Source organism: Schistocerca cancellata, chromosome 6 (assembly GCF_023864275.1).
Source record: "Schistocerca cancellata isolate TAMUIC-IGC-003103 chromosome 6, iqSchCanc2.1, whole genome shotgun sequence".
Lineage (NCBI taxonomy): Eukaryota > Metazoa > Arthropoda > Insecta > Orthoptera > Acrididae > Schistocerca > Schistocerca cancellata.
Genome location: NC_064631.1, coordinates 421,827,993 through 422,981,425, shown reverse-complemented (window position 1 = coordinate 422,981,425; position 1,153,433 = coordinate 421,827,993). Strand labels below are relative to the sequence as shown.

The following is a 1,153,433-nucleotide window of genomic DNA, read 5'->3' as shown; positions in this document are numbered from 1 at the left end:
AAAGCTAAAAAAGCTGTTCCAGCGAGGAAACAGGACATCTATTGCGACTGTGATGTGAAATGTATGAAACGTAACCTCAGTTGGCCAGAATATCACACACTTGCGATGATTATTGAGGACAATCTCTTTACCGAGTTTTATAAACTAGAAAATTATAACTTGCAAAATGCTTTTTTAAATTGTTTTGAGCAGGTAAAGCATGCAACAGAATGTATAGGAACAGTGCAGATTTTGACAATGGAAATAAGAGAAAGTTATCATATATATTTTGCTTAAAGAACGAGAACCGTGTTTCAGTAAACGTTTGTGCAAAAGCACTCTGTGATGTATTTGCGATATCCAGGAAGCGTATATCTACTGCCAGAGGAGACTGAAATATACAAACACCTCATAGTCATCATTAAATGCAAAACGTGATTGAATATTCCGGTAGCAAGTCTCACGATGTAGCAAGGTTAGAAAATAGATCCCGTAAATCTAATCCTCATGTTGAACAAAAAGGAAAACATGAAGAGCAGAAGTCAAAGTTTATCGAATTAGCAAAGGAGTAACTGACAACATAAAATGATTTCATGTGTACAGGAATCATTATAGCGAAAGAGACTGAGAAGGATATATATACATTGTGTGAAATCTATAGGTACAGCGCATCGACTTTATAAAAATGAAAAGGAAAGAAACGTCGGATATGATACATACAGAATTACATTCACAAGAAAATTTAGTACATCCTACTGATATATTTAAGGTATGTGAAGCATGGATATCCAAACTACAAGATATAATTCATCTGGATATTCTTCTAAATCAAACTCAACGACAACTGCTCGTACGTTTCGAAACCAGTACTGAGCTGAACGCCGCAAAGAGTGATCAGGCTTCCGTTTAATAAGTATTGATTTGCAGAAAGCTCTTCCAACACCAAAAATACCTAATGCAGGTGGATTTCGTTTGAGGCAACTTGGATACGCAACATCGGTGTTCAAATGGCTCTGAGCTCTATGGGACTTAACTTCTGAGGTCATCAGTCCCCTAGAACTTAGAACTACTGAATCTAACTAACCTAAGGACATCACACACATCCATGCCCGAGACAGGATTCGAACCTGCGACGGTAGCGGTCGCGCGGTTCCAGACTGTAGCGCCTAGAACCGCTCGATCACAGCAGCCGGCGGAGGCCCTAGTCACACGACATTTTTAATTACCACAAGGCCTTGATGTCGCAACTCCCATGAATCCCTGAAAACCATCATGCCGTGTACCGTGCTTGTCAAGCAGACGCGCAGGGTATAGACAGCGAGAAGGAGGATCCAAAGTGAAGAAAATAGGTATACGTTTCGATACAGATGGCTGCTTAAAGCCGATCTGTCTTGAACACCCAACTCTATTAGTAAACTTTAAACACAATAAGAAAATCAAGTTCAAGTAAATCTGAATCCAATTTCATATTGAAATAAATAACTGAAATAGGACGAAAGTCAGCAATTAGCTCCTATTTTATGTGTAATCTGTTGCAGACCTGCACTTCAGCTACAGTATCATCGGTGAGTATGAAGTGAGCACGTAGACTGAACACGCTTGTAAATGAACACGACCGTAGCATGTGCATAGCTTAATTCAAACTTGCATTAAGGTATGCACATGCTAAGGTCGTGTAATAACCTGTCATTTTACAAGCCTGTCAAGTCTTACATCTCCATGAGTACTGATGATAACTGTACTGTAACTGAAATCTGGCTCTGCAATAAAGTACAGATTGCATCGCTGTACACAACAGATTAAACAAGTAACTGATGAAAATAGAAGTATTGTAATAGTAAAAAAATTTTTGAATTTCATTTTTCTGCTTTGCCAACCTGGAGCTGACATTTTTCAGATAATTTATTGATATTAGAATAAGATTTTAATTGTTTTTTATGGTTTGTGATTGTTAAAGTGTTCAATTTCATGCAGTAAACACAAACGAAAAACTGAAATTATCTCAGTTCCATATCCTTATGGGTTAGCTCTCTGTCGTACTCTAGCGGTAAAATACTGTCCAAGACTGTATCTACGTAACAAGCAGGAAAAAACGGGAAGGATGAGTAGGACAGGCGCGCAGGTGCCAAGGTAATGGTAAGTGTCTGCTTTGGGCTTTTCTTGCCGTGTTACTAAAGGAGACCTCTCACGAGACCCTTGTACAGTCATCGAAATATATGGCTTTTTTATATGTATGTTCATTGATGTTTTATGTAAGGAATGTATAGAAGGAAGCAAAGACGAATGACCCAGCCGTTGCGAAGAGAAACTGTATGACAGTTAGAAGAAAAGTTAAATTAGCAGCAAATCTAAGACTGGAAGAATAACAGAAAGATTTAGCCTCCATCATACTTCGGGGTGCAGAAAACCTGCGATGGGCTCTGGCCGTTTGGATCATTCTTGCGACGATATGGGCTTCAAAAGGGGAAATGCGCCAACATAAGCGAGTTTGACAAAGGTCCTACTGCAGTCGACCGCAGCTGCACACGAGCGTCGCAGAAACGGTGAGGCTGGTCGGCTGTTCACGTGCATCTGTCGCGACTATCGATAGGAAGTAGTTGGGAGGACGCTGAGACTACGAGCAGGAGGAAAGGTGAGGGACGGCCACGACTCACCACAGAGCGAAGCCTCGTCCTGTAAAGCCGCTTACACGGCGGTCTGTGGCGCCTCTGCCGGCGGTATACATTTCGGAGTACAACGTTAAGCGCATATTGTTCAAAATTCGATGTATTTTCTAATAAAGACGAAATTGTTACCCAATATTAACAATATTTGTAAGCACTAAGGTATCTATTCAGTGAATGATGGCAACAACAACACCTCTCACCTGACAGCAACAGTAACTCTTTTAGAGGGACGAAGAAAACATAACACGAGTATGAAAACAGAGAATGGGAACAGACCAAGTTCAAAAGAGAATACGTGAGACTAAACAGTAAGCGAGGGTGTCTGAAGCAGAACAGACATCATATAAACGACATGTTTTGGTCTGTCGGAGTCAACTTTGCTGTTTCATCTTTTGCTTAGAAAACGGACCGTTGTTCTGTATCTTGATTTAGGACAACGGTGTAGGATTTACCTTTCAGTTCATTCTCTGTGAATGTTCCTACAATTAGAAGACCTATGAAGGAGAATGTAGCCCTTGTAGTCTTCGCTTATTTATTCAGTACTGCAGTTGCCCATCACCTTGCTCCAGAAGACAGATCTTTCAACTTCCGCTGACCTGCTCCCTGTGTCGAGAAATCTGGCTTCGTTTCTGTTTTCTTATTTTAGGATTTTTCTTATTTTAGGATTTTTCTTATTTTAGGATTTTTGTACTTTCCGCAGAACCGAAGTAAAAGAAATTCTTTTATTCTACTCCCGAATCTCGAGTCCTAAAATACAAAATACTCAAGAGTCCAGTATATATAAGATAAAATGTGACATCTGTCTGATATTTTACATAGACCAAATGGGCTGATGGTTTGATGTCCGCTTTCAAGAACATTTTAACGCAGGTAGTAATAAATAGCTTTTGGTTGTACTTTAAAACATACTGACATCAAGTAGAGCGCATAGATCAACTTCTGGATTTCTCGTATTACGTCCCAAAGGCTGACATTTGGATGCAGAGAACGACTAACCCGGGCCAAATTCTCTGCTCAGGTCGCCTAAACTAACAGCGTTCAGGTGTAACAAGATTTTAATTTTGAGGATTTCATACATCTGTTGACGGAATTTAAAAATTTAAAACAGTCATAAGCAATTCATTAGAAAGAAGTATTTTGTGTTCAAGGTTTAACACAAGAAGATAAATATTACAGTTAGGGACGGTGTGTGTGTGTGTGTGTGTGTGTGTGTGTGTGTGAGTGTGTGATGAGGCAGCATAACTCACGGCGCGCAGTTACCCGTACTAAATTCACCCATTATTTGAGAATGAGAGCAAGCGCTAACGCGCTGCTTCCTGGACTTGGGTAGGCGCGCCGGCCCCGGATCGAATCCACCCAGCGGATTAACGACGAGGTCCGGTGTGCCGGCCAGCCTGGATGTGGTTTTTAGGCGGTTTTCCACATCCCTCTAGGTGAATACTGGGCTGGTCCCCACGTTCCGCCTCAGTTACACGCGTCGCAGACATTTGTAACACGTTCGCACTATTTCACGATTTACACTAGATGCAGACAGCTAGGATACACTGATTCCATCCCTGGGGGTACGGGGTGGCGGCAGAAAGGGCATCCAGCCACCCCTAACACTAACCTTGCCACGTCCGTTCTGACCACACCGGCCCTGCGATCGTTGCGGGACTATGGCGTGAGTGAAAGAAAGAAAGAATTTGAGAATGAGAGCACTTCGCAAATATCAATAATTTTATACAAAATTTCAAACCATTTCTAAACTCCTTCTCGTTGACACCTCCCCAAAATAATGAAAGAGAAAAGTTTATCCCTTATTAGTTTCGCTGTTCATGCAGCAAAACTTTAGCATTAGCGATGACGTTTTAATTTATTATTTCCTTGCTACTAGCCCTATTGGCATCACATTTTGCATACAGTCTCTAAATATACTACTAAACGTACGTGCTGAATTATAGCATTTTACGACATATAGTTCGGGAGATATGACGCCATAAACAGATGCGCGAAAAGCTAGCTTTGGCTTAAAACGGCGCGCACAGACTATACTCATACAGTGGCTTAATGAGAGCACTTAAAGACTACCAAGTAACTTTAAATGTAATTTCATATCTTTTCTAAACTCTTTCTCTTCTAAGTGCTTGTTGTTGTTGTGGTCTTCAGTCCAAAGAATGGTTTGATGCAGCTCGCCAGGCTACTCTATCCTGTGTGAGCCTCTTCATCTCCAAGTAACTACTGCTACCTGCATCCTTCTGAACATGCTTACTGTATTCGTCTTTTGGTCTCCCTCTACGATTTTTACCCATCACCCTTCCCTCAGATACTAAATGCGTGATCCATTGATGTCTCAGAATGTGTCCTACCAACTAAGGTCGCCTTTTAGTCTGGTTGTGCCGCAAATTTCTTTTCTCCAAATTTCTGTTCAGTACCTCGTCATTAGTTATGTGATCGACCCATCTAATCTTCAGCATTCTTCTGTAGCATCACATTTCGAAAGCTTCTGTTCTCTTTTTATCTAAACCGTTTATCGAGCAAGTTCCAGTTCCATACATGGCTACTCTCCAGACAAATAACTTCAGAAACGAAGTCCCAACACTTAAATCAATATTCGATGTTAACAAATTTCTCTTCTTCACAAATGCTTTTCTTGCCATTTGCCAGTCTACATTTTATATCGTCTCTACTTCGGCCATCGTCAGTTATTTTGCTGCCCAAATAGCAAAGCTCATTAACTATTTTAAGTGTATCGTTTCCTAATTTGATTGTAGCATCACCTGATTTAATTCGACTTCATTCTATTATCCTTGTTTTGCTTTTGTTGATGTTCACCTTATATCCTCTTTACAAAATGCTGTACGTTCCATTCAATTGCTCAGATCTTTTAATTTTTCGACCCTGAATTTTCATCCCTATTCCAGATTTTTCTCTGGTTTCCTTTACAGCTTGTTCAGTGCACAGATTGAATAACATTCCGGGTAGGCTACAATCGTGTCTCTATCCCTTCTCAATCACTTCTTCTCTTTCGTGCCCCTCGTCTCTTATTACTGCCGTCAGGTTTCTGTAGAAGCTGTAAATAGCCGCGCTTAACGTCAAATATTTAACGAAACTAATATTTATTCAAATACCTCCTTCAAACATGTAGGTTAGGGTATGATTTACGAAAAAAAGTCTGTCCATTGTAGACAGTGAACCCCTCCGTAGCATGTGATCCACAGAACACCTCACTAATATACGGTCAATCAGGCTATCTTTTTATCAGTCAGATTATTTTTGTCCCACTTACAATTTCTGTTTCCAATGGCTGGTGTCCCTCTTGCTGGCATTATTTTGTTCTAAAAGTAACAAAGGTAATAAAACTCTTACTTTTGAACAAAATTATGTCAATAAGTATGACAACGGCCATTTGAAACAAAAACTGTAAGCGGTGCAAAATACCTTGACTGGCAAGAAGCTACCCTGATTGACTGTACCTGAACAATGACTATTACATTCATAAGTCATCAGTCTTCCATAAAAAGATCTGACGACTTACATTTCTTCACCTGTAACCTCAATACATACAAAATACATAATGTTAATTGTTTATGGTTTGCAACGGTAACATACGATTAATTCCATTAACTGTTTCACACCATATCTGAGCATTGTGTTGACGTGGCTTACGGCCACAACTGTGAGCAACATGTCGGCACACTAGCATGTATCTGTATAACGTAAGATAATCACTGAAATTACCTGAATTGAACGAAATAATGCAGAGAATGTACTAACACAACATGAGTTTCTCGAAAAAAAATACATAATTACGTACTCGCAGTACACAAATTCCAGCAAGACAATAAATAATTTGTAATGAGGAAGAGGATAATAAATTTGTATCTACCAGACGACGTATTGAAAAGCTATTATTCGATCCTACTATCAGCTTTCATTTCACGAAAAGTGAGCAAGGTATGAACCTTTCCTTTGTCAAATGGAGGTATACCTTCATGAGGTTTTCCCAGTTTAACTCTGTAAATATTTAGAATGCCCGAAAATAACAACACATCCATCGCCTATGAGAAACCGAAATAGCTCTCATCGACACCAGATAACACATGAAGCGGAATAGACAGACTGCCTCCAAAAATGAAAACCAGGAGCAGTATTCAGAAAGCAAATGATGAAAGCTCATTATAAAGTATTTCACCTCGTCGTTTCACACCTGTGAATGTTTCCCATTGGCTGATGGCCAATACAGGCTTCCAGAGACACCGAATGCATTATTGGACAAACGAAGAGATCGCTTGTTTCGATTAATCAAAGCTGATCATAGTACAAACATGCAAAGCTAAATTTACTATCTAAGAAAAGTATGAAATAAAATGTAAATGCAAATAAAGGGGCAACTTTCAAGTATTGGAAAAGCGGGGGGAGAGGGGGGGGGGGTTTGCGTCACATCAGGCATATATACAGGAACCCACAAACTCCTCGTTAACCTGTACGAGCTCCCACCATAGCTGGCTAGGTCGCTTGATTGGCAGGAAGTGTAAGACTTTCGCTTAACATTCATTTTGATTTTTCAACTTGTCTGTCACATATCAAGCTACTGATTGAGACGTTTACTACTGAATACCATATGATAACGTATCGTCGGTGAGAGATATCAGACAGAAGCTGTCTTCAAGTATTCACCATTTCTCAAGATCTGAAATACATACTAATGGAACACCAGCACGCAAGCTCTCGGGCTTTGGCAATCTAACTCCCGTTTCACATATTCGAGTCACGTCACCGGTTCTCCGAGTCAATAGTCTCTTTCCGTACTCTGTCGATACATGCCACTGTTACTCAATCCTGGCTGCGTATCTGCAATATTTACCCCAGTTCTGCAAGGAAGGCTGACGCCATGAGTGTTTGTCTCCACCTGACGGATGTCTCAACTTTATACTCTCAGAATTTCACTGACGCTTCTGGCAGCTATAGCAGGGTTTGGATGTAAAGTACTGTCGACGTTTCGTTTGGAGTAGTGTTTCTGTAACACATGCTGCCCCGTCGACATAAATGCTTGGAAAGACTGACTACACGTTCTTATAAGAGAAGTGCTGAGTAAGAAAGTATTGGTCACACACACTTGAAGAGATACAGGGAACACCACAAAAATGCTATATCGCTACTGAGGAATTGTACGCAAGTAATTCTTCTCTCGAGTTAAGTTTTACATGTCTTCATTGAAGGGAAAGCTTGTTGCAAGTGCTCAGTTACGAAACTGTTATGTCTCTAAACGAGAATAACGTCAACCGTATTCATAAACAGTGTTAGTCATTTTGTTCATGGTATCGACGTTTTTATAATACCACCTAATTTTACCGGCTGACCTTGCAGGATTATTATATTCCCACAACATTTTATTTCGGTAAGCACAGTGTCATAACAAGAAATGATATAGATTCAGAAAGTGATATTTATTGTTTTAGTTCATATTCTTGTTACTGTCTGCAGTCTCATAACTGCTTTGATGCGCCTCTTAGCGCTACCCTATCCTGTACAAGTCTCATCGTCTCCAAATACATGCATGCATTTAAGCCTGCTTACTCTATTCATCTCTTCGTGTCCGTCTACAGTTTTTACTCCTCCCCCACCCCCACCCGCTCACATTTCCCTCCATAACCAAATTGACGATTCTGAGTCCTAGATGCCTCATACAGTGTTCTATCAATTGATCCATGTCTTTAGTCGAGTTCTTCCTTGTTTTCTCCAGTTCGATTCGGTACCTTCTTAATGTTTACTTGACCTACCCACCTAATCTTCAGCAATCATTCTGTAGCACCACACTTCAGAGACTTAGACTCCCGACAGATACTTCCAGAAAAAGATATTATAACACTTAAGTTTATATCAGATTTCAACTAATTTGCCTTTTCTGGAAATGCTTTTGTGCTACCTCTAGTCTGCATTTTTCGCCCAACATCGGTTATTTTGCTGCCTCAATAGCAACACTTGTCTACCACTTAAGTGTCTAATGCCTTAAAGCGTTACCTCATTTAATTCAACTACTCTCTTAAAAATTAAGAATACAACATTGCATATGTTCTACAAGATCAATTTATTGGGTTAACCTATTTTCGGATAACATGGTCATCGTCAGACTTTAACTGACTATCGTCGTCAAACAGTTACAGTATTTTTAAACAACATTTGGAAGGTGTTACTCTTGTGGAGTGAGGTACAAACACAGACTAAAAGTCATCTTTTGAAGTCGAGTCGTAATCGACCTGAAAAGTTAAAAGTTGAGCGGCAAAGAAACATAAAGGCAGCAAACCAGGAACAACATTAACATCTAACAACGTCAACACTATATTCGAAAAACAGTGGTTAAATAGCAATTTAATTTAAATTTACAATCCCAACAAAATATAAGTAGTTGACAAGAGTACTAAAAAATAGCATGAAGAGGTATTGCGCATATAAAGCAATACAGGAATAGAGTAAAAGATAAAACTGTGAACTGTAACAAAATAATATATTAAATACAAAGGCAACCACAGTAAAATAAATAATACAGAAAAATGGAGAAATAGAAAGGAAACGGCGCTTTGATATCTAGACATTGTTCTTGGAGTTTAGTGTTTTTTCCTTGATTTGCTCCCTTCATATTTATTAACTGTTCGGTTCTTCACTTTCTTATTGAATTACTACATGTCTGTCAAAGATGACATTTAATCTGTGTTAGTGGCTCGCCGTAGGTAAGTAACATTTTTCAAATGTTTAAAGGTATTGTAACTTCTTTGACGACAACATTCAGTTAAAGACTGATGATAGCCTTGTAAGTCAAAAAACGGTTAACTCAGTACATTAATCCTTTAGAATACACGGCATATTATGCTTTTGATATGTAGTTCTACCAAGAAGCGATGGAAGGATCATTTCTCATCGACTATATTCCATTACACTGGGTTGATTTTTGTTGACGTTCGTCTTATAATTTCTTTCCAAGACACTATCCATTCCATTCAACAGCTCTTCCAAGTCCTTTGCTGTCTCTGTAAGAAATACAATATCATAAGAAAATCTCATAGTTATAACATTAGACTAATAGAATATGACTATAATATTAGATAATAACTGTTTCCTATTGAATAGTAAACATAATAGTAGTTATTTCTTTTGCCTGAACTTTAATTCCCTGTCAAAATTTGTCTTTGGTTTCTTTCACAGCTTGCTCAATGTGCAGATTCAGTAATATCGGAGATAGGCCACGTCCGCGTCTCACATCCTTCTCAACCACTGCTTCCTTTTCAAATTCTTCGACTCTCGTGTCCGCGGTATGGGCTCTATAAAGGCGTATGTCACCTTTAGTTTCCCAAATTTTTTTCCTGCTACCTCCAGAATTTTAACGAGTGCAATGTACTCAACATTGTAAAAAAAATTCTCCAAATTTACAAATGTTATAAAGGCAGATTAGCCTATCTTTAACCTAAGATAATACGTGGGGCTAGTATTGCATTGTGTGTTCCCACATTTCAACGGAACCCAGAATGGTACTGACAAGGATAATGTAGCATCATTATTCAGGGCAATTCCGCGATAGTTGTCACATTTGAATTTGTCACCCTTCTTACGAACTGGAAGGATCAGAACCGTTTTTTATTCTGTTGGTAGTTCTACTTTGGTCAAGATCATTTGCGTCATCCGGTGTAGTCTTTCTGCAAGTTTCTCGCCTCCTGCATGGATCATCTAGGCCTCTTCACCCGACCTCTTATTCTTCTTAAACTATTTGATTTGAATTTTTATCTCATTCAGTGTGGGGAGGGGCACTTTGAGCAGCAGTGATTAGAGACTTTGGGTTCATCACAGTTGAGAAGGTGGTTGAAGTACTCCTTCCATCTTTCGGCGATTTCACTAATGTTGGTCAGGATTTCATAATCTTAGTCTTTGCGATCTTATGTATGGCCTAGTCCTCTTTATTAAGACTCTTCACCTTTCGAAACATTTCTATGATTTTTTTCGTCTTCAGTCGCTTCCGACTCAATGATAATGTCATTAACATACTTTCTCTTTGATCTTCTCAGAGTTGCTTGTGTAGCTCTTCGAAACTCCTCAAATCATGCTTTACCCTGCACCAGATCTGTCTTCTGCAGCTACTTTTCCTGAATTACTATCTCCATTCCAAAGCATCAGCGCATTCCTTTCCAAATCACATCTTTTTGCCTACTGGGTTTCTCTCCGTTGTTTCCTTTGCTCTGTCAGTCACTGAGCTCCTGATGTCTATCCATATTTGTTCAGGGTCTTTGCTGCCGTCCCATTCACCGAGTGCTTCGAAACTGTTTCTAAGTTTTAGCTGATATTCAGTCTCTATTGCATCATCTTCAGCCTTTCAGTATGATATCTGACAGCCTTCTGTATTTTATCCTTGGTCCTTCCAGTACACTATAGGCCTACATGTAACATGCCTCTGACCAGAAAATAGTCACACTTCCACACACCCAACCCCGTGCCGTCTTAACGTCTAACACCCATCTTTTGGCTCTTATATCTATGGCGATGTGGTCTATCTGGTTTACTGTCCTCCCATTTGATGACACTCAGGTTCACTCATGTAGATCTTCACGTAGAAAGTTTTATGTGGAGATGATCAGACCTGCTGATGTGGCGAAGCTAATGAACCTCACACATTTTTACTGCTTAGTTCATGCTGGCTGTATCTTCCTGTTATGTCTTAGAATACTTGTTCTTTCCTAATTTCAGTATTCATAACATCGATGAGGAGCCTTAAGAGTCCATTTGGGATGGTATCCACCATTGCTTCCAGCTGTGCATAGAACTCATCTTTCACTACAGTCATATTTCTTTTGTGGGTGCGTGGCAGTTCTACTTTGTATTCACCGTTAAGACAGTGATTCTTGGGTTAACAGACACAAGCTCTTGAACATTAGTGTCCAAGATGCTCCTCATACAAAAACTTGTACCTAGCATATGTTGTCGCTCATAGGCTCCAGGCTCCATAAAAGAATGTTGCCGATGATACACGTATAGCTATCACACCCGACAGACAAGAAGTAACTGGTGAAATTGTAAACGATGTTGTTCAGAAAATCATTAAGTGGTTCTCTGCAAATGGGCTCTCATTAAACTTTGACAAAACAAAGTACACTCCTGGAAATTGAAATAAGAACACCGTGAATTCATTGTCCCAGGAAGGGGAAACTTTATTGACACATTCCTGGGGTCAGATACATCACATGATCACACTGACAGAACCACAGGCACATAGACACAGGCAACACAGCATGCACAATGTCGGCACTAGTACAGTGTATATCCACCTTTCGCAGCAATGCAGGCTGCTATTCTCCCATGGAGCCGATCGTAGAGATGCTGGATGTAGTCCTGTGGAACGGCTTGCCATGCCACTTACACCTGGCGCCTCAGTTGGACCAGCGTTCGTGCTGGACGTGCAGACCGCGTGAGACGACGCTTCATCCAGTCCCAAACATGCTCAATGGGGGACAGATCCGGAGATCTTGCTGGCCAGGGTAGTTGACTTACACCTTCTAGAGCACGTTGGGTGGCACGGGATACATGCGGACGTGCATTGTCCTGTTGGAACAGCAAGTTCCCTTGCCGGTCTAGGAATGGTAGAACGATGGGTTCGATGACGGTTTGGATGTACCGTGCACTATTCAGTGTCCCCTCGACGATCACCAGTGGTGTACGGCCAGTGTAGGAGATCGCTCCCCACACCATGATGCCGGGTGTTGGCCCTGTGTGCCTCGGTCGTATGCAGTCCTGATTGTGGCGCTCACCTGCACGGCGCCAAACACGCACACGACCATCATTGGCACCAAGGCAGAAGCGACTCTCATCGCTGAAGACGACACGTCTCCATTCGTCCCTCTATTCACGCCTGTCGCGACACCACTGGAGGCGGGCTGCACGATGTTGGGGCGTGAGCGGAAGACGGCCTAACGGTGTGCGGGACCGTAGCCCAGCTTCATGGAGACGGTTGCGAATGGTCCTCGCCGATACCGCAAGAGCAACAGTGTCCCTAATTTGCTGGGAAGTGGCGGTGCGGTCCCCTACGGCACTGCGTAGGATCCTACGGTCTTGGCGTGCATCCGTGCGTCGCTGCGGTCCGGTCCCAGGTCGACGGGCACGTGCACCTTCCGCCGACCACTGGCGACAACATCGATGTACTGTGGAGACCTCACGCCCCACGTGTTGAGCAATTCGGCGGTATGTCCACCCGGCCTCCCGCATGCCCACTATACTCCCTCGCTCAAAGTCCGTCAACTGCACATACGGTTCACGTCCACGCTGTCGCGGCATGCTACCTGTGTTAAAGACTGCGATGGAGCTCCGTATGCCACGGCAAACTGGCTGACACTGACGGCGGCGGTGCACAAATGCTGCGCAGCTAGCGCCATTCGACGGCCAACACCGCGGTTCCTGGTGTATCCGCTGTGCCGTGCGTGTGATCATTGCTTGTACAGCCCTCTCGCAGTGTCCGGAGCAAGTATGGTGGGTCTGACACACCGGTGTCAATGTGTTCTTTTTTCCATTTCCAGGAGTGTATATACAGTTCCACACAGTAAATGGAATAACCCCATTAAAATAAATATAGACTTCGATCAGAAATCGGTAGCTAAGGTAGAATATTCGAAATTTCTAGGTGTATGCACTGATGAGGGGTTGAACTGGAAAATACAAACTGAGGATCTGCTGAAACGTTTGAGTTCAGCTACTTATGCTATTAGTGTAATTGCAAATTTTGGCGATATACATCTGAGTAAATTAGCTTACCACACCTATTTTCATTCTCTGCTTTCGTATGGCATCATATTCTGGGGTAACACATCATTGAATAAAAGAGTGTTTATTGCACAAAAGCGTGTAATCAGAATAATTGCTGGAGCTCATCCAAGATCATCCTGCAGACACTTATTTAAAGAGAGACGAGGTACTGGCAGAAGTAAAGCTGTGAGTACCGGGCGTGAGTCGTGCTTCGGTAACTCAGTTGGTAGAGCACTTGCCCGCGAAAGGCAAAGGTCCCGAGTTCGAGTCTCGGTCGGGCACACAGTTTTAATCTGCCAGGAAGTTTCACTTATTTAAAGAGCTAGAAATCTTCACTGTAGCCTCACAATATATATATTCACTTATGAAATTTGTTATTAACAATCCGAACGAATTCAAAAGTAATAGCAGTGTACATGGCTACAACACTAGGACAAAGGATGATCTTCACTACTCAAGGTTAAATCTAACTTTGGCTCACAAGGGGGTAAATTATGCTGCCACAAAAGTCTTTGGTCACTTACCTAATAGCATCAAAAGTCTGACAGATAGCCATATAGCATTTAAAAGGAAATTAAAAGAATTTCTTAATGGCAAATCCTTCTACTCATTAGATGAATTTTTGGATGTAGTAAGTGGGTAATTTCCCAACCTCAAAAAAAAAAAAGAATTATTGAGTGTCATGTAATATTTTGTCTTATGTAATATCTTGTATAGACACCTTTTATTCGCCTGACACGTTCCACATCATTACGAAGTGTCGTATTCATGATCTATGGAACAAGAACTAATCTAATCTAATCCTCAACATAGAAGCTGTCCGTGTCTTCCCACGGGTTTTCTTGCAGAGCAGTTACATCTGGTCTGTATGTCTGTTTTTTTTTTTTGTTTTTTTTTTTTTTTTTATCACATTCGTTGCAGCACCTGTCTTGTATAGACTTCTCACATTCCATATTCCGAATCGTATACCATGTTTCTGTCATTGTCGTCGTTGGTGCGTTTATAAATGTTCCGAGGCTTACTTGTAGCTCTAAGGCATGTAACTTTTTTTACGAAGAAAGGGTGTTGGCCTTTCGTTCAGCCCGAGGTGTTATTCTCACAGCTTACAGGGTGGCTGGGTTTCTATAGGGGTGCTCTGCCGTAGTCTTTTTTGTATAAAATTTGTCTTCGTTACCTCAGAAGGCGTAGCTGAGGTTAATTTCTCAGCCCTCCAACTCAGTTAGCTCATCGACCGAATTTCGCGATAGGGCTGATTACGCAACCTTCCACTGAGTTTCTCGGCTTAGCAGAGGACACCTCGTACAGGTTTGTGTTTGGAAAGGCTGCAAAGATCCTGTTTAATGAATCCTTAAGTTAGCAATGCCGTCACTGTGCATCAACCCCTCACACCCCCTTTTGTCTAGGTCTCTCCTGGTTGATTATAAGAGTTATTAGAGACAGGAAAATAATAAAATCGTCGGTGCTTGTCAGTCATTGAAATCAAACATTTGCATTGCTATTAGAGGTTACTAAACATAAATGAATTATTTACAAACATGTGGCATTCACAACACGGACAAAGGTTAAGTTGTATTGCGTAACATGAAGGTTACTCATTATCTTTGTTGTACCGTACCGAATTATCCATGCAATTTACCACGTTCTTTGAAACTTTTAGTAACATCTTTGAAAATTTTGTATTTTGGTATGACAGTATAAACAGTACGTTAGAAACACTTCGTTGTGATGTCACATACAAAAGAAATCAGCAGACGTCGTAGGTATGCTGCAAGATTTAAGAAAAAGCTACTTATATCCTTCTGCAAAAGTTCCATCAAAGTTTCACAAGCTGCAGTACACTGTAACTTCCACAGATGTGCGTTCCCGGCGTATTGACATCACAATGAGGATCCCTATATATAACAACTGAAGCTCTGAGGATGAAGCTGTGACTGTAAATTATGGTAACCATGAGGAAAAAAATTGACTAGTGGAAATACCAAACAATCTACGTACCGTTTTTTCACTAAAAGCTTTTCCAGTGCTACTGTGCTCACGGTACTCTGTTGCCTGTCCCCAACTTGCTCTAACTGGCAAATCATGGAGAAATGTTTCCAGCATCAATTACCAAGTGACGCATGATCTTTAGGCTAAACGGTGCCGCCTTCTGGAGTGTCAAGTGTCATGCGTCAAGGTCTCTTCCATTTAGGTGAGGTGGTTTGAAGGGATAACAGATAAGTGTTTGGTGAGTGAGCACAGTTTTTTGAGCTGGAACAGAGATATTGCAGTTACCAAGAAACGAAGGAAAATAATCAGGATCTTTGTTCCGCAAGATCTACCCAAGACTGTTGAGCCATATAAAGCTGTGAGCCTTTTTTCCTTCAATTACAGTGCACACAGCTGAGTTCATTGAGTTTAAACATGCCCCCGAAACAATGTTGTCAGTGCAGGTGCGTAAGATCTCCAAATTCAGTATAATCAAAGTGCCTCATACTCATCCAGCTATTAAAAATTCCTGCTCATATGTAGAAGAACGAAAAAATGTCAGTGTATTGAGAACGGTTAAGGCCATGGCTGATGTACCCCATGCCGCACTTCATTTGAAAGATAATCAATATTTACAAGTTGCTTCATAGGAAGATCTGTTGACGATGTTGCCATTTCGTCCTCAACACTACAGGAAGTTTTGAGAAAATTTTACGGCATCTGCTCCTAAGAATGTAGTTGTGCAAGAAACTGAAGTCCATACTGAGACAGTTTCCTTTCTTGAATTTAATTTTGTTATTTCCTTGTAAAAAATTTAAAAATTGTAGAAATGATCTTTGTTGACTACAGTCATACTAGTTAAAACGTTACTGCTATATTTTTGCACTTGCATTATCGCAAATAAAATGTAGTACATCTGTTTGAATAGTACTTTCTTACTGACAGTTAGTCCAATATTCTTTTTTTCTGTATGAGATCTAGAACGTTGCTAATAGGTCTTATTATTTTTTGCTGTGATGAGGAGAGCAGCATACATCCTTGCAATCAGATCATTGTCTCAACTTTTTGGATGCAGATTAGCTACGTGCAAAATGAGAGACATTGTTTTTTAATTCTCCTGATAAATGTGAGTTTTGGCAGTTAGAAAGTTTAAATATTCCGCTCGTCAATTAATGCTGGAGTATTCTAAGTGATTAATTATATTAGTATAATTTTGGTCCTAGATGAATAATTTGTGTCTACATAGAAGAAAATAACAAAATGAGGAATGTAAACGAAGAGTGTCACAGCACTCAGAAACAGCAGACCCACGACTTCAATGCAAATGATAAATACGTGTCAGTCTCGACAAATTTACCATAAACTAAATGAAGAAGACACAATGACCATTTACACTAAAAGTTGGAGGAGTCGCATGGGGACGCTTGAGAGCGAGATGGTGGTCGTGTTGCAGACTCGCCGCGTCGCGTGGCTGGATCTTCGGACGCTGGAGGGGAGTCCCCGCGGCCGCGGAGTCGAGCAGGGGCGGGAGACAACCCGCCCCCGGGGGGCGGCAGGGCCGCCTCCCCCGCCGCCACCGCGCTGTCGCCCACCGACCTCGCTGCCGTGAGTAGCTCTCTTTTTTTCTCAACCACAGTGCCACTCATTCCTTTGTATTCTCTCTAACAATTTCCCCAAACCAGTGCCGACACGTATTGTATTATGATCTCCTTCTACATTTAATCTGTTACGATACACTCATATTCAATCAGCCACTCTTTTTGCAGAGAGAAGTTCGACTGAGACGGCTGGATCTGTTTCCAGTTGACTGCTTCAGATGATAACTGCTTTGTTCGTCATAGCCTGAATCCTGTTGGGCTGGGTAGTATAGTGGTATAAAGTGCGAGTATGGAGATTGTAAGGTCGCGGGATCGAATACCTGTTTGACATCAGAGGGTTTACGTCTCCTTTTACGCTAGCATTCACCTCATGATGGTGTGAAGATACTGTATGCGAGTCATGACAACGTGGTCCAGATTCCACGTTTTACTGTCGATTCTCTTTCTCCAGTAGGACTACCGGAGTTGGTTAAGGGAGCACAAGCCGCTGAAACAGCGTCCAATTGAAAGATCTGGGAACAAGCAGATGGATATCTCTCTTGACAGACTCCCAGCCACTCATTCCATACGAATTTACTTTTAACTAAATTCTACATAATAGAACACTTTTGTCCATTACATAACACTGCTTGGAATTATACGTTCATTTCCAAGTCGATCTTTTTATTTATTGTTTCTTTGTCAACGCTTTTGGTGTGGTCAAGGTTTTCGTAATTAAATAGAAATTGTTTGGATATTGCCTTATACACGGCGCCGGCCGGCCGGAGTGGCCGTGCGGTTATAGGTGCTACAGTCTGGAACCGCGTGACCGCTACGGTCGCAGGTTCGAATTCTGCCTCGGGCATGGATGTGTGTGATGTCCTTAGGTTAGTTAGGTTTAAGTAGTTCTAAGTTCTAGGGGACTGATGACCACAGTAGTTAAGTCCCATAGTGCTCAGAGCCATTTGAACCATTTTGAACCATTTTATACACGGTGCCATTAAAGCGTAATCGTCTAGTTGTTTCTTTCGATACGTTGACGACACGTTCGTAATTTGCCCCACGGACGTGAGAAATTTGATGTGTTCTTGGAACACCTCAACGTCGTTATCAGCAACATCCCTTTCACAACAGGCAATGCATTATCTTTCCTCGACGTCCTCATCCGCTGCAAACGAAATGTATGCGTTGGTCCAAGTGCCTATATTCTAACCCACCCATACCGATATGTACAAGCAGGCCATCAGCGCTCCTCAGGCGGCACTGTATTGCAAGCACTAGTGTATCGTACAAAAATGATATCAGACGCTGATAACCCGCTCCATGAGCTGAGGCACATACTCAAGATGTTCAGGAACAAAGGCTATTAAAAAACTAAACTCTGCCCGAACAGGCCATTGAATGCCCTACTGTACCAAGCGGCCACCAGTCATCCTCAGCCCACAGGCATCACTGGATGCGGATATGGAGGGGCATGTGGTCAGAACACCGCTATACCGGCCGTTTTGTCAGTTGACGAGACCGGAGCCGCTACTTCTGAATTAAGTAGCTCCTCAGTCTCCCTCAGAGGGGCTGAGTGCACCCCGCTTGCCAACAGCGCTCGGCAGACAGGATGGTCACCCATCCAAGTGCTAGCCCATCCCGACAGCGTTTAACTTCGCTGATCTGACGGGAACCGGTATTGCCACTGCGGAAAGGCCGTTGGCAACAGTGGTTACTACGTCCATCAGATAAATGATTTCAAGCGAGAATCACAATTAGAGTACCTACAAGGAGCAGCAAAAGAAACATGCTTAATTTCTGTTCTGTGGCCCGTGTGGGCAGATCTTCACGCCCCTAACAAAAATCCGTTAATTACTGAAACCAGTTAATGAAGCAGCGGTTAACAGCACACCCGAGATCTATAGTTTATCTTGCAAGTGTGGCGAGTCTTACATCGGAAAAACGGTACGCACAATGGAAGTATTATCGCCTGCGCTACCCGAGAAAACTACTTTAGCTGAGCATGCTTTAGAAAATCCACCAGATAAAATACGACAAAACTTCTGCGACTGGGTAATTAAAAGAGCCACTGAAATAAAAATCACCGATAACACGCTAAACAGAGACGGTGGCGTGCAGCTCAGCACGGCGTGGAGTTCGGCGATCGCGCGTTTGAAGAGGGCACATCAGTCGCCGATTCAACGCATGCCCGTATAAAGCGATGCCGCGAGCACCAGTGACGTCACAGCCAGCAGCTAGTTTACATAAGGAGCGTGCCAGCAGCCCACTGGCAGTCATAATTTTAATTATTTGATGCGGTTGTAAACCCGGGAACTTTTTATTCAGTGTTACCGCCGCGAGACTCTGCAGTCTTAATTTCCACTTTGGTTTCTCCTTTAGAAAGTAATCCCAGCTTTACTAATATGTATTGATAGTCAGGACCACCTCTTATTCGCAATGATGTAGTAGAGATTGTGGGGGATGGCTTTCATAAACTAATCTCGCAAATTCTGATATGAGAGCACTGCTCATCTTAATTTTGACACTTTTTTTTACAGAAGCGTTTTGAAGCAACTGGTGTATTTTAATCGAAGCAGAGGTCAAAATACCTCTACTTAGATAATTACTTTTACTTCAAGTACCGTATTTCAGTAACCGTTAATTAATTATAAATATGGATTAAGACACATCATAAACATTCGTAATAATTTGCCTAGAACTAATCCAATTTCAGTTTCATAATCCTCTGATCAAATAGAGTCTTTTTAGATACGCCTAGTATCACTATAACATTCTACTTGATTTTTATTTCGGCATCTTTCTAGTGATTTTTGATTTTTATGTGTTTGCAGCTCTTGCACCATCTTTTCAGTCAGTACCTTACATATACGATGTGTATGCGACCAGAGTCAAGAATCTGTAAAGTATTCACAACTTCATTTGGATGCACTGAATTATCTCAATAACTAGCGGTCAGTATAACTTAAAATTACAAGAAAATTGAGTCATAAGGGCTTGTTAGACGGCACAGGAATGACGTCATCAGGCAACAGTAGAAAAGCGGCAACCTCAGCTGGCAGGAGGGGGAAGGGGGGACACTTGGCATTTGTGTAGTTGTGTTGACTGCCTTGACCCTTTATCGTTCAGTGCAGCTAGCAGACACTGACAGATACAGATATGTGTATTGTTTCAAGATGGCGTTGTTGTACTTTTTTCGTCTATAGTGAAGTTGGCAACTCTGAGACGACAAAAACTTCGGTGCATCGGTCTCGTGTTATATTTATGTACAAAACAATAATGAACAAACATTATTCGAAGTTTCTGTACGTTCATTATAAAGCTGAGAAAACAACTGAAGCAGTGGACCTACAACCGTGGACAACAAACGTGGGTTTTGGAATCTATGTTATTAATGGGGCTTGAAATCATTTTAAATAAACTACATATAGATCTCAGTGTACATCGTGTATTTTATCACTCACTGTGCACTGACTGAAGAGGCATACAGGTGAAGTAATGGGTTTCATGAAATTATAGCGTAATTCAACTAATACAGAGTGTCAACAAAAATCGCAGACGGTGTTTACCTTGTTGTTATAGGACGGCAAACTTATATTTCTTTCCGGACAGGGGATACTAGTCAAAAATGCACAGTTTGCGTGCTGTTGTGTGTTGGAGTTCCAGGAAGATGGTGTGAAAGCTGCGTAGGATTGTCTCGACGCATTTCTGCACGGTGGATTCTTGGACTGGGCCTATAACTGTATAACCCATTTTGTAGAGGAAGAAGACCCGCTTAACAGCCAAAAATTTTCCTTGAACTTTATTTGTAGACCAATTTCGGAAACATATTTCCATTATCAGTGCCGTGCAATGAAAGAAAAAATTGTAACGTCAATAATGAAACGTAAAGAAATAGACTTTTTTCCTTTTTGTAACAAGATTTTTATATTGTAAGATAATTGTGTGAATAGCTTATCACACCAAATCCTAAAATAAGTTTCACCAGCGGCCAACTTTCATACATTTTAGATTTTGAACCCACCACAGTTTTAAAAAAATCTTAAACAATGTAACCGTCACAGAGAGATTACTGTAAAAATAAATAAATAAATGAATCAATCAACTCTGTTCCAATTTACACGTGATGCTTGGATATGTACGAGGGGGCTTCATGAAGTAAACATATCAAAAACGTTTTGCTTCACCTCGGTTTCGACAGTTCCGGAACTTGTACAGAAAATTGGAATAGAGATGTACATAAACATCATTTTCACCCTTTTTATTGCTCATGAAAACCACACATTGAATATTGTACCGCCATACAGCGAGACTTTCAGAGGTGGTGATCCAGACTGCTGTACACACCGGTACCTCTAATATCCAATAGCACGTCCTCTTGCATTGATGCATGCCTGTATTCGTCATGAAATACTATTCACAAGTTCGTCAAGGCACTGTTGGTCCACATTATCCCAATCCTCAACGGCGATTCGGCGTGGATCCCTCAGAGTGGTTCGTGGGTCACGTCGTTCATAAACAGCCCTTTTCAATCTATCCCAGGCATGTTCGATAGTGTTCATGTCTGGAGAACATGCAGGCCACTCTAATCGAGCGATGTCGTTAACCTGAAGGAAGCCATTCACAAGATGTGCACGATGGGGCCGCGAATTGTCGTCCATGAAGACGAATGCCTCACCGATATGCTGCCGATGTGGTTGCACTATCGGTCAGAGGATGGCATTCACGTATCATACAGCCGTTACGGCGCCTTCCTTGATCACTATCGGCGTGTATCGGCCCCACATAATGCCACCCCAAAACAGCAGCGAACCTCCACGTTGCTGCACTCGCTGGTCAGTGTATCTAAGGCGTTCCGCCTGACCGAGATGGCTCCAAACACATCTCCGACGATTGTCTGATTGGAGGCATATGCAACACTCATCGGTTAAGGGAACGCGATGCAAATCTTGAGCAGTCCATTCGGCATGTTGTTGGGCCCCTCTGTATCGCGTCGCATCGTGTCGTAGTCGCAAAGACGGACCTCGCCATGGAGGTCGGGAGTGAAGCTGCGCAACATGCAGTCTATTACGCATAGTTTGAGTCGTAACACGACGTCCTGTGGCTGTACGAAAAGCATTATTGAACGTGGTGGCGTTGCTGTCAGGGTTCCTCCGAGCCATAATCCGTAGGTAGCGGTCATCTACTGCAGTAGTAGTCCTTGAACGGCCTGAGTGAGGCATGTCATCGACAGTTCCTGTCTCTCTGTATCTCCTCCATGTCCGAACAACATCGCTTTGGTTCACTCCGAGACTCCTGGATAGTTCCCTTGTCGAGAGCCCTTCCTGTCACAAAGTAACAACGCGGAAGCGATCGAACCGCGGTATTGACCGTCTAGGAATGGTTGAACTACAGACAACACGAGCCGTGTACCTCCCTCATGGTGGAATGACTGGAACTGATCGGCTGTCGTACCCCCTCCGTCTAATAGGTGTTGCTCATGCATGGTTGTTTACATCTTTGGGTGGGTTTAGTGATATCTCTGAACAGTCAAAGGGACCGTGTCTGTGATACAATATCCACAGTCAACATCTTTCTTGAGGGGTTCAGGAAACCAGATGATGCAAAACTTTTTTGATGTGTGTGAAAGATAATTTATTATGGCAGGTCAAATGGTTTTTATTGAATGGTGCACTTCACTTCAAAGCGACGTAAACATGACACAATATTTCAACACATTGACTAAGTACCTGTAAAGAGCGGTTGGAACGTCCTACCAACTGTTCCGTTCCTCAACGATACAGACCCGCTCCTTTGTCACATACCTACGTGAACTTTCTCTCATCACGAGAAAATATGCGATTTCTGTAAATCAGTTCCGTGATTGACATTGTGGCCGATGTCGATTAGGTTCCTTCTCGATCAGCATCAACTATGTCGATGAAATTATTGGCACCATTTCACTATGGCAGGACAAGATAGTGCATTTGGTCCATGTCCCGCCAGTACGTCACGTGAATTGATGTGCAATTCAGAGGTATTTCCCGCAAGAGTTGAACTGTGCCAATATTTCAACTTTGGAGTACGTTTCCAGTTGCCGCTCCATTTCACTCACACACTGTGATGCACTTGTTATCCGTACAGCAGCAGAACTGTGTCCGCAGAAAACCCAGAACATGTTCGCTCTGCTGGCAATGAACCGCCCTTGCTCCGCAATGGTCTTAGCTTGGGACGAGGTGTGTCAGGTCATTACAACAAAAGGCTGCGCATATCATTCTACGATACTGTGTCACAGAAAACAGGCTTAGTCTGATACGTGACATATATTGTAGGAAAAAGAGGTATTTATCATTACAACAAAAGGCTGCGCATATCATTCTACGATATTGTGTCACAGCAAACAGGCTTAGTCTGATACGTGACATATATTGTAGAAAACATAGGTATTTAGTTTACATTATTTTTTATACCTGTCTTTAGATACTTAGAGCAGATTGTTCGAGTAATGACCCGTGTAGGATTAGGGAATTCTGTCAAATACCAGATGAGTTTTTACTGATGCAAATAGAGTCCCGGTTTGGATGTTTGGGTGGAGATTTCAAATTCCGTTATTTGCAATCTAGAAAAATCTACCGAATACCTTTATATAACCAATGTGGGATGAGAAATATTTATAATTCTAGAACAACCAGATCAAAAATGAAACTCTATTGTATATCAAAGTTGAAGGCTTCTTATGTGAAACGTTCGACTGGCAAAAGTTATTTTATGTGTTTAATGGTGTAAATTGTGTAAATTTCCTTCTTTAGTGTACTTATTATATAAGCTGTATAGCACGTATAGTATAGCAGATCCGTAATCTCCAATTTTATATTTTTCTCTGTATAAAACTTCAGCATGCTTCTCTAATTTCATAATGTTTCCAAATCCCAGTATAAGCTACTCTAACCCTGACTTCTGAACTGTTTCTCAACACAATGATTAAAGCTGTCTCATTCCACCAGAATGTAGTATCTCGATCTAATATTCAGAGTGCAGACGGAAATACTTAATTCAGATTGTTGTTCATCCAGGGTACCGAGACTCAGGCGTAATATAACTGGGCTGTTTAACATGAAATGGTACTGAAATCCAAAAATCACTGATCATTATTGTCTAACACCGACAATAGATGTTTAGATACTGCAACTAGTACTGCACAGCATACCATCAGTTTGTTTATTGAGTAACATTTAATTGCGTTAAATTGAACTTGGCTTGTCTGCAATGGTTAATAACCCAACACTCAAAAGTAACTACCTGTGATAAAGCAGACAACTTTCCCATCAAGAATCAATATCTTAAACGGTTCACTGTTGCGTCTTAAATCTGTAGACGGTTATTAATCCCACTTTTGTTCCATAATTACAACACGCATTTGTTCCCCTTGGCCTTAAAGCTGACTCTTGCCTGAACAACGGAAACGTTTCTCTGCTTTGCTTTGACAAAATACCTCAAATAAATCACTGAGCTGCAGGTACCTGTAAGAAATCACTGCGCTGCATGACTGCTTCATAATTGATGTATCTGCTTGCTAAAACACAAAACATAAGAATGCAGGCAGTTGAACACCCAACAGTGCAATGCGTGTCACTAACACACAGAAGAGCCAAAGAAACTGATACATCTGCCTAATATCGTGTAGGGCCCTCACGAGCACGCAGACGTGCCACAACACGACGTTGCGTGGACTCGACTAAAGTCTGAAGTAGTGCTGAAGGGAACTGACACCATGAATCTTGCAGGGCTGTCCATAAATCCGTAAGAGTGCGAGGGGCTGGAGATCTCTTCTGAACAGCACATTGCAAGGCATCCCAGATATGCTCAATAATGTTCAAGTCTGGGGGGTTTGGTGGCCAGCGGAAGTGTTTAATCTCAGAGGACTGCTTCTTTAGCTACTCTAGTAATTCCGGATGTGTGGAGTCTAACATTGTCCAGCTGGAATTGCCCAATTCTGTCGGAATGCACAATGAACACGAATCGATGCAGGTGCTTGGACAGGATACTTACGTACGTGTCACCTGTCAGAATCATTTCTAGACGTAGCAGGGGTCCCATATCACTCCAACTGCACACGCCCCAGCCCATTACAGAGCCTCCACGAGCTTGAACAGTCCCCTGCTGACATGCATGGTTCATGGATTCATGAGGTTTTCTCCATAGCCGTACATGAAACGAGACTCGTCCGACCAAGCTAAGTGTTTCCAGTCATCAACAGTCCAATATCAGTTCAAATGGCTCTAAGCACTATGGGACTTAACATCTGAGGTCATCAGTCCCCTAGAACTACTTAAACCTAACTAACCTAAGGACATCACACACATCCATGCCCGAAGCAGGATTCGAACCAGGGACCGTAGCAGCTGCGCGGTTCCGGACTGAAGCGCCTAGAACCGTTCGGCCACAGCGGCCAGCTCCAATGTCGGTGTTGACGGGCCCAAGCGAGGCGTAAAACTTTGTGTCGTGCAGTCATCAAGGTTACTCGAGTAACTCTGAAAGCCCATATTGATGATGTTTCGTTGAATGGTTCGCACGCTGACGCTTGTTGATGGCGCAGCGTTGAAATCTGCAGCAATTTCCGGAAGGATTGGACTTCTGTCACGTTGAACGATGCTGTTCAGTCGTCGTTGGTCCCGTTCTTGCAGGATCTTTTTCCGGTGGCAGCGACGTCGGAGATTTGATGTTTTACCCGATTCCTGATATTCACGGTACACTTGTGAAATGGTCGTACGGGAAAATCCCCACTTTATCGCTACCTCGGAGATGCTGTGTCCCATCGCTCGTGCGCCGTCTATAACACCACTTTCGAACTCACTTCAATCTTGATAACCTGCCACTCCAGGAGCAGTAACCGATCTACCAACTCCGCCAGACACTTGTTGTCTTATATAGACTTTGCCGACCGCAGCACCATAATCTGCTTATTTACGTATCTCTATATTTGAATACGCACGCCTATACCAGTTTCCTTGGTGCTTCACTGTATTATGTTAATTACACTCATAAGCATTAAGGTAAAGCGTGACAAACCTACATTAAATAATGAAAAAGACTATTTCAGGCTGAAGTTATACTGAGACTCGAAATCACAAAAAGTTTCAATTACGTTATTGTAAGAACCTGAGATTTCCTTTAAGGATTGTCACAAACAATGAGACAGATACAAGCAGAAAACAAAGAGGAGTCAGAATACGAATTTCATAATATTTACTCCTTACATTTGTTTGAATTGCATTTGAAAGCGGTGAAGAATAATTTATTAATTGCCTGAACACACTGCTGATAATTACGAAATTGATACCAAGAAAGAGATTGTTGATAGCAATTTCACACTTCATATAAAATAATTCACGGAATGAGTAATTACGTCAAAACCAGTTTGTACTCGTTACAAATATATAGATTCAGATACATATTACCTCGTTTCAATTGTACGGGCAAGCACGGAACCGTTTTAACAATCATTTACAACCAGCTATGTCCACCAACGACACAGTGCACTTCACGAGCGACGACTGCTCGACAAGACGATAGTAACCTCATCTTCCACTAGCACTAACTCTGGCAACCAAAGAGCTGTATATTATCCATGTGTTCAAGTACACAACCACAAAGATTATAAAACTTACAGCCACTTATCCCAGAACACGTCCTTCAAAGGGTATTTGTTTGTGAGTAAACAGACTAAAGTCGATGACTTGCTGAACATGTCTAGCGTGGCAACGTCGACACCGATCGCAAACGAGTCGAACCACAGAGACGTGTTTTGAAACATTATCCCTTTTTTATCCTTCATTGCTACGTAATTACCTCGTCCGAGAGGGGCGAGGTTTGTCTCGCAACGGAGCAATACTCCACTCTTCAGTCATAGGAGTTTGAAAGACAAAACGACTGACATAATTTTCCGGCGATGCACGTCATATAAATACTTTTAAAATGCATTCATGTTCAGAAGAAACAGGACGCTTTCAACGACTAGAGAAGACGTTCATATTCACAGGACATATATATTATTATGTTCTGCAGAAATGATTAGCATTTGAACCATGTCGACCTGTGCGTTCAAGTTCAACATCAATATCGCGGCACCACCCACCATTAAAACGTGCCTGTGGCTCTCCCTTGTTTCTACAAATCGAAGATAGTGGATCAGTGACTTGAGGAGACGTGCAGGATACCTCGCAGACCTAGTCACGAACCGCACTGTCAAATCAGTGAGTTTGGAAGAGGGTGAATTATTGGCATGAGAGAATATGATGCATCCATCCGAGAAACTGCTGCTCGTGTGGGACGAAGTGTTTCGGCAGTGCAACGGGTATGTGCAGGATGCTTCACGGGAGGCCGCAGAACACGACAAGATGGGTCAGGTCGCACCACCCAGACCAATCCCCGAGAAGATCGACACCTCATTCGAATGGCATTGCACGGCAGATCTACGTCCTCCTCTGCTCTGACGCTACAGTGTAACACATCGTACACTACCAGGGATGACAGTCCGTCGCCGTTTATTACGACGTGAGTTATGCGTGCACCGTCCTCTTCTCCGCCTACCTTTGACAAATGTGCAGAAACATGCTAGACTGCAATGGTGTATGGAATGACGTCACTGGCGACAGGAAAGGCATCAGATAGTGTTTTCAGACGAACCCAGATTCTACTTGTTTGAAAATGATGGTCGCGGTTTTGTTCGCCGCAAACAGGAGGAGTGGCATCACAGTGATTGTGTTCGCACAGGGCATACAGAGGCAGCTCAAGGCCTTACGGTTTTGGGTACAGCCACAAATCACAGTTGGTGCGTGCCCAGGGCACGAGACAAGCGTGACCTACGTGAATGACGTCCTGCAACCCGTAGCCATACCATTTCTGCACAACATCCGAGGCGCCATTTTTCAGCAATACAACGCACAACTATATGTTGTTCCACAAACACATGTCTTCTTGGTGCCACAGGATGTCAGTCTTTTGCCCTGGCGCGACACATCACCTGATTTGTCGCCAGTCGAAAATGTGTGGGGTATGGTGAAACGACAGGCGCAGCGCTGTGACCCAGTGTCAACCACCGCACATGAACTTTGGAACCAAGCGAATGCAGCGTGGACGGCTATACCACAGGACGCCATTCGCGCCTGATACGCATCGATTCCATCACGCATGTAACAAGTTATCAAAGACCATGGCGGACCCTGTGCCTACGAGGCAACAGGACACATGCTTAACCGAGGTGAATGAAATGTTAATCATATCTGCAGACAGTACTAAGGTACAAGTCTTGTGAATATGAACGTCCTATCTCTAGTCATTCACGGTGGTTGTTTTTCGAAACAGTGATAATGAGTTACGAGAAAATTAAATCACACATGAACTGCATTACACTTCGCTACCACTTGATGGGAGGGATCTAGATGTAGTAGGAGTAATGAAGAGGGGGAAGTTGGATTGGTCTCTGGAGTAGTCAAATTCTTATGGAGTTAACTGATTCAGTTTGGTTGAGTTGTGGGGATAGGTATGATGTGGGAGGATCTTTTGTAGAAATGCGTAGCATTCGCTATACAGATACGTGCCTGGCCATTTCGATATGAGGAAAGAAAGAGAAAAAGGGAGGGATGGGTATGGAGGAGAACCACTGACGTTAGCAGGGTACAGGGAGGAGTCTGATGGGAGGGATAGCTGGCGGGATAGATTTTGTTAACAGGGAGTGGGAATCTATTGAAACTGGGCTCTCTAAGTGCGAGTGGGTGGGATTTGCTGATGTAGCTGCAACAGTACACAGTGATTGATAATTATGGTGGAAACAATGGGGTTTTTGGAGCCGAGTTTACGGGAAGTGTAGGATTTCGGTGTTGTTCACTATGGACAAAGAAGTAGTGAAAAGTGATAAGTTCATAAAAAAAATTATGTTAGGGGAAAATAAGCGGATTAGGCAGGCTAGGAGAACTACATGGCATTCAAGGATTTGGAGGGGTTGATAGAATGCTGCTGAAACAGATATTCATGCGAGATTTACGTAGGAGAGGATGGATCGGATCAAGGCCTTGTAAGTGTGGAGCATGGTGGAATGATGCAGTTCCCATCTTGGTTCAGTTAGTAGCGTGGATAATTCAGTTTATTGTATGCTTTCTGTTGAGCAATTAATATGTCTCCACCTTAGTTTTCGACAAGCGCTACTCCGAGATACTTTACTATGTTCGGTTATTTTGCACGAAGATAATAAATGGTAATGTAAGAGTCATGTTGTAGGAGACTATGAGTCGTTGGTCCTTACTATTCTTGACTGAGTTTTGGAGGGATTAAGAACGGATTATGGAATTCCGGAAAGGAGCCTCCACTGGAGAAATGACCATTTTACCACCGTACACAACGTACTGAGCGTTGTAAGCTTTCTGTTATATGTATAACAGATTTCTGGAACACATCTTGCTGTTGATGTTCATGTTCAGTTCTTTGTAGTTGGATTAAGCATACACATGTGCTAAGAATGTCACCATCTGCGTAAACAAGTAAGTGAGCAATCTAAGTAAACAATCAGACTGGTCAGCTGCAGACAGATTACAGTTTAACGTCCCGTTGATCACGGGGTCGTTAGAGGCGGAGCACAAACTTGGAATAGGAAAGGACGGGAAAGGAAATTGGTCGTGCCCTTACTAAAGGAACCGTTCCACCATTTATTTGGAGCGATTTAGGAAAATCACGGAAAACCTAAATTTGGATGGTTGGTCTGGGATTTGCACAGTCCTTCTCCCGAGTGTGAGACCAGTGTGCAAATCGAAGCGACGCCTGATGCGGCCTCGCCTCCAGAAGATTATGTAGCAATGATAACGGGAAATCATTGCAAAAGTCCCGATGTCGATAAACCGTCGGCTTGCTTTCATTCGCAGTATGAAATTTTCTATGTCTTGACACGTCTTTTCGAAATTTTTCAAAGGCTTGTGTCGAGACTTCAGAAAACTACTTTCGCTTCCACAATTCATTGATTTTAACTGACTTAAACATACTTTAGATAACCCTGGTTGTCATGTTCGCTGTGTGAACTTCTGTTGGCACTTCTTTCAATGTTCAGATGGCAGTTCAGACGTATCAGTACAAGACTGAGTCGTTGCTGCTTATCTGTTGCTGTGATTGACGCAAAAAGCAATGTGATACTGTCACTCGACAGCCCATATGTTGGCGATTACATTCAATCACATAGAAGTGCACCTTTCTGTGTCTAATTCGCTCTTTGATCCCTTGCTAATAATACTTCTTCATTGTTATACATCTTGTTTTTCTCGTGCCTCTGTCCCGCATCTGCAAGGGATCGACATTGCTATTATGGGATATGACGTGGTTAATTTAAGGGAGGCTGGGTGCCCTTTCTGACGCCACTCCGCTACCCCGGCATGAAATACCCCAACTGTCTGGGTGTAGTGTTGTGCAAGTTATCAGTGCGAACGTTATCGAAGTAGTTGCAAATCGTGTACCTGAGGCGGGACTTGGCAACCAGCTCGGTATTCGCTTAGTTGGACGTGGGGAACCGCCTATAAACAACATCCAGGCTGGCCGGTTGAATCTGCTGGTGGATCCGGTCCGCAGCCGGTGCACCTGTCCGAATCCCGGAAGCGATGCGTTAACGCGCTAGCTATCCCGGCGTGTTCCGTTTCCATAGATACATACCACTAAAACTGCAGGACCATCAAGGACAGAAAATAATGAAATTTTACTGATCGTGTGAATACAGTACGGAATGATTAACGTTTTTGGTGATTTGGGGCCATATAGCGCGTCGTGCGGCCGCGTGTGCGGCAACAGTGACTCTAATGTGGCTGGGAATCAAGTCGGGCTTATCCTGACTGACACACACGAGTACTTTATTCCATGCTGCTCAAACTCTATATAAGTGTTCATCGTTCGTAACGGGAGGTGGTTGGTGACATGTAAATCTCTCGGCACCCCACGGCCAGACCTCATCAGTGGATGAGAGATTTGGAGAACGTTGCATGGGGGCTTAATTAAATTTTTTGATTATGCAAATAATTTTACTGTCTGTCCGGTTACGCAGCCTCGTAACCGGTTGGCCCTGACTAGTTTTAGCACGCAATCTGACTGCACAAAATAACAACAAACAATGAAAGAAAATTTCCGTTAACACAATTAATTAATTAAGTCCCCAGCAACTATAAAACGTACGAAACCAAAGCACAAGTGTAGCTGTTCTGTGTGTGAAGTGTGACTCAACGTACACATCTGGCACGGTTCTTCTCCATTAAGACAAGAAATTTCAAGTACCATTTATATTGAAGTAATTAAAAAAAATAGAAACACTATAACTGCGCAAGAAAACCAGAATTACACTCTAATACAAGAACACAAGCCAGATGCTTTGTTGACTGAACCTGTAATGACGCATTATTTAAGACATTGAAATAATAAAAAGAAAAGGGAATTTTTTTACCTTCATATATAGACGAAAACCACTCTGATCGTTACAATATCTCCATCTCGAACAACATCTGCTATCTAGCCCATCAAAACTGCATAAAACATGGAACAAGCACTCCTTACTACAACATCCCAACAACTCTCCACTCCGACTTCACGACAAGCACTCTCCACTACATCTCCACAAGAACTGCCTACCACCGCTTCTCGACAAGAACTGCCAGTGGAGGCGGCTGAATAATACTCTTTGGCGCAATCTCTGGCGCTGTGGCTCAGTGTAGCCACCTTTCAACGTGCCCACCATGTAACAGTCCAACACCCTCTGTATCGAGGCAGGTCAGGTCAGAACGGGCAATATGAGGTCTTGCGTTATCCTGTAGAAAGATAACGTCACGGAGACCCAGAAGTTGTGTCAGAGCCACCGACAGTCAGAAATGCAACGCCTTCTGTCCAATTTATGAGCTCTGGAAACGAGAAGCGATCGCGTGGGGCAGCCAATGGCACCCGTCAGCATCAACCAGGTGCTGAGCCATTTGGCGAGGACGAACACAGTCTGGCAACGTTCGTTCCCCTTAGATCATCCACACTCGGATGTGTCCGTCGTAATGCTATACGCAGAACCAACGGTCATCGCAAAAGACAGCGCTGTGCTACTCCTCGTTACATTTCTGTTGGGTGCACCACCGTCGACGTGCCTCCCTGTACGACAGTAAGAGAAGCCGGAACTGTGATCGTCTTCCTCTAAGTCTTGCTGGCAGTCTGTGGTGTTTCAGACGTCGCCGTACTGTCCGTGTGGGTCCTTGCCTTGTTGCAAACGAGCTCAGTCTCTGACAACTTGTAAAAAAAAAAAAAAAAAAAAAAAAAAAAAAAAAAAAAAAAAAAAAAAAAAAAAAACATTTTTGGCGCAAGTCGGAAGAGCCATTTATGTTAGCGCACTTTCCAGGCAGCGCTTGGCACAACAGAAAGAGTGAAGAATGGCAATCCGAGGACCGTGAGGTCGAGTCCATATCCATGAACCTTTCTTTATTTTCAATTTTTCCTTTATTTACCCTACAAAGAAACCGAAATAATGTCAGTATGTTGTATTCATTAACATTTACATGAAAAGGAAGAAATATCCTGATTACTTCATCAAAATATGGGAAATTTAAAACAGCCTTATACAAAAAAAAAAGAATACTGATATGATGAGGCCCCATTTGCAGGAGAACTCGTGACGGGAACAAACAAATCCACAATTATGTGATGAAATTTTTCAAGATGAGGAAGGATTATGTCTGTTTTCATCAAGAGGTAAATAATTTGATAAAAAAAGCTTCAAAAGTGCTCTTGTCTCATAGATAGGGAAAAAGAAGTCGCATCCTGAGAAGACTGCATCAAAATGTATTGTACATCTCCATCTATCGTAGCCAATATATGGTGAAACAATGTACTACGCACGGTTTGCTACCAGACTGTGCCATGAGAGAGAACCTCTTATGAATGTAGACAAAGTTTATATTTCTACAGAAACCTTAAAATGATCATGCAATAGTAACTATGCGACGTTCATGGCGTGTGCAAGATGCAGAGAAAATTACTGCTTCCCCTGTACCTACGATGAATACCAACCCGGCATGTATGAATCATCAACTGTAAAATAATAAAAGTGTCTAATTTTCTACATGAATTTTCGTGTACGGCTTACAGTACCTTCATGGAAATTTATTTGCAATCCCAAATTTTCCTTTGCATTTTCTTTTTGACTTTCATGAAAATATTAATAAATACACTATCAGCTCCCGTCAGTTAAATTATTTAGACTTAACTTTGACAATAGTGAATGACAAAATCTCTTTCAATATTTTTCGTAAGGATTCTTTTTCTGACCAAATTGTGCCAGCCTGTTACACACACCCGCGATCTCACAAAAAAACATTTTTTCACTCTGCTGTTCATAGAGCAATCTCTACCCCTTTGTCCTCTGAAAATTTAATAACCGAATTGAATCTAACTAAAACCATTGCAGTTAATAATGGTTACGAACCAAATATAGTAGATGATGTCTTCAGACAGAAAACTAATAACAGAATTACCACGCTTGGGACCACTATTGACGAACCTAGCGATTTGAAGAAATACTTCTCTTTACCATATGTAGGGCCAATAACCTACAGATTGCAACGTCTCCTTAAAAATAAATATGGCTGCAACATAGTTTTCTCTACCAACAACTCTCTCAAAAATAATCTTATCCATAATTTAAAACCAAGACGGTCGCCTCTGCAAAACTGCAAAACTGTCACCTGTGACACTTGCTCAGCTTATGGCTCTGAGCACTATGGGACTCACCTGCTGAGGTCATTAGTCCCCTAGAACTTAGAACTAGTTAAACCTAACTAACCTAAGGACATCACACACATCCATGCCCGAGGCAGGATTCGAACCTGCGACCGTAGCGGTCTCGCGGTTCCATACTGCAGCGCCAGAACCGCACGGCCACTTCGGCCGGCTTGCTCAGCTTATTATATAGGACAGACTGGACGAGCATTTTCGATTAGATATAAAGAGCATCTATTAGGGAAAAAAGGTACAAACGTACATAATTCGTCATTCGTTGACCACCTTCTTATCACAGGACACAAACCCAAAGATGTTCATGATATTAGTATCTTACATACAGAAAAGAAAGGCTTCAGACTTGATATTCTTGAATAGTTGGAAATTTTCAAACATTTTTCCCGTAACGACCATTTAATCCTCAATGAGCAATTACAATTACGTGATAAAAATTTCTTTGATGGTGTAAAGCCCTTGCTTAAAATCACTTAACGAGGAATATTGCTATTATGCTTCCCGTACTGTAGCCTTAAATATTGTTCTCTCTCTCTCTCTCTCTCTGTTTTACAGTATAATATTTTGTTCAACTTTCGATCTGTCACATACTATCTGACATAATGTAATCAGCACATTACGTGCACTCCTGTTCCAATGCTTCTGACAGCTGTTGTCACTGTAAATTACAAGCATTCAGTACTAGATGGCGCGATACAAGGTGCCGACTTGCTAACATCGACGGCGCGCGCGCCTGTCAATCTGATGCTGCTTACAGTGCCGGCCGCACACGCGACCCTTAGCGGCGCGTCTTAATCAAGTTGCATTCCTAGGAATATTTTATAATGTACAAATATATTTTTATCTTTAACGTGAGCACTGTTGCTCTAAACCATTATATACCTATTTACTCTATGTAAGTATGCTTTCCTTGTCTACTGTACCGTAGCAGTTAGCTATGATGTAATTTTACTACATATGTTTAATTTAATAATTTTTATATTATTCCAAAACTCTGTTATAGGTAATGTAAATTTTTTTTATATATCTGATGAAAGCTGCCTTAGAGCAGTTGAAACCTAGGTAAAGTTGAAAATTTTTACCTGTGCAACTGAAGAGCTGTATTTTCAAGTAATATTATAAACTATACAGAACAATACTTCGGTTTATTTGCAGTGTAAGTTCCACATAGCTTGCGACCGGACGACCTCTCACATTACCGTTCTAGCCTTCCCGCTGAGCTAATCGCTGGCTGGAAACCACATCAACATAAATGGCACAAGCTACGTCTGATCCACGCCAAAAATGTTATTTTTTCTAATCGCTTGGCAATCTGGAGCTCGATGACGATTAGGTGCGGTCCTTACAGTTCCATATGCACAGGACAGTCGATGGATCCTCACTAATGCAACATGCAATATGGTGGAACAATAAACTGCAGTGTTGATGGTCCACGATCCTCCCACTATCGCATTCTCACGTGTACTGCTAGACTATTTTCCATCTTACATAAGGAATAACACTATATTCTCACAAACAACGGGTATTAGAGAGCAATTTTATGAATGAGAAATCCACCGCGTATTCTCTCCTTACATATACAGGGTGCTCCATTGATAGTGACCGGGCCAAATATCTCATGAAATAAGCATCAAACGAAAAAACTACAAAGAACGAAACTCGTCTAGCTTGAAGGGGGAAACCAGATGGCGCTATGGTTGACCCGCTAGATGCCGCTGCCATAGGTCAAACGGATATCAACTGCGTTTTTTAAAATAGGAACCCCCATTTCTTATTACATATTCGTGCAATACGTAAAGAAATATGAATATTTTAGTTGGACCACTTTTTTCGCTTTGTGATAGATGGCGTTTGACGCTTATTTCGTGAGATATTTTGTCAGGTCACGATCAATGGACCACCCTGTGTACTACATGTACATATATAATACTCTTAGAAGAATTGTGCGATTGCACCGATAGACTCACCATTTGCATGTACAGATTTGCAGTACAATCCTTGTCACTCTGACGTTTGTTGCAGTTTTTCTTGGAGGTGCTGCAGTTTTAATGGCCAGCATTCCTAAAACCGAACGAAATGTCGTTGCTACCAATATTATCTTATCGTAAATGAATACTGATGTTTGTGCAAATCATTAACAATCAGATTGTATTATACATATCACCACAAAAATAACGGAAACACTTAATTTCCAGATCACAGCACCCTATTGAAATATGGTTGTGACTGGTGCGTAGCGACTTTCGATTGTTGCGGAAATAGTCGATAGTATGCTGCACGGCATACTACGTACACATGCGAGTCAGATATGTACGTTTTGTGTGTGTGTGTGTGTGTGTGTGTGTGTGTGAGAGAGAGAGAGAGAGAGAGAGAGAGAGAGTGAGACAAAGAGAGAGAGTGATACGGACGGGGCGGGGGTGGGGGGATGGTGGCTAAAGCCAAAGCACAGTTTTACACAATTGCAGACAATTTCCGTTAACTTAACTGTGGCTACCTGGTGAATCATGATCGCAGGGTGTATTTCTCGCTTCTAGTGAGAAATACTTGGAAGCTGAAGTGAAACATTTGGAACAACTTGCTCCTTCTCACATGTCGACGACTGAGCGGCAATATGCAAACCTCTGCTTACTAGCAGCGCAACGCAAATCTTACAGAGTCTATGTAGTAGGGACGATATGGTATTACAAGAAAGAAATTTGGTAGAGCGAGGCAACTCTTACCACGTTTCCCATTTACGCCTTGCTTAGACGCAGCAAACAACCACAGTAACTTACATTTCTTGCAGCTCTTTCCGTTACACGGGGATCTTAGTTTCAGGATATTCTATTTTCCTAGGATCACTAATGGACCATAATTAGCGGAGTAATTTGGTTACTATTACTGTGCTATATGAATGATTTTCGCTGCAAAGTACTGTTTTTCTAGAAGATAATGCACCAATTTACCACCGTATTGTTTGATTAATATTCACATGGCGTTAACTGCAAACGAAATCGACGTACGGTACGTGAACAATTGATTGTACGTTTGCAGTCAGATTTGGAACAAAAGAGGTGGTATAGCTTGTGCTGCCAGATGCAACAGCCTCGTAATCAAGATATAGAAACTCGAGAAAGCAGGGGTAACGGTAGAAACACAGACAGTCTGTTTTCCATGCTAATACTCCACTATCATGTATTAACAAATGTAATGTACACACAAAAATCGCACTAAATTAGGACATACTACTCAAATGGTCTCGCAGAAAAGTATCTGTGCACATTTTTATGTTATTATTATCGTTATTCGTACAATAAAATAAAAGTACACACAAAAGCAGTACCACGTAATGACTCTGCATCATAAGGGCGTAAGTGCCACTTTTCATGACTTTCATTATGGTGTTTTATGAGGCATTTCAAAGATAGCTTATCGAAATTGTTTTTGAAAACCAAATTTTACTTATTGATACATTTAAACAGTAGTATTAACAGATAAGCCCGTAATAATGCTTATTAGCCCTAACATAGCAACAGTGTAAGAAAATAGATAATAATTACTCACCTTTTATATGCGTTGTGACATTTTCCCACCGAAGATTGAAAAGTGTGATTATTGTTCCTCGCTGTCGGCATACCCTTTATTTCTGCATTTGTAATTTCAAAAGATGTACATTGGAATTTGTCACCAATTTTTTGTGTGAAATTATCCGCGTAATGTTTTAGTAGATAACTAATTTCAGCTTTTGGTCTCCGTTAGCCCAATTGTAGAAAATGACCTTTCTGCAGCAGCACTGGAGTGGAGAGGATTTACCAAGCACCAAAAAGGAAATACAGGCACTGAGTCTGCGGACACTTTAGTCTTCACAAATTGCCAAAGTTCCAGTAGCACAACAGCATGGTTGTATACAACTTTGGTGTTACGTAGAATACTCCATGATGTTGTTGTTGTTGTGGTCTTTAGTCCTGAGACTGGTTTGATGCAGCTCTCCATGCTACTCTATCCTGTGCAAACTTCTTCATCTCCCAGTACCTACTGCAACCTACATCCTTCTGAATCTGCTTAGTGTATTCATCTCTTGGTCTCCCCCTACGATTTTACCCTCCACGCTGCCCTCCAATACTAAATTGGTGATCTCTTGATGCCTCAGAACATGTCCTACCAACCGATCCCTTCTTCTGGTCAAGTTGTGCCACATACTTCTCTTCTTCCCACTCCTATTCAATACTTCCTCATTAGTTATGTGATCTACCCATCTAATCTTCAGCATTCTTCTGTAGCACCACATTTCGAAAGCTTCTATTCTCTTCTTGTCCAAACTATTCACCGTCCATGTTTCAGTTCCATACATGGCTACACTCCATACAAATACTTTCAGAAATGACTTCCTGACACTTAGATCTATACTCGATGTTAACAAATTTTTCTTCTTCAGAAACGCTTTCCTTGCCATTGCCAGTCTTCATTTTATATCCTCTCTACTTCGACCATCATCAGTTATTTTGCTCCCCAAATAGCAAAACTCCTTTACTACTTTAAGTGTCTCATTTCCTAATCTAATACCCTCAATATCACCCGACTTAATTCGACTACATTCCATTATCCTCGTTTTGCTTTTGTTGATGTTCATCTTACATCCTCCCTTCCAGACACCATCCATTCCGTTCAACTGCTCTTCCAAGTCCTTTGCTGTCTGACAGAATTACAATGTCAAAGTTTTTATTTCTTCTCCATGGATTTTAATACCTACTCCGAATTTTTCTTTTGTTTCCTTTACTGCTTGCTCAATATACAGATTGAATAACATCGGGGAGAGGCTACAACCCTGTCTTACTCCCTTCCCAACCACTGCTTCCCTTTCATGTCCCTCGACTCTTATAACTGCCATCTGGTTTTTGTACAAATTGTAAATAGCCTTTCCCTCCCTGTATTTTACCCCTGCTACCTTTAGAATTTGAAAGAGAGTATTCCAGTCAACATTGTCAAAGGCTTTCTCTAAGTCTACAAATGCTAGAAACGTAGGTTTGCCTTTCCTTAATCTTTCTTCCAAGATAAGTCGTAAGGTCAGTATTGCCTCACGTGTTCCAGTATTTCTACGGAATCCAAACTGATCTTCCCCGAGGTCGGCTTCTACTAGTTTTTCCATTCGTCTGTAAAGAATTAGTGTTAGTATTTTGCAGCTGTGGCTTATTAAACTGATTGTTCGGTAATTTTCACATCTGTCAACACCTGCTTTCTTTGGGATTGGAATTATTATATTCTTCTTGAAGTCTGAGGGTATTTCGCCTGTTTCATACATCTTGCTCACCAGATGGTAGAGTTTTGTCAGGACTGGCTCTCCCAAGGCCGTCAGTAGTTCCAATGGAATGTTGTCTACTCCGGGGCCTTGTTTCGACTCAGGTCTTTCAGTGCTCTGTCAAACTCTTCACGCAGTATCGTATCTCCCATTTCATCTTCATCTACATCCTCTTCCATTTCCATAATATTGTCTTCCAAGTACATCGCCCTTGTATAGACCCTCTATATACTCCTTCCACCTTTCTGCTTTCCCTTCTTTGCTTAGAACTGGGTTTCCATCTGAGCTCTTGATGTTCATACAAGTGGTTCTCTTATCTCCAAAGGTTTCTTTAATTTTCCCATAGGCAGTATCTATCTTTCCCCTAGTGAGATAAGCCTCTACATCCTTACATTTGTCCTCTAGCCATGCCTGCTTAGCCATTTTGCACTTCCTGTCGATCTCATTTTTGAGACGTTTGTATTCCTTTTTGCCTGCTTCATTTACTGCATTTTTATATTTTCTCCTTTCATCAATTAAATTCAATAAATTAAATTCAATATTTCTTCTGTTACCCAAGGATTTCTACTAGCCCTCGTCTTTTTACCTACTTGATCCTCTGCTACCTTCACTACTTCATCCCTCAAAGCTACCCATTCTTCTTCTACTGTATTTCTTTCCCCCATTCCTGTCAATTGTTCCCTTATGCTCTCCCAGAAACTCTGTACAACCTCTGGTTCTTTCAGTTTATCCAGGTCCCATCTCCTTAAATTCCCACCTTTTTGCAGTTTCTTCAGTTTTAATCTACAGGTCATAACCAATAGATTGTGGTCAGAGTCCACATCTGCCCCTGGAAATGTCTTACAATTTAAAACCTGGTTCCTAAATCTCTGTCTTATCATTATATAATCTATCTGATACCTTTTAGTATCTCCAGGGTTCTTCCATGTATACAATCTTCTATCATGATTCTTAAACCAAGTGTTAGCTATGATTAAGCTGTGCTCTGTGCAAAATTCTACCAGGCGGCTTCCTCTTTCATTTCTTAGCCCCAATCCATATTCACCTACTACGTTTCCTTCTCTCCATTTTCCTACACTCCTATTCGAATTCCAGTCACCCATGACTATTAAATTTTCGTCTCCCTTCACTATCTGAATAATTTCTTTTATATCATCATACATTTCTCCATTCAGTATCTAAACGCTGAAGTTCATTACTAGCCACAATTCTTTGAATATATGTCAGTCTGCCCCCAGTGATTGGAAGCTACTACTTTGTATTGGATTCAGTATTTTCAGTGACTTAATTGTAGGATCCCCGATAGAGAAAGGAGGCAAAATTTGGCTGACTGCCTCAATATAAAAACTCTAGCCAACACAGCTCGACTGCATTAATGCTCTGAATCGAAACTTTGATTTTCTCCAAAGATATTGCAGCTTTCCAGAGAAAGTATATGTCTTCAAGAGTAAGAAAGATATTATTATTGTTATTCGTACAATAAAATAAAAGTACACACAAAAGCAGTACCACGTAATGGCTCTGCATCATAAGGGCATTAAGTGCCACTTTTCATGACTTTCATTATGGTGCTTTATGAGGCATTTCAAAGCTCACAGCTTTGTACTGTACTGTATTTTCTTCAAATCTGAGGACTGCACGCGTTAAGGTTTGATAAGGCAGTCAAGTGATGTGAGCAGTGAGGAAGAAATGCAGTGAATACATCTGAGGCTCCTTCGCTTCGTATTTGCTTATTCAGTTCATTGAAAATCGGTAGAACCAATTCTAAGAACTCTAAATTTACGGGTGACTCACTATAAGGTCATTTCAGTTAGAGCATCATATCGCTTTATCACTCGAGAAACTACCGCTTGAAGGAACAACCATATAGTTTGCTTGGCTGTAGCCATTTTTGAGGCTTCACACTTGCAAAATCTCGAAACTGCGGTCATACAGCTATGCGCTTAGAGGTAGTATGAAAGGAATCAATGTATCTCGAAGCAGGGTCCTTGGCAGTTTTACACAAGCATAGGAAAATCACAGATTGAAAGAATGACATACGTGTTACATTTTGAACAAATGAGAAGAGTGCACAGGGAGTTGTGTTTCCCCATCATGACACTAGCACCGTCCGCAGCGAAACCTATGAATTTTCCCTTTATGAGGTATATCTCCGAATGTAAAGCATTCAGTCAGACTTCTAAAGATAAACAGCATTGACCTCCGTCACTGGAATGACGTTTACAAATGTATCACTTATTCTGCTATGTCCTAGGTCGACTCTAGTGACTGCGCACCAGTGGTTGGTAATTTTGAGATTAGTTGATTCGTCAACAGTTACTGAAAACTTACTGTTCCGATGGAAGTTACACAGCCTATTTCACAATGACAGTGGCCTTCGCTCTACTGCATGTAAATTTTTTGCAATATCTGTATCGGTATATAGTGATTTCAGCAATACAGCAAATGTTCTATAGCATTAAAGGATACACTGTGTTCAGTATGACCGTACAGAGCCTTATTTCCACCTCCTTAACTTTGTTGTCCACATTGGTGTCCAGGAATTAAAAAAAGAATAAAAATTTTCTGCCCTAGCAGTCTTGCAGCACATTGCACATGATTCTGTGTTTTTGTGTGTCTGTGGCTCTTTATACTACGATGTAACAAACGCTTAAATTTAGCTTCATTTTCCCACTCGCTTTTGTTATTGTTAGTATACTTTACTTTTTTCCGAGCTCCGGGTGCCCTCATTATCGCGTTTGACAATGCAGATGCCACATGAACAGCTTTACTTTCTTGGAACAAATAACGAAGGGGCTACTGCAGACTTATTTTGACCACATTGCATGGAAATAAATGACACACATTTTATTTTCAGTTTAAACTACTATAAAATCTGTTTAGTTTCTCGCATTCATGCATAGCGTGGGTTAACGTTTTCCTGGCTCACATAAACAAATAAACAGAGGATTTAAAATACATGCGAGAAACAAACTTAGAGAAACATGACTCAGTACTTGGAGCTCATAAGAGAAAACGTGCAGTGCTGTGCCCAAGACAGTGTGTTGACGATCAACAATGGCATTCAATTAAGAATAAACTCGCAAACTGCGATTATGGTTCCGCATCAGCTGTAGAATATTTGAGAACATATGAAAATCTGTGACAGTCCGGGACACGAACCTGGATTTCCCGCTTGTCTCAAGCGATTTGAATCCTGGTCCAGCAAAAATTTTCATTCGTTCTGAAATATTCTACAGCTGCTGCGGACCCATATTCGCAATTTGCGAGTTCATTCTAATAAGAGAAAAGTGTTTGGGGCGAGGAATTCACATAAGGGCGATAAAAACTTAATTAATCAAGTGGTGTACAAATTATTTTGAAGAAGTAGGCACGTATGTAATAAAACCACAGGAGAATTGCCCATTTATTTGGTTTTAGTAGTAGAACAGTAGACTTTTTAAAAAGCAGGAAATCTCCTGAAACTTCCGTAGGTTTTTAAGCACTGGGTGTAACTTTTTCCCGCCCTCAGCACGCCATATGGAGCTGAGTGCCGCAGCCCATAATCATCTCCAAACAAATCAGTATTTTCAGAAACTGACTCTGTCCAACTTCATGGCTTTGTTTCGGCAATGTTTAAAAATAAAAAATTAACAACCTTCATGTCGAAAATTCGTTTGATTCATATTGGATTCGAGAGCATGTATTCAGAATCAGCGGCAATTCCGACCATATTGGGTTCGCGTAACGAATTAGGCTTGTTAGCAGAACGAGAAATGTGTTAACAACATCCATTGCAAACGGGATAGCTGGCGCGTAATGCGCATCATCGCAGACTAATGGGAAACAAACACAGTTTTACCACTGCGGCTGGAGGCTTTTATTTGGATGTTGTTCCATATCGCGACGAATCGCAGCTAGACCACTGGGTAAATGAAATCCTACGCTGTGTTCATAGTAGTATTTGCTCCTGTATTTTCGTTATTCTGCCAACTATTTATACAACTAAACGTGGCAAGTTTCTGTTACGTTGTATTACTTCCTTTGAGATCCAATAACTTTCATGAAATTTAGTATATTTTGCTACATTCCATTCCTAAATAGCGAGAGTACTGTACGTTCATCCTTGATCTCATCGCAGCTGAGGAGACACGTTGAGCGCGTTTGTATTGTTAACCTAAATGCAGAGCTAATCTTCTTGTCTGTTGTGTCCGTTAGGTAGTTCTCCTTCGCCACTGGCTTTGTGTGTGTGTGGTGTATGTGTGCGCATTTCATCCCATAGTGACATCCCTTCAATGAATTAAGAGGTAGATCAAGGAGTAAAACTCCACATATTACTCTTCGTAGGATTCACATAACCTGTGCTAACAGGATAATACAAGCTCGACATTTGCATCTCCCTCCTTTTCCCACATTTGAAAAATGCAGTCCGAATCCGTAACTCACACACAAACGTCTAGATATTTGTTCAAACGCTCATATTATAGTGTACTTGTACTTCAATAGGCTACGTCACTGGAGTATTTGCAGACGCTAGTGTAGTGCAGTTCGTGCCCAATAATGTACTTGTGATACGACTCATTCTCAATGACCAACTTATTCACGTTGGATGATACCATTTGCTTACGCCAGACACATACAGGGTGTCCATAAAGTCCCTTTACAACTTCAAAATTTTATTACAGTGGCAGCTGTTGAAACATTTTAAGAAAATTTCTTTTATTGTGATCAGTGTTTATAAACGTTTTTTGATAGTGTTTAACAGACATCTATATCGGCGCCTTTAGTTGCACGAAGCACATCAAGACGGTACTCGATTTCTGGCCATGTCGCTGTAGCATAGCGTCATCAATGGTGGCAATGACATTACCAATCATTTGCCTTAAGTCAGCAATGTACCGTATCTGTGTTTGATACACGATATCTTTTACATACCTCTATAAAAAATCCAAGGGAGTGATATCTGGACAACGCGGTGACCAAGGAATTGACCCATCCCTCCAAATCCATCTGCCTGGAAATGTTTCATTGAGGAACCGATGAACATGCAGTCCCCAATGTGGTGGTGCACCATCTTGCTGGAAAATGATAACTGGTTGTAAGTCAGTCAATTGTGGTGCTACACATTCGGTCAGAGGTCGAGGTAAACATCTACAATAACTGTTGATTCGTTGAAGAAAAATGAACCAATTATTCGGTTACACATGATTCCGCACCACACATTTACTCTTGAACTATCCCGGTGAAGCTCCCTAGTCACATGGGGGTGTTCAGATCCCCAGATTCCCATATTGTGTCTGTTTAATGTCCCACAAATATTTAAAGTTGCCTCGTCACTGAAACAAACTCGCTTGATGAATGCTTCATCCTACGAAAGGCGTTCCAGCATGTTGATTGCAAACTCTGTCCGTTTTGGCTTGTCATTTGGCTCAAGTGCCTGTAACAGTTGCACTTTGTAAGCGTACAGCCGTAAATTCTTGTGGACGACCTTATGCACAGTTGAAAGTGGTAGTTGCAACTGTCTGGCAGCAGTGCGGATGGACTTCGTAGGTGAACGAGTGAAGACGATGGTTCAAATGGCTCTGAGCACTATGGGACTCAACTGCTGTGGTCATAAGTCCCCTAGAACTTAGAACTACTTAAACCTAACTAACCTAAGAACAGCACACAACACCCAGCCATCACGAGGCAGAGAAAATCCCTGACCCCGCCGGGAATCGAACCCGGGAACCCGGGCGTGGGAAGCGAGAACGCTACCGCACGACCACGAGATGCGGGCGAGTGAAGACGTTTAAAACCTGATCGATGTTTTCCTCGGATGTTCTTGGTCGCCCGCTCCTCCCTTTATCCAATACTGTCCCTGTCTCCATAAATTTTTTTTGTGCCATGCATGGATTGAAGGGCGCGATAGTGGATCTCTTCCATACTTCGTTCTGAAGTTTCGTTGGATCTGAACATCTGATTGTGTCTGAATAAACCAGGACACACATTGTGTCTTCTCTTGAGGAGTTGCCATTTTATAGAGGTTCAGTTCCTTCCATCAACAGAGTATTTGAAACACAAAATTTTAGTATATATAAAAACTTTAGTAAACAGTGATTAAATAAGAGAAATTTTGTTAAAGTATTTCAACAACTGCCGTTGTAATAAAATTTTGAAGTTGTAAAGGGACTTAATGGACACCCTGTATCGCGTATGCTTTAACAAGAAAGTTTCACTGAAATCGCAGTATAGCAGTTCACGTCTTAAAATAGTTCTTTGTAAACAGATTTACTACAGTTTTGTTGTACGTATGATAGCTACATTTTCTTCGTGACTGTCGTTGTTTCCCCATAAATCATTTCCCGTCTGTTGTGTGATTATTTCATCTCTTACAGACGATTTTCGATACAAAACACTGCATAATCATGTTCGTACATGTAAGGCATGACTGTTCAACATGCAAGCAGCGTCTTTCATTTATAGTGGGAAGCGGCAAACATGCATTAAAGAAGATTTTGATAGCCCATGTCACGTTAAAAACTGTTTTTATTGACGATTTCCGACAGGTAAGACTATTTTTATAGATCTGAAGATGGCAGTCTTACGTGTCAAAACCTGTCAAAAGAAAGTTATTAAGGCGATGTTGACGACAAAAAATTTATTTAAAGTACATGCAGATCACTACTTCTAATTTCTCATCATGGGAAACTTCAATCGAATATGATTTGTTGGTTTTATGAGCAGTACTGTATGTAATGGAGACAGCAAATATGTTGTTTTCCTAGCATGTATCAGCAAATCACGTGATTCTGATCCCTTTTGCAGGTACTAAACTTTTGGCATACAAAAAGTAGGAAAATTCGGATTTAAGGTTCCGTCGACGACGAGGTCATTAAAGACGCAACACAATATCGGACAGTGAAACGATACAAATCAAAACAGACTTGTGTTTTCAGAGAATTCACCTGAGCATTAGCTTTAAGTGATCCAGATAAATCACGATAAAACTAAATCTGGATAGTCGGGATGGAATTTGAACCGCCGCCCTCTACAATACGAGTCGACCATCTTGCTACTGTTCCAGCCTGTTTCGGGGGCATGAAACACTCAAGTGTTTACCTGCTCTGCGTATCAGTCTTGATCTGTGCCGGTGCTGTGCTCGCTGCACGAAACGTGAACTCCATTTACCTCGCTGGCAACACTGCATGGGCGAGACAGAGCTAACCCATTTCACGTGTCTGCCCTTAAAGGGCCTCACATAGCTGCAGCTACACCAGAGATTTCCAGACTTTTCCTCTAAGAGAACACTGAGAATCCTGGTACTTTCGTGGAACACCTTGTTTGTTTTGGAGGTCAATAACATTTTAGGAAAATGAGAAAATCTTACTTTTCCACTGATTACTTCAATTTTAAATTATAAATAATAAAACGGAATTCATAATCAAATTATAAAAAGTATCCTCAAAATGTCCAAAAACAACTTTGTGTTCTGCCTTACGGCAGGTCTTGTCATGGGTGAAGCCTCATCAGAGAGGTCCACAGCATGAGCGTCTAGGGAAGTGATTCCAGTGGAGGTTTCCCGTTGCCTTCCACTGGTGATGAAATGATAATGAGGACAACACAACACCCACACCCTGAGCGGAGAAAATCTCCGACCCAGCGGGGAATCGAACCAGGGCTCCTTGGCGTTAAAGAGCGCCGCGCTGAGGGCGGAATGTCCAAAAAACGCCATGTTATTAGTAGTTTTTCGCGGAGCACCTATTCACTTCCAATGGAACATCATTGTTCCGTGGAACACAGTTCTAGAAACCCTGCTCTACACCCTCACTGAAAACGGCAGAGAAAAGTTGAGCTCGTTTAAGTCTTCCTTGTTCGTTTCGGGGTACTCATACGGAAACAGAAATGAAAACACAAGGGGTTCGAGAAGTGTAGTCGTCTGAGTCCTTAACGTCGTTGTTACTGGAGTTACGAAATTTTTATTGCTGTAACATTCGTTATTTCTTTTCGGCACACCGAAGAAATGCGAGAGTAATGAGAAATAGCGAAAATGTAACTAGCGATAAACTTAACATCAGAATTAGGGACTATGAAGTAGACGAAGTTAAGGAATTCTGCTACTTTGGTCGCAAAACAACACATTACGGACAAAGTAAGTAGGGCACTAAGAGCACATTATCACAGGAAAACAAGGTATTCCTGACCAGTAGAAGTCGGGTAGTATAAACATAGATCTTAATTTGAGGAAAACATTTCTGAGAGTGTGTATTCCTATTATTCATTGCCAATATAACGATCCTCACTAGTGTCAAGGTTTCATCAACGGACTGACGACTGTGCGATATGTTCTGGGAAGGGACACAGCTAGAGAAGCAGCGAGGTGCGTGGACAGACCATTCTAGTATCTGGCTGTTACGACGACTCCATATCATCAAGTTTTCGTCAGTAGTGCCAAGTGGGGTTGTTGCATGGTCTCTGATCCATACTTTTCCTCCCTTAACCCAACAAGCACTTTCGATGTATAACACTTTTTTAATTTCTCGTCACGTCTATTCAGCGCGAGTGCCCACCGTACGAGTCCGAAAGACTTTTAATGCGAAAAAAGTTAAAAATAAACAAGACTGTTTTCGGACGCTGAACGTTAACCCCAGCTGCTTTGAACATTAGCGTGTGTATTTCAAGAACAGGGCGGCACAGCAATCGCTATGTGTGACAGGGTACTGTTTCGTGATTACTTCTGCAGTCGTTAAGGGAAAATAAATGACAGCGTGCAGAACAAGTGGTTTTGCCGCAGCGGGCACTGCCTGGCTGGGAGCGGCGGTGCCCTATCTGCGGACCGTGTGTTTTATGGCTCCAGGCCGCTGCGTTAATTTGCGTGGGCCTGCGGCGCCGGCGAGCCGGCGTGGGGATTAATCCGGGAGCAGCCAAATTGGATCAAATGCTGAGGAACGTAGAGGAAATACGTGACCGCGCGCGCGCAGCCTATGGGATGACGGCGGCGGCACCCGCGGCTGCTTGACCGCGCTGCTGCCCATCCCAACCTGCTGCCACTGGGCAGATTTCGTTTGGACTGGCCATCCTTCAAGACTAGTTGACTGGGAGGCAGCAGTGTCTTCAAATGCACCTGCTAGTTACTGGATCGCTGCGTGTGTAGTCTCACATCTGAGGGTGGTGTGAGCTGAACAAAACCTAGACACTAGTTGGTACCACTGTGGCAAGTAAAGGCTTCCCCTGCGTGTTCAAAGTATCAGTACACGATTAGTGCATGCCAACATCCTAGACAAAAATACTTAATTACCTCCAGGAAATGTGACGCTAATGCCATGTAACACCGAATCCAGGCTGTTTTTATCACCAGTCTACCAGTTGGTAGTGTAAGTAGGCTGTTTAGGTTTTTATGTTGGTAACGCCACGTAGCGCTTTGTATGAAAATCACTGGCTGTGTTGTGTGCAGTCTGTGGCTGATTGGCATTGTTGGAATATTCGCTATTGTAGTGTTGGGCAGCTGGATGTGAACAGCGCGTAGCGTTGCGCAGTTGGAGGTGAGCCGCCAGCAGTGGTGGATGTGGGGAGAGAGATGGCAGAATTTTGAGAGCGGACGATCTGGACCTGAGTCCGTCAGAAAAACGAAATTTGTAAGACTGGGTGTCATGAACTGATATATATATATATATATATATATATATATATATATATATATATATATATATATATATATAATGACTTATGAACACTATTAAGGTAAATACATTGTTTGTTCTATATCAAAATCTTTCATTTGCTAAATATGCCTGTCAGTAGTTAGTGCCATCAGTAGTTAGAATCCTTTATTTAGGTGGTAATATTGGCGCTCGCTGTATTCCGGAAGTTCGAGTAACGAAGATTTTTGTGAAGTAAATGATTCATGAAAGATATAGGCTATTGTTAGTCACGGCCATTCTTTTGTAGGGATTCTTGACAGTCAGATAGCGTTGCGCTAAAAATATTGTGTGTCAGTTTAGTGATGAGCAGAATAAGTAAAGAGAGAAATGTCTGAGTACATTCAGTTTTGCACAGCTGGTTGAAAATCAAATAACGTAAGGGGTTTACCAGCACAGTAATTCACAAATTTTTCTAATGGGAGGTTTCAGTAGTTGATGGTTGCACACACAACATCGCTTTTACAGTAGTCTGCGGAAGCCAGTTCATAGATATTGACCACTGATAAGATCCTGTATACGGCAGGGGCTCAACCACTTAACGTCGGTTAAGGTGTAAAGATGACGTATTGAGTCACCGAAACTGGTTGTAATACAATAACATAAATGCGAATGCAGCGGATGTTTTATTTTATTACGTAGGTTAGGTTGGTTTGGTTGTTTGGGGAAGGAGACCAGACAGCGTGGTCATCGGTCTCATCGGATTAGGGAAGGATGGGGAAGGAAGTCGGCCGTGCCCTTTCAGAGGAACCATCCCGGCATTTGCCTGGAGTGATTTAGGGAAATCACGGAAAACCTAAATCAGGATGGCCGGACGCGGGATTGAACCGTCGTCCTCCTGAATGCGAGTACAGTGTCTAACCACTGCGCCACCTCGCTCGGGATTATTACATAAGTTTCTGGCTGCTTTGACGCAGTCCGTCACGAATACCTGTACTGCGCCAACCTCATCTCAGGGCAGCAATATCACCAAACTTAGCGTTGCTGCCTCTGGATCACGGGGCCCCAGGTTCGATTCCCGGTCGAGTTGGGGATTTTCTGTGCCCGGGGACTGGGTGTTTCTCTTGTCCTCATCATTCGATCATCATTTGCGAACTTGGCGAGAATGGACTGTGTAAAGACTGTGACTCTTTACAGGCGCTGATAACCACGCAGTTGAGCGCCCCACAAACCAAAAACCTCATCACACAACACCACCAAACATACTCGATTATTTGTTTTATATCTTCCCATCTCTGTTTCTTTCTAATATACTTACACATTAAGGCACCCTCTGGTATTTTGGAAGTTATTCTCTGGTGTGTTAACACATGTCCAATCATTCTGACCCTGTCTTCTTGTCAGTGGTCTACATATGTCCTTCCCTCGTGGATTTAGCGGAGAACCCTCTCACTTCTTATCTTATCAGTCCCCTTAATTATGAACATCCTTCCACACACTCAAATGACGAAAGTCATGGGATTCCTCCTAATACTGTGTCAGACCTCCCTTTGACCGGTGTAGTGCTGCAAATCGAAGTGGCATGGACTCGACAGATCGTTGGAAGTCCCCTGGATAAATTATAAGCCATGCTGCCTCTATTGTTGTCCACAATTGCGGAAGTGTTGCCAGTGCAGGATGTCGCGCATGAACCAACCTCTCAGTTATGTCACATGTTGGGCGATCTGGTTAGCCAAATCAGTAGCTCGAATTGCCCAAAATGTTGTTCAAACAAGTCGCGAGCAATTTTGGCCCGGTGACATGGCGCACTGTCATCCATAAAAAGTTCTTCGTTGTTCGGAAATATAAACTCCATGAATGGCTGCAAATGGTCTCCAAGTAGCCAAACATAACCATTTCCAGTCAACGATCGGTCCAGTTGGTCATTAGCACCCAGTCCATTCCACAGCCCACACCATTATGTAACCACCACCACCTTGCACAGTGCCTTGTTGACAACCTGGGCCATGGAGGTTCACGGGTTCGTGGTGTCTGTGCCACACTCGAACCGTACCATTAGCTCTTACCAACTGAAATCCGGACTCATCTAATCATGCCACGATTTTCCAGTTGTCTAGGTTTCAACCAATATGGTCACGAGCCCAGGAGAGGAGCCGCAGGCGATGTCGTGCTCTTAGCAAAGACACTCGCGTCTGTCGTCGGCTTTCATAGCTCATTAACGTCGAATTTCGCCTCACTGTCCTAACGGATACATTTTTTGTGCTTCCCACATAGAGTTTTGCAGTTATTTCACCCAATGTTACCTGCCTTTTAGCACTAACAATGCTACTCATACGCCGGTGCTCTTTGTCGTGAAATAATGACCGTCAGCCACTGCGTTGTTCTTTGGTGAGACGTAAGGTCTGAAATTCGGTATTTCTGACACACGTTTGACACTGTGGATCTCGGAATATTGAAATCTCTAACTATTTCCGAAATGGAATGTCCCATGCGTCTAGTTCCAACTACCATTCTACGTTCAACGTCTGTTAAGTCCCGTCATGCAACAATAAACACGTCGGACAGATTTTCACGTGAATCACCTACGTAAAAATGAAAGCTCCAACAATGCACTGCCCTTTTACACCTTGTGTACACGATACTACCGCCATCTGTACATGTGCACATCGCTACCCCATGACTTTTGCCATCTCAGTGTAGCACCACATCTCAAATGATCCGATTCTCTTCTTTTCTTGTTTTCCCATGGTCCATAATTGACTTCCATACAAATCTATGCTCTAAATATCATTCTCAGATTTTTTTTCCTCAGATTCAGGCCGACGTTTTGTGCCAGAAGATTTCTTTTGGCGAGAATGCCCTCTTTTCCTCTACTAGTCTGGTTTTTATGCCGCCCCTGCTGCGTCTGTCATGTGTTGCTTTCCTTCCGAGACGGAAGAATTCCTTCACCACATCTACATCCTCCTCACCAATATATATGTCAAGTTTATCGATAATTTCATTTCTTCTATTCCTCATTACTTCTGTCTTTCATAGGTTTATTCTCAGTCCATAATCTGTACTCTTTAGAGCGTCCGTTCCATTCAACACACGTTGTAATCTTCTTCACCTTCTCTGAGGATGGCAATGCCATTAATAATCCTTGTCATTTATACCCCCCCCCCCCAATCCGACTCCTGAAACTTTCTTTTATTTCCGTCACTGCTTGTTCGATGTATACATTGAAGAATCTGTGCGAAAGTTTGCCCACAACTCATTGCGCATGGCAAACATTTTTGTAATGATAGTGCCAATACCGTGAATAAAAAACTGTCATTCCTTACGCAGTTTCAACTATATTCGGAATAGTCTTTCCAAGTCTTAACGTCTGACTCACAACTAGTGGCGGTCCATTTCAGGAAACAATACCTGATCAGTAGCCTACACCTGCCTGTCACTGCATTGGGTCAAACTATCCTGGGTGAAGAAGCCACGTCAGTACAATTTCTAAGGCTTTGTGATATTTTTGGATGTGGTAAGAACCAAATGATATCCTCAGACTGACTGCAATCTCAATTAAAGTATGTCCAATACCATGGACTTTGTGGTAACATTTGTAAGAGGAGGGGGGTTTCTTGTGATTCGCCATTGCACCTACTGTATAACAACAGAAAAATACGAAATTAGACCTGCAAGGCTTTCATTGCAGTGTTTTGGAAAATAAAATCTACAGCGACTGTATCAAACCTGAAAAATTACGTGAGGATTTCATTCTAAAAGAAAATCTAAAAGATGGTATCTACCTACAAACCCACCAAAATAATAGATTTATTGTTATTATTATTCAAAGACTATATCCTACATTACGGTGTACGCCATTTTCTCCCTACTTGCAAATGAAAGTGTAACAATGATATTGCTCAGGGAGTCTCAGTTATACTGACACTGGATGTTCCGCCGGCCGCTGTGACCGAACGGTTCTAGGTGCTTCAGTCCGGTACCGCGCGACTGGTATGGTCCCTGGTTCGAATCCTACCTCGGGCACAGATGTGGGTGATGTCCTTATGTTAGTTAGGTTTAAGCAGTTCTATGTCTAGGGTACTGATGGCCTTAGGTGTTAAGTCTCATAATGCTTAGAGCCATTTGAACCTGGATGTTCCAAGAACGATGCAAATACTGTCTACAACATTGCTTGGGAACCAATGCCAGGGAGGCCATTCCAGCCGCTAGGTACACTGCATTTCATTCCTCGGACTATTGTAAGCGACATATCGTTTATAGTCAGTCGACACAAGTTAGTAGAGGCCATGGAAAAAATAGAAAAACATGGTTGCACTGTTTAGGACTTCAGATTGTTGTCTCAGTAGTGCAGGGGCTTGGAGTTTTCTAATGAGTAGGAGAGGACAAGTCCAGTCACATCCAGCTTACTACCAACTGCTTTATTTATTTAGTCCATACTACAACAGAAGTCTTGTGCCCACATGAACAGGTGGTGTGTGTCAAGCCCACAGTCCTCAACAGCGAAGCACTGTTGTGTAGTCATAAACGGCTCCATTGTTCAGTGTGTCCTGGGACTGGAGCGATTGCATAGTAGGCACTCCAGGCGAGATGGCGCAGTTGCATTCATTACTTGTGCTGCGGCCAAGCACTGCTATGATGCTAGCAAGATGGATGGCAGGCCTGACCCAGCTGTGGTGATTAATGGAAGCGAACCCCATCCTAGACACCTTGCTACTGGCAATTACCTATGACAGAGTCCTAATGGACTGGTGCCTGGGAAGGGGTCAGTTCGAGCCTCAGCCCGTTGGTGCAGAGGCTAGATCCCCTAGCTACAGGGGAAATCTGATCATTCTGTTGGATGTAACTTCTTGCTCCTACCACTTCTTTCTCCCATTTCGAGTAACCTGCCAACAACTGCGGCAAAGGTCCTGGAGCATCCTTGAATGAATGAACTCGCATCTGAGACACAATAAGCATGGAAGCTGCAGGCAACAGCTTGACAACACTTTGTTTCTGAGGACCATGGGTTTGACACACATGCTCTACCTGAGAGTGCAATTAGGTCTGGACTATTGGCATTGTATGAGCTTGTAGGACCATTAGCTTCTTTTCCCTTCATGAACTAAGAAATATTTTACATATATTTACTTTGGCTTTTGGTAATGATATAAGACTCGGTCAAATGAAAACGAGATAGATGGAGCAAAGTTAGTAAACTGTTCATTATTTCAAAAGTAATCGCCATAACTGTTAATGCATTTATCCCACTGTGAGACATGACTGTCAATGATTTAAGGGAAAAATGTTTCTGGTAGCCTATGGAACCGTAACTAGACTCAGGTGTGTACCTCTTCATCTGAAACAAATAGACGGCCAGGAATGTCTTTCTTCAGGGCTCCAAATATACGGAAATATCATGGTGGAGGATGTGTAACGGCTTCCCAGCGAAACTTCTGCAGTGTAGGTGTAGTCGAAACAACCATGGCAACATGTGTGCAGGTATTATCCTGCAATAGGATGACGTCCGTCATCATTTCTAGTCGTTTGGGCTTAATATGCACTTCAATTTTTGCAAAATGTCCACGTACCACTGTCCGCTAATTGGAGCACGTCTTCCAAAAACTTAATCAACAGCAGGCCCTTGAAGCCAAAGAAAAAGGTTATCGTGACTTTCCCAGAGCTGGTATGCCTGTTGTGACGACTACCCTGCAGAAGTTTAGCTGGGAAGCGCTTAAACATCCTCCATACAGTCCCAATGTCTCCCAATGCGATTTCCATACTTTAGGATCCCTGAAGAAAGACATTCTGCAATGTTTCCATGATTGCGTTGCTTGGTCTGGCTGCCTTATGGTGTACAAAGAGGCTTGCTTGTAAAATAAATATCAGTGCCTCTATATCTGCCTGCTTGCCTCACACATGCCTGCAATTGAACTGCTTTTAACTCAATAATACCCAAAACTATTGATGGCTTTACATACCTGCCCTATTTTGGAAGACCCGGACCCTGAGTCTGAACTCAAGACCAGTCTGCAACAGAAAATTTTATGTTATAGGTTACAACATAGATTATATGTAGTTTTACTATTACATTAACCAACAAAGCTAAGGAACCCTACGGCCCTCTTATAATTCTTAGCCCATCTGCTCGTCCATTTATCCTTAGGCTACCACGTAAAACCTCCGTTTTCATTATAGCTACCTCTAAACATCAGCCCCTCCAATACATTAAACAAATATTTACAGGAACATGCACTCATTGCAGCCTTACGCCAACTTGTACTATAAGCAAAAACGCTCGTTTTAATACCACTCATAGTTCCTTGTCTTCTGAATCATAATTAATTATGTACTTCAACTCTCTGATTACTATATCCAGTTTCTTGCACCACTCGTACCTACTCGTGTGCAAAAGGTGAGTGGAAAGGTAGTGATACCACAAAATGAAATATGCCAAACCGAAATTTACTACTAGAAAAAATTAAACTTTTATAATGAAGATATATATAGCTAGAAACAACCTTTTAAATTCATGGGATCAAGACGGAGATAAAAAAAAAACAAAAAAACAAAAAAAACAGCAAAGATCGCCCCATTTTGGTGGGCCAAAATGAAATTACTGGAAAAATTCAATCATTACCCAGTTACAGGCAAATTATTAATTACTCTAAGAGTTGTTCGTTGACATACAATTCAAGAACATCAATTGGTCAGGCATATGGCCATACTTAACAACTGCAGAAGCGGTTTAAGGCCCATTAATAAATGTCTTCCATGGGGAAGCTAAGAAAATTTAAAATATGCCATGAAGCAGTTGCAGTAAAGGTGATTAACGGAGAATTACAGGTCAAATCCAGCAAATAATTATTCTTAGCAAAGGCACAAATGATTTAAAGCCCAATGATAAATATCTACCAGGGCGAACCAGTTTTACATACTGTTTTAGTTAAGAAACACAATGCTTCGGCCATAAAGACAAGTTTACAGCAACACTGATGAACCTTAAGTGGACATAATTACGCTATAAGAAACTTTAGCAGCATTTATTATGGATTTGGTAACTGAATTTACATCCAACTACCATTTAACAGTTTTACAATTGGTGAAGCAGCTTTAGGATCTGCCTGAATTACGTGGAATAAGTAACTATTTTGAACAATCTTAAGCTTCAACATAGGGAGCTTTACAACACAATAAGACAATAGCAGACCAAAAAACAGGTTAAATTTATACTAAGACCAGCTTTATAAGCAGAATGAAACGCAATTCCAATAAAATATAAAGCACCAACACATAAAACAAGTTTGACAAGTAGTGAAAGCTTTAAACAGTATTCTCGTTAAATACATAATGCTGACAAATTAAGGCAATGTAAGCATTAAACACTACTCAAATAGAATAATACAAGACACTAATAAATTAAAGAAGCCTCTCAAGCATTGAATAAGTAATACGCCATTCAGGTAACTTACAGAATGATTAGACAGAAAATGTAGCTTGCACACACAAACAACCCACCCACATGGCTTAGTAATATGGCGAGCAGACAACAAAATCAAAAACTGAATACATGTTCACCACAAATTATTAATACATGTCCAGAAAATCAGCTAAACGGGGTCTAGCAACTCACAACAGCTAACTGGAGGGATGACCACAAATAGCATCTAGACCATAAAAGAGCAAGGATGCAGTTGTTTACACATCACACAGGGATAAATTGCATAGGATGTTCTATGGCATTGGTATCTGCTTCATTTGTACATGATATTTTGTTTGCTCATGGGGATCTATTGTGAGGATCTGATGTGACAGCAGTAGTGGTGGTGGGTGTGGTGGGACTAGTGATGGTGACATGAGGGACAGCAATAGTGGCAGTGACAAGCCCCTCAGTGGCAGCACGTGTTAGTGGTGATCCTTGTGACATGAGATAGGGGTGGCATATGTTGGGTTGTACTGGCATGGGCTGGCTCCTTATAATAGCTGGTCCTGTCTCAACTGTTTTCTGTCCTCCCTCATCATTGTGTCTTCTATGTTTGACATCTTGGTTGCACCAGTGTGGTCAAGGAAAATAGGATCTCAAGCTGAAAATTGTAGTCTAACTTCGAGCTAATTGCTTGCGAAACTTAAAAAAAAGGGCACTTGGGCTGTCACAGCTATAGTAAACACCTCAACAGCAGCAGATCCACCCCACATCTTACACCACTTTTTGTCGGTTATTCTGTTGCGATCATATGATCTGTGCATCATGTGTATCTACTGACACAGTAGTGCACATCTTAGTATGGAAGATTAATGTGCAGGGTAACCCAAAAGTTTGTTAATATTTGAAAATTCAATAATTTATGGAATAATGGCGGTAGAGAGGTAATAATTGACACATGGGCTTGAAATGGCATGGTGTTTCATTGAAACAAAAAAGTGCACAAAATGATCAACAGATATAATGCTTCATATGATACAAGAGCAAATATTAGCAAAGACATTGTTCTTTATAACAAATGCTCAACATGTTGGTCGTCATTCATCAACAACATGTGTAGTCGAGGGACAATGTTACAAACAGCAATGACCACATATCAGTAGAGATGGTGGGAACTTCTCATCAGATGCAGTCTTTTAGCACTCCTAATGAGGCGAGACAATTACAGTAGGCTTGTTACTTCAGGTAATCCCAATAATCACAGCCGGCCGCGGTGGTCTCGCGGTTCTAGGCGCGCAGTCCGGAACCGCGCGACTGCTACGGTCGCAGGTTCGAATCCTGCCTCGGGCACGGATGTGTGTGATGTCCTTAGGTTAGTTAGGTTTAAGTAGTTCTAAGTTCTAGGGGACTGATGACCACAGATGTTAAGTCCCATAGTGCTCAGAGCCATTTGAACCATTTGAACCCAATAATCACACGGACTGAGGTGTGGAGACCTGGGAGGCTAAATATGACAGAAGTAGTGGCTCACACCCAAACCTCCAGATGTCAGACATGCAGATCGGTATCAAACTTCGTAGGGCGACAGAGTATCACCAGAAACTTCGATTTAGTTAGTATTATGTGCTGTCGCCCAGCAGAATGGTTGGAAACATTAATTGAAAGTGACACTAGAACTATGGAGCACAGGAAAAGTATAACAGTGAGTAAGTAATACGTACAGCTTATATGGGGAAGTTGGTAGAGCGTTAAATCATCGTAACAAAAGTCTTAGGTTGAAATCCCATTGATGATAATTTTTTTTTGTTATATGAGACAACATATTTATGGCATGTAAAAGGGCTGTTTAGAGTTTACAGATGTTGTCTTGGCAGTCTGCTTTCGCTTCGTTTGTTTTAAGGTAGTATACCTATAGAATACATTTGTAGTTTCACAAAACATACTATCAAATTGGAAATTTGTGGTAAAGGCCTTATGGAACCAACCTGCTAAGGTCATCGGCCCTGAGCTTACACACTACTTAATCTAACTTAAACTAACTTACGCTAAGGACGACGCACACACTCATGCCCGGGGGAGGACTCGAATCTCCGACGGGGGGAGCCGCGCGGACCGTTACAAGACGCCTTTGACCGCGCGGCTACCACGCGAGACAACATACAATCTGAACAGTAAAATAAAGAAACTGTTTCATCGCATGTAATAATAATAATAAAACTAATAGTGGTAGTAATAAGTAAAACAGTAAGACCAATAATAAGTACAGAACGTTCTTAGCAGAAGTTTCTCTCCACTGATTTGTTCCACTACCGCTTCTTGTAGAAATCTCCTTAACAGTTCTTTGATCATTTTGCCGGAGGAGTGAGAGTGGACGATTAAATCTGGTACTCGGAACGTGAACTGACGTTTATGAGTACTCAAAGAATGAGGCGCTTGAAGGACAACAAACAGCTCTGAAGCACGTTTGCCCACCTCTGAAAGCAATGTAATAATTGTTAACATATGGGTTGTCATGTGAATGGACTGTACAGTGCCTACAACATCTTTAGAACCTATAATTGCAAGAGTGTGGCCCATAGTCATCTTCTTGTTCAGTCCACTTTCGTCGGAGTTGTAGATATTCGCGTCTGTGCAGACCGCCATGAGCGCACGAGTTGCTTGTTGGCAGTCATCTACCGTTTTCTGTATGTCGTTCTCGTTGTTGTACTTTTTCGCTATAAGAGAAGATTTGACTTTGCGACTTACAATATGGTTTTTTCGCTTTCAGCGTAAGACCCAACTGTCACTCACGTCAAATCTTGAGAAATTTAACTACCTTGCTTTTGTTTTCGCCCACAATTTGATGCCTACATCGTGAACAGATCCTTCCTGACGATGGTTTTTGAAAGCCTTCGTCACGTTCATTATAATATATATGTACTTCTCCTTCACAGATATTTACTCTACACTTTCCCACTGTCGTTTCCATTCATGCAACATACAACGTGCAGTACATCTAGTGCGAAATCTGTTTTTCGTTGCAGACATCGTGTGATGCGCAAATTTTTTGGTTGGCTTCGGCTTGTTTTTTGATTTTAAGCCAATATTTGAGCATTTCAATTTTCTCGTTTTTTGAGTAAAACACTACCCTTTTCTCCTTCTGTGGTATTCCATCGTTTCCGTCGCTTGACGACCCTTCTGGCGACGATGTCGAAGTCGTTGACTCTAGCCCACTCACTTGGTCACAAACGGACGATTCCGTTCCACTTGGTGTGCGCTCGTCGATATCTAATGCTTTCTCTTTGGTGACGTTCGACGCGTTCCGTTAACCAATCATATCCATAGTAATGTTGCACACTTTCTCTCATCTCCAGTTATTTCCGTTGTTGTACGTACACAACAGTCGCTATGCAACAGTTCGACGAGAATGTCAATAACGTTCCACGGGTTCATGTTACACAAGGGCAGTAGCTGTAGCGTGCAGACTGGATAGCAGTTGCAAAACCCACTCGTCTGTGGGTGCACAAACACGAGACTCTAACCACAACACGCACATATGATGTACCGCGGCGCTGTCATCTGTAATTTATTATTATTATTATTACTATTAATACTCCTACACGTGTGATGCAGTCTTTTCTTTATTCCACTGTGCAGATTGTTTATGTTTATTTTGAAAAACTGCAAATTCATTAGCTGCTTCATCACGAGGGCGTGTCTGTTCTGTCGTACATGTCCAACAGAACACCACACCTATCTATACAAATGTACTCTATAGGTTTGATACGTCCATCTAACGAAGCGAAAGCAGACTGCCGAAAGTCCTTTTACATGCCAGGAAAATGTTGTCCCATATGAGAGTTCCATCTGTAAATAGTTAAAAAAAACTGTCATCGGTGAAGTTTAAATGCGGGACCTTTGTCATGACGACCTCACGGTCTGTCAATTAACCCACCCGAGACGCACAAAATAGTTATTCATCGATACGCATTTCCTGTGGTCCGTAGTTCTGGTATTACTTTCAACTGCCGTTTGCACATGCTCTACTGAACGATAACACATAGCATGAATTAAATCGGTGTTTTGGTTGATACTCTATCGACACACGACGTTTGTTACTGATCTGAGTGTCTGACATCTGGGTGTTAGCGCACACTATCCTCACCAAATGATGTGCGCAGAAACCTTTCACACATTTAGCAATATGGCGTACAAAGTCATCCTGCATATAAGTCATATCTTCCAGCAGGCGTTTATCTGCCAGGATATCGGTGATGCAGTTCTATAACATATCAGCGTATGTCGCACCTATCATGCTGACAGCTTGAAACGCAGCATTTCCTCGAAGAAAAAGGGTTAGACACTGACTGATGTGGAAAATCCACACCACATCACAAGTTTCTCGTCATAAAGTGTGGGTTTCCACGACGGTTCTAGGATTTTCGGTAGCACAGATTCTGCAGCTGTGGGTGTTGACAGACTCTCGGTGTGTGAAATGGGCTTCTCCAGTCCGCAACACACAAGGTAACCAATCGCCATCTTCCTCGATGTATTGAAGTGCCCACACCGCAAATGCTCTCTGTCTCACAAAATCTCAGGTATACCTTGACATCTGTTGGCCGGTGTTCGGACTCGTTTTTGGTTTCAAAATACCCTATGTCATTTCAGGCATGAGTGTCGAATTTTACCTCTCTACCTATATTACTCTGCGTATTAGCGCACCTTCAATAGTTAACAGACTTTTGGAACACCCTGTAAATTTCGGAATCTCGTCTTTTTTATTAAGTCACACCATGAAAAGGCTGTGCAAGTTACTTAAATTCGAGCAGGTACAGACCACATCTGCTATGGAACCTTAGAACGGCCACATAAAACCCTAACTGAGGACCTAAAACATTATATCAACGGAGCAAAAAATAACTGGGGCACATGCATACCTTATGTTTTGTTTGTGTAGAATACCACACCACATACGGCGACAGAATACACGCCTCATGAATTATTTTTTGGGAGTGTTTGCATTATACCAGGCGCCCTGCAGAAAGATCCCATTGGTATAATATATAATTTTGAATTGAAATTGAAAGAAAAAATGCAACAGATGCATGAAATGCTATGTAGTTCAACAAGAAATGTAAATTAAAAAAGCAGTATAAATTACGATTAAACAAAAGATCCGAAGTAGTTTCAGGCTGGAGATAAAGTTCCATTTATAATGACCATGGGGTGGGTCAGAAAACTCGACAGTTAATGGAGAGAATCTTTCATGGTCGTGTAGTCATAAGCTCTAAATGTAGTCAGACGCCTTGAGAAAAATAAGCACTGACGATGCTTGCAGATAGACTACAGAAGTTTTTCTACGTTTCCGATGAAGATATCAAATAACGGGTGGCAATCTTATTACTTCTCACTAACGAGTCCTGGGAGAAAACCAAGACTTCCATCTGGAGAAATTCCATTCATCACGAAGAATTCACTATGATATTCAAGGGAAGGTACAGATTTACAGTGTAGCTTGGGAAATTGTGAGCTCTGTAAACTTAATGAGCTTTAACAAAAATTTGACGAGGCAGAGCGGTTAACGCACTTGGTCATATCATTCTCTAAATAGAAATGCACCAATGTGGACAATGGTAACGCAGAGTGTGATAAGACACAAAAAGCCCTAAGTTGGGATGTAAGTAAAATTCAGAATTTGCGAAACCTAATTGGGTAGCTAACATGAAGACGAGTGAGATGGAAGAATGGTGTACTAAATTTGGTGGGATAAATTAGTAAAGTACCATTTCAGACGCTAGGTAAGCAACAGCCTTTGTGTTTTAAAACTTAAGTAGATCTAATGGGTGAAGACCATAGGAAACTGCTAAAATTAACTAGGGAACAGGTCACCGTAGCGAAGGCGATATTACCCAGCTTTAATCACACAGTAGTTAGTCTTGCGCGAAATGAAGAAATAATCGTAGCCAGGATGGAAAAGCTCTGTAAACACGTAAACGATTATACCAACGGTACGGATCAGAGGATACAGCAATTAGCTGTACAGATTATACAGCAGCTGATGCAATTAACCGCAATATTTATCGAATTAGAACGTGAATACGATCTAATAATCTCTGTGGTAGCACAAAAGGGAATATTATAACCACATGAAATTAATCCATTGCAAGTCGTACGCCGTTTAGAAGTGATAAGAGATTATTTGTGAGATAAGAAATTCGCTTAATATTCACCTTAGGAGAATGGATATCTGTTGCTCTGAATTCTTCATATAGATGTGTGCCATTTTCGTATGGCAGCAGGAAATGTCTTTTGGGCAAAGAAATTCAAATTTTACATTCTACTGTCTACGAAAATTAGTGATATTACGATAAAATTATCTGTCTCTGCGATGCCGTTGTCCTTAGAGAGACGCAGTTTTCTAAAAACTGTTGGTGGATGCACACGCTCTCTGATATATTGATTCCGTTTCGCTTGCGTTTCTGCTTCCCGCGGGCTCATACCTGAGCTACGATAACTGCCTTTCCCTGAAATTAATGGTCGCCTACGTAGATTCCAGTATTAAACGATTGTGACAAATGGAACGTGATAAATAACGACGTCCGATAAAATTCCACTTCAGAGCGCAAAGATTGCTAGCTCGTTCTTTACAGAAGAATACAACCGTGAAGTTGGTGGAAAAATTGCAGTTACTTTTTACAAGCAAATAAAATAAAAACCTCCAAACATTCTCTAAGTAAAGCATTTCATTCTGAAAATGTAATATTTCTAAACACTCTACCTAATTTTAACGTCTCATACAGGGTTACAGCTTAAACAGAAAAAGATCGCTCGTAGTTACACTTATTCAATAAGCCATTCACCACTGTAATATTCCCATCTGTTAAATAATAAAAAAAAAAAATAAATAAATAAATAAATAAAAAAAAAAGAAAAAAGAAAGGAATCAGTTGCTGGTGAAATGAACAGTTAATTGATGTTTTGATAGTTATTGCCACGCGGGATTAGCCGAGCGGTCTCAGGCGCTACAGTTATGGACTGCGCGGCTGGTCCCGCATGGGTGTGTGTGTTTGTCCTTAGGATAATTTAGGTTAAGTAGTGTGTAAGCTTAGGGACTGACGACCTTAGCAGTTAAGTCCCATAAGATTTCACACCCATTTGAACATTTTTTTTAAAGTTATAACTAACATTTATTAAAGATAATAATGAACTGAGATGGGATGCATTTAGGTTTTTCCAAACTAAACGTACTAAACACTTAGAATTGTACGCCGTCACTGAATTAGATCCTGGGTATCTTACACTGTAGCTAACGCCACGCGAAACGCTGCTCATTAGGTCCGTGTTTCTCTTTGACACACAATTTTTTGTTTCACGCTGTGAAATTATTCTAGTAGCCACAATGTTATCATACACTCTCATTCCACAACGGACCTGTTGGTCTAGCGGTGAAGCATATGCTTACAAATCGTGAGGTCCCAGGATTGAATTCCGTTTGAATCACTGAAATATTCATGCTGCCCTTAATCGAACCCTCATCTCTCAACGATATGAAAAATTGCCAGTAACGACACTCGGTTCAGATTCCACTTTATACTGTAACTCTTCTTTCCCCTCTTGGGGAAGAGCGAAATACGAAAAGCGATGTGCTCATATGAAAAAAAGGCATAAGACAGCTATGTAGACTTTTGCTCCTACAGACAATCTACACTCCTGGAAATTGAAATAAGAACACCGTGAATTCATTGTCCCAGGAAGGGGAAACTTTATTGACACATTCCTGGGGTCAGATATATCACATGATCACACTGGCAGAACCACAGGCACATAGACACAGGCAACAGAGCATGCACAATGTCGGCACTAGTACAGTGTATATCCACCTTTCGCAGCAATGCAGGCTGCTATTCTCCCATGGAGACGATCGTAGAGGTGCTGGATGTAGTCCTGTGGAACGGCTTGCCATGCCATTTCCACCTGGCGCCTCAGTTGGACCAGCCTTCGTGCTGGACGTGCAGACCGCGTGAGACGACGCTTCATCCAGTCCCAAACATGCTCAATGGGGGACAGATCCGGAGATCTTGCTGGCCAGGGTAGTTGACTTACACCTTCTAGAGCACGTTGGGTGGCACGGGATACATGCGGACGTGCATTGTCCTGTTGGAACAGCATGTTCCCTTGCCGGTCTAGGAATGGTAGAACGATGGGTTCGATGACGGTTTGGATGTACCGTGCACTATTCAGTGTCCCCTCGACGATCACCAGTGGTGTACGGCCAGTGTAGGAGATCGCTCCCCACACCATGATGCCGGGTGTTGGCCCTGTGTGCCTCGGTCGTATGCAGTCCTGATTGTGACGCTCACCTGCACGGCGCCAAACACGCATACGACCATCATTGGCACCAAGGCAGAAGAGACTCTCATCGCTGAAGACGACACGTCTCCATTCGTCCCTCCATTCACGCCTGTCGCGACACCACTGGAGGCGGGCTGCACGATGTTGGGGCATGAGCGGAAGACGGCCTAACGGTGCGCGGGACCGTAGCCCAGCTTCATGGAGACGGTTGCGAATGGTCCTCGCCGGTGCCCCAGGAGCAACAGTGTCCCTAATTTGCTGGGAAGTGGCGGTGCGGTCCCCTACGGCACTGCGTAGGATCCTACGGTCTTGGCGTGCATCCGTGCGTCGCTGCGGTCCGGTCCCAGGTCGACGGGCACGTGCACCTTCCGCCGACCACTGGCGACAACATATCGATGTACTGTGGAGACCTCACGCCCCACGTGTTGAGCAATTCGGCGGTACGTCCACCCGGCCTCCCGCATGCCCACTATACGCCCTCGCTCAAAGTCCTTCAACTGCACATACGGTTCACGTCCACGCTGTCGCGGCATGCTACCAGTGTTAAAGACTGCGATGGGGCTCCGTATGCCACGGCAAACTGGCTGACACTGATGGCGGCGGTGCACAAATGCTGCGCAGCTAGCGCCATTCGACGGCCAACACCGCTGTTCCTGGTGTGTCCGCTGTGCCGTGCGTGTGATCATTGCTTGTACAGCCCTCTCGCAGTGTCCGGAGCAAGTATGGTGGGTCTGACACACCGGTGTCAATGTGTTCTTTTTTCCATTTCCAGGAGTGTATATATCGAAGAAGCAATGAAGGAAATAAAGGAGAGGTTTAAGAATGAGATTAAAATTCAAGATGAATATGTACCAGTGATAAGTATCCCTGACAACATTGCTATCCTCAGTGAAGGTGAAGAATTACAAGACACGTTGAGCTGAATGAACAATCAGATGAGAATAAGGTATGATTTGAGAGTACACCGAAAAAGACGAAATTAATGCGCAGTATGAGAAATTAGACAAGCAGTAAACTCAGCTTTAGTCCGCCCGGTTAGCCGTGCTTCTAACGCATTGCTAGGGGGGCGGGAAAAAAATGAATCTGAGCACTATGGGACTTAACAGCTGAGGTCATCAGTCCCCTAGAACTTAGAACTACCTAAACCTAACTATCCTAAGGACATCACACACAGCCATACCCGAGGCAGGATTCGAACCTGCGACCGTAGCTGTCGCGCCGTTCCAGACTGAAGCGCCTAGAAGCGACTAGTGTCGAGGTCCGGTATGTCGACTGGTCTGTGGATAGTTTTTAAGGCGGTTTTCCATCTGACTCGGCGAATGCGGGCTGGTTCTCCTTATTCTGCCTCAGTTACACTATGTCGGCGATTGCTGCGTAAACACTGTTTCCATGTACGCGTACGCCCTAATTACTCTACCACGCAAACATTTGGGGTTACACTCGTACACACGTCTGGTGTTAGACGATCCCGGGGGGGAGGGGGCGGTAGTGGGGGAGGGGGGGCGTCCATTGGAGGCCGAACCACACAATAATCCTGGGTTCGGTGTGGGGCGGCGGTGGGGTGAGTGGATTGCTGTAGCCTGTTGTGGGGTTGTGCACCACCGAGGGCTACGGCGGGGACGAAGCCTCTCCGTCATTTCTAGGTCCCCAGTTCAATACAATACAAACTCATGTTTGTATTGTGACACCAGGGCGTGTCTTCCAAGGTACTGGGCTCGAGGCTGTCAAGATCGATATCGACAATGTCATGGAAGATTTTTTTAAAATTTTTTTTAGCATCTTTCCTGCATTTGTCTGAAGTTACTTACGAAAATCAAGAATGTAAATAATGATGGCTATAAGATGATATGGATACCTGTTTTTCCCCGAAGGTGTGAATGTCTTAGAGCGCCGGCCGTGGTGACCGAGCGGTTCTAGGCGCTACAGTCTGGAACCGCGTGACCGCTACGGTCGCAGGTTCGAATCCTGTCTCGGGCATGGATGTGTGTGATATCCTTAGGTTAGTTAGGTTTAAGTAGTTCTAAGACTGATGACCTCAGAAGTCCCATAGCGCTCAGAGCCATTTGAACCATTTGTCTTAGAGCAAATGTCGCAATTTTCTTTGTGTAGACTTGTACCATTCTTAGAAAAATGGCGTATTAACGTTAGTGACTCGTTCGGTACAAGATTTCGTTAGTCGAAAATCAAAGTAGTCCCACATTCAGGGAAATGAACACAGAGGAGCGTTTGCAAGAACCCTCCTTCGGAATTCTACGCATGGTTCTACTGGAGGTGGTTTCCGTTGCTTTCCTCCGATCTACTATGAATCGCCATCAACAGTGGCACTTGCTCTTTCTTCATGAGATACTGTTGAGCAGTTTGAAATTTAATGCAGAACATTGACGCAAGGACTGGTGATCAGGCGCTTTACGCCACAACCTCTCCTGCCTTTTCCGACCAAATAATGACAGAAAATTGTACAAGACCAGGACTGAATCCGGCGTACCTCCGAGTCGAGCGTCAACGCGCAAGCTTGCGTTACCGACTCAACTAAGGAGCCGGATGAGAACATACTGTAGTTACTGGTCCGTAAAATTCTCATTTACGGCGATTCAAAACTCCATGCGACCATCTATATTTTAGTTTTACGATGATTAGATTAAACCGCTTCAGGAGAATTCCGGGATGGGTCCTTCGAAAAGAACACGGCTCATTACCTTATAACAGCTAAATCATGATCCGTAAACAAGATAACTAAGGCAGGTTATAATTTAAAAAATGGTGTGAACAGAATAATATCACTATGTTTGTATGGCGAATCTTGTTCCATACGGCTGCTGGAGGAGCTACTATATTTCTTCACAATTTTGAGCTAGTCAGCGTGTCTACTATGAGCCACAGACAAGTTGTTGATGACTTTTGGAGGATCTCTCAATGAAGAGAAGACAGAATAGCGTCAACGTCGTCGCAGGTGAACCCTAAGCTCCAATTGGAAAAGGTATGAATTAGAAAATCGTCTGTAATCGAAGCAATCATTATGAAACGCCATTCTTGCGTAATCTAGATCTTCATGATCTGAGAGGAACTGATTTCTCCCTTTTATGACATGCAATTCTAGTGTATTAACCATTTTGCCTACTGGCATGACAGAAACAATAAATAGAAAAATTAATGAAGAAAGAAGTACCAACTACAGACCTTCGTTACAATATCTTTAGTCGTATTCAGCCTTCTGTTCTTAAGAATTGTATGGGTAGCTGCTGTGAGCGTACGAGTGACTCAGCCATCAGTTCTTTATGTACATCAACTATGAAACACCTCATCAATCTTGAAGCACGTGAAGTACATTCCTGCATACACTTCTCTGTTCCTATATTCTGTGTGACTCACCAAAACATAAAATTAAAAACTGATACGGTTTGTGGAAGCAAGTGTACCCAGCTACCGTACTTATATATATGTAGTAAAGGGTAGAGGAATTACCCGCAAATAATGTTTATTGCATATCCAGGTTTCAGTCACTGTGTAACGATCTTCAGTGCTAAAAGACTATAGAACCAGTTATAATAAGGTATCATGCATGCCTTACTGAATGTACAATTGTATAAGCTTTAAATAAGAGTCAATCGTAAAATACACCAGCTGAAAAATACTCCTAGAGGAGCACAAAAAAGGCAAATATGCCCCTGTTTAAACGTATGTGACTGGAAAGGGGGATACCAGAGTCTCCACTCTATCTTCTTCAGCAACGTAAAAAAAAAAAATTCCAAAAATTTTGGCATGCTGACATATTCGTACTCTTCTTCAAATGAAACTCTCCTGTCACTCCCACAAGCTCCCTAACTGTAACTTCCTCAAACCCTCTAGTCTATCGCTCTAAGTCGCTCATACCCATTCTTCCCCCTCCCCCCCTCCCATGACCATTCCCGCTCACTCATTCAACCCGACTCGTTGTTATTATCTCTTTGTGTCTATCACTGTCTCGCTTTCTTCATCCTACCGGTAAGCTCCACAGTCACTGTCCTGCTTAAATTTCCAAGAAGGTATTTCGATAAGTAACATATACTCGTACACTGATCATCCAAAACATTATGACCACCTACGGAATAGCAGGTACGTCCACCTTTGGCACGATAAGAGCGGCGACGCGTCGTGGCATGGAGGCAATTATGCTTTCGTAGGTCGCTGTAGGGGGTTGGCATCACATTTGCACACACGTCACCCAATTCCCGTAAATACCGGGGAGGGGGCCCATGAGCTCTGACGCCATGTTCAATATCCCAGATATGTTCGATCGGGTGCTGATCTGGTGAGTTGGGAGGCCAACACATGAATTGAAACTTGTCACTGTCTTCCTTTAACCACTCCATAACAGTCCGAGCCTTGTAACATGGCGCATTATCTTGCTGAAAAATGCCACTGCAGTTGGAAAAATGATAGTCATGAAGGGGTGTATGTGGTGTGCAACCAGTGTACGACGCTCCTTGGATGTTCCTCAGAGCATAATGGAATCGCCACGAGCTTGTCTTCGTCCCATAGCACAGGTGTCAATGAGCTGCTCACCTGGAAGAAGAGGTATTCGCGACCTTCCATCGGCATGGTGAACAAGGTAAGGTGATTCATCAGGTCAGTAACGCTCTGCCACTGCACCAACCTCCAGTACTGATGATCGCGTGCCCATTTCAGTCGTAAATGCCGATTGTTGTTGTGTTAACACTGGCACATTCGTGGGTCATCGGCTGTGGAGGCTCGTCATTAGGAGTGTTCGGTGCACTGTGTATTCAGACACATTTGTGCTCTATCCAGGATTAATGTCTGATGCTAATTCTGCCACAGTTCGCCTCCTGTCCTGTTTTACCTGTCTTTCCAGCCTACGACGTCCGACATTTGTAATGAGAGATGGTCGCCCAGCCCCACGACGGCTGGACGCGGTTTCACCATGGTTTCGCCACGTGTTGAAGCCACTCACCACCGCACTCCTCAAACAACCGACAAGTCGTGTAGTTTCCGCAATCTTCGTGCCGAGCCTCCTGGCAATCACGATCTGCCCTCGGTCAGACTCAGATGATCGCATGCCTTCCCCATTCTACACACGGAAAGCACACTCACTGGTAATACATGCACTGTGCTTATTTCTGACCAACAGTAATTCCTCTCCATGTGATGCAGCTGTCGCCAGGACGGGCTTGTATCGATCGTATATAGGTGGTCATAATGTTCTGGATGATCAGTGTATTAATGATATGGTGTCAACTAGCCGAATATAAAAAGAGAATCCATAATACAGCCAGTACTGTGTCCTTGTAACCTTGCCTACAGTCACTACTAAAATAACTTTACACTTCAGTGGGATCCACACTGATTTTTGGTTCCAGAATAGTTGTCCTTTAAGAGTCAAGCACAGCAACAAAAGCTTCGACACCTCCCAGGAGAAATCACCCTAATATCGTGTGATACCGTCTCTAGACTTGATAAATGGCTCAATTCGACAAGAAAAGTGTTATGTATGAGGCAGAACTATGGGCCTCATGGAGATAGGGTGACCCGACTGCATCACCCAATTTGACTCTTAGTCTTATCACGAGGTGTGGCCATTAACTGCACGCGTTGATCACGTAGGCTGACATGAGGATCAATGAACTATACTTGACGGGATGTATCTGGAACGTCTTAGGTGATTAGAAAGTAGAAAGGAGTACAATTAAATACTTAGCTTTAATTCAGCATCAGCGGTGAACGTAGATCTTGACTTTGTACAATAATATTTACAAGTGCAGTTATAGACTGAATTCCGAATACTTCTTTACAATTCTGATTGCTTCACACATATAGATCAATTGTCAATGCATAAACTGTAAGTGGCGCCTGGCTACGTCGTAGCAACTGACTTAGCTGAAGGCTGTGCTAACTAGCGTCTCTGCAAATGAGATCTCTGAAACTGTAACGAGTGAACCATTCCTATTAAAGTCGGATGTAGAACTGGCCAGTGCGCTAGCTTGTCTCGTAAGACCAGCCGAGTGGCGGCGCTCGGTCTGCTAGCGTCGACAGTGGCAACTCGCGGGTCCGATGTGTACTGACGGACCGCGGCCGAAAACTATCAAGTGTAGTACCTTGCGATGACACCACAAAAATAATCTCCATGTTTCATTGGGTATGCCATATATGCCTAAAGCGCCTGATTTATGAGTACGATAGTGCGGAAAGCGTCAATTGAATCTAAACAATAAAAATATGGCAGCTGATTGTAAATAATGAAAAGAATGAAGTCATCCACATGAGTACTACAAGGAATCGTTAAATTTCAGTTACATAATAAATCACACAAATATAAAAGTTGTCAATTCAACTCAATATCTAGGAATTACGATCATGAACAACTTAGATTAGAACGATCACATAGAAAATGTTTTGGGGAAGGCTAAACAAAGACTGTTTTACTGCAGAACACTTTGAAGATGCAACAGATTTATTAAAGAGACTACCTACACTACCCTTGTCCGTTCTCTGGGATGGGAGTGTTTATGGCACAGTCATCATACAGATGTAGAAGAACGGGCAACATTTCGTCATTGATGTAAATATCTTGGTTCATCTTCACAATAACGTTAATTTGTGGACCCAATTCACGCTACGAGAAACATCCCCGAAACATTAGAGAATCTTCTCCGGCCTGAGCTACGCTCCGTCCTCACAGTGCGTGTTAAACGCAACGCTGGGCCGTCCGTGTGCTCGTCGCATTAGATCATTTAAAAAGGGGCAAAGCTGTTACTCGTCGGACATCATTACACGCCTACAGTTAACCGCTGTCTAGTTTCTGTGTTGTCTGGTCCATTGAAGATACGCATATTTTTGTGCCGCCAGAATAAACGGCCTTTTGTGAGACAGCCAACTCCAAATCATTTCAGCCGGCCGGGGTGGCAGAGCGGTTCTAGGCGCTACACTCTGGAACCGCGCGACCGCTACGGTCGCAGATTCGAATCCTGCCTCGGGCATGGGTGTGTGTGATGTCCTTAGATTAGTTAGGTTTACGTAGTTCTAAGTTTTAGGGGACTGATGACCTCAGAAGTTAAGCCCCATAGCGGTCAGAGCCATTTGAACCAAATCATTTCGCGCAGTCCATTTCGCAAAGTTCTCTCGGAAACTGGACGAGATTGTTCCGTATTCGTTAATGGCAATCATTCCTGTCGGGTTGGAAACCGACAGTCATTAACATGGTGGGACACTTTCCCCTGGTTTCTATCGGTAGGGATTTTGTTACGGCTACTGTTCGAACGTCGTGTTACTTGGGTGCGAGTGGTACACCACTACTTGTAGATACGTTGGACAGTCAACGTTGATACACCAAAAAATTGGGCGACTTCATTCACGATGTTTCCATGAGTAGATCTCGTTTCTGCTTTTCCGTCGCTTCTCCACATCCGCCCGTCTTCCTGCGCTGATTCCCTACAACCAACTAGCACGTTGCCATGGCTTACGTCAACATGGAGGGTCACATGACCGCTTGGTATTAATACTGCAGCACTCAAAAGCTACCAGTGTACTCTTTTAAGTGTGAGCAAAACACTAAAAACAGGGCGCATGACGAAAGAATTATCCCATCCGAATGGGACAAAAATTTGTCGAGGTGATATATATCTACAGACAAACTAATGATTACAATTTCAGAAAAATTGGATGATTTATTCAAGAGAAAAAGCTTCACAAATTGACCAAGTCAATAACGGTTGGTCCACTTCTGGCCCTTATGCGAACAGTTATTCGGCTTAGCATTGATTCACAGAGTTGCTGGATGTCCTTCTGAGGGATATTGTGCCAAATTCTGCCCAATTGGCATGTCATACCGTCAAAATCACGCAGTGATAGGAGGCCCCTCCCTACAGTGCTCCAAACGTTCTCAGTTGGAAAGAGATCCGTTGACCTTCCTGGCCCAGGTAGCGTTTGGGAAGCACGAAGACAAGCAGTAGAAAGTCTCGCCGTGTGAGGGCGACCATTATCTTGCTGTAACGTTAGCCCAGGATGGCTTGCCGTGAAGGACAACAAAACGGACGTGGAATACCATCGACGCACTGCTATGGTGTAAGGATGCCGCAGATGACAATCATTGGGGTCTTACTATAAAAATAAATGGCGCTCCAGACCGTCATTCCTCATTGTCGGGTGATATGGTGGGCGACAGCCCCGTTGGTATCCCACCACTGCTTTGGGGGTCTCCAAACCTGTCTTCGCTGGTCATTTGGGCTCAGTTAAAAGCGGCACTCATCACTGAAGACCTATTTAGTTCACTGAGATTCAAGGTCGAAGACGTGTCTGGAGACGCCACAGACAGCGGTGGGATACCAACCTAACTGTCGTGTACCATATGGTACCAGGAGAGATAGTGTGGGTTGCCATTACTTTTCGTAGCAGGACCCTTATGGTTGTCATCCGCTGCATCCTTACAGCAAAGCATAAAGACGACGATATTCTCTGTCAAGTTTTGTTGCTCTTCATGGCAGGCCATCCTCGGCCGACATTTCAGCAAGATAATGCTCCCCCGCACACTGCTAGAGTTTCTACTGCTTGTCTTCGTGTTTGCCAAACCCTGTCTTGTCCAGTAAGATCTCCGGATCTCTCCCAAATTGAGAACATTTGAAGCGTTATGGGCAGGAACTGCAACAGTCTTGGGAATTTGACGATTTACTTCAGTTGGACAAAATTTGGGAAGGTATCTCCCGGGTGGACATCCAACGACACTATGAATCAAGGCTAAGAAGAGGAACTGCTTGCATAAGGACGAGAGGTGGAAGAACCCTTTGTTCACTTGGTCAATTTGTGAAGCTCTTTCTCTTGAATAAATCATCCAATTTTTCTCAAATACTAATCATTTGTTTATCTGTACATTTACATCACATATATCGATTTCCGCCTCATTCGGATACTTCCTTCGTCGTGCATCAGTTTCTTTTTTTTTTTTTTGTATGTGTGTGCCGCAGAATAAACTTTGTATGGTGAGCGTTTATTAACGTAATTGTGCGGTACCCCTCTGGAAGAGACTCCTCGTATATATCTGTTGAAAACATGTTTCTGTAGCCCATGTAATGTTCTCAATCGTAGAGAGTTGGATGCAAGATATTACGTTTAAGCACACCGAAGAATTATAGTACGTCCAAGACAAATAGAAGCAGAATAGTACTTACTCGGATGGTTCGCTGCCGGCTCACGGTTACCTGTGCTTGTGGAGCTTGTTCGAGCCGAGCTTCGCCAGCACCTGGGGAGCAGAGCAGAGCAGAGGGCAGGTAGCAGAGACTGCCTTGCCCGGCTACTGTGCAGCACAGTGCGTGGGCGGTCTCTCCAGCGCGTGCTGCGTGCTGTGTAAACAGCGGGACGCCTTTTGTTTCTGCATTCTGCCGGCGGCCCAGGCAGGGACGCAATTTGCACAGAGGAACGCAGCTCGGCTCATTCCGCCAGCACTGCACAAACGTTTAGATGGATACCGAACTATTTAGATTCTCAGTAGCTAGCCCGTGCTGTAGTTCCAGTTGTAATAATTAAATTAGATGGATGCATAGTTTAAATTTTATGTCGTGAAAAGTATTACAGTTTCATACTGTTTTACGAAACAGTGATTAGAACTGCTCGAGCATTTGAGACGCTTTTTGACTATTCGCCGCACAAAGCTCGAATCCGGTCATCTACTTTACACGAACAAGAGTCGTTGAGTAATTCGATGATATTGATAATGATACTGGATTTGCGACGCTCTTGGGCATGGTCATCTGCAGCGCTACTGGATTTCATCACACGCATTTCGAGGTCAGCGCGATGTCTATCTCTGAGTCCATTCTCTCCACAGGAATTAGTTAATTACAGATTAAAGCGCCTTTGAGAGTAGCAGTGGTATTAGAATAACAGCTATGACTCTAATTCGATTCACGATTTTATGTACAATGAGAGGCAAAACGATTGCCCTGCCGAAACAGTTTAGATTCCAAGAAAAGAGCATTGCGCATGTCCAGCTTCAGAAGTGACGGTATTCACAACTCTAGCGGTCTGTCGAGCTTCAGCTTGGTATTTACATCGTCAAATAGAACTATTATATTGATCCTACATAATAAGTAGAATACGGTGTATGTCAAGACTGATTTCAATTTAACTCGTCGTATCATTTCTTTTGGAAATCATCCTTCGAGCGCGTAAAAACGTTTGAAATATAAGAACTCGACGTCGGTAGAATTACTACAACGAGTGTTTCACGTTTCTTTCAGTGGCTGAGTGGGTCAGTCGGCATTTAGCCGTGGCACGGCTCACGCGCGGCGCGCTGAGCAGCGCTCCGCAAGTGTTTGTTTATGGTTCAAATGGCTCTGAGCACTATGGGACTTAACATCTGAGGTCATCAGTCCCCTAGAACTTAGAACTACTTAAACCTAACTGACCTAAGGACATCACACACATCCATGCCCAAGGCAGGATTCGAACCTGCGACCGTAGCAGTAGCGCGGTTCCGGACTCAAACGCCTAGAACCGCTCTACCACAGCGGCCGGCGTGTTTGTTTACTCGTTGCAGGAGGTACTGCGTTCGCTGTTGTGATTTAGAGCTCTCACAAGATATTGCGTTCTCTTACCGCCAGGCGACGGTGATACATTCGACGATTCTTACTCGCGTCCAAAGGCTTCTGAAATCGGACGGTTTTTGAGAGACGACTTGCATGTTGATCCCCACGAGATGATAGGCATACACCTGTCTATCACTTCTAGCATAGTCTATCTCAAGATGAAGAACGAAGAGGCATGTGACAGCCTAGTCCGATGTTCCACCAACGGATACCGCTTTCACCACTCTGACGGTAACGTAAGCACGGTAACCGTGGAGAAACCGCGGGTATGGGTGTGCGCACGGTGCGCGTATTCCAACTGCCGTTCGAAGTCCCGGCAGCGCTCGTTACTGATGCGTTGCGGTCATATGGAACAGTCCTAAACTGCACGGAAGAGAAGTGGAACACCTTTGAAAGCTACCGCGTGCTCAGTGGCGTCCCACAGGTACGCATCGAACTCCGCAAACACGTACCGTCGTAAGTGTTCATCGGAGGTTGCAGAGCCATCATTGTTTATGACGGACAACCGCGGACGTGTGCCGGCAGTGGACAGGAGGGACACGTCCGATCCAACTGCCTCCAGCGCAGCCTTGTCCAGGTGCCACGTGCGGAACCAGTACAGACAGCGGTGCCAACCGTATTACCGCTTATGTACGTGGAAGCGGTGCGGCCGGTGTGCACAGATGCCGCGCCCATGCTGCATTCAAATGCGCCCACGAGCTCAGCCGCCGGCGCCGCCGTGATTGTGGTGCCGCGCGACGAGACGCCCTTGAAGGACACAACGCCCGCAACCACTACCACCACCACCACCACCACCACCACCACAGTCGTCGCACCAGAGGCGTCTGTTCCGGACGCCGGCAACGTGGCCGGAGGTTCAAATGGCTCTGAGCACTATGGGACTCAACATCTTAGGTCATAAGTCCCCTAGAACTTAGAACTACTTAAACCTAACTAACCTAAGGACATCACACACACCCATGCCCGAGGCAGGATTCGAACCTGCGACCGTAGCAGTCCCGCGGTTCCGGACTGCAGCGCCAGAACCGCTAGACCACCGCGGCCATGTGGCCGGAGGTACTTAACCCAGCCCTTCGACGGGAGCGGACACACGGACACGGAAGCAACGGTCGCCAACGCGTCATAAGAAACGCCGCCTCTCAACGCAAGACGACCAACAGGGCGGAGACAGAGAGCACGCTGCCGACGCCGTCTCTGACGAGTTGTTGCCAACGGAATCTACCAGCAATGCCCCAAGGCAGGCATCTGACACCACGGTCAGGACGGTGGCCTCGCCCAGCCCAGACGTTCCCATGACTGAAGCAACTCAGGACAAAGACCAGGTGATGGAGCACAACGCCTATGACGACGCGCCGTCAACGACCCCTTATCCGCTCGGTGACTGGGCTGCTGAAATGGAGGCAGAAGACCTACAAGACACCCTTGACACTCCTTCGCCACACGGGACCGGCGCCCCACATGGGGAGAGCCTAACACCCGCAGAAGGGCCGGGTTAAAGGTACCTGAAAAAAGGAAGGGTAGCCATGCGGCCCCATTATCACCGAGAGGCCGCCATTTGCATCTACTCACTCCGCATTTAGATGTCCCAATCCTACCGTGTGGGCAGTCAACGTTAACGGCATACGCTCTGTCATCAAAAGGCGCAAGTTCCATGATATTCTCCGGGCTGTGGACCTGGATATCACGCTCCTTCAAGAAGTCCGTCCAGAGCTGCAATTGAACTTTTATGGATACACAGCCTACAGCATCCCAACAAGCGACGGTTCTGGCGGAACCGCCATCCTATTACACGACGCCATCGAGGCATCGGAAGTTACGTATCTGCCATCTGCACGAGGTTTTGCCGTCACGGTGGGCGCAGTCCGTGTTGTCAATGTTTAGGCGCCCTCCGGGTCATCTCGTGGCAGAGAAAGGGTCACCTTTTATTCCGACGAAATTGCTCCACTGCTGAATGGGAATACGAAACACTACACCATAGGCGGCGATTTTACTAGGGTCTTGGATCCAGCAGACCTAACACCGCACTACTCTACATGCCCGGCACTACGGGCACTCGTGCGAGATCTGGCGCTACACGACACGTGGCGTCTCCTTCACAGGGACCGCCGTGGATATACCACTCTGCCAGCCGCCTCGACCGAATATAAGTCTCACGAAGACTCCGCGCCTCGACAAGGGACGAGGAACTATGGCCGACAGCCTTCAAATGGTTCAAATGGCTTTGAGCACTATGGGAGTTAACTTCTGAGATCATCAGTCCACTAGAACTTAGAATTACTTAAACCTAAGGACATCACACACACCCATGGCCGAGGCAGGATTCGAACCTGCGACCGTAGCGGCCGCACGGTTCCTCACTGAAGCGCCTAGAACCGCTCGGCCACTCCGGCCGGCCTGACAGCCTTCACCGACCATTTGGCATACATCTGCTCGGTCACACTCCCACGACAGCTCACATACCGCAGCCGTGATCCGTGGACGCAGAACGTTTCCCAACTATACGAGGACGCATGTCGGCGGGAGATCGCTGCTACGAGGGACTGCTGCCTCCGGAGTTTGCATGCACATCCTTCCACCTTACACTGGTGGCTCGACCGCGCCAAGCCAGTCCTCCAACGGACACTCATGAGATATGGCCGTGACAGAGCGTGCTGGCGTCGGGCGTCGTCGGAATTTTATTACACTGTGCTGAGGAAATTCATGACGCAGCCGCCATCACCTGAACGGCAGACAGCGGTTAATCGTCTCAAAGCTCATCTGCTCCGTACCACCGCGGACCAGCTTGACGGAGCCCGAGTCCGGGGAAGGGTGCAGGATACCATCCCCACAGAATATCACGTTTCAGAGGGACACGCCACCGCTAGCGCCCCATTATAACATTAGTAGAGGCACTAGAGGGTGAACGCGTCGACTCGCAGTGTGCCATCGCTGTGGCATTCGTCCAGCATTACACGATGTTTTACGCCGCCGAGGACCCACAGACTGTTCGTGAGTACGAAGACATCCTGTGCGGTCTGCCTGGCCCCAGAGTAGTGGCCCAGGACGACGCCCTGCTGGCTCCCATAACTGAAGACTTAACAGCGGCCTTGGCACGCGGCGTCCCGAACAAGTCACCGGACCCAGAAGGCTTACCGAACGAATTCTACCACGCCTTCTATCCCCTGATGGGCGCTCAGTGGATTCAGATGTTTCTAGACCGCCGGCCGGAGTGGCCGAGCGGTTCTAGGCGCTACAATCTGGAACCGCGCGACCGCTGCGCTCGCAGGTTCGAATCCTGCCTCGGGCAGGTTAGTTAGGTTTAAGTAGTTCTAAGTTCTTGGGGACTGATGACCTCAGATGTTAAGTCCCATAGTGCTCAGAGTCATTTGAACAATTTTTTGATTCTAGACCCATTTTACCGTCCCCGTAGATTTCCTCGAAGGCATTGTGATACTAGTTCCCAAACTGAGCGGTCATGACTATCGTCCTCTTATGCTCGTGAAAGCGGATTATAAACTTTTCGCATACGTCTTCAGACCACCATCAGACACATGATCCATCCTGACCAGACATGTTTAGCCGGTGACAACAACATCCACAGGGCATTTGGCGCCTACCGCGACTTCACGACGCTGGCAGCTGTCTGCCGCCTCCGAGGCGCTCTTGTCGCTGTCGATTTTGATCACACCTTTGATCGTATCGACCACAGTTTCCTTCGCGCCGTGCTAGAACGCATGGGCCTCTCGCAGGCGGCAGAAAGGGTGATCTTACGCTTAATTCACAGGGCGCGCTCCTTGTTTATGATCAACAGCCACCAGACTTAACATATCTACATCTCTCTTGGACGGTCGGTGCGACAGGGATGTCCTTTATCAGGAGTCTTATTCGCGGTGACCCTCGAACCTGCACTGCACCGCCTTCGCCAACGACTGGAAGGCATCTGCATTCGAGACACCTTCCAATGTGCTGCCTTAGCAGACGACATGGTGCTCTTGGTGCGGTAGGGTGACGAAATCCAAGCGACGCTTCAGTGGTTGTGCCGCTACAGCGCGGTATCGGGTATCGTCGTCAACATGCGCAAGACGACATACATGGATGTGGGGAGAGACCTTCTGCACCCAACAGCGATCCCCTTCCAGAAGGTTCGCTCACTGAACGAATTGGGGATGCAGTTCTCCAGTACTGTTCGCCGAACTGCGACAGCCACATATTGCGGGCTACTGCTCTGTGATAGCAGATTCCGCTGTATGGATATGATTCTCCGAACGCGTTATGTCAACACTTACCTCGCGTCCAAACTTAATTATTTTGCGCACATTCTTCCGTTAACAGTTGCCATGGTCCATAGTTTCTGGGCGTGAGTGCAGGTCATATAAGCAAAGTTCACTACACTACTCTAAAGAGGCCTCCACTGGCAGGGGTTGACTCAAGTCCACAACCGCGCGCGGGCATTGTACCTACGGACGATGCGGCTCGCGTGGACCGTGGCCAACAACAGCTTGACGGGGACGCTGCTACACATCATCGTGCCGCGAGATCTTCGTCCACTGGTCGCCGTGGGCCACATAGCTCCGCGTTATCCTGGTCGCACTGAGCTACATGACCGAGGATCTACCGGCGGCGAGGGCGCCGAGCACGGGAGATTACTACCGCATCTATGAGGCACGACAACCCCGTAACAACGTCGAACAACAACACCCAACCATCCAATGGACCAGGGTGTGGCGAGCCGTCCACACCCCATACCTGCCGACGTATGCTCGTTCCTCATGATATGTGGTGGTGAACGGCAAATTAGCCACACACCCCAGCGCCTCCATTCTATCCATCTCACTGACGACTCTTTGTGTCCGCACTCTGCAGTTGTGGATTCGGACGCGCACTGCCTGACATGTGCTGTGACAGGCAGATGCTGGGATCCTGTACAACGTATGCTGGCGCTCCTGTTGCGACGATAGCCAGAGGCTATCACGCCGTACGAACTCCTACACCAAGATACCGCTTACTTTCCCACTACCAGAATGAACGCCGCCAACTGGCTGAAGGGCATGGTGCTGTATTACTTGTTGCAAGCCGCATATATATAATTGAATTTTATCCGATAAAGTTATCTTGATCCAGTCGAACCCGAACCCCTTTTCTTCCTTGGCTCTGAGAGGGCGGGAACGGTACATTGAGACCAGGCCTCGGAAGACGACCTCTGCTCTCTTTGCCCCTGACCCTTCTCTCAGGTCCTGTAGGCTGACGGTCTACGAACACAAAGGACAAGCCTTCGAGTCCAGCTAGTACCAATTGTCATTTTTTTTATTTAGGTAGATGTTGGTAGAATTATTACAACGACGAGTGTTTCACATCTCTTTCAGTGGCTGTGTGGGTACGCTGAAGGTGTACGAACATAAAGGACAATCGTTCGAATCCAACTAGGATCAATTGCCTTTTTTTTTTATTTACACCTAATATTTTAAGTCTTAATCCGCTACAGATTTTACAGTTGTAGGGTTTTATACTTCCCACGCTCTTTGAAACATATTCCACTTTATAATATCCTAATCTTTAAACAAACAGACAAATGGCCATAGTAAAATCATTGAAAATGGATGTATTTATTTGTAATTACTTCGACTTTCACCTGGTGTTTCTATAGTTTTCTGCTAAGAGAAACCTGTCAGCTGACTGGCATATTCTTCCAAGTCCTTACGCTCGGCTTATAAAGCAAGTGGATGTGCCCTCCGGTATCTGTTATTTCCAGTTTTATACTCGTTCTTCAACTACAGTAGGCCTACTCGACCTTAGCGTGTTAGCTTACTGAAAATGGTAGCTGCAGTATGTGTCAGGTCGAATCTCACTGCAGCCTTTTTTTTTTTATCACGTCGCAAATGTCTTTTTGTTATTAAATAACATTTTCTTCTTTTTACTTTTTCAACATTCTCATTAGTAAATAACTAATTTTTGTTGTGATTTTGATACCTAAAAATAATCTTCCTTTGAAGGTAATATTTATCTGACCACCCATAACATTAATCATCCTTGGAGGACGATATTCATCTTAACTCCCATAAAAATATAAATAATCTTTCTTGGAGTGTGATATTAATCTGACCTCCCATAAAAGTACAGTAGCAAGTAGGATTTTGAAATTAATATTGTTGGTCTAATACCTATGTAGGTTTTTAACAGAAAAATGAAATAAAATAAAATTAAGCGTAGGCTACGTATAGCTTCAGCAGTCTGTCCACATTCTATTGGCATCAAGAACAGCTTGGATCATCGGAGGCATAGAACTTAAAAATCTATGAAAAAAGTCCTCATCCATGGCAATTCTTTCCCATTAAGAATGAAACAAATCCCATAGGGCATTCACAGTTCCCGCAGAGTGTTCTTAAGTTGAGGCCATACGCGCTCTATGGGTTTGAGATCAGTTGACTTTGGAGGCCACGTAAGATATTTAAAATATTCTTTCTCCTTTGAAACCAGCTCTGAATGCTAATTCTAGTGTGTGATTGGTATTTATCATGCTGGTATGAGACTTCCCTCGGTGTACCAAAGTGGAGTTCCAGCGATGGTTAAATTTTGAAGGAAATGTTCATAGCATGCTGAACTGAATTTACCTTGCCTACGTTCTAAAGTTCCTACACCCGTGTAAGACATCCAGCTCCAACATTTCACACTTATGCGTCCGCTTCTAGCGCGTGTGGCCGCTAAGCGGGCGTAATTCCGTTGTCCATCTATGCAGTAAAAAAGAGCAGGACCCCTGCTCGTCGGAAAAAATGACTTAACTCCAATCGACATCTTACCAGCAACCACACTAGGTCTGCCCAAGGCTTGTTCGTCAGACAACGGTTCTTTGATAAGAGCATGTTGAAACCTGATTACAGGGTCCTTTAATCTTCTGAGAGCAGTTCTCGACAACCCCGGAAAATGTGAACCTTAGTTCCCGGATGATTGACAGAGGAGCATTCTAGGCCGTCTTGACCAATTCTTTATCTGGCCGAGCGGTTCTAGGCGCTTCAGTCTGGAACCACGCGACCGCTACTGTCGCAGGTTCGAATCCTGCCTCGGGCATGGATGTGTGTGATGTCCTTAGGTTAGTTAGGTTTAAGTAGTTCTAAGTTCAAAGGACTGATTACCTCAGATGTTAAGTCCCATAGTGCTCAGAGCCATTTGAACCATTTTTTTCTTCATCTTGTCTCCGTGTAGAAACTCGTGGTCTTCCAGGTATTGGACGCATCGCTACCTCACCATTGTCTCTAAATCGTCTAATCCATCTCCTTGCTGTGGAATCAACAAACCAATGACGACGTCTTGCCTCAGATGCAAAATAGTCCAGGGTCCAGAACCACTCCGCCACATCTGCCGGCGCCTCAGATGCACTAACACCGTTTTCAAAGAAAGCAACTATTAGCTAGCGAACGTTCACATTAGCCATTTTGAAGCAGACCAATTATGTACACCGATCAGCTGATACGTTTCTCTTAGCTGAAAACTATAGCGACACCAGGTGGCGGTCGAAGTAATTACAAATAAATAAATCTATTTTCAGTATTTTTGATATGACCATCCATCTGTTTTTATGTATATAGACTGAAGCGGCAGGTGAAAACATGTATCGAATCCTGTTCTCCTGCTTGCTCCTGCTCTATATACATAAAATCATATCTGCATGAGTCCATTAAAGTCTCTGAAACTGGGTCATTTCATTTGCGTAAGTACCTGCTCCTGTGTTTCAGGCTCTATGTCCCATTTACGTTCGATGCTGAGGTGCTGTTCCAGAGCATGGAGAGCATCGACAATTCTATTCGTGCATGAGGGGGGATTTAAAGCAGACCGGGGCGGCATTGAGAATTTCCATCAGGGAGGGAGGCATACCGCGGTAATCCGTGCAGTCGTGTGAACTGCAGTGCCAAGGTGGATTAGTGGCTAACGCACCTGCCTAGTAAGCAGGAGAACTGGGTCATATGCCCGTCTTGGTAAAAATTTTTACTCGCCACTTCAGTATACATACTTCAGATCATATCTGTATGAGACCGGTAAAGTCCCTGAAACTGGATTATTTGATTTATATTTGTCTGCTTGTTTAAAGATTAGACTGTTATAAAATGAAATCTTTTGAAAGAATGTCTAACCTACAAAAAGCCTACGACTGCACAATTTGTAGCGAATTAACGTTTAAAATAATACCTGTACAGGTGTAAATAAAACAATGACAACTGACTTCAGCTAGATTCGAACGCTCGTCCTTTTCGTTCGTAAACCGTTAACCTGTTCATTCAGCCATTGAAACGGATTTGAAAGGCTCGTTGTTGTGGTAATTCTATCGACGTGGAGTTCTTAGATTTCAACTTTTTGTACGTGCTCGACGAATGATTTTCAAAAGAAATGGTACGATGAGTTAAATTGCAATGAATCTCGACGTATACTGTACTAACTATTATATTGCTTCTGTCTGACGATGTAAACACCAGGCTGAAGCTCCGCAGACCACTAAAATTTGAACACTGGCACTTCTGAACTTTGGATTACGTAATGCTATGTTCGTGGATTCTAAATTATTCGGGCCGGGCAATCTTTTTGCTTCCCATTGCGCGTTGCGAGGGCAGCGAAGGGTACCAAATACGCACCCGAATAAGTCCACAGTCAAGAGGTGGAGTCCGTAATTTTTGCTGGTCTTAGTAGCAATTAATACAGAAGTTAGTAATTTTTGCTAAGATGACATCTCCGTTGAAGGGCAACCCTTTGTGATAAGTTTAAATGGTCCTCCATGCACGAATAAACCAGAGATTTGCCAGAGCAGCAGTTCTGGCCGTTAGAAGAACACAGTGCCTGGCAACCTAACGTAACTTAGGAGCCTGCCTATCATCCAGAATCACGATGGAAACTCTCAGTTACTATGACATGTGAGCGACCAACACCTGCATGCGGGCATTAAGATAATTTTCCACTTTCCATTGCGATGTGACACCATTTGACACACTCCCTCTCTCGGTCACCTTCAATTATACCTTTTATTTCTTCGTTCTGTTCATTTTCTCTGATAACTCATGAGGTTTTTCTTGACTGACCGAGTGTTGTCTCTCGGTCCAGTAACAACTATTTTGTATCCAGGCACTTTTACCGTGTATTTCAGTAGCTTTTCATTATCTTATTCAATCATGTGAGCTTCATTGTTGACGTACTTGTGGGTGTTTATAAAATTATTTATGTCTGTAGACGACTCTTAAGTAGGTAGTGTTGTGCTATCTCCCTCCGTCCTTAATCTATCATCATGCCCTATCTACTCCACTGTAACCGTAAAGACAAGGTGGATACATACCTGCAGTAGGGAATGAAGCCGATGCTTTACGCACGATCAGGGCAGGGAGTATGGTAGAGGGTGCTCGCTTCCGAACTATACATGTGGGATAGCAGTTTCATCTTTTCGTGTGTTCTGACTAGAGAAATTGTTGCGACGATACCATATTGAATGATAAAGGACTTGGAACAGCAGCTGAACGGAACGTTATAGATTATGTCTTGAAAAAGACATTATTGGATTAATATCAATAAAACTAGTGCAGGAGTAATGGAATGTAGTCGAACTGAAAACACGTTATGCCGAGGAGATTAGAATATCGAACGAGATACTGAGCTCTTGCAGTCTGTGAGGATTATTTCAGTACACTTGATCCTTCAATTTGTTCCACCGGGTGAGAGATCAGGTGGTCGAGTTGCCCAAGAGACTGCACTGTCCCTGTTGATATACTCTCCTAATCGAACACCTCTTGCACTCGTGACAAAGTTTTCAGGGAGGTGCGTGCTGTTGCTGCGTCTTGCTGAAAAACTCATACAGTTGCTCATCTTCTGTGAGTTGTTCCACATACTGGTTAGCATTAACAGTTTGCTCAAAGAGTCGTGTTACGATTCGACACAAGACATTGAGCATCAAACTCCAGTCTTGAGATTATGCAACACCTCTTCAAGATATTAATGGGGATTTTCCGATGCATTATGGCTCGTGTTCTGTGAGTTCACATACCCCGACATGATGAATCAGGCACCAACAGCAGAAATAAAAAAGTAAGGATCCAAAAGCCCTTATTGCACTTCACTCTTAACCATCGGTAGAAACCAGCAACACGAAATCTGTAAGGACACTGATGTAGATAATTTTTGTTAATGTTAGGGTATTTCGATCTCTTGATTCCAGCTCGTGCAGATAAACAACATTGAGATACGGTTCTCCTTTGCTTTAGGCTTCCATTCACTCGTGCAATTTTTTCTGGTGTTCGAATTCTTTTCGGACAGTTGCGGTATTTGTTGGCTACAGAGCCCCTTTCACGTCATTTTGCCACTATACAATTTCTGCTGGAGGTTTCGACAAAACATTTCCAGTCTTAAACTATTCCGCAAACAGTTCTGCGCGTATTTTCCACGCTTCCCATAACACTTGACAACGAACACGCGCTTTCTTACAGTGAGAATTGTTTTGTGTTGTGTTCAACTAGTAACCAAATATGTCTGTCCTCTCACTCCCTCAGACATAACGACACAGCGACGTACTCGGATAAGTGTGAGATGCGCATGCGCAGAAATGTGACAGCAACCGATTGCTGCATCGGTTTCTAGTATTTGCTGTGATGGTCAGCTCTTCTTTTCATTAACAAGGCTCAATTCCACTCCAATCTTAAAAAAAAAAAAAAAAAAAAAAAACTTTTCAGGGCAAGTTTTATTTCGGCCAACCTAAAAACGAGTTTTTTTCTATTTCGACAGGAAACTAATTCTTAATTTTGGGTGATATAAATTACAAACTGGAAATAGCAACAAAAACATTGGCGATAAAAAAAGTTTTTAACATGGAATGTAAATTGTCAGGGCGTCGTTTCTGAAGGTTACTGGGTGGCTATAATTAAAGTGCAGCTACTCCCGGAGATCCAGTGACGGTTTTACTTATCGTATAGCAGCGAAACGTGACAGATACGCTAATGCGCTACTGCGGAACCGATTTAAGTTGGAAAAACATTAGTTACAATTTCGGCCACCAGGTGCTAATCTGCCGCTGTACAGCATCTCATGGACGTCTCCAGTGCTCATACTGAACAAATTTTGTTGGCGGCCGTTAATAATAAAATCAGCTTTACGACTTTCTCAGTTGTTTAACCTTTTCTGCCCACGTTCCCTTCCTAATCCATTACACATGGAAACATTTCTATACGTCTTTCTTGCATTCGGAGCGCCATATTTGCACCTGGTATTCCAACATAAATCGGTTCCGCATTAATACATTAGAATATCTACCAAGTTTCGCTGCCATACGATAGTTACATCCCACACTGGACCTCTTTGAGTAGCTACACTTTAATTATAACTACTCTGTATTTGTCAGGAGTCTTGTTTTGTACAGAAGTGGAAGATGGGCACTAAACAGTACAGGTTCTGAATTGAACTGGGGAATAAAAAGAACTTTATGGAACAATCTGATTATAAGAAAGGATCGGTTGATGAAATTAAAAGTCGGGTGTCTAGGGCCTCCCGTCGGGAAGACCGGTCACCTGGTGCAAGTCTTTTGAGTTGACGCCACTTCGGTGACTTGCGCGTCGACGGTTGATGGCACATCCCCTGATGGTTCCAGCAGTTATGTAGACAGGGAGAGTTTTTCAAGGTAGAGACTAGCGTGGAGAACTGCAACGAACAAGTATTTAGACTGAAGACGACGACAACGATACCAACAACAGTGGAATCAACGTAGCAGGCTGCCTAGTATTATTTGCAGTGTGATACGCCTGTACGCCTTTAGAAACTGAAGCAGCACGAGTGATTCCGTGACATCATCGCGATATTGTGACGCCGCATTGTCGCCCTGGCAAGAGCGTCGCAGCCGAAGCACGCCGCACTTGTAAGGCTGGCGCGGAATATAATGAGCTACCGGCAGGCTGGCGCTAATAGCGTGCGACCTCAGGCCTCGCTGGGGATTAATTAATTCTGTACGGCGCAGCCGACGCTCAAGCGGTCTCCAGTCAACGCAGCCCTTGACGGGACGCGTCCAGTGCAGATCCGGTCGCGAAACTTCCATCCTCCGCTGATGCCAGTTCCTAAGGCTAACTGCGAGAAGCGTGCGGAGTCTCTCTGGCTTCACATTCTAAGGAGTTTCATCTTTTTTCCCCTAATGAGCCCCTTGAAACAGCCAAATTTGGCCGAAACACCAAATTTCATTTTCCTTTAAATACTTCACTGAGGAAGCGAAGTTTTCAACCGATCAAACAACCAAATTTTCGCATGAATGACACATCCAAATAAATGACAGGATAGAAAATCAACTGAAATCGCTAAATGGAAGAAATGCAACTGGACCTGGTGCTACACCTATACGATTCTACGCAGAGTAAGCGAAATATGCTGCTCTTCTTTTAGCAGCGGTGTACCGTAGGTAGCTAGTGACTGAAAAACATGAGTAAGTCATTTCCGTTTCCACAAAGTGTCATCATACAAATCTACAATACGATATACCAGGTGTAGAAGTATGAAACCGTAATTTCTCTATAGTTGGTGCTAGCTGTCACTGTAGTACCCGTGATATCGCGCCTGCTGCGCCATCTGCTTCCTGTAACGGCTGACGACGAATGTCAACACAAAGTAACCCAAGTTCTATACATCAGTATATGTTTCAAAACAGTAAACATGTCGAGTTCTGTACCCACGAACTACGATTTGCGAACAGCATTGGTTTTATGTTATCATTTGAAGAAAATTGCCGAAAAATTGCATCAACTGTTGTCGAAGCTTTTGGCGAACATGTTCTTGGGAAAACACAGTGTTTCAAGTGGTCCAATAAATTCAAATGCGGTGATTTTGGCGTGAGAAACGACGAGCACGGGAAACCACCGAAAATTTTTGAAGACAACGAATTGCAGACCTTATTGGATGAAGATGATAGACTCAACAGGAACTCGTGGAACACTTGAATGTGGCGCAGGAAGCCGTTTCTCTTCGGCTGAAAGCTATGGGGAAGATGCAGAAAGTGGGAAAATGGGTTCCGCATGAACTGATTGACAGACACCAAGAAACTTATGAAATGCCGCTCGCCAGATACAAAAGAAAGTCGTTTCTCAAGCGAATAGTGACAGATGATCAAAAGTGGATACTAAACGTCGTAGATTATGGGTGAATCCAGACAAACCATCGACATCCACTGCAAGACCAAATCGCATTGGAAAGAAAAAAAACGGTTCAAGCGACTCTAAGCAATATGGAACTTAACATCTGAGGTCATCAGTCCCCTAGACTTCGAACTACTTAAACCTAACTAACCTAGGGACATTACAAGCATCCATGCCCGGGACAGGATTTGAACCTGCAACCGTAGCAGCAGCGCTGTTCCGGACTGAAGCGCCTAGAACCGCACGGCCACAGCGGCCCGCTGTATTGGAAAGAAGAGAATATTCTGTGTTTGGTGGGATCAGAAAGGTGTAATCTACACTCCTGGAAATGGAAAAAAGAACACATTGACACCGGTGTGTCAGACCCACCATACTTGCTCCGGACACTGCGAGAGGGCTGTACAAGCAATGATCACACGCACGGCACAGCGGACACACCAGGAACCGCGGTGTTGGCCGTCGAATGGCGCTAGCTGCGCAGCATTTGTGCACCGCCGCCGTCAGTGTCATCCAGTTTGCCGTGCCATACGGAGCTCCATCGCAGTCTTTAACACTGGTAGCATGCCGCGACAGCGTGGACGTGAACCGTATGTGCAGTTGACGGACTTTGAGCGAGGGCGTATAGTGGGCATGCGGGAGGCCGGGTGGACGTACCGCCGAATTGCTCAACACGTGGGGCGTGAGGTCTCCACAGTACATCGATGTTGTCGCCAGTGGTCTGCGGAAGGTGCACGTGCCCGTCGACCTGGGACCGGACCGCAGCGACGCACGGATGCACGCCAAGACCGTAGGATCCTACGCAGTGCCGTAGGGGACCGCACCGCCACTTCCCAGCAAATTAGGGACACTGTTGCTCCTGGGGTATCGGCGAGGACCATTCGCAACCGTCTCCATGAAGCTGGGCTACGGTCACGCACACCGTTAGGCCGTCTTCCGCTCACGCCCCAACATCGTGCAGCCCGCCTCCAGTGGTGTCGCGACAGGCGTGAATGGAGGGACGAATGGAGACGTGTCGTCTTCAGCGATGAGAGTCGCTTCTGCCTTGGTGCCAATGATGGTCGTATGCGTGTTTGGCGCCGTGCAGGTGAGCGCCACAATCAGGACTGCATACGACCGAGGCACACACGGCCAACACCCGGCATCACGGTGTGGGGAGCGATCTCCTACACTGGCCGTACACCACTGGTGATCGTCGAGGGGACACTGAATAGTGCACGGTACATCCAAACCGTCATCGAACCCATCGTTCTACCATTCCTAGACCGGCAAGGGAACTTGCTGTTCCAACTGGACAATGCACGTCCGCATGTATCCCGTGCCACCCAACGTGCTCTAGAAGGTGTAAGTCAACTACCCTGGCCAGCAAGATCTCCGGATCTGTCCCCCATTGAGCATGTTTGGGACTGGATGAAGCGTCGTCTCACGCGGTCTGCACGTCCAGCACGAACGCTGTCAAACTGAGGCGCCAGGTGGAAATGGCATGGCAAGCCGTTCCACAGGACTACATCCAGCATCTCTACGATCGTCTCCATGGGAGAATAGCAGCCTGCATTGCTGCGAAAGGTGGATATACACTGTACTAGTGCCGACATTGTGCATGCTCTGTTGCCTGTGTCTATGTGCCTGTGGTTCTGTCAGTGTGATCATGTGATGTATCTGACCCCAGGAATATGTCAATAAAGTTTCCCCTTCCTGGGACAATGACGGTGTTCTTATTTCAATTTCGAGGAGTGTATTACGATCTGCTAAAACCTGGTAAAAGCAGTAGCACTGATCGCTACTGACAGCAAACGATCATTTAAATCGAACATTACGTGAAAAACAACCGGAATATGGAAAAGGGCAACACAAAGTCATATTGTTCCATGATAACGCCCTATCACACACGGCGAAACGTGTGAGGGAAACGATCGATGAGTTGGAAATACTAGGGCATATGGCTTGTACTACAGACTTGGCTCCGTCCAATTATCATCTATTTGCATCACTGGGACACGCTCTCGCTGAACAATGCTTCAATTCGTATGAAAATATACGAAAATACCTTGCTGACTGGTTCGCTTCAAAAGAAGAACTGTTTTCTTGGCGTGGCATTCATAGCCTACTGGAGAGGAGGGAGAAATGTATAAATATACTACTGGCCATTAAAATTGCTACACCACGAAGATGACGTGCTACAGACGCGAAATTTAACCGACAGGGAGAAGATGCTGTGATATGCAAATTATTAGCTTTTCATAGCATTCACACAAGGTTGGCGTCGGTGACGACACCTACAACGTGCTGACATGACGAAAGTTTCCAACCGATTTCTCATACACAAACAGCAGTTTACCGGCCTTGCCTGGTGAAACGTTGTTGTGATGCCTCGTGTAAGGAGGAGAAATGCGTATCATCACGTTTCCGACTTTGATAAAGGTCGGATTGTAGCATATCGCGATTGCTGTTTATTGTATCCCGACATTGCTACTCGCGTTGGTCTAGATCCAATTACTGTTAGCAGAATATGGAATCGGTGGGTTCAGGAGGGTCATACGGAACGCCGTGCTGGACCCCAACGGCCTCGTATCAGTAGCAGTCGAGATGACAGACATCTTATCCGCATGGCTGTAACGGGTCGTGCAGTGACGTCTCGATCTCTGAGTCAACATATGGGGACGTTTGCAAGACAATAACAATCTGCACGAACAGTTAGACGACGTTTTCAGTAGCATGGACTATCAGCTCGGAGACCATGGCTGCGGTTAGCCTTTGATACTGCGTCACAAATAGGAGCGCCTGCGATGGTGTACTCAACGACGAATCGCAAAACGTCATTTTTTCGTATGAATCCAGGTTTTGCTTACTGCATCGTGACGGTCACATCCGTGTTCGGTGACATCGCGGTGAACGCACATTGAAAGCGTGTATTCGTCATCGCCATTCAGGCGGATCACCTGGCGTGATGGTACAGGGTGCCATTGGTTACTCGTCTCGGTCACCTCTTGTTCGGATTGACGGCACCTTGAACAGTGGACGTTACATTTCAGATGTGTTAGGACCCGTGGCTCTACCCTTCATTCGATGCCTGCGAAACCCTACATTTCAGCAGGATAATGAACGACCGCATGTTTCAGGCCCTGTACGGGCCTTTCTGGATACAGAAAATGTTTGTCTGCTGCCATGGCCAGCACATTCTCCAGATTTCTCACCAATTGAAAATGTCTGGTCATCCGTGGCCGAGCAACTGGCTCGTCATAATACGCCAGTCACTTCTCTTGATGAACTGTGATATCATGTTGAAGCTGCATGGGCAGCTGTACCTGTACACGCCATCCAAGCACTGTTTGACTCAATGCCCAGGCGTATCAAGGCCGTTATTACGGCCAGAGATGGTTGTTCTGCGAACTTATTTCTGAGGATCTATGCACCCAAATTGCGTGAAAACGTAATCACATGTCAGTTCTAGTATAACATATTTGTCCAATGAATATCCGTTTATCATCTGTATTTCTTCTTGGTGTAGCAATTTTAATGGCCGGAAGTGTAGCAATGGAGATTATTTTGAATAAAATATTGTTTATCAGTTTCAAACAACAGACGTGTAATCATTGCAACCAAATTCTGGCTTCGTACTTCTACACATGGTACACACATCGTTGACGTCAGTCTTCTGTAGACTTTCCCAAACACGTTTTAAGTTCGCATGTTATCTCAATTACCGAATCCGAAAATCTCCTCTGTAGAAATCGACATGGATTTTGCTACTAACGATCTCGTGAAACCTAGCTGAGTCTTTTCGTCGACAAAACCCATAAGGCAGTAGATTCCGCATTTAGAGTGATGCTAAATTCCCCGATCTCCAAAACGGACAGTTTCTGAGAGAAACATTTAGACTTGAAAACAATTTCGAGCATACCTCAAAGAAGTGTTATAAGAGTATTACTTTCCACGGTATACAAGGTGATTCAAAAAGAAAGAAAAGGTTTCAGTTGTTTATTACAAACTACGAAAAATAGAAAAAAATTGCGCTTATCACTGGCTAGAGGAAGATTCAAAGTCTTATGCTCGCACAGACGCTATACTGCACACTCAAAACGAGCACCGTGCGTTGCTTGAGTGTCAGCGAAACGGTAGTCCATTTCGTTCCACACACGGATCATATCCCCGATTATTGAATCGACAGTTTCAGCAATTCTATTTCACAGCTCTTGAAGAGTAGCTGCCATCGGTGGGACAAAAACTCTACCTGCGAGGTGCCGGGGCTAGCAGTGTATTTAACACTAAATTCTTCTAGAATTTTCATATTGAAATGATGCTCTCAACCCCCCTTTTCTAACTCCGACTTTTGCTGTTGCACATGGATTAAGAAGAAACGCGAACTGGCTGTAATCGACCCTGCAAGTGGAGTAGAAAAGAGTTTGGCACCTGCAATAATTTAATTGTATAGAAATTAACTTGATAACGGGAAGTTTCATTAACGTAGTTAGAAATGAAAGGACTGCTCTATCGATCAACAGAATGAAAGTTCTGTCCAAAATAACAATTTGATTTATTATGACTAAACTCAAAATAATAAACAAAACACATGAAACATTTGCAATACGTCAAACTGCATACTCAAATAAATGCTCTGAAGGTGAAGTTGTCCATAAACTAGATTGTGACATTTATGACCAAGTGGTATGTAGAGCCAATTCCTTGCAACTCAGATCTTAAGAGAAACACCCAGCCAACCCAACATTAATTGCTGCTACAGTAGTGAGAACTCAGACAATGAACACCCAAGACAGAACCACGATAGAAAAGACGGGAACAGGCGCGCTCTGCTGAGCTCTGATTGTCACATAGCTAAATTCCATAATCTGCCGGTGCTGCGGACATATATTACCAAGCTGTCTTCTTAACTGCAAGGACACGATCTGGCATATCGAAGGCGATGGGTGGTTGCTTCGATGTCCCGTCGTGGTGAAGATAATGTCGCGAGTACAGCCTGAAACAAATTATCCTGGTCTGGTTGTTCCACACTAAAGTCTTCCTAGCAACACAAATGCGCCTCTCAGGAAGACGAAGAAGGCTCGTTACACAATCACTGGCGGTACAGTGATTGATTTTAACAAGCGAACTCACACAGTAACTCCGATACAGTCAACTTTAGCCAAAACTGCTCAAGACGGACAACATAGACTGCTTGTATGCGGAACGCTCAATTGCCAACTGTACTCGGAAAGTTATGTTGAAGTCGAAACTTCAGCAACTTCGTCAAACAGTTATAATTAAATGAAAGTATATTCGACAGACAATGGAAGGCAGGCTGTCCAGAGCAGCGAGAGCACAGCCTTGTAACCTACTCCGACCAAAAGGCGAGAGCCGACTCCCTCAAGAGAACCCATACAAGCCCAACACACGGCAGTGGCTGTGGTTAAACGTGCCAATCAGCAACTCGAAAACCGGCGGAAAATTCCACTCTATTGCCGAAACAATACTATTCCACCAATGGAGATACTTGGCGCCAATTTCTGCGCCGATTTTGCTACGTCACAGAGCTATCCCCAGAGCAAGCCAATCACAGTTATGATTTTGCAGAAAACCCGGGAATTTGCCCACCAAGACTGCCTGGTAACACAAGTCACTCCCAGGCCTCGCTGGTAGCCCGTCAGAAAGTGTTTTTACTGAGTTTCTGGGAAGTAACGGAATCTCTATCCCCAGCCGCTCCTTCAGGCCCCTGTGGGCGTGTCGCCCCCGCTCTTATGACAATGTCGGCGTCTGGACAGCATCCACTCGACTCCCTCACACCCGTCGGCATAACCCATTCAAGATCAGCAGAACCCGCCTGTCACCGGACCACCCGGGTGACGAGAGATGCTGCGTGGGAAGTCCACGTGTGAGGCAATAGCAACTTTTCACTACATGCAATTAGAGCGGAAAATATTCATATCTTCTGAGTTATCAATACTAGCCTTGTAATGACAATACTCGGCCATACTTCCTCAAATCGAATTACTCAGAGTAAGATATAAATATGAGAGGGGGCAAGTCATTGTGTGCATCTAAAGGCATGCCACCTCTCATGTCTTTTATGTACTCCCACAGAAAAAAAAAATGCAAGGTGTGATGTCTGCTGACCTGGAAGGCCATATGCAATGAAGAAGATCTGTTTGTCTGCCTCTTCCAATCCTTCGTTGTGAGTTAGTGTTATTAAGATAGCGCTGCACATGAATGTGAAAGTGAGAAGGGTGGCGTCACCCTGCATAAAAATGAACAGTTGATGAGAACGCATGCTGTTACAGCGTGATTACCTGTAAATACTACACTAATGCAATAAATGCTCAAAATGACGTCCGTCAACCTCAATGCATTTGGCAATATGTGTAACGACATTCCTCTCAACAGCGAGTACTTCGCCTTCCGTAATGTTCACACATGCATTGACAATGCGCTGACGCATGTTGTCAAGCGTTTTCGTTGGATCACGATGGCAAATATCCTTCAACTTTCCCCACAGAAAGAAATCCGGGTACGTCAGATCCGGTGAACTTGTGGGCCATGGTATGGTGCTTCGACGACCATTCCACCTGTCACGAAATATGCTATTCAGTACCTCTTCAACTGTTGTGCCGGACGTCAATCATATTGGAAGTACATCGCCATTCTGTCATGCACTGAAATATCTTGTAGTAACATCGGTAGAACATTACCTAGGAAATCAGAATACACTGCACCATTTAGATTGTCATAAATGGGGGTCAATTAGCCTTCCTCCCATAATGCCACACCATACAATAACCCGCCAAGGTCGTTGATGTTCCACTTGTCGCAGCCATCGTGGATTTCCCGTTGCGCAATAGTGCATATTATGCCGGTTTACGTTATCGATGTTGGTGAAAGACGCTTCGTCGCCAAATAGAACGCGTGCAAAAAATCGGTCATCGTCGCGTAATTTCTCTTGTGCCCAGTGGCAGAACTGTACACGACGTTCAAAGTCGTCGCCATGCAATTCCTGGTGCATCGAAATATGGTACGGGTGCAGTCGATGTTGATGTAGCGTCCTCAACACCGACGTTTTTGAGATTCCCGATTCTCGCGCAGTTTGTCTGCTACTGCTACTGATGTGCGGATTAGCCGCGACAGTAGCTAAGACACCTACTTGGGCATCATCATTTGTTGCGGGTCGTGGTTGACGTTTCACATGTGGCTGAACACTTCTTGTTTCCTTAAATAACGTAACTATCCGGCGAACAGTCCGGACACTTGATGATGTCCGGGATACCGAGCAGCATACATAGCACGCGCCCGTTGGGAATTTTGGTCACAATAGCTATACGTCAAAACAATATCGACCTTTTCCACAGTTTGATTTACGTGGGATATCAGCATACATTGTACCATTTAGATTGCCGTCGATAAAATGGGGGACAATTATTCGTTTACACGTTTCACATGTGGCTGAACACTTCTTGTTTCCTTAAATAACGTAACTATCCGGGAACGGTCCAGACACTTGGATGATGTCGTCCAGGATACCGATCAGCATACATAGGACACGCCCGTTGGGCGTTTTGATCACAATAGCCATACATCAACACGATATAGAGCTTTTCCGCAATTGATAAACGGTCTATTTTAACACGGGTAATGTATCACGAAGCAAATGCCGTCCGCACTGGCAAAATGTCACGTGATACCACGTACTTATACGTTTGTGACTATTACAGCGCCATCTATCACAAAGCGAAAAAAGTGGTCCAACTAAAATATTCATATTTCTTTACGTACTTCACGAATATGTAATAAAAAAGGGGGTTCCTATTTAAAAAGAACGGTTGATATCCGTTTGACCTACGGCAGCGTCATCTAGCGGGCCAAGCATAGCGCCATCTGGTTTCCCCCTTCAAGCTAGACGAGTTTCGGTCTTTGTAGTTATTTCGTTTGATGCTTATTTCATGAGATATTTGGTCCGGTGACTATCAATGGACCACCCTGTATACGTAAACAGCAACACGTGGCGGTATTTCAGAAGGTTTTTGCATTGTTTTCCGCTTGAAAATATTCGCTGGATGAAGTTTAGTACCGTCAACAGAATATGAAAGGACAACATTGTAGTGGAATTTTTAATATCCACTTGTTTTCATAGTTACAGTTTTAGCACCTTTTTACTGCAACAATTCTGTTACTCGGCACATCAAATGTCAGAGGAGTTTCGTCCATATTCGCTATCTGGCTTAGTAACACATCGGTTTTCTTTCGATGCTGAATAATGAGGCGATGGAAAGATAACATTCTCTCTTCATACTGTTGTGGCATTTTCTGAGACATTTTGGTTTTGGTTCGCATACTATGTCCTTGTCGCTTCGTAAACCGATTGCACTAACTAATTTCAACCTTAAAGTCTGTTAATTTCCACTGTAACGCTAGCTTACGATGGGGTATTTGAATCAATTTTGTATTAATACCAGTGCCACTTTGTCGGTGTCCTTGAATCCATTTCAACACGTCATCATTTAGTTTTCGTCATTTTGCATTCAGCCCTCTATTTAAACATTTAGTCTTCGTCAATTTTTCTATTTCTTCTTCGCTAGCCCGTCAATCGCGGATAGTTTCTTCTGTTGGTGGCGGGCCAAAATGCCGCTGAGTTGCTGTGTTTCCATGTTCTTCTTGATATGATATTGCTTTAAATACATAGCCCGCATCATATGAAAACCCTTTTTTTCCCTTACGGAAGTAGATACTGTACTGTTAATGATAACACAAATCACTTTCAATTCAAGTTCACTGGCACCACAGACTCCAATGACGCAATATAGGCTAGACAGTTTTCTGGGTTTGTGAAGCGGGAGTGAGACAGTGTTAGCAAGCTTGTGAATCCCTGCAACTCATGTTCGTCGCAACGGTGCACTGCTGCTGCCAGCAGAATCCGTTGTTCCCAAATACAGGTACGTTTCCTGCGGCATCAAACATACGGCCATTAATTTTTAATCAAACACAGGGCGTTTTTATATTAAATTCGAGTCTAAGGCGCACTTGCGTTTTGGAGGCAATTTTCAGAAGACGAAAGCTCATCTTATAGTCCCCATAGTAGTCGAGTAGGCGTCATGGCGATGATCGACCAGCTCGTTAGGCAGACACAACAGAAGCGTTGAGCATCGCAATGTGGTTTACTGTTGAATTTAGAGAGCGTGCATCCCTGGAAAAAGACGAAGGTATCGCCAGAGGGGTTTGAGCTCACACGAGGCTTTCCGGAAAAAATTGGTGACAGGCACAGGGAAGGAGGGAGGGTTTGGAGGGGGGAGTGAGTGACAGTGATACACGTAGTATCCTCCACCGCTCACCACAACATGGCTTGCGGAGTATTGATGCAATTCTGTTTTATTTTTCAAATAGTAACTCCGAGGTCTTGGAGAAGGTAGAAACTGTTAACGTTAAACTCACTGATCAGTAGGAAAACTGATCCTCCGACTCATTCGAATACAAAAAGAAAGGTGATTCTACGGAAATTCGAGCCCCCCTGTGACATAAAATTGTCAACATTCCTTACGATTTCCTAATGCGAACGACAGTTCAATCGATGCTAGAGTCGTTTAATTAATATTTCGCCTTCTAGCTGTGCTCAGTATTCCCATTAACAGTGTAAATTACGTAAGGTACAGTTGAAGGTTTGAAAGAAGACATTTCTTGTTTCATACTAAGCGTACTGTGTTTTTTAAGAAATGCAAATCCGAATGGATCTGGAAGTGATGTTTTGAGGAACGAAAGACACACAATTCTTCATCAGTCAGGGAAATTTGTTATTTTCACTACGTTTCGATGGTTAACCAACCAGCATCAGTTGGAAGGGGTTTGGTTTTCGTGAAAAGCGCTATCTGTTTTGTGCAAAAGGCCAGCCCAGAGGTTATGCTCAGATTTGCACGGTTGATAATTGAGGGAATTAACACAGAACTTATAAATGTAATGTAGGAGAGGGTTTAAAGATATTAAACGTATTCAGAGAGCAAATGAAGGAGTGTTTGTGCTGCATTCTGCCGCAGAAACTCTCAGTTGCTTCCTCTCAGTGAAGTTACAATTTTCGTCAACAAATTTAAAACCAATGATTTTACTTTATAGAATCTTTGCAGAATAGAAATGGATTAGGACATGTTTGTACATTTCTCGTGTTACTCGTGGCTCACTGACAGGACGGATGTTTTATATATATTTAATGAATTTACAAGTTTTATGGTTAATTAGCTCAGTTATCAACAGAGCAAATCTCAACGTTACCTCTGGGCTGCCTCACATGCTGCCCAAAAAAACCATGAGTGATTCCCACTAAAACCAACCATGTAGAAGACGCCTTCCACCTGAAGGTATGGTCAACCATCGAAAAACTTAGTGGCTGAAACTAATTTTCGTAACCGACGTAGAATTATATGTTTTTTAATTTAACTGATAGTCGCAGCCCACAAAATCACAATACAAAATAAATGTAATTGAGAAGCAGTGGTTCATGGTGTGGGTTCCTGTAGTCATGTCCTAGTTCATGAACCACGGGCAACGTATGATTGGCCAAGTAAGTGGTCCCGACAGTCGGGATACCAGTTACTTTGGAATAAGGCTGAGCATCTCGGACATATTCTGAGGCGTGGTCACCTTTGTGCTCATACGGCAAAGACTACCAAATCCACCGGTTAGTCCCTCAACCGTTAGGGGTAAAACCCAATGGGACTCGGGGCAAGTAAGGCTAGCAACCTGCTTCCCTGGTACTTTAAATATGATGCTGGCAACAATCAGAGCAAAATGCCTCGGACCATTGGAGGTGACGGAGTCCCACCTCTAACTGACAAACGAGGGACTCCTAAGATACGACTTGGCAAACAAATAGTAATGAGATGGGGAGCTATTAATATCAATGGGGGCTACTCTGGAAAGAAGGTAGAGCTGGCAGGGGCTGCAAGTAAATGGGGCTGGACGTTTTAGCTGTTAGTGACATTCGGGTAAGGGGTGAGAAAGAAGAGGAAGTGGGAGAATACAAGGTCTGCCTGTCAGGAGTCAAAGCAGGAATAGCACAATGGGGTGTAGGGCTTTACATCAGGAGAGAAATGGAACCCAGCGTAGTTGCAATAAGGTATGTAAACGAACGACAGATGTGGATAGATTTGACAGTGTCTAGCAAGAAAATTAGGATTGTGTCAGTATATTCGCATTGTGAAGGGACAGATCAAGATAAGATGGATAGTTTGTATGAGGCACTCAGTGATATAGTTGTTAGAGTAAAGGACAAGGACAGTGTTCTGCTCATGTGTGATTTTAATGCCAGGATTGGAAATCGAACAGAAGGGTATCAAAAGGTTATGGATAAATTTGGAGAGGATATGGAGGCCAACAGGAACGGGAAACAACTCTTGGATTTCTGTGCCAGTATGGGCTTAGTAATCACAAACTCCTTTTTTAAACATAAGAACATTCACCGGTACTTGGGAAGGCAGGGGAACCAGATCTGTCATTGACTATATAATAACAGATCAGGAATTCAGGAAGGCAGTGAGGGACACACGTGTATTCAGGGGATTCTTTGATGACACTGATCAATATTTAATCTGCAGTGAAATTGGGATTGTGAGGCCGAAAGTGCAGGAGGTCAGGTCCATATGTAGGAGGATAAGAGTGGAGAAACTTCAGGATAAGGAAATCAGGCACAAGTACATAACAGCGATCTCAGAAAGGTACCAGTTAGTTGAATGTAGTCAATTACAGTCATTGGAAAAGGAATAGACAAAGTACAGGGACACAGCACTAGAAGTGGCTAAAGAATGTCTTGGAACAGTAGTGTGTAAAAGTAGGATGAAGCAAACAGCTTGGTGGAATGACACAGTGAAGGCAGCCTGTAAAAGGAAAAAAAAGGCGTATCAAAAATGGCTACATACTAGAACTCAGGTAGACAGAGAAAGTTATGTTGAAGAAAGAAACAAAGCCAAACAGATAATTGCAGCATCCAAGAAGAAATCTTGGGAAGACTTTGGAAACAGGTTGGAGACTACGGGTCAAGCTGCTGGAAAACCATTCTGGAGTGTAATTAGCAGTCTTCGAAAGGAAGGTAAGAAGGAAATGACAAGTATTTTGGACAGGTCAGGAAAACTGCTGGTGAATCCTGTGGATGCCTTGGACAGATGGAGGGAATATTTTGAAGAGTTGCTCAATGTAGGTGAAAATACGATCAGTAATGTTTCTGATTTCGAGGTAGAATGGGATAGGAATGATGATGGAAATAGCATCACATTTGAGGAAGTGGAGAAAATGGTCAATAGATAGCAGTGCAGTAAAGCAGCTGGGGTGGATGAAATTAAGTCGGAACTCATCAAATACGGTGGAATGTCAGGTCTTAAATGTCTACACAGGATAACTGAAATGGCCTGGGAGTCGATACAGGTTCCATCAGACTGGACAAAAGCAGTAATCACACCAATCTTTAAACATGGAAACAGAAAAAGATTGTAACAACTACAGAGGTATCTCTTTAATCAGCGTTGTGGGTAAAATCTTCTCAGGTATTGTTGAAAGGAAAGTGCGAGTATTAGTTGAGGACCAATTGGATGAAAATCAGTGTGGGTTTAGGCCTCTTAGAGGTTGGCAGGACCAGATCTTTAGCTTACGGCAAATAATGGAGAAGTGTTATGAGTGGAACAGGGAATTGTATCTATGCTTTATAGATCTAGAAAAGGCATATGACCGGGTTCCTAGGAGGAAGTTATTGTCTGTTCTACGAGATTATGGAATAGGAGCCAAACTTTTGCAAGCAATTAAAGGTCTTTACATGAATAGTCAGGCAGCAGTTAGCGTTGACGCTAAATTGAGTTCATGGTTCAGAGTAGTTTCAGGGGTAAGACAAGGCTGCAACGTGTCTCCACTGTTGTTCGTATTATTTATGGATCATATGTTGAAAACAACAGACTGGCGGGGTGAGATTAAGATATGTGAACACAAAATAAGCAGTCTTGCATATGCGGATGACTTAGTTGTGATGGCAGATTCGATTGATAGTTTGCAAAGTAATATTTCAGAGATAGATCAGAAATGTAAGGACTATGGTATGAAGATTAGCATCTCCAAAACGAAAGTAATGTCAGTGGAAAGAAATATAAACGGATTGAGTGCCAAATAGGAGGAACAAAGTTAGAACAGGTGGACGGTTTCAAGTATTTAGGATGCATACTCTCTCAGGATGGCAACATAGTGAAAGAACTGGAAGCGAGGTGTAGCAAAGCTAATGCAGTGAGCGCTCAGCTACGATCTACTCTCTTCTACAATAAGGAAGTCAGTACCAAGACTAAGTTATCTGTGCACCGTTCAATCTTTCGACTAACTTTGTTGTATGGGAGCGAAAGCTGGGTGGATTCAGGTTACCTTATCAACAAGGTTGAGGTTACGGATATGAAAGTAGCTAGGATGATTGCAGGTACTACTAGATGGGAACAGTGGCAGGAGGGTGTCCACAATGAGTGAATCAAAGAAAAACTGGGAATGAACTCTATAGATGTAGCAGTGAGGGCGAACAGGCTTAGATGGTGGGGTCATGTTACACGCATGGGAGAAGCAAGGTTACCCAAGAGACTCATGGGTTCAGCAGTAGAGGGTAGGAGGAGTCGGGGCAGACCAAGGAGAAGGTACCTGGATTCGGTTAAGAATGATTTTGAAGTAATAGGTTTAACATCAGAAGAGGCACCAATGTTAGCACTGAATAGGGGATCATGGAGGAATTTTATAAGGGGGCTATGTTCCAGACTCAACTCTGATAGGCATAATCAGTCTTAAATGATGATGATGATGATGATGATGATGATGATGAAAAGCAGTGTGGGGCTCAGATGTCATACGTTACAAGACCCAACAGATATCTTTAACTAAAGCTATCATTGAGTTAAATGAATGTAAAGAACTGTTTCTCGTTAAATTAATTGTTTTAATTGTGGTCATATGAACATAAATCATGTTCCAGTAGCAGGCGAGCCTTAAAAATATCTTTAGTTACTTGTTTTGTAAATAAAACTGCCTTTTCCTGCTGCTAGTAGCAGGAAAAGTCAGTTTTATTTACAAAACAAGTATTTATATGCTTGCTGCGGAGGATGGCCACACAAACTTGCTATATCTTTAGTTGACCGAAAAGTGAAACCTGTTATATTGACTTTCGAAGGATATCGACTTACAACACGTTATGAACTTTTTAAGACTAAAGCGATTCAACTAACGTCGTTATTGTGAATTCGGATAAATGATTTCAAACGAGAGAAATTTCTGTGCTGTGTTTCCGTCACTGCTTAATTGCAGAACACAAGCAGAAACAACTCGGGATTACTGAAACCAAGATTGAAGTTGAAGGTTTAGCAAATACAAAAACTGTGTCACTACGGGATTCTAACCCATATATCCTGCTTATCCTGTTCATCGTGACCATGAGACTATCTTATCACGCTTCTAGGCCTGACTCAAATTTTCATAGTCAGTGACGGCTTTTGAACACTACTGTCAGAGCTTCTCCCACTTTCTTGTTTGGGCTTTTAGGTTAATTCATTTCTTTCCACTGCACTAATTCATTTCATTGTTTAATTTTGGATTTCTTCCAGCCTATAAAATGGTTTGCAGGCCATATGCTGAAAGACAATAACACACTGCAAAAACTAGCTTCAGCACACTACCAAAGATGACCAACATCGGAGGTTATCGATAGCAAATATTAACTACCAGTGAGTATGGTATCTTTAATTCTATCCCTCTGTTCTTTGACCAGGGAGAGAGCAAGATTCCAAGCAGAAAATAAGTAAAAACCACTATTTATAAGGTCACATGCTAATTTAATCGCAACCGCTTCCTTAAAAACACTATTGCAATAGTTAGAAGGGCATCACAGGATCTCCATGATATCATATTCTTTAAGACGACTGGTACCAAGCATATATGCTAGTATGTCTCACTGTCCTGTTGAAACATGGCATTTCCATCAGGGTACTCTAGTGCCAGAAAGGAATACAGATAACCTGAAAGAGAATATCCACGTAATGTGCACCTGTCATTGGACAGTTCAGTCATAGGAACAACTCACGCCACAAGTAGTGGGATAAAGACGATCGTGGGACACTTTTGATATCAAATCGATTTGGTAATTAATTAAGTTGATCAATTAAACTACCCATCCCCCCTTCTATAAACCTATTATTCTTCTAAGTGTTTCTTCATGTAACCCCTACCCCTCCATGCCCCATTGATCTAATGAGTGGCTTCCTTCCCCTCCATACCTCCCTCTCTCCCTCAGTCTCTCCCATCCATCTGGAGAAGGGAGACTTTTTCTTTCCATCCCTCCCCCAGTTCAGTTCTGAGGAGGCTCTTTTCCCCTCCTGGGAAATCTCCCAGCCCACCCTCCCCTCCACCATATGTCCCGAACCTCCCAATCTGGAAACTGGCGGGAAAAAGACTCAGCCTGAGCTGGAGGGGGGTGTACCTCACGACTCGAAATTCAATTCAATGTTAATAATACAATTCTCAATTCAGTTTAGGTTTTTTTATTTAATCAGATTGCAAGAGACAGAGCTCCACATCTCCCTTCATCTCCTCCACTTTCCACAATGTAATAACACTAAATATCACTGACCGTGGACTGGAAGTCGGTGTCCTTTGATATTCGACACCTGGGAACCCACCTCTGCTCTCTCTCAAGTGATTACTTCCTGTTGTAACATCTGTGCCACAAACCCATTGACCAAGATGACGTACCTACCCATTCAAAAGATCTACATTTGTTCTTACAGTCACCGAACAAAGCATCAGATGGCGGTATTCCTTTGATTGGGAAATCACAGACCCACTTCCTCTCTGTCTATCTCAGGTGGTTACTTCCTGTTTGCTTGAACACATACATGAACCATGTCCAAACACAGAGATGAAGGTTTTCGTTCCTCCTCAGAATACTGTATTCCTGTTGCATAATGCTAGGGAGAAAGGGAGAGCTAGCACAATTACGATATCAGACATGGTGGGAAATAGTCAATTTGCACTACCCTATTAAATTAATTGTTTAAAAACAACGTGAGTCAAACAGATTGCTTAAAACAGTCACCACCACCTTATGATTCTTCTTTGTAATAAAATATCTTTTCAACGTTTCAGAATCACACGTAAACATTTTGCAAACATATCGTAGCACTAAATGTGTCGGAGGTTTTGTAAGTACCATTGTTTGAGAACACAAGTATAACACAAGCACCTTCCTCCACCACAACGTTTCCACCTTACGCTAAACGTATCTGGCGAAACAACCTTCCAATTGCACACACTCACAATCACAATGTGAGCACCTTCCACTGACGCCGGGAAGCTGCGGCCGCGCTGACTGAGAGAGCACCTGCCTCGGCCACACCAGAAGTTGCGCAAACATCGCAAGCGACACTATATGCTCAGAGGCCAGAGAGTATGTCAGTGTGACCGCCGAGCAGTCAGCTGATCAATTTACCTGGTGAATAATCGTCCAGCGCAAACACTCGCCATATTGAATCTCCTCAAACAACACACATGTCCGCTTCTGTCGCCACTCAACCACCGTACTGGTTACATCACAATTCAACCACCCAGAAGGAGCCACCACCGGAATTGTTCCCTACAGCTGCAGGCAAGATCCGACATATCGAAGCGTGCTTTGTACACACCAGTCACACAAGGCTAAGCCGCGGCTTCTGGTCGCCAACCTCTTGTGACTGCCCCGACCACTGGCTGCAGCACACTGTGAGACTAGCGTGTGGCTCGATACCTACGACGTCTCTTAAGGTAGCGGCATAGAGGATTTGTAAATATCAGGTTAATACCAGGTATCACTTTATAATTCGGCGTTATAGCTGATTCCTTTATTATGATGGACATCTCCCCTGTGTAGGCGGGAGACTGAAATTTCGTTAAAAGATCTCGCCGCAGCAAAAAGATACCTGATTATCGCTCCAACTCAAATATCATATTTTTGGTACACTCACCCTTGCTTCCAGCCACCTGGCGGCACGTCATTGATATCAGATTGATTGACTAATTAATTAAATTGACCATGAGAGTACCTTTACGTGGTGAGTAATTTTTCCTTCAGTATTATTACACTCGCCAGGCAACCGTAACAGATGTTTCTATGACATCTCGAGTGGCTTCCCACTGGCTAGGTTGTCACCTCTTCCAGTAGTAAGATGGGTAGTAACCGTCCTCAAATAGCTGAAGATATCCAACATTAACTATGGTTCTCTCTGTTGATTGCCTTATCATGCTGCTGGAAGTAAGTCATTTACAATATTGCCCCAAAATTAATACTGCCAGGGCCTGTCGGTCAGTGGGGGCAGTAGAATGTTTCACTCTCTTCTCCACCCCCGCAATGCCTCCACCCCTGTCCCCGCCGCCACCACTGTCCCACATGCGAACAGTAACCACCGCTGCCAACGCCAAATGTGCATGCCCCTCAGATCTGGCTTTCACTGAGATTACAGCCCTGTAGAAACCTTTCTATTGGTGACCTACATATTGGTGGGCTAATGCTTCTAGAACTCAAATGGGAATGCTGAAGGGAAGATGTTCTTTTTGAGGAACACTATTGAGAACCAACATTTGAAGCTGACTCCAGAAGGGTTCTAGTGCCGCCAACGTACATTTCCCGTAAGGAATACAAAGATAAGATATGACGAATTAGCGCTCTTGTGGAGACATATAAACAATCCATTTCTCCCTAGCTCTATTTGTGAGTGCAATAGAAAAAGAAATGACTGGTAGTAGTTCAGAGTGGACTTCTCCACACACCGTACGATGACTTGCGAGGTATGCATATAGTTGAATGTAAATTTAGTTACCTGTTAAGGTGTCAGCCCATCCAGTTATAGGCATACAAAAGTCATAGAAGAATGTTATCTCTTATTTATCGAGAAAACATAAGTTGCTTCCTCTGCTGCTGATTGTCTCTCGGTAAAAACTTTCGTATTAGCTTCTAGTTTTCTCATTCGAGTCACTTCACGACATGTATGGGAGATGTTGTAATATGATTACGCACAATACTTAGAAGAAACGAGGTTGAGCTCACCTCTCAACTCTCCTTTCGTCAGGGTATCGCTTACCTGCTCTATTCTCTCGAAGTCCCAGTCGTCTATATACAGCATTTGAATACACCTGATTTCGATGTATATGAGATGTCTCACGCCAAATCACAGACCCCTGCCAATTCTCTCGATATCCGATCACACTCCAACAGCACTGTTCCATTAGTTAGAAGACTGTCTAGCACTCCACCCTTCACGGGCTAGGTAGAAGGCTATCACAACGAGAATATAGCACTATACCGTACAGGAGGAAATTCAGAACCATACAGAGTATATGTGGACTACACAAATAAATTCAGAAACATGAACCTACAGTTCATTGATACTTAATGACTGTCTATAATTATCCCCTCTGTACATGTCCTAATTTCCTTTATCATATACCTGTAGTACTACGCTACAAATACGACAGTTTAACAGTTCCACAGTCTTAGTTGCCAGCACAGTGCCTCTCTCTCTCCTCGATATCTTCATAACATTCAACGGAGTAAACTGCGAACTTTATAAACTTTACTAACGTGACCTGGTAAGGGACTCGATAAGATTTTACCGCCTCTCTCTCTTCCGATATATCGATAACAAATACCATATGCTTGTTGGCATCGAGAATATGTGGTGATCCCATTAAATATACATGTATTGGTCTATTGGAGAAGGTGGCCAGTGATGGAAGTCACTTCCACGGACCTGTGTAAAGTTTAGTCGCCTGTACTGAAGGAAGACATATCCCACAGACTATCAGCCACAATAGAGGGTTCCTGTGTTGTTTCATAATCAGTATGATACACTGCTTTTCTCTGTAATACATCTAATCAGTATATCACTACAGCTTTATACACACGATACATTTTGTTTTCCTACCTTGACTTTGAGGTTTGGGCCAGGTGCTAGACCGACATTAACAAGTTTCGATCCATTGCCTCTCACGGAAAGCTGGACATCTATTGGTGTAAGGTAAGCTGCTTCCACAACACATAGGATGGTTGAAATAAATCATAGAGGTTGTGTTTCTTATTCACAAAAATGTGGAAGACATCGCAATACATGGAAACTGAAAGAGTTTGCAGCATTGTGGAGTGTTTTCAAACAGCTGTCCAAAAGTTATGACTTCTACTTTAATCTCATCTTCCACAGTCTTGGGGTAGCAGATGACGTGGTGTTCCGCTTTCGAACACACCAAGAGCATTGATTCCTCACATGGGTTATGCATATTGCACCCTGTTTCGGTGTTCTAGGTGTTGGTCTTCCTGGCCTCCGAATCTTTGAACACTGCGTTTTTCATTTTTATGGCTTACAATGCATAACCAAATGTGGAACAACGACGTAAGCCCATAGAGCATGTGTAGTTTGCACCATCAGTAGTCAGAGCTACTGGTGGATGAATGGAATGATTTTAATACACCCAGGCAAGCATGTAAGTATCCCAGTTCCTCCAGATTTTGTCGTATTTTGATCAGTTTTACGTATTTTCCATCTATTTTCTTAATTTTACCAGGTTTTCCATAATTTCAACGCATTTCACCCAATGACTCAAGTTCCAAACCACCACACTTGTCACGTCAACAAAACGTCTCTGCTAAACCACACCCTCCATTACTCTGCAAGTGTTATGTACATGTTGACATATTAAGAACCCTGTTACACAGCCTACATCAAATGACACAAATACTGTATCTTAGTGTGCGAAACACCCGCCATCAGAAAGGAATTACGTTCCTTAACCGAAATAATTTATAAATTGGCTAAGAATTTATTACGATTTGCCAGTATTCTTGCATTCGTAGGATAAAGTCAGAGATTGGATGACCTCACCAACACCTTTGATAATTGCCACCCCAGCGAACGAATCATATGCATAGTGGCACTTCGCCCTCTATTTCGGAATGAGCCGCCTCTTAGTTGAATCTATCAGCTAAGCATCCTCAGCAAAACTCTAGATCGTCTCTCTAAGCATCCTATAACTGTTCCTCTGTCATTAACCAACCCTCCCTGCAACATTGCCTTCGATTTAATTTGGAACTGATCAAAATTAGGAGGGCACTATAGCCACAAGATGTGCTGTCTTCTGAAGGAACAGAAGGAGCTGAGTTCCAGGTAATCAATACACTTGGATATTTTGCTTTCGAAAGAGCATAACACATTTTTCAACTTGCGCAATCTACCAACACTAATGATGCAGACCGGTATTCTCATTCCAATACCGTAACCACCGTTCGGCGAAAACTGTTCCATACCAATTTTCTTCAAGTCACCCATTCAATTACAGACTATTTCTCTAGATGCATTCATGCTGAGGAGGTAGATACGAATCTGATACTTTTGAGAGTATTGTTATGTTATGACAGACGGTTAAGAAGAAGAAGAAGAAGAAACGTATCGTGTATGCGCGTTGGAGCTCCAGATGTAAGGAGTTTTGTTTTAGTGTTTCGATTCTACGCCAAGAAGGTACTGGGAAGAGGGAAATCAATATAAAACATAAACACACACTCCTAAGGTTACACTGTTCTGCATTTAAACGTGCTACGATATTAAAGCAACGTGTTTCCCAGTGTATTAGTCATGTGCAAAACAACGCTGCTAATACTCAAATGCAGGAAATAAGTTTCCAACACCTGACATACATTCATCCTGCAAGTTTTCTATCGCACTCACTATGGTGAGAAACTTTAACAATATGAAATGACTAACTTCTGCACCAAAGATGGAAAAAACATAGATTCTTTGTAATACATGTACCGTGTAGCTTTCCATAAGTGTGTAGCGCCCGCTGTTCACGTAAAATTACAGTTCGGAAATTATGTTATGCTCGCATTAGTCTGTTAAAATGAACGTCAGCAACAGAAAATGCATAAAACAACTATATCTTATGAGAATATAGACGAATACATAGCCGCACTCTTTGACATGTGAAATTACATCCCATGCGTCACTAACATTGTGAACAGAATACTGTCTCTTCTACACACAACAACTGTCAATCAGATGTATACACAAGGATTACAGTAACTCACAAACCCCTGTCACTAACTTAGAATCACTGCAGTTATGAAACTGAAGACTCTATTTACGTCCAAGATGTGGCAGGAAAATGGAGTACTTCGCATACCCCTTCATTCGTGTAAAAGGAGGGTACCGAGATAGGTATTCCATCGAGTTGATAGACATGATTCATCACACATGTACTGGAAGTCCTCTGCTAACCGTGGTACGGGAAGATTTGCTGGTAACGACTACAGGTATTTAGCACTGTAAGTCACACTCAGAACACGCAGTTCTGCATGAATCGAACGCAGGTTATACCACACAACTGACACAGCCCAAGAGAACAACGGAAAAAATGGTTAAATGTGCGATACATGACCTGCCACAACATCTCCCTCTCTAGAATGCATCATCAGTCTACCATTAAATCCTGTCTCGTTACAACCTCTCTCACTCAATTACTCCATCTACTTCCGATCATCCTTTACCGCATATCCACGTCAATTTGTAGACAGATGGTTCTCTTTTCTAGGAAAGCATCCAAGACAACAATCAATTTGCCCACTAATATGGCAGGAGCCAATAGGAATGCTGCTACAGGGTTGTATTCTGAGTGAAAGCCAGATCTGTAGGTTCATGAACATTTGGCGGTGGTAGCGATGGCTGCTGTTCAAATCTAGAAGCATCACAGGGATAAAAAAGAGAGTGAAACATTCTGCTGCAGCCATAGACCGACAGGTCGCAGCAGTATTAATGCGGGGGGCATTATTCTAAGTGACCTACTTCCACCACCATGATAAGGCAATCAACAGACGGAACGTAATTAATGTTGCTTATCTTCAGCTACTTGACGATGGTGACCACCCATTTTAGTATTGGAGGGAGTTACAAAAGTTACAACCTAGCCTGTGGGAAGCCACTCGAGATGTCACAGCATCTGTAATGGTTACCTGGTGGGTGTACTCTGACTCTAGGAAAGAAGTTACTCAACATGAAAAGGTACTCTTATGATCAATTTAATTAATTAGGCAACCAATCTGATATCAGTGATGTGACGCTGGGTGGGTGGAAGGGAGGGCAAGAGCGCCATGGATACGATTCATGAGTTGGAGCAGTAATGAGGCGGTTTTTAGCTGTGGAAAGATCTTTTCACGAATTTTCAATCTCCCGCCTACACAGGGAGAGATAACTATCGTAATAAAACAATCAGCTATATCACAGAATTTATAAAGTGATTCATAGTATAAACATGATATTTACAACTCTTCTAGGCTGCTACCTTCAGAAACGCCATAGGTAACGAAGCATTTGGCTACTTTAAGAAAATTTGAAAGTGAAGAGGCATCATATGATAAATGTAGAACCAAACTTCGTGCCTATGGTGTATCGCCTCAGTTGTGTGACTGTGATTTACTGTCAGAAACGTCACAGTTAGTAGTAATAGACGGAAAGTCATTGAATAAAACAGAAGTAATATCCGGCGTTCCCCAAGGGAGTGTTATAGGCCCTCTATTGTTCTTGATCTATATTAACGACTTTGGAGACAATCTGAGTAGCCGTCTTAGATTGTTTGCAGATGATGCTGTCATTTACCATCTTACAAAGTTATCAGATGACCAAAACTAATTGAAAAATGATTTAGATAAGATATCTGTATGGTGCGAAAAGTGGCAATTGACCCTAAACAAAGAAAAGTGTGAAGTTATTCACTTGAATACTAAAAGATATCATCTAAATTTCGATTACGCTATAATTCACACAACTCTGAAGGCTGGAAATTCAATTAAATACTTAGGGATAACAGTTACATATAACCTAAATTGGAATGATCACATAGATAATGTTGTGGGTATAGCAAACCAAAGACTGCGATTCATTGGCAGAACACTTAGAAGGTGCAACAGGTGTACTAAAGAAACTGCATAGACCACGCTTGTCCGCTCTATTCTGGAGTGTTGCTGTGTGGTGTGGGATCTGCATCAGGTAGGATTGACGGATGACATAGAAAACGTTCATAGAAGAGCAGCTCATTTTGTATTATCCCGAAATAGTGGAATAGTGCCACAGACATGAAACGTGAATTGGAATGGCAAACATTAAAACGAAGGCGATTTTCGTTGCGACGGGATCGCCAGTTTTCCCCTCCGATTGCGGAAAACATTCTGTTGGCACCCACCTACATAGGAAGAAATGATCATCACGATAAAATAAGAGAAATCAGGGTTCACACAGAAATATGGTAGAGAGACAGCTTGATGGTGGTTTATTGAACCCTCCGCCAGGCATTTTGTTGAGAATAGTAGAGTAATCACGTAGATGTAGATGTAGATGCTCTTATCATTCCACTCCTGTGATGCAGGACGTAACAGATATTAAGCCAATAAAAACAGATTTTCTTTTCCCCCAGTAAGGAAATGTGTCCTGTGCCACACCAATGTGTAGGATTTTCACAAGCAGTAACGATACTTTAGTGATGTGAGAACATGTGTATGGTTCAAATGGCTCTGAGCACTATGGGACTTAACATCTGTGGTCATCAGTCCCCTAGAACTTAAAACTACTTAAACCTAACTAGCCTAAGGACATCACACACATCCATACCCGAGGCAGGATTCGAACCTGCGACCGTAGCGGTCACGCGGTTCGACTGAAGCGCCTAGAACCGCACGGCCACACCGGCCGGCAACATGTGTATACTCCGATTTATTCGGTTTACGAAAATAGCTCTTATAAAAGGCAGGAATCTACATTTCATGGCATAAATTCGCCGTGCATAGGACAAAACAACATGCCTGTTTCGGATTAGGTAAAGCGAATTTTCAAACCAGGGAGAGTCTAGGTTACGTTTGGAATTTCGGTTAGAACCACACATCGAAGTCACATCTGTTTCAATCACAGAGTGCTGACGCAGCATAGGGGTAGTCGTGAGGGTTTGGCGACCAGAGGCTATGGCTTAGCCTCATGTGACTGTTGTGTATAAAGAAACCACCGACCTGTCGGATCTTGCCCACAGCTGTGGGGACAAGTCCCAGTGGCGGCGCCATCTGGGTGGCTGAATCGCGAATTAACCAGTAACCCTCATTGAGTGACGACAGAGGCGGATGTCTTTGTTGCCTGAGAAAACTCAGTGTAGTGAGTGTTTACACTGGACTATTATTCAGCCCATACATTGATCGGTTTACTGCTTGACAGGCACGGTGATAGACTCTCTGGCTTCTGAGTGGCAACTGCACCCGTTGCTGTCGTGAGTGTGAGTGTCAACTCCTCTCCTGGTCAGTGCTGCGCAGGTCCCTGGCAGTCAGCAGACAGCACGCGCTTTGCAATTGATAGTGTGTGAGATCCGAAGATTTTTTTGGTCAGATATATTTAGCGTAAGGAGGAATGTGCTTATGTTCGCAAAACACTAGTGCATACAAGACCTTTGATACAGTTACTGTTACGATCTGTTTCTGGCAGAAAATTTAATTACTTGGTTTGCAAAATGTTTACATGTGATTCTCAAACGTTGAAAAGATATTTTATTATAAAGAAGAATCATCAAAAAGTGGTGGTGAGTGTTTCAAGCGAGCTATTTGACCCCTGTTATTTTTAAACAATTTATTTGAATGGGTAGTGCAAATTGACTATTTCCCGCCATTTCCGATATCGCTGTTGCGCTAGCTATCCCTCTGTCCGAGCATTATCCAATAGGAATGCAGTATTCTGACGAGAGGTGAAAACCTCCACCTTTGTGTTTGAACACAGTTCGTGCATGTGTTCACGTAAACAGGAAGTAATCACTTGAGACAGACAGAAACAGAAAGCGAGTCTGGAATTTCCTGATCAAAGGAATACCATCGCCTAGTGCTTTGTTTGGGAGCCATGAGAACAAATGGAAGTCTATTGATCAGGTAGGTACATCACATTGGTGTACAAGTTTGAGGCGCGGGTGTTACAACTGGAAGAAGCCACTTGAGCGAGAGTAAAGGTGGTTTCCCAGGTATTGCATATCAATGGATGCTGACTTCTGGTCTGTGGTCAGTGATATTTAGTAGACATAATGTCAGTAAAAGTGGGGATGCGGAGGGATTGTTAGTGGAGGAGCCCTGTCCCCCACAAACATTAAATTAAGAATATGCAAACTGAACTGAGCAATATGTTACTGACACTGATTGAATTTTGTGTCCCGAGATCCTTCCTCTCCAGCATAGACTGAGTCTTTTTCCTGGCAGTTTCCCTGTTGATGAGGAGAGGGTCGAATTTGTGGAGGGAAGGGGAGGGCTAGGAGATTTCTCAGGAGGGGAAAAGGTTCAGAACTGAACTGGGGAAGGAGTGATAATCAAAAAAGTGTCCCTTTTCCCAGGGGGTGGGGAGGAGGAGGAGGATGGGGACATATGAGGGCAGGAAACCACCTAGTTGAACAATGGGTTTTCGGACCCCTCGGGTGAGGAGGGAGGTTATGTGAAAAACCACTCAGCAGGAATGTAAGTTAAGGGCATAGGGATCAGTCATCTAATTGATGAACTTAATTAATTAGCATATCAATTTGATATCAACAGTGTTCCATGTTCGGCTTTATCCCACTACTACCATAACTGAGAACTGTCCTACATGGACAGAAGTTTGCTGACACACAGTGTCCTTAACTTCATATAGCGTACTCCAAGTACTGACGCGCGTATGACGTCAATACAGCTGAAACCGGGATTCATTGTACCATGCAACACTGTTCCATGGCCTGCTGACGATGTTCGCTGTCCCACGCCAGTCGCTGATCGCTGTGTCAAGGAGTCTGCAAAAGGACGCGATTCGGTCCATAAGTTCTAAAGTCTGCATTGGTCTTCGTACATTCCGGGTGAAAATGAGACCCAGATGCCCCCTTTCATATGGACTAACCGATATCAGATCGCACGTATGACTCTATGGACCTGATGTGACGACCGATCGTCAAATATTTGTGGTCGTCCTCTGCAGAAGTTTACATGTGTGGTAATATCGTCCCAGTGATCCTGGCGTTACAGTGACATCACTCAGCCTCGGGGACCCGAATTCTTGTGTACTTCCAATATGCTATAGGCTCTGAGCACTATGGGACTTAACTACTGAGGTCATCAGTCCCCTAGAACTTAGAACTACTTAAACCTAACTAACCTAAGGACATCACACACATCCATGCCCGAGGCAGGATTCGAACCTGCGACCGTAGCGGTCACGCGGTTCCAAACTGACGCGCTTAGAACCGCACGGCCATGCTCCTTACACCAGATATCATTGCACGTTCAAAGTCGACTAACTGCTACCGTGCATTAATAATTAAGGTGAAAATAACGAAAAGGGAACAGGATGAGAAAGAGATAGGAAGGAAATAACTACTTCCAGACACACAGGGCACTGCAGCAATGCAACGGTGAGAATTGAAAACCCGTGCTGGAGAGGTACTCGAAACCGGATGATCCACTTCTATGGAACGGTTGCCTTAACCACCTCGGCCAACCTCGCTCGCTGCACTGCAAAAGGATTTCTGTTTCTGTCGGACATGCTACCATGTTTACTACACACCTCTCTGTAGCAGATTGCACAGACTCTCGCCATATTCCCCGATGGTACACCACGTTCCTCGCCACCATATATTTTCAGCGGCCGTTGAGGTTCCCCGACGATGATTCTAACTTACAAAACAACGCATTATATCAGAGAAGTCAAAAATAGGGATGCACCTCACGTCTCGAATAAACGCAGATAACTAAAATTATAGTAGCAACGAACTTCTATAGAATAACCGTTGCACGGAAAGTATAAAAGTTGTTCCCTGTGTCGCTTGAGCTGTGACAAAAACATAAGAAGAACAATGAAAAGATGATGAAAACCGTAGAAAACAGAAATCGAAAACTGGTGGCGCATATAGGAGAAATTTACACATAATGTGCGGACACAATAAATTGCGACCATAGAAAAGTGTTGCAAGAAAGTTAATCGAATTTCGTGCTTATCAATCAGAGTTTCTCCCACAAAAACGTAGACACGTAGAATCCTATTACCATAATATTAAACCATACACATAAAAAAAAAGTCTTGCATCACCTCAGTTCAGAGAGTCCCGGAACCAATGCAGAAAATTGGAATAGAGATCAACATAAACATAATTTCCGCCCTTTTTATCGCTCATGAAAACCACGCACTGCACGTTGTACCACCATACAGCGAGACCTTCAGAGGTAGTGGTCCAGATTGGTGTACAAATTGATACCTATAATACCCAGTAGAACGTCCTCTAGCATTGGTGCATCCTTGATTCGTCGTGACACACTATCCACAAGTTCATCAAGCCATTGATGGTCCAGACTGTCCCACTCCTCAACGGTGATTCGGCGTAGATCCCTCAGAGTGGTTGGTGAGTCACGTCGTCCATAAACAGCCCTTTTCAACCTATCCCAGGCATGTTCGATAGGGTTCATGTCTGGGGAACAAACTGGCCACTCTAGTCGAGCAATGTCCTTATCCTGAAGGGATTCATACACAAGATGTGCACGATGGGGGCGCGAATTTTCGTCCACGAAGACGAATGCTTCGCCAGTATCCTGCCGATTTGGTTGCACTATCGGTCGGAGGATGGCATTCACGTATCGTACAGCCGTTACGGCGCCTTCCATGACCACCAGTAGCGTACGTCGGCCCCACATAATGCCACCCGAAAACAGCAGGGAACCTCCACCTTGCTGCACTCGCTGGACAGTGTGTCTAATTTGTTCAGTCTGACCGGGTTGCCTCCAACATCTCCGACGATTTTCTGGTAGGCGCTGCTCATGCATGGTTGTTTACGTCTTTGGACAGGTTTAGTGACATCTCTGAACAGTCAAATGGACTGTGTCTGTGATACAATATCCACAGTCAACGTCTATCTTCAGGAGTTCTGGGAACCGGTGTGATACAAAACTTTCTTTTGATTGTGTATTATTACGATAATAACACATACAATATATCTAAGTGCAAAATTAATAACCCCAAAGACAGTTGTCGGAGATCTCCATACCGACCTGCGTGCACTATCAAAATGGGCGCAGGATATGGGGCTAAAGCTCAACCCATCCAAAATACTGATTGGTCATTCTAGGCTGATTAGTCCAAAATATCGGGAATTCGAACTATCATTAACCGTAATTGGGATAAATATCAACTTCTCTTCCTCTCCAGAGTCATGGAGCTTTAATAGATGAAAAGCTAGATTGAACTGAGCTTGTAACTGCAGCGTGCAAGAAGGCTTCAGAATCGATCTGTACCCTACAAAAACATAAAAATATCTTTCATCTTGACTTGAACAATAAACTTGCACAAACACATACACTTTCAGTTATTGATCACAATGATGTTATTTTGCAAGCCCTCTCTCAGCCAATCTCACGGTTCCTGGAACTTGTTGTAAATGCCTGTGTTCGTTATATCTCTGATGTCTGACTCGATGATCATGTTTCACCGTCATATGCACATCTATCCTGGATGCTTGTAGACAAGCGCAGAGATTTCCGTATTGACTGTCTTCTCAACTGTTTTATCAACGTACACGCTCCCCACCCCCACCCCAAACTCTCTCCTCCACTTAAACACTCTTGTCTAAAGAGCTTGGCAAAAATAGCGGTTCACGTCAGAGCAAAAATCTTTCGGTCCCACTCCATCGTTCAACCACTTTCTGTAAGTCCTTCTCACTAATAAGAACCCATTCTGGAATAACCTCCTGCACAATGTTAGAGAACTGAATAACATCGCCAGTTTCAGAAGACATTTAATGACATATCGACATATGGCCACACATCCACACATTTCGGATGGAATAAGGCACAGAAGAGACTCGCTTTCCGATAAATCGAGCTCACCCCATAGAGTGCAGAAATTCCGTCAGCCATTCTTTTAGAAGTCTTAGAGAGTTTTGCAACTCTAGTACCACGCACCTGACTGGACGGCACTGTGAATCTGAGACACGGAGTGCAGATTTTGGAGAGAGCTCGTTGACATTATTCGTAGTAGATGCCCACAAAAAAAATTTCTACTTCATGCCGAACAATTCCTCACTCCCCCCCCCCCCCCCCGGCTTTGCACACACACACACACACACACCCACACACACACACACACACACACTGATTCGTCATGAATCAGTCTGTCTATTGCTGGAAACCGAATCAGTATTCCTACAGTAGTTCCGGAGACAAGCCTTCACATACAGAGAGAAAAACACAACACGGGACTATAATTTATAATGTACACAACTGGCCATTAAAATTGCTACACCACCAAGATGAAGTGCTACAAACGCGAAATTTAACCGACAGGAAGAAGATGCTGGGATATGTAAATGATTAACTTTTCAGAGCATCCACACAAGGTTGGCGCCGGTGGCGACACCTACAACGTGCTAACACGAGGAAAGTTTCCAACCGATTTCTCATACACAAACAGCAGTTAACCGGCCTTGCCTCGTGAAACGTTGTTGTGATACCTCGTGTAAGGAGGAGAAATGCGTACCGTCACTTGATAAAGGTCGGATTGTAGCCATCGCAATTGCGGTTTATCGTATCGCGACATTTCTGCTCGCGTTGGTCGAGATCCAATGACTGTTACCAGAATATGGAGTCTGTGGGTTCAGAAGGGTAATACGGAACGCCGTGCTGGATCCCAACGGCCTCGTATCACTAGCAGTCGAGATGACAGCCATCTTATCCGCATGGCTGTAGTGGTAAGTGCAGCCATGTCTCGATCCCCGAGTCAACAGATGGAGACGTTTGCAAGATAATAGCCATCTGCACGAACAGTTCGACGACGTTTGCAGCAGCATGGACTATCAGCTCGGAGACCATGGCTGCGGTTAGCCTTTGATACTGCATCTCAGATAGGAGCGCCTGCGATGGTGTACTCAACGACGAACTTGGGTGCACGAATGGCAAAACGTCATTTTTTCGGATGAATCCAGGTTCTGATTACAGCATTATGACGGTCGCATCCGTGTTTGGCGACATCGCGGTGAACGCACATTGGAAGCGTGTATTCGCCATCGCCATACTGGCGTATCACCCGTCTCGGTCACCTCTTGTTCGCACTGACGGCACTTTGAACAGTGGACGTTACATTTCAGATGTGTTACCACCCGTGGCTCTACCCTACATTCGATCCCTGCGAAACCCTACATTTCAGCAGGATAATGCACGATCGCATGTTGCAGGTCCTGTACGGGTCTTTCCGGATACAGAAAATGTTAGACTACTGCCCTGGCCAGCACATTCTCCAGATCTCTCACCAATTGAAAACGTCTGGTCAATGGTGGCCGAGCAACGGCTCGTCACAATACGCCAGTCATTACTCTTGATGAACTGTGGTATCGTGTTGAAGCTGCTTGGGCAGCTGTACCTGTACACGCCATCGAAGCTCTGTTTGACTCAATGCCCAGGCGTATTAAGGCCGTTATTACGGCCAGAGGTGGTTGTTCTGGGTACTGATTTCTCAGCATCTGTGCACCCAAATTGTGTGCAAATGTAATCACATGTCAGATCCAGTATAATATATCTGTCCAATGAATAGCCGTTAATCATCTGCATTTCTTCTTGGTGTAGCAATTTTAATGGCCAGTAGTGTATACAGATAGAGATACGTATAGATTCTGCTCTCTGGAATTGCGGCAGCTGTTTATTGCCTTTCTCGCTACATACCGCCTCCTCTGCCGTTCACCAGTTCGTAGTTGCATCATTGCCATGAGACGTCACTCCAAACGCTAATTACATGTTGGAGATATAGCAATAGGAGTACATATAGTACGCATCATTATTATAAATATAAATTGTGCACACAAACCTTCATCATGAATCAATGTACCTATTACTAGAAACCGTATCAACATCTCTACAGCAGTCCCTGAGATTAGTCTTCACATACAGACAGGGAAATGCAGTGGGTAACTTCAATTTCTAATCTATATAGCTTTTTTGTGTTGATGACTCGTTTGTGATAAGGACCCTTAGACACCTGCTACTATAGCCTGATCGTATATGCGGCCCATATTGTACTAAGGTGCCACATTCTGGGGCCGGTCGGGTATCACCTTCCACGAATGGGAGATCTTTGTTACTAGCGTATCACGACACAGATATCTGCAATACGTATTCGCTGGCCCTCGAAAGGTTAGAATAAAGCTTCATATGAAATTTAGTTTGACTTAAGGTCGTTGTCACGTTAAATGTTTTGAAGGATATTTTCGCCACTATGGCACATATTTATTGTAAACCCCACAATTGCAATATCGGCTTCAAGTCCTTATCAAGAGGTTTAAATACAGAAACGCAGCAACTGTCAACGTCGCTGAAAAGAAATAAAATGGATGTGAGATTGTATGGCTCTCGTCAGCGTTCGCCGCACACATTTTTAGTACATAAATGATGGAAATGCTTCTCGAGGAGCTGGCTTCTTGGTTCCTCAAATATGAAATGATTTATGAACTTTTAAGCTCATCATTCTCATTTCTGCTATCTGCTAGTAGTTCAAAAAGTAGAGCACTATGTGAAAATATGTAAATTAAAAAGCAGTTCAAAAATAATCATTTAATTTAAAAATAAAGAAATATTCAAAATTCTTATTTCTGTATAAGACTATTAAATCTGTATTTGACATTTTGTCTTTGAGTTAACTCAAGTTTATTACTTTCCCTGATTTCATTTCGTTATTACAACCAAAGCTGGAACCCTGCAGGTCCCTTCTCAAAGTGCCGATTGTTTACCCAGAGAAGCTCTGCAGTTGAGTTGTTGACTTTGGCATTCACAAGCAGAGAAAAGCTGACCCGCCATTGTTCCACTGACATCAATCACCGTTTGGACACTCTGGCTGATCGACGCACATTGTTTGACTTGCGAGGTCGATAGGGCTGTCCTTCACCTTGACCCGTGTGCTGTGTGAAGAGTGCTCACCTCAGTGGCAGTTGTAACAAACCGAAAAAAAATCGTGCCTAACTTTCAGAAGATAAAAAAATGATTGCAATATGAAAATATGGGAAATGTATCTTAATTGTAATTGGGAAACATGCTATTCAATATTGATTTGCACCACAACTTTTACCCAGAATAATTCCAGTTTGCACTTTGATTACTGTCATCTACTTACCACTACGGCATAAGACGACATGTCAGCGTTATGTATGGAGGATATTAGCTTCCGAGATACTTAATACTGGATTGTTCAGTAGAAAGTAGCACACCATCCATTATATCACAAGTGGAAGGCCATTGACCTATCCATAGGTGACGATCAGGTCACTTTGCTGCCAAACAGCGATTCACCTGCTAAATACAATTCTCTAACCAAATTTCAAATACTAATCATTTGAAGAGGACATCTTATACCCTTACTGATGTAAGCAAAATGGAACAGACGTAGAGAAGAAAGGCGTCATACATTTTTCAAAGTTGATAGTGTTTCTCATTCTTGTTAGACATCCATTGTTAAATATGTGTCTTTAAATTTATCAGTTAACTAACTGGACTTTATAAAAGCGAAATTTAATATTAATTTCACTTTTGTCTGTTATCGATTTTGTTTGAACGCATAATTTTCAACTTTGAATCACTCGCTATTACATTCTTTTATATCAGAGCCAAAGACATCGCCAGCTATTAAGGTTAATCTTTTCACTTTATGACAGTTTCGTTTATGAAATAATTTTTCTTTTAATAGTGTAGTATTATTTTTTAATCTTTTTTTCTGGTTACTTGGAAGGCACAAAATTAAAACATACTAATTATTTGACAAAGAAGTCGACAATAGTTGGATTCAACGTCACGTGATGCTGTAACTGGTTAACTTGATTCAAGTAAGATTGCTGCTATCATACAAGACGAAACATACCACAAATTCGTAGTGTGGTCAACAATATTTTCGTTGGCAACTTCTGGTTGAGAAACGAGTGAAATGTTAAATCATACCATTTTAATTGACCACCGTTATACATTTAGAAACAGAGATTAAAATGATTTGATTAGGTTGCCTCGGTAATAAAACATTTTACAGGCAGCAGTTGTATATAAAAATGTTATAAACAGACATTTAAGACTAAAGGTATTATGAGTATAATATGTTAGCTAGGTAGATAATTAGTTGTATGTTCTATACATCATTTGAACGATTTCTTTTATCGAAATGGTGTGGAATGCATCTGTTTGTAGGATATGTACATGATAAGTTTTAACTTTAATGAACACATTGTCTTACAGTCCTACAAATGCAGCTACATTTGAAATATAGTTTTCTTACTGTCTGACAGTTTATAAATAAAAGTTGGTCCACGAAACTGAAGGAATTGTCCAGAAGAAATTATTAAATGTAAAACTTGCTTTGCTACCTGTCATACATTTTATGTAATTATGTAAACGATCGAAAATTTTTGCTGCTCCTCAGTGAACTCCTTTCTGAGTCACTGACAACTTTTATAACAGGTAATGAAATTAATTTTTCCTCATGGGTTGTAGATCTGGACATCAACACATTTCTCAGTTATGATGGATTATTTATAACGAATTTTACTAATATATATAACTCTTGGGAGCTGAACAACAAGGTAGATCTCCTTGTAAGTGTAGAAGACGTGGAGAATTCTGAAGTTATAGATGTATGTGCTGCCCTGATCACAATGTAATCACAGGGATAGAGAAGTTAAATGTCAGGTATTACAGACTAGCACCATTTTCGTGTAGATTCAGCACGGAAAAAGCAGCAGTTGCAACATATGTAGGAGTTGAATGTGAAAATTAAAATATTAAAACAAGCAGGTTTTGTGTTGATCTGCATCTAAAGCAGGTTCTTGTCAGTTCTTACTCCAGAATACATCTCTTGTAATTTTAAGAGCCTGCACATTCCACTAGAAACTTTCAGATTCTTGTGAGAAACCCAGATTTATTATTTATCTTCCTGTCAGACAAGAAGAAAGAATTAGTGATTTGCAATGATTTCAACGACTTCAGCATTTAAATGCTCCGGAGCAGTTGACAAACGCTTGATAGTCGATGGTGCATGCGTACCTGTCCCCAACGCATCCCAAACGTGCTCTATGGAATTGAAGTCGGCGGAACAATAAGGACAAGCCATTCGCCGAATATCCTCTCGTTTCAAGTGATTTTCGACTTGTACAATTCAATTAAGTCGCGCACTGTCGTCCATAAAAATGAAGTCTGAATGAAAGCACCCTAAAAAGACGCACATGGGGAAGGAGTGTAATGTCACGATAACGTTGGCTGGTGAGCACAGTAATTTGGAGGCCAGTCGCACATGCAGTATTATCCCCACACCATAGTACCTGCACCACCAAAGCGATCGTGTTCAACAATCCTCCTGGGTGCATTACGTACCCTCATATAGCGACAAGTGGGAATGCATAATTTACCTTTCAATCTTGTGGTGTGATATGCATGACTGTTTGGAAGCTACTGTTAAGGCATGTAAATAATGAGTTATTTTGATTGCTTTTCGGAATATATACACTACTGGCCATTAAAATTGCTACACCAAGAAGAAATGCAGATCATAATCGGGTATTCATTGGACAAATATATTATACTAGAACTGACATGTGATTACATTCTCACGCAATTTGGGTGCATAGATCATGAGAAATCTGTTGTGGGTTGGCAGGAGTGCCAACACCGGTATGAGAGGAAGCCGAAAGGCACGCGTTTTAGCTCACGCAGGCTGGCGTGAGGTCGGGAACACGACAAGGAAATTAGACTGTAGAAAAAACTGACGTAGCTGGTGGAATACTTAACTTTAATCCATAAATGGTGAACATCGCTCTTGACGGTACATTATCTCAATATTAACTGGTAATGGCGCCTTGCTAGGTAGTAGCAAATGACGTAGCTGAAGGCTATGCTAACTATCGTCTCGGCAAATGAGAGCGTATTTTGTCAGTGAACCATCGCTAGCAACGTCGGTTGTACAACTGGGGCGAGTGCTAGGAAGTCTCTCTAGACCTGCCGTCTGGCGGCGCTCGGTCTGCAATCACTGAGAGTGGCGACACGCGGGTCCGACGTATACTAACGGACCGCGGCCGATTTAAAGGCTACCACCTAGCAAGTATGGTGTCTGGCGGTGACACCACAAAATCAGTACCCAGAACAACCACCTCTGACCTTAATAACGGCCTTGATACGCCTGGGCATTGAGTCAAACAGAGCTTGGATGGCGTGTACAGGTACAGCTGCACATGCAGCTTCAACACGATACCACAGTTCATCAAGAGTAGTGACTGGCGTATTGTGACGAGCCAGTTGCTCAGCCACCATTGACCAGACGTTTTCAAATGGTGAGAGATCTGGAGAATGTGCTGGACAGAGCAGCAGTTGAACATTTTCTGTATCCAGAAAGGCCCGTACAGGACCTGCAACATGCGGTCGTGCATTATCCTGCTGAAATGTAGGGTTTCGCAGGGATCGAATGAAAGGTACAGCCACGGGTGGTAACACATCTGAAATGTAACGTCCACTGTTCAAAGTGCCGTCAGTGCGAACAAGAGGTGACTGAGACGTGTAACCAATGGCAGCCCATACCATCACGGCGGGTGATACGCCAGTATGGCGATGACGAATATACGCTTCCAATGTGCGTTCACCGCGATGTCGCCAAACACGGATGCGACCATCATGATGCTGTAAACAGAAACTGGATTCATCAGAAAAAATGACTTTTTGCAATTCGTGCACCCAGGTTCATCGTTGAGTACACCATCGCTGGCGCTCCTGTGTGTGATGCAGCGTCAATGGTAACCGCAGCCATGGTCTCCGAGCTGATAGTCCATATTGCTGCAAACGTCGTCGAACTGTTCGTGCAGATGGTTATTGTCTTGCAAACGTCTCCATCTGTTGACTCAGGGATCGAGACATGGCTGCACGATCCATTACAGCCATGAGGATAAGATGCCTGTCACCTCGATTGCTAGTGATACGAGGCCGTTGGGATCCAGCACGGAGTTCCGTATTACCCTCCTGAAGCCACCGATTCCATATTCTGCTAACAGTCATTGGATCTCGACCAACGCGAGCCGCTATGTCGCGATACGATAAACTGCAATCGCGATAAGATACAATCCGACCTTTATCCAAATCGGAAACGTCATGATACCCATTTCTCCTCCTTACACGCGGCATCACAGCAACAATTCACCAGGCAACGCCGTTCAACTGCTGTTTGTGTATGAGAAATCTGTTGAAAACTTTCCTCATGTCAGCACGTTGTAGGTGTCGCCACCGGCGCCAACCTTGTGTGAATGCTCTGAAAAGCCAATCATTTGCATATCCCAGCATCTTCTTCCTGTCGGTTAAATTTCGCGTCTGTAGCACGTCATCTTCGCGGTGTAGCAGTTTTAATGGCCAGTAGTGTGAATGAGTCAGAGACATATCAGCCGTTATAATGCTGCCCAAGTTGACGGTTGGTGATCTGACTGTTCAGTGGAAACGCTAAGAAGGAACCGGAAGTAAAACAAGACGGGGCAGACGTTATGTACTGAGGGTTAGGGACCGTCGAGCATTACAGTAGACAGATGTAAAAAATCACATTAAATCAACAGAAGGAACCACTCGTGAGTTCCAAAACTGCTACGAACACTCTAGCTAGCACAATATGCGTATGATGATAAAGAGAATGGTGTGCAATGATCGAGTAGCTCCTCATAACTACAAATATCTGTAATCAACGATAAACAAGATAGTGTGGAGATCTATGTCACTGTAGAGTGGATGACTGGAAACGAGTGATGAATCACACTATACCCTGTGGCAATCCGATGGAAGGATTTGAGTTTGGAGAATGCCACAGGGTGTAGTGTGATTCATCACTAGTGCGAGAGGGTGTAGTATGATTCATCACTATAAACAACTCGTATCGTGTTGTCCACTGTAAAGTGGTTTCGATCTTCACTCCATCTCGTACAACACTGGCTACAGAACTGTGTCGTTATGGACTGTTCGGTCATTGTACACCATTCTCTTCAACTTCCTAGGCATATTTCGCTGGCAGGAGTGTTGGTAGCACTTCTGGAAATCACGAGTGATGCTAATAAATAAATACAGAAATAAAATAATTAAATCACTACCGTCTCTGGTTTCGACTCTGAGTCCAATAGAATTCAAGCCGCCATAAAGGCGAAGAGCGGAGACACCTCATATTAATGTACACGAATAGGCATCTATGTACCTTTGATCAGATAGCGTATGATCAAATTTAAATCGCAGATGAGGTTTGGTCAGGGAGGGAAGTCACAGTATTGTCCAGGAGATGCTCTGAAGCTAATTGCTTACAGTATATTGCACAAATCAGAGAGGTAAAAGAACTCGCATTCTGGAAGAGGGAGAGATTTGGGAAAGCTCGGCTCGACAAGCTGTGATCCGCCTTAGTAACGTGAACACATATTTTTCGAGTGTCTAGTAGTTTTGTGAAGATGTTTTAATTTACTCTTTCTGAGAAGCTGTGTAGTCTGGAAACTAATATGACCTCTGCGAATCATGTTTCAGTAAGTTCTGGAATTTTAGAAAAAAACGAGACACTCTACAGGTGGGTTCAAAACTTCTGCGTGGCTTACTACGCATTTGTATTTTAGATCCTTCAGGTTACTGACTAAGGCTGAGCTGTATACTGAGCGTATATACTAAATTGATCAGCTTCGTGTGATCGTTCCAACTGTTTATTGACTGGTTAAAGTTGCGGTTCTTTTGCCAGCTGGTCGCGATTTATGTATTTATGCTGGCAACTAGTGAGTGAAAACGCTATGTAAGTGAACGAGTAGTGCAAACTATGTGAAAGTTTACGCTCTTATGTTATATATGTGGAGTAGGCAGCAACATGTGCAGTGCTGAATTTATTTAATTACTTTTTATTTATTTACGTTTTATGGCCTTCATTGGACCACTCTGGCCAACTTTATACAAAGAATTTTCCAGTTTCCTGTCAGCCCAATACTTCTTCGTTCTCTCGGATCTCATCCTTCTTTCTTCATCGGAAATCCCCCTTCCTATCGTCTGTTTGTTGATTCTCGTTTGCAGTCTGGTTTGTTTGTCTGTGAGTTTATTGATTTTGTCAGTTTTGTTTCTTAGGTCTTCCAAAGTAATCTGTAGCTCATCCATATCTTCCTTGATTTCTGTAATTCACTTAATGTTGCACTTACCATTCCACAATTTTTCTATTATTCTCCTGATAATCCTGTTCTCTGGTGTTCTGATTAGATGTCCGAAAAATGAAATGCGTTTCTTCCTGATTGTACTCATTACCGGTTCTATTTCCTTGTAGACTGTTCCGTTTGTGCTACTCTCCAGTGTCTATCCATCTTTCTGGTACGATTTGTTGATGCACGTTCTGCTGATTCATCTCTCTATTTTGAGTATTTTGTTTATTTGTGCAGTGTTAGTTGTTTTGCAGATGGTTTCACTTGCGTATGTTATTTCTGGTTGAGTGACTGTTTTGTAGTGTTTTAATTTTTTTGCTATTGACAGGCTCTTTTTGTTGTAGGTGTTCTTAGTGATAGATTGTGCTCAAGTTCAAATGGCTCTGAGCACTATGGGACTTAACTTCTAAGGTCATCAGTGCCCTAGAACTTAGAACTACTTAAACGTAACCAACCTAAGGACACCACACACATCCATGCCCGAGGCAGGATTCGAACCAGCGACCGTAGCGGTCGCGCGGTTCCAGACTGTAGCGCCTAGAACCGCTCGGCCATCCCGGCCGGTTGTGCTCTAGTCAATTTGTGTATTGAGTTATGCCATGTTGGCTTTTCATTGAGGTTATATGTTATGACTTATCCCAGATATTTAAATTTATCTACAATTTTCATTTCTTGGTTTCCTATGGCAAATATGTTTATGAGTGATGGGTCAGTTAACATGATGATTGTTTTTTCAACGGATATTCCAAGACCAATTTTTTGTGCTATTTCCTGTAGTGAGATAACTTGTTGTTTGGTTTCCTGAATACTGTTGGACAAAAGAGCAAGGTCACAGCAAATCCTAGATAATTTAAACTTATGTTGTTTTTCAGTCTTCCAACTTGGATGTTCTTTGGGTTAATCTTGTACCATTCACTCATTATGTATTCTAAAGCACGTTTGAATAGCAGTGGTGCCAAGCAATCTCCTTGTCTTAAACCTGTTTTTATGATGAATGGCTCAGTGAGTCCCCCCTGAACTTGACTTTTGATACAGTGTTGGTTAAGGTGAGTTCTATCAATTTGATTAATTTTGTATGGAGCCTGAAATTTCTTAAGATTTTTAACATTCAAGGTCTATGGGTACAGTCATATGCTTTTTTAAGGTCCATGAAGGTTATTACAAGAGGTTTACTTCGTTTCTTGTAATAAGCTGTGGCTAATTTTAAAGTGATAATCTGTTCCACACAGATTCTCCAAGGCCTGAAGCCTCCAAGGTATTCACCTAATTCTTCCTCTAGTTGCTCTTTGATCCTCTTGTATGGTATTCTGAAGAAAATCTTGTATGTAGAATCTAAGAGAGAGATACCTCTGTAATTATCTGGGTTGCTTATACTCCGTTTTTGTGGAGTGGGTGGATTATGGCTGTGGTCCAATGTTCGGGAAACTCTTCTGTTATCCAGATTTTTGTTAGGGCTATGTGTAAGGATGTTCGAACTGTATCACTGCAAATTTCCACATTTCTGCAAAAACTTGGTCTTCTCCGCATGCCTTATAATTTTTCATTTCTCTGAGTGACGTTTTCACCTCTTGGATTGTTGGAGGATTTATGAGATCAGGTGGAGTCTTGATGAGTGTGTCTGTATTAATTGCTAAAGGTTCTTGGGGTTCTTCACAATTCAGAAGTTTACTAAATGCTTTTTGCATAAGTTCGGCATTTTCCTTGTAATTATGTACCATTTTTCCATCTTCCCTTTCCAACATTAACGTGGAAGGGGCAAATTTTTCTAATTGTCTTCCAAACATTTTGTAAAACTTTGGAATTGGTTTTATGGTAATTTTCTTCTATTGAGTAGATTAGATCTTTCAGTGATTGTCTCTTGGTTTGCCTGATAATTTGTGTGAACCTTTTCCTGATAATTTTGAGGTTGGTTGCATTTTCTTCTGTTTTGTCTGTTTGAAATTTTAACCATTCTGATGGGTGAAAGAATCACTGTTAGCTACAGTTAGATTTTTGAGATTTCAGAGAAGAATTTTTTGTGTTAGTCATAGGGTTGTAAACATAACAGAACAATTAAAAACAACTTTGTAATGCGGAGGCAAAATTTCCATCTAATTTGTGATTAAACTACAACGTTTAATTTTAGTAGCTACCTGTATAAACACAATTAGTTCATACCAGTTTTGAGCATGGCTACACTCCGTTTTGCTTGTAATGCATTCAAGAGGGGAAGAGTGGAAGTTACCGCTGTAAAGCACAACATTAACTCGAGTATAACTTACGTTTAATCTGGTGTAAAAATTGTACATCAGGGTTTTACGGAATAAATTTTAAATGAGAGATAAATTTTCAGTTAGAGGAGAAGAGATGTTTTGTCTCTTGTGCGCTCTCTGGCTTTAGATTACAAAATTAATTATGTACAACAAGAATATGCAATGCAACAGTGAGCGTTATAGCAAGTTTCTCCATTCAACGACATATTCCTTATTTCTAGGCACAAACTGTGGGCACATACGTGATTATCAGATCGTTTTGGGTAAAGAAACCTTGTCATGGAAGAATAGGGGACTTACTAAATGTTTAATGTACATGTACGACAGTTACCAAGAGTCGATTTCGTAAGACTTACGGACTAGAGAATAAAATTCTTCATTTTTCTTGATTTTATTTACCAATATCGAAGAAACGAAATCTTGATCTTCTAGCTACTTTAGTGAACTGGATTTTTGGTGATTATGAACCATATGGCGGCAATATATATTGTCTAAGTGGCAGAAATTGTATTAAATAGCAATGAAAAGCGGTCTATTCTCATTTGGGGAATAAGAAGTTGCCTTCTACGCGAAGAGCTAAGAAGAAGAAAATGGGCTTCAGATTATACGAGTTTTGATGTCATAATTTCGTGTTCTAAGGCACATCGCCAGTAACCAGCATAGAAGCATGTATACCCTGCGAACACTATTTAGCCGGCCAGAGTGGTCTACCGGTTCTAGGCGCTGCAGTCTGGAACCGCGCGACCGCTACGGTCGCAGGTTCGAATCCTGCCTCGGGCATGTCCTTAGGTTAGTTAGGTTTAAGTAGTTCTAAGTTCTAGGGGACTGATGTCCTTAGTAGTTAAGTCCCATAGTGCTCAGAGCCATTTGAACAATTTGAACACTATTTAAGTGTATTTGCTAGTATGTCTTTCATTTGATGTCTGTGGCAGAATTTAAGTGAAATTCTGCAGCTTTTGATGTTTTTCCAAAATACCACATATATTTCTATCATATTTGTAGCTGTGTTAGTGTTCTCTTTCCGTGAGTGTTGTGCAAATTAACTGCCAAACTTATAATTAAATTGTCGTATTCCCACGTTCTTGTATGCGAAACATTTTCTAGTAGACTAGATGAAATTGTTAATTATTTATGAGATGTGTTTTGTCCGAAAATAAACAATTTGATAGTTCTGGCCGAGCCTTGATTTGCTGCCGCTTCCAAATACTCCGTGAGACATTACTGTCATCCTGTCGAGTGTCAGCCCAAAGACTGTCACACAACGTATACCTTAGACCAGGGCTTCCCAACCTTTTCAGCTGGCGGACCCCTTCTTCAGTCGAAAATGCATGGCGGACCCCTTTTCAGTCAAGAGCACAGTAACGTTAAATTTCAGAGTGAAACCCGTGGGAACTGAAAGCTTCTTAATGCAAGTGCCATGTTCCCAATGACCCTCCCCCCCCCCCCCCCTCCGCCCACCCCACCCAAGTATCACTAGTCTTTGGTTTAGAGATGAATGAAAACAACTTGAAATTAACGATCCAATTTGAATTCCCACTGTATCCAGACACTTGCTAGTGGATTTACTCCCTTTGTTCAACACACTATAGCCTGATTAAAATTACGTGGTAATTGACATTTCACACGTTGGAGCTGCTTTCCTCCAAGAGCAATCAACGTCACGTCCAAACTGTTCGCTGTTGACAAGCTGCCGCTTGTGGTCTGTTCACTTCCACTGTTTGGCTACTGTTGTGTAAGGAGCATGCATATTTCATAACAGTCGTGTGTTTGTGTGTGTGTGGTTTTTTGTGAAATCCGAAGAAAAATGTTCAAATGGCTTCAAATGGCTCTGAGCACTATGGGACTTAACATCTGTGGTCATCAGTCCCCTAGAACTTAGAACTACTTAAACCTAACTAACCTAAGGACATCACACACGTCCATGCCCGAGGCAGGATTCGAACCTGTCGCGCGGTTCCGGACTGAGCGCCGAAACCGCTAGACCACCGTGGCCGGCTGAAAAATGTTCAAACGTATGTAATGTCTATGGGACTTAACTTCCGCTAAGGACAAAACACACACACACACACACACACACACACACACACACATATGCCCGAGGGAGGACTCGAACCTCCTGCGGGAGTGGCCGCTCAATCCACGACGACATGGCGCCTTACACTGCGCGTGGCCATTCCACGCTGCTGTGAAGAAAAGAGGCAGACCCGTGATTCGGGATACAAACACATCACGAAAGAAAAGAGGCCAAGGAATTGCCTTTAAAGGCCTACTGTGATATCTGTTGTGCAATGTGTGGGAATACATTCAGCCAGTTTACATGCGTTTCCAAAACCGTATTTCGTAAGCCGATACCCGAGTTCCACTTTTGGTTGGTCAGGTAAACACTTCAAAATTCATTCTGGAAATCTGCTTTTATAAAGCCGTTTTCCAGTTCCACAATCGATTTTCGTGCCCATGTAAACAGCTCGGAAAGTCTAGTTAGTTTTACGTCTTTGCGTATCTACTGAACGGCAGCTGTCAGTCCATAGCCGGCAGCTAGCAGGCGGCATGGCAGCAATTTAGCCACAGCTGACAACTACCACTTGGACACTATATCGTGGCAGTCACCCTCGACTGTAAACAAATTAGGAAAATAAACAGACTGTCTTATTTCTATATAAGAAGACAAAGTATTTCACAGAACGTAAGACTTGTTTTGTCAAAGGAAACAAATTCTGGCAGAGGAGGTTTACCTATTACAAGGTGGCACATGAAAAGTCCTCATTTGTTTACGCTCGCAGCCACTTGCCACAATATAGTGTCAGAGTAATAGCAAGTAATTGTAATTGAAGTATAGGCAGGCTATATTTTTAACTGAGATGACGGAATATATTATAAAGAAAAGAAATTAGCTTTAGAGATCATTTTAATTTTCGTAACGAAAATATCAATGCCAACAGAATTCAATTAATAATTATTTTGTAAATGATAGAAGACAGAAACAAGATTCCTACAGACTTACAGTTCAGATACGTTCACTGAGCATCTACGAAGAAAAATGCTTTCTTCTATATGTGAGATGAGTCTGTAGGAATAATAATGGAATCCTAATGTGATGGTTGAGGGTGCTTCTACTGACACAATTTTGAAAAGTTGGGTTCAATTCTTGACAACCGGTGACGGATGTCTGGTTCCGCATCTAGACAGCTTCGGTACTTAATTTTGTGGGCAGCATAGATCGAGAATCCAGGTTCACACATGTATGTTGTGGCAAACGGAAGAAGTACATGTTCTGCCTTTTCAACAAGGGGGTAGTACCTCTTGTTATCCAAAAGGATCCTAAAGTGTGAGTAATCTTCAGTGTCAAAACTTGATTTCAAAGTAGGGTCTGTGGCAATTTCTACAAACAACTCATATTCATTTGATGATAGAATGTTTGGCTTTTTGGATACAGAGAATGGGTTGAACACCCATTCGTATATCTGCAGCTTCTCATCTTCAGCTGCTGGGAAACAATGCTCCAACAATGACATCAAGCTTCGGAGATATTCCAGGATTTGATGAAACAAATTCTTCCCAAGCGCCAATGTTTTGTTTTTCAAAAACTCCTTGAGAAGAGGAAAACACTCGACCTCCCACTCCTCGACACTCTCTGCCCAAAAATTGATTTTCCTCTTGAATGCTCGAACTTTGTCGATAGCAGTGACCTTTGTTTCATTTTGCCCTTGAAGTGAAATATTCATTTCGTACATTTTGGAGAAAATATCTGACAAATAGGCAAGTATACACTGCCAATTTTCGTCATTAATAAGGTCTGCTAATTTGGTGTTACGCTCCAAAAGGAAAGCTAAGACTTCCAATCTTAATTCGCACAACCGGGAGAGTGCATTCCCACGTGAGAGCCACCTCACTCCTGTGTGGAGAAGCAGAGAACGATGAAGGCTTCCCATATCTTCACACAGTATTGTGAAAAGTCTTGATTTCAACGGCCTTGATTTTATGTAGTTAATGATTTGAATGGATTCGTCTAAAACTTTCTTGAACGAAACAGGCATTTGTTTTGTAGCTAAAGCGTATCTGTGGAGAGCACAATGACTACTGCTGCAATTCTTGGCATTTTCTTTTATTTTCGTTATTGCTCCGACTGTGGGACCCGTCATAGCTTTTCCACCACCTGTGCACACATCTATGCAATTAGACCATGAAACTTCGTTAGTCCTTTTAAAATCATCCAATAGACGGAATATTTCAGCACCTGTTGTGTTGGCAGGTGCCGGCCGCAGTGGCCGAGCGGTTCTAGGCGCTTCAATCTGGAATCGCAGGTTCGAATCCTGCCTCGGGCATGGATGTGTGTGATGTCCTTAGGTTAGTTAGTTTTAAGTAGTTCTAAGTTCTAGGGGACTGGTGACCTCAGATGTTAAGTCCCATAGTGCTCAGAGCCATTTGAACCATTTTTTTGTTGCCAGGTAGTAGTCTGGACAATAAGAGGTCCTCCTCAAAACATCCAGAATATTTATAATGGACAAAAGCCAATAATATCGCTAATCCTGCAACATCAGTGGATTCATCTATCTGCAGAGAAAATTAATTGTGTTGGTTGCGAGAAACAAGAGTGTCTTTCACATCATTTGACATGTCAACAATGCGTCTCTTGACAGAATTGTTTGAGAATGGCACCGAAGAAACAAACTTTATTGCCTTTTCGTCTAGCATGCAAGAAACAATATCATTAACACATGGCTTTATGAGATTTTCTGCAATGGTATGAGCTTTGCCAGTATTTGCCACTCGATAACTAACCAAGAAAGAAGCTTTTTAATGAATTTTCATTAATTCTTTTTACATGAGTTTTCATGCAATGCTGAGAAGCAGCTAGTTCAGCACTCTTCCTTTAGAAAAAAATCGATCTCTTTAGCCTGGAAATCCGGGTGGTACCTCCAAAATGACGGCGCAATTTAACTGGGACCGCTGAACTGTTCAGAAGGACGCGCGCACAAATTACACACTGAGCTTTACCCTCCTTTGTCTCCATAAAGCCCATTTCTAAATAGCTTTCGTTGTACTTACGCTTGTTGGTTATTCCACTTGCACAGGATATTGCAACCAATGGAGTCCTTGCAACGTTTTCACATAATAAATCTGGCTGTGGAGCTTCTTGTGATTGTTCTTCCTTTGGTCGTCCTCACTCCTCATTCATTTCAACTGGAAACTTCCCTTGTTGTGATGGCGATGGAGGAACTGCACCCTTCATCAGTGATCCTGACTTCAGCCACCAATCCATGTTAGAAGTAATAAACTGGTCAAAAATCGACTTATGAAATAGGTAGTGCACTGATAAAGCATTAACATTTAATGATGCCTGGGGCCGCATACATGTTTTTCACACGAAAAAAAAATAGTGATGAATTTGACTTTCACATTTTTATTCAATAATTTTACTCATTATTTTACACGATTTCCTGAAAGGTGGCCGCGGACCCCCTAGAAAGAGCCGGCGGACCCCTAAGGGGTCCGCGGACCACACGTTGGGAAGCCCTGCCTCAGACTAATCTCCTTGCCTTCGACTGGCTCATGCACGCATCTCTGGGAATTTCGTTGCGTATAAAAGCACTCTAAGTAATGAAACGAAGCAAAAACCACCAATGTTTCACTTTTAACGTGTAATTTCAAAATGAATCCAAGCTCCTGGGATAAAGATGAGCAAGAAAATCAGTACTTTTTTTTTTTTATCAGAATCACTCTCAACAAGCGCACACAAAAAGTTACTTAAACCATTCGAAAATTTCAGAATAATTTACGTTTGGAACAGTTGTCCAGTTTTTTAATCACCCCAACCCCTCAACTGGTAGTCAAGTTATAAGATTTTTGAAACGCCTATACGAAAGTAAGGTGGGTTCTCCGCATGTCAGCAAATAATAAATTACATATTTTGAAATGCACTTAGTTTTCGATACAAATTGGCTTAACGTTTTTTTGTCGTCAGATATTGGTGTAGATGGTACAGAGATGACGCCAAATTGGGCCAGTAGCGTCGATGTTCTGAGTTTCTGCTCCAGCTCCTTCATTTTCCTTTGCTAAAGTGCCTTTGTTGGGGAGGCAAATAATTTGTTCTTCTTTCTTGCAACCAGTCTTCTTCTTACCAGTTTTCACGCGTTTGGACAAAGGTAAACGAACAATACACCTACCAAAAATCCATTTCCCGTGACAGAAGAGTTGATTGTAAACTTCCGAGGGGAGAAATCAGCTTCGGCTTTTTTATGTAAGACCTCTGTCTTACATCTAGTACTTTGTCTGCTATCTCATTTTTGGCTGGAAGTTGTACATTCAAGCCGGCCGGAGTGGCCGAGCGGTTCTAGGCGCTACAGTCTGGAACCGCGCGACCGCTACGGTCGCAGGTTTGAATCCTGCCTCGGGCATGGATGTGTGTGATGTCCTTGGGTTAGTTAGGTTTAAGTAGTTCTAAGTCTGGGGGACTGATGACCTCAGATGTTAAGTCACATAGTGCTCAGAGCCATTTGAGCCATGTTTTTGTACATTCACCTTCCAGCTGCAACAAGAAATCGGTGCACAAAATCATTTTGAGCCTTTTTTCAGTGGCCCAAATTTCGGTGAAAACTTCATATTCGGAATATCTGTTGGTCAACATTTAACGAACGCGATATGTACCCTCACTAGTCTGTACTCCGAAGTACATATTTATCTTCCTCGTTGACTGTATTTAGTTATTAACGCGTATTTATTTACTCACACGATTATCCGATTTCGATTGTAAGTGATTTTCGAAAGGACTGCAATGGATCGACTGTGAGTAAATTTGTACACATTCGTCAACAAATACAGGTATGGTAAAAGACTAGTGTGTACATTCAAAGAACATTTGCTTTAGAACCAGAAATTGTAAAAACATATTGGTTTGCATCTCTGTTTTCTTAGGGTGTCAGTTACAAAAAAATGGTTCAAATGGCTCTGAGCACTATGGGACTTAACATCTATGGTCATCAGTCCCCTAGAACCTAGAACTACTTAAACCTAACTAACCTAAGGTCAGCACACAACACCCAGTCATCAGGAGGCAGAGAAAATCCCTGCCCCCGCCGGGAATCGAACCCGGGAACCCGGGCGTGGGAAGCGAGAACGTTACCGCACGACCACGAGCTGCGGACGGTGTCAGTTACATCATACAGAGTTATTCGCCACCCCCCCCCCCGTCTAAAACCGTATTACGCACGTACTTAATGTACGTATTTGCATATGTCGGTGACACGGACCACATGTACAATGAGTGCAGTCTCGGTAAAATTCAGCTATATGTCTTTACTTTTGAAAATTACGTAAGATACTCCTTACACGTCTCCGCTGACCCTTTTAAGCGAAACAAACAATATTATGACGACACATTACCCCAGATGGAATGAAGCACATACATAGCGACTACACTGAAGAATTACATGAGTAAACGTTTCCAGCGAATTTAGTTATCCGATGAACTACGTTGTTGCACTACAGGTAACCAAATATCAAAGACAAAATGTCTTTGTTATCAACGTCCCTCTCGCATACAGAGAAACGCGGTCCCTCTTGCATACGGAGAAACGTTTTCTTACGCTTGCATGGGGAAAGCAGAGTAGCGTAAATAATCCATTAAGCAAAGAAGAATTATTCCTTAAATCTGCTTTGATTTGCAGTATGAATTTTTAAGGTGTGTCACATATTTCGGGTGACAGTACTCATCATAATACTGACGTCCTATACACTGACAAAAATTAAACGACGGTACGGCATTATTGCACAGGGGACCCCATCTGGGGTTGAAATTTCCTGGAAGAATAAAACTGTGTGTCGGACCGAGACTCAAGCACTGGGGCTTTGCCTTTGACGAGCAAGTACTCTACCAACTGAGCTACCCCAGCACGACTCACAACCCATCTACACCGCTTTGCTTCCACCAGTACCTTACCTCCTACCTTCCAAACTTCACAGAAGCTCTCCTGCGAACCTTGCAATGCAAGTACTCCTCAAACAAACAATGAGTTTCTGTGAAGTTTGGAAGGTAGGAGACGAGATACTGGAGGAGTTAAAGCTATGAGGAGGGATCGTGAGCCGTGATTGGGTAGCTTAGTAGCACTTGTCTGCGAAAGGCAAACGTCCTGTTTTGGAGTCTCGGTCCGGCACACAGGATTGTTCATATAGCGCACACTCCACAGCAGAGTGAAAATTTCACTCAGGGCCCGACTGCGGTTGTTCCTCCTCATGGTGTCAGTCTTTCTCTTTCACGACTTCTCGGCAACTTGTGCGTCTTTGTGTAGAAGATGACATGAAATGATTAGGACAACACAAACGCCCAGTCCCTGAGCGAAGAAAATTTCCGACCTGACCAGGAATCGAAACTGAGACCTCGCGATCTAGATACAGCGATGCTATCCCAGTAGCGTGCGATCTGCGAACAGCACTGACAAAGCTTTCAGTTTTCTTTCTCTCTCTCTTCCTTTTTTTATAAAATCGCAGTTATGCAACTGAACACGAAAGAAAGTGATACTTTCCAATAGTTAAGGTTCTCTTTTCGTTTGGAAAGTTAAAAGCGATTAATAACTCCCCCTCTAACCCTTCAGGAAACTTCATGGTGGGCTCAGAAGAAAGAACAAAACGTTCGTATTCACTCAATATTACATGAATGAGTTTTAGATTAGAATTGTATGTATGCAACTGAATAAAGGCTTTTTTCCTAGACGTGTTTTGAATCAGTTTTTTGACGCGTTATCTGTGGCAAGAAAATCCAATTACATTTTAATTTTTATGCAGCCCTTTGTACGTGTAAGTTAGAAGCAGTTCTGACCTAGGCATCTTTTACTCAATATATGTTCAAAATGGTTCAAATGGCTCTAAGCACTATGGGATTTAACATCTGAGGTCATCAGTCCCCTAGATTCAGAACTACTTAAAAGTAACTAACCTAACGACATCACACACATCCATGCCCGAGGCAGGATTCGAGCTCGCGACCGTAGGTTCAGCGCGGTTCCTGACTGAAGGGTGTAGAACCGCACGGCAACGGCGGCCGGCTCAAAACATGTTTTCTTACTTATTGTATGTACTGATGTTGTTCTAAATGTGCTCTTCTTGCTGTACTACAGGTGCAACTGTTCTTTTCCCTGCAGCACTAAAAACAATTTGCAACAGAGGATGCAAACTGCATTTACATTTTCCCACCGTGTTAACCTGGTTAGCGTTACGTAGTGTTGACAGCTGATCAAAAATGGTTCAAATGGCTCTGAGCACTATGGGACTCAACTGCTGAGGTCATTAGTCCCTTAGAACTTAGAACTAGTTAAACCTAACTAACCTAAGGACATCACAAACATCCATGCCCGAGGCAGGATTCGAACCTGCGACCGTAGCGGTCTTGCGGTTCCAGACTGCAGCGCCTTGAACCGCATGGCCACTGCGACCGGCGTTGACAGCTGAGAAATGTAATTTGTGTGTGTGTGTGTGTGTGTGTGTGTGTGTGTGTGTGTGGGCACGAGCTCTTCGTACAGGTTTAGTAGTGATTTGTTAATATGTGTCTGGTCATTTATCAGTTGCTTACTGTCAGCAATGGCGTTTTGAATATGATACGTTTCTTGAACTTGCTTGTTTGGGATATGATGTATGTATTGTTTTAAATCGTAAACTTTTCTACAAATTCTTTTTTGTGTGACAGACAGGCAGAACAACAGCGTTACCACAAGTACAGGAAGAACACATGTAGAGCAGTATTAAAACACACACACACACACACACACAGTAAGTAGTGAAACACATACTAATCAAAAGATGCTTAGGTCAGAACTGTTTCTAAGTTTTATGAACAAAAGCAGAACATGTAAATTGAAAGTTCAGCATGCAAATGAAAATATAGGCGAATTTCGCAGATAATGTCTTCATAAACTAAGGCGAAACATCTCTAGCAAAGTAAATGTTCCCTTCACTCAGTTGCATAAAGATCGCCCTAAGGTAAAAATCATTAGCGTGATATCAATAGCAACTGGGGAATGGCAGGTCAACAATATTAAAAATGGTCACTCAAGTTTATTTCAGTTAGCAGGGGTTTCGTGGTAGTCAAAATAGTCCAACTCAAGTAACTGACAGCGCTCATTCATGGCTAGCTGCATACTGTTACCCCGTGACTTTCTGCACTTGTCATCAATTCGAAAAAGTGTAACAGCGGAGCGTCTTATAAATGCTGTGATTGATGCGATGAACTGTTCATAACTCCCGAGACGCTGCCTCCGCCGGCAGCTGGCGACCTGTACTTGACCCATCGCCACTCACGTGACACACGTCTTCTCGAGGGGTCACCGTGCCAAGTGGTCCACTGCCCACTGGTCAACCGCAAGCTATTTCTGTCTTGAGTAGCACTGTCGGAAAGGATCATAGGCATACTCCTTTCCTTCCCTACCACTGCACTTCCAGCAAATAAACCCAGTATTTACTTTCACGGTATTCTCTTTTCGTGAGCATAGAGGTCAGAAGACGATCACAAAGAAAGTGTTTTTTTTTTCAGACTGTCGATGAAATCAGTGATGGAATAAAAACTCTGGTCGTCAAATCCCCCTTTATTCAACATGCCAGATTACACTCGCTAAAAAAAAATATGGAGCTTCCAGAAGAGAAGGAGAGAGGGTATATGATGTTATTTCAGTCATTACAGCAAACAGTCAAACATGCAGTGACACTGCCCCTATGAGCCTACGTTTCGGTATGATGTTCCATCGCCTGTGCCCTAGATGCACGAACCTGTTCGTTGCCATAAAGCCGTTGCATCCTCTCCTGAGGCAAGTTGGCCCAGAGCTGTTGTAAATGGTCCTTGAGATCATGGATACTGGTTCTGTGGTGGAGCTGAAGTTGAAGCTGGTTCCGTACTTAAGAGGGACAGGAGAGGGGATCTTGCTGGCCACGGAAGTACCTCTTCATTAAGCAAACAGTTCATAGTGATAAGTGCCATAGATGAGCATTGTTGTATTGGAAAATGGCACCACAGTACTGTTGCACAATAGGTAACACATTAGGGTGCAGGCTGTCTGCCGGCCGGAGTGGCCGAGCGGTTCGAGGCGCTACAGTCTGGAACCGCGCGACTGCTACGGTCGCAGGTTCGAATCCTGCCTCGGACATGGATGTGTGTGATGTCCTTAGGTTAGTTTGGTTTAAGTAGTTCTACATTCTAGGGAACTGATGACCTCAGAAGTTAAGTCCCATAGTGCTCAGATGCCTTTTGAACCACTTTTTTTTTTGGGGGGGGGGGGTGTCCAGGACGTAGCGTAGTGCCGTCAGAGTTCCCACAGCCACTAACAGCTCTCATCTGTAGATTCTCCCCACGCCATGACGCCAGAGGTAACACCGATATGGGTCTCGAAAATATTGGAAGAATGGACCCCTTACCGAGCGGGGTGGCGCAGTGGTTAGTCACTGGACTCGCATTCGTGAGGACGACGGTTCAATCCCGCGTCCGGCCATCCTGATTTAGGTTTTCCGTGATTTCCCTCAATCACTCCAGGCAAATGCCGGGATGGTTCCTCTGAAAGGGCACGGCCGCCTTCCTTCCCAATCCTTCCCTAATCCGATGAGACCGATGACCACGCTGTCTGGTCTCCTTCCCCAAACCAACCAACCGACCAATGGACCCCTTCCCGAGCCGCCGACATACATGTCGACGATAGTCATCCAGGGTAGTGCAGAACCGTGATTCATTGCTAAACACAATACGACGCTACCCATCAACAGTCCAGGCTTTCAGGCCAGTTCAACACTCAAATGCAACCTTTTACGTTATGATGTGAACGGCAGCCTACGCGTAGGACGGTTTCCCTAGTCCGGCTGCTGCCAACAGTGCGAGATGACAGAAAGTTGCAGGGTGTCCATCACTTGTTCTTTGTTGGAAGGCGCAGATGTAATGTCGTTACGCTGAGCTTGGTGCACAACACGGCGATCATCCCTCGCTGTGTTGCTACGTAGTTGACCGGAAGCTTGATGACCTATATATCTGTCCTCATGTTGACAAACTTGGAGCAACATCAGGCCACTGTCACATACGAATGCCCCACAAAACTGGATATTGCACGATTCGACCAGTAGGCCAGTTGGAGACCTACAACCCCTTTCAAACTCTTGTCAGGTTCTGATAACGCTGCCTCACACGATTATGCGATGTCTCCGTCTCCTTCACTGTGATCACTGTCCTCCTCCATAGCTGAGTTGTCAGCACGGCAGAATTCCATGCGAGGGGCCCGGGTTCGATTTCCGGCTGGGTGGGAGATTTTCTGCGCTCGGTGACCGAGTGCTGTGTTATCTTCATCAGCACATCATCCTCAACGACACGCAATTCGCCGAAGTGGCGTCAACTAAAAAGACTTGCACCAGGCGACCAGTCTACTCAATGGGAGGGCCTAGTCACACGACATTTCACTGTGCTCACTAAACATCTGAAACTTTTCACTCCTGTGTGTACCCTGTCTGGCCTCGTAAATGCACTAAACACAGACAGCACTAATGCTACATGGTGGTTGTTCTTCCTGTCACAGAGAATTGCAATTCTAACCATTTACACGCTCGCCCATCATACGTACATATAAGAGGGTGTATTGACATTCACCCATGTCTTCTGGGTGCTTCACTTCTTTTGTTTTTATTATGAAACTGAAATATAATGAAAGTTTATAAAAGCTGAAACGGGGGCATGATATTGGCAGAAGTCTCACAGTTATTGCTCGTAACCTGCCCTTATTTACTTGTTTGTGGCCGCATCTCGTGGTCGTGCGGTAGCGTTCTCGCTTCCCACGCCCGGGTTCCCGGGTTCGATTCCCGGCGGTGTCAGGGATTTTCTCTGTCTCGTGATGGCTGGGTGTTGTGTGCTGTCCTTAGGTTAGTTAGGTTTAAGTAGTTCTAAGTTCTAGGGGACTTATAGTGTCCCATAGTGCTCAGAGCCATTTGAACCATTACTTGTTTGTGAGTCGTTAAGCCTCAAACGAAATAATAACCAGTTGTCTTAATTCAGTCCGCGATGGCTAATAACCATCAAAATAAAGCATCAGGAGACGGAAGCTTATATTCTTTTCAGGCAAAACTACCTCAGTCGCTCATATCTAGACCTTTTGCATATTGAAGGTATTCGTTACTGAAGAATGTTCCACGATATTCTACGACCGTCTCGTTACTGCCTGAAATAATTCGTTACTCGCATGTTTGCTTCCTCGCTCGCAATTCGTGCTCGGCCCGGGCCGACTCGGTAGCTAGCGGACTCTGCCATATGCCGATTTTCCTGGAGAAACTTCTCTCAGTGGAAGAGGACTCAAAATAAGTGAAAACGTGTCTCGGCTTACCCATATATGCTCGAACGTTTCTGATAAAAAAAAGTACGGTCCAAGTTTTCGAGGTACCTTACGTGCCTTTTAGCGAGGAAAACATTCAGGTGAGGCGAGGGCACAGCGGCTAGCGTCCCGACTTTCGAGTCCCATGTTCGAAACACGATGATTAAAAATGGTTCAAATGGCTCTGAACACTATGGGACTTAACATCTGAGGTCATCAGTCTCCTAGAACTTAGAACTACTTAAACCTAACTAACCTAAGGACATCATTCACATCCATGCTCGAGGTAGGATTCGAACCTGCGACCGCAGCAGCTGCGCAGTTCCGGACTGAAGCGCCTAGAACCACTCGGCCACAGCGGCCGACCACGATGATTATTTTTATTTTTGTTTTCCAGTTATCTACTCATGTTCGTAGGAGACTACTGCACGAATGTTTCCCAATGTATATTGAAATAACGTTGACCTTATTCGAATACTAATTGTATGTCTGGTAAATGATTCTAAAAAAACTGAAAAAACAATAAATAAGTAAGAAAATTATTTGAAACTGTTTTCGGTGAAATTCCTGTAGTGTATCTAGATTCATAAACGGTTCGAAAGCCTCCGTTTTCAGTAAAGTGATCTGCTAAGCGTGGATTGCTGCGACATTATTGTCAACGCATGGAATCTTCAGCAATATTAACGACTCTTCTTTGCCGAGTGAGATTCATACTCAGAAATGTCACTGTGGCTTGTGGCATTTGAAATTTTTATGTTTCGAATGTTCCTGTGATGGGATCATCCAAGAGAATGCGCTAAATCTTCATGTAAAATACGCGTAAGAGAAAATATTAGAATTAATATAATAACTAATATAAGCATGAAATATAAGAATATTAGAATTTAAAGAGGGCCTTAATCCCTGAAAATACCACAGACACATATGTATTATATAATAAATGAATGATACTTACTGTGAAACTCACTTATATTTTTACGATTAAAAGAACGCCCTTGTATCCCCTACCTTTATAAGAAACATTCGTATAGTAACTTTGGATGGACATGGGTAAATAAATGAAAAAGTATAATAATGTAAATGAAGTAAGCACAATTACCAGGTTTATAGCACAGGGAGCAAAGATGAGAGTTCGCGACGCTAGTCACAGCGCCGCCATTTCGCCTGATATCTCGCGCACTAAAACGCATCTAAACGATGTCGAAAACTTTGACCTTCGTTTCCTCAGAAAACAAGTGTTCGTTTATTTTGACTAGTTTTCCACTGAGCGAAGTTTCTGGTAAATCAGGTTATGTTCGCAATGTAAACGTTTCGTTAGTCGCCTGTCTTCTTTCAATTACGTCGTCCTCACTCGGTAGTTTTCGTATTCCTCCAATTTCTAATTCTCAGAGGAGCAAGTCATTGCTGACAATGAGTACCGAATACATTTATCACCCACAATGTTTTCTTCCCAAAATGTAATTCATATACGGCTGAGATAGAGACGCAGTATTCGTAACAGTGCAGTTCCTACTTTTCGCACGCTACGGTTTCCGACGTACGGCGAATTTCCGGCCTTTCGATAGTCCGCAGCGTTAAACGGGGCGTTCAGCAGGCCTACAGTAATTGGCCGGGACACGCACGGCTGTCCGGCAACCTTATGTACCAGTGTCATGCCACTGCAGAGGTGTCCGCCCTTTTAACTGAGTGGACAGCGCATATGACTGCAACGCAGCGAGCCGAGCTTCTTTAGATTCCCAGCCGAATCGGAGATTTTATTGGCTGGGAGACCGAGTGTTGCGTCATCATCATTATCATCGACATGCAATTCGCCCAATGTGGCGTCACCTAAAAAGATTTGCAACTCGGCGACCGATCTTCGCAGGTGGGGGACTCCCGGCCACCAGTGCCATACGATCATTTCATTTCATTTTGCTACACAGACCGACCGACTTATGGCAGCACTGCTGTCTCTGCCGGTAGTGGTTACGTGAGCTAGTGGCGTGGCAACTCAGGAAAGAATTGTTCTGTTAAGGCAGCGAGCTCATCTATTGCAACGTCAGTTGCTGCCATTGATACCAGTGCAGGAATGGTGACTGTTATGTAGTTTGTAGAAGAGAAAAATCTGTTCAGGGGATGTAACCCATACGAGTAGCACATTCACGAGAACTCTTTTACCAACAACTTGTTACGTTGGTAAAAAATTACGTAGAATGGCTACAACAGTAACGACGTTCAACAACTAAAGTAACGAGTAACGAATACAAAATAATTATGAAGTCTATGAAACATTTTACAAATTACTGAACGATACAGCATGTGAAAGACAAATTTTCAAAGGTGTTTCTTTACGTGGTTCCAGCTAATTAGTTTTGTAAACCGCCGGCAGAGGCGCCATCGACCATTGTTGGGAAAAATGCCGGTGAACCAGGCAGGAAAATCATTTTGTGTGCCAATTGGTAGTGAGTGCACAAAAGAGCTATCGGTGGCAGGTTTCAGAACACACTACCAGTTTACAGCAGCATAGTGAAGTGGTGGAAGAAATTCGAGGAGATTTTTCTCCGTTCGGGGTTGTCCTTATCTTCGTATTGTCGTAACTGAGAGGTTAAAATGGTTCAAATGGCTCTGAGCACTATGGGACTTAACTTCTGAGGTCATCAGTCCCCTAGAACTTAGAACTACTTAAACCTAACTAACCTAAGGACACCACACACATCCATGCCCGAGGCTAACTGAGAGGAAAATCGCCTGCGGGGCATTGCATGACAAGTCTCAGTCTATGTAACTTCGTACGAGCGTTCGGCTTGGCCATTGAATATTCTGAATGGTCCAAACACTCTGCCGTATCTTCCACTGTTGAGATGACTGTATCGGCACATACCGAAAGGCAATTTTTACAAGAAGCAACAAAATTGTAACTCCTGTAAGCCATATGCCATAACGAAAAACTTCCCAGTTCTGCATTGCTATGCAGAATCATCGTGAAGCAAACTAATCTTCAGTGACGATGTCACTTTTCATCCACAGAGAAAATTCAGCTGACGCTACCGACATATATGGGTCACAGAGAATCCACATGCAACTGTCAAACACTTACAGGATTCCGAGAAAGTTAACATGTACTGTGCCGTGTCCAACTCGACTATATGCCGTTCTCTTTTTCTGAGAAAACTTTCAATTGATTCAGCTATCTCGATATGCTGCAGTTGTGGCACGAGGGATTTCACCTTTCACAAGAGAGCGTGATTACAAATTTCAGCAATTGTGTAAGAGTGTACATTAATGAGACATTGCCACAATGATGAGTAGTACTTACTGCAATCGCCGACCTGTAGTTATGTCAAGCAAAGCGCTTATGTTTCACCTCCGCTACAGAACCTCGAAGATTTGCGACACCGCATCGTAACAGCTGTTATTACTGCGTGACTCCCTGTGTACTGTGTCAGCAGAATTGGACTACCTGTTAGATGTGTGATGTGTGACGAACGGCTGACTCACAAAGTATTTATAAACACTAAAAGAAATCTCTGAGAGTTTGCCCTTTAACATACTGTATCATATGTTAAGTTGGTCTTGGCCATTTGTCTGTAATAATTTTTTGAAATGTCTCATGGACTTTATAAATACCCTGTACTTTTTAATGGGTGTGTGTCTGGACAACACCAAACACAAACGGCTCAAACTTTAACCGTTGCTGCTTCTTGCAGAAGCGGGGCAACACTGACGTAGTCCATTGTGTGCAGCTGCCGAAATATGTCGGTCACAGACGTAGGTTATGGAATTCCTTCTCTGATCAAGGCCCTGAGAAACTAGCGGCGTTGTTTGTCGTAACGCGAACGCCATAGTATCACGTGGATGAGGTCTGCAATCTCATTTGGATGGACTTAGCAGTAAGGAGGCGGCTGAACTTTTCTTCTTATAAAGATGTGAAGGGTAACAGCTGTGACCTAGCCGGATACGCGTTATTGTAGTTAAAAACGTTCAACAGCCAAGATCCCATAAATATTTCTTTACTTAAAACAACCGGTTTCGACAGACTTTGCTGTCATCTTCAGGTATTAAAAAATCTTTTCTTATGAAACCTGTTCATTATGCTTTGGACCTCACACTAAGTTGTCATGTGGATAAAAATCGACACATTATAAAAGATGTGCCATAACTAATGTGTATATGGACACGATCATTTGCACGAGGTGCTTGCTGTGTGTGTGCATATATAATGAACCTGTTGTTTTAAGTAAAGAAATTGTTACGCGATCTTTGCTGCTTTCAGTAAAAACAGATCGCTCCTTCAGTCTTCTCAAAAAGAGAAAATTCAATCATTATTGTAGTGGTATGACGTCTAGATAGCTTGATTTGGGAGAACTAGGTTTGTTTTGCAAAGTGTTCGGCTGTATTACGGAATAATGTCTTTCTTTGGACTGCTGTGAGATCTGCCACATCTGAATCTATTCTTGAAGGACTTGTTTCTTCACTCCGGCAACGAAATCTGTATCTGTAAGGCTTCAATCCCTTCCTGACTGCATGGTGCATGAAATTTTTCTGTTCCGATAGTTTCGTCTAGAGCTGCGCCAGACATTTTCAGATGTGCTCGAGATTTCACTGACTTGGCACCACTGAAGATGTCCAGTGCAACATTGGACAAAACAGGAACTGAAAATTTTCGTGGACCACGGCCATAGAACAGGTAGATTTACCAGGGGTTGAGACCCAGTCGTGAAAGCCTTCACTGTATTATCAAAAAGCGGATTGCCTTACGCCGTTACTAACGATGTCGTGTACGGTACCCTAACCACTGTGGTACCTGCCCCAGCCTATTGTAGGCCAAGGATGCGTGCGCCTCAGAGAAAAGTCGGAGCGGCAGGGTTTGCTCTCTGAGCGCCCGTGGCGGGTCGCGATTGGGTCAGCCGTTTCACTGCGGCCCACGCGACGCGGTGGCTGTAACATCCGTGCGTGCGAGTCGCCCATCAGGGACCTCTGCTGTAAAAGCTCACAGTACGTGGTCGCCACTACACATCTGGCGCCTTCTAAGGGCTCTGCTGCTGTGCGCTCAGGGCGTCGTCTCGACGCTCACTGAGAGTAATTATGTTAATCACACCTGTGTTTTAACCCGTTGCTGCTACAGACTCGCTCTTTGCATTCCGTGCATTGTTTTCCTCTTCTGTACCAACCTCTTCACCTCAGAATAGCACTTGCAACCTACATTCTCAATCATTTGCTGATGTATTCTAATCTCTGTCTTCCTCTGCAGTTTTTTCCCCTCTACAACTCCGTCTGGTACCATGGAAATTATTCCCTGATGTCTTAACTGATGTCTTACCATGCTGTCCCTTCTTCTTGTCAGTTTTTTTCCATATATTCGTCCCCTCGCCGATTCTGCGGAAAACCTTCTCGTTCCTTACGTTACCAGTTCACCTAATTATCAACATTCTTCTGCAGCACCACATCTCAAATGTTTCGATTCTGTTCTTTTCCGGTTTTACCCTCAGTCTATATTCCACTCCCATACAGTGTTGTTTTCCAAATGTACTTTCTCACAAATTTCTTCCTCAGATTGAGGCCTATGCTTGATACTAGTTGACTTCTCTTAATCAGGAATCCCCTTTTTGCCAGTGCAAGTCTGCTTTCAATTTTCTCTTTGCTCCGTCCGTCATGGGTTATTTTGCTGCCTGGATAACAAAGTTCGTTAACTTCATCTACTTCGCGATCACCAATCCAGATGTTAAGTTTTCATTGTTCACATTTCTGATACTTCTCGTTACTTTCATCATTCTTCAATTTACTCTCAGTCCATATTCTGTTCTCGTTAGATTGCTCAGTCCATTCAGCAATTCTGTAATTCTTCTTCACTTTCACTCAGGATAGCAATGACATCGGCAAAACTTAGCACTGATATCTTTTCACCGTGAATTTTAATTCCACTGTTTAATCTTTCTTATATTTCCGTCATTGCTTCTTCAATGTATAGATTGAATAGAAGCGGTGAAGGGCTACATCCCTGACCTAGACCAGTCAAATGATAATGCCTGTTCTGAGAGTCGGCGTTCCGGTCGATATTAAATACTTATCATTTTTTCGAAAACAGTTAGTTGAAAAAAAAATATGTTTGCACAGCTTATAGTGTAAGATCTTCAGTCGATAAAAAAAACTGAATTTCTTTTCGTTGTTCATCATACTTAATGCGTTGCATCAAATTAAGTAAAAAGTGGCACGAAATTTTAGACAATTCACACAGTTAAAACACATTGCGTAAACTTTATGTGTGGTTTATTTTAGCTCACACACTGCAGTGAGTAAAATGCAGATAAGATATCGAAATTTTATTTAAAATCGAGAGCAGAAATGATGTTTCATTTCGTTCTCGAGTTACTGGGGTTTATATCCGATGGCAAGACGCGCACGACACGTCCATTCACATCCTTGCGCATCGCAAATCATGTGGTCATAAGAATCGTCAATCTCATAAACCATTCAAGATATCAAAACGAGGTTTTTTTTCAAGTGGTACCATCTAATTGGGCACATATGTTGTGTAATAAATACTCGAAACTTTTTTATTCACCGGGATATGAAAGTAAATCGTCCACAGTAATGAGAGGTCGGCAGCTCACGACGCATTCAGACGTCCATAGCACCCACGGCGTAGCAGGACGTGTGTGCACGCTCACAGCAAAAATTGATTCAAATGGCTCTGAGAACTATGGGACGTGACATATGAGGTCATCAGTCCCCTAGAAGTTAGAACTACTTAAACCTGACTAACCTAAGGACATCACACACATGTCCGAGGCAGGATTCGAACCTTCTACCGTAGAGGTCGCGTGGTTCCAAACTGAAGCACCTAGAACAGCTCGGCCACAGCAGTCGGCCGCTCACAGCAGCGAAAGGACTAATTTCTTTGTTTATTCTTACACAATAGTACGAAGTTAACGACTGTGTCAAAACGATTGTTAATATGGTGAAGCGTTTCGTACTAAGTGTCGCAACAGACCCCTAGCTGCCTCGATATTGTTGCCTTCAGCCACGAGGTGGCTTAGTTCGTGGGTTGTTTCGGTGGAGGGAACCAAACAGCGAAGTCGTAAGTCCCATCGGATTAGAGAAGGATGGGGAAAGAAGTCGGCCGTGCCCTTTAAAAGGAATCGTCCCGGAATATGCCTGAAGCGAATTTGAAAAATCACCGAAAAACCTAAATCAGAATGGCCGGAAGTGGGTTTGAAATGTCGTCTTCTCGAATGCGAGTCCAGTGTACTAACCACTGCGCTACCTCTCCGGTTACGAGGTGGGCAGTGTAGAATTTCTGCATTTGGTAATGACTGACATCGTATTCTACCGCCATATGGAGGGTGATTTTTTCCACCCTGTACAAACCCTCGCGATTGATCGATGAGAGAATACAGAACAAAGAAGGTCTAATAATCTATGTCCAGAAATGCACGGTTTGCTTGCTAGAGACCATTTATTCAGTCATACATTTTTACAGAAACTGCGGTCTAACACACTCTGTATGGATGTGATGTGTGATATGTGTACCCAATGTGGTAAATCTACCGCTAGAAGGCCCTGCACACGCTGTGAGTGATAAGGTAGTAACAATTATCATGGAGAATCTCCACACGGTCGTCTGGGTTATCCTGTACTGGCGGGGCAACTGCCAGTGTTATCGCATTTTCCTCCAAGTCTAGGGTCCGAACATATCGGGTACGTCCCTCACGAATTCCTGCTTCCTATTACGGCCCTGTCCCAGACAAACGGCGAAACACTGTTGGAAACATTGAATGCTGTGGTTGTAGGTCTCCTGATTCACCTTTCTGCCCGCCGCCCTTTGACATTTGCTTTTCCGTAAGTAAACACCATATAAGCTGTCTATTCGAATGCGGAATCAAGTGTGCAACGCTGTATCATATCCACGACAATGTGAGTCAGAAAGAGAATTGAACCAGTTACTATGGCAGGAGAGAGCACTAGGGCGTGACGTATAAGGAACAGTACCATCCTCTAGCATGCATACTGTAACTGTGGCTGCATGGCACAGCGCGTTTTAGCCCATAGTCTCTGTAGCAATGTATGATTCAATAAAAGATCTCTAGATGGAAATCATGCATTTCCCGACGTAAGTTGATTAGACGTTTTTTGTTCTGTATCCTCTCATCGATCAGCTCCTCGAGTTTGTACCCGGTGGAAAAAAATCCTCCTGTGTACATTCCGTAAGTCAGTGTACAACGCATGATCGAGGGTACATTATATCAGTATTATGAATTTTTTCCTACTCCATACGCTTACAGTACTGAGAAAGGGCTAAGTGACTTTCGATAACCCCTTTGCATGGCCTATCCTCTGTTATCCTTATCGCTCTACGCGAGATATACGATGGTGACGAAATAATGATTCCACAGTTTTCTACAAATACAGGTTCTCTAAATTCACTCAATACGGTTTTCAGAAAACTACGTTGTTTTTCTTCAAATAGTTCCCACTTACCTTTCCCAAGCATGTTCGTACAGGGCAGTGGTCGGCAAATGCGTCTCGCGAGTCACGTGCTGCTCTTTGCCCCTTTAAGTCTGGCTCTTCCAGAAAAAACCACAGACGGTCGGGCACGTACATTTCCAGAAACAGAAAATGGCAACGCATATAATCAAGAAATATCTTTTCACCGTGTTCTACAACGTATTACTTGCGAGCGTGCGCTCCCACAATAAAGACCACAATTTTAGCTAAAATCCACACCCATGTGCTTGACAGTTCCAGTTGCCTATGTCCGAAGCGGGAAAAATTGCCTATCAGCGGCATTTTGTCTTTCACTTGCTGCCATCCTGCGGACGGAGGATCCAGGAAGTTTCAGTCTGTACGCGCGAGGGAGGCTCGGACTTTGAAAGTCTTTGTACTGAAGTAGAAATATTACAGGCAAACAAATGCGAACTCCATTCACAGCACAAGTCTTCTTCTTTGAAAGGCCTGAAGAAGGAAAATATGATGATTTTTCCTGGCTCATATAGCATGAACATTAACCAGAGTAAATTGAGCGGTTGTCTTGTTAAAGAGAGCCGGGAATCGTACCCAAAATTAAAAACAAGAACGTACAAACTTCATTTATCAACTTTCTTAGGAGATGCAAGACCATTGCTCACATCGATGCTTGCCAGTCATCTTCATGATATAATTTTTCATCGTCATGATATAATTTCATAAGTGCCTCAGAGTTTAACTTTATCAATGAATAATATCGTTATTATGTTTGATATAAAGTTTTGTTCAGCATACCTATAGTTTAACTAAACCTTAAAACTAAAAGTAATCTTTACTAAGTTAATTTTATTAAGAATTGTGGAGAGAAAGAAGATATTGTGCCTAGAATTGATTAAGGTATGTTAAAGTGGTTTGGACATACAGAGAGGATATACGAAAAGAGGTAGAAGAAACAAGTATACACGACGAACGTGGATGGGAGAACTGAAAGGGGTCGACACAAAGAACGTACCTCAATCTGAGCACGTTCCTAGCTAAGGCCGCCATAGGAGTGCCCTAATTAAGTTAATAACAATTAACCTACCTATATAGCCGGCCGATGTGGCCGAGCGGTTCTAGGCGCTAAAGTCTGGAACTGCGAGACTGCTACGGTCGCAGGTTCGAATCCTGGCTCTGGCATGGATGTGTGTGATGTCCTTAGGTTAGTTAGGTTTAAGTAGTTCTAAGTTCTAGGGGACTGATGACCTCAGAAGTTAAATCCCATAGTGCTCAGAGCCATTTGAACCATTTTGAACCTACCTATGCAGTTTACATTTAAAAAATTGGCTCTCAAAACGGAGTTTCAGTCCTCGTACTGTTCATATTTGGCTCTGTTGACTAATGAGTTTGCCAACCACTGGTATAGGGTATACTGGCCTGTTACTACCACAGCATCGCGTCTCTGATTTCGAAGCTTGCTGTCATACCTACTTGACAGGATCTCCAAATACTGGAACAATATTTTAAAACTGATCGCACTTTCGTCCCGTATGCTGTTCCCTTGCACTGCCTTCTCCCAGAACTCTTCTAACACTTTTAAGTCTTCTTTCATACTGATTTTACGTGATGGTCGCATTTCATATAACTTTTTAGTATTAGCTCTATATGCTTTTAAATCCTCCTATTTTCTATTTAAATTTAAACTGAGTGCATAACTGTTGTTTCAGTATTTATGACTTTCTTGAACAAAATTTTGACCAGTGAATGAACAATAACGCAATCTTACCTTTACTGATGAAAATCTTCGGTAGAAGGCATGACTTTCATGGCACAACAGAAAATGTAAAAAGATACGGCGCATGTTCTCAAGTAATAAGAAAGTAAGACCAAGACGTTCGAACATTATAACACGATCTCAATGTGTGAATGCATTCTCGCTTGTAGACAGAATGTGTGCGATGCGATGGTAGACTGCACTTTATATGGCCTAACATCTATCCGTAAAATGCATGAATCGCAAAAGGCATTCTAAATATATTCAGAATGGCAGCACTTGTCTCGGACTTATCTGCAGCTCAAATCTATCTTTGTATTTGTTGTAAGGGGCAAGCAAAGAAAAAGTTTTAGCTAAAGATGGCTGTTTATCATTATCGGCTCCGTCAGTCAGATCATACTCAGTGAACTGTGCTCGTATCACTTACGAACCTAGACAAAGGATATGTGAGCACATGGGAGTCGAACATTAACCCCATATTGGCAAACCCTCGTAAGATTTACAACTGTAGTTGCTACCAACTCGCGGTTCCCGCCAGTCTGATATTGTCAGTATAGGGTGTAAAACAGGATATTTTGTACTTATTTTGTACGTGACATACCATTGGAAACATATAGTTTTAATTAATTAGTGCATAAACTATAAATTATAACTTACTTTGGATAAAACATAGAGTAGTAAAATTTACTTAGTAACAAAGCAACATCTCCCCTCCCCCTTTTCAGTGTTCTAGGGTTAAACACGTCACAATTTTCACTAGAATTAATTTAATACCTTCAGCTGCTGACGGGCGTTGATATATATCAACGGGGACAGGTGAAAATATGTGCACAGAGGATAGTGCGACTTCAGGGACTACCTCGCGAACGCCTCCCGCGAGACCCACATTCTCACCTTGTATGTCCACACACTATATTCGTAGTGTCCCACCCCAACACACTCATTACTCGTGGAAGACATTCTTACCAAGTCCTGTAAGAGTTCGGGGAATATGCGTGCGTCCACACAAAAGAAGGTCACGGCCGCATTGCCAGAACTATATACTTATATGGATATGGTATCTCTTCTTAAGTATATACTTATAATTTTTAAGTGACTTCCCAGTAAAAAAAAAATAGAGAGAAATTGGAATAACTTACGGATATTATCCAATAACCAAAGACGAAAATTGAGTAGCAAGGTTACGTACACTGAAGTGACAAGTCATGGAATATCTCCAAATATCATGTAGGACCTCCTTTTGCCCGACGCAGAGCAGGAGCTCGACGTGTAATGGACTCAACAAGTCGCTGGAAGCGCCCTGCGGAAATATTGAGCCATGCTGTCTCTATAACCGTACATAATTGCGAAAGTGTTGGCGGTGCAGGATTTTGTTAGTGAACTGGCCTCTCGATTACGACCAATAAATGTTCGATGAGTGGCCAAACCACTGGCTCGATCTCTCCAGAATGTTCTTCAAACCGCTAGCGAACAATTATGGCCCAGTGACGTGGCACAGTGTCATCCATAAAGGTTCCATCGTTGTTTGGGAACATGAAGTCCATAAATGGCTTAAAATGGTTTCCAGGTAGCAGAATACAACCACTTTCAGTCAATGACCGGTTCGGTTGGACACGAGGATCCAGTCCATTCCATGTAAACGCATCTCACACCTTCATGGAGCCACCACAAGATTGCACATTGCCTTATTGACAACTTGGATTCATGGGTTCGTGGTGTCTGTGCCACACTCGAAACCTACCATCAGCTCTTACTAATTGAAATCGGGACTCATTTGATCATACCACCGTTTTCCATTCGTCTAGGATCAAACTGATATGGCCACGAGCCCAGGAAAGTCACTGCATGCGATGTCGTGCTGTTATTAGAGGAATTCGCGTCAGTCCTCTGCTGCCATAGCCTATTAACATCAAATTTCGGCGCACTGTCCTAACGGATACATTCGTAGCACGTCCCATACTGATTTCTGCGGTTATTGCAGGCAGTGTTGCTTGTCTGTCAGCACTGACAGCTCTACAGAAACGTCCTTGTTCTTGGTTGTTAAGTGAAGGCCGTCGGCCACTCTGTTGTCCATGGTGAGAGGCAATGCCTGAAAATTGGTATCCTCGGCACCCTCTTGACATTGTGGGTCTCAGAACATTGAATTCCCTAACGATTTCCGGAACGTAATGTCCCATAGGTCTAGCTCCAGGTAACATTCTTCGTTAAAAGTGTGTCACTCACGTCTTGCGGGCATAATCAAGTCGGAAACCTTTTGACATGAATCATCTGCATGGCCGGCCGGTGTGGCCGTGCGGTTCTAGGCGCTACAGTCTAGAACAGAGCGACCGCTACGGTCGCAACTTCGAATCCTGCCTCGGGTATGGATGTGTGTAATGTCCTTAGGTTAGTTAGGTTTAAGTAGTTCTAAGTTCTAGGCGACTGATGACCTCAGAAGTTAAGTCGCATAGTGCTCAGAGCCATTTGAACCATTTGAATCATCTGCATGCAAATGTCAGCCAATGCACTGCCTTTTATACCTTGTGTATGCGATACCACCGCCATTTGTATATATTCATAAAGCTATCCCGTTACTTTTGTCACTTCGGTGTATGTCTTGCAAGTAGTATAGTACCACATATTATCAAAAGCAGAACAAAGAGGGGCCCCAAATAATCTCATAGTCCTTGATAATATCAAATAAATGTGAAAGTTACATAAATTATGACCCATATCCACTGCTGACCTACTGAAAGACCGATATCACTCCTTTACACCGTCCGGGTGGCCACGCTAATTCAAATTTTAACCGCCCATGCATATGGTTTGGTCACCTAAGGCTTCGCTCGAAGCACAACACACAGATATATTATTACCACGCACCATAGCAGACCGGAACAGTGTGCAGAAAGACTTTGCACCTTGCTAACAACTTATAATTATCGTAATGGTATTTCATATGTAAGACGCTTTGTAACAGACTGCTTTCAACTTATATGAAGTAATGTGCTCAAGATACTCACCACTCATCAAGTACGCAAATACTATCAGGTTCTTTCTGTTTGTTGTAGGTATTACCTTACGTTTATCCAAATTTGCCATTAATTTTACCAAGTGAGTCTTATGTGGCTGTGACAACACAGGGGCATTTATACCTGGACTTCCATGGGACCTGTGGTAATAACTGAAAGCACAAAGACAGCTGTCGATTATGTGAAGATTATCGCGAACTAACTGCGCCCCGTTATTCTTGATTTCTTCCCCGATGACGACGGCATTTCTATGTAGGCTAACTGTCCGTGTCACAAGTCCTGAATAGTACTACAGTGCTTCGTCGTATGTCGTGTAAGCTGATCAATAATGAGCATATTCTTCAACAAGTGCCCATGGTAGTCAAATGGGTAAATACTTCGGAATATGACCGGGTAATTTTTCTTATTCCAGTTCCTTCAGGACGTTCTTATGTTCACTCAGCCTGCTATTAACGGAGAACCAAAGATGTTGCTCAGAGCTAAAAGGCTGCCCTCATTTTCGCAGTACTGCAACAAAGAACGTCTGCACTTTGGCTGCAGTCCGACAAACACCTCGGACAAGGTATTGCGCCACGGACTTTACCTTTACCTTTTTACTCTTCTGATAATACGAGGCTATGTGGTACATGAGTTCAGGCACTAAACTAAATATTCATAGACATATTTAGGCTTTTCATTGCTTTCTTAAGGCACTTCAGATAATTCCAGATGGATCCAAAAACAACGCCGCAGCCGGTTTCCTTAACCATCCAGAAACTTTTAAACCTGGATGTTTAGAATTTCATAACGAATAGCACTGTGCCTCGGAAATTGTGGCTGCTACAAGTCTTTCGAATTTCCATAAAGGTTAATTCAAGAAATTTCTGTACTCCAAAGCAACACTATTTTTCCCAAAAAAATATAAAAACCGTCTAATTGCCCAGAAATTTGTCTTTATTACTTGCTGATTCGTTTCGAACCTTTTCAGTCCATTTTCTTATCATCCTCATATGCCATACAGCAGCATCCATTACGTGTGAACCCTGGCTTCACAGCGTGTGTGTATGTGACTGTGTGTAACATTTTATTTGCAAAACGAGCGAACTGTGCTGCACGCTGTGTTGTGGACTGGCAAGACAGCCAATCCACTATGAAGGAAGGAAGCCGAAAGGCACGCGTTTAAGCTCACGCAGGCTGGCGTGAGGTCTGGAACTGGACAAGGACGTTATAGTAGCAAAGAACGTACGTAACTACTGGAATACTTAACTTTAATTCATAATTGGTGAACATCGCTCTTGACGGTACATGTTTTACAGCATCAATAGTAACTGGTAATGGCGCCTTGCTAGGTCGTAGCAAATGACGTAGCTGAAGGCTATGCTAACTATCGTCTCGGCGGATGAGAGCGTAATTTGTCAGTGAACCATCGCTAGCAAAGTCGGCTGTACAACTGGGGCGAGTGCTAGGAAGTCTCTCTAGACCTGCCGTGTGGCGGCGCTCGGTCTGCAATCACTGATAGTGGCGACACGCGGGTCCGACGTATACTAATGGACCGCGGCCGATTTAAAGGCTACCACCTAGCAAGTGTGGTGTCTGGCGGTGACACCACACGCCGGAAGTAAGTAAATTATTTTTTCATTATTCTGATAGATGTGTATCTGAAACCAATATCCTATCACTATATTCCCAAAAAAACAGAAATTAATTTATATGCAAAAGAGATACAGTTCCTTTCTCGATTTGTGCCGAACCAACATTCTGATAACTAGAGCCGGATGACTTTAGATTACTAGGGAACAAGCCAATAAGTCGGCAGCAGACGTTAAACCGGTTACCTGACGATGTTGACAGAAAGATGTTCCACAGCTTAAAAAAAGTAACACTAGTAAGTAAGCAGATATAAAGTACGAAAGAAAGAAATAGTGAAAATAACCAGGTGACCCATGCAAAACTTTCGCACTTTTATAGTTTCAAATAATGACAGTAATTGGAATAACTGCAGTCTTCTTGATGAGAGCAGTAGTGACAATGAAGAGAAAACATCAATAAAAATGAACCATGAATTTATGATAATCGTTGTATAAACACTGAAGAATCAAAGAAAGTGGTACACCTGCCTAATATCGTGTAGGGCCCCGCGAGCACGCAGAAGTGCCGCAACACAGTTCAAAGATAACTTGAGTCTCATTTCAAAGGGGACCCCAATCATACAATTGTAGTCCGTGGTGACCTCAGTCTACCCTCGATATGCTGGAAAATTTATACGTTTAAAGCCGGCGGCAGGCATAAAACGTCATCCGATATTGTACTGAATGCTTACTCATACAATTATTTTGAACAATTAGTTCATGAAGCGTAAATGGTTGCGAAAGCCTACTTGACCTTTTAGCAACAAATAATCCTGGACTAATAGACAGTATCACGACGAATACAGGGATTAGTGACCACAAGGCAACTGCTGCTATGCTGAATACCGTAAGACCTGCAGCCATAAAAAAGAAACGCAAAGTACATATATTTAAAAAATTCGATAAAGAAGCTCTTATCCCCTTTTTAAGAGACAATCTCCACTCCTTCCGATCTGATCACGTAAACGTAGAAAAGATGTTGAATGATTTCAAAGAGATAGTATCGGCGGAAATTTAGTGATGTATACCACATAAATTAATAAGTTATGGTACTGATCCCCCATGGTACACAAAATGGGCCACATCGCTGTTGCAGAAGCAGCGAAAAGAGCATGTCAAATTTAAAAGAAAGCAAAATCCCCAGGAAATGTAAAGTTTTGGACAAGATCGAAATATAGCGCATACTTCAATGCGAGATGCTTTTAATAATCAGAAAACCCAAAGAGATTCTGGTCATACATAAAGCACACTAATGCCAGGACGCAATCAGTACCTTCACTGCATGATATAAACGGAGACGTCACTGATGACAGTGCCACTAAAGCAGAGTTTTTAAATTCGGTTTCCCGACACTCTTTCACAAAAGAAGATGAAGTAAATATTCCTGAATTCCAATCAAGAACAACTGTCAAGATGAGGAACACAAAAGTAGATATGCTCGGTGTATCAAAGCAGCTTAAATCACTTAATAAAGGCAAGGCCTCCGGTCCAGATAGTATACCAGTCAGGTTCCTTTCAGAGTATGCTAATACAATAGCGGCATATTTAGTAATTATATACAACCACTCGCTAACAGAAAGTCCGGTACCTAAAGACTATAAAATTGCTCAAGTCACACCAATAACCAAAAATAGAAATAGGAGTAATCCGCTGAATTACAGGCCCATATCACTAACGTCGATTTGCAGTAGGGTTTTGGAACATATACTGTGTTCGAACATTATGAATTACCTCGAAGAAAACGATTTGTTGACACATAGTCAGCACGGGTTCAGCAAACATTGTTCTTGCGAAACACAACTAGCTCTGTACTCTTGAAGTACTGAGTGCTATCCAACGGGGATGTCAAATTGATTCCATATTTTTAGATTTCCAGAAGGCGATCGACACCGTTCCTCAAGAGCGTATTCGAACCAAATGGCGTGCCTATGGAATATCGCCTCAGTTGTGCGACTGAATTCGGGATTTCCTGTGAGAAAGATCACAGTTCGTAGTAATAAACGGAAAGTCATCGAGGGAAACAGAAGTATTCTCCGGCGTTCCCCAAAGAAGTGTTATAGGCCCTCTATTGCTCCTCATCTATAATAACGACATAGGAGACAGCTGATGCTGTCATTTACCGTCTTTTAAAGTCATCACATGACGAAGAATAATTGCAAAATGACTTAGATAAGATATCGGTATGCTGTGAAAAGTGGCAATTGACCCTGAATAAAGAAAAGTGTGAAGTTACTTACATAAGTACCAAAAGAAATCCGCTAAAATTCGATTACACAATAAGACGCACAAATCTGAAGACTGTAAATTCAACTAAATACTTAGGGTTTAAATTACAAATAACCTAAATTGTAACGATCACATAGATAATATTGTGGGTAGAGGAGACCAAAGACTGCGATTCGTTGGCGGAACACTTAGAAGGTGCAACAGGTCTACTAAAGATGCTGCTTACACCACGCTTGTTCGCAATATTCTGGAGTACTGCTGTGTGGTGTGGGATCCGCATCAGGTGGGACTGACGGATGACATCGAAAAAGCACTAAGAATGGCAGCTCGTTTTGTATTACCGCGAAATAGGGGAGATAGTGCCAAGATATGATACGTGAATTGGAGTGGCAAACATTAAAACAAAGGCGTTTGTCGTTGCGACGGGATCTTCTCATGAAATTTCAATCACCAGTTGTCTCTTCCGATTGCGAAAACATTCTGATGGCACCCACCTACATAGGGCGAAATGATGATTACCATAAAAAAGGGAAATCAGGGTTCGCACAGAAAAATGTAAGTGCTTGCTTTTCCCGCGCGCCGTTCGAGCATAGAACGGTAGAGGGACAGCTTGAAGGTGGTTCATTGAACACTCTAACAGACACTTCATTGTGAATATCAGAGTAATCACGTAGATGTAGATGTAAATGTAGAGCACTGCATGGCATGGGCTCGACTAATGTCTGAAGTAGTGCTGGAGGGAATTGACGCCATGGATCCTGCAGGGTTCCCATATATCCGTAAGAGTACGAAAGAAAGGAGATCTCTTCTGAACAGCACGTTACAAGGCATCCCATATATGCTCAATGATGTGGCCAGCGGAAGTGTTTAAATTCAGCAGAGGGTTCCTGGAGCAACTCTGTAGCAATTCTGGACATGTGGTGTGTCGCATTGTCCTTCTGGAATTGCCCCAGTCCGTCGGAATGCACAATGGATATGAATGGATGCAGGTGATAAGACAGGATGCTGTCAGAGTCGACTCTAGACGTACCAGGGGTCCCATATCACTCCAACTGCACACGCCCCACACCATTCCCTGCTGACATGCAGGGTCCTTAGATTCATGAGGTTGTCTCCATACCTGTACACGGCCATCCGCTTGATACAATTTGAATGAGACTCGTCCGACCAGGCAACATGTTTCGAGTCATCAACACCCATATGTCGGTGTTGACGGGCCCAGGCGAGGCGTAAAGCTTTGTTATCAAGGGTACACGAGTGGACCCTCGGCTCCGAAAGCCCATATCGGTGATGTTTCGTTGAATGCTTCGCACGCTGACCCTTGTTGAGAGACCAGCATTGAAATCTGCAGCAATATGCGGAAGGGTTGCAGTCTGTCTCGTTGAACGATTCTGTTCAGTAGTTGTAGGTCCCGTTCTTGCAGAATTTTTTTCAGGCCGCAGCGATGTCGGAGATTTGACGTCTTACCGGATTCCTGGTATTCACGGAACAATCGTGAAATGGTCGTACGGGAAAATTCCCACTTCATGACAACCTCAAAGATGCTTTGTCCCACCGCTCGTGCACCTCACGTAACATCACGTTCAAATTCATTCAGGCCTTCATAACCTGCCATTATAGCAGCAGTAACCGATCCAACAACTGCGCCAGACATTTGTCTTACATAGGCTTACATAGGCTATAGTTCGTGAAATGGAGAAAACGTGAAACATCTCAGAACATTTTCGCAGGTGTATTGGGAAAAGTCGCCAAGATGCCTGTCGGTCGCGTCACGACGCTCTTTTTCCTTCTGAGCACACGCTGACACGTAAAAATGCCTAAAAAATAGTGTCTCCAGCCAAGTATGGTTCCCCCTGCGTGGTTTCGCCTAATTTCAAGCATTCCCACATAACGTACATGTCACACATTTCCTTCTATGTGGTAATTCTCGGCCGCACACTACAGAGCCAAGTCCCTGCGCGTTTGGTTACCCTCCAAAAGCCCATTCTTCGGCCTCTCTGTCGTTCATCTCTGCTCACATAACCACTGGCTACGAAGATAGCATTTTGGCACAGACAACGAACTGCGACCAGCGTACGAAAGTGGCAGAAAGCATAGGCGGCCGACTTCTATGAAGAGGGTATTGGAAATTTTGTATAACGCTACGAGAAATGGCGAAGTCGGAGCGGCGAGTATGGAGAGAAACGGCTGAAAGTGTACCAAATCATTACAAATAAAACATTTTCAATTTTCACTGTAGTTTCCATTTCGTGACCGATCGGACCTTACTTCTCGAATACCTCTCGTAATAAGATATGAAAAGTGAGTCTCTTATTCGTGCCTAACAATTAAACTTTTTAAAATATAGGTGTGAAGCTGTCCATTCATGATACCCTTACCCTATGACAGTTAATTCTCTTTTAATGATTGGTGACTCCATAGTGCTGCGTGCACAACGACCATATACGTGAAATTAGAAGGAAGGTCAGCGTTGGCCGTAACGGCTCTCGAGCACTATGGGACTTAACATCTATGGTCATCAGTCCCCTAGAACTTAGAACTACTTAAACCTAACTAACCTAAGGACAGCACACAACACCCAGCCATCACGAGGCAGAGAAAATCCCTGACCCCGCCGAGAATCGAACCCGGGAACCCGGGGTTGGCCGTAATATTGATGGTTTATTTACAGCAAAATCGATTTTCAATCACACAGTGATCATCTTCAGTGGTGGAAGTTAAAAATTTCACATAGCGATCAGTGAATAAAAAACAAAAGGCCACAAATACACCTGAGTATAAACCAAGTGTTGGAAAGAACATACCTGTGGTGTATAAATTAAACTGATAGGCACTGGTGTTTTTACTCACGAGTGTGCTAAACGATCTCTGCATCCACAATGTATTTTTAAAACATTCAGCTTTCATAATTACGATGATTTTTGGAATTAAACCTCAGAAATATTTATAAATTATTCACATGTCCCAACGGGACGAATGAGATGTGGGTATCATCACGTCGTTAAATACGATAAAAAATTGTTAGTCTGCACCCTAAAAAATTTTTATAACACGTAATGTGTTTCATGATATTTCGACCTGTTATATCGTGACATATATTGTATAATTACCACTATTTATGTATTTGACTTCTTGGTTTCAACGTAATATTTTACGTAAATTAAGAACTTTGTATCTCTGACTTCCTACGCCAGATGGCGGTTACTGTTCTATAACAAATTATGTTATATTTGATGTCATGTTATTTGTATACTTTTCTTCTTTACTAGTCCTGTAATCTGACACCATATAATTTTAACTGTTGACTTTTATTCTTACATGTTTTTTAAGTTGTTTAAAAATAACACGCCAGTGTATGTTGGCAAGACATGCACTCCCCCTCCCCCTCCCCCCGCCTTTCTTATTTGCTATGCGTTTTTTAATGTACAATTTTAAATTTGAAATATTCAATTAATGATTTGCAAGTGCACTTTGGTGTTTTGTGGTAATCTCTTGCCAAATAAAGTACTGTTTAGTCTTCACGTGACACGCGTCACATAGAGGGCGTTCCAAGACACTGTCACACCGAGGTCTGCTGTATAGGTGAATGTAAACAGCGGCTTCGGTTATTGTGATCGTTTCATAGCTTTGGTTACTGACAATAACTTGACACCAGTGCCTATGAGTTTAATTTATACACCACATGTACGTTCTTTCCAACAGTTGGTTTATACTTAGGTGTATTTGTGATCTTTTGTTTTTTATTCACTATCACTATGTGAAATTTTTTAAGTTCCAGCACTGAAGACGATCGCTATGTGATTGAAAATCGATTTTGCTGTCAATAAACCATCAATATTACGGCCAACGCTGACCTTCCTTCTAAATTCTCTTTTAAGTTAAAATTTTCCACAAGTAGAAAAAAATCGGTATGCAGTGTCAAAATACGGTTGAAAATATTTCTAACGATACCTGTACGATTAGTAAGTCTTGATAAAAAGGGATGTTGACTTGGTATAGGACGTTAAACCAAGGAAATACTATTCTGATAATCACTCAGCAAAAGAAGTGATAGATTAGTCGTATAACTGTTATGGTATCGACGAATAGTTAATATGGCAGCGGAAGAAACAACTAAGGGAACAGTTGTATGTTTAGATATGCTTCTGACACTTATTCAAGAAGTCTCACGTTGCTGTCCCCGCCACAATAAAATATAGGACGAGTATGATTTAAGATCTGACGGTTAGCATGCATGTAACCCAGTTAACGCACAAGCTATAGTCTCTGAAATCGTGATTTTCACAAGAAGCCTTACAGCTCTGCTCTCTGCCCTTAGCTGTTCTGCTGGAAGTAAGCATTCATGTGGTGCTGAAGAGATTGAAAGGAGCGTGTGATGTAAGCTAGCAGTAGGGCGATAAATATGTAGCCTATACGATTTTCTTCCACCCTTCCCCCCAAGCCCACGCCTGGGTTGACATGAGAGTCTCAGCTGCCCTCAGCAGAGTACGTAATTCAGTCACAGAATGGCGTGTGCGGCAGCCCGTGACGCGCCCCAGCGGCGGACTGGCGGGATATTGGCAGCTGGGTCGCCCCTGTACAGTCCACACACATCCCGTCTCCGGCTTCCTTCCCTTTACGACAGCTCTGCGACTTAGTGGGCTGCCGTTTCGGTCTCCTTGAAGTTTATGTCAGTGGCGACAATTGATAGTCTCCACTAACGTAAACATTACGACAGTAACTTAAATAAAGTAGTTACAGCGACCGAGAGAGGTGACATAGTCGTTAAACATTGGTCTCACGAGAGGAACAGTGTTCAAACGGCCCAACAGCTATCTAGATTTAGCCTTTTTGTGGTTTCTGGACTCGACTTAAGGCGGAAGCTATAGTGGTTCCTATAAAGACGATACGACCGAATTACTGTTCCGCCATTGTCAAATCAGAAATATTACCTACTGCCTAGTAACCTCGTAGCTGACGAGACTTTAGACCCTAATCTGCCGAAAGGATAGTGAGGATTCCTGTTGTAGAAAATCTATTTAGCTGCATGTGATAAGATTCTTGTGAATATTCACTTTATAGTTTTAAAACTTTGTTGCTGCAACGTAATATTTATTTATGGTCCAAGCACACTTCGCGTTTTATATTAAAGGCATCTTCAATGAACTGTTTCTGGAAAATACAGTTTTACTGCCGATTGGTTGCCGCTCACTGTTCCGTACCTTCGATTGAGTGCTCCAATTACTATTCCACGGGTCCGTTTACTAATATTTAAACAAGTCTCCAATAAATCGTGACGAAGCTTTCATTTGCAGCACAACATCTTTTAATAAACAAGTAAACAAAATTAATTTGCAACTTTACACCCTCGATCTCGAACTTGAGCTCTCTATCGCATTTCAGATATTGCCTTTGGCTCAAATATAAACATGTAGAGACCGATCGCAAACCGATGGAGCACATCATTTCTTTAAATTTAGGTTCATAAACATTATTTGCAGAGCTATTTAACTGCAGCACTAATTGAAGATATTTGATGGAGTCAAAATGATTAAGCTGCTTTACACTGAGGTTACAGAAGTCGTGGGATAGCGCAATTCGCGTACACAAGGTATAAAAGGGCCGTACTTGGGTGGAGCTGTCGATTGCACTCAAGTGATTCATATGAAAAGATTTCCGACATGATTATGGCCGCGCGATAGGAATTAACAAACTTTGAACGTGGAATGATGGTTCGAGCTAGGAGCATGGGACATTCCACTTCGGAAATCGATAGGGAATTCAGTATTCCGGGATCTACAGTGTAATGAGTGTACCAAGAATACCGCGTTTCAGGCATTACCACTTACTTCGGACGACTCAGTGACCGGTAGCCTCCACTTAACGACCGAGAGCAGCAGAGTTTGTGCAGGGTTGTGACTGCTAGCAGAAAAGCAACACTGCGTCAAATGACAGCAGAAATTAGAGTGGGATGTACGATGAATGTATCCGCCAGGACCGCGACGAAATTTGGTGTTAATGGGCAGTGGCAGCAGAATACCGACGCAAGTGCCTTTGCTACCGGAACAACATCGCCTGCTGCGCCTCTCCTGGGATCGTGACGGTATCGGTTTGACCCCAGACAACTGGAAAACCGTGGCCTCGTCAGATGAGTCCCGATTTCAGTTGGTAAGAGCTGATGGAGGGTTCGACTGTAGTGTAGACCCCACGAAGCCATGGACCCAAGTTGTCAACAAGGACTGCCAATCTGGTGGTGGCTCGATAATAGTGTGGGCTATGTTTATGTGGAATGGAGTAGGTCCTCTGGTCCAGCTTAATCGATCACTGACTGCAAATGATTATGTTCGACTACGTGGAGACCATTTTCAGCCAGTCATTGGCTTCATGTTATTAAGCAACGGTGGAAAGTTTGTGAATGACAATGCGCCATGTCACTGGGGCACAATTGACACGATTGGTTTGAAGAACATTCTGGACAATTCGAGCGAATAATTTGGCCACCAGGTCACCCGACGTGAATCCCAACGAACATTTATGGGACATAATCGAGACCTCTGTTCATGCACAACGTCCTGCACCGGAAACACTTTCGCAATTATGGACAGTTATAGAGGCAGCAAGGCTCAAGTATTTCTGCAGGGGAGACTTCTAACGACTTGTTGAGTCCCTGTCAGGACAAAACGAGATCCGACAATCCGACACGATATTAGGAGGTATCCAATGACTTTTGTCACTTCACTGTACAGTTACACACTGAAATGTTTATTTTTTGAACCATGTAATCCCTGAAACTTCCTGGCAGATTTAAACTGTGTGCCGGACCGAGACTCGAACTCGGAACCTTTGCCTTTCGCGGGCAAGTGCTCTACCAACTGAGCTACCCAAGCACGACTCACGCCCCGTCCTCACAACTTTACTTCTACCAGTACCTCGTCTCCTACTTTCCAAACTTTACAGAAGACCTCCTGAGAACCTTGCAGAACTAGCACTCCTGAAAGAAAGGATATTGCGGAGACATTGCTTAGCGACAGCCTGGGGGATGTTTCCAGAATGAGATTTTCACTCTGCAGTGGAGTGTGCGCTGATATGAAACTTCAGTTTTAATTTGCCAGGAAGTTTCGTATCAGCGCACACTCCGCTGCAGAGTGAAAATCTCATTCACATAATCCTTCTTTGCGGATGAAACTGTTGACAAAGCAACACAATATACCAGCCAGTGCACATATTGCTTCACTAACATCCCATTAAGTGAAGAATAATTTTCATTTCCTTAAGTTGTAATACCTCTCTATCTCACGGTGCCGCTGGCCCAAAACAAGAGGAAAGTCGGACTTCACACAGCGACCGCCAGAGATGCGGACGTGTGGGCATTCTGCAACTACGTGGATGATTGGATGGCAGATGACCTCAGCTCACTTAAGAATGGACATCTTGCTAAGGCCGTGACAGACAATGAGAAATGTACCAATAATTCTTGGACCTCAGAAGGCCCTGAGATGGTCCATAGACAAAAAAGCGCCAAGAAGCACACGTGGAAGCGTGTGAAAGTCCTGAGTGGCTGCAGCAATTTAGGCCCGCCATAAAAAGCGAAAAAATCTGCCAGTATTTCACGGAGCCCTGAAGGCACCGAGACGGTGCGTAGACACAAAGCGCCAAGTATTCGCACAGGGAGGAGTGTGAACCTATGGAATTGTAGAAGACAGCATGCTTAAAAAAAATGTCTGTATATCGTGAACGCTAGCAGATTCCACGCGAAACACAAATGTAAGGTTGTCCCGGCTACACGCAGAGACAGAAATTGTGAAGAAATGTTTTGTGGCTGCCTCCACAGCAACCAAGGAATGCAGGAAAACATCGGAACAATCTGTGTCCACCCCTGGGAACAGTCTCGACAGTGAACTGGTTAGGAAGATGCCACTTCCCGAGCCACACTCCAGCCCACGTAAGATAAAATCTTCACCCTGCGTTGGGAGGCGTGGTCACGAAATGGCGATAAGTCATTGGGTAAATCGGCCGAGACAGTTTTAATTTTAAATAAAATTTATTGTAATACGAAGGTTGAATAAAAAGTAATGCCTCCACCTTCGTTAACTGCGTTTGAATGAGAATATTTCCTAAATGAAACGCAGAAATAATACTTAGAATGTGATATTTAATTACCAATATTCACTTTTCCATGTGATCACCAACCAATTGGATACATTTCTGCCAACGATGAATAAGTTTTCTGAAGCCGTCATGGAAGAAGTCGATACTCTGTATCCGCAACCACAGTCTCACAGTTCTCTCACCGTGTTCATCAGAAGCATAATGATGTCCCCACAGATCGCCTTTAATTATCGGGAATAGATGGAAGTCAGACGGTGCTAAATCTGGACTGAATGGAGGATGCCGTACGGTGGTGAAATTCAGTCTCTGAAGTTCTGCTGTGGTGGCATGTGAAGTGTATGGTTTGGCATTGTCATGCTGCAGGAAAACATTTCCCTTTTCCTTTCGGACCGTTGTTAGCCGTCGTTTCAGAGTTCTCAGCGTTGCGATGTAACGCTCTGAATTTATTGTTGTCCTACGATCAAGGAAATCAACATGGATAACACCATCTGCGTCCCACAACACTGTGGCTATGATTTTTTCAGCTGAGGACTGCGTCTTGAATTTCTTTTTCTGGGGCGAGTCTTTGTGTCGATATTCCATAGACTGACGTTTCGTCTCCGGGTCGTAATGGTGTACCCACGTTTCGTCTCCTGTCGCAATTGAATGGAGAAAGGCGGTACCTCCATTCTCGTAACGCGAGAGGAGTTCCTGGCAAATTTCAAGTCTGCGCGCTTTCATTTCAGGAGTCAGCATCCGGGGTACACATCGTGTACAGAACTTCGGACAGCCAAACAAAGCAATAATGTGACCCACACGTTCTTGTGAAATGCCTATTGTGCTTGTAATTTCTCTCTGAGTGATACGACGATCGTCCTGAATCAATGTATCAACATTTTGCTTGTGAAATTCGGTGGTTGCTGACACAGGACGTCCAACTCTGTTTGTCACGAAGGTCAGATGGTTCAAATGGCTCTGAGCACTATGGGACTCAACATCTTAGGTCATAAGTCCCCTAGAACTTAGAACTACTTAAACCAAACTAACCTAAGGACATCACACACACCCATGCCCGAGGCAGGATTCGAACCTGCGACCGTAGCAGTCCCGCGGTTCCGGACTGCAGCGCCAGAACCGCTAGACCACCGCGGCCGGCGCAGGTCAGATGTTCCCGCCTCAACATCTTTAAACTTACTCGCCCAACGACGCACAGTACTCACATCGACACAATCACCATGAAATGCTTTCATTCTGTGATGTATCTCCTTTGGGGTGACACCTTCTGCTGTCAAGAATTCAATGAATGCACGTTGCTTAAATCGCATTGACCGACCGCGAACGCAGGGTTCCATACTTTACACTACACAACCGTTCAATGCTAAGGCTTCCCGCCAACTGGAGTTCTACAGAAGAGGCTACGGAACAAGCCAGTAACTGCTGCGTAACAATGCTGCCAACTGTCGAAGAGTTACGAAGGTGGAGGCATTACGTTTCAGTCAACCCTCGTAATAGCAAACATTTCACTTTTTAGTTCTCTAATTAATCTGTTCCATTCGCTTATCAATCACTTAATGTTATAACCTTTTGCTATTTGATTTCACTGTATGATCGTAGTAAGCAGTTATTTGCTCCCAGGGCGAGTCGACCTCATTAGCAATCTGTTTGTCATTTCGTTCCAGAAATGAGATTTTTGAATTAAGTGCAAGGCATTCATCTTTCCATCGCAATACCTGACGAAAACTTTACGGTTCACAACATAAATTGCTCCACAAAATATCTATATACAATATTGACTTCTAGAATTTACGACTTTTGCCTATGTGGCTGTTTACCACCGTGAAACTAAGAATATCAGCTAATCTGAACTGCGTCCCCACACGAAGACTTCACTCCACCATCTCCGAGCAATGAAGTCCTCACACAAACATCTTCTCTCACAGGCAAAACTGTGCGACAGGAGGCTGCTACAACATTGTCCAGCACATAGATTTCAAACTAGGGAACCCCCCCCCCCCCCCTATACTCAAAGCATCTTCAGATTCCATTCTCACAATTTTTTGTTACAGTTTCACTTTACCTACTGAAATTCAAGCAAGTCAGGGGCTATATCCACCAGTTAAACTGTAACCATATTGGCTACAAATTTAAAAATGAGGCAGTTCGCTGCATGATTTGTTAATGATAACATGCAGAACTCACTCCTAAATCTCTTTTACATTATTCTCGCCATCTCTACGCGAGATATGCATTGGTGGAGTTATAATGGTCCCACAGTCTTCTTCGAACACCGGGTCTTGAAATTTAGCCAAGAAGGTTTTGCGAAACCTACGTAGTCCTTCTTCCAAGGATTCTCGTTTCAGGTCCTTGAGCATTTCTGTTACATTTCCTTATGGAATATACCGACCTGTTACGATCCTTGCAGCGCGTCTCTGGATTCAGCATGCCTTCTTGATAAGGACTACAAACACAGGATCAATATTGTGGAACTGGTCCAACTAGCGTTTCGTATGTGATTACCTTTACAAATATACTACATTTTTCTATAACCTTTTCTGACAGATCTCTCTTCTATTCGCCTTCCCTTTTACTGTCTTTACGTGATGGTTCCATTTCATATCGCTTTTTGTTATTACCATTAAGTACTTATATGATATGACATGCTCAAGATAGTCCCCCCCCCCCCCCCCCCCTACAACGAGCCACATTTAAAGAGAGCTGCCATTTATTACAGCAAGTGAACGTTTTACTCAAGTCTTTCTGATATTCCTTACGAAGGCAAACGACCGTACATTCCTGCATACAACAGCATCGTGAGCAAACATTCATACAGTGCTGATGATCCTCTCTGCTAAATTGTACGTGTATAATGAAAATATTAGAGCGCTTATTACGCTTCATTGGTCGTACACTACGTACGAGGTGCGCTCGGTAAGTAATGCAACACATTATTTTCTGAAAGTTGTTTGATTTCATTCAGAATTCCAATATACCACATTATTCCCCTCTCTTTTGGATACAAAACCCTATTTTTCGACATAATCTCCGTTCAATGTGACGGCCTTACGCCACCTTATTGGGAGGGTCTGTATGTCCCTATAGTACCATTCTACTGGCCGACTTCAGAGCAACGTCTTGCTGCATCAGTAACCTTCCCATCATCCATGTCCTGCGGAGTGCGTCCTTCATTGTGCCAAACAGATAGAAGTCGGCAGGTGGGAGATCTGCACTTAAGTGTGGATGAGGAAGAACAGTCTAGAGAAGTTCTGTGAGCGGCTGTGAGGTGCGCAGACTTATGTGAGGCCTTGCGCTGTCATGGAGAAGTACGAGTAAAAAAAATGGCTATGAGCACTATGGGACTTAACTTCTGAGGTCATCAGTTCCCTAAAACGTCGAACTACTTAAACCTAACTAACCTAAGGACATCACACACATCCATGCCCGAGGCAGGATTCGAACCCGCGACCGTAGCGGTCGTGCGGTTCCAGACTGTAGCGCCCAGAACAGCTCGGCCACTACGGCCGGTCAAGTACGAGTAGTTCGTTGGCATTTTTGTGGCGACGAACACGCTGAAGTAGTTTCGTCAACTTCTTGACGGTAGCACAGTACACTTCCGAGTTTACTGTAGCACCTTGATGGAAGATATCAAACGGAACAACCCCTAAGGAGCGCCAGAAGAACGTCACCATGACTTTACCGGCAAAGGATGCGGCTTTGAACCGTTTCTTCGGAGGAGAGGTGGTGTGATGTCACTCCATGGAATGCCGTCTTTTTTCTAGTTCGAAGTGATGAACCCTTGTTTTACTGACTGTGACGATGTTCGACAAAAAACTGACACGATGAGCCCCGTAAAGAGCAAGAAATTCAGCACAGATGATCCTTCGTTACGGTCTTCTGTTAGGCGGCGACGTACCCAGCGGGCACACATCTTTGAGTACCCCAACCGGTGGACGAGTGTGTCAGAACTACCAACAGAGACGTCCAGTTGAGCAGCGAGGTGTGTGATTGTGATTCGTCGACCACCTGGAATGAGAGTGTCCGCACGTTCCAACATTGAAGGAGTCACAGCTGTGTGCAGCCGGCCGGCACGCTGGAGACCGGACGGGTTTGTGCGACCCCGCTGCGATGATGACAGATGCCTCACCCAACGACTCGCTGTGCTTTTGTTCACCGCCAAGTCACTGCAAGCGAGAATGAATATCTGCGACGCTCTGGTTTCCCGCCAAAAGAAACTCAGCTACATTTCTCTCATGGGAACATAGCTCCGTTACAGGCGCCATTTTGAAGACTATGTATAGCGCCGCCACATTCCGTAATGCCCCACCTGAATTTCCAAATATTTTCAACCAAAATTGCTCGAGGAAAATAAGTGTTGCCTTATTTACTGAACATATCTCGTACATGCCTGCGAGTGGTACTCCATTCCTTGTAAACACGTTGGGCAGTACGCGTTGATACAAACAGATCAAGCAGCATCGTTCATCATGAGCATGTCCCAATACGACAGCTCTTTCCTGCCATTCTGTGTATACGGCGACCCATCTTACCGCGCTGATTCCATAAAACAAACAGGCACATATTTATCACTTCATTGGCATGATTTACGTCAGCAGTGCAGGGTCACATGATGGCCTGGTATCAGTTGTACACTGTATACAGTGCAGGCAGAAGCTTATTGGATTGACATCTCTTGCACTTCATAAATTCTATGTAAATTCTTGGTGGAGGAGGAAGAAAGGAAAGGGAACGAACTAATGATGTCAGCTGCTTAGGGACTTATGCGTAATCAGCGGCGATCAGTGAAAATGTGTGCCGGACCGGGAGTCAAACCCGTGATGTCCTGCTTACTACGCAGTTGTGTTAACCACTGCGTCACCCGGGCACAGAGTTGATCGTAAATGCGCAGAGTGTCTCGGCATGCTACTTGGCTAACTCACTCTCCCACCTAGCGCCACTTATTCGTAGTCCCCGCCCACGTCCTCCACATTCGCTAGTTTTAGATTCCCGCTGGAGTTCGAACGTAATTGTGCGTCCGCACTGACGGTAGCGTTTTCATTCGCCGTGGAGGCGAATCTATTGTGCGAGTATGAATGCGTGGTGTCTGTTCTAACGTACATGTCTGTAAGAACAGACACCACCCATTCATACAAAGTGCTGGAGGTATTGAATCGTTGGTACGAGTTGGACGTCATAAGCAAGGCACTTCCGCGATTCAGGGAGGAACGACGGCTCCGTATTGAATCCGCACAGTGGTTTAACGGGGAGGGCCAGTGTGCCCGAAAGCTGGGGCGTGCTTTTTAAGCCGTTTCCACATCCGACTAAGTGAATCCCACACTGGTACCCACGCCCCGTATCAGTTACATAATTCTCAAAGATTTTGAAAAATATTTGTAGTCTCCCCCTTCCTAATCGACCTACTGGATTGCGATATAATTGACGGTGATAGCGTTCGCCTAACGAAATTTTACAGTGAGTGAGGCTATCGCTACCTAAGGAAAGGTACACCGGTTAGTAGAAGGAAACTATACAACAGTCCGTTCTGGAGGAAGAATCTATTCTAAATATAATCTAAATACAAATGATATTTTTGAATGGGGTAGAATACAGTGCAATCACTCACGGACCACACAGGGGAGGGGGGGGGCGGGGGAGGGTTCAACGTAATATTTTTAATACAATAATACTGATAATACAAAAAATGATGATTAGTAAAAAATAATGATTAAACGGTCGCGAGCCCATTAAGAAAATCAATCTCCAGAATGTTAAGAAAAGTAATGCCAAAGAAAATTGAGCAAATAATCACTGGCGTACCAACAGAAATGCTTTTCCTCAACACAACAGTTCATGAGAAAATAAATGAATCAGAAAACCCTGAGTTTGCAGTTACTTAATCTGCAATAATAAATTTTGAAAGTGATCTAAATGCCACTGGGTAATGCCTGTACAATGTTAGTTAACACTCTTACGATGTTGTAATTGTGCGGACGGCGAAAAATGTAGCCGACGACAATGCTGAGTTGCCGCTGTCGCTGCTGCCACTGGTTGAGAACCCCGAGTCGTCTTCAGAGCCAGGGATAATTATGGGACAGGCAAAAGTTAGAATTGCAGTTTCCTCCGCCTGTCCATTAATACCGTGCTCTTAATACTCACGGTTTAACGAATTAGGTCCGTCTACACTGGCGCGATCATAGCTGCACACCGCTTCTGCGGGAACGCCCAACAAACACTTGCGCACTCTTTCATTACTGAAGCTGTACAACTTCCTCTCTGCTCGCACTGCGACAGCGATTCTCCATACACAAAGAGAAACAACGGCAAAGCTACTGCCATTTCGTCGTTGCTATCGATACATTAAAATAAAGTTCCCTTGGCTATTACCCAGCAATATACAATTTTCCATTATAATTACGATCGGCTATATAGAGGGTGGCCCATTGATAGTGACCGGGCCAAATATCTCACGAAACAAGCATCAAACGAAAAAACTACAAAGAACGAAACTCGTCTAGCTTGAAGGGGGAAACCAGATGGCGCTATGGTTTGCCCGGTAGATGGCGCTGCGATAGGTCAAACGGATATCAACTGCGTTTTTTTTTTTTTTTTAATAGGAACCCCCAGTTTTATTACATATTCGTGTAGTACGTAATGAATGTTTTAGTTGGACCACTTTTTTTCGCTTTCTGATAGATGGCGCTGTAATAGTCAAAAACGTATAAGTACCTGGTATCACGTAACATTCCGCCAGTGCGAACAGTATTTGCTTCGTGATACATTACCCGTGTTAAAATTGACCATTTACCAATTCCGGAAAAGGTCGATATCGTGTTGATGTATGGTTATTGTGATCAAAATGCCCAACAGGCGTGTGCTATGTATGCTGCCCGGTCACCTGGACGACATCATCCAAATGTCCGGACTATTCGCCGGATAGTTACGTTATTTAAGGAAACAAGAAGTGTTCAGCCACATGTGAAACGTCAGTCACGACCTGCAACAAATGATGATGCCCAAGTAGGTGTTTTAGTTGCTGTCGCGGCTAATCCGCACATCAGTAGCAGACAAATTGCGCGAGATCGGCAATCTCAAAAACGTCGGTGTTGAGAATGTTACATTCGAGTCCAGTGTGCTAACCACTGCGCCACCTCGCTCGGTCTGAGGAAGTATGATTTTCAATACATACTTATGTTTTTTTATGGATATCTGTTATATTTAGCACAACTGCAAATAGAAAAAATTCTTAATCTATGCCGTTTCTTACATTGTAAAATGTTAAGTACGTCCAGAGTAATTTGTAACGTAAAGCTGACGCTTGAGTGACTCTTCAGCAGTTCAGTCGTGCATCGGAGAGAACCGAATTAATTAGCGATACAGAAAGAACAGTGATGTAACGTAGGTACAGAAGAGACATGAACAGCACATTACGTCCACATGCTATCAGTTTTATTAGCCTTTTCTCTGAAGAAAACTGTACGGCATAGATTTGTAAGAAGAAAATATACATTAACATGAGAATGTACTTAAATTTACAAATTTGCTTTTTGTTTTCAATTGCAGAATGTAAAACTGTGTGTCCTGACATTTCAGGCCAATAAATGTTCAAAGTGGCGCCCATCATTTGCTGCACACATTTGCAATCTACCCCGTAATGAATGTCTTACACGACGCAGTACGTCTGGTGTAATGTTGCCACAGGCTGCCTCAATACAATGTTTCATATCCTCTGGGGTTGTAGGCACATCACGCTACATGTTCTGCTTTAACGTACCCCACAGAAAGAAGTCTAAAGGTGTAAGATCAGGAGAACGCGCTGGCCAATTTAAGCGTCCGCCATGTCTTTCACCTGCCTCGAAATGACTGGATGTTTGTGTTGTCCTCATCATTTCATCATCGTTCATGAAAGTGGCGAGATTGGACTGATCAAAGTTTGGGAATTTGTACGGGCGCTGATAACAGCACACTTGGGCGTCCCACAAACCAAAAATCATCATCATCATCATCATCATCATCATCATGAAACGCCCTTCGAACATTCTGTCAAGGGTCAGCGTAGTGTTTATTGTAGAATGTGCAGGAGCACCATCATGTTGATATCACACACGTCTACGCATTTCCAGCAGGACATTTTCTAGCAATGTTGGCAGATCATTTTGTAGAAACTCGATATATTTTACAGCTGTTTGGGTGCCTTCAATGGAGTAAGGACCAATGAGATGGTCGCCAATTACTCCGCACCAAACATTTACATTCCACGGTCGCTGTCACTCTACCCGTCAATGCGAGCGAGGATTGTCCACGGACCAGTTATGCATGATTCGTAAATTCATTGCCACGAGGTTTTGTGATATCTGCTTCATCGCTAAACAGGCAGAACTGCAACGCATTCTCTGTTAATGCCCACTGACAGAAATTCACTCGATTATTAAAGTCATCTCCATGTAATTGCTGATGCAGCGACATATGATAGGGGTGAAATTTGTGACGATGAAGTATGCGCATTACACTACTTTGACTCATTACGCTGTCCCTAGCGATGTCACGTGAACTCACGTGTGGCTTCACGGCAACAGCAGCTAACACACCAACTGCACCTGCTTCTCCTGTGATGGGTTTGTTACGGACCAGTTTGCGTGTTACGACCATACCTGTTGCATACAATTTTTTGTAGATGTTTCCAAATGTACGGTGCGTTGGATGATCTCTGTCCGGGTACCTTTCTCCATACAACTTGCAGGCTGCAGCTGCATTTTGTCTACGCTCGCCATAGATGAGTATCATCTCTGCCTTTTCAAAGTTAGAATAAACCATTTTCACAGTTCTTACGACACTGTACACACTGTTGTACATGCGACTTTCTCACGTTCCTACTGTGCGTACTTCTGTTCTTGTGTGCAGTACACTATCACAGATGGCTGATAATACAGTGTACTACAGTTATTCTGAGTACAAAGACTAATCCAGCAAGCGCTACATACAGACACTGAAACAGCCAAACTCGTAAACATCGTAGTCTTCGTAAACGTAGCCCTACAGATCGTGTTTTTTACAACACGCGACTGAACATGTGAGGTTTCAAGCGTCAACTTTACGTTACAAATTACTCCGAATGTACTTAACATTTTTACATTGTTACAAAAGGCATCGATTAAGTATTTGTTTCTATTTTCAGTTGTGGTAAAAATAATAACAGGTTTCCATTAAAGAAAAACGTAAGTATGGGTTGAAAATCAAACTTTCGTGCATTTCTCAGTGGTTTGTATTAACCAGTTCCACCAGCCCCTCTCCTCACTTTCGGTCTGTGTAATTGGTTATTCGGTGTTTGTTGTGGTTTGGGAAGTGTTTGCAGTGTTAATGTTAGGTGGCTAACTATATATGCTTTTCGTGGATGATGCTGTTGTATACAGAGTAGCTGTAATACTAGACAGTTGTAGCGAAACGGGGAAAGACCTGCAGAAATAAGACGCTTCGTGCAGGGATTGGCAATTGACCCTAAACGTAAACGAATGTAACATGTTGCCCCTAAATATGCAGAAGTCCTGTTATTGTATGATCAAGCAATCGCAGAACAAACACTGGAAGCAGTCACGTGCATAAATATCTAGGAGTATGCGTATGGAGTAGTTTAAAGTGGAACGACCACATAAAATTAATCGCAGGAAAAATAGTTTCCAGACAGACTAATTGGAAGTCTGCACAGGAAATGTCCACCCTCTTTGACCAGTATTTGAATACTGTTCGTCAGTCTGGTAATGCTTCCTGATAGGACCGAAAAAACAGAGAAGATCCAAAGAAGAGCATCACGTTTATTCACAGTTTTAATGGTAACCACGAAAGTGTCAGGGAGATCTGAGCCAACTCCAGTGGCAGACACTACAAGGAAGGCGTGCCGCATCACGGTGTGCTTCAGAGTCAAAGTTCTGAGAGTGTAGATTCCTAGAAGGGTCAACCACGATGCCGATTCTTCAGGAAAATCTGGAATTCTCGGCGAATTACATTTTAGAAGAAGCAGGGAAGTTTCAGGGAATTTCAGGTATTTCATAAAATCTCAGAGAAATGTGCGTTTTTAGCCTAGCATTGATATTAAATTTTATTGAGTTTTATAAATCGCAAATTTTAATATATTTAATATTTTAAAGGGTATTAATTAGCCCTATATGAATGTTTTTTATTATAAATTATCGATGTCTAAAAACTGCTGTTAAATTACTGCTTGCAGCTGATGTATAGGTCAGATGAGAGGAAAGAAAAGTCATTGTTGTGGTATGCTACCCTCACCCACCCGCTCACATTTAATTTATCAGCAGCTTCTTGACACTATCTTCCTCCTTAAACCTGGAATTCTCAGGGCTTTCTCTTTCCAAGTTTGATTAACCATTCTGTCAACGAATATGTTGCTGAAGCTCCACGGAATAATAGGCTCTGCATAGCGGTTAGGGTTGCCACCCACCTCCACATATCGGGACTGTCACTGTTATGGACCTCCTTGTCCCGACCTCCCGAAAAGACCAAATTGTGACTCTATTTTGCAAAATACTGTTACGAGCTTGGATCAAGCGCTGAAGTAATGCCACCTGTTAGCGCAACATACAAATGTAGCCTCAGTTAATTTGATTTATGGCCGGCGGAGCGGTTCTAGGCGCTACAGTCTGGAACCGCGCGACCGCTACAGTTGTAGGTTCGAATCCTGTCGTGGGCATGGATGTGTGTTACGTCCTTAGGTTAGTTAGGTTTAAGTAGTTCTAAGTTCTATGGGACTGATGACCTCAGCAGTTAAGTCCCATAGTGCTCAGAACCATTCGAACCAATTTGATTTATGTCAACAAGTTTATATTGACAAGGTCGTCTCACAGATGGCGTTACAATTTGCTTATCCTGTATCGGCGATGCGTGCTCCATCTAGATCGAGCGTCATCGCTGGAGAAAATACCAGACATCTCCAGGTGTACGAGGCTGGAACAATTTAAGCAGCGCCACGCGGAAGAATCGGGCCGTTCCCATTTGAACAAAGATCTTATATGATTGGTTCAAATGGCTCTGAGCACTATGGGACTTAACATCTTAGGTCATCAGTCCACTAAAACTTAGAACTACTTAAACCTAACTAACCTAAGGACATCACACACATCCATGCCCGAGGCAGGATTCGAACCTGCGACCGTAGCAGTCCTTTGGTTCCGGACTGCAGCGCCTAGAACCGCACGGCCACACAGGCTGGCGATCTTATATGACGATTCTTTCAAAACGAGATACGAACGTGTGCAAGTGTTTACTGCTGGTATATATGGCGTGAAGCGTACAGTGACGTAAAATTAGTGAAATCAATCGGTGAAACGAAGCTTTTCTCTGTACTAAAATAATAAAAATTGTTTTGGAAATCATTCTGATATAAATATAAGCGAGTGATTTAGTCAACTTTAGCAAGCGAACGATATGATATTCATTTCGTCCATGTACTCGTAAAAGAAAGAAAACGTAACACGCGGAAAAGATCACAGAAATGTTACATGTAGTTGAGTTATTGGTTTAACTTTATTGATACGTTCAATGAAATCACTCTTCGCACACAGTATCACAATATTGAAAGCTGACGTTGGTAGCGACCGGAAACTATTGAAATTCTGTCAAAGTCATACAAGGTCTGTAAACTTCTACCGAAACATCTACTCCCATCAGCCATTGCTCCGAGAGTCTTCTCAGAGTGAGTGATTAACAGAGGAAAGTGCCCTAAACTGGACTTCCGCCCCTAGACCCTATAGCGGCCCCGCTGGTCTCTTCGTTCTACATTCTCCTAAACTCTAATGGGACAGGGTGTAAGTTCTAGTGTGCGCCTAAACAACGCTGTAGCAGAGTGCTCAAGTCACGTGCTTCACGTATTACTTACCAGTTTGCCATTACATTTTCTGACAGTGAATAAAGTTTCTACATTGTGCTATATTTTTCTTTGTTTCTCGTATATCTTGGCAGGTTAGCCTTTCAATCTATATATGTTCTTCAGTAGTTGGGTTTAAGGATAATGTTTACGAGCAAACCGTTTCGTTTAGATGGTCGGTTAAAACTTTATTGGGTAAACGAAATGCAGGTCATAGTCACGTAAACTGTTCTTCCTTCAGTTGCTTCATCAGTACCCGTTAGGGTCTCACGTTTAAAATCTGCCTCTATTAGTATACACTCTTATTCTCCAGAATTCTCTTGTAGATTCCAAGAGGATAACGGGTAGTATACACTCTTATTCTCCTGAAATTCTCTTGTAGATTCCAAGAGGATAACGGGGAATGTGAAGTCCGTCTAAAATAACTCAAGTTACTGATGAGGTTAAAAAAAAAAAGATGGGTTAGAAGAAACCCAGTGAACAGTTTTATTTTCCAAAAGCAATACTTATGAGATTGCCAAGTATGTAGTATGGTAGCCCTACATCTCAGGAAACCGCGAAAATAGACATCCCTACAATTCTGAGTAAATATCTTGAAGAGGAACTGCTTTAGTATTGTCTTGCTATGGAAGTATTTTTCTTTGGGCTTTCTCATAATGACTTATGAAGAATGGCCATACAATTGGCAGAGAGAAATAACATCTAACACATTTTCAAAGACGAAATTACTTGGAGAAAGTGGTTTAGTATTTTTCTTAAACAGCCGAAAGCCAGACTGACAGAAAGAAAGTATGCAAGAACGTCCTGTGTCAGAGCTCTTGGGTTCAGCGAAGTAAACACAGAGGAAAATCTATAACTTTCTGAAAGATATTATGTTACATCTACTTTGAAAATGGATTATGTTTTCTCTGATTTAATACATTTTCAAGTTTTATTTAGTGTTGTTTTGATTACGTTTACAAGGGATCCGATATCGGAAAAAATTTTCTTTCATTTATTACACGCTTATAAAATATAAATTTTCATTATTTCAGCTTTTTTAAAAACTGAAAACAACAGTTTCAAATCACATGTCTTTCCGTTTGTAATACACCTATGGTTTAAAAAGAAAGTTATTTTTCTGACAAAGATACAGCTTGGTGTTTGAAACTCGTCTACAATCGATAGAAATCCTTACAAAAATGTACAATATGTCCATGAAAGACATGTGTTTCAAGACACCAAAATGACACGCTCGATTTGTCGAACAATGTCGGTACGAACGGATAAAGAGATCACACGGCACAGAAAATTCGTAGGAGATGGGATAACTTTTAGTATTCCGAATGTTTTGTAACTCCGACTCCGTGAATGTAGAAGAGGGTATCAGTGATCATAAGTCAGTGGTTGCATCAATGACTACAAGTGTAATAAGAAATGCCAAGAAAGGAAGGAAAATATATTTGCGTAACAAGAGTGATAGGGCACAAATCGCAGAATATCTGAGTGACCACGATCAAACGTTCATTTCTGAGGAAGAGGATGTGGAACAAAAATGGAAAAAATTCAGAAACATCGTCCAGTACGCCTTAGATAAGTTCGTACCGACTAAGGTCCAAAGCGAGGGGAAAGATCCACCGTGGTATAACAATCATGTACGAAAGGTACTACGGAAACAAAGAAAGCTTTATCATAGGTTTAAGAGTAGTCGAATCATAGCTGATAAGGAAAAGCTGAACGAAGCGAAAAAGAGCGTAAAGAGAGCAATGAGAGAAGCATTCAACGAATTCGAACGTAAAACATTGGCAAACAATCTAAACAAGAACCCTAAAAAGTTTTGGTCATATGTAAAATCGGTAAGCGGATCTAAATCCCCTATTCAGTCACTCGTTGACCACGATGGCACCGAAACAGAGGACGACCGAAGAAAGGCAGAAATACTGAATTCAGTGTTCCGAAACTGTTTCACTGCGGAAAATCGTAACACGGTCCCTGACTTCAGCCGTCGCACGGACGCCAAAATGGAAAATATTGAAATAAACGATATCGGAATTGAAAAACAACTGCTATCACTTAGTAGCGGAAAAGCATCCGGACCAGACGAGATACCCTTAAGATTCTACAGTGATTATGCTAAAGAACTTGCCCCATTTCTATCAGCAATTTATCGTAGATCGCTGGAAGAACGTAAAATACCTAGCGACTGGAAGAAAGCGAAGGTCGTTCCCATTTTCAAGAAGGGTTATAAATCAGATGCGAATAATTATAGGCCTATTTCGCTTACGTCAATCTGTTGTAGAATAATGGAACATGTTTTGTGTTCTCGTATAATGACGTTCTTAGATAATACAAATTTCCTTCATCATAACCAACATGGATTCCGCAAACAGAGATCATGTGAAACTCAGCTCGCCCTATTTGCCCAAGAAATTCACAGTGCCGTAGACACTGGCGAGCAGATTGATGCCGTATTCCTGGACTTCAGGAAGGCATTTGATACGGTTCCGCACTTACGTTTAGTGAAAAAAAATACGAGCTTACGGAATATCGGACCAGGTTTGTGATTGGATTCAGGACTTCCTAGAAGAAAGAACGCAACATGTCATTCTTAACGGTTCAAAATCTGCAGATGTAGAGGTAATTTCGGGAGTACCGCAAGGAAGCGTGATAGGACCTTTATTGTTTACAATATACATAAATGACTTAGTTGACAACATCGGTAGCTCCGTGAGGCTATTTGCAGATGACACGGTTGTCTACAAGAAAGTAGCAACATCAGAAGACTCGTACGTACTCCAGGAAGACCTGCAGAGGATTAATGCATGGTGCGACAGCTGGCAGCTTTCCCTAAACGTAGATAAATGTAATATAATGCGCATACATAGGGGCAGAAATCCATTCCAGTACGATTATGCCATAGGTGGTAAATCATTGGAAGCGGTAACGACCGTAAAATACTTAGGAGTTACTATCCGGAGCGATCTGAAGTGGAATGATCACATAAAACAAATAGTGGGAAAAGCAGGCGCCAGGTTGAGATTCATAGGAAGAATTCTAAGAAAATGTGACTCATCGACGAAAGAAGTAGCTTACAAAACGCTTGTTCGTCCGATTCTTGAGTATTGCTCATCAGTATGGGACCCTTACCAGGTTGGATTAATAGAAGAGATAGACATGATCCAGCGAAAAGCAGCGAGATTCGTCATGGGGACATTTAGTCAGCGCGAGAGCGTTACGGAGATGCTGAACAAGCTCCAGTGGCGGACACTTCAAGAAAGGCGTTACGCAATACGGAGAGGTTTATTATCGAAATTACGAGAGAGCACATTCCGGGAAGAGATGGGCAACATATTACTACCGCCCACATATATCTCGCGTAATGACCACAACGAAAAGATCCGAGAAATTAGAGCAAATACGGAGACTTACAAGCAGTCGTTCTTCCCACGCACAATTCGTGAATGGAACAGGGAAGGGGGGATCAGATAGTGGTACAATAAGTACCCTCCGCCACACACCGTAAGGTGGCTCGCGGAGTATAGATGTAGATGTAGATGTAATTACAAGAAATATAAAATCCTTGGTTATTCTACAAAAAATTGCGTAAGACTAGCATTGATAAACGATCTCGATTATCAGTTAGCAAAATCAAGTTACCCTCAATACAACTGCAATGTCGAAGATCTACATGTTTATTTACATACCTCTGAAATTTATGTCAAGCGTCCGCAGAAAGGTGCAGCCAATATGACGATTGTGTCTTGGGTGCCGCGGATTTGCGGTCCTGAGATGTATGTATGTTGACGGATTACCTTCTGGCTGGTGTCGTAGCTGCGTATTATTACTAGATTTGACGGTTTTCTCAAGATTTTGCTGTCTGGGGATGGAGACATGAACGTTACTCGCCAGTCGCCTTGTCTCAAACTGTTGCTACGCAACGGCCTAGGCGGCTGCAGAGACCCCTGCATTGTTGAGAATTGCGTCACGTAGCTGTAATTATGGCTTGCACTCTAAAAGAATACGCGGCAAATAATAACCGCACAATTCAGGAAACTCAGTCACTAGGCTGGGACGACCGGGACAGTGCCTCAGAGGATAAGGTGCCTCTAGGGAAAAAAATGAAAAAAATTAGTAAAATCGATCATTTAGGACAAGTCTTCCGCTGTGTAAAATAATGAAAGAATGTTTCGAAAATTGTTCTGACGTAATGGTATGAGAATCATTTGCTTCTTTACCTAGTTCAAAGATCTACATGCATCAGGCTACGAACATCAGTTACATGAATAAGTATGAGGGGTGTTCAAAATAAAAGGTACGAAATGACACTGTGAGTATAACTAGGGTTGCCATCGGTCACTATACAGGGTGAGTCACCTAACATTACCGCTGGATATATTTCGTAAACCACATCAAATACTGACAAATCGATTCCACAGACCGAACGTGAGGAGAGGGGCTAGTGTTAATTGGTTAATACAAACCATAAAAAAATGGACGGAAGTATGTTTTTTAACACAAACATACGTTTTTTTAAATGGAACCACGTTAGTTTTGCTAGCACATATGAACATATAAACAAATACGCAATCAGTGCCGTTTGTTGCATTGTAAAATGTTAATTACATCCGGAGATATTGTAACCTAAAGTTTACTCTTGAGTACCACTCCTCCGCTGTTCGATCGTGTGTATCGGAGAGCACCGAATTACGTAGGGATCTAAAGGGAACGGTGATGGGTCCTAGTTACAGAAGAAACTGGAACAGCACATTACGTCCACATGCTAACACCTTTTTATTGGTCTTTTTCACTGACGCACATGTACATTACCATCAGGGGTGAGGTACACGTACACACGTGGTTTCCGTTTTCAATTACGGAGTGGAATAGAGTGTGTCCCGACATGTCAGGCCGATAGATGTTCAATGTGGTGGCCATCATTTGCTGCATACAATTGCAATCTCTGGCGTAATGAACGTCGTACACGCCGCAGTACATCTGGTGTAATGTCGCCGCAGGCTGCCACAATACGTTGTTTCACATCCTCTGGGGTTGTAGGCACATCACGGTACACATTCTCCTTTACCGTGCCCCACAGAAAGAAGTCCAGAAGTGTAAGATCAGGAGAACGGGTTGACCAATTTATGCGTCCTCCACGTCCTATGAAACGCCCGTCGAACATCCTGTCAAGGGTCAGCCTAGTGTTAATTGCGGAATGTGCAGGTGCACCATCATGCTGATACCACATACATCGACGCGTTTCCAGTGGGACATTTTCGAGCAACGTTGGCAGATCATTCTGTAGAAACGCGATGTATGTTGCAGCTGTTAGGGCCCCTGCTATGAAGTGAGGACCAATGAGGTGGTCGCCAATGATTCCGCACCATACATTTACAGTCCACGGTCGCTGTCGCTCTACCTGTCTGAGCCAGCGAGGATTGTCCACGGACAAGTAATGCATGTTCCGTAGATTCACTGACCCGTGGTTTGTGAAACCCGCTTCATCGGTAAGCATGTAGAACTGCAACGCATTCTCTGTTAATGACCACTGACAGAACTGCACTCGATGATTGAAGTCATCACCATGTAATTGCTGATGTAGCGACACATGAAACGGGTGAAAGCGGTGACAATGCAGTATGCGCATGACACTACTTTGACTCAGTCCACCGGCTCTCGCAATGTCCCGTGTACTCACGTGTGGGTTCATGGCAACAGCAGTTAACACACCAACTGCACCCGCTTCTCCTGTGGCGGGCCTGTTACGGACCCGTTTGCGTGCTACGACCATACTTGTTGCATACAGTTAGCGGTAAATGTTTTGCAATGTGCGGCACGTTGGATGCTCTCTGTCCGGGTACCGTTCTGCACACGCCCTGCAGGCTTCAGCTGCATTTCGTCGACACTCGCCATAGATGAGTATCATCTCCGCCTTTTCAGAGTTCGAATACACCATGGTCACAGTTCCTACAACACTACACTATCACAGACGTCTGGTAACACGGTGTACTACAGTTGGTCTGCGTGCGGAGACGAATGCTGAATAACAGTAGCAGCAAGCGCTACATGCGGACACTGCGACAGCTAGACCAAACCACAACAGTGCACTACAGCCACACTCGTAAGCCGGCCGCGGTGGCCGTGCGGTTCACGGCGCTTCAGTCCGGAACCACGGGACTGCTACGGTCGCAGGTTCGAATCCTGCCTCGGGCATGGATGTGTGTGATGTCCTTAGTTTAGTTAGGTTTAAGTAGTTCTAAGTTCTAGGGGACTGATAACCTAAGATTTTAAGTCCCATAGTGCTCAGAGCCATTTGAACCACACTCGTAAACACGGTCGTCATCGTAAACATGCCCCTGCAGATGCTGCTCGCCGACCGTGGCCCGTGTTTGTTACAACACGCAACTGAAAGTCGGAGGTTTCATCGTCAACTTTAGGTTACAATATCTCCGGATGTAATTAACATTTTACAATGGAACAAACGGCACTGATTACGTATTTGTTTATGTGTTCAGATGTGCTAACAAAACTAACGTGGTTCCATTTAAAAAAACGTAGGTTTGTGATAAAAAACATACTTCTGTGCACTTTTGTATGGTTTGTATTAAACAATTACACTAGCCCCTCTCCTCACGTTCGGTCAGTGGAATCGGTTCGTCAGTATTTGATGTGGTTTGCGAAATATATCCAGCGGTAACGTTAGGTGACTCACCCTGTATATCGGGACCGTCACCGTTAAGGACCTTCTTGTCCCAACATCGCGATAAGACCAGTTTCGTCCCGATTTTGCAAAATACTGTTACGAGTTTGGCTCAAGTACTGAAGTAACGCCATCTGTTAGCGCAGCATGTAAATGCTGACTCAGTTTTATTGTGTCAACAACTTTATGTTGAGAAACTCGTCTCACAGATGGCGTTGCATGTTGCCTATGCTGTATCTACGATGCAAGCACCTTAATGATCTAGCGCCATCATTCGTGAAAATACAAGACTTCTCCAGTAGTACGGGGCAGGAACAATTTAAGCAGCGCCGCGTGGAAGAATCGGGCGACTCGCATTTGAATTGCGATCTGATAAGAGAATTCTTTCTGAACGTAATACCAACAATGAGAGGAAGTTAGTAATGTTTGAAGTGTTTAATACGGGTATATATCGCGTGAAGTGTAAAATGACGTGTACTTCGATGACTAAAGTGTTATTGTCGACTGTTTACCGTCAGATAAACTTACCATAGGTTAAGAATGGAAAGAGATAATATCAGATTTCGGATGATTCATAGAAGAGGGGATTTTGTCGAGAAAGGACATACGGATCAGGAAGCGTTGTGTGAGGGTTGTAGCCGTTTCATCTCAGTAACTCTTGGAGGCAAGACAGATGTGAGGTATCACATTTCTAAGAGAATCACACATCGACATCAAAGCCATTTCTACATTTGTGCTTAAAGAAAATACCCAGGAAGAATTGCTCGCTGCTGCTGCAGAACTAAACACAGCTACTATAAAGTCGTTAAGCATCACCAGTCCTTCAGTTCTCTTGTCTGTACCGTTAAACTAAATGCCGCGATGTATCCTGACTCCGAAGTCACCGCAAAGCAGTCTACAGCCAGGACCAAAGCTAAGGCGATTGCTCAAAATATTCCCGCACCACACTCTGTGCCCGAATCCATAAAAGTTGCAATAAGTTTCATTTTATGGAATAGGCACCGACGCATGGAACCACAAGGGTGAAAAGATGTTTCCTTTAGTTGTTCAATACTATACTGAAACTGACGGAATCCTATAAAAGCTGTTGAAGTTTGATTTGCCGAATAACGAAACACAGGAGACAGTTGCGAAGTTTTGTCTTGACACTTTAAGACTACTGCTAATTCCATTAGATAAACTAATAGATTTTTGTGTAGACAGTACCAGTACCAACTTTGGAGATCATCGAAGCGGCCATCGGAATTAATTTCACCAAATGAAAGAAGAACCAGGAAAAAATGTGGAAGGAATTTGATGCCCTACCCATATTCTCCACAATACAATATCAAGCGCTTCTGGAGTCTTAACTGTCGACATTGAGATAATAGTCACGAAAATATTTAATTATTTTTCAATGACAGGATAAGGACAGAGAAGCTAAAAGAGTTCTTCTTATACGTTGATGTCCATCATCAGACTCTTCTATCTCAGTCCAAAAAAAAGATGGCTGTCGTTAATGTCCGCAGCTGAGACATTTTAATTGGATTCCATTAAAACAATTTTTTATGCCAAAGACAGGTCACCTAAAATGATTTCAGATTGTTTCAGTAGTCCGAACAGTGATATTTACTCTGTTTGCAAAAAATATAAAAGGCATGGAGAAAGATAAACTCTCGATAGTTGAAATAATAAATATATTAATCGACACTAAAACATGTCTGAATGAAAGGAAGACTGACAGTTTTATCAGCATGCAAACGAAGATGAATTTGAACAAATTAAAGAATGAGAATCCTAACCAAGATATAATTAATTTGATTTCGTAATTTGAGGAAGAGACAAGAGCTTCGTATGCCATAGCATTTGATTACTTAGAGAAACTTGCTGTTTCCTTTAATAAATAGCATATAAATAACTGGATGACGCTATCTGAAACCGAGATTGGGTAATGATTGAAAACACTATAATGTAGCAGACTAAAATGGAATGAAGATTTCAGCTGACAATTGTTTTCAGGAATATACGTATCATCCGAAGAGCTTTTAAGAAACTAAGCAAGATTAGGAAAAATGGAAGTCTAAACACTCCGTGGAAGATAGGTGGATTTACTTTCTTAAGGAAACTGAATGTATTGAACGCAAATGTCAGCTGCTAAAAGTATGCGAGTATTTATTTGTTTTCCATTCCCGCAAACAACGCCACTGCAGAAAAAATATTTTTGCTGATTTCAGTCCAGTGGACCGATGAAAGAAATCAACTTCTTCCATGGACCGTGGGATCAATCCGACTGTGCCAGTTTAACTGCAGGCTCATTAGCTGGGATTTTTATAAATATATAAAACGGAAAAAAGACTTTCTGAAAAACGTGAAATCTTCCGAGAAATATATGGTGTATCAACTACATTTGCCGCAACAAGTTCCATATAACTGTATTTTAAATAGAAAGTAATTATATTAAATACATTTTTTACCTCCATCTCATTCTGTACCGGCGAGGACCCAGTTAGATATGGCAACCTAATAGTGGTGTAAAATTCTGAATTCTTCCCCTGATAATGCAAGTGGTAAGCAAAGCAAGTCAGTATGCTACAGCTGGGCCGAATACCAACAAGGAAGGACCACTGATGCTGCATGTAATTTAGCCACAAGACAGAGTTAATTGCTACACACTGTAATAGCCAGCAGCCCAAGGCGCCAATGTAGCAGACTGACATCATAAGGGGAAAGGGATCCTGTAATTGTGATCACTTCACAGAGCAGATAAAGAAGGCATAAGTTGGAAACAAGCATAGCTGTTCAGTACTCTGACTTCACGGAATACATCCGGCACCGCTCTTGAAAGATAAAGTTGAGACATCTTTCAGGTCCAGTCAGGGTGACCAGAGAAGTTGATTAGAGAAGAAAAGTAGGCAGAGTGATATCATTGGTACCTTACAGCAGCAAAGCACACGAGCCAGTGCTCTCGTTTTGGTGGGGGATCTACTCAGTTCGCACCCATGCGGCCAGGAGGCTAAACACGTCAGTCTATTCCCTTCTCGTCTGCTGATCTACAGTCTTTGATGGAGCAGCGAGTCCTGTCCAGTGATATAGCTTCCATGAGCCGCGAGTCCTGTCTGGGGATATAGCTTCAACGAGCCGCAACACTGTCATCCAAGCCAAGACTAACAGGGAGTTGCGACTAGTATCATCCATTGGCTCTTCTGGTGACCTAGCCAGTGGGTCCAGGGAACACACCCTCTGGTCAGACTTCGACGCTGTCGGCCGTTTTCCTGTTAGCTGGTCACAGTGTGACCTTGCACGACTTGACGCACTTTGCACAGAGCTGATGGTGGCTTTCTTGCACGCAGTATACGGTACGATTAGGCGTGCCTTGATCACCAACATACTTTGCACGTCTTCACCCACTTTGCGATGAACTGGTGATGGCTATCCTGCAAGGAGTCTAAGATACAATCATACAATCAGGTGTGCTCTCGTCATCTACTTACCCTCCTCGGCTTCACGCACTTTTCGCAGATCTGGTGGTGTGTGTCCTGCACGTAATCTATGGTAAGATTGGGCCTGTTATGGGCACCCACTTACCGCAGCTATTGGCAGTAGTGACTGCAGCGAGCAGCTTCGCCCGCGTGGCTAGTTGTCTCCGAGATATCTCTGGGTGCTGACGACACTGTTTCTCCTACCGTCGCGGGATCAGACTGCACGCTATGCGCTGGTGTTTTTGTATTCCTGGGGTGGTGCACACCGCTCCTGCCTCGCCGCTCCAGGCAGCCTGTGAATGGAGACAGCTGTGTATTTCTTAGCAGTAACTGTTTACTTTCTTAATGATGTTGCAGTGGCGCCTTCGGGGCGACCAACGGGCATCAGCCCACTCCATGCTGCATTACTGCAACCCTCAACCGTAGAGGTCACCACCCCGGCTGTTTACAGCGCTTCTTCCTACGTATCTCTTGCGAAAATACTGTGATGGTAGAAAGTAAAGAAATCCCATCTGACACAGAGGCTTACCAGCAATCGTTCTTCCCGTGAACCATTCGTGACTATAATATGAAAACGGGTCAGTGATAGTGGTACACAAAGTACACCTCCGCCTCACACCGTAACGTGGCTTGCAGGGAATAGATATAGGTACAGATGCAGCTAAGGAGCTTTCTATAATTTTTTTTAAAATTCAAAACAAAAAAGCTGGTGTAGTGTGTGACTATTGCTGTTTGAGTTACTTTGCGCATCGTTAATGTCATTCATATTATTGTTACTGTTCATCTGTTAATTTCTACCTTCAACAGTGCTATGTTAATTATATTTGTAATTTATTCGTCAGTGAGCACATGATATATTTTAACGTACCTTTCGTGGTTTTCACGTTATCAAGGATATTTTGCATTTTTTATGGGATACTTTGAGGGGTTTTGTGTCATTTCAGTTAGGAACTTAAGGCATTTCTTTCAGAGCCGAGAGCAGTGTTCCCTTAACAGAAGTTAGCGTGTTGATTTATTATTTCCTTCCATTCTCCTATGGTCTTGCTGTATACGGTAGTTTTTATATCAATTATTACTTTCCGTCGAAGAGTGTTATGCCTTTAAAAAAATTTAAATCATGGTTAGTATGTGCTCAACTGTCATATGTCCTCAGTATCAAGGTGTACTTCAAATGTCGATTGACACTCTTTTGTTCACTTACCTGTTTTGTGTATCTAATGGTGAAATTTCTAGATTTCTGCCTGATATAAATGGATTTGCGATTCTGACACGTCAGTTGACAAATGTCAGTGTATTGTATTGGTTTTAGGTATTCTTAGTTTCTTTTGTATTCAGCTCTCTGTTCTGTAGGCTATTTTCCGATCTGTTTTGTGAGATGGTTGTTTTGTGAGCTCCGTTATTGTTGTAGTTGAGTGTGTACTGTTTGGTTTTTTGTGCTTTTTGTACAGGTGTGTTGTAAGAGTTCGTGATATGTGTTTGCATGTCAGAGATGTTCAGGGTTTTTTTGTGCAAGATGTATCTTTCATCATTGTTTTAATTTTATGGTTCAGCTGTGTAGCACTTTTGTTTCAGATCCATTCATGACAGCTGTTTGTTTGATTGTCTGTATCTCATTTTCGTAGTTATCCGTATAGATGTTTCATTCAGTCTGTATAACATTCATCGAAAAGCAGCTTGTTTGTGTATTATAAGTTAGTTTGAACTTTTGTGAAGTACGGCACTGGTGCCGGTAGTGGTGTGTTCCCTGTATATGGAACACTGATGTTGACTGTTGTGTCTGTGTATTGTGAGTTCCAGAAAATTCACGTCTTTGTCACTTTCTATTTTCATGATAAATTTTATATTTGGAGTGTGATTGTGTCACTGTGGTGTTACTGTATGTGACTGCATGTTTCATCTACAAGTTATATCGTCACCTAAATAACGATGACAATATATTATTTTGTATTGTTTGTGTTTTACTATGGTTTCAAGCACTTTGTTCTCGATGTGATTTAAGATTATGTGGACCTGTCATGTTATGAATTTAATTCTTTGTCAAAGTTTTTTTCTGTCATTAATTTTAAAGTATCCGTTATCCATCTATGAGTTGTTCGGGAGTCTCTTTGGGTTGCAATTGATTTTTTATGATGAGAGTTTACATGGATAGTGTACATGGAATATCGAATGAAATGCCTGTGGCTGTTGCCAATTTATTGATGTGTATGTCTTCGGAGTCAGCTCCTCACCATTCTCTAAAATTCGGCGGTCTGTGAATACTGAATACATAATATTTCTGAAAGTATGTGTGTATCTCTCTAGCTAGTTCATATGAAGTTTATAACTACCCAGATTAGTGAATGATACTAGAGAAATTTTGATAAGCTGCTTAGAATTATTGCCTTGGGGTTCTTTAATTCTATAAATCTAATTTTCTGCATATCTGTGAGATTTTTCCTTTTTTAGGATTGTATGTTCTTTTCTGGTATATTTGTGTTGTCCACTGCTTAACTTTACTACAGTTTTATTGTTCAAAAAATGTTTGGGTTTTATTTCTGTGGCCTTCCTGTTTCATTATTAACACATAGTTATCCTTGTCAGCTTTTGTGAGGAGAGCCTTATTTTAAGCTTATACTTTATTCCTCTGGATTCTTCTTTTCCTGGTCACTTTAGTTTCCTTATTTACGTTATTTCTGTTTTCCCTTAGCAGGAAAATGATTTCCTCTGCTATTGAATCCGTTGCTGGGCCTACAATGAATTTATAATTAGTATTCCTTTTTTGTTGTACTATAACTCCTTAGAAGTGTAGAAGTTTTATGTTCCACTAATGACAACTGTTGTGTACAAATTCTTGCAGTGGTGTCTAAGTATGTATTGGAACAATAAAAAAGAAAAACAAGTATCAACATTTCCTTAGCCGAACATAGGAGGAAGTGTCGCTTTGAACAAACCGTTAAGTCTGCCTTAACATGCCATTCCTTGCAAAGTGGAGACTGTGAAATAAATTTTCTTGAGGCCAGCATTTTGGAAAAGATATAGCATTACCATGGGCACCTTTGTAGGGACGTAATAGAATTTTATAAACACCATCCTAATTTTGATGGAAAAAGTAGTTGTCGACTTTTCACCAAGACAGTAAAGTTAACGATTGGTTGTTTTTAATCGAGAATGTTATCACCTGACATAGATGCATTCGCTGTCACGAGCCGAAACGAATGGTGGTCCTCTCCATACAACTCACAATGTTCCTATAAATTTGGCACACCTTCAGCTTTTGATACATTTGACAAGTTTATCTCTAATTGGGTTTACTGGAGATAGGCAACTTAACAATTGTTTTACGCAATCACCAGTTCCTCTCGGTTTGGAACTTAGTACAGAAGCAAACACCGGCTGTGAAACCCTTCATTGAGTTGTCACTGGTAGCCGCTGGTGCTGCTAATGTCATTAAAACTTCCGGGAAACGTGTGGGAAGTTATAATGCCCACAACGAGTGACAGTATAGCCTCTAGAACGGGCCATAAGTTCCGATGAACTTACGATGAACATCGCTGATCGGTTTATACTGTCGCGTCGCGTTAGATTGTTTTCGCGTGCAGCTCCTACCGCATGTTCTACGTGAATGTTAAAAGCTGGCTTCTACACATGATTTTCAACGCCTTCATCATCGACACTCCCCAACGCGTTTTCATGTAATAGCTTGACGATTGAGGCTAGAGAACATTCAGCATCACATCCTAGCACTCGTATGCTTCTGTGGCAATTACAAATACCCACTAACTAACGATGGCCTTGTGACGGATCTAAAAATAGGTCAATAATGCCTGTTCCGTAGCTTTGGCCAGGTGCTCCAGCCAACCGAAATGCATTTGATGTTATACGGCTGTTTACTATACATCATTTTAATGAAGTGATGTCGCTGTTTGAATGTATTACCGCAAAGAATACAGAAGATATGTTTAAAAATTCTCTCATATCAAATTACTGTCAACTGGACGACAAACTCTGAGTGAACTAATGCCATGACTAGTTGAGACTCACTGAACGCACTTGTAGAGAATTTTTATATCGAGTAATTTGAAGAAACAGCCCATCAGAAGGACAAGAAGAAACACTGTTGTTGGTTTCTGTAGGTTTATGATAGTTCCGTTGTATGAACTCGTCAAGAGAAAGAACGCTCAGAGTTTCTGACTTAAGTGAATAATATTAATTCTAATGTAAAGTAATGAGAAGTAGAGGAAATGAGAAGAGCGAGGAGCTTAACATCAAAATTGATTGTTACCACGCAGATAAAGGCGAGGTATTCTGCCACCTTGGAAGCAAAATAACTCATGATGGTCCAAGCAAAGAAGACGTAAAGGAGACTAGCGAAGGCCAACACGGCGTTCCTGGCCAAAAGAAATCTACTGGAATCAAACATTGGCCTTAATTTGAGGAAGGAATTTCCGAGAATGTACTTCTGGAGCACAGCATTGTACGGAAGTGAGTCATGGACTATCGGAAAACCGGGACAGAAGATAATCGAAGCATTTGATACGTGGTGCAACAGAAAAATGTTGAAAATTAAGTGAACTGGTAACGTATGAAATGGAGAGGTTCTCCGCAGAACCCACGATGAAACGTACAAATGAAAAACACTGATAAGAAGTGACAGGGTGACGATATGCGTTAAGACACCAGGGGATAGCTTACATAGTTCTAGAGGAAGCAGTAGAGGATAAAGGCTGTTGGGGAAGACAGAGATTTGAATACGTCCTTCAAATCATTGAGGACGTAGAGCGCAAGAGCTACTCTGAGATGAGGAGGTTGGCACAAGAGACGATCCGTGCCGGGCCGCATATAACCATTCAGGAGACTGATGATCTCCGTCTCCCAACCCCCAAAAAACAAAAGGAAATTTCACCGAGGAAAAAGAGAAAGAAGGTCAAATGTAATTTTTGGCTGCACAGAACTCAAAAAACCTGAAAGAGCGTTAGGGCGCAAATCTACAGAGAGCTCACTCACACAGACAGATACTTTCACAATTACCTTGTCAAACAGAAAAGAGGAACCATCAAAACAGTGGTGGAGCGGAGTAAAAGAATCTTTGAACAAAAGTATTTGGAAGAAGACTTAATCATTTAAGTACTACTACCAGAAGAATCGGCTACTCTGACGAAGATGTAAATAGGGCAGTAGGTCCGAAATGATCTGTGTCTTCCAGTGAATAGGAACCAGCTAAAGCGAAAGTTTTCTCTCGCTCGTAGAAACAGTCACAAATCGCATCAGCAGCGTACTAAGAAGACACGATACTGCCACAGTGTTTAAACCAGCAAGAAAGGTGCGCGAATATTTAAACACTGCAATGGATGTAGGCCCGTCGCTTGCCACAGCAGAAGAATACAGAATCCCTGCACATGCTATCAAGTATATGTAGAAACTATAAAAACAGCCAGTTTAAGGAACGCAATAGCAATTATCATCGTATTGTTTAACGTTATTTGCAGTTGCGGGCTTTTATACACGAAGGCCAATAGTGTATGCTTGCGTAATTTTAAGAGAGATAGAACTACAACACGAATTCCTAATGTCAAATGGTTCGTCTCACAGCAAGGAGGACTTCCTGAAGAATGGCTGGCAGTGATCTAAGTGAGGTGTTGCCCTCTTCACGTAACAGCAATTTTGCAATCAAGAGCATCATGTTCTCTTATTTACAGAGAAAATGTGCTTCTTTATATGTGTGGCAGATGTAATGTAGCTTTTGCTTAAACTTAAAGAGAATATTTAACATTTGTGACAGAAGATAAAAGTGTTAGCTGCGTTAATGCCGGAACATACTCTGTAGAATTTGCTGAAATTCTTGAAAATCTTAATAGTACTAACGACGTACTTTTTCTCTGAATGAGCTGGCCGCAGTGGCCGTATTTAAACAAATTAGTAATCCAGACAGTAATGGCTGTTAACAATGAATATCCCCGACAGAGAGAAGATGTAAATTTTAACATAATTAAACTCACGTATCACTTTAACAAACAGAAGTTACATTTTAAATATAACAAGTACATAATTTCCAGCAGTGCAGACTTTTTATCAACCGAAAAAAGTAAGAGCATCCAGATATTACAATCCTCGCACCTGTGAAACACAAAGAAGAATGATCACAAAGAAGACCATAGTCTCTACTTTACAACAGAAACAATTGTCTTTAAGTATTCTTTGGTTTGGTCGCATCATAGATGCGATTTCTATATCCATTTGCTGTCCGCCCCGATAGCTGACTATGATACATACGCCAACTTCCTCAGGAGAACCGTCATGTGAACTTCATTTTTCGATGATGCGATTCAGAACACGGAGAAAGGAGAGACAATTTGATCTTTGAAAAACACATACGGTCAAATGACGAACGTCACTCTCTGGTCTAGACTTGGATTTCTTCTAAAATGTCAAGGAACTTGTAATTAATTTCAGTTTGTTTTATTACTTCTAAATGTCAGCTGAAAATTATGTACTACTGTGAATGTTATGACCAATACATTGGAAAGGAAAAAAAAAGTGGTGAGCGTGGCGGATTGCCGTCCTACGGGCCCGGGTTCGATTCCAGGCTGGGTCGGAGATTTTCTCCGCTCAGGGACTTGGTGTTGTGTTGTGCTGTCTTCATCATCATTTCATCCCCATCCGGCGAGCAGGTCACCCAATGTGGCGTCGAATGTAATAAGAGCTGCACCAAAGCGGCCGGACCTGCCCCGCAAGGGGCCTCTCAGCCAATGACGCCGAACGCTCATTTCCATTTATCCATTTGCAAACTCCGATAAAATTCCTACTTTCCATGTGTCTGCTTTTTAAGGCATTTTGACAAAATTCGCTTATATTTTTGACTAAATTTTTCAGCAGAAGTTACAAGCAGAATTATACAGACTTCCTTGCACAATACTGCCAAGTATACATAGGAACTACAAAAAAAAAGTCAAACTTAGGAACACAAGAGCAATTATCATCTGGGAAACACGGATAAATCCGCAGTACGATATCACGCATTGGGAACAGGGGACGACTGAATTCGTTTCTCCCATTCTGCGGTTTTATCAATATCCAATCACTATCATGCTAGCATCTACAGAAAGGCAACAGAAATTAAAAATCACAAAAACAGCATTAATAGAAAAGAAGAAGAAGTGACATTAGACAAGCTGTGGGCCTCAGTACTAAATATAGCAAACAGCGACAGCTTTGTAACACACGTCGGCACAACTATCCGATCTATGACGGCGATGTCAGTACATCTCAACCGTTGCGTGGATACGCATAAACAGTTCGGCTTGCTGAGCTTGTTCGAGTTTGAAACTGCTATTTGAATCTATATAGCCCCTGATGATGTCAACAGCATTAGGAAACGAAGCTTAATGCGCAGAAATGTGTACTGGACCACGCCTTATTGCTGATACAGGAAAATCACTAAGTTAGAATGAAGTTTCGGTATCGGATTATCGCACTGACGTGATCTGTGCAGTACTACATCGCGCCCTCCTCCGGTTTGACAGACGGCTGACACATGTCACAACACGTAGCGCCTGCTGTGGCTGCAGAAATACGACGAAACCTGCCCTGATTTTTTGCCAATCGTAGTTGACCTCCGCTAAAATTCAGCTGTCGACATAAACTGGAAGTTACCGAACAATAATTATGAAATGTGACATTTTTCACACGATTTCTGCACTTCAAACTGTCTGGTTTATAGCCCTTAATGCTATGTCTGCGTTCTCTTGTCACCGCTACTGTTGGATTACGGGGTGAGCGCTGAATCATCGATTGTAAACGACAGTAATATTATTAAATATCCATAGTGAAATACAAGTCATATCTTATCCATAAAGTTCCTTACAAATTAGTATGGAGTATATACAAATAATGCAAAACTATGAATTATTAATGCGAAGATTCGAGTTAATGTTATCGGTGAACGTGGACGTACAGTTCAGAACGAAATCCTACAGCTTGCGACTCACAGATTTAGTCCTTTTTAGGCAAAACTGGGACGGAGACAGGAATGAGTCCGGCCTAATATCGCTATATTTTGTGAAGTACGAGGACATTCAATCAGATTTTGAAATCGACGAGAGGAATACTGATAATGTACTAGTGACTGTAACTTACATTTTCGCTTATTTTCATCAATGCTGTCCAAAGGGCTGCCTGAAAGCTGCAGTGATATGTTCATTGTAATTTTGTGTGTCAATGCTTTTTAAAACGCTTTCGACTGAAGGAAAAGTGCTCTGTTTAACAGCCAGTATATTTGTCGTACGACGTGAATATTAAGTATCTCTAATTCTTTGCCAGAAAAAATTGAAATAGTGCAAGTAATGGCTCAGAACATCTATGACACGACAGAATTTAAAAGGAGAAAGGAATCTGTTCCCACAAAAGTGTGACGCGCGCGAAGTATAGTGTTTTCCTTTCCCATTTTTCCAGAATTCGATGAGTTTACCACAAGCTTGTCTGTATAGAACATTATTCATCTAGCACGGTGTCATCCGCCTCTATCTGGTTTTGCCCTTTGAATGAAAGCGTCCTTTTAGTTAGTATTCCTTTTTTCAGGATGGGACTAATTACAAACGTGACGTTCACTGAAATTGGTGATGTTACACTTTTCGATTGTTATAAAACTATCGATCACTTCAATTTGACACAGTTTTTTTAAGCAGCTACTAGAATTATGAGATTGTGCCTATATCCACAGTAATATCTAAAGCCTAGTCACCACCAATGGTATCACTGAAACTAAATAAATTTTGTCTTACTTTAACGAAAAAGGCTGAAAAACACGCCCGCTTAAAATCGTCTTATATCTCATAGACTCTTACGTCGTTCTGAAACTTCATTTTCCATCTATATAATTTTCCCTCAGAACGGACAAAGCGAAATTTCTTTTAAATAGTACTCACACGTAGGCGCTTTTTTTTGTCTGATAAGGTAACTTCAGGTCCAGGCGTTTCGTTCAGAGATAACTGATAGTTAAATGTGACACTGTCGGTCAAAAATGCTTCATGGTTTTAAGTTTTTTCAGTTTTTCCGTCTTCAGAGGGTCTACAGTGTGCAATATGAAATGTTACAGTCGTTTCTAACCGTACGTCTGCACTATTTAAATGCTCATCTAAAACTTTAAACTCCGTTTCACACATCACACGGTTCAAATGGCTCTGAGCACTATGGGACTCAACTTCTGAGGTCATCAGTCCCCTAGAACTTAGAACTAATTAAACCTAACTAACCTAAGGACATCACACACATCCATGCCCAAGGCAGTATTCGAACCTGCGACCGTAGCGGTCGCGCGGTTCCAGACTGTAGCGTCTAGAACCGCTCGGCCACCCCGGCCGACACGCACATCACATAATCATCTCTCATTTTTTCTGTTGATGGCTTCAGTTGGTAAAACGCTCACTTTTTTCCCAGTAACATGCGAGCCGAGATTGAATGTACACAATATTATTTTTTAAACTCTAACTAGGGTCGCCGGCCGCGGTGGTCTAGCGGTTCTAGGCGCTCAGTCCGGAACCGCGCGACTGCTACGGTCGCAGGTTCGAATCCTGCCTCGGGCATGGATGTGTGTGATGTCCTTAGGTTAGTTAGGTTTAAGTAGTTCTAAGTTCTAGGGGACTGATGACCTCAGATGTTAAGTCCCGTAGTGCTCAGAGCCATTTTAGAGCCAACTAGGGTCAGGAATATATGTTTACAAATACAATAGCACCAAGAACATACATTGGCTTCCCTTTATAACAAAACCTTGAACCGATATTCCTGTTCAATGAGCGGTGTGGCGATAGCACGAGTGGCGCACTTCCCCGATCAAGTGCTAAACACACGGCCAGCTAGCGAGATGTAGTGGTATCTCATCCCGGAGTTGCAAGCGCAAGGCTAGCAAGTTGCCGTTTTGTTATTTCTGAAGTAACCTCCAGTTCATGCCGGCAACTGAAATTTAGCAAGTGGATTTTAACAGATGTCAAATACAAGTGGCAAAAAAAAATCACGGCAGGTTTCGGCATGTCAAGTCTGACCTTTTCTTTACTAGTACAGGATTTTCATGTTTCCCCTACACTTTGCCATCTATTATTACGGTAACTACCACCACTCGTACCGCTAGTTTACCTACATCGCGTTCTCGCATGAGTCGACGTTGACGGTAAATTTGTAACTACATCCGTATTCGTCGTCTTTACAACTCTATGTGATGGTACTATGGAACCTGCAGATGACATTCTCGAGACATCAACTGACTTAAGGGAACGACTCTTTCTAGAACGCACTCTTGACGTGCCACAGTCATCATCGGATTTACATTGGGCAGCTGACGACTCAACTTCCGATACACGTTTTAGCGCTGATGTGATTCCAAATGATTGAGGTATGTGAAGATGCTCGAGTTAGGGTCAAAATTTCTAAGTGCGCTAGTCTGATCAAAGTGGTAGGGGGCTAGACACAAAACCACTACCAAAATTAAAGGCCCAGGGTAAGTGGTGTACCATTCTGAGCCGGAAATTTCACTGGCGATTAAGACCGTGCAGCGATCTGTTTTATTTTATCGGTATGTTTTTAACTTGTAGAACTCCCATGTATCCGTACCCGTCACCTTGTAACTTCTCCACATATTTCGACAGACATTCTCGGTGCAAAGCAACCCGTGCAGTGGGGCTCGCGCCGATGGTGATACCGTAGAGCCTGGAGTTCGCAGTTCGCAGCAAGGCGTCGCCACCATCACCACTGCCACAACTCTGCTTGGGTATCGACAGTGGAGTAATGCAGTGGTTAGCGTCCAACGGGTATAGAACACCGACGTGGGCAGAGAAACAGTCAACAGGTACCACTTGAAGATGTCAACTAGTCCATCGAAATATCTTGGAGAACTTACGTCGTGACCGGGCAGACATCCCAAGATTCTACACTCCCTGTAAATCAGCCGACCAAGATTACGACTGATTAACTTCCATCTAACTCTGATTGACTCTTGGTCTAGTAGTCATGACAGCCTTTTACGACCGAGCAAAAACTGCACGGAGCATTGAATGACAAGCTCGTAGAAGTGACTACCAGGAAACAATAAGAAAGCGGACTGAACACGAGTATTAGAAATACCTCTAACTTTCAAAAACAGCATAACCTGTTTGAGATATGTGATTCTGGTTCCCGTCGAAGCGTCGAACACTAGAAACGAATGTGCTGACAGCGTTGGTGTTGACAGCAGTGCTGTTGATGATGTTAGTGAAACGTCGCCTTGTTCTGCTGCTTAGTTCAGCAGGTCACCCTGCTCTTTCTGTAGTAACTCGAACTGTTTCTGAATTTGCTGTCATTATTACCGCTGTTGCTGTTGCAGCATAAGATACTGATACAGAACAGTATAATTTTTTCTTCCATTACGCACTAACAACAGGCAAGAGTCTGAAAACCTCGTCGCTAGGATGGTCACTGCCGCGAACCACGTAGCGTGTGGAAACCAAGAACGAAGCTAAACCGGCAGCTGAAACTCCAGTAGGGAATCAATGCTACAACTGCAAGTAACACGAGTTAGAATCAGTGCCGTTGAACAAAACTAAATTCGTCTTAACCAGTAACATATAATCAAACTGAGTTCCAAAATTAAGCTCCCAGTATAGAACGCCGAGGTAAAGCCCGTGCTGTGTCCGCCAGAGGATACAGAACACAGCCATACATAGAAGAGCGCCGGGCTGACTAATACTCGGGTGGAATTAAGACCAGCCTCCAACAGAGGGCGCAAAATAAGGCAAGGGCTATTTTATGCTTCACAGAAATAGTTCTCAAGTAAACATCCGCCCGTCAAACGTAGATGTAAGACGACACGCGGATTCACTCAACTATATGCCACACAGTATGGCAGCTTCAGGGCCATACCTACAGCCGCCATCAAGAAGAGCCAAACTGGACCTTCTAGAAGTGATCTTTTATTGTTTATTGGATTCAGGGCTGAACGAGAGTGAAAGACATATCAGTGCAAGCGAACACTGAACTACTGCCATACATCATCTTCAGACTGCAGTTAAGTATATGTAAAATGTCTTTTAAAATTATTTTAAATTGTTTGCTAATGTATGTTGCCATCATTTTTTCATAGCTGTTACCTAACCATGTTTGGTCCTGTGACTAGACCACGTCGTTGTTGCGTGCAAGCAAACCACCTCGTAACACTAACTACTTTCTGTAGTACAGGCTTCTCTTCGTGCCACATACAGGGTGGCGCACGAATATGTTACAAATTGTTTCTTTCACAATTTTCGACGCACATTAGATATCCCGCTGGGATCTCTGCAGCAGTACCAGCAGAGCTTGGAAAAGCAAATGGGTTACGAAATGACGTATAATTCACGATACTGCCGCTAGGAGACTAGTAAGTAGCAATGGCTGACAATGGAAGACTGACGACACAGCAACGATCGGCAGTTGTGTTACTTTTTCATGAAACGAAAAGCCTTGTTGTGACTCAGAGGCGTTTTCGACAACAGTTTAACACACGATGGGTCCCTTGCAAGAAGACCATCCACAGGTTGTACGATAAATGTGTGCAGAAAGGAACAGTATTGGAAGCGTAGCGACGTCGGCCTAAGCCTGTTTGTTCGCCGGAGAATATTGAAGCGGTACGAGTTTCTGTACAGAGAAGTCCCGGGAAATCGTGTAGAAAGGCAGCAGTGCAACTGGGAATATCCAGACGCTCCGTTCAACGCATTCGTAAAAGTGACCTCCATATGTACCCATACAAGATGACCTGTGCACAGAAGCTCACTGAAGAACACAAGCAGCAGAGACTACTGTTTGCTCAGTGGGATGAGGATAGGGAAGAAACTCTGAACAGCGTTTGGTTTTCAGATGATGCGCATTTTCAGTTAGACGTTGTAGTTAACAAACAAAATGTACGATTTTGGGCCACTGAAAACCCACAAGTGCTTCATGAATGGCAACATTATGCTCCGAGGATTACAGCGTGGACAGCAATTTCCAGTCACGGACTTATTGGAACCTTTTTCTTTGTAGAAACTGTGAACAGCGAGCGTTATTTGAGCATGCTTCGCAATAGCTTCATTCCACAGCTTCTTGCTACTGCCTTGCCCTTCAACACGCAGTGGTTCATGCAAGATGGAGCAAGGCCACATACTGCAAACACTATGTTGGAGTTTTTACACGAGCATTTCGACATGCGGATCATTTCACTCAGGTTTCCAGGTAGCTTCAATGACGGACAAAATTGGCCCCCAATAGTCCAGATCTCAATCCATGTGACTTTTTTCTTTGGAGGTACCTAAAGGAAAAAAATTTCCCGAAACGTCCACGTGATTCAATGGAGCTCAGAAGACTTATTCTTCAAGCTTGCAGTGAAATTACGGAAGACATGTGCCGTAGGGTAATCACTAACTTCAGTGTTCCTTTGAAGGAAGTTAGGAAACGAAATGGTGGACATATTGAGTATGTGCTGAGTTAGAACAAATCTCCATGGACGGCTCTTCATTGTAGTATATATTCCTTTCAGATTGTATTGACAATAAAGTTTATATTCAAAATAAAATGGTAACACATTTCATGCGCGACCCTCTATGTTTGACATCAAGGGCATCTGATTAGTACAAGCTGTATTCGTGAATCGTAGAAACAAAGGCTTAAAAGACGACATACAAACTACCGATCCACCCGCCGAACTGAATATTTTGGCTATAGAGAAACAACAGTGATTTCCATGTATCATCTTTATCGCGACTCCTAGAGTCTTAGCAGACGAAAGCCGAACTATCTGCTACACAGAGAATATCGCTCCCACTCTCTGAGTCGATTTCTGTATTGCTGAGTTGAAGGACATCTGCGAGCTGCGAACTTCATTAAAACTATTTCGAAACTGAACCACTATCGCAGCAGTAATGTTTTACATATTGTTTGTAACACAGACAAGTCATGACATTAATATAACTATAGCTGTATTACTTTTTTCTCTTGAAAAATGTATTTTTTTTCATTATTTGCAGTGACGATGAGTGTTTTTTTAAGTGTGATTTATGTACGAAAAGCTGTTGGATCTCTTAGTGACTCATTCATAGTATCTATAGGCAGAAATAGAACCAGTTGGAGACCATTTTTGCGCACAAGTGACTTACCATTTCGCACCCCTCGTCCACCATCCACCCATTTCCCTCGCACGCTTTCACGCGTATTAGTTTTCGCTACTAATTATTAAGCGCACTCTATACAAATCTTGTACTTGGACATCCCTGTCATCTTGGCACCGCAAACGGCCTCTACTAACAGTGATTAGTACTGTGTAGAAATCTGAACAGCTGCGGCGCTTCTGGGGTCTCTCTCAGCCTGGCAACCCCAGCCGGCGGTCTGTGTCATTCGGGCCTTCAGCACGTCCTAGATGGCAATGTACCGTTACGCAAGGAAACCTGGATTGAAGGCAATCTATGCGTAGGCCGTGATTAGTACTCCAAAATAAAAGGCGCCAGTGCGCGTAGTGGAGCACCAAGAGAGAAAAGGCAATCAGTTAGTATCTAGCCTTTCGACTGTCAACACCATGTATTGGAAGCGAGGATAAGTTATCAACAAATTTATTGAAAATGAGCCTCGGATGGACGCATTACCTGCTTACTGCAGCGTGGAATATTCGTGAAATGTTTAATAATGTTTGGATGTCGAAAGAAAAATTACATTTCATCAGTTAGTAGGCAGAACCATGCTTGCACAACACAAATCAATGCCATCGCCGCTGCAGCTCAACGCATCGTCACCTTCAAGCAATGTACTGTTTCTTTGGACTTGTAAAAATGCATGATTCCGTACCTTCTTCACTGAGACGTAATATGTTTGTGAATTTAAGCTTAGTGTGTAACAAGACAGTTGTTGACCTTTGACACGCCTCCTGTGCTAAGATCCTATTCTCAATTTCTTAAGTTATCTGAGTGTACATAATGTTGAATCTCTTTATTAAAGAATTATTTGATTTTGTTAATAATAAAAATACACTACTGGCCATTAAAATTGATACACCACGAAGATGACGAGCTACAGACGCGAAATTTAACCGACAGGAAGAAGATGCTGTGATATGCAAATGAGTAGTTTTTCAGAGCATTCACACAAGGTAGGCGCCGGTGGCGACACCTACAACGTGCTGACATGAGGAAAGTTTCCAACCGATTTCTCATACTCAAACAGCAGTTGACCGGCGTTGCCTGGTGAAACGTTGTTGTGATGCCTCGTGTAAGGAGGAGAAATGCGTACCATCACGTTTCCGACTTCGATAAAGGTCGGATTGTAGCCTCTCGCTATTGCGGTTTATCGTATCGCGACATTGCTGCTCGTGTTGGTCGAGATCCAATGACCGTTAGCAGAATATGGAATCGGTGGGTTCAGGATAGTAATACGGAACGCCGTGCTGGATCCCAACGGCCTCGTATCAGTAGCAGTCGAGATGACAGGCATCTTATCCGAATGGATGTAACGGATCGTGCAGCCACGTCTAGATCTCTGAGTCAACGGATGGGGACGTTTGCAAGACAACAAACATCTGCACGAAAAGTTCGACGAGGTTTGCAGCAGCATGGAGTATCAGCTCGGAGACCACGGCTGTGGTTACCCTTGACGCTGCATCACAGACAGGAGCGCCTACGATGGTGTACTCAACGACGAACCTGGGTGCACGCATGGCAAAACGTCATTTTTTCGGATTAATCCAGGTTCTGTTTATAGCATCATGATGGTCGCATCCGTGTTTGGCGACATCGCGGTGAACGCACATTGGAAGCGTGTACTGCCGGCCAGAGTGGCCGAGCGGTTAAAGGCGCTACAGTCTGGAACCGAACGACCGCTACGGTCGCAGGTTCGAATCCTGCCTCGGGCATGGATGTGTGTGATGTCCTTAGGTTAGTTAGGTTTAAGTAGTTCTAAGTTCTAGGGGACTTATGACCACAGCAGTTGAGTCCCATAGTGCTCAGAGCCATTTGAACCAATTTTGAAGCGTGTACTCGTCATAGCCATACTGGCGTATCAGCTGGCGTGATGGTACGGGGTGCCATTGGTTACACGTCTCAGTCACCTCTTGTTCGCATTGACGGCACTTTGAACAGTGGACGTTACATTTCAGATATGTTACGACCCGTGGCTGTACCCTTCATTCGATCCCTGCGAAACCGTACATTTCAGCAGGATAATGCACGACCGCATGTTGCAGGTCCTGTACGGGGCTTTCTGGATACACAAAATGTTCGACTGCCGCCCTGGCCAGCACATTCTCCAGATCTCTCACCAATTGAAAACGTCTGGTCAATGGCGGCCGAGCAACTGGCTCGTCACACTACGCCAGTCACTACTCTTGATGAACTGTGGTATCGTGTTGTAGCTGCATGGACAGCTGTACCGGTACACGCCATCCAAGCTCTGTTTGACTCAGTGCCCAGGCGTATCAAGGCCGTTATTACTGTCAGAGGTGGTTGTTCTGGGTACTGGTTTCTCAGGATCGATGCACCCAAATTGCGTGAAAATGTAATCACATGTCTGTTCTAGTATAATATATTTGTCCAATGAATACCCGTTTATCATCTGCATTTCTTCTTGGTGTAGCAATTTTAATTGCCAGTAATTTAATACACTGCCCAGTCGCATTAATGCGGCCACCTGTGAAAAGCCTTTTGCAGCGCAGATCGCTGCGATGCTAGCAGGAATAGAATCAGTGACACTCTAGAAAGTACCGACAGGGATGATGAGACATGCCGACTCCAGTGCCATGGCCAGCTGCGCTAGGTCTCTCGGTTGAGGGTCCACGGCGCTCACAGTCCGACAGAGGTGGCCCTACACATTCTCGATTGGATTTCAATCACGGGAGTTTCGTGGCCAGAAGAGTACGGTAAACTCATCTTGATGCTCTTCGAACCGTGCACGTGCACTGCGAGCCATATGACACATTGCATTAACCCGCTAGTAGATGCCATAGTGCCGAATAAAAACAGTGGAATTCCACGAAAATATTCCCTAGACAATAACCTTCCCCCTTCCGGCTTGTATCCTTCCGATGAGTGTCGCAGGATGTTCGCTTCAAGACGTCACCCACCGTACACGTCAATGTCCCTCTGTCTGAAGGAGCATAAAACGTGATTCATCTGAAAAAGCCACCTGTCGCCACTCAGTGGACGCCCTGATATATATTTCAGCCTTCGTCGCTGACGAACAGCAGTCAGCGTGGGTGCGTGGATCAGGCACCTACTTGCGAAGCCCGATACGCACCAACGTCCGCTGAATGGTCGTCGAGGGAACACGGTTATGAACCCCTTGGTTCATCTGCACGGTCAGTTGCTCAACGGTTGCACATCTGTTCGCCTGTGCACATCTCCACAGCTGTCGTTCACCCCGTCGTCTATGGCTCGCGTTGCACCGCCTTCGCCTCGGTTCCGGATTTCAATAGCGCCATTGTGCCAAGCACGGTATTCTTAAACCACGGTGGCACGCGAAGTGTTTACAAACTTAGCCGTTTCCGGAAAGCTTGCACCTTTCGTCCGAAAGCCAATGATCATGCCCTCTTAGACCGAGATAAATGGCTCCGTTTTCGCATTACGACAACGACTATATTACTTCTTCCGTGTCCCCCCATTGCAACACGCTTCATATACCTCCACTGCTAGTGCTCACACCTGCCGTCCGTAAGTAGTAATTGCCAGTTGGCGTCGAGTATGGGCGGTGGTCACATCAATGCGACTGCACCAAGTAAGTGAAGTGTTTAAAATATGATTAAAATAACTAGCCAAATTTGAGAAAGATTGCATTTCTTATATTGCACAATCTCAGTTGAAAAAATACTCGTTGATGAAAGTAAAAGACAAATAATTCCGTTTTAGTTTTGAAAACATACTAGAAAAAGGAATTGATGAATGCGCTGAATTTTGTGCAATCGGCTTCTGCTTTATGTGTTCCAAGTAAGTGCTGCCATATGTGAATGTTACGACTCGGCCCCATTATCCCTGAAGCAGTTTTGCTCATTCCTTCAATGGACATCGTAAAAGTAATGTTCTTTCAGTGTTAGATAGTTTAGTTTGGAAACCTTATTCTGAGGGATAGGTTTTCTAGTTCCTTAATGTCTCGCTGCAGTGACCTATAAAGAGACTATTGTTACTGACTGATTTTACGGTAGTGTCCTTACCTGACGCAAATGCTAAAAGATCTCGTTTTTATTTAATGAATCTCTGAACTTTAAATTTTATTAACACATGTCAAAATTGTGTGTACTATTTGCATTAACGACGCCATTTTTATCTGGCTATCAATAGTTACAGTAGGTAATCGAATCCATGTTCAAGTACTACTTTTTAATCTACATTCTCCTGCAAAAATAATCTTGCGTGTTGGAGATGAAACCAATAATGCGATTTCTTAAAATTCATTAGTTAAACGATCGTTGTCATAAATCCAGTAAAAGATTGACACTTACTATTTAGCTATTAATCGGGGTATGTCCGTGGATGGACAACTGACTTTACATACTTCATGTTTCGTTGGTTAGCTATGCACTGTTAGACAGTCAGTTAATGTGGGGTATTAAGCTCTTATTCTCAAATTAGGCAGGTGAAGCAGAAAACCAGATGCGCTAAGCGAATGATTGGCTGACTGAATCGTAGGGCAGTTCCATAACCGGAGTTCCTAGGAGTCGATAATTTAGACAGTTTTTACACTCATCTGATCTCTTAATTTTATCCGGGTTTGCACAACAAACACAGCCCCCGTCATAAATCTATTGATCTGCACACAAACAGAATACACGGTTTTCCACAACGGACCTCACAAGTAGTACGTGCAATCCATAAAATGAAACATAGAAGTATGTGTCTAAATAGTCTCTAAAATTTTGAACGTAAACTCTGTCCACAGTCCCTGGCGGGCCCATCGCTACCGACCGACCGCCGTGTCATCCTCTACCAATGGCGTCACTGGATGTGGTGTGGAGGGGTGTGGGGTCACCGCACCGCTCTACATCTGCATCTATATAGACATTCCGCGGCCTTTCCTCCATGGATTCTCATTTCAGTTCCAGAAGCGTCTCAGTAGCACTTACACGTTGTTCGAAACAAATGGTAACAAATTGAGCACCCCGCCTCTGAATTCCTTCGACCTCTACCTTCAATCCGACCTTGCACAGACCCTAAACACCAATAACACTCAATAATAGGTCGCACCAGCGTCTTATATGTGGTCTCCTTTACAGGTGAAATACACTTTCCTGAAATTTTCCCAATAAACCGAAGTCGACCATTCGCCTTCCCTACCACAGATCTCAGATGGTCATTCCATTTCATATCGCTTTGCAACGCTACGCCCAGATATTTAAACGAGTTGACTCTGTCAAGGAAGACACTAGTAATACTGTAACCGAACATTCAGGTTTGTTCTTCCTTCTCATCCGCATTAACTTACATTTTTCCACATTTAGAGCTAGCTGCGCATTCATCACACCAACCAGAAATTGTGTCTACGTCATCTTGTATCGGCCTTAAGTCACTCAACTTCGACACCTTACCGTACATCACTGCACCATCAACGAACAACCGCAGTTTGCTGCCCATACTGTCCGCCAAATCATTTATGTATACAGAGAACAACAACGGCCCTAGAACGCTTCCCCGGGGCACTCCTGACGATATGAACACTCGCCGTCGAGGGCAACATACTGGGTTGTATAACTTCAGCAGTCTTCGAGCCACTCACGTATCTGTGACCTTATTCCATATGATCGTACCTTCGTTAACAGCCTGCAGTGCTTCACTGTGTCAAATGCTTTCCGTAAATCTAGAAATATGGAATCTGTCAGTTGCCCTTCGTCTGTAATTCGCAGTATATCACGTGAGAAAATGGCAAGTTGAGTTTCACACGAGCGATGCTTTTTAAAACCATGCTGATTCGTGGACATAAGCTTCTCAACCTCAAGATAGCTATCACATTCGAACTGAGACTGCAAGCCATTGTCCGTTTACATACCCTGGAGCTGCTACTATTCGGGCAAGTACTTTCTCAGTTGACATCACGAGGCTGAGTTTACGTTTATCCAGTCCTCCCACCGAGGAAAAACGCCTGACAGTGCCAGGAGTCAAACTCTGGTCCTCCGCATGGCAGTCAGCACTGCCGATTACTCAGCTACGGAGACGGACTAAATATACCCAAATTGATTCGAAACAAAAAGATGTGCTGAACAATGGAAGTGTAAAAAAATTTAATGCACCTCCTTTTTCATTACTGTGAGGTGCATGAGCCACGTCAGTTCTTTGCGCTCATTCATTCTTAGTGGTTCATGTTTCTAGAGCAACCTTAGTCGTCACCTAACATTGATGCTGTAGTGTCGGTCCATAGATACATTACACAAGAATGGAATTCGTTATCAGATTTAAGTAATTAATTTTTAGCGTTCATTCACGTCAGTACGATATTTAATGCTTCTAAAATAATCCCGTAGTTGACAGTTTCTTTGATCTCTTAGAGGTCTCCGTGATATACAGCTACTGCTACGGGTTCTGTTCCAGTGTTCACCTTTACTCTTTAACTAGAGGGATTTCCTGCCGACTGCTCTCATTCATTTATCCTGTGAAGCCCTGTGCAATCTGACGTTTGTTTGCCCGGCTGATTGGAGTTGTCTGCCGACAGCTGTCGCTTTGTAACACCAGTAATTGGAAATTGCGTAACTAACACAAGGAACATCGTTTCTTGTTCTAAAGGGCATGTCTATTACCGTTTATTGAGACGGATCAAGATACAAACACAGACACATCATGAGAAATGCAAAGCTGTAGTGATCAATCCGAAACAAACGTTCTAAGTTAGCTTTTAGAAAGTTCACATCTGTTGTCGTGGTTGTCAACTGTGTGCATTGCCACAAACAAAGTATCCAAGAGCCGACAACCAGGACTCAAGGCGGAGAGTTAATATCAGAGTAGTTGACGAGTTATTCGGCAGTAATCAGCGGCATATCCAGCAAAAAATGGTTCAAATGGCTCTGAGCACTATGCGACTTAACTTCTGAGGTCATCAGTCGCCTAGAACTTAGAACTAATTAAACCTAACTAACCTAAGTACATCACACACGTCAATGCCCGAGGCAGGATTCGAACCTGCAACCGTAGCGGTCGCTCGGTTCCAGACTATAGCGCCTAGAACCGCAAGGCCACTCCGGCCGGCGATGAGAGATCTGCTGCGGCCTTCTATGAACAATCGACAACCATGCGGCCGCTGTCTGAAATGTCCTACAAAAGGCGGTTAGGACATGCAAACAGCGCCTCTCTGCTGAAATCAGGCGGATTCCGACTGGGCTACGGCTCCCGATAGTATACGATGAAGAGCCAAAAAAACTGGTACACCTGCCTAATATCGTGTAGGGCCCCCGCTGCAGGCAGAAATACCGTAACACGACATGGCATGGGCTCGACTAATGTCTGAAGCACGAGGTGCTGGAGGGAGCAGTAGGCTGCCCATAAGTCCGTAGGAGTAAGAGGGGGAGCAGATCTCTTCTGAACAGGCATCCCAGATACACTAAAAATTGTTCACGTTTGGGGAGTTTGGTGGCCAGCAAAAGTGGTTAAACTCAGAAGTGTGTTGCTGGAGTCACTCTGTAGCATTGTCCTGCTGGATTTGCCCAAGTCCGACAGTATGCACAATGGACATGAATGGATGCAGGTGATCAGACAGGATGCTTCCGTACGTGTCAAGTGTTAGAGTCGTATTTAGGTGTATCAGGTGTCCCATATCACTCCAACTGCACACACCCTACACCATTACAAAGCCTCAACCAGCTTGAACAGTCCGTTGCTGACATGCAGGGTCCATGGATTCATGACGTTGTCTCCATACCCGTACACGTCTGTCCGCTCGATACAATATGATACGAGACTCGTTCGACCAGGCAACATGTTTCCAGTCATCAACAGTCCAATGCTCCTCAGTGTTGACGGGTCCAAGCAAGGTGTAAAGCTTTGTGTCGTGAAGTCATCAAGGATACACGAGAGGGCCTTCGACTCCAAAAATGGCTCTGAGCACTATGGGACTTAACTTCTAAGGTCATCAGTCCCCTAGAACTTAGAACTACTTAAACCTAACCAACCTAAGGACATCACACACATCCATGCCCGAGGCAGGATTCGAACTTGCGACCGTAGCAGTCGCGCAGTTCCGGAGTGAAGCGCCTAGAACCGCTTGACCACCGCGGCCGGCCTTTCGGCTCCGAAAGCCCGTATCGATGACACTTGATGGTCCAGCATTGAAATTTGCAGCAATTTACGGAAGGGTTGCGCTTCTGTCACATTGAACGATTCTCTTCAGTCGCCGTTGGTCCCGCCCTTGCAGGATTTTTTTGCGGCCGCAGCGATGTCGGAGATTTTATGTTTTCCCGGATTCCTGATATTCATGGTACACTCATGAAATGATCGTACGGAAAAATCACCATTTCATCGCTACCTTGGATATGCTATGTCCCATCGCACTTGCGCCGGCTGTAACACCACGTTCAAAGCCACTTAAATCTGGATAACCAGCCATTGTAGCAGGAGTAACCGATCTAACAACTGCGCCAGACACTTGTCTTATTAGGCGTTGCCACCGTAGCGCTGCATTCTGCCTTTTTACATGACTCTGTATTTGAATACTAATGCCTATACCAGTTTGTTTGGCGCTTAAGTGTATATGAGGGCTATTTTTTTCCGAGGTCCCATTGGTCGCAAAGTTAAAACCACACTGAAAATCCGAAGAATCTCTACGCAGATGTTTACGGTGTGCCTCTGTTATATCCGACGGCAGAACTACGTCGCACTTTTCAGTCGTAATTGCGCAGTCAATGCATAAAGATGCCTAGAACAGTAGAATTTCTCTCACTTGGACCGCTCGCTACGACAACAGCATTTTCTCATGGCAGCGGGCTTTAGCCCAGCGTGCAGAATTGGCGGAAAGCCTTCTATGGCGAGAGTAATCGAAAGTTGGTACTACACCACGACAAATATCTAAGCTGGGGCGGCGACTATGTAGAAAAAAAAGCTGAAAGGTGTAACTAATTGCCGGCCAGCGTGGCCGAGCGGTTCTAGGCGCTTCAGTCTGGAACCGCGCGACCGCTGCGGTCGCAGGTTCGAATCCTGCGTCGGGCATGGATGTGTGTGATATTCTTAGGTTAGTTAGGTTTAAGTAATTCTAAGTTCTAGCGGACTGATGACCTCAGATGTTAAGTCCCATACTGCTCAGAGCCATTTTTGTAACTAATTGTTGCAAATAAAACATGTGTTTTCCATTTCGGACCTTGAAAAAATAAAGCATCCATACAAACAGTGATATGTATACACAATGGTGCGTATATAATAATAGATATATACACTGCTTTTATTAAAATTGCAGTCACGTTTGGCTGTCAGGTCTTCATAGATATTCTCCAAGCGTCTTTGAACTTTCTCTTCGGAGGAAAGGTGATGTGACGCCACTCCACAGACTGCCGTTTCGTTTCCGTTTCGATGTGATAAGTCCATGTTTCATCGCCATTGACGCTGTTCGACAAAAAATTGTCACGATCAGCCTTATAACCTGCAAGCAATTCCGCGGAGATTGTTCTTCGCTCCTCTTTATGGTCTTCTGTTAGGTGGCCAGGAACACAGCTGGCACACACATTTGAGTGCCACAGCTGGTGGACAAGTGTGTCATCCCTACCAACAGAGAAGGTCGTTGGTTCAGCGACGTGTTTGATTGTAATCCGTGTCCGCACTTTCCAACATTACAAAACTAACAGCTGGTTGGATACGGCCGCACGCGGGACATCGGACACGTTTGCGCAACCTTATTGCGATAATGACAGCCGCTTAGCCCAACGATTCGCCTTGCCCTTCTTCACTGTCAGGTCTCCGTAGACATTCTGCAAGCGCCTATGAGTATCTCCGATGCTCTAGTTTTCCGCCAAAAGAAATTCAATAACTGTCCTCTGCTTAGAACACACTTCCGTTACAGACGCCATTTTCAAGGCCACGTATAGCACCGCCTCCCATCGCAACTTCGTGAAACTATAGGGGCTGAAGAGGTAATATTCCACAATGTCCCACAATAAAATTCGTTTTTTTTTCAGCCGAAATTGGCCGAGGAAAACAAAAGTTTTGCCTCACTTATTGAACGCCCCTAGTGGACACTTGATGTAGTTGCAGCTAAATGGGAGGAATTTTCAAATGTATTCACTTTAAGAGCCAATACGGAAAGAGATTTTTAATCTAGAACCTAGTATTATATCATTATCTTCAATTATAATGTAACTTATTTGTAACAAGAGCTTTTGTAAATTAATGGACAGACATTTGAAAGAACAGTATCGGATAGACCGCCAGAGACAGAGCACCTCGTGTTCCTGCTGCTAATAATGTGAGTACACCCTTCGTTTGTTACGTATTGTTGCGAACTTCAAACAGGAGCGACTGTAGTAATGAATAGGAACTGCGATTGCAGTGTACCAGTGTACAGATGCGAGCTGAGTTGGCGACCCTTCGCTCGCAGCTCCAGGCTGCGTTGGCTTACGTCACACAGCTTGAGGCTGCTGCCAAGGGGCATCACTGTGTGGAGGGGGGGGGGGGGGGGGGATCGGACGCAGGGATCCGAGGGACGGCGAGCACGTCCATGTGTCCCCCGATCGGTCCACTGCTGAGGCCGTCCGGGGTACTGCCTCCAATTTAGGCTGACTGCTAACCCTTGGTAGAGTAGGAGATCATTCCAGAGTCTGGCAGGCAGCGAAAATCCTTCCGAGGAGCCGATCCTAGGGCCTCCAAGGTTTGTCTCTTAGCCGGATGCAGTCGTCTACCCTGTTCCAGACGCAGCTTCTCGGCCTGCAAGGTCTGGACATTCACAGAGGGTGGGTATGCTGGTAGTTGGGAACTGCAACGTTAGGCGCGTAATGGAGCTCCTTAGCAACATGGCTGCCAAGGAGGGGAACAAAGCCAGTGTGTACTCTGTGTGGGGGGGAGTCATTCCGGATGTGGAAAGGGTGCTTCCGGATGCCATGAAGAGTACAGGGTGCAGCCAGCTGCAGGTGATGGCTCATGTCGGTACCAATGACGTATGTCGCTTTGGATCGGAGAAGATTCTCTCTGGTTTCGGGTGGCTAGTGGAGATAGTAAAGACTACCAGCGTTTCTTGTGAGATTAAGGCGGAGCTCACCATCTGCATCATCGTCGATAGAACCGACTGTGGTCCTTTGGTGCAGAGCCGAGTGGAGGGTCTGAATGAGAGGCTTAGGCGCTTCTGTGACTGTGTAGGCTGCAGATTCCTTGACTTCCGTCATCTGGTGGTGGGTTTCCGGGTTCCGCTTAATAGAATAGGAGTCCACTACACACAGGAAGCGTCTACACGAGTAGCGGGGACTGTGTGGAAGGGACTTGGCGGTTTTTTATGTTAGAGAGTCTCAGGAAACCACAACTGGTTCAAATGGTTCTGAGCACTATGGTACTTAACTTATCAGGTCATCAGTCCCCTAGAACTTACAACTACCTAAACCTAACTAACCTAATGACATCCTGCCCGAGGCAGGATTCGAACCTGCGACGGTAGCGGTCGCGCGGTTCGAGACTGTAGCGCCTAGAACCGCTCAGCCAACTCCGGCCGGCTCAGGAAACCACAGAAATGGCGTCGCTCTAAAAGGGGGTCAAGTAAAACACAGTAAGTTAGATGTAGAAACGATCGGTATTGTAGTTGTAAATTGTCGTAGTTGTGTTGGGAAAGAACCAGAGCTCCAAGCTCTAATAGAAAGCACAGAAGCTCAAATAGTTATAGGTACAGACAGCTGGCTAAAGCCGGAAATAAGATCAACAGAAATTTTTTAAAACGATCTAACAGTGTTCAGAAAGGGTAGATTAAATAAAGCTGGTGTTGCAGTATTTATTGCTGTCAGAAATAGTTTCCCTTGCAGTGAAATTGAAGTAGATAGTTCCTGCGAAATAGTATAGGTAGAGGTTATACTTCACAATCGGAGTAAACTATTAATTGGATGGTTTTACCGAACACCCCGACTTCGAAGATATGGTTGCTGAACAGTTCAAAGAAAACTTGAGTTACATTTCAAATAGGTACCCCACTCATACAGTTCTAGTCGGTGGCGACTTCAATCTACCCACGATATACTGGAAAAATTATGTGTCGGGGCCGACGGCAGGCATGAAACGTCATCCGAAATTGTACTGAACGCTTTCTCAGAAAATTATTTTGAACAGTTAGTTCATGAGTCACTAGAAGCGTAAATGGTTGAGAAAGCATACTTGACCTCTTAGCAACAGATAATCCTGGACAAATAGTGAGTATCGTGACGAATACAGAGACTAGCGGCCACAAGGCAGTATCTGCTAGGCTGAATGCCGTAACACCTACAAACATCAAAAAGAAATGCAATACACATCTATTTATAAAAGGTGTTAAAAATGCTCTTAACGCCGTTTTAAGAGACAATCTTCACTCCTGAATGAGATTTTCACTCTGCAGCGGAGTGTACGCTGATATGAAACTTCCTGGCAGATTAAAACTGTGTGCCCGACCGAGACTCGAACTCGGGACCTTTGCGTTTCGCGGGCAAGTGCTCTACCATCTGAGCTACCGAAGCACGACTCACGCCCGGTACTCACAGCTTTACTTCTGCCAGTATCTCGTCTCCTACCTTCCAAACTTTACAGAAGCTCTCCTGCGAAACTTGCGGAACTAGCAGTCCTGAAAGAAAGGATACTGCGGAGACATGGCTTAGCCACAGCCGGGGGGATGTTTCCAGAATGAGATTTTCACTCTGCAGCGGAGTGTGCGCTGATATGAAACTTCCTGGCAGATTAAAACTGTATGCCCGACCGAGACTCGAACTCGGGATCTTTGCCTTTCGCGGGCAAGTGCACTCCTTCCGATCTGGTCATGTAAGCGTAGAAAAGTTGTGGAATGATTTGAAAGAGATAGTATCGAAAGCAGTTGAGAGATATATAGTACGTAAATTAATAAGTGATGGTACTCATCCCCCATGGTACACAAAACGGGTCAGATCGCTGTTACAGAACCAGCGAAAAAAGCATGCCACATTTAAAAGAACGCAAAATTCCCAAGACTGGCATAGTTTTCAGAAGGTCGAAATATAGCGCTTACTTCAATACGAGGTGCTTTTAATAATTTCCATAACGAAACTCTGTCTCGAAATCTAGCAGAAAACCCGAAGAGATTCTGGTCATACATAAAGCACACCAGTGGCAAGGAGCAATCAATACCTTCACTGCACGATAATAACGGTGAAATCACTGATGATAATGTCACTAAAGTAGAGTTATTAAATACGGTTTTCCGAAACTCTTTCACAAAAGAGGACGAAGTAAATATTCCTGAATTACAGTCAAGAACAACTGCCAAGACGGGAGACATAAAAGTAGATATCACAGGTGTTGCAAAGCAGCTTAAATCTCTTAATTAACGCAAGGCTTCTGGTCCAGATTGTATACCAGTCAGGTTCCTCTCAGAGTATGGTGATACAATAGCTCCATATTTAGCAATTATATACAACCGCTCGCTCACAGAAAGATCTGTACCTAAATACTGGAAAATTGCTCAAGTCACACCAATACCGAGAAAGGGACGTAGGAGTAATCCGTTGAATTACAGGCCTATATCACTAACGTCATTTGCAGTAGGGTTTTCGAATATATACTGTATTTGAACATGATGTGAAGTACCTCGAAGAAAACGATTTATTGACACACAGTTCGCACGGATTCAGAAAATATCGTTATTGCGAAAAACGACTAGCTCTTTATACTCATGAAGTAATGAGTGCCATCGACAGGGATGTCAAATTGATTCCATATTTTTAGATTTCCAAAAGGCTTTCGACACTGTTCCTCACAAGCGTCTTCTAACCAAACTGCGTGCTTATGGAATATCGCCTCAGTTGTGCGACTGGATTCGTTATTTCCTGACAGATAGGTCACAGTTCGTGGTAATAGATGGGAAGTCATCGAGTAAAACAGAAGTAATATCCGGCGTTCCCCAAGGTAGTGTTATAGGCCATCTATTGTTCCTGATCTACATTAACGATATAGCAGACAATCTTAGTAGTCGTCTTAGATTGTTTGCAGATGTTGCTGTCATTTACCGTCTTTTAAAGTCATCTGATGACCGAGACCAATTGTAGAATGATTTAGATAAGATATCTGTATGGTTCGAATAGTGCAATTGACACTGAATAAAGAAAATTGTGAAGTTATTCACATGAATACTAAAGGAAATCCAGTAAATTTCGATTACGCGATAAGTCACACAAATCTGAAGGCTGGAATTTCAACCAAATACTTAGGGATTGCAGTTACAAATAACTTAAATTAGAACAATCACATAGATAAAGTTGTGGGTAGAGCAAACTAAAGACTGCGATTCATTGGCAGAACACTTAGAAGGTGCAACAGGTCTACTAAAGAGACTGCTTGTATCACGCTTGACCGCCCTATTCTGAAGTATAGCTGTGCGGTTTGGGATCCACATCGGATGGAACTGACGGATGACATCGAAAAAGTACAAAGAAGAGCTACTTGTTTTGTATTATCGCGAAATAGGGGAGATAGTGCTACAGACATGATACGTGAATTGGAGTGGCAGTCATTAAAACAAAGGCGTTTCTCGTTGCGACGGGATGTTCTCATGAAATTTCAATCAGCAGTTTTCTCCTCCAATTGCGAAAACATTCTGTTGTCACCCACCTACATGCGGAGAAATGATTATCGCGATAAAATAAGAGAAATCAGGGCTCGCACAGAAACATTTAAGTGTTCATTATTCTCGTGCGCTTTTCGAGTGTGGAATGGTAAAGAAACAGATTGAAGGTGGTTCATTGAAGCCTCTGCCAGGCACTTTATTGTGAATAGCAGAGTAATCATGTAGATGTAGAATCGTTAGTCTGTAGACACCCTAATGTCAGTCTCTCTTTTACTCGAGTAAATGAATTGTGTCACGGGGATGCTGTGTGAGATAAGCGTGGTGGGGCAGCAAGGAAATATGTAACGTACAAGGCAGACCAGAGACTGCATTGTATGGCTAAACAGTCTCTGCAGAGAGTTAGCAAATGCCTCGTAGTTAAAGTCGATGCTATAGTAGCAACATCGCCGTACTCAGTACGTCACACTACCTATGTCTGGTGATGCAATGTTAAAGGGGGAGCTGCGATGAATAGAGAACCGTTCAGGTATTCTTTAATGAGGCACTATCACAAACAGTTGCCTTGCCATTTACTAGAAGCATATGGTTAGCGTTGATACTGCAGTTGATAACGTTATCAAAAAATGTGTGTGAATTCCTAAGGGACCAATGTGCTGAAGTCATCAGTCCCTAGAATTACACACTGCTTAAACTAACTTATGCTAAGAACAACACACACACAGAAGCCCGAGGGAGGACTCGAACCTCCGGCGGGTGGGGCTGCGCAATCCGTACATGGGGCCTCAAACTGCGCGGCCAATCTGCGCGGCTGTAATTTTATCATATAGAGTTTGATCTGGATCGGGTGTTTAATGATGTTAATGTCTGAGCAACGACAGTCCATTTCTCCCAACCACGTACCTACTCTCGCCTTTGAAAATCTGTTCAAATGCTTTCGTATATGTTTGTATACGTGATCGTTTCATCTCACAAACGAACACCAGTCGTATGCGTTACGAGTAACATATTCATCTGCGGATATTATTGTGTCATAATAAATAAACAGAGTGTCGGTGAGAACTGTATCTTTTAAATGTTGTTAGCTTTTGTTACTAATTTAGAGTATGTACTGATAATTTGGTGCCTTTCCCATCACAGTATAATCAACGTTTACGCGAGTTCCGCTGTTCCCTAATCCAGCGTAAATTAGCCACCTGTCGCTTACCGTGTGTGTGTGTGTGTGTGTGTGTGTGAACGATGGTAGTCGTACTCTTGAGTGCCTTCCTATCTGGTTACTCTAACAGCTCTACATCTACTGCGCTAAGCTGTCTCCTAACGATGTCTAGAAATACGTTCCTTTAAATTTCTCATAAAAATCTACCGAATGGAATAAAGTAAAGAAGACAGTTCCATAATGGAGACTTCACGAGATGTTAAATATACACTGATTATAAGCTGACCGGACAAAAAATTAGTCACCTCATTGTGCACGCACAGTTGATCCGTTAAGCCTTTACAGAGGTCGCAGCGATAGAATCACTTGCCCAAACGTGTGTGCACTGCCTCTAAGTGAGCATAAGGAAAAACAATGAGATATTCATGTCTAAAGCGGACGTCGTATGTAAACATGGACGTGACAGAGTGGCAAAAATGGGCAACAGTGGATGGCAGTGTTGTGGCTATACGGTGTGTGAAGTTGCCGTATTTGTTGGTGTTTGGCGGCAAACTCTTCAGCGTATCCAGAAGCAGTGGTATAACACACGTCACCACGACACTCGACGTCTGAATACTGGTGGGGGAAAAGATACTGGCTGAGAGTGACCGGAGATCCGTTTCACGGCTTGAGCAAAAAAATCACATACCAGTCAGGTTCCTCTCAGAGTATGGTAATACAATTGACAGGAATTGCTTCAGGCAGTGAATGAAGGTTTCTTACAACCTGTCAGCGAGGGAACATTGCGACGGGACCTGCATGCAATGAACTTCTGGAGTCGGTCACCTCGCAAGAGGCCACTGCTCAGACAGGTACATAAAGCTGCGTGTCTTCAACGAGGTAGAAATTATCTAACGCGGACAGTACCTGACTGGTAGAACATAATGTAAACAATCTGTGATTTGTAGCTATCTGTTGCGGCGTCGGAGGCAAGGTTAGGTTTAAAGTGTACTGGAGAGGACAATATGAGTAGCGGGTCGCCAGGCAGAACATATTTGCATGAGTAAGAGGGTGACCCACTATGACTGCATTTGAATATCAGTCAGATCAACAAAACATGAAAGGGAGAATACTTGCAAAAACCATTGTGGATTTGAATATCAGTCAGATCAACAAAACATGAAAGGGAGAATACTTGCAAAAACCATTGTGGATTCACATTTGAATTTTCACCGTATAGATCATCATAAGCCGCACATACGAATTAAAACAATACTATTTCGTAAGAATAATTTACCGTAGAACATTTTCTATATGTGAAAGGAACATACTACCATTAAAGTAACGCTTTCTGTAGACAAGCAGCGAGAATACTAAGGGCATTGCTGGGTTTCTGAGACGAGGAACGTATAGAAGACTCGCGCATTCGGACACCATAAAATCATTGAGTATAAACGTCCTATTATAAGGCTACGACGTGCCCTGCTACAACTCGTGGACAGAGAGGCAGTACCATATCACAAAGAGGAAAGTTCGAAGTTTTCAACAATTCTTACCTCACACCAAACCGGGACTTTGAGCATCTCTTACTATTGGATATGATTAAATAACCACTACCAAAGGTGACGTTATTCCACTACCGGTATTGAGGATCCTGGCGGATTGTCCAAAGGACACGTGGTTGAACATCAGTGCACTAATATCAGTCGTGATACAGAAGGTAAAGTAGCCCGCTTGGAGGGTATAATTTGAATAAGCATAGCCTTTTCTAGTGTTTTGCAACTCATACAAAATATTACGGACGGTGGTAAACAATTAAGAATTCTTAAATCCATTAATACAAAAATGGTTATAAATTGCGAATTCGCGGGAAACGCTTTGATTGACAGTAATTATTCCTCGAAACTGAGAAATAGTTCGTAACGATAACCGGAGTGTAAATGTCCACTTCTTTTGTATATTCGATACGTGTGGCCCAACAGTCCTCTACACAAATAAATCTTGCGAATGAACGAAAAGTACTCCTAAACGTGTGGCATGCATATATCTGAACTTGGAAATATCAATAAATATATATTCACTAAAAGAAAAACGGCGTAAAAAGTTAAGAATTTGAATATCTACGGAATACTAAATCTAAAGTGTAGCGTGTCAACGTCTGTCTGTAACGTTAGGAGTGTGTGGGCGAGTTATTCGTCCACCTGGGACTGCTACTGAGGAGAGATGAACGCTAGCGGGCCCATGGCACAGGGCGCGCCGCGGCCAGCCTGGTTGAGGAGGGTTTCCGGCGAGTCCAGCAAAGACAATGGGTGCTGGGCTGAAAACGGGTAAATCCCAGAGCTGCCAATTTGGGCTGCTGATGCTCGCATTACCCTTGTGCAGAATATGCTCAAGGATATGGTGGAGTGCCAGACAACCAAAACGACGGCCAAGTTACAGCTCTTTGAGATTCGACAACAGCTAACATCAAATATTAATGCAAATCTGAACACATTCACGAATTCAGAAAAGCGTGGCGCATCCAGTGACATATTAATATCTCAATAACTTCAAAACTACAGAAGTCAACATCTCACAGTGAATAAACATTTTTCACAATGACCCTCTCACTTAACAACTTTTAATAGCTTCATGCGATTTCAACAAACGTTATCTCAGATTATAGCATTGCACTATAACTGTCATCCCTGAAGGCTACGTATCTGTGTCTATTTTATTTCTTGTTTTATTACGTCTTTTATATCTTTTTTGTTATGTAAATATCTGTCAGGACATCGCATTCTCCACATTTACACAGCAAATGAACACAGCATCAGTACCTCATATATTATTATACTTGCTATTTTATTTAACAAGCAGTTTAATACTTTACCAGCAACTTTATTTAAATGTTTGCAAGTGATATTAAAACACTGTGCTATTTTAAAAGTTGTCAGTCGCAAGTGTTAGCGGACATCACAATTGAAAGTAGTGTCAGAAGACACTTCTGTCAAGCAGACATAAATATTTGTTTAAGCAAATTGTAGTAAGAATCTGTTGTCATTTAATGTAAGCGCACTTGCGGAAGAATGCTGGTTTATTTAATAATCAGAATATCTTTAATTATAAGTAGCTATTGGGAATAATCTGAGTGTAAGTGAACGTTTATGATATTTGTTTATTTATATACACTCCTGGAAATTGAAATAAGAACACCGTGAATTCATTGTCCCAGGAAGAGGAAACTTTATTGACACATTCCTGGGGTCAGATACATCACATGATCACACTGACAGAACCACAGGCACATAGACACAGCCAACAGAGCATGCACAATGTCGGCACTAGTACAGTGTATATCCACCTTTCGCAGCAATGCAGGCTGCTATTCTCCCATGGAGACGATCGTAGAGATACTGGATGTAGTCCTGTGGAACGGCTTGCCATGCCATTTCCACCTGGCGCCTCAGTTGGACCAGCGTTCGTGCTGGACGTGCAGACCGCGTGAGACGACGCTTCATCCAGTCCCAAACATGCTCAATGGGGGACAGATCCGGAGATCTTGCTGGCCAGGGTAGTTGACTTACACCTTCTAGAGCACGTTGGGTGGCACGGGATACATGCGGACGTGCATTGTCCTGTTGGAACAGCAAGTTCCCTTGCCGGTCTAGGAATTGTAGAACGATGGGTTCGATGACGGTTTGGATGTACCGTGCACTATTCAGTGTCCCCTCGACGATCACCAGTGGTGTACGGCCAGTGTAGGAGATGGCTCCCCACACCATGATGCCGGGTGTTGGCCCTGTGTGCCTCGGTCGTATGCAGTCCTGATTGTGGCGCTCACCTGCACGGCGCCAAACACGCATACGACCATCATTGGCACCAAGGCAGAAGCGACTCTCTTCGCTGAAGACGACACGTCTCCATTCGTCCCTCCATTCACGCCTGTCGCGACACCACTGGAGGCGGGCTGCACGATGTTGGGGCGTGAGCGGAAGACGGCCTAACGGTGTGCGGGACCGTAGCCCAGCTTCATGGAGACGGTTGCGAATGGTCCTCGCCGATACCCTAGGAGCAACAGTGTCCCTAATTTGCTGGGAAGTGGCGGTGCGGTCCCCTACGGCACTGCGTAGGATCCTACGATCTTGGCGTGCATCCGTGCGTCGCTGCGGTCCGGTCCCAGGTCGACGGGCACGTGCACCTTCCGCCGACCACTGGCGACAACATCGATGTACTGTGGAGACCTCACGCCCCACGTGTTGAGCAATTCGGCGGTACGTCCACCCGGCCTCCCGCATGCCCACTATACGCCCTCGCTCAAAGTCCGTCAACTGCACATACGGTTCACGTCCACGAGGTCGCGGCATGCTACCAGTGTTAAAGACTGCGATGGAGCTCCGTATGCCACGGCAAACTGGCTGACACTGACGGCGGCGGTGCACAAATGCTGCGCAGCTAGCGCCATTCGACGGCCAACACCGCGGTTCCTGGTGTGTCCGCTGTGCCGTGCGTGTGATCATTGCTTGTACAGCCCTCTCGCAGTGTCCGGAGCAAGTATGGTGGGTCTGACACACCGGTGTCAATGTGTTCTTTTTTCCATTTCCAGGAGTGTATTATTGTAACATATTAGTTTAGTCTGGGAAGTGGTCATATTGAGTTAAATCGTGCCTTTACAGCTTAAGAACGATGTATTTTTGGTGGGGATGGTCTTCAGTTAATGGAAAAGCAGACAGTATTGGAACACTACGGAAATCAAATGGAGACGGAGACTTCACGAGTGACGAGCTCAAGCGAGCGATTCTGGGCACTTTTACGAGAGTTCAGGAAGGAGGCAGACCTGCCTGTGGTAACGAGTGGTGATGGATTGTGGAGGTGGTTGATTCCGGCCAGTGAACGGCTGCTACCACACTTTAACTTCTGAAGGGACTTTATACTTCGAGACGTCTGAATGTACACCAGAGTAGGAGTAATTACTCCCCCTTAATTTGTGGAACTGACAATGGATATAATGAGATTTTCACTCTGCAGCGGAGTGTGCGCTGATATGAAACTACCTGGCAGATTAAAACTGTGTGCCGGGCAGAGACTCGAACTCGGGACCTTTGCCTTTCGCGGGCAAGTGCTCTACCAACTGAGCTACCCAAGCACGACTCACGCCCCGTCCTCACAGCTTTACTTCTGCCAGTACCTCGTCTCCTACCCTCCAAACTTTACAGAAGCTCTCCTGCGACCTTGCAGAACTAGCACTCCTGAAAGAAAGGATATTGCGGAAACATGGCTTAGCCACAGCCTGGGCGATGTATGTAGAATGAAATTTTCACTCTGCAGCGGAGTGTGCGCTGATATGAAAATTCCTGGCAGATTAAAACAGGAGAGCTTCTATAAAGTTTGGAGCGTAGGAGACGAGGTACTGGCAGAAGTAAAGCTGTGAGGACGGGGCGTGAGTCGTGCTTGGGTAGCTCAGTTGGTAGAGCACTTGCCCGCTAAAAGCAAAGATCCTGAGTTCGAGTCTCGGCCCAGCACACAGTTTTAATCTGTCAGGAAGTTTGACAATTGACAGTTTATGAGTTACTATTCGTCGTATCACGTGCGTTAATTTGTGTATCAGCATGTTGAAAGCTGAACTGTTTTGAGCTTATGAAGACTTTGTTTATTCTGAACACGAAAAAGACTTATTTTTCGCGAGTCTTTCATGACTAATTAGTTTGGGGATTCTGCTACTGTTCTCGTAACGCTCTCAACGTACCTTTATTGCATTTTGTAAGGGTATTATCTGAGTATCTTGGGATCACTTCCCGATTATTTGACATGTACTTCCCTGAATAAACGTTATTCAGCATAATTCCCTGTCGACTACATTAAGAGCAGATTTTAGAATAGAACCTTCGTTTTTATGGTATTCATTTAATTTTAATCATTTCTGTGTATTTCATTAACTCGCAATTCCAGCCAATGCATAGACTATTTGACTGCCGGATCACAGATACAGATTATTACTATTATTTGCAGCGAATTAGCTGCAGGGTATGAAAACAGACGTGTGCGGCTCGACCCTGTGACTACAACGAGCAACTCTTTTTAAACATAGCCGTAAAAACCCAAGTACCTAAAGTACGAGTAAAGAACCAACTCGTTTACTCATATGGACTGCTGTTTGCGAGAGCAACTTAGCAGCAGTAACCGTTAGGTACAACTCATGTCTCACCTTATACCTGACCCTCTGGTAACTCTCCACGAAATTTGACGATCGTGGCTGTGGAGGGGGAAAGCTTCTCAAATAAGCTTTCCGTGCTCTTACAAACTTCGCGAGAACACCCTTTGTCTACATCCGGAACGATTTGTACAGGTAACCTCTCTGTACACTTGCTAATATTTTAGTATTGGCAAACTTGCTTTAGCAGAAATGCAATCCTTCACTCAAATAAAAGACTCAAACCCATTTTAGAATACTTCATTTCCCTAGACAAGCAAGAAGTTGAAAGTAGAAATGAACATTTATTCACTCTACTGTTCATTCGAGTTGAATTACACATAGGATGGGGAGTAACAGGAGTAATGCTGAAACACAGACACTTCTTCTTCGACGTCTGCTGCAGATACCACAAAGCAGCTAGGGGTAACAGTGACAGACATGTTAAGAACTACGAAAGGTATCTAATGCAACTCTTTCAGTGTGGCCTCCTGTTTTTAACCTGTACTCAAATGACTTCCGTTATCGAGTGCTCCGAACGCCAAATGAAGCGTTTCGTGTCTATCTTGAATTGTGCCCGCTTATTAAAGTGACAGGGAACATGAAGCAGCATATTTATTTAAACATTCTAAATGATCAGGTGATACCTTTCAGTCAACATCTGGATGATGAGAATGCTATTGATATCCCAATTTTTCAAGTCGACAACAGTGGAGTTTATCGAGCTTGAAGAATACGTGTCTTGTTTTCTGAGCTCTCCTCTCCCTAATGTATCCTGACTGGCCCACAAAACCCCCTGGCTTCAGCCCATAGAAAATCTGTGACATAATGGAGCAGTGGGTAAAACGTCGATAACAGCATCCCGCAGTTTGGGAGAATTGCACTATCAAATACTCTGCTAGTGGCTTCACCTTGACCCGACGTACCTGAACAACCTTGTGGGCTCACTTCCCAACTGAATTCGGGCGCTTATGAAATCCAGGAACGGAATTACACGTTATTAAATTATGCTTATAATGAGTTCTCTAGGGTGACTAACGTTTATTCCGGTGAGCTTAGAAAGACCACAGCCCACCGCGGGAGAAGATGCGGGCACGTGACGTATATCAACGGAACAGAGACGAATGAGAAACAATCCTATCGACGACAACGTGCAGTAACAGGGGAAATCTACTGTAGTAAGCGCCTTTGAGAATGGCCAGGTTGGTAAGACCCGGCGCCTGGAAATGAGCGTCTTAGTTCGCGTGCAACTTCCGTGACTGCCTATGGGAAGTGGTTGAAGGGCGGAGAAATCACGAGTAGGCGTGTGGTGGACGTTGGACGTCCACGCCTCGTCACAGAAACTGGACTGCGGAGATTTATCCGCTTTGTGAAGCGGGATAGGCGGCGACTTGAGGCACATCTGACGAAAGAGTACAGTACTGGTGCAGGCAAAAGTGTTTCGCAGAACACGTTAGACAGCCCTCTACGTGTTCCCTTATGTACCCAACGAGATCTGCAGTTACTATTGCTGCGGTACGGGATCTTTGAGACTGGACCGTGAACCAGTGGAAACGAGTCACCTGGTCCGGTTTATCATGTTGTTACATCTGGTCGACGGTCGTGTCTGTAAACATCGTCATCCATGCTAATGAGCGCTCGAAACATGCACCGCGGCACGGAGGTAGTTCGGTAGGCGCAGAGTTACGGCATAAGGGGTACTCACTTCGGCTTCCATCGGACGGTAGTGATCGAACGAGCCATGCAGCTGTAGACCACGTCAACAACATTGCGGGGCACCTGCATCCTATCATGGTTGATGTCTTTCTCGACGGCGATGACATCCTCCACCAGGACGGTTTTAGGAACACGGTAGTGAACACACGTTGATGTCTTGACCATCAATTTGCCGTATCTGATCCAGACGGATGCTGGAACTTATCAGGCTCCAGCTCCGCATTCACAAACCGTTGGCCAGTAATTTACGAAATTTTCGTTACCTGTACTTAGACACCTGGTGCCACATTCCTCCAGAAACTGAAAACAAGTACACTGACATCTGCATGTCGGACCCCCGCCATAAGAGCAGCAGGGTTGTACCGCATCACAGAGACGCAAGCAAGTGAACAGGCTGCGCGATGCTTCCCCTGGCTATACCACGACTAGTCCGTTAGGTCATCTTTGGAACGCAATACAGACGCGATTCTACTTTCGACAAGTCCTTTTATATTTAATTGTACATACATTTTTGTTAAATGCGTATCCAGTAACTACACCTGGCGAGTTTACGTCACGAACACGTTTTTGTGTCGCAGCTGCATCCCAATACTCTGAGATTGGCAATACCGTTCACATTATGAGGCTTTCAGCACTGTGGTTTCGCCTCCACTGTATTAGCATAGCTGTTCAGCGATGCCAAGCTAACTTCGTTCATATCTCGTGACGATACCATTTTGGCTTTATCATGTTAGGTTAATATATGGCTTCTCCTGGTTTATTCAAATATGTTTCATCATATTTTTAAGCTCGTGTTTCCCGTATACACCTAAGACAAGAAAATCACGCATCACATAGGAATTGTCCGAACGGGACGGAAATCAGGGGATATGATGGACAAAAAAACGATTGCAGTGTTAGACAAACTGGATGATTTCTTCAAGAGAAATACGTTCTCAAATTGAGCAAGTAAATAACGCACTAGTCCTCCTCTGGCCCTTAAGTAAGCATTTATTCGGCTTGGAGCCTGCCGCTGTGGTCGAGCGGTTCTAGGCGCTTCAGTCTGGAACCGCGCTGCTACTACGGTCGCAGGTTCGACTCCTGCCTCGGGCATGGATGTGTGTGATGTCCTTAGGTTAGTTAGGTTTAAGTAGTTCTAAGTTCTAGGGGACTGATGACCTCAGACGTTAAGTTCCATAGTGCTTAGAGCCATTTAAACCATTTTCGGCTTTGCGTTGATTGTCAGAGTTGTTGGATATCTCCTGAAGGTATTGTGCCAAATTCTGTCCAACTGTAGAAATGTGATCGTCAAAATCCCAAGATAATTGGAGTGCTCTGCCCATAATACTCCAAATTTTCTCAATTGGACAGAGATCCGTCGACTTTGTTGGCCCAGGCAGGGTTTGGGTGGCACGAATACGAGAAATAGAAACTCTCGCCGTGTGCGTGCGGGCGTTATCTTGTTGAAATGTAAGTCCAGGATAGCTTGCCATTAAGGGCAACAAAACGTGGCTTAGAATATAGTCGGCGTATCGGTGATGACTACCAGAGGGGTACTGCTATGAAAGGACATGGCACCCCAGAGAATCGCTCCTGGTTGTCAGGCTGTACAGCAGGCGATGGTCAGGTTGGTATCCCACCACTGCTGGTCATCGGGGCTCACGAACCGGAACTCATCACTGAAGACAGTTTTCCTCCAGTTAATGAGATTACAGGACGAATGCGTGCCTGGAGACGCCCCGGACAGCCGTTCGTCCCGGTAGCTAGGAGTGATGGTCTGGGGTGCCATTTCATTTCACAGCAGGACTCCTTTGGTTGTCATCCGTGGCACCCTTCAGCACAGCTTACGTCGACATACCAATGCCCCGTTTTGTTGCCCTTCGCAACAAGCCATCCTGGGCTTACATTTCAATAAGATAATGGTAGCTCCCACACGGTGAGAGTTTCTACTGTTTGTCTTCGTGCTTGTCAAACCCTACCTTGACCAGCCAAGTCCGCCGGATCTCTCCCCTATTGAGAAGCTTTGGAGTAATCTGGGCAGGGTCCACCAAGCAGCTCGAGATTTCGACGATATAACGCGCCAATTGGACAGAAATTTACAAGATATCTCTCAGTAGGATATCTAATATCTCTGTCAATCAGAGCCAAGCCGAAGAACTGATTGCTTAAGGCCCAGAGGTGGACAAATGCGTTATTGACTTGCTCAATTTGTGAAGCTCTTTCTCCTCAATAAATCATCCAATTGGTCAAAAATTGTAATCGTTTGTTTGCATGTACATGTATGTCACATCTGCCGATTTACATCCCATTCGGATAATTCCTTCGTATACAATATTTTATTGTTTACATGAGGCGTATTGTCCAGCAGTTGTTTCTGATTTCCCTTCTCCCGATCCATCTGAAGATGGTCATTGTGGACCGAAATCGATTATGACAATATGTTAGTGATCATTAACTGAAATTAGAGGAAGAAGTTGTTACAGTGCTGTTTCATGAAGCTGAAATATATCTCTACGGCCGAAAATGTCACGTGATAGAGCCTTGGATCGCGTTTTTTGCAGGTGGAGGACGCGACGCGTAGGCGAGAGGCGGCGCTGCGCCAGCACACGTTCTTCCTGCTCAGGGTGCTGCTTCGCCGCGGAGTCGACCTCGCGCCGCGGGACAAGGCGGGTGAGTACACGCTGGCAGCGCCTGGCACTTAGGCTGCCTGCGGGGCGCGGCTGCTGTTTCGGAAGCATAGCACAACAACGGAGAATTCAAGCAGTGCCAAAACTAGGTAACAGACGAGAGGAGGTCGGTCAGCGAATGCGTGTTACTGGCGAGTACATTTCACCCAGACGGACACACAGACGAGAGTCATAAGTAATCAGCGATCCCAGCGTTTCCCTGCACTGTCCACTGCCAGTTCAAGACTCTCACTCCACCACCACAACAAGAGTGTAGCACAGTTCCACTCTCATACCTTCTATAGGCTGATTTTCCTGAATGGAGACAAACGATTGGAAATGATACGTAAGAGTACAAGGAGCAAGAAAGATCATACGGACATATGGGTGGGATGTACACCCACTTGAAGATGGAGGTAGATCTTCGACAGTGACCTCCATAGCAGCACCAGGCGTGGAGTAAGCCAGACGACCACGTCGAACATTTTCCACGGCCGCTACTAACTGATCACTTAACAACGTGTCAATGCCTTCACAACGCCCACCTGCAGGCTAAGGAGAATCCCCATGGCATGGCGGCAACGAAACATCAGCACCAGTTCAGCCTTAGTGTGTGTGGGAACGGATTACTGATTACCACCTCGTGAGAGGTGTCACTCTTCCACAGCGCCTCACAGGCGAGGCACATCTATACTTCCTGCGGATGACCCTGCCTCCCTTACTGAAAGACTTGCCTTTGGTGCTACTTAATGTTGGTGCTTCTAACAACCCTGCCACTACAAAGGTCAAAAATTAATTACGATTGTAGTGCTGCTCAGGCTGCTCAATATTGCATTTTCGGGCAACAACAAAGTTATATTATGTGGCAGGTGTCATTAGAGCACAGTTAACAAAGTCATTTCATGAAATAATGGATATACTAGGCACTCTTCTTTTCGTGTTTCCCACGCTGGTCTCGTTGTTAACTCATGGCTCAATAGTCGAAAATCTAGGTGGTGATGATTCCAAGCTCGGATGCGAAGAGGTGTTGTTCTGCGATATTCAAAAGTTTAATAGATGTGTTTCATAAACCATTCTTGAAGTTTAAACTATTGCAAGTTAGTACAATGGTGATGTAAAAAAAGTAATCAGCACTCCGTATTTTAGTTACACTTCTTTTTTTATTACTTTTGTTGCAATATCACGTAACTCAGAAAACATCACTTCACAATATAAAATATACTTGAAAATATCTTCCTCACTGTTAAAGTTCAAATTTCATAAACTGACTACAATTTGCGTCTTTTCAACATGACGACTAAGACTTGACTCTCTAATAACCGCTTACGCGCCCAAAAATCAGAGTTACAAGTACGTCAAAGATCATAGTGACAAAAGAAAGAATACACATAAGAATAATATAATTGCAATATAAACACATCGATGTATCAAAGTACCTCTAGATTAATGAAATCAAATCTGAATGTTGTCTCAGAAATATGTTAACTACTTTACAGAAACACAGTAGAATATTGCTGGTATCGAGAGGTTGATGTGAGGTGCCGTAATGGTTACGTAATTCAAGTACCATTACATGCTCCAACTTATTGCCACCTTGAGTGTGGAGATAAACACTAGTGCAGACAGAACGTTCCTCTCCCACGCCCCGCCCACCCTTGCCTGGCGTCTTCTGATGTGTGCTTTCCATCAATGAAACCGACACTGTCAAAGATCTTGTATCCGCGCACTGAAGTGTGTGTTCTCCCTCGTAACGCATTTCCGTCCAGTGTCGATATGACGTTTTGGCTCGTTATCTTCTCAGGGACCGTTTCCTGCAGTTTGTACACACTTAGCAAAATCGCCCTGTAGAGTTTGTCCCTTGTTCGAGTCAGGAGATGAGTGATTTCGAACTTAAAACATATGAACTTGTAATAATTGTTAAAATCTGGCACATACAAAAGATCTAAAACCATCAGTGGGTTCATGTTTGAATATTGCACCCGTTGACAATAAATTCGAAATACTTCACTGAATCAGTTTTTGAATAATCGTGTCATAAATATTTATGAGTTTTACAGACATTTTCCTGTCTATATCTTCTCAACCACTGTACCTAACATGTGTTTAGCATTTGAAACTCTTGCGCATAGAATCGGTGCGCCTGTAAAGCTGTGTGGGAGACTCTGGAACGTCTACCTTTACGTCGTGTTGGGGCTCGGCAGTATAGTGTGCTATCTGCTCTGACGACATCACCATCGAATAATATGCTATACGAACGAATGCACTGCTCGTCGCACAGTAATTAAGCAATTCATTTTACAGTCTTCAAAGGGTGGCCACCTGTATTGCAACAGCAACTCCGTCACAGTGAAACTACAATATAGCTCTGCATTGACTACATTTATTTCTTAAGGGTCGCCTAGTCTGAATCTTTTGTAGGATTATGAAACTGAAAAAACTGCAGGATAAATGTCCACTTTAGTAACAGCAGTTTTATTCTATCAATCAACAAAAGAAAAGTTGACTGTTATTCAGTTATCGCCGTACGAATCTTAGTCTATTTTTAGCAAACACTTTCAAGTAGGAAATTACTGGCATCTGACGGAATCATCCAGATCTTCGACGATTTTTCGAATCTAGCTGGAATCTGTTTAGCGTACACGATATACAACCTAATCTGGCATCTCACAATTAGGCAAGGTGAAACGTATATTAGATCCTTCATCTATAATCCAGTTTACTAAGGCAACACCAGTTGCACACAAAGATGCAAAGATGAAACGGGTACTAGACCATTCGACTAGAATGCAGTATACTAAGGCAATACGAGTTTCTCACAAGTATGTAAAAATGAAATGTATACTAGATCCTTCGAAATATAGCCTAGCATACGAGGGGAACACGAAGAGTGTGAGGTGCGTAGAGAACGGGTAGTGCAAGATGCAAAGCGCGACACTCAAAGTACACAGCAAAACACGCCAGGGCGAAGACGCAGCAGACACTTTCGTCTCTCAGTGGCAGGACAGCATCGCCATCACCAACTTCTCGTCCCCTACTCCCCTCTCCTCTCACCCACAAATCTACATGGATGAGAGGAATCCCAACTTTACCCACAGTGCAGGGGAAAGCCGCCGAAACTTTTCTTCCATCCCTTACAAATCGTATTCCTCCATGCAGGGGTTGGTATTGGCTTAAAGGCAGTGACCCACTGTTTGGCCGAGTCCATGTCAGAGCGCAAATGTGAGATTTGATGCTCATTCCGGAACTGCAAAAGCATTCCATTTTTCCACGGTAAACAGCAGAAACTACAAGCCCGCTATTTGTATCAGCCCAAACAGGATGATTCGATTCACTTCGCCTCACAATATCCCAGGGAAACACCGCGGATGGAGAGCAGTCTTCAAAGATTTGCGATGCCGTTCGACAGAATCAAACACGGATACCTGCCTGCTAGATTCTGGGACTCCGCTCTTCTCCCTCTGGTACAAGTATTTCCTAGAATCCTCATGGAGGACCACCAAAGCCTTCTCGTGCAACTGTGGTCTGTGTTTCCGTCGAGGCTGTGACATACATCTTCTTGTGCATATTAAAGAAATATGGAAATAAAATTATTAATCGTCGCATAGCGACATTTGAAGAAAAATTCACTCAATTTTAGCGGTTTATTCACGGATAACATGATTTCCTGATTTTAAGTGCTTGTGCACCCCAGAAAATACATATATCGGAATAAAATAAACGCTACACATGGCTGTGCGGCAAAAGTATCCTAGGCTGAAGCGTTTGCATATCTAAGAAATGTGCAGTTAGCGCTTATATTTTCGTAATTTTAGTGAATTTACTGCTCTTATATTAACTGTAACTAATTGTCTGTGTTGTGGTGGTGCCCGCATCTCGTGGTCGTGCGGTAGCGTTCTCGCTTCCCACGCCCGGGTTCCCGGGTTCGATTCCCGGCGGGGTCAGGGATTTTCTCTGCCTCGTGATGGCTGGGTGTTGTGTGCTGTCCTTAGGTTAGTTAGGTTTAAGTAGTTCTAAGTTCTAGGGGACTGATGACCATAGATGTTAAGTCCCATAGTGCTCAGAGCCATTTGAACCATTTTTTTTGTTGTGGTGGTGGTAGGGGCTCATTTCATTTGATTAAGCTTAAAAGTCTGCGTCTGATAGTTCTTTTTTATGTTACAAGACTCCACTGGTCCGTCCACAGTGTTAATAACAGTATGTCTGAGTTTGTGAGTTTCTGCTAATTCTGCGGTTTGGTCAGCGGCAACCGGCAACACTCCACGCCAAGTACCTGGCCGGGTTTTACCCACTGAGCACCGCGACAGGAGTATGTCTTCTAGCTTCAGCTGAATTCCTAGCCGGCAACTCAGGGCCACACCTCGCTGACACCTGTCAGTCTCGAGCGTTTATCTCGCCTCGGCCCGCCTGCCTGCCGGGCGCGCCACCGCGTCGCTCCCTCTCTCTCTCTCTCTCTCTCTCTCTCTCTCTCCCTCGGTCCCTCCCCTCCCCCCCTCTCCCTCTCTCTCTCTCTCTCTCTCTCCGTCCGGTCATCAGAAATACTGTTGTAGTGGGCGCCGACGAGTTCAAGAAGGTACTCATTCGAGGAGAGATATAGAATGCACATTTACATGGTGTGTTACGGTGAACTTTAGGTGTCCCACAGAAAGAACAGCGCTTTCTCTGAGAACACATTGTGGCCGAAATTAAATCGGTGCGAAATGTGTCCGGTTTACCTGGAATTCGTTTAATGCACCTGTGGGTCAAATGACAGGAAGTCAACTACTGTGTGATATTTTTATTATGATGTAACAACGCGCACAGTGGATGTATGGTCTTGACAGGAATTCATCATATATCTGCTGAACAATGGATACTGCACACTAACTGAGGACTTCTGGACTACGAAAGTACCTGGTCTTTCTCTCTGTTATTTTTATTGGTAGCTCAAGCTGAAAAGACAGATTTACACAAAGTACCACGATGCAGTGATTGAGCTACAAAAGGACACTGGAATTACTGCCGCTGCAATCTCTCCAAGAGAGCTCATGTCTCAAATGAGGCAACGTGGTCATTCAAAGCGAAATCCACCTGTTCGTTCGCTAGGATAACATACTCCATGTCACTCTTACAAACATTTTCTAGACTAACTGTGCGTGTCTTTCCATATGTGTGTGTGTGTGTGTGTGTGTGTGTGTGTGTGTGTGTGTGTTTTCATCCTGTACTACGGTGTTTGTAAATGGAAAATGAACAGGAACTCCTTTGGAAGATTATGTATGTGTGATAAAAAACAGTCTGTATTGCTATTTTTTTAATCGACGATCCATTTCAATCTGAGTAGAAGACGAAAGTGAGAAAAGGAAGACTCAGTCGTGCTAATATAAAAATTACGTGAATGTAACGTCGTAAATAATACCGAGAGTGGAAGTACAAATAATATTAAAACGTTATGCACATATTCATACCTCCTCCTGGAAGGCGCACTTTGTCAGTAATGATAAGAATGTAACGTAAAACTACGTAAAAGATGCAGCAGATGCCATACGGAAGGTTACATGGTCAATAAGGAGACAAACTGACAAGTCAGTTCCGCCACATGACTGACTAGTCGATTGATTCAGCGCAAATAAGACTCTTCCACAAGTAAAATTTTTAAAATCGAAGGTACGTTAACCTAATACACGTCATTATGGATGATGTGTTCCAAGACAAAAGTATAAATACAAATCTAGGAAACAAGCTTTCATTATATTTAAATTGTACGTACATTTTCATGTGTTTTGTTTTAAATTTTATGAGACAAAGCAGAATTAATGCACACATCTCATTTGCATTATTTGACCTACTAAAACACAACTTTAAAAACTTACGTTCATTTAAAAATAAAAATAAGTAGGGCTCTTAATATAAACAAAGATTAAAATGATAAAAAAGGTGATTACAAAAACAGCTATACCTTCTAACAAAGGAGCTGCAATATAACAGTGTGAGAAAACACAGAGTGGCCCTCTAAGGTGCGAGACATACCATAGTATTTGTATGTCCATCCTTTTGGCAGGAGGTCTTTGGGACGACGGCCTTTTACTATTGTGACAAAATAAAAGACCTACAGCCGTCCTTATGATTTTATTTTATTTTGTTGCAACCAGTTTCAGCGCTTCAATGCGCCATCTTCAGGCTGTAGTGGATGCTCGAAGTTGGCAGTTGACGGTTAGGGTGCTGACTCATTATCTGCGTATCCAGTTATGCTGCCAACTGACGCGATATATATGCGGATTGTACCAACCCGTCCCGCATCATCTACAACCTGAAGATGGCTCATTGAAGTGCCGAAACTGGTTGCAACAAAATAAAATAAAACTATAAGGACGGCTGTAGGTGTTTTGTCACATACCATAGTAGGCTGAGTTGAGTCGTGAGTGAGGCACAAGACATATAATTGACTATGTAGCTATCTCCATTGCATCCTCTGTCTTTTGTACAGAGTTTTATATTCCATTATTACCACTACTGACAAACACCACCTTGCAGCACTAGGTATGGATAAGTTTGTGATGATTTAGTGTTGTTTGTAATACATGTTACTGTCAGTATTATCTGTAGTGTTACGCTCATGTAAGTTTTAGATTTTCGCACCTCGTTCCTCTCCTTCCCAGATTATAACTGAAGATGATATGCTAGTCAGATCGAAACCAGACATCATTAACGTGAAAATAGTAACCTAGACGCTACTATTCATTCATCATACCGGCGGACATCACGGGTTCCTGAACCATGCCGCCAGTTATTAAACATATATCCCGTATTGTGGCCCGTAGACAGAGCCTTGCCTTCCACAGGCAATGAGTGCCTCAGCGAGAGAGCCAACTCGACGCGGCCTGACCTTGTAGCTTCACTTGTACCCGTGCCTCTCTTGCAGAGTGCCGCTCGCAAAATACGCAACAGAGCTTAAGCTTGCAACATCCTGGCACCGCCATAAGTGAAACTATGAGGGTGGCTGTCAGTCGTGCCTGGATAGCTCACTCGGTAAGAGCAGTGCCCGTGAAAGGCGGCGTTCCAGATTCGAGCCCCCGTCAGGTCCACAGTTTTCATCTGCCAGGAGCCTCTGAGCAATAAAAGGTTCACCGCAGGAAAATCAATTGGTGCACAGGGTGTTTCAAATTTTTTGCAATAAACGTCTGCGGGTGACAGATGACGTTATCAGGAGCAACTTTTGTTAGAGATAAAATGTTCTCTGAGACTTCCTGGCGATGGTAGGCGCGGTTTAACTGAATTCGCCAGCCCTGAGACGCGGAGATTTCACTGCACTAGCAGCGTCTACTAACCAGGTGTTCTGCGGTTTAGTACGACCCGCCCATCATAATATAAGCTTTTCAACAGGAAAACCTTAAGAATCAGTGTCTCTAAGCGCAGAAAGATCTTTTAGAAGCTCGACCTACCCACCTCAAAGCGGAGCTGTTGATTGGGCTACAGACAATACAAATTGAATACAACCGTCACCGAATGTCTACTCTCTGCCGCCTCTGAGGTGCATAACTAACTACCAACGACGCCTTGTGTCGCTACGAAGTGTCAGTAAACATTTTCTCTCGAACAAAAGTTGTTCCCCATGACATTATTCATCTCCCCTACACGTTCGATGCAAAGACTTTAAAGCCCCCGTATATAGACGAAGATAAAATGTGTCACAGTAGAAGTTAAAGGTCCTCTCTAAGAGTACGTTTATGCTGGAGCTGTGATAAACGATAAGAGCGTCAAAGACGGCACTGAATAAAGCGATCTCTGGCTCTTAGCTCTCTGTGCCAAACAGAAAAGCAATGACGAAATTTGCACGAAAAATTGAAATGGCTAAAAATTAGCACTTATTTACTATTATAATGTTTCCACTCGACATATAATTAAGATTCTGATCGTTTATTAACATTTTTTGATATTTACTCCTTGACCTTGGCAGTTTCTAAGATGGCTCGTACCATTACTACACACATTGGTTTTGAGCTCTGAACTTTACATTCCAGAACCAGCCCAGGGAAGAAGGAAAAGTTATTGTGTTGGCCGAAGAGCCAACACCGTGTTATTAGGGGAGGCCGAAATGCACGCGTTTTAGCTCACGCAGGCTGGCGTGAGGAGGGAAGAACTATACTGATGTGAGGTCTGGAACATGACAAGGAATGATAATTCAGAAAGTGGACGTAATTAGTTTGATACTTAACTTTAATCTATTAATGATGAACGTCGCTCTTGGCGGTACATGATTCACAATATTATCTGTTCAGAATACATTGTTATAGTAACTGAATATGGCGTCTTGCTAGGTCGTAGCAAATGACGTAGCTGAAGGCTATGATAAACTGTCGTCTCTGCAAATGAGAACGTATGTAGACAGTGAACCATCGCTAGCAAAGTCGGCTGTACAACTGCTAGGGAGTCTCTCTAGACTAGACCTGCCGTGTGGCGGCGCTCGGTCTGCAATCACCGATAGTGGCGACACGCGGGTCCGACGTATACTAACGGACCGCGGCCGATTTAAAGGTTACCACCTAGCAAGTGTGGTGTCTGGCGGTGACACCACAAAAGTGAAGTCAAATTAAGCTTTTTATTCTACAAACAGACTAATTCTTACTATTTATCACAATCATAGCTGTGGCCTTACAAAGCAATATGTGTTACGTACATAATTTGCTTTTCCTGTCAGAGATAGATTTAAAACATGCGTGCAATCTCTTGGAAAGATGCTTGAACTAGATGGCCTTTAGGCGTCTCCCACGTTTTACAAGTAGCCAGCAGCACAGGAAGGCATTTGTACCGCAATGGAAATGGATTTTAGTCCCGCCATAAAGCGAAAAAATGTATTTATGTTATTAGCTATCGTACATACCGAAAAATTTTGTAATATTATCAAAGTAAAGTAGTGAGATTACTGTTATGTATCCATTCAGACGTATTCGCCTGCACACGAAATAACGAAGAATTGACAATACAATGTACCAAATGAAACAAACAGAGATACATAGCTTCGAATATGTATACAATAACTACCTTTAAAAACTGCTTAATCACCTAACACGTGCAGTTCATTACGTAGTCAAATAGTGATAATATTTTACAATTGTGCGAAGAATTTTAACTTACTTTAAATGTTGAGAATTGTAAAATAGTGCACTTCACAAAAAGCGGAAAAGTTGTATCCTATTAACAAAATATAAGAAAGTCACAATTACAATCTAACAACTCGATTCATATAAATATCTGGGTGGAACAGTTTGTGGGATGTGAAATGGATTGATCACACAGGCTCTATAGTCGGTAAAACAGGTGATACACTACTGCTCATTGGTAGGATGCTGGGAAAACGCAATTAGTCTGCAGAGTAAACTGCACTCGTGCGACCCAACCTAAAGTATTGCTTAAGTATGTGAGACCCACAACAGATAGGACTAACACCGGAAACTGAATATACGAGAAGGGTAGTACGACTAATCATAGGTTTGTTGCACTCAAGGGAAAAGCGACTCGAAAATCATCAGAAATCTGAAGTGGAAGACACTTAAAGAAATACATCAGATTTCCTGCAATGCATACCTGGAAAATTTTAAGAACCAAACTCTACACATTATAAAGTGATTAATCAAAGAATATTCTACATCCCATTCATTAAATGGTCCCACTTAGGGACTGCAAAGACATCAAACTACTCTCATTTTCTTTTTTCTTTCATTTTTCTCACTCATGCAGGCAGGGGAGTTGGTTGTCAGCAACGAACCAAAGGGTTTGCACATAAACAATGAGGAAAAGTAAAAGCTGAAAGGTAAAATATCTACAAATAATTTGAAAATTTGTAGAAGGGTGAATTGTGGAAGGTTCTTATAGAAAAGAAACTCAGTTGCCTTAGAGGATTTTTTTTTCATTACATCAGGAAGGAACTAATGGTAACGGTCTTGCCGCAGTGAATACAACGGTTCCCATCAGACCACCGAAGTTAAGCGCTGTCAAGCGTTGCCGGCTCTTGGATGGGTGACCGTCCGGGCCGCCATGGACTGTTGCCATTTTTCGGGGTGCACTCAGCCTCGTGATGCCAATTGAGGAGCTACTCGACCTAATAGTAGTGGCTCCGGTTAAGGAAAACCATCATAACGACTGGGAGAGCGGTGTGCTGACCACACGCTCCTCCTATCTGCATCCTCAGCTCACGATGACACGGCGGTCGGATGGTCCCGATGGGCGATTTGTGGCCTGAAGACGGAGTGCTGCTAGGAAGGAACTAAGAGGTAAAATGAAAACAATAATAATACACAGGGGTGACAAAAGTCATGGGATTGAGATATACACATATATAGATGGCGTACACAACGTATGAAAGGGCAGTGTATTGGCTGAGCTGTCGTTTGTACTCAACTGATTCATACGAAAATGTTTCTGACGTGATTATAGCTGCACAACGGGAATCAACATCCTTCGAACGCGGAATGGTAGGCGTGGGACAATCCATTTCGGAAATCTCCGAGATGCACAGTGTCATGAATGTGTCAAGAATTCACACATTAGCTCTCACCACTGACAACGCAGTGGCCGACGGCTTTCACTTAACGAAAGAGAGCAGTCGCGTCTGTGTAGAGTTGTCGGTGCTAACAGAAAAACAACAGTGCGTGAAATAACCTCAGAAATCAACGTGGAGCCTACGACGAACGTTTCCGTCAGGACAGCACGGCGAAATTTGGAGTTAATGAGCTATGGCACGACATTGCCTGCAGCGCCTCTCCTACGCTCTTCACCATATCGTTTGGATCCTAGACGACTGCAATACCGTGGACTGTTCAGTTGAGCTCCGATTTCAGTTGGTAAGAGCTGATGATAAGGTTCGAGTGTGCGCAGACCCCACGAAGCCATGGACCCAAGTTATCAACAAGGCACTGTACAAGTTGGTGGTGACTCCATAATTGTGTTGGTTGTGTTTACATGGAGTGGACTCCTCTGGTCCAACAGAACCGATCATTGACTGCAAATGGTCGGCTACTTGGAGACCATTTGGAGCCATTCATGGACTTCATGTTCCCAAACAGCGATGGAACTTTTACGGATGACAATGCACCCTGTTACCGGGCTACAGCTGTTCGCGCCCGATTGGTCTGAAGAACATTCTGGACAGTGCGAGCGAATGATTTGGCCACGCAGATCGCCCGACATGAATCCCATTGAAAATTTATGGGACTTAATCGAAAAGTTAGATCGCGCACAAAATCATGAACCGGCAACACTTTCGTAATTATGGGTGGCTATAGGGACAACATGGCTCGCTATTTCTGTGGAGGACTTCCAGCGACGTGAGTCCATATCACGTCGAGTTTCTGCACTACGCCGGGCAAAAGAAGGTCCGACAAGACATTAGGAGGTACGCCAAGACTTTTGTCACCCCAGTGCATTTAAAACATGTTCTAGAAACAGTAATCTTCAAAAAGGAGCATGGGTCTTTCATTAAAAGTTGAAGGACCAGCACTGGGGAAAAAGGTTTCTAACTTGCGTTGGGAAATAGATCAGGTGTTTAGTAGGACATATGTATAAAGGTACGTTGGATAATATCTATGGAAAAGGAACTGAAGTGTGTGTTGGAAAGACAGCAAGGACGGAGTAGTTTGGGGTACGGATAGAGCCATAATATGAAGGGTGAAAAGAGTAGCGAAAGCTGTAAAGTGAAGGGGATGGGATGGAGCCATGATGAGGTGGGATAAGTGGAAAGGAGCTATAGTTGGGGGATGGAAATAGGAAAGGGGAGACGGTTGAAATTGAGAGAGGGTGGAGGAGGAGGAGATTAGTGTTTAACGTCCCGTCGACAACGAGGCCATTAGAGACGTAGCGCAAGCTCGGGTTAGGGAAGGACGGGAAAGGAAATCGGCCGTGCCCTTTCAAAGGAACCATCCCAGCATTTGCCTGAAAGGATTTAGGTAAATCACGGAAAACCTAAATCAGGATGGCCGGAGACGGGATTGAACCGTCGATTGGGAGAGGGTGTCTAGTTGTAGGTTTGATGGAATGTGTCGGTATAGGTGCGGCAGCAAACCAGGATTGGAAATTATCGGATAGGTGGAGTCAAGTTTTGAATCGTGTAGGATCAGGATCCTACAGAGGTGTTCGATGTGAGTGAGAAGATGTGCGAATTTGATGAGATGTTGAAGAAACCGCGTGCTGGTAGATAAACCGATACGGACGCGAGGCGGAGAGCATGGCTTTCAAAGATTTGCAGGGGCTGGTAGAACTTAGGTGGAGCGGAGTAATTGCAGCGCACAGACTCATGTAAGCAGCCAATTTGCCACGCTTCATATCCAAGTGGAATGGGAAGAGGCTATAACATGTGGTACAGTGGGAAATGCTCTGCGCCAACATTTCAGACTGGGCTGCCAAGTATGGTTTACAAAACACAACATTGGCAACTGCCCTGTGCAACACACTTCAGAGTGGTTTACAGAGTATGTGTATATACACTAGCTGATCAAAACCGTCCCAACATCACTAAGCAATGAGGAACTGATCACTGGATATTACGAGACGCGGACTGGCCGATATAAAAGGAGGCTGCGAATATTCTGTTGTCAGAAGGGAAGCAGTAACAGCAGAACGGGTCATGCAGGAGGACTTAGTGACTTCGAAGGTGTACTAGTCATTGCATGTCACCTGGGTAAAAAATATACCAGGGACATTTAAACCCTTCTGAAGACGTGACTGTTAAGTGAAAACGCGAAGAAACAACCACAGCTAAACCAAGGCCATGCAGACCTCATGTACTGACGGGCAAGAATCGTCGAGTATTGCGAAGGATGGTTGTAAAAATCGCATGAAATCAGCGAGGGATCATTCGTGTGACTCAAAGCGCTATCAGCAGTCCAAGTGTCAGAATAACTGTACGCTACGTGTAAAAACAAAATAAATAAAATAAAGGTACAATTATCTAGCAGCTCCTAAACCGTTAAGCAACGCTTGAGGCAGTTTAAGTACTGGAGACGAGTTTTTTGAGTTATGAACCACGCTATAGCCAGTGGCAATCCAATGGTACTTTTGGTTTTCGCAATTTCCTGAGATCTTAACGTACCACCAAGTGCAGGATGGACAGTGTGGTACTGAGGAGATGACGTTACGGATTGGGGGTGGTTTTCGTGTATGGGATGAGATCCAATTACTGCGCTTAAAGAAATGCTAAAATGGAAGGGTGAGCACACTTTACAGCATTGTGTACTGCTTACAGTAGAGGAACAGTTCGGAGACTATGTTCCAGCTAGAATGACAGTGCACACTGTCATAAAGCAACATCTATGAGACAATGGTTTGTGGACAATAACACTCCGTAAATGGACTAGCCTGTCCATACTCCCAGCCTGAACCCAGTGGAACAACTTTGATATGAGATAGGGTGTGGACTTCGCTCGAGACCCCAGAGTGAAACATCACTACCTTCCCTGGTTTAGGAGTTTGAGGAAAAATGAATTTCCATAGTTCCACAGACATTCAAACACCTCACTAAAAGAGTCCCTAGCAGATTTCAAGTTATAAAGGCGAAATATGGACACATCCCATATCAATGCCTAGTAATAGGTGCCCGGATAATATGAACAGATAGTGTAGTTGGAGAACTATTGGGAGAGCCGCCCCCACTGCCAAAACGCCGCCGTTCTTCCGGGTGCCAGATGTCGCACATGTCCTGTCCTCTCCTCCTCCCCTCCCCCCCCCCCTCTACAACCCGGGAGGCGCAGCCGCCAAACTTGGAGCTGTGCCAACAGCCACGGGCACAGCTGCCGCCTTCGATCGCCGGAACCTGGCCTGCTCTGCCCCTGCAGACACAGGCCTAGGCCGGCCAATCAATGGCCGTCACCTTTATTCAATCAACCGCACCACCTGCCCTCCGCAGTCCTTCCCGCTCTTGACGCATAACCACCTACATGTCGGAGGATATTCGATACAAGTCAGTGGTCACAACTGTGCTCGTAGAATACATGTCAGAGTTTTCCGACAAGCAGTTGAAAACAGGTCAAGCGCGGAATAAGGAAGGAAGGATGAATAGAGTTTAACGTCCCATCGACAGCGCGGTCATTAAAGACGGAGCACAAGAAATATTACGAAAATATTGGGAAAGAAATCTGCAGCGCGCTTTTCAAAGCATCCCGGTGTCGACCTGGAGCGATTTAGGAGAAATCATGGGATAACTAAATCAGGATCACCCGACGAGAATTCGAACCGCTGCCGTCCCGAATGCGAGTCCAGTGGGCTAACCAATGCGACACGTGGCTCGGTGAGCACGGTGTAATGGGTTAGTTCCGCTTTCCTTTAATTGATCAGGAACATTCAGTAAATCGGGAAAAGTAATTGTTCGTCTTCACACTTTACAGACAATAAAGTTGGATCCAAATACCGAGTGTTCGTCATGAAGTTTTAATTATACCCCGGAAAAAGCCAAGCTGCAACTATGAAACTTTGTGATTGTGTTGGTCCTTCTCGACAAATTCACCCTTCACTGCAACACATTGGCCGGCCGGTGTGGCCGTGCGGTTCTAGGCGCTTCAGTCTCGAACTGCGTGACCGCTACGGTCGCAGGTTCGAATCCTGCCTCGGGTATGGATGTGTGTGATGTCCTTAGGTTAGTTAGGTTTAACTAGTTCTAAGTTCTATGGGAGTGATGACCTCAGATGTTAAGTCCCATAGTGCTCAGAGCCATTTGAACCATTTTTTGCAATACATTTTTTCCCAAAGGAGAATGATGTGGCGGACACCTTTGTTGCACAAGTCTGTATTCTGGTTGTTCAGGTAACGCTCCACTTCGAAAAATCAGCTCGTCGTCTTTCTAACAGTGCCTGCCACACAATGGTTTCTTCGTCCGAGAAATGACAAAGAATTCGCTGGTCATCGTGCCAGGAGAATGCAGAATTTAATAGCCTGAGAGAGGAGTGTGTGTGACTGTGTCCTATGCAGAATGGGGTGGGGCGTTGTTGAGGAGCAGACACACTCCCTCGGTCAGGTTCCCGCGAGAGTTGGGCTTGACAGCCTCTAGTAACCTCGTCATGAGACTTCACCTGTAAGCTTCTGTGACAGTTTTTCCCCTTATGACATAAACTGTTAGCGCCACTCAACATCAGTCCTAAAACGTACTCGGTGTTACCTTGTCTCTTGATGGCTGGGTCTTCGCTTTTTTCAACGTTGGCGAACCCACATGTTGCCACTGACTGGCCTACTCCTTTGCCTCAGGGTCACAGTGATACTCACCGCACTCGCCCATTTTGACTAGGCGGCTAAAGAAGTGATCTGGATTGGCGTGACCCAGTTGCAACCCGCGCGACCGCTACGGTCGCAGGTTCGAATCCTGCCTCGGGCATGGATGTGTGTGATGTCCTTAGGTTAGTTAGGTTTAATTAGTTCTAAGTTCTAGGGGACTGATGACCTGAGAAGTTAAGTCCCGTAGTGCTCAGAGCCATTTGAACCATTTTTTGAACCAGTTGCAACATTTCCGCTGCTGCTTCGGTTCGGCGGTTTTTTTGAATGGGTGTAAGTAGTCGAGCCACCCATTGGGCGGCGAGGATTGTCGGCATCGTAATGGAATAGGTTGAAAAGTGATGACTAATTCTCACTGTTTAGGTTACCACACCTCAATCTGTTAAAATTGGTCCCTCTTAGGATCGCTCTGTTGTCGGTCGGTCGATCGGCCGGCGGGTCTGTCTGTCTATTTGTCCGACTGCTAAACACCCTTTTCCTCATGAACTAGCAGACATATCAAGTTCAAATTTGTGTCACATATTAAGACATATGGTCCGTTGGCGGTGTAGAAATTATAAGCTTCTAAGTCAATTCAATCAAACGATACGTTCATTTATATCACACATTTCGTTTCCCGAAAACGCACTCATCAAAACCTAACGGGTCCTTTGCGTTGACGTAGAATCATGAAATATGCCAATAAGCGAGGTTCACAGTGAAAGTGAAGGAAAAATCTGATAATTCAAAATTTGTAATCATATCACACGAAAAAAATGTTTCTTTTGTGATTTGTTATCCGATTTCAGACTTGGAATTAAAATATTTTCGAAAGTCTTCAAATTCATGGGACCGCTATCTTGCCAACATTAATGTCGATAAAATGTAAAAATCATTAATATTCTCAATTTTGGGAATGGATAAACTTCCTTTGTACGTCGAATGAAAAGTTCTCTTGTTTCCCGCCGCGTCAAGTGATTAAAATTACACGAGCTTACAGCACTTTGGCCACTTTCAAGTCATAGTGACTGTCAGTACACAAGCTGCCGGCTGTGATGTCAGTGATGCTTGGGACATCGCCGTATAAGGGCACATGTTGACTCGGAGTTCGATGAGCCCGCTTCAACAGCGCGGTCGCTGGATGCCGTGCTGAGCAGCAGACCACCATCTCTGTTTAGGGTGATATCAGTGATTTTTATTTCATTCTCTTCTTTAATTACACAATCCGAGAAGCTGTTAGTTCGAGCAGGCTCAACTAAAGCATATTTCTCCGTGTAGCGTAGGCGATAAAACTTCTCATGCTCCTTCCTGTGTTGTTCCACACCACGCACTGTCTGTCCGACGCAAGACTGGCTACGAACGCAAGGGATCTTGTAGACCCCATGTGTTCTGAGACCTGCTGCGTTTTCAACTGTTTCTGTGCTTGACGGATTTTTGCCGGAGGCCTGAAGACCGATTTTCTCTTGTGTCTTTTGAACAGGTGGCATATCTTTCCAGATGCAGCCGCACAGAATGGCATGAAAGCATGTTTCTTTTCCTGCTACTCGTCAATGGTCTTATTGTCATTATTGTTTGAAATCACTCCTTTACTTGACGAACGTCCTAGCCGTTTTACATGAACACCTTGCGTAGGTGGCTCAGCTCATGGAGCAAGTTATCAGCGCCTGATATTATTCTTGCACCAGTGTTTGTAAAACAGGGCGCTTTTGCGCCAGGTGATGGCTGATGGTGTTCAAGTACAGGCTGCTGTGGCTGGGTTTTCTACAGACGCTGTGACCAAGGATCCATTTCCTCTCCTCCATGGTGAATTTAATGTTACTATGAGCACTGTTGAGGTGTTCCAAGAACTCATCAAGTTCCTCACGTCCGTGAGGCCAAATTACAAACGTGTCGTCAGCGTATCGAAAGAAACCCTAGGATTTAATGCTGCCATGTCTAAGACGACACTCACAAAATTCTCCACGATGAGATTTTCGGAACTAACGGGCATCCCATTTCAACGTCATCCGTCTGATCGTAATACTGGCCTTGTACAGGAAACAAGAAGACGTAACAGTGTGCCTAAATAGTTCGACCACGGTCCTCAACAAAGAACTGGGATTTTAAGTACAAAGGGTCTTCGACGGGCACATTCGTAAACAGCGCCACAACATCAAAACTGATGACAATCTCATCCTCAGAGTTTATGAATGTGCCGAAAGCTCGTGTAATTTTAATCACTTGACGTTTTACTGGATGCTACCGCCGCGAGACTCTGCATTCTTACAGTTCTATACAGGGTGTTACAAAAAGGTACGGCCAAACTTTCAGGAAACATTCCTCACACACAAAGAAAGTAAATATGTTATGTAGACATGTGTCCGGAAACGCTTACTTTCCATGTTAGAGCTCATTTTATTACTTCTCTTCAAATCACATTAATCATGAAATGGAAACACACAGCAACAGAACGTACCAGCGTGACTTCAAACACTTTGTTACAGAAAATGTTCAAAATGTCCTCCTTTAGAGCGGATACATGCATCCAGCCTCCGTCGCATGGAATCCCTGATGCGCTGATACAGCCCTGGAAAATGGCGTATTGTATCACGGCCGTCCACAATACGAGCACGAAGAGTCTCTACATTTGGTACCGGGGTTGCGTAGACAAGAGCTTTCAAATGCCCCCATAAATGAAAGTCAAGAGGGTTGAGGTCAGGAGAGCGTGGAGGCCATGGAATTGGTCCGCATCTACCAATCCATCGGTCACCGAATCTGTTGTTGAGAGGCGTACGAACACTTCGACTGAAATGTGCAGGAGCTCCGTCGTGCATGAACCACATGTTGTGTCGTACTTGTAAAGGCACATGTTCTAGCAGCACAGGTAAAGTATCCCGTATGAAATCATGATAACGTGCTCCATTGAGCGTAGGTGGAAGAACATGGGGCCCAATCAAGACATCACCAACAATGCCTGCCCAAACGTTCACAGAAAATCTGTGTTGATGACGTGATTGCACAATTGCGTGCGGATTCTCGTCAGCCCACACATGTTGATTGTGGAAATTTACAATCTGATCACGTTGGAATGAAGCCTCATCCGTAAAGAGAACATTTGCCCTGAAATGAGGATTGACACATTATTGGATGAACCATTCGCAGAAGTGTACCCGTGGAGGCCAATCAGCTGCTGATAGTGCCTGCACACGGTGTACATGGCACGGAAATAACTGGTTCTCTCGTAGCACTCTCCATACAGTGACGTGGTCAATGTTACCTTGTACAGCAGCAACTTCTATGACGCTGACATTAGGGTTATCGTCAACTGCACGAAGAATTGCCTCGTCCATTGCAGATGTCCTCGTTGTTCTAGGTCTTCCCCAGTCGCGAGTCATGGGCTGAAATGTTCCGTGCTCCCTAAGACGCCGATCAATTGCTTCGAACGTCTTCCTGTGGGGACACCTTCGTTCTGGAAATCTGTCTCGATACAAACGTACCGCGCCACGGCTATTGCCCCGTGCTAATCCATACATCAAATGGGCATCTGCCAACACCGCATTTGTAAACATTGCACAGACTGCAAAACCACGTTCGTGATGAACACTAACCTGTCGATGCTACGTACTGATGTGCTTGCTGCTAGTACTGTAGAGCAATGAGTCGCATGTCAACACAAGCACCGAAGTCAACATTACCTTCCTTCAATTGGACCAACTAGCGGTGTATCGAGGAAGTACAGTACATATTGACGAAACTAAAATGAGCTCTAACATGGAAATTAAGCTCTTCCGGACACATGTCCACATAACATCTTTTCTTTATTTGTGTGTGAGGAATGTTTCCTGAAAGTTTGGCCGTTACTTTTTGTAACACCCTGTATACATAATTAAGTTTGTACCGAAACCTCCTTGCGCCAACCCTATTCGCACCGGCCAGATTTTCCACTACCGCTCTCATTGAGGCACGCCAATCCTTGGCGTTTCCGTTCTTCGTTATTCAAACTTGTTTGAGCACACGGCAAGCGTCTGAGCCACCTAACGACTCTGTGGTTATGAAGGCACATTCTTGCTGTACATTTTCACCAATTCACCACCAATTACCGTGGTATACTTCACTTCGTTTCTTTAATTCTAGTCAATGATAACAAAAAATTGTCATCGTTCTATCGATTTTCGTCAGTAATGACCGTTTTCTGATGTCTCAGGAAACGGTTTCTGAGATTCTGGACTGGAATGAAAGAAGAAAATTCTATACTGCCTAGATCGATGCTTTTATTCACGACTATGTCGCAGCCTGTAATACTAATACTAAACTCCGTCCGAACAGGCCATGAAGACCCAAAGGTACCGATCGGCCGCCATGTCATCCTGAGCCCACAGACGTCACTGGATGCGGATATGGAGGGGCATGTGGTCAGCACACCGATCTGCTGGCCGTATGTAAGTTTACGTGACCGGAGCCGCTACTTCTCAATCAAGTAACTCCCCAGTTTGCCTCACAAGGGCTGAGTGCTCCCCGCTTGCCAACAGCGCTCGGCAGACCGGATGGTCACCCATCCAAGTACTAGCGCAGCCCACCAGCGCTTAACTTCGGTGATCCGACTGGAACCGGTGTTACCACTGCGGCAAGGCCCTTGGCAGCCTGTAATACACCACTTCATAAATGGGCTCTGACATTTTCCATTTGGCTCCTCTAATAGCGTGCGATGATATTATGACGTGCGGATCATACTCACATCTCCCGTTCGAATTCAAGTCATGAGCCATTTCATGTTAGCACGGTCTCGAGTCGTAGGCAGAAAACAGTAACTGCGCCTGCTCTCTGTTTCATGTCCACTGCCGGGAAATATTCATATATCCTTTCTCTCTCTCTCTCTCTCTCTCTCTCTCTCTCTCTCTCTCTCTCCCTCACTCACACACGCACACACACACACACACACACACACACACACAATCTGTTTATCTATCTCTCATTACATACTGTTAAAACTAAATTTGTGTTATTCCTTCTTGGAAATAGGTCTTTCTGCTTGGAGATGAAGTGAGGGAAATTGAAGAAATCCCCGTAAAATTAGATTCAGGAATGTAGTTTAACGATAAAAACTTACGGTCACCCTTTTCCGTATGCTGTTGAGCACTCTCTTGTTGTCGAGTCTGCTGTAATGCAGTGAAGCTGAACATTTCCAATATGTGGTGAAGTAGAATTTACTTAAGAATAGAGAACTATACTATACTAAACTTAGCGACGATTCAGCATATCAGAAAGTGCAGTTAATATAGATGTAGACGAAAGCAGCGCGTATTTAGCAGAGATACTTAGGCAAACAGTAACGAGGGGACAGATTCCCATGAACCCATGGTCCCATCACGAGGAACCCTTGTCCACTATAATCGTGGACGTCTAAGATCTGGTCTACTACTCGTGGTTGCATCGTCCTTCAATTGCTTTCCATAGATGCTCGTGATGCACCGATCAGCTTTATCATTTCCGAGATGCTCATTCCCACGCACCGGGCCGTAACAATCTGGCCTTTGTCAATACTGCTTTTCTTTAATTTCCCAAAGAATAAATGTCTATATACAATAAGACATTTCTTCTAACAATGCTACTAGCCGTCTCACTACGTAGACATACACAGTGTGCTCTGCTACTAATGTAATTACAAAGAACATTACGCACAACATTACATTTTACTATCTACATGTTTGACGTGTATTTTGGTAACCAATCCCTTAACACCAATCTGCCTGTCGAAACTCTATAGCAGCTACTGGATGAAACCACACTTAAATACCATGTTGTTGTTGTAGTCTTCAGTCCTGAGACTGGTTTGATGCAGCTCTCCATGCTAATCTATCCTGTGCAAGCTCCTTCATCTCCCAGTACCTACTGCAACCTACATCCTTCTGAATCTGCTTAGTGTATTCATCTCGTGGTCTCCCTCTACGATTTTTAACCTCCACGCTGCCCTCCAATGCTAAATTTGTGATCCCTTGATGCCTCAGGACATGTCCTACCAACCGATCCCTTCTTCTAGTCAAGTTGTGCCACAAACTTCTCTTCTCCCCAATCCTATTCAATACCTCCTCATTAGTTACGTGATCTACCCATCTAATCTTCAACATTCTTCTGTAGCACATGTAAGGTGTCAGGCAAATCCAACACCTTCCATGAAAACCCTGACATGATAAGCAAATCCAGTAGTATGTCACATAGCTCCGAATAAATCGTGACATTAAATTAACCAAAGTAATACGAGTAACGAGTGAGCAAATGGAATACCACAGACTAACACAAGAATGCCTAAATGCATGTCATACCTTCCCACCGTGAGACAGACGCAGTTCCGAGGGGAGAAACGAGAACAGAAGCCGAGAGCAGAACCGTGTTAAGCTGGAAGGCCCTACGATAAGGGACGGACACCCACGTCGCCAGTTAACCGCTAGGACCACCCCCCAGTCCATGTTGAAAGCTAGAGCCCTCCAGAAGAACAGTATAGATCTTACGATAACACAAAAAGGGCTACCCCAGCCGCAAGTTTTAGTGTGAGACTTTTTCGAGTCTCAGTTACGTCAGGACCACCCCCCAGCCCATGTTAAAAGATAGAGCCCTCCAGAAGAACAGTATAGATCTTACGATAGAACTAAAAGGACCACACCAGCTGCAAGTTTTAGCGTGAGACTTTTTCGTGTCTCTGTTACGTTGCAAACTTTAAAAACATTGCCCCACCACGAAAAGTATAACGTTTCTCATTGGATAGACAGAATTTTTGTAGGCAGAGCTTAAGGTTAACATTGAGAGCCTGATTGGTCAGATGAAAACACAGCCAGATACAGTTTTTAAACCAACTTCGGTAAATTGCAGTAAGGAGAAGTTAGGAGAGTGTTGCTTCCGAGACGGCGAGGTGAGCGGAGTTGTGCTGCCCACCGCCTGCTGACGAACACCGACAAGGTAATGAACGCACGTGATGCCGCATAACAGCGCATAAAGCTTCACTCAGAACTGCAGAAGTCTCATCTGTTACACCCCCTTTTTGCGTAATACTAGTGTCGATCGTCAATTAAAGCTCATGGTGTTCACATTTGCCACTTGGAGTAAAAATCTGAAACGTGATGATTTTTCTGTTATGTAGTTATTGAGAAGCCACATCAGCCACTGTAATTTACGACAAGTTAGATAAGTAATTAAAGATAATTGAGGGTCACTGTAGACCATTTTGATAGTTTTCTCTTTTGTGAAACTTAATTTAAACCTAGATTACAGATGTGATATGGCATAGGTCATCCTTCGATCCATTGTAGAACTTGGAAACCCACTCAGGGAATATTCGTTCACATTTTTGTTGAACGCAGTTGGTTTTTAACATCCTGTATTAAAACATTTCCTTTTATCAATAGTGCAATTTATAAACAATGTTTTGTGAGTAGAATAAAAAATCCAATGTTAAACTTAACTGCTTTTCCGACGTTATTTTACCAGCTAACTAAAAATAGGAAAGCCTTGAACCCCTTCCACAAAATTTAGTTACATTAAGATTCTTTTACAGGGAGTGCAGTGGAGCTGACCCTGAAATCGTTAAGTATTTGGTTATATCATCGCTAGTCTCACTGAACTCTTCTGAACTCTACATGTCATGTGTGGTCTGGCGTCTCCTTACCAGCAACAGGTCCCAGGTTCAAACTAGTCAATTCCCTAAAAAACACGCTCAGAGCGTCGTTGCGCGAAAGTGGTAGGGAGACACGATATAGAACAAACAGACACCACGCAGAATGTTACACACCACATATCGAAAGCTTCTATTCTCTTCTTGCCCAAACTATTTATTGTCCATGTTTCACTTCCATACATGGCTACACTCATTACAAATACATCTACATCTACATCTACATCTATACTCCGCGAGCCACCTTACGGTGTGTGGCGGAGGGTACTTATTGTACCACTATCTGATCCCCCCTTCCCTGTTCCATTCACGAATTGTGCGTGGGAAGAACGACTGCTTGTAAGTCTCCGTATTTGCTCTAATTTCTCGGATCTTTTCGTTGTGATCATTACGCGAGATATATGTGGGCGGTAGTAATATGTTGCCCATCTCTTCCCGGAATGTGCTCTCTCGTAATTTCGATAATAAACCTCTCCGTATTGCGTAACGCCTTTCTTGAAGTGTCCGCCACTGGAGCTTGTTCAGCATCTCCGTAACGCTCTCGCGCTGACTAAATGTCCCCATGACGAATCGCGCTGCTTTTCGCTGGATCATGTCTATCTCTTCTATTAATCCAACCTGGTAAGGGTCCCATACTGATGAGCAATACTCAAGAATCGGACGAACAAGCGTTTTGTAAGCTACTTCTTTCGTCGATGAGTCACATTTTCTTAGAATTCTTCCTATGAATCTCAACCTGGCGCCTGCTTTTCCCACTATTTGTTTTATGTGATTATTCCACTTCAGATCGCTCCGGATAGTAACTCCTAAGTATTTTACGGTCGTTACCGCTTCCAATGATTTACCACCTATGGCATAATCGTACTGGAATGGATTTCTGCCCCTATGTATGCGCATTATATTACATTTATCTACGTTTAGGGAAAGCTGCCAGCTGTCGCACCATGCATTAATCCTCTGCAGGTCTTCCTGGAGTACGTACGAGTCTTCTGATGTTGCTACTTTCTTGTAGACAACCGTGTCATCTGCAAATAGCCTCACGGAGCTACCGATGTTGTCAACTAAGTCATTTATGTATATTGTAAACAATAAAGGTCCTATCACGCTTCCTTGCGGTACTCCCGAAATTACCTCTACATCTGCAGATTTTGAACCGTTAAGAATGACATGTTGTGTTCTTTCTTCTAGGAAATCCTGAATCCAATCACAAACCTGGTCCGATATTCCGTAAGCTCGTATTTTTTTCATTAAACGTAAGTGCGGAACCGTATCAAATGCCTTCCTGAAGTCCAGGAATACGGCATCAATCTGCTCGCCAGTGTCTACGGCACTGTGAATTTCTTGGGCAAATAGGGCGAGCTGAGTTTCACATGATCTCTGTTTGCGGAATCCATGTTGGTTATGATGAAGGAGATTTGTATTATCTAAGAACGTCATAATACGAGAACACAAAACATGTTCCATTATTCTACAACAGATTGACGTAAGCGAAATAGGCCTATAATTATTCGCATCTGATTTATGACCCTTCTTGAAAATGGGAACGACCTGCGCTTTCTTCCAGTCGCTAGGTACTTTACGTTCTTCCAGCGATCTACGATAAATTGCTGATAGAAAGGGGGCAAGTTCTTTAGCATAATCACTGTAGAATCTTAAGGGTATCTCGTCTGGTCCGGATGCTTTTCCGCTACTAAGTGATAGCAGTTGTTTTTCAATTCCGATATCGTTTATTTCAATATTTTCCATTTTGGCGTCCGTGCGACGGCTGAAGTCAGGGACCGTGTTACGATTTTCCGCAGTGAAACAGTTTCGGAACACTGAATTCAGTATTTCTGCCTTTCTTCGGTCGTCCTCTGTTTCGGTGCCATCGTGGTCAACGAGTGACTGAATAGGGGATTTAGATCCGCTTACCGATTTTACATATGACCAAAACTTTTTAGGGTTCTTGTTTAGATTGTTTGCCAATGTTTTATGTTCGAATTCGTTGAATGCTTCTCTCATTGCTCTCTTTACGCTCTTTTTCGCTTCGTTCAGCTTTTCCTTATCAGCTATGATTCGACTACTCTTAAACCTATGATGAAGCTTTCTTTGTTTCCGTAGTACCTTTCGTACATGATTGTTATACCACGGTGGATCTTTCCCCTCGCTTTGGACCTTAGTCGGTACGAACTTATCTAAGACGTACTGGACGATGTTTCTGAATTTTTTCCATTTTTGTTCCACATCCTCTTCCTCAGAAATGAACGTTTGATGGTGGTCACTCAGATATTCTGCGATTTGTGCCCTATCACTCTTGTTAAGCAAATATATTTTCCTTCCTTTCTTGGCATTTCTTATTACACTTGTAGTCATTGATGCAACCACTGACTTATGATCACTGATACCCTCTTCTACATTCACGGAGTCGAAAAGTTCCGGTCTATTTGTTGCTATGAGGTCTAAAACGTTAGCTTCACGAGTTGGTTCTCTAACTATCTGCTCGAAGTAATTCTCGGACAAGGCAGTCAGGATAATGTCACAAGAGTCTCAGTCCCTGGCTCCAGTTCTGATTGTGTGACTATCCCATTCTATACCTGGTAGATTGAAGTCTCCCCCTATTACAATAGTATGATCACAAAACTTCTTCACGACGTTCTGCAGGTTCTCTCTGAGGCGCTCAACTACTACGGTTGCTGATGCAGGTGGTCTATAGAAGCATCCGACTATCATATCTGACCCACCTTTGATACTTAGCTTAACCCAGATTATTTCACATTCGCATTCGCTAATAACTTCACTGGATACTATTGAATTCTTTACTGCTGTAAATACTCCTCCACCACTGGCGTTTATCCTATCCTTGCGGTATATATTCCATTCTGTGTCTAGGATTTCGTTACTGTTCACTTCCGGTTTTAACCAACTTTCCGTTCCTAATACTATATGCGCACTATTTCCTTCAATAAGAGATACTAATTCAGGAACCTTGCCCTGGATACTCCTGCAGTTTACCAATATTACGTTAACTTTTCCTGTTTTTGGTCTCTGAGGACGGACGTTCTTTATCAACGATGATAATGTCCTCTCTGGTAAGCCGTCAGGTATTTCATCGTTTCGCCCAAGGGGGGGTCCCTCTAACCTAAAAAACCCCCGTGTGCACGCCACACGTACTCTGCTACCCTAGTAGCTGCTTCCGGTGTGTAGTGCACGCCTGACCTGTCTAGGGGGGCCCTACAGTTCTCCACCCAATAACGGAGGTCGATGAATTTGCAACCATTATAGTCGCAGAGTCGTCTGAGCCTCTGGTTTAGACCCTCCACACGGCTCCAAACCAGAGGACCACGATCGACTCTGGGCACTATGCTGCAGATATTAAGCTCAGCTTGCACTCCGCGTGCGATGCTGGTTGTCTTCACCAAATCAGCCAGCCGCCGGAAGGAACCAAGGATGGCCTCAGAACCCAAGCGGCAGGCGTCATTCGTTCCGACATGTGCTACTATCTGCAGCCGGTCACACCCAGTGCGTTCAATAGCTGCCGGAAGGGCCTCCTCCACATTACGGACGAGACCCCCCGGCAAGCACACCGAGTGCACACTGGCATTCTTCCCCGACCTACCCGCTATTTACTTTCAGAAACGACTTCCTGACACTTAAATCTATACTCGATGTTAACAAATTTCTCTTCTTCAGAAACGCTTTTCCTTGCCATTGCCAGTCTACATTTTATATCCTCTCTACTTCGACCATCATCAGTTATTTTGCTCCCCAAATAGCAAAACTCCTTTACTACTTTAAGTGTCTCATTTCCTAATCTAATTCCGTCAGCATCGCCCGACTTAATTCGACTACATTCCATTATCCTCGTTTTGCTTTTGTTGATGTTCATCTTATATCCTCCTTTCAAGACACTGTCCATTCCGTTCAACTGCTCTTCCAAGTCCTTTGCTGTCTCTGACAGAATTACAATGTCATCGGCGAACCTCAAAGTTTTTATTTCTTCTCCCTGGATTTTAATACCTACTCCGAATTTTTCTTTTGTTTCCTTTATTGTTTGCTCAATATACAGATTGAATAACATCAGGGAGAGGCTACAACCCTGTCTCACTCCCTTCCCAACCACTGCTTCCCTTTCATGCCTCTCAACTCTTATAACTGCAGTCTGGTTTCTGTACAAATTGTAAATAGCCTTTCGCTCCCTGTATTTTACCCCTGCAACCTTTAGAATCTTAAAGAGAGTATTCCAGTCAACATTGTCAAAAGCTTTCTCTAAGTCTACAAATGCTAGAATCGTAGGTTTGTCTTTCCTTAATCTTTCTTCTAAGTTAAGTCGTAAGGTCAGTATTGCCTCATGTGTTCCAACATTTTTACGAAACCCAAACTGACCGTCCCCGAGGTCGGCTTCTACCAGTTTTTCCGTTCGTCTGTAAATAATTCGCGTTAGTATTTTGCAGCCGTGGCTTATTAAACTGATTGTTCGGTAATTTTCACATCTGTCAACACCTGCTTTCTTTGGGATTGGAATTATTACATTATTCTTGAAGTCTGAGGGTATTTCGCCTGTCTCGTACATCTTGCTCACCGGATGGTTGAGTTTTGTCAGGACTGGCTCTCCCAAGGCCGTCAGTAGTTCTAATGGAATGTTGTCTACTCCCGGGGTCTTGTTTCGACTCAGGTCTTTCAGTGCTCTGTCAAACTCTTCACGCAGTATCGTATCTCCCATTTCATCTTCATCTACATCCTCTTCCATTTGCGTAATATTGTCCTCAAGTACATCGCCCTTGTATAGACCCTCTACATACTCCTTCCACCTTTCTGCTTTCCCCTCTTTGCTTAGAACTGGGTTTCCAACTGAGCTCTTGATATTCATACAAGTCGTTCTCTTTTCTCCAAAGGTCTCTTTAATTTTCCTGTAGGCAGTATCTATCTTACCCCTAGTGAGATAAGCTTCTACATCCTTACACTTGTCCCCTAGCAATCCCTGCTTAGCCATTTTGCACTTCCTGTCGATCTCATTTTTGAGACGTTTGTATTCCTTTTTGCCTGCTTCATTTACTGCATTTTTATATTTCCTCCTTTCATCAATTAAATTCAATATTTCTTCTGTTACCCAAAGATTTCTGCCAGCCCTCGTCTTTTTACCTACTTGATCCTCTGCTGCCTTCACTACTTCATCCCTCAGAGCTACCCATCCATCTTCTACTGTATTTCTTTTCTCCATTCCTGTCAATTGTTCCCTTAGGCTGTCCCTGAAACTCTGTACAACCACTGGTTTAGTCAGTTTATCCAGGTCCCATCTCCTTAAATTTCGAATACCATAACCAACCATTTTCATCACTGCAGAAAACACATTGCTATGCAGGATAAGACGAGCAGCATTGTCGACATCAGAGTGCAAAATCTCATCACTTTGAGGATATCTCTGTAATTCATGCTTTAAGTGATCAAGCATTAATGGTTTTCTTGCCGAATGATACCACTTCATGTGTTCCAATCTATTTGGGTAAAAACGTTACAGTCGTACGTATGGTATAATGCTAGTCAGTCCAGGCTCATGGACTCAGTGTATTTCTTTGGATGTAGCCCATTCTACATTATAAAGGGCGATCAAAAAGTTTCCGTTGAAGGCCGTACAGTACACAATCGATATACCAAACAATAATTGAAGAGCCGGTCGCGGTGGCCGAACGGTTTTATGTACTTCAGTCCGGAACCGCGCGACTCCTACGGTCGCAGTTTCGAATCCTGCCTCGGGCATGGATGTGTGTGATGTCCTTAGGTTAGTTAGGTTTACGTAGTTCTAAGTTCTATGGGACTGATGATCTAAGATGTTAAGTGCCATAGTGCTTAAAGCCATTTTAATCACTTAAATTTGAATAATTGAAGCAACTGTCCCATCGGCGAACCAAGTTGAAGATACACGTTTGGTAAAACACAGTGTCCTGCTGCATGAAGAAGTCGATAACTGCCTGCTGCACATCCTCCACCAACAGGAATCGTCGGCCCTTCAAAGCATTTTTTAAGGGACCGAAGGCGTGACAATCGTATGGGGAGAGGTCAGGGCTATAGGACGGGTGCTCAAGTGTCTTTCACTTGAGTTAGCGGAACTTCTGCGTTACGACATTTGCGATTTGGGGCGTACTTTACCGTGAAGCAGAAGCACCCTTTGCCGCAGTTTTTCCGGACGTTTCGCCTCAATTGCACTCCGTAATTACTCCAGCGTTGCGCAGTACCGTTCCCCAGAGATTCCAGGTTCCTTGACGAAACTTGGTGCACAATTTCACAACGGAGGTTTTCGACAGACATGCTGCCCCATACACATTGTTCCTTCTCCACTGGACGTCTACCGGTGTCTTCTTTCGACAGCAAAGAAAAGAATAACAGCACGTTGGTCCTGTTTGGACACTTTTGGTAATGAGGTCGCCGAAGTTCACGTTTGCTTTTACCGCACGCACCTCGGGAAGGCACGAATACCATACTAACTCCATGCCTACATGTCGGTGCTTATTGACCCCCATCCTAGTTACTCTGGGTTGCATGTACGCTGCAGCAACACCCTCAGACGGAAACTTTTTAATAGCCCCTTATGCGTACGTACTCTTAAACACAACCGATCAACAACACATATTACAGAACTGCAAGTACAAAATGTGAATGGAACTGATGGGCATTTCTTCAAAGTCATCTTTCCTACAAGTTCTACGATAGCATGTCTTCAACAAGTAGGAGGAACAGTCAAACTCCATGCAAGACGAGGTAATTTCTCAACTTGTAGTCACAAAGCCCGTTCTTCCCGAATTACTTACACGGCTGGACATTAAAACTGAACTCTAGAAAGGATAGAAAATAATGAAATTTTACATATTGTGCTTATAGAGTATACATGGAAGAATACATGATGAAGGTTGTTGTTAATTTAAAGGTATACATGATACGGAATTTAGTACACGGGGCAGCCACCTCTGGCAGCAATAAAGTCTCTAACCCAGCTGAACATCGAATCGAACTGAGCTTGTATGACGTATAACGGTGTGTTATTCCATGCAACTTCAAATCTATGCCTGAGTTCAACTGTTGTGTTTGGGGAGCGGTGACGTGCTAGTCCTTTGACAATCCTAACCAGATATTTTCAGCGGATGAGATGTACGGAGAACATGTTGGTCGGCGCAACAGTCTACGTTCCATATCGAGACAGGTCAGGGCAGCACAGGCAACAGTTGATCATGTGTTATCTTGTTGAAAGATGTCGTCATGGAGACCTAGAAGATAGGTCACAGCCACTCGGCTTAACATGTCAGAAATTTATACGCTGCTGTCCAGACCAGGGGCTATGCTAGCCAGAGGTACCCAATGGCACCTCGTACCATCACAGCAGACAGCTGCGGCTCACACCAATAGCTATGCGAGCCAGAGGTGATCTTATTTTGTATCCAGTGGAAGCCCATACCATCACTGCAAGTGGTGGCGCGAATGGCAAAGGCGAATGAAATCTGGTAATTTTATTTGTGTGGAGGCTCCAAGGAGAACATACATTGCCAGATTTCATTCGTTATTGTCATTCACGCCACCACTTGCAGTGATGGTATGGGCTGCCGCTTCTCTTTATTGGTAGGATACTGGAGAAATACAATCAGTCATGCTAGATTATAGCTCAAGCGTGTGGGCCCTGTACCAAACAGGACTACAGAGAACGAAAACTATCTCGCGGAAGTCTACTTACAAAGTTTCAAGAAGCGGCTTTAAATGACGACTTTAGGGATATTCTAGCTGCAACCCCCTACGTATCGCAAACCATAGGGATCGTGGGGAGAACATCAGATTAATTACAGTGCGTACAGATGTGGTTTAGCCATTATTCTTACCCCGCTGCATACGTGAATGGAACGGTAGGAACAGCTAGTAACTGGGAAAGTGGAATGTACCCTCCAACATGTACTTCACAATGGTTTACAAAGTATGGATGTAGAAGTAGACTGACGAAGATTAAGCCAATAAAACGGAATGATTATGGTAAAATAAATACATATGTTTACTAGTTGCAACGACGAATGTAAAAGAGATAGAGGTTCCGCGGACTGGAGCAATTTCTAGTTTTGTGGCATCGGTTGACGGGAAGAAAGACGGCGAGCAAGGTGTGGTTTGTGCACTGACCGCACGCAAAAAAGCAGGAAGGGGTAGATAATGTTCGCCCAGGTCGACAGCAGTGGGGTAACGATTTCCGGTTGCTGCCCTGTTGTGATATTTTGGCGGTACATGAATACGTCTATCACAAGACTTTTCCCTGCTCCAACAAATATCTGATTTAATAAAAACAAACGAACAATGTAGAATGATGGTAAACCTATCTCAGTCTCTGGAACATGATGAACAAAGTAGAGCTGTGTTCAGTCCGAAGTTTGCGTAGACCATACTAGTATATTCTGGACATGGTCTGTTTGACATGATATGGGCTCCACTTTCTCCACCCACTGACTTATTCTGCAGGTTACAAGGTGATCTGCTATTTAACGCTGGTGAAACTTGTCATTTAAACATAAAAAAATCAATGCAACAGATGAAAGGTTCGATAAATGACAGAAAACAGTCTAGAATCTGCCGAAATTTCCACCCTGAACTTTTATATTTCTTGTGTGACACGTCCTCAGTGAGCCACCAGTCCACATTCTGACACATCAAAACATCGTAAATATCTCGTAAATAATGACAGGAAAGGGTAATAATACACTGCTGACAATGAAACTGCAACTACACTCCTGGAAATGGAAAAAAGAACACATTGACACCGGTGTGTCAGAACCACCATACTTGCTCCGGACACTGCGAGAGGGCTGTACAAGCAATGATCACACGCACGGCACAGCGGACACACCAGGAACCGCGGTGTTGGCCGTCGAATGGCGCTAGCTGCGCAGCATTTGTGCACCGCCGCCGTCAGTGTCAGCCAGTTTGCCGTGGCATACGGAGCTCCATCGCAGTCTTTAACACTGGTAGCATGCCGCGACAGCGTGGACGTGAACCGTATGTGCAGTTGACGGACTTTGAGCGAGGGCGTATAGTGGGCATGCGGGAGGCCGGGTGGACATACCGCCGAATTGCTCAACACGTGGGGCGTGAGGTCTCCACAGTACATCGATGTTGTCGCCAGTGGTCGGCGGAAGGTGCACGTGCCCGTCGACCTGGGACCGGACCGCAGCGACGCACGGATGCACGCCAAGACCGTAGGATCCTACGCAATGCCGTAGGGGACCGCACCTCCACTTCCCAGCAAATTAGGGACACTGTTGCTCCTGGGGTATCGGCGAGGACCATTCGCAACCGTCTCCATGAAGCTGGGCTACGGTCCCGCACACCGTTAGGCCGTCTTCCGCTCACGCCCCAACATCGTGCAGCCCACCTCCAGTGGTGTCGCGACAGGCGTGAATGGAGGGACGAATGGAGACGTGTCGTCTACAGCGATGAGAGTCGCTTCTGCCTTGGTGCCAATGATGGTCGTATGCGTGTTTGGCGCCGTGCAGGTGAGCGCCACAATCAGGACTGCATACGACCGAGGCACACAGGGCCAACACCCGGCATCATGGTGTGGGGAGCGATCTCCTACACTGGCCGTACACCACTGGTGATCGTCGAGGGGACACTGAATAGTGCACGGTACATCCAAACCGTCATCGAACCCATCGTTCTACCATTCCTAGACCGGCAAGGGAACTTGCTGTTCCAACAGGACAATGCACGTCCGCATGTATCCCGTGCCAACCAACGTGCTCTAGAAGGTTTAAGTCAACAACCCTGGCCAGCAAGATCTCCGGATCTGTCCCCCATTCAGCATGTTTGGGACTGGATGAAGCGTCGTCTCACACGGTCTGCACGTCCAGCACGAACGCTGGTCCAACTGAGGCGCCAGGTGGAAATGGCATGGCAAGCCGTTCCACAGGACTACATCCAGCATCTCTACGATCGTCTCCATGGGAGAATAGCAGCCTGCATTGCTGCGAAAGGTGGATATACACTGTAGTAGTGCCGACATTGTGCATGCTCTGTTGCCTGTGTCTATGTGCCTGTGGTTCTGTCAGTGTGATCATGTGATGTATCTGACCCCAGGAATGTGTCAGTAAAGTTTCCCCTACCTGGGACAATGAATTCACGGTGTTCTTATTTCAATTTCCAGGAGTGTAGATAAGGGTGGTTCACAAGAAACGCCAAACTCATGCGAAATGTGCTGTATGCTTGGATATGAAAATGGTTATTATTTCAGCGCAATCGTACAAGGTAGCTACGATTAACGCCACATCTACATTCTATAAATAATAAAGGATTACGTAGTGGGTATCTCATTCAGAAATCGCACCTGTATGTTTGTTTGCGAGAAAATAATATTATGCCTCGTGCAAGGATAAACGTCTACCAGCACCTGTCAGAACTCTACAGTGGCAGCACCGTGTCATCGTTCAACAACATTGCTCTTTGCGGCGGCTGACCTGACGCAACAACAGACAGAGGCGCACCGACTGTGGCGTGTCCAACGGCATCAATGGGTACCACGGCACCACCTCGTCTTTTCAAGTATGTTCTGGTTCTGCGTGCGGCATCGCGATGGACTTAGGTGTGTGGAGGCTCCAAGCAGAACGAACATTGCCAGATTTCATTCGTCATTGCCATTCGCGCCACCATTTGCAGTGATGGTATGGGCTGCCACTGGATGCACAATGAGATCACCTCTGGCTCGCATAGCTATTGGTGTGAGCCGCAGCTGTCTGCTGTGATGGTACGAGGTGTCATTGGGTACCTCTGACGAGCATAGCCCCTGGTCTGGACAGCAGCGTATAAATTTCTGACGTGTTAAGCCGACTGGCTGTGACCTATCTTCCAGGTCTCCATGACGACATCTTTCAACAAGATAAGACATGACCAACTGTTGCCTGTGCTGCCCTGACCTGTCTCGATATGGAACGTAGACTCTTGCGCCGACCAACATGTTCTCCATACATCTCACCCTCTGAAAATATCTGGTTAGGTTTGTCAAAGGCTTAGCACGTCAACACTCCCAAAACACAACGGTTGAAGAATTTTGGCACAGATTTGAAGCTGCATGGAATAACACACCGGTATCCGTCATCCAAGCTCAGTCCGATTTGATGTTCAGCTGGATTAGAGATCTATTCCTGCCAGAGGTGGCTGCCCTGTGTACTGAATTCTGCTTTACCCACATTTGAGCTTACGTGATCGTTCCATTTCTGGTCCCTACAAACTGTTACACTCAGGTTTTTGTACGAGTTGACCAATTCCAACTGTGACTCATTGATATTATAGCCATAGGTACTATATTTTTTCGTTTTATGAAATGCACAAATTTATTTTTCTGACGACTTAAATCACGTTCCTAATCTTTGCATCACTTTGAAATCTCATCAAGATCTTACTGAATACTTGTGAAGCTTCTTTCACATTCTGCTTCGTTATACTGTAGATAAATACAACTTCTGCGAGGTTTATTAATACACAACATGAAAAGTAATGGACCCAAACACTTCCCTGCGCTACTTCTACACCTGTTGAAACTCTCCAACCAATATAACATGCTGCGTCCTCCTTGCCAAAAAATCATCAGTCCAGTCACAGCGTTCGCTTCATACGATCGTACTTCTGATAATAATCGTAGGTTTGGTACTGAGACAAATGCTTTTCGGAAATCGAGAAATACTGCGTCTACCTAGTGACTTGATGCGTGGCTTTCAGTTCGTCATGAGAGAAAAGTAAGGATTACGTTTCTCAGTCGTCTGGAATAAAGCTTATTTACAATAGTGGTTTGTTTGTGGCTAGAAATTGTTCATTTTGGAAACTACTGAAGCAGGACTTTTTAACTTACAACATTTTACTTGCCCTTCTGCTTAAACCAGGAAGTCCCTTCAGCACTCATATTTGTCAGGTATTTATGTCTTTACCATTGCTCTATTTGATCTGTCTTCACTTTCACATGCAGCATGTAATAGACGACTAAATATTGCTCCACTATTGCTTGTGGATCTTTCTTTATGTCTGTGAATGTTTGTATCCGTGGTGTCACCAATTTATCCGCTAGACTCGGTTTTTGTTTTGATAAATGTGCATAACCGCGATAGATTCGGGTGTCAGTAGAAAACGGATTAAAATGCTCTAATTCAATAAGTCAAACCGCAATAACTTGCTACACTTACTCCAAAATTACATTTTTTTTTATTTAGACTACTGACGTTCTCTTCATCCAATAAAGTGAAACGCGTGAGGTAAAATAAATACACTTTTTAGTGTTTGCATAAAAGGATCTAAAATGCCGTAAGTGATTATACAACTACGCACCTGACCGGACAAGTGAAGAGTGTATTAATAAAGCCCAATCACCACAACTTTCGAGTGCTTTCTTCCTCCCTTGTTACAGTTTTCTCTACTGGTTAGTGTTTCACTTGGCGGTGTCATAATAACTATTTTCAAAACTCTGTTGGTAATCTGTCAGTTTCATAAATTTTGCGCATCGTGTATCATTAATCTCCCGTTTCCTACAGCAAGTAATAAATTTCTTCTATCTCGTAGGTGAGTTATTTAAATTAACGTTGTGCAAATTAATTTAAATCAAATGTCTAGCATTTTTAAGAATGGAGCGAGAAACGTTGAATGCTTTAAGGGTGGGCGCAACATGACGTACGTAATTGCTGTGTTCAAGTGGATTATTTGTTTATTTTCATTCATTCAATTACTTGCTTGCTTGAAATGTTTGATTGTGTTGTAAAATTACGTGTGTGAAGGTTAATAAAAAATTTTAAAGGTTGAATTTTAGATTAATAAAGGCAATGCAATTCTCACAGTTTCATCAAGTGTATTTCATTCGAAATACAAACTTCAAATACGCCAAGACTTGATAATTTACAAAAATATGGGATTTATATCTGCATGTACAGAATTAACCTGGACCCACCATCACAAATTTATTAGTCTTATAGCATTGATCCAGGTTTTTCAGGGTATGTGTCAAGTACCATTTGACTTCAAAAGACCATCATACAACTGAAAAGCTTACTGAATTAGTTAAGAGCTCATATGGATCTCCGAGAAGCGGAATGGCTGATTCGTTGGAATTGTGTTGGTATTCACCGACTGTCAGCAACATGTCACTGTACTCGTTGAATGTGTATGCCATTTTTATTTCATGTCAATATCCGTGGCAGACCGAACCTAGTTTGTTAATACATTCAGACCTGCCTTGTGTACGGCAGTCTGAGGATACATTCTACAATCTATCCGATGATGATCTCAAATAGTGAATCGAGGAAGTTCGTCGCCCCGTCACAGAAGCGACTTCACACGTCATCCTCAGGTCGTCTGAAATACGTATTTAGTATCAGATTCAGAAAAAAAATGCTCCGTTTGAACACCTCACCTAAATGACTATTCCGCGGCCTGATCATTCATCGGAGTAGAATGTATCTATCTTCCTATGTAAAATTGATAGAAATTTCCTTTATGTTGGTTTAGTTAAAATACATCAGCTAAATGACTGAAAAAACTGTAGTTGTTTACCGTTACAGAGTAAACTATAGAGAAAAAATCTTATATTAAAAACACTGTTTTAACAGGCATAAAGATATAACTACATGTTTAGTGTTTTTGACAATAATGCAGACGCGATATACAACATTTTAAGGTTTAACGCGTTCCAGATGATGACGATATAGCCGAATTTACGAGGGACTTTCAGTAAGTAATGCAATACATTTTTTCTCGGTCAGTTTCGGTTGAAAAAACGCGGAATTTGCTGTGGGACGTCGCAGAATATTACCGCATCAGCCTTTGTAGTTTCATAAGTTCCCATATGCGGCGGAGATATACGTGACTTTCAAAATGGCGTCTGTAACGGAGATGCGTTTCAAGCAAAGAGCTATCCCTGAGTTTTTTTGGCGAAAAACCAGAGATTTGCAAATATTCGTAGGCGCTTGCAGAATGTCTACGGAGGTCTGGCAGTGAAGAATCCCTCGGTGTGTCACAGGGCAAGACGTATGTCATCGTCGCAACAAGATCAAGCAAACCTGTCGATCTCCCGTCCACACACAGCTGAAAATCTCTCCATGTTGGAACACGTGCACACTCCCAATCGAGGTGATCGACGGATTGTAAACACCTCGCCACTCAACTAGACATCTTTGTTGGTAGTGCTGGCACACTCATCCACAGTTGGGGTTCTCGAAGATGTGTGCACTCGCTAGGTTTCTCGCCGCCTTACGGAAGACCATAAAGAGCAACCAAAGATCATCTGGGTGGAACTGCTGACGCATTACGAGGCTAACCGTGATAATTTTTTGTCAGACATCGTCATAGGCGATGAAACATTGGGTCGTCACCTCGAACCAGAAACAAAACGGCAATCCATGGAGCGGTGCTGCACCCCCTTTCCTCCGAGAAAACAGCCATCATCTGGGGCTCTGAAGTGGTTATTCTGTTTGATTTCCTCCTTCATGATGCAATGATCAACTCTGAAGTGTAATGTGCTATCCACGGGAAACTCAAGAAACGACTTCAGTGTGTTCATAGCCACAATAAAATGCCAGCGTACGTCTCAGCGCACGGCCTCACAGAAGTCTGCGCATCACAAAACTTCATTGGGTTGTCCTTCCTCATCCATCATGCAGCCTGAATGTCGCATCTTCCGACTTGCATCTATTTGGCTCAATGAATGATGCGATCCGCGGGAAGCAGCGCGTGAATGATGGGGAGGTCAATGATGCAGGAAGACGTTGACTCCGACATTGACCAGTAGAGTGGTACCTCGCGGGCATACAGGCCCTCATAGTAAGGTGGCGTAAGGCAGACGCGTTGAGCGGAGATTATGTTGAAAAACAGGGTTTTGTAAGCAAAAGAGTAGGGAATAATGTAGTGTACTGGAGTCCCGAGTAAAACGAACCTGCCTTCAGAAAAAGATTTGTTGGATTACTTATTGAATGTCGCTCGTAGGTACAGCAAAAAAAATTATTATATTAGCATTTAGGTGGTTTACAAGAGGTAGTCATACAGTTGTAACTGACACTTCGAAAAAATTAATTTCCGTAATTATCATTTTATTTATTTTTAGGTACATGTCTGCAAGCTGGCAGACGGTGGAGATGTGCTCCACCATTTTGTTTTGTCTCGTCTAGAAGTATGCTACGGTTCTGTGGCGCTGGGTTTTCTATGTCTATCAGGACTGTAGTCGTGTACCTAGAAATAAACAAAAAGAGAATTATGTAATGAAATGATAATTAAATCGAAACCCTTAGCTACCGACAGCTGTTGTTGATACACATCAATGGGGACAGCTGAAAATGTGTGCCCCGACCGGGACTCCAACCCGGGATCTCCTGCTTACATGGCTGACACTCTATCCATCTTTTTTTATTATTATTAATCTCATTTTGTTCCTTTTTATTCGTTGTATCTGCTCGGTGCGGACGTCGCAAGACATCCGTAGCAGTTCGTCGTTGATCCATTAACTCAGTTTTTTTATTACAGAGGGCAGCTAACCCTCTGACCGTCTGAGCCACCGAAGGCACAGATGAATAGCGCAACTGCGGGGATTTATCCCTTGCACGCTTCCCGTGCGAGTTGGGAATGTGGATCTCACGGGAAGCGTGCAAGGGATAAATCCCCGCAGTTGCGCTATTCATCTGTGTCTTCGGTGGCTCAGATGGATAGACCGTCTGCCATGTAAGCAGGAGATCCCGGGTTCGAGTCCCGGTCGGGGCCCACATATTCAGCTGTCCCCATTGACGTATATCAACAACACCTGTTGGCAGCTAAGAGTTTCGATTTAATTATCACTTCATTCTAGAGAAGCTGCATGGTCATCAACGGTGTCTGTTCTTTCGGGAACGTCTTTTATCGAAGCTGTGGAGCATACCTTAAAGTTTTCCCCCTTTATGCGTGAAGAAAGATCTACAAAAAGTTCATAACTTTTCCGGTAATCTCACAGGAACGACCTGAGAGACGATTTTCGGTCGAGAATTGGAAGTGGGAAACGCTCAGGCGCTGTAAGAAATTTCTGTATGACAGTAATAATGGTGGTAGGAGCTGTGCTGAACTGGTGGTCGGCGGAGAAAAATGCGGGAGCGTGATAACGTCGGGAGGATCACATCCCAGGGGAGTACAGAGACAGCGGCGGCGGCGCAGCGGACACTTTGTAGCTAGACACAATGACATCTCCTGACAGGAAAGATCGCCCTCCAAGGCGGCGACAAATACCTCTCTGTGGTCACCGTGAAGAGCATCAAGAACCCAGAGAGAATAATCGAAACGTAGGGGAAATGTACAACAGTGTACCGGGTGTAAGTGATATTGATTGCTAATGCATGTAGGTTGATTCTTTTAAAGAAAAAGATAACAACCAGATACTATTAACAATGCTATTTATTTAAGTAAATAGTGCCCTAGCCAGTTTCGAACGAACTGGTTCATCTTCAGACATCTATTCACAAGACGCATATTTGTTTTAAGTTTTAGCGCACTGTTCCTCCTCGTGGTGAAAGATTCATGGGATTGTGGTGCCATGTAAATACCGCCTAATTTTGTTGGAATACTATAGTGTATATGCAACACTTATATGATTTCTATATAACCACACTACGTAAATCGCCACACAGGCACACACGCACCAGTAAGTTTTTGCAAAGTGGCAAGTATTTTGTGAATACAAGCCAGCAACATTCCAACAAAATTACGCAGACTTTTCGATGGCATCGACATCCCGAGAATCTTTGGCTACGAGAAGGAATAATGAGCAAGAAACGTATGGAAAAGTCAAACAAATGCGCATTTGTGAACAGTTGACTGAAGATGAACCTGTCAGTTCGAAACAGGGTACGGGGCTACTTACTTAAATAAATAGCTTTAATAGTGGCTGGTTGCTATCCTTTTCCTTTGAAAGAATCAACCTACATTTTGCACGCAGTCACGGCATCAAAGTTTCAGTTTTCGACGAAATAGAATTGCTAATAAATGACGTTCACGTAGATCCGATCTTATCTGATCTTATCGACAAAGTTTACTGTTCTGCAGCTACACCTATGTTCTGGAAACTACTGTGAAGTCCACAGTACAAGAAACTTCTCAATGTAACACGTATCAGGGTTTCTTCCCGTGCTGTTCACATATGGAGAGCTGATTGGTTGGTTGGTTGATCTGGGGGAGTGGACCAAACAGCGATGTCATCGAGCCCATCGGATGAAGGAAGGATGGGGAAGGAAATCGGCCGTGCCCTTTCAAAGGAACCATTCCGGAATTTACCTGAGGCTATTTAGGGAAATCACGGAAAACCTAAAGCAGGATGTCCGGAAGTAATTTCGAACCGTCCTCGTCCCAAATGCGAGTCCGATGTGCTAACCACTGTGCCATTTCGCTCGATATGGGAATGGTACGTAGGGGTCTGTAGCGTATTCCTAGATTCCTCACTCAAAACAGGTTCTTGAAAGTATGTAAGTTAGCGCAAGATATTTAGCGTATGTCTTCAGGCTTGTGACAGTTCAAGTGTTTTAGCATGTCCGTAACGTTCTCGTAACAACCTGTGAGATCCATCCCGCCTTTCTTCGTACACGTCCAGTATCCCCTGTTGTCCTACTTGGTAGTTCCACACACTTGAGCAGTAGTCTAGGATGGGCCGCACAAGTGTTTTGTAAGTAATCTCATTTGTAAACTGATTGCATTTCCGTAGTATTCTACCAATGAACCGAAGTCTGTCACCCGCTTTGTTTACCACTGGGCCTATGTGATCTTTCCGTTTCATATCGGTACAAATTGTTAGATCCAGATATTTTTATCAGATGACCGATTCCACTTGTGACTTACTGATGTTATAATAATGGGATACTAAGCTTTCTTACCTTTTTGTAAAGACTACAATACTACACCTTTGAACATTACGGGAATGTCCAACCTTTGCTCCATCATGAAATCTTTTGAAGATCTGACAGTTTTCGAGCAGCCTTTCCGGTAGTCTTTCAGTACAGACAACTTCGAAAAGTGTGAGATTATTTTTGATATTGATAGCCAGATTGTTGATTTATAGCATGAACAGAAAGGATCTTAACATATTTCCCTGATGTTACTTCTATATTTGTCAATGACTCATTCATAACAAGAGCTTAGCAACAACTGTTCGAAAGTAACGTGCTCCTAAAATAGCGTAAAACATCTCGGATTTATTTTACGAGCGTAACATGGAGTCATAGGAGCAACGACATACAAGGGTTGTAACTTAAATAGTAGCAACTATTTATTCACAACCGACACAAAAGAGTTACATGTTTGTACCTGTTTCTGTCCTTCTAAGTAGTCACCATCGTTGTGTAGAACCCGATGCCAGCGATGTGGAAGACGCAGTATGCCGTTACCAGAGCCTGTTCTGTTGATGGTGCGAATGGAGCGGTCTACTGCCTGTCGAATGTCTGGAACAGTTCTGAAGCGAATGCCACGAAGTAGTTCCTTCATCTTCGGAATCAAATCAAAGTCACAAGAACATAAGTCGTATTACTGTTCCTTTTTGGAGCATCACCTGCGCCCAGCTTTCCGAAAGAAGCGGTGACTCTTCCTGCGCAACCCAGCCATCATTTTGCACGACAATGCGCGGGCGCATACAGCGCAAGCTGTGACTGCTCTGCTCGGTCGATGGGACTAGGAAGTACTGTACCATCCACTACACTCCCCGGACTTAAGCCTTTGTGGCTTTGATTTGATTCTGAAGATGAAGGAACCACTTCGTGGCATTCGCTTCAGAACTGTTTCAGAAATTCGACAGGCAGTAGATCGCTCCATTCGCACCATTCGCACAACGGGCTCTGCTAACGGTATACTAAGCCTTCCACATCACTGGCAACGGATTCTATACAACGCTGGTGACTTCTCTGAAGGGCAGTAACAGATGCAAAAATGTAACTCTTTTGTATCGGTTGTGAATAAATAGTTGTCAGTATTTAAGTTCCAACCCTCGTACATAGCATAAAAAATAAGCCTTAAAATACTTGAAACTGGCCTAAGGCCGAAATTGTACAATCGTACTTGAAATAAAAAGAACGGTAGCTGAAGGCATCATGAAATCTTCCAAAAAATGTTCCATCCAATTACAAATGATGCTAAGTTCAGTCACCCTAAGGTAGTCAGACTAAAAATAAATTTAAAGAAGAGTGGCAGTATGCCTTGTAGGCATAGAACGAGCAATGTCAACATGTGAAATTATTAATAAGCAGTATGTTTGTTATTAAGGAAATAAGTTTGTCTAAATAGTTTACCTGAGGTGTTATTCCTCACTGTGTGCAAAGACTGTTAAACTTCAGGTAAGACGAACATTGTCCCAACATTTCGAAAGAAAGGAAGGAAGAGTAGGATTTATGACCCTGTTTACGACGAGGTCATAAGAGGCTGTGCACTCGGTCGGGGTTGGGAAGAAAATCAGTAGTGTCGTTTCACCTTACACGATTCAAGCAAGCTGCAGAAATGCTACATCGAGTGGGCAATCGAGGATGTATGACCCGCATCTTGCGGATGCTCCTTTAATCTTCGCTCAGCAAAAATGTCGGAAAATCAGCCATATATCTCAGGCTTGTAAACTATTAACAAAATTAAGAACCGGCTGCGGAAGAAAGAAAACAGCGAAAAGGTTTACCGGACGAGGATCGGTGTGATTTCAGAAAATGTACCAGTGGAGCAGTTATCACTTTGCACTTCATAGAGAAGGCAAGGAAAAGAAAGATTAGGATTTTTTTCCATATCATTTGGAAAAATAAGGAACATTGTGAGAAAGTAAGGCTGACTAAGGTGTTCATAATGCCAGAAAAGAACATGAATAAAAACAAATACACACATGAGTCATTTTAATCACTTGCAATATCCTTGTAAGAGTAATATAAAGCGGAAAATGTGAAAAGATAAACTTTTCTAAGGCTTCTGTTGTGGTCTTCTGATTGGTTTGATGCGTCCACATTTTCTCTCCTGTGGCTCTCTCCTCATCTCGTGGTGTTACATGCCAAAATATACAGTGAACAAAAGGATTGCTTCCTCCTATGTAAACTAACTGAACAAAAGTACCTGGACACCATTATGTAATTTGTCTTTTATACGTTTCATATTTATTTTTGCACATTTGTCTTGGTATTAGCATTTGCAGTCGATGCACAGTATACCTTTATTCACCTTTTTTGCACATACTTCATAAATATCACTATTAATTTTTGTAAAGAAACTGAAACATCATTACACAAACAACTTGAACACGGCGGGGCCAACTGTATAAGATCTGCTTACGTATTACGCACACGACGTTGAAGTGCATGGCAGAGGGAAATTCTCATTTTCCCATAAATAATGGTTTGTTCTCGTTTCATTAGCTTATGAAGCGTGGGAAAATTGCTTGGATTGTTCTGTGAGCGCCGTAATTAGTCTAATATTGACTTCGCGGTCCCTACGGGAGAGACATACAAGAGGTTGTTGAATATGTCTAGATTCTTCATCTCGTGATTGTTCTTGAAACGTTGTTCGCGAGACAGTCGACATCCAAAAAAAATGGTTCAAATGGCTTTGAGCACTATGGGACTTAACATCTGAGGTCATCAGTCCCCTAGAACTTAGAACTACTTAAAGCTAACTAACCTAAGGACAACACATACATCCATGCTCGAGACAGGATTCGAACCTGCGACCGTAGCGGTCGCGCGGTTCCAGACTGAAGCGCCTAGAACCGCTCGGCCACTCCGGCTGGTAGTCGACGTCCATCTTCAGGAGTCTGCAGGTCATGTTTTTCAGCACTTCTGCGAAGCCCTCTCGTCAGAGGGTCGTGTAACCATTTGTGCTGCTATTCTTTGTCAATGTTCAATATCCCGAGCTAATTCCATTTCGTATAGATCCCACACATTTCAATATTCTGAGGTGGGACACACAAGTGTTGTCATCGCAAGACTTTGTTGTAGACTCAAAGTCTGCCACATGTGATCATCCCATTTCGTATGGCCACACGTTGTTATTCTCTGATATTTGTAAGAATTAACTAATTCCATTTGGCAGTCATCGATACTGTAGTAATAAGATACCCCGTTTTTGTGTTTTGAGAAACCGAAACATTTCTAAGACTTTCAGAAAATTTGAAGCAAGTTGCCATTGTTTGTACCACTCCGAAAATTTATCATGGTTTAACTGGATATTAGTGCAGCTTCTTTTTTTCGAACAGTACTTCAAAATAAATAACTATAAATGGCACAAAATATGAGGTTACAATAAACATTGCCCGTAAAGTAATTAACAAACAACATGAAAAGCAAGAATCCGAAAACACCTCACTTGGACACATTTGTAGTTGCTTCGTCATTTGTCGGTGAATCTACATCCAAGATAACATCCTGAGGCTTCTTTGCCAATAAATCATCAATCAAGCCTCAGATTTCTTTTGATATCCAATATGATCACATTTTAATTAATAATGGTCTAATAGTCAATCAAATACTTGTAAAATTCAAGAATGCTGAATCATCGTCATTGCCGTGAGCCGTAGTTTCCAGGTATTATGTGAGAAAACCGCTAGAGTTGCGTTTCGCGTCACCGGTGTTTTCGCCATCCATATTAGTGCATGAAGGAAAGATTTCTGGCCGAGATTCATTATTACATCTGTCTTACGAGCTGGTCAGGGCGATAACAGGTCTGAGAGCACTTGTGAAAGAATTAATACTGTCTCGTGGGCAATGACAAGGTTGTTCTACATCTACATCTACATACATCCTCAGCGATCCACCATACGGTGCGTGGCGGAGGGTAGTTCGTACCACACCTAGCATCTTCTCACCCTGTTCCACTCCAAAACAGAGCGAGGGGAAAATGACTGCCTATATGCCTCTGTACGAGCCGCGAAATGTAAGTTGGCGGCAGTAAAATTGTACTGCTGTCAGCCTCAAATACTGGTTCTCTAAATTTCCTCAGCAGCGATTCACGAAAAGAACGCCTCCTTTCCTCCAGAGACTCCCACCCGAGTTCCTGAAGCATTTCCGTAACACTCGCCTGATGATCAGACCTACCAGTAACAAATCTAGCAGCCCGCCTCTGAATTGCTTCTATGTCCTCCCTCAATCCGACCTGATAGGGATCCCAAACGCTCGAGCAGTACTCAAGAATACGTCATATTAGTGTTTTGTAAGCGGTCTCCTTTACAGATGAACCACATCTTCCCAAAGTTCCAGCAATGAACCGAAGACGACTAACCGCCTTCCCCACAACTGCCATTACATGCTTGTCCCACTTCATATCGCTCTGCAATGTTGCGCCCAAATATTTAATCGACGTGACTGTGTCAAGCGCTACACTACTAATGGAGTATTCGAACATTTCGGAATTCTTTTTCCTATTCATCTGCATTAATTTACATTTATCTATATTTAGAGTTAGCTGTCATTCTTTACACCAATCACAAATCCTGTCCAAGTCTTCTTGTATCCTCCTACAGTCACTCAACGACGACACCTTCCCGTACACCACAGCATCATCAGCAAACAGCCGCACATTGCTATCCACCCTATCCAAAAGATCATTTATGTAGATAGAAAACAACAGCGGACCTATCACACTTCTCTGGGGCACTCCAAATGATACACTTAACTCCGATGAACACTCACCATCGAGGACAACGTACTGGGTTCTACTACTTAAGAAGTCTTCGAGCCACTCACGTACTTGGGAACCAATCCCATATGCTCGTACCTTAGTTAGGAGTCTGCAGTAAGCTGTTTCAGTCCTATCCGAGGTAGAGGAGGGAAATATAAGGATAAGAGTATGTTCTCAAGCTATTTTTTCAGTGTTCCTTCATTGTGCAATTAGAAATTTTCGTCCGGAAGCGAAGTTATACGAGATGACAGGTGCAACGAAACGTTCATATACTGAAGCGAGCGGATTTCGCAACCACGTATATGCGGTCCAGTCACATTGATGTGACTACCACGTATGTTTGACGTCAGCGTGCAGTAATCACTCACATAAGACAGGTGACAGCACTAACAGTGGATGGGGTATGAGACTCGTCGAGCAATGCGGAAAAACAAGCAGTCTCTATTGTTATGGGGAAACGGAGCGATTAGACTGACGTCCAAGAGGGCATGATCATTGGCTTTCGGGTCAAGGTGGAGGGATTTCTGTAACAGCTAAGTTTGTAAACTGGTTCCTTACCGCCGTGGTTAAAGTACATCGTGCAGAGCAAAATGGTGCCATTCAAAACAGCACCGAGGGAACTGTGGAGCACCACGGGGAGTAGATAACATCAACATGTGCTACATCTACATGGTTACTCTGCAATTCACACTTAAGTGCCTGGCAGAGGGTTCATCGAACCATTTTCATACTACTTCTCTACCATTCCACTCTCGAATAGCACGTGGAAAAAAGGAACACCTAAATCTTTCCGTTCGAGCACTGATTTCTCTTATTGTATTATGAAGATCATTCCTCCCTGCGTAGGTGGGTGTAAACAAAATATTTTCGCATTCGGAATAGAAAGTTTGTCATTGAAATTTCGTAAATAGATCTCGCCGCAAAGGAGACCGCCTTTGTTTCAGTGACTGCCACCGGGTTGGCTTATCATATCATTGACATTCTCACCCCTATTGCGCGATAACACGAAACGAGCTGCCCTTCTTTGCACTTCTTCGATTTCCCCCGTCAATCGCACCTGGTAAGGATCCCACACCGCGGAGCAATATTTCAGCAGAGGACGGACAAGTGTAGTGGCTGTCTCTTTAGTGGGTTTGTCGCATATTCTAAGTGTTCTGCCAACAAAGCGCAGTCTTTGTTTCGCCTTCCCCACAATATTATCCATGTGATCTTTCCAGTTTAAGTTGCTCGTAATTGTAATTCCTAGGTATTTAGTCGAATTGACAGCCCTTAGATTCGTGCGATTTATCGTATACCCAAAATCTATCGGATTTCTTTTAGTACGCATGTGGATGACGTCGCACTTTTCTTTGTTTAGTGCCAATTGCCACTTTTCGCACCATACAGAAATTCTCTCTAGATCATTTTGTAAGTGGAACTGATCGTCTGATGATTTTACTAGACGGTAAATTACAGCGTCATCTGCAAACAATCTAAGGGGGCTGCTCAGATTATCGCGTAGATCATTTATGTAAATCAGGAGCAGCAGAGGGCCTATGACACTACCTTGCGGAACGCCAGATATCACTTCTGTTCTACTCCATGATTTATCGTCTATCACTACGAACTGTTACCTCTCTGAGAGGAAATAACGAATCCAGTCACACAACTGAGACGATACTCCATATGCCCGCTATTTGATTAATAGTCGCTTGTGAGGAACGGTATCAAAAGCCTTCTGGAAATCTAGGAATATGGAATCGATGAGAGATCCCTTGTCGATAGCATTCATTACTTCATGGGAATAAAGAGCTAGCTGCGTTGCACAAGAACGATATTTTCTGAGTCCTTTTTGGTTATGTATCAATAAGTCATTTTCATAAAGGTGATTCATAATGGTCGGGTAGAGTATGTGCTCCAAAATCCTATTGCAAATTGAGGTCAGTGATACGGGTAACGAAGGTGGGCTGCAGAATTGTGTGCAGGCGAATAGACATGCAACTCTTTAGTAACTGACCGTTCAGATGAACCAAGGGGCCACCAACAGTGTCTCTTCAACGAGCGTTCATAAAATGTTATTCTGTATGTGCCTCCACAACAGGCGGCTGGTTCGTGCATCCACGTTGACTTCTGTTCACTGGCGTCGAAGGCTGGAACTTGCACGCCAGTACCGTAACTGGACGTCCACTGTGTGGCGACCAGAAGACTCGCGTTTTATGCATCTTCGGACAACGACCGTTGGCTTGTAAGGCGTGAAACGTCTGAGAGCAAAGGATCCTTGCCGGAGTGGTCTGGGAAATGTTTTAGTGCCATTTCCTGGGAGATGTCACCATTCTGGAAGGCGCAACGGATCAACAGAAGTAAGCATCTATATGTAGTGTACGTGCGTGGTTCGAAGAGCGCCAGGGTGAGTTTACCGTACTCGCCTGACAACAAAGATCCCCAGATTTAAACCCAATCGACAATCTGTGGGACCAGGCCGTTCACACCGTGGATGCTCAACTGAGGAACCTGGCGTAGCTGGCCAAGGGCCACTGGGCTGGTGAGGCTCCACTTCCATCTCGGTATCCAGAACCTTACTGACTCTCTTCCTACACGTCTCGTAGTGGTTCGCACTGCAAAAAGTGGTTATTCAGGCTTTTGACAGCTGTTCACATTAATGTCACTGGACAGTGTATTTTCGTGGCACATACTAGACTCTCCAAAATTTCTGCAATATTTTCCTGTTTCAAAACGTATGTAAGAGCAGCATCTAGGATGGGTCTCAAAAGCGTTTTTTAAGCAATTTCCTTTATATATTGACTACATGCTACAAACGAACCACAGTCTGTTACCCTCTTTACCAATGACTGAATGTATGTGAACATTCTATTTCATAACCACCGAATCGTTACAACCAGGTATTTGTGTTGTTTAATTGATTCCAACAGTCGCTCATTGATATTGTAGTCACAGAACACTACTTTTCGGCTATTAGTGAGATGTATAATTTGACATTTCCGAACGTTTAAATCAAATTGCCGAACTTCGCAGCAATTTGAAATCTTACCAAAATTTGACTGGATATATGCGTACTTTTTCCCGAAAGAGTCAATTAAAAATAACCACCTGTTTTATAGCGTAACGCGCAGCGTGCTGGCTTGCAAGACGGGAAGATTAGCCAGAGCAGGATTGAATCCGCAGGGGGTTTAATGACCTTGACTGTGTAACCTCCCCCTCACTTATCGACCTTAATGACAGTGAAAAATTAAACCGCGTGTACCTAATGGAAATTTGGGAAAAGCAATCGTCACCGAAGTTAAACTGTCGGTAAAGAGGGAGGAAAGGGTTACATCTAAGTGAAAGGAAAAATGCAAATGAAACTGGTGGAAATTAATTAATAAAGAAAGTAAATGTGCGGCCGTTACGTTAACAATTAACTAGCGGTAATTAGATATTTGAGATTTGGGGGAAATTACGGTCGCCAGTCCTAAGGACAATTACTGTAGTAACTGAAAAAGAAAGGTTATTACACATATAATTAGCACTAGAAGCGTGGCAACTGAAGGTTGACACATGCAGTGTGAAAACTGAAAGTTTGTCAGAAGTAATAAATTTCGCTACACTGTGACTTAATATAGCAAAAGAATTAATAAAACAGGAAAATCGAAAGTTAATTTAGTGACTGAAGTTAATAGTGAGCTTTCTTTCTGAAGCACATCGAAATTCAGTAAAATACGGTTAGTCTTGGGCTACCTAAACAATCATTTCAAAAGCTACTTGAATCTACGCAATTTAGAAATAAGGGATTTAACTTTGAAATTGAATTAAATGATTCTGAACAATTAACAATAGTAAAATTTAGTACGTACCAAGCTGAGCTGCAGTCACAGTTAACTAAAATACGGTAACAAAACTCGCACTCTTAATTTGTGCTTGTGCAATCTAAATATTGTAGCCAGCTATGAATACCTTAACTGAACTTTGAAATTTAAGCAGTGAAATAAAATGATGCTGGCGTTTGAATTTCAACGACACTCGGGCTCATTTCGGAAAAGGAAGGGACCCTGCTTGGCAAAGCAATTGGGACAATGAGCAACAAAGGTTCATGCTAAGCTGCTGTAATTATAGTTACGAAAATGGTACAGTTTGAAAAGCTGAGGTCTGCCATACAGTTCTAAAACTTTACATGCTTCCAGTCTTCCTTTTTGGTTGATTGAAGGTTCGATGCCGCCGATCGAGGAGGTGGCGACAGTCACTCATTGTCGGCCGTCGCTGTTGCAGAAGCTGGATGTTGGCGCGCCTTCTTCTCGACACGGTCACCTGACGAAACGGGCTCTTGATATGCGCCAGCTAATGCTTCCCGTCCGCGACACCATGTCAGAAACTATCATCGCAAGTCGAAGGTAATTACATGCTGCCAAACCCCGAAAGCGCGGCAACTCGCGGGAGCTTCACACAACACACCTGCTCCACTCGCTACTCCAGCCAGACCCGCTCAGATCAGCCCGCGCACCACGCGGCAGAGTTAACACTCCCAAAGATCCTACACACTTTGGTTCTTCACACGACCTATCGATGTAATCGTTCGATAGCAGTTTTCCCTAGGCAAGACCCAGCGTAAAAATACAAATAATATTTACGAAACAAACCAATTATACATCGACATAAATGCATAAATATATATATACAAATAGTAAAACAATTACAATATACGAAAGAGACAGAAATGTCATATCTTGAGGTAACAAGGCAAGGAAAAAAAATAATAGTACAATAGATGGAAATAGGAGGATATGCATTTCCGGCGTTACACGTGCCCCACATTGTCTGAGGATGTTCGTGTAACGTAAACAGACTCAGAAAATGTCCCAAAAAAGAAACAGCGGAAATGCATATGCTCAAAACATCAAAAAAATTTAGCATTCGTCTAATTAACCATAAACCAATTTTTCGACAATAATAATTGAGTGGAGACACTCCTAATCTTATTCCACTCTGTCATCTTGCACAAAATAAACAGGTTGACAACATATCAAAATTCATAGAAAATATAGAAAATGGTTTAGCTATTCCAAAATCGTCAAAATCCGTAACACTATCAAGAAATGGAATACTATTTACAAAATTAATCAGAGTACATGGTCATAGAAAACAGGTATATCAAAATACGCAAATTATCAATTAATTACATAGAATACGTATTCTATATAAACTTTTCATAATTAATATTCTCGTCATGAGTGTGCACTTAACGCTAAACAAGAAAATAATATACAGCAGATCGACAAAAACATAAATATTGACAACAGAATTCTTTCACATCAGCTGTCCGGGAAGAAAAACAATTCCGCCTTCCGTACCCGCAAGTACAAAGAATGCCGACAGCGGCACAAGAGCCGACAGCGGCACAAGAGCCGACAGCGGCTTCGCCTCGCCAGTACTGTTGCGCCCGTGCGGCACGCTTGATCTCACTCGCCCTTGTAACGGCGTTTCCAGAACGTCCGTTTCACTGAATTCTTTCGGAAAAACTCACTCCCGAGTAATCTCAATGAGTCCATAAACATTATCACAGTGGATAACTCAACACTGTCCATCATCACACGCATGTACTAGCCTGAAACTTAAAACAGCGTCTAAGTACATCGGCAATGACTAGTAAATCACATATTTATGAAATCTTACAACTAGTTACAAAATCATATTTACATTCCTTAATCTACTGTGACTCAGCTGAAAACTTAAACTAGCAGCTTGGACTTTTCAGTTGATTAGATCATGATTAAATTGATTCAAATTAAATTGATTAATCAAAATTAATTACTTATTAATTACAACTTCTTTAATGACCTTTAGGTCAGGCAAAAGCATCGCAACATGGCACATCCTTAAATCTTACACTCTATATTACATACTGTACAAATTACCCATTCTGTGGTATTAATCAGTCCTAGGTTGGTACAATTTCAAGTCTACAATGTTCCGTATACCTAATAGTTTTCCAGAGCTTGGATACTCTAAGCAATAAGCATTTGTGTGAGGTATACCAATTACTTTATATGGTCCATTATAAACAAACTTAAATTTAGAGATTTCATGGTTATCTCGCTCGATTTCTCATGAGCTTTTACAAGTACTAAGTCTCCGATTGCAAACTTAGCAAAACACGCTTTAGCGTCATGACGACGTATGCGAGCATCGGCTTTTAGCTTCATTACTTCTCGCAAACGATCTTTTTTCACACCAATACTAATGTCAATCCGTGGAGGGAATTTGATTATCTCTTCCAATTCACTTTCTACACTTTTGTCAATGCCGAGATTCCTCACGTTACGGCAGTTCAAATTCATTCCTACATCAATGTGTATAGGCTGGTATTGCCTGTGCAAACCGTCTCCTGCCTCGTCAAAACTAACTACTATTGTTTTATCTTGTGACGTACATGTCAAAGTTTTGCTTTCGCAATTAATCACTGCACGGTACTTTAATAGCCAATCTAACCCGATAATTACTTCCGTAGTTAAGTCTGGCACGACGACAAACTCCTGTTCAAATCGTGCCCCACATATCTCGAAGTGGACAAAAATCTGTTTTGTGACCGGTTTACTGGCCTTCCCAGTAGCACCGATAATTTTCACTCTTGTTACTGGCATAACTACGATGCCAGGTCTGTCTTTAAGTAACTCAAATATTTCCCAGATACAGCACTCAATTCTGCACCGGTGTCAATCAACACGTTTAGTTGAAGATCGTGCATATTAACAGACACCACTATCTGTCTACACTTGTCCTCGACTGTTTCTTTATTTTCCCACAGTAAATCCTTGTCCATATCCAGGTCATTCCAGAAAAAAACCATCCGGCTTTGAGCCTAAATCCGGTTTATCTGGCGGCTTTTTCAGCCTCTGTTCACATACAGTGTTAATTTCAACACGTTTGTCCTGAGGCTTAGTCTGTAGCTTCGCCTCCAATACCGAAACCTTTTCCTGTAACTCGTCACCTAGTGAGTGTTGCCCTGCTATCATTTCACTAATTGTCACCTTCGTTGATTCCTCTTTGGCCAGATTGATCTCATCCGCCAATCTACCTGGAGGAATGTGCCCAGTAGTTTCTGCAATTACTTCCGCTAGATCTGCGCAACCCACACTGCTATCGTCTGACCGTATAATGTCAGTTCTAACCTCATACACGCTGTAATCTATGTGCTTTTCTACCAATCGTGCCCGTCTATCACTAAAACTTTCGCAATCTTTCTCCTTAATACTCTTGCAGTGTTTAAACTGGAGGTTTGTGTCGGATGGGTTCCCGGGTTCGATTCCCGGCGGGGTCAGGGATTTTCTCTGCCTCGTGATGGCTGGGTGTTGTGTGCTGTCCTTAGGTTAGTTAGATTTAAGTACACTCCTGGAAATTGAAATAAGAACACCGTGAATTCATTGTCCCAGGAAGGGGAAACTTTATTGACACATTCCTGGGGTCAGATACATCACATGATCACACTGACAGAACCACAGGCACATAGACACAGGCAACAGAGCATGCACAATGTCGGCACTAGTACAGTGTATATCCACCTTTCGCAGCAATGCAGGCTGCTATTCTCCCATGGAGACGATCGTAGAGATGCTGGATGTAGTCCTGTGGAACGGCTTGCCATGCCTTTCCACCTGGCGCCTCAGTTGGACCAGCGTTCGTGCTGGACGTGCAGACCGCGTGAGACGACGCTTCATCCAGTCCCAAACATGCTCAATGGGGGACAGATCCGGAGATCTTGCTGGCCAGGGTAGTTGACTTACACCTTCTAGAGCATGTTGGGTGGCTCGGGATACATGCGGACGTGCATTGTCCTGTTGGAACAGCAAGTTCCCTTGCCGGTCTAGGAATGGTAGAACGATAGGTTCGATGACGGTTTGGATGTACCGTGCACTATTCAGTGTCCCCTCGACGATCACCAGTGGTGTACGGCCAGTGTAGGAGATCGCTCCCCACACCATGATGCCGGGTGTTGGCCCTGTGTGCCTCGGTCGTATGCAGTCCTGATTGTGGCGCTCACCTGCACGGCGCCAAACACGCATACGACCATCATTGGCACCAAGGCAGAAGCGACTCTCATCGCTGAAGACGACACGTCTCCATTCGTCCCTCCATTCACGCCTGTTGCGACATCACTGGAGGCGGGCTGCACGATGTTGGGTCGTGAGCGGAAGACGGCCTAACGGTGTGCGGGACCGTAGCCTAGCTTCATGGAGACGGTTGCGAATGGTCCTCGCCGATACCCCAGGAGCAACAGTGTCCCTAATTTGCTGGGAAGTGGCGGTGCGGTCCCCTACGGCATTGCGTAGGATCCTACGGTCTTGGCGTGCATCCGTGCGTCGCTGCGGTCCGGTCCCAGGTCGACGGGCACGTGCACCTTCCGCCGACCACTGGCGACAACATCGATGTACTGTGGAGACCTCACGCCCCACGTGTTGAGCAATTCGGCGGTATGTCCACCCGGCCTCCCGCATGAACACGATACGCCCTCGCTTAAAGTCCGTCAACTGCACATACGGTTCACGTCCACGCTGTCGCGGCATGCTACCAGTGTTAAAGACTGCGATGGAGCTCCGTATGCCACGGCAAACTGGCTGACACTGACGGCGGCGGTGCACAAATGCTGCGCAGCTAGCGCCATTCGACGGCCAACACCGCGGTTCCTGGTGTGTCCGCTGTGCCGTGCGTGTGATCATTGCTTGTACAGCCCTCTCGCAGTGTCCGGAGCAAGTATGGTGGGTCTGACACACCGGTGTCAATGTGTTCTTTTTTCCATTTCCAGGAGTGTATTTTCTACTGCCGTGTCTACAGCTGATCTACTACTTGTGGGCGCACTCCTTCCTCCTAACACTGGCACACTCTCCCGCCGTTGATTATTCCACACGGAATTTTCATAACGACGACACCTGGGTTTTCTCCTGTTATTGGGCTGCCAAAATTTCTCCACGCTCGGTCGGCCCCTCACCGGCGCGGCTAATGGTTTCCCTGTCTCGTCCCAGCAGATACGGTCCCCGGATGCTGCTGAGGCGGCTGATCACACCCTCTGGCGTTATTACTATTCTGTAAAGTCCGTATCACGTTAGTATGATACTGGTTTCCGTCATTCCTGTTATTATTTGCATTGTACCGATTGTCATTACGGTCCGAACCATTATTGTTATTGCTGCCATGGTTGCGGTATGCATTATTCCCATGGTTATCGTTGTTGTGGTTGCTGTGGTACCCGTTGTTGCTACCACGGCCTCTACCACTGTCGCGATTATTGCGCCAATTGTCCTCGTCCTCAACTCTTTCCAGGAAATCATTTATTGTCCTGTAATTGCTTCCTACGTAGCGTTTTGTATCATCTGGAAGCTTTTTTTAGAGTTCCCAGACTATTTCGGATTCCGTGCGGCGATCACGCAAATATTCCAACTTGCTGATCCATCCCTCACAAAACTCCTTCATCGAACCGCGAGAATTCGCATCGAAAGGCCTCGATACGACAAATTCGCGTCAGACACTTTGCTGTTTTTGCTCTGACCAGTATTCAGCCAGAAACAAATCTTTAAATTCGTCAAAAGTCAGGTTCGTAATGTTGAGGTTTAAGCCCCAACGCTTGGCATCACCAGCCAACACATCAATAATCGCATTAATTTTTCTCTCATTAGTCCATGATCTGGGTAAAACTCTTTCACAATTCTTAATGAAATCCGTCGCGTGTATACCGCCTTTTCTCAAGCGATCGAACCGCTCCTCTTTCGTCAACAATTCCGAACTATGTGCATAGATTGGCACATAGCTCTGTTTTTCGTCAAGTTTCTTTTCCAATTCCGACACTCTCGTAATTACTTGGCAAGTGGTTGTCGCAAGCGTTTCTACTTCCCTTTTTTTCTCTTCAAAGGTATTAGCCTGCTTCGTCACTTTGGTATCTACTTCGGATACTAAAGCCTTTAAAGTTTCCACCTTCTTTTGACCCTCTTTTTTTACTAATTGAATTTGTTCCGTCACCTTTTTCTCGATGATCGGAGCAACTGATTCTCCTACACTTTTCTCGATTCTGCTAATTTCGGAATAAAAACGAGTATTTATGCTCGCAATTTCCGCCTGAACGTCTATCATTTCCTGTTTAAGATTACCGATTCCGGTATTAATCACAACAATATCTTCTTTGATTTTATCAACTTTTGTGTTAACAACTCCAACATTGTTGTTAACAACATTAATAGCTTTGTTCTGACTGTCTAGCTTTCGTTCAATTTTTTCAGACTGAGCTTCTTGCTTGGCCGATTGACTCTTGATTTCGTTAATCAAAACATTCAATAAATCAGTTAAATTCCCGGAAACTACCGGTTTTACTTCCGTAGCGGCTTCCTCTTTAATTGTCCCCCCGTATTCGTCATCAAGGGATTCACATTTGATTTTCACTTCCGATTCCGAAACATTTTCTAAAGTGTGGAATTCCATTTCTGCTCTTTGTTGCGTTTCGGCGGTCGCGTCTTTCATGCTAGCCGCCTGCCCCTGAACAATGGGTACCACAGTGCGCGTTTCCCACTGTTCGACCGATTGTTCCTTATCCAAGTCTACCAAATTTTGGCAATTGTTGCCTTCAATCATTTTAATAATTTTCAATATAAATGCCAAATCTCAAATATAATTAGGATTACTCCCACTACTTATTCTCGCTGATGTAACGGCCTGTACGTAACCAGTACTTTGTTACGAGATTTGCACAATGCACAATTCGTGTCCAGAACAACCTCAAATCCGAAGATGGTCCTGTCACCAGGTCGCCACGTGTGACCTCCCCTTCACTTATCGACCTTAATGACAGTGAAAAATTAAACCGTGTGTACCTAATGGAAATTTGGGAAAAGCAATCGTCACCGAAGTTAAACTGTCAGTAAAGAGGGAGGAAAGGGTTACACCTAAGTGAAAGGAAAAATGCAAATGAAATTGGTGGAAATTAATTAATAAAGAAAGTAAATGTGCGGCTGTTACGTTAACAATTAGATATTTGAGATTTGGGGGAAATTACGGTCGCCAGTCCTAAGGACAATTACTGTAGTAACTGAAAAAGAAAGGTTATTACACATATAATTAGCACTAGAAGCGTGGCAACTGAAGGTTGACCCGTGCAGTGTGAAAACTGAAAGTTTGTCAGAAGTAATAAATTTCGCTACACTGTGACTTAATATAGCAAAAGAATTAATAAAACAGGAAAATCGAAAGTTAATTTAGTGACTGAAGTTAATAGTGAGCTTTCTTTCTGAAGCACATCGAAAATCAGTAAAATATGGTTAGTCTTGGGCTACCTCAACAATCATTTCAAAAGCTACTTGAATCTACGCAATTTAGAAATAAGGGATTTAACTTTGAAATTGAATTAAATGATTCTGAACAATTAACAATAGTAAAATTTAGTACCTACCAAGCTGAGCTGTAGTCACAGGTAACTAAAATACGGTAACAAATCTCGCACTCTTAATTTGTGCTTGTGCAATCTAAATATTGTAGCCAGCTATGAATACCTTAACTGAACTTTGAAATTTAAGCAGTGAAATAAAATGATGCTGGCGTTTGAATTTCAACGACACTCGGGCTCATTTCGGAAAAGGAAGGGACCTGCTTGGCAAAGCAATTGGGACAATGAGCAACAAAGGTTCATGCTAAGCTGCTGTAATTATAGTTACGAAAATGGTACAGTTTGAAAAGCTGAGGTCTGCCATACAGTTCTAAAACTTTACATGCTTCCAGTCTTCCTTGTTGGTTGATTGAAGGTTCGATGCCGCCGATCGAGGAGGTGGCGACAGTCACTCATTGTCGGCCGTCGCTGTTGCAGAAGCTGGATGTTGGCGCGCCTTCTTCTCGACACGGTCACCTGACGAAACGGGCTCTTGATATGCGCCAGCTAATGCTTCCCGTCCGCGACACCATGTCAGAAACTATCATCGCAAGTCGAAGGTAATTACATGCTGCCAAACCCCGAAAGCGCGGCAACTCGCGGGAGCTTCACACAACACACCTGCTCCACTCGCTACTCCAGCCAGACCCGCTCAGCTCAGCCCGCGCTCCACGCGGCAGAGTTAACACTCCCAAAGATCCTACACACTTTGGTTCTTCACACGACCTATCGATGTAATCGTTCGATAGCAGTTTTCCCTAGGCAAGACCCAGCGTAAAAATACAAATAATATTTACGAAACAAACCAATTATACATCGACATAAATGCATAAATATATATATACAAATAGTAAAACAATTACAATATACGAAAGAGACAGAAATGTCATATCTTGAGGTAACAAGGCAAGGAAAAAAAATAATAGTACAATAGATGGAAATAGGAGGATATGCATTTCCGGCGTTACAACTGATGCACCCAGCAAGTCTAGTGTGGTTTTTAGTCGACTTCCCACATTCGTTCAGGCAAATGCTGGGTTGATCCCCTCTTTCCACCTCAAACAAATGTGATTAACAAAGAGTTAAAATGCGACCACGCACAGAACAAAATTTATACACTTCACAGACGGGTGGCGTACACGACTCCCTGACTATTGTGCCTGCCGGAGTGGTCGTGCGGTTCTAGGCGCTACAGTCTAGAGCCGAGCGACCGCTACGGTCGTAGGTTCGAATCATGCCTCGGGCATGGATGTGTGTGATGTCCTTAGGTTAGTTAGGTTTAATTGGTTCTAAGTTCTAGGCGACTGATGACCTCAGAAGTTAAGTCGCATAGTGCTGAGAGCCATTTTGACTACTGCAGTGACAAGAAGGTCATCCGGCCTTGGAGTTAAAATAAGCAATAAATTTGCCAAAACTAGAGTACAGTGAAGCCCGTACTACACGGGGTAACCGCTAATGAAAGAAATAAGAAGAACTTCATTACAGATACCTACAACACTAACAACAAACTACATCATTTTATATTCGCGGGCTTCCAGCCGCATCATGTGGCTGGGATCCCACGAACTTTCGACCCAGCTCTCCTCGGCGATTGCAAGTGGTAAATGATTGCAGTGACGCCGTGGCCTCGTCGTTATATAGCCGCATTGCTTGCTGTGATGTGACTGGTGCACTCTTTCTCGCCAAATGTGGTAATGTTTTCGTCCCGCATCCGTCGCGCCCGCTTCAGCCTCTCGACAACCGCGTACCAGAGTGTGTTGAGCTGAAAACCCCCATTCTTATTGATGGTGTTTTCAGATGTTTTTAATTCTATAGTTTCTTTTATAACGCTATCCAAAAATTCCGTGGTTCTCATAATGACAGATGTTTCGTCGAACAGAACCGTGTTTTGGTGTTTTTCCTGCGCCTGTCACCAGAAATAGCCTCTGATGCCTGACAGTGATAGTAGTCATTTTCCCGGAAGACTCTGTGCAGTTGGATTAGTTCTAGTGGCTGATTTTCAGTGTCTGAAACGATTAGGGTGTTCATAACGCCACATTTTTGCCCTGGATGTTGGTGGCTGAGAGCGTGCAGATACCGATTCGTGTGTGTAGGTTTCCTGCAGAAATTCTGGCTGAGGTTCCCAATGGTTTTCCAGCGAATGAGGATATCAAAGAAGAGCAAGCAGTACACAATGTGGATCAACGCCATTCGGAACAGGAGACGTGCTTACGCCTATGTAATCCTGAAAAATCAGTCGTAGAAGAGCACGCTTTAGAAAATCTACACGGAACTGCATTCGACGATACATCTGCCATTACAAGGATGAGGGGAGTTTGCGATAACATTATAAAGAAGCTATAGAAATAAAAATACCTCAAGTCACCATTAGTACAGGTAAGGACGGTGATTTGCAGCTCATTATAGTCTGGGATCCGCCCATCACCAAGTTGAAGATGGCGTGACGGACACGGGAGAAAAACAACACCACATTTAGCGAGGAAGAGAGTACAGGGGACGTCACAGCCAGTAGTGCAGCTGTATAACAGAGAGGCCACGGCATCTCGGCTGTCATTTACCACTTTTCAATGGTCGAGGAGAGATTGGTCGAAAGCGTGGGATTTTATCCACATGACGAGGCTGCAAGCCTGAGAAGATTTTATTAATTCATATCGCCGCGAGTCAATGCATTCATAAACTACGACATTACCATACAATATGAACAGCAAGGATCTAAACACATTTCCCCGAGAGACATCTGCAGTTACTGTTACGTGTACCGATGAGTCTCCACACGACATAACACGCTGCGTACTTCCTACCAATAAATCCTCCATTCACTCACAGATTTCGTTGGATACCCTATATGATTGTATTTACGTTAAAAAGCTTTGATGTGGGACTGACTCAAATAATTTGTCGGAATTAAAGAAGTACTAGATCTACTTGACTGCCTTTGTCCATGGTTCCCAAGATGTGATTGGGTTTCACATGGAAGATCTTTTCGGCATGGGATGGAAGAGATAATTCCGTTCGATATACATTGATTGTCCGAGCGCATTATGTGTGGATACATCGATATTACAGTTTTGCCATCTGAGTACATCCTGTAATGGGGATGGATAAAGTCTGGAAGACATGAATATATATGTAAAATCGATAAAATTTAGTATGTATGATAAGTAAGGATCAATGAAATACAGCAAGCAAACCCGTTTCATCTGATGACTATTTTTGTCGCCGGCCGCGGTGGTCTAGTGGTTCTAGGCGCTCAGTCCGGAACCGCGCGACTGCTACGGTCGCAGGTTCGAATCCTGCCTCGGGCATGGATGTGTGTGATGTCCTTAGGTTAGTTAGGTTTAAGTAGTTCTAAGTTCTAGGGGACTAATGACCACAGATGTTAAGTCCCATAGTGCTTAGAGCCATTTGAACCATTATTTTTGTCGAGTGCTATGATTTTGACATGTGCTACGGGATTTTAGAGTCTGCAGGTAGTAAATGAAGTAATGTATGCTACTTTTGCTCCACATTGCCCGCAAGAAATTAATATATTAATATTGAAATGTATGGAAATAACTGTGTTATCTTCATAATAAGGACTCTGAGTACCCGCCTGCAGGGTAATGTGCACATTAATGGCTCGCAGAAAAGCAGTAGTGAGGGTGCTGCACGAACTAACTTCCACGGGCTTTGTAGTTAATCTTTTATGTAAAACCTCTGTTGAACGAATTTCCTTGGATAAAAATTTACTGTTAGAGGCTACTTCAGTATCTTAATAAACCAACAATATATCACATTTATTTCGATTCTTAGAACAAAAGTAGGTTTATGAGACTTTCTCGTAACTTCCTTCCATCTCTTAAAGCACTACACAGTGTACATGCTAAGATTGTACACCCACCTATAAGAGGCTACCTAAAAACTACATAAACTGCCTCCGGTCCAGTGTGCCACAACCGTATGAATTTGCAGTAAACATAACTCCTTCTTGCAGTTGTTATGGAGACTAGCAATGCGGTTGGTCGGTAAAAAAAAAAAAAAAAAAAAAAAAAAAAAAAAAAAAAAAAAAAAAAGCTTTTATTTTCGTAGCTTTTTATTTAGGCTACCACTTCCGTTTCCTCAACAGAGTCATCTTCACGCCATATACAGTAAAAATTACATCAGACAAATACGTAATAAGAGGTCATATATAGTAGTATACAAAAGAAACAAAGGATACAAATTAATATATGGAAGCAAAAGGAAACCAGTAACGAAGTTATACACTCAGGGTACAATCAACGATATACTGTGAATAAATAACATAGAGTGAAAGCATAGTGCAGGGCACAAGTCACCTATCCTGTAAGCTCATTACCCAAAATTAAGGTTACAGGCGACCAGGCTCCTTTTTCTTCTTAGTGGAATAAAGGAAAGAATAGCATCAGATAACTAACGTAAAATTGTAACAAACGACGGGAAAAAACATAATATGTAGTCATATTGGAAAAGTGAATGTAATTACCCGACAAACGTCGTGAGGCAAAGGTGTCAGTACTACATAATATGAATGTTATCAATAAAACAAGCGTTAGTTCAGAGCAAGGAATGATGTACTTTTCCTACATGCTATATGTTATTGCATGTTTTCTGCTTCTTCACATCGCACATTTCCGTTACAGTTGATTCTTACGAAAACTGTTTAGCAATCCTCAAGTATTATTTTCAGGTTACTTTAGTTCTTCTCAAGTTTTGTTTTTACCTACACATTCACCTAATTTTTCTCAGTATGTTTACAGGCCCAATACTGGTTCTTTGATGTGAACTTGTTTCACTTCTTTATATTTTCTTGATTAACGCTTTTCCGGTATTTGTCTTTACCGGCATTCTTCTGGTATCTATGAGTAAGGCTGTCATTTTCCGTCATAATAGTTATTAAAACTCTTCTTCATTTATGACATCTCTTAAGAATACTCGTTAGCGAAGAGCACCGTTATCTGTAGCGACACTCCTCGCTTTTCACAATATGCAGGGCATGCTTCACGTACGATACTTCTGTAGTGTCACCGCCAGACACCACACTTGCTAGGTGGTAGCCTTTAAATCGGCCGCGGTCCGTTAGTATACGTCGGACCCGCGTGTCGCCACTATCAGTGATTGCAGACCGAGCGCCGCCACACTGCAGGTCTAGTCTAGAGAGACTCCCTAGCACTCACCCCAGTTGTATAGCAGACTTTGCTAGCGATGGTTCACTGTCTACATACGCTCTCATTTGCAGAGACGATAGTTTAGCATAGCCTTCAGCTACGTCATTTGCTACGACCTAGCAAGGCGCCATATTTTGTTACTATAATTACTATCTTCAAGAATGTATTCTGAACAGATAATATTGTGAATCATGTACCGTCAAGAGCGACGTTCATCATTAATGGATTAAAGTTAAGTATCAAACTAATTACGTCCGCTTTCTGAATTCTCATTCCTTGTCATGTTCCAGACCTCATGTCAGTATAGTTCTTCCTTCCTCACGCCAGCCTGCGTGAGCTAAAACGCGTGCATTTCGGCCTCCACTCGTAACACGGTGTTGGCTCTTCTACTAACACAAAAACTTCTACTGCTTTTATGTTGGCTTTATTTAGTAGACGAAATGGTAGCCTACTGCAGTACAGGTTTTTGGTCTCCTTGCCGATCCAGTTGTGTGATATCCTTTTCCAAACACAGGTAGTTTCTCGAATGCTTCCTATGTTCGATTTCATATTTTTGTATGTATTTTATTGACGCTCGTCCGGGGACTATGAGTAATTACGTAGCACTCGTTCGTCGGGAAATTATCATAGTTATTTTCCCAATACGACTACTTATTACTTTACGTTTCTTTATATTTTCATTGTTTCTTACTATTTTATGTCAGTTATCTGATGCTATTCTTCGTTTTATTCCATTAAAAAAGAATAAAATAGGTGCCTTGTCGCCTGTATTCTTAAATAACTTTGAACAGTGAAGAACGGGACCTACGACGACTGAAGAGAATCGTTCAGCGTGACGGAAGTGCAAGCCTTCGACAAATTACTGCAGATTTCAATGCTGGGCCTTTAAGAAGCGTCAGTGTGCGAACCATTCAACGAAACATCATCGATATGGGCTTTCGGAGCCGAAGGCCCACTCGTGTACTCTTGATGACTGCACGACACAAAGGTTTACGCCTCACCTGAGTTCGTCAAAACCGATACTGGACTGTTGATGACGGGAAACATATTGCCTGATCGGACGAGTCTCTATTTTCAAATTGTATCGAGCAGATGGGCGTGTACGGATATGGAGACACCTCATGAATCCATGGACCCACCATGTCAGCATGGGAGTGTTCAAGCTGGTGGAGGCTCTGTAATGGTGTGGGGCGTGCGTAGTTGGAGCAATATGGTATCCCTGATGCGTCTAGATACGGCTGTAACAGGTGACACGTACGTAAGCATCCTGTATGATCATCTGCATCTATTCGTGTCCATTGTGCATTCTACCGGACTTGGGCAATTCCAGCATGACAATGCGACACCCCACACGTCCAGAATTGCTACAGAATGTCTCCAGAAACACTCTTCTAAGTTTAAACACTTCCGCTAGCGACTAAACTCCCCAGACATGAACATTACTGAGTGTATCTTGGTTGCCTTGCAACGTGCTGTTCCGAAGAGATTTTCACCTTCTCGTACTCTTACGGATTTATAGACAGCCCTGCAGTTCCCTCCAGCACTACTTCAGACATTAGTGGAGTCCATGCCACGTCGTGTTGCGGCATGGGAGTGTTCAAGCTGGTGGAGGCTCTGTAATGGTGTGGGGCGTGCGTAGTTGGAGCAATATGGTATCCCTGATACGTCTAGATACGGCTGTAACAGGTGACACGTACGTAAGTCTTTCGTTTCTGTTACTGATAACATCTTGCAACACAGATGAAGTCGGTGTAACTGAGCTATTAACTGTAACTGCTGTGAGAAGCGGTCGTGAGTCGTAAATGGGTGGATGAGTCGGTAGAGAACTTGCCCGCGAGAGGCAAAGCTCAAGAGTTCGAGTCTCGGTCAGGTATACAGTTTAAATCCGCCACGACGTTTTAGAAATCTGTTCGTTAACGACACAGAAACTGAATAATTTACGGAATGACACAGAAAAAATAGCAACAGTTTTCAAAGAGTTACAGCCAGCATCTACATACATACTTTGCAAGCCACCATGTGGTGCATGGCAGTGGTACCTTGTACTACTCCAGGTGATCCTCTTCCCTGTTCTGCTGGGAAATGGAAAAAAAACGACTATCTATATCCTTTTGTATAATGCCTGATTCCTCTTACCTTCGTGGCTTCGTGGCTTCGTGGCCATTACGTGAGATGTATATTAGTGCCACTAGGATAGGTCTGGAATCTGGCAAAATGCCAGTTCTTTGAACTTTCTCAATAGCCTTTCGCCTAAGAACTATCGATTACTTACTAATCCACTCATGTGTTAAATACAGATAATATAGATTCATTACAGACAATAAATCTTAAGTATGGGAATCCATATGTGAAGAATTAAGTACTGTATTCGCCAGCACTGTATAAATACATTTATATTGTATACTGCGTTCAAGACAGTATGAACTGCAGGTCGCGAATGGCGAATGAAACTGTTGCTTGATGTGTTGATATAGTCCAATGGGCATGTAAAAACCAACAAGGGGAAACCAGTTCCAAATAAAACCATAAAGTTCTTCTTAGTGTATAGTCAAATTAGTGCGATAATGGAATCATTAAGTTAACTTATGTAACATGATATTAAAGTTGTAACCATAAAATTCCGTGTCTAGAAACTTGTTGCTCGACGTCCAGGTGCAGCATGCACCAAACCAAGAATAGATGGATGGAAAGAAACCCCAATTAATTGGAAAACGAAGTACAGCACACGCTACGCGTATGTTTTATCCTATTATATTCGAAGTTCAAGTACGGACTAAAAGGAAAAATATAATAGGGCTTGTACATAAAAAGAGAACAATCAACACTCATTGTGTTAATATAACCATTATATACCTTTAAATACGGGTAGACTATATTACACCATATACGAATATGTAATAAGTCGAGAGCGCTACAAGTGGAATATGATATCCTCATACAATGCATACAGCAGACAGCTACAGATCCAAAACCTGGATACGACAAAAGAGGAAAAACCCGTCATATTATGGGACGGAAGCACAGAGAATGTAATTCTTACCATCATGTGCGAAAAATTGTTCAAATGTGTGTGAATTCCTAAGGGACCAAATTGCTGAGGTCGTCGATCCCTAGACTTACATTCTACTTAAACTAGCTGAAGCTTACTTACGCTGAGAACAACGCACACACTCATGGCACCTCAAACCGCGCGGCCACTCAGCGCGGCATCATGGGCAAATGTGCAGATCATGATATTATAGTTCCACAGTATAGATCGTTATATACAGGGCGTCCCATTCATCTTGACCACCCTAAATAACTGTTTGTCCAGACGCAAATTACAAAATGTTTCAAGCAAATGTTCTTTAGCCGTCAGGGGGACATCAATCAGCATGATTTCCTTCGTTGTAGCTTTGTTTTTTAAAAGATATAAACAGCTGTATCACTTTTTCAAATGGCACCCTGTATATTTTATTCGGTAATTCATTTCCTCTCCTACAGACCTATTCAAAAATGTGTCACCGTGAACCAGTCACTGAAACACAACATAACTGATTACATAACGCAACATTGATGTTGACGCTCCCAGCGCTTAGTTCATGTACTCGGGGTAATGGAACATATCCACGTGCTGACGTTGACAGAGAACAGAAGTAAACATAAGTAGAATGTACACCCGTTATTCCGTCAACCATTGTCAGTTGAAGAGTTGTGTTAGTAGAATGTACACCAACGAAGAGAAGGTAGAAATGTTACTCATTTACGGGGAATGTAAATTACCAGAAAAGTAATTGAAATACTGTCTTCTTATGTACGGGCACATTTAGTACAGCAGTTTAGTCCTTTTAAATACTGTTGCGTAGAGTAGGCATACAATAAAGGCTGCCCTTCCTACAAACTGCATCGACATAACGTTTCTTCTATTGTTGTTGTTGTGGAAGGTAGCGAAATACTACAGAGGCAGGGGAACTGTACAGAGAGCGATATCCCAACAAGAACCCACCTTCCCGACGGATGTTTTCTCGTCTTGTTGCGACGCTTCAGGAAACGGAAAGTTTCAACACACGACAACGTAACCGTCGTAGCACTAGCACAGACGAAGCTGCCGAAGTTACTGCTCTCGCTTCCGTTGCTATGAATCCACATGTGAGCACACAACAGTTTGAACACGAGATTGGTATTCCTACATGTCACCGGTTCCATCCTTACGATGTACCTCTACATCTAGAATTGCATGGCAATCATTTCCAGAATCGTGTACAGTTCTGTCAGTGAGCACAGCAGCAAATCCTCGCCAACCCGAACTTCTTCTCCAATGTTCTATTTACCGATTAATTGTTCCTTCTCAAAGAAAGGACAGGTGAAACAAGGAACATGCATTATCGGTCCAAAAACAGCCCACAATGGCTTAGACAGGTGGAACATCAGCGTCAATGGAGAGTTAACGTTTCGCGTGGGATGCTTGGTACTACAATTATTGGCCCTTATTTCATCAATGGTTGTCTAAACAGCATAGCGTATGCCAGCTTCCTCGGACGAATTCTTCCTCCTATTCTGGATGAAGTGGCGTTAAGAACCAGAATGCTTATGTGGTATCAACACGATGGATGTCCAGCACATAATGCCTTGGGTGCACATCGTGTTCTGAACCGAAGGTATCCTACTAGATGAAAATTCTCTTCATCAGGCAACACTGGAAGCAATAAATACTTCTTTGATTAACGAGTGCACCAGTGTATTGGTGTCCAGGTTCACCACTTTGAGCACCTTTGAATGTTCTACTCCTGGGCAATGGTACAAGAGAGTCAAAATCAATTTTTGTTATGTTTTTACATGGTCTCAAAGTCAGTGTTGTGTTATGTAATTAATAACATTGTGTTTCAGTGAATGGTACACTGCGATACTTTTTTTGAATAGGTCTTTAGGAGAGTAAATGAATTACTGAATAAAAAATAAAGGGTACCATTTAAAAACGTGATACCGCTGTTCATATCTTTGTTAAAAAGGCAATCATGCTGATTGATGGCCCCCTGACGGCTAAAGAACATTTGCTTGAAACATTTGGCAATTTGCATCTGGACAAACAGTTATTTATGGTGGTCAAGATAAATGAGACACCCTGTATACAAAACAAAAATATCATAATATGCTTTTTTTATTCCAGTCTCTGATCACAAATGAATTATTTAGACGATGACCGGTTTCAGTCTGTTATGACCATCCTCAGATCTAAAATATATAAATGTATACATCTAGTGAGCAGTGTGTCTTTTAACATAAAACAGCAATATGTATCACAATATACTGTCATACACCAGGGAAATGTAGAGATAAACTATGGTATAACGTACCTTTTTTACACCATGTCCTAAAGTGATACGGCCATAGTGGCATCGTCAAAACATATAAATATAATCAGCATAGCATCGTCACATAGATTTAAAATATGGTGTAGAATAGGCCACATCGTCCACATAGTGATTATTGTCAACTAGCAGTTAGGTACAGAAGCATCCAGAAACCTGTTTGCCTACACCCTCCCTAGATGTCGCTACTGTGGGCTTGCTTATATGTAGTCATCATTTACGCAAAAAAATCTGATAAAAACACATTAGACAAAATGCCTGTAGCAGACTATTACCAATGGCCGACAGTGAAATACGCCAAGAACTTAGTATATTAAAGCAAATTGCAGTAGCCAACGGTTTTTCAACTAAAGATGTTATGCGCCCATACAATAGGATAAAAAAACATACCTAATAAAACTTTGCAAACATAAAGTCTTAACAGATGCAAATAGCGAACGTAATGCCTCTGCATCCCTATTAGAAAAAAATATAAAAGTGAAATGGCTAGTTCAAGTTACAGGAGCTGAACAAAAATATTGAGACACCGCGAGAAATGCGTGCTTGAATATAAATGCACATGCTAGCCCAGCCTGGAGGTTGCACTGTTGTATTTGTCCACTAACAGCACCTGTCTGATGTCCTCAGCATGTCGCAAGTGCCAGTCGTAGTCAGAGCAGTGTGCGGTATAGCTGTGAGTGCACAATGCCGGAGACAAGTGAGTTCAAACGCGGGCGAATTAATTATTGTTGAGCTGGAATTCCAAGACCACTCATCAGTGATGCAAATGCCCGTAACAGGAGCTGTGGAACAGTGAACAAAGTCATTTGATCGGATGAGTCTTGTTGCACATTGTTTCCAGCTTCTGGGCTAGTTTTTAGGTTCCAAGAGTGAACCACGACGGGGAATCGGTGAAGATTTGGACAGGCATATCTTGGAATTCAGGGTCGCCATGGGCACTCTGCAAGATCGCATCACTGACAAGGATTATGTGACCATTTTCGCTGACCAGCTCCAGCCAATGGCACAATGCTGATTCTGTGTTCCAAGAAGACAGAGACGCAGTTCACACAGCTCACTTTGTCCAGGACTGGTTTTGTGAGCACGAGGATGAATTGTCGCATCTTCCCTGGACATCACAGTAAACAGATCACAATTTTATTGAGCCTTTGCGGTCTACTTTGGAGAAAAGGGCGCGTGATCGTCGTCCACCTACATTACCTGCACTATTCTGCAGGAAGAAAACACTCCCTCTGCGCTGTGCTTATCCATTCCGAGATGATTGGAAACTATGTTGAAGCCTACTTGTTTCCTACACCATATTAAGGATGATAGTGTGTTGTATTTGTGGTGTTTTCGTATTTTTTTCCACCTTCTAAATTGGAGATTGCAATTATTGAAGCTAGTTGAAGGAAAAATACGACAAAATTGTAGGAGGGAAGGTACATGAAATTGTGCCACGCAAGAATAAATTATAGACCGAAAAATAATCCGAAAAACAGACTCAGAGGATATTCTAGTAAATTTTAACAAGAACCGAAAGTTAAAAAACTTAGTGAATGACAAAAATTAATAATGCCACTATCTGCTATTTCGTAGGTTTCGTGCAGCTACCTTGAATCAATAACTAGCTGCATTTTCGGCCCTAATTGTAAGAAACAAATCTCTATAGCTTCCCATCTTTAGATGCAGACATTAACAAATACATCTACATCATACTCCGCAGTTCTTCTAATGGTGTGTGGCCGAGGATATTTTCAGCACCACTATCTGATCCCTCCAACCCTGATCCACTCGCGAATAGTGCGTGGGAAGAATGATTGTCGGTAAGCCTCTGTATTGGCTCATATCTCTCGAATTTTCTCCTCTAGGTCAATACGCGAGATGTATATGGAGGAAAGTAATATGTTGTCTGACTTCTCCTGAAAAGTGCTGTCCCGAAATTTCAATGGTAAATCTCTTCGTGATGCACAAACGGCTCTCTTGTAACGTCAACGAGTGGAGTTTGTTTAGAGTCTCCGTAACGCTCTCTCGCCAGCTAGACGATCCCGTGACGAAACGCGCCACTCTTCGTTGGATCTTCTCTATCTCCTCTATCAGTTCTACCAGATAGAGATCCCAGATAATGAACAATACTCAAGAATCGGGCGAACAAGCGCCTTATAAGCCACTTCTTTCGTGGGTGAGTTACATTTTCTTAAGATTCTTCCGATGAATCTGAGTCTGGTGTCTGCTTTTACCACTATCTGTTTCATATGGTTATTCCACGTAAGACCCGCTCTGGATAGTTAAGCCTAGGTATTTTACAGCAGACGCTGTCTCCAGCTGTTTATCATCAATAGTGTAGCTGTACAGTAGTGGATTTCTTTTCCTATGTATGCGCAATATGTTACATTTATTTATTTTCAGGGTCAACTGCCAGAGTCTGCACCATTCACCAATTATCTGCAGGTCGTTCTGCAAATTCTTACCATCTTCTAGCGTTGCTACTTTGGTACAGAAAACTGCATCATCTGCGAATAGCCTTAAAGAGCATACGACGCTTTCTACTAGATCATTTATTTATATTGTAAACAGCAATGGTCCTATCACACTTCCTATGGCACTCCGTATATTTCCTTTACATCTGTCGATTTAGTTCCGTTAAGAGCGACGTGTTGAGTTGTATCTGCAAGAAAGTCTTGAATTCAATCGCAGGTCTGCTCCGATACTCCGTAAGATCGTATTTTATTCATTAAACGGCAATGTGGGTGTGGGACGGTGTCAAATGCCTTACTGAAATCAAGGAAAACGGCATCTACCTGAGCGCCGTTGTCCACTGCGCTATGGATCTCATGGAGGAACAGAGCGAGCTGAGATTTGCAGGATCTCTGTTTGCGGAATCCATGTTGATTTTTATAGAGATGTTCGTTTTCCAAGAACGTCATAATTCTTGAGCATAAAACATATTCCATAATTCTACAACAGACTGACGTCAACATTGTAGAGAAAGTTAGGAAACTACGTTCATTAAAGGCACATTTGATTACTAAGTAGCAACTCTAAAGTAGACATCATTTTATTTTGTTCCTAGGTTTCTTTTCGTTGTTTCTCATAGCCTTATAAATCTCTGGGCCTGGTTTCATATTCGTCCCTGGAAATAGCTGCTTCAATTTGGAAACTGTTACCTCACTTCTTCGCTACGGCGAGAAAAGACACAGAAAATTGACGTCAATTTTAGCAGATGTGAGTGGGATTGTAATTATCCCTAGCTTTGACTGATAATCTGAAACAATCATTCTTCGCCAACTTAATTAGTAACTGCGCTCTTTAATCTAGCAGACACTGGTTGTGGCAAGTTAGTTTAAATAGGCACTCTCCAATGCGCTCGTCGACATTGGCTGTTGTCTTGTGGCTGTTGTCCCACAATGTCCACAGTGGTGAGTTTCCGATCGGTGGTTGTCTAGAAAATTTCTCTCGATTCCACGGCCCTACCTTGCTGTGACCTCACTATCGAGTTCTTTCTCTTCATCCTGTAGATTTCCTTCCTTTTTCTCACTACTTCTCCCTCCATCTCTCTCCCTCGAGCATCGCTTAACGAGCCAGCGAAACTCTGAGACACGCAAGCCGGTCGAGTGCATGCACTTCTCGGTCGCCCTATCGATTTCTTTGCTGGAGCCAGTTCATTCTTTTCAAAGCTATCCACATTACTTTGCACAAGGTTGCTCTAGACAGCTTTATTGTGGTCTTCGGACAGTATTCACTCAGCCAGCCTGTGATACTAGTACATGAAACACTAACCGGTCAAAGGCATCCGAACACCAATCATTGAACAGTAATTGGGTATGTTCACCTTTCGCCTTTATGATGCCTTGAACTCTGATGGGGACACTTTCAATGAGGTGTCTGAATAGCTGTTGAGAAATTACAGCCTATTTCTCCTCAAGAGCCAAATCCAGGGAAGGTGGTAACGTTGGATGCTACGTTGTGGAGCGACACCGACGTTCTAAATCATCCTAAATGTGTTGCATTGGGTTTAGTTTTGGAGTGTGGATGTGGGCATGCCAGTCCAATTGAGGAATGTTACTGCCGTCACTCCGTTGCCTCACAGACGATTCTTTTGACAGGGTGCACAGACAAGCTGAAACAAAGCATCTTCTCCGGGCAGTTCCTCCACTGTACACAGAACATACTGTTGTAAAATGTGTTCATATCCTTCCGCAGTTAGATTTTTCTAAGCACAGTGAGGGTACCGTACACCAACCACGAAAACCAACTTCGTACTGTAAAACCACCCCTTCTGGCACCCCTATTGGCACTACACATAATGGCACGTAACATTATCCAAGCATTCTCCAGGTTATAACTCTTCCATCGCCTTCCCACAGGGTACAGAGTGATTCATCAAATCACTCGCTTCCATTCTCCACTGTCCACTGGCGTCCCTCTTTACCTTCACCTCAAGCGTCGCTTAGCATTGCCTACAGAAATGTCTAGCTTATCTGGAGCCGCTCTACCGCTGTACTTCATATTCTTTTTAACTCCCAACGCACAGTCACTGTGCTAGTTGCACTGCCGACAGAACTGTGAAACTCACGTGTGATTCCTTCCACTGATTCAATGCGAATTTGTACGACCACCCTCCGCTATGCTCGTCATACGTGCGGTCTGCTTGGCCTTGGTTGAGCTGTGGTTGTCCCATCGCGTTTCCACTGCACAACCATATCTGCAGCAGTTTACTTGGGAATCTGTAGAAGGATTTAAATGTCCCTGTTGTATTTGTTATCCAGGTGACATCCAATGACTAGTCCACATACGTAGTGACTGAGCTCTCCTGACGTACCCATTTTTTTGTTACTGGTTCTTTTCTGGCAACGCAATTCTCGCCTGCTTTTATAGCGGTGGGTCCACCTCTCGTGACATCTAGCGGTCCTTTGGTCATTACGTAGGGGTGTCCTAATACTTTTGATCAGAAAGTGAATGTTGATATCTGGACACATTTGTCTCAAGTTGTATCTTCACTCTGCTGGGAGTTTGATGTCCATAAAGATCTAAGCACCAGACTTGATTCAGTGTCATTTGGTATCACTGTGTATGGCCAAAACTGATGTGGTACACGTCCTCCTATGTTCCACAGGCACGCACGTAATGACGAAAAAGTTATTGTCTGGTTCTTCCGTAGTTAAATTGGAGACAATGGTTTCTATGTTACGTCCAAAAGAGCGCCATGGACATGCTGCAGTGTTCTGCACCATATTTTGTTGGTGTGATAGCTGACTCGTTTAATTTCATAATGGTCTTATTTGCTTCCGAGCATCTTGGAGATGTTCTGTGTAACGAACAAGTTCAAAAACTCTTTATACTAAGGTGGACAGCACACATTGTGAAAGCGTCAACAGTTTCATATCCTCGGGCACCATAGTACCCCTTCACTCATCACACGGTAACTTTCTTGTGGCGCACTGCCCATAAATCCTTAAATTTAGTATCACATTGTTGGTAAGACTGAAAATGACCGAAGCAATGAGACTGGGCACTAGGAAACGATTAAAAAAATACGAACAAAGCCGAAAACTACGTTTATTCAATGTATATATCGAAGATGAACAACCTTCCATAAAGAGTAAAGTTTCACATTCCAAGAGAAAAAAATTAACAAATGCTTCTAATGCAAGGAAGTATGTAATACTTGAAAAAAAATTCCACTGTTCAGTCAGCTACACACATCAAGTTTTGCGTCACCTTGACTCCGAGACTTCGAGAACCCGTCCAGAATGTTAGAATAGAGATCAACATAAACATCATTTCCGTCCTTTTTATTGCTCATGAAAACCAAACATTGAATGTTGTACCACAATACAGCGAGACCTTCAGAAGTGGTGGTCCAAACTACTGAACACACCGGTACCTCTACTACCCAGTAGCACGTCTTCTTGTCTTGATGCATGCCTGTATTCGTCGTGGCATGCTATCCACAAGTTCATCAGGGCACTGTTGGATCAGATTCTCCCATCCCTCAACAGCGATTCGGCGTAGATTCCTCAGAGAGACTGGTGGCTCACGTCGTCCATAAACAGCCCTTTTCAATCTATCCCCGGCATGTTCGATAGGGTTCATGTCTGAAGAACATGCTGGGCACTCTAGCTCAGCGATGTCGTTATCCTGTAAGAAGTCATTCACAAGATGTGCACGATAGGGGCGCAAATTGTCGTCCATGAAGACGAATACGTCTCTAATATGCTGCCGATACAGTTGCACTATCGGTCGGAGGATAGCATTCACGTATTGTACATCAGTTACGGCGCCTTCCATTACCATCAGCAGCGTACGTCGACCCCACATAATGCCACCCCAAAACAGCAGTGAACCTTCACCTTGCTGCAATCACTGGACAGTGTGTCTAAGGCGTTCAGCCTGACGGGGTTTCCTCCAAACACGTCTCCCACGATTGTCTGGTTGAAGACATATCCAACATTCATCGGTGAAGATAACGTGATGCCAATCCTGAGCGGTCCATGCGGCATATTGTTGGGCCCATTTCTACTGCGCTGCACAGTGTCGTGGTTGGAAAGATGGACCTCGCCATGGACGTTTGGAGTGAAGTTGTGCATCATGCAGCCTATTGCTCACAGTTTGAGTCTTAACACGACGTCCTGTGGCTGCACGAAAAACATTATTCAACATGATGGCTTTGCTGTCAGGGTTCTTCCGAGCCATAATCCGTAGGTAGCGGTCATCCATTGCAGTAGTAGTTCTTGGGCGGCTTGAGCAAGGCATGTCATCGACATGTTCTGTCTCTCTGTATCTCCCCCATGTCCGAACAACATCGCTTTGGTTCACTCCGAGACTTCTGGACACTTCCCTTGTTGAGAGCCCTTCCTGGCACAAAGTAACAATGCGGACGCAATCGAACCGCGGTATTGACCGTCTAGACATGGTTGAACTACAGACAACACGAGCCGTGTACCTCCTTCCTGGTGGAATGACTGGAACTGATCGGCTGCCGGACCCCCTCCATCTAATAGGCGCTGTCATGCATAGTTGTTTACTCCTATGGGCGGGTTAGTGACTTCTCTGAACAAAGGGACTGTGTCTGTGATACAATATCCACAGTCAACGTCTATCTTCAGGATTTCTGGGAACTGAGTTGATGGAAAACTTTTTTTGATGTGTGTATTCGGACACTCCAGTAGGGATTTCGAAAGAACGTTAATTGCTGCTTTTTCGTAGCTGAGTCACTAATACGACTTTCTCACAACTGAACAGCCAAGTGAATAAACGTTGGTATCATTTCAGATTATTTAACCTGCAAGTTTCAATTTTATAATTTCTTGATGCAATGGAATACGTAATTATTGTCGCTTCTTGGGAATGGAAAAAAAAGAACAACGTGATTTCATGCGGTTAAACATCTTACTGACTAAATATCCAACAAGAAATGAGTCAGTGTACACGAAATGAAAGCAGCTTGAGCTAGAATTATGTGCACTCATGTGGAAATTGCGCGACCCAGAGGCGGTCTCATTAAAAATTTTCCAAAGGCGAAACTCTCTGAAATACTTGAACGCTTGCTGTGCTCTACCCGTGGCGCAACTGACTCGTTTACTCCGAGGACTGCAGACTTCAGAAAGCACACACTGACAGCTCATTAGAACACGCAGGAAAAACAAAGTATACGACTACTAAACAGGTAGCAAGAAAACGAAATTAATATGAAAACCTACAAATATTTCATTACGATTTCTGTATTAATGATAAAGTCTGTTTTATCTGTCGACGAGAATCGTTCTGTGCTGAATCAAAATAACTACATCTAAATATTTCGCTAAGGTATAATTACATTATCATGTTATATACACTATTTTTAGAATCTATTTAGACTACACTGACGGAAACGGAAAATGTTACAGCTTTGAAGTACCAATCCAATATCAATTAAACTTTGTGGAGATGATCATTACATAAAGGATATTAAATGATTAAGCCTCCATTCCAGCAGCAGCCGATGTCCAGCACCAACATCAGTTTCAGGAGTGACTCCAACGGCCACGAATGTTAGGTTCGTTGTAGACTGGAAGCAAAGAGCTACCGAACGTCCTCCTGAGGAATTTCTTTCAGTTCCTACGTGCTGTGCCAGTTCATGAGAATTGGAGCCTTCGACAGTTGGCAAATCAGTTCTGTTGTCATATCCAGTAGCCCCTCACTCCACGATTGCAAGAGTTGGGGACCTGCTGATCTAGACCAGTGGTTTTCAATGTGTGTGCCAGGGCACACCGGTGAACTCTAGAACATTTACGGATGCGTCCTTTTTTTAGCAAAATATACGGCCAAATATAAAAGAACATATACACACATCAAAAAAAGGTTTGCATCAACCCAGTTCCCAGAACTCTTGAGATAGACGTTGACTGTGGATATTGCATCACAGACACAGTCCGTTTAACTGTTCAGAGATGTCGCTAAACCCGTCCAAAGATGTAAACAATCATGCATGAGCAGTGCCTATTAGACGAAGGGGGTCCGACAGCCGACCAGTTCCAGTCATTTCACCAGGAAGGAGGTACACGGCTAGTGTTGTCTGTAGTTCAACCATGGCTAGACGGTCAATACCACGGTTCGATCGCGTCCGCATTGTTACTTTGTGCCAGGAAGGGCTCTCAACAAGGGAAGTGTCCAGAAGTCTCGGAGTAAACCAAAGCGATGTTGTTCGGACATGGGGGAGATACAGAGAGACAGAACATGTCGATGACATGTCTTGCTCAGGCCGCCCAAGAACTACTACTGCAATGGATGACCGCTACCTACTGATTATGACTCGGAGGATCCCTGACAGCAGCGGCAACATGTTGAATAATGCTTTTTGTGCAGCCACAGGACGCCGTGTTACGAGTCAAACTGTGCGCAATAGGCTGCATGATGCACAACTTCACTCCAAACGTCCATGGCGAGGTCCATCTTTGCAACCACGACACTGTGCAGCGCAGTACAGATGAGCCTAACAACATGCCGAATAGACCGCTCAGGATAGCATCAAGTTATCTTCACCGATGAATGTCACATTGCCTTCAAGCAGACAATCGTCGGAGACGTGTTCGGAGGCAACCCAGTGAGGCTGAACGCCTTAGACACACTGTCCAGTGATTGCAGCAAGGCGAAGGTTCACTGCTGTTTTGGGGTGGCATTATGTGGGGTCGACGTACGCTGCTGATGGTAATGGAAGGCGCCGTAGCTGATGTACAATACGTGAATGCTATCCTCCGACCGATAGTGCAACCATATCGGCAGCATATTAGCGAGGTATTCGTCTTCATGGACGACAATTTGCGCCCCCATCGTGCACATCTTGTGAATGACTTCCTTCAGGATGACGACATTACTCGACTAGAATGGCCAGCATGTTCTTCAGACATGAACCCTATCGTACATGCCTGGGATAGAATGAAAAGGGCTGTTTATGGACGACGTGACCCACCAACCATTCTGAGGGATATACGCCGAATCGCCGTTGAGCAGTGGGACAAATAGTGCCTTGATGAACTTGTCTATAGTATGCCACGACGAAAACAGGCATGCATCAATGCAAGAGGACGGGGTGTTAGAGGTACCGGTGTGTAAAGCAATCTGGATCACCACCTCTGAAGGTCTCGCTTATGGTGGTACAACATGCAATGTGTGGTTTTCACGAGCAATAAAAAGAACGGAAATGATGTTTATGTTGATCTCTGTTCCAATTTTCTGTACTCAATTTTATCATTTCACGAGAGGTAGTACGGAACGTGTCCTTAAGTCTTTTCCAATAGTTTAGTTTGATTAAGAAAATAAGGTGCGTTATTCTCCTTATAGTGTCGACAGTATTCGGAACGTTTCATGCCGACTGTCTTCTCTCTTCTATTGCTGCTGATCTTAGCTGTCTAACAGTAGCGGCTGCTTCGGAACTGGGTAAAGGTATTTCAAAGTAATGAATGATGATAAAACCATTGCTAGCCCACGGAGGTCATCCCTTACACCATCGAGAAGTGTAAGGAATCCTACGGAAAGTGTAATTCGCAGTGGGGCGAGAAAACAATCATTCGGATGGCATAATGCTGCGGTCTGGAGAAACAGAATGGTCAGATAATTGTGTCATTGCTACAATCATAACAATATGCAGTTGTGCGAGTGATTAATTCATTTAAGAATGAATATAACTTTATTTTATAAATGTAACATTTTATCCATGGTAAAGTTTGCTGTGGCCAACATAGTAACTTCTTTGAAATGTTGTAAATAACTTGCAGTCCAAGATTGCAGCCGTGAACTGCAAGTTTCTTAAAACATAATGCTTCATGGTCATTCATAGTAAATAAATGCCTCAAATGCCCATTTCTTCAACTCCTTGCAGAAGAACTGCATTACAACAGCCTTACCTTAATTTCACATATTTTGACAGAATTAAAGCGCTTTTAGCGAACCCTTTTTATTTTTGTGTGTAAAATATAACCATCTTAGCCGCTGATCGGTACCAGGGGCACAGGCATCCGTGGATAGCTAGCACTGGTCGTCAAATTTTCCTAACCATCACTCCTCTCACCACTCTTCGCCTTGTAGACGCCGTGCAAATTATTTTCGCATGTCTCTTTCCGTGGCTTCTTTCCGCAACCAAACGCTACGGCACTAGTGTCACCCTTAAAGTTTGTAAACAAACGTTGAGTTAATCCACAGTGTTGTCAAGCGTACCTATTCCAACTAACTCCGAGTGGCGGTGCAACAGCACATAGGAACTGAATTGCTGTTATCATTATTATTGGCAATTCTGACCTATTTAGGTATCACGACAGTGTATCAAAAAATTATAAACAACATCAGCAACCAGTCACTTTTTAATAATATTTTAATGGAAATGGATACCTTTCTGTTGTCAATAGAATATTGTTGATAAGAGAAACTGAGAGACGAAAGTATTTATGGAAGCTGCTTATTGTTTGACCGCGAGTTGTCCGTGACTAAAAGAATTTCATTTCATGTTCTTTGCTACAGACGAGTAGTACTCGCACATGTGAACATGATCGTCATTGTTCATGAAGCCTTGCTACTTCTGAGCGTCATTTCCACTGCAGTTTACTGATCCAGCGGATTCATGACTGAAGCTGCCAGCAAGGTTAACGGAACTTGAAAATTATCGCCGACAGCACTATTAACCCATGAACCCACAAGAATCCACGCCCAAAAGGAAATCGCGTTTCCATAGTTGTGCGCTTGACGTTATCGCCGAGCTTTCAGGTGATATGTCAGTGAGGTGTTGTTAGCGTAAATGGGGATCGTGTTCTGTGTATAGCGTACTGCTTATTTTCAAAGCGATAGAAGTGAATCTTATATGCAACATACAATTGAATAAAATGAACAATTTCTGAAAAATAAACATGCCTTCGAATAATCCGATTCAAGAAGTGAACAAACGCTAAGTGCAAGTAAAAAAGCAAAACAGCAACCTACTCGTAAGTACAATTAAAGCTATTTAAGCTACTGTTCCACTTGGACTAGGAGTGAAGGTTATCCTTTCCCACTATGCTTAGTATGTGGGTATAAAATGGCAAATGAATCTTTGGTTTCTAGTAAACTAAGCAAACATTTTAAAACAGTGCATTCGCATTTGCAAGATAAACCTATAAGTTATTTCAAGAGATTGTCTGAACAGCAAACCAGGGTAGCAAATTCTTTCAAAAGTATAATGTCTGTTTCCGATAAAGCTATGATCGCTTCGTACCAAGTCTATGAACTAATAGCGAAGAGTATGAAAGCTCATACTAGAGCTAAGTCACTTATTTTGCCTGCTTACAAAAAAAAAATGGTCGTGACGACGCTAGGAAATGAAGCACCTATGAAAATAAGTAAGATTTCTTTGACGAATGATACAGTTCACAGGTGTATTATAGAAATGTCTACTGGTACTGAGAAAAATGTATGCAGTAATAAACCCACACTCAAACTCTGCATTGCAAGTTATTGATTCAACATTTAACATGATTATCTTAATAAGTGGCAGTTAACATGGAAGTATTGTGTAGACATTTATACAGATGGCGTCCCTTCAATGGTACGCTGTGTTAAGGGCCTTATTTCTTCTGTAAAAAAATAAAAAACAAAATGAAGATGTTATCGTAACTCACTGCTTTTTTCATAGGGAAGCGTTATAGCAAAAAAAAATTGGGAGAAAAACTGAGAGAAGTCTTAGAGCAAGTTATTCAAATGGTAAATTTTAAGACAAGACCTGTCAGAACCCATTTATTCGACAAACGTTGTCTCTATATGGAGTCAGAACACAGACGGTTGCTTTTACACACAGAAATCAGGTGGTTGTCAAGGGGGAATGTACTTAGTGCATGAGCTACGACAAGAACTTCTCGTGTTTTTCGAAGAAGTAAAACATTTACATTTTTGCAACCTCCTTCGGAGTGAATTTTGGATTCTCAGATTGCAGTATTTGGCTGCCTTATTTCAGAAGTTCAATATTTTGAACACTAGCATGCAAGGGAAAGACGAAAATATCCTCACATCCACAGACAAAATTAAAGCGTTTCATAGAAAAGTACAAATATGGAAAATGAAAAGCTGTTCAAGGTAACGTGGAAATGTTCCCGTTGGTAAGAAGCACGTGTGTAAATGAAATACTTCCAATGGTAGTAAATCATTTAATAAGTTTAGAAGAGAAACTGAGTTCATGTTTTCCATCTCTCAACACTGAACAGCGCGATTGGATTCGAAACCCATTCATGGAAACTTCAGGTGATTTCTGCTTAACATTAACAGAAGAAGAACTGAAGCTATATCTACTGATCGTGGACTGATGTTTAAGCATAAGGAAATGACTTTGAAGCCTTTTGGTTTTCTACAAAAGAAGAATATTTGTCGATACCTAAAACGGCTTTGAACACTTTACTTCAATTTTCGACGTCATATTTATGTGAAATAGGATTTTCTACCCTCACCACAATGAAATGTAAAAAGAGAGAAACTCTTCAATCTACTGAAGAGGAAATGAGAGTTTGTCTTTCAAATATATCTTCAAACATTGAAGAAATCGCGAAGACACATCAAGCTCTTGTTTCTCACAAATACTAGAAAGAGTAGATGTAAGATATGTTTCATTTGTATTGCATTATTACTTTTCTCTATAATTTGAATTAATCGTTATTTTTGTTGCATTGTTTCGTTTCAAAACGTTTCAGTTAATAGTTTCCCTTGCCTTTCTTCTTGGCAGGGTAAGAGATAACACGGCGCTCGTACTTCGCATTTGGGTGGCATCGTGCTTCATGAGTCTGTCACTTTTTTTATAGAAAAATTATTTGTTCATATTGTGATAATGCATGTTTTTTATTAATATAAGTCGTATTTTCTGTAGTCTGCACGCGAAATTCAATGTAAAATGACTTAATTGTTATTTTATCACAGTATTTATTTCCTGTATTGACTGTTGTAAAGTATTCCTAAGAAATGCGTATATAGTGCGTCCACAATTATTTGCGGCCTTTTAAATGTGGCCGAAGCTCAAATAGTTTGAGAACCACTGTTCTAGACACTCACTTTCAACAACTAACAGTCGCGTTCTTATCTGATATACTGGAGGAGTTTAACTCATTCAATAACTCTCCACAAGGAATCGAAACTCATTTCATCAGGTTGTTGACAAATTTGCGGCCTTCAAGAAGAACCCTCTTCTTTGGAAGAGAAAAGTGAACAACGGAGGAGAAATGGACTACTTTCCATCTCTGCAGCATTTTATAAGCAACAATGAGATGTGCCTTACTGCAGATATTTTTTCTATAATGGGAAGACATTTATCTTAACATCAAGTTAATTTTCAAAAATAGTTTGCTGAAAACTCTGATAGGTTTCAGGGAGATAAAACTCCCTTCAGTAATGATTCTCCATCCGAGTTAAAGATCGTATAAAAGAAAGAGTTGGTGAAATTTCATCACATTCAGCACTAAAAGTGAAGTTATCGCCAATGACATTGGCAACATTTTAATATTCAGTAAGGAAAGGGTCTCCAAAGTTCAACAACAAAACAGTGAGGGTGTTAATTCCCTTTGCAACCTGCGATCTTTGCGAGAGTTGGTTTCCGGCAGTGGCTGTCAGTAAAACCAAATACAGATCAAGACATGAGGTTAGCTGTATCTCATTTGTGACCAAGATTTGACAAGTCGTGTAAAAATCTCAAATGTTGCATTGAAGTGAGTGTTCCTTTTATTCGTAAGTCTTTTTATTAATTATTTCAGTTTTTACAAGTTATTCTGTAGGGGATCCACGGAAACAACTCAGCTGGTCAAGAGCGCCACGAACTCAAGCACGTTGAAAACATTTGACATTTCACCAGGACGTCGCCAGTGAAGTTGGCCTAGATCTAACCGCCACAAGCAGAAGTGACCCACCACACTGAACACCACAGACTGTCACTCAGTGTCCCAGTTGAATCACTGTCTATGGTCAGGCGTCAGTAGTAAACAGTGCATGGCAGCTCGAGATCTCAGTACAGTTTCCTTTAATATTTTCACGACTATTCCTGGTGACACTGCACCGTCATCTATGCCCGCGTTTCAGCACTTGTCATCCGTCCATTCTTCATAGTCAGTCGTACAATCCTACGAACTACTCATGACGTAGCACTTCTGGAACCACCCGTTGCCTACTCTTCTTGTCACGCTGTTTCATCTTATTACCCCTCACACTGCAGTCACAACAACAGCCGATTGTCTGTGTGCTCTGTCGCTGCGATGCTCCCTTGTCCGTCATATCAATAATTTGACCTTTCTCGAAGCCCGAAAAATGACGATAAATTGCACGTGCTCTAGACATGCCGTGTTATGATATCCACTCGCAAAGTACCAGTAACTTTGGACACGACCAACAGCCATCATGTACTCACACAGATTTTCGTCTGGAGGATTGGGTTTTTTCGATACCTAAAATAAGCTCGCGTAAGGATATAGTTTCAACCGATGCAGTCCAACAGCTATGGAAATCCTGGAGTATTAGTTTGGTAGCGTCCGTTCAAGGCGTTCACGATACTTTCCTTTTTCATTAGTGTGTTTAAATTGTTGAAGATTAGCACGAGTAAAACATGGAGTTTATATAACTATGCTTCCATTAGAGATTATGTTGCAGGATCTTTTTTATTGTACATTTTGAATACTACGGTCCGCCATGTAATAAGTTTTGTGCAGGCTGCGGTGCTCCACTCAGCCCTCTTAGTCGGAACCAATGGCTCCCACCACCCAGTTCTCATGCTACGCAGCTGAGGCTGTCTTGTTTCTCCGTATAAACCGCAGCTCCATGACACTTGTTACACTATTACACATGAAATTGGAAATAGGACATTATGAAAAAAAGGACTGCAATCGATAGTTAAAATACAAAAATACACAATTTTGCATATCAAAAAGAGTTACCTCCAGCCAACGCGCGTTTAGATGGTTAAGCTACCACCATAATCATCTTTTACACAGGTGTTTTAGTGATAAGTGTCGGCTATTCCTTGCGTCAGCATACGATGTTCAATCACTAATTTATTATGTCAAGAACGTCTATTTACTACAGATAATATTTACAGGTTTTAGCATATTATTTCCATCTTCAGAGGTGATAAATAAGCCTCAAGTAGCTTTCTCATGCTGCATCAACTCTAGTTATGTACTTACTCACCATCATTAAATTGTAAAAAATATGTGAATGAATTATGCATCATGCTCTCACGTGGTAAAAGAGACTGGTCATGAGACTAGAATGCATCTTGTTAGCATAAAAACGCTTGCAAGAAGCAGCATAACCGCATGGCCACCTCACATGTTGCCACAAGACATAGCCGGTACTTTAAAAAACAGTTACATAAAAGATGCCTTCCACCTGGTGATGATGGGTTAACCCTGGAAATACGTACTGGATACAGTAAAATCTTTGTGACATGGAATTGTATATTTTTACCTATAGCTCAATATTGACAAGTGTCAGACAGTTGCTAGTTATTAATTAATTAGTGGTTATGAAACTTGTCGCTTTACAGACGATTATCATTAATTTTTTAGGCCAATGTATTGTCAGTTACTAAAGGTAATAATGAAAAATCTATAAAAATCGAAATCAAAATAAAGCAATTTTCTGCAGTACACCTACAACCAGTAAAAATAATTTAACGACAAAAGTAGGAATAACTGTCTCATACACGGCATATGCTAGCACTTTTAACCCTTCATTCGTCTGTAAGATGGAAGAAATTATCCAAAAGAGACCTTTTTATTTTAGCTTCCAAGTTACTTAGTACCTGACAGATATTTCATGTTACATGGTAAACTATCTAAACTTGTTTTGAATGCTTAACGCACCTTATTCTGAATCACTGTGGAGAGTAGTGGATGATTTTCTTGTGGTATTTCAAATGTGAACAATACTACTCGTTTCTTGTTGCTATCGGTTATTTAGAGACACTTGAAATAGCGATTAAAATTTGTAATTTAACTTCCCTCTGATGATCCACCTTCAGGACCGTTTTGGACGAACAACAAATTATTGTGACTCTTCAGTTTCTCCCAGCGTATTTGTTGATCTGAAGTCCACAGTTGTGCTGCCGGTCCATAGTGTCCAATAGGCACAATATTTCGGCGATCAGACATGTCGCCATCGTTAGGCGCTCCTGAAGTCGGCCGGCCGGTGTGGCCGTGCGGTTAAAGGCGCTTCAGTATGGAACCGCGTGACCGCTACGGTCGCAGGTTCGAATCCTGCCTCGGGCATGGATGTGTGTGATGTCCTTAGGTTAGTTAGGTTTAAGTAGTTCTAAGTTCTAGGGGACTTATGACCACAGATGTTGAGTCCCATAGTGCTCAGAGCCATTTGAACCTGAAGTCGCGCGGTCGAATTATATCGCCTCCCATCCCATACCGTTCTCTCCGCGGTCTGTACCCGAGGGCGCGCGTCTTCAGTCGCGGAGACGCTTGCATCGGCGTCTGTGGTAGCGTCGATGTAGCTGTTATGTTCGCCCTGGTCACCATATCGTTGTGCTTGCTGAACGCCTTCTTAATTAGTCCCAGTGCCGGATTCCAAGCCTGGCTGAGATTATAGCTGCAGTCCCAACTGATAAGATTATCCCTGGTGCGAATTTCGATGACCTCTCCAACATTAGATCCCAGTATTTGGAAGTCTGCACTTCAATCCTGGTGCGTTCGTATTCTATCGCATGGTTCTCTGACATTTCTCTGCGATCGCCAACTCATTGGTGTACATTAGTTGAGTCTGCCAGTAGTGTTTCCGGCATCGATCATCGACGGTGCGCACTGTTTGCCCAATATATGTCATGCCACATAGACACGGAATCCGATACACCCCGGCCTTCCGCAAACCGAGGTCACCTTTGATACTCCCCACACTACTTTGCAGTATACGTTTACACCTACATCAGCACTCAGAAAATCACTATGAAGAGCATGGCAGAGAATACGTCCCGCTAACGCCTTTTCCCATTGCACTGACGTATGGAGTGCGGGGAGAATGATTCTTTAAAGGTGTCTTGCCCTTAAGTCCCCTATAAGAGCGATATCGACTGATTTGTGGCATATGCGTAGATTATTCATTTAAAGTTAGTTCTGAAGCTTTGTATGTAGGCTATCACGGCATAGTCTGCGTCTGTCTTCAGTCGTCCGCTAGCTCAGTTCTTTCAGCATCTTCGTAACAATCTTCCATGGGTCAAACAAACCAGTGACCGTTCGTGTTGCCCTTCTTTGTATCCTTTCAGTATCGCCAGTTATACCTATTTGGTACAGGTGGCATACACACTTGACCAGTATTCTAGAATGGGCCGCACGAGTGTTTTGTCTGCATATCCTTTGCATTTCTTCAGTATTCTACCAATGAACAGTAGTAGTCTGCCGCCTGCTTCACCCAATACTGAGGCCATATGATCGTCCCACTTCATGTCCGTAGGAACTGTTACTGCTAAATATTTGTATGAATTGCCAGATTCCATCTGTGATTCGTTAATACTGCAGACATAGGATACCATGTTCTTTATTTTGTGAAATGCACGATTTTACATTTATCAACATTTAAAGTGAGCTATCAATCTTTGCACCTCTTAGAAATTTTATGAATATCTGACTGCATAGCAGGCCACGGTGGCCGAGCGGTTCTAGGCGCTTCAGTCCGGAACCACGCGGCTGCTACGGTCGCAGGTTCAAATCCTGCCTCGGGCATGTATGTGTGGGATGTCCTTGGATTTGTTAGGTTTAAGTAGTTCTAAATCTAGGGGACTGACGACCACAGATGTTAAATCCCATAGCGCTCAGAGCCATTTGAACCATTTGAATGTGACTGCATATTTGTGCAACTGTTCTCAGATAGTACTTCATTATACAAGGGGCAGTCAAATGAAAAACGAGACGACAGAGGGGAAACATATCCGTATAAGTGCATTCGTTCACTGAGGGTACCATACGAACCAACGTTTGTATACAGATTCTTCATCCATCCGAGGAATCGAGAATTTCGACGATTTCTGCCTGTTATTGCTATCGACACTGGCGAGGTATCGGTCCCGGGAAATCCATAACTTTCGAGAATGTCAAAAAATAATTTTCGGATGTTTAGCTTCTTACCAAAGTTCACGATTCTTGGCCGACGTTCCCTGTATGTTTTGATGAGTCAGTTTGCGAGTATTACAATATGGTACATAACGGGTTGTATCTTTTGATTGGATTGACTTAGAAGCTTCAGTTTTTTACATCACCAAGGGACCGTAGACCTTGACACGTCTACCCATTACTGAAAGAGAGCTTTCACCAGTTGGACAAAGAGACAGACATACAGAGAGAGACAACAAAGTGACCCTATAAAGATTCCGTTTTCACCGAATGAGGTACGGAGCCCAAAAAGGTAAGTGAAGTGGTTACTATTACAAAAGTAATCGCCATAACTGTTAGCACGTTTACCCCACTGTGAGACAAATCGGTAAATCCTTCGTGGAAAAATGTTAGCTGTTACCTACAGAATCATGATTGTACCCAGGAGTGCACTTCTTCGTCCACCAACGTTTACTTCAGCGTTCCACGAATGAGAAAATCGCATGGTGAGAGATGGGAACTTTGTGGAGGATATATAAGGACTTCCCAGCGAAATTTTTGCAGCGTACTTGAAATAACTAGCCACAAAATGCCCGCCCTCATGTGGCCAGGTCGTTTCGATTACGCTGTAGAAGTTTCGCTGGTAAACACTTACACATCCTCCATACAGCCCCAATCTCCATGTTTTTTGATCCCTGAAGAAAGACGTCTGTAGGCGTCGAGTTGCTTCGGACGAAGAGGTGCACGCCTGGGTACAATCATGTTCCCTAGTCAATCGCAAACATTTTTCCATGAAGGCACTGACAGGGGGATAAATGTTATAATGTATGTGGTGATGACCTTTGAAACAATACACATTGTACTTACTTTTTTCCATCTGTCTCGTTTTCACTTGACTGCCCCTTATTGATAACATCTGCGACAAGTCTGAGATTAGTACTAATATCGTCTACAAGGTCTTTAACATAGTACATGAACACCAAGTGTCCCCAGCACACATTCCTGGTGCACACGTGATGTTAGTCGATGACTCTCCTCCCCACCAAAAAATCGACAATCAGTCACAAATATCACTTGAAACCCACATGAACGTATTTTCGATGGTGATCTTCTGTGTGGTATAGAGTCAAATGCCTTTTCGGAGTCACGAAATCCTGCATCTACCTGTCTATCGTGATACATGGCTTTCAGGATGTCGTATGAGAAAAGGGCAAGTTGGGTTTTATATGATCCATGTTTTCGGAATCCGTGTTGGCTGACATGAAGGAGGTCATTCTCTTCGAGATATAGCATTACATTTGAGCTAAGAGTCTGTCGTAACACTGGACAACAAGTCGATGTGAAGCATAACGGACTGCAGTTTTGTGAAGCATTTCTGCTGCTCTTCTTGTAGATGATTTCTTCCAACCACTGGACACAGCTTTTTGTCGGAGGACTCTTTGGCGTAAAGATTTTAACGACTTCAGCTGTTTCCCAACGCCACTGACACCAATATCTGTTTCCCTGGCCCTTGCAGAAGTATGATAATTAAATGGGACGTTACACCTCAGTTTTCCTGCATAAAGGAACATTTGAAAACAGAGTTAAGCTTTCCTGATTTTGCTTTGCTAGCCTCAATTTCAGTTTCTGTCTCGTTCATGGGGGTCTGGACACTAACTCTGACGCCACTAACAGCCTTTACGTATGACCATAATTCCCTCGGGTTTTGTGAAAGGTGTTTACCTAATATTCAGCTACGGTAGTCATTGAGGGCTTCGCGCATTGCCCTCTTGACAAACGTGTTTCATTTAGCATATCTCTACTTATGCTTTGTTATATACCTATTATGCAATAACGTCTGTTTCTTTGGGAGTTTCTTTACAATGACTGTATAGCATGGAGGTTTCCTCCAATCTGCTCGGTACATATCGAGGCAGCACCTGGTCAAACATTATTTTAAACTTGAGCTGAAGTTCCCCTTCATGCCCTATCCTGAAATAAAAGTTTCAAGTTCCTCATTGAGATCTGACGCTTCTGCCTCTTTATCTAGTTTACTGAATATATAAATCTTTCTACTTCGTTTAGTCGTCCTTTGTAATCTGGTAATCATTGTTGCTGCCTTGAAAAATAAAACAACATATGACGGAAAAAGAAGCAATTAAAAAGTAGACTATTACAGAAAAAGATAGCCTTCTTGATCAAAAGTATACTAGTATCAAACACCAGCTTTAATCTGAGGAAAAAAGTACTGAAAATCTACGTTTGGGTCACGGCACTGAATGGAAATGAATCAGTGACTGTGGGAAAACTGGAATACAAGAGAAGCAAAGCACTTAACATGTGGTGCTATAGAATCATGTTGAAAATTAAGTAGACTGATAACATAAGAAATGAAGAGGTTCACCGTAATCTCGGCGGGGAGAGGAACATGTAGAAAAAACTGAGAAGAGGAAGAGACAGGTTGATAGAATATGTCTTAAGACATAACGATTACCCTCATGGTAATTGTGGGAGTGGTAGAAAGTGAAAAATGTAGCTGAATACATAGATTGGAATCTATATAACAAATTCATTGTCGTGTCACATAATGTAACCATCTGTCAAAATCATGAATAACCGCCTATTTTTGCAGTGCGGACCTCTGCGCGACGAGCAGGAAGACAGTCAATGAGTTTCCAGAAGGTACCGACACGGATGTAGAGCCATACCGACTCCTGCTTAGTGGCCAGATACGCTATTTTCCCAGTTGAGGATTCATGGTGCAAACAGCCCGATTGAGATGGTCCCGCATGTTTTCGATTGGGTTTTAATCCGTTGAGTTTGGTGGCCAGAGGGGTACGGCAAACTCGTCTTGTTGCTCTTCGAAGCACGCACGTACACTGCGAGCTGTGTGACACGTTGTATTGTCCTGCTGGTAGATGCCATCGTTCTGAGAAAACAGAAACTGCATTTAGAGGTGGATATGGCCGCCAAGCATAGATGCACGCTTGAGTTAATCGGTTGTGCCTTCCAGAATCGTATTACCCAGGGAATGCCACGAAAACAGTCCCGAGACCACAACGCTCCCTCGACCGATCTGGAGCCTTCCAACAATTGTTGCAGGTTATTTGCTTCCAGACGTTTCACGCCGTGCACGCCAAAGGCCATCTGTCCGATGGAGCATAAAACATGATACATCTGAAAAGGCCCCCTGTCGCCACTCAATTGACGGCCATTTGTGGTGTAGGTGTGCAAATTCCGGCCTTCGTCGCCAATGAAGAGCAGTCAGCGTGGAGGCATGGATCAGGACCCTGCTTCAGGAGCCCATACGCAGCAGCTTTCGCTGAACAGTCGTTGAGGAGACATTGTTGATATCCCCTTGGTGCATATGGGTGGTCATTTGCTCAACTGTAGTACGTCTCTTCGCCCATACACATCTCCGCAACCGTCGTTCGTGCCTGTCACGTATGACCCGTGGTGCATCACATTTGCCTCGGCGCCCGTTTTGCATAGCGTCATTTTGCCATGCATGTTATACTTTAACTGCGGCGGCATGCGAACGGTTTACAAAGTTAGCGTCTCGGCAGTTCTTTCACTCTTGATCGGAAGGCCAATGACCATGCTCTCTTGGACAAATAAATCACTCCATTTCCACATTACGACGACTGCACTGTTTTCCGCGTCCCCCCGATACGCTTTATGTACCCTCCACTGTAAGTGTTGCGACCTGCCAACTGTGAGTAGTTATTGCACGCTGATGTCGAACTTGGGCGGTTTTCACATTAATGGCACAGGGCAGGCTAGCTGAAGACGTTGGATGCAAGTGCTACTCCAAGATAAAGAAGAAAATACACGAGAGGAACATGTGGCGGGCCGTATCATAGTAGTCAGGGGATGATACAAAAAACAAGAAAATAAAAATATCAAAGGGGAACGTAATCGAGAGCCTTTTGCAAACGTGAGGCTGAGCAACGTCTGCAGCATGAATCCCCAATATCGGCGATGCAATGCGTACGATCATTATGGTGTTGCTACATGTGGTATAATCGCCTAGATTATTATTAAGAACTTTTATGTACCTTCACCCTCATATAGACTAAAAAAGAAATTAAATCGTTACATTTGATTTACAACATTACTTTCTGACTTAAAATACTATTGCAATAAGTTCTGTTCTTGTTTTTTATAAAATGCGTCAGGTCATTCTTCTTCTTCTGCACTCGATGGATTAGGCAATGTTTCCCGTTCCGGTTTCAAAACTTATTCAACATCGTTTCCTTGCTCTTCCCGTATGTCTTCTTTCTTTATACCTACAGTACAAACACTCTTCTTGGGATCCTATCCTTCGGCGTCCTGTCACAACATACTATCTCCAATCATTTCTATAGATTTCAAGATTGTAAATTTTTCCCTCCAAAGAATTTCTTCCCAGCTCCTCCCTTATTTCTTCATTTCCAATTTTACCTGAAAGTATGCATCCTTTTACTGTTCTTAAGAATTTTATTTCGGCAACAATTATACTGTTTTTATCAGTACTTGTGAACGTTTCTTTTTCAGGTTCATAGAGAAAAGCGGCAACAGCTTTTACATTGTAGAACTTCATTCGTGTTCCTTTGCTGGTTTTGTTTTTTATGCTTCTATTTATTGTACTGAATGTTTTCTGGAACATGGGAAACAAGTTTTTAAAATCATTTTCATATTTATAACTGACAGATGTTACTAAGTAACTAAAACCTGTGACTTGTTCTAACATTATATTCACTTTTGAAGGCCATTGTTTTTGTTTTATTAATAGAAGTTCTTAAATCATAATCCTCATATAACTTTTGTGACACATATACCGCTCTTTGCAGCTCGTCTTCACTTTTACAGATAATAATCTGATCATCAGCAAACAGCATCGTCCTAAGGTTAAAATTTGATGCAGTACAAATGGTTCTCTTAATTTCGTACATTCACTCACTAAGAAGTCGTTTTTAAAAATTGTAAACAAAGTTGCAGATAAGCTGCAACCCTGCCTTCCATCTTAGTTTATATGTACCTTCTTGCTATATCTTCCGTTTTTGAAATGTACGTTGGTTGTTGTATCTTTATGTATACATTTTAGTACTTCATTTAGGCGATCTGGATATTCTCTTTGAGTCATCATTTCCCATAACCTTTCCATACTTACCCTGTCATATGATTTTTCTTAATCAGTAAAAACTGTATGAGTTCCAATGTTACATTCAATTATTTGATTAAGTGTGAAAGTAGCATCTGTCCAGTCGTCCCTTTATAAAGCCGTTTTGCTCTTCTAATAATAAGATGGCTATGATGGCTCCAACTCTTTTACTTAATATTCTTGCATCTATTTTATGTCCTGTATTCAAAACACTTCCTTTATACTTTTCACACCTGCTCCTAGCACCTTTCTTATACAAAGGTAGGTCTCGACAGAGGTTCGAGTCCTCCCTCAGGCATGGGTGTGTATGTTTGTCCTTAGGACAATTTAGGTTAAGTAGTGTGTAAGCTGAGGGACTGATGACCTTAGCAGTTAAGTCCCATAAGATTTCAAACATATTTGAACATTTTTACACAACTGCAATCAGTCACAAATGTATGTTAAGGCCTTGAGCCTGTAATAGTAGTCATTATACAAAGTGGTTAGCAGTTATTTTTAATGGATAGCAATAAAGGTTGAATTTACAAGAAGCCAATGAGTTAGGAAAGAAACATCACAAAATTTGCCATTTTGTTACAATCGAAATTTTGACTTTGCAAATTACTTATCTGTAACTCACAGGTAAGTGACTACTGAATGAAGCTATATCGTTACAATAAATCGTAAGCGCCACACGGGGTAACCGAGCGGTCTTGGGTGTCTTTCCAGGGTCAGGGTGGCTGCCCCCGTCGGAGGTTCGAGTCCTCCCTTGGGCTTGGGTGTGTGTGTTATCCTTAGTGTAAGTTAATTTAGGTTAAGTAGTGTGTAGGCTTAGGGACCGATGACCTTAGCAGTTAAGTCCCATAAGATTTCACACACATTTGAACATTTTATACAAAGGCATAACCTGGGAAAGCGACCAGGATCTTTGTATCTCATACCTGTTCCAAAATCTGTTAATTAGATTCAGAAATCTCTGATGTAGTATTAGGCCCCTATATCCATAACTCTGAATTTATTCCATCTTCTCCTCTGACGTAATGGAATCAGTGTTTTCTTCTACTTTTTCCAGGGAGTTATTACGCCACATATGTCTATAATATTGTACATATTGTTCTTCTTAGATTACATTGATATTAGTAGTGGGACAAGCTTCGTTCTGGCGCAATTTGTTAGTGTGGGTTGCATACATCAGGGATAGGTATACACTCATTGTTCTTCTTTCATTGACAGGTCATTAACTTACGGTACTCCTTTGATTGACAGGTCATTAGCCTATTGTTTTGCTAAAAGGATCCTACCTTTGATTGACAGGCACATAACCTACGAGGTGCATTCAAGTTCTAAGGCCTCCGATTTTTTTCTCCAGACTGGAAAGAGATAGAAACATGCGCATTGTTTTAAAATGAGGCCTCGTTCATTGTCAATATGTCCCAGAGATGGCAGCACCGTATGGCAGATGGAATTTTACCACCAGCGGCGAGAATGCGAACTGTTTTAAATACTTAAAATGTCGACGTTTTCCTTACTTGAACAGTGTGCAATCATTCGTTTTCTGAATTTGTGTGGTGTGAAACCAATTGAAATTCATCGACAGTTGAAGGAGACATGTGGTGATGGAGTTATGGATGTGTCGAAAGTGCGTTCGTGGGTGCGACAGTTTAATGAAGGCAGAACATCGTGTGACAACAAACCGAAACAACCTCGGGCTCGCACAAGCCGGTCTGACGACATGATCGAGAAAGTGGAGAGAATTGTTTTGGGGGATCGCCGAATGACTGTTGAACAGATCGCCTCCAGAGTTGGCATTTCTGTGGGTTCTGTGCACACAATCCAGCATGACGACCTGAAAATGCGAAAAGTGTCATCCAGGTGGATGCCACGAATGCTGACGGACGACCACATGGCTGCCCGTGTGGCATGTTGCCAAGCAATGTTGATGCACAATGACAGCATGAATGGGACTTTCTTTTCGTCGGTTGTGACAATGGATGAGACGTGGATGCCATTTTTCAATCCAGAAACAAAGCGCCAGTCAGCTCAATGGAAGCACAAAGATTCACCGCCACCAAAAAAATTTCGGGCAACCGCCAGTGCTGAAAAAATGATGGTGTCCATGTTCTGGGACAGTGAGGGCGTAATCCTTACCCATTGCGTTCCAAAGGGCACTACGGTAACAGGTGCATCCTACGAAAATGTTTTGAAGAACAAATTCCTTCCTGCACTGCAACAAAAACGTCTGGGAAGGGCTGCACGTGTGCTGTTTCACCAAGACAACGCACCCGCACATCGAGCTAACGTTACGCAACAGTTTCTTCGTGATAACAACTTTGAAGTGATTCCTCATGCTCCCTACTCACCTGACCTGGCTCCTAGTGACTTTTGGCTTTTTCCAACAATGAAAGACACTCTCCGTGGCCGCACGTTCACCAGCCATGCTGCTTTTGCCTCAGCGATTTTCCAGTGGTCAAAACAGACTCCTAAAGAAGCCTTCGACGCTGCCATGGAATCATGGCGTCAGCGTTGTGAAAAATGTGTACGTCTGCAGGGCGATTACGACGAGAAGTAACGCCAGTTTCATCGATTTCAGGTGAGTAGTTAATTAGAAAAATAATCGGAGGCCTTATAACTTGAATGCACCTCGTATTGTTCCCCCATCCCTACCACTCCCCTCCACCCTCGCTGCTACAGGTACACATTCAGGTTTGAGTTATTGGAGAGCCACTCCCAATCTTATCAATTTAATTGACTAATTAATTATATTGATCAATTAATTAACATCTCCCCCTCTGGTAACCCCTCTCCCCTCCCACCCTCTCTCCCTCCCTCCCTCCCTCCCAGAAATTGGTGGGAAAAAGACTCAGTTGATCGGTCATTTGGAGGAAATTCCATTGTAGTATATAAAATGTTGTTTAAACAATTTAGACAAAATATAGATTATTGTTTATTTACTTACAGCACTGTATGGAATGTAGTTTGTTTATTTAGTTAAAAAATTGGTCCAGAAATCGATTGCTGTGTATGGAATATTGTTTAAACAATATAGACAATGTGCAGAATATTGTTTACTTAAACTATTTAGGGGCTTCAAGGCAGTGTATGGAATTTTTCAGGAAATCGATCACCACACCCACCCACCATCCCCACCCCCCTTGCCCCCTCCCCTACCTGGTAATTGGTGGCTCTGTGGTGGAGAGGAAGTATCACATGAAGAGAACAACAAGGGTACATTTTTTATTTATATAAAAAAACAGTTTTCAGGGGATGGATTTCTTTTTCTCATCATTCTATGCTGTTAGGAAAGATGCAGCTCTTGTCAGAAGTAATTAAATCGATCACCCTTCTTTTTATTCCGATCGTGCAAGGAATACCATCATGCAACACACGTCACACGTAATTACACACTTAAAAATCGACCGCAAAGCACGCACTGCCTGACATCCCCTGTCCACTGGACCGCACATGCTGTCAGGAGTCGGGATGCACTGATAGTCCTGTGAAGTGACAATGCGGCCGTCAGCTGCCGAACCAAATGTAGGTGTCAGTTCTTGGCATCAATTTCATACATGACACCTGAGAAATACCTGTCGAAATATGTGTTCACCTAGACACCATTACTGGTGCAATGATGCAGAGGTGCAGAGCCAGCACTGAGAGAGATGTAACGGGACATCCATTACTTATCAGTCCCTTCCCAGAATTCGTAAAGTGTTGTAGAAATAGTTAACCGTTGCCTTTGTAGGAACTTTCGTGGTGTCTCAGCTTGCCTCCATGGAAATTCTTGTCCTAACAGGACCTGTTTACGAAAATAGCCTGAATAACACCGAATTCATTCTTCCTGTTGACCCTAACAGGACAGCCCATCTCTTACTGAATTTACCTGTCAAATTGCTACTGCTGACAGTGTGGGAGTACTGTCTGACTTTTTTTTTCTACAGACGAGACTTTCAGCGGCAAAAAACTATTTTGTACAGATCGCCATATTTCATTGACAATTAAACCCCGCAAAAAGTGGTATACAGATCATCAAATACATCCCATGTACTCACCGTGGTGCAGTGCAGCGCCGACAGAGGAAACTGCTGCCACAAACACGGCCCATGACCGCAGCCACAGAAGTGTATGTCAGCCAGAGAGATGCCAGCCAGCTGCGGACGACCCCTTACCCCAGGAGGACCTAAGTAGACTTCGAACACTATCAATACTGCCAGAGAAAACACTTGTATTGCATCTTCTCAAATTTCTGCAGAGTATACACGTGACACACGCGGTCCAAAAGGCAACTCAACACAAACTGGGTATTAGTTCACTATTCACCTGCCCACGCATCCCATACTACTAAGTATAATTCTCGGCCAGTAAATGATTGCTGGCAATGCAAAATAATACTGACCGAAAATCAAGGATGGGGGGACATGTCTCATAGGTTTTTCTTGTGAGTGGTACCACTGTGTCTTAGAAAGACAGGTGTAATCATGTTATAAACTGCCCGATGTTAAAAAAAAAACATGTAGTGTACAACAAGATGGGCAATACGGCTGTAAAAAGAAAAGTCCTCTCATCGGCACCCCCTAAGCGTATCCTCGAGTTTTCCTTGCCACATTATCGACAATGATGTTGATTACAGTACACCAACCCACATCAGTGATATCTTTCCAACCCTTTCAACCGCAGGGGCGTTGTTGATTATTACACAGTGCCAGACGCCTGTGCTTTATAACACTTGTTTAAGAGATTCTTGACAGGATGCAGCACCTTCCAGAAGCGTTGACTGGAAAACTTAGAAGTCAAATAATTTCCTAGAACTGAAGAGAATCGAGACATGTAGCGGAAGTTCCTACAAAAGCGATGGTTAACTATTTCTGCTGCACTTTACGAATTCTGGGAAGGGACCAATAAGTAATAGATGGGTGGCCCTGTTACATCTCTCTCACTGCTGGACCCACAGCTCTGCATCATTGCACCAGCAATCGTGCCTAGGTCAACACATATTTCGACAGGTATTTCTCAAGAGTAATGTATGAAATTGATGCCGTCACCTCATCCCTACAGGACCCAAACTGACACCTGTGTGTGGTTCAGCAGCTGACGGCTGTGTCATCACTTCATAGAGCTGCCAGTGCATCCTGACTCCTGGCAGCGTGTGCGGTCCAGTGGACAGGCGACAGCAGTCGGTGTGTACATCGCGATAGATTTTTAACTGTGTAATTACGTGTGAGGTGTGCTGCATCATGATAGTCCTTGTGCTATCGGAATAAAAAGAAGGGTGATCGATTTAATTACTTCTTACAAGACCTGTGTCTTTCCAAACAGCATATAATGATGAGCAAGAGAATTTCAGCCCCTGCAAACTAATTTTTTTGTATATAAATAAACAATATACCCTTGAATTTCCCTTCATGAGATCTTTCCTCTCCAGCACAGAGCCACCAATTTCCAGGTATGGGAGGGGGGCAAGGGGAGTGGAGACGGGACGGCAGGGGTGGTTTTCCTGAAAAATTCTTTAAATAATTACCTTAAATATTGCTTAAATAAATCAATAAACTATATTCCATACACTGCCTTGAATCCCCAAAGTAGTTTAAATAAACAATATTCCAGACATTGTCTAAATTGTTTAAATAATTTTGTATACACTGCAAACGAATTCCCTCCGAATGACCGATCAACTGAGTCTTTTTCCCCCCAGTTTCCAGGAGGGAGGGTGGGACGGGAAAGGGGTTACCAGAGGGGAAGAGTTAAATTAATTTATCAGTTTAATTAAGTATTCAATCAAATTGATAAGAGTGAGCTAGGCTATCCAATAACTCAGACCTGAAAGTGTACCTGTAGCAGTAAGGGGGGGGGGAGCTTTCCTGAGGAGGGGAGTGGAGAGGGAGGGAGTGTGAGAACAATAGTTTAAGTGCCTGTCAATCAAAAGGAAGGATCCTTTTAGCAGAAGAATAGGCTAAGGTCCTGTCAACAGAGAGGGGAATAATAGGTTAATGTTTTGTCAATCAAAGGAGAACAATAGGTTTGCCCCTAAGTGCATACCTGCCCCTGATGTAGGCAACCTGCACTAATAAATTGCGCCAGAACGAAGCTTGTCCCACTACTGATATTTGCTTCACCCCATTTTTCACTATCTAGATGCCTAAGCATTTTATAGGCCGTCATTTGTTTCCCATATATATCATATTCAGTGTCTCGTGGAGTGAGTTTGTAGTGCCTACCTCTAATAGCTCATTCATCCTACATCAGTATGATTCTTGATGTCTGTCCCCTACATTTGGTGTTGGTAGATACTAGCTCAGTCGATGAAAAGCTGTGTTCAAGAAGCATCGACTAAATACCTACGAAACAAAGGCCACATAACTCAAGCTTGGAAGCAGCATCTGTACGTTCATTAAGTATCAGGCTTTCAGGAGACTAAATAACTTGCGTAACAAAGTTTTAGAGTGCCATTTATTAGGCTGTATTGGCTCCAAAACAAGTGTTTTTCACGTTATATACAGTCATTGACCCACAGCTGTACGTCAGTTACTCCAAGTCGTTCAGCGAGATTATTAAGAAGAAATGCTTGGTTAAATGACCCTAGATGTTCAAAAAACGCGATTTTAAGTACAACAAGAAAGTTCACACGCAAATAACTTCCCGATTATGTTGCTTAAAGTTTTCAGATCTTCAAATAAAAATGTTCGAAACTGTAGTCGCTTCACGATTCAGATAAAGGAACTGACAGAACTCAAGGTTTTCTTTAAGCCAAAATTTGTGTGGCATGGGTTAACACGTTCTGCACTGTTAGACGGTTCCTGAGCGACTCCTAGAGACACAGAACAGTGGCACAAAGGCCCTCTACTAAGTGCGGGACCTGCTAATTCCTATTGGCCGACGATTGAAACACCCAATCAGAACAACTCCAGCCTTCAAATATTTGTGGTAATTCCGAAGTCAGCCAACAGAATAACACACAGCAGTTTATAAACGAAATTCTAAATTTAATGTAAATAAACCATAATACGAATTATCCCCAGAATTGAAATATTATCTGATTTAACACCTAACATTTCTTCTGGCTGCTCCTATACAAAAGCATGCACATTCGATATATGTCGCGTATGTCACATGGTTCATGACTGCAGAAGAATTTGCATACGCATACATTATACATAGTTTTAATAAAATAAACCATCCTCAATTTATGTACGTCCTCACACTCTCCGTAACATTCATACAAAACCATAATTAATTAATAATTTTTGAAGTGGTTACTCTTACTTGAGCAAGCTATTGTAATGAAAGCAAAGATAATTCCAGAATAATAATTTATATGAACTTATTTTTTTGGGCATGGTTTCAAATGAAATAAGTGAACCCATTATAAGTTTTAACTCAGTTTTGTAGTACCATAAAGGTTGTTGTGTGTTTTCGGTAAAATTTTAAATCTCCAGAAGTATTCAAGAGAATGAACCGAGAGTTTTACTAGTTGTAGTATTAGCACAGGTCTGTATATGGAGTATGAAAAAGATTGAATTAAAATTTAATACCACTTCAATATTTGGAACAAGTATGGTCGGCATGTAACTCTTAATATGCTCTAGCATTTTATGCTATTGATTTTACTAATGTGACATGTTCTTGATCTTTGAGGTCTTAATTTTTACGAAAGGATGTACAGATTGTTGCTGACACATTTCATGTGAAGATACTAGATCGCTTTACTAAATGACAGTTGAAGTTCGTTTCTTTTCCTCCTGAACAAGAGGGGTTGAAATCCGTTGAAACCATGGTTTTAGGTTAATTTAAAACGATCATTTATTACAACAGGTCGGCTGTCTCATTCACCTGCTGATAATATTCTTTATATCGAAAGGCAATGTGCATAATGTAATCGATCGCGTTGTAGACAAGCTCCTTGCCGCAGAGACCACAGCGTTAACTGCGCTGATGTGAGAGGAAAACTATTACGCTCTCTCTTCCGACTAAAAGACACGGCACACTACAAGATCGCTTACCTCACTGCAATGTATAAAGACTGGGAATAATTTGTTACGTCACAAACGTTGCTTTATAAATTTGTGCGAAGAGTCTTTGTGAGCTTTCCTTGCAATGTTTATCAGATCACTCCTTTTTCCCTGTAGCTCTCTTTCTTCACCCGTTTGTTGTTGTAACGTTTATAGGTGAGCTAATTTCTTGTCTCTTATTGCGTTCGCAATTTCTTTATCCCATATCCGTAATCCTTTTTTCTTTCGGTACTTTCCTGTTTTACCTAGCACTTCGTTAACTATAGTTCCTAGGACTATGATAAAATTATCCCATTCCTCATTAATACCTTGGCCAATTTCTTGTTTTTGTAGGTAGTCAGGTAATCTTCTTTGATTAAAAGTGTTTATATTTTCTTCTTGAAATAGGTATATTTTAATCACTTTTTCATTCGCTCTTCCACGGCTTTTCATTTTCGTAGATAACACTTTTTATTCATAACGACGTAGTCAATTAGCGACCTACACCCCCTTGCGCACCAAGTAAACTTATCGATGTCTTTTTCACTAAATAAAGTATTTGTTACTCTTAATTTGTTAAATACTGCAAACTGTCTCAGCTTCTCTCCGTCATCAGATCATTGTTTGGTATAACTGCCAATGCTTTATAGTGAACTCTAATATTGCTGGCATGCTTCCATCAATCAAAGAAATGGCTCTGAGCACTATGGGACTTAACATCTGAGGTCACCAGTCCCCTAGACTTAGAACTACTTAAACCTAACTAACCTAAGGACATCATACACATCCATGCCCGACGCAGGATTCGAACCTGCGACCGTAGCAGCACCTCGGTTCCGGACTGAAGCGCTTAGAACCGCTCGCTCACGACGACCGGCCAATCGATCCATGTTCATTATTTAACAGAATATCTAAGTTACTAATTTCCCAAGTCGTTTAGTGAATCTCTGATCACCTCATTGCGCTAAAGTTGCTCAATAAAATAAATACGATCACAGTTATTGATGTGACTATGATTATTGTGTTATAAGCCTCTGTATTCTGTGAATGTATGTGTTTACCGGCACCCTCACGCGAAAGAGAGGGCGAGCGAGTGCAGCGTTTCAATTCATTTCAGCTCTTGATAAATAGGCGTTGGTTTATTGTCTGCCTGATGGTGACGATTTACTACGTGTCGCCGATCTGTCAGTGCAAGAGGTCTTCCCGACGATTGGGATTTTCTAAAAATCAGGTCAGAGGATCCATAGTCCTTTTTTCTGTGCTACCACACTACTACGACGAGTGCAATGTGATGCGCCGTGGGAATAAAATCCTTTCTTTTGATAGTCCGATTGCCGTTTTAATACTGAGAAGGTCCGCTATAGGGCAGGATTTGCCCAGACACTTTATTGAAACTAAAGACTTGTCATATAACCGAAGCTTCACGAAGTGGAACAGCTTTATTACAGCACACGTTAACTTCTCGTTAAAGCGAAGTTGTAATTACACTCAAGCTGAGTAATAGGAAACAGCCGTAAAGCGTTATGGTCTCTGCATTGGCTTGCTGTCATCATAAAGTGACGATATAGTAGTGTTACGTATGATGGCAAATGCCTTTCAATACCTTCATAAAATACGTTGTCCCTCTTTTCCGTAATCTGCATAATGCCAATGAAATAGTATACTAAGCCTTTTTAACGGTCCCTGCGCCAAAAATCATCATCTTTAACGGTTATCTCATGTTCTTTGTAAGATGACGAGATTTGTTAGAAGTGCGCTCTCCTAAAATGTCTTCTGTCTTAAGAGACAATTATACTCCTCAGATCTCTAAATGGACGCATGACAACAAAATTGTGTGTTTTAAATGATAACAGGTCACCCCAATACCCCGTAGGACAGTGGCAAGTGAAAATCGCAGCTAAAGTGCTTAGTTTACTGCCATTCGGTCCTCGAAGTAATTATCTGTCTGTAGACAGGAAAGGCTATTTAAAACATGATTCTTTTTAATCGTCTCCCAGCAATCTGATAGGACAAGAACAAGACGATTCTAATTGGATAGGTGTGGGTGGTGGTTTCAATTTTCGGCGGCTGACTTATAACCGAAGAAAACCTGTCCAGGGCTACGATTAATGTCTACAGGCCGGTGCGCCGAACCTGAAATGCTGGAAATACGAGAGCAAATTTTGTGATAACAAAGCCGTAAAAATAACAATTGAAATTCTCAAATTAAGGTAATTCAAGGTTTATTGTTATTGTATTCAATTAGACTTATTGGATTGATGAGATTAAACAAGGGAAACGAATTTCCGTTTGGCACTCCCCTTTTTAAATACCTCTTTCTTTTTTTAGTTTTTATTCCATAGCTGAGCATAATAATAAATTGCGTGCACAATACACTGATCAGCCACAACATTATGACCACCGACCTACTGTCGATATAAACTCGTCCAGGGGATAGAAGCGTCGCCTGGCGGAGAATGACTGCCAGTCAAGACACACGCACGGTCCACGTCGTACCAGTGAGCGTGCTATCTGTGTGTAGAATGGGGAAGGCGCGTGGTCGATCTTGAGTTTGACCGAGGGCAGATTATGATGGCCCGGAAGCTCGGCGTGAGCATTTAGGAAGCTGCACGACTTGTCGGGTGGTCGAGCAGTGCTGTGGTGAGTGTCTTCACACGAGACGAAACTAAGGTGAAACCACTTCCAGACGTCGTGGGATTTGGTGGCCACCCCTCATTACATATAGCGGACGTCGTAGGCCAGACATACTGCTAAAACAGGACAGATGGCGAATTGAGGCAGAACTAACATCACTGTGTGAACACACAGTGCACAGAATACTCTTAACAATGAGACGAAGACAAGCTGGTGGCGGTTCCATTACGAGGAACATTTACATGGGCATTGATGAGGGCCAAGGTGTATCGTACACTTTTTGCAGACCATATACATCCCTTCACGACGATCATCATTCCTAAGGGCAGTACCATTTTTCAACAAGATGGTGCGCCATGTCACAAGGCCAAGAGTGTGATGGAGTGGTTCAAGGAACACAGTGGCGAGTTATATTTGATGTGCTGGCACCCCCAACTCGCCAGATCTGAACCCGATCAAACATACCTGGGATGTGGAAGTTCCTAGCAGATTAGAACCGTCTGCCAGCCCGAGACTCGAACTTGGGACCTTTGCCTTTCGCAGGCAAGTGCTCTACCAACTGAGCTATCAAAGCATGACTCACGCCTTGTCTCCACAGCCTTACTTCCGCCAGTACCTCGTCTCCTACCTTCCCAAAATCACAGCAGCTCTCCTGCAAGCTTGGTAGAGCACCTGCCTGTGCAAGGCAAAAGTCCCGAGCTCGAGTCTCGGTCCGGCACACAGTTTTAATCTGCCAGGAAGTTACATATCAGTGCACACTCTGCTGCAGAATGAAAATCTCATTCTAGAAACATCAGAGATGTGATTGAACGTGGCGTCGGAGTTCATCGCCACCTCCCCGGAATATACGGGAATTAGGTGTCTTGTGTGCGCAAATGTGGTGCCAATCTCCTCCCACGACCTGCCGAGGCTTCATTGCTTCCACGCCACGACACGTCGCCGCTGTTCTGCTGTCAAAGATGGTTTACATACCGGACATTAGGTAGGTCGTCATATTGTTCTGACAGGTCTGTGTGTAAAGAAGTCTTAATGCATTCGTACTTCACTTTGCTCTTATATTGTTGTTTTATCGCCTACAATGATAGGTACAGGCGCGACGGCAATTTTGAGTATAGCGCTACATTGCTATAACAGAGAGGTTGACAAAATTGTTGATGTGTTACCAGTCAATGCCGGAGAAATGAGGAATAAAAGATATGCCGACAGCAGGGTTTACCGGAGATCTGCGGGCAATAACCGTGGCGGGATCTCCGATTCCGAGAAATACACCTGTGACTAAGTATGCAAACGATACATCGATGTTTTCGGTATACTGATGATTCAACTGAAAAATATTGATGTTTGTCATCGAAGTTTCCAGCTTCAAATCATTGATGTAATGATGTTAATATGAATGGTGTTTTATATCGACGTCACGCTTGAGGTTTGAAACATAACCCTCGTTTGTCAACTGCCATTCACAGTTAAAGTTTAGCTGTTTTATGCATTTTCGTGAAATTTGTGACCTAAATAGGGTACTACTTGCTTACAGTAACTTGAACTAATAAATTTTCAAAAATTAGGAATTGCTAATTTAGTTTAAATTCTGGAAAGGTAAGTGCGTATGTTATTAGTTGCTCCTTACAGTCTTTTTGTTTGTGGTGTTTGGGATACAGTTAGTGGTTCAAATGGCTCTGAGCACTATGGGACTTAAATTCTGAGGTCATCAGCCCCCTAGAACTTAGAACTACTTAAACCTAACTAACCTAATGACATCACAGACATCCATGCCCGAGGCAGGATTCTAACCTGCGACCGTAGCGGTCGCGCGGTTCCAGACTGTAGCGCCTAGAACCGCTCGGCCACGCCGGCCGGCAATACAGTTATTGTCTTTTGTCAGTAAAATTACTCAGTTGCATGCTAAATCCTTCTGTATTCATTTCTTCCCTCATGAAACACTTTTTTGCGTTGTGTCATACAAATGAAATAGTTTATCTATTCGACTTGTCGATAAAAAAAAACATTACTGCTACGGCTGAATGTATTTGGATGGAATTTGGTAGACAATGAGACCATGTTCTGGAATAACTCATGGGATACTCTGATCTCCGTAATGGGTTTCTCTAGGTTTATTTCCGACTGCCGTGAGCAATTAAGTAAAGTTGTCCATAATTAATTAATCCAGTTCATAGTATACTTGCCTGCCAAACACCGCTAATAAGTTGCGTGATTGCGGAGCCTAATAATAGTTTCCCAATGGACGTGATTATAATACAGTAAAAAAATGTGAATTACGCAAACCAGTGACAAAGCGATATGAGAACCTAATGTAACTCGATTGTGACACCGGCTGCTGTATTGGACGCAAGGTTTAAGTTATTACATTTTAAAGACCCTTTGACCAAGAGTAAACTGGTCACACGTTTGAATGAATTCACAACAAACGCCAATAACGTCCGCAGCTCGTGGTCGTGCGGAAGCGTTCTCGCTTCCCACGCCCGGGTTCCCGGGTTCGATTCCCGGCGGGGTCAGGTATTTTCTCTGCCTCGTGATGACTGGGTGTTGTGTGATGTCCTTAGGTTAGTTAGGTTTAAGTAGTTCTAAGTTCTAGGGGGACTGATGACCATAGATGTTAAGTCACGTAGTGCTCAGAGCCATTTGAACCATTTGAACGCCAATAAAATCAGTAACAAATCCGATTATTCCGACGAGTCACGAAAAGAAGATAAGGCAACTAATATATGGAAGTATCATAAACGTTTAGCACATAGTAGCATGAAGTTTAGGCATTCGTCATCTACTGCTACTGTGGCGACCGTAGTTCAGACGTACATTGGTTTAGCTGCAGCTCCGGTCGCTCGAAGTCCTACGGAGATGTGGGAAGACATTACACCTATGTTCCCGGTACTGCCAACGTGCGCCATGAAATATTTATCAATTGTCGAAACGTCGATTCCAAGCGAACGACTTTATTCCAAAGCCGGTACGACAATAACTCTACGAAGTAATAGTTTGACGGGGAAACTGATTCCACAACTGTTGTTTTTAATTTCAGTTATCAAACAGTAAAATACTACTCTGAATACTAAATAAAGTAAAAAAAATGCTCATTACTGATTACAGTGATTACATTGTTATACACTGAAGGATTCAAAACGAAAGGATAGGTTTCAGTTGTTCATCACACACAAACTATGACAGATAGAAACACATTGCACATGTCACTGGATAAAGGAAGCTCAACAGCTTCAAAAGCTGCACTGTTGTTTGTTTGTAACAATATGGCAACTACACCACGAGAGAAATCACTTTGAGTGTTGCGTTTGTGTGAAGTCAATCCATTGTTAAAGTGCAACGTGTATTCCGCCGTCGATTCAACATGAAGCCGCCTTTGCACAAGCAGATTCATGACTGGCATAAAAAGTTATCGCAAGCTGGTTGCATGAGCAAAGGGAGGAGAGCCGGTCGGCCATAAACGTCTGATGAAAATGTCGAGCGTATCCGAGATGCGTTCACACGGGTTCCTCATAAGTCCTCAGGACGAATAGGCTAGGAACTTCAGCGGTGTGTTCTGAAACAACGCCTATGTATGAAGTCTTACAAGTTGCAGTTGCTGCAGCAATTGCGTCCAGTCGACTATAAAAGAAGTTACGAATTTTGCACTTCATTTAATCAGGGTATGGCAAAGGACACTTTTTCCGGACGATTCATCTTTTCTGACGAGTTGACATTCGTCTTTCGGACAAGGTAAACCGCCATAATGTAAGAGTTTGGAGGCCACAAAATCCTGGCGTCGTCGTCGTATATGACACGAGACGTACCGAAACGAAATGTATTTTGTGCCGTTTCTGTTGACAAAGTGTATGAACTTTCCTTTTTTGCGGAGGAAACTATGACAGGAATGTCATACCCGGACATGCTGTAAAATTGTTTGTTTCCTCAACTTCCCGAAGATTCCAGTGATTTCATTTTTATATATGATGTCGCGTCCCTCATTTTCACGTTGATGTGTAGTCTTATCATAACACCACCATCCCACAACGTTGGTGTAAAAGAGGCGGACAACAGCATCTTGCACACTGCTTTTGCCCGCCCGGGTCACCAGCCTCACACTTGCGATTACCTTCTTTGGGGTACATAAAAGACACTCTTTTTCCCACCTATGGCAGATACTCCTCAGGATTTGAGAAATCGAATTGTTGAAGTTGTCGATCCAATAAACAGTGACCTGTTGATCCTGTTGATTTGTGTGTGGAATGGAATGGACCACCTTTCCGATGTTTCTCGAGCAACGCATGGTGCTCATGTTGAGTATACGGTATAGTGTCTTGCGAACATACAATTTTGAATCTTCCTCTATACGGTAACATGTGCAACATGTTTCCATCTTTCTCACCTTGTCTTTAATAAACGACTGATATCTGTTCTTTCTTTTAGAATCAGCCTTTACTTGCGCTGCGAATATTTTAATTAAAATTTTCAAAATGGTTCAAATGGCTCTAAACACCATGGGACTTAACATCTGAGGTTATCAGTCCCCTAGACTTAAAACTACTTAAACCTAACTAACTTAAGGACATCACACACATCTATGCCCGAGGCAGGATTCGAACCTGCGACCGTAGCAGCAGCGCGGTTCCAGACTGAAGCGCAAAGAACCGCTCGGTCACAGCGGCCGGCAATTAAAAGTTTACGATAAAAATGGGAAAGTGTAATTCAAATGGTACAAATGGTTCTGAGCACTATGCAACTTAACTTCTGAGGTCATCAGTCGCCTAGAACTTGGAACTAATTTAACCTAACTAACCTAAGGACATCACACACATCCACGCTCGAGGCAGGATTCGAACCTGCGACCGTAGCGGTCGTTCGGTTCCAGACTGCAGCGCCTAGAACCGCACGGCCACTCTGGCCCGCAAAAGTGTAATTGGAATTCATTTTATCGCCAATTGTTTTAGCAAATAGTTAATTTGCTACACATACATACACACATTAAACACACACACACACACACACACACACACACAACCACACACACACACATGTAGTACGGCATAAACATACAAATTGATAGACGTTTCGACGGATCGATGTCTTCTATGTGATGCCTTTTTTTTTTTCTCAGAACAACGATCTATCGATTCATCAGTGTTTATCATAACGATGTTTGCTTCCGAAGTTGTGTCTCTACTAACGCACAGGTGGAGCCTGCAGGTGTTTCAGAGCCTGTCAGAAACATCCTTGGACCGTCTTTAATTTCTGTGCGTAAGTCTGCCAATAAGGTTGTTGCGCAGATGGAAAGTTGTTTTCAGTTACAAACATCGGAGTCATAGGTATTTATGAATATTGACCATTTGCAACGGCTGCTTCTGAGAGCAGCTGAGAAATTCAAAAATATTTTCTCACCAGAGATTTGGGATCGCCAGCTTCGCTGGCCCAACTCGCACGGCACATTGATTAAGCGCTGGCAAATTGAGCTTCATAAGTATAACGTTTAGGCATAATGTTCTGAGGCCTGGAACAATCATTATTTGTTACAACCAATACGGACTGATTCCCAATACACTTGCCACAGGCTTGCAAAATCATAATTAATTTACCATTTTAGTGTGTTTAAAATCAACCTAAATGGCCTACATAATATTTATGCTAGAACTGTGGTACACTTTATTCATTAATATAACTTAAAATTGAAGCTGATAATGGTTCTACAGTGTAATTAATAATTTCAATATTGTAACCTCCCCACAAAAATTTTAAAAGACAATTATTTAATATAAATGGAGCCAAGTGAAACTTTCCCACAAAATGTTGAAAGACTATAATTTGAATGTTAACAAGAATACAACCTAACGTAATCTCCCAGCAAATAAATTTACTGACAATGACAATTAAACAAAAATTCGCTATCTGACTCTGGTGTAAGCTTCCGCAAAATAATGAAAAATAATTCAGTGCTAATGAAACTTCAGTGACAATGAAAATTCAGTTAAACCGAAATATCGGTCTTTGGCCCTGTGCAAATCAGAATTAAATTCTTACCTCATTGTAACTGCTAGTCAAATTTCTGCTCTTATTCTTGCGCACAGCTTGGAGGAACTGCATTGCAAATAATAATATTCGTTTTTTTTTTTTTTGTAATTTAACTGATACTTGTCTTTAAGGGAAGTGGAATGAAATCGTTAATTCAATTAAATAAATTTTTTTTGTAAAATTGCTTTTGAAATCAAAATTATTATTGGGGCACTTGTTGGAAATTAATTACAATAAATAAACTTTACATTATCTGATGATTACCTTAATTAACAATATACCTCATTCAGCATCTTGACCAGTGTTGCCGACAGACTACATCACACAACCGCACTCGGCTGCTACTACTGACTGACCGCTCTGCATGACGACTACTACAGAACTGCTCTCAACGACTACTGACAGAGTACTGCACAACTCGACGAGTACTGCCGAACTGCTCTCAACGACTACTGACTGAGTACTGCTCGCAACACTCGCGCGGTCAAGCGCAGACTAACTACGATTATAGGCTCTCTGGTCAAAGATTTTAACGTGCCTCACCATCGCTGCTATGTTACATACGTGTTTCATAACCCTCCACTGGGGGGGCAAAAATTTGGCAGCGATGGTGAGTCATTTGGACTTGCCATCGCAAGAAATTTTTACAATTTACAGAATATTCAAATTTAGTACATAAATTAAATGTTGTGCACATGCACCGAGTACAAAACATTTCAGACAAAGACAAAGTGAGTACAAAACATAGTAGCAGATCAGAAAAATGTATATAAAAATTATTTGACAGATAAAGTGCACAGGCACTGAAAAAATTCTTTAACATATTCAGAACAAATAAACAGACTGGCAAAAAAAATTATGTTGACAAGTGACATGAGTGCACATGCACTGCAGTTGAGAACATATCAGTAAATGATGAAATGTATATACAATGAGTAACAAATGACATAAGTGCATACGCACTGAAGTATTGAATATACAGAATGAGTACAAATCATATTGAAAATGCACAGGCATTGAAGTTCAGTAGAAAACATATTAACACACAACATAAGTGCACATGCACTGTAGTTCAGAACATATCATTAAAATAAAATAATAAAATAAAAAAAATGTATATACAATATAAAAGACAAGAGTGCACATACTGTACTTGAGAACAAATCGAAAAAATGTCTTAGGCATTTTTGCAATAAATAAACATAATGGCAAAAATCATATCGACAAGTGACATAAGTGTACTCGCACTGGAGTTCAGCGGAACAAAAAAATGTATAACCCATGAACATAAATAATGTTAGCAAAAAAATGATTTTCACTATGTGACAAGAATTAGGATAGGAAAGGCAAGGATTGCATCATGGTTGTAGCACTTTAGATTGCACACAGCTGTTCTGAAAGTCCATATCTTTCCACAGAAGTACAACACCAAGTGACACAATTTGAAGTTCTTTTCTCATCAGAATTTACCAGTGTAGCCAAGACACTGAACTGTCGTACTAATGGTCCATGTTCTCATTTTGGCAGTACACTAGGTACACCAAACAGTGGGACCATAATAACGTCTTCATCGCCCACGGTGGTGGACAGCATGTCGTGTCAACACCACGCTCTTACAAGGCACACCAACGTAGAATTAGTGCAAAACCAAAGATAGTGCTCCATGATCACTAGGATAGACAGGACAAATGGACACTGCAGTAATTCAGGGTAGTTAGCTCATGAGGTGAAGGACATTAAGTCACATAATATTGACAATTACAGTCTTCATTAGTAGTTTGGGGCATTCGTAGCCCAGCGATTGAACATTTCTGTACCAAGTATGTAGTATTACAGAAAAATGTTCATTAATTGTTTTACATAGAATCAGTAACCTTCTTTTCCTAGTTACAAAGCATTATTAAATAATCGCATTCTTTTCCAGTTACAAAGTATAGCATAGTTAATTAATTATGTGTCATTCCAATATAGTAATAATCATTAGCCTTCTCCTAATTACAAAGCATTATTAAACAGTCACATTCTTTTCCAGTTACAAAGTACGGCATAGTTAATTAATCATTTGTCATTTCAATATAGTAAGACTAATTAGCCTTTTCCTAATTACAAAACATTATGAAACAATCATATTCTTTTCCAGTTACAAAGTATCAACATTGAAAACAAGAGCTAATTAATGGCATAATTAATAACCTAATTCATTGATTGTCATTAATTATTGGCACTCAGTGGCCATCAAGTATTGAATAGAATAAAACATTGTTCATCATTCAGTATTATTCAGATCATTAAGAAGTAATAACAATCCATTGAGTCACATTCAGATCATTATGAAGTCATTATTAAAAATCAGCTAATTACAGTCATAGCATTAATAATCATACACATTATAAGTAGTCTCATTACAATAAACAGTGGAGTTATTATAAGGGAAAGCAAGAAGAGAAAAAGAAAAAAAATTGGTTCTGGGTTGTTCCTGTAAATGAAAAATGTGTAACGTCATTCGTCATGAGTCAGCTGTAGCAAGGTTGTGAAACAAGGCAGTAATGTGATCACATGTATAAATGATAGACACAAATGGGTAAAAAATGTAAATGCTATGGATTATTGACCTGAAAGAAGAAACGCACACTATGCTGAAAAGTAGTGAACTTCGAATTAACAAGTAGTGAAATGTGTATAAACATGTGCTCCATAGCTGTCCTTTCCAAAACTTTCCAACATCCTACTATGCAATATAACACCTGCTGTCAAAACAAACTGCAACAAATACTTAAATAACTACGTAGCATAAATACATAACTTCAACATTATCCTCATCTGTAAAGAAAAAAAACTTCATTATCAATCACTTCATTATCCATATTATCATAACTTCATTATTATCATCACCTGTAAAGAAAAACTTCATTATTCATAATAGCATATTCTTCATCATTATTCATTATCATCTGCAAAAATATCACTTCATTACTCATTATACAACTATTCCTTATCTCTAGCATATTTCATCACTAAAACTAAGATGTGTAGTTCTGTCCGACAGCCTGCATCAATCACCTTGTATTCTGAAAGAAAAAATTAGTTAAGACTGCTATTCTACGATGAGTATAGTATATTCTTGTTAATGCTTGTTAATCCTGATCCATTTACTCTTCTTCATAAGGTTTTTTATCCTCTTTCGTCTATTCCGTAGTTGAAATTCCCATTTCTGTTTAATTTATTTCTTACACGCATCATTTCTTTCTGAAATTGATGAACAGAGATTAACGTCTTGCATTTAAATCATATACCCACTAAATAATGACTGGTTTATGGTGACACAATTAACCATACAGCATAACATGACAGACAACGTAATATGTCAAAGACATTGACAGTGTTCAAAGCCAAAATGTACAGAGAATATCACAATGCACCAGCAAAAAATATAAAAGTCACGATGTTGAGATGTCATAAGGCCAAAAAAAAATGTCAAAGTCGACTGGTGTGTGTTATATCTTAACTATTTCACAGTGTATATAGACAAAACTGGAATACAATCGTACATAAAAAGTGGAAAATGTGCATGGTCTGATGTGTAACGACAAGAAAAGCGACCTGCTAACCTTACCTTGCCGGGCACTTGCCAAGAAAAAATACGATAATCATCAGTAATTAGTCAGGTGAAATAATTGCATTAGTAAATGGCATCATAGCATGTTACATCATAAAGTGATTTCATTCAATAAACGGTTTAATGTTTGAGACATGGTGATTGCCTTTCGATTTTCTGGTTCTCAAAGTTTCGACGTGTACAACATTGGGGTGAGGGATGCTGCGAATCCGATATGGACCTGCGTATAGAAGTTCAAATTTACTGCACTTACCTTTTAATTTGCTGGATAAATAGTGTGTACGTACTAATATTTTCTGTCCAACGTAAAAGTCGCGGCGTGTACAAACCTGTTTTTGCTGTCTTCTCCGGCGCTCTGCGGCACGTTTGATGTTGTTCAGCGCAATGTCAATTATTTCGTGGTGTCGTAAGCGACGAGATGTAGGGAAATTTATTAATTCTTTAATTTTGTTTGGTGGTTCAACGTTTTTCAGTATAACAGACGGAGATAGCATAGTGGATTCATTTGGAATGGAATTAATTACATCTTGGAATGAGAGTATGTGTGTATCCCAATCAATATGTCTTTTGTGGCAGTATATTCGGCACAGCTTACCAATTTCTTTCATTAATCTTTCACAGGGGTTCGAAGAAGCGTGGTACTTGGATATATAGATCGGAGAAATGTTTCTGGCTCGTAACATGCGTGTCCATACGCTACTACGAAATTGAGATCCATTGTCAGAAATTACTTTCATCACATGCCCTACATGAAATAGAAAGTGTTTTACAAATGCTTTCGAAACAGTTTTAGCAGTAGCTTTGCGTAACGGAGTGAAAGTAACAAATTTTGAAGTGAGCTCAACAGCGACAAAGATGTAGCAAAAACCTCTGTTAGTTCTCGGAATCGGACCAAAAATATCTACTGCGCCCATGTGTCTTAATTTAACAGGTACAATGGGATATAAAGGAGGAATATGTGAAGTGGTGTCTGATTTAGCTTTCTGGCAAATTTTACAAGACGCTAAAATTCGTCGTATACGTTTCTCCATGTTGTTAAAATAACAGTTCTGTCTCAGTATAAGAAAACATTTTCGTGCTCCGTAATGTGCGTAACTTAAATGAGTGTACCAGATTAATTTGTTAACCAGTTCGTCAGGAATACATAATAACCAATTGTTGGTGTCAGGGTGAGAGCGGCGAAACAAAATGTCATTGCGTACAGTGTAATGGTTTCTAATCGTAACATTATTCTTATCTTGCCAAAGGCGTTTAATTTCTTTCCACACGTTGTCTTTACTTTGCTCTTTTGCTATGTCCTGTAATGACGACGAAATAAAATTTTCAAATGCAACTTGTTGGATGTACATTACGCTGAAATTTGCTTTACAGAAGTTGGTTGCGATGTCTTGCTGATTGTTGCAAAGAGAACGGGATAATGCGTCTGCTACAACATTTTGTGTGCCGGGAATGTGAACAATTGCGAAATTAAATTCCTGCAAGTAAAGTTTCCATCTGCTTAACCTGTCGTGAGTGAATTTAGCTGAAAGTAAAAATTGTATCGCTCTGTGGTCTGTGTAAACTGTAGTGTGTCTTCCATAAAGAAAGTGCCGAAATCTCGTAAAAGCCCAAACAACACATAATGTTTCAAGTTCAGTAACGGAATAATTTCGTTCAGCAGGTGATAGAATGCGACTTGCAAATGCGATGTTTTTAATTACTGTAGAACCATCTTCTTCAATTTCCTGAAAAATGTGTACGCCTAAAGCGGTGTTAGAACTGTCGGTGGCAATGGAAAAATTTCTGGTAAGATCTGGGTGCGATAAAAGTGGAGCATTCAACAAAGCATGTTTCAGGTTCACAAATTCAGAATGTGCTTGCTTATCCCAAGACCAAATACTGTTTTTACCTGTCAGTTGACATAATCTAGGTGTGTCTAAAGCGGAGTGATGAATAAATTTACGAAAAAAGTTAATTAAACCCAAAAAGCTGCGTAATTGTTTCTTCGTCGTAGGAACAGTAATGTCACGTAAAGCTTGAAGTTTTTCCGGATCAGGCGCAATGCCTTCTGCTGAAATTACGTGTCCAAGAAATTTTATAGAAGTTTTGCCAAAGTGCGATTTACTAAGGTTAACTGTAAGTCCTTGTGCACGAAAAGTTTGTAACAGTTGTTCAAGAATCAGATTGTGTTCAGACCAGTTAGCTTCTGCGATAAGAATGTCGTCTACATATGTCGTAATTCTGTCCTTAAGTTCTGTCGGAAGTATTGTGTTCAAACCGCGAATAAAAGCTGCAGAAGAAATAGTTAAGCCGAATGGTAATTTACAAAATTGATAACAGTATATTTTCTGCAATTCGGATGAAGTTGAATTTGCCAAAATCCCGATTTCAGATCTAATGTAGAATAAATTGCAGTACCGTGAAATTTCTGTAGTAGTTCCTCTAGTGTCTGTGGTCGATCTGTTTCATTAACAATTATTTCATTAATGTGACGCGAATCAAGTACGAGGCGAAGTGAGCCATCTTTTTTCTTAACAATATGCAACGGGTTTATGTACGGACTAACTGCTGGTTCTATAATTCCTTGGTCGAGCATATCCTGCAATTATTTTTTAACTTGTTCTCTGTGAATATATGGAATGGGATAATGTTTTGCTTTAAATGTGTCGTGCTGTTTCACTTGAAATTCATACATAAAACCGGACATAGTACCAGGAATGTTGTCAAAAACTGGAGCTTGCTGTAAAAGAATTTTGTGTAATTGCGTACGTTCGTCGTCTGTAGTTGCACTGCTTTGTCTAACTTTATCGGAAATCATTTGCATCACGTCGTAGTCAGCTTCGTCTGGAGTATTACCGTTGTGTACGTACGTATCCGTGAACAATGTGGGATTACAGTCTATGCCACGTGATACGGAAATGACCTCTGTGCGATTAATTGTTTGTTCTTCCGCAGATAGTGAGTACTGAAATTCTAAAGCCAATTGTGCATCCTCATCCTTTAACATTAAAAAGGAATTTTGAAAATCAATAATAGCGTCGTGTTGTACCAGAAAATTATTACCTAAAATTACGTCTGTTGTCAGTAAAGGAACAATCCAAAAATTAGAGTGGAAAGTATGACCTCCAATACAAAATGATAAATGTGTCTGCAATTTAACGTCTACTCCTTTACTCGATACTGCTCCTTTCACTTTTGTTTTGCCTAAAGGTAATGTCGGATAGGTATTCTCTTTGTTGCACTCGTTAAAAGTCTCCTCATTTATTACTGATATAGGTGATCCGGAATCAATTACTGCTGAGAATTTTGATGAACCAATTTTAATTTCGATAACAGGATGTGAAATAGTTTTCTGAACAAATGGTCTTTCCTGCAAGAGAGTGTCTCTGATATCGTCAAAAGTAATTACATTTTCGTGAACAACATTTTGCGTGTCAAACGTAGTGCTTGTGTTATTGGAAGATGCGTCCTGTACAGTATCTAGTCAGATTCTATCTGACGTGTTATTATTATTAGGAGGATTCTGTGGCATTTCTACTATTTGAACAGTTCTATTACTTCTTCCAGACGTATTACGCTCTGGATGATACCTACTGTCGGGTTCGTTCATGAGAATAGGTTCTCGTGCATAATTTTGCTGTTGGTATGACCAACTGTTGTTAGATGTACGCTGAAAATTGTTCTCATTATTTTTACGTCTGTCATAATAGTCATTTCTATACGGTGTATTGCGATGGGAATTGAAATACTGTCTTCTTTGTACATAGTTGTTTCCTTGCTGCCGTACGTTACTATATCGCTGCCAAATTTTTGCTCCCCCAGTGGAGGGTTATGAAACACGTATGTTACATACGTGTTTCATAACCCTCCACTGGGGGGGCAAAAATTTGGCAGCGATGGTGAGTCATTTGGACTTTGATAAAATGTAATAAATATAGTACCGATTTGCAACTGAAGACTGAATTTTAATCTGAAATATTGAAATTATTAATTACACTGTAGAACCATTATCAGCTTCAATTTTAAGTTATATTAATGAATAAAGTGTACCACAGTTCTAGCATAAATATTATGTAGGCCAATGTAAAGTTTATTTATTGTAATTAATTTCCAACAAGTGCCCCAATAATAATTTTGATTTCAAAAGCAATTTTACCATTAATAATGATGTAGACCTTAATGATGAACAAACGAACTCGATTGTGTCTTGTGTTGATTTGGCGACAATTGATGACGATGGGCGCACTATTGCAATGAACGCTGCCCAGCTTAATACAACCGGTTTACTAAATTCACGTGACGAGCAGACAAATTTGTCTAATGAAAATGAAAAGGATACAGAAAGTACGCCGGAGTTATTTAATTCCGAAATAGTGAATGAGAGTGTACATTTGACAGGGACAGCTTTTTGTGAACCAAAGAATGACCAAATGGTCACACAAAACGCAACAATTGCATGTACTCCATCACAGAGTACTGAGAATGCAACAGCTACTTTAAGTTTGGATCAATTTATGACAATAATGCTACAGTTTAAGAACGATCTTGGTGTAAATATCAAACAACAGAGTGAGAAAACAGACAACAATTTCAGACAACTTAGAGAACAGAACAGACAAGATAATGAAAATCTCAAACAACACTTTAATGAAAAACAAGACAGCCTTAACGAAAAATTAGACGACAATTCCAGACAGTTAAATGAAAAATTAGACGACAATTCCAGACAGCTTAGTGAACAAATTAGAGCTGTTGCCGCGCAGTGTCATGACACTAAGGAACAGTTGCGCGTGGAAATTGAGGCTTGTTCACGTAAAAATAGCGAAGAAATTAAGTCTGTTGCGCAAGAATTAAGGGAAATGCAAACAGCCGCAACAGAAACACTCAGAGAGGAAATTAGCGGAGTCGCTAAACAATGCTCTGAAAAAGCTACACAATTACGCGACGAGTTTAAAGCAATGACAGCAGAACTTTCGCGCACAATGGATGAAAAGATGGACGCGAAATTCGAACAACAAAATACTCAGATTGACGAACGCTTTAATCACCACATAGAAAACAGTAATACACGTTTCCGCAAATTTATTCAAGATCAAAATAAAGTCAAACGTCAAGTCATGGAAACAATCACTGCACAGAGACAGGAAGACAAACGTAAAATGTTCGCGAAAGCGAAGACGTATGTAGACAATAATATTACTACAGTGTCCGACAAAATTAATACCATAGAACAGTTGAACGCGGAATTACGGGATGAAATTTCTGATCTTAAATCAAAAACAGATACACACACAGTAAATATTCAAACAGTGACAGACAGATTCGAACAATTAGAACTAACACAGGATTGCGATGTCATCAAAGCTGATGTTAAAAAACTGAGCGAAACTACGCGTAAGTTGCAAAAACAGATTAATGCGTCCGATTCTAAAACCGATGATCAGGCAAAAATACTGACTGAAAAATATGAAGAATTGGCCAGTCGTATTGATGCTATTGAAAGTAGTAATGATAATAAATCAGACGATACTGCACCGATTTCATTTAACCAAACACCTGAATTTCAAAATTTGCAGCAGACAATTAATGAGATCGACTCGTCTAACAACACGTTGCGTAGAAAACTGTCGAGTTTACAGCAAGAAGTAACAGAGATTAAAAATATTTCAGTTAATAACACATCACAGCAGGCGCCACTTTTCGAACATTTGCCAGACTCACGCAACGCGTATAATTTGAGTAATCTACAGAGAGTACGGGACTTAGATTCCGAACAACCACAGTTCAATAGATACTCTTACGATCCTGAACCTGTTGCATCACACAGAGACGATAATTTCGATTACAAACATTTTCTGTCAGTGAGAAAGTTTAAAGTTTTTAAAAACGATAGAACGCAGATTCACCCACTGGACTGGATTCAACAATTTAGCTTTGCTCTTCCACCGACTTGGCCTGTAACGCATAAACTTGAATTTATTTGCAGCTTTTTGGAAGGCGAACCGGCAACTCGTATGAGACCGATCGCGAGGCAATGCTATTCAGTAGAGGAATTTCAGAATGCTTTTCTCCAGACGAAGCTGACTACGACGTGATGCAAATGATTTCCGATAAAGTTAGACAAAGCAGTGCAACTACAGACGACGAACGTACGCAATTACACAAAATTCTTTTACAGCAAGCTCCAGTTTTTGACAACATTCCTGGTACTATGTCCGGTTTTATGTATGAATTTCAAGTGAAACAGCACGACACATTTAAAGCAAAGCATTATCCCATTCCATATATTCACAGAGAACAAGTTAAAAAAGAATTGCAGGATATGCTTGATCAAGGAATTATAGAACCAGCAGTTAGTCCGTACATAAACCCGCTACATATTGTTAAGAAAAAAGATGGCTCACTTCGCCTTGTACTTGATTCACGTCACATTAATGACATTATTATTAATGAAACAGATCGACCACAGACACTAGAGGAACTTTTACAGAAATTTCACGGTACTGCTATTTATTCTACATTAGATTTGAAATCGGGATTTTGGCAAATTCAACTTCATCCAAATTGCAGAAAATATACAGCTTTTCTCTGTTTTGGCGACTGTTATCAATTTTGTAAATTACCATTCGGCTTAACTATTTCTTCTGCAGCTTTTATTCGCGGTTTGAACACAATACTTCCGACAGAACTTAAGGACAGAATTACGACGTACGTAGACGATATTCTTATCGCAGAAGCTAACTGGTCTGAACACAATCTGATTCTTGAACAACTGTTACAAACTTTTCGTGCACAAGGACTTACAGTTAACCTTAGTAAATCGCACTTTGGCAAAACTTCTATAAAATTTCTTGGACACGTAATTTCAGCGGAAGGCATTGCACCTGATCCGGAAAAACTTCAAGCTCTACGTGACATTACTGTTCCTACGACAAAAAAGCAACTACGCAGTTTTTTGGGCTTAATTAACTTTTTTCGTAAATTTATTCATCACTCTGCTTTAGACACACCTAGACTATGCCAATTAACAGGTAAAAACAGTATTTGGTCTTGGGATAAGCAAGCACATTCTGAATTTGTGAACCTGAAACATGCTTTGTTGAATGCTCCACTTTTATCGCACCCAGATCTTACCAGAAATTTTTCCATTGCCACCGACAGTTCTAACACCGCTTTAGGCGTACACATTTTCCAGGAAATTGAAGAAGATGGTTCGATAGTAATTAAAAACATCGCATTTGCAAGCCGCATTTTGTCACCTGCTGAACGAAATTATTCCGTTACAGAATTGGAAACATTATGTGTTGTATGGGCTTTCACGAGATTTAGGCACTTTCTTTATGGCAGACATACAACCGTGTACACAGACCACAGAGCGATACAATTTTTACTTTCGGCTAAATTCACTCACGACAGATTAAGCAGATGGAAACTTTATTTACAGGAATTTAATTTTACAATAGTTCACATTCCCGGTACGCAAAATGTTATAGCAGACGCACTATCGCGTTCTCTCGGCAACAATCAGCAAGACGTAGCAACCAACTTCTGCAAAACAAATTTCAGTGTCATGTACATTCAGCAAGTAGCATTTGAAAACTTTATTTCGTCGTCATTACAGGACATAGCAAAAGAGCAAAATAAAGACAACGTGTGGAAAGAAATTAAACACCTTTGGCAAGATAGGAAAAATGTTACGATTAGGAACCACTACACTGTACGCAATGACATTCTGTTTCGCCGTTCTCATCCTGACAGCAACAATTGGTTATTATGCATCCCTGACGAACTTGTTAACAAATTAATCTGGTACACTCATTTAAGTTACGCACATTACGGAGCACGAAAATGTTTTCTTATACTGAGACAGAACTGTTATTTTAACAACATAGAGAAACGTATACGACGAGTTTTAGCGTCTTGTAAAATTTGCCAGAAAGCTAAATCAGACACTACTTCACATATTCCTCCTTTATATCCCATTGTACCTGTTAAATTAAGACACATGGCCGCAGTAGATATTTTTGGTCCGATTCCGAGAACTAACAGAGGTTTTTGCTACATCTTTGTCGCTGTTGAGCTCACTTCAAAATTTGTTACTTTCACTCCGTTACGCAAAGCTACTGCTAAAACTGTTTCGAAAGCATTTGTAAAACATTTTCTATTTCATGTAGGGCATGTGATGAAAGTAATTTCTGACAATGGATCTCAATTTCGTAGTAGCGTATGGACACGCATGTTACGAGCCAGAAACATTTCTCCGATCTATATATCCAAGTACCACGCTTCTTCGAACCCCTGTGAAAGATTAATGAAAGAAATTGGTAAACTGTGCCGAATATACTGCCACAAAAGACATATTGATTGGGATACACACATACTCTCATTCCAAGATGTAATTAATTCCATTCCAAATGAATCCACTATGCTATCTCCGTCTGTTATACTGAAAAACGTTGAACCACCAAACAAAATTAAAGAATTTGTAAATTTTCCTACATCTCGTCGCTTACGACACCACGAAATAATTGACATTGCGCTGAACAACATCAAACGTGCCGCAGAGCGCCGGAGAAGACAGCAAAAACAGGTTTGTACACGCCGAGACTTTCACGTTGGACAGAAGATATTAGTACGTACACACTATTTATCCAGCAAATTAAAAGGTAAGTGCAGTAAATTTGAACTTCTATACGCAGGTCCATATCGGATTCGCAGCATCCCTCACCCCAATGTTGTACACGTCGAAACTTTGAGAACCAGAAAATCGAAAGGCAATCACCATGTCTCAAACATTAAACCGTTTATTGAATGAAATCACTTTATGATGTAACATGCTATGATGCCATTTACTAATGCAATTATTTCACCTGACTAATTACTGATGATTATCGTATTTTTTCTTGGCAAGTGCCCGGCAAGGTAAGGCTAGCAGGTCGCTTTTCTTGTCGTTACACATCAGACCATGCACATTTTCCACTTTTTATGTACGATTGTATTCCAGTTTTGTCTATATACACTGTGAAATAGTTAAGATATAACACACACCAGTCGACTTTGACATTTTTTTTTGGCCTTATGACATCTCAACATCGTGACTTTTATATTTTTTGCTGGTGCATTGTGATATTCTCTGTACATTTTGGCTTTGAACACTGTCAATGTCTTTGACATATTACGTTGTCTGTCATGTTATGCTGTATGGTTAATTGTGTCACCATAAACCAGTCATTATTTAGTGGGTATATGATTTAAATGCAAGACGTTAATCTCTGTTCATCAATTTCAGAAAGAAATGATGCGTGTAAGAAATAAATTCAACAGAAATGGGAATTTCACCTACGGAATAAACGATAGAAGATGCAATAACTTTATGAGGAAGAGTAAATGGATCAGGATTAACAAGCATTAACAAGAATATACGATACTCATCGCAGAATAGCAGTCTTAACTAATTTTTTCTTTCAGAATACAAGGTGATTGATGCAGGCTGTCGGACAGAACTACACATCTTAGTTTTAGTGATGAAATATGCTAGAGATAAGGAATAGTTGTATAATGAGTAATGAAGTGATATTTTTGCAGATGATAATGAATACTGATGAATAATGATGAAGAATATGCTATTATGAATAATGAAGTTTTTCTTTACAGGTGATGATAATAATGAAGTTATGATAATATGGATAATGAAGTGATTGATAATGAAGTTTTTTTCTTTACAGATGAAGTTATGTATTTATGCTACGTAGTTATTTAAGTATTTGTTGCAGTTTGTTTTGACAGCACGTGTTATATTGCATAGTAGGATGACGGAAAGTTTTGGAAAGGACAGCTATGGAACACATGTTTATACACATTTCACTACTTGTTAATTCGAAGTTCACTACTTTTCAGCATAGTGTGCGTTTCTTCTTTCAGGTCAATAACCCATTTTGTATTTTTTCCAGGAGAAGTTTTTCATGATACTTACTAAACCTGTTACTTATTATACCTGTTCTAGTACTTGCATTTTTATTTTTTAACCCATTTGTGTTTATCGTTTATAAATGTGATCACATATACTGCCTTGTTTCATAACCTTGCTACAGCTGACTCATGACGAATGACGTTACACATTTTTCATTTACAGGAACAACCCAGAACCAATTTTTTTTTTCTTTTTCTCTTCTTGCTTTCCCTTATAATAACTCCACTGTTTATTGTAATGAGACTACTTATAATGTGTATGATTATTAATGCTATGACTGTAATTAGCTGATTTTTAATAATGACTTCGTAATGATCTGAATGTCACTCAATGAATTGTTATTACTTCTTAATGATCTGAATAATACTGAATGAGGAACAATGTTTTATACTATTCGATACTTGATGGCCACTGAGTGCCAATAATTAATGTCACTCAATGAATTATGTTATTAATTATGCCATTAATTAGCTCTTGTTTTCAATGTTGATACTTTGTAACTGGAAAAGAATATGATTCTTACTATATTGAAATGACAAATGATTAACTATGCTTTATAATTGGGAAAGAATGTGATTGTTTAATAATGCTTTGTAATTAGGAGAAGGCTAATGATTATTACTATTGAAATGACAAATAATTAATTAACGATGCCATACTTTGTAACTGGAAAAGAATGCGATTGCTTCATAATGCTTTGTAATTACGAGAAGGCTAGTGATTAATACTATTGGAATGACCAATGACTAATTAACTATGGTATACTTTGTAACTGGAAAAGAATGCGATTATTTAATAATGCTTTGTAACTAGGAAAAGGAGGTTACTGATTCTATGTAAAACAATTAATGAACATTTTTCTGTAATACTACATACTTGGTACAGAAATGTTCAATCACTGGGCTATGAATGCCCCAAACTACTAATGAAGACTGTAATTGTCAATATTATGTGACTTAATGTCCTTCACATCATGAGCTAACTACCCTGAATTACTGCAATGTCCGTTTGTCCTGTCTATCCAAGTGATCATGGAGCACTATCTTTGGTTTTGCACTAATTCTACGTTGGTGTGCCTTGTAAGAGCGTGGTGTTGACACGACATGCTGTCCACCACCGTGGGCGATGAAGACGTTATTATGGTCCCACTGTTTGGTGTACCTAATGTACTGCCAAAATGAGAACATGAAATGTTACTACGAGAGTTCAGTGTCTTGGCTACACTGGTAAATTCTGATGGGAAAAGAACTTCAAATTGTGTCGCTTGGTGTTGTACTTCTATGGAAAGATATGAACTTTCAGAACAGCTGTGTGCAATCTTAAGTGCTACAACCATGATGCAATCCTTCCCTTTCCTATCCTAATTCTTGTCACATAGTGAAAATCATTTTTTTGCTAACATTATTTATGTTAATGGGTTATACTTTTTTTTTTGATTCGCTCAACTCCAGTGCGAATACACTTATGTCACTTGTCGATATGATTTTTTGCCATTATGTTTATTTATTGCAAAAATGCCTAAGACATTTTTTTCGATTTGTTCTCAAGTACAGTATGTGCACTCTTGTCTTTTATATTGTATATACATTTTTTTATTTATTATTTTATTTTAATGATATGTTCTGAACTACAGTGCATGTGCACTTATGTTGTGTGTTAATATGTTTTCTACTAAACTTCAGTGCCTGTGCATTTTCAATATGATTTGTACTCATTCTGTATATTCAATACTTCAGTACGTATGCACTTATGTCATTTGTTACTAATTGTATATACATTTCGTAAATTGCTAATATGTTCTCAACTCCAGTGCGAGTACACTCATGTCACTTATCAACACGATTTTCTGCCATTCTGTTTATTTGTTCTGAAAAGACCAAAGAATTTTTTTCTGTGCGCGTGCACTTTGCTATCTGTCAAATAATTTGTATATACAGTTTTCTGATTTACTACTATGTTTTGTACTCACATCCTGTCTTTGTCTGAAATGTTTTGTACTCGGTGCATGTGCACAACATTTAATTTATGTACTAAATTTGAATATTCTGTAAATTGTAAAAATTTCTTGCGATGGCAAGTCCAAATGACTCACCATCGCTGCCAAATTTTTGCCCCCCCAGTGGAGGGTTATGAAACACGTATGTAACATAGCAGCGATGGTGAGGCACGTTAAAATCTTTGACCAGAGAGCCTATTTTCATGGTTAGTCTGCGCTTGACCGCGCGAGTGTTGCAAGCAGTTCGGCAGTACTCGTCGAGTTGAGCAGTACTCTGTCAGTAGTCGTTGAGAGCAGTTCAGTATTGGTCTGGTCCTGTCACGGTCGCGAGCGGGACGCAGTCGGGGAGCGTCGATATGGCATTCTGGTCAAGATGCTCAATGAGGTATATTGTTAATTAAGGTAATCATCAGATAATGTAAAGTTTATTTATTGTAATCAATTTCCAACAAGTGCCCCAATAATAATTTTGATTTCAAAAGCAATTTTAGAAAAAAAATTTATTTAATTGAATTAACGATTTTATTCCACTTCCTTTAAAGACAAATTTCAGTTAAATTACAAAAAAAAGAATATTATTATTTGCAATGCAGTTCCTCCAAGCTGTGCGCAAGAATAAGAGCAGAAATTTGACTAGCAGCTACAACGAGGTAAGAATTTAATTCTGATTTGCACAGGGCCAAAGACCGATATTTCGGTTTAATTGAATTATCATTATCACTGAGATTTCATTAGCACTGAATTGTTTTTCATTATTTTTGCGGAAGCTTACACCAGAGTCAGATTGCGAATTTTTGTTTAATTGTCATTGTCAGTAAATTTATCTGCTGGGAGATTACGTTAGGTTGTATTCTTGTTAACATTCAAATTATCGTCCGGTCAACATTTTGTGGCAAGGTTTCACTTGGCTCCCATTTTTATTAAATATTGTCCTTTAAAATTTTTGTGGGGAGGTTACACTCTGGAACAATCATTATTTGTTACAACCAATACGGACTGATTCCCAATACACTTGCCACAGGCTTGCAAAATCATAATTAATTTACCATTTTAGTGTGTTTAAAATCAACCTAAATGGCCTACATAATATATATGCTAGAACTGTGGTACACTTTATTCATTAATATAACTTAAAATTGAAGCTGATAATGGTTCTACAGTGTAATTAATAATTTCAATATTTCAGATTAAAATTCAGTCTTCAGTTGCAAATACGGTACTATATTTATTACATTTTATCAGAGTCGACAAATTAAATTGTATTACAGAAATTTACTTAGTATAGGTTTAGCAGACGCCAACATCTTTTTCACAGAAGCATAATGCCATGGTATGTCCACAAACGTACTCATTGTATGTGAGAATTGTAAAAGCAGACTGACAATTTACAGTAACTAAATCACATATATGTATATGTTAAGTTGTCGTACTAGCGGCAAGGAACATTTGCAAAAGCATGTAATACAAGGTATACATAATACCTTTGAAAAAACATGGCGCATAGTTCTAATATATAAAAGAAATGGGCTAATTTTCACGTTTTATAAGAGATGATATGCAATCAAAATAGTGTGTTTTTTAACGCAAGTTGATCATTCCGCAAATATTTTGAATTTAGGTGGTAATGTTTGAACACTTCACATTCCCAATACAGCTGTCAAACTTTCATAGTTCCACAACTTCAGAAATTACTACTCCTGCTAAACTTTAACACCCACTATAGATCCACAACCATCAAAGGAGCCAACTTATACAGTAGCGACAGCAGCTAAGGCAGCGATGTCACGTGGACATCAGGACCCCCCGACATAACCTGAAGATGGCAGTCAGAGCTGCCCGATATAGATCGCGGTGTTAAATAAGTGAATACTGGCTTAATTCACTACAGTTGTCCATTGAAAAATGCAGCAGAGTAAGACCGTTTAAAATAATCACGTCTATGTCCTTACGATATTCAGCGTCCCTGCACCAGACTACTAAAACAAAAATACTCTTTATTTAAAATTTTTGTGGCGCACGCCGCCTTGTAGTGCTGGCCCGTAGGCTACAGGCTACGTAGCGAGCGCCTAAACACGGTCCTGAACCTATCAAAAAATCTGGGTTTGGAGCTCATTTGATGCAACTGATTTTTATCTATTGCTGGGAAAATATTTTCCCCAGTAATACAACTGTCAAGACAAGAACGTGCCGAGTACTTTACACTCTTTACTCCGTTATTAGAATAAGCAGACAAGTTTTAAAATATATGTGACCAAAAAGCGACAGGAGTTTTTATTTTTCTTAAATTTTTTTTATTTATTATCAACATCAACATAGTCCTTTTCAAAGTAATCCCCCTCAAATACATTTGTGCCAGCATTTTTTTCCAGTCTTGGAAGCACTTCTGGAACTTACCTTTCGTTGTGGTGTTCAATTCCTTCAGCTATTCAGTTTTTGTCTGGTCAGTGGCGACCAAACGACGTCCTTTCATAGCTCTCTTCAGCCTCGGAAATAAAAGTCGCAGATGAGGTGCCCGGTGAATACGGTGACTGAGGCAACACAAGGGTTTTGTTTTCGCCAAAAAGTAACAAACATCATTGAGGTGTGAAGAGGAGCATTACAGTGATGCAACTGGTTTTGCCACAGTTCTGGTCGTTTTCTTCGAATTGCATTATTCAAAAGGCGCATAACTCCCAGGTTGCATTCCTTACTGACCACACGGCCATAAGGCGGGAACTCATATCGCACTTTCCCATTGTAATCGAAGAAAAATGTGAGAAGAACCTTCATATGTGCTCTGACTTGTCGAATTTTTTTCGGTCTTGACTCTTCAAGCAGATTCGGCCTCGGTTTCGACGTCATGCCCGTACACCCATGTTTCGTCGTTTGTTATCGCCTTCGTTAGAAGTTCCGCATCATTGTTAACATCATTCAGTAATTCCTGAGCGTTGTCTATGCGACGTTGTTTGTGTTCGAGATTCAACAATTCCGAAACAAACTTAGCTGCCACAGGTTTCATACCAAAAACACCCGATAAAATTGTTTGGCTTGAGACACTGTAGATTCACCAAAAGCGAAAGTCAACATTTCGAATGCGGTGATGCCTTTATTCCCTTTTCCAAGTAAAATTTAGTGCAAATAATTTGATCCATCTTTTCCGAATGTAAAATTTCGCGAGCACTCGAAAACTCGTATAACTTCTCCAACTGTCAGCAATAAACTAAATATTGAAAACAGCTAAAAATGCAAAAGTACATCAGGAATATATGTACCAACAAGATAAAAAAATGAAAATCGGATTATAAAACCCGCGAAATTAAATTCCCGTTACTTTTTTATCACACCTCGTATATCACGGAGAGAGAAATCTTCTGTTACATGCTGAAGATGATTCTTGGTGACATTGAGAAGCAAAATTACAGACATTCTGCACAACTTCAAATAAATTCAACAAAAGAGGCTGTTTCACTTATCTTTCAATCACTGCCATTCAGCGTATGTGTGAAAATTAAAAATAAATTTCAGAATAAGATACTCTGAACAGCTCTGAAAAGTGGAAACACATACACTACATTTGCAAATCACCTCATTTTGTAGAATCACCACTCTACTGGCATAAAAACACAAGTAAGCAGTAATAATAATTAGTAGGCAACTAATGTCCACGCATCACAACCCATAAAAAAACGACAGGAACTTTAAACAGCAAAATTGACGTAAGCTGCCTTTCTCACTTGAACGTATAATTTTTTTAGCTTAAAATTTGGGCCTAAAATTCCTGATACGGATATTGCCTTTGCGTAGATTTAGGGCCTACATGCTGCATTAAGTACACATATGAGACTGAAATGTCTACACAGCCACAGAACATGCATAACGTAATGTATGGTAATGTTTAATAAATTATTATGAAATTATTAAGTAGTTCGAAACTTGTAGTTTTCAACAAAGTAGCGGTTTTAAAGTATAGATTCCAAGACATGTGCCTGTTATCGTGTTTCTTATTTCAGGATGGCACCGACTCCTTCCTTCTTGTACTTAACTTAAAATTTTTTCACAATCCATGTTTAGTGTGGGTATGTCGCCCGACTCGACCGCAGAAAACAAACTGATCTGAAGTCTGCCGACCATCGTCCGATGCCTGTGCGCTAGGCCCTAACGGTTAGGGCGATGAGGGCGGCCGCACCGAGACCATGCACGTACGGCCGTCAGCCTCACCGATTTGAAAAGATCGTCCGTCTTCGACCGATGTCGGTCGTCAGCGGAATGTCCCAATGTCGGTGCTACCGTGCCCGTGGCGTAAAACATATTGGTACAGTATAAAGAACTAGCTCAAAAAGATTACATCGGACTCGTTTCATCATCTTTAACGTTGTTTCCTCAATAAATTACAAGAGAAGTGCTTGTAAACATCACGTTAGAAGTACAAAGATCCCGCCCATATCCCGCTTCAAGCTGGATGGTTTGCGGGACTTCTGACACCACAGCCATCTACCGGCAGAAAGAGGGAACGAAGCGGCAGGTGGCGCCGCCCTGGCGTCAGTTTTGTATGTTATCTGTTTCGGAGGATGTGAGATCGGCATCACACCTTCCACAAGTACTACTGCTAGATTGGCATCGCCACGCATTCAACGGCGTCCTTTACGGCGCGAAATAACAATCGATACGGCTTGCGTGTTCTCTGTGTTCTGTGCTCCCAGTTTACTACGAGCTTTCACTATCCAGACACAACTTCCGTATTTCACTTCCTAACATAGTTTGTTTTTTTTTTTTTTTTTTTTTTTTTTTTTTTTTTTTTTTTTACTATTTGTATCATTTTTCTTATCGAGCAAAATTTTTATCATGGCCTAGTAGCTGGATACCTTGGACAATAACAGAATTTAGTAAGGACTCTCTGTGAACCCTTCTTGAAAATAAGGAAGACTTGCGCCATTTTTAATCTCTGTGAGAGCTTTACTGCTTTTGCGACCAACGATAAAATGTTACTAGAACGGCCGTCATCTTAAGGTCAGTCATACCTGTACTTGACGCATGTTTGGTAGGGAGCGTAATGCAGGAGCAAGGGCCTATGTGTAGTAAGAAAAGACATTCGAAAACAATCTAAAATTGTCGTATCGAACTTGAACTATTTTATTGATCTAGCCAACATTGAAGGAGCCAGGAGTAATATATGTTTTGCTCAAGTTCATGACAACAGAATCTTACAGTATCTCCGAATTGACCGTATCCCTAATTTACAGTGCAATAACATTGGCAGAATCTCTAGATGTGAGCACGAATTTGACGATTCTCCAAGAAAGGGATATGAATGCACACCGAAATTACGGAATTTGACGATTTCGACAAAAAATTGGTGCGTAGAACAGAACTTCGACAGCATAACAGAGGATAGGATTCGATGGATATAAAAATAGTGTGATCTCCGTGAAAATATTATTTTAGCGCAGTCCGTACTTTGTCCTCTCCGCTCACTTGGTTTTTAATTAGAAGGCATAATGAACAAAAAAATTAATGGACAGACATTGCAGTAACAAGAACAAGTTGCGTGTAAAATGCACATTCTGCGTCAGAACTAAAATCGAGGCGGCGGCACAGAAAAGCACTCGCGCGCTGTCGCGTACGAACTCTCTCGTGCGTAAAATGCGTTCATCGGTGACACGATACACAGTAATAATGTTTCAGATGTTACCAAAATTAATTTCATAGCTTTTGCGACAGCTTTCTCTCCGGAATTTTTTACAATGTCCTACACAACGTAAATTCATCCGCGATACCATTTTTCGTTACATAACGGGAACAGCTTCACACTTCTTACTGCATATTATGTTTTATCTCGGAGTATTTCTGCTTCGTCACAATAAAATATGCAATACATGCAACTATAAGATGTGAGAATGTTCTCATATGATTTTGAGTCCAAGCATGTGAGCGGTTTTTTCTTCCCCACAGGTTGAAGTGAAAATATTTTTCTACAAAATTTCTTGTAACGTTATTTTTTATTTGCTTTTTTTTTAGAAGGCGGCAAGATTTTTTTTTTGTAAAGCACTTCATCATATTCTACACCAAAAATAGAGATGTCTAATAGTTTTTCGGGATTTTTATTAACGTTTGAAATTATCACTAACCGGCAATGTTTTCGGACGGTGAGATGAACTTAAGGTGCCTGTTTTCATGACTGCTACTATGAGAAGGGAACACGTTCTCTTGCATAATCTATAAACAATCGTTTGGGTTTCACCATGTTTAGTTGTCTTTCTCTGACGAGCAATTTTAATTGTATTTCTCTTCTGCAGTAATTTATCACAACAGCTGTTCGACGTTCGTACAGTGACTGATAGAATAAACTATATTACTCTCTTCCCCTATGAAACAATTTCGCCAATACCGAATTCAGAACGTCAGCTTTCCGTTTATCATCCTCTGTATGGATCACTGTATGGAGCACCCAGAAATGTTTGCCCCGTTTATTAATTTTACTTAAAATCGAAACTTCTTACAATTTTTTATCTAATCGGTAGACAAAACTGCTGTATTCGAAATCGCTCACTTCTATCTGTTAACTCAGCGCCGTATTCAATTCTGTCATTCTGTGATTCTGTGTATGTTCCTGTACATAGGGTACCCCGTGAGTTGTAACCTGGCAGTAATAAAAACGTGATGAAAGGAGTATTGGGGAGTTTTTGGCCACGTTATCGATGAGAACGCTTGTCTCAGACACAGTCAAAGGAAATACTGACCCCGGACAACACGCTTCCTACCCTTCTCACCCATTGACAGCACGTGGCCATGGGCTGCACAGAGACTAATACGCCATCATTCGTGAATCAGTACTACAGATGAACTGTTGCGGAGTGTTACGGACCAGTATCTGTCACCCAAGCTCATGTCGATGCGATTTCTAGCCGGTGTAGAGCCAGTGATACTGCAAGAGATGGCTTCTCTATTCACTAAATTTCGTACTCTGCAGACCACCAAAGCACCGAAAAATGTAATATTTTCTGTGTACTGTGCTGTATTCGCACAATAAGCAAAATTCCGTTATTTGTTATCCTTACTGGTGTTTTAGTTTTAATGGCTCGTAATGCAATAAAGGCGCGTAGTATGGGGAGTAGTTCTACGTGATAGAGCAATGTCTGTGCTCCGAAGGGCGTGGGATTTTAAGGCTAAGGCTATCCACAAACCGAAAGCTTGTTTGAACAGCGCACTGCATTGTTAGGCACGGTGCTGATTAAGATGGTATGCTCATGCTTTCCTCCAATCTTTGAACTGACTTACCTAGCCAACTGAAGGGGAACCTACAGCGAATTCCACACCACTATTTCAAATCGCAAGTTGAAGATAAATGATGTTACCGTATTGCTAGGGTATAACTGAGGACTGAACACCGGAACTTTGAACTTGAACAAAACGATAAACTATAGCAGGTTAACTCATCGGTTCCGCGCAGCGAACCAGAAAATGAGAAAAAGTTGGTTTAACGTAATCATCTCCATCAAGAGGATCAGCGAGCTTGTACTTACCATGTGTATCGGATTTGAACAAGTGAATTTTATATTGTCATGAGAAAGCAACGTTTGGTCCGACAAAGCACTCCGTCTTCAGGCCACAAGTGGCCTACCGGGACCATCCGACCACCGAGTCATCCTCCAGGGAGGATGCGGATAGGAGGGGCGTGGGGTCAGCACACCGCTCTCCCGGCAGTTATGACGGTATTCTTGACCGAAGCCGCCACTATTCGGTCGAGTAGCTCCTCAATTGGCACCACGAGGCTGAGTGCACCCCGAAAAATGGCAACAGCGCATGGCGGCCTGGGTGGTCACCCATCCAAGTGCCGACCACGCCCGACAGCGCTTAACTTCAGTGATCTTAGAGGAACCGGTGTATCAACTGCGGCAAGGCCGTTGCCATACGTTTGGTCCGACTATATATTAAATTTCAAATGAAGACAAAAGTTTTACGAAAGACTACCTCCAGGGGTCGCGTGACGCGTTTTCCGGCTGTTGCCACTGCGTGTGCCGGTTATCGCTTTGCGTAGTTTCGGACACCAGTATTTCTCACGTGCCCCTACACCAGGGCTTAACAACTGGCCGGTTTTGAGCGCGAGTACTCGCGTCTGCTCAGGCACTTGCTCGCGAGCAGGTGCAAGGTCGCGGAGTAGGGAGGTTGGGGAGGGAGGGGAAATGCGCGCGCACGTTTGAATGTGATCTCGCGTTCTTAGCAGATTTAACTAGCCATCTGAATGCTTTGAACATTTTACTACAAGGTAAAGATCTGCTAATTACTCATTTCATAGATCGAATACGAGCTTTTAAAATGAAATTGGCACTTTGGGTGAGTCAGCTGGAAACAGGAAACCTAGCTCATTTTCCTAAATTATCATCCATGTAAGATGTCTACAAAGACTGTGAACGTTATTCACATAGTTTAGTTGATCAGCGCTTTCAAGATCTGACAGCACTAGACAGTGATTTTGATCTGTTCTCTCCATATTCAGCGAATATTTAAGAGATTCGTCCTGAGCTGCAGCAAGAAATCATTGACCTGCAGTGTGACAGAGGATACAGAGACAAATTTCAGAACAAGAAAAACATTTTGGAATTCTACAGACACTTCCCTCAGGATAGATTTCCTCGTTTGCACAAACTGGCGGCTACAATAATATCAATGTTCTGTTCCACGTATGTTTGTGAACAACTGTTCTCTGCAATGAAATGTAACAAGACGTACCTGAGAACGCATTGTCTGATCGAAATTTAAACTGCACGCTGCGCCTAAAATGCACAAGAACAATTACTCCGAACATAGACGTAATTGTAAAGGGCAAAAATTACAAGATAACCGAGAATCTCACACTTCAGTGACACCTTTTATTCTGTAACAGTTCACAAATTAATGCGAATGTAGAGGCATACACTAAGCTAATAAAGTTATGTGGCACGTGTACATTCTCCTTTATTTGTTTCATTTGTCGCAGTAATAATTCGTGAGTGATATCCTTGCAGGTGGCCGCGGATTTACATTGACTGGCGGCAGCTGTTGTGTTCCCCACGTGACTTTCCCCACTCTCCGCTCTGGTCCGGCAGCGGGGGTAGAGTGCTCGCGCTACTCTGTGCTCGCGCCTTGCTGCTTACAGCTTGCTCCGCGAGCACGTATGCTGTGAAGCCCTGCCCTGCACTGTGCGATCGGGTGTACTGGCGTTTTCTTTTCAGTTTTTGTCAAGTTTAATCGCTTCAAATATTGTTGCTAGAGGTCATTATTGCAACTTCGCAGAGTCCGGGGCTTCCCCTGTCCTCATGTCGCTGGGCCCGGTCCTCAACCAGAAACACCGTGCGCGTGACTTCTATACGGAGCGACTGAGTGTCGGCTGTTTTGTTTGGAGTTTCCTGTCGTGTTTCCATTCGCTATGGTACACCCGAAGGATCAACAAGCGTTTCTTGTAATGAACTAGGCAAAAACAGGACCGTATGTGGAATGTCGGCTTGAATTCATACGAAAATTTCCCGGTGTGCATGTTCACGAAGATTCGATGATACGCAGATCAGAGAAGAAATTTTAAGAGACTGTTTGTGTGTTACACGAACGAAGGCCGAGTGAACCTATTGTTTTAACCGAAAATAAAGTATTCGAGATAGGGGAGGCCTTGGAAAGAAGTCTGAGAAAATCTCTGCACCGATTGGTACGTCAGACTGGTGTGTCAAGAGCATGTTAACAGATCTGTGTACAAACTGAAACTGAAACTATGCAAAATAACTGAGGAACTCAGATACAGTTGCTCGACGTCGTTATTGCCACTGGCAGTTACAGTCTGTGCACGATAGGGAATTTGATCCTGAGATGCTTCTTTTCCTGGTGAGGCATGGCTGCATTTGTCACGGTACCTAAATTCTCAGAACACTCGACGCTGAAGCTCCGAAAATCCTCATGAATGACAACAACCTCTGTGAAAACATTAGTGTGGAGTGCAATTAGTGCAAGATGAATTATTAGACCAATCTTTTTCTACGAAAGATTATGTTCTCTGCAGGGTTTCTAAGGACCAAATAGACTTCTGGCGATTAAAATTCCAACTCCACGAAGGTTATCAAATAACGATATCTTACTTACAAGGGAACCTCCCCATCGCACCCCCCTCAGATTCAGTTATAAGTTGGCACAGTGGATAGGCCTTGAAAAACTGAACACAGATCAATCGGGAAAACAGGAAGAAGTTGTGTGGAACTATGAAAAAATAAGCAAAATATACAAACTCAATAGTCCATGGGAACATAGGCAACATAAGGGAGAGGGTGAATTCAGGAGCGCCGTGGTCTCGTGGTTAGCGTGAGCAGCTGTGGAACGAGAGGTCCTTGGTTCAAGTCTACCCTCGAGTGAAAAGTTTTCTTTCTTTATTTTCGCAAAGTTATGATCTGTCCATTCGTTTATTGACGTCTCTGTTAACTGTAATAAGTTTAGTGTCTGTGTTTTGCGACCGCACCGCAAAACCGTGCTATTAGTAGGACGAAAGGACGTGCCTCTCCAATGGGAACCGAAAACATTTGATCACAAGGTCTTAGGTCAACCGATTCCTCCACAGGAAAACGCGTCTGATATATTCTACACGACATTGGTGACGGCATGTGCGGCACATGACAGGAATATGTTGTCGACTCACCTAACATGTACACTTGACGAATGGGTAAAAAGATTCTTCTACCTTGCCCGATTTAGGTTTTCTTGTGGATGTGATAATCACTCAAAAAAAGTGATCGCATCGGATGGACGGACGGACAGGTAATAATTGTCTGAAAATAAAAAATTAAGCTATCACTCGTGGGAAGACTTGAACCAAGGATCTCTCATTCCGCAGCTGCTCACGCTAACCACGGGACCACGGCGCTCCAATGCTCATATTCTCCTTGATGTTGCATATCTTGCGCATGAACTACTCAGTTTGTATATTTTGCTTAATTTTTTCATAGTTCCACACAAGTTCTTCCTGTTTTCTCGATTGATCTGTGTTCAGTTTTTCAAGGCCTATCCACTGTGCCAACTTATAACTAAATCAGAGGGGGGTGCGATGGGGAGGTTCCCTTGTTAGTAACTTTTAAGAACATTTCTCTCGGAGAAAAGCGGTTTTTTATTACTTTAAAATGAACATAAACAGTCTCGACCGCAAGAAAGTTGTTTTTTTTCTTTTCTTTTAGTTTAGTTTACCTGTTTCAGTCTGTTTTAGACCATCTTCGATAGTGGGCGGTGGCGGCGAGTGTTACGTTTCTATGAACGCCGGCACCAGATGTTTGTTTCAAAAGTAAACTTTGCTGCCTAATTCTACATCTATCTACATCTACATCCATACTGCGCAAGCCACCTGACGGTGTGTGGCGGAGGGTACCTTGAGTACCTTGACTGTTAATTTCCAGATGTTTCAGCCATAGCAAGAAAAATGTTCAGTCTTTGTGTTTTTTGATACGGAAGTCACATTTACAATCTTTAGAAATATCATGGTTAACACATCAACAAAGCTCATGACACCAGCGGAAGCAAACCAAGTCTCCACACTGGTCGCAGTAAATGCACTCCTCGTCCTCTTCATGTTCAGATGATGAGTCTTTGAACATAGTTTCATCAAAATCGGAGACTTCCTTACCACGATCCTGCCGTTGAGTAGGTGGTTCTTCCCTGCGAATCTTTTCCTTTCGGTAACACCAAATGCTGAAGGCCTATCGGGTTTTAAAAAGCCCATTTCGTTCTTCTGTACTGCTTCCATGGCTTTCTGCACAGCTACCGGTTCTCACAGACATCGCTACTTTGGAAGCATCTGAAATAAAATTCAAAACATCTGTTTGTATAAACTGACGCCAAATTTCGAGTACCCGAAACAGAGCAGTCTATTACTACCCATTATTAGGGATCATCCCGTTCTTTTAACTAGGCACAAACTAACCTTTATGTAGACCGCCCGTTTGGCCGTACGGTCAAACGCACGGCTTTCCGGGCGGGAAGGAGTGCCTGGTCCCCGTCACGAATCCGCCCGGCGGATTTGTGTCGAGGTCCGGTGCACCGGCCAGTCTGTGGACGGTTTTTAGGCGGTTTTCCATCTGCCTCGGCGAATGCGGGCTGGTTCCCCTTATTCCGCCTCAGTTACACTACGTCGGCGATTGCTGCGCAAACAAGTTCTCCACGTACGCGTACACCACCATTACTCTACCACGCAAACATAGGGGTTACACTCGTCTGGTGTGAGACGTTCCCTGGGGGGTCCACCGGGGGCCGGACCGCACAATAACCCTGGGTTCGGTGTGGGGCGGCGGAGGGGTGAAGTGGACTGCGGTAGTCGTCGTGGGGTTGTGGACCACTGCGGCTGCGGCGGGGACGGAGCCCCTCCGTCGTTTCTAGGTCCCCGGTTACCATACAATACAATACAATACAATACAACACTTGTGTAAATGATGAATGACATGTTTTATCTATTAGATACGAAAGCTCATGCTTAGACCACTTTCTCACATGAAGTACTTTGAAAGTATCTGTTACCTGGCTTGAGAAATGGCTTCCAACTGAAACCTGCAGAAAATGTTTATCTTGACCAGAGTGCAAAAGTAGCTGTGGAGTACGAAACGTAAACAGCGCTAGCACCAAACTCACGATGATGCAACAGAATGATCTTCGCAACTGGTTGGCCGAGCGAGCACCACTAAGCAAAGGGACATTTTCAGCTTCAGGCAACCACCCGAAATACGCGCACCATACCCTACAGTGGGACGAATTCATGATTGTATTTGTAGATGATGTTAGGGTACATAAGGTGTGAAATTGAGTACCCAGGTCTGCCTGCTCTGGCAGATACAACAGCTCACAGCAGGCTATGCATCGAGTCGAACTGAGCTTGGGTGACAGGTAAGGTTACGTCATTCCACGTTGCTTTAATTAAGTCAGCCGTAGTGGCTGGTGAGTGTTGGCGTGCCAGTCTCTTGGTAAAGCGTGGCCACATGTTTTCAACTGGTGAGAGAGATCGGGAACGTGCTGACCAGGGCAACAGTCGAACGCCGTATGCAGTTAATCAGTTACGTGTTCCATGCATTATATTCACGACAAACGTTATGTTGTGGAGCGTAACAACTGAACAAACGTAGTACAAAAATTTGAAAACTGAAGAAAATTCACTCTTGTTCAGAAAAAGAACAGAATACCTTGAACAACTAGAGATAAGTCGTTTATATTCACTGGACACGTACGTTAGTATGATCTGCAGAAAAGGTTAGCATTTCAGTTACCTCGGAACTTCATCTGTCCTGATGACTAGTAGGCACAGGGTCCACAATGGGCACTGATAACTTATTCCATGCGTGATGGCATCGACACGCATAAGGCGAGAATGGCGTACTGCGGTGTAGTTTCTCAGGCCGCATTCACTTGTTTCCAAAGTTCACCTGTGGTGCTAGCCATTGGGTCACAGCACTGTACCAATACAATTTCGACTGGCGACAAGTCTACATCTACATCTACATCTACATTTATACTCCGCAAGCCACCCAACGGTGTGTGGCGGAGGGCACTTTAGGTGCCACTGTCATTATCTCCCTTTCCTGTTCCAGTCGCGTATGGTTCGCGGGAAGAACGACTGTCTGAAAGCCTCTGTGCGCGCTCTAATCTCTCTAATTTTACATTCGTGATCTCCTCGGGAGGTATAAGTAGGGGGAAGCAATATATTCGATACCTCATCCAGAAACGCACCCTCTCGAAACCTGGCGAGCAAGCTACACCGCGATGCAGAGCGCCTCTCTTGCAGAGTCTGCCACTTGAGTTTGTTAAACATCTCCGTAACGCTACCACGGTTACCAAATAACCCTGTGACGAAACGCGCCGCTCTTCTTTGGATCTTCTCTATCTCCTCCGTCAACCCGATCTGGTACGGATCCCACACTGATGAGCAATACTCAAGTATAGGTCGAACGAGTGTTTTTTAAGCCACCTCCTTTGTTGATGGACTACATTTTCTAAGGACTCTCCCAATGAATCTCAACCTGGCACCCGCCTTACCAACAATTAATTTTATATGATCATTCCACTTCAAATCGTTCCGCACGCATACTCCCAGATATTTTACAGAAGTAACTGCTACCATTGTTTGTTCCGCTATCATATAATCATACAATAAAGGATCCTTCTTTCTATGTATTCGCAATACATTACATTTGTCTATGTTAAGGGTCAGTTGCCACTCCCTGCACCAAGTGCCTATCCGCTGCAGATCTTCCTGCATTTCGCTACAATTTTCTAATGCTGCAACTTCTCTGTATACTACAGCATCATCCGCGAAAAGCCGCATGGAACTTCCGACACTATCTACTAGGTCATTTATATATATTGTGAAAAGCAATGGTCCCATAACACTCCCCTGTGGCACGCCAGAGGTTACTTTAACGTCTGTAGATGTCTCTCCATTGAGAACAACATGCTGTGTTCTGTTTGCTAAAAACTCTTCAATCCAGCCACACAGCTGGTCTGATATTCCGTAGGCTCTTACTTTGTTTATCAGGCGACAGTGCGGAACTGTATCGAACGCCTTCCGGAAGTCAAGGAAAATGGCATCTACCTGGGAGCCTGTATCTAATATTTTCTGGGTCTCATGAACAAATAAAGCGAGTTGGGTTTCACACGATCGCTGTTTCCGGAATCCATGTTGATTCCTACATAGTAGATTCTGAGTTTCCAAAAACGACATGATACTCGAGCAAAAGACATGTTCTAAAATTCTACAACAGATCGACGTCAGAGAGATAGGTCTATAGTTTTGCGCATCTGCTCGACGACCCTTCTTGAAGACTGGGACTACCTGTGCTCTTTTCCAATCATCTGGAACCTTCTGTTCCTCTAGAGACTTGCGGTACACGGCTGTTAGAAGGGGGGCAAGTTCTTTCGCGTACTCTGTGTAGAATCGAATTGGTATCCCGTCAGGTCCAGTGGACTTTCCTCTGTTGAGTGATTCCAGTTGCTTTTCTATTCCTTGGACACTTATTTCAATGTCAGCCATTTTTTCGTTGGTGCGAGGATTTAGAGAAGGAACTGCAGTGCGGTCTTCCTCTGTGAAACAGCTTTGGAAAAAGGTGTTTAGTATTTCAGCTTTACGCTTGTCATCCTCTGTTTCAATGCCATCATCATCCCGGAGTGTCTGGACATGATGTTTCGAGCCACTTACTGATTTAACGTAAGACCAGAACTTCCTAGGATTTTCTGTCAATTCGGTACCTAGTATTTTACTTTCGAATTCACTGAACGCTTCACGCATAGCCCTCCTTAACTTTGACATCGTTTAGCTTCTGTTTGTCTGAGAGGTTTTGGCTGCGTTTAAACTTGGAGTGAAGCTCTCTTTGCTGTCGCAGTAGTTTCCTAACTTTGTTGTTGTACCACGGTGGGTTTTTCCCGTCCCTCACAGTTTTGCTCGGCACGTACCTGTCTAAAACGCATTTTACGATTGCCTTGAACTTTTTCCATAAACACTCAACATTGTCAGTGTCGGAACAGAAATTTTCGTTTTGATCTGTTAGGTAGTCTGAAATCTGCCTTCTATTACTCTTGCCAAACAGATAAATCTTCCTCCCTTTTTTTATATTCCTATTAACTTCCATATTCAGGGATGCTGCAACGGCCTTATGATCACTGATTCCCTGTTCTGCACTTACAGAGTCGAAAAGTTCGGGTCTGTTTGTTATCAGTAGGTCCAAGATGCTATCTCCACGAGTCGGTTCTCTGTTTAGTTGCTCGAGGTAATTTTCGGATAGTGCACTCAGTATAATGTCACTCGATGCTCTGTCCCTACCACCCGTCCTAAACATCTGAGTGTCCCAGTCTATATCTGGTAAATTGAAATCTCCACCTAAGACCATAACATGCTGAGAAAATTTATGTGAAATGTATTCCAAATTTTCTCTCAGTTGTTCTGCCACTAATGCTGCTGAGTCGGGGGGTCGGTAAAAGGAGCCAATTATTAACCTAGCTCGGTTGTTGAGTGTAAACTCCACCCATAATAATTCACAGGAACTATCCACTTCTACTTCACTACAGGATAAACTACTACTAACAGCGACGAACACTCCACCACCGGTTGCATGCAATCTATCCTTTCTAAACACCGTCTGTGCCTTTGTAAAAATTTCGGCAGAATTTATCTCTGGCTTCAGCCATCTTTCTGTACCTATAACGATTTCAGCTTCGGTGCTTTCTATCAGCGCTTGAAGTTCCGGTACTTTACCAACGCAGCTTCGACAGTTTACAATTACAATACCGATTGCTGCTTGGTCCCCGCATGTCCTGACTTTGCCCCGCACCCGTTGAGGCTGTTGCCCTTTCTGCACTTGCCCGAGGCCATCTAACCTAAAAAACCGCCCAGCCCACGCCACACAACCCCTGCTACCCGTGTAGCCGCTTGTTGCGTGTAGTGGACTCCTGACCTATCCAGCGGAACCCGAAACCCCACCACCCTATGGCGCAAATCGAGGAATCTGCAGCCCACACGGTCGCAGAACCGTCTCAGCCTCTGATTCAGACCCTCCACTCGGCTCTGTACCAAAGGTCCGCAGTCAGTCCTGTCGACGATGCTGCAGATGGTGAGCTCTGCTTTCATCCCGCTAGCGAGACTGGCAGTCTTCACCAAATCAGATAGCCGCCGGAAGCCAGAGAGGATTTCCTCCGATCCATAGCGACACACATCATTGGTGCCGACATGAGCGACCACCTGCAGATGGGTGCACCCTGTACCCTTCATGGCATCCGGAAGGACCCTTTCCACATCTGGAATGACTCCCCCCGGTATGCACACGGAGTGCACTTTGGTTTTCTTCCCCTCCCTTGCTGCCATATCCCTAAGGGGCCCCATTACGCGCCTGACGTTGGAGCTCCCAACTACCAGTAAGCCCACCCTCTGCGACTGCCCGGATCTTGCAGACTGAGGGGCAACCTCTGGAACAGGACAAGCAGCCATGTCAGGCTGAAGATCAGTATCAGCCTGAGACAGAGCCTGAAACCGGTTCGTCAGACAAACTGGAGAGGCCTTCTGTTCAGCCCTCCGGAATGTCTTTCGCCCCCTGCCACACCTTGAGACGACCTCCCACTCTACCACAGGTGAGGGATCAGCCTCAATGCGGGCAGTATCCCGGGCAACCACAGTCGTAGTCCGATCGGGGGATGCGTGGGACGAGCTGGCCGTCCCCGACAAACCCCCATCCGGACCCCCACAGTGATGCCCATTGGCAACAGCCTCAAGCTGTGTGACCGAAGCCAACACTGCCTGAAGCTGGGAGCGAAGGGATGCCAACTCAGCCTGCATCCGAACACAGCAGTTGCAGTCCCTATCCATGCTAAAAACTTGTGCAAAGAACGTCTGAACTAATCTACAGAGAGCGCAAACAAAACGACACAAAATTGAAGCGGTTATTAAAATACAAGATTGCCTAGTAAATGCAGTAATGCTGCCACTTGTGCACTGCTGACACACTGCTCGGCGGCGGAAGGAGACTACGCGATTTAACACTATTCGAGTACTAAAACGTGATGCTACAACTCTCAAATACTATAATACGCCCGAAATTTATGAATTAAACAATGCAAGTACCAAAAACACGCAAAGAAATTAAGAATTAAACTATGTAACAAATGAGTGAGCTAGGAGTATACGACTTGCTGCTGCAGCTGCTTATCCAACGGCGGCAGGGAGCACACTGACTGTGACCAACCGACACTGGCCGTTCAAAACAAAAACAGATGACAGACGACTACGCGAATTTACACTATTCAGGTACTAAAACGCGATGCTACAACTCTCAAATACTATAATACGCCCGAAATTTATGAATTAAACAATGCAAGTACCAAAAACACGCAAAGAAATTAAGAATTAAACTATGTAACAAATGAGTGAGCTAGGAGTATACGACTTGCTGCTGCAGCTGCTTATCCAACGGCGGCAGGGAGCACACTGGTGATCTCGTGGACCGCGGCAAAAGGCTGACATCTTGTGACACCAAGAAGACACGTGTACGGGCAGTAACGTTCGGTCGTGCATTGTCATGCTGAAAAATGGCGTCTGGGTTGTTGTGCAGAGCCTTCCGAAGTGGCCGAGCGGTGCTAGGCGCTACAGTCTGGAACTGCGCGACCGCTACGGTCGCAGGTTCGAATCCTGCCTCGGGCATGGATGTGTGTGATGTCCATAGGTTAGTTAGGTTTAAGTAGTTCTAAGTTCTAGGGACTGTTGACCTCAGAAGTCCCATATTGCTCAGAGCCATTTGAACCATTTGTTGTGCAGAAAGGTTATAGCTACGGGTGGCAGGGTGTTATTTAGGTCGGTCACGCTGGTCAAAGTGCCCAGGACACGCATCAACTGTGATTTGTGTCTGTACCCAATAGCATCCCACACCATAACGTCTTGTAGGCGTTATGGCAGCCACTGCGATGCGCCCCGCCTATCTGCGGCGATCCAAAATGCGGCTATGATTTTCAAACAAACAGAATCTGGATTCGTCGTTGCATACGCTTTTGCCGTTTCGCAAGTGTCTGCACATCAGTCAAACCTAGGCGGAAAAGTGGACGTAACCCCTGCCGTAATAAATGGCGACCGACTGTCAACTCTGATAGTGTTCTACGTGTTTCACTGTTCCACTGCTGCACCAGAGACGAAGAGGATGCAGATATGTCCTGCAGTGCCTTTCGGATGAGGTGCCGATCTTCTCGGGCGGGGGTTCAAAAATGGTTCAAATGGCTCTGAGCACTATGGGACTCAACTGCTGAGGTCATTAGTCCCCTAGAACTTAGAACTAGTTAAACCTAACTAACCTAACGACATCACAAACATCCATGCCCGAGGCAAGATTCGAACCTGCGACCGTAGTGGTCTTGCGGTTCCAGATTGCAGCGCCTTTAACCGCACGGCCACTTCGGCCGGCCTCGGGCGAGTGGCGGGGGTCGGGGGGCGGGGGGCGGGGGGGGGGGGCAGGGTGGTGGACCAGACTCATCTCCTCGTGTTCTACAGCCTTCTGAGAGATATTCTGCACACACCCTTTGTACTGCAGAAACCCTTCGTCTCACACGAGCAGCAATTTCCCGGATGGATGCATCACAATCTCTCATGTCAATAACGCGCCCTCTTTCAAACTCGCTGATTTGACGATACGGTTCGTGCATACGTTTGCGAGGCATCCTGCACGTCTGCTCAAGTCACAATGATCCATTGCCTTCAGTTTATAGGGACAACGAGAGCCGCAGGCATATTTTACCGGTAGGTGGGGCTGCGCAGCGATCTCGATATTGACCTTGAACCCGAGGGGCCGACCTAGTTCAAATGCTAATCATTTCTGCAGAATATTCTAATGTACATGTCCTGTGAATGTGAACATCCTGTCTCTAGTCGTTCAAGGTGTTCTGTTTTCTCTGAACATGAGTGTATTTTTACGGCTACACGCTGCTCATTTAAAGGTTCTCTTGTGTAAATGATTAATTATTTCTACTCAAGAATTTATCTACAGTATAGAAGGAGTTCTTAAGAACAAACATCTTAATTTACATTTGAAAACATTATGCTGTCAGCAATACGTTTTATTTCAACAGATAGGTTGTCAAAGAGGTAGGGCAGAACGGCATGGTCAAGAAGCAGTCTTGCGCTATCTTGTAGGAAACATCACGCCCACCGGCCATAACATAGAAACGTAATGTTTGCTGTCCAACCAGCTATGACTATAATATCAGCGAGTCACAGTTGGACTCGGCCAATTTATACAAATACCTCTAGATAACAGTTTCTACAGATATGAAATCTAACCAGATTAGATAGTGTTGTGGTTGGGTCTGTGCAACTACCACCGTCGTTGATGCCGAACGCAGAACCGGAACCTGTCCGAAAAGACTACGTGGCGTCATACCTCTGACCACCGTTGTCGTTGGTCGCACGGCTTCGAGGCTTCGACGCCCTTCTTTCTGCTGCCGCGTCAAAGGAAGGTGCTGAAGGTCCGTAGCGCTTCAGAAGTTAGTATCAAACATACGCTTATTGTCAAAAGTACGACCATACGGGCTATCAAGTGAAATTTGTACTATATAGAGGACTTATCGGTAGGCATAAATATTCAATCATATCGTGATAAGATTTCAATGTGGTGGAAAGATTCGCAATTTGCTTTAAATATTCAGAAATATAATACTGTGCACTTCACAAAACGAGAAGAAACGTAGTAACCTCTGCCTATAAATCAGCGAGTCACAGTTGGAAATCGGTGAACTTGTACAAATACCTCTGTGCAACAGTTTGTAGTGGTATGGAAATGGAAATGAGCGTTTGGCGTCATTGGCCAGGAGTCCCCTTACGTGGCCGGTCCGGCGCCTTGGTGCAGGTCTTATTACATTCTACCCCGCATTGGGCGACCTGCGCGCCGGATGGGGATGAAATGATGATTAAGACAACACAACACCCAGTCCCTAAACGGAGAAAATCCCCGACCCAGCCGGGAATCGAACCCGGGCCCTTTAGGACGGCAATCCCTCACTTTGATTGGTTCAAATGGCTCTGAGCACTATGGGACTTAACATCTACGGTCATCAGTCCCCTAGAACTTAGAACTACTTAACCCTAACTAACCTAAGGACATCACACAACACCCAGTCATCACGAGGCAGAGAAAATCCCTGAACCCGCCGGGAATCGAAGCCGGGAACCCGGGCGCGGGAAGCGAGAACGCTACCACACGACCACGAGCTGTGGACCCTTACGTTGACCTTTTTTTTTAAAGGAAGGCAAGAGAAACAGAAACCTTTATTACTCACAAAATTAACATAGTACCTCCTTATACATTATAACTGTCCTGGAAGGAACCTCGCTGCCGTCCTACCCTGCAGCGTGAAATAACAACAAATTCAGAGTGGGGCCACCTCTGGCACCCTAAAGAAAAGTATTTATAGATATGAGAACAAAATTTGAAGCACATCCCATTGCTAACTGTGCAAGCGTTAGTTTTTCCTAGGTCGCATACTCGCATAGTTGTTCTTAGCTGATCACTTTACTTGGTCGGTTTCACAACAACAGCACCGCCGCTCATCTTTGCGCACCCGGCACACCCCAAGTATATGGCGGGTCCGCAAAAACCGTTACTAGGAAATTGGCATACCAATCCTTGTACTTTTCTAGCCGTACAGTTTTTTGTGTCCATCTTGCAAGTATTGCCAGTAATCCAGTACGTTCAGTACGTTCAGACGTGTGTCTCTATAGATGTAATGGACCGTCGTACCTGTGATCCACGCCACTGCGTTCGTCTTATGACGCGGAAAATACGTTTCCTCTGGAAAAAAATACTATGTGAGAAGAGACTGCTGTATAGATAGTGCGCCGCATGAACGCTATTATCTTCCTTGCGAGAGTCCAGACAGCCAATGCCTCGCCGCAGACCAGCCGATAGTCGTCCGTATCCAGCACGCCGCATTGCTGACACATGGGCGAATCCGCCAAATGTATTGCGTACATTTTATCATTCGTAGGGTATTTTCGGTTCACTACAATGTACCATGTTGATCTGGCTATTGTAGGGAGGTGCGGGTGGTGTACCGTGTGCCACACCACGTGCCAATTAACGGCTGGATGTTTGCGTTCCACCCTATTCCGGGCGATCTGTCGAAGAAGCAGATGGTACACGTCCTTCGATGTCGACTGTCGGGTCGTCGGTAAACGCTCTCGAACGTTAACTGTGTTCCACGATGAACGTGCGCACATTGAAACACGTATGTAACATAGCAGCGATGGTGAGGCACGTTAAAATCTTTGACCAGAGAGCCTATAATCGTGGTTAGTCTGCGCTTGACCGCGCGAGTGTTGCGAGCAGTACTCTGTCAGTAGTCGTTGAGAGCAGTTCTGTAGTAGTCGTCAAGCAGAGCGGTCGGTCAGTAGTAGCAGCCCAGTGCGGTTGTGTGATGTAGTCTGTCGGCAACACTGGTCAAGATGCTGAATGAGGTATATTGTTAATTAAGGTAATCATCAGATAATGTAAAGTTTATTTATTGTAATTAATTTCCAACAAGTGCCCCAATAATAATTTTGATTTCAAAAGCAATTTTACAAAAAAAATTTTTATTTAATTGAATTAACGATTTCGTTCTACTTCCCTTAAACAAAAGCTCAGTTGAATTACAAAAAAAAGGAATATTATTATTTGCAATGCAGTTCCTCCAAGCTGTGCGCAAGAATAAGAGCAGAAATTTGACTAGCAGTTACAATGAGGTAAGAATTTAATCCTGATTTTTGTACAGGGCCAAAGACCGATATTTCGGTTTAATTGAATTTTCATTGTCACAGAAGTTTCATTAGCACTGAATTGTTTTTCATTATTTTTGTGAGGAGCTTACACCAGAGTCAGATTGCGAATTTTTGTTTAATTGTCATTGTCAGTAAATTTCATTGCGGGAGGTTACACTTGGCTCCCATTTCTATATAATATTGTCTTGTAAATTTTTGTGGGGAGGTTACACTTGGCGACACCCAGTCCAGGATCGTATTTCGTTGAGAGTCTTTTGAACAACAGCCAGATATCTGCTCTTATTTGCTTAGATATAATTAGGATTTGGTGCAACGCTTTTACTAACTTGTGACTTTCTTTCTACAGGTCAACGGCAATTCGTTGCTCTGTTGTATTTGTGTGTTGCTTTTGCATTGTGCTTATTTGCTTTGTGAATAATTGTGACTATTGTAAAAATGCCGCGAAAGACTGTGAATAGTGTATCGCGAGGTATTACGAACGAAATTACCGGCTCAAACGACTTTACCGATAGGACATGTGACACGCAGTGTAATGATGTCAATCCTGCGTTCACTGACAATCAATGCGTTCCAACCATTAATGATGATGTAGACCTTAATGATGAACAAACGAAATCGATTGTGTCTTGTGTTGGTTTGACGACAATCGATGATGCGGAGCGAACTACTGTAATGAGCGGTGCCCAGCTTAACACACCCGGTTTGGAAAATTCAAGTAATGTACAGACAAATTTTTTTAGTGAAAATGAACAGTGTACTGGAAGTACGACGGATCTATTGAATTCCAAAATAGTGTCTGATAGTGTACATTCGACTGATAAACCTTTTTGTAAATTACAGATTGACCAAATGGTCACACAAAGCGAAACAATTCCAGTTCCACCATTAATTAGCACAGAGAATAGGGCTGGTAATATTGGCTTGGAGCAAATGATGGCACTATTGCTACAACAAAGTAAAGAAAATTTCAAAGAACTTAGTGAACAGTTCAGACAACAGAGCGAAGATAACAAACAATTTAAAGAAGATTTCAAACAACAATTTAGGGAACAGGACAAAAAAATTAATAAAATAAATGAAAATTTAGACAACAATTCCAGACAGTTAAATGAAAAATTAGACAACAATTCCAGACAGCTTAGCGAGCAGATTGCAGCCGTTGCCGCGCAGTGTCATGACACTAAGGAACAGTTACGCGTGGAAATTGAGGCTTGTTCACAAAAAAATAGCGAAGAAATTAAGTCTGTTGCGCAAGAATTAAGGGAAATGCAAACAGCCGCAACAGAAACACTCAGAGACGAAATTAGCGGAGTCGCTAAACAATGCTCTGAAAAAGCTACACAATTACGCGACGAGTTTAAAGCAATGACAGCAGAACTTTCGCGCACAGTGGACGCAAAGATAGACGCGAAATTCGAACAGCAGAACACTCAGATTGACGAACGCTTTAATCAGCACATACAAAATAGTGATACGCGTTTCCGCAAATTTATTCAAGATCAAAACAAAGTAAAACGACAAGTCATGGAAACAATCACGGCTCAGAGACAAGAAGACAAACGTAAAATGTTCGCGAAAGCGAAGACATACGTAGACAACAATATTGCCTCAGTGTCCGACGAAATTAATTCCATCAAACAGTCGAACACAGAATTACGTGACGAAATTTCCAATCTTAAATCAAAAACAGATACACACACAGTAGATATTCAAACAGTGACAGACAGATTCGAACAATTAGAACTAACACAGGATTGCGATGTCATCAAAGCTGATGTTAAAAAACTGAGCGAAACTACGCGTAAGTTGCAAAAACAGATTAATGCATCCGATTCTAAAACCGATGATCAGGCAAAAATACTGACTGAAAAATATGATGAATTAGCCAGTCGTATTGATGCTATTGAAAGTAATAATGATAATAAATCAGACGACACTGCGCCGGTTTCATTTAACCAAACACCTGAATTTCAAAATTTGCAGCAGACAATTAATGAGATCGACTCGTCTAACAACACGTTGCGTAGAAAACTGTCGAGTTTACAGCAAGAAGTAACAGAGATGAAAAATATTTCAGTTAATAACACATCACAGCAGGCGCCACTTTTCGAACATTTGCCAGACTCACGCAGCGCGTATAATTTGGGTAATCTACAGAGAGTACGGGACTTAGATTCCGAACAACCACAGTTCAATAGATACTCTTACGATCCTGAACCTGTTGCATCACACAGAGATGATAATTTCGATTACAAACATTTTCTGTCAGTGAGAAAGTTTAAAGTATTTAAAAACGATAGAACGCAGATTCACCCACTGGATTGGATTCAACAATTTAGCTTTGCTCTTCCACCGACTTGGCCTGTTACGCATAAACTTGAATTTATTTGCAGCTTTTTGGAAGGCGAACCGGCAACTTGTATGAGACCGATCGCGAGACAATGCTATTCAGTCGAAGAGTTTCAGAATGCTTTTCTGTCAGCGTATTGGTCGAAGACGACACAGCGCGGAATTAAAGATCAGTTAATTAGTTTACCAAATTATGAGAACTCCAATTTTCCCAGTGTCACGCAATTTTTTGAGCACATGGTACAACAAAACCAATACCTGAATGAACCGTACAGTGAATCTGCACTTATGCAATTATGCATTTCCAAATTACCACGGTCATTACGAGTGTCACTTCTAACGGGCCAGCAAAAGGAAAGCATTTCAGCATTCAGAGATCTTTTACAGCTCTTGGAAGTACAACAATCTGATTATTCTTTTGTAAACAAAAATTTTTCTTATAATAACCAAGGTCAACAAAAGTACAGCAATTATGATCAGACACGTAATTTCAATAGGAAAGATAACAGACGCTTTAGGAACGACAACTACCAAAACTCTAATAACAGCCAAAATTCTAATTATCAATATCGTCAAAATTTTCAGCAACACGAACCACACTTTAGTAACAATAGAGGTATTTCACAACAACAACATCAAAACCAGCCGGTTAGCATACGTAACCAACAATGTAATGCACAAGGTCAACCAGGCTTTAATGTTCCGCCGCGTGCACATATAGTCACAGATCCAACAAATAGTAACGCACGACAGCAAGGAAACAACTACGTACAAAGAAGACAATATTTCAATTCCTATCGCAATGCACCGTATAGGAATGACTATCACGACAGACGTAAAAACGATGAGCACAATTATCAGCGTACATATAATAACAGTCGGTCTTACCAGCAACAAAGTAATCAACAAGAACATATTCTCATGAATGAACCCGACAGTAGGTACCATCCAGAGCGTAATACGTCTGGAAGAAGTAATAGGACAGTTCAAATAGTCGAAATGCCACAACATCCTCCTAATAATAATAACACGTCAGATAGAATCTGACTAGATAATGTACAGATCGCATCTTCCAATAACACAAGCACTACGTTTGACACGCAAAATGTTGTTCACGAAAATGTAATTACTTTTGACGATATCAGAGACACTCTCTTGCAGGAAAGACCATTTGTTCAGAAAACTATTTCACATCCTGTCATCGAAATTAAAATTGGTTCATCGAAATTCTCAGCAGTAATCGATTCCGGATCACCTATATCAGTAATAAATGAGGAGACTTTTAACGAGTGCAACAAAGAGAATACTTATCCGACATTACCTTTAGGCAAAACAAAAGTGAAAGGAGCAGTATCGAGTAAAGGAGTAGACGTTAAATTACAGACGCATTTATCATTTTGTATTGGAGGTCATACTTTCCACTCTAATTTTTGGATTGTTCCTTTATTGACAACAGACGTAATTTTAGGTACGAATTTTCTGGTACAACACGACGCAGTTATTGATTTTCAGAATTCTTATTTAATGTTAAAGGATGAAAATGTACAATTGGCTTTAGAATTTCAGCACTCATTATCTGCGGAAGAACAAACAATTAACCGCACAGAGGTCATTTCCGTGTCACGTAGCATAGACAGTAATCCCACATTGTTCACGGATACGTACGTACATAACGATAATACTCCAGACGAAGCTGACTACGACGTAATGCAAATAATTTCCGATAAAGTTAGACAAAGCAGTGCAACTACAGACGACGAACGAATGCAACTACACAAAATTCTTTTACAGCAAGCTCCAGTTTTTGACAACATTCCTGGTATTATGTCCGGATTTATGTATGAATTTCAAGTCAAACAGCACGATACATTTAAAGCTAAACATTATCCCATTCGGTATATCCACAGAGAACAAGTTAAGAAAGAATTGCAGGATATGCTTGATCAAGGAATTATAGAACCAGCAGTTAGTCCGTACATAAACCCGCTACATATTGTTAAGAAAAAAGATGGCTCACTTCGCCTCGTACTTGATTCACGTCACATTAATGACATTATTATTAATGAAACAGATCGACCACAGACACTAGAGGAACTTTTACAGAAATTTCATGGTACAGCTATTTATTCTACATTAGATTTGAAATCGGGATTTTGGCAAATTCAACTTCATCCAAATTGCAGGAAATATACAGCTTTTCTCTGTTTCGGCGACTGTTATCAATTTTGTAAATTACCATTCGGCTTAACTATTTCTTCTGCAGCTTTTATTCACGGTTTGAACACAATACTTCCGACAGAACTTAAGGACAGAATTACGACGTACGTAGACGATATTCTTATTGCAGAAGCTAACTGGTCCGAACACAATCTGATTCTTGAACAACTGTTACAAACTTTCCATGCACAAGGACTCACAGTTAATCTTAGTAAATCGCACTTTGGCAAAACTTCTATAAAATTTCTTGGACACGTAATCTCAGCAGAAGGCATTGCGCCTGATCCGGAAAAACTTCAAGCTCTACGTGACATTACTGTTCCTACGACAAAAAAGCAACTACGCAGTTTTTTGGGCTTAATTAACTTTTTTCGTAAATTTATTCATCATTCTGCTTTAGACACACCTAGACTATGCCAATTAACAGGTAAAAACACTATTTGGTCTTGGGATAAGCAAGCACATTCTGAATTTGTGAACCTGAAACATGCTTTGTTGAATGCTCCACTTTTATCGCACCCAGATCTTACCAGAAATTTTTCCATTGCCACCGACAGTTCTAACACCGCTTTAGGCGTACACATTTTCCAGGAAATTGAAGAAGATGGTTCAATAGTAATTAAAAACATCGCATTTGCAAGCCGCATTTTGTCACCTGCTGAACGAAATTACTCCGTTACAGAATTGGAAACATTATGTGTTGTATGGGCTTTCACGAGATTTAGGCACTTTCTTTATGGCAGACATACCACCGTTTACACAGATCACAGAGCGATACAATTTTTACTTTCAGCTAAATTCACTCACGACAGATTAAGCAGATGGAAACTTTATTTACAGGAATTTAATTTTACAATAGTTCACATTCCCGGTACGCAAAATGTTATAGCAGACGCACTATCGCGTTCTCTCGGCAACAATCAGCAAGACGTAGCAACCAACTTCTGCAAAACAAATTTCAGTGTCATGTACATTCAGCAAGTTGCATTTGAAAATTTTATTTCATCGTCATTACAGGACATAGCACAAGAACAAAATAAAGACAATGTGTGGAAAGAAATTAAACACCTTTGGCAAGATAAGAATAATGTTACGATTAGAAACCATTACACTGTACGCAATGACATTCTGTTTCGCCGCTCTCATCCTGACAGCAACAATTGGTTATTATGCATCCCTGACGAACTTGTTAACAAATTAATCTGGTACACTCATTTAAGTTACGCACATTACGGAGCACGAAAATGTTTTCTTATACTGAGACAGAACTGTTATTTTAACAATATGGAGAAACGTATACGACGAGTTTTAGCGTCTTGTAAAATTTGCCAGAAAGCTAAATCAGACACCACTTCACATATTCCTCCATTATATCCCATTATACCTGTTAAATTAAGACATATGGCCGCAGTAGATATTTTTGGTCCAATTCCGAGAACTAACAGAGGTTTTTGCTACATCTTTATCGCTGTTGAACTCACTTCAAAATTTGTTACCTTCACTCCGTTACGCAAAGCTACTGCTAAAACTGTTTCGAAAGCATTTGTAAAACATTTTCTATTTCATGTAGGGCATGTGATGAAAGTAATTTCTGACAATGGATCTCAATTTCGTAGTAGCGTATGGACACGCATGTTACGAGCCAGAAACATTTCTCCGATCTATATATCCAAGTACCACGCTTCTTCGAACCCCTGTGAAAGATTAATGAAAGAAATTGGTAAGCTGTGCCGAATATACTGCCACAAAAGACATATTGATTGGGATACACACATACTCTCATTCCAAGATGTAATTAATTCCATTCCAAATGAATCCACTATGCTATCTCCGTCTGTTATACTGAAAAACGTTGAACCACCAAACAAAATTAAAGAATTTGTAAATTTTCCTACATCTCGTCGCTTACGACACCACGAAATAATTGACATTGCGCTGAACAACATCAAACGTGCCGCAGAGCGCCGGAGAAGACAGCAAAAACAGGTTTGTACACGCCGCGACTTTCACATTGGACACAAAATATTAGTACGTACACACTATTTATCCAGCAAATTAAAAGGTAAGTGCAGTAAATTTGAACTTCTATACGCAGGTCCATATCGGATTCGCAGCATCCCTCACCCCAATGTTGTACACGTCGAAACTTTGAGAACCAGAAAATCGAAAGGCACCCACCATGTCTCAAACATTAAACCGTTTATTGAATGAAATCACTTTATGATGTAACATGCTATGATGCCATTTACCAATGCAATTATTTCACCTGACTAATTACTGATGATTATCGTATTTTTTCTTGGCAAGTGCCCGGCAAGGTAAGGTTAGCAGGTCGCTTTTCTTGTCGTTACACATCAGACCATGCACATTTTCCACTTTTTTATGTACAATTGTATTTCAGTTTTGTCTATATGCACTGTGAAATAGTTAAGATATAACACACACCAGTCGACTTTGACATTTTTTTTTGGCCTTATGACATCTCAACATCGTGACTTTTACATTTTTTGTTGCTGCATTGTGATATTCTCTGTACATTTTGGGTTTGAACACTGTCAATGTCTTTGACATATTACGTTGTTTGTAATGTTATGCTGTATGCTTAAGTATGTTACCATAAACCAGTCATTATTTAGTGGGTATATGATTTAAATGCAAGACGTTAATCTCTGTTCATCAATTTCAGAAAGAAATGATGAGTGTAAAAAAAAAAAAAAATTAAACAGAAATGGGAACTTTACCTACGGAATAAACGAAAGAAGATGCACAAAAACTTTATGAGGAAGAGTAAATGGATCAGAATTAACAAGCATTAACAAGAATATACAATACACATCGCAGAATAGCAGTCTTAACTAATTTTTTCTTTCAGAATACGAAGCAATTGATGCAGGCTGTCAGACAGAACTACACATCTTAGTTTTAGTGATGAAATATGCTAGAGATAAGGAATAGTTGTGTAATGAGTAATGAAGTGATTTTTTGCAGATGATAATGAGTGATGATGAATAATGATGAAGAGTGTGCTACTATGGATAATGAAGTTTTTCTTTACAGGTGATGATAATGATGGAGTTACGAATAATGAAGTGATGAATAATGAAGTTTTTTCTTTGCAGATGAAGATAATGTTGAAGTTATGTATTTATGCTACATAGTTGTTTAAGTATTTGTTGCAGTTTGTTCTGACAGCAGGTGTTATATTGCATAGTAGGATGTTGGAAAGTTTTGGAAAGGACAGCTATGGAACACATGTTTATACACATTTCACTACTTGTTAATTCGAAGTTCACTACTTTTCAGCATAGTGTGCGTTTCTTCTTTCAGGTCAATAATCCATTTTGTATTTTTTTTCAGCAGAAGCTTTTCAAGATACTTACTAAACCTGTTACTTATTATACCTGTACTAGCACTTACATTTTTTACCCATTTGTGTCTATCATTTATACATGTGATCACATTACTGCCTTGTTTCACAACCTTGCTACAGCTGACTCATGACGAATGACGTTACACATTTTTCATTTACAGGAACAACCCAGAACCAATTTTTTTTCTTTTTCTCTTCTTGCTTTCCCTTATAATAACTCCACTGTTTATTGTAATGAGACTACTTATAATGTGTATGATTATTAATGCTATGACTGTAATTAGCTGATTTTTAATAATGACTTCGTAATGATCTGAATGTCACTCAATGAATTGTTATTACTTCTTAATGATCTGAATAATACTGAATGAGGAACAATGTTTTATACTATTCGATACTTGATGGCCACTGAGTGCCAATAATTGATGTCACTCAATGAATTATGTTATTAATTATGCCATTAATTAGCTCTTGTTTTTAATGTTGATACTTTGTAACTGGAAAAGAATATGATTCTTACTATATTGAAATGACAAATGATTAACTATGCTTTATAATTGGGAAAGAATGTGATTGTTTAATAATGCTTTGTAATTAGGAGAAGGCTAATGATTATTACTATTGGAATAACAAATAATTAATTAACGATGCCATACTTTGTAACTGGAAAAGAATGCGATTGCTTCATAATGCTTTGTAATTAGGAGAAGGCTAATGATTATTACTATTGGAATGACCAATGATTAATTAATTATGCCATACTTTGTAACTGGAAAAGAATGCGATTATTTAATAATGCTTTGTAACTAGGAAAAGAAGGTTACTGTTTCTATGTAAAACAATTAATGAACATTTTTCTGTAATACTACATACTTGGTACAGAAATGTTCAATCACTGGGCTATGAATGCCGCAAACTACTAATGAAGACTGTAATTGTCAATATTATGTGACTTAATGTCCTTCACCTCATGAGCTAACTATCCTGAATTACTGCAATGTCCATTTGTCCTGTCTATCCTAGTGATCATGGAGCACTATCTTTGGTTTTGCACTAATTCTACGTTGGTGTGCCTTGTAAGAGCGTGGTGTTGACACGACATGCTGTCCACCACCGTGGGCGATGAAGACGTTATTATGGTCCCACTGTTTGGTGTACCTAATGTACTGCCAAAATGAGAACATGAAATGTTACTACGAGAGTTCAGTGTCTTGGCTACACTGGTAAATTCTGATGGGAAAAGAACTTCAAATTGTGTCACTTGGTGTTATACTTCTGTGGAAAGATATGGACTTTCAGAACAGCTGTGTGCAATCTAAAGTGCTACAACCATGATGCCATCCTTCCCTTTCCTATCCTAATTCTTGTCACATAGTGAAAATCATTTTTTTTGCTAACATTATTTATGTTCATGGGTTATACATTTTTTTTTTGATTCACTGAACTCCAGTGCGAGTACACTTATGTCACTTGTCGATATGATTTTTTTGCCATTATGTTTATTTATTGCAAAAATACCTAAGACATTTTTCGATTTGTTCTCAAGTACAGTATGTGCACTCTTGTCTTTTATATTGTATATACATTTTTTATTTATTATTTTATTTTAATGATATGTTCTGAACTACAGTGCATGTGTACTTATGTTGTGTGTTAATATGTTTTCTACTGAACTTCAGTGCCTGTGCACTTTTCTCATTTTTCAATATGATTTGTACTCATTCTGTATATTCAATACCTCAGTACGTATGCACTTATGTCATTTGTTACTAATTGTATATACATTTCGTAAATTGCTAATATGTTCTCAACTCCAGTGCGAGTATACTCATGTCACTTATCAACACGATTTTCTGCCATTCTGTTTATTTGCTCTGAAAATGCTAAAGAATTTTTTCAGTGCGTGTGCACTTTGCTATCTGTCAAATAATTTGTATATACAGTTTTCTGATTTGCTACTATGTTTTGTACTCACATCCTGTCTTTGTCTGAAATGTTTTGTCCTCGGTGCATGTGCACAACATTTAATTTATGTACTAAATTTGAATATTCTGTAAATTGTAAAAATTTCTTGCCATGGCAAGTCCAAATGACTCACCATCGCTGCCAAATTTTTGCCCCCCCAGTGGAGGGTTATGAAACACGTATGTAACATAGCAGCGATGGTGAGGCACGTTAAAATCTTTGACCAGAGAGCCTATAATCGTGGTTAGTCTGCGCTTGACCGCGCGAGTGTTGCGAGCAGTACTCTGTCAGTAGTCGTTGAGAGCAGTTCTGTAGTAGTCGTCAAGCAGAGCGGTCGGTCAGTAGTAGCAGCCCAGTGCGGTTGTGTGATGTAGTCTGTCGGCAACACTGGTCAAGATGCTGAATGAGGTATATTGTTAATTAAGGTAATCATCAGATAATGTAAAGTTTATTTATTGTAATTAATTTCCAACAAGTGCCCCAATAATAATTTTGATTTCAAAAGCAATTTTACAAAAAAAAATTTTATTTAATTGAATTAACGATTTCGTTCTACTTCCCTTAAACAAAAGCTCAGTTGAATTACAAAAAAAAGGAATATTATTATTTGCAATGCAGTTCCTCCAAGCTGTGCGCAAGAATAAGAGCAGAAATTTGACTAGCAGTTACAATGAGGTAAGAATTTAATCCTGATTTTTGTACAGGGCCAAAGACCGATATTTCGGTTTAATTGAATTTTCATTGTCACAGAAGTTTCATTAGCACTGAATTGTTTTTCATTATTTTTGTGAAGAGCTTACACCAGAGTCAGATTGCGAATTTTTGTTTAATTGTCATTGTCAGTAAATTTCATTGCGGGAGGTTACACTTGGCTCCCATTTCTATATAATATTGTCTTGTAAATTTTTGTGGGGAGGTTACAACATACACTAACGGGGGCGGTATATGGCCGACACTGATTGGAGGAAGATGCGATGTTGGTACTAGTTCTTCGATGATCGTCCCCGTAAGCGAGTGATTCCTGTTGCGCCACCGTTTGAGCATAGTATTAATATACATGGCACGCGCCTTCTCGTGCACGTTCACTAAACCTACGCCCCCCTCTCGCGCTGGGAGGGTAAGCGTGTTGTACTTTACCTTAAAGAGCTGTCCCAAGCTTACATAATACCCAAAAGCCGCCTGAATCCTCATATCCATCGAGCGCGTCAAGGGGAGAAGGTGCGTCAGGTGACACATCATGGGTGCGAGATAAAGGTTGACGAGTAACACTCGCTGCAGCATTACCATTGACCGTAGGGCGTTTAGTCGTATTGCCGTGCGGACTCTGAGTAACAACCTTCAGTAGTTGTCCGCAGCCGTTCCCACCGTCTCCGTGTGAAAAGTGATGCCCAAACAGCGGAGGGTTTGCACAGCAGGTAACGGTCCTTCCGTTCCTAGTTCTAGTCCACGCCCCACATGCATGAATAGTGATTTTCTGTAGTTTACCTCAGTTCCAGCTGCCATCTCATAGTCTGTATCCAATCCAGTGCTGTTTGAGTCCCCCCTCATTCCGTACGAGAAACACAATGTCATCCGCGTATGCTCTGCATTTGAATGATGCATGCCGTAGGGAAATCCCGGCAAGACGGCGGCGAAGGCCTGCGAGGCACTGTTCTAAGGCGATCGTATATAGGAGGATCGACAAGGGACGACCCTGTCTGACTGATCTTATGATTGGAAAATACTCAGTTCTCCCTCCGTTGATCACCATCGCTGATCTGGCGCCGTGCAACAACCACATCACGGCAGTGGTCAATAATGGCGAGACACCCATCCTGTTCATCACCGCCGCGAGGTACACTTGATCCACGCGATCAAAAGCATGATCGAAATCTACAGCAACCATCGCCCCCCGGAGGCGGCATGCAGCCGCGAGGGCGGCGACGTCAAGATAGTCTCCCAAGGCTGTGTGGATATTACTGATGCCGCCAAGACAAGTCTGATCGGCATGTATTCGGTTCTCCAGCGACTTTTTGATACGACTGCCCAGTATGCGCATGAAGATCTTGTAGTCACTATTAAGGAGGGTCAAGGGGCGATAATCACAAGGCCGTTTGCCGCCACGGGGCTTTGGTACCGGTATCATGAGCCCTTCCGTGAATTTATTGTGAACCGGTACTTCTTGCCGCAGAAGCTCATTAAACATGCATAGCCACATCGGTGTCATAATGGTCATAAAGGCACAGTAAAATTCCAAAGGGAATCCGTCTGGACCTGGGGACTTGTTGCAGGCACCTCGTGTAATCGCTTCCTCCAGCTCTTCACACGTAATATCAGATAACCCGTCCGCTTCCCCGTTCACACTCGTCGCGTCTGAGATCTCTTCCAGCACGTTCCCCAGCTCCCTCTGACCCTCACGTTGCTCGCATAGAATCTGCTAAAATGATCCGTGAACGCCTGTGCTATGCCCCTTTATGCTGTAAAACGACGGCCATCGCCGAGATCGATCTCATGTATTAACGCCCTTCGTCTTCTTCGTCTTTCTTTTATCACATAATGCATCGAGGGAACCTCGTTGGGCAGGCAATCCTGCGACTTCGCGCGTATCATCGTACCCGCCATTCTCAGCGTCGCAAGTTGGACCAGCTTCGCCTTGACTCTGTGGACGGACGTCTGGCGTTCTGGTGCAGTTGGTTGAGTGGTCGTGCGCTGCCATTGAGAAACCTCCTTCCCGTAACCTATTAACGTCCTCCGTAAAGCTGGCTTCGCGCACTCGATCCACCACTGCAGGACAGAACCGAAAGAATTTCGTCGACGGAGGCAGCTGTGCCATGCGTCCTCCACCATGCGTCGGCAGTCTGCATCACGCAGGTGGGAGGTGTTCATCTTCCAACTACCCCTTCGTCTCCATACCTGCTGTCTAGCAAGGTTAACCGTACAAATATATGCCTCGTGGTCTGTAAACGCTGTCGGCCATATTTCTGCGTCCACCGCCGATACTGCTAATGTCCTTGAAACGTAGATCCGATCCAAACGGCTCACGGAGTGGCTAGTAAAAAATGTATATCCTGGTCGGTTGTGATACTTCAGGTCCCTCGTATCGACTAATTCCATCCCGTTGACTAGCTCCCTAAGTTCTTGGCTAGTAGTATAGTTAGGATGTTGGTCCTTTCTGTCGAGCACACAATTAAAATCTCCGCCGAGTATGCAAGCATCGTATCGTCCCTGGAACAACGGTGTAACCTCGTGGGCATAAAGATCTGCTCTGTCCCTTCTCTTATCCGAGCCTGACGGTGCATATATGTTGATCAAACGTATTCCATCTATGGTCACGGCCGTACCACGGGCAGAAGGCAAATACTCTACTTCGTCTGCACGTATCCCTCCCTTTAATAGTATCGCTGTGCCGACACCTCTCTCGTCACAGGGGGAACAGTAAATGTCGTAACCGTAAAAGTCCGAGGGGGGAAGTACCCGAACTTCCTGTAATAGTACTACGTCTAAATCTGCAGCCCTTATCATGTCACTGAGCATCTTGATTTTTACCGGCGTCCCACTGCTATTGATGTTAACAGACGCTATCCGATAAGCTTGTTGCATGGCTCTCAACGTAGACAGGGCACCGTACGGTCGCGAATTCTTCCGTACACAGGCTGCTTTCGTACTAACGTCCCCCGCCGTCCCCTCATATGGTCTGCCGTTATTCCGTGCACTCTTCCGGTCTTACAACGGGAGAGAGCGTGGGAGCAGTTCCTCCGGCATCATCTCTTCCCCACGGGGGTGGGTCTTCTGACCAATCCCCTAGTGTCCCATTGTTGTCGTGCGGTGCAGGCGCCGTAGCCTCCTTAGTAGCCTGTTGCCGTCGATGGAACCCAGTCGCTGTTTCTGGAGCATCGTCAGCGGTAGGTCGTGTCGCCGTCCCGCTGGCCACCGTTGCATCCACGCTAGGCAGTTCTTCTGTATCCATGGTCGTCTGCTCTGTACACGAAAAAGCCTCAGAATTGCCTGCTAGACAGATTGGTCGTTCTCCACCGTGAGGCGGCGCTTCTTCCGGCGTTTTGGTGATCGCTGTTTGCGTTGTCGTGCTTCAGAATCAGAGGTCAGTATTGTCTCCGGTTGTTCGTGGGGCACGTCGGAATCGTGCGCCGTCGTATTATCGACGTCTGCAAGTGCCTTATCTGAAAGGGCCGCAGGCGGCACCGAAGAGAGGGCGTCCTGCGATTGCTGCAGGCGGTCCAGCGAAACCTCGTCCTTCCGTGGCTCGCCACGATCTACCTCTGTCTGTGTGTTATGGTACGCCTCTGTCTCGCGGCTGACGTCGTCACGTAATGCGGCGACGTAAGTCATGGGGAGCACAGTCGGATGCGGCTTGAGGGGTGGATCATCCTGTGGCAGCTGTAACAACCTTCGTTGAACACACTCAGAACGGAGTGTCCCTCCTTCCCACAACCAGAGCACGTCCTTGGTTGTCCGTCGTAGATAACAATCGCCCTACAACCAGCGATGTACAAGTATGACGGGACGTGTTTTCGGAGTTCGATCCGTATTTGTCTGACGCCATTGAGGATCGGATACGTCTTGAAACTCGCCCATTTTTCAGCCACGTGGGATAGGACAGTTCCATAAGGACGCAGGGCGTCTGTCACCAATTCTTCTGGCACTTCGAATGGAAGCTCAAAGACGCGGTTCGTTCGGAGTCCCATGCCGGCGTGTTCAACTGTTACCGCTCCCACATTCCCGTCCGAATGAAAGAAACGAAGTCCTTGTCGGTGTCGGAGTAGTAGTTCGTCACATGCCGCTTCATTTATGAGCTTGACATAGACCACGCTGCTTACTATAGATAAGTGTAGAACGTCAGGTTCGATTTTCACCTCGTCCCGTAAATAACGTTCGATCTCGTAAGCCTTCGGTCGAGCATATTCGTTAACAAAACTAAATTTCAGTGTCGATTTGCGGAACGACAAGGCTATGATTCGTTCTATGTATACCGCGACACACCGCTACACACTTGACGTAAACACCTGTCGCGCAGACGTGCGGCAGGGACGTAAACACCGTCCGAACCGCTGCGTCGCTCAAGGCTGACTGTACAGCTACCGGGACGGACCTGTAGTGGTATGATATCGAATAGGCTCAGTAGTGGATAAAGCAGGTGCTAGACCTCGATTTACTGGCAGAATACTGGCAAAGTGCCATCAGTCTACAAAGGAAATTGCTTACAAATCACTCGTCCCAGCCATCTTAGAATATTGCTCAAGTGTGTGGGACCCTTATCAAATAGGACTAACAGGGGATATTGAAAGTAATAGAGAAGCGCGGCACGAATGGTCACAGGTTTATCTAACCCATGGGAGAGTGTCTCAGAGATGCTGAAGAAACTGAATCGGCGGACTCTCGAGAAAGTCTACTTACAACGTTTCAAGAACCAGCAGTAAATGAAGACACTAAGAATATACCTCAATCTCCAACGCATCGCTCACATAGTGATCGTGGGGTCAAGATTAGAATAATAATTTACAGCAAGCACAGAAGCATTCAAACAATCGTGCTTCCCGCGCTCCGTACGTGAGTGGAACGGGAAGAAACCCTAATAGCTAGTACAGGGGGAGATGACCTCTGCTATGTAGTTCAGGGTGGTTTACAGAGTACAGATGTAGATGTAGAAGTCGTTGCACTGTCCTTGTAGATACAGGTTGCAGAAAAGCTCATTTCCTGACTGTGCGACTGTGATGTGTTTGTGTGATCCTGTACTGCCGGAGCACAGTATGTCTTCTCGGGAACTAGTCGCATGGGAATGCTCTTATCCTATATGGCGTTGACTATTACCCTCCTAAACTGGTCGGTTACGTATTCGAATGACAGTCGTGGGATGTTGACCAACGTGATCAGCAAGATCGTGGAACGACGAACCACAGTCTCAGTTAGGCGTCCATACTGTCGCTGTCAAATTCTGACATGTACTGGTAGACGTTTCTCTTTCTTAGACGAGGCATAACACCATCTTCTGACAAACGTCCAACATTCAAGAGCGTTTTCTGAATGAGAAACCAGCTGCGTAATCCTCCTTAGATACAGAATGTAGGTGGCGTTACTCCTGCGTATATCGTGCGGTTGTGCTGAAACGCTAATTGTTTGCACATCCAAGCATGTAGTATCCTGCATGCCAGTTTGACATTCGTTGCAAGCCATCTTTGTGTTACAATTTTATTCGTCTGCATTATACTTCTGGAGCCTTATGAGCTACACAAATCGCCGAGGTCGCTTCCTAATGTTTGGAAATCGTTGCACGTCAGCTTACGGATTATAATAGACGTCATGAGTAATCGGTCTCACATACTCTAATTTAACAGTTTCCTAATCTCCTACTAACGCTCCTTACACAGCGAGAGAATGTGTTAGGTTGGTGTATAAGTTCGTCATGTTTTTACATAGGTTTGATAAACACAACAGATATGCATAACAGAGACTTGATCAACCAATAATACATTTTCCTTCACTGTTTAGAACAGTCAGCCAACGGCGGGGTAACTTTTCGATTCCGCGATTGTAAAAAAATGTAGTTTTCAGGAGAAGAACTCGTCGAGCCATGTTCGGAGCGCATTTTCATCCGGAAAAGAAATTGCTTAAAGGCTGTTCGACAGAGACCGGAGAAGGTAAAAATCTGAGGGCGCAAGATGTGGTGAATAAGATGGATGTGAAAAGACGTCCGAACCCAACTCCTGTGTAACGTTTTTTATCAGTGTAGCAGGATGTAGCGGGCTTTATCGTGAGCACCGTCACTTCACGCAGTCTTCCTGGTCGTTGTACTTGGACTGCGTCTGCAAGACGCCTCGTTTCTTGAGAATAAATGTCAGCATTGACGGTTAAATCTCGGGGAGGTAATCCGTACAACGCCATAGCGTCGCTCTACCACTGCATGCATAATATCTTTTGTGGATGCGAGCAGGTCTTTGTAGGGCGAGTTGCTACTCTGCTTGGGCTCAACCATTCCTTTCTTTTCCTTATGTTAGCACAAAGACATCATTTCTCGTTACCATTAACGATACAGGATAGGAACTATTGGTGTAGTTGACTAGCCAATTGTCGATGAGCAAGCAGGGAATCTCGTATGGCCGCTGGCTGACTTTTGTGATTTGGCTTAGACCTTGCGATACCATTACACCGATTTTTAAAGCTTCCCCATTGCATGCAAATGTCGCCTCATGGTGGAATGATCACACTTCATCACATTTGTCAGTTATTAGTTACACTGACGTGAATCATTTTCCATTAATGTGTTTAAACGATCTTCGTCAAACGCCGAGGGTCTCCCAGAACTTGGAGAGTTACTAATGTCAAAACGACCTTCCTTAAAACGAGAAAACCATTTTCTTGCCGTTCTCTAACCAATGGCATTATCCCCATAGACGGCGCAAATGTTTCTGGCTGTCTCCGTCGCGTCACTCCACTATTCACCACACAATGAAGAATATGTCAGAAATGGTCCCATTTCTCCACTTGGTACTCCATTTTCTAGTGTCCGCAGCTCCACTCACTATCTCCAAATCACAAAATGACAATATGTAGACTCAAATAGCAACAGTGAACTACAAATAAAAAGTGACAAGCGATATACACTACTGGCCATTAAAATTGCTACACCAAGAAGAAATACATATGATAAACGGGTATTCATTGGACAAATATATTATACTAGAACTGACATGTGATTACATTTTCACGTAATTTAGGTGCATAGATCCTGAGAAATCAGTACCCAGAACAACTACCTCTGGCCGTAATAACGGCCTTGACACGCCTGGGCATTGAGTCAAACAGAGCTTGAATGGCGTGTACAGGTACAGCTGCCCATTCAACTTCAATACGATACCACAGTTCATCAAGAGTACTGACTGGCGTATTGTGACGAGCCAGTTGCTCGGCCACCATTGACCAGACATTTTCAGTTGGTGAGAGATCTGGAGAATGTGCTGGCCAGGGCAGCAGTCGCACATTTTCTGTATCCAGAAAGGCCCGTACAGGTCCTGCAACATGCGGTCGTGCATTATCCTGCTGAAATGTAGGGTTTCGCAGGGATCGAATGAAGGGTAGAGCCACGGGTCGCATGGGCGTACCCAGCGAGGGGGAAGGGGGGGGGGGGCAGCTGCCCCCCCCCCCAAGGTATTCGCAGTTTTTCACTAGTTTATTGTTTTATTTAATAAGAAATGCTGCATGTTTTCTCGGATTGTACAAGTGCATTCTTGTATTTAAAATATTTATTAAAAGCAGTTTTTCACTGCTTTACTGTTTTATTTAATAAGAAGTGCTGTATGTTGTCTCGAGTCCTTGTTTCCTGAGACTAGTATGACCTGCCCCCCCCCCCCCCCCCAAGTTCAGATCCTGGGTACCCCCTTGACGGGTCGTAAAACATCTGAAATCTAACGTCCACTATTCAAAGTGCCGTCAATGTGAACAATAGGTGACCGAGACGTGTAAACAATGGCACCCCATACCATCACGACGGGTGATACGCCAGTACGGCGATGACGAATACACGCTTCCAATGTGCGTTCACCGCGATGTCGCCAAACACGGATGCGACCATCATGATGCTGTTAACAGAACCTGGATACATCCGAAAAAATTACGTTTTGCCAGGTTCGTCGTTGAGTACACCATCGCAGGCGCTCCTGTCTGTGATGCAGTATCAAGGGTAGCAGCAGCCATGGTCTCCGAGCTGATAGTCCATGCTGCTGCAAACGTCGAAGAACTGTTCGTGCAGATGTTTGTTGTCTTGCAACGTCCCCATTTGTTGACTCAGGGATCGAGACGTGGCTGCACGATCCTTTACAACCATGCGGATAAGATGCCTGTCATCTCGACTGCTAGTAATACGCGGCCACTGGAATCCAGCACGGCGTTCCGTACTACCCTCCTGAACCGCCCGATTCCATATTCTGCTAACAGTCATTGGATCTTGAACAACGCGAGCAGCAACCGCGATAGGCTACAATCCGATCTTTATCAAAGTCGGAAACGTGATGGTACGCATTTCTACTCCTTACACGAGGCGTGACAACAACGTTTCGCCAGGCAACGCCGATCAACTGCTGTTTGTGTATGAGAAATCGGTTGGAAACTTTCCTCGCGCCAGCACGTTGTAGGTGTCGCCACCGGCGCCAACCTTGTGTGAATGCTCTGAAAAGCTAATCATTTGCATATCACAGCATCTTCTTCCTGTCGGTTAAATTTCGCTTCTGTAGCACGTCATCTTCGTGGTGTACCAATTTTAATGGCCAGTAGTGTACAAACCTGTAGCAACAGGGATACCAACATGCAAAAAGAAAAGCTACCAGTTTATGCAACAAGCTAATAGTTGTCTTTAGAACGGCACTGTAGCAGCGGCTGCTGGCACACGGTGATGGGGCCTCAGATCACGACTCGAGGCCACGGTCGTGGGGCGACCCGGCCACAGATCGCCGTGACCCGCAGTCCCGGGATGCAGTCCGCCGAGTGCCGCGCACCTCGTCTGCTATGCGTGCGTCACAGCCCGGCTGTCGCGTCTGCGGCGTCCTTCTCCAACACCGGTGCCAGCCGCTCGCGTGAATCGAACCCTCGCCGATTCTCATTTAACAACACTGTGATCCTCCACTCCTACTTTAAACTAGTTTACGAGGGCTACCCAGAAGGGACCAGACGTTTTGAAATAAAAATTAACAATATGGAAGAACCAAAATTATATGAAGGTACGTTATAAAGCTATTTTCCCACATAATCGCCATTTATGATACCGTGGTACAAGTTTTTCTATACCGTCTCTGTAAAAACCTGCCGCCTGCGACTGGATTTTGGGAACCCACCTAGCACAAAATTCATGGTAACCAAGCTTTTCCGCCACAATTTCAAGCACCGAACTCGGGGAAATTTGGGGAAAATGTTGCGAAATTCGGTAATCGTGGAACGACGGTTGTTACGAATTTTGTCACTGATTTTCATCACCAGTTCGTCAGTCACAAGTGTAAGCCTGTTGTTGTTGTGGTCTTCAGTTCAGTGACTGGTTTGATGCAGCTCTCCATGCTACTCTATCCTGTGCAAGCTCCTTCATCTCCCAGTACCTACTGCAACCTACAACCTTCTGAATCTGTTTAGTGTATTCATCTCTTGGTCTCCCCCTACGATTTTTACCCTCCACGCTGCCCTCCAGTACTAAATTGGTGATCCCTCGATGCCTCATAATATGCCCTACCAACCAATCTCTTCTTCTAGTCAAGCTGTGTCTCAAATATCTCTTCTCCCCAATTCTATTCAATACCTCCTCATTAGTTATGTGATCTACCCATCTAATCTTCAGCATTCTTCTGTAGCACCACATTTCGAAAGCTTCTATTCTCTTCTTGTCCAAACTATTTATCGTCCACGTTTCACTTCCATACATGGCTACACTACATACAAATACTTTCAGAAACGACTTCCTGGCACTTAAATCTATACTCGATGTTAACAAATTCCTCTTCTTCAGAAACACTTTCCTTGCCATTGCCAGTCTACATTTTATATCCTCTCTACTTCGACCATCATCAGTTATTTTGCTCCCCAAATAGCAAAACTCATTTACTACTTTAAGTGTCTCATTTCCTAGTCTAATTCCCTCAGCATCACCCGTCTTAATTCGACTACATTCCATTATCCTCGTTTTGCTTTTGTTGATGTTCATCTTATACCCTCCTTTCATGACACTGTCCATTCCGTTCAACTGCTCTTCCAAGTCCTTTGCTGTCTCTGACAGAATTACAATGTCATCGGCGAACCTCAAAGTTTTTATTTCTTCTCCATGGATTTTAATACCTACTCCAAATTTCTTTTGTTTCCTTTACTGCTTGCTCAATATTCAGATTGAATAATATCGGGGACAGGCTACAATCCTGTCTCACTCCCTTCCCAACCACTGCTTCCCTTTCATGCCCGTCGACTCTTATAACTGCCATTTGGTTTCTGTACAAATTGAAAACAGTCTTTCGCTCCCTGTATTTTACCCCTCCCACCTTTAGAATTTGAAAGAGAGTATTCCACTCAACATTGTCAAAAGCTTTCTCTAAGTCTACAAATACTAGAAACGGAGGCTTGCCTTTCCTTAATCTATTTTCTGAGATAAGCCGTAGGGTCAGTATCCCAACATTTCTACGGAATCCAAACTGATCTTCCCCGACGTCGGCTTCTACGAGATTTTCCATTCGTCTGTAAAGAATTCGTTTTAGTATTTTGCAGCCATGGCTTATTAAACTGATAGTTCGGTAATTTTCACATCTAGGCGTATGGTTCTCTTCGTATGGCCGTTTTCAAAATTAATACATCATTGTCTCACTCGGCTTTCACTCATCATTCCTTTTCCGCATACATCACAAAGATCGCGATAAATTTCAATTAGTTGGCAGTCTTTAGCACCTCACAAATCGCGGGATTTTTTCTCTTGCAGTGCACATTTTAACATAACACAGAAAGCAAGTTTGCAGAGACACAAACCTCACGCTAACACCGCTGGATCCGTACTGAGTGTAAAAACTTTATGGCACCAAGATGGCAGCCGTTGCTCCGCCCACTGCTGCGGTAGACCAAAATGTCTGTTACCTTCTGGATAGCCCTCGTGCAATAGACTCGCCTCCGCAGTAACGATCAGTATCAGTTTTAGCCGACATTATGGCAATGACTCGGAATGGGGTCCCTACTACATGAATGTAAGAACTACCTATGTCAAATTAAGAAACCCCGGAGGCGTTTGATTGTGTAGATATATTACTGTCTTACAGAAACATACGTTCGATGCGACTGATGCCTTTACAACTTGTCTGAATCATACTCAGCGAGCAAAATTCTAACATTTATGCCGAATAATTCAAACATTGTTGGAATGAGAGACAATTTTGGTGACGAGGGAGCAATCACGAAGGAAGTACCACCTTGCCATGTGAATGATCTTCAGATCCGTCAGGCAGATTGATACTCTATGGAGACGATACATTGCAATAAACCCCATTATAGACATTTAGAAGATACATTGTTTACGGACCTTTTTTTAAACCAGTTGATTACGTTAGAAAGATATTTTAAATGGCATAAAAGTGTCCGTTTACAAGTCAACAGCCAGTATTATCCAAAATGAAATTTTTACAGGGCAGTGCAATAGCAGTAATTCTATACATTTTGCATCAAAACATTTACAATGTAATAAATAAAAAGGAGAAAGGAAGACGATATTTTAGAGTCGTCTCTGAGGAGTAGAGAAGTCGATTTTAGGCGTTTCCAAGTAAAATCTTTATAACATTGGTGAAATTTTTATTACATAGCTGCAACTCTTTATTCAGAATGAAACCGTCATCAAGGAAAAGATGTTTGGAAGTTTCTAATTCTTCAATGATATCAAGTCTGAAGCCTTTCTTCTCTGTGCGCAGGATACTCACGTCATGAACTTCTTTAGGCTTATAGCCTGTAATTAATAAGTGATCAGCATAGGACGATTTATATGTATATATTTCTACCTTTTCTGTTACAAGTTGTTCTTTATATCTAACAACTGATCTTCCTGTCTGACCTATATACTACGTCTGACATGTATCACAGCTGATTTTATAGACACCTGAGTTTTGTAAGGAATACTGTACTGGTTTCAAATTGTGAGTGAGATTGTTTTTCAAGCTATTATTAGTATAAAATGCTACTTTACAGGCGTATTTGTTTTGGAGGAGACACTGAATCCTGTAAGATACATGTTCTAATAACGTTATAGAAAAAATTTCATTACGTTCGTTATTAGAAGAAGTGCCAAGAGTGGTGCGTCTATTATTAGTTTCATTTTTGAAAATGTTACCTGCTACGATTTGTTCGTATCTGTTATCGACTGCAATAGTTTTAACCAAATTAATCTCAGCGTTGAGACTTACATCAGATAAAGGACTAGAAATAGGCCTACGGATGGAAGACTGAAAAAGCCTTTTTTGTGAGAATGAGGATGTGCTGAACAACATGGCACTATTTGATCAGTACAGATTCCTTTGCGAAAAATATTAAAGGAGATTTTGGTATCAGTTTATTGTTACTACTAGATCCAAATAATTTAACTGACAGAATTCGTTTTCTAGCTCACATGTGAAAGTAATTTTTTCTTTAACTTCGTTAAAAGTTTTTGCAGACGAGATCAGTACCGTTATTTGGTCCTCTGTAAATAATCAAAATGTTTAGCTAGATCGTTGTAAGCACTATCCACACTGTTCGAAATCGGGCGAATTGGCTGATCTGTTTTGTGGACTTTGAACAGAGAACGTATCTTAGGAGGTTGAGGGTTCATGTTAGTCAACTGTCTTTTATGAAACGGTCTGAGTAGAAATTCTACATCACTAATAGCCGATCTAATTTCTCTTTGCAAACCTGGAGTTCTCATGCTGCTCGAAAGTATTGTTGTCCTCAGAAAACTGTAAAGTTATCGTTACTGACGGTAAATCATAAGAAGAAATGCATACGTAATATGTTTATGCCTGATACCTATACATACAGAACTCTTTGTGAAAGTTACGATGTAAAAAGATGCAGCGTTCATTTATAGGAAAGACGGTGCTCATCTTCGAGCCATTATCTGCGGTTTTCTCTACTGTTGTCCTCAGTTGAGCTATCTTCTCCAAATATGTAACTATGTGCGGTGAGCCTTGCTTAAAACGACATTCGAGCATGGTTAATAAGAAGCACACTCCTGGTTTTCCCTTAACAAAAAGCCGTATTAATATACGGCGTAAATGAAATATTATTTTAACCATGACGGTTTAAAATTACGTAGCAAACCGGGATTCTAATACAGATACCTACGTTTCGCGAATCGTACACCACAACTGCAGTACATAAACACGCCTCATGGTCTACTAAACTGTAACTTATAATGTGAGGCGTGCTACCCTTAAAGAACCATGGTCAATCCTATAACGGAATTTTACTGGCATATTTATCTACGTATATTTTCTTCCTCATTCTTGAATTAATATGGGTACTCTGTTAACTGAAATACGTAAATCTGTATGTATGGACTTGTTGTACACGCATGTTTTCTGTTTTATGATTGCTATGTACAGAGAAATTAATGTGTGTGTAATATTAGTGTGTCGGACAGTTATAGTAAGATGGAAACCGGGATACGCGAGAGTTATACTGGCCATCGATTGTATGAAAATAAGGATTTGAACGACTCGAGGATTAATATTCATTGGAAAAGGTGTAACAAGGTGGACTAACGAACGTACGATTCTAAGTGATAAAGTTGTTGAGTTTCTGGATTTATGATTATACAGCAAACTGATGTGTGAGCTGTACATGACGGAAGAATGTGGCTTTTACTGAATTCAGGTGAGAAATGACTGATCAGTGACTGTTGAATAACACTTTTGTGAAGGCATATCACTTCTGGTTGTTTTATATGGCTTTTCTATTTAACATGAGTTCACGGCCTGCTATTATATACCGGAAATTGTGATCAAAAGTTTAACATCGGCGACTGTGAGTAAATTGAAAATATTAATTCTACTTGTACATTGCCATGTATGATTCGGGCCAATTTGCCACACAATGGCGTCTACAACCATTTTAATGTACATTCGCGTAAAAATAAGAACAGCGCCACACCAATTAGTAAAACCAGCCAGTACAGAGATTGCCAGCATCTCTCGCAGTCTTCATATGTCACGAGGTAGAAGAGACTACTCTGAATATATCTTTGGGCGTAGAAAAAGATTGTCAGTAAAAGCGAACATATCGAGAGCCAATATACAGTTCAAAACTTTCTTCACCTATGTAGCAAAAGACCAGAATTATTTATTTGGAAGGAAAGTCTCAAGCCAAATCACCTGCACAGTTTATTTATTTATTTGATTGTGGTAGAATACAGTTGTTGAAAATGTATAAATTACAAATCCTAAAATAAAAGTTGCACGATACCTTGTAGCCAGCGGCGCACTATTAGGTAAAACATTTTTAAACCAGTAATGATACAATTACCGCCATTCAGTATTGGAATTTTACATAGTTTGTAAAATTTTACGTGTTTCCAGTGTTGTGTATATGCGTGCTTGTTATACACGCATTGCCAATGCAATTTTACCACTGAGGTAAAGTTAAGTAGCGGAAGAACTTTAGTAAGGAAATAATGTGAAAATGCCGATACCGTTATAGAGTGCGGAATAGAGAAACTAGAGGCAAACTGGTTGAATAATGGCGCGCAAGGCACCCAATTTGGTTCGACCCAGCACACAATTTAAACTTGTCACATATAAACTACACAGCACATACCACATAATTGGGGAAAAGAATCTCATCTCAGAAATCTTATGTGATCAATTCGTTCCAAAGCCGAGACAGTGCCGCTGGTTGAGACGGAGTAACACAAGTTGCCGCAGTGGCGATACATTTGCTGTTAACGATGTTCGAGGTAATGAGGCGCCCAGACGCAAAAGCAACAGGTAGGAGGATTGCTTCAGATCCCACTAGACCATTCGTCAAGGCACGTCAGTTTGCAATAGCATAAATCACTTAGTCTACGGCAAAGCAAAACGAGTGTCGGGAAAGTACAATCAATTATCATTTAATAAAAATGAATTATAGCATGACAATTAACAAGTGTTTATTCGAGTGACCTTCCTGTGGTCTGGGAGTGTACCACAGGCGCCTACGAGCAGAGTGAATTGAATCGTAACTCTTACTTCTACACTTTGCAAAACTTGCTGTTGTGGGTATGGCGGATTGGCAGAGGCCATACAAATGTGAATTGTAGTTCATTACGTTTCTTGTCACATAATTGTTAACTGTGTTATTCTTTTACATCTGTTGTCTCATATCTGAAGATTGCTAACGCCGAAAGCGGTTACCATAATAAAGTATGCGATTAATGACAGAAAATAATCGCAGTAAAAGTTCCACCATGATCGCAGGGTCTCTATGTGACATTATGTTCGTCTTTGAGAAAATACTGTCTACAGCATCGAGAAGCATACTCACTCTACACACAGTATTGTATGATTACGCTTATTCGACTAAGCCAAGTTAAAATTTGTCTATATTTTACGACGATGCTACTTTGTGATAATCATATTAGAAGAATATACTGTTTATCACATTCTTAAGCTCGTGTTTTCTACATGCATGTAGTACGTGCAATTTAATTATTTCACGAGTATAATTTATTGTTTACAAGGTGTATATCGCTTGCCGCGCGGGATTAGCCGAACTGCCGGCACGGTAGCTCAGCGTGTTCGGTCAAGGAGCCGGTTGGCCTCTGTAATAAAAAAAACTGAGTTAATGGATCAACAACGAACTGAAACGGGTGTCTTTCGACGTCCGCCCAGAGCAGATACAACGAACGAAATGAGATTTTTTAAAAAAAAAAAAAAAAAAAAAAAAAAAAAAAAAAAAAAAAAAAAAAAAAAAAGCGGTCTAAGGCGCTGCAGTCACGGACTGTGCGGTTGGTCCCGGCGGAGGTTCGAGTCCTTCCTCGGGCATGGATGTATGTGTTTGTCCTTAGGATAATTTAGGTTAAGTAGTGTGTAAGCTTAGGGTCTTATGACCTTAGCAGTTAAGTCCCATAAGATTTCACACACATTTGAACATTTTTTTTTTTGTATATCGCTTATCAGTTGTATTTTGTTTCACTTTTCCTGGAAGATCTGAATCCTCATGTGCACCCATACTTCTCAGACCGCTGTGAAGTGCATGGCGGAGAGTACTTCCCACTGTGCCAGATATTACGGTTTTGTCCTTTCCATTCACTTACGGAGCGTGGGAAGAAACGCTTCCGTGCGCAATGTAATTAGTGTAATCTTGTCGTCGCCATTCCTACGGAATTGATACGTAGGGGATTGTAGTATATTATTAGATTCGTCACATAATTCTGTTTCTTAAAACTTTGTAAGTAGACTTTCTTCAGATAGCGCCCGCAAATTTTCTTCAGCATCTCTGTGACGCTCTCCCATTGATCACACAAACATGTGGCCATTTGTGCTGACCTTCTTTGTATATGTTCAATAACTCATGTTTGACCTATATGGTACGGGTCTCACACACATGGTCAGCATTTTAGTATGACTCTTATGAGTGATTTATAAGCAATCTCCTTCGTAGGCTTATTGCATTTCCCGAGTATTCTACCAATGAACCAAAGTCTGCCACCAACCTTACCAACGACTGGACGTATGTGATTGTTCTCTTTCATATCCCTATGAAGTGTTGCGCCCAAGTATTTGTATGAGTTGACCGATTCCAACTATGGCTCGTTGATACTGTAGTAAGGACACCATTTTTATTTGTTTTATGATGTGCACAATTTTTTATTTCTGAATATCTAAAGCAAATTTTCAGTTCTAACACCACTTTTAAATCTAATCAACATTCTACTGCATACGAGGTGCATTCAAGTTCTAAGGCCTCCGATTTTTTTCCTAATTAACTACTCACCCGAAATCGATGAAACTGGCGTTACTTCTCGACGTAATCGCCCTGCAGACGTACACATTTTTCACAACGCTGACGCCATGATTCCATGGCAGCGGCGAAGGCTTCTTTAGGAGTCTGTTTTGACCACTGGAAAATCGCTGAGGCAATAGCAGCACGGCTGGTGAATGTGCGGCCACGGAGAGTGTCTTTCATTGTTGGAAAAAGCCAAAAGTCACTAGGAGCCAGGTCAGGTGAGTAGGGAGCATGAGGAATCACTTCAAAGTTGTTATCACGAAGAAACTGTTGCGTAACGTTAGCTCGATGTGCGGGTGCGTTGTCTTGGTGAAAGCACACGCGCAGCCCTTCCCGGACGTTTTTGTTGCAGTGCAGTAAGGAATTTGTTCTTCAAAACATTTTCGTAGGATGCACCTGTTACCATAGTGCCCTTTGGAACGCAATGGGTAAGGATTACGCCCTCGCTGTCCCAGAACATGGACACCATCAGTTTTTCAGCAATGGCGGTTACCCGAAATTTTGTTGGTGGCGGTGAATCTGTGTGCTTCCATTGAGCTGACTGGCGCTTTGTTTCTGGATTGAAAAATGGCATCCACGTCTCATCCATTGTCACAACCGACGAAAAGAAAGTCCCATTCATGCTGTCGTTGCGCGTCAACATTGCTTGGCAACATGCCACACGGGCAGCCATGTGGTCGTCCGTCAGCATTCGTGGCACCCACCTGGATGACACTTTTCGCATTTTCAGGTCGTCGTGCAGGATTGTGCGCACAGAACCCACAGAAATGCCAACTCTGGAGGCGATCTGTTCAACAGTCGTTCGGCGATCCCCAAAAACAATTCTCTCCACTTTCTCGATCACGTCGTCAGACCGGCTTGTGCGAGCCTGAGGTTGTTTCGGTTTGTTGTCACACGATGTTCTGCCTTCATTAAACTGTCGCACCCACGAACGCACTTTCGACACATCCATAATTCCATCACCACATGTCTCCTTCAACTGTCGATGAATTTCAATTGGTTTCACACGACGCAAATTCAGATAACGAATGATTGCATGCTGTTCAAGTATTTATAACAGTTCTCATTCTCGCTGCTGGCGGTAAAATTCCATCTGCCGTACGGTGCTGCCATCTCTGGGATGTATTGACAATGAACGCGGCTTCATTTTAAAACAATGTGCATGTTTCTATCTCTTTCCAGTCCGGAGAAAAAAATCGGAGGCCTTACAACTTGAATGCACCTCGTATTTGAGCAGCATGTTTCAGACAGTTCTTCATTATATATAACTGCACCATCTGCCGAAAGTCTGAGGTTACCACAAGGTGCGTCTGAAAAGAACGGATGGCCACAGAAAATAAACGAAACAAGAATTACAAACACAACATCTTTACTAGCCTTCAAAGTAATCACTAATAGCTATAACACACTCCTCACATGGGCTGTAAAATTGGAAACTATCAGCAAATGCTTCTAGTGGAATCGCTCAAAGCACCATAGTCACGTGGTGTTTGATTTCCGCATCATTACATGGTATGAGACCTGGGCCTACCAGTACTATCCGGAGATCAAGCGACGGTCAGTGGCATGGCGTTCATCGTCTTCCAGGCCTCCCAAAAATGTCGAACAGCATAACCCAAGATTAAGACGACATTGATCACCCTTTTCGACAGGAATAGCTATATCCAACATGTATTTCTACCCGAGGGAAACCAATAAATATTTTATCCTTCTGACTGCATTGATTCATAGTTTTCAGGATGTCTGGTGAGTAGTGTGCGAGTTACGTTTCACGTGATCGATGTTTCTGGAGTCCAATTTGATTGGCATGGAGGAGATCAGTCTGTCCGAGGTACCTCATTACGTTAAATGGATAGTGTGCAGAGTTCCATGAAAATTTTCGTGGATGATGCTGTTAGACATGTAGGAGCTATACACGGAAGAGTCACTGTTGTTGTTTTGGTCTTCAGTCCAGAGACTGGTTTGATGCAGCTCTCCATGCTACTCTATCCTGTGCAAGCTTCTTCATCTCCCAGTAACTACTGCAACCCACATCCTTCTGAATCTGCTAAATGTATTCATCTCTTGGTCTCCCTCTACGATTTTTACCCTCCACACTGCCCTCTAATACTAAATTGGTGATCCTTTGATGCCTCAGAACATGTCCTACCAACCGACCCCTTCTTCTACTCAAGTTGTGCCACAAATTTCTCTTCTCCCCATTTCTATTCAATACCTCCTCATTAGTTAAGTGATCTACCCATCTAATCTTCAGCATTCTTCTGTAACACCACATTTCGAAAGCTTCAGTTCTCTAGAAGAGCGTAGCGTTCCAAAGGATTGGAAAAGGGCACAGGTCATCCCCGTTTTCAAGAAGGGACGTCGAACAGATGTGCAGAACTATAGACCTATATCTCTAACGTTGATCAGTTGTAGAATTTTGGAACGCGTATTATGTTCGAGTATAATGACTTTTCTGGAGACTAGAAATCTACTCTGTAGGAATCAGCATGGGTTTCGATAAAGACGGTCATGGAAACCCAGCTCGCGCTATTCGTCCACGAGACTCAGAGGGCCATAGACACGGGTTCACAGGTAGATGCCGTGTTTCTTGACTTCCGCAAGGCGTTCGATACAGTTCCCCACAGTCGTTTAATGAACAAAGTAAGAGCATATGGACTATCAGACCAATTGTGTGATTGGATTGAGGAGTTCCTAGATAACAGGACGCAGCATGTTATTCTCAAAGGAGAGAAGTCTTCCGAAGTAAGAGTGATTTCAGGTGTGCCGCAGGGGAGTGTCATAGGACCGTTGCTACTCACAATATACATAAATGACCTGGTGGATGACATCGGAAGTTTACTGAGGCTTTTTGCAGATGATGATGTGGTGTATCGAGAGGTTGTAACAATGGAAAATTGTACTGAAATGCAGGAGGATCTGCAGCGAATTGACGCATGGTGCAGGGAATGGCAATTGAATCTCAATGTAGACAAGTGTAATGTGCTGCGAATACACAGAAAGATAGATCCTTTATCATTTAGCAACAAAATAGCAGGTCAGCAACTGGAAGCAGTTAATACCATAAATTATCTGGGAGTACGCATTAGGAGTGATTTAAAATGGAATGATCATATAATGTTGATAGTCGGTAAAGCAGATGCCAGACTGAGATTCATTGGAAGAATCCTAAGGAAATGCAATCCGAAAACAAAGGAAGTAGGGTACAGTACGCTTGTTCGCCCACTGCTTGAATACTGCTCAGCAGTGTGGGATCCGTACGAGATAGGGTTGATAGAAGAGATAGAGAAGATCCAACGGAGAGCAGCGCACTTCGTTGCAGGATCATTTATTAATCGCGGAAGCGTTACGGAGATGATAGATAAACTCCAGTGGAAGACTCTGCAGGAGAGACGCTCAGTAGCTCGGTACGGGCTTTTGTCAAAGTTTCGAGAACATACCTTCACCGAAGAGTCAAGCAGTATATTGCTCCCTCCTACGTATATCTCGCGAAGAGACCATGAGGATAAAATCAGAGAGATTAGAGCCCACACAGAGGCATACCGACAATCCTTCTTTCCACGAACAATACGAGACTGGAATAGAAGGGAGAACCGATAGAGGTACTGAAGGTACCCTCCGCCACACACCGTCAGGTGGCTTGCGGAGTATGAATGTAGATGTAGAAGTTCTTGTCCAAACTATTTATCGTCCATGTTTCACTTCCATACATGGCTACACTCCATACAAATACTTTCAGAAACGACTTCCTGAAACTTAAATCAATACTCGATGTTAACAAATTTCTCTTCTTCAGAAACGCTTTCCTTGCCATTTACATTTTATATCCTCTCTACTTTGAGCATCATCAGCTGTTAGCAAAGCTCATTTACTACTTTAAGCGTCTCATTTCCTAATCTAATTCCCACAGCATCACCCAACATAACTCAAATACATTCCATTATCCTCGTTTTGCTTTTGTTGATGCTCATCTTATATCCTCCTTTCAAGACACTGTCCATTCCGTTCAACTGCTCTTCCAAGTCCTTTGCTGTCTCTGACAGAATTACAATGTCTTCGGCGAACCCAATGTGTTTATTTCTTCTCCATATCGCTAGAAAATCGTACCGAAATGCAGGACGACCTCCTGAGGGTCGAAGCTTGGTGCAGGGATTGGCAGTTGACCCTCAACACAAAAAAAAATAGCGTATTGCGAATACAAAGACAGAAAGACCTATTAAGGTATGATTACACAACTGCAGAACAATCACTGGAAACACCCAATCCATAAAATGTCTAGGAGTGTGCGTATGGAGCGATTTAAAATGGAACGACCACATAATTCTAATCGCTGGTAAAGCAGATACCAGAATGCGTGATTTCCCGTCAGAAAGGTCACAGTTCATAGTAACTGACTCAGGGTCATCGATAAAACAGAGCTGATATAATGGCGTTGCCCAAGGAAGTTTATAGGCCCTCTGCTGTCTCTAATCTATATAAACGATTTAGGAGATAATCCCAGCAGCCCTCTCAGATTGTTTGCAAATGATACTGTTATTTACCAACTTGTAACGCCATCAGAAGATCAAAACCAATTGCAAAATGATTTGACCGAGCGGCTCTACGCGCTACAGTCTGGAACCGCGCGACCGCTACGGTCGCAGGTTCGAATCCTGCCTCGAGCATGGACGTGTGTGATGTACTTAGGTTAGTTAGGTTTAAGTAATTCTAAGTTCTAGAGGACAGATAACCTCAGCAGTTTAAGTCCCATAGTGCTCAGAGCCATTTCAACTTTCTTTTTTTTTTTTTTTTTCAAAATGATTTAGAGAGAAGAGCACTAAAAGGAGTCTGTTAAATTTCGGTTACACGATATATCACAGAAATCTAAATGCAATCAGTTCAATTAAACACCTAGGAAGTACAGTTACGAACAACTCAGATTTGAATGAGCACATAGATAATGTAGGGAAGGCAAACCAACGGCTGCGTTTTATTGGCGGAACAATTAGAAGATGTGACAGATCTACTGAAGAGACTGCCTACACTACGCTTGTCTGTGTTCTTATGGAATACTGCTGCACGGTATGGGATTCGCATTAAAACGGGATTGACGGAGGACATCGAAAAAGTTCAAAGAAGGGCAGCTCGTTTTTTAGTATCCCAAAACATGGGAGAGACTGTCACACATGTGGTAAGCGAGTTGCTGTGGCAATCAATAAAATAAAGGCGTTTTTTCCTGCGGCGAATTTTTTTCATTAAATTTCACTCTGCATCGATCTCTTCCGAGTGCGGAGAAGTGATCATTGTAATAAAATAAGAGAAATCAGAATTCGCATTGAAAGATTTAAGTGTTTGTTTTCCCCGCGATCTGTTAGGTAGCGGAACGGTACTGATACCCGACGAGCCAAACCATTAAGACCACCTGTTTAATAGCGTGTTGGTCCACTATGCATACACAATACAGCAGAGATTCTGCTTGGTATGGATTCTAAAAGTCCTTTACAGGATTCCAGAAGTATGTGAAACCAGATGTCCACGCACAGGCGAAGCAATTCGCACAAATTACAGGACTGGTGGCTTATGAGCGCTCAGCTGGCGCTAGATATGAGTTTCAATGGGTACAGGTCAGGTACATTTTTTGGCCAAGACATCAATGTGAGTTTGCTATAATGCCCCTCAAACCACTATAGCTCGATTATGACCTTGAAACACGGACGGTTATCCTGCTGGAAGATGTCATAGTTACAGGGGGAGACTTCAAGCATGAAGCGATGCAGGTGGTCCGCAATAACGTTCACATTATTCACTGCTGTCACGGTGCCCTTGATTACCACCGCAGATCCCATGGAAACCCGGCTCAATGTACCTCATAGCACCGTCCTGCATCTGTGGTGCTGAACATGTTTGCTGCAGCCATTCGTCTGGATGACTGCATGTAAGGACCCAACCATTGGCCTGGTGTAGTCGGGGTTGATTGTGGGAAGAGACCAGACAGCGACGTCATCGGTCTCATCGGATTAGGGAAGGACGGGGAAGGAAGTCGGCCGTGCCCTTTCAGAGGAACCATCCCGGCATTTGCCTGGAGCGATTTAGGGAAATCACGGAAAACCTAAACCAGGATGGCGGGACGCGGGATTGAACCGTCGTCCTCCCGAATGCGAGTCCAGTGTGCTAACCACTGCGCCACCTCGCTCGGTTGGCCTGGTGGTAATAAGAAATACGATTAATTCGACAAGCGACACGTTTGTATTGATCTACGATGAAAACGGAGTGATGCTGTGCCCTCTGCAATCATAACTGACGATGCCGTTGGGTCAACACAGGAACACGTAGAGGTCACGTGATGTGGAGCTCCATGTTCAACGAAGCGCTTTGAATGATGTGTTCCGAAACACTCGTGCCTGCACCAGCATCGTACTCTGTCGACAGATCTGCCACAGATCGCCGCCTATCCAGGATGGCACTGCGAGAGACCCTCCGACCTCTACATTTCGTGATGACACGAGGCCGTTCAGTACCATACGGCCTACACGTTATTACACTATCCTTCAACCACTTTCCATAGTTGCTCACGACAATTGTGTTCCAATACGCGACCATCTTCGACGTTACAGAGACTCTCGATTCCATCCGCAGCTCCAAAACAATGTGCCCTTTACCAAAACCGATTATTTCTTCGCTATAAATACTCCTCTTCCGCTTACACTCTTTCCTTACTGCGTCAGGTGTCAGCGACACCACCAGGAGGCATTCAACATCGCGGTAGGCACACAGTTTTAATCTGCCAGGAAGTTTCATATCAGCGCAGACTCCGCTGTAGAGTGAAAATTTCATTCTACATACATCGCCCAGGCTGTGGCTAAACCATGTTTCCGCAATATCCTTTCTTTCAGGAGTGCTAGATCTGCAAGGTCGCAGGAGAACTTCTGTAAAGTTTGGAGGGTAGGAGACGAGGTACTGGCAGAAGTAAAGCTGTGAGGACGGGGCGTGAGTCGTGCTTGGGTAGCTCAGTTGGTAAAGTACTTGCCCGTGAAAGGCAAAGGTCCCGAGTTCGAGTCTCGGTCCGGCACACAGTTTTAATCTGCCGGGAAGTTTCGGTGGTCATAATGTTTTGGCTTATCACTGTATAATGTGAATGTGGTTCGATGAACCACAGAGTACTCATGTGGATGCAGATGTAAGAAAGGGCAAACCTCTGGCAAGAGAAGAGTGTTCATACTTATAAAACGAATGCCAACAGGAGTCAAATTTTTCCAGCTTCGTAAACAGAATAGCCACCACGAACGATTTAACAGTAAACGAGTCTCGTGATATTGTTACTGTTTAGATTCTATAAACAGTATCGCGCAATAGTCCTGAAGGTTCATATTGGCAGCAATCGTCACGGATCTTGTTTTAGCGATTTTTCTGCACCCAGCCGCAATTGCTCTATATTATGCGTGTAGTTATTACCAACTCTCTAAGCATATGCTTCCGATCTGGCTCGTGGGAGTTGAGAGCAGCGCGCCATCTGGTACAGAAAGCGCGGCCTTTAATAAGGTGGAGTGGTCGGCAGGCGAGATTGGCTGCGGGTGCCGTAATTGGACCAGCCGGGTCACGCTTCAATTCCGCCTGTGGCTTCCGCAGCGGCGATAACTACATCCGCCCTCCCCCCCCCCCCCCCAACCAGCCACCGAGGTCCACAGCATCCACACCAGCTGGCTGCCAGGCAATGCGTTGCTCATCAGACGTTGTAAACTGCAGGGAAAGGACATGCCTCTGACGACAGAATAGTGCTCATGCTTACAAAACTAATGCAGGAACAGAATCTTTTCAACTTCGGAAACAGAACAGGAACCGCGAACGAATCAACAGTAAACGCGTCTCGTGTTTTTTTTATTCTTTTTCTCTTCAGCTTCTGTGAATGGTAGCACGCAACAGTCTGACAATTTGCCTTTACTTTTTATTCATTCCGTAGCTGCAAAGGCTGTGGAACACGCAACACTGAATGATACAGAGCAGCGTTTGTGTTAGCTTTGTGAGTATTTGTAGCTTCAAAAGCTGATTCAACAATGTAGCTAACTTTTTTTCTCAAATTAATTTGTGAAATATTCAGCAATATAAATCCTGAAAGAGAATATAATGCATTGATTCGAAAATTAAAATGATGTATGACGGCACTTAATGAACTACATCTGAAACCATATCCAGATACCACAAACTTCAAACACATATTTGACTTTTACCGGTTACTTCATTAAGAATATAATAAATAGGGGATGAACTTAAAAAGGAAACGCCTTTAGCGCAAAGACTTAAACTTGTGCCAACTTCATTTGCCCTCCATTCGAAGAGCTAACGAATCAGCACTAAACAAAATTTTGCTCAGCATTAGCCGGTTTGTCCTTGGCCTTTGGAAGGCTAGAACTCTTACTTCCCCTACTTGAGCCAGTATAGATGGGAGACTACTTACCGTATTGAACCAAACTTTATAAGAATGATGTTCAGACTGTTCGTTGTAGGATTTGCATTGTTAACAGCGTTAGTGTCATGACTTTCCTCCAGGCGCCGATAGCAGCCAGTATAAATGGAAGACTACTTACCGTATTGTACCATACTTTATAGGAATGATGTTCAGACTGTTCGTTGTAGGATTTGCATTGTTAATAGCGTTAGTGTCATGACTTTCCGCCAGGCGCCGATAGCAGTACGGCGACGTGGGATTGAAACAGAAGAATTGCTGTGCTTGACAGCTGCTGACTGTCAACATGGGTCTGGACAAGGTGAGCAGGGCTTTACTCGTAAATCTGTTTTATCAAAACAGCAGCGGAAGTGCTGTGCTTTTTGCGAGTATCGACGCATTTAAGGAGTGCGGAGAAGTCGTCTTCCCGCACCTGGGTTGAAAAACGTGTTTTGGGAGATCGAATTAACTGGCGACTTTGGAAATGCTCTCGGGAGAGGCCGACGGTCAATTGAGCCACAAATTCTGTAAGACGTTACTGTTGGCATGGTTGAGAACGTGGGCGATCTTCAAGAGGTGCACAAGCTGTGGAACGACAGCTGGACATTCCATGGTCCACCACTCGAAAAGTGCTGCGAACAATTGTGAAATGGTATCCCTAGTGCGATTCCAAGCTTTCGAGGCCGTCGCATTGAGCGTGGGTTGTAGCCCGGTACGTAAACATAGTATACAATTACCCTCTCATTGTTGTTGTCGTCTTAAGTCCTGAGACTGGTTTGATGCAGCTCTCCATGCTACTCTATCCTGTGCAAGCTTCTTCATCTCCCAGTACCTACTGCAACCTACATCCTTCTGAATCTGCTTAGTGTATTCATCTCTTGGTCTCCCCCTACGATTTTTACCCTCCACGCTGCCCTCAAATACTAAATTGGTGATCCCTTGATGCCTCAGAACATGTTCTACCAACCGATCCCTTCTTCTGGTCAAGTTGTGCCACAAACTTCTCTTCTCCCCAATCCTATTCAATACTTCCTCATTAGTTATGTGATCTACCCATCTAATCTTCAGCATTCTTCTGTAGCACCACATTTCAAAAGCTTCTATTCTCTTCTTGTCCAAACTATTTACCGTCCATGTTTCACTTCCATACATGGCTACACTCCATACAAATACTTTCAGAAATGACTTCCTGACACTTAAATCTATACTTGATGTTAACAAATTTCTCTTCTTCAGAAACGCTTTCCTTGCCATTGCCAGTCTACATTTTATATCCTCTCTACTTCGACCATCATCAGTTATTTTGCTCCCCAAATAGCAAAACTCCTTTACTACTTTAAGTGTCTCATTTCCTAATCTAATACCCTCAGCATCACCCGACTTAATTCGACTACATTCCATTCTCCTCGTTTTGCTTTTGTTGATGTTCATCTTATATCCTCCCTTCAAGACACCATCCATTCCGTTCAACTGCTCTTCCAAGTCCTTTGCTGTCTCTGACAGAATTACAATGTCACGGCGAACCTCAAAGTTTTTATTTCTTCTCCATGGATCTCATGTGGAAATTAAAACCGGCCGGAGTGGTCGAGCGGTTCTAGGCGCTACAGTCTGGAACCGCACGACCGCTACGGTCGCAGGTTCAAATCCTGCCTCGGGCATGGATGTGTGTGCTGTCCTTAGGTTAGTTAGGTTTAAGTAGTTCTAAGTTCTAGGGGACTGATGACCTCAGAAGTTAAGTTCCATGGTGCTCAGAGCCATTTGAACCATTTGTAAATTAAAATATGGTCCTCTCAACGATCTATTTTGTTTTCACAAAATTTCGCTGTCCTGCGATCACACGTTTTCCATGCGGGCCTTCTCAAGCAGCATAAATTTAATTATAACCACCTTGTACATCTGGTCACGTGCTCTACACCATACCATACTCGCACAAAAGGCGTCACAAATAAAGGATGATCAAAAAGTTTCCGTTCTGATACCGTAAAGTCCATAATCGGTATTCCAGTCGGCGAAATCGCGTGAGCATTGAGTCAATCATCCCACCTACGCACACTGTTGAAGATATCCTTATGAAAAAAAAGACCGTGTCCTGCTGCCTGAAGAAGTCTGTGACTGCCTACTGCACAGGAATTGTTGACTCTTCGCTGTCTTTTCTAAGGGACCGAAGGCGTGATAGTGGCGTGGGAAGAGATGATGAGTGTAGGGCGGGTACTCGAGTGTCTCCCCCTTGATCTGGGGTAACTTTTACGTTTCGACATGTGTGATATGGAGACGTGCGTAATCTTGGAGCATCGGCACCCCTTGGCGCATAACGGAGGTTTGCGGCAGATATGCTGCCCCACACACGTTCTTCATTCACCGATGATTGTCTATCAGTGTTTGTCCTTCAGCAGCCCAGAAAAGAATAACTGCAAGTCGCGTTACCTCACGCTTATATACTAGCATCGGAATCCCACTAAGTTGCATATATGTTGCAGCAACGCCCTCAAAGGAAACTTTGATCGCCCCTCATAGAAAGTCTTGCACCAGGCTGCCGAACAACTCCAAGTCAGATTCTGACTTGGTAACGGGCATGTGTGGATTGTGGCTGTCATCCTGCTAACATTTAAAGCGCATGTTTTGCCACCCAAGCCGGCCGCGGTGGTCTCGCGGTTCTAGGCGCGCAGTCCGGAACCGCGCGACTGCTACGGTCGCAGGTTCGAATCCTGCCTCGGGCATGGATGTGTGTGATGTCGTTAGGTTAGTTAGGTTTAAGTAGTTCTAAGTTCTAGGGGACTGATGACCACAGATGTTAAGTCCCATAGTGCTCAGAGCCATTTGAACCATTTTTTGCCACCCAGTGTTGTTATTGGGATCAGGTACTGTCAGCGCAACCTCAGTGGGCCAGGCTTGAAAATAAATCTGTAAGGGTTCGAAACTAGTGTAATATAATGAATAAAACTATAGGAGAAGTTGGAGCCATAGCGGAACAGCAGATGCTGGTCACTGAACTGCATGATCAACTCCCGTGTCGTCAAACTCTGGTACCGTGCGCCGCGGAATTTGAATCCCCGCCACACGTCATGGACGTCGAAGACCCATAGAGGTCGCTGCACCATCGCGCCATAAGCTGTGGCGGCGCGCACCTCCTGGCCCGCCCGCATTTAGAGTGAGGGCGCCACAGAGGAACACGTGCTTGCAGCGGCCGATAACGGCGTCCCCGATAGAGTACTTAAGCGCCTGCCTGTCGCTCAGCCCAACCCCATCCACCCCAACAACTCGCTCCGCCCTCCCCCTACTGCTGAGACATCATCCGTTTCACCACCATTGTGCTCCAAAACATCCACCCCTTCCAGCGCTCACACACTCTTTCCCAAATCGCCCTCGCTGCCCGTTCCATCTTCCATCTTACCACCTATGCCACATACTCCCACAACCAGGCCCACTTCACCTTCACCCCCCTCACCACCCTCGTCCAACTCTCCACTCCCATGGTACAACAACCGTACCGTATCCTGTACCACAACATTCGCTCCCTGCCCACCCACAAACTCCTCTTCCTCCACACCCTACGTCAGCACCGCGTGGATGCCTTCGTCCTAAATGAAACCTTCCTTCAACCCCGTATCTCCGTCTCCACTGCCCCTTACACCCTACATTGCACAGATAACCCGTACCCTCTGGCACGTGGCGGAGCTGCTATAGGTCACCTCAAGCACCTCCCTGTCCGGCCCCAACCTCTCCTTAACAATCCTGCCGAGCATCTCACCCTCAGCCTCTTCTTCCCCGCCATTACCATCACCTGTGCCACCATTTATGTCCGCCCTCGCACCCCCATCCCGTACGATTTCCTGGCCCACATTGACCGCACCTTCTCCACCTATGTGATTGCCGCCGACCTCAATATCCACAGCCGTGATCCTGCCGACCTCCAGCGGTGGCATCAGTTTCTCACCACTCTCCAGGGAGACCTGGTTCCCCTGCCTCAGCACACCCGACCTGAATCCAACACCACTCCTGATGTGGTCCTTGCCTCTCCCAACCTCCTTGGACGCATCACTGCAGACGTCCTTGACCTCATTGGCAGTGACCATGCTCCTGTTCTCCTCACTATCTCTAATGGTCGCCATCCCCGCAACGCTCCTCGCCCTAACGTCCCTCCTAAACTTGTCCATGATTACTCCGTGCCAACTGGGATGCCTACCAGGATTCCATTCACGCCCAGGTTGACGGCCACGACTTTACCCTCCAGTCTCCTGATGACATCTCTCGCACTGCTGCCTTCCTGCACCAGACCTTGTCTGACGCCGTCGCCACCCATATCCCCACCAAAGCCATCCACCCTCACCGCATCACCCTGCCTCCACAGGCCGTCCTTCTCCTTCGAGAGTCCCGCCGCCTCTACCGCTCTTTTCTCCACACTCGTGACCGGGATACACTTACCCGCCACCGGCAATTACAGCGACACATCCGCAACCTGCTTGTTGCGAAGAAACGCCGAGCCTGGCGGCAGACATGTACACAACTCAACACCACGCTCCCCATCAACTCTTCCAAGTATTGGTCTGCTTTCCACCGCCTTACTGGGAACCGCCCCACCCCCCAGTACCCTCTCCTCCTTCATGACCGTCCCTTTCCTGACAACCTCAGTAAGGCCAACCACTTTGCCTCCCACCTCTCTGATGTTTTTTCCATGATGTCATGGACCGTACGAATACCTCTGTTCCTCCCCTTGCTCCTAGCTTCCAGTACTTGGGCCACACCCCACCATCTGCACTTAACACTCCCATCACTACACAGGACATCAGCCTCACACTCCGCACTAAACGCAACACTGCTCCCGGCCACGACTGCGTTACCTACCGCCACCTCAAACACTGCCCTCCCTCCTTCCTTTCCCTCCTTGCCACCCTCTACAATGTCATCCTTGCCACTGGCTTCTATCCCGACCTGTGGAAAACGTCCCGTATCCTGATGTTCTCCAAACCCAATAAGCCTCCATCTGATGCCTCTTCCTATCGTCCTATCTGTCTCACATCGGTGTTCAGCAAGCTCTTGGAATCCATCCTTTCCCGGCGCATCCATCTCCACCTCCACCAAAACCACCTCCTCCCAAACACCCAATGTGGCTTTCGACCTTCCTTCTCTGCTGATGACCAACTCCTCCGCCTCACTCATCTCCTCTCCCTCCAGCTTAACTCCCGTCGCTCCGCCATTTTTGTCTCACTTGACCTCGAAAAGGCCTACGACCGTGTCTGGCATCCCGGTCTCCTGTTTAAACTCCAAACCTACGCCCTTCCTATCAACTACATCCGTCTGGTGGCCTCCTTCCTCTCCCACCACCCCTCCTATGTTACCATCCATCATGCCAATTCCCACACCTTCTACCCCTCTGCTGGTGTGCCCCAGGGCTCTGTCCTCTCCCCTCTCCTCTACCTCCTGTACACGGCAGATATGCCCCAACCCCCCCCCCCCTCCAGTACACCTCTTGCAATATGCTGATGACACCGCATTCCTCGCCCTCACTCCTACCCTCCAACGGTCCCAACGCCTTCTCCAGAATCACCTTGACCTTTTTGCTGCATGGTGTAACCAATGGCTCCTGAAACTCAATCCTTCCAAGACCCAGGCAATCATCGTAGGTCGTACCACTCGCTCCTTCCGGCTCCTGGATTTCTCCCTTACTGTCTGCGCACGTCCTGTCTGTCTCACCCCCACCCTCACCTACCTTGGCCTCACCATTGACCGTCACCTCACCTGGATACCTCATCTCCGCTCCATCCAATCCAAAGCCCGCAACTGCCTCCGACTCCTCAAACTCCTCTCTGGCCGGACATGGGGGTTGCACCCCTCTACCATCCTCCACACCTACAAATCCTTAATCCGTCCCATCCTCTGTTATGCCAGTCCTGCCTGGATATCTGCCCCCCTCCCCCAAATTCTATCAGTCCCTCCAGATCCTTGAGCGTCATGCACTCTGCCTCGCCTTCCGTATCCGCCTCCCGTCCCCCACGCGGATCCTCTATGATCTCATTCCTTTCCCCATCTGCTCCTATTCCTCGAACATATCCACATCCTCTACACCTCCCGCCGTCTTGAACCCCCTCACCCCCTGGTTGCTCCTCTCCTCTCCCATCCCCGCCCCCTGCCACGTCTTCACCGTTGTGTCCCCCCTACCCTCCATCTCTACACCCTCCATCTCCTTTCCCAAGGTGGCTTCCGTCAACTCCCCCTCCCGGATGATGCCCTCTCTCCCTCCATTTATCCTTCCTATCAACTCTGATCCTCCCTCCCCCTCCTTTCCTCTGTCCTTTCCCTGGGCTCCCTCTCCCCCCCCCTTCCGTCCTGTTTCCTCCCCACTAAACCTCTCCCTACCTCCCTTCTCCCCCCCAGTCCTTTTGTATTCCTCTCCTCTGCCTACCCCACTCCCAGTTGCGTCTGTCTCCTCATCCTCCATCAGCTCCTTTCCCGGTTCCCCCCCTTCGCTTTTACTCTCCTTTCCCCCTTTTTTGTTTTCCCATCTTCTGTCCAGTTTCCCCCCACCTGCTCTCGACTGTGGTGTCACATTTGCCAACTTTTTCGTGCAGTGTTCCAGTGACTATTCAGTGTTGTTTCTCTTTCTCGTGTTGCGAACAGAAACCATGCTGTCGCTGGGTGTGAATTTTATGTCTTTTGCGAACAGAATCCAGACTGTTGCCGTGTTTTTTAATTGTCTATTGTTTTCCCTGTCTGCTCCGTATGTATTTTTATTAGCATCATCATCCCTCTGTTATTTGTTTTAAGTTCCACGATTTCTTTTCGCCTTGTAACTCTCTAAGTCCCCGATTTTATCGCCTGTTTTTTATTATTATTTGTTCTCCTGATCTTTGTCACAAAATCTGTAGGCTGAAGAGCGGCATACTAAGCTGCTGTCAGCCCACCCCCTTCGGGGGGAATTGAAATTCAATAAAGAAAAAAAAAAAAAAAAAAAAAAAAAGCTCAGCCTGTCTCTTTCCTCTCCACCCTGGCCAGGCTCTACAATGTAGTCCTGTCCACCGGTTACTACCCTGACCTGTGGAAAATCTCCCATATCCTGATGTTCATTAAACCCGGTTAACCGCCATCCGCCGTCTCCTCCTACCGTCCCATCAGCCTTACCTCGGTCTTCCACAAGGTCCTGGAATCTATCCTCAGAGACGGATACAATAGGCGAGGCGGAGAGCATGGTGTTCAAGGATCTGAAGGGACCTGTAAAAGGTAGGGGGGAGGGGCAGAGATCCAGGCAGGATGGGCGTAACAGAGGATAGGGCGGATGAGGGATTTATAGGTGTGGAGGATGGTGGAGGGGTCCAGACCCCAGGTACGGCCGGAAAGGAGCTTGAGGAGACATAGTCGGGAGCGTGCCTCAGCTTGGATTGTCTGGAGATCCACCAGCATCTCCACCAGCACTGACTCCTTCCCTTTACCCAGTGTGGCTTTCGGCCGTCCTTCTCTTCCAACGACCTTCTCCTTCACGTCACTCATCTCCTTTCCGAACAGCTTAATTCCCGTCGCTCCACAATCTTCCTCTCCCTGGACCTCGAACGTGCTTGTGACCGCATAAGGCATTCCGGTCTCCTCTTCAAGCTCCAAACCTTCGCCCTTCCCATTAACTACGTCCGTCTGATCGGCTCCTTTCTCTCCCACAGTCCTTCCTACGTCACCATCCATCACACAGATTCCTAAACCTTTCTTTCCCTCCACCGGTGTGCCCCGAGGCTCCGTCCTCTCTCCCCTTCTGTACCTTTTATATTCGGCGGACATGCCGCCGCCGTCACCCCCCGTCCACCTTTTCCAGTTTGCCGATGACACCGACTTCCTTGCCCTTGCCCCCACCCTGCAGCGCTCCCAACACCTTCTCCAATCCCATCTTGACCGGTTCACCGCTTGGTGCAACCAGTGGTTGCTCAAGGTCAATCCCTCCAAACCCCAGGCGATCATTGTAGGAAAAACCACCCCTTCCTTCCGCCTCCTTGATTTCTATCTTACCATCTATGGCCGTCCTATCGACCTCACCCCCACCCTTAAGTACCTTGGCGTCACCCTCGATCGTCGACTCTCCTGGACTCCCATCTCCAGACAATCCAAGCTGAGGCACGCTCCCGACTATGTCTCCTCAAGCTCCTTTCCGGCCGTACCTGGGGTCTGGACCCCTCCACCATCCTCCACACCTATAAATCCCTCATCCGCCCTATCCTCTGTTACGCCCATCCTGCCTGGATCTCTGCCCCTCCCCCCTACCTTTTACAGGTCCCTTCAGATCCTTGAACACCATGCTCTCCGCCTCGCCTATTGTATCCGTCTGCCCTCCCCCACGCGGATCCTGTGCGACCTCATTCCGTTCCCCCACCTCCTCCTCTTCCTTGAAAGGATACGGATCCTCTACACCTCCGGTAAACTCGATCCTCCTCACCGCTTGTCTCCCCCATCCTCCCCCACCCCCGCCCGCTGCCGCGCCTGTATTCCCATGTCCCACCTGCTCTCCATCTCTCCACCCTCCTTACCCTCTGCCAAGGTGGCTTCCGCCAGCTCCTCCTCCCTGTTGATGCCCTCCTCCCGTCCATCTAACCCTCCTACCAACTTTGATCCTCCCTCCCTCTTCCTGTGTTTGCTCCTTTGGGCACCCTCCCTCCCATCTATCCCCCTTCCCTCCCTCCTCCATTTCTCCCCACTCCTCCCCCACCCCCAGGCTTCCCCTCCCCTGTCCCTCTACTCCTCCTCCCATCTCCTCCGCCATTGCCATCTTTGTTCCCCCCTCTCCCCCCCCTCACCCTTCTTCCCCTCTTGGCAGGTCCACGGACTCGCACACGCTACGTGGACATTCGCGCGCTGGAGATCATCGCCATCGGTATCTCGTGTGTGCCGTCGTGTTTAGTGTCCAGTGTTCACCGTCGCACTTCATCGTTCACCAGGTCCATCGACATCTTCAGTGTTTGTGCGTCGTGTCAAGTGTTTGCAGTGTGGATTATCGTCGAGTGTGAACGGCTCCGTGTTTGTCCTTATGTGGCTACTGTTTTATTACCCACCGTTATGTAACTTATGTGTATTCTTTCTGTTGTTTCTTTGTCTATTCTATGGCTGAAGAGCAGCGTAACATGCTGCTGACAGCCTGCCTGTTTGTACGGGTTTAAAAATAACAATAAAGAAAGAAAAAAAGCTCAGTCTGTCAGTCTAACCTTGCGTACGTCTCAGGACATATCGCCTCGCATTAGACAGCGTATTTACTTTCGTGTTTTCTTTACGAGTGGACGTGGTTGTCTTGTTTGGTTTTCTTGACTCTGTTGTCCGTTCTTGTTGTTGTCGGAAGGTCCTTCGTTGGTCGTGTCCGTCCTCTCCCGTTGTGTTGTTGTTCGCGAGCCACTCCGCGGGTCCCGCTGCGTTTCCGTTACTTCAACCCCGCGACTGTTCCGGTCGCCGTTACAACACAAACCAATGAGGACGTAAGTTACGGACGTCGGCCGCAGCCGGCCGTCGGCCTTGCTAGATCAGCGCCCCTCAGCAACAGGAAGAATTCTTTGCCACCGTTTCTGGTGCCAGTGCCCTGGGACCAGTCTTCGGGAAACCATTGCGGCTTGACTCACTTCCACGTCGACGACGCGCGCTGCCGATTATGCCAGACCCCGGTCATAGCCCTGTTCAGATGATTCCGGCTGACACCAAAACGTCACTCGTTTCGCAACTTTTAATGCTTGGAAGCACTTTTTAATCAAGGCCATACCAGCCCGTCGCCATGTTCGGCTTGCTGGGTAGTAAGTGACGGCCCGCCTATATCCGTCTACGCCATCGCCGTAATCCTGCCGCCACCGGGCCGTGAATTAGGCACCTATGGCTGACCAGCCAGGGCAGCCAACGCCGCTCCAGCCACCGTCTCCTTGGGATCGCACGCCATCACCAGAGTCCAGATAGCAGTTCGGAGTCAGATATTCTGGGCAGCGCCATGACCTTCCGCTAGGCCGGCCGACGTCACCCGCTGTCAGCTCCGCGCCGCAGCCGAGCTACGAGCGGCGTCTGCATCGCGTCGGGTGAGGGCGCCGTGGCGCCGTGTCAACGCTCCACCGCGTAGGTACCTCGCTTGTGTGCACCCCTGGCCGTTACCTCGCCGGCTGCTACAGCGCCGAATACACGTGAATAAGAAAATGCGATTTACTATGCCAGCCGGATGGAATAATTAAAGACTTGCTATGTTCCTTCTCAGCCCTGTCCACAGCCACTTCTGACCAGGTACATGGTGGAACCCAAGCTGTATGAATTAGTAAAGAAACAAAGAAATAGAGAAATCCACTCTTCCTCCTTCGTTCTTGCTTAACACAGAATTTTTACAAACAGTTGACAAAAGCTACAAAATGAACCGTTTTAGATGAATCTGAAATATAAAAACATTTCCACCAAAATTCAAAAGATTTGTTAAATAATTTGCATTAAAAGACAGACAGTATTTTTATTGCATATCACCTCTTATAAAATGTCAAAATTATCCCATTCCTTTTATATATTAGAACTATGACCCATATTTTTTCGAACGTATTGTATATAACTTCTTCATATCCCTTGCTTATATTTTTATATTCTTTTATACATGTTCCTTGCTGCTAGCACAGTAACTTGGCATGTACAAAGACATGATTGTCTTACTGTAAATTGTCAATCTGTGTTTACAATAATCGCATGCAATATGCAGGGCGGTACATCGATAGTGACAGGACCAAAAATCTCACGAAATAAGCATCAACCGAAAAAACTACGACGAAATTTGTCTACCTTGAAGGGGGAAACCAGATGGCGCTATGGTTGGCCCGCTAGATGGCGCTGCCATAGGTCAAACGGATGTCAACTCCGTTTTTTAAAATAGGAACCCCCCATTTTTTATTACATATTCGTGTAGTACGTAAAGAAATATGAATCTTTTAGTTGGACCTCTTTATTCGCTTTGTGATAGATGGCGCTGTAATAATCACAAACGTGGTATCACGTAACATTCCGCCAGTGCGGACGGTATTTGATGTATTACCCGTGATAAAATGGGCCGTTTAGCAATTGCGGAAAAGGTCGATATCGTGTCGATGTACGGCTATTGTGATCAAAATGCCCAACAGGCGTGTGCTATGTATGCTGCTCGGTATCCTGGACGACATCATCCAAGCGTCCGGACCGTTTACCGGATAGTTACGTCATTTAAAGAAACAGGAAGTGTTCAGCCACATGTGAAACGTCAACCACGACCTGCAACAAATGATGATGCCCAAGTAGGTGTTTCAGCTGCAGTCGTGGCTAATCCGGACATCAGTAGCAGACAAATTGCGCGAGAATCTCAAAAACGTAGGTGTTGAGAATGCTACATCAACATCGATTGCACCCGTACCATATTTCTGTGCACCAGGAATGGCATGGCGACGACTTTGAACGTCGTGTACAGTTCTGCCACTGGGTACAAGAGAAATTACGGGACGATGACAGATATTTGCACGCGTTCTATTTAGCGACGAAGCGTCATTCACCACCGGCGGTAACGTAAACCGGCATAATATGCACTATTGGGCAACGATGTACTTCCAACATGATGGATGTTCGGCACATAGCGGTATTGAATAGCATATTTCATGACAGGTGGATTGGTCGTCGAAGCACCATACCATGGCCCGCACGTTCACCGCGTCTGACGTCTCTGGATTTCTTTCTGTGGGGATAGTTGAAGGATATTTGCTTTCGTCATCCACCGACAACGCCTGAAAACATGTGTCAGTGCATTGTCAATGCATGTGCGAACATGACGGAAGGCAAAATACTCGCTGTAGAGAGAAATGTGGTTACACGTATTGCCAAATGCATTGGGGTTGACGGACATCATTTTGAGCATTTATTGCATTAATGTGGTATTTACAGGTAATCACGCTGTAACAGCATGCGTTCTCAGAAATGATAAGTTCACAAAGGTACATGTATCACATTGGAACAACCGAAATAAAGTGTTCAAAGGTACCTACGTTCTGTTTTAACTTAAAAAACCTACCTGTTACTAACTGCGCGTCTAAAATTGTGAGCCATATGTTCGTGACTATTACAGCACCATCTATCACAAAGCGAAAAAAGTGGTCCAACTAAAACATTCATATTTCTTTACGTACGACACGAATATGTAAAAAAAAGGGTCTTTCCTATTTAAAGAAACGCAGTTGATATCCGTTTGACCTACGGCAGCGCCATCTACCGGGCCAACCACAGCGCCATTGGTTCCCCCCTACGAGCTAGACAAGTTTCGTTCTTCGTAGTTTTTTCGTTTGACGCTTATTTCGTGAGATATTTGTCCCGGTCACGATCAATGAACCACACTGTATACATTTCTGGACATGTAGTGGCATTATGCTTCTATGAAGAAGATATCGACATTTGCTAAACCAATACTAAGTAAGTTTCTGTAATATCAGTTCCTATACTTGACATAAATGTGTAGCCGAGGCCTAAAGATTTACAGCGTGGGGCAAATAAAAGTGGCCCGGATGAGTGGATACGACTGGACGTGAATGTGTCCATATTACCATACCCCGTGACGTGCACACGACTTGTACGCCTGTCAGGTGACCCACACCGGTTCAGAGCGTAGTGCGGGGTGTGTCAGTGTGAGTGGAGCAGCGCCAAGGGAACGATGGTAATCATGGTGGAGCAGCGAGTGTTCGTTGTGGGAAATTATGTGACAACAAATTCGTGAAAACGATGTGATCAGTTGCTTACTGATACGTTTAGTGGTGTCAATGTGCCAGCGAAGAGTGCCATGCAGATCTTAGTCCGAAAATGGCATCAGACAGGATCTGTTATAAACAAGTCAAGAAACAGTCCGAAACGTGCGCGCATACTTCAGAGTCCTACTAAATCAACCTGACGCCTGTCGCAAGACACCGGCATATCACGTCGATCATGCGGACGAATACTCTACTCGGATCTTCACAATCATCCCTACCGAGTGTCTGTTGTTCATGCTTTAGAACCAGTAGATACTTCTCAACCCCTTCAATTTTGTTAGTGGCTGTTCACCGAGCTAACAATGAATACCTCAGACATGGATCTGTTCTTTATGTCTGATGAAGCCTGGTTTCACCTGAAAAGTTATGTCAACTCACAGAATCACAGTTTCTGGGCAGCGGGGAATCGTCGTAACTTCAAAGAAACATCATTGCATAATCAGAAGGATAGTGTGTGGTGTGCAGCGTTTGCACGCAGCTTTGTTGGTCCCATCTTCTTTCATCACACGCTGAATTCGGCGCGTTACACTGCCAACATTTTGAAACTTTTTGTGGCAGCATTAACGGAGGAGGAAAAGAACTACAGTTACTTCCAACAGGATAGAGCAACTGCCCGTACAGCCGACCGAATCCTGCACAACATTTACACAATCTTCACGCCTGACAGTGTTAGTTGGCCACCCATGTCACCTGATCTTTCAGCGAGCGATTACTTTGTGTGTGTTTGTGCGGAGGGGGGGGGGGGAGAGGGGGGGGAGGGGAGAGCACTCAATTCTAAGGCATTTCGCATCAACCCTGATAGCAGAACATTTCGAATGAGACTGAACCTATTCCAGCAGTCCAGCTTCGATCCTTCTTGAGCAGCTTTGCTGCCCAAGGTCCAGAAGTGCCAAGAGATGAATGGTGCTCACACTCAATAACTTCCATTGCCAGGGTAGTACTGTATTTCCTTTCCTCTGCTGATCTTCTTTGTACCCTGGAACTCTGTTCTTTGCGCCACTTTTATTTGACCCTCCCTATATGATACCCCTAATTCTGTAGTTTTTTGAAGACGAGAAATTGATTTGTTAAAACCTGTAAAGCATAACAAAAATACGTTTCCAACTGACGACTGAGTCAAACTGGTCACAAGACTAATGACTTAAGTCCATTTTAAAAACCAGTTCAAAAATGGTTCAAATGGCTCTGAGCACTATGGGAATTAACATCTATGGTCATCAGTCCCCTAGAACTTAGAACTACTTAAACCTAACTAACCTAAGGACAGCACACAACACCCAGTCATCACGAGGCAGAGAAAATCCCTGGCCCCGCCGGGAATCGAACCCGGGAACCCGGGCGTGGGAAGCGAGAACGCTACCGCACGACCACGAGCTGCGGACTTTAAAAACCAGTACTTTCCACTTCCCATGCCCATGCTCCATACCGTCTCAATAGTAAAATAGTTTGTGCCGATTATTTGTTTTATAGTCTTTCCTGTAAGGTCATGAATGTTCTCCATTTGAACATGTTCGGAAAGTGCTCTGAATTGCTCGCGCATTTGTCGTTCCGTTCAGCTGAGTACCACTCAGACGCTCCAACTTCGTTCAGAGATGAGGAAGCAGCGGCCACTTTCCACGCCTCCGTGCCGCCTCTATCGTCGGAGACGGACGGCAGACAACGACCAGCGGTTCGTGACGGGCGTACGTAGCACGGCGCTGACGTGGGGTCCTCGCAAGCGACCATCTGTTGATCCGGCCGCAGCGTGGGAGTAAACGCCTTCAGCAAATAACAGCCGCAACGGTCGAAAGCGCGGAATTATGGATGACGGGCGGCACAACCTGGCCTGCTAATGACACGATACATCTCCGAGGTAGCGCGCCCAACGCGCAGCACGCAACACATTGGTGCTGAGATCGATTGCAGGAGAAGCAACTGCTACCTGCCTGTGTTTCACGTCGCTCCACTGTTACAAGTAGTGAAGAAAGAGCTATCCTAAAATGAAAATCAAAATTGGTTATCAGTTGATATTGGTACCCAATACAGTCTATGACAATAAAAGTGAAATACTCAGATGGGGAAGAGGAAACGAAACGAAACTTCACAAGTTTAGAGGGGCTATTGACCAGACGAAACTACCTTCGTCCGGCCATAACTGTGTGTTCTTTGATTGCTTTGGAAGAAGGCTGATCAAACTAGGACACATGAAGTCACCTAACTTTGACACACTTCTTTAAAATAGGATTGCTGGAAAATTTGCAATCCTTATTGACTAGCGAAGCATCACTTGATGCACTTATTAACAAACTGTTCTCTTGCAGCACAAAATCTTAGACTTTCACAAATATCACTCTCCTACACATGATGAGGTGTGCTGTAGCTGAGGTCACGAATTGGGCAGATCGCTTCCAAGCTCGACTCTCAAATGGTTCAAATGGCTCTAAGCAATATGGGACTTAACATCTGAGGTCATCAGTCCCCTAGAACTTAGAAGTACTTAAACCTAACTAACCTAAGGACAGCACACACATCCATGTCCGAGGCAGGATTCGAACGTGCGACCGTAGCAGCAGCGAGGTTCCAGACTGAAGCGCCTATAAACGCTCGGCCACAAAGGCCGGCTGCTCGGCTCTATATTGATCCCTAGTACGAGGGCCCTGCTGTGAAGAGAGCGAGGCGTGGTCATCAGGAGCGCGGATTCCAGAGAGACTTACCAACTTTGCTGTGGCACTGCGATCTCTGGACGATACCACAAAGGGTTTGTCTTGTGATTAAGAAACCGAATCAAATTTACAAAGAACTTGGCAGTATAAGCCCTCTCATCAGTATGTCTGTGCAACCCCTCTGGTCTAGATGCATGCAGTGAGTAAGTCGGTTGGGAAGTGTGTCATAAAGCCACTGCATCCTCTGCTGAGACAAGCAGAGACTTGTTACTGTTGTAACAAGCCCTTGGTATCCTGGATACTTCCACTGTAACAGAGTTGACGTCTAAGCTGGTCCCATACAATGGTTCGTCAGTTGGTTGATTTGGGGGCGGGGACCAAACAGCGAGGTCATTGGCCCCATCGGATTGGTGTAAGCTAGGGAAGGAAGTCGGCCGTGCCCTTTCAAAGGAACCATCCTGGAATTTGCCTGAAGCGATTTAGGGAATCAGGATGGTTGGATGCGGGTTTGAATTGTGATCCTCCCGAATGCAAGTCCAGTGAGCTAAACACTGTATAGTCTGCCGGTAACATATCCGTGGATCTTGCTAACCGTTGGAGTACATCAGCATCACGCAGACAGTTCACAGGGACACTTCCCATGTGTGACCGAGCATTTTCCTGTTGAAAGCCGGCTCCACAATACTGTTTCATGAGAGGTAACGCATGAGGACGCAAGATGTCCCCCGTCGTCAGTGTTCCTTTAGTCACTACCAATCATGACGTGTAGTCACATCCCAACTCTATGATGCGAAGAGTAGCACCGCTGTGTCACTGCAAAACATTGGAAGAATGGGACTTCTCCCCAGATCGCCGCCATACTCGCCGACAACGAACATCCGGAATAGTACAAAACCACACGTCATTGCTAAACGCAATGCAACAACATTTTTCAGCAGTATATATTTTGCGGTCAGGGCACCACTTCGAAAGGAGCCGCTTATGCTGTGGTGTTGACAATAGTATAAGCATGCGATGGTAATTACCTAATCTGGCTGCTGATAGTCTCTGGCCAATGGTGCCGTATGACAGAATGTTGCAGGGCGTCCATTACTTGTTTTCAGACGACAGGCGCTGATGTGAACCAGCTACCGTGTGTCTAGTGCACAGTAACACGATCGGCAATGCTATGAGATCAGGGAATGACTTTCACTGTACTAGATGGAGCTGCAGAAGGCAAAAACTGAAGAGGAAGACAGAGACTGGAATACATCCAGCAAATAATTGACGAGTACGCTTGCCATCAGTGCACTTGTGTTGTTCATGTTCAGTGTTGTTACCAGACCCGCGGCGTGAACAGCGTCTGATGTTGAGCGAATACTGTGAAAGACTCAGAGATGCCGCTTACTCGAATGAGACAGCATTATCACCACCTCGCTGAGTTTGAAAGGGTCTCATTGTCTCAATTTGGCCGGCTGATCGAATCATGCAATATCTAGATTTGTAGAGCATCTGAGTGTGACAGTGGCCCAATGTTGGATTGTATGGGAACGTGATGACAGGTGTACTCATCGTGAAGCTTCCAGTCGACGACATCTGACCATCACACGGGAGGATGCCCTCGCTGTGCACCAGGCACAACGTATCCTGCAGTCCGAGAACAAACAATGGACTCCCCACAACTTTCTGTCACCCCACACCATTGGTCTTAGACTAACAAGAGACAGATTAGGCAGTTACCGTCGCATGTGTAGGCTGTCATTAGCACAAACCGCTCCGTTAGGAGTGGTCCCGTGACAAGGAAGCATCAGCAGCTGATGGATGGTGTCACGCTGTTGTCAGTGATGAGTCGCGGTTCCGCACTAGCCCAGATGGCCATCGTTGGCAAGTATGGCGGCGACCTGGAAGAGGTGCAGCGACGTTAGTCCTTGTGTCGCAGTGTGGGGAACAACGGGCTATGACTCTGTGTCGTGGTTGGTAGTGATTGAGGGGACACTGATGGCAGAAACGGTACATCACGGACATGCCTTGTCTTCATTTGTTACTTCTCAGGTGACAGTGTAGTGGTGCCAGTTTTCAACAGGATATTACTCGTTCACACACGGCACGTGTCTCTATAAACTGCCACCGTGATGTTGAGGTTCTCCCGTAACCAGCAAGAACCACAGGTGTGTCACCGACAAAACATGTGTTTGACCAGCTCAAACATCAAATCCGTCCCAGTGCCATCGTCCAGGATATCAGCTCGTCTCAGCAGAGTATACGACACTTTTATGACATCCTTCCCAACATAATCATTGCGTTCATCCAGGGCAGAGTGCCTCATCATTCTGGTAAGTGGGTCTGCATTTCCAAGTTCTTCATAAATTTGATTCACTTTCTTCATAACGAAATAACATCACAAAGCCTCTCAACCAGTGCAGTTTCCTTTTGTTCCTCCTCCTCTTCTGCGTGCTTCACTTCTACTATTTGTCAGGCAGAGTATATGTAAAGTACACTGTCAGCTCTTTTAACGTTACTAGGGGATATACAATGCTATAGACCGTTAAACTGGGCAAACAGGTTAATTACTCAAGAAATGCAAAAGTGTAGAAGCATGGGAAATACAGATGCAGCTCAGAGGAAAATTAGATAGAAAGATCTTTGGAGGAAGGAGAATACTGAGAACTTGCAAGGCACACCTCGAGTGCGAGGTCGCAAGTCCAGTCTTTAGTAAGGTTCATTTTAAAGTGTTGTGTTAACAACTATGACAAAATATTAGCTGCTAATGACTCAACATGTGCATCAGGAGAGCGATAGAAAATGGGGGTCTGGGAGGTGTAGAGGCCAACCTTCTACAGGACGTATATTACACTTCACGAAATGGACGTCGTCGACGTTGAGGAAATGTTAACAACAAACCATTAGCTTGTACCAAGAATACCGAATGAGGCATGACGCCCCACAGTCATCACAAAGGTTCGAACCATCAAGATCGAAAGCGAACTCCTTGGGAGTTACAAACAATGCAGTACGTTCAGCTAGGTATCTTCTCCTAAAGAATGCGTATAGAGTCGTATTGGGGTAACGGGGTGATGAGAACTGATGGGATGTGTTGTCATGCAACCGGATGCGGAACAATTTGTGGTGTAACTGTCCTTTAAGGCGTAGCTACAGATATTGTGATAATATGTTAACAGGCGCGGAAAAAACAAACATCCATAGGTTGCATTTGTGCTGTCGTTCCAGGTGGTATCAATTGCAACGTCACACACTTTTCAGGAGGGGTGGTTTGCTTTAAAAGACTATGATTTTTATACGCAGACCAAGAATAAAGCAAAATCAAATCATTTTGATCAGCTATTGGCCATACCACCAGTTGTAATTCTTATGCCCATTTTCTCTGTCTTGTTTGGTGTGAAGTAAATATTCCCTACTGCCCTTAAAAAATTACGCACTCGACAAAGGATCATAGGGGGCAGAGCACCTCCAACGTTTTGCTACATAACAAATAATTTTCTAGCCAATTGACCATCCATATTAACTGTCTGCATTATTGTATACGGATGCGCCAAGACATTGTTGTTAGTTGATCCCGATATAATTCTCTTGATACCTCTAATTTTCAAGGTTCCTTTCAATGCATTTCCTCTTTAGTTACCGATTTGTCGGAGTTAAAAAAAATTCCTTGCTGAAGGATGAGAGAAAATTGCTTATCTCATCCAAATTTTTAGTGGCAATTTAGGGATGACTATAATACTCGCGTATGTAGAGCGTAATTTGATGTGCGTAACGTAGTAGGTCACTATTATGCACATCCTGTAAATTGTATCGAGCAACCAGTTTTTGTAACAACTGTACGTATCCTCCCTCGAATATCCGTAGTTGTTCTTATGGGCTACACAGTCATACTGCTGAGGACTTATCCGAAATTTGTTCGTAATTGTCTTTTTACTATGCTGCGAATGATCTTCCATGTACGTGATTATGCGTGGTACCCGCTCCTTGGACAACGATTGTCCCTTACCGTATTACACTGTCCTCAAGGATGATGAACTACATGGCTCTACACCTGTTTCAATATCACTTTCACCTGTCAATCACTTATTGTCATCATTGTACTACTCATGCATTGTCCGCACGGTCGAGCATATGCGACATCACACTTTCTACTGACTCATCTGTCTAAAACGCTAATATTTCATCTGCCACTTCTTTCTCACTCTGCGAAATTTTTTGGGTTCCTTTCTGACGAAACGTCAACTTCGGGAATGTTGTTGTAGATATAATGAATGCACTGTTTGCTTTGTTTATCGTTGCCATTTCTCTGTTTGCATCAACACCACTACCAATGTAGCATTGTTGTCAGTTACTCGTCGAATAAGCAGTTCAACTTCGCTCTGTTGTACTAATTTTGTGATCACCACAGGATAGGTCTATTCCCGCCCCCTGTTGCCAATAGCAGCCAATATTGCGGTTGCATGATAGAGAATATGTGGAGCGTCGTATGCCGTAAACATCATTGGCATTTAGCGATCTCTCTCTCAAGGGGCTCCTTGTCCTTACTAAGCAAAGAAGGGACGGATGGAAAGTGAAAAGAATACATAGTGCGTCTACATAAGAAGAACAAATTTGGAGACAGTATTACAGAAACAGAAGAGAAAGTAAGTTAAGATGACTTGGAGATATTTCAGGGCAGTTTTGACAGAGCACTGTGAGCCCTAAACCAAAACGGCTGGTTCAGATGGCTCTGAGCACTATGGGACTCAACATCTGAGGTCATCAGTCCTCTAGACTTAAAACTACTTAAACCTAAGTACATCACACACATCCATGTCCGAGGCAGGATTCGACCCTGCGACCGTAGCAGCAATGCGGTTCCGGACTGAAGCGCCTAGAACCACTCGGCCACGGCGGCCGGCGAAACCAAAACGAATCACCTGGAGTTTACGACTATTTCACCTAATGTGTAAGTTATACAGATAGGCGAAATGCCCTAAGACTTCAACAGGAATGTGATAGTCATAGTTCCGAACAACGCAGTTATAGACAGATGTGAATATTACTGAATTCTCAGTTTAATAAATTGTTGTTTCAAAATACTGATTCAAATTCCTTACAGAAGAATGTAAAACTAGTAGAACCCGACCACAGAGAAGATCAGCCTGGATTCGTAAGCGTAGATCGTGTAAGTAATGAGAAGATATTGAATCGAGTTGGTGAAAAAAGAGATTTGTGGCACAACTTTACTAAAAGAAGGAATCGGTTGACAGCACATGTCTTGAAGTATCATGCAATCCCCAATTAGGTATATGAAGGAAATGAGGGAAACAAACATTGTAGAGGCACAACAAGGCCTGAACAGAGTGGGTGGGCTCAAAAGAATGTACGAGTAGGTTGCAGTAGTTACACTTGTATGAAGAGGCTCCCCGTGATAGAGTAGGGTTGAAAGCTACTTTTAACCAGTATTCGGACTTATGACAGCAGCAACAACAACAACAACAACAGACCGTTTAGAATACATTAGAAGTTGTTAGTTATCCATTCACCCAATGTTTTTAAAACAACATAACAATGATTCATCCATGTAAGCCGCTCAAAAAATTACAAAGCCATCATGTTTCAAAGAAGTTTATGAAACAAATTTGTTTCTCCAACACGATTCTCTGTGCCTTTATCAGGCTTAGGAGGCTCCATCACGATTCCAAGGTTGGCCGTCCAGTGCGAGTTTAAAATTCGAAAAAAATAAAAACATAAAAACCCCTACCTTGAACATACACTATTGATATGGCATTATCCCGGAAAAAGTTGACGAATTACCTGTAGAAAGATCTACGTCATAAAAGTAGTGTTGATTTTTGTAACCAAGTCACCTTAATCGATCATTTCTTTTATTTGTTCCGTTGGTACTTCTAGTAGTATTTGGTTAGGAATATCTGCAATAGACCGATCTGCACTAATCTCCAATCGGGCAGTGTATGAAATTCGGTGCGGTTGTAATTATATGGTATAGCATGGTGCTGTTTTACACTGAAGCGCCGAGGAAGCTGGTACAGGGTACAGGCGTGTGTATTCAACTAGAGAGATATGTGAACAGGCAGAATACGGCGCTGTGGTCGGCAACGCCTATATAAGATAACAAGTGTCTGGTGCAGATATTACATCGGTTACTGCTGCTACAATGGCAGGTTGTCAAGATTTAAGTGAGTTTGAACGTGATGTTATGGTCGGCGCACGAGCGATGGGACACAGGTAGTGATGAAGTGAGGATTTTCTCGTAGAGTGTACAGTTGATATCAGGAATCCGGTAAAACATCAAATTTCCGACATCGCGGCGGACGGAAAAAGATCCTGCAAAAAAATGGACCAATGACGACTGAAGAGAATCGTTCAACGGGACAGAAGGGCAACCCTTCTGAAAATTGCTGCAGATTTCAGTGCTGGGCCAACACCAAGTGTCAGCGTGAGAACCATCCAACGAAACATCATCGATATGGCATTTGGAGGTGAGGGTTGCGTTGTGTTGTTTGGAGGAGGAGACCAGACAGCGAGGTCATCAGTCTCATCGGATTAGGGAAGGATGGGGACGGGAGTCGGCCGTCCCTTTCAAAGGAACCATCCCGGCATTTGTCTGGAGCGATTTAGGGAAATCACGGAAAACCTAAATTAAGATGGCCGGACGAGGAATTGAACCGTCATCCTCTCGAATGCGAGTCTAGTGTGCTAGCCACTGCACCACCTCGCTCGCTTTTTGGAGGTGAAGGCCCACTCGTATATCCTTGATGACTGCACGACACAAAGATTTACGCATCGCCTCGGCCCGTCAACACCGATATAGGACTGTTGAATGGAATCATGTTGCCTAGTCGGACGAGTGTCGTTTCGAATTGTATCGAGCAGATGGACGTGCATTTTTGGGTATGGAGACAACCTCATGAACCCATGGGCCCTGCATGTCAGCAGGGAACTGTTCAAGCTGCCGGAGGCTTTGTATTGGGGCTTGTTCAGTTGGAGTGATAAGGGACCCCTGATACGTCTAAATACTACTCTGACAGGTGACACGTACGTAAGCATCCTGCCTGATCACCTACATCCATTCATGTCCATTGTGCATTCCGACGGACTTGGGCAATTCCAGCAGGACAATGGGACAGTCCAGAATTTCTACAGAGTGGCTTCAGGAACACTGTTCTGAGTTTAAAAACTTCCGGTGGCCTCAAAACTCCCAAAACATGAACATTATAGAGCATATCTGGGATGCCTTGCAGCGTGCTGTTCAGAAGAGATCTCCAAGCCCTCATACTCCTACTGATTTATGAACAGTCCTGCAGGATTCATGGTGTCAGTTGCCTCCAGCACTACTTCAGACATTAGTCGAGTCCATGCCACGTCGTTGTGCAGCACTTCTGCAGGCTTGCAGTGGCCCTACCCGATATTAGCCAGGTATACCAGATTTTTTGGCTCTTCAGTGTATTTTAAAGATAAAAAGCTTCTACTCGGTTACGCTGTCGTCATACAACATTACACATTGCATAGGGTTAAAGCAAAAGCGAGAAAACGGTAACATTTGTGGCGGTTCCCTGAGACCATCTCAATAGTATTGTCAATCTTCATCGCATGCACGAAATTCCGCAATAAAATTTATATCTGTCAATATTATTATGCCTTTGAGGGGTCTAACAATCTTCTAGCAAAAGCTACTCACGCAAAATACGTTACTGGGACTCAAAACCACCATTTGACTGCTTGTTAATATTACGCGACTCTGCGGAGTGAGGCATTCAGCAATTGAATTAAAAGTTGAAATGACAAAGAATCAACAGCTGTCGAAGTTTCCAAGCGTCTATTATAATTTTTAATTTTAAAACTTGATATCACTTTAATAGTTTCTCATGAGTTCACTCACGTCTCACAAAATAAAGAAATAAAAAACTGCAGTCCGGTAAACAGTTGCTATATTCTTTATGAACCATACAAGCACTGTAGCTAGTTCTTTTCTGTCGTCCTCTGAACATAAAACTATAAAAACAATAGCAACCTAAATTCATCAATCTAGTTCACATACAAAGCAACTTCTTATTACAATTTCTTTGAAAAATACATAATAATATCTAATAACGTTTTCTGACATGTTAAGTCATATATGTAACTGCACTCGATAACTGATTATTCTCCCTGCACAAATATTCATTGCGACTGGTGCCATTAATGAGACAAATGACTTCTGAATCGCAGCGTTTCACGTACGTGCATGAGTTTGTTGATTCAGATTAAGTACCTGCCGCCCTGATCTTGGATACAGCAGTTCATAATACTCCAGACAAACTGACTGCATTTGACACTGATACACCACTTATATAATCACTAGTATTCACAAACTTTTGACTAAGTGTATGCTAATGTATACTTCAGTTCAATTCCTCATTAATCCTACAGTCATCTCACATCGGTTGCGGCGTTATCACCATATAGAAATAATGAAATAACATTCAAGCTTAAGAGTTGTGTAAATCTTGATCATGCTGACAGTATGACGTTCCCAAATTTTGTCCAATTCTTATTTGATGAACACAGTGAGAACTCGTCCTGCAGCTGTATCCCTGCGCCACGTAGCTTCACTGCAGCATTGAAAATCCGATCAGGTAGTATTGACTTAACTACGTCTGTATAAACCTGGCCAAGTGACGCTATTAGTAGTAGGTCTGTTAAAACAATAAGCCATAATTTCGGCTTTAAGAGATGATTAGGAGCACGAGAAGTTTCATAAAGGCAGAATCGCGCGGGGGACGGCACATCTTGAATAGCGAAATCAGTGCACCTGTCTCCTTATAATGGAGAAGTTCCTACAAAGGAGCAGGGCTTATGGCTTAATGCTGTATTCAGAGTCTATTCACCCACTTTCTTTGTACCTCACAGAAAGAAAGTGATTGTGAGTCTCACATCAGTATTCGTGGCTATTGGCCTCACAGATTATATGCCGATCACAGACTAAATTAGATTCACCATTCTTGTGTACATACAAATCTCTATATAATCTAAATTCGTGAATAGTACGGTTAATGCGACTTCTAGACTATCTTTAAAAGCTGCGATATATTGATTAATATCCACATACGACTAGTGAATTGTTTCCGGATGTATCTGTACCTATCATCACGGGGGCAACACTGAATATCGATAACAGGGAAGGAGCCTGCTTCTTTGCTGTCTAGTGGTCTGTGATCGGTCATGTTCACGGTCCTGGGAAAGCTCTGACATGGTTGCATGTCAGACCAAGCGGAACTGATGTCTTAGTTATGAAAAGTCCTTTCTATCCAGAAACCTACTTGTTACATAAATGTCTTCTTTCTCATTGACCAGTATTCCTTATCGGAGAGCAGATAAACGTATAGTGACCAGAATAGGGGCACTAATGTATGATCGGTGCGTGGTAGACATTTAAACTAACGTATGATGGCTTTGTGGTAGGCATTTGCGTTAAAGTCATAGTATAGTTGTTTTGCCATGTTGCTTGGAAACAGACAATTAAGTTTAATACAGCGCTCACAATGGAGGTATAATTTGGGAAGATGGCGCTACAAACTGAAGCTACGTCGCTGTTAAGCCGGTGCTGCCATGTTGGGTGCTCCAAAACGTAAGCAGAATGCTGTTTACAATTGCTTCTTACTCTTAATTTCTGTCGAGTGCACGCAACAGTATTTCAAATGGCTCTGAGCACCATGGGACTTAACATCTTTGGTCATCAGTCCCCTAGAACTTAGAACTACTTAAACCTAACTAACATAAGGACAGCACACAACACCCAGCCATCACGAGGCAGAGAAAATCCCTGACCCCGCCGGGAATCGAACCCGGGAACCCGGGCGTGGGAAGCGAGAACGCTACCGCACGACCACGAGATGCGGGCGCAACAGTATTTTTAAACAGAAAATGTTTCCTGAATAACACAGAGCGAGGAAGGCATTTTCAGGTGTTTCTCTGGTTTTAAACGCGCATTTTGTCCAGTAATACAAAGTACTTCGTCTCCTACTAGTAACTTTGTTATAAGTTTCGAATAACCAAGAAGAGAAGCGTGCGGTGCGAAAAGGCTGCTTTCGTAATCGAGCATTTTCCTCTATATGGAATGAAGAAACTGTTCCCTTCCCAAAAATGCTAAGAACATATTTTGCTATGTGCAGTCAGTTCGTAACACGCCCGGGAGTACAAATGGGTGGGGTACTTTTAAACTGTTTGTCGTTTCGACGGTGCGCCCTGTCCACACCACGTACCTGATAATCCCGCGGCGGTCGTACTGTTCTGCTCCACACTGCTGCTGGCTTGCCTGAAATTATCTATCGAAATATGCAAGCGAGTCAGGGGAGCCAATCTTCGTCAGAACACAACACTGTTCTACATCTGGTATGAAAACTATATTCTGAGACGATTAAAGGAAATCGCACGTTGCTCTGTTTACATTCTAATTCATAAGTGTTTATCCCAATTAATGAATGATTACCAGTCCACAATGTCTTCGGACGAGCGTACGCGTAACCTACAAGACGCAGATGATTGTTGATTATGCGGAAGCCGAATGATCGCACGAAAGTTCTTACGCTCGTCACGCATACACGGATATTTGGTACCGGTCCTCCTTGACACTAGTAATGATATTTTCACACTGTTCGTAAAGTTAATTTTCAGTTCTCACTTGTACGAGCGTGCGCGTAACCGTCGCAGCGCGGTTGATTGTTGATGATGCGGAACGTGATGATCGAACGCACGTTCTCACGCTCGCCACAAGACATTGGCACTGAAATGCTGTCTTTTGTGATAAATACTATTACTGATTCACATTAGTTCATTCTTGGAGACCGAACACGGCGCGGATGATTGATACAGTACTTTACAACACGCAACGAGAGGATACACAAATACGTTATCAGCAGCACTGCTCACTTTTAAATTGCTTCTTGACGCACTTTCCTCTGAATCATTTACTTATTTTATCACTTTACTGTAATAGCACTTGTAGCAACACTTCAACTTCCATACTAACAATGCCTCTTGCATGCAGAGCTACACACTACACAACATAACAGTTCCGTGTCCCGCGATCGACTCTGCAGACGCGGCTGCCCGCAAAGATACTCCACAACAAAGCCAGCGATATGACAATACGCTTACAAGTTCCCCCCGCCCTATGAACCATGCGCCTTGTTGGTGGGGTGGCTTGCGTTCCTCACAGATAGAGCCAGCTGTGCCGTAGATGCAACCACAACGGAGGGGTATCTATATTTGGTATAAATATCCCGGTTGCTGTCGATACTATTACTCTGAATTCAAGGGACATCTGGTCTACACTTACATTGTTAATTTGGGAGGAGTGCAGATTTTCTCAGGAAGGCTTCAAGCGAATTTTTATCTGTTTTTTTAGTAGTATATTTTTCGTTTGTTTTTGGAGGATTTGGAAGTTACGGCATTCAGTGTCGCTACAACAAGCCTGTGTTCACTAATCCCTGTATTCGTCCTGATGCTCGTTTTAGCTCAGGATTATTTGTTGTGAAGAGGTCAAGCGTGTTTTCACAACTGTTCAAATGGTTCAAATGGCTATGAGCACTATGGGACTTAACACCTATGGTCATCAGTCCCCTAGAACTTAGAACTACTTAAACCTATCTAACCTAAGGACATCACACAACACCCACTCATCACGAGGCAAAGAAAATCCCTGATCCCGCCGGGAATCGAACCCGGGAACCCGGGCGTGGGAAGCGAGAACGCTACCGCACGACCTCACAACTGTTTCCAGCTCTATTGGGCTCATGAACTAATTGCTCGAAATAATTTTCAGAGAATGCTTTTAGCACAATTTCATGATTTATATATATTTACGGATGTAAAGATGTATTTTCGGCAACATATAGAGGGTAAATTGAAGTCACCACCAACTATAATTGTTAGAGTCAGGTACATGTATGAAATTAAACTCAAGTTTTCTTTGAACCTTTCAGCAATTGTATCGTCTGAGCTGGGAGTTCGGTAAAAGGATCCCCTTATTATTTTATTCCGTTGCCAAGAATGATGTCTACCCAAACTAACTCACAGGAACCATCTACCTCAATTTCGCTACAAGATAAATTACTTCTAACAGCGACAAACACGCTACCGCCAACTGTATTTAGCCTATCTCTTCTGAACACCGTAAGGTCCTTCGCCAACATTTCGGCTGAACATCTCAGCCTTTAGCCAGATTTCAGTGCCTATAACGATTTGAGCATCATTGTTTTATATTAGTGCTTGGAGCTGTTGTACTTTTCCAACACAACTTCGACAATTTTCAATTATTATACCGACGGTTCTTAGATCTACGGTCTTCCTGCATTCGATCTGAACCCTTTGAGACTGAAGCCATTTTTGTGTTTCCAGAACCGCGCCAAAAATGCAATTTTTTCCAAACGCTTGGCCATCTGGATTTCTCACGTCTCTAACTTTCTAACGTGGCCAAGCCCTCCATACACCATAAATGTGATGTAAATCGGTGAAGACGAACAGCGCAATCGCCTTATGAGTACGCGGAAGCAAACATACCGAAGACGCTGGTGTGAGAACTACGTAGTCAAACTTTCCAGTAGAGCTTCCTTTAATGTCAGTCTACTTTACTACGATTTCATTTTCACTGTAATAATAACAAGTGATTGCACTCATCGTTCAGCTAACATTTACAAATCATGTTTAATAATTACTAGCTTTTGCTGTATTTTTCATTAATGACACTTTTTTTAAAACAGTTTGTCATGGTTCCGTTGATCATTTATTCTTTACACGCATACTAGAGAACCCGGCAATGCTTCGCAATTTCTAGGTATGTTTGAGAATTGGATATACTTCCTAATCTCCTTCTTCCCCCTAACCCTCTCTTCCTCCCACCTTCCTTTATCCATTTACTCCTTCTCCCCCCTGTCTCTGTGCATCACCTTTCCACCCCCCCCCCATCCCATACCCCCCCCCCCCCCCCGCTGCCTGGACATCTCTTATCTCAACTCTCTCCATCTGCCTCCTCCCCCATCATCTCCCTGTCCGCATTACCCTTCACCTTCTTTACATAAATTTCTTCCCCCTTTCTCTGTCCATCTCCTCCTCCCACTCACTCTACTCTTGTTCAGTGTTACTGCAAACAGAATCTTGATTGGGAATAGAAATCAAAACGAATGGGTAAATCGGTTGGAATCGTTAGTACACAGAGTATGAGAGAGATCTTTCGAGCTGCTGGATCTGGAAGGATAGTAGCGTTAGTGACAGTTTTTTGCATGCTTTTAATCTAAAAAGAGGTAGGATCATAAAGTTAGCCCTAGCCACAACTTTCCTGTTTTTTCGTTAAAAATGTATGCGAAAAGGGAAACAAAATGGACGACCTTCACAGCACACCTTACTATCTTCGTTTTCGCAGGCGGTCTAACAGATAGCGTCTATTCTATAACATGTCCACGTTCATCTCCTGTGATTTAGACTGTGCGTTGTCTGTCAGTCAGACAGTTGGTCGAGAAGGGATTCATCCATTCGAATATTTCCTTGAATGTGTGTTAATTGAAACAAAACAATTCCTGTGAGATTGCGAATATACTGAAATGAAATAAATCGGAATTCATTGTTGTGACGATAATTTGTTGGTGTTTTTAATGTGTTCATCGCAGCGCTTCGTGATGAAAGATACTTTGTATCTTTCCGTGCGGACAGAAAGCTAAAAGCGCCGATGTTTTAGCGAAAACATGCGACAGCAGAATGTCAAACTGAACGTCACATTTATTTTATTTTTGTTATGGTAACATGTCAGCAGGACTGTCAAACGACCATAAAATTTCTTTCACCCTGATTTTCATACAAAAATACCATCTAAATATCCGACTTTTCAGGTGTACTTTCCAAAAATTTTCTTTCATACGAACGTTGTTGTGACAACTATGAACAGAACAAAAAAAAAGTCATCCAAATATAGCGAGCCGTTCTCAGGTGATGATTTTTCAGATACATACGGCAATTTTTATTTTCATAGATAAAACCTTTTAATATGAGCACTTGTATTTTAGTACTAGATATTTTCATAGAATTTGCCTTTAATGTAATATTAGATGTGAGAAAGTATATATATTTTTCGTAATATTAATATGTGATGGTCGTGGATAGGTCTAGGTTTTTAAAAAAATTATCATTTTTTTTAATTTTGTAAGAAATTTTTTAACTTTTTGAAGTTGTAAGACTTGAAAAATTAATTAAATTTTAAAGAGAAAAAAATCTCAAATCTTCACAGCACAGCTCATCATCTTCTTTAAATTTTTAAAGTTGTATAAACTGAATTATTTATACTGTTTCTTATGCTTTTAAGACATTAATTTTAAAGGTGGCTTGGAATAAACAGTATTAGCCATAGAGAGCGCTGTTAACCGCTCCACTTTGCCTATGGCCCATCCTCCTTACCGCTATTCTCCTTACGCCTCTCTCCCATAATCAATATGTGAACAGTACAAGGCAGTACTTTAATATGTCTCTTTTACCACACGACGATACGATGTATATTATTTTACGTATTTTAGACTTCATGATGTACAGAGAGTTAACTGCAGTTTTTATGTGCCTTGACGATGCTCTTTAGTGGACTGATCACACATAACTTGGTGCCGAAACCGTTAACGTCATTATCACATATTTTTTAGCGATCGTAATATAATAAATTATTTTGCAAGTATTTACGGAATTACTCAGCGATTCACCATTGCTAACGACAAAATTCCTATCATTTACTATCATCTCCATCTCTATAAAGTGTTGGTTTCACTGTAAATTGTACGGGTAGTGGTCCTGCGTACGTAATGTAAAACACCGATAGTTGAAGAAATTTTAAACTTTATTTTTGAAGGACTACGCTATGCTCTACCAACTGAATAATGTCTTCTACTTCATCCACACACCATTAAATTCAGATATGATTGCTGGGCAATGCGCCACTCTCTCACAGTTTAGTGAAAATACGAGTGAACGCTCTTGAGTCTGGTATTCTGCGGTTAGGAAATCGTCTACTATATTTTCTCCAAGTGTAAAATCTGTATACAAATACCATACCGGAAATTACATAAACTAAATCACAGCTTCACAACTTGATCAGCAAACCAAAATATGGGTTTCAATAAACACACCCATAGCAAGTGGACTACCAACACGCGAAATGAAAACTTACCTCTGCGTCCATCTGTATCTCTGTAACCAATAATGGCTGGAAACACTTTATAAGGAATGTCTAATTCGAGTTAATTGATGCGCCCCCCCCCCCCTAAACATTTAAAATTTCTACTGAAACACTCTGTGTAGACGCATCCGCACAATTTGTGCTACACATGCAAAATATTCCACGAGTGCACGAGAAATATCAGTCTTACGTCAGCTGTATTCCATCACTACTTTAGAGCAACTTTGTTTTACTGAGTATCAGCTCAGTACGAGCCGTGCTTCGGGGTGATCTCTCTTCCAGAGCCAATCGCTGGCGAAATGAGGTTGCTTTAATGGAACAGCCCACGCTTGACTTTGCTTGACGGGCTATCAGACAAGTTTGCTGCTGCTTTTGGCAGCTGCTTCGTCCGCCGCAGTTTCAGATTGGACGCACTCAATCTGCAAACACGACTGCTGTTCCTTACATGCGGAATATTATCTCCGTTCTGACAAACGACAATTCATGCGAAGGATACTGCCTGTACGGAACAATATGACGACGGAATGAAACAGATTAACCTAATATAAGAATTACGTTTTCTAATTGCGGTTTATTATGAGTAGCATGGGAATCTTAGATTCGTAATGTGTAACTCATGATACAGGCCAACATTTTCGTAGACAAAGATAAAAAGCTTGTTTGTATGGCCAGCAAGTGTAAAACACTCTTAATAACTCCAAAACGCGTTTTCCTTGCTGCAGTATAGTATTCATGCACGTTCCAGACACCTACGCCTTTTATATTTAATGTATCTTCAGCGGACTTCTTTCTGGAAAATAAAGGCTTGGTTTTACTTGAAGCAGTTCTCACCGAATTTTGTATACGAAAGAGTGTTAAAGTGCTCGTCGTCTTGTCGAAATCTGCGTTGCCACTATCATGGTCATAGATTAGACGCACTTCCACTACACTTACGAAAACAGGACAAAAATTTCAAGTCATGGATCTTTTGGTTTAGTTGTTTCCGTACTTCGTTTTTTGAAAGCTAAATGATGTGAAACACTTCACAGCTAATCTCTCGAGGATTAGCTTACATGCCGACCGGTGTGGCCGTGCGGTTCTAAGCGCTACAGTCTGGAACCGCGTGACCGCTACGGTCGCAGGTTCGAATCCTGCCTCGGGCATGGATGTGTGTGATGTCCTTAGGTTAACTAGGCTTAAGTAGTTCTAAGTTCTAGGGGACTGATGACCTCAGAAGTTAAGTCCCATAGTGCTCAGAGCCATTTGAACCAATTAGCTTACATGAACTGTAGGGCCCACGCGAGTACGCAGAAGTGCCTCAACACGACTTTGCATGGACTCGACTAATATCTAAAGTAATGCTGGAGGGAACTGACACCATGAATCCGTAAGAGTACGAGGGGGGAAAATCTCTTCTGAACAGCACGTTACAAGGCATCCTACATATCCTCAATTATGTTCATGTCTGGGGAGTTACGTGGCCAGCAGAAGTGTTTAAACTCAAAAGAGTGTTCCTGGAGCCACTCTGGACGTGTGGGGTGTCACATTATTCTGCTTGAATTGCCAAAATCGTTCAAATGGCTCTGAGAACTATGGGACTCAACATCTGAGGTCATCAGTCCCCTAGAACTTAGAATTACACCTACATCTACATTTATACTCCGCAAGCCACCCAACGGTGTGTGGCGGAGAGCACTTTACGTGCCACTGTCATTACCACCCTTTCCTGTTCCAATCGCGTATGGTTCGCGGGAAGAACGATTGCCGGAAAGCCTCCGTGAACGCTTTAATCTCTCTAATTTTACGTTCGTGATCTCCTCGGGAGGTATAAGTAGTGGGAAGCAATAGATTCGATACCTCATCCAGAAACGCACCCTCTCGAAACCTGAACAGCAAACTACACCGCGATGCAGAGCGCCTCTCTTCCAGAGTCTGCCACTTGAATTTGCTAAACATCTCCGTAACGCTATCACGGTTACAAAATAACCCTGTGACGAAACGCGCCGCTCTTCTTTGGATCTTCTCTATCTGCTCTGTCAACCCGACCTAGTACGGATCCCACACTGATCAGCAATACTCAAGTATAGGTCGAACGAGTGTTTTTTAAGCCACCTCCTTTGTTGATGGACTACATTTTCTTAGGACTCTCGCAGTGATTCTGGCACCACCCTTACCAACAATTAATTTTATATGATCAATCCATTTCAAATCGTTCCGTACGCATACTGCCAGATATTTTACAGAACTAACTGCTACCATTGTTTGTTCCGCTATCATATAATCATACAATAAAGGATCCTTCTTTCTATGTATTCGCAATACATTACATTTGTCTATGTTAAGGGGCAGTTGCCACTCCCTGCACCAAGTGCCTATCCGCTGCAGATCTTCCTGCACTTCGCTGCAATTTTCTAATGCTGCAACTTCTCTGTATACTACAGCATCATCCGCGAAAAGCCGCATGGAACTTCCGACACTATCTACTAGGTACTCCATTGAGAACAACATGCTGTGTTATGTTTGCTAAAAACTCTTCAATCCATCCACACAGCTTGTCTGATATTCCGTAGGCTCTTACTTTGTTTATCAGACGACAGTGCGGAACTGCATCGAACGCCTTCCGGAAGTCAAGGAAAATGGCGTCTGCCTGGGAGCCTGTACCTAATATTTTCCGGGTCTCATGAACAAATAAAGCGAGTTGGGTCTCACACGATCGCTATTTACGGAATCCATGTTGTATCCTACAGAGTAGATTCTGGGTTTCCAGAAATGACATGATACGCGAGCAAAAAACATGTTCTAAAATTCTACAACAGATCGATGTCAGAGATATAGGTCTATAGTTAGGCCTATAGTTTATAGAACTGCTCGACGACCCTTCTTGAAAACGGGGACTACCTGTGCTCTTTTCCAATCATTTGTAACCTTCCGTTCCTCTAGAGACTTGCGGTACACGGCTGTTAGAAGGGGGGCAAGTTCTTTCGCGTTCTCTGTGTAGAATCGAACTGGTATCCTGTCAGGTCCAGTGGACTTTCCTCTGTTGAGTGATTTCAGTCGCTTTTCTATTCCTTGAACACTTACTTCGATGTCAGCCATTTTTTCGTTTGTGCGAGTAATTAGAGAAGGAACTGCAGTGCGGTCTTCCTCTGTGAAACAGCTTTGGAAAAAGGTGTTTAGTATTTCAGCTTTACGCGTGTCATCCTCTGTTTCAATGCCATCATCATCCCAGAGTGTCTGGATATGCTGTTTCGATCCACTTACCGATTTAACGTAAGACCAGAACTTCCTAGGATTTTCTGTTATAGAACTTTACTTTCAAATTCACTGAAAGCTTCACGCATAGCCCTCCTTACGCTAACTTTGACATCGTTTAGCTTCTGTTTATCTGAGAGGTTTTGGCTGAGTTTAAACTTGGAGTGAAGCTTTCTTTGCTTTCGCAGTAGTTTCCTAACTTTGTTGTTGTACCACGGTGGGTTTTTCCCGTCCCTCACAGTTTTACTCGGTATGTACCTGTCTAAAACGCATTTTACGATTGCCTTGAACTTTTTCCATAAACACTCAACATTGTCAGTGTCGGAACAGAAATTTTCTATTTGATCTGTTAGGTAGTCTGAAATCTGCCTTCTATTACTCTTGCTAAACAGATAAACCTTCCTCCCTTTTTTATATTCCTGTTTACTTCCATATTCAGGGATGCTGCGACGGCCTTATGATCACTGATTCCCTGTTCTGTGCTTACAGAGTCGAAAAGTTCTGGTCTGTTTGTTATCAGTAGGTCCAAGATGTTATCTCCACGAGTCGGCTCTCTGTTTAATTGCTCGAGGTAATTTTCGGATAGTGCACTCAGTATAATGTCACTCGATGCTCTGTCCCTACCACCCGTCTTAAACAACTGAGTGTCCCAGTCTATATCTGGTAAATTGAAATCTCCACCTAAGACTGTAACATGCTGAGGAAATTTATGTGAAATGTATTCCAGATTTTCTCTCAGTTGTTCTGCCACTAATGCTGATGAGTCGGGAGGTCGGTAAAAGGAGCCAACTATTAACCTAGCTCGGTTGTTGAGTATAACCTCCACCTATAGCAATTCACAGGAACTATCCACTTCTATTTCACTAGAGGATAAACTACTACTAACAGCGACAAACACGCCACCACCGGTTTCATGCAATCTATCCTTTCTAAACACCGTCTGTGCCTTTGTAAAAATTTCGGCAGAATTTATCTCTGGCTTCAGCCAGCTTTCCGTACCTATAACGATTTCAGCTTCGGTGCTTTCTGTCAGCGCTTGAAGTTTCGGTACTTTACCAACGCAGCTTCGACAGTTTACAATTACAATGCCGATTGCTGCGTGGTCCTCGCATGTCCTGACTTTGCCCCGCACCCTTTGAGGCTGTGGGGCTGCTAACTAACCTAAGGACATCACACATCCATGTCCGAGACAGGATTAGAGCCGGCCGCGGTGGTCTCGCGGTTCTAGGCGCGCAGTCCGGAACCGCGCGACTGCTACGGTCGCAGGTTCGAATCCTGCCTCGGGCATGGATGTGTGATGTCCTTAGGTTAGTTAGGTTTAAGTAATTCTAAGTTCTAGGGGACTGATGACCACAGCTGTTAAGTCCCATAGTGCTCAGAGCCATTTGAACCATTTGAACAGGATTAGAACCTGTGACCGTAGCGGTCGCCCGGTTCCAGACTGAAGCTCCTAGAGCAGCTCGGCCATACTGGCCGGCGGAATTGCCAAAGTCCATCGGAATGCACAATAGACATGAATGGATGCAGGTGATCAGACAGGATGCTTACGTACGTGTCACCTGACAGAGTCCTATCTAGACGTACCAGGGACTCATATCAATCCAGCTGCATACGCCCCACACCGTTACAGTGTCTCCACCAGCTTGAATAGTCCTCTGCTGACATGCAGCGCTCATAGATTCATGAGGTTGTCTCCATACCCGTACACGTCCATCGCTCGATACAATCTGAAACGAGACTCGTCCGACCAGGCAACATGTTTCCAATCATCAACAGTCCAATGTCGGTGCTGATGAGCTCAGGCGAGGCGTAAAGCTTGGTGTCATGCAGTCATCAAGAGTACATGAGTGGGTCTTCGGCTCCGAAAGCCCATACCGATGACGTTTCGTTGAATGGTTCGCACGCTGACACATGTTGAAGGCCCAGCATTGAAATCAGCAGCAATTTGCGGAAGGGTTGTACTTCTGTCACGTTGAACGATTCTCTTCAGTCGTTGTTGGTCCCGTTCTTGCAGGATCTTTTTTCTTGCCGCAGCGGTATTGGAGATTTTATGTTTCACCGGGTTCCTGATATTCTCGGTTCGCTCTTGAAATGGTCGTACGAGAAAAGCCCCACTTGTTCGGAGTTGATGTGTCCCATCGCTTGTGAACCGACTATAACACCACGTTCAAACTCACTTTGTTGTAGGAGCAGTAACCGATCTAACAACTGCGACAGATACTTGTTGCCTTATATGGGCGTTGCCGACCGCAGCGCCGTATTTTGTCTGTTTATATATCTCTGTATTTGAATGCATATATATCCCTATACCGGTACTAGTTTCTTTCTGCTTCGTGTTTCGATAGTTAGGATTCTGTAGGACTTTCCAGGCAGCTCACATGATCAAAACGAACACTCGTATTCAGTGTGAAATTGACCACTAGATGTCAATAGAGGCGGAACCGCCAGTACAGAAGGAAGCGGTGAATTGTGTGTTGCCACCAGAGAAGCAGCAAAAGCAGAATAGGTCGCCCAGCAGAGCTCAGTGATTTCGACAGTGAACTATAGCGGCCGTCACGAAAATAGCCACCTTAAGGTCGTCTTACGTGCTGTTGTAATAAAAAAAAATGTTAGTAAAAATCCAGAAAAAAATATTAGATGTCTTCAGTTTTAGTCTAAAATATGATGTAGTACATTCTAAAAGAAAATTCTAGTCAGCTGCTACGGAAAAAAAAACATCGCGACAAAAAATAATTTTTTACTTCAGCCTGTTGATGAAACAGAACCGCTGATATATTTGGACTGAAGAAATATACGAACATTCTGATAGTTTATAGATGCATGTAATAAATATTTTATTCTGATATAAAAAATAAAATACCGTAAGATGAACGAAACTGTTTCGCCTGTGTAACCAAAAATGTCATCGCTGATAAATTTGCGTTCTGTTGGACCTTGTAGAAACTGCGAGGGAGTGAGTTGCTAAGAAAACTATAAAATTAATTTTGGTAACATCGGAGACATCATTATTGTATGGTGTTACGTAAGAACGCATTTTATTTACTAGAGTCCTTGTGCGACATCACATGAGTACTTGTGTGCCGCCGCTAGTATTTTCGTTCCGACGGTTCGCCTTAATGCGACCGATAACATTCCGTGCCTCACGAAAATTATTTATTTGCCGATCTTACTGACCCTTCGGCAATGCACACATCACCCAAATTGCCGATAATCGTATAAAAAAGTAACTGTAGGTACTTTCAGGACACTATTTGCTCTTAAGTCGAGAAAAATACATTTGTGCGAATGGTTTTATGAAAGCCAAGTTTTATCGAAGTGTACTGCATGACTGTTGTCCTCAGCAGTGCTCTGTACACAAAACGTCGTTCTTTCAGCTACAATCTCTGTGTATTCGATTAAAAATTTTCGTCCACCATTACACTTTCTGAATCAAAAGCCAAGTGAGGGAAGAATACAAAGAAAGAGGGTCTCTGAGCGAGAATAATTTTTTTCACCAATACCTCCTTGTAGTTTTCTAGCTGTAGGATACTCTCATCGGTCGTGGTACCTAAGTACAGTTCTATGCACTATCCTTTTTATTAAAATCTACGAAATACGTATAATTATGTTTTCATTTATACCTCTGTCTTGGAGAATCAAAACAGATACTCACATCTAGAGATTCCGCCGACATTACTGCATTATAAATATCTAATACAGTCGATTCCGAAATACAAGGTTTTGTCCCCATTTTATGAACCTGCCCAAAAAAATGGTACAAATGGCTCTGAGCACTATGGGACTTAACATCTGAGGTCATCAGTCCCCTAGAACTTGGAACTATTTAAACCTAACTAACCTAAGGACATCACACACATCCATGCCCGAGGCAGGATTCGAACCTGCGACCGTAGCGGTCGCGCGGTTCCAGACTGAAGCGCTTAGAACCGAGCGGCCACACTTGCCGGCGAACTTGCCCAAAACTTATATTATTCGTGGTTTCTTCACTGTTGGCCTGATCAATAAAGAACTTCAGTACATTTATAGATATGAGTGAGGTTTCTACAGCTGCCGCCGCCTCTCGCATCCCAATCTCCATTTTTCACGGTCATTCCAGTCTCCTTCATTAAGACTTCTCGCCGCCATTGCTTCGGTGACGTTGTCTTTCCAGCATCTCGCAGGTTTACCGCGCTTTCTTCTTTGATGTGGAGTCCATTGCCATACACGTTTTGGCCATCTTCTGTCTGGCATACGCTTCCTTTCTATGTAGCCTAGGATTGTACTTTCGACATTCATAACCTCTGTGATCCTGTCATTTCTAATATGATCACCGAGCGAGGTGGCGCTGTGGTTAGCACACTGGACTCGCATTCGGGAGGACCACGGTTCAATCCCGTCTCCGGCCATCCTGATTTAGGTTTTCCGTGATTTCCCTAAATCGCTTCAGGCAAATGCCGGGATGGTTCCTTCGAAAGGGCACGGCCGATTTCCTTCCCCATCCTTCCCTCACCCGAGCTTGCGCTCCGTCTCTAATGACCTCGTTGTCGACGGGACGTTAAACACTAATATCCTCCTCCTCCTCTAATATGATCAAGCCTGGAATATGCACAACTTCAGTACATTTGATATGACAATTTTAGATTCTTTTCGAATGTCTTCACGCCCTCTACGCAGGCTCTTGCTTCTGTATCTCGCTCACTACCGGACACACGTCAAAATTGAGACCACATGTGAACACTTGAACACCTGATCGCTTAGTTGGCTCTGTCCTGCTGCACTGCCAACAGTGTGGCATCAAAGTTACGAGGCGGGCGAATCACAGTGCTTAGCGCTTGTGGACTGCTGGCAGCTGGTATGACTTTGAGGTGTCCAAATGTCGTGACGCCGACTCTAGTCATTGAATTACCTGAGTAATACATCCATCAGGAACATTTCAACACTTCTAAGGCTGCACGAGTAAGCTTTTGGCGATGTGCCTGTGAAGTGGAAACCAAGGCCTAGTAGACTTCATGTACTGGTGGACAGGAACCGTCAAGTATTTCAGAGAGACATTGTAATAAATCGCTTGAAATCAGTGAAAGGACACACACATGAGTTCAGAAGTGCTACCTGTAGATCATGTAGCAGAATGTCTGTCTGTAAGATATTAATGAGGTACAACGGAAGAGCGACTCCTCATAAGCCGCACTTCTGTTGTCGACGATGAGTGGCGATTGAGGTGGTATAAAGAATGACGTCGCTGGACAGCGGTTGACTGGAAACTTGTGTGAATCGTGCTATGTTCAGTGGCAGTTCGATGGAAGGGTGTGGCTTTGATGTATCCCGGGAGAACATTACCTGCCATCATGTATCAGCAATGGAGTACGGAGCAGATGTTTTACGGTGGTGGTGGGTTTGTCATGTATATAGCGTAGTGCCCTTATTACCCTTAAGGGGGACGTTGATGAAAAATACACACTATTTCAAAAATGCACCAAATCCACAGTTTTGAAGATATGGCAATGAAATTTCGTACAACGCTTTACATGAAAGTAACACATTTACACATAAAATCCTTTGAATATATATATTCAGCTTTTTTTGAATGAAATTTGAAGTTTTATTTTTAAAAAATAATGTATGTTTCTTTTTCTCAGATAGTATTCAAGAGATTTCTACAAAAATTTCTCTGTTTCATCTCTTTATATGTTGTAAGTTTCTCTCATGAGGTTTTTGAAATAGGTCAAATAGGAGAATTTTCATAATTTTTTAATTATAATTCCACAACTACAATTTAAATTCATGCAAAATTCCAAGCATTTTGCCCCATATCTCAGCTTGAAAACAGAATTTCAAAATCTGCTCTTGAGATAACGTTTATTAGGTTTACGAAAATATCTGTACAAAATTTCATAATTGTAGCATTCATAGAATCTGAGGAAAAGGTAAATAAACTTTAAAAAACAAACTTTACAGGAAACGCAATATAAAGTTCAGCCTAACTTCTTCAAAAGGCACCACATTTGTACTCTGGGTCGTCTTCCCTTCAAGGCTTCTCTTCTGGTTTCTTGTTGTCTGTCTTCTTTCCTTTACCAGGGCCGGCCGTAGTGGCTGAGCGGTTCTAGGCGCTACAGTCTGGAACCGCGCGACCGCTACGGTCGCAGGTTCGATTCCTGCCTCGGGCATGGACGTATGTGATGTCCTTAGGTTAGTTAGGTTTAAGTAGTTCTAAGTTCTAGGGGACTGATGACCTCAGAAGTTAAGTCCCATAGTGCTCAGACCCATTTGAACCATTTGAACCTTTACCAGGTCGCAACTGACTTTTCACCTGCAGAAACGCGCTGTAAATCTATTTTTCTCAGGATGTCTTGACTAAAATTTCCTATCTTGAACCCCATTCTTGCCGGCCGCGGTGGTCTCGCGGATCTAGGCGCGCAGTCCGGAACCATGCGACTGCTACGGTCGCAGGTTCGAATCCTGCCTCGGGCATGGATGTGTGTGATGTCCTTAGGTTAGTTAGGTTTAAGTAGTTCTAAGTTCTAGGGGACTGATGACCACAGCTGTTAAGTCCCATAGTGCTCAGAGCCATTTGAACCCCATTCTTTCTAATACCTTCATCCTCCCTACGTTACCATCATTAAATACAATAACTGTATCGTAAGCTGCAATTCTGACAACTGTAGCAGATGCAAATCTGTTTTTAGGGCATCGTTTCCATATGAGTGAATTTAGAGACTCATTTGGATTTTGGTTTTTGTCATGAACACACTTTCTGAGAAGTGCAGGATCGGCCAAAGATTATCTGTCAAACCAAATAGTATGTATCACGGCCTTCCAGATGTATCCCGCACACGTTTGGTTGAAAGTAACACACAGACCGGGGCCGCACCACACAATAACCCTGGGTTCGGTGTGGGGCGGAGGAGGGGTGAAGTGGACTGCGGTAGTCGTCGTGGGATTGTGGACCACTGCGGCTGCGGCAGGGACGGAGCCTCTCCGTCGTTTCTAGGTCCCCGGTTCACGTACAGTACAATACAATACACTGTATATGCATCCATTACATTCACCTTCACTCTACAAATACAGAGCAAAACAACACTCAAACATCTGCCACGGCTGGAGCCAATGTGCACAGAGAACACCGCTTCCGACAGGCGGCTGAACCCACCTCATGGGATATTCCAGTCAGCAATTGTTGACGGCAGAGTTAGCCTAAAATTCAGCTTGTGACCTGTGGCCTGCAAAGAGTGCCCTACTCCTCAGCCTCGCTACACACTTCCCCCACTGCCACAGCATGCCTAATGAACATGTGGAGGGGGAAGAGGGGAAACTGAATGTGCCACATTTAAATGGTAGTGCAGTCGCACCGCATATGATTTGGTTTTATATTTCACATTTGTTAACAGCACAGTTCACAGACATATCAAATGTTCAGTGCTGTTTCATTATTTTCGGCACGCTGAAATTATACTGTTTATGTTTTCACAGGTTTTTTGCACTCAGGTCCCCGTGTAATCATGATTAATTTAGTTTCATAACAGAAAAAAGATCTCTCTCTCTCTCTCTCTCTCTCTCTCTCTGTCTCACACACACACACACACACACACACACACACACACACACAGTGTTGATCGAAATGTTGTACTTTTGCAACCTCATTATGGAGCCGTGGAAACTCTACCTGAAGAAAGCAATATAGATGTCCTGGACAGTTTTACAATAACAACCATTGTCTTTAGAAGGTGAATTACCCTGCAGATAATTCAGTAACATCTACACATGCACAGGTGCGCTTTCAACTGAAACGATCTCGAAAACAACTCTTAAACTGATGGAGTATTGACATTGTCCTCAAAACGTTTAGGAAACTAATCTTTTAATTCTTTCAAGGGCACTATTTTTCAAACCTCGCGTTTTCTTCAACGCCAGTTAGTTTAGGAAACCGGACTTCGTTTATCAAAATGTGTACCTTCGACAACTCGATTTTCTTTTTAAATGCATAACCTTCAAATCAGAAAGAAGTTGCTTCTCACCTTGCAGTGTCTTACACTGGGCAGTGTACAATCAAGTCCACTCGAAGTGCGAGGTATGCATTCCATTTTGGATGTTCTAATTTTCGTTCCTGCACTCCTTTTTCCGTCATAAATTCAACAATAACGACTTTTAAATCCAAAATTCTTTCCAGGTATATCCCTTGATTTAACCAACGTACTTTGCAAAATATATAGAATGTCCAGACTCTTCGTTCAGTTCCATCGAAAACTGTTGCAACTGACAGTGGAGTAATGTATGTGACCTCAGAAATTTTACTATTCATACCACCAATTTTTTCACGTGCTGCATGCCTGCAAATTTAGCACTAAGGTCGTCTTGATGTTCATAACAATAAATCCTGTCTGTCGATTGTTGTAATTTTTTGCTCCTTCATTGTCAATTAAATCTTAAAATTTTTCCTGCATGGTACGGTAATTTCGTTTTGTACCATATTTACACTACCTGTCCTTATGCGATTACTTAATATATACTGAGACATCTCATGCCTCCCTTCTGTCGTTCCCATTCACTTTTAGGGGATTGTGACGATAGATCGCTAGGCTTCATCTTTTGTGCGTACAGCAAATGGACCTGTGAACGTATTTCATACCATGAACAAATAGCGCATGGTAAACAGCACTGACACCACAATTTTGCCGAGCTGAAGAGACCTGAGCCGACCGAAAAATGCCGCACCGCTATAGTAAATGAAATGTCGCAGTCTGCCGGGTACCTCCGAGAAGGAGCGAGCTAATCCGAGACAGGCCGAGCCTTGGCCCACAGGCAGGTCGCACACCCAGCACGTGCGAGATTTAGCACTCTGGCATGCCCTGCTGTACAGCATTTACATTTACTTCAGCATGTCTTCAATGACTAATGATAACGGTTTTACACACTCATGTGTTGCTAAATTAGAGATATGCACTGGGTTGGACCTATAGACTTTCAGTTGGCACGTTAAATGACGTCATACTGGCAGTCGGTGTGGCATTCTAGCGCAAGACAGGCGAGACGTCCGACTTGATTGCGCCCAAATAGTGGATAGTCGAAGCATGGGACGTTCCATCTTTGAGGTCGGGTGGCCACAGGGCTCTTCGTGTGCTTCTTGTGAGAGGTAGGATGCGAATCCCTTGTTTGGGGAAAACTATGGCCGCCAGAGTGAAAGACCGCAGAAAATAACATTTTGTTGGCGGTGTTTGGCATCGACTATAGCGGATTGTGCAGTGGAAGCAATCACACGTAAATGCGCAGTTGGTGAGCAGTGATGCCACCAAGTCGTAGCCTCACCAGTGTACCTCTTCTCGCAACACACCCTGATTAGGAAGGCTGCAGGAATGCTGGACTCTACTATGAAAAAGGCATTAACTTCTGAACAGTCACACGCTGTATGTGAAACATCTGGCTACATCTAAAGTCCGCAAGCCACCATTCAGTGTGTGGCGGAGGGTACTTTTGGAACCACCAATGACTCACCCCATTCCCTCCCCCACTCGCGAATGGCGCGTGGGAAGAGTGATTCTAAGTAAACCTTCATGTGAGCTCTAATTTCACTTATTTTCTCGTCGTGGTCATTTCACTAGACGTATTTGGGTAGTCACCATTCCAGGAAGGGTATGGAAAAATATCACTTTATTTAACAATTAATTAATTAAATTTGGGGAAAAGTAATGTATTTCCAAACTCTTCCTGGAACGAACCCTCTCAAAATTTCAACAGTAAAACTCATCATGCACAACACCTCTATTGCTGCATCTACAATTGAAGTTTGTTGAATATCCTCGAAATGCTGTTAAGCCGAGTAAACTACACCGTGGGACCGATGACCTTTGAAGTCTGGTCCCTTCAACCCCATAAGCCAACCAAACTACACCGTGACGAAACGCGTTGCTCTTCGTTGGACCTTCTCTGTTTCTTCCGTTAGTATAATTTGATAAGGACGCTACGCTGATGAGCAGTACTAAAAATCGATCAAATCATTGTTTTGTAAGCGACTTCTTTCGTGTGTGAATTACATTTGCTTAATGTTCTTCCACTGAATCTCAACTTGACATCTGCTTTTGCTACAATTTCTTTTACCTCATTACACTTTGGGTCGCAAGGATGATTACTCCCCAGTATTTTACTGAGTTTCTGTGTCCGGCGATTTGTCGCTAATAGTGTAATCCAACATCAGTGGAGCTCATCGTCCGTTTATGCGCAGTATGTTACATTTATTTTCACTCAGGGTCAACTGCCAGGCCTTCCACAAATCCACGACCCTCTGCAGGTCTTCCTCAACTTGGCTACAATGTTCTTGCGTATACTTAACTGGAACAAATAACCGGTTATTGAATATTCACACTAAGCGAAATAACCAGCTATCAGTATCATGCAGTTATTTCAGTAATTGACAACGCACATACGTCATACTTCACCATTTCCCTTCCGTCTTACTCTGCCGTACCACGAATGATGAATATATCGACCATGTGATGTTCGTACTACCATGGAGATAACTGGCGAGTAACTACTAATATAACTCATGCTCTGTTTGCCAGTGAATTTACTTCTAATTCGGTGTCGCCCTGTTAATCACATTGACGTTCCATATTCATGCTTCCATGGAAATGTTGTTGTGGTCTTCAGTCCAGAGACTGGTTTGATGCAGCTCTCCATGCTACTCTATCCTGTGCAAACTTCTTCATCTCCCAGTACCTACTGCAACCTACATCCTTCTGAATCTGCTTAGTGTATTCATCTCTTGGTCTCCCTCTACGATTTTTACAATCCAGGCTGCCGCCCAACACTAAATTGGTGATCCCTTGATGCCTCAGAATATGTCCTACCAACGGATCCCTTCTTCCAGTCAAGTTGTGCCACAAACTCCTCTTCTCCCCAATTCTATTCAATACCTCCTCATTAGTTATATGATCTACCCATCTAATCTTTAGTATTCTTCTGTAGCACCACATTTCGAAAGCTTCTATTCTCTTCTTGTATAAACAATTTATCGTCCATGTTTCACTTTCATACATGGTTACACTCCATACAAATACTTTCAGAAACGACTTCCTGACACTTAGATCTATACTCGATGTTACCAAATTTCTCTTCTTCAGAAATGATTTCCTTGCTATTGCCAGTCTACATTTTATATCTTCTCTACTTCGACCATCCTCAGTTATTTTGCTCCCTAAATAGAAGAACTCATTTACTACTTTCAGCGTATCATTTCCTAATCTATTTCCCCTCAGCATCACCCGATTTAATTCGACTACATTCCATTATTCTCGTTTTGCTTTTGTTGATGTTCATCTTATACCCTCCTTTCAAGACCATGTCCATTCCATTCAGCTGCCCTTCCAGGTCCTTTGCTCTCTCTGATAGAATTACAATGTCATCGGCGAACCTCAAAGTTTTATTTCTTCTCCATGGACTTTAATTCCTACTCCGAATTTTTCTTTTGTTTCCTTTACTGCTTGCTCAATATACAGATTGAATAACATCGGGAATAGGCTACAACCCTGCCTCCCTCCCTTCCCAACCACTGCTTCCCTTTCATGCCCCTCGACTCTTATAACTGCCATCTTGTTTCTTTACAAATTATAAATAGCTTTTTGCTCCCTGTATTTTACCCCTGCCATCTTCAGAATTTGAAAGAAAGTATTCCAGTCAACATTGTCAAAAGCTGTCTCTAAGTCTGCAAATGCTAGAAACGTAGGTTTGCCTTTCCTTAATCTATTTTCTAAGATAAGTCGTAGGGTCAGTATTTCCTCAGGTGTTCCAACATTTCTACGGAATCCAAACTGATCTTCCCCGAGGTCGGCTTCTACGAGATTTTCCATTCATCTATAAAGAATTCGTGTTAGTACTTTGCAGCCGTGGCTTATTGAACTGATTTTCACATCAGTCAACACCTGCTTGGAATTATTGGAATTATTATATTCTTCTTGAAGTCTGAGGGTGTTTCGCCTATCTCATACATCTTACTCACCAGATGGCAGAGTTTTGTCAGGGCTGGCTCTCACAAGGCTATCAGTAGTTCTAATGGAATGTTGTCTACTCCCGGGTCCTTGTTTCGACTTAGGTTTTTCAGTGCTCTGTCAAACTCTTCACGCAGTATCATATCTTCCATTTCACCTTCATCTAGATCCTCTTCCATTTCCATAATACTGTCCTCAAGAACATCGCCCCTGTATAGACCCTCTACACACTCCCTCCACCTTTCTGCTTTCCCTTGTTTGCTTAAAACTGGGTTTGTATCTGAGCTCTTGATATTCATGCAAGTGGTTCTCTTTTCTCCAAAGGTCTCTTAAATTTTCCTGTAGGCAGTATCTATCTTAACCCTAGTGGTATACGCCTCTACATCCTTACATTTGTCCTCTAGCCATCCCTGCTTAGCCATTTTGCACTTCCTGTCGATCTCATTTTTGAGACGTTTGTATTCCTTTTTGCCTGCCTCATTTACTGCATTTGTGTATTTTCTCCTTTCATCAATTAAATTCAGTATGTCTTCTGTTAGCTAAGGATTTCTATTAGCCCTCGTCTTTTTACCTACTTGATCCTCTGCTGTCTTCACTATTTCATCTCTCAAAGCTACCCATTCTTCTTCTACTGAATTTCTTTCCCCCATTTTTGTCAGTCGTTCCCTAATGCGCAATCTCTCCGTCATCTGTGGAGCTAGTTGACATATAAACTTGTACTACTGTGGTAGGCGTGGGCTTCGTATCTATCTTGGCCACAATAATGCGTTCACTATGCTGTTTGTAGTAGCTTACCCGCATTCCTATTTTTTTATTCATTATTAAACCTACGCCTGCATTACCCCTATTTGATTTTGTGTTTATAACTCTGTATTCACCTGACCAGAAGTATTGTTCCTCCTGCCACCTAACTTCACTCCGATCCGTAGAACGCCAGTTTTCTTTCTCCTGATAACGACGTCCTCTTGAGTAGTCCCCGCCCGGAGATCCGAATGGGGGACTATTTTACCTCCGGAATATTTTACCCAAGAGGACGCCATCATCATTTAATCATACAGTAAGGCTGTATGCCCTCAGGAAAAATTACGGCTTGCTTTCAGCCGTTCGCAGTACCAGCAGAGCAAGGCCGTTTTGGTTAGTGTTACAAGGCCAAATCAGTCAATAATCCAGACTGTTGCCCCTGCAACTACTGAAAAGGCTGCTGCCCCTCTTCAGGAACCACACGTTTGTCTGGCCTCTCAACAGATACCCTTCCGTTGTGGTTGCACCTGCGGTACGGCTATCTGTATCGCTGAGGCACGCAAGCCTCCCCACCAACGGCAAGGTCAATGGTTCGTGGAAATAACTGATGGCGTAACTGGTTATTTCCGTAGGTACAGCAGTACTATAGAGGTTAAACAGTAACCGGTAATTGAACTCTTAATTTCTTAGTTTCACTCATCATATTAGATGGTTCAGGAAAGTCTGAACCGTGTTATTCATGATTTAAATAATGAAAAATTCACGTTACTTATGTTTTGATGCTTAGCACAACGAGTTTCGGGAATTTATTCCCATTTTTAAACGCATTTGTGTATTAGTTTACATGAAAATGTTAGGTGATGTTTGCATGTGTGATTTTCTCGCTCTCTTGCGTCTTCTTGCGGTTAGAAGGTATTGTTCCTCCTCCATTATACAAAACATCACACTCACGCAAATCATTACTTATACTGTTTGTTTACAGGAACCCAAGGGGTCGGATTGTTGCAGATTTCGCAGCGCTCGTGTGTTGCCTGGAATTGACTTGTTGAAGGAGAGGGTGCTCTACACGTGGATGAATTCTTCGAATTCAAAACTCGATTACAGCACACTGCTTCTCCAACATTATTACGTTACATACCACCATGTTACACACAAAAATTCGGATCCCCTCTAGCATCAGAGGGTTGCAACTTACGTCAGCGAGGTGGGAAAATAGACCGAGTAATATGCGTGATGAAAAAAATGAAAAAACTGGATTTTTTAATTTTATTTATCCTCCAATGATGCGTTTCTCCTTGAAGGCATTTTCAGATTGGCCTACGAGAAAAAATCTAGCTTTTCAAACAAACTACATGACCCCGATTTAGAAAAACTGGACAAGTAAGAGAAAAATAAAACAACTTACTGGCAAAATATGGTGTTAAGCACTTAAGATGCCTCGCTTATATTGTCTCTGCAGAAAACTGCCGTGGTCATAAACTGAAAAAACATTCAAGGTGTCCTGTAAGATAAGGGTAAAATATATCGGAGTATGAACGATGAAATCTGCAGCCCGCCCGTTATCGGCGAAACAGTGGCGTTTACTACCGCGCTGGATACAGTCTGTCTTATTAAATGCCCTTCTGCAACATATGAAAACTATCTAAGCACTATTTATGGCAAGAATGATTCAGTTCCTTAAAACAGGTGACGTAACTTTTAATTTGAAAGCTGTATGTCGAAAGGTTCGGGGTTAAGGTGCGCACCTGTGCTTAAATGTTAAACAGATCAGCAAACAATATGACAATGATAAGGCATACTTCAAAGCAACGAACCTCTTAATTTCATTCGGCAACCAAGGCGCGACTGGATCCCAACCCGTCCCTTCCGAAAATTTTATTTTGCCTAAAGCGCTGGAGACAGCTGGCTGTTAATATTTTCAAAATTAAACTGTTTGTCAGTTATTAAGACTGCTCTGAAGGAACGTCTTAAAACATCACTTGTGAACACTTATTACAAGAGAACTCACTCGACGGAACCACAAGATCCAGCTAAAACACACCAATAATGCCCCGGTCTTTCAAACACGGAAACGAACAGCTTGGTGCAACATGTTGTTCAGATTACAACTAATGTCTGAGAGGTGGAATTACAATCAAAGAATTGAACCGGTTAGCAGCTAAATCTAACCACAAGGTCCCTCTTTGTTTAATGGCAACCTGTGCAATAGTACAGTTTTTCCGGCATTTTTTACGACCAAGAGCTGATTAATTAAAACGTTAATAATCGGTTACAAGCGAGAAGGGAAAGGCAATATAATAGCGGGACAAATTTTCAAACGACAACTAGTGTCTTATTACATTACTGCTGCCTATAATTACGACCATAGAGCCGATAGAGTAATACTGTGAGGGTCGGGTACAAACCAGAAAGTAACAAGGAGTGCAGGTAGACAATTAAACAAATCACCACGAGGATTACAGAATGTTACTCCCTTCGTCAGCAAGCAGTTCCATGGACCCATGGTGCGTCACAGCGGTTACTGAGTGCTGCCGACGAAAGCCAGGTAGAAGAGGTCAGCCAGGCCACGAGCGGTCGTCCGACAGGAATGTTGCCAACCAATCGACGGAATGTCGGCCTGCTGCTTGTAGTCGACGCTGACCCCGGTGAAGTGCTCCGGTATTCTCACTCTGTGCGGACCCTCCTTGCGCAGCTCGTGGCTTCGGCCGCTCGGACCTCGTGACCACCTCTTGTCGAAACGCTACTGCCAATCCCAAAACTTTGTTCTTAAACCTGCGCCATCGAACCCCGTGTATAGATCGGCAAGCAAAAACCTTCTAAGGACACAGCCCACAGATACCAGTTCTTCCTATAGATACTGGCGATGTGGCTGCAAGAGGGATAGTCGATACTACACCTGAGACAGTGACGCCAGATAGAACAGCCTACAAATTCAATGGCGCCACGGCTCACGTAATACTGCCTGGCCCGCTAAGAAATAAATTCTCTTTTCTCCCTTGTGTAGGTTTTATTTGTTTTGTGCAAAAGCAATATATACTTCCAAACTTTGTGACTTTTTTTTAAATTTACTTTCTCTTGTTCATTATGACCCCTAAGTATAAACTTTTTCACTCAATTTTAAGCAATATCTTTTGTATGCCTTCACTATTTGCCATGTTCCTCGTTGTGATTATATGCGGAAACGCAATAGCTATTGCAATCCATCCCCTATATGCGCCATCTGCTGCGGCTGGCGTATATTAGCCGTATACTTGTTTATATGTTTTTGGCCGAATACTGGGTGCGCAGGCAGCAGCATGAGCAACAGTCTCCTACGCATTTACTGTGTGATGCATCTTTTATACTAGATCCCATTTTAGAGGATATTGATGGCACCGCATATCTGGCTAGATAATCTATCTATTTATACAGTTTGCGTACTTCTTATGAGACAAAGCCTGTTATTTGCTTTAGAATACTTCTCCTCTATTGTCAAGGTGATATGTTTTATAGGACACCACATGAGGCCATTTTCTAAAAAAATTGACAAGGGCAACTACCTCCTGGGACTTTGATGTGTCTTAGTCACGGCTTCTCATATGTTTAACATTTTCCATATCATTAAGTTATTGTTTATATATTTTTAATTTTCGTTTGAGACTGTCTTTGGCTTTCAGTGCATTAGACCGTTAAATGGCTTCTGAACATTCATCGCCCATATTCTGATAGATTTTACTCTTATCTTACAGGACACTGTACATTGCTTTTTCAAATTCTGTCCATGGTGGTTTCCTGCTGAGACATTTGTATGCACAGCATCCTATGTGCTTAACACCATATTTTGTCAGTAAGCTTGACCCAGTCTGAAGATACCTTGTATAAGGCAAAACCTGTCACTGGAGGATAAAAAAGAAAAAAATGCTATTTTGCAACCAAGTCTGTCAGTTATTTCATATTGTTACCACTGATTGCTGTGTCACACCGGCATGAATCCGAAAAAGTAATATACATTGAGAAAGGACATGTTACTCTCTCACCTTTCTTTCGTGTACAGAAAATTATTTAAGATTTTGTTACAACCTAACACACCTTGAGCAAGACTTGAGAAAGTGAATGCCCCGAGCAGATGTTGATGGAGCCTGGTAGGGCGCCAGATCCTTCATGGTTCTTAGTTCATAGAAGTGGCATGTTGGAAGTTGAAAGCAATTGGCAGCGGGCCCATCCCTCAGTAAATCATGTCGGACAGGCCCACAACTGTACAGGGCAGACAGAGAAGCCCCTGTTTGAGACAGGTCTCCAGCACGACAATGCCACTATACCTGTACTGGCGCCAGCCAAAGGCTGAGCTGGGGGCGATGGACTGAAGGGAAGTGTCTACACAGTGGAGTCATAAATTGGGCATTGTGTGCAGAGCCACACATAATAAAAATTCACAAGTTTTCGTGTTCGCCGATACTGCAACTAGGCCTGTGACCAACTTTCATCGGCTGCCTCGTTTGTGTAAGAAACTCCGGGGTCTGAGAAACATTTAGAGATAGAATCTTTGTTACACCTCATCCTCCACGGCACTTTAGATAAAGATCTTTAAGATTGTATCTGTTTGCTTGTTGCCATGGGAAGTGACATGATTTCGGAGAAAAACATCTTCTCCTTTCACGAAAACTTAAAAAAGCCAGTAATTGGCGGTTTCTTTTTTTTTCAGAGATGCAGATTTCTTAACTCTCGCGCTGATTCGATATAAGTTTGTGCTGTCGTGTAGGAAGGGAGATTTAGCGCCTCTAAAGCCCTATGATTGGCTCAAGACAGGGTGAGGGCAGTGTCGTTCGAGCACTTTGGGGGAAAATGGAATTTTTTACCTGGAGAGGTGTGAGGCACTCAGGTTCTGGACTTCACTCTGGAAGGGATTTTCTCGTCGAAGCTCAGGCATGTGTGGTTAGTGCTTGGCAACTGTCCTGAGACTGACTTCACTAGCAAGTAGTTAGACTAGAGAGCCCATGGTGAAGTTCTTACCATACTAACAGTGTGACTTAAAACGTCACGGATTACTCGTTTGCCGAGGGCACACTTGTTCGTTTTTGGTTTACCACTCTTGACATTTGGTGTCCTTGTGCACTCTGGGGTATAAGTGAGCCAAATTGATCCTTGGTACGACCAGTGAATGGGTGTGTCACACACTGAAATCTACTGTGATTTCAGGGCTCTGGTAGAGAGCAAATTGCCATCCATCTGCCTGATCGCTACACCGTGAGATTTTGCATTTCTTTCGTGGCCGCGATCGATTCACAGGTGCCGCCTACCGCTCGCCTCCGCCGCACGTATCTCGCCAGCTGCAACTTACATCGCTGCACGAAGTAAACAGGGTAACATACTGCTGCTCTGGCCTTGTCAGGGCGTACAGATCTCAAGCGCCACTTGCTCTCAGCTGCACCTATATAAACTTCTGCAGATTATCAATCAAATTCTGCTCAGATCAATTCAGATAACGTTATCCACATTTTTAGGGCCAGAGAACTTGACTCACTTCAGCCACCCAGTATACTTGTTCATTGTTCTATTAACCCAACAGTTAGTTGTTTACGGTATTCAACCAATAACTATAATTTATGTCTGTTTCTCTTTTAAAAAATAAATGTTGTTATTAAATTTTACTACATTCTCTGTCACTTTATATGGTCAGCACCATGGCTTAACTTTCAGAACGCCCTCGTACTTCATGAAAGTATATCATGCCCTCATTTTACTTACTGAGTTCATTGAGTCAACATAAATTTCTGTGCTGAAGGATAGAACCTACAACATTGCTACAACTTTCATTCTCAACGTATTGTTAAGGGGAGTAGGACAATGAGATTCTCAGCAGACCTAATGCAAGTTTTTATATCCTCAAACTAAGATAATGATGAAGGGGTCTGTAGTAACTGAACCCTCTTCGTTTCGCTGATGACTTGCACTGTTCACCTCTAGAGCAGATAAACTTAACATCCTACAGGGCAACTTCAAAGAAAGTTATTATTTATTCATTAAATCCATTGTAATAAGAATATAATAACTGTAATGTGGGCTATGATATGGAGTGGTGAGGGTGGTGATGGTGGGATGAGAAGTGTGTGGCCGGCCGGTGTGGTCGAGTGGTTCTAGGCGCTTCAGTCTGGAACCGCGCGACCGCTACGGTCGCAGGTTCGAATCCTGCCTCGGGCGTGGATGTGTGTGATGTCCTTAGGTTAGTTAGGTTTAAGTAGTTCTAAGTTCTAGGGGACTGATGACCTCAGATGTTAAGTTCCATAGTACTCAGAGCCATTTGAACCATTTTTGAAGAAGAGTGTGCAAATTTCATAAACCATTTAGCTAAAAAAACGAATCAAAGACCACCCAGAAGGTGTGTGTCCCCAGTGCTGTTAACAAATCCAGTTGATGGGTCCAGCTCGGCGGCGACTCGGCCATGGCGGAAACTTCTTGAGACCCCCCCCCCCCCCCTCCTAATCACTCTAGGCGATGTACGTGGAGGTGACAAAGGTCTTGGGATCATTTAAAAGATTACAAGTGTGAAAAACACGAGTAAAATATCAACACAACTTCACCAATTAAGTCTCCCATAACAATACTTCAAGAACAACAAATTGTCCCTTAACTGAATTTATTTTCATGCAAATAAAATACTCACTCGCAGCTTGAAGAATTATCTAAAAAACAATGAATTTAAATAAAACATTATCAGTCTCTTCACCCTCTTCAAACAGTTACTGAGATTCACGCCAAAACAGTCAGGAGTCATTAGAAACTATAGCATAAATAGCCAAAACCACAAATTGGTTTCGTACCTTATTAAATTTAACCACCAAAGGGAAGGGTGACAAAATATGGAACAACTACAATTATCCTTAAACACGCTGTGCAACGGCGTAATCAACCACTTACAGAAATCTACGCTGGCCAACAGAGAATAAAACATTCTTTCGGCAAAACTTGTGCCTTATGGAAAACATCGATTCAAATGCAGTTACATAGATTTGTATGATCACTGCCTCACGGTGAACTAAGAAGTTTAACACAAATTCCAGTCCGCTGATTTATGCATAAATAATCATCTTCACTACTAATGAGCAATCGAACCAACATGGGCCCTACAAAGCTCAGGGGCTGCTTCGTTATGCACAGAAACTGGATCAGATAGATACCGTCCCAAAATAGCTTGCTGTTAAGAAGTCCAGTCTATAGGTTCATCTCCACGGCGACTCGGCCCGTGGCGGAGACTTCTTGAGACCCCGCTATCGTTCCAGGTGATGTATATGTGAAGTGACAAAAGTCATAGGATAGCGATGTGCACATATACACTCCTGGAAATGGAAAAAAGAACACATTGACACCGGTGTGTCAGACCCACCATACTTGCTCCGGACACTGCGAGAGGGCTGTACAAGCAATGATCAAACGCACGGCACAGCGGACACACCAGGAACCGCGGTGTTGGCCGTCGAATGGCGCTAGCTGCGCAGCATTTGTGCACCTCCGCCGTCAGTGTCAGCCAGTTTGCCGTGGCATACGGAGCTCCATCGCAGTCTTTAACACTGGTAGCATGCCGCGACAGCGTGGACGTGAACCGTATGTGCAGTTGACGGACTTTGAGCGAGGGCGTATAGTGGGCATGCGGGAGGCCGGGTGGACGTACCGCCGAATTGCTCAACACGTGGGGCGTGAGGTCTCCACAGTACATCGATGTTGTCGCCAGTGGTCGGCGGAAGGTGCACGTGCCCGTCGACCTGGGACCGCAGCGACGCACGGATGCACGCCAAGACCGTAGGATCCTACGCAGTGCCGTAGGGGACCGCACCGCCACTTCCCAGCAAATTAGGGACACTGTTGCTCCTGGGGTATCGGCGAGGACCATTCGCAACCGTCTCCATGAAGCTGGGCTACGGTCCCGCACACCGTTAGGCCGTCTTCCGCTCACGCCCCAACATCGTGCAGCCCGCCTCCAGTGGTGTCGCGACAGGCGTGAATGGAGGGACGAATGGAGACGTGTCGTCTTCAGCGATGAGAGTCGCTTCTGCCTTGGTGCCAATGATGGTCGTATGCGTGTTTGGCGCCGTGCAGGTGAGCGCCACAATCAGGACTGCATACGACCGAGGCACACAGGGCCAACACCCGGCATCATGGTGTAGGGAGCGATCTCCTACACTGGCCGTACACCACTGGCGATCGTCGAGGGGACACTGAATAGTGCACGGTACATCCAAACCGTCATCGAACCCATCGTTCTACCATTCCTAGACCAGCAAGGGAACTTGCTGTTCCAACAGGACAATGCACGTCCGCATGTATCCCGTGCCACCCAACGTGCTCTAGAAGGTGTAAGTCAACTACCCTGGCCAGCAAGATCTCCGGATCTGTCCCCCATTGAGCATGTTTGGGACTGGATGAAGCGTCGTCTCACGCGGTCTGCACGTCCAGCACGAACGCTGGTCCAACTGAGGCGCCAGGTGGAAATGGCATGGCAAGCCGTTCCACAGGACTACATCCAGCATCTCTACGATCGTCTCCATGGGAGAATAGCAGCCTGCATTGCTGCGAAAGGTGGATATACACTGTACTAGTGCCGACATTGTGCATGCTCTGTTGCCTGTGTCTATGTGCCTGTGGTTCTGTCAGTGTGATCATGTGATGTATCTGACCCCAGGAATGTGTCAATAAAGTTTCCCCTTCCTGGGACAATGAATTCACGGTGTTCTTATTTCAATTTCCAGGAGTGTGAATATGGAATCGATGGCTTCAGTGGATCTATTCTCAACACCATAGAGGATCTCAGTGGCTCCACTCGACTGGTGCCCGAGAGGATAACCATAATTATCATCCAGCCGTGCTTCAGTCACAGAGTGGATTTTTTAGCAGCACAGCGACGTTTGTAGCTTCACGAATTGTCAGCGTGGCGATCACTGTTGAGACCTTCCTCGGGGTGAACAGCAGAGAGAGAGGTGCTACGACAGTGGTACGCCCAAAGGCAACATTGGACAGACGAGTTGCTTCATGTCGTCTTTGCAGAGAAGTCCTGGTTCTGTGTATAACATCAAGATCCACCTATTTTTGTGCGGAGGCTCAGAGGAGACTGAATCTTACCAGACTGAATTCCTCGAAGTCATATGGCTCCAGAACTTAGGTGAATGGTATGAGGTGCCATGATCATCTGTGGTTAGCACAGAAGATAATTTCAGTGATTTTTGAGAACATTTCTACTGGAGAAACTGCGGTCTGGCTAAAAGTACTTTAAAAATGGACACAAATAGTCTCGACCGCAAAAACATTTATTTCGATGGTAACCCTGTCAGTTTTTGACCATCCTCAGGCCTCATGCTATCATGGTAGGCGGTGGAAGTGAATGGAACAGGATTTTATAATTCCTCGAACGTCAACTGCTCGAGTGGGGATACAACATCCGGCTCCACTCACCGCCACCGTTCCTACTATTACGGTATGAAAGTGTGAGGACGGTCAAAAACTGACCGAAACTGGCTACCATGAAAATAAATGTTTTTTGTGGTCGAGACTGCTTGTGTACATTTCTGAAGGCAATTTCAGCAGCAGATGTTACATTTGCGACATGGTGTCATCGAGGTCTCTGTGACATTATCTTTGAACAAGATAACGTAAGACATTATGATGCCCTTGCAGTCCTGACGAACCTCAGTAAAAAGTGTTTTTCACTATTGTCGTCAGCACTTTCCCCATATCTCTCGCTTCCTCAACACATCTGGTTATGTGATGTGTCCGTCAAATGCAGAGCAGGAAAAATACCGAGGTATCAAATAAATATGAAGTATACTGTAACACACATAAACATCCTTCTCCACACGCAGTTAGTTTGCAATCTAACAATTTAAAACAAGTCACTCCTTGAATATTGGAAGGAAAAGATTAATATCTGAAGCCTGAAGACCTGAAAAGAAAACGCAGTAAGTTTTAAATTCCAGAATCCAATTTCCACAAACTAAGTGTATAACAGTCGAAGTCAGAAGCGACGCGCAGAAGTTTAAGTCTGGTGTACTGACCATTAAGTACAGAGACAAATATTATTAAGTCCAGTTGATGGTGATAGCTTTGGAGGCGAACGTCTCTTTAGTGTAGAGACCACAAGTGGTGTGAATCTGCAGCAGTTCCTTGAAGCGATGGTCGTCGTGGGCTGTGGCGTCGTCGAAGCGGCGGCCGCATAGTGAGATCCTGATTGTGGGAATGTTTCGAAGTCGTCGCCTGGCGCAGAAGACTCACTCGGAGTAAGCAGCTGAAATGAATCCAGGGCGCCGGCCTAAATACTGCGCCAGGATACTGTAAGAACTACTTTTGGGCACGTGGCCCATGGAGGAGAAAACGTCCATGGATCCGGTGACCTCTGGCGGTGCTTGGAGTACCAGTCCATTCCTTGTCTGTCGTCTGAAGTGTGTCCCCTGTGAGGTCTGTACCCACACAATCTGTCTGTGTTGTTAGTTGCTGCCTGAGTAGGCACAAGGCCTCGATGCAGCAGTTAGGTTTGCCGAGAAAGTGGCACGCTGCCACTCACCAGCCGCTGCGACTGATCAGCCCCAGCGCGGAGTTGAAGCAGGAAGGAATGACGTAATACTATGTGTTATCCGAGCTCACTTCGACTTCATACCCAGATGAGCAGAAGCTAAAGTTGCTGCCAAAGGTGGCAGCAGTGTGTTCTAAATTTCGCGCCCAGTGTACCCACAAATCACCAACAAATATAATCATGTCTTCTTCCCACTCTACTGTATGTGCCCAAAACATAAAAATTTTTATTTGCTATTCCTGGCGCTGCAGTTTTAAGGTCCAGTGGTGGATTATTCTCAAAGTTCCCACGGAATGAGCATTTGGTTTGGATTTTAGCTAATTGCTAGTAATTGACTTTTCTCCACTGTTGCTCTGCAGTGAGCGCAGACACAGGTTGTATAATTACAGGCCAGTGGCGCGACCTGGCGACTGTGAGCCGCTAATGGGTCATTTGGCTAGAAGGGCCGGCCAGCAGCCGCGCACGCAATCGGTCTCCCTGCCGGAGGCGGCCAGATAACGCCGCGTATGGGTCGGTCTCACGCACAGGACAGCGCAGTACGCCTCGTTCTCACGCAACCTGCGACACGACGGCCCCGTGGGACGCAGCTCCGAGGCACGGAAGGCTCCACCCGCTCTGCCGTTTGTCAGAAGGAAGGCTACTCGCTTACTGTAGGCCCATTTTTCATTACCTTTCTTCAGAGGAGTTTTACGAGGTGCGTCTGTAATGTTTGATGAATGGTCTGATATTTTAATGACGACCTGAGCAAGAAAGAGGTAAATACTGTGAAACGCCCCCTTAGAAAAATTTATGAATTACTGTGCTGATAAACCCCTTACGTTATTTGATTTTCAAACAGCTGAGCAGAACTGAACGTACTCAGACATTTCGCTCTTTACTTATTCTGATCAAGACTAAACTGACACACAATATTTTTGGCTCAACGCAATCTGACCTTCAATAATCCCTACAAAAGAATGGCCCTGACTAACATTAACCTATACCTTTCACAAATCGCTTACCTCACAAAAATCTCCGTTACTCAAACTACTGCAATACAGCGAGCGCCAATACTGGCAGCTAAATAAAAGATTATAACTACTGAAGGGAATACAAACGTCTCAAAAATGAGATCGATAGGAAGTGCAAAATCGCTAAGCAGGGATGGCTAGAGGACAAATGTAAGGATGTAGAGGCTTATCTCACTAGGGGTAAGATAGATACTGCCTACAGGAAAATTAAAGAGACCTTTGGAGATAAGAGAACCACTTGTATGAACATCAAGAGTTCAGATGGAAACCCAGTTCTAAGCAAAGAAGGGAAGGCAGAAAGGTGGAAGGAGTATATAGAGGGTCTATACAAGGGCGATGCACTTGAGGACAATATTATAGAAATGGAAGAGGATGTAGATGAAGATGAAATGGGAGATACGATACTGCGTGAAGAGTTTGACAGAGCACTGAAAGACCTGAGTCGAAACAAGGCCCCCGGAGTAGACAACATTCCATTGGAACTATTGACGGCCTTGGGAGAGCCAGTCCTGTCAAAACTCTACCATCTGGTTAGCAAGATGTATGAAACAGGCGAAATACCCTCAGACTTCAAGAAGAATATAATAATTCCAATCCCAAAGAAAGCAGGTGTTGACAGATGTGGAAATTACCGAACAATCAGTTTAATAAGCCACAGCTGCAAAATACTAACGCGAATTCCTTACAGACGAATGGAAAATCTCGTAGAAGCCGACCTCGGGGAAGATCAGTTTGGATTCCGTAGAAATACTGGAACACGTGAGGCAATTCTCACCTTACGACTTATCTTAGAAGAAAGATTAAGGAAAGGCAAACCTACGTTTCTAGCATTTGTAGACTTAGAGAAAGCTTTTGACAATGTTGACTGGAATACTCTCTTTCAAATTCTAAAGGTGGCAGGGGTAAAATACAGGGAGCGAAAGGCTATTTACAATTTGTACAGAAACCAGATGGCAGTTATAAGAGTCGAGGTACATGAAAGGGAAGCAGTGGTTAAGAAGGGAGTAAGACAGGGTTGTAGTCTCTCCCCGATGTTATTCAATCTGTATATTGAGCAAGCAGTAAAGGAAACAAAAGAAAAATTCGGAGTAGGTATTAAAATCCATGGAGAAGAAATAAAAACGTTGAGGTTCGCCGATGACATTGTAATTCTGTCAGAGACAGCAAAGGAATTGGAAGAGCAATTGAACGGAATGGATGGTGTCTTGAAGGGAGGATATAAGATGAACATCAACAAAAACAAAACGAGGATAATGGAATGTAGTCGAATTAAGTCGGGAGATGTTGAGGGTATTAGATTAGGAAATGAGACACTTAAAGTAGTAAAGGAGTTTTTCTATTTGGGGAGCAAAATAACTGATGATGGTCGAAGTAGAGAAGATATAAAATGTAGACTGGCAATGGCAAGGAAAGCGTTTCTGAAGAAGAGAAATTTGTTAACATCGAGTATAGATTTAAGTGTCAGGAAGTCATTTCTGAAAGTATTTGTATGGAGTGTAGCCATGTATGGAAGTGAAACATGGACGGTAAATAGTTTGGATAAGAAGAGAATAGAAGCTTTCGAAATGTGGTGCTACAGAAGAATGCTGAAGATTAGATGGGTAGATCACATAACTAATGAAGTATTGAATAGGATTGGGGAGAAGAGAAGTTTGTGGCACAACTTGACTAGAAGAAGGGATCGGTTGATAGGACATGTTCTGAGGCATCAAGGGATCACCGATTTAGTATTGGAGGGCAGCGTGGAGGGTAAAAATCGTAGGGGGAGACCAAGAGATGAATACACTAAGCAGATTCAGAAGGATGTAGGTTGCAGTAGGTACTGGGAGATGAAGAAGCTTGCACAGGATAGAGTAGCATGGAGAGCTGCATCAAACCAGTCTCAGGACTGAAGACCATAACAACAACAACTACTGAAGTCACTAACAACTGTTAGGCATAGTTAGCAAATGAAAGATTTTGATAAAGAACAAACAATGTATTTACCTTAATAGTGTTCAAAAGTCATAATATATATATATCAGTTCATGACATCCAGTCTTACAAATTTACTGTCTCTGATGGACACACGTCCAGATCATCCGCTCTCAAAACTCCCCCATCTCTCTCCCCACACACACCACTGCTGGAGGCTCACCTCCAACCGCCCAACGCTACGCGCTGTTCACATCCAACTGACCAACACTACAGTAGCAAACAATAATGCAAACCAGCCACAGGCTGCACACAGCACAGCCAGTGATTTTCATACAAAGCGCTACGTGGCATTACCAATAAAAAAACCTAAACAGCCTTCTTACAACTGTCACATTTAGCATGAAGACTCGTGCCCTAGTGTTACTGAGCTGCACATAAACTGGAAAGCTTAGTTACACTTTGCGAAAAATCTGATCATTGCTTCAAACAATTTCGGGACATCAAGCAGACTGTTGATTATGCTCTTCGTTTGGGTCTCCTGTCAACCAGGTCAGCACCAGAATCAGTGAAATAGATCCTAGCACAAAATCAATAACTGTCTCTGAACATAATTCCGTATGAATTGGTTTCTAGCGAAAACTGTGTTAGCGATATCATTCAAAAGATATGAGCATGTGCAAGATCTGTACCTCAACTGCGCCTCAGAAATAGACTGCTAAACTGAAGGCAACACAAAGGAAGTCTTTGAACTTCCGTAACCAAGATCCGCCTTTTTTGCAAACCATCATCATTAGGGGATGAGACCTGGTGTTACCTCTGTGATCCGGAGCAGGACAGGCAACCGTCACTGTCTGAATGGATAGTTGTTCGCATCACATTTTAAGTGTATCCAAAAAAAAAACGGGTGACATAAAGCTTTTGTCGATGTCAGAAGTTTCCTTCACAATAGATGCCACCAGATACACAAATATTCCCAAATTTGTATTGAGGGTAATACTTATACCTTTGAACAGAGGCATACTGAGCGCATCTCATGTTTATGTAATACAATTTGAATGAGGATAACTGTTTGGTAGCCTTTGAGAGTCTACAGCAGGATGCAGCTACCGAGACAATAGGCCAACACTTGGCGGTATGGAAAACCCCAAGTAAGGAAGCAATTTCCTAGTTAACGTTACGTGCGGGATAAAATGTTTCTCATCAAGATATTACTACTGTGAATTTCTCATAATGTATTCATAAATATCGTTTCTGATGTCTTGTCGTATTATATTCCTCATTTATTTTCACGTATTTTGATTTAACTCCCCTGATATGATTACTATCATGAATCTACCGTATTGTACACGACTGTATCACTATTGTCAATTTTATTGAAAAATCATGATTGTAATTACTGTAAAACAACTAATTCATTCCATACCCTAGCAACTCCAATGCTATTTGGATCATTGAAATTCACAATAAGATAAACAAGCTTAGTGCGCTTCAAAATATTATACAATATTTTCTAATGATAGAAGATTAGAGGCAACACGTCATGAGAATTCCTGGTCACAGAATTCCCCAGAAGATCTTGAACTACAAGCCGAATGGGAAAGAGAAACAGATATTGGCAGGCCCCGAAAAATATAGAAATGACTTTGTTTGCAAGTTCGGAAAAGGCAACATCCTAATCCTTGAATGGAAGATGATAATGATTTTTTGGTTGCATCACAAGATATAAAATTTATTTTATTTTTGTGTCCACAATGTTTACACATATAGTTACTAAATTTGAGATCAATCCTTTCAAAAGTTTTCCTGTAAGTAATTGATAATTACAACATAAAATTTCCATCATATTTTAAGATACGAAGTTAAAAACTGGCTTAGAGACGTAATTCTAAAGACTATAGAAGATAGTCTACAGTAGGTTTGGTCATGGAAGCACCGATAACAAGCATGTATTAAAGCAAATATTGCAGCAATTAATGAATAATTAAAAAGGATTGAAAATTCAACGGAAAAAAAGAATAAGAAGCGTGGTCAACACAGAGGCGAAGTAAAGTCGCAAGTTATATTCACTCAAAATTAAAAATAAACACGACGGCGTTACATAAAATCATGAAAGCTGTATAGCTTTCCACAGCTGGGTTATGGAATTAAGATTGTAGCTAAATTTAGTTAAGATTGCCTGAGTAGCGCTTAAGATATGGGAGATTCCCCGGTTATATCAATTACCGTGAAAGCAGAAACAAAATCCTGCCCACGACTAGGTGTTAATATTACAGTTCATCCACGATGCTGCTTTACTGTCCTTTAAAGTTTGGCATGAAGTAGAACCTTCACTCACGCGAAGTTCAAGTCATCCAGTTGCTAAAATATGCAAGATTCGACAGCAGCGTGAAAATGTTCAAGCCCTCACACGCTGCTTAAAGGTTCTATCGTACGTCAAATTTTGCAGTGTTGAAAATATGCGGCCATATTGCCGCCGAGACACTACGTTCAGAGCCTGTCTAACGCTACCCTAACTCACTGCCAATTGCCCACCAGCCCCGAGCTCGCGAAAACGACTTACCGCGAAGGACTACGAGACACTGTGCAGTGCCACCTACTTAAAGCCTCGAATAAGCATACGACGCTGGTCATGTTCACAACTTCTTATTAAATTCCGTTAGAATAACAGCCGCTGAAAGTACACTGTTTTTCTTAAATCTAAACATATTTAAATTAGCGCATCTTCATGCTGGTCACTTGCTGACCTTGGAAAACTTTCTCACGTGCACCTTACACTAAATATTACTGAAAACATGACATGGTGCCATCACATGCAACTTTTAAAATAATAAAATACAAGTAAGTATTTCTACACTACTGGCCATTAAAATTGCTACACCACGAAGATGACGTGCTACAGATGCGGAATTTAACCGACAGGAAGTAGATGCTGTGACATGTAAATGATTAGCTTTTAAGAGCATTCACACAAGGTTGGCACCGGTGGCGACACCTACAATGTGCTGACACGAGAAAAGATTTCAACCGATTTCTCATACACAAACAGCAGTTGTCCGGCGTTGCCTGGAGAAACGTTGTTGTGATGCCTCGTGTAAGGAGGAGAAATGCATACCATCACGTTTCCGACTTTGATAAAGGTCGGATTGTAGCCTATCGCTATTGCGGTTTATCGTATCGCGACATTGCTGCTCGCGTTGGTCGAGATCCAATGACTGTCAGCAGAATATGGAATGGTTCAAATAGCTCTGAGCACTATGGGAGTTAAGGTCATCAGTCCCCTAGAACTTAGAACTACTTAAACCTAACTAACCTAAAGACATCACACACATCTATGCCCGAGGCAGGATTCGAACCTGCGACCGCAGCGGTCGCGCGGTTGCAGACTGTAGCGCCTAGAACCGCTCGGCTACCCCGGCCGGCCACAATATGGAATTGGTGGGTTCAGGAGGGAAATGGAAATGTCGTATGGCTAGGGCCTCCCGTCGGCTAGACCGTTCGCCTGGTGCAGGTCTTTCGATTTGACGCCACTTCGGCGACCTGCGCGTCGATGGGGATGAAATGATGATGGTTAGGACAACACAACACCCAGTCCCTGAGCGGAGAAAATTTCCGACCTAGCCGGGAATCGAACCCGGGCCCTTAGGATTGACGGTCTGTCACGCTGACCAATCAGCTACCGGGGCGGACTAGGAGGGAAATACGGAACGCCGTGCTGTATCCCAACGGCCCCGTATCACTAGCAGTCCAGATGACAGGCATCTTATCCACATGGCTGTAACGGATCGTGCAGCCACGTCTCGATCTCTGAGTCAACAGACGTGGACGTTTTCAAGTCAACAACCATCGGCACGAACAGATGACGACGTTTGCAGCAGAACGGACTGTCAGCTCGGAGACCATGGCTGCGTTTACCATTGACGCTGCTTCACAGACGGGAGCGCCTGCGATGGTGTACTCAACGACGAACCTGAGTGCACGAATGGCGAAAGTCATTTTTTCGGATGAGTTCAGGTTCTGTTTACAGCATTATGATGGTCGCATCCGTGTTTGGCGACATCGCGGTGAACGCGCATTGGAAGCGTGTATTCGTCATCGCCATACTGGCGTATCACCCGGCGTGATGGTATGGGCTGCCATTAGTTGCACGTCTCGGTCACCTCTTGTTCGCAATTACGGCACTTTGAACAGCTGACGCTACATTTCAGATGTGTTACGACCCGTGGATCTACCCTTCGTTCGATCCCTCCTAAACCCAACATTTCAGCAGGATAATACACGACCGCATGCTGCAGGTCCTGTACGGGCCTTTCTGGATACAGAAAATGTTCGACTGCTGCCGTGGCCAGCACATTCTCCAGATCTCTCATCAGTTGAAAACGTCTGGTCAATGGTGACCGAGCAAGTGACTCGTCACAATACGAAGGTCACTACTCTTGATGAACTGTGGTATCGTGTTGAAGCTGCATGGGCAGCTGTACATGTACGCACCATCCAAGCTCTGTTTGACTCAATGCCCAGGCGAATCAAGGCCGTTATTACGGCGAGAGGTGGTTGTTCAGGGTACTGATTGCTCAGGATCTATAGACCCAAATTTCGTGAAAATGTAATCACATGCCAGTTCTAGTATAATATATTTGTCCAATGAATACCCGTTTATCATCTGCATTTCTTCTTGGTGTAGTAATTTTAATGGCCAGTAGTGTATATACATAAGTGTGTCGTAAAATAACTTAATAACTTAGCGCAATTTCCTGCTTGTTTACAAGCTGCTCGTTGGTTTTTTCTTTTTTTTTTTTTTTTAGCTCACGCTAAATTTGAATTACGGGTGACTTAATTTGAGACCTGTCTTAATTAAACTGCATAATGCTTCATTTTGCCCAGAAATACCTTACATATCTATACATAAATAGTTTTAGGAAAAGGTTAAGACTATAGGATATCAAATGCCGACGCCATGATGGGTGTTATTGTAAAATACGTGTATTTCTCGTTAATTTAACTTGGTACTTTTAATCAAATTTGTCCTCTGTACCCGCTTAAGCTTCAAATGAACCATGTTAATATATGTTCACTGTACAGTTCAGCTCTTGTTTCACATTTTATTTTTGGATATGGGGGTTTGGTTTACCAGTAGTACAATTTACAGCATTTTTACACTCATAGCTTATAAAAATCGAAGTAAATGCAGCATTGAACTTGTGACGCAAAGATGCACAATTTCATATCCGCATTTGTTATGTAGATCCATTGGATTCACTTTCGGGATGTTTCTGCGTAATATTGATGAGTAATATTTCGTAGCTGGAAAGTGACACCTAGGCAGTAGGCCATGCATCTGTAACTAGCTCGAATATCATAACAATTTCAGGGATTTCCGGCCGTTCGCTGCGGCAGCCCCCCTTTGTACTCGGTGCCCTGCTCTAGTCAAGCTGATGAAATTCCACCTCGCCGCTGTGTTAGCCTTCCAGTCCAAACTGGCAGTCAGCCAGGCTCGTAAACTTGTTCTAAATGCAACGTTTCTTCATAATGGTGTCCATTGCTGACACTGAAGTGGGAAAATGTTTCCTGATACCTTGTCGAAGACATTTGCCAGCTATGATTATTCTCCGATTTTCTTTGGTAGCCAAATCATTTGTAATACATGCCTTCATTACTGGTGCGTATTATTAACATAGCAACTTAGGGAATATTTTCATACGTCAGTTTTCTAAAAAAGTCAGCATTCACTATTCCGTCATATTCGGAGGCAGTTGAAAAACGATGCTTGTCGGCACTCACCATCGGTATTACATCTTTTGCCGTAGAGAACTGTGCGTGTTCTGCAGTTCAAGCCCCTGTGGTATTTCTGGGTGCGTAAATCTGAGCACGTGTCCGTAGAGTTTTTCCATTGTCCCTTTCCTCAGTGTGTACTGCAAACATCACCCCCAAATACTTACATATCCATTATATTTTAGTTTTTCTTATGTCGCCTTTCACACAAAAACTGTCGTTAATGGTGAGGTCAATGTCGGTATTAGTCTTCCGTTAGCGACCGACATTAGTGGTTGGCACACTGGATTCGTACTTGGGAGGACGAAAATTCAAACCTGCGTCCGGCCATTGAGATTTAGGTTTCCGTGATTTCCCCAAATCGCTCCAGGCAAATGCCGGGATGGTTACTTTGAAAGGGCACCGTCAGTTTCCTTCCCCATCCTTGACACGATCCGAGCTTTTGCCGTGTCTGTAATGACATCTATGCGGACGGGACGTTAAACCCAATCTTCCTTCCTTGCTTCCTTCCTTCCTTCCTTCCTTCCGACCCACATTCTGCTCTTGAAACTTTGTTGCCATTGAGGACTGGTGTGTCTAATTACGGAGTATGCTGATCTATGGACTACTGGGAGTTATCAAAAGTGATTTCTGGATCACTCCAGAAAGTGGAAGTAGGTCCTGTCTTCTTGGAAACAGTTCTGGACATTTTAACCTTCACCACGCTCTTACAACCCAAAGTCGATTAATTAATTTTAAAGTAAGTTTAAATATGGGCAGCTGGTCACTATTTCACAGAGTTTGGCACCCTGAGACAGTGACACGCAGCAGAGACAGGTCGCGAACGTGGAATTTTATTATTCTTCATTGTTGTTGAAAGTTGTAGGCTCGTAATCCATGTCCATGCTAGATTTTGAAATGGAACTTCATGTACTGATCTAGGGGATGCTCGGCTTCATTTTCTTAAATGACATGAACTGGTTGAGTTGCTATTGTCGAATAGATATATCCTTAGTTATTTCACTTCACAATACAATTAAGTTGAACCTCCATGCTAACTCAACACGTACATAATTCGTACTCCATACGCGTACTGGAAAAGAACAAAATTGCGTATAAGAACATATAGCAAAGAAAATACTATCGTGTATCGATCTAAGCATGCAAAATCATTTTTAGAACATACATTACAAAATCAAAGTACACATAATTGTTTATCATTGCCTGTCTTCTCAAGAAGCCCGTTATAATCACAATAATTACATAAAGTGTTTATGTATGCTGTCGTTAATACATTTTCGTATACCTATTTGGTAGTGTAGGGTTTTGAGTCTTTAACTTGGGAATGAGTCTTTTCATATTACTCAAGATCGGTTAGTTCATTTTTTTATCACCACATGCTGAATGCGATATAGCAGACAAACATATTTTGTTGTCGGAAATCAGACTGTTGTCCCGTTGCAACCATACCAGTGTAATTTCTAGCTGTTTGCACGTGCCAGATTGCTAGGGAACGCTTTGCCCTGACATCTTACAGTTTTTTCTTTGCACATATAGCCGGCCGCGTCGGCCTAGCGGTTCTAGGCGCTTCAGTCCGGAAGCGCGCGACTGCTACGGTCGCAGGTTCGGATCCTGGCTCGGGCATGGATGTGTGTGATGTTCTTAGGTTAGTTAGGTTTAAGTACTTCTAAGTTCTAGGGTGACTGATGACTGATGACTTCAGATATTAAGTTCTATAGTGCTCAGAGCCATTTGAATCATTTTTTGCACATATAATGAATTTAGGGATTCAATTACGAATGGGCTCACTGAAGCATTTTAGATCAAAAACGTAGTGCAAAGGAATGAATCTTTTTAAAATAAGAACAAGAAAATAATTACAACGATATGACAGTTCCTTTTTATTGTTTGTGTAACTATACAGGGTGTTACAAAAAGGTACGGCCAAACTTTCAGGAAACATTCCTCACACACAAATAAAGAAAAGATGTTATGTGGACATGTGTCCGGAAACGCTTAATTTCCATGTTAGAGCTCATTTTAGTTTCGTCAGTATGTACTGTACTTCCTCGATGCACCGCCAGTTGGCCCAATTGAAGGAAGGTAATGTTGACTTCGGTGCTTGTGTTGACATGCTACTCATTGCTCTACAGTACTAGCTAGCATCAAGCACATCAGTACGTAGCATCAACAGGTTAGTGTTCATCACGAACGTGGTTTTGCAGTCAGCGCAATGTTTACAAATGCGGAATTGGCACATGACCACTTGATGTATGGATTAGCACGGGGCAATAGCCGTAGCAGGGTACGTTTGTATCGAGACAGATTTCCAGAACGAAGGTGTCCCGACAGGAACACGTTCGAAGCAATTGATCGGCGTCTTAGGGAGCACGGAACATTTCAGCCTATGACCCGCGACTGGGGAAGACCTAGAACGACGAGGACACCTGCAATGGACGAGGCAATTCTTCGTGCAGTTGACTATAACCCTAATGTCAGCGTCAGAGAAGTTGCTGCTGTACAAGGTAACGTTGACCACGTCACTGTATGGAGAGTGCTACGGGAGAACCAGTTGTTTCCGTACAATGTACAGCGCGTGCAGGCACTATCAGCAGCTGATTGGCCTCCACGGGTACACTTCTGCGAATGGTTCATCCAACAATGTGTCAATCCTCATTTCAGTGCAAATGTTCTCTTTACGGATGAGGCTTCATTCCAACGTGATCAAACTGTAAATTTTCACAATCAACATGTGTGGGTTGACGAGAATCCGCACGCAATTGTGCAATCACGTCATCAACACAGATTTTCTGTGAACGTTTGGGCAGGCATTGTTGGTGATGTCTTGATTGGGTCCCATGTTCTTCCACCTTCGCTCAATGGCGCATGTTATTATGATTTCATACGGGATACTCTACCTCTGCTGCTAGAACATGTGCCTTTACAAGTACGACACAACATGTGGTTCATGCACGATGGAGTTCCTGCACATTTCAGTCGAAGTGTTCGTACGCGCCGGCCGAAGTGGCCGAGCGGTTCTAGGCGCTACAGTCTGGAGCCGCGCGACCGCTACGGTCGCAGGTTCGAATCCTGCCTCGGGCATGGATGTGTGTGTTGTCCTTAGGTTAGTTAGGTTTAAGTAGCTCTAAGTTCTAGGGGACTGATGACCTCAGTAGTTAAGTCCCATAGTGCTCAGAGCCATTTGAACCATTTTTTTGTTCGTACGCTTCTCAACAACAGATTCGGTGACCGATGGATTGGTAGAGGCGGACCAATTCCATGGCCTCCACGCTCTCCTGACCTCAACCCTCTTGACTTTCATTCATGGGGGCATTTGAAAGCTCTTGTTCAAATGGTTCAAATGGCTCTGAGCACTATGGGACTTAACAGCTGTGGTCATCAGTCCCCTAGAACTTAGAACTACACTCCTGGAAATGGAAAAAAGAACACATTGACACCGGTGTGTCAGACCCACCATACTTGCTCCGGACACTGCGAGAGGGCTGTACAAGCAATGATCACACGCACGGCACAGCGGACACACCAGGAACCGCGGTGTTGGCCGTCGAATGGCGCTAGCTGCGCAGCATTTGTGCACCGCCGCCGTCAGTGTCAGCCAGTTTGCCGTGGCGTACGGAGCTCCATCGCAGTCTTTAACACTGGTAGCATGCCGCGACAGCGTGGACGTGAACCGTATGTGCAGTTGACGGACTTTGAGCGAGGGCGTATAGTGGGCATGCGGGAGGCCGGGTGGACGTACCGCCGAATTGCTCAACACGTGGGGCGTGAGGTCTCCACAGTACATCGATGTTGTCGCCAGTGGTCGGCGGAAGGTGCACGTGCCCGTCGACCTGGGACCAGACCGCAGCGACGCACGGATGCACGCCAAGACCATAGGATCCTACGCAGTGCCGTAGGGGACCGCACCGCCACTTCCCAGCAAATTAGGGACACTGTTGCTCCTGGGGTATCGGCGAGGACCATTCGCAACCGTCTCCATGAAGCTGGGCTACGGTCCCGCACACCGTTAGGCCGTCTTCCGCTCACGCCCCAACATCGTGCAGCCCGCCTCCAGTGGTGTCGCGACAGGCGTGAATGGAGGGACGAATGGAGACGTGTCGTCTTCAGCGATGAGAGTCGCTTCTGCCTTGGTGCCAATGATGGTCGTATGCGTGTTTGGCGCCGTGCAGGTGAGCGCCACAGTCAGGACTGCATACGACCGAGGCACACAGGGCCAACACCCGGCGTCATGGTGTGGGGAGCGATCTCCTACACTGGCCGTACACCACTGGTGATCGTCGAGGGGACACTGAATAGTGCACGGTACATCCAAACCGTCATCGAACCCATCGTTCTACCATTCCTAGACCGGCAAGGGAACTTGCTGTTCCAACAGGACAATGCACGTCCGCATGTATCCCGTGACACCCAACGTGCTCTAGAAGGTGTAAGTCAACTACCCTGGCCAGCAAGATCTCCGGATCTGTCCCCCATTGAGCATGTTTGGGACTGGATGAAGCGTCGTCTCACGCGGTCTGCACGTCCAGCACGAACGCTGGTCCAACTGAGGCGCCAGGTGGAAATGGCATGGCAAGCCGTTCCACAGGACTACATCCAGCATCTCTACGATCGTCTCCATGGGAGAATAGCAGCCTGCATTGCTGCGAAAGGTGGATATACACTGTACTAGTGCCGACATTGTGCATGCTCTGTTGCCTGTGTCTATGTGCCTGTGGTTCTGTCAGTGTGATCATGTGATGTATCTGACCCCAGGAATGTGTCAATAAAGTTTCCCCTTCCTGGGACAATGAATTCATGGTGTTCTTATTTCAATTTCCAGGAGTGTACTTAAACCTAACTAACCTAAGGACATCACACACATCCATGCCCGAGGCAGGATTCGAACCTGCGACCGTAGCAGTCGCACGGTCCCGGACTGCGCGCCTAGAACCCCGAGACCACCGCGGCCGGCGAAAGCTCTTGTCTACGCAACCCCGGTACCAAATGTAGAGACTCTTCGTGCTCGTATTGTGGACGGCTGTGATACAATACGCCATTCTCCAGGGCTGTATCAGCGCATCAGGGATTCCATGCGACGGAGGGTGGATGCATGTATCCTCCCTAACGGAGGACATTTTGAACATTTCTTGTAACAAAGTGTTTGAAGTCACGCTGGTACGTTCTGTTGCTGTGTGTTTCCATTCCATGATTAATGTGATTTGAAGAGAAGTAATAGAATGAGCTCTAACATGGAAAGTAAGCGTTTTTGGACACATGTCCACATAACATCTTTTCTTTCTTTGTGTGTGAGGAATGTTTCCTGAAAGTTTGGCCGTGCCTGTTTGTAACACCCTGTATATGATGCAGAGTCACTGAAACACAAGGTCGTTGACGGACGCGTTATCTGTTGACATCATAGGGAAACCAGCGAGAAAAACATGGAGATTGAAGCAAGAGTGACCGGGGCGTGCTGCCATTTTAAGTAGCCGAAAACATTAGCAGAGTACTGTGTACGAGTGCTTCTTGTTTATGATATGTCGTGTGCGCGCAACAACTGTTTTAAATAGTAAGATTTATAGAGCTTACACGACTAACACAGCGTCAGGAACGCAATTGCGAACGTTTTTCCGTTCCTGAATGGGTTTTGCTCTAGTAATTCGACACAGTCAGATTGACGTCACGGGGAAGTGTCACCGCGATGAACTATGGCGGTATGAATGCGGTGAACCTAGTGTTTTTGGCTACTTATGATGGCGGACATCATCATCACGTTTGTGATGTAATGCCACCTCCATTTTTTTTAATCTCCATGGAGAAAAATGTAATTATCGCCATGGCTACGGAGGGCACAATCACTGGGTCTATGAACTATTAAAATTTTTTAAAATATACTCATTAACTTTTCTTACTCAGCGTAAAAGTAATGTTTGTGGACGGTGAAGAATGTAAAAAATAGCGTAACTGCAAGCTGTAGAATGATTGTTCCTAACTATGTGCCTATTGTTGAAACCGTAATCTGACTAACGTTTTTCTTAATTCTGTCTGAAAAATGTCCGATGGGATGAATTTATGAAAACATGTAAAATAACGTATTATGCGGATATAGAGGGAACACTGAGAAAAACGTAACTGATAAATTTCAAAGTTTATATATATATATATATATATATATATATATATATAGAGAGAGAGAGAGAGAGAGAGGGTCGTCAGGCACATTTTCCTTCGTGTTCCACCAGATATTTGCAGTTTAAATGTTGTGGTGAGTAGATGGAATCAGCCCAAACCAATGTTACTCATTACGTGTTTCATTCAATGCCCTGAGCCGAAAGAAAGCGTCGATATCGATTTGTTTCCGGTTACAAACAAATTATTTTTAATGTGAAATTTTACGTGTCCATTCGATAGATCGGTATGAACTTAGTTTAGTGCAATATTCGTTTTGTCAGTATTTATTAACAGGGACAGTAAAGCTGGAAGAATAACCATTACTGCCGGCCGGAGTGGCCGTGCGGTTCTAGGCACAACAGTCTGGAACAGAGCGACCGCTACGGTCGCAGGTTCGAATCCTGCCTCGGGCATGGATGTGTGTGATGTCCTTAGGTTAGTTAGGTTTAATTAGTTCTAAGTTCTAGGCGACTGATGACCTCATAAGTTAAGTCGCATAGTGCTCAGAACCAATAACCATTACTCCAGCTCTGACTGACTAGCACTATTCCACAGTGGTAGCAGTCAGCTCGGGCCAAGGCGGTGCTGTCCTGTTGGAGTACTGGTTACTCTTCATATTTTACTGTTCCTGTTAATACATATCAATAAAAAATGTCGCACTAGATTTATTTGAAAGTGCTCTATCAAATTCGATTTAAAAATAATCTTTTTTGTAACGGAAGACAAACCGACACTTTCCATCGACACAGGACGTTTCATAAAAGACGTGATGAGCAGTATGTGTTCGGCTCGACTGCAGCTACACATTACAGAAACAGAATTGCATATGTCTGCCGAAGCGTCAGACAAAATGCGCTTCTCGACTCTTAGCAGAGACACCAGGCATATATGTGCGTGTGAGAGAGAAGGGAGTAAGTATTTACGGGTTCTCATGTCAAATGCAGTTAAATACTGCAGCCGTAAACACATGTCACACATAACTTGAAGGAAATTGGTGCCTTGTTTCTTTTATTTTACTAAAAGCAGTCTTGCAGTTCTTTATCTTTGCCAGTTTCAAAAAAATGTTCAAATGTGTGTGAAATCGTATGGGACTTAACTGCTAAGGTCATCAGTCCCTAAGCTTACACACTACTTAACCTAAATTATCCTAAGGACAAACACACACACCCATGCCCGAGGGAGGACTCGAACCTCCGCCGGCACCAGCCGCACAGTCCATGACTGCAGCGCCTCAGACCGATCGGCTAATCCCGCGCGGCATTTGCCAGTTTATTTAACGCTTTTTCCCGTAAGTGTAACTGTCTGACTTCCTTGGTAATAACAAGAATGGATACAGCACACCGTCTGGCCGCCATCACTAACCTTTCAAAGGGTCGCTGTATATTATGGATCAAGACATCATGCGGTTTCCATTAAAACTTTCACAAGTTTTCAATATAAAAGTATGAGAAAATAAACTTGAAAATTAAGTGGACAGATAAGAAATGAGGAATCTCATCACAATCGGTGAGCAAATAACACATTGACAAGAAGTGCGGCCGGCAAGAAGTAGTGACGGCGTGATAGGAAATTGTGTTAGGACATCAGGAAATAATTTCTGTGATACTAGAGAGCAAATGTACGTTGAATGTTAAAAATGCAAGGAAAGATATGAATACATCCAGCAATAATAGAGGGCGTTGGGAGTAAGTGCTACTCCGAGATGAAGAGCTTAGTACAAGAGACGAAATTGTAATGGGCCCCATCAAACCACTCAGAGGAACACAAAAAAAGCAGTAACCTGGATCGCGGCACCAAACTAATCATTTTCGATTACGTGTCCGCGTGACATTATCGTGCAACTGATGTGGTGAACACTCTTTGCAAGGAACGCCGCAAGCTATTATGTTCGGTTCTCTGCCCATCCGCAGTTCTGAGTTTCTTACCCAACGAACTTAGGGCTAGCCTTGGCTATCAACCTTCACATCTCGGCCAAAGTATGATAATGGTTCGTTGTTCCATTGCGTTTACAAATATCTCGAAACGTTTTAAAGGTGCGAGATCTTGAAGACCCCCACAAGTTCAGCCGTTGTCTCAGCAACTCCATTGTTGTGTGTTGACGCTGTGTACTGGAGCGTTACAGAGTCACATTTTCAAATTCATTGGTTGTTTATGTGATTGTAATTCATTGCTTACTTACTGTTGTCAAGTTTTGGAATACTGTATAATCCTAATCTGGACATAATTTACAAATCTCTATGAACTTTATGCTCTCGTATACATCCTTACTATTAATGATTACATATAATAATGTTTGTAGGTCTTTATAAACTTACGGTCCGTTTTAAATAGTAGAAGCGGTGATGCGTACACTTATAGACTGTGTGTAACTTAGTAGTTTCTATACAAGTAGGCGAATTCCCACTCATCCTTGCTCTGCTTAAATTAATTTATAATTGCTTTTTTCTTAACACGAAATATAAAAAATGGTAATCTACTCGTGAATAACTGTTACAGTTTACTCGGCCAAACGGCTTTCACCCAACATTAAGAAAGGGAACTGAAAACATTTGCAGTTTTTTTCATCAGTCTTCCGACGAGTTTAACGTGGCAGAGGATGATTTTCACTCTTGAGTCAATAATTACATCTCGGAATAACAACCACATTCAATCCAGAATGAGATTTTCACTCTGCAGCGGAGTGTTAATCTGCCAGGAAGTTTCAACCACACTCAATGTCCTCAATTTCTTCTTACAAAATTTTAATAGGCATGAACTCAATGCAGTCCAATAACAATCCATCAGCAACTATATTGGATTTGACTGCGCTCAACACTATTAAAATTTCAACAAATAATGCTGGTCTTTGTGTCTTCATCAGCTGAGGGCATCAAGTTTTACGATAAATTATTTCCCCTACATATTCCCGTTTTTCTCTACAATTATTTCCTTCTGTACCATGGTAACCACATGTCTTGTCACGCTACCACTTTTCCTGGTTAACGTTTTCCATACATTCCTTTTCGTCCCGATTCAGTGAAGAACTTCTTCATTGCTTATCTTATCACTCTGTATAACTCAAACGCTTCGATTCGTTTCTTTAACGGTTTTCCGCAGTCCAGGATTTAGTTACATATAATCCTGTACTCCGTACGTAAGTTATCACAAACTTTCATTTCAGATACTGTTTGAAGTTTCTATTAAGCTATGTGCGTGGCAGACAGAGAAAACTGATGACATGGTAGTCCTTTACAATGGGAATGGTCCAATTTGAAATGTCGAACACTACTCGTTTTACACGGGAAGAATACACAGAAATAAAAGCAGTGTCAAAATTTTAACTGATAAGGCGCACTGCAAGTTCATTTTTCTTTTAATGTTGATGTTACTTAATTTTGCCACGCGAAGAACCGCTGATAACAGCGGTTTGTACAACCCTTCCTGCCTAGCAGCGCGAATCCGCGAAAATGCAGACACAGCCGTTACAAGACAACGTAGCGCCACAAAGCGCAAAGTCCAAAGGACACAATGCGAATTTTAAGATTTTAAGGACTTAAACCATATCAAAATTGTTACGCAAGTGACTAAGTGACTAGAAAAAAAAAGGCACACAGTTCTTATGGTTGTTTTCGAATAAGTTATACGCGCGGTTAGAGGCGCCATGTCACTCCCGCCGGAGGTTCGAGTCCTCCGTCGGGCATGGGTGTATGTCTTGTTCTTATCATAGGTTAGTTTAAGTAGTGTGTAAGTCTAGGGACCGATGACCTCTGCAGTTTGGTCCCTTAAGAACTCGCACACATTTGAACATTTGAGTAAGATATGTTTTACTAACAATGAAACAGTTCCTTGTTTATTCCCTGCAGCCATCACAAAAATGAGATGATGAAAAAAAAAACACTTTTCTTACACCAGGCACACTTGATAAATGGACTTCTCAGTAAGTGCTAGTTTTATTTAGATAGAAGTGGGATGGAGTAAGAAAAGTCATGCCCTCCGTTCTGCGTATTATGCTGCGTACCAAGTGTAATTGATCAAATTCATAAAACGTGATGATGCAACCAGACAAATGCACAACTGACTGAAGTTTAACAATATGTTCCACTGATAAACCTAAAACGACAGAGCTACCGGAAATTATACTGTCGGACAATTTTCTCAACAATGCTTTACACTGTCGAAAAATTTCTTTACCGAGAGGCTGAATCACACGATTAGTTCCGAGTGGATTCTGAAATATATCAACTAAAGACATGGGTGTCATGTCCAGGCCAAGAGTCCAACAAAACCAATGAATTATCTCTCTAATTGGTGAGATTGCAGCATTGAATTATTCTCTCCCATTTGTCCAGACTACTAGATTTTTGCTACTAAACAGTCTTTCATTTCTTCTTTTTCAATATTTGGTCTTAATTTGTCTTGAAGTTCCTGAAGACAAATATAAAGCTGCGGAAACAGTAATGGTTCAAATGGCTCTGAGCACTATGGGACTTAACATCTGAGGTCATCAGTCCCCTACAACTTAGAACTACTTAAACCTAACTAACCTAAGGACATCACAGACATCCATGTCCGAGGCAGGATTCGACCCTGCGACCGTAGCGGTCGCGCGGTTCCAGACTGGAGCGCCTAGAACCGCTCGGCCACACCGGACGGCAAACAATAATCCACAAATACTTATCATTGGCACTGTCGTATACGAATGCATCACAGAATTCATCGACTGCACAAGCGACTACTTTTTTTTTCTCCTCGGAATGATAAAGTGCGGTTTGCATGTAGTTCTTGCGCGGAACCTGACTGATCTGCTTTGTAGACAGCATTTTAAGAGACAACAAGAAGATTTGTTTTCACATAAACAACTCTCGTTCTGTTAAAAACATCTCCTCTACATGTTAACTTGAAGCAAACTTCGTAATTTTGCAATTTGATTTTCTGTGTAATTTCGTGCATCTGTTTAACTAGATCGAATAAGCCTAGAAATCAGTACTGTTTATTTCACTTGCAGTTCAGAGGGCTCACTCATGTACAAATCTCTCACAGTAACGGTGCAATGACTCTCACGAGCAGTTCTAAATCTTTCGAATAGTTTTTCTTTCAACATTTTGGGTATTTCATTTTGGAGGGTATTTTGTACTTTGTGTAGCTTCCATTTATATAATTCGTGCTCACATTTTACGAAACGAAACCGCATTTATACGCTGCTGAATTTAAAGCGTTTAGCCAAAAAAAAAAAAATGAAGCCTTGTCACTCAAAGCTGTTATTGCATAAGTTTTTTTTTGGGTTAGGAGGGTCCTGTATTTCTTCTGGAACTTTAATTACTACGATAATCATCGTTCAAACCACAATTCACAGAACCATCAGAATTAATTCTTGTTTCATCTAATGTTCCCACAATGTCTAACGAAAGGTCGACAGCATTCGAACGAATGTCCAAGAAATTAACTAACAGCACATATGTAGGTCGTCAGAAGAAATAGATAATTTCGATTGCATACCACATTTTTCATATTTCATCTTTGCAAGGTTGAAAACATTAATTGGGTTGCACACTACTGTGAAACCCTGGAATCTGCACAAAGCCAGATGCTATTACAAAGCGCATACGAAGAAAACACAAAGAACAATAATTCAGTCTTACCTCCATTGTTAACACATAGCAATACCGCAAAGACAATTATTAATTGACAGAATAGTAACTATCAACAGTTGCCAGAGGATCTATCAACAGAAAATGAAATTCGGTTTACAAACTACGATCGCGTTGCGCCGGGTTATCTGTTTACCCAGGTGCTGTCATCGAAAGATATGCATCTGCCGTGTCGAACATGCTCTGTCTGGAACAGCTACAGTAGATTTGCACATTTCTCCAGCCGCCTGGGGAATTAGAAATTTCGCAGTTTTGCAACGTTTTAAAAAATATTTGATGTGTGTCTTCGCAGTTGAACTTTTGACTTATGTTTCTTCCCGTGTATCCCTCTTGTATGAAAACTTTCAGGGCAGGTTTCTACATGACGGGTTGGATCGTTGCCTTGTTAGTGCTGGCTGAAATACTCATTCCAATTATGTGGCCAACCAGTGGCCAAGATATATACCTTCACCTAAAGTTGTACACAAATAACTTATTTCACATCTGTGACCGAGTTACCACACTACAATTTTCCGCAATTTTTAGCTCACGCAAATGCCAAGATGGTTCCTTCGCAACAACCGCGGCTTAATTATTGTTCTACACTTGTACAAGTCCTCCTGCTGATCCGTACCCACTGGTCTCGACGTTGACTAGATGTTATAATTTAACCTTTCTCCCATGTTTTGCAACTTGTGAGTAGTTCCGTACGACGCTGGAGATAGCTTTCTTCTTGTAACGCTGGTGACAATGATTGATTCCTCAGACGTAGACGTTAAGCTCGGTGACGCGCTCAGCGCTCTAGGAACAGGATCCTCCGTTTCTATCCTGCTACATTTATCCACAACAGTGTTTCATTCACAATACACAACTACATATCTCACATGCATTTTGAAAGAACTGTATGGGAAATGGCTTTAATTAAAGTATAGAGTCCAATCGGCATGGCACTCGAATTACCTTTTCAAGTAGTAGCGTTCTTCTTACGAGGAATCACAGTGTACGTTGCACATCTGAAATTGTGACCGCACTTTGCTAAGTTTGCTGTTCCGACAGAATAATATGAAAGCTCCCAGGAATATGTAAAGCTTAAACTGCCTGTTAATGTGTTCCGAAATGTTTTAAGAAAAAAAGAGTAGTGGAAAAAGTACATTAGCGAACACGTTTAGTGATTCATCAGCTTACAGAATTAATTTGCAGGTCCAGAACATGTGCGCACTGTTTTTAATATGGTTCGTAGTTTCAAATTTTAAAAATAATCTTTCGCTGTCAGCAAAATAAGTGCTTATCGCAGTTACGTCCGCATCATCGAAATTTAGTTGAGTAAAATATTCTTAGAAATTTTCTTTGTACGTCAAACATTCAGGAAGGAATACGGGACAAACCTCGTGGAAGGAGGCAAGCTCTGCCATCTGGCGGAATTAAGCGTCAATTCAGCATCGTTCACTTGCGCGCCGTTAGATAGGAGCATCTGCGTAGGCTGAAGCAGAATTTGACTGAACAGCGTCTTTCATAGAAGTTAGCATGAAGTTTCGAGTCTATGGAATTATTTTCACGTAGATACCTAGTTGTGTGTAAGGCATGAGGATTGTATTTTCGTCCTGCGTGCCAAAATGCATAATTATTTATGAATGGAAAAGCGTTTTCGTTCAACATATTGGCGAACATATTTACACATAGTTTAGGTTATGCATACAGTAAGCTCACGTTTGCACAGTATAGTTTTTGCGATTATCTATAATTATCACGACAATAGATTACGAAAGAAGGAAGGAAACAAGCTTAAAGCTTGGCTTTTGATCGAAATTGTTTAGAGACGGTGAACCTGTGACAACATAAGGTATTATTCATTATTCCGTATATTGACTGCTCCAAGATTAACACAAAAAGTGAAAAAGTTTAGAACAATATTGCCTTAGGGCGATGAGATTTTCCGTGGACTGCACAAAAATACAGATCTTTTCAATAATGAAAAAAGCATTTACCGTATAGTTAATAACTTCCACAGCCAGTAGTTTGTCATGTACCGTAATAGAATCTTAGTAGTAAGTTTCCTTTAATTTACGTCTATGGTCACAATCTTTTCTGTTTAACAGATTACCGGTTTCGGTCTTTAATGACCATCATCAGATTAGTAGTGTTCGTGGCCACTGTGGAGTGCAAAGTTCGGCCAGATCGTTTGGCATCCATCGTAATTATCTATCTGAATCATCAATTACTTAATCCATCCACATGAAGGTCAGGATTAGTGCAAGGTCCCAGAGTAATGTAATAAATAATTATTCTGAAATGTTTTTCCTAAATTAAAAATACGAATTGTGTATTCCTCTATCAATTGTGTGAAAACCGCGTAACACCACTACAAATATTTCCGAAATTGTTGATTTCGTTTTTTTTTTCGATTTTCATCTTTACACATGGACGCAACTGATTCTGAAATAATGTTCTTTAGGTTATTGGATTTCACTTAGGTCTCTTCATTAATGGTGTATGATGAGGTTATACAATAGCTTAATTATGTTACGTAATACCTTGGAGAAATAAGCGAGAGCAGATGAAAGTAGTAACACGAATAGCGAACGCTCGCACAAGGAAGAGGTTGAAATTACAAGCCAACACTATGAAATAATAATCAGCACTGGAGCTGCTCCTCTTTCTTGTGCATAAATGAAATGCAATGATACGACAGGATATCAGTGAATGTCTGGTGATAAAAATGTCCCTAACGCTACGTGTACAGGAGATACAATGTCCAGAAGATGGAAACCGAAATCCGGAAACCGTGTTTTACTGTCGTGTTTACATGGCAAGGCCTGAAGCGGTTTTGCTAGACCTGTCAGATATTGGTTTTCCGTTTGTTATTTGTTTTACACAAATGGCCTCTGGAAATTAGGTGTTCTGGTTTCTGATTATTCACCACAATGGCTGCTTCTCTTCAATTAAATATTGGAAGTGAACAACTTCATGCTCAGTCTTATATTTTTCCAAGTTTGTTCACTTTGTCAACCAGGAGATACGCAATTTGTTGTATTATTTTATTTATGTTAGGGATTGAAAATTGTAAAGTCAGGATCGCACATGAAATGTTTATTTGGATGGATTACTATAATCCAATCCACGAACGATGGCGGTTTGCGCGGGTCGAGAGAGGGACAAGGACTGAATTGTTGCCAGTTCCAAGCGACAATTGCTATACGCGCATACACGTGCTTTGTGCCTGATGAAAGAGTGCATCCCGCAAATTTTGTCTCTTCGCTCGCTTGGTTATGTAGCACTTGGCGCTCACCACCTCCACCAGCCATGACAACTCGCAACAAATGGAATAAAAATTCACTAAATAACCCTCTCCGATCACGTTAAATGATTGCACTACATACAACATTGTTAAATGCTCATTGGCCGTCAGAAAACGCATGACGTAGGTGCGCAGAACAAGGCAAAACTCGACCGTCATCATTCGTGACTCCAACATAATATTCCTGATTAGTGTTGGTGCCATTACGGCTTCACACGTCGTTAAAATCTTTCTTCAAATTACCTCATCGATACATTACATAATCAGAAGCACCTTCTCATCGCTCGCGACCAGTGTAATTGAACGATGGTCATGAAACGAAGGCGTTATACCTTACAACTTAGTAACTGACACAGTCAGTATTTACATCATTTAGTAACAGAGATCATCCTATGTATGTTGGCGTAACGTGGTAAGCACTATTCACATGATCATCGTTCAATAACACCGGCCACGAACGATAAAAAGCTGGCTTTAATTATGTCATGTACGGATGTTGTCATTTTAAGAAAGATTTTAACGATGTGTGAAGCCGTAATGGTACCAACAGTAATCAAGAATGTTTTATGATCTGAAGATGGCTACATTGTTAGCCGAAACAAGGAATCCTTCCAAATAAAGACGATTACATGTGCGATCACAACGTCATGGTTTTCAATCCCTAACATTAAAAAATAATATTTTTGCTTCTTCTTCGCTGCATAAAATGTCATCCCGTTCAGATTAGCCGAAGATATTTAAAAACAAAAAATGACCTGAACACCTAAGCACGTTTGACGAAAGGCTTTACATTTACAAAGGAGCGAAAATCGCTTGTGGTAGAGGAAATCCAGTAGCTGGAATCGCATTTCAAGAATCGATAACGGGGTGTGTACGTGGCCAACCAGAAACGGTATTGTGAAATTGATTTACGAGATCTGGTTTTCGAAGCCACATATAAACATAGTATAAGGTTTAGCGCGCCACTCGTGCGGCCATTAAAACAGCGGGCCGCGTCGTGCCACCGTGATCGGTTACCTGACATCTATGGTAGCTGACGAGACCCACGAATGGCAGGAAGCAGCCGACGTAATGACAGAATGCACTGCCAGAGGACAGAGACAGGGTAACTGGTTCCCTTGCTTTACGTTGCTAATGCACTGGACACGGGACATGGCTCATTAATGAAATCAAATTACAGATGCGAAATTACCTGAATGACGCGCAAAAACATGAACATGGCAACCACCGGGACGTCATAAGGCAACCTGAACAATGTCAACTACTTTTCTTAAAAAATGTAAAATTTTGTCTGTATGTTTTCAGTTTAGGACGAACATTATTGTTTAGATTACTGCTAATTTTTTTAACTAATGAGCGAAATATATGTAAAATGTTCCAAAACAGAGTTTTGAACATGTAACACAGACATAGTGAGGCGCTTAACTTTTTCTCGTAAAAATTACTTTGGAAACGTTAAAGACATTTGTAATCTGTTTTCACTTATATGAACAGCTACCAGGAGCTCATGAACAAACAGGAATGCATTCTCGATACTTTATTGATAACCGAGATATTAGTGTCAAGGGGGCTATGGCCGAGCGGTTCTAGGCGTTTCAGGCCGGAACCGCGCTGCTGCTACGGTCGCAGGTTCGAATGCTGCCTCGGCCATGGATGTGTGTGACGTCCTAAGGTTAGTTAAGTTTAAGTAGTTCTAAGTCTAGGGGACTGATGACCTCAGATGTTAAGTCCCATAGTGCTCAGAGCCATTTGAACCCATAGTGCTTGAAGACATTTGAATTAGTGTCTATTTTTTTAATGAACGTCTGCTATTTTTCCCCGCCAAAATAACAGATTTCTATTAAACAAATTCAGTAGTATATCTCTTTTTCTAGATCTAACAAGAAATCACGGAGTAAAAAAATACACTGGTCGGGTTCCAAAGGTTTAAACATGATTTGGTACCAAAGAAAATCTTATATCACTGGAAATTAATCCAGCTGATATTAAGATGAGATAATTAACTTTGATTTACATTCATTTCCTTGTTTACTTGTATGCACGGCGTGTACACTCCTCAAAGCGCTCCATGTTACCTGCTGTAAAGCCATAGCGCAACTGTATCTTGATATCACTACGGGTGTGTTTCATTTAGTTTAAAAACACTGCAAGTACGAGAATGCCTTCAGGATTTGCTGTGGCATAGATATTTACCCCGTTTACATGGGGCTCCCACAACCGGATTTCATAAACCGTTTTCCCTATACCGCTTCTGGGTGGTCATGTAAACACTTCAAAATCGATTTTGGAAATCCGCCTCTGTCTGCCGGTTTTCCAATTCCGCAGTCGATTTTCGCTCCCATGTAAACGCAAGCCTGCCGCTGTGACCGAGCGGTTCTAGGCGCTTCAGTTCGGAACCGCGCTGCTGCTACGGTCGCAGGTTCGAATCCTGCCTCGGGCATGGATGTATGTGATGTCCTTAGGTTAGTTAGGTTTAAGTAGTTTTAAGTCTAGGGGACTGATGACCTCAAATGTTAAGTCCCATAGCGCTTAGAGCCATTTGAACCATGTGAACGCAACCGGTTTCGAAATGGGCTTGGGCTGTCAGGTTTCGTCTAGTTTTTAAAAATTTTTGGCTTATATGGACGGAGTTGCTTTTTGTACAGTGAAGGATAAGTAGAAATAATAGACCTTGTCTAATTGAAGATAAATTGTGAGTGTGCTGACTAAATTAGAAACTATAGCAGCTGTTTTCCAGGCGTTATATTTAAATGAGCTAGCAAATCCGCTTCAGATCTTAACGTGTAAACACGATCGTTATAGCATGACTTGTAAAATAAAGATCCTTATACGTTTGACAATGTATTTTTGCTGCTTGCATATTTTTTACTGTGCCTAATAGCAAAATACCTTGCTATGTTATGTGAAATGATGCGAAGTATAGGTCATGATAATGGAATCATTTCTTCTCAAAATATGTTGTGGTTTTAAATTTAAAAAAATCACACATTTAAAGAACTGATGCGTCCTAACTTCTGCGCCGATATCAAGATAAAGTTCCAGAAAAGACTTCTTAACACTTAAATTTACATTCGATATAACAAATATCTCGTTTTTCAGAAACACTTTTCTTGCTGTTGCCCGGATATATATGTTATATCCTCTGTACTTCCCCCATCATCAGTTTACTATCCAGATATCAGAACTCATCTACTACTTTTAGTGTCTCATTTCGTAAACTCCCTCAGCTTCTCCATTTTTTATTCGACTACGTTCCAATGCCTTTGATTCACTTTTGTTGATATTGATCTTATAACCTGTTCTGAAGACATTAGTCATTCCATTGCTTCCAGTGTTTTGTTGTCAGAGAGTTGGCAATATCGTTGGTAAGCCTCAAAATTTTATTTCTTCCTGCTGAACTTTAACTCCTTTCCCAATTTTTTTCTTTGCTTTACTCTACTGATTCCTCAATGTTTGTCATCGGTCTTGAGACTGAAAGGGCCCGCCACGACTTGCTCTCCTGTATCAACCTCCTCATCTCAGAGTAGCCATTGCACCCGACGTCTTCAATTGCACTGACGGAAAAAAATCCCAACATCAAGAAGGTATTGTGTGACATAAACGAAAGTTGGTAGGTGTATGTATACATCTGAAAGATGTTGTCTGTTAAAATTCCGTGCCAGTCGCTTGAGAGTGGCGCTAGTAGGACCAGAATGAGGGTGCAAATCAGGTTTGCATCAAATACACGCTGTAACATTTATGAGCGTTAGTTACTCTTGACATTGGACGTGGTGAGTTGATGTTTGTGCAGAATGCCTCTAAGTCGATAAAGACACCATTATCACCACCTTACTGAGTTTGAACGAGATCGTGTAATAGGGCTACTAGAAGCTGGATGTACCTTCTACGATATTGCAGGAAGACTCGGCAGGAATGCAGCCACTGCACATGATTGCTCCCAGACTGCCGAGAGGGAAGACCATCGTGTTTGACATACGGCTCTGGCGCATCTTACAGCATCTTTAACAGCAATTTGATCAACAGTTAGCTTGACAGTGACATAAAAAATTGTTAGAAACCGGTTACTTCAAGGACAGCTCCGAGCCAGACCCCCTGCAGCGTGCATTTCACTGTCCCCAAAACACCTCCATTTGCGACGTCAGTTGTGTCAGTGGAGAGCTCATAAGAGGGCAGAGGCGAGGTCTGTAGTGTTTTCTGGTGTAAGCTGGTTCTGCCTCGGTGCTAGCAATGGCCATTTGGTCCGCCGCTCGTGGTCTCGCGGTAGCGTTCTCGCTTCCCGAGCACGGGGTCCCGGGTTCGATTCCCGGCGGGGTCAGGGATTTTCACCTGCCTCGAGATGACTGGGTGTTTGTGTTGTCCTCATCATTTCATCATCATCCAGTACAGTGGCGAAATTGGACTGAGCAAAGATTGGGTAATTGTACGGGCGCTGATAACCACGCAGTTGAGCGCCCCACAAACCAAACATCATCATCATCAATGGCCATTTGTTGGATAAAAGGAGGCCAGTTGAGGGGTTGCCACCAACTTGTTTGTGTGCTAGATACACTGGACCTACACGTAGAGTTATGGTCTGGGGTGCGATTTCCTATAACAGGAGAAGCACATTCTTAGTTATCCCACGCACCCTGACTGCAAATTTGTACATCAGTCTTGTGATTCGATTTGCTGTGCTGCCATTCTTGAACAGCATTCCAATTTTTTCTTTTCTCCACAGGATAACGCTCGTCCACATGCTGTAACCCAACAGACACTACAGAGTCTCGTCATGTTGCCGTGGCCTGCTCGACTAACAGATCTGTCTCCAATCGAGTACATATGGGACATCATTGGACGACAATTCCAGTGTCATCCACAAACACCATTAACCGCCCCTCTATTGACCGACCACGTGCAATAGGCTTGGAACTTCATCTCACAAACTGACAACCGCCACCTGTACAACACAGTCCATGCGCGTTTTCATGCTTGCAGAATCGTTCTGGAGGTTACACCTGTTACTAATGTACCTGCATTTCACATTTTCAATGGCTTATCTCGCTCTGACATAAATCTGTGAACTTGCACTTAAATATATTACCTAGAGAAATCTGTAGCCGAAATTTTATTATTCTGCATTAATTATTTTTTGGTGCTGCAATTTTTTCCGTCAGTATATTTCTTATGCTCTGCAATATAATGTACAGACTGAACGACATTTGAGAGAGCCTTCAATCTGACTTACTCTCGTCTCAATTACTGCGTCCTTTTCACATCATCCAGCTCTTATAATTGCAGTCTGCTTTGTGTACACAAGTTGTATACAACGTTTCACTCCCTGTATTATATCCCTGCTACCTCCGCAGTTTCAGGGTGTATTACATTCAGAATTATCATTAGCCTTTTCCTATTTTCGGAAGCCAAACTTATCTTCCTCGACGCTTCTATCAATCTCTCCATTCTTCTGAAGAAATTCGGGATAGAACTACGGCCGATAGGCATTTTTTATGCAATCGAACGCGTGTCATGTTGCTAAGATAGCTTCTTTACAAAGCAGACGTAGTTTCTAAAAAGAAAGACTGGTCCTTACAAAACGTACAAAAGAGAATTCTATAGCCAAGACGTTTCCAGTAGCGTTGTTAGGTAATGGCTGTTCCCCACATCAAGTTCTTCCATTTCATTTGGCCGAGAACGTAGACAATGGAGGACTGGTGTTATGTTTCAGTAATGCGGAACTCAATCCTTAGACTGGGACTTAAATTCTCTTTCCCGATATCGTACGTTAATGATTTGCGGATAGCGTTAATTCGATTGTAAAAGATTTTGCAGATAACGCCGTTGTTTAGCTGGAAGACTCGTCTCACAAAAAAGTGGGGTGAAGGAAAACCGAAAGCTCTTATCTTTATACCGAGGTGACGTCTTTACGAGAATGGTCATAAAGTTTAAATATCTTGAAAGCTGGCGATGATGTTAGCTCTTCTCTAAATATTTTTTGTGGCATCGTCCAGAGATCCGCGTTGCCACACCAAAATTAGCAACGTGAATCGACACGACAGACATTAGCAAGGGCTCGCTGCAACTCGCAGCGACCCTTGTGAGACAGCCTTGTACTGAGGTCAGTATAGTGTTGAGCACGCAAGAGCTCAGCCCTAGCTGAGCTACAGCAGTCAACATCATAGTATAGGACCAGCGAGTTGCTGACGTTTCAGACGAACTTGTACTGTTGTGACTGACGAACGTTGTACATCACGAAAACAGTCTGTTTATTAGTGCACCAAGTGATGCTTGGATAGTAAAAGACAGTTGTAAATTATCCTGTACTCCTGTGGCAAAAAACTGCGGTAAATTTAAGTCAATCGTTTTTTCATTTATGTAATAAAGTGAAGTAAAATTTCGTGTGTTCTAGTTTGATGTGCCACCACACCTAGCAATCAAAGGAACCACAGTTGTGACTGCACGGAAGTAGTTTCGCCTGGCCGAACCATTTTTACCAACGATGGATGGCCTTACCGGATGTCTTGATTGTGTAAGTCTTTATTTTGGCTGTTCAGAAAACGTTCCGCCTCGAAAATCACCTCATCGTCATTCTGGAAATGCCTGTTGCGCAATGGTTTTTTCATCTGAGAAAAGAGGTCACTGGGTGCCACGTCAGCAGAATATGTAAGGCACAGTTTGATGGTTCGGAGAAGCAGCGATTGTGATTACGTCCTGCGCGGAATGTGGTGAGCGCTGTCAGTAGCCAAAAGACTCCTTTGGACAGCTCCCACGACAGCCTCCTGTAACTTCGTGAGAAGATTTCAATAGAATGTTCTTGTGATGGTTTACCCCTTATGAGATTAATATGTCATCACCGAACAATGGAAGTCACAAAAAATACTCTGCGTCCCCTTACCCGATGGTAGTTGGGACTGCGCCAGTTTCGGCGGTGCTCAATCCACACCTTTCTATGTTCTTTGTTCTAGGCGTCAAGGTAATACAGCCACTACTCGTCTTTAGTCTTCAGGCGACGAAAAAATCATCTAGATTCGACAGACATTACCGTTGCTGCCTCAGTATGGCGGGCTTTTAGAAGGGTGCGACTAATCGCCGTACTCGTTCGGACACAGACCTGCCACATTCAAAAATCGGGAAGGAAACCGAATAACTGATCTATGACTGATTTCTACTTTTCCTGCTGTTGCCTCGCAATTCGATGGTCTGCGAACAGCACCACCTCGACTCCTCTTGTCATTCCCTGTTCTTCACACAGAGATAGTCTGCTCTTTAATTCGTTGTCACTTGGACTTATCTGACCATACAGGAAACGTATGCCCCATTTAAAAACTCTGCTCTCTAATAGTATGTCATCCTTACAACTGGTTAGAAGGTGATAATAGGTGTACCAACCACATAGTTGCTACAATTATCGATGTTGTGTTTCGAGTGGAGACGAACTATCGCAACATCGTGATGGTGTGGATGAAAAACCACTCTGTGATATTTGTAAATGAAGAACTAGATGTCCTAGCAAAGCAAGGCAACATGGAGTTGTTAAATATGATAAACTCCCTCTCATAGATGGGTTGCACAAGCTCAGAAAGCGGATGTTATTGGACTGGCAAAAGGAATGGGCGAGGATGCGTACAGTCAAAGGCAGTGACTACGCATTAGTTTATCCCTCTATTCTATGAGTACCCTAGTCTACTATGACACAAACAACGAGCAGCTTTACGATACTTACAGCACGGCTGAAATTTAATCATTAAAATTTCAAGGAACACCTCTGTCCGCTCACCCTAAGCGTCACCCCTCTGTTTGTTTGCGGAGAGGAAGAAGATACAATGCGTATATCCCTACAGTGTCCTCAGAACGGGTATCACATCAACGTCCTTATAATTAATTCTCGGGCGTTGGGTCACGAGGTCCCAAGCAGCCTCCAAACATTGTTAGCAACCACCAATATAGCAACGTATACTGTACGAGTTCGTTAACAGTGCCAACATCAGAAATAGCTCCCTGCGCTGTTAATCTAAAGCTGTTGGTAATAAGAACGGCACAAAAAGACAAAATCTCAATTAAATGACTATTTTCCCATGTGCTACTCAGCAGGATGTGGAACGCTCAGCATATGTGCGAGTACATATGTCACTATGTTCCTCCCTTGTGTATGTGTCTAAATAATGCTGTATATATTTCTATGGCTGTAATACCAAAATCGAGTTCTTGTACACTGTTCACATGTTTTGTCGAGATGGTACTTATAGACCTGCGAAAATATTCAATCATATATCCGCAGCATTTGAAACATCCAAAATAATATTTTATTGTTACTTTAGATACTTAGTAATTGATAAAGATTGCATTGGGAATATCCGATATGTGTACCAACGGCGTTTTATCTTTTTTGTACTATCAGTAGAATTTTTATAGGATACTGCCTCTGGGTATCCTGTGTTACATTTTCGACTTGTTAACTCGTTTCAGTATACTGTGACTGTGAAATTTATTTTATGTATATCTACATCTATGCACACACTCCGCAAGCCATAGTGCGGTTTGTGGGGGAGGGTACCCTGTACCACCCCAAGTCATTTCCTTTCCTGTTACACTCGCAGGAATACCGAGGGAAAAACTACTGTCTTTATGTCTCCGTATGAGCCCCAGTTTCTCTCCCCATTGTGGCCCTTGTGCAAATTGTGTATTGGCGGCACCTGCGCATAGACAGCTGGTCAGGCTTGTAAGTGAGCGACCGTTTGTAGCTGCAGTTTATGGCGGGTATGGCCCATCGAACATAGGCCGATGTGAGGTGGAGCGTACACCATTAAGTTAAGTAGTGGTATTGACTTTGTATATATGTACTGTTTGTGTTTTCCTATTCTTTTTCGTTTATAAATGTATAGCTATGGTGTTCTTTTAATCATTAACAAAGGTCTTCTTAGGCACTTGTGTGTTTTATCGTTGTTCTGAAGAAGGTGTACTTATATACGCCGAAACCTGGGTTAACACTTAACACTAGGTGCTTTTTTCGCAATCGAGGCGGGTCTTTAGTTTTTTAATATATTAACCAACGATTGCTGACGCGCTGCATTGTTGAAGGTTCTCACCTTGTATCATCCTACAGTCACCCATCTTTGACACCTTCCCGTACACCACGACATCATCAGCAAACAGCCGTCCACCTTGTCCACCATATCATGTATGAACATAGAAAATAATAGCGGCCCTTTCACACTTCCCTGGGCCGCTCCTAACGATACCCATGCCTCTGACGAACAATCGCCATCGGAATCTGTCTTTTTTTAAGCGTATGCAACTTCGTACTGGGGTACGATTTAAACTAACGTGGTCAATGCTTTGTCAAACCAAACTGTAGACTCATGTCTATGGGCACGTTCCGAAATTAATACACACATCAAAAAAAGTTTTGCATCACCCTGGTTCCCAGAACTCCTGAAGATGGAAGTTGACTGTGGATATTTTATCAAAGACACAGTCTCTTTGACTGTTCAGGGATGTCACTAAACCCGCCCAAAGATGTAAAGAACTATACATGAACAGCACCTATTAGACGGAGGGGGGTCCGACAGCCGATCAGTTCCAGTCATTTCACCAGGAAGGAGGTACACGACTCGTGTTGTCTGTAGTTCAGCCATGCCTCGACGGTCAATTCCGCGGTTCGATAGCGTTCGCATTCTCGGAGTGAACCAAAGCGACGTTATTCGGACGTGGAGTAGATACAGTCAGACAGGAACTGTCGATGACATGCCTCGCTCAGGCCGCCCAAGGGCTGCTGCTTCAGTGGATGTCCGCTACCTACGGATTATCGCTCGCCGGCCGGTGTGGCCGTGCGGTTCTAAGCGCGTCAGTTTGGAACCGCGTGACCGCTACGGTCACAGGTTCGAATCCTGCCTCGGGCATGGATGTGTGTGATGTCCTTAGGTTAGTTAGGTTTAAGTAGTTCTAAGTTCTAGGGGACTGATGACCTCAGTAGTTAAGTCCCATAGTGCTCAGAGCCATTTGAACCATTTGATTATCGCTCGGAGGAACCATGACAGCAACGCCACCATGATGAACAATGCTTTTCGTGCAGCCAAAGGACGTCGTGTTACGACTAAAACTGTGTGCAGTAGGCTGCATGATGCGCAACTTCACTCCCGACGTCCATGGCGAGGTCCATCTTTGTAACCACGAAATAATGCAGCGCGGCACAAATGGGCCCCATAACATGCCGAATGGACCGCTCAGACTTGGCATCACGTTCTCTTCACCGATGAGTGTCGCACAGCCTTCAACCAGACAGGCGTTGGAGACGCGATTGGAGGTACCCCGGCGAGGCTGAACGCCTTTGACACACTGTCCAGCGAGTGCAGAAAGGTGGAGGGTCCCTGATGTGTTGGGGTGGCATTACGTGGGGCCGACGTACGGCGTTGGTGGTCATGGAAGGCGCCGGAACGGCTGTGCGATACGTGAATCCCATCCTCCGACCTATACTGCTACCATATCGGCAGCATATTGGCAAGGCATTTGTCTTCATGGACGACAATTCGCGCCCACGTCGTGCACATCTTGTGAATGACTTCCTTCAGATTACGACATCCCTCGACTAGAGTGGCCAGCATGTTCTCCAGACGTGAACCTTATCGAACTTGCCTGGGATATATTGAAAAGGGCTGTTTATTGACGACGTGACCCACCAACGACTCTGAGGTATCTACCCCGAATCGCCGTTGAGGCGTGGGACAATCTGGACCAACAGTTCCTTGATGAACTTGTGGATAGTATGCCACGACGAATACAGGCATGCATCAATGTAAGAGGACGTGCTACTGGGTATTAGAGGTTCCAGTGTGTACGGCACTGAACCACCACCTCTGAAGGTCTCATTGTATGGTGGTACAACATGCAAGTTTGCTTTTCATGAGCAATAAAAAGGGTGGAAATGATGTTTATGTTGATCTCTATTCCAATTTTCTGTACAGGTTCCGGAACTCCCGGAACCGAGGTGTTGCAAAACTTTTTCTGGTGTGTGTATGTAAAAATAAAAAATAAACACAGTGTAGCATGTTGGTGCGTTTTTGCAGTACTCTTGCACCTTCTCGGCGTGACTTGTTGCAGCATTATTCTTCATAAAATGCTGATAACGAATTGCCACACGATACTCCACACTACGGGAAGGCTGCACCTTTCCGTTTCCGACTCTAGCGGCGGGCTGCGGTACTGTGGCGCCGGTATTCCAGAGAATATCATAGTTGCAGACATATACCAGCAAACAAACAAAATGTTAGTGACGTAATTTATTTTTTCGTGTGACGATTACAACTGTACGACTAGCCACTGTATTTGGTTGTTGCAGGCACGAGCGACCCGTACGTCAAGTTCAAGGTGGGCGGGCGGCTGCTGTACAAGTCGCGCACCATCTACCGCGACCTCAACCCCGTGTGGGACGAGTCCTTCTGCCTGCCCATCGAGGACCCCTTCACGCCCGTCCACATCAAGGTGCGTGCCGCCGCCGCCGCCGCCGCCGCCTCTGCCTTCGCTCACGTCTCGTATGTCGCGCCCCACGGAACCCAGCACGCTGAATTGTGCATGAGCCTCCGGGGCAGGGCGCAAAAGCTTCTGGCGATCAGGGTGGCGCTGCCTCTCAACGACGCCCTCTAGGGGTCGCGGTATGTCAGTGGGGTCACTTGTCCTAGTCAGACTGTTTCAAAACATCGAAACGTGGCCCTTAGAGTCATGTGCATCAGCAGAATTTTGTCCAGGAGGCGGAAAGATTCTAAAGCTGATATTCTTGTTGTAGCTATAAACAAGACGTATGTTAAAAAATAACGGAAAAATTTTAAAAAATAATTTATTTATTCGTGTAATTTATTTATTTTATCGTATGGCTAGGGCCCCCCGCCGGGTGCCGGTCTTTCAATTTGACGCCACTTCGGCGACCTGCAGTCGATGAGGATGATAGGATGATGAGAACAGCACAAAACCCAGCCCCTGGGCGGAGAAAATTCCCCTACTCAGCCGGGAATCGAACCCGGGACCAGCGAATTGACAATCCGTCACGCTGACCATTCAGCTACCGGGGGCGGACATTCGTGTAATGAGTATTGTCCACTAAAAACTAGTTCCCATTAGATTTACACGCTTATCGCTTGTCCCGCTCCCGGAAACACGCGTGGAACTGTCTTTGAAATAGCGCTCTGCTCTCCTAGTATGCGATTTTAATCTAATTTACGGTTGTAAAATCATGCCACTTTAAGAATTTCCTTATTTATCGGAAAATAAAAAAGTCACTTGGGGCACTGTTTTTGGCATAAAATTGACGAACAGACAACGAAATGTGAGCATTATCATGGTGCAAAAGTCATTAATTGTTTCACCACAGATCCGCCAGCATCGTTGGCGACTCCTCTGATTGTGATTCGCCGACTGTTAACACTCGGCTCTTTCCCTTGCTCCCTGATTTCATCCGTTGATGATCTGCCGGGGCGTGTCCAGGAGGCTCGTCACTTTCAACGTCCTCACGGCTTTCTTCGAAATCCTTATCTCACTCGCAAACCCTCGTTTTACTCAAAGCTGACTCACAAAAGGAAATATTTAAGGTATCTAAAATTTCGCTGCTCCTCATTCTGTACTTATAGAAAAATTTAATGCAAATTTTCTCTGACATTGATATTACACATTCACCGATACGAAGGTAGGTGGCCCTAATTTCGTCGCCGTAGTAGGTTAGGACCTGTATAAGCACTGAAAGATTATGGAAAAGACTAAAAATTGGTGTATATACTTTCGAATTTATTCTCCACTTGTAGCCTAGCTACAATTTAATTGTTATAATATACTGTAGTCAGTGTTTCACAACATTAGCATGGAAGAAGCAGAAATACAAAAAAAGTCATTTTTTCCGTTTTGCGTCTTTTCTTAGTTGCTTCACAATTCATGGAGGAAGGTTCCATCTTTGCAACTAAATGAAAGGCCGTTTGTGTTTCGTCACATTGGTTCGCTTCTTTTATTTGTGAAGCATCTTCAGTGGCCTGTAATACATGTTCCTTTTTATACCTATATTAAGTGTTTTATGTACCAGTTGCACTAGGTTATTATGTTACATTTTGTCATGTTTTTCAGATAAAAACAACTTTTGTAGCACAATTTTCGTGAGGTTAAATCATAGTTTGGTGTTACTTACGATTTCCAATGTTGCTAATCCGTGTGTGTGGTCTTGGAGACGTGTTCATTCGGTTCCCATAATCCAGCAGGCCGATTTGCCGTGTTTTTTCACCCACATTTATTGTAACATATCACTTATGCTTTTCATTGTATTATCAATATGCCCATGTTTACGGTGTGTAGCGTTGCCAATTGTATTGCCAACTGTCGCTGTGTATTTACCTTTTGTATTCTGTTTGTGTTGTGTGTGTGGTTCCATTTTTTTTAAAGTGTGGATGTGTTATTTTGTACGTAAGTCGCCGGCCGCGGTGGCCGAGCGGTTCCTGGCACTTCAGTCTGGAACCGCACGACTGCTACGGTCACAGGTTCGAATCCTCGGGCATGGATGTGTGTGATGTCCTTAGGTTAGTTAGGTTTAACTAGTTCTAAGTTCTAGGGGACTAATGACCTCAGAAGTTGAGTCCCATGGTGCTCAGAGCCATTTGAACCATTTATACGTAAGTTCTTATTTATATCTGTGTGTGTGTTTTTGAGAGAGAGAGAGAGAGAGAGAAGGGGGGGGGATACTCATTAATTATTAATTTAATGCTGGTTACGTTTCACAAAAAAAGAACTCTCACAAGGAATAACACATTCACACACACACACACACAAATGAAAACTCACATAAAGAATAATACATCCGCACTTCAAAAAATGTAACCACACAGACAGCACAAACGGAGCATGAAAGAAAAAACACATAGCGACAGTTGTCAATACAGCTGGCAACACTACTCACTGTAAACATAGACATGTTGATAACACAATGAAAAGTGCAAGTGATCTGTTGTAATAAATGGCAGTGAAAAAAAAAACTGCCGGAAATCGCCCAGCTAGAATATGGTGACCGAATGAACACACCTCAAGGACCACACAAATGGACTAGAAACATTCGAAATCCTAAGTAACGCCAAACGATAATTTAACCTCACGAAACTTGTGTTACAAAAGTTGCCTCAAAGCTGAAAACAAGAGAAAACTTAAGTTAGTAGCAGATCTGTAACTACTATTTTATGTATGTATAATATGCATTACAGGCCACTCAAGATGTTTCAATAAACAAAATAAATGAAACATGTACAGAAAAAACAAACTGCCTTTCATTTAGTTGCAAAGAGGAACATACCTGCATGAACAAAAAAAAGTGCTTATAATTTAATCCCCCATAAAAAATTTTCCATTCTAATACTGTCAAACACTTTCATTAGTAGGGGAACCAGAGCAGGTTGACCCACTTTTTTCCCTTATTTTTTTCCAGCTTTTATACCGAATGTTTTTTATTTGCAAATATTGTTACATTGTTTCAGCAATAATAATTATGGCGTCTCACTAATTATTCACAAAAAATATGTAATACAGTAATATCACTTTAGCCATCCTACTCTACCCACAGAGTAAGTTGGCCCAGCGGTTGGAGCAAGTTGGCCAATGTGATTTTATCATTTAATTAGTTGCAACCTTGCCTGTCTAATCGAAAATACATCGACTTTAATACTCACAATTTAGTTTAATATAAATTACGGACAGGGACTGAATTAGGGCCCATAACATCACTAAAATACATGTAACTTGTTTGACAGCAGACCTGATATCCGATATCGCTAACGCTGTACGGATACTATCCACGTTAATGTACCAATACGACGACGAAAAAATCAGCTCGGACTAATGCAACGTGAGAAATCACAAGATTTCCATTACTTTTGGAACATTTCACGAGTTTCCCGCCTCATAATACTTTTCAAGTCACACAATATTTCAACGATGAAACTGCTCGATATCTTCAGATGGTTATACGTTTATTCTGAAGCTATATGGTTCTACTTGCAGTGTAAATTCTGCAGGGCAATGTGACTGTCAGACTTCTGACTATGCTTGAAGTGATTAGAACAGAAGAGAAAATCTAGTGTTAATGTTTATGTAGGACGTAACTCTGCGTCAGTCCCCTAAGAGTCGTATGAGAGGCTTCTTCGGGCTTTTATAAAGCGAGTTTTGGCCTTCTTGGCCAAGTGAATCTATAAAATTATGGAACAAAAAGTTTGATTTAATATAAAATTTATTGGCCTTTATCTAAATGATTCGGTAGTCTATTGTTGCCATAAATATTGCCTAATAGGAGTGTTGGGAATAAAGGAGGAAGCACTTGTTATAACCCGAAATGCCTCATTTGGAAGCGTTTACAATCGTTTCAGATATGTGTCGCCAGCCAGTGACGACACTTCCGAACCATACAAGATGATGGGAAGTTTGGTAGCATGCCAGATTGCCAGTTTTGCTTCGTCTGATAATCTGTCACGTCTACCACTACAACAATAGTTACTTTGAAGTGTTGTTGGACGTAGAACGTTGCTCTCTCGTGTGTTTACTACGACAACGCATACATATTAAAATGAAATGCGTACATTTGTATGAGACCACGAAGGGTCACGGTATAAGAGTATAGGAGTGTGCACCTGAGAACAGCGAACAGAATCAGCTGACCATGCTATAAATTATAGATATTGCTTGACATCGCAGTTGGAAAATGGAGTCGTATTTCAATAAATTTGTGTCTGTAGTAACGGAAATGAAAAAAACGTCTATTTCTTTTGCCTTTCATCGTTCGTCTTACGGGATCAGCATTGTTATACGAGTTTTAGCAATGTTAATGTCAGTGGCGGCAGGATAGTCTTCTTGACCTCCCCCCCCCCCCCCCCACCACCCACCCTACCACGACACTGAATCCCCACCCCTGGAGTGGGATCTGTGCACTCCATCTGCCTGCGGTGAGAGTAACTTCATCTTCAAGTGTGAGAGCGTTTCCCTAAATGTTTACGTAGCTTGTATCCGAGGCGGGACATGGGTACCAGCCCGGTATTTACCTAGTTGGATGTGGGAAACCGTCTTAGAACCACATCCAGGTTGGCCGGCTTAACACCCCTCTTCATCAGTCCGCGAGGTGGATTCGATCTGCGAAAGGCTCCCCTCCCCGAATCGCGGAATGGGCGCGTTTACGCACTCGGCTACCCAGACGGGTATACTCAAAATTAAAAACAGGGTTAACAACAGTTTTTCCAGAAAGCACGTACCGACTGACAGTAATTTCTAAATTCATGGGAAGCCTAAATTGTTACCGGTGCTACTTTTCATACTTAATATGTGCCGTTTTTGCAATTCCCCTCCATCAAGCCGCCAGTGTAAAAATACTAATTGAAACCCTGTACTCTAGATAGCTGGTCGTGTTTAAAAATAAAAAAAAACCTTCAGTAATGTATGGTTGTTGATGTTTGTGTGTGTTGTTCTGTGCACCTATTGACTAATAGTGTGAAACGGCCTAACTGAAGCAAAGGTTGTTAAATATATTCTTCTGGGTACTGACACTCGTATATATTTTATATTCTAGTGATGGGGGTACTTTTTTGTTTCCTCCTATAACAGAACCACAACCCTGTTAGCTAACTTATTAGCAGTGTTTTGGCCGACAGAAGAGTATAACAACGATAGAGGGACAGTTATATTGACAGACAGTGTCAGGTGATTTGCCGTATTGGCGGTGACTGACACGCAGAAACATGGCGACAAACGAGAGCGTAGGTTGCACGTCAGAACAGAGGCTATCTGCTCTCTGCTCTCTCTCTCTCTCTCTCTCTCTCTCTCTCTCTCTCTCTCTCCCCTCCCTCCCTCCCTTCTCCCTACTCTATTTTCGTTTCACAAAAAAAGCGACAGGACCGACGTGTCGTATATCATGAACTACAAGGCCTGCCATTGACAGTTATTCGATTTGTTTATCTTTCCGCGAGCAGAATTTCCACAGCGCTAGATGTGTTGTGTCAGAAAATGTGTCCCTGTCCTCTTCGCTGACGGGCAAAGTGTCACTTGGCATTGTCTGAGTTCGTACTATATCACTTTTTTCAGTGAAAGTAACTTTTATTATGCGGCAATATTGTCGAGAATATATCGGAAGCGAATAATACCTTCGTCTTCCTTGCATCCCACATAAAAAGAATTTGGATTTATTTCAAGTTTGAGATTTGTCTTCAGTTGAATTACTGTACTTAACAAGCTACTCAGGAGCCGCCGAAACCTGCTCTATAGGCGCCATGTTCACGTACTGTGCATGCCATGCATACACAGTCGGCTCTCCTATGAGTAGGTGTCCAGTTTATTGTAATCTAAATAGCAAACCGTACATAAGAACTCCCGAAGAGCTGGTAGGCGCACAGCGATAACTGAAACAGTGCGAAAGATTTTATTGGGATTTGTGCGATGCAGTTCATTTGTAGTTATACAATAGTTTGAATACATCAGACGTAATAAATGGGTTCAGGAATCACAAAAGATTGAAAAATTAGACACGAAGTGAACCAGCACCATCCGCCTTGAAGAGTTTCAAATTACATATACAGGATGTTTTAGGAGGAATGACAAACATTTTGGGAAGTGGCAATATAGGCTCATTCGAATAAAGCATTCCACCTAAAATGTGTCCAGTGTTTATTGTTTAGATAAATACGGCTGTCAGAACATAACTCAGAGAAACATCGCAGAAAGTGTCAAGCAATGGTAAATTAGTCAGTTAAAACATCATTTTCCCAGCTTAGAGTTGCGGCTTCGGTACACATTCGTATTCTGTTTACAACATCACGTGTAGCTCTATTGATGTTGTCTTGGCGTTCTGTTAAGAGAGGAGCGCTATTCACGATACGAAAAATCGGTTAGTAGATACCGTCTCTTCGTAGATTTCGTCATTCAACCAACATTATAGGGAGAAACCTAAAGGCATAAGTATCGGGGATCTTGTTGGCCAAAAAATGTGAGCGTTTCTGGCGATTCGTCTTCCGGGGAATGTTAGATTTAGATGATCTGTCACCAGACTGCTACAATGAGCAAAAACGTACTCATCCTTGTCGCTAAATGACTCTCTTACAATAACGCTTGAAGGGCGTTTTCAAGTAAACGTAAATATGGGAGACGTTAAGACGATAACACAACAGGCCTAGCCGATTGTCTGTGATACCACTACACATTTACAGAGAACCATTCTTGAAAATTTGTTGCCACAAAGGGTAAAGGTACCCTTATGTAAGCGAGGTAATCGGCGACCTAGAATTGGTATGAGGGGATGTGAATCGGCTTGTGCCCGCTGAGGACCAGCTGTGCGGCCTCAGGGTCGAGCACCGGATGTGGGTAAATCCCAAAGCTGGGAATTTTGACGGCGGTCACATCGCTTAGCAAAATGAGTGACCAGCAATGGCGGGCTTTGCAACAAACTGAAAGATGGCTCCTTACATCTCGCTGAGAATCTGTAATAATTTACAGTCAAGTATTAAAGCAAATCTGAATAACTTTGGTATCTCAGAAAAATGAGGCGCATCCAGTGATAGAACAATATTTCAATATTTTTAAAACTACAGAAAAAAATTTTCACAGCCAGCCTCTGAATTAACAACTTGTAAATGTTTAATGCGATTTCAGAAAAAGGTATCTCAGATGACAGCATGACAGCACTGCATGATAACTATGATCTCTGAAAGCTGTGTACCCGAATCTATTTTATTTCTTGATTTATTTTTTATATCTTTTTTATTACCCAAACGTTTGTCAGAACATCGTATTCTCCACATTTACGCAGGAAATGGACACAGCAGCAGTACCTAATATTTTGTCGTACTTGTGTTTTTAGTTAATGAACAGTTTTCTATTTTTCCAGTAAGTTTATTTAAATGTGGATTGCAATTCTATTAAAAAACTGTGCTCATTTAAAAGTGGTAAATCGCATGTGTTAGCAGGCACCACAACTGAAAAGAGCCAAAAGACGCTTCTGTCAAGAAGGCATAAATAATTGTTTAAACAAAATATAAGTACAGTCTGTTGTCATTTATCATGAGTACACTTGCACAAGAATGGTGTCTTATTTAATCATGTACCAACTGTTACTTACGTAAGGTGTATGAAAACGAATAATCCGATTTTGAAAAAAAAAACGTAGCTATTACGTTATTTCAGATATGTGCGTGCACAATGTACTGTTGGGAAAAGCAAACTCTCAAGTTTTGCGAAGGTCCCACTACATAGTAGCAGTGTGGGCCCACTTAAGTTGGTGTCGGGAAAACAGAAAGAGTTTTGTTTTTTGCGCTTTGCGCAGTGCGGGTCAGGAATAACTGTTCAGCGTGACTTTCGTACTAGGTATGGTCTGGATCCTCCTACAGCACAGAGCATTAGACGATGACATGAACAATTCTGAGAAACAGGTTGTTTGTGTAAAGTCAAATCGGCGGGCCGTCCCCGAGTGTCTGACACAGACAGAACACAGCATGTTGTTGTCAATGGAGAGACGTCTACAGACGTTAAAGTAACCTCTGGCGTGCCAAAGAGGAGTGTTATGGGACCATTGCTTTTCACAATATATATATAAATGACCTAGTATATAGTGTCGGAAGTTCCATGCGGCTTTTCACGGATGATGCTATAGTATACAGAGAAGTTGCAGCATTAGAAAATTGTAGCGAAATGCAGGAAGATCTGCAGCGGATAGGCACTTGGTGCAGGGAGTGGCAACTGACCCTTAACATAGACAAATGTAATGTATTGCGAATACATAGAAAGAAGGATCCTTTATTATATGATTATATGATAACGGAACAAACACTGGTAGCAGTTACTTCTGTAAAATATCTGGGAGTATGCGTACGGAACGATTTGAAGTGGAATGATCATATAAAATTAATTGTTGGTAAGGCGGGTACCAGGTTGAGATTCATTGGGAGAGTCCTTAGAAAATGTAGTCCATCAACAAAGGAGGTGGCTTACAAAACACTGGTTCGACCTATACTTGAGTATTGCTCATCAGTGTGGGATCCGTACCAGATCGGGTTGACGGAGGAGATAGAGAAGATCCAAAGAAGAGCGGCGCATTTCGTCACAGGGTTATTTGGTAACCGTAATAGCGTTACGGAGATGTTTAGCAAACTCAAGTGGCAGACTCTGCAAGAGAGGCGCTCTGCATCGCGGGTGTAGCTTTCTCGCCAGGTTTCGAGAGGGTGCGTTTCTGGATGAGGTATCGAATATATTGCTTCCCCCTACTTATGCCTCCCGAGGAGATCACGAATGTAAAATTAGAGAGATTCGAGCGCGCAAGGAGGCTATCAGACAGTCGTTCTTCCCGCGAACCATACGCGACTGGAACAGAAAAGGGAGGTAATGACAGTGGCGCGTAAAGTGCCCTCCGCCACACACCGTTGGGTGGCTTGCGGAGTATAAATGCACATGTAGATGTAGAGTCCGCAGGAATCTGATCGCCGTGCAGCTCGACAGCTCAGCATGCCCTCGATGTCCGTCTGACGTGTTTCGTCGACGCTTATGCATGAAACCATACAATATTGAGCTACTGCAAGCTCTTCGTGAAGGCGACAAACAACAACGAGTGGAGTTCTGCAATTTCGTTCTTGGCAAGATGGAGGATGACAGTTTTCTTCCATACTTAGTGTTTGGTAACGAGCAAACATTCCATTTAAATGGAAAGGTGAATCATATATCGGGTACGGAACAATCACATGAACTTTTACAACATGAAAGTTTCATGGTAAAAGGTGTATGGTCCAGTTTTCTTTGCTGAGAACACTGTTACAGGAAGCACATACTTGATATGCTTGAGACCTTTCTTTTACCACAACTGGAGACTGATTCGACCGACTTCATTTACCAGCAGGATGGGACACTGCCACACTGGCATCTGGAAGTGCAGAAATTTTTAAATCAAAGAATTACTGAAAGATAGATCAGTCGCACTGAACCAAATGATTCAGCCTCACATTACTGGCCTCCAAGGTCACCGGACCTGACTGTATGTGATTATTTCTTGTGGGGGGTTATAAAAGACTCTGTATAAGAGTCTCCGTTACCAACAACAATGAATGAACTGGGACATTGCATAACAGTTGTGGAAGCAGTAACTCAAACATATTAGCTGCAGTGTGGGAACAATTTGAATACCGCATATGCAATGCATCTCGAGGGGGGGGGGGTCATACCGAACATATATGAACAGGTACAAAAATACTTTTTGAGTTTCCAATTCATCAAAAAACAAAACTAATTGTATATGTTTATTAATTGCAGAAATACAGACATGCCAAACCGGATAATTCTTTTTGACACACTCTGTATTTATTGTAAATGATTTTAGTATAACTGAATGTTTATGATATTTCTTTATTTAAATATAGTTGTAGATATTAGTTAAGTCCAGAAAGTGGTGGCCGCGGTGGTCTAGCGGTTCTAGGCGCTCAGTCCGGAGCCGCGCGACTGCTACGGTCGCAGGTTCGAATCCTGCCTCGGGCATGGATGTGTGTGATGTCCTTAGGTTATTTAGGTTTAAGTAGTTCTAAGTTCTAGGGGACTGATGACCATAGATGTTAAGTCCCATAGTGCTCAGAGCCAGAAAGTGGTCATGTAGTGTCAGTGTCTGTAGAGCGTAAGAACGACGTACTTTTGGTAAGACAGTCTTCAGCTAATACAAACATCAAAAAAAGTTTTGCTTCGACCCGGTTCCCAGATCTCCTGAAGATAGACGTTGACTGTGGATATTGTATCACAGACACAGTCCCTTTGACTGTTCAGAGATGTCACTAAAACCACCGAAAGATGTAAACAACCGTGCATGAGTAGCGCGTATTAGACGAGGGGGTCCAACAGCCGATTAGTTCCAGTCATTCTACCAGAAAGGTGGTACACGCTTGTGTTGTCTGTAGTTTAAACATGCCTAGACGGCCAATAACGCGGTTCGATTGCTTCCGCATTGTTACTTTGTGTCAAAAAGGGAAGTGTCCAGGCGTCACGGAGTGAACCAGACGCAATCCTATTCGGACATGGAGATACAGACAGACAGGAAATGACGATGACATGCCTCGCTCAGGCCGCCCAAGGGCTACTACTGCAGTGAATGACGGCTACCTACGGATTATGGCTCGAAGGAACCCTGACATCAACGCCAGCATGGAGAACAATATTTTTCGCGCAGCCACAGGACGTTGTGTTAAGACTCAATCTGTGCGCAATAGGCTGCATGATGCGCAACTTCACTCCCGACGTCCATGGCGAGGTCCATCTTGGCAACCACGATACCATGCAGCGCGGTACAGATGGGCCCAACAACATGCCGTTTGGACCACTCAGGATTGGCATGACGTTCTCTTCACCGATGAGTATCGCATATGTCTTCAACCAGACAATCGTCGGAGACGTGTTTGGAGGCAACCCGGTCAGGCTGAACGTCTGACACATTGTCCAGCGAGTACAGCAAGTTGGAGGTTCCTTGCTGTTTTGGGGTGGCATTATCTGGGGCCGACGTATGCCGCTGGTGGTCATGGAAGGCGTCGTGCGATACGTGAATCCCAACCTCCGATCGATAGAGCAAGCATATCGGCAGCATATTGGAGAGGCATTCGTCTTCATGGACGACAATTCGCGTCCCGTGTCGTGCACATCTTGCGAATCGTTATCCTTCAGGATAACGACATTGCTCGACTAGATTGGCCAGCATGTTCTCCAGACTTGAACCCTATTGAACATGCCTGGGATAGATTGAAAACGGCTGTTTATGGACGACGTGACCCACCAACCACGCTGAATCTCCGTTGAGGAGTGGGACAATCTGGACCAACAATGTCTTGTTGAACTTGCGGATAGTATGCCACGACGAATACAGGCATGCACCAATGCAAGATGACGTGTTACTGGGTTGATTGGTGACTCCATGTAGTGTTGTGTGCACCACGACCTATTAGTGGATAGAACTGGAAGGAAAATCAGCATTAGGCGTATTTTGTTGTTTTATTGTCAGCAAAATCTATTTTCAGTGCTGTAATATACAATTAAAATTGGTAGGCACTGGTATCAAGCTTTTGGTTATAGCAAAATCGATTTTGCTGACAATAAAACAACAAAATACGGCAAATGCTGATTTTCCTTCCACTGTTACTGGGTATTAGAGGTACCAGTGTGTACAGTAATCTGGACCACCACCTATGATGGTCTCGTTGTAGGGTGGTACAACATGCAGTGTATGGTTTTCATGAGCAATAAAAAGGGCGGAAATGATGTTTATGTTGGTCTCTATTCCCATTTTCTGTACATGTTTCGGAACTCTCGGAACCGAGGCGACGCAAAACTTTTTTTGACGTATGTAGAAAAGCAGACAATTGCAGAATACTACGTGATCCGATGCAGTCTGAGTGTTTCCAAGTGAAGTGCTCAAGGGAACAATTGAGGACACTTGTATGTTCATACCGAGAGAAAGGCAGATCTGCCTGTGGTACGGTATCTGGTGGAGTGAGTGATAGATTCTGGGTGGTGAACGGCGGTTACAATACTCTAACTTCTGAAGGGACTTTATATTTCTAGAGATCTGAATGTGTCCCAGAGTGGGACTGATCTTTACTGCTTATGTTGCGGAACTGAGGATAGAAGGAGTATGAGTACTGTGTACTGCGTGCTGTAATTTGTAGATTATCATGTTGAACTCGTTTTGTGCTGGTGAATATTTCATGTATTCTGATTGTGAAACGCATTCTGTTTTCATATATCTTTGATGACTACCATTCTCTTAACTGTCTCAACGTAACTTTAATGTATTTGATAAGGACATTTTCCGTCTGTGTTTTATCTGAATATCGTAGGACCACTTTCAATTTTTTTAAGATATCCTTTCTGGGATTAACATTCTCCACCATAATACTCTACCATCTAGATCATTTACAGACATTATTATAGAACCCATATTATTAAATTATTCATTTAGCTTTTATTTTGTGTTTCTCTGTATTTCATTAAGTCGCCATTCTACCCAAAGTGCACACTGTTTGACTGAAGGATCATAGATACGGGTTATTATTTGCAGAGAATTAGCTATGAGGCATAAAAACAGACGTGTGCCATTGGACACTATGACTACATCGAGCTAATCTTTTAAACAGAGCCGTGTAGAGCCAGGTACCTAAACGAGCAACAGCAGGTAAACATGCAGATGGTTTGCTCATGTGGGATCCCGTTAAGAACAGCTACAGCATCAGTACCGTTAGTTACCATCGCAAAAGGCATGTGGATTTTTGTCAGACCAAGGATGTGAGTTACGAGAGTCTCACCTGTGTGCTTTGGTAGTTTAGTTTTTGAATCTCTGCATATCAATCTAGTAGATTAGACACACTTCTTGCGTTTTTGTCAGTGTCTACAGTAGAGTTGCACAGCGTGTGTCGATAGTCCTTTGTTTGGCTGCATAGTGTAGTTTTCCACAGTTTTCAGTATGGACAGGGACCGTGATTCCTGTGTGTGGTTGCGAGCCGAGTTGGTGACACTTCGCTCTCAGCTCCAGGCTGTGTTGGTTTCAGTTACACAGCTTGAGGCTGCAGTTGATGGGCATCACTATTGTGGGCCCGCCGTGGGGAGTCTGCAGATCGGCATACACAGGTATCCAAATTACTGGTCGCATTGAGGTTGACCCTTCACCTGTGGTCGAGTGGGAGGTCGCCTCAAGGCGTGGCAGGCTGTGAAAGACTTCCCGTGGCTTTGGGGGGTTGGGGGTGGGGGGGTGGGCGAATGTAAGGCCTCTCCAGTAAGTCTGACAAAAAGGTTCGAGGTGCTGCCTGTGGCTGACACTGTTCCTCACCCAGATGCAGTCTCTTGTCCTGCATCTGAGGAAACCTCTCAGTCTGCAACATCCAGGCAGTCACAGTGGGATCATTGGCAGTTAGGAACTCCAGTGTTAGGCATGTTATGAGAGCCCTTAAGGACATGCTTGTCAAGTAAGGGAAGAAAGCCAGTGTGCACTACAACTGCATTGCGGTTAAGTCAGACCTGGACTGAGTGCTTGTGTGCCGCTTTGGATTTGAAGAGATTTTCTGTGGTTTCTAGCGGCTGTCCGAAGTGGTAAATGCTGCTAGTCTTGCTTGCAAGATGAAAACAGAGCTCACCATTTTCAGTATAGTCGAAAGGACAGTTTGCGGACGTCTACTACAGAGCCGAGTGGAGGGTCTGAATCAGAGCTCAGATGGTTCTTCGACTGTGTAGGCAGCAGTTTCTTCAACTTGCGCCATAGGGTGGTGGGGTTTCTTAGCACTTGCAGAAGAAGGTTCAGAGTCAGTATTAAAAGCCTTGTTGACGCAAGGTGTAGGTATTGCTTTTTAATACCGACACTGAACATTGTTTTGCACGTTCCAAAATTTTTACTCCCTGACGATGGCAGTAGTGAGTTGGCGCAATATATACAGAAATTTATCAAGCGATCTAGACTTTTTTTTTTTCAAAAAATAATAATTTTTGTAAGATTGTTGACAATGACCAGACATTCCAAACCGTTAAAGCTATTAGATAATTTTATGAGCATTGACTGAATCTCTACATTGAAACAGAGCGTAACTTTTTTTTAAGGAAACAACACCAGCATTCGTGCTGAATGATTTAGGAAATCCACAGAATTATAAAATAGGATTGTCGTTCGGGTGCTTGAACCCCGCTCCTCTCGAGTGCGAGTCGAGCGCCTACACGACTGTCATCCCGTCCGATCCGCGACCTGCGATAAAGACTGCACGGAGAGAGATTGCGCTCTGGTTCACGAACTGAACTCGCTCGCGGAAGGAACGCAGTTCAGATCCCCGTCCCGCCATTTACATTCAGATTTACTTGTAAATAAATCAGCGCAAAGGGCCAGGCCGGTTTTCCTCCCCGTGTTCGAGAATTATTATGCAGCACAATCACTTTATTTCTATCGAAATAACTGGTTTCGGCCAGCGTCTCCCATCCGAAGATATATAAAACATGAAACTAAAATACAATGAAATACCAAAAGAAAGTTAAAGCGACTATCGCGAATTCCATAAACCAAAAGCACTTTCAGGTGCCCTATCTGTCTGGTTCCAGCAGTAAGAACAATTTTATTTTCAGTGCTTTGCGTAATTATTGAACGAATTTGAAAATCTAAAATGCTGTCGTAATCTGTTTTTAACAAAAAGCAGAGTCCGATATATCAGGTGGCAAAAGAACAATAGTACCCCACAAAATAGGAGAAACATGGTGAACAGTGCGAAGAAGGTCGGAACGCGAAGTTGTGCTTATATGTCAGTAATAAAGCGGTAGTGCGACCTCCACCCCAGATGAGAGGAAACGCAGATCAGCGAATCGTAAGTAATTACTTTTTTACATAAGAAATCGCGACGTGAACTGTTTAATACTCTAAAAGTAACAGAACTGTATCGTTTTATGTCCCACTGAAGATGCCTTAGAGCACGGAAAAGGTGAAACGCGACCTGCGATAAATAAATTGGCAGCAGGAAAAGTCGGTTTTATTTACGAAACAAGTATCTCATTTCTTTATCTCAAACCGTTAATGAAATGTGAGGAATGTCGTTGATATTACACTCTGGCTTTATCGCTAGCGCGGCTTAATCGCAAATGAGTGTGCAACGTCAGACCGGTTTTCACGAGATTGGTGACAGAGACCTCCATCCAAGTTTAAAGGTTCAAATGGTTCAAATGGCTCTGAGCACTATGAGACTCAACATCTTAGGTCATAAGTCCCCTAGAACGTAGAACTACTTAAACCTAACTAACCTAAGGACATCACACACACCCATGCCCGAGGCAGGATTCGAACCTGCGACAGTAGCAGTCCCGCGGTTCCGGACTGCAGCGCCAGAACCGCTAGACCACCGCGTCCGGCCCAAGTTTAAAGAAAAATTCAATGTGTTATCTAAATTTCATACGTGGCAACATATGTAATATGCACCAAACACAAAATCTTAGCAACCTCTACTTTTCATTGCAAACTTTTTCGAATATCGCGCAATGTCTTGCTTCCAAAATATGACAATAACGATGACAGTTAACGAAATGATGGGCACATCATAATGAACCTGACACACAAAGCTACAAGTAAAGCAAAAATAAGATTTTTTTTACCGAATGGTTTTGTGTAAAATCGTTTGAGAAAGATTGCAGGGCGTGCACCTCGATTTTGTTATGGCCGACAGGCCGAAAGATGGCAGACAAGTGTCGGCCTCCCCTTCCGAACAAACGAATGAACTCGCCCAGCGCTTTGGACGAAAACTTGTCATTGCTCATCGGCCACCGAATCCTGCGCCGACAAGCATTTTCCCTCGAAATAGCCGCACGGTAACTGTTTGAGATAACTCTGCAGCCACTGACAGCAACAGTTTCTGTCTCGTTTGAAACCGACTGTCGTTGAGAACGCGTGACACGTCTCTGTCAGGTAGGGTCTTTTTACGACTTCACAGCATACGGCTGTGAGTGGTACACCATTCGTCGTAGACACGTTGAACTGTCTTCGTTGATACACGGGGACACCGGGCAACATCATTCACGATATGGTCATGTGGACGCCCAAACGCGATAGCCCGTTTCAAAATTCTGTCACGTCAGCATGTCGATCAATCTTAGTGGTCTGATTCCATACGACCGAATGGCACACACGTTCCAATTCACTATCAGTTCCACACCATCTACATCGTTCCAGAGTGCTATTTTAAGTGGCTGACTAAGGGTTTGTTCAGTGAGTCAATCTTGCCGAGTTATATGTGCTCTGTAACCCACATCACTGGGATACTTTGTGAAATACAGGATGTAACAACAATGTACGCCAGAAAATGCAGGACACATTCCTCAATCATAGAAGGAGAAATTGTGTTCCATCAACATGGGTCTGGAAACGCTTTGTTTCCATGTTACAACTCATTTTCTCCAACTCATTAATCATGGGAAGCATACACCAGCATGCCACATGCACCTCTTTCTGACAGCAGATGTTCATTATGCTCTTGCTGCTTAGTCTAAGGCGTCTTGTCATGGTCAGAGCGGCTCGCCCCGTCGTAGGTTCGAGCCCTCCCTCGGGCATGGGGGTGTATGTCGTCCTTTGCGTAAGTTAGTTTAAGTTAGATTAAGCAGTGCGTAAGCTTACGGACCGATGACCTCAGTAGTTTGGTCTCGTAAGACCGTACCACAAATTTCCAAATTTCCAATATGCCCTACGTGGGCAGTGATACATGCATCCACCCGTCGTCGTAGTTAATCTAGGATGCGCTGACGTGTCCCTGGAGTATTGTGTATGGTTTCGCAGCCTACTGTAACACAGGCACGGAAGACTCTGAACATCTAGTAAAAATGGCTCTGAGCACTATGGGACTCAACTGCTGTGGTCATAAGTCCCCTAGAACTTAGAACTACTTAAACCTAACTAACCTAAGGACAGCACACAACACCCAGCCATCACGAGGCAGAGAAAATCCCTGACCCCGCCGGGAATCGAACCCGGGAACCCGGGCGTGGGAAGCGAGAACGCTACCGCACGACCACGAGATGCGGGCGAACATCTTGTACTAGGGTTTCATACACAAGAGCTTTAAAATGCCCCCACAAATAAAAGTCCAGTGCGTGTCTGTCCGGGGAGCTTGGAGGCCAGGAAATTTGTCCATCCCCACCAATCCATATGCCATTGAATCTGTTATTTAGAAGCCGACGGACATTACCACTAAAATTGGGAGGTGCTCCATAGTGCATGAAGGACATGTCCTGTCGCACAGCTAAAGGCATATCACGTAATGGATCAGGTAGCAAATTCTCTACGAAATTCTAACAGCTTTGTCCATTGAGCCTGGGTGGAAGAGAGTGAGGCCCTACCAGTCACCAACAATTCCGAACCACACATTGACAAAAAATCTTTATTGATTACTTGTGGTATGCTGGTGCGTTCTGTTCATGTGTGTTTCCCATGATTAATGAGTTGGAGAAAATGAATTTGTAACATGGGAACAAAGCGTTTCCAGACCGATGTCCGTATAAGATAGTTTCTACTTGTGAGGAATGAGTCCTGCAATTTGTGTCGTATATTATTTGTTAAGGTTGACAAAGATACAGACATTTAGCAGAAATTTAGCCGTTGGCGGTTCTGGCAGATAAGGGAACTAAGGTGTATGGCGATGTGGTTAAATCTGGTTTTAGAATCGGCTTGACAAAATAAATATGTTTTGTCTCCACCGCTACATAGATACAGACAGCACCCAATGCCTTCTTTACTTCCGGAATATAACAACCTGTCAAGACAGGGAGGGTTATACAGTAGTTGTAACATAATAAGATTAAAAATACATGACAGTGTTTTGAAAAGCAGATTTCTTGCAAATCGGATATTTATGTACCCCTTGCCTAGGCCTCTTCCAAAGATAATGTGAACATTCTGCGCTTTAAAACGGCAACGCATTGTAGTAAACAATCCATGAGAGAACTTGACTGCATAGCCGTAAGACACTTGTCGTTTGCTCCACACAATGAAACCTATGAGAATCTACTGTGATAATTATTAGGCTATCTGGTAATTGTCTCTTTTGGTACGTGCTTGGAAAGAAGAGAAGAATTCTGACTCTTTGTAGACGCTACCTGACGAAGACAATACACAATAGCTTTGGTTCAATTGCTTTATGTTTCGACAAGCAGAACAATGCCGGCAGGTAGACCTACAGCGCGGCAATAGGTCGGCTACGGTGAATTATATCAAGGCAAGGCAACGTTCTCTTTGTCTTGTACATCAGTTGATACACACCCAGCGCTTCCATACATGCTTTACTGTAATTTTACGCCCTTTTCAGCCCATTAGCCAGACCCTAATGAGTTAGAATTAGTACGTAACTATCTTCATCAGCAATTTTAGTGAAAACAAATTTGGCATCTGCATACGCTGTATTCGGTATGTTATCTCTATTTCAGATCGCTCTATTAACCATCTTCATGATAGAATGGTGGAGTCAGCTTAATTTTTGCCTAGATGAGTGCTAAGCTCATCGAATATCGAATGTCCGAGAAATTAAAAACGCCACAGAGGAATTTCTCTCATTACACTTCATAAGAGGGGAGAAAATTATTTCAAGTGGAATTTATGGAATCTTCGAGCCAGAGAGATCAACCAATCTAAATCATTCAAAAGAACACTGAGAAGAGGGATAAAAGGACATGTAAATTCCCTTTTATTTTCTTTTTTCCTTTTATTTTCATTTGTTTTTACATAATCACTCGTCCATGTTAGTAGTTTGGAACGCATGATTTCATTTTAATAAATTTAAAATATAAACATACATTATTATTATTGTTATTATTTCATTGCTTGTCAGTGGACGAATGTGCCGATCTGCACTTCCTTTTCTTAAGATAAAGCTACGGTAACACTGAAAGTTGCTAATGTACTACTTCAATAATACCCATAATTTAATTTGACAAAAATGCGAATTATCAGTTGCAAAAAACAGTAGCAATAAAAAGACAGAAGGTGACAGGGAAGAGGGAAAAACAGAAAAGGTATAAAATGGCAAGACAATTTTTGCAATATTGCTTTATGTACTGGAGGCGAAAATTTACGTCCTAAACGAGGCAACAACTTACATCTTTAACTATGCCAGTTTTTAACTTGCCTTAAATAATATCCTGAAAATCGAAAGAATCTTTGATCGTTGTTAGCTTCACAGAGAGAATGCCACCTCGTTAACCAGTGTCGGTGGCGAGGAGAACCTACGCTAATTTTTGCTTTCTTTCTAGCTTCAGAAAGCATGGAAACTGATTTACATGAAAAAATTATTGCTGTTTCATTACTGTTTGAGAGACTGTTATGAGAGGAGAAGATATTCAGTTTCCTAATTGGGCAAGTTTTCTTCCTCCTGTCCAATCAGAGCTGCGTACTAACGAGCCGTTTTTTTGATGTACCGACACTGCGCGGAACGTGTTCGATGTTTGTGCAGAGCGACGTGGTTTGACTTCCACACCGGCCGCGGATGTCAGTTTCTTAAATTTTTTATTTATTGTTTTTAGAATTCAAAAATAAAATGTGAACTCTAAATATTAGAATTAGGCGAGAACGTGTAAGTAATGTCACTCACTCACAACTTCTATAAAGTCTCGTACTGTTAAACATAGAGAAAGTAATAAAACATTTCAAACTATAACGTTTGCTAACTGACCAGCTTAATGAACAAAATAGGCCTACCTCTAATCAAAATTTATCAATCACTTGTCAGAAAATTTTCCAGCGTATGGGGGCACTAGGATTGTGATATGATTCAACAACACTTCTGGTAGAACTTTTCAAACACGGAAACGCATAGTATGTATGTTAAATTTTTAAGCACTAATTTAAGCAAAAGCAATTTCAGACCCGTATGAGAATTTGAATCGACCATTTTCTGTAGCAGTTTGGTCTTTGCATCACATTGTGTAAGTTATGAACTGCAGTAGCTTTTAAACTGATTTAATAATTTCACTCTTGTCTTTGAACGTTATAATTATTAATGTTAGTAAAAACCTATATAATTAACTTCACATTTATAGATGTTCAGAAATTTCCAGAATCAGCAACTGGAGCCTAATGAAGATTACGTGACTTAGGTCAATGATGTTCTCGTTACTCATGAACATTGAATTTTACAAAACAATTGATGCTCTGCAATGAAATAACTGATCGATGCACTGACACACGTCTAAATAGTTTGTAAATTGTCTGGATGTGTCAAAGTGATGAACTGCTGCGGCGGTGTTGGTGGAAAGTATGCCGCAATCATAGCTCTTCTTACGTATTACTCTATTAAATTTCTTCTTTTTTCGCTATCGGACATGTTTGAGCATTCCACATTAGGCCATGTTGCAATATGCTGATGTACTTGCATCTGAGGCTCTTTTACAACAATTTTTAATTAATTTTGCCTCGCTTTCCCCTCCAAGATGCTTACACTTTGTCAGCTAGCTGCTGACTGAGAGGTTTTCTTGGCGTGCTAATCCGCGCCCTCACGTCCTTTGCTTTGGCGGCAAACATCTGTTGTACTCGTAGATGAAGGGCCTTCCATCCGCCTTTCCCTTCCTAACCATTACAATTCAAACCATTGATTCACTATGCTGAATAAGTGAAATTACAACTTTTTTTCTACATTTGGATTATAAAAGAAGTATACCTCTTTATTAAATTCAGTGAAAAAGGATACATACATTTGACAACAGACGATAATAATAATAGCCTACATTTACTTAGATGGTGCAAAGGTGGTATTGTTACAACAACAACGACAGGGTATTGGTGAGTTCACTTGAAGTGCTAATTGGAACAGAATCGACAGGAGAAAGGCCAGGAGCTAATCTGCATCTCTCTTTCCCCAGTCCAGTGTTTCAGCAGCTTGTCCCCTTATCCACTACCGGGATTCGAAACGTTATCTCCAGTTTAAGCGTCACATTACTCACCTGTGACAATGTCCTCGGCCACTGAGGCGGGTTTCACTCACATGTGACCTCGACTGATTCACGCCGTTTCCAGCACATTCTACAATGCGGAAAGCGCTGTGACGCCATATCTTTAAACGCTGGAGAACATAGTTTACGGTGGGCGTTGGTGAAGTAGAATTCCACTGGTTCCGCAGACGTTCGCGAAATCTTTTATCTATTACCGACGTCAGTGGCTGAGCAAATTGCAACCCGAGTCACGTGTCCCAGCTTGGGCGGCTGTAAGTGAGCTCTTGTCGGAAACATGCGGTGCACACCCGTCGTAACAGGTTTATGTCATGTGTGGAATGCCTAGAGCTACGACCTTTTGTTGACTTTTATGCGTATGACTCCGTATACGCTTCTCAACCAGCTTGCACTAGTGCCGTAGATTGAAGTGGGGTTAGTGAGTTTGAATATAATAAGTGTATGAGGGTAGTATAAAGTTACTGAAATTACATGAGTATTATTTTATTGCTATAAACTGGTGAATGCAGTAAAGTTATTCGGTGTAAGAACGACATTAAGCAGATTCAGTTACGCTTACGGAGTAATTATAGCCTTCATAACGCTGCCTCATTATCTTAGACAGCAATAGTTAATGAGGCCTTCAGCGCAAGATAAATATCTCCCTACACACACTTTTACACAGCGACACTTCCAGAGAAAAAAAACTATCTTCACAAACTGAACCCGTATTCTACCCTACCACATAGGCAGCAATAATATAAAGAAAGGTGGAACATGTAACGAATACTGACAAGAAGCATGTGTACCCAGAAACATTTGTCGTGAAATCTCGAAAGTATTACCCCATTCACTGCGAAAAGAATAGGAATTGCACCCCCGCCCCTTTCTCTTTTCCACACGTTAGGTCGTCGGTACACTTGCAGACAATGTCACCAAAAAGATAAACTGACTTAACTCACTGTTAGCGAAAAAAATGGCAACGCCAACAAGTAGCAATCAGAAATAATAGACATTTGGTTCCACGTATGACCTATAGTGAAACAGAAAAACTGCAAAAGTTAGGGACTTACAACGTATCTGCACAAGATGCACAGTGCGTCGCGTGCGGCAGTAGCTATACAGTTACAATAGACAGAACCCGACGGCTCGAGGAGTTAAAGCAGCGCGAATTGTGAGCCGTGAAAAATTTCTCTTCACCAGCGTGTTGGCTGCTGCCCAAGAGGCAAAGCGTTACAATGACCACTTCGTGCCTTGTCAGAGAGACTGTCTCAGAAATCCCAAGACCATTCGCTGACAGTAAACTGAAAGAACATTATGGGGATCCTTTCATGATTCCAAAAAGAATCAAAATGAGACCACAGAAGACGACGATCATAAGTGCTGCAGATATTCTTAGAAAACCGCCAGGATGAAGCAGCTGTTCGATCTTACCCAGTCGAGCTATTGGAGCAACAGCTCAGCTAGCCTGAAGTCCATATTGATTAACATTTTTCTACTCAGTTGTCACATACTCCTGGTTTTTAAGGATACAATTAACGCGCAGTAAACTACTTCCAGCTAACCCCTCTTTTTTACCTTTGCATTATGAGACTCAACTTTTTTGGTGTCATCAGTCTTCTGACTGATTCACTGCTTCTCTCTTTTGCGGAGCTCTTCATTTCAGAGTAGCACTTGCATCCAGTGTCCTCAGTTATGTGTAGCCCACAATCCAGTCTCTGTCTTCTCCTACACAGTTCACTTTATGCGGTTCCCTCTAGTGCTATGGAAGATATTCCTTATGTCTTATCACCCTGTCCCTTCATGTCAGTGTTTTCCACGTGTTCGTCTCCTCGTAGATTCTGCGGAGAATCTACGCATTTCTTAGCAGTCCATCTAATTTTCTACATCCTCCATAGCACTACAACTTAAACTCCTCGATTTCCTGTTTTTCGGTTTTTCCTACAGTCCAAGAATCACTTCCATACAATGCTGTCCTCAAAACACAGTCTCAGAACTTTTTTCTCAAATTAAGACCCATGTTGGAAAGTAGTACACTTCCTTTGCCCTCTGAACCTGTGCTACTGTTGTTTTTCTATCATCCTTGCTTCTGTCATGTCTTGACTTCAAGAGAGCAGAATTTCTTCACTTCGTCTACTTTGTGCTCCCCAATTTCGATGTTAAGGTTATCAATACTCTAATTTCTTCTACGTCTCATAACTCTTGTCTTTTACTGATTTACTCTAAATCCATATTCTGCACTCATTAGATTCATTCCGTTCAACGGATCCGTAATTCCTCTTCTCTTTTTCATCAGAAAATGTTATCATTAATTTGCTTTAACACCGAATTTTAATCTCAATCCTGAAACATAATTTTATTTCCAACATTCTTTCTTCAAAGTAGCCTACAGATTTAATAACAAAGACTGTTCCATACTCTTTTTTTATCCGAATACACCATTCTTAGTGTTTCTTTTTTCCCTAACAGAGTATCTGTATTAGCCTTCATATAGTGTGACATCAAGCGAAAGATGAAATATCTGAACCCCATACCCGCTTTTATAGGGCGATCGTCACCGCTTCGAATAATCTCCGCCGTCAGCAACAACATGGTGACGCATTATCTGCTAGAAAAGCATTTCCCAAGATGCATAAAAGCAAAAAGGGGTGGATCATGATGTACTCATGTCTCTAAAACATCAAAAAATATATCTTACTGTAGCTTAAACTTGGCAAAAACATGTGTACTAAAATTCACTAAACAAAGCTCCCACAGAGTCTTGAATGACACCACCCATTGCTTGCACAGGCAAAACTATCAATTTATCTTAAGAAAAATACATATTTTTCGAACAGAAAGACACAAAATGAAGCGTGGATAGGCGAAACCGAACGACAGCTAAACCAAGCCAGACCAAACGACAGCTAAACCAAGGCACGGACCGTCGAGCATTGCAAATGTTGCTTGTCAAAAATTGTCAATAATCAGCGGAAGGAATGACTCATGAGATCGAAAGTGCTACTAGCAGTCCAGCCAGCCAAAATGACTATGAGTAGGGAGTTTAAAGAATGAGGTACAGTGGTCGATCAGGTCCTCGTAAGCCACACATTTTTGTACACAGTGTTGAAGGAATGCATGAAATGATGTAAAGATCAAAGACACTGAACAATGGGTGACTTGAAACGAGTAATTTGGTAATCGTATAGAAAGGTTTTGGGATTGGTGAATGCCTGGAGAACGTTTCCTGCCATTTGTAGAGTGCAAATAGTGAAGTAAGGTGGTGTTGCTATGGTACGGGGGTGTTTTTAGTGGTTAAAATGCAGACCCTATTTGCGCTTAAGAAAACGCTGAATGTGGAAGCATTTGAATACATTTTACAGCACTGTGTCTGCGTGTCGTCGAGGGACACTTCGGGTACAATTACTGTATCACCACAGCAGTGCATCCTATCATAAAACAGCATCCGTGAGGCAATTGTTAGTAGACAATAACATTCCTGAAATGCGTTTACGTGCCCAGATTCCCGACCTGAGCCCGGTGCAGCATCTTTGGGACTTCGCTCCACACCTAAGCATCAAACATCACTACCTTCTCTGGTTTCAGCTCTTGACAAAATATGGACTGTCATTCCTCCACAGACACTCAGACACCTCATTGAAAGTGTCCACAGCAGAGTTCAAGCTATCATAAAGGTAACGGGTGAACACGCCTCGTATTACTGTCCACTAATAGGTTTCCGGGTACTTCTGATCGACAATGTACACAGAAATATGTTTTTACAATATGCTTTTAAATCGGTTAGTCTTGAAAGTAGTACTCATATTTTACGTGTTATCAACTGTCGTTATTCCAGACATCGAATCTCTTCATTAGGCCTGCACCATGCACTCTATAATACAGAAAATGCACAACACACAAAAGATGTGACCTTGAGAACCAGACAAAATGCACATTTAAGCACTCTGGCTCAGTCCTACAATGACGGTTTAGTTGGTTGGGTAGAATCTACAGGTCATCAGCAAAGTATTTTAGGTAAACTGACTAGAACACGGAGCCGGGCGGGGCAGCCGTGAGGTCTAGGGCGCCTTGCCACGGTTCGCGTGGCTACCCCCATCGGAGGTTCGAGTCCTCTCTAGGGCGTAGGTGTGTGTGTGTGTGTTTTCCTTAGCATAAGTTAGTTTAAGTTAGATTAAGTAGTTTGGAAGCCTACGGGCCGATGACCTTAGCAGTTTGGTCCCATAGGAACTTACCACAAATTTACAAGTTTAGAAAACTGAATTTGTCACCAGGTGTAAGAATCTGTACGTTGAGGTTCTGAGTAATTTCCGCATTACCTATTCACCAGATGTCAACATATTTCACTTCTCACCGTGCCATGATACCTTTTCTTATGTTCGGAGCGTCCTAGAGCAATGTTCGTACATCACGGGCAAGTCCGTGGTATAACATGCACTAGATAGAGATAAATGTGTCGTATTCCGACTTCTGTGTCATATTTGTCCAACATTTCTCTATCATCTCTCCAAATCAAGTGCTTGCGGTGAGCATTTGATTGAGGAGTGAAGGGGTGGCTTTTGACGCGATTGAGCTGAACTCTCACTATTCAAATTTCGTAAGAACAGTAGTCTGTGTATCGGAGTTCCTGGCGCGTTTTCTGTCTAGCAGCTGGGGCATAACTACACCATATGAAGTCAACTGTAACACACATTCGCGACAAGGGCCAGCAGTGTATGCTGAAACAGAGACCCGTATAAGTCGCAGGTCCTTAACTGGGAGCACCATCGAAGGCAGGAGACAGGCTTAAGTCACCTGCCAAAGACGGTGTGATTTACAAACCCCATTATTTAGCAGCGATTCTCTCTGCAGCTTAAAAAAATCACATTACAATTATAAAACTTCAGAATTCTAAACTGACAGATGCTAAAATCTGAATTTTTAGACTGCAAAAAATTTATTACTTTAAAAGAGACTGCAAGTCTAAAAATGTTTGATGGCTTGAAGGCATATAATAAAAAGATCTCAAAACTATTTTAATTACTTTAAATTTCTTAGGCCTTGAAACTTGGCAAGCAAACAAAATTAACAACAGATCACAGCGGCGTTGGCCACAAAGACATACAAGACACCACAATGACGTAACTACACAGAGTAACAGACAAGCCGTTGTACCAGTCACCCAAACGACTCTCAGAGTCTAGCTATTACATTTACCAATCTGGTCCGCTAGTATAGTTGGACCCAACATAAAAGCGCTACTCTTACTGGATAGTGCGCCTTACGAACAGCTCAGTATTAGGCTACTGTAGGTTTTTGACACTAGCCTCGGCGTTAATAATAACTCAAGCAGATAGTAACCTGCCTAGGCTAAGGTGGAGAGACCACAATATGCATCCCTTAATTAGTAATAAGGTTTTAGCCCTATCACCATTCAGATCTTAAACTGATAATTAACCTTAGCCTACAAGTAAAGAGCTCACACTAACTATTTGAGTGTGGGTACGCTACTTGTTGGTTACTCTAACGAACCGGAAAGCTGGCGACTTATCACGTGTTACCAAATCAACTACCGTGAACACGGCAACTGCGATGGCAACAGCCAACACTGAGGATGTGAAAAAACTTTCCGGCCCCCCCCACAGGGTAGCCGGCCGTTGTCGGAGAGCGGGCCACTCACAAATTGCGGTCCGTTCTATCAGCAAGGGACGGGTTGGTGCGTTGATGTTTAACCCCCACAACAAAACAAAAGGTTTTGAGTTCTTTAGAAGTAAAAGACAGGCATTATCAGAAACTAGTACACTACTGGGACCAAAAATACCAAAAATTCCTTTCAGTACGCTAACTGCTGATCGTGCTGTAGGTGCTTTGGTTGGAACAAATAACGTAAATAAAGAAAACATAGCCCCCCATGAACCATGGACCTTGCCGTTGGTGGGGAGGCTTGCGTGCCTCAGCGATACAGATGGCCGTACCGTAGGTACAACCACAACGGAGGGGTATCTGTTGAGAGACCAGACAAACGTGTGGTTGCTGAAGAGGGGCAGCAGCCTTTTCAGTAGTTGCAAGGGCAACAGTCTGGATGATTGACCGACCTGGCCTTGTAACAATAACCTAAACGGCATTGCTGTGCTGGTACTGCGAACGGCTGAAAGCAAGGGGAAACTACGGCCAAAATTTTTCCCGAGGGCATGCAGCTTTACTGTATGATTAAATGATGATGGCGTCCTTTGGGTAAAATATTCCGGAGGTAAAATAGTCCCCCATTCGGATCTCCGGGCGGGGACTGCTCAAGAGGATGTCGTTATCAGGAGAAAGAAAACTGGCGTCCTACGGATCGGAGCGTGGAATGTCAGATCCCTTAATCGGGCAGGTAGGTTAGAAAATTTAAAAAGGGAAATGGATAGGTTAAAGTTAGATATAGTGGGAATTAGTGAAGTTCGGTGGCAGGAGGAACAAGACTTCTGGTCAGATGACTACAGGGTTATAAACACAAAGTCAAATAGTGGTAATGCAGGAGTAGGTTTAATAATGAATAGGAAAATAGGAATGCGGGTAAGCTACTACAAACAACATAGTGAACACATTATTGTGGCCAAGATAGACACGAAGCCCACGCCTACTACAGTAGTACAAGTTTATATGCCTACTAGCTCTGCAGATGACGAAGAAATTGAAGAAATGTATGATGATGTAAAAGAAATTATTCAGATAGTGAAGGGAGACGAAAATTTAATAGTCATGGGTGACTGGAATTCGAGTGTAGGAAAAGGGAGAGAAGGAAACGTAGTAGGTGAATATGGATTGGGGCTAAGAAATGAAAGAGGAAGCCGCCTGGTAGAATTTTGCACAGAGCACAACTTAATCATAGCTAACACTTGGTTTAAGAATCATGATAGAAGGTTGTATACATGGAAGAACCCTGGAGATACTAAAAGGTATCAGATAGATTATAAAATGGTAAGACAGAGATTTAGGAACCAGGTTTTAAATTGTAAGACATTTCCAGGGTCAGATGTGGACTCTGACCACAATCTATTGGTTATGACCTGTAGATTAAAACTGAAGAAACTGCAAAAAGGTGGGAATTTAAGGAGATGGGACCTGGATAAACTGACTAAACCAGAGGTTGTACAGAGTTTTAGGGAGAGCATAAGGGAACAATTGACAGGAATGGGGGAAAGAAATACAGTATAAGAAGAATGGGTAGCTTTGAGGGATGAAGTAGTGAAGGCAGCAGAGGATCAAGTAGGTAAAAAGACCAGGGCTTTTAGAAATCCTTGGGTAACAGAAGAAATATTGAATTTAATTGATGAAAGGAGAAAATATAAAAATGCAGTTAATGAAGCAGGCAAAAAGGAATACAAACGTCTCAAAAATGAGATCGACAGGAAGTGCAAAATGGCTAAGCAGGGATGGCTAGAGGACAAATGTAAGGATGTAGAGGCTTATTTCACTAGGGGTAAGATAGATACTGCCTACACGAAAATTAAAGAGACCTTTGGAGATAAGAGAACCACTTGTATGAACATCAAGAGCTCAGATGGAAACCCAGTTCTAAGCAAAGAAGGGAAAGCAGAAAGGTGGAGGGAGTATATAGAGGGTCTATACAAGGGCGATGTACTTGAGAACAATATTATGGAAGTGGAAGAGGATGTAGATGAAGATGAAATGGGAGATACGATACTGCGTGAAGAGTTTGACAGAGCACTGAAAGACCTGAGTCGAAACAAGGCCCCCGGAGTAGACAACATTCCATTGGAACTACTGACGGCCTTGGGAGAGCCAGTCCTGACAAAACTCTACCATCTGGTGAGCAAGATGTATGAAACAGGCGAAATACCCTCAGACTTCAAGAAGAATATAATAATTCCAATCCCAAAGAAAGCAGGAGTTGACAGATGTGAAAATTACGGAACAATCAGTTTAATAAGCCACAGCTGAAAAATACTAACACGAATTCTTTACAGACGAATGGAAAAACTAGTAGAAGCTGACCTCGGGGAAGATCAGTTTGGATTCCGTAGAAATACTGGAACACGTGAGGCAATACTGACCTTACGACTTATCTTAGAAGAAAGATTAAGGAAAGGCAAACCTACATTTCTAGCATTTGTAGACTTAGAGAAAGCTTTTGACAATGTTGACTGGAATACTCTCTTTCAAATTCTGAAGGTGGCAGGGGTAAAATACAGGGAGCGAAAGGCTATTTACAGTTTGTACAGAAACCAGATGGCAGTTATAAGAGTCGAGGGACATGAAAGGGAAGCAGTGGTTGGGAAGGGAGTGGGAAAAGTTTGTAGCTTATCCCCAATGTTATTCAATCTGTATATTGAGCAAGCAGTAAAGGAAACAAAAGAAAAATTCGGAAAAGGTATTAAAATCCATGGAGAAGAAATAAAAACCTTGAGGTTTGCCGATGACATTGTAATTCTGTCAGAGACAGCAAAGGACCTGGAAGAGCAGTTGAACGAAATGGATGGTGTCTTGAAAGGAGGATATAAGATGAACATCAACAAAAGCAAAACCAGGATAATGTAATGTAGTCGAATTAAGTCGGGTGATGCTGAGGGAATTAGATTAGGAAATGAGACACTTAAAGTAGTAAAGGAGTTTTGCTATTTGGGGAGCAAAATAACTGATGATGGTCGAAGTAGAGAGGATATAAAATGTAGACTGGTAATGGCAAGGAAAGCGTTTCTGAAGAAGAGAAATTTGTTAACATCGAGTATAGATTTAAGTGTCAGGAAGTCATTTCTGAAAGTATTTGTATGGAGTGTAGCCATGTATGGAAGTGAAACATGGACGGTAAATAGTTTGGACAAGAAGAGAATAGAAGCTTTCGAAATGTGGTGCTACAGAAGAATGCTGAAGATTAGATGGGTAGATCACATAACTAATGAGGAAATATTGAATAGGATTGGGGAGAAGAGAAGTTTGTGGCACAACTTTACCAGAAGAAGGGATCGGTTGGTAGGACATGTTCTGAGGCATCAAGGGATCACCAATTTAGTATTGGAGGGCAGCGTGGAGGGTAAAAATCGTAGGGGGAGACCAAGAGATGAATACACGAAGCAGATTCAGAAGGATGTAGGTTGCAGTAGGTACTGGGAGATGAAGAAGCTTGCACAGGATAGAGTAGCATGGAGAGCTGCATCAAACCAGTCTCAGGACTGAAGACCACAACAACAACAGCCGCAACGACGAGGATATATAGATATCAGCTTTTGGACCTCAGTAAAGGTCCAACAAAATCCACTTAAGCATTTATCCATGGAGCTCTTCACTGGTTTAGAAGTCACATCTCCAGTGAGGGTATTCTGGGCTGGTTCGTTTAGGGCACAAACTTCACAATTCTTAATAAACTTCTTAATATCTGTTCCATGTCCGACCAAATGAAGTAGTTTCTCACCTTTTCCCGAGTTTTCTACACTCCAAGGTTTCTGCCCATTTTGGATAAGTGGAAATATTGCAACACATAGGTGACTGTCTCTGCGGGAAGTACCATTTTGGTCTTGCAGTCATAACATCTTTGACAGCATGAAACACCCTTCGTCACTCCTACGGATGACTGTCTTCTCCCTGATTTATCCTATCCATTATAACTTTTATTCTGGGTTCTTCCCCCTTATTTATCGTATTGAAATACACATGCAATTTACAGCGATATTTACACAATACAAAAGAAATATTTATATATAACAAAAGGAATGTACAAGAGTTATGGTCACTATATCGCAAACTGATATCCAGAGAGTCTATCCAATCCAGTGCTGTTGGTGAGGCGTTGATTTTGTCGTTCCAGCCACCACTAAAACATTTATTGGAAGATGCCTCTACAATGTGTTCAACAGTCTGTTCTGCTGCTCCACAGTCGCTCATTGGGGAGTCAGAGTCCCAATTTGTACGTGAAGGACAGTTCTTCCACGTCCATATCGGATTCTGTTCAGCACACACCAGCTTCTTCTTGGTAGTTGGAAACCTGGTATGCATGTAGGGTCTTCGGGGCCACGGCGAAGTATACTTGTGTCGTTTTTCCATGTCTCCTTCCACACATCTTCAATTTTCAATGGTTCGGGTCGTCAAGCTGTCCAGAACGGTTTTCTTGATTTGAGACGCGTGCAGGGTGGATTGAGCAGTATTTCCTAGGCGGGTAGCCTTTGGAAAAACTTTACGTTATTAATCTTTTCCCGTTCGCGCGTCACTGCTTCTTGTGTCTCAAATGTGGTGGTGTGATGCTACTGAGAGCAGACAGCCAAGGTAGGGGGGTTGATCTCAGATTGCCCGTTACAGTTCTCATGGTGTCGTTCAGCTGAACGTCAACCTTACTGGCATGCACACTCCTGTACCAGACAGGCGCGCAATATTCAACCACAGGATATACGAGAGATAAGGCCGCTATACGGGGAGTGTCAGCTAGTGCACCCCAGGAAGTTCCAGCTAGTTTCAGGATGATGTTGTTCCTGGCCTTTAACTTTTCTGCTAGTAATGTGAGGTGAGTCCTGAACGTAAGTGATCGGTCCTGTGCGATTCCAAGATACTTAGGATGAGGGTTGTTTTTAACTGATTTGTTAGAGAAGGTGGCATTTAGTGGCTGGTTTGCTAATCGGTTGTTGAGATGGAAAGCTGTCACTTCAATTTTTGTACGGTTAGGGCACGATCTCCAATTTCTGTAATCGTCACGATGTCTTGCTCCTGATATTTTCCTATGCCTTGGAAGGAGGGAGGAAACTCTGACAACGTTATGTTTATCTCACTTCGGTGTTAGACTTGGGGATCCAGGGTTTCATCATGTTGACTCAAGGCATCGGCACCAGCACCAGTATTATCCATCCCTTTTGTGTGACTGACCCGGAATTTATATGCTTGGATATATACGCGTGGCCCACCTCGCTATCTCTCCTCTTCGTCAGGGTTGTCCCAGGACCTGCCTAAGTTTCACAAGCTGCGGCATAGTCGTTGATTAAAACAGTGATTCACTCCCAATTTTAGAATAAATTTTTGTTGCGTCAATGAATATAAAACATGGTGGTCTTCTGGCTCGAGAAGATATCCGGTTTAGCGTCTTCTGGCTTCAAGAAGACGTAACGATATACATGTATTAAATTATGAATTGCTTGAAGACCAGGTACTCTAATCGGTTGATGTATCTGTTACGTCAAGTACCTGCGATAGCAGGTTGTTGGATGTAATGCTCCTTCCTCAGTCCTTTTACATTTTTTAAATTATGTAATTCAAATGGGTAATGCAAGAAGACTGAGCGAATGTACAACATGAGGGGCAAGACTTTCTATTCACGTTGTAACTGCTACGAGTTTATACGGGCAGCTTAGGAACAACTGCGAGAGATGATGGTTTTGCACCCTTATATTGTATTTAAATTGTATAATGTCCTCCTAATACATTCTGGTGTGTACAAGTTGCTAGTTTAACGCATCAAGTCGCTCTCGTACATACCACCTGCCTCGTTCTGTGTGTTGTGAGTTCCATTCTGCTTCAGTTCTGTTTTGCCTTCCTCAAAAAATGATTCAAATGGCTCTAAGCACTATGGGACGTAACATCTGAGGTCATCAGTCCCCTAGACGTAGAACTACCTAAACCTAACTAACCTCAGGACATCACACACATCCATGAGCGAGGCAGGATTCGAACCTTCGATCGTAGCAACAGCGCGGTTCCGGACTGAAGCACCTAGAACCGCTCGGCCACAGCGGCCAGCTTGCCTTCTTCATTTGTGTGTAACATGCCTGCTGCATTTCCTAAGAAAGATGTCGATATAATTTTATAAAAATATGCTGTAAACGTGCAATCTGAACCACTAACATACTTCTGGTGCCTGAATCAACTAGCTGAAATCTGTATCGCTGTATTAACACAAAAGATTCTTCTTTTTTCGACGGGTACTGTTGGAAATAAACACTTTGGAAGAACTGCTGCTTAACAGCTGGACCCAAAATATCTAAAGTGAACTTCAATGGTATGATCCCCTCCTACCTGCGACCTCAATGAAACTTTCCGTTTTCTGCCCCACAGGTGTTTGATTATGACTGGGGCCTGCAGGACGACTTCATGGGCTCCGCCTACCTCGACGTCAGCAAGCTGGACCTGGGCAGGTGAGTTGCAAGCGTCTTCTCTCACTAATATTATTTATTCCATGAGACCCTTCCCAGGACATTACAACCCAGTACACATAGAAGCAAATTTCATTCGGGTGTATCACCGGTGTACTAGGACTGTTGATATTTTTAAAAATATCGGGAATCCAATAAACGTACATTTAAGAAATATCATTTGCGGTTATCGATATATCGAAAAAAGTATCAATATCGGCGGAAAAATATCTGTGTACCTGCCTATAAAAATATCGGCTACACATTAGAAATATATTGCCGGTTTTAAGAGTTGTATATGTAAGTATTGCTTTATTATTAGGTGCTCTGTAAATCAACAAGCTAGCAGCCAACGTATCCCTCTTAGAGCAAGAATTGAAAGAAAACAATGCACGTTCACGCTTGGCGATAAACACATTGCTAACAATGGTAACTGCATGAAAGTGGCACAATAAAATGTGTCTCATGGGTCCATCGTTCGGTTTCGCCACATGTCGAATTTATACGGAACGCGTCATGTCGACTTCCCTGTTTTTTTCATTTCTCCAAACGCCAGCGGCATAGCAGCTATAGTGTCAAAATTGCGTGTTGAAGTTAAACGCTGCAGTTTCTGTTAGAAGCGCCGAGCGCCGATTACGTCTGCAAATGATTCAAATGGCTCTGAGCACTATGGGACTTAACATCTGAGGTCATCTGTCCCCTAGACTTAGAACTACTTAAATCTATCTAACCTAAGGACATCACACACATCCATGCAGGATTCGAACCTGCGACCGCAGCGGTCGCGCGGTTCCCGACTGAAGCGCCTAGAACCGCTCGCTCACAGCGGCCGTCTGGTTACGTCTGCACTTCCCCTCATACGTCTCCGCCTACCGCAAGGACCATTCTTGTCATTTAGATTTTTGTTCGTCATTTTCAGCAACTGTTTTTGAAGACTGCCGATGTGAAAAAATAGCATGCTAGTTGTATTGAAAATGTTTTTACAGAACTGGCGTGCTTTTATTCACATCGGAAATCTGGTTATTCCATTCACATTGCCACCTCCTCTGTGCAATCGGAGTTCTTCTTTTGTGCCACATATACTTACTTCACACGGTCAAAGAGAACGATTGGATGTGATGAAAGCTCAAAAACTAGTGAGACTACTTCACACAGTGGAAGTAAGATTATGTTCTATTACAATTTCAAAAGAACAGTTTCAAATATTTACAGAAAAAATATAAAATAAAAACATCGGCATCCAAAATCGCCATTTTTATATCGATATATTGGTATATCGGGGGTGGAATATCTCCGATGTGTATATATAGATATTTTTGGTGGAAAGTGTCGATATATCGATATTTAATCAAGTGCCCTACCGTGTACTATGACTACAGTTCTGGAGGCAAGAATGCAGTGCAATCTAATGTTGACAACAGAGTGATGAAGAAAGGGAACCGACAACAATGCTCAGAATCCAAATCCATCATCCATCAACGATCCCCACTGGCCCTAATAATATTGGAGTTAAATGTAGGAACATAGATTGGTTCGATTCATTTCACCATTTATTTTTCCCTTGTACCAATCTACCTCTGCACCTATCTGCAACACCTAAAGCCCTCGGCTGTGAGTGTTTGTCTACTTTTTCGATTTTCGTCTACAAGAACAACTTAATAAAAGCTAGCTAACAAAAGGATAAAAATCCATGTTGCTTACACTAAGTACAGTTAGACAACTGTTACTGTGCAAGAGACCTGAAAGGACCCAAAAAGACTGGAAAATAAAATGCAACATTCTTCAAAATAAAACCACCAGAGCAGAAAGCAAATAACCGGATAAACTATTAAAACGTAATAACAATGAAGCAGTATGTAAATGTTGGAAAGAATACACAGAATTTAGCTGTAATGAGATAGAAACAGGGGAATGGGAAGGACCTGATAGTATTACAGACTTGTGTAACGATGAGGTAGGACCTACTACTGCTAAAGATGAAATTGAGCACTCTGTGTAGAGTCTGAGGGATAGAAAAGTAATGAAATACCATTGACATCATACCAAGACAAACTTTTAAAAATATGAGGGGAAAAATGAAAATTTCTAGTTCATGGTAGTTACGCTGTTACGAGAATAGGAGAATTCCGAAGATTACTACAAAACTATTACAATACCGAGAAAAGGATATGTGATTGAAAAATATTGATTCTATAAGAATATATCTCTTACTCTATTCATCAAAGATGATTAAATAAAATTGGCCAAGTAAGAGAAGGACTCGCGTGCTGAGGGTACCGTACAAACTTAATCATGTATATAGACAGTTTATCCACTGCTATAACAGGGGATATTGGCAATTTTTCCTGTTATCGACACTGATACTAGCAATTTATGGGTCTCAGGGATTCCAAGACTTCCCAGAATGTTTTAGTTTCAAGTTTGAAGCCGGATAACAAATGATAAATGAAATATTTTTTCGTGTAATATAGCTATAAATAAGTAATTCGGGATTTTTCCCTTTACTTGTACTGTGAAATCTTGCTTCTTGGCAAGTTTCATGATTCTAGGTCAACGCGAAGCACCCTATAGCTTTTGATGAGTGAGTTTTCGAGTATAAAAATTTGTGACATAAATGTCTGTATCTTTTGATTGCATTGACATAGAAGCTTAAAATGGGTATATCGCCAAGGACCCATAGACCTTAATGTGAGACATAAATTTGAACCTGTTATGTCTACTCGTTCCTGAGAAAAAGGGTTCTTAACCGTTGGACAGAGACAGAAGGACAACAAAGCGATTCTACAAGGATTCCGTTTTTATACATTGAGACACGGAACCCTAATAATAAAGAACACAAGAAAAAATTATAGAAGGAAGATCCATGCAGTTTTAGAACTGTCAACAGAACTAAGAAAGCAATTTTAACTATGCAGATCTTGCTTGACAGAAAATTGGAAGATTTGCAAGAAATTTTGACATTCGACACCTTAAAAGAGAGACTGAAGGAAATTAAAACAAGTGGAGAAACACTGAACTGCATACAATTTGCTGATGATTTCAGTTCAGTGGTGAATTCAGGAAAGAATACGAACACATGCCAGAAATACTAGCTGGTACCGTGTGGTCTGGGGCGCCTAGCCTCGGTTCGAGCGGCTCCACCCGTCGGAGGTTCGAGTCCTCCCTCGGGCATGAGTGTGTGTGTGTGTGTTGTTTGCCCATAGCGTAAGTTAGTTTAAGTAGAGTGTAAGCCTAGGTACCGATGACCACATCAGTTTGGTCCCATAGGAACTTACAGTAACAACAGTAACTGGCAAGTGCACTCCAACATTATAAATTCAGTGTATACCCTAATAATATGTTTGTGTTAGTGGTGGTAAATGGTGTTCGGTAAGCAAGCATAGCATTCGCGTCATTCAAAGTTGAATGGTTAACAAATGGTTGGTTCAAATGGCTCTGAGCACTATGGGACTTAACATCTAAGGTCATCAGTCCCCTAGACTTACAACTACTTAAACCTAACTAACCTAAAGACGTCACACACATCCATGCCCGAGGCAGGATTCGAACCTGCGACCGTAGCGGTCGCGCGGTTCCAGACTAAAGCGCCTAGAACCGCTCGGCTAGAAATAGCACCACTGCCCAGAATGACGTCAAATTGCAATGGAATATTATCGGAGAAGGGGGAAAAGGTATGGCAGAAGAAAAATAAATAATTACAAAATGTAGCAATATATGGCGCTGTAAGCATCATAATTTAATAGTGGTCGACTACAAAGGATAAATGAATCATACAACAATGCCTAAGGTGTACTTTTGATGTTGAACAAACTATAGTACTCAGTGTGCATTGGTGTGAAGGTGTGATACTGTTAGTTACGGCAAGGTCATATCACATCGCATGGGAAAAATCGGTTTTTAATTATCACGAGGCAAAAAGGCCAAAACATCGCATAAAAAGTATCAATCAAAATCAAATGGGATTATTAATTTCGCCGGTGTGGCCGAGCGGTTCTAGGTGCTTCAGTCTGGAACCACGTGACCGCTACGGTCGCAGGTTCGAATCCTGCCTCGGGCATGGATGTGTGTGATGTCCTTAGGTTAGTTAGGTTTAAGTAGTTCTAAGTCTAGGGGACTGATGACCTCAGATGTTAAGTCCCATAGTGCTTAGAGCCATTTGAACCATTTTTGAACCCATCCAAATGAAAGTGGGCTTCGTCGCTAAACCAAACCATACATTGCGTACTAATTCTCATCATGCCCCGCGGCCAACCGGGCAATTTGAACGTCTTAACGCAAACCGTTCAGAAGTCATAACGATTTCATTTCATATAGTTCAATAATTGTCACCCTGTACGTGTTAGAAAGTATTTTTCTACTGTGGTTTATCCGTACGCCGTAAATGGTTCTTCTAGTGATATTAGTGTACTGTTGCTGAGAAAATTGTTTAGCTAACTGACGTATGCCGCAATTCACATTTCACAATGGAAGCACTAACGTTGTGACAGCGGTAGTCTGAATACACACGTTGAAGCTGCTGTTATCGTTCATAACAAAAACTAACTGTTTGGTGCGCAGTCAGTGTACAGTGAAATATTGGACCCATTTTTATTGAGGAACCTGTCACGGAAGACATATACGGTCATATTCATCTGTGTATTTATGCCATGCCGGCCGCGGCTGCCGAGCGGTTCTAGGTGCTAAAATCTGGAACCGCGCGACTACTACGGTCGAGGTTCGAATCCTGCCTCGGGCATGGGTGTGTGTGATGTCCTTAGGTTAGTTAGGTTTAAGTAGTTCTAAGTTCTAGGGGACTGATGACCTCATATGTCACGTCCCATAGTTCTCAGCGCCATTTGAACCATTATTAATTTCCGCGTGACTGGCGCAAAACATGTTCAATATGCTCTCCACCACATTTTCTGCAACAAGTTGAAATCGAGAAACAACAAGTTCCATAACTAATCGAAGTATTTCCGAGGTCACGTTCAGAATGTGTTGCGCAATGCGTGCCTTCAATGCAGCTAAGTTTGCAATCGGAACACTGAACACAACATCTTTCAGACAGCCCCACAGCCAGAAGTCACACTGATTAAGATCAGGTGATCTGGACTGCCAGGCTGTAGGGAAATGCGGCTGATAATTCTAGCATTCCCTAAATGGCGCTTCAGCAGCTGCATAACTGGCTTTGCAATGTACGAAGGTGCGCCATCTTGCATAAAAATGATCCCATCCACACATCCACGCTGTTGGAGAGCTGGAATGACTTGGTTGCGCAAAAGACACTCATAGCGCTTATCAGTGACGATACAGGGAACAGGATCGGAAGCATCTGTCTCTTTCGAAAAAAATATGGCCGTATGAGAAATGATACCGTAAACCCGCACCACACAGTGACCTTCTCAGGATGAAGTGGTACTGGTTGATTTGCGTGTGGATTTTCCGTTGCCCATATTCGACAATTTTGTGTATTGATATGTCCTGTCAGATGGAAGAGTGCTTCATCTGTCCACAAAATCTTTCACGGCCCATCATTGTTCACTTCCATGCGAGCAATAAATTCTAAAGCAAAGGTCTCTCTTGCTGGCAAGTCAACAGGAAGCAACTCGTGCACATGGGTAATTTTGAACTGATAGCCAAGAAGGATGTCTCGTAGGATTTTATGCGCCGTGCTCACTGGTATGTCCAATGTTCGGGCAATTCTCCGTGCACTACACGTTTGCACACCACCACTCGTCTCCTCCTCCACTGCTGTGGCCAATGATTCCACTGACGTCGAATCAATTCGTTTCCTCCCTCTACCAGGTTGCTCACAAAAAGAACCCGTCTTTTCAAATTTCCGAATCATTTTCTCCAGACCCACGTCAGTCATCGGACCAACGCCTTCTTTCAAACCCTGTAGTGTCTGGAACTTCTTCAGAGCGGCGTGTGTACAGTCATCATTCTTGTAATACAGCTTTACAAGCAGAGCGCGATCCTGCATTGAGACAGTCATGGCGAACGTCGCAGACGCGAAAGGGAGAAAAACCGTATACCCGGCGTGTTCATACCAACTTCAATGGGTCATGTGCATGATAGGCGTATTCTGACACAAACAGCGCCATCTATTGATCAATTTTCACATTATTTTTTTTCTTCTGCCCTACGTTTTCCGATAATATTCCGTTGCAGTTTGACGTCATTCTGACCAATGGTGTTATTCTTACAGCGTTTTGAAAGTTTAACTTTAATTATAATCACCCTGTACATACATGCTGCGAGAGGACGACTGTTGAGTGGGCAGAAGTAGAGACAGTCCTGTGTCAGGAGCCACTCTCCCAGGTCGCACGCACCCTGCCAGTTTCCCTAGGAAAGATGTTGGTGACCTACTGTAGCCGGTAGGCACAGTGAAAGAAGATTCAGAATTAGTTATTTACTTCCACAAACTTAAAATCAGGGTCTTGAGTCGCCGTTGACATCGGCTGTCGATGCCAGTCGAGAATTCGCGTCGTAAGCGGCCTTCAGCCTGTTTCTCGCTTGCTGCTGCCAAGGCGGTTCGCCACCCGTGGTGGCTCCGGCGCTGGCCGCACCGAGATGCCGCGGCAGTGAACGAAGGCACTCACACACGCGGATCTGGGAGCTGCTGTGTCCTCTCCCGTTCACCGCTGTTCTCGTTCATCTATTGAACCGTGATGACGGTTGCCGTGTAAACGTGTAGTACGGCGATTCTGTCTTGCCGTATAGGTAGGCCCTGGCCCGTCCTCCGAAGTATCAGGAACGCTGGTGTCCTGACCTGGGACGGTAGGAAAGACCCCCGAGTCCACCCATCTGCGACGGCGGCAGACTGAGATGTAGAACTCTGCGACAGGTGATTATGGCGAGGTAGCCATCTTTCCCAGTAGCGGCTGTCGTTGTTCCGTAGCATACAGGAAATCTACAAGAGACTATTGCCAGCCTCTACTTTCCTGTAATCAGGGAATCGCCTGCGAACGTTCTGCGTGCAATCGATCCGTCTGACAGACTGCCTTACTAGGTAAAGTGCTTAGGTATTTATGGAGCGGAGTAGTGCCTAATATTCATCCGACATCACTTGTCTTGACCGCATAGGTCCTGCTATTACGAAGGTATCAGCGCTTGTCACTCTGTCGTGCTTGTTTAAGGAGTTTATTGTGGTATAGGACTGGTTCGTAAAAGCCCTTGCTAAGGATTGTTGCATTAGCAGTAGCCTTTCTTTCATCCCGCAACGAAGGTGACGTGACCCTGTCCAACTTTTCTGCCCCACTATATTTCTGCCGAGGTCCGCCGTCTGGCTGGCCAGAAGCGGCGATGTTGTGTTTCCCGCTGACCCACTCTGTTAATCTTTGCGACCGCCTCGTGTTGAAATCACTGTAATATAAACGAGGTAGTATCGCTCTGGGACTTCGAAAATTATAACCGTTTGCTGCCTTGCACAGTCTGGCATGCAACAATACATAATACATACATACACTCCTGGAAATGGAAAAAAGAACACATTGACACAGGTGTGTCAGACCCACCATACTTGCTCCGGACACTGCGAGAGGGCTGTACAAGCAATGATCACACGCACGGCACAGCGGACACACCAGGAACCGCGGTGTTGGCCGTCGAATGGCGCTAGCTGCGCAGCATTTGTGCACCGCCGCCGTCAGTGTCAGCCAGTTTGCCGTGGCATACGGAGCTCCATCGCAGTCTTTAACACTGGTAGCATGCCGCGACAGCGTGGACGTGAACCGTATGTGCAGTTGACGGACTTCGAGCGAGGGCGTATAGTGGGCATGCGGGAGGCCGGGTGGACGTACCGCCGAATTGCTCAACACGTGGGGCGTGAGGTCTCCACAGTACATCGATGTTGTCGCCAGTGGTCGGCGGAAGGTGCACGTGCCCGTCGACCTGGGACCGGACCGCAGCGACGCACGGATGCACGCCAAGACCGTAGGATCCTACGCAGTGCCGTAGGGGACCGCACCGCCACTTCCCAACAAATTAGGGACACTGTTGCTCCTGGGGTATCGGCGAGGACCATTCGCAACTGTCTCCATGAAGCTGGGCTACGGTCCCGCACACCGTTAGGCCGTCTTCCGCTCACGCCCCAACATCGTGCAGCCCGCCTCCAGTGGTGTCGCGACAGGCGTGAATGGAGGGACGAATGGAGACGTGTCGTCTTCAGCGATGAGAGTCGCTTCTGCCTTGGTGCCAATGATGGTCGTATGCGTGTTTGGCGCCGTGCAGGTGAGCGCCACAATCAGGACTGCGTACGACCGAGGCACACAGGGCCAACACCCGGCATCATGGTGTGGGGAGCGATCTCCTACACTGGCCGTACACCACTGGTGATCGTCGAGGGGACACTGAATAGTGCACGGTACATCCAAACCGTCATCGAACCCATCGTTCTACCATTCCTAGACCGGCAAGGGAACTTGCTGTTCCAACAGGACAATACACGTCCGCATGTATCCCGTGCCACCCAACGTGCTCTAGAAGGTGTAAGTCAACTACCCTGGCCAGCAAGATCTCCGGATCTGTCCCCCATTGAGCATGTTTGGGACTGAATGAAGCGTCGTCTCACGCGGTCTGCACGTCCAGCACGAACGCTGGTCCAACTGAGGCGCCAGGTGGAAATGGCATGGCAAGCCGTTCCACAGGACTACATCCAGCATCTCTACGATCGTCTCCATGGGAGAATAGCAGCCTGCATTGCTGCGAAAGGTGGATATACACTGTACTAGTGCCGACATTGTGCATGCTCTGTGCCTGTGTCTGTGTGCCTGTGGTTCTGTCAGTGTGATCATGTGATGTATCTGACTCCAGGAATGTGTCAATAAAGTTTCCCCTTCCTGGGACAATGAATTCACGGTGTTCTTATTTCAATTTCCAGGAGTGTACATGGATACACAGGTTAACCTCTTGTAACTTGTAACCTCCCCCTCACTTATCGACTTTAATGACAGTGAAAAATTAAACCGCGTGTACCTAATGGAAATTTGGGAAAATCAATCGTCACCAAAGTTAATCTGTCGGAAAAGAGAGAGGAAGGGTTACATCTAAATGAAAGGAAAAATGCAAATGGAATTGGTGGAAATTAATTTTGAAAAAGGGTAAAGTTAATAAAGAAAGTAAATGTGCGGTCGTTAATTAGATATTTGATATTTGGGGAAAATTACGGCCACCAGTCCTATGGACAACTACTATAATAACTGATAAAGAAAGCTTAATGCACGTATAATTAGCACTAAGAGCGTGGCAACTGAAGGTTGACACGTGTTGTGTGAAAACGGAATGTTTGTCAGAAGTAATAAATTTCGCTACACTCTGGCGTAATTTAGCAAAAGAATTAATAAAATCGGAAAATTGAAAGTTTATTTAGTGACTGAAATTAATAGTGGACTTTGCTTCTGAAGCACTACCAAAATAAATAAAATAAGGTTAGTCTTAGGCTACCTCAACAATCATCTCAAAAGCTACTTGAATCTACGCAATTTAGAAATAAGAGATTTAACTTTGAACTTGAATTAAATGATTCTGAACAATTAACAACAGTAAAATTTAGTACGTACCAAGCTGAGCTGCAGTCACAGGTAAGCTAAAATATGGTAACAATACTCGCACTCTTAATTTGTGCTTGCGTAATCTAAATATTGTAGCGAGCTATGAATACTTTAACTTGAAATTAAAGCAGTGAAATGGAATGATATTACTTTAATGCTGGCGTTTGAATATCAACGACACACGGGTTCATTTCGGAAAAGGATGGGACCCTGCTTGGTAATGCAATTGGGACAATGAGCAACAAAGGTTCATGCTAAGTTGCTGTATTTTAGTGATGCAAATGGAACAGTTTGAAAAGCCGAGGTCTGCCATACAGTTCTAAACTTCACGTGCTTTCAGTCTTCCTTGTTGGTTGATTGAAGGTTTGAAGTCGTCGATCGAGGAGGTGGCGACAATCACTTATTGTCGGCCGTCGCTGTTGCAGAAGCTGGATATTGGCGCGCCTTCTTCTCGACACGGTCACCAGGCGAAACGGGCTCTTGATTTGTGCCAGCTAATGTTTCCCGTCCGCGACACCGTGCCAGAAACTATCATAGCAAGTCGAGCGCAATTACATGCTGCCAAACCCCAAAACCGCGGCAACTCGCGGGAGCGTCACACAACACACCTGCTCCAACGGCCTACTCCAGCCAGACTCCGTTCTGCCCGCGCTCCACGCGGCAGAGTTAACACTACCAAAGATCCTAAACACTTTGGTTCTCCACACGACCTATCGATGTAATCGTTCGATAGCATAGTTTTCCCTAGGCAAGACCCAGCGTAAAAATACAAATAATATTTACAAAATAAAGCAATTATACATCGACATAAATGCATAAATATATATACAAATTGTCAAACAATTACAATATATAAACACACAGAAATGTCATATCTTCAGGTAACAAAATAAGGAAAAAATTTATAGTACAATAGATGGAATAGGAGGATATGCATTTCCGGTGTTACAAACTTACTCAGCGCAGTCTCGTATCAGATGAATGAGGATTCATCGAAGGATAGGCGTCAAAATGGATGCTAACCAAAGAGTTAGTAATATTTCCCAGAGCTCTTAAGAGCTGTTTAGTGAAAAACATAATTTTTTACCCTTCTCTTCCGTCAAATACAGTATCTGGTTTAATTCCAACTTCCTCATCAAAGCTTTTTCATCTGAGCACCATTATTTTATATCCGGCGCAGGCACATTTATAACTTGTGGATCTGCTCCATAGCTACGCGTCATACAGTTGTATGCACACAATAATTTCCAAGTGACATTTGTAAATTTGGTTTCCACATAAGCAGAGCTGCGCGAAAATTGAAAACTGTTAATTCTGAGTGTTCATTTTCTGGAGCTAAGGCCGTGTGACTAACGAGAAAGCGGCTCGCGTTATGAATGCGACGGCACGTACTTCCGTCCCTGGCTCGTTAATTTAGAATCTCTCTCTATATGAGCGTCACTGGCCTGTGATCGGTATAGATTAATTAAAAATAAACAAATATCTTAGATGAAAAGCGTGTCCCAAATTTGCTGCCTCACAACGAATTCGTTTCCCAATAAATAGTAAAAGTAAATTAATAATAATTGGTTGCCAGCGGAAATGAATCACATCGTGTCAAGGTCGGATGTAGGAAGTCCTCTGTAGTATTATTATTTTCTTCTGCTTCGATCATTATCGTAGATATTATTAATTAATTAACAAATTAAAATTAACAAATCTCTACTTGTAAGAGAACACTAATGATATATAATCTCATATAAGGGAACTACTGAACAATTCTTACCGATGGACGTTGTCGTATATGCATGCTGTTTGAGTAGAAATAGTATTTCAGGAGATGGTAGTATAAACCAATTTGAGTAAAACGTCCTCATGACGTTGACTGAATGATCGGTAAGCATTTTACTTGCGTTTCTGATTCTTTGCTGTTAAATCCAAAAAGTCTTGAGGAGACAAATTGTGTTACCGAATAAGAAATGTGCGGTGATATATAAAAAGGGCCAATTGCTGTTCATACCTTCGTATAAAACAAAGTTACAAGAAAGTCAATCATCCTGGTTAATTTCACTCTTGAAGCTAAACAACATTTGCTTGATACTTTTCTTTTATTTCGCTTCCCTTCAAAAAGGTATTTGGCGTACCCAAGATATTTGGGACACCCTTTATAAGGCGTGATTCACGAAGACATGCAAATATTTTAATATGTTATTGTATTAGTAAAACTAAAGAAAAAATTTCGCGTAAACATAGGTCCACAAATGTTTAGTTATGGAGTTACAGCTAATAAAAGATTTTGCCTGAAATTTAGTAACTTCCCTAATACGAAGCTATCGCAAAACTGTACGAGGTTAAAGTAAAGCACGATTTCCATTTATTTTGTTGTTATTGATCTGGTAAATCTAATAAAACATGTCCCAGACATGCATCTGCAGTAGTTTTCAAGAACATTCAGAGAAGCAAGGAAGTAATTTCGGAAAATTTTTAATTTATTAACTACTTTGCCCAATTTATTTTTTAAATTCCAGACAATTGTACAAAGTTTTCAACAGAAGTTGTAAAGAATTTAATTTTGGTAACATGATAGTAATAACGTTAACTGAAGCTGTATGAATGTGTCAGATAATCTGCTGTTATTCTGGGCACTGCAGTCTGGAACCGCGCGACCGCTACGGCCGCAGGTTCGAATCATGACTCGGGCATGAATGTGTGTGACGTCCTTAGGTTAGTTAGGTTTAAGTAGTTCTAAGTTGTAGGGGACTGATGACCTCAGATGTTAAGTCCCATAGTGCTCAGAGCCATTTGAACCATTTTATTCTGCTGTTATTAATACCAAAGAACACGTGAATTCATGTTAAACCGGAAAAAACAAAGCTCAGTGTAAAGGAAGTTGTACAGTGTACATACAATTTCACAATACATTCACAATAAATGTTCAAAAATGTCTTCACCGAGTTCAATGTATTTAGCTGCATGTGTATGAGCAGATTTTGTTGCTCGTTTCAGTTTCACAGGGTTGTTCTAATTTCGTCTGTTGCATTCATAATGCGAGTAAGTAATGCCTCTCCTGTATTGACTTTGTCCTCACAAACTATGTCACACACAAAAAAGCCATTGGTTTTAAATCGGGTGATCACTAGCCGTAACTCCGTAACCAAACATTTGCGGATCTGTGTTTATATGAACTTTTTTCTTTATTTTTACGTGTAGAATAACATATTAAAATATTTGTATATCTTCGTCAATCACCCAGTATACAGGGAGGCAAAAGAAAACTGGTACAGAAAATACTTACATAACACTGACGTGGAATTGACCATTTTTTAATAAACAGGCGAAGTGCCCACCACAGGGAGTGCTGGAAAACGTAATTTCGATACCCCAATCGGTCGATGTTTTCCCTTGTACATCTCTTGTACGCTCTGTCCAATGTACTCCGCAATGTCATCATGTCTGAGTGAGTGAGAGGAGCAGATGTGGTTTAATGGCCAGTTAAATGCAACACAAAATAATGCGGAACTGTTCGCGCAAGAGTTTAAGATTGGAAGTGTTAGTCAAAGCCACCAGAAAACTTCACAATGGAAAAGTTAGTGGCAGAATAGAGCGAAACGGGCTCTGTAGGGAATAGAGCTATTGGGCAAGAGTTCAAACATCAGAAACATTGTAAAGATTTTACGAGGTTTATTCTCCCAGCCTGTACGTATATTTTTGTTGTTTGGAGTACTAGAACGTGGTACACTCAGCCTCGTGATTGCAATTCAAGGGTCTACGTGAGTGACACATAGTGGCTCCCAACGCCTCGTTCTGACTCCACGTCGCTCTACGCCGCATCCGAATGACGCCATTGGCGGAGACTGACACAGCGGCTGGTAGCTGCTGAACGCCCCGTGAGAGTCAGAATGTGGCACTGTTATGTTGCCGCATTATATTGCATTCATCAGTTTTCAAACAGTACCTACGAGCACATCAAGTTGAAGTATTGTCAGTCTTTGCGATTTTCTTTTCTGTCATCCAGCGACGATACTTCGCTGTGCAGGAAAGTATCGTTAGTGAACAATTTGTGAGAGCTACTAGTCTCATTTCGTAAATCGTTATAAGTACATAAGCTGAGATATTAGCACTCCCATTACACTTCCTCGATGAACACCTTACAATAGTTTCTTTTTTCTTGAATGATCACTGTCCAAACTAAAGTACGGCGATTTATTACCAAGAAATTTTTCGGCTAATCGTACATTTGTAAAAATACGTGATCAGTCGACAATGTGGCATTATGTCAAAAGCCATCCTGAAATCTAGGAACACGCAATGAATGCTACCTTATGCGAACTCACAATGAGGTTTTGAAAAACCTTTTGTTCATCCACGATCTCAGCTCTAGGATTTGGTTCAAAAATGGCTCTGAGCACTATGGGACTTAACATCTGAGGTCATCAGTCCCCTAGAACTTAGAATTACGTAAGCTTAACTAACCTAAAGACATCACACACATCCATGCCCGAGGCAGGATTCGAACCTGCGACCACAGCAGTCGCAGGGTTCCGGACTGAAGCGCCTAGAACCGCAGGGCCACCGCGGCCGGCTGTGGGATTTGCTACTGACTTCAGCTCTAGGATTATCTCTAGTATTTGTCATACATCAAGATTAGCGATTCTGAAATGTTCTTTAAACCTTTTTGGAATCGGGAGTGACGGTGCACTTTTTCAGTTACGTGGGACAATTTTCTGCGTGAGGGATCCAGTAACAGGAATTCCATCAGAGCTTGGTCCATAGTTTACTTTGAGTAAAAGTTGTTTTTCAGTACTATAGAAGGGATGTTGTGCTCATTATATTTGTGTTTTCGAGACTTAAAGATTCTGTTGGTAGCATCCTCATCTTGTTGTTGTGATCTTCAGTCCAGAGACTGATTTAATGCAGCTCTCCATGCTACTCTATCCCGTGCAAGCTTCTTCATCACCCTGTACCTACCGCAACCTACATCCTTCTGAATCAGCTTAGTGTATGCATCTCTTGGTCTCCCTCTACGATTTTTACTCTCCGCGCTGCCCTCCAATACTAAATTAGTGATCCCTTGATGCCTCTGAACATGGCCTACCAACCGATCCTTACTTCTAGTCAAGGTGTGCCACAAATTTATCTTCTCCCTAATTCTATTCAATACCTCCTCATTAGTTATGTGATCTACCCATCCAATCTTCAGCACTGTTCTGTAGTACCACACTTCGAAAGCTTCTATTCTCTTATTGTCCAAACTATTTATCGTCCACGTTTCACTTCCATACATGGCCACACTCAATACAAATACCTTCAGAAACGACTTCCTGACACTTAAATCTGTACTCGATGTTAACAAATTTCTCTCCTTGAGAAATGCTTTCCTTGCCATTGCCAGTCTACATTTTATACCCTCTCTACTTCGACCATCATCAGTTATTTTGCTCTCTAAATAGCAAAACTCCTTTACTACTTTAAGCGTCTCATTTCCTAATCTCATACCCTCAGCATCACCCGATTTAATTCGACTATATTCCATCATCCTCGTTTTGCTTTTGTTGATGTTCATCTTATATCCTCCCCTCAAGACACTGTCTATTCCGCTCAGCTGCTCTTCCAGGTCCTTTGCTGTCTCTGACGGAATTACAATGTCATCGGTGAACCTCAAAGTTTTTATTTCTTCTCCATGGATATTAATTCCTACTCCGAATTTTTTCTTTCGTTTCCTTTACTGCTTGCTTTATATACAGATTGAATAACATCGGGGATAGGCTACAACCCTGTCTCACTCCCTTTCCAACCATTGCTTCTCTTTCATGCCCCTTGACTCTTATAACTGCCATCTTGTTTCTGTACAAATTGTAAATAGCTTTTCGCTCCCTGTATTGTAGCCCTGCCACCTTCAGAATTTGAAAGAGAGTATTCCAGTCAACATTGTCGAAAGCTTTCTCTAAGTCTACAAATGCTAGAAACGTTTGCTTCATCTATTTTCTAAGTTAAGTCTTAGGGTCAGTATTGCCTCACGTGTTTCAAAATTTCTACGGAATTCAAACTGATCTTCCCCGAGGTCGGCTTCTACGAGTTTATCCATTCGTCTGTAAAGAATTTGTGTTAGTATTTTGTAGCCGTGACTTATTAAACTGATAGTTCGGTAATTTTCACATCTGTCAACACCTGCTTTCTTTGGGATTGGAATTATTATATTCTTCTTGAAGTCTGAGGGTATTTCGCCTGTCTCATACATCTTGCTCACCAGATGGTAGAGTTTTGTCAGGGCTGGCTCTCCCAAGGCTGTCAGTAGTTCTAATGGAATGTTGTCTACTCCCGGGACCTTGTTTCGGCTTAGGTCTTTCAGTGCTCTGTCAAACTCCTCATGTAGTATCATATCTCCCATTTCATCTTTATCTACATCCTCATCCATTTCCATAATATTGTCCTCGAGTACAGCACCCTTGTACAGAACCTCTATATACTCCTTCCACCTTTCTGCTTTCTCTTCTTTGCTTAGAACTGGGTTTCCATCCGAGCACTTAATATTGTCTTTTCTCCAAAGGTCTCTTTAATTTTCCTGTAGGCAGTATCTATCTTACCCCTAGTGACATACGGCTCTACATCCTTACATTTGTCCTCTAGCCATCCCTGCTTAGCTATTTTGCTCTTCCTGTCGATCTCATTTTGGAGACGTTTGTATTCCTTTTTGCCTGCTTCATTTACTGCATTTTTATATTTTCTTCCTTCATCAATTAAATTCAATATATCTTCTGTTACCCAAGGATTTCTACTAGCCCTCGTCTTTTTACCTACTTGATCCTCTGCTGGCTTCACTATTTCATCACTCAAAGCTACCCATTCTTCTTCTACTTATTTCTTTTCCCCATTCCTGTCAATCGTTCCCTAATGCTCTCCCTGAAACTCACTACAACCTCTGGTTCTGTCAGTTCATTCAGATCCCATCTCCATAAATTCCCACCTTTTTGCAGTTTCTTCAGTTTTAATCTACAGTTCATAACTAATAGATGTTGGTCAAAGTCCACATCTGCCCCTGGAAATGTCTTACAATTTAAAACCTGGTTCCTAAATCTCTGTCTTAGTATTGTATGATCTTTCTGAAACCTTCGAGTATCTCCAGGCTTCTTCCATGTATACAACCTTCTTTTATGATTCTTGAACCAAGTGTTAGCTATGATTAAGTTATGCTCTGTGCAGAATTCTACCAGGCGGCTTCCTCTTTCATTTCTTACCCCCATTCTATATTCACCTACTACGTTTCCTTCTCTCCCTTTTCCTACTATCGAATTCCAGTCACCCATGACTATTAAATTTTCGTCTCCCTTAACTATCTGAATAATTTCTTTTATCTCATCATGCATTTCATCAATCTTTTCGTCATCTGCGGAGCTAGTTGGCATATAAACTTGTACTACTGTGGTAAGCGTGGGCTTCGTGTCTATCGTGGCCACAATAATGCGTTCACTATGCTGTTTGTAGTAGCTTACCCGCTCTCCTATTTTTTATTCATTATTATACCTACTCCTGCATTACCCCTACTTGATTTTGTATTTACAACACTGTATTCACCTGACCAGAAGTCTTGTTCCTCCTGCCGCCGAACTTCACTGATGCCCACTATATCTAACTTTAATCTATCCATTTCCCCTTTTAAATTTCCTAACCTATCTGCCCGATTAAGGGATCTGACATTCCACGCTCCGATCCGTAGAACGCCAGTTTTCTTTCTCCTGATAGTGATGTCCTCCTGAGTAGTCCCCGCCCGGAGATCCGAATGGGGATCTATTTTACCTCCGTAATATTTTACCCAAGAGGTCGCCATCATCATTTAACCGTACAGTAAAGCTGCATGCCTTCGGGAAAAATTACGGTAGTAGATTCCCCTTGCTTTCAGCCGTTCGCAGTACCAGCACAGAAAGGCCGTTTTGGTTAGTGTTACAAGGCCAGATTAGTCAATCATCCAGGCTGTTGCTCCTTCAACTACTGAAAAGACTGCTGCCCCTCTTCAGGAACCACACGTTTCTCTGGCATCCCAACAGATACCCCTCCGATATCGTTGCACCTACGGTACGGCTATCTGTATCGCTGAGGCACGCAAGCCTCCCCACCAACGGCAAGGTCAGTGGTTCATGGGGGGGGGGGGGGATATCCTCATATGCAGCATATTTCATGCCTAGCCGACTGATCCACCCTAATGTAAGCAACTAAGTTCTTCTTTCACTACAGATTCACCCTATTTTTAGGCTAGTAACCCGTTTATTTCATGGCTAGTTGATTCATCCACCTTAATGTAAGCAACTTTCACACTATATCTACATCTACGTGATTACTCTGCTATTCACAATAAAGTGCCTGGCAGAGTGTTCAATGAACCACCTTCATGCTGTCTCTCTACCGTTCCACTCTCGAACGGCACGCGGGAAAAACGAGCACTTAAATTTTTCCTTGCGAGCCCTGATTTCTCTTATTTTATCGTGATGATCATTTCTCCCTATATAGGTGGGTGGCAACAGAATGTATTCGCAATCGGAGAAGAAAACTGGTGATTGAAATTTTATGAGAAGATCCCGTCGCAACGGAAACGCCTTAGTTTTAATGATTGCCACTCCAATTCATGTATCATGTCTGTGACACTATCTCCCCTATTTCGCGTTAATACAAAACGAGCTGCTCTTATTTGTACTTTTTCGATGTCATCCATCAGTCCCACTACTTTTACACTAGTAACCTTTGTAAGTACAACTAAGAATTTTCTAGTCTCGTGATTCCTGAATCAACTTAGAAAAAGAGTCTTTTCGATGTGTCAAATACTGCTGTCTAGATTACTGTTTTTGTTAGTGAGGGTATTGTGGTGTCACCGCCAGACACCACACTTGCTAGGTGGTAGCCTTTAAATCGGCCGCGGTCCGTTAGTGTACGTCGGACCCGCGTGTCGCCACTATCAGTGATTGCAGACCGAGCGCCGCCACACGGCAGGTCTAGAGAGACTTCCTAGCACTCGCCCCAGCTGTACAGCCGACTTTGCTAACGATGGTTCACTGACAAATTACTCTCTCATTTGCCGAGACGATAGTTAGCATAGCCTTCAGCTACGACATTTTCTACGACCTGGCAAGGCGCCATTACCAGTTACTATTGATGCTGTAAAACATGTACCATCAAGAGCGATGTTCACCAATTATGGATTAAAGTTAAGTATTCCAGCAGCTACGTACGTTTTTTGTTAGTCTCATTTCCTTGACCTGTTCCAGACCTCACGCCAGCCTGCGTGAGCTAAAACGCGTGCCTTTCGGCTTCCTCTCATAGTGGGTTGGCTGTCTTGCCAATCCACAACAGGTATTGTACCTTAACCCTATGTACAACGCTTGACAAGGAAAAAAGTTAAGCACTCGTAAGTGAGGAGGAAACGAAATGAAACTTTGCAGTTTGAGGGAATACGTGATGATGTTTCAATGATTACAAAATTGATTGAAATTTGCAGAGAACTTTGCGCTATGACCATAATTGGCAGTACGACGTTGCACCTCTGATAACAACACTGTTAACGTTGTTAAGGGTACCATAAAGTTGTTCTATCCTCTCCTGAGGCAAGATAGCCCCTAGTTGTTGTAAATGGTCATTGATACCCTGGGTACTATTACTGGTCCCACACATGTTATACAAGGGACATAGCTGAGGATATTGCTGGCCACAGGAGTGCTCCAGCATCACACGGACGTTTCACAGAGACACGTTCCACATGTGGATGACTGTTATCCTGTTGAAAGATGGCATCACGATACTGTCACTTGAGAGGTAACACTTGAGGATGCAGGATGTCTGTGACACTGGTGTGCCATCAGAGTTCCCTCAGTCACCACCAGCCATGAGTTGAAGTGAAGTCAAACCTGATTGTTCTCCACACCATGTTGCCAGGAGTGACACCGCTGTATCTCTGCAAAATGTGGGAAGAAAGAAACTTCTCCCTAGGTCGTCACCACACTCGCCGACGATGGTCATCCAGAGTAGCGCAGAATCACGATTCATCGCTGAACACAGTGAGCCGAGATTCGTCAGCAGACAATGCTTTCTGGTCGCAGCACCACTCCAAACACAGCCGTTTGTATTGTTGTGTTAACGGCAGCCTATGGTTGGGATGGTAATTTCCTAGTACGATGCGTATTCGGAAAGTAAGGTCCGATTAGACGCGAAATAGAAACTACTCTGAAAAACCGATGGAACTTCGCATAGGTGTGCTTGGCAGTCTCGTTAGAGTGCCTGTCTATCGCTTCACGTTGCTCTTTTCAGTTCAGAGCCCAAATGGATCATGTAGAAATGCTTAAAACAACAGTGTTTCCCACCTAGTAGGTGCATCTGGTGAGAGATTACGCCTGAAAATATGCAACCCACATAACACAAAAGTCATGTGTTTCTTTAATCTAGGGAATTCTCATCCACATTCTGCAGGGACAATGAAGACGCTTCGATGAGAAGTGTTTTATCACCCACAATACAGCCCTGAATTGGCTCCCTCCGTTGTTCATCTCTGCTCACATAAACCACTGGCTACGAAGACAACATTTTGGCGCAAACAGCGAAAGGGCAGACTAGCGCAGAGAATTGGCGGTAAGCACAGGCGGCTGCTTTCTGTGTCGAGGGTGCTGGAAAGTTTGTACAACGCCACGACAAATGTCTAAGTCGGAGCAGCGACTATTTAGAGAGGGAACTGGAAGGCGCAGCTAACTGTTGTCAATGAAACTTTTTTCTCGTTTTCCCTGTGGTTTCCATTTCGCGGCCGATCGGACCTTACTTTCCGAACATCCCTCGTACAACTCTTGCTGGTGTCCGACCAGTGGGGCGCGACGACACAGGATGTTGCAGGGAGTCCATTACAGAAGCAGACATGAAGGTGTTATGATGTGCTTGTTGCACAGTAAGGCTTCCTCCCATTTGGCCGTCAGACATGGTCGACGGGAGCCTTGAGGAGAACACGCCTGCCCTCTCGTTCCCATGCAGTACAAGGTCGGGCCACTATCACATCCAAATGCCTGACAAATCTGAATATAGTGTGATTCGATCTACCGGCCAAATGGAGAGCCACAATGAGACCCGTTTCGAACTCTGCCTGGAGCTGATAACTAGAGTAATCGGCATCTCTGTGTCCTTTAGAGTGATCACTCAACATCTGTCGCCGTTCACACAACGGCCAGCGCGACACCATTAAGTACAACAATGGTGAAAATATCTTTAGAGGAAAATAATTACTCAAATGAAATCCAAATAAAATGCAAACCAGAAAGGATGGGTAAGAACCGACAAATGTTGAATCAGTTCCAACAACATTTGATACCACTTCACAATTCATGTGATCTTGATGTGAAACACAATATCGCTTGAAAAACAAGCATCGAAGAATTACACTACTGGCCATTAAAATTGCTACACCAAGAAGAAATGCAGATGATAAACGGGTATTCATTGGACAGACATATTATACTAGAACTGACATGTGATTACATTTTCACGCAGTTTGAGTGCATATATCCTGAGAATTCAGTACGCAGAACAACCATCTCGGGCCTAATTACGGCCTTGATACGCCTGGGCATTGAGTCAAACAGAGCTTGGATGGCGTGTACAGGTACAGCTGCCCATGTAGCTTCAACACGATACCACAGTTCATCAAGAGTAGTGACTGAAGTATTGTGACGAGCCAGTTGCTCGGCCATCATGACCAGACGTTTTCAGTTGGTGAGGGATCTGGAGAATGTGCTGGCCAGCGCAGCAGTCGAACATTTTCTGTATCCAGACAGGCCCTTACAGGACCTGCAAAATGCGATCGTGCATTATCCTGCTGAAATGTAGGTTTTCGCAGCGATCGAATGAAGGGTAGAGCCATGGGTCGTAACACATCTGAAATGTAACGTCCACTGTTCAAAGTGCCGTCAATGCGAACAAGAGGTGACCGAGACGTGTAACCAATGGCACCCCATACCATCACGCCAGGTGATACGCCAGTATGGCGATGACGAATACATGCTTCCAATGTGCGTTCACTGCGATGTCGCCAAATACGGATGCGACCATCATGATGCTGTAAACAGAACTAGGATTCATCCGAAAAAATGAAGTTTTGCCATTCGTGCACCCAGGCTCGTCGTTGAGTACACCACAGCAGGCGCTCCTGTCTGTGATGCAGCGTCAAAGGTAACCGCAGCCATGATCTCCGAGCTGATAGTCCATGCTGCTGCAAACGTCGTCGAACTGTTCGTGCAGATGGTTGTTGTCTTACAAACGTCCCCATCTGTTGACTCAGGGATCGAGACGTGACTGCACGATCCGTTACAGCTATGTGGATAAGATGCCTGTTATGTCGACTGCTAGTGATACGAGGCCGTTGGGATCTAGCACGGCGTTCTGTATTACCCTCCTGAACCCACCGATTCCATATTCTGCTAACAGTCATTGGATCTGGACCAACGGGAGCAGCAATGTCGCGATACGATAAACCGCAATCTCGATAGGCTACAATCCGACCTATATCAAAGTCGGAAACGTGATGGTACGCATTTCTCCTCCTTATACGAGGCATCACAACAACGTTTCACCAGGCAACGCCGGTCAAATGCTGTTTGTGTATGAGAAATCGGTTGGAAACTTTCCTCATGTCAGCACGTTGTAGGTGTCGCCACAGGCGCTAACCTTGTGTGAATGCTCTGATATGCTAATCATTTGCGTATCACAGCAATTTCTTCCTTAACCGGCAAAATCGCACAGTTAGACACATGTAAATGTGTTTGCTTACCGAACAAACTTGCTCCCGCATGTTGCTACTTGGCTATCGTTTTAAGGGTAACTTATCAACGTCGCGTTTCCGGCCTATCGTTTTTTGAAAAATGATGTTCGATCCGATGGCCCTGCCCTGCTCTGATCTTCCTTTCTCTCCGCCCTGTAGAGCTGTTTCACTTATGAACTAAAAAAATCATTTGCAGTTGAACTGAAATTTACACATGCACAATGCAGTGTTAATGTTGTGATGCACAATCATGTCGATTAAATATCTAGGCGTAACGTTGCAAGGCAACATGAAATGGAACGAGCAAGTAAAAATCAATTGTAGAGTAGGTGGACGGTCGACTCAGGTTTATTGGGTGAGTTCCAGGAACGTAGCTCATGTATAAAGGGGACCTCTTACAAAACACCAGGGCGACCCATTCTTGATTACTGCTCGAGTGTTTCGGATCCCCACAAGATCAGATTAAAGGAAGACGTCGAAGTAATTCAGAGGCGGGCTCCTAAACTTATTACAGTTAAGCTCGATCAAGATGCGAGTATTACGTAAGTGTTCCGTGAAATCAGTGGGATATATGTGGAGGGAAGCTGACATTCTTCTCGCGAAACGCCTATTGACAAAGATTTAGAGAAACGGCATTTGTGACTGACGGCAGATCGATTCTACTGTCACAAACGTACATCTCGTGTAAGGACCGAGAAGAAAAGATAAGAGGAATCAAGGCTCATTCGGAAGCATATGGCAGTCGATTTTTCTTCTTTCACCATTTGTGAGTGTAACAGGTAGAGCAGCGGCAAGTAATGGTACAAGTTCCCCTCCGTCGTGCACCTTATGGTGAATTGCAGTGTGTGTATGTAGATTCATATGTACACTGAAGGGATTTGTTGTTTTACAGGATTCCTGATATTCACGGTCATCATCAGTGTTCTGCCAAAAGGCAGGTTTTCACATGGTAGTTCTCCAGGCTGTCCGGTCTTCTGCCATCCTTATCAGGTCTCCATAATTCCCTCTTCCCTTTATGTCATCTATCATCTTGTTCTCCTTCTTCCTCTCAGTCTTCTACCACAAATCAATCCTACTTCCAAAGCATCTGCTAGCAAGCACTCCCTTCTCAGTGAATGTCCCGACCAGTTCTTTTTCCTTTCCCTTCAGCAAACACCTTCTCTCACCAACCCTTTCCAATTCTCTTTCATTACTCACTCTTTCCATCCAGCTTATTCTGTCCATTCTCCTCCACATCCACATCTCAAATGCTTCTAACCTTTTTTCATCCTCTCGTCTCAGCGTCCATGTTTCTGCCCCATATAGTGCCACACTCCAGACAAAACATTTTCCAAGACTTTTCCTTAGACCTTTATCTAATTTGCCACATAAGAGTCTCCAATTGCCTCCTTTATTGGGTGAGTTCGAGGAACGTAGCTCATGTATAAAGGAGACCTCTTACAAAACACCAGGGCGACCCATTCTTGATTACTGCTCGAGTGTTTCGGATCCCCACAAGATCAGATTAAAGGAAGACGTCGAAGTAATTCAGAGGCGGGCTCCTAAACTTATTACAGTTAAGCTCGATCAAGATGCGAGTATTACGTAAGTATTCCGTGAAATCAGTGGGGTATATGTGGAGGGAAGCTGACATTCTTCTCGCGAAACGCCTATTGACAAAGATTTAGAGAAACGGCATTTGTGACTGACGGCAGATCGGCAGCTTGTTCCACTGAACTCTGTCAAAAGCCTTTTCCAAAACTATAAAAACAGCAAAGATTTCTCTACCTTTTTCCGCATATCTTTCCCCTATAGTTCTTAACAGGCCAATAGCATCTCTTGTTCCTTTTCCTCTTCTAAATCGGAACTGCTCTTCCATCAATCCCTCTATCCAGCGTCATATAGCCTTCTACTCAACACTCTCAGCAAGACTTTAGCTGCATGAGAAATTAGACTGATGGTCTCATGCTCTTCACATTTTTTAGTGTTTCTCTTTTTCTCTGTTGGTATCATAACTGTTGCAAGAAAGTCTCCAGGCCATTTCCCTTTGTCATATATCTCGTTACAGAGGTAGACTATTTTTTTCTTGCCTTGTTTCCACAGCCTCTTCAACAGTTCTGCTGGCAAATCATTAATTCCACCAGTACACATTCCTCTTTTCCCATATAAGCCTTTCGCAATAATCTCTTCAAGGTATACGTTAAACAATATTGGGGAAAGGCAATAACCTTGTCTAAGACCTCGTCCAACGCTGCTTCCTTCCGATATTCAATTTCCAATCCTGATCCTTACTTTCTGGTGTAAATATACACTCCTGGAAATTGAAATAAGAACACCGTGAATTCATTGTCCCAGGAAGGGGAAACTTTATTGACACATTCCTGGGGTCAGATACATCACATGATCACACTGACAGAACCACAGGCACATAGACACAGGCAACAGAGCATGCACAATGTCGGCACTAGTACAGTGTATATTCACCTTTCGCAGCAATGCAGGCTGCTATTCTCCCATGGAGACGATCGTAGAGATGCTGGATGTAGTCCTGTGGAACGGCTTGCCATGCCATTTCCACCTGGCGCCTCAGTTGGACCAGCGTTCGTGCTGGACGTGCAGACCGCGTGAGACGACGCTTCATCCAGTCCCAAACATGCTCAATGGGGGACAGATCCGGAGATCTTGCTGGCCAGGGTAGTTGACTTACACCTTCTAGAGCACGTTGGGTGGCACGGGATACATGCGGACGTGCATTGTCCTGTTGGAACAGCAAGTTCCCTTGCCGGTCTAGGAATGGTAGAACGATGGGTTCGATGACGGTTTGGATGTACCGTGCACTATTCAGTGTCCCCTCGACGATCACCAGTGGTGTACGGCCAGTGTAGGAGATCGCTCCCCACACCATGATGCCGGGTGTTGGCCCTGTGTGCCTCGGTCGTATGCAGTCCTGATTGTGGCGCTCACCTGCACGGCGCCAAACACGCATACGACCATCATTGGCACCAAGGCAGAAACGACTCTCATCGCTGAAGACGACACGTCTCCATTCGTCCCTCCATTCACGCCTGTCGCGACACCACTGGAGGCGGGCTGCACGATGTTGGGGCGTGAGCGGAAGACGGCCTAACGGTGTGCGGGACCGTAGCCCAGCTTCATGGAGACGGTTGCGAATGGTCCTCGCCGATACCCCAGGAGCAACAGTGTCCCTAATTTGCTGGGAAGTGGCGGTGCGGTCCCGTACGGCACTGCGTAGGATCCTACGGTCTTGGTGTGCATCCGTGCGTTGCTGCGGTCCGGTCCCAGGTCGACGGGCAAGTGCACCTTCCGCCGACCACTGGCGACAACATCGATGTACTGTGGAGACCTCACGCCCCACGTGTTGAGCAATTCGGCGGTATGTCCACCCGGCCTCCCGCATGCCCACTATACGCCCTCGCTCAAAGTCCGTCAACTGCACATACGGTTCACGTCGACGCTGTTGCGGCATGCTACCAGTGTTAAAGACTGCGATGGAGCTCCGTATGCCACGGCAAACTGGCTGACACTGACGGCGGCGGTGCACAAATGCTGCGCAGCTAGCGCCATTCGACGGCCAACACCGCGGTTCCTGGTGTGTCCGCTGTGCCGTGCGTGTGATCATTGCTTGTACAGCCCTCTCGCAGTGTCCGGAGCAAGTATGGTGGGTCTGACACACCGGTGTCAATGTGTTCTTTTTTCCATTTCCAGGAGTGTGGATTCTGTATCAGTCGTCTCTCTTTCCAATCTACTCCGTTCCTCTTCAAAATATCCATCAGCTTGTTCCACTGAACTCTGTCAAAAGCCTTTTCCAAAACTATAAAAACAGCAAAGATTTCTCTACCTTTTTCGGCATTTCTTTCCCCTATAGTTCTTAACAGGCCAATAGCATCTCTTGTTCCTTTTCCTCTTCTAAATCGGAACTGCTCTTCTGCAATCCCTCTATCCAGCGTCATATAGCCTTCTACTCAACACTCTCAGCAAGACTTTAGCTGCATGAGAAATTAGACTGATGGTCTCATGCTCTTCACATTTTTTAGTGTTTCTCTTTTTCTCTGTTGGTATCATAACTGTTGCAAGAAAGTCTCCAGGCCATTTCCCTTTGTCATATATCTCGTTACAGAGGTAGACTATTTTTTTCTTGCCTTGTTTCCACAGACTCTTCAACAGTTCTGCTGGCAAATCATTAATTCCACATCTCTTCCTATTCTACATCTCCTTCAGCGCATTTTCTACTTCTGCTTCCAAAATGGTGACTCCCTTTCCATCTTCCGGCACATATTGCTCCTCTTTAACTTAGTTTCGCTTTGTATTTCATCCCCCTTATACAGACATTCAGTATATTCTTGCCATCTGTTCGAAACTTCCCTTTGGTTCTTCCGCTAGAGCACCATCCGCTCTTTCTATTTCCATGTTATTCCTCTTTCTTTTACGTTCAAAAACTATCTCACTAGTCTGTCTATACATCATTTCATACTTTCCATCTTCCTCCATTTTCTCTACTTCGTCGCATTTCTGTTTCATCCATTTTTCCCTTGCTTCTTCAGTTGCTCTTCTTAATTCATTATTCAGTTTCCTGTACCTCTTTTTGCCTTCTTCAGTTTCTAGGTTTTTCCACTTTTACCGCTCTTCTATCTTTTTTAACATGTGTTCTGTTATCAATTATATTCACGGTACAGTCTTGAAAAGGTCGTAAGGGAAAATCCCCACTTCATCGCTACCTTGGAGATGCTGTGTCCCATTGCTCGTGCGACGACTATAACACCACGTTCAAACTCAAGTTTTGATAACCTGCCATTGTAGCAGCAGTAACCGATCTGACAACTGCACTAAACACTCGTTGTCTTATATAGGCTTTGCCGACAGCAGCGCCGTATTCTGCTCGTTTACATATTTCTATATTTGAAAACGCAAGCTGATGCCAGTTTCTTTAGCGCGTCAGTGTATAAACTAAGATGCTCATGCCTTTGCTTCTGCACTCAGTAACCCATTAATTACTTAGTAAATATTTCACTCTGTTTATTTTTGTTTAACTTTTTTATCGAGATTACATATATATTGTCAATTTATTGTTGTGTGTCACACATCTGCAAGCAGAAATAAATGATTTTACGTCTATTTGTCCTTATCTAGCGGCTTTGACTAGTGTTTATGAGATCAGTATACTTTCTCCACTCCTCAGGTACAGGAATTTGCGAGTAGCAGATGGTCGTGTACTGATCACCATGAAATTTTTAGATCTGTCCTGTGTTTTAGGGTCGTGTCTGGATGGGTACAATAATCTTGTTCATTTCCCTAGTGTCAATGACTAGCCTAATATTCACTTGTGGCTTCATTACTGCTGGTAGCAGTCTGCAACAACGGCTAATGTGGTTAGTCAGTTTCCCTGATTACTTGATTGCTTATAGGTGGGCAATTTGCGTCATCCACTACATCTCTGTCAGGGAGTAGACTCCACCAGCTCTGGTTAATCTGGCTATTCTTTGGTGGGTGTTGCAACTGACTTTGGTTACTATGGCTTACATGTCGGGACCGATGACCTCAGCAGTTTGGTCCCATAGGAACTTACCACTGCTTACATATCCAGGTTTCTACCGATTATCATAATGCTTTTGCTTGCACCTATTCACATGATTGTTATGTCCGCCCCAATAGCTGATTTGTGCCGGCACGGTAGCTTAGCGTGTTCGCTCAGAGGGCTAGTTACCCTCTGTAATAAAAAAAAAAACTGGATGAACGGATCAATGAAGAACCTGAACGGGTGTCATGGGACGTCCGCCCTGAACGAATACAACGAACAATTTAGAACAAAATGAGATCAACAAAGAAGAAAAAAAATGGTCAGCGTGACTGCCGTCCTTAGGGGCCCGGGTTCGATTCTTGGCTGGGTTGGGGATTTTCTCCGCTCAGAGACTGGGTGTTGTGTTGTCTTCATCATCACTTCCGTCGCGCAGGTCGCTCAATGTGACGTCGACTGTAATAAGACCTGCACCAAGGCGGCCGGACCTGCCCCTAAGGGGTCTCCCGGCCAGTGACGCCAAACGCTCATTGCATTTTGCTGTCTGGTGTGAGTTGAGCGGTGATTTTTTTGTGTAATTGTGATTCCCATTATGGTCGTTATTAAATTTCCCATTATTTGTTACGACTTTTGCAACCTCTTGTATCACGTCTGTTGAAGCCAAGACTGATCAAAATTCTTCCAGATTCACGTTTGATACTGTGATCAATTTCTCCTGGATGTGTATTGGCAACTTTGCCTTTAATATTCACAACGCATCTCAGTGTAACACTGGGTTATCCCAGTACCGATTCGTGTTAATACATCTCTCAAAATATTTGCATCAGCTACCCTGCCATGCCTGGAATGGCTCTGGATTAAATACTTCTTTACAGAGTGACTCCTGGATCGTGGCTCACAGACTCTTTCACAATGATTTTTCAAATTCATCATACGTTTTACAATATTCAGCAGCTTCCATGGCCCACATCACAGTATCCCTCTGCATGTCGCCACTGATGAAGCTTATCTTTTGCGCATTGGACCATGGTCATGGCACGGCATAAATGGTTCAAATGGCTCTGAGCACTATGGGACTTAACTTCTGAGGTCATTAGTCCCCTAGAACTTAGAACTACTTAAACGTAACTAATCTAAGGACATCACACACACCCATGCCCGAGGCAGGATTCGAACCTCGACCGTAGCAGTCGCGCGGTTCCAGACTTTAGCACCTAGAACCGCTAGGCCGCCGCGGCCGGCACGGCATAAATACACAGATGAATATGACCAGATGCATAGTGTCCTGTTAACCAGCAAAAACCCTTGGAATTGCCCGTGTCATATTAAGTAACATGGGTGTGAACTGCATCCCAGCCCCCATGTGTAGTTTAACATGTAGTCAACGTTTCCGTTAGCATTTGTTCTGGCTTGCCTGATGTAGTTTCAGAAATGCGATTTATTTCAGAACCTTGTGTGATCAACTGTCAGTTGTGCTCTGTATCTTTCACCTCAGAAAGTTCTTGCTGCTCATTTTCTGTCTGTTCACGAAAATCTTTTCGCCATTGCAACAAATCTTGGTTTAATTTTCCCGTTCCTTCGTGGTATTTCGTGTCTGTTACGTGCTAAACAGGTGAGCCTTCTCGTACGCCGAAGAAGTAACGTCCTCGGCAAACTGTTTTCTTTTTTCTTTTTTTTGTGATTCCAACTGCTTCTTCATAGATTCCTTTTGCTCTTAAATGTTACTTACCTCATTAGATAACTACTGAACAGTTTCAGAGAGTGTAAATTGCACTACCTCATCTGTTAACCTTTTCACTTCCTCTATTATATCGGCCTGTGCTGTTTTCAAAGCTGAGAGTTCTTCCACCAGAGCATCCTGCTTTGTTGAAAGCTCATCCTGTGTTTGTGAAAGTTCAGACGACATTTTCTTTTTTTGCATTTAGGAAATCTCGGAAACTGCTGTAGAAATCGTATTCTAACCTTTTAGAGGTTTTATGAACGACTTGCTTGGTTGGATTTCTTGAGTGTTGTGTTGTCCCACTTCAGCGTCAACTCCATTTCGTTAATTTTATCTGAATCCATTGCTATCTATTTTACTATTTTCACCATAACCTGATTTTAATAAAATTTCTGAAATTCAACTTGTTTAACTATTAAAATAAATGATCACTGACCTTAATACTGGATTCAGGAGCTTGTAACAGTGGTGTTTACATCATCACAGATTAGCTGAAAAATAAATAAACATAGCGTCACCTACCTTGATTGTTGGTCTAACGAGCAGATTTCAGTTTCAAATCACGTCAAAATACTAATTACTGCATGCACTTCACTAAAATTTTGTACCGCTACTAGACTGAACGTTGATCTGTTCTAAGTTACTGCTTGATATTAAGTAAGTCAGTACACAAACACGTGAGATTGAGACTTGCGCTTGGTGCTCCTCCGACGAATTTCCTTTTCCTTGCAGTGTGCCACTCTTTTTGTTTTCTCATGTAGGATCTCCACTCGATTTTTTTTATTTTTCATGAGATCGACGAAGCAAAGAAGTGCATACAGCATTAGTTTCATGAAGTAATAGTTTACAAAATTCCGTTTATGGATCACATTTACTGATCGCTCCTTTCACAAAACGACGTTTTATGACGTGTTGTGTATTTGCTGTTGGAAATGAACAGTGTTATCTGCTTATGCTGTCTTGTGGCTTGGCGTGAAGAAAAATAAATTTTGTTGGAATATATTACATAATTTACTCTTTGTAGAAGATTGCAAAGCTGTAGGCTCGAGTTATCGTCAAGATAAATGGGAGCGTAAATCATCTCAGTTAATAGCCCTTCTAAGTCGGAACATCCTATGGTTGTTGATTGCTGACCTCCAAGAGGAAAAACTTATTTAAGGTATTGATAAATAATTTCATTCACATGGATAATACATAAAGACTTAGTACAGGAAGTTATAAGATTTATTGTTGTAACGCAATACATGTACCTTGAGGCTGAACCGCATAGGCCAAGAACAACATCAGAGTGTGAATTAAAATGGTCAACATATCCTTCCATTATTTTAATTAGCCAGCGAGTAGAACTAAAAGACGACAGAAATTTTGAATCCTACGCATATTATCGCCTCTGGAACATTATACAGTCGGTGATAATGATAGAAAACTTCTTGAACCGAGCTATCATGATACGATATAATTACAATGCTCACTTTCTTTCATTATCTGTGCTAATAAATATTTATTTTATAGTGCAATGCAAATTAACGTAAATATCACGAAGTTGCGAAGTGTGATATTTAGCATATTCATATTGTTTGTACTTAAGTTCAGTGTTTACTTCTGTGAATGAGAGTGATACGAAGTGCAGCTAAGTACTGTGTATATTTGTCTGTGACCTGCAAAACGTACATTATTAAAACGACGTTATCACGGATATCACGTGGCAATGTAATGCAAGTATCCTAAAACATAACAAAATTTTCCTTCTTATAAACGCTTCGTTACTGGCAACTAAATTTCCATTGTTTCTGCCTGCAAAATGACAGTATTGTCCAGCTGCACATGCTCCAGCTAATTTTCTTGTAACACCTCCACCTGGTGATGAGTCAATGGTACATAAAATAAATCATATCAACATTCAGCAAAGTGACCGGTCGCGTATTACTCCTATAAAAACACCAACCATCAAACGACCATGAGTCTCGGAAGCTAATCCTATATGTGGTTGGACAGCCATAGGCTACTGGTAGTCTGCCATACCTCTTCACCATGCGGGAAAAATAATAAAAAGGCACGAAAAATCATGGGAAAACATTTGTCTTTTAATTTTACGTCCCATACGAAACTTTAACTGTTCAAGGGGCGCACAAACAAAACAGTTTTGGTTGCTACGCTCAACGGTCTATTTGGGTTTCGTATGTGTTATAAAACAAAACAAAAAAGTTTATGTGCAACCTTATATTGTTTTCCCAAGTACTAAAGTGATAAGACAAGCTATCTGTGTTTATCGGCTAGTCATACATTGACGTATTTCATTGACTCGATACACAGGCTGTTTCAGGAGGAATGATAGATATTCAGAGATATGACAGGAACGATTATTCGAAGTAAGAGAGTCTAGTAACTTGGGCACTAAAATGCATGCATTAAGAGCTATGAGCACTAATTCATCTCCGATACTGTGAAACAAATCTTTTCCATTACAAGCTCTGCGTTTTCCATACTTTGAGAGGGGGTAGTATGGACAAAAACAAGAAGAAATGCCAGTAAACAGGGGCTCCAGAGTGGATACCTCAAGAACTATAATCACTTGTACATCTTCGTTACTGTGAACCACATCTATTCTACTGAAGAAGTGCACATAGCTCTTCAGGTATGCATTTTAGAGCCCATGTTTGCTACGTAATTTTTTCTACCTCCTCCCAAAATATGGAAAGCAAAGAGCTTGCAGTAGAATAGATTTGCTTCATAGTAACGAAGACGAAAAACTGCTCATACCTCTTAAGCTATGCATTTCAGATCCTTTGTTTACTAGACATTTTTTTCTTTTTTCGGTCCACACCACCTCCTCCCAAAATATGGAAAGCAAAGAGCTTGCCGTTGAAGACGTTTGTTTCATGGTATCAAAGATGAAAAATTGCTCACAGCTCTTGAGGAATGCATTTTAGAGCTCATATCTACTAGTCTGTCTTGCTTGTTCGTGTCACATCCTTGAATATCAACCATTCCTCCTGGGTCACCATGTATAATTTGCATTGGTTCTTTAGGTGCATCTGATGATGAATTGTTTATTCCGAAATGGGTCGTGAATGTTGTATGAATAATCATCATCAATTAAGAGCAGACTTAGGATGTCTGTGCTCTTGACATGATAAAACAAAGTATTTTCTTTATTTTGATCAACCAGACATGTCTCGACCAATCGCGTCTGCTGTGACTATATTTTTATCTAAAATGTGCCAGCTACGTTTTGACTTGGTAGGTGTTTTGCTATATGGGGAGCAAAATAACTGATGATCGTCGAAGTATAGAGGATATAAAATGTAGACTGGCAGTGGAAAGGAAAGCGTTTCTGAAGAAGAGAAATTTGTTAACATCGAGTATAGATTTAAGTGTCAGGAAGTCGTTTCTGAGAGTATTTGTATGGAGTCAAGCCATGTATGGAAGTGAAACATGGACGATAAATAGTTTACACAAGAAGAGAATAGAAGCTTTCGAAATGTGGTGTTACAGAAGAATGCTGAAGATTAGATGGGTAGATCATATAACTAATGAAGAGGTATTCAATAGAATTGGGGAGAAGAGGAGTTTGTGGCACAACTTGACTAGAAGAAGGGATCGGTTGGTATGGCATATTCTGAGGCATCAAGGGATCACCAATTTAGTATTGGAGGACAGCGTGGAGGGTAAAAATCGTAGAGGGAGACCAAGAGAGGAATACACTAAACAGATTCAGAAGGATGTAGGTTGCAGTAGGTACTGGGAGATGAAGAAGCTTGCACAGGATAGAGTAGCATGGAGAGCTGCATCAAACCAGTCTCTGGGCTGAAGACCACAACAACAACAACAACAACAGGTGCCACCAGTCTTTAGTCGACTGTAAAGGCTAATAGGATGTCTTGTTTTTTCGCAGTAACGTCCTCCCTTAATTTTATGTGCGCGACAGCTTTTATGAACATTGTTTTCGAGGCCTTTATGTACTTTCACTGTTATCTTTATATCGCTAATAGTGATGTGCACCAAGGTACATCATCAGGATCATTTAGTAATCGCGAAAGCGTTACGGAGATGATAGATAAACTCCAGTGGAAGACTCTGCAGGAGAGACGCTCAGTAGCTCGGTACGGGCTTTTGTTGAAGTTTCAAGAACATACCTTCACCGAGGAGTCAAGAATTATGTTACTCCCTCCTACGTATATCTCGCGAAGAGACCATGAGGATAAAATCGGAGAGATTAGAGCCCACACGGAGGCATACCGACAATCCTTCTTTCCACGAACAATACGGGAGTGGAATAGAAGGAAGCACCGATAGAGGTGCAACTTAACCTCTTACCCGTGTTTACATTCCGCGCTGACCAGTTGCAGCTGTAGCGGCGCATTGAAAGCTAAGTACTAATTAATTGTTTGTGTACAGTAGTTTATTTAGGAACTTTAGTAGTCTTCAGCCGGTGTTCTTGGTGTTTTCCGGTGAAATAACTTCAGAAGAAATTTTTGCGAACTGCTTTCAGTTTCGTTACTGTCATTAGACGTTTGATTTTCTTTCTGTGTTAGTATTTGTTATATTCTCATTTGTTGTTGATTAATACTGTCAATAATAGTAGTTACTTTCCTTGTGGAGCAAGTTCGTGATTATTGTAATCAGTTTTTAACATCTTCTTATTGTAGTAGCGGAACTTAGATAAAGTTGTTTTCTTGTTTCAATAACTGTAAAATTTTACCATGACTGAGAAGTGTGGGCTTTGCCGTAGGTTCGTGAGTAGTGGATTGCGGTGTGAGACTTGTTCGAAGTATTTTCACTGGGGGGAATGCAGTGGGGAAGCCAGTGGGCATTCTGGTAAGATCCTCTCCTGGAACTGCAGGTTATGTAGCAAGAGTAAGTTGATAGAGGAGCAGGAGCGTAAGATCTGTGCCCTTCAGGTGCAGTTGAAAAACGCACATGAGGAGCTAGATAGGATGAGGAGGGAGAAGGGGGTTGGGGAATGGGAGCTGGCTGTTGGCAAGAGATCTGCTAGGAGAAGGAGATTTTCAGATAGTTTTACTATTGGTGTTTGTAATAGATTTGACCAACTGTCAGAGTCTAGTGGAGAGGAATCTCTAGTAGCTGTAGATGTAGGAAGTATGCAGCAGACCTCAGCAGTTACGGTGGGTAGGACAGTTGCAAAGTCTAAGAGAAAGAAGAAGGTTCTGCTGTTAGGTAGTTCTCATGGTAGAGGTGTAGGCCAGCAGTTGCAGGAAGTTTCGGGGAGGGAGTACCAGGTCACCAGCATTGTGAAGCCTAATGCAGGATTGGCTCAGGTGACTTTTAACATAGGGGGGTTATGTAGGGATTTTACAAAACAGGATCAGGTAGTGATTGTGGGTGGGGCTGGTAATAGTATTGATAGGAATGGGGAGTATGACATAGATGGTGACCTGGAAAAGATAGCCACTCAGACTGGCAACACGAATGTGCATTTCGTGGAACTTTTTCAGCGTCACGATCGGCCTCATCTTAACACAGCCGTCAGGCGTAATAACATGAGACTTGGGGGTGCGCTAATGACAGAAGGCATGAGTCACATTTCAGTGGTGTCGGTGGAGTCTATCAGCAGGACGGGTTTCACTAGACACGGCCTGCACCTCAACAGGTATGGAAAGGGGAGGTTGGCAAAGCTTATAGGTGACAGCATAGGTGGGGGTGGTGGTATCACTCATGGGAAAATTCCGGTAGTTGTGGGTGTTAGAGCTGTACCTTTTTTAGATTGAAGTCAGGTGACAGGTATTCCTGCTTAAGGGAAGTCTCTCTAACAAAGAAACCACTTTCGACAAAGCTTAGGTATCCGATTAATGAGGAAATTAGTATCAAAACATACAAGGCATTAGAGATAAAGTTAGTGAATTACTTATAGATGTTGACTCTAAAATTATTGGTATATCTGAACACTTCTTAAATAAGGAGATAATTCAGAGGCTTCCTTTACCAGGATACAGGTTGGCTGGCAGCTTTTCTAGGAGCTCTTTGCGGTGTGGGGGAGTAGCCATGTATGTGAAAAACGGTATCCCATTTGAGTCAATTGATGTTTCAAAGTACTGCACTGAAAAGGTGTTTGAATGTTGTGCAGGTGTGGTTAAATTTAGTGGAGCTAAACTTCTTACTGTTGTTATTTATAGATCCCCAGACTCCGATTTCACAACGTTTTTGCTAAAGCTAGAGGAGGTTCTTGGTTCACTTTATAGGAAATACAAAAAGTTAGTTATATGTGGTGACTTCAATATAAATTGTATAAGTGATTGTGCAAGGAAAAGGATGCTGGTAGACCTCCTTAATTCATATAATCTTATGCAAACCGTATTCTTTCCAACGAGAGTGCAAGGGAACAGTAGAACAACCATAGACAATATTTTTGTTCATTCGTCATTACTAGAAGGGCATTCTGTTAGCAGAATGGTGAATGGCCTTTCAGATCATGATGCACAAATTTTAAGTCTAAAAGATTTTTGTGCTGCAACGCAGGTTAAATATAGTTACCAACGTTTTAGGAAAGCTGATCCAGTTGCTGTAGAGACTTTTGTAAACCTTATCAAGGAACAAGAGTGGCAAGATGTTTATAGTGCTGATACAGTAGACGATAAATATAATGCTTTCCTCAAGACTTTTCTCGTGCTCTTTGAAAGTTGCTTTCCGTTAGAACGTTCAAAACAGGGTACTAGTACAAACAGGCAGCCTGGGTGGCTGACTAAAGGTATAAGAATATCTTGTAGAACAAAGTGGCAATTATATCAAAACGTTAGAAACAGTCACAATCTAAATGCAGTAGCCCATTACAAATAGTATTGTAAGGTGCTTAAAAAAGTTATTAGGAAGGCAAAAAGTATGTGGTATGCAGATAGAATAGCTAAGTCTCAGGATAAAATTAAAACCATATGGTCAGTCGTAAAGGAAGTGGCTGGTCTGCAGAGACAGGTCGAGGATATAGAATCAGTGCGTAGTGGGAATGTCCGTGTTACTGATAAGTCGCATATATGTACAGTATTTAATAATCACTTTCTGAATATTGCAGGTGAACTAAATAGAAACCTAGTCCCAACAGGGAATCATATAGCGCTCTTAGAAAAAAGGGTTCCGAGACTGTTACCTGAAATGCTCCTCCATGATACTGACAAGAGGGAGATTGAGTTAATAATTAAATCACTAAAGACCAAGAACTCTCATGGATATGACGGGGTATCTAGCAGAATACTGAAGTATTGTTCCATGTATGTTAGCCCAGTACTTAGCCATATCTGTAACTTGTCCTTTAGGAGTGGTCGGTTTCCTGACCGATTAAAGTACTCGGTAGTGAAGCCACTTTATAAAAAGGGAGACAAGGATAATGTTGATAATTATAGACCTATTTCTATGCCATCGGTGTATGCTAAAGTTATCGAGAGGGTTGTATATACAAGGTTACTGCAGCATTTAAATTCACATACAGTTTGGTTTTAGAAATGGCTTAACATCGGAAAATGCTATAGTCTCTTTTCTCTGTGAGGTTTTGGACGGATTAAATAAAAGGTTGCGAACGTTAGGTGTTTTCTTTGATTTAACGAAGGCTTTCGACTGTGTTGACCACAAAATATTACTGCAGAAGTTGGAACATTATGGAGTAAGGGGAGTAGCTTACAATTGGTTCGCCTCTTACTTTAAGAACAGAAAGCAGAAGGTAATTCTCCGCAATATTGAGAGTGGTAATGATGTTCAGTCCCAATGGGGCACTGTTAAATGGGGCGTTCCCCAAGGATCGGTGCTGGGGCCACTGCTGTTTCTTATTTATATAAATGATATGCCTTCTAGTATTATAGGTGATTCAAAAATATTTCTGTTTGCTGATGACACCAGCTTGGTAGTGAAGGATCTTGTGTGTAATATTGAAACATTATCAAATAATGTAGTTCATGAAATAAGTTCGTGGCTTGTGGAAAATAATTTGATGCTAAATCACAGTAAGACTCAGTTTTTACAGTTTCTAACTCACAATTCAACGAGAACTGATATTTTAATCAGACAGAATGGGCATGTTATAAGCGAGACGGAACAGTTCAAGTTCCTAGGCGTACGGATAGATAGTAAGCTGTTGCGGAAAGCCCATGTTCAGGATCTTGTTCAGAAACTAAATGCCGCTTTATTTACCATTAGAACAGTATCTGAAATAAGTGACATTTCAACACGAAAAGTAGTCTACTTCGCATATTTTCATACGCTTATGTCATATGGTATTATTTTTGGGGTAATTCTTCTGATTCAAAAAGGGTATTTTTGGCTCAAAAACGGGCTGTTCGAGCTATGTGTGGTGTAAGTTCGAGAACCTCTTGTCGACCCCTATTCAATAGTCTGGGAATTCTGACATTGCCCTCACAGTATATATTTTCTTTAATGTCGTTTGTTGTTAGCAATATTAGCCTATTCCCAAGAGTTAGCAGTTTTCACTCAGTTAATACTAGGCAGAAATCAAATCTGCATGTAGAATGCACTTCCTTGACTCTTGTGCAGAAAGGAGTGCAGTATTCTGCTGCATCCATTTTCAATAAGCTACCACAAGAACTCAAAAATCTTAGCAGTAGCCCAAACGCTTTTAAGTCTAAACTGAAGAGTTTCCTCATGGCTCACTCCTTCTATTCTGTCGAGGAGCTCCTGGAAGAGCTAAAAAATTAAGCAAATTCCAGTGTTACATTCTTGATTTTCTTTATTTAAACTAATGACGTGTCGCCTGAATATGTTTCTTATATTTCATTTTATCTGTTTCTACAATCGTGTTATAATTTCATGTATTGACTCGTTCCATGACCATGGAGACTTTTCCTTAATGTGGTCCCACGGAACAATAAATAAATAAATAAATAAATAAATAAATAAATAAATAAAAAGGTACTCAAGGTACCTTCCGCCACACACCGTCAGGTGGCTTGCGGAGTATGGATGTAGATGTAGATGTAGACTGTTTGGGAGCGAGAGAGAGAGATGGGGAGGGGGATGGGAGGAGGGAGAGGAAGATGAGAGGATCCTGCGGGCGTGCCTGTGGGTAAGAGACTCGCTTTCGCGCGATGTCGGCACGAGTGCTGTTTTCGCGAGTGTGCGCCTCTATTCACAGGGCGACCGAGATAACGCTGCCGCTGCGGGACCCGGCCAAGACGACGGAGTACCTGGGCGAGCTGCAGCTCACGGCGACGCTGTGGCCCCGCTCCCAGGAGGACAAGGAGCAGGTGCGTAGACCCGCCGCCGCCGCCGCCGCCGCCGCCACTGCCACGGCTGTCTGAACTCTTAGTACGAGAAACGTATCGAAACATGAAAGCCGCGCTAAATCCTTCAGGGCAGCTCCACCACTGAAATGCATCAGAACCATAACTAACACTCAAACCATTATTCAGCAGATTCATTTGGGAGTTTGTCTAGGAATGTTTCCGTTGGTAATCTTTCAAGTGAGACATCTGCTAAATAGGGTGCTGGATTTCAGTAGCTAACTCCTGCGCAGAACATACTATAGGTGGTACATTCACCTACTTGTAGGCTATGTACTGACTTCAGAAAGTACAGGGTGGCGCAAAATAGATGATAGAAAGTTTTTGTCTACTACGACGTAATAAGGGTTGATATAGTCTTCTTATGATATTTATGTTACAGTAGACAAGTCAGACTTAATACAGAAGGTCTTCGAAATAGGATCCTTCTGCAGCAATACGTGTGTAGAGCCCTGAACTGAATTCCGTGATGACTTTCTGAAGATCATTTTTGGCTGCGCGTATCATTCTGGCAATCGCAGTAGAAATATCCTAGAGTGTTGGAGGAACATCTTTGAAGACTATGTCCTTCAGATAACCAAATAAAAAATAATCACACGGGTTGAGATCGTGGTTATAAGAGCGCCACTCCACACCCAGTCCAGTGTATGCTAAGGTGTCCAGGGCGACGATCCGGCGTCTGGATGATGCCTGAAGGAAGTGGAAGATATGAGCAATACGGCTTGGATGTGCTCCATCCTACATGAACCATCAGTTTCGGAGCATTAGGCCACGTCTTGCGGTCGGTACTAATTCATGTTCCAGGACTTGTCCGTATATGCCTTCCGTGACAGGTTCCTCAATAAAAATGGGTCCAATATTTCACTGTACACTGACTGCGCACCAAACAGTTAGTTTTTGTTATGAACGATAACAGCAGCTTCAACGTATGTATTCACACTACCGCTGTCACAACATTAGTGCTTCCATTCTGAAATGTGAATTGCGACATACGTCAGTTAGCTAAACAATTTTCTCAGCAACAGTACACTAATATCACTAGAAGAACCATTTACGGCGTACGGATAAACCACAGTAGAAAAATACTTTCTAACACGTACAGGGTGACAATTATTGAACTATATGAAATGAAATCGTTATGACTTCTGAACGGTTTGCGTTAAGACGTTCAAACTGCACGGTTGGCCGCGGGGAATGATGGGAATTAGTACGCAATGTATGGTTTGGTTTAGCGACGAAGCCCACTTTCATTTGGATGGGTTCAAAAATGGTTCAAATGGCTCTAAGCACTATGGGACTTAACATCTGAGGTCATCAGTCCCCTAGACTTAGAACTACTTAAACCTAACTAACCTAAGGACATCACACACATCCATGCCCGAGGCAGGATTCGAACCTGCGACCGTAGCGGTCGCGCGGTTCCAGACTGAAGCGCCTAGAACCGCTCGGCCACAACGGCCGGCTGGATGGCTTCGTGAATAAGCCAAATTGGCGCATTTAGGGGACTGAGAATCCGCATTTCGCGATCGAGAAGTCTCTTCACGCTCAACAGGTGGCTGTGTGGTGTGCAATGTCACGGAATAAGTGATATTCCTTGATGGCACGGTGACTACCGAACGGTATATGAAGGTTCTGGAGGATGAGTTCATCCCCACTATCCAAAGTGACCCTGACTTCGACGAGATGTGGTTCTTGCAAGACTTAGCTCGACCCCGTCGAAGCAGTAGAATGTTTGAAGTCCTGGAGGAGCACTTTGGGAACTGCAATCTGACCCTGGAGTAGCCAGAGGCCGCTGGCATGGGCCTGGATTGACCGCCATATTCTGCGGATCCGAACACATGCGACTCCTTTTTGCAGGGCTGTCTTGAAGACAACATGTACAGCAGTAACCCCAAAACCATTCCTGAGCTGAAAAGAGCCATTCAGGAGATCATCGACAGCATCGATGTTCCGACGCTACAGCAGATCATGCTGACTTTCGATATTTGTCTGCGCCACATCACCGCCGATGATGGCAGGCATATCGAACATGTCATAACCTAAATCCGAATGTCTGTAGTGACGTTTACATGTTGAATAAAATATGTTGACGCCGTAGTTGGTAACTAATTTACGTTTTTTTCATATAGTTCAATAATTGTTACCCTGTATTTTGCAACCACTCTGGAAGTAACACACGACGTCCCACTCCAAGACCATTGCGCAACAAGAGTGGCGCACTGTCAGAAAAGAGGACATGTTCCGGGTTTCCTGTAGACACAGTTCTGTTGTTGTACAGATAACAGGGGCATCGCAGTGTGGGAGTGGAATGGAGCGGTTACTGCAGACGTCCTCCAAAAGGATTTGGAGGACATCATGATTCTTGGGGAAAAGTGTCTAAATTGCACGCAGATTCGCCGTAAAACTCTTGCGGTATTTGTAGCGTTCAGCCATAGTGAAATGGGGCCTACAGTTTGCCTAAGGCTGTACAGACGTGAGTGATGTTGCTAGGGAAGGAAGGCCATCGACCGTAGACGACAATGCCCAGGCAGTCGAGGAAGAATACCTGAGGGGACAGAGACTTTCCAACGATGAGGACGGTCACACAGCTGTTCTCGAATCACTCTGTGACCAAGGAGCAGATTCTATCGTCGAGTCATTTAACGATTAGTAGAACGTTCCAACAGCTGTTTGCAGAAACTTGGCGACTATTTTGAAAAATAGTGTCACGTATGTGTGTCACTTTGAAATGTAGTGCAGCATTCCATAAAAGTTATTGGGCCTTCCATGATAACTTGAAACTTACTTCTTGAAGTCACCTCACAGTAGTGGGCAGTTATCCTTCTGTGACGTCAGGTCCGAAATTCCATCGATACTTCGAAGGTCTGTTGCTTGAGCAGCTTATTCCTGTTGAGACATTCCTCACCTAATACACAGGATTACTTTTGAGCGCATGTGGACATAACTATCCGGAAATTAAAAACAATTTCTATGTTTCGCCGACGTTTTAATGAGTAATTAACGTATTTTTTTAATGAGACTGACCTCCAGACAACGCCTGTGGTTGAAACAAGCAGATGCTTGGAGCACTTCATGTTTCGTGCTGACAATACGCAGTGTATATGTAGAAAGAAAAGGAGGCCACATTCGCTCGATTACATTCGCCATGTTGATGTAGCGGCCAAGACCAGACAAAGTATGATATTTCCAAAGCTAGAATCTTCTTTTCTTTAGTTCGCTACTTAGGCTACACGCATCTGAGCGAGTAACAGCAGTGCGTATTCGCAGCGAATGCGCACTATCAGAAACCGTGTCACTACGCACGCGGCGACATCACAACGATAATCACGCTGCAGTACTAAATTGCAACGTAACCATTATGGGCGTGAACCATCGGCCAAAAAAATTTCGGTATTGATTTTATTCCTGGCGTATAAGCGACATCAGCGCAGTAATTAAGGTGGCAGCTTGAACTAACAACGGTAAACAACAGATGTGCATTTGACGTTGTCAACGTTGTTATGTCACAAACCACAACGTGTCGAATAAACCAAGCGTTCAAGACTTTCTCCAGAATTTTCTGAAGAAGGGAAAAGTGTCTGCAAAGTTTTTTCTGCACACCTTGGTTCCTGAACAAAAATAACGACATGTGGACGCCTCCCTCGACTTTGAAAAATGAGGACAATTGTTTTGACTAGACTTTGTGTTATCAATAAGAACATACCACAAAACGACAAAGTGCAGAAATTCACATGGAGGTTCAACGATTTGACGACAACCGACTTTCAAGCTAATGTGACATGTGAGGGGAGTTGTATGAACGTTCTGTGCGTTGTGCCCGAGTGGAGGAAGACTGTGTTGAACGCCTAAAGCATTAAAACAACAATCTTAATTTTACTCTGTTTTTTTTTTGTTAATCCAGTCTCGAAACCTTTTGGGTTGACGAGATAGGCCAAAGAAAGGCCAAAGAAAGCAGTCGATGTGGATGCTGTACATACAGCAGTGATTATACTGACTCGGCTGAAATAGTAAAATATATTTGAAACTTTTGTTATTGACTGAAGATTTGTAGACATAAATGGATGAGCTCTCGACAGGCAGCAGATCATTTAAATTAGGACTACTTGAAGTTTTGAATAGCCACATTCGAGTAAGAACGCGGGCACATGAATACAAAGTTTATTTAATAATGATACTTGCTGATATCATTTTCTTGATCTGGCAACAAAACTCGTATGAAATTTTTTACACATACGACTCGCTTCCTAATATCAACATGGTATTCCTTGTTGGCTGTGTCCCATGTTTCAGGCAATTTCTTGATCTTTTGTATAAATAGTTTCAAATGCAAACCGGCTGAATCCATTGCCGGCAACTATTGCATCACAAATGAGCAATCCCCAACACTCTAACAACTGCAGCTTCTCGGCGGTCGGTGCGATCGCTGCAAAACAGCAAAGAACGATTCTGTCGCCTCGAGTTTGCAGCTTCGCTACCGTAGTGTGCCTGGTTTCATTGTTTCACAAGTAATACTACAACGTGAGAGGGATCTACGTTGCGACATACGATAATAAGTCGCTCGTGTGCACCTAGCCTAAAACTGTTTTGCATTTTGTGACCAACGTTTTTCGTTTAAACGAATTTTACTTTTGTAGTCGCGTTCTTTCAACTTGTCATTTAGTGAGCTGCAGAGAAGCAAGGATAGCTCCAAAATATTTGTTTCCGTGAGAAATGTTATATAACTTTTCGATTCCTTTCACCTTTATTTGAACGCCATTTGATTTTCTAAACAAATGGAGAATCCACCCTATGTATATAAACTCATTAAAGACAGTCGCAACGTATTTTAAACTAATGTAATGCTTACACAGTACTTATAAAATAATGACAAATTTTTAATGACAAACACAAAGACATAGTTGTTTTCCTTATTAGCGTACACTGTTTCTGGCTTCTTAGTAATCTTTCTCTACTAAACAAATTCAGTGCTATAACTATTTCTTAGAACTGAACAAAAAATTAGAAAGAAAAATGAAAGTACTATATTCATTTTCTTTTTAGGTTATGATGTCATAAATTACGCATCAGCCGAAGTGTTATTAAACAACGTTATAATATTTTGCTGAGTTGGAGATACTGTATCAGTTGTAAATTGACTTCGGAGGATTTGAATGAAATAAATACACAGGAGCAATGTGTTAAATTATTGACAGATATATATTTCGATTGATAAAGTCCTTAGACGTCAAATACTTGAATGTTCGACCTGACTGTTCCAGAAAGAGAGTACCTGCTTTTTCAAGTTGTCGACGTGAAGAACGAGCATGCACATATAAAGTATGATGATAGTCATTCTTTATTAACACTTTTTCGCAAAACACATGCCTATTTTTACATTTTTCAGTATCATTATTAGCTGTACAGTGTTACTATCTAGGCAGCACTTGAATTTATTTAAAATTCAACAGTTATTTACATCCATTACTTGTAATGTCAGTGTAGTGACAATTATGTCTACAATGAAACAGGATGAAACAGTACAAGGAATGGAATTCAGATCGTCTAACAACAAATAATTTACTTTTATAACGTCGCCTTCTGCTAAACAAAAACTAGTTCCATTACTTTCAGCTACCCATTTGTATCTCAGCACCTTTGTCATGTTCGAGGTATGTCATTGTATTTCTTAACACGTTTCATTTACATTCGTTATTTATGGGATGGCATTCATTCGCAGACTGTAAAGGTAAAGAGTATGTCACTTTTCACGGTCTTATATGAGTAGTCTGCGAATGTTTATTTCACATACAACTGGAAACGCTATGTCTTTTACAGCAACCGCTCCTGGATATCTGATGATGGATCAATTCCGAAAGGCGTCATATGAGCAATGAAGCCATTACTTGCCTGATGTTTGACTTTTACCATAGTGACCCACTCAGCCCGAACGCAGAATTACTGATTATTGCATTAATGTATTTCAGCTACACTCATGTAACAATGATGCGCCTAAAAATAGAAAGGTGCTCATACTGCCAAGACTCTATCAAATAAGTGTTGTAAAGCACAGGCGTCTGGCACTATGTGAAAATCAACAGCGCTCCCGCTGATGAAAGCGTTGGAAAGACATTTCCGACCTGGGTTAGTGTACTGTAATAAACATCGCAGTCGTTTATGCGACAAAGAATATGCGAAGATCCGCTTAGGGGAGCCGATGAGAAGACATTCTGCGTATCCATGATGTTGCACCCGTATTGGCTTTTGGTATATTTTGCTGGTGGTTAGGAAATGAATCTATCGCCCTTATGGTCGGATATACTCGTCAATGTGTTGAAATCACAATTCGCCATGTCAAGTCTAGTCCCCCCCTCCCCTCCCTCCATTATGGCTAGACATACATAATTTTTGTATGCGAGTAGTAGTCTGATTACCTCCCACACACGTCTGGTGATATGTCGGAACACTACCCGCAGTAACTTTACGTTACAAAAGTATAATTTCCCGACAAGTACCGTGATTATCATTTATAGCTGTATAGCGTCTGAAAAATTATGGTACGTTTATAATCACACCTGCTGTGTATCGTTTTGCATGGCCTACCATAGCTTCCCAGTGGCAAAACCCTCCCACCACATCGTCAGTACCACATTTTTGTCGAGGAATAAATAGCATAATTACAATTAAAAATCACTCGCGTCTTTTATTTATGTTAGGTACGTTCTTGCACAACGTATGCCAGATCAGGAAGAACTGACATGCTTGATATAGAAAGAATAACTTAGAAGGGTCCAGATAACTTCTACGAAAACATAACCTAAGCCCCCCCCCCCCCCCCCCCCCCACGTCTCATCCCCTCAAGATGTCTTGATTTCGCCGCTTCTACGAAATGATTTAACATATACGTCTTCCAGACAATCAGATTTGCGAACAGACTGTAGGTATTCTGTTCGTAGGATGTCATAAATAAACGCATCGGTCTCCATATTTCACAGTGAGTGCTGCATCATCATACATTGATGTGACAGGTAGTGTCTATTGGCATATTCCCATCCTCAGTATTCCCTTGCTGTATCGCTGGAATGATCAACTGTTCAATGGATGGTCTGTATGTTGGAGTACAGTATTATACTGCATGATGCTGTTTGAAACCCTCGTTGCATCTTAGTTATTCAGAGCAACAACAACAGAGAGAGAAACGGAGTGGCTTTCACACGCATAAATATCAATACAGAACAGCAGCTTTCACGTTGTCTATTTACATGTCGGAAAAACAAAGTCATTTTTACACCCGACAGAAAGCTATCATTTGCATCCCCCCCCCTCCAAATTTCGTAGCATCCACCTGAGTAAAACCACGAACTAGGTCTATGATACTGTTGTCGATGACAGATGAGCAAATTGCCGAAGTTGGAGCTCTATAACAACCATTTTTGTCGTATTTTTCCACAGTTTTACGGATTTTCCATCATTGTAGCAATTTTACAGGGTTTTACCATAATGTCACTGCATTTTACCAATTACTCGATTTCAAAACCACTGCTCTCGACGACTTTTTATATGAGCAAAACGTCTCATCGCGTCGATCTCGTGATGCTCCCAGCCAATGATACTGCAGCATGTAAGGTGTCAGCCAAATCCAACACCTTCCATGAAAACCCTGACATGATGAGCAAAACCAGCAGTATGTCACATAGCTCCGAATAAATCGTGACATTAAATTAACCAAAGTGAGTAACGAGTGAGCAAATGGAATACCACAGACTAACACAAGAATGCCTAAATGCATGTCATACCTTCCCACCGTGAGACAGACGCAGTTCCGAGGGGAGAAACGAGAACAGAAGCCGAGAGCAGAACCGTGCTAAGCTAGAAGGCCCTACGATAAGGGACGGACACCCACATAGCCGTCTAACCGACAGGACCACCCCCCAGCCCATGTTAAAAGCTAGAGCCCTCCAGAAGAACAGTATAGATCTTACGATAACACTAAAAGGGCCACACCAGCCGCAAGTTTTAGCGTGAGACTTTTTCGCGTCATTGTTACATTGCAAACGTTAAAAACATTGCCCCACCACGAAATGTAACCACCAGGACCACCCCCCAGTCCATGTTAAAAGATAGAGCCCTCCAGAAGAACAGTATAGATCTTACGATAACACTAAAAGGGCCACACCAGCTGCAAGTTTTAGTGTGAGACTTTTTCGCGTCTCTGTTACGTTGCAAACGTTAAAAACATTGCCCAACCACGAAAAGTATAACGTTTCTCATTGGATAGACAGAATTTTTGTAGGCGGAGCTTAAGGTTAACATTGAGACCCTGATTGGTCGAAAACACAGCCAGATAGTTTTTTTTTACACCAACTTCGGTAAATTGTAGTAAGGAGAAGTTAGGAGGGAGTTGCTTGGGAGACGGCGAGCTGTATGGAGCTGCGCTGGCCGCCGCCCCCTGACGAACATCGACAAGGTAATGAACGCACGCGATGCCGCATTTTTGAGCGCATAAGGCTTCACTCAGAACTGCAGAAGTCTCATCTGTTACATCCCCTTTTTATGTAATACTAGTGTCGATCGTCAATTGAAGCTCATGGTATTCACATTTGCTACGTAAGTTAAAATCTGAAATGCGATGATTTTTCTGTTATATGGTTATTGAGAAGCCACATCAGCCACTGTAATTTACGACAAGTTAGATAAGTAATTAAAGATAATTGAGGGTCACTGTAGACTATTGTGATAGTTTTCTCTTTTGTGAAACTTAATTTAAACCTAGATTATAGATGTGATATGGCATAGGTCATCCTTCGATCCATTGTAGAACTTGGAAACCCACTCAGGGAATATTCGTTCACATTTTTGTTGAACATAGTTGGTTTTTATCATCCTGTATTAAAATATTTTCTTTTAGCAATAGTGCAATTTATAAACAATGTTATGTGAGTAGAATAAAATTTCCAATGGTAAACTTAACTGCTTTTCCGACGTTATTTTACCAGCTAACTAAAAATAGGAAAGCCTTGAACCCCTTCCACTAAATTTAGTTAGTATTAAGATTCTTTTACAGGGAGTGCAGTGGAGCTGACTCTGAAATCATTAAGTATTTGGTTATATCACCGCTAGTCTCACTGAACTCTTCTGAACTCTACATGTCATGTGTGGTCTGGCGTCTCCTTACCAGCAACAGGTCCCAGGTTCAAACTAGTCAATTCCCTAAAAAATACTCTCAGAGCGTCGTTGCGCGAAAGTGGTTGGGAGACACGACATAGAACAGACAGACACCACGCAGAATGTTAGAAGCATGCTTCTCAATTTCTCTATCATTGCTAAACCACTTCTTCCATTACTTTCCGAGCCCACATACATGTGGACATTTCATGAACCCTGTTGCACCACCTACATCACATGACACAAATACTGTTTCGTACTGTGGATAACAGACAGCAGCAGAGAGGAGGCGCAAAAAGTACGTTCCTTAGCCGAAACACTTCATAAATTCGGTAAGATTTTATTAGGATTGACAATCTCTCCGTATGTGGATGGGTGTCACAGAGAATTCTCACTTTCGTAAGATAAAGTCGGAGACTGAAATGTCTCACCAACACCTTTGATAACTACCACCCCAACAAACGAATCATGTCCACAGCAGCACTCTCTCCTCTGTTTTGAAACGAACTACCTCTTCGTTGAACATATCGGCTAAGGTTCCTGAGCAAAACTCTAGATGGTTTCTCTCTCTACTCATCTCGTGACTCTTCCTTTGTCTTTAATCAACCCTCGCTGAAACATTGTCTCCGCTTTAATTTGGAAGTGACAAGAAGTAGAACGATACTATACCCGCTACATTCGACGTCTCGTGAAGTAACATACTATCTGAGTTCCATGTAATCAATATATCTCGATATTTCGCTTTCGGAAAGAGTATAACACGTATTCCAAACTTGCACAACCGACCAGCGCTAGTGATATAAACTGGTATTCTCATTTTAATACTGTACCTGCGATAAACTTTACTTCCCCCTTAGCTAAAGAGCACCGTATTACCAGCTTGGGAAATGCAATATACAACTTCCGAATGGCTCGCGTGTTTGATCCTGAGCAAGACTGTTGAAGTGTTTTAAACTCTAACAAAAAGTATTTACAGTGTGCTTCCTTGTATTCTCTACCAATCATAACCATGCTGTGTCAGCTAAAAAGTACCTTACAGAACAGTTGCTGCATGATTTTTAACAATATTCTGCTGTATGTCTACTGAGGTAATAGGAATACATGCAAGTTGATAGCTGTCTTTGTTGCTTTCTTGGAAAAGAGAATCATCTGTCTCTAAATTGACATGGATCTGCGTTAGAGGATGATAAAAAGCAGATGGAGTATTGGTTAAGAAGGATTGTAACGAGGTAGAATTTAATGACTGACTGATGATCTATTCTACAGAGAGAGAAACGTTGTGGCAAGTCGTTTATCGCACATTCAACCATTGAGCAAAACTCCCCACATCACTATCACTCAGAGGACTTCCAACGCATGTGTGATGAATCATGCCCACTAAACCGATGGTAAACCTACTTTGGCACCCTCTTCTAAATGTACGATGATGTATGCGAAATACTCCAGGCCCCTGCCACATCTTGGACATAAATTGGGTCTTCGGTTTCACAACTGCGGTGACAGGGTTTTGCCAGGTACTGCAAACACTGTATATGCATTTACTTGCCATCATGTGTGGAAGTGATTGTGTTCCGTTCACAGAATTAGTGGCGCAAGCTGTGTAATTTCATATGTGAAACACCACTGCTATGCACTTGTTATTTCTTCATATGATGTCGTTGTTTCATTCATTTTCTGTTACTTACGACCATTTTATAGGATTGATGCGAGTATAGCACAATTTCCCAACCGTAACTGGACGTAAACCGTGGGCGCTACACACCTGTGGGAAGTTATATAGCGCATGTATCACAAAGAATGTATGTATTTCTTGCCTTTGGTGTAGAAGGTAATAGTTTTAGGTCATCAGTCCCCTAGAACTCAGAACTACTTAAACCTAACTAACCTAAGGACATCACACACATCCATGCCCGAGGCAGGATTCGAACCTACGACCGTAGCTGTCGCACGGTTCTAAACTGTAGCGCCTAGAACCGCTCGGCCACCTCGGCCGGCGGGGTGTTAACAGCGTTGCATTTCACGCAACTAATGTATCGGAAACCACAGTGCTTTAACGTTGTAGCATGTTTAAATGCAGAACCATATAGCATTAGGACTGTGTATTTATGTTCTATGATCATTTCTCTCTTTCCAGTACCTTCCTGGTATGGAATCCAAACACTACAACAATACTACAGGACTGGCAGCACAAGTGATTTATGTAAAACATTTCAAAGTCCTTCTGTCTGGAACTCCATCGTGCATAAACCGTACGCTTCTTCTTGTTCTTAATCGGCCAAGAAAGGTAGTTTTTGCATGCCTTCTATGCTGCTGGCTATTTCCAACACTCCGTTTTTCAGAGGAAAGGTGGAGTGTTATTTGTTTCAATAAAGATTGGTTTGTTGTACCTATCACATGGTAGACCTTTCCCTCCCCCTGTTTCTTGCTGGTGTAGCAGAGATAACCAATATGGGAATTCTATAGTGCTTAAAAAATACATTTAGCAGACCTGTAGGTGGTCGGAAATCACACAACCACGACGGAATGAATTCCCGCCGAAATTTAAAATTACAAGTATCATTTTATACAGCACCCCTTCTGATCATGAAGTCAGATTCCAAGGTGATCAATTTATTGTTTCCAATGGTGGTATTGCGAGCACACTCCGGGCAAACCCCTGCCCTGTCCCCTCTACGTTTTTTAAGGACATAGTGCAATGGAGCTGAAATTTGAAATTCTCACTATCATTTTCAGCTATTTCCAACATAATGGATTTCCTGCCAAACGATCTAACTGTGTCAGTATCCACCAAGGAGGCAAAGACAATCCATAAGGAAACTGGGTGGTTACACTATGGTTTACCAGATAGCCCCAGCATTTCCCACCAAATGTGCCAGTACTAGTATCCATCAATAGGAAAAAAGGAAAAGCTGTACCACACAGAGGGTAGCGCAAATTGACTATTTTCAAGATATCCACAGCCCAGCATTTTGGGGATGGCTGGGGTTTACCAGGTATCCGCTTCTTTGTTCTGGAGAAAAGAGGGGATAGTGTGGCTTCTGGTGGCATGCTACAGATGCTTACTGGTCAGGAAGTAACCACTTCAGAGAGAGAGAGAGAGAGAGAGAGAGAGAGAGAGTGAGAGACCATGTGTTTCGACAGGAATTTCCAGGTATCAATATCAAAGATTTGCCGCCACCTGATGCTTTGTCTGACAGGAAGTAACAGAGGCAAGGGGGCAGATGCGGAGGGGGTTTGAGGGGGGAGGGGTGTTGAGGGGTGTGGAGGTTGCTTCACACAAAGTCCTCTGCTGGTGGTATTCTAAACTAACTCAGTAAGTATCTGCACAGCAGGGTGGGCACGTAGAGTACCTGCTTTCACTGACCAGGTATGGAAGTTGTGTCTGGGAACAAAACAAGAAATGAGTCTGATATCAAAATTTCAAAGGCAGCAAACATCCAGTACCATGCATTCTTCTGCAGGCAATTGGCACCTCCCAGTCCAGCACTTGGGACATAAAAGGTTGCCGATGATCAGGTGGGTGTGGTATGGTGCGCCTCATACAAATATACTATCGGGATGTTTTCTGCCAAACGTGTTTAGCACGATCTGTAACTGTGTTATTACATGTGGTGAGTGTTTTATGTAGACATATATTTCCTGATGTTATTCCCAGTGAGATCAGAAAAAAGTGATGTATTTATTAGTTTAATTACTTCCCTTTGACGTATTTTAAGACATGCATCATCCAAAATTAAATAAACAGCTGAGAATGATGAGCTTTTTGCCACAAAATAAACAGATCCAACCCCTGCAAACTGGTGTGCAAACTGAATTTTATAAATAAACAGTATATTATTTTGCCCTCTGCAATGTAGTTAAAGTTTTTGTCATAGGATCCTTCAAGTCCACAAGCTCAACCCAGACTGAGTGATTTTTCCCATCAATTTCTTCTGTGAAGCGAGGGTAGGGAGGTGACAATGAGTGGGGTGTGGGATGTCCTCTGGTGGTGATATTGTGCATTGTGCAGTCGATCCTTGCACATCAAGGTGAGCCCACACACGAAAATTTTCCAACAAGACAAAACCTCCAATCTGCAGGAATGTATATACATAATTATGGTACTTAGTTGCTGGACAGCATAATGGTTGCATCTTCCACACCCACAGCTCTGAACAGACTGAGAAATTTTCCTACCAATTTTTTCAGGGAGGGGAGGGGAGGGGAGGGGAGGGGAGGGGAGGGGAGGGGAGGGGAGGGGAGGGGAAGTGCTAGTGGGGAAGGAGGAAGAAGGATAGGAGAGTGGAGGGCTGGGTGATTTCTCAGGAGGGTGAAAAGTGGCTCTGAACTGGGGAGAGGTGACAAAAAAGTGTTTCTTGTCCATAGGGTCAGGGGAGGAGGATGGGGAGGACTGGGGGTTTCTCAGGAGGAGGGATTACCCCAGGGGGTCATAAATTGACCATCAGTGATCATAAATCAATTAGCATAACAATAGGTTAAGGGAAATGGTAGCGCAATGATTTGCTCCTGAATGTGTGCTATACAAATCTAACTAATAAAATGGGCCAGAACCGGCTTTATCACAAAACTGCAATGTACAACAAGGGACATTTTTAGAGTTTCGGTTTTGTTTGTGCCCACATTACTTTCATTCTGTCAGAATGGGCTCTTCTGCACACAAAAGAGCGTCTTGTTCTGGTATTCTTGGGTTACAGCTGTACTGCGATTTTTGTAGAATTTCACAAACTGTCAAGTTAAACCGGTTGATTCCATTGTTTTAATATGTCCTTAGAGTTTTAGCATAAGTTTTTTTAATATCAGGACATATGTTGGTATACTTTTCAGTTTCTTTGTTTGTTGTTAGTCTATATATGACTTCACGAGTATAATTTGGACCTTTAATTTTCCTAGTTACTTTTCTTTCCCATTTTTTGGATTTCTTTATTGTCTCTCTTTCTATTTAAAAGGAGTGTTTTAGCACTGTAAAGACAGTCTGCTTTTATAAGTGCCTTGAGGTGTCTCAGTTTTGTGTGTTTTCAGATATTTGTTTTTTGTTATAGTTATGATTTGTAACAACGTATTTCGTAACCATTATTTCGAAGCCAGTCTCATGAATGATTTCGCCAAAATATATTTTAAGAGAAAATCTCTAATTTTTCTCTTGTTTAGGTTTTAGAATTTTAGGTGCTAGGTCGTTGATAAACGTATACTTCTTTGTTTCAAATTATTTTTGGGGACCTACTTTTAATATTCTGAGATAGAACTGCCAAGCCATCTGCAAGAGCTAAGCTGTCTATCATAATATTTGTTCTTCCTTAGCCGGCCGCGGTGGTCTAGCGGTTCTGGCGCTGCAGTCCGAAACCGCGGGACTGCTACGGTCGCAGGTTCGAATCCTGCCTCGGGCATGGGTGTGTTTGATGTCCTTAGGTTAGTTAGGTTTAAGTAGTTCCAAGTTCTAGGGGACTTATGACCTAAGATGTTGAGTCCCATGGTGCTCAGAACCATTTGTTCTTCCTTATTGGATTCATCGTCAATTTTAGGCTCCGATTTTAGTTTTCGCTAGTCTCAGGTTACTTTTCTAAGAAACACTTGTAAAATAATGTAGATAGTTCCTCATCATGTGTTACTCCTTTTACAGTTTCAAAATTTTCCTAACTTTCTCCCTAAAGTTTGCCTTACTTTTTGTACCGTATAGTATTTCACTAATAATTGCAGTGCTTCCGAGTTTGCGAAGTGTTCTTTCAGATTTTGGAATAGAAACTTGCGGCCCACTAATTCATAAGCTGTATTTAAAATCTACAAAGGTACAAATCACTTTTTTATTATAGCTTTTTGATCTCTGATAATTATTTTCAGAACTGAAATTTTGTTCTGGGCAGAATCTATTTTCTCTGAAACTTCCTTTGTTTTCGCCTATTTTGCATGAATTTAGTGCGCATGAATTTGGATTGGTTTCTGGAGGAATTCCTGATAAATAGGTGGACTGAGGGAAATTTATAAGCTTTTTTAAAATATCTGCGAAGTTCTTTTCCTCGCCCCTGGGGACATTGACATATCATTTTGATTGGGACAGGAAGATGGGAGTTCCTTTTATAATTATTGACATTGCATTTTTCCAGTCATCTGGAATTTTCTCAGTTCTCCAAATGTTCTGGATGATCATCGTAATTTCTTTCAAGGTTTTTGGGCCGGCTGATTTCAGGAGTTCTGCAGCAGTTCCAACTTCAGTAGATGCGTCGTTATTTTGTGTAGCAAATTACTTAACATTTGGTGCGTGTGAATCTGGAGAGCCTTTTAGAGTAACTTCTGACAGAAATCTTTCTGTATGCTCAGAGAATTTTAGAAGGTTTTTAAAAACACGACGGGCGTTCGATAAGTAATGCCACACACTTTTTCTTCTCGGCGAATTTAGGTTGAAAAAACACGGGATTTGTTGTGGGACGTCGTGTAATGTTCCCGCTTCAGCACCTACAGTTTCATGACGTACCAATAGATGTCGGTGCTATTCGTGGCCTTCAAAATGCCGTATGTAACGGAGGCACTTGCCAGTCACAGAGCTGTCATTGAGTTTCTTTTGGAGGAAAGTCAGAGCATCATATATATTCATAAGCACTTGCAGAATATTTACGGAGACCTAGCAGTGAACAACAGCACGCCAAATCACGATGAGTCGTTGGACTGTTTGATGTCCACCCTCATGATGCGAAGATCAACTCTGAAGTGTATTGTGCTATCTTCAGGAAATTGAAGAAACAACTTCTGTTCGTCGCCACAAACAAACAAACCAACTTCTTCTCGTCCATGACAACACAAGGCCACACACAATCTGTGCACCCGAGAGGAGCTCACAAAGCTTCATTGGACTGTTCTTCCTTATCCACCCTACAGCCTGGGTTTTGCACCATCTGACTTCCACCTGTTAGGCCTAATGAAGATTTCACTCGACGGGAAGCAGTACGTCGATGGTGGAGAGGTTACTGGTGCTGCAAGACGTTGACTCTGAAGTCGTGTAGTACACAGTGGTTCCATGTGGGCATACAGGCCTTCCCAGTAGACTGGCGTGAGGCCACCGCATTGAAGAGATAATATAGAAAAATAGGGTTTTATAGCCAAAAGAGAGGGGAATAATATGGGTCATATAGTATATTGGAACCCTGAATAAAACCAGCCCGCCTTCTGAAAAAAAATGTGTTGCATTACTTGTTGAACGCCTCTGGTATTTAAAGTTCTCTCCAGTTGTCTTGGTTGTTAAGTAGCAAGTGTCCATTTTCCTTCTTGAAGCAGAGAGTTTGGGGTGATATCAAATTGTATTAAAATACCTAGATCGGAATAAGAATTTGATTGAGAAACAGTTATTGAGGAGGAACGCACCATAACAACAACATCAAATTGTATTAAAATACCTAGATCGGAATAAGAATTTGATTGAGAAACAGTTATTGAGGAGGAACGCACCATAACAACAACCTAACAAATATTGTTAAAAAATGAAGTAATTCCTCCAGCTGTATTAAGGTGTTGATTTTATTGGCAACTAGTTTCGATGCTGTTACATCATCATCTTCAGGCCCATATTTGTTGACAGTAACCGTATGTGTCTATCACTAGTAGTCAGTGGTGAGATAGGCGTGTTCCACCTTAATACAGCTGGAGGAATTAAGTCATTTTTTAACATATATTATACCAGCTGACGTCCCAAGTCGTCCGTTTTAATTATGGATATACGAAGATATCAAATATTGATCTACGGCGCTCCTGCTGTTGTGGTTACCGTAGCGTTCTGTTACCTTAGATGCCAGCCACCAGAGTTAGATGCGAACTGCAATTACCGCCAGCAATATAACTGTTGTGATGTATCCCCAACCTGTGTTTTATTTAGTTCAGAGACAATTTCATTTTTCGCGAGTAAATTCTGGCAGCTAGCAGCGACAGTGGTCAGAAAGGTTATGTGGCTTTACAGTCCAACGCTTTAACAGGATGCGTCTGAACGTATTCACTATGGGACCACACTGCTGTTGCTGCCACAGTCATACTACACTGTGGCTGGCTAGGAATCAACGCGGCCCAGCTTCATGTTCAGTTACTGTTCTCAACCATCATTCACTTCGTTATTCTGATCCGCAAGTACAGCGAGAAATGTCGTCTTGTTCTCATTATTATACAAGCCTCTTTACTTAATGCTAGTTCCACAGATAGCGTGGCAAGGTCGGCAGTTGTTATTATTGGAGTCATGAAGTCAATTCGAGCCGTCCAAACGCAGGAACAGTTAGTTCGATCACGAAGAATTAGCGCTTGAATGACAATGAGCTTCTTTATTGCCTCAATATGAAATTCCTTTCATAAGAAGATAATTCAGTTCGTTGACAGGTCCGTCATCCTGAATGTTTATGTTTTAACATTCTTCGTTGTGGACGTATTCGAAGTAGCAAGGCCACAGTTGTTTGCATTACCAATTACTCGCAAGAAATTGTCATCAATAAAAGAGCTGTGCTAAATGGTGCGACGGCTGTATAGCACCGAATCGCCGTTCTCTGCAGAGAGAAGCTATTAAAGCGATGCAATGGCATCCTGTGGCTTAATCTCTTCCGCACAATTTCATTTGCGCCGATGACAGCGGCCATTAGTTATCCCATTAACAGCTCCACCCCACCCAACTCGAGCCACTTTCTTGGAGTTAAAAGTGATAGCACTTAGATCGTGTCAAAGTTTGTGTGTGCATAGCGTCCAGAGTACGATCGTAATTAATAATCCCTTTTTTCTGTATGAAACTCCATGCCTCAATGCAGCTTTCATACGAATATTTGTCTAAAGCGACGTCCTGCAACACGTACCTTTGATGTGTGAAAATGAAAAGAAGAAAATACATCTAACGATGGAGTAAAAAGCTCGAAGATCTCTGTGACAAAATGCGAAAGTATTTTTTTAAATGTGGGTGATTGCTACACTAGTCCATTAATAATTTCCAGCATTACACACTTAAAACTAAAATTTCGCTAAAACAGTTTCGGTGATAACAAGATGTTCTTAACTGATACTTAGTGCCAAAATGTAGTTCAACCTCACTGACGTTTACTATAATGTTGAACTAGTAAATATCTACAATAAACGTACGTGTTACTAAAGACATACATGATCGCTTCGAAAATATTTGTCACAGTTAAGTCACCATAAAATAATGCTTTGAACAAAAATACGAAATAAGTCCTGGAAAGTTTTCTTCTCAATTGACTGAAACGAATCGTTCATACACATGATTCACTGGCGATGAACGGAATTCACATCCCCATGAGATCATTCTCAAATCGATTAAAACCATTTCTATGACGTTATTAAGCAGTATAGGGAGTGCTTATTGTCCACAAAGTGCACTCGTTACATTTATAAAAGTTTTTTTTCTCTTTTGTTAAGTTTACAGTAACTCGGTCGACCTCCTTGAAGATTTGTGAAACTTGTGTTTCTCCCGGAATATACAATATTCAAACGACTTAACGGGGATTCAGCTGACAGGTAACACAGCGTCATTTTTAAGGTACAGATGCATAGAAACAGAGCTATGGCAGGAAATTTAACCCTCCGAGGTAGGGCTACGCTGGTAAAGAACCATAATACGGCACATGCTGTAAGACAACGCACAAACATTGTAAAAAACTAGCGCCATCAAATGGTTCAAATGGCTCTGAGCACTATGGGACTTAACATCTATGGTCATCAGTCCCCTAGAACTTAGAACTACTTAAACCTAACTAACCTAAGGACAGCACACAACACCCAGCCATCACGAGGCAGAGAAAATCCCTGACCCAGCCGGGAATCGAACCCGGAAACCCGGGCGTGGGAAGCGAGAACGCTACCGCACGACCACGAGATGCGGGCCTAGCGCCATCGATAGTGAATACCAACTACCAACGGGTGAGAAAGCAGAGAGTAACATTACCTTGTCCCTATGTTGTTTGAGCAGAAATAAGGTGGCTTGCTAATTTAATCTCAAGTTTTTCCTTAATAACAGTATCCCAGTACCTGGAAGTGCATGCCAGAATCTCTGTGTTGTTCTGAAGGTTCTCCTTTCTGGTGCAACTGTGCAATACTATAGATGAATAAATGGTATCCCTTGGAAAAGAAAATCGTGCATTTCTGTCGCAATTTCTATCTTATCAGAGCTTATACTCCGTTTGTTACTAACTCCTAGTCGACGGGATATTAAACCCAAGTCTTCCTCCCAGCCGCTCAGGATTAGCCGAGCGGCACCAGTCATGGACTGTGCGGCTGGTCCCGGTGGAGGTTCGAGTCCTCCCTCGGGCACGGGTGTGTGTGTTTGTCCTTACGATAATCTAGGTTAAGTAGTGTGTAAGCTTAGGGACTGATGACCTTAGCAGTTAAGTCCCATAAGATTTCACATACACATTCTTCCTTCCATTAAGTATCCTTATTTGTACGACTCCTACGGCGTCCTTTGTAAGCTGGTATTTCTCTTATTGCTTCACGACCTTATTGTGGTGACCCTATGCCACTGAAATCGGAGCATCGTTTGCATACAGAGGACAACCAAATCTCCTGCTCTTTTTTTTTCTCCAATTTCGTCATTCGCTGAGACTTCGTGACATATTCTGGAACTAATTTCTGCTTGCAAATGCCTTTATCACGTCGTGATAGACCAAAACGAAAGTCTGTGGGCTATTTTGTATATGAAAACTACTTCGGTGCCTTGAAAACTAAAACGTAGGCTCAGCCTGTTACAGTGCAAACGCACTAATTCTCACGTATTTCGAAGGTATATGCCTTCGTAACACATGAAGCTGTGTTGCATGGGAACCACTGACAAAGAATCATTCATGTAAAACCGTCACAGCAGTCTCATCGTGTACATACAGATGAATGTTTGTCAGTATGCACATTTTCTGTTAAAATGTTTCTGATGATAAAGGAATGTACCTTCAAAATGTGGAAAAATTAGTCCGTTTTCAGTTTCAGTGGTTCTGCCTACATTTAGCTCTCAAGCTGCGTACTGCCACAACCTCACATTCCACCATGGATAAAAATCAAGATACTTCGACAGTCTTCAAAGGTTGATATCTCCTAGCAGAACCAACACTATAAATGTACAAGAAATTGCGAATATGAACCACCTCCGGGTGTATATTAGAACGACGACGATGACAACTTGTCTCGCACTGGGGCTCGAAACCAGTTTTCCCGGTTTTATGCGAGGGTCGCCTTAATCGCGTCTGCTATCCACGCACGAGCTGCTGCCAGACCCAAACTTCTGTATGCGGTCGTCCATGTGTCACAACCTGCACTCGTACGTTACGTATATTCCTTAATCTGGCTTTTAGTTTCGCAGTCACCCAAGAGCAGCAGTTCTCTACCCATCTGTAACTTCAGATATCGGCAAGTGCACTTCGATATTGTATTCCGTATGAACTGGAGCATCACTATCAATAATCACGGTGATTCCTCTTTCTGTCAGGGCCTTATTCTACAAACGACGTGAGAGAGTGTTCTGAACGAAGTTCTAAAAGGAACTACCTGGAAGACGTCCTCAAGTCTAACCCGAATTCCTGCGTTAAGATCTGCATCAGCTCACAAACTGGGTACTTAAAATTTGCGATATCACAGAAGATGAAGAATACTTGCAGTAGTGTTGGCAAAAAATGGTTGGTGGTGGATGATCTGCAGACGAGAAATCTCTCATGTGTTGAGGGTGATTCGGAGACACCAGCCCGTGTAGTACTCTCCATGTTTAAACCAACTGTATTGATGTCTGAAACTTTTCTGTTTGGTCCGCTGAGACATTTTTGGTTTCGAGGAGCCAATCGCGGCTAATAGGCGAGAAACAAGAGAAATATTTTGATGACTTTGCCTTCATTCTGAAAGCACCATTCGTAGCCTCACACGTAGACCTTTCGGGTGATTGTATCTAAAAATAATTTCTCAGTTTTGGTGAAACAGATTTTAAGTGATGTTAAGGGAATGTAGTTGCAGTAGTTCATCATCGAAGTACATTATTCTAGATATATTAGCTACAAACCAATGCACATCGTTGGTATAAAGAAGTCTCGAGCTCATCACATCGTCTTGTAGGATACAATGGTTAAATCAGCAGGTTCATTTATATTTCCGTAAGATCTGCATTCAGTGAGTTTAAAAACATCTACAACATTAAACGCATATCTGTGAATTGAAATCTAAAAGTGTATACTCCAGTTGTAAGACTCGAATGTTCATGTGCATATGTCCGCTTAACAATGAACTACAAGCTGAACAGGATAGATATTCTTGCAAGACGGGTTATAGGGAAAATACTGAGTGCAATACAAACTACAGATGATCGGAAAGTAAGACGCAATAGGGATATATAGCAAAATATATACAGAATATCAGAAGTAATGGCATAGCGAAGGTTAATCTTCTTTGACACGTCTACCGAATGAATAATAACAGGTTTCATATATTTCTACTAAATTAATCAACGATAGCACTGATAATAGAAATATCAAAATAACTAGGATCATGGAACATCAGATAACAGTAAATGACAGAAAGAAATCTGTTTAGGTGCAAAATAATAAATTTTGAAGGCTTTCAAGGCAGAGAAAGCAAGAAATATCGACGAACATGGACAGTAGAAAGGTAAGAACGATATAGGAACAAGATGGAGTATCGAGAAAATTGTAAAATATAGAGAAAAAAGAGTAGCTGATTTTGTTACTTGATCCCAGTCGGTCAATACGAAGACATTCGTATTCGGGCATTGGTTCATGAACACTTGGGTTTGAGATAGTCCCAATTTCTTTTACATTCTTATAGTGTAATACATTTTCTGTTTCTTCCCCAATTAGTGTGAATAACACTGTGACGTACCTCCTGTCTTTTACGGCGTTACCCCATACCGTTTCCTGATTTGCACTTGTGATAAACGACGCCGTGCTGAAAAGTAATGCGTCTGATCTTTTTATGTCCGGTCTATAACAAAAGTTATTAACATTCTGTGTCTTTATTCTTCATGTCAACATGTTTGTTTCTCAATTTCACCCTGGCGACGAACACATTTCTCCCATAGAGAGAACATTTTGTCCATACCGTCACCGTAGAAAGTTTGACTTTACTGATGGAGCCACAACCGCACCTCTGCTTGCACCGCTTCCTCACTATCAAAGCGAAGCCCTGGAAGGTGTTATTAAAGTTTAGGAAACAGCTGAAAATTGGATGGAACCTCGACGGAACTGTAGGGAGGACAATCGATGACAGTGAATGTATGGAGGACAATCGATGACAGTGAACTCAAGACGTTGGATTGTTTATGACGTCGCGGCGCTCGTGTGTGTTCTGGCACTGTTATGCTGAAGGTGAGGCTGCCCCATGTGCGGTCGAACTACTCGAATTCGATACTCGACTGCAGCACGCTGTTTCTCACGCTCCGACCCACACATGTTACACGCCACGTTACACGCTGCAGTTCGAAGCCCTCTAGCGGCAGCGGGCAGCAAATATGTAGACCCGAAGAATAAGTATGTAGAATGTTAATAACGTTTGTTTTACTGAAAGGGTGCAGTGCTACCCGACATAGAAAAAATTTGCTTCATTGGATACAGTAATACCCGTTGTATAACAACATACTTCGTTGTTCTTGTCAGAACAGCCGTTTTATGGTAACACAATTTTATTCAATACACTGAAACCGGATACAGATGTAGAAAAGAAGGACAATTTGTATATTTAATTATGCATATGTGCACTTCCTTCAAAAATAGATCCCTATATCCGGTTTTCTGATGTTTGAGAAATGGGCGAATGGCTTGTTGTCTGCTGACCACGGATAGTGGATGTAGAATCTGTAATTATCTTTGAGACAGTTCTCTGGTCACCTTTGGCAGAACGAAGGAAAGGAAGTACTCCAGAGCACTAGAGGGCCTGGAGTGTGGCTAACCAATACGATAACAGGATCCTCCCCCACTTCTGAGGAAGCGTGGGTTGGCCTGGTGAACGGCCATGTTCCGGCACTCTGCCGCTGGTTCCTGAAGTTGAAACACCTATTTTCAGTGTGCTCCGTAAAACTAAAGAATATGGGAATGGTATGCATGTGGAATACGCTACTGGCCATTAAAACTGCTACATCACGAAGATGACGTGCTACAGACGCGAAATTTAACCGACAGGAAGAAGATGCTGTGATATGCAAATGATTAGCTTTTCAGAGCATTCACACAAGGTTGGCGAGGGTGGCGACACCTACAACGTACTGACATGAGGAAAGTTTCTAACTGATTTCTCATACACAAACAGCAGTTGACCGGCGTTGCCTGGTGAAACGTTGTTGTGATGCCTCGTGTAAGGAGGAGAAATGCGTACCATCACGTTTCCGATTTTGATAAAGATTGGAGTGTAGCCTATCGCGATTGCGGTTTATCGTATCGCGACATTCCTGCTCGCGTTGGTCGAGATCCAATGAATGTTAGCAGAATATGGAATCGGTGGGTTCAGGAGGGTAATACGGAACGCCCAGCTGGATCCCAACGGCCTCGTATCACTAGCAGTCGAGGTGACAGGTATCTTATCCGCATGGCTGTAACGGGTCGTGCAGCCACATCTCGATCCCTGAGTCAACAGATGGGGACGTTTGCAAGACAACGACCATCTGCACGACACAGTTCCACGACGTTGGCAGAAGCATGGACTAACAGCTCGGAGACCATGGCTGCGGTTACCCTTGACGCTGCATTACAGACAGGAGCGCCTGCGATGGTGTACTCAACGACGAACCTGGGTGCACGAATGGCAAAACGTCATTTTTTCGGATGAATCCAGGTTCTGTTTACAGCATCATGATGGTCGCATCCGTGTTTGGCGACATCGCGGTGAGCGCACAATGGAAGCGTGTATTCGTCATCGCCATACTGGCGTATCACCCGGCGTGATAGTATGGGGTGCCATTGGTTACACGTCTCGGTCACCTCTTGTTCGCACTGACGGCACTTTGAACAGTGGACGTTACATTTCAGATGTGTTATGACCCGTGGCTCTACCCTTCATTCGATTCCCGCGAAACCCTACATTTCAGCAGGATAATGCACGACCGCATGTTGCAGGTCCTGTACAGGCCTTTCTGGATACAGAAAATGTTCGACTGCTGCCCTGGCCAGCACATTCTCCAGATCTCTCACCAACTGAAAACGTCTGGTCAATGGTGGCCGAGCAACTGGTTCGTCACAATACGCCAGTCACTACTCTTGATGGACTGTGGTATCGTGTTGAAGCTGCATGGGCAGCTGTACCTGTACACGCCATCCAAGCTCTGTTTGACTCAATGCCCAGGCGTATCAAGGCCGTTATTACGGCCAGAGGAGGTTGTTCTGGGTACTGATTTCTCAGGATCTATGCAACCTAATTGCTTGAAAATGTAATCACATGTCAGTTCTAGTATAATATATCTGTCCAATGAATACCCGTTTATCGTCTGAATTTCTTCTTGGTGTAGCAATTTTAATGGCCAGTAGTGTATTTAAGGGTAGCTAGAAATATTGAGTTTCCTTTTCAGAATGTCGGCGAGAGCAAAACTTTGTGGTGGGATTCAGGTAAAGATACTCATGTAAAACTCATGGGGAACTTAGGATTCTTTGGCAGTGACTAAGGGTCACAAAGAAACCACGTGTGGTTATTTTAGAGGAGATACTTGCGTGTGGTAATTTTAAGCTGAGATACTTGCGTGTACAAATTTATGCTAAGAATATTTAAGAACTGCTGTACAGAATTTGAATTAGGAACAAGCACTTCCACATGGTGAGTACTGTCTCAATCGGACCAAGAGACAATGGCAAACAGAAGTGCTTGTGGAAACTTTCAGTTGAGGATCCGTGTGTAAGATAATTAAGTAATCATCATACCAAAATTACCGTTATTAATTGCATTCGTGTGAAACAAGTTAGAAAGTTTGAGACTCTGAGAGAGGAAAACGTGAGTTAGCCATCTGCCCAGCAACACAATCAGGGTTACATTCCAGTGGGCGATTAGCATAAATCGCCCAGAGTAGGAAAGGTTACGTGTGAAATTTAATCCGACGGTCTGTGACTTGTTAATCTGGGTTGAAATTTTGCTGTGGGGAAGATTTGATACGTACTGGCTAAAGTCGGTGTTTTTTACATGTTTAATGTGAGTAATTTGAATGTGGCGACTTAGTTACTAGTACTGTACCAAAAAACAAGAATTCTCTTTGAATAGCATGACCGATACTAAATTCTCTAGGTTATTAATGAATGAGCCTGTGAGAGAGAGAGAAGTAGTGGACATCCGTACCAATCCAGAAAGTGGACTATAGTAATAAGGTAAAAACATTGAGAGTCTATAGGGTATTGAAATTTGTACGTAATACCGTTCCCACCGGGGAGAGAATCCATTGCTCACTTTTATGTTTAAATGTATTGGATGAAATTTTGCATCATTGTGGTGGTAGGATCTGAGAAAATAAAGGAGGAGACGTGAAACAAAATGGTGGTCATGATCATTCAATAGAGGGTAGCCATTTTGTTCAGATATTTTTGCCATAAGCTCCCTATTACTAGAATCGCCAAGCTCCGATTAAAATGAATGCAATAGAATGGGAATGTGGTCTTGCCAAGGTGGAGTGAGTCCATCGGAAATGTTTACAGACAATCCCATATTTAATATTTATTAATCAGATGAGTTGAATTCCGTTACGTTGAGATAATTAAAAAGCAAAAATTATAGCAAAACAGTTGGGTGATAGGGCATTGCTATCAATGTACAATAGCAGTGGCTACGAAAAGTCATATTAACATTTCCGATGCACAAATATTAAAAGCACTCGCTTGGCACGCCATACATCTAGTAGGCCCGACGGCTAGACGCAACAGGTGGGAGAGTTACGACCGGAAAAGATAACGGTAGAAAGACTTAAGAGCTTTGACCCAAAATTTCGGAGGCATTGCTTTTCAGCATGCCCTCGTAGTTGAATCCAGCTTCTAGTAGTTCACTGCTCCCTTGTTGTCGTCAGTTGCGCAAAATGGTTCAAATGGCTCTGAGCACTATGCGACTCAACATCTGAGGTCATTAGTCGCCTAGAACGTAGAACTAATTAAACCTAACTAACCTAAGGACATCACACACATCCATACCCGAGGCAGGATTCGAACCTGCGACCGTAGCGGTCGCTCGGTTCCAGACTGTAGCGCCCAGAACCGCACGGCCACTCCGGCCGGCTCAGTTGCGCAATACAAGCTCGTTTGAACAGGTATGTAAACACCTTGTGCTTATTTTACGATAACCTCCAGGCCTTAGTTTATCTCTCTTTGACATTACTCATTAATTTCATCTTGTATTCTTCAATGTGCTTATCTTACAAAGCTTATTTTACTTTTGGTTAGGAATCCATAGTAGTGGTATTAGACACGTTAAGAAGTGCTTAGAATTGGCCCTGCTACAGGGTTTGGGCAAAAATATGGATGCATCACAAATACAACACATTACCATGGCTAACACGACGTACGAAAGCTGCTCTCAACCGTCTCTTAAGGGATAAATACAGATTTGTGTGGTTTTCAAGGGAATCTCACATCATTCTCCTTTAAAAAGTGGCAGGTTCAGGTAACGATGTGGAAGTGGACAGCAATTACGCGCCACTATTTCCAAAGGAGACCAGCGAGGCTCAATGTTTCTGAGATCTGGTGACTGTGACGGTCATCGGAGGTGCAACAATTCAACTTCGAGCTCACAAAACCACTCATGAACGATGCTGGCTGTGTGAACAGGGGCCCTGTCGTCTTAGAAGATAGTTGGGGAATAGACTTTGTACCATGTGATGGAGATGATCAGCCAAAATAGTCAAATAAACCTTGCAGAGTGCCTATGGGATCCACGATATGGCTATCCAAATGATCACCGTATCGCCCTCGTATTTCACTCTTGAGATGAAAACTCGGCCAGAAATTGGAAACAGTTTGAAACAAGACTCATACAGCCAAATGACTTTCTTTCGCTACAGCACAGCCCAGGTTTCAGGTCTTCGGCACCACGTTTTCCTGTTACGGACGTTTCCATCATAGGTGAGGAGTCTTGCAATTCCAACACGCCCTGCAATTCACTGCTTGTGGAGCTCGCTTCGTCCTGTTTGGGGCTGATACGGTTCGCGAGTGCGATATTCATTTCTTCAGCAGGTTTTGTAGTTGTCGGCCTCTTCCTTTTCGTCACAATCCTCTTCAATGAACGTGTGTCAAGATTACTCATTATAACAAGCTTGTTTGCGTGGCCATCCTCCGCAGCAAGAGCAGCAAGCATAGAAATACTTGTTTTGTAAAAAAAAAAAAAAAAAAAAGCCTTCTCCTGCAGCCACGTTTCTTTCCCAGACGCGTTTCGCCCGTTTTTTTGTTGTAAGACATTATCAGTGGGATGATTTGCTGCTGTGATTTGCGTTTACTGATGCAGGCAAATTTTAAAGAATGGAGCACACTTCTTTACCTTTCGCTCGCCATACTGTTGGCGATATTCTCTGAATAGTAAATTTTGACTGTGAGCGATGGGTATGCCTATAACGTTTTAACGTTGTTCGCCTGATGATGCGGCTTGAAGCCACGAAACCAGTCGTGTTTTAATAAACAACAGTTTTACCAGCTGTAAGCGAAGTTCTTCCTAACATCATGCCTTTCAACAGCTGCGGTTGCCCGGAATATAAACCAGTGTGTGGCAAGATTACTCAGCACACATTTCCGACCGCTTTGTTGGGGGTTGGGTTGTTTCGGGGAAGAGACCAAACAGCGAGGTCATCGGTCTCATCGGATTAGGGAAGGATTGGGAGGAAGTCGGCCATGCCCTTTCAGAGGAACCATCCCGGCATTTGCCTGGAGCGATTTAGGAAAATCACTGAAAACCTAAATCAGGATGGCCGGACGACCGCTTTGTGACTTGGCGGATAATGTTTCTCGGCTTTCCTTGTATCTGGAATAAATTTTCGATATGGTCCCTCACGAAACACCAAAACTTCGACTACCTTGGTTACGCAAACACCCTCCATATTAGCATAGACGTTTTACCAGATCAAATTCACTTAGCGCCGACGTAATGCGTTCACAATTACAAATAACACTCTTCTGAGCACGACTGACGCTTGCAACGTATTGAGGACATTGCGCATTTGCCGTCCGGGGTCAAATACAACAGCACAACTTACAGATTTGGCTAGCATCTGCATTTATGTTCACCCATGCATTTTTCAAGGTGTTTCCATATTTTCGTCAAACCCTCGTAATTTTTAACGCAAGGACTAAGTCGTGTGTTGGTAGCCGCCGAGGAGGATATGTCATCGGAAATGGGCTTTAATTGACTCGAGCAACATTTAGAGGCCACATTCGGCGAGGGGAAACTTCATATGCTTCACGTATATATCACTCGGTGAAAGCTGCAGTGTTTATGAAATTTCGTCGTAGTTGTTTCATTCTTATCCATTATTCGTTGTATTTGTTATACATGTTTGCAATATAATACGAGGGTACTCCCAAAAGTAAGGTCTCCTACTTTTTTATAAGTACAGAACTCAGTGTGGCAGTTGGTCACACTGTTATGAAGAGTGCTTCACGCGCTTTGTGTAAACATGCGCACACCGCGCTGAGGCGCTCAGTCTTGGCTTGGCAGCCGTTGAGAATGGAGCTCCCGTTGGATGTTACCGCCAAGTGGGAATTGCGCGCAATTATTCGGTTTTTGAACGCAGAGGGTACTGCGCCGATTAAAATTCGTCGCCAATTGACTAAAGTGTATGGTGAGTCGTGCATGAATGTCAAAAATGTTCGTAAGTGGTGTAGAGAGTTTGCAGCTGGTCGGAGCGAAATTCACGACCAACAAAGGAGCGGCAGACCGTCAATTTCTGAGGAGACAGTGTCGGAGGTTTATCAAAGCATGCGTGAAGATCGGCGGATCACCCTGGATGATCTCTGCTCGTTGGTTCCTGAGGTTTCGCGAACCATCGCTCACAGAATTTTAACGGAAACATTGAACTACCGGAAGGTGTGCGCAAGATCGGTGTCACGCATGCTGACTGAGGACCACATGCGGCAACGAGTTGATGCTTCCCGCGCATTTCTTCACCGCCTTGCAGCCGATCTGACGACGAGGTGAAAGAGGAGGTTCATAACTTTCTGAACAGTATGACGGCGAGCTGGTATGACATGGGCTTAGAAAAACTGCCAAAGCGTCTACAAAAATGCATCGACAGAAATGGTGATTATGTTGAAAACTAGCTAAATGTTCAAGGTGTAAACTGAAGTACATCATTGTAGAACTAAACAGGTCTACGTGCTTATAAAAAAATAGGAGACCTTACTTTTGGGAATACCCTCGTATCTGAAGGAATTATATTTATTTTCACACTAACAGCGAACATTATAGCAAAATCTTGGTATCTATTGATTTTCGTTACGTGATTAATAACACACTGTCATACACGACTCCGTTGTAATTTCAGATGAACTGGTGAGCAAGGTACACAAGTGTGAACTGGTTTACGCTACGACAAGAAAACCAAAAGCTACCTGCCAACAACAGGAGCCATGCAAGCGAAAACCAAAAATCGCCACTGGTGATTTATCTCCGAACGAGAAGCCTTACCTCGTGGAAAGAAAGAAATCACTAACTGTGTTGCAGTCTCAACAGAATTCTGTTGCGCAATTTATTATTGGCGTTGAACGAATGACTTTCAATGCTATCGACTAATTTTCTTTCTGTTATCTCTTCAGCCTCGGAATAACGCACAGAAAATTTCGAATCGTGTAGAATCACTATTGTTCCCATCGATCCTTTTGTTCCAAATACAAAAATATTTTACATTTTCCATGATAAATATTTCAGTACCTATTTTCTCTGGAAATTTTAGCGACAGATTTTATCTATAAGGCAGAGTGTACTCGAGATATCTGAACACGCCTGACAGTACAGCCGAGGGCTTCAATTTACGAGCCTGGAAATACAGAAGAGAGGAACTTTGGTTTGGCACTCTGGAAATGAGGTAAATAGAAGTTGTCGCGGTAAGATGCTCTAGCTGAAAAAGCGTTACTCATGAACATAGTTCCAAGTTGAAGCACATACCCAGTACCTACTTTTAATCTTTTAGGAAGCTTTATCACAGTAAACACTCTGGAGCAAATTGAAAGTTCCACCTACGGATTAATTATTCCAAATCGGATTGGCTATCACCTGTGGTCGTTACAAGAGACACAAATGGCGTCGCTTCATCTGCCGCGTTCACTGATTTGTGCGGCCAGTATGGACTGCGCTTGGGACTTACACGCTAAAGTGAAGGCCGCTCTGTTTGACTTGCAAAACGGCCGCAGGCTGGACGTCAGCATGCCGTTTGCATAATATGCGAGCCGAGCTCAGCTGCACTATCTCGCCGTGGATCAGTAGGTTGGTTCCCACACCCTCACATTTCGGAGTTTCGAGTTGAAGTCTAGCTTCCATCTCGATATTTTGGCTAATGCGCATCGTTATTACCACATGGACTCGCCAGACATAGCACTGTTACTCATTTTCCTTATCGTTGCATGCGTACTGCCATTACTATGACTAGAGTGTAAAGAAGTAGCATTCTGTGAGTTCAAGGGCGAATACAACGGCGATGTACGTGTAGATATCAATTTTGTGATGGGAATGTAGAGATTAAAAGAGAAACCAAAGGTGTCCCCACCCCCCTCAACAGAACTAGAACTGCGCTACCTAAACCAATGATCAGGTTCGTGCCGATACAGCTAAGACTAAAGTATACGTTGCAGATGTAGCTAAGAGTAAAGTATAATAAACGGATATTTACGGAATAGCGTTCTACCTACAACGAGATCATCAGGGACTGAGCAATATCTCTGAATGGAGACGTGTGTATCAGGATTCGATCGTGTCCTTTTGAGACAGCCGTGCGTTTTTTCATCTGATGTCATTTGGGACAGCCACATAAACCAAAGTGGGAACAGCAAGGATGGGTCAAGAAGCCGATCGTATACTACCCAAAGCAACGTTCCACTTTTCACTTAAATTGTTTTCGGAAATGGTGGAGATCTACATTTGACCGAGTGGACGAGGCTTTAAATCTTGCGCATACCAAGTAATTCGGAGCTGTAACCACTGCACCAATTCGTTCAGCGAGAGATTGTAAAAGCTTTGGAGAATATATTTAATAGAATGGGCTGGTTTCTCAGCCCACAACTCAAGGTTAAACCAACGAGAACGAAACCATGAAGACTAGCATAATAGAATAACGATTTAAAAGTCTGTAGAAAGTCTTCCTCTACAGCAGAAGTATATGGCCTGCTGGAACTTTATCGATGACTACTAACTGAATCTGGACGCTAGAGATAAGCACATTTCAGTTACGTTTACTTGAACTACGGATGCCGAGCAAGTTGTCACATTGCTAAGCAACTGGACTCACATTCAGTAGGACGGCGGTTCGAACCCCCATCAGTCTATCCAGATTTAGGTATTCCGTGGTTTTTCCTAAATTGCTTAGTGTAAATGCTGAAGGTTCCTTTGAAAGGAATTACCCGATTTTGTTCCCCAGTCGGAGCTTGTGCTTGTCTCTACTGGCGTCGTCATCGGCGGTTGGTTAAACCCTACTCTTCCTTTCTTCCCACCTTCGGAATTGGTGAAGGGAGACTATATTAAAACATTTATTAAAACTTTTTTGTTTTTTTTTCAAAAATCAGGTGTGAATTGATGGAAATTTTGATAGTAGAGGATTCAGTCTTAAAGAAATCTGCGTCTCACTATCGACAGATTATCTTGTGTTGGTTTCAGAAGGACGAACATTGGGGGGTAGTTGTCTTAAGAAACTCGCAAAGTGCGTTCACTGGTAGGCATGGCGTTCAGAAATCATGAGCGGAGGACATTAGATGGAACCGAGAAATGTGTTCAGGAAATTACCGCTACTAAAACATTAAGCAGACTGCCTGATCAAAGATATTCGGACTCCGCTATGTAAAGTGGAATTCATCACTAGATGTCACACAAGGCGGAGCCTCCAGTATAAAAGGAGACCGGGGTACTGTTGTAGAGAACCAGTAACAGCAGAACGGCTCCGTCAGGAGGGCTCAATGACTTCGAAAATATGTTAGTCGTTGGATATTCAGTTCTAGGAGGGCTCTTCAGAAAGTAGGAATTGGCATTAAAAAAAACTAAGTACAAGAAATACATTTTATTATATACATCTGAAAGAGTGACTTACATACTACTTTTCCGCGTAGTCAAACACATTGAGGCACTTATCATAGGGGTGGACAAGCTTTGAAAGACCTCCGTCATAAAATTCTGCCGCCTGAGGCTTCAGCCAGTGAGTCACGCCTGCCTGGAGTTCCGCTTCGTCATCAAAGCGCTGCGTTGCAAGCCAGTTCTTCATCTTGGACAACAAGTGGAAGTCGCTTGGTGCAATTTCGGGACTGTGGGGCGGATGACGGAAAATTTCCCATTTTAATGAATTCAGGAATTCTTCATTGTGGTTTGCCGTGTGAGGTCGGGCACTGTCGTGAAAAAACAAAATTTTGGATGTCAGCTTTCCACGGCGTTTGTTTTGAACTGCTCTTCTAAGGCTGTGCAAAGTTTGACAATACTGGGCGGAATTTATAGTTGCTCCACGTTCGAGAAAATCAATAAGAAGCACACCTTTCCTATCCCAAAACACTGTCGCCATCAACTTGCTGACAAGTTTGCAAACATTTTCTTGGTTTTTGGGGGGCCTTGTCGTCCCCCACTCCATGGACTGTAATTTTGTCTCGCAATTGACGTGTTTCACCCAAGTCTCGTCACAGGTTACGATTCGATCCCGTAATGAATCACCATGTTTGTGGTAGGCCTCCAGAAATATCAACGTTGCCTCCATTCGATGTTCTTTATGGTGCTCTGTAAGCATTTTGGGCACCCATCGTGCACAAAATTTGTGGTAGCCTAGCTTTTGAGTGACAATTTCAAGCAACAAAGTCCGTGAAACTTGTGGAAAAGAAAGCGAAAGCTCCGTTATTCTGAAGCGACGGTTTTCACGAATCGTTTCATCAACTTTAGCGACAAGATCGTCAGTCACAATGCTCGGGCGTCCACTCTTCTCTTCATCATGAACGTTGGTTCGGCCATTTTTAAACCGAATACACCATTTCCGGACGGATCATTCACTCATTACGTTGTTTCCGCACATTTCGCACAGTTCACGATAAATTTCTATATGTTTTAGTTTTTTTGCCAACGAAAACCACAGACCGCACCTCACAACTGGCGAGATTTTCGATTGCAGCGCACATTTAAAATTCGAATATCGAAAAAACCAGACGCGCAGAGACGTTCCCGCTGTCACGGATGGATGCCGACTGAGCTGCCGAGCACGCACATTTCAAAATATACGCGATAGGCGGGCGCCTGGCAGCGTCACACGGAAACGTTCCCTACTTTCTGAATAGCCCTAGTATCAGCGAAACTGCAACCTTTGCATAGCTCAGAATGTAAGTTTGGAACAGAGAACTGTATGTTAGTGGCAATACCGCAACAGAAGAGAATTGAAGTACACTCCTGGAAATGGAAAAAAGAACACATTGACACCGGTGTGTCAGACCCACCATACTTGCTCCGGACACTGCGAGAGGGCTGTACAAGCAATGATCACACGCACGGCACAGCGGACACACCAGCAACCGCGGTGTTGGCCGTCGAATGGCGCTAGCTGCGCAGCATTTGTGCACCGCCGCCGTCAGTGTCAGCGAGTTTGCCGTGGCATACGTAGCTCCATCGCAGTCTTTAACACTGGTAGCATGCCGCGACAGCGTGGACGTGAACCGTATGTGCAGTTGACGGACTTTGAGCGAGGGCGTATAGTGGGCATGCGGGAGGCCGGGTGGACGTACCGCCGAATTGCTCAACACGTGGGGCGTGAGGTCTCCACAGTACATCGATGTTGTCGCCAGTGGTCGGCGGAAGGTGCACGTGCCCGTCGACCTGGGACCGGACCGCAGCGACGCACGGATGCACGCCAACACCGTAGGATCCTACGCAGTGCCGTAGGGGACCGCACCGCCACTTCCCAGCAAATTAGGGACACTGTTGCTCCTGGGGTATCGGCGAGGACCATTCGCAACCGTCTCCATGAAGCTGGGCTAAAGTCCCGCACACCGTTAGGCCGTATTCCGCTCACGCCCCAACATCGTGCAGCCCGCCTCCAGTGGTGTCGCGACAGGCGTGAATGGAGGGACGAATGGAGACGTGTCGTCTTCAGCGATGAGAGTCGCTTCTGCCTTGGTGCCAATGATGGTCGTATGCGTGTTTGGCGCCGTGCAGGTGAGCGCCACAATCAGGACTGCATACGACCGAGGCACACAGGGCCAACACCCGGCATCATGGTGTGGGGAGCGATCTCCTACACTGGCCGTACACCAGTGGTGATCGTCGAGGGGACACTGAATAGTGCACGGTACATCCAAACCGTCATCGAACCCATCGTTCTACCATTCCTAGACCGGCAAGAGAACTTGCTGTTCCAACAGGACAATGCACGTCCGCATGTATCCCGTGCCACCCAACGTGCTCTAGAAGGTGTAAGTCAACTACCCTGGCCAGCAAGATCTCCGGATCTGTCCCCCATTGAGCATGTTTGGGACTGGATGAAGCGTCGTCTCACGCGGTCTGCACGTCCAGCACGAACGCTGGTCCAACTGAGGCGCCAGGTGGAAATGGCATGGCAAGCCGTTCCACAGGACTACATCCAGCATCTCTACGATCGTCTCCATGGGAGAATAGCAGCCTGCATTGCTGCGAAAGGTGGATATACACTGTACTAGTGCCGACATTGTGCATGCTCTGTTGCCTGTGTCTATGTGCCTGTGGTTCTGTCAGTGTGATCATGTGATGTATCTGACCCCAGGAATGTGTCAATAAAGTTTCCCCTTCCTGGGACAATGAATTCACGGTGTTCTTATTTCAATTTCCAGGAGTGTATTTGAGATGTGGTGCTGCAGACGAATGTCGAAAATTACGTGGACTGACAAGGTAAGGAATGAGGAGGTTCTCCGAAGAATCGACGAGGAAAGAAATATACGGAAAACATGACGGTAGCACATCTGTTGAGACATCAGGGAAAAACTTCTATGGTAGTAGCGGGAGCAGAAGAGGGTAAAAGTTGTAGAGAAAGACAGAGACTGGAGTATAGCAAATAACTGGAAATTATAGAGGACGTCGGTCGCAAGTGCTATTCTGAGCTGAAGAGGTTGGCACAGGAGAGGGATTCGTGCCGGGCCGCATCAAACCAGTCAGAAGACTGATGACTTAAAGAAAGAAAAAAAATAATAATGGCTGCCGAAGTCGACTATTTATGATGTGATTCTGAAGTGGAAACGCGAATGAACAACCGCAACTAAACCAAGCCCAGGTACTGACGGACAGGAACTGTCGAGCATTCTAGAATGTTATTGTAAGAAATCGCATGCAATCCACTTAGTACAATGACATGGAAATGAGCGTTTGGCGTCATTGGGCGGGAGGCCCCCTAAGGGGCAGGTCCGGCCGCATTGGTGCAGGTCGTATTACATTCACAACACAACACCCAGTCCCTGAGCGGAGAAAATCCCCGATCCAGCCGGGAATCGAACTCGGGCCCGTAGGACGCCACTCCGTCACACTGACCACTCAGCTATTTTTTTCCCCCATTTTGTTCGTTGTTGATTGCTGTGTTTGGTCGTTGCGGACGTCACTTGACATCCGGTCAACTTCGTTTTTGTTGATCGTTCCACTCAGTTTTTTATTACAGAGGCCAACCAGCTCTCTGAGCGAACACACTGAGCTACCGTGCCGGCTCCATCGGGGCGGACGTGTGACGCAATGGTACTGTAACTCTTCGTGAGACACGCTTTTGTATATTCAGTGCTAAGCGACGCTAGAGTGGTTGTAAAGAGCGACGCTCCTACATGGTGGATGACTCGAAACCAGTGATATGGGGTGCAGAAACAAGCTATACACTGAGGCAATCAGATGGAAAGATTTGGGTGTGGCGAATGCCTAGAGAAACAGTGAAGTATGGAGGAGTTGGTGTTACGGTATGAGAGCATTTTTCGTGATTAGGGTGTGGTCCCATTGTTGCACTGAAGAAACCGTTAAACGCGAAATGAAACGAACACATTTTACAGCATTGTGTATTGCGTTCAGTAGAAAAGTTCGGAGACAGTTACTGTTTGCATGAACGTGGCAGTAAACACTGTCATAAAGCAGCATCTGTGAGGCAACGGTTGGCTGACAGTAGCATTCCTTAAATGTACTGGCCTGGCCAGAGTCCCGACGTGGATCGAATGGAACACCTTTAGGATGAGTTACAACATCGGCTTCACTCCAGACCCCAGAGTCCAACGTTACTACTTTTTCTGGTTTCGGCTCTTGAGAAAGAATGGGCTGCTATTCCTCCACAGATATTCAGACACCTCATTGAAGGTGTTTCCAGTAGAGTTCAAATCGTCCGGTCAATCAGCTTCCTCAACCGTGTCGAATGTTCAAATGTGTGTGAAATCTTATGGGACTTAACAGCTAAGGTCATCAGTCCCTAGCCGGCCGCGGTGGCCTAGCGGTTCTAGGCGCTCAGTCCGGAACCGCGCGACTGCTACGGTCGCAGGTTCGAATCCTGCCTCGGGCATGGATGTGTGTGATGTCTTTAGGTTAGTTAGGCTTACGTAATTCTAAGTTCTAGGGGACTGATGACCACAGATGTTAAGTCCCATTGTGCTCAGAGCCATTTGAACCATTTTGAACCATCAGTCCCTAAGCTTATACACTACTTAACCTAAATTATCCTAAGGACAAACACACACACCCATGTCCGAGGGAGGATTCGAGCCTCCGGCGGGACCAGCCGCACAGTCCATGACTGCAGCGCCTGAGACAGCTCAGCTAATCCCGCGCGGCTCAGCCGTGTCGAATCCGTCATCGTCCTCATCGTCGACTTTACGTTAAAACCTCAAACTTGCTCTTCATATCTCGGAATTACTACGACATTTCTGTTCTGTACTTGGCGACAGTTCTTCCACTGTATCACACGCAAAAAGCTTCTAACCTTCATTTCATTAGATTTCCTTCTGTCCTATGGTAGGCATGGGTTATCTATAGAGAGTGAATAGTTGAAGTAACTTTGCGTGCACTCCAGACAAGCGTGTCGGGCAGTTGCTTCTCATGTTGTACATTAATGTTCTTACAGCCAATAGTAATAGATACTTCAGGCTCTTCGCATATGATGCAGTAAATATAACACAATCTGTGACGATTTATTGCGTGAAAAACGCTCCACCAATATTCAGTCAGAACTTGATAACATTTTAAATTGGATTCAAATTGGCAATTACCTTTCAGTGTTCAAAACTGTAATACTGAGCACTTCAAAAATCGGAAAACGTAGTACCCTACTACTCTAATAGCTATAAGTGACAATCAGGACTCAGTCGAGTCATATAAAATCCCAGGTGTGGCAATTTGTGGGAATGGATTGACTACATAGGCCCAGTTATAGGTAAGGCAGGAGGTAGACTACAGTTAATTCGTCGGATAGTGGGAAAATACAGTCGACGAAAGAAATAGCTTACAAAATGCTCGTTCAAACCAAAATAGAATATTTCCCAAATTTGTGGGAACCCTATAAAACACACATACATAGAAGGGCATCACGAATAGTGACAGGTTTCCAAACCCATGGCAGAGTGTCGCGGAGACACTGAAATAGTTGAAATGGCAGAACTTATAGACATTTGCCAACTACCCCGCGAAAGATCACTTACAATATTTCCGTAACAAACAAAACGTGAGAAATTTAGGATATTGCAACTCTCCGCGTATCGCTGCCGTAAGGCCGTCAAGATAAGATTAGAATAATTACAGCGAGCACAGAGCCATTTTAAACAATCATTTATCCAGCGCTCCACACTTGAATGGGACAGGAAAAAACCAAACTAGATGATCAATCGGATGTTCCCTCTGCCAATCACTTCAGAGTGTAGAGTACAGATATAGGCAGGCTGCATCTTGTTACAAACTAGGATTAACACCTATAAATGGACCACGAAATCTGAGCGCCAGCTGTTAATTGCGTTCAGTAATTTGTACGTATTAGCTCATACGCTCTGAGTAAGACAAAAAAATAGACGCACCACGAATGAATTATCCGAATCAGACGAAAATAGGTAGATGTACCTGTACACAGAAACAAATGGTTACATTTTCAGAAAAACTGGATCGTTAATCCTGAGGGATACCATGCCGAGTCAGTGCAGTTGGACGGCCCTCCCACTGATCTACATCTACATCTACATCTACATACATACTCCGCAAGCCACCTGACGGTGTGTGGCGGAAGGTACATTGAGTACCTCTATCAGTTCTCCCTTCTATTCCAGTCTCATATTGTTCGTGGAAAGAAAGACTGTCAGTATGCCTCTGTGTGGGCTCTAATCGCTTTGATTTTATACTCATGCTCTCTTCGCGAGATATACGTAGGAGGCAGCAATATACTGATTGACTCCTCGGTGAAGGTATGTTCTCGAAACTTCAACGAAAGCCCGTACCGAGCTACTGAGCGTCTCTCCTGCAGAGTCTTCCACTGGAGTTTATCTATCATCTCCGTAACGCTTTCGCGATTACTAAATGATCCTGTAACGAAGCACGCTGGTCTCCGTTGGATCTTCTCTATCTCTTCTATCAACCCAATATGGTACGGATCCCACACTGCTGAGCAATATTCAAGCAGTGGGCGAACAAGTGTAGTGTAACCTACTTCCTTTGTTTTCAGGTTGCATTTCCTTGGGATTCTTCCAATGAATCTCAGTCTGGCATCTGCTTTACCGACAATCAACTTTATATGATCATTCCATTTTAAATCACTCCTAATGCCTACTCCCATATAATTTATGGAATTAACTGCTTCCAGTTGCTGACCTGCTATACTGTAGCTAAATGATGAAGGATATTTATTTCTATGTATTCGCAGCACATTACACTTGTCTACATTGACATTCAATAGCCATTCCCTGCACCACGCGTCAATTCGTTGCAGATCCTCCTGCATTTCAGTACAGTTTTCCATTGTTACAACCTCTCGATATACCACAGCATCATCCGCAAAAAGCCTCAGTGAACTTCCGATGTTATCCACAAGGTCACTCCCCTGCGGCACACCTGAAATAACTCTTACTTCGGAAGACTTTTCTCCATTGAGAATGACATGCTGCGTTCTGTTATCTAGGAACTCTTCAATCCAATCACACAGTTGGTCTGATAGTCCATATGCTCTTACTCTGTTCATTAAACTACTGTGGGGAACTGTTTCGAACGCCTTGCGGAAGTCAAGCAGATGCTGCGAATGTTCCCAGTTGGGGAAGATCCGACGACTTTGCTGGCCAAAGTAGGTTTTGGCAAGCACGAAGACAAGCAGTAGAAACTCTCGCCGTGTGCAGACGGGCATTAACTTGCCGAAATGTAAGCCCAGGATGCCTTGCTATAGATGAAGGTAGTATTTGTTCCCGGAAGAACAGTTACCGTTGATGACAATGCAGCTTCGCTAGAATGAAATGATAATTAAATGGACACCCTAGTTGCAACAGGCGTTGATACACTTCATTGGGGACATGTTGGAAAAGTGTGCCCTGACCGGGACTCGAACCTGGGATCTCCTGCTTACATGGCAGACGCTCTATCCATCTGAGCCACCGAGGGCACAGAGGATATTGCGCCTGCAGGGACTTATCCCTTTCACGCTCCCCGTGAAACCCACATTCCCAACATGTCTAGCGAAGCTGCATGGTCATCAACAGTAACTGTTCACAAAGCGAAATAAGTGGTCCAACTAAAACATTCATATTTCTTTACGTACTACACGATCATGTAATAAAAATGTGGGTTCCTATTTAAAAAAACGCAGTTGATATCCGTTTGACCTATGGCAGCGCCATCTAGCGGGTCAGCCATAGCGCCATCTGGTTTCTCACTTCAAGCTAGACAAGTTTCGTTCTTTGTAGTTTTTTCGTTTGACGCTTATTTCGTGAGATATTTGGCCCGGTCACTATCAATAGACCACCCTGCATAACAAAAAAATCGATGTCTCACCACGCTAGAGTTAGAACTACCCTACATCAATTTTCCTTGGAGCACTTTATGTAGCAGAATGTGTAACTCTAAACAAAATGGGCAAAGACAGAAACACTGTAAATCACGGAAAGAAAAATACTAAGAAAAATTTTGGGACCAGCTAAAGGGCAAAAAAGTACTGAAGACGTCATGATAGAGAAATTTATACGTATACTGAAATAATGAAAGACATGATTACAAAAATAAAAATAGCTTTCCGGCGTCACATCCAAAGGATGAATCCCAAAGATTGACAAAAGCACAATGACTCATTTTGGTAATTATAAATGGTTAACACGTGGTACAGAGAGATTCGAAAAGACAAGACAATGAAGAGCGACTGCCACTCATTAAGAAATTGCGAGATTCTAAAAGTTTCCGTGAAAAACCCAAGAGACTCGAGGCACTCGCACAGAGTAAAGAAGAGAGAAACATCTATAAATGATATAAATGTGTAAGAGGAGAAAAGAGAAGCAGTTGACAAAACCTTAGTCCATAGTGGCTCATATGTCAGACAAAACAAAGAAAAACTTTATTCCATTATGAAACAACTATACGCGTTGGAGAAAAAAACTAAGAACAATTTTGAACTCCGAGTAAGAAAAAGTTCGCTGAGAACACATACACTATGTGATCAAAAGTATCCGTATACCACCAAAAACATACGTTTTTCATATTCGGTGCATTGTACTGCCAGGTACTCCATATCAGCCACCTCGGTAGTCATTAGGGATCGTGAGAGAGCAGAATGGGGCACTCTGCGGAACTCACGGACTTCTAACGTGGTCAGGTGATTGGGTGTCACTTGAGTCATATGTCTGTACTCGAGATTTTCACACTCTTAAGCATAAATATGTCCACTGTTTTCGATGTGATAGTGAAATGGAAACGTGAAGGGACACGTACAGCACAAAAGCGTACAGGACGACTTCGTATGTTGGCTGAGGCAGACCGCCGACTTTTGAAGAGGGTCGTAATGTGTAATAGGCAGACATCTATCCAGACCATCACACAGGAATTCCAAACTGCATCAGGGTCCACGGCAAGTACTATGACAGTTAGGCGGGAGGTGAGAAAACTTGGATTTCATGGTCGAGCGGCTGCTCATAAGCCACTCATCACCCAGGTAAATGCCTAACGACGCCTCGCTTGGTGTAAGGAGCGTAAACATTGGACGATTGAACAGTGGAAAAGCGTTGTGTGAAGTGACGAATCACGGTACACACTGTTTCGATCCGATGGCAGGGTGTGGGTTCGTGTGTAGTGCCAACAGTTAAAGTCGGAGGTGGTGGTGTTATGGTGTGGTCGTGTTTTTCATGGACGTGGCTTGCACCCCTTGTTGTTTTGCGTGGCCCTATCACAGCACAAGCTTACACTGATGTTTTAAGCACCTTCTTGTATCCCACTGTTGAAGAGCAATGCGGCGATGGCGATTGCATCTTTCACCAGAATTAGCACCTGTTCATAATGCACGGCCTGTGGCCGAGTGGTGTCACGACAGTAACATCCCTGTAATGGACTGGCCTGCACAGAGTCCTGACCTGAATCCTATAGAACACCTTTGGGATGTTTTGGAACGCCGACTTCGTGCCAGGCTTCACCTACTGACATCGATACCTCTCCTCAGTGCAGCACTCCGTGAAGAATAGGCTGCCATTCCCCAAGAAACCTTCCAGCACCTAATTGAACGTATGCCTGCGAGATTGGAAGCTGTCATCAAAGTTAAGGGTGGGACAACACCATATTGAATTTTAGCGTTACCGACGGAGGGCGCCACGAACTTGTAATTCATTTTCAACCAGGTGTCCGGATACTTTTGATCACATAGTGTATTTAATCTGATATCATACGGACTGATGCAGTGGTTGAGTAGGATACAACAATAAGAAGTGTGCAGACGCATTAAGGTCACGTCGATTAGTTTCTGGACTCCGATGTCTTTTCACTTGTTATTTTCGTTCGTGCAGGTGAACTTTAACCTTTGCTCTGCGGCTTGCGAATTCTGAAAAGCGCTGACAGAGCAAACTCTATGGAATTCCCTTGTCAGCTGCCGTCGTTGAAGCGGGGAGAGGGAACGGGGGCTTTCAAAGTTTGCTTTGTGTCCTCAGAGGTGAAATAATTGACAAACTTCACGAGCCATAAATTTTTAAGTCGGTGTGCTCTTGAGAGGCGCAGGTATAGGTCAGGGGAAATTCGCAGGAAAACCAACGAATCTGCAGCAGGTGCGGATAAACGACTTAAGCAGGCAGGCCGGTAGTTACGTAATCAACATCCTACCTCTCACTCGTATGACTCTAAACTATAAAAGTCAGAGGTCGAACAGTCATCTCATTGCCGTTATCATCACTTAATCAGACTGTTCGTCACAGATAGCGTTAGTCGATGCTGAAGCCTCCAATTCTTTTTGGAGGCCTTTTTTTACTTTGTATAGTTTTCGTAATAATAAAGTGACTGTCCTCAAGAAATTGTATCGTTACCAATTCCATTAATAGTCAACTTGTTCTTTATTTACAAGTGGGTCAAAGTATTAAGACTACCTGCTTAAAAGCGTGTTATATACCCGCTTTGAAACTCACTAATCCAGCAGTTCAGCTTGTCATGGACTTGAAAGTCCTTGGTAGGTTTTCGGAGATATGTGGCGCCAGATGCGTACACACAGTTCAAGCAACTATCGGTGTATTGTGAAATGCAGAACTGGCGCTCAATAGCATTCTGGATAGGTACTGTCGGATTAGGAAACTTATGTATTTAGTGGCAAACACATCAACATGAGCCCACTATCATTCTCTTCAAAGCACTGTAGAACGATTGTAGCCTTGTGATGCGGATAGTTATCTCGCTGAAAGATGCCATCGCCGTCGGAGAAGACACCAAGCGTGGAAAAGTGCAGGTGATGCTTAGTAATGTTTACTTAGTCCACAGCAGTCACGATTAGAGATTAGATTAGATGTAACTTTCGTTACAATTTCATTTATCAGTCTTTCTAAGGCTATTCTTGATTTGATGTTTATTGCAAAACTGGTATCATCTGCAAACAAAATATATTTGGCCTCTGATAATGCTACAGATGAATAGTCATTAATACAGACAAGAAAAAGTAAAGGCCCTGAGATGGAACCTTGTGGGATACCACATGTAATTAGTTCCCAGTTGGATAATGCCTCATAGTTTAATACATGTCTCTTTCCTAACGACAGTCTTTGTTTCCTGTCGGAGATGTGAGATTTGAAACACTTTGCAGAATTTCCTGTTCCGAGGTAATATTCTAATTTACTTAAAAGGATATTTCGATTTACAGCCAAATGCCTGTGAAACGTCGCAAAATATATTGCTTGTCTGTAATTTATTGCCTAGTGAATCATTATCCCACTGTATGTACAGATAGCCGTCTCAATATCAGAACCCTTTATAAAGTCGAACTGTGACTTTGGCAGTATATTATTTGCTGTCAAAAGGTTAAGAAGCCGACTATATGTTACCTTTCCTAAAATTTACGATACCACTGATAAAAGTGAAACTGAACGGAAATTTGACGCTATTATTTCTTTTCTTTCTTAAAAAAGGCTTAGCTTCAACATATTTCAACCATTCAGGAAATATTCCACTGACGGTACCTTTCATTTTTACCGTAAGTCCCACAGAAGCTCAGATTAGTGCCCCTCAAAGCGCAACACTGCCCCCACCAGCTTTCGACTGTGGTGCGATTCATGTTTCGAGCAACCTTTCGCCTTTCCCCGGAAACGAGCATCGACCTGATGAACAAGAAATATAATTTCATCCGGCCAGACGGCACGCTTCCACTGCTCCACGCCCCAAACTCAATAACCCAGTTTCTTCTTAACCACAATTGACGACATCGCTGGGTCATCATGGGAACAGGTAGGGGTTGTCTGTTGTGGAGTCCCATATTCAACAATGTGCACTGACGGTTGTGCATAGAAACACTTTTTCTTGCACCGTCACTACTCTGTGTCGTCGGACCTGACATAGACCGCCGCCTGTCTAGCTTTACAGAGTGGGGAAGTTCCGACTTACTCGTGCTGTGATGACCCGTTTGTGGTTTCCTCATCCTTCTTCCACTTGCCATAGACTCTTACGACAATAGCAAGTGGACTGTTGACCATCTTTACCGCTTCCGAGATGCTCGTTCCCAGGAGCCGGGCCGTAACAATCTGCCATTTGTCAAAGTTGCTTTTGTTAGTGGATTTCCTCATATCCGGCTCATATTTTCGGTGGAATTATTCCCCACTCGTCTCTACTCCGCACACATTCTTTCTTATTGTGTCACGTGCCAGCAATGCCACCAAGTGGCATCCATCTCGCAGTGCACACCATTCATTTAAGCTATTATTGAAATAGTTTCTTCAGCACTAATCTGCCATTCCTTCGCTCTGTGGCTGTCCAACAAAATTATCGCTCGACGCCGCAGGGATAGTGGCCAAGACATGGAAATCAAACACGGGAGACAAAGCGTTCAAATTCCCATACACAGATACCGATTCAGATTTCGTGCGGTTTCCCTAGGTGATTTCAGTGGACGAATGGAATCTGCAGTGCCTCAGTCTTGTCCTAGACCTCGATGTTAAAGTTGCTTTCCTTCCTTGCTTGCTCCCTCTCCTCACCTCCCTCCGTTACCCCACCCCTTCTCAAACCCCTCAAAATTGCGCAGGTTTCCGAGTTAAGCAATTATCTGGCACAGCAATTATTCGGTCCGCCTAAAATAAAATCCCAATTACGGATAATAACAGTCCGTAATGCGTAAAGAACGGTAGAGATCGTTAACAGTATTATACTGCTGCCAACAAGTGGCCTCGCAATAGCCGCCTATAATTTAGCAGTAATAACTTGGAGGGATCCAGGCGTGGCGTGTTAAACCTCGGTCAGATAAAAGGATGTTTCAAGTTTTCACTGTTCTCGTACAAATGAGGGGGGCCTCTCTTACATGTATATTTGTAACCTACCTGTCCTTTGCCCGCTTTATAAACTGTTTCGAACACCGTCTTCCGACTGAGACATCAGTCACAGGACTAATTAATATGCTACTTATCAGTCTGCCACCCGTTCCTCTGATGGAATTATAAATTGACGGAGATGGAACGTCTTACATCGTGAAGCTCCTATCTCATATTTATCAAATTTTATGGCGATGTCAGTAAGTTAGTGGGTGTTTAAATGGTTAAACTCCCATTCCAGTCGTACTTAATGCCCAAATTAATATCAAGAGCATGAACAAGAAATTGTATTCGTTGCGTCAGGAAACATAGAGCCTCACATGTCATCCGGAGGAATTTATTGTCATACCTGATACCTACTGTTAAAAGATGGCTCACTAAACTCTCTTTCGTTTTTCTTGTATATATTGCCTGGTAAACATGTTTATCTGCTACACATGGTTTTTGTGTGTGTTGTAGCTCGTTGGGAAGATAATACACATATTTATTTTGGGTAATAACTAGCACCCTCTCATCTGCTCCGTATCCAAGAATAATTTTGCGAATATGAACGTATCAGTGTATGTAGTCAAATCTGTCAGTGAGGGAAACAGAGACATTCTGGTGCTTTCTGGTGGTGTTCTGCCAACCTCGGCAAAATTCTCCAATGCAGCCTAGCAACGTGCTTATTTTCGAATCGAGGGGTTCGCATTTGTTTCTCTCTGAACTACTGGCAGTGAGATCCATCCCCACTCCCTTAAATAAGGACTGGTCTTTGCAGGAGCCGCCGTTGCCTGGCCTATTTGATCAGATCCAAAAGTTGCTTATTTATGAATCATACCGTTTCCCACTCCTCCTCCCCCTGACCCTTGGCTATCCACGCCAGCTGCTTTAAAACATCGGATCCTCATGCCAGTGGCCACTGGCTGGCGTCCTGGTAACCTCACTCTTGATCCGATCTCTGATGTAGGCATGGGTGTTCCTCGTAACGTTGGTATATTTTGTTCTTTGGTTAGTGGGGACAGATACTTGTCGTTTGTCAGGAAGGTGCTTCATTAATTTCACCATATGCCCAGGAGTGTTTCTCATTTCTGTTTTTCGTTTTGCGATTAATTCTCAAATGTGATGTTTGAATTTGCACCCCCCCCCCATCTCCTCTTCTCATACCTATGTGGGCCACAAGCCATCAGCACTAGACGACCACTATGTGTTTATTTTAACACGTTGACTGCTATGAGGCCGCCTGCAGCTATGGCAAAGTCTTATGCCTGTTGCTGTGTGCCTACTTGAACCCACAGCAAAGCCTTAGGTTGACGCTGTGTCACAACTTCAGCCACAGAAAAGCCTTTCCCTGACTTCTATGCCAACGGATACGTGCATACCTGCAGTCACAGCAGAGTCTCACACTTGACGCAGTGGCCTGGCCTGGCCTCGAGATCAAACATACATCACTTTGCGTGCAGCAGTCAACATGTTAAAAGCAGTGCTCTCTTCAGTTTGCGAGCCTGACAGTACTGATATAAATTATTTGAAATAAACAGACTGATTATTTCTAGCGATCGACGTCACGCAGAAGCAAGGTAAAATTTGCAATGCTCAGTCAGTTAACGCTTCCAGTGATCAGCTTGCAGTCTTCAGGTGCATTAGTTGATATGATCACTTGACTTGAAATTATTCCTCTGTTACTTGTGTGGGGACAGCGTCTAGCTTAGGTGGTTCAGTAGTGATGGAAAATACATTTTTTAATAAGGTACTATATAAGTTTTAATTTTACTTTAATATCAGGTCATGTGTTTCATGCAGATTATAGTTCTTTGTAATAAATCGACATTCTTAATCACAGTTGCTTTCCAATTGTCTGTCCCCACTCGCCATGGAGTCCCAAATCATCTAGTTTGTTCCTCGAAAGACGATGATCAAATTAGTTCTTTCCCCGAATCGCATATCATCATGTTTTTGCGCACAATGAGCGCACATGTACACTTCACAATGTCGTCGAACCATATTTCAGGGACCTAACCGCTGTGCAGTTTAATGTTAGGATCTTGATTAAGTTTGAAAATCATCCCTGGTAGTCAACTCTGAATGCAAGTTGGCCAAGAGTGAGACGAAATTTACATTACTTGCTTGCTTCCTCCCTTTACTACTCTGGTGCAAGGATAAAAGTCCATGGTCGTAGGGCAGCTTGCGTTTCTACTCAAGACTAACATTAGGCAGTCCTCTGGGATTAATTACCTCCTGCAGAACGAGATCAGAGTCAAACGGAAGTAATAGTAAGGCTACATTTCATTTCTTCCGCCATAATACAAACATAGTAGCAAACTTACGCTTCGACGTTCCCCCCAAGATTCATATAAAAGTTTTTAGAAGGACTTGATATGTTGAATACGTTTGTCAGCTGGAGACTGCTATGAAAGTGACCTCTACTCATTGCATCACAGACATGTTTTATGTGTGACCAATGAGGGGATCAGTCACGCCAATCAAGGAATCGTAAATTACACAGGGAGTTTGTGATGTGAACAGCAGTCTTACATTATCCTGCTGGAATATGTCATGTGGTCATGATAAGTATGACAACGAGTTTACTATTCTTGACGCATGCTGGTGAGCATTCAGCCTCCCTCCAATAATTACCAAAACAGTGCTGCTAATCCAGTACCTCTATGCACCAGTATTCCAGAAGTTTGGGAGACACAGGTCTCGAGAATCGTTCCTTCCTGTGATCTTTCACCAGGTGGACCACAGACACTTTGGAGTCAATCTGACCGCTACAGAGAGAAGAGTTACTCATCACTGAACACCACAGACCGCTACTCAACGTCCCAGCCGACTTCTGCTCTACATTTTGCAAGCCTCTGTTGTCATTGGTACACGATATGTGCCAACTTCCAGTATTGTTTCCAGTGGCCCGTTGTGACACTCTGCCTGCCTATAACCTCTGCTTAAATTCCAGCTGTTGTGAACTGTCTATTCGTCACAGCCAGTCATGTAGTCCCCCCTGCGGGTCCGGGGGTTAGAATAGGCATGAGGTATTCCTGCCTATCGTAAGAAGCAACTAAAAGGAGCCTCACACGTTTTCCTGAAGAGCGTGCCAACTGGGGAAGAGCGCCTTACATGGTGCATCCCTGCAAGCCTCTGTTGTCATTGGTACACGATATGTGCCAACTTCCAGTATTGTTTCCAGTGGCCCGTTGTGACACTCTGCCTGCCTATAACCTCTGCTTAAATTCCAGCTGTTGTGAACTGTCTATTCGTCACAGCCAGTCATGTAGTCCCCCCTGCGGGTCCGGGGGTTAGAATAGGCATGAGGTATTCCTGCCTATCGTAAGAAGCAACTAAAAGGAGCCTCACACGTTTTCCTGAAGAGCGTGCCAACTGGGGAAGAGCGCCTTACATGGTGCATCGTGTCCATCATGCATTGAGATCTTTAGCCCACTTTCTCGTCGTCGCATTGCAGTCCCTCATATTCTCCATCTCTTGGGCAAGGACACCTTCCTGGTTGCGTTTTCCACCATGCACTATGCAGTGTCATTTCCTGTGCCGATGATGACCATGGACCTCCTTTGCACCACATATCCAGCACAGTAGCCAGTCCGTTGTGGTGGGGCCACATGTACACTGTTGTTTGTAGCCCCCTGACAACACTGGGATCACTCTGCTGATGCCTGTGCCGTTAACTCCCCATGTATGCCAAGCAGTAGATGCCCGTCACCCTGGGACATCAGACCTCCCAGCAATGGCCATGCCTTTGCTGCGGCTCGGTGATGCCCATGGTGAGAGCCCCCGGTCAGAGTGGGTGGCATCAGGGCGGATGACACGCCATGGAGCGTAGTACGTCATCTCTTGATGGTGGTCCACCGCCAGCAGTCTCTAAGCGGGTAACGTCTAACTTAAATGCTAAGAAATATGACCCCAAGTCATTCCCCTCCCTGGCCACACCATGGGAGAAACGCCAGGCTAAGGATGGCAGTGAAGCTTATTCGCCCCTGTACCTCTTATGTATGAGAATTGATGGGGAATCTTTCATGTCCATTAAGCCTCAGTTTTTTGTGGAAAATTTGGAGGACAATTTTGGGGGTGGGAGGTTGGAGGGCTTGTCCAAAATGCGCACTGAGTCAGTTTTGATAAAAACAGCATCCTCTGTCCAGTCATGGGCGTCACTTGCTTGTGGCAGGTTGGGGAATGTTTCTGTTACCATCACGCCTCATAAGAGCTTAAATATGATCCAGGGTATTATATTCCACAGGGACCTTGTTTTGCAGTATGACGAAGAGCTGCGCACCAATTTTGTAGCGGCGAGGTGTTCATTTCGTCTGGCGTGTTCATCGTCGTCCGAGTGATAACCAGATTCACACTGGTGCCTTCATCTTGGTCTTCGAGGGTGACACATTGCCCAAGAAGGTCAAGGTGATGGTCTACTGCTGTGACGTCAAGCCATATATCCCTCCCCCAATGCGTTGCTTTAAGTCCTGGAAGTTTGGCCATGTCTTCCCACTGTACTTCCAGCACCACCTGTCGAGATTGTGGACGTCCATCACATCTCAATACTCCATGTGTCCCGCCTCCCATCTGTTTTAGCTGCTGAGAGCATCATTCACCTTGCTCGCCAGACTGCAGGATTTTACGGAAATATGGAATATAAGACCTTGGACCAACTGACCTACACTGAGGTTAAGAGGAAATTTGACCGTCTACATCCTGTGGCTATGACCTCCTCATACGCCGCCGCTACCAGAACAGTTGTCACCCCATCAGTTCCTCGAATTCCTGTCGCCTCTCAGAACTGGGAGACTACACCTGCCCCTTTGATGAAGGGGGCACTTCCGTCCCTGTTGCTTCCACACCACGTACATCGGGAGCAACACCCTCCCCCCACCCCCCACCCCACCCACTTCAGAGTCAGAGAAGCGTAAGGCTTCTTCAGCACCTCTCGCTAGGAAGGGGTCTCTTGAGTCACTCCCTTCCCAGGCTTCTGCTAGTTGGAATGATGACACCCACCAATGGCTGAAGCGCCCAAAAGCAGCTGGTCCTAGGGCTTCACACGCATCCTCAGTCCCGGAGACTGATTCAGTGAAGTCCTCCCACCGAGGAATCCCAAGGAACAGAGCGAGAAATCTAAAAAGAAGACTTTTAAGAACAAGGAACATGCAGTGGCACCCACACCACTGCTACCTACAAGCTCTGCGTCTGTGGATGGGGTGGAGATTCTGGCGTCCACTGAGGACCTGGGTCTCGCTGGACCCTCAGACACAATTAATACAAGCTGCTCACGCAAAAAATCGGTGGCATCAGGTGACCCTGAGGCGTTAAGTGCCCCACTGTATGTTCCATGCCTTCCCAGTCTCACAATGATGTCATCCTCAAGAGGAATTGCGGCAGTTTTTTCCACCGCCTGGTTGAGCTATGGCAACTGTTAAGCTTACATCTGCGTTCTGCATTGCCCTCCAGGAAACCTGGTCCTGGCATTGTGGACCCCTGCCGTCCATGGCTATAAGGGATATTACAGGAACTGTAGCGACTATAATCGAGTGTCAGGTAGAGTTTGCGTTTATGTACTAAACTCAGTCTGTAGTGAAACTGTGCCCCTTCAAACCCTTCTTAAAGCTGTAGCTGTCAGAATACAGACGACGCAGGCAATAACTGTCTGCAATGTATATCTTCCTACAGATGGTGCAGTACCCCTCAATGTACTAGCTCTACTGATTGATCAACTCCCTAAACCTTTCCTACTTTTGGGAGATTTTAACGCCCATAACCCCTTGTGGGGTGACTTCGTGCTTACTGGCTGAGGCAGAAATATCGAAACTTCACTCTCTCAGTTCGACCTCTGCCTCTTAAATTCTGGGGCCGCCACACATTTCAGTGTGGCTTGAAGTAGTTGCTCGGCCATTGATTTATCAATTTGCAGCGCAGGACTTCTCCCATCTATCCACTGGAGAGCACGTGACGACCTGTTTGGTAGTGACTACTTCCCCATCTTCCTGTCAGTGCCGTGGCGTCAGGCCCATGGACGCTTGCCGAAATGAGCTTTAAACAAGGAAGACTGGGAAACTTTCACCTCTGATGTCACCATTGGTTCTTCACAACATGTTAACATCGTTGTGGTGGTTGAGTACGTGACTACAACGATAATTTCTGCAGCGAAAAACGCGATCCCTCGCTCGTTAGGGTGCCCCCAGCGAAAGACAGTTCCTCGGTGGTCGCCGGAAGTCGCTGAGGCTATTACAGAGCGTCGGTGAGCACTACAGCGACATAAGCGACACCCTTCCCTAGAGCATTTGACAGCCTTTAAGTGGCTCCATTCCCGTGTACGCCAGCTTATAAAACGACGAAAACAGGAGTGTTATGAGAGGTATGTGTCGACCACTGGGCGCCATACGTCACCTTGCCAAGTCTGGACGAAGATCAGACGTCTTTTTGTGTACCAGACCCCAGCAGGTGTCCCTGACATTACCATCAGCGGCGTGCTATGTACCGACGAAAACGTGATTGCTGAGCGCGTTGCTGAGCACTATGCTAGAGTCTCTGCTTCGGAGAACTATCCCCCAGCCTTTCTCACCCTCAGACGGTGGATGGAAAGTCCTCTCGTTCACTACACACCACAGTCATCCCTATAACACCCAACTTACGGAGTGGGAGCTCCTCAGCGCACTTGCACATTGCCCCAACACAGCTCCTGGGCCGGACCGGATCCACAGCCAGATGATTAAACATCTCTCGTCTGACTACAAGCGCCATCTCCTTGTCATCTTCAATCAGATCTGGTGCGATGGCGTCTTTCCATCGCAAAGGCGGGAGAGCACCATCGATCCGGTGCTCAAACCCGGTTAAAACCCGTTTGAAGTGGGTAGCTATCGGCCCATCAGCCTCACCAATGATGTTTGTAAGCTGCTGGAATGTATGGCGTACCGGCGGTTAGGTTAGGGTCCTGGAGTCACGTGGCCTACTGGCTCCATGTCAGGGCGGCCTCCGCCAGGGGCGCTCTACCACTGATAATCTTGTGTCCCTCGAGTCTGCCATCCGAACAGCCTTTTCCAAACACCAACACCTTGTTGCCGTCTTTTTTTATCTACACAAAGCGTATGACACCACCTGGCGATAGCATACCTTTGCCACACTGTACAGATGGGGGTCTCCAAGGCCCGCTCTCGATTTTTATCCAGAATTTTCTGCCGTTCCGTACTTTCTGTGTCCAAGTTGGTGCCTCCCATAGTTCCCCCCCCCCCCCCCGCCCCCTATATCCAGGAGAATGGTGTCCCACAGGGCTCTGTATTCAGTGTATCACTATCTTTAGTGGCCATTAACGGTCTAGCAGCAGCTGTAGGGCCGTCCATCTCATCCTCTTGTATGCAGACGATTTCTGCATTTCGTACTGCTCCACCAGTACTGGTGTTGCTGAGCGGCGCCTACAGGGAGCCATCCACAAGTCGCAGTCATGGGCTCTCGCCCACGGCTTCCAGTTTTTGGCCGTTAAGTCGCGTGTCATGCACTTCTGTCAGCGTCGTACCATTCATCCGGAACCACAACTTTACCTTCGTGATGATCCACTCACCGTAGTGATGACATATCGATTCTTAGGACTGGTTTTCAACGCCCGATTGACTTGGCTACCTCACCTGTGTCAGCTTAAGTGGAAGTACTGGCAGCACCTCAATGCCCTCCACTGCCTGAGCAACACCAACTGGGGTGCAAATCGCTCTACAAAGCCCTTGTTCAATCCCGCCTTGACTATGGGAGTCTGGTTTATGGTCCGGCGGCGCCCTCAGCATTGCGTGTAATCGACCCAGTACACCACTGTGGCGTTCGCCTAGTGACGGGAGCTTTTAGAACGATTCCGGTGACCAGTGTCCCTCCATTGCACATCCGACGTGCACAACTGCTAGCCTGTTACGTTGCCCACGTTCTTAGTTCTTCTGAGCATCCGAATTACCATCTTCTTTTTCCACCCGTGGCAGTTCATCTCCCTCATCTGCGGTCCAGGTCAGGGATAACGATTGCGGTTCACATGCAGTCCCTTCTGTCTGAACTGGAGTCCTTCCCTTACCACCTCCCACCCAGGTCCATCCGCATACACCTCCAGGTGTACACCTAGGCCGCGGATTCTTCTGGACCTTTTACATGATCCTAAGGACTCAGTTACTCCTGTCACTCTCCACTGTCACTTCCTCTCAATTCTTGACGTGGTCCGGGGTTCTGAAGTGGTTTACATCGACGGCTCGATGGTTGATGGTCATGTTGGCTTCGCCTACGTCCACAGAGGCCATTTTGAACAGCATTTCTTGCCCAATGGCTGCAGTGTATTCACTACAGAGCTGGTGGCCATCTCTCGTGCACTTCAGTATATCCGTTCATGCCTCGGGGAATCGTTACTTCTGTGTACTGACTCCTTGAGCAGCCCACAAGCTATCGACCAGTGCTACCCTCGCCATCCTTTGGTAGCGTCCATCCAGGAGTCCCTCTATGCCCTGGACTGGTACCATTGTTCAGTGGTGTTTGTGTGGACCCTATGACATGTCGGCATCCCAGGCAACCACTTGCCGACAGGCTGGCCAAACAGGCTACGTGGAAATCGCTTCTAGAGATGGGCATCTCTGAACCTGACCTACGTTCTGATTTACGCCATAGGGTTTTTCGGGTTTGTGAGATGGAATGGCATAACAGTACACACAACAAACTGCGGATCATTAAGGAGACTACGAATGTGTGGAAGTCTTCCAAGCAGGCCTCTCGCAGGGAATCAGTTGTCCTCTGCCAGCTCCGCATTGGCCACGCTTGGGCGACCCACGGTTACCTCCTGCGCCTTGACGACCCGCCTGAGTGTCGGTGCGACGCCCGGTTGACAGTGGCCCATATTCTGGTGCACTGTCCCACTTTGACTACCCAGCGACGAAATCTTGAGTTACCGTACTCGTTGCCGATAATTTTATCTGACAACGCCTAATCGGCTAATTCAGTATTTACGTTTTATTCATGAGGGTGGGTTGTATCATTTGACCTGAGTTTTAAAGCATGTCCTTTGTCCCTCTGTGTCCTCCACCCCAGTGCTTCTAGGGTGGAGGTTTTAATGCGTTGCAGAGTGGCTGGCTTCTCTTTTTTTTTATTCTCATGGTCAGCCAGCCATGGTAATCTCCTTTGTTGCTTTAATCTCTTCATCCCGTTTCTTGCGTTTCTGTGGTTTTTCTTGTCCCCTTTTGTCCATATACATGTTTGTTGCCCTTCATCGATCTTGTGATTTTTCCTTTCATTCCGTTTTGAGTTGTCAGTCTTGTTTACTTTATTCTCACACTTGTAGCGCTGTTTTATTCGGAACATGGGACTGATGACCTCTTTTAATCAACCAACCAACCAATCGAACAGTCCTACGATCGTTTCATGGTGTAGTCATTTTGGTGTTCCCGTCCCTGTCTTCATCCCACACTGTTGCCCTGAGTCCATCTCCTCACCATTCGTCCTGCAGCTATTGATCTACAGCCAAATGTATGTAGGAATGATACTCCACATGTCCCTCACGCCAGTGACTCCATCTTTCTCAAACTCCAAAGGGTGACAGTAAGTTGCACGGACTCGTCCTCTGGGCATGTTGCATTTCGATCTCCAAATAAAACATTCCAGTAGTGTTGGACACAATGTTCTTGAAAACAAACGCTGTTCAAACAGCCCTCGGAAGGACCAACGGTAGCAACCGACCACCGTATCATCCTCAGCCGACAGGTACCTCTGGATGCAGATATGGAGACCGGGATGGTCACCCATTCGTGTGCTAGCCAGGCCCGACAGCACTTAACTTCGGTGATCTGACGAGAACCGGTGCTACCACTGCGGCAAGGCCGTTGGCACAACATTCTTCACCTGTTCTGAAAATGAGCTGGCACAGGAAAGAAATTTTAATCAACATATCCCATTTTCCACAGCCATGGACATACTGAAGTATCAGTTTGCTAGCGTTCAGTCAAGGTATTGATGGTGTAACAATTGCCATTTCCGTCATTATGTTCCGATTCTCAATATTCAAAATTCTGGGAGACAGGGGCTACAAACCTCAACACTTTACAACAATCTCTGATGATTGTATTTTCGACGATCCACTGTTCGTTGGTTGTATCACTGAAATACAGTGAGATTTCCATTCAGGGAAGTGGCTGCAACCAAATCATACAAACACTTAAAGCAACACATTGGTTCACTAAAACCGAAAAAGCATAACTTCGCTAGAAATATGATTACATACACACACTTATCTATCTTCACTGGATTACGTGTCCGAATTAAGAAGTGTTATTAACCAAGTTTTCGCCACGCTTATTAACACCATTCGAGCACTGGAAACACATTTAAGCGAAAGCGCAACCTTTCCCGTCTGCTACCGGTAACCCAGAAAGCCTAGGCTATTTTTTCCCAAAAGCTGCTATTTGCCAGCGTAATACTCCATCCTCCCTCTACACCCAGGATTGCCAATCCAGTAACGCTCGTGCATTTCACATATACATACACATAACCATGTTTACACTGGCTGTTTAGCCGGCCGCTGTGGCCGAGCGGTTCTAGGCGCTTCAGTCTGAAATTGCGCGACCGCTACGGTCGCAGGTTCGAATCCTGCCTCGGGCATGGATGTGTGTGATGTCCTTAGGTTAGTTAGGTTTAAGTAGTTCTAAATTCTAGGGGACTGATTACCTCAGATGTTAAGTCCCATAGTGCTCAGAGCCATTTGAACCATTTTGAACACTGGGTGTTTCCCTGAGTGTTAATTTGAACTTTAGATGAAGAACAGTTCATTACGACTAACCAAACCTTAATATTTAATAATTAAACCGTTTTTCGAAGAAACCCTCCATCGTCAGATGACAATTTCATGAAAACTAAGAATTAGTTCAATTGTGGAAGTAACTGAAAGTCATCTTTTTAATGACAGTAACTTTTGTTGAATTATCAAAATAACAATGCTTTCTATAAATTATGTTGTACATCTCTAACTAATATGCATCAACGTTGTGGGTCACATCGCATAACTACTTACACCCTGTGCCAAAGATGTTGCAGGAACTCCGTGTTTTCTTTCTTAAAAATACTTTGCTAATTTTGGGCGTCTTCTTGGTTCCAAGGACTTAGTGAAACATGGCTTTGATTTATTTACAAGTATTATACGCAGACAATTTTAAAACGTTATTATACTATTTCGAAATTATTTTCTCTTGCGTCACGCTGACCATTCTAACAATAACGTAAAGATTCAATCTTCGTTCACTTGAAAAAAGCAAAACATTTCCACCCACGCTTGAGCTATCTCCTACCACGTCGTACGTCAACGCTCGGAGACGTGTCTCTGAACTAAGTGACACGACGGCAGCAATGGCTTTCTGAAAAACAGAAATTCATTGATCCTGACATTTTCCAGTGTCTAAATTCAGAGAGTCACTATAAGCTACATGCTGTTGAAGTTGTTGGGTATACATAAAACCATGGATTAACGTTTTTGGATGGATTTTTAAGTTCTGTTTATGTATATGGCTAGATAATTATATTTAAAACAAGTATTCAGACTTGCTGCTGTGCGATATTAATTTTTATTTCTTTCACTTTCACTACAAATCTGTTTCACCTAACATTGCTATTATCGAGTTCCCTGCGGTACAATTATTTTAATTCTACATATTTATGTTACGGTATAACTGAATAAGGTTCAAAAATGGTTCAAATGGCTCTGAGCACTATGGGACTTAACATCTGTGGTCATCAGTCCCCTAGAATTTAGAACTACTTAAACCTAACTAACCTAAGGACATCACACACATCCATGCCCGAGGCAGGATTCGAACCTGCGACCGTAGCAGTCGCTCGGTTCCGGACTGAGCGCCTAGAACCGCTAGACCACCGCGGCCGGCAACTGAATAAGGACTGCTACCTATGTATACAGGGTGATTTTTTCCCACCGTGTACAAATTCTAGGGACTAATCGATGAAAGGATACGGAACAAAAAAGGTCTACTGAAATTACTTCAGAAAATGCATCGTTTCCATGCTAGATGCCATTTATTCAAACATACATTGTTGCAGAGACTGCGGTCTAATGCGCGCTGTAACATCCAACCACAGTTGCAGTATGTGCTGAAAATGGTTTCCATGTGCCTCAAGGCAAGTGCATACGCGCCGCAGCATGTTCTGTCTCACACGTTTACATCGGCCAGGCTGCATCCGAACAGTGTCAAAGGCAGCATGAATACGCTGCTCTAGCGTCTCCACATCTGGGATCGGCTCTGCATACACGATACTTTTGAGATCATCCCATAACCAGAAATCGCACGAATTGAGATCCGGTGAAGAAGCAGGCCATCCAACTGGTCCCCTCACCACACCGTCCGATCCACCGACTAGGGAAGACGCGACTGGGATGCGTCCGGTCGTTAACCGCGAAGTGGACAGAGCACCATCATGTAGTAGCCACATAAACCCTTCGAATCATCAATGGCACTTCTTCCAACTGAGAGGCAAAGTCATTCGCAAGAAACACCAATAGTTCCTACTTGGTAGGCGAAGTGGGAGAAAGACTGGTCCACTTTTATGTAGATGATATATCTATTACTTGGTTGCACGTACACTCCTGGAAATGGAAAAAAAGAACACATTGACACCGGTGTGTCAGACCCACCATACTTGCTCCGGACACTGCGAGCGGGCTGTACAAGCAATGATCACACGCACGGCACAGCGGACACACCAGGAACCGCGGTGTTGGCCGTCGAATGGTGCTAGCTGCGCAGCATTTGTGCACCGCCGCCGTCAGTGTCAGCCAGTTTGCCGTGGCATACGGAGCTCCATCGCAGTCTTTAACACTGGTAGCATGCCGCGACAGCGTGGACGTGAACCGTATGTGCAGTTGACGGACTTTGAGCGAGGGCGTATAGTGGGGATGCGGGAGGCCGGGTGGACGTACCGCCGAATTGCTCAACACGTGGGGCGTGAGGTCTCCACAGTACATCGATGTTGTCGCCAGTGGTCGGCGGAAGGTGCACGTGCCCGTCGACCTGGGACCGGACCGCAGCGACGCACGGATGCACGCCAAGGCCGTCTCCATGAAGCTGGGCTACGGTCCCGCACACCGTTAGGCCGTCTTCCGCTCACGCCCAACATCGTGCAGCCCGCCTCCAGTGGTGTCGCGACAGGCGTGAATGGAGGGACGAATGGAGACGTGTCGTCTTCAGCGATGAGGGTCGCTTCTGCCTTGGTGCCAATGATGGTCGTATGCGTGTTTGGCGCCGTGCAGGTGAGCGCCACAATCAGGACTGCATACGACCGAGGCACACAGGGCCAACACCCGGCATCATGGTGTGGGGAGCGATCTCCTACACTGGCCGTACACCACTGGTGATCGTCGAGGGGACACTGAATAGTGCACGGTACATCCAAACCGTCATCGAACCCATCGTTCTACCATTCCTAGACCGGCAAGGGAACTTGCTGTTCCAACAGGACAATGCACGTCCGCATGTATCCCGTGCCACCCAACGTGCTCTAGAAGGTGTAAGTCAACTACCCTGGCCAGCAAGATCTCCGGATCTGTCCCCCATTGAGCATGTTTGGGACTGGATGAAGCGTCGTCTCACGCGGTCTGCACGTCCAGCACGAACGCTGGTCCAACTGAGGCGCCAGGTGGAAATGGCATGGCAAGCCGTTCCACAGGACTACATCCAGCATCTCTACGATCGTCTCCATGGGAGAATAGCAGCCTGCATTGCTGCGAAAGGTGGATATACACTGCACTAGTGCCGACATTGTGCATGCTCTGTTGCCTGTGTCTATGTGCCTGTGGTTCTGTCAGTGTGATCATGTGATGTATCTGACCCCAGGAATGTGTCAATAAAGTTTCCCCTTCCTGGGACAATGAATTCACGGTGTTCTTATTTCAATTTCCATGAGTGTATATCTATGGTTGCTGTATGTTTGCAGTACGATCGCTATAGATAGACTACTACAAACATACAGCAACCATTTTCTCAGTTATTATTATTATTATTATTATTATTCATTTCATGCTGATCATTATTCATTAATACTGACCACAACTGCATGGCATCAAAGTATTGCTGTTGAATCGTAATGTGGAGACGATACATTCGAGATCGGTGATGGGCACTGTAGTGGGCTTTAAACATGATGGTATCTTGCATGTGCTCTACGCATGGTGTAATTAGATGCAATAATGTAATCAAAATGGTAAAGTAAATATATTGATTATATGGCGCACTCAAGATTAATGTGAAACTCTTGAAACTCCTCAAAGAAAGCGATCTATTGACATATAGCCAGCAAGAATTCAAGGATTACCATTCTTGTGAAACACAGCCAACATTTTATTCACACGAAATAATATGTACGATCGATAGAGGACCTCACGATCATTACATATTTGTAGACTTCCATAAGGCTTTTGACACCGTTCTTCACCTGTGGCTTGTAATGAAAGTACTTGCTTACGGAGTAATGTCTCAGTTGTGGCACTGGCTTCGTCATTTCCTGTCAGAAATGTCACAGTTAATAATAAACTACAGGAAGTCATCTAGTGAAACAAATACAAGCGATCAACGAGGGTCGTGCGGTAAGTAATGCCCCACATTTTTTTAAGCCATTAATACATATAGACAAACGTCCTTGTTGGTGCTCCACATTTGATGTTTGTTCTGTGCACCATTGAATTTTCGAAGCGTTCTGGCAGGAGTGGAGCCGTAGTACAGCGTCAAAATGGCGTTACGACTCACTTTACAAGCAGAGTGCTGTTATTGAATTCTTGTGTGCAGAAAAAGAAACCGTGGTGAACATCCATAAACGTTTGTGTGCAGTGTAGGACGATGCTGCAGTTGATAGGACTACAGCTGGGCGATGAGTAAAGAAAGTTACAGCCTCTGGAAATGCAGAAACAGAGCTCCACGATCAGCCACGCTTGGGACGTCCTGTCACAGCTATTGCTCCAGACATGCTGAATCGTGCGGATGCCATTATTCGTGCCCACCTTCGCACCTCAGCTCGACAATTGGCTCTAAAGTTGTCGGACAGCATGGAAGTGAGTCTTCAATGATGAAATGCAAGGCCGTTTCATTTTAATTGTTGGAGCTTGAAGATCCCCTACGGGGAACATATTTTAAAGATGACGAGAGTGTCACTCATGCAATGAAAACATGACTGCGCCTACAGGACCAAAGCTTTCATCAGCAGGAAATACATGCTCTTGCACAACGTTCGCGTACGGCCATAGAACGTGATGGAGACTACGTAGAAAAATAGTACATGGACACGACATGTTGATGAACATTGTCGCCAATTTCTGACTCTTAACAATAAATATGTTCAGAGAAAGAAAATGTGGGGCATTACTTATTGAACGATCCTCGTATGAGAGAGTGATTGGCACTGTTAGTTTGTTTGCAGATGATGCTGTCGTTTATCGTCTAGTTCAGTCCTCAGCGAATGAAAACTAGCTGTAACATGATTAGACGAGATAACTGAAAGATGCGAAAAGCGGCAAATGAGCCTAAATAACGGGAAGTGTGAGGTCATCCGCATGAGTACCGCACGGAATCCGTTAAATTTCCATTACACGATAAATGACACAAATTTAAAGTTCTTCGATTCAGTTAAATGTATATGGATTAAAATTACGAACAGTTGAAATTGGAAACATCATGTAGTAAAAGTTGTGGGGAAGGAGAACCAAAAATTGCATTCTACTGACAGACCACTTGAAAGGTGCAACAGGTGAACTAAAGAGACTGCCTATAATATAATATCGCTTCCCGCGCCCGGGTTCTCGGGTTCGATTCCCGGCGGGGTCAGGGATTTTCTCTGCCTGGTGATGAGTGGGTGTAGTGTGATGTCCTTAGGTTAATTAGGTTTAAGTAGGTCTAAGTTCTAGGGGACTGATGACCATAGATGTTAAGTCCCATAGTGCTCAGAGCCATTTGAACCATTTCATAATTGTCCATTTTCTTCTGAACTAATGTTGCACGGTACGGGGTCCTTAGCAGGTTATATTGACGGGCGTAGTGAAAGAAGTTCAGAGAAGTGCAGTTCGTTGTGTATTATCGCGAAACAGCTGACAAACTGTCACGGATATGATAGTGGAGTTAGCGTGGCAGTCATTAAAGCAAAGGCGTTTTCCGTTGTCATGTATATTTGAAGGAAATTTGAGTCACAACATCCTTCTCAGAATGCCAAACTTTTTTACTCCCGTGTACGTAGGAAGATCCGACTTATAATAAAGTGGAGTAATCTACATCTACGTCTACATTTATACTCCGGAATCCACCCAACGGTGTGTGGCGGAGGGCACTTTACGTGCCACTGTCATTACCTCCCTTTCCTGTTCCAGTCGCGTATGGTTCGCGGGAAGAACGACTGTCTGAAAGCCTCCGTGCGCGCGGGAGGTATAAGTAGGGGGAAGCAATATATTCGATACCTCATCCAGAAACGCACCCTCTCGAAACCTGGCGAGCAAGCTACACCGCGATGCAGAGCGCCTCTCTTGCAGAGTCTGCCACTTGAGTTTGCTAAACATCTCCGTAACGCTATCACGGTTACCAAATAACCCTGTGACGAAACGCGCCGCTCTTCTTTGGATCTTCTCTATCTCCTCCGTCAACCCGATCTGGTACGGATCCCACACTGATGAGCAATACTCAAGTATAGGTCGAACAAGTGTTTTGTAAGGCACTTCCTTTGTTGATGGACTACATTTTCTAAGGACTCTCCCAATGAATCTCAACCTGGTACCCGCCTTACCAACAATTAATTTTATGTGATCATTCCACTTCAAATCGTTCCGCAGCGCTTACTCCCAGATATTTTACAGAAGTAACTGTTACCAGTGTTTGTTCCGCTATCAAATAATCATACAATAAAGGATCCTTCTTTCTATGTATTCGCAATACATTGCATTTATCTATGTTAAGGGTCAGTTGCCACTCCCTGCACCAAGTGCCTATCCCCTGCAGATCTTCCTGCATTTCGCTACAATTTTCTAATGCTGCAACTTCTCTCTATACTACAGCATCATCCGCGAAAAGACTCATGGAACTTCCGACACTATCTACTGGGTCATTTATATATATTGTGAAAAGCAATGGTCCCGTAACACTCCCCTGTGGCACGCCAGAGGTTACCTTAACGTCTGTAGACGTCTCTCCATTGATACCAACATGCTGTGTTCTGTTTGCTAAAAACTCTTCAATCCAGCCACACAGCTGGTCTGACACTCTGCAGGCTCTTACTTTGTTTATCAGGCGACAGTCAGAGTCAATCTGAAAGACTTAAGTTTTCACTTTGCCCCCACGGTATTCGATAGTGGAACAATCGAGAAAAGGTGTGAAAGTGGTCTATGAAACCCCTTCCCAACATTGAAGTGCAAACTGCACAGTAGTAGTTTGGGTGTAGATGAGTGCTTACAAATAGGTCACTGAGACATTCATAAAGTAGTGAGCTAGTTGCCTGGCCGGAGGCTGAATTTAAAAAGAAAAAAGTGTTCGAATAGGAAGGCTGGTGAGGGAGTGGAAATAAGCTGCTTTGTGATCAGAAAGCAGGAGGAAGTGTTTGAGGCAGCCTCCCCTGCCACACGCCTGCTCCCCCGCCGGCGCCAGAATACCTCTCCGGGCCGCTAGAAAGCCTTTCAGCCGCCCTCGCCCTCGCCCGCGGTCCCTGAATGGACGGCGCGCCGCCCTACTCACCGCGGAGTGTGGTGGGCCCACCGTCCGCTGAGGGCGGCCAATCCCGGCCGCCACTGAAAGGAAATGCCGCCCACACACGTGAACGGGCCTTCCTCTCCACTCAGCGCCGCTCGCACCCTCTGGGCAGTTATATGCAAAATACTGTACTAGTGCTTTCAACGAGATTATTCTCTTCTTCCAATTACATGATCCTCAAAATGGTTCAAATGGCTCTGAGCACTACGGGATTCAACATCTTGGGTCATAAGTCCCCTAGAACTTAGAACTACTTAAACCTAACTAACCTAAGGACATCACACACACCCATGCCCGAGGCAGGATTCGAACCTGCGACCGTAGCAGTCCCGCGGTTCCGGACTGCAGCGCCAGAACCGCTAGACCACCGCGGCCGGCTACATGATCCTGCTGCAGTAAGTATAACAACTATATATATATATATATATATATATATATATATATATATATATATATATATATATATATATATATATATATACACAAAAAGGTACGGCCAAACTTTCAGGAAACATTCCTCACACACAAAGAAAGAAATTATGTTATGTGGACATGTGTTCAGAAACGCTTACTTTCCATGTTAGAGCTCATTTTATTACTTCTCTTCAAATCACATTAATCATGGAATGGAAACACACAGCAACAGAACGTACCAGCGTGACTTCAAACACTTTGTTACACGAAATGTTCAAAATAACCTCCGTCAGCGAGGATACATCCATCCACCCTCTGTCGCATGGAATCCCTGATGCCCTGATGCAGCTGGAGAATGGCGTATTGTATCACAGCCGTCCACAACACGAGCACGAAGAGTCTCTACATTTGGTACCGGGTTTGCGTAGACAAGAGCTTTCAAATGCCCCCATTAATGATAGTCAAGAGGGTTGAGGTCAGGAGAGCGTGGAGGCCATGGAACTGGTCAGCCTCTACCAGTCCATCGGTCACCGAATCTGTTGTTGAGAAGCGTACGAACACTTCGATTGAAATGTGCAGGAGCTCCATCGTGCATGAACCACATGTTGTGTCGTACTTGTAAAGGCACATGTTCTACCAGCACAGGTAGAGTATCCCGTATGAAGTCATGATAACGTGCTCCATTGAGCGTAGGTGGAAGAACATGGGGCCCAATCAAGACATCACCAAGAATGCGTGCCCAAACGTTCACAGAGAATCTGTGTTGATGACGTAATTGCACAATCGCGTGCGGATTCTCGTCAGCACAACCATGTTGATCGCGAAAATTCACAATTTGATCACGTTGGAGTACATACTGACGAAACTACGAGTAAAATGAGCTCTAACATGGAAATTAAGCGTTTCCGGGCACATGTCCACGTAACATCTTTTCTTTACTTATGTGTGAAGAATGTTTCCTGAAAGTTTGGCCGTACCTTTTTGTAACGCCATATATATATATATATATATATATATATATATATATATATATATATATATATATATACAGGGTAGTCCATTGACATTGATAGTGACCGAGCCAAATATCTCACGAAATAAGCATCAAACGAAAAAACTACAAAGAACGAGACTCGTCTAGCTTGAAGGGGGAAACCAGATGGCGCTATGGTTGGCCCGGTAGATGGCGCTGCCATAGGTCAAACGGATATCAACTGCGCTTTTTAAAATAGGAACCCCCATTTTTATTACATATTCCTGTAGTACGCAAAGAAATATGAATGTTTTACTTGGACCACTGTTTCCGCTTTGTCATAGACGGCAGTGTAATAGTCACAAACATATGGCTCACAATTTTAGACAAACATTTGGTAACAGGTAGGTTTTTAAATTAAAATACAGAACGTAGGTACGTTTGAACAGTTTGTTTCGGTTTATCCAATGTGATACATGTAGCTTTGTGAACTTATCATCTCTGAGAACGCATGCTGTTACAGCGTGATTACCTGTAAATACCATATCAATGGACCACCATAGTGACTGACACTATAAAGCTCGCTCGGTTACAATAGCGGTACGTGGACAAGCGTTATCCTGATGAAAAGCACCTCCTCGAATGCTGTTCATGAATGGCAGCACAACAGGTCGAATTACCAGACTAACTTGCGTATTTGCAGTCAGGGTGCATGGGTTACACACGGGAGTGCTTCTGCTGTCATACAAAATCGCAGTCCAAACCACAACCCCAGGTGCCGAACCAGAGCATAGAGTCGAGACTGCAGACGGGTTGGTTGCAAGCCACCTCCTAGTCAATACACTGAAATCACTGGCACCGAGGCTGAACCAGCTTTCAACAGAAAACGCACCTTGCCCTCCAACGAGCTCTCGCTTGACACCATTGAAGTCACCACTGGCGGTGCTTTGAGGTATGTGGAATGCACGCTACAGATGTAACAGTTCATTGTGTCAATGTCGGGCCAACTGCTGCTCAAATTAAGACTGGTGCGAAATCTGAATAGACATCATCCTTCAGTGTAGAAACACGCCTACCTAATTTCGTTTATATCGCACACATTCTTCATGGTGATGCGATTGTTTGTGAAGTCTTATAGGACGTAACTGCTATGGTCATCAGTCCCTAAGCTTACACACTACTTAACCTAAATTATCCTAAGGACAAACACACACTCCCATGCCCGAGGGAGAACTCGAACCTCCGCTGGGACCAGCCGCAGAGTCCATGAATGCAACGCCCCAGCCCGTTCGGTTAATCCCGCGCGGCGGTGTTGCGATTATTTTCTGTTAATATATATACGGTGTCCCAAACAAGCACTGACAAGTTTTAGGGACATGTTCCTTATACCAAGACAAGGAAAAAAATCTAGTAAAGATGGGATCTAAGATGCATATCTGAAGAGCTATGAGCACCTGTTCTTCGTCGATATTATCAAATGCAGCACTTTTACTGCAAGTTCTTTGCTTTACATATTTTGGTAGGCGGTAGTATGGACCAAAACAAGAAAAAATGTCTAGTAAAAATGGGTTTTAAAATGCATACCTTAAGAGCTATGAGCATTGTACAGTAGAGCAGATGTATTTCACACTAGCAAGATGAACAAGTGATCATACACTAAGTGATCAAAAGTAGCCGGACACCTGGTTGAAAAATACTTAAAAGTTCGTAGCGCCCTCCATCGGTAATGCTGGAAGTAAATATGGTGTTGGCCCATCCTTAGCCTTGTTGACAATTTCCATTCTCGCGGGCATACGTACGCTGGAATTTAATATGACGTTGGCCCGCCCTTAGCGTTGATGATAACTTCCACTGCCCTTTCCAGAGAATGTACTGTCGGTAACCACTCCGCCACAGGCCACGCGTTATAATCAGGTGCTCGATCGTGTTCAAAGATGCAGTCGACAGCCCTGAACTGCTCTTCAACAGTAGCAAACAATAAGGTGCTTAAAACATCAATGTAGGTCTATGCAAAACAACGAGATCAAGGACCTCCATGAAAAACACCATCACTCCGTAACACCATCGCCTCAGAATTTTACTGCTGGCTGTACACACGCTGGCAGATGACGTTCACTGGGCATTCGCCATACCCAAACCTTGCCATCGGATCGCCACATTGTGTACCGTGATTCGTCACTCCACACAACGTTTTTACATTGTTCAATCGTCCAATGTTTACGCTCCTTACACCAAGCGAATCGTCATTTGGCATTTATCGGCGTGGTGTGTGGCCGCTCGACCACGAAATCCAAGTTTTCTCACCTCCCACATAACTGTCATAGTACTTGCAGTGGATCCTGATGTAGTTTGGAATTCCTGTGTGGTGGTCTGGATAGAAGTTTACCTATTACACATTACGACCCTCTTCCACTGTTGGCGGCCTCTGTCAGTCAACAGAAGAGGTCAGCCTGTAAATTTTTTTGCTGTACTTGTCCCTTCATATTTCCACTTCACTATCACTTCGGAAACAGTGGACCTAGGGATGTTCAGGAGTGTGGAAATCTCGCTTACAGACGTATGACATAAGTGACAACCAATCACCTGACCATGTTCGACGTCCGTGAGTTCCCCGTGGCGCCCCATTCTTCTCTCTCACGATGTCTAATGACTCCTGAGGTCGCTGATATGGAGTACCTGGCGGTAGGTGGCAACACAATGCACCTAATATGAAAAACGTATATTTTTGGGGGTGTCCGGATACTTTTTATGACATAGTGTAGCTCTTAAAGCATGCTCTTTAGACCCCTGTATTTAATGGACATTTTTTCTTGGTTCAATCCATACTGCTTCCTAAAAGTCGGAAAGCAAAGTCTTTGCATTAGAAGAGATTTGCTTCATAGTACCGAAGATGTACAAGTGCTCATATTTCTTAAGATATGCATTTTAGAGTCCATTCTTACAACGTTTTTTTTCTGGTGTTGGTGTAAGGAACTTGTCCCTAAAGTTTTTCGGCATTTTTTCGGGGTAGCATGTATGTCCACTAGTCTTCCCTCACGGATTCGCCCGCTAATACGTTCGGCACACACAGTGATTCACTGCCCCTACCGATGTCGTTTTATGCAACCATAAGTGTCATATCTGGCCCTCAAAAACGACGCGAGAAGTTTCATTATACTCTCACTCTCTACGTGCAAACTTAGTCCTACAGAAAAAATGAACAGGGTCTTTTTGTAGGAAATTTAATGTAGTTAAATTTTGTACTGGGATACGTTTTCGCTGGCCACGTTATTCGAGTTATTCAAGAAAAACTTACAAAAGTAACCTTCAAACGCAGTCCCAGTTCTACACCCAGCCCCCACCGCTCAGGATTTCTTAAGTGTCGTTCTTGTTACTACCTCCTGTCACTGTACAAAAGTTTGGGACTACACGAATTATTTCCCACATTCGAAATTTTTTTATCCACAGACCATATTACACCACCAGCTTTGTCGAACACTTACAAACTGTAAAGTAGACGTTTGTGTAAGCTTCACTTAACTGTTAATAGCATAAAGTAACCAATTACATCGTTGTATTCGTCAGTCCTCGGTCAGATATTACAGTGCTTGTAAGGGTTATGTTTGGATCGATTTTTCAACGTAATTAGTGTTAGTGTAACAATTACAAAAGTCTTTTTCTTTCATTACTTTTATGGTTACGTTTAAATTAACAATGGTAACGAAATAGGCGACTGTGTTCGTGGCGTAATAGAACGATCAATAGAGACCAAACAAGATCAAATATCCGAAATAGTTCTTGTAGTAGGACATATTTGTACAGTGGTAGGAGGGAGTGTCACGAACAACATACGAGAAGCCCTGTCTGGTGAGGGTTAGGTGCGGGATTGCGGTGCCTTAGAAGGCCATTTTTTATGTTTTTCTAGAATCATTCGGAAACCGTGACTTCTGGCGGAAACTTATCCAAAATTTATGTACATTGAATTTTGTACCGAAAGGTCCCATTCACTTTTTCTGTTGGGCTAATGGTTTGTGCGAGAGAATATCAAAATCTCAGATGTGGCTTTTGAAGGCCAGCTATAACTTCGTATGTTGCATAAAACGGCATCAGTAGAAGCAACTTAATCACCCTGTATATGGAGCACACCTTCTCCTCCTCCTTCTCCTACTCCTACTTCTACTCTTCCTCCTCCTCCTCCTCCTCCCCGTCTCTTCATCTCCTCCTTCCCCCTCTTTGTCCATGTCCTCTACCATCTTTCTCTGACCATGTGTTCCTCCTCCTCTCTCTTCATATCCACCTTTCCACCCTCCTTTTCCATCTGACAACTATCCCTCTAACATCCAACTTGTCTCAAACATTTTCCCTTCATCCCACCTTTCTCTTTATTTTCTCCTCCCCCTCACTCTTTCCATCTCCTTCTCTCCCATGGCAGTCTATCCCAGCCATCCTCATTGGCATGTGTAGCCCTCACAATACAGTTCAATACAACAGACCGTTAATGGTCCCTGAACATGCATGTCATGCAGGGCAGGTTACACATCAGGGGCTTGAAAATCATTTACTTGTCCCTGATGTACAATCTGGCATGCAAAATAGCTCGATGAAGTGCGCCAAAATTACTCCAACACTACATGTCTGTCATGCAGGTCAGCATACATATCAGGGCCCAGTTAACATCTTCTTGCACCTGACATGTAGGCTGTGCTGCAGAGCAGGTCGAATTGGCAAGCTGATATTCCCATACAACATGCCTGCTGTGCAGGGCAGATGAAATGCCAGATGCTGGAAAAAAAATTGCCCTTATCTCCATTCCTGCTGGAGCTAGGAGGTTATAGAACCCACAGTGCTGATACAAGGCCTGCTATCCCTGTGCCAAATCTAGCTGAAATCGATCCAGGGGTTTGGGAGGACATCCTTGACATACATGTATACAGTCGTGCTTTATACATATAACAGATAATAGAAGATGTGCATACGTAGTGTCCCTCTAAATAATCATTAGGTGCATTGTCTATGGCATTTCAGTAGGTATTTGCAATATAGTTTTTGCAATGTATAGCAGGAGTTACCCTAAACAGTTACTGTTGTCATAACTTTCATGCAACGCCAATGTCAACAGATAGTGTCATTTTGTTTTCTGTTACAAACAAAACGACTTTAAAGGGGAATTTTACATAGCTATTCGATAACGCAGTACCATTTTAATTTAGTGTGATGTTCATTTCATCGTTATTCAGTAACAAGGACAGTAACATGTGAAAAATAACTGTTTGTAATGGGAAACAAACCAACGCTTTCCGTTGAGACTGTGTGTCATGTGAAACTTATGATGAGCAGTATTTGTTTGGGCTGATTCCACCCACACATTGCAAAAACGAAATCGCAAATATCTGCCGAACCATCAGAGAAAACGCGTTTGACGACTCTGCGGACGGACATCCGATATACATATTAACATGTTTCATTTTTTCAAAAGATGTGGTTTCCATACGACTTTAACCACATCCCACGTCGCAGAGATGTAAAATATATGCATGCCTAATTTCAAAAAGACTGGGTAATATTTACCAGTTGCACATAATGATCACTTTTATCTAAAAGTAGTGAAATTTCTAGTATTGAAGTGTTTGGCACTAATGAACTAATCATGTATTTTTTTTCATCTTTTTCAGGTAACTAACCTTAAAAATCGGAAGCAAAAGGGGAACTTAACTGATAGGAAAGATGCCCAGTGGTGAGTTTCCAGGAGCTCGGCTCCGTTCAAAGGAATAAGTACTTTTATTTTTATTTACCACCACAAGGAAATGAAAGAAACTGCTGGATGCTGCTAAGTCTACCACTGTTAAACTGCGGGAAGCGTGGTGGAAAGCAAATATTCCTGTTAAGACGAAGGAGAATGTCCTTGCTGGTATACAGAAGCTGTGCAAAGAATAGCATAATCTAGGTAAAGAGGAACCGAGGGACGGGGATAAAGCAAATGTGAAATAGAATATTTGGGAAGGTGAATTCGTCGGGTTACTTGACATTTCTCGGCAAAACATGACTGACATGACTAATTTATCACAAAGAGATAAAGAATTTCTTAAGTCACGAAGGGAAAATCGTATGAATTCGTCAATGAATGGTGTAGACAAGTTCGTCGCCTGGAAAATAAGTAAGTGTAAAAAAGAAAAAGACTGGCCAGTTGCGAGTAGGACTCGCGCTCTTAGGGTTCTTTACAGACTTAATTATGTATATCGACAGTTCATCGATCTCAGGAATCTGGAATCTCGACGATTTTAGTCTGTTTACGATACTGATACTGGCGAGATACCAGTCCCAGTAACTCCAAGATTTTCGAGACTGTTTTAATTCAAGACTTGAAATAAAAAAAGGCTCCAAGTGCCAAATTCATGGATTTGGATAAAATGAGTTTTAAGTATACTTGGTAATTAATGGTCATAGGAGTAACTGCACTAGTAATGTGTTTTACTTGGAAGCTGAGCATGGTACGGATCTAGTTTCCAAAGGAAATTACAAACATTGTACTGTAACGGTATAAAAACTTACTAACTGTGGAAATGCAATCAAAAGCTCTAAGTGCTGTAGTTCAGTACCCAACCAGAAGATAAAAAAACACATTCTGCTTCTGTGAAACTGTATGTAGTCATTCTTTATCATGTACTGAATCACTTCATTCAGATATTTATTCCTTTGTGAACAGGTGAGTCTTGAAACATCCAGAGCGAATAGTTGCATTTTCTTAATTTCCTGTACTTGTACACCTTTTCTCAAAACACAGGTACCTTACCAGGTATTCTAGTCTTAACGAAATGTAGCTTATGTTTATCTAACATCAGTCACTCTACTTTGGATATGTTTAGATTCGCTGTGTTTATGAAATGTGTGAGAAAAGTAATGAGACTGGGTTTTTTATCTATCAAAGATTTAATATTTTTCAAACAACAATGTTGTCCCCTTCAAACTAGTTCCTTTCGGCAGCTATACACCGCACACCGCCGGAGTCGCTGTTGCCAGTCTTGATAGCAGCGCTGAAAAGTTTCAGCTGGTATGCCCTTTAACACATCGATCACATTCTTTAGAATGTTCTCCAGAGTCCCAAACTGATGCCCTTCTGAGACTTTTCAATTTCAGGAAAGAAAATCACAAGGAATCAGGTGAATATGGGTGCTGCAAAACAACAGGAACGCTTTTTGAGGTAAAAAATTTCGTGTTGGAAGTGGCTGTGTGACCTGGGTCGTTGTTATGATGCAGCAGCCACTGGTTTGCAGTATTCCGTCTCATTCGATTCACCCTTTTCCTGAGCCTTTCAACGACATATTTGTAAAATACTTGGCTCGCAGTTTGTCCTGGAGGAACAAATTCTTTACGCACGATGCCCCTACTGTCAAAAAGCAAATCAGCCTATTCGATCTTCTATTCGCTCATTGGAGCTTTCTTGGTCGAGAAACTCTCTGTGTGCTACTCATCACTTTAACACTTTGTTTCAGGATCTTACTAAAAAATACAGGATTTATCACCTGTTATTACACAACTGAACCATTCGTGGTAACTGTCGATCCTCTCAAGAAGGTCAAAGCACACGTTTCGCCGATTGTCCTATCTGCTCAGTTGTGAGGACCTACGGAACAATTTTTCGGAACCGTTTTGGCACAAACCTTTCGCACGCGGAAAGCTTCGATCAAAATTTGATGTGCAGGGAAAGTGCTTAAGTTTAACAGGTAACGAACATCCTTATTGTTAAACGTTGGTCTGATCTCACAATTCTGAAATTCAACGTCTCCCCGAGCGAGGTTCGTCTACAGCGTGATCTCGGCCTTCCAAAAATGATCTGTGTCAGCAAAAGCTTGTACTCTTGATAAGGAATGTCCCTCATAGGCGTCTGCAACTTTTAAAACGTCATACTTGTGAATTCTCAAATTTTAACACAGAACATCGTGGCATAATATTGCCCTCAATTCCGCTCTTCCATTTTCGTAACAGACAACAAAAACAAGCCGACCGCGGTGGACACGCGGTTTAGGCGCTGCAGTCCGGAACCGCGCGACTGCTACGGTCGCAGGTTCGAATCCTGCCTCGGGCATGGATGTGTGTGATGTCCTTAGGTTAGTTAGGTTTAAGTAGTTTTAAGTTCTAGGGGACTGATGACCTCAGATGTTAAGTCCCATAGTGCTCAGAGCCATTTGAACCATTTTTTGAACAAAAACAAAACTTTACTGTTGGCGCTCTCAAAGATCATGTGATGTTGTACATAGCGGACACTCGGACTGAATCCCTAGAAGGGACACACATGTCTACACAAGGGAACAACACAGCCTTGCCATTTCAGATGGTTCAAATGGCTCTGAGGACTATGGGACATAACATCTGAGGTCATCAGTCCCCTATAACTTAGAACTACTTAAATCTAACTAACCTAAGGACATCACATACACCTATGCCCGAGGCAGGATTCGAACCTCCGACCGTAGCAATCGCGCGGTTCCGGACTGAAGCGCCTAGAACCGCTCGGCCACCCTAGCCATTTTGCTCACAGTATTGTCAGTCTGTTACTTTTCTCACACGCCTCGTATATTGCAATGTGCCGCTTTCTTTAAACCTAATAAATTAGATGCAGTCACATAAATGACGATAAACGGCTCTATATGCCTTGATTGTATATCATGTCCTTCAAAGCTTGTGGAACAATATATTTGGTAATTCAAGAATAAACATTCTGACCAGTTATGGTGTAGGTTAGCGATCAGTAATGAGACTTACCACCTGTGCTAGACGAGCTTCTGCAGGAGTAGAGTAATTACTTGCGTATTTTATCTAACACTGAGGAGTAAGCGTGCGAAAGTTAGAGCCTTTCATAGGTTATCAGCAGTGGCTGTTAAACCGCATACCATCTGTTGATCGCATTTCGTACTACATTTTCATTCATGGCATTTGGAGCCTTTTATAAGTTATTCGACATGGTGTGTATATCCCATTTCACACAAAATTTCGAAATTGTTGTGCCATTTATTTAAGTTTGAAGTCGGATAACAGATGTTTCCTTTGCGATAGAATTACAAATTAACACGTTCGGATTTTTTCCTTCACTTGTACTGTGAAACCTTGCTCCTTGCCAAATTTCATGATTGCAGGTCTACGGGAAGTACGCTATAGGTTTTGATGAGTTTGTGTGTATCAAAATATGTGACACACATGACTGTACCTTTTGATTTCATCGACGTAAAAGCTCAAATTTTTTACATTGCGAAGGGACCGTAGACATTAATATGTGGCATAAATGTCAACTTGATACGTCTACGCGTTCCTGAGAAAAAGGGTTTTCACCAGTCGGACAGACAAACGAACAGACAGACAACAGACAACAAGGTAATTCTGTAAGGGTTCCATCTTTACTTATGAGCACGGAAACCTAAAAAAAGATTCATATAAAAATAAACATTACAAAGCTATAGCTGAAATCAATAGACAGTTTTACTGGAAGACCCACCTCCATCATCATGAGAGCCTAGTGACAAAAAAGCCGTATTTTCGCCTCCAGCAAAGAAAAATTACGTTCAAATCATGGACTGAAAGCTCTCTATCAGACACTGACGTCTACTTCGATCGAGAACAGCAATCTATTCGACAAGCAAGTATTTCATTTATAGCAACTGCAAAAAGGCTTGTTCACAGTAGTTTAAAAATTTTCTTATCTCCAGCTTCGTTTACCGAGCCCGGGTGATTAACAGAAGTAAATATAAAAGTCTCTCTTTGAAACGCCTCCTCATTTGGTCTTGCGTTGGCGTAGTAAACTGTTGCTCTGAGTTGCCCGTGGGTGTGTTGAAACGACGGAAGGTAGAGTAGCAGTTCTAGTGACGCAAAGATTTTCAGCATTTGCTTGGCACACATTTTCTCCTGAATGGCATTGTTGAGCTGATGGATATAGTAGTTATTTGGGATGTAGGCCGATTTTGGCTACCTGAAATTGACATATCTTTTGATTCTACAGCATTTAATACAGGACTGATCCAAGGAGCATGTACCAGAATTAAAAGGCAATTCGGACAAACACTGTTGTGTGTGACTTGCCATCACCACACCCATGAAATAAGGAGTGTTTGAGAAATTCGGCAGTTCCAAAGGCTGTGGCGTTCAGTTGATAAAAAGTTATGTACCCAAGGTTGGATAAAGAAAGTTTCGTTCAAGACTTTCTAGAAAAACAAAAAATGAAAAAGGTTAACTACACTTAAAATGTCCTAAAAGACAGAAGTCATCGAGGAGAAGACTAGAAAGGTTTATTACAGACCTCACCCCTATACCTAGGAGTTTGGCCTAAAATCGAGTTCAGTTTCAGAATTCCAGCCGTTCTGCATCAAGCAAAGTGGATGGAAAAGGCAAAACATATACTTAAAATTGTCCCCTTCAAAAAGCAGTTGAATATTCCTCTACGAGAATTGAAAAGAATGATACGGGCTGAACATTTTCTCAGCCTGATAAACGTTCGCCTTTGGCACGAGGCAATTGTGAGTCGTTGGGTTCCAAAAAACGATCTGGAAATGCTACAGCTTCTGAGCATACCCAGATGGAGACGTGAAGAAAAGTGCTCTCATAGCTTCAAAGAGACACCTTCGGTCTCCGTCAGAAACAAACGTAGGATTGGCTTTCTTGGTCGAACGTATTACTCAGGTGGATAAGGGAAATTCGACTAAAATTTAGAAAAAAACTTCTAAAAAAATAGGAAGTGAAACGATTAGTAGGAAAAAGTTTTTGAAGGAAAAGGCATGAGCAATTTCTTTATTAATAAAACAATCGTTCTTTGAATCGTTTGGGATCCATGACGTGATACAATAGTGCACTGATTCTCTAACAAGCCATGTGAAAGGTCTTAAAGTGGTCAGTGTTTCTGCAGAAAGAGGAACTGCTAGTAGTTTTTGCCTACTTTTACAAAACTGATCTAAGTATATTATGTAGTCTTCTTGACACAGGAAACTAAATTTTGTCTATCATTGAGACTGGGCGTAAGCACACTCTGCAACAATATTACATTCCATTTTTTGCCCTACAAAATGAAACTTCTTAATAAATTATTTCTGTAATTATTATAGCTATGAAAAGAGTTTATAGGATATATAATCAGGATTTTTTTACGATTCATTTGAGTGAAAACGCAATTACGAAATGCATTGTCATGTTTTCGTGGCGCATTAAGTGCGCCATTAAATTCTTGCTGTGCAGCCGCATAAATTGCACTCCTTATATTTCGGCCGTGTGCCGGTCGGTCACCTTCAGAGGGAGCTAACTCTGCAGATTTATGAACGGTAAACGGTGCAAATATTAGAAGAAGTGTAATTTACGCGGGCGCAAGGCCGAAATTTAGCAGCGTAGACCTACCATCTCTTAACCGGTTCATGACATAAATGATGTGAATAGCTTAGATGAATCACAGTATACACTTCTTTCTATATCTTTTGATAGTTCTAGCAAAATCTGAAGCATTCTGGGCTATTCATTACCTCTAAAATTTCAAATGTTTACTGCTGGAGAACTAGAAGACACACAGAAAACATTCTGTATAGTATACGTGAATAGAGCATATCTACAAGTTTTTAACTCACATAATCTTGTATGTACAGGGCGTCCCATTTCTCTTGACCACCCCCAATAACTTTTTGTCCAGAAACAAAATGAAAAAATGTATCAAGTAAGTGTTGACGAGTTACCAGTTGATGAGTTGCCTGTTTTGTAACTTCCTTCGTTATGAACATGTGAACAACAGTATGTATTGTTTATACACGACCCTATATTTCATTTGTTCGCTAATCCAGCTTCTCTCCACAAGACTTCGTCAAAACCGTATGGTAGTGTACTATTCACGTAACATGGCATTATTAAAAAAGTAACACAAAACTGGCATTGCCTCTTCTGTACTGCCCGCATCTTGTGGTCGTGCGGTAGCGTTCTCGCTTCCCGCGCCCGGGTTCCCGGGTTCGATTCCCGGCGGGGTCAGGGATTTTCTCTGCCTCGTTATGGCTGGGTGTTGTGCGCTGTCCTTAGGTTAGTTAGGTTTAAGTAGTTCTACGTTCTAGTGGACTGATGACCATAGATGTTAAGTCCCATAGTGCTCAGAGCCATTTGAACCATTTTTGAACCTCTTCTGTACTGGTCGACAGTCAGGGTTACGTAAATCGTCCACTTGCTGGAGTTGGCAGTAAGCAAATGTGAACTCAAGGAAAATGCAAACTTACATTCTCCATGGACGGATAGCATCTTCTCTTCATTGGCCTATATTTTACTCAAACACACCTTCAACTGAAGATTGCTTACTGAATGACTAGTTATGTTACCCTGGGTCTGCCTTGTGTTATGTTTTTAATAACGACAAGTTTACGTGAATGGTACATTGAAATACATTGCTGAACATCTCATGAGGAGAGGAAGTGGATTACAGAATAAAAATACCGCATGCAATGTAAAAAAAGAACGTACTGCTTTTCATACCTTCGCAACGAAAATTAATACGAAAAAGGCAATCGTATAGGTTAGTGAAACTTCCTAGTAGGTTTAAACTGTGTGCCGCACCGTAAGTCGAACCTGAGACTTTTGTATTTCGGAGGCAAGTGCTCCGCCAACTGAGCTATCCAATAACGTTTCTTAAAACCGGCATTATAGCTCTATTTCCTCCAATACCTTATTTCCTGCCTTCCAAACTTCACGTAAGTTCTCCTACATAACTGGCGGAAGTACAGTTGTGCGAGTTGGTTGTGAGTCGTACTTGGACGGCTCAGTTTTTGGCAGGCCAACACACTGAACACGCTAGTGTTTCCGTGTGCGGAGCGAGAGCTCGAACTGTTTACATTCTAACGGCCGTTGGTTACGTGCCGGCTTAGCATCTATGTTACGCGGTGAACCGTTACCGTAAATCTACATTCCGATTTACTTTTTACGTCTGTGCCCGACCCAAATCACTCGACATGTAATGTTTTATAGCAGGTGAAGTCAATATCCCGGCGACTGACATCTTAAGAACACACTTGTCGATCGTGGACACCACGGTCTATGTTAAAATCGTCAACGACGCGGCGTGAGAACGCATCCTGCGCGAGACCAGACAGGGGCTTTGCTTCTGCCATGCTGACGGCAATGTCGAGGCGGTGACCGTCGTCGACGAAGGATTAGGCATGCGTACGATACGCGTTTTCGCAGGCCGCTGTGGCCAAGCAGTTCTACGCGCTTCAGTCCGGAACCGCGCTGCTGTTATGGTCACTGGTTCGAATCCTGCCTCGCGCACGGATGTGTGTGATATCCTTAGGTTAGTTAGGTTTAAGTTGTTCTAAGTCGAGGGGACTGATGACCTCAGATATTAGATCCCATAGTGCTCAGAGCCATTTGAACCATTTGATACGCATTTTCGAATTGTTTTTCGAACTTCCAGCAGAGGTTGTCATCGCGGTACTCCGACCATACGGCACAGTCCAACTATTGCGCGGAATTAATTTAGGGGCGACTAGACACTTCAACAAGAACAACAAACAAAAGGATTAGCGTCGCTACAACTTAACAAATAGCCTCTAGTCCCTTAATGTTACATCAATGCCCGTTCCCAACTGGTCATGTTTGATTGGCTACTGGAGATGGGTGCCTTCAATAATTGCTTACACATCATTACTGATTTATGTAATTTACTGATAATAGTTCACTGAAAAACAAGTCTTAAAACATTTCATAGAAAGTCTGGTTAAATAACTGTTCCTTTGATTAATCGGGTAATAAATTCTCAACCAATAACAGTAGCAAACAACATCACTTCCAAATAAAAACTTACAGAATCGTAATGGTAGAAAGGTACCTTACAGACTTTAAAATTCACTTTCATTTATCACGCAGATACAAAAACATATCCAAAACTCGCAGTTAGCATATTCGTCAAATTCCAGTATTTACAAGCCGCTGAACTGACAGTTTCAAATCTGTCCAATGAGTAATCCCGATTACAGAAAGTTATGTTCACAAATAAGATATATAATAACTTTATGACAACGCCCATCTGGCATTGGCCACACTTTTACTCAATCGTAAATTCCGTTGAAAAGTGACAGTTACTGCTCAAAAAATGGTTGAAATGGCTCTGAGCACTATGGGACTTAACATCTGAGACCATCAGTCCCCTAGAACTTAGAACTACTTAAACCTAACTAACCTGAGGACATCACACACATCCATGCCCGAGGCAGGATTCGAACCTGCGACCGAAGCGGTTGCGCGGTTCCAAACTGAAGCGCCTAGAACCGCTCGACCACATCGGCCGGCGTTACTGCTCAATCAAGTAAACTAACACCGCAAAAGTCACTAAAGGTTAATACACGTACCGTATTCCACTGATTTCTTCTCCAATATCACGACATCCTTATTGTGGGCGAACATGCTACAGCACAGCGTGTTCATGTTGGGCCCACGCTGTCTTGTTTATCTGCCGTGGCGAAACACCCACAAACTACATCGGCCACAGCTCGCCGTAAATCGCGTCCATACAATTGCAGAACCTGCGGCTTATCGTTCCACAGCAGCGTTGAATTAATTCGGACCATCCGGACTCCAACACTCTGCCGTTCTGTCTTTCTCGCTCGGTACTGTCTAACCCTCCACACCTCGTCGGCAAAGGGCCACTCGCCGCCAACTCGGCGCCCCTGTATCTATGGCGAGGCCAACATCGACCTTAACACTAGCGGCCGGAACACAATCGTGCGGGAAATCGGCACACCATACTGCCAAGAAATGGACGCAGTTTCACACATATACTGTCCTGAACGGCGTCTGACATGTCACCATTAATGTCTGAAGCCACGTCGCGTCCTCTGTACAGATCGTCAGGTGCCCTGAACTAAATATGTACGAAGGTCAGCCTCAGATCTGTTCCGGGTGCGGCGAAGAAGCCAACTTAGATCCGAATGCCTGCACCGCGTCGCAAACTATGGTGCTACTGGTGACCTAGGCCGCTGCTCTCGCTTCTCCTGCCGCCTCGCAACGGCACCCGAACGACACAAATAAGCCAAATCATACTCCAACGCAGGGCGCCTCGGGCGGCCCGCTGCCTCGGCCGGCCGTCGACCTCGCTCCGACGGTGCCAACGTTGCGGTCGCTGATGCAACCCTCGGCAACAAGATGAAGATCGATTCGCTCATCGTCCCTACGGCGGTTTTCTTGCCAGAGCGATGCTTCTCGTCGGACACGGAAGCTCGCTTAAAGAAACAAAGTTCTAAATGGCTCTATGCACTATGGGACTTAACATCTATGGTCTTCAGTCCCCTAGAACTTAGAACTACTTAAACCTAACTAACCTAAGGACATTACACAATACCCAGTCATCACGAGACAGAGAAAATCCCTGACCCCGCCGGCAATCGAACCCGGGAACCCGGGCAAACAAAGTTCTCCAATACATTGTAAGAGAAGGCGTAAAACCGTCTCCGGCCAAGAGGAGACGTTGTAGGCCGAAGACGAGGCCGCTGTCGGCCCGAACGACGCTCACGAAACCGCCACCTCCGAAGGAGATGTGAGCGCGCCTACATCCATCGGTGTACCTGCGTCCGTCCCCCTAAATCACCGTGAGGACGCCGAACTATTTAATGGTCGACACAGGGCAGCGCCACAGACAACCGGTCCGCCACCAGGCCTATTGGAAGCGACAATCAACTCCAGAAACATTCGTTCAAGGGTGAAAATCTGCCTCATGCAGGAGAAGTTCTGGGCTTCTGATGTCGATTTCGCCATCCTGCAGTAAGTTCACTTGGCACATGTGATTCCATGGTCCGTGGAATCGAGATCCACGTCCGTGATGGGATTCCTGTCACCGACGTCACCTTCCTTCCATCAGCTCGGTGGATGGCACTCACTGCCATGGCGACACACTTCATTAATGTCTACATCCCATCGGGAATCAACCAACGGCATGAATGAGCACTGTTTTAGCCACCTAGTTTTTAGGGTGATAAAAACTCTGCCTATTAGGAGGTGATTTTAACTGCGTTCTGAACCCAAAATATCAGGTTGCACACTATACCACATGCCAGGAACTACATGTAATGGCGTAAGACCTCCTACCCCTTTATACTTGGGAAGTCCAACAAGGCTGCCGTTCTGGTCATACCTTACTTTCCAGTCGTTTTTGCAAGCCGTCTACACAGGACATGTCTCACAGGATCTTACATTTGCGATACGAGACGCCAAACGCTGGCAACTGGCCATTTCCGAACTTTGCGCTTACATCTGCACTGTCCTCCTTCCACCCCAATCTGAATGGTGCACCCATGCGCTGTGAAAACTAAATACTTCTGATCTGTATGAACCAGCTTGTCGGCAGCAAGTCAACCACACATGGGCAGCCTGCGAGCGACGCCGTCCCATCTACTGATCGACATTGACGTGGTGGATGGACGGCGCCAAACTGGCGATCCAGAGGACACTAATGAGGTATGGTAAGGCATCGCAACATGGTCAGCTCCTACTATACGATCCTCCGAGATATGGGCGCTCCGCCGCCATCCCTGGCCAACCAGATGGAACGGCAAAGAACTAAGTCAAGGATAAAAGCACTGGCATGCCGAAAACTGCAGGGGGTGGTGATATGGACGTGACACCACGATCGGGCGGCATTAGAAATTCCATCCATGCATCATACAGTGCCCGGAGAACGACGGCGTCGTCGACAGCTCATCGACTCTAGTCACGCCTCATAACCCACAGGTGACCAATGAGAATGGCATCGTTAACGCATTTGTCGAACACTACCGATGTAATTACAGGAGAGAAGATGCCGATGCTGAAGCGCATGATTCCATGTTGCATTAAGTTATGCACACCCTCACCCACACAGAGGCGGATACTTTAACAGTCGTGGTAGCACAAGACGATACCGACGACACAATCGATAAGGGTGCAGTCAACAGATTGCCTATCAATGAGGGCTTACCGGTTGAGTTTTCCGAGCCTTCAGGGGTTCATGGCAACACGGTGGACGACTATGTTTCAAGAATTGATGACACTTGACCAAGCAGTCTCACCCGCCTTTGTTAAGGGCATCGTAATTCCAGCCCACAAACTAGCCCACAGTTCGAGGGTCATGGACTCACCCTACTCAGTACAAATCACAAGATCTTCGTCTACTTACAGGTGATGTATCTTTGAATTCTTCCTCTTGTGGTAATGCAAGAGCGAACGATGCCTGGGGAACAGGGTTAAAGTGCAGACTGACATAGAAGAATGCCGCGACTTAATTGCCACCTACAGACTCCATGAGCGGTCGTCGCTATATATTTCGATATGAAGTGCGCTACCATTTCCTGTTTTCTAGCCCACATGGGCATCCCACCTCTCTTCATTGATGTCCTGGTGGTCCTTAGTGTGTAGTACCATCCACCAGCCCTTTCTCCCTGTGGATATCGTAGCAATTTGGTGTCACAGAGCCAACAAGAGCCGGCCAGTGTGGCCGAGCAGTTCTAGGCGCTTCAGTCTGGAACCGAGCGACCGCTACGGTCGCAGGTTCGAATCCTGCCTTGGGTATGGATGTGTATGACGTCCTTAGGTTAGTTAGGTTTAAGTAGTTCTAAGTTCTAGGGGACTGATGGCCTCAGATGTTAAGACCCATAGTGCTCAGAGCCATTGGAACCATTTTTTTTTTTTGAGCCAATAAGAAAATTGTCACAAAACAGCGACTGCTCAATATCGGTTCGTTGGATTCCCCTCTTTGTCTCCTTTGCCAAACACTCAACACTATGACCACCATCTCACCTGCGTCTCTTCACATGGCGTCTGGCGATTCGTGCAGCAAATGACTGTCTGCTACATCCGAGAGGCACCAGATGCGATAGAACCGCTAATGTTTCTACATCTAGACGAAACACATTCTCTCGCTGTCAGACATCATGCCACTATGTGGGTCATGGGATGGGCGGTCAGTTACCTATTCCATGAGCGACCAAAATACTACCTTGACTTACAGATCTATTTACAAACAGCCCAAGTAGCGCTCGAACACACGTCACCTCAACTGTCTTCGAGGGGTCTTTGTTACACCTTCACTTAGCTGAGGAGTCCTGGGAGCACCTCCTTCCCCCTCCTCCCCCCTCTGCACCCCCGCTCATCTCTGGCGATGTCTGAGTTTCAGCTACCTATAATCGATCCTGCCTCCAACCTCTGTGGATGGAAGAGCGCGCCGTAAATGCCAGGATTTTTTTGTTAGTGTATTGCTTTTATTCTATGTACGTACCACCTGTTACACATAATTTCATATTAATGGTAAAAACAATAAAAAATATAAATAAAAATAGCCTTCCACTTCTGTTGATTCCCATGTCCTCCACTTTTCTATGCCCTATAGGCTCGGTGGCAGTGAGAGGAACTCAGTGGCCTAGCCTCGGAACTCGACCTCTCCAGACTCTGCCCCCTGAGCCCCCATCGGTCCATTCCTAAACACACAAAAAAGAAAAAACAAAAAACGTTGATAGAGCACTTACCCCAAAAATACAAAGGTCCCAGGTTCGAAACCTGATTTGGTACACAGTTTTAATCTGCTAAGAAGTCTCAAATTACTGCACACTCCACTGCAAAGTGAAAATTCGTTCTGAATGCACGTTTATGTCCATCTCTTAATAGCTAAACAACATTTGCATGATACTTCTTTTTTAAATTTTCTTTCTGGACAAAAAGATGTACATTTAGAAAGCCTTACACCATAAATTACTAATCAGATATTAAACTTTGTGGAGGTGTTGGTCATGTAAATGGATTTTACGTGATTAAACTTCAATTCGCACCTGGTGCCCATCATCTACAACAGTGTGAGATATGACGTCCAAGGGCACAAATTTACGAGTATTGTGGAACTTGCTGTGGCACTGAAGTAAATTGCCTTTGATTACCATACTGAGGAATTTCTTGCCATGCCTGAGAACCATATCCTGTTAGTCCTTGAAGACTGCTGGCTTTATGCTGACATGAATGTATACATCTCCCCATCCTATCTCAAACATGATCAATGGGTGACAAATCAGCGCTCCAGTTACGCCAGTCAAGGATCCATACATTCCTGAAAGCGGTTGTGATGTGAATTGCAGGGTAGGGCTTTTCTTTACCCAGCTGGAATATGCCATTTGGTACTTGTGTCACTAAAGCTGTGACAGCAATGATGCCCATTCTTGCCATACACAGCTTGTAGTTTGAGAGATATGGGTCTCCTGAGATGCTGCTTCCTGTGACCTTTCACCAGATCGTCTATGGACACTTTGGTTCATTGTAAAACACCACGTAATTCCCCCCAGTGTCGTGATTGAGTCTGACTGTACATCATGCAAATCTCTGTTGTGTGTGGTATGTAAAAGATACATAGCAGCTAGAGACTTCAACCCATTTTCCGGGTAATTTGTTCCCAATGGTTTTTGGTGACACAGCTTTTAATCGCTGCCCAAATTTTTGCTGTTTCTATTGAACTGCAAACAACTGGTTGTGCAATCATTATCATGATTCCAAGTCCCTAATGCTAATGACTCAACGTTACTCAAAGTTTGAAAGATGGCGATTTCGATTTCCACATGAAACTTCCAGTAACATTAGAAACAACCAGCGGTCATCATGTATTCACTCCATTCTTCATCTTGTGAGGTGTCAGTTCATCTGTTTCACATACCCCTAAGACGCTGTAAGTCCGATCTCTGGTGTGCTACACAGAAGGAAAGCTCCCCATAAAATCATGCAAATACAAGATAAATGATGCCAGACAATGAACATCATATTGTTCGAAGAAAACTCGTAGGGGTGGCGCAATTAGGCACAAAATTATGGGTAACAGACCTCATATGGATGTATTAATGAAGGGGCTCATCAGAGTACCAAAGGAAACTAGCGGTCACCAGTGAATCATGCATATGAATATTTAATAAATGGACAAAAGATTATATTGTAATATGAACTATGGGGTGTGCACAAGTCCATGGACAAATGAAATCATAATGTGAAATTACATCGTAGATGTGGCTAGTGACTGCAAATGCGGCTAGTATTTGAAGAAAGAACCCTGGAAAAGCAAATAGATTCATCAAAGAGCATGATGGGTGCAACCAGTTGGTTGCGAACGTAAAAACTGTGCATTGAGTCCCTGATGTAAATTAAATAGCTTTGCATACCTATCATCTCAGTGATTACATCGCCAGCTCATGCTTACCGTACGTAGATGGAAACAGTGCGGAAGACGACTGCAGTAGTGGCTGGAAATTTGGAGTCCAGCTCTAAGTTGGAAACATCTCCCTCTGTGGCTACCTAAAGGGAAGTGCTTTGTCAGTGGCGTCCCTGAAGCAAGTGTAACCATCGATCTCTCAGCGGCAAGTAAGTTCTGACTTAACTCCCCCAAAACATATCTGGTTCTGCCACTGTAGGAATCTCACCGGCTGTGAGTGCTTCAAGTGACTTCCAGATCTTTATTTCGTTAAAAAAGATTCCTTCTAAAATCTCAGAGAAATGTCTAACAGAACAGACACCACTCTTATATACACCGGTGCATTTCTGAAAAAGAGGGTAACAGCTCCTGAGCGTTTGCGTTATTGTGGATGCACAAATATCGACTGAACTCCTATCGAAATCACAATTTGCAAGTGGATAATTTAGTAGACAAGGGACACTGCGCTGCAGCGTGTGATAACCTGACTCAGTCAGCAATGTGTCTGGATGGCTGAAGCGGTTAAGGCAGCCACTCATGAGAAGCAGTAAATCTGGGTTCGAGTCTCGGTACGGCACAAATTTTCAGCTTCCGTCAATGTATTACCAGAATGTCCTGCGCAGCTAACCCTCACGATTTCCCAATCATCCTTTCACTTTCCTTCCCCTTCCTACATTTCATGTTTACATTCCCTGCTCTTTACGTGCTTGGGAGCTGATTTCTGCACTGAACAAGTTCATGACCCTCTGGTCCTTCTAAGATACCAGAGCCAGCTAAAGTAGGCTTCCAAGGCTGAGGAATGAGCTGTAATGAAAGGAAAGAAGAAGTAATTAGCTGTGCAATTATTGGCAGTAGAGAATATTGTCCGCAGTTTTCATCCCAAGTTAAAGAATCGACTATACTGACTATTGGGATTTGCATATTACATTGTAAAGTAGGTTGCGTGATAGTTTGGGCATAAACTTTCACCTAAGAATCTGAAGAGATGAGTATTCTCTGTACTAAAAATATATCAACCAATTTGGAAGGTTTATAGTGGGTGACTTTGGGAACAAAGTGAGGATAGAAACCCATGTCTGGGAACGTTATCCAGCGACACTATACAGTGTCGAACACATAGAGGCCAACACCTACCGTTAGACATTCCATTCATTGCAATCGTGAGTTTATACGCCGAACAACTGCAAGCGGAATTTTACGCTACCGGACTGGCAGCATTCAGGAAGTCTGATGGTGTCCGCACCTGTCACAACACTGCAGACCTTGCAGAGTGCAGTGACAGCAGATGAATCACCAATGTGACACCTTGAATATAGGTTGATATTACCTTCACTGTACTCTTAGAAGACAAATTTTATTTAGTATCCTGCTTTTTTACATTATAATTTTTCTCCTCATACAAAAATCCCCTCTGCAAGTCGAAAGCTCCAACTGTTCATCAACAGAGAGTAACATTACAGCGACGATCTCTTGGAATGATCAGCAAAAATCATTAGCCTAAAGACAGAGAAATACTGTTGCTGTTTCTATTCAGTGATTAGAGTTTTAAGAGATTGAAAACAAATTTGTAATATTTAATTGCTAGCTCGAGAGTTGTTCAGGATAGTTTTCCTAGGTTCTACATCTACATATATGCTCCACTAGCCACCAAGCGGTGTGTGGCGGAGGGCACAATTCGCGCCAAAGTCATATTCCCTCCACCCCCCTCTCTTCCACTCGCGGATCGCGCGAGGGAAAAACGACTGTCTGAACGCCTCAGTACGAGCTCTAATTTCTCTTATCTTTGAATGGTGATCAAAGACAAGGGAAATTAGAGCTCGTACTGAGGCGTTCAGACAGTCGTTTTTCCCTCGCGCGATCCGCGAGTGGAAGAGAGGGGGGGGGGGGGGAATATGACCTTGGCGCGAATTGCGCCCTCCGCCACACACTGCTTGGTGGCTAGCAGAGTATATATGTAGATGTAGAACCTAGTGAAACTATGCTGAACAATGAGGTTTAAACAAGACTGTTCGAAAACGTGTGCATGAAAGCGTCACATAAGAATATAAGAACTTTCTGTGTTACTTGTAGACAAAATATCTTTCATTGCTGTGTAATTTCTCACTTACGCAAATCCTCTGCTGAATATATTGCGTGCCTAAGGGCTGAAATATACTTTACGTCTGAAGGGGTAGCATTCACGGCAACGTTATGATTTCCCTATATTATGCATGTAACACAACGCGAGACTGTGTTAAGCGACAATTAAGTGAAGAGCGACGAGCCCATTTGTCATCAGCGTGGGACACAGGCAAGCGCTGTTTCTTGGCACGAGCTGCCAAACACACTTTCACCTACAGTGGCCCATTACTCACTATGAGTGCCAGCCAGCGTTTAATAATGTGCCTTCATTCCCTCTGCCTGTGTACATTTCTCTTTAAGTGTGAATGAAAAACTAGTGTTGTTCGCTGCCGGTGACAGTACTCATCAGTCTCGTTAGTAACATTACTCAGTGGTCCTGTAACACCTTTACTGTTACAGAAAAACACACAAGTGAACTGCCTACTTATTCTAGCGATTTTACAAGTACAGTAGTCTCATGCTTTAGAAACATCGTTTCACTTTATCATTCTCTTCATTTAACTTTTACATATACACACTGTCTGAATATGTGTAATGTTTGGAAGTTGTCACTTTTGATCAAATAAACAGCATAAATTGAAGCAAGGATGCCCTTGAACAATTTTTCATTACTGTCTAGCGCGCTAGATAGTAATACATTGAAGAACTTATTGTAATTTACCACATCCTTGATTTAGAATCAGAGGTACATTGAGCAGAACGTTAAGTCCGAACCGTTCAGAGCGCAGAAGGAGCCGACAAACTGTGAAGACATATAGCCTGTAACAACTGACGAACAACTACGATCAGTCACACGTCTGCAGATGAAATGCTTGCCTCCTTTGGTGCCGTCCATAGCCAGGACTGTACGCCTCATCTACCACAAACGCGATGCTACCTGCATTTGGCGATAAAATGTACCAAATCGGCCATTACCAAACTTTTGTCCATATTCAAATATCATATAATGCTTATGTGGCACTCTTCGGTATAAACAGGCAATAGCAGTCTGCCATGCAACTCCTCCAGCTTCCAACCAACGATACCGTAGTCCCAACGCTGCTCTTCAACCGTTCATCCTCACCTTAAATACCTCACAGAACAGTAGCGATCGAAATTTCAAAAAATAATTATAATAATGTTTTACTAGCGTCCAAGAAACTTTACAGGTTCCCTAGAGCTACGCAGACTTCACGCAGAGGTGTCTTCGCTAGGTCCTCTGTAGTAGGCTGCTCAGTCAGTGAACGCATTGTAGATATTAGGTCCAGTATACGTTTTCTCCAATAATTTTTCTCTTGTTGGTTGTATTAGTACCGGTCCAACCAAACAGTTCCTTCTTTTGATACAGGTTTCCATGAATATTATTTTTCAGTCTGTCGATCAGATTCTGTTCATCCTCTTGTCTCATTGCCCACATTTTGCTACCAGACAGTATTTCATTGCAGACATGTCTTGTCTTTTTCTGATCATTGGTTTTCTTTTATCGGAGAAAAATGTTTGGCCCGAGCTACGGTCATTATGTACACGCATACAAAATGTCTGAGCCGAATTTTGAGCTTTCCGTAAAGTTACACAGAAGCCAGACCAGTAACAGGCTATACAGTAATTTTCAAACCGGTACAAACACTTTTAAATGCGGCTGTGGTGAGAGAGTCACACCTTTGTGATGGTACACCTCGTCTGCCCTTCACTTCCTGTAAATAACCCAAGAGAATAATGACGTTCGCCGGCCGGAGTGGCCGCGCGGTTAAAGGCGCTACAGTCTGGAACCGCGCGACCGCTACGGTCGCAGGTTCGAATCCTGCCTCGGGCATGGATGTGTGTGATGTCCTTAGGTTAGTTAGGTTTAAGTAGTTCTAAGTTCTAGGGGACTTATGACCACAGCAGTTGAGTCCCATAGTGCTCAGAGCCATTTGAACCATTTGAATAATGACGTTCCATGCGGCCTTGCAAGCGTTTCGATCCTAGTTACAGGAGTGAAAGAAGCAGTCACTCTTATCATCGATTACTCAAAGCTTATCATGGTTATGTAAGTGAAATGGACGTGCCTTACCACAGTTGTAATAGTGGTATGGCTCCCAAATCTGACTCATTAATTGAAATGTATTTTGTCTTTAAGATTTACGTGCAAGCAGGAAAACAATTACCAAGCACTGAAATCGGGAGGAAAAATCCACTAGTGTACCAGGTTTCACATACGATCAAGAATTAATTAAAAATAAAAGTTAGGAAATGATGTTTAGGAAGTCACTGCGGTATGAGACGAACGAAAGCGAGAAATAATACTAGCAATGAAGAGCAACAGTGTAGCATATTACCTATATGTGAGTCAGCATAGGTAGATCCTTGACAGCTGTAATCGTGTGGGTGCGGCAGCTTCGTGGGCCTATACCAGCCAATAACGTAACACGATTTTGTAAACGTATCTATGGAAACGCCTCAGTGTTGTCATAGCTCTGTAAACGGCTGCTGTTTTCGCCTCCAGCGATCAGCGCTTCGCGATTGAAAGCTGGCAACAGTGCTGCAAGCTGAGAAGGAACGTCTTACGCCATCTCGATTATAGACTGTAGGCCAGAGCATATCGCTGTCTTAGGCCCGTTTTACACAAGCGACTTTCTTGCCAGAATAGTCTAAGTGCATGCATCTTTCGTGCCTGAGTGCAAACTAGCAGCCAACCGCATCGCGGGTGTGCCTATGACGCCAGTGATCTATAGATTGTGGCGAGTGTGGAGTTCTGGATTTCCGAGTACGCTGCACACCGCTCATCCACACAAACAGCGCAGTACGATGGAATCTACTAACAGCCCTTGTTCTGGTCGAGCTCACTCCTATTATATACTATGTATTTTGTGCTTTTATTTCTTCTTAATCTTTATTGTGTAATTTACCATGTTTTCGACACACAATGAAAGGGCTGTACAAGGTGCTGGTGTTCTTCCTACTATTGTGCTCCTACAAGAGAGACGAAATATCCGAAAGCAAAAAAGTATTTACTTTTTACAAAGACAGAGCCTATTCTATGTATAAATAAGAACGAAAGCAAATAAATGTGTTATAACGAAAATGATTTCACCTAGGGAAAAGTCAGAATTATTTGACGAAGAAAACAAATTTCCATGACATTTGCTACTCAGCAAGAAAACAAGATACAAAGTATAAAGTAAGAAGGCGCTAATTACTGCGTTCTAGATATCCTTTTATGTATCAAGTATATATTTTCTCGAGCAAGTAAATATATGTGTTTTAAAATATTTGGACGACACTTTTCCTATTCTTTTGGCTCTGACGAGTGTAGAGAATTTACCAAAGGACCGTTGCCAAAGACATCGACTAAGGATTTTGCTCTATTCTATTCTATTACGTTTAGTTGTTCCTATATATCGATTTTTTCGTAAAAAGAGTAGCCTCCCGTAACATCATGTTCACAGTTCAGGTGCCAACTGCACAGCAGAAAACTCTCACAACACATGCGATTTTGTCGTTGACGTCTAAACAAAACGACTACTCGAGACATACGAGACGCAGTCTCAGTTGCCTGGAGAAGTTAATTGAGATAAGAAAGTTGATCGTGTAAACGTGACTTTGCGCAGACGGCGTCTGGTTGTTGTCCTCCGATAGCAAAGATCACAATAATCATTTACATCTCGCGAATAGTAAGCGTCATACTCTATTTTGAAAGGCTCTCACTACAACTGTAAGTGCCTGAGGTCTTAAGAGTCAGATTTTCGGTACCATGGCGGCTACTACGGGGCCCTCTGCTGTGAATAGTGACTACAGTATACGCACAAAAGTGAGACCGAGTAACCCTGCCGGGACCTATTTAAAAACATGGTCCCAGTAAAATTCTCAAGATCTGGTAGGTTGCCACTATTTAGTTGGTCCTAATAGCCTCCCATGAAGGTATCCTTGAGGTCCTCATACGAAAGCGCCTTTCTAACGGTCATCCCTATGATTGTGACCGCTAATAAATGCAGGTTGAAATGGCTTGCATTACAATTAACGGGGCTCTAAATTATTCCTTTGCAAAGGAAAGCTGATAAGTAAATTCCCCCTCTTTGCTGTCTCAGGGGCACATAAAAATCAAGAGACAAGGATTTTGTTTTAATTTTTAACTTAATTCCCTAACAAAATAAACTAGTACAACATCATCTTAAGGTCTTACATCAGAAAACATTCTCTGAAAACACACAAAGAAATCTGCTCAATGTAATTTGTTATTTCACTGGCCTGAAAAACGTATCTGTCATGGTGAGATGGAGTGAAATACGAAACAATCGCCATAAATACCTCGATGTAGGTGAAAGAAACGTAAAATGTGTCGTATTCTCCTTTTGGACGTGCATTTGGTGACAGTGAACGGTCAGTTCATTAACATATACACACACTCAATAAATAATTATTTACTTAATAATGATAGAACACTTATCTTTCATAGCTGTCCTATCTTCTGAGCTGAAGTTAAGAAATGTGGAATTATAATATATACACTGATGGGAAAACATAGCATCACCAAGAAGCAACACACGCGCTGCAACGGCCATCAGCGTTAATTGCAGTTGGGTTTGGACGTGCTGAGTTGATGTTAGTGAAGAATGTGTTTAAGACGACGGCTCCATTATCAACACCTCACTGAGTTTGAACGAGGTCGTGTAACACGGTTACTAGAAGCTGGATGTTCCCTCCGAGATATTGCAGAAAGACTCTGCAGTAATGTATCCACTGTATAGGATTGCTGGCATCGATGACCACGGGAACGTACGGTCGCAAGAAGACACGGCTCCGGATGTCCACGTGACACTACTGAGAAGGAACACAGTGACGTTCGGCATATGGCTCTAGCGCATCTACAGCAGCAATTTGAGCAGCAGTTGGCACCACAGTGATATAACGAACTGTTACAAACAGGTTACTTTAAAGACAACTCCGATCGTAACGCCCTGTAGCGTGCAATCCACGCACTCATAGATCTCCGTTTATTGTTACTGCTGAGTTGCTGCACAATCTTTTTTTTACACCGGGTGTACCAGACTGGCGTTGGTCTCAGCATTTTATTGCTACACGGGGTGATGCAGTGACGATGTTACGAACATTCCGTAATAACAGAGAAGGGAAACTGTATCATTATGAGGTACGGAACCCTGGTGCAGAAACAACCGAATCGAGAGTTATAAGCGAAAATCGTTCTTACAGTTCTGACAGCGGACCTCTTCTACTGCAAACTCTTTGCTTTCTACCTTTTGGGAGGAGTTACTATAGATCAAAACAAGAAAAAATGACTTGTAAACATGGGCTCTAAAGTGAATATGTTAAAAGCTATGAGTACTTGTTCAGTAGAAGAGATGTGTTTCACAGTAACAAAGATGAAAAAGTGCTCATACCCTGCTGGAGGAAAGATCGCAGTACCAACAAGCAGTTGTGCGACATAAACGAAATGTGGTAGGCGTGTTTCTACAATCTACATCTGAAAGATGATGTCTATTCCGATTTCGTGCCAGTCGCCTAAGTCTGGCGCTTTTAGCGCCATATGAGAATGCAAATCAGGTGTGCTTTAAATACACGCTGTAAAGGTCGTGAAAGTTAGCTACTTTTGAGATTGACGTGGTGAGTTGTCAGTCAGAAATGCCTTTAAGAAGACAAAGATGCCGTTACAACACCTCACCGCGTTTGAATGGAGCCGTGTAATAGGACTACGAGAATCTTGATGTTCCTTCTTCAATACTGCAGAAAGACTTGGAAGAAATGTAACCGCAGTACAGGACTGATGGCAGCGGTGGTCACGAGAATGTACAGTTGCAAGAAGACCGGGCTCCGGACGGCCACGTGGACTACCGGGAGGGGGAAGGGCTGTGGCGGATCGTACTGCATCTACAGCAGGAAGTTGAACACCAGTTGGCACCACAGTGATACAAAGAACAGTTACGTACAGCTCCGAGCCAGACGCCTTGTAGCGTGCATTCCACTGGTCCCAAGCCACCGTCATTTGCGACTTCAGTGGTGTCAAGCCAGAGCGCATTAGAGGGCAGGGTGGTGGCCTGTTGTGTTTTCTGATGAAAGCTGGTTCTGCCCCGATGTTTGACAGGCTGGACCTACGCCTGGAGTTATGGTCTGTGGTGGGATTTCGCACAACAGTAGTAGCACCCTCATGGTTATCCCACGCGCTCTGAAATTTGTATTTCAGTCTGGTGATCCGACCTGTTGTGCTGCCATTCATGAGCAGCATTCCACGGGGTGTTATCCAACAAGATAACGCTCGCCCACATACCGCTGTTGTACCCCAACATGCTCTAGAGCATCGACATGCCTTGGCCTGCTCGATCACTAGATCTGTCTCCAATGGAGCATATACGGGAACATCATCGGATGACAACTCCAGCATCATCCAGAAACGGTACTAACCCACTAAGTGCAACAGGGGAGGAACTCCATCCCACAAATTGACATCCGGCACCTGTGCAGCACATGCACGGACGTTTGCATGTTTGCCTTCAACGTTTTACCGAACGGTTTGTAATACATCAGCATTCCACAGTTGGTATGGCTTTTCTCGCGTTTACATTAAGCTGTGATCTTCCAACGTTAATCACTTAAATACGTTACGTAAACAAATGTAATCCAGAAATTTAATTATTCTACGTTACTTTTTTCTTGGTGTCGTGTCGCGATTTTATTCCCGTCAGTGTATAACTCTTGACTGTCAATAGAACACAAAGATGCCACCGAAAACACCGGGCTGCGAGAAAAGCAACTCTGGGTAGTTCTCGAGCTCTAATGGTTCTAAATGCAGCTACTACCAGCTCTTGTCTGCAGTATACAACTCGACACCCAGGGAGCTCTAGCCTGACGTATGCTCAGCAGAGCGAGGTCTCGGCGACTCCATCCACTGGAAGCAGAAGTATAACTCTGGAACTCAACTGCCTCGCTTGTCCCACGCGGCCGTATTTCATAATCGCTGGCGGCGGTGGCGCCTCGCCACTCCAGGGACGTGGCTCAAGCCTCGTCTGGATCGGCGCCGCCGGTGGAGCTCCATTATCAGGCAGCATTTTTGCGGTTGTCGACATCTGGCGTGAAGGTTTCGATGATCGATGACGCAGCAGTATGTGAGTAGGCTACGGGCATCGTTAAAAAGCAAAAAAAAAAAAAATATGCGGTGTCTAACATGAAACCCCTTCACTTCCAAATGCAATTAAAAAAAACTGTGGGACGTAAGTATTTGCGGTTTGTGGCATCATGTACAGTAACTCAAAGTTCTGTACAAAAAATTAATACACTTCTACTTAAGCTCCTTTCGTAACCCGTAAAATATCTATACGATAGTCTGTGTGTGCTCAAGCATGTCTGCGGTGATGGAGGCATCCGCAGTTCTGTGGAGATCGCCAAGCTCACGTACAGTCAAGATATAAACAATGTCTTTCATTTAACCCCAAAGGAAGAAATCCAGAAGACTTATGTGCGGTGATTGGGTTGGTCATTTAGTTGATCCACCACGTCCCATCCATCGCTCTTTTCAGTACCGAAAGTCACGAACGTGTAAACACCAATGTTCTACAATATGATCGCGGACTCGTTTACAGACTTCGTCTTCAGTTGGAAGAAAAGACGGCGGTTCAATACCGCATCCGATCATCTTGATTCAGGTCTTTCGGGAGGTCCCTAAATCGCTGTATGCAAATGCCGGAATGGTTCCTTTGAAAGGGCACGGCCGATTTCCTTTCCCTAATCCGAACTTGTGCACCATCCCTAATGACCTCGTTGTCGAATGGACGTTAAACCCTAATCTCCTCCTCCTCATTCTCAGTTGGCAAAAGGGGAAGACTCTGAAGGACAACAGGTTTCTCAGGCATGTCAAGACAAACAACTCCTGTTACTGTTTGCTCAATGAAGAAAAACGGGCCAGCTATGCTGCGTTTCATCAGCGCACAGCACACATTCAACGTGTTTCGGTATATTTTCGAAAACTGGTGTTTTCCGAAACCCAGATTCGAATGTTGTGCTTATTAGCCTTCCCACATATGAAGATGGCTGCTTCGTCAGAGAAAAAAATTCCTAGACAACTGGGGCTTTGCCTAATCTGGTACAATAACTCAGTAGCAAATTCGTGAGAACCTACAAGTTGTTCACTTCAGTGCTTTTACGGTTTGTATTTTCTAAGCGTGCAAGCGATGTCGTGTAATCAGCACATCATGAGCTGTTGAGTGAGGGATATTTAGTTCTAGTGATGTTCGGTGAAATGACTTTGATGGGCTTATTCGGAAGTTCTCTCTGATCCCCTGTACCCTTTCATCAGATGTGCGTTTTCTGCCATTATCTAAGTAGCCGTTCGCGCTCCCAGTGGCTAGGAACTTGTCTGGTGGTGCCCTTTGTAACACACGTCGGAAATTTCTTTAGACAGCAGTGGGTGATTTCGTTTCCACATACCATACCACGAGTTCGACTCTCTCTTGTGGTTTCTGGTAATTAGTTACCACCAAAAGCAAACAAAAGGAATCATTTAGAAACGAAATCTACACGAAACTTTTTGAGTTGGTCTACATAATGCCACAAACTGCATGTATGTCTCAAAGATTTTCTTAACTGCGGTCAGAACTCAGGGCTGTTTCACGTGGAAACCTGTATAATAACTGAAATCAGATTTGCTTCAAGAAAATTGTAATTAATTGCCAGGATACAGTGAATGTCTTTGTAATCGTTGACATATTTGTCGAATCTAACCCTGTCGTCGTGTAATCCGATTTCCTAAGCGAGTGCTCACAAATAATCGTCCAAACTGCCGTGCAACTGCCCTCACGTCGTGAGGTCAACTCCGAAAATTGTTTCGGCCTCGCGTACGCCGTTAGTAGGGTTCGCTCTTCACGCATGGGCCTAATGACAGCTGACCTCTTTCGTTTCCGCTGCAATCGTCACGTCACAACCGTCTGTTAATCAGTGTGTGACTTTCATTTTCTACTTTCGCTACGATTAGTTTTTATCTTATCGCCCTGATAAAAACACGAAAGGTACCATTTCATGCCGCCCACTCGCCGAGCGGCAGAAACGCAGTTCGCGGGCCTTATACATCACGAAGTTGCTGCAAATTATTGCCGCGTAATTGTCCATTCCTATCGCGGTGTACCATACGGCACTAACCTTTTATGTCATGCCAAATCCCCGCAATGGCTGTAATAGTGTTCTGCCTGATAAGCAATGCTGAATGGGCTTTATCCAGCTGTGTATTACTAGTGTATTGTTTATGTCCCCCGGTACAGCTCTTCCTCTCTGACAACACCACGAGGTCGTCGACAGAGTTCACCGGGCAGTGCATACGTGGCTACGTGCTACATAAGCAGAGCACATGACATCCTCACCGCATGTGAAACGTGCTGTTCATAACAATATTGCTAGAGTGGCTCAGAGTCTGTTGCAGTCTCTCTCTCTCTCTCTCTCTCTCTCTCTCTCTCTCTCTCTCTCTCTCTCTCTGTGTCTCCCTCTCTCCCTCCCTTTAATTTGTCGTCACTCATGCACACGGTCGTAACACTAATACCAATAAAACTGTTTAACATTATAATATTTTTTTTTCTTAGCGAGTACAATCGCTTTAAAATTATTGCCAAGGATTTCCACTTCAGAGAACTACAGTATTTCACAAGCAATCGTCCAAAAATTTGATAAGAAAATGTATCGCGCAATTTATTTATGAACTTTTGCAATTTCAATAACAAGATCTACACAGTATTAGATCAAACTATGCATTCACCATTATCACCACTTTCCGCTACGATTACAAACACAGGTCACAGGGGATTGCCGTTTCTCTCTATCATTTCCGCTTACATTCCGGAAGTTGGTCTTCCTGTGATTCATTTCTGAATGTGGAATTTCACAGGCATGAATCATTTATATATGCATTGCTCCGCCAGCACTGGTAAGTCACTTCACACAGAGCAACGCATTACTTGCATACTGTCATGCCAACACACCCAACACACGCCCAGGTTACGAAAATAAAAAGCCATTCAACTTTTTTACAGGATGTCGTTTCCCCCACCATCGCCTATAAGCCTCAGCAACTGCCGTTACGTTTATCTGCTCTCTTTCGTTGGACTGTGTGCGTTTTGAATCGTTAGTTTATGTATATAATAGTTCTCATGATTAGAAAATAATGGGCTAGTCTTCGATTAAATAAATAAATACTTTGTGAAGTGGCATAATTTTCTTAATCCGTGTGATAGAACTCTCACTCTAGCACTCAGTAATTCCTTACTTATGTGTAATGAGGTAACACAGCATCGTTCGAAGTATTGTACGGATTTGAAAAATACTTTAAATGAAATTTTGGGATTATTGAGATTCATATTACTGCACACAGCCGATATCGTAAATTTTTTATTTCAGTATAGTAAATGTTTACTTTAGCCACTGAGTCCAGCCGGCCGGAGTAGCCGAGCGGTTCTAGGCGCTACAGTCTGGAACCGCGCGACCGCTACGGTCGCAGGTTTGAATCCTGCCTCAGGCATGGATGTGTGTGATGTCCTTAGGTTAGTTAGGTTTAAGTAGTTCTAAGTTCTAGGGGACTGATGACCTCAGAAGTTAAGTCCCATAGTGCTCAGAGAAATTTGAACCACTGAGTCCAAATATTACGCTGAAGTGGAAATACAAAAATTATTTGTGCCTTTAGGAATTTTGAGTTATTCTTAGCCATAATTAAAATGCTATGTATATATTGTAGTGTTCGTATTGGTGCAGACACTGAATAATAAATGATATAAATGAATAACGCCGCGCCGGATTAGCCGAACGGTCTGGGGCGCTGCAGTCATGGACTGTGCGGCTGGTGCCGGCGGAGGTTCGAGTCCTCCCTCGGGCATGGGTGTGTGTGTTTCTCCTTAGGGTAATTTAGGTTGAGTAGTGTGTAAGCTTCGGTACTGATGACCTCAGCGGTTAAGTCCCATAAGATTTCACACACATTTGAACTTTTTTTTTAATAATGACTATTCTGCACAGTATTTCAAAGTTTGGTTACAAAAATAAGGGCCGTACCGATAAATGAAGCATTGTGACCTATTGAATCGTGATCATCTACAAAAATAATCACGAAGTAGGTCTGCAGAGACAAAAATCTTACTTCCCGGTGCACCTTCAGTGTATTTTAGATGGCATCCAAGTATTTCCCGTAAAATTTTAGAAATAGTGCTTTTCGGAATGCACTACGTGTATTGCAGAGATGAAAATGATTTTCGTCCTCGGCTGATAGCTCCATTGTTAGTGTACTGGATGTCCCCAAACGGTTTCTGTGGGATAGATACTTCCGTACCCAACGTTTACATTTTTTCTTTGTCAACGTCATAATAAGCTCTTGGGCTAAAAGCAGCCCAGCCATATTAACTCCCGTACAGGGTGAAGCAACGTTCATCCGAAACTTAGCAGTAAGCTTCGGATGTCACTAGCTTTTCCTTACCAAAAACTTTACTCGTCGCCATCTTGAAAGTCACGTAAGAAGCGCTCCCAGCTTCGGCGTATGGAAACGCTGACTTGCCTGTAAGGATGGTGGTACGGGGGGAAGCACGTGTAAGTAATTCATGCCTGCGGAAGCGCAGCATTATTGAAGCAATGGTTTTCCCCTTTCTATCTCGGCTTATTCTACTCCTTGTGGTGTACCCATCCACCTTGTGGACTCTCGAACCGTGTGGCATTTGCTGTCGGCAGCAGGTGCAATACATCTGTGGACAGGCGCCTGTACTTGGCTGGAATGTTTTGCGCGATCGGAATGCAAGCCAAGTCTCGTGAATAAGGAACTCCAAAGTTGCTTGTAATATTCTAGGATTCCTTACCGTTTCGAGTCTATTAGTGTACTACTTTATTGACCGAAACTAGCTTAAAAAAAAACAGTCACATTCCATTTTTGTTGGACAACAACAACAACAACAAAAGACTGCGAAGGAAGTGGTACGTTCGCTATTACGAGGGTTCATTGTGGTGTTCTACGAATGTACTGCATTCTCGACTTTAAAGAGTACGTCTTTCGTCGCTTAGCAGAGAACCCGAACACGAGTACTCGAAATATTGCTCACATAATGCGCTCCTGTTTACTCTCTTACTGCCCGATATTATGGCGTTGACTGTGACCCCTCACATTCATCCGGATTGATTTTCCGTGCTTTTTATCGCATGCTGCGCAAGTACATACTGCATTAAAGTGTGTGTGTGTGTGTGTGTGTGTGTGTGTGTGTGTGTGTGTGTGTGTGTGTGTGTGTCACAAGCAAAATTCTGAGCATGAACATGTAAGCATCCAGCAGACTGAAAACGTATTGGGAGATATTTTCTAAAACTATGCAATGTAAATATACAGGGGTTGGACGAAAATATGGAAATACCAGGAGAAATGCCTATTTGAACATGGCTGCAGATGCTGGCCAAGCCTACAGGTTACGCTATCCTATCTTCACACATGTGCAGTGTCCACAATACGTTTCAAGCGTCAATCGTGGTCAGAACAGTGTTCTGTGTAGCTGTCAGTGAATGATGTTGCAGCTAAGTAAATTCGATCTTGGGTAAATTATTGCTCTTCGTATCATGGGTGATTCTGTAACGAAGGTATTCGAAGTGCCTGGTGTTTCAAGAGCCATTATATCGAAAATTTATATACCGGGAACGCGGAAAAATTTGATCTTCTAACTCACAACGCGGACATAAATGTGTAGAGAGTGATCGTGACGAACGGTCACTGAAGAGAATGTTGACGAAAACGATGAGAACGACAGCTGCAGAGGTCACTGAAGAAATGAAGTCGCATTCGCGAAGCTTGTCAATACCAAAACAACATAAAGGGAGCTCTACAAGCAGGGAATTGTAGTGCGAGCCGGAATTTCAAAACCATTCAACAATAATACAAATACTGGTTGCAAGAAAACGTGGTGCCGTAAGACCTGCACTATGGAACAACAGAAGAATGTCACTTGATGGGATGAGCTTTGTTTCAGGCTGTTTCCAACTTCTGGCTCGGTTTACGTCCCAAGCGTACAACATGACGGCGTTTCGGTGATGATTTGGGTAACCATACCGCGGTATTCATCGGTCGCATGCTTGCTATGCAAGGTTGGTTGGGTTGGATAGTTTGGGGGAAGAGACCAAACAGCGAGGTCATCGGTCTAGTCGGATTAGGGAAGGACAGGGAAGGAGGTCGGCCGTGCCCTTTCAAAGGAACCATCCCGGCATGTGCCTGGAGCGATTTTAGGAAAATCACGGAAAACCTGAATCAGGATGGCCGGACTCGGGACTGAACCGTTGTCCTCCAGAATGCGAGTCCAGTGTGCTAACCACTGTGCCACCTCGCTCGGTATGCAAGGTTGCATTACTGGCAAGGATCATGTGATCATTTTGAAAGATCAGGTCCATCCCATGGTACATTGTTTGTTCCCCAGTGGTGGTGCTGTCTTACACGACGACAGGGCCCCTTTTCACACAGCTCGCATCGTACAGGACTGGTTTTCTGAGCACCAGAACGAATGATCTTATCTGTGGTGTCACCGCCAGACACCACACTTGCTAGATGGTAGCCTTTAAATCGGCCGCGGTCCGTTAGTACACGTCGGACCCGCGTGTCGCCACTGTCAGTGATTGCAGACCGAGCGCCGCCACACGGCAGGTCTAGAGAGGCTTACTAGCACTCACCCCAGCTGTACAGCCTACTTTGCTAGCGATGGTTCACTGACCAATTACGCTCTCATTTGCCGAGACGATAGTTAGCATAGCCTTCAGCTAGGTCATTTGCTACGACCTAGCAAGGCGCCATTATCAGTTACTATTGATGCTAGAAAACATGTACCGTCAAGAACGATGTTCACCAGTTATGGATTAAAGTTAAGTATTCCAGAAGCTACGTACGTTTTTTACTAGTCTCATTCCGTGTCCTGTTCCAGACCTCACGCCAGCCGTGAGCTTAAACGCGTGCCTTTCGGCTTCCTCCTAGTGGATTGGCTGTCTTGCCAGTCCACAACGTTATCTACCCTGGCGACTGCAGTCACCAGACTCTGTAATATTTGTGGTCTAATTTGGAGAGAAGAGTGCTTGATCGCTATCCAGTTCTATCATCGTTACCTAAACTTGTCACTGTTTTGAAAGAAAAATATTTGATTCCCTTGAACACCTTACAGCAGAGCTTCCCAACGTGTGGTCCGCGGACCCCTTAGGGGACCTCCGGCTCTTCCTAGGGGGTCCACGGCCACCTTTCACCAAATCGTGTAAAATAATCAGCAAAATTATTAAATAAAAATATGAAAATCAAATTCATCACTATTTTTTTTTCCTGTGAAAAACATGTGTACTTTTACCTCAGGTCGTATTCCCAAGCAGCCTTTGCGGTCCCTAAGTGAGAACGCACACACAGTTTAGTTCCGGAGAATGCGGCTTCTCGGATCGACTATTTCGCAACAATACGGGGGTCGTTTGTGCGCCGGCTCACGGCGCTAGATGAGCTGGAACCTTTTACGCATGCGCGGAGCGAGCTTTGTCGACCAATCACAGCGCTCGCTGGCACGTATACGGCCCCAGGCATCATTAAATGTTAAACTTGTTTTGTCAGTGCACTACCTATTTCATAAGTCGATTTTTGACCTTCAAGTTGTTTTCATTCATCTCTAAACCAAAGACTACTGATACTTCGGTGGGGGAGGGGGGGGGGGGAGGGGAGGGGAGAGGTCATTGGGAACATGGCACTTGCATTAAGAAGCTTTCAGTTCCCATGGGTTTCGCTCTTAAATTTAAAGTTACTGTGCTCTTGACTGACTAGGGGTCCGCCATGGATTTTCGACTGAAGAAGGGTCCGCCAGCTGAAAAGGTTGCGAAGCCCTGCCTTACAGCAACTGTATTTATCCATCAGGAGGGGACTGGATGCTGTTTTGAATGCTAACCGTTTACCTAGACCGATTTAGGCACCGTAATGTGTTGTGTTTTTGGTGTTTTTATATTTTTGTACAATACCTGCAGATCTTTAAGTAACTGTCTTGGACTTCACAGTTCGTAAAGTGAGATGTAACAAATGCTTCAATCTTAATGCTTTATTCTATAATTTTATGTGTAGCCTGTTGGAGATTACTTTCCATAAAGCCCTCATATAAAATTATCTGCTGATGCCAGAGGTTGAAAATACCTCTTCAATTGTAGAGTTCTTTTATCATCACACGGCCGGTTTCGGGCTCTTATACGCCCATCTTCAGGTGTCGTAACTTGGTGCTGTGGCCCCCGAGCGCCGCGGTGGACGTGTACTAGGCGCGGTGTGCTACCTATGAGCGCAGAACAAATGGTTCAAATGGCTCTGAGCACTATGGGACTTAACATTCGAGGTCATCAGTCCCCTAGACTTAGAACTACTTAAACCTAACTAACCTAAGGACATCACACACATCCATGTCCGAGACAGCATTCGAACCTGCGACCGTAGCGGTCGCGCGGTTCCAGACTGAAGCGCCCACAACCACTTGGCCACAGCAGCGCAGAACAACTGAAGAGTTATTTTCAACCTCTGGTATAATGCTCAATTTCGGATGTTCCTCCAACAGGATTGTTTGTGTCTGCTGGTGGTTAAAAATTCCATTCGTATAGAATGTGTATTCGTATTGCGCCCAGAAAAACGTACTAATCTAATGTTTCATGCATGTCTAAAGGAGAGGAGTTCAGCTTGTATTTGAGATAGGCTAACGTCTATCAGAACAACTTTCCGCTGAAAGATATCGACATCACGCACCAGATACTAATCTCGACAGATTTTTAATCTATGTCTACGTCAAGTGGCGTTATGTTGACAGTAGCCAAGCACACTGTGCGCTTTCCGCGAATCAAGCGGGCGTGTAATGGAAGGGAGCGGAAGCACATCGGAATTGCGTAGGAGCATAGTTATCTAGAAAAATCGATGCACCGTTAAGTGCCTCACAGCAGTCTGGAAAAAGCTTACGTATCTTAGGGGAGCATCACAAACGTGTGAGAGATAAATCGAAGCAGGTAAGTTTTGGCCAAGGTAAACTGTTAACAGTACAAAACAAGAGCGCCGAACAGCGAGTACTCGTGGTAAAGTCGTGGTCTCTTAATAGTAGGCTCCCAGTTCTAGTCGTGTCTCATGCCTTGATGCGAATTTTGAATGGTCTGGAAATTGGAAATTTGTGTTAAGTTTCTATAGGACCAAATTGATGAGGTCATCGGTCCCTAGGCTTACACACTACTTAATCTAACTTACACTAACTTACGCTAAGGATAACACACACACTCATGCCCGAGGAAGGACTCGAACCCCGGACGAGGATAGCCGCGTGAACAAGGAACGACAGACCGCGCGGCCACCCCGCGCGGCGTTGAATGTGCTTCTTACTGTCTGTATCCTTAAGAGTTGTAGAAACAGTGACAGTAATTTCCATATTCGTGCGTACGACGATAACTGAGTTCTTGGTTACTTAACACTTTACAGTCAAAATTGTACAGATTGTTGTCGTCTTCTTCTTAAGATTCCAACTCTTGGCAGAGATTGGTGCCCCATCTAAGTCGTTCTGATCTTGACACCTTCTTCTAATGTACAACTGTGATTTCTTCGAATGTACGTGAACCAGCAATTAATCCGTCTTCCAGTAGACCTGTTGCCATGTATCTTGCCTTCATAAAACGTTATAGTAATAGTCCGCCGCCTCAGCCATCAGTCTGGCTTTCGCAGCCGTGCATTGCGGACTTGCTGTGCATTTCCGCCTTCGGAGAGTGCGCCCTTGTTGTTGTTTGCTTTCAGTGGCCGACACGCGTCGCTTACGTGGTAGAATCATGGCCAACCCTTTCCGAAAATCCACATTATGATTCACATTTTACAATGATTAGACCCGACCAGAGGCTCTGGAATTGGAACGCTTCTTTCGCGACGAAGATAAGTCCCAACTTCCGACGTTTTAGGCAGCCATTTTCTCCTTCTTTAGTGGCAGAGCGTGCGCCAAATTGGTTAATGACGCAGCGTGCAACGAATAGTTCGTGAATCAAAATGAGACATGGTTTGGGCATACGCACCATACAAGTTTTCGAACTACCATTCCAATTCCAGGCGGAAGACGTTATTGCGGCTTTCCGCCCCTACGCCAATATACAGGGTGTTAAAAAAAGGTACGGCCAAACTTTCTTTATTTGTGTGTGAGGAATGTTTCCTGAAAGTTTGGCCGTACCTTTTTGTAACACCCTGTATATGGTTACACTGCCAAAAGATGGGCGCAATTCCAAACGTACCCCGTTCCTAACTGTGTACGACAGATCACCGTCCGCGGCGCGTGGTCGTGCGGTAGCGTTCTCGTTTCCCACGCCCGGGTTCCCGGGTTCGATTCCCGGCGGGGTCAGGGATTTTCTCTGCCTCGTGATGACTGGGTGTTGTGTGATGTCCTTAGGTTAGTTAGGTTTAAGTAGTTCTAAGTTCTAGGGGACTGATGACCATAGATGTTAAGTCCCATAGTGCTCAGAGCCATTTGAACCATTTTTGACAGATCACCATTGATCTCCGTTGTCATGTGCCTTCTTATACACAAATCAGCGGGTGCCGCGCGATCGTTATATACGACGAGCAACCGAAGACATGTCCGGGTGCAGCAAAGAAGGCCAGCTCAGGTACGAGTGTCTTCAGCGGCACTTCACCCAATTGCCGGCCGCTTCCGTGGCGCCTCCGACTCCGACACCGGTTTTACCGGTCACCTGCGCATCGGCGATCTGTTCTCCTCCCTCCGACCGTCGTCAGTCGAACCACGTATCAGTATCCCTTAGAATGGTTCAAATGGCTCTAAGCCCTATCAAAACTTATACATGAACTTGAGACAAATCAAAATGCCAGGCGCTTCAGCTACCTCTGTGAAATCAAAGAACCAATTGGGCTTGAAAAGGAAGCACAAAGAGTTCGATTACAGAAACTCAGGAAAGTGTACAGGAGAATGTGTGACCTCTCTAACATAAAGTGCATGTTCGCACATACGAAGGATAGACGTGATGCTATAGTACAGTTTTACTAAAACTTCTCCGTAACTTATTTAATAACCATCTATCCGTATTAAAGTACCCACTTAAATTCAAATTGCACTGAAGCGCCAAAGAAACTGGTACAGGCATGCCTATTCAAATACAGGGATATGTAAGCAGGCAGAATACGGCACTGCGGTGGGCAAGACAAAATATGGCTGCTACATGGCAGGTTATCAAGATTTAAGTGAGTTTGAACGTTGTTATAGTCGGTGCACGAGCGATGGGCCACAGCATCAAAAATGGTTCAAATGGCTCCAAGCACTATGGGACTTAACATCTGAGGTCATCAGTCCCCTAGACTTAGAACTACTTAAACCTAACTAACCTAAGGACATCACACACATCCATGCCCGAGGCAGGATTCGAACCTGCGACCGTAGCAGCAGCGCGGTTCCAAACTGCAGCGCCTAGAACCGCTCGGCCACAGCGGCTGGAGACACAGCATCTCCAAGGTAGCAATGAAGTGGTAATTTTCCCATACGACCACTTCGTGAGTGTACCGTGAATATCAGGAATCCGGTAAAACATCAAATCTCCGACAGAGCTGCGTCCGGAAAAATATCCTACAAGAAGGGACCAACGACGACTGAAGAGAATCGTTCAACGTGACAGAAGTGCATTACTTCCGAAAATTGCTGTAGATTTCAGTTCTGGGCCATCAACAAGTGTCAGGGTGCGAACCATTCAACGAAACATCATCGATATGGGCTTTCGGAGCCGAAAGCCCATTCGTGTACCGTTGATGACTGCACGACACAAAGCATTACGCCTCGCCTGGACCCGACAACACCGACATTGGACTTTTGATGACTGGAAACATGTTGCCTGGTCGGACGAGTCTCGTTTCAAATTGTATCAAGCGGATAGACGAGTACGGATATGGTGAAAACCTTATGAATCCTTGGACGCTGCATATCAGCAGGAGACTGTTCAAGCTGGTGAAGGCTCTGTAATGGTATGGGGCGTGTGCAGTTGGAGTGATATGGGACCCCTGATACTTGATACGACTCTCACTGGTGACACGAACGTAAGCAGTCTGTCTGACTACCTGCACCCAGTCAGTCCATTGCGCACTCCTACGAGCTTCGGAAATTCTAGCAGGACAATGCGACACCCCACACGTCCAGAATTGCTACAGAGTGGCTCTAGGAACACTCTTCTCAGTTTAAATACTTCCGCTGGCCACCAAAGTCTCCATACATGAACATTATTGACGGTATCTGGTATGTCTAGCAACGTGCTGATCAGAAGAGCTCTCCAACCCCTCGTACTCTTATGGATTTATTGACAGCCCTACAGGATTCATGGTGTGAACTCCCTCAAGCACTACTTCAGACATTAGTCGAGTCCATGCCATGTCGTGTTGCGACACTTCCGCGTGCTCGCGTGCGCCCCACACGATATGGTGCAATATGGCTCAAGACCCACAGTAGGGGTAGAGGACAACGGTGGCGCCTAGGTGCCGAGTAATGATATCATAATGGTTGGAAGTAGCGCCCTCACTGGCTGAGCAATCTCGACTTCACAAGGTATCACGAAATTTTTTGGCCTATGATTGGTTGAAGTGCTCGAGACAGAAGGTTCTTGTACGAGCAGAAAGAGTGCCACGAATGTTAAGAGTGGGTTAACGGTTTTGAGATTTCATCAGAAAGATACTTAGACACGTATGTGAGTTACTGTGTTGATTATAAAATATACTGCATGTATGTAAGTAATATTGATTCTTATATTAAAGGAACACACCCCTATTTGACTGTTTTATTGTTTTTTTTAAGTACAACCCATGTTTCGGCTTTTTATGCCATTTCCAAGTATTTGATTTTATGTCTTTATCAAATACTGCATTTGTACTTAAAATGTAATGATAGTGAAATCACTATAATTACGTTTTAAGGATATGTGCTCATCTTTTAATTACTAACGTAAGCCTGGTTTTACTAAATATGATGTGCTCCCACGATTATTTACTAGTCTGTTACAAGATGGTGATCTCACATCAGGCATTTCGTGAGGAGCCAATATTTATCTTAATTTATGGACAACTTTGGCTTGACAACATGCTGAGTGTTCTACAATATATGATAAGTACATAAAATCCAATTCTTGAAAATAGCATAAAAGGCCGAAACCCGGGCGTACTTAAATAAAGAATAAATCAGTCAATGGCGGTGTGTTCCTTTATAGAATATTGTATGACGGTTGTTCAGCAACATCAAAAACTGTTAATTTTGATTCACGACTGTACAGTGCAGATTTACACCAGTGATTTCTTGTGCAGTATCTCACATTTAACGTTAACAGTACTGTTTTAAGAAATACAGCATGAAATAAATGCATTCCTTCGAACAAAAATTGTGAGCTCTTTAATGAAAAATAGTTACGGCTTTTCCTACGATTCCCACTGTTACAGCGCTATATGATAAACCAACCACGACCGAGCATTGTCTTTTGCAGTGAGATGGGCATCTTTAGAAGATGCTTGGCAAGCAGAACTAGAAACATTGCGAGGTTTGTATGATGTCGTACATGTCCAACGCTTACTTTCACGTGTACAGTCACTTTGTTATAACCAGCAACTGGACATGTCACTTTAACAAGAGGAGATGTTGCTCATAGTTGTTACTCCTGGCATCGTGGTGTGGGAAGCCATTGGGTATGACCTCAGGTAACCGCTGGTAGTGACTGAGGAAACTCTGATGGCATAACAGTACGTCACGGACACCGCACATCCTCATGTTGTAACCTCTAGTGCAGCAGAATCGCGATGTCATTTTTCTACAGGGCGAAGCTTGTCCACAAAGGGCACGTGCCTATATGAAGAACCTGCGACATGTTGAAGGACTCCTGTAGTGAGCAAGATCACCAGATTTATCTCCGGTAGATCATGTGTGGGCTCAGCTCGGACGCCTAACTCCGTCTTAGTGTCAGTATCCAGATTATGAAAGATCAGTTACAACAGGGCGTTTCCTCAGGAGCGGGTAAACGACTTTATAATACCCTTCTCAACAGAATGAGTGCGTACATTCAGGTCAGAGGGAGTGCAGCATCGTACCAGTAACTGAGATCATACAGCGGAACTGTTTGTAAATGCTACTGAAACAACATTATATACTCTCTCAACCTGGGTGCTTCAACTTTTTTTTCTCGTAATTATGCAGTACACTTAATTTTAAAGCAATCTGATCTTTCGAACGGAGACGACTTACAAACAGTTCGCTTCAGCAAACGACTACACCCTGTGCCTACTAGCCACGGCGTGCCTTAAATAACTACCATTCAAAATCAATAACCAGTGATGACAAGGGTCCCTTGCAATGAAACAAAATGTCCACTGACTTTGTTTATTAATCTTCAAAGGATAGGACATGCCTGACTATGCTCCACTCATTCACAATGATATTATTCACAATTCAATGTCCTTTTATTTCCAGAGAAGCCACTGGTTGCTCATTCTTGTTCTGTACGAATCTGATTTATTACTATAGTAAGATAGCTCATAAATTATTTCGCACACTGGTGTCCCCTCTATCGGTGGATGTTCACATGAACCGTGTAATTCGACATCTGGACCAGTAAATTTACTTGTTCAGGTCCTCTCATTAATCTCTATACATCAGATAATGTAACCCATGATAAAACTCCTTCAATACTTTCTACTTCAACGAGTCTGTTTCACGCGACTCTTCCCCTATATGATGAACTCAGCCAACGCAAGACCAGTATTGACTGCGCTCCCACTACTGCAAGCATTGTCGGCGCAGCACGACAATGCTCCGGCCGCCAGAAAAGAGGCGTAACAAACATGAAAAGTTCAAGGTAAAACTCACCGTCTATCGCATGCTGCGTCTCAAAATCTGTTTTAATAAAAGAGCTCGCCGTAGATAAATATTAATCCCCTGCCTTTGGCATATTTATCAGTTCGTTATCGGTAGCGTTCATGAACACGACAAACTGTAGTGTACAAGGGTCAGAATGCACGGCACGTTGAGGCCGTAACGGGGCGGAGCTGGGAGAACCGTATTAGGCTGTGATCAGGAAGGACCGCCTGCCGGCTGCCTCACTTAAATGCTAATCTGGGCCCCCTGGGACGTGCGAGTAACAAAGCTAGGAGGGAGCGCCGTCTCGTTTCGCAGCTAGGGCATCTTCTGCCAGAGTGGGAGGATTGGTAGGTTGGTACGAACGTACGGCGTTTTATTTCGAGAGTCTCTAGATGTTACTAACACTCTAAAGGAAGGAGACATTTGATGAACTTTTGAATCGTTCTCATGGATTACGAATGTCTCTTCTGGTGTAAAAGTAAATTCGTGTTGCGTGGTTGGCTACGAGTGCCTCAAAAGGAATGGCAGCCTCCTATTTTGCAAGTTCTCTCAACTGGACACCACTTCAGGGATTAGCGCCCCCTTAACCTAACCCTATAACTCTAAAGAGGAAAGGGGACCTACAGCTTAACGTGCAATCGGGACCGCGTATCGTTCCTGGCGTATCTTCAAAACGATAGAGCAGAGGCAGATTGAAAAATTCTGGTGTCTAACTGGGATTGGAACCCGCGACTTTACAGTTTCCAGGCTCGCATTTTAATACTCGGCCACCTAACTCGGGCAAGACTTGACCATGCGCTGACAACCGCTGCAGAAACTGTAACAGTTAGTGTAAGTGGGAGAACACGATACAGTACACGTAGCTATCTTTGTCGCTACCTACTTTCTTTCCATATTAGAGCAACCACACATCACCATGGACTGTGGACGACGGAAAAAGTATCGAGTTCGTTAGAAACAAAGCACAAGCTCGAATTGTTTCAATGATGGAGAAGGAAATCGGCAGTTTCCTTTCAAAGGAACTATCCCGACATTGTCCTGGAGTGATTTAGGGAAGTCACGGAAAACCGAAATCTGGTTGGCCGGACGGGTATTTGAACCGTCGTCCTCCCGAATGCGACACCAGTGTGCTAACCACAGCGCCACATCTTTAGGTGACTGTGGGAGGAGAAACTCAAAAATATTTGGGATCTGGTGCTATGGAAGGACGCTGAAAATTAGGTGGACTACCAAGATAAGAATTTAGGACATTCTCCGCAGAATCGGCGAGGATAGACGTACGAGTATGTGGGAGACATTAACGAGAAGAAGGGACAGGAAGTGGGAAACATTAAGAAGAAGAAAGGACATGTGTTAGGCCATCAAGGATTAATTTCCCTGTTACTAGACGAAGCCGTTAAGGGCAAAAATTTTAAATGAAGACGGAGATTGGAATACATCCAACAAACGAGAGAGAACGTTGGTAGTACGTACACTACTGGCCATTAAAATTGCTACACCAATAAGAAATGCAGATGATAAACGGGTATTCATTGGACAAATATATTATACTAGAACTGACATGTGATTGCATTTTCACGCAATTTGGGTGCATAGATCCTGAGAAATCAGTACCCAGAACAACCACCTCTGGCCGTAATAACGGCCTTGATACGCCTGGGCATTGAGTCAAACAGAGCTTGGATGGCGTGTACCGGTACAGCTGCCCATGCAGCTTCAACGCGATACCACAATTCATCAAGAGTAGTGACTGGCGTATTGTCGCGAGCCAGTTGCTCGGCCACCATTGACCAGACGTTTTCAGTTGGTGAGAGATCTGGAGAATGTGTTGGCCAGAGCAGCAGTCGAACATTTTCTGTACCAGAAAGGCCCGTACAGGACCTGATACATGCGGTCGTGCATTATTCTGCTGAAATGTAGGGTTTCGCAGGGATCGAATGAAAGGTAGAACCACGGGTCGTAACACATCTGAAATGTAACGTCCACTGTTCAAAGTGCCGTCAATGCGAACAAGAGGTGACCGAGACGTGCAACCAATGGCACCCCATACTGAAACGCCACTATGGCGATGACGAATACACGCTTCCAATTTGCGTTCACCGCGATGTCGCCAAACACGGATGCGATCATCATGATACTGTAAACAGAACCTGGGTTCATCCGAAAAAATGACGTTTTGCCATTCGTGCACCCAGGTTCGTAGTTGAGTAACCATCGCAGGCTCTCCTGTCTGTGATGCAGCGTCAAGGGTAACCTCAGCCTTGGTCTCCGAGCTGATAATCCATGCTGCTGCAAACGTCGTCGAACTGTTCGTGCAGATGGTTGTTGTCTTGCAAACGTCCCCATCTGTTGACTCAGTGATCGAGACGTGGCTGCAAGATCCGTTACTGCTATGCGGATATGATGCCTGTCACCTCGACTGCTAGTGATACGAAGCCGTTAGGATCCAGCACGGCGTTCCATATTACCCTCCTGAACCCACCGATTCCATATTCTGCTAACAGTCATTGGATCTCGACCAACGCGAGCAGCAATGTCGCGATACGATACACCGCGATCGCGGCAGGCTACAATCCGACCTTAATCAAAGTCGGAAATGTGATGCTGCGCATTTCTCCTCCTTACACGAGGCATCACAACAACGTTTCACCAAGCAACGTAGGTCAACTGCTGTTTGTGTGTGAAAAATCGGTTGGAAACTTTCCTCATGTCAGCAAGTTGTAGGTGTCGCCACCGGCGCCAACCTTGTGTGAAAGCTCTGAAAAGCTAATCAGTTGCATGTCACAGCATCTTCTTCCTGTCGGTTAAATTTCACGTCTGTAGCACGTCAACTTCGTTGTGTAGCAATTTTAATGGCCAGTAGTGTATCATCTGCGTATAGTAAATTACGAAAGCGTGCTGAAAAGTAATACCGCCGATGTTTTATGCGAAAACTCTTTAAAAGTTTTTAAACAAAACAAGTTTTATTAACATTTTCCATCTTTATTCTTCATTTCTACATATTTATTTCTCAACGTAGTGAACCTCTCAACAACAAACTTGTCCCAACAAGCGACCTGTTTCACGATACCGGCAGTGTAGCATGTTTGACTTTTATGACGAAGCGACAACCTCACATCTGGCTCTACCGCTTCATCAGTGAAGCCCTAGAAGGTGTCCTTTAAGTATTGGAAATAGGTGAAAATCGAATTAGGCCAAGTTGGAACTGTATGGAGGATAAACGACGACACTGAACGCAAGGCGTCGGATTGCCGCAGATGTTGCAGCGCTCGTGTCTGGCCTGGCATTGTCATGCTGAAGGAGAGGGTGCTCCGTGTGTGGTCGAACTCTTTGAATTCGAGCTCGGTTACAGCACGGTGTTCCTCACACACTGACATACAGGGTGACAATTATAGAACTACATGAAATAAAATCGTCATAACTTGTGAACGGTTTGTGTTAGGACGTTCGAACTGCACTGTTGGCCGCGAGGCATGATGGGAATTAACATGCCATGCGCACGCGCCATGTTGTTGTCGGCCTTTTGTACATGAAAATGTCACGGTACAGCGTGACTGAGCGTATAGCGCTTGTGAAGGCCTACTGCCCAACTGCGGCTCAAGGGAAGTTTGCGACCGAGTTCAAGCTGAAGACAAACCGGTCCATGTATGCTAACAATCAAGAATTTGATTCGTCAGTTAGAGAGAACGGGTAGCGCTCGTGATGACAGTATTGGCAATGTAGATCGTCTAAAAGGGGTGAAAATGCCTGAAAACATCAAGAATGTAGATGTAGATGTAGAAGAAACGCGTTTTCTTTAAAACTGGCAATGTAGATCGTCTAAAAAGGGTGAAAACGCATGAAAACATCGAGAAGAAACGCGTTGTGGTTAAAACCAGCCCCAGTAAACCGATAAGACGAGCTGCACAACAATTAGTAAACAGTCGGGAGACACTGCGACAAACTGTTGCTGCAGACCTGCGTCTGTTCCCACAGAAAATTCAAACCCATGAGCCATCAAGCCATAGGGCCATGGAACAGCAGTTGTGTTTCGCCAGCACCACTGTCCACCGAATTGACGAACAGGACTTTTATGCTATGGTTTAGTGACGAAGCCCACTTTCATTTTGATAGGTTCCTCAATAAGCAATATTGTCGCATTTGGGGGACTGAGAATCAGCATTTCGCGATCGAGAAATCTCTTCAACCTTAACGGATGAATGTGTGGTGGGCGATCCCCAGTCACTGAATAATCGGTGCAATATTCCTTGATGACACGGTGACTACCACATGGTACGTGAAGGTTTTGATAGATCGTTTCATCCCCATTATCCAAAGTGACCCTGATTTCGACATGATGTGGTTCATGCAAGATTGAGCTCGAACCCATCGAAGCAAGTGAGTGTTTTATCTCCTGGAGGGGCTCTTTGGGGACTGCATTCTGGCTCTGGGGTACACAGAGACCGCTGGCATGAGCCTCGATAGGCTGCCATATTCTCCGGATCTAACCACATGCGACTCCTTTTTGTGGGGCTATATTAAATACAACGTGTACACCAATAAACCCAAAACCATTGCCACAGCCATTCAGGAGACCAGTGACAGCATCGATGTTCCAACACATCACCGGGTCATGCAGAATTTCGCTATTGGTCTGCAGCACATCATCGCCAGTGATGGTAGCCATATCGAACATGTTATAACCTAAATCGGAATATCTGTAACGCCGTTTACATGCTGAATAAAGTGTGCTCAAGCCGTAATTTGTAACTAATTTACGTTTTTTGTCATATAGTTCAATAATTGTCACCTTGTCTCCGGCATGTTACACGCTACAATAGTGAGCCCTGTAGCGGCAAAGTGTTTCAACTTGCGCCAGCGAAGTGGGAAAATCGACAGTGTAATATGCGTGACATGTAATACCCCAATAGGTACTGAGAAGAGAGGAACTAATTCTGAGGCACTACTTGTGTTAAGAATTTTTTCCTGTTGATGTTTATGGTGTAGTTGATATTTGTGACTGCAGGATTTCTCGGCGTATTCCAGTGACAAAATCTTCTCGGGTGGTGAGTCGAGTGTGGGCGTTGTCTTGTCGCAACGTTTCAATGAGTTCTGTAGAACGCAACATGGCCTCAGTGCGGGCATCGAGTCCCAGTGTTGTCATTCTGTCCGCGGATATATTTTATTCCAAGCCCTGACTAGGTCATCTATGTAGATGTTGAATAGAGTTGTTATATACGCTACTTGCTTATTTCCCACATGTATTAAGTGTAATTCTTTGATATGTTGTACTCATATTTATACTGAGGTACCAAAAGTCTCTGAATACCTCCTAATATCCTGTCGAACCTCTTTTGCCCAACGTAGTGCCGCTACTCGACGTGGCATGAACTCAACAAGTAGTTGGAAGCCCCCTGAAGAAATATTGAGACTTGCTGTCTGTACAGCCGTCCGTAATTGCGAAGGTGTTGCCAGTCCAATGTTTTGTGCACGACCCGTCCTGTCGATTATGTCCCGTAAATGTTCGATGGGATCCATCTGGGTGATCAAATCATTCGCCCGAACTGTCCAGAATGTTCTTCAGACCAATCGCGAACAATTGTGGTCCAGTGACACTGTGCAATGTCATTTATAAAAGTTACATCATTGTCTGGGAACATGAAGTCCATGAATGGCTACAAATGGTCTCCATGTAGGCCAACATGACCATTTCCAGTCAAAGATCGGTTCAGCTGGACCAGAGGCCCAGTCCATTCCATGTAAAAAGAGCGCATATCATTAAGGAGTCACCCCCAACTTCCACAGTGCATTGTTGACAACTTGGGTTCATGGCCTCCTGGGGTCTGCGTCACTCTCGAAGCCTACCGTCAGTTCTTACCAACTGAAGTACAGGCTCATCTGACCAAGCCACTGCTTCTCAGTAGTCTAGGGTTCAACCGATATGGTCACCAGCCCAGGAGAGACATTGCAGGCGATGTCGTGCCGATGGGTCCGCAGCTCGTGATCTCGGAGTCGAATTCTCGGTTCCCGAGCACGGGGTCCATGGTTCGATTCCCGGCGGGGTCAGGGATTTTCACCTGCCTCGAGATGACTCGGTGTTTGTGTTGTCGTCATCATTTCATCATCATTCAAGAAAGTGGTGAGACTGGACTGAGCACAGGTTGGGGATTTGTATGGGCGCTGATAACCGCGCAGTTGAGCGCGCCACAAACCAAACATCATCATCATCATCATCATCATCATCGAGCTGTTAGCAAAGGCACTCCAGTGGGTCGTCTGCTGCCATAGCACATTAACCACAGATTTCGCCGCACTGCTCTAACAGATACATTCGCCCTACGTCCCACATTAATTCCTGCGGTTATTTCACGCAGTGTCGCGTGTCTTTTAGCACTGACAACTCTGCGCAAGCGCTGTTGCTCTCGGTGGTTAAAGAAGGCCATCGGCCACTGCATTGTTAGTGATGAGAGGTAATGCAGAGCCGGCCGAAGTGGCCGTGCGGTTAAAGGCGCTGCAGTCTGGAACCGCAAGACCGCTACGGTCGCAGGTTCGAATCCTGCCTCGGGCATGGATGTTTGTGATGTCCTTAGGTTAGTTACGTTTAACTAGTTCTAAGTTCTAGGGGACTAATGACCTCAGAAGTTGAGGCCCATAGTGCTCAGAGCCATTTGAACCATCGGTAATGCAGAAATTTCCTATTCTGGGCACAGCCTTGACACTGTGGATATCGGAATATTGAATTCCCTAACGATTTCCCAGATGGCATGTCCCATGCTTCTATCCCCAACTATTATTCCGCGCTCAAAGTCTGTTAATTCCCGTCATGCGGCCATAATCGCGTTGGAAATGTTTTCACATGAATCGTTTTGGTACAAATGACAGTTCCGTCAAAGCTCTGCCCTTTTATACCCTCTGTAACCGATACTTCCGCCATCTGTATGTGGGCATATCACTGCCCCATGACGTTTGTCACCTCAGTGTATTTACTGTTTAGCATTTTGAATGACGTAACAAAATGGTTCAAATGGCTCTGAGCCCTATGGGACTTAACATCTGAGGTCATCAGTCCCCTAGAACTTAGAACTACTTAAACCTAACTAACCTAAGAACATCACACACATCCATGCCCGAGGCAGGATTCGAACCTGCGACCGTAGCGGTCGCGCGGTTCCAGACTGTAGCGCCTAGAACCGCTCGGCCACCCCGGCCGGCAATGACGTAACTATTACACTGCCAAAGATGACATTTAATCTGTGTTTGCACTTCTGAATGTGAAAAATCTTTCACGCTGTTGTTCAAGAGTATTGCAATCTCTTTGACGACGATAGTCATTTAAAATCTAATGATGGCTCTGTAAGCCGAATAAATTAATATTGTAGAATATCTACGCTTTGTGGTTTAGGTTTATAATTAGTTAGACAATAGTTTTCTCGTTAGTATTTGTAAACTCTCGGCCAAAACAGTACGCAGCCCGTGGTCTGGTGGATAGCGTTGCTGCCTCTCGATCATGGCGTCCCGGGCTCGATTCCCGGCCGGTTTGAGGATTTTCTGTTGTGGACTGGCAAGACAGCCAATCCACTAGGAGGAAGCCGAAAGGCACGCGTTTAAGCTCACGCAGGCTGGCGTGAGGTCTGGAACAGGACACGGAATTTATAGTAGGAAAAATAGTACGTAGCTGCTGGAATACTTAACTTTAATCCATAATTGGTGAACATCGCTCTTAACGGTACATGTTTTACAGCATCAATAGTAACTGGTAATGGCGCCTTGCTAGGTCGTAGCAAATGACGTAGCTGAAGGCTATGCTAACTATCGTCTCGGCAAATGAGAGCGTAATTTGTCAGTGAACCATCGCTAGCAAAGTCGGCTGTACAACTGGGGCGAGTGCTAGGAAGTCTCTCTAGACCTGCCGTGTGGCGGCGCTCGGTCTGCAATCACTGATTGTGGCGACACGCGGGTCCGACGTATACTAACGGACCGCGGTCGATTTAAAGCCTAGCAAATGTGGTGTCTGGCGGTGACACCACATTTTCTTTGCCCGAGAACTGGATGTTCGTGTTGTTCTCATCATCATTTGTGATAGCGGCTAGATTGGACTGCAAAAAACTTGTAGTTTGAAAAGATTGGGACTTTGTACGGGCGCCCCACAAACCTATCATCATCCGCCAAAAAAACATAAGAGGTGCTTCTAGAAAATAAGGGGGGCGTACCTGCAAAAATATGTGTCTTTGAGCCAGGCTTAAGAGGTAGTCGTTGTCAGATGGCTTGTTTCTCTAACGTCACGCTGCTTTGTCTGCGGTATTATACCAAAGACCACCGTATCTTATCGGAGGCGGGGCAGCGAAAGCGCGGCGTCTGTCTATCGGACGCGGGAGGCCGTCCGCTGCCAGTACGCGCGCCCCAGTATGAGCGTGTACACGCACGTCCTGGACCGCTGCCGACGCGCCGTCAGCGCGCACGATGGCGCCGGCGGGGACGCCGCGTCGCCAGCAGTGGCAGGGGCTGCCTCCGGGGTCAACAGGCTGATGGACCGCCTGCGGGACTCGCGGGCCGCCGAGATGCTGAGGGACGCCCGCGAGATAGACCCCGTCTGCGAGCTCAAGAGGGTACACCTCGCCAGGATGACCATCAAGGTCGGTCGCACACGTTAACCCTCCTGAGGCTACGCTCCGGCGAGCGCAACGCGGGTTTTGGCAAACATCTGATGCTGCTGTGCAGTATCAGTTGTTTTGGTTGCCACGTGACCCACAGCCACGACGAACTATCTGAATGAACATCTGCATTATTACTACGCAAATCACACTTACGTGTTTCGTAGACATTACTTGGAATCCTTTCTTACCATTTCTCTACATTCCCCTCTCAAATAGAACATGGGGATACTGAATAACTAAATTTTTCCGAGAGTTATATGTTGACTCTTACAGAGAAGACAACAGCAACCAACCACTTTTTACAGTGCAGTTTATTTATTTAAATAGCACTATTACGGGTTTCGAACCGAAAGGTTCCTTTCCAGACGGCTACTTCACCTTAAGATTACATTAGCTTTCACTTTTTGTTTTCCCAAATGATGAAATTTCCTTGCGCTGGTGGTGTCCTACAACCAAAATAAGATGTGAGACAATGTCTTTTTAACCGTAATTGTGTCTCAGAGAGATTTTAAATGGTGTAAACAAATCATTTTAGTGGAGAAGTTTTGGTTATTTACGTTGAAAAAACGTAATTTGTTTACATCATTTAAAATCTCTGTGAGACAAAATTACGGTTAAAAAGACGTTGTCTCACATCTCATTTTGGTTGTAGGACACCACCACCCCAAGGAAATTTCATCATTTGGAGAAACGAAAAGCGATAGCAAATGTAAGATGTATCTTAACGCGAACGAATCGTCTGAAGATGAACCTTTCGGTTCGAAGCCGGTAACGGCGCTATTTAAATGAATAAAGAGCTTGTAAAAAGTGGATGGTTGCTGTTGTTTTCTCTGTAAGAGTCAACCTATATTTTGTACACAACTACGCGCACAGAATGTCAGTTTTCGACAAAAGAGCATTTTTCGAGAGAGCACCAATTTCCCTTATTTTATGACTATGGTAGTTTCGGCCTGTGTAGGTAGAATTCAATATAATATTGTGGCACTCGGAGAAAAAAGTTGGCGATCGAAGTTACTTAGAAATATCTCACTGCAATGCCTTCGTTTTGATAGTTACCACCCGAAATCGGTTATAATACCCGTCAAGCTTTCTCCCTTATTTCGCGATAATACAAAACAACTTGCCATCCTTTGAACTTTTTCGATATCGTCCGTCGCTTTCACCTGGCAATGATCCCTTACCACCCAGCAGTACTTGTAACTCTCCCTCTCCTACCGAGAATAGCAGATACATCTGTAATGGAAATTATTTGAGAATGAAGATATGCGCACATATTTCGCTGCCGGGATAAAAGCCTCACAGTTTCTAATTCGCGACTGAGAGAATATTAATTATTACGGGCGCGCCAGTGTTATTCGCGCCTGAGATAATAGCGCCTGAGATAATAGCTGCAGTCTGTAAAATGGTTTGTTACCATTAGTAGCGATCTGCTTGAGATGTATAAAATGGTTGACAATTGTTTGTAGCCGTTATTGGCTCTGAGCACTATGGGACTCAACTTCTGAGATCATTAGTCCCCTAGAACTTAGAACTAGTTAAACCTAACTAACCTAAGGACATCACACACATCCATGCCCGAGGCAGGATTCGAACCTGCGGCCGGAGCGGTCTCGCGGTTCCAGACTGCAGCGCCTAGAACCGCACGGCCACTTCGGCCGGCGTAGCCGTTATTCTAGAAAGCGTTACAAGTACTTACAGGAACGACAAGCTCCGGTTTCTCAGCTGTGTAAATGGTGATTAGTACTCTTAAAATAAACACATGAACACCATTTGCAGTTAACGCAATTCTTACTAACTAAGAATGTTAAATGCTTACATAAGCAGAGACCAGGGCAGGAGACAGACGCTAGCTGTAGCAGAATAAAAAAAAATAATGTCTCAAAACATGTGATGAACAACTTTAAAAAATCCAGAGATAACATTCTGTTGATTACTATCGCAGTTGCTGATGTATGTAGGGAAAGAAATGGATGTATTGTTACATACTGCAGGAGAGGACGTACAAGAGCAGTGCTAGACCGTCTCTTGAGCAGATTTATCGGAGATTCAAAGTGTTCTGCAAACAAAACGCAGTCGACTTTCCCCACAACGTTTTCTCTACGATGGATACAATTTAAGTTCATCGTAAAAATGTTTCCTAGAATAGACATGTAGTTGAATTGACAATTTATCATGTAACCGAAATATAAGGGAATTTTTTGTTACTGCTCATGTGGAAGACCTAACACACTGTATTTTTCTGGGACAATTGCTACTTTTCGCACAGTACAGTGACTTCTCTAGATCGCCCTGATGCCTTTACAAGACGGCAAGCGCCGGAAACATATGCAGAAAGACTAAGAGAGCTGTTCAGACTGTCTCCTAAACCGTTTTTTATAGATTAAGAACAACAGAGGGCTGACAGACCTTCAGTTTCACTATAGTTGAATTCTTTTATCTTGGCGGTTCGCGCATGCCCGCCCAGACGCGGGAGATTGCTGCGTTGCCAGTTGCAAACGACGCACGCGCCAAGAGAAACTGCGCCATAGTATAGTATAGTTCGCAAACTTACGTTTAGGGGGGAGCGCGCAGTTTATGAAGTAAAGCCACCACGGCCGCATTAACCCTTTCGCTGCTACAGAGACGTGCTGCCCGCACAGCGCGATTTTGTCATCTCTGCACTGATCGCCTGTGCAGACACATGGTCTTCCGACTGCTTTGACACACTTATCATTCGATTTCACAAAAACTATTTGGCCCAATAAATTGATTTTTACACATCTTCTTGACTGATACCTTCCCCCCATAAATGACTTAATTTTGTTTCGATGTTCATCGCAGTTATTGTACAGTATTAGATGTAGTAAACCATTGCACGAAATTCTGAAGAGTTTGCAGAGGTAAAAAAGTCCATAGCATATACTTTCCACATGGTCGATTTTAGTTACCACTAGAAATTCCAAAAAATTACATTCAAACGAATAAAATTCATAAAGTGAGACACTTCGATATTGTTTTAAAATAAAGAAAATATTAAGCATCACAAAAAGTTTGAACTCAGAACCTTTCGCTTAGTAGCCAAACACTTTAACCATTACACTAACACAACTTGTCGTTCAGTGGAGCTTCCGATGGACTTTATATTAGCACGCAAAATACAAACACTGTTGGTATGACTATGAATTACTCAGGGTTTCGTCGAAGTACAATAGGAAAGAAACAATTACTGCTGTTCTTTATTGCAAAAAAGCGGTTAGCGACAATGAACAAACACCTTTCCTTGCTATCGCCTGAATTAGGAGGCTTATTACTTGTTTGGTTTAATTAATTAATAGCAATTGGTATAAAGAATGCTTTTTCCAAACTTTCCGTAAAAGAAAGTCTGCTCTCAAGACATTGCTTTTGTTCAATTACTTTATTTATGACTGAACGTTTCTAAAACTGAAGACACTCGTCCGTGCTCTGCCCTGCAGTCGAGCTCTGGCAACGTCGTTCTCTGTTCATTGGCTGACTGTGTTTTCTGACGTCAGATGCGCAAAACGAACCTAAACTCGGCCGCCGTCGTAAATTATGCGCGCTTTAGATGGCTTCCCGTCAATTACTACGCATTTTTTCTGACAAGAATTCACGAATCCTGTAACGCAGCTGAGACTATACACAACAGGCAGACAATACGGTTAGATGACAGGTGCGACAGACGATGTCAAAACCTAGAGTGTTATGAAAATGGAATCAAGATCCCCCCTCAATTGCACTTAGTGAAAATAAAGAGCTAGTCATGTTTCTTAAAATCACTATTTTCTGGACGAGTTTTGATTATATGTCAATAGACAGTTTTCTTCGAGGTATGTCTTAATGTATACGTTCCAAAATCCTTTTACAAATCAGTTCCAATGAAACTGGTACAGCCGGCCGCGGTGGCCGTGCGGTTCTAGGCGCTCCAGTCCCGAGCCGCGCTGCTGCTACGGTCGCAGGTTCGAATCCTGCCTCTGGCGTGGGTGTGTGTTGTCCTTAGGTTAGTTAGGTTTAAGTAGTTCTAAGTTCTAGGGGACTGATGACCACAGCAGTTAAGTCCCATAGTGCTCAGAGCCATTTGAACCATTTTTTTTTAAACTGGTACATAATTTAGCTGATTATTAATATTTACACTGAAGTGCCAAAGAAACTGGTATAGGTATGCGTATTCAAATACACATATGTAAACAGGCAGAATACGGCGCTGCGGTCAGCAACAGCCGGCCGGTGTGGCCGTGCGGTTCTAGGCACTTCAGTCTGGAACCGCGTGACCGCTACGGTCGCAGGTTCGAATCCTGCCTCGGGCATGGAAGTGTGTGATGTCCTTAGGTTAGTTAGGTTTAAGTAGTTCTATGTTCTAGGGGACTTATGACCTAAGATGTTGAGTCCCATAGTGCTCAGAGCCATTTGAACCATTTGAGTCATTTTTTTTTTTGTTACTCCTGGTATCATGGTGTGGGAAGCCATTGGGTATGACCTCAGGCAACCGCTGTTGGTGGCTGTCGAATTCTGATGGCACAACAGTACGTCACGGACACCGCACGTCCTCATGTTATAACCTCTCATGCAGCAGAATCGCGATGCCATTTTTCTACAGGGCAAAGCTTGTCCACAAAGAGCACGTGCCTATATGAACAACCTGCGAGATGTTGAAATATTTCTATGGTCAGCAAGATCACCAGATTTATCTCCGGTAGAACATGTGTGGGCTCAACTCGGACGCCCAACTTCGTCTTAGTCAGTATCCAGGTTATGAAAGATCAGTTACAACAGCGCCACCTTTCCTCGGGAGCGGATAAACTACTTTATAATACCCTTCTCAACAGAATGAGTGCGTACATTCAGATCGGAGGGAGTGCAGCATCGTACTAGTAGCTGAGTTCATGCTGCGAAACTGCTTGTAAATTCTATTGAAACGACATTATATGCTCTCTCAACATGGGTGCTTCAATTTTTTGGTAAGGTAATGCAGTTTAGAATCGTCTTGTGAACTCCCCCCCTCCATTTTTCTCGTAATTCTACAGTACACTTAATTGGAAAGTAATCTGATTTTTCGAACGGAGACGACTTGTGTGTGATGTCCTTAGGTTTAAGTAGTTCTACGTTCTAGGGAACTGATGACCACAGATGTTAGGCCCCATAGTGCACAGAGCCATTTGAACCATAAATTTTGTCAGCAACGCCTATACAGGGTGGTCCATTGATAGTGACGGGGCCAATTATCTCACGAAATAAGCATCAGACGAATAAACTACAAAGAACGAAACTCGTCTAGCTTGATGGGGAAAACCAGATGGCGCTATGGTTGGCCCGCCAGATGGCGCTTCCATAGGTCAAACGGATATCAATTGCGTTTTTTAAAAAAAATACGAACCCCCATTTTGTATTACATATTCGTGTAGTACGTAAATAAATATGAATGTTTTAGTTGGACCACTTTTTTCGCTTTTTGATAAAAGGCGCTGTAATAGTCACAAACATGTGATTACGTGGTTTCACGTAACATTCCGCCAGTGCGGACGGTATTTGCTTCGTGATACATTACCCGTGTTAAAATGGCCCGTTTACCACTTGCGGGAAAGGTCGATATCGTGTTGATGTATGGCTATTGCGATCAAAATGCCCAACGGGTGTGTGCTATATATGCTACTCGGTATCCTGGACGACATCATCCAAGTGTTCGGACCGTTTGCCGGATAGTTACGTTATTTAAAGAAACAGGAAGTGTTCAGCCTCATGTGAAACCGCCAACCACGACCTGAAACAAATGATGATGCCCAAGAAGGTGTTTTAGCTGCTGTCGCGGCTAATCCGCACATCAGTTGCAGTCAAATTGCGCGAGAATCAGGAATCTCAAAAACGTCGGTGTTGAGAATGCTACATCAACATCGATTACACCCGTACCATATTTCTATGTATCAGGAATTGCATGGCGACTACTTAGAACGTTGTGTACAGTTCTGCCACTGGACACAAGAGAAATTACGGGAATATGACAGATTTTTTGAACGAGTTCTAGTTAGCGACGAAGCGTCATTCACCAACAGCTGTAACGTAAACCGGAATAATATGCACTATTGGGCAACGGAAATTCCACGATGGCTGCGACAATTGGAACTTCAGCGACCTTTTCGGGTTAATGTATGGTGCGGCATTATGGGAGGTAGGATAATTGGCCGCCATTTGATCGATGGCAATCTAAATGGTGCAATGTATGCTGATTTCCTACGCAATGTTCTACCGATGTTACTACAAGATGTTTCACTGCATGACAGAATGGCGATGTACTTCCAACATGATGGATGTCCGGCACATAGCTCGCGTGCGGTTGAAGCGGTATTGAGTAGCATATTTCATGACAGGTGGATTGGTCGTCGAAGCATCATACCATGGCCCGCACGTTCACCGGATCAGACGTCCCCGGATTTCTTTCTGTAGGGAAAGTTGAAGGATGTTTGCTATCGTGATCCACCGACAACGCCTGACAACGTGCGTCATCGCGTTGTCAATGCATGTGCGAACATTATGGAAGGCGAATTACTCGCTGTTGAGAGGAATGTCGTTACACGTATTGCCAAATGCATTTAGGTTGACGGACATCATTTTGAGCATTTATTGCATTAATGTGATATTTACAGGTAATCACTCTGTAACAGCATGCGTTCTCAGAAATGATAAGTTCACAAAGGTACAAATATCACATTGGAACAACCGAAATAAAATCTTCAAATGTACCTACGTTCTGTACTTTAATTTAAAAAAACTACCTGTTACCAACTATTCGTCTAAAATTGTTTGTGACTGTTACAGCGCCATCTATCACAAAGCGAAAAAAGTGGTCCAACTAAACCATTCATATATCTTTACGTACTACACGAATATGTGGTAAAAAATGGAGGTTCCTAATTTTAAAAAACGCAGTTGATATCCCTTTGACCTATGGCAGCGCCATCTAGCGGGCCAACCATAGCGCCATCTGGTTTCCCCCTACATGCTATACAAGTTTCGTTTGTAGTTTTTTCCTTTGATGCTTATTTCGTGAGATATTTGGCCCGCTCACTATCAATGGACCACCCTGTATATAGGACAACAAGTGTCTAGCGCAGTTGTTAGACACGTTACTTCTGCTACAATGGCAGGTTATGAAGATTTAAGTGAGTTCGAATGTGGTGTTATAGTCGGCGCACGGGCGATGGGACACAGCATCTCCGAGGTAGCGATGAAGTGAGGATTTTCCCATACGATCATTTCATAAGTGTGCCTTGAATATCAGGAATCCGGTAAAATATTAAATCTCCGACATCGCTGCGGTCGGAAAAAATCCTGCAAGAACGGGACCAACGACGACTTAAGAGAATCATTCAAACGTGACAGAAGTGCAACTCTTCCGCAAATTGCTACAGATTTCAGTGCTGGGCCGTCAACAAATGTCAGCGTGCGAACCATTCAAAGGAAGGCTTTCGAAACCGAAAGCCCACTCGTGTACCCTTGGTGACAGCACAGCACAAAGCATTACTCCTCGCCTTGACCCGTCAACACCGACATTGGACTCCTGATGAGTGGAAAAATTGTGTCGAGCGGATGGACGTGTATGGGTGTGGAGACAACCTCACGAATCCATAGACGCTGCATGTTAGCAGGGGACTGTTCAAGCTGGTGGAGGCTCTGTAATGGTGTGCCACGTGTGTAGTTGGAGTGATACGGGAGTCCTGAAACGGCTAGATACGACTCTGACAGATGACTCGAACCTAAATATCCTGTTGGATCACCTGCATCCAGTCATATTCATTGTGCATTCCGACGGACACGGTCAATTCCAGTAGGACAATGCGACGCCCCACACGTCCAGAATTGTTACAGAGTGGCTCCAGGAACACTCTTCTGAGTTTAAATCCTTCCACTGGCCACCAAACTCCCCAGACATGAGCATTATTGAGCGTAATGGGATGCCTTGCAACGTGCTGTTCGGAAGAGATCTCCACCCACTCGTACTCTTACGGATCTGTGGACAGCGCTGCAGGATTCATGGTGTCACTTCCCTCCAGCATTACTTCAGACATTAGTCGAGTCCACGCCACGTCGTGTTGCTGCACTTCTGCGAGCCCGTGGGGCCCCTACACGATATTAGGTAGGTGTACCAGTTTGTTTGGCTCATCTGTATACTTTCTTTTGTTTTGGTATGACATGTGCAGCTTTCCAACTTAAGGTATTGATCGTTCTTCGAGCGAGCGGTTGTGTATGATTTCATTTTACCATACCGACTGCAATTAAAATAATCATTTATTTTTTCTATTACTCAACAGTTCCATATGTGAAGTCATTTTCAGATGATCTCATCAAAACCGATATGTTTGAGTTGAAATCAAGAACCCATAAAATCACGCAATGATGTGAACGTCGAGCCATTCCACGATTTCTTGGAATCAGCTCAAGCGTGTCCATTTCGATAGGTCATACCACACAGCCGAAATCATGCAGTAACGGAATATTTTCACCCACTCAATACCAGTCAGTGTCATAAAATGGTGTCATTCTGATAATTATGGTTCTCTTTGCTTACAAGAGGGCCCGCAGACGTAGAATGCTTTTGAAACGAAGTCATATTAATGATCCGGAGTACTGCTGAGATAGCTTTATCACTAAACTGGTCATGTATTCGATACATGTGCTGCCCGTAACGGCGGAATCATCAGCAATGATCAACGGCATGAGGATGCAGAAGGCAATGGAAACCACTGCATTAAAGACACATAACGTGTATCCACAGGACATGTGGCCTGTAATTGAAGAAATGTCATGATGATTCCGGAATAGTCCCCATTCAGATCTTCGGAGGGGACTGCCAAAAGGAGGTGACCATGACAAAAAATTGAATAATCGACGAAAGGATGACGTTCTACGAGTCAGCGCGTGGAATGTCAGAGGGTTGAATGTGGTAGGAATGCTCGAAATTCTGAAATGGGAAACACAATGGCTGATCTAGATATAGCAGGAGACAGTGAAGTGAAATGAAAAGAAGACAAGGATTTCTGGTCAAATGAGTATAGGGTAATATCAACAGCAGCAGATGGTTCAAATGGTTCAAATGGCTCTGAGCACTATGGGACTTAACATCTATGGTCATCAGTCCCATAGAACTTAGAACTACTTAAACCTAACTAACCTAAGGACAGCACACAACACCCAGCCATCACGAGGCAGAGAAAATCCCTGACCCCGCCGGGAATCGAACCCGGGAACCCGGGCGTGGGAAGCGAGAACGCTACCGCACGACCATGAGATGCGGGCAACAGCAGCAGAAAATGGCAAAACGGTGGTAGGATTCGTTATGAATAGGAAGGTAGGACCGAGAGTGCGTTACTGTGAACAGTTCAGTAACAAGGTGGTTGTCACGACAATCGACAGCAAACAAACAGCGACAATGATAGTTCAGGTATACATGCCGACGTAGCAAGCTGAAGATGAAGAGCTTGAGAAAGTGTATGAGAATCCTGAAAGGGTAATAGAATATGTAACGCAAGATGAAAATCTGATTGTCATGGGGGACTGGAATGCAGTTGAAGGGGAAGGAGTAGAAGAAACGGTTTCAGGAGAATATGGGTTTGGGACAATGAATGGGAGAGAAGAAAGACTAATTGCATTTTATAATAAACTGCAGCTTGTAATAGCGAATATTGTGTTCAAGAATCACAAGAGGAAGAGGCATACTTGAAAAAGCCGGGTGATACGAAAAGATTCCAGTTAGATTACATCACGGTCAGACAGAGATTCCGAAATCAAATTCTGGATTGTAAGGTGAACCCAGGAGCACATATAGACTCATATCACAAAGTAGTAGTGATGAAGGGTAGACTGAAGTTTACGAAATTAGTCAAGAAGAATCAGTACGCAAAGAAGTGGAATACGGAATGACTAAGGAATGGTGACATCTTCGTGAAGTTCTCTGAGGCTGTAGATACAGCAATAAAGAATATTCCAGTAGGCAGTACAGTTGAAGAGGAATGGACATCTCTAAAAAGAGCAATCACTAAAGCTGGGAAGAAAAACATAGATACAAAGAAGGTAACTGCAAATAAACTGTGGATAACAGATGAAATACTTCAGCTGATCGACGGAAGAAGGACGTGCAAAAATGTGCAGGGAAATTCAGGAATACAAAAATACAAGTCGCTGAGGAATGAAATAAACAGGAAGTGCAGGGAAGCTAAGACGAAATGGCTGCATGAAAAATGTGAAGAAATCGAAAAAGAGATGATTGTCGGAAGGACTGACTCAGCATACAGGGAAGTCAAAACAGCTTTCGGTGAAATTAAAAAGAAGGGTGGTAACATTAAGAGTGCAACCGGAATTCCACTGTTAAATGCAAAGAAGAGAGCGGATAGGTGGAAAGAATACATTGAAGGCCTCTATGAGGGGGCAGATTTGTCTGGTGTGATAGAAGAAGAAACAGGAGTCGATTTAGAAGAGATAGAGGATCCAGTATTAGAATCAGAATTTAAGAGAGCTTTGGAGGACTTAAGATCAAATGAGGCAGAAGTGATTGATAACATTCCATCAGAATTTCTATAATCATTAGGGGAAGTGGTGACAAAATGATTATTCACGATCGTGTGTTGAATGTATGAGTCTGATGAGTCTGGAGACATAGCATATGACTTTCGGTAAAGCATCATCCACACAATTCCGAAGACGGTAAGTGCTGACAAGTGCGAGAATTATCGCACAATCAGCTTAACAGCTCATGCATCCAAGTTGCATACAAGAATAATATACGAAAGAATGGAAAAGAAAATTGAGGATGTGTTATATGACGATCAGTTTGACCTTAGGAAAGGTAAAGGCACCAGAGAGGCAATTCTGACTCTTCGGTTAATAATGGAATCAAGGCTGAAGAAAAATCAAGACACGATCATAGGATTTGTCGACTTGGAGAAAGCGTAATATAAAGTGGTGCAAGACGTTCCAAATTCTAAGAAAAATAGGTGTAAGCTATAGGGAGAGACGGGTAATAAACAATATATATAAGAACCAAGAGGGAATAATAAGAGTGGACGACCAAGAACGAAATGCTCAGAATAAAAAGGGTGTAAGACACGGATGTAGTCTTCCGTCCCTACTGTTGAATCTGAACATCGAAGAAGCAATCATGGAGATAAAAGAAAGGTTCAGGAGTGGAATTAAAATTGAAGGTGAAAGGGTATCAATGATACGATTCGCTGATGACGTTGCTATCCTGTGTGAAAGTGAAGAAGAATTACATGATCTGCTAAATGGAATAGACTGTCTAATGAGTACAGAATATTGACTGAGAGTAAATCGAAGGAAGACGAAAGTAAAGAAGTAGCAGAAATGAGAACAGCGAGAAAATGAACATCAGGATTGATGGTCAAGAAGTAGATGAAGTTATGGAATTCTGCTAGCTAGATAGCAAAATAACCAACGACTGACGGATCAAGTAGGACATCAAAAGCAGACTAGCACTGGAAAAAAGGGCATTCCTGACCAAGAGAAGTCTACTGGTATCAAACACAAGACTTAATTTGAGAAAGAAATTTCTGAGAATATACGTATGGAGCACAGCATTGTATGGTACTGAAACATGGACTGTGGGAAAACCGGAACGGAAGAGAATCGAAGCATTTGAGATGTGGTGCTAAGGACGAATGTCGAAACTTAAGTGGACTGATAAGGTAAGGAATGTGAAGGCTCTGCGCAGAATCGGAGGGGAAACGAGTATGTGGGAAACACTGACAAAGAGAAGGAACAGGATGATAGGACATCTGTTAAGAGATCAGAGACTGACTTCCATGGTACTGGAGGGAGCTGTAGAGGGCAAAAACTGTAGAGGAAGACAGAGATTGGAATACATCCGGCTGATAATTGAGGACGCAGGTTGCAAGTGCTACTCTGAGATGAACAGGTTGGCACAGGACAGAAATTCGTGACGGGCCGCATCAAACCAGTCAGAAGACTGATCACTCGAGAAAAAAAGAAGCGCATTTTACTGTATTTCCAGTTTTGTTATTTCACATACGTGAAGTGAATGTATGAGCATGAAGTGAATGTATCATCAGTGTCGCGATGCATACGGAGGAAGGAGCGAGCGCTAGGCTAACACGCTGGCAAGCATAGATGGTTGGCCGTCTGGTGCTTTCAGAGTCAGTGGGACGAGGGGCCGATGCAGAAATCACTCATGACGTCAGCAAAGAGGTACGTAGGGAAAGTACATTTATTCTGGCACGAATCAAGTAACTGTTATTAATAAATATTTGCTAACAAAAGTTACATTTTGCCACTCAGACATTACAAGGCGTATAAAGGTCATAAATATTAGTTCTCAGTAATTTTACTCTGCCGGGAAACTCTAATATTAATAAATAAATGAATAACTTTGGCATAACCGAAGATGTACCATCTTATAGAACTATACCAATTGCGCGCTAAAGTTACAGACAATGCGCCATAGTCGGCGGTCGTCGATAGGATAGTTTTCGATCTAGTCATGCGGTAGGCCATGCTCTCATACCGTTAATAGATATGTTATAATCAGTGCGAACAATTTCATTTTACAGTGTATTTTAAATAAAAGCCTCATAATGGCATCACATATAAAAATTACTTGCATAAAAGCTTCTTGCCGCTTCATTACGTAAAATATAGACCGCACTATTGCACTTTTAGAATTCGATAGCGCTGCTACGGCTCTGCAAGGGGACAGAAAACTACGAGAGCATTTCCACACGGGCAGGTGGGAAGAATTCTTACGCGGCGGCTCGTTTAGTCAGTTCAATGACGAACTGGCTTAATTATCGCAAAACTTGGATGGGAAAGCGTGTCCATTTATACCGAACACCCCTTATAGCACCATCTATGGACTCACTGGCTAAACTGATTCGTTTCTGGAGGTTTAATACGAGAGCGGTGGGGTTCTTACACTTTGCAACATCGATATACATATAGGTGAAAGATTTTTTTTCTTCAGAATATAATTTGTTTACTTCTTATTTATCTGTACGTATATATGAGCAGGCGTTTGCGACAGATACTGAAACTAAAACTAGATTATGTATTTGACGCAAAGGAACCTTCCTTAATTTTGTGCAGTGTTCATACATGGCTTGGTGGTGGTCGCTTGACCGGCAGTGGATACCTAGAAACAAATAATCATTAAAACAAATTTTGGTGGAAATCGGAAAACCGATTATTTCGTTAAGATGTGTGGATGTGATATCTCCAGTCGAGACAGGTAAAGAACTTGCACATGTGGCTAACATAGTCTCCTTACATATTTTGTGGGTACTCCGCTGAGTTGTGTGGGTATCGAGATTTTTACTACCACATCCTTAATGAGGTGCTGCCTTTTTCACCTAAGTTACTACAAAACGCAGTGGCAAGGAATAGTGTCATGTCCGTTAACGCGACTATAATTCGATTATTTATCTCCCACATGTAGGAGTATCTGGTCTTGGAAAATAAAAAAATATTACAGTGTCTGATACTTAGTCGTATTGGAGGTCCAGCATTCATCTATAAGAATAGCAAACAGAAACAAGGATTATGCCTTCGTTTTGCTTCCTCAACATCTCATATTAATCGTGGCACTTTACGCAACCAGTGTGTTGATAATTGTAAGTAATACTGAGAAATGATCCTTACGTGCAGATGGAAAGATTTCCGGTAGCGATAACACCAAAGAGGACTATGTGTGAATAGTGTAGCCGCTATCATGAGTTACAGCCACAATTTCCGGCCTGAAAGGGGACGATGCGCTGATAGAGCACCCAAGGACAGTCCTGATAAAGGGAATACGAAAAGCGCAATACACGATCGCGTCAGCGACCTTGCGACAGCGCTCAGTTGTTATCGGACCGTCGTAATACAAATACAGACTGCCGCGTCGTTGGGAAACTGACGTGTGGAGTAAATGTCGCGCTTCGTCCTCGTTTACACTTTTACAGTACAATCCCCGTGCACCCACTTCTCGCTTTATCCATAGTACTCTCCCAGGCGATCTGTGCCCCAATGAGCATTTATGGGACGTGATGTAATGGCGTCTGACCCTGTCTAGATTACTGGTGAGCTCCTTTGACCAGTTGGGGTAGTAAATAAAAGGAATACGCTCTTGAAGACAGCATACGACAACCCAACGATCGAGTCTATCTACGACTGAGGGAGTGTCTAGTAGGAGATAATGCTCGTTACAGAAATAGTTGTCAAAGACAGTCGTTGCGTTGGTACAGGGCCGTGTGATTATGTTCATATACAGTGTGCAACCTGTATAAAAAGTGAAGGAAACATCAATCATTTAGAATTATCGCTCAGTATGCCTAGAGGAACAATTGAGTGAAATGGGCATCTTATTCAGCGTAAAATTTTAATTATATCTACAGGGTGGTAATTATTGAACTATACGAAAAAAAAAACATTAATTAGTTACAAATTACGGCGTGCACACACTTTATTCAACATGTAACCTCACCACAGATATTCGGATTTACGGTATGACATGTTCGATATGCCTGCCTTCATTGCCGATGATGTGACGCACACGAAAAGTAAATTTCTGCATGGCCCATTGAAGTGTCGGAGTATCGAGGCTGTCAGTGACCTCCTGAGTGACTGTTTTCAGCTTAGCAATGATTTTGGGGTTATTATGTACACCCTATCTTTAATATAGTCCTTCATACCGGAGCCGCATATGTTCAGATCCCGAGAATATGGCGGCCAATCGAGGCCCATTCCAGTGGCCTCTGGGAACTCCAGAGTCAAAACGTGATCCCCCAAGTGCTCCTCCAGGACATCAAACACTCTCCTCCTTCGATGCGGTCGAGCTCCGTCTTACATGAAACGCATCTTGTCGAAATCAGTCACTTTGGATAATGGAGATGAAATCACCTTCCAAAAGCCAGTCACTTTGGATAATGGGGATGAAATCACCTTCCAAAAGCTTCACGTACCTTTCAGTAGTCACCGTGCCATCAAGGAATATCGCACCGATTATTCTGTGACTGGACATTGTACACCGCACCCTTGAAGGTGAAGAGACTTCTCTATTATGAAATGCGGATTCTCAGTCCCCCAAATCCGACAGTTTCCTTATTTACGAACCCATCCAAATGAAAGTGGGCTTCGCCGCTAAATCAAGCCATACTACGCATACTAATTCCCATCATGCCCCGCGGCCAATAGTTCAGTTTGAATGTCCTAACGCAAACTGTTCAGAAGTTATGACGATGTTACTTCATACAGTTCAATAATTGCCACGTTGTACTTCTATAGGGTGAACCAGAACTCCACCGACAGAATTTTTGGAGGTTCACAGGGATATTTTCCGAGTATTTTGGTATAAAGGAGTGGCCGGTTACACAGTAATTACATATAGTTTTGATTTCTTAATACTTGTATCGGTATTGCACTGAAAATCTCTCCACAACTGTGTCAACGATACGCGCTGTTCGTCTTATTTGGAAACCAGTTTGTTCCATTCATTCACGGTACTTGTTGCTGACAACAGTAAGGCCCACTTTCTCCTCAATCTTGCATTCGCCGAGCGGTTCTAGGCGCTACAGTCTGGAACGGCGCGTCCGCTACGGTCGCAGGTTCGAATCCTGCCTCGGGCATGGATGTGTGTGATGTCCTTAGGTTAGTTAGGTTTAAGTAGGTCTACGTTCTAGGCGACTGATGACCTGATGACCTCAGAAGTTAAGTCCCATAGTGCTCAGAGCCATTTGAACCATTTGAATCTTGCATTCAGTGATGTTCGGTCCGCCTTGCCTTAGTCTTTCAAATGGTTCATATGGCTCTAAGCACTATGGGACTTGACTTCTGAGGTCATCAGCCCCTAGACTTAGAACTACTTAAACCTAACTAACCTAAGGACATCACACACATCCCTGCCCGAGGCAGGATTCGAACCAGCGACCGTAGCAGCAGCGCGGTTCCGGACTGAAGCACCTAGAACCGCTCGGCCACAGCGGCCGGCCTTAGTCTTTCTATGAGTATTAGTTGTACGCTAACAGTGATACACAGCAACATGGACGGGTCTACTGATGAAGAATCGGTCGATAAGCATCTCGTGTGTGGATTCACCGATAGCAATGGAAAAGCAGTGTGAGGAAAACATGCTCAGCTGATCCCGCAAAGACGGCAACCACATCACAGTAGTGTTGCATCCGTACATATGCACCCACGAACAACCGGATCCTTCCGTGCTTTCGGTGGTTGCACATTGAAGTCTTTTTCACTGTTGTGAAAGTATTTTCACAGAAAGAACGGTAACTCTAGCAACAAAACCCCATAAATCATATTTAATTTATTGCTCTGCGACTAGTCAACAGGGATCACGGGTCCCTTGTACCAAAATAATCTGATAATGTCCCTGAACGATCTCCGAAATTTTCTCGCTGGGATTCTGGTTCGCCCTGTATATTCTGCAAGCCACCTACCGCTATCTGCCGGAGGATACTTCTGATATCATTATACAGGGTGACTCAGCTGCCACTACCTATGAGTTTTATGCAATCCACAACACCTACAAAAACCATATGTGCGATTTTCATATTCTCTCTCACTATGTGCAAACTATTAGTCCTACAGAAAAAATGAAAAGAACATTTTTGTAAGAAATTTAATGTAGTTAAGTTTTCTACTGAAATACTTTTTCGCTGGAGGCCACGCTTTATTAAAGAAAAATGCGTTTGAAGGTCACTTCCGTACGTTTTCCTTGAATAGCTCGAAAGCAGTGGCCTCCTGCGCAAACATATCTCAGTAGGAAATTTAACTACATTAATTTTCCTACATAAAGGTACTTTCCTTTTTTTGTTAAGACTAATAGTACGCTCATAGCGAGCAAGAGAATATGAAAATCATACTCATCGTTTTTGAAGTGTTGCATCTTGCATAAAACTCATAGCTATGGGCAGCTAAATCACTTCGTATTTTACCCCATCCCTGTTCCATTCACGAATGGCGCTTGGGAAGAATACTTGCGCGTAAACTTCCGTATGAGCTCTAATTTGATGTTCTCGTTGTAGTCATTTCGCGAGACGTATGTGGGAGGAAGTGATATGCTAGCCGACTCTTCACATAACGTACGCCCTGGGAATTACAAGTGGAAGTCTCTCTGTGATGATAACCCCTCTTTTGCCGGTCTGCCTGCAGAGTTCATTGTGCATGTCCGTAACGCTCTAGCGTCGACTAAACGATTACCGGACGAAACGCGCCGTTCTTCGTTGGATCTTCTCTATCTCGCTACTACACTGACGGGAAAAAATCGCAACGCCAAAATATGACTAATGTCGAACAATGAAATTTTGGGAATACATTTGTCTAGATAACATATTTGAGTGATCAACATTGCAAGATCACAGATAAGGCATTGAAGATGTGAAATGCTGGTACGTTAATAACCGGTGCAACCGACAGAATATTAGATTCAAGCATTCACACGTGCATGCATCATGTTGTACACGTCCGGATGGCAGTTTGTGGGATGGAGTTCTATGCCTATTGCACTTAGTCGGTTAGCACAAGAACGATTCATGGATGACGCTGCAATTGTCGCGCAATAATGATCCATATGTACTCACTTGAAGACAGATCTGTTGATCGAGTAGACTAAGGCAAAATGTCGATACTTGGTAGAGTATGTTACAACAGCGAGCATTATCCTGTTGGAAAACACCTCCTGGAACGCTGCTCATGAAAGGCAGCAGAACAGGTCGAATCACGAGTCATCTGCAGTCATGGTGCGTGGGATAAACACGAGAGTGTTTCTGCTGTCAATATGAAATCGCACCCCAGCCCGTAACGCCAAGTGTATATCTCATTGTATCTAGCACGCAGACAGGCTGGTTGCAGGTCCTCAACTGCCCTTCTCTTAATCAACATCTGACCATGAGTGGCATCGAGGTAGAACCAGCTTTCATTAGAAAACACAATAGACCTGCAACCGGCTCTTCAGTGAGCTCTTGCTTGACACCACTGAACTCGCAAACTGCGATGGTGTGGGGTCAGTTGAGTGTACGCTACAAAGCGTCTAGTTCGGAGCTCTCCTTGAAGTAACCGATACTTTGTGACCAAAAAAAAGTCACTGAGGTGCCAATACTGCTGCAGATGCAGTACGATGCGCCGGAGACATACGCTGAAGGCTATGGTTTTCCCTGTCGGTAGTGCCACGTGGCCATCCGGAGTCGGGTCTTCTTGCGACCGTATATTCTCGTGGCCACCACTGCCAGCAATCGTGTATAATTGCTTCATTCCTGTCGAGTCCTTCTGCAGTATCGCAGAAGGAACAACCAGCTTCTCGTAGCCGTAATACACGACCTCGTTGAAAAGTAGTGAGGTGTTGCTAATAGCGTCTTTGTCGCCTTAAAGGCGTTCTTGACTAACATCAACTCACCACTTCCAGTCTCAACGGTTACTAACATTCATGCCCGTTACAGCGCATGTTTAAAGCAAACATGACTTGCATCCTCATAGTGCCGTTACCAGCGTTACTCTTATGCGGCTGGCACGAAATTTGTATAGACATCACCATGTACATGTAGAAACACGCCTACCAACTTTCGTTTACGCTACACAATTCCTTCTTGGTACTGTGATCTTTTTCGCGTCAGTATATCAAGTAAAAGTGAGCATCCAATGAGTAATATTTTATTTTTTACAGACATGTCAAAATACAATAGTAAAAGCAAAAAAAAAAATGGCTCTGAGCACTATGGGACTTAGCTTCTGTTGGTCATCAGTCCTCTACAACTTAGAACTAGTTAAACATAACTAACCTAAGGACATCACACACATCCATGCCCGAGGCAGGATTCGAACCTGCGACCGTAGCGATCGCGCGGTTCCAGACTGTAGCGCCTAGAATCGCTCGGCCACTCCGGCCGGGTAGTAAAAGCAACGAAAAAGCTTATTTTCCATGGGACGTAATGGTTATCAACATTGAACTATTTTAAAAGATTAAAAATGAGAAACTGGTAATAAATATGTCGACTTTCCTATTTAAATGAGGACCACAAATCGTCGTCGTCGAGTACAGTTGTCAGCCGCCGGGGTGTGGGAACACTGCACACTTTTGCAAATATAAAAAAGTATTATGTTAATTGCCAAATGTAAAATGCAAGTCTTCTTTCTATCATCGATCAACACCTAGCTGAGTGTTCGAAACTGATTGTAAACAAGAGGACACAAGGTAAGGAAACGGATACAAATGACTAAAGAGAAATGAGTAAAGAGAAACACAAAGTGGATGTGAGTGGGTGAGAACCAGTGATGATGAAAGACAGAGCTTATGATAATGACGATGAGGAAGAGAGAAATGGTGATAGCGAGAATAGATAAGAGTAGTAGGAAGGCAGGTAGGAGATATTAGTAGTAAGAGAGAGGAAGAGGGGGACAGCGACAGTGGGAGAAGACTGTGTTAGTAGGATAGGACGAAATGGACTGCGGCTGTGACATAGGGGACAATGACAGAGAGACAAAAAGATAAAATGACAATGAGAGGGGCTGAATGAGTGAGTGAGAATCGGCAACTGAAAGTGGATGGACATTGAGCGACGTACACCGATGGACTAGTGGGTGTGAATGAGTTACAATTAATCTGTGAGAATCTGAGATGACTTACATTTAAAAAAAAAAAAACGCAAATATGTTTGTATGCCAAAATTTTGCGGAAAAATTTTAAAGGGTGCTGAGGAAGGTAGAATGAGACAGCTGGTACCCAACTTCGCAGTCAGAGTCTTTTAAATAAACAGCAACATATTCGCATTTTGTGTGCTCCGGTAGGAGCAATTTTCCGCTGGTAACTAAGGAATGAGAATTAGGGTCTAACGTCCAATAGACAATTAGGATACCGAAAGGGTATTTTAAGCGCCATCCTTCCCTATGCGAGTGCAGTACTCTGATCACTTTGTCATCTGATTCATTATGTTGTTATGATTTATTTCGTTGACATGACTCAATCGTAAAGGTGGCGCCAGCAGTAGCAGCATCGTTAACTCAGTGAAATGAAGACCAACGAGATGGAACCGCCGACATTTTATTGTAGAATTGTCTAATTTTGATACGTCGTGTCTCAGTTTCAATACCTACGTAGAAAAATTGAATCAGTGAATTCTCCGTTTCTGACTGCAATCAGTGTAACATTGCTATAGGACTAACAACCTATAAATTATATGATAGTCAAGAAACATTGGATAGTCTGTTTACGGTTGTACACTATTTCGCAACATTTTAAGGCTCTATTTTTAAGCTATGACTTTCCTGTGCCTAACAAATTATGATACACTGGCATGTACACTGGATCTTAGGATCCGAGAAGACTGGTTCGCAGTTTTGACTATCACAACATTCTTCTCAGAAGGGACATGGGAATGTCGAATGACATGTCGTAAGTTAAGCTTTGAACAAAGACAGGGTTCTTCAAAGTGGTACCGGACGATCTAGATGACCACTGAGCAGGATAATTTGCCAAAATTCACGTCTGAATGATCCTCAACTGCGTCGAACAACCTTCAGTTACCTTTATATAGTAGGAGTGACGCTTTCAGTGACAGATTCTGTTTCTATCACAAGTAGGAAAGAAGGTTCAGCATAGCACACATCAACGTTTTGTACCCTCTATGAGCGTTGTAACGATGATTACCTGGTACACACTTGTCATAGTGGGGCCCGAAGATGGTGTAATGTAACGCCAAAATCGATTACAAATACAATAAATGTTATAAATACAACTGAAGGCGCCATCTCTGTATATAAATACACTCCTGGAAATTGAAATAAGAACACCGTGAATTCATTGTCCCAGGAAGGGGAAACTTTATTGACACATTCCTGGGGTCAGATACATCACATGATCACACTGACAGAACCACAGGCACATAGACACAGGCAACAGAGCATGCACAATGTCGGCACTAGTACAGTGTATATCCACCTTTCGCAGCAATGCAGGCTGCTATTCTCCCATGGAGACGATCGTAGAGATGCTGGATGTAGTCCTGTGGAACGGCTTGCCATGCCATTTCCACCTGGCGCCTCAGTTGGACCAGCGTTCGTGCTGGACGTGCAGACCGCGTGAGACGACGCTTCATCCAGTCCCAAACATGCTCAATGGGGGACAGATCCGGAGATCTTGCTGGCCAGGGTAGTTGACTTACACCTTCTAGAGCACGTTGGGTGGCACGGGATACATGCGGACGTGCATTGTCCTGTTGGAACAGCAAGTTCCCTTGCCGATCTAGGAATCGTAGAACGATGGGTTCGATGACGGTTTGGATGTACCGTGCTCTATTCAGTGTCCCCTCGACGATCACCAGTGGTGTACGGCCAGTGTAGGAGATCGCTCCCCACACCATGATGCCGGGTGTTGGCCCTGTGTGCCTCGGTCGTATGCAGTCCTGATTGTGGCGCTCACCTGCACGGCGCCAAACACGCATACGACCATCATTGGCACCAAGGCAGAAGCGACTCTCATCGCTGAAGACGACACGTCTCCATTCGTCCCTCCATTCACGCCTGTCGCGACACCACTGGAGGCGGGCTGCACGATGTTGGGGCGTGAGCGGAAGACGGCCTAACGGTGTGCGGGACCGTAGCCCAGCTTCATGGAGACGGTTGCGAATGGTCCTCGCCGATACCCCAGGAGCAACAGTGTCCCTAATTTGCTGGGAAGTGGCGGTGCGGTCCCCTACGGCACTGCGTAGGATCCTACGGTCTTGGCGTGCATCCGTGCGTCGCTGCGGTCCGGTCCCAGGTCGACGGGCACGTGCGCCTTCCGCCGACCACTGGCGACAACATCGATCTACTGTGTAGACCTCACGCCCCACGTGTTGAGCAATTCGGCGGTACGTCCACCCGGCCTCCCGCATGCCCACTATACGCCCTCGCTCAAAGTCCGTCAACTGCACATACGGTTCACGTCCACGCTGTCGCGGCATGCTACCAGTGTTAAAGACTGCGATGGAGCTCCGTATGCCACGGCAAACTGGCTGACACTGACGGTGGCGGTGCACAAATGCTGCGCAGCTAGCGCCATTCGACGGCCAACAGCGCGGTTCCTGGTGTGTCCGCTGTGCCGTGCGTGTGATCATTGCTTGTACAGCCCTCTGGCAGTGTCCGGAGCAAGTATGGTGGGTCTGACACACCGGTGTCAATGTGTTCTTTTTTCCATTTCCAGGAGTGTATATAGTAACAGTTGTCTTCCTGTGATCGACCGGTAGATGAGTACATGAGGAACTTCTATTACTGTGACCTGGTTCTTAAAGTGAAATATCTTGACTAGAAAAATACAGAAAAAATATGATAACCTGAGAAGAGACTTTGATGAGGCATATAAGGTAATAATTTTTTACTGTTGATGTCTCTTGATCTTTTACATCCACTGCCATGTCTCAAAAGCAAAATCGTGATTTTACTGTACCCCTGCGATGCACCACGCAGCAATTCACCGTTACAAAGTAAAAAGTTGCGAACACGTTTGTGAACTACTACTTCAGCCAACCACTGGAAGCCCTGGAATGGATTTCTACTGAACAGTTACGGATTAGCGTGATTCCTGAAACTTCTGATCTCAATAACCAATAGCACGACGATTCACCGACGTCATGGCGGTATAGGGGAAGTATTAATTACTAAGTGCATTTAAACCAACTATTACTCGCTGCAGTTAGCCTTCGCATGTTTTCTGAAATTTCGCTACCGTTCTCTGATACTGATGCAACAATTTTCTTATTTTCATAATGACATGCTTCAGAACAGTTTACTATACACCATATTTTTAAGTATCGCGTCTAAGTGCGGGGGTGAACTCCTATTCTACGATAATTATTCTTTACACACTTCTGCAAACCTACAACTAGTTTTCATGGTGCCGGCCTGACTATCTTTTTCAGCCACTTAACAGCACTAGTTGAATTCTGCATTAAGAAAAGTGCAGCCGGCGACCCTGTCTCGTAATCTCGTCATAAACTGATACTAAATAACAGTGTGCTATTATAAGAAAGAGGTGACTGACATTTGAGCAAACCCAACTGTAATCCGTGAACGTGCGGTCTGTTATCACTGAAAAGTGTTTGTATGTCGTTCGGGGAACAATCTAATCAGTGTTAGAGACGAAGGATTGACTTGTTGAAAAAGGATGGGAGACTGGATCGTAGTAGTCTCATTGAGAACACGTACCAATGATCATCGAGTGTGGTTGAGGGAAACCAAATCAGATGGTGTGCTATTATTTGAAATCCGTTAATCTGCTTCAAGAATTCAGTCTTTAATTACTACGCCACCTCACTTAGTGTATTTCAAAAATAAGGATACAGAACTGACAGAACTGTGACAACAGACATGTATGACACATCACACAATCCTAATCTTTAAGGTCAAATTGAAATTTTTGTAATTAGTAACCTGTGAAAACTGTGCGTCGAATCGCAACTCTGACTGAAATACCTATTAATTTGTAATTTGGAAAGATATACTCTAATTCATAGAGGATGGAAGAGACATTGTAATTGGAGGAGAAGGGATAAAGACTATAAAATACCCGGATGATCAAGCAGTGCTAGCGGAACCAGAGGAGAAGCTACAGAAGATGCTGAAGAGTATTGCGAAAAGGGGCGATGAGTATGAAATGAAGATAAATATAGGAAAGACAGAAGAGGTGATAGTGAGCAAGAAGGAAGCTCCAGTTAACATGTTCCTAAAGGGAAGAAATACAGAACAAGTAAAATCCTTCCCATACCTGGGAAGTTTAATGACATTGAATGAAACTGTGCAGAATAAATAAGGAGAAGGGTATCTATGCGAAAGAGAGCACCTGAAAATGTGAAGCAGTTACTACGAGGGCTATTTTTAAAGTAAGGTCCAATCTATCGCGAAATGGAAACTGCAATGAAAATCGAAACTGTTTTATTTGAAACAATTAGCTACACCATCTCTACATAGTCGCTGCTCCGACTTACAGACATTTGTGGTAGCGTTGTACCGGCATTCCAATACCCTCGTTACAGAAGGCAGGCGCCTGTGCTTTCCGCCAATTGTCTAAGCTGGTCTACAGATCGTTGTCTGTGCCAAACTACTGCCTTCATAGCCAGCGGTTTATGTGAGCAGAGATGAAACTCAGGGGGAGCCAATTACGGACTGTATTGTGGGTGATAAAGCATTTCCCATCGTAAAAGCTGCAGGAGCATTATCGTTGCCCCTGCAGAGTGCGGCCTAGGATTATCATGAAGAAGGAAAAGCATGACAGTTATGTTATGTGGGCTGCATTACTTCAGGTGAAATCTCTCACCAGGCCCTCATGCTTGGCGTGAGACACTATTTACTGGATACCTTTAAGTGGTCACTGTACGCTCAGAACTGAAAAGAGCAATGTGACGCGATCGTCGGGCATGCTAGAGACTCTGCCCAACACATATGTCCAAAGCTTCATTGTGTTTTCATTGTGGTTTCCACTTCGTGCCCGATCGTACCTTAGTATCCGATCAGCCCTCGTAACATCTAGAAGAATTCCAGTGGAACCGAGAAAAAGATTTTCTAAATGTTATTCTTATACAGCAGTGAATCATGGACAGTTAAAAAGAAAGAAAAAAGACGTTTACAAAGTTCTGAAATGCTTCTATAGAGACGAATGCTTAAGGTGAAGTGGACTGACAGACTTAAGAATGGAAAAGTAATGTAGAAAATACCGGAAAGAAGAAAGTAAGTGGAAGTGATCAGAAAGAGGAAAAGATCTTGGGTGGGTCATATACTGCGTAGGAATTGCCTGCAACAAGGAATTATAGCAGGAAAAGTGAAAGAAATGAGAGAGAGTGGTAGGATGAGAAATGGATTGATGAATGACATTAGAAGTAGACGACCATAAAAACGGATGTAGAAGATGCTCAAAACAGGACACGACGGAGAGCCTCTAGCTGAAACATGCCTTCCTCAGAGACCAAAAACAGGAAAAGTTAACGTAATATTGGTAAACTGCAGGAGTATCCAGGGCAAGGTTCCTGAATTAGTATCTCTTATTGAAGGAAATAGTGCGCATATAGTATTAGGAACGGAAAGTTGGTTAAAACCGGAAGTGAACAGTAACGAAATCCTAGACACAGAATGGAATATATACCGCAAGGATAGGATAAACGCCAATGGTGGAGGAGTATTTATAGCAGTAAAGAATTCAATAATATCCAGTGAAGTTATTAGCGAATGCGAATGTGAAATAATCTGGGTTAAGCTAAGTATCAAAGGTGGGTCAGATATGATAGTCGGATGCTTCTATAGACCACCTGCATCAGCAACCGTAGTAGTTGAGCGCCTCAGAGAGAACCTGCAGAACGTCGTGAAGAAGTTTCGTGATCATACTATTGTAATAGGGGGAGACTTCAATCTACCAGGTATAGAATGGGATAGTCACACAATCAGAACTGGAGCCAGGGACAGAGACTCTTGTGACATTATCCTGACTGCCTTGTCCGAGAATTACTTCGAGCAGATAGTTAGAGAACCAACTCGTGAAGCTAACGTTTTAGACCTCATAGCAACAAACAGACCGGAACTTTTTGACTCCGTGAATGTAGAAGAGGGTATCAGTGATCATAAGTCAGTGGTTGCATCAATGACTACAAGTGTAATAAGAAATGCCAAGAAAGGAAGGAAAATATATTTGCTTAACAAGAGTGATAGGGCACAAATCGCAGAATATCTGAGTGACCACCATCAAACGTTCATTTCTGAGGAAGAGGATGTGGAACAAAAATGGAAAAAATTCAGAAACATCGTCCAGTACGCCTTAGATAAGTTCGTGCCGACTGAGGTCCAAAGCGAGGGGAAAGATCCACCGTGGTATAACAATCATGTACGAAAGGTACTACGGAAACAAAGAAAGCTTCATCATAGGTTTAAGAGTAGTCGAATCATAGCTGATAAGGAAAAGCTGAACGAAGCGAAAAAGAGCGTAAAGAGAGCAATGAGAGAAGCATTCAACGAATTCGAACATAAAACATTGGCAAACAATCTAAACAAGAACCCTAAAAAGTTTTGGTCATATGTAAAATCGGTAAGCGGATCTAAATCCCCTATTCAGTCACTCGTTGACCACGATGGCACCGAAACAGAGGACGACCGAAGAAAGGCAGAAATACTGAATTCAGTGTTCCGAAACTGTTTCACTGCGAAAAATCGTAACACGGTCCCTGACTTCAGCCGTCGCACGGACGCCAAAATGGAAAATATTGAAATAAACGATATCGGAATTGAAAAACAACTGCTATCACTTAGTAGCGGAAAAGCATCCGGACCAGACGAGATACCCTTAAGATTCTACAGTGATTATGCTAAAGAACTTGCCCCCTTTCTATCGGCAATTTATCGTAGATCGCTGGAAGAACGTAAAGTACCTAGCGACTGGAAGAAAGCGCAGGTCGTTCCCATTTTCAAGAAGGGTCATAAATCAGATGCGAATAATTATAGGCCTATTTCGCTTACGTCAATCTGTTGTAGAATAATGGAACATGTTTTGTGTTCTCGTATTATGACGTTCTTAGATAATACAAATCTCCTTCATCATAACCAACATGGATTCCGCAAACAGAGATCATGTGAAACTCAGCTCGCCCTATTTGCCCAAGAAATTCACAGTGCCGTAGACACTGGCGAGCAGATTGATGCCGTATTCCTGGACTTCAGGAAGGCATTTGATACGGTTCCGCACTTACGTTTAGTGAAAAAAATACGAGCTTACGGAATATCGGACCAGGTTTGTGATTGGATTCAGGATTTCCTAGAAGAAAGAACACAACATGTCATTCTTAACGGTTCAAAATCTGCAGATGTAGAGGTAATTTCGGGAGTACCGCAAGGAAGCGTGATAGGACCTTTATTGTTTACAATATACATAAATGACTTAGTTGACAACATCGGTAGCTCCGTGAGGCTATTTGCAGATGACACGGTTGTCTACAAGAAAGTAGCAACATCAGAAGACTCGTACGTACTCCAGGAAGACCTGCAGAGGATTAATGCATGGTGCGACAGCTGGCAGCTTTCCCTAAACGTAGATAAATGTAATATAATGCGCATACATAGGGGCAGAAATCCATTCCAGTACGATTATGCCATAGGTGGTAAATCATTGGAAGCGGTAACGACCGTAAAATACTTAGGAGTTACTATTCGGAGCGATCTGAAGTGGAATGATCACATAAAACAAATAGTGGGAAAAGCAGGCGCCAGGTTGAGATTCATAGGAAGAATTCTAAGAAAATGTGACTCATCGACGAAAGAAGTAGCTTACAAAACGCTTGTTCGTCCGATTCTTGAGTATTGCTCATCAGTATGGGACCCTTACCAGGTTGGATTAATAGAAGAGATAGACATGATCCAGCGAAAAGCAGCGCGATTCGTCATGGGGACATTTAGTCAGCGCGAGAGCGTTACGGAGATGCTGAACAAGCTCCAGTGGCGGACACTTCAAGAAAGGCGTTACGCAATACGGAGAGGTTTATTATCGAAATTACGAGAGAGCACATTCCGGGAAGAGATGGGCAACATATTACTACCGCCCACATATATCTCGCGTAATGATCACGGCGAAAAGATCCGAGAAATTAGAGCAAATACGGAGACTTACAAGCAGTCGTTCTTCCCACGCACAATTCGTGAATGGAACAGGGAAGAGGGGATCAGATAGTGGTACAATAAGTACCCTCCGCCACACACCGTAAGGTGGCTCGCGGAGTATAGATGTAGATGTAGAAGACAGATACACTAAAAAAGAAAGAAGTATCTCTTAATGAGCTGCCCTTTTCGAACTGAAAATTTGAGTTTCAGTCACCTGAGTCAGCTGTTTATTAAAGAATATGACACAAAATGTTTAAAAGCATTTCTGGAAGGAAGATACTTTCATATCAGAAGATTCTGTAATATCGCCAGTTAAGTGGAACTTTTGCAACTAAGCCTCATATATTTCCTACACAGATCAATGAAAAAATCACAGAACGTTCGAAAACTCAAAATATGATGTGTAGAATGTGATGAAACGTTTCCGAAATGTTCAAACATGAAATGCGTTTGAAACGTGACGAATGGTGTGCCACTTTAGCGTAGCACAATTTAACATTCATTACTCCGAACTTGTAATACAGCCCCATAAAGACTGTGATAATACGAGCTCTAAAGGAAATAATAGCTGCTATGAGAATCAGCTTTCACCATGCAGTGGAGCGCACGCAGACTTGAAACTTTCTGGTAGATTAAAACTGTGTACCGAACCGAGAAACGAACCCGAGACCTTTGTCTTTCGCATGCAAGAGCTCTATGAACTAAGCTACCTACGCACGACTCACTAACCGCCAACATAGCTCTACTTCCGAAGGTACCTCTCTCCTACTTTCCAAACTTCAAATAAGTTCCCCTATTCACCAGGAAAGTAAAGCAGTGATGGCGGACCGTGAGTCGTGCATGGATAGCTCAGTCGATAGAGCATTTGCCCGCGAAAAGCAGAGGCTCCAGATTCGAGTACCGGTCCAGCACGCGTTTTAAATTGCCAGGAGGTTTCAATGGCTACTCTTCTTGCAATGTTGTTCTCAATGGTAAGCGGTCTCGTTGAGGAGGATTGCGACTATAAACGTGCTTCCCGAGTGAATCGCAGACAATATCCCATCGGGCTGACCCTCGTGTGGGTTGACTGGCTGGTTGTTGACGACCATCGTCCACTAGACGAGCCCTGTGTGCTCGCCTGTCGTCTTGAAGAATGTATTCAACACATATTCAATACATAAGCGTAAACGATTTTTTGTCTTTAGATCTATAAGTCACAATCACACACTGAAAGACTTGGATGTCTCTACGTCAGGTACCGGTGTAGTGACTCACACAGAGACACTATTTGAAGTTAACACTTTTACCTATGTTAATAGGACCATAACACGTTTAGCCTATTTATAGAATAAAAATAAGGATTGTCTCATTTTGAAAGATAAGCAGAAACTCACTTACGGAGAGGACAGTTCTTCATTAATCTGCAGTCACACTTACTGTTGACAATCTCGCTGCCCAGCCTCCACTCCGCGAACAGCAGTGAGCACTACGCGAGCGGCTGATCATCTCAGATGCGTACCACGTTCACTCTTTCCGCCCAGTCCACATGCTACAGCAAGGATTGGAATGCGGTCACAGTCCTTTGCTTTCAGTGCACAACAGCAAATGTCGGCCATCAGCTCGTCACAATCCTTAATCGTCCTTAGTTGACTCTTAGTGATACCGAACATATAGCTGTTATACGCATATTCAATGAACTTCAAGCGTCTGAACGATCTCCGCTGTTTGCTTAATCTAACTGCAGGAGTACTGTTCATCAAAGACAGACACTGATTCTGATCCAACACCTTTTTAACTTGCAACAAGACTTCGCTTCAGCAAATTTGTCGCAAGAAATAATAGAATTTGAGAACATCAAACCAGTGGGTAAGTTCTTGTATCCAACGCTGGTAAGGGTGACGCGAGATCATTTGTTGATCGCCGGCCGTGGTGGCCGTGCGATTCTAGGCTCTGCAGTCCGAAACCGCGGGACTGCTACGGTCGCAGGTTCGAATCCTGCCTCGGGCATGGATGTGTGTGATGTCCTTAGGTTAGTTAGGTTTAAGTAGTTCTAAGTTCTAGGGGACTGATGACCTAAGATGTTAAGTCCCATAGTGCTCAGCGCCATTTGAACCATTTGTTGATCTTGAAAGGAAGTATATATTTCCGACATGCATTATCTGATCAAAAGTATCCAGACACAACTGATGGATATTAACACTGGGTGTGTCCGCCCTTTGGCTCTATGACGGCTTTAACTCTGCTGGGGACAATTACAATGAGGTGTCTGTATGTCTCTGGAGGAATGGCAGCCCATTCTTCATGAAGAGCCGGAACCAGAGAAGGTATGACGTTGGACGCTGGCACATGGAACGAATTCGAAGTCCTAACTCATTCCAGTTGTGTCCCATTGGGTTCAGGTCGAGATCCTGGGCAGGTCGTTCTATTTCAGAAATGTTGTTATCTACAAACCATTGCCTCACAGATTCTACTTTATGATAGGTTGCGTTGCCAAGTGTAATAAACAGTCATCGTCTCCAAACCGTTCCTCTACTGTACGCACTACACAATGCTGTAAAATATGATCGCATCCGTCCGCGTTTAGAAGTTTTCTTAAGCACAATAATGGGATCAAACCCTAACAACGAAAAACACCACCATAGCGTAACCACCTACTCCGTACTTAACATGCTGCAAGGTAACTTTTTCCAGGCCTTCACTAAGCCTAAAACCCTTCCATAAGATTGCTACAGGGTATAGCGTAGATCATCAGTCCAAATTACTCATCTCCAGTCGTCCACTGTCCAGCAGTGTCTCTCTTTATTCCTCCTCAAGTGCAGCTTTGGCACTTACTACAGATATGTGTGGCTCACGAGACGCTACTTGACCATTAAGTCCGATTCTATTTTAACTCTCTCCGCACATTCACTGTGCTGCCTGGACTGTTGGTAGCGCTTTGAAACTCACGGGTATTATTTCCACTGATTTCATGCCACTTTTTAAAACCACCGTCTGCAGTGCTCGACGCTCCCTGTCCGTCTTTACACGAGGTCAGACTGGTCTTTGTTCAGCCGTGGTTGTTTCACCACGTTTCCACTTCACAATCACATCGCCGAAAACTGGGAAGCTTTACGAAATCAAATGTATGTGAAATCTTATGGGACTTAACTGCTCCGGTCATCAGTCCCTAAGCTTACACACAACTTAACCTAAATTATTCTAACGACAAACACACACACCCATGCCTGAGGGAGGACTCGAACCTCCGCCGGGATCAGCCGCACAGTCCATGACTGCAGCAGCTTTAGGAGGACTGGAATGTCCCTGATGAATTTGTCACTCAAGTGGCATCCACTGTAGTCGTCATTCGAAGTCACTGATCCCTGCTGACCAACACTTTCTGCCATTACTGCTCCTCTACTAATAACACGATACTCTCTGCCTCCTTTAATACTGGCGGGATGCCTCTCTCGACATCTACAGGTCAACTCCGCATTGAATAAGGGTGTTCGGATGCCTTTGATCAGATAGTGTGCTGTCGACTGGAACAGAGGCCAACACAATCAAGAAAAAATATTTGCTTTTGTCTAAGGTCGCAGTTTCATTTCATCTATAGACTACAGTACCATTAACAGACCATCCCTTCGTCAAGCTCGCTTCCCAAGTAATTGTGTAAATTTTTTGGAAATTTGGAGCCAGCCGGTGTGGCCGAGCGGCTTCAGTCTGGAACCGCGCGCCCGCTATGGTCGCAGGTTCGAATCCTGCCTCGCGCATGGATGTATGTGATGTCCTTAGGTTAGTTAGGTTTAAGTAGTTCTAAGTTCTAGGGGACTGATGACCTCAGATGTTAAGGCCCATAGTGCTCACAGCCATTTAAACCATTTTTTGGGAATTTGTGGTAATTTCCTATGGGATCAAACTGCTGAGGTCAAGGGTCCCTAGGCTTACACACTACTTAATCTAACTTACGCTAAGGACAACACATACACACACCCATGCCCGAGGGAGGACTCGTATCTCCGACAGGGGGTAATTGTGTCATAGACTCAGGAAGTAGGTCATGTTGAGACTCAGAACTGGTACTTGAGCGTGCGCGTGTGACACAATTACAAGGTCGCAGGCCGCAGATGACAGGTAGCCACTTTCGTGCCGCGGTCTGCATGCAATTTTAATACGTCACGGAAGTTCGGCCCAGTGAGACCTCCACCAGTAGTAAGGAGCTTTCATTCAGCTTTTAGTTCGGGGCGATAACCTGCGATTGATGAAACTTACTACTGTGTATGTGCTTAAGGCGCAGCAGTTAGAGGTATTACGCCCGGCTCCATGAACGTAGCTTCTTTGAGAATATTCAAGGCTGAACATTTCGGACTAGTACTCATCTCTTTCTGTGTATGAAGTCTGTGGTACACTCATAGATCTCCATTTACTGTTACTGCTGCGTTGTTCAAAAAATGGTTCAAATGGCTCTAAGCACTATGGGACTTAACATCTGAGGTCATCAGTCCCCAGGACATCACACACTTCCATGCCCGAGGCAGGATTCGAACCTGCGACCGTAGCAGCACCGCGGTTCCGCACAGAAGCGCCTAGAACCGCTCGGCCACGCGGCCACCGCTGCGTTTTTTTTACAGCGGGTGTACCAGATACAATTCGTTGGTCTCATCATTTTATTGCTACACACTGTCATGCCGTGATGATGTTACAAACTTTCCGGGATAACAGAGAAAGGAAACTGTATCAGTATGAGTTACGGAACCTGGTGCAGAAACAACCGAATCGAGAGTTATAAGCGAAAATCGTTCTTATAATTGACAGCGGACCTCTTCCAGCCGCGCGGGATTAGCCGAGCGGTCTTAGGCGCTGCAGTCATGGACTGTGCGGCTGATCCCGGTGGAGGTTCGAGTCCTCCCTCGGGCATGGGTGTATGTGTTTGTCCTTAGGATAATTTAGGTTAAGTAGTGTGTAAGCTTAGGGACTGATGACCTTAGCAGTTAAGTCCCATAAGATTTCACAGACATTTGAACATTTTTGGACCTCTTCCACTGCAAACTCTTTGCTTTCTACCTTATAGGAGAAGTTAGTATGGATGAAAACAAGAAAAAAATACTGGTAAACATGGCCTCTAAAGAGAATATGTTAAAAGCTATGAGTACTTGTTCAGTAAAAGATATGTGTTTCGCAATAACAAAGATGAAAAAGTGCTCATACCCTGATGGAAAAAATATCGCAGTACCAACAAGCGGTTGTGCGACATAAACGAACTGTGGTAGGCGTGTTTCTACATCTGATAGATGATGTCTATTCTGATTTCGTGCCAGTCGCATAAGACTGACGCTTCTAGCGCCATCTGAGGGTGCAAATCAGGTTTGCTTTAAATACACGCTGTATAGGTCGTGAAAGTTAGTTACTTGACGTGGTGAGTTGTCAGTCAGGAATGTCTTTAAGGAAATAAAGACGCCATTACGACACCTCACCGCGTTTGGATGGAGCCATGTAATAGGGCTACGAGAATCTTGATGTTCCTTCCTCAATACTGCAGAAAAACTTGGAATAAATGTAACCACAGTACATGATTGCTGGCAGCTGTGGTCACGAGAATGTACAGTTGCAAGAAGACCGGGCTCCAGACGGCCACGTGGCACTACTGGGAGGGTGAATGGCTCTGACACATCTGCATCTACAGCAGCAAGTTGAACACCAGTTGGCACCACAGTGATACAACGAACTGTTACAAATCGGTTTCTTCAAGTACAGCTCCGAGCCAGACGCCTTGTAGCGTGCGTTCCACTGGTCCCAAACCACCGCCATTTGTGACTTCAATGTTGTCAAGCGAGAGCTCATTGGAGGTCAGATTGGAGGTCTGTTGTGTTTTCTGATGAAAACTGGTTCTGCCTCGATGTCAGTGATGGCCGTGTGTTGGTTAGGAGAAGGCCAGTTAAAGATCTGCCACCAACCTATCCACGTGCTAGATACACTGAACCTGGAGTTATGGTCTGGGGTGCGATTTAGTGTGACAGTAGAAGCCCTCCCGTGGTCATCCTACGCACCTTCACTGCAGATTCGTTCGTCAGGTGGTGATTCGGCATCTTGTGCAGCCAGTCATGAACAGCATTCCAGGGGATGTTTTCCAACAGGATAATGCTCGCTCACATACCGGTGCTGTAACCCAACATGCTCTACAGAATGTTGACATGTTGTCTTGGTCTGCTCGATCACCAGATCGAGGATGTACGAGACATCATCAGACGACAACTCCAGCGTCATCCAAAAACAGCATTAACCGTCGCTGTACTGACCAACCAAGTGCAACAGGCATGGAACTCCATCCCACAAACTGAAATCCGGCACCTGTACAACACAATGCATGCACGTTTGCATTCTTGCAGTCAACATTCTGGCGGCTACACCTGTTGTTAGTGTACCACCATTTCACATTTACAATGGCTTGTCTCGCGCTTACATTAACTTGTGATCTTGCAATGTTAATCGCATACTAGACAAAGTTTTTCCCGAAATTTCGTTACTCTACGTTAGCGTTCTTCTTTTTTTTTGTGTTGCGATATTTTTCCTTCACTGTAGCTCTTAAGAGTCCAAGTTTACTGAACATTTTTTTGTTGTTTTGGTCCATACTACCACCTACAAAAATATGCAAAACAAAGAGCCTGCAGTAGAAGAGGTCCATTGTCAGAGGTATTACAACGATTTTCGGTTATAATTTTCGACTCGGTCGTTTCCGGACCAGTGTCCTTTATCTCAAACTGTTCTATTTACCCTTCTCCATCATCCCTGAAAGTTTGTAACATCATCAAGCAACCACAATGTATACAGTCGACTCTAATTCGAACCTCGATATATCGGGGTCGTCAAGTCCCTTGAGGAAACTTCGATAAATTGAAGAAATTCTATGTGTTTTGGTACATGCGATAACTGGAAGCAATTGTCAAGACACTGTTGCACACTGCAAACAGTATAAGTGGAAGTCAGCTACTATTTACACTTTAACTTTGAATTGTTTAGTCGATTGTACAGAAAATTGTTTTGTCAATCAAACATTCGGGAGACCCATTTGTTTTCTCAAGAACGCAAAATTTACAGTGGTATATAAATCATACGTAAAAATGACTTCAAACAACAAGTGTTCGACTTTTCCGTAAAATATTCGGGTTATTGAGTCCGCGGAATGTAAGAAGAGAAAAAATTTGACTTAACGTAATGTTTCAGGATTCTATCATCTACGCCGCCGGCAGTTCTGATGCAGAAAGATAACATTGCTGAAAATGTGTTCTAAGGAGGGAGGAGGCGGGGCCGGTTACGTCAGTTCCCGCTCCTTGAAGAATGGTCACTGAAACAGCTTGCTCAGTGTACATGACGAAACATACCTGTCAGAGGCTATATGCAATGGAAAAAAAATCCTAAGTCATTCGACGTTTGTCCGGGCACTGAAGGGTTCGCCACAAGTGAAGAGCGGCTCCCTAACTTAAAAGAAGACAACTTCGTTTTTAAGGAGATTTGCGGAGAAAATACGAGGATTGATGACACAATTTGTCCAACACGAAAAAATGAATGAAATGGAAGTTTTCTTATGTATTCTCGGAAATTTGTGTTTTCCTGTCGTTTGAAATATTATAAAAATTAAATAAATAATTTATTTTAAAGTAAACTTAATTTTGAGTTCTAGCTGCTATTTTCTGCTTCTCTTTGTAAGGAAGTACGAGGGACATTTAATAAGTAATGCACCACACTATTTTTCTGAAAGAGACTTGGTTTTGCTCAGTATTCGGATACACCATTTTACACCTCTCTGTTTTGGCTACAAAGCCCTATTTTAAATGCAACCTCTGTTCGATGCGGTCTTACGCCTTCTTACTTGGAGGGCCTGTTTGCCCGCATGGTACCACTTTACTGCCGGCCGCGGTGGTCTAGCGGTTCTGGTGCTGCAGTCCGGAACCGCGGGACTGCTGCGGTCGCAGGTTCGAATCCTGCCTCGGGCATGGGTGTGTGTGGTGTCCTTAGGTTAGTTAGGTTTAAGTAGTTCTAAGTTCTAGGGGACTTATGACCTAAGATGTTGAGTCCCATAGTGCTCAGAGCCATTTGAACCATTTGAACCACTTTACTGGTCGACAGCAGAGCCAACATCTTTCTGCTTCAGTAACGTCCCCATCTTCCGCGTTGTGCTTCCCACAGAGTGGATCCATCATTGGGCCAAACAGATGGAAGTCGGGGGATGCGAGATCCGGTCTGTAAGGTGGATGAGGAAGAACAATACAATGAAGTTTAGTGAGCTCCCACAGGGTGGTGGGACGAGTGTGTCAGCACTGCCAACAGAGACATCCAGTTGAGCAGCGAGGTGTTTGGTTGTGAACAGCCAATCACCTCGAATGAGAGTGTCCGCACGCACCAACACTGCAGGAGTCACAACTGTGTGCGGCCGGCCGGCACGCGGGAGATCGGACAGGTTTTCGCTGACTTATTGCGATGATGACAGCTGCCTCGCCTAACGATTCACCGTGCTTTTGCTTACTGCCAAGTCTCCGTAGACTTTCTGCAAACGCCTATGAACACCTGCGATGCACTTTTTTCCGTCAAAAGAAACTCAGTGACAACTGAAACTTCCTGGAAGATTAAAACTGTGTGCCGGACCGAGACTCGAATTCGGGACCTTTGCCTTTCGTGGTCAAGTGCTCTACCAAGTGAGCTACCCAAGCACGACTCACGCCCCGTCCTCACAGCTCTACTTCTGCCAGTACCTCGTCTCCTACCTTCCAAACGCGAGGTACTGGCAGAAGTGAAGCTGTGAGGACGGGGCGTGAGTCGTGCTTGGGTAGCTCACTTGGTAGAGCACTTGTCCGCGAAAGGCAAAGGTCCCGAGTTCGAGTCTCGGTCCGGCACACAGTTTCAATCTGCCAGTAAGTTTCATATCAGCGCACACTCCGCTGCAGAGTGAAAATCTCATTCTGGAAATCAGTGACAACTCTCTGTTTGGAACGCACCTCCGCTACAGACGCCATTTTGAAGGTTACGCATAACGCCGCCCCCCGTTAGCACTTCACGAAACTATGAGGGCCGAAGCGGGAATATTTCACGATATCCCACAACAAATTCTGCATTTTTTTCGGCCAAACTCGCGTTAAATCGAAGTCACAATTGTTCAAACTGTTTGTTATGTTCATTGAAGCTCGAAAATCAAGAGTCTGTGTACTTCATAAGATTATTAGTTTTTTTTTTAATTTGTACACGTAACAATGTAGAAACTTCCTGTAAAAGTTTGGTGGAAAAGAGGCCATGGCCCCCTCGACACACAGCTCTCCCTCCTTGGATCCGCGCATGCCCCCTGCAACGAAACAACAATAATTCTGAACCCAGGTCGTGATGTTGTCATTCTTCGTTATATACCTCTACAACGTACGCAACATCATCCTCGTTCCGTTGTGTCTTGTCGTGCCAGCAGCTAGTCGATAATAACTTTCCTGAGTGCTGCCGCCGGTCAGTGACTGAGGCCTCTCTGTAAAACAGTTGGCGGGTAAAATGAGATTGCCAGGAGCCTCGTTGCCGAGAGGAAATTTCAGCGCCTCTGAAAAACCCTCGACGGGGCGGAAGCGGACGCTGTCAGCACTGGCAAATCGCCGACGGAAACTGCAGGTAACCTCGGCGGCCTTTGTTTCCGGCAGACAAAACAGGCGCCAGCTTTCTCGGCGATTGCGTTGTGGGCGCAGACCGGCGTTGTGCGTGGTCGTGGACGGCCGCCGGCTGGGTCGATAGCGGTGGGGGGCGGCAGCGGGAGCGGCGGCGGTGGTGGCGGTGGTGGCGGGGGCGGGGGCGGGGGGGGGGGGCGGCTGATCAATTGCTGGGCGCCCAGCACCGAAACCGGGGCACGCCTCCCTGAGGCCGCGACAGCTCTCTCGCCTGATGCGCGAGCGGCTCCCCGAGGCAGGAGGTCGTCACAAAAATTTGTGTATTTGAATTTGAGTAGGCACTGAAACTGTCACCAAGGAACACACAACTAGGCGAATATATTCTCTAACGAGGACTGTAGTGACAATAATACGTAACCACTCGTAACGGCTCTGTTTGTTTCTATTCCCGAGTCAGACACATATTGATAAGTAAACTGACAACGTAATCAGGAAATAAGGAAATTAGATTGGGAAAATACAATAGATATGCTTGTTGTACATGAAATGTATTCACAGTTGCGAATACAAACAACCTTCAGCTGTTTAAGCGAATGACAACAATGAAAATTTCCGCCGGACTGAGACTCGAACCTGGAGTCCCTGCATTACGCGAGCGGTCGCCTTATCACTTCGGCTATCCGTGCACGAGTCACGACCTGACCCAAACTTCTATAAACATCAACGATGACGCATGGAACTTTGCGCCTGGCCACGTATCGTGCATGAATAGCCGAAGCGATTAAGCGACCACTCGAGTACATCTGGAAATCCGGGTTCGAGTTCTCAACCGGCACAAATTTTCGTTGTCGCCATTCCAACATACAGCCGATGATAGTTCATATTGATAACTGCGAAATATATTTTCTGTAATGCATAGAATTAGTACGTTGATCTAAACTGTAAAGTAACTAAAAGCAAAGTAAACATTTTCTTGTGATAGTAGAAATTATTATATCATAGAAACTTTGTTCCAAAGGGCCCAAGTAATTTCAGACCCTGAGAGTTTGTCAGCAGAATTAATTCATCTTGCAGTTACCTTTCGTCAGAATGGATATGGTGAAAGACAGATCAGACGTGTGTTGCGCTATCGACCAACCATGCACTGGTTGAGGGATGATAATACCGAGTTGGCACAAAAGCTGAAAGGTTCCATGCCCTCTTTTGCGTGTCGCCTCCCATTTCCATCAATTTTATTAATGTTTTATGTCATTGCACAGTGGTAACAGGCCAAATAAGGTTATTCTAATGAGAGTATGTACTGAGAGCTCAAAGTACTTTTCACTTGATTGCTATGCATGTTGTGAACTGTATGTGGGCTTGCTTTTAGTTTCTTCGGTTACTTCCCTTGGTGGCCTGTTGCGAGGCGATCACACTTCTTTTCTTGTGAGAGGCTGGACTTCCGTGAATACTGAGAGGGTCGTTCATCAATGGGCTTGAGCACCTGGCAGGACGACTGACCTCGGTCGAGTTTCACCTATTGTATGCAGGGCGAAACGACATGCGAGCTGTCTGAGTGTCGCCGCAGTTAATGTGTTTACCGTTCTGGTGCGTATGGAACAAAGACTGCTGGCACCAACTGACTGCATTGTCCTCATGATTTTGAGAATACTTGTGGACCGTGCCCTGCTGGGAGCGACTGTCTTGCGCCAGATGGCCGATGGTCTAGCCATGTTGTTTTCGTAGCCGGTCAAACGGCAAGTTCAGTGCTCTCAGCTGAATAGCAGAGGCATGATGGTCAAGTTAAACTTAAGCCAGTTGACGTCATGAAGCCCTGCTCGAAATTGGGGGAAATGGTCTCTATTGGCGCGAATGACGTTCTGAGATAGTGTGGGGGAATTTTGGAATAAGTACTGAATGCTGATTCGCGGTTGCGTGGGGGTAGGGCATTTTGGATCTGATCTTCATCGGAGTCGGACAGTCTTGCGACTTAGTCGCACTTTTTCGGCAGAACTTGGAATTCTCGGACAGCGTTCGAGGCCAGGGGTTGAAACAGAGTTGCTGCACAGCAGAAGTCGGCGCCTGCATCATCAGGACGCTGCCTACCGACGACATGCTGCAGCTTTCAGGCCTGGTACAGTATTTTGCGGCTCCAGCATTGTAGGAACTATCATTTTTATACTGAAGTCCTCAGCAGCACGCGCGCTCGCTTTGCTCCAAGTCCACATTGCTTGTTTCTCCATGTGATCCCATTCGAGCTCTCACTACTAATTGCGATACTGCAATACAGTCGGGGGAGTAGTATTTGATTCATTAGGACCTCCAGTCGTTATCGTCAAACGATTGCATCACATAGAGTAGGAGCCCCTTGTTCTCGAGCCAACTCTTATTCTCATAACAGCTCATTATGACCTATCCTTTATCCCACAGATTGTATTCACAATCAAGTACCTTTGTGTTCTGATTTATAATAAATCACATTGTAATATTTAATTCGCATATAATTTCATAGATAAATGTAGAATCCCATTTCCTACCGTTTATTATGATAGAATTTCCTTTTTCTTTACGGAGTAGATAATGATTTTTATTAAATTATTGTGAGTGTGCACTCCTTATTTTACCAGCCATCAGGTTCCACCATCATTTCCTTTTTGTTACCATTGTGCGCATAATCAATTTGGTGGTAGGTAAGCGGGGAATCGAGTGCATGTCCACTTCTCATGCAAAATTCGCCAGTATTAAAGAGGTACAAACTCTTCTCCATCCCGGCACCTCGCAGGGTCTACGGCCCTTCTGCCTTATGCTTGGAGCATTTCCAAAACGACTGGTCGTATTTTGAGTAAATATGATGTGATATATTTGTTTTCTCGCCCCCATGTAATATTGTGGTTGTTAATGATGATGATGGTTCGCGGTAAGGAGGGAGTCTATCGTATTCCTTGCAGATGTGGCATGTCAGGTGACACTACCATGACCAAGGAGGACCGCTGTACTGAACTTAAGCGTGACACATGCTTACAATATCCGACAGCATTGGCTGTTGCAGAAAATTGTCTTGGCGCCAGTCATCCTATGGAATATAACAACACGGAGATGCACTTCCAGCTACTGAGGTAGTGTTATTAAGGAAGCGGTTGAAGTAAACTAGCAGGTAACCTTGTACTGTAAATAGAGATGAAGACTTTCGCTAAAATTCTGCGTGTAAATTCTGGCGACGGTCACCTTTGTTTGTGTGGTGGCGCTAGTGTGTACTGTGTGTGTGTGTATTAACTTTCCAGAATTGCTCTCCAAACCGAGGTTTTAAATTCCTTTGCACAGCCCTTACTTGATGCAGTTTTGACTTGAAAACGACGAGGTGATCCCCTGTCGAAATATAGGTGGTTATCGACGACGTCCGCGCGACTGCTACGGTCGCAGGTTCGAATCCTGCCTCGGGCATGAATGTGTGTGATGTCCTTAGATTAGTTAGGTTTAATTAGTTCTAAGTTCTAGGCGACTGATGACCTCAGAAGTTAAGTCGCATAGTGCTCAGAGCCATTTATCGACGACGTCACCCAGCTGCATTCCCATAAGTTATTTGAACAATTAAACATCTGTACAACAATTTTCGCATTTTAATTTTACTAAACATGGGATAATTATTTATGTGTATAGCTAATAACTGTCAACTCTGGAAACCATTTAACATAACGTGTCAGTACCAAATACAAGTGTTACCGACTTCCGGACGCTAGCTTCAGTGTGATAAAGGGTTGTTCGAATTGGCCTGTAGGTGGCTGTGGCACGTTCATTCCGGCACCTCTCCTCATTGCACACACTCTACATAAGCACTAATTCAGTAACATTATCACACAAGGCTCTGACCTGTACTTGAGGCCGCTACAGTCTTCATTCATACACTGGCGTCTCGATATATCACATCGCGGAACATTGGCTTCTGCCTTTCTCCGCTGTAGGCAGGAGACTTGTTATCTAACGTCAGAGACCTGCTGAAGGCTGGTCACTCTGAGGTCATACAAACTATGGGACGCGACCGTCTATCCTCATTCTCCTTGTTCGGACGCTTAACAGTTGCAATTTGATGGCACATGCGAAAGACGACAAGAGTTACTGCGCTCGGGGTTGTGTTGGGTTGTTTGGGGGAAGGAGACAAGACAGCGAGGTCATCGGTCTCATCTGAATACGGAAGGACGGGGAAGGAAGTCGGCCGTGCCCTTTGATAGGAACCATCCCGGCATTTGCCTGGAGCGATTTAGGGAAATCACGGAAAACCTAAATCAGGATAGCCGGATGCGGGATTGAACCGTCGTCCTCCCGAGTCCAGTGTCACTGAGTTCGGCTACTAGCACTTGCCGCTTCGAGTTTCGTTACAGTTTTGCTGTTCATTACTTTGGGAAGAGACTCGTAATCACGCTCACAATAAACTGACACCGCTGGCCGGTGTGGCCGAGCGGTTCTAGGCGCTTCAATCCGGAACCACGCTGCCGCAACGGTCGCAGGTTCGAATCCTGCCTCGGGCATGGATGTGTGTGATGTCCTTGGGTTAGTTAGGGTTAAGTAGTTCTAAGTTCTAGGGGACTGATGACCTCAGATGTTAAGTCCCATAGTGCTCAGAGCCATTTGAACCATTTAAAGTGACACCATTTTAAAGTGGCGCGAGCAAGTGTTTTGGAAAGGAGCGCTGTAGAGCCCGTTGGCAGCTGCAAGCCGGCTTCGACATTGGAACGTGGTAAGAAGACATCGCAACCACCTACCTTTGTCGCTTCGACCTATTTTTCATGAGACTAGTGATCCTCTAGTTTGCCTGTTTAACTCCGAACAGTATCTGCAGTGTAGGTGTCAAATTTAGCTACAAAAGCAGTGGCTCCCAATCATGATCATATCGTCATCATCATCATTATCAACATCATCATCATTATCATCATTATCAACAACAACGACGACGACGACAGTGACAACAGCCACTGGTCACCTGTCCTGAAGGCAATATGCTGCTTCAACAAGTTGCCACTATAGCTTTATCACTGTGTGTTAGCCATGGCACGGTGAAAAGGGCACGTGGCCTGGAGAGACCTTTGCGACGGCTCGAGCTGCAGCCGTCAGCCGCGTAAGCAGGCACAGGGCGGAGCAGGGCAGCGATCAATGCCCCAAGGCGGCCGCCCAGGGCGCGCCCAAATAATAGCGTCCACCAGGCCGGCAAATGGCCTGTTAGCTAGCCGGGCCAGCAGCCAGCTGGGACACGTGCTCCCAGGCGTGTCGGCCGTAACCCGCCACCAGCTCTCCCTCTGCGTCCGTGCTCTGTCGCACCTCTTGCTCACGTCATTTATCTTCTTTGCTGCGCTCTCGAGGACCCAACCGCACTGGAAAGCCACGGCAGCCCTGACGGCAGCGCTCCGATCTGCTAGCACGAGACGCCAGTATATACTTCACAGAAATTTCATCAGTCTGAGCTCACAAAGGGATCGCGCCTACAAGTCATCACTGATTTCGTTGACATTTATGTTATACTACCTGTGCCTGGTCACGCTTTGCTGTGAATCAGCCTGCTTAAATGGAAAACAAGGAAAAGAGAAAGCATAAGTTTCTAATATGTATGGGAATTGAATATACGTCCGAACCTCCTTCTCTCCCCTTCTGTGTCAATCTCCGCGTCCCCCTTCCTTTGTCCCTCTCCAACTACTTCCCCCTCTCTCTCTGTCCATCACCTCCTCACCACTCTCTGTCGATCTCTTCACTCTCAAAAATGGCTCTGAGCACTACGGGACTTAACAACTGAGGTCATCACTCCCATAGACTTAGAACTACTTAAACCTAACTAACCTAAGAACATCACACACATCCATGCCCGAGGCAGGATTCGAACCTGCGACTGTAGCTTCAGCGCGGTTACGACATGAAGCGCCTAGAACCGCTCTCTCACCCTCTCTCAGTCCATCACCTTCTCCTTCTTTTCTCTCCATATCCGCCCCCCCCCCCCCCATGAACCATGGACCATGCCGTTGGTGGGGAGGCTTGCGTGCCTCAGCGATACAGATAGCCGTACCGTAGGTGCAACCACAACGGAGGGGTATCTGTTGAGAGGCCAGACAAACGTGTGGCTCCTGAAGAGGGGCAGCAGCCTTTTCAGTAGTTGCAGGGGCAACAGTCTGGATGATTGACTGATCTGGCCTTGTAACACTAACCAAAACGGCCTTGCTGTGCTGGTACTGCGAGCGGCTGAAAGCAAGGGGAAACTACGGCCGTAATTTTTCCCGAGGGCATGCAGCTTTGCTGTATGGTTAAATGATGATGGAGTCCTCTTGGGTAAAACATTCCGGAGGTAAAATAGTCCCCCATTCGGATCTCCGGGCGGGGACTACTCAAGAGGATGTCGTTATCAGGAGAAAGAAAACTGGCGTTCTGCGAATCGGAGCGTGGAATGTCAGTTCCCTTAATCGGGCAGGTAGGTTAGAATATTTAAAAAGGGAGCTGGATAGGTTAAAGTTAGATATAGTGGGAATTAGTGAAGTTCGGTGGCAGGAGGAACAAGACTTCAGGTCAGGTGACTACAGGGTTATAAACACAAAATCAAATAGGGGTAATGTAGGAGTGGGTTTAATAATGAATAGGAAAATAGGAATGCGGGTAAGCTACTACAAACAGCATAGTGAACGCATTATTGTGGTCAAGATAGATACGAAGCCCACGCCTACCACAGTAGTACAAGTTTATATGCCAACTAGCTCTGCAGATGACGATGAAATTGAAGAAATGTATGATGAAATAAAAGAAATTATTCAGATAGTGAAGGGAGACGAAAATTTAATAGTCATGGGTGACTGGAATTCGTCAGTAGGAAAAGGGAGAGAAGGAAACATAGTAGGTAAATATGGATTGGGGGTAAGAAATGAAAGAGGAAGCCGCCTGGTGGAATTTTGCACGGAGCACAACCTAATCACTTGGTTCAAAAACCATAAAAGGAGATTGTATACATGGAAGAAGCCTGGAGATACTGACAGGTTTCAGATAGATTATATAATGGTAATACGAAGATTTAGGAACCAGGTTTTAAATTGTAAGACATTTCCAGGGGCAGACGTGGACTCTGACCACAATCTATTGGTTATGAACTGTAGATTAAAACTGAAGAAACTGCAAAAAGGTGGGACTTTAAGGAGATGGGACCTGGATAAACTGACTAAACCAGAGGTTGTACAGAGAATCAGGGAGAGCATAAGGGAACAATTGGCAAGAATGGGGGAAAGAAATACACTAGAAGAAGAATGGGTAGCTTTGAGGGATGAAGTGGTGAAGGCAGCAGAGGATCAAGTAGGTAAAAAGAAGAGGGCTAGTAGAAATCCTTGGGTAACAGAACAAATATTGAATTTAATTGATGAAAAGAGAAAATATAAAAATGCAGTAAATGAAGCAGGCAAAAAGGAATACAAACGGCTCAAAAATGAGATCGACAGGAAGTGCAAAATGGCTAAGCAGGGATGGCTAGAGGACAAATGTAAGGATGTAGAGGCTTATCTCACTGCGGGTAAGATAGATACTGCCTACAGGAAAATTAAAGAGACCTTTGGAGAAAAGAGTAGTTCTAAGTTCTAGGGGACTTATGACCTAAGATGTTGAGTCCCATAGTGCTCAGAGCCATTTGAACCATTTTTGGAGTGAGACAGGGTTGCAGCCTCTCCCCGATGTTATTCAATCTGTATATTGAGCAAGCAGTGAAGGAAACAAAAGAAAAATTAGGAGTAGGTATTAAAATCCATGGAGAAGAAATAAAAACTTTGAGGTTCGCCGATGACTTTGTAATTCTGTCAGAGACAGCAAAGGACTTGGAAGAGCAGTTGAACGGAATGGATAGTGTCTTGAAAGGAGGATATAAGATGAATTTCAACAAAAGCAAAACAAGGATAATGGAATGTAGTCGAATTAAGTCGGGCGATGCTGAGAGAATTAGATTATTAAATGCGACACTTAAAGTAGTAAAGGGGTTTTGCTATTTGGGGAGCAAAATATAGTTGTAGCACAATTTGACTAGAAGAAGGAATCGGTTGGTAGGACATGTTCTGAGGCATCTAGGGATCACCAATTTAGCATTGGAGGGCAGCGTGGAGGGTAAAAATCGTAGAGGGAGACCAAGAGATGAATACACTAAACAGATTCAGAAGGATGTAGGTTGCAGTAGGTACTGGGAGATGAAGAAGCTTGCACAGGATAGAGTAGCATGGAGAGATGCATCAAACCAGTCTCAGGACTGAAGACCACAACAACAACAACCGCCCCGCTCCTCCCCACTCTCTACCCATCTCCTCCTTCCGCTATCCTATGTCCATTTCCTCCCACCCCTCTGTTCATCTCCTCTTCCCACTGTCTTTGACCTTGACCCTTGTTTATTGTTACTGCAAATTCGGATTCTGTAGTGGTACTCTAATCATAAACCAATAAACCATAAATACAACTTTCCTCTTTGATAACAACGTTTCGCTATTGTATGTTTTATTACGCTTCCCTGTTATTAAAGATATATAAATTTATGCATTACATATACACACATGTATTACGTATACACCCATATACAGGGTGTTACAAAAAGGTACGGCCAAACTTTCAGGAAACATTCCTCAGACACAAAGAAAGAAAATATGTTATGTGGACGCTTACTTTCCATGTTAGAGCTCATTTTATTACTTCTCTTCAAATCACATTAATCATGGAATGGAAACACACAGCAACAGAACGTACCAGCGTGACTTGAAACACATTGTTACAGGAAATGTTCAAAATGCTCTCCGTTAGCGAGGATACATGCCATCACCCTCCGTCGCATGGAATCCCTGATGCGCTGATGCAGCCCTGGAGAATGGCGTATTGTATCATAGCCGTCCACAATACGAGCACGAAGAGTCTCTACATTTGGTACCGGGGTTGCGTAGACAAGAGCTTTCAAATGCCCCCATAAATGAAAGTCAAGAGGGTTGAGGTCAGGAGAGCGTGGAGGCCATGGAATTGGTACGCCTCTATCAATCCATCGGTCACCGAATCTGTTGTTGAGAAGCGTACGAACATCGACTGAAATCTGCATGAGCTCCATCGTGCGTGAACCACATGTTGTGTCGTACTTGTAAAGGCACATGTTCTAGCAGCACAGGTACAGTATCCCGTATGAAATCATGATAACGTGCTCCATTGAGCGTAGGTGGAATAACATGGGGCCCAATCAAGACATCACCAACAATGCCTGCCCAAACGTTCACAGAAAATCTGTGTTGACGACATGATTGCACAATTGCGTGCGGATTCTCGTCTGCCCACACAATTTGATTGTGAAAATTTACAATTTGATCATATTGGAATGAAGCCTCATCTGTAAAGAGAACATTTGCACTGAAATGAGGACTGACATTGTTGGATGAACCATTCGCAGAAGTGTGCCCGTGGAGGCCAATCAGCTGCTGATAGTGCCTGCACACGCAGCACATGGTACGGAAACAACTGGTTCTTCCGTAGCACTCTCCATACAGTGACGTGGTCAACGTTACTTTGTTCAGCAGCATCTTCTCTGACGCTGACATTAGGGTTATCGTCAACTGCACGAAGAATTGCCTCGTCCATTGCAGGTGCCCTCGTCGTTCTAGGTCTTCCCCAGTCGCGAGTCATAGGCTGGAATGTTCCGTGCTCCCTAAGACGCCGATCGATTGCTTCGAACGTCTTCCTGTCGGGACACCTTCGTTCTGGAAATCTGTATCGATACAAACGTACCGCGCCACGGCTATTGCCCCGTACTAATCTATACATCAAATGGGCATGTGCCAACTCCGCATTTGTAAACATTGCACTGACTGCAAAACCACGTTCGTGATGAACACTAACCTGTTGATGCTACGTACTGATGTGCTTTATGCTAGTACTGTAGAGCAACGAGTCGCATGTCAACACAAGCACCGAAGTCAACATTACCTTCCTTCAATTGGGCCAACTGGCGGTGAATCGAGGAAGTACAGTACATAGTGACGAAACTAAAATGAGCCCTAACATGGAAATTAAGCGTTTCCGGACACATGTCCACATAACATCTTTTCTTTATTTGTGTGTGAGGAATGTTTCCTGAAAGTTTGGCCGTACCTTTTTGTAATACCCTGTATATTACATATATACACATCAAAAAATTATTTGCAACACCCCAGTTACCAGAATTTCTGAAGATGGACGTTGACGTGGATATTGTCTCACAGACACAGTCCCTTTCACTGATCAGAGATGTCACTAAACCCGCCTAAAGTTGTAAATAACCATGCATGAGCAGCGCCTATTAGACGGATGGGGTACGACAGCCGATCAGCTCCTGGCATTTCACCAGGAAGGAGGTACACGGCTCGTGTTGTCTGTAGTTCAACCATGCCTAGACGATCAATACTGCGGTTCGACCGTGTCCGCATTGTTACTTTGTGCCAGGAAGGGTTCTGAACAAGGGAAGTATCCAGGCGTCTCGGAGTGAATCAAAGCGATGTTGTTCGGACATGGAGAAGATACAGGGAGACAGGAACTGTCGATGAGATGCCTCGCTCAGGCCACCCAAGGGCTGCTAGTGCAGTGAATGCAACATTGTGCCAAAATTTCAAAAACAACTGTGAAGAACTTTCGGAGATTTGAAATTTTGAAGAATCGAACATCTACGTTTGTACTTATATAGAAAATCTAACTGTTTCTAGTGATCACATGCTTTGAAATTTTCACAGGGTGTTGCGTTGGAATACGCGTTCGTATTTATATAAATAAATTAAATAATTAAAATCTATACCCAAAAACACACGTGTATTACGAGTGCAACGTTGTGTCAGAATTTCAAAGCATTCGGTATGGAACTTTCGGAGATATACGACTTTGAACAAACAAACATTTAAATTTTTATTTACATAGATGCAGGGCATAGCTGTAAATGAAAGGGACACAGGGACAGAGCTACAGACGGAAAGCGTTGGGGAAAAATATTTTTTGGGTTGAGTCGTGCGAGGCATGATACGTTTATGGTGGCATACTTACCAGCTAGCGATTGGTGCAGTGGAAAGAATACAGAATAGCAATAAGAGAGTCATCAGATCGAGTCACTACATGGCACTTTTTTCATTTCAATTTTACGTTATTTTCGCTGCAAATTAACCTAAATAATGCTCAATATATTGAATTTATTAATGTTTTTGTAAAAGGCATGAAAAGAAAAGACGAGGAAAATTTGGGTTTGCAAATAATTTCCAAGAGAAGACTGTACTCACAAAGTGGATGAGGAGTCTTAAAATAACTTTCGAAGAAGGAATTGTAATTATTGTGTATAGGACTTCCGTTAGTTTCATTTTGACTTACTAGCAGCCCTCGGCACCTGCTCGAGGATAAGTAGTTCCCCTATTTTTACGATAAGTACACTCCTGGAAATGGAAAAAAGAACACATTGACACCGGTGTGTCAGACCCACCATACTTGCTCCGGACACTGCGAGAAGGCTGTACAAGCAATGATCACACGCACGGCACAGCGGACACACCAGGAACCGCGGTGTTGGCCGTCGAATGGCGCTAGCTGCGCAGCATTTGTGCACCGCCGCCGTCAGTGTCAGCCAGTTTGCCGTGGCATACGGAGCTCCATCGCAGTCTTTAACACTGGTAGCATGCCGCGACAGCGTGGACGTGAACCGTATGTGCAGTTGACGGACTTTGAGCGAGGGCGTATAGTGGGCATGCGGGAGGCCGGGTGGACGTACCGCCGAATTGCTCAACACGTGGGGCTGAGGTCTCCACAGTACATCGATGTTGTCGCCAGTGGTCGGCGGAAGGTGCACGTGCCCGTCGACCTGGGACCGGACCGCAGCGACGCACGGATGCACGCCAAGACCGTAGGATCCTACGCAGTGCCGTAGGGGACCGCACCGCCACTTCCCAGCAAATTAGGGACACTGTTGCTCCTGGGGTATCGGCGAGGACCATTCGCAACCGTCTCCATGAAGCTGGGCTACGGTCCCGCACACCGTTAGGCCGTCTTCCGCTCACGCCCCAACATCGTGCAGCCCGCCTCCAGTGGTGTCGCGACAGGCGTGAATGGAGGGACGAATGGAGACGTGTCGTCTTCGGCGATGAGAGTCGCTTCTGCCTTGGTGCCAATGATGGTCGTATGCGTGTTTGGCGCCGTGCAGGTGAGCGCCACAATCAGGACTGCATACGACCGAGGCACACAGGGCCAACACCCGGCATCATGGTGGGGGAGCGACCTCCTACACTGGCCGTACACCACTGGTGATCGTCGAGGGGACACTGAATAGTGCACGGTACATCCAAACCGTCATCGAACCCATCGTTCTACCATTCCTAGACCGGCAAGGGAACTTGCTGTTCCAACAGGACAATGCACGTCCGCATGTATCCCGTGCCACCCAACGTGCTCTAGAAGGTGTAAGTCAACTACCCTGGCCAGCAAGATCTCCGGATCTGTCCCCCATTGAGCATGTTTGGGACTGGATGAAGCGTCGTCTCACGCGGTCTGCACGTCCAGCACGAACGCTGGTCCAACTGAGGCGCCAGGTGGAAATGGTATGGCAAGCCGTTCCACAGGACTACATCCAGCATCTCTACGATCGTCTCCATGGGAGAATAGCAGCCTGCATTGCTGCGAAAGGTGGATATACACTGTACTAGTGCCGATATTGTGCATGCTCTGTTGCCTGTGTCTATGTGCCTGTGGTTCTGTCAGTGTGATCATGTGATGTATCTGACCCCAGGAATGTGTCAATAAAGTTTCCCCTTCCTGGGACAATGAATTCACGGTGTTCTTATTTCAATTTCCAGGAGTGTAGATTGAAGCGGCGAATGAGAATTTGTACCATGGCCGGGAATCGAACCTGGGTCTCCGGATTACTAGCAGGTGCAATAGCCTCTACGCCACCTTGGCACAGTGGTTTGTACAACAGCACGGATTACCCCGGCACGCCTCTCTCCTCGATTCAAATTCTCACTGCCGCCCCAGTCTACGTTAAATACTGCCTTACACAACAGAATTGCCGAGGTTCTCCATATTCTGGAATAGCACCAGAGCAGTGAACGTAAATGGGAGATCCAGCCTGAAACCCAGATGCAACTACTTATTTAAATGAAATAACACAATTTCACAGACTTTACTGGTCTCATACAGATATGATTTTATGTACACTACTGGCCATTAAAATTGCTACACCACGTAGATGACGTGTACAGACGCGAAATTTAAACGACAGGAAGAAGATGCTGTGATATGCAAATGACTAGCTTTTCAGAGCATTTACACAAGGTTGGCGCCAGTGGCCACACCTAGAACGTGCTGACATGAGGAAAGTTTCCAACCGATTTCTCATACACGAACAGCAGTTGACCGGCGTTGCCTGGTGAAACGTTGTTGTGATGCCTCGTGTAAGGAGAAGAAATGCGTACCATCACGTTTCCGACTTTGACAAAGGTCGGATTGTAGCCTATGGCGATTGCGGTTTATCGTCTCGCGGCATTGCTGCTCGCGTTGATCGAGATCCAATGACTGTTAGCAGAATATGGAATCGGTGGTTTCAGGAGGGTAATACGGAACGCCGTGCTGGATTCCAACGGCCTCGTATCACCAGCAGTCGAGATGACAGGCATCTTATCCGCATGGCTGTAACAGATCGTGCAGCCACGTCTCGATCCCTGAGTCAATAGATGGGGACGTTTGCAAGACAACAATCATCTGCACGAACAGTTCGACAACATTTGCAGCAGCATGGACTATCAGCTCGGAGGCCATGGCTGCGGTTACCCTTCACGCTGCGTCACAGACAGGAGCGCCTGCGATGGTATACTCAACGACGAACCTGGGTGCACGAATGGCAAAACGTCATTTTTTGGATGAATCCAGGTTCTGTTTACAGTATCATGATGGTCGCATCCGTGTTTGGCGACATCGCGGTGAGTGCACATTGGAAGCGTGTATTCGGCGTGATGGTACGGTGTGCCATTGGTTACACGTCTCGGTCACCTCTTGTTCGCATTGACGGCACTTTGAACAGTGGACGTTACATTTCAGATGTGTTACGACCCGTGGCTCTACCCTTGATTCGATCCCTGCGAAACCCTACATTTCAGCAGGATAATGTACGACCGCATGTTGCAGGTCCTGTACGGGCATTTCTGGATACAGAAAATGTTTGACTGCTGCCCTGGCCAGCACATTCTCCAGATCTCTCACCAATTGAAAATGTCTGGTCAATGGTGGCCGAGCAACTGGCTCGTCACAATACGACAGTCACTACTGTTGATGAACTGTGGTATCGTGTTGAAACTGCATGGGCAGCTGTACCTGTACACGCCATCCAAGCTCTGTTTGACTCTACGCCCAGGCGTACCAAGGCCGTTATTAGGGCCAGAGGTGGTTGTTCTGGGTACTGATTTATCAGTCTCTACGCACCCAAAATGCGTGAAAATGTAATCACATGTCAGTTCGAGTATAATATATTTATCCAATGAATACCCGTTTATCATCTGCATTTCTTCTTGGTGTAGCAATTTTAATGGACTGAAGTGGCGAGTAAAAATTTATATCACGGTTGGTAACTGAACCCAGATCTTCTGCTTTTTAAGCAGCTGAGCTAGCCACTGAACCCCCCTGGCACAGCAGTTTGCACAACTGCACGCATTACCCCACGGATTTGGACAGAGGTGGAAGAGGGGCCAGGGTAATTCATGCAGTCGTACGAACCCTTGTGCCAAGGTTTCTTAGTGGCTAGCACATCTGCCTCATTAGCAGAAGACCTGGGTTTTATTCTCGGTATTCGTACAGATTTTTGCTCCCCGCTTCATTCTACATACATAAAATGAGATAACGTTTCTCAAATTGCTGGTGTCTTCAAAATCTCGCACATAAGATTCATTGTCAGAACAGTCCACACCACACACGTGGAATTCGAAGAAAATTTCCTACGGACAAGCAGTAGGTAGCGCTTGACAGCTCCGGTGGCGTCCCAATGTGGAGACTTCCACAAGCCGTGCGGCAGGCTCCATTCAGTGCCACGCGGTGTACCTGGTGTCCCTGCCAGCAGAGCTGCCGTGGCATCCCACTGCGGTAGGGCTCTAATAGTAGCAAGCCTCTGCGTATTTTGGTCGTGAGGGGATCAATTTTCTCCAAAGAAAAGGTTGCATATATAAAGAGGAAAGCGATCATTATTGACGCAATAATATTGTCAATGTATCGCATGAAACATGAGAGACGAAGAATGGCACAATATTATTGTGCGCCGGCCGGAGTGGACGAGCGGTTCTAGGCGCTTCAGTCTGGAACCGCGCGACCACTACGGCGCAGGTTCGAATTCTGCCTCGGGCATGGATGTGTGTGATGTCCTTAGGTTAGTTAGGTTTAAGTAGTTCTAAGTTCTAGAGGACTGATGACCTCAGATGTTAAGTCCCGTAGTGCTCAGAACCATTTGAACCATTTAAGCCAATATTATTGCGCAATGTTCATAACCGTGGCATGTCAGTTAAAACTCTCTCTCTCCTTAGCGAAAATGTCGAAGCTCAACGATGTGGATGTGTATTGCGACAGGGTTGCATGCCCTGCAAAACGCAAACAGAAATTACGCAGAACGGTCGAAAAAAGTCCAAGAGGCCTCCACCTGAGTCAACCACGATCTCTTTCATGTCATCAATAGCGCGTAATTACAATTTAAAGAAATTAATTGTATAATTTATCTTGTACATATGTTGTTTTCCAAGTATTTCTATACTATAACAGCTGTCACGAACACAATAAAACAGTTATGCTGACTGAAAGCTTACATGAACTTACGTCTGTGCCATGACAACTGTTGCCACAAAATATACATGTATGCTCACTGGATAGCTGATTTAAACTTATGTGATAATTTTGAGGGCTGCTACAAGTAAAATACACGTTTCTGCTTACTGTTACGGCAGCAGCATCTTCAGTTTCCTGTCCTATTGTGGACAACAGGGTGTCTGGTGTTTTATGATCAACCAGTAACTTCGTTTCCTCAAATACCATGTGAGGCTTTCATATACACCTTTCAGTCACTTCCTGATGTCTTGTCGTTTCCTTTTTCCAGTTCTTTGCGGAGATTCATTTGGAGCGAATTGAATATCTCTCTGTGTTGGCAGGAACTGAGATTTATTGCATAATACCACCCTAACACAGTACAATGTATTTCTAAAGCTATGCGCTCTCCTTCAGTATACCCGCAAACGATCAATACCAATCTCAGATGGTCGGTATTATTCCGCAATACGTAGAATTCTGCGATAACTATTGAGTGCATGAGAGCTCCTTAAATGTTATTCTGCTACTTCTGAGCAATTGTTCATCTTCTTAGGGTCCTTATAAAAACTCTGGAGCGAAGAAAGACTGGAAAGCCTTTCAGAAATGGTAGTGGGTTCAACTTCCTGTCGACATCGACGTCATTAGGTTCAAATGGCTCTGAGCGCTAGGGGACTTAACAGCTATGATCATCAGTCCCCTAGAACTTAGAACTACTTAAACCTAACTAACCTAAGGACAGCACACAACACCCAGTCATCACGAGGCAGAGAAAATCCCTGACCCCGCCGGGAATCGAACCCGGCAACCCGGGCGTGGGAAGCGAGAACGCTACCGCACGACCACGAGCTGCGGACGACATCATTAGGAATGGAGAACTACAGTATTTGCATGAGGACACTGGAGAAAATTGGCTGTTATCTTGTGTAAGGAATTATCTGAGCGGGCGAGGTGGCGCTGTGGCTAGCACACGGGACTCGCATTCTGGAGGACGACGGTTCAATCCCGCGTCCGGCCATCCTGATTTAGGTTTTCCGTGATTTCCCTAAATCGCTCCAGGCAAATGCCGGGATGGTTCCTTTGAAAGGACACGGCCGACTTCCTTCCCCGTCCTTCCCTAATCCGATGAGACCGATGACCTCGCTCTCTGGTCTCATAGTGCTCAGAGCCTTTCGTCTACTAATCGCACGGTTTTGCGGTGCGGTCATAAAACACATACGCTAAACTTATTACAGTGAACAGAGACATTAATGAACGAGCGGACAGTTCATAACTTTGCAAAAATAAAGAAAGTAAACTTTTCACTCGAGGCAAAACTTAAACCAAGGACCTCTCGTTCCGCAGCTGCTCACGCTAACCACGGGACCACGGGGCTCCGCAGCTTGCTCTCTCCTTGATGTTGCCTATCTTGCACATGGACTACTCAGTTTGTGTATTTTGCTTATTTTTTCATAGTTCCACACAACTTCTTCCTGTTTTCTCGATTTATCTGTGTTCAGTTTTTCAAGGCGTATCCACTGTGCCAACTTATAACTAAATCTGAGGGGGGTGCGATGGGGAGGTTCCCTTGTCAGAATTTCGAACATCTTGCACCATTTGACATTGTCGAACGATTTTTTCATGTCGACAAATCCTATGAAGGTGTCTTGATTTTTCTTCAGTCTTGCTTTCATTATCAACTGCAACGTCGGAACTGCTTCTCTGGTGCCTTTACCTTTCCTACGACCAAACTTATCGTCATCTAACAGATAATCAATTTTCTTTTCCATTCGTCTGTATTTTATTCTCGTCAGCAACTTGTATGCATGAGCTGTTAAGCTGATTGTGCAATAATTTTCGCAGTTATCAGCTCTTGCAATCTTCGGAATCTTGTTGATGATGGCTTTCCGAAAGTTAGATGGCATATGGCCAGTCTCATACGTTCTACACATCAACTTGAATAGAGGTTTTGTTGCCACTTTTCCAAATGATTTTAGAAATTCCGATCGAATGTCATCTATCCCTTTTGCCTTATTTGAACTTAAGTCTTCAAAAGCTCTTTTAAATTCTCATTCCAATACTGGATCCCCGACTCTTCCCTGTCAATTCCTGTTTCTTCTTCTGTCACGACATCAGACAAATTGTCTTCGTAATAGAGGCTTTCAATGTACTCTTTCTATCGATCCTCTCTCTCCACTGGATTTAATAGTGGAATTGCCGACGCACTGTTAATGTTACCGCTCTTGCTTTTAATTTCAGCGAAGTTTGTTTTGACTTTTCTATATGTTAAGTCAGTCCTTCCGAAGATCATTTCTTTTTAGATTTCTTCACATTTTCCATGCAGTCATTTCGCTTTGGCTTCCTTCCACTTCCTATTCATCTCATTCTTAAGTGACTTTTATGTCTGTACTCCTGAATTTCCCTGAACGTTTTTGTACTTCTTTCGTCGATCTCCTGAAGTATATCAACTGTCACCCATTGTTTCTTCACAGTTATTTTCATTGTACCATTTCTCTTTCCAACTTCTGTGACTGCCCTTTTTAGAGCTCTTCAACTGAAGTGCCTACTGATCTATTCATTATCGCTGTATCTATAGCCTCAGAAAACGTCGAGTGTATCTCTTCATTGCTTAATACGTTTGTATCCCACTTCTTAGTGCATTGATGCTTCGTAGGATTCTCTTAAACTTCAGCCTACTCTTCATCATTACTAAATTGTGATCTGGGCACGCCTTGCAGTCCGATATCTGATTTTGGAATCTATGCTTGACCACGATGTAATCTGACTGAACTCTTCCCATATCTCCCAGCAGTAATAAATAATGTCAACTCCTTCTGTCACAAACTACTTCAACAACGACTAATGCATCAGAAAGAGCACAAGTAATATCATTTCTTTGGGACCCAACTGTAATCTGTCAATGCTCGATCTGGTGACGGTACATATATCTAATGCTTCATCTCGCTACGACGTACGTTGCGTACGCCTGATCTGGTAATCAACCTGCCATCTCATCCTCTAAACATCACTAGCATTCACTTGGTTGTCCACCCGCATGGTGCAACGTTTCCTGGCCAAGTCCTCTGAACTTTGAACTAAGTTAGTAACTACATGCAGTGGCATGTTACAGTTGTATTTAGATTCGTTTTAATATGAAGTTACGGCATTACTAAACACTCACTTTCAAACTTCATGTTATTGTTCCGTATATTTAATACGTATGGTAATAAAATGCATTTATGGTGATTCGTCAGTGATGCAATTTTCACAAACTCTAATCTGAGGGACGACTGCATATTTTCTGCATGCTCATATCCCCGGATCACGGTACGCTGACAACTGGGACTTGCTCAAAACAACGTGGCAGCGGTGCAGGATCACATTCTCGTCGAGAACGCTGGGCTGTTCCAACCCATGTTCCGAAAGGGTGGCCTCCTCAGTTGACTGTTGCCGGCCAACCTGCACACTTCGAGCGCTTTCGTTGCTGTCTCTCTACTACTTAGCATGGCAGTGCAGTCTTTACGCAGCATAGACGCAAGGAAACTTTTTCATAATCCAGCACGCGTGACTATATGCGGTAGTATTTAGTCACATCGGAAGAGGCAAACGAAGAGCCAAAAGTGTCTGTAAATACTGTGCCTAAGAGGGTTGCAGGAACTGCTAGCTATTCCAGTCTCTCAATAAAGACAATAAGCAAGAACGGGGAAAACATAGCTATAAATACGCCCCAAAGCTTCATTACACCGGAAAGACTCTGAAGGAGAAATAGAACATTTTATTTTTACATAATATTGCCGATCGGATTATCAGAGGACTGCCAAATAATTTCCATGTTTTTACTCCTTTTTTGTTACTCCTTCCCTGAGTTGTCTACTCCTTCGGTACTGTAGTGAGAAACTTTACGGACCAAGTTATTTGGTGCACACTATACTAAGTACTATATGAAAATTCCACTGAGTATTATTCTAAAGAGTATAATGAGGATGATCTGTAACTGAGTATTCTGATTAATTATTCTATAGCTGACGTTTGACATCGCATTAATGTTAGTGTTTTTTCCGAAGTCGAAAAAGAAGTCGACAGTGAATGTGTGAGATTCAGATCAGATTCCTCACCAGAGTGTTTGGAACCTCCTACTCCCATGTGATATCCCGGTCTTCGCCATTTATTTCATCGTTAAGCACCTTAGCACTAAAGCGAAGTAATCCATTAAGGACGCTGAATCTGCGACTCTGGTTAAAACATCGGATGATTTGTATTCAAACTGCAGCCAGTAGGTTTAGAACGCTGTTAAAAAACTTGTATTTTTCCCATTAGCAAGATCACCCCAAGATAATGGATATCTGCAAGCACTCTGTATTTTGTTCGTTGTGCAGCTGATCGCTGAAATTGTGGTAGGTAATCCAGGAAATAGCACTTTAAAATGAGCCGTTATACACCACAGTGAAAAACACAGCACATCGATGCACTTTTCTTAAGAATTTCCACACAAACGTTTGGCTTAGGAAGGACTGTTTCTCCATCTCTAACCACATCAGTACAGACAGTGTATTTAATCTTCCTTACTGATTACGTCAATGAGAGATGGAAATCCAACCTAAGTCCTCAGTATAACGGTTACCACTGATAATTTTCACAGTTTTGAGAGGAAAGCAATCGTTAAAGTCATTTTGGTCCAGCTCACCACTTTTTTGGTTGTTGACATTGTAAATATAAAATTTACGAATACCTCTTAGAGTATCATGAACCGTATCCAGTATTACTTCAATGTTTCATTTTGCATACTGTCCACGCCTGGGGCGTCATATTTTTCTTCTCACAAACGGTAAGCTTTCCTGTGTTGGATTTGTAATTAGTAGAGGGTAATTTGTTAATGAGCGTGTGTTTGTGTGTGTGTGTGTGTGTGTGTGTGTGTGTGTGTGAGAGAGAGAGAGAGAGAGAGAGAGAGAGAGAGAGAGAGAGAGAGAGAGAGAGTGAGTGAGAGGAAGGTAAGGAGAGAGAGAAAGACGAAGGGAGAGAGAAGTGGAGCGCTCGCTAAACGCCACTCATTTGCGGAGCATGCTTGTACGAGTACAATAAAAAGTTTACAATGAAAAGTTTGTGAAGCGGTGGCAACCAGCGAGAGTTTCGCTGCCCTCTGCGCCTGTTTACGAGTACTGGATGAGAGATGGAACTACCGGGCAGCAATGAATTCCGGAAAATAACTGCAGATCTCTGCTAGACACTATTCTGTAGCTTAATATTTGATTGTAATTCACTTCCCACACTGAGAAACTAGATCATTACTGAAACTTCCTGGCAGATTAAAACTGTGTGCCCGACCGAGACTCGAACTCGGGACCTTTGCCTTTCGCGGGCAAGTGCTCTACTATCTGAGCTACTGAAGTACGACTCACGCCGGGTACTCACAGCTTTACTTCTGCTAGTATCTCGTCTCCTACGTTCCAAACATTCATATCAGCGCACACTCCGCTGCAGAGTGAAAATGTCATTCTGGAAACATCCCCCAGGCTGTGGCTAAGCCATGTCTCCACAGTATCCTTTCTTTCAGGAGTGCTAGTTCTGCAAGGTTCGCAGGAGAGCTTCTGTAAAGTTTGGAAGGTAGGAGACGAAATACAGGCAGAAGTAAAGCTGTGAGTACCGGGCGTGAGTCGTGCTTCGGTAGCTTAGATGGTAGAGCACTTGCCCGCGAAAGGCAAAGGACCCGAGTTCGAGTCTCGGTCGGGCACACAGTTTTAATCTGCCAGGAAGTTTCAGTGTATTTAATCTTCCTTGCTGATTACATCAATGAGAGATGGAAATCCAATCTAAGTCCTCAGTATAACCGTTACCACTACTTTCGCAGTTTTGAATGGAAAGCAACCGTTAAAGTAATTTTGGTCCAGCACACCACTTTATCGGTTGTTAACATTGTAAATATAGAATTTACGAATACCTCTTAGAGTATTACGAACCGTATCCAGTATTGGTTCTAATGTTTCATTTTGCATGCTGTTCACCTCTGAGGTGTCATATTCTGCTTCTCACAAACGGCAAGCTTTCCTCTGTTGGATTTCTAATTAGTAGAGGGTAATTTGTTAATGAGCGTGTGTGTGTGTGTGTGTGTGTGTGTGTGTGTGTGGGTGGGTGGGTGGGTGGGTGAGAGAGAGAGAGAGAGAGAGAGAGAGAGAGAAGCGGTGGCAGCCTACCAGCGAGAGTTTCGCTGCCCTCTGCGCCTGTTTACGAGCACTGGAGGAGAGATGGAACTACCAGGCAGCAACGAGTTCAGGAAAATAACTGCAGATCTCTGCTAGATACTATTCTGAAGCTTAATATTTTATTATGATTCTCTTCCCACAGTGAGAAACTAGACCATTACTAATTACACTTCTTTCTGGTTTACACAGTCCCCGTACTGGAATTACGCGGCGCTGCCTTTGGCGTAATTTTGTTTCCCCCATTTACACGGGTATTGATACTGTTATGACATACTGCTAGTGGCTTGGCTATTATGCGAGAGTTGTTTCCGAGCGTAACGCGAGAGCTTTTGCATTTTAATGAATTCGCTTATGAAGTTAGGGCTTTCAATTAGAGCTTCCGTGTCTGCGAGCAAAGTCATGCGAGTGCCACTAATCATGTTGCAGCAGCTCCTCCACGAGGGATATGCAGCGTCCGTAACGACCGCGTCGCACTCGGAATATCAAACGAAAAGGTAAACGAAAGGAGAAGAAAAAGAGAGCCCTTCATGGAAGCGAATTAATAACTTACAAGACAAAGTGTGTTAATCGGCATTCGTTTCAGGTGCATGTATGCTTTCGAGTGCCCACACTGAGCAAGAGCTAAATGTATCGGGGCTATTTCCTTAATCGGTGCTCGATAACTCGTGAAACTCCATGACTTACTGTACTAAGCAGCATAGACTGAAACATAATGCCCACTGTTCACCTAGCCGGCCGGTGTGGCCGAGCGGTTCTAAACTCTTCAGTCTGGAACCGCGCTACCGCTACGGTCGCAGGTTCGAATCCTGCATCGGCCATGGATGTGTGTGATGTCCTTAGGTTAGTTAGGTTTAAGTAGTTCTAAGTTCTAGGTGACTGATGACCTTAGATGTTAAGTCCCATAGTGCTCAGAGCCATTTGAACCACTGTTCACCACAACGTTGGATGCCGCAAGCGCGTGACGAGGTAACAAGAGTATGTAAGCGGAGCAGACACGGACTGTAGATCACCCTAGCGAAGATATGGGCTGCCGATGCGGAAATCCATTGAGATAAGCAACTCCGACAAAGGGGAGATTATTATTACCCAGAGCCAGTGAACGGGTATCTCGGAAGCGGAGAAGCTGGTCGAATGTTCACATATAACTGACCTGAGCATCTACGGAAAGAGGTAGAAGGACAGAGAAATTACTACTAGGCGTTAAATTTTTGCACGTTCACTACTCTTCACAGAACGTGGAGTTCGGAGGCTTGTCTACTCTGTAAAGTGTGATAGATGGTGACCTGTGGCATCCCTGCCGAAAGAGCACGGTGCTGGTGCACGTATAAGTGTTTCAGAACACACCGTTCGTGGTACACTGTGGAACATGAAGATCCGCAGCTGTCCACCCCTATGTGTTCACATGTGGGCCCAACGACAGCGTCAGTTACGATTGCAGTAGGTAGGGGACCATCGGGCTTCGAGCGTCGTCGGTGGAAATGTGTCTGATGTACTAGGTCGCTGGTCGCTTCCACAAACGCCGCCATCGAGGTGAACGGTGACTGGGAACGTGCAGCGCGCCACGGACCCAGGGAGTTGGGAGCGGTATTATGCTACCGGAGATATTCTCCTGTGCTTGCAATGGACCTGCGGTAGTAATCGAATACAAGCTGACAGCTGCAAACAACCTGCGTCCCTTCGTACTTGACGTTTTCCTCGACGGCGATGTCATCTTTCAGCAGTATGATTGTCCTTGTCTCGGAGCCAGAATTGTGCTACAGTCGTTCGAGGAAAGTTATAGTGAACTCACGTTGATGTTTCGGAGACCAAATTACCGAGCGAGGTGGCGCAGTGGTTAGCACACTGGACTCGCATTCGGGAGGACGACGGTTCAATCCCGTCTCCAGCCATCCTGATTTAGGTTTTCCGTGATTTCCCTAAATCGTTCCAGGCAAATGCCGGGATGGTTCCTTTGAAATGGCACGGCCGATTTCCTTCCCAGTCCTTCCCTAACCCGAGCTTGCGCTCCGTCTCTAATGACCTCGTTGTCGACGGGACGTTAAACACTAACCACCAGAACCACCACGGAGACCAAATTCTTCTGATGTAAGTCCTATAGAACCCATATGTGTCGCTATACTGCGCCGTCATCACATAGGCAAATCAGCGACCCGCTGTTTAGGCGAATTACAAAAAATGGCTCTGAGAACTATGGGACTTAACTTCTGAGGTCATCAGTCCCCTAGAACTTAGAACTACTTAAACCTAACTATCCTAAGGACATCACACACATTCATGCCCGAGGCAGGATTCGAACCTGCGACCGTAGCAGTCTCGCAGTTCCAGACTGTAGCGCCTAGAACCGCACGGCCACTCCCGCCGGCTGGCAAATTTCATAACCTGGGCGTAGACACATAATGCCACATACCTCCACGAACCTACTAAGAAATTGTCGGATCCCTGTTACGCAGAATCAATTATGTATTTCGTTCCAAAGACGGACTAACAAACTATTAAGCAGGTGGTCATAATGTTTCGGCTCATCAGTGTACACTCTCATCAATACCGACAAAAAATTGGCAAGTGCGAGTAGGACTGAGGGTTCCGTACAAACTTAATTATGTGTATAGACAGTTTATCCATTCCAGGAATCGAGGATATTGACGGATTTTGCTTGTTATCTACACTGATTCTGGCAAGACATCGGTCCCCAGGATTCTAACACTTTCGCGAATGTTTTAATTTTAAGTTTGAAGGCGGATGTCAAATGACAAAAGAAATATTCTTTCGTGTTATATAATTACAGATTAACAATTTTCGGATTTTTTTTCTTTACTTGTACTGCGAAACCTTGTTTCTTGCCAAATTTCATGATTTTATGTCAGCGGGAAGCACCCTATAGGTTTTGATGAATGAGTTGCCGAGTTTTTCACCACCAATAAACCATTAAGCTGAGTATGTGACATAAATTCCAACCTGATGTGCGAAATTGTGAGTGAGATTCCAAGTGTCAAAATATGGGCCATAAATGACCTTACCTTTTGACTGAACTGACTTAGAAGCTTTAACGTTTTACACCGCCAAGAGACCATAGACCTTAATGTGTGACATAAATTTGATCGTGATATGCGTACTCGTTCCTCAGAAAAGCCGCGCGGCATGACACGCCTTGCAACGCGTCGCGGGGGTCCCCACCCGTCGGAGGTTCAAGTCGTCCCTCGGGCATGGATGTGTGTGTGTGTGTGTGTGTGTGTGTGTTGTCCTTAGCGTAAGTTAGTTTAAGTTAGGTTAAGTAGTGTGAAAGCCTAGGGACCGACGACTTCAGCAGTTTGGCCCCATAGGAACTTACCACCATCCTTAGAAAAATGGTTCTTAACATTCAGACAGAGGGACAGACAAGAAAGCGATTCTATTACGGTTCAGTTTTTACAGACTGAGGAACAGAACCTTAAAAGAATATCACTTATGCACTTATGAGCCAAAACATTAAGACCATCTGTTTAAAGCGTGTTACGATACTTACGACTCGACACAATATCCTGTATTAAGTTTTTCTGATATCCTGAAGATGGACCTTATCCAAATCGCGTTAGTGAAAAAGTTTCTACTAGTGGATTCTTGCTGTTAGCGACCTAAATCGGTGATGAGGACGTGCCCAATTATTCATATAATGGTTGCAGGCCTCCTGCTCGTCTTTATGCCGCAAACTAAACAGAGAGTGTGCGCACTTTCGCCAAGGACTCGGAAAAAAATCAGTTGGGCACTGTGTAATCAATAATTCCAATATTTATCTCAAGAGACTTAAGGGCTGAACCTTACTATGGGCTGTCCACACGCTGATCTTGTTTACGGTATAGCGTAAATATTAGCAACGCTTGTACTTGTATCATTGGTGACAACCAATTGGAGATAAGCGTTTGCAGAGCTAATGACTAGTTAACCAGAAAATGATGAAGTACGAATGACGCACATTATTTTTACGCACAAGTTTTTCGCCGTATATCTACGTTTATTATGTAAATTAAGGTCAGAATACAATATTACATTTTTGGTGACGGACATACAAGAACTATTCACGTTGTATAGACGGATATTTTTCAATTTTTGCTACTGCAGCATGTTGACGTCCCTGTTATTGATATATCTAGAAATTTATATGGTGAAATATTAGGTCTACTGATAACTTTATTCTTAAATGTGGGATGTTGTGTTGGCAACACACAGAAATGGATTATTCACGTTTTGTGGACGGCCCTCTATTAATTTTCTAATTACGCTACATTCTGGCGGTTTCTGTTATAGATGTATATAAGCAGTTTGCCGTTTTTTGTGTTGAACCAGTTATTACGGAATTTGTGTAAATCACGGAAATTTGTTTTGTGACAGTGATCGCAAGTAATTTGTTCCGATGAGAGACGAATTACACACGTTGTGTAGACGGGCAGTTCTTCAGTTTTTTTATTACAATATATTGCCGTTTCGATAATTCTTATATATAGCACTCTGTGTGGTGAAATATTATTAATAATTCATTGTGGAATGTTGTGTTGCTGACGGACTGCTAAGAATAATTCACGTTTTATGGAGAGCACTTTATTAATTTTCTGCTTCTGCTGCGTTTTGGCGTTTCCATTATCGATGTATATAGGCAGTTTGGCGTTTATTATATTGAATTTATTACGAGATACATCAAAATTATGGATATTTTTGTTTTGTGACGTTCAAATCGGAAGTAAATTGTGTGCATTAGTGAATTATGCTTGCAGTTAAGCATGAATTACATGCGTTTTGTAGACGGTCCTGTCTTTAGTTTTTTCTGTTGCAGCATATTGGTGTTTTTATTAAGAGCTGTAACCTAGCGATATCTAGGTTCGGTGGGAATGCGAAAGTATGATTATGAGTTGGTGAAGCCAACTAATGAGGAAGCAGAGAAAGTGGTTATTTTGACAGACTGACCTATAGCGTAGCCCGAGGCCTAGGTCAGGTTGGGAGGCAACTGTTTGCTTGTGAGTTGGCGAGGATAAAGAATGTGAAATCTTCCTTGGTCCATAGCTTTCAGGATGCCATGTGAGAAAATAGAGTTGAATTTCATATAATCATTGTTTCCGGAATCTGTTCAAAAATGTTCAAATGTGTGTGAAATCTTATGGGACTTAACTGCTAAGGTCATCAGTCCCTACGCTTACACACTACTTAACCGAAATTATCCTTAGGACAAACACACACACCCATGCCCGAGGGAGGAGTCGAAACTCCACCGGGACCAGCCACCACACAGTCCATGACTGCAGCGCCTGAGACCGCTCGGCTAATCCCGTACGGCCCGGAATCTGTGCCGGATGTCAAGGAAGAGGTCATTCTGTTCGAGATACCTCATTCTTTGAGACCAGAAAATGTTCTACGTTTCTGCAACAAACGGATGTCAAGGATACTAGATGGTGGTTTTGTGAATAAAAGTACGAAAACACTAGATCAGTTTCCGTATAAAATCGGAATAGTTAATTTTTCTTTTTTTGTTTCTTGGTGCCTTGAATCCTACCAGTAGATTGACAAAGATTTTCTTGCTGTTCAGTGCCTGGTCACCGGAATGTCGTCATCAGTGGGTTAGTAACTAATGTAGATTCCCTTATTTTCTTGAAGGGATCGTACCACCATTCGCGGGACGAATCTGAAAGCTAGATGTGTACTTAACCCTCATTACGTCTCAATAAACTGTAATGCCTTTGCCATATACCATTCTCCAACAAGGAAACCAAATGAGACATTTTTTTTTAAGTTATAAAGCTTATTCAATTTCCTGATGAGCTGACTGGTAGAGCAACCGGTTTACATAATTACATATAGAGGTCGTCTCGATTACAAAGGTATTAGGGCGGTTAGTCAGAACTATGGTAACAACCTATCTAAGGAAGAAGCGTCGAACAAAATACACTGGACAAAACCAAATGTATAGATTTAAAAGGATAAAAATTGGAAATAAATGCACGCTGGTAAGAGTAAAGAGGACGAAGGAGCGCAGACAGAGAAACGAAAATACTTGAAAATACAGCTTCCAGCTGAAGCGCGACTTAGAGCCACACATACACCGAATGACCTGGATAACAGGTGACTAAACCGGGGCCTACGAAATATGCGGGCCCTGCAACGAACTTGTGACGTCACACTAGTCGGCTTGTCCGCCACACTTTGCGAACACTTGGCTCCGTGCAGCGCTTTTAATTGGAAAATGTGCCCACTAAAGGTCTTAACTTTTTCGTGTGCTTTCGAGTACTTGCATGCATTTAACGTGCAGTTAAGAAACATTAACTCGTCGGAAATAGTTAATCAAATGGTTCAAATGGCTCTGAGCACTATGGGACTCAACTTCTGAGGTCATTAGTCCCCTAGAACTTAGAACTAGTTAAACCTAACTAACCTAAGGACATCACACACATCCATGCCCGAGGCAGGATTCGCAACTGCGACCGTAGCGGTCTCGCGGTTCCAGACTGCAGCGCCTAGAACCGCACGGCCACTTCGGCCGGCGAAATAGTTAATCGGAAGGAGACTGCTGCTAGCACTCGTAAGACCTGTTCGGTCACGTGATGTCACGTACGCGCCACAGCCTGTGTTTTCTCGTGGATTTCGAACTAAACGGTCTAACAGATGGCCACAGTCTCGGTTGCAAAGTTACACTACTGGCCATTAAAATTGCTACACCACGAAGATGACGTGCTACAGACGCGAAATTTAACCGACAGGAAGAAGATGCTGTGATATGCAAATGATTAGCTTTTCAGAGCATTCACACAACGTTGGCGCCGGTGGCGGCATCTACAACGTGCTGACACGAGGAAAGTTTCCAACCGATTTCTCATACACAAACAGCACTTGACCGGCGTTGCCTCGTGAAACGTTGTTGTGATGCCTCGTGTAAAGAGGACAAATGCGTACCATCACGTTTCCGACTTTGACAAAGGTCGGATTGTAGCATATGGCGATTGCTGTTTATCGCCTCGCGGCATTGCTGCTCGCGTTGTTTGAGATCCAATGACTGTTAGCAGAATATGGAATCGGTGGTCTCAGGAGGGTAATACTGAACGCCGTGCTGGATTCCAACGGCCTCGTATCACTAGCAGTCGAGATGACAGGCATCTTAACTGCATGGCTGTAACGGATCGTGCAACCACGTCTCGATCCCTGAGTCAATAGATGGGGACGTTTGCAAGACAACAACCATCTGCACGAACAGTCCGACGACGTTTGCAGCAGCATGGACTATCAGCTCGGAGACCATTGCTGCAGTTACCCTTGACGCTGCATCACAAGCAGGAGCGCCTGCGATGGAGTACTCAACGACGAACCTGGGTGCACGAATGGTAAAACGTCATTTTTTCGGATGAATCCATGTTCTGTTTACAGCATCATGATGGTCGCATCCGCGTTTGGCGACATCGCGGTGAACGCACATTGGAAGCGTGTATTTGTCATCGCCATACTGGCATATCACCCGACGTTATGGTATGGGGTGCCATTGGTTACACGTCTCGGTTACCTCTTGTTCGCATTGACGGCACTTTGAACAGTTGACGTTACATTTCAGATGTGTTACGACCCGTGGGTCTACCCTTCATTCGATCCCTGTGAAACCCTACATTTCAGCAGGATAATGCACGACCGCATGTTGTAGGTCCTGTACGGGCCTTTCTGGATACAGAAAATGTTTGACTGCTGTCCTGGCCAGCACATTCTCCAGATCTCTCACCAATTGAAAATGTCTGGTCAATGGTGGCCGAGCAACTGGCTCGTCACAACACGCCAGTCACTACTCTTGGTGAACTGTGGTATAGTGTTGAAGGTTCACGGGCAGCTGTACCTGTACACGCCATCCAAGCACTGTTTGACTCAATGCCCAGGCGTATCAAGGCCGTTATTAGGGCCAGATGTGGTTGTTCTGGGAACTGATTTCTCAGGATCTATGCACCCAAATTGCGTGAAAATGTAATGACATGTCAGTTCTAGTATAATATATTTATCCAATGAATTCCCGTTTATCATCTGCATTTCTTCTTGGTGTAGCAATTTTTATGGCCAGTAGTGTATTTTGTTGCAGAGGAAAACCATGCTGACCGCGCTAATAGGGCGGTACACCAACAGAAGGCGCTGCTAGTGTCGGTAAAGCTTAAACTGTTCTAGGCTTAAGACTATAAGAAGAAGCGGCTACAGACCATAAGTAAAAGTGATTAGATAGCACCTTAAATAAAATGTATGATGGCATGTAGAACAAAAATTCAAAATTCTTGAAAGTTAAAAGAAATTAAGATTAAGAAATATCATAAAACAAATGTTGTCATAAAAGCAAAGAACCCCAAGAAATTACAAATGGGTGCACATATAATACGAAATATAAACTATGACCAGGATAACTAAAGGCATGAAATTAATCAGAGTACTAAGATCGTAACAGTACATTGTACAACATAAGGAAAAAATGAGATAAAATTAGATTTGATAACTGGTATCATAAGGTCGTAAATCCTGGTTCTTACTGACTGTTCATTCAGAAGCCCACCGCTACGACGAGTAAATGTAGAGAAACTTCCATTTTTCGAATAAGTTCAATTTTTCCCCTTTTTTTCAAAATGAAGTATACTTAAATTGTTTAAGGTCGTTGGAAGGTGACAACTACCTTTCAAGTGGACGGAAAATGCCTAGCTGTGTATGACCTCACCTTTTTCGTTCGAAAAAATGTTCGCGAAATCTCGTCTTGAACATCCTTCCGATTTGATGTATCACACTCACTGTAATTAATCATGTATATCCCAGAATCGTTAAATTTTCTCTCTATGGTTGTTCATTATGAACGTAACAATCTTGCAATTTGATAACCTATAAATATACAGTATTAATATCATATGTTTCAAAGAGTTTGGCTAAGTCGTATGAAAGATTTCCTGCGAAGGGGATACTGTCATAGATTTGGAGATAGCGGCTGGGGTCTTCTCACTTGGCGATTTCTTCTTTTTGTACGTATTTTATGTACACCCATTTGTAACCTCTTAGCATCTTTTTATGTGGCAAAATTTTGTTTTATTATATTTCTTAATCGTAGTTGCTTTTAATTTTCCAGATTTTTTTATTTTTGTCCTACATTCTATCTAATCACTTTTACTTATTGCCTGTAGCCGCTTCTTCTTATATTCCTATGCCTAGATGAGTTTAAGTTTTACCGACACTAGCGTCTTCTGTCGGTGTACCGCCCTACGAGTGAGGGAAACAGGTCATTCGTTATTTGCATCAAAATAACTTTGCAACCGAGACTGTCTTTTTATATAAAAAAACATTATTCAGTAATAGTAGTTCAAACATTAAGTTAGTTTTATCTGTAAATCGAATCGACGTCATTAAATAGATTGTACGTTGGTTCTTTCGTGAAAAAGTGAAAGGGAACATCTGTTTAGAACAATGAATGATCAAGTCTCGTTCCGATGGCGTACTCAAATTCATGCGCTTGAAACATAAAATGGACATTAATAGAAGCAAATATTAATATATCACGATACTACAGTGTTACTATGAATATACGTCGAAGGACCAATCAGTTGTGGTAGCTATGTAACATAGGTGGTGTGTATTCATGAATATTCACAGCTGCAACTATGTAGTAAACAGAAGCGAGCTGACGCCGTTGTGGACATAATTACGGCAACCATGTTGCGGCCTAATTGGAAGGTGTATAGCTTCATGTAACACACAAGACAGGTTCATCATAAACATAATTTCCAGCTTAAACTTCATTATCGAAGCGAGCCCATTGTGACGCTAGCGTACCGGCCCAGACGCCAGCCTCTGGCGTAGCCAACAGAATTTTCGAGGTGCGATATCCGTTCACGTTACCTCGATGCACAGAAATATTACCCAAAACTAATTTCATGTGCAGTGACCGCGCAGTCCCATCAGTGCCGGATTGCTTTTGACTTGTGCCGAGCACAGCAGCTGAATCTGGCTTTGCTGTATAATTGGAAATCTTCTTCATAGTATCGTTATTCGGTTTCACTTGTGGGAACAACCACAAGGAAACTGCCACAAATGGCTATAGCGTAATCCACATATGATCTACAGCGACGCTGAGTTCCATAATCAATATTTGGTAATGCTGCAACGCCTTGACATAACACTTTTACATGTCGTGAAGATTTGAATCTTTAACGAGCGCAATGGCTCTTTTATAATGATGAATTGCTGACGATTCCTGCGATATATAGTTCTCCATTATCCCGTAGGAATTAAGGTCCAAAATGCGCCCAGGGCACAGTACTACATACAGCTCTCCAACTTCGCCGGAGCAGCTCCACTCTCCAGGCTTCCCACTGATTACGTTGTGAAGAGCAAAACAAGAGCAAAGGAAGGAAGATTAGAGTTTAATGACCTGTCGACGGCGCGGTCATTAGAGAGTGGAGCACAAGCGAGGACTGTATAAGAGTAAGGAACTGAGTATGCCGTGCCCTTAAACGAATGAGATACAGCGGTACCCGGGCAGAACAGGTTAACCTGACACAACGGTATTGTGCTGTTTTCTAGATTGGAGAGTACTGCAATCTATTGTGACATGGAACTATGTCTCTGAATGGAAGGGAAGTGCGACACTCATTTTGACTTGGCGTGGAGTGCAACTTGTAAGTGAACAGTTGTCCTTCACGTTCCGGTCGTGCTTTTATAGCTTTTTGTGGATTTCGAAACGAGATAAGCTGTTAGATGTTAATAATACGACCTTAAACGACATGTAATCTTAAAGAGCATTCAGTTCACTATACGTTAGTTACATAACACGTTTAAGTCCGCCAGTTACACCATGTGATCAAAAGTATCAGGACACCTGGCTGACAATGATTTGCAATGGTAATGCTGGAATTCAGTATGGTGTTGACCCACCCTTAGCCTTGATGACAGCTTCCACTCTACGTTTAATCAGGTTCTGGAAGGTTTCTTTGGGTATGGCAGCCCTTTCTTCACGGAGTGCTGCACTGAGGAGAGGTATCTATGTCGGTCGGTGAGGCCTGACACGAAGTCGGCGTTCCAAAACATCCCAAAAGGGTTCTATAGGATTCAGGTCAGGACTCTGTGCAGGACAGTCCGTTACAGGGATGTTATTGTCGTGTCACCACTCCGCCACAGGACGTGCACTATGAACAGGTGCTCGACTGTGTTGAAAGATGCAATCGCCATCCCCGAATTGCTCTTCAACAGTGGAAAGCAAGAAGGTGCATAAAACATCAATGTAGGCCTGTGCTGTGAGAGTGCCACGCAAAACAACAAGGGCTGCAAGTCCCCTCCATGAAAAACAAGACCACACCATAACACCACCGCCTCCGAATTTTACTGTTGGCACTACACAAGCTGGCAGATGACTTTCTCCGGGCATTCGCCATACCAACACGCTGCCATCGTATGGACACATTGTGTACTGTAATTCGTCACTCCATGCAACTTTTTTCCACTGTTAAGTCGTCCAATGTTTATGCTACTTACACCAAGCGAAGCGTCGTTTGGCATTTACCGGCGTGGTGTGTGGCTTATGAACAGCCGCTCGATCATGAAAGCCAAGTATTCTCACCTCCCGCCTAACTGTCATAATACATGCAGTGGATCCTGATGCAGTTTGGAATTCCTGTGTGATAGTCTGGATAGACGTCTGACTTTTACACATGACGACGCTCTCCATCTGTCGGCGGTTTCTGTCAGTCAACCGACGAGGTCGGTCTGTACGCTTTTGTGCTGTACGTGTCCCTTCACGTTTCCACTTCACTATCACATCGGAAACGGCGGACCTCGAGATGTCTATGAGTGTGGAAATCTCGCGTACAGATGTATAACACAAGTGACACCCAATCACCTGACCACGTTCGAAGCCCGTGAGTTCCGCGGAGCGACCCATTCTGCTCTCTCACGATGTCTTATGACTACTGAGGTCGTTAATATGGATTAGCTGGCAGTAGGTGGCAGCACAATGCACCTAACATGAAAAACGTATGTTTTTGGTATGTCCGAATACTTTTGATCACATAGTGTATTACGCACAGTGAAAATTGTTAACATGAAATGTGCTCTTCGGACGGGACAGGAAGAGGTAGAATGTTTAATGCCCCTTTCTGCAAGTAGATTTCAAACTATGTGGGTTTCTTCCTAGCATTTCCAAATGGTGTCAACTTACATTAGAAAAACTAAACGAAATATTAAGTCAATGAAATAGGCGATTGAGCCATGGGGGGGGGGGGGGGGGGGGTCCACTAGGGGACCGCACCGCACAATAACCATATAATCATGGGTTTGGTGTGGGGCGGCGTTGGGGTGAGTGGACTGCTGCAGCCCGTTGCGGGGCTGTGTACCACTGAGGCTACGGCGGGGACGAAGCCTCTCCGTCGTTTCCAGGTCCCCGGTTCAATACGATACAAAAGGTACGTTATGTTATTCTAAAAGGTTGAATTTCACCCATTTGAGAAGTGTGTTCTTGTGTTCCTTTACTTTACAGAAATCCTTAAAGATTTCCGCTTTCCGTCACGAGTTCCCCTTACGTGTTGTTAATTGAGGAAGCGAGACACCAGTAGCAGATTCTCAGATGCCCTACTCCTGTGGATATACTTACCTTGTGGTCGTCCGTTGTCTCAGATTGGAGATCCATGGTTCAGTTATGTATCTGACGTGATCTTCACTTCACCTCACTTCATAAATAAGAAAAAGCTTCGAGTAATCTTAGGTAATGATAGAAGCAGAAGAATGAATTAAAATTTGTGCTCTGGCCAGGATTTGATCCCAGGCTTGCTTACTAGGCAGGTATGGTAGCCATTACACCACTGCAGCAGCATAGGTAACACAACTGTAGGGACTACCCTAGTCCAGTGCCCTCCATAACACGAACTTCAATTCATTTCTTGAGCTTATTTTCCCCTTATTAGATCGTCACTATTAACCAGGCTGTCCGGTATCAGAACAGCACCCCAGCTTTGGACATAATGGGCAAATCCTGCCTTTACCTGAGGCGTATGTGATCTATAGATCTAATATAATTATATTTTCCTTGAGACATAAATCAGATCTGTAGATCAACTTCGAGTAATGTCTCTTTATTATCGTCCAGTACACAAACAATAACTTAATAGAAGAGAAACGAAAATATCTCGCTGCTCAGTATAACCACCTTCACGCTAGGCAAAAACAGTAGAGCGCCGTCTTGTAAACATGCACATCGATAGCTGTCAAAGCGTCTGCTTGCTGCACATGTCGATACCGTACCGAGATTCTCTCCATAACTGCTACTGCTGACCAAGCGGCACATTTCAGCTTAAGCTCTACTAGCTACTGACATCAGACAAGCCCTACGTCTGGATTACTATGTGTCTTATGATTCACAATAAGTTTAACGAAATTTTAAGCAATACTGATGGTCAATTTTACATGTAATTCAGTGCGTCCAAATGGCATTGCCAGTCTCTCACAAATTTCCGGTTCTGTTCACATGTAAATCATGTGCTATAATAAATTGATTGAACCGGTTTAAAAACGATAGAAAGAGCTACAAGCACACAGAAACAAATTCAGTAGAAAAATGCCGAAAAGGAAAATCTAGAAAAATGTTATCGTGATGTACAAAGTGTGCCTGAAAAGTTTGGTGCACGGTCTCATATGTTAATAACCGTGCTGGTTAGGATGGGCGCTCGCGATGACGTATTGAATCACATGTCAAAAGCGCTCACTGCCTTGCATATCACCGAATTGAAGCAATGGTGCACGATGTGACCAAGCTCACTGAGTCATTGTAAAAACTCTTGTCATCACTGCAAAATGAAGCACAAAATGGAGCATCGCGATAATATGAATTTTTGCTCCAAATGAGGGTAAAAGTCGACGGAGACTCTTGGAATGTTAGTGCAAGAGTACAGTGTAGAAGCAGTGACTAAAAAGTGTGTTTATGAGTAGTTTAAAGATTTTAGAGATTCAAAGGAAAAAGACGAGCTGCTTTCGGATCGACCGTTCATAAGCACAGTCCCAGATCACATCTAGTGTACACGCTGGCAGGCGAGCATAAGCAAGCACTAATGGAAACGTCTGGAGATTTCATCGACATGTCTGACAGGAATCTGCAGTTTTTGGAAACCATCATTACAGGAGGTAAGACGTAGTGCTACCAATACGATTCAGAAATCAAATGGCAGTCCATGGCATGGTGTTCATCGTCTTCCCCACATTCCAAAAAAAAGTCGTCTGACAATATGCAAGATTAAGACGATACTGGTCGTCATTATCGTTAGCAACGGCTTCATCCATCATGAATTTCTACTAGAGGGTCAAACTTGCTGCAACGCACCGGATGGGATCGGCCAGAATAATCTCAGAGTGGACAGTGGAATTTCCTCCACGACAGTGTCCGCCCGTATACTTCTATCCGTTTACTCAACTTTCTGGTTCTTCACCACCCTCCTTATTCTCCAGATTTGGCTCCGGAAGACTTTTTTTTACAGTTGAACAGTAGATTTTGACTCTTTTCATTTGTGGCGGCCATTTCGTTTAATCTTATAGTAATACTTCAGAGTGTGCTACAGCTGTCATTATCGGTAATGGATGGAGAGCCACCTAAACTAAAAAGAACCATGTGTTCACTCCACACAGAGTCAGCCACATGGGTAGTGGTCTCTGACTTGTGGTGCACCGCTAACCCATTTAGGGGGAAACCTACAGTTCCTAGTGTTATGGCGCAAGTCCAGCAAGTCAGAGGCTACCGCGTCACAGAACACACGAAGTTTCTGGTTCAAGCCTTCTATTCGGCCCAGAACCAGAGGACTCAGATCATTTCCGTGAACAAAATACGCAAAGTATAACGATGTACACGAACCAAGCCTTAAAAAAAAGGGAGTCTCTTAAATATGTATGTAACCTTGTGAAATATGTGAATTATTTAATGATTTACTGAGCTGAATTTGAGACACCTTCTTCATTAGCCTGCCAAGGATGAGCACTGCAGCGCTAGTTTATCACTGTCGAAATTGTAAAAATCGTAGAGCACCAAAAAATCACGTATTCCACTTGCGCCGGCTAACGTTACAGTGTTGTGTACATAGTTCCGCGTAGTCAGCGCGTACACAACTTTCCCACTAGAGCGCGCTCCACTAAGCACAACAGCGCAGGCGCAGCGCTCGACCGTCTCCGCACTACGAGATGGCGCTGTCTTAGAGACGGACCAAATTCTGCTTCCGCCGATCCGCATATTAATATGTAACGCAGCCAATGAGATTGCTGCTAACGTAGAACCTATTCTCCTTGCGGATCACACACTCGCAGTGATACCTGAATGCGCGAGGTATTATAACGAGTGTACAGACCTCCGATTAGTAAGAAACCAGACTGTCGCCGTGTTTTTTAATGGTGTGTGTACTGTGTTACTTGTCTGATTCTACATCTACATCTACATCTACATTTATACTCCGCAAGCCACCCAACGGTGTGTGGCGGAGGGCACTTTACGTGCCACTGTCATTATCTCCCTTTCCTGTTCCAGTCGCGTATGGTTCGCGGGAAGAACGACTGTCTGAAAGCCTCCGTGCGCGCTCTAATCTCTCTAATTTTACATTCGTGATCTCCTCGGGAGGTATAAGTAGGGGGAAGCAATATATTCGATACCTCATCCAGAAACGCACCCTCTCGAAACCTGGCGAGCAAGCTACACCGCGATGCAGAGCGCCTCTCTTGCAGAGTCTGCCACTTGAGTTTGTTAAACATCTCCGTAACGCTATCACGGTTACCAAATAACCCTGTGACAAAACGCGCCGCTCTTCTTTGGATCTTCTCTATCTCCTCCGTCAACCCGATCTGGTACGGATCCCACACTGATGAGCAATACTCAAGTATAGGTCGAACGAGTGTTTTGTATGCCACCTCCTTTGTTGATGGACTACATTTTCTAAGGACTCTCCCAATGAATCTCAACCTGGTACCCGCCTTACCAACAATTAATTTTATATGATCATTCCACTTCAAATCGTTCCGCACGCATACTCCCAGATATTTTACAGAAGTAACTGCTACCAGTGTTTGTTCCGCTATCATATAATCATACAATAAAGGATCCTTCTTTCTATGTACTCGCAATACATTACATTTGTCTATATTAAGGGTCAGTTGCCACTCCCTGCACCAATTGCCTATCCGCTGCAGATCTTCCTGCATTTCGCTACAATTTTCTAATGCTGCAACTTCTCTGTATACTACAGCATCATCCGCGAAAAGCCGCATGGAACTTCCGACACTATCTACTAGGTCATTTATATATATTTATATATATTTATATATATTGTGTCTTTTATTAACATTGCCAACCCCTTTTGCTTTCTGTTTTAACTTTCCGCATTTTTCCGCCATTTTACACTTTACGCCACCGTTTTATCCCCTGTTTTTCTTGTTTCTTTTCTTCTTCCGTTTTTAAAATAAAAGTCTGTAGGCTGTAGAGCAGCGAACTAAGCTGCTGCCAGCCCGCCCCCTTCGGGGGGAATTGAAAATCAATAAAGGAAAAAAAAAACTCCAATCAGTCAGTCTGCATTTGTCTGCATTAGTCTCTACCAGTCTGTAGTCAAGTTTCAGTCTGTGCCTAAAAAGATTATCATATTCCTGTACATAGCTATGAAGAGAAATGTATAGACACTGTGTCAAGTATCAGAAATATGTGAGAATAAGATTAACGTACCAAGACCAAAGGAACTTCAGATTGTCAGTTGTAAACAGCATCCAGACTCAAGTTACGTAATATCTATGATTTTTATTATTTTAATAAATGTGTGTGAAAATTAATCAAGTTCTGTTTAAAGTTGGTCACCGTCAATCTGCTACTCTAAGCGTGGAAGTGGCATTTCTAACGTCTGACCTAACGGCAGAAGATAAACACGCCACGATAAGACCACGAGACATATTGCTGACACTCGCCTACTTCAATGGAGCGTCAAGTCGAATAATCTGATGGTGTGTGTACGGAAGGTCTTACAGTACGCACACCACATACAGTATTCTGGAAACCTTCCATAACCTATTTACTAGAGAAATGCGGCAGAAAGGTCGCGGTCCTAAAAATGGTAGAACCGAAAAAGAGCACATTTCCACCTAAAAATATATTCTACCAAAGCGAGGAATAGTTACTGCGCTGTTGTAACTCACTCCGAATCGCTGCCAGTAATTGGCCATACGATAACTCTACAGTTTTCTGTATGGTATCTGTAATACAGCTTCTCAATACAAATATGATGGAACAGAATCAAATTCACGATTCTGTGAATTTTAGGAAAATATTAAAGACTATTCGTATATCCACCGTAGAAGTTAGTTTTTTTCATCGTTGGTAACGAACAGAAAGGAGGACAAACCTCTGTGAATCCGTCGTATGCTCTACATTGACTTACTACTTCATCCTCATCAGTGTGACTGCGTCAGTGGCATTCCATGCATGTTCCGACTTCAGTAGTTACGCTAATGTATTTTAATGTGTTACGAATGCTGGTACAGTCACAAAATCTCTTAGGGGTTGCACTTTTTGCGTTTTAGAGTCGGTATAGAATAACGTGACCGGTAGATGCACAATCGGCAGGGCACATGTGGGACGAGCAATAGTGGTAGAGGTTACAAGCAGGCGCTGTAGGGGAAATGAGAGCGCTGAAGGGGAAGCGCCGTTCTAAACTGAAGCCTACGCTCAAATTTTTTATAAATATTAAGTGGAGCGCACACTTGCGTGGTGGTGATTCAGAAATATCTATCACCTCTGCTTTGGTTAGTACCTAAAGAGAATTCTGCTGAAACATAACAATAGCAGCTATTTATTTTTGCGTAGCTTGTTAACCATTTGTAACTTTCAAAGAAGCGTCATGAATTTTGAGTAGAAACTACAAATTTCTGTTGTTGCCGTGTTAAAATTTGTTTCGTTTGCCAAAACCACAGCGGAGTTTACAGTGTCAACTCGTTAACATGTTGCACAAACGCAACAGCAAGAGAGTTCTGAAACAGTGGTTTATTAAGTGAGTAACTGAGGCAAAGGACGGTCAGTAAATTATGAAAATGCGCATCCTCATTACAAAAATAAATGTGCAACGTCTTCACTTCCGTTATTCCAAAACTCATAGCATTTTTCGTTTCACCAGCTATCGATGACCCTTAGAAATTACGTTCTGCCATCGAAAAATTTGAGTAATATTGTTGATATTTCACTCTTCTTTATCAATGGTGCGCGCGGTCACAAATAAGTGTGATACATCAAATCAATTTTCTGGAGAAAGCTGATAGATAGAGACCTCCGTCCACGTCTAAAGAAAAATTCAGTCTGTTATTTAATTTCCATATGCAGCAACATATTATGTTGTACGGACTAAACGGAAAATCATAGCGACCTCTATTTTTCATTGTAAACTTTCTCAAGTTTCGAACAGTGTCTTACTTCCATGCAAATATCACAATAACTATGATCATTATCGAAATTACGGGCACATCATCTTGATGCTTACACATGAAGCTATAAGTAACGCAAAAATTAATTTTTTATCGATTACTTGCTGTAAAATCGTCTGAGAAAGACTGAAGGGCGTGCGCTTCGATTCTGTCTTCGCCGACCGGCCGAAAGAGGGAAAACTGTTGGCCTCCCCTTCCGAACAAACGAATGAACTCGCCCAGTGCTTGGAGGGAAACTGGTCACTGCATCGGCCACCGTATCCTGTACGGCGTCTACTTATGGACTACACATGAGTTATGGTTGTGCAGAGCTGTCCCATGATGATCCTACAGCCCTGTCAGATCTGCCAAAACTGCTCGCTTCCCCAAAAACTACGTTTTTTTTCACTTAACTGTGCACACTTGGTAAATTTCACATTTTTCTCAGTACACTTAAAGAAGAAATATTACTGAAAAATAATAAATAAACTATATTGTTGAAAACATTACACACACTAAATTAAAAATATCACTGTAGTAAACTACAAATTATATGAACGTTCTAAAAAGATGAAAGTAAAATAACATCTAGTATGCAGATTTATTACACCAGTTGCAGGTTACCAGTATAACTGTTTCCAGGGGCAACAAAAATTCTGTATCCATTATTTCATGTAATTATTTACAAAATCTCATGTTAAGAGCTTAACACAATAAGAAAAGTAATACATTTAGAAACTGTGTGTTTGTCTTGCGGAAGCGCAACTGACTGCGAGCAAGTACATCTTTAGTCATCCAGTATTTGAGAAGAAAACACTTAGCAAATTCTCCCACTCCCCCTCCCCTCCCACCCGCCCATCCGACTAAATGATGCAAGGAAAGGTTTATCGCTTACATTAAATGCTTGAAAAAATAACTTTTGCGTAAAACGGCGCGCAGTAAAACTGCAACATCAGCTACTAACTCTATTTGCAACACACTTTGCACACAGAACCGCACTGAATGTACGTGCACAATTGTATCATTTCACAACTCATAGTTTAGGGCATATGACGTCATAAACATTGAGGTGAGTGAAAAACTAACATTTGCTTTGAGTCGATCTCACGTTACCGATACTATATTCATCCAGTGTTAGGTAATGAAGGTACTTACCAACTTGCAACTAAGTCTAAGCATAATTTCCAACCTTTCGTAACTTTCGCTCGCGTATATGCTTAAAGTCAAATACGTAGCATATTAACTCATTTGTACAGCAATCAGACTTTTGAAGTTGTTTCATACGTGGGAGTTCCATTCTTTAAAGCATCGTGGGTTTACTGGTGATAAAGAATAGATTTTATTTACTTCACACAAATTATTAATAATTCATAAACTGTTAATCAGAAATAAAATGAAAAACGCTACAATTAAGAGTTGCGAAAAATCTCTTTCGAGGAATAGCGCTTTATTATAAATCTGCTTCGCATTCGCTTGTTTAAAGCGCAGAAAATTCTTGTATGATGTCACTGAAGCCAAATTTAGCAACTTTGTCCTAATCTATCGATGAAATAGCTGAATTTGACAACCTGCTTTCACCCCTGCTCATCCTAAAGCACTTTTTTTTTTAACTTTAACTAGCTTAGCGCCCGCTGCTTCGCTCGCATAGATTGTTTGGTCTGCACATTTTTTTTTCTTTGTTTTCCTTTAACCTAGTTTTTATGTTGTCTACAAACTGCGACACCTAAACTTTTGAAGCTAATTAAGGTCATACAAACATGGTCTTTTCTGAATGTACTTCCGACGTAAAAGCGATTCTCGAAACATGATGCCAAAGCTTTTGTTAATCAAGTCTTTTGGGTTCTCGTCCACTGATGACACCAAAAATTATGACCATCTGCTTAATAGCTTGTTTGTACGTCTTTGGAGCGAAAAAGGTCACTGATTCTGCGCGTCAAGGATACGACAGTTTGTTGGTAGGTTTGTGGAGGTACGTGGCATTAGACGTCTACGCACACGCCAATTCGCGTAAATAACAGACCGCTGATTTGCGTACTCGTTGATGGCGCCCGATAGCGACCAATATGGGTTCCATAGGATTTACACCAGGAGAACCTAGCCTCCGAGACATCAAACTGAGTTTACTATAATGCTTCTCAAACCACTGTGGCACGGTACGGGCTCCGAGACACGGACAGTTAATACTGCTGAAAGATGACATCGCCGTCGGGGAACACATCAAGCATTAACGGATGCGAGTGGGTAGCAGCAGTCATCGTGTCTTCGATTACTAGTACAGGTGCCATGCAAGCGCAGGAGAATGTCTCCCATAGCATAATACTGCTCACAACAGCCTGCGTCTGTGGCGCGGTGCACGCTTCGGGCCGACGTTCACCTCGATGGCGTTTGAGGAGAACGACCACTGACCTGTTGTGGTTGTGGTCTTCAGTCCTGAGACTGGTTTTGATGCAGCTCTCCATGCCACTCTATCCTGTGCAAGCTTCTTCATCTCCCAGTACCTACTGCAACCTACATCCTTCTGAATCTGCTTAGTGTATTCATCTCTTGGTCTCCCTCTACGATTTTTACCCCCCACGCTGCCCTCCAATGCTAAATTTGTGATCCCTTGATGCCTCAGAACATGTCCTACCAACCGGTCCCTTCTTCTTGTCAAGTTGTGCCATAAACTCCTCTTCTCCCCAATTCTATTCAATACCTCCTCATTAGTTATGTGATCTACCCCTCTAATCTTCAGCATTCTTCTGTAGCACCACATTTCGAAGGCTTCTATTCTCTTCTTGTCCAAACCATTTATCGTCCATGTTTCACTTCCATACATGGCTACACTCCATACAAATACTTTCAGAAACGACTTCCTGACACTTAAATCTATACCCGATGTTAACAAATTTCTCTTCTTCAGAAACGCTTTCCTTGCCATTGCCAGTCTACCACTGACCTAGTGTAGCAAAAATGTGATTCACTCGAACAGCCGTTAATAGCCGGTCGAATCCCGATGGCTCCGGGCCCACTGTGAACTTAATTGACGATGTCGTTGGGTCAACATGTGAACACGTAGGGGTGCTCTGCTGCAGAGCTCCATGTTCAACAATGTAAGATGAACGATGTGCTCCAGAACACTTGTGCATGCCCCAGAATTGTGCTCTTCCGTGAGAGATACCACAGATCACGGTCTACCCTACGTTACTGAGCTGACATTCCTAGGAACCCCACGTTCTCTGAGAAGTCGTGGATATCCAAACATTTAGCGCCTGATGGTACTTTCTCTGTCCTACCTCTTTCCGTAGATGCTCATGACATTAGCATGTGACCATTCGACCAGCTTTTCCGTTCTAGAGATGCTCGTTCACAGGCTCTGCGTAATAATAATCTGCCCTTTATCAAAGTCGCTTACCTCAGTGGGTTTTCCCATTTGCAGCCCATATCTTCACTATGGTGATCCCCCGTCTGTCTCCCCTCCACTTACATACTTTTGTTACCGAGTCACGTGCCCGCAACACAATCATGCGGCTTCCACGTCGCGGTAGACAGTGGTCATAGTGTTTTGCCTTATCACTTTATTTCTTTATAGCTAACCGTGAAGTGAAATAACAATTTTCACAGATTTGCCTTTAATATTTTGTAGTATAACGAAATACTTCTTTTTAATTTTATGCTCGATTTCACCCCCTTATGGTTTTCCATTGGAACTACTGACGGCCTTGGGAGAGCCAGTCCTGACAAAACTCTACCAACTGGTGAGCAAGATGTACGAGACAGGCGAAATACCCTCAGACTTCAAGAAGAATATAATAATTCCAATCCCAAAGAAAGCAGGTGTTGACAGATGTGAAAATTACCGAGCAATCAGTTTAATAAGCCACAGCTGCAAAATACTAACGCGAATTCTTTACAGACGAATGGAAAAACTGGTAGAAGCCGACCTCGGCAAAGATCAGTTTGGATTCCGCAGAAATGTTGGAACACGTGAGGCAATACTGACCCTACGACTTATCTTAGAAAATAGATTAAGGAAAGGCAAACCTACATTTCTAGCATTTGTGAACTCAGAGAAAGCTTTTGACAATGTTGACTGGAATACTCTCTTTCAAATTCTAAAGGTGGCAGGGGTAAAATACAGGGAGCGAAAGGCTATTTACAATTTGTACAGAAACCAGATGACAATTGTAAGAGTCGAGGGGCATGAAAGGGAAGCAGCGGTTGAGAAGGGAGTGAGACAGGGTTGTACCCTGTCCCCGATGTTATTCAATCTGTATATTGAGCAAGCAGTAAAGGAAACAAAAGAAAGATTCGGAGTACGTATTAAAGTCCATGGAGAAGAAATAAAAATGTTGAGGTTCGCCGATGACATTGTAATTCTGTCAGAGACAGCAAAGGAGTTGGAAGAGCAGTTGAACGGAATGGACAGTGTCTTCAAAGGAGGATATAAGATGAAATCAACAAAACCAAAACGAGGATAATGGAATGTAGCCGAATTAAGTCGGGTGATGCTGAGGGAATTAGATTAGGAAATAAGACACTTAAAGTAGTAAAGGAATTTTGCTATTTGGGGAGCAAAATAACTGATGATGGTCGAAGTAGAGAGGATATAAAATGTAGTCTGGCAATGGCAAGAAAAGCGTTTCTGAAGAAGAGAAATTTGTTAACATCGAGTATAGATTTAAGTGTCAGGAAGTCGTTTCTGAAAGTATTTGTATGGAGTGTAGCCATGTATGGAAGTGAAACATGGACGATAAATAGTTTGGACAAGAAGAGAATAGAAGCTTTCGAAATGTGATGCTACAGAAGAATGCTGAAGATCTGATGGGTAGATCACATAACTAATGAGGAGGTATTGAATAGAATTGGGGAGAAGAGGAGTTTCTGGTACAACTTGACAAGAAGGGACCGGTTGGTAGGACATGTTCTGAGGCATCAAGGGATCACAAATTTAGCATTGGAGGGCAGCGTGGAGGGTAAAAACCGTAGAGGGAGTCCAAGAGATGAATACACTAAGCAGATTCAGAAGGATGTAGGTTGCAGTAGGTACTGGGAGATGAAGAAGCTTGCACAGGATAGAGTAGCATGGAGAGCTGCATCAAAACAGTCTCAGGACTGAAGACAACAACAACAACAACAACATGATTTTAATTTCCAAATGACCCGTATTTTTTTATTTGTAACCGAGAAATCTAATACCAATTTTTATAGATATAGCTTTAAAAATACTTTAGTAATTCCTTAATAACGATTTATTTTTTAAAAAACTCTGTTACCCTCTATTTTACCCCCGTAGTGGTTGAATTTCGAAAAGTGCTGAAACACTTTTTCTTATTTCTGACTGAGAAGCCAAATACCACTTTTGGTTGTTCTAGCTTCAAAATTATCTTATTAGAGATCACATATTCAATAAGCCGTTCATCCCCTATTTCACCCCTTAGGAGTGGAATTTCGAAGACCCCCTCTTCAAACCATGCCTATGGTATAAATCCACAGGCTCTCTAGTTTTCAGGTTTATATCCATGCCGGTTCAGGATGGACGATGATGAGTCAGAGAATTGGTCTGGCCCTATTTCACACCCTAAGGGGATGAAATTCAAGAAACAATGGTACACTCATTTTTTTGATTTTCAACCTCAGTTTTCAGAGACTTAGCTTTAAAAATGCTTTCACGTTGAAGCATTTCCATAAAACATTTCATCTCCTATTTCATCCCCTTAGGGATTGAATTTCCAATAACAATGTAATATTTATATTTTTAAATTCTAATACAGAAGCCAAATACAAATTTTCATAGATTTAGCTTTAGAAATGCTTCCCTAATGAAATATTTTCACAAAAACTTCCATCCCCTATTTCACCTCCTTAGAGGCTGAATTTCCAAAAACAGTAAAACGTATTTTTTTTAAATTTCCAACCGGGAAGGGAAATGCAGATTTTCATAGTTTTAGTTTTACAAACGCTTTCACGATGAAATATTTTCATTAAACATTTCATCTCCTATTTCATCCTCTTAGGTGCTCAGTTACCAAAACAAATGAAAGACGAAATTTTAATTTGTAACAGAGAGGTTAAATACCAAACTTCATAGAGTTTTGTTCAAAAATATTTTATTAGTTCGCTAATACTGATTTATTTTCAAGAAAACTTTCACCAACAATTTCCCCCCCGTAGGGGTTAAATTTCCAAAAATTCTGAAATACGTGTTTTGTTTATTCCTGACCGAGAAGCCAAATACCAGTTTTTGTAGGTCTCGCTTCAAAAATGCCCCAATAGTGACACTTTTTAAAAAAAACTTTTCACCTCCTATTTCACTCTCTTAGGGGTGGAGTTTCGAAAAATCACTTATTGAACGACGCCTCCACCAAATTTCAGGTTTGTCTCCTTGGCGGTCTGAGCTGAACGATGATGAGTCAGTCAGATAGGACATCATATAAAAGTAACTTATCACATTTACTGAAAGACTGTAGGTGTCTATAGACACAATGACTAACAACTCACATAATAATATTAATTATTCACAGAAGGCTTATTCCTGTATTCTGTTTTATGTACACACCACATAGTATCAACTGAAACATGGGAATGGGAAAAGTACTGGCTTTAGGGGCAAGTAAGTTACTTATCTCCTCCACCTTTCACGGCCCAGCTGACCAACCATACTGTATAGCCCAGAAGGAGTCACTCGTGAGTTCCAAAGTGTTCCAGCTGTCCATCTAATATAATGACTGTGCGAAGGGCATCAAAAAGAATGGAGTATAATGGTCGAGCAGCTACTCCTAAGCCCCATTTTTCTATGGTCAATGCTAAGAGACGCTTGAGGTGCTAAATAGCGACCCCACTGGACAGTGGATGAGCAGAAACGAGTGATTTGGACTGAGGAATCATGCTGTACCCTATGACAATCCGATAGAAGGGTCAAAATGTGTAGTGCCAACCGTGAAGTACGGAGGAGATGCTGTTACGGGGGTGTTTTTCGTGGTTAGGATGCGGCAGCCTTGCTGCGCTTAAGAAAACGCTACATGCAGAAGGATATGAACACATTTTACAGCACTGTGTGATGCGTCCATTAGAGGAACATTTCAGAGTACGACAATGCGTTCTGTTATAAAGCAGTATCTTTGAGGCAATGGCTTGTGGACATAACTTTCTCGAAATGGATTAGCTTGCCCAGAGTCCCAACTTGAACCAATGGAACACCTTTGGGATGAGTTAGAACGTCGAGTTCGATCCAGGACCCAGGGTCCAATTTCTCAACCTTCTCTGGTTTCGGCTCTTGAGTAAGAATGGGCTGTGATTCCATCACAGACATTCCGACACCTCACTGAAAATGTCCCCAGCAGAGTTTAAGCCATCATAGATGCGAAGGGTTGACACCCGCCATATTACCAGCCACTAATAGGTGTTGGGATACTTTTGATCAGTGAGTGTATGTTAGTTTTGCGCCACACGTATGTGTGGATCATAACATGCTGTAAATGTAATAAATTTATTATGATGTAGCTTGATAATGCCCAAGGACGTGAAATTAGTTTTTCCTAAATAATGCAATAAACTGTTTATTTCAAAATAGAGTAACAGCTTAAGCGGCGAAATAACTTTCGCTAGGAATTTTAATGCGCCTGGTGGTTGGAACTTACATCGTATTTTTGTAGGAAGACTTTAAGTCTGGTGCAAGCACATTGCTGAGCTGAAACTCTGTTTCATAACGCAGCGGGGCACACTGACATCGTAAGTCTCAGCGCGTATGTTTAGCAGCGCCCATATCTGGCTCGTGTCAAGACAAGAACAGCAAACAGACCAGCCGCTGTGCACTGCCGACGAGTGCCTGAGATCATGGATTAGTCTACTCGTCGAGAGCCTTCGCGCTATTTCTGGCTAACGGCGATGACGGCATGCTTTACTACCAACAGTATCACATTCTCATTCGTCTAGGGCAGTGATTCCCAACCTTTGTGATGCCATTAAATTTGAGTGCAATCTCATATTAGCTAGTACTCCCCCCCCCCCTCTCTCCTCCCCCTGAACCATCATCAACGTTAGTGCCTAATTGAGCTTAAAAATAAAAAATAGTTTATTGGAATACTTCCATTTTTAAAATGAGAAAAGCTGAATCATATTTAGTTTTTGCAGGTGTTTCATTAAATCACGACATAAAGAATCATTGCGACAGTTAGTACTGTTTATTTCTAACCATTTTCTGTTTATGGAATGATAAACCAATTCTCATCGCATCGCGAGTGTTGCCTACAACTCCTCCTGAGAAAAGAAGACTAACGGTCCTATATTGGGGACAGACACTCGTTAGAAAATATGCTTTCTCGTCGCTACTTCTCTCCATAACGACATTTGATTTACCCATAACCTACAGCCCTATTCAAAATCAACCAAATGAAAGAAAACCTTAGGCCTACATTTCCTAAATCACTCAATTGCTGGACAGTTTACTTCTGAATTCAGTGCAGGCGCTACAGCAGTGTAGGGGTCGCAGTAGTTATTACGTAGTTACTGTTGTGTGGTGCCGTCCGTTAGTCCGTTTATGGTTGTGAAGTGAATAAGGCAGGAATTTCTGGTGTATTTCGGAAACTTCCACCAAATCTAAGAAGGCATCTAGGTGAGATATTTAAACATATGTGATGTATGTCTCTTAGGTTTACTGTCATAGGTGCATGGTACAAAGTACGTATGTAGTAGGCGAAAGGACGCCCGTATGATATTTTGTAAAGAGGGGAGAGGTGTGGCAGGGGGCTAGGCCTGGGGGTATGGAGTATTTTTATTTTTTTGGATTACGAATGGCGACTTTTAAGTAGCCATAAATAAAAAATTATGCTTATCCATTACGGATATTTTAGAACCGTGACGGTATATTAATGTAAATAAGTTATACACAACTGCAACCAGTCACTTTTTCAATAATAATGCTTTATTACATTAACCGGTTTTCGAACCCTTTCAGGTTCATCTTCAGATGATTTCGGGAGGATCCGGGAAGTTACATTATTACTGGTAGTAGCATAATGCTGGGTGCTGGTTTGTGACAGTATAGGCGGCTTTTTTCGTATCTGTCTGCCTCCATTTTGGTGTCCTGAACACTTTCACACGAACTATATTAGTTCACACTTTAACAGTAACTCACCCACGGTGGAATTGGGTTATGAGGCGCTTGTTCGACCGATTCTTGAATGTTGTTCATCTATCTGGGATCCCTACCAGGTAGGACTGATAGAGGAGATAAAGAAGATCCAACAAAGAGTGGCACGTTTAGTCACGGGAACGTTCACCTGGCGCGAGAGTTTTACGGAGACGCTCAAAAATCTCCATTGGCAGACGTTACAAGAGATATACTATTGACATTTCGAGAGACCACTTTCCGGGAAGAGTCGGACAACATATTACTTCCTCCCACATATGTGTCGCGTAATGACCTCGAGGAGAAAATGCGAGAAATTAGAGCCAATACAGAGGCTCACCGACATTCATTCTTCCCATGCGCTATTCGCGAGTGTAACAAGGTTGGAGGGCTTAGTGGTACAAAAAGTACACTCCGCCACACACCATTAGGTAGCTTGCGGAGAGTGACGTAGATGTAGAAGGGTTGATATGTTACTTTTACCGAAAGAGACGGCGGCTAGGCTTTGTTACATTCTCACAATACTCATGTGATGGAGAACTGATAACTGTCAGACACTATTCAAATTACACGTTAGTAAAATGAGCTGTCACCGTGTAACGACCATGTTTTGCCATGGAGTCATAATTGTAACGTAACTATAGTTTATTATTAATCTTTCTTTTAACTGTTACTTCCCGAGTATCAAATTGAGTCTGCTAACTTCTGCGACCTAGCTGTGACCTTTAGCTGCTACCTACACAAAAACCATGCACTCAAAAAGCCACTAAAGTTAAACTGTTACTATTTACGATTTATTTACTGGAATTTTAACTAATTTGTAATTTATTTTACTAATATTAATTTTCAATAATGTGGTGTTCTAACATCTGTCCAAACTACTGCAAAGGCTGTCGGAATTATTCGAAGTGTCTAGTGGATTTTTTGGGGTCGTTATATCAAAAAATCACTAACACTTCACTTCTCACCTTAACTACCTTTTAGATAACTTTATCCTATCCACTAAACGACAATGCCAATATTCAGAGATAAATTTTACTACACATTAAATATGTTAATTTACATTAGATTTTCAAAATACTAGAAGTCAGATTAACAGTGGACAATTGCGTAGCTGCCATTCCGAGAACAGAATAACATAAGAGAATCTAGTTTTTGCTTAATAATCTTTCCTTGTAAAATGACTTACGAAAAAGGAAATGAGATGCTTGCAGGTTTGGTTAACACGAATTACGGAAGATCATACAACTGTGTTGTTCCAGAATGAAGCGCAACGCTTTCACTGACCCAAGAGTCCCCCGTCTTACAGTTCTAAAGACAGAAGAAGAAATCATCGTTGTTGTTGCCTTTATGCAGAATCGCAGTCGCGTGAACAGTGCGTAGTTAAGATTTTACAGTTTCTTCACGTCTCGTTTAAAATACATAGATACCGCTTACTATACTATCTTCCTTAGCCACAATGCATGCTGGATATGTGGCGTGATCAATTACAACATAGGTTTCGTCTGGATATGTCTTGTATCCGAGGCATTTACTAATTATGACTTACTACTGCAATGATATCAAAGTAACTCTTCCATTTCACATTCTGTAACACGTTACTGCATAAAAATTAATTTTTGGTTGTGCGCTCTAACACTGCCCCGAAGCGACTGACTGCTACTCAAAAATTGCGCTCCAAGGCAAGAAGGCTAGCAAAGTAAAAGGCATTGTGGATCCCCGATTTTTGTGGTTGACGACAACACTCATAACTTTATAAAATATCTATTTCCTCAGAAGAAGTAATGAAAATAATCAGATGTGGAACAAAGCTAAAGTGCAGCTGATTGTTATGTAAAAATTACACGGTAGCAGTTCATTGTGGCTTCCACAGGAAAGATACATCGACTGAATCGACATTGACTCATCATGACGAGATCGTAACATAGTAATTAAATGTTGTGCTGTTACTTCACAGTCGCCAAGCAGTTCTGGAGATATCAATGACAATGTGACTATAACGGCAGAAGACCGGTTCCTTATTTTCTCTTTCTATTTCTGGAAATATTACTTTTCTACTGGTTTCTGAGCGGAGTCAAGTGCTGGAATCCGTTCAGTACTTGTATGCTAATCAGTGTTAATAAAATCGCACTTTCCAAGTGAACAGAGCAACAGAATATTAGCCATAATAGCTTTTTTAACTCTTTTTACCTCCGACGCATTAATGTAAAGTCATGCCGCCCAAAATTAGTATAGGCTTCATTACGCATGTAGCACCTACGTCACGGAAAGGACATCGCATACCGTACGTCGCTTTAAAAATCAGAAAATTCTCTCCAGAATGGTGAAATCATCTGCACGGATATTCGGCCTTATCCAAGACACCGTTCATTTAGTTTTTCTGTACCAAAACATAGTTCTGCAATGTTTGCGCTATCTTCATTGGGATTTTTTTTATTGTTCAGTCTGAAAATTATTATTATATGATTTGAATTTCAGCTTGAAAGAAGCGACAGTAGGTGTCAATTTTTTCCGTTGGTTTACATACATAATTAATGATACATGTTACGTAACTGGGTGACGGAATATAGTACGTTTATGATGTGGCAAACATTAGTTCTAGATTAGTAGATTGAAAAACAAATATTTACATAGTTTTGCACATACCTTATATGACTAATAACTTATGTTGTGCAGGTAGCTTTATAACTACCACATACTTTTCCTGACTCATCTGCAAACAACAAAACGATTTCTATTCTTCTGTTTTCCTTCCGTTTCAGAACAAAAATAGCTTTATTTAGTGTATAGCTTATAATATTTGATTCTGTAGCTTAGTTTCCCGGTATTTTCCACACAGTTGCAAAACTGAAGAGTTTACACCACCAGAATAACCTTTGTTTCATAGCTAATTAACAATATCAGTTAAATGAAACACATCACAGGAAATACAATTCATTCACACAGCTTTCCTTCAAATATAGGAAATCCTTTAGTTTTAGGTCATTTACACAGAATTCAACAAACTTTATACACGTCGGATGTATGACGAAATAAAAGAGTCAGCTGTAAAGAATACAATATGATGTCAGGAGTTATCTTTCATCTAATTGGGTTCTAATAAACCTAACAAGTAAGTGCGTGCATCGAAACCATTTTAATCTTAAACAGTTTCCCAAGAATCATGCAAATTTTTTTCCAAACTAAAATTACCCGCCAAAATATTCCTAAATAAATAGTAGAAAGGCAACACTTACACGTTTTTGAGTCTTTAATCTTCTGACTGGTTTGATGCACCCCACCGCGAATTCCTGTCCTATGTGCCACCCTTTCCATTTGAGAGTAGCACTAACACCCAACGTTCTTAATTGTTTTTAATGCTCCAATCTCTGACTTCCCCTACAGTTCTATCATCCATGGCTGCCTCAGGAGCTAAGAACATTATTCCTTGTTGGTTTAACACTTGGCCTGAGAACCTCCTCATTCCTTATCATATCAGTCTGCCTAATGTTCAATATCTTTCTATTCTACCACATCTCACGTTATTTAAATGTACAATCGCATAAATTTCTTCTTCAAATTAAGACCGATGTTTGATATTAGTACACATCTTTGCGTATTCATTGCGTATTCCAGTCTGCTTTTTAAGTCTTCCTTGCTTCGTCTGTCATGTGTTATTTGGCTTCCTAGGTAGCAAAATGTTCAAATGTGTGTGAAATCATATGGGACTTAACTGCTACGGTCATCAGTCCCTAAGCTTACACACTACTTAACCTAAAATTATCCTAAGGACAAACACACACACCTATGCCCGATAGAGGACTCGAACCTCCGCCGGGACCAGACGCAGAGTCCACAACTGCAGCGCCCGAGACCGCTCGGCTAATCCCGCGCGGCTGCCTAGGTAGCAGATTTCCTTCACTTCGTCTACTTCGTAGTCCCCAATTTCGATGTCTACGTTTTTCGCTAGTCTCATTTCTGTACTCTTCATTGCTTTCGTCTTACTTTGGTTTACTTTCGATCCATAGTGCGTACTCATTAGATTGTTGATTCCATTCTACGGGTCCTGAAATTCTTCCTCACTTCCACTTAGCATAGCAATGTCGTCAGCAAATGTTATTGATATTTTTTCCCCTCAGTTTTAATTACACTTATGTGCTAATCTTTTGTTTCTACCACAGCTACTTCGATCTTTTAACTGAGCAGTAGGAGCGAAAGGCTACATCCCCTCCCCATGCTCTTTCTAATCAGTCTTCCATTCTTTTATTTTGTTTACATCTGTTGAACGCTTTCTTCGTGGGGTATGTGGCCGCCGCAAGAGAACGAATGGTACAAACTAAATTACCAGGGCGATTTCACAACACACAGGCACGTTTGAAGGCTGTGCTGAACGAAACGGGGACTGGTTGCGCTTTGGCAGCCAGCCGGCTTATCATTCTCTAGTGTTGGGGAATTAGGGCCGCTGCATAACTCACGCCTGTAGTGGCAGATAACGCTAACGCCTGGTCGCTGCTATTTTACCGCTGCTCTTTTTGTCGTCTCTTCAGCAAGGCGACTGTCGATAACAGTATTCCACACTGTATGGTGTGACCGGCACGTGAAGGCAGCGCTTCCCGACAGAGTAACAAACGGATGCAGGCTGCTGAGGGTAGGTAGACAGGCCGGCCAAAATAAAACTGGTTTGGAAATTATTTCGTGCATCTTAAAATAGGCAACCCAATTTACATTATCGACTAGGATGCGGTTCCAATGATTAATGAAGTTCATTCACAAAAGCATAATCTTTAACCAACTCGCTGCTGGATTGTTCTACAACTGTCAATATTATGACAGATTGTAAATGCATTAAAGACATATTTGCACTGCCCTTGTCGAACACGTCATTGACTGTACTCTGTATCTGTACAAACAAATCCACTTATAAGTACACTAGGCTTTCATAATTTTTGTCTCTGGACATATCGTCCCAGAATTAAAGTAAAAATAGATCCTTGAGGAATTCCAACATTGTGTTGGCAGGAGGATCAGCAACTTTATTTAATCTAGCTATTACTTTAATTCGTCTTTGTCGCATTCACATTTGAGTTCCAGTGACTAGCTTCGGACAAGTCTGTTCGTTTTCAAACCGTTACTTGAGTTGTCGTCCCGTGATTAATGGAAGTTTCATAGCGTAAAATTTACAGCTCGAAGTTTATAAATCTTTTATGCAGTTTTCATTAATATCATGAGAATGATTCTGGTAGTGGTTTTAAAATGAGCTAATAGTTCGAAACTAGTCACCATTAATTCAGATGTGAACGCTTCTCAGAGATAAGGTTAAACAGACAGTAAGAAGAACGGTTCCCATCCACCAGTTCTGACCAACGTTTTCAGGAGGTATCCTATGGTTATAATAGAGATGACGGGTATTGGAAAACCCCCTTCCAAATATTACCACATGAGTCTCCCTCTGCAGCACTATAAGCTCGCCTGATATTTAGCTGAAGAATAACTAATACTACAATGGGTCATTACTCAAACAGTGCGCTCTATGTAAGGAATGCAAAGTATTTAAAAAATGGCATTTTGACACTTCCAACCTCCAGTTGGTAATGTGTGAAGCAGATGAACATGAGCTGGGAGATCTGATACTGCGAGAAGAATTTGGTAGACTACTGAAAAACGTAAGACGGAGTAAGGCCCCTGCAGTGGACGGCATTCCGTCAGATAGCCTTGGGAGAGCCATCCACGTCAAAACTATTCCATCTGGTCAAATGGCTCTGAGCACTATGGGACTTAACTTCTGAGGTCATCACTCCCCTAGAACTTAGAACTACTTAAACCTAACTAACATAAGGACTTCACACACATCCATGCCCAAGGCAGGATTCGAACCTACGACCGTAGCGGTCGCTTGGTTCCAGACTGTAGCGCCTAGAAACGCTCGTCCACTCCGGCCGGCATTCCATCTGGTGTGCAAGATATACGAAACAGGGGTAAAAGTCATGGTTGCAAAATACCGACATCGATTATTTACAAAAAAAAAAAATTAAAAAAATGAAAAGACTGGCAGAAGCAGACCAAAGGCAACACCAGTTTGGGTTCTGGACAAATGTTGGAACACGAGAGACAATACTGATCCTACTACGACTTATCTTAGAAGAGAGGTTAAGTAGAGGCAAACCTACATTTTATAGCTTTTGTAAAGTTAGAGAAAGATTTTAACAATATTGACTTTAACACTATCTTTGAAATTCCGAAAGTAGCAAGAGTAAAATACTGGGAGAGAAAGGCTATTTACAACGTGTACAGAACCAAGAGTCGAAGGGCGTGAAAGGGAGGCTGTGATTGAGATGGGAATCAGGCAGGTTCGTGGCATATCCTAGACGTTACTTAGCCTGTACATTAAACAAAAAGTAAGGGAAGTCAAAGAAAAATTTGGAGAAGAAATAAAAACTTTGAGGTTAACCGATAACTTTTCATTCTGTCACAGTCTGCAAAGATTTCGGAAGTGCAGTGTCGTGAGAGGAGAATGTAATATGAACGTTAACAAAAGCAAAACAAGGGTAATGAATTGTAATCGAATTAAATCAGTCTAAGCTGAGGTAATTAGATCCACTTTAGGAAATGATTCACTAAAGGTCGTAGATGGGTTTAGTATCTGGACAGAAAAATAACTGAAGACGACCGATTTAGAGACGATATAAAACATAGACTATTAGTAGCAAGAAAATCGTTTCTCAAGAACCGAGATTTGTTAACTTCAAACATAATTTTGAGTATTAGGATATGATTTTTTTCTGAAGTCATTTGTCTGGCGAGTAGCCTTGTACAGAAGTGAAACGTGCTCGTAGATTAGTAGATGGCGTAACTAATGGGGAGATACTAAATATAACTGGGGAGAAGAGAAATTTGAGGTAACTTTATTAAAAGAAGAGATTGATTGATAGGACGCGTTCTGGGGCGTCAAAGAATCAACAATTTAATAGTGAAGAGAGGTGTGAGGGGTAAAAGTTCCACAGAAAGACCGACAGATAGTACTGAAAGCAGGTTCAAATACATGCTGGTTGAAGTGGTTATTCGGAGATGATGAAGCTTCTGCCTGCACACGATAGAGTATCGTGGAGAGAAAATGACTTACAAGTTCGTGGCGCCTTCAATCGGTAATGCTGGAATTCAGTATGGTGTTGACCCACCCTTAGCCTTGATGACAGTTTTCACTCTACGTTCAATCAGGTCCTGGAAGGTTTCTTGGGGAATGGCAGCCCTTTCTTCACGGAGTACTACACTGAGGAGAGGTATCGATGTCGGTGGTGAGGCCTGGCACGAATTCGGCGTTCCAAAACATCCCAGAGGTGTTCTATAGGATTCAGATCAGGACTCAGTGCAGGCTAGTCCATTACAAGGGTGTTATTGTCGTGCAACCACTCCGCCACAGGCCGTACATTATGAACAGGTGCTCGATCGTGTTGAAGGTTGCAATCGCCGTCCCCGAATTGCTCTTGGGAAACAAGAAGGCGATTTAAACATCAATGTAGGCCTGTGCTGTGACAGTGACGCAAAACAACAAGGGGTGCAAGCCCCCTCCATGAAAAACAAGACCGCACCGTAATACCACGACCTCCGAATTTTAGTGTTGGCACTACACACGCTAGCAGATGACGTTCACCGGGCATTCGCCATACCCACAATGTGTACCGTGATTCGTCACTCCACATAATGTTTTTCCACTGTTCAGTCATCCAATGTTTACGCTCCTCACACAAAGCGAGGCGTCGTTTGGCATTTACCGGCGTGATCTGTGGCTTATGAGCAGCCGCTCGACCATGAAGTCCAAGTTTTCTCACCTCCCGCCTAACTGTCATAGTACTTGCAGTTGATCCTGATGCAGTTTGGAATTCCTGTGTGATGGTCTGGATAGGTGTTTGCCTATTACACATTACGACCCTCTTCAACTGTCGGTGGTCTCTGTCAGTCAACAGACGAGGTCGGCCTGTACGCTTTTGTGCTATACGTGTCCCTTCACGCTTTAACTTCACTATCACATCGAAAACAGTGGACCTAGGAATGTTTTAGAGTGTGGAAATCCCGCGTACAGACGTATGACACAAGTGACACCCAATCACCTGACCACGTTCGAAGCCCGTGAGTTCCGTGGACCGCCCCATTCTGCTCTCTTATGATGTCTAATGACTACTGAGGGCGCTGATATGGGGTACCTGCATTAAAGTCGTATGGTTTTGGGGGTGTCCAGATACTTTTGATCACATAGTGTATATCAAACCAGTCTTCGGACTGAAGATCACAATACAACAATAATAGCTAGTCGTAAAGTTTCACTCATGTCAAAATATCATTACTTTATTGTGCATAAGACGTATTCATAGTGGTCAGTCTTTCCCTTGGTTTTATGCTGCCCTCAGTCTGTTCCTATTTTGAATTTATTTTTCATCACTGCTTTGCTCATCATCTTCAGTAAAATGTTTTACCTGACGCAATCCTTAACTGTACCCAAACATTTTTTTCTTTTTACTACCCAGGTAATTAGCCTTTTTACTACCCAGATAATTAACCTGTACTTCCTACTCATTATGTGTTTCGTATACATTAGCAGAATACCTCTTCATTTCATGTCCTACCTGCTGAATTAATTTTAATAGCCTCGTATAACATCACATTAAAATAGATCCAGTTTTCCCTCATTCTCATTTCCTTTTCATATAATACTGCACTCCAGATGCAGTTTCATAAAATCATGTGGTAGCTGAAAGAATGTTCACGCACTGTACTTTAGTGAACTGAACTTTTTACACCCTCACTCGCAGCTTAGCGCTGTGGTAAGTGAGTAATAACCAAAATGCCTAAAAGGTGAGATTTCTCCAATTTACTGGGGTTTTGGGCAGCAAGAAGTGTGTATTTAAGAAAATACAGATGGCCTATTTCGACGTTTTCCTTCTGTGGTCTGTAGGGAGGTCACACTGAAAGATTTCAGATATTGACTATTGGTGTCATTGTTCGAGAAACACACATTCATTTACATAACCATGTATACCCACTGTACTATCTTCCACGCTGTATGAACCGTGGATTTCCATTGACTTTTGAGAACGGCTTACCCACACTCTCTTCTCGATTTGCTTCCTATGAAAGAGCTTGTGTGATCCGGTATGATTTGAAACTGCTCAGTTCACATTATTGTTACCTATTCTTGCGTAGTGTAGTGGAACGTTGTTGATTACACCGCTGCTAATGATCAAGTGTGGAGAAACAAGTTGGTAAAACACGGTATGAACAATAGTCAACTCATATAGTTTTTCACTGAGGAACGTGAGATAATTAGGAGCGCTGTAGCAATATCTGATTCAGATCCTAGAAATTGCCGTCTTTCCCGAATCTACACGCTGAACAGTGATGAGTTTCTCCTTCACGTGAGCGATCAAATCGGCCACGCTTAGAGTACCACTATGGATTCCGCACAATTTTAAACTAAGAAATCGAACGAAAGACCGAGCGAGGTGGCGCAGTGGTTTGAACACTGGACTCGAATTCGGGAGGACGACGGTTCAAACCCGCGTCCGGCCATCTTTATTTAGGTTTTCCGTGATTTCCCTAAATCGCTCCAGGCAAATGCCGGCATGGATCCCTTGAGAAGGCACGGCCGATTTCCTTCCCCATCCTTCCCTAATCCGAGCTTGTGCTCCGTCTCTAATGACCTCGTTGTCGACGGGACGTTAAACAGTGATCTCTTCCTCCTCCCTCACCTCGAACGGAAGTGTAAAAAGTTTTGGACCCACTGACGTCTGTTAATTAGTCTCTCTCTCTCTCTCTCTCTCTCTCTCTCTCTCTCTCTCTTCTATGCCTCTGTCCATTCCTTCCGTCCTCCCTTCGATTCCTCTCCCACCCCTTTCCCCAACTCGCTCACTCACTACATCTCATCTTCATAGAACATTCGGTGGTCATAAAATTTTATATGGAAAAGGACATTTATGTAACAAAATGTTGTTGTGGTCTTCAGTCCGAAGCTCTCTATGATAGTCTATCCTTTGCAAGCCTCGTCAGGTCTGAATAACTACTGCAACATATATCCATTTGAAACTGCTTATTGCATCCACGCGTTCGTCTCCTTTTCCCCTCTACACTTCCCTCCATTACCAAATTGACGATTCTTTGATAGCTCAAGACGTGTGGTATCAATCGATTCCTTTCTCTAAATCTAGAAATGCTATAATTCTTTGTTTTTCCTTTCTTTAATCTACCTTCTAAGATAAATCGTAGGCTCAGTATTAGGTCACGTGTTCCCGTATTTCACCGAAACTGAAACTGTAACAACATAGTAACATATACAGGATGGTTAAAACAACCTGAAAAGCTTGAAAGGGTGTTGCAGGGTAGGTTGTGCTGCAAAATACTTGTTAGAAAAAAACATTATATACGTTGCGCCGTTTCCGAGTTATTTTGCATTGGAGTTGCCCAGTCAGGACACTACTCGCGCAAATTCAAGCAGCTTGCCAGAGACAGTGTCGCCAAACGTTCTTCTTTTGGTTTCCTCAAACCGAACAAACCTAGCTTTTGCTTACCTAGCCTAAATTTATCACTTCCGAAAAAGGCACTTTTTAACTGGTAATGAGCGTTTCATCAATTGGTAACTCACGGGCCCACAGACCTCTGTGCATTAGCACATTTTATCGTCCACAAGTACTTGAATTTGCGAGCACAATGACCTGATTGGCGCAAAGTATCGAATTTTTTTCTTGACAATTATCTCTTAGCGTAACCTCCCCAGCAACACCCTTGCAAGCTTTTCAGACTGTTCCTGACCACTCTACACAACGAATATGACTGGGTGGGAAACTGATCTCCAGTGCCTACTGAAGCTGTCCCTAGAGTGGAGTAAAATTCAACTAAAATATTTATGCGACTATAAAGCTCACCTTTACACCAATATAAAACTCATCGCAGCTAGTAATATAGTTTTAAAAGTATTTCCCTTGTTGCGTTTAAACGTTTTTATTGTTTACCCTAATGTCGTAATATGGAGCGTTTCGCCGCTTTTACTAAAGTTACCTATCGGTAAAAGTCACTCTTTTATTTATGCACGACCATAATGCGATAGCAAAGCCCTGATGGAAGAAAAGCAGCTTCTATAATTAATATTTGAAATTCATAGTTACAACAGAAATATGTCGTACAAAAGAATCAAAAGAGGGGCATCATAGAGCACTAGTCATGGAAATACACGGAATTACACTAAGAGAAAGAATTTTTAATCAAAAGATATATGCGTAAATATCTGCTAATATCGTGCTGTTGTTTGGTGTTTCAGAACATGCTCATTTATTATGGTTACAAGTCGTGGTTGGTAACAAATGTCACAACGAACGTAACCATTTTTCCGTCTTTGAAATGAACTGCCGCTACTGTCATTAAATTCAACACTCTTAATACCTTCGTTATCAAGGGTAATTGCAGATTGCTTCAGTGTTCTGCGGTACCCAGCTACATAACCCAAATTCTTCTTAGTGGCAGAGGAAAAAGACCATTTTCCTCAAGTTCTTTCATAGATGGAACGCGTAATGAGCCAAAATACACTCCTGGAAATGGAAAAAGAACACATTGACACCGGTGTGTCAGACCCACCATACTTGCTCCGGACACTGCGAGAGGGCTGTACAAGCAATGATCACACGCACGGCACAGCGGACACACCAGGAACCGCGGTGTTGGCCGTCGAATGGCGCTAGCTGCGCAGCATTTGTGCACCGCCGCCGTCAGTGTCAGCCAGTTTGCCGTGGCATACGGAGCTCCATCGCAGTCTCTAACACTGGTAGCATGCCGCGACAGCGTGGACGTGAACCGTATGTGCAGTTGACGGACTTTGAGCGAGGGCGTATAGTGGGCATGCGGGAGGCCGGGTGGACGTACCGCCGAATTGCTCAACACGTGGGGCGTGAGGTCTCCACAGTACATCGATGTTGTCGCCAGTGGTCGGCGGAAGGTGCACGTGCCCGTCGACCTGGGACCGGACCGCAGCGACGCACGGATGCACGCCAAGACCGTAGGATCCTACGCAGTGCCGTAGGGGACCGCACCGCCACTTCCCAGCAAATTAGGGACACTGTTGCTCCTGGGATATCGGCGAGGACCATTCGCAACCGTCTCCATGAAGCTGGGCTACGGTCCCGCACACCGTTAGGCTGTCTTCCACTCACGCCCCAACATCGTGCAGCCCGCCTCCAGTGGTGTCGCGACAGGTGTGAATGGAGGGGCGAATGGAGACGTGTCGTCTTCAGCGATGAGAGTCGCTTCTGCCTTGGTGCCAATGATGGTCGTATGCGTGTTTGGCGCCGTGCAGGTGAGCGCCACAATCAGGACTGCATACAACCGAGGCACACAGGGCCAACACCCGGCATCATGGTGTGGGGAGCGATCTCCTACACTGGCCGTACACCACTGGTGATCGTCGAGGGGACCCTGAATAGTGCACGGTACAGCCAAACCGTCATCGAACCCATCGTTCTACCATTCCTAGACCGGCAAGGGAACTTGCTGTTCCAACAGGACAATGCACGTCCGCATGTATCCCGTGCCACCCAACGTGCTCTAGAAGGTGTAAGTCAACTACCCTGGCCAGCAAGATCTCCGGATCTGTCCCCCATTGAGCATGTTTGGGACTGGATGAAGCGTCGTCTCACGCGGTCTGCACGTCCAGCACGAACGCTGGTCCAACTGAGGCGCCAGGTGGAAATGGCATGGCAAGCCGTTCCACAGGACTACATCCAGCATCTCTACGATCGTCTCCATGGGAGAATAGCAGCCTGCATTGCTGCGAAAGGTGGATATACACTGTAATAGTGCCGACATTGTGCATGCTCTGTTGCCTGTGTCTATGTGCCTGTGGTTCTGTCAGTGTGATCATGTGATGTATCTGACCCCAGGAATGTGTCAATAAAGTTTCCCCTTCCTGGGACGATGAATTCACGGTGTTCTTATTTCAATTTCCAGGAGTGTAATTAGAGAAATAGTGCAATACTACTATTAGCCTGTAACTAAGGGGTGACACATGATATAAATCTTCAAATCTTTTACTGTAGCTATTTTCACAATAGGGCATCTTTGAATTAATATCTTACATTCGGCAGCCTACTTTACCGTACGTGAGAACGGTGTTACGACATTTCACTCCAGTTATGCTCTTTATAACCACCACTCCGTCTACAGGCCACAAGTGGCCCTTCGGGACCATCCGAGCGCCGTGTTATCCTCCGAGGAGGATGAGGATAGGAGGGGCATGGGGTCAGCACACTGCTCTCCCTGTTGTTATGACGGTATTCTTGACCGGAGCCGCTACTATTCTGTCGAGTAGCTCCTCGGTTGGCATCACGAGGCTGAGTGCACCCCGAAAAATGGCAACAGCGCATGGCGGCCTGGATGGTCACCCATCCAAGTGCCGACCACGCCCGACAGCGCTTAACTTCGGTAATCTCACGGGAACCGGTGTATCCACTGCGGCAAGGCCGTTGCATGCTCTTTATAAGCTTGCATATTAAAAGGACCGCTTGTGAAGAAAGTCTGTTATTCGCTATCGCCATCAATGGCATTGTAAATGCAGTGGGCCGCACAGTCTCTGCATGTGGATGATCTTTGCCTGTACTGTGCCTCTGCATCACTGTGCGCAGCTGAGCGCCAATTTAAAAGGCTGTCTGGAGAGTACATGATTGAGCCCTGAATCACGCCTGTCAAATTTCTCCTGCAAAATCACGAACTATTCATTTTTATAGACTCCAGACTGTCCACCCGCATCCAGAAATATCTTGGTGAGCAGTTACTTGAAGTCGTTGAAATGTTTCACTTTTTAGGTATTTTATATGGCAACAAGCTAACACGACTACCACATATCCGCCAGCTCAAGGAAACTTGTATGAGGAAGATAAATGCTCTCCGTTTTCTTAGTAACTCCTCGTGGGGCGCGGACCGCATAGTTCTGGGATTTTCCAAAGTGCTGATTTCATCCCGGTTGGATTATAGATGCGTTGCCTGTGGGGCAGCAGCACCATCCGTACTGAGCTTGTTGAGCACTGTTCATCGTATTGGCGTGCGGTTGACAACGGGGGCCTTCCGAGAGCTGTGTTGACAGCATGTTCTGGCAAATTACGCAGTCACAATCTGTCGTATGACTACTTGCCCATGTCACTCTATTCCACAACCAACCGTCCAGACTCTTTGCGCATCGCCCAACACTGAGCCTACCAGCTGGGATCCTACTCGATACTCTACTGAAGGACCTCCAACAGCCTCTTTTAAGTCTGTGTTCCTGGAGCTCCCTCTCGACACCCCGTGTGGTCTGCACCCTGTCCTGTGATACGGATAAATAATTTTTGTGGCCCCAAGGAAGATGCTGATTGTATCCTTCTCTGATTCCTGTATCATTCGATCCTGTGCGGTTATTCCAATTCGGTGTATATCTATACGGACGGATCGAAAGTCAAAGACAGGGTTGGTTACGCTTTTGCAAATGCAAGGGGACAAGATAAGTACGCTCAGCCAATTGAGTTGGTTGCCATGCCTAAGGCTATGCGGTACGTCGAATCCCTGGCCAAGACGAACTTTCTGATCCGTGGCGTTGTTTAAAAGGCATATCCCTGTGCTATCCCAAAAATCTTTTGGTCGCCAACAACCAGGACCTACTGATTATCCTCTACAGCTCTGGCAAGATAGTGACTTTCATCTGGACACCGAGCCACATAGGCATTGCAGGAAATGAATTCGCCGACCGTCTAGCTGAAGGCGAAATTGCAGGAGATCAACCTGAAGTAGGAATACCAAGCATCGACTTACGACTACAACTTCGACGCAATATTTTGAGGCTCTGGGAATTTCAATGGTAGGCTACTACGGCCCAAAACAAGTTAAGGGCGATTAGAGGTGTGGCAATCATCTTTTCAGGCCTTTCGGGAAGATGCCATTGTGTTCTGCTGACTGCGCATCGGCCACACGAGACTCATCCACGAGTTCCTTCTGGGTCGGGAGGATCCTCCTCACTGCAGATGCGATAATCTGACGATAGCGCATGTTCTTGTTGAGTGCGCCCTGCTGGACGATTTGCGGCACGCTCTCAGCTTGCCTACATCACTAACTCAGATGCCACAGCCACTATCAAGAGATCTAAAGTACAAAATGAGATACTGTGTATGAATAGTCATAGTAATGGCGTCTTGGAAGCGGAAATTTGTGTCATTTTTGGAGTTCATGAAGATGAAAACATCGACAGATACTGAGAGTACTGTCAAGAATTTTAGATGCTTAGAGATTACATTCACAACGAACAGTATGGAAAGTTAAGATACACGACCGGCCATTAAAATTGCTACACCACGAAGATGACGTGCTACAGACGTGAAGATGCTGTGATATGCAAATGGTTAGCTTTTCAGAGCATTCACACAAGGTTGGCGCCGGTGGTGACACCTACAACGTGCTGACACGAGGAAAGTGTCCAACCGATTTCTCATACACAAACAGCAGTTGACCGGCGTTGCCTGGTTAAACGTTGTTGTGATGCCTCGTATACGGAGGAGAAATGCGTACCATCACGTTTCCGACTTTGATAAAGGTCGGATTGTAGCCTATCGCGAATGCGGTTTATCCTATCGCGACATTGCTGCTCGCCTTGGTCGAGACCCAATGACTGTTAGCAGAATATGAAATCGGTGGGTTCAGGGGCTAATACGAAACGCCGTGCTGGATCCCAACGGCCTCGTATCACTAGCATTTCAGATGACAGGCATCTTATCCGCATGGCTGTAACGGATCGTGCAGCCACGTCTCGATCCCTGAGTCAACAGATGGGGACGTTCGCAAGACGACAACCATCTGCACGAACAGTTCGACGACGTTCGCAGCAGCATGGACTATCGCCTCGGAGACCAAGGCTGCGGTTACCCTTGACGCTGCATCACAGACAGGAGCGCCTGCGATGGTGTACTCAACGACGAACCTGGGTGCACGAATGGCAAAACGTCATTTTTTCGGATGAATCCAGGTTTATAGCATCATGATGGTCGCATCCGTGTTTGGCGACATCGCCGTGAACGCACATTGGAAGCGTGTACTCGTCATAGCCATACTGGCGTATCACCTGGCGTGATGGTATGGGGTGCCATTGGTTACACGTCTCGATCACCTCTTGTTCGCATTGACGGCAATCTGAACAGTGGACGTTACGTTTCAGATGTGTTACTACCCGTGGCTCTACCCTTCATTCGATCCCTGCGAAACCCTACATTTCAGCAGGATAATGCACGACCGCATGTTGCAGGTCCTATACGGGCCTTTCTGGATACAGAAAATGTTCGATTGCTGCCCTGGCCAGCACGTTCTCCAGATCTCTCACCAATTGAAAACGTCTGGTCAATGGTGGCCGAGCAACTAGCTCGTCACAATACGCCAGTCACTACTCTTGATGAACTGTGGTATCGTGTTGAAGCTGCATAGGCAGCTGTATCTGTACACGCCATCCAAGCTCTGTTTGACTCAATGCCCAGGCGCATCAAGGCCGTTATTACGGCCAGAGGTTCTGGATACTGATTTCTCAGGATCTATGCACCCAAATTGCGTGAAAATGTAATCACATGTCAGTTCTAGTATAATATATTTGTCCGATGAATACCCGTTTATCATCTGCATTTCTTCTTGGTGTATCAATTTTAATGGCCAGTAGCGTATATAAATGTACCAAATTAATGTAATAATTTCTTTAATTTTCTGTCTTACTTGCTATCATATTTGCGTTAATGATGACTAGTTTTAAACACAATTCTCTATTTTCAAATCATTACCCGATTCATTCTCATTTCATAGTAAAAGATTTAAACATTTAGAGCTACGCTCATCAATTCTCATTCGAAAATTCTTTGTCCTTGTTACTACTAACTACAATACAAAGAGCCATCTGTTTACTTTCAGAGTACTGTCAAAGTTCGGACAGCACTGAGCGTTTCTCTCGCCCATCAAAAAGTATTTAACAATCAGTTTCACTGTCGTTATAGGTCGCAGAATACAGAAACTGCAGCAAAATCTTCAGGCAATACATCTGACTGTCAGCTGTTTCTTTTACGAAGTTACAGAAGATCTCATTTTGAGAATTTGTCGCGCAACGTGAGAGCAGCATCCACTTTTCAAGATGTTGTGCATAACACCTGGTATTTTTCACAAATGGAATACAGTACACGTAAATAATACTCACGAAAATACTCGTGGAAAATTTATTTACCTCTCTCTCGCAATGCGAAAATTACAATCTCAGCCATGACAACAATGGTGGCTTGTTACGATAAACATAACCTAAAATCCTTACGTGCGAAATTCACACGCTGTCCCAAACCATTGTTAGAGTCACAAATGGTGATTCATTTTCAATTTTTAATGTAGGGAATACACGGTCCGGTCAAATTAATGTGACCACCGCCTATGTTAAGATGTCAACATGCAATAGCCACTTGGAGACGGCAGTTGGCAGCACTAGCAGTGGAGGGTTATATAAAGCGTATCCCGGGGGGGGGGGGGGAGACACGAAAAACTGTGCAGTCTCTCTAACGCGGAAACGGAGCGATTTATCTGACGTCCAAAAAGCTTGATCATTGACTTTCAGGCCAAGAGTGGAAGCATTTCCGAAACGGCTAAGTTTGTCAACTGTTCGCGGATCGCCGTGGTTAAAGTAAACCGTGCATGACAAAATGGCGCTATCCAAAACCGGCGCCGGGGCAATTGTGGGAAATCATGGGCTATATATGACAGGGATGAACGACGACTGCAGAGATGTCTGGGCGATTGACGTGCAACTGTGAGAACTGTGCGCCAAGGCGAACCAAGGGGCTCCCAACAATGTCTCCCCAGCGACCGTTGGTGCGTATGGGCCTCTGAAGTAGGTGCCTGTTTCATGCACCCATGCTTACCGCTGTTTGTCGGCGACGAAGTCTGCAATTTGTGTACCAGTACCGCAATGGATGTCCACCGAGTGCCGACAGGTGGTCTTTTGAGATGAATCATGTTTAATGCTCCGTGCGGCAGTCGTCCGAAGGGTCCAGTCCAGAGAAGGGAGCATTATGGTCCGCGGAACATTTTCGTGGCATCCCTTGGGAGATCCCGCCATTCTGTAAGCACAAAGGGTCAACACAAGTATGCATCTATCCTTGGGGACCATGTCCACTCCTCCGTGCATTTTATTTTCCTCGGGGCGCTGGTACCTACCGGTAGGACAACCCAACGTGTCCACACTTCGCATAGTACGTGCTCGAAGAGCACTAGGATGTGTTCACCGTACAACACTGGTCACAAAACTCTCCACATTTAAATCCAATCGAGAATCTGTGGGACCAACTCTATCAGGCTGTTCCTCGACCAAGATTCCTCGTGGAGCTGACCGCGGCACTGGAGTCTCCATGCCTCCACATGACCTTTGGTACCTTCCAGAACCTCTGTGACTCTTTTTCTTGCGGGTGTCGCAGCCGTCCTCGCTGCAAAAGGTAGCTCCTGATACGTGGTCACATTATTATGACAGGATGCTTTAATACTACGTTCAAGTTGCCCACTAAATAACATTAAAACACTATAATATTGTCATCAACTGATTCTAACACAAAACAGCATTCGCAAACTGCTTCATGACTCTAAACCAATTATAAAAACACAACATTGTTGTATTAAATTTTCGTCTTTCCTTTATTCATATTTGCAATCTCTAGTTGCTTATTTTTTTACCTTTTAACAATGGCCTTACTGTCGCCCTCATTGTCCATTCGGATTACCACCTCCCCTTACTTCTCAGCATTTACCGGCTAATGAATTGTTGAAAATCTTCCGTTCTGGACTGGTTAAAGTCCCACGCTGTGGAATTCTGTGCAAATGATTTTAAATGACTAGTCAAGATGGCACTACATAGAAAAATGAGAAGACTATATACCGGGTGATCAAAAAGTCAGTATAAATTTGAAAACTGAATAAATCACGGAATAATGTAGATAGAGAGGTACAAATTGACACATATGCTTGGAATGGCATGGGGTTTTATTAGAACCAAAAAAATACAAAAGTTCAAAAAATATCCGACAGATGGCGCTTCATCTGATCAGAATAGCAATAATTAGCATAACAAAGTAAGACAAAGCAAAGATGATGTTCTTTACAGGAAATACTCAATATGTCCACCATCATTGCTCAACAATAGCTGTAGTCGAGGAATAATGTTGTGAAGAGCACTGTAAAGCATGTCCGGAGTTATGGTGAGGCATTGGCGTCGGATGTTGTCTTTCAGCATCCGTAGAGGTGTCGGTCGATCACAATACACTTGCGACTTCAGGTAACCCCAAAGCCAATAATCGCACAGACTGAGGTCTAGGGACCTGGGAGGCCAAGTATGACGAAAGTGGCGGCTGAGCACACGATCATCACCAAACAACACGCGCAAGAGATCTTTCACGCGTCTAGCAATATGGGGTGGAGCGCCATCCTGTATAAACATCGTACGTTCCAGCAGGTGTTTATCAACCAGGCTAGGGACGATGCGATTCTGTAACATATCGGCGTACCTCTCACCCGTCACGGTAGTAGTTACAAAACGAGAATCACGCATTTCCTAAAAGAAAAAAGGCCCGATAACGGTAGATGTGGTAAATCCAACCTATACCATGACTTTCTCGTCATGCAATGAAGTTTCCACGACAGTTCTAGGATTTTAGGTATCCTAAATTCTGCAGTTGTGGGCGTTGACAGACCCACAACACGTTACTCAACCAATCGTCATCTTTCGCCATCTTTTGAAACGCCCACACCGCACATGCCCTCCGCTTCACTAAATCGCCAGGTAACAGTTCATGACGCCGATGGATTTTGTACGGATAGCATCGGAGGGTACTCCTAACTGCCAACCAAACAGTAGTGTATGGAATGCCGGTGCGACGTGCGACTGCACGAGCGCTGACTTCCCCGTGCATAGATGAACCCGCTAACCTGTCTCAGCGGCATTACGCCTTGTACTCGGTCGGCCACTACGGGGTCTATCGTCTAAACAACCCGTGGCTTCGAACTTCGAAATCATTCTCGCCACAGCTGCATTTGTCAACGGACCTTTACCCGTTCGAATCCCCTTCCTATGGCGATAGGATCGTAACGCTGAACTAGCACATTCCCCATTCTGATAATACAGTTTCACTAAAAGCGCCTTTTCAGGTAACGTCAACATGCTACGACTGCTGGCGCATCTGATTCTCTCTCTCATTACAGCTCCTTTTATACACGTTTGTCATGCGCAGTCACTGACGTTTTGCTGTCCAGCGCCATCTGTCGGACATTTTGTGAACTTAGTTTTTTTTAATAAAACCCCATGTCATTCCAAGCATGTGTGTCAATTTTTAACTCTCTATCTACATTATTCCGTGGTTTATTAAGTTTTAAAATTTATACTGACTTTTTGATCACCCGGTATAAGCATGGGGCTCTGGGGAGGTATTGGACGTGCAACTTATTTTTTATCTTCTGTAGCCAGTCGGCCCTTACGCTGTGCCTCTCGAGCGACCGTGATTTTACATCGCTTCCGTGATGCACGTCCTACGCTATGTGCGCTTCCGGTGATGAGTTTCTGCCCACAGCTCCATACTAAGTTCGATCTGACAAGAATAGTTTCATTCAGTCGCAAGTTGTATAGGATATTCCTGTTTCATGATAGTATCAGCGGCCATCCGAGTAATACAACTTCGTGGTTTGAATAAGCTATGTGTATCTTTCTGAGAAGAGGGGGGCGAACTTAATGAATATTACGTCGAACTTCATCCCCCTTTGTGGGGCGTTCTTTCCCGGGATGATCTAGTGCTCCGCGGAGTGGGTCGTGTATTTTGATAGGCGATGTCTAACTTTATGCGACGGACGTCCGTGAAGCCGCTAGGTATTTTCGTGGTCGGCAGCTAATTTTACCTGACTCACTTGCTGTATCGATACTGCAGCTTCGTCTCCAAGATCGTGGCAACAAACGTGCACTATTTATTCCTCACTCACTCAAACTCATCGTTACTTCTGCTATAATGAATTCATTCCAGTTTATATGAATTTATTCTTCTACAACTGATTCGAAAGCTCACACAATACTCTTGTCTTTGTAGTTACCTTAGAAAGATTTCCTGAATTTATTTTTGTTAAATTTATAAGTATTATTTCTTATTAATCTTGATATTTTTGTGGTAAGATCTTATGGGACCAAACTGCTTAGGGCATCGGTCTCTAAGTTTACACACTACTTGATCTAACTTAAACTAACTTACACTAAGGACGACATACACACCCATGCCCGAGGGAGGACTCGAACCTCCGACGGGAAGAGCCGCACGGACCGTGACAAGACGCCTAGACCGCGCGGCTACCCCGCGGTCTTGTCAATCTTCTTTCGGCCTTCCAGTAGCGTCAAATCTGTTAGTTGCAAGACCGTCGCGCCTGATTCAACGTTCCAATGGCCGGGTTCCAACCTAAGCTGTGCTTTATTGCAGACCGTCGTCTTTATCGAGAATCTCGTCACAAATTTTTATCTCGATCGCTTCTTTTATAACGCTTTACAAGAAACCATTTGTTCAAATGGTTCAAATGGCTCTGAGCACTGTGAGACTTAACATCTGAGGTCATCAGTCCCCTAGAACTTAGAACTACTTAAACCTAACCTAAGGACGTCACACACATCCATGCCCGAGGCAGGATTCGAACCTGCGACCGTAGCAGTCGCGCGGTTCCGGACTGAAGCGCCTGCAACCACTCGACCACAGCGGTCGGCATCATTTGTTCGTTTAATATCATGAGGGAAAGTCAAATGAAAACGAGAGAGGTGAAAAAAGTAAGTGCACTGTTTATTGCTTCAAAAGTAATCGCCGTAAGTCTTAACACATTTATACCAGTGTGCGAAAAGACAGTTAATGTCTTCAAGGAAAAATGTTTGCGACTGGCTACGGTACCATGGTTGTACCCAGGCGTGTAGCTCTTCGTTCGAAGCCAATCGTCGGCTATGAATGTCTTTCTTCAGGGCACCAAAAATATGAAAATCGCATGGGGAGGGATCACAACTGCACGGAGAATGTGAAAGGGCTTCCCACCGAAACTTCTGCAGTGTAGTCGAAACCACCTCGGCAACAGATGGATGGGCCCACATGTTGTCAATATCGTTTCGACCGTATATATTGTTTCGAGTACACTGCAGAAGTTTCTCTGGGAAGCCGTTACACGTCATCCTTACAGTCCCTATCTCTCCCATGTGATTTCCATACGTTTTTGGAGCACCGAAGAAAGAGATTCGTGGCTGTCTATTTTCTTAGGACGAAGAAGTGCATGCCTAAGCACAATCGTAGGTCCGTAGGCAATAGCAAACACTTTTACGTGAAGGCACTGGTAGTTTTGTGTCGCAGTGGCGTATTACTTATGACTACTTTCGAAATAATAAACAGTTTACTAACTTTTTTCCATCTGTCTCGTTTTCGTTTGATTGCTCCCTTATGATGTTTCTTCGAATGAAATTCGGTGTTCATTTTCCATAGCATGTTCTGCCACTGCTGATTTCTCAGGATAGCGTAGGCAGCAACACCTGATGTTCTTTACGGCACTGTTCATTAGTGTGCAGTGTGTCCAACGAAACTGTCCACACGCGAACAGTATTTCGTATAATCCTAGCGTTCTGAAGCCTTCATCATCTTTCACCGGTCTTTTGACTTGTTGAATTCTTGCCGCAGGCCCGAACAACGAATCTGATTTATGCCCCTTTATGGAGTAAGAATAGTGGGCTCCTAAAGAAGCATACATTCGATTCAGTCTTCAGACCTGAGGCAAAAGTTGGACAGCTCATGAGACTCGTGAAAGCTGATGTAGGCCTCAGAGCGCCAGAAAAATACAAAAGACCGTGCGGATGTGTGCACTAGTGAACCAGGCATTACAGAACAAGAGAGGTGCTTCCGCGAGAGCAGGGCATTCGTTCGAAAAAGGACGCCGAATTGCATTCGATTATGCACCATTATTAAATTCTTTCTGGGACAGCGATCAAGACAAATATTTCTGACAACGCGCTCAATAGAGACGGCGATCTGCAGTTAAGCACTGCTTGGGTTGGGACCCAGACATCGGAATGTTGAAGCGGGCGCGGTGATTTTCCAACCAAAACTTTGCATTATACAAGCTGATTCTGCTGTCCCTACCGATGTATTTTGTGCAACCTGCAATGCCTTCAAAAATTATGTGCGAGATTTTCATATCCTCGTGGTTGCAAACTATTAGTCCCACAGAAAAAATGAGTAGGACCTTTTTGCAGCAATTTACTGTAGTTAAATTTTGTACTGGGATACGTTTTCGCTGGAGGCCACGGTTTTCGCGTTATTCAAGAAAAACGCGTCTGAAGGTCACTTTTGTACGTTTTTCTTGAATAATTCTAAAACTACGGTCTCTAGCGAAAATGTATCCCAGTGCAGAATTTAACTACATTAAATTTCCTACAAAAAGGTCCTCTTCATGTTTTGTGTAAGACCAACAGATTGTGCATAGCGAAAGAGAGAACACAAAAAACATGCACGAAGGTGTTGCAGGTTGCATAAAATCCATCGGCAGTGGCAACTGGATCACCCTGTATAGTGCTGGACTGGACGCCAGTGACGTCACAAGCGGGAGCAACGCTGTATAAGGACGGCATCGCCAACCACACAGTAGCTAGCACTTGACAATGGCTGAGGAGTTCTCGTTCGAATGCTCATGGCTCTTCAACTACTTTATGTGACTGGAAGCCCAAGAGAACATATCATCGTGAAACAATGCTCTCTTGTGTTACCTATTAATGTTATGCTAATAAAACAATTTGTTAAAAAGTTGGATAAGTTCCAAACTACAAACCCAGATTCAAAGATCCATATTTCTGTCCTCAGTCTGTCCATGGATTTCTCTGTGACTGATTTCTTCTTTCTCCGGAAGTAAACTGCTAATGTGAAAAATAGACGTTGCATCATAATTCCGAGAAAACGTTACACTCTATGTGCCCCTACACTTGGGCAAGGCAAGGACATACCGACTGCAGTAGAACCGTGCATAGTAATGCAATGTGGAGTTCAAACCACTCTTCGAATTGATGACAGCCCTACGTTTCTTCTTCAAACTTCTCATGCACATTAACGTGTAGGGCGATAGACTCCTAAAAAAGAAAGTGAACCACACCCGAATGGAGTCTGTGACTCGAAAACTACTGCATGTGCGCTTTGCTATACCCTTTAAATCAAAACCTGGGCAGGTTCGCCATCTTCACCTCGTCCAAAACGCTTCAAATGGCTCTGAGCACTATGGGACTTAACTGCTGTGGTCATCAGTCCCCTAGAACTAAGAACTACTTAAACCTAACTAACCTAAGGACATCACACACATCCATGCCCGAGGCAGGATTCGAACCTGCGACCGTAGCGGTCACGCGGTTCCACACTGTAGCGCCTAGAACCGCACGGCCACTCCGGCCGGCCCAAAACGCTTCTACAGCCCCACCAGCAGCAGTGCTGTTCCTGCTTTTACACAGGATATCGTTTAGTCTTTGTTCTCACATGATTCTGTGAAAAAGTGAAGAGTATCTGTGCACCTAACTGTGTTGTCCGGTGTCGATTAACTTATTGTTAAGTGTTCACATATTTTTCCAGAGGTAGCGTCACGTGAGCAGAATGTAGCGTGGTGACAACCAAGAAGCAGTATAGCACCAGTCTCATGGAAATAGAGGGCAGGTCGGGGAGTCAAGGCCAGTGCTGTCCACCGTTTGCTTAGCGCAGGGGAAAGGGGGGGGGGGGGGCAGACAGTCACGTACGAGATGTGGAGGAGGCTCTGCCTGCGATGGACGATTTGAGCGCACTTGTTGCACCAAGCCGCAAATCGTGGCTCATGTGGACACGAATGACGCCTGTAACCTGGGTTCAGAAGCTATCCTCAGTTTCTACAGGCGTTTCGCTGCTTTGAAGACAGCTAGCTTCGAACACGGGGTGGTAGCAGAGCAACATCGTTCCCAAAACCGTTCGTGGTCCTCTGGTTTGGAGCCCAGTGGAAGACTTAAACCGGAGGTTCAAGCGAGTCTGTGTCAACCTTGGACGCCTGCAGCCGATCTACTATTGGTGCAGTGATTGGCAGCTGACCCTCAACACAAAAGTGAGACGTATTGCACATAAACAGGCAGGAAGAATTATTATTGTACGATTACACGATTGCAGAAGAATCACCGAAAGCAGTCACATGTGGGAGTATGTGTAAAGAGAGATTTAAAATAAAACATCACACCAAACTACTCACAAGTAAATCAGATGGTGTGTGATGTATGGTTTGTGGGGAGCTCAACTGCGCCGTCATAAGGGCGCATACGAAGTCCCAATTTTCATACAGTCCAATTTTTTTCACAGTTCAATATAGCCACTGTCAGGAACGATGATGACGATGATGAATTTATGAGGACGACGCAAACACCCAGTCCCCGGGCAGAGAAAATCTCTAACCCGGCCGGGAATCGAACCCGGGACCCCGTGATCCAAAGGCAGCAACGCTAGCCAGTAGACAAGAGCTGCGGACAAGTAAGGCACATGCCACACTGAGTCTGGTTGTAAGAATCCTCAGGAAATATAGTCAATCCCCGAAGGGGTAATTTACAAAATCCTCGTTTGACTAATACCTGAATGTTGCTCGTCAGCCTGGGATCTGTACCAGATCGGACTGAAAGAGGAAACAAAGAAGATCTAAAGAAGAGCAGTGCGTTTCGTCATTGATTCATTTATTAATCACGTAAGCGTCACGCAGATGCTCATCCAATTCCAGTGGCTGGCTCTACAAGAGAAAGCAATGAGTATCACGATGTGATTTACCGTGAAAACTCCGAGAGCGTCCATTTCTAGAAGTCAACCATTATACATTCAAAAACAATAAAGGAATTATCTGCATGGGACTGAAATCGATAGATGTGATGCACATGTACAGACAAACAAATGAGTACAATTTCAGAAAAAAAATACAAGACATATTCAAGAGACAGGGCCTCACAAAATGAGCAAGTCAATAACGCGTTCGTCCACTTCCGGCCGCTATGCAAGCAGTTTCTTGACTTGGCATTGATTGATGTAGTTGTCGTATGTCCTCCTGGAGGATAACATTACAAACTCCATCCAATTGGAGAGTCAGATCGTCAAAATCCCGAGCTGGTTGGAGAGCCTCGCGCATAATTCTCCACAAGTGCTCAATAGGGGAGAGATCTGACGAACTTGCTGGCCAAGGTAGGTTTTGGCAAGCACGAAGACAAGCAGTAGAAAATGTCAACGTTTGCCGGTGGGTATTATATTGCTGAAATGTAAGCCAGGGTGGCTTGCCATGAAGGGCAACAAAACTGGAGTAGAATGTAGCCGACGTATCGCTGTACTGTAAGAATACCGCAGATGACAACTGTTGTGTCGGCTACTGGGGGAGTCAGCACCGACACAAACAAGGAAGTAGACAAGTTGCGACGGCCAATGGGAGGAATCCAGAATCATCTGCACAAATTACTTGAAGATTAATTGAGCACTTTATTTCTAAAAAGAAAAGAAACTTGACTTCTCATGATTCCTGTGCCTCTTACATACAAGTACTTTTTACTGTTGTTGTTGTTGTTGTTGTTGTGGTCTTCAGTCCTGAGACTGGTTTGATGCAGCTCTCCATGCTACTCTATCCTGTGCAAGCTTCTTCATCTCCCAGTACCTACTGCAACCTACATCCTTCTGAATCTGCTTATTGTATTCATCTCTTGGTCTCCCCCTACGATTTTTACCCTCCACGCTGCCCTCCAATACTAAATTGGTGATCCCTTGATGCCTCAGAACATGTCCTACCAACCGATCCCTTCTTCTGGTCAAGTTGTGCCACAAACTTCTCTTCTCCCCAATCCTATTCAATACTTCCTCATTAGTTACGTGATCTACCCATCTAATCTTCAGCGTTCTTCTGTAGCACCACATTTCAAAAGCTTCTATTCTCTTCTTGTCCAAACTATTTACCGTCCATGTTTCACTTCCATACATGGCTACACTCCATACAAATACTTTCAGAAATGACTTCCTGACACTTAAATCTATACTCGATGTTAACAAATTTCTCTTCTTCAGAAACGCAGTCCTTGCCATTGCCAGTCTACATTTAATATCCTCTCTACTTCGACCATCATCAGTTATTTTGCTCCCCAAATAGCAAAACTCCTTTACTACTTTAAGTTTCTCATTTTCTAATCTAATTCCCTCAGCATCACCCGACTTAATTCGACTACATTCCATTATCCTCGTTTTGCTTTTGTTGATGTTCATCTTATATCCTCCCTTCAAGACACCATCCATTCCGTTCAACTGCTCTTCCAAGTCCTTTGCTGTCTCTGACAGAATTACAATGTCAACGGCGAACCTCAAAGTTTTTATTTCTTCTCCATGGATTTTAATACCTACTCCAAATTTTTCTTTTGTTTCCTTTACTGCTTGCTCAATATACAGATTGAATAACATCGGGGAGAGGCTACAACCCTGTCTTACTCCCTTCCCAACCACTGCTTCCCTTTCATGTCCCTCGACTCTTATAACTGCCATCTGGTTTCTGTACAAATTGTATATAGCCTTTCGCTCCCTGTATTTTACCCCTGCCACTTTTACAATTTGAAAGAGAGTATTCCAGTTAACATTGTCAAAAGCTTTCTCTAAGTCTACAAATGCTAGAAACGTAGGTTTGCCTTTCCTTAATCTTTCTTCTAAGATAAGTCGTAAGGTCAGTATTGCCTCACGTGTTCCAGTATTTCTACGGAATCCAAACTGATCTTCCCCGAGGTCGGCTTCTACTAGTTTTTCCATTCGTCTGTAAAGAATTCGTGTTAGTACTTTGCAGCTGTGGCTTATTAAGCTGATTGTTCGGTAATTTTCACATCTGTCAACACCTGCTTTCTTTGGGATTGAAATTATTATATTCTTCTTGAAGTCTGAGGGTATTTCGCTTGTTTCATACATCTTGCTCACCAGATGGTAGAGTTTTGTCAGGACTGGCTCTCCCAAGGCCGTCAGTAGTTCCAATGGAATGTTGTCTACTCCGGGGGCCTTGTTTCGACTCAGGTCTTTCAGTGCTCTGTCAAACTCTTCACGCAGTATCGTATCTCCCATTTCATCTTCATCTACATCCTCTTCCATTTCCATAATATTGTCCTCAAGTGCATCGCCCTTGTATAGACCCTCTATATACTCCTTCCACCTTTCTGCTTTCCCTTCTTTGCTTAGAACTGGGTTTCCATCTGAGCTCTTGATGTTCATACAAGTGGTTCTCTTATCTCCAAAGGTATCTTTAATTTTCCTGTAGGCAGTATCCATCTTACCCCTAGTGAGATAAGCCTCTACATCCTTACATTTGTCCTCTAGCCATCCCTGCTTAGCCATTTTGCACTTCCTGTCGATCTCATTTTTGAGCCGTTTGTATTCCTTTTTGCCTGCTTCATTTACTGCATTTTTATATTTTCTCCTTTCATCAATTAAATTCAATATTTCTTCTGTTACCCAAGGATTTCTACTAGCCCTCGTCTTTTTACCTACTTGATCCTCTGCTGCCTTCACTACTTCATCCCTCAAAGCTACCCATTCTTCTTCTACTGTATTTCTTTCCCCCATTCCTGCCAATTGTTCCCTTATGCTCTCCCTGAAACTCTGTACAACCTCTGGTTCTTTCAGTTTATCCAGGTCCCATCTCCTTAAATTCCCAACTTTTTGCAGTTTCTTCAGTTTTAATCTACAGTTCATAACCAATAGATTGTGGTCAGAGTCCACATCTGCCCCTGGAAATGTCTTACAATTTAAAACCTGGTTCCTAAATCTCTGTCTTACCATTATATAATCTATCTGATATCTTTTAGTATCTCCAGGCTTCTTCCATGTATACAACCTTCTATCATGATTCTTAAACCAAGTGTTAGCTATGATTAAGTTGTGCTCTGTGCAAAATTCTACAAGGCGGCTTCCTCTTTCATTTCTTAGCCCCAATCCATATTCACCTACTACGTTTCCTTCTCTCCCTTTTCCTACACTCGAATTCCAGTCACCCATGACTATTAAATTTTCGTCTCCCTTCACTATCTGAATAATTTCTTTTATTTCATCATACATTTCTTCAAGTTCTTCGTCATCTGCAGAGCTAGTTGGCATATAAACTTGTACTACTGTAGTAGGTGTGGGCTTCGTATCTATCTTGGCCACAATAATGCGTTCACTATGCTGTTTGTAGTAGCTTACCCGCATTCCTATTTTCCTATTCATTATTAAACCTACTCCTGCATTACCCCTATTTGACTTTGTGTTTATAACCCTGTAGTCACCTGACCAGAAGTCTTGTTCCTCCTGCCACCAAACTTCACTAATTCCCACTATATCTAACTTTAAGCTATCCATTTCCCTTTTTAAATTTTCTAACCTACCTGCCCGATTAAGGGATCTGACATTCCACGCTCCGATCCGTAGAACACCAGTTTTCTTTCTCCTGATAACGACATCCTCTTGAGTAGTCCCCGCCCGGAGATCCGAATGGGGGACTATTTTACCTCCGGAATATTTTACCCAAGAGGACGCCATCATCATTTAATCACACAGTAAAGCTGCATGCCCTCGGGAAAAATTACGGCCGTAGTTTCCCCTTGCTTTCAGCCGTTCGCAGTACCAGCACAGCAAGGCCGTTTTGGTTATTGTTACAAGGCCAGATCAGTCAATCATCCAGACTGTTGCCCTTGCAACTACTGAAACGGCTGCTGCCCCTCTTCAGGAACCACACGTTTGTCTGGCCTCTCAACAGATACCCCTCCGTTGTGGTTGTACCTACGGTACGGCTATCTGTGTCGCTGAGGCACGTAAGCCTCCCCACCAACGGCAAGGTCCGTGGTTCATGTTACTGTTAGCACTCGCAAAATGCAAGCTAAGCATTGGCTTCCTATAACTCAGCACTGATGCTCTCGAAGTCTGCGACCGAACTAGAGCCGACCAGCGATCGGTGGCTGGTTAAATCAACGTTGACAGGGGACGCTGGACTCTGTCTTCCTGGAAGTCTGCCCGCTCTTTCTATTGGCGCTGGAGTCAGCACCTTCTTGATGTCGTTTCGCGGCGCTTTGCTGGTCGGTGGGAAGTAGATGCTTTAGGACTGCACAGCAGCCAAAGGGCACCTGCTACGAAGTGAAATGGAACCCGAGACCATCACACCTGGTTGTCGAGCCAAATGGCGGGCGACCGTCGGGTTGGTATCCCACCACTGTCCGGGATGTCTCCAGTCACGTTTTCGCTGGTCATCGGGGCTCAGTTCGAAGTGGGACTCATCACTGAAGACAATTTTACTCCAGACAATGACATTCCATGCCGAATATGTTCGGCCGTGGTTCACCCATTCCTGCCAACATAGTCGAATAGCGGCATCACTCCTATTCAAATGTCGAGCTTCTGTGAGCCCAATTACAAGTCTCCTCTCAAATGCTGACATCTATACACATTGTTCACGCGCCCGTCTTCGAGACATAGTTACTGTCCAACTGGGTACTCTGAATGAAATTCGCAAAAACTCTATACCCTGGTATCGACATATCCTCTGTTTACCATCCTTGCCAGCTGCATGGTGAAATTTCTTTGCAGCATCACACATTCATCTATCGGTCTCCAAAGTTCCAATTTTGCATTTTCCGTCGATACCTGTATGGTTTTTTTGTTTTGTTTTGGAGTGTATTACTTCCTTCTGCGTACATCTTGCCAAAAGATCATATAGGTAATATACGTTCGAGCTCACACGGAGGCTTAACAACAATCGATATCCCGCAGACCATTTGTGACTGGAACATAAGGGGGGTTAGGAGCGGGGTAGTGACAGCAGTACACAAGGTAACCTCCGCTACATACCATAAGGTAACTTGGGGAGCATACATAAAGATGTAGATATAGAAACGAGAGAGAATATCGTTATGAAGCAATATTTTCTCATATTTCGTAATTGTGAACTTTTAGTTTTTGTTCTACGGACATCTGACGAATGTAGGCGCTGTCGTAGCTTCGATATTCTCTATAAATACATTATTTCGCCACATGTTCCCACAAGCGTATTCAACGGGGCTTAAAACTTGCTTAGAAAATAGAGACATTTCTCCCCGCTAATAACAGAACGCGCACACATTATTTTCCCTTCACTACCATCGTATCGTCACTGTAGCCCTGGGACTTGGAAGAACCGTTCCTTTATTTTTGTTTCTCTACCTCTTAACGACTGCAAGAACGTAAGAATTACCAGCTACATTAACGGCAGAGTGTTTGCCAAGCCACCCGCCTGAACACTTGAAGTGTGCGTCTATTTTCCTTAGGTAGATGTGGGGAAAAAAAAGATTGTTTTAGCATACAGCATACCGAAAGGGAGAAATTTTAAAGGAGATCTATGGAGGACATTTTGTTTTCTGTTTAACAGTAATAAACTCACATCTAGTAAATCTAGTAAGGTGAGTGATTGTATCAAGCTTAACAAACATTCAACATTGGAATTAAAAAATATAAAAATTAACTGCATCAGCTGAAGAAGTGTTTTTTAAAATACTACAAATTACTTTTAGCTCCCTACAAGACAAACCCTCCGTAACTTTACTTAATAATTTACTCTGACTCTGACAGAAGCAAAACAATATTTTTATGTGCGCTAAGACCTGAAAGACAACAATAATATGGGGGAAACTAGGGTAACAGCGGTCACGTAACGAAATGTCGATACTATTATTACAGATAAAAAGATATTTGTGACAGCTGTTCATATAAACACTCGTGTACTTGTTAATATTTGCAGCCGTTCCTCCATGACTGATACTTCAATTATTTTTATCTTGTATATAAGAAAAATTCTGTCTTTTGCAATAACATGTTTGTTTGTTACTAACCAAACATGGTTCACCCATAAAGGCGAAGTCTGTAACACAGAGGAAATTGCTTTAATATGCTGTAAATATCTGTAGTCATTCTTAACAACTCTTCAAATTATCTAATTTTTACAAAAAAAACGTTGTGATTTACCACTTCATATAATTTTTCTATCCTGTTAATGTATACATGTGCAGTTCTGTACGCAATACAGGTTTCCAGTTGTTAGATCACATTTCTACATTTCACTACACACAAACTATCATGTTGTAGCCTACACTGTTGTTACCATATGGTAGACTGAGGGATGATGGAAGCTGTAGTGATGGAGTGGGGTGGGTGGTGGGGCACTTGTGTATGTGTGTGTGGGGGTGGGGGGAGGGGGGCAACAATTAGACATATGATATACAGAATGTGTGGAACATCTCTAAGCGAAAAAACTCTCAAGAAGTGCTAAATATGATCATTAAAATAGCACAAAACAATGGATACAACAACAAGACAGTATGCTACACAATAAATGAAAATACAAACACAAGACAGCAATAATAAAAACAATCCAACTGTACCAGTTGCGCACAATGCACATACACTCCAGAAAACTTACCACTCATCACAGACACAAAGTCGCCCACCTTAGCATACCGCAACAAACCCAAACACAAAATTACTAAGATCTTTAAAAAAAAACGTACAATTAACCTACCCTTCAAGACAAACAGCACAATACAAAAGAATCTGAAAATGATGGCAGAAGATACAATAATTAAGAGATGTATGAATTAAAATGTAATACAATGTAGCAGCAACTCTAAATATATTTGGATAACTGCAAAAAATTATAATACACTCCTGGAAATGGAAAAAAGAACACATTGACACCGGTGTGTCAGACCCACCATACTTGCTCCGGACACTGCGAGAGTGCTGTACAAGCAATGATCACACGCACGGCACAGCGGACACACCATGAACCGCGGTGTTGGCCGTCGAATGGCGCTAGCTGCGCAGCATTTGTGCACCGCCGCCGTCAGTGTCAGCCAGTTTGCCGTGGCATAGGTTGGCAGCATCAAAGTCCGGACGCCGTCCGCATAAGCAGCGCCAGCGATAGAGGAAATCGCCGCAAGTCTGCGCGCGCCACCGCTGGTTTCTGGCTTCTTAAGCGCTGGAGTCGCGAGCGCTAGGACAGTTCTGTATTCGCCGCTCAGTTGTATACTCGCCACCGATTTGTGTACTTGCTAGTCAGTCGTGTGTTCATCGCAGCAGAGTTGATGTTTGTCGTCAGCCGACGCTGACCTAGCCGCTCCGACTCGAACTAGACAGATTTCTGTAGACACGGAGTTCACTACTGTGTTTCTGTATCTTCGTTAATAAAGATAAGTACCGACTTTTATTTAATCAGAGTGTTTGGGTTTTCATCTTTCTGTTCACTGTTCCAGCGGACCGGTCGGCACGCTATTAAAAGTGTGGTGGTGATTTCGTAAGCCGTTTCTACAGCGAAGTGTTTGTCGCTACGAACCCCGCCACAAAAGTATGTGCAGTTGACGGACTTTGAGCGAGGGCGTATAGTGGGCATGCGGGAGGCCGGGTGGACGTACCGCCGAATTGCTCAACACGTGGGGCGTGAGGTCTCCACAGTACATCGATGTTGTCGCCAGTGGTCGGCGGAAGGTGCACGTGCCCGTCGACCTGGGACCGGACCGCAGCGACGCACGGATGCACGCCAAGACCGTAGGATCCTACGCAGTGCCGTAGGGGACCGCACCGCCACTTCCCAGCAAATTAGGGATACTGTTGCTCCTGGGGTATCGGCGAGGACCAATCGCAACCGTCTCCATGAAGCTGGGCTACGGTCCCGCACACCGTTAGGCCGTCTTCCGCTCACGCCCCAACATCGTGCAGCCCGCCTCCAGTGGTGTCGCGACAGGCGTGAATGGAGGGACGAATGGAGACGTGTCGTCTTCAGCGATGAGAGTCGCTTCTGCCTTGGTGCCAATGATGGTCGTATGCGTGTTTGGTGCCGTGCAGGTGAGCGCCACAATCAGGACTGCATACAACCGAGGCACACAGGGCCAACACCCGGCATCATGGTGTGGGGAGCGATCTCCTACACTGGCCGTACACCACTGGTGTTCGTCGAGGGGACACTGAATAGTGCACGGTACATCCAAACCGTCATCGAACCCATCGTTCTACCATTCCTAGACCGGCAAGGGAACTTGCTGTTCCAACAGGACAATGCACGTCCGCATGTATCCCGTGCCACCCAACGTGCTCTAGAAGGTGTAAGTCAACTACCCTGGCCAGCAAGATCTCCGGATCTGTCCCCCATTGAGCATGTTTGGGACTGGATGAAGCGTCGTCTCACGCGGTCTGCACGTCCAGCACGAACGCTGGTGCAACTGAGGCGCCAGGTGGAAATGGCATGGCAAGCCGTTCCACAGGACTACATCCAGCATCTCTACGATCGTCTCCATGGGAGAATAGCAGCCTGCATTGCTGCGAAAGGTGGATATACACTGTACTAGTGCCGACATTGTGCATGCTCTGTTGCCTGTGTCTATGTGCCTGTGGTTCTGTCAGTGTGATCATGTGATGTATCTGACCCCAGTAATGTGTCAATAAAGTTTCCCCTTCCTGGGACAATGAATTCACGGTGTTCTTATTTCAATTTCCAGGAGTGTATTAGGTACAAAGGACATAATTACAAGAACACTGAAGAGTGAATGTACAACTTCAAAAAATGGTTCAAATGGCTCTGAGCACTATGGGACTTAACTTCTGAGGTCATCAGTCTCCTAGAACTTAGAACTACTTAAACCTAACTAACCTAAGGACGTCACACGCATCCAGTTTAACTTTGAGTAATTTAGAAAAAGCTACAGTGAAGTAGTGCAGTAGCAACCACTGGTTTCAACATACAGGTCAGAAAACAGGAATGCAAAAGGATTGTGAGACAGGCTAGCTGTACTCAACGGACAACTGTAGCACGCAGTGGTAATAGCCATAGCTGGCAGGGTGATGTCACCACACCATGGTAAGATTCTTTTTGTGAGCTACATAACTGGATGCAGGGTTTTAGAGCAACAGATCCACCTCATATCCATATAAATAGTTGTAGTTTTTGAGGTCATTCATTCGGAGTTCAGCAGCACCACCACGACATCAGGTCCACGCCAGATGAGAAGACTGGGCATTAACAGCTGCAGCCATGGGTTCGAAATCGGGTCGGGCCAGCTGCCACTTCATTGAGTCTCCTTGTGAGACTTGCTGCCACAGCGCCAGTAATCTGCCTGCGCTGTCTCCATTCACTCCTGCCAGAGGGTAGCATGTCGTGTCCCATGCACAGCAGTCCTCCCTCGATCCCCTGGAGGAGACAAGCCACGACTGAGTCATATGAGTGCAGGAGTCCGCCACTGCAGGTTGCAGAGGAAGCAAAACATGGAGTGCATCGCTGATGTCAGGATCAGCAGACGCTCAGCCTGACGTCAGCATAGAAAGGTGCCTGCGACAGCAACACTACGCGAGTGTGCAAGCAGGTGCCTGCAACCCTTCGTTGGCCTGGGTCGTCAGAGTGGTGTGTATCTGCCTGATGTTGCTAATGATGTGATGTGTGTCTGGATTTAATAAAATATTTCTCTCGGTCATCAGTGTGTCACTGGGCCTCATTGGCCCATCATCAGCACCATACCGAGTGTAATCTGCACATGACTGAGTGGTGTCAGAAGTGGGAACTTCGAGCCTGTCACCATATCTTTTGGTGACAGCAGACTCGTGGACAAAGATGGCGACTCAACCATTGCGGGAGTGTAGTTTCGCCGATACGTGGTGGGGGTGACAGCAATCTTAATGTCTGTTTTTGTTTGGCTGTGAGGGCATGCTAAGTCAGTGGGTTTTCTCAGTGGTTGAGTTGTACTTGTAAGTTCGGCATGTGACAGATGAACATAGATGGCATTTTTGGAGGTGGTATAAATATAAATGTTAGTTTTCACCTGGTCGATGTAGGCAATGTGGATGTCACGAGCAAGAGATGTGATGATGATGATGTTTGGTTTGTGGGGCGCTCAACAGCGTGGTTATCAGCGCCCGTACAATTACCCAATCTTTGCTCAGTCCAATTGCGCCACTTTCCTGGATGATGATGAAATGATGAGGACAACACAAACACCCAGTCATCTCGAGGCAGGTGAAAATCCCTGACCCCGCCGGGAATCGAACCCGGAACCCCGTGCTCGGGAAGCGAGAACGCTACCGCGAGACCACGAGCGGCGGACTAGAGCAAGAGATGTGTTTCATTGTTTAGCAGGATAGAAGCTGTGAACCATGAGTAAGTTTTAGGAGGAGAAGCAATATTTAGTAATTATTTCGGTGTATAGGAGTAGTTATGAGCAGCCTCTCAAGTAAGAGTGATTAAGGTATAATAAGGAGTAATACGGTAATGTTGATATTAAGTGTTTTCGAAATTCGATTTTGTTTTGATCAGAACATGGAATAAGGCTTAGTATTTATGCATGAAGGTAGTGGGAAGTGCTATGGTAGTGGTATGTTCAAGCAGTTTTGTTCGTTTGTGTAATTGATAAGCAGTAATAATGTAGTGCCAGTGCCAAAAGGAGCAGGGTTTTCGATACTGAAAGGTGCTACCAGAGATGAGGTATTGAGAATTTCAGGAGACGAAGTAGACAAGGCGTGAGCGGACAGAGAGAATCTGGCTAAGAATTTAGAAACCTTTGATGCCGAGGAGAAAGAAATAACTTGTTGCAAATCTCTGGAGTATAAAGAGAAGTCGCGGCAAGAACACGATGAATGGTTAATTGAAAACGTTCGGGAGATGAGTGCAGCCCTAAAAAGTGTGGTGTCACCGACAGACACCACACTTGCTAGGTGGTAGCCTTTAAATCGGCCGCGGTCCGTTAGTATACGTCGGACCCGCGTGTCGCCACTATCAGTGATTGCAGACCGAGCGCCACCACAGGGCAGGTCTAGTCTAGATACACTCCCTAGCAGTCACCCCAGTTGGACAGCCGACTTTGCTAGCGATGGTTCACTGTCTACATACGCTCTCATTTGCAGAGACGTCAGTTTAGCATAGCCTTCAGCTACGTCATTTGCTAGGACCTAGCAAGGCGCCATATTCAGTTACTATAATTAGTATCTTCAAGAATGTACTCTGAACACATAATATTGTGAATCATGTACCGTCAAGAGCGACGTTCATCATTAATGGATTAAAGTTAAGTATCAGACTAATTACGTCCGCTTTCTGAATTCTCATTCCTTCTCAAGTTCCAGACCTCACGTCAGTGTAGTTCTTCCCTCCTCACGTCAGCCTGCGTGGGCTAAAACGCGTACATTTCGGCCTCCACTCGTAACACGGTGTTGGCTCTTCTGCTAACACAGAAAGGAGCTTTTTCAAAACAGTAAATAAAATGGTTTTGGAGGTGGAGAGGGGCGCAGGGTAATGACCCTCATTCCACTCCACCGCACTTTGGATCCGCACCTACGATACTGGGAGAGGGGTGGGGGGGCAACAGTGGCAAACAGTAAGGAGTGTGTGTGACAAGCCTGCGAGCGACAGCGTGCCGACAGCGACACGAGCTCCGACCGGGCCGAAAATCTAGCAAGCAGTTGGTGCGCATGCGCAGACAGGACTGGCGTCACGTGACGCAGCCATCGACTCGGCGAGCGGCGGCCGGGCCAGTGAGCGTGTGACCACCGAGCTGCGAGGACGGGTTGCTGCAAGACATGGCGCAGCGCGCCGTGGCGCGAAGTCCGGCCCGACATGCAGGCGCAGCCGGCTGAGGCGGGGCCGCTGCGGCGCGTCCGCACCAAGCTGGCGCGCCTCGGCGACCGCCTGCACAACCACCCGGGGGGCGGCGGAGGAGGCGGCGGTGGCTGCGCCGGGGGCGGCAGCCTGGGCAGCGCCGGGGGCGGCGGCGCCGACTCGGAGGACTGCGATGCCGACGCCGAGAGCGGCGTGCTCTCCGTGTCCGGCGACGAGATGCCGGCGATGCCCGGCGCGTGCGGCACGGAATGCGCGACGCCGCCCCCGGGCACCTCCGCCGAGGACTCCACGCTGCTCGAGAAGCTGGGCCAGCGCCTCAAGGAGCGCAGCGACCGCGTGCATAGGGTACGAGCAAGCCATGCCCTCGGCTCCGCCACAAGTGCGCATCTGTCTCTGATTTCTCGACCCTCTCTTACGGTGTCCTTTTAAGACGAAGGAAGTTCTTAATGTCTATACTATTAGCTACTCCATTCAACTTACAACACTATTTAGAAAATTGCGTGGTGCAGTGATCAACAATCTGGATCTACATCCAGGTTGAATGAAATGCCTATCCCGGTCTCACTTCTCTAATTTAGATTTCTTGACTGCTTTCACATCACGTCAGGTTATGTTTATGTAATTATTTCTTGAACAATGTCCCATATGAGTCTCCCTTAATACTTTCCATTCTGGCGTATCGTGTCCGGTAACCAGTAATGAGTAATATATGAGGCATTCATTCCCCCTGTTTAGTCAAAACCCTCTTCCTAACGTACCTTGCACGACTTCGACTTCGACTTCGATTTCCCCTCACGCTTTCCATTTTTTCGGTCTTCCTACGATGAAAAAAAATACTTTGACTCAGTCACAAATTGAACATACGCTGTCTTCCTGGTTGTCAAAACACAGAACACAATGAAGTCGGACCAGCTGCTCACTCCAACAAAAGAAAAGTGAAGACTCCCTTCCCACAGCTATCGGAATAAAACTATCAATAATAGGTAAACAAACTGTTTGATTCGTAAAGAACAGTAAAACAATAGACCTGTAAGGAGAAACCTCTGTGATGGAGATCCTCTCAGCCATAGGCCACAAACGCTTTTCAACACCGATGCAAGCAACTTTCATTGTGTCAAGATCTCAATAAAACGTATTACTAGATACGATATCATAGATACAAAACAGTGCACCGACGTGATGAGAAACGAAATGCGATAGCAGAAGTGAAAAATTTCAAGAAGTACCTATGTAATATCAGAATCTTCCTTACGTAATTTACAATTAAATAAGTAAATATGCAGATTATCGTGAAATAAACTACATTCCAGCTGTGTTACTCAAGCGCGAATATATTTCCCCAGTTATGTAGACTTGCTCGGCAGACTTTGTGCATTTTAACTCTGAATTACTCAATCACAGGTGTAAACAATGACTTTTTCTGCGATAGTGGATGAAATTTCAGCGTAACACTAATTTGGAAAGTGAGACCTGTTTCAGTGGTGTATAAAAATTCCATGGAGAAGTGCCCCCCACGTTTCAGACGCATTTCTTTGTCATTAACTCTCCCAAAAAAGTTCTTAATTTATCGAAACTCAGATTTCTGTTTACGTCTCAGTTGTAAACACAAACGAAACCACGTGGCTTGTTCAAGGACGTTTCATTACTGCTTACTGGCGACACGACATGAGTCATTTGCTATACCCTGAAATTGTGGCTCAAAGTCCGTCTTAAATATACAGCGTGTTTACAAATTTCCCTTTCAAATAGATGTGAGGGTGCTGTATAGATAATGATGCTGACATAGTAACCCACGATACGAGTTAGCAATCACTGCTTCTTCCTTTACATCAACAGCGGTTAGGGTTGCAATTGTCAGAGCCGTTGACAGATAAAAAGGCAGTAAGTGCCAGTCACACTAAATTAGTGCCGCTCTTTCGCCCATAAAACCCAGGAGAATGAAATGTTACCTATTACACGTTCGCTCTTGCAACACGCAAAGCCTGCAACGTGGACGAAGGTCCTCTTTGAACCCATACAATTATGTTCCCCACGCATTATAAACGACATAAGAATTTGTAAGGGAAAGCAAGAAAAACCTGTGAACCGTGTTCACATTAACTTTTCCTGTGCTGTTATCTGTAGGAAGTTTTAGACTAATTTTCTTGTGTAATAACGACATTTCTAGGTGATCTACAGAGTTTAATAATCAAGACAATATTGCTTTTGTGTAAAATCCCTCAAAAGTTTCATTTCTTCATAACAGAAATACCCTCGTCCTTTTTTTCCGAATGTACTAGGATCGGTCGTTGCTATTAGGACAACAGCCACTGCTTTGTTCAATATATTCTAATGTTCTACAGTTTGTTGGTTCACATGTTTGCTACAGCAATAAGTACAGAGTGATCAAATTTATCGTGTTTCGTCTTTCATTGTAACAAGAAGTAGAATCTTGACATGTAGTAAGATTAAGATCCACGAATTTGTGTATCGGAAACTCTTTTAAAGAAGATGGATGCTTTTACATTGCGCTTAGTGGTGTGCATTGATGACTTGTTACCCCTCACACTCTCTTAACTGAGCAGTAGTTGGTTATTCTGGAGGACGTATATCTCCTTCTTTCATAGACTTCGTCTTCGATAGTAGGAAATTGACTTGTTTAGATCTTATTTCAACATCAGTATCTTTGATTCTGAATATCCGAATTGTTATATTCGTTTCTATCAGAGTGCATCTATATTGGTAAAAATTTAAATGGTCGTTTGTTCAAAAACTTAAATCTCTGAAACCTCTTCACTGATTGCTTTGACACCATCTTTTGATTAGAGAGAGAGAGAGAGAGAGAGAGAGGAAAACATTGTTAGGAAAAATCTGGGAAAGCTTTTGACCGATTTACTTCAAGTTTCTACATTATACTCTTATAAACGTCCGGACACACACAAGCTACATATCTTTAATATATACAGGGTGGTCCATTGATAGTGAACGGCACAAATATCTCACGAAATAAGCGTCAAACGAAAAATCTACAAAGTACGAAACTCGTCTAGCTTGAAGGGGGAAACCAGATGGCGCTATGGTTGGCCCGCTAGATGGCGCTGCCATGGGTCAAACGGATATCAACTGCGTTTTTTTTAAATAGGAACCCCCAGTTTTATTACATATTCGTGTAGTACGTAAAGAAATATGAATGTTTTAGTTGGACCACTTTTTTCGCTTTGTGATAGATGGCGCTGTAATAGTCACAAACGTATAAGTACGTGGTATCACGTAACATTCCGCCAGTAAGGACGGTATTTGCTTCGTGATACATTACCCGTGTTAAAATTGACTGTTCACCAATTGTGGAAAAGGTCGATATCGCGTTGATGAATGGCTATTGTGATCAAAATCCCCAACGGGCATGTGCTGTGTTGCTGCTCGGTATCCTGGACGACATCATCCAAGTGTCCGGACCGTTCGCCGGAGAGTTACGTTATTCAAGGAAACAGGAAGTGTTCAGCCACATGTGAAACGTCAACCACGACCTGCAACAAATGATGATGCCCAAGTAGGTGTTTTAGCTGCTGTCACTGCTAATCCGCACATCAGTAGCAGAGAAATTGCGCGAGAATCGGAAATCTCAGAAACGTCGGTGTTGAGAATGCAACATCAATATCGATTGCACCGGTACCATATTTCTATGCACCAGCAATTGCATGGCGACGACTTTGAACATCGTGTACAGTTCTGCCGCTAGGCACAAGAGAAATTACGAGACAATGACAGATTTTTTGCACGCGTTCTATTTAGCGACGAAGCGTCATTCACCAACAGCGGTAACGTAAACCGGCATAATGTGCACTATTGGCCAACGGAAAACCCACGATGGCTGCGACAAGTGGAACATCAGCGACCTTGGCGGGTTAATGTATGGTGCGGCATTATGGGAGGAAGGATAATTGGCCCCCATTTTATCGATGGCAATCTAATTGGTGCAATGTATGCTGATTTCCTACGTGATGGGCTACCTATGTTACTAAAAGATGTTTCATTGCATGACAGAATGGCGATGTACTTCCAACATGATGGATGTCCAGCACATAGCTCGGGTGCGGTTGAAGCCGTATTGAATAGCATATTTCATGACAGGTGAATTGGTCGTCGAAGCACCATACCATGGCCCGCACCTTCACCGGATCTGACGTCCCTGGATTTCTTTCTGTCGGAAAGTTGAAGAATATTTGCTATCGTGATCCACTGACAACGCCTGACAACATGCGTCAGTGCATTGTCAATGAATGTGCGAACATTACGGAATGCGAATTACTCGCTGTTGAGAGGAATGTCGTTACACGTATTGCCAAATGCATTGAGGTTGACGGACATCATTTTGAGCATTTGTTGCATTAATGTGGTATTTACAGGTAATCACGCTGTAACAGCATGCGTTCTCAGAAATGATAAGTTCAAAAATGGTTCAAATGGCTCTGAGCAATATGGGACTTAACATCTGAGGTCATCAGTCCCCTAGAACTTAGAACTACTTAAACCTAAGGACATCACACACATCCATGCCCGAGGCAGGATTCGAACATGCGACCTAGCGGTCGCGCGGTTCCAGACTGAAGCGCCTTTAACAGCGTGGCCACACTGGCCAGCAATAATAAGTTCACAAAGGTACATGTATCACATTGGAACAACCGAAATAAAATGTTCAAACGTACCTCCGTTCTGTATTTTAATTTAAAAAACCTACCTATTACCAATTGTTCGTCTAAAATTGTGAGCCACATGTTTGTGACTATTACAGCGGCATCTATCACAAAGCGAAAAAAGTGGTCCAACTAAAACATTCATATTTCTTTACGTACTAAACGAATATGTAATAAAAAAATGGGGGTTCCTATTTTAAAAAACGCTGTTGATATCCGTTTGACCTATGGCAGCGCCATCTAGCTGGCCAAGCATAGCGCCATGTGGTTTCCCCCTTCAAGCTAGACAGGTTTTGTTCTTTGTATTTTTTTTTCGTTTGACGTTTATTTCGTGAGATATTTGGCCCGATCACTATCAATGGACCACTCTGTATAATTACATATAGTTAGTAAAATCTCGAAGATCTTAATCGATTTACTTCAGATGGACAGGGAGAAAACGTATATAGAGAAAGGGAAGGAGAAGATAGACCGAAAGGGGTGGGAGGAGAGGAGCTAATGAAGAGAGATACAGGGGTGTAGGAAATGGGCAAGGAGAAGAGGGTGGAGGTAAGGACGTATATCCCAATTCACATACATATTTAGCAACTGCGAAATGTTACCGGGTTCGCTAGTTATAAATAAGTGAAGTTTGCTTTTAAAGTTCATTGTTGTATGCGTGTAGGGTTGACAACTATCATTACAGGATGGATGTGTTATAACAAATATGTCCGAAAACGCCACGCGCAGAATCTCAGTTTTGCAGGGAGGAGGGGTTCGGTTCTCGGTTCCTATTTGAGATAGGTACGTGAGGTAAAAGTTTTTAGTTTAGCCCTGACTAGCGGTCATTTTCATAGCTATTCGAACATCTGTCTTACTGTAGTGATGTTACAGTGTATTAACAAGGTTTGAACTACGAACTAGTGCTGGCGCTCAAGCAAATTGTGCGACTCGATTAACTCATTTTGCAAAATATTTTAATTGAGCTGAAATTAATGCTCAACTAATGGCACCATTTGCATGTGCAACATTCGGATTTTACGTGCTAAAACATGCAAAAGAAAACAAGTATTTATTGGAGGCTTTTGAAGCGCGTCACTACTATACTTCGAACTTGTACGAATCAGTTCAAAGTTTGCACTAAGGTAGATAAGTGGATTACGTCAGAAGGAATTTCTTTTATCCAATAATCTTTATCTGTTGTCGAGACACAATGGTTTAAGTTCGGGCTAAATGTACCACGTTAAACGCGTTCTTATGTAAACTGAATGCGCGGAGACGATTTGAAGTAAATCAAATAAATAAAAAATGTATTCCTACGATAAAATTGAAAACTTGCTTCCATAAATCTAGCTTCATTCGGATACTGGCAAAAAACCTGTTTTTGTGAGTTTTTATTATGCGCGCCATTTCTGTGTTTGAGACTTGTGAGAATCGGTTCAAATTTTGTAAGAAGGTAGACAAATACATGTAATTATTGGTCCTCCTGTTCCGTAAAAGTTTTGTTCGTTGCCACGATACAAGCAGCATGGTTCGAAAGAATAAAAAATTCTATACCGGATCTGTCGTCGCCTAAGTCAACCAAAATTTACCAAGTTATGGCGGTCTAATGTCAAAATTATGGCAGCATAAAAGTTGGGAACCAGAATGAAAAACGCTCCTACCATAGCACAAAAAGAGGTGAAAATGTCCTGGTCAGAGTTAGGAATGTAAAAGAAGGGAACCAGCTTTTCGACTTATCTGGCAACTTCAAAGACATTTACATATTGACACATTCGTTTTTTTATTTTTTATTTCTTATTTTTTTATTTTATTTTTTTAACGGTTTCCCCCTACTTCTCCAGCGCAGTGAGCTCTCTTAGAAGGTGTTGATACACCTGCATCTTGAAATTTGTAGGCTATAGTTCCTGACCTGTGCCCAAAATCCAGATGATGTCATGTATCATGCTTCTTTACTTGGCACGATGCATTATATTACATGACCTGGTCCTAATGTTGAAAAGCAAGAAAGCGTGAACTTGCCAACATGTTTTGATTTAAATGTATTTGAAGCTGCCATATAAGTCGAAACGCTAGTTCCCTTCTTTTACATCCCTAACTCTGCCCAATACATATTCACCTTTTTTGTGCAATAATAGGAGCAGTTTTCATCCTGGTTCTCATGTATTCCATATCTGCTTATCTATTTCCTATTATTTCTCTGGGTCATCTTAGTGACTTTACTTCAGGTCCCACGCTCGTTCATCGCACATTTGTTCTGTGAGAGCGTAGCGAATTCATGAGTCAGTCACGTATAGTAAACAATGTGCAAATGATATGCTTTTCTTCACCTCCAATTGTGCCCGAGCTGAATGACACTATGTTAAAGACACTGTTATAGACTGGCATTTCGGAGGTCGGAAGCTTAAATCCCTGTATACCTATCATAGGTTTTCCAAGGTTTCCGTAAAAATCCACAAATGCAAATGCTGGTATGGTATCTTTGTAAAGCACTCTGCCGAACTGCTTCCACAAAATGTGCTTGTGTTCTGTCTCTGTGACATCATTGTCGATGGGACACTTACCTTCATTTTTCTTCCTTATTTATACTTTCCTTTATTATTATCATATATATTGTATCAGGTGCACATCCCTTTTTCTCAAAACATACTAATCGCACAGGGAAGAATGAAGTATCGTTAGAAAGGTTTTTTTAACCGTCTTCCGACACTGCAACAGATTTTGCGCTAAAACATACTATTTGTGGAAAATTTTAACATAAAAGAGTATTTTAATTATCAGTAATCAAAAGGGTATCGTGGATGCCCAGCTTCATACCTATATTTTACGAAGCTAACTTATAACTAAAGAATTAGACCCTCTCTTTTCATATTATCTTATTACAAATACAATTTTATTTGTTTTAAATACTTATCAATTGGATGATTTGTATACACCATTGTCATAGATAAGAACCGTGACCACTGCGGTAGTACACCATCTCTGCTTTTATCCCTTAAGAAAAATGAATAACAAAAAGTATACGAAGATAACATTCTTACGTTAAATATCGTATACATCGAATATTATAATGTTCTGTAAATAATTTTGTTCATAATGATGTGCATGATAATGTATATGCACAAGAATGTATCATAAATTCATGATTTTATTTTACGTCGTTCGGTTCATTTCCACAACTACCCTTATCCGAACGACGATATTTATTCCAAATACTGTCATTATTTAAAACAATAAAAATGCTTAAGTTTCGCACGGGTCCCCTGGTCATTTATTATTTGCAGAATGAGGCCAAGAAACTGAGTTTAGACATGTTCTAGAAGTTAGAAATAAGTAAGTCAACAGATATGTGTTGCGAACAATACAAAGGAAAGCCCGGATCTCCTGTGATGGAGGCAATGGAATACGGAGATAAATACTATGACAGTATCATTTTCTGATTTACAGCTAATTTCGCTGACGCCGCGCGGTTTTGGGCGCAATGTCACGGACTGCGCGGTCCCTCCCGCCGGAGGTTCTATTTCTTCCTCGAGCATTGGTTCAGATGGTTCAAATGGCTCTGAGCACTATGGGACTTAACATCTATGGTCATCAGTCCCCTAGAACTTAGAACAACTTAAACCTAACTAACCTAAGGACATTACACAACACCCACGAGCTTTGGTGTATTGTTCTTGGCATAAGATAGTTTGCCTAGTATGTAAGACTAGGGACCGATGACATCAGCAGTTTGGTCCCATACGAATTCACACACATTTTCTTTTTAATTCCGCTAACCTTAAAAAGCACCATAAACTTTATAATTTTATTCTTTTCCTCTGTATCCATAATTTACTTAGTTGTCATGTAAACAAATAATTCACGCTCTCCTTATACAGCTATTAATTACATTGTCATCATCATATACATTTTGTTTTACACAAAAATCTACCACCATTACTTGAAAAATTACAGTGTTTTCTGTATTTCCGCTATCTATCTGCCATTTATACATTAGTAGCATACCTTCTGTTACAGATTGTTTAAAACCATTTCATTTTTTACAAGTTACATATAGATTTTATAGTATGTCTCGTAATGTTAAAACTCTTTCTGGGCTCGCCGTTCAGTGTCATCTAACACACCGGCTTGCGCTTCCTTATTGTAGTTGAAAACGTATTACAGTTATGCGTATCTAACACACCGGCTTGCGCTTCCTTATTGTAGTTGAAAACGTATTACAGTTATGCGTCTCATGCGGCCCTGTAAATTAAACAGAAATTTGGCTTAACCGTGAGAAACAAGTCACAGATGATCACGTAACCGAAACATTTTGCGCCTGCATCAGTTTCCCGAGTTAGATGCCCCATCAACACGTACCTTCAACGGTCGCCGGAGTGTGTGTTACGATGACAGGATGGCGTCAGAAACAAGACCGAGTCTTTATCCCCTACTTATATAGCCCAATATTGAGTAAGCGTATCAACTGACGTCGGTGTCAACAATGAATTAACTCTAGCCTTGTCTTTATCAGTTAACTTCCTTACGCCTGTAACCACTACACCAGGACTACCAAAAATCAGTGATGCGTAGAAGTTTTTGATATATCGTTAATTAAGGTATTTTCTCCTTCGCGGATACATCGGTGGAAGAATGATACTTTACTACCTCAAGTAGAAGTGTTGTTAGCGTGCTTTCTTGCTCACAACCGCTATGGTCGGATTTCACTAAAAGCTGAAAAATATTAGTTAATACGTCGCAGAAACTCGTTTCTGATCTTTTATACTTAGGTCACTGCCTATAATAAACATTAGTACAGCTGTTTCCTGCTCGTGAAATTATTTCCTGTATCCTTTGCGTTGTTGTGACTAAATGTGTGAATGTCAGACTGCGAATCCAAAAGTTCGGAATCCGCTCCTCAATCTGACCTAGAGTCATATTTTTCGCTTATCACTTCTTTATGCTCTGGAAATAACTTGTTATTGTGAAAAATCCGAAGTAGCACCGTGGGTCGTGGTCCAGATTAAACTATAGATCATCCTATAGATGGCTAGTTGCGCCAGTTTGTGGGAGCACACCACAACCAATTGAACCGTGATTAGTACATAACTTTGATGTCATAAGAAAACTTCACGCTAAGAACAGCTTTTCCTGTAGCTATTAATTTTTGCAAAGCGTGCTCGACATGTCTTAAGCCACTTACTGTGTGCATCACACGCACCCAACATGTGGCGCATCCTCATTTATTTTCTCCCCAACATGTGGCGCATCCTCATTTATTTTCTCAACGGGGTAGTTTATTTCGCTTTGCGATAGGAGTGTGGTATAAAGGAAAGAAATTGTGCTGCGCAGCGCGGACCTGAGATCTCCGTGTCTACATCTACGTGTAGAATGTGTCTCAAACCTTTCGGGTCATACTGTTGATAGTGGGTCCACGGCCTATATTATTTAGAAAGAGAACCAATGGTCGGAAATACATATTTATTGTGTTACGGACGTCACAGCGTACAGCGCATAACAACAACGTAGCTAACAGTAATCGTTCAAAGCGACGACCGCTAGTCTTAATGCATGTACTGTAGCGGCACATGCCTTTCTCTCGCACTCTGGCATGGATCCCGGGTATCTGTTGTACACTGGAACAATACTACCGACGTATGGGCGGGCGGCCGGTCGATGTAGCCGACCGGTTCTAGACGCGTCAGTCTGCGCTACGGTCGCAGGTTCGAATCCTGCCTCGGGCATGTATGTGTGTGATGTCCTTAGGTTAGTTAGGTTTAACTAGTTCTATGTTCTAGGGGACTCATGACCTCAGATGTTAAGTCCCATAGTGCTCAGAGGCATTTGAACCATATGGGCGGGCGTTGCCCAAGATTACCTGACAAGACCTTACTGGCTGCCTCCCTATTTGACTGGTCAGCGTTACCTCGTGTTCCTGCGAGATGCGCTGCCACAGTTCTTGGACACGTAGCCCTTGTTGTCCACGACAGGATGTATTTTCAACACGACGGTGCACCAGCCCACTCTGATGTTAATGTCCGCGAGCACCTGGACAATACGCACTCTCAGCATGATCGCCGAATCTCACACGGTTGGGGTTACGTCCAGACGTCGGTGTCTGAAACCCTCGCTGAGACGGATGAAGACCTCCTTCAAGGGCCCAAGCTGCCTGTCTTCTGGTATAACAGACACCAGGGATTTTTGAGAGAGTGAGGCAGAACTTCATGGTTCAAATAACTCTGAGTACTATGGCACTTAACTTCTGAGGTCATCAGTCCCCTAGAACTTAGAACTACTTAAACCTAACTAACCTAAGGACATCACACACATCCATGCCCGAGGCAGGATTCGAACCTGCGACCGTAGCAGTCGGGCGCGGTTCCAGACTGTAGCGCCTAGAACCACTCGGCCACTCCGGCCGGCAGACTTTCATGCGCCGTTGTCATGCATACACGTAGACTGGCTGTCATCGCTTTGAACAATTACTGTGAGCTATGCAGTTGTTATGTGTTGGGCGTTGTATACGGCCTTAACGCCGGCCGCGGTGGTCTAGCGGTTCTAGGCGCGCAGTCCGGAACCGCGCGACTACCACGGTCGCAGGTTCGAATCCTGCCTCGGGCATGGATGTGTGTGATGTCCTTAGGTTAGTTAGGTTTAAGTTGTTCTAAGTTCTAGGGGACTGATGACCACAGATGTTAAGTCCCATAGTGCTCAGAGCCATTTGAACCATTATTGAACGGCCTTAACACAATAAATATGCATTTGTTCCCTATTTCAATTAGGGCTGTTGAATAAATATCGTTAGATCGATATTATTCCAAAAGATATTGATATATACCAGCGACATAATTCCCCGATATAACGATATCAAAATGAAAATGTCGAGTGCCGATATTTTTATTTCATATTATTTTTCACAATTTCCGGTAATATATGAAGCTGTTCTTGTGAAATTTTATTAGAATATAAGTTTTCTTTCACTGTGTGAAGGATTCTTTCTAGTGCGCCATTTCTTCACATCGGCATTATTTTATAACAGTTACTGAAAATGATGGACAAAAATCTAAATGACAAGATTGGCCCTTGAGGTGGGCGGAGACGTGTGGCGGCAACCGAGTGACGCACCCATCGGACACCTTTTATTGTGCCACTTACCTACAGTAACCATTTTAGTAAAGTGGTTGTCGGCATGTGTGAACGCACGTCCTTTTCGTTTCAGTTCTTGATCTAACTGGGATAGGCAGGCCGCTTGTATACTCGTATTTACAATGTGAAACCGATACTGTTATGGGCCGATACATTGATATGCCTTCTGTCGATGTATCGATATATTTCTTGATATCGCGAGCTGACTGGTTGGTTTTAAATATCGATACATCGGACTCCCGATATTTTTAAAAATATCAACAGTTCTTATTTCAATATAACCGGTTGTGACGCACTGTCACCTTTTTGTTTGATCCCTAAAGGTTTGAGACACCCTGTATACTCCATAAGCCACGTCACGATGAACGACGGAGGGTACTTAGTGTATCACTGTCACTTCCTCATTTTCCAGCTCCAGTTACGAATGGTTCGTGAAAGGACGATTGTTGGTAAGCCTCTACGTGAGCTGTAATCTCTCTAGTTCTATCGTGGCGATCCTTTCGCGAGATATACGTAGGAGGAAGCCATACACTGGTTGACTTTTCTAGAAACGTACGCTCTCAGAATACAACGTGGTGCTGAACACCTCTCTTGTAGCGTCTGCCACTGGTTGTGGATGAGCATCTCCGTGACGATTTCGTGCTTACTAAATGAACATGTGACGAAACGCGCTGCTCTTCTTCGGATCTTCTCGATTTCCTCCATCAAACCCATGTAGTTTGGATGCCAGTTCGACGAACAATACCAGGTATTTTGTAAGTTTACTCCTTTGTGTATGGACTGCTTATCGTGAAGGTTCTTCCAGTTTCGATCCGACATCTGTTTTACCTGCGATTAGTTTTGTGTGGTCGTTTCACTTGAAATCGCTCTTTCACGTTCTCCCCCGATATGTAATGGATGTGACAGCGTCCAGTAATACTTCTGCGATCATGTGATCAAACAGTAATAGATATTCCTACCTGTTTATACGCAATACGTTACATTTGTTTATGTTGAGGATCGGCTGTCAACCACTGCACCAAGCGTCCGCAGCTCGTGGTCGTGCGGTAGCGTTCTCGCTTCCCGCGCCCGGGTTCCCGGGTTCGATTCCCGGCGGGGTCAGGGATTTTCTCTGCCTCGTGATGACTGGGTGCTGTGTGATGTCCTTAGGTTAGTTAGGTTTAAGTGGTTCTAAGTTCTAGGGGACTGATGACCATAGATGTTAAGTCCCGTAGTGCTCAGAGCCAGCGACTGCACCAAGCGTCGATCTTCAACAGGTCTTCCTACACTTCACACAATCGTCTAACGCTGTGATGTCTCTCTCTGTAAAGCGTCATCTGCTGACACCCTCGTGCAATTTCCAACGTTTACAAATAAACTGAAAGGTAATGCCTTGCTTTCACGCCTGAAGATTTGCCTCCGGTAACAATGATGTGGTTTATTCTGTATTCCAATTACAATCCGCACGGCCTTATTTTGGTCACTAGACGGTAGTGCGCAACCGTGTCGAAAGCCTTCCGCAAGTCAAGGAAAACGGCATCAACCCGGCCGCCGCAAACAGATATCTTGCAGAAAGCAGCTCGCTCTGTTCCTCTATGAGACCCACAGTGTTGTAGAATTGATGTTTTTAAAAGTATCGGAAATCTAACATATCGACATTTAAGACCATTTAAGACCATCGGCACTCGTCATATCGACAGTAATAGTCGATTTGCCGATCGAAAAATATCGACTATTTTCAATGTATTGCCAGTTTTAGATCTATATATTTAAATATGATATTCCGTACATCAAAAAGCTAGCAACCTGCTTATCCCCCTTAGAGCAAGAATTGGAAGGAAAACGAAACACGTTGACGCTTGGCAATAACCAGTATGCTGACCATGGTAACTGTAGGTAAGTGTCACAATAAAAGGTGTCCCATGGGCCCGTCGTTCGGTTTCATCACATATGGGATTTGTCTGGAACAATTCATGTCGACTTCCAGCGACGTAGCAGTTGCAGTGTCAAAATTGTGTCGTGAAGTTAAAACGTTACAGTTTCTGTTGGTAGCACCTAGCATCGATTACGTCAGCATTTCCACTCACACATCTCCGCCCATCGCAAAGACCAATCTTGTCATTGATGTTTTTGTTCAACAGTTTTAGCAACTATTTTTGAAGAATACCGATCTGAAGAAATAGCAGGAACAACTTCAAATATTTATTGAAAATTGTGAAAAAATAACATAAAATAAAAATATCAGCCCTCGATATTGCCATATCGATATTCGATAGAAAAACGTAGCGATCATATCGACACGTTTTGGAAAAAAGACGATATATCGCTGTTTTATCAACAGCCCTATTGTAGACATCGGCGCTCAGGTTGGCAGCGTGTTCCTTGACTTCAGGGAGGCATTTGACACAGAGTCGCGCTGACGTTCAGTGAAAAATTCGCGAGCTGATGAACATCAGTTAATTACTAGAGGGGTTTTCTTTAACATCTGAATGGTTCAAATGGCTCTGAGTACTATGCGACTAAACTTCTGAGGTCATCAGTCCCCTAGAACTTAGAACTAATTAAACCTAACTAACCTAAGGACATCTCACACATCCATGACCGAGGCAGGATTCGAACCTGCGACCGCAGCGGTCGCTCGGCTCCAGACTACAGCGCCTAGAACCGCACGGCCACTCCGGCCGGCATCTTTAACATCTGGACCTCCCTCCTCCACCTGTGGTGAGATTTGGTGGGGCCCACCTTTCCCAACCTCCTCAGGTGCGGTTTACCCCGTAGTCGGGTAAAAATATGAAAAAAATTACACGCCAACTCTGAGCAGTATTCAAAAGGACAGAGAAAAAGGCTCCATGAAAACAGTGTTAATCACTTTGAGGCATCCCTAAAGTAATTGACCTTTTATTGGTATCTTATATACATGAAATGTCACTCAAGCTCCACTTACTTTGTAGATGAGAGACACCGTTGTTTGTACCTTCCTTTGAACCATGTGATTATGTATCTTTTCCATCTCTTGATTTATATGATCACTAATAGAATTCTTATCTGTGAACTTGTTCCACATACGATTTTCTTGTTCGCACATGTGTTTTGAGTAGTCGGCATGTCGTTTAATATATGCATAGAAAAAGTTTTGAAACAAATTCGTGCTGAACACAATGACATCAGCTGTATATGCATTGCAGAATATCATGACTGACTGGCAGTGATTTCGATAGGCGCGGCACTGAACCCCCAGGACGAAATCTGCCACATGTGTGGCAGTTGTTTCAGATCGGAGACTCTCGGGCATGCATACACGTAAAGCATTCTGATCAGTTCAGAGAGGCCGCAAAGGCTGGTAGGCACTTTAATATTTTCCATTATATTAGTGTATATTCTCTGAATTAAAAAGTTGATGTGAGATTGTCATTGTCCCCCCTTTCCCTGTAAATGAGATTTTGTTGTGAAATTTTGCTGGACAACTTCCCCATCCCCATTTTCTGTTCATGTAATTAATGGAGTATCGGACAAGATTTTCGACTGCGGTCGAGACTCCTTTGCAGATACAGCACAACACGCCGCCCTTAATGGGAAGATACCGACAGATGTAAGGGCAGTAACACATATGGCCCAGTGGACTGGGATGTGGCTGTTAGTATTTACAATATGTATAAATGATTTATAGATAACGTCGGAAGCTGCTTAAGGCTGTTCGCAGATGATGTGCTTGTCTACAAGTGGATAGCAATCTCAGAAGACAGTATAAATTTGCAACATGATCTGCAGAAGATTGATGAATGGTGCACGAACTGGCAGCTGATCCACTAATGGACAATTACACTATTGATGGCAAATCGCTGGAAACAGTCCCTATCGTAAAGAATCAATGCATCACCATCGGTAGCGATCTTAAGTGGAATGACCACATAAACAGTAGGGAAAACAGATGCCAGACTGAGATTCACAGGCAAATCTTAAGGTAACGTAATTTATCCACGAAAGTAGTCACTTACAAGGCGCTAGTTTGATCGATTCTTGAGTACTGCTCGTTAGGTGCGATCCCTATCAGGTTGCATTAATAGAAGAGATATAAAAGATCCAACGAAGAGCGGTGTCTTACCTCACGGAATCATTTAGTCTGCGCGAGAGCGTTGCGGACACGCTCAACGAACTCTAGCTGCAGACGCTACAAGAGAGGCGTAGCGCATAACGGAGAGGTTATGGAACTGGGAAGAGAAGATTAGTTAGTGTTACCAGAAGTACCCCCCCCCCCTCCCCACCGCACACCGTCGAGTGGCTTGCGGAATATTCATGTGGACGTAGGTATATGCTGCCTTCTCGCGGGCGAATAGAGCGAGAAGCGTTTCACACGATCTTCGTTTTCGGCGCTCGTGTCAGTTCCTACACAGGATATTTTCAGTCTGTACTGAAAAATTATTGTGCGCCCTGCAACCTTAAACCATGGCCAGCTACGACATGTAGCGCTTCGGCCTTACGTAATCTGTCAGAAGACCCTGAAACCACCAACGATATTCACAGGTTGGAATCCTGTTACTGCGGGATAAATAAAAAAAGAGGAAATTAATAATTCAGACAGTGTGAAACTCAGCTTCTTGTTTGGGGAGTAAAACATGAAGCAAAGATTCAGAAGAAATTAATTATTTCTGAACAAGTTCTAACTCACCGGCTTTTCATATCTATGTTACTGTACTTCGGAAACATACAATGTTTCCTTTCCGAGTGGGTTTACGTCTATTAGTACGTCTCCCCAGCAACAGTACTGCAGAGTGTCGGTTCTGTCCCTCCATCAGAGAGATATCTTAGTTTACAACTGGCAATCAGGTCGTGCCCGGCTGTTCTTAATCCTCATTAACCATCCGCTCCTAGCTCTAGCCGAGAAACACCGCAATTACACCCGACTCTTGTCGGATCCACAGAAAATCTTCCCAAACAAAGAGCTCCTTCTCTTATAAGAACACTGTTGAAATCTAATGCCTCGTTGAGACCGTTAAAGACTGAGCTCTTTGTCTTTCGCAGAAGGATACGCGTTTATGGGGGCTGGGACACGTTTGAAGGAACCTTCCATTTATCCACATGAAGCGAGTTAGAAAAGCGATATGCAATCCAGTAATGAATAATGGACCTTGCTCTTACCGGGGCTGCTTCTTAATCCGTACCTCTCATTCGGATTTCTGCAGAGGCCGCTGCATGGTAGAAATTCTGATGTATATCACCAAATACAAAGGGCAGGCAGCGACACTTTCTTCTGCCTTTCCTTTCTGCATTATTTGCGATAGCACAGTCAGAGTCTCTGGTGTCAGAACTTTTCCCAAATCTTTTTCTACTGGCTGTTTAAGAGTACCCGCTTTTACCAAGTTTGCTTTTCTCATATGCCCGAATACACTTAGAGACAGCCATGTGTAACATTGCGCGTCAGTATCGCAGCACGCTCGGTTTTTGCAGCCTAGTGATACACTTTCACATTCTGTGGTTGCAGGTACAGAAATCGTGATGATCTGCAGAGACGTCTTTATTTCAAACAAATGCACGGTGGTCACTAATTGTGTATTCTGTGGAGTTGATTTGTATCAGTCTTCTGTCTTCGAATCACCGCAACAACGAAGTACTTAGTGTTGCGGAATGACAAGCTCAGATGGTAAGGGGTGCCGGAGAAGAGCACATGTAACCAGTTTTACACTATGGTTGCCCCCTCCCATTTTTTTAATCTGTAAGACTATATACCACATCCCAAATGCCTTTTCAGCCTGTCCCTTCTCTTATAAACAACAGAAAAACTTCGCTACCCTCACTTGTCACACGGGTGTTGTATACAAGGAGCAGTCAAACGAAAATGAGACAGATTGAAAAAATGTACGTAAACTGTTTATTATTCCAACAGTAGTCGCCATAACTGTTAATGCGTTTATCCCACTATGAGCCAAGACGCTTAATGTGGTTATGGAAAAGTCTTTGCGGTTTCCTACGGTACAACGATCGCACCTCTTCGTCCAAAGTAAATTGGCGCCCACAAATGACTTTCCTCACGGCTCCAAAAATCGCATAGGGAGACACACAGACTGTGTGGAGGATATTTAAGGGCTCCCCAGCGTACGTTCTGCAGAGTACTCGAAACAACCTTGGCTACATGTTGACGGGCACTGAGGAAAAACTTCTGTAGCCATCAATTTACTATGACGAAGTGGTGCACGTCTAGACAAAATCATGGCTCTGTAGGCAACTGCAAATATTTTTCCATGAAGGCCTTCATCGTCTCGTCTCACATTGAGATAAATGTATTAACAGTTGATTACTTTTGAAATAACAAACAATTTACCTACCTTTTTACATCTTTCTTGTTTCCATGTGACTGCCTGTATATAAATCAACGTTTAATATGGAGATGTATCTCTGATGAATTTTCCTCTGAAATTTTCCCATTTGAATGAAAACGGCTATAGTAAGCCTATATTAAGTATCTCTTCCACTTTAGGTGTTCCTAGCGAATCGAAATAAAACTTTCCTTCTCTTCAATACTTCAATTAATTCATTTTTTAGGATTTATCTAAGGGATAGCGTTAACTGCAAATGTGTGTTACAGACCGATCGACGAACTACAATAGTAGGAGCAACTATAGTCGCTATGTAGGAATCTTTGTTGTTTTCTTAATGCATAACAGCTATCCTATTAATTCAAAATATATCATTACAGTGTGAGTTAACTTCTTGTGGGAAACGTACCTAGGAATTTGTCCACATTGTGATTGCTGGGGCAATGATGGTTTCCTGAGCTTTGAGCTGAAGTCAAAATATGATCAACTGAATGGCGTGGTGTGTGTGTGTGTGTGTGTGTGTGTGTGTGTGTGTGTGTGTGTGTGTGTGTGTGTGAGAGAGAGAGAGAGAGAGAGAGAGAGAGAGAGAGAGAGAGAGGATGAGGGGGGGAGGGGGGGCAAGGGCACTAGATAAAGAAAATACAGGGTGTTTCAAAAATTACCGGTATATTTGAAACGTCAATAAAAACTAAACGAGCAGCGATAGAAATACACCGTTTGTTGCAATATGCTTGGGACAACAGTACATTTTCAGGCGGACAAACTTTCGAAATTACAGTAGTTACAATTTTCAACAACAGATGGCGCTGCAAGTGATGTGAAAGATATAGAAGACAACACAGTCTGTGGGTGCGCCATTCTGTACGTCGTCTTTCTGTTGTAAGCGTGTGCTGTTCACAACGTGCAAGTGTGCTGTGGACAACATGGTTTATTCCTTAGAACAGAGGATTTTTCTGGTGTTGGAATTCCACCGCCTAGAACACAGTGTTGTTGCAACAAGACGAAGTTTTCAACGGAGGTTTAATGTAACCAAAGGACCAAAAAGCGATACAATAAAGGATCTGTTTGAAAAATTTCAACGGACTGGGAACGTGACGGATGAACGTGCTGGAAAGGTAGGGCGACCGCGGACGGCAACCACAGAGGGCAACGCGCAGCTAGTGCAGCAGGTGATCCAACAGCGGCCTCGGGTTTCCGTTCGCCGTGTTGCAGCTGCGGTCCAAATGACGCCAACGTCCACGTATCGTCTCATGCGCCAGAGTTTACACCTCTATTCATACAAAATTCAAACGCGGCAACCCCTCAGCGCCGGTACCATTGCTGCACGAGAGACATTCGCTAACGATATAGTGCACAGGATTGATGACGGCGATATGCATGTGGGCAGCATTTGGTTTACTGACGAAGCTTATTTTTACCTGGACGGCTTCGTCAATAAACAGAACTGGCGCATATGGGGAACCGAAAAGCCCCATGTTGCAGTCCCATCGTCCCTGCATCCTCAAAAAGTACTGGTCTGGGCCGCCATTTCTTCCAAAGGAATCATTGGCCCATTTTTCAGATCCGAAACGATTACTGCATCATGCTATCTGGACATTCTTCGTGAATTTGTGGTGGTACAAACTGCCTTAGACGACACTGCGAACACCTCGTGGTTTATGCAAGATGGTGCCCGGCCACATCGCACGGCCGACGTCTTTAATTTCCTGAATGAATATTTCGATGATCGTGTGATTGCTTTGGGCTATCCGAAACATACAGGAGGCTGCGTAGATTGGCCTCCCTATTCGCCAGACATGAACCCCTGTGACTTCTTTCTGTGGGGACACTTGAAAGACCAGGTGTACCGCCAGAATACAGAAACAATTGAACAGCTGAAGCAGTACATCTCATTTGCATGTGAAGCCATTCCGCCAGACACGTTGTCAAAGGTTTCGGGTAATTTCATTCGGAGACTACGCCATATTATTGCTACGCATGGTGGATATGTGGAAAATATCGTACTATAGTGTTTCCCAGACCGCAGCGCCATCTGTTGTTGACAATTGTAACTACTGTAATTTCGAAAGTTTGTCTGCCTGAAAATGTACTGTTGTCCCAAGCATTTTGCAACAAACGGTGTATTTCTATCGCTGCTCGTTTAGTTTGTATTCCCATTTCAAATATACCGGTCATTTTTGAAACATCCTGTAAATGCGTGAAACGCTCGCGTTCGACGTAAAAAAACTTAACTGTTGAAGCGATTATGACATATTACGCCAGAGACACATGATATTCGTCATCAAAACGGAAGTGGTACAGCCAAGTAGCAGTGGTTACAAAGCAAAGTACTGGCCATTTTACAGCAGTTAATGAAAACAACGAGCACATTCGGATGTTATTATCTATGTTGTTTCAGCACATATTACGCTGATGCCATTATGCTCATCTCTAATTACCTGGAACAGGCACAAATAAACGTTTGACAATTTAGATAGGGCGACCGTTTTCCAGGACAGCTGTACAAATATTTGGTTACAGAGGAAACGCTTTTTGTCTGCTGCAATAGTGGTATTTGTTATACGAGACGCTTTTCACCTTTCGGTTATGAGCCATTACCGTAAAATGACTTATAAATAAAAGGTATAAGGTGGTCGGAATAATAAATGTCAGTATTGCAGTACGCACAAATAGTTTTGTTTATAAATGAATCTGTAAACATTTTTTATTTCCTACGCTAGGCAGTTAGTTTTTCAACCCTTAAGGTCATTAGGCTGTGAAGTTGTGTCGCAGCGTTTGAAATTTCTCAAAAGAAAATAAATTTTTACCCGTGACCAAATGAGTTTGATGGACATCTGATCTGCGTGGAATCCACGCTTACTGGTATGCAAGTGATCAGTCTCCATCGTGCAGGCAGTCCTCTACCAAATATTGCCTTCTTTGATGTGGCGCGTCACGATTTCCTTTACTGTACCAACTTCATCTCGCAGTAGCAGTTACACCAAGTGCTGTCAATTATTTGTTGGATATATTCCAATATTGATCTTTTCCGACAGTTTTGTCCTCTAGGATGCACTACCACCGTAGAAGCTATTCCTTGATGGCTTAACACACGTGCTAACATCCCTTTTTCTAACCTTTGTTTTCTATACATTCCTCTCCTCGACAATTCTGCCTAGAACCACATATTTTGTCTTATGGGTGCACCTGATTTTTCAGCACCCTTCTGTAACAAAACATCTTAAACACTTTGCTCCACTTTACCGGATTTTACACAGTTACTTCCATATAATTCTGTATTCCACATGCATATTCTCAGAAAATTTTCCTCATATCAAGGAATATGTTTAATACTGTTATACTTCTTTTAGAGTGGAATGCCCTTTATGTATGTCTAGCCTGCTTCTTATATCCTCCTTGCTTTCTCCGTCATTGCAGAATTCATTTACTTGGTTTACTACGTAGCTCCCAATGATTTTAAGTTGATCGCTAATCCTATTTCTGCTACTCCCCATTACTTTTGTTTTCGTTTCATTCTCAAACCATATTCTTTACTCAGCTGACCATACATTCCATTCAACAGGTAGTTTAATTCTTCTTCACATCCACTAAGGATGGCCATGTCATCGAATCCTGTCGTTGATATTCTTTCTCTCAGGACTTGTCATCTTCTCACGTCTCTGCTAAATTGATATACAAATTGAAGAGTAGGGCAGATAAACTGCATCCCTGCCTCACACCCTTTTTAATCCGAGCTCTTCTCTATTGGTCTTCTACTGTTGTTTCTTCCTCTCAGTTCTTGCAAATATTGTACTTTTCCCGTCTTTCCTTGGAGCCTCCCCCTTTTCGAAAGCCGAACTGATCGCTGTCTAACCGATCATCAGTTTTCTTCTCCATTTTTATGTATATACTGTTGTTGATAGCAACTTTGATGCATGAACTGTTAAGCTGATTGTGCGATTGTTCTCTCATTTATCTGTGTTTTCTATATTCGGTATTGTCTGGATGATATTCTTCCTGATATCTTCACATAACTACCGAATAAAGAAACGTCGGCGCTTAATTGCAATGAAGGTTAACACAGGTCATGGAAATCAAGCAACAGCTGAACGTTTATTTCAGATTCTAGTAGAAGACTTGTAAACCGAGAATGGAGGCGCAGTAGTTAAGGTTGAAATTAACGTCCCGCCATCCAGACTTAGATTTTTCCTATTTTTTAATATAATACTATTTTTAATATAATAAATTAACTGCAGCGTACCTTCCCTTTAGAAACAACAAGGCTGATTTCCAATCCCGTCTTTGACCTTTCAGAACTTTTACTCTAACGATCTCACCTCGCCATTTGTTTAAACCCTAATCTCCCTTCCGTGCCCTACCGTGGTAACATAGTTTTGTATTTTGCTCAGCCAGTAGAGTTTTCTCTGTCAAAATTAGACGTATTCATCTTCATGGAGTTACAGCGATTGTTACTTATGAAAAAAGTATCCAAATTGAGTTATGGCGATCATTACTTATGAAAATGAATCCAAATGCAGTCTCCAGATCGCTCTTCTTTATTTTAATATCAACGATTTCGAGCCAGCTGCCCATCTTCAGATCTGTCACAAAAATTATTTTACGAGAGTCATTTAAAAAATTCTGCAACTTTAAGACAGAATTGAAGAAAATAATTTATTTTACAAAATACCTTTACAGGTCTTCAAAATAATCCCCATTCTAGCTTTTGGCAGCTTCCCAACGTTTTATCAACGTCTGTATTCCTCCTTCATTGTTGAGCTGTCTGATTACTCGGGTCACTTCACCGAAAGCTTCATCAACTGTATCAAAACGTTTTCCACGGAATTGTACCTTCGATTTAGTAAACAAATCTGTCTGGTGGGCTCATATCCGGACTGTATGTTTGGTGGTGAAGTACTTCCCGTCCATATTTATCGAGTGTTTCTCTCACTGGTGGGGCAATAGGTGGTCTTTTATCATCGTGCAAAAAGAGGACACCAGCTGTAATGTGTACCATGCGCTATTACGGACGTGTCCTGGGGCACTCTGTGGTTATGAATCCATTCATGTCATATGCAAAAATCATCATCAATTTCACCGTCGATTGCTGGCGACGGATTTTTTTCGGGCGCGAATAGTCGAAACTTTTCCATTGTGACGACTGATACTTCATTTCAGGCTAAAAATCTCGTATCCAGAGTTCATAAAATGTAACAGTCCTTTTCAGAACCCGTTCTTTTTCTGTTCTATAACTTTGAAGCAATTTTTCTGCGATTTATTTGTGAGCTGCTTTCTGTTCTTCACTCAGATCGTACGGATGCAATCTGGCAGCAGCTTTCCTCATCCTTAAATTTTCAGTTATGGTTCTGTAAAGAGAAGTTACCGACATTCTGACCGCGTATGCAATTTCTTCACGTGTTTTTCGTCGATCCTCTCTCAAAACGTCATTAACAATAATGTGAGTGCTGTAGCCTGTTGCAGTTGCTGGCCTTCCACTTCTTGGGTTGTCCTCAGTGCTTACCCGACCTTCACGAAACGGGCAGACCACTGTGATACTGTACTGTGATCCACTACACTATTCCCACACACCTCTCTCACAGCGTTGTAAATTTCCATTGGGTTCTTTCCATGTAGGGATTCGATTTTGATGTAGGAACGCTGGTCACTATGTGTAACCCGACCTGACTCGGTTTCAGCTACCTTTTTAAAACGGATTACTCGCGATTCAGCCACGCGAACCGGCAAACACATGTACGATAGTTACGCCCAAAGTCTCGCTCACAACTGACATGAATTTCAGCTTGTCCACGACACCGTAATGGTCGCGCGTGAGCACTGTGTAGGAATTTTTAAATGACCCTCGCATAATTACAATTAATTCAAATTACAAACGGTTTATAGTTGAAGTATGTAAACCTTCAATATTCTTAACAAATTAGTTACAGTACTAATCTGTGCAACATTCCATTTGTTAGAGTTACAGAGTAAGCTATCGAACAAGGAACTGAAAGTTCACTATTACAATTAGCCATATACCAGCTGGCTGCGGTCTTATGAACACCTAGAGCGCTGAAAAGCGCCACCTATTTCTACAGAGTGAATACTCATGTCATTCATAACAAATTCTCGTAAGTATAGCACGAAGCACTGATGCGAAATTTAATAGCGTTAAAATCTGTTAAAAGGACTTCAGAAAAGAGTAATCCAAAACTTTCTAAATATTTTGTATCAGTATCCTTGCTGGTACAAAGTTTGTAGTGCACGAAAGTATCCCCTATGGACTGACGTAATATATAAAATATGTTCCCAAATGTAAAAAATGAAACGTCTATTAACATTAAAAACTTGGAAATAGCTTTAAAACATGCCAAAAATATCTTCTCCTCCTTTCATCTGGCAATCTTAGAGCAGGTAAAGATCAACAGTACCCTCTATGGACTGATACTTCATACTAAAAATGTTGCTAATCATAACACGTAAAACGTGAGGGCTTTAATATTATTAAAAACTCTATAAAGAACGTAGAAAATTCCAAAGTTGTCTTCTCTTCCTCTTACTTGGATGTAAATGGAAATGCTCTGTGGCTAGGGCCACCAGTCTGGTAGACCGTTCGCCTGGTACAAGTCTTTCGAGTTGACGCCACTTCAACGACTTGCGTGTCGATGGGGATGAAATGATGATAAGGACAATACAACAACACCCAGTCCCTGAGGGGAGAAAATCTCCGACCCAGCCGGGAGTCGAACCCGGGCCAGTAGGTATGACATTCCATCGCGCTGACCACTCAGCTATCAGTGGCGGACATTTGGAGGTCGTAGAGTTACTACTGCAGTCAAGCAATTGTAATTATAAAATAATTTTTGTAATATTAGGTTGGTGTATACGTTTGTAGCGTTTTTCAGTAAGATTAGTAAAGATAAGAGGTACACGTAATAGATACTTCAGTCCTCAATAATCTACTCTCTTTCACGATTTACTACAGCCTGCTACCGCTGAGGTAACTTTTCGACCGGACCTGCAGAAATCACGTGGTTTTGAGAGCCACGTTCGGAGCGCATTTTCATCCGAAAAGGAAGTTCCTTGAAGGTTGTTAAAGAGAGAGCGGACAAGGTGAAAATGTGGGGGCGCAAGATCAGGCGAATAAGGTGGTTGCGGAGTGACTTCCCAGCCCAACTCTTTTATAATGTTTTTTGTCAGTCTAGCAGAAAGCGGGCGGGCGTTGTCGTGGGCTAGCATCACTTCACGCAGTTTCCCTGGTCGTTGTTCTTGGATTGTGCCTGCAAGACATGTCAGTTGTTAATAATAAATGTCAGCAGCGATGGTTACACCTCGGGAAAGCAATTCATCGTCGCTGTTCCACCAGATGTATTACCCTATTTGTCGTGGATGCGCGCAGGTTTTTGTACGGGTATTGCTGTTTTGTTTTGGCTCAACCTTTCCTTTCTTTATATCCCTTCTGCTAACATAAAGACCCATTTCTGATTACCAGTAACGATACAGGCCAGAAATGATCGGTGTTGTTTACGAGCCAATTGATGACGAGCAAGCTCCTTATGCACCCTCTGATTTTTGTGGTTTTGGTTTAGAACATGCTGTACCCATACACCCGACTTTTGAACCTTCCCCATTGCGTGCAAAGTCGCTCGATGGTGGAAGGATCATATTTGCCAGTCCTCGAGTTCTCTGAGGTGGATCATTGGGGATTAACGCGTTTAAACGGTTTTCATCAAACACCGAAAGCTTCCTGAAAGAAAAATGCTACGAACTTAGGCACTAACCTAATAGGTATGAAGATGGGCAGCTGGCCCGAAACCGGTGATGCTGAAATAAAGGAAAGCGATATGGAGACTGAAATTGGACACTTCTCTTAACTTTTATTAGATTTATTGGACAACACTGCCAACAGTTTAGTATAGATATGAAAACATCCATACAGAGAAATCCCAATATGTAGAGTGTGAATACATTAGTTATGATTATTTCGAAGTGTCCACATAGATACAATATAAAGAGCGATCAAATGAATACCAGAAAAAAGGGAACGCCATAACTGTAAATACATCTACCCCTCTGTGAAAGAAGATGGTCAGTGCCTTCGTAGAGAAATGTTTGCGATTGCCTACAAAACCATGATTGTGCACATGCATATAGCTCTTCGTCCGAAGGAAATAGACGGCCACGAATCTCTTTCTTCGGCGCACCAAAAATGCGGAAATTGGTTGGGGAGCGTTGGGATTGGAGGATGTTTAAGGGCTCCGAAGCGAAACTTCTGCAGTGCAGTCAAAAAAACCTGTCAACAATATGCTTACATTTTGCCCAGGTTGTTTCGACTACGCTGCGGAAATTTCGCTGGGAAATCCTTAGACATCCTCCGTAGAGTTCCGATGGCTCCCTAAGCAAATTCCATATTTGTTGAGCACTGAAGAAAGACATTCCTGGCCGTCGATTTGCTTCGGATGAAGACCTAGGTCTCCACGTCTGGTTACGATCATAGTTCCGTAGGAAGTCACAAATATTTTTCCACGAATGCGTTGACCGTCTTGTCTCACAGTGGGATAAATATATTAAAAGTCAACGGCGATTGCTTTTGAAATAATAAACCGTTTTGCTCGGCCCCTCCCGCCGGAGATTCGAGTCCTCCCTCGAGCATGGGTGTGTGTGTTGTTCTTAGCGTAAGTTAATCTAAGTAGTGTGTAAGTCTAGGGGACCGATGACGGCAGCAGTTTGCTCCCTTAGGAATTCACACACACATAAACAGTTTAATTACTTTTTGTCCACCCGTGTGTTTTCGTTTGACGGCCCCTTATACATACGAGTAGCCAATAATTCAGGAATCTTAACATGATACCAACTGAATACACATGACACTATCTCATAGAGTCACAAAGAGATTTCTGTATGGTATCTTCATGATCCAGGGAAGCTGCGGCATTTGTTGGAAATGGCACCTTCAATCTCAGGACGTGTTCCAGTGAGGCTTGGCAGAAACTACGGGAAATTACCGAGTAGTTTGTATGACGTCCTTGTTTCTGACGGGATTCGCAGAAACGGGTTTTCCTGATGCCTATTTGATGTTAGTGGTAAGGAGTTCAGTCGTGCTTGTGCGTGTTTGTGCAGCAGTACGAGCAGTTTTCAGGTTACTGCTCATCAGAAATTTTCGAAACCAAAAGCAGTTCCTAATTACTGGTTGGACCAAGGCGTAGTATTGATTTCCACGACAGGTTGAAAAGCACCGATCCTCTACCCCTGCTTCCTCGACCCGTTTTACATGTACACTTTGTAACACTTCCAAGTGTTGATTGTCAAATCCGTTATTTGGAATACAAAGGCAGCGCAAAATTAGTTTGTGGCCTTGCCTGGTAAGGATAATCAGCTGGGCAAGTTACTCCGATATTATACCAATATACTAGTTTTGGTTTAAAATGTAGGTTTCATTGTAGTTAAAGTAGGTTGCTGAGTTTGAAATATGGAGACAAATGTCTACCTTTTGGACACACAATATGAGACAGTCACCTCTTCGTCTTATAGATTACCTACGGTTAGTATCGCCGCAAGCCAAAGAGATTGAAATATTGACTGACACACGCCGCTCTAAAGATACACACGCGTATCCGATACAACAATCCAATCCACGCTGCAATTCAATAATGGCCGGCGCTGTTGACGCGAAAATTGCCGCAACTTCCATTTATGTTCTGTTCATACAATGCTCTTTTATACTCAGTTTCAACATAGGATGCCCTTTCTCTCCAATTTGTGTAATTACGGCCCTTTGTCGTGGGGCTGACCGCGGCGAGGACGGCACGCTCAACCGCTACTTCTAGCACTACCGCTCGCGATTTTAACACTTGCGAAATAACATCAGTTACACAGCGCACTTGGCGCTTAGACCTCGATACTCGATTTCGTACGAATTTATGACGTGTGTGAGTGCGCAATTAAATCTGAGGATAGTAGCCTGACGTTCATTACAGGGCCAGAAATACTGGCTCCCAGCTACTACAGTCAGCTGTGGAATGATGTTTGCATGCACCTCGTTGCCTGGACGCTTGCACAGTACAACGCAGAGCGCTGTCCCTAGCGTGCAATTCCGGCGTTCAAGGACATCACGTCGAGCTTCGCCACGGTCTCATGCGAACTGAGCCACGAACCGTAGAAATGAAGCACTACTCCCTCTAAAGTTGAATACTTCACTGAAAGTTAGTACGAGCAAGAAAGTCGTTTAATGTGTTTCTGTAAGGGCGTTCTTTACTGCATTCATGTTTTTGAAAGAAATCACGCTAAGCATATTAACCTGTTTTATATATTGTTTAGCCGGCCGGGGTGGCCGAGCGGTTCTAGGCGCTACAGTCTGGAATCGCGCGACCGCTACGGTCGCAGGTTCGAATCCTGCCTCGGGCATGGGTGTGTGTTATGTCCTTAGGTTAGTTAGGTTTAAGTAGTTCTAAGTTCTAGGGGACTGATGACCTCAGAAGTTAAGTCCCATAGTGATCAGAGCCATTTGAACCATTTTATATATAGTTTTTGGAGGCTTTTGTTATTGCGCACATTTCATCACCCACTTGACATCCACTGCTGGATAAAGGCATCCTGAAGATATTTCCGTGTGTTCCGGGAACTCAGACTATCAGGTTCTCAGAAAATAATTGCCGGACATCCTTGAGGCCTGTCTTCGAAGGACGCTCGCAACAGCTCCCTGAATAGGCTGCATACGCTTCCTGCTTTCCTCGGCACGATACATCCTTGATTCTTTTGTTGGGCATAAAGAATTTCTTCCTTGAGATAATAACACCACATTGCATTCATGTCTTGTGACGTACACTACGTGACAAACAAATTGAAGTGCCCACAAGACGTAGACAGATGTCAAAGTAACTTCGCGCACACACGCACTACCGGCGGGGGCGTCAACGATTGGAGTTGAAATTCTATGTGATAGATAGAAGAACCACCGAAGTGCATTAGTGTTGTTTGTGTACAGTGTTTGTAGGGTGTATCAGAGGCTCTAACAGCTTCTGATGTTGAGTGATCACTGAACGACACGCATATGCCGTGTATCCGTGTGAAACAGTGTTCTCAACGACTCATAGAGTTAGAAAAGGACCTCACTGTGGGTGTCCATTTGGGCGGCTGGTCGGATCATGCAATTTAGCCTACAAATTTTTTGGAGCATTCGGATTAACTGTGGTCCAATGTACTGCATGGGAACGTCTGGCCACGCATGCTCGTAGTCAAGGTTCCTGTCGCCCAAGTCTGACGACCATAATATAGGATCGCCATATTCTTGATAACATTCGACGTAACTGTCACATGGTCAGGTGAAAGAGACTACATTACCTGTCTTGTTATTTATAAGGTCATAAGTGACATGCATTCATATTGTTGTTGTTGTTGTGGCCTTCAGACCTGAGACTGGTTAGATGCAGCTCTCCATGCTACTCTATCCTGTGCAAGCTTCTTCATCTCCCAGTACCTACTGCAACCTACATCCTTCTGAATCTGTTTAGTGTGTTCATTTCTTGGTCTCCCTCTACGATTTTTACCCTCCACGCTGCCCTACAATACTAAATTGATGATCCCTTGATGCCTCAGAATATGCCCCACCAACAGATCCCTTCTCCTAGTCAAGTTGTGCCACAAATTTCTCTTCTCTCCAATTCTATCCAATACCTCCTCATTAGTTATGTGATCTACTCATCAAATCTTCAGCATTCTTCTGTAGCACCACATTTCGAATGCTTCTATTTTCTTCTTGTCTAAACTATTAATCGACCATGTTTCACTTCCATACATGGCTAGACTCCGTACAAATACTTTCAGAAACGACTTCCTGACACTTAAATCTATACTCGATGTTAATAAATTTCTCTTCTTCAGAAACGCTTTCCTTGCCATTGCTAGTCTACATTTTATATCCTCTCTACTTCGACCATCATCAATTATTTTGCTCCCCAAATAGCAAAACTCATTTACTACTTTAAGCCTCTCATTTCCTAGTCTAATTCCCGCAGCATCACCCGATTTAATTTGACTACATTCCATTATCGTCGTCTTGCTTCTGTTGATGTTCATCTTATATCCTCCTGTCCATTCCGTTCAGCTGCTCTTCCAGGTCCTTTGCTGTCTCTGACTGAATTACAATGTCATCGGCGAACCTCAAATTTTTTATATCTTCTCCATGGATTTTAACTCCTACTCCGAATTTTTCTTTTTTTCCTTTACTGCTTGCTCAATATACAGATTGAATAATATCGGGGATAGGCTACAACCCTGTCTCGCTCCCTTCCCAACCACTGCTTCCCTTTCATGCCCCTCGACTCTTATAACTGTCATCTGGTTTCTGTACAAATTGTAAATAGCCTTTCTTGTAATTAAATTTTTTTGACAAATGTTACATGAAAGTAGAATGTCCAAAAGGTATAAAATTATAAAATAATCCAGCATATCACGTCAAATTAGACAATTTTACACGCACGATGTAGACTCTAAGCAAAAGTTATTCGGTTAAAACACAGTTGAAATTTTGTATATACATCTTATTCCGTAAATCAGTGTGTTCATTAAGTAATGTGATCGTAGAAATAACAAAAGCAACGTAATTTAGACTCTTGGAACTGCCAGTTTCACGTTTACACTATACGACAGTTATGTCAAACGTTATCAAGCATTGTCACTGTCAAAGGTTTGACGGCAGTAACTTACGTGACAATCTGTATACTACGTTAAAGGACAGATTTCAGATCATATCGTATTAACTGACACACGTGTCACTATATATATTGTAAGTAGAATTACATTGCTGCTACTGTGTATACAGTTGTCAGTTTGTAGAAATCAGTTTCTCTGTACCAGATACCGCTTGTAATGGGTTACTAACCCGATAACCGGTTTTGGCAAATAAACATTCTAGTGCAGCTCATGGTGCATAGAAGATGTCGTTTAACAAATATTTGAATGCTGCAGAGCACCAAGCATTCGAAAGTAATACCATGTATTAACTTCTAGCGTTCGTTAAAAGCTTATCCCCTCAATAACTGCACTATGTTCTACCTCTTGGCCTCATAGTAACTTTCTACTGGTTACGAAGTGGAGGAACTACTCAATTACGACAGATCCCTGCCTGCAGTGGCGTAAGTTTCTTTCAACTGGTGCTGGAGGCGATGTTACATACCTTCATCGTACAAGAATTGAAAGACTGAATGAAAACTAAGTAGAGAAATGTGTTATAGGTTAAACTTTCAGTCACCTATTGCATTTGTACCTATGTCTGTAAAGTTCCACTGTCGTATTTGCCTTCCCGATAAGTTTTCCTCTATACTTACTGAATTTTGTTATGTTTTCTTTTCCTGTTGGTTCGACGTAACAGCCAGTGACACGCACGTCGTTTCCTCATTCACTGAACGTGATATGCCACTTACATTGCGTGACTGATGGTCGTTCCTACCGTACGCCTAGCGCGGTGTTTTCCTGGTCTGCCAGGAAACAACGTCGAAATGAGACGTGCTATTTTCAATGAAATACAAGTAGCGAATTCATATTTAGCAGTTTTTAAGCAATTGTTTCGAATTTATGACAAATTAAAACGTTTATATCAGTCTTACGAAAAGTTACTAGAAAAAACTCGTTGTTTCCAATAAAGAGCTCGTGGGAACCTTGTATATCACATTTCACTCCACTTACAACGTCGATGACGCTAGAAACAATGATTATTGGATACGAAGTCACAGAACGGTATAATTTCAGCGTTATTAAATGTACGCTGAACTCTGCAGTGAGCATCCGTATTGCTAAACGGCCAGCCCTGTTCATGGCTCACGGTGCACAAATGCGGTTGCAAATTGCCTGACTAACGGCATCCAACGCCAACCCAAATTTTATTTTCAACATTTCATACAATTATTGACCGAATTTAAAAATTTAAAACGCTGTCTTGATTTTCTCATAAGAGATTAATCTCATGTTGAAGGTTTAACACAGTAAGACAATTATTACAGTTAAAAACTGTGTACGTCTCTTGAGGCAGGGCAAATTACTCTAGACTAAATTCATCCATCAGGCGTGAGTTTTTGTTTCTTCTTTACTACTAACTGTATTCACAGTACAGTTTGCAAACACTATCCACACACACCAGTTAACGTATCTGCAAAACTATCTCACTGTACAACTCATAGTTTAGGAGATATGAGATGCGTGAAAAACTTACTTTTGCTTACAATGGAGAGTAAATTACCCAGACAATATTCGTCCAGTCTTTGATAATGAGAGCACTGAGCAAACTTTAAACATAATTTCAAACTTTTTCTCACTTGCTTGCTTAACGTCAAATATTTAACACACTAACTCATTTGCGAAGCAATCAGAAGTTAGAAGCTGTTTTATACATGGCAGTTCGAATCTTTGCGTAATCGGGGTCTCGCTTGTGTAGCGAGTTTTATGCACAAAACAAAGTTAAGCAGACGCAACAGTTGTCTGGTTACTTATGGAACATCTACATTTACGGTGAGAATTGCCAACTAGTTAATACAAAATTACCTTAATTGTGGGACTACTTACATATATAAATTTAACTCGGTACCAAAACAATTATTTAGTATGTCCACTCTATGCATATACGCTTTTATTATCCACTGATGGCGGAAAATTTGCATTTCAGAATCTACTTGACGATAACTATTCTAAGTAAATCGTTCTGTGAAGCAAAGAGATGATGGATTGTGCGGAGAAGACACAAAACAGCGTTAGCTTAAGCAATCAGAAAGCCAAAGAAGAACTGCGCCGTCTGCTATTGATTTGTATCGTCAGATGGAGAAGTCCGAAGTCCGTGGTTTAGTTGTTAACGTTGCTAGCTCCCGGGTTCGATTACCCGCGAGGTTTGTTTACTTTTTTCCCCGCTCAGGGACTGGGTATTTGTGTTGTCCTCTTGATTTCGTTTCATAATCATCGACTCGCAAATCGCCGAAGTGGCGTCAAATAGAAGTACTTGCACCAGGCAATTTAACAACCCCAGACGTGGTCTCCTGGTTAATAATTCCATGCAGTGATTTCATATTTTGTCGCCATGACAACGTTTTGATAAACCAAGTTCGATGGTAAACGTCTGAAGAAAACGTTTCATTCTATTCTTGAAATTATAAGGAAGTGTCCCTGCAGAAGGGCTAAAACTACTCTATTACGGGCTAGGTACGTAGGACTCAGAAAAAAATAGACAAAAGTCGAGTATTACAGAAGCGTATACAGTCAATTTTTCCGTGCAGTGAAGTCAAAAGAAAGAAAAATGATTTGAGTATACTGCCTAGTGCCCGTGATCGGCGACAGTTAACCCAGTGGAAAAATGCTCCTATTGGAGCACAAAAACGACGAATATGGTCCTGTTTAAAAGACTGACTAAAATGTGGGTGACAACTGTCTCACTCTGTCTTGCTCAGTATCTTCAAAAATTTTGGCATGTGAACATATTCGCGCCTTTTTTTAACATGCAACACACCTCAAACTTCCGCAAACTCCCCTGAGGCGAATGTGGTAACTCATTCACACCCACTAAAGCATCGCCGGAAATCGCTCATATCCATCCGCTCCTAGCTGTCCTTTCTCAATCACGTCCTTAAAGCTATCATATTCGTTCTCTAACAGCTGTAGAAAAAGAAACAAGACAATTATAAATATATGTCTTATAGTTCGATATTAACATTTCGAAATCCAGATCGCAACGTCCTTACAACATTTCGTCATAAAGCAAACAAACTAAACATTTCTGCAGACCGTTTCTGAAGAGAATACAATTTATTATATCTCTCTCTCTCTCTCTCTTTCTTTCTCTCTGCCGTCTACTTAGTGTTTACTTTACGCTCCCACAAGTCAGTATTTTTCTAATCTTGACACCTTAGTTGTTATTCTGACAGTCCATTTACCTTGTGACACCATAACTACAGCAGCTGATATTTCCGAAACGAGACATGTGACTGATATGTTATTTACGATGAACAAAAATACACAAGATAGTTAAAATTGATGCCTTGCGCTGATAGCCTAAAAGACGGAAAAAACGTTTAACAGTATCCCTTGCGCATTTCTTAAAAATAACGTTCCTGTCTTCTTCCCATCAGGTGGTGGACATGATGTGAATCGCAGTGCAGTTTGTCAAGGGTATTTCTAATAGATCTATTCCATGTCATAATTTCGCTTCACAAACATTCCTCGTTGCATGAAAACCAACATCAGTACTTTCTGTATTAATTTAAATGAGAACACAACTTAAAGTTGGTTATGATATTATGAGCTCCAGTTTCAATAAATAAACAAAATATTTAAAGCTTATTCTTGCAACGAACTTTTTAAAACAAAACAAAAAAACGGAATGTCACTCTTCTCTTTCTGTTCTTTTATTTTCGATGTTATTCTGGATTAATCCCAGTTACTTGCACACCACTAAAATACGATACCATATTGCTGAATTTAAAGCGAAACTTCAGTTCGTCTAGGTGCGCTCTTTTCTGTAGTGTAACGCTGCGCATTAAATGGATTTACCTATCTTTAATAAATTATTTTTAAACCATAAAATATAATTTTTATTTCAAAATCTGCACAATGAAACTGAATGGTCTGGAAATATTTGTAGCAAAATTTTCGGTTTAACGATCTCTTCAGTTCGTACCATAGCGTTATAATGAGACTGGTCTACATCTCGAAATAAATTCACGAACAGCTCTCAGTAATCAGATAAGCCAAAGTTGGTTTGATTTAATTACTTCACTGACCTCATAATTCCGCGGCTTAATAACCGAGAAATATCCCATTACTTGAGGAGAAAAAAAAATGTTGTTAAGCGAGTTTCGCGCGAGCTTTCGTGTGTGTGTGTGTGTGTGTGTGTGTGTGTGTGTGTGTGTGTGTGTCTGTGTGATTCGTTATTCGCTTCTTTTGGGTGATATCGCGTTGATACAAGAGTGCAATCCGGAAGACAAATATTATTTACAGCACTTTTAGAGATACGAGATTAACGATAAATCTTGTTAGCTAGAGGAAACACGCACATCCCGATGATGTGACAAATAACGCACGTTTAGCCACTGTGGTATCCGTAGTAACTGCTAGAGGCAGACAGTCGAAATGGAGCATGAATGGCATCGAATTCACATCAGGGAGTAAAACTTGATTGCAATGATATGGAGACCCGATGCGGTGCTACACGGATATAAGCTTCAGCACGCCACAGTTGTTTACCTACTTCCGTCAGGTCCAGTTTTATTAACTACGAGGTTGGGTGATCAGAAGAAAACGACACAGAAAGGAATATCTTTGGCATATCTTAAAAGTTGGTTCTACAGTGAAAGCAGTTGTGTAAACGTTGTACCCTCCCCCATCCCTCCTCCACCCATCTTCACCTCTCTTACACATCAACACCCCCCAGCCGCACACATCCCCCCCCCCTCCACCAACAACACCACCCTAGCCCCTCGCATTTCTCCTTTGCTACGGAATTTCCCACAGGACAACCTTGACTTCTTAAAGCTCGCAATTTGGTGAAGTGTTCAACCTTCAAACGATCAGAATCTTTCACGGTCATTCAAACAGGAGCTACGAATATGCAGCGAACGCCTTACGATATAATTTAGAGAAAATTAGTACCTGTTCAAGGCCTCCGGTGTTTCAGGGTTGGGGAAACTGCGAATCCTATATTTTCTAATGAGCACTGAAGACAACGCAGAAATCTCGCTTTAGTTGATAGACCACATGACTTTGCCAAAAGCACTTCATACTAAAATAACTTCTTAGAGAATAAAAAAGGACCCATCAGTTATGTATAAAATAAAAAATAAAAATAATAAAGACAAATCAATTGCAACATCTTCACTCGCCATTACTGCCCAATACGTTATAATGTGGGATGTTTGTAACAGTGCCATTTTACGCAGGTGTTGCAGATGGGTATGTACACTTCAGGTACAAGTTGCGAAAGTTCTTTCCAATGACTTTGCGTCTTCTATAGATTTGTCTGTTACACAGAAGGTATCGCACGGTTGTAGGTCCGTTGATAGCGCCATCACTGCAAATAATTAATAAGCTGCTTGGCCATTGGCAATGAATATTCAAACGATCTTAGGAATCTTTAATGGCGAGAACTATCTTCGTGAAATGTGTACCAGTCATACTGACAATCAGTCTGAACAATAATAATATATAATTCAAACAAAAGTAATTAAAATCATTTTTATTGCAGCGTACGTCCGCATTACGCACGTCTTTCAGTACACACGTTAACCCTCTGACTATTAAGCCGCCCATTCCTGTCGTTCTGTAGTCTTTATTCTCGAACGATAGTCAGTCATAGACCAGAAGAGGTAGGGGGTTTCTTGCATAGGCCTGCTCTGGACAGCCAGTGAGAGATGAGAGATATATTTTTCAATATTTTCACGTGTTCGACCGTGCACCAATTGCATGATCACGACACAGTATGTGTTGACCACCCATTATTTGGCCGGAATGACGGTCTCCCAATAAATAAACATCATGTTTCAGAATTACGATCACATCATCTATAATATGTCTTTAGCTATGATGAAATCTTCTCGGGTGATGAGCCGAGTGGTGGCATCATCTTGTCACAACGTTTCGATGAGATTCGTACCCATTATCATCAAGCTAAGGAACTCATCAAAACGTTGCGACAAGACGACGGCACCATTCCGTTCATCACTCGAGAAGATTTCGTCATAGCTAAAGAGATATTATAGATGATGATCGTAATTCCTCCTGGTATGTGGAAACGCGGAAAAAGTATTTACGTACAACTCTCGTGATGAGAGCGGTAGAGGTGCTCGACCCGCAGGCGTGCTTCTCTGGAACCCTTCTCCCCACACAGCGACCCTGCTCTGGAGTAGAGCTACTAAGGCACGCTACTGCAGTAGCGGCTGATCAGAAGTAGCAGGTTCGATTCTTGGTGGTAGCATAAACTTCATCACTAGTAGAAGCGTTGAATAAAAATATGGAAAATCCGTGAGAAATCCATGCTTCAACATAAATGCAGATAATAGTTAATCCTACAGGTTGCGCTGTTGTATTTGATCACTAACGGCACCTGTGCAATGTCCTCAGTACGTTACAAGTGTCAGTCGCGCTCAGAGCAATGTTCTGTGTATTTGTGAGTGGATTATGCGGAAGCTAAGTGAATCTAAACGTGGACAACTTGTTGGTGCTTGTTTTCTCGGTGCTTAACCAAAGAAGAGGACAGCTGCAGAAGTCACTGCAGAATTAAATTTCGCACTAGCGAACACTGTCAGCACCCAAACAACACGGAGAGAGTGTTCCTGAAGAAGGGAATTTCAGGGCGAGCTGGAATTTCAGAAGCACTCATCAAGGATGCAAATGCCCATAACAGAAAAACGTGGTGCCTAAGCATTGAAACCTGGATTTAGGAGCGATGGAAGAATGTCATTTGATCGGATGAGTCCTTTTTTTTTTTACACTGTTTCTAATTTCTGGCCGAGTATGTGTCCCAAGGGGGAAGCATGGCGGGGGGTTCGGTGATGCTTTGGGTAGCCATGAGGTACTCCATTGGCTCCGGTTTTTTCTTTTTTTGTTATGGTTTTATGGCGCAAAACTGCTACGGTCATTAGCGCCCGGTCTGTGGCTTTGGTAAAAGAAAATGGAAATCAGCAGCAATGGGAGCGAAACTCAAAAAGTGTAGAAACTAAAAAACAGAAGCAAAGCCTAAGACACCACTACAGAAGGGTCGAGTACGCGATCGGCTGAACGCGTGTCATGTGCTAAAATGTAAGACATATCAGGCGATAACTGTTGATGGGCACGTAGCGGAGTAAAATAGGAGCACTCAAGTAAAAGGCTCCATTGTTACTCCCAAGGCCGGCCGGGGTGGTCTCGCGGTTCTAGGCGCGCAGTCCGGAACCGCGCGACGGTCGCAGGTTCGAATCCTGCCTCGGGCATGGATGTGTGTGATGTCCTTATGTTAGTTAGGTTTAAGTAGTTCTAAGTTCTAGGGGACTGATGACCACAGCTGTTAAGTCCCATAGTGCTCAGAGCCATTTGAACCATTTGAACTCCCAAGGATTACTGCGACCATTTTGTCAGATAAGGCCCAGCCCGTGGTACCACGTTTGTTCGCCAGTAGAGATGCCGTATTCCAAGACGATATGATCCCTCTTCACACAGCTCGCTCCATCCAGGACTGGTTTTTTGAGCTCCAACTCAGTATTATCGAGCCCTTGCAATCTACTTTGGAGAGAAGTGTGATCGCTATCGATCTCCATCATCGTTACCTGAAATTGCTACTATTTTGCAGGAAAAATGATATAAGATTCCCTTGAAACCATACAGGACCTGCGTTTATCCATTGCGAAACGACTGGAAGCTGTTTGAATGCCAACGTGTTTCTTGCACAGTACTGAACATGGTAACGTGTTGTGTTTGGGATCTTTCCATATTTTTGTGCATCTCCAGTACGTTGCCGCTTAGGTGAGGAGAAATGCCATGAACAATTTGCCCCAGTCCTACAAGTTAAACTCCAAACAATTCAGCCGTGTCTCAGGCAGTGAGGGTGTGCCAGGCAGCTGACAGTGCTGTCCTTTGGACGGGTACGTAACCCACAGTAATTTAAATAAAATATGGCGTTTCAGTCTTCGATCGTTATTCTTTATTTTCAATTACCGGTTTCGGGCTAGCTGCCCATCTTCAGATCATATATTGTAGTTACAGAGTAACTTGTCCGTACAGAACACTCGGTTCGCTGTCATAAGACTGAAACGCCATATTTTATTTAATGAACGATCGCGGAATTCCCATTGAGACAATCATGTCTAGTTTTGATAAACCACAGTAATTTCCCACATGCTGTTCGGTTGGAGTAGGTCGTGTTCCGTGAGGTTTAGAGCTTCCAGTTGGATGAGGTAGACATCTTATCACGATATTTCGATTGACAGTCATTTACCCATCTTCAGGAGACCTGTACCTTGGAAATTGCTGGTGCACATAATTAACTTCACACCAAAAATTTGCGCGGTGGAGCAAGCACAGAGGTGTTCGTAAGACGACCGCCCTCTGTCGAGCTTAGCGCCCTTGCCGAATACTGCTCCAACTGAGGCGCGCAGGCACATGCGCAACGGTGATGTTAATTATATGCACACTCTCTATCGACTTGCAGATCTGGGGAGATAAGTCACTGATCAAAATAAAGAACACGGTTGTTACACGTGGGCATTAGTTGTAATAATGTATATACCTTAATAATGTTCAAAAGCCATATATATGATATAAAAATTCTTGACATCCATTTTGACAAAGTTGCTTTTTCTGACGGACACACGTCCAGATCGTCCGCTCATATTAATATCTCAAAACTCTGGCATCTCTCTCCCCACATCCATCACTGCTGGCGGCTCACTTCCAACTGCCCAACGCTTCTCGCTGTTCACATCCAACTGCCCAACACTACACTAGCGAATATTCCAACTATGAGTCCAACCAGCCACAGACTGCACACTGCACAGTCAGCGATTTTAATACAGAGCGATACATGGCGTCACCAACATAAAAACCTAAACAACTTACTTACAAGTAGAGAAGCAGTGACAGCGGAATGGAACGGTCAGCCACGCTCAGTGACTTCTGACTTCTGTTGTGGACTAGTCGTTGGATGTCTTCTAAGTAAGAAATCCATCATAGACATTTCAAACCTTCTAAAGTTACCCAAATCGACTGTTGCTGATGCGACTGTGAAGTGCAAACGCGATGGCACAAACGCACCTAAACGGAGACCGGGCAGACCTTATGGACTGACGGACAAGAACCGACGAACTTAGCGGAGCGTGGCTGTAAAAGAAGAAGAAGAAGAAGAAGCATGAAACCAGGGGAACGAATGAGTCGTGAGCTTCAAAGTGCTCTCAGTAATCCAGCTAGCACAATGGCTGTGCGTAGAGTGTTAAGAAGAATGGGGTGCAATAGACGACAGCTCCTCATAAGCCACATTTCTTCGGCAGTCAGTGCCGAGCGGCGCTTGAGGTGGTGTAAACAACAGCGCCACTGGACAGTGGATGGCAAGACGAGTGATTTGGAGTGATAAATCACTCTACACGAGGTCTGTTCAAAAGATTCCGAAACATTCGTAATTTCGCTCCAATGGTGTGTTGGAGCAAAGTGCGGTTGGCATCGTGCATTAAATTTTGCGTGAAATTCAAGATAACCCTTATAGAGACACACCAAATGATCAAGGAAGCCTACGGTGATTGCTTAAGCCGTACTCGGTGTTACGTATGGTTCATACGGTTTAAAAATGGCCGGACGGATGACCCTTGTTCAGGACGCCCTACGACGTCTACGAAACTGATATTGCCAATCGAAAACTGACTATCCGGGAGATTGCAGAGTAATGTACCATTTCAGTTGGATATGTCATGAAATCCTGACACAGCGTCTTGGAATGCATCATCTTGCCGCCAAGTTCGTCCCACGGCTCATGAGTCAAGACGAGAAAGACTTTTGGCTCGCAATCTGTGGTCGCGCAAATGAGAACGACATGTTCGTTAAGAGAATCATAACAGTTGATGAGACTTGGTTCTACGGTTATGTCGTTGAGACCAAAGTTCAGTCTTCGCAGTGTGCCGGGGAATGTTCTCCGAGGCAAGAAAAACTCGCCCAGGTCAAGTCAAATGTCAAAGCCATACTGATAGTTTTCTTTTACTTTGAAAGATTAGTTCATCATGGATTCGTACTAAAGGGACAAATTGTTAATCGATCTTATTATCGGGACGTATTGTGACGACTGCGAGAAATGTGAGAAGGAAATGTGGCGAGACAATTCGTGGCTCTTGTATCACGATAACGCACCCGCACATTCATCCCTGTTGTTGCGTGACTGTTGCACAAAAAACGAAATCACTGTGCTGCCTCATCCTCCGTATTCTCCAGACCTGGCCCCTGCGGACTTTTATTTCCAAAGTTTAAAACCCCGTTGCAAGGGCGCAAGATTTGCAACGATAGGCGAAATGAAATTCGCAGACGGTGCTTCGCGCGATTAGGCAAGAGGCGTACCAAGACTCCTTCCGGAAATGGATACGACGTTGGGAGCTGTGTATCAGTTGTGGAGGAGAGAATTTCGAAGGAGACCATGCACAATAAGTAAAAGGTAGGAGCGGGGAAGATTTTGTGGACGAAGTTCGGGTATTTTTTGATCAGACCTCGCACACTACGATGGTGCTATAGAAGCGTTTGGGTTTGCCGAATGCTGCGAGGACGTTACCTGCCATCTCGTGTAGCGCCAATAAATGGAAATGCCGTGTGGCTAGGGCCTCCCGTCGGGTAGACCGTTCGCCTGGTGCAAGTCTTTCGAGTTGACGCCACTTCGGCGACTTGCGTGTCGATGGGGATGAAATGATGATACGGACAACACAACACCTAGTCCCTGAGCGGAGAAAATCTCCGACTCAGCTGGGAATCGATCCCGGGCCGTTAGGTATGACTTTCCGTCGCGCTGACCACTCAGGTACCAGGGGCGGACTAGCGCCAATAGAGAAGTGCGGAGAAGTGATGTTAGTGTACAGCACTGCTTTCATGATTAGGGTGTGGTTCCCTTGCTGCGCTTAAGAGAATGATAAATACAGAAGGATATGGATGCGTGCTACAGCATCGTGCACTGTGTGTACTAGAGCGACAGTTCGGAGACAATTATTTTTTGTATCGGCATGACAATGGACCTTCTCATAAAGCGGTATCTGTGAGGCAGTTGTTTGTGGATGATAACCTTCCTGAAATGGAGCAGTCTGTCCACAGTCAGGACCTGAGCCCAATGTAAAGCCTTTAGGATGAGTCATAACGTCGACTTGGTTCAAACCCCAGAGTCCAACATCATTATTTCTCTGGTTTCGGCTCTTGAGCAATAATGGGCTGCCATTCCTCCACAGATATTCAGACACCTGATTGACAGTGTCCCCACCAGAGTTGGAGGCCTCGTAAAGAAGAAGAGTGGATGCGCACCAAATAAATGTCGACTAGTATGTATCCCGATACTTTCGAGTAGATCGTGTATTTTACAAATCCATAAGACGGAAGACTGTATTGCGCAAAGTATTTCAGCGATGACCTCTCCAAGGAAGCATGGCATTCGCATGTTATTCATAGAACCGATTACTCAGGAACAGGCTCCCATTATCCCAGTGAGCAATAATGACTTCAGAAACGATAACTTCCGTTGACGAGTTGTTTATCAACGATTATCAAAATAGTCCTTAGATATTGTCGACAAGCCCGGTTTTACTCCGTCTTTCGTTGTGAATTCTGAACGTTATTCATCAGAGGAATGCTTTCTTCGCTCGGCGTTCTTTGAAAGCCTTTCCGCTCCTCCAGACACTTTACGCTCAGGCACCAGTAACACCGCTTTGAACCTTTTTTAAAGCCCTTTTGTGTTCAGAAGCGCTTAACACCCGTTTGTGCAGGTACACTACTGCGTCATTCGCTGGACGTGTCCCGCCTCAAACAGAAAGCTGATTTACACTGGTTGCCTATTCACCTGCGCAATTAGACTCGAAAATTCGATATTGCGCCCAACACAAAAAATCATCATAAGCATATGATTTTCATGTAGTCTTTGGCAGTATAGATGGAGCACATACAAGGTACGAATAATGTGTTGTAACTGATCAGGCAAAAATAGAATCTACATCTACACCGACACTCCTCACATTAAACTCAAGTGTCTGGCAGAGGGTTAATCGAACCACCAACACAATAATTCTCTATTATTCCAGTCTCGAATAGCTCAAGGAAAAAAGCGAACACTTATGTCTTTCCTTGCGAGCTCTGATTTCCCTTATTTTATTACGACGATCGTTCCTCCCTACGCAGTTCGGCGCCAAAAAAATATTTTTGCATTCGGAGGAGAAATTTGGTGATTGAAATTTCGCGAGAAGATTCCGCCGTAACGCCTTTGTTTTAATGATTTCCACCCAAACTCCTGCATCATTTCAGTAGCACTCTCTCCCTATTTCGCGATAATACAAAACGTACTGCCCTTCTTTGAACTTCCTCGATGTACTCCGTCAGTCCGGTAAGGATCCTCCCACACTGCGCAGCAGCACTCCAAAAGAGGACGGACAAGCGTGGTGTAGGCAACCTCTTCAGTAGACCTGTTACATTTCCTAAGTGTCCTGCCAATAAGACACAATCTTTGGTTAGCCTTCCCCAAAATATTTTCTATGTGTTCTTTCCAATTTAACTTGTTCGTAATTATAATTCCTAGGTACCTAGTTGAATTTTCAACCTTTAGATTTGACTGATGTATCGTGTAACCGAAGTTTCGAGGATTCCTTTCAGCGCTCATGTGGATAATCTCACACTTCTCATTATTAAGGGTCAATTTCCAATTTTCGTACCATACAGATATCTTTTCTACAACGTTTACCAATTTATTTTGATCTCCTGATGACTTTACAAGACGATGAATGACAGCATCATCTGCAAACAACCTAAGACGGCTGCTCAGATTGTCTCCTAAATGTTTATATGGATAAGGAACAGCATAGGGCCTATAACACTACCTGGGAGAACCACAGAAATCACTTCCGTTTTACTCGATGACCTTCCGTCAGTTATTACGAACTGTGACCTCTATGACAGGAAGTCACGAATCGAGTCTCATAACTGAGAAGAGATTCCATAAGCACGCAATTTCACTACAAGCCGCTTTTGTGGTACAGTGTCAAAAGTCTTCTGGAAATGTAGAAATACGGAATCAATTTGAAATCCCTTGTGAATAGCACTCAACACTTCATGTGAATAAAGAGCTAGTTGTGTTTCACGAGAACAAATCTATGTGATTACCTTCCCATCCTCTAGTTCAGAAAGAAAGATACTTTTAACCTCCAGCACTATTGTATCCTTTGGCGGACAGGTTGTAATAGCGTGATACAAATTAATAAATTTCATTCCGTAAGACGTTTGTTCACAATGTGGATAACCTATGTCATCTTATGTGTCAGCATTCTTCCACATCGCAGTTACTGATTATGAGGGTTATGGCCCTTGTTGGTAAGCGAATTCTCTTTCTCAACCGTCTTAACCTAAGGACAAAACGCGGAGTGTTTATATGTTTGTGAATCGTGAAAACAGCGTTGTGTTTTTGTATTACGTTTCTGAGGTGGAAAATGAGTCAGCACTTCGTTTGTCTAGCGAAAACCTCACCCAGGCCCTCCAGTGTCGGACGCCATCACTCAGTACCTTCTCAGCTACTCGTTGCTCTGTGCTATTTACGACCAGCTGAAAACTGTGGTCCGGCGTGATCTCCACCAACTATGCGGCGACGTTGTGCGATCGACCTGTAATCTCACAACACTTCTAGTGATAAAGCATACTGTAGACCATCCTTAGAAATGCGTGTTGTGTATCAGAGTGCTCTGAACAACACCCACACTAAGAGTGTCGGTGTATAGGTTTCTGTTTCGATTTATTAAAAACCTGTTTGTTAACCTAAGAGGCCAATGTATTTATAAATGTCTTGTTCAATCATGCCACTGAAATTTGTTTTGAATTTCTCATAAGTTTTACCAAAGGTAGATTGATGCCTTCGAAAGGTCGGCAGCATTTTAAGTTTGGACTACCTGTATTAGTGTACCCGACGTCCAACAAATAAATAAAAAAACGAAACTCTCTCACTCATGCCAAGGTCACAGCTAATTATCGATGGCGAACTATTACGATGGCTGTCTTGATCATCGCACAAGAAGCAGGGCCCCTAGAATAACGACTTTAACGATAATAAATGCTGCAATATTGCATCTACCTGTGAAATTGCAAATGCCTCATTTTACACAAGCTTTTCCAGAAAACCTCTTCACGTGTCTTGAAAGAAAAATCTTGCACAGTTAGCACCGCTTCACGTTGATTGGTGAAGTGCAAAAGCCACCGGGTTCTATACATACGGACGTTCCAATAACAATGCTTAAAACAGTATTTACATCTAGATAAAATCGGAAAAACGTATCGACAGCAGCAGCATCGCTAGGTATTGGTTGTTTCCACAGTTTTAAGATTTTCTTTAACATGGCAGAATTTATTAATTAAAAAAATCGTAAGTTTTAATGATGCAGCTAGAATACACTGCTAAATATAAACATAATCAGTAAAAAATAAATATTTCAGTCTCAAACAAAAACAAGAATTCAAACAAATTTTTTATAACTCACGCGTGTCATTACTGCGACACATTTCAAGCTTTTCTTTAAGACAAAAACACTCATTTCGAATACAATCCTAAACAGGTGAATTATGCTATGTTTGGGTGAACCAACTCGAGTTTAAAGTCAATATGGAGTTGGTACACATTTAATATTACGTCTGTGTGTAGCTGTAATCTGATACGCTTATTATAGGCTGCGTATGGTATGTAATTTTCACTGTTGAGCTTGTGTTTTCGGTACACTATACAGATGTTTCACGAGGAATAGTAAGTAGTTTAGGAGATGCTAGTATAGACTAATTCGAATAAATCATTCCATATAACAAGTGTCCAATTTTTTTGTGGTTACAGAGATACTTTTTACTTCGCTTCTTCGTGTTCTAGTTCCTGTGTGTTTGTTTACCGATTGTCTTTCTTTCTTTTTTTTTCAAATTGTGAAGTTGTGCTTGAGTTTGCATAATACAATTTCTCAACTGAGATTGTGATTTGTTGGCTAGTTTAAGCACACCGTACGTATTTACAAATACCGAGTACGCCGATATGATGATGGTGTACGAGTTTGGTGACTGAAACTGAAATGCTGCTGCTGCTGGTTATAAAGAATACTGCAGAGGGTTTGCTAAAACATAGTACCAGATTCAAGAGTAGTTATTCGTATTTTCACTAAGCTGCGTGAGACTGGTTCGGTGCTCAGCAGTCATATCTCATCTGAGCGTGCAAATGAACAGTTTGTGGAGGAAATAGAAGACATGATAGAGTTAATAGAAGGTAGACGTTCAAGAAACACGCGCACAATTTCAACACTTATCGGTGTTACACATACAAGAATACGGCGGACAGGGCGTATTCACGGATAACTGCAAATGGTCGAGCACTCTCATTAATACTGTTTACTCTCGAAGCGACTTTCATTCGTGACGGTATCAATAACACTCGTAACTAACACCGGTCTGGCGGAATCTGACGTGTTGTTGTAGACACGCACTTTCAAGAACGCTCCTCCGTAAATGTGTGCTTTAGTATTATAGAGAATCAGTTTATTGGGCCTGTTGTGTTACCGCGTCATCTTACATAGCCCTCTTATCGAAACTTAACACTCCCCGGACTATGAATCGGCAGAAATTATGAAGTTTCTTGGCCACCAAGATCGCAGGACCTTATCCCATAAAAGATTTTTGCCTTGGGGATAGTTCAAAGACCTAGTCCACAAAGGGAAAGTAAACTCAAGAGACGAACTGATCGTCCTGGTTATCGGTAGTCCTTCCCTCGTAAAAGAACGCCAAGAAGACTTCAAAAGGCTACACGTGTACTGACTAGAGAATTTAAAAATACACTGAAATCCGAGGTGGAAGTTAATATTCATAGCTCTGAACATGATCATTTGCCTTTGCTTTAACACCTTCTGTTGAACTTATGTAAGATTACATTCTAACAGCTGTGAATCTGCAACCAATAAAAACTGGACACATGTTATATGGAATATTTTATTTGATTTAGTTTACAGAGTGTTTGGAAATTCCCGCTACTAACTTCTACGACTTGCAGAGGTGAGTACATAATATTTTGAATAGGAACCCATGTCCGGAAAAGTACCGTTTTCCCTCCCACCGCCCTTTGAAAACATGTTTGGCAGGTAGGTAGGTATGCAACAGGGCAATTATGCTGAAGACTGGCTACGTCGGATAGGCTGATGTCATCTGACGTCTGTCCTACCTTTCTGAATTAATTCGAGCCTCATTAACGTATCTGTGAGTATTAGAGCCACATCGTAGAGCACACGTTTGCGGAATACACTGACATGGTCCTTCCGTATGGCGAAGCTCAAGGTGATGGAAGAGCTGCTCGCCGCCTTTATCAAGATCTTTCTCTACAATGTGAGATTCCATCGAATATCCTTTTCCCCACAATTATGCAACAGCTTCGAGAAAGGGTATCTTCACGGTCGGCAGGCGTGAATGTGGTCCTCAAAGAAGGCGTCGCACACCCGCACTTCTCCACGTTGAATAGAAACCGCCAATGAGTACACGAGCTATTTATTTGGCTATTACTGATTGGAATTGTGAAACAAGTAATGTACTGGGTCACATCTAACCAGTTACTTGTAAAAGCGGTCGCGTTACCAACATGTTTTCAAATGGTTGTAGTACGGAAACTGTACGTTTCCGGGCATTGATTCCAATTCAAAATATTATCTACTCACTCCCCTCTACAAGCTCTAGAAGTCTGTAACAGTAATTTACGAACACCGTGTATAGTCGTACAAAGCCATCCTAAAATATTTGTTATTCCTCCATAGATACTGCCTCTATAGATACTGAATACATATTAATTACCCTTTAATTAGATATGAAACTGTATTCCTTTCCCATATTTACCGCACTATCGTTCAGTACTTCCAATACTGATACTCGGGTATTTCTTACGATACTGTTATCGAACACTCCCTATCCAGGGGCACTGCCCTAAGGCCCCCGAGGATGAGGGGCCCCTTGACGCACGAGAAGAAAAACCAAGAAAGAGAAGGAAAGAGATAAGAACGTAAAATTAGTGAAATCAGTCGGTGAAGAGAAGCGTTTCCCTGCACTAAAATAATAAAAGTTGTTTTGGAAATCATTCTGACATCAAGATAAGCGAGTGATTTAGTCAACTTTAGCTAGCGAACGATATTATGTTCTTTTCGTTCATGTACTCGTAAACGAAAGAAAACGTAACACGCGGAAAAGATCACATAAATGTTACATGTAGTTAAGTTTTAAATGGTTTAACTTTATTGATACGTTCAATGAAAACATTCTTCGCACACAATATCACAATATCGAAAGCTGCAATTGGTATATACCGGAAACAATTGAAATTCGGTCCAAAGTCACACAAAGCCTCTAAACTTCTACCGAAAAGTCTGTTCCTATTAGCCATTGCTCCGAGAGTCTTCTCAGAGTGAATGATTAACAGAGGAAAGTGCCCTAAACTGGACTTCCACCCCTCAACCCTAAAGCGGACCCCCTGGTCTCTTCGCTCTGCCCTCTCCTGAACTCTAGTGTGATCGGGTGTAAGTAGCAGTGTACGCCTAAACAACTCCGTAACAGAGTACCCAAGTCACGTGCTTCACTTATCACTTACCAGTTCGCCATTGCAGTTTTTGACAATGAATAAAGTTTTTACATTGTGCTATATTTTTCGTTGTTTCTCCTATATATTTGCAGGTAAGCCTTTCAATCTATATATGTTATTGAATAGTAAAGTTTAAGGGTAATGTTTATGACCAAACCGTTTCGTTTAGATGCTTAGTTAAAAATTCATCGTGTTAATGAAATGCAGTTCATAGTCCGTAAACTGCACTTCTTTCAGTTGTTTCAATCGTACCTGTTGGGATTTCAACATACTCTTATTCCCCTGAAATTCTCTTGCAGATTCGATGAGGATGTTGAGCAAAGGAAATAAAGTCCGTATAAAATGACTACAGTCACTGATGAAGTTCAGAAGAGATGGGTTAGAAGAAGCCCAGTGAACGGTTCAATATTCCAAAAACAATACTTAAGAAATTGTCCAGTATGAAGTATGGTATCCCTACACTTGAAGAAACCGCAAAAATACTCAGACCAAGAATTTTTAGTAAATATCTTGAAGAAGAACTTCTTTAGTTCAATCTTGCTATGGAAGTATTTTTCTTTGGGCGTACTTGTAACGATTTGTGAAGAATACCCATATAACTGGCAAGGAGAAATAACAACTAACACCTTTTCAAAGACGAAATTACTTGGAGGAAGTGGGTTACTCCTTTTCTTAAACAGCCCAAAACCAAACTGACAGAAAGAAAGTCTACAGAAACAGCCTATATCAGGGCTCTTGAGTTCAGCAAAGTGAACACACAGAAAATCTGTAACATACCCTAACATGTTATATTACACCTAAATTGAAAATGAATTTTGGGCATTTTCCTCTACTTGTGCTAGATCAGGGGGTTCACAGTGGCGTAAGAGAAAATGCTACTCTATAGTGAGGCCTATTGAACACAGTATCATTCGATTGCCTAATTTGGCAGCGAGAAGAATAAATATTTTAGTATTAGTAGCTAGAATTCCAGCGACATATACCGATTCAGTAATACGAAGACTATAAGCCAAGATGTGTGGGTGCACCGTTCTGGGATTGAGGATACTGACTGCACGTACAAAAGGACGAAAGCCGACCCTCCATATTTAATTATGCGTCAGCAGAAACAACAATTTCGAATAGCATTTCATTCCATTTATAATACACCTATGATTTAAAAGGCAAATTAGATTTCCGACAAAAATACTGCTTGATGTTTGGAATTCGTCTGTGATCGTCAGAAATGCTTAAACACTATATTCTTCCTTTTCCTATGTCCATGGAAGACATGTGTTTCAAGACACCAAGGTGACAGTCTTGACCTGTCGAGCGCTATTGGTACGAAAGAACAGAAGAGAGATCACTTGGCACAGAAACGTCGTAGGAGAGTGATAATTTTTAGTATTCCAACTTTTGGATAATTACAAGATTTAGAAAATCACAGTCCCCAAAAAAAATTACCTGAGACATACCTTGATGATCTGTCTGCTTCACCAGTTAGCAAAATCATATTACCCGGAATACAATTGCTGAGTCGAAGATCTACGTGTTTATTTACATACCTCCGAAATATATATGTCAAGCGTCCGTAGAAAGGTGCAGCCAATTTGACGCCTCTGTGTTGGGTGCCGCGGATTGGCTGTCCATAAATATATGCAGTTGACGGATTACCTTCTGGTTGGTGTCGTAGCTCCGTGTTCTTACTGCATTTTACGGTTTTCTTAAGATTCTGCTGTCTGCTGATGAAGAAATTCACGTTACTCGCCAGTCGCCTTGTCTCAAACTGTTGCTACGCAACGGCCTAGGCGGCTGCAGAGACCACTGGATTGTTGAGGAATGCGTCACGTAGCTATGATTATGTCGTTTACCCTAAGAGAATGTGCGACCTATACAGGGTGGTCCATTGATAGTGACCGGGCCAAATATCTCACGAAATAAACTACAAAGAACGAAACTCGTCTATCTTGAAGGGGGAAACCAGGTGGCGCTATGCGTGGCCCGCTAGATAGCGCTGCCATAGGTCAAACGGATATCAACTGCGTTTTTTTTTTAATATGAACCCCCATTGTTTATTACATATTCGTGCGTAAAGAAATATGTTTTAGTTGGACCACTTTTTTCGCTTTGTGATAGATGGCGCTGTAATAGTCACAAACGTATAAGTACGTGGTTTCACGTAACATTCCGCCAGTGCGGACGGTATTTGCTTCGTGATACATTACCCGTGTTAAAATGGACCGTTTACCAAATGTGGTAAAGGTCGACATCGTGTTGATGTATGGCTATTGTGATCAAAATGCCCAACGGGCCTGTGCTATGTATGCTGCTCGGTATCCTGGACGGCATCATCCAAGTGACCGTTCACCGGATAGTTACGTTATTTAAGGAAACAGGAAGTGTTCAGCCACATGTGAAACGTCAACCACGACCTGCAACAAATGATGATGACCAAGTAGGTGTTTTAGCTGCTGTCTCACATCAGTAACAGACAAATTGTGCGAGAATCGGTAATCTCAAAAACGTCGGTGTTAAGAATGCTACATCAACATCGATTGCACCCGTACCATATTTCTGTGCAACAGGAATTGCATGCCGACGACTTTGAACGTCGTGTACAGTTCTGCCACTGGGCACAAGAGAAATCACGGGCCGATGACAGATTTCTTGCACGCGTTCTATTTAGCGACGAAGCGTCATTCACCAACAGCGGTAGGGTAAACCAGCATAATATGCATTATTGGGCAATGGAAAATCCACGATGGCTGCGACAAGTGGAACATCACCGACCTTGTCTGGTTAATGTATGGTGTGGCATTATGATAGGAAGGATAATTGGCCCACATTTTATCGATGGCAATCTAAATGGTGCAATGTAGGCTGATTTCCTACGTAATGTTCTACCGATGTTACTACAAGATGTTTCACTGCATGACAGAATGGCGATGTACTTTCAACATGATGGATGTCCGGCACATAGCTCGCGTGCGTTTGAAGCGATATTGAATAGCATACTTCATGACAGGTGGATTGGTCGTCGAAGTACCATACCATGGCCCGCACGTTCACCGGATCTGACGTCCCCGGATTTCTTTCTGTGGGGAAAGTTGAAGGATATTTGCTATCGTGATCCACCGACAACGCCTGACAACATGCGTCAGCGCATCGTCAATGCAGGTGCGAACATTACGGAAGGCGAACTACTTGTTGTTGAGAGGAATGTCGTTAAACGTATTGCCAAATGGATTGAGGTTGACAGACATCATTTTGAGAATTTATTGCATTAATATGGTAATCACGCTGTAACAGAATGCGTCGTCGGAAATAAGTTCACAGTCCGCAGCTCGTGATCGTGCGGTAGCGTTCTCGCTTCCCGCGCCCGGGTTCCCGGGTTCGATTCCCGGCGGGGTCAGGGATTTTCTCTGCCTCGTGATGACTGGGTGTTGTGTGATGTCCTTAGGTTAGTTAGGTTTAAGTAGTTCTAAGTTCTAGGGGACTGATGACCATAGATGTTAAGTCCCATAGTGCTCAGAACCATTTGATAAGTTCACAACGGTACATGTATCACATCGGAACAACCGAAATAAAATCTTCAAACGTACCTACGTTCTGAATTTAAATTTAAAAAACCTACCTGTTACCAACTGTTCGTCTAAGATTGTGAGCCATATGTTTGTGACTATTACAGCACCATCTATCACAAAGCGAAAAAAGTGGTCCAACTAAAACATTCATATTTCTTTATGTACTACACGAATATGTAATAAAAATGGCGTTTCCTATTAAAAAAAACGCAGTTGATATCCGTTTGACCTATAGCAGCGCCATCTAGCGGGCCAGCCACAGCGCCATCTGGTTTCCCCCTTCAAGCTAGACAAGTTTCGTTCTTTGTAGTATTTTCGTTTGACGCTTATTTCGTGAGATATTTGGCCCGGTCACTATCAATGGACCACCCTGTATATCGGGCCATTCACCGCTATGGGCCATCTTGTCCAGACATCTCGAAACGGCCCAGTTTTGTCCTGATTTTGCAAGATACTGTTACGTGCTTCGTTCAAGTAACGCAACATGTACAGGGTGTTTCAAAAATGACCGGTATATTTGAAACGGCAATAAAAACAAAACGAGCAGCGATAGAAATACACCGTTTGTTGCAATATGCTTGGGACAACAGTACATTTTCAGGCAGACAAACTTTCGAAATTACAGTAGTTACAATTTACAACAACAGATGGCGCTGCGGTCTGGGAAACTCTATAGTACGATATTTTCCACATATCCACCATGCGTAGCAATAATATGGCGTAGTCTCTGAATGAAATTACCCGAAACCTTTGACAACGTGTCGGAATGGCTTCACATGCAGATGAGATGTACTGCTTCAGCTGTTCAATTGTTTCTGGATTCTGGCGGTACACCTGGTCTTCCAAGTGTCCCCACAGAAAGAAGTCACAGGGGTTCATGTCTGGCGAGTAGGGAGGCCAATCCACGCCGCCTCCTGTATGTTTCGGATAGCCCAAAGCAATCACACGATCATCGAAATATTCATTCAGGAACTTAAAGACGTCGGTCGTGCGATGTGGCCGGGCACCATCTTGCATAAACCACGAGGTGTTCGCAGTGTCGTCTAAGGCAGTTTGTACCGCCACAAATTCACGAAGAATGTCCAGATAGCGTGATGCAGTAATCGTTTCGGATCTGAAAAATGGGCCCATGATTCCTTTGGAAGAAATGGCGGCCCAGACCAGTACTTTTTGAAGATTCAGGGACGATGGGAGTGCAACATGGGGCTTTTCGGTTCCCCATATGCGCCAGTTCTGTTTATTGACGAAGCCGTCCAGGTAAAAATAAGCTTCGTCAGTAAACCAAATGCTGCCCACATGCATAACGCCGTCATCAATCCTGTGCACTATATCGTTAGCGAATGTCTCTCGTGCAGCAATGGTAGCGGCGCTGAGGGGTTGCCGCGTTTGAATTTTGTATGGATAGAGGTGTAAACTCTGGCGCATGAGACGATACGTGGACGTTGGCGTCATTTGGACCGCAGCTGCAACACGGCGAACGGAAACCCGAGGCCGCTGTTGGATCACCTGCTGCACTAGCTGTGCGTTGCCCTCTGTGGTTGCCGTACGCGGTCGCCCTACCTTTCCAGCACGTTCATCCGTCACGTTCCCAGTCCATTGAAATTTTTCAACAGATCCTTTATTGTATCGCCTTTCGGTCCTTTGGTTACATTAAACCTCCGTTGAAAACTTCGTCTTGTTGCAACAACACTGTGTTCTAGGCGGTGGAATTTCAACACCAGAAAAATCCTCTGTTCTAAGGAATAAACCATGTTGTCTACAGCACACTTGCACGTTGTGAACAGCACACGCTTACAGCAGAAAGACGACGTACAGAATGGCGCACCCACAGACTGCGTTGTCTTCTATACCTTTCACATCACTTGCAGCGCCATCTGTTGTTGAAAATTGTAACTACTGTAATTTCGAAAGTTTGTCCGCCTGAAAATGTACTATTGTCCCAAGCATATTGCAACAAACGGTGTATTTCTATCGCTGCTCGTTTAGTTTTTATTGCCGTTTCAAATATACCGGTCATTTCTGAAACACCCTGTAAATGCAGCCTCAGTTTTATTTATGTTAACTACTTCATGCTGACAAGGTCGTCTCACTGGTGGCGTTGCATGTTGCGTACCCTGTATCGACGATGCAATCACCTTTTAGATCTAACGCCATCATTGGAGAAAATACCAGACTTTTCTGGTAGTACGGAGCCGGAAATATCTAAGCAACGGCACGCGGAAGAATCTGGCAGTTCCCACTTGAATAACGATCTGATAAGACGAGTCTTTCTAAGCGTAATACGAACAACGACTGCAAGTTAGTGAAGTTAGTTAGTGTTTACTACTGGTATATACGGCGTGACGTGTACTTCGGTGACTACGGTGTTATTTTCGATTGTTTACAGTCTAATAAACTTCTCTTGTCATAGCTTACGAAAATGTCTAAAGATAGAAAGTATCGAGAAAGGATATACGGATCACGAAGCGTTGTGAGAGAGATTTATAGCTGTTTCACCTCAGTAACTGACGGAGATAAGGCACATGTGAGGCATCACAATTCCACGACGAATCATACAGATAGATTATCCACATCAAAGCCTATTTATACGTTCATGACTAAAGCAGATACCCAGGAAGAATTGATCGTTGCTGCTTCAGGACTAACAACAGCTTGTAAGGTTGTCAAGCATTGTCAATCATTCAGTTCTCTTGACTGTACCGTAAAACTGAATGCCGCTGTGTATCCTGGCTCCAAAGTCACCTCAAAGCAGTCTGCAGCGAGGACCAAAGCTACAGTGAATGCAGACAAATATTGCAAGAAGTTTCATTTTACGGTGTAGGCACCGACGCGTCGAACCACAAGGCTGAAAAGATGTTTCCTTTAGTTGTTCAATACTTTACTGAAACTGACGGAATCCAACAGAAGCTGCTGAGGATTCGTTCGCTGAATAATGAAACATCTGAGACAATTGCAAAGTTTTGCCTAGACACTTTAAGACAACTGCAAATTCCATTAGATAAATTAATCGTTTTTTGTGGAGACAATATAAATGTCAACTTCGGAGGGCTTCATCGGCGGGGCCAGCGGAATACGTTTCACTAAATTAGAGCTAAGAAAAAATTTTGAAGGAATTTTATTCCCTGCTCATATTCTCCACAATATTATATCAAAGGTGGCTGGAGTCTTAGCTGCCAACATTGAAATAAACGTCGTGAAAATATTTATTTGATTTACAGTATACACAATAAGGACAGGGAAGCTGAAAGAGTTCTGCTTACATGTTGAATCAATCATCAGATTCTTCTACCTCACTCAAAAACAGGATGGCTGTCGTTCATTCTTAAGCTTTGGATTGCATTAAAACAATTATTTGATGCCGAAGATAGCCACCTAAAATAATTTCAGATTTTTTCAGCAGTCCGATCAGTGAAATTTACCTCATGATCCTGCAGTCAAACTTGACTCTGTTTGCAAAAAAATATTAAAAGCGTGGAGAAGAATAAAATCTAAGTAATTGAGATAAGGGATATATTAATCGGCCTCAAAGATGTCTTAATGAAAGGAAAACTGCCAATTTTATTGACATGCAAACCAAGATGAATATGAACAAATTAAAGAATAAGGTCTCTAACCAAGAAATAATTAACTTGACTTCGAAATTTGAGGAAGAGACAATGGTTTTCTATACCATAGCATTTGATTACTTAGAGTAATGGGCTATTTCTTTTAATAAATATCAATGGATGACGCTATCTGAAACCCCAGACTGGGTGATGGTTGAAAACACTATTATATAGCTGATTAAAATTGGTGTGAAGCTTTCAGGTCACCGTTGTTTTCAGGAATATATGTATCTGAAGAGATTTTTGAAAACTAAGCGTGATTCGGAAGAAAGGAAGTCCAAACACTCCGTGGAAGAAAGCTGGCCGGCCGCGGTGGCCGCGAGGTTCTGGCGCTGCAGTCCGGAACCGCGGGACTGCTACGCTCGCAGGTTCGAATCCTGCCTCGAGCATGGGTGTGTGTGATGTCCTTAGGTTAGTTAGGTTTAAGTAGTTCTAAGTTCTAGGGGACTTATGACCTACGATGTTGAGTCCCATAGTGCTCAGAGCCATTTGAAGAAAGCTGGATTTACTTTCTTAAGGAAACTGAAAATTCTGTACGCGAATCCCAACTGTCCCGCACACAGCGCCATCGTAGAAAGAGTATTTTCGCTGATGTCGGCCCAATGGACTGATGAAAGAATTCGACTGCTGCCAGGGACTGTGGAATCAATCTTACAGTGACAGTTTAACTAAAAGCTAACTCGCATAGAGTTTTATAAATGCGTAAAAGGGGTAAATGATTTGCTGAAAAAGGTGAAATCTTCCGGAAAATATGATCTACCAACTACTTCTGCCGCAACAGGTTCCATGGAATTGTGTACTAAGTAAAAAGTAATTCTATTAAATAAATTTTGTACTTCATTTTTACACCCCCATCTCAGTGTCCCGACGAGGTTCCAGTTGGATATGGCAACTCTAGGTGTAACTGAGCGCAAGCAGCCCACTGTTTCACGAGCCGAAGGATTCCCTGTTCTGAGAATTCCTGTGACTGTGGCAGGAGCTTTTCCTCCACTGTGTCCTCCAGTTCGTCGTCCCAGTAGAAGTGCTTCCCTTTGAGATGATTTTTTTTCTTTTTTCTATGGAAGTCGTGGGGCGACATGTCCGACCTGTAGGGCGGATGCTCAAGCTTCTCCCTCCCACTTGAACTCGATTACACTTCGTGTGACCTTGGAGACGTGCGGAAGCGCGTTATCGTGAAGGAGCAGACACACTCCGTCCGTGAGCAGCCCAGGCCGTTTGCTCTTGATGGACTTCAGTAGTCTACAGATGTCTCACAGCGCACGCACCGTTAATGGTTTTTCCGTGCTCGGGGAATTCGATGAATGTCGGACCTCGGCCGTCGAAAAATTGGCAGCAGCTTAGCTGCTTAGGGCACACTTACGAACTTTTTAGGGTGAGGTAACGCCACTATATTCGCGTTCCTAGATGCCTCGCTACTTTATCCCAAAGCGGAATATGCAAATTTCAACAGGTTTAGTTCTTACGACGTTTCGTACCTTTTCATTTGAACACTCGTTATTTATCGAAATGAACTAGATGTGAGCAAATGTTTGGGACGAAACTACGGCGGAGCATCTGTCATGAGCAACGTATACAGTGGTGTGCAAAAATGAATTAAGTCACAATATAAATTTAGTCCTTAAAGGCATTGTAGAGGGAGAGAGGCTAATCGAGAGACAGCTCTGTATTCGAAACATCTGAGAACGTACACAAATGTTTTGGCCATAGCATTGTACGGTAGTACAATTTGAAATCTTTGTCATAGAGTACATACAAGGTAGCACTAAAGTCATTTAATCCAGTGCGTTGCACTGCAGATACTGAGCCATCTATGCACTTAATCAGATATTCATTGACGTTCTTAACAGTAATAAATGCAACGAACGAAGTGTAACATAGATCTTAAAAACATAATCTTACCCATTTCAGATTCAGTATAAACCACTAGAAAGAGTTAACACAGTGCCTAAAGCCTTACAGCCCGAGAGTATGGACCTTGTAGCTGCATATAACCTCTTAGGAAAGGACCTTTCAGAAATGAAGGTGCAAGATTGGGGTTTAGTGTTCCGTCGACGACATTATTAAAGACGGAGCGCAAACTTGAATGGGTGGAGCATGAGTGAGGAAATTGGATGTATTTAAAAACAAAAAAAAACAAACAAAACGATCTTGGCGTTTGCCTCAAGCGATTTGGAGCGAAACCAAGGAAAATCTCGGGCTGGGTGGGCGGACAATGATCTGAATCGTCGTCTTTCCTGTGTTTCATCACTAACCAACCTCGCTCAGTTGCTATCAGTTGCAGTAAACTACTAGTTAAAACTTTCAACATCTTTGAAAGATCGGCCATTTATCTTAATATGCTTAACTAAGGAATTAAAGCAACAGGTCAAGAGTGTGACAAAGCTCATAACTGGGCTTCGAGTCCCAACAGTAAGAAAAAAATGTTATTTTCAAAATTTGCACAAAATTAGCCTTTACTCTCATTGTAATCAAGAAACGCAAATTTATCCATTATTATAATAGTAAGCAATGAATACAAGCAGAAATTAGCGAAAAATAAACAATCAAGTGTTTTAAGCAGGTGGAATCATTGGAACATACAGTTTTCAATCAGCCATCATTTCATGTGATACATTTGAAAGCAATTTCGCATGTTTCCTAGACGCAATCCCGCATCTTGAAATCTCCATGAACTCAGGTAGCCTACAGCAAATTTTAGTCCTAAATAACAATCAATAATGGGCCTCAAATTTAACAAATTTATATCAGAACTACACAGTTCCAGCGCTTTCATTTCGAAACCAATCATAAAAGAAGTAGTACAAACTCGAATCTACGTTACAATAACTTTAGACACACTTATTTTTATCGTCAGTGATCTCCTCAGTCGGACCGCTACAAAAAAAAGAAATGTAACTATTTCTTACAATTATGTACCATAATATTCGCCCCGACTGTTCCTTTGAATGATGTAAATGACTACGAGTACACAATGCACTACATTCGTAAAAGAACGTCAATGTCCTGATAGGTGTCTATGTTTTGCAGCAGTATCAGTTGTTTCGTGCGAAAGGCGCTGATACTTAAAAAAACTAATAAAACGGTTGTTTGAAGCAGAAGCCACTGGTAGTCAAAGATTTAAGTAATGCTTTTTTATCCAGTGATTGACAACATTTATAAGCAAATAAATATTGTAGCTAAGAAACGATGAATGTAGCAATACAAACTTTTTTTCATATTTACCACCGGTAACGAAGTTCTTAACAATTAAAGTCTTAAGTTTCTGAATGAAATTTTCTTATAACATTTCTCGTTTGTCTCCGCCACAGCTAATGTTGATAGACCTAAAGTCGAGTTAGCCGACACGTGCAGCTCTTCTGATGTACCGGCATGTAACAAAACCTGCGGCCATTGCAAAAAATAAGCTTTCCTGTTCCAAGATAAAAATATTTTAAAGGGTACTTACATTCTGCATTGAGTCAGCCATAGTTATTCGTTTTGGCAGTAGTATCAATAGTAAAATAATGGCGTGCAGGGTAACAGACTTACTTGACTGGTGAGAGAGTGTAACACAAAAGATTTAAAAAATTCAGCTGGCAAAACCCGAAGCAAGACCCGGTACACCTCTTGCTTGGAAATCTCCAAAACCCATCTTTCAGCGCTGAGCCCACGAATGTTCAGCACCCTACGTAACTATACCATAGAGATCGTCCAGATCAAAAATGGTTCAAATGGCTCTGAGCACTATGGGACTTAACATCTGAGGTCATCAGTCCCCCCAGACTTAGAACTACTTAAACCTAACTACCCTAAGGACATCACACACATCCATGCCCAAGGCAGGATTCGAACCTGCGACGGTAGCAGCAGCGCGGTTCCGGACTGAAGCGCCTAGAACAGCTCTGCCACAGCGGCCGGTTCATTCAGATCAAATTAGGTTCGCACAGTGGCGAAGAAGCAGTTATTCTCTACCACGCAGTTTATAGTAATTCTCAAAGTAAAAATAAACTGTAGGTATATAAAATTATGTAGAAAATGCTGATTTTTCTAAAATAATCGACCGTTTTAAACGTACATGAACTCACTCTCAATAAAGCAACATTTGTTTTATGGACATTGGACCATGGTCCAAGGCATATTTATGTGCCTGGTGTTTCGTCTACTAATGCTGTAGACATCGTCAGAAGTTTCGAATTAAATAAGCTCAGTTAGCCCACTAAGTCGCGCCATCATCTGTTCAAATGTGTGTGAATTCCTAAGGGACCAAACTGCTGAGATCATCGGTCCCTAGATTTACACACTACTTAAACTAATAACAGCACACACAGCCACGCGGCTCGCCATCATCTGTTACAGAGCTTGTAGTAGAAAACAGTTGGCGCTGTCTGCTTTGTTTGCATAGCTGGGCAAGGTTAATCAAAATGGCAACTTCGCTAGTCGTTAACCCGTTGCTAAAAAAGTTAACTTCGTTAAAAGTTAAAGCGCTACTTCACAGGAAATTTAGTGGAATTTAAAGTTAATTGTTAATCGTTAATTCGTTTACTATGCATTGGTCCACATTAGCCTGAAACACACCACTGCCAATTACTGCAGTGCCAAAGGGCTCCCTAATGCTTCTCCATCGTATTTCATGATTTTGTTTCCGCAGTCAGTCCACTAACAAAACGCAATACTTCATTGCGAGCTCAGTAAACAAACAACAACATACAGCTAAAACCTACTTATTTTCGCTCGCATTCGACTCTTTACATCAATCGCGCACATCCTGGCGTATTCACACGCTTACGTCACCCGAACTTGTCAGAACATGATTTCCGCCGGCGGCACGGCGTCATTTTTGTCATAAGTAGGAGGTGCCTAATTAACGATTATCGGACTCAAGGAAGATTAACGAAAGTTAAAGAGTCCGTTACGTTTTTAAAAATTAATCTGTTGTTCGTGAAGTTAAGTTCATTAATTAAGGATTAACCGATTAACGGTATGCTACCCAGCTATGTTTATTTAGAACTAAGGCCCACAACTTGTCTAATTTCAAGTCCTCAAAAGCACAAAAACTCCTTTAGCAGAAAAGAATCCTTCAAAAGCACAAAACCAACGATTTTGATAGGACGGAATCAGGATGGAAATGAGACAAATTGTGGGCCTTAGTGCCAAATAAAGCAAACAGCGTTATCTCTTAGCTACTACAAACTTCTTTAACAGACGTCCGTGGGACTCAGCGAGTCAGCGGTCTGACGACTTCACAACAAGACCGTTGCACTGATACTTTAAAACAGTTACCCCATTTGTGCGGGTTGTGTGCACGCGCTCCTTGTCCTGTTCGGATGCAATTTATACTCCTCCACTCTTGCTAAGGAAGTTCAAAGCCTTGGGTCTCTGTAGAGATCAGTATGATGTCATATCTCAGATAAACCACTCGTAATCTACTGTCCGAGCCATTTGCTGTCAGTGGCGAAGTTTCTACAGCAAGCTGTTGGGCTAGGTCCACGGGTGGATTTCTCGAACGAAATCGGCTTGCTGTGAACCTTGGAATATCTTCTTGGATGGTAAATTGAAGATTATCAATTACTTTGGAACATCATTTCAACAGAACTTCTCGTCTTCTTAAGGGAGGAGAAACTGTATGGCTGAATCTTGGAAGCCAGTCCAAGTGGGGCAGTTGTTGTGCAACCAGATGTATTCAACTGAGTATTCACCTTTTTTTTGTGAGGGCTATTGAACCACGCCAGAGCACAATATTCAGCCATAGAAAACACTGAACTGAACGCAGGAATTCGAGATGTAACTTCTGATGCTCCCAAGTTAGTACTACAGACTTTCTGGATAAGGTTTTTTTCGGAGAAGTATTTTCGGGATGTCTGCTGAAAGATAGTGTCCTATCAAAATTTCGTATTTCGTGATCCCTCAGATGACTCTGGTAGGGAAGCATTGTGCCATTCATAAGGACTATCAGTTTATAGTCTCCTGATATGTTGTTTCTACGTCTTTATGATTACTCTGGGGGGTTCATCGAGCCACCTTCATGCTACTTCTGTACCGTTGCACTCCCGAATAGCGCGAGGAAAAGGGGAACACACAAATATTTCTGCGCGAGCTCTGAATTCTGTTTAAGTGGAAACTGCTGGACTCTCTTTTAGAAAGACTGGATATGAGTTGCCACATGGTGAAATATTTATGTAGGTCTCTTGTCAACAGTACACAGTGAATCAAATTTACATCTAAATGATTCTTCTCACAGCCACAAGACAATGAATATTGGACCATAAATCATAAATCTCCAGGGAGGCAAATTCCTGCCATGAAAGCCTGCATTGTGTGATCGCTTCAGTAAGGTAACAATTAAGAACACTAAGTACATAGTTTCCATTAGAAGTTTAAACTTTTACATAAATGGCTAAATGCAGTACGCGTCTATATGAGGGGAGAGGGAAGCGGGGGCATACGGTTATCGGAGGCGACATGAACAGTTGGCTTGGTAATGGGTTGAAGTGGTGGTAAGCATGTAGGAGGGGAAGGGGTGCTCACTTTATGCTCTTGCCCTTGTGCTTTACGCCCCTCCTGCTATCGACACCAATAGCAAAAATGACAAAGAAAAAAGATCGCTCAAATCAGTAACCCCCCATTTGTATTTTTTAACTCAGTTCACGGCACAATGGACAGAAATCAGTCTGAGCTAAGTAACACACCCATTGGATATGTGAGTGCAAGTTTTCTCGGCGAATTTCATAAAAGAAGTCTTCACGGGTTGTCAGCCGAGTAGCGTCGTCGTCTCGTAGCGTTTCGATGGAATGCGTCTCCATCATCTTTAGGCGAAAATGATTCCATCGAAACGTTGCTACGAGACGACGACGCTACTCGCCTGACAACCCGTGAAGACTTCATATACACCCACTGGATGTTCGAAGTATAGCAAAAGATAGCCTGGACTGGTGAGTTCCGGTACACGCCTAAGGCAGAGAGATCGAGAAAATGGCTCTGAGCACTATGGGACTTAACATCTGAGGTCATCACTCCCCTAGAACTTAGAACTACTTAAACCTAACTAACCTAAGGACATCACACACATCCATGCGCGAGGCAGGTTTCGAACCTGCGACCGTAGCGGTAGCGCGGTTCCAGACTGAAGCGCCTAGAACCGCTAGGCCACACCGGCCGGCAGAGAGATCGAAAAGTCACAAGGGACAACATATTCATCTTGCCAGTAGGGTACCGTTGAGGTAGGTGGTAATGGGTCGCCAATGTTAACGTGAGTTGAATGGTACTCGTTACTTGTCTGGCATCGTCTCTGACCGAGGAACAATACAGGAAACACAGCGCGTTGGTGTACATATGTTTGTTGCTGTATGGTACACTATTATGATCAAAAGAATCCAGACACCCATATGTAGTGAGGAATTGACAACTAGATTAAACGAGAGTCAGACCCATCGGTGTAAAGGGAGGCGGGGAGTACAGTGTTGTCAGTAGAGTAGCAGTAACAGTTGAATACGTCAGACAGTGGAGCTCAGTCACTTAGAACGTGGACTAGTCATTGGATGTCACCTGAGCAACATATCCAACAGCTGCCGGAGAAGCCTATTGACGATGTGACAGTAAAGTGGAAATGCGAAAGAACATCCACAGCTAAACCAGTACCGGGAGATCTCATGTACCGACAGATAGGGATCGTCGAACAGATCGGAAGGTGGTTGTAAAGAAATCGTGTAAATCAACGAAAGAAATCACTCATAACTTCCGCAGTTTTACCAGCAGTCCAGCTAGCTGTTAGCGCAATAGCTGCGAGTAAAGAATTACAAAAAACGTAGTACAATGGTTGAAGAGCTCCTCATAAGCCACACATTTCTGCAGTTTATGTTGGGCGACGTTTGAGTTGGTGTAAAGGGCGACGCCCCTGAACGAGTGGATGACAGAAAACGAGCGATTTGGAATGATGAATCACGCTATATCGTGTGGACAACCCGAAGGAAGGGATTGGGTTTGTCCTATGGCTGGGGCACGTCACCGACTATCATGTGTAGTGCCTATACTAAAGTGTGGAGGTGGTGGTGTGGAGATATTTTTCGTGGTGAGGCTATGGTCCCCTTATTGCGCTTAAGAAAATGCTGAATGCGGAAGGATATGAGCACATTTCACAGCACTGTTTACTGCGTACAACAGAAGAACTTTTCTGAGACGAAGACTGCGTCAGACTGAGATGCATCCTGTCATAAAGCAGCATCTGTGAGGCAACGGAGTGTGAACAATAACTTTCCCGCGACGTGAACCAAGTGGAACACTGTTGGGATGAGCGCTCCAGACCGCAACGTCCAACAGCAATACCTTGTATGGTTTCGAATAATAAAGAAGAACTGGCTGCCACTCCTCGACAGACAGTCAGACACCTTATTCAAAGTGTCCCCAGCAGAGCTCAAGCAGTCATAAAGGGGAAGTTTGGACACTCCCGATATTAATGACTTCTAATAGGTGTGCGGATACTTCTGATAAGGTGGTGTATATGGCAAGTAACACACAGAATGCAGCAGTACTATGCACTCGCTATTGCTTCTGAATTGTGTCGTAACGGTTTGCAGAACACTTCACGGACAGAAGAGCTTGTACTTCCCTCTCTCCTACCCCCTCCACCCCTTCCACTCCCTCAAACTCAGCTGATCTCATAGTGTCCATTCGAGCACCATCGAGTGAAGCGTCGGTGCCTAAAACACAGCTCTCAGTCTTAAATCACAACGGCTCTCCAACGCCTTTGGTGTCTCGTAAGTAGTTACCAGGGAAACTAACCGCCGTCATCATGCCGGAAAGAGTGCGACATTGTATTGTAATTCCATTGTTTTCGTATAAGTAGTGCATGCGTCTGCTTCTTTTCACATTTCTTACCTGTGTCTGTATAGCGCAATTTCAGGGAACAATCAAATGTGGCCGGCCCTGCGACATTACGGTTGGAGCGGCTCATCGCTGTGTTCGTGATTCCGCCGTGGTAACAGTCTGATAGCGGCCGAGCGAGCCGAACGGTAGGAGCGTGCCTCGTTCACAGTTTGTACGGGTAGCGGGCTCTCAGGGCTCCGTGTCGCGAGCCAAAGCTGACCCGCAGGCCACTGTGTGCTCCGCTTGGCTTTCCCGCAGTAGGAGATTTGATGGTGTAAGAGTTGGACTCTCTTTGTAGTTTCGATGTGATGTTTCTGGCGAAAAAAGCTTCTCTGTATAAAAACCAACATGAATTCCAGAAATAGTTAGTTTGCGAAACACGCCTTTCTCTATTCGTGCTTAAGTCAAGACTGGCGCATAAAAAGGAAGCCGGGTTGTTGCAGTGTGCCTTGACTTCCCGAACGCATTCGATAACTTTCCGCACTGTCATTTAGTGAAAAAACGAGCTTTGCGAGTAACTGTCAGATCTGTGACTAGGCGCAATACATCATTCTTATCAGTATGATATGGACAGATACAATGGAAAATGCTGGAGGTTTCTCAGGAGAGTGTTACAGGATCACTCTTCTTCTTCTTCTTCTTCTTCTACTACTACTACTCGACTACTACTACTACTAGTAGTAGTAGTAGTACTATTACCACCACCACCATTACTTCTCGTTCTTCTTGTACCTCTTCCCATTCCTTCTACAGTGTCTGCATTGTTCTGTGGGCTGAGATAATGTTAGTGCTATTTGCTGATCAGGTGCCCTTCCTAACCTCAGCACTCCTCTGGGGACGGAATCAGTGTACGCCATCTGTATGCGTCTACAACAAATATTTATGTTCAAGTGTGAGAACGTTTCCTAAATGTTTGTGTAGCGTGTATCTGAGGCGGGAAGTGGGTACTAACATGGTATTGACCTAGTTGGGTGTGGGAAACCACCTAAAAAGCACATCCAGGCCGGCTGCCTCACTAGTCCTTGTCGTTAACCCGCGAGGCGAATCGATCCTGGAAAGCTCGTCTCCCCACGTCCCGGATACAGTGTTTCAACGTGCGCAGCTGTCCGGGCGGATCGTTGTACGGCCATTTTTGTTTAGAATAAGCATCTACGAGTAACTCATGTTGTGGATAACGACAGAAGGTCCATAAGGCTATTTGCAACCGCTGTTGTTATCTGTAGCAAAGGTACAACGTTAGAAGACGCTATTGAAATGTAGGATGATCTTCAGAATATCGATAATTGCTATAGGAACTGGCCAGTTCACCCTAAACGTAATACGACTAAAAATGTAACACATTGCATCTGGACAGGCTAAGAGATCCATAACTGTTCGATTACGCTATTGATGAAAGATCACTGGAAAGAGTAACTACCCTAAGTACAGGGTGTTTATAAATGAATATCGGGGTTTAACGCTTAATATTTATTATATTAAACTTACAGTTATAAATGATATGTCAAATGAAAGAGCAACTCAGACAGTTTTACCAAGAACCTTATAAATGTTCAATGTGAGCACCATTCGTCACACAGCACACATCAAGTCTATAGCCGAGTTCTTCCCAAACGTTGATAAGTGTGTCTTCAGTGATCGTAGCAACAGCTGCTTCAACCCGGTTTCTTAATTCAGGGAGGTCTGCTGGTAACGGAAGCACGTACACACGGTCCTTTATGAAGCTCCAAAGGGAAAAATCGGATGGCGGTAGGTGGGGTGAACGTGAAGGCCATGCAAAGCAAGCCCTGTCATTGGGCCCCTTGCGGCCTATCCAGCTCTTGGGTACAGTGAAGTTCAACCAATCGCTTACTTCGCTATGCCAGTGAGGTGGGACACCATCTTGCTAGAAAACGATGTTCTCTGGCTCATCTTCTTCCAACTGCGGGAAGAGCCATTGGTCTAGTGTATCAAGGTAAGAAGTGCCAGTTGTAGTAAGCTCACCAAAAAAGAAAGGCCCATAAACTTTCCGCCTGGATATGGCGCAAAAAACAGTCACTTCAGGGGAATCTTGTTGCATTTGTACCACCTCGTGAGGATTTTCTGAGCCCCAGATGCGCACATTGTGAGTGTTAACATGTCCACTAAGGTGAAAGGTCGATTCATCACTGAAGACAACATGATCCAGAAAATCTTCATCGTTCTGAAACAACATTTCTTTTGCGAAGTTGGCACTTAATCCATGGTCTTTTGGCTTTAGAGCCTGTAATAACTGTAAACGGTAAGGATGTAGTTGCACGCGTTTTCTTAAAACTTTCCAAACAGTCGACACGAGAACTTGTAATTCACGACTAGCCTTCCGGACTGATTTCCTTGCGCTACGAGTGAACGACTCCCACACTCGCTCAACAGTCTCTTCACTAACTCCTGGGCATCCTGTGCCTTTACAAAGGCCGCTGGTGTCTTCAAATTGATGACACCATCTACGAATGTTATCATCACTTGGAGGATCACAACCGAACTTCAGCCGGAACGCATGTCGCACAGTAACTGCAGATTCGGTCTTTGCAAATTGCAAAACAGAAAACGCTCTCTGTTCACTAGTCGCCATTTTCGCTACTACCGCTGTCTAGCGGATTGCGACGGAAACATTGCTCACTGCACATGCGCACTGGTGCCAAACACAGCTGTCTGAGTTGCTCTTTCATTTGACATATCATTTATAACTGTAAGTTTAATGTAATAAATATTATAAAGCGTTAAAATCCAGATATTCATTTATAAACACCCTGTACAATGTACGTTTGCAGACTGAAGCGACGGCTGGGATTCGAGCCAGAGTCTCCTGCTCACTAGGCAGATGCGCTAACCACTACGCCACCCTGGCACAGCGGCTTTCCACATCTGCATGGACTACCCCCTCAGTCCAAATTCCCATTCACTCCTCAGCCCACTTAGTATTCCCCCTAAACTCGAACAGTGTCGAAAGTTTCTTTCGATGCTCAGGCGCTATTCTAATGCAGCTAGAGCGCCTCTGCAATGCTATTCGAGTTTACAGGGAATACCAAGTGAGCTGAGGCGTGAAAGGGAATTTCGATTGAGGAGGGAGGCGTCTTGGTAGTCCACACAATCGTGCAAAGTCACTGTGGCATGCTGTCGTTGTGGTTAGCACCCCTGTCTATTGAACAGGAGACCCAGCTTCGAACCACGGTCTTCGTACAAATTTTCATTCGTCGCTTCAGTCTACATATATACATCACACATGTTTGAGACCTGAAAAGCTCTCTGGGACCATATAATTTCATTTAAGCTAAAATACCTGGGAGTAACCATCCAGAGAAACCTAAAGCGGAACGACCACATGGTGCTAATTATATAAGAAGTAGATGCCAGGTTTGAGAGTCATTGGAAGAATCGGAAATACAATTCATCTATGAAAGAAATGGCTTACAAAACACTTATTCAACCTGTTCTTGATTATTGTGTGTCAGTCTACGATCCTTACCGAGAATGATTAACAGATGAGATGAGAAGCTGCTGAGTAAGATGGTACATTTCATCATGGGATCGTTTAGTAAGCGGAAGAGTGGTGCGGAGACACTCAGAAATCTTGAGCGGCAGACGCCACAAGACAGGCGTTGTGCTTCACATACAAGTTTACTGTTGAAATACCGAAGTCGTATGTTTGAGGAAGAGTCATGAACGTATTATTGCCTCCCACATTGTCTATTCCGAAACGATTTCCACTAGGAAGTCGGAGAAATTAGAGCTCTTAAAGAAGTTCCTCTTCCCACGCATCATTCACGAATGGAACAAAGAAGGGGTCAAAAGTTAGTGGCGTCAGAAGTACCATCCGCACACACACACACACACACACACACACACACACACACACACACCGTAAACTGAATCGCGGAGTACAGCTACTGTAGATGGAGATATAGATATACGCTGATTCCGCAACAACTGTTACAGGTAAATTGCTCTCTGAAGTGTTGTGTTAAAGAACATGGAAAGTTGAGTATTCCGTGATGTAAAGCAGTTTTGCACTTATACTTTTACGCAAGGTAATGGATGAATGGAAAAGTCATAAAATTATCAAAAAATGTGAAAATTAGTAACGTCTGAACACAATGAGCTGCAATAACTTTCAGCGTATCATTTTACAGATCTCACTACGGAGATGTGAGTATGTCCTCACTTTGCGCCAGAGCGTAATTATGTACACGTAATTAACATTTTAGCTGAAAAAGCTAATTAGCCATATTTAATTACTCAGGACAGAAACGTATACGAGAGGACTTCAAAATGTAAATTACACGTGTCGTCCCACGCTAAGGCCATTACGCAACAAGAATTGCACATTTTCAGAAGAGAATACATGTTCCGGGTTTCCTGCAGACATAGTTGTACTGTTGTATTGATAACAGGTGCGTATCTCAGTGTGGAAGTCAAACGGCGCGGCAACTGAAAACGTACTCCAATAATAAAGAACTCGGGACAGTACGATTCTTGTGTGTAAGACGTCTAAACTGCACGTAGATTCGCCGTGATATTCTGGTGGTACATGCACGAAGTGCAGTTTTGTGTCCTGCCGTTCGGAAATTGTGCCAACAATTTGACCAAGGCGGCGCAGACATGAGTGATGCTGATCGGGAAGGAAGGCCATCGAAAGCGACCACAGACGAGAATGTCCAGGCGACCGGAGGAACTACACTACTGGCCATTAAAATTGCTACACCACGAAGATGACGTGCTACAGACGCAAAATTTAACCGACAGGAAGACGATGATGTGATATGCAAATGATTAGCTTTTCAGAGCATTCACACAACGTTGGCGCCGGTGGCGGCATCTACAACGTGCTGACTCGAGGAAAGTTTCCAATCGATTTCTCATACACAAACAGCACTTGACCGGCGTTGCCTCGTGAAACGTTGTTGTGATGCCTCGTGTAAGGAGGAGCAATGCGTACCATCACGTTTCCGACTCTGATAAAGGTCGGTTTGTAGCCTATCGCGATTGCGGTTTATCGTATCGCGTGTTGATCGCGTTGGTCGAGATCCAATGACTGTTAGCAGAATATGGAATCGGTGGGTTCAGGAGGGTAATACGGAACGCCGTGCTGGATCCCAACGGCCTCGTATCACTAGCAGTCGGGATGACAGGCATCTTATCCGCATGGCTGTAACGGATCGTGCAGCCATGTCTCGATCCCTGAGTCAACAGATGGGGACGTTTGCAAGACAACAACCATCTGCACGAACAGTTCGACGACGTTTGCAGCAGCATGTACTGTCAGCTCGGAGACCATAGCTGCGGTTACCCTTGACGCTGCATCACAGACAGGAGCGCCTGCGATGGTGTACTCAACGACGAACCTGGGTGCACGAATGGCAAAACGTCATGTTTTCGGATGAATCCAGGTTCTGTTTACAGCATCATGATGGTCGCATCCGTTTTTGGCGACTTTGCGGTGAACGCACATTGGAAGCGTGTATTCGTCATCGCCATACTGGCGTATCACCCGGCGTGATCGCGTGGGGTGTCATTGGTTACACGTCTCGATCACCTCTTTTTCGCATTGACGTTACATTTTAGATGTGATACGACCAGTGGCACTACCCTTCATTCGATCCCTGCAAAACCCTACATTTCAGTAGGATAAAGCATGACCGCATGTTGCAGGTCCTGTACGGGCCTTTCTGGATACAGAAAATGTTCGACCGCTGTCCTGGCCAACACATTCTCCAGATTTCTCACCAATTGAAATCGTCTGGTCAATGGTGGCCGTGCGACTGGCTGGTCACAATACGCCAGTCACTACTCTTGATGAACTGTGGTATCGTGTTGAAGCTGCATGGGCAGCTGTACCTGTACACGCTATCCGAGCTCTGTTTGACTCAATGCCCAGGTGTATCAAGGCAGTTATTACGGCCAGAGGTGGTTGTTCTGGGTACTGATTTCTCAGGATCTATGCACCCAAATTGCGTGAAAATGTAATCACATGTCAGTTCTATTATAATATATTTGTCCAATGAATACCCGTTTATCATCTGCATTTCTTCTTGGTGTAGCAATTTTAATGGCGAGTAGTGTAGTTTGCAGCAGTCGCAGATTTTCCGGCGGTGAAGACACTCACACACAGGTTTCCGAATGGCTCCGTCACAAGGAGTGGGATTCTGTCGTCGAGGAATTGAACGTTTGTTAGCACGTCCCAAATGTTGCTTACAGAGAGTTGGCGACTACACTGAAAAATAGTGCCGTGTATGTGTCACAGTCACGTCTAGGACAGCATTCAATAAAATTTACTTGGTATCATAGGGTGTAACTTAATTTCTGAAGTCCGCTCTAAAAGCAAAGTAGCATCTAAGAGCTATAAAAATGTAACATACTACCGAGTACGTATATTTCTTGTTCCATGGGTTTTTACACTAATTATGAATTTTAATAACTAAGAGAAGGAAGAAACGCACCCGCCCTGATACCCGTGCGCGTTAAAGCACCGTTTCCGGAACGGGGAGTGTGTCGGCTCCGAATCGAATCCGTCCCGTGGATTAACGTCCAGTGCCTGTGTCCCGGCCAGCCTGGATGTGGTTTTTAGGTGGTTTCCCATATCCCACAAGGTGAATACTGAGCTGGTACCCAATGTCCAGCCTCAGTTACCGATTCACAAACATTTAGAAAAATTTCGCTCACATACCCATGAAGAACGTCAAAGTGTGGGCACACTTTCCGTACTGAGAGGGTAACGGGATGTTGACAAGAAGGGCATGCGGCCACCCTTTAAACTAACCATGCCCCATCCATTAATAACCACAGCGAAACTGCTCCGATGCGAGACAAAGCCACAAGAAAAAGAAGGAGAAGAGTAGAAAAACGCCATCGATTCAAATCTGTTTTATGCTATATAAATTACAACTGCATCAATAAAGCGAGAATGGTTGCAACTTTGTTCGTAAATGAAACGTTAAGTTATTCCTGATGACGGTCAGTCGCTTTAAATTTTAAGTCATGTATAAACTAGGTGACGAAGAGTAATATCGCTGGTGCCATCGCAATCCGCTAAAAAGCGTGCTTCTTTTTGTGGTTTTGGTTTTCATGTAACACTTTTTGTAAAGAGGCTGTTTTTTGTGGTCGTCAGTTAATGGTGCAGCTATAGAAATAGGACCTGAAGAAAGCGCAGTCTGATTTCGACCCTGTTGGAGGCTGAATTTGTGTCACACTGGTCGACAATTTGGTCACATTAGTTTCAGTATTGGTAAAGTTTTCGGCAAATTGATTTTTCATGGAACCGTTAAAATTTACACTACTTGTTGCATCCACACACACACACACAAACACACACACACACACACACACACACACACACACACACACACACATTTCCACGGGGGCTCTTTAGATAGTTTCCAGACTGCTGAATATTTCACGGAAGTTCGCATAAATGGTGCACGGGTTCTCGTGTTTTGGTGGACGAATTTACTTCACGTTTAGATTACCCTTAATATAAGACGGTTTGTGTTCTACAGAATTGGTCATTTTTGGAGTGGGTTTTGGTCAGATTTAATACGTGACTTAATTAACTCAGTTATTGACTCAGTGACGTCATTTTCAGAACTTAATTTGGTTTTAGAACTACACTGAGGTGACACAATCATGGGGTACCTCTTAATATCGTGTCGAACCTTCTTTTGCCCGCATCTCGTGGTCGTGCTGTAGCGTTCTCGCTTCCCACGCCCGGGTTCCCGGGTTCGATTCCCGGTGGGGTCAGGGATTTTCTCTGCCTCGTGATGGCTGGGTGTTGTGTGCTGTCCTTAGGTTAGTTAGGTTTAAGTAGTTCTAAGTTCTAGGGGACTGATGACCATGTATGTTAAGTCCCATAGTGCTCAGAGCCATTTGAACCATTTGAACCTTCTTTTCTCCGGCGTAGTGCAGCAACTCTGCGTGGCATGCACTCAACAAATCGTTTGAAGTCCCTTGCAGAAACATGGAGCCATACTGCCTCTATAGCCGTCCATAAATGCGAAACGATTGCCGGTGTAGGATTTTATGCACGAACTGACGTGTCGATTCTGTTCCATAAAAGATAGATGGAATTCATGCTGGGCAATCTGGGTAGCCAAATCATTCGCCCGAATCGTTCACAGCGTTCTCGAAACCAACTGCGAACTGCTGTGGCCCAATAACATGGCGCATTGTCATCCATAACAATTCCAATGTTGTTTGGGAACATGAAGATTATAAATGGCTGCAAATAGTCTTCAAGTAACCGAACATAATCGTTTCCGGTCAATGATCGGTTCAGTTGGATGAGAGGACCTAGTCCATTCCATGTAATCACAGCCCTCACCATTATGGAACCGTCACCAGCTTGCACAGCGCCTTGCTGACAACTTAGTTCCATGTGTTCTGGGGGGCATTCACCACACTCGAATCCTACCATTAGCTCTCAACAACTGAAATTGGGACTCATCTGACCAGGCCAAGGTTTTCCAGTCGTCTAGGGTCCAACAGGTATGCTCATGAGCCCAGGAGAGGCGTGCTGTTAACACGTCCTGTGCTGCCAAAGCCCATTAACGCCAGATTTCGCCGCACTGCCCTAACGGATACATCTCACATTGATTTCTGCTGTTTCTTCGTGCGGTGTTGTTTATCTCTTAGCAGTGACAACTCTAACCAAATGCCGCTGCTCACGGTCTTTAACTGAAGACCGTCGGCCACTGCGTTGTCTGTGGTGAGAGGTAATACCTGCAAGTTGGTGTCCTCGGCACACTCTCGACACTGTGGGTCTCGGAATATTGAGTTCCGTAACGATTTCTGAAACGAAATGTCCCATGCATCTAGCTCCAACTACCATGCCGCTTTCAAAGTCTGGTAATTCCCGTCGTGCGACCATACTCATATACAACCGCTCGCTCACCGATAGATCTGTACCTACAGATTGGGAAATTGCGCAGGTCGCACCAGTGTTTAAGAAGGGTAGTAGAAGTAATCCATCGAACTACAGACCTATATCATTGACGTCGGTTTGCAGTACGGTTTTGGAGCATATACTGTATTCAAACATTATGAATCACCTCGAAGGGAACGGTCTATTGATACGTAATCAGCATGGTTTCAGAAAACATCGTTCTTGTGCAACGCAGCTAGCTCTTTATACGCACGAAGTGATGGCCGCTATCGACAGGGGATCTCAAGTTGATTCCGTATTTCCAGATTTCCGGAAAACTTTTGACACAGTTCCTCACAACTGACTTCTAATCAAGCTGCGGGCCTACGGGGTAATGTCTCAGTTGTGCGACTGGATTCGTGATTTCCTGTCTCGAAGGTCGCAGTTCGTAGGAATAGACGGCAAATCATCGAGTATAACTGAAGTGATATCAGGTGTTCCCCAAGGAAGCGTCCTGGGACCTCTGCTGTTCCTGATCTATATAAATGACCTGGGTGACAATCTGAGCAGTTCTCTTAGGTTGTTCGCAGATGATGCTGTAATTCACGATCTAGTTAGGTCATCCGAAGACCAGTACCAGTTGCTAAGCGATTTAGAAAAGATTGCTGTATGGTGTGGCAGGTGGCAGTTGACGCTAAATAATGAAAAGTGTGAGGTGATCCACATAAGTCCCAAAAGAAATCCGTTGGATTTCGATTACTCGATAAATAGTACAATTCTCAAGGCTGTCAATTCAACTAAGTACCTGGGTGTTAAAATTACGAACAACTTCGGTTGCAAAGACCACATAGATAATATTGTGGGGAAGGCGAGCCAAAGGTTGCGTTTCATTGGCAGGACACTTAGAAGATGCAACAAGTCCACTAAAGAGACAGCTTACACTACACTCGTTCGTCCTCTGTTAGAATATTGCTGCGCGGTGTGGGATCCTTACCAGGTGGGATTGACGGAGGACATCGAAAGGGTGCAAAAAAGGGCAGCTCGTTTTGTATTATCACGTAATAGGGGAGAGACTGTGGCAGACATGATACGCGAGTTGGGATAGAAGTCATTAAAGCAAAGACGTTTTCGTCGCGGCGAGATCTATTTACGAAATTTAAGTCACCAACTTTCTCTTCCGAATGCGAAAATACTTTGTTGAGCCCAACCTACATAGGTAGGAATGATCATCAAAATAAAATAAGAGAAATCAGAGCTCGAACAGAAAGGTTTAGGTGTTCGTTTTTCCCGCGCGCTGTTCGGGAGTGGAATGGTAGAGAGATAATATGATTGTGGTTCGATGAACCCTATGCCAAGCACTTAAATGTGAATTGAAGAGTAATCATGTAGATGTAGATCACGTCGGCAACTTTTTCACATGAATCACCTGAGTACAAGTGACAGCTCCGCCAGTGCACTGTCCTATACCTTGTGTACGCGATACTACTGCCGTCTGTACGTGAGCATATTGCTGCCATTCCGTTGCGTTTGTCACCTCAGTGCGCATTGTACAAGCCTAAAGAAAATAGAGATGCAACAGTTCGGAGACACCCATCCCTAGATACAGCCATAAACATTACATATATTCTGCTATCGTTGTTTCCTTGAGCAATATGACATATTAATTGTGCAGGCGTGTATTGTCGCAACCAGACCATGATTAACATTTTCTTCTTTTGATTTATAATTTTATAGCAATGAGCAGAAAAAAGTTTTTTGTATGTTTTAGCGATTTGCTCTAGCGATTAGTTATCAATGCCTGGAAATAATTCGTTGCATACTTTCTGGTAGGGTTAGTAATAACGGCAGCATAAGAGACAGTGAAATGACGAACAGAATGGGTGGCATATCATACGCCTAGCGAGCCTCTGTCAGTATATCGTTACATGGTAGCCGACAACACGTGATTCACACGCTCGCCTCCGCGACCTTTGAGGTCTGTTTCGCGGTTTTACTCACGCCGAAAGCTCCGGCGAAGCGAGCACCAAGGTCACTGCAAGCGCCCGACGTTGCCTCAGTCCGGAACAGCAAGTCTGGCGTGTACCATCGCTGCCTTTGTTCTCTTACCGGTGACTCGAGGGTGGTACAGACGGAAGTTTTTACTGCCTTCACTGCAGCGTCAATGTGACTGCAAGCGGAGTAACTGAATTTCCGCAATTCGAGTAACTACTGAGCAAAAAGAGGAGAGGTTTTTTTTACGAATTTCACACGTCAGGATTCTTTCTTCTCACATCAGTAGCTATCTTAGCCTGGGGGAGATACTGTTTTTTGACAGACTGTAAATATGGCACGCTACTATTGAACTAAGGAACATCTGCGATGTCAGAAGACAAGCGCAGCTGGCTGCTAAATCTGCTAAATTAAATTTAAAAGAAAAATAATTAGAAATACCTTTCGTGACGGCCAAAGTACGCTTGAAGTAGAGCTCGACCTTCGCGGATCTTTGCGGTGCTGGAGCAACGGCAGAGAGCCAAACAGAAAGCCTCAGCGAGTCATTAATTTCCCGCAATCCGATCAATGTTTGATTATCCGCTCACTCTGCTGGAGCCACCTGAGGTAAATTAGGCTGAAACGAGATCCCCCCTGCCCGGCATCGAGCTAATTAACTTGCCAAGCCGCAATCAGACTGTTTGTCGCTTGATCTAGTACCACTTACTCTCCGTCAATTTCTTCTTTACTCCATGTAATCAATGCCAAGGAACTACGTTAGTGCCCGCATCTCGTGGTCGTGCGGTGGCGTTCTCGCTTCCCACGCCCGGGTTCCCGGGTTCGATTCCCGGCGGGGTCAGGGATTTTCTCTGCCTCGTGATGGCTGGGTGTTGTGTGCTGTCCTTAGGTTAGTTAGGTTTAAGTAGTTCTAAGTTCTAGGGGACTTATGACCACAGCAGTTGAGTCCCATAGTGCTCAGAGCCATTTGAAACATTTTTTGAACTACGTTAGTCTCAGCTACACGCTCTCTGCTGTGACTAACCATAAGAAGCTGAAACGGCAATAAAAGGAAATTGAAGCATGTATAAAGCTTTGTAGACATTTCACTACGCTGCACACGGGGAGCCTGTGAAGATGCGACACTGCAGAAGAGCAGTCACGTGATAAAACACTGAACTGTTGCACATATGAAACACAAGCGTAATTGTCAACTTCTGTTTACTGAGACACAATCATTTTTCATAGCGCAATCGTAAGCGGCTTTGGTCTACAAAGGCCAGCTTGAGACGCTACACAGGAAAAAGGAAAAAGCCTCTTATTAATATCTCAAAACCTGTAAAAAAGTTTTGCCGGTCTACTTGTGAATTGCGTAAAGTACTGTTCGTATCTATTGATCATGGACGGCATTTGGTGAACGAAGCCTTCATTACAAACTTTGCCAAACCAAACTTTCTAAAAAAAAATTCTGTGAATTATACAGTATATGTACAACCAAGCATGCTTTCTCCAAATTTTGCGTCGGATGAATGCGTTCTTTGTATGACGAATCTTTAAGAGTAAAAACCTTAAAATAGGTCAAAGTTACAATAAAAGCTCTTATCATTACATATGAAGGGCTTGTTTCATTAGTGGTACAAGTCCATTTTTTGTTCATCTTGAGATACAGAGTCCTATAAATGAGCACTGAAAAATCTGCAGTTGAGATACCAGAAATATTCAAGCATATGGCTTCTTGCTAGAGATGAACCTTTATTTCTGTTTGTTTGGATCATTAATTTCAGAAGCATTATAGGCAGAAAAGTGGAGGTAATGGACTTGTATCACTACTGAAATAAGCCCTTCATATAAATATAGATTGTAAATCGCTAAGGTAGTAAAATCATATGTAAAGCAGAGTAAAATCTTTACGTATAATAAAAGGAAAGCAGGAGCGATCCCGCTACGATACATGTTTCTGACAGCTGATGCTGCTGTACTTCGGGTTGCACCTCGCAACATATCGGTCACCAAATGCTGCCCGTGACAAATTATTTTGAACCACACGCTTATTTCATTTGTACTTTACTAATTCGCAACTAGACTGAAAAGTTTTTACGGCTTTTAAAATCTAACTACAGACTTTTCTCTTTTTTCCTACCGTAGCACCTGAAGATAGCATTAGAAACCCGAAACCAGATATGATGTAGAATGTGATTGTGTCTGAAATAGACAGAAGGTCACATTACGTCATTCAGTCTTCTCTGTAATGGAATGTCCTTTCTTCTTCTAACATAATTTGTTGGCCACTCAGGCAGAGCAACTCATTTTGGGACATAAAAGACTAAAAGGATAGAGTGGAGCCTATTGTTTCGAGTTATAGATCGTGGAGATAGAAAACGCCATTAAGCACTTGTTAACTAGATGCACATCAGAAATAAATGTCTTCAGCAACCAACTACAATCACTGAATATTCTCATAGGCTAGGAAAAAAAAATTATACACCGTTGCTTAGTTTCATTCCTTTAGTACATATTAATAACATTTGAAGAAGAGAGAAATTGTGATCGCTTGTAAAATGTCACAAGAATCTAAAGAGGAAGATTGCGATGTACGGTAGTTCATTATAAATGAAACCTTTCTCATACAATAATTACCAGATACTGTGTGATCCATTGCATTTTAAAGCAGAAATTTGGAGCACTACGAAAGCGGAAGAAACGTGAATCCAGTGACAAGGAAACAATGAGTGTGAGAGTATAATGCCATAAAGAGGTCAGACTCTTGATAACTACACTATAAATTAGGCCACTTGCTGGTTTTTTACCGGCAAAATAAAAAAAAATATTTTTCTTTGACTAGTGATAGTGAGTGCTTGTATTGCGGCAACGAATAAAGCTTTCACAAAACAACAGGATGATCATTAATTACATGTATTTGTATTCCTTCTTGCAAAATTTGAGCCGATTCGCACAAGTCTGAAACACAGAAGTGACGCGCTTCAAAAAGCTCCCAGAAAACGTATTTTTTGCGTTTAAAAACCAAAAGAAACAAGATTTTTTTCAAATGGTTAAAACACGTTAAACCAAGGTCCGATTCACCGGTGGCCCAAATTCGAAACATCAGACTTGCTCTAGTCCAGAGTTATTTAAGGGTGACTGTTTTTGCAAGTAAAATCCGAACGAGGTTTTTGTACATAAAATCAGAACGGTGTACATGAAAATGGTAACATTAGCTAAGCATTAAATTGAGCACAATTAAAATTTTTTTTCGAAAGAAATTAATCAATTCGTACAATTTGCCTGGGCACCATCTCCGATACGTCTCTCAAACCTTGTTAAACGCACTGTGACATAGCTCCAGTAAGAGAGATGTACGGATATTCATACAGGCTAAACGAAAAACTTTTTACCCCGTGTTCCTAGGTCAAATAGGAACCGAGCACCAAGCCTCCATCTCCCCCCCCCCCCCTGCCCCTCAGACTCCCAACACACCCACCTCCACCACCAAACCACGATTCTGCACGCGACCTTTACACGTGCTTTAACGGTACGCACTGCATACGCATTTTGCACTTGCTCGCCCCTGACACCCTCCGCCGTTTGGCGCCCCAAGCGGCTGGTACTAATTGTGATCCATCCTGTGTAGATATCTTACAGTTGTGTGGCTGCTCTCCCGCCCCTCTACTTTCGCGTCCCGAGCGGCGGCGGTTGCCCTGAGTGGCAAACAAAGATGCAAGTTTCCAGTGGACCAAACAACGCAGATAATGGAAAACGGCTGACAGAAAGCCTTTATCATGGTACGAGAAGCACCGATTTTACCTCTTTCTCAAACAATGCAAGCCGACGAGCGCAATGACGCTCAATAACGCGTTTCACTCACAGTGCGTGGATGGAGTTGTTGAGGCCGAAAGTGGTTCCGTGATGTTACAGGGGTGTATTTCGTGCCGTGACTTCGGCCTTCTCCCCCAGGTTACCGTGAACATGAGCCAGCATGTGTATTTCAACAATCTCGGCGAGCACTTATTGCTCTTTCGTCTACCTTTTCGTGATAAGGACTCCGTCGACACTCTCGTCTACCCCGTCAACAATAGCCGCGTTCATATGTATAAATGCATGCGTTTCCGCTTTGTCAAACAGTCAGGAAGGCTATCACACCTCTACTGGGCCACTAAATCACCTGGTCTTAAACCCCTATATAATGTCTACGACTATTTGGCTTAGCGAGTAAAACGTAACAGGCAATATCCGCGCAATTGGGTATCTCTACTGGATCCAATCACCAACGAATGGCTTCAGCTGGATATGAAATACTTGCAGAAACTTGTACTCTCTTCCTCGCCGAAATGAGACCACATGAATACTAGAGGTGGTATTACACAGTACTGACGTGATGTCTCGTGTGGGTGACCTACACTACTGGCCATTAAAATTGCTACACCAAGAAGAAATGCAGATGATAAACGGGTATTCATTGGACAAATATCTTATACTAGAACTGACATGTGATTACATTTTCACGCAATTTGGGTGCATAGATCCTGAGAAATCAGAACAACCACCTCTGACCGTAATAACGGCCTTGACACGCCTGGGCATTGAGTCAGACAGAGCTTGGATGGCGTGTACAGGTACAGCTGCCCATGCAGCTTCAACACGATATCACAGTTCATCAAGAGTAGTGACTGGCGTATTGTGACGAGACAGTTGCTCGGCCACCATTGACCAGACGTTTTCAATTGGTGAGATATCTCGAGAATGTACTTGTCAGGGCAGCAGTCGAACATTTTCTGTATCCAGAAAGGCACGTACAGGACCTACAACATGCGGTCGTTCATTATCCTGCTGAAATGTAGGGTTTCGCAGGGATCGAATGAAGGGTAGAGCCACGGGTCGTAACACATCTGAAATGTAATATCCACTGTTCAAAGTACCGTCAATGCGAACAAGAGGTGACCGAGACGTGTAAGTAATGGCACCCCATACCATCACGCCGGGTGATATATCAGTATGGCGATGACGAATACACGCTTCCAATGTGCGTTCACCGCGATGTCGCCAAACACGGATGCGACCATCATGATGCTGTAAATAGAACCTGGATTCATCCGAAAAAATGACGTTTTGCCATTCGTGCAACCAGGTTCGTCGTTGAGTACACCATCGCAGGCGGTACTGTCTGTGATGAAGCATCAAGGGTAACCGCAGCCATGGTCTCTGAGCTGCTAGTCCAGGCTGCTGCAAACGTCGTCGAACTGTTCCTGCAGATGGTTGTTGTCTTGCAAAATGTCCCCATCGGTTGACTCAGGGATCGAGACGTGCCTGCACGATGCGTTACAGCCATGCGGATAAGATGCCTGTCATCTCGACTGCTAGTGATACGAGGCCGTTGGGATCCAACACGGCGTTCCGTATTACCCTTCTGAACCCGATATTCTGCTAACAGTCATGGATCTCGACCAACGCGAGCAGCAGTGTCGCGATACGATAAACCGCAATCGCGATAGGCTACAATCCGACCTTCATCAAAGTCGGAAACGTGATGGCACGCATTTCTCCTCCTCACACGAGGCATCACAACAACGTTTCACCAGGCAACGCCGGTCAAGTGCTGTTTGTGTATGAGAAATCGGTTGGAAACTTTCCTCATGTCAGCACGTTGTAGGTGTCGCCAGCGGCGCCAACCTTGTGTGAATGCTCTGAAAAGCTAATCATTTGCATATCACAGCATCTTCTTACTGTCGGTTAAATTTCGCGTCTGTAGCACGTAATCTTCGTGGTGTAGCAATTTTAATGGCCAGTAGCGTATGATCCGCCACAAGACAACAATGGGCAGCTACGACGCCTTCGGAGAGTTTCGACGCTGGAGTGATATCGAGTTGGGGAGCGTAGCTAGCAGATACAGCACAGTATTTTGCGGTTCTCGGAGATTCTTGCACAGGTACGGAGGGCGACGTGCACTGCAAGTGCAGGAAGCGCAGCTACAGCGACCGCAGGTGGGCGCAGCTATCGACGTGCGGACGGCACCCGCCGCTGCCCCCCGGGTGCCTCGCATACGAGCAGTGCGTGGCGTGGCGTGGCGTAGCGCGCCAAACTGTTCCACAGGCCTCTGGCTTCGCACGACCCGCCCTGCCGGTAACTAGGTCACGTCAGGGTAAGCGGCAGGCGACCCGGAAAACATTATCCTCTGCCACAGCCGTTGCTAACTCGTGTCACGAAGTAAGCGGACGTTGGCTGGGTTTATTCACTGTCTTTAGCTATGGCGGATGACGCGGAAATTTCGCCACAGTCACTGACATGTATTTTGTCCCCGTCTACAGGTATCGCCCGTAATTCACATGTAAACTGTCCAGCCAGCGCCAAAAGCATTTACCTGTAACTTTTTGCGCCAGGTCGCTCGCAAAGTGAAAATAAGCTGTTCCTTGCTGACTTGCATTTCTGCCTCCCCTGCTCTTCAGCAATAAGGAGTTGCGAGCACCTGGCTCGCACACGGGGGAAGAGTTGTAAGTTCATACTGATTTTTATGGAGCTTCATTGTAAATGGATTCGTATCCTGCACTGCTTACATAATTACGAAAACCGAAACGCATACACTGTCTGATCAAAAGTATCAGGACACCTAATTAGCGGACCGAGCAAGGTGGCGCAGTGGTTAGCATACTGGACTTGAATTCGGGGCGACGACGGTTCAAACCCCCGTCCAGCCATCCTGAGTTAGGTTTTCCGTGATTTTCCTAAATCGCTTCAGGCAAATGCCGGGATGGTTCCTTTCAAAGGGGCACGGCCGACTTCCTTCCCCATCCTTCCCTATTCTGACGGGACCGATGACCCCGCTGTTTGGTCTCCTCTCCCAAATCAACCAACCAGCACCAAATTAGCGGGCATTAATGTGGTGTGTGTCCATCCCTCGCTTTTATGATTGTTTGAACTCTGCTGGGGACGCTTTTAATGAGGTTCTTAATGTCCGTGGGGAAATGACAGCGCATTCTTCCTCAAGAGCCAAAACCAGAAAGCTACTGATATTGGACACTGGTCTGGAGCGAAGTCTATGTTCTCTAGGTCCTATCGAACCTCTTTCCTTTCCTTGGCGCTGGGAGGGCGGGAACGAGACATTGAGCAAGACGACCCCTGCCCTCTTTGCCCCCGATCTTTCTCTGAGGCCGTTTATTTAAAAAAAAAATCCAAAGATGTTCCACTGGGTGGAGTCCATTGGGGCCAGTCCATTTCAGGAATGTTACTGGCCACAAACCATTGCCTCACAGATGATGCTTTATGAGAAGCTGCATAGTAATGCTGGTACGAATGATCATCGTCTCCCAACTGTAATCAGTACACAATGACATAAGATGTGTTCATATGCTTTCATATTTATCGATTTCTTGAGCGCAATAAGTGGACCACATCCTAACCATGGAAAATATCTAGATACCTGAACATAATCCCTGTACTTCGTTGTTGGTCCTATACATGATAGCATTCACCAAACCCAAACCTTTCTTTAGGATTTCCACGGCGTTCAGGGTGATTCATCATTCCAAATATTTCGTTTCCAGTCATTCACCGCCCAGTGGCGTCACTCTTTACATCAAACGTTGCTTAGTACTGACCACAGAAATGAGTAGCTTTTGAGGAGTTACTCGACCGTTGTACCCCAATCTTTTTAAATCCCTACGCTGTCACTCTGCTACATGGACTGCTGATAGCACTTCGGAACTCACGTGTGATTCCTTCGCTCATCCGTGATTTAATGGCATTTTTTGCAACCTCTGCAGTGCTTGATGGTTCCCGTCCTCCAGTAAATGAGATCTGCCTTGTCTTGTTTCCAAACAATTTAGGGGTATTCATCCGGGTAACATTTTCAGCGACCGCTACAGATCTTTATTTATGAAAATACACAGTACAATCAGATACAAATTTAACATATTCACATACACCTTTGCCTTTAATCCAAATAAATACAGATTCATTAGGATTGAGTTTTCTCTTGTTACGTGTATACAAAACAAGTGGAGAGGTAGAATCATATGCAGATTTACCAAAGTCTTTATTAGCAATTTCAAACATATGGTAGGTACGATAAGCAATTACATCTCTATCATTAGATACGTCGACATCGTCGTCGCACAACAGTTTACAAAAATATAGAAAACATTGAACTTACTACAATATCAGGAGACAAGAAAAATCGTATTCCAGTCAAGAGTGTTGTAGCCCACGTCCTAGTCGATGGACCTTGTATATTTCTTGGGTGTTCTCTTAATTTTAGCTTGGATATTAACGACACATTCTCACATGGAAATGGATGGTTCACTGTTGCCATAGCGAGAGATGGTAGTGGAGTGTCCAGTGTACCTGGCCTTTAAAGTTTTAATGATAGAGATGTAATTGCTTATCGTACCTACCATATGTTTGAAATTGCTAATAAAGACTTTGGTAAATCTGCATATGATTCTACCTCTCCACTTGTTTTGTATACACGTAACAAGAGAAAACTCAATCCTAATGAATCTGTATTTATTTGGATTAAAGGCAAAGGTGTATGTGAATATGTTAAATTTGAATCTGATTGTACTGCCATTTTCAAGGCAGCTGAAAATAGTACCTGGCTGAATACCCGTAAGTTGTTTGAAAATTGTATACGCCAAGAGAAACTCAGGTCTTGCCTTGTCTTGGTTTAGCTGCCGTTGTTCCTCCAAGGTTCCACTTTACAAGTACATCACTAACAGTAAACATGGGCAGCTTTACAAAAGTTGAAATGTTCCTGATGGGATTCCCACTCAGGTGAATCCAGTGACTAGTCCGCGTTCGAAGCCACTGAGCTCTCCTGACATCCATATTGCTGTTAATTATCTCTTTACTGACAACACAATATTTCGCGCATCCTTTTTCACTGACGGGGCAGCCTCTTGTGACATCTAATGGTTAATTACATAGAGGTATCCGGATAGGTTTGATCAGATAGTGTACGTCCACACACAACCTGCACTTCATACACTCTTCTCCACCCATCTACTGTTTTCCTCGTCACAGTCACCTCAGTCAAAGATACTGATGCGATCTCTCGACACACTGGAGGTGGAAAGTATGAAGGATACCTCAGTGAGTCACCTGACAACTTGTATACTTGACACAGAGTGTACTAGAGTGCGTTAGTACTTGCGGCCGCTATTGATGATGAAGGTTCAAATGGCTCTCAGCACTATGGGACTTAACACCTGAGATCATCAGTCCCCTAGAACTTAAAACTACGTCCGCAGCTCGTGGTGGTGCGGTAGCGTTCTCGCTTCCCGCGCCCGGGTTCCCGGGTTCGATTCCCGGCGGGTTCAGGGATTTTCTCTGCCTCGTGATGACTGGGTGTTGTGTGATGTCCTTAGGTTAGTTAGGTTTAAGTAGTTCTAAGTTCTAGGGGACTGATGACCATAGAAGGTAAGTCCCATAGTGCTCAGAGCCATTTTGAACGTAGAACTACGTAAACCGAACTAACCTAAGGACACCACACACATCCATGCCCGAGGCAGAATTCGAACCTGCGACCGTAGCGGGCGTGCGGATCCAGACTGAAGCGCCTAGAACCGCTCGGCCACTGCGGCCGACTGATGATGATAATTGTGGCCTTCAGAAACAAACAACTGCCGCCCTTACACGCTGCTTGACAATTATTATGGAACAAATACGCTGTTAGAAAGGCGTATTCACATGGAATTATGGACGACCTGAAACACAGTACATAGGTAGCAGAGGTAATGTGGTATGTGTACAGTCAAAAAATGGCACAGATTTCAGAGTAGGGCGGACAAGCATAGTGTAAGCAGTCTCTTTGGTAGACCTGTTGCACCTCCTAAGTGTTCTGCCAATGAATCGTAGTCTTTGGTTTGCTCTACCCACAATATTATCTATGAGATCGCTCCAATTTACGTTATTTGTTATTGTAATCTGTAAGTATTTAGTTGAATTTACAGCCCTCAGATTTGTGTGACTTATCGCGTAATCGAAATTTAGCTGATTTCTTTTAGTACTCAGGTGAATAACTTCACACTTTTCTTTATTCAGGGTCAATTGCCACTTTTCTAACCATACAGATATCTTATCTAAATCATTTTGCAAGTCGTTTTGATCATCTGATGACTTTACAAGACGGTAAATGACAGCATCATCTGCAAACAATCTTAGACGGCTACTGAGATTGTCTCCTATGTCGTTAATATAGATCAGGAACAACAGAGGGCCTATAACACTTCCTTGGGGAACGGCGGATATTACTTCTGTTTTACTCGATGACTTATCGTCTATCACTACGAACCGTGACCGGTCTGACAGGAAATCAGAAATCCAGTCGCACAACTGTGGCGATAATCCGTAGGCACGCAGTTTGATTAGAAGACGCTTGTGAGGAACGGTGTCGGAAGCCTTCTGGAAATCTAAAAATATGGAATCAATTTGACATCCCCTGTCTATAGCACTTATTACTTTGGCGTAGCATTTCCAGCTGCAGCACCCTTTTTTAATCGAGAGATGACCCATATGGACACATCCATCGCTGAGACCACAATAGTGACACTTGACCGCTTCGAGCCGTCCAGCTACTCGTCCACGATCGGAAGCATTCAAATGATGTCTTGCAGGTATGCCACATGGATGTCGCACTAATCGCATCCACAAGAACTATCGTCAAATAGCGTAATGCATGAAATGTCGCACGCATACAGACAACCAACAGCTGTATAATGGAATGACGACAGTGAAAATTTGTGTCGCACCGGGGCTCGAACACGAATATCCCGCTTATCGCGATCGGTCGCCTTACCATTCAGGCTACCCGAGAACGACTCACGGCCACACCCAAACTTCCACATGTCGTGAGGTATGTGTCTACAACCTGCACTCGTACACTCATGAGCTAAAACATTAAGATCACCTGCTTAACAGTGTGTTCGTCCGTCTTTGGAACGGAACACATCAGTGATTCTCCGTATTAGGGATCCGACAGTTTGTTGATAGTTTTGTGGAGGTTGTGGCATTAGATGTCTACACACAGGACCTTTAATTCGCGTAGATAGCGACCCAGATGGTTTCCGTAGGATTTACATCAGGAGAATTTGGTCTCTGAGACATCAACGTGAGTTTACTGTAATGACTGTAATGCTCCTCGAACCATTATAGCACGTTCTGGCTCCGAGAGACGGACAATTACACTGCCAAAAGATGACATCGCCGTCGGGGAAGACATCAAGCATGAAGGGATGCAAGTGGTTAGCAGCTGGCAGCGTGCCTTCGATTACTACCACAGGTCCCATGCAAGCACAGCAGAATTTCTCCCACAGCATAATACTGGTCCCAGCAGCCTGCGTCCTTGGCGTGCTGTACTTTTCGAACCGCCGTTCACTTCGATGACTGCGTTTGTGAATTCACGATGTCGTTCGTTCAACAAGTAGGGATGGTGTGCTGTGCAGCTCTATGTTCAACAATGTACGATGAACAGTGTGTTCCTAAACACTTGTGCAGTGCATGCAGCATCATTATGGTCTTTTGGCAGAGATGCCACAGGTCACCATCTACCCTACTATACAGAGGAGAGAAACCTCAGAACCCCACGTTCCGTGAAGAGCCGTGGACGTCCAACCATTTAGCGCCTAATGGTAGTTTACTATCCTTCTACCTCTTTCCGTAGCTTCTCGTGGCAGTAGCACGTGAAGAATCTACCAGCTTCACCGTTTAAGAGATACTCGTTCACAGGCTCAGCGTAATTACAATCTGCCCTTTGTCAAAGTCGCTTATCTCAACGGATTTCCCCATTTGCAACCCATATCTCAGCTATGGTGATCCTCGTCCGTGTCTGCTGCGCTTACATACTTTTATTACCGCGTCACGTGCCCGCAACGGAACCAGGCGGCATCCAACGTCGCGGTGGGTCAACCGTTTTGACTGATCAGTATACTTCCATTATGTATATTCCCATATAGAGGAGACATCTACATCTACATCTACATGATTACTCTGCAATTCACATTTAAGTGCTTGGCATAGGGTTCATCGAACCACAATCATACCATCTCCCTACCATTCCACTCCCGAACAGCGCGCGGGAAAAACGAACACCTAAACCTTTCTGTTCGAGCTCTGATTTCTCTTATTTTATTTTGATGATCATTCCTACGTATGTAGGTTGGGCTCAACAAAGTATTTTCGCATTCGGAAGAGAAAGTTGGTGACTGAAATTTCGTAAATAGATCTCGCCGCGACGAAAACGTCTTTGCTTTAATGACTTCTATCCCAACTCACGTATCATGTCTGCCACAGTATCTCCCCTATTACGTGATAATACAAAACGAGCTGCCCTTTTTTTGCACCCTTTCGATGTCCTCCGTCAATCCCACCTGGTAAGGATCCCACACCGCGCAGCAATATTCTAACAGAGGACGAACGAGTGTAGTGTAAGCTGTCTCTTTAGTGGACTTGTGGCATCTTCTAAGTGTCCTGCCAATGAAACGCAACCTTTGGCTCGCCTTCCCCACAATATTTTTGTCTATGTGGTCTTTGCAACTGAAGTTGTTCGTAATTTTAACACCCAGGTACTTAGTTGAATTGACAGCCTTGAGAATTTACTATTTATCGAGTAATCGAATTCCAACGGATTTCTTTTGGGACTCATGTGGATCACCTCACACTTTTCGTTATTTAGCGTCAACTGCCACCTGCCACACCATACAGCAATCTTTTCTAAATCGCTTTGCAACTGACACTGGTCTTCGGATGACCTTACTAGACGGTAAATTACAGCATCATCTGCAAACAACCTAAGAGAACTGCTCAGATTGTCACCCAGGTCATTTATATAGATCAGGAACAGCAGAATGGCTCTGAGCACTATGGGACTTAACATCTGTGGTCATCAGTCCGCTAGAACTTAGAACTACTTAAACCTAACTAACCTAAGGACATCACACACATCCATGCCCGAAGCAGGCTTCGAACCTGCGACCGTAGCAGTCGCGCGGCTCCGGACTGAGCCCCTAGAGGGAACAGCAGAGGTCCCAGGACGCTTCCCTGGGGAACACCTCATATCACTTCAGTTTTACTCGATGATATGTCGTCTATTACTACGAAATGCGACCTTCCTGACAGGAAATCACGAATCCATTCGCACAACTGAGACGATACCCCATAGGCCCGCAGCTTGATTAGAAGTCGCTTGTGAGGAACGATGTCAAAAGCTTTCCGGAAATCCAGAAATACGGAATCAACTAGAGATCCCTTGCCGATAGCGGCCATTACTTCGTGCGAATAAAGAGCTAGCTGCGTTGCACAAGAACGATGTTTTCTGAAACCATGCTGATTACGTATCGATAGATCGTTCCCTTCGAGGTGATTCATAATGTTTGAATACAGTTTAATTGAAAGTCGGTTGCCCGGTTTCGGCGGATAAGTTCGATACTGAAGTGCCCGTGTTGTTCAGGAGTACGATACGAAGATCCTTCGGACAAACTAGTGCCTTCATTGTTCAGAAGTGCGATGCATCGTATTTCTGAACAATGGAGGCCCTGCAATATCGCATTGTCACTGGTCTCTTTATGCAATGAGTACTCACAAATGGTTGGCCAATAGTGCACCTCTTGTGTGACCTTGGTAACTGCCGTCTTCTTTCTCTTTGGTGTCATTTTACATTCGCAGCTAAGAGGTGCAATACAATACTGTACAGTTCGGTGATAACTGACACCGTGCCAGGATCCATGAATGGCGATTGGCTGCGTTTACATTTAAACAAGGCCGCTGGGGTTAACACGTTCGGTGCCCCCTCCCCTCCATGCAGGGCAGTTCGGGGAACGCGTACCACGCTTGGCGGGGTGGGGGCACCGAATGAGTTTTAAATTCAAGCGAACAAGCCGCCGGTTGGGGCTCCAAGCTGGGAGGGACGCCAGAGGCACAACAATTGTAATATTTCTATGCATAACTGATCACAATTAGTAGAAGCCGGTTTGGGCGCCAAGCTGATTAGGGCGCCTAAGAAGAAGATTTGTATACATTGCGAAACTGACACGGGGGAAAATGTGCAGGAGAAACTGGGGAGGGTGGATGGTCGCCAAATTATAAGTCGCTTGTGAGGAAAAATGGTTTAGAGCTCGTCCTGAATTTAGATTGCTACCGTCGATTGCTGCTGTCTTTACTTGCGGAGTATCAAATCCTGCACACTAATTGTATTAAAAGAAATAAAGATCCGGGAGAACTGGAGATCCATATTAATGAGGACCGAATAAATGACGTTCCACTATAGAATGGGGAGCACGTGGTCCGCCAGCGGTCCCGCAGTCATTGTCAGCTTTCCGGATCTCGAACACAGGATAGACAACGTACAGAAAGGAAAGCAGAAGGCGCCTCCCTTGGTTTGTATGAAGTCAAGTAATCTAACCAGCTAAATAAAAACTTTTACGAAAAGAATCTCTAATGAAATAAGTTGTAATAAATCTGAAGTTAAAAACTTTTATACGTATTCATTACTTGTTACATGTGCAAGCTGTGAATTGCCACTTCTTTTAGCTTCAGATAACAATGAAGCAACTTAGTTTTGTATACATCGGTTTTTTCTTTGCAGCAGTCTTATTTTACTTCTCAATTTTTTCTTTTCTGTGGTTTTGAGCTGATAAATCCACTTCCAGCAGAAACACCTGTTATGGAACACACTGCAGGAGTGTCAGTTTTCGTATCAGAGCTCTAATTTTCATTCATGTTTTCAACCTGAAACTAACACACAGATATAATTTATTTGCATGTCTGGATGAACAGTCATAACGATTGACACCCGTCCGAAATTAACTTGAAACAACAAACTGGGTGCACGGATAACCGAAGTAGTTCAGTTGACCACTCGCAAGAAGCGGGCAATCCAGGTTAGAATGCTGGTCCAGCACAAATTTTCATATGCCACCAATATCTAACAAAGCTGAAGCCAAGAAATTCGCAGTCAGCAAATTTACACTCCTGGAAATTGAAATAAGAACACCGTGAATTCATTGTCCCAGGAAGGGGAAACTTTATTGACACATTCCTGGGGTCAGATACATCACATGATCACACTGACAGAACCACAGGCACATAGACACAGGCAACAGAGCATGCACAATGTCGGCACTAGTACAGTGTATATCCACCTTTCGCAGCAATGCAGGCTGCTATTCTCCCATGGAGACGATCGTAGAGATGCTGGATGTAGTCTGGTGGAACGGCTTGCCATGCCATTTCCACCTGGCGCCTCAGTTGGACCAGCGTTCGTGCTGGACGTGCAGACCGCGTGAGACGGCGCTTCATCCAGTCCCAAACATGCTCAATGGGGGACAGATCCGGAGATCTTGCTGGCCAGGGTAGTTGACTTACACCTTCTAGAGCACGTTGGGTGGCACGGGATACATGCGGACGTGCATTGTCCTGTTGGAACAGCAAGTTCCCTTGCCGGTCTAGGAATGGTAGAACGATGGGTTCGATGACGGTTTGGATGTACCGTGCACTATTCAGTGTCCCCTCGACGATCACCAGTGGTGTACGGCCAGTGTAGGAGATCGCTCCCCACACCATGATGCCGGGTGTTGGCCCTGTGTGCCTCGGTCGTATGCAGTCCTGATTGTGGCGCTCACCTGCACGGCACCAAACACGCATACGACCATCATTGGCACCAAGGCAGAAGCGACTCTCATCGCTGAAGACGACACGTCTCCATTCGTCCCTCCATTCACGCCTGTCGCGACACCACTGGAGGCGGGCTGCACGATGTTGGGGCGTGAGCGGAAGACGGCCTAACGGTGTGCGGGACCGTAGCCCAGCTTCATGGAGACGGTTGCGAATGGTCCTCGCCGATACCCCAGGAGCAACAGTGTCCCTAATTTGCTGGGAAGTGGCGGTGCGGTCCCCTACGGCACTGCGTAGGATCCTACGGTCTTGGCGTGCATCCGTGCGTCGCTGCGGTCCGGTCCCAGGTCGACGGGCACGTGCACCTTCCGCCGACCACTGGCGACAACATCGATGTACTGTGGAGACCTCACGCCCCACGTGTTGAGCAATTCGGCGGTACGTCCACCCGGCCTCCCGCATGCCCACTATACGCCCTCGCTCAAAGTCCGTCAGCTGCACATACGGTTCACGTCCACGCTGTCGCGGCATGCTACCAGTGTTAAAGACTGCGATGGAGCTCCGTACGCCACGGCAAACTGGCTGACACTGACGGCGGCGGTGCACAAATGCTGCGCAGCTAGCGCCATTCGACGGCCAACACCGCGGTTCCTGGTGTGTCCGCTGTGCCGTGCGTGTGATCATTGCTTGTACAGCCCTCTCGCAGTGTCCGGAGCAAGTATGGTGGGTCTGACACACCGGTGTCAATGTGTTCTTTTTTCCATTTCCATGAGTGTATTTCAGTTTATTTTAAGGTAGGCATTGCTTTAAAATAAGACAATACGGAGCATTAAAATTTAATTTACGTAAATGTTTTGAATTAGGCCCAGACCTATAAGTTCACTGTAACAAATTATGTAATGTAAATCACATTCGTCTAATAAATAACGGTTGACAAGTGTCGCAAAGAAACTTAAGTCAATCTTTGTCCTAAATATGATATATGTTTCAGCTTTTTCATTGTGTAGCTCTTGGTGTGGAATGTATTCCAACAGTGTGTGCGACAATAAATCGCTATCACTAATTTGAGAACGTGTGCCTACTTTCACAAACTGTTCGTGACTGAGCTGCAGGCTCCTTGCACGTAGCGCTGTCACGCAGTGCGCTCAAATAAAATTAACTTCTATTTTCTCTCTATTCTGTAGTGAGACAGGATTTCCTTCCAACTATAAAAGCAATTTCGATATGTTAGCTACACTTAGTACATAGCAATGTGTCACCTAAAAAGAACCAAACGTAAAGTTGCCAGTGACTACATATTTCGCTGCAAACCCTTCAAATTTTATGCTGCAGGGTACTGAAAATTATGTATCACAGTAACTGCGACAGATATTGGGAAAACAGACACTTCATCATCGAGCTGCGATATGAAACTATAAGATACGAAAGATTTAATTTTTGTGCATTATTTAGTTTCGTCATAATCAAATGAGAGCTATGGTTTACGATAGTGAGGAAAACGCACAAATGTAAAATAAGTCGCTTTTAATTTTTCAAAGGAAAAGGAGAACCTCTACCAAAAAACGAATTCCAGGATCTGATGTAGCTTTGCTTCACTTACGTGTAGTATTTTTATACAGTTTAGTCAGCTTTTACTGTTTACAGCAAGAAAATCGGGAAATTCATTTTTCTCATGTGCAGCTATCAGCCACTTTGTGGAAACCGCTTGTTACTTTCCTGATCGATCTTTTCGCCTACTGCTGCTCATTATATACTTCTAACATTAACAGTAAATCAAACGACTGTTTACTTGTAGGTAAGAGCAGCAGCTGAAATGGACAATTGATGAAATAAACAAAATGTATCTATTCGCCTGTGACTTAAGTGACAGCAGTTTACTCGATTGCAATATGGAAGATTTCACGCCAAATTTTGGCTCATGGACTGCATTCTCATACTCTGTACACTCTATTCCATACCCTGGAGTCGTACCAAGTAGCCCCTCAGTTGTCCTTATAAGGCTGAGTTCATCTGCTTCTAGTCCTGCCACCATGGAATAACCCCTCGAATGACCTGGAATCGAACCCGGTCTTATGCATGACAGCTACATACACCAAGCTCTCACTTAAGGAGGCGAAACCTCTAGTAAAAAGAATTCAAAATAAAGTAATTTGAAAATTGGTGACAATACAAGGATCATCGGGATAACATGAAAACACCAGAAATTTCCAGGATTACGTACCTTTTTTAAATGTGTTTAATACAGGACTGCGGATTCAGGTTGGTAAAGCTCTTTACTTTCTTGGCAAGGTGAAAATTAAAATGGATAGCTTGACCTGTCGTTAATGAAGTATCAGTCGTGTATCTTTATCATGAATTTGACTTATTTCGCCTGTGGCAATGTCTGGTAATGTGAAAAATCAAAAGTAGCAGCATGTCTGCACTCCAATTATATTTATGGGTCGCCCTGTAAGTAACAGTTCAAAGGCAAGGGGGTACCACCTTGAATAGTGGACTGTGTCCAGTAAAATACCTCAGTGTTCAAACCAGTCTTCAGGGTCAGGACAGCGTTATCTTCTCTTTACGTAGAAGCAGACGTAACTACTGTTTAGTGTTGTATTATTTGAACTGGTTGACAAAGCCTTCGCTTCTTGATAGAATATTTTTACCCGTATCTTTGTACGCGATGATAGCGTGACAGCCGAAAATCGGTTTCTAAAAGAAATTAATAAATATTGTACAGTATTACACCAGTGTCTTCTGTGATTTCATTCATAATGTACTCGTATATATGCTTTGAAATTTTATATGATCAAAGATTTTAAACTAATGCATCTACAGAGTATCTCAGTTTTTTTTTTCAAAGATGACAGTTGTTAATGTTTTATTAAGGACTAAGAAGAAAGGAATTATTTTAGAGAAAAAGCGATGAAAAACGATTTAACCCAGATAAAGAAAGACAAGTATTAAACAATTTCAAGGAGAAAGTGAGTGATAATAACATTACGGCAGTCAGACCAGATAAAGAGAATAGTCTTGTCTTAATAAACAAAGATGTCTATGTAAAGCCGGTCGGGGTGGCCGAGCGGTTCTAGGCGCTACAGTTTGGAACCGCGCGACCGCTACGGTCGCAGGTTCGAATCCTGCCTCGGGCGTGGGTGTGTGTGATGTCCTTAGGTTAGTTAGGTTTAAGTAGTTCTAAGTTCTAGGGGACTGATGACCTCAGAAGTTAAGTCCCACAGTGCTCAGAGCTATTTGAACCTTTTTTTTTTGTCTATGTAAATAAAGTGTAGGATTCCCTAAATTCCTTCAACTTTCAACAGATGCGAAAGGACCCCATACAGTATTATAATGCTGAAGTTAAAAGTGTTATTAAACTGTGTGAAAGTATAGTATTTGACTCTGACATCCACTTTCTCACCAACATAAATCCCCGCATAGATTGTATGGCCTCCCTAAACTCCGTAAAAACCATTTCCCATTCCGACCTGTATTGTGTTCATTCTCAGCTCAATGCTTCAAATTAGCAAGAGAGTTAAATGTCTTAATCAAATCGTTCAAATGGCTCTAAACATTGTGGGACTTAACAGCTGAGGTCATCAGTCCCCTAGAACTTAGAACTATTTAAACCTAACTAACCTAAAGACATCACACACATCCATGTCCGAGGCAGGATTCGAACCTGCAACCGTAGCAGCAGTACGGTTCCGGACTGAAGTGCTTAGAACCGCTCGGCCACAGCGGCTGGCTAAATGACTTAATCAAAACCATTTGAGTTGGTGAACAAGTTAAAAGATACCTAAATCCCCCTAGTGTCGAACTGCTTTCTTTTGGTGCCGGCGACGCATTCACTCACATACCTGTACAGGAGTGCCTAAGCATTCTCACAGACTTACTAGATATGTTAAGTCCCATAGTGCTTAGAGCCATTTGAACTTACTAGATAAAACAGGAGCTAACCCAGTTGCCAAAGGCGATACAAGGTTAACTACACACGTGTCTAACATAAATTTCCTTTTAAGTGATAAGATACACAAACAGTTGGCTGGTCGAGCCATCGAGTCCCCCCTCTGTCCAGGTCTTGGACAAATCTTCATGGATAGTTTCGAGAAACAGTTCCTGGAAAATAAACCACTCTCTCCAAGGTCGGGCGCTGCTTTAGGTATGTTGGGGATATGTTGTGCTTATGAACGGGTACTACACTCTAACTTCAGACATCACTATCAATTTCTAAACACATCAGTATCAATTTCATAATGAAGTTTGGAGCTAACTCCATAAATTAGATATAACATTACATATCAGTGATCACTTCCATACTTTCAAGATGTATAGTAACCTACCATCACACACATTGTAACCGCTGCTAGTTCTCAACACCCAGTGACTCATAAACATGCTGCCTTTCGTTTAACGATATTTCACCCAATACCCATCCCTAGATTGATGACGACTTCCAAACTGAATTAAATACAGTGATACAAACAGCATGAAACAATGGCTACAGTCCTGCCTTGGCGGACTCCATAACGCATTAAAAAGCACAAACAACAGATTCCCCAGTCTTGTTTACCCTGTTCTTGAACCATAATCTCAAGACTTCAATAAACGGTGCACGATTCGATTTTTAGGAAACGGCTCTCTGAGCGTGGCCCGAAAGCTTAGATCCAGGAACATTAAAACATAATTTTAGCTTCTCAATACTACTAGGATATAAAAAGTCACTTGCAACTGAAGCAAAAAATTCTGTATGGTCAGTATGGCAAGGCCATATGCTCCCGTTTCAAAGTACTCCATAGAAGTTGGAAACTTTAAAAAGAAGACTCTATTCTTGCAGGCACCCACTTAAAGAAGTTTACTATGTACAACATGAAATCGTACATCACATCCACAAAGGGAGGAAGATGGACAACCTTGCTGTAATGCAAAGTAAAATAACTATGTCAATTTGCCCAGGCTTAGTACAGAATTTTCAGACACAATTCCCTTACCTGCCACTTCTCACTGCAGTGACTACTCATAATCCCAGCCAGACCATGTTACAAATAACCCCTCCTACTCAGGTGCCATATTTTTTTTTCCTTTATTTCAACTGCTATAGTTTCATTTCATTTGCATCTGTAGCGAATTTCGCCCTGCATTTTCGTCTGATTCCAGACGAAACGTGTAGTTGTGCCTGGGTAAGGAATCTGCAATACGTCATGCACGATGGTCCAAGTTTTTAGGCGTGAAAGTGAAACAAACTGTTTTCACACGTCACCCTTTTTCGTCCTCACCCCTAACTACTCTCCTACGGGTAGTAGAGAAATCTTATTTTCACAGTATTTTTACACATTCAGTGAGTCATGTGTATACCAAATTTGATTGAAAATGCTCCAGACATTCTTGAGTTATGCTTTTCATGTTCCGCTCTTTCCTCCACCTTCAGCCAAACGTGTGCTAATGGTGTCTTACTGTCTGTAGTAACTTTTTTTGCAGGTAGCAAGTCTTTCGCGCCCCAAGTTGATAGAAATTGCTTTCCGCGTTACAGAGATATGGTGATATTCAATACCTTTGTACCCCACCTCTAGAGGTGAAACGTCATCGTGACTGCCACCAATGAGCCTGGCGACCCCAAAAACTATGGATTCGACACTAACGCCAATCATTATCGAATAATTGTGCATGTCACGGCTTCTCATCCCCACCTTCCATCCCTATGGGAGGTAGATGGTTCTTGATCCACAGTGCTTCTTTCTAGATAGTAAAAGAAATGTGTACCAACTTTGACTAAAATTGGTCCAATGGTTTAGCAGGAGATGTAGAACATATACACACGGAATGATTTGTATAAATATACTAGCTGACAAACCCGGCATTGCCCGGGCCAATTTTATTTTAGAAAGGGAAACAAAATATGAACTGTATTTGTAGTGTAATATGAAAAATTTTGTGTATTTGTGAAAACACCTTTGAATTTATGAAACAGTAGTACAAAGAAATATGCGTGATATGCAGATGTATACGTGCAGCTGCTTCGCGTGTCTATATACACGATTTTGTAAACGCTGTCGTTATAAAACACTCCTACGAACTTATATTTTTATTTACATCGCAAGAAAGTTCCTTTCAGCTGCAAGCTTTCAATTTTATTAATCGCATAATACTAGAAATCAGACATTTACATTCGTCTGTCATACGGACTTGAGCAGCGGTTAAGACACTGGGTTCGCATTCAAGAGCAGAAAGGTTCAAATACCCATACGCAAACTAGATATAGGTATTCCATGATTTCCATCAATCGTTTATACAGGGTGTTACAAAAAGGTACGGCCAAACTTTCAGGAAACATTCCTCACACACAAATAAAGAAAAGATGTTATGTGTTATGTGTTATGTTATAAAGAAAAGATGTTATGTTAGAGCTCTAACATGGAAATTAAGCGTTTCCGGACACATGTCCACATAACATATTTTCTTTCTTTGTGCGTGAGGAATGTTTCCTGAAAGTTTGGCCGTACCTTTTTGTAACACCCTGTATAACGCTAGAAGGATTGCTTTGAATAGGAGGCGACCAATTTCCTTATCCATCATTGTCCAGCCGGGCTTGTGCTCTAACGATCCCGTTGTCCACGGGACGATGAACCATAATCTTTCTCCTTTCTTTTGTGGTATAGGTCTGAGCGTGTACTTCCTAGTACTCACTTGATCCTTTTCATAGCCAATCGAGCGAGATGGTGCAGTGGACGAAGTGCGAGATTCTAAGAAGGAAGGTTAACATCCTGCGGACGGTGTCTTTATTAGAGACGGAGCACTTTCTCAGTTGGACAACAATGGGAAGGACACTGAGCATGCCTATTTATAGAGCCGTTATTGTGCACAAAGATTTATGCAAGATCTGACAATAGTATGTTTATTAAGTAGTGCCGTACGTTACATATACAGGTTTTACGTCTCAGAGTGGAATGCAGCAGATGAAGAATGTAGTAACACAGCTTTCAACAGAAGTGACATCAAGTCTGATCAGCTGTGCAATATCGATCTTGCAGACTTGAACACAGGGCAGTCGTCGACAAGATTAAACCGATTTCAGAGGTCATAGATTGCAAAGATGTTCTTGATGCTGTGTGGCGTGAGTGTTAAAGCGATTGAAGATGAAAGTGAAAAAGAGGAACAAGAGAGCATGGAAGATATTTACAGTACACGTGAAATATTGTATAATATAGACGGAATGTTTACGTGGGACGAGGGACACAGTGAACGAAAAATTATTCAGTTTTTGCACCTTATAAACGTAAAGCAATATGCACGAAAGAAAATGCGTGAAATGGCCTGCCAAATAAAAGCTGACTAACTTCATCTTACAGTAGCTTGTAGACAGTGTTGTAAACCGTCGCGTTTTTGTAATTTATTTTATAAGGCGGTACAGTGTATTATATGGAGCTACTGTATTGTTATTGTTTGCTCACCATTTGAGTGAAGTTTATCTAAGTGCTGTATTTGATAAGTTTTTTAAAGTGTGTTAGTTCTAATGCTCTTGAAATATAAATACTATGCAATAGATAGTGTAGTGTAACACTGTACTATGTGCTTTTTCAAGGTTTCCATAAGTAGTTTGTAATGCCACAGCTCATTCTCGATATATCGCGGTTACGCTATAGCGCAAGGGTAAAGCACTGGTCCCTGACATCCGTGTTATATCGGTTTTTTACTGCAACAATAAACACCGTGAAAGCTAACAAAACTTCCCTGAGCTAATATTAGTGTAAATGTTAAATGGTGACATTTTCAACAGGACGTTATTTTTAATTAGTAATTTATTAAGCATTACTAAATATTTTAAACATGGCTGCACAACAGCAACGGTTCCACGTAATAAAATTATAAACAGCCGACCAGTTGCAATGGATAAAGAAATCTTTACCTAGGTTTCAACAAATTTAAATTTGTCTTCTTCAGAAGGTATTGCCATCTTCTGAAGAAGACAAATTTAAATTTGTTGAAACCTAGGTAAAGATTTCTTTATCCATTGCAACTGGTCGGCTGTTTATAATTTCATTACTAAGTAGCTTCGGGCGTTTGCTCGTTTTCAAGTTCATGATAAATGCTAATACATCAACATCGTAAGTAGCATAAAACAGAAATCATGTGCCTACTTACGAGGATGATGTCTCCACATCCATCGTGCATGGGAGATAGAGCATACGCTCCAAACTAGTTGATACTGCATAGTAAGGTACTAATTTGGAATAAGTGGTGGAAACTATATGCTTCTATAAATTTATTGAGGCTGTGGTGTCCACCAAGAAGAAATCAAGAAGTGAATTTTTAACCTAAGCGGATACTTACCTTTTATGTAGAGAAGAGAAGAAGAAGACAAATTAACTTCTAACTCCGCGAACAAAACGCGGGGAGCATGCAGTAGTGGTCGCTCGATACTCAACCTCTGTACAAATCACCCTAGGATACTAGTATAAGAGTAAAACGGTAGGAGGGTGCTATCCTGCTTCAAGCAGATCCTCAGTTGCAATTTCCTGGCAGATTAAAACTGTGTGCCCGACCGAGACTCGAACTCGGGACCTTTGCCTTTCGCGGGCAAGTGCTCTATCAACTGAGCTACCCAAGCACGACTCACGCCCCGTCCTCACAGCTTTAATTGCGCCAGTACCTCGTCTCCTACCTTCCAAACTTCAGAGAAGCTCTCCTGCGAACTTTGCAGAACTAGCACTCCTGGAAGAAAGGATATTACGGAGATATAGCTTAGCCACAGAGTGGGGGATGTATCAGCGCACACTCCGCTGTAGAGTGAAAATTCATTCTAGATTCTCAGTTGTCCTTACTAGGTTAAATAAATTTCGCTCATCTATAGAGATAGACCTAAGAGACGAAGGAGGAGGACAAAAATTAAGATAGTTATGACACTAATTTGCTTTGAATGTTTACTAGATATGCTGATCTTTAGATGTCATTATCTTTGTTCAAGAGATGAACCAAGTCGCTATTACATAAATACGTGCGGGTGCCATTCTCATTAACATCCTCTCGGACGGACCGCTGCGTAATCTTATAAAATACTTAAAATGTCTAAACATCAGAATTTAGTACTTAAGAATTTTCAGTATTTTTGTAAAGTGACTGGGCGGTACACCCAGAAGAATTTTAATGAAATTTCCCACATGACGTTTAGAGAGTCTGAGAGTGGAATCAGAGTATGGTTATTTATAATTTTGCACATGCAACAATATTTGTCAAAGTTGCATTGAGTAGCAGAAACTAAGGATAGTGTTTTAATAAAATAATTTGTTTGAACTCGTGTTTCTCGTACCGCCTGGCAGATGGACTTTGGAGCTTATTATTGGCACGTTATACTTGGTGGTGGCCTTTCGTCAAGCAGTAACAGCCTGCGCTTCGAAAACGCTGCCAGAAAGCTTTTGCGCATGTGCAGTATAGTTCGCCGGTTCGAGGTGTGTCAGGCAGTTGGTGTGCCAGTGATTGTCAGGCAACGCCGACGCGAGCTGCAGAGTCTCCATACACACGCGTGCAGCCACGGAGCTCCATCGGAACAGGGAAGATCACCACGTGAGCGTTGCAGGAAGACTCTACGTTCTCTGGCGGATTAGACAATGGAGAACAGCGGGTGCAATATTCATCCGCCATCACAAGGTCAGGCAAGAATTTTGCGTGTTCTTGTCTTCGGCTCTTATAAAGGAAGTACCCCAGTTCGAAAAGAAATTTAAAATTCGGAAATATCTGTTCTACCACCCATTAAGGTTATTCGTCTGCAAAACTGCATTTGTGCACAATCGATGTTTGAATGTGCTGCACGAATGTATAGCCCACAAAATAAAATTCACTGAGCGAACGACACCGTATACTGGGCAGTTACAACTAACATATTCACAAGAGTCATAAATAAGATATTACATGTCAGAAAGCTAAATATTTGGTAGAAACTATAAATGCTAAAGATTGAGGTACTTATACAGTCATAATAATGTAAACAAAAGTTGCTAAATTGTCGTACGTCCCTCTCTTACTCGCCGTTGACGTGAAAATGTGGAGTTTGGAGGAAGCGATTAAAGTACAGCGGAATGAAACAGCATGCGCACTTGACAAGGGTGATATGTGGACATGCTACATTATTTTCGCTGCATCAGCGCTGCAGTGGCCCAGTATCAAAAGCCACAGAGTTCATATCAAATAGTGCAACGGGAATATCCAGTTCGTAACCAGATCCGTGTCACTCATTAGTTAATAAAGGTCTGTATGTTAGCGCAGGAAGTTGGTACAACGTAGCAGATGGATGACGGCTGGTAAAATTTCTATCGTGACGTTACGTGACATGTGGCTTGCCAGTGTGCAGGCGTGCAAAACCAAGGCATCTCGCATGGTTTGTAGTGACTAAAAAAAAAAAGTACATCCAAACGTTGCCCGTATTTGTCTTTCGTGGCAGTATCTTTTACGAAATATCCTCGATTAAAAATATTCAGACATCTATTTTACATAAATGCAGAGTTTTAAGAGATAAATGACCTTGTTGGGTGATAGAACACATACATCACCGTATATTAAAATAATTTTATACGATTTTAGCCATTCGAACTGCGATACTTCGCTTGTCAGAACAGCGTCCTGTACGTACTTAAAACTCACGACACGAGCAATGGACCAATGTTAGGCCGTACGAGCCATACATAGCTAAATAGCTGAGTCACATTCGCAAACCAGCCGTGTTCTGTCACGCACTAGTGGTGTTGCTGTAATGAATCGAGAAATATAGTTTCTCCACCGCTCGATAACATCGGAAGAAGCAAACCCTTCTCTTGCAACATAAGTGAGAAACAAAAATTTTCAGTTTTGCTCGTGTTCAAATTTCTTTCTTTTGGAGAGAAAATGTCATATTCTTTTCTATTCTGCGGCGGTCAATGACCATGGAGTTCATGCGCCGACTTTACCAGCAGCCTCCACTCCCTTCTGTCTTCTTCTGCTTCATTGTATATGCGTCCTTTCCCAGTTCTCAAATCTTTCATTACTTCATCGATTAGTCTTGTTCCTGATCTGCAGAAATGTATTCGGCTTTCTTAATTTGCTTCTATTATTGCTCTTGCGTCTCACTCTTCTCCCATTCTTGCTGTCTGGCGTAGCCGTCTCACATGTCTTCCTTTCCCCTCATCTTCTGAACATTCGATTATTTCATCAGCCTGTCTGTGTCCTGGTTGCCAGGTATTCTGCAGCTCTGATCTACCTTAACAGGCCTCATACCTTCTTCATTATCTTACGTTAGAATATCCTGAGTTTCTGCTTCACATCAGTGATGCATGCGACATGTCCTTTACATTCTTCATTAGTGTGGCCATGAAATACTGTCGCTTAATTTTATTTTTGTTGAGATTTTTTAGTCTTAAATATAACCTTCAAACAATAATAGTACTGTAATCGAACTACGGTCAGCTTCTTGTTGTTTTACTTAACTTTGTTTACCTCTTTAAAACATGGTCCCAGAGATCTGTGTTTGTCTACTCAATGCCTTTTCATCAATTCAGTTTCAATTGTCCTAATGTTACCCTATTTTCTTCATGACTTCGTAACCTCCGTCTTTATTTCGATAATGTTCATTCCAACCTCATTTTAACGAGACTACGTATAGGACTCTCTCTTTTGAGCCTTCTTCAACTGTTAAGTGGCAACACCGCACCACTTCGCTCTCGCTGTAATGAACCACTGACGGTCCGTCAAATTCAACCCAGTGTCAGTTTTTTAACCACCTTACGATTTGCTGTGAGTTTGTTATCTGCGCTATCCGAGGCCTTGGCAAATACCGCACAGGCTCTAGAACTCCTTCAACTCTTGACTCGCCGTAAAAACATGGCGTCGGATATTTTATTTTCGAACGTGGACACCGGTTGTCTAAGAAACTCTTACCGCAAGGTCCCTTAAAAAAGTAGGGTGGTCATTCTGCCTTCAACTATGTTTGTTGCTTCTTTAACTGGCGTTCCACAAGCACTGTCACTATCAATTATAGTTTTACCTACCTAATAACGTCGTTTAGGCTGTCAGTTAACTTCATTTAGGCGTGTACATGTCAATTAACTTCATGTAGGCTCCCACGTGTCAATTAATTCAAGAACCTCGGAGTGTGTTCCTTTGAAAAAGTTCCTTTTAAGTCGTGATTTGCGCGCTAATGTCCTCAGCTCTTTTGCGCTCTATAGTCCCAACAAACAAAGACTTCGTTGCATTCTTTCACACCTACTTGACTAGTTGTCCACTCTCTTGTTTACTTTCAGACATTACTGCTGCACAGAGTTGCGCTATACCAACACTATGGTTCAAATGGCTCTGAGCACTATGGGACTTAACTTCTGAGGCCATCAGTGTCCTAGAACTCAGAACTACTTAAACCTAACTAATCTAAGGACATCACACATACCCATGCCCGAGACAGGATTCGAACCTGCGACCGTAGCGGTCGCGCGCTTCCAGACTGTAGCGCCTAGAACCGCTCGGCTACCCAGGCCGGCACCAACACTATGGTTATGTTGGTTTGGTGCACGACATAGTGAATGATAGGATTACCAGTAAAATTGGTACCGTTGGTAGGGGAAAAAACAAAAGGAATGTGTGTGAGGGAAGCTGGGAGCCGACGACTTCCTCTTTGTTTTTTATTCTGCACGTAACTAGAGGCCCCACATCGTTTTTGCTACGACGTTATTCTGTTTCACATATCAATGATTTTCGAACAAAACGTGGGTCAAACATTGGAATTTTCAATTTCGTTATGAAAACTGCTTATTTTTAAGTAAATGACAGGATAACTACGTAGAACAAATATGTTCCGTAGGTTATGCAACCCTTTATATATCCGCTACTCAGTTTCTGCATCGTTCACCATTTCCGGTTTCTAGATTAATCTAGTAAGACACTGATCGCATACGCAAACAAAGCGATCGAAATGAGATATCGCCCAACAGGTAGGCAACACACTTAACATACAGGTAACGCGGCTGCGATCGTAACTGACCAAAGCTACAAAGAAAGCTATCTCACCCTATACTTACTTACAATAGTCTACCATAGACTACAGTAGTTTTACAACTCTAGTATTATATCATCCTCTAAGGCAATCCTCTTATTCAAAGTTTAATGTGAATATAAAACTTTTAATGTGCTACTGAGCAAGGTAGTCCAATTGTTTGGGCATTAGACTAGTATAAGACCGCAGTGGTGTTGTACCACTTGTCTGACCGTACTGATGTAGGTTTTCCGTGTATTCCCAGAATAATTCAGACGAAGGAGGTCTTGTAACTTCAACATTATTGTCCAAAAGAGATAGTTCTCTGTTTATAACGAAACTGAGGTCAATGGGACGCTAAACACTACACTTCCTTCATCGTTTCACAGTAAAGTGAATGAAGGCCATGTTTGAGATTCTCGATGGCTCGCATCCGGATTCTTGCCATGATATCACTGTATACACTACCTGATCAAAAGCACCTGGACACCTAAGAATCGATATTAATATGGGATGTGTCAACCCTTCGTATTTATGGCGACATGACCCACTCTGGGGACACTTTCAATGAGGTGTGTCAATCTCTGTGAAGGAATGGCAGCCCATTCTTAGACTAGAGCCGAAACCACAGAAGGTAATGTCGTTGAACGGTGGAGTCTGGAACGAATTAGATGGCCTAACTCATCCCAAAGGTGTTCAGTTTGGTTTAGGTTGGGCCTCTGGGTAGGCCAGTCCGTTTCAGAAATGTTATTGTCCATAAACCATTGCCTCACAGATGGCGCTTCATGACAGGACGTGCTGTCGTGCTGATACTGACAATCATTATCTTCGAACTGTTCCTCTACCGTTTGGAGTACACTGTTCTTTAAAGTATAAGTCCATAACTTTCTGCTTTTAGCGTTTTCTTAAGCGCAGTAAGCTGACCAAACCCTAACCATGTACACCTCCAACCGTAACACTGTCTCTGTACTTCAGTGTTGACACTATACACGATGGCAGGTGACGTTCGCCAGTCATTCACTAAACCCATACCCTTCCGTCGGATTGCCACAGTGCAATCGTGATTCATCACTTCAGGTCAGTCGTTTCCAGTTATCCACTGTCCAGTGGCGACATTCTTTACACCACCTCAAGAGTCGCTTAGCACTGACTATAGAAATGCGTGGCTTATGAGAAGCTGGTCAACCACTGTACCCCATTCTTTTTAACTCTCCACGCACAGTCATTCTGTTCTCCCACCATCAAAAGAAAATTTAGAATAAACATTATTATCCCCAGATATTGAATAATAAAATAAACGAAAATAATAAGCAGTTAAACCTGTAAAAAATAAAGGAAAAATCAAACAGTTAGTTCATCTTAAACAAACCATCGCAAGAATTAAAGCCTCTGAATAAAATCCAGCTGTTGATAGCACTCTGGAACTCTCCTTGCGTTTATTTCGTGCTATTTTTTACAACCACCATCTGCAGTGCTCAATGGTCCCTGTTCAGTTCTCGATGCTCCCCATCAGTCAGTACATGAGCATCTAGGTGAAGCGGTACCTTCGCATTTCCACGTCACCAACAGTCGACTTGAGCTGCTTTAGAAGGGTAGAAAGGTCCCTGATGACTAGTCCACACTCGAAGTCACTGTGCTTTCCTGATCTAGACAATCTGCTGTTACTGCTGCTTCTCTGTTGACAGCGCAGCATTCCTCGCCTCCTTTTATACTGGCGTGTCCGACTCGTGTGACATCTGTGGGTCACTTCCGTTTTACATAGAGGTGTTCAGACACTTTTGATCAGGACATGTATAATCTGGAGGTGTCGCATTTGAATTCTCTCTCAACCATGGACGTATATTTTAAATATATTGTTAAATTTTTAATACATTACTATGCTCTAGATTCACAGGCGACGAAAACTACACTCATGTTCATAAATTAAGGATAATTGCAGAATGTGGTGCCTCACAACGTGGCACTACACAAAACTGGCGCTAATAGCATAGGCACATAGGGAACACACAAGACACAGATCTGTAAGTCCACGGTATTGGTGATAAGTTGAGAAAACCATCCGGAAACACATGTGCTACAAAACGCCACTGTTTCCTGCGCATGTACCCCGACATCAATGTGGGATATGATCACCATGAACACGTACACAGGCTGCACAACGGGTTGGCATACTCTGGATCAGGTGGTCGAGCAGCTGCTGTGGTACAGACTCCCATTCTTGCAGCAGTGCCTGTCGGAGCTCCTGAAGTGTCCTAGGGGTTTGAAGACGTGCAGCGTGACATCGACCGAGAGAATCCCAGACGTGGTCGATGGGTTTTAGGTCTGGAGAACGGGCAGGCCACTCCATTCGCCTGATATCTTCTGTTTAAAGCTACTCCTCCACGATGGCAGCTCGGTGGGGCCGTGCGTTATCATCCATCAGGAGGAAGGTGGGACCCACTGCACCACTGGAAAGGCGGGCATACTGGTGCAAAATGACATCCCGATACACATGACCTGTTACACTACCTCTGTCAAAGACAAGCAGGGGTGTACGTGCACCAATCATAATCCCACCCCACACCATCAAACCACGACCTCCATACAGGTCCCTTTTAAGGATATTAAGGGGATGGTATCTGGTTCCTGGTTCACGCCAGATGAAAACCCAGCGAGAATCACTGTTCAGACTATACCTGGACTCGTCCGTGAATGTAACCTGGGACCACTGTTTCAGTGACCATGTACTGTGTTCTTGACACCAGGCTCTCCAGTGACCAAGGGTCAGTGGAATGCACCATGCAGGTCTCCGGGCGAATAAAACATGTCTGTCCAGTCGTCTGTAGACTGTGTGTCTGGAGACAACTGTTCCAGTGCAAGGCTACCTGCAATACTCCGTGGCCGTCTGCGGCACTGATGGTGAGATGTCGGTCTTCTCGTGGTGTTGTACACTGTGGACGCCCCGTACTGTAGCGCCTGGACACGCTTGCTGTCTGCTGGAATCGTTGCCATAATCTTGAGATCACACTATGTGGCACACGGAGGGCCCGTGCTACTACCTGCTATGTTTGACCAGCCTCCAGTCGCCCTAGTATTCTACCCCTCATAACGTCATCAATATGCGTTCTTTGAGCCATTTTCATCACAGTCCCCATTAGCACGTCTGAAAACGTCTGCACACTTACTCGCTGCGCAGTGGTTAGACACTGGACTCGCATTCGGGAGGACGACGGTTCAATCCCGCGTCCGGCCATCCTGATTTAGGTTTTCCGTGATTTCCCTAAATCACTCCAGGCAAATGCCGGGATGGTTCCTCTGAAAGGGCACGGCCGACTTCCTTCCCTAATCCGATGAGACCGATGACCTCGCTGTCTGGTCTCATTCCCCAAACAACCCAACCCCCCAACTTACTCGCTGCACAGTACTCTGATATGCACCAACACACCTCTGCGTGGTGGACTGCTGCCTGCGCCACCATGTGACGACCGCAGGTCAAATGCACCGCATGGTCATACCCCGAGGTGATTTAAACCCGCAAACCGCCCACCAGAGCGTTGTTTCACCGTGTATCAGCATTATCCTTAATTTATGAACATGAGTGTATACGTCTGGTGTTGCGTTGGATCCAACACCATGCAGGCAGACTCTGAGCACCGAGTCAAAGCGGCCTGTTCCTCGGATTCTCGCAAGTGGCTTACGGTTTTGCTGAAACTAGACGAATTAGGGGCGTCCTCGGAAGGAAATAGGAGACAATATTTAGGCCATTTAATGTTTTAGACTTCCGTATCAGCAGCATCTCACAGAAATGTGGGCAAACACTAGCTTAATTCTTACAACGTAACGGTAGTGCTCCGAGTGACCAATTCAGATTCTATTGCTCTATGTCACTACTATTGCCTGGCTATCGCCGTCTGTGCGTGTTACAGACATAGAACCTGAAGTACTTTATTTTCTGATGACGCATGGCTGCTTTTATTGGGGATACGTAAAGTCACAGAACAGTCGATGTTGGAGTTCTGAAAATCATCAGCTGCAACAATAAATTCTGATGATATGAAAACAGGGGTATGGAGAATTAATGGAACACCTATTATCCGACCGATCTTTTTTCCACCAAACCACTACTTCTGATACGTACTTAAACAATATATTGTAACTTTTTGTTCAAAGCACTGACAACAAATGAAAAGACCTACGGTTATTTCATGGAGGACAATGCAAGAGCACACACCGCCTAAGCGTTTAAAGTAGAATTACGAAGCGTTGTTGACTATAGGGACTACCCTCGTAATCCCATGGAGGTATAATAAGGGGAGTTGTCATCACGTCACAAACTCGAAGCCGTCGTCCGCCATGTTAGTAGGGCCAAACATTGTGGAAGTATTTTGATAAAAATTGCCAGCCTGCATCATTTACAGGTATACCACTCGCTCTGATAATAGCCTGAAATTTAAAGGAATTACATTTCATTCCTAAGCGAACTCGTTCAAGCGGTATTTCCTTTTATGTACATGAATTTTAGTTGCTCTGGTTACTTTCAGTTTAGTGGTTTTATTTCTTTAATTTGACTTTAGACTTCCTATCAGTACAACTCGAAGAGCGCCCTTGTTGAACATCGTGGGAAGAAAAAATATTGCAAACCGTCTAGACATAGCAAAATATTGTGACTTTTCAAGCTTTTCTGACGGATATGTTGTAAATAGGCTTCACGGGTTTGCCGCCAGATGATGTTGTGCAAATTCCACAATATTTCCTCGGAGCAACTGTCCGGCATCTTCAGGTGGTTCAACCTTGTTGGTGGCTAGGTAAGACTGACGGTATCCGCACGTCGACGCTCAGTACGTAGAAAACGACCGCGAAGAATGCGCAGGCGCGGAAATCACGCATGCGTATTGATTTGCAGATAGATGGCGCCATACATAAATCGCCCTCTGCCGAAAATCGCAGAGCAACCCTGTATGTTTACTAACAGTGCGGTCAGACGTCACTCACAAAACAAAAAGACATATTGTGGAATTTGCACAATGTTATTCGGCGGAAAACCCGTGAAGACTACTTATAGCAAAATAGTGTCTCAACGTTTTCGGGAAGAGGACAAAGGTGGAACATCAGTTTCGTCATTTCGTGTTAAGGAAAATGCTGGATTAACAAAAGAGCCATTTTACATCACATACTGCGCTTCTTGTTTATTCGAAACGTATAACAAGAAGAAACATTAACGAAGCCAAATGCGTCGTATTATTGGATCAAATAATCATTTAAGACCAGAAAGAAAAATCTGAAAATGCCATCCTGGCACTATGTTATTTATGAAAACACTGTACTACTTATATAATTGTTGCGTGGACACGACAGAAATTAAGAAAAAGAGGTACTTGGAAACAGGAGTCTGCAAATGTTTAGGGCCTCCTAACATGGCGGTGCCGGCCTTAAAGCAATGGACAGCGTAAGCCTGTAACGCCACCTCCCCCTGTTATACCTCTAAGCGTAATCCATACTAATAATTGCGAATCGTGGGAGGCGTTTAGTGAGGCTGCATCTGATTATCGTAAGCGAGCGCAGACGCGGGTAGCAGATATGTGAGGGCAGCTGACGTTACTGCACGTACAAATAATAAAAAACTTGCTCTGCAATAAACTACAAATTATTTATTTTTTTTCTTCGTCAATTTAAGTCTACTTAATTGTTTTAGAAAGTCCACGTTTATTTTAGCACCGCCACCATCGCTCATCATAGCACAGCTACTGATATGCGTCAGCAGCTCGTGGTCTTACGGTTAGCATTCCTGAACCTAAATTTTGGCGTCCCTGTTTCGATTCCAGGCCTCGAGGAGTGTGTGTGTGTGTGTGTGTGTGTGTGTGTGTGTGTGTGTGTGAGGGTCAGGGTGAGAGTGGGTGGTCTTTATCATCATTCACGCTCAAGTCGCAGAAGTGGCGTCAAGTATAAAGACATTGGCGTCAAGTGGTCAAACATCCCGAACGGCGTGTCCCAGCGAATAAAGTCATACACACATTTCATTTTATTGATATGCGACAGCAGCTGTAACAGCTGGAGTACAATGCTTATACAACCTCAGCCTGTTTAATCCATACTAATTTTATTAAATGGGAAAGTAACTCTGTCGGTTAACAGAAAAAGAAAATGAAGTGATCGTATGGCATTGTTGGCCGGGAGGCCCCATGCGGGGAAGTTCGGCCGCCTTATTGCAAGTTCTTTTTAGCTGACGCCACTTCGGCGAACTACCACCGCTCAGGAGGCAAAATTTTGGGGGCGCCGAAACTTAAATAATATGGTTCCAAAAGCATGAACAGATTTTCGCGCTTCGCTGACGCAAGTTCCAACCCTCTGCCGTGAGAGGGCTCCAAATGATGGCGGTGTGTAACTAATCGTGTCGGTGCGTGGGAAACACCGTGTTGTAACCGAGCTTCTAACCGCGGAGAGCTCCGTCCACACACGGAGCAACCTCTCCATTAGCATGACATAGCCAGACCACACACGAGTGATAGCCAGACCACACACGAGTGATGCGACTTATGCAACAGTGGAATGCCTTGGGTTCACTGTCATCGATCATCCTCCATACAGTCCCGACTTGACCCCATCCAATTTTCATCTAACTTCACTTAAGATCACCATCGAGGACTTCACTTTGGTAGTGATGAAGCGGCGAAGGCAGAGGTGAGATTATGGCTCCGTCAACTAAGTCGAACATTCTACAGTGATCGAAAAAACAAACTGCTCTCAAGTTGGGGGATATGTGTACATTGCCAAGGTTGACTACGTTGAGAAATAAGTACGTAGACAGGAAAGAATACAGATGTACCATATCTAATAAAGTCTAATTTATTAAAAAAGAAACTTCCTAGATTTTTCACATAAAAAATTCGAAGGCCTTACTTTTCAACACGCCCTTGTAATGAATACATGGAGATAAATGTCAGCATATGATGGCGTAACAGTTCTTATGCAGCAGCCTTAAACACCTTTGTAATAAATAAAGAATTAGTGTAATATGCACTGTAAACGTTTCATTTCTGTTTCATTGGCTGCTGTCCCATACCTGGCTCTGGTCTTGAAAACGAAATCGCGTCAGAAAGATGTATGAGTCAGAGCGATATGTGAAAACAAGACTTCATGGATGAATGACTTTGTCTAGAAGGTTCACTATGTCTAAAAACGCAAGGAGTTGATGGAAGGGAGGGGGCGGGACAACGCTTCAAATTTTCGCACGGGACAGCAAAATCCCTGCAGCCGACCTGGGTTAACGCATTAGCATATCTACCAAGTTTCGCTGCCATACGATAACTACAGCCCACGTTGGACCTCCGTGAGTAGCTGCACTCTCATTATGGAAATGAGCGTTTGCCGTCATTGGCCGGGAGGCAGTACCGGTCGCCTTGGTGCAGGTCTTATTACATTTGGCGCCACATTGCGCGACCTCCGCGCCGGATGGGCGTGAAATGATGACAAAGACAACACAACACCCAGGCCCTCAGAGGAGAAAATCCCTGACCCAGCCGGGGTATTCAACCCGGGCCCGCAGGGCGGCAATCCGTCACGCTGACCACTCAGCTATCGGAGCGGACACTCTCATTGTAACCACCCGGTATATGGGTGTACTGGGGAGCGAGCTAATGTATGACATCAAGCGGATACGTTGCAGTCAGATTTCTTAAAACGTTTCAGTCCGAATGCTCGTGTTCGAATCTGCTTGAATGGATAATACCCTGAAGAGCTAAACAAACTGGTGCAGGTGTCTAATATCGTGCAGGGCTCCCGCGAGCACGCAGAAGTGCCACAACACGACGTGGCATAGACTCGACTAATGTCGGAAGGAGTGCTGGAGGGAACTGACACCGTGAATCCTGCAAGTCTGTCCATAAATCCGTAAGAATACGAAGGGGTGGAGGTCTCTTCTGAACATCACATTGCGAGGCATCCCAGATATCGCCAGTAATGTTCATGTCTGGAGGGTTTGGTGGCCAGCGGAAGTGTTTAAACTCAGAAGAGCGTTCGTGGAGCCACTCTGTAGCAATTATGTACGTGTGGGATGTTGCGTTGTCCTACTGGAGTTGCCCAAGTCCATCGGAACGCACAGTGTGATGCAGGTGATCAGACTGGATGCTTACGTACGTGTCACCTATCAGGGTCGTATCTAGACGTATCAGGGTCTCAATGACTACAAGTGCACACGTTCTACACCACTACAGAGTCTCCACCAGCTTGAACAGTCCCCTGCTGACATGCAGGGTGAATGGTTCAAATGGCCCTGAGCACTATGGGACTTAACATCTCAGGTCATCAGTCCCCTAGAACTTAGAACTACTTAAACCTAACTAACCTAAGGACATCACACACATCCATGCCCGAGGCACGATTCGAACCTGCAACCGTAGCGGTTGCGCGGTTCCAGATTGAAGCGCCTAGAACCGCCCGCCACACCGGCCGGCTGCAGGGTCAATGGATTCATGAGATTGTCTCCGTACCCGTACACGCCCATCCGCTCGATACAATTTGAAACAACACTCGTCCGACCAGGCAACATGTTTCCAGTCATCGGCAGTCCAGTGTCGGTGTTGACGGACCCAGCGGAGATGTAAAAGTGTATGTTGTGAATTCATCAACGATTCACGAGTAGGCCTTGGCTCCGAAAGCCCATATCGATGATATTTCGTTGAATGGTTAGCACGCTGACACTTATCGATGGCCCAGCATTGAAATCTGCAAGCATTTGCGGAAGGGTTGCACTTCTGTCACTTGAACGATTCTCTTCAATCGTCGTTGGTCCCTTTCTTGCAGGATTTTTTTCCGGCCGCGGTGATGTCGGAGATTTGATGTTTTACAGGATTCCTGATATTCACGGTACACTCGTGAAATGTTCGTACGGGAAAATCGCCACTTCATCGCTACCTCGGAGTGGCTGCGTCCCATTGCTCGTGCGCCGACTGTAGCACCTCGTTCAAAGTCGCTTAAATCTTGATAACGTGCCATTGTAGCAGCAGTAACGGATCTAACAATTGCGCCAGACTCGTGTTGTTGTTTATAGGCGTTGCCGACTGCAGCGCCGTATTCTTCCTGCGTACATATCTCTGTATTTAAATGCTCAAGCCTATACCAGTTTTTTTGGTGCTTCTGTCTATAAAAGGCGCACTTCAGAAAAAAATGTGATTATTGGTTTATTAAATTCCGTAGGAAGTTCGATAACTCTTAATGCTGGCTGCTACTGCGAAATGTTTAGGTAATAATGTGTTGAACGCTGGAACCGCGCGACTGCTACGGTCGCAGGTTCGGATCCTGCCTCGGGCATGGATGTGTGTGATGTCCTTAGGTTAGTTAGGTTTAAGTAGTTCTAAGTTTTAGGGGACTGATGACCACAGCTGTTAAGTCCCATAGTGCTCAGAGCCATTTTGTTGAACGCTGATAGCGTATATACAAGTAAACAAGATTTTGCAGAGGTGCCAATGGAGACGAGCCAGGGGCCAGCACAATAGCGTTCCTGCGTCCGCGCAGCTGCGTCGGATCGACCGCGCGCCCCCGGACGTCACCTGCGGACCCCAGCGTCGTAACCGCCGACGTCGACGGCTGTCATCACTCGTTCCCAAATTTGGGGCCCTCTCTCACGCGCTCTGTCAACACCCTCCTGCCTCCTACGCTGTCATTCACTTGCTCAGCTGAAGATGTAGTAAAATTCTGAACGTGTAGATTTACTCACAGGCGTCTTCATAAGAATGGTAGCAGTGAACATTGTAGGGTACATACAATAGGTCATACCTAAAACCTGTTTCTCTAACAATAGTGAAGATGTAAATTAAATGGTTTGAAATACTGACAATACGGTTGTGAAACTAGTTTCAGAATTTTCTTACTCCCTTGGACTTGTAATTTAAGTAATCTACTTTCTGCCCCACAGCTCGTAAGCTGTACATACGAAATACATGAAATGTATTCGCAGCTGCGAATACGCACAACAATCAGCTGTATAAAGGAACGACTTGTGCCGGACCGGGACTCGAACACGAATTTCCCACTTTACGCGAGTTGTCGCCTTAACCGCTTCGGCTATCTGTGCACGACTCACGGCCAGACCCGAACTTCCATATGTCATCGTTCCTCCGTCACAAACAGTACTCGTACACACATTATATAATTCCCGTTCAGGGGAGGACTTTTAAATTAAGAGTCGCTGCCTGGTATCGGCGGATAAATACGATATTGCAATGCATGCATGTCCTAAGGAATATTGCATCTTCTTTTTAATAACACAGGCACTGAGTATCGTAATTCATAGTTCACTGGTAAGAATTAACAATAAATACTTCCTTATTACAAGTAGTTTGAGTCCACAGACCATAACCAGGTATCTTAAGGCTTGTAAAACAACTTAAAGGGCGATAAAATAACCTGCGGTGTCAAATGGCATAAGATGCATCATAAGTTACTGTCGTCAAAAGGTAAAAAATATTACATTACCAATAATAAAATGTACCAAACACTGTAAATTTAGATTCAGCAGCCGCCCGGGGTGGCCAAGCGGTTCTAGGCGCTTCAGTCTAGAACCGCGCGACCGCTACGGTCGCAGGTTCGAATCCTGCCTCGGGCATCATGGATGTGTGTGATGTCCTTAGGTTAGTCAGGTTCAATTAGTTCTAGGTTCTAGGCGACTGATGACCTCAGAAGTTAAGTCGCATAGCGCTCAGAGCCATTTGAACCATTTAATTACATTTTCACGCAATTTGGGTGCATAGATCCTGAGAAATCAGTACCCAGAACAACCACCTCTGGCCGTAATAACGGCCTTGATACGCCTGGGCATTGAGTCAAACAGAGATTGGATGGCGTGTACAGGTACACCTTCCCATGCAGCTTCAACACGATACCACAGTTCATCAAGAGTAGTGACTGGCATATTGTCACAAGCCAGTTGCTCGGCCACCATTGATCAGACGTTTTCAGTAGGTGAGAGATCTGGAGAATGTGCTGGCCAGGGCAGCAGTCGAATATTTTCTGTATCCAGAAAGGCCCGTACAGGAGCTGCAATATGCGGTCGTGCATTATCCTGCTGAAATGTAGGGTTTCGCAGGGATCGAATGAAGGGTAGAGCCACGGGTCGTAACACATCTGAAATGTAACGTCCACTGTTCAAAGTGACGTCAATGCGATAAAGAGGTGACCGAGACGTGTAACCAATAGCACCCCACACCATCACGTCGGGTGATACGCCAGTATGGCGATGTCGAATTACGCTTCCAATGTGCGTTCACCGCGATGTCGAGAAACACGGTTGCGACCACGATGATGCTGTAAACAGAACATGGATTCATCCGAAAAAATGACGTTTTGCCATTCGTGCACCCAGGTTCGTCGTTGAGTACACCATCGCAGGCGCTCCTGTCTGTGATGCAGGGTCAAGGGTAACCGCAGCCATGGTCTCCGAGCTGATAGTCCATGCTGCTGCAAACGTCGTCGAACTGTGCAGGTGGTTGTTGTCTGTTGACTCAGGGATAGAGACGTGGCTGCACGATCCGTTACAGCCATGCGGATAAGATGCCTGTCATCTCGACTGCTAGTGATACGAGGCCGTTGGGATCCGGCACGGAGTTCCGTATTACCCTCCTGAACCCACCGATTCCATATTCTGCTAACAGTCATTGGATCTCGACCAACGCGAGCAGCAATGTCGCGATACGCTAAACCGCAATCACGATAGGCTTCAATCCGACCTTTATCAAAGTCGGAAACGTGATGGTACGCATTTCTCCTCCTTACTGGAGGCATCACAACAACGTTTCATCAGGTAACGCCGGTCAACTGCTGTTTGTGTATGAGAAGTTGCTTGGAAACGTTCCTCATGTCAGTATGTTGTAGGTGTCGCCACCGGCGCCAGCATTGTGTGAATGCTCTGAAAAGCTAATCTTTTGCGTATCACAGCATCTTCTTCCTATTGGTTAAATTTCGCGTCTGTAGCACGTCATCTTCGTGGTGTAGCAATTTTAATGGCCAGTAGTGTAATTTGATTAACGTTTAGAGGTCGCGTAAAGAGTAATTACACGAACTTCAGTTTTTAACTTGGCCTCGACACTCGGTAACATGTCTGGTGTTTCTAGGACGCACACGCGCACGCCGCTTGTGGCCTGCGCTATATAAAGAACGGCTCTGGTCTCTCCGCGTTCCGCCTCGCTGTTCCGGTATAAGGACAGGCGCAGATGGCCTTGCGGTGAATGACGTCATTCGCCCGCTACTTCCTTCCTCCTGAATTTTCCGGGAGCGTAAAGACGCTCTGCAAGTACGCCGTCTGCAGCAAAATGACTGTCTCCCCATACCCCGTGGTGAGAGCGCCATTACTAAATGAGGCGGGACCTGCGGTTTCAGTAGCGGCCCCTCAAATGTGTTTTAAACAGCCACTCTAGACTGCCAACAATGTCCTCCTCAGCTCGTATTCACGACACCACGCTAACTGAGGTATAACACTTCACACCATCTTGGTACATTTATGCCACTATCATGCAGTACTTTACTGCTCTCCACATCTCTAAAATACTGTCGTAAACTGTAATAAAGTGGTGGTGTTGAATCACTAGTTCGCATCTAACCACTGTGACATTCTTGTGTGTTTGCGTGACACATATTAAAATAAAGCGATAGTGCCCTCCTGCTTTTTTTCAGTATAATGTTACAAGTATCGTGTGGATAGCTATGATGGATCCTTGAGCAATGAAGCATTGTGTTTGTGTTGTTAATGACGACTGTGGAAAGACGGAAAAATTTAACCCAAAGGTGTCGACAGACATTTCTCTCGAATAACAACATCAAGATAGCTAAGCACAACGTCTCGATTCTGCAGATGGACCATTATCACTAACACATATTCTGAAAGAGTATGCGGTCATATTTGACGATTACCTCAGTTTTTGTGAGGAAAGATTATCGCCGCGCGGGATTAGCCGAGCGGTCTCGGGCGCTGCAGTCATGGACTGCGCGGCTAGTCTCGGCGGAGGTTCTAGGTCTCCCTCGGGCTTTGGTGTGTGTGTGTTTGTCCTTAGGATAATTTAGTGTAAGTAGTGTGTAAGCTTAGGGACTGATGACCTTAGCAGTTAAGTCCCGTAAGATTTCACACACATTTGAACATTTTTTTTAAAAGATTATCCTCCAGGAAGCTAAAATTTTTCTTTGAACTTTATTCTCAAACCAGTTTCGGAAGCACATAATTTCCTTATTAGTGCTGAACAATTAAAGAAAACCTTATGGCGGTAACGAAGGCTGAAACTATACGCATGATCATTCTATTGGTTTTAAGAACATTATTTTTATTGTATGACATTCATACACTCAATTTACCATATTAGTAAAATTTTGGAAATAAAAAAACGTATATGTACATTTTTACCTTTCTTTTTTGCGTAACTTATCTTTCATCATACAGCATTGGTAATGGGAATACAGGTTTACGAAAGCAGTCTGTGAGTAAAGTTTAAAGAGACATTGTATATCTTCGATGGGTCACCTGGCCCTACAAAATGTATTATACATCTGCGGAACCCTAACGTGGAAACGCCTCCTGGTATACTTTTCCTCACTATTGCTAATGACACTAAGGGTAACTTTTCACATAAATTTTGCATAATACAAGAAAGAGATGACTTTTCAATTCTAATAGAAACTATGACCTTGTATATAAATACAGTTTCTGGCACTACAGTAGGTTTTTGATCAGGTATCGTGTTACCGGAACGCTCTGAAAATTTCTTCGTAGTCACAGAGAAAAAGGAGCAGTGTTAGAAAAAATTGTGAAGTTCCGGTTCACATAACAGAGACCAGAGAAAGACGAAAACCTAGGGACATGGCGCAGTGACATCGTAATCGCATTCGGAAGGAGTGGGTTTCTGTTGCGTCCGGTCATTGTGGTTAACTTTTATGCGCAGTTCCTTTCAATACCCCACACAAGTGCCGGTGCGGTTTTTTAAACATGTTGCGATCACTTCTTTCCTTACACTGCATCTGAGTAAAATCCTCTGTCGCCAGTGAACTCGGCAAGACATTAAACTTTAACCTGATTGAATAAGTGAGATGGAAATGCAGTTGTCGATTATTGTCTCGTCTTTCTCTCCCGTCCCCCTCCCTCTATCATAATCCCTGTCCGCCCCCCCCCCCCCTCTCTCTCTCTCTCTCTCTCTCTCTCTCTCTCTTCCGCGAAATAGCCAAAAAGCCAAACAACACGACTCATTAAAGTTGGTGCTGAAAATAATGACTGAAATAGCAAACAGAGTTCCCATTTGAAAGATATAATAAATGTCTTCTCTGACCTACAAAGTCTCTCGTGGACATCATTCTTGGGTAGTTTGCTTGTAATTCGGCGGCGTTTGTGCTGTTTATTTAGCTTTTTTGGCGTTAACAAAATAACTCTAGTTCCAAAACAAGGCTGTTCCTTCAACTAATATCATACCTCGTACCTCACAGTTCCAGGAAATACCTCATTGCTAAATTTATGTTCCATACACGCGACAACATGCAACAGTTTAAACGCTTGATCCAGCTGTAGAATCCGCGCTTTAACTTTGTCTGCTTTGTATCAGCGTAGCCTGCCATCAAGTCTATTCTGAGTTACAGAAATGGCTTCGTAGAGCGCAAACGGCGTCGTAGGGAATAAAATTGTCTTTTGCGAAATGATACCGAAAAGAGAGACTAGCTGTGCTGGTCTACTTTACGAATGTGAAAAATGTGATCGACATATGCGTAGCCGGCCATGTTGGCCGAGCGGTTCTAGGCGCTATAGTCTGGAACCGCGCGACCGCTACGGTCGAAGGTTCGAATCCTGCCTCGGGCATGGATGTGTGTGATGTCCTTATGTTAGTTAGGTTTCAGTAGTTCTAAGTTCTAGACGACTGATGACCTCAGCAGTTAAGTCCCATAGTGCTCAGAGCCATTTGAACCATTTTGAACCATATGCGTAACATTAGAATGTCTCTCAGTTTCCCGAATCATGAGTACTTTTCATTACATTAATTGGACCGTTCAGCTGTTGTTGGCGATAACTCTGATTTTCTTGCCACTCAGCTCATCCATTCATAAGTAAGCCTTACAAAAAAGTCTCTGTAGACGTATTGCGCGTGTTCATCTGGCATCTGTGACAAAAATGCTTTATGTCGACTGTTCATGCCAATATAGTTTCGTCTTTCAATTTCCCATAAATGCAGACAAAATAAAAACTTGCCTTCGTTAAGATCTCACCGAAAGAGGAAATTCGTAGTGATATTCAGTATTGCAGGGAAGCCTGGAGGGTAAAAATCGTAGAGGGAGACCAAGAGATGAATACACTGAACAGATTCAGAAGGATGCTGGTTGCAGTAGATACTGAGAGATGAAGAACCTTGCACAGGATAGAGTAGCATGGATAGCTGCATCAAACCAGTCTCTGGACTGAAGACCATAACAACACATTTATCAGGGTAAAAGGAAATTCATTTCAGGATCGGACACTTAATCACGCACAGACTACCATAGCTATATGTAGTATTGACGTCGCGCAACAGTATCTGAGTTGGCCAGTCGACACGTTATCGGTATTTTATAATGTCTCAGTTTACGTTTGTGCACAGCTCTGCGAGCAAGTCTTACTGATACACCAGTATGAGGTGCTAAAAGGCGCAACGATTATCTGGCAGTTCTGTTAATTCATCTAATTTATTCTCGTCTAGAACCGGCACACCACATGACAGACTCCGAGCAACGGGCCGAAGCGTATTCGGCTCCCGCTCAACTTCAAACACAGCGACTGCATCGTGCGTGAGACACCGTATATATCGAATGATGGAATGGAACTCCAATCTCCAAAATACTGCACGCCATTCTGAAATAATGACGACCCATAAACTCCTCCGACACGGCATCTCCATTTAATCCTTCGTATTTTTATTTTCACTAATTCCTCGATTTCTTTCGATGTCACACTGCACGTTCCCTATGAGAAGAAAATGATTCATGACCTACGGTCCGTTATCTCGTGTTCGCAGAAGTGCTCTGTTCCCTTACTCGCTGTTGACAGAACGCCAAGAAACAGTTACGCCTCTTGAACTTGAGCCGCTGTTGACGCAACACGATACCCTCACAATTTTCGCGTCTGTGTTCCTCTACTTTCGTAGCAGCAGTTATGGAATATTAACAGAGTAAATCAAGTTTCGACGCAGTGTTACCATACTGCTTATAAGACCAGGTTTTTGTGTTTTCTAAATGAAATCAAATGCGGGAGAAATTATGTAAGCTTTTATCGTTTCTTCGGCTGTTGGTAATTTCTACTTTATTGTGATTATGGCCTTTCTTTCGAACTAGATGGTAGGAGCATCATTATCTTACTCTGCAGTTGATGTATACATGATCTCGGAAATTTGACTATACGAGCTGGCCGGAGTGGCCGAGCGGTTCTAGGTGATACAGTCATGGACCCGCGCGACCGCTACGGTCGCAGGTTCGAGTCCTGCCTCAGGCATGGATGTGTGTGATGTCTTTAGGTTAGTTAGGTTTAAGTAGTTTTATGTTCTAGGGGACTGATGACCTCAGAAGTTAAGTCCCATAGTGCTCAGAGCCATTTTGAACCATTTGACTATACGAAGTGATACTGCCACAATCCACATAAGACTTTGAAATATGTCCAGGAAGGACATATTGCTAAAACTCTATAAGACATTGACAGTATTTAAGTATACAGAAGCTGGATCTCCGTAATAAAGAAAAATTGAAAGTACTGTGAACTTAAGTTCTTGCAGAAAAATGGAAGGGGTTCACTGTACTAGACAAGTATGGTATGAAGATATGAGTTTCGTAAACATAATATAAATGATAAATTACAGCAATATAGAGAAAAGTTGGAATACCACTTAAAATGAATTCTTGGCGACATATTACTTCAACAAACAATGCAGTGTCATTCAGAAGGGAAGAACAAGGTAGGGAGATAGCCCAGATGACTCTAAATCTAAAACTGGAGCAGTAGCAGCTAAATTCATTGCACAGTTGACGACAATGAGGAGGACGAAATTGATGCAGCAGATAAGAGCACCAAGAGATAGATGTTTCTGACGACAATTTCAATGTGGCTAAGTCAGGCCCTAGAGGCTGTGAGAGTTTTAATGCACCGGCTATCATTTACGGAAATTAAGTGGGACGTGAAATTTGACTAGACTCATCAACGATCGCCGTTATCGAATCATCGTGTGAAATGTTTTAATTAAGCCGCTGAAAATTATTAGTTTTACATGTTGGAAGACTAATGTTGTTGCGCCAACGAGATTATATGCAAGAATATTCCAATAATTATGTAATGGGTCACGTGAAACGTCAGATCGGGTATTTATAGGTCTCTTAATGTAGATCCATTATCTGGAAGCTTCAGCGACTGACGTCAACTCACTGTTCTACACACTGTCAATATTAGCTGATGATGTTGTCTGAAGATGCTCCCAGACTAGGCCGAAACCGGTCATATAAATAAAATAACAGTCGTGATGTAGACTGTTTTTTCACTGATTTTATATAGCTTAAAAGGTCGCTGTTTCCCAAAAATGTTCTTTATGTACCGATAGGAAGGTATGTGTACTTCATATCTTCTTTTTGTCTGACTGAATTTAAGTCCTCCTTTTTGATTTTCAACCAAACGTATAACACGAAGCATCTCAAAATACGCTCTTGTGGGTTAGCAATTTCTTTCACTTGAATTCATTTTTTGCTGTTCATGAACTTTCTGTGTTCAAGTTTAGTTCAAATGGTTCAAATGGCTCTGAGCACTATGGGACTTAACTTCTAAGGTCATCAGTCCCCTAGAACTTAGAACTACTTAAACCTAACTAACCGAAGGACATCACACACATCCATGCCCGAGGCAGGATTCGAACCTGCGACCGTAGCGGTCGCGCGGTTCCAGACTGCAGCGCCTTTAACCGCTTGGCCATCACGGCCGGCAAGTTTAGTTTACTCCCTATTTTTGTATGTGATTTGGCGTTTAAGTAACAATATGAGCCACAAAACGTTAAAGCGCGCACACACACAGACACACACGCACACGCACACGCACACACACACACACACACACACACACACACACACACACACACGAGCGCGCGCGCGCACGCGCGCCATGCATAACGAAGTAGTTTTGACAGCGAATGTAGGTAATTTATTACTTCACCTCACTTCCTACCATTCACTGAAGAATGTCCAGCAGGCAACAGAAAGGTCTGACAACCTTCGAAATTCAGAAACAATATCTTATCAATGTGATGATACGTAGTTTGTCTTCGAGGTACAGCAGATTTTGTGAAAATGTTATTGGACGGTCACTAGTTTTCGAATGTTTCTGAATGTTATACATCACTGAGTAGCACTTAATTATTAGTTACACAAGATCACAAGAGAAACTTGTGAAATATTCAAAGTGGATTACAAAGAATACGTCATTGTAGTTGTGGTCTTCAGTCCTGAGACTGGTTTGATGCAGCTCTCCATGTTACTCTATCCTGTGCAAGCTTCATCATCTCCCAGTACCTACTGCAACCTACATCCTTCTGAATCTGCTTGGTGTATTCATCTCTTGGTCTCCCTCTTCGATTTTTACCCTTCACGCTGCCCTCCAATACTAAATTGGTGATCCCTCGATGTCTCAGAACATGTCCTACCAACCGATCCCTTCTCCTAGTCAAGTTGTGCCAGAAACTTCTCTTATCTCCAGTTCTATTCAATACCTCCTCATTAGTTATATGATCTACCCATCAAATCTTCAGCATTCTTCTGTAGCACCACATTTCGAAAGCTTCTATTCTCTTCTTGTCTAAACTATTTATCGTCCACGTTTCACTTCCATACATGGCTACGCTCCATACAAATACTTTCAGAAACGACTTCCTGACATTTAAATCTGTACTCGATGTTAACAAATTTTCTTCTTCAGAAACGACTTCTTTGCCATTGCCAGTCTACGTTTTATATCCTCTCTACTTCGACCATCATCAGTTATTTTGCTCCCCAAATAGCAAAACTCATTTACTACTTTAAGTGTCTCATTTCCTAATCTAATTCCCTCAGCATCACCCAACTTAATTCGACTACATTCCATTATCCTCGTTTTGCTTTTGTTGATGTTCATCTTATATTCTCCTTTCAAGACACTGTCCATTCCGTTCAACTGCTCTTCCAGGTCTTTTGCTGTCTCTGACAGAATAACTATGTCATCGGCGAAACTCAAAGTTTTTATTTCTTCTCCATGGATTTTAATACCTACTCCGAATTTTTCTTTTGTTTCCTTTACTGCTTGCTCAATATACAGATTGAATAACATCGGGGATAGGCTACAACCCTGTCTCACTCCCTTCCCAACCACTGCTTCCCTTTCATACCCCTCGACTCTTATAACTGCCATCTGGTTTCTGTACAAATTGTAAATAGCCTTTCGTTCCCTGTATTTTACCCCTGCCACCTTCAGAATTTGAAAGAGAGTATTCCAATCAACATTGTCAAAAGCTTTATCTAAGTCTACAAATACTAGAAATGTAGGTTTGCCTTTCCTTAATCTATTTTCTAAGATAAGTCGTAGAGTCAGTATTGCCTCACGTGTTCCAACATTTCTGCGGAATCCAAACTGATCTTCCCCGAGGTCGGTTTCTACTAGTTTTTCCATTCGTCTGTAAAGAATTCGCGTTAGTATTTTGCAGCTGTGACGTATTAAACTGATAGTTCAGTAATTTTCACATCTGTCAACACCTGCTTTCTTTGGGATTGGAATTATTATATTCTTCTTGAAGTCTGAGGGTATTTCTCCTGTCTCATACATCTTGCTCACCAGATGGTAGAGTTTTGTCAGGACTGGCTCTCCCAAGGCCATCAGTAGTTCTAATGGAATGGTGTCTACGCCGGGGGCCTTGTTTCGACTCAGGTCTTTCAGTGCTTTGTAAAACTCTTCACGCAGTATCATATATCCCATTTCATCTTCATCTACATCCTCTTCCATTTCCATAATATTGTCCTCAAGTACATCGCCCTTGTATAGACCCTCTATATACTCCTTCCACCTTTATGTTTTCCCTTCTTTGCTTAGAACTGGGTTTCCATCAAAGATCTTGATATTCATGCACGTGGTTCTCCTTTCTCCAAAGATCTCTTTAATTTTCCTGTATCTATCTTACCCCTAGTGAGATAAGCCTCTACATCCTTACGTTTGTCCTCTAGCCATCCCTGCTTAGCCATTTTGCACTTCCTGTAATACGCCATTAGTCGTCCGGAAACTATTTTAAACAGTGTCTGCGGTTTGAAAGACGGTCATGAGTCAGTAATCTTCATTAATGGTAACTGACGGTTGTTAAGCGACAATTTACTGTTAGACATTCGGCACTAAAATTACGATACGAATATATACGATATTGCAATGCCTGTGTTGTTTTGATTACGATGCTGAGTTCCTTTAGAGATGCATGCATGGAAATTTGGATCTGGCCGTGAGTCGTGCACGGATAGCCAAATGGTAAGGCGACCGCTCGCGATAAGCGGGAAATCAGAATTCGAGCCCCGGTCCGGCAGAGATTTTCGTTGTCGTCATTCCATTCTACAGTCCATATTCGCAATTGCGAAGTCATTTGATGTGATTGATTTACTTTGTTCCTGTAACTGCCGACGAGAGAGAGAGCTAAGGTTTGGAAGAAGTAATTTTGGTGCTCATATCGTAACGCCACACTCTCGCACAACGCCGACAAAATCCGATGACGGTTCTTCCCCATTCACTTATTTTCCCCCACTTTTCATTTTAAGAGTCTCCTCTTCGTTGACTAGCTATCCTTGAAAGAATACAACTCCGCTAACCAAACATCTTTCAGCGTTTAGGAAAGACTCGAATGCCTCGCTAATCCATTCCCTACATTCAGTGCTTATACACCTGTTTCAGAATCGCCCTGTGTTGGACGTACGCCCCACAAAGGACCTGAAGCGGAAAATTTTTATCGCCCTTCACATAAATGTGTTCTGTATAGGAAACCATTCGAAAAAGCGCATATGACCACAAGAAGTTTTTTTGTTTCAAATGATCAATGCATTATACTATATGTGTATTGAGGTACCACTCATACACGCAAGTTGACTACTGCATTTGATGCTTTTCGGGAGGACAGAGAACCGTTCAACTTTAAACTTACTTGCATCTGCGTGGAGGGATAACGGAGAGTTGAAGGGGTGATCCATTGAGATAGAACTGTAACGAGGTACGATTTAATGCTTGACTCATGGATTCTAGAGATGGAGAAGCTGCTGCAGGTCAATTTTTTTCCAGTGTTCTATACGGATGCATCAGTCGCATGACATAGCTTGCACTCTACTCGTATACAGCCACGTGCTCTGTACGTGGTTTAAAGCACTGTCTTCTTGCGATCGTTAACGGTAAACCTGTCTGTCATCAGAGGGCTTCCACCTCATGTGTGATAAAACTTGACACATTCTCGTAAGCGAACTTTGATTTATGCGATCTCCCCTGTCGCATCTTGGGCGTAAAAACGAGACTAAGTTAGCGATAAGAGCTTGTGAGTCGCTGCAATCCCTGTGTACACATTTGCGCGACAGATGTGCTGTTTACAGAGTTAGTGACGGAATGACATGTAATTTTCACATGTCGGAGGCTGCTGCTATGCATTTATGCATTTCCTTGTAAGAAGAATATTGAACATTTCTCCTGGTACACTCTGTATGTTGACGGTCAACTGTCAATACCTGCTCGAAGTCGCGATCCCCTCCAGGTCTTGCTGCATTCCGGTGCAATTGTCTGGCTTAGCAACTACTTGTGTACAAGGTGCATTATAATTAATAATGGATACTGTCACGGGCGAGAATATGCGATAATCAAAGCAAAAACTTTCCAGTAAAGATGGGTCTGCAAACGAGCTATTCATTTGCAAGATATTTCCAATGCATGGTTACGCCACCCCTTACTTCAGTATGTAATATGTTCCCAGTTTGAACTTTTATATCTGAGATGTAAACTTTCTGATTAAGTACTCATAAAATTAGACTATGGTATAACAAATACAATATTTGTTTGTGTGGTGTCTTTTCTTTCGGACATGTCCGAAATAATAGACACCTTTCATGATCCCACAGCTGTATATGTTGTTGTTGTTGTTGTTGTGGTCTTCAGTCCTGATACTGGTTTGATACAGCTCTCCATGCTACTCTATCCTGTGCAAGCTTCTTCATCTCCCAGTACTTACTGCAACCTACATCCTTCTGAATCTGCTTAGTGTATTCATCTCTTGGTCTCCCTCTATGATTTTTACCCTCCACGCTGCCCTCCAATACTAAATTGGTGATCCCTTGATGCCTCAGAACATGTCCTACCAACCGATCCCTTCTTCTAGTCAAGTTGCTCCACAAACTTCTCTTCTCACCAATCCTATTCAATACCTCCTCATTAGTTATGTGAGCCACCCATCTAATCTTCAGCATTCTTCTGTAGCACCACATTTCGAAAGCTCCTATTCTCTTCTTGTCTAAACTATTTATCGTCCATGTTTCACTTCCATACATGGCTACACTCCATACAAATACTTTCAGAAACGACTTCCTGACACTTAAATCTGTACTCGATGTTAACAAATTTCTCTTCTTCAGAAAGGCTTTCCTTGCCTTTGCCAGTCTACAGTTTATATCCTCTCTACTTCGACCATCATCAGTTATTTTGCTCCCCAAATAGCAAAACTCGTTTACTACTTTAAGTGTCTCATTTCCTAATCTAATTCCCTCAGCTGCATATAAACATGGCGAAATTGAAAATTCGGTCCTAGCCGCAGTCGGGCACTGAAATAAATTCAGTGGCAATAAGTGAAAATTTGTACCGGACCGGAACTCGAACCCGCATTTCCCACTACGCTTTTCCACTTTACGTGAGCAGTTGGTTGTTTCGGAGATGTCCACGCATATAAATGTAAGCTCCTTGAGGCCAATCAATTATCATTCAATACAGACGAACTCTTCGTCCGAAGTCTTGCGTGAATCAGTTTGTGGCTGCGAGCGGTGAGGGTAATGGAGAGGGGACATTACGCGCGGCACAGTTTTTCACTTATCGCCATTGAATTTACTTCAATGTCAGATTCCAGCTAAATTCGAAATTTCAATTTCGCCAAACGCAATATTGCTTCAGAACATTACAGGTTCCAATTTGGTGCGCACTTGTACCTGTTGAAGCAGGTGTTCCGCATGTCGTCTTCGCATTTGGATGAAATACTATACTCGTCTCTGCAGTGAGGTACGAAAACTTTAAAACACACCCCGATTATCTCGCAAATTTGACAGGTGCGCACATTTCGCTGTTCCAGTTCTTCCAACTTAGCAATGGTAACGCTGTACACTTCACCTTTGAGACAACGCCAGACAGAAAAATGCAGCGGACTGATGTCACGTGATCTTAGAGGCCATGGCAGGCCCTGCTCGTCCTGTCCGCCTGGTATCATTTTTTACGCTTTAGATGTCTTACGACATAAAAATATGTGCCGATGCCTCGTGATCCACCACATCCCCCAATCGTGGATCATGAGTGAAATTTGAGCCGAGTTAGATGAAAACGTATGAGAAAAGTTTACATTTCAGATACATTTGCACAAATTAGGACGATGTTTCTACTGAAGTTGGAGGCAACTCGTAACCACATGTTCATAAATATCTCGCATACGGCTCTCTTGCGGACCCATACTTACTAGAACGTTTCGCTTCTATTATCGTCTGCGTACCTGATGATGGCAAAGTGGTCGCTTGCCGAAATATTATACCTGTTGGACACTGACATCCAGCCTTTCACCCATCAACTATTTCGTCAGGAGGATTGGAAGAATATTTTCATAAACCTTCACCCGTCTCAGTTTTCACTGTCAGCTATAGTACACCCCTTTTCAACAGCCTCCGCCGTTATTAAATATGTTGCATTTGACGATTTCGTCCCAGAGTCACAAAGGTGATATAATGTTCCAAAAAAAATGTTCAAATGTGTGTGAAATCTTATGGAACTCAACTGCTAAGGTCATCAGTCCCTAAGCTCACACACTACTTAAACTAAATTACCCTAAGGACAAAAACACGCACACCCATGCCCGAGGGAGGACTCGAACCTCCGCCGGGATCAGCCGCGCAGTCCATGACTGCAGCGCCGTAGACCTCTCGGCTAGTCCCGCGCGGCTATAATGTTCCGTTAACTCGTAATTTGTGCACTGGGTGACAGGGCGGCATTATATCGAGCGATTTTCGAAATTAAGGAACGCGCAATACACCAGTTCGTCGTTTATGAACAGATTTAAAAGCAGCCACCCAGTTCGAGGTCTTTTGAACAGTTCCGTAGCAGGTGACGTGGATCCACGCTGTTGCTAGTCACAGTAGTAATGCATATAAGGCCGCTGTTGGGAGGAGTGCTGGAGAATGCCGGGCCATTGTGCGGCGTGGGCGGTGTTGCTGTGTCGAGGTCATTCAGGCGAAGGTCAAGACGCCGCTTCTAGAGGCCGCATTCAAACAATAGTCCGATTAAAATTATTTGGCAGTCGCCACTTCATGCTTTGGAGCTGGTTTCCTTCAATCAGAGCGCTCAACGTCGTGCCTGAATCGTTCGCCTTTACTAAACTACCACAACAATTGGTCAGTTCACCTTGTCCGGCTTTCTTTCTTGTTGTGTTTGGATTGCGAATTCTGGATCTGGCTCTTTCATTTCGTATTTCATCACACATGCATGATAACCACCCCAAAAACAGCACACACACACACACACACACACACACACACACACACACACACACGCGAGGGATTAGCCGAGCGGTCTCAGGCGCTACAGTCATGGACTGTGCGGCTTGTCCGTCATCGGGCATGGGTGTGTGTATTTGTCCTTAGGATAATTTAGGTTAAGTAGTGTGTAAGCTTAGGGACTGATGACCTTAGCAGTTAATTTCAATAAGATTTCACACACATTTGAACATTTTTTGAACACACACAATGATACTAACGATGTACATGCGTTGCATACGCTGGATCTTTCTGCACTACACGCAATTCAGCGTCACATATACAGTTGTTATAATCACAAAGATCGGCTTACAGTAAATAAGGTTCGCATGACATTATGTGAAGGCTGCAATTCATCGTCGCTACTGCGGGTATCGCAGTCAAAAACGTAACAATTTTTCACCGCATTGTGTCGTAGCACAGTGGTTAGCGCATTAACCTGTCGTGTAGAAGGTCGTTGGTTTGTAAGTCGTGAAGTATAGCTTTTTTTATTTCTAAATCTAACCAAAAGACTTTCATTATATAGAGTCCCTACCATACATCAGGGCCATTTAAATCTGCCTACTTTATTCCTCCCTTACGTCTCTCTAAAAGTTTTACACCCACACTTCCCTCCATTTCCAAATTGACGATTTCTTGATACCTCAGGACTTGTCCTATTAACTCAGTGTTTCTTTTACTCTACTTGTGTCATAAATTAACTTTTGCCCCACTGGATTCAGCAGTTTCCCAGTAATTACTCGATCTATGGACGTTATCTTCGGCGTTCTTCTGTAACTTCAAATTTCAAAAGCTTTTGTACTCGTCTTGATTGAACAGCTTATCGACCGCCTTTCATTTTCGTATCGTGCTACACTTCAGATAAATACAAAATACCTTCACAAAAGACTTACTAATCCTTCAGTTTATATTACATGTTAACGAAATCCTATTATTCAAATGTTTTTCTTGGTGTTTTCAGTGCGTATTTTATATCATCTAAACTTCGTCCGTCATCGGTTATTACGCTGCCTAAACAGCAAAACTCATCTACTACCAATGTTAATATGTGCAGCAATTTTCCTCAATTGCTAATAATAACTTTTGTTGTCATACAGCTAAGAGAAACTTCGGTCTTTTGCATCTGAAATTTATTCTCGAGGACCAGACATGTTAGGCATCTTCATTAACCATAATACGTATAAAATTATTTAATTATACTGGTACATATTTTGATGTGAGATTTGTAGCAATCCCTTGGCAGTTTGTTTAGATATAGCTTTATCTGTTTACAATTGCATGTTTGTGTTTTTTACTTACATTCACATGTGTGTCCTGCTCATCCAGCCATTTGTTGTCCTATATGTGCTAGATGTACATGGGATAAGTTTCTTCCATAAATATTTCTTTGCTCATAACCTATACTGTAGAAAACATCAGCTGTTTGCGTTACTCTTGGTCGCACGCTATAGGAGTGATTGAGGGATCAGGGGAACCAACTGAGGGATCCTGAGAGAGTGGAGTGGGGTTTTTGGGGTTGGGTTGGAAGAAGAGTGGGAGGTGTCGTACTGTCCGTGCTTGTGTGTGGGGGGGGGGATTTCCTTTTTTTAGTTTTAAATATATTTTCACGGTAGACGGTGAATTAGTTTGAATATTGGCCTTCTTTTGTTGTTGTTTTGGTCATTGCGAATTTTTTCATTTTTATTTATGGCCTTCTGTATGAAACATTCTTTCTGTAGAGTGAGCAATCCCTTTCTTTTGTTAGTATGACATAACTTCGCGTGTCCTTTTTTATCCCAATTTGATGGAGATTTTCTTTTCTTAGATGTTCAGCATCTGTGGAGTGGGTACGTTCACTGTTTAATGCCATCGTTTGTTCTTTCCGTCATCCAAATGTATTTAGAGTTGCAGCAAAAGAGCAATAACGGAATACCAATATTCAAAATAATTCAGTCTACCATGGAAATATATTTAAAAATGAAAAAAAGAAAATAAATAAATAAAATTAATTTACACACACACACACACCGCCCACGACCTACTCATCCTCCATCCCCCCCATATCCCATTCCATTCTCCCACATTCCCTCATTCAGTTCCGATGATCCTTAAGTCAGCTACAAGGTATGTGAGCAAGATGAGTCCAAACATGTACAATTTTCTACAGTATAGGTTATATTCAGAGAAATATTTACTGGAAGAAACCAATACCATGTGCATTTAGCTCAATAGGACACAAATGTGAATGTAAGTTAAAACCACAAACATATAATTATAAACAGAAATAGCTATATGCAATCAAATCGTCAAGGGATCACTAAAAATCTCGCATCAAAATATGTATAATTAAGCAATTTTATAATTATTACAGATACTAAATATGCCTAACATGAATAGGCAAAACATGTCTGGCATTCAAGAATAAATTTCAGTTTCAAAATACAGAAGGTTTCTTATCTTTGTGCTAAATGTAATTGAAGTAATCTACTATTTTTAGTGGCTACTTTCCTAATGTAATTCCCTCAGCATCGTCTGATTTAATTCGAGTACATTCCGTTACCCTTGTTTTACTGCTGTTGGCGTACAAGACATTATCCATTCCGTTCTACTGTTCTTCCAAGTTACTTGCTGTCTCTGCAATAATTACAGTGTCATCGGTAAATATAACATTTTTTGTTTCTTCCCATTAACTTTAATTTCCCTTCCAAATTTCTCCTTGGTCTCCTTCAAAGCTTGCTCAGTGCACAGATTAAATAACATTGGAGACAAGCTGCAACTCTGTCTCACTCCCTTCTCAACCAGTGCCTTCCTGTTTATGTCCTTCGACTCTTACAACTGCGGTCTGGTTTCCGTGCAAGTTGTAAATAACCTTTCGTTCCCTGTATTTCGTCTCTGATATCTTAAATATTTCGAAGAATGAAGTCCATTCAACATCATCAAAAGCTTTCTTAAAACCTGCAGATGGTATAAATGTAGGTTTGCCTTTGTTTAACTTGATAGTTCGGTAGTATTCTTATCTGCTAGCACCTACTTCTGTGGAAGTGAAATTATTACCTTCATGCGGGACACTAGCTTTCCAAGCCGCGAAACGTTATAATAAATGCATCACCACTGAATTAACATTAAAAACCTGAGCAATACAAACTCCTCCACTATTTTTCTCTGGCGTTAGGTAAAGGCTCTGTACTCATAGTCCCTGTACTGGGCTCAATCTCTCCAAAAAATGAACGTTAACCCTCCCGTCCGCGACGGGTTAATTAAGAACAGTACCAAGGATAGAACAAGACTGAAGAAGGAAATCGGTCCTGTTCTTCCCAGAGGAACCGGTATTCGCAGTATTCGGAAACTAAAGGAAACCTAAATCAGGATGGCCGAACGGGAATTTGAGCCCATCTCCTTTCGAATCGAGTGTCTTAACCACTGCGCCTCCTCATTCGCTCATTAGACAGTTTCTCTTTATAGTCATTTCTCTTAGCTACTAATACACGAAGAAAATTTATAATTACATACGCCAACCAAGTAAAGAGTATTCATTGGGCATAATAGAGTATTTTCAGACCAAATATTGCCGCACTCAGTGCTAAATAATCAGAGTTTTGCGTTCATTATTGAACAACGTACTAATCGACGTCAGTGAAACACTTCATTTTTGTATTCTTTGCGAAGACGATTAATACAGATCACGAATCGATGCTCTTGCTTACACATTTTCCTCTTGAGCTGAGTAGTCGACTAGCTGCTTCTCTCTCACACACAGCACAGAACAGCACGAAACAGTTCTGTAGAGTATACTCTTTCATTGCATTTGTTATCCCTGCATATGTTATTCTTCTAAAGCACAGTTGTTTTTCACAGGGCAACGGAAATCCGACTTTCGACAGAGGTCGTTCAAGTATGCGAATCCTAGGACAGGAGAATAATTATTATGCAAGTATCTTATGCAAGCAGCGTGCAAATGTTACCACAGGCTCCCGTGAAACAGGAGTCTTGCGTAAACAGAAGCGCTGAGAGAAATGTGGCACGCGAAGAGAAGAACGCAGTTAAGGACCAAGGCCACGTCTCGACGTTAGAGACTGTGATTTTAGTAGCCCACAAAACAGGATTTAGCTATAATCGTAACAGTGTTTTTGAAGGTATTATGTGCAATACTTAGTCATTAAAAGTAATGCTTACCTTCGTTTTGCTTAATGTTTCTAAGCTATAATGAAAGGGCTGGAGGATTGCATTGGCAGCATTTATTTAAACCCTGGATATTAAGAATATATGGTCCAGTCACATGTTTATTTTACGGAACGCGCTGACGATTTTGTACAGATGCACTTGAAAATGACATTCGATTGCTCATGCCTCGCCATGTTATAAAACAGTGTGAAATTCGCGTTTTCGGCAGCAGTCTCGACCGTAGTCTTTAACAATAAAGTGACTGCCGGGGTTGGCGCAGTGTTCTGATCATACACTATCTGATCAAAAGTGTCCGGGCACCTATTAGTGGATATAGGATGTGTCAATTTTTCGTATTTATGATAGCTTGTACTCTGCTGGAGACACTTTCAATGAGATGTCTCGATCTCTGTGGAGTCCGCCCCCCCGGTATCTGAGTGGTCAGCGCAACAGAATGTCAATCCTAAGGGACTGGGTTCGATTCCCGGCTTGTTCGGAGATTTTCTCCGCTCAGGGACTGGGTGTTGTGTTGTCCTAATCATCATTATTTTATGTCCATCGACGCACAAGTCGCCGAAGTGGCGTCAAATCGAAAGACTTGGACCCGGCGAACGGTCTACCCGACGGTGGACCATAGTCACACGACATTAAAAATTAATCTGTGTAGAGGAATGGCAGCCTGTTCTTCCTCAATACTGGAAGCCAAAGGTAGTAATGTTGGGCATAATGATGTGGTGCAAAGTTGACGTTCTAATCGTTCCAAAGGTTTTCCATTGGGTTCAGCTCGGGGCTCTGGTCACGTGAGTCCATTTCAGGAATGTTATTGCCCGCATCTCGTGGTCGTGCGGTAGCGTTCTCGCTTCCCACGCCCGGGTTCCCGGGTTCGATTCCCGGCGGGGTCAGGGATTTTCTCTGCCTCGTGATGGCTGGGTGTTGTGTGCTGTCCTTAGGTTAGTTAGGTTTAAGTAGTTCTAAGTTCTAGGGGACTGATGACCATAGATGTTAAGTCCCATAGTGCTCAGAGCCATTTGAGCCATTTTTTGAGGAATGTTATTCTTACCTCACAATAAATATGTGTGAATTCCTGAGGGACCAAACTGCTGAGGTCATCGGTCCCTAGACTTACACACTACTTACTTATGCTAAGAACGACAAACGCACCCATGCCCGAGGGAGGACTCGAACCTCCGGCGGGAGGGGCCGCGCAATCAGTGATTGGCGCCTCTAACCGCGCGGCTCTTACCCCACAGATGATGCTTTATGACAGGGTGCATTGTCATACTGGAACAGTCAGTGATGGTCTTTGAACTGTTCTTCTGTTGTACACAGTTCACAATGCTGTAAAATATATTCATATCCTTTTGCACTCAGCGTTTTCTTAAGTGCAAGAATGGGCCACACCCCAACCACGACAAGTACCCTTATACCTACGAGTAAGACCTATTCCTCCGAAGTTCACTGTTGGCACTACACATGATGACAGGGGATATTCTCCAGGCATTCGCCAAACACAAACCCTTCCGTCGGATTTTCACAGGTATAGCGTGATGCATCACTCGAAATCACTCGTTTCCAGCCGGCCACTGTCCATGGCGTTGCTCTTTACACCATTTTAAGCAGCGCTTATCATTGACTACAGAGAAGTGTGTCTTATGAGCTGCTGCTCGACCATTGTACCCCATTATTTTTTAACTCCCTACGCACAGTGTCTGTGGTAGCTGGACGGTTGGTAGGACTTTGGAACTCACGATTTAGTCCTTCAGCTGATTTCAATCTTTTACAACCATACTCTGCAATGTTGGACTGTCCGTCAGTCTTGAGTGGTCTTGGTTTATCTGTGGTTGTGCTTTCACGTTTCCACTTCACAGTCCCACCACCAACAGTTGACTTGGACAACTTTAAGAACGTTGAACTATCACTGGTGGATTTGTTACTCAGGTGACATTCCATGATTAGCCCACGTTCGAGGCTACAAATCGGTCTTGCCCGACCCCTTCTGCCGTTACTGCTTATCAACTGACGATGCAACACTCCCCTCCGCCTTTTATACTGGCAGTCCGCCTATCATGACCTCTTGTGTTCAATTACGCATCATGTAAGGGTGTCCGGATATTTTTAGTCAGGTAGTATACGTTACGCAGCAGTGTCTAGAACCTGCCACACAGGGCCTAAATGACGCATGTGCGGAAAGATGAGTATCTCACCTGGCGGGTCTGATCCACCACGGTACTGAATGACGTTACAAAGTGTGAGAGATCGATACCACATTTGCAATAGCCATTCCTGTCTCCCTGTCGTCGCCAGGTTTCCCTCTTCGTTTCTCTTGGCTGGTTCAAATGGCTCTGAGAACTATGGGACTCAACTGCTGTGGTCATAAGTCCCCTAGAACTTAGAACTACTTAAACCTAACTATCCTAAGGACATCACACACATCCATGCCCGAGGCAGGATTCGAACCTGCGACCGTAGCGGTCGCGCGGTTCCAGACTGTAGCGCCTTTAACCGCTCGGCCACTCCAGCCGGCCGTTTCTCTTGGTGTCTAATGCCCGCTCCCATGCTCTCCTAAGTATGTACTTCTGTTTTTCTATTAAAATAACAACAATTTCATTTCCGTCCTCGTCTTCGTCTACCTCCTCTTCTTTTCCATTTGGTTATAATCACATTCGTTACTTTTATATATCCCCCTAGATATTCCTTCCATCAGTCAATTTTATTTTCTTTATTTACAATTAGTACTGGCTTGCCATCTGATATCTTTATATTTGTACGGTTACTTCTCTTTCTTCCAAAAGATTCTTTAATTTCCCTATACGCAGCATCTATCTTTCCCTTAGTCATGCATGCTTCTACTGAATTATACTTCTCCTCTTGCATTTCTTGCTTACCCCTCTCTGGGCATCGTGTCACTCTCATACTTCAGATGCATTTTTATATTTTGTCCTGTTGTCAAATAAATTCAATAATTTGCGTGTTTTCCTGGGATTTCTACTGGTCAATGTGCTCCACGTTGTGTTTTTGCCTATTTGATCGCCTGATGTCTGCACTATGTCATGCCTCAAAACTACCCATTCTTCTTTCATCCGATTTTTTTCCGACTATTTAAATTCATCATTGTCTAACGCTCCCTTTGAAACTCTCAGCAACCTCTAGTTTACTCAACTCATCCACTTCCAATCTCATAACTTCCTACCTCTCTGCATTTTTTTTGTTTTGTTTTAATCTGCAGTTCATAACCAATAAATTATAGTCAGTGAGCACATATCCTCCTGGAAATATTATGAAGTTGAAAATCTGGCTTCCAAATCTCTGTCTCACCATTATGTAATATATATGAAACCTGAACCAAGTGTCTGCAACTATTAAATTGTGCACAGCGCAGAATTCTACTAGTTAATTTCCAATTCAATTCGTTCCCGTAGTTCACGTTTTCCTATTATTTTTCATTCTGTTCCTCTTCCTACTCTTGAATCCCAGTTCTTCATCACAATTAAATTTTAGTCTCTCTTAAACTGGGTACTTTATTTTATCTCGTTATACATCCTTTCAGTGTCCTCATCGCCAGCGGATAAAGTAGTTTAATATAACATGCCTCTCCTTCCACACAGATTTTCTGTTTTTTGGGCTGCAGAGTTTGCTGTTTCAACATATTGTGAAATTTAATAATTACTTCAAAATAGTGTAGGCTACAGTGAATCTTGCATCACTTACATTTATTTTGTGCTTCCAATAGCTACAAATAGGAGCGCGGTTTTGGCAGTTTGCGTCTGCTCGATGCGGCACGACTGCCATAGAACGAGGGAGATAGTAACCTTTTTTTCCCCTTTTTCCACAACAAGTGAAAATGACTCATCAGCAGGGACGTATTTTGCTAAAGTAAAGCCAAATCGACTGCAAAAGATATGAACGAAAAAAATGATAAATAATAACGTTACTATTCACACCGTGAATGTTACGTCGCAGCTGGGGAGGCGTGAAGCTACAGTAGGTATACAGAAGGTGCAAAAAAACTACGTATACAAAATTTGAAGGGTTCAGAGGGGATAAAAACAAACACTTTCTGTGATAAAAATGTCACATATCCACCGTTTCCCCGTTGCGGGTCCACAGCTACATCTACACCTTCATGATTACTCTGCAATTCAAAATTAAGTGCCTGGCAGTGTATTCATCAAATCACCTTCTGGCTATTTATCTACCGTTCCACTCCCGAAAGCGCGGGAAAAATGAGCACTTAAATCTTTCTGTGCGAGCTCTGATTTCTCCTATTTTATCGTGGTGATCATTTCTCACTATGTAGGTGGGCGCCAACAGCATATTCTCGCAATCGGATGGGAAAGTTGGTGATTGAAATTTCACCAGAAGATCCTCCCACAATGAAAAATGTCTGTTTTGTTTTACTGATTGCCGCCCCCCCCCCCCCCCAATTCATGTATCATGTCCATGACACTCTCTTCCACATTTCGCGATGGTAAAAAATTGAGTTTCCCTTTTTTCAACTTTTTCATTGTCCTCCATCAGTCCCATCTGATGAGGATCCCACCCTGCACAGCAGTACTCCAGGAGGGGGCGGACAAGAGTGGTGTAAGCAGTCTCTTTGGTAGACCTGTTGCGCTTCCGAAGTGTTCTGCCAGTCAATCACAGTCGCTGATTTGCTTTCCCCATAACATTATCTATGTGATCGTTACAACTTAAGTTACTAGTAATCCCTCAATATTTAGTTGAGTTTACAGCCTTTAGATTTGTAAAATTTATCGTGTAATCAAAATTTGACGGATTTCTTTTAGTACTCTTGTGCATAAATTCACACTTCTTATTATCTATTGTCAATTGCCACTTTTCACTCCATACAGATATCTTGTTTTAATCATTTTGCAGTTGGTTTTGATCATCTGATGACTTTAAAAGACGGTCAACGACAGCATTATTTGAAACAGGGCTGCTCAGATTGTCTCCTATGTCGTTTATGCATATCCGGAACAGTGTAAGGTCTATAATACTTTCTTGGGCAACGCCAGGCATCACTTCTGTTTTACTCGATGACTTCCCGACAGTTATTACAAAGTGTGGCCTTTGTGACAAGGAATCACGAATCCAATTACCCAACCGAGGCAATACTTCATAGGCTAGGAATTTGATTAGAAGACGCCAGTGAGGAACTGTGTCGAAAGCCTTCTCGAAATCTAAAAATACTAAATCAATTTGATATCCCCTGCAGGTTATCACTCGTTACTTTGTGAGAATAAAGAGCCTGTTGTGTTTCACAAGAAAGGTATCTTCTGAATCTTTGTCAATAAATCGTTTTCTTCGAGGTAATTCATAAAAGTTTTGTAGAAACAGGGTGCTCGGTGCTACATGGGAATTCATCAGGTCGTCCAAGCACATCTGACGACGTCGTTGAGCGACTGAGACAACGTTTCGTCAACAGCCCTACGAATACGAACAGGCGTGCATCTCGAAAACTGCAAATCTCACATACGACAGTTTGGCGTGTGTTGAGAAACCGCTTGCATTTGAAACCGCACAGATTGACGATCGCACAAGAAATAAGACACTGATAAAATTTCGTGCAAGTACTTCTGTGCGGATATGTTAAATCGATCACATGAAGATGAGCATTTCTTGGAGAAAATCGTCTTTTCTGACGAGTCGACTTTTCACATAAGTGGCAAGGTTAACACACATAACTGTAGGACTTGGGGCAGTAAAAATCCACATCAAGCATTGCAACATGTTCGTGATAGCCCTAAACTGAACCTTTTTGTGTATTTACCAAGAACAAAGTAAACGGCCCTCCTTTTTTTTCAGTGAGAAAACCATAAACGGGATAGTGTTGCAACAATTTTTGATGCCACAGGTTGATGAGGATGACGAAGAACAAAATGTTTACTTCATGCAAGATTATGCACCACCTCATTACCTGGCTGACGTCCGCGAATTTCTCAGTGATCGCTTTCCACGTGATGCGCCAATTGCGTGGCTCCCACATTCCCCAGACCTGACACCACTCGATTTATTTTTAAATGGGGATTCATCAAGGATGTCGTGCTTGTACCTCCTGTGCCGGCTTCTCTACCTGAACTCAGAGCAATAATTTACGCCGGCACAGCGCAAGTTACACCTGCAATGCTACAGCGAGTTTGGAAAGAAATTGACTTCCGATGGTACGTGTGCAGGATAACCAACCTAAGCTACCTACATCTTTAGTTTAAGGTAAAAAAAAACTTGATGTGTTTCCTTACAAAATAACACTAAAAACAGCACTACGAATATGAATTTTTAAAGTTGTAAAGTTCTTTTTGAAACACCCTGTATAACCATGAAGGTTTTGACGCTAGTGATATTCAGAGAGAGTGTGCAAACTGTTGTGTGATGAATATCATTTTACGATCTTTCCATAATACAGATTTCTTTTTGTGGGAGAGATGAAGAATTTGGTGTGTGAGAAACCGATAGACGCTCCAGTGGTTGCCCGTTTGGCTGAAGCTGCAGTCATTCATTATTCGTGAAACACCTGGTTGTTTTCGCATTTTAGACAATCATTAGTAGGTGGGTATCAGTTGTGCACTAATGTAAAACGACGACATTGTCAGAAATATCTCTAAAACAATATTCATCCCACGGCTGTTTGAACACCGTCTCTGAACAGCACTCACGTCAAACCTTCACGGACCACAAGCGGTGAAACCGCGCACCTTTGACTTTTTATCACATAAAGAAGTGTTCTCAAATTTTGAATATGTATTTTTTTTACAATCTGTGTACTTGTGCTGCTGTGGTGGGGAATAGTTTTGTATCCACGAGGGAACTTGAACAGTTAGACATTATCATAGCAGGCCAAATAATTTTTGTTGAATGCTGCACTGTACCCCAAAGTGTCACAAATACTCCACCTTTTTTTTCAGCATATCCTTAGTCACCAAGTCTCTGTCAGGCTTGGTGGTCTAGTGATTTTTAATATGTACTCAAGCAAATCATTCCATTACATCTCGCTTATTTACGTGTCGTCGATCAGCCGGTCTGCCCCCTCCCCCGCAGATGTTGGCCGGACCAGCTCTAAATTAAGGCACAATTTTGCGTAATAATAAATTTTCTGGGAGCCGACGTTTTATCATTGACACACCTTACCACCAGACTTTTCCTTTCTCGTAGGAGAGTACAACATCGCTATCCGCCGGCTGAAATGGCCGCACCATTGACATCCTGGAAAACAGGGTGGTTTCACGTTAATCTTCCTGTCCTCCGGATGATACCTCATCGCGGTGTACGGTCATTCACAACGTGATCTCATGCAACAAACGTCTCCATCGTATTGATCTTAGCCCGACTGGTCTTCGCGACACATGTCATCAACCTGATACAGTACAACACAGGCTTGTCTCTGGCGCATGGGAACACTGGTACTGGATTCGCCACCAACTGGCTTTCCTTACCCTGTCAGCCGGAGCTGCTTTCTCAGCTGCTTTTCTTCTCTGTCCGGACTTTTTGTCTTCCCTCGGACGAAGACGAATTCGATCGTATAGTTCCTCGGACACTATGCCAGTTATGTAGTCAGGTGTGACAACGAGCCCGAACCCCGTGTTTTTCGTGAATATGTGGTGAACGCGAATATAAAATGGTAGAGGCTTCCTTAATATTATCTTGGAACTCTTCCATTTGGTCCGTGTTTGCATAGAAGAACAGTAATATCAGAAACTGAGTCCGCTTTGATGCAAAACATCTTGTTATTCGTTTATTTCTTTATTATCCCAAACCAGTTTCGGCGACAAATATCACCATCATCAGTGGGGTTTTTTAATCTAAAACATGCAGAAAATGACATGGTTGTACAAACACAGTACAACATTATTACATTTTTACAATTCGTCTTTTGAACTGTAGTTTTCTATTGATACTTTCATACTACCTTATTTATTGTACGTTACAGTATGTTTTAAGCAATTATTGGTGTTGTTTGCGACACATTTTCTGTGCTCTTTTTTTCTGTTGCCGTCTTTTTACACCGAGCGAGGTGGCGCAGTGATTAGACACTGGACTCGCATTCGGGAGGACGACGGTTCAATCCCGGGTCCGGCCATCCTGATTTAGGTTTTCCGTGATTTCACTAAATCACTCCAGGCAAATGCCGGGATGGTTCCTCTGAAAGGGCGCGGCCGACTTCCTTCCCCATCCTTCCCTAATCCGATGAGACCGATGACCACGCTGTCTGGTCTCCTGCCCCAAACAACCAACCAACCAACCGTCTTTTTACTTAGCGAACATCATGTCATCTGCAAACATGTGAGCGGCTGTTAGTAAACAAATACTAATAGGTGAATTTTGTATGTCAGCAGTATATACTTGGGGTTGTGGTAGTGTTATGGAAACCAGTTATTTGGTGTGAACTGAGCTGTTGCTTAGCTATTCGTGTACTCACCTACGTTGGATGGTATGTGGCTGTTTTTATACGCAGTAAAACAAAACTTTTGCACTTTGTTTCTGTTCCAGAATATTACGTCATCTTGCTGTTCGCGTCTGTCGCGAGAGGCACATACAAAAGGCTATTGTCGAAGAAGGTTCAAATGACTCTGAGCACTATGGGACTTAACTTCTGAGGTCATCAGTCGCCTAGGACTTAGAACTAATTAAACCTAACTAACCTAAGGACATCACACACATCCATGCCCGAGGCAGGATTCGGACCTGCGACCGTAGCGGTCGCTCGGTTCCAGTCTGTAGCGCCTAGAACCGCACGGCCACTCCGGCCGGCTATAGTCGAAGAGAAAAATGTAATAAATGAAAACACAACACTCTGCAACAACACACTCTTTACCGCTCTGAGAGAACTGACCAAGGACACAGAACGGAAAGTACACACACGCTAAAGAACCACTTCCCCCATCACACACAGAGACATAAATAATGAACAGAAGTCGTCGTAATTCGCGTTACAGTTTTTCATAGCCTTTCTCGCCACATGCGATACGCCTCTCTCGACACACGCGAACGTATAACAAGGTGTTTTGCGTCAAGGCGGACTCAATTTCTGATATTACTGTTTTATTAGAGGCTTCCTTGTTATCGTGCTTTGCTTGCAAATAAGTTGCATCTTGCCTTTAACCGTCAAGGTATTGGATAGTTTTGTATTTTCCCTGTTCTAGAGACTTCTATTATAGTGCTCCTCCTAGAGAAAAGAATTGTTTTCTTTTGTATGCCAGAATTGTAGAATGTATGTCAGCCAAGTTATATTTTACTAAAATAAATAAATGTGTAAAATAAAAAATATAGAACTGGTCATTATTACCACATGAGAGATCACCACAGTGATCGGTGAGGGGAGGGGGGGGGGGGCATCGTGGCCTGCCCATCTTGTCTCCACCCAGTCTGAAGCTGACTGTGTCTGTTCTTTCCTATAATGTAGAATAAATTAAGTGAGAGAAAAAAAGAGCGCTACAGCGAGTGCTTGGAGACCGAGGACAGAGAGCTCACGGGATCGAGTGTCGATCGGACACGGATTTTTCAGTCTTCGTTTATACAAAAAAAAATTAAAAAGGTGGAGACTGTAAAGTCGCTTGATCGGACCCCGGTCAGACACCGGAATTTTCTAGTCTGCCTTTGCGCTAGCCTTCACCTCCCAGTGATTCGTGGTTCGGATTCCACGTTAAATTATTGGTCCCCTTTACCTAGTGGAATTATTGGTGTAGCTAACTCGCGTACCAAGTGGCGTCCAATTGAAAGAATTTGCAAACAGGGGGCTGAACATCCATCTCGAGGGAGTCCCAGCGAATCAATCGACACTTTTTATTTTTTTCTCGGGTCTCTGTAAACAACGGTCAAAACATTCTAGCAGTTGTTCACTTCCCTGACGACAGAAATCCCCTCCTTGATGACGAAGTCACTCGAGAATCGTCGTGTGAACGTCCTCATCGCTGGAAAATCCCGTTCCCTCCAGATGTCCTATCAGCTTACCAAAAAGATGGAGTTCGCACGGTGTAAGATCACGTCTTTCTAATCATCATCGCAAACGTCTGTGTGGCCTTGGTCAAACTGTTAGCACCATTTCACTATGGCTGGAGATGACATTACATTTGTTCCATGTACCGCCAAAATTTCAGGGCGAAACTGTGTGTGATTCAGACTTTTGCCCACAACAATTGTACTGTCTCACGTACTTCAACTGTGGAGGACTTTTCCAATTACCGCACCACTTCGCTCTCACACTGAGATGAGCCCGTTATCCGTAATGCAGCGGAACTGAGTCTGCGGAACAACCAGAGCACGTACCCTCTTCTGACAATGCGCAGGACAAGTGTAACTTACTCCCTCATGCCCCTGTGTATTTTGGCTACCATAAAGCATTCACTATGCTGCTCATAGTAGCTCACCAGAATTCCTATTTTTTAAAATAATTATTAGACCCAACCCTGCATTATCTCTATTTGCCTTTGTATTTATAATCCTGTACTCACCTGACCAGATATCCTCGTATTCCTGGCACCACACTCCAATAATTCACATCAGCCTATCCTTTCTCAAGTTCTCTACAAAGCCTACCCGATTAAGAGATTAATATTCCACTCTCCACTACTCTCGAACAGACCCCATCCAGAGAAGCGATTGGGGGACTGTTTTGCCTCCGTAAGAGTTCACATAACAGGTTTCTATCATTAAATTATACAGCAGGTTTCCTCTGGTAGTATAAAGACTGCAGTCTCCCTTACTTTCAGCCATTAGCAATAATGGCTGTGGTCTCGCCTTACTTTCAGCCATTAGCAGTAATGGCTATAGTCCTCTCCTTACTTTCAGCCATTAGGAATAACGGCTGTATTCTTCCCTTACTTTCAGCCATTATCAGTACGCAGTATGACCAAGTCTGTCGTTCGAACTGTTGCCCCTGCAACTGTAAACGCTCTTGTCCCTATTCATCAATCATATGTTAGTTTGCCCTTTACCCCGTTACCCCCTGTTACGCTTGTACCTAAGGTGCAGCTACAGTTATCGTTGAAGCAAGGAAGATACGACGGTGGAGTCCGCGGTTCATGGGGCAGAGAAAGGAGGAGAGAGGAAGTTACTTTGATAATGGACTAACTATGAAGCATCACCAGCAATTTGGTAGGTAGTGAATGAACGGATATTACCCAGTGTGACCTTAGCACCAACATTCATGTTGCAATTTGATGTGACAACCGTAAAGTTTCCAGTCACATAAACAACGATAGTAATTGTGAAAGTTAAATCATACCCGAAGCGGACAACGTTCTGCCACTATAAGAGCGGCTGTTGCCTCGGCGGTTGAAAGTGAATGGTATTCGGAGCAATGAACCTCAGGCACGCAATCCTCTCTTCCGTGGAAGTTACTGAGCACAGCTGGCTAATGGCTACAGGACTCTGCCTGCTAGGGGCAACTTTGACTCTTAATCGTAATGCAGTCAAAGGCGTGTCGTTGCTTTTTTAATATCGATCACATTTTCCCCTCGATTAGCGCTAAAAATGTGAGTTGCTATATTAACTTGCTTGACTGGCTAAATGCTGCGCTTGAAAGCAGATATATACCGTATCTAAAATTTCGAATGGCAGGGCACGAAGTGCGTCAGAAATTTGTACTGACTGTGTAGCTCTGAACTCACATAATTAAACTAACAGAAGCAGTTTTCTAAATGAACAACATTATAGTTTCAAATTGTATAATTACGCTTTCACACCACACACTCACACACACACACACACACACACACACACACACACACCACACGCGCGCACATACACGCGCGCAAGCGCGCTCGCACGCTATAGCGTTCAAGTTACCAGCAAATGACAAACCATTGCTCAAGAATGGGAAACGTATGAGCAGCACATAGGCTCTTCCATTGTACATTTTGAAGAGGAACTAATGTGTTGTGCAATGCGTTATATAGTAGATCTATATGGCTCATTCACATTCCATAAGAAGTATGGACATATACCTCCAAACCCCATACAGAAAAGGCCAGCCGACACCCTGCTTTTTTCAGATTATATTTGCTTATTGCGGGAAATTATGTTTTACTTTGTAAGTAAGGGTGTTTTCGATCGTACACTTCGTTGCAGAATGAGAGATTCGTTTTGGACCACTTCTAAATAACTTTAAAGGTTTTTAACTTCAGCGGTTGAAGGTGACTGAGTAACAATGAGGTTGCTAGGTACGAATTTGGCGTTTCGTCCATCTAATTTCTGGCACTAAACAGAACAGTCTACATTACAGTGCGTTACGGCTTTAACTGTTTCTCAATATATTAACAAATTTAACTTTAATCTGTAGTGCAATTTTGTCGGGTCACAGTCGAAAAAACTGAACTTACTGATGCCACCAGTCTACTTTAACAGGTAACTGCATCAAAGCAACGGACATAAACCACGCATCGAAAACTAATAAGTGTAAAATATGCGCTTTAACGAGAATTATAGCTATTCTCTTATCAAATTACTTGGCTGCGCCAACTGATGACAAGTCCGCTTTCGGGTTAACTTAGACCTCGGGCTACAATGCATATGAGTGTGTCATTAAAATTAAACTTTCGCATTCACGTTCGTTGGCTTCACCGAAATGAAACGAAACTATCACCTTTCAACCAAACCTAGACCTCGAGCACTTTTACAGCCGTCTGTAACCACAACCTACGTTCCAGAAATATGCAGGGTGGTCAGAAACAGCCTGAAAAGCTTGTAAGGGAGTTGCGGTGTAGGTTGTGCTGAGAAATAGTTGTTAAGAAAACAATCCGATTCGTTGCGCCGTTTCCTAGTTAATCAGCATTGAAATTAGCCGATCAGGTCATTGCACGCCAAAATTCAAGCGGCTCGCCAGATACAATTATTGTCAGTTGTTTTCATTAGCCTTTGGCTCGACTTCTACCCTTATTACCGTCCCACTCCCTATCTTTATGTCGCTGTCTTGTTCGGTTTCAGAAAACCAAACGAAGAACACGTTTGGTGAAACCGTCTCTGGCGTGCAAAGGCCTGGTGTGCTAACTTGAATGCTAATTAACACGAAAATGGCTCACCGTAACGAATTTTTTCTTAACCATTATTTCTCAGCACAACCCACAGTGTAACACCGTTACATGCTTTTCACACTGTTTTTGACCACCCTACATACGATTTCAGTACGACAGACTTATTTAGGATTCAAAATAGGAAAATCGATCACTAGCGCCCCACGCTGTGTGTATGCGCGAAGCGTACAACTACTACCACCATCATACCTTAGCAAAAGAACTTGCTGAAAACCCAATGAAATTCTGGTCTTACGTAAAATCGGTAAGCGGGTCGAAGGCTTCCATCCAGTCAGTCACTGATCAGTCTGGCCTGGCAACGGAAGACAGCAAAACAAAAGTTGAAATTTTAAATTTAGCATTTGAGAAATCTTTCACGCAGGAGGATCGTACAAACATACCGCCGTTTGTCTCGTACAGATTCCCGTATGGAGGACATAGTGATAGACATCCCTGGGGTTGTGAATCAGCTGAATGGGTTGAAAATAAAGAAATCGCCAGGTCCTGATGGGATTCCGGTTTTACAGAGAGTACTCTACTGCATTGGCTCCTTACTTTATCGTGAATCTCTTGCCCAACGTAAAGTACCGAGCGACTGGAAAAAAGCGCAGGTGACGCCTGTATATAAGAAGGGCAGAAGGACGGATCCTCAAAATTACAGACCAATATTCTTAACATCGGTTTGTTGCAGGATTCGGTCCGCTGTTGTTTTCTTTCTACATAAATGATCTTTTGGATAGGGTGGATAGCAATGTGCGGCTGTTTGCTGATGATGCTGTGGTGTACGGGAAGGTGTCGTCGTTGAGTGACTGTAGGATGATGCAAGATGACTTGGACAGGATTTGTGACTGGTGTAAAGAATGGCAGCTAACTCAAAATATAGTTAAATGTAAATTAATGCAGATGAATAGGAAAAAGAATCCCGTAATGTTTGAATACTCCATTAGTAGTGTAGCGCTTGACACAGTCACGTCGATTAAATATTTGGGCGTAACATTGCAGAGCGATATGAAGTGGGACAAGCATGTAATGGCAGTTGTGGGGAAGGCGGATAGTCGTCTTCGGTTCATTGGTAGAATTTTGGGTAGATGTGGTTCATCTGTAAAGGAGACCGCTTATAAAACACTAATACGACCTATTCTTGAGTACTGCTCGAGCGTTTGGGAACCCTGTCAGGTCGGATTGAGGAAGTACATAGAAGCAATTCAGTGGCGGGCTGGTAGATTTGTTGCTGGTGGGTTTGATCATCACGCGAGTGTTACGGAAATGCTTCAGGAACTCGGGTGGGAGTCTCTAGAGGAAAGAATGCGTTCTTTTCGTGAACCGCTACTGGGGAAATTTAGAGAACCAGCATTTGAGGCTGACTGCAGTACAATTTTACTGCCGCCAACTTATATTTCGCGGAAAGACCACAAAGATAAGATAAGAGAGATTAGGTCTCGTACAGAGGCATATAGGCAGTCATTTTCCCCTCGTTCTGTTTGGGAGTGGAACAGGGAGAGAAGATGCTAGTTGTGGTACGAGGTACCCTCCACCACGCACCGTATGGTGGATTGCGGAGTATGTAGATGTAGATGTAGATGTAGATGCTTTGTTGACAGATTAAGAATGCTCCCGCATACCTGAGAGAATAGAATTGTTCATATTAAACCATTGCATGTTTTAAAACAAGAAATCTCGCTCGGCGTTGTCAGTAAGACATGGGAGGGAAAAGATATTTGTTGTGGAAAATTGATGACTGATAACTTCTTTTAACTCATATTACAATAACGGCCAGACATAATAGTTACCAATTTTTGAAAAAAAAAGCTGCTGCTACCTGGTATTTGTACACTGGTACTCGTGGTCAGGAAACAGCCATGTTGGTAACACTAATGCTGCCGACGCACGGTTACCTCAACTGCCCACCTGCGCCGCATTATCACGGCTGACCTGACGTTCGTGCCACACGCGTGCCAACAGTCTTGTCATGCTCAAAGTCCACAGCTATTTATTTGTTTCGACGTGACGCTAGCGGAAACATCCGTTTATTCACGACAACTTCTAGCTTCACGAAGATGTATCTGTTTACATCTCACCGATGAATGATCACTAGATGCAAGGGCGAAGGCACATAAGCTATAGGGCGACTATCTGGATAGGGTGGCGTCATCCCCATGTGCCCCAAACTTCAAATTACGTTTGCCTGTAGTCGCTTCTTCACAGCTACTGCTGTTTTGAGGAACAATAGTGTAGATTTGGCACCCAGAGTCATATCCGTCCCTCCATTTTGCAAGTCAAGACGTTCGAAATGTGTACGACGAGTTACCTGGAATAGGGAGACGTCATTCAGTCGGCTCTGTTTGCAAAGAATAAAGAAGCTGTTGATGCAAAGCTGGTACTTTTCGCCGATGATACAAGTTGAGCTATCACACCCAACAGACAAGAATTAACTGGTGAAATTGTAAACGATGTTTCTCAGAAAATCATTAAGTGGTTCTCTGCAAATGGGCTCTCATTAAACTTTGACAAAACACAGTATATACAGTTCCACACAGTAAATGGAATGACACCATTAATAAATGTAGACTTCGATCAGAAATCAGTAGCTAAGGTAGAATATTCAAAATTTCTAGGTGTATGCATTGATGAGGGGTTGAACTGGAAAAAACACACTGAGGATCTGCTGAAACGTTTGAATTCAGCTGCTTAAGCTATTAGGGTCATTGCAAATTTTGGAGATATACATCTGAATAAATTAGCTTACCACGCCTATTTTCATTGTCTGCTTTCGTATGGCATCATATTCTGGAGTACTTCATCATTGAGTAAAAGAGTATTCATTGCACAGAAGCGTGCAATCAGAATAATTGCTGGAGCACATCCAAGATCATCCTGCAGACACTTATTTAAAGAGCTAGAGATCTTCACTGTAGCCTCACAATATATATATTCACTTATGAAATTTGTTATTAACAATCCGAACGAATTCAAAAGTAATAGCAGTGTACATGGCTACAACAGTAGGAGAAAGGATGATCTTCACTACTCAAGGTTAAATTTAAATTTGGCTCAGAAGGGGGTAAATTATGCTGCCACAAAAGTCTTTGGTCACTTACCTAATAGCATCAAAAGTCTGACAGATAGCCATACAGCATTTAAATGGAAATTAAAAGAATTTCTTAATGGCAACTCCTTCTACTCATTAGATGAATTTTTTGATATAGTAAGTGGGTAATTTCCCCAATCCCCACAAAAAAAAGAAAAATTAAAAATATTGATTGTCACGTAATATTTTGTGTAATGTTCGAACGACGATCACAGGAACGGCAACGTTCGTTAGACGTCAAATGTGGAAGAAGCATGGATGAAATATTAGGGTTTAACGTCCTATCGTCGACGAGGTCATTAGAAGCGTATCAAAAGCTAATACATATTGGACAAGACAGGGCACAAAATCTAACGAAGCAATTCGATATAGTGCTTAGTGATGAAGAGAAACTATAATTAAATCCTGATTGCGGACTGGCACTCAGACTCCACTCTTTCTGAAAGAGAATCCCGGGCTTTAATCAGTGCGCTATCTCAAATGAAACCATGCGTCGTGCCTCATCCACGAAGATGAACGTCGGAGGCTTCTTCGCTCTGTAATGCAGAACAAGAGAAACTAACAGAGGTGTATAACGCTGCGGTAAATAAACACTGAGGTGACGAAAGTCATGGGATACCTCCTAAAATCGTGTCGGACCACCTTTTTCTCGGCATAGTGCAGCAATTTGACGTGGCATAGAGTCAACAAGGCGATGGAAATACCCCGCTGAAATATTGAGGCATCCTGCCTCTAGAGCCGTCCATAATTGCGAAAGTGTTGCCGGCGTAGGATTTTGAGCACGAATTGACCTCTGTAATTGTCTGACAAATGTTCGACGGGATTTGTTCAAATCAAATGTTCAAATGTGTGGGAATTACTAAGGGACTAAACTGCTTAAGTCATCAGTCCCTAGACTTACACACTACTTAAACTCACTTATACTAAGAGCAATAGACACACCCAAGCCCAGTCCGCCGCTCGTGGTCTCGCGGTAGCGTTGTCGCTTCCCGAGCACGGGAACCCGGGTTCGATTCCCGGCGGGGTCAGGGATTTTCACCTGCCTCGAGACGACTGGGTGTTTGTGTTGTCCTCATCATTTCATCATCATCCAGGAAAGTGGCGAAATTGGACTGAGCAAAGATTGGGTAATTGGACGGGCGCTGATAACCACGCAGTTGAGCGCCCCACAAACCAAACATCATCATCATCACACCCAAGCCCGAGGGAGAACTCGAACCTCCGACGGGAGGGGTGGGATTTAAGTCGGGCGATCTGAATGGCCAGATCATTCGCTCGAATTGCCCTCAATGTTTTGCAGAGAAATTGTGAACAATTGTGGTCCGGTGACATGGCGCATTGTCATTTATAAATTTTATCGTTGTTTGGGAACGTGTAGTCCATGAATGGCTTCAAATGGTCTCAAAATAGCCGAACATAACAATCTCCAATCAATAACCTATTTAGATGGACCAGAGGACCCAGTCCGTCCCATGTAAATAGCCGACACCATTATGGCGCCACCACCAGCGTTGTTGACAACTTGGGTCCATGACTTCGTCCGATCTGCACTACACTCGAACTCTAACGCAGCTCTTACCAACTGAAATCTGGACTCATCTAACCACGTTAGGGTTTTCCAGTCGTCTAGGGTCCAACCGATATGGCTACGACCCCAGGAGGGGCACTACAGGCGATGTCGTGCTGCTAGTAAAGGCACTCGCGTCGGTCGTCTGCTGCTATAGCCCATTAACGCCAAATTTCGCCGCACTGTCATAATCGATATGTTCGTCGTACGTCCCACATTGATTTCTGCGGTTATTTCAAGCAGTGTTGCTTGTCTGTTAGCACTGACAAGCCTACGCAAACGCCACTGCTCTCGGTCGTTAAGTGAAGGCCATCGGCCACAACGTGGTCCGTGGTGAGAGGCAATACCTGAAATTTGGTATTCTCGGTACACTCTTGACACTGTGGATCTTGGAATATTGAATACCCTGACGTACTAATGACAGCTCCGCTAATGCAACACCCTTGTTTACGTTGTGTACGCGACACTACCGCGAACTGTATATGACTTTTGCATAAGAGAAATTGGCAAGGGTGCACAACGTTGTGGAAAGTATACATTGATGGGCATTAAAACTGCAACATCAGAAGGATAGCAAGTAACGAACTTTTATTTATTTTCGGTATTTCGTAGATCAGGGAGAATACATGATTACATTTTTAGGTGATTCGTAGGTGTACAATATGTGAAATTTAGTACACAGAGCTGTCAGCAACAGTGACACTATAGCGGCGGCACATCAAGTCGAACTGAGTTTAGATGACTACTTCGGGTACGTCACTCCATGTTTATTCAGCTCTAAGCCACAGTTCATCAGTTGTTGTGACTCGAAAGTGGTAGTGTCCCAGACTCTCTTTCAGTGGATGACAGATCTGGAGGCCACGCTAGCTAGAGCAACCATCGAACACTCTCTGTATCGAGTTAGGTCAGGAAAGCACGGGCAACATTACGTGTTGCGTTATTGAAAGATTATCTGACGAAGATCTTGAAGAAAGAGCCACTAGCTTTAAAGCGTCCAAAGTGTAGCGCATACCATCCAAACTACCTGCTCTGCGAACTTGAGGTGTTAGCGTTGTGAACTCAGTGGCGCTCCACTTGCTGGACCCCTATGACGCTGACGAACGTAGTCTTACAGCGTCGGTCGTCTTTCCCTCAGGCGCTTGCACACACGGATGCGTCCATCGCGAAACTGCATACAGAAGCGGAACTCGTCTAAACAGCTGATGTGGAGCAGCTCCTGCGTTCAGTTTTGTAGTGGGTGCACCACTGTCGTCGTACTTCTGCCAGTGGTCACCCCAGGAGAAGCCACAACAATCGTCGCTGTGCTGACAGTCTATGGTGCTCGTGTCGCCGCACTGTCTGTGTAGATACTTGTCTTCTTGCAGACAAGACCATTACCTGGCCCAAGGTAGACGTCATGCCTATTGGACTCTCCGCGGCCGAGATTTGAATATACCGCCGCGCGGGATTAGCCGAGCGGTCTAAGGCGCTGCAGTCATGGACTGTGCGGCTGGTCCCGGCGGAGGTTCGAGTCCTCCCTCGGGCATGGGTGTGTGTGTTTTTCCTTAGGATAATTTAGGTTAAGTAGTGTGTAAGCTTAGGGACTGGTGACCTTAGCAGTTGAGTCCCATAAGATTTCACGCAGTTGAATATATCCGTCCTCTCAGGCGCTAGTCGAGTGGGATCATTCAGATCGTCCATGGCGTTTAGTATAGTATTCTGTATCCGCATGGCAATCGTAATATCCTGACCAACGCAAGCAGAAATTGCCTATTGGCTTCTGTCTCTGGTTCTTCGGCCGACGTTCATCTAATGATTTTTCTGACGTTTCGCCTGCACGAGTGGCTGGCATTGTCAAAGCTTTGACAATGCCAGCCACCCGTGCTGGCGAAACGTCAGAAAAATCATTAGATGAACGTCGGCCGAAGAACCCGAGACAGATGCCAATAGGCAGTTTGTCAACAAGTGGTCACGAAAGCCTTAACAATTTTGTGCAAGCAGAAATATCGCAGAACAATAAAACACATCTCGATATGCCACGATCGTGGTGCTGTGGAATTATGATACGTGCTGGTAGACGTTATCCTTCTGACGCGAGGCATGACATGATCTTCTCACAAACAATAACATGACGATGTGATTTCTGAATGAGAAACCCGCCGCGCAATTGTTTCTTATATATAGAATTCAGATAGTGTTACTACTATGTAGATTGTACAGTTAGCTGGGTCAAATGGCTCTGAGCACTATGGGACTTAACATCGGAGGTCATCAGTCCCCTAGAACTTAGAACTACTTAAACCTAACTAACCTAAGGACATCACACACATCCATGCCCGAGGCAGGATTCGAACCTGCGACCGTAGCGGTCGCGCGGTTCCAGACTGCAGCGCCTAGAACCGCTCGGCCACGCCGGCCGGCGATTGTACAGTCGAGCTGAAGTGCTAATCATTTGCATATCCAAGCACACAGTACATTTCGTGCAGCCAGGATTGTATATACGAGCACACCATTTATCACACTTAGTTGCAGATGTTACTCCAGAGCACATGCCTTGCAAGTGTCCCAATACTGAACAAACGGCATCAACAGTTGCGACTGCATTGGCACAAGTTCTTCCTGACTAGACGACGTAGCAATGGAAACGAGCTACTTGTTCAGACGCCACACATTTCTTGCTGCCTCTGTGGTCTTATCCTGGGACATACACAGAGTAGTACGTATGCACAGGATCATCGTAGCCATAGTATTCTTCATTAGGAAAGTAGTAAGAAAACTATGCGAAACATTATTTAAATTGCTAACAATTTACATCCTATGGGGTGTTGACTCTCCCTGTTGGACTATGCAAATACCAGAACTGTCCTTCAGGAGAATGATGTCGAATTTCAGTCGACATTGTTAGCCCCCAAAGTCACCAGATATCGGCCAAATCGAATAACTTACAATTTGACTTTCTCCTTCGCGGGTGCAAAATTTAAAGAATGCGATATTAACGAATTAACATTGGCTGCTTGGGCGGCGGCGGAGGGGGGGGGGGCGGGACGCAAGTTTCATTGAGTTTTATTTTCTTGCCGCAGTCGTTGTTTTGCTCGGCCACCGCAGAATTGTTGTGCTGACCTAGTCTAATGGCAGTGTTCGTGCTCCCGGTCTCGCCCATGTAGACTTCCTCATGTTGTCCAGCTCATACACTCCGGACAGTATGCATAGCATCTGTATTGTCCTTGGTGGAACTTAACACAAACACACAAACAGGATGTTACAACTGCTGTAGAAGACAGGCTGGATACCAAGCCGTCGAAGATGCATTAGGCTCCACCAAGGACAGGATAGTTGCTCTGCATTATCCTGGAGTATGCAAGGTGAACTGTGAATGTGGGATAAGTCTTCGTAGATGGCTTTATTGAATAGCAATTATTTTACAATATGACGCTTTGCCATATCCAAAACACTTTTATTTTAACTAACTGGCCACGAAGATCTAGGCGTACGCGATCACATAAAATAAGATTTTTAACTCGTCTGTGCAGGGTGTTGTAAGACCTTTTGGTTCAAATTGAAACAGATGGTAGCGAATCTACAAACTATCATATTGAGATAGGGAACCAATGGTAGGAAACGCATATTTATTGTGTTATGGACACACAAAGCGTACACCGCATAAACACGCAGCTTATAGTAACAGTTCAAAGCGACGACCACCAGTGTCAATGCATGCATGGCAACGGCGCATGACGTTCTGCTACACTCTCTCTATGATCCTTAATGTCTGTCGTACACTGAAACAGGCAGTGGGTGATAAAAAGCGTACAGCCTCGCACCGGCACATTAACCTGTGCCGCACGCACACTACTATCCCTGGTGTCAGTTGTCCATTGCCTCGGACAGCTCATGATGTGTCCATGGTGAGGTGTGTTACTGAATACAGGGCATGACGCATACTCAAAGACGGAACGTTACCCGCCACGATAGTTGCCAGACATGCACGGCGAGGATTGCTGTAGTGCCCGTAAAGTAGGACGAATGTACAGAGAACGCTTTCCCAAAAGGCGTCACCCCAACTGGAAGGAGTTGATCTCCGTGGATGCCAACTCATGAGAAACGGGGTCGTACCCACAACAGAGAGCCGGCCAAGGTTCCCGCCAAAGCCCTGTCCTAACACCAGGCTTTCAGCAGTTGGTGTTAGATCATGTGGCTGACTGCCCAGCAATAAGCACACGTTAACTTGATTTTGAAATGCACACTTCAAAATATTCATTGTGGAGAGTACTTGTAGAACAGGTATTTCACCCCCATCATAAAGAACATGTGGAAGCACTGGGACCAGCGAATTTTGAGCCCCATGTACACTTCTGTCAATGGATTATCCACAGCAATGCTGTAATGCCAAGCTTCTTTACAGTATGTATTGTTCACACACGAGGCCTCATTCACTCGTGATGGCGTTTTCAACAGTGGCAACAGCCATATCTGGAGTGACGACAATGCCTACGCTACCGACAACGGTGAGCGCCAGCAAATGATTGGTGGACGTTGTCTAAGATCACCTAATAGGACCTTATTTGCTGCCTCCCCTTTTGAATGGCCCACTTTACCTGGTGTTCCTGCGAGAACACTGGCCGTCGTTACTTTGAACAATTACTGTGATCTGTTACGCGGTGTATGTTGTCTATGTCCGTAACACAATGAATATGGGTTTGCGACCATGTATAATCGGTTGTGGACCCAGTATAGCCTGTTTTAATTTGAAAAATTCTCTAAACAAATGAAATTATAAATATTAAAGCCAACAAAGAATACGAGGGTTGGAACTTAAATAGTGGCAACTATTTATTCACAACCGATACAAAAGAGTTACATGTTTGCACCTGTTACTGTCCTTCAAAGTAGTCACCAGCGTTGTGTAGAACCCATTGCCAGCGATGTGGAAGGCGTAGTGTACCGTTAGCAGAACCTGTTCTGTTGATGGTGCGAATGGAGCGGTCTACTGCCTGTCGAATATCTGGAACAGTTCTGAAGCGAATGCCACGAAGTCAAAACTGAAACGTCGACCCAACGAATGGCGTCATTATGGGTCAGAGCCCCAGTATGGTGAAAGTTATGGTGATTCTCGTGTACGACTGTGATGATCCTAAGGCATTACGTTCCTCCACGGCAGACCGTCAATGCACAGTATTACTGTTCGTTTTTGGAGCATCACCTGCGATCAGCTTTGCGAAAGAAGTGGCGACACTTTCTGCGCAACCCACCCATCATTTTGCACGACAATGCGCGGACGCATACAGCGCAAGCTGTGGCTGCTATGTTCGGTCGATGGGACTGGGAAGTACTGTACCATCTACCACACTCCCCGGACTTAAGTCCTTGTGACTTTGATTTGATTCTGAAGATGAAGGTACCACTTCGTGGCATTCGCTTCAGAACTGTTCCAGAGATTCGACAGGCAGTAGACCCCTCCATTCGCACCATCAACAGAACAGGCTCTGCTAACGGTATACTACGCCTTCCACATCGCTGGCAATGGGTTCTACACAACGCTGGTGACTACTTTGAAGGGCAGTAACAGGTGCAAACATGTAACTCTTTTGTATCGGTTGTGAATAAATAGTTTCCACTATTTTAGTTCCAACCCTCGTATAAAAAATAAAGATAAAAGTGAAAAGCTATTCAAGCCTTGTACGGTAATTTATCATATCGGAAACGGGGTTAAAGTCGCACGTTTTGCCCTTGCCGCTGACAGGTAACTGTCTTTGAATAGTTAGACACTTTTTTTTAATACCTGCAGGCCAATCTGCCATGTAGGGAATGAAAATTAAATCCGCTTAGCTGGAATCTTTGAACATTTTGCTTTTCAAGAGAAATGAATGTTAGTAACGGCCTTTAGTTCCGCAAGTGCGTCGGTCATCACGGTGAAAGAGAGGCTGCTAGATTGGTTCAGCGCACACATTGCCGTTGACTGGCCCGTCCCCCCCTGCCTCGCTCCCACGAGCGATTTAGTGGAGCGTAATGGGTTTGGCTGCCCCGAGAGCTTCAAAAGGACACATCGAACGCCCTCGGCGGTCTGCCGGCAAACTGCTCGATACACGTGCACTCACCCCGTGTTTTATTTGTTCCGCGAGGCGCCCTTGAGGCGGTGGGCAGAGCCCATTTCCTGTTGCAGACTCACATCGCAGAGCAGCGATCTGTCTTCGCGGACAGGTCACGGAGACGGGAGTCGACGCCTCTTTTCTGACGAGCTGTTGATGCACGCCCAGTTAAACACAGGCAGCGTGCAGTGAATAATCTACGGCTGCAGCTAGGACACTTACTTGCGCGCACTTTAACGAACAGCGAATTACGTGTACGAGGGATAGTCGAGAAGTTTTTATCACCTCGAAAAAAATCAATCTGTTACCATGAAACTTCATGACTGTATTAGCCCTCCTCTACATACTGACTCTTCAGTGCGATGCATTTCCCCAACGACCAATTGGCGGAAAGCTTGGCTGTATAAGGGGTGACCAAAAAGTTTCCGTTCGAAGACCATAGAGTACATAATCGGTATTTCAAACAGGTAAAATCGCCTTGAGTGCAGAGGCAATCACCCGACCGACGCACCGGGTTGCCAGCCGGAGTGGCCGAGCGGTTAAAGGCGCTACAGTCTGGAACCGCACGACCGCTACGGTCGCAGGTTCGAATCCTGCCTCGGGCATGGATGTGTGTGATGTCCTTAGGTTAGTTAGGTTTTAGTAGTTCTAAGTTCTAGGGGACTTATGACCACAGCAGTTGAGTCCCATAGTGCTCAGAGCCATTTGACGCACCGGGTTGAAGATATCCGTTTGGCAAAACACCGCATCCTGCTGCGTGAAGAAGTCCCTAACTGCATGCTGCACATCCTCGTCACACAAGGCCCTTTTTATGGCGCCGAAGGTGTAATAACCGCCCGGGGAGAGATCAGCACTATAGGGCGAGTACTGGAGTATCTCCCACATCATTTGGCGTAACTTCTGCGTTTCGACATTTGCGATATGGGGGCGTCTTGCGTCGAGTCGCAATCAGCACGGAACTTTGCGCACCATTCCACCGCGGTGGTTTGCAACAGATATGCTGCTCCGTACACTTTCTTCATTCGCCCACGGATGTCTGACAGCCAAGAAAAGAATAACAGCATGTTGGTCCTGTTTGGAAGCATTTCACAAGAACGCCGCCATATTTCACGTTTCCTCTTTAACCACACGCTTGTCAAAATGACGCGAATTCCATATTAATCCCTTGCCAATGAGTCAGTGCGTATATACCCGAGTCGTACTCGCGCTACGTTCATATACGTTGCAGCAACGCTCTGAAACGAAACGTTTTTGGTCACCCTTTTAGAAGACTGCATTTTGGCTGTTCTGTAAACGTTCCACCTCGAAAGTTAACTGTTTGCTACAGTGGAATTGCCTGTCACCCAATGGTTTCTTCAGCCAAGGAAACCGGTAGAAGCCCTTGAGTGCCATCTCAGGAGAAAGCGAAGCTTGATGCAAAATTTGGCAACCCACGCAAGCAACAGTTGTGACCGTGTCCTGACCTGAGCAGTACCATGTATAAGCAGGGGCTTCGACAGCTTCCCGCGACGTTTCACCTGGACAATCTCCCGTAACTTCAACAGGACGTTTCTGCAGTGCGTTCCGGCTCAAGCTGTGAACACTACACCATGACAGTTCCAAAAATCCACTCTGAATCGACTCCCCCGGTGACGGTTACTTCTTCACCTATTTCGGAATGGTTAATCCACACGTGTCCAGTGCTTGCGATGCTTGCGACAGTGATGCACTGTGCTCTCATCATGGTGATTAGGTGGCCTCGGTTTACTGCTTTTTTTTAAATGGACGAGAGCAGTCTCAGAAGCCGGCGCGTGGCGACCTTATCATGTCCAAAAAATGGCGCAAGATGTTGAAAACTGATCCACGACTGGTTCTTGCATTTTCCCCTGACCCCTCGATTGCGGCACCAGAGCCTCCATTTCTCTTGCAATTCCTGGTTCTTCAACGACAGGTGGTCTGTCACGTCATTCTTCGTCATTTACACTTGACTGTCTACACTGGAAGCGTCTGCGCAACCTTATCTATCTTATGGGGGTGCATTGTTTCCACACACTTGCAAGACCGAGCGAGGTGGCGCAGTCGGAAGTACACTGGACTCGCCTTCTGGAGGACGAAAGTTCAAATCCGTGTCTGACTATCCTGATTTAGATTTTCCGTGATTTCCCTAAATCACTCCAGACAAATGCCGGGACGCTTCCTTTAAAAGGTAACGGCTGATTTGCTTTTCCATCCTCGAAACAATGACATCCAAGTCGATGGGACGTTAAACTCTGTTCTTCCTTCCTTCCGTCATACTTCCAACAACTCAACAAGGATTGTCACAATGCTGGAAATGTCAGCTGCCAAATGATACTCCACTTTATCAATGAGCTGCGGAGTTTTGTTTTTGAATCCTCAAGCGATGTGCTACGGTGCGCTGGCAAGTAGATTTCAACTTGTACCAGGACTACAAACATGTTCCTCTTAACAAATAACAATTAATTACTTAACATTATTTTCCCGAGGTGTTGATTAAAACATTAAGACCAGTCCTCCTATGAATAGATAAAAAAAACACGATGCATCACAACTATCTAATGCAACAAAACGTTGCAATATGAAATCCTCGAAAGTTTTCTTATCAGGTAATGAAAATCCAAGGCATGGGCCTAAGTACCAATTCCGTTTTTCCAATATCACAATAATGTTTTTAGAATCAGCTGAGAGACGTTTCCAGGCAGAAGACTGGTTTGATGCAGCTCTCTACACTACTCAGTGCTGTGCAAATCTCTTCATCTCCAATAACTACTGCATGTTACAACCATTTCTGTGGTTGACTCTTGGCTTGCCTCTAGTTTTTACCCCCGCGCATCTCGCCAATTACCAAACTGACTATTTCTTGATGCCTCAGCATGTGTTCTACCAAATTATCCCTTATTTTAGTTAAGTTGAGCCATAAATCTCTTTTTAGGCCAATTCTAATGACTAACCTCTCATTATCTATCCGATCTAACGACCTAGTCTTCAGCATCCTTCTGTAGCGCCACATTTAAAAAACTTCTGTTCTTGTCTAAATTGTTTGTTACCCATGTTTCATTTCAGTGTAAGGCTACTCCCCAAACAAATACCGTAGCAAAAGGCTTCCTAGCACTTAAATTTATACGCTATGTTAACTTTTATTGTGTTAAAGTCTGTATTTAAATCCTCTCTACTATGTCCATGATCAGTTATTTTGTTGGCGAAACAGGAATCCTCATCCACTACTTCTAGTATTTCCTAATCTACTTCTCTCAAAATTGTTTGATTTAACTCGAATACATCCACGGTCTGGGAAGTCGGCAAAACGACCGGGAGAGCGGTGTGCTGACCGCTCGCCCCTCCAGATCATATAATGGAAATGTCGTGTGGCTAGGGCCTCCCGCGGGTAGACCGTTCGCCTGGTGCAGGTCTTTCGATTTGACGCCACTTCGGCGACCTGCGCGTCGATGGGGATGAAATTATGATGATTAGGACAACACAACACCCAGTCCCTGCGCGGAGAAAATCTCCGACCCAGCCGGGAATCGAACCCGGGCCCTTAGGACTGACAGTCTGTCACGCTGACCACTCAGCTACCGGGGCGGACTCCAGATCATATCATCATGAATGAAGCCGCAAGGCAGAGGATGACACGGCGGCCGGCGGACATCCCTTTGGTTTTCAGGGCCTGGACGAGGAGCTCTTTTGTCCTCAATGGTAAATAAATCTGACGAGGAAGTGGGAAAGACGTTGGTTTCAAATTGTAGTTACTATTTTGAATCTGTGTATAATTGGTGACTCCCATTGTCCGCCTATGTTCTGCATTCGAGAAGTACCTCTCTTCCCACTTTCATGTAGACACGATCGTAGACCACAAAGCTCTCCTAGTAGTCAACAAGGTTTCAACAGGTACCGACAGTGCGAAACTCAGCTTGGTCTGTTAGTTCATGAGATACAAAAGGCAGTAAACAGCTGAGCTCACAAGAATGATATCTTTTTTTTAGATTTAGAAAGTCTTCAGTGCATTATGCAATATTTCCATCCTTGTTGAATTTTGTTTAAGGAACATTAGGCCGCAGTCAAAGGCAAATTTCTGTGCCTAAGATTTCGTTTCCTAAAACTGCAGATATTGTCAGGGACTAAAAGACTCATGTAGCAGTTTCACATTTAAACAAGCCCAGCTAGCCGAACTGTTTATACGTATCGACACAACAGTCGGATCAGGTAGTGGCATCCGCAGTGGTCAGCACATTGGATTCACATTCGGGAGGACGACAGTTCAAACTCGCCTACGGCCGTTCTGATTTAAGTTTTCTGGGATTTCCCTAAACCTCTCCAGGCAAATACTGAAATGGGTCCTCTGAAAGGGCACGGTCGATTTCCTTTCCTATCCTTGAAACAACCCGAGCTCGTACTCCGTCTTGAATTACCTACTTGTCGAGGGACGTTAAACTTTAATCTTCCCTTCGCCCTTCGTGGCATCGTCGGACCACTGCCTAAGATCGCGGAGTAGCACCTGTGTTACGGGGCCAATAGTGGGAAAGAGTTGGTGCTGTTTGCTTTATTCATCACTGAAGCCCAGAACGTGTTTAATTCTGAACATCCTTCTTTTCTGAAACTTCCTCGCAGATTAAAACTGTGTGCCGGACCGAGACTCGAACTCAGGACATTTCCCTTTCGCAGGCAAGTGCTCTACTATCGGAGCTATGCCGGCACGGTAGGTCAGCGTGTTCTGTCAGAGAGCTGGTTGGCCTCTGTAATAAAAAAAACTGAGTGGAAGGTTCAATAAACGAACTTTAACGGATGTCATGTGACATGCGCAACGACCAAAGACAACGATCAACAACGAACAAAATTAAAAAAAAAAAAAAGTTAGTAGAGCACTTGCTCGCGAAAGGCAAAGGTCCCGAGTTCGAGTCTTGCTCTGGCACACAGTTTTAATCTGCCAGGAAGTTTCATATCGGCGCACACTCCGCTGCAGAGTGAAAATCTCATCCATCTTTTCTATTAAAGGTGTTTTTGTGGTTTTCGAGTTTTATGAATTCTCTATATTTCGTAATGTACTCGGATCTTCATAAAAACGTATATCGGATAAACAAATTAGATGGTTCATCGGTCCCACTGCTACGGCCGATTTATCCGTTTCCCAGACGAAAGTTGTTCTTGTGTTCCGTAAGCCGGACGTTAATGCTCCTTTTTTCGTTCCTACGCACACTTCCCGCTGATGCAAGGGATTTTATGTGCACCTGCTGTCGCAAGCGGCGGGCGTAGGTTCTTTGCAATGTTCAAATATTTACGCGCCTCTCTCGTGGACAAACACAGTGTGTCCATAATTAAAATTGCAGTTTCGGAACGCTGTAGAAAGAGAACCATGCATCAGCATGACGCCTAATTTGAACAGCATGTTATTGAGGCAGGGGAAACATCATGGAAGAAAAAAACTAACGAAAATTTTACCAATAGATGGCGCTGTAAGCGTCTTAATGTAAATGGGGTCGGCCACAAATGACAGGTGAATCGCAACACGACAGTATGATTTGAGTTGCACATCACATCATCCGTACTGTTCAACGCGCATGACTGCCCAAGTTCGGCGGTCAACAGTTGTGGCACTGTTAGTCAGGAAACCCCATTCACCACGCAAAATAGAGCCACATCGGATGGGAAAAGATGATTTTTAATTGTCCTGGAGCCAAAAATCGCATAAAAAACAAAATGACATCGGTTTCTAATCGTCGTGAGACTGGCGCAAGACACGTTCAATATGCTGCACAACGTTTTCCGGCATAAACATACGAAAACCAGCTCAGACCACCTTGCCATTTAGATAACTGGAATGGTCCGCAAACTGATTTTACCATTAAAGCTTTTTTACGTCAATAGTGACAGAGTGGAGCTTGTACGAAGAGAATTTCACCATCGGTACAATTTAAGAGGCCACAATCAAGTTTCATCAGCAAGTCCAAATAACAAGTTGATACATTAGTTTGATGGAACAAGTTAAGCAATGGTAAAGAAACCTGCATGCCGTGTGTGAACCGTTTGTACGTCAGACAACGTCGAGGCTGTTCGAACTGTAGTCATTAGAACCATATGTCGTTCAGTCCGTCGTCATGCATCGTGTTTACAGAGGCATAGTACAAGCGTTCGAAGAAAATTTGTAAAGGACGTTTGTTAACATCCATACAAGTTCCAGATCTTCCAGGAACTGAAACCCAACGCTCACCTGACGCGACGACAGTTCTGTGAACGAATGCATGAAAAGATAGACGACAATGAGTTTAAATCTGGGGCTGCTGGACAAAGTCCTTTTCCACCTTAATTAATTTTTAATAAACAAAACTTAAGCTGTTTGACAGAAGAATGCCGGCTGGAGTGGCCGTGCGTTTCTAGGCGCTTCAGTCTGGAACCGTGTGACCGCTACGGTCGCAGGTTCGAATCCTGCCTCGGGCATGGATGTGTGTGATGTCCTTAGGTTAGTTAGGTTTAATTAGTTCTACGTTCTAGGCGACTGATGACCTCAGAAGTTAAGTCGCATAGTGCTCAGAGCCATTTGAACCATTTTTTTGACAGAAGAATATTCTACTCAGCTACTCTAACGTCCATTGCAGAGCAACAAAGATACCGCGCGGTGTTCTGTGCCATTATACGGCCTTGCGAGTACAGTCACATCGGATCGGTATGTCGCCATGTTTGAAACCTTCGTTGCGGAAAAACTATAGGCATTTCCACAAATTATTGAAAATTATTGGTTTCAGAATGTCGGATCAACGTCGCACACAGCAAGATTACCGGTGCCTGCTGTACGCCACTTGTTGGGCAACTGTATAATTTTGAGGGACTGCGGCAATCCGTGACCTCCTAGATTCACTTGTCTGTCACCGTGCGATTTCTTCTTGTTAGGTCATCTCAAAAGCAGAGTGTATCGTAGTCGACCTGCTACAACAGGAAAATTGAAAGCTAAGGTCCGAGAAGCAATTGCACAATTACCTAACACACTGAAGGAACGCTTGCGCAGAAATGGAGATTTCATCTTCAAAAATAAATTGTCTTTGCTTATCCTTAAATTGCATGTTTTTACTATTAATAACATAAATAAATTTATATAAAACCTTTTTTACAACAATACCTACTTTTTTCAATTTTCCGTTTCTCTGAATCATCCTGTAGTTTCTGTAGTACGCGTTTCTCTCCGTGCCATCTCTGTGTTGAGCGCCAAGGTGAACACAACAGTTAAAAATTTGTTAGGAAACTTGCAGACGACGAGTGCCTGATGCCAAGGTCGACGGATGAATCAAAACATAACGAAATGTAGTTACATGCGCGTAAAAAAAACTAAACGTTCGTTTGATTAAACGATCGGCGATCAGTCACGAGAATTACTTACAACTTCCCAGTATCATAGAGTACCTGTCAAGGGCAATTTGAGATTGAAGGACCGCATTAATCTAGCCTCAGGGTAGCGAGATGCCAGACTCAGATTCATTGCAAGAATCCTGGGGAGGTGTAATTCACACACAAGAGAGATCGCTTACAAGACCCTCTGTCGATCAGTTCTTGAGTACTGTCTGTGTATTGGTGTCGTGCTTGTGTTGACTGCTACGCTAACACCAATGCTGTAGGATCGCCTCTTCTGCCCCCAGAATGTCCTGTACAGGAGGCTGTGGGGTTAGGATCTTCCGGTAGAGCGGCGAGTACAGTGTCAAGAATGCTGCTTCGAAGAAACATTCATTATTATTCGATATACAGTAGGTCGACGGATTCGGCCCAAGGGGTTGTGGCAGCGAATGAATTTCCTGGGGCAGGTGAACTGCTGCGACAGCGTAACAGTAGCTGACGGTGACGCGGCCTTGCTGACGCAAGAAGGCTGTCTGCTCTGCAGCACAACGACGTTACGGCTGGATTGGTGTACTCTGCTTGCGGCTCAGGGCAGCTGGCAAGGACGTGCAGCTGCACCCAGCCGAACCCACGACTCTAAAAGGCTGGCTGGAGTGTCAGGCAATGGCGTCCAATGAGAAGCCCCATCTCTAAACTCAAAACCACCAGGGCTTGCTGGTGGCTCGTAGACTTACGGCTTCACCTAGTCGATGGTGCTGCTCGATGAAGTTGTGGCTGCTTGGCTACACATCCAACTGGTGACTGGCGCAGAAGCAATGCCAGATGAATGCACGGCACTGCTGGAGTGAAGCTACTGGCTGAACTGAGGTATATATAGTTGCCCTGTCCAGGTGTGTTGGGAAGGGAGCCTGGTTCTTGTCAAATATCTGGCTGTGAAACGATGCTTTCTGCTACAGCATGTAACAGTCCAAGCCACCATACGGTAGAGCACGGTTTTGTAGAACGCTAAGCCAGAATTTTTGGCAGTGGCCAACAGCAAAATTACTCAGGTGGCTGGCCCGAAAACTCTTGGCTGGCTGCTGTGGCCTGCCTGAGACTTATGCTCCAAGATCCGACAGTTTTGCACCCTTAGGAAGTTGGATTAGCATAAGAGACAGAAAAGAACTCCATTATTCGTTACGGATTTGTTCGATCAGTGCGAAAGTATCTTCAACAAACTGCAATAGGACACAGTACGTGAGAGGCAGTGTGCATCGTTGAGAGCCCTGCTGCTGATTTCTAGAAGCGCACGTTCCAAAATGAGTCAAGAAACGTATTACTTCCTCTAAATACATGTCGTCTGATGATCATTAAGCTAAATTAGAGAAATTCGAACCAATACAGAGGGTTATCGTCAGGCTTCCTTGCTGCGCACCATTGGTAAACGGATTAGGAAAGGTAGATTGACGCTGCTACACCAAGTGCCTGCCGCCACACACCGTATGGAAGCTTGCAGAATACAGATGTAGATAAAAGCACATCGAGGTAAACATTAGTCACAAACGTAAAGATCACACTGTTAGAGATCCTACATAAAGAAATAGACTGGGCAGTGGAGATCTCGATACTGACTGAGTGAGAGATCAGGATGCCATGTTCTTACCTGTTTTTGTATTTACTGTGGCGAAAGTTCAAAAATGTTTCAAATGGCTCTGAGCACTATAGGACTTAACATCTGAGGTCATCGGTCCACTAGAACTTGGAACTACTTAAACCCAACTAACCTAAGGACATCACACACACCATGCCCGAGGCAGGATTCGAACCTGCGACCGTAGCGGTCACGCGGTTCCAGACTGAAGCGCCTAGAACCGCTCGTCCACAGCGGCCGGCGTGGCGAAAGTACGCTGCCTGACAAAGAAGGCCAAGCACCTAGAAAACATGTCGGATTTCAGTGTAACTTGGTGTACGTATACCCCATTGGCGAGTATATAAATGAGTACAGTTGCAGTTCTGTGTCACAGGTAGAACATCTAATAGACTGCAAGGGTGCATTAAATGTTGGTCGTGTATAGTGTTGTTTCCAGGCCTGGGACGGAGGGGGGGGGGGGGGGAGTGAACAGCAGCAGTTTTTGAGTGATCGTTGTGAATTACATGAAGATTCCAAGAACTCGTGTGGAACAGCGGAATCATCACCTCACAGTGTTGGAAAGGGATTTGATGGTCGGTCTCTACTTGGCCGGATTGCAGGATTCAGATCTGTGGGGCATTCAGACGTGAAAGTTGCCCGATGTTGAACTGCATGGGAACATGATGGCAGTAATATTCGTCGTCAAGGTTTCGATCGATCACGTCTGACTACCACAAGCGATGATTGCTGTGTTGTGGTCCAAGCACATCGTAACCAAATCGTAATCTCTTCTCATCCGCGCCTTTCATCCGGGAACAACTAACGGACTCCCCACTCACTTCAACATTCTGTATCATTCCGGAACCATTGGTTTGAGACTAAGAGCAGCCAAACTATGGAACTACCTTTACACGTATAGGCTGTCGTTACCACTACAACACAACAACACAGACGGATGCATTTCTAGTGGTGCAGCGGTCTGGGAAGATGGAATCGTCATGAATGGCGTAGCGTTCTGTTCAGCGATGAGTTACAGTTCTACACTACCCCGGATGGGTACGTCGGCGAGTATGGCGGCTTCCTGGAGTGGATTCCCATTCTTCCAATCTGTTGGAGAGCCACAGCGGTATTATTCCTGGCGTCATAGTGTAGGGATGGTTCAAATGGCTCTGAACACTATGGGACTTAACATCTGAGGTTATCAGTCCCCTAGAATTTAGAACTACTTAAACCTAACTAACCTAAGGACATCACACACATCCATGCTCGAGGCAAGATTCGAACCTGCGACCGTAGCGGTCGCGCGGTTCCAGACTGAAGCTCCTAGAACCGCTCGGCCACAGAGACCGGCTAGTGCAGGAAGCCATTGAGTATTACTTGAAATTATACCAATACTGTACATCATCTTCTTTAGCCTTGATAATGACCTGACTTCAGCGAGAGTTGGCTGACCCTAAGGTTCTTCAGATATACAACATCCAGCTGAAGCCACTCACTGGTGATCAGTTCCCGTAAGGCTTCCATATTGCTAGAATGTTAATTTCTGCGTTTCACCCACTGCTCCAAATACACCCACACATTTTCCATGGAATTAACATCGAGCTATTTAGTAGGCCAGTCGAGGTGCAATAGGCTGCCTGAGTGTTCGCCAAACCAGCAACGTACTTATCCCTAGCAATACGGGCATTATCATCTTGGAAGACGGGAGAGTCCACACAGCATAGACATCATTAAAGTGTAGAACCACATTTGATCACAGAGAATCTTGAGATAAACATCCTGGTATGAACTACACCCTCCACACACGGAAGTTGACAGTTCATTAACGGGACCTGGTCGTGATCGAATTTCCTGTGGTTGAGAGTACTAACGTTGGTACACTTCCTCTCAAAAGCTATTCGTTCATATCAAAGGAAATTTGAATCATGCATAAGTTGTCATATCTTCATCAAAGTTAATTACTTATATGACAAAAGCAATGTTATCACATTAGAAATTCCAAAAAAATTATGTGACCTAAAAAATTGGCATTTAAAAAAAAGCAACATCTAAATATTTGTCACACGTTTCCTTTGATTGCCATAATTCTACTACATTTTAATATATGTGAACTCATTAATCTGTCTATCAAGTTTCATTGACATAGATGTATTAGTTTCAGGGAAAATTGTACCTAAAGCTAAAAGTTTCATACTTTTGGGGAATGCCTTTGAAGTTATGATTCAATCTTTTCAACCTACATTAAAAGGTTAAAATTCGTCAGATCCTTACCAGTCACTGTTGCGTGTTTCTGTGCCCGCCAGCCCACGTTTTGACATATTGAGTGCACTCTTCTCAGCCTCCCGCATCCACAGCTCTGGTCAATTGAAAGAATCGCGTTCTTCGTATTCACCCGAGGTTCTGTGCGCATATCACTGAAAAATTTCAAACTGCTGGCTGACCCATCATTGAAACACAACAGTGCATCGATTGAACCAGTTTTCAGTGGTTTGAGGCCCAAAAATTTGGTTTCAGGCAAGTGTTCCCATTGACATTTTCGTTGGGATTTTGAGTTCTCCCATGGATGCATTAAGCAAGTAAGGTTTTGCTAGCTAAGTCTCTATGGAAAGATTTTATAAAATCTGTTACTGAAGTTGTTAGGTAATGGGTATGTCTATATTCATCATCAGTTACACTACCTCTCTGATACTTACATCATGACCCAGGGTCTTTGGTCAGAGAGTACGACAGAGCTCCTCTGTTACCTTTAAACTTATTCCTACTATGAAACATTCTTATTCTGACCATGTTTACGATCTGCACAGCTAAAATATAACTACAAACACAATAAGATTACTTCCTAAAATCAAGTAATATTTCAAATCACTACAACTAGTAAAACGAAAATAGAATGTTGAACTGAAATTAAGCTGTCAAGTACACTCGCTTGACACCAGGCTGACCAACTTGCAAACCAGTGGTTAAGGAATAGAGTTAATACAAAGAGAGTCTGCTGCAGACGGGATGACAGCTCAATTGCAAGCAGGCTGAAGGGGATGCGTCGTTAATTAGAAAACGCTCTTTCTTTCGTATTAACGTATATCAAACATACAAAAACCATACCTATCTACGCGTAATAACTAAACACAATTTTAAAAAATTGTTTTTTCGACTGATTTCCCGTAAGCAGTTGCCGCAGCACACGCCGATCATTATTTCAGAAAGAGCGAAAATACCGACTCGTCAGACCACACTACACGCCCCCAGTCAGCTATCGGCCAATTTCTGTACTGTTTGCCCCCTTCCCCCACCCTTAAGTCGTGTAGCTTTATGAGCCGCTGGCTGCTGTGAGCAATAACCTTTCGCGAGGTACAAAATTCCAAATATCCACTACGTGTACTTTCCTCCCAGTGTTCGCTCGAAAACTGGTTGTGATGGATCAGCATTCACTGACTGCAGCAAATTCTGTTGAATTTGCTACCGACAAGGTATGACATTCGTGGGGCTGATGCCTCTCCTGTGATGCCTCCTTGTCGTCTGGTCTCCGGTCTCTACCCGTTAGGATTATGACCGTCGCTTGTACGCGTTGTTACGTGACTTCGAGTGGTACACCATTTAGCGTTTAGTCTCTAGACAGTTCGCGTTGATGCACCAACAAATCGGAGAACTTCATTCATTATTTGGTCGTTGGTGCAACCAAGGATGATAGGTCCCTTCCAGAATGAATTCTCATTGTGCAGCCAAGTGTGCACTGATCTGAAAATTCCTGGCAGACCAAAGCTGTGTACCGAACCGGGACTCGAAATTGCGAGCTTTACCTTTCGTGGGCCAGTTTTCTACTGACTAAGCTTTCCAGGCAGGACTCGCTACCTACACTCGTAGCTTACGTCCGCCAGTACCTCATCTGCTACCTTCCACTGGCAAAAGTAAAGCCAGTACCTCATCTGCTAACTGCCACTGGCGGAAGTACAGCTCATCTACTACCTTCCACTGACGTAAGTAAAGCAGTGAGGGTGGATCGTGAGTCGCACTTGGATTGCTTAGTCGGTAGAGCACGTACTCACCAAAGATTTGAGTCCCGGTCCGGCACACAGTTTTGACCTACTAGAAAGTTTCATGGTAGTCCATTTCTCCTATCGCATCTCAACGTCGATCCATTTAACTGCGCTGATTCCATACAACCGATTGTCACATGCACCCCACCACTTCACTAATGATGGCGATGGATGGTCAAATGACCATCTAGAACCAGTTTTGCACCATCTAGAACGCTCCAAACTAATGTGCTCTTCTAACGGGCTGACTAATTTCTTGTCCGGTCAGCTTACGTGAAGTGCACCGTGCCGAAGATTTTCCTTGTGGCGTTATCTCGCTGTACAGCGTCCGCACCTACTGAGAATTTACTCCTAGGAAATCTGACACATTTATGCACAGCTAGGTACTCTTCTTGATGCAAGAGCTTTACCTGCCATGTCAAAGCACAAATTTTGTGAGTAACGTGAACTCTGCTTTCTGTACTGTTATATCTGCTGGTATTTTATGTTTCCAACGAGGAAATTGGCACTCCTATTACCTTCACAGGAACTTTTGGTCCAGTTGTGGCTCTTGCAGACTAACACTATACAGATTACACTGCACGAGGAGATCAGAAAGAAACGAAAAAAATCCAAATAGTTGACAATGTTATTTACTGAACTTTAATGAATGAAGTCTTGATGTAGTGGGACTTTAAAAATGAAAAAGGTAATTCAAACAGTGGGTCTTGTTAGCCCATTTAAGCGTCATTCATGCTTAAAGAGTTTAGTTTGTCAGCGCTGAACAGCCGTTTTTTAACGCCCAAGTGCTAACACACCTCACGAGAGCCGACAGGAAACTGCGATAAGATAGCAGCCCGACGTGCGAGGCAAGTAAGAAACACCTCGCTCAAGACGGAAGTCACGAGATCGCCGGTTTGGCCATGACAGACAGCCACGCTAATAGCCCGCCCCATGTAACTTCGGAACCGCTGAGATCAGCCACGCCTGGTACATACTGAACTTCACAAACCTACTTAACTAACTGAAGGTGACATCAGATTAAACACGTTATCACGTGCAGGCGTGGGTTTTACGCTGTTTTTCATACACACTTACTGTGGTGATTAAATTCATGTGTGTGTGAAATCTTATGGGACTTATCTGCTAAGGTCATCAGTCCTTAAGCTTACACACTACTTAACCTAAATTATCCTAAGGACGAACACACACACCCATGCCCGAGGGAGGACTCGAACCTCCGCCGAGACTAGCCGCACAGTCCATGACTGCAGCGCCTAGACCGCTCGGCTAATCCTGCGCGGCGGTGATTATTTCCACAACAGTACTCACTACACAAAACTTTTGATTTCGTGAAGTGATAAAATACTGGACTCATATTCGGAAGGATGGCGGTTCAACTCCCCGTCCGGCCAACCAGATATAGACTTTCCAAGTATACCTAAATGTTTAAGGAAAATGCCAGGATACCTTTGAAAGTAGACGATCGAATTCTTTACCTATGTTTCTCTATTTCCAACTTGTACTCGCTCTAATGACTTCTTCATCGACGGGACGTTAAACTTGACTCTCCCTTCCTCTCTTCCATCCACCCGTCATTCACTACACAAACAAAAACAAGTTACATTATCGCTCGGCTTTAAAACTAAATAGCGACAGCGCACTCTCAATTTTTACATAAAGGTCAGTAAATATTGATACTCCTTAGAACAAATTGGCACAATCTGCGTGGAAGAAGATGCAAATTAATCTTACTCACGCTATCGTACTATCTACCAAGTGTCAGAGAGGAACTATGGCATCCTATTAATCTCATACAAACTCTTTTTGCTACGGTAAGTTCCAATTCCAGCTGAGCGGCACACAGAAATCGGCTAGTGAATCTCCTAATGCTGGAGTATTTTCTATAATCCCCGTCCGAAAACAGAGTTATCGCAGGTGTTCGCTCGAAGAAAATCGAGTAGAGAACAGAAAAAGTGAAAAAGGTAGATTACTTTGGTATTTGTTAACGGTATGCAGACGTATATTTCCGTGTTACAGCAGCAATTATTCAGTATTTTCTGTCGTTTTGGTTCCTTTGATGCAACATAGAATCTGAGCTGTCAATAAATATCAACGTTTTTGCTTACATACCTGGAGAGGCAGTCGTAGCCTGTGTTGTCGTCTTCATCCCACCAGACTCATGACATCGTCTCCTGTGGACGCGAACATTTTTTTACGAAGTGTCGTTTTCTGCTAGGGCTCAGCCGGTCCTTCCCTCTTGGTCGATCGCAACAATACTGAACTGGGCTGGTCATTGTCGCCCGCGTGCTACCTAATGAACAAGTAGAAACCCGCAATTGTGGCCCCACAGATTTCTGTGGCCTTGAAACTTTCTAGTTAAAGTACTCAGATATTAGATTTTTCAATTATTACCGTGTAACACAAAAGTGTAATGATCACTGTTAATACGTATGTTAATTCTCGTAATGACTGACGCTGGTAAACATGACGTAAAATGTTCGGGGTATCTTCTGTGACGATCAAAACTAATTTTTTTTTTAAATCTAGGTAATAGCCCCTAACAAAGTGGCCTTTCTGAAACGACGCCTAGTTCCTCCAGTGCAATTTTTCCCTCCACTGTTAAACTCAGTTATGCCGAATAATGACCGTTTTCTTCCACTTAGCATTCGAACTTGCTTAACTAACGAACAGCTCAGACTCTCTTCAAACCTGTAAATTTAAACTCTTATTTATAAGAACATTTCAAACAACCAATGAAGGCAGTGAGTAGAAAGAGTCCGGGGAAATGCATTGTTGTGGTAGCGGACAAAAATACTATAGGAACTGTTCCATCAGTCTAAAAAATTGTTACGTACACTGAACTCATAACCTGATATCAACACGTTACCTGTAACATTATGTTGTCTTGTCGTTTACTGTTTATGTTTCACGCCCCGTCGACAGCTACATCGTTAGAGACGACACCTTCTGTCAATATTGACGAGGACGCGATAAGATATCTGCTGTCGTCCTGCTTAACGAAACTATCTATGGTTCAGCTGAAGTGATGCGGACGCTGTAAATATGAATAAGTGGATAAATATTTGAACCTAGTCTTTTTCCACGATATGCATCCTGTCTGTCGTTATGTTCCCAGTTGGAAACCTTGTGGAATGCCATACTTTTCTCCACATGGGAAGCAATATACATTTCTGTCTACAGACATACTGCGCAACCCTTTACAGTACATGGCGGACAATATTAGCACCACCGCTAGTCATTCACTTCCGTCTGCCACTCGCAAGTAGAGCGAGGCAAGCATCATGGCCTATGATGACTGCCAATCGATATTACACTGACGAGCTATAACATTTTGGCTACCTGCCTCATAGCATATTGGTCCACCTTGGAACGCAATACAGCAGTGATTCTGCGTGGCATGCATTCGACAAGTCCTTGTTGGGTTTCCAGAGGCATGTAGCAATAGATGTCTACTCATAGGTCACGAAATTCCGTAAATTACGGGCCGGCTGTTTATGTGGAAGCGAAACTGTTGTCCGATAGCGTCCCAGGTGTTTCCCATCGGGTACAGATCAGGCAAATGTGACGATGGGCTTTGTTACATGGACAGTTATCCTGGAAGATGCCGTCACCGTCGGAGAAGACAAAAGCATGACGGGATGCAGATGGTCCGCAATAATATTCACGTAGTCAACAGCTGTGTTGGTGCCGCCCACGATTACCGCAAGTCCCGTGGATGACAAGGTGAATGTCCACCATTGAATACTACTGCCCCACAGGTCTGCAGCCCTGGCGTGAATAATGTCTCAAGCAGCCGGTATCTGGCTGATGCCGTATCCACACACGACCGTCGACCTGTTGCAACAAGAAACGTGATTTAATTGACCAAGCGATATGTTACCATTGATCACCCGTCCAATCTCAAAGATCTCATGCTCATTGCAATCAGAATTGACGATTTCGCTGGGTAAACATGGAGAGCCCAGACAATGTGCATTGAACGTTGTGATCCTAAACGCTTGTGCCTAGGCCAGCATTGTACTCTGTCTTTCGATCTGCCAAAGATCGCCGCCTATTCTGCTTTACGATGCGGGCAAAGCCGCCGACCTGCGTGCTCTGTGACGAGGCGCGGACGTTCGACACTTAGTATCCTACTCGGGGTTTTATGGTCCTTCAACCACTTTTCCATAGGTGTTCGGGACTGTAGCACGCCAACAGCCGACCAGATTCGCCGTTTTCGCGATGCTCGTACCCGGACTCCGGACTATAACAATCTGCCCTTCGTCAACGTCGTTTACGTCAGTGGACTTCTCCATTTGCAACTCATGTCATCGCTAAAACAATACCCCATTCATCTCTGTTCCGCTTATATACTTTCATTTCCGTGCCATGTGCTCGCAACAGCACCAGGTGTCATTAAGTCTCGCGGTGAACAGCGCTCATAATACTTTGGTTCATGGGTGTTCTTTGTCCTTACACGAGATGAACGATGGAGGCAGAAGAATCGTTGTGCAGTCTGTTGCTAATGCGATTTTTTTGAATTTCCTTACAGCTCCCCTCCAAGGATTCCCATCCAATGTAAGCTGTCGGCGCACTTCTGCAACGCTGTCATTCTAATCGAACCGATGGGTAAAAACTTTTTGTAACAGCAAGCTTCTGCTTCTGAATTGCTTCAATATCTTCCATTAACTCGACTTGGTCGGGCTCTTGAACACATCAGCAATACTCAATAATGGGTTCATTCGAACATTCTGGTCCAGTCATTAGAAACAAAACATTGTTAGATTCTCCATGCTTTTGCTACTTCGCAACTGTGTACTGAACTGACGAATAACGGATCTAATTCCTAAAAAGGACCTTTTCTTTCATTTTTTCAAAAGGTACCATTACCGGTTTCGAATCATTACAATTCATCGTCAGACGGCTTTCATGCATTCACCAGAACGTGTGGTGCGTTTTTTATTCATTAGTTGTCCTAAAATAAAAATAATACATAATTACAAGCACGCCACACAGATGGTTGCGTTACAGATTTGCACTGGGATGTGACTTGCGTGACATGTCGGTCTGGAGTATTTGTTTTTATAGTTTTCGTCCAACGAATGATGACCGTAGTTTTCACCACACTCTTATCGTCGCACGTATAAATTTGTATCGCTGAGCACTTTAGATTTGTCACAGAATACAATTCCACCACATTCTTGTCGTTGAACACACAAATTTGAATCACTGAGCACTTTAGATTTGTCACAGAATACATTTCTAACATGCATCACATGTTATGATAGATACAAAGTGTTTACAAGTACATGAGTGTCAAAGATGCTATGATATGTCGTATCATTATAAAGATGTCACATGTCTGGTAAAGGATCATATATTCACTTATGCAACTGAAACGCATTTTACACTAGTACAGAGAGATATTGATTTTGTGAATTTTAGAGCGAATAATGTCACATTATAAAGATGTTCCATGTCAAAGATTTTTTAAATATATGTGGATAAGACAGCACATTATTTATTTACATTTAGCATCATGAAAATTGTAGTAACATACAAATTTGTTATTTGATCTGCAGATAGGTGTAGGAATATTATTTGCTTTGGAGGTTGAGAAATAATTTTTGGAAATTTTTCGGGAAAGGGGTGTTAAGTCAGTTAGTTCATTAAGGATATAGACTGGGATGCTGTTTTTTTTTGTGTGTGCATGTGTATTTCTATTTTTTTCTAATTTATTCATAGGGGCTCCTTTTTCTGCTCGATGTAAATTCTTTAAGTTGTTCTCAGTGTTTCTCACTGAATGGTTTTCTTCAGAAATATGGGCTGCAAATGCAGATTTGTTCAAGTTACCAAGCCTTAAAGCATCAATGTGTTCTTCGTATCTAACTTCAAAACTTCTGCCTGTCTGTCCAATGTCGAATTTTGAGCATTTATCACATTTGTGCTTGTATATTCCTGATTTACTGTAGGGACTCTTGAAGGTATTTACATCATGGATTACTTTTTGCTGTAATTTATTATTTGCGGGAAATCTGATTGTGATATTTTTGTTTTTAACTAATTTTGCTATTTGGTATGATAGTGGGCCTATGTATGGGAGTGCAGCATATTTAGGTTTGGCTTCTATGGAACAGTGATTTATTTTGGAGTGTATGTTGTGTGGATTACTGTTAAGTAGATCCGTGGTTTTTGTTTGCATTTTGTTGTGGAGTTTTTCTATTATTATTGGTTTATATTCATTATTATGAGCAACTGTTTTAATTATATTGATTATTTTAGAGATAAAGTTAGTGAACTGCTTCTAGGTGTTGACTGTGAAATTATTAGCATATCAGAGAATCGGTTAAATAATTGGACAATTCAGAGGCTTTCTTTACCAGGATACAGATTAGCTAGCTGTTTTTCAAAGAGTTCCTTGTGGGGTGGGGGAGTGGCTGTGTATGTAAAAAAACAGTATTCCCTTTGAGTCCATAGACGTATCACGGCACTGCACTGAACAGATATTTGAATTTTGTGCAGGAGCAGTTGAATTTAGTGAAACTAAACTTCTAATTGTTGTTGTTTCTAGATCCCCTAACTCTGACTTCAGAGCGTTTCTGCTGAAGGTAGAGAGGGTTCTTGATTCACTTTGTAGGAAGTACCAGAAATTAGCTATATATGGTGAGGACTCGAACCTCCGACGGGTGGGAGCCGCGCGAACTATGGCAAGGCGCCTCTGACGGCGGCTACCCCGCGCGGCAGAAATTTAGAATTTCAGAACAGATACAGCAATGAAACTTTATTGGCACTTTCTAATTGTAACCCAACTGTTCTCCGACTCAGAATCACTACCACCTGAGCTATCCGAGCACCCTTCACCAGTTTATATCTGTCTTACAGTATATCGTACCGTGAGTGTTCTGTTTACTTTCCGTCACTGGACCTTCGACGAAGAATAATAATACGAATCATTGTCTTCTTCTCTTCTGGAAAAGTTTTTACACCTGCGGCAAAAAGTGGAACGGACGTAATCGACAGATGCTCTATGCCAAGCCAGCAGCTGAATCCGATCTTTTGTTCTCGTGCTAAAGCAAACGGATAGCCTCTGAAAAACTGCTACTGAATACTACTGAATTTCTATCAACATGGGTCATTCCAGTGCGCACTTCACTGTGGAGTGCGAAATTAATCCTGGCTGTTGCTAGAGCTTTAGAGCTTATGAGCGAGTGGTCTCACATCAGTATACATCAGGGAGGCTAGAGCACTCTCCTCTGTCGACATACCATCGGATCAACAGAGTTTTTTATGCGTGTAAACGTATTCTGCACGAGAGACGTTCTTTTCGCAGTGAATAAACATTTGGAAGCAAATATACGACAAAGTACACATACGATGATGAATGCTGAATGCCGGATGAAGTATGTAGATTTTCAAATCTATATTCTGGAGCAGAAGACACAGAGTAAAAATTAGAGAAAACAAAAATATGAGCGTTTCACTTATACATACGATGTGAAATAATTAGTTTAGTTGGTACGAACAAGTTGCCCAGTTTCTTCTTCTTTTTTTTTCTGCTCGCTCAGCACGAAAGCATTCTGTCAATGATCGATGAAACTTTGACACAGATGCTTCCTTACAGTTTTTGTTTCCTCCATAGAGTGTTCTCCGATGTTATATTCTAGAGTGCCTCAGTCGATTCGCTAAAAATACTTACAACTGAAAAAAAAGTCGTCAGCTCAAATTCGGGTTGTTATATCTCACGCAGTTTCCTGTTCGAGAGTCCACAAAATCTTCTCGATCGCATAGCCACATCGTCGTAGACATAACACTAGTGGAATAAAAGTGTGCATAAATATCAAGATATGAGTTGCAAAAATAAAATAATTAAATGAAATAAAAAAGGCAAGCTTGTTTATACTGGCACGAGTATAAGAAACAAGAGCTGTGAGAACAAACTGTTGTTCAAGCGCATCTCGGACAGAATATTTCATGGGCAGATACGAGATTGTTGACATCTCATATTCACATCGACGCCCACCATAAAGGCAGATGACATCGAGCAAGTGAGGCAGTTTCTGAGGAAAAAATCAACTATTCCCGGGATTCAGACTGAATAAACTGGAGATAAGCAAGGGCTGTGTTAACGCCGTCATTCAAAACAATTTGGATACGTGGGAGATCGGTTTTCAGTTTCTGCCGCGACTTTGTGCTAACGTCTTGATTTTGATAGGGTAGGCAACCACAAGGGTCGCAAAGCACCGCTGCCTACGTCACATTTCTGCTGTTATCCGAATACGTGCGGCATCAGTGCTTCGATCGAATCTGCATTAAGTTTTCGCTGACAGTTTCCAGAAATTGGATAAATGTTGCCGAACGTGTACTGTGTCCGATGGAGGGTGTGGAAATTACCTAGACGGCGGATCTTTTTTATGACACCATTCAAACTTTTGAGATACACATTGCACCTCAGTTCTTGACGAGCTGTTGAGATAAATGAAAAATTGTAAGCGGCACATCACATTTTCAGTGGTTCATAGAAATCCGCGGGTAACCTGAGTTTTTTACACGGAAATCTGTCGCAGAGTTTTCCCAAATGTCACGTCCCTATAATTCGATTTTATGCTGCAGTATATAATGATGCTTCCCGTGACTGGACGTGTCAAAATATATAGTTTTACAGAAGCAGTAATATAAGTAAACAGGCTTAGTAGATGGGACGACCTGATATCAATAACTCTTAATGCCAAAAGTTAGCTGAAAATCTCTTTTTACCATGTTAGTAGTTTAAACGACATTAAATGGTACAACCTGAAAATACTGTAAGTAAATAGAGGATTTGCTTTTTCTTCCTCAACCGTATTCATAATTTCCAAAACCCGAATTTTGGAACGTATTCAGAGATCATTTATTTACATTGATTTTTTCGTAAAACAGTAACATTTATCCCAGAAAAATGCATGAAAGTTTACTGTGCTTCTTGCAAATATAGTAAAGTAGTAAGTATGCATTACTAATGTCACTCTGGCAAATGCAAGTATTAATGTCCGACTTTGTTGGGATCGCTTTTATTCACTTTTGTGGTGTCTACAGGCAAGAATGTCTCTGCTCTCTTATCATGACGCCACTGGTTAGCAGTTAGGTTTAAAAAAGTTCAAAAGATAATTATATTTGTTGGGGCATGTTGCTTACGAGAGCTTGCATGAAGCACGCCAGAGAGAAAACGTGAACCTTGTTCGTTCTCGGGAAGTTATACTAGTTCCGTATATTCTGAGTCTATACTTTATGTGTCAAACCTATGTCTGCAATGAACAATCCTTAATTGGGTTAATATTCATTGGCAAACGTATGTACTGTATTTAGGACTTTTCTATGCTAGTTAAAGACAAAAAACTGGTCCCAAGCATACACCATCAAACTATAAAGACCGAAAAGATAATTATCTATTGTAGTATACCGATAGACGTATTATCCAGTATTATCTACAATGTTGGCTTTAAAATTACAACTACAGACTGCATGTGCACCTTGAGTCGGGATCTATTCAGGCGTTCATTATTTCGAATTTTAAGGCCGTTTTTTGATTCTCGCATCTAACAGGCTTCACAGGTGTAATCACTCAATGTATAAACGCCTTAGTTACTGTATGTTTCTGTATTAGTTGCAATGTTATACGTAATTTTTGCTGAATTTTATCGTTTTATATTAAAGGGAAATATATTTGGCACCAATTTATGAACGTAAGTAGAGATGCAATAAATAAGAGATATGAGGTGAAAACAATTCAATAACTTGAATTTTTTGCAATATTTTAAGTAAACGACACTGTATATTCAATCAAGTAGTGTAAAGAGATTAAAGTGACAATTTAAAACTATTGTCTCATTTCAATGTTATCTGTAGCGAGTACAGCCATAAAAGAAAGTTTCTGTGTACACTTTGTAAAGAAAAATGTCCTGTAATCTCCATACATTTCAAGTTGTAGAATACAGTAGTACTTTATCAACGTAGGTGCGAGTCCTTGTCCTGCTGTTGATATATTTTCGCATTCATGCATTGTGTGAATGCATCTGCACCCTCGTCTTATAGCACAATATAAGAACGCATTTGTAGCCTAGTGTTACATCATCATATAGCATCGCACAAGTGATATTTCATAGGTTACGTTTCGCTTTCATTTAACCTAGAAGTACATGGCTTCTTAAGTAGTCATTTTTTTAGTAGAACCGTACCAACGAAAATTATTGATTGTTACAACGCTTATAAAGAAAGGCCATATCATCATCTGTAAACATATGTAATTGTAATCTAAAAGCGCCAGGTGTTCAAATTGCGCTCTAGAAACGTGCACTGAAATTCAGAATATAGTAACTCTCACTACTATTTGGGGGCAATCATTTATCTTGCAGCTGACTCTTAGCTACATACTTCTTCACTGAAGGTTTGAAGAAGATAAAGTATTGCACCTTATGAAAGCCCTCCAGCTGTAAAAAGCGAAGTAAATAACTACTTTGCTGTGACGCCTTTGAAGAAAAATAGCCCGCGGGCTTAGTCATACATAACGCAGCAGTATACATCCGCTTTACAGATGCCTCATTTCCGTAAAAGCCTGGCGATTTTCAGATCCATGTATTTTGGCAGTGTGTCTTAGTTCTCCGAGCCATGAAAACTTTTGTTGTTGGGAAAACATGTATGCAAGAGGAATTATGCCTCTGTTGATATGAATTATTTTCATCGTGGTCCCCAAACCAGCGCTGATCCATCCACGAAAAGTACATAAATTTATTCATTGAAAAACATGCTCTGTCAGCCCTACAATGGAGGAGAATCTTCATGGATCCAGAATCATCCAAAAATTTCATTGATACATAAAGGGTGGTGTTATAAATTGCTTCTGCAACCCACGGGAATAAGTAACTATCATTAACGATATCTTTATGTGAATTGTTCATACATCATCATCTAATCACCTTCATCGTCAGACTTATTACAGATTAGGCATTACACACAGTTGCCTCTCATTAGTTGTCTCTTCTTTTTCTTCCCTCTGGTAGGTACACGAGAGAGAACTATGGTAAGCGTTAATCTTCCACAATAGTGTCGCCCTCAGTCTTTTAATTTGACCTCAGACTGTGTCATTTCTCGGGCAATCATGTGACGTCGCAGCCGAGGCTATTAAAATGTGTTACTTGTTCTTACACAACGTTAATGGGACATATTGTTGATCTTATAGTATCTTCACCATCACTTAATATTTCATTTTCGATGTTTCAGAAGCACAGATAGCCGAGAACTTTCAAGGTCTTTTCCAGAAAAGACAACCGTGGTCTGATCGTCACTTACATATATACACACCGATCTATGACCATACCTTTATGTGTCTGGTTGTTCCATCTCTTTATTACATCTCTACACACAATCAGCAAAATAAGTGACACGTTGGTTTATAGTGTGTTCACCATCCCCGTAATTGTCAACAGGTATTATATACTCGGCGTTCCTGTAAAGGATAATGGTGAGGTCTGTTGGGTAATTTCATAATGTTCTCTCTTCGAAAATGTTCTACAGTTTGGTGCAAACTTCCTCCAGTTTATGAAGACTTTTTCTGATTCTAGATAAATTTCTCGACATGTCACTCAAAAACTGTTTTATAAATGAAAGTTTCAGTCATATTTTCGTATACACTCCCCTTTTATGTCAGTGTACTTTGTCCAACGTGTGAGAAGGTTCCATGTCTGAAGCGCTATTCCCGACAGTCTGCAAAATATTCATCTGCCACTGTTATAAGCACCTCGTCATACTCGAAACGTTTTCAGCCATAAGCTTCTTTAGACTTGGGAATAGGTGGAATCCACAGTCTCTTAAATCTGGTGAACTGGGTGGTTTTTCTTCGATTCATATCTTAATTCCCACAGTAGTCCCATTGCCAAAGCACCTCCGAGCACAAGTGCATTTGTCATAATGTTTTGTTTTGCAATCCAGGCCGCATCTCTCATATTTTTGATGCGATTGGTTCAGGCCATTTATTTTCTTCTTCTATTTCTTCTTCCTTCACGTTTGACCTCCAGCATAGCGTGGTCCATCCATTTGGCTCCATGTCTGCTCCTGGCGCGGTTTTGTGCTTAAGAGTGGAGACCCGTTTTCTTCAGGTGTATATGGTGGGTCTCTAGCGAGTGTTGTCCCTGTTTCCCAACAGGACTTAACCAAAAACCCAAGTTTTGCTTTTGTTTCTTGATCAGCGCAAAATACATGCCCATACCATCGTAATCGGCTTCCCCCCATCCTCTCCCCATAATAGGCGGCATTCCATACAGCTTGCGAATTTCATCATTGGTTACATGATCATGAAGTGTCAGGCCATTACAGCCAGGCCCGGTTCGAGAACGTTTTTACTCACAAACGATATATAATATTACACTACTGGCCATTAAAATTGCTGCACCAAGAAGAAATGCATATGAGAAACGGGTATTCGTTGGACAAATATATTATACTAGAACTGACATGTGATTACATTTTCACGCATTTTGGGTGCATAGATCCTGAGAAATCAGTACCCAGAACAACCACCCCTGGCCGTAATAACGGCCTTGATACGCCTGGGCATTGAGTCAAACAGAGCTTGGATGGCATGTTCAGGTACAGCTGCCCATGCAGCCTCAACACGATACCACAGTTCATCAAGAGTAGTGACTGGCGTATTGTGACGAGCCAGTTGCTCGACCACCATTGATCAGACGTTTTCAATTGGTGAGAGATCTGAGAATCTGCTGGCCAGGGCAGCAGTCTAACATTTTCAGTATCCACAAAGGCCCGTACAGGACCTGCAACATGCGGTCGTGCATTATCCTGCTGAAATGTATGGTTTCGCAGGGATCGAATGAAGGGTAGAGCCACGGGTAGTAACACATCTGAAATGTAGCGTCCACTGTTCAAAGTGCCGTCAATGCGAACAAGAGGTGACCGAGACGTGTAACCAATGGCACCCCATACCATCACGCCGGATGATGCGCCAGTATGGCGATGATGAATACACGCTTCCAATGTGCGTTCACCGCGAGGTCGCCAAACACGGATGCGACCATCATGATGCTGTAAACAGAACCTGGATTCATCCGAAAAAAAGACGTTTTGCCATTCGTGCACCCAGGTTCGTCGTTGAGTACTACATCGCAGGCGCTCCTGTCTGTGATGCAGCGTCAAGGGTAGCCGTAGCCATGGTCTCCGAGTTGATAGTCCATGCTGCTGCAAACGTCGTCGAACTGTTCGTGCAGATGGTTGTTGTCTTGCAAACGTTCCCATCTATTGACTCAGGGATCGAGACGTGGCTGCACGATCCCTTACAGCCATGCGCATAAGATGCCTGTCATGTCGACTGCTAGTGACACGAGGCCGTTGGGATCCAGCACGGCGTTCCGTATTACCCTCCTGAACCTACCGGTTCCATATTCTGTTAACAGTCATTGGATCTCGTCCAACGCGAGCAGCAATGTCGCGATACGATAAACAGCAATCGCTATAGGCTACAATCCGATCTTTATCAAAGTCGGAAACGTGATGGTACGCATTTCTCCTCCTTACACGAGGCGTCACAACAACGTTTCACCAGGCAACGCCGGTTCAAATGGTTCAAATGGCTCTAAGCACTATGGGACTTAACTGCTGTGGTCATCAGTCCCCTAGAACTTAGAACTACTTAAACCTAACTAACCTAAGGACATCACACACATCCATGCCCGAGGCAGGATTCGAAACTGCGACCGTAGCGGTAACGCGGGCAACGCCGGTCAACTGCTGTTTGTGTATGAGAAATCGATTGGAAACTTGCCTCAAGTCAGCACGTTGTAGGTGTCGCCACCGGCGCCAACCTTGTGTGAATGCTTTGAAAAGCTAATCATTTGCATATCACAGCATCTTCTTCGTGTCGGTTAAATTTCGCGTCTGTAGCACGTCATCTTCGTGGTGTAGCAATTTTAATGGCGAGTAGTGTATTTTCCTTACCCGTCCCCACCCTCAGACATTACTTGCCTTTCCTTGGGCTCTCAGTAAGACCTTTAAAAATAAATTTGAAACTTATGTTCGTGAAAATGGGTTGTTTTTTCCTTTAAAATAAGTACTGCATAAACATTCCTCTGTAACAGAAATAAATTTCTGAATCTTATTCCAGTTCGAAATACAGACTAAGACAAAAAAAGACGCACCACGAAGGAATTATCCGAATGAGGCGGAAATCGATAGATATGATGTACAAGTAAATATAAAAAAAATGAGTTCAAGTGCACAAATATTGGATGATTTATTTAAGAGAAAGTCAATAACGCGTTGGTCCACCTATGGCCCTTATGCAAGCAGTTATTTGGCTTGACATTAATTGATGGAGTTGTCGGATGTCCTCCTGAGGCATAACGTGTCAAACTCTGTCCAGTTGGAACTTTACGTCGTCAAAATCCCGAGATAGTTGGAGGGCTCTGCCCATAATGGTTCAAATGGCTCTGAGCACTTTGAGACTTAACTTCTGAGGTCATCATTCCCCTAGAACTTAGAACTACTTAAACCTAACTAACCTAAGGACATCACACACATCCATGCCTGAGGCAGGATTCCTAACCTGCGACCGTAGCGGTCGCGCGGTTCCAGACTTAGCACCGCTCGGCCACATCGGCCGGCTCTGCCCCTAATGCTCCAAACTTTCTCCATTGGGGAGAGATCCGGCTGCTTTGCTGGCGAAGGTAGGGTTTGGCAAGCACGAAAACAAGCAGTACAAACTCCAGCCATGTGCGGGCGGGCATTATCTTGCTAAAATGTGAACCATGAAAAACAACAAAACGGAGCGTATCTTCGATAAAGGGTGCCACGGGTGACAATCAAAGGGGACCTGCTATGAAAAGGAATGGCACCCCAGACTATTACTCTCTGTTGTCACGCCGCGCAGTTCGGCGGGTCACAGTCAGGTTGGTACGCCACCGCTGTCCGGGTTGTCCCAAGCCACATGTTCAACCGGGAATATCATTGACTGGAGTTGAATTATTATCAGTGATGAGTCCCGCTTCGAAGTGAGCCGCAGTGACCAGCGAAGACGTGCCTCGAGACGTCCCAAACAGCGGTGGGATTCCAAGCTGACTGCCACCCGCCTTACGGCCCGACAACCAGGAGTGGTGGTCTGGGGTGCCATTTCATTTCATACGAGGACCCTTTTAGCTGTCATCCGCGGCACCCTTACAACACAGCGATAGTCGACGATAAAGTACGCTCCGTTTAGTTGCCCTTCGTGTCAAGCAATCCAGAGCTTACATTTCAGCAAGATAATGCCCGCCATCACACGCTTAGAGTTTCTTCTGCTTGTTTCCGCTCTTGCCAAGGGTTCCTCCTCGACCAGCAAGGTCGCCGGATCTCTCCCCAATTGAGAATGTTTGGAGCATTATGAACAGGGCCCTCCAACCATCTCGGGATTTTGGCGATCTAAGGCGCCAATTGGACTTATTTGGCGCGATATCCCTCAGGAGGACATCCAACAAGTGTGTCAGTCAATGCCAAGACGAATAACTGCCTGCATAAGGGCCAGAGGTGTTACTAACTTATTGACTTGGTCAATTGTGAAGCTCTCTCTCTTGAATAAATCGTTCAAAATGGTTCAAATGGCTCTGAGCACTATGGGACTCAACATCTTAGGTCATAAGTCCCCTAGAACTTAGAACTACTTAAACCTAACTAACCTAAGGACAGCACACACACCCATGCCCGAGGCAGGATTCGAACCTGCGACCGTAGCAGTCCCGCGGTTCCGGACTGCAGCGCCAGAACCGCTAGACCACCGCGGCCGGCTAAATCGTTCAGTTTTTCTGAAACTGTAATCATTTGTTTGTCTGTACGAGGCCTGTTCAAAAAATTTTGGAACATTCGCAATTTAGCGCCAGTGGTGCGTTGGAGCGAAATGTGGTTGGAATCCTTGCACACGCCTGTGTTTTAAAGGTAACTGCTGAAAGTTTCATTGTTGTACGTCTGTTAGTTATTGTTCAGTGCTGAATTGAGTAGAACGTTGTGTCATACAGTTTGCGAATTTCGAGCAACGCTTCTGCATTAAATTTTGCATGAAACTCAAGAAAACCTTTACAGAGACACATCAAATGATGCAGAAGGGCTATGATGAGTGCTTAAGCCATACTTAGTGTTACCAATGATACACACGGTTTAAAAACGGCCAAACGGAAGTTACTACTTCCAGGAAGCCCTTCGACGTCTACCGACGACGCTCATGTCAGGAACGTAAACGAAATTGTGCGGCCCTACCGAGGACTGACTGCCCGAGAGATTGCAGAATTATTTACCGTTTTAGTGGATCATGTCATAAAATCCTGACACAGCATCTTGCAACGCATAGTCTTGCCGCCAAGTTCGTCTCACGGCTCGTGAGTCAGGACTAGTAAGACCTTCGCTTCAGAATCTGTGAAGAGCTTTTGGATCGCACAAATGAGAACGAGATGTTAAGAGAATCATAACGTCGGTCTACCGCTATGATGTTGAGACGTGGGTCTACAGTTATGATGCTGGGACCAAGGTTCAGTCTTCACGATGAGTCGGGAAACGTTCTCCAAGAGAAAAAAAGGCCCATCAAGTCAAGACAAATGGCAAACCCAAGCTGATAGTTTGCTTTGACATTGACGTATCAGTTCATCATGAATTCGTGCCACGGACAAACTGTTAATCGATGGTACTATTGGGACGTGTTGTGACGCCTGTGAGACAATGCGAGAAGAAAACGGTCTGTTACGTGGCAAGACAATTCATGGCTCTTGTATCACGATAACGCACTTGTACATTCATCCCTGTTGGTGCGTGACTACTGCACAAAAAACGAAATCTCTGTGCTGCCTCATTCTCCGTACCCTCCAGACCTGGCCCCTGCGGACTTTTTTATTTCCAAAGTTGAAAACCCCTTGAAAGGACGAAGATTTGTAATGACGGACAAGGTAAAAGAAAATTCACAGACGGCGCTTTGCGCGATCCTGCAAGAGGCGTACCAAGATTGCTTCCGGAAGTGGAAACGGCGTTGGGAACTGCGTATCAATCGTGGATGAGAGTATTTCGAAGGAGACTTAGCGCAATAAGTAAAAGGTAAGTGTGGAAAAATTTGTAGCCAAAGTTATGGAATTTTATGAACAGACCTCGTACATGTGCATCACATCTAGTGGTTTCCATCACATTTGTATAGTTTCTTCGTGCCACATTATTTGTTTTATTTTACTTTTTGTCTTACAGTGTCTTAAAAGAAGCCACGAATCATCTCCATTTAAAGTGATTCCCGAGATCTTTAAAAGATTTATTTAAAGCAGAGCTATTTTACTGTTCTAGCTTCATAAAATGTGCTCTCTGATAACCTTGTGGTACGTGCTCGATGGAGCACCGCGCATTTTTCTGCTGGTATTAATATGGCACGTACCGCGCCGTTTCGGTCCAGGATGGATAGGATGAGCAGGGCCTGTACCTTGGCTCGAACATCAGTGACCTGGAACCGCTTGATTTTTCTGTCAGGAATCATCTCAAAAGTAAAGTGTACAGCCCTCCCATTGATACGTTTTAAGAACCGAAGCTGCGACTTGTACAGTATTGTCAGGATTTATGAGATGATCCGGAGGTGTTAGAAACAGTTTTTAACTCATAGTAGAGACGAGTGCAGCACTGCCCCCAAATAAGTGATGATGATACGTGACACCTCTACTTGAACAGGTATGCGTGCGCATTAAATTGTAACAGGTAGCGTGCATAAACATTATCGTATTCCCTTTTAAAGCAGTTGTTGGGTAAAATTTGACCTAGTTAGATGAGAAGCAAATAGAAAACTTCGTACACTACAAATACGTTTGTACCAGGAAGAACAGTATTTAATTCTGAAGTCAATGGCAGCTGGTACAAATTCTAATGAAAGTCAAAATTCTTTCATAAAATTAGTTGGAATTATTCGCAACAAATTCTTAGTTCTTACCTGAACACTGTGAGAACTATTAAATGAAGATGGTAAAATTACTCTTCTTCCAGTATCTACAACATCATTTGGGTTTAGTTCTAAATGGTCACGTAAATTATTATAAGTTTCTGACCTTAGAGCAGATAGATCTATCCTTATGAAATGGAGCCTCGTATCTTCAACCCTTACATACATATCAACAGTCGACTGCAAAAGTACTTTGCGTGAGTGATGTAAAAGGCTAAAATCATCTCTTTATTTGTAAACTGCCTCGCAGTCGACGTATTTGGTATTTTATGGAACAAATTAACATGCCACACAGTATTTCCAATAAGAAATAATAATGATCAGGAAATAATAATGGATATGCTAATGGATCTAGTGACAAATCTAAAACCGAGATGTTTTTGACTGTACCAGGTTCTTCTTCTTTTTCTTAATGACGTCATATTTCTTTCGAATGGTGGCTCGTCGTCAACTGTGGTACAAATAGGGGCCACATCAGTTTGAATAGCACCATTTTAACGCCAGAGGACTAAATTTTTACTAACCATGCAAATTAGAACGTACTTCAGATTTTGTGGTAACGGCGGTAAATGAACGCAAAATTAGTTCCGTTTATTCTGATTGTTAGAAAAAAAGAAGCGAAAAAAATGCCTGTAAACAACATTATGTACACACCGTGTTGCAGCCGAAGGCTTCGTTACTGCGATGTTTTGTTTTCCACTGCTGACGACATCAACGACCTAGCAATTGTGGCATTGTTGCTGCCCGGTATGCGTGTGTTACTGCAAATGAACCATCTGTAAAATTTAAGCAAGAACGTCCCTAGAATACGATTTCACGAAACGTAATTACGTTTGTGTGTCATTTGTACGATAGCAACAGATCGGTCCGCTGAATAGAGGTTGGTAGCAGCGTGAGAGAAAGGAACATTTTTCCCATGTGTATATGTCTGCTTCCTTTTACCTCTCTTACTGAATAGAGGTTGGCAGCAGCGTGAGAGAAAGGAAAATTTTTCCCATGTGTATATGTCTGCTTCCTTTTACCTCTCTTACTGACAACGTACACGAATGATTTTTTTTTTGTGAGCATTTATGGTAAAGTAGCTTTCGAATTATATGAGCATCATTGGCCTCCTTGTATAATTAACATTAAAAATTGCCCATGTGCGATTAGGACTCGCGCACTGACAGTTCCGTACATTAACTATGCATATTGACAGTTCATGCATTCACGCAACCGAGGATCTCGACGAATTTTTACTGTTATCAACATTGGTGCCGACAGGATATCGATCCCAGGGATTGCAAGAGTATCGAGAACGTTTTAATTTCAAGTTTGAAGTCAGATAACAAATGACAAAATTAAAATATTTTTATGTGACACAGTTACAAATTAACAATATTCTGATTTTTTTGTTTTACTTGTACAGTGAAACCTTTAATCTTGCATAATTTCATGATTCTACGTCAATGGGATGTCAGGGATACGGCAGCAGATGCTCAGTGACCAATTTTCGTCAAAAGCGCGGGACGAATTCATTCGTTTGTTCGGAAGGGGACGACGACAATGTGTCCTACTTTCGGCCGGTCGACGACGATAGAATGGAGACGCACGCCCTAGAATCTTTCTAAACGACTTTACAGAAACTGTTCGGTAGAAAAATTTCATTTTTATGTAATTTGTAGCTTTATATGTCAGCTTGAAGATGACATGCCCAGCGTTTCATTAATGGTCATACCTGCTGTAATAGTGTTTAAGCAAGACACTAACCGAAATTGGAAGAAGTATCTGCGAGCTTCATGCCGAAATAAGCAATACACGATAGAGATACGAACAAGTCATTTGTTCCACACCAATGTGTTTCATACATGCGTAGAGTAATTAATGAAGTGGAATGCGCGAAGTGCTTGACTTTCGCTATTCCCTCGGTATGATGTGAACGGAAGGTTCACTTCGATGATTGTTACTTCTGTATGAAAAAAGTAAAAGAATATAACAAAAGAAACATGAACAAAATTGTGTCCGAACAAGATTCGGCAGTTAGACCTTTCGTTCAATGTCCAAGACTGCCGATCCCCTCTCCACCAACATCAATGGATACATGTGAATTCACTGGAGAGGGGGCAAGTCAGGAAAGTAATAAATTTCAAGTGTGGTGCTGGTAGTAACATAAACCTCTTACTCAAACAGAACTTATCAATTTGGCGAAAGATTTGGAGCTCCAAAAGTTGCAGCACAACTTCTAGGATCACATCTCAGTGAATATGATTTACATGCACACAATACATAATATTCGATGTGTAGGAATTCTGTCAAAAATTTTGGAAATTTTTTGTTGTAGATGGTTTAATGGGTCCCGAGTTCGCGTCTCGGTCTGGCACACAGTTTTAATCCGCCAGGAAGTTTCATATCAGCGCACACTCTGCTGCAGAGTGAAAATCTCGTTCTGGAAACATCCCCCAGTGCTAAGCTATGTCTCCGCAATATCCTTTCTTCCAGGAGTGCTAGTTCTACAAGGTTCGCAGAAGAGCTTCTGTGAAGTTTGGAAGGTAGGAGACGGGGTACTGGCGGAGCTGTGAGGGCGGGGTGAGAGTCGTTCTTGGGTAGCTCAGTTGGTAAACACTTGCCCGCGAAAGGCAAAGGTCTCGAGTCCGAGTCTCGGTCCGGCACACAGTTTTAATCTGCGAGGAAGTTTCATGGTTTAATGGTGTTCGGCAAAGACATCGCCGGATTAGTGACGAAAGTTGGAGATCAAAACGATAATAGTAAGCAATGTCGGTTATTTGTGAATTGTTCAAAGCTAAGTTTGAAACCAGTATTGCTACATATTGGAAATCAGCTAGCATGGATTCCAATTGTGTGTTCAGCACGCTTTTGCTTTGCTATACATGTGAACGGGACAGTAGAGTAGGGTGACGAGATTTCTAAAATCAAAATACGGAACCAAAACTAGAAGTTAAAATGAATGGATATTTTTTAGAAACTTTTGTTAATAGGCTTATTATATCTAGTAAACTTGTTGCTGTATGCAACAATTCCATGAATCATTGTACCATTTTGTTAAAATTTATACTAAAAGGTACATCAAAATACCTTCCATCGCTAACCGAGTAAATATTTTATTGTTGCGGCATGCAAACACAGTTCATCAGTTTCACCCAATGAAGTCTTTACCTATGGTAATAAATTACTATTATTTACGTAGGGTACTTATTTTTCAATCTCCATTGGCCTGCGAGTTTCGCCGAGGGTGGTTCAGAAAAACGTTTTATGTATATTTCAGATGTTTCATATTTTCAAGCGGAACGTTATAAAAATCAACATATGAAGTATCCAGAAAATGACTCTTTGTTATAATTATTTCCTTAACAGTTTACACACTAAAGCTCTTCTTTTCTTCAGTTCAAAAAGTATTTGTGATCGAGAACCCCTTTTCTGCAATTACACTACTGCCAGGTAGAGCTAGCACAAATGCAGTAATGAGCTACAAATTCTTGCAGCAGTTATCTTGATATGTAAAGAAGTTGAAAATGATAGACCTCGTTCAGTTTGGTTTAATCAAATTGTATATTTTCTTTATTCTTTGGGTATGACCAAATTTGTTCTCTATTTGGTTATGCTACACATTACTTGGAAACAGGCTATTGCTATGCACGAGACGGTTAATGAAAAACGGACTCAAGCTAAGTAAGAGACGATCTTGTAATATAATGGATGTCTGGTCACCCTACAGTAGGGAGTATCATGAACATTGGAGTAGAATAGAGGAGCCAAAGAGGAAATACCCGGTAGCGAGATCGAAGAATATTGTCAATGAGCATTTGGTCAATCTAAATCACGTTGTATTGTCTCCACTGCACATCAAATTAGGGGATCAGTATTTGAAAAGCGTTCAACACGTGCAAACCTAAACGAAACCTTTATCTGGTAAGTGTCCAGATCACTATATTTGCTTCTTCTAATTCGTATATATGTTACGTTACTTCTTTTTACCACTATAGTGTTCGGTTTCGTCTCAATCTTCCTGCGATTGCTTTCCGATTTCCTTCAGTACAGATTTCGATGGTGGTGGTGGACTGGTGGTGCAAAAACCAGTCATGACGTACACATGGCTTCACTTTCAAGATCAGAGCAATCGATTTAGTCAGAAATTCATATTTTCATGCAAACTCCAGACAAAAGGCTAAAATATGTTGACCTATGTAATGCATTGTAGCTCTCCATGAGACTGATGCCGCTTTCTGCCAGATGGTTAACAGTTTTGTTTATTCATTAGTTCTAGAGTGTTGATGAAATCTTTATTTTCAAGCTCTGTGAAGGATATGCCCTAAGGAACTCGTTACGCAAGTTCACTCGTGGTAAAATACTCTTTTTTCTTTTATTCAGAACAAACAGCTACATCCCATTATTAATGATTTCTGGGATTCTGTCGATACTTGAACTCTTTTAATATTTCCAGAATGAGATTTTCACTTTGCAGCAGAGTGTGCACTGATATGAAACTTCCTGGCAGATTAAAATTGTGTGCCGGACCGAGACTCGTACTCGGGACCTTTTCAGGAGAACTTCTGTAAAGTTGGGAAGCTAGGAGACGAGGTACTGGCAGAAGTAAAGCTGTGAGGACAGGTTGTGATTCGTGCATGGGTAGCTCAGTTGGTAGAGCACTTGCCGCCGAAAGTCAAATGTCCCGAGTTCGAGTCTCGGTCCGGCACACAGTTTTAATCTGCCAGGAAATTTCCTTTTAATATTTTCGTCCGATTGACAGCCTCATGATTCAGTACACTGAAGATTTTCATTTTTTAATCAGAAGTCACATTAGGATAAAAAAATTGCAAGGTGACAGATGTGGAAGAGTCTTCAGGTTGCTTAAAGCCACACCAGATATGTGATAATCGACAATCTGATATCTACAAAACTACGAAAAAAAGTTTAAATCCATACGGAAGGGACACAGAACCAACCTTCGACTGTCATACTAACTAGCAAAATATAAATATCACAAATTCGCTTCTTGTGATGATAACTCAAGTTCTTCAAGGAACACAGACATTTTCAAGCAATAAATGCCTTTCGCCACCCACTTGAATGGTGGATAAACCTTCAACACGTGTGTATGTGAGGGGGGGGGGGGGGAGGTAGGACAATGAAATTGTTGAGATGGTGTTAGTTGGTGTGTGTGATGTTCCTCGAAATCAAGTATCTCTGATTCAACGCTACTGGGACCTGATAGTCAGTCAAGACAAAAGAACGATCATTTAAATTAGACGATCAAAATATGAGCAAATTAGATATGATATAACTAGCAGACATTGATGTGTTCATTGTCTCTATGTGCCTGTAAACAAAAGCAGATGTAACATGCACAGTGAAACATGAGGATACTTTTTCCACAAAATACTGAAAGCTAAGATTGGTAGCCATTGGAATCAAGTGAAAATCAGTCCGGAGACGTACAAGTCTTTCGATTTCTATGGAAACAGCTATGAATGGCGTAAGGTCTGATGGACCCAACAGATGGTGTTTTTTAGGAAATGAAAAGAGAAGAGCTGAAAAGCCAATACAATGACAGCAAGGGCAGAGGCAGCCAGCTGCCTTTGTCTAGAAAACTATAGCGTTTGGAAACTGAACTCGCAGCACCCTGTTGTGCTAAACACACACACACACACACACACACACACACACACACACACACACACACACGTACCAGAATTACATCAGTTGATATTGACTAGTAGCAAGTGCACCCAAAGCCATTTGTCATGAAATTGAGATAAAGTATTTTCCTGTATCCCACTGTTTTCCTTGTAACTGAAAGCTTCCAGTAGTGCTGTTCCTCAAGGTTGTGATGTTTTTTTCTCATGTTACCAGCCAGTGTCAAAAACAAAATGTGAATATAGAACATTACCTGCTTGATAGAAAAACAATATGTACAATCTCATGTAAGCTGTTGTACACAACAGCATCTGTTTTGTACATAGCTGGTTCCCAATTACAGTGGTATTGTTAGTGTGTTTGGTGATCAAGAAACACAGTTTTTCAATAGTTCTGAGTTTTATTTTGTAAGACATCGGTCTTTGTTTCCTCCATCACTCCTCCTCCAAAACTAATATCAACTACCCCATCCAGCTCAGATTCGGGTTGTGCTGTTGAGACAATACAGCGTCCTGTGTCCTTTTTCAAACAAACAATACAGCATTCTATAAGACGAGAAATCATGACTTCAGCTGTTTATGGGTATTGATGTAAATCAATGGTGAAGATTAGAAATTTATACCAGACAGGGACTCAAACCCGGATCTTCTGCTTCTGGTTGCCCTAATCACCTCGGCCATCCAGCATACTTCCAATCCAACCTGAATTCTCAGCTTTGTCAAGTGCAAGTAGCCCCATTACTCTTTAGCCCCACTGCTAATAACATACACTAAGTCCTACAGGTTGTGAACACATGGTTGATGACAAATGAGAGTTTGGGTCTGACTGTGAGTCATGTGCAAAGAGCCAAATGATAGCATGGCCACTCGCAATAAGCAGAAAATCCAGGTTCGAGTCCCAGTCTGGCACAAATTTTCATTGTTGTCGCTATTATACAGCTGATGGTGATCCATTTTCACAACTGCGATACATTTCAAGATAACTGTAGTCACCACAGTGCCTGTTCCTTCGGACATCCAGAGAGAGAGAGAGAGAGAGAGAGAGAGAGAGAGAGAGAGTGTGTGTGTGTGTGTGTGTGTGTGTGTGTGTGTGTGTGTGTGTGTGTGTGTGGGCGCGCGCGCGCGTGCGTGTGTGTGTGTGTGTGTGTTTTATCTGTCCTGTCAGACATATAAATACCAGGTGTGTGTGTGTGTGTGTGTGTGTGTGTGTGTGTGTGTGTGTGTGTGTCCTGTCAGACATATAAATACCAGTACTTAGAAGACACAAGAAATTTTCTATATAGACTGCCTACACAATGCTTGTCCATACTCTTCTGGATGATTGCTATGTGGTACGGGTTCCTTATGAGGTAGGACAAACATAGGACATTGAAAAAGTTCAAAAATGGTATGATAAGCGAATTGGTGACAATCATTAAAACACATACATTTTTCAGTGCAGGGAGATCTTTTCATGAAATTTCAATCACCGACTTCCACCTGTGATTGCCTAACTATTTTGTTGACTCACACCTGCTTAGGGATAAATCGCTATCGTAATAAAATAAGAAAAATCAGTTCTTGCACAGAAAGCTTTGGGTGTTTGTTTTCCCATGTGCTATTTGAAAGTGGAATGGACAAGAAATACTGTGAAGCCTCTGCCAATAACCTAAGTATGATGTACAATCATGTAGATGTAGACGAACACACAGAATGTGAGTCCAGTGTGGTAACCACTGCTTGGTTGGAAATATATAGTCTGGGCCATTAATATCCTTTAATCAAAATCTCAAAGGAGGAGCAAAAGTGGTTGCAAAGTTAAGGGTCAGTGGAGGCTTGTGAGATAGCATGGGGATATGGCTTTTGTGTTTTATGTGTGTCTGTTTTTCCCCTTTACTCTACAGTCCAGTCACAGCTGGAGTAGCTATACTTGGCCATGTGTACGTCAACCAGTGCAGCCATTGTATCTATGACTTATACTCATCATCTACCCTAACTGTTGGTAGTGGGATTCCTTTTCCAGAAGAAGTGCCTGCAACAGACCAATGAAAATTATATGAAATTATAGGCTGGGAGACCTCATCTGGAGTAGTTCAGCTGCCAGTGTAAATCTTCGTATTCGATGCACTTCAGTGACTTGTGTGCATCACTGATAATGAAATGAAGATGAGGACAACACAACATCCAGTTCCCCAATCAAAGAAAATCTCTGATCTGGCCTCAAATTAAACCCTGCACCCCAGGATCTAGATTCAGAAATGCTGTCCATTATACCATGAGCTCTTCATCACTTATTTAACACAAATAAGCCAAACACAGCACAATGAAATAAAACATGACCTTCAACTATATCTGCTGCACACAGTGCTGTTAGATACACTGTTGTACGAAAAAGGTTAAGCACCCAGAAAGGCAGGATGAAACAAAATGAAACTTTATGGGTCGAGAGGATATGTTATGTTATTTCAGTGATTACAATACTGAGTCAACGTTACAAAGAACTTAGCAGTATGAGCCCATTTATTTGTATGACATTGCACCCCTTCTGCCCTGGATGCATACACTGATTCACTTTTGAAAGGTGTCATTAAGCTATTTTATCCTCTCCTGAGGCAAACTGGCCTACAACTGTTGTCACTGGTCCTTGATATCTAGAATACTGGCACCAGTACAGAGTTGTCACCCAAGCTGTTTTCTCATAGAGTTCATAGAAGTATGTGGCATGTGTGGATGGGCATTGTCCTGCTGAAAAATGGCACCATGATACTTTTGCATGAGAGGTAACACCTAAGGATGCAGGACGTCTGTGATGTACCATTGTGCCATCAGAGTTCCTTTAATCAGCACCAGCCATGACCTGAAGTCATACCCGATGGCTTCCCATACCATGCTGGTGCCAGCAGTACCACAACTGAACCTCTCAAAAACACTGAAAGAATAGGACCTTTCTTCAAGTCACAACCATAAATGCTGATAACAGTCATCAGGGTTAGCACAGAACAGTGTTTCATTGTTAAACATGATGTGACACATTTCATGAGGAGTCCATGCTTCCCAATCATGGCATCACTCCAAATGTAGCTGTTGTGTTGTGGTGTTAACAGCAGCTTATGCATGGGACAATAATTCCCCAGCCTGGCTGGTGCTAGTCTCTTGCTGATTGTTTGGGATGAAACAGAATGTTGCAGGGAGCCCATTATTTGTTCTCAGTTGAAGGGATGACGATGAGCTTGGTGCACAATATGGCTATCCTCCTGTGTGGGGGACAGATGTGGATGATTGGAATTTTGATGTCAAATATGCCTACCATCACATTCCCATGCATCCCCATCATCAGATCTCTGTCACATCGAAAAGCAAATACCTGGATACTGCATGATGTGAACAGCTGACCAAATGGACACCCTCAGTGGGGCTGTAGTCAAACTCTGCCAGGTGTTGATAGTGTTGTCTCATATGTGTACACAGCATATCCATGTGCTTTGCAGTGATCACTTAACATCTGATACTGTTGACATTCTTATACACCCTTTCAGCCTGGGAACAACACTAAACACACAAATGCACTTTGATGGCTATTCTACCTGTCACTGAGAATTGCAACTTTTATTCATTTAGATACCAACTAATGGCGTGTCCATGTATTAAATAACATTGACATCTGACTGTGTCTTCTGAGGGCTCCACTTTTTATTGTCAAGCAGTATATACAAGATGGGTCAAGGCTGGAAACAACACATTAGTTGCCCAAGGTCTTTTGACTTATACTAGTTCAGAGGTAGAGAGCCAATCACTCAACAAAACATTTACAGGCGCATTAACTTTGATTTGTTAATTACAGGGTCCTGTCAGCACTGCAGCTGTAATTTCCCCACCATGGATCATGCACTTCCAATTTCGCATTTAGCCAGCTTTCCATACCTAGTATTATATGAGCTCCACAGCTTTTGAGGAGTACTTCAAATTCTAGCACTATATAACAAATTCTCTGACATTTAATCACTAGTATTTTAATTGTTACATTTGTGGAGGGCATTTTGTTGGGTCTTGCACTAATATTTCAGTCTCTTCTACACCTATTATTATCTGCATTGCATAGAGAGTAACCTAAGCAAAAAATACCTTGTGTGCATCTCATACAAAGTTACCTGTCTGCATCAAAGCCTCTGATGTGTAGTGCACCTCTGACCCTTTTAGAGAGACACTACCGTTCTAAACCTTATGGCACAAACCCAAGAAGTCACAACTTAGCTTGTCATAGAACCTGGTTAAAGCCTTCTACTTGGCTCAAAACCAGAGGGATCTGGCCAGTTTGGATGACAATGCTGTAAATTACTTGCTTTACTGAAACTCTGTAAGCAAGGCTGGTCCTCTCATTCTTCTCTCCCAGTCACTGGAATGAAACAAGTATGACTTCAGAACCCAGGCAACAGGCATTGTTCTCTCCATGTATGAATCACAATCTGCAGTTAGTTAGGCCTGGTTCTCTCAGTGGCTGCTGAAACAGTGTCTTCAGCATGTTGTATGAGGTCTCCAGACTTACATGCAGTGAGTACAAGGGGCACAACTGCCTACTCTACATTTCATTTGCTCAGTTTCAGTTTCTATTTCAGTGGAAGATACCACCTCAGATTTGTTGGGCACCACCTCCCAATGACACTACCTCACTAGTTCACCTAACACATTCACTTAAAGCTGCTTCCAATCACTTCACAGCAGCCATAGTGTTTTCCAACTTCTTATGAACAGCAACTCACACCTCGTCTGAGAATGGCATTCGCAGTGGGGACGCATTGTAACTAATGGGATGTCTGATCTAACACTAAACAAATAAGTTTGGTTTCTCTGACTCAGTTTTAATTGTGAGGTCTATTGTGCGGCAAGAGTTTGCAAGAATGACATTTCAGACATGTTCTACACTGGTCTGAAAATCAAATGTATTCTCTACTGGATGTGTCTTATGACTGATCACTGCCAAGACAAACCCATGTAAATTCAGTCCCTACGATTACAATGAACATTCTCTATAGTTTCCAGTAAAATAGATAAACGAAATATAGATAGAAAGAAAAGAATTAGAACTGATTTTGATGTGACATTTCCAGATTTATGGTGGGAATGTCAACATCTGTTTCTGACAATTTATATCACACAGCCACTGAATTTCTTAAGATAGTAAGTAAGCAGATGGCTATAAGATGAAGTATGATTCTACAGCTTTTTAGATATCCTATCCATGTCTGTGTATGAAGACCATTAAAATTGTGCTGCCTATATACCCATCACAGAAATACAAGCTGATTTATTTGAATCATCTGATAACTGTTTACATTATGGCTCAATCAGAATTATTCTTGTATTTTATTAATATTGTATATACAATTTAATTCATCAACCATTCATACTTCTGATAAAATTATGAGAAGGAGAGTTGCTACTCACCATATAGCAGAGATGCTGAGTTGCAGTTAGGCACAACAAAAAGACTCTCACAATTATAGATTTCAGCCATTAAGGCCTTTGTTAACAATAGACAGACATATGCACACACCCACACAAACATAACTCACATACACGACTGCAATCTCTGGCAACTAAAACCACACTGTGTGGTTTCAGTTGCCTGAGACTGCAGTCGTGTGTGTGAGTTGTGTTTGCGTGAGTGTGTGGGTGTGTGCGTATGTCTGTCTACTGCTGACAAAGGCCTTAATGGCCAAAAGCTATAATTGTGAGGGTCTGTTTGTTGAGCCTATTTGCGACTAAGCGTCTCCACTATATGGTGAGTAGCAACTTTACTTCTCATAATATTGTTACATTTCATCCTGGATTTTCCATTGTTTGATTCTTACTTCTGAATAACACAGAAAGATACTGTTATTCACTATGTGTGTTCAGAGTAAAGAGATTACCTTAAAATATTGTAACTCTATAATTTTGATATTTTTATCACAAGATTAAAAGATATTACAATTAGTGGAAAATCTTGTTTTGTGTTACTGAAATACATCATATTCCTACAAACTAAACAAGCTTTATTTTATGATAAATGTGTACAATACATATGCAATTTTGGCAATTACACAAGTCATTCTCACATATATATTATAGGGCCTTTGAGGTTCTTGTGGTAGAACAATGTAAAAGCCAAGTAAAATGAACAAATTTATTGAGATGTAATTTTTCTACTTCTTAGAGTATACATTTTGACTGTATCTGACAAATTTAAACTGTATGTTGGACCAAGACTGAAGTGCAACATCTGCTTTATAACATTATTTCAGTGTAGATTGTGCTGTTTGACCTCAAGAGCGCATGTAAAACTTCAACTTATCACATTCTACTCTCCATCTCTAGCATCCAGACCATCTGATTTTAATCGGCAGGTCTCAGTCGCTTTGCTATGAAAGGCACAGATTGGCACACATATTTGATCTGCTTGGAAATTGCAGTAAGAAGTGTTTGTAGACAGGTTTATGATCTAGTGAAAATACTGCAGAACCAAAGAGGCTAGACACAGTGACTGTGTCTTGGCTGTTAACTTTCAGCAAGCATGGCAATCAGAGATTCATTTGACAATAAAGCTATCAATATTCTAAAAAGAACTTAGCATATGGTGCTGAAAACTGCACTAGTGAAATGGTGTATAGTTGTCAGTGAAATGCTATCCATATACTAGGTAACAATGATGCCACTGGGTCTTCTTGAGAGCCCCACTCAAGGAAGGAAGTATAAAGTACTTTTTTCAGAAGAAACAAGATCAGATAGATTATTGTTGTACTGTTGCCAAGTAAAGAGAGCAATGCTGAAGGTTTAAGTGGAAGGGTATGGCGTATTCTCAAAATACATCAAAGAAGTTGTGTTGGTATCTTTAGATTTGTTAATCAACTTTACTGATGAGTAATCTTCTGTTACTACTTAAATATGTGTTGTGTGTTCAGTTGTATGCTTCTTGATTTATATTGGTATTGCAGTAGCATGATTCTGCATCACAATAATTTTTTATATTTTTGGTTTATCCTTTTGGATCAAAAACACATTTTTGAACAGTTGTGTTTGAATATAATTTTTTGTTTGTTTCAGTATTTCCAGCGTAACACTAAACTGAGTGATGTTAATCGCCGCCTGAAGAGCCAAATCTGGAGTTCTGTAGTTACAATCGTTCTTGTGGAAGGGAAGAATCTCCTGCCAATGGACATTGATGGCTTCAGTGACCCATATGCCAAGTTCAGGTGTGGGAAGTATCTGCTCACAGAGCTACAAAATAGGAAGGGTATTGCTATAAGTACTTTCTTGGAGTAGCTTTGTAGCATTAAAAATTTGGTTAGCATGGATAAGCATATTTAATAATATAATATGTACTCATATATTCAATTAAACATAGCTCAGATTTTCAGAGCAAAACTGATTAGAAATAGATTATTTTAGTTTAAAATCAAAACATTTAAATGAGGAACAAGCAACCATTAGTTTCCTGAATGAATGACAAAACCAGTTGGTTTGAGTGTCTGTCAACTTTGTTGCAACTGTTAATTTCTATTAATGATAAAGTATCTGGAACTTTATTATACCTTAGATTGGATTGAGCAGCATTTTGGCTGCCATATTTTGAGTACAAATATTTAAACTATTAACGGGTGGATAAACTTGGACTCTCAGATTTTCTAAAAAAAATTACTTAATTTGAAGAATTTGGCATTTGTAACTCATGGTTTACTGTAAAATGTATGTACCATTGCTTCTGCCAGCACAACATCTTTATGCACGTGTACAATGATTTTTAATGATTTGTTAATGTGGACATGTTACTAAAATAAACTAATATTATGCCAAGGTTGAAAATGCTGCTTCAGTTGTAAATTACTTTATTTTCACATGATCAGTTTCAGACTGTTATAAGCCCATCTTCAGGTGTTTCAGGTGTCGTAGCTGTGCTGTGGTCCCCAAGCGCCACGTGTACCAGGCGCGGTGTGCTGTTCTGCTCTCATAGGCTGCAAACTGTGCATTGTTCATGTGGCGTTTGGGGACCATAGCACAGCTACAACACCTGAGGATGGGCTTATTACAGTCCGAAACTGGTCATGTGACAACTGAAGTGGTATTTTCAACCTCTGCTATAATGCTCAGTTGCGGATGTTCTTCCAACAGGATTGTTTGTAATATTATGCAGCTGCCCACCCTGGTGTAAATGGTTTGATTTGATGTCACATGTGTGGGCTGAGAGTCACTTTCTACTCAAACAGCTTCTCACTTGACCTCACAAGGCTAAGATGATCCCATTCCAGACCCTTCCATCACAGAAATATTCAAGGTGGTCATCAGAGAATGAACCTAGGTCCTCTAAATCCATGTGTGACATTAGCAACTGGACCATAGAGGCTATTAAAGAGTAACTAGAAATTGAAAGCAAGGGTGCAATTAACATATTGACATAATGTCATAGAAGCATTTGGTATATTGTAAAAGTAACATACTATGACAGAATATTCACAATGAAGTAACTAAATAGGACTGTCATATTCCCTTTTCAAACCCAAGATTTGCATGCTGATATCACAAAATAAATGCAGTTATTCTATAACACAAGTTTCTAATTTTTTGACTTGTCCCCTTACTATATAATACAGTTGATTCATTTTTATAAGAGCAGAAGAAAGTATTTTTGTGTGATTTGATAAACTTTCACAAAGCCCTCATTGTTCAGTTACTGTCAAGTTTCTAACCCTCTGAAATATTTTGTGGTTATAATAAATGTTAGTATGACTGAGCTGTGTTACTTAGATAAAACGTAGATGTTCCATCATTTCAATCTCACTGTATATGCAGTCATATGAACAATAGAGATGCAAGGCAAAACTGTGTCTTTTGAGTGGTGGTCACAGTTTTCTCAAATGGCACATGTTTGTGTGTAAAATATTGGTTCATATCAACAATGTAGGAAAAGATAGATTGCTACTTACTATAAAGATGATACATTAAGTTGCAGACAAACAATACTAAAAGACACTTACACATAAGCTTTTGGGCACAGCCTTCTTCAGAAAAAGAGAAATACACACCATTCATTCACACAAGCAAGCTCACCTCACACACAGATGATCAACAGTTTGGGCATAAGAGCAACTATCACTTGGGATGGAAGCATTATCATATGGGACGGAAGCAATAGTGTGGAGGGTGCAGGGAAGGCAAAGGGATAGCAGTCTGCTGGCGAGAAAGTGGAGCACTGTCACGCAGAGTGTACAGGGACTACTTTCCTTGGTATTTAGGCCGCTCACCGACGCCCGACTCGTCAGTCGGCAGGACTCAGCAGGACCAGCCATACCTCTGAAGATGTCCAACATAGTATTGGACGAAACATTAGGAATAGAAGAATTCCATGGACCATGGCCATATAACCCGGAAGAATGATCAACAACAGTACCATCTGGTCGTGAAAGCCTTCATTGTATGATCAGTAGGATAAACCTGTGACAGGAATGGAATAAGTTCTGGGTGAGCGGATTGGCAGATTTTGCACCTGGATCTTCCACAGGAATATGATCCTTGTGGCAATGAGTTGGGATTAGGAGTGGCGTAGGGATGAACTAGGATGTTGTGGAGGTTGGATAGGTGATGAAACACCACTTGAAGAGGAGTGGGAAGGATCTCGGGTGGGATGTCCCACGTTTCAGAACATGATAATAGGTAATCAAAGCCCTGATGAAGAATATGGTTTAGTTGTTCCTGTCCAGGGTGGCAATGAATGACAAAGGGGGCACTCCTTTGAGACTGTGTCTTGGGGATGGTGGGAGGATTGGGGATGTGTGGGGAAATGGCATGGGAGATATGTTTGCGGACTAGGTCTCAGGGATAGTGTATGTCTGTGAAGGTCTTGGTGAGACCCTCAACATACTGGGCATGAGAGTTCTTGTCACTGCAGATATGCTGTGGACAGAGTTGCAGATGGAGCCATTAAAGAGGAGTTCAACACCTAGGAAAGTGGCATGTTGGGTATAACTTGAACCAGACTAGGGATTTGTCATTTTGGAAGGCTACGAAGGTCTCCCTGGATGGCCCATAAACAGGTTGGCACAGGAGAGTGCCATGCGGGGGCCCACAGCTATGTCCCAGATTTGTTTGTAAATCTTCTCTTCAAATGAGAAGTAATTGTGGGTAACGATAAAGTTAGTAAGGTGTATGAGGTAATGGGTCTGGAGTTTGAAGGACATTGGGAAAGGTAGTGTTCAAGAGTGGTAAGACCATGGGCATGAGAGATATTGGTGTATAGGGAGGTGGCATCAATAGTGATGTGGGAGGCTACATTACAGGCAATTGGTTGGAGATGTCAATGAGGGCTGAAATTCTTTCAGTGGGATCACAATAATCAGCCACAGTAGGGTTTGTGGTTGTTGGGGTCTGCTGGGTATCATAAGGGTGAGGATGGAAATGGATTCAGGGGAGAGGTTCTGGGAAGGGCCTAAGGCTTTAAGCAGGTATTAGAGATAGTGTTGGACTTCGGAATGGGATCACTCCGGCAGAGTTTGTAGGTGGAGGAGTCAGATAATTGAGGCCTTCCACCAGGTAGTAACTGTGGTTCATAACAATGGTGGCGGAGCCTTTGTCTGCATATAGGATGATTGTAGGATGATCTGTTTTAAGGTTGTGTATGGCTATTCTTTCTTCTGCTGAAAGGTTGGTGTTTTGAGGAAGGGACCTGTGGAAGGACGGCAATACTATGTTGGAGGTAAGGAATTCCTGGAGAGAGACCAGTCTGTACTTGCATGGGGGGATCAAGGCTGGACGATGGTATGAACTGAAAGAGGTAGTTTTGACTTGCTATTAGGTTGGTTTTGGTTGGAGGGATTAGTGGCAAATGTTTCCATTGCAGGGATTGGAGGAAGGAGAGCAGGTCTTTGACAAGTCCAGCATGTTTAAGTTTGGGTGTAGGGCTAAAGGTGAAGCCCTTGCATAGGACTAAAACTTCTGTGGAGCTGAGGGTTTTGATAGGAAGATTAACAGCAATGTTATGGAAAAGTTTTGGCTCTAGATTTGGTGAAGTGTTGGTAGGAAGTTTAGGGGGATGTATAAAGTTGAAAATGTCAGCTAGGCCAGGTTTTGGTGCTATGAGGGTTGGACAAGGAGGAACACTGTGGGTAGGATGGGATATTAGTGCCTCGAGGTGGAAGTAGGATATCAGCAGGTTGGATAACTCATGGGGGTGATGTCTGGAATGCTCCTCCAGGTGATGGAGAGCAAAGGATGTAATAACCAATACCACCCCGGTCTGGAACAGCTGAACTACATCCTTTACCAGGGCTTTGATTACCTATCAACATGCCCTGAAATGAGGGACATCCTACCCAAGATCCTTCCCACCCCTCCTTAAGTGGTGTTCCATTGCCCACCCAATCTCCACAACATCATAGTCCATGCCTATGCCACTCCCAATCCCAACCCCTTGCCACAACAATCATATCCCTTTGGAAGACCCAGATGCAAGACCTGCCTGATACACCCACCACTACTTCATATTCCTGTCCTGTCACAGGTTTATTCTACACGATCAGAGGCTAAGCCACCTGTGAAAGCAGCCACATCCTTTACCAACTTTGCTGCAGTAATTGCACATCCTTTTGTATTGGTATGACTGTCAACTAGCAATTCACCAGCATGAATGACCACCTCCAAAATGTGGCCAAAAGCAAAGTAGACTACCCTGTGGCACAATATGCAGCTGAACATAATATGCATGATTTCAATGTCTGCTTAACTACCTGATCTATCTGGTTACTCCCCTCCACCATCAGCTTTTCTGAACTGCACAGATGGGAGTTATCCTTACAGCACATTCTCAGCTTTCATGATTATCCCAGCCTCAACCTACAGTAACACACTAACCCCACACCCTCCATCCAATAGTTTCCACCCTCTCTGTCTTACCACTTCCTCCCCATTCTTGTTTCCCACCCTCCTTGTTCACCACCCACTGCCAATGCACTTGCCCATCTTTCCCAGCTCCTCTACTTTTGGCTCCGCTTTCCTCACCTTCCTGCCCCACAACCTCCAGATGCTGCACATGGTATTCTAATCCTGCACACTCCACCAGACAGTGCTCCCCGCCCCCCCCTATACATTGCTACCCCTTCCCCTTCCCTTTCCCCTTCCACTTACCCTTCCCCTCCAGATTGCTGTTTCCATCCCATATGATAGCCACATCCTGGCCTGAGCTGCCAGATTTGGGTGAGGTGTGCTTGCTTGTGTGAATGAATCGTGTGTGTTTCTCATTTTCTGATGAAAGCTGTGGCTTTAAGCTTATGTGTAATTGTCTCTTAATTGTACCTGTCTGCAACTTAACAAGTCATCTTTATGGTAAGTAGCAATATGTTTTTTCCTACATTGTTGATATTCCTACCTGGAGTTTCGATTGTCTGAATATTAACTGTAGTTTGAATCTGTGCATAAAGATACACATCTGCGAGCAAATGGTCAGCGTTACTTTCACACAAAATAATCACCTTGAAAAACTCACTGAAGCTTAAATCTTGAGTTATTAGTTTCTCACTGATCAGACAGTACTGTTGTTCCGAAACTGTATATTCAGTTAATGAAATGCTGCTTTAGTTGCTGATATACGTATTATTTAGCTCCACATCTGGTTTCACCTTCACATCTAGGTTGTTTCCAAGTGGATCTGAAAATGGTTTGGATGTGAAAGTTGAAACAGTTGTCAATTTAGATGAAGTGTGTGTCAGCAACTGGAGTAACCTTTCATTAATTAAATCTTTAGTTATTTTCCTGACCAAATATAATGTATATTTTATGGCAACGCTTCTCCAAATCTCAAGTTCATAACAATTTTCTTAGATGCAGCTCAAGCCATATTTTAGCAGGAAGGTAATCTCCTTTGAGAATAATAATCTAAGTTCTCTTTAAAAAAAAATGCTGCTCAAGCTTATGTAAGCAGACAGGTAACTTGGGAAACATTTGTCAGATACTTACCTTTATCAAAAGACAAGTGGCCTTAAAAAAGTGAGCTTCTCATTATCATGGCAGGTCAAGCAACTTTTATCAAATTTTGCACTGCACTTTAAAGAGACACAGGTACATGACACTATTTGCAGATCTCTGTAAACAACAGTTGGAATGTCCTACCTATCATTCAAGTCCTTGATGATAGAAATCCACTCCTTAGTCACAAAGCCATTTGAGATCCACAGTGTGAATGTCCCCGTTGTTGAAAAGTCTCTTTCCAGTTGATGCTGCCAGCATGATAAATTTTGACACCGCCATGTGATTATCATGTCACGCCTTGAAGCAGTGACAGCAGCAGCTACCACCACCTGATGGTGTCAAGCAGTTGCATCGATGAAATATTGTGCGAGTTGCACAATACAATCTGGTGGCAAACACGAGAAGCATATTTGCAACAGATTCATTGGGAAAGCATGAAAAGTCACGACGTTCTATCAGCTTGTTGAAAAGATGGAAATCTGATAGTTCAAGATCTGGACTGTTTGCTGTATTGTATACTGGCCTTGGTCAGATTGTTGGTACCATTTGACTGTGGCTGGACACAACATTGCATTTGGTCCATACATCACCAGAATTTAATGTGCACATTAGACACTTTGCCAATGAGAACCATATTGTCTCATGTACTTCAACTTTTGAGGATGCATACAGCTGCCACTCCATTTGACTCCAACATTGTGATTCACCCTGTTATCCACAGGGCAGCAGAACTGTTTTTGTAGGACACCAAGAACACACACTCTCCTCTGACAGTGCAGCACTCTTGTTTCATAGTGGTCTTACTGTGGGATGATATGTGTTACTTATTTTGTGAATTCCCGATGTAATACATTCTTCTGCATTTTCTGCATGCAGATTTGATACAGAGTTCTTGGACAGTCTCATATAGAGTGATTTGTCTGCTCCATAGATTATCTGATGAAACTGCTGTTGCTTTACATAAACTATACACTAAGTAGTATCCTGCTGATCTTCTATTCTGGTGGTCACCACTCATGTTTTGTTTTCCACAGTTTGCTATGACACAAACAGTATGCGACATGTGTAACCATAAAAAATATGTATTTAGAATGTTTCACATTCTTTAATCATAAAAATGACAAATCTGAGTTGTATCAACAAGAATATCCACTTGAGATAACTATAAGATTACCAGACAAAGTGACTGGCCACAATATTTACCGCATATCTTCAGGTGGCAAGTTTCTTAGCTCTACAGGCAGGCAAATATGAAAGTACAAAAAAGTATTCTAGCTTTCAGAACTTGCCACATTTAGTTCTTCTGATACATGAAAGAAACTGCATATTACGCAGCTGGTCATTAAACTGCAGCACCAGGAAAGATAGCATGTACACAAGAACCTCATCTATCTGGCTCTCATTACTCCAAGTCTGCCATTTATCTGGGTTCTTTTTTGTTTCCTTTTCTTTTTATTAAGACAAACATTTGTGGTGTACAGTTGGTAAAGTGTGGTATAAGTACAGTTATTACATTGGCACCACAGGTTGCATAGAGGTTGCTGGTCCCATACTTCCAAATGCCTTTACTAAGGTTAGGTTAGTGTGGATCTGTTCCTTACAGAGTTAAGAAGCTGTACCAGTATTCATTTCTTGTTCCCATATTTCGAGTGTTCATGAATGAAATAGTTTAGGAGTTAATGAAAGTGATTGTTTTGATGGACAAAAAGTTAGAATCACTAAACAGAATAGACAAGGGAAAGCTGCTAAAAAATATAGCTGCAGAGTATGGTCTAGGGACATGAACTGTGTCACAACGGAAGAAGAACCAAAAATAATATGTGACTTAAGCTTCAAAACAATGACTAAAGATAGTTTTTAGAACTGTGGTGCAAAAAAGAAAGCAATAAATGAAACACTGGCTGGAGTATTATTCATTGGATTCAGTGAGAAAAGAGAACATGATGTTCTGATATCTGGTACAATCCTAGACAAAAAAGTGCTAAACTAAACAGCAAGCTACCCAATGATGAAGCTGACTTCACAGCCAGCCAAGATTCATTGTAAAGATAGGAAGCTCATCATGGCCTATGCCAGCTTTCAGTGATGAATAGAAGTTTTCCAGGGAATTCAGTGGCTGTAGAAAACTTAAAAAATGAATTTGAGGAAGTAATATCCTCTGAAAACTCAACACCACATCCCACACCCTGGTGACACAGCTAAAAAAACTGATGTTTTACCTAGAATGTCAACCAGAAATAACTCCAGCTTAACTGATGTCAGTGAAACGCCTATGCAGTCATGTTGCTCTCAGGCCACACACAAATTAGAAACAAAAGAAATTTATATACACCTATTTCAGTAAACAATTGTGAGTAGACTACAGTAAGTACTTTAAATCCATTATTAGATGTGGTATTGTTGTCAACAAACATAGTGCAGATACTAAAAACAGAAAAAAGTCATTTGAAATACGTGCACTGTAAAATCATAAAAGAAAACTTAAAATATTTACTCTGTCATCCCTATATATGAGTTTATTATGTTTTTGTACGCCAGACATGAATTATTTGAAGGAAATGATTTTGTTCATTCACATGACACAAGAAGGAAAGGAATTTTTATGTTCCCAACACACTGATTCAAACTTTATACCTAGGGGCCTCAGTATATAGGAATGAAAATTTATAACAAACTAATGCAGATGAATTTAGGTCCACTTAAAAGAAAGCTATAAGAGGCACTGACACTGAAAAGCTATAACTCAGAAGGTGAATTCATGCAGGATGAACTGGAAACTTGAGCTGGATACATTTTGTTACATATCCCAAGAAATGTCACTGTAGTGATATTTATTTTAGTGCTGTTTATTTATTAGTGTAAGAGTCATTGTAACTAAGTTATAAATTTTTGAAGTGTCTCCTGCACACAAACAAAATTGATTGCAAATGTAAGTCATGAGGTGAATAAGCCACAGTTCCTCTTTAAGTATTACATATTAGAGTTTTTACAGGTACTGGAATATTTATGGATTATCCGGATTTTTGGTAAGACACATTACATCTGGCCCCACCTATTCTGGATAAACAAGGTTCTTGTGTGTAATGAAATTTTACTTGATGTGCTCACACTGTGCAGCAGGAAGAATATATGATCAAATTTGTATGTGACTTTTTAATACAGGGCATGAAATTTAGTACATAGGGATGCCACCTCTGGCAGAAACAATGATCTAATCTGGCTGGGCATCCAGTTGAACTAGGCTTGGATGATAGATATGGATACAACATTCCACGTTGCTTCAACTCTGTGCCAGAGTTCATAAATAGTAGTAGATGGTAAGCAGTGCCATTCCAGTCACTCGGGAACATGTGACCAGATGTTTTCAGTGGGTAATAGATCTGCAGAATGTCCTCACCATAACAACAGTCAAAGACCATCTATATTGCATAGGTCATCACAGCACAGGCAACATGTGATCTTCGGTTATCTTGTTGAAAGGCACTGTCAAACCTTAAAAATAGGTCACAGCCACTGGCCTTATCATATCACAGATGTAGCATTTACTGTCCAAATTACCAGTTGTCAGAACAAGAGGTGATTGCATTACGAACCCAATGACACTCCATAACATCAGGCCAACAGACAGGTCCATATGATGAATCTTCCTGGCAGATTAAAGCCTTGTGCTGGACTGAGACTTGAACTTCGGACCTTTGCCTTCTGCAGGCAAGCGCTCTACCATCTGAGCTACCCAATCATGACTCAAGACCCATCCTCAGAGCTTCAGTTCTGTCAGTACCTTGTCTCCTATCTTCCAAACCTCGCAGAAGCTCTTCTGCGAACCTTGCATAACTAGAACTTTGGGAAGAAAGGATATTGCTGAGATATGGCTTAGCCACAGCCTGGGGAATATTTCCAGAATGAGATTTTTCACTCTGCAGTGGAGTGTGCGCTGATATGAAGCTTCCTGGCAGATTAAAATGGTGTGCTGGACCGAGACTCAAACTTGGGAGTCGCGAGTTCAAGTCTCAGTCTGGCACACAGTTTCCACCAGTCCAACCTTCTACAACCTACACTTCCTTATTCTCCAAAGAAAGAACTAATAGTCCTAAAAGGTTGAATGAAGTGACATGTTCCTCCAGTCCAACCTTTTACAACCTACACTTCCTTACTCCTCACAGAAAGAACTAATACTACCAAAAGCTAGAATAAACACTGAGAATGTCACCGCCTGAGGCTAAATATTGGCCAGGAAGTTTAATTGATCTTCCAAGACATGAACAAAATATTTGTGGTCATTTACATGAAATAATGTATGCACACATAATGTTTATCTTGTACTCAAACATACCAATTGCAGAATTTCTTTGCCTGCCACCAAAAGTATCACCATCTCACACCCAGAGGACCCTTCCCTTGAGCCTTGGCAACTTTGGACATCATTTTCTTCCCATGACACCAACAAATTTATAACCAGTGTGAACCAGCCACCAAAATAATGGTCTCTTATTCTCCAGTATTCCCCTGGCCTTTCGAAACTCAGCCACATCAGTTTCTAAGTGTTTGACCACCCCCCATCCTCTCCAAATATGAAGGATACCCTACGCAAAATCCTACATTCATTGCCCAAAATAGTATGCTGTTTCCCATTCAAACCACGCAGTATTCTAGTCCATCACAATCCAAATCCTGCACCACATGGGCTACTTCCCTGTAAATAATGCAGCTGCAAGACCTGCCCCATGCATTTACCCATCACCTCCCACTGCAGTCTAGTCACGGGCACTTGTTGTCCAATTAAAGACTGGGCTACATCTGGCAGCAGCCATGCCATACAGCAGCAGTGCTGCATTTACTGTGCAGTGGTTTATGTTGGTATGAGAACACGAGCTGTCTACCCACATTAATGGGAACTGGTCAAACTGTGGATAATGCCCAACTCACCAGCTGGTTGCTACACATGCTGCTTGTCACAAAACCAATTACTACATCATCTCCTCCAGTGCCTGTGCCATTTACATCCATCTCAACAACTCTTCTGTACTCCACAGGGGTTAACTGTCTCTCTAACACTTAGTCCATTCTCATGATTTCCTTCTCACTGTCCCACTCCCTTGGCCACACACATTCCTTTTTTTTGTTTTTATACATACATAGGTTGGACCAGAAATACTGTTACAGATATTAGGAGTGGATTCCTTAAATGAAGCAGCAAAGTCCATATAAAAATTTATCTGGAAATCTTTTATTTTTGAGCATATCTTACTAATGAAAGAACACTTTACAAAGACAGAAACTCACAAAAAATGTTCAAAGCTTGCTTTTATACTTGCAAGCACCCATTGTATCCACCACTGTTGTCCCTTGATGGTGTTCAATGGTTTTTACAGACTTCTATAATATGTTGTTTAAGTGTTTCTGCATTAGGAATATCTTCTGCATAAACAAATTGAATTAGAGTAGCTCATACATAACAACTGAAAGAACTGATATTACGTGGTGTCTGTTCTTTCGGACATGTTGAGAATTTGGGTCTGACAGGAGGTGTGCTAGGGCAGTCCATATAGGGGCAATCCATACAGTTGCAATAACCACTGTGTCTGGATCACTCAGGATCGGAGCATCTGCCTAGTAAGCTGGAGACCCAGGTTCAAATCCCAATCCAACACAAATTTTGAATTTTCCCATTGATTTCAATCAAGGCCCACTCAAAGCCAGTGTTTGTAATTCCTTTGTGTCTGAAAGAATTGGGTTGGAGGAATGTACAGGAAATGGAACTGGCCCTTGCCCCTCATATCCATCTTGGTTGGCAGATATCCTGTGCATTTTTAACAGTGGGGCTTACTCATCTTTGTAACCTCACCTTGCACAGATTACATGCTTTCCTTGATTTGTGGGGACATGTGCTGTAGCGAATGGTGAAGAGTATTCTGAATAAACACTTTGTTGGCAATATCTGTAAGGTGTGCTGGGACAATACTTAGTGCTGCCGGAAAGTCATTTGTAATTTCAGCCCTCACATTAATTTTAAACTCTGCTGACTGGGCTTCCCAACGTGTGGTCCGCGGATCCCTTAGGGGTCCGCCGAGTCTTTCTAGGGGGTCCGCGGCCACATTTCACCAAATTGTGTAAAATAATGAGTAAAATATTTTAATAAAAATGTGAAAATGAAATTCATCTTTTTGTGTGTGTGTGTGTGTGTGTGTGTGTGTGTGTGTGTGTGTGTGTGTGTGTGTGTGTGTGTGTGTGTGTACTTCAGGTCATATTCCCAAGCAGCCTTTGCATGCTCTTGTGCTCTTACACAACAGCCACACACACACACATTCATATAAACGCAACTTGCACACACATCTGCAGTCTCAGAGAGCTGAGACCAGACTGCAAACAGCAGCACCAGTGGGAGTGGTGACTGGGTGGGGGTAAGGAGGAGGCTGGGTCAGGGAGGGGGAGGGTTAGGGCTGAGTCAGGGAGGGGGAGGGTTAGTATGGTGGGAGTGGCGGACACTCAAGTGTTGCAGTTTAGACGGAGGGCAGGAGAAAAGGTGCGGAGGGGGGAGGGGGTAGGTAACGGAAAGGAGAGAAATAAAAGAAATTTAAAGACTGGGTGTGGTGGTGAAATGATGGCTGTGTAATGCTGGAATGGGAACAGGGAGGGTGCTGGATGGGTGAGGACAGTGACTAACAAAGGTTGAGGCCAGGAGTTATGTTTTTCTAAGTTCCAGGGGACTGATAACCTCAGCAGTTAAATCCCATAGTGCTCAGAGACATTTGAACCATTTTTTTCGAGTCCTTTTCGATACTTTCTAGCTTACAGAGGAAATGTGATGTTCACAAGTACATCCTTATCCAAGTAACGATAGTGAAACTTGCGTACTTCATTCCTTGGACGTTCAGTTTCACTCAGCAGTTTAAGTAAAACTTTTATTAAGAAGTTTCCATCAGCAGTCCAAGTAAAAACATCTTTTTTATTAAGAAGTTTCACTGTTACCCCGCATTTATTCTCTGGTTAGGAGTTATTATGTGTTCCAATAATGCGCTTCCCGTGCTATTCCGAGGATAGAACTTAAAAGTTGCTGCTAACCGGGTACTGTGCAACTGGTAGTGTAGCAATCTGGCAAAAATTTTTTGTCAAAATTTCTTTTTCTAGGATACACCAAGAAGATAATGCGTAATCTTTCCTGTTAGTCATTCATTTCTAGTCCTCATTTGCCAAAGCTTCATCTGTAACTGTACAATGACCCCTATGTTAATATATTGCATAACTATAGTTTAATCTGTGAATTTAAGATAACCATGCATTTTTGAATGATGAATTTGGGAAAAACCTCATTTTATAATCAGAAAATGTGGTACATGATTTTTAATAGGTTCTCCATTAGCTGTGAAGCTAACATAGCCTGCTTTGTGCCCTGTGGGGATTTACTAATAGAACACGTTCTACAAGCCCATACCATTGTCCTTGTGTCAGAATCCATACCCTTCCAAATAAACTATCACAAATCTTGGCAGCAGTTACACGCCTTCAGCTGTCCACCTGTAAGGGACATGGATTAGGCAAAAAGCATTTTAATCAACTCGGTGGGGTGATGATCATTCCCAGCTTTATTATACAATATCAGTGGTAGCTGTTGTGTAAGAGCACAAGAGCATGTGAACACCCTAACTTTTGACACCTTGTGGATTTATCAGTTATTTTTCTTTGAATGCTATTAAACATGATGTAAATGCAGTAATTGTGAAACTTGACATCAGGGTCTTGAGCACAACTTCACTTGTGCATGTTTAAGCTTCTGCACATGCGCAACTGGCATGATGTAATTGCTGTAAGGGCCAAATACATACAGATTTGATAAACAATGTGCATGGTTTATGGTGTGAACTGCTAGCTCTTACCACTCAACTACTAATTTACATCAGTGCTTCCAGGTGGTAACACACTGCAGGAGACTGTATATCTACGTTTGCCATAAATCTTGCTAGGTGGTAGCACACTCCACAGATATGTGAAATCACACACTATATACTAAAATTAGATTGGACATCAGTATATGTTATACTGGGAGAAAACCTATTATGTGGGATTCTGAATGAGACATGGTACATTCAGTTTTGGTTTTTATTATAGAGTAATCCATTTGAGACTCTGAGAACAATAAATCACATCATTGTCGATTATGAGATGGTGGCATTTAATTGTGCTTCTGACATCTATTGATCTTATGGTTTATCTGTACTGTAGTCCAAAATTTTAGATATATATGAACATTCACAAAAAGCTGTCCCACTGGTTTCTCTAATATTCACTTAAATAGGGGAGGCTCAGTACTGAGGCTCAGTACTATAGCCTCACCTTGCACAGATTACATGCTTTCCTTGATTTGTGGGGACATGTGCCGTAGCGAATGGTGAAGAGTATTCTGAATAAACACTTTGTTGGCAATATCTGTAAGGTGTGCTGGGACAATACTTAGTGCTGCCAGAAAGTCATCTGTAATTTCAGCCCTCACATTAATCTTAAACTCTGCTGACATCTAGCCTGCAGTGTTCCATGATGTTCAGCCACCCCCAAATGTTTCAAAGTTCTGTTGGTGGTAACAAGAGGAGGAACTTAACAATTATTGTTATAACTTTCTGACTTGAGAACTTGAAAATGTACTTTCATAAAGTGGTCATAAAAGGAAGATTTTTTGAACATACGTTTGCATGGATCATTTTTCTTGTTTCAATGTGAGAAACCCATTCCCAAAATTTGTAACAGCATTCTAATATGCCCCTCATAAGATGATGATAATATTTTGGTAATGTATTACAAAACTGCAAACAAATGCAATTATCCACTCTTGTCTCACACACACACACACACACACACACACACACACACACACATGCAAAGACAATTCACTCATACGACTGCAGTCTCAGGCAACTGAAACCATATTCGTCCTGGATTTTTTTATTGTTTGATTGTTTTATGTTTGCAATGGCTTGAATCATTCACATGGTGTTGACTTATTACGTCCATACAATAAAATATTGATTTCAATTACCAAGAATGTTCTTTGTAAACAAAGTATTCCAACAAGGTAAATAAAAATGAAATCAATCAATTTTAAGGAGCAATTTTATGGCACAGAATACGCATTTTTTTCAAACTTTCATATTTGTACACAAATTCCAAGTACTTTATGATGTAATTTTCACAGTTACACCTCTCAGTCATACTTACAGAAACACATTACAATGCTTTGTAGGTTTCTATAAATTCATGTATTAGACAGATACTTTTTATGTCTCCTACATTTTAAAGTAAGGAAAACAACTGTTAACTACAAAAGGATGCCATATGTTGAAATCTGTGTATTGTCTTTTCCAGACTTGGCAATGAGAAATATAAGAGCAAAGTAGTCTATAAAAGCCTTAATCCTAGTTGGCTAGAACAGTTTGATCTGCATATGTATGATGATCAGTCACAAGAATTGGAAATAACAATTTGGGATAAAGATCGCTCTAAAGATGATTTTATGGGCAGGTGAGAATACACACTATTTTCATTAATTTGAAAGCTTCAGAAACTAAACTGAAATGATTATCAAGCTATGATGGAAAAAATACATTGTATTGTTCTTTTTCCATTAGTTGTGCATGTAGTGTTTCACATAAATACAATGCCATTGTATTTGTTTTAGATGTATGATAGACTTAACAAACTTTGAACGAGAAAAGACTCACCGTATCTGGCAAGAGCTTGAGGATGGAGCTGGTTCCATATTTCTGTTGTTGACAATAAGTGGTACAACAGCATCTGAGACAATCTCAGATCTTACAACTTATGAAGAAAATCCAAAGGAAAGAGAAAAGTTGCATCATCGATATGTGAGTACAGACATTATTACATCTCTTTCCCATTACTGATTCCATTTTATTGTTTATAATGGTATATTTCTTGTAACAGTAACATGCTGTTTACAAAGTAAATCAAAACAACTATCTGAAACCCTTAAATAAATATTGTAATATCTTATGTTGTTCACATATCTTGACATTAATAGCAGTAGATCAAGAACCACAAATGCGCAAGGAGCAGAAAGGAGGAATGGATATGAGATATGCAAATAACTTTTCTGCTGGCCCTTTCAGCAAGAAACTGTATAAATGCTTAAATTAGACGTCCAAGAGCAGATAATATTTCTAGATCATTATATTTTTATCAGGTTGATTTAAGTTTGTAATATACCTTCAGTGATTTTCTATATAACCAAAACTGATTTCTATACATTTTTTGAACCATAGTATTTTCTCTGTTGTTTCAGTGGCCTGAAAATGTTCCACATGTTCTCTCAATCAATTTATCGCCCTTATTTAAACTTCATTACTGGCAGAAAACACCTTTTCCATCTATGTGTTCTTCCAACTTTGAAAACAAGTGACTGATCACAGTACAAAAAATGCTTCCCATCTAAGAGATTGGAACAGTTACTGTACATTGTGTATTGGATGTCAGTAGACATTGTTGTGCAGTAAAAGAATTCCCTGCTACAGCATTTTCCATAATTTTGTCTGAATAGGCTGACACTTTTCTTATGAACTGGAGTAGTCACCACTGTTAGTAATGTGTTCTTGAAGCAGAAATAGATCAGTTCTTCTGTGCCCCAAGAAAAGGTTGCCATAATTCTTTGAACTGGGGTTGATGTTTTGAATTTTTGTTTGGAGCTCAATGTGTGTGGTGGTATTCCATTGCTTGTCATGTATTCTCAGGCATGTGATGAACTATTGAAAATTAATCGCATTACAATGCAGTCCACTAAATAAAGTCTGCACATTAGATCCTAAATTTCATATTTTTCAGGGTTTGAAACTCACATGGAAATTTTGAACTCCATTTCTGTATATGGCAGTGTCCCTGGGAATGGTTAAGGATGATTTACAGCTCCAAAAATTTTAATTGTGTGCGAGAACTTGGACAGAAATCATTCAACAGAGAACAAAAATAGTATGAGAAAGGGTAGAACAACATCTGTGCAATGCAAAACTATTACTGAACAATATATCAAAGATTCAAAACAACTCCTAATGTGTAAAATGCTATGAAATAGAAAGAAACTAAAATTATGTGCAGGCTTCTTTCTTCAGCAGTGTCATGGAAGCTGTGAAAATTCACCTTTTTAAGAACCTTAAGAAATGAGACATATATAACATTGGCACAGCACGATATCCTGTATTGCAAATCCAGAAAAACATCCATGAATGAATGCATAATGTTTTCTGGAGATAGCTCCAATATCAACTCTGATGGTAGTTGGGCCACCCATCAGCAAACAAGTTGTTAGTATATGAGATAATGTCCTTCCTAAATTACCTCAAGGTGCATTACATGTCACATTGCTGTTTGCATGTTTTTCACTATTCAGGATATCTTGCAGTTCTTGCAGAAAATGTCCACTGCGTGTCACATTTCTGTTAGCAGTTGGTTCTCCATTTAGGATAACATCTTGCAGTTAAGAAATTCTCAATCCAATTTCAAATATGGCTAAACACACACACACACACACACACACACACACACACACACACACACACGAGTGTGTGTGTGTGTGTGTGTGTGTGTGTGTGTATTTCTTTCAAGTCCCATGGCCTTGTGAGTTTTGAAGATCTGACCTGCTGAAAAAAGTACTACATTCATTCATTGGCACTTCCTGTTATAGAAGTTGGATTATGAATAAGAGCTTTTGAGGGTATGGAAAGAGGCAACTTCTGTAAAGTGTACTAACAACTCCCCATAACTAGGGTTATCAGTAATCTATTAACACTGATCATTATAGGAATTACTTTTAGATTACTATGTCAGCAGAGCAATTGCTCTGGGATAAACCACTGCTCCTCAAATTACACTACTCAGCTTCTGTTTCTGGTACTAATACTTAAAATAATAATAATCTTTGCATTGATAGATGTGCCAGTTAAGACCAGTATTCCTAGTTTTTTGTTTGTAAGGGGAGATTTAATTGAGTTTAGCATTTCCACTTTAGTTTAGCTCTTGTCAATTTTTGGTTCTGCTGTCCAGAGCAATTTAAAACAGTCACAAAGAAAAAATTGCTAAACGTGGCATATAAAATTATATTATGAATGTAAAGTTTATTTTTCCATTATAAATTATGTCTGGATGCTCGCTAGGATGTATTTCTTAGTTTTACAATGATTACTAAAAATGTCATAAAAAACCACACACCAATCAGCATTCAACAACATGGTTTTAGTAAATCTTTATCCACCCAGACAGCAATTTTTGAACTGTTGGACCACATACTGAAATCAATTGACCAACATAATATAGCTGCAGGTATCTTCTTAGATCTCTCTAAAGCCTTTGACGTACTAGATCATAAAATACTGCTTGCTAAATTGGAAAGAAGAGCAATAAGAGGTGTGGCTCACAACTGGCTATGCTCTTACCTACAAAACCGCAGACAGAAGGTATCACTTCAATATGATATTAATGTACAGAATAAAATAAATAACACAGTTTTCCTCTCGGAGGAAAGAACAATAAGATATGGTGTTCCCCAGGGTTCTGTTCTAGGGCCATTACTTTTCCTCATTTACATAGATGATCTTGTTGAACGTATGAGCCCACAAAAAACTATCCTGTTTGCTGATGATACAAGCATGGTGTTGACTGGATCTAGCCCTGAATCCCTTCAGACAATATCCGATAACTCTATGAAAAAACTTTCTAAGTGGTTTAACAAAAATGGCCTAATTGTTAATAGTGGGAAAACTGTATGTATCAACTTCCATCTAATTCCCACATCCAGTCAAAAACTATCCAAGTAAAGTTAAATAATGATAAAATTGAAAATGTAAATGCAACAAAATTTTTGGGTCTATGGGTCCAACAAAATTTAAAATGGGACACACATATAAACAACTTATCAAAGAAACTCTCATCATTGTGCTATGGACTAAGAATACTAAAATCTACTACAAGTAAATCCACACTAATGCAAGCATACCATGCGCAGTTCCACTCATTGCTCTGCTATGGAATCATCTTTTGGGGAAATTCAACTCACAGCACAAATATATTTAAACTACAAAAAAGAGCACTGAGGATAATCTGTGGCCTCAAAAAGCTGGAATCCTGTAAATGTCAATTTATAAAACTAAATATTCTAAGCGTCCCATCCCTATTCATTCAAGAAACAATCCTATTCACCAGGGAATACCTCTCAAGAACAGGCAAATTAAACCAAAACAATGATATACACGCTCATTATACCAGAGGGCAATCTAATATCCATCAAATTTTTTCAAGGACATCATCATACCAAAAATATATAACTCATCTGGGTGTCGTATTACACAATAAAATTCCAGAACAAATAAAAACTGCTCCAGATCCAATATTTAAAAATAAACTAAAGGCATTTCTGACAAAGCACTGTTTCTATTCAGTACAAGAATTCCTGGAAATGAAAAATTATAAAGTTCCTTTGTAAAATACTGTGATTAGAGTAAAACATTCTGTAGGCAAAATAATAACCTAATTTCTACTATACACAACTATGTTTCAGTTTCACTTCCCAAAACTTTTCAACTCGCTTTTTGAATGTACAGGTACACATTCTATTGGTATTAAAACTTAATTGTCTGTGAAATCTCAATGTTTATTTCATGTGTAATGTAGTTTTTAAATGACATTGTCCTTCTGTTGTGTTTCCAGTTGACATTTTCACTATTCTGTAATCTCAGGGATTATTTGTGTAAATTTAAAGTAGCACTACATTGCCTACATGTTTCTTAGTTCCCCATGTAAATTGTTTGTATTCTCTGTATGTGAAGTTACTATATTCATCAATGAACAATTTTGTGTACATTTTTTAAAATGATATTTGTTAAGAAAAATGACTTGTCCTATATCACGTGTACTTTGTACAATATGTGATCTACAGGATAAATAAATAAATACAAATACAATACAAATACAAATTCCTGGAAATGAAAAATTATAAAGTTCCTTTGTAAAATACAGTGACTAGAGTAAAACATTCTGTAGGCAAAATAATAACCTAAATTCTACTATACACAACTATGTTTCAGTTTCACTTCCCAAAATTTTTCAACTCGCTTTTTTAATGTACAAGTACACATTCTATTGGTATTAAAACTTAATTGTCTGTGAAATCTCAATGTTAATTTCATGTTTAATGTAGTTTTTAAATGACATTGTCCTTCTGTTGTGTTTCCAGTTGACATTTTCACTATTCTGTAGTCTCAGGGATTATTTGTGTAAATTTAAAGTAGCGCTACATTGCCTACATGTTTCTTAGTTCCCCATGTAAATTGTTTGTATTCTCTGTATGTGAAGTTACTATATTCATCAATGAACAATTTTGTGTACATTTTTTTAAGTGATATTTGCTAAGAAAAATGACTTGTCCTATATCATGTGTACTTTGTACAATATGTGATCCACAGGATAAATAAATAAATACAATACAATACAATACATTTCACAGTTAATAAACATTATTTTTTCACAGGCTCTTGTGAATAGTTTGCAGAATCTACGTGATGTTGGTCACTTGACTGTAAAAGTTTTCAGAGCTCAAGGTCTGGCAGCAGCAGATCTTGGTGGAAAATCAGATCCATTCTGTGTGCTTGAACTTGTAAATGCTCGTTTACAGACACAGACAGAGTATAAGACACTGTCACCATCATGGCAGAAGATATTCACATTGTAAGTATTTGTTGTTAAAGCTCCAGAGAAAGACAAAGGCTATGTAGCAATACTTACAGCTTCATATTTTGTTAACATGTCATTGGAATCAGGAGAGAAACCTCCATTATGTTCACGTGATCTATTACAGTTTTTAAAATGAATACAATTAGTTTGCTGTTTTGTGGTTTGGTAGGATACTACATTTTACTTTTGATAGACTATTTAATAACAAATTTGTGGCCTCAGAAAGTCACTTATACATGATAGGCTGACAGTGCATGACATATGGAACCAAAGTTATTACTGGTTTCCTCTTTGTTGTTCATTAACTTTTTATAGCTTATGGAATAAGTGTGATTCTCCTTTTATAAATATATATGGATATAAAGCTAACAATACTTTTATCAGGAAGTAAGCATCTACTTACTACTCACCAAAACAAGAACTGATATATCTGGGCTAACAAACACTTTGCATGTTTGAACTAAAGTTTTTTACAAAAATTCTTTGTCAGGACAAAAATGGATAACATAAAGATTAATGGTAACAAAGAGACACTGAAGAGAAGGAACCAATTAAAAACATCAGATCAGAAGATACATGAAACAACATGTACACTATGGATCAAACAATGGAAAATCCAGGATGTAATGTAACTATTATGAGAAGGAAAGTTGCCTCTCACCATATAGTGGAGATGCTGAGTCGCAGATAGGCACAACAGAAAGATTTTCACACTTGAAGCATTCAGCCAATGGCCTTTGTCAACAATAGACACACGTATGCACTCATGCAATGCAACTCACACAAGTGCAGTGTCAGGCAACTGAAGCCACTCTTCCTAAACACCCAGAATCCTAAACCCCTCACCTGGTTCAGATTCATCTATGACATCTTTGCTTCGTGGTTTGAAGGTGAGAACACCCTATCCACATTCCCCCAGAACCTCAAAAACTTCTCCCCAATTTTCTTCACCTGGTCCTACTGAACCCAACAAACTGCCTTCCTAGATGTTGACCTCCACCTCAAAGATGGATACATCAGTACCTCCGTCCATATCAAACCTACTAACCACCAGCAATACCTCCACTTTGACAGCTGCTACCCATTCAATATTAAAATGTCCCTTCAGTACAGCCTAGCCACCCATGGTTGTCATATCTGCAGTGATGAACAGTCCCTCTTGAAATATACCGAGGGTCTCACTGAAGTCTTCACTGACCATAATTATCCTCCCAACCTTGTACAAAAACAAATCTCCCTTGCCTTATCTTTCCAGTCTCCCACCACCTCCCAAAACCCCACCGTCTGGTCTCAGAGGGGCATTCCCCTCATAACTCAGTACCACCCAGGACTGGAGCAGCTGAATTAGATTACCTCTCGTCATGCCCTGAAATGAGAAATGTCCTTCCCACTATCCTTCCCACCCATCCCACAGTGGTATTCCGCTGTCCACCAGACCTACACAATATACTCGTCCATCCTTACACTATCCCTGCTCCCAATCCATTACCTCATGGCTCATACCCCTGTCATAGACCTAGTTGCAAGACCTGTCTCATACATCCTCCCACCACCACCTACTCCAGTCCGATATCAGGGTAACCTGTGAAACCAGTCACGTGGTCTATAAGCTAAGCTGCAGCCACTGTGCTGCATTCTATGTAAGCATGACAACCAACAAGCTGTCTGTCTGCATGAATGGCCACCAACAAACTGTGGCCAAGAAACAATTGGACCACCCTGTTGCTGAAAATGCTGCCAAACTTGATATCCTTCATTTCAATGACTCCTTCACAGCCTGTGCCATATGGATCCTTCCCACCAACACCAGCTTTTCTGAATTGTGCAGGTGGGAACTTTCCCTGCAATACATCCTACGTTCCCGTAACCATCCTGGCCTCAACGTTTGTTAGTCGCTGTCCTCACCCACTCAGCCCCTTCCCTGCTCCCATGCTCCCATTGCAGCACTACACAGCCATCATTCCACCTCAACACCTAATCCTTTTCTTCATTTGTTTTATTTTATTATTTATTTCTCTCTATTTCTCCCTCTTTCTTCTACTCCCCCCCCCCCCCTCCCACCTATCCCCTGCCCACTACCCAACCTGCAGCACTTCAGTGTCCTCCACCCCCACCATACTATCCCTCTCCTTCCCCGCCCCAGCCTCCTCCTTACCTCCCACCCAGTCGCCACTCCCGTGGGCTGGGAGTGGCTGCTTGTAGTGTGGTTTCATTTGCTTGAGACTGAAGTCATGAGAGTGAGTTGTGCTTGCTTGAGTATGTGTGTGTGCATGTGTGTGTCTATTGTTGACAAAGGCCATTGGACGAAAGCTTTAAGTGTGAAAAGCTTTTTGTTGTGCCTATCTGTGACTTGGCATCTCCGCTATATGGTGAGTGGCAACTTCCTTCCTCACAATACAATTATACTATGGCAAAGATTAAAATTCCAAACCACTATTTATGATAAATTTCAGCTGTTGGTTGTCCACAGATCAAAGACACAAGCTCAGTTCAAAAGAGGATAACAAGAAAATAGATTCTGAAGACAAATAAAGGTTTACACAAATTAGAGAATAATATAAGAGAGATGAAAAGATTAGGAAACAGTGTAAATAAGAAAGCAGTAATTAGTTACATATGAAGTTTGCGGAAAAATAAACACAATGTAAGGAGACAGAACTGAAAGACAGGGTAAACATGATACTGCAGACTATAAGTAGGAAATGGGAAGGAAGAATATCATGAGAAACTGAAGAAGCTAACGTAAATGAAGACGGGAGACACAATGAGAGCAAAGTTCTTGTAGGAGAGCCACTTCCCACTTCTAGACCTTGAATGCACTGGGGAATACTCTGTGTGCCAGGAGGTGAGGCAGGTATGGTGGCCCCCACAAGTATATCCCACAGCATCCTATAACAAGATATTGAGTGAAACTTCCTGGCAGCCTAAAACTGTGCGCCAGATTGACACTCAAACTCAGGACTTTTGCCTTTCATCAGCAAGTGCTCTAACGACTGAGCTACCGAAGCACAAATCACAACCCACCCTCACAATTCACTTCTGCCAGCACCTCGTGTCCTACCTTCCAAACTTCTCAGGAGTTCTCCCACAAACTTACAACACTAACATTTGTGGAAGTTTGGAAGGTAGGAGATGAAGTACTTATGGAAGTAAACCTGTGAGAACAGGTTGTGAGCCATGATTGGGTTGCTCACTCAGTAGAGCACTTGCCCACAAAAGAAAAAAGTACTAAGTTTGAGTATCAGTCCAGCATACAGTTTTAATCTGCTAGGAAGTTTCATATCAGTGCATACTCTGTTGCAGAGTGAAAATTCACTCTGGAAGATACTGTATGTTACTGGTGAAGACCCCTCTTGGCTACCTGTTTGATGAGGCACTTTGTAGTGCTGATTCTGATATGAAGTACTGATCTATTGCTACATCACATGTTCTCTCTCTCTCTCTCTCTCTCTCTCTCTCTCTCTCTCTCTCTCTCTCTCCTTAATTATACATTGTTACTTATATGTAGCTCTGGGATTACCATATATAACTTCATACCACCATAAAACAAGCAATATAAAAGCAAGACCTTTTCTTTATAAAAATATATATTTCTCTTTGCTCCTTAAAATAGATTTCAGATTTCAGTAGTTATAAATGATATTGCAGCAGAAAGAGTTTGGTGCCAAAAGGGGGGCGGGAGTGGATCTGACTAAGAAAGAGAGAGAGAGAGAGAGAGAGAGAGAGAGAGAGAGAGAGAGAGAGAGAGAGACAGAGATTGCTAAGTATGATGTATTGTGTAATAGCTACCTCCTTGGTTTTCCTTCTCCAAAGCAGATAGTAGCTGGCTTTAAATTTATTTACACATTTAATATTTGTTTCTTCTAGATAATGTATTGATGCCTAACAGCCCTTCCCAGGTATAATTCATGGCATTTATTTTTCTTTCTTTAATCTCCTTCAGTTTATGTTTGTAGTTTGGGGCTTGAAACTCATTTACAATGTATGATTTTTTATTTCTAATTTCTCCCTGCTGTCTCTGTCGAGGATCTTCACCATCATAAACCAAGAAAGAAAAATCCGCCTTTAAAATCCAGAAATTATTTTTATTTTATTATTATTATTATTAGAATTATTAAGGTATATTGTGGCCAATCCAAAACTATTCCAGTTTTCTGGTATTTAGCCTACAAGCTGTGCATTTGACTTTCACATTTTGGCTTCATCGTATGTGAAACTTCTGTTTTCAGCAATGTGAAAGATATCAACTCTGTGCTGGAAGTAACTGTATATGATGAAGACAGGGATCATAAAGTTGAGTTCCTAGGAAAAGTGGCAATCCCACTCCTAAGGATAAGAAATGGGGAGAAAAAGTGGTATGCCCTAAAAGACAAGAAACTACATGGACGAGCTAAAGGAAACTGTCCACAAATATTATTGGAAATGACTGTGATCTGGAACCCTGTAAGTAAAATCATCTTTTATTTTTGTAGCATGTATTAATATAATGGTGAAACTAATATAAAGGCAGATTTTCTTTCTGTATTGCTTATTTACATCCTTGAATTGCTATGGAAGAACACGCAGAACTTTTGTTTACTTATTTACCGAGCAATTTTGGATTCATAAGATCTCATAAATCAAAGTAAGCATTCTTAAACATTAATTAAATGTTTTCTAACCTAACTGTGTATGTTGTGTGGAATTTAACAATAACAAATAGCAGATAGAATGATAACAGTGATAGTTACAATAACAATAACAATAGTTTACCTTTGTCTTGTTTTTCATTATTTCTTTTTGGTGTAATTCAAGGTATTAGTTACATTAATGCAGTGGTTCACAACATGGGCGATGGGCCTCCATCCCCCTCCCTGGGGGCAGGGGGGGGGGGGGGGGGGGAATTGGGGGAAGGAGAATGCATGAAAGATTGATTTGGGGGGCAGGTGAGGGGGGGGGGGGGGGAGCAGCAGACAGGTCTGAAGAAAGCAGAAATATGCAGTGAGGCAAGTCAAAAATTTATATTCTTATTACAGTTAGTGAGTGCATTTTTTGTAGAGTTGGCAGCACTAGCTTTGCTTTCCATGTCACCAAGTTATTGCTGACACAGCACGTTCTTCAGTCTATACTCTGCATTCTTCCAGATGGAAATCAACTGTCCTATAAAGTTTGCTTACAAAGTTTCAAGAACCAGTATTAAGGGAAGTTTAGGAACATACTACAGATCCCTACATATTGCATATGTAATGACTGTGAAGACAAGATTAGACTATGTACAGTGTGCACAGGGGCACTCCATACGAGAATGAAATGGAATGAAACCTTAATATGTGGTTCAAGCCTCCAAGGACTTACATCTTATAAACTAAATTAATCCTTATCAGACTATTCTCCAAACAAGTATGAATGGCGTATTGAAATTCAGTGACATTCAGTCCGAGACAAAACATTTGAACATTATTAGCCTCTCTCTCATTGAAGTTAGATTAGACATGAAAAGCATCCACTCACTTAATAGGGTTACTTAGCATTTTCCTAGTTTTTCCTGTTCACCAGTGTACTCTCTACACACAAAAGTCTCAGGACAGCCATGCTGTGTAACATCATGTTAACCATCTGGGGGTTTCTTTGTGGTTATTGAAACTAAAAAACATTATCGTATTTCTTTCCTTTGCTAATGATGCTGTTGTGAAGTGGAAATGTCAGAGAAACCATTAAACCCCAGCATTCCTCTGGTTGATCTAATATAATAAGTTATAGGCTTGTGTTCAGATATCCTTGTCAAGCCCTGAGAAGTAACAGATATTACTTTTAATGGTTGTGCTGCAATCCAGTAGGTACCTGTCACAATAAGAAATGAACATCTGTTAGTGGTTCAAACCACCTATTTGATATCTTGAGTAGTGGAAGAAAGATTACTTGAGTGATATGTCATAGTACATAATTTGACACATGCCACTGAGCATATGTGCACTTCATAATAGTGAGATGAATGGAATGTATCTGTTTGTTTCGTGATGACAGAGTAATTATTTTGAGACAATGCTGTAGCATGGGAATGTGTTCCCTAGCCTCAGTTCACACCATTAATAAGAGCAGACATGATGTTTATATAGAGATCCAACAATTGCTGGAAAGCTGTAACTGATGAGCCATCTTCTGATCTATCATGGTACAGGTCTGCTTCAACATTAAAATGCATATCTTAATGTTGAGACAGTTGATATAGTGATGAAGTTGACAATTTACAAAGTAAATAAGCTGAAAAAGATTTAAACATGCCTCATAATGTGACAAACCAACAACCACCACTATTACATAACAACTGTGACTGTAAGAAGAAACCTGTTGTATAACTGAGTTTAATTAATGGTAAAATAAGCCCAGGTGTTTATGGAAAGATAGATACTAGTAGGCTTCCCATACTATGTCAATCATTTGAAAGTAGTTTCTGCATTAGTATAACAATGCTGTTGTCTACCATGCCAAAACAATTTCTTAATGACTGGAAAAAATGTATCCATTTGCTAGAATTACCTAACATACATTTTGCCCTCAGTGCCATCAAGCACCTCAGGATGACCTTGAGAATTAGTTATTCAACAGATCAACTGGCCCAGTAGCTTCTCAACAACAATTATTCACATGCCTCAGAAGAGTGGGAACAAATTACACCTTTAATGTGTCACAGTGGAAACCCTTCTTGAAATATTCAGTGCTGGAATAGCAACAAAAAAAGATCCTACATCCCATTAGTGACATATTTGACATATTTGGGATGAACAGCAACTAATGCCTGAAAATGTTTTGCTGCTTGGTGTAAGTTTATTGTTTTAATGCATTTATTTACAAAAAGAAATAAACTCACAGACTGAGAGAGTGTCTTGCAATTCCATATTTTTATGGCAGAAGGAAAATTTCACATACCATTTTAAAATATTACCTGCTGCCCTGGAGAATACTGACAAGCCACTTTATCAAACACATACAGTTAACAAAAGAACAGAAATAAAAATCATTCTGTTGTATTACAATGCTTTATTCTTTCTTTATATGGAAAAATAAAAACATTAAGTATACTAGAAGAGAATCAAAGTATGTATTTTATACAAGGTGGTATTCACAACAGTTCAATAAAGCAGACTTAACTAATCTGATGGTTTCTGTAGCTTTCATTTTACTTCTTTTACAGGGTGAGATGTGCAGGAAATGATTCAGTTCCAGTTTATATCCTATTACTCTCCCACTTTCTCAAAATGAAATGTTGACTGAAATTTCAGGGAAGACTAACTTTGATTGACTTTGGAAACATCATGATTATTAATCTGTCCTTCTTAATCATATTTATCCCATTCTAGTTTGTTCTTTTTGTATCTGTTTGTGAACTATTAATTTTGGAATATCACACTAAACTCTATAAAATGTAGCATGTATGTATGATTTTTCTATTGCAGTTTTGATTTCTCAAAATTGACATAGATCACTATCTGTGTACAACATCCTTTATATTTTCCCAGTGTCAATAAAATTCCTAGATGGCTCCCTCTAGGACAATGGGAGTTATTCCCTAATGTTGTAACACAAGACCTATCATCCTCCCCCTTCTTCTGATCAGTTATTTTTCACATGTTCCTTCCCTTGCTAATTCCATGAAGAACCTCTTTATTTCTTATCTTATCCATTATTCCTTATAGCTTTAATGTGGTGTTCAACCATTTTTATCATATTACAGATTCGTGCAAGTGTGAGAACATTAAATCCAAAAGAAGAAAAATACATGCAAGGAGAAGTAAAATTCAAACGCCAAGTGTTTGTCAGGAATGTAATGAGGCTAAAGGCAATCATTATGAACATCATAGACATAACAAAATATGTTCAGTGAGTATTTATTGTATTATTTGTATTTGCAAGTACGATGTTCCAGTAGTCATAGTCATGTGTTTATTTTTGTATACAAGCAAACACATGAAGTGTAAATCTGGGACCAAATATCCTTGAGTCTCACTCCTCACAAAGGCACATATTGTGATATTAAAGCAAGCTATTTTCACAATTACTCCTCTACCTCAAAAACAGTATAATTTTTAATGTTTAGTGGTTACTAGGGAATTTCAGTTGACAACTTTTTTCTTGAATTTCGAGGATATTTATAAATTATAATTTCTAAATTCACACCTTTCCTTACCACCTGCAACCCATTCATGTTAAATAAGAAATATTCTTGTTGAAGGTTACCCTTATAAGCACATTCTGTTTAAACCTCTTTTCTGCTCCTCAAGATATTGTTGAACCAAATGGCAGTAATAAGTTCCACAAATAAAATTAAAACTAAAGAGAATTAAGTTCATAAAAATGTATATAGAATAACAGATTGCAGTTTAAGTCAGTAGCATTTTATTCAGGAATAGTGTAATTTTTAAAATAAAACTTAATAGTGTTTACCTACCCAACAGTATGACAGACCAGCAGCCATACCAAAATCTTTTACCTTTACAGGTAACATTCTATCATTACACTACTAAATTAGACTCTCAAAATGTTACTCATGGCTTCAGTTTACCAAAGATTGTTCTCTCACCATATCAAGACATGTTCCATCATAATGCTCTTAGCCTGGTGCTCCCATAAGAAATAGTAGATCAGAAAATGTCTTATGCAAACCTTTCTGAAATAAAACTTAATCAGATTGTTTTTACTGACTTTTATCTACATGAAGTATTAATACTTTGCTTCTCTACTCTGAACCAAGACTAAAACACAAGCTTTCACTCTCAGAGGACAATGATCTACAAAATGAGCTATTCGAACATTCTCTGATGGACTGACTAAGAATTTGATCTCCCTCAACTATTTCACTTGGGGCTCCTAACTTGAAATTGAATACGATCTAACTACAGCTATACAATAGAAATTATCTCAAGATGGATTAATGAATAACACTCATTAATTAGAGAATACAATACTGTACAATTCAGTGAAATGGAGGATTATAGTACAACCTTTCTTTAACAATTAAAATAAATAATTCATATGAAAAACAAAGATACTATGACTTACCAAATGAGAAAGACCTTTACATATGTCTGCCTGTGTCTGTATATGTGCGGATGGATATGTGTGTGTGTGCGAGAGTGTATATCTGTCCTTTTTCCCCCTTTAAGGTAAGTCTTTCTGCTCCTGGAATTGGAATGACTCCTTACCCTCTCCATTAAAACCCACATCCTTTCATCTTTCCCTCTCCTTCCCTCTTTCCTGATGAAGCAACCTTTGGATGCGAAAGCTTGAAATTTGTGTGTGTTTGTGTGTTTTTTATTGTGTGTATCTACCAGCACTTTCTCATTTGGTAAGTCACAGCATCTTTGTTTTTTAGATATATTTTTCCCACGTGGAATGTTTCTTTTTATTATATTCAAAATAAATAGTTCTATAGAATGGTGAAGACAAGTGAAAAAAAAGAGAAGAAGCAACTACTACTTCCTTTCTTTTAAGTATAATGGTTTATGAATTGTTGCTCCCAGGTAATGTTTACCAATTTGGGTATACCCTTATTCTTTGCTGGTTTCATAGACCAGTGCTGTAAATGGATAAAGAACTTCAAAACTCACCAGAATGAGGTTGCTGCTGCAGGTTGATATTTTAGATGCAGCAATAGACAAGTACTATTGATGTTTTAATTGTCTTCCCTCTTATTGCAGTTGTTCTCAAACATGTGAATTGCATCAGCCTCTCTGAATAAATAACTATTCTTTTTGCAGTCTTATCCAGAGCTTGTAAACTGTCTTGATAAATCTGACTTTTTTGCCTTCACTGGATCCTCTGAGATTTCTGCTGTGTCACTTAATTGCCTTTCTTCCCAAAAATTCTTCCTTAAAAATATTTCTAAACAAATTACCTAAATGTTTTGTTAGTGCACTTTAATGTTTATGTTATAGTTACTACATGAAAAATGTATCTAACTTTTCAGTTTCATTTTGTCTCAAATAGAAATTAATGTGATAACCTTCTGAATATTGTTTTTGATCACGACCAACCTTATATCATTATATCTTAATATTCACCTCAAAGTGAAGCAATAATCGTGTAAAAATGACCACTCACCCACATTTGTGAACAGATGATAAATGTGTCGTAGAGTCATTTATGCCTACTATGACTGGATATGCACAGGCATCTCATAATACTTCAGCCTGTAGTTAAGATGATTTGCATGCTCTTTCTTTCCTACATATGAGTGTATACTGTTTACAGCAATCAGTTTCATTATGATGTGATTTAGGTGCACTCTGTGTAATTTTGTTATGTTACATTAGTTTGACTGCCATAAGAAAATGACATTTCAGTCAACTAGCAGTTCATAACAATAATGTTTTCTGCATTTTATGAAAAAGTATTCAGCTGATATGAGGATGTCCAAATTTCAGTGTTAACTTTACATGTACATTCCACAAACACATTTTGATACCCAGCTAATTTCTTAAATGCTGAGATCTCAAGGGATTTACCATAGAAAAAAAATCACCACTCTATTGTTATCCATGCATAAGATTAACTACTTCTCAACAAAAGTCATATATGATGGTTGATATACTTAGCATTTTTTCCTCTTTCAGGAGCTGTTTTGAGTGGGAATCAACACCAAGAAGTATTATATCATTTGTGATTTTCATATTTCTGTGTTACTATTTTGAGCCATATATGATTCCAGTAGCACTGCTGCTGATCTTCTTCAAGTCATATATAGTGAGTATACCTTTTTTGTGATGTTTTCATAAATTATTTTTCTTAATTTTTAAGACTTAATGTAACACTATAAACAAATCTGAGGTCTCAAATTTTGTGTCTGAGGATCAGTAGCGAAACCAGTCTGTGGTTGTGTGGGCATGCACCATGGGTACTGTTTCTTTGGGAGCACTGATCTCTGATAGGTAAAAAAGAAGTGATGACTAGTAAAAGGAAGAGGGGTGGGGGTTAGAAGGAGGTGAGGGAAGGAGAAGGAGAAGAAAAGTCCAAGGTGAAATTGGGGAAGAATAGCAGGCCAGTAAATTGGAAAAGTGTCTGAGATCCATGAAAGGAAATCATCAGGAATGACTGAGTGATTTGGAACATTGAAAGCACAGAAGGTATTTTTTTTTTTTATTCATCCATACATATGGAACTGGTTACATTTTTGTATAACTTTTATTTTCGCTTGTCAAAACAAATATAATTCAGCCATTCCCTATTGCAGGAGTGCAGCCAGCAGATATTTTTCTTTTTTCCACTCTACTTTTTTTTTGGGGGGGGGGGAGGTTGGGGGGGGGGGGAGGAGAAGGGGCAGGATTTGCGGAGCGTTTCAGATATGAGGAATAAGACTAACACTTTCTTGTTGATGCGTCATGTTAAAAAAAAAGAGATTTTTGTACCTGTACTAGGTAGGAATATTGTTGTATGGTAAACAAAAGACAGTTGCTATGCACCAGAAAAGGAATGTTCTGTTTTAACCTCATAGAGATTGTATGTTGTTTATGATAATTTTTAAAAACTGAATTTTACCATGTTTTTCATTCTGTGGGAATATAGTGTAGTGACAAGTATGGATGGAAGGAGGGCTCAGGTGATAATTAAACAAAGAAATGAGGAATGGTCAGCAGAAATGGGGAGGAGGGTGTTGAGCAAAGTCAAAGTTTGCCATGAGTGCCAGTTATTCTGATTACACTGGAAGCAAGGACTGTTAGTTTCTTGAGTTTCAATAGTAGTCCTAATTAACAAATCATCAAAAAATACTAGGTATGTCAAAGGCATCAAAGTGACAAGTGAAAGCAATGTTTCGGCGAATCTCCGACATTTCACGCAGAGGAGATGAAAATTAAGAATTACAGTGCTATAAAATTTTCTGCCCAACATAATTTTACTTATTACTGTTGTCAGTAAAACAGGGTGTAACAGAGTGATAACAATAAACTTCAAAGTGTTGTAAGAAGTGTCTTGAACAAATTGTGAATTGGAATCCATGTCCAGCAGCTTCTAATTTATAGGTGCCAATGCCTGCTGCTAGGCATTGTCTTTGGCAGCAAGTGTGAGTTAGTAACTAATAAACTGCATGCAGACCACCTCACAGTGGACCTGACAACATGCGGGTCCTTAGACAGTACTGAATGCATCCATGCATGTTGCAACAACACTACTTGCAGTCCATCAGTATACGACCTTGATATGTCTGGCAATGGTGGCACAAAAACTATCCAAGTACCAATGTTTGAACAAGTTTGATTATCAAAGACTAATAGCATGTCTACTCTGACATGGACTGAAACCAAACATAAAATGAGTCTCTTTTTGAACATAATATTTTGGGCATCTGAAGGCTGGTTAGATTATCACTGTCTCATGTTCATTAAACACACACTTAATAAAAAGTCCCATAGGCTGCTCAGTGTTAAATTATAAACTGAATGAAGAAGTTTAATCAAATAACTTACGGGTTTGCTGCCGGGTGATGTCGTCAAACACCGTCGATATTTCGACAGGAGCACACCCTGCCATTCTCAAGGCACAAATGCAAGGAAGAAGAAATGTGCTAGCAAATTTAACACCTCGGTTCACAGAGGAGAAACAAGGAAGACACCACACACAGAACAAGTGTCAACACAAACAAAGATAACCAACATCAGAAATATCGATAGTTACTATTAATCAACAGGTGAGGTAGCACTAATTCTGTCCCTCTGGTTTTTGATGAGAGACAGAGCCAGATTCCAAGCAGCATTTAAACAAAATCCACCATCTCTGTTAATAAGGTTGCTTGATAGTTTAATCAAAATTTTCTAAGGCCAGCTTGTAGCTGTTTGAAACTAAAACAGGAATAAATTTATAAGTCTACAAGTCAACTATGACCCCATCTTCTTCAGAGAGGTCATGAACACTTTTAAGTCCATAGTTGGCAGCTCCAGGGGTTGCTAAGTCAGAAGGGAATGGCAGCAAAGTCATGGAGGCAGCTCTGAAGTGAGTATCCTGACTGATAGAACCCTTGCAGATCCGGTGCCTGGTCAAGGAAAAATCACTCGTAGTGAACTGGTTGAGGCTGACCTGAGTTCTGCCCTAAATACCACTTGCTGTGTAGGACTCACACAATGGTAAAGGGAGGTGGACTACAGAGTGGTGGGACAACTGTCATTGTAGGGAAAGCTGGAGAGGAGCAGAAATGATTATTGAACAATCAAGCTTTGCTTAACTGGTAGCTTTCTTCACGTACGAAGACCCTTTACAAATGAACATGCAGTAAGTAGCAACAAGGATTATGCTCTCTGAACTAAAACACGAACAATGGCGTTGGAGCCATGATTGGGCAGCGTCTTTGATGTGTCATGTAGAGAAGAGGCTCCAAGTGTAAATGGGTGATGTGGCTTCTCCTGGGGCTCCTATATCACAGTGGCAGAGGATACTCATGGTATTGAGCCACTGGAGGCACGGCTCAACAGGTGTGCCCCACTGGGTCTGTTAGATCCCGCACAACAGGCCTGTGGGGTGGTATCAATATATGATACCACTTCTTCTCCCCCCTCCCAAACCTCCTCACCATTATCGTGTAGTGTAGATGAGTGAACAATTATGGTGGTGGTTGGGATTCAGATGGTAATGAGGAGACAGCAGCCAAAACTGAGGCTGGTGCCAAACTCCCATCTGCACCCAGGCGAAGGGCACACACCCACATCCAGAGGTAAAGCAGAAAATGAAGATGGTGCCATCTCAATTACTGCAGAGGGACCAAAGGTGCCACTTGGAACAGATTGCCAGGAAGAGGGGCCCAACCCTAGATGACAATGGCTGTTGAAATGGCGATGACCATGAAAGGGTGTCAAGTTTCATTGGCTCTGGGACTGGTGCTGATGGCATGGGAACTGCAAGAGCCAGATGCAGTGAGGGCTGTTGGATCCAGGAAGACATGGGATCTGAAAGCACAAAGCCTGTGGCAGGATCATGTAGTTCACAGGGACAAATTTGATTCAAGTGGTGTTTCAGTGATGCTCTTGATCGCTGCAGTAGAAACATAGAATGTCAAAGAAAATATACAATGGTGCTGTCCTCCCAGTGCTTCCATTTGCCACACAATCTGTAAAAGACCGAATTGTTAGTCCGATACTTTGTCTGTCTGGGTGGAGTGGGCACTGTCCACTGGGTTGTTTCTATGTAACAACTCAACCGGTGCAGGTCCATCATGTGGCTGGGAGGGATAGGAAGGCAAGAATAGCAACAGAGCTTGATCCCACATGTAGGAGGCATGAAGTTTGTCCATCTTTTGCTTAAATGTTTGTATGGTGCATTCAGCTTCACTGTCGGATTGTGGATGGAATGGTGTACTCTTGATGGGTTTGATATCGGAGGAACTGAAAAACTGTTCAAACTTAATGGCAAGAAATTGAAGTCCATTGTCAGTCAGTCAGTCACAGTCACTTCAAGCAGTCCCTCAAGGCAGAAGACTGACAAAAAGCCTGGATTGTGGAACCAGCCATAGTTAAGGGAAATTTGCTGAAAGCATCAATGATGATGATCTGATGTGTATTCCAGTAAGGACCAATTGAATCCAAGTGCAGCCATTGCCAAGGTACTTGAGGTTTGGGCCATTCAAGGAAATGCTGAGGTGGGGCTGACTGATGATCAGCACAGGCTTGGCATTGAGAAATCACAGTTCAATTTGTGCATCCAGACTGTGCTAAGTGCAACGTCACCTAACCACTTAGTGTGAATGATGCCTTGGTGCAGCAAAAAATGTACACTAGGCTGGAGAGCCTGGGGAACCACAACATGTGACTAGACATTGTCATTTCAAAGCAAAATGTTACCTTGGTGAACGGCAAGGGCATGCCAGTGGCCAAAATGTTGGTGAACCACATAGCTACGAATCTGTCTGACTGAATGCAACCAACCAGTGGAAACACCGTGCAACAGAATCTACAAATCAGGATCCGTGGCTGTGGCCCAGGCAATTTTTTGGTGGTTAAGTGGAAAGCTATGCAAAGTATCTGTGTCTTATGCATCAGTGTAGTAATAAGAAGCATAAGACCATCAAATGTTGAATCTGGTCCAACAGGGAGGCAAGAAAGAGCATCTGCATTGGCATTCTGAGAAGTGAGCCTACATACAATTTCACAGTGGTAATATTTCAAATGAAGAGCCCGCTATTGCAGATTCTGTGCTGTCTGAGTTGAGGTTGACCAGTTAGGGCTTAACAAAGATAGTAGAGGTTTATGGCCAGTCACCAAGAAAAAATTTCTGCCATAAAGGTACTGGTGAAACTTAGTAACACCATAGACAGTGGCGAGAGTCCACTTTTCAGTATGTGAAAAATTACATTGAGCTTTGTTAGACAACTTCAAAGCAAAGGGAATCATCCAGCCAACAGTACCAAATTTATGCAACAAAACTGCACCGATGTCATAAGGGGAAGCATCCACAGCCAAGACCACAGGTTTGGCTGGATCAAAATGAACAAGGCAGTGATCAGTGAGCAAAGCATCTTTCAGCTTCTGGAAAGCAATATGACACTCTTGTGACCAAACTAAGGGAAGATTTTTTATGCACAAGCGATGCAAGGATGCCATGATTTGAGTGATGTTAGGAATAAATTGGCTGTAATATCTGAGCTTCCCTAACACAAACTGCAATTCCTGCATATAGCATGGGGGCAGAAGATCATGGATAGCAAGAAAATGTCATAGCAGCGGGTGAACACCCTGGATATTAATGATGTATCCTAAGACTCAAATTCTCTCTGAAAAACATGCATTTGTCTCTGTTACATTTGAAACTAGCTGCAGACAAGACTTGACACAGAGTGCAAAGATTGCTAATGTTTTCTTCAGGAGTATGACCTAAGATGACAATGTCATCTAAATAATTTGAGCAAACAGGAACTTTTGCAGTCAGCTGCTCCAGGAAGTGCTCAAACATGCTGAGTGAAGAGACTCAGGTGAGTGTTAATGACAAAGACTTGTTGCAACTGCTCATCCAGTGGGATTGCAAGTCAATGTCATGCAAATCAGTTTCAGAAAAGTAACAACCGACCTCCAATTTATCTGTCAGGTCTTCTGGATAGGGCAAGGGATACCTGTCAGTGACTGACTGAAGAGCCACAGTTTTCTTAAAATTAGCACCCAACTGGAGTCTGCTGGATGGCTTCTTTAGTAGAACAAGAGGGCCCCTCACTGTCAGTAAGGGCCCCTATGATCCCACAGTCTTCAAGGCAGTAAGTTCCTAGGTCACCTGTTCTTGAAGAGCCTGAGTTACAGGATGAATTCTAACAAAACATGGTTGTGTGTTGTCCTTCATTGTGACATGTGCAACAAAATTATTAGCTTTGCCTAAACTCCCAGAAAAGTAATCCTGAAATTCTGCTCATAACTTAGCAACACTGTTCCAAGGATCAAAGGAAGAAACAGAAAGTACATTGCCCTGAGTGCTCAATCCAAACAAATCAAAAGCATCTAGACCAAAAATATTAGCACTGTCTCAGGAGGAAAGCACTGTAAATTTTGGAAAGTTGAAGGAAGCATACAAGTGCCTAAGACAGGAATGTACTTGGCCCTTATATGCCATCAGTGTATGGTGTGATGTGCACAACTTAGGTTAGCCAAACAATTCATAAAAGCTACAGTTAAGCAAATTCACTGAAGCTCCAGTGTCCAGCTGCAAACAAATTGATTGTCCGGCAATAGTAAGAGACACAAAAACTTTGTTGTCATCATACAGCACTGCAGGTGAGTTGTAAGCCTTTCCTGAATAGCTATTACATTGCTGTTTTGCACTGATGACACTGTGAGGGTTTGAAAACGCACTATGTACTGTTTGTGAGGTTGCCTAATGCTTCTGTAACCACGTGAGGGGAAAGATTAGCATGGTATGTCTTCACACCTTGTGCCAGATGCGACAGGTGTTTATTTGAGTACTGCTGCTGTGACGTCAGTCTGCTGTTTGCAAGAAAGGTGTGAGGCCTGTTTGTCACTGCTGTCTACAAAACTAACAGGGACTACCTCAAAACTGAGCACTGCACTTTCACAGGAATTCTGATAGTACAGAATTTGCAGAAACTGCTGCAAGGAAGGGTCTGGGTATTTAAGAATCTGTTCCCGAATTTGAGAGTTGTCTACATTATGTATGATGGTGTCTCAAATCATTGCATCTTTGTAATATTTGCCACAGTCACACTGGAATCTACACCATCCAGTAAGGCCTTGTAATTCAGTCACCTACTGACGGTATTTCTGACCTTGTTGCTTATGCAACATACAGAACTTGTAATGGGCAGCTCCCTCTTGTACCCTGCCCTCATAATACTGTGCAAGTGGCTATAATAAGTCCTCATATGGTACTAGTTCAGGGTGGGATGAGGCAAAAACTTTGAGGCATACTCTGTAAATAGTCAATCCTGCCATGGCCAAGAAATAAGAATGTTTATCACTACCTTGGTGTGATGTGCTGCAATGTGCAAGGCACTCTGTCCAGACTTCCTTTGCGTTGTCAAACTCATGAAATGGAGGCACGTATGCAGGCGGTGGAACTGCCTTTGGTTCTGGTGTCTTGTGTCAAGCCATTTGCACCACTATGAAGCAATTCATCACTTCAATCAGTTTCACAATTTTTTGACTCTGAAACTGAATATACTGAGTTAGATGAACTGCAGGCAGTGCAGTAAGCTATGGTGGCTGAGTAGCCATATTAACGAAGCAACACACAAAACAACAAGACAAATAAACACAGAGAAAGCCAAAGTGGGATGCAATAGGAGCAGCCTCAGAACCTAGAACATAAGGAGCACAAGCAAGGCAAATACTGATGGTGCAGAAGACAATCAATAACAGTAAAAACCAACAAAAAAGACAACAGAACAGGATGAAGTGACAAGACTGCCACATGCAGCACTTACCATTCATCACCAGATATGTTGTGTACTTCTTTGTACATGAGGATAAAGAAAGATGGGCTACAGGGTGGTGTAGCAACTGCCATCATAGGGAAAGCTGGGCAGGAGCAGAAATGATCAGCAAACAAGCAAATACAGTAAACAGAGGCTTTGCTTAAGTGGTAGCTTTCTTCAAGCGTATGAAGACTCTTTACAAATGGACGTGCAGTAAATACGAGAGCAGTTCAATAAGTAATGCAACACACTTTTTTTCTGAAACAGGCGTTGTTTTATTCAGCATTGAAATACACCAGGTTATTCCCCAATCTTTTAGCTACACAACACTATTTTTCAACGTAATCTCCATTCAATGCTACGGCCTTACGCCACCTTGAAATGAGGGCCTGTATGCCTGCACGGTACCGTTCCACTGGTCGATGTCAGAGCCAACATCGTACTGCATCAATAACTTCTTCATCATTCGCGTAGTGCCTCCCATGGATTGCGTCCTTCATTGGGCCAAACATATGGAAATCTGACGGTGCGTGATCGGGGCTGTAGGGTGCATGAGGAAGAACAGTCCACTGAAGTTTTGTGAGCTCCTCTCGGGTGCGAAGACTTGTGTGAGGTCTTGCGTTGTCATGAAGAAGGAGAAGTTCGTTCAGATTTTTGTGCCTACGAACACGCTGAAGTCATTTCTTCAATTTCTGAAGAGTAGCACGATACACTTCAGAGTTGATTGGTTGACCATGGGGAAGGACATCAAACAGAATAACCCCTTCAGCGTCCCAGAAGACTGTAACCATGACTTTACTGGCTGAGGGTATGGCTTTAAACTTTTTCTTTGTAGGGGAGTGGGTTTGGCGCCACTCCATTGATTGCCGTTTTGTTTCAGGTTCGAAGTGGTGAATCCATGTTTCATCACCTGTAACAATCTTTGACAAGAAATTGTCCCCTCAGCCACATGACGAGCAAGCAATTCCGCACAGATGGTTCTCCTTTGCTCTTTATGGTGTTCGGTTAGACAACGAGGGACCCAGCGGGAACAAACCTTTGAATATCCCAACTGGTGAACAATTGTGACAGCACTACCAACAGAGATGTCAAGTTGAGCACTGAGTTGTTTGATGGTGATCTGTCGATCATCTCGAATGAGTGTGTTCGCACGCTCCGCCATTGCAGGAGTCACAGCTGTGCACGGCCGGCCCGCACGCGGGAGATCAGACAGTCTTGCTTGACCTTGCGGCGATGATGACACACGCTTTGCCCAACGACTCACCGTGCTTTTGTCCACTGCCAGATCACCGTAGACATTCTGCAAGCACCTATGAATATCTGAGATGCCCTGGTTTTCCACCAAAAGAAACTCGATCACTGCCCGTTGTTTGCAATGCACATCCGTTACAGACGCCATTTTAACAGCTCCGTACAGCACTGCCACCTGTTGGAAGTCAATGAAACTATACGAGATGAAGCAGGAATGTTTGAAAATATTCCACAAGAAATTTCCGGTTTTTTCAACCAAAATTGGCTGAGAAAAAAATGTGTTGCATTACTTATTGAACTGCCCTCATAAGTTCAACCAATACAGTGGCAACAAGAACTGGCTCTCTGAACTAAAAAATGAACGATGGTATTAGAGGCATGACTAGGCGGTGTCTTTGTTACGTCATGTAGGGAAGAGGCTCCAAGTGTGAGTGGGTCATATGGCTGCTGCTGGTGGTCCTGTATCATGGTGGCAGATGGTGTTCACAGTACAGAACTACTGGAAGCATTACGCAGCAGGCATGTTCCTTTGGGTCCTCTGAATCCTGCCCAGCAACTGTTGGCATCTAACGCAAACTTGCAATTCCATTGCCAACTTTGACACCCGCGGGGTGATATTAATATGTAATATTGCACCACTCAGAACCAGGATACATCCAGGCCTATTTTTGATCATGTGTCTTATGGAAGAGAACAGGTCTGTGTGTCCCATGACCTGTAGCGGCGATTGGGTTGCCTCCTGGTGGATGGTCAGAGTATGGCCATCTTTTCTGCAAAATTGTCCTTGTGTGTTAGGCATCTGCAAAGCACTCATGCAAGGTTAGCTGCTGACATTGCAGGCATTAAGCCCCAGTACAGCGTCCAACCCCCCCCCCCCCTCCCCCAAGAGGGGAGGAGATGATGAAGCTTGTCTTGATGTCTCTGGAGGAGACAAGTTCCATTCTGGAGGCCGAGGCAGTTTGGGGGTGATGTCCACATCTGTTGGTGTTGGTCCTGATGTGGTGTGTGGAGATGCTGAAAGCCCTCCAGTGAGCCAACCATCAGCAGTAGCTGAGATGACCTGGTGGTATCCAGAATGGAGACGGTGATGGCTGTGTCTCTGGAACAAAAGGTATTGTTGATTTCTTGGTGTCAGGAGGTGGTCCACAGTGAGATTATAATTGGTTGACATGTTTATGGTACTGTGTGCCATCCTGAAGTCTCATCTCAGCCCTAATTTGAAAAATACTACCGGAAACCAGTGTTGGCATCCATTAATAAAGACAAGTGGCCACACTTCGTCTTTAAGTGAAAAATGGTGGCAGCTAGATAGCTGAGTAGTAGGGCTGTGAACTATGGGGGTGAAATATAAAAGCTGGGATCGCCATGAAGTTTGTTGGCAGAGACAAGCCATACTGTGGAGTTGATCTGTATGTTGCCAGAAAAAGAGTGAGAGCCTCATCCACAGGAAGTTAAACATTTGGGTTTTCAAAGTGCAGACAAAATGTTCTGCTAGGCCTTCTGAGGCGGGCGATAACTGTGCTCTGTGAACTAGGACAATGTCATTTTTGTTGCAGAAAGTGAATAATTCCACAGATGCAAATCGGAGACCATTGTCTGTGACGATAGTGTCAGGAAGTCCTTCAGTGAAAAAAATGAAAGATAAGGTTTGAATAGTTTGGCTAGTTTATGTGACAGACATATGAGAAACATATTGGAACCCACTGCCCTTGTCTACCTCAATGAACCAAGTGTGGCCTAAGAACAGTCCCAAAAAATCCAAATGAAGCCTGGACCATAGACTGGAAGAGTCTGATCAAGGAAGAAAACTATGTGGAGGGGTGGCCTGCTAGCTTTGGAAGGTGGTGCAAGGTAATACCATTTGAGTAATAGCAGTACCCATGCCACACCAATAGACATGGTGGCAGACCAGACGACTAGTGAGCACCATGCCCCATTGCCTGATATGCAAAAGTGACAAAAATGTGCTGCTGGAGAAGTGGCAAAAGTGACAAAAATGTGCTGCTGGAGAAGTGCAGGGATGACCACTTGCAGCAGCAACATGTCTTTCAGTTTTGAGAGCTTGTTACAATGGTGCCAGTAGGCCTCGACCTCCAGTTCACAGATCTGTTTGCAGTCTGGTGCCAACCGTGGCATACCAGGTCGAGGATCTTGCTAAGGGTTGGGTCCTTTGTAGTGTGCCATGCAACAGGTTTTGCATCCAGTGGAGATTGGCCACACCTTGTTCTGCAGTGATATTCAGGTGAACTCTCACTTTGTGATCCTTGTTGAACACTGGACCCTGAACCAAGATCTGCGGGAAAAGAGACCTGCATTTGCATGTTGTGTTATAGAGTGAAGTGAGTATCTTAATTATGGCTTGACAGGCACAGGGGCCACCACTAAAGGCAGCATGCAGTTTTTGTGGGTATGTTGGCTGAAGGCTTGAACAGAGGACAAAGGTTTGTGGTCAGTGAATGATACCTACCATAAACATAATCATGGCATTTTTTGAGGCCAAAAATAATGGCTAAGGCTTCTTTCTCAATCTGGCTCTAATTTTGCTGAGCAGTGGTGAAGGTTTTGAAATCAAAAGTGATTGAGTGTTCCACCCCACCAGTCACATGGTGCAGAACTGTCCCCACTCCGTAATCTGACACATCTGCTAACAGTGTGGCAGAATCATATGCCGTTAGGCCTGAGGTGTGGGGAAGGACCAATTTTAAGTCTCTGAAAGCTTTTACACACATGAGACCTGAGCCCATTGCCACTGGTTGCTTTTCTTCAGTTGTTGGTGTAGCGGTTCAGCAATGGCCGAAGCATGGGGAATAAACTTACAGTAGTAATTCAATTGTCCCAATGCTGATTTTAACTAGCTAGCATTGCTAGGAACTGGAAGTTTTTGTACTGTATCTATGAACTGAGGCATGGGGTAGGAGGGGGGGGGGGGGGGGGGTCACTGGATAAACTGAAAATGTGTGTGAGAATTTCAGCTTGACTAACAAAGAAACAGCACTTGCCATTTTTGCATTTTACAGTGTCTTTTTGGATGACTGTGAACAGAGCATCCTAGTTGTCATCTAAATAATTTGCTGACCCCATTACATCACAAGTGAAATGCTCATGATATTGCTGAAATATGGCAGGGGTGCTGGCTGTACCAAAGGGAAGTCTGTTGTTCTGGAACAATCCGAAGAGAATGCTGGTGACTAGGCTATGTCAGAATTCTTCATCCAATGGCAATTGGAAGTGTGCATCCCTCAGGTCAATGTTTGCTAACACTTTTCTGACCCCCAGAGGGACCATGATGTCCTCTACCTAAGGTATCAGGTACACATCAGCAATTGACTGGGCATCGATGGTTATCTTGAAATCTCCACAAATGTGTAAGGTGCCATTTGATTTTTCAACAGTGACATTGGGCATGGCCCACTGGCAGTTCAGGACTGGAATGAGGGTGTCCTCATCTTGTACACACTGTAATTCCCCCTGAAACTTATCCCAGAGTGCAAAACAGAAGGTTTTCAGCCTTAAGAAACTTTGACACTGTTGATGGAAAAAGGGCCCCAAGGGCTTCAAAGTATGTAACACCCAAAGAGTGTTGTGAAAATATGGAGATGAATTTTGAAAAAAAATTCTTTTAGGTACAAGTTTGTACCTAAGGAGTTGATTGAGGGGTGGAGTCATGAATTTCTAATCCAAGTGCATTAAAAAGGTCCATGTCTAAGCAACTGACAGCTCTCGGGGCATCCACCACTAAAATCATCACCGTGTTGTTGTGTGACGAATACTGTGCTTGGGCAATGAATTGTCCATTAATTTTTATATTGTTGTTGCTATAACTTCACATTGGGGTATCAAAGGGCTGGAGGGGAGGATAGATGACACTGTAATATGATTCTCAATTGGTAACAGTCACAGCAGACCTCGTATCTATCTGCAAGGAGATTGGCACTTTATTGATTTTGACAATTAATGAGAGACTTCCTATAAAGTATGGGTACCTGATGGAATATATGATGTGTCTGGGCACAGTTCATCCGTATTGTCTGCTCCATGTCCAAGGGCTCCATGCTGGAGTAGTCCACTGACACCTTCAGAGCTGATTGACATACTTTGCCCCTAGGTCCAGATTTCCCACAAGAAGTGCACATTGTACCCTGGTAATGGCCTTGGTGTCACTGATAATTGATAAAACATTACCTGCAGGCAGGAAGCTTGCAGTAGCCTTCAGACAGATCACGGGAGGCGCACATCGGCACGGCGCGTCACGGACGGTAGTTGCCGCAAGTAGAGTCCCGTCCACCAGAAGGTACGCGAGAATTCGGACGCAACCTCTGCCGGTGTAACAACAACAACAACTCAGGCAGCACGGGCCGTGCCCAGTCAGTTAACATCGGGCCGGCCTAGGACTCAGTCCCGGTCTATGCTAAGTGAAGTGCTACGTAAACGTGAACAGTGTTACTACACAATTGGCGACGAGGATGGGATCGTCCTTTCGCGTGTTGCTTCGTTGTTCCAGTTTCGCAGCTTCTCCACAGCATGGAGGATTTAGTGCAGGTTTTGGTTGAGCAGCAGACAGAGCTCATGGCCACCATGAAACAAGTGCTTCCGGCGTTGCTCTCCACGCAGTCTGCTCCAGTGCCGTTCCCTCCTCCCTTTCCCCCGTATGACGCGATGGTGGAGGATTGGGACGCATATGAACATCACCTTCGGCAGCATTTCCAGGCGTTTCATGTTGCCGATGTGGAGGTATGTCGTGCTCTCTTCTTGTCTTGGATATCTCCCTCGCTGTATCAAGTTTTGCGGCAGCTAGCGCCGTTGCAGGAACCCTCATCCTTGACTTTTGACGCATTGTGTTCATTGCTGTCTTCATATTATCGCCGCCACACGCATGTTGTGGTGGCTAGGGTCGAGTTCTATCAATGCAAGAAACAGCCCCATCAGTCTTACCGGGCGTGGGCCGCTACCCTGCACGGTCTTAGTTGCAAGTGTCATTTTGTCACGGAGCAGTCACGAGAGTCGTATGCCCACGTTATGGTACGCAACGTCATTGTTCGTTCTGCCCCTGATAGGGAGGTCCGGCAATGGGCCCTGCAGTTAGAAGACCCTTCCCTTGAGGAAGTCCTGACCATTGCTCAATCGTATGAAGTCTCTCACGCCGCAGGTCAACAGCTGGAAGCGTGGTGCGACGTCGCGGCGGTTCAGGGCGGCGCGTCCGCGTCCACTGTGTCCTGGGCGGCCGACGCGCGAGCGGTACTATCCGGCCATTACGGCCGCTCCCGCACGGCGCGTAAACAGAATTCCGGCCGCCGGCCCCTGTTGCCATCCTGTGCGTCGTGCTATATACATCACGATCGGTCAGAGTGCTCCCAGCGTTGGGCCGTTTGTCGCAAATGTAATAAAAAAGGTCACATTGCTAAAGTTTGCTGCTCAGCCTCAAAAGAATCGAAGGAAGCAGGTACAGAGGACATGGACGTTGACATTCAGGAAGTTTCATTGGGGCAGGCTCCTGACGCATCGGCACGCAAACTCTTTATCGAGGTGTCGGTTCGGTCCCGCCGGTTACAACTGCAAGTAGATACGGGCGCGGCAGTTTCATTGTTGAATGCACAAACTTATTCCGACCTTGGATCGCCCCCATTGGCGCCAGTTTACCGGCGTCTACGTGGTTATGGTAAACAGTTCATTCCCCTACTGGGTCAATTCACTACCGACGTGACTTAAAAACCAGTTACTCGGCCTATTACTTTTATTGTTGTCAGTGATGTGAGCTCCGCTAACCTTTTTGGCCTGGATGCCTTTCAATTTTTCGGTTTTTCTATCGCTGACACCATACAGGTGGTCTCCAAAGATGTTCCCTATCACTCATTGGAATCTTTGATCTCTGACTTTCCAGATATCTTCGAGGGGGGCCTGGGGCATGTTTCAGATTTTGAAGCTCACTTAATGTTGAAGGCGTCGGCTCGCCTGCGTTTTCTACATGCGAGGCAGATCCCCTTGGCTCTCCGCCCTCAGGTAAAGGAAGAGCTAGACCGGCTGACAGCCCTAGGGGCCGTTCTTCCCATTTCTTCTAGTGAGTGGGCTTCGCCCCTCGTTATTGTAAGGAAACCCTCAGGAAAATTACGTCTTTGTGGCGATTTCAAGGCCACCATTAATTCCCAATTGGTGGTGGACACCTATCCTTTGCCTCGTGCTGATGAATTGTTCTCTGCCATGGTGGGAGGCCAATATTTTTCGAAAATCGATCTTATCATCAGATACCACTTGATGAGGACTCCAAATGGCTGGCGGTCGTCAACACCCCGTTTGGCCTTTACCAATACCAGCGGTTGGCCTTTGGAATATCCAGTGCCCCGGCGATATTCCAGCGTTATCTTGAGCACGTCACGTCGACAATCCCTCATTGTATTAATTACCTGGATGACATAATTGTCACAGGCCGCAGCACGAAGGAACACTTGCACAACCTACGCACCCTCTTTCTCAAATTCAGGTCTGTGGGCTTGCGTTGCAACCTGCATAAGTCAAACTTCTTCCAACCGTTCATTGAGTATGTGGGCTACACCATCTCTCGGCACGGCATCCAGCCACTAGGAAGTTTGGTCCAAGGTACCGTCGACCTTCCTCGGCCCGCTTCACTGAAAGAGTTACAAGCTTTTTTAGGCAAGATAGCCTATTACCACCGGTTCATTCCCAGGGCTTCCACCGTAGCCCACCCCCTGTACTGCCTTCTGCGCAAGGCTGTTCCTTTTGATTGGTCGCCTGCATGCGAGCGAGCGTTCACCTCGTTGAAGGGCCTCCTCACGTCAGCACCTTGTTTGGCTACTTTTGACCCCCATAAGCCGTTGGTCCTGGCTACAGATGCTTCACAGTATGGGGTGGGGGCGGTCCTGGCCCATCACAACGCAGACGGTTCCGAGCAACCACTGGTGTTTGCGTCTAAAACTCTTAGTCCTACACAAGCCCATTACTCCCAGGTGGAAAAAGAGGCTTTGGCCATTGTCTATGCTGTTACCAAGTTTCACCCTTTCTTGTATGGCACGAAGTTTCAGTTAATCACTGACCATAAGCCGTTAATATTGTTATTTGGCCCCGCCTCTCAGATTCCGGATAGGGCGGCCCACAGACTACAGCGCTGGGCCTTGTTCCTCTCTAAGTACCATTATGACATTCATTTTCGCCCTACCAGACAGCATGCCAACGCCGACGCTCTTTCCCATCTTCCGGTGGGCCTGGATCCTACGTTCGATTGAGAGGGGATTATGTGTTTTCATTTGGATGTGGCATCCCGCCAAGTGGTTGATGGCTTCCCGATAACTAGTTCTCGAGTCGCCAGGGAAATGGCAGCTGACCTGGTTCTCCGGCAATTAATTCACCTCATTCAGCAGGGGTGGTCATCCCGCCCTCCATGCCGGGCTTCGGACCCTCTTCATAATTATTTTATTCTAAGAGACCACCTCTTGGTCTTGGAAGGAGTTCTCCTTCTGGCTACCAATGATACAGCTCCTCGCGTGGTTGTTCCTGCAAGTTTACGAAGCGAGGTCCTCACGTTATTACATGCAGGGCACTGGGGTGTTTCCCGTACTAAAACCTTGGCTCGCAGACATGTGTACTGGCCAGGTATTGACAGAGAAATTGAGCACTTGGTGGCCGCCTGTTTCCAGTGTGCTAGCCAACAGGCATCTCCCAGGGCAGCGTTCTCTTCATGGCCGCCGGCAACCCAAGCATGGGAACGTGTTCACATCGATTTTGCGGGCCCGTTTCTCAATGGCTTTTGGCTCATTGTCACTGATGCTTATTCTTGATTCCCATGTGTGGTTCGCTGTTCCTCAACCACTTCAGAAGTTGCAATCCAGGCACTAGCCAAAATCTTTTCTGTGGAAGGTCTGCCAATCACCCTGGTCTCGGACAATGGACCGCAGTTTATTTCGCAGACCTTGCAGGATTTTTGTAGGCGCTTCGGTATTCGGCACGTTTGCTCTCCCCTCTTCCATCCACAATTGAATGGGGAAGCCGAGTGCATGCTGCGCACATTTAAGATGCAGATGAAAAAGTATGTGCACGAATTTCCTGCGGAGGAAGCATTGACGTTTTTCCTGATGCATACCGGACCACACCAATGGGAGAACGCAGCCCCGCAGAGCTCCTCCATGGGCGCCAACCTAGGACTCTGCTGCACCTCCTCCGGCCTGGTCCTTGCCAGTCTTCGCAACACGGAGTACCTGGCTTTCCACTGGGTATGTCGGTCTGGGCCCGTGGGTTTGTTCACAATCCACGTTGGATACCGGCGGTGGTCCTGTGCCGAAATGGCCGCCGGCTCTATACCTTGCAGGCGGGGAACCGGGTGGTACGTCGTCACCAAAATCAGCTATGTCCACGTTTGGGCACCCACCCCCCGACCTCTCGGACACCGGCTTCCCCATTGCCGGCACCCGTGTTGGTTTCTCAGGGGAAGTTACCGCCTCTTCCCGCTGTGACTCGGCCGCACTGCGATGGTTCTCAGCCTTGGCAGCCTCCAGTAGCTCCAGTACCAGCATCGCTATCGTTCAAGATGCCCCAGTGAGAGCCGGCCTCCCTCGCATGCCCGGTTTCTCAGGAGGCTGGTTCACCTGTGGTCGTCCCTTCCCCATCGTCCCCGCCATGGGGTCTTGCCCCTCCCGAGGTGGAACAGGATCCGGAGTTTGACAGTTTGTTGCCCGTTCTGTCCCGAGCTCTGGTGGTGGGACGACAGGGGCCTCTTCGTGTGGGTCACTTCCAGCCATATTCGAAGGTTCCGGCTCAAGGGTTGGCAGATCCCCTCGACTCCGGCCTTCCAATGGATGTGGAGGTCATCTCTCCTGCCCGACGCTCCACCTTCCGACGCAGTGGATCACAGTGGCTTCACCCCCCAAAGGAGGAGGAGTGCAGTAGCCACCAGACAGATCGCAGGAGGCGCACATCGGCACGGTGCGTCACGGACGGTAGTTGCCGCAAGTAGAGTCCTGTCCACCAGAGGGCACGCGAGAATTCGGACGCAACCTCTGCCGGCGTAACAACAACAACAACTCAGGCAGCATGGGCCGTGCCCAGTCAGTTAACATCGGGCTGGCCTAGGACTCAGTCCTGGTCTATGCTAAGTGAAGTGCTACGTAAACGTGAACAGTGTTACTACAAAGCTGTTGGAGACAGCGCCAGGGTTTCTTGTCTTTGCCTGTACTTTGTAAGTCTGATCTGGCAAAAGTCCATAACTAGGTTTGAGAACAATGCTTTGTTTGAGCTGCAAAGATTTATGAGGATTCCTGTAGAGTAACTGAGCACTAAAGGCAGTGTTTGAATGCCCTGATGGTGGGAAATTTCTAGAGATGGGTCTTTAGGTTTCAAGAGATCACTTCTAAGACTATACAATGAAGGCTTTCATGACCAGATGGTTCTGGTGTTGATAATTCTTCCAGGTTATATGGCCGTGCTCCATGGAATTCTTCTATTCCTAACGTTTCGTCCAATACTACGTTGGACATCCTTAGAGGTATGGCTGGTCCTGCTGAGTCCTGCCGACTGATGAGTCAGGTGTCAGAGAGTGACCTAAATACTGAGGAAAGTGGGTGTGGTCTAGCTTGCACATAGTAGCAGAGAGAAAACTAGTCAAAGATAAAATGTAACTATTGATAATAGTCCGTCATAGATAAAAATCACTTATAGATTCTGTAACGCCACTGTCCATATCTCGCTTAATTTCAAGGCCTCTTCTTTTCTATTAAAATTGTCTTCATGTTGTTGGTATCATTATGTAGATGACACATTCTTGGTTTGGACACACGGTAAAAAAGCCTTAGACGAATTTTTTGATTACCTTAATAGCATAAATCCTAAAATTCAGTTTACCATTGAAGTGGAAAAAGACCAGGTTATTTCGTTTCTCGATGTGTTAGTCATGAGACAGACCGATGGCAGTCTAAAACATAAAGTTTTTCAGAAGAGCACACATACTGATAGATACTTACCTAAGAACTCCAATCATCACCCACAACAATAAAGAGGTATAATCAAAAGTTTAGTGGACAGGGAAAAACGGATTTGTACGCCAGAACATCTGGATACAGAACTGAATCATTTGAAACAGGCCTTCAAAAAGAATGGGTACTCAAACAAAGAAATTCATAGAGTTTTAAGACCTAATTACAGCAGGCCAAAGGACAAGGATGGTACACAGCAATGGAAGAACACAGTGTCTTTACCTTTCATTAGTAAGGTTACAGATCGAATCGGCAAAATTTTGCTGACACATAAAGTGAAACCAGTATTCAAACCTACAAGAAAAATAGGACAAGTACTTCATTCTGTTAAAGATAGAAGGCCACCATTATCATCTAGCGGTGTGTATAAAATTCCATGTACTTGTGGCAAAGTCTATCTTGGTACTACGAAAAGAAGTGTGAATACGAGGGTAAAGGAGCATAAAAGTCTTTGCCGATTGGGAAAAATAGATAAATCGGCCATTGCGGAACATGCACTTCAGTCAGGTGACCATGTAGTTAAGTTTTCTGAAACTACAGTTTTAAGTGCTACCACGAACTGTTATCCACGACTGTATAGGGAGGCTATTGAAATTTATAAACATGAAGATAATTTTAATAGAAAAGAAGAGGCCTTGAAATTAAGCGAGATATGGACAGTGACGTTACAGAATCTATAAGTGATTTTTATCTATGACGGACTGTTATCGATAGTTACATTTTATTTTTGACTAGTTTTCTCTCTGCTACTATGTGCAAGCTAGACCACGCCCACTTTCCTCGGTACTTAGGCCGCTCTTCAACACCTGACTCGTCAGTCGGCAGGACTCAGCAGGACCAGCCATACCTCTGAGGATGTCCAATGTAGTATTGGACGAAATGTTAGGAATAGAAGAATTCCATGGAGCACGGCCATATAACCTGGAAGAATTATCAACAACACTTCTAAGACTGTCATCTAGGGCACGCTCTAAAATTATGTCTCTAATCAAGAAAGCAGCATATAATTGATTGCACTCAAGTTTACTGCATTGAAAATAGTAGTCATGAGATAAACCCTGAAGGTGGGAAATTCATGGTCTGTATTATTGTCCTTAGATTTTATGACAATTAAAAAACTTTTGATGGGATCCTGCCATGTGCAGTTGAGAGACAAAGTGGTCTTCAACTTATTGATTGGCAACTCCATGGAATGCTGTGTGCAACTTGTCACACAGAAGGGCACTAGGCTCTGCTTCTGGATTTAGTTGAAATACATGATTAATTTGTGGGCCTTCATATGCCAAAAAAGAAAGTGTTCTGCTGGTCATCACCTGAGATGCCAGGAAATGCTGCTCCATGTATGCAACATAATTTGCACATAGTTTGACCTTCCTGTTGAATGGAGGTAATGCCAGTCACAAATCTTTGACCATGGAGCTGATCTCAGAGAGGCTTGAGAAGATTTCCAGAGGTGACGTGGAGATGGGTGTCAGATGTTCTATCAAGAGTTTTTGGATGTGCTGCTTCTGCTGGAGCAGTATCAACACCTGGGCAGAGGAATCCACTAGTTCTGTCATGCTTTAATCAACATTATAATGAACATATTGTCAAGTGGAAAGCACATGTAAGCACCAAATCCCTTGATTAGAGCACATGCATGAGTCTGATGTAAACACAAAACCTTATCTCCAACTGATATGTTGCAAAAAATAAAAAAAAAATAAAAATAAAAAATAATACCCAGGTAGCCTTGAATAAACAAGTTTATTTGTCAAAGATTAATAGTACATCTACTCTGATGTGGATTGAAACAAAATGTAAAATAAGTCACTTCTTCAAATACAACAATGACACTTCTGGTAGCTGAAGGTCAATTAGATTGTTAGTGAGGTATGAAGTTCATTAAACACACACTTTATAAAAGTTGATGTCCTGTAGGATGCTCAGTGTTAAAGTACAAACTGAATGGACAAAGTGTAGTCCTGTAGGGAGCAAAATTATCAAATTCCGGTTTGTAGCCATTTTAAAGTTAAATAGGAATAAATTTTCAAGTCCACAAATCTACCACAATGATGAAGTCCCTATCTTCCATTGCAGTGAAGCCACGAACACTGCAAGTTTACAGTTGGCAACCCCAAGAATTATGATGTTGGATGTGAATGGCAGCGATGTTGTGGAGGTGGTCCTTGAGTGACAATCCTGATTAAGAGATCCTTGCAGAATTGGTGCCTGGACCGGGAAAACTCATTTGGAGTGAAGTGCTCTAGTCTGGCCCAACCACTGCCTTAAATACCACTCAGTGCTAGGTAACTGCTGGGCCTGTTTTTGATTGTGTGTCTTGCAGAAGAGAATAGGTCTACGTGGCCCATGGCCTCTAGTGGCACTTGGCCCACAACTAGTCAGAGCATGGCCATCTGTCTTCCAGAAAGTTGTCCTCTGTGCATTATGCATCTTCAAAACTCTCATTTGCTGCTGAAGAACTGGGCTAGTGACAGGCATTCTCCCTTTATCTTCAGTGCCCTGTAGCATCATTAGATGACATTTCCAGACATGGACTTTTATCCTCAATTTGTCTGTCAAGATGACATTTACTCAAAGTTTGTTGACCTCAGTTTGCAACACTTGTTGATGAGGAATTATAATGAGACAAATAGTGTCCCACAAAAAAAATTAAATTGTGAAATCAGATGAAATGATTTGAGGTTAAATCAGGAGAGTAAAGAGAATGATGAAATGATTCAGATAATACATGATGGAGTTTTATCAGTGTGACTTTTGCTCTGTGAATTGGAGCAGTGTCCTAATAGAAGAACACATTCTTGCGTACTAATCTTTATAATTTTTCAGTCAGTTTCTATTGATCTAATAATAATGGAGAAAAATGTGTGCCTGTTAGGGTACTAGATGTGTCCAACTAGTCTAATATCAGGAACAATGCATGTAACCAATGCAGACACTGAAATGGTCTTCATTCTTTTTGCTGGAATCTCATTGGCTTTTGTTTTGACTCGGGAGTGTGATGATTGATACAAATCTCATCCATAGTAGCATCATACTTACCAATACCTAAAATGCTTAACAGAATTTTCTGCACTGTTATTCCAATTTATCTGAAATATCAAGACTGCTTCAGTAGTGGTCATAATCCACTTCGTAAGTTCATTTTGTACAGATTATGTATCATTAACAATTCATATAGCAATAAGCAGAGACTTATAAAACAATTTCTTCTCCTAGGAATTTTCTTCCAAGAAAATTATACAACTTTTCTTTTTTTTATTTCCTGATGTTTTCCAGTAGCACAGAAATTTTAAGTAATCTTAATGTTTTAGGTCATGTCACTGACTGGCAGCTGGACAGTACATGACGAAGATGAAGAGCCACTTGGGGATGATGATGATGAAGAAGATGACAAAGATAAGGTATATATTACACATATAAATGAACAGTAATTAAACTTACTGAGCTCTGACATACATATGTCAAAAAAGTGAGTGAATAACATAAATGTAATCTTTTAATACCTTGTATCCTTCATAGGAGGATATACGTTCAGATCCCATATAATACATACAGAATTCTGATCTTTATGATAAAAGATATGGGATGAAAAAGATTTTGATGTGCAGAGTAGATTAGAAACAGTCAAATCCACAGTTATATTAATATTACTTATTACAGTATGTGCCCATCACAAACATTCAACACTGTTTACAGTGGATTCAGTGAAATTATAGGTTTTTGTGGGCCATTTTGCTACCCCTTGAAAAGTGTAACATCCAGCTCCGAAAAATTTGAGGCAGTTTCTGGTCTTGTAGTAACCGACATTCTAAGTTCATATTAAATGTGTAAAATATAATTCGAATGAAGAGAGTATGCTGAGTGTGATATGCCAGTGGTACCCTCACCTGGTAGTGTTTCAGTGAGGGCAAGTATTATAGTCCATAAAAACTGTAGATCAGAGTCATCACCAACACATGGAAAAGAATTTGATGTGATCTTGCCCCAGTACCTTCAGAGAAAGTTTTAAATAATGTAGATGACTTTAAGTGTACCAGTGCTAATCTTCATTCTGTTGCCTTAATATTTCAATGTAGTACATAGAAATGTGGATTTGAAATATGAGTTGTTGAAATATTCACCTTGTTCATCAGATTGGTGTGCTCTGATATACACCTGCTTTTACATACAATTAATTTTTTGAGTGGAAAATTATTTGGACTGCAAAGAGTAAGTTGTAATCTCACTTAGTGGAATAAACTCACTGAAAAATACAGCACAAAAAGCCAAGTTATTTTTTCTGTTGATGAAGATTCCTAACAGTGCTAGTTAATTACAGTAGTTCTGAAGAAGAATGTTTCTTATCTAAGTAAGGGATATTTCTGTGTGTGTCTGTATGAGGTGGTATCCAAATGCTTCTGAAATACATCAATTGAAATTATTGTTTCTTACGTAGGTCTTATTCTGTAGTATCACCTTTGAAGTAGTCCCTTCGGAAGTAAATGCATTGATCCCAATGTTTTTGTCACTTGTTCTTTTGAAGCTTGTCTTGGAAGTCTTCCTTGTTAGGGTATTTTTTTACTCTCTATGATTCCACTTCAATCTCTTCCACTGTATCAAATCTTTACCTGCTTCAAATATCTTTGTATGTTGGGAAAGAGGAAGACATCACGCAGAGCTACTCCTGGTGAGCACAGCAGGTGGCAGTTTTCATCTTGTTTTTAAACTACATATTCTCAAGGTGTTGCAGAGTTGATGGATGCTCTGTCTAATATCTTACAGAATCATATCCCTCATTGTATGAACATTTTCTGCTGTGATGCCAGTTGATGACCAACCAGAATGGTCATAATTGTCAATCATTTTTCAAACTTTTGTATGAGACGTAAGTGCAGTCTGATCTAAAGTATTGTCTCTAAAATCCTTCTTCAAAATTGGGCCCATTTGTGTAGCAGTCTTCTTTAGTTTAAAACAAAACATCACATGGATACACTACTCTTTCAGGTCATCCATCACAAAACTACAAGATCACAAACACACAGCAATTGAAGTATGCTCATGAACATCTAACCAAATCACTCACCTGTCTGACACTTGTCACAATGAGTCAAGTTGGATGAGGCATTTTGGTGTAATGTGTTTTCACACAAAATTCAAGTTTTGGAAACTTTTAGATACCACCTCATATTCTTTTATAGTTCATGCACTAATATAAAACTAATAAAATCTAGGAGGAGAAGAAGAGCCTGAAGGAAAGGCTGCAGGCCATTCAGGAAGTGACACAAAGTGTTCAGAATGCCATAGGGTACATTGCATCATTAGGGGAGAGCATTAAAAAGTAAGTAATTATTGTTTTACTTTATATAAATAAGTTTTTGTTGTTCTATCATTATCAAAATCACTAGTAATGCATTTTCTAAATGAAGAATTTAAGGTAATAAATATTCTGCAATTCATACATATTACAAAAACGTATGTGGGCAGATACAGTGTTTTATCCATCCTCAGCAACTGTAGTTGTACATATCAAAATAATCAGCAACCACTTGCATAAAAGAAATTTAATTTCTTAACTGGTTTTGGGCACTCAGCGCCCTTCTTCAGAAGGTTACACTCATTGCATTACATGTGAGTGTCAACAGTAAGGTGCATACAGAAAAATGCCATGGTCAGGTGGCTCATAGTGCCTGTACAAAAATAGTTATCATTTCTGTACAGGCACTATGAACCTTATGACCATGGAATTTTGCTATATACAACTTACTGTTGACACTCACAAATAAAGCAATAAGTATAACCTTCTGAAGAAGGGCACTAAGTGCCTGAAAATGGCTAAGAAATTAAATTTCTTTTATGCAACTGGTTGCTGATTATTTTGATATGTATGTATGTATGTATGCGTGTCCCACCTTTTCTCCAAAACCATTGGATCAATCTGAACCAAATTTACTGTCTGGAAAGAAGTTCTGTGGAGATAAGAATCAACTATCAATCAAAGGGGTAAGTGGGGGGGGGGGGGTGAAAAATAAGTATATCCCATGACAGACAATAACCCAAATTTTATTCATCCATTATTTGAGAATGAGGACACTTAATCACTTACAACAAACTTTGCACATAATTTCAACCCTTTCTGAAACTTTTTCTTACTGACACCCCCTCACAAAATGGTGAAAGTAAGAAAAATTTACCACTAACTACATTTTTGTTGTTCTTGCAGTAAAACTGTCACATCAGGCATGATGTTTTAATTTATTAGTTCACTACTATTAACTCTATTCATTACATACTTTGCAAACAATATTCTTATGTACTACAGAATGTACCTGTAAAATTATATCATTGTATGACACATGATTCAGGAGATATGATGTCTTAAACATTGAGCTGTATGAAAACAAAACTGCAGGGCAAAATTTGCCAAACATATATGTGAAATATGTGTGAATTATGTGAAATATATGTTCAATGTATGTAACACAAGTGTACAAGGTTGAAGCTATGGGTAAAATGCTTCTCCTAAACCTCAACCATACTTGCTACATATGTTACTTACTATCTGTAAAAAAATACTGTGGCGGTAAGCAACACCATCTTCCTATTGGGGTGGGGGAGAAGTTGATGGAGAGACAGAAAGGAAGAAGGAGGAGATGGGGGGGGGGGGGGGGGGAGGATATGGACTGATAGAATATTAGAATAAGTAAATACCTGGGCAATGCCAGGTACTAAGCTAGTAATGAAATAAGAGAAATAATGTCACTGGAATTACATGACAACTTGTTACTGCCTTCAGTCATGTAGATAATAAAATGTTTGTCATGGCAACACTTTTGCATAGTTGTAAGCTTGTTTTAACTGCAAAGCACACACCACTATCATTTTTATAATATGAAGTATTCTATTGCATTGACCTGTATAATATAACCATGAATATTTTGTTAGTTCCTTGAAAAAAAGCTATTGTATATTGTTAAAATATCTATCAGAATTTATGGTTATGTGGAAAAGTGGAGTTCAGTAATTTGTGTTCCACTAATTGTACACACACTCCGTTCTCATATAGTGCAGTCTCTTAGTGAGACTGATAAGGATTTTCAAAACTCCAACCTCAATTATTCTGTGAGTTCACATACCCTAATGAATGCAAAAATGCTTCAGCAAAAAAGAGGAGCATTTCAGAATCAGCCACTGCATCATGCACAAACCGTAGTAGCCAGTTGCAGTATTGATCTCAAGCAAAAGTATCTAAGCCGGCCGAAGTGGCCGTGCGGTTAAAGACGCTGCAGTCTGGAACCGCAAGACCGCTATGGTCGCAGGTTCGAATCCTGCCTCGGGCATGGATGTTTGTGATGTCCTTAGGTTAGTTAGGTTTAACTAGTTCTAAGTTCTAGGGGACTAATGACCTCAGAAGTTGAGTCCCATAGTGCTCAGAGCCATTTGAACCATTTGAACCATCTAAATTAGCCAGTCATTGCACTACTGATACTTTGTCAGTTTTTGGTTTGAGTTTTTGCACAGTTGTATAAGAAAAGAAATGGCGTGTGAGGAGGGCCTCCCGTCGGGTAGACCACTCGCCTGGTGCAAGCCTTTAGATTTGACGCCACTTTGGCGACTTGTGTGTGGATGGGGACGAAATGATGATGATTAGGACAACACAACACCCAGTCCCTGAGTGGAGAAAATCTCCGACCCAGCCGGGAATCGAACCCGGGCCCTTAGGATTGACAGTCCGTCGCGCTGACCACTCAGCTACCGGGGGTGGACTGCACAGTTGTATGCCTAGATGTTACTGACACACCAGTCTAAAGCACTAAATGATGCAATGATTTTTGCAGAATTCTTTCCGAAGCCACTCCTAACTTGTCTAGTTTGGCTAAAACCAATATCCTACATGCCATAGTTTATTAAATGGACCAGAACAGTGGTAGTGGCAACTTCACTTGTCCAGTAGATTAAGTGTGAAGAGTGATACAGAGTTTATTCTTGCAAAGATGTGGGCCAGCTTAGTCACAAAAAGCATAGAATAAATGAAGCTGTAATATTCTCTTTAAAAAACTGTACAGGCATTAACAGGAAGTATTTTAAGTAAAATATGAAAAACTGACATCATAATAGCAGAGAAGTGATTTAAACCCTCCTCCATCTAAACACTAACCCATAGTCTTACCTACTGCACCACCTGCTTCCATAAAGATTCACAAAATGGTCCATTGAAACTGAAGTGTCAGTATGTTACTCCAAATGGAGTTTCTCATTTGCGCAGCTCCATTGATCAGCTAACTGTTAGAATCATTGTTGTTCTCTAGTGATTCTTTTTTCTAATCTTATCCAAATTGTCTGCCCCCTCCTGTAAAACAAAGAACTCTCATAGCAATAGTGCATCCCATTCTGTATGAATGAAAGACGAGCTTCATCATTCATGTTTTTATTCTTGGGTCGGCAAGATGTTCAAAATTGTACTCTCAAAATGGTAAGACCCAATGAGCAAGACCAATAGTGCAATTACATTAGATGAATTTGCAACTGTGAATAATGACTACCATCAGCTGAAGAATGGAATGATGACAATGAAAATTTGTGCTGGACCGGGACTCAAACTTGGATTTCCTTACTATTTGGCTATCTGTGCATGACTCATGGCCAGACCCAAACTTCCATATGTCATCAATCATACGTCTACAACATATGGAAGTTTGTATGGTGACATATGGAAGTTTGGGTCTGGTCATGAGTCATGCACGAATAGCCAAATGGTAAGGCGACCACTTGCAATAAGTGGTAAATCTGGGTTCGAGTGCCAGTCCGGCACAAATTTTCATTGTCGTTATTCACAATTGCAAATTCATCTGATGTGTCAAGTAATGGCTGTGGTTGCCTCAGTGCATCATTATTAGAATAACACCAGCACTGCAATATCATAATAGTGTAATTAGTCATCCAGAAGGAAAATTACCTATAATCCATATATATTTGGATAAAAGAGCGTAGAAAGTAATTTTGACTCTTCCCAAACTCAAGAGACAGTATCAGATGCTTCCTTTTAACATTTTTTTCCAAAAGATCTGCTCCCATGAGACTATCTGCAAGCTAATTGCTTCAAAAGGAGCTCACTGAATCTCATCTCATGTTCTGAAAAGTAATTGATGGTTCTTACATGTTGAGTATAATTATTCATTACCCACTCACAAGCTAGACAGGTATGACTGTAACAGCCATATGATCCTCCTCATCCATCACTGAATTTATCATCATATTTTCTAGATATGAAAGATGTATTACATGTTTCTATTTGTTGCACCTGTATGTGTAACCTGTGTATCCATTTCTTTTTTACTTCCAGTCTAGCAAGGTGTATACAAATTGTGGTAAATCACTTATTAAATTTCATCAGGTTGTTGCACTTCTTCAGCAATGCATACATTGTACCATTAAAGTTGTTTTGCAGTAGTAAACCTTGATACATTTTTAAGTGGCTAGTCATCTGCACTTGACTGAAAGTAAATGTGAAACACAAATTGTGTAAATATTTAAATGTAACTGCAAAATATTCTTAAATGTTGACAAACATAAAGCAGTTGATTCATCTTGTTGAATCCTTAAGATCAGATCAGAAGCTCATACTTTTGGTCTAAAAAATGATATCACTCCAGACTTGAAACAAAATATCGGGTGCCATAAACAAATAAGTTCAACATTCTAGACTGTGAAAACACAAGAAAGAGAATTTTTAATACAACTGAAGAAGTTTTTGAGACCACCAGCATAAACAAGTTTAATGGTGGCTTAGTCCAAGTGCATTTTAAAATATGTGCTTCCATAGAAAATAGTGATGAAGTAAACTGTGGAAAATAAATATCATGACACACACATCAGCGAGTCATGAGAGAAGATTGGACATCAGCATGAATGGGGTAATTATCTGTTGCAAAAAACATGACATGATATTGCCAGAATTCTCATTAATCATCACAATTCAAAGCATATAGTTGTGCAAAACCAGGCACATCGTGCAGGAAACCATTAATGAGGTTGTCAAATATAACATCAACACTTCCCCTCTGATGCCTTTACCTTTCTTAAATACAAACTGATTGTCATTCAGTTTATCTTCAACTTACTTTTGCCTTCTTTTGTACATTAATTTTGTCAGCAACATGGATACATGAGCATAAACATATGTTTATGTGACAATCCTTGATTTTACCTGCCCGTGGTATCTTTGTGACTGTGTGGATGTTTATCATATTGGAAGACATGAACAGTACAATGGCCACAATGAACCAAAGTTTATTCTTCTTCCACATACAAGCTAACAATACTAGACACAAACACAGAAACAATCCAGGTATTGTCGCAAGCAATTGCTGACAGTAAGTATGGGCACAGTATGAGGGTGAGGGCATGCTTCACTGAGCTTATAAAGAGGAGGGCTCTGGTAGATGGTACGACAGATGTTATGTCATGTGCACAGTCCAGGTATCCCACTACAGGTAGCTTCTGATGGCCAGCCCACATGAATGCAGTTGGTGGAAAGTTCAAAGTGTAGTGCACAGGTGGCCTGATGACTTGGTGCATTTCTAAGTATTATGTACAGGATTACAGCACCCTTTGCTCCGTGGGGAAAGGGTACTTCACTGCTGTGGGCATGGCTGTTGAAATGTGCATGGTCTCTATGGCAGATGTCATAGATGATGAAGGCAGTGGCAGAAGGAGATTCCAGGATTGAACAAATGATTAGGGTAGGAGTGGTTTGGTTGTGGACATGCATGGCAGTCATTTCTTCTCTGCCATGTACTTAATTGTGAATTGCAGAATAATCATGTAGATGTAGTTTTATATGTAGATGTAGTACTGTCAGAGAGGAGTGGTGACCAGAGGACTGGTAGCATCTCAGCATCTGATTCTTTGACTTGGTGGAACTATGCCAACAGTGAAGTGGGCAGCTGCTCAGTCAGGTGTGCTGGGTATACTGGTGTTGAAGGTTGTAAAGGTGCTGGGGAAGGTCCAGCAGCAGGCAAATGGAAGGGGAGGGGGAAAGAGTAGGACACTGGAGGAGCGGCACGAGGCAGTGAAGGCAGGTCTACACTCGCAGCTGGGATGCACCAAAAGGCCAGAACAGGTGCTGAGGGCAGAGGCAGTGAACCTATGGCCCTTGCCATCATGCAAGGATACAACTGGCTGTGGCGGCACACCACCAGTCCATCACTGGTGCACACCATACACAGGCAGCAGCCACAGCAGCTGCAGGTTGTGGGCAGAATCCGCTTCGGACAGCAGCAGAACCCCAAGCTCAGACTATGGAGCCAGAAGTGAACTGGGGTGAGGGCTGTGCCAACAGGTACTGGTGTGGCAACATGAGCAGATGCAGGAGGGTACATGGCTGACGACTATGAAGCATCTCAGTCAGACTCTGACCCCCACCAGTGCAAACCTGTAGGAACTCAAGGAGCTTGTCAAGATGTTGTTAACAGAGGAATCTGTGGCATGCTTCCTTATTTTAACCTTGAATGTGCAGATGAGATGTTCTGCCACACCGTTAGATTGACAAATGATGATCATGAGAGGGCCGAGACACAAACCGTGGACCATTGTCCGTCACAAGCTTATAAGGCAAAATTTGAAAAGAAAAAAAGTTGGAGAAGACCTGAATCTTAGCCATGGGTGTCACCAAATGATAGTGGATAATGTATGGAAATTTAGAGAAAGCATTCACAACCACCTTGTAGTCTGAGTTTCTAGTCTGTCAGTTGCACTTCAATAAGCAGTTTGTTATGATTTGTAAGTAATGAAGACACACAGTTAATCTCCATGTCCACAGAAGCATGCTGGGAATGACATTCAGACACTCTAAGTCCTTTTTTCCTACAGTTGTTGCAAGTCGCCCACAGCTTAGGGTACATGGCCCTGTCATGTTGCACAAAACATTGTGGCCAAGATGGGAGTGCAGACCACTGCCATTACTGTGGTTGTTGTTTGATACGTCACTCTCCATTGTGGCACAGAGGCCACATTTGCATGGCTGCTATGTTTCCCTCCCTCTGAGAACTAACCAACTCCTGAAGACCAGCAATGAGAGCCACTATGGTGATGTCACACCAAGCATCAATCTGATCAACAGCAGCACAAGATACCTTGATAGATTGAGCAATATTTAACACTTCAGCCAAAGATGGATTCTCACATTGCAGTACACATTGATGCACCTTCCTGTCTAGAGCCAACTGATAGATGGCACCACAGACCAGAGAAACACCAATAGGAATCATGGTGAGCATTGGTAACAAACTGACATTTGTGAATGAGACCATTGTGTTTGGCTGCTCAAGCATGGTGGGACTGGAGGGGCTGTTTATGACAATGATAGAACTCTAGAAGCACTTCTATGGCATATGTTCATTTACAGTTATGTCAAAAACTGGAAACTCCAGATAGGAATATGAAAAATGTAGGAAAAGATTGTTGCTTACCCTAAAGAAGACATGTCAAGTTGCAGACAGGCACAATTAAAAGACACTCACATAAAGCTTTCGACTACAGCCTTTGTCAGTAAAAGGGGGACATATATGGTTGAGGAGAGAGAAGAATGCTGTCTGGTGGAGTATGCATGAACTAGCCTACCAACAGGCGCAGTGTCAGGAGGTTGTGGGGCAGAGAAATGGGGGGAAAAAACTGGAACAAAAATGAATGGAGTGGGGAAAGACAGGTGGGTGCATGGCAGAGAGATGCAAATAAACAGTGTGGGATATGAGGATGGGGAAGAGGTCATAGGACAGAGGTAGTGGAAACTGTTGGGTGGAGGGTGTGGGTTGAGGCCAGGATAACTACAGGAGTGGAAAATGTGTTGTAAGGATAACCCCCATCTGCACAGTTCTGAAAAGCTGGTGGTGGAGGGAAGGATCCAGATGGCTCAGGTAGTGAAGCAGGCACTGACGTCAAGTGTGTTATATTCAGCTGTGTGTTGTGCCACAGGGTGGTCTATTTTGCTTTGGTCATAGTTTGGCAGTGGATGTTCATCCTCTTGGACAGCTGGTTGGTGGTCAAACCAATAAAAAAGGACATGCAATGATTGCAGCAGAGCTTGTAAATGACATGGCTGCTTTCACAGGTGGCCCAGTCCCTGATGGGGTAAGATAAACCTGTGACAGGACTGGAATAGGAAGTGTTGGGTGGGTGGATTGAGCAGGTTTTGCACCTGGGTCTTCCACTGGGATATGATCCTTGTGGCAAGAGGTTGAAATAGGAAGTGGCATAGGGATTGACTAGGATGCTGTGGAGGTTGAGTGGGCAATGGAATGCCACTTTATGAGGGATGGGAAGTACCTTGGATAGGATGTCCCTTATTTCATGTGATGATGATAGGTAATCAGTGCCCTGGCAAAGGATGCGGTTCACTTTTTCCAGTCCAGAGTGGCACTGCATGATAAAGGGGACACACCTACTTGGCTGGTTCTTGGGGCTGGGGGGAGGATTGGGTGTGTGAGGGGAAATGGTACTGGAGATCTGTTTGTGGACTAGGTCTAGAGGAGAGTGCATCTGTGAAGGCTTTGGTGAGACCCTAAGCATACTGAGCAAGGAAGTTTTTGTCAGTGCAGATACACTGTCCCTGGGTGGCCAGGGTATATGGGAGGGATTTTTTGGTGTGAAAGGGATGACATCTGTCAAAATTCAGGTACTGTTGGTGGTTGTTGGGTTGAATGTGGACAGAGGTGTGGATGAAGCCATCAGAGAGGAAGAGGTCAACATCTAGGAAGAGGGCACATTGGGTTGAGGAGGACCACATGAAGTGGATGGGAAAGAAGGTGAGGCTGTGAAGGAACAAAGATAGGGTGTCTTGGCCTTGAGTCCAGATCATGAAGATATAATCAGTGAACCTGAACCAGGCTAGGAAGGTCTCCTCTAGATTGCCCATAAAATGGTTGGCATAGAAGGGTGCCATGTGGGTGCCTGAGGCTGTGAAGGACATTGGGAAAGGTAGTGTTCAATAGCAGTAAGACCATGGGCATGAGGGATGTTGATGTATAGGGAGGTGGCATTAACAGTGACAAGTAGGGATCCAGGAAGTAAATGGGTGGGGATGGTGGAGAGGCAATGAAGGAAATGATTGGTGTCTTTGACATGGGAGGCTAGATTACAGGCAATTGGTTGGAGATTTTGGTCAATGAGGGCTAAATTTCTTTCAGTGGGGGTGCAATAACCAGCCGCAATGGGATGACCTGGATTGTTGGGTTTGTGGAATTTGGGGATCATGTAGAATGTTGGTGTGTGGGGTGTCCATACCTGCCAATTTTTCCTATTTTCCCAGAAGATTCCCAGATTTTGGGGTAGTCTTCCAGTTTTTGGATGAACATCGTTTTTTCACAGATTTTCAACTCCTGGGCTTGTTCCCACCCTCTGCATTCATATCACATCTCAGTTCTGAGTTTCGATAATAGCTGCTATTCTGAGATGCGAGTGTTTGAAATTCGACTAAAAGTTGACAGATAAAGTATCGCTAATCCCTTCTCACAGAATATTGCTGCACTTTTGTCATTAACTCTGTGTGTTTGAAGCACCACCGGTGAAAGTCGATCGAACATTCTATCGATAATCACACCTTACAGATTATCGCTGCATACTCTTTGTGCTTTGACTGCATGTTAGCGGAAAAGCTTTGCTTATGCTTGTTTTTTATGTGGTTTTTGCTGTATGTTCTGGTATTCATGCAATCGTGCAATTCATGCAATCAAGTGCAGTAAAGCTAATGTTTGTGTAGTGTGTGAACTGTTCCCAGTGTTAAGTGACAACAAATGAACACTCATCAGCAAGTAACTTGTGTAAGTATCTAACTTCAGAGTTCAAAAATAGTGATCTTAAAATGTAATGTGTTAACATTATTTGTAATCTCTTTCTGTGTAGTCTTTTCTCGCTATGAAACTTCCTGGCAGATTAAAACTGTGTGGCAGACCAAGACTCGAACTCGTGACCTTTGTCTTTTGCGGGCAAGTGCTCTACCATCTGAGGAACCCAAGCACGACTCACGCCCCATCCTCACATCTTTACTTCTGCCAGTACCTCATCTCCTACTTTCCAAACTTTACAGAAGCTTTCCTGCAAACCAGGAGAGCTTCTGTAAAGCTGATGTAGCATGCATGTAGCACGATCATGCGGGTCAGGTTTTAATTCAGTAGAAAGTTCAAATGATCTCATGCTGTTACTTCAGGGAAAATTTTGAAGTTTACTGTATAAATTACAACATAACCATGTTTTATATTCATATTTAATTACAAAACACATCAAAAATATCTCAATCATAGCAAAAAGGTATCAAAAATTGTGAAATTTGTCAAAAATATTACAATCACAGCACAAATGTTTCAATAATTAAAAATTACATCACAAAATCAAACTTTATTTTTTGTGAAATGGCTTGAAACAGTTTTTTTTCCTTGGATAGACATAAGTACTGATTGCATTTGACACATTTAGTTTTTGTCCTGCTGTTGCAGTACTCAAACTGACAAGTCCTTGGGGAATAAATGTCATCCACTTTTGGCCAGTGGTCATAGCCATAATACCTCTTGTCCAGCCCTGGTTTTGGATGGGGTTTGTAAATTTTTGCATTTTTAGGTGGAACTACTTCACTCTTTAATTGTACCTCACATTCTTCTGTCCTTTTCCTATCTCGACATGACAATAGAACCTCGGCCAAAGACATCCTGAATTTCAGCAAATCCATTACATTCTTTTTGGAAGTTGCTGTTCCCTGCAGTGCTGTCTATACATAAACCAACAATTTACTACAGTCAGGTCTATAAAGTGAAGTAAGCACTTAAGGGTCCATTTTTTGTTCTGAACCACGTCCGATAGCATTCAATTTGTTGGTAATTAATATCTACTCCACCCATATTAATGTTGTACTTCTTAATGACAGAAGGACAATCTATTTCTAAATATTTGTATTCCTTCTTATTCCACCTTTGGACTTTGCACTTTGGCTCTATGCCAGCAGAAGTGGATGCCACAACAACCTTTTGATTATCCCGCCACTCAGTTATGACTGCCTCATCTGATCTAACGTACTGATGACCTCTATTTGTTTTTCCTTTCAGTTTAACATTTTTCATTCTGTTTCTCATTACTGTCCCTGTGCCTTCGATTCCCCTCTCTCAGAGTATCTCTATTGAAATAAATTAAACTTCCCTCGGGTAGAGTTTGGGAAAGTCGCAAAATCACTGATGGTCCTAAGCCTAATGGCTCAAATGGCTCTGAGCACTATGGGACTTAACTGCTGAGGTCATCTGTCCCCTAGAACTTAGAACTACTTAAACCTAACTAACCTAAGGACATCATACACATCCATGCCTGAGGCAGGATTCGAACCTGCAACCATAGCGGTCGCGCGGTTCCAGACTGTAGCGCCTAAGCTTAATGATTTGTCACTAAAATTCGTGCTGGCACCCTGATATATCTCAAAATCTAAAACTATATCTGAAGCTGAAGCCAAAACAAAGTTCTTAAGCCCTAAAGGCCTAGGTTTGCCTTTGATATATTGTTTTAATTTAGAATGCCCTGTGAAGGATATCATTTGTTCATTGATACTGTAATAATTGAATGTATGGGGTAAAGTATGGCATCTCTCTCTCACAGCATCAATGAGTGGTTGAATCTTCCACAGTCTATTCGTTTGGACATTTGAGGTGGTGCTACAGCATCTAAATGTATGTTGTATCACAGGGCAAGAAAATGGTCTCGAGACATACTGTCACTAACTGCGCCCAGAAAAATGCATTTCTGCCAATACATAGGTAACCTAGGATACCTTCTGATTATCCTGCCACTCAGTTATGACTGCCTCATCTGATCTAACGTACTGATGACCTCTATTCATTTTTCCTTTCAGTTTAACATTTTTCATTCTGTTTCTCATTACTGTCCCTGTGCCTTCGATTCCCCTCTCTCAGAGTATCTCTATTGAAATAAATTAAACTTCCCTTGGGTAGAGTTTGGGAAAGTCGCAAAATCACTGATGTAATTAAGTTAATTCCAAAAAAAAACAGCTTAATTTCTCTAGCTGTTGTATCTAATGACTTGCCACTCTTAGCCACACTATACATGTTTGTGAACTTGGCAGCAGTTTCGAACAAACATTCACTGAAATGTTCAGAAAAATACTGAGCAGTGCTCTGAACAGGAGAGGGATTCTGTAACAAAGAAGAAAAAATCTAAGGTGCATGGTAAGTAATAAATATAATGCCTAATTAATGTGACACATATTTTCTACTTATCTGCGCAGGAGTATGATCTATTTGTCGTGGATGTCACTTTTCTGTGAAATCCATTTCATGACAAAGCGAAGGTCTGGATTCTCTTTTACAACAATCTGAAGTGTTCTGTACTTCACACGTTTCATCAGAGATAGAATGATCTTCACTTTTGTGATCAATTTGTTTGACATTTGTAGAAGGAACATAGTCTTCATCTTCGTCTGAAGAGGCGCGACTTAGTTCGGAATCCTCTAACAGAGACAGAATCTGATCGTCTGTTAAACCTGCATTTATAAACAAATGATATGTATCAAGTCGTTTTTATTGTTGTATGGAAATCAGAAGTAAAACCAACTAAACAGCAATGTAACAACCTGCCCAGTAAAAACGGATGCTACACAAGATAAAACCTAACTGGCACAATCGGGTTGGTACAATTTTGGCGCCAATTTATTATTAAGAAGTATGAGATTACTGACGTTTTTCATTGCCAGTATGTTATATATACAATATCAAACAAACACAAGTGGTTATATGTTAAAAGACTTTAAGTAACCCAAAGTAATCAGCTACTAACCTGAAGTACACATGACGCTTGTGTTTACACTCACTTCCAATGTTGCTGCTGGTGCAGAATCAGAACAAAAACAAGTGAAACGTGTAGCACGCAAGGTGCACAATCATTTCAGGCCGGTTGGAAGCAAAGCAGAAGCAACAGGTTGGTATACAATATTAAAAACCGAACCAGCGCGATTGTGTGGGCTCGGGTGAAAACGGCTATTGCTCTGGTAGCTGCACCTCTTCAAGAACAACATGTTCCTCTGGCCACTCAACAGATATCCCTACATTGTGGTTTTACCTATGGTTTGGCTATGTGTATTGCTGAGGCACGCAAGCCTCCCTACCAACAGCAATGTCCATGGTTCACGGGAGGGGGGATTTTGTGTATGTCATTAATGAAAGAACCTTGTACATATTGTTAATGAAAGAACTGTGACAAGTTTTGTTTTGTAGCACAATATAAACTAAATCTCGCAAAAAGTACATTATATGCTGCATACATTGAAAATAGACAGTGTTATGGCTATACCTCGCTGTGACTCTGTGACTGTATACATAAACTGAAAAATCTGATACTGCTATAAGGAGGGAACATAACAATGAAAAATCATTTTACAATTTCAGGAACTTTGATAAACCTATAAAGGTAATTTCAAGAATCTGATATACCTATAATTAAAAAAAAGAATACTGATAATAATTGCTTGGAAAGACATGTACTTTGATAACATCCATTGATCAATTGGAGAACTGGGTGAAAATTAATCCTCATCATTTGACATATATAGCTAAGTTTAAGCATATGTGTAGCAAAATACCATGAGTCATTTTTCAGATTTATTTCAGGTTTGCAAATTCTGATAATTGTATGTATGAGATAACCACACACATGTTAAAAATGTTTCTTATAATTAATTAAATATAACTGCTAATATATTTTCTGTGTGATTTTGTTTTACAGCACATTCAACTTTACTGTTCCATACTTATCAGTCCTGGCAATCATGATGTGCTTAGCTGGGGCCATCGTTCTGTACCTTGTGCCAGTTCGATACCTTATAATGGCATGGGGAATCAACAAATTTTCTCGAAAGCTGGTTCGCCCTCATACCGTCCCTAATAATGAAGTACTGGACCTGCTGTCTAGAGTACCTGATGATGAGGATCTGGTAAGCATATTACATTAAATTTCAGAAAACAAGCTGTTATACGTGGTAGTCAAGTTGTGCCACACTGATAAAAGCCAAACAAATTACATATGAAAACAATTACTCTGAGCTCCTGAAAAGCAATTTTCCTCCAGGGCAAGAGAAGTTATGTGACATGATAGAGGAGAATTATTAGATGCTACTGGTTAATCAGATATTGATAGTAATATGTGTCCAGGAGTGAAATGACAAAAGAGAATGATGTATCTCAGAAGCTATTGTGTCGAACTTCATGAGGAAGACATGACATAAAGCAGAAATACTCAGTTTTGTAAGGGCGTGGACCGCGCGACTGCAGGTTCGAATCCTGCCTCGGGCATGGATGTGTGTGATGTCCTTAGGGTAGTTAGGTTTAAGTAGTTCTAAGTTCTAGGGGACTGATGACCACAGATGTTAAGTCCCATAGTGCCCAGAGCCATTTGAACCATTTTTCGTAAGGGTGTGGGATGGACACACGGTGTGCATGTGCAGTTGTACACAAATAACACAGACTGTTGAGTCACAACCAGTCAGGCTTAAAGGATTTTTCTGTGTAAGAGAAGGCTTCTTTTGGATGGTCAATATGCAATTAGTCACTCATTTGCAACAGCAATTTTGGGTAGAGCATTGTATGACATGACTAAGTGTCCCCCCCCCCCCCCCCCACACACACACAAAGCTTTCCCCAGGCTCACAATTTCCCTAGGCTCACAACTGTCTCCTGCACCTGGACCAGCAATTTTGGCAAAAACTACAGATCACCCAGATGGTTACGGACAGCCATCACTGATGTACAGGCATCATTTTTCAGAAGTCCAAGGAAACTGATTGTGCTTCAGGACAATAAGATAACATACTTACATCCAGATTGCATAATGTTGAAATGTTCCCAGCCTGGGGGAAGGGAACCAATACTTACCTTGATATCTGTTGACAAAATAAACTGTTGTGTAACTTTTGGTTTTTATAGCTCCTCCATTAAAGATACTGCCTCAGGTTCACTTCCTTGCAATGTTAGGTAATTTGTGACATGCTAACTATGAAATGATTTGCATGAAATGAAGAATTTAGCTTAAAAATTTTTAATACAAAGTTTTAGGGTAGTAGGAGTAATCCATCGAACTACAGACCTATATCATTGACGTCGGTTTGCAGCAGGGTTTTGGAGCATATACCGTATTCAAACATTATGAATCACTTTGAAGGGAACGATGTATTGATACGTAATCAGCATGGTTTCAGAAAAAATCGTTCTTGTGCTCTTTATTCGCACGAAGTAATGTCCGCTATCGACAGGGGATCTCAAGTTGATTCCATATTTCTGGATTTCCGGAAAGCTTTTGACACAAGCGACTTCTAATCAAGCTGCGGGCCTATGGGGTATTGTCTCAGTTGTGTGACTGGATTCGTGATTTCCTATCAGGAAGGTCGCATTTCGTAGTAATAGACGGCAAATCATTGAGTAAAACTGAAGTGATATCAGGTGTTCCCCAGGGAAGCGTCCTGGGACCTCTGCTGTTCCTGATCTATATAAATGACCTGGGTGACAATCTGAGCAGTTCTCTTAGGTTGTTTGCAGATGATTCTGTAATTTACCATCTAGTAAGGTCATCCGAGGACCAGTATCAGTTACAAAGCGATTTAGAAAAGATTGCTGTATGGTGTGGCAGGTGACAGTTGACGCTAAATAACGAAAAGTGTGAGGTGATCCACATGAGTTCCAAAAGAAATCCGTTAGAATTCGATTACTCGATAAATAGTAGAATTCTCAAGGCTGTCAATTCAACTAAGTACCTGGGTGTTAAAATTACGAACAACTTCAGTTGGAAAACCACATAGATAATATTGTGGGTAAGGCAAGCCAAAGGTTGCGTTTCATTGGCAGGGCACTTAGAAGATGCAACAAGTCCACTAAAGAGACAGCTTACACTACACTCGTTCGTCCTCTGTTAGAATATTGCTTCACGGTGTGGGATCCTTACCAGGTGGGATTGACGGAGGACATCGAAAGGGTGCAAAAAAGGGTAGCTCGCTTTTAATTATCACATAATAGAGGAGAGAGTGTGGCAGATATGATACGTGAGTTGGGATGGAAGTCATTAAAGCAAAGATGTTTTTCGTCGCGGAGAGATCTATTTACGAAATTTCAGTCACCAACTTTCTCTTCCGAATGCGAAAATATTTTGTTGAGTCCAACCTACATAGGTAGGAATGATCATCAAAATAAAATTAGAGAAATCAGAGCTCGAACAGAAAGGTTTAGGTGTCCGTTTTTCCCGCGCGCTGTTCGGGAGTGGAATGGTAGAGAGATAGTATGATTGTGGTTCGATGAACCCTCTGCCAAGTACTTAAATGTGAATTGCAGAGTAATCATCTAGATCTAGATGTAGATGTAGACATAACACGGTCCTGACATCACAAAATCTGTTATAACACTGAGACATGCATGACTACTACTATGCTCCTTTTATAATTTTACCATAATGAACAGTGAATATATATATTGTTATCTGAGTACATTTGATAAATTACAGTTAAGGAAGTTGCAATTTTAGATACCTGATTAGTTATTCCAGATTTGTTTTTGTATGATATTTTGTGTGTGATAATAATTTAACAGAAATACATTCCATAATTCATATATAAATATGTGGTTTTATTTGTATAAATGACTCTTCATACAAAATCTCAATTACTTCAATGTTATATAAAAGTAGTTGTTCCTAGCACATGCTTGCTGTAATTTTGACTTATGTTGTTTAGTAAATTTTGAAAATCAACACAAATGTAAAAAGTATAGAAGTAACTGTGTATGCTTACTTCACATGGCAGCTGTGAAGATCTTTTCAGTAATGTATTCATCCTAATTCATTGACAATACATAACATGTTTACTAATTAAGTCACAGTCTATCTGTTTTATATGAATAACATTGTTACAAAGTGTAGGAAACCAAATATTCAGGGATTTACACAGGTATCATGATCTCGAAAATAACTGCCATCAGTCTGTTCATTATGTACTGTCCCCTTCTGCCACATTACAGTATGACATAAATACTTGTATCTATGGTGTTACAAACTGCAACTTCACCTGCTCTTCAGCTTAATGATCATCCTTGTCAGAAACTGTTTACTGATCTAATGATGAAACATGCCAAGGATGATATCTGCCTGCTGATGATAGCCATTTTGAATGAGGCCACGTTTCATGTCTGCAGAAAATTGAACCTGAAATCTATATACAACATTATGAGAAGTATTTTTGCATGTTCTCATGATATTGTTACATTCCATCCTGTATTTTCCATTGTTTTAAATCTATATACTATAGATGAGGACAAGTGTGATAGCCTGAAGGTCAATGTGTGGTGTTGCTTGCTGAAAACTGGTATCATTGGATCATTCTTCTTTCATGAACTCACAGTGACTGGGACTGTATACCTGAATATGCTGGAGAATTACACCATGTGACAATTCCCTCTGGGCATTTTTCAACAGGGTGGCACCCATCTGCACTACGTTAACATCACGTGCTCTTTTTTTTGTTGATGAGACATTTCTGGACTCATACTTGAGAGACGTAGATCAATGCTGTGGCTAAGACATTCACTGGACCTGACCCCATTGGGCATCCTTCTGTGGGGTTTCTGAAGAACAAGTGTATGGCATTCACATGGCTGATGCTGCAGATCTTCATGGCCAGATTACAGTGGCACTCACAAAGCCTACAAGTGGATAGCAGGAGATTAGTTATTCCATATCCATAGTTTGTGCTACTAGTTGTGCTCATATTGAAGTCTAGTAAAACTCTGGAAGCTATTCTTGCCAGTTGTGTAGACCTCATTGAAATAGAAGCGATAGTTTCCAAGATTGGTGTCATTCTTTCTTATTGATTCTTTGCCAAAATCCTCTATTTGAGAAAGAGTAAAATGTTAACTTGTGGTGGAAACAGAAAAACTTGAACTAGTATGACATATGCACAAATTAGACACCAAACATGTAGGACACCAAAAGTAGTAGGGTGTTCAGATGCAGAGGTGGAGGAAAGGACTCTCCAAACTGGTTCGGAAAAGGCACAAGGTGTAACCGGAAAACAGTGTTCATCTATCTAAGAGTTATTTTTGTACATTAATCTGTGACAAACTGCAAAATTTTCCTTTCAACAGTTACTGCCACTTTTGTGTCAAATTTTTTCTGTTCTGTAACATTAGACTTCAAGGGAGGCAAATATATTTTAGATTCTCTCACTCAAAATACCAGCAACTGTCTAAATTCTGTTGCAAAACAAAACTACCTATTATGTCCAGTGCAGCTGTATCTTTTAGGCCATTATGGTTCAGTTCAAGATAAAAACAAGTATATCCATTGCCTTAAACTTTCACTAATAAGTGTAGTGTCAGCTGACATTTAGTCACCTGACACAGTATACATTAGTGGCAAACATGTACTTTCTTTTTACATTTTGTTGGCATTACTCTAGCAAATAATCCATTTGAAAATGCCTAGCAGGTTCAGTTTGTCAGTGCTGCTCCACTCTAGCATTTCATAATTCCATTAGAAATGGACTGTGAGTCCAGCTGAAAGGATGAACCAAAGAAATGCTTCTATCAGCCTCAAAATATTTCTGGATTAAGTGTTCTCCTATGCATTTTAATAGTGAGTTACTTGATAGTTTATGTTCTGATGGCCCAGGTGACAGAGCATTACATATGAAAGGTCAAGATCTAGAACTGAACCTTGTTCAAAGTGCATTTACAATGGCACCATAGTGGCAGCAGTTTCTGTTTATACACAGGATTTGGTTGATTTTAATTCTTAATTGTCTCTGAGAAGAAGTGATTATACCTGTTTATTTTAGTTTGTTGACTAGTATATACTAACTTATTCCAAATTTTGGCCCTCAGAGCCTTGGCATTTGTTTGTTGGCTGCAGGCTTGGCAACCATGGGGTTTCTGAACATAGACTGGTGAGTAACCTCTGGGCATGCTTCAGCAACTATAGGGGGGAAAACCTCAATCTTAAGTAATACTGTGTGCCAATGAAATGCTTGGTTGTTGAGGTAGAACAGTCATTAGTGGGCGACCTCTCTGGACCTACAATACCTCAGTTGTGTAAGACTTACTGAGACAAGCAGGACTCTGTCTGAGTGGACCTCTCCTTTGATAGCTGCTTGTGGGACCAAGATGGAACCCTCAAACTCAAACTTATCTACTTCCAACATGATGGATGTACTGTCTGGGAGTACTCACACCCACTCATCTGAACCAATGAGTGAGGCTAATCCTCTTGATAATGGAACTGTGTTTTGTGATGGGGCTGAAGGAGTCATATATCAGAAAGTGTTTGTAGTGGTCAAGAGGAAGGAGGGGTGTTTGGAAAAGTGTCTTCATAAAGGCTTAGAAGGGATTGCTGGTACCTTAAAGTCTGTTAAGCAGATATGAAATATGTCCTTCTTGGTAGAGACTAACAGGGCAAAGCAAGTGGAACTTCTTAGGAAGTCAGAAAAAGTGTGAGACTGTGACATAATTGTTAAGTTGCATAACTCCCTCAGCTTGGGCAAGATGTGATCACATGCCATGATATTATTCCCATAACCATCTCAGAACTCAAATGAGATTGGGCATCACAGGGATAGTGGAAGTGGAGCAAAGGACACAAAGGAATAACAGAGAAATAGAGAAGTGCGTCATCTTCATTGTGATCTTCAGTTCTTCATTTCTGCCTCAACACATTATGGCAGTTCCTCCAACTTAAGGTTAGGCCTTACATACCTAAATCTATGTGGTACTACAAATTGCCAGTGATTTGGCCATACAATGTTGAGTTGCAGAGGCGAAGCAACCTGTGAAGAGTGTGGAAAGGCACCCTGTCTGTCTGTCTCCAGCAGTATGTATTAATTGCTCTGGGAGCCACCCAGTCTGGAGCTGAGATTGCCCTGTTTTCGCTGAGGAATGCAAAATCCCCTCTGCAGAAGCCAAAAAGAATATAAGGTGACAAAACCCCAAGTGTTTACCACTTTGGATCCTTCCATGGTGCAGAAACCAGCTCCTAAAGTGAATGTTTCAATGCAAATGACTTCCAGCACACCATTATCCACCACCAGCACCTGTACTTGTACCTGTACATGCTGAAGCCAATGATAGAAGAGACCAGCAAAATTTTCACAGTGAGCATCAAGAAGGCACCCCAAAAGCAGACTATCTCTCAGTGCTCCCTTTCCCCATCATCTTGAAGTATAAGGGAGTGGGAAAGGGTCATGATGTTTGGGTCAAAATCTGTCCTTGGCACCATCAGACTTTATTCTGGTATGTGTGACTGATGAGCAGAACAACATGGATTTCAATGCCCCCAGGCGGGCCCTCCACTTTCCCTTACTCTACAATGATAAGGGTGGACCAAAACCACACTGCTTCCATACTACAGTGGAATATGAATGGGTACAGAATTCCTCTGGAGGAATTGAGAATCCTCTTACAGGACAGACCTTTTTGCCTCAGTCTCCAAAAGACTCATTCATAACAGACTGATGATCCTGTGCTTGCAGGCTACCATTTCTTACTGGTGACACAATGAAAGGCGGGGTAGCAGTATTCATCATGCACACATTCCACACCTCTCCTTTGCCCTTAACCACAACACTACAAGCTGTCGTTACTCAGATAGGGTCCCATATTGCTGTCATGGTCTGCTCTTAGTACCTACTGCCCCATGAGCCCATTGTCTGTGAGGTCCTCATGTTCCTTGATTAAATATGCTGGCCCTTTCTGATCTTAGGAGACTTTAATGCATACAATGTTCTACAGGATACTAACACCACTTGCCCCAGGGGTTGGGTAGCTGAGGATCTGATGCTAACTACAGACATCATATTAATTAACATGGGTCAAGTTATGCATTTTAGTGCTGCTAAGGTTCATCTAGAGCCATAGACCTCTCATTCTGCTCACCTGGCCTTGCAAACACTGCTCAGTGGGAAATGGATGAGGACATTTACAGTAGTGGCCACTACCCTATCTGGATCAATCTGTGCCGTGGAGCAGATCTTGAAAGAAAGCTGCTAAGATGGCTATTCAGATAGGGCAACTGGGTACTTTATGGGCAGTTTTTGAACAGTGTGATGGCATCCAGTTCTTGGTGGGCCACATTACAGGAATGATCCACCACACTGCTGATGCATCCATCCTGAAGACAATGGGAACACCTCGGAGTCAGCCTGTCCCTTGGTGTAATGAGTGTTGTTCTGCAATCAGGGGAAGGAGGGTAGCTATACAAATTCAATCAGTGCCCTACAGACATGAATCTTGTAACCTTTCTAATGAAGTGGGCAAAGGTAAGGAGAATAATTCAGGACAGTAATCAGAGGTCTTGGCAAGAGTTTATGAACTTCATCAGTAGGTCTATGTCTGCAAATAAATTGAGAAGCGTTCAGGAGGATGTCAAGGCAGAACTCACAACATCCAATAGCAGCTGTGTGAGAGCAGGGGTGTCTCCTAACATCATTGAGAGACATTGCTCAGACAATGGCTTAATCGTACAAGACATTACAGCTAATTCTAGCAGGATCCAGCTTTCCATCATTATTGTCCAGGAGAGTGTTGGTTTTGATTTCAGTTCTATCAACATTGAGGAATACAACCAGCATTTCTCTCTGTGGGAGTTTGATTCCGCATTGTCAGTAGCTCATGATACTGTGCCTAGTCATGACATGATTGGGGGTACATCATGTTGAAGCAGTTGGATCTGCAGTGGGAGGAGGTCCTCCTTCAGCCTTTTAATGAAATTTGGATGACAAGAGACCCAACTTGTGGAAAGAATCTATTTTAATCTCAATTTTAAAACCAGGGAAGGATTGAAATAACCCTAGTAGTTATTGTAGCACTAGTCATAAGCTGCATAGGAAAGACACTGGAGCATATGGTCACCCAGCACCTAGTGTGGGTTCTCGAAACCATGTCTCCACTAATTTACTCCCAGTACAGGTGAAGGAGGTATTACTCCACACTCGATAACCTGACCCTGCTTGAAGCAGCAATTCAACAAGCTTTCCTCTGTACGCAACACCTTATCAATGTCTTCTGTGATTTTGAAAAGGCCTATAATACTATGTGAAGCCATATTTTGTTGCAGCTCTATCAGTGGACATTCCATGAATGTCGACCCACTTTCGTACAACCCCTTCGTCTGAGGCTGGTGTTGTAGATACAAGGTTTGGAATGTCCCGTCTGACCATTTTAAGCAGGAGATGGTGTCCCTCAAAGAGTGTTCCAAGTGTCGTGACATTTGCCATTGAGATCAACTGTATTATGCTGATGGTACTTTCTAGTGTTGCTGCCGCTGGATCATGGGGACCCGGTTCGATTTTCAGGCGAGTTGGGGATTTTCTCTGCCCGGGGACTGCGTGTTTGTGTTGTCTTCATCATCATCATCATCATCATCATCTTCATTTGTGACATTGTCTGGACTGGACTGTGTAAAAAATTGGATGTGTAAAAATTGTGACTTCATACAGGCGCTGATGACCGCACAGTTGAGTGCCCAATGAATCAGACATCCTCATCATCATCATCATCCTGTACTGTGTTGTTTATTTGTGGACTTCTCCATCTTCTGTGCATCCTCCAACCTTACAATGGCTACTTGGCACTTGCATTATTAGTGTGTCACAGGGTGTCTTGGTCATCCTTTGTTTCTGAGTAGTGATAAAGGCACAGTCATCTGTTCCCTTTTTAACTGTGTCTAAACTGATATTTTATCCTTGATTTTACCTAGTTATTCTGCAGTGTTTCATCTTACTTTTACTGAGGACATTTCTGATGCTCATGTTATCAGGGTGTGTTTTCAATTCTTGTGTGTGAATGCAACTTGGTTTTCCAATTTATTATTATTTTTTAATAGACTTTTGTTGTGATCAGATGTATACCATTCATGAAAAGTTGCTGATGACCGACCTTCTGTTTAATGCCCTCACTTGAAAATCACTACCATCATCAGCTCCAAGTTTTTGCATAATTTTTAGTGTATTTTCATTGTGTGAGCTGACTTTGCATTGTAGTAAAACGTAGAACAGATTTCAAATGCAAAATTATTTGGGTGAAGATAAGTGTTAAAGGTGGATCAAACCTGGTCATCAGATGCTTTTAGAGACTCCCTGCCTCAGGAACAGTGCTAATGTAACATTTGATGGGAAACATGAAGAAGATTTTGAGTAAATTTCCACATCATTTGTTATAGAATTAGGTGCAAATTTGAGCTTACCAGCTGTAGACTTGGAAACTCTGTTGATTAAGGTAGATAATAGGGACAGATAATCACATAAAATTGTTTTAAATGCCTTATCTGAAAACTACCTTGAGCATCTAATCAGAGGAGGACTTGTGTAGGCAATATAACTGATATTCAGATTTGAACTTTTTGAACTGGTTAGCATAGGACAGGGAATGAGTGATGGTGAGGCTGTTGCAGCATCACTGAATATAGCTGTAAACAGAAAAGTAAGAAAAGGTGTACCTTGGGCAGGTATGTACTGAGCACTGTTGTGAGACATGGGAAATCTGGTATCGGGCACCACAGAGGCTGAATGCCCTCTGGAGCAGACGGGCCTCAATATCTGATAGAGGGTACTGTGACTGCCCAGGACTTGAACAGTGAGCATGCCACCATCTTGCTATGTGAGTGTGCCAACCTATTCCATTCCACACAGCCGGTATTTAGGCAGCTGCTCAGCACACAGCCAGGCAGTTCAATGTTCATGCTTGATACCTACAGATCAAACTTTGCTGTACTGTTTATTCTCTCTGGTTGTCTTCAATTTTTCACTCTGCTGCTCTTGATCTTTTTGTCATCATTGTGGCAACTGCTTTGCATAGTTTTGCATAGTGCCTCATTGTCCCTATCCTGGTCTGTCTGTCACATTTTGTTCTCTGTACTGTTCAGTTGGGTTACTCTTCCACAGGCAGCTCTGTTCTTGTTCCCCCTTGCTCCATGAAAGACATGGCCATGCAGACATGCAACCTCCATTTCAGCACTGAGGTTGTGAAATCGCCCAATGTCAAGGTAGCATTGCCATCGCCCCACCCAGCTGTGCAACAAGCTGTCAAACTCTCACCCCAAGGGGCGAAGCCAGCAGCTACACAACCAGTAGGCCAGAAAGGACAGAAGGAGTACCCCGTGAAGATTTCCTCTGTCCCTCCAGCCAGACAATACCTGAGTCTTCCTCTAATTGTAAAGACTCAAAGAAGTCCACCAAAGGCAAGGAGTCTTCTCCTTTGCCAAGTCGAAGATCCTCTTCGACAGTGTCACCACATGATACCTTAGCCCGAGCAGCCTCCGTGTCACTGGTGCACACTACCAACCATTTTCCAGCATTGGACTCCACAGACCATTCTCACAAGCAAGTTGGTGCTTCTGTGGACCCCATGGGCAGGATCCTCCTGCTTCTGTGCTGCTAGTAGTGACTCTTCACTGGCTGTCACTCAGCAGCCCCCGAGGTGACACCCCTGCATCTCTTTCTCATCATGACTCTCCTCCAATGGAACATTCATAGCCTTTGGTCCCACACAGAGGATTTACAGCTTCTTTTAGAATTTTTGCTACTCGGTGACTTCAGTGTGCATCGTCCCCTTTGGGGTTCTCCCAGAATCTGTCAGAGAGGTGCCCTCTTGGCTGACCTTCTTAACCAACTTAACCTCTTCTGCCTTAACACTGAAGCACCTACATTCCTTTCTGACTCCTTGCACACGTATTCCCATTTGGACCTATCCTTCTGCACTGCCCTGCTTGCCCACCATCTTGAGTGGTCTGCTCTCTCTGACACCTACCCAAGCTATCATTTCCCATGTGCTATCCATTTGCTGACTCCTACCTCATCTGCATGCATGCCCAAATGGCGGCGTACTAAGGCTGAGTGGCAGCTTTACTCCTACCTGTTCACCTTCAAAGAACAAGATTTCCCCAGTTGTGATGACCAGATGGAATATCTCACAAACATTCCATTCCTCGTACTTCCTCTTTACCTCATCATGTCCCAGTCCCTTGGTGGACTGAGGCATGCCACAACACAATTCACACTCAGAGACATGCTCTCCGTGTTTTTCACTGCCATCCTACAATGACAAACTGCATTCAGTATAAACAGATGTGTGCACAGTGTTGTCACATTCTTTGGGATAGCAAAGGAGCTAGCTGGATTTCATTCACTAGTTCTTTTAACAGTTCCACCCCTTCCTGTGTTGTGTGGGCCAACCTCTGATGGCTCTCTGGGACCAAGATCCATTCCCCTATATCCGGACTGACAGTAGCAGATGATCTCATCGTGGACTCTACTGCTACCTCCAACACCTTGAGCTGCCATTTTGCGGAATTTTTGAGCTCTTCCCGCTGTCACCCTGCCTTCTTCCATCGGAAACGAATGGAGGAGGCTCGGGCGATACCCTTCTCTTCTCCGAATTGTGAGTGCTACAATGCCTCCAATAGTATGAGGGAGCTAGATCATGCTCTCAGTTCATCCTGATCCTTCGCCCCAGGGGCAGATGCCATCCACACTCAGATGTTGCAGCACCTTTCCCTTGCAAGCAAACACTTTCTGCTTAACATGTACAACTTTATCTGAGAGGAGGGCACATTCCCGGATGCTGGCGTGAAGCCACTGTCATACCCACACCTAAGCCTGGTAAGGACAAAAACCTACCTTATAGCTACCGCCCCATCTCTCTTATCAGCTGCGTTCATGAATGCACAGTGTGGATTTCGAGTACGCATTCTGCAGTTGACCATCTTGTTGCTTTGTCCATCCATATCATGAATGGTTTTCTGCAGAAATCCTAGACTGTGTCCATGTTTTTCAATTAGGAGAAGGCCTATAACACCTGCCGGAGAAATGGTATCCTCCATACTCTTTACACACAGGACTTCCGTGGCCACCTGCCCTGTTTTCTTCAGGCATTTTTTTCAAGGTGCTTGTGGGTTCCACCTTGTCAGACACCTTTATCCAGGAAAATGGTGTGCCTCAGGGTTCTGTCCACTTTGCTATCGCCATTAACCCTATAATGGCCTGTCTCCTGTTGGGCATCTCCGGCTCCCTTTTTGTTGACGATTTTGCCATCTATTGCAGTTCTCCATGGACCTGTCTCAATGAGCTGCATCTTTACTCCTGGAGCATCGACAATGGTGTTCACTTTTCCCCTGACAAAACCATCTGTATGAATTTCTGGCGGCACTAATGGTCTCTTCCACCACCTTTACATCTTGGGCCTGTTGCCCTTCTGTTTATTGAAACAATGGAATTCCTGAGGCTCATGCTGGACAGGAAACGCTCTTGGTCCTCCCATGTGTCTTACCTGGCAGCCTGTTATACGTGGTTCCTCAATGTCCTACGTGTTCTCAATGGCACTTCCTGGGGTGCTGATCGAACCACCTTCCTTCAATTGTACTGGTCCATTGTCCATTCAAAACTCAACTATAGGTGCTTAGTTTATGTGTCTGCATGTCCATCCCTCTTACACTGTCTCAGCACTATTCTCCATCATGGCATCTGTCTAGCCATGGGCATCTTTTACACTAGCCCGGTTGAGAGTCTGTTTGCTGAAGCTGCTGAACTGCCATTGCCCTACTGCCATGACTTCCTCCACAGTGGGTATGCATGCTGTTTGTCTGCCATCCATAGCCACCCATCCTATGCGTACTTTGATGGTTCCTTTGATCACTAGTATGGGGTACTTCCCTCTTCTCTGTTACCTCCTGGAGTCTGCTTTTCCCACTTGCTGCAGTGGCTTAACTTCACACTGCCTGCAACTTTCCAGGTGTGTGTGAACATTTCACCACCTTGGCTTCATGAAGTGGCCCATGTTAACCTTGGCCTTCATTCGCTTCCTAAGGACACTACTCCAGTCTTGGTCTATTGCCTTCCATTTCATGACCTTTGCAATAGCACCTTTGTATGCACTGATGGCTCTTGGACTGACTGTGGGGTTGGGTGTGCCTTCAACATTGGCACCAATGTCTTTCGATATCGACTACAGGCGCACTGCTCAGTATTTACAGCCAAGCTCTTCTCCCCATATCAGGCAATGGAGTACATCCAGTGACACAGCCTTTTCAATTGTGTCCTCTGCTCAGACTCACTCAGCACCATTCAAAGTCTGTGTGTGTTGTCCACCGCCCATCCCTTAATGCAGCAGGTTGAGGAAAACTGTCATTTGCTCACTTTGGTGGAGCCAGTGTCATGATTCTGTGGGTTCCTGGTAATGTCAGTCTGCCAGGAAATGAGAATGCTGATGCTGTTGCCAAGGCTGCAGTCCTCATACCTCGGCCCGCAAGTTCCTATATTCCCTCGAATGATCTCTGTGTTGCCGTCTGCCAGCAGGTGGTGTCTCTTTGGCATCACCAATGATCCTCCCTTCACGGGAATAAGCTCTGGCTTACTAAGCCTCTCCCAGCAGCTTGGATGACCTCCTCTCGGCCCTCACACCTCTTTGTACACATTGCACCCAAGTTTGAACTGTCCACCACTTCCTGATGGAATGCCCATTTTTTAATTGTTTACATTCATGCTTGGGTTTATCATCTGAGTTATCAGCCATTTTAGCAAATGATGTACAGGCTGTTCACCACATTTTACTTTTTATCTGTCAAAGCAATATGGTGAAGGCCATTTAATTTTTAGTTTTGTACCTCCATTTCTGTATGTTGTCGTTTTTAGATCTTTTTCCACGTGCCTGTTTTTAGCTGTCTTCTCTTATGTCAATCAGGGCTCACATATAGTCACTTTTTAACTCCTCTCTGTCTTTGTGTTCTATAGTTTTGACTTGGGCATGCATGACCCCAGTTATTTTTTTCGCCCTAAAGCAAAACAAATCAAACCAATCTCCCACCAGCTGACTCCCTCCGTTTGTGCATTCAACAAAGTTCACACTGATATTTGTCTACCACAGGTATAGCAGGAAGGATCTGCTGTGGTTCAACAGGCATGTTAGAAATGGAAGAAAGCACTCTGTGACATCATGGGAATGGAGAATGACAGAGATAAGGCCAAATACTAAACATATTTCTCCAAAACTGTTTCACTGATGAAGATCACGCTGTGGTTCCCCTTAAAATTGTTGCACAAATGTTAAAATGGCAGATATCAAAACAAATGAGCACATGGTAGAAATGCAACTTAAAGAGCTCAACACTGGAAAGGCCACTTGATCTGATGGGATACCAACACAACTCTGCATAGAGTATGTAAAAGAACTTTTTCCTCTTATAGCATCTGTCTGCAGTAGGTTCCTGGAGAAGCAAAGCATTCTTAGTGACATGGAGAAAGTCAATTCATTCCCACTTTCAAGAATGGCCATCAAACAGTCACACAAAAGAATAGGTGTATATCTCTGATGTTGGTCTGTTGAAGAAGTCTGGAACATGTTTTATGCTCATGATTATTTAACATTCCTGCAACCTGGAAATCTACTCTGTAGGAAGCAACATGGGCTCCAAAAATAATAGTCATGTGAAATGCAGCTCACTATGTTTGTGCACAAGAGCCAGAAAGCAGTAGATATCAGTGCCCAGGTTCATGCCATGTTCCTTGAAGGCATTCAGACAAAATAAGAGTGAATGAAACATCATAGCAGCTGTGTGATTGGATTGAAAAATTTCTACCAAACGAAATACAGCATGTCATTCTCAATGGATAAAAGCCTTCAGGGCAAAAATAACTTTTGGTGTGCACTAAAGGAGTGTTATAGGATTGTTACTTTCAACGATAAATGTAAGGGAGCTAGTGGATAACAGTGGAAGCTCCATGAGGCTTTCCATGGGTGATACTATCGTAAACAGAGAAGCTTCTAAACTAGAAAATTTTACTGAACTACAAGAGGACCTGCAGAGGATTGACACTTGATGCTGGATTGGTAGTTGATCCTCAACATAAATGTAACATATTGCACTCAGATAGGCAGGAAGACACCATAGAATAAGATTACACAATTGCAGAACAGTCACTGGAAGCAGTCATAGCTATAAAATATCTGGGAGTATGGGTACAGTGATTTAAAATGAAACACTCATATAAAACTAATAACAGATAAGTCAGTTGGCAAACTAAGGTCTCAGGAGATAACTTTCCAAATCCTCGTTTGACCAATACTTGACTATTGCTCATCAATGTGGTTTCTGTTCTAGAAAGGACTGATAGAGAAAATAGAGAAGATCAAAAGAAGAGCCGCATGATTCATTACAGGTTCATTTAGTAAGTGTGAAAGAATAATGGAAATGTGTGGCCAACACCAGTGGCAGACACTGACAGAGAGGCATTCTGCATCATGGAATAGTTTACTGTTTATTTAAAATGCTGAGAGCTTACATTCCTTGAAGAGTCAGCCACTCATATATCTCAAGAAAGACCATGAATGTAAAATTAAAGAAATCTGAGTTTGTGTGGAGGCTTGCCAATGACCGTTCTTCCAGAAAACCATTCACAACAGCTACAGGAAGGGCTGGAGTGACAGTCGTACACAAGGTACCCTCTGCTGCACACAGAAAAGTGGTTTCTGCGATATAAATGTAGACGTAGAAATGTCAGATGACACAAGCAATTCCTATTATTTCACAAGATCGTTGTGACTGAGAATATACTAACCAGTTGATACTCTGAGAATAAGAATTAGTTATTCACCAAAATGAGATCAGCCTTCTTTCCACAACTCCAGCAGTACACCTGTGCTGTCCAACTATTCTCTATGATATTCTTAATTGTAGGCCTACCACCCTAGCCCACGACTATTGCCCATGTGGTCTTGTCAGTCCTTGCAGGGGAAATGCTGCCTGACCCTTGTTTGACATGTTCTGCATGCAGGAGGAATAAACTCAGAAACAGAAGAACATATTTTATTAATTGCGACATTTAATGCTGCTCTCCACTTGTAACTCAAAGGTAACAAAATTGAAATTTTGGCCTTCTTGCAGAATTGCAATGTTTAATCAGAAAGTATAATGGGAAACTTCATTGTATGATGTCAGAGAGTAGTTGAAAAGAACAACAGAAAATAAATTTAAATCTAGGAGTAAATCTGTGCATGGAGAAACACATCACATGTGCAACGCAGTGCTCCTGGTGGCCAGGCAAAGAACTGCTTGATAACAATTCACTCAGTATGGACACATGACACTGCACCATCACTGCACAACACAGCACTTCACGTGAACACTTGGAGGTTGATGCATAGGGTGCTACATCAGCCCCCTGGTGGAAACAGAGTGTCAGTATCAAGTAGCCTCACTGGGAAGTGAACTCAGCGGCTGAAGCATGTCATCCACATTGGAGGAGGTACAACAGAGGCTGGCGGATGCTACACTGTATGAGATGAACACATTGTGGAGTCCTGCTGGGAGGCTTGTCATCATTTATGTGGGCCACTGGCAGTGGTGTCTCATGTGATATGTATGCTGGCTTTACTCAGTACAGTGAGATGGTTGTTGGCTTGCCATTCAACAGAACACCTGTTGTTTGTGCTGAGTGTTGGAGAACCTTGTATGAGCTGGAATATGAGGATGGAAGTGCAGGTTTAATGCCCTCTGCACAGAGCTCACATGAGTACGATGTTCAAGGTCTTGGTGCATAAAAGAGTGCAGTGTACCATGTCACAAAGCCTGTAGAGGTCAGAGTTTGGACACAAGCTGTCTTAAACACCGTAAAAAGTCTGGTTGCTTTTGCACGGTTGTCTTGATTGTCTGTGTCCACAAAATCACCAGGCAGACACAATGTTTCACCATAAACTAATTCTGCTGCTGACACACTGATGCCTAACTTGAAAGTTGTCTGTGACCCAAGTATAATACCATGGGGAATGCTGACATCTAAGATACATCATGGCATTTTAACGCTGTCTACAGACAACAGTGCCAGCACTCGATCATCCCATTGATGGCTGGGTGGTAGCTCGTTGTCTGTGATGGGTGTATCCACAAAATTTGGCCAGCTGTGTGGACAGGTCTGACTCAAAGTGACGCCCATGGTCAGTAGTGATATGCAGCGGGCACCTAAATCTCGCCAACCGTGTTGATGAAAAAGTGGAAGCTAATGTCTCAGCTGTGATATTTTCTATCACTGTTGTTTCAGGCCAGTGGGTGTAATGATTAATCATGGTCAACTAATACCTCTGTCCATCTGATGGGGGAAGTGTGTCAACCACATCCAAATGCACATAGGTGAAACGTATGGTGGTATCTGGAAAAATCACCAATTGGGACTTATACAGATCAAGAAATTTTGCAAAGCTGGCATATGAGACATGGTATGATCCACTTTTGGAAGTATTTCTGCATGTCTGTCTTCACACAGCACTGAGACACCAGATGGAAGATTGGTTGGACATCTGGATGGCACAAATTATGCACCATGTTGAAAGCTTCCCTTCTGAACACTTGTGGCAGGAAAGGATGAGGTTGACCATGTGAGACATCACAATACAGATGTATCTTCCGGTACACTCATGAGCTGCATCTTCAGTGCTAATTCAGGGTCATTGACATACTTACGGAGCTGTCCTCTGGATGTCATTTTGTGCACACTAACTTATTCTTGAGAAAGACTTCATGATATTAGGTGATTATGGAAATTCTAAGGTGGAAGTTGTGATCTCTACTTGAAATCTTATATGAACTTACCCTGTGTGATCACATCTGATATGAGTTCAGCTATGATAACTCCAATTTTTTCAAGAACAACACTACTTATCTTTGTTCTTGAAGGTCTTGCAGATGTCAAAATTGCATAATTATTTTCTTCAGGCTCACAATTTCAGAGTTGCTCTTAAGGATAAAATCGAATTAGTTGTCATAAATAAAAAAGTTGGCCTTATATTTTAGCAGTTCACTAAATTTATTTAAGCTTCTTGCTCCACACATTTTTATCACCTTCATGCAAGTTACGACATAAGTGCTGATACTGCACAACTCCATAACATTAGCACAGTTTACATAACATTTCTGATTCTTAACACACCTACCAAGATTCTGTCTCATAACTTTCAGTGAGGAACATGCACACTTGCCTCAAGCGAATACAATTATTACACTTTCATTTATTCACACTGGTCACTAATAAATGTTCAGATTAGTGTTAAATACTAAATGGATGTTTGTAATCTTCATATAATATTCGTTCTTATGACCATAAAAGTATGATTTAATGTTCCTGTTCTTAACAGTGCAAGGAACTTGAAGTATGCTGTTGTTTTGATACTCTTAAAATAACCTCATCATTTAATGTTTTCTTTTCCCTAAAGATGAATTTCCAAGTTTTACATATTATTTCAGTATTTCAAAATTCTGAATATGATGACAGTACCAGTATTTGTGTGAATCAAGTGTGCTTTAGAATTTGATTTGACATATTTGGTACTTGTATCATAATGCAACACAATAAATATGTTAAAGGAAAACCTCAAACCACACACACACACACACACACACACACACACACACACACACGCGTTAAAGTGCATTGTGAGTTGTTGGTCTTTTAAGCGTTTTAATGAGCTATAAATTCACAAAAGGTAATGACTTTTTATAAATATGTAAATTTTGAAGCAAAGTGTTTCATCAGATTGTGTATCAATTTGCAGTCTGTAACAGTTTAGATGGCTTTTTGGTTCATGATGCTAACTGTGAACATTAACAAAGTAAATCGAGTATTATCCATCATGCACACACAATACGCACGTGCTTGCGCATTGTGCCCCCCCCCCCCCCCCCCCCCCCTCTCTCTCTCTCTCTCTCTCTCTCTCTCTCTCTCTCTCACACACACACACACACACACACACACATACACACACACACACAGCCACAAAATGGAATGGTACTGTGCAGTTATCAGAGTCATTTCCCTAACACACATTCAGGCCAGTTCTGGTATAAACTGATAAGGATTCTTAAGAAATTAGAATGTATTATACAGATAGAGTAAGTGCATTTGAACTCTTGTTGCTTCACCTTTGGCATTCTGGAAATGCCTGCCACACAATGGTCAGAGGAAAGGGTAAGAATAAGGGTGGGGGTAGGGGGGATGGTAAGGCAAAATTCAAAATTTGACAGCCCAAATCAGCAGCATGTGTGAAATGTCCTGAGCAGAATGAGTTGGGTCATTTGTCTTGACGGTTTCCCATAACCTCATCACAAGATTTTAGTAGTATGCTTCAGTGACAGATTCCCCCTTATAAGCATAATTTGTTAGCATCATATCACAGCAATCCCAGATAACACTCAGTGCCACCTTACCTGACGATGGTTGGACCTACACCTTTTTTGGTGATGGTGAAGTGACATGTTTCCACTACTTACAGAGCTCCTTTGTCCTGAGATTGTAATGATAAACACAGCACCCATACATGGTTATTAGGTGGCTAAGGAAGTCAACTGGATTGACTTGATATAGCTTCAATATTTCTGCTGCCCCCTTGGCTTTTTGGTGTGGACAGTTGTGGATCCCAGCTGGTGGAAATCGTGTCATTTTCAGAATGTCATTCCAGATGTTGAAAACTAATTCATGACCAATCTTTACTTTGCCCACTATTATCCTGATTGTGATATGTCAATCTTTGACTACCAAGGGCCTCCACTTCTCTTGTGGTTCGTAGTTCTTCAAAGTGGGGTGGTCTGCCTCTTTGTTCTTCATCATTCAGACATGTTTGACCACACTGGAAGCATCTGCATGACCTAATCACAGTATCATAAGATGCTGATTGTTGCTGTACACTTCCATCAACTCAGCACAAACTGTTGCAGCATTGTTCCCTTTCAAATGAGAGAAAGAAATTAGTGCACGAAACTCCACTCTGTCAATAGGTTGAGCCATTTTGTTTTGACTCCTCAAGCAACATGCTACAATAATGTGGCACAGGGATTTCATTGTGTACCAGGACTATAGACATGTATCTACAAACAAACAAAAAATTATTTATGTAATATTATTTTTATTTGGTGATAATTAAAACTTTATGGTTACCTCTCATATATATATATATATATTATGCCAACGGCCTTGCCAGAGTGGTAACACTGGGTCCCATAAGATCACCAAAGCTAAGTGCTCTAGGGTTTGGCTAGCCTTTAGATGAGTGACCATCCAGGTCTATCTAGTGCTGTTGGCGAGTGGGTTCCATTCAGCCCTTGTGAGGCCAGTTGAGGAGCTACCTGATTCAGAAGTAGTGGCTCCCGATCACCAAAACTGACAACCGACAGAAGAGCGGCTGCTGACCACATGCCCCTCCACATCTGCATCCAGTGACACCTATTACTGAGGATGAAATGGTGGTCGGTCGGTACTGTTGGGCCTTCTGAAGCATGATTAGACAATGTTCAAATATGTTATGTAAAATGATGCAGCTTCTTAACTCTCATCTGGATAACTTAATACCTGCTATCTGCAGTAAAGTACTCTTCAGTAAACACTTAAAGAAGTGCCAATGGCACTTGATTTATAAACATAGGTTATCATGAAAAGTTCATCATTTTTATTTTTCAATGCACTGATTATGGACATAGTATTCACATGTCCTTAAAATAGGATTTTCTTGGCTATGTCATTTGTTCTCATTTATAAATAAAATATTTCTGTTCCAGATTGCTTACAGGGAACTGAAACCTCATCCCACCAGTGATCTTGAGAGGCGGAGAGATCAAAAGAAGAAACATAAAGTCTCGTAACCTCTGCCAGTGGTGTTTGACACAAGGTGCACAGCAGTGGTACATATGTCACAAGCATTATGTGAATCCTGAGGGGGTGAATCATTCATTTGCTCCATACACTGAAGAACCTTGTGTATGCCTGTGAGGTTAAAATTACAGTCATGCATATTCTGAGAGTATACTTCAGTCATTCTGATTCCCTTATGTAAGACTCTGTGTGCATATAACTGTGATGAGACTGACTTATTATCCTTACAACCTCATAGCCTTTTTTATTTATGGACTGTTCACATTTTTTACTATTAACATTCCTACTTTAATACTTCCAGTTTAATTAAAAATAACTCTAATTCCATGTATGTTTGTAGTGACTGGTCTCTGTTTCTGATTGTGGTCTAGCTCTGTGTGTGTGTGTGTGTGTGTGTGTGTGTGTGTGTGTGTGTGTGTGTGCGTGGTACAAGTTTTGTCAGTTTTTTGGAAACTTACTTTTAGTAAAAACGAGAACAGAGAAGAAAGTGAATGCAATGATACGAGCATAGTGTTAGGATTTTCATATTCCAGCTTTGTAATGGGTCTCAAAAAATTTTAATATGTGGCCTAATAAATTTTTTAAGCACTCATATTCAGATCCTTAAATAATACTGTTTATGTTAAGAAGTAATTTGAATTGTTATTACATAAGCACAATATTAAAAATTTGTCTTTTACTCTGAGATTTGCCCACATTGAAATGCTTTTACAACTGCACAAAAGTGTGTCTAAGCCAAAGTAAGTGCCATGCAGTGCAGTTCATATATGCAGTGCTTCTATATATATGTCATTGTCTTCCTGAATTCTGTTACTGCAAGGATACAGAATTGAAATTTTTTTTATGAAAAGAAATATTGATCTGCACAAATGCTATTCTTCCTTGTCAGACAATTTTGTTGTGTGTAAAGAATTCTTCTTTATTTTTCTGTTTTTGTTTTCCGTCACTGTGTTACACAAATTTTAAAGGACAAATAGTGCTTTAAATGTTCCTTCTGGGTTTTAATAAAGCTGTGACTGACAGTGCTTTTTGTATGAACTTGTTTTTGTCTACAGAATTTTAAAATAATAATAAATGTTACATATAATGAACAATATGAGTACAGTATAAAATATGACAGTTAATTCAGATGGAACACCAAGCTAAAAGAGAAGATAACTTGTATAAACAAATAAAATATTATGAATATGAGAGCAGCAGTATAATTATATTGTCAAGTGATTTGTGACTGCATCACTGCATTTGAAAATATTTGCTTATAAAATATTCACATCATGTGTATCTTAAATAGATATTACCAGAGCAGTGCAGCCAAGCACCTGTTTCTAAATAAAACATTAAAAAATTGGTTGTTGTTGTGACAGTCTCATGTGTGGAGGCTTGGCATAAAATACTGTCAAATGGAGGAGCTTACAGCAAGTGAAATATTTAAATGTATTTTGTTACAGTCTATAAAGTTTTGCATTTTCATCAAGTAACTGCTTTTGAAAAAATATGGAACATTTTCAGATCTATTACAGATAAATAAGAGGCATGGTAATTAACTTCATATACTGTGTATAATTTTATCTTTGTAACAACTCATTTTAGAAGTACTGATTTTGTCATCTTGGTGTCCATTACATAGACAGTGACACCTCTGAATTTCTTCTTAATGTGTATCTCTCCACCCCTCTATAAATCCAGCCACATCTGTTCTGTGTATCTTACGGCCACTTGAGTGCTGTGCACATTACCTGCAAATGGTTGGCTGCTCTGCTGTTACTATGGTTTCAAATACACTGTTTTACTTCATCAAATGTGTGTAATACAAAATCTTAAGAAGTTGAAAAACTCAGCCAAGCAGTTGCAAAACAAAGGTTTATTAGCCCTTGACCCAAGTTTCGATATTTCTAAAAATATCTTCTGCAGAAGGAGTGGGCCTTGTTACATAACATGATGGTACATTAAAACAGCTGAAGCTGAGTGGCTCTTGTCATATATAAAATTGACAAATTACCCCAAGCCATAGCTTTAGATAGTAGCCAGATTACATTTAGTATACTCCAGAATGAACGCTCACTGATAAATGCCCACAGGTAGAGGCTCTTGAAAACATAAAATTATACCAGGAGTCACAGGATAAAATGTTTGTCTGTGGTAAGTGTACATCATGCTAGAGACAGAGCCTCTAGGATTTCCTGGTGAGCATTCATTCTGAAGTACAGTAAATGTAAGGTGGCTGCTATCTAAAGCCATGGCTTGGGATAATTCTTGTTTTTGTCAATTTCATATATGATAAGAAACACTTGCCTTCAGCTATTCTAATGTACCATCATGTGATGTAACAAGGCCCACTCCTTCTGAAGAAGATAATTTTAGAAATATCAAAACCTACGTCAAAAGATAATAAGGGCTAGCCGGTCGGAGTGGCCATGTGGTTCTAGGCGCTACAGTCTGGAGCCAAGCGACTGCTGCGGTCGCAGGTTCGAATCCTGCCTCGGGCATGGATGTGTGTGATGTTCTTAGGTTAGTTAGGTTTAATTAGTTCCAAGTTCTAGGTGACTGATGACATCAGAAGTTAAATCGCATAGTGCTCAGAGCCATTTGAGCCAATAAGGGCTAATAAACCCTTGTTCTGCAACTGGTTGGCTGATTTTTTTCAACCTCTTCATGTGTGTATTAGATTGGTTAGAGACCATCACACTTAGTAAGACTTTTACCTTTAACAGATCTGAAGAACTTGAGTACGTCTACAACAATGGATGACACTGTAAAAGAAGTGTAACATTAGACTGTAACAAAAAATATTTCAGTTACTCATGTTCTGAATTTTATTCTTCAATATTGTATTATTTTTTGCCATATAAAAAACAGAGATCAATTGTACCCTGTCTTTTATCATGTATTGTGATTAAGTTCAATATCTGCCAACTTTATGTGCTATTATTTAAATCTTTTATGAACATGCAAACTCAAAACACAATTTTGTTATTTCCAATATTGGCATAAAAGTAAGATTTACTCAAATTAATGCATGTTTTTTTAAGTTTAATGTAGCTAAAGAAGTCAATTATGCATTGGAAAAGGGTCCCTCATAATTCTGCTGTAATAGATGGGAGTATCCATTTTTGCTTTCATGGGTATGTTCATTCTCTCCATGCTGAAATAAAATAACTGCTGAAATTATTGTCTCAATTGTGTTATACTGGTACTAATGAGGGTGGGTGGGGGAAGGGAGAAAGCATAAATAGGACTAGATGGTGGAGCTAAAAGTTGTGTTCAAATTGTAACAAGTAAGGAACAACTTCAAAGACACCACAGTGTGAGAGTGGTATTACTGTAATTTATGATGTCAAATAATCCAGTTGTAATGCATTGATGCTATTACATATGCACTGTTCACAAATGTTTTACCTACTTACTATTCTGAGCATAAGTATGTCATACATTCATTACATTCCTTATGACAATATTTATTTTTTTATTTGTTACTCTTTATTATAGTTAAAAAAATCTAGTCTCTCTGTTAATGTAAATATGGAGCTAAAATTGTTGTGTTAATGGTGAAAATTGCTGGAATGTGTGAATAAAGTTTATCTTTTACATTACACACATTTTAATTTACAAAATTTTAGTTGCACACTACATTTTGAAAATAATAGTGTTTGACAGACTTTTTTTCCTGTGTGGTCTGAGGTACATGATGTTTATCATAGAAAAACCTCTCTTTCTGAAGTTGACCACCTAGTGGTGGAACATGCTGCTGAGCACAATGTGCTAGAGTTCAATTACACTTCACAATTCAAGCCATCTGGATTCTTCCCTCTAGCAACAGCTTTTCTGAATATGCAGATGAGAGCTATCATTGCAGCAGATCCTCTGCTTGTATAATCCTCCTGGTGTCAGTCTTCATTAATCCACTGCACTCACACCGTGTACCCAAGTCTCCTTTTCCTCTGTCATGTCACAACCTCCCAATCCATGACTTCATGTCATTGTCATAGTGCTCTGCTCTAGTGTTTCCTATTGTCTTTCTTTCCCAGTGCCACACTGTACATTATACCCCAGCAGCCCAAAAATTCTGGCAGTACAACTTATTTTTTCCCCTACACCCATGTTTTTAAAATTTTGGTCCAAAATGTGCACTCCCCTACACCTAAGGGTAAAAGTTTGTTAGTCTGGGAGCGTCCATACACCCTTTGTCCTCAAGCCTACATGTGGTCTCCACTCATCTGTATTTTTCATTTCCACTGTCTCCTTTATCTTTTGCTGCCACTGTTTCTATCTCCATCCATCTCTCTTTCTCTTTTAGTACCACTTTCTCTCACTGACCCTTAATACCTCCTCTCTCTTTGGTTCCCACTATTATTCTCTTCAACCATATCTATCTCTCTCTCTCTCTCTCTCTCTCTCTCTCTCTCTCTCTCTCTCTTTCTCTGCCACTTTCACTCTCCCACCATCACTGTCTCCTCTCTCTTTCTCTCCCACTCACACAGTCTCCTCTCTCTTCTGCCATTGCTGTCCCTCTGAAACTCTCATTCAGCTCAAAAAGCACGAACATGTCTGCTTGCCAAATCTTTTGGTGAGGAAGGCAGAATGAGGACTGAGGCAGTAGGTTCCCCACTTTCCTGTCAGACACTTTTAAAAAAGAACTTATTCACCTTTTTTGTGCTCCAACAGGAGCACTTTTCTGCTAGTTCCCTTCTTTTTCCTGCTACAGCTGGGTGTGCTGCATGCATAAAATGAATTATTTAGGTAAGTAAACTTTTGACGGTTTGTTTATATACTTCAACACATTTATATACTTGGACACAACAAATAAGTTCATATAATGTTAAACAAAATCATTTACTTTACATTTTTCTGAATCATTTGCTCATCAATCACAATTCATCAAAAACACTCTGCTTTGATCTGCCTCTTAAAAGAGTAATTTTTTTTTCAGGCATGTTAAGACCGTTTTCAGTACATTTTTGTCACTTTGTGCCACAGGTGTGAAGTACACATTATAAAGTTTTATTGGTGAAAAAATTGATGACTAAAATCGTAGTTTGTTGACCTAAGAACCCTTGCAATGACTCTAGAACTCTTGACATGTGTTCACAATGTCAGTTAAAACTACATTTACCCCTAAAACTCAAAATTACATGCACAAGTATAGTAACAGTCATCCTTTAGATCTCAGTAATGGATAATGATTCTGAAAAAAGTTACAACGTTTCCTGAGTATGTCTAAAGAACACAGCAAAAATTTCAGTGATTTGCCATCAATAGAAATTATAGAAGTGACCATCCCCACAGTTAGTACTTTTGGTATCAGAAAAATCATGGTTTTCTCAGAAACTACCTATGAACAAATGGTGCTTTTATAAGTCACCTAAGGTCGACTCTCGACCATACCTAATGCAAAACAACCAACCAATTTCTCAGTTTGTCTGGGCTGTAGGAAGTGTGTAATGTTTAAATTTTGACTCTGTACTGAGAGGATAGTTACAGTATGTCTTTTCTTTCAACAGATATACGGTTGCTAGGCCAATGGCTCTCTAAAACAATTGACCTCTTATCTTTGTGAGCAATACAACCTGAGCTACGACTCCCTGAAAAATCTGGTTTTGTGAGAGCCTTTATGGACCATACTGGTACCATGCGCTGTCATGTATGAACTGCATCATAATAATACAGAAAGTTGTTTAAGTGACTATCAAATAATACATGGTGTGGCTTGTATCCCACAGGTGGCTTTCCCACTGATTACCAGTAATGGTGGTGAAATATGTGGGTGTACCATGGTACACAGGTTGTCTATGGCGTAAGGAATGTTGCAATGGTATGAATCGCACAGCAAGGAAATGGAAGGACGGTGGGCATAGAACTGGATTAGCAGGATGTGGCAGTTGGTAGTGGTGGTGTAGGGCTAGTAGTGGGTAGCATGGGACCACGCTTGGGGTTATATAACTTGATGTAGAAGTTGCCTGATGAATTGCAGATCAATATAACATTGTTTGAGAATTGGTACAATTATTTTCTGTATAGCGAAGTCAGAAGTTGTGAAATTGCTAAGGTGACACAAGAATCTGTTTGTGAATCATGTGATAGGATAATTGTGAGAAGTGAGGGCAGTAGTGAGCGCACTGTGTAATCTAGTATCAAAATGCATCCAAACAAAGCTATCAACAGATGCTGATTCTTTAGAGGTAGCATTTTGTATGGGAAAGCTGGCAATTATAAATGTGGAGTGCTGTGGTATGTTTGTGATTTTGACATGTACAGACATATGTAATTAGGTGCCAGTTAATGCCATCATTGATGAAAGTGGTAAGTACTTTAAAATAAAAGACCAAGTAAATTTTATTTATAAAAATTAATTGAGATTTTATTGGGGGTAAGAAATTCAGTATCATTACATATAGTGAAATATTACCAGTATATCTGAACCAGACAAGAGGAGAATATCCATAGATTCTTAAAAATCCCTCTTAAGAGATTTATGGGAATGTTAATGTAGGGGGGATCAGTACCACTTATTTGTTTTTCATGACAATCTCTCTACACTCCACCAAACACTTGAATCAAGCAGTGCATCCAAGTGAAGAGAAAGTGTACATAATAACACCAGTAATTAGTGTAAGTTGACACTAAATGGAACTGCACATTTGTGCAACAAACACATTCAGGTGTGTTCTCCCCCCCCCCCCCCCCCCTCTCTCTCTCTCTCTCTCTCTCTCTCTCTCTCTCTCTCTCTCTCTCTCTCTCTCTCTCACACACACACACACACACACACACACACACACACACACACACACACAGGTGTTACATGTTTCCATGTTCATTGTGACTTGTGACTTGTATATAACAGGAGATCACGAAACCCAAATATTGTTCTGGTAAAGAAAACAATAAATAGGGGTGCTGCCCACCTCTGAAGTCATCTGTCTCAGGCACACAAGGAGATCTGTGTGATGGGTGTGACTGGAATGGTGCCAGGCTGAGATTTTCCAGGTCTCTGTGGTTGGTGAGAGTAGAAAGTGACTCAGATGTCAGGCTAAAGCGGTAGATACTGTGGTCACAAGGAAATGAAATTCTGTGTTGGTTTTGGGTGTGCTTTTTGCTTCTTCATGTCTTAACATGCTGCAGAGCACAGATGCTGCTTCATCACGTATCCACAGAATGCTAGTTTTGTTTCTCCTTATGATGGCATCCCTCCTGAGTAGCCCCCGCCCAGAGATCTGAATGGGGGACTATTTCATCTCCAGAATATTTTACTCAGGAGGATGCCATCATCATTTAACCATACAGTATAGTTGCAAGCCCTGGGGAAAAATTATGGCTGCAATTCCCCCTTGTCTTCAGCCAATTGCAGTACCAGCACAGCAAGACCATTTTGGCTGGTATTAAAAGGACGGATCAGTCAATCATCCAGACTGTTGTCCCTGCAACTACTGAAGAGGTTGCTGCCTCTCTTCAACCCCTCAGAAATCTAAGTCCAATGATATGCACAGTCTGGCAACACTGTAGAATGCAGACATGTCTGGAGGAAGTGTTGTCCTTTCCTCGAGAGGCTGCAAGGCTGTAACTGCTCAAAGTCTAGTGGTAAATGCTGCACAATGTAGCCACGAAGTTGGGAGATTGAATCCAATTCATTCCACTTTTTTTCTTTTTTCTCAATCATGTTTCAATTGTCTACAAAAGCAGTCAGCCTGATGGAGCTCACAGATAATTCCTTTCAATTTTTAACCCACTTGTAATACCAGAAATCTCCACAACAATTCCGCCACACAGATCGCAACTGTGTCAAGACCAAGTTTAGCTCAATAGTTTCCTCACCCTACAGTCGCTCCTGGCAGCTGGCTATTGGCCGCACACCACTCGCCAGCTTCATAAGGTATCATAAGACCAGGTGAATGTTGCACTACAATTGTGTTTCTCAAGGGTCATTTTCTAATTTGGAGTTTTTATCTTGCAGTTACATACTGGATTTTGCATGCTTGAAACTTATGAATGTTGTTCATGAGTTGTAAAATAGAGTCACAAGTGGAAAAAAGTATAACATTTGTAACACATTGTTTGCTCTTAGTTTAACAGACATGTGAAGGCAGCTAGACATATTTGAACAATTGCACTGTGTATGGAGTGATTGCTTTTAGGCAAAACACATCAGCAAAGGATTTTACTGTTTCAAGAACTGTCTTTCATTCTGTCATGACTCATTTTCTACATTCAGGAAGTCTCAGTAACTGAGATATGTGGTAGACCATGGCCATTTAACTGTAGTACGCTATTTGCATTCAATAGACAAGGTTCAGAAGTTGGGTGTAGGTGTACAACAGGCTCTAACTGAAAGTAACATGCTCTGACGGCAGATTAAATTTAATAAATCAGTAACTGTCATAATTATTTCTCTTTTTATGTTGTAAGTGCATTGAAAACTTAAAAGCTAATTCACTAAACATGATTCACATGTATGAAGCATTTTGAGTGGTTGCACTGTATACATTATGAGAAAATAACTGGTTTTTTGTTCATTAAAGACTTTGAAAATGTTTCTCTTAAGAAACATTACCTGCAGCTCGCACAGGCCATGATTTCAATCACAAAAAATGAAAAGCTGCAATTCCACAACAGCAGAAGCCACCACAAGATTTCTGACCATTCACTGGCACTGCTTCCCCATAGATACTCAGATAGCCACTCCAGTGGTGAACATTGAACAAAACAGTTCTATGCTAAGACTATCTTTAAGTAATGATCTTCAGTATGCATAAATGCCTGATCAGGAGCAAAACATGCATGAAGTGGGTTACAAAATGTTAAATTACATATAAAATAAATAATTATAACAGCTAATTTCTGCCTTAGCCTGTAATAACAGAATGAGAGAATATTTGCATTCTCAACGATAAATCAGCAGCTGTGTTCTGCTGCAACTGTAGCCATACATTCAGATCCCACTACAAATGTACGTTTAAAGACAGATATTTCTCCTATTCCTCTATTTTAATTGAAAATGACCACAACAAAATCAACTAAACGAATCCTATGAAACACATGAGTTCGTAAGTGTCAGATGGCTGATGGAATTCACCACACCTTGCCAGTTACTACAACAATATTGCTTGTCAGTCATAAGCATATTTATGTAACTCTTTTTACTGCATTGTGAATGATGGAGCTGGCAGAATGGAGATACTGGATGTTTACCACAGTAAAATATTTGTATTTACCTTACATATTCATGTTTAGAGTAACAGCAGAATAGCCACTCAAAAAAGGTTAACAACTAGTAGCAGGAAAGGTAGGTACGAAACCGCATCCAGTGTCATATTTTAAAACATCCACAGTTTTTGTTGTGGTTGGATAGAGTGGGGAGGGAGTGGATGTGAACTATGAAGTGATAGGCTGTAGGAATTGTTTATCGCTTCCAAAATGAGGTGAAAGTCTACTGGGAAAGAAGAAAAAAGAAAAAAAAAAAAAGGTCACTCCCAGAAAGATGCAAACATATGGCGTTTCACCATGATTAATTGGCAAGTTATGGGTCTGCGTTATCAGTGGGGTACCATGGTGTGGATGCTATTCACCCATTGCTGAGAAACTCTTTCATGATCAGAAAATAAGTATGAGCTACAATCTGACATAGTGGTAGTTTAGCATCATCAATCAGCAGCATATAGATAGTCTATGTTGGTACTAGAGTTCTTTGCCCATCTGTGCCATCATATTAAACCCTGATAATTCTCTTATAAGTACTGTAACAGGATAGAGGTATCATTCATAAGTGATACCATCAGAGACTCTAACACTGTGCACTGACTTGAAGCAGTGCATAGAAAATTAGCCCAGTGCTCAGCATGGTGAACATATTTTTATCATAGTATTTCTCTGTCTTCAGCATAATGCAAGTTGGAAAGCTCTTCAACATGGACACTCTTTGCTTTTACTGACATATCATTAGCAGTGGTACATTGTAACCATGTTGTTGTTGTGGTCTTCAGTCCTGAGACTGGTTTGATGCAGCTCTCCATGCTACTCTATCCTGTGCAAGCTTCTTCATCTCCCAGTATCTACTGCAACCTACATCCTTCTGAATCTGTTTAGTGTATTCATCTCTTGGTCTCCCTCTACGATTTTTACCCTCCACACTGCCCTCCAATGCTAAATTTGTGATCCCTTGATGCCTCAAAACATGTCCTACCAACTGATCCCTTCTTCTAGTCAAGTTGTGCCACAAACTTCTCTTCTCCCCAATCCTATTCAATACCTCCTCATTAGTTACGTGATCTACCCACCTTATCTTCAGCATTCTTCTGTAGCACCACATTTCGAAAGCTTCTATTCTCCTCTTGTCCAAACTAGTTATCGTCCATGTTTCGCTTCCATACATGGCCACACTCCTTACAAATACCTTCAGAAACGACTTCCTGACACTTAAATCTATAGTCGATGTTAACAAATTCCTCTTCTTGAGAAACGCTTTCCTTACCATTGCCAGTCTACATTTTATATCCTCTCTACTTCGACCATCATCGGTTATTTTACTCCCTAAATAGCAAAACTCCTTTACTACTTTAAGTGTCTCATTTCCTAATCTAATTCCCTCAGCATCACCCGACTTAATTTGACTACATTCCATTATCCTCGTTTTGCTTTTGTTGATGTTCATCTTATATCCTCCTTTCAAGACACTGTCCATTCCGTTCAACTGCTCTTCCAAGTCCTTTGCTGTCTCTGACAGAATCACAATGTCATCGGCGAACCTCAAAGTTTTTACTTCTTCTCCATGAATTTTAATACCTACTCCGAATTTTTCTTTTGTTTCCTTTACTGCTTGCTCAATATACAGATTGAATAACATCGGGGAGAGGCTACAACCCTGTCTTACTCCTTTCCCAACCACTGCTTCCCTTTCATGCCCCTCAACTCTTATAACTGCCATCTGGTTTCTGTACAAACTGTAAATAGCCTTTCGCTCCCTGTATTTTACCCCTGCCACCTTCAGAATTTGAAAGAGAGTATTCCAGTTAACATTGTCAAAAGCTTTCTCTAAGTCTACAAATGCTAGAAACATAGGTTTGCCTTTTCTTAATCCTTCTTCTAAGATAAGTTGTAAGGTCAGTATTGCCTCACGTGTTCCAACATTTCTACGGAATCCAAACTGATCTTCCCCGAGGTCGGCTTCTACCAGTTTTTCCATTCGTCTGTAAAGAATTCACGTTAGTATTTTGCAGCTGTGACTTATTAAACTGATAGTTCGGTAATTTTCACATCTGTCAACACCTGCTTTCTTTGGGATTGGAATTATTATATTCTTCTTGAAGTCAGAGGGTATTTCGCCTGTCTCATACATCGTGCTCACCAGATGGTAGAGTTTTGTCATGACTGGCTCTTCCGAGGCCATCAGTAGTTCAAATGGAATGTTGTCTACTCCCGGGGCCTTGTTTCGACTCAGGTCTTTCAGTGCTCTGTCAAACTCTTCACACAGTATCTTATCTCCCATTTCGTCTTCATCTACATCCTCTTCCATTTCCATAATATTGTCCTCAAGTACATCGCCCTTGTATAAACCCTCTATATACTCCTTCCACCTTTCTGCCTTCCCTTCTTTGCTTAGAACTGGGTTGCCATCTGAGCTCTTGATATTCATACAAGTGGTTCTCTTCTCTCCAAAGGTCTCTTTAATTTTCCTGTAGGCAGTATCTATCTTACCCCTAGTGAGACAAGCCTCTACAAGCCTAGCCATCCCTGCTTAGCCATTTTGCACTTCCTGTCGATCTCATTTTTGAGATGTTTGTATTCCTTTTTGCCTGCTTCATTTACTGCATTTTTATATTTTCTCCTTTCATCAACTAAATTCAATATTTCTTCTGTTACCCAAGGATTTCTATTAGCCCTCGTCTTTTTACCTACTTGATCCTCTGCTGCCTTCATACTTCATCCCTCAGAGCTACCCATTCTTCTTCTACTGTATTTCTTTCCCCCATTCCTGTCAATTGTTCCCTTATGCTCTCCCTGAAACTCTCTACAACCTCTGGTTCTTTCAGTTTATCCAGGTCCCATCTCCTTAAATTCCCACCTTTTTGCAGTTTCTTCAGTTTCAATCTGCAGTTCATAACGAATAGATTGTGGTCAGAATCCACATCTGCCCCAGGAAATGTCTTACAATTTAAAACCTGGTTGTAACCATAATGAGAAGATATTTGACAGTCTTTCAGTATTTATAGCCTTAATGACAGTTTTGCTTAAGGATGACTTATTCCAGAAATTACTGTCTGCATTTTTCATTTCTCATTCCTTGTCCTGATGACACTGCTTCTCCTTCCAAGTTAGAAGCAGCTCGAATCGAACTAACACTGTGCATATATGCTGGTGTCAATTTCTACACAAACTTCTGAGCCCACTTTTCGGATAATTCTTGGTTTGGAATGCAACGTTATTCACAGCTTATGCAGCCTCTCCTTGGATGTTCATGTTTTGCAATAAAAGCTGGGCTGTTCTTCCATTTGTGTTCTTCTGTTTTGGTGATGGTACGAATGACAGAATTCTTAAGAAAAATGTTTCCAAAACCAGTAATGATTAAAACACCTGTTACCTTCTCATAATGTATGCAGTATAACCACTTGAGGCATTCCAGACATGTAAGCCATATTTGGTGAATTAGCTTTTAAGTTTTCAATGTACTTATGACAGAAAAAACAGAACTAATTGGGCAGTTACTGAATTATGAAGTTTAAACTGCAGTCACTATGTTCTAGTTCACAAACACAAATAAAATCCATTGACAAAAAATTTTGGTACTCAGGCCCTCTTCCACTGTGTCTTTCAGACACAAGAGGTGCTCACTTCCATGCCAGGCTTCACTCGGTCTGGTGAAACGAATCCTTCCTGCTAGTGGTATAACTGAAACTTTGCAGTAATGTAGAATATGTTCGACAACGGTGTGACTGCTGAGTTACTTCCTGGATGGTATATAAATATCCTGACAAATTCACTTGATATTTTCTTGTCAGTTTGAATAATCTGAGTTATTTCCTTTAAAGGTATGACATTGGTGTATCACTTTATGCTTTTGAGTCCAGGGAGATCATTCCAGCTGGAAATTTCAACTAATCTCATCTTTTGTATTGCAGTTTATCAGTTCTAGTTGTGGCTACAACTGATAAACTGGGACAATAAGGACGTGACAATCACAGTATGAAATCACAGCATGAAAGACCAATTTGCATACTGTTTCCATTTGATGAATAATATCTTTTTCATTCACGCTGTTGTAGGCAAGCTCGTGTTTCAGTACCTTCTGTTTTATTAAAACAGACTTTCATCATAAGGTTACCATGGTAAGCTGAATTACAATTCTTGGTTGTTGGAAACAAACACCAAATGTGATAGACAAGACCCTGGGGATGGTTTCATAGTGCACAACATCCTTATTGAACTATCAGCTGCTCTTTGCTTGAGGAAATGTATTTTCTAACAGCTCAGCCGTCAATTTCTTCTTAAGAAGTTAGCATAATTATGTCATAACTAGACACATGTAACAATACTGCATAGGAATTCTCAATGAGGAAAATGATGGCATTCTAGCTAAAATGTAGTAATAGTCATCCATTGGATAGTTGTTGCTTTCAGTTAGAGCCTATTCTACACCTACACCCAACTTCTGAACCTTGTCTATTAAATGAAAACAGCATACTATGGTTAAGTGGTCACAGTTTATCACATATATCAGTTATTGAGACTTCCTGAATGTAGAAAATGAGTCATGACAATGAAAGACAGTTCTTGAAACAGTAACATCCTTTGCTGGTGTGTTTTGCCCAAAAGCAATCACTCCACACACAGTGCAAGTGTTTTGATATGTCTTGCTGCCTTCACACCCCTGTTAAACTAAGAGAAAACAATATGTTACAAATGTCAGACTTTTTCCACTTGTGACTCTATTTTACAACTCATGAACATCATTTATAAGTTTCAAGCATGCAAAATCCAGTACGTAACTGTAAGATAAAAGAACTTCAAATCAGAAAATGACAGTTGAGAAACACAATCATAGTGCAACATTCAGGTGGTCTTACGATGCCTTATGAAATAGGTGAGTGGCGTGCAGCCAATAGCCAGCTGCCTGGAGACACTGTAGGGTGCGGAAACTCTAGAACTAAACTTGGTCTTGACACAGTTGCGAGCTTTGTGGCAGAATTGTTGTGGAGATTCTGGTGTTACAGGTGGGTTAGAAATTTAAGGGAATTATTTTTGAGATCCATCAGGGTGACTATTTTTCCAGATGACCGAAATGTGATTGAGAAAAAAAAATGGAATGGAGCGATTCAGTACCACCACTTCATGGCTACATTATGTGATCACTAGACCACTATGCGGCACGGCACGTTACTCTTTACTGCCCTGCCAGTGTCCAGCAATGTTCATTTGTATAGCTAAAAGTTGTAGTAGAAAATACTAGACCACTACTGTCTATTGCAGGTCGCAACATATATAGAATTGTCCGCTAAACGGGATGTGGCTAGCTACTGAAATAAAAGTTTTAACTTGGCAATGTAAATTTTCAGGTGTATTTTTACAATAAAGATCACAGTTAATACTGCCAAGTCTGTACTAAGTGGCAACACAATGTAAAGTTCACATGCACACCACAATCACACACGTAGCCAGCTTATGGTATTTAGACCCGTTACCGAAGTTAATAGAGTTCACCAGATCGTTTAGTTATGAAAATGCTTGCTCAAATGTTGTGCACTCTGCTCTACATGTAATACCTGTTGCAGTCTTAGATCGTACAACATGCCATGCTGTTTTAACTAACAGACAAAAGCAATAATTTTGATATTCGGTCCGAAATTCCACACAACTTTCACTATACCATTCACTTAAATAAACTTTGTACTACTTCGCAAACTGATAATTAGCATTTTTCCGTGATTTTACAGTAGTTTCGTTGGAGCTGCTTTCAATGAGATGTTACTATTTATTTATTTATTTATTTATTTATTACTTGTCATTAGCCAACATTTGTTGAAATAGACAGTTTTGACATTACATTTGATAGTGAATCTAAAATTGGGAAACTATGTACATTCAGATTACATTACATGAGGATAAAGAGTTATTCTCTACATTATAATTCCATAACATCATAGTTACTCTCTACTACATTCCACTTCCTTGACATCATAGTTACTCTCACTCTCTACTACATTCTAATTCCTTTACATCATAGATACACTTATCAGCTAACAATTTGTGCAGCTGCTTCTTGAAGGCATCTCCTTGTAGGTCTTTCAGTGATTGTGGTAACTTGTTATATAATTTTAATCCTGTTTGCTGAAAGCTACTTTGGACCTTAGATAGCCTAGTAAAGTCTACATTAAGATTGTTTTTATATCTGGTATCATGTGAATGAACATCTGTTCTGGACGTTAAGGTATGTATTTGTTTTTTTATGGAAAGAAGACACGCTTTTATATACAGAGAAGGTAATGTTAAGATGTTAAGTTCCTTAAAGTGCTTTCTACATGATTCTTGGCTTTTAATACCTGTAATTGCTCTAATTGCTTTCTTCTGCCACATGAACACTGTCTGAGCACCAGTTGAGTTGCCCCATAATTTTATTCCGTACTGTAAGTGAGATTCAAAGAACGCATAATAAGAAGATAAAAGTTGTTTTCTGCTAACTAATGTTTTTAGTTTCCTTAACAAAAAGATTACTCTAGAAAGTCTGGTACATAACAGTTCCGTGTGGGTGTTCCATGTTAATTTCGGGTCCAGGTGGATTCCTAGAAGTCTTACAGAGTCAGACTCATTTAATTTTTCCTGTAGATTGTGCAAGAAGAAATACATAGTTTCTGTCTTGCTACTGTTGAGTATCAGCTTGTTACTGTGGAGCCATATGGCAGACTTTTCAAGCATTGCTTTTGTTTGTTTCTTCACTTCCTCCAATTTGTTATCTGAGGTAATCAGGGTTGTGTCGTCAGCATATATTATTGACTTGTGAAGCATGAAAGTAGGCAAGTCATTCATGTATACCAGGAAGAGAAAAGGTCCAAGCACTGAGCCTTGTGGCACGCCTCTTACAACTGGTAGGGCATTTGATTGCTGGCTATTTACGATAACTACCTGAGTTCTGTTTGTCAGGTATGATCTGATTAATGCCAGTTCGTTATTTTTTACACCATAGCACTCTAGTTTATTTATTAGTATTTCGTGGGATACAGTATCAAATGCTTTACTCAGATCTAGTAGTACAGCACAAGTGATAGAATTGTTCTCAAAGCCATCAAGTATGTCTGTCACAAGAGTTTCTACTGCATTTATTGTAGACAATCCTGGCCTAAAACCAAAGAGCGAGGAGGAAAAAAGATTTTGTTCAGCAAAGTAGTTGCAAAGTTGTGTTTTAATGCAGCATTCTATTATCTTGGATAATATAGGTATGAGGGATATTGGACGGTAACTTTCAGGTTTGTTTTTTTCTCCTTTTTTATAGATTGGGATAACAATAGTAGCCTTCAGGACCTCAGGAAATTTTCCAGCTGTAAAAGTACTATTGATCAGAAAGGTAAGAGGGGCAACAATAATGTCAATTATTTGTTTCAAGATGGTGTTGGAGATGCCATAGAGATCTTCACTGTATGAGCCATGTAGGTTTGTGACGACTTTGTATACAGTTTGGCAGGACACCTGTTACTAGTTCGAACGCTCAGCCCCAACTCCCCTAGATCACTCCAAAGGCTTTGTTCCCAGCATAGATTGGCGCGAACCTGCATTTTTATGATTGGCTGATATCACAAACAGCAAATCAGGTTGCAATTGCTAAATAAATAAATTTAGAAAAGTATCAAATATAAAATTACTCCTGAAATTACAAATTAATTTGTGTTCTACTCATGATTTATTAGTACCATAAACTGACTGCACATTTAACTATAGTAAATCCCTTGTATAGTTTAACTGGTACTTCGTGAATAAAGAAAACAATTTTCATTTACTTCTGCTCTTCTTCCCTCATACAATACTCACACTGCTAATTACTACACATATAAAACAATTATAATTATGCAAATACATTAAATATTAATCAAACATAACTTTACAACATTGTTTTGACTATGACTGCTAGCATTGTCCATCAACTGCTGACCTCTGCCGCCTACTAGTACAACTACGTGCAGTTCTGTAACTCAGGTCCATGTCAGCTGGTGACATCTGTTGATGACTTACGCCTATAATGATATCATCCTAACAAGTGACAGGAGCGATGCGAAGGCGCTATGCCTCACACCCCCTGTAATTGTTAAAATTGTTGAAAACAACTTTTTATAATTTTACTACATCGCAACTGTCTCCTTATTCTCAAAACAAATGTGAAATTTTAAAATTACTAATCTAAGATACAGAATTCTTACTTCGGACTTGGCATACTAGCCTAACTAAGTCTAACATTTTACAAAACTTTTTGATTTTTTTAAGGAATTTTTTACAAAACTTTACAACTGAACTAATTAATTTTTTCCTTCAAAACCAAATTTTCCACAAATTGTGACTTTACATAAAATAGTTCTTGTCCATTACAATTATATTTTTTCCTTTTACCTCCTCTTATTTACATGAACTCAATATTTCATTGAATCTCCACCCGTACTTTGATTGGTGTCCTGGTGTAATTTTGAAATCACGCCTATCTTACATGTTGCACTGCATAAGTGTCCTCTACCTCACAATTTTTCTCTTAGCATGTCACAACACCTTGGTTGGTTGGCGTCCATAACATTGCACATTGGTCCACTCTCAGGCCAGTCCTTATTGTACAGTGGTTTTTACCTACAGAACATAGTTTCGTCTAAGACTACTAATATTCATAACCGTCTCAATATATAGTATAAAATTGTTCTCCCTATGCTATACTCTTTAATTAATTATATTTTAAGTATTCAAAGCAAATTAACAGAACATTTAACTCTTAAACTGCAAGAAAATTTGCATTTTCTTTTAAGGTGTTTAACTACTTCAGCAAATTTATGCGTTGCTATGAAGGCATACACTGAAATCACTTAATTAGGTTAAATTCTGATTATTCCCTATCTACTAAACCTTTTCTTAAAACTTGACAACTACAGCAAAGTCTTTATGACAGCTTTTACCAAGTTCCATAAATACGCTTAACTTTATGATTTCTTCTTCAAAAAATTTCAAGAAGTCTTTTACAATAACAAATACTACACAAAATTCAAAACTTGAGCACGACTTCAAAATCACATAAGATATTAAATTCAAATTCATATAACTATTTACAAAATCCATTATAAATGCCCCTTCACTCTTACCTTTCACACCTGGTAGCATTAGTATCAGTAATATTTTGGTTGTCATCTCTATCGGTTTATTTTATTAATCACCTCCGGTAAATTTCTCTGGGCCCTTTTGTTATACTCTATAATTAGTCATCTCTGTTACTTCTCTCACTACTACTTCAAAACATATACCTTCATATACAACATGACAACACCTCACTACTGCAAAATCACCATAACGCATTATTTTATTTTTCAAATTATATCCGCCTGTCTCATTACTCTAACTTTCTCAATTCCTTTTTCGACACATACTTTACTCGCACTGTTACTACTATTCATCATAACAACACCCCCTGCTACTCCTTCTCATTTCCAATAGAATGAAGAATATGAAAGATGACAGATAAGTTCATAAAGATAGAAGAGGAAGACTGACAACACAAAAAGAAAGTGAAGTAGTATTGTCAATAACTCGAGCACCTGGTGATTGTCAGTCACCTAGTATTGCAAAGAGTACAGCGCCCTCTGGGGTTTTAGTACTCTCAGATCCTATTCTACATGCACATATCTTTTCAGGTCAATAATATTATGCAATCCCAACAACTTTCCTGATTTCCAATATGCCAACCTATTTGCATTTGAGTGCAGCTTTTCAATAACTCTGAATGGACCCATGTACTCGTCGGTAAACTTTTTAGTTTCCGAAGCTATCTTTTTGGACTTTTCTCTGGTTTTAACAAGAACTATGTCTCCTATCTTATAGCTTGTAGGCGGTGCCCTTGCATCATGCCTCCTCTTTCGCTCTAATGCCTTCTTCTTTATGTTCTCTCAAGCTACAGTTTCCTTCTGATCCTGGGCTAAATCAATGATAGCTGGAAATTCCACAACATCGAATAATAAGTTATTAGGTCTTACACCTCACATCAGTTCACAAGGAGCAAAACCTGTTGCCTCATGCTTTAGATGGTTTATCACTTCCTCAAAATATTCTAAATATTGTGCCCATGCAGTATGCTTTCTGTGGCAATACATTCGACACAGTCTGTTGAGCTCCTTCATAATTCGCTCATACATATTCCCCTGAGGAAAGTATGCCAAAATTTTAATGTGTTCAATATTTTTTCTTTCCAAACATTCTTTAAATCTTTTTGATCCAAACTGCAGACTATTGTCCGATAATATTGCTTTTGGTACCCCTATTGTAACAAAATAGTCTTTCTGCAATTTACTCACTAATACCTTTGCATTTGTTTTCCTAACTGGATAGAACTTCACAAATTTCGTAAACCCATCTACCAAAACGAACACATACTCACACCCCCCTCTAGATACAGGCAATGGTCCAAAAAGGTCCACCGCGACTAGCTCTAGTCTATTCTGAGGCTCTACCGAGTACATTTCGCCTTGCACAATTCTGTTATTGGCTCGAACTTTCTGACATTGGTCACACATTTTTACTCTCTTCTGTACTTGATGCCACATGTTATTAAATATTACTGTCTCACTCAGCTTTGCTATGCACTTCTTTGCCCCATAATGTCCAAACTTTTTATGTACATAGTCAATAAGTAGGTCTACATGCTGCCCAGGAAAACAAAGTTTCCACCGACTGTCGGTATTCTTCTTTCTCCTAAACAGAATGCCCTTGTATATTTGGTAGTATTCTGCTACTTTAGGGTGTGCAGGATCACCCAAATAACTCTTTACCAACTTGATATTGTCATCTTGATTCTGCTCTCTTCGTAAATTTTTACAAATCTTTTTCAACTGTCCTTCCTCATCTATTTTCATCATAACTGCAAAATTACATACCCCTGCCTGACTCAACATTGGACTTTCACTTTCTTCCTCATTCTCCATACTTCTAGATAATGCATCTGCTACCACATTTTCAGATCCTTTTTATATCTAATTTCTATGTCGAATTGCTGTACATACATTGCCCACCGGGTTAGTGTCTGGTGCTTAAGTTTACAAGTCTGTAAGTAAGTCAAAGCCCTGTGATTGCTATATACAGTCACTTTATGTCCCAACAAATACTGTTGAAACTTATGCAAACCAAAAACAATAGCTAAGGCTTCTTGTTCTGAAATGCAATAATTTTTCTCAGACTGCTTTAAGGACCTACTTGCAAATGCTATAGTGTTGTGAATTTCTTCTTCTCCCTCTGTATCCACTTGCAATAACTCAACACCAATTCCATAACCACATGCATCCACTACTAAACAAAACAGTTTTGTAAAGTCTGGGTGGTGTAGTACTTGACTATTACATAACGCTGCTTTCAGCTCTTCAAATGCTGACTGATGCTCAGCTGTCCATTTGTACGGTACATTTTTCTTTAAAATGTTCCTTAAACATGGAGTATTAAACAGTTGACCTGGCACAAAATGACGATAGAATCCAAATAATCCGTACATACCCTTCAAATCTCTTCTATTAGTAGGGGCCTTATAACCCCTAATTTCTTCCATTTTTCCAGGATCTGGAAGTATTCCTTCCCCACTAATAATATGTTCTGAAAACTTCAACTCTTTCTTCACAAATTCTGTCTTGTCCAACTTCAATTTCATTCCCCCTTTTTCAGTAGCTTATAAAACCTTGTCTACCAGTACGCAGTGTTCATCCGAAGTAGATGTGGAAATCAGCACATCATCAACATATACTGTAATTTTTCTAAGCAGCTCATCACGTAAAACCTATGATATTGCTCTAACAAAAGCACAAACACTTAAATTTAATCCGAAAGGAACGAATTTGTACTAATAACACCGGCCTTCAAACAAGAATTCTGTGTACTTCCTTGATTCTTTAGCCAGAGGCAAGTTCCAGTAACCACAAGTTACATCCATTGATGTAAAGAATTTAGCTCCCTTAAATTTTTGCAGCAGTTTGTCAATGTTTTTGGGTCGGTCACTTTCCGGTAAAACCACCTTATTTAAGGCTCTTGCATCTAGTACCAACCTTACTGACTTAACCTTCTTGATCACCACAACTAATGGATTGTTAAATACACTTACTGCTTTCTCTATTATTCCCCATTTAAGTATGCTCTGTATTAAATCCCTCACAGCTTATTTATGTTTTTCAGCAATTGGTATTGGTTTCTTAAAAAAATGTGCACCTTCTTTAACATTCAAGTAACACTCATAGTCTCTTACCAAGCCTGGCTGATCAGAGAAAACTTTTTTATGTTTGAGTAAGACATCCTTCAGCTCCCCTTTTTGAGTTTCGTCTAAACCTTGAATTATTCTCTACTAAGAGCATTTCATCAGGATCTACCTCCACTTCTACCCCATATTCGTTATACCCTTCCAGATCTGTTCTCTTCCTATAATATCTAATCAGAATCTGCTCACCTTCCCTCTCTGTAAGCTTTCTTTTTTTTTTTTAGAGAATGGCACTATAATGTTTTTCCCACTCACTTCCAGTCTTATACTGTCATTTTCAAAGTCCAGCCTCCCCTTGTACGTCATTAAGAAATCAATTCCCACTAACATATCTATACTTAAGCCCTCAATAACTAGAAAGTTATGATACAACTGGTTACCATTTATACTGATAGGCAATATCACTTCATACTTTACATGCTTCTTCACTTTTCCTGTGGCTAAAATTATCTGGATTCCCATGACAGGTATAATTACTAGCTCTCTGTTATTAGGCAAAGCATCTAACCATTGCTGACTAACAGCACACAAATCACTGCCACTATCAGCTAGGCACTATACTTCTTCCCCTTCCACTAACAGATTGATTACTGGTTGAACTTTCTTTTCTTCCTTAAGAGTGACTTCATCCTCCTCAAGCAAGTCTTGTACAATTTTACGCCTTTCGAAACCTTCCTTGTGCCCCAAGATTATACAAATATCTACAGGATTGCTTTCACTACTCTCCCTTCCTACATTCTTTAGCCTATCCACCATGGATAGATTAAAACACTTCTGCAAATCTGCAGCTCCCTTTTCTACAGTAATTAGTTTCTCCACTAATTCTTCTACCTCATCTTCTCCTTCTACATTATTTTTACTCAGCTGACCCCCATTCTGGTCATCACCAGCATGAAATGCTTCCAAAGATGCCTCTAAGTCCTTATTTACTGACATCAATAATTCTTCTACCCACTTCTCATCTAGCTCCTGCAATCCCTGTATGTTCGTATCTCCTCCTCCTCCCTGGCAAGATTCCTCATTCACTCTACTGTACACTTCTCCCACACTACTAGATTTTACATCACTTTCAACATCTTTTCCCACCAAACAACCTGCAGCACAGTGCTCCTTTTGCCTGCTCCCATCTACATAGCCACCTTGTAGCATGTCTATTCTGTCATCCTTTGCTTTACTACTTTCAATTGTATCATTATTGTCAATAATTTGGACTTTAATTATTTTATTCTTATTGTATGCAAAAGGTATGGCCAGCGGATTCAAATTATTGCTACCCATTCTGCAAATGCCAGCCCCTTCACAGACAGGATCTAGTTTCCCATGCCCTGTGATTCTGCTTCATTTCTACCTCGCACCCCCACTTGATCTCTCTCCTGAAAATCATTGTCATCATGAATTGGCGATCGCGATCTGTAAGCATGCCTCTGATCATTATCAATTGTCCTTGGAACTGGAGCATAGCGCCAACCCCTTCCTCTCCTTCCTCGGCTATTATGTGACACACCCATTCTGTTTACATTAACATCCTGACCTCTCTCAACTGTATTCTGAGGCCTAAAACTACAATTTGTTTGCTCCTCTTCCTGCATAAGCTTCTCCACCCTTTCCAAAAAGCTAATAAACTTATCAACATTGTCCCTAGGAGCAGCAACTATTTTATTTCTCCAGCTTAGAGGCAACTTTCCATCTAACCCGATAATTATTTGCTCAGGATCTAATTTGTTTGTCAAATATGACAAATTAGTCACCCATCTTGAAGCAAATCTTTTTATATTCTCTTTCCTGGGATTGAACTTTTCCCCAGCCCAGAAACTGTTTTGCAATTCTATTTGCTTTTTCTTGCCCCAATACTCTTTGAAAAATCCTTCTTTAAACTGCTCTAATGTCTCATATTGTTTGGTTGCAGTCGTTCCCCATATCCTAGCCTCACCCAAAAACTTCAATGTTATGAAACCAATCTCCTGTTGGTCACTCCACAAACTAGGCAAAACATTTTCAAAATCATTCCAGAACTCTTTCGGACGAACATTTCCAGCTGGATCAATACGAAGAAACTGTCTGTTTTTAATATGAGACACTTCAGCAGTTTCCGTCACCATACTACAGTTCACACCGTTAGCACCCAATCTAATATTACGTTCCACTTTGTTTAGTCTACTGTCATGCTCATTTAATTTAAGGGTTATTTGTTCAGTTTTGTTATTAATTTGTTCTACACCACTCACAACTGCATTCACTCATTCAGACACAACTTTAATACTGCCCAAACAATTTTCATTCACAGAATCAATTTTTTATTTAAGTTTCCATGTGCAGTTTGACACATAGATTCTACTGATGTCAGATTTGACTTGACTTGACCTACTTCTTTTCTTATCTGATGTATATTCTGTTTTCTTCCAATAGCAACCTTGCTAACCAGCTCTGTTAATTCACTTTTTACATTTTCTGAAGACTTTTTACACCTACTTTCTGCATCAGAAATTCTCTTATTTACATGAGCATCAAACACCTGCAAATCTGTCCTCCACATCTTCTTAAGCTCAACAGCCTCTTGTTCTATTTTCTCACTAATTTCAGGCTTAAATTGTTTCAGATCATTAGGTAGCTTGATAATACTACCAGACTGTTGTTCAACTTTCTGATCTAACTTCCCAAAATTTTGTTTTACCTCAGTGAAATTCTGATTAATATTAATGAAATTTTGATTCATATTCGTCATTAAAGCTGCAAACATATCTTGTAAATTTACTGGTTTGTTTTCCTGTTGTACAATTATTTGTTCAGCTAATTGTACAGGCACAATACCAAATTTGGTATCTGTTCTGTCAGCCTCCTCACTCACATTAACACTACTGACATCAAACAAACTATTAATGCTGAAATCAATCAACTGACTATCGTCAAGATTTAAACTGTCACCCATACCAGAATCGGTTGGAACATTATGTTCCACTTCCATCTTTACAACTGCAGATATCTGAGGCACATCAGTACTTAATATCTCCATATTAACGGTATCACTTACTTGCTTTTGTTCAAGAGTACTTGCCCGACTAGCACTCACATCAATCTGACTTACATCACCCTCTCTCACAACCACAGAATTATCATTCCCATCCATACTAGCAAGTCTGTTTACCCATGCAAATAATACACTGTATAAAATTAGCTTTTATTTCTTCGTCCAACGTCAACGCAGCGTGTTGAAAACAGCAATCTACCTTTCTCCCCGTGGTGTACCAGATTCAGGGCCCCCACGTGCTGCCACTGTGATGGAAGCTGCTGCGCCTTGCTGTCCGCTTACTGTGCCATCTGTTGCTCAGTGGACCAATTCTACTCTGCGCCTTCAGTCCCGTAGCACCCAGTTCGCTATAAAATCTCCATTCCACAGGTTCTCTCCTCGTTGCATCTCAAAACATATGTTCCTCTTCACAGCAATATCTCACTCACACCTACAGTCACTGTTGTAAAGTTCCCTATTGACCACTCCTCTCGATCACAAATTTGGTTCCTACAGCTTTATTCGTTTCCCGGCCAATGCACCATGTGCGGTGCGGCACGTTACTCTTTACTGCCCTGCCAGTGTCCAGCAATGTTCATTTGTCTAGCTAAAAGCTGTAGTAGAAAATACTAGATCACTACTGTCTATTGCAGGTCACAACATACATAGAATTGTCCGATAAACGGGATGTGGCTAGCTACTGAAATAAAAGTTTTAACTTGGCAATGTAAATTTTCAGGTGTATTTTTATGATAAAGATCACAGTTAATACTACCAAGTCCATACTAAGTGGCAACACAATGTAAAGTTCACATGCACACCACAATCACACATGTAGCCAGCTTATGATATTTAGACCCGTTACCAAAGTTAATAGAGTTCACCAGATCGTTTAGTTATGAAAATGCTCTCTCAAATGTTGTGCACTCTGCTCTACATGTAATACCTGTTCCAGTCTTAGATCACACAACATACCACGTGGTTTTAATTAACAGTCAAAAGCAATAATTTTGATATTCGGTACGAAATTCCACACAACTTCCACTATACCGTTCACTTAAATACACTTTGTACCACTTTGCAAACTCGTATTTAGCATTTTTCCGTGATTTTACAGTACTTTCGTCGGAGCTGCTTTCAATGAGATGTTACTAGTTCAAACCCTCAGCCCCGACTCCCCTAGATCACACCAAAGGCTTTGTTCCCAGCATAGATTGGCGCGAGCCTGCATTGTTATGGTTGGCTGATATCACAAACAGCAAATCAGGTTGCAGTATTATCCCACACTAACCCACACTTTACTTCAATGACCAATCACAGTAAAACATTTCTTTCTATGGCATATGCTAAATAAATAAATTTAGAAAAGTATCAAATATGAAATTACTCCTTCTGAAATTACCAATTAATTTGTGTTCTACTCACGATTTATTAGTGCCATAAACTGAATGCACATTTAACTATAGTAAATCCCCTGTATAGTTTAACTGGTACTTCGTGAATAAACAAAGCAATTTTCATTTACTTCTGTTCTTCTTCACTCATACAACACTCGCACTGCTAATTACTACACATATAAAACAATTATAATTATGCAAATACATTAAATATTAATCAAACATAACTTTACAACATTGTTTTGACTACGACTGCTAGCACTGTCCGTCAACTGCTGACCTCTGCCGCCTACTAGTACAACTACGTGCAGCTCTGTAACTCAGGTCCATGTCAGCTGGTGACACCTGTCGATGACTCATGCCTATAACGACATCATCCTAACAAGTGACAGGAGCGATGTGAAGGCGCTACGCCTCAACTAGACCACTAGATCCTAGACCATGAGCAGTTACAGCCTTGCAGCCTCTCGAGGAAAGGACAATACTTCATCCAGAGATGTTTGCGTTCTACTGCATACCCTGATGATGCATGTCACTGGACTTAGAATTCTGAGGGATGACTGACTTTATTGGCCACTTTAAGCAAATGACTTGGAGTGAGCCTGTGAAGCAACTGAATGACGATCAATTTTTTTGTCTAAAACTGTATTTTAAACTTCCCCATTTGGACTAGTATTGCCAGAAGACCATGGTAAACCCTAAATGAAGCTAGTCAGTCATGTTTTACATACATTGGTTACATGTAGAAAAAGAAGTTGACAACAATGACACAAATTGATAGTTGTAAGCTTTTGCATTAAAAGTTATTTTAGTAAATACAAAATCCATCTGCAAGATGTCTCAAGAAATACACCCTGGAGGAGTCTGCGAGTCATGCAGCACATTTGTTGGCATTTGCCATTGCGTCTGCTGGTTGTCGCTGTAGCTAGGTCTCAGACACCAATACTTTGCGCATGCCCCCTACACTTTCAGACTGAGTTTAGTTGCATTTTCTTTTGAGTTTTTTTGTCAAGTTTAACCACTTCAAATGTTGTTGCTAGATGTCATTATTGCAACTGCACTGAGTCCTGGGCTTTCCCAGCCCGTATGTTGCTGGGCCCGGTCCTCAAAAAGAAACACCATGTGCTTGTCCTCTATACTGTGCGACTGAGTGTTTGAGTGTTGCATTCTGAATTTCCTGTCAAGATTCCGTTCAGTACAGGATACACAAAGGATCAACAAGTCTTTCTTGTGTTGAACAATGTAAAAGCAAAATCATACATGTAATGTTGGCTTGAATTCGTATGAAAATTTCCTAGTGTGCATATTTCTCGACAAGATAGGGGAAGACTTGGAAAGAAGTCCAAGAAAATCTCTTTGCCTTTTGGTACTTTGAACTGGTGTGTCATTGCTCACAGAGCTATGCACAAACTGAAATTGAAACCGTACAAAACAATGGTAGTTCAGCATCTGAGGAACTCAGATACTGTTGCTCAATGTTGTTATTGCAACCAGCTGTTACAGTCTGTACATGAAAGGGAAGTTGATCCTGAGATCCTTTTTTTCTGATGAAGCATGGCTGCATTTGTCAGGGTGCATAAATTCTTAAAAACAATCAATGTTGGAGTTCCAAAAATCCTAATGAATTACAGCAACAACCTCTACATGATTGAAAACAGGAGAGTGGTGTGTAATTAGTGCAAGACAAATGATTGGACCAATCTTTTTCCACAAAACAATACATTCTAACAGGTATGCAAACAATATACTGCATCATTTCTTTCCAAGAACTAACACCTAACAGAAAGATGTACAGTTATTTCATGCAGGACAATGCAAGACCACACATCGCCAATGCTTCTATAACAGCAACACGAAGTATTTTTGATGATAGGCTAGTTGACTGGCCTCCTCATTCTCCAGATATAAATCCATGTGATTTTTATCTTTGCGGAATATTAAAAGACAAGGTTTTTGCAACCAATCCTCACATGCTCAAAGAGTTTGAAGACAGGGTTCAGCTGGACATTTCCCAGATTTCAGCAGTCAAAATTTGTTGAGTGTTTGCTAATGTCTTCAGGATATGTCAGGCTGCTCTTACGACAGAGGGACATTGTTTTGAGCACCTAGTGCAAATAAAGGTAAGCTTAAGTTAATCAGATGGCAATGTTGTTTATGCTGAAATCAGGGGAAGTGCGCACGCAGCCGACTACCAGCAGATTAGTGTCTAAGACTCGGGCCTGGTGGCAGCCAGTGGATGGGGTGGCAGCAGCTGGGGGGCCATGCCACGTAGCATGCAGACTCCTCTCAGGTGTCTTTTGCGAGACACCCTGTACATAAGTTTTGCAAAGCATTTGTTGTTAGAGGTACATCGCTACTCAACATTTCAGTGCTTCATGTGACATACATAATTCATTCCCTTTCTGTTTAGTGGTTGGATAAATGATACCACTGTGTTATAAACTTGACCAATTAGTGAAAAGAATGACAGTAAAACCATTTTGAAAACAATTCAACAACATTTTCGAGTATCTTTGAGTGTGATAGAAGGGTAAGTGGTGAAGGACTTGGGTGGTGGACATTGACATCCTTGTTGTTATCTGCCCAGGTTGGGATGGACAGGATGTGGGATGCCTCTCAGGATGTGAGTAGGATTGGGAGGATAGTGCAGCACATTAGTGTACACAAAGTGAGGACATGAAACACTTTCAGATCCTAATGGAAAAAAATGGGTGGTTAAGGTTCCTTGGAAGTAAGCAGATTAATATGCAATAGTTATAATGCAGCTAACTGCTTACTGATGATATCAACAACTATTACTCTGAAATCTATTGATCTGAGAGTAGTATTTATGTTAATACATTTGGACTTATTTAATCAAAATTCTTATAACTTGAGTTTTACCATGAACTGGTGAATGCCATAAAATCACAGTCCGAATGTCTGATTCTGAGCGCCATACTACTTCATAACATCCAAACTCGTTGGTCAATGAACACTCTTCATCATGGCCTAAACAGTGCTGTCTCTCTGCGTGAATTGTTGAGCTGCATTTTTCACCAGACCAGCTGTCCATTTTGCTAGCATTCTTTCAAATTACACATAAGCTCAGAAGAATGAATTAGAAGCATGTACATCATAGTGCATAACACCTTATACCTGTTATCAAAAACTTGTTTTATTTGTATCAAGCTTGGTATAATCTAGATAAAAAGCTTAGCTAAACTTTTTCTAAAATCATCACTAATTAATGAAATACAGCTGTTATTTTTATAGTATTTATACCATTTGTTTCTCATAGTTAAAGGAGTGATAATTATGCTTGCAAGATTAGGTGAGAATTGTTTGACAAATTAAACTGACCTTCAACAACTGAGCTACAATGTTCAGCAAACATTACCACAAACATATAAAAATAACCTCAACATATTTAAATAAATTCCTCAATTTAAGTCTCAAAAAACATGGATTATTTCCCATAGACTTCACAGGACAAACACATATACATGACAACATGTAGTGAGGTATAGTGACAAGATACACAGAGACATAATCATATAAATTTTACTACTTCAGTTCAGAAAATTATGTCTAACACAAAAAGAATTTTATTATGTAACCACATTAATCATAATTACTTGACAATTGTCAACTGAATTACCCTCTGTGATCATGGGATTGGACCAAAACTAAGGCAAAATGTCTTATATGAAAACACAGGAGGTTGACAGGTGTAACTTTGAATTATTCCTGGCTCCTCTTCAAACACATCTATATATTTACTTAAGATATCAAACAATTGCTTTCTTTGACATCCTGATAAATTTTCTGGCTCTTCTACTTTATGTTGGACTTGGGTCTTTACTCCAAAGACTTCTGTGGTTTTCTTAGTATATCTAGCCATCCAATTAATCCAAAACACTTGACAATATTTATCATGCTTACCCTCCTTCTATAATAAACTGACTTGAACCACCACACCTTCAATAAAGAACAATACATTGCCCATAGAAATGTCAGTCTTTGTGTCCATTTCTTGTGTAACAAGTCCCAAGAAACATTTGACAATTAACCATTCTACTACTATAAATGTACATATTACTGCTACATTCTCTGGTTCTATTTCCAGCCTTATTTGTACCCTCACATTCCTTGACCTGGTGCTGACTCCAAGTAGCTTGTAATTATGCACCAGAATGGTGTACTTTGGTTTGCTTGGATGCCTTCTTAAAAAAACTGCTGCTGACAAACATTTTTTGAGTACATATAAAGACTTTAAAAACATCAGTGTGATCAGTCACATATTCCACACTTCTCTTGGGCTCCATTTGAATGGTCTTGGAAAGAAACTTGTGTCACAGAAAATACTTGAAGAAACTAAAAGGCACCATCTTATATCCAATACAAACACAAGAATGTTAGGCTACTGAAAATACGCTATCATAAACAGCACAATAAGTACTTGTAAGCAGAAAAATCATCAACCGAAACCAGTGCATTCATATAAAAAAAATCAAAATTTTGTGTTTTCTTCCAGAATATGCAAAGCATAAGGAACCAAATTTTAGAGCTACAAATACTTTTAGAAATACTTTTACAATGTTTTAGAAAGCCTCACAGACACTAGAGATTTGCTTTGTATGGCTGAACATTTGCTTAAATATGACAGAGCTGTCGTTTTTTCCTTTCCTGGCTTTCAGAAAGTTAACCATTTTTGTAGAAGTAACAAATACTGCTAGAGATAATGTAGAATGTATTTCATTACTTAAAACCAAACATATGAATTATAAAAAGGATTTTGAACATGTCATTTAAAACTCTTTAGCTTTTAGTTATGTGCATCTATGGACAACATGATGGTAACATACCAATATTCACCTCCAAACTAGACACATTACTGCAATGGTACAGTTCAAAATACTCCAATATTATATTTTGGGGAGACTTTAATATAGATTCTTAATCCACTACTTCCCAAAAAATAAAGAAAATGTTGCAATGTTATAAGATGAAAAATATAAACAGCAAACCTGCTAGAACAATTATTACCAGCTCCTCTGCAATAGATGGTATTTTTGTTAATACTGATATGTCTGAGTATTTGAAAATAGTCTCTTAATGTGATATATTGTAACCACTGTTGTTCTACTAAGGACAGTGCCACCTGCCCCATCTTGGAGGGCAGCAACAATGATGGGTGGTTCATGTGTCATGTATGGTACAGAGACCTATATAGGAGACCGATTTGCAGCCTGGCACCAGTTCTCAGCGAGACTCATCAGCAAAAGCAGCATTCTCCTGAAGATGGCAAACAGTTGGATTGCCGAAATATTTAATCAAGTTGATTTTAGGATCCAGCAGCAACCCCAAAGAAACTTCCAAGACTTATTACACTGGGAAAGCCTACGAAGTCACATGTCACCTACTTCCACACTAGACCATATCTCTAACGGTATATCAGGTCAAAACTGCTTGATGCTGAGTGTGATCAAGCCAGCTGCAAATAAGCAAAAAGAAGCTCTCCAATGCACACATGAAAGATCAACTGGAAACAAAAACAGTATAGCACATCTCACACATCCGCTCCATTAAGGTGACTGGAAGGGCATCTGTTGAGCAAGCAAGATTGACAGTATGGTTCATGAACTTATGTGTGTCTTGCCAACACTGCTATGAAGTGGCATTCCCAATAAAACTTGCAGCTAATCAATACACATTCAAAAGTCTAATAATAAATCACTAGCAGCAGGAATATAAAGCTCTTGCAGATGTAAGAGACTGTAGCATGCCTACAGTGAAACTACGAACAGCGAGTTATTCCATTACACATTGTAAAAGAATTCTAAACAAGGTCATTCAGGAAGTAAAGAAAATGTATAGCCAGCAGTTCATCATTAACTCATGTTGTAAATCAAAAGCCACATGGAAATTACTCAACAAAAAAAATTGGTGAAAAACATAAGACACACTCAATAACATGCATTAAAAATGAAAATATGTTACCCTCTGACACTAAACTATCATGTGAAATATTTAATAAACACTTCATAAACATTGGTGACAAACTTTCTTATTTACTCAAGACTCCTGCACCCACTTTTCACCCAAATTCAGCAGTACTCCTACAACCACTTTTTCTTGATCCAGTCATATCAAGTGAAATCTGAGATATTATGATGCAGAAACCAAACAAACATTCCTGTGGGTTTAATGATATATCTGATTAGCTTTTAAATCAAATCTGACAACATGTGTGTGACCCACTGTCAGATATAATAAACAGTCCTTACCGCCAGACTTTTGAAAGCAGCAAAAATTGTTCCTCTGTTTAAAAAAGGTGAAAGAAGTGATGTAAACAACTACAGATCTATCTCCAGCTTATCAAGCACATAAAAAGCCTTTGAGAAAGCAGTATATGATCATATTATTAATTTCTTGGAAAGTAACTGCATATGAGTCTCCACCAGTTTGACTTTCGGTAAAGGAGATCAATAAATGGAGCATTATATTCATCTTTAAATCAAATCTATGGTGCACTCAATAAAAGAAAACACACATCATGCATGTTTCTTGAACTCACAAAAGCTTTTGACCTTGTCAACCATGAATTACTTTTGGAGAAACTACTATATAATGGAATTAGAGGAAATTGCAATTACTGGTTTAGGTCATATCTTTCAGACAGAGTACAGAAAATAGTAATCACCTCAAAAAATTGTGGAAGTGCTCAGTCAAAGGAACATATAATAAGGCAAGGCATTCCCCAATGTTCCACACTTGGTCTCCTTTTATTTCTAATATTTATCAATGATCTGCCCCAAAGCATTCAGGAAGATCTACCAGTAATGTTTGTGATGACATCAATATACTGTTTGCTAACCAGTGTCCCCAGCAACTCAACACCAAAATTGCTGATATAAACTGTAATCTGGCAAAATGATTAAATGAAAACAAACTTCTCCTAAATAAAGATAATTTCCACTCAACACAAAAGGTACCATCTGTGATAGATGATATCAGCAATGTAGGAAAAAACAGATTACTGTAAAGAAGACACATTAGGCTGCAGACAGGCACAATTAAAATATGCTTACATTAGCTTTCAGCCAGAGCCTTCATCAGCAAAAGAGAAATACACACCATTCATACATGCAAGCAAGCACACTTCATGCACACATGACCACCAACTCCAGCATCTTGGGCCGGAACGCAAAATCACGCAGAATGCAAGCAGCAATCTGAATGGGACAGGGAAGGGAAATGGATGGTAGTGTACAGGTGAGGATAGAGATGAACTACATCTGGTGGAGTGTGCAGGGACTAGAATTCCAACAGGTGCAGTATCAGTTGGTTGTGGAGCAGTGAGGTGTGGAAAAAAGGAGCAAAAAAAGAGAGGAGCCATCCTCATTTCCTTCTCACAAGCCATGAGTGGAGCTCCTTATTTTCAGACTACTGAAACGAGAACATTCTTTTCTTCTCCTGGAATTTAAAGGGTTTGGTAACCTAATGCACACAGATCCTCTCATTATTATAATATTCAGAACAGCTTCAATTCTTTCATCAACATGTCTCTCTTGTCATGCTTTTATAGTAAATGTGTCAAAGTTGAGGAATCTCTTTTCTGGTTTCCTGCTTCTGCACGACTTATGATCCACTGCCATCAAAAAATCACATTTTTAAAACTTGTAAGGATATTTTATTTAAATGAAATCATAACTATTTCATTTGATAAAATACGTTTCCATTTTTTAAAGTGACATACAGAAATGTATATTCCTGTGCAGCTTGTGTGGGTGTACTAAACCCCTTTCCATTCATAAGGCATTTGCATTCATCCCAGATACTGTTAATTATTTTAAAATCAAAACGTAAAAATGGCTGTGGTAGAGCAGCACTGGCAAGATCTTCTTCCATTCCTTGCATTTTGACAATGGAGTGCTGTATTGGGTCATCTGTGTCTTAGTGTCAGGCAAGCCAATTACTCTGCACATCCAAATATAAAAATACAATCTAAGAAAAAAAAGGGTACACCACAAAAGAATTATCCAAATGGGACATAAATCAGTAGATTTGATGCGCATGCACAGACAAATAAATGGTTATAGTTTCAGAAAAATTGTGTGATTTGTTCAAGAGAAGGAGCTTCACAAAATGAACATGACAATAAAGCATTGGTCCACGTCGGGCTCTTATGCAAGCAGTTATTCAGCTATACATTGATTGACAGAGTTGTTGGATGTCCTCCTGAGGGATATTGTGCCAAATTCTTCCCAAGTGGCATGTTAGATCATCAAAATTGTGAGCTAGATGGAGGACCCTGCCCATAATGCTCCACATATTCTTGATTGGGGAGATATCCAGCAACCTTGCAGCTAAGGTAGGGTTTGGCAAACATGAAGACAAGTGGTAGCACTCTTGCCATGTGCAGGAAGGCATTATATTGCTGAAATGTAAGTCCTGATTGGTTTGTCATAAAGGGCAACAAAATGGGGCATAGAGTAGCATTGACCAACCATTGTGCTGTAAGGGTGTCATGGATGAAAACCAAAGGGGTCCTGCTATGAAAGAAATGGCACGACCATCACCCCTAGTTATCGGGCAGTATGGTGGGTGACATTTAGCTGATATTCCACTGCTGACTGGGGCACCTACAGACACATCTTTGCTGATCATTGGGGCACAGTTTGAAGTAGGGTTCATCACTGAAGACAGTTCTACTCCAGTCAATTGGATTCCAGGCCAAATATGTGTCTGAAGACACACCAGACAGTGGTGGGATACCAATCTGTCTGTCACCGATGATGCAGCCCACCAACTGAGGGTGATGGTGTGGGGTGCCATTTCTTTTCATGTAGTAGGATCCATTTGGTTGTCATCTGCGGTGCCCTTACAGCACAGTGGTATGTCAGCAATTTTCTACATACTGCTTTGTTGCCCTTGAAGGCAAAACATTCAGCTGCACACAGCAACAGCTCCTACTGCTTGTCTTCATGCTTGCCAAAGCCTACCTTGGACAGCAAAGTCATTGGATCATGTGTGGAGTATTCTGGGCAGGATTCTCCAACCATCTCAGGATTTTAATGATCTAATTCACCAGCTGGACAGAATTTGGCACAATACCTATTAGGAGGACATCAAACAACTCCATCAATCAATGCCAAGCCGAATAACAGCTTGCATAAGCATCAGAGGTGGACCAATCTTTTACTGACTTTCTCAATATGCGAAGCACTTTCTCTTTAATAAATCATTCATTTTTTCTGAAATGGTAATTATTTGTTTTTTTCTGTACATGGGCATCATATCAACTGATTTCTATCTCTGTTTCTATTTATCTCTCTCTCTTTGTAGTAGAGAGTATACTGACAACTATGATGCCCCATTGCTGCAATTGCCACTTTTTCTCTTCAGTCTTACTGCAGTTTCTTGGATGTTGTTGTATATGTTTTCTATATGTTATATCCTTGCCAAGATAGATCCTGACAGACTTGTTTTTTCTTGAGAGATACATCATTTAGCATGACTGAGTTTCTGCAGTCAAGATAATTTACCTTTGTGAATTATGCACACTGTTTTAGTCACTGTCACTTGCACTTCGTTGTGAAGGCACCAGTTTTGTGCCAGGGTTAATTCTTTATTACATTTTTTACATATGAGGTCTGGAACCCTCTAATGTGACATCAAAGAGATTTTCTGCATATCCCAGCTACTTATTCCTTCCATGAGGTTTCCAAAAAGAGGTTACTGGAGTACATTCAAAAGTACAGGACTACAGATGAATTCCAGTGGTCTGCACCCTTGGAAGATATGTTGCATCTTCAAATTTTTTCAGTCCTTGTGTTACCTAAAATAAAGGCAGACATCTTGGAGCTTTTAACTCAGCCTGAGGGAAAAAAGGTCACCATAATTTTTTTATTCATCCCTAAATGCTAACCATAATTTTTATTGTGTAATGATGTATTACATCCATACAATTCACTGCATCACTTTAGATTTCCATTTATGGAAGTCATACTGATTCCAATTCATATTAGTCAGCTGTATTTGGTTAATAGCCATTCATTTAAAAATCATTCTTTACTTTAACAGTTATGTCCAACAGATATACTGGTGCTTAACATCTTCCTGTTTTTTTTAGAATTATTTCATATCTGGCCTTGTAACTTACAGAAATTCTTTCTTGTGCAAGGCACTCATACAAAACACTTTCATGTGTGACACTGAGTTGTGTCTCGAGCAGCTCTTCTGAGCAAATTCATCGTGACTCAGGAGGTTTGCCTGTATATTAAAAATTTATTGCAGCCTACAATTTAGCCTCTCCAGACAGCAATACTACTGTTGACATACCCTCTGACAGAAACATTAACATTCTGAGTTGTTGCTGTCCTTGATTGTCCACCTCAGCAGTCTAAAACATGATGACTGGAAATGTATTACTCAGCTATAAATTCAAAATGGCTTGTGATAAAATATCAAAAATTAATAACAGGCGAATGTTTGAAAGACATATTACACTACCAAATTGCATTTACACACTTCTAGGCATGAAACTGGGCTTTATGATTTAAAATTGCTTAGATATTTGTAACTCTGAACTTAAGCAACATGACAGGAAACAGAATGCAAAAAGCCTTTGCTGTAAGTGATGATCCTCCCCAGTAATGTAGAAATTACATTTATTAAGTGGAACACAAATATTTGTCTGCCTCAAAGTTACACAAATTACACAATCCATTCTGCTATCATGCATATTGTATTAACTGTATTCAGGCAGGATTTTGATGGTAACATGATTATTACTGTCATAATCTGACAAACTCTACATACAAATGATACACTCACATCAAGGATCCACAAAACTAAAAAATAAATAAACTCTTGAAAGAGCAAGAAGTTACAACAAGCAACTGTTCCAGTTCATTAGTTCTTGTTACTGCTGTGAAGTGGAAACAAGTTTAACTGATCTTTAGCATTTTGGTGTAAGTTTTCACAATACACAGTCCTTCACTAGGTTTATCACATATTTTTATATGACACATTTTACAGCAAAACAATTCGCACACAAACCGCCACCAGCCAGTGGACATACTTCTTCCCCTTACTAAGCTGTCTGTTTGAATTACTGAGAGTGGTTTCAAGGTCATTTAGGTGAACCCCAGGTTTTTACAACACTTAACTGTTCGCTGATGAAGCACGCTTTACAAGACAAGGTATCTATTATCTCCACAAAGAGCAATGGGCAAACATCAATGGATATGCACTCCAGGAATACCACCACCAAAAAATGGTTTCACCTAACATTTAGGCAGGAATAATCAGAGGATGTAAACTTGGAAACACATACTTTCACATAGCTATCTGGACCTTTCTGTCAGTGTTTCTTGGATGACATCTTTCAATAGTTACTTGCATGGGCTGCTCATTCTAAAGGATCAGAGGGGACCAGCTCCACCAAAAATTTTGTGTTTTTTTTTTTCAGTTTTATATCAAACAGTTTGATTATAACATGATTGTGGTGTAGTATGACTGACAGAAACCAAATGTAATCAGGCCCAGTTCTCTCTGTTGCAGACACATACAAGACATATCACTCCATGGTGGTGAACCAGTTTTTTGTTCCTCATCCCATTCATCCAAAGCCGAGGGCCAGTGGCAGGTGGTGTGAAGCCACATATTCCCTCCATAGAGTCATAGTGATGTGACCAAGCAATTTCTCACTCTCCACCTTTGCCCCTCACAAAAACAAAGCTTTTGCACAAGCAAGCTCAGACCCAGTGGATGGGATACTGCACATGTAACTCTCTTTCCCCGCACCCCCGACATGCCACAGGGCCAGTGTCAGATGGCACTTACTCCCCCTGTACTTCTCATTCCTAAAACTGCAGTCACAGTGATGTGACCGAGCTGTTTTCCTTTCCCCAACTTCGCCCTCACCCTCACCCTAGTGGAGTTTAGGGCCAGCTCAAATGGTCCAGGTGGACAGACACACATCCATTTCCTTCCTTCCCCACACCCCAGTGAACCCCGCTGTCCCTGCTGCATTCTCACTCTGCTCCTCTTGCCCACCTGTCTACAAGTCTTCACAATGTTTGGGGTCAGACACTTTGGGGTCCCACTGAGATTGACTCAGTGTGTATAATGTCAATTCAGGAATATAATGAATTATTTACAAAGAATAGACACATATTACGCAGAACTGTAGAGTGCTTAATGTTTTGTGGAACTCACGCGTTAGCACTGATGGCTCACATTGAGAAATGGCAGTCGGCAAACTGCAACAACTTCTTAGATTTGTTACCTCTTCTATGAAATCTTGACAGCATGTTAGATGACAATTAAGCAGAGCTTCTGTATGTAAATATACATCACACATGATACAAAACTAACTTTTAGACTGTATGTATCAAGTTTACATTGAAGAACTGATTAAAGACATTAATACTGCCACATTTGTTTCTGTGCAGGCAGATTAATCAACAGATATTGTAAGCAGAAGTCAATCTGTCACTATGCCATGGTATATTAAGGGGAGAAACATTTCCTGTGAAAATGTTAATGATAGGACAGCATGTAGGCTTAGTGAGGTTCTAAAAAGAAGTCTGGAACCTTTCAATGTTGAAGAATAACTCTTTGCTCAGGCATATAATGGTGCCCCAGTAAATGAGTGGCAGTCATGGTGTTGCACAGACTCTGATGCAGAGTATTTTCGCATACAGAAAGTTATGTGCACCAAATGAATTTGGTTCTTCAGAATGCTTGTAGTAAAAACATGAAGTCTCTTAGGTTGTTCTTTACAGATTTTTCCGGATTTGCAATGTTTTTCTCTTCATTGCCTAAGCAAAGTGATTTGTTAAAGACACTCTGCAACAAGAGAATTCCTTCAGTCTCTTTCAAGTAGATTAAACTTCCAGTCTCACACAGTAATGTATGTTCAAGAAACAAATTATGTTTTGGTATGACTGAAGAAGAAGATTCTTGGAATGATATTACAATAAGAGAAGCATTAACTTTAAGAAATTTACTTCACAGTCCAGACTTTCTGTTCCTTCTAAATTTTTTTCTGTGACATTGTGAAACATGTTGATATTTTATACAGCACAATTCAGATGCAGAGTGCAAATATCATTACTATATCCAATGCATTACGTCATTTTGAGACTGCTTTTTCTGAAATATGAGAGAACATTGAAAGGCATCAAGTTTTTGAAGATGAATGTTTTACTTCTTCAAGAAAATGTTCTAAATATAGCACTGAACCTAACCTGACAGCAGATGTCAAAGAAGTGTGTGATATTGTAACCAGCCACCTGAAAGGAAGGATTCCAAAACTCTCATGTATTAAGTAACTTTGAAATAATAGATCAAGAGAAGTTTGTTTCTTTCAAAGAACATTTCCCAGCCACTTTAATCCATACTTTTCATTAAGTTATATTCCCTTTATTTCCCACAATAAATTTAAAAAATGAACTGACAGTGATTTATCACAATGATTTGTTTAAAGGCATTACATTGGTTTGTGAGCTGTTCACCTTTCTTGTGGAACATTCCTTTGAAGAATTGTTTACTAAAGTGCACAAAACATTGCAAGTTGCCCTAACTACACTTATTTCAACAGCAGAAGCAGAGCAATTTCAGCACTTTAAAAAGAATTAAAACCTTTTTCAGGAAAAGTATGGGTCAGGAAAAGCTGAACTCACTGGTTGTTTGCTCCATTCGTAAGAAGGAAATCAATGAAATTCCAATCTTCAACAACAGAGTAGTTGATATGTTTGCCAGTCAGAAGAATAAGTGTGCACAGCTAATGTATAAGTAACCAGCCAGGATAGAGACCTCATTAGTTAATGTTAACAGAGTTTTTGCCCTTAGCCATAAGGGGAGAGCCCGGAACCTCCCTATATTTGCTCTCTAGTGCGTTCCCAATGGGGAAGAAGCTACTTGCTTCCTCCCAGAGTTACATCATTTTTCTTTTTGCACCACCGTCAGACTATAGAAACACAACTATAGTAAGTAAACTATGTGATGAAAAGTATCTGGACACCTGGCTGAAAATGACTTACAAGTTCTTGGCCCCTCCATTAGTAAAGCTGGAATTCAGTATGGTGTTGGCCCACCCTTAGCCTTGATGACAGCTTCCATTCTCACAGGCACACATTCAATCAGATGCTGGAAGGTTTCTTGGGGAATGGCAGCCCATTCTTCATAGGGTGCTGAACTGAGAAGAGGTATCAATGTCGGTCGGTGAGGTCTAGCACGAAGTCTGCGTTCCTAAACATCCCAAAGGTGTTCTATAGGATTCAGATCAGGACTCTCTGCAGACCAGTCCATTACAGAGATGTTATTGCTGTGTAACCACTCTGCCACAGGCCGTGCATTATGAACAAGTGCTCAATCGTGTTGAAAGATGCAACCGCCATCCCTGAAATGTTCTTCAACAGTGGGAAGCAAGAAGGTGCTTAAAACATCAGTGTAGGCCTGTGATATGATAGTGCCATGCTAAACAACAAGGGGCGCAAGCCCCCTCCATGAAAAACATGACTGTACCATAACACCACCACCTCCAAATTTTACTATTAGCACTACACACGCTGGCAGATGATGTTCACTGGGCATTCACCATACCCACGCCCTGCCGTCAGATTGCCACACTGTATACCGTGATTCATCACTCCACACAACATTTTTCCACTGTTCAATTGCCCCATGTTTACACTCCTTACACCAAGCGAGGCGTCGTTTGGCATTTATCGGCGTAATTTGTGGCTTAGAGCAGTAGTTCGAACACAAAATCCAAGTTTTCTCACCTCCCACCTAACTGTCATAGTACTTGCAGTGGATCCTGATGCAGTTTGGAATATCTGTGTCATGGTCTGGATAGATGTCTGCCTATTACACATTATGACCCTCTTCAATTGTCAGCAGTCTCTGCCAGTCAACAGACGAGGTCAGCTGTACGTTTTTGTGCTGTATGTGTCCCTTCACATTTCCACTTCACTACCACATCAGAAACAGTGGATCTAGGGATGTTTAGAAGTGTGTAAACCTCGCAGACAGACATATGACATAAGTGACACCCAATCACATTACTGCATTTGAAGTCCGTGAGTTCCGCAGAATGCCCCATTCTGCTTTCTAACAATGTCTAATGACTACTGAGGTCGCTGATATGGAATGCCGGGCAGTAGGTGGCAGCACAATGCACCTAATATGAAAAACACATGCTTCTGGGGGTGCCCAGATACTTTTGATCACATAGTGTATAAACATCAGCAGGAGGAGAGCTGGCAAACTTTGGTTTGAACCAGAACAGCTCTAAACCCTTAAATTACTCAATAAAATGTGTCATAGGCATACAGACAGACACAGAGACAGACAGACAGACAGACAGACACAGACACCCATACCCACACACACACACACACACACACACACACACACACACACACACACAAAGATAAAAAAAGTAGAGCTCACGTCTGTATATATTTTATTATCAGCTATGATATTTTGTGGATTATATTTATAACTGAATATTTACCATATTTACTATCTTTAGAGAATATTTAAGCAATATTACATAAATCGCTGTTATATAATGAACACTTCAGAAAAATTCTGTAATAAAGTTTACCTTCAACAACAAAGGTGAACACGACCAACCACAGGTTACTTGAAGATAAGCATCTGGATATGCCGTCCCTTTAACACACAGTGCTCATCACTATTGATGCCACCACCCTTTATACTAACATTCTCAATGTCCATGGTCTTACCGCTATTGAACACTACCTTTCCCAATGCCCGACGGGCTCCAAACCAATAACCTCCTTCCTAGTTGCCATGATCAATTATATCCTCACCCACAGTTACTATTTCTTTGAAGGCATTACCTACAAACAAATCTGGGGTATGGCTATGGGCAGCCGCATGGCACCATCTCATGCCAACCTATTCATGGACCATCTAGAGGAATCCTTCCTAAAAACCTGGAATCCTAAACCCCTAACCTGGTTCAGATTCATTGATGACATTTTTGCTATTAGGTTCAAGGGAGAGAACACCCTATCCACCTTCCTCCAGAACCTCAACAACTTCTCCCCCATTTGCTTCACCTGGTCCTATTCAACCCAACAAGCCACCTTCTTAGATGTTGATCTCCACTTCAACGATGTCTACATCAGAGTGGTATCAGTATCAATCCTACTGACCACCAGCAATACCTCCACTTCAACAGCTGCCACCTGCACCATACCAAGAAGACCCTTCTGTACAGCCTAGCCACCCATGGTCATTGTATCTGCAGTGAAGAGTGGTCCCCCTTTAAATATACCAAGTGTCTCACTGAAGCCTTCACATACTGTAATTATTCTCCAAATCTTGTACAATAACAAATCTCCCGTGATTTATCTTTCCAGTCTCCTCGACCTCCCAAAGTCTCACTGTCTGGCCACAGAGGAGCATTCCCCTCATGACTCAGCACCACCCAGGACTGGAGCAACTGAATTACATTCTCTGCCATGGTTTTGACTACCTCTCATTGTGCCCTCAAATGAGAAATGTCCTGCCCACTATCCTTTCTGCCCCTCCCACAGTGGTATTCTGCCATCCACTGAACCTACACAATATACTCATTCATCCTTACACTACCCCTACTTCCAACCTCTTACATCATGACTCATACTCCTGTAATAGACCTAGATGCAAGATCTGTCCCTCACATCCTCCCATCACCACCTACTCCAGTCCAGTCACTAGCATCAAAAGCAGGGCTACCTGTGAAACCAGTCATGTGATTTACAAGCTAAGCTGCAACCACTGTGCTGCATTATATGTGGGCATGACAACCACCAAGCTGTCTGTCCACATGAATGGCCACTGACAAACTGTGGCAAGAAACAAGTGGACTACCCTGCTGCTGAACACACTGCCAAACATGATATTCTTCATTTCGATGATTGCTTCACAGTCTGTGCCATATGAGTGCTTCCCACCAACACCAGCTTTTCTGAACTGTGCAGGTGGGAACTTTCCCTGCAGCACATCCTATGTTCCCATAATCCTCCTGGCCTCAACCTTCATTAGTCATTGTCCTCACCCATCCAGCCTCTTCTTTGTTCCCATTCCAGCATTACACAGCTGTCATTCCACTATCACACCCAGTCTTTTTACTTTTCGTCTGACCTGCAGCACTTCACTGTCCACCACCTCAACCATACTATCCCTCCCCCTCCCCACCCAAGACTCCTTCTTACCATTACCCAGTCACCACTCCCATCATGCACTGATGCTGCTGCTCACAGTGTGGTTTCATTTGCCTGAGACTGCAGCCATGTGTGTGTGTGTGTGTGTGTGTGTGTGTGTGGTGTCTATTGTTGATGAAGCCTTAATGGCTGAAAGCTTTATTTGTGAAGGTCTTTTCATCTTGCCTATCTGCTACTCAGCACCTCCATTGTGTGGTGAGTGGCAACTTTCCTTTTCATAATATTATTACATTCCATTTGGAATTTCCATTAGTTGGTTTTTGTCACCTAGATATGCACAATTATGTGTTACATGTACACTTGTGCACCTGCAGAGCTTCAGTTGCTCTGTTAAAAAGTACATTAGTAGGTGGCTCAGTAAGTTGAAAATCCAGACCATCAGAGTTAAACCCATTTTATTTCTGATTGTGTAGTCAATCAAAGAAATGGGTTCATTCAAATCAAAAAATAATCTAACTGTATAGGATATCTTGCAATATATTCAGGTAACTTGTTGTAATGTCCAAGCTAATCCCAGTACATTAAAGAAGGGACACCAGTCATTTAAGTGTCTTTATTTGTGCAAGTGTGGAGGGAATAAGATACACTTTGATCATATGCTACAACCTTATAAACTCATATTCAGAATAAAATGAACATTTATTGATATTGAAAAATATATCCAAAAGCTTATATATTCCAAATGTTCTTTTCATTGTCCCCCTCTGCAAACTAATTGCCTCCTCTATGCATGTCCCACTTTAAAGACACACAAATTTTGTCACATTTACACCCCCCCCCCCCCCCCCCACCGCACACCGCACACACACACACACACACACACAGTTTCTTCAGTATTTACAATGAGTTTGGTTCAGGAGAATCACTCCAAAAGCCTTTTCACAGTACTTGCTGCTGTTGACTGCAAGGTTTTTGGACTGGATCCAGTGAGCAATGTGCTATCATCATCAGCAAATAGTATAGTTTTTTGGGGACATATATATTCAACATGGTCGTCTACATAAATCAAGAAGAGTAGTGGTCTTAGGCTTCAACCCTGAAGTAAACTGTATTTTATTGGTAATTTGTCAGAGAGAACTGTTCCTTGTTTTATTCTGAGTGTTTATTTCATACTGAAATTATACCATATGTCTGCGAGTTTTTAGGTATGAACATAACCACCTATGCTAAACCTCCTATATCTCATATTTCTAATTTTTCAAGCAGAATTTGATGGTCATGGACAATGGAGGCTTTTGAAATGTCTAGGAAAATACTTACAGCTGTTTTATGTTGATTGAGAGACATTAAAACAGAACCTAAGAATTCAAAAATTGCTGTTTGTGTAGATTTAGTTTTTCTAAAGCATTGTTACTGTATGGTAAGAGCTGAACATTTATTTATGAAATTTCTGAGCCTCTCATAAAAAGTTTTTCCAGAATTTTTGGAATAGAACTTAATGTGACACAGATTGGTAGTTTGATATTATATCATAAGAACCATCTTTTTGGCAGAGGTGAAACTTTCGTTATTTTCAGAACAACTTAAAAGATATCTGTTTCTAAATAGAGGCTGAACATTTTTGCCAGTGGTATTGCTATGTGGTGAGCACGTGCTTTTAATATGCAGTCAGGTGCTTCATCAAGGCTACTTGGCATTTAACTGCTTAATGATTTAATATTAGTTATAATTTCATTGGGATTTGTCTCATAAACATACAAAAAGGCATCCAGTATCACAAACATTGGACTGGAGCAGCATGGAGCAGGTCCTTCACAAATTACTTAATGTAATCTTCAGCTAGCAGCACTGAGTTACAAGTTTATTTCTTTATAAGTCTCCACATGGATCTCACTTTGTTTGATTAGCTTCATCTGAAATTGTCATTCCATACAATTTTATCCTGTCTGGCTACTCTTCCATAGATTGTTTTGTAGGCTTTAGAATAATCTGGACTTTATTGGGTTATTCTATATTTTTTACATCAACAGTAAAGAAATCAGTTTCTTTCAGTGAAAATTTTTATGCTTTTAGTTATCCATTACTGATTTTTCTTAGTTTTTAAGGTTTTTACTTCAATAAGAAATGCTACATTAAAAAATTGCAGGGAGATGTTTTGAAAACTCATGAACTTACCATCATCATTGTTCTGAGTGGAAATGTTTTCTCAATTTTCCGTAGTAAGTAAGAAATTAAAAATGCCAATGTTGCCTTCAGAGAAAATTCCTCTTTCAACTACTATTTTGCAACTGCTACCACTTGTTATACATAGCAGCATAAGACCAGTGCCTCATGATCACTGGTCATTGTAGTAGTCTGTTTGTGAACTTGTAGTTTGTGTCAATGGTGAATGTTTGGTAAACAATGTAATTTATATGTTTTGCTCATCTTGCTGGGCAGTGTATTGTAGGGATCATAGTGAATGTATTGGTCATGTCTAGCCCCCTCTCCCACAGACAAATACACACACAAAAAAGTAAAATCATGTCTAACATTGTTGTCTTTTGGAAGATCAATGTTGATATCACTACAATGTATTAACTTAAACAATGGAAAATCTGGGATGGAATGTAACAATATAGTGAAAAGGTTAGTAGCTACTTACCATACAGCGGAGATGTTGAGTCGCATAAAGGCACAACAAAGAGACTGTCGGAAAGTTAGCTTTTGGCCAACAATGCCTTTGTCAAAAATAGACTACACACACACACACACACACACACACACACACACACACACACACACACACATGGCCACAGCCTCTGGCAGCTAGAGCACAGTCTGCCTCTAGCTGCCAGAGACTGTGGTCATATGTGTGTCTGAGTTGCATTTGTGTGTGTGTGTGTGTGTGTGTGTGTGTGTGTGTGTGTGTGTGTGTGTGTGTGTGGTCTATTTTTGATAAAGGCCTTGTTGGCCAAAAGCTACTCTCTGACAGTCTTTTTGTTGTGCCTTTCTGTGCTCAGCATCTTCGCTATATGGTAAGTAGTGACTATCCTTTTCAGTATATTGTTACAATGTACTACCTTCATATTTAATAGGCTGATCCTGCCCACAAGAATCCACAGTTTAGTTCTGAAGACTGCCAGATTTTCTCTTGGCATTCTATGTGTATTAGTAATTACAAAATTATGTTCTGGCAATTTAATAATAGAAGTATTCAAAATCATTTTTGATAGGGTCAACATGGTGTTTTGACATCACAGAAATTTAGTTGCCTTTTCACAATGATAATAGTACAATCAGAAAACTCTGTTAAAATGACATTCTAATGTACACTTATTAGCTTGATGGTATTTCAGACATGTGATGTGGTTGCAAAAGTGTATAAGTGGAGCATACAAGGGACCATCCTAATAAGGACACAGGCTGCAAATGAGGAAATCCATAGAGATAAGTGACTTTGACAAAAGGAAGATCATTATTATGCACTCTGTGAATGAGTATCTCAAAAACAGTGAAGCTGGTTGAATGTTAATGTGCTCTGTCATGAGCATCTATGGAAAGAGGTAGGACAGTGAAACTAACACAAGGTACTAAATGGTTGGATGTCCATGTCTCTTAACAGAGCAGGGGGTATGGGGGCTTGTTTGTTCTGTAAAGTAGGATGGATGGTGATTTGTTGCATCTCTGCCAAAAGAGCACAATGCTGGAGCATGCACAAGTATTTTGGAGCACCCCATTCATTGTACGTTGTTGAACATGGAGCTCCACAACAGACCACTCTTAAGTGTTCACATATTGGCCCGACAACATCATCAGTTACTATTACAGTGGGAATGGGACCATCAAATTCTACTGTTGACCAATGGAAACATGTTGGCTCCTCAGCTGAATCACACTTTTGCTATACTAGGTCATTAGTAGTCTCCACAAACGACATGTATTAGTTGAATAGTGGCTTGAAATGTGCAGAGTGCCATGGACATGGGCTGGTGGAAGCAGTATTATACTATAAGGGACATTCTCCTGTGCTTGCATAAGATCTGTGGTAGTAATCGAAGACACAGTGACAGCAGTGAACCACCTGCACCCCTTCACTCTTGATGTCTTCCCCAATAGTGACATTATCTTTCAACAGTGTAACTGTCCATGTTCTGGGGCCAGAACTGTGCTACAGTGATTTGAGGATCATTATAGTGATGTCTCAGTGACCAAATTCACCTGATGTAAATCCTATGTAACCAATCTGTGTTGCTATCGGGCACAATCACCACAAATGCAAATCAGTGGCCCAATATTTACGTGAATTACATGACCTGTCCATAGATATCTAATGCCAAATACCTCCACAAACCTACCAAGAATCTGTTGGATCCCCAATATGCATTATCAGTGCTGTATTTCATTCCAAAGATGGACAAAGAAGCTATAAAGGAGATGGTCATGATGTTTTGGCTCATTAGTGCTATTGAGGTTAATTCTACTTCATCATTTCACAGCAAATGTTTAGCAACATTAATTATGTCTACATTTAGTTTATATTGGATCTGCACATCCAACATCGTAATTTTATTTTTAAGTGTATGAGTCAAAGACTCATACACTTAAGTGACTGAACATTATGGTGTAACACAACAAAATCGAGCATTATGATACTTTCCTCTAGTTCTTTACCCAACAGCATTTCTAGTACAGCACTTATACTTAAAAAAACTGTGGTGTCTTTGTTGTGGGTGGCTTCTGCTTGCTGGTGGCTATCAATACGTGAGTTAACAAAAAGACTTTTACAATTAAAGCTTTTGGCCATTATGGCCTGTTCCATTCTGTATTTTCCATTGTTTGATGATTTTATAAAAATGAAGATAACCAAGTGACCTCCAATTTCTGACCCATCTCTCTGCTTCCCATCTTGCCAAAACCATAGTTACCATTCTAACACGGTTTATGAATCTTCTAGCATATTTATATAGATCTCATTACTACAACAGTGTTGGACTGTGACTGGTAGTCTAGTTGCCTTACATTTTGTCATTCCATGAACATTGATGAAATGTCAACATTAATGTAAGAAATGTGAAATGTGTATTGAATACTTAACAGGCAGCTTAAAGTAGAATGCTGAACCACCTTTCTGAAAATAAACTTTTAACAACAGCTCAATTTGACTTCTGGAAACACTACTGTACTCAGAAAGCAATACAAGAACTCAGTTTTATTAGAAGTAAAGTTACCACTTTTTGTCATATTTTCATGACCTTTGATTGTACTGGTCATAAAATTCTACTAAGGAAACTAAAATGGTGCAGTGTTAAGTCCTTCCCCTTGCATGCATGGAGTCAGATTTTGATGATAGAAAATGAAAGATTAACAAATGATACAGCAGGAATAAGACTACATTCAGAATAAGGGACTATT

General features: G+C 42.9%; 1 protein-coding gene, 1 non-coding gene and 1 pseudogene across 4 annotated transcripts; 1 reads left to right on the top strand and 2 right to left on the bottom strand.

Moving 5' to 3' along the window:
* Positions 1-229,081: 229,081 nt before the first annotated feature.
* Positions 229,082-1,105,438, top strand: LOC126190944 (multiple C2 and transmembrane domain-containing protein). 3 transcript variants are annotated; one of them, XM_049931586.1, is made up of 15 exons: positions 229,082-229,182; positions 502,417-502,559; positions 535,515-535,594; positions 574,202-574,313; positions 1,015,619-1,015,767; positions 1,030,883-1,031,038; positions 1,031,196-1,031,382; positions 1,036,050-1,036,246; positions 1,040,482-1,040,695; positions 1,043,964-1,044,109; positions 1,046,842-1,046,971; positions 1,068,661-1,068,750; positions 1,070,560-1,070,666; positions 1,084,094-1,084,301; positions 1,104,923-1,105,438. In XM_049931586.1, exons 3-15 carry the CDS (start codon positions 535,551-535,553, stop codon positions 1,105,004-1,105,006), a joined length of 1,824 nt encoding a protein of 607 aa, XP_049787543.1. In that variant the 5' UTR covers positions 229,082-229,182; positions 502,417-502,559; positions 535,515-535,550; the 3' UTR covers positions 1,105,007-1,105,438. The 3 variants fall into 3 exon arrangements, with proteins under 3 accessions (XP_049787543.1, XP_049787545.1, XP_049787544.1); XM_049931588.1 differs by lacking the exons at positions 229,082-229,182; positions 502,417-502,559; positions 535,515-535,594; positions 574,202-574,313 and adding an exon at positions 703,450-703,536; XM_049931587.1 differs by lacking the exons at positions 229,082-229,182; positions 502,417-502,559; positions 535,515-535,594; positions 574,202-574,313 and adding an exon at positions 815,853-816,014.
* Trnat-ugu (transfer RNA threonine (anticodon UGU)) lies at positions 614,095-614,169 on the bottom strand. Its single transcript has one exon. It is a non-coding gene; the product is annotated as a tRNA-Thr (tRNA).
* LOC126089858 (5S ribosomal RNA) lies at positions 791,361-791,478 on the bottom strand (annotated as a pseudogene).
* Positions 1,105,439-1,153,433: the final 47,995 nt, after the last annotated feature.

What these genes read in the sequence shown, in the direction of transcription:
- LOC126190944 (XM_049931586.1), top strand. Translation starts at nt 535,551, where the DNA reads ATGGGCTCCGCCTACCTCGACGTCAGCAAGCTGGACCTGGGCAG. An exon ending in AAAGATGATTTTATGGGCAG is followed by an intron (nt 1,031,039 to 1,031,195) that starts GTGAGAATACAC and finishes TATTTGTTTTAG; the next exon opens with ATGTATGATAGACTTAACAA. An exon ending in TTAGGGGAGAGCATTAAAAA is followed by an intron (nt 1,070,667 to 1,084,093) that starts GTAAGTAATTAT and finishes TTTGTTTTACAG; the next exon opens with CACATTCAACTTTACTGTTC.